Genomic DNA, 1153433 nt, shown 5'->3' with positions numbered 1-1153433 from the left:
CGGCAAACACCACACAATAAGTGATCACATACTTCATATATTTAAAGTGATGTAAAAACTATGTGCTTTTTAAACAGTTTTAAACAGTGTTTTTAAATAGTGTTTTAAATATTGACTGAAACATTCTAATTTAATTTTGATAAAGTGTTGTACCAGCAAATAGTATATAAGAGTTAAGGTAATCATTTATGTAATCATGGCAACACTTCACCGACATAGCACAGTATGCACAAAAACACTGATCATTTAAGTCCACGATACATGTACCCATAGGCTTGGTTAAAAATTAGCATCATATACATACATCTGAAGATGGTACAATTTACGTACCGAAAACGTTAATGAGAAAATATGACTAAATAATTCATTCATTTAATTGTATGATAAGCAAAGGCGGAATACACACACATAATTATAGTCAAAAAGTTCTATGTAGTTGTCTGCCATAGAATTTTCAAGGAAATTTGAGCAAACATCTTTGAAAGCGCGCCATGCCATTTTTTTTTTTTTTTTTTTTTTTTTTTTGTAATGGAAAGTTTTCCTCAAACAAAGAGTCAGCCATAACTTTGTGAATTTATGGACCGAAGAAAATACCCTCTTTTAATTTGCCTTCACTCAAACTGGTAAACTTATCTTTTAAATACTGAAAACCACACCCTTGTTTGTTCATTGCGTAGATCTCACTTTGAACTGTTATGAAATTTACTTAATAGAAACGACCAATATCTGTTTATTTATTGGAAGTACAAAACAATATGCTAACAACCATAATAAACCAGAAATAAGTTATAAACTCATAAAATGCATTAGCTTTTGTTTTGGTTTACAACCCCCAACCCGCGCACTTATCTAAAAGTGAAATCATAATACTTCAATTGTTATTGTACCTGAGTTTTTGAATGTACTTCACTCCCACCCCTTCTACTAAGGAAGTTCCAACTCCACACAGAACCAAGACCGCAGATAGTAAGCAGTACTGAGTTACTGAGTATAGTACGTTCCAGAAATAGTGGGGGGGGATTAGTGATAGGACCGGAAGAATTATTGGGGTTTCCGGAGGTTCCGGAGATGGACGCAGATATTTCACGGGCAGAAATTAGAAAAGCGGTTTCCTCTTTGAAGAATAATAAAGCCCCAGGCTGGGATGGTCTGCCATCAGAAATATTTAAGGCTGCTCTTGTCAATGATAAATTTGTACAAAGGGTGCAAATTGTGTTTAATGATTTATTTAAGTATGGGAAGTACCCGGAAATTTGGGCTACATCCATCATTCATCCTATCTATAAAAGTAAGGGTTCGATTGGATCTCCAGACTCATATAGAGGCGTGGCCTTACTGCCTACTATGGGTAAAATCTATTGTAAAATCTTGTATGAAAGAATGAAGGGGTGGGTGTCTCGGCATGGCAAAATTTCAAAATTTCAGATGGGTTTTATGGAAGGTCGTAGCACAGTTGACAACATATTTATTTTGGATTCACTGAAACAGAAACAAATGTCTAGAAAACGGGGGAAATTGCACTGCGCTTTCGTGGATTTTCGAAAGGCTTTCGACACTGTGGAGAGAGAAGCGCTTTGGTATAAATTATGGATGAAAGGGATGTCGGGCAAGATGATTAGGGCGCTTCAGGGGATATATAATAAAGTGGAATTTTGTGTTAAGTACGACATGAACAGAGTGTCTGAAAGCTTTTGCAGTCGCAGAGGTGTGAAACAAGGTTGCATACTGTCCCCCTTGCTTTTTAACCTGTTTATTGACGATATAGCAGAGATTATGTTACGAGAGGACATCGACGCTCCCGTCATAGAGGACGTGAATATTCCAGTACTATTATACGCTGACGATTTGACATTATGTTCTAAAAGTGTTAAGGGATTGCAGAAAGGACTTGACAAGCTTCAAATATACTCTAGGGACTGGGGATTAAAAGTAAATACTGAAAAGACGAAGATTATGACCTTTAAGAACGGATATGTTTACAGTAAAACGGAGACTTGGACATACGAAGGCCGAGCACTGAACAACGTGAAAAGTTTTGTTTACTTAGGGGTAACAATGACGATGAACGGAAAATGGAATAAACATATAGACACTACAAAACATAGGGCATTGATTAAAGCGATAGAAACGCTGAAGATACGTAACAAAATCCCGGAAGTCTCTCTAAATTTATTAGATAAAGTATATAACGCGGTAGTTAGATCTACAATTACGTATGGGGCAGAAATTTGGGGTTGGGGAAGAACGGAAAAGCTTAACCAGGTACAAAGCGACTTTTTAAAACGGATAGCGGGAGTGGGGAGGGGAACGGCTAACAGCGGAATCCTAAGAGAATTCGGACGCCATAGAGACTCAATAGAATGCAAGATAAAAGTTTTAAAGTACTACTTGAGGATTGTGCATGGAGATCAGTCTCTTATTAGAGCGATCTGTTATAGGGAGCAACTCGAGAGGAGAGACCAAGTAACCTGGGCAGGTAGATTACGCAGAGGGTTGGAAGAAATAGGCATGGGATTTATAATCGCGGAAGATTGCAGGAACAAGCGAAATGTCTGGCGGAAAGTCAAGAAACGCCTGAAGGATATAGACAGGCAAATAACAGAAGGGGAATGTAGGGATAAGGTTGCTCTGGAGATCCAATCGATGATCAAAACAAATTGGGGGGCCGAACTATATCTCTATGGAGGTAGCAAAGATGGTAGACTGGGTTTAATCTGGTTCCGTCTAGGAGCCTGGAGGGCACTTAAAATCGTCAACGAAGAGGGGGCGAGAATATGTCCTCTTTGCGGTAGAGGCGAGACATCACACCACATTTTGTCGGAGTGTGAAGCCACAGAAGCTCTGAGGAAACGATTCCTGCCAGAGTCCTTCATTACATCTAGCAGGGGGCACTTGGCGACATACGCTGTATTAAATAACGTTAAATCCTATGACAGTGTGGGAAAATTTTTGGCAAAAGTTCGACAGTTGAGGGTGGAATTGGCCGAGGGGGAGGGAGCCGATGGATAAGAGAAAGATTTATTAGTGTTGCAATGAGTAATATTAACATTGAGCGAATGATAGAATTAGGAGATAATGTTTTTTTTTTTTTTAACTGTGTCTTTTGTATTTTATTGCGTGTGTATGTTTTTATTTATATACTGTATTACCTTTATAATTATTATTTGGATTATTTGGTGCAGCTTCAACAAGAAATTGAATTGTTTATACTGTATATATATATATATATATATATGTGTGTGTGTGTGTGTGTGTGTGTGTGTGTGTGTGTGTGTGTGTGAGACACTGTGCGTGTCTGTTTTTCATATCTCCCTTTTATTTTATTTGTATTATTTTTGTGAAGTTTGGTATAAAGCTAGATTAGTTATAATAGTGGTAATCAATGATAACGGTAGTAATAATAATAACTGTTGTTTCACTATTTTATTATTAGTAGGCATTATTTTCGTTTTGAAGATTCAAACTGTGCATAGTTACAGCACGAATGGCCGTATGAGCTCGTGCGAAGGATCTTGTGTACATGAGTTTGTATAATTTATTATGCATCAATAAATGCACTTATCTATCTATCTATCTATCTATCTACGTTCCAGAAATATGTTCGCGTTTTCCAGTGACGAAAGAGCTTTCAATATTGAATCATATTTTCGCACAGGTACTGTCCGTTTGCCTACGTCGCATCCCCATTTCCCCCACCTGCTTCTGCTCGCCCCTCTGTAAAAGCTGGGCTGTCTTAGCCCTTTTCTGAAAACATTAATTTCTCTTAGGAATTGGACGTTTACGTAATATTATACAGCTGTTTAATTTAACTTAAATAAAAGAGCCTCGTTAAGTAATTAACTGCCACGTGATTTCCTCCCTTTCTACAATCCTCCGGCATAACCACTTGGACGGACAGTAGATAGCATGTCTGAGTAATTTTACATTTTCGGGTCGGGCAGAAGTGAAGATTGAATTCACAGTACGTAGAGTAGGTACAGAATTATTTCAACATGAGTTACTAGTACGAAGGACGAAACTGGCAATTAGAATTAGATGCAATAGTCTATAGTTCGATAATATGCACAAAAGAACTGAAGCCTGTATCGAAATGAACGGCCACCATTTTCAAAATTGTGTTTAAATATTCATATTATGATTATTTTTCAATTTAACTTCTTTCTCTATATTGTACGCTAATGTGCTGTAGATAGTATAATATGCACTGCATAATGAATACGTTCGCATGGATAACTCACTTCGTGAGTAAAAACACTTATTCTTAATACATTACTGTACTTTGATTAAAGAAAAACCTAATGAAAATTATCAAACTCAAAATCGCGATATTTCCTAGTTTACGTAAATGGATGAACTACTTTTCTTCCATCCTATACCTAGTAGAGTGATTTGTGTTTTACGCCAGTGTAATCGAACTCCAGTCTTGGATGGGGGAGCAAGCGGTGTTTCCGGTTCTCTAAAGGTATAGACAGGTTAATATTAAAAAGTTAGTAAAAATTAAATGATGTCCCTATATATCTTAAAAGCCTTACGTGATACGAAACAAAGGGATGCATTTTCGGGTTCAGCGCACATCAAACCATAAGGGACACATTGTTTTAAGTCGGAGGAAAATTCTTGTTGTTAAGTGATATTATTAGAAATTTAAATAAGATATTGCGATTGAAAAATATCAAATGATTGGAGTAGTAGTATAGTTATATAGGCCTATATATAAGAGAGGATAAATTAATTTAGTACATGTTATAAATTATGCCACAAAATTTTAAAAGGAAGACTTATGTTACTTGTAGAAAATGTTCTATTTGAATGTCAAAATGGATTTCGGACTGGCAGATCGTTCATAGACTTAATGTTAAGTATTAAATTACTAATAGAAAAAGAAGAGAATTCTATTCATCGATTATGTGAATTCTTTCGATAAAGTTGAAGGAGATATGCTGTTTAATATGTATTACAGAACACAAATATTCCATATGTATTATGAAAAAGTATAAAACATATATTCTGGTAGAGGGGAAGAGAAGGCCTGATTGCCTTATCTCTACCAGGTTAAATAAATAAATAAATAAAATAGAACGAAAAAAATGACACTCGGAAGGAAATTAAGCCAAACCGGATTCCCATCCCGATGTCGCGAAATAAACACTGCTACTGTTTACAACGTTGCAACATTGCAACATTCGTTTTCTTGAAATATTACAAAAACTATTGGTCGTATGAAGAAATATTAAGTTGACAAAACGTTCCCAAATGACATGATCTGTTATGTGTGTTAAGAATTGTAAATGGTTAACTTCCACCTTGTATAATTCTATGCAGAGCTTAACTGAAACAAAAAAATTTGCAGGAAGATGACATAGTCTATCTATTTTGGACAATTATTAAATATGTCTTCCATCGGTTAGTGAATGCGCGATAACAAAACATTATTGGGGTTAGGCCTATACAACCCTCTTATTTGCTCGGCGTACCTCTGCAAACCGTGTGATGAGTAGAAAGAATTTGTTATGTGTTAATAAATGTGTCTGAAGAAACAATGTTGCCTTCGGCACGAATTGCATCACTTCAATATTGTCAGTTTATTCTACGTAATGAAAAAAGAGGCAGAAAATTGTTATATTTGATTAAGAGAAAATTCCCATTGTTTTGTTGACTTCAAATAAAAATGCATTACTAATTTATTTACATTTCCTATATTTTGTGAGCATTATTTTAGTACAAATTGAAAATATTGGATGTGAACAAAATCCGTCCAGTAGTTTAAGAGAAATCGTTGTACACGGACAGGAGATTGAAGATCCAAAATCACTTCTTTGGTATCAGAGATACATTAAAAAGTGTACTTCCGTGAAAATCTGTAAATATGTTTCGTGGAGCATCAAGATACTGCCTGTTACACATTCAGGGGAATGGCTCAATGTTACTGTACGTTTCTACGCCGAAGGATGAGACACAACTCCCACGACGCCTAGCAAATTTATGTTGGACAAGGGCCATCTTTTCGTGAGGAACTCTTGCAGTTCTTATCCTAAATTGTTTACTTTAAAAATAATTATTATCTGCAGCCATTAATTACAAAAGTGCAAAAGTTTTACTAAAAGAGCTACATAATAAAGCGTTCAAAGAGGAAAATTAATATTTTGTTATATTTAATTAATTCCTTTCTTCAAAAGTATTACCTGCAGTCAACTCTGCGGTGGCTGGTTGCTCAGACCTTCAGATTGTCACGCAGACGGCCCGGATTCGATTCCCGGTCAGGTCTGTGATATTTTTAATGAAAAAATCCATAATGACACTTGTGATCATACAAGGTCGCAGTTGGGGTTTTCCCGGGGTTCTCCCGTTTTTCCCCAAATTAGGCATTTACATCATCCCCTCACCATTTCTCCATTTTGTTATCATTCCGTAGCATTTCCCGAACGCCGGCTGGCGACGCACGGAGGGTGCTGGCCTAGGGACGAGTGGGGTTGCCTGCTCGAATCCTGAGCACACAGAGAACCTTGTTAGTGTGGTCAGCCGGTGTCCGTTTGGGAATACGTCACCAGAGGGTTAGCGCCATAATGCCCCCCCCTCCGTTAAATTCAATTCAATTCTGTTACCCGCTGTCCGTTCCTTAAGTTATGGTGTGTTTATCTGAAAAGGGACCAGTTGTTATGTATTGAGCTGTTATGTTGTAATTCTGCAATATTGGTTTAACCCTAGATCATATATACTAACAGATAGCTCTTTTATATAGGCTTTAGGGTTTGCAGTCGAGGCCGGCTTGATGTAGTTCAATAATCGTCAACAGATGGCACAATGACCAACACCATCACGAGACACGAACTCTGAACCGGTCTGGTCAGTCTAAATCGATTATTTCTTGCTTACGAGATCTCGTAAGCAACGGTATGTACTGTCGACAATTGATGACCATGGATAAATATTATTGGCCTATATGACCTAGGCAAGTTCGGAACGAGGGAGTTCTAATTATAGTTGTCACGTGGGCGAAGCGGAGAGATAAGATAAAGTACGCCTTTGTATTGAATAGAATACAATGCAGAGTCTCGCGCAAAGCCAATCTACCTAGAATTTTTAGACCATGTTATAAAGTTATCGGTGGGCTAAATTATAATTCGTTATCTCTTCTGTTTTTATATATTTGTCGTGAATATTATTTATATTATCAACTGAGTGTATAACATAATTTATCCGTTAATTGATATTTCACTAATGATAAATCCAAAGAACAATGGGAAATAAGGGACTAAACACTGAAAAATAAATAAAATAAGAGAATTTGACGTTCATAATTATAATGTTGTCGGAGTTCTGTTATACTTTACTTTGAATTATTTTAATTTGCACCACAAAAACTTATGAAAATTAATGTTAACATTACCTATTTAATTATGATAGTAGTATATTGGAAAATTTGTGCATATAGCCTGATTACAATATATAAGTAATCCTATCCTAACCTAACCAATGGTAGTCTTGTTTATTTCAGACATGTTCGTATAATTATACAAAAACAAGAATAATCTAGTTTGCAGCCTGTGATATTGTCTCGTTTACAGTATTATATAATATACATATTACGATATTTACTAGGTACTTTAACAATATATAGTTAATAATATTATAAAATATACAGGCCTAATCCATTACCAAGAAATTGCCCTTCCCTCACATGTTCAATACTGTTTACCTCAAAAGGCCTTCAAACCTTAAAAACTATTAGAAACTGGATTAAAATAGTCATGTTAATGTAGGCCTGCAACATTACATTTTTTGTCACTACTCCTGATCCCATTATAACAGTTTCAGGTTTTGTAATTTGTAACAATACTAACAACACTGATGGGTCATTCCATAGTCACACACGTAACATTTTCGAAGTAACTATGATCTTCACAGGATACTTAATCAAATACTTAGGAGTTCATGAAAGACACATCACTGTTTTTTAACGTAAGCATTCCAAAATATAAACAGAAAATCATAATGAAAAGGAATAATTAATGATGTAAAAAATATTAAATATTATATGGTGTGACACATGAACATTTTCTTGCCACTTAATTTATTACCAAAATAGAAAATGTTCATATTATTGTGCCAAATGTCATAAATGCATTTAGTTGTTTTTGAAACAATTAAGACATTTGTGAAGTACATGTAACTACTAAATCGCATACTTTAATAAAAATAACAGTGCCATTAACAAATAAAATATTACAAATTATATTGTGACACACGAACATTTCTGTCAAGTTGATTACTAATCTTTTCAAATGCATATAGAGATTTACCGTATACACTGTGCCTACAGTTCTTATTATACAAAGCAACACTTGATTACACTAAAGTGTCCACACCTGTGGAGTAACGGTCAGCTCGTCTGACTGCGAAACCAGGTGGCCCGGGTTCGAATCCCGGTCGGGGCAAGTTACCTGGTTGAGGTTTTTTCCGGGGTTTTCCCTCAACCCAAGCTGGGTTACCGAGCAAATGCTGGGTAACTTTCGGTGCTGGACCCCGGACTCATTTCACCGGCATTATCACCTTCATATCATTCAGACGCTAAATAATTTAGATGTTGATACAGCGTCGTAAAATAACCCAATAAAAAAAAATTACACTAAAGTACACTTTCAGATTTAAAATATCCACGGTTGTTTACAACTATATGTGGTGATATCTCCTGTGTAATGTCACGTAACAAATACATCAATATAGACTATTCACTTTTTCTGCCATTTGTACTACTTCCCTTTTTTTAACACAGACGCTTTAAATTCTTCGCCACTACAAGCTTTTGTAACTTCCTCTGCTTATCTGACGTCTTTTTTTAAATTGATTATTTAACGATGTTGTATCAACTACTAGGTTATTTAGCCTCGATGGAATTGATGATAGTGAAATGATATTTGGCGAGATGAGGTTGAGGATTCGCCATAGATTACATGACATTCGCCTTACAATTGGGGAAAACCTCGGAAAAAACCTCAACCAGGTAACTTGCCCCAATCAGGATTTGAACCCGGGCCCACTCATTTCACGGTCAGATGTGCCTACCATTACTCCACAGCAGTGGACCGAACATGGGTTATGTACATTAATTCTTTTGACTTTCGGTTAGCTTTCTTAAGAATACGCATAAAGAAATGTAGTGTTTTCCAGGCTATCCTTGTAATATTAGTGACTTATTTCAACCAGTTTGTTACTAAAATATATACAGTACCTAAGTGTTTACTTGTGACACTGGTGATCCATTTAATTGGTATATGAGACGAATTTAATTTTGTGTTTTACAGAAGGATACATATTGATTTACTTTTGCTCACATTGATTTTAATTTTATTTGTTGTAGTCCAGTTTTCAATAACGTCAAGCTAGTTTTGCAAGGCGGCGATATAAGATTTATCGCTAATTTTTTTTGTATATTATACAGTCATCCACGAATAACCTTGCCTGAGAAGTGACATTTCTATTCAAATCCTACAATAATTTTCAGTAAATATTTTGCATCGAGAAGCTATTATACATTTAATTTTGCTTCTGAGACCAGTGAAATATATGCCAATTTTATTAGAAAGGTGCATGTATAATTATCCAATAGCATGATATTATCTGCAACAAAAACTAAAGGGCATGAAAGAAAAGAAGAAAACATTAATGCTGTGGTTCTTAGAGTTCCATTAGAATTACACGTTCATTGTCCACTGAAAGTTGTATTTCTCTATTGAAGTGTAAAAGAGAAACTCTCATAAATTATGTCAGAAACAAAGAAAGGCACCACCCAAATATGTGGGATAATTAATTTAATAATGTTATTACCGGGACTTGAAAAAAGCAATCATATGTAATGGGTGGGGAAAAAAATACTTTTTAATCGCGCTTCTATAGTTCGACAATGCTGACTATTCAGAGTTTTGCCTGACAGGTGAGCTACCATAAATTCCTTGAAGTCCTAGTTATTACTGAAGCCAAATGTGTGTCTCTTGTCAAGAGTCCATTTTATTTATACTTGTTAAGACATCATTCATAGACTAGTTACCGCTTTCAGTTTTGAAATTGATCTATTATTATTCGTCCTATTTATACATTTATATTGAATGATTCGGTCTACCTTCATAACACATCTCATCAACAATACCGGTACTCGATAAGAGTTGAATTAGCTTCCATGCTGCGTTGTATTTATTTGTCATGTTCCTATAGCAGGAATATTAAATAGGAATTCCTTAAAACAGATTTATATTCACTCCTATGCCTTTATATAGAATACCAGTACATATACTGTATTTCTTAAGATTTGGTTACTTTATAAACAGTATGTTAGTGCAAGAACTCTTTTTTTTTCATATTTAATAATTCTGGCATGTGTCAATAAATATGCTTGAGACCTCTGTCTCTCTGAATTACTCTTTACTAACTGGAAACATATTCCAAATTTATATTTTAAAAAAGTATTAAAATATCCTCACAATTTAGAGCATAACAATTCCCGAAATAATCATCCTACATTAAATTATTAAGAGAAAAATGATTCAATCTATCGCTTGTAACAATACCTTTATGGTCCTAATAAATTAAGAAATAATTTACATCCAACAGATTTATTTTAAAATGGCCTGCAGTTATTATTTTGAATTTTATTGTACCTTAATAAATTGAGTTAAGGTACAATAAATTTCATCAAGTTTCAAACAAAGTAATTCCATCTTTCCAACAGGGGGACAATAAATACTTAAAGTAATGCTAAACTCGAAAAACTTATTGATGCAACTTAATTTCATATTCTATACCACTAACACCAAAAAAGTGTCCTATTGTTCATACTGATTCAAGATGAATAGTTTCTTAGTGTTTGTCCATTCCACTTTTTTTATTGTCCTTCCCATTTCTATTTCTCTCATTTTTAGTAGGTACTTCACATGTAGTATATGTTTTATTTTAATACATATAATGACCTTGAAGATATTTGGATATGTCTTACAAAATTCTTGCTGAAGACCATTGTGGTAATATTTTGCCGCATCTGTAGTTTGTACATTTCGAAATTTTCGTGCTTCAGCCCAGAATTCAGGCGGAGGGAGGGGAGGTTGATGTGCCAATGTAGTTTTCCAGAATATAATAATATTCAAAACATTCTCTAATAGGAGGGGCCTATGATATTAGCTCTGCAAAAAATCTGATATCGGTACTTCTGTTGCTGGTAAATAAGAAAGAACGAAATATAAAAATTTTTAACCACTTTCGAATTTCAGGTGCTTTGTGTCTCAGCTGCTGGTTTGATATACTGTTTGTTTCCTTTAATTTTCCAGAGCAAAAACTGTCCTAAGCGAAATTTACACTCTGTAATTTTAACACTGGGAACATTTATTTTGGCAGCATTGTGTGATGCTATTTCATAATATAACAAGAGCTTTGAAATGATTAACTGCTAACTACTTACCTGGGTGAAGCGGTTCCTGTGATTTCTGAAGTGGAAACCGTTCAATTTATAAGGAATTTTTTTGTGGAGATGCATTTGATTGTTTATGCAAGGTGTAAAAGTGCCTAAACTAACTGACCCCAGTGCTGTCATGGAGGCCACACGAGGCCATATATCGTATGGAACCTACAATTTTTTTAATTAATCGTATGGGGAAATGAAAATTTTGTCTGTAAGGAGCCATACGGCATATGGGTGCCTAAGTTTAGTACGTGGAGATCTATACAGATCTTAGATCATCTCTTCCTGTTCCTACTGTACCTACCACCTATTTTGTTTGATGTTCATAAACAAAAATTATCCACCTCTTCAGCACTGGAATCCAGAATTATATAAAATAATGGTTGAAAAACAAGAAGTGCTGCAAATATACACTCCAAGATTCATCGAGACAAGTGTGCATCTATGGTGGTGCTACATGGTGTATTCTTTATATCAAACTTGTACAATTAAATTGTAAAGCAAAACAATTTCTTTACTTCTTCTTCAATATTAAAAAAAAAATAATGAAATGACAATTGGAGAAATAGAGAGAGGAGAGTAAAATATATTTCAAGGGACAAAACAAGGGGTGGGGTGTATGGCCAAGAAAAAAATTACCATGACAGCACTGACCAAACCTAACCTGTTACAGACTCATGTATGTAAGGTGAATAAGCTGAGTATGAAGGAAACTACCTCAGCGCTAATTTAACTCTTATAGATGAACTATATAAAGAACTTTAAGTGTCAATATTGTCTCAAAGGTTTCTGTGTAACAAACTTCATTTAGAAATGCCCATCTGCGATTATGTTAACTGTAGAAGAAGGAAGAAATATTGTCGTCATATGAAGTTACTCAAATTTCCAATGAAGGACAAGGAAAGGCTACAAAAGTTATTTTTGATTTCACCCTTATAAATTGAACGATTTTCACTTCAGAAATCACCGTAACTACCTCAGCACTAGTTTCAGTAATTTAAGGACCGGTATAAAGTAAATTTGATTAAAGTGAGAAAGGAATTCGTAAGGGAGGCGGTCAGGAGGGATTGAGGTTGTCTACTAATTCGTTGCAAACAACTATTATAGGCTATTTCATTTGACTAACGATGATTTGTAGAGAGCAAAATACCTACAGTAGGGTAAAGAATCTAAATAAGTACGTTTGAGAACGGATATAAAAGTGTCAGGAAAATAACAGAATTACCGTATATTGCAATTAACTCTGCATTGGCAGAGAAACCGCACAGGGTATCGTAAATCTGCTGAAAATTAGAAAATTGTGTAAAAAATGCATTCAGAGCGAATTTTCCAGCCTGATAATATCTCGCCCACGTTATGGACATAATTCAATACCGTAAGACTGATATAAAACGAATACTAGAACAATTTGTTAACCAAAGACGATGTTCAGTAGTTATTTAACAACATACAGAGCAAATAAAAACACAAACGCATATTCTAGCAATAGTTCAGATGAAAAGAAAATGATTAGTACGACCGCTTATTCGTAAAAAGAACACTGCCAGCTGTGTAGCCTACATGAAGCAATATATCAGGTCTACGTTATGAACACGTTGAATTTAATGTGGACGAGAAACGTACAGTTATTATTTATCTTCTTCCATATCGCATCATATAATACACCTGTAAAATGAAAACATATAGGCCTAGAAAAGAGGAAACATGTTTGCGGGGAGGGAGTTGTAATTCTTCCCCTTTCGGATAAATTTCAGAAAAGGGATATCTGCTTTTCCTTCATATTCAAAAATTGTAATCTTGTTCACACAAAATAAATTAGTGCCTTTTCGTGAGCATCATGATGTGCATTCAACAAACGCAGACAAATCTGCTCTTTTTAGTATTTTGTGATAATTGTTGCTAGGGAGGTATTGTATACTGAAAATTAAAAACAATTAGATTTCGTACATCAAATGATGACAGATTATATATTGAACGCAAACAACATTATATCAGCCATGTACCAAAATGTCATCTATGTGTGTTGATGAATTTGGGTAAAACAAGCTTCTGTATACTACAATTTAGCGACACATCAAAGTCTTATTGTAACATAACCTCACATTACAATGAGAAAGAAATTTGGAGGTGGCATGACGTAAAAAAGTCATCCCACAGTCGTATTACTCTATGTACTGTTCAGGTACTCTGCCATCTAGTGTTTGTTATTGCAAGCTCATTTCTCGACACTAGCGACGCATAGCGTCCGTTATTTTCCAGTTGCGTCTAAATTTAATATAAGCTTGGTCAATCTGTTTTATATATGATCTAGGGTTTAACATAATCATTGAAGGAATTATTAGATTCAAGAATGATCATACCTCCAAAACTGAAGCTATTTTCCAGAATAGAGGTTTCTAAATTTATTATATTTCAATATTCATTACTTTGATTACAGACGCAACTTACTGCTTATGTTTTTTTCTGTTTCATTGATACATTTTATTTAGTCCTTCATTTCCAGAAGAAATCAAAATATAGTTTAAGGCTTTTGTTTTCATCTGTTTATTTACACAACAGTTCACATTTCCCGTTTCTTTTTGTCGCAAAACACATTAAGTCAAAATTATTACTTCTGAGAAAAGAGGCATTTTTCTGACAAAACTGAATTCTCAGAATATTATTTTAGTAAGTTGTTTCACTTTAAGTGTATTTTATTTTCCAACTATAAGTTTATATGCAGTATATACGACTTTTGCTCAAAAGTAATATTTTTTACTTAATATGTTTCTCTTCAAAACCGACGATATTTAACGATTAATACAGTGATCTTTACGAATGACACGGATATGATACTCTTTTTAATCTCTGTGTTTTTGAATAAATGACCACAGCTTTTACTGCCTGATCTATGTGACCAGTCTTCTTACAGTAACCACATGTAGGACGATTACTTTCTCTAGGAAGTAGTTTTCTCGGAGTAGGTGTCTTCCGTCTTCTATTTGTATTCAGTGGGTAAAGAAGGCGGTGGAGCTACTAATTTGTCTCCTTCTGCATATAGGAATGAAAGTTTTAAACAAAGCATATCTTTCTTGTCTTCAGGTAGAAAATGAAATATCTTGTCATACAAATAAGCCCATCTCTCATTGATGAGCTCACTTGCTCTTATGATGTCTGGCACGTACGTATATCCATGAAGGGTATTGAACTGCACAATTTCTGATTGCAAAGAACTTGTGGTATACATCTGTCCAAGGAGATTATATTCTTTTTTCAAACAGTGAATTTGCGTTATTATTGGAATGTTCTTCATCTTATTATTTAAATGTATTAATTATTGATTTCCGGTCAACGGTAGGACTTTCTTCATACGTCGATTGAAATTACAGATTCAGCAGGTAGGAAAATTCTTCGTATTGCTTTCATAACATCATTTATGGTAGTGCTACAATTCGTAACGCTCCGTTCAAACATCCAAAGTATAGATCTAGCTAAAACTTTGAATGTCCTTTTGGAAAGAAAGACATTTTACAGCACAAATTCTTATCAGTCATTACTGGCCACATCAAATATCCCATTAAAATATTAATCTTAATTTGTTCAACAAAATTGCCAGCATGCAATTGTACTGTTTCTTCTTCTGAAATCCGTGTCTGGAATCTGTAGCATAGCCGGTGTATTTGAGTGGAGAAGGAGAGAAGCAAATGGGCGGAGCCTGATACTGCGGGAATGTGTTGCGGGCAGCGTTGGCGCGTGGTCACTAAAAGGTAAAATTCGCGTGTCATAATGTGACATCATAGCTCGCTCCCTCCAATCAATGGTTTTCCCGCCAGAGCGGTTATTGTCCCAGCCATCCACACACCGCTTGCGCAGAGGACTTGTTTTGTCTTCTAGGTAGGTGTACAGATTCTAGACACGGACAATAGATAAAAGTTTCCCAAGAAATAGTGTAATAAAGAAACACCGGTACTTGCAAATTCTCCAAACACACACACATGCTTCCGGAATCACATACAGAGAAAACTTGCCTAGTGGCTCACAAACAACACCAAACAAACCTTGCAACCACTAAAAACACTTGAAATCTACTTGATTGAATCATACGACTTAGTTCCACTATTGCCGTGGTATAACACTGGTTTGTAACTAAAGCATTCATCTAACTTAGGATGAGCAAGTTTTGATTAACTGATGATTTATATGTTCACGGTTGTTGGATTCAAGTTCTTGGCATTCTGCTCTAGAACACGAAATAAACTGTTATGGAATGACAGCTGTAAACTTCCGTTACACCTACAGTTCTCTTGTATGAATTTCCTCAGTTCGTCTGTGAATGTGCCTTACCCGATGGTGTCGGTATTTTAGATATAATTCATAGTAGTGAATCAACCATAATTAATTCGCACAAATTATCATTTTCGTATTTTGTGGCTCGAAAACCGCCCAAATGTCAAATTGTACTTTTGTTCATAACTTCGGAAGAAAAAAAAAATCATATTCGTATTATTTGACCAAAAAACCTTCAGATAACAAATTTCGTAGACACCGGAAAACATGAGATTTCTCACCCACCCCTCCCTCCTCTCGAGTACCTTCTGGGATTGTATTCGAAAAATTCTGAAAACAGTCCATTCCAAATTAGTTTTAAACTCTATGGCCCTATGTTGGCCAGTTGAAAAGATACATTAGTGAATTTTGAAAACTTTCAACCTCCCGTTTTCTCCGCTTTTAACTCTCATGGGGAATAAAGTCTGAAAAACTGTAATCTAAAAAACGTAACTCAATTCTAGAAAGATGTCTTTGTCTGCTGATTCAAAAAATAAATCGACGAATTTTAAACATTTTTACCACTCCTTTTTTTTTTATCCCGTTAGTGTCTGTATTTAGAAATATTTCGTCTTGTCTCATGACTAAGGATTAAGAGAAACCTACGTGTAGAGATGCGATGAAAGAGTAATGGAACGGAGAAAAATTCTCTCTGGCACGGGGATTTGAAACCGAGTTTTCAGCTCTACGTGCTGATCTTTATCCACTAAGCCACACCGGATACCCATCGCGGTGTCGGACAGAATCGTCTCAGTTTAAGTTCCAACTCTTGAGTTCCCTCTAGTGGCCGCCCTCTGAACTACGTCATAGATGTCTATGAACGTAGAACTGAAGTCCACACATGTGCTGAGGTGCACTCGCTATGAGTGACTAGTTGGCCGGGATCCGACGGAATAAGCGCCGTCTTAAATCACGAAGTGATTTACGCATATCATATATATTATTTTAATGTACCGAAGTACATATGATATTTCCATGCAGATATTCTGCGTCATCATACGATGAAAGAGTAATGGAAAGGAGAAAAATTCTCTCTGGTACCGGGATTTGAACCCGGGTTTTCAGCTCTACGTGCTGATTCTTTATCCACTAAGCCACGCCGGATACCCATCCCGGTGTCGGACAGAATCGTCTCAGTTTAAGTTCCAACTCTTGGGTTCCCTCTAGTGGTCGCCCTCTGCACTACGTCATAGATGTCTATGAACGTAGGACTGAAATACACACATGTGCTGAGGTGCACTCGTTACGAGTGACTAGTTGGCCGGGATCCGACGGAGATAATTTTTCTCCGTTCCATTACTCTTTCATCGTATAATAACGCAGAATATCTGCATGGAAATATCATATGTACTTCGGTACATTAAAATAATCTAAATGTAGAGGTTAAGGGGATATGGTAATGAACCCGTTTATAGTTTATTTATATTGATTATACTTATAGTAACGAGGAAAACATTACACATCGGGAAGTAGTCCATTTTCCCTTTAGGCTGATATATAAAAATTTTCAGTGAATATATCAAAATTTCATCCATTAGTATTTATTTCGAAAACCGTATACCAGAAATGGTCTAATTTATATTTATTGACCACATTTTCCCATTTAGTCCTCATATGAAATATAACGGAAATATAGTCGTATCGCACTGACATTATGTCTCATGTTGGTTAAAATTAAAGTAAAATTCAAAATATTGCTTCTGCCGGTAGCGAAATTAATCTGTGGCTCCCGTAACTTAAATTTACAGCATATAAAACAGTCCTATGCTTAACAGAGATCTCTAGACACAATTTCCTAGCTAACTTATTTTTCACTCTCCTTGAATTTTAAAACTACATAAAGTATATAATCCAAAACACCAGTAAACAACTACTACTAGTGTTAGTACTACTGCCTTACACTCCAGTGTTACACAGATTGAAAAATGTGGAAGTCAAGAACAATGTTGGTTAAATAAAAAATAAATACCGTCCTTCTAAATTGCTAGTATCTTTCTCCTTATGTCTGTTTTCATATTGATTACTGTGGCTATTATTCAAACCATATACCGTAATATAATATTTAAAACAAATGTATTGAATATAAATTTACGAATTCATGTATTACTCGACCAAGGCCAGTGCAGTCCTGCAGCTCGGAGCCGTGGTGCTACTACTCCTGCGTTCGTAATACCGCATCACGATAGTTCACATTACGCCAGCGGCTCCACTCGCCTTGGTCGAGTAATAACTATTAGTATACATTAGTATAATTAGTGGTTATAGATTTTAGTTAGCAAATACGACCGTAACAATTGTTCCTTCTATCAAATCAAGGGTTAAATGTAATTTCTGCTCGAAAGAATGTCTGATTAATCAGAAAAGATAGCAATCAACTTCTCTGTCGACATCTAGTTCTTTGAATGCTTGTTCATGTACCACATGCATCGTAATATTCTAGAAGGCGTTTCATTGTGGTGGAAGCATGATCTTGTATGAGCTATGCACGAAAATGCGTCTATCCCGTAAGATTTCCACGTGCTGCCGGCCATGCAATCTGCGCGAGATGACAAGGCCATACTTCTACCCTTGGTATAATTCTTCAGAGGTCTCATTGTTACTTGTTTACTAAAAGGTATCTGAAGGACATAAGAATACTGAAATTTTGATCCTTATTGAAGAAAGGAGTAAGGACATAATTTGTTTTGGTCTAGGCTAACGTTAATTATATCATATTTATTCATTGAAATACAATTTTGATAATATCCAGTTTGAAAACAAACATTGATGAGGCGTAGAGACACAATCACTAGGCTAGAGTGAATCTACACATGAAATTGTTTCCTATTTGTTTTCTAAATGTAATAGTTTAAAAAATCGGTCGTTTCACTTAGAAGTGTGAAAAATATGGAGTTTCTATATTTAATTTTTGATGTGCCCCAAGGGCTTTGAAATTTCTTAAAATTATATATATATATATATATATATATATATATATATATTGCCTTTTTGTGTATTTGTTCTATTATTTTGTTTTTCATTATATAGCTTGTGAATTCCTGTAAAATCACATATTTAAACTTTATTTGGAATACTTCAAATTGGGGTTGCAGTAAACAGTATTTTTCTGTATTGATCATGGTAAGCACGAATCAATTGTAATGTTCTCGTATGACTGACTGTCGGAATAGATGCCTTTATCCAGATTCCCTTACTTTTGATAGAAACTCTTTCTGAAATCTCTCCAACAGTAGGTTCTTTGATTTGAAGTCAGATTTTAATTCATTTTTTATCCATAGATAATATTTCATTACGTCATGATAGTAGGTAATTGTGATGGGTTCAGCCCCTCCAGCATTCCGAATACAGGGCAGAAGGTCTTAATTAGAGCCATTGTTCTGATTTAAACACCCTGCAACATTATCAGAAGAATGAATTTCCATTAATTACCTAAGAATTTTGTGATTAAGACCAATTTTCTTATAAATTGAGGCTTCTGTGACATTTCAAGAAGAAATAACAGGGGACCAAAAATATGCAGAGTCTTTTAACATAATATATTTTTTAAACATTTTGCTAGTATCCTGTTCACATTAAACCACTGGAGAATGTTCTCTTGTTAAAAAATCTGAACCTCCAAATTTTGCGAAAATTTCAAAATATGGTGCTCTTGGGGCACCTCTAAATATTACGCTAGAGAAAAAAAATTGCATTTTTCTTTATGATACCACCCCACAACTTCTTCCTGGTATTACATGTTGATTCCATAAACTTCATATTTTCACTTCACTCTAATAATCAGGTAGCATTAAATTACCATGTTTAAAAGCATAAGAACTTAAAGGAAACCAGAAACAGCAATATTTAAAGTGATAAAAAAAAATAGTTCGAAGACAGCGGAGGCATCGTCAGGTAGTCAGATATGACTGGTTTTAAAAACAAATGCTTGGGGAAGGCGAATGTATAACTAGATAGTGAAATATGACTGATCTTTAAAAAAATATTTCAGGAACTATGAAAGAAATGTCTTTTACTGGGAAAGAGCAGTTCCATTAAATTGCTAGTTAATTGGTTCCAACTTTCTGTGTAATGAACTAATGAGTAATCCGTACAGTGATTTTATCGTCCGGAAGAGCTTCGAAGAGGCGACCCTCAACCAAGAGGGACGCATCCACTACACAGTGTGGGCGTTTCCGAGCGTGCATTGGTGTTAATGGCTGTTCATGTCCACAGTTGAACCGGAAGAGCACGGGGACTACGTCCGCAAGCGCCAACACATATCAACGATTGAGACCACATCTCCGTCACGAAGTCTGCTGCAGCAGAGTCTGCAGGGACCACCTGGGGGTCCGGCGGGCTATACGGGTTACTGCACCCTGCGCAACGGTATGCCGCTGCAAGACCTCAACAACATAGGCAGCAAACCCAAAATGGTGAGTACTGACATTTGGAATAGAGTCGTAAGCTCAAAAACGAAGTTGGCCCACAGTCGAAATAAAAAAGTCATCTACTTCTTCTATAGTTTTAATGTAATTCTTTTCGAAAACCATTTCATTGCTAACCATAATTCGTTTTAATATTCTTATACAGGGTGAGTTTTAAGTCCAACGACAAACTTCAGGGGATGATTCCTGGCCGAAAATGGAGCACAAAAGTTCATATCACCTTGTGTCCGGAAATGCATAGTTTCCACGGTAGATGGCACTGACGATATTCACTCATAACTTGCAGTGTGCGTTTTGTGTGTTGCAGATAGTGTAATTTAAGCAACGAAGAAGCACAATGCTCCGGTATTCATTCCAGGAACAAGCCGAGATGGTGTTCGTGTATGGCCAAGAAGGTGGAAACGGTCGAGAAGCAGCACGGATGTACTGAGCCACGTACCCTGACAGACAACACCACCCACATCACACAACATTTGGAGCCATTTTTCGGCGTTTGAGTGAGCATGGGTCCTTTGAGACAGACGAACGTGCAGGGTGGCCGCAAACGCCGAAAAATGACTCCAAATGTTGTGTGATGTGGGTGGTGTTGTCTGTCAGGGCACGTGACTCAGTACATCCGTGCTGCCTCTCGACCGTTTCCATCTGCTTGGCCATACACGAACACCATGTCGGCTTGTTCCTGGAATGAATATCGGAGCACTGTGCTTTTACGTTGCTTAAATCATACTATCTGCAACACACAAAACGCACACTGCAAGTTATGAGAGAATGTCGTCAGTGCCATCTACCGTGGAAACTATGCATTTCCGGACACTAGATGATGTGAACTTTTGTGCTACATTTTCAGTGAGGAATCACCCCCTGAAGTTTGTCGGTGGACTTAAAACTTACCCTGTATTGTTTAGACTTTCTATTTATTCCTATATACCAATGGCGGGCATTCCTGCGGCATTGCCTCAGACCTCAGCGAAGCATCAAACTTACCCCCTACCTTCCCCTTCCCCCACTCCATGAAAATACTGCGCGTGTACGTGGCGGATTATACTGGATTGCTGTACTTCGGAGCTTCATTAGTGATACAATGTCTTTCGCAGAATCATATGAATGGAGAGGATATCACACTTGCAAGAAAGGCAGTTCTTTCATTTCTCATGTTTAGGATCAGTTACAAATATTCAGGACGCTAACTTAAATATGTAGCCTACATTCTTAAAATAGACCACCTGTTATACGAGTTCAAAGAACACAGATTCAGTGATTTTCAAAGGATGGAGAAAGATTTCAATATTTTTGCCACGCCTTTTCATGTTTAAATTGTAAAATGTTATCCCAGGATTGGAGTTAGAGGTACTGGATTTGCAGAATGATGGCTTCTTGAAAGCGGGATAAAATTTTTTAATGGATGTCCAGCACTACATATCCACTGCTTAGACAGTTTGATTAAAAATAATGAGTACCGTAATTTCCCATAACTATGGTCCTGGAACATAACTATTGGCCATGATACAACTATTCAAATTTTGTATTCCATAATGTAGTACGTCGTTTATCTATATTTTTGCTGTACTGTAGTTTGAATTCAAGTCACTGCAGCTATCAACGAACGGTCTGAGTTACTTCTACAATGATCTTTGAATGGTTGTACCGTGGACCATAGTTGTGTTCCAGGACCATAATTATGGGAAATGGCGGTTTGTATTCATCAACCTACCAGTGCGAACAGCTGTTTTCTAGAATGAAATTTATAAAGTCCAGCCACAGATCCCGCTTGAGCGATGCTCATCCCCTTGCGCAACTGAAAATAGCATGCACAGATATAAATCCCAATTTCCAAGAAATTGCTCTGAAAAATGATTAATTAAATATCACGTCAATGGACTATTCTAATTACATATGGTAGGTAAGAGTGTAGTGGCGCAACTGTCCGTAAATCCGTCACTGCACTGTAGAGTACAACCCCTCCCACAGTAAATAGTTGCCATTTAAATCCTGTCTTGTGGGTTGCGTTCATTTTGCCCACCACTGCTATATACAATATGACTTCGACAATCTTAAACGTTCTCCTCCCTCTGACTGCTTTCCTTGAACGACATCCAATTGTGGGATTTTGTTGATTCGTTTCTCAATCAGTTATAGTTTTTTTTTTCATAAATTATTGGTCATATATGGTTCATATTCAGTATCAACGAATTTATCCAGATATGATACACTTGAAATCAGTATGACATAAAACAGACTCTAACAATTGAGTACCTCAGTGGAAAAAAGGTTGGATGTAACATGTTGCCGAAGTGTTACATCCTATCTCATTCCACGAAGTTGCTCTATTTTCTTTTAGATTGCATTTTACACAGGATATTATAACGCATGTAACGCGTCTTCAATAGGCTACTATGCGTATTTTTTTAAATTGGTTATTTTACGACACTTTATCAACTGCGTTGATTATCTAGCGTCTGAGTCGCATGAAATTGATAATGTCAGCAAAATGAGTCCAGGGTCCAGCGTTGAAAGTTACCCAATATTTACTCTTAATGGTTTGAGGGGATATCACTGAAGAAACTTCAACTAGGTAACTTGTCTCAACCAGGATAAGAACTCGGGCCCGCTCATTTCACGATCAAACATGCTAACCGTTACTCCACAGCGGTGGACTCTACTAGTATTAGTGAAATTATCTACAAAATTATGCCTATAATCCAGAAGATTTTGAGAAAAACATTTTGGGGCTTGGTTTCACATAATGTTTTTTTTTTAATTAACGTATCCTTACTTGAAACGTATTTTATTTTGTTCAAACAAGGTAGTTTACATTAACAAATATCTTTGAAATATCTTATATTTTTAAAGAGGTATAAATATAAACATTTAAGAATTATCATACCATTAACTTTGTATAATTATATATATATATATATATATATATATATATATATATATATATATATCTAAATTATAAAGAATTGGTTTCACGCTTTCGTGTTGGTTGATATACGGTGTATTTCTTGTTTCCAGCATGCGTTGAATGTATAATTTCCTACGTTTCGAAACTAATTATGATAACATTTCTCAGGAAAATATTATTTGTGACCTTGTAAAATTCTGACCGAAGCTCACTAATCAGCCTTCAGTTGTGAAGAAGGCAACCGGGCAATGATTGCTTTCTGACTTCAAATGATAAATTAAAATATTCTAAAATCAAATTAAAAACGTATTAAAGGTTTGAGCAGCATTTGGCTCTTGAACATTGAAGATGGATTCCCAATCAATATTGTTTATATAACATCAAAAATTCATTACTCTTTCAGCGGTAAATAAACGCTTTTTAATAATTTGAGGTTGGTTATATCCGCTTCTCAAATGAATATTTAATTGCAATATGATAGCAGGGTGGTCAGAATATGGAAAATTATTTACCTGATTGGTATTTTATTCTCGCTGACTAATTATAAAATTGTTATCGAGGAATGCTTTTCTTCTTTTTGGAGTATAAGTTCCTGGATAGCAGTTAAATTGTCTCAATAGCTTTCATAGGTCAAGTACGGTTGTTTTCTCTGTTAAGACATCAAAGTCAGAATTTTCGAATCCCCGATTACTACTGTGTAATTTGGCCATTTAGTGAATATTTGAAGAAGCTTTTTGAGTTGAATGAAAAAAGAATATTTGAATATCCACGACTTGGTATTCTATAAATACAAATAATTATCAATTTAAAAGAGTCAGTCATTACTCCTATTTTCAGTTCATTAATTTCAATGGAAATGAAATCTAAGTTTTTTTTTTTTTTACAAAAATAGCTGATCTTCCATGAATGTGGTTAGATCTTTCAAAATAATCACTATACTATAAAACTATAAAAATTCATATAGTCAGTATTATAGTCACGCAACCAAAGTTCCGTAAGGCATAAAGTTGAATAGGTGTCTAGTTAAAGAAAGTTTGCAAAGAGATTAATTTTGTTATTCAAACTCTGTATATTGAGATGGTGTGTAAACAATGTATTGTTATTATTTTATTTTTATCATTTGGTGATGATGTGGAGTATTTTTTATGTGGCTTGCGTTTGGTGGCGTTTCCTTTGAAAAAACCTAGTAATCAGAACTTCTTGCGGCCAGATATTGGTGTTCAAAGCTCGTGCAATATTATCGGAATTTATTGTAATTTTGAAAGATGCATAAGAATTTGGAAATTTTGATTTCACTGGCTCACATTGTGCCTCCGGGAAACTTTCTTTCACAAAGAACTCTAAACTTTCCACTGTTGTGGTTAGGTCTAATCTGGAGACAAATAGGTATCCTTTCTTAGAAACTGTTTTTATTCCAACATCTTTGGTAATTGATTTGTTACAAACTACAATTCTTTTGTTTTTACTAGTAGATCTTTTCTTTCCAACAGTGTTCCATTCGGTTTCATCATTATTCTGATTGAATGTTTTGGTTTCCCTAGGAGCGGTGGCCTTGTTATTGTTTGTTACCGTTATGACCTCGTTTTGTGATTAGGTTTGCTTGAGGTGCTAGGATTGCAAGCAACGTCCTCAGCCACGGAATGTTCAGTGTTATCTGAATTCCCAGCATTCACAGATGTAATTCCACACCTGCAGAGTAACGGTCAGCGTGTCTGGCCGCGAAACCAGGTGGCCCGGGTTCGAATCCCGGTCGGGGCAAGTTATCTGGTTGAGGTTTTTTCCGGGGTTTTCCCTCAACCCAATACGAGCAAATGCTGGGTAACTTTCGGTGCTGGACCCCGGACTCATTTCACCGGCATTATCACCTTCATATCATTCAGACGCTAAATAACCTAGATGTTGAATACAGCGTCGTAAAATAATCCAAGAAAAATTCAGAGATGTAGCAATGTTATGATTACGTTGGATTTGCTTATTGCTTGTCGCGAGCACTAAATTATGCATGTAATTGTGATGGAATGCGTGGTGATTCCGTGACCTTGCCGATATTATCACCTACAAGCAAAGATACTCGATTCTTAATAAGGGAATTCTCTTTTTTTTTTTTTTAATCTTCTATGTCAGATTCAAATGTTTTGACGTAGCCAAGAACTTGATTTAGTGTATCAACTATGTTTTGAGTATTTAATCGAACTCTCTCTATTTGCAGTGCTAGAAACTCAGTATTGCTTAACTCTGAGAGACAGAATGTTCTCACAGGAGATAGAATCTTTTTTGTTTGTTACTTATTGTTGGTGGAACTTTGAACACTCACCGGGGATTGATCGGTAGATCCAGGAAGTAGACTGCCACGAACTGGTGTGCATCACCCCGCATCGATCTTGCTGTTGTTAAACAGTCTTCACATCGATAGACGGAGGATTCACCCTACGTAAATTCCTAACATTCAGCATCGCCAAATTTGATGCAGTCAAGGTGGAGACGTAAGTCACACGGTCCAATCCACTTCAAATTCTTACCTTGTATGGCGGAAAAGCACTTCTTGGAGGTATCTTTGGTAGGTCGCAAGTTGAGTTGCGTTAGCAGTCACACACGAAACAACACTGACACACTTATGTATTTCACACAGACTCAATTAGGTAATCTAATCAACTGCTTAGCTACGTAAGAATACATCCTCTCATCGCAACGATCAAAGCAGTACTCCGACTAAACTGAAGTAAACTGAATGACTCCGCTGTGAACGTTAGTATGTAAGGAAAGTGGTTTCTCGAATATGCATTTTATTGTATTTTAGTATAGGTCATTCACCCATAGTTGCGGATATACTGTGGGTTGTTTATGAACACAGTATAATATGCTAGTGCAATAGATCTGTATGTTTGACTTCACTTAACCTTAAAGTAATATTTTGGTACCAAGTTCCTAAGACTGCCCCTAACCCTCAAGAAACCTTTGGTCCTTCCCATTCTGTTATGAGCTATATGAATCAACAACATATAATAAGAAATAGGGACCGCAGTGAGCTAGTGAGTATAGTACGTTCCAGAAATATGTTCGCGTTTTCCAGTGACGAAAGAGCTTTCAATATTGAATCATATTTTCGCACAGGTACTGTCGTCCGTTTGCCTACGTTACATCCCGGTTTCCTCCATCAGCTTCTGCTCGCCCTTCTGTAAAGGCGAGTGGCTAGGGTGTCTTAGCTCTTTTCTGAAAACATTAATTTCTGTTAGGAATTGAACTTCTACGTAATATTATACAACTGTTTAAAATAACTTAAATAAAAGGGCCTCGTTAAGTAATTAAATGTCACGTGATTCCCTCCCTTCTACGACCCTGCGACATAACCACTTTGACGGACAGTAGATAGCATGTCTGAGTAATTTTATATTTTCGGATCGGGCAGAAGTGAAGATTGAATTTACAGTGCGTAAGGTACTCTTTTATAGAGTAGGTACAGAAATATTTCAACATGAGCTACTAGTACGGAGAACGAAACTGATAATTGGAATTAGGTACAATACTCTATAGTGCGATAATATAATAACTGAAGCCTTTATCGAAATGAACGACCACCATTTTCAAAAATGTGTTTAAATAACCATATTATGATTACTTTTCAATTTAACTTTATTATCTATAGCCCAATTATATGCTAATGCGCTGTAGACAGTATAATATACACTGCATAATGAATACGTTCGAATGGATAGCTCAGTTCGTGAGTGAAAACACTTATTGTTAATACAGTAGTGCATTGTGGTTAAAGAAAAAACTAATGAAAATTATCAAACTCAAAGTCGCGATATTTGCTAGTTTACGTAAATGAATGAACTAATTTTCTTCCCTCCTATACCTAGTAAAGTGATTTGTTTGTATTTTACGCCAGTATCATCGAACTCCGGTCGTGGAAGGGGGTAGCAAACTGTATTTCCGGTTCTTAACCGTTAATGTAAAGGTATAGCCAGGTTAATATTAGAAATGTTAGTAAAAATAAAATGATGTCCCTGTATAATCAGTATGATATATACTCTAGCTCTTAAGACAGTAAAACACAATACATTTGGTACACAGCCAATCTTGGGAATCAAACCCATGTCCTCGAGCCAAAATGGAAAGCTTCATTTTCATGTACGTATATTTAACGATGAAATTTCGTCTGTATTATTTTGCCTTATGTTTATGTTAAGATCTCATTTCATCTGAATGAAAAAAAAAAAAAAAAAAAACCGTTTGTTTTGTTTGGTGATACATTTTGTATGAAGCGTAATTTTTTTGTATTAGCACACTTCAAATACATTAAACGCGTAGAATAGTAAGCATGCAAACACGACACAAAAACATATGTAAAATATATAATCATCGTTAATACTCTCTTTACGCAATTAATACTCTGCAAATACATCGAATTCATCTTGAGCATATAAACTGAAATATAAAATCTTCTCTTTTTTCGGCAAAAATTATCCTCCATAAGTTTACTATAATTCATTTAACGCTCGCAAACTGAATAAAAGTGTACACTTAATTTCATAAAGTTTTATTAAATTCTGCAGACCAAATTTTTCTGTGCTTTACTTACTATAAAGTGTGGATGTGAAATATTTCTTGCAGACTGAAAGGCACGATTAGGATACGTTTAAATGAATAGAAAACCTATGTTACGTTTTGTGATTAAATACACGGTTAATTAGAAAATTAAGTTGGAAGTTGCAGCAATCTGACAACTTCGCCACTAAAGGTCTCATTTCGTATCGCAATACAGATGTAAGAGGTTAACGAACTCAGCGTACATGTACTGCTTCTTGGTCCCTTCTTTCGCTACAACATTGCGATGTGGTTTGCATCGTTCAGTGGCCTGAAATTAGTGGTTTTCAAATTAAATTTACATTAACCCGCCCTTGTTACTGGAATACGACAGACTAATAAATGATTCTTTATTAGATTTTCTATCGATGTGGACAAAAATCACGATCCAATTCGCAATAGTTACCGAATGAGGGAGTGTTAAACATTTGGGAAAAAAACATTTGTTTCTACCAATATGGTATTACAGTTTTTTGTTACATGCAACATGAGCTATTCACTCTTAAAATATGCAGGGTTATTTCACTTCCTTTTTGCATAACTTAATCAGAATCATATACGGAAAATTGAAACTTATAAAAACAACAAATAAGTAAATAAACATTGCTTAAGAAGCAAAGACGTTAGTAGTTAACATTTTCATTATTCAGTTTATTTCCTCGTAAGACACAAACTTTAAATTGGTTTCCTGGTACAGCGACTTGTTAATATTTCCAACAACTCAATTACCCTTCCATTATTAATAAACATTGTTCATATTTCGTGAACTCATTTAATTAGTTTTAGATAGCGATATTAAAATGAAAGAAACAAGTCTGGGTTGCTATGTAATAAGACCTCAGAATTTGCCCCAGAATACGAGGACATTTTCATACAAAATACCGCAATAAAGGACTACTAAAAGTATGAGAGCAAACTCCGTACAAAATGCAGTACATTGTAGTGGATATTAAGTTACCGCGGCGATTTGGAACGACTGGTTCAGCTTCGCTGCGCCATAAAACCCACTTAGATGGCTTCATCCACGTCCTCCGTTATGACTGCGGGTTATAGCTTTTAACTACTGTTGAATGAATAAAGAGTTAATGCAAATATCATTACTAAGAGCGATTTTATCAGAGTTGGCCAATTCTCTCATGATTTGATACGATATTATTGGCTATAAAGTTTTCTAAATAATTCAAAGAAGAAAGCTTTTTCCATTACGATAGTAATTGGTTATTGTATTTGTTACTTACTTGGTTATTTAGTTATTTATCTCTTCGTTTACCAGTTCTTCGTTTTACTGCTTCGCAAGGTTGTGGCCATCAGAGCGTGTCACTAGAGTCAGAATTGACGTGGTCTATCGTTACTATCTATTCGATTTCAAAGCTATATTACTTTCAAATCTTCTGTGAAGTTCTCTCAGTTGTGTACGAAAATAAAGACCTTCAGTATCTAAGTAGAACAAAGAGAAATTATAATTTTGCGAACTCGAATTCGATGCCCGAAGTTCCTAGGGATCATTTGTGGTTAATATATCAGGGTACTGAGGACTTCCTCAAACATTTTTACGTTTTCCTCAGTTTTATAAATGCCACTTTACTAACCTTAATTTATCTGTATTTTTTACCTCATTTCATTTCGTCAAAAATGTACCACAGAATGACTTACTAGCCTCAGTGATATCAGACGAGATGGCTAGCCAAGTACAACTCTGTCTGTAATGCTCACAATCATGGACGAGTTATCGATGTTAGAGATATCTAGGGCGAGACCCGATTACTCGAACGGCGTTTGATTTTTCAGTCTGGAAACTACTAGGCTATGGAATTGTATGGAGTATGTCTGTGATATCTTTCGGACTGAAAATTAATGGAAATTGAATCATCCTTCCCCTTAACGAATCAGTAAGTACAATAGACTGTACGATCGCTATGCGTTGTAACTAATTGTGTTATGACTGAAAACCGTAAAAGTTTTAATTCAGTTCAATTCAATTCAATTCAATTTATTTGGCCATTAGACATACAATTTTAGGCTTCGTCAGAATACATTGAAAAACATATAAATACATTAAAAAAACACTAATGAAAGAAACAGTAAATTTTAAATAATACAATGAAAACATGAAATAATTTGAAACTTTTAAATTAAAGAAAACTAACTAAATTGCAATTAAACTTATTTATTAAAATACAATTTCATACAAATTTGTGTTGAAAAACTCGGCAACAGAATAAAAAGGATTATTTAATAATCAATTGTAAAATCTAGTTTTGAAGCTATTGATTGGTAATTTATAATATTGACTTGGGAGCTTATTATATAATTTCATCCCCATAATTAAAAAGTTTGTGCTGCTCTTGTGTAATCTACAATATGGAATATTAATTTGTTCACTATTTCTAATTTCATGATCATGTATATTGACCACTAATGAGTAATTGTCGATATTTTGTCGAGTGTAAAGTACTAGATCATATATATATATATATATATATATATATATATATCAATTTATGATTGTTAAAATCCGTGATTGTCTGAAAAGTGGCCGACAATGTTCCAGATAGTTTGATTTACATAAAATTCTAATGGCTTTCTTTTGTAAAATCAAGACGCTTCCAATTTTGGTTCCATTTCCCCAGAAAATTAGGGCATATCGGATTATCGACTGAAAGAAAGAAAAGTAGGCACATCTTAAATAATTTTGAGAAACGCAAGTCGTTAATTTCTTTAACAAATATAAAACTCTTGATAGCTTTGTGCATATGTATTCGATGTGCTTATCCCATGTTAAACTGGAGTCTATAAAAAGTCCTAGAAATGTTGTGTAGTTGAGTCTGTTGTCCTTATTTATTAGATAATTTAAGCTGTATATATCCATCTAATATAATCGTATGTTTGTTTATTTATTTATTCACTCATTCATTATTCATTCATTATTTCAGTCATTTATTTAATTATTTATTTCAATAACTTCTTAAAAAGTAACTGAGCCGTCGGCGTACCTCAGGCTGTAGTAGGCGTGCGTATGCCTACTGGAGCGGAGAAGCGCTAGGGCATTGGTTCGATTCCCGCTTGTGCTGATTGCCTGGTTGTATTTTTTTCTAAGTTTTCCGCAAACATAGAGCGAATGTCAGGTAATACATGGCAAATCCTCCACTTCATCTTGTCAATCTGGCATCTCCCTATTACGAATTTCGTCAACACTAAATAACTAATAGTTCCTAAAGCGTCGTGATATAACCTACTATAATCGCAGTTGCTCTTCACTACCAATATAATTCTATCATCAATTGATAAGTAGCGGAACATAAAGAAGGATAAATTCGTCATGTATTTTAAACCACTACTCTCGAATTTGGAAAACATATTATAAATTTTTCTTTTTTTTTATCTATGTGGGTACCGATGATTAGTCCCGCATCATCGAATGGGCTCATTGTGCCTTAGAAGTCATTTTACTTAAGAATTTGTGTTGAAGTCAGAACGGCAGTTTATATTTATTTCATCGTATTTTTCGTAGATATCGTGATTCTGTGATGTCATCTCTCCTTTTAGCCATGTAGGCTTAGGGTTCCGGTGAAATCCCACTAGAAAGTTCTTTCATCCCCCTTAAACTCATGCCATCTGCACGGCACATGACGATCATGATGATGATCATGAATACTGACATTGAGATTGACGGTGGAAAGGAGGGAAGTGGGAGAATCTTGAGATAAATGCTCAGAACTTTCACTTTGTTCACCACAAATACGACTCCACCATCATTGGGATCATCACAGTCATTGGCTGCTTTCAGTCTGGACAACGCTAAGGTAGCGCTGAAATAGTGACAGCATTGAACGCCTTGCTGACCGACAGCGCTGAAATAGCGGCCGCTATTTCTCGTAGATTTTATTTTTCCTTGCAAGCCAGCGAAAGTGGAGGGGGTAGGCAACAACCAATGGTGTCTTATATTCCGGATTAGACGGAACAATGGCGTGTTTCTTGTAAACACAGCAGACATTTTGCAATCTGGTCGCTCAGCAACTCACAGCTGCTGTAACTCGGCAAAAATGGATAGCTGAATTAGTGCTGTCCCGGCTGAACGCAGTCATTGTAAGTCAGTGCTGTGCCTGGTGAGCTCCACTAAGGCTGCTTATTAAATATGTTAGTGTATTGGCTGAGAACTTAACTTAACAGCGCCAGAATACTGCTGTGGGACTGAAGCTTCGATATCTCATACAAAACATACTTTTTAACCACGTTTTCAATCACACAACACAAGTTATTCAACATTGAAATTCAACGTTGGTAAGAAATTTAGCAGAAGAATTTAGCCTGGAGCCCTCTATTAGGGACAGGATTCGTTTACGTGCCGTAAAACTACAATGCAGTTCTTCCAGCTGTATTTTTTGACATCTTTATATTGAAAACGGTACGTCGCCAACTGTCCAGTAACGATATACAAAAACAGTTACAATAATATCGCTTGTTCTACGATGCAGATCTTCCAGCTGTACTTTTTTTTTTTCATCTTTGTACTGAAAACCGTACGTCGCCATCTGTCCAGTAACGATATCCAAAAAAGTTACAATAATATCGCTTGTTCTACGATGCCGGTCTTCCAGCTGTATTTTTTTTTACATCTTTGTACTGAAAACGGTAGGTCGCCAATTGTCCAATAACGATATCCAAAAAAGTTACAATAATATCGCTTGTAACTTTTGAACAAACATAGCGAAACGAAAAGTATACCACCGTGTAGGTAAAGCAGTCTCGTTGCCGCAAACATCCGCAGGAAATCGATCGGTCTTTCATGGCCGGCGAGACGGTTGGTGCAAAACATCTCTCGAAAACTACGTTCCGGAGACCATTTTTATTCGCATAACTCCGTAAAAACTGAACCGATCCGAACGTTTGAGGTGTAGATCAATCGAGTGCGATGAGATCAACTAGATAAACGCGTGGTAAATTAGACCCTCAGCTTTCCAAAAGCAGTCGTAAAAATTTTGTGAACTTTCCATATGCCTCAAATTTAAAATATACAGAAGTGGAGACGAATAAAACAGGAGGAAAGGCATTCCAAGACGAATAAAATAAGCACAAGACCCATGCTGCGGACCACAGGACGCAAGAGAGCTGCGGTGCACGCTATCTCCGTGAACTAAGTAGCTCTAGAACGACGAGACGTATCACCGCAACCATCTACAGTACAGCGTCTCGTTTAGGCACAGTGAAAACTTAAACAAAGTTCATTAAACGTGTGGGGAGAGGACGAGCCGTACGATAAACACGAGGGATGCACAAGGTTTTAGTTACAACATTTATGGCGAAGCATTAATTGAAATTATATTTTACAAAAAGACACAAAACAAAAGAACAAAAATTGCATAACGTTATCATATAGATATATATTTTAACAGACAAGCAATTGTAACGTTGAAATAATTCAATAAAAATAAGTCGAATTTGCTACTTATATGATTTTGCTTTCAAGCAGTATTTTTTACTGTCACGAATTTCATTCTCTGTATGACTAACATAATATCACCGTCTTCTGTGGCCAAATTAACAAAACTACAGTATATTGGTCTGAAGTGACAACACTATTTCCTAAACATAATTATCCAGTTCAATTTATTCTGGTCGTATCTTATTCCAACATCTTGTTAAGTGTCTGAGATGACAAGTCATCCCATGGTTGTGCTATATATTACATAATAAAGATAATTTGTAATATTTTATTATATATAATGTAGCACAAGCATAGTTTATAATATAGGACAAGTCTTCCCATGCTTGTGCTATATATATTATATACAAAATTTGTAATATTATGTAATATATAATTTATATTTTATCATATATAATATAAAACAACTTGTTTGTTATAATGTGTGTATGATAACGTTATGCAATTTGTGTTCTTTTGTTTTGTGTGTCTTTGGAAATTATAATTTCAATTATAGTAATGCTCCGCCATAAATGTTGCAACTAAAACCTTGTGCATCCATCGTGTTTATCGTACGGCTCGTCCTCCCTCCACACGTTACCAGCACTTCGTTTACGTTTCCACTGTGCCTAAACGAGACGTTCTACTGTACATCGACCGAAACAGTGAATTCGGATATTGTTAACGGAGCAAGATAGTCACCAGAGAATTTCATCGCAAACCAATGGCCGATATGGTACTCACACAAGGTTCGTTCAATGATATAGGCTATGTTTAATTCTGAAAATACTTGATGGTGTTTGGAATTTCATGGAATATTGTACTATTCTTTTTTATCATTATATGAAGTATAGGGAAAGTTTGTGACCATAAAAATGTCGTTTTTGAGCGTACCATAAATATTGATTTAAAATATGCTAAAGAAAACATTACCTGTGATTGAGGTTCTGGCTGATGTGTACAATGTACATCTATTATCAGGCAGTACATCTCACTTGACGATATGTGTCAGAGGAAGAACAATTGTTTGTATACATCTGAAGTCTGATTAGTGAAATATATTACTGGTCAGCGATGTATGAAATGGAGGGGGAAAGAAACTGGCCACCCTTTCACATTATCTCCTGGCTTAATAGCCTCATTAGTGATGACTTATTCGTGTCACTTATGAGGTTTCAACCCGTCTCGGACTGTTGATTAAACAATACAAAAATAACAAGTTTCTGTATACCTTTGTGGCATGTCGTCTCTATTTTAATATACTATTGGAGAGATTTGTTTCATAACATAAAAAGTACCATGAGTAAGTTTTTTCTAAGATTATATACGTAAAATTCCTGCACCAGCACATTTTTCAGTAGCTATTTTCAACAATTCGTAAAGAAATCTGTAACAATAAAACAATAATAGCACATCGGACTATGATATTCAGATTATTTCGAAGCACATAATCCAGGAGAGATTTTTCTCCCAGGAATTCTATATTACTGTTGTAGAGATGCGACATAGTACACTCACAGTCTAGTATATACAGTCAGTACGTAGTAAATATGCATCCATAGATAGTTGCTTACCACTAGGGTCGCTAATATCGCCTCATTATAGACAATGCGAAATAGTACCTGCACAGTCTATTGTTCCTAGCACCCTCACAACTCAAGCTTCGTGACTCTATATATTAGACTGTGGTACACTGCTATCCCCTCGCTTTCAACATCTAAAACACAGCAAACCATCAATCGTCAAGATGACAGCTGCGATTTCGATTGAAGGTTTATCGATTTCAGAGTTGCTATAAGTTTTGCAACCTAAAAAACCAAGTAATATTTATTGTTCACAAAATTCACAGTCAAAATTGGAGAGACATAAGTTTCAGTCCACGTACGTAAAAAGTGGAATTTAAAAACAATATATTTAAAGGTTTAAAAACGAATGTGAAGTATTTATTGGTGTTAAGTTAGAGGGATAATAAAAAATTAGACGCAACATGAATGTGATTTCAATTATTATTATTATAGGGTTGTACAAGAATGGATCATCGGAGAAATGTTCAAATTAGGCAAAAATTAAAAATACAAAACGTACTAGAAGATATCAAATGTATCTACAAAACTGGCATAGACAGCGGGAAAGAACGCATATAAACCGGATTCCCAAGTTGGTACTTAAATACAGCCGTATATCAAGAAGAGATCTGGGACGCCCTCGACGAAGATGGAAGGATCAAGACCACCTACAGTACATGAGCTGTAGTCAGAAGTGGCCAGGAAAACTTAAACAAACAGTAGAAGTTCGATGAAGGAAAAGAAGAAAATGATTATGGTGATGGTGGTGGTGGTGGTGGTGGTGTGGTGGTGGTGGTGATGATGATGATGATGATGATGAATGTGAAAAAGAAATGTTAACAGAAAGTAAATAAATGGAATGCATTTTGAAGACGAGATTGTCTATCGTTTATATTATTAATAAATGTAAATACATAGGCCTACATAATAAAGAAGAACATTAATTAATTATTTTTATGTGCTCTGGTCTTCTGGCTACGTGAATCAAATTCCCTTCCATTGAATATAATATTCTATACAAAAGATTTATAAAACAGTATTAATAAAGAATAAATTTAATTGAATTAAAACTACTATTTTATATATTTTTTGTGAAAAATGTACTCCAATGATTTGAAATAATTTTATTGGATAAATTCCATAAAATTGGCTTAATGTCATCGCATGAATCATTCAGCTATAATGGTCCGTTACAAAATGGCATAAATTAGTGTTCTATGTTTTATGTTATATAATATATAGGAAAATTTAAGAAATTGTGTCATCAATTACGAAATTTATATCTGAGGCCAATTTAAACGAACCCGAAAATTCATGTGACCATGAACCTTATTTTCAAAACTTACATGGCTGTGACAGTCTGGGTTTCAATATTTCAGCAAGAAAAGGAAAGAACAACTTCATGAAAAAACATTATTATTATTATTATTATTATTATTATTATTATTATTATTATTATTATTATTCAGTACGTCGTAAAATAATCGGTCTTACTAGTATGAATGATGTTTTTTATATCTTGTAGAGTTACATTGTTCTATACAGAAAAAGAAGGAACGTCTATAGCAGATTTTCAAATTCTTGATTTGTCGCTTGCATGTAAATCACCTACACAAATTTCCGCGGTAGTCAATTGATCGTTGACAACGCTGTCACTGCACTGTCATATCTGGTTAGAATATGTTTGATAATATTATAAGCTACGTAAGCTTAAACACAATAACTACATCCTTCTCAGAATTAGAAATAACTGCGTAACCATTCGGAATTTGGACCTTGATGACGAACATTTTTACTCAAAGTTACATCAGAAATGAACTCTGTAGATAACAATGTAAGCTCTTCAGTCGTTCTTGTGGATACAGTATCTTTTTATAATTTTTTGTTATTGAAAAATGAAAATTGTTGTAACAAGAGAATTTCAAGTCCACAGAAATGGAAGGTAAAGGAAAGTTCGTTTTGAGGTCCCGTTTCACTAAACTTATTTGGATGTGCATGCTATAGACATCAGAAACGCTCGTTAAATTTCGTAAAATGGAACAATGACAATACTAATTTCCCCCCCCCCCGTAACCTCTAATTATTACTACATATTTTTCTAGGATAATTTATAGGTTAACTCTTCTAATAAACGATAAAACTTTAATTATTTCCATTTTCATATATTTGAATAATAATAATAATAATAATAATAATAATAATAATAATAATTATTATTATTATTATTATTATTATTATTATTATTATTATTATTATATTTATTTAATCTGGCGGAGTTAAGGCAGTCAGACCTTCTCTTCTACTCAGCCAGAAACAAAAGAAGCTTATACAATGTTATATATACACTGATACACTGACGTTTTCATACGTTACAAATTTTTACGGGTGCTAGAGGTTATCATTGTGAATAATTTACATTACATGTAGGAACCCATGTTCGGAAAAGTTCCAATTTGCACTTACAAGCTTTGTTGTATGTGCTAATTTCCAAAGTAATACGAGAGAGCCATGGTAAATTAAATCCTTTTATTTATTTAATATATGATATACTATTGCACTGGTGAAGTCTGTTACCATTACAAAGTTCATGCGAAAAGGTATAGATTTTTGTTTACAGCATAATTAAGAAAGTCATTTGGCTTCGAACTCGTGTCCAGTGCAGTGAAATCTTACCTCAATTCAATTGTAGCTGTTCTCCTAGTATGGCATTAGGCTTACTGGATTAAGTCTTACATAAATTTTGGTTTCTTTAGTTTCTTGTTACTACGGGAAGATTCACATTAAGATAACTTGCTGATAGCAATTCACTTATGGAAGAGCAAAATGGAAACGGAAGAATAACTACAAGGCTTATCGGGCAGACTGTCATTTACGATGCCAACTAGCTCACACAACGTTTATGAGAATTCACCAACGTTTGCAAGAAGAGGAAAACTGTAACAAAACCTTGAGCTAATTGCTACCTGGCCACACTAGATACGCAATCAAGACTTGTAACTACCGAATGGAAAGTTTCCGAACATAGGTTTCTTTTTTAAAGTGATTCATATTGATCACTTATATCATCCGTAAAAGGTTGTGACAAAGTCACTGAAACAAAATCACAACGCTAGCACATTTTAGTTGATCAGAAACAAGAAGGGATTGTGAATAATAATAATAATAATAATAATAATAATAATAATAATAATAATAATAATAACCTAAAAACGTCCCATAGAAGGCAATAACTTCTCCCAATGAAGGATAGCATTCTTCCATTTGTGAATTACATATGCGAAGTTTTTGTGACTTTAGATACACATCAGATATTCAACTATGTATAACCACAGTCTACTATATACAGTCACGAAGCTCAATACGTAGTAAATATGCATCCATAGATAGTTGCTAACCACTAGGATCGCTACTATCGCCTCATTACAGACAATGCGAAATAGTACCGGCACAGTCCATTGTTCCTAGTACCCTCATCAACTCAAGCTTCCTGACTGTATGTACTAGACTGTGGTATAACTATAATGCCACTTCCACGAAGATTTATTTATTGTTTTAAGTCTCTTCGTAAAGTCAATTAATATTTACAAGTACCTACGTAGTCAGTTTATTTTATTTTATTGGGTTATTTTACGACGCTGTATCAACATCTCAGGTTATTTAGCGTCTGAATGAAATGAAGATGATAATGCCGGTGAAATGAGTCCGGGGTCCAGTACCGAAAGTTACCCAGCATTTGCTCGTATTGGGTTGAGGGAAAACCCCGGAAAAAACCTCAACCAGGAACTTGCCCCAACCGGGATTCGAACCCGGGCCACCTGGTTTCGCGGGCCAGACGCGCTGACCGTTACTCCACAGGTGTGGACCCTACGTAGTCAGTCCTACACCTACTGTTATACTGTAGTCTTTATAAACTTTCTCAAGTTTTCTCCATACATCACGGTTCTGCGCTGCTCGAGACCAGAGATTGCTAGCGTTCTTAATGTCGTCGACCCATCTTGCTCTGGGTTCTTCCTGAGTGTCACTCTGCAATTCTCGGGTCCCATACTGTTGCTATATATGCCATTGCTTGTGGTTGAGTCGTATTGTATGCCTTGTCCATTTCCAATTCAATATCTGTGCCTTAGATCCAACAACTTTTATCTGTGTCCTTTTCCTGATGTCTTTGTTGCTTATACGGTTATTTAGTGTTATTTGTAGGATTTTCCTTTCCATTTTTCTCTGTCACTTGTAAAGCTTTCTTCAGTTCCTATGTTAGTGCACAAGTTTGTGTTCCTTATAGCAGTACTGGTAGTACAAAGCTGTCTAAGATGTCTTTGATTTCTAACATGTGTTTTGTCAATTAGAGTGATATTTAAGCGCAGAATTTTTCCCATGCTTGAAATTATTATTATTATTATTATTATTATTATTATTATTATTATTATTATTATTATTACTACTACTACTATTATTATTATTATTATTATTATTATTATTATTATTATTATTATTATTATTATTATTATTATTTAGTCAGATGTCCAATTGGAGATTTATCCTTCGAAGAAGTGCAAGAATTCAAATATCTTGGAGCAACAGTAACAAATATATATGACACTCGGGAAGAAATTAAACGCAGAATAAATATGAGAAATGAGTGTTATTATTCGGTTGAGAAGCTTTGTCATCTAGTCTGTTGTCAAAAAAACTGAAAGTTAGAATTCATAAAACATTTCGGAATATGTATGGTAAGACTTTCCTGTGTTAAATTTCAACGTACCTCGTTTACATGTTTCGACCTATTTATGGGTCATCTTCAGAACTTTGAAGATGACCCATAAATAGGTCGAAACAGAAACATGTAAACGAGGTAAATTGAAATTTAACACAGGAAAGTCTTACCATACATATTCCAAAGTGATACAGTGTTAAAAGTTGTGTAAACAAGATTTATTTATAAAACAGTTATATTACCGGTTGTTCTGTATGGTTGTGAAACTTGGACTCTCACTTCGACAGAGGAACAGAGATTAAGGGTGTTTGAGAATAAGGTTCTTACAAAAATATTTGGAGCTAAGAGGGATGAAGTTACAGGAGAATGCAGAAAATAACACAACGCAGAACTGCACGCATTGTATTCTTCACCTGACATAATTAGAAACATTAAATCCAGACGTTTGAGATGGGCAGGGCATGTAGCACGTATGGGCGAATCCAGAAATGCATATAGAGTGTTACTTGGGAGACCGGAGGGAAATATACCTTTGGGGAGGCCGAGACGTAGATGGGAGGATAATATCAAAATGGATTTTAGGGAGGTGGGGTATAATGACAGAGAGTGGATTAATCTTGCACAGGATAGGGACCGATGGCGGGTTTATGTGAGGGCGACAATGATCCTTCGGGTTCCTTAAAAGCCATTTGTAAGTAAGTAAGTCAGATATCCGAAGACAGGTGTGAACCTCACAAGTGATACCAAGAAGACTCCACTTATGAGACAACTATGTCAGGAGATAATGGGGTAGGGTGGCCAGTTTCTTTCTCCCTCCTTTGCATACATCGCCGACTAGCTACATATTACACTAGTCAGACTTTAGATGCATACAAACAATAATTGTTCTTTCTCTGACACATATCGTCAAGTGAGATGTACTGCCTGATAATAGATGTAGGCCAACATGTCAGCCAAAACTTCAACCAGAAAAAATATTATTATTATTATTATTATTATTATTATTATTATTATTATTATTATTATTATTATTATTATTATTATTATTGTGTCATCATGACAGCTGTGGTGAAATGACACACTTTGGCCTAAAAAACATAGATCTATTCCTGAATCGATTTCCTGATTTTATGGGTAGATTCCATTTTGATTTCAATTTCTACACTGTTCGTCATTATTTTTCTTTTGTTCAAGTTTGCTACGAGTCCCACTCTCTTACACAAACTCTTTAGTTCTTCCAACATGGTGCTTAGTTCTTTTCTGGTTGTGTAAATAATACTATGTCTGCAAATCTCAAATTTGAAAGTTTCTGACCATATCTTCCACGGTTCCGCCATTCCAGTTGACGTGATGAAGCACAAATGGAAGTAGAACTACTTTTCAGATACAAGAGTTCTCATTAGATCGTCCCATACTTCAGTTATGATTTTTAGAGTTTTCTGACTTTCCCGAAGTTTTGGTTGTGATGAAGATTCCTATAGTTTGTTTTCCAATCTTACATCATATATATTTCTTTTATTCTTAACTCTTCATATTTTCATCGAAGTCCTGATTATGTCCAATGTGACATTCCTCCGGATTGATAGCATCCTCTAAGCTATCAAATCGTTAATTAAATTTAACAGATTTATTTATTTTGCTAATACTTTTACATAAAATATAGCATATACAGATAAAATTTTAACTCACCCCTGAAAGAGTATAACTCGTGCTCAAGCGAGAATTCCTGATTTTAAATTATGAAGTATATAATACAATTTGTTTCATGTCTACTACACAATAAGAATATATAAATATATACTTTACAATGTTTCATTATTTATAAAATCCATGCATAACTTTTTAATTTAATATTATAACTATTATAATTGACAAGGATAGGATATTTAAATATATATTTGTTATATATTCTTAGGCCTAAATTACTACTATGATTAAATACTGCAGCGGTGTTGCATTTTAGTTCAAACAATCTTAAAGGATTCATACCTTTCGCTTCATAACTATGAGAATACAATTCAAAGTTATTTCGATTTTTGTATACGAATGTTATTAATACAATATAATAAATTTGTCTTAATTTAAGAAAACTTTAAAAACAATTTTTTGAGATGGAAAATCAATAGGTTTATGAAGACATATTTTAATTATTTTCTTCTGTAATAAATAAAGTGGATTAAAATTTGTTTTAAATAAGCTACTTTACCTCATCCTACAATTCCATACAAAATTACCGATTGAAATAATGTTAAGTATATTGTGCGTAATAAACTTATTGACAAGTAATTTCTCAATAAAACAAAATAATATATGTATTATTTTACGTAATTTATTACAAAGGTAATTAATGTGTTGGTTCCAATTTAAATGTTTGCCGAAAATTATGCTTAAATTTTAAACTTCAGAGGACTCCTTAATAAATCGGACATTTACATTGTATAAGGCAACACTTATCTCTCATGTATTGACTTCTTAATTATTCATACTTCTGTATTAGTTTACCCACATAGATCTCATTTCGAGGACTTGAATAAATAAATAGAAGAAAAAATATTATGTATTTCCACTCGACACATAACGGCATGATGGGACAGAAGAAGAAGAGGAAACGTATGTGCTTCCAATTACGATTTAATAAGTTCACTATTTTATGCTGTATGATAAAATATCTGCGGACATATTTTTATTCCTTTTTTAAAATTTCTCATATTCCGTGCCGCGACGGTCGTGATCTCAGGCAGTGGTTCCCAAAGTGTGCTCCGCGGATCCCTGGGGATTCGTGGTTAGTAATATATATTTTGAAATTGATAACATAATTTTATTATAATACTACCGTTTTTCTCGACGCTATTGTATAATACTGTACGCCATTGCACTTGTGAAAGTAAATCGGCAAGGTAGATGACCAGATCTCACCCTTGCGTGAGCTGGCCTTCGAGCTGTTGTAAAAAACACGACTTTCTTTTTTTTTTCAGTTCAGGTAGTCTATTGAAAATTTTTGTCTGCTTGGCGAGGGTGGCCAGTTATTAGTTATTGTCAGCGCATTTCGAACTGGCGGATCAAGGTCAAGCAATGGACTGCATTTGCCACGTGTGCTTACTCCATTCCTGGACCTTTCTTCTCAACTGAAGTCAGTTGGGAGAGCCGGGATTAGCAGTGCTTCAGTTCACAGTTTTCAGTTCAGCGACTCGTGATTGCTTTGTACGTGACCTTGATCCGCCAGTTCGAAATGCGCTGAGTGTAGTTAGTTCTTATCTGCTAGGTGTGTGTGAATGTCTGCAGTTTTTTCTCTTCAGACCAAGAGTGTAAGAATAAGTTTTTTTGTAAATATGTGCTCGTAGACTTTATGTTTCAAATTGTAAAATACATTTGATTGACAACGTTATTGAGTTAGCAATGAATTTTGACACGTATTTTTTTTTAAAGAAACGAATTTCGTCCATTGTTGTGCACGCGTTCTGCTTCTGCAACTTTTATTGTGAAGTCAGTTTTTATTCATTCAGTACGAGCAGGCTTATGTGAGGTTCGTGTTAAACTGTGTGTTAATAACCACGTATCTTTGATTTCGAACATAATAATATTGATACAGTCTAGTATATATAGTCACGAAGCTCAATACGTTGGAAATATGCATCCATTAGATAGTTGCTAACCAGTAGGATCGTTACTATCGCTTCATCACATACAATGTGAAACAGTACCGGCACAGTCTATTGTTCCTAGTACCCTCATCAACTCAAGCTTCGTGACTGTATATACTAGACTGTGATATTAATTTAATATTACGAATAATTTTAATTTTTATATTCATAATATTTATTATTTATATTATTAATATATATGTATTATTGAGGAATTACTTGTAAGTAAGTTTATTATGCACAATATACTTAACTTTATTTCAATCGGTAATTTAATTATGTATGGAATTATATGATGGGGTAGCTTATTTAAATCCAATTTTCATCCACTTTATTTATTACAGAAGAAAATAATTAAAATATGTCTTCATAAACCTATTGATTTTCCATATCAAAATTCTTTTCAGACTTTATTGTTCTTAAAATAAGACAAATTTATTATATTGTATTAATAAAATGCATACACAAGAATTAAAATAATTTTGATTTATATTCGCATAGTTATGAAACAAAAGGTATGAATTCTTTAAGACTGTTTGAACCAAAATGCAACACTGCTACAGTATTTAATCATGGTAGTAATTTAGGCCTAATTTATATTTAAATATCCTAATCTTGTCAATTCTAATAGTTTTAGTATTAAATTTAAAAAGCTATGTACAGATTTTATAAACATTGAAATTTGTAAATTTAAATGTATATATTCTTATTGCGTAGTACACATAAGACGAATTGTATTATATACTTCTTAATTTCAATTCAGGAATCCGCCCCAAAGCACAAGTCCTACTCTTTCAGGGGCGAGTTAAAGTTTTTTCTGTTTATTTATATTTTATGTTGCAATTATTAGAAAAATAAATAAATAAATAAATAAATTAATTAATTAAATACATTGTCATCTCAATGGATCGGCGGGTAATAAAAGAATAAAAATTACACTTCTACAAATTCAGAAACCAGTCGATCACCTTGTCATGTATCACGCCCCAGTGCTACTAATTTAAAAACGAATGAATCAACAAAAAAACGAAAATATGAATCATATTTGGCTCTTCGATTTACGTATACAGGCAATAAAATTCCTCCCAATGCCCTTTGTGTGCTATGTAACGAAGTGTTAAGTAACAGTTCTTTATTGTCTGGAAAACTGCGTAGACTTTGATAACAAAGCAACCCAAATGTAAGAACAAGGACATATATTTCTTTTTCAACATAAACTTTTCACCAACAAAATATTTTGACACTGTTTTAACACTTCAAGAGGCCTATTAAATTTATATCTACAGTATATTAATAAATTTAATATGCCTCCATATTTATATTCTGTAAGTATTTAACATCGACAATATGTCTAGAACTACATTAATTACCATGCATAACCATGAATTTATAAACATGCAGCAGTATTTATAAACTGCATATTTTTTCAGTAATTACTAGCACAATTATAAAAAACATATCTTCAAATTGCTAATGTGAAGAATGGTGTTGTTTCCTCGTCTCACAACCCACCCGGTATGACGCCTTTGTAGCATTTTCATTGTCGCTTTTCGCACTTTTCACCAACGAATTCTGACACTGTTTAACCTGAAGGGTGAGAATTAATATTAGAGGAGAAAAATTCGCTCCGGCGAATTGCGGATCGAACCCGGGCCCTTGCTTCTACGTACCAAGCGCTCTCCCATTGAGCTACTCCGAAGTCCAGTCCACAGCACTGGATCGAACCCCCCACCTCCAGTGTTTTTCCTTTTGTGGCCTGACTCCAAGTTGGGCATGTATGTTGACATTTTTATATTAAGTCAATTGCCATTATACAAGGAGCGCATTCAGTTGAGTGACTTGGTGGCCGGGATTCCACAGTAATATGCACAGTAATCTGTACTGAAATATGCACTGTTGCTAGAAGAATCTACGTAAAGATTATTATTTTTTGGTCCTACAGAATATATCTGTTATGGTGACAATTAATATTAAAGGAGAAAAATTCGGTCCGGCGCCGGGGATCGAACCGAGGCCTTTGGTTCCACGTAACAAGCGCTCTCAGCATTGAGCTAATTTTTCTCCTCTAATATTAATTGTTACCATAACAGATGTATTCTGTAGGACCAAAAAATAATAATCTTTACGTAGATTCTGAAGGGTAAGGGTTAAAAAAAATGTCAGAATACGTTGGTGAAAAGTTTACGTTGAAAAAAAAAAGTTCTTGTTCTTACATTCGAGATGGTTTATTTCGAAATGTATATGCAGTTCTGGAGACAATAAAGGACTGTTACTTGACACTTTGTTACATAGCACACAAAGGCATTCTGAGCGATTTTATAGGCCTATCTACGGTATAATAATACAGGAGAGGAAATGTTAAAAGGAAGTGAAATAGGGAGAGGAATACGACAAGGATGCCCTTTATCATCTATCCTGTTCAACGTCTACTTGGAGGATTTATTGAAGAACTGATTACAGGACATGGGAGGAGTGATAATAGGAGGAAGAAGAATAAAGTGTGTAAGATTTGCTGATTACATGGCGTTGTTAGCAGAAGAGGAGATGATACTAATGGATATGATACTGGTGCTAAATGACACCTGTGAGCAGTATGGATTGAAGACAAATGCAAACAAGACGAGGACAATAGTCATAGGAAGAAAAGTAAAGAAGGTAAATTTGCGAGTTCTAAATGTTGCAGTAGAGCAAGTCGACAGCTTCAAATACTTGGGGTATAGGCCTACTATAAGTTAAGCAGTAACATGAGGTGCTGCCAACAAGTCAAAAGGAGAATAGCAATGGCAAAGGAAGCTTTTAATAGAAAAAGGCACATCTTCTGTGGACCTCTGGAGAAAGAACTAAGGAAGAGACTCGCGAAGTGCTTTGTGCGGAGTGTAGCATTGTAAGGGGCAGAAACATGGACATTACGACGAAGCGAAGAGAAGCGACTAGAAGCATTTGAAATGTGGATATGGAGAAGAATGGAGAATGTGAAATGGACAGAGAGAGTAAGAAACGAAGCTGTGTTGGGAAGAGTGGGTGAAGAAAGAATGAGCTGAAACTAATCAGAAAGAGGAAAAGAAATTGGCTGGGTCACTGGTTAAGAAGAAACTGCTTACTGAAGGATGCACTGTAAGGAATGGTGAACGGGAGAATAGTTCGTGGCAGAAGAAGTATCAGCGGATAGACGACATTAAGATATATGGATCATATGCGGAGACAAAGAGGAAGGCAGAAATATGAAAGACTGGAGAATGCTGGGTTTGCAGTCAAAGATCTGCCTTTGGGCAGAATACTGTGAATGAATGAGTATATTAATCTAACGATTAAATTAATTTGAGGATCCACTAATCTTTATTCGAGTCAAAAGGGATCCGCGATCAAAAAACTTTAGGAACCACTGATCTAAGGCATCATGCCTACAACTCGCGTTATGCAGTGCGAGCTACTTCGAATCCTCATTGGGGTAAACATTTTCTCATGAAATTTCGGTCAGTGTATGGCACCGGTGTCCACCATGCATTGTGATACATTTGGGGAGCTATGTAGGTAGCGAAATCCGGTTACGACAATCAACTATAACGGCTGGGAGGATCGTCGTGCTAACCACACGATACCGCTGTTCTGGTTAGATAATCGTTCACTTCTGTGAACGTGAGGCCAGCATCGGCTGGTCAACCCAGGCCTTTAATGTAATGCACAGCGGATTTTTTATGAACTATTACTATTCTGAAAAAAAATCGAATTTTTAGACCTTCACAGATACAGTATCACGTAATGAAAGAACAGTTTTGAGCATACTCTCTCTCTCTCTGTCTGTGTACAGATATTCTTCCTGAACTGTTGGACGTGTATTGCAAATATTCAGGATCTACGGATCAATTTTTCCGGAAATGGACATGAGATATAATAATTCTATAAGAAATGAACCCATTCATTTCAAATCAACAACACACAACTGTTCCACTTCATACACAGAATAAACTAAAAATTGAATGTTAAAATTTGCATCAAAAGGAAAGTGATTTCTGGAAATAAATAACAGTATTTATTCTCCACAGTATTATATCTCCTTTTAATTTTGTGGTTTTAATCCACGTTCTATCACTTTTGACACAGCCTATTATAGAAGATCAAGCGATACATAGGCATATAGACAATAAAAGGGTCGCTCTTTCTTTCAGTACGAATGGTCAGTTAGTTGCACAACTTCCCCTACAATGACCTACTTTCACAGTACTGCTACTAACTTCGCAAGGAAGGTGTATACTACATACATAGAATTTCACCAGAAATGACTTATACGTTTTAATATCCATATCGCTTATAAAAATGTGTTAATTAAAGAAAAGAAAAATAATATTGGAAATCAATGTAATATACAGTACTGATACCAATTTTATTACCAAAATTAACTACATATTTAAATACAGTAAATCTGTTGAAGAATATATTAAAAAAATAAACCGTATAAGAAAATGTCATAGCAAAATGTCAATGTACAGTAATTGATTTTTTTTTTTTTTGAGGGGGGGAACTCGTGAAACATATTATATAAAGTTCGGTTGCATTCGTGACATGGATTTCTTTCCTAATTGGACTTCAACAGAACTTCTAATCGATATCCAATATCTTATTGTATTGCACTATAATACTCTGAACGTTTATCACTTTATTTAATTGTGGAGCAAATTATTTTAATACATAGTACGAAATGGAAATATAAAAATTGGAAATTATCCTTTGAAGAGGTTAAAGAATTCAAATACCTTGGAGCAACAGTAACAAATTTAATGACACTCGGGAGGAAATTAAACTCATAATGAATATGGGAAATGTCTGTTATTATTCGATTGAAAAGCGTTTATTACTCAGTCTGCTCTCAAAAATGCTAAAAGTTGAAATTTATAAAGCAGGAGAATTTATATTACCGGTTGTTCTGTATGGTAAGAAACTTAGACTCTCACTTTGAGAGAGGAACAGAGACAAAGGCTGTTCGAGAATAAGGTGCTTAGGAAAATAGTAGGGGCTAAAAGAGATGAAGTTACAGGAAACTGGAGGAAGTTACACAACGCAGAACTGCACGCATTGTATTCTTCATCTGATATAATTAGAAACATTAAATCCAGACGTTTGAGATGCGCACGGCATGTAGCAACGAATGGGCGAATCCAGAAATGCATATAAAGTGTTAGTTGGGAGGCCAGAGGGAAATATACCTTCGGGGAGGCCGAGATGTAGATGGGAGGATAAAATTAAAATGGATTTGAGGGAGGTGAAATATGATGCTTGGGACTGGATTAATCTTACTGTGGATAGGGAACAATGACGGGCTTATGTGAGGGCGGCACTGAATGTCTGGGTTCTCTGAAAACCATTTGTAAGTAAGTAACATCTGTTGAAGAACAGATTTTGGAGAATGAACCGTATAGCAAAACGTCAATGTAATTTCTATTTTTAGGCGGGGAGGAAACTCGTGAAACAGAATAAAATTATAATGAAGTTAGCTTATTATCGTAACATTAATTTCTTTCCTAGCTGGACTTATACAGAACACATTTCTAAGTATTTTTCTTAGTTGATATCTTTAAGGGACTCGATTCTTATAGTATTTTCTTTCGGTGTATTCCATTATTCTTTGTACAGAATGCAACATTCCGATGGAGTGGAGTGTATTAAGTAGTTAATAATTTTAAGAAGATAGTATTTTTAACTCCTTAACATTTAATTTACCGGTACTTCTTTTAATTTCACTATTTTGAACGTTTTCTTATCACTAAACTCATAACAGAGGATTCTTTTAGAAATATAGCCTAAATAGAGGATATAAAATAAATGAACAGAAGTAAAATTGTAGTCCTACCCAATATATTACAAATTTATATTCCATTTTGAGAATACATCTCAAATTGTGTATGAGTGTAATTACTTAACTCAAACCGGGACGCGGATGTGTACTGGAAATATTCCAAATTGATACTTGAAAAAGTTTAAAATTAAAATTATTGTTCTATTCCGATTAAATTAAATACTAAGATTAAAATCTTAAGCTATATGTAAAGTCTGCATGTTGACTTGCACCTGAGCTCGACAATGAGTTATAAACAATGAAACAAGAGAACATTTTTCAGTGTACTATTACAGTCTAATATATACAGTCACGAAGCTTGAGTTATGAGGGTGCTAGAAACAATAGACTGTGCTGGTACTATTTCGCATTGTCTGTAATGAGGCGATATTAGCGATCGTAGTGGTTAGCAACTATCTATGGATGCATATTTACTACGCATTGAGCTTCGTGACAGTATAGGCCTATACTAGACTGTGGTACTACTGTAAATTAGTACTGTGTGCCAAACAAAAAAAATATAATCAATAGAATGAGGAAATTATTTAAAATAATGGTAAACTATTTCCGTACGAATTAAAAAGCTGACATTTCTGCTCACGAAAACTCAAAAATGAAATATCCGAAAAAAATTAATAAATAAAAATAAAAAATAAAAAATAAAAAATAAAAAATAAAAAATAGGTTGCAGCCGCCAAATTACTTCTCAAGGAACGACCACTCATATAAATTGAGGGAAAGAAGACAGAGGACGGACACTGGAAAGTTTTCTTTTCTCAATCGTACTATCTGGGACTGGAATGCTTTGCCTGCACACTTACTAAAGGCTTTACCAGTAACCAAAAATGTATTTAAAAATAGGCTTAAGGATTTTACTAATAGACGGTAGTATATTATACACACTACTTAAAGGGTGTAATTGATATCTTGTTATTTGAAGTGTTCCATCAGTGAGGAAGTGTGTTGTGTCAGTGAAGTGTGTAGTGTCAGTGAAGTCTATTGTGTAAGTGAAGTGTGTTGATGTCAGTGAAGTGGCTGTGCAAAGTATTTGAACAATGAAATGGTTAGAAGTGTTAGTGAAATCAGGTAGAATCAGTGCAGTGAGTGAGTTGACAGCGAAATAAGTGTAGTGCCGAAAGGTACTTGTGCAAGTATGAACATGTCACACTCGTGGGTCTTAGTTCGAACTTAGGGTTGAGATACAATTTAGATTTACTTTAAATGTTATTTTAAGTGACCATGCTTCATTTAATTTAGGATGCTCCTTGTTATTATTATTATTATTATTATTATTATTATTTTATTATTAATTATTGTTTTTATTAGTTGAGTTTATTATTAATTGTCATTATTGAGTGTAATTAGTTACCACTGCCACCGGCTATATACCCATTTGCAGTGTGAATAAATACATACACATACACATATTCAAAAGACATTCTTCTAGATTTCGAATAATGTCGTAGAGATGTTGTAACATATTCTTAATGGCCTACAGCGTGCTATTTATTTAATTATACACAGGCAGGAGATAGCAATTCGAATGAAACAGAGGCAGAGTACTGGTCGTTTTATGCAATTTAAATGCCAACAAATTATCATTATTTATGTAAAACTTTTTTGTTGTTTGATAAAAGTTCTCCAAGTGATTAAGAGCGACGAGATAAATAAGTAAATAGATAAATAAGTGGATGGTTTACACGGGCGGGCGCAGAGGCCGGGAACCACGCGTCCGGCCGGCATCGGCACGGGCTGCAGCCGCCACTCCACAGAAATCAATACCGGTCGGGAGTCCAGGCTCCAGGCATTCTCGAGAGGAGCTCCCGGGGCCGCCGCCCCACCCGCTGCGGCATGCAGGCCGTACCGCATCGCAGCGCTGTCACGCAGTGGACTGAATGAACCGCCGCGTGTCTTAGGCTGCCAACCGCTTCCCTGTTATTGATGATACTCTGGCACAAACAACAACACTCTCAACTAAAAACTTCATTCGGATTCCATAAGATCGTACATCGCTCAAGAGAAGTAGATCTAACTTCCGAATCTTTGCGATCTCTGTATTTCACTAACAATGGGAAGAACCCAATCCAAGGGCCCTATTGAATAATCGTCCTTTAAAACGACCTTATACAATAGATACTTGACGAAGAAACGCGTGTTGTGGAGCTGCCGGTCGTAGTCGATTTCAAAGTACAGTCGTAGCATCGCCGAATGACAAGTGTTTTAAATTTTCATTTCAGAAATTTATATTGAAGTGCAAGAAGAACTAGTTGTGGGCGTACAAATATATAGTAAATAGATTTTGGCTAACATCACTCCACCTTCATAATCATTATTATTTGCTGTCATGAACTGGAAGATTTAATATTTGAAGAGTTCGCGGGAAAAACGATGAATGTCACATTTCTGTTAAGGATTAGATAATGATCTAATTGAGTCTGTAACTGCAAGATGTAGTTCTGTTTCTATAGAAAATAAAGGCAAGAATTACTGTATTCGTGGTGATAATTATACTTTTTACCATTTTTCATAAGAACAACATTAAATTTCGTAATGATCTATGAATTAGATAATGACATCAACCTTAACAAAACTGTAACATTCATCGTTTTTCCCGCGAACTCTTAATTTCTTTGTTTCATATGATCGACATCCAGTATATAGTCATGATTGGAAACCTGTACAATATGAAGAATTTTTTTTCTTTGCGAAATATGGACTTTATTTGTGCAAATATGAAAACATGAAATAAACATTTCTGTGCTAAAATAACTTCTATCCTTAACCATTTCAAGCTGGTTAACATCATTATTTACAAAATAGCCTATTACTTTTAGAAGTTAAAGTAATCTGTCCAAATTTTATTATGCTACCAAACTATTCCTAACTCACTAATTTTGCCTCGAAAACGAATTATAAAAAAAAAATTATACATCTTGTTTACACAACTTTTAACACTATATCACTTCGGAAAACGTATTATGTGTCTTCAACACAGACATGGAAATTCTACATATTCAACCAAAAAGCCAGAAACTAAACACACTAGAACAATACGAAATATATAGACACACAAAAACACATCCAAATGAAATTCTCAACACACAATTCAATTTCAGAACATACACACTCTTTGACTCCACATTACACTACACAAACACACTCCCACAGGAAACACAAACAAAAGTCGCCAAGACCAGCAACAACCAGTTCTGAAGATGGCTGATCAGGCTGAAACATGTTAACGAAGTAATGTAAAATTTAACACAAGAAAGATACATAATAGGTTTTCCGAAGTATAAAAAATGGTTTAAGAAGTCTAAATCTTTATCTTGTCCTACAAATTTAATCTCTACAAATTAAAAGTCTCAGAAATATATCTTTTATATAATTTAATGTTATCAACTTATGTTTTAATATATCTAGATGCACACTAATACAGATTAGTAATCCCGATTTTTTAAATTTGATGTCCGTGGCGTACGCAAAGCCTATCCTAAGATCAACGATTCTTGGAAATTATGGTAGTGGATTCAAATTATACCAAAGGCATGGAAATTATGTCTTGTAGCGTTTTCGACGTAGGTCTGGCTATGTGTCAACATCATGTTATGGAATTCTAAGCTTTTTCGCCTAGTGTTAGGTCAAAGTAAAAAAAAAAGTAAATTATGTTCTTTAGAATACAGGAGAAACAAATTAGATAAGGAAGAAAGTTCCTTAGTAAGAACACTGTCAACTGCGAAAATTAAGATTTTTTAAAATTATAAACAGAAACGGTTTTGAATGCGATCGTAAATTCATTTAAAGAGAAAGGTGAATATTTGTCTAATAAGAGTGAGAAAAATCGTAAAATCTCTTATGAATGTCTCAAAAATTGAAAATTGGAATGAAAATCTGAAGATTTGAAAAAAGAATCCAATATGAGCTCCAAGGACTAGATTATTTCATATGGCATACACACGTGACAAGAAAATGGGAGTGTCTGTTATGAATGCACTAAAACTATATGTTGTTGTTTTGTCAAATGCCCGAAGACATGGTTGAACCTCATAAGTGATGCTAATAAGGAATCAGTGATGAGGCAACTAAATCAGGAGATAATGAGGTAGAGTAGCCAGTTTCTTTCCCCTTCAATTACATACATCGCTGACTAGTAACATATTACATTAATCACACCTCAGATGTACACAAACAATTACTCTTCCTCTGACACATATCAATAAGTGAGATGTAATGCCTTATAATATACAGAGTAAACAGAAAGTAATATCATTAATTTTAGGGGGTTATTCTTTGACATATTTGAAAAAAAAATGCTAAATACAATTTTGCTTGTTTTTGCTTCCTTTTCCAGATAAATATTATTTTGTATTAACTATTTCATAGCGTATTTTGGGAAAACCATTCATTAAATTATCAATATGCTCAGTCAATTTAACAGAGCAATGTATTATGGTAATAAATGATCGAAAGAATTTTAGTTTTGTCCTTTAAATGTGCATAAATTTGATCCGAACTAATGTAACATTGAAAAATTCCTTTGCAGAACGAAAAATTACATTTGTTCGGATCAAATTTCCGCACATTTAACGGACAAAATTAAAATTCTTTCATTTGTTTATTATCGTAATACACTGCTCTCTTAATTTGACTGAGCATATTGAGAATTCAATCAATGGCTTTCCCAATACAAGGTATGAAATGTTTTATATATAACAATTTTTATGTCTAAAAGAAAACACAAATGAGCAAAATTATTGTATTAACATTTTTTGTTTGAATATCTCAAATAATAACCCAATGAAATAAATGACATTAGTTACGGTCCATTCTGTACATACATATCAGCCAGAACCTCAATCAGAAGTATTAATAAGAACTATATAACAGACAGAATATCACTTACTGTTGTACAGTTACAATTAACAACCAACTGTGTGAACTTTTTTCTCTCTCCAGCTACAGACATAGAATAATATTACGTATATGGTTGAAGAAATAAAGAAATGATAACATTGTATGCTACATCCCTTTAACGGTCTTCAAGCTACCATTCTTATATGAGTCGAACTAATCAGATGGTTTTAACATCCAGCATTCAAAAATATATTACTGCCATAGTCTTCATAGTTATCGAAACTGGTTTTTGTATTTTTCAGCTCTTCTTTAAAAATTCGTTCAGTTTGAAAGTATTTATATTTGTGTGTACGTGTTTGTCTTATCCTTAGAACAAGTCCAAAAGTATCTCTCATGAAAGTGTAATTGTTGCATCTGACTTCGATCATCAGATACGTTCATACATTTCAATGAGAGCATCATTTTGCCTCTTATTCTATCTTGTACATGATATTCAATACAAAATTGTGGCATGATGGCACTGAAACTATTGTAACCAAAAAATATGCTCCAATATAATATTTTATTCCCACTATCCAAGTCAAGTCACCGGGATTTGAATTTGATTCTTCAGCGTGGAAATCGGTTCCATAATATACACTTCCAAAGATTAATGAATATCTACAGGATGAAAAATAAATGAGAACATTAATTTTGGTCATCTACTAGACTATTATCATACGGGAGAAAGCGTTCTCTCCAGAAGTGTTACTGCATATCTTGACAACATTCCAAAGTAATAGCGACTTAATTACAAATAATGATGACATTTTCGCCGTTTAACCGTTCCAACTCTGCTTGTAACTTTCTCCACTTCCCATCAATAGAAAGCGTTCGGTGACACCTCTAGTTAGAGTTTATGTCTCCGAAAGAAACCGAAGGCCAAATTTACTTCCCACTGTAAGTCGAACTCTTATAATGTAACTATGCCTATACTATCTTATTTAATATAAACAGGCTTAGGATCCGAGACAACTTAAGAATGAAGTGAAGTTACAGTGCAACGGAATACAGATAATGTGAGGCGACGCGTTGAGTTTTGTTTACCTGTGCGGTAGTGTACAATTCGGTTCGTGATCAGAGGTACAGTATTCTTTCGTCTCCCCCTACGAAACGAACTCAGGCCATCACAGTGCATTTTCAATTCATAGTGAACAGTTTTTTCGAACTACAGTAGTTGCAAGTATGTATTTGCGTCTTCATTCTAACGCTAACGCCTTCAACGTCGCCGAGGGACATGAAAACTTGTGACGTTTGTATCCTAAGTCATTTTCCATCGTCAGTATAATATAACGAAGCATATTGACGTCGTTGTTTACATTCACAGTATGTCTGTCTACTATGTTTAAGGGTACTCTAGTCAAATTGTGCGTACATTAGTTGCTAAAGTGTCCCGGATCCTAAGCCTGATTATAAATAATCTTTAGTTTTAGTGCAAGCTTTAAGATACTCAGGTTTGGCAGCTAATCTCATTATGTCCATATTATTCTCCTTTGATAATGTTATCATATGATCTTATCGTCTCTAAATCGCATTTACAGTTGAGAAGAGGGTTAAATAATTACCAATTATTGTTTATAAACTATTATGTATCATATTTGACGAAAAGATTTCTAAACATGCTGAAATATTCTCTTCAGTTTCACTATTTTTCATTGAAAATTATACTTTTACTACGTCATACTATTTCTGATCAAAAACACGTTACGAAAGGATGTGTTTCTACCAATCATGACTGTTTATCTCTATAATTTTATCATTTTCCTAGCATTTGTTTGTTTTTATCACTTCCCTAGTACCTTATCACTTCCCTAGTAGTTGTTTCTTTGTTTGCAAACATTTCAAACTGAAAATTCTTTACGGAACTATAAAACATGATTTGCAATCGTCATTTGTTTCTTGTATAGACATTCAACTGAAAATGGCGGCTCCGTTCAAACGAATACATACATACATACATACATACATACATACATACATACATACATACATACATACATACATACATACATACATACATACATACATACATTTTTGTACATTATTTAACGACGCTGTATCAAGTACTAGGTTATTTATCGTCGATGAATTTTAATAGCGACATGTATTTGACGAAATGACGCCGAGTATTCACCATGTGATTACCTTACATTCGCCTTACGTATATGTCATTGGCAATTAAGTTCTTTCATCTTTTCATTTTGACACGTAGTTTTTCCACTGTCAGTCGGACTACCTGTTAAGACAACCTTGCATAGTTACGAGATGGTACACAAAACTTGCTATTTTGTGAGACAAATAAAACTCAATTTTTCTATCCGTCGGCTACGGCTTACGCTCGCTTGGTGTAAAATTTCCGAGTGAGCATTTCGAAAATTCATTTCCTCGAAAGAATGTTGTCCTTTGTGTTTAATTAATGTCCTGCCAGTACTTGAACACCGGTATGTGTTTTGGTAATTTAAATTACGTCCACCTTGAACATGCAATAACAGACTTTTCCGTATAAAAGAGGGTTAGTAAAACGTATACTGTAGAGGGCATAGTTTATTCTTCCATCATTTAACTGAGCACCGTTTTTTTCACAAACACGCTCTATAAAAATTAAAAGCAAGAGTTTTCATAATTTCGCCTCTTTCACAGATTGAAATCCGTTTTAACAGAACTTTTTTCATTATCTGCTTGATAATCATTCAAAATGCAGCGTTTTACAAAACTCGTTTTGTACTATGCCATGATTCTAGCAGAACTCGCTTTCTGGAGTAATTTTTTATTCATTACTAAAAAGAGTTTATTTTGTAATAAAGGATAGGTGTACTGATACATATGTAGTGAACACATCAAAAGCAAGAGAATAATGCCCTATTTCAATACTCTGATATATTAAATATATATATTAAATATATATATATATATTAAATATATTAAATAATACATTGCTGCAAGACTGGTATGTGTGGAACTTAAAGTAGAAGACACCGTGCTCTGAGAGTTGAACGTTTATTTCAATCTCAATAAATCTGTTGTTATTTAGAACAATAACTCTAGAATTCGAAATCCTATGCGTAATTAAGATGTTTCTTTTTGAATTCATCCATTGATTTCCATGTTCTTACATCAGCTTTATGAATTTGAGGCGTATAACAAGTCACAAGTTATACAATACATAGCAAGCACATTAGTTCGATCTACAAGCATGAACAATTCTAAAGTTGAATAGAAGATATGAGTTGTTGTTTAGTTAACTGTCCGAAGACAGGTTTGAACCTCATAAGTGACACCAATAAGGCGTCACTCATGAGGCAATTAACTCAGGAGATAATGGGGTAGGTTGGCTACCTCTTTCCTCCTCCATTACATACATCGCTGACTAGTTACATATTACGCTAATCAAGGTGTATGGATTTTTTTATATTGGACAGTGCATTGAATACTTAATAATATCAAAGGTGAACTCCTTTATGTAAGAGTTGACACTAACAGAGTATAGATGAAAATCTGATTTGTCTCTTGCAATAAAATATTTAATATTCTGATTAATATGTTTTTAACATAATCTAATATACCAGAGGGAAAATAATGTAGGTCCTACTCAAAAGGTGAGGTCTATATTTATAAATTTTGGAAAAAAAGAAAAGGAATTAAGTGTCCTTTTATGCATACCTGACATTTCTCTTACGGATTTTTTTATTGTTTTTTTAAAAAGCTGCTCCTCAATATTAATCCTTATTTGATTATGGAATAAAAGTGTGCAAAATACACCATTTTAAGTGTTTTCCATTGGCAATAGAAGATAATGAGTTTAATACGTCATGATAGAGCTCAGTTCTATTTGTGTTTTCCGCTTTAAGTGATTGATTCCTAACCAAGAAACTGTACGATACTTTGCGTTCAGTTCCATTTAATCTACTATTGCATTAAAGATAAGCACTTTTACGTTTAATAAATTTCGTTATACAGAATATCTATGAATTACCTCCCCAAACTTTGAAGGGCTGTAGAGTAATTGAAACTAAACAAGTTTTGCAAATACTGCACAAATCTGGAAATCGTTCTTACGAAGTTGCAAAATAAATAAGAAAACGCGTGTCAGAAATAATATTTATTACTTGTATTTTAAATTACGTAGTTATATTAAACGTTCAAAATTACGGCCATCAATCTCGACGCGAAGTCAAAGCCGTCGCAAGAGACTTTGTCGTGTGTGCTCGATATTGCGCCTAAAATCTTCGACTGCTGCAGTAATTCCATTGATGGGAATTCTTTCAGTCTCAATAGGTGGTTCATAAACAAGGATTTTATGTATAACAAGTCTACCGGCGTGAGATCCGGCGACCTAGGAGGCCATGGAATAGGTCCACCTCGTCCAAACCAACGACAATCATCTGTAATCTTTAGGTGATTTCGCCTACCTAGTCCTATTCATTGATAATCCCAGGTAATGTTTAGATGATTTCATACTGCTGAGCAAAATTATGAAAAACTCGATCATGGAGAAACCACATGTAATTTCTGACTGCAAAGAGCATATCCTTCAGTAGTTCTGGCAACACGTCCCTTAGAAATGGATACTGTTTTGTACACTGAGTGATGTTTTATGATCCGAAAACGCACGGTCAGGATGAAGTTAACGATAAAAATCGTTCGACCTTTTCTACTATTCCCTCAAGCAGCTCTGTTACCAAAGTGAATGTCCGTGTATTCAGCTGAGGTGTATCGCTCTATTCTACCATATGAACACAAATGATTCTCAAAACTTAGTATGCTATACTAAACACTGTGACGTAGGAATCAGCAACGACTATAATTTGTTTCCTGATATGGTACATAACAGTTGAGTGAGTTGCTTCATTTACTTTAAACTTCAATTTGTAACTTCATAAGAACGCACTTTCGAGTTATACAATATTTCCAAAACTTATTTAGTAAGAAATTATCTGCAACTTTACCAAGTTTGGGGATATTATTCTTAGACACTCTGTATATTGGTTTATTAACAAGAACTTCTAATTTATTTTCAGTAAAGCAATAATTCATTAGAATTAATATTGTATTTGAAGTTCTTATAAAGTGATCATGTTGTCTGCTTGAATTCATAGTGAGTTCAGGTCATTAGAATGCTGCTGTGTGCCTATCTAGTGTCCGTTGAAAATAAGTTATAAGTGCTGTTCTTATTGTATGACCGAATAGAAGTGTAGAAATCACCTCCATTATGAAAAACATAGCTAGTTCACCTAAGCAAAACCAAAAATATTAATGTTCCTATTGTAAGTAGAAAAATAATTGAAGTGGTTATCTTTCAATAATCCGAGTGATTTCTGCTATAGAATACGCACGTCCTTAATGTATGTAGTCCGAATATTAAGGTATGTGCAGTGATAATATTGGATAAAGTAGAATAACAAGTAGCCACCGGCATAGCACAGTTGGCTAAGGAACCAGAGTTGCGCCCGTGAGAGGGTTCGATTCCCGCTTGGGCTGATTACCTGGTTGGGTTTTTTTCCGAGTTTCCCCCGATTTTAAGGCGAATATCTGGTAATCCATAGCGAATCCTAGGCCTCATCTTGCCAAATACCATCTCGCTATCACCAATGCCATTGTCCTATTTAAAGATTAATTTTTGGCCCTACAGAATTTATCTATTATGGTAATAATGATTATTCGAGGAGAAAATTCGTTCCGCCGCCGGGGATCGAACCCGGGTCCTTAGTTCTACGTACTAAGCGCTCTAACCACTGAGCTACGCCGAGGTTCAATCCACAGCACCGGATCAAATCCCTCTCTTCCAGTGTTTCTTTTCTGTATGGCCTCACTCCGTGGGCGACATATATGTTGACATAAATATTTAGTCAACTGTCATTCTTTATACAAGGAACGCACTCAATTCAGTGACTTGGTAGTCCTTCACTAGCTACAATGTTGCGATGTGGATTGCATCATTCAGTGGTTTTTAAATTAAATTTACATGAAAACCGCCCACGTTATTGAAGTACGACAGAGGGATTATTGACTATTTATTAGATTTTCTATTTATTTAGACAGAAATTATGATCCAATTCGCAATAGTTACCGAATATGAGAAGAAACGTTTTTTCTGAGAAAACTATGAATTTCCACCAATATGGTATTACAGTTTTTTGTTATGTACAGCTGTCAAAAAAAAAGTGGCCGCACTCGTGAACAGCGAATATTTTCAAAGTCCACTTCGGGTCGCGGCGAAGTTACACGATGCATGTGCTTGTACAAGCAGTTCCGGAACTATGGAAGTGTTCCATATCTGCTCCTCGCAGACCAGCGGTAGAGTGCTTGTTTAATGATTCAAAGGTTCTGGGTTCGCGCCTTCTTCAAGTTTTCATTTTATTTTTTAATCGTTCTTTAGCGATGTAAATGATATTCAAATTATCATTTATATCCAGTTATCGTTCTTGATGGATATCACGTTATTTATATTTTGTTATCGTTCTTTAGGGATATGAATAAAATTCAAGTCATCATTTGTATTCTGTTATCGTTTTATAACGATATGAATAATAATAATAATTATTATTGTATCTCCAGTGGGGGTTAGCCCTATTTTACATATGTATGTTAGGGCTATAGTTTTATACACAAAACAGATAAGCATAAAGAGAAATGGAAAAGAAAATTAAATTAGCTTACGCGGTGTAAACAAAACATAAACAATCCGTAAATTAGGCATTGCGATTGCAAAACAAATATCAGTTATCAATTTGAAACATACAAAAACATTAACAACACACATACGTAACACTTCTATAACACAAATATGCAGCTTTCCATACCATACATCATAAATTAATACACAATAGTCACACAAACACAATCAAACTATAATTACGACATTGCGACGACATCAGGCATCCCATAACTGACTCACATACATAGCAAATCTAGCATCCGTTGCAACACATACACTTCAACATAGTAACCACACTTTTAAAAGTTACAAATTTGGCTCCAAGAAGAATAAATAGGACACTGTTACTAATTACTATTCTTCTACAATTTCTTAAATACATCTGTAATAAATCTGTGAAATTCCGATATGAATAGTATTCACGTTTTTTATATTGTTATCGTTCTTTAGCGATATAAATAATATTCAAGTTATCATTTACCCTATATTCTGTTTTCCTTCATTAGCATTATAAAATAATATTCAAGTTATTTATATTGTTATTGTTCTTTCTCAATATTAATAATCTGTATTTTATGTAGGTAATTATTATAACACACAAATAAACATCTTTCTTTGTAAAATAGGTTATTTTATTTAGATAATTAAACACGTATTATATAATATCTTATATTAATTAAACAAACCGATATTTATCATTTATATTGTGTTATCGTTCTTTAGTGATACTGTATAAATAATATTCAAGTTATTTATATTGTAATCGTTCTTTAGCGATATAAATAACATAAATTTAATATTAGGTTTGGAAAAATCAAGTTAGTTTTTCTTTTTGTATTATTACATCATACTATCTTGAACCACAATAAAATGAAAAGGAGTAACGAGGAATTGAACCTGAGACATTGACATCTAAATTCCGACGTTCGTCCGCTGAGCTACGAGGGCAAAAGTGTGGAAAAATTTTCGGAAAAATTGGCCCAATCACACTCTAAGATTTTCTGATGATTCGTAGAAGCTAGTCCAGGATGCGGGGGGCAAAGGCTAATTGAGATTTCCCGATCTCTGATAGGGTCAAACATCCTGATAGAATTAATATTTAACCCTTGCCGTGACTTTCGGTGAAGTCCGGAGGGCCCAATTAGTCAAATCCACTCTCCTCATCTCCACACTTGGGCCCCCTGGAATTTAATAAGATGCGAAAGAGATAGTGGTGTGCGGAAAGCAACGGGATGTTACCGCATTTAGGCCTATCCTTCCCAAGAAAAACTGCAAACATGAACAAAGGAAGCTTTAAATAGAAGAATAAGGATCTTCTGCGGATCTCTGGCAAAAGAAGTAAGGAAGAGACTAGTGAAGTGCTTTGTGTGGAGTGTGGCATTGTATGGGGAAGGAACATGGACATTACGACGAAATGAAGAGAAACGAATTGAAGCATTTGAAATGTGGATGTGGAGAAGAACGGTGCGTGTGAAGTGGACAGACAGAATAAGAAATAAAATTGTGTTTGAAAAAGTGAGTGAAGAAAGAATGATGCTGAAACTGATTAGAAAGATAAAAAGTAACTGGTTGGGTCTCTGGTTGAAAAGAATAATAGACGACATTAGGATATGTGGATCATATGCGGAGACTAAGAGGAAGGCAGAAAATAGGAAAGATTGGAGATTGCTGGGTTTGCAATGAAAGACCTGCCCATGGACAGAACACTTATGTATGTATGTTCAGAATGCCTGGAATATCGTGTCTAAAAACAGTCGCTATTTGCATAGACTAGTCAATTCCATGCCCACTCGACTGCAAAATGATCGAGATAAGAGGAAGATAGACTAAATATTGAATTATGGCTTTTTGTTTTGTTTTTTGAATGCTTAATTGTTTGAATGTTTTAAGGCCGACGCCAGTAAATTTGTTTTGTTTATGCCACGAAAGATATTTTTATTGAGAATAAAATCTTTTTTGTTTCCATTTGCAGCCACAATATCATAATGATAAAGTCATGGCATAATATATTAATGAACCTGATGTTAATTACTAAAATAATCGTAAAAGAAAAAGGAGCCATTATGTATATAGTTTGTCTCTCTCAAAAACAGAACAAAAAAGAACATAAAAAGCACGTGGTTGTAGTCGAACGCAGGACCTCATGAATAAGAGGCCTGAACGCTACCATTATGCTATCGATAACACACAGAATACTTCAATTATAACTGTAGATATCAGGCAACGTGGTCCAACAACATGTAACATCGCCTGTCTCCGAATTGTAGCGAAGATACCCGAAGGGAACTTTGTTCCAGGAGAGCGGCCACTTTTTCTTTTGACAGCTGTACAACATGAGCTATTCAATCTAATAGTCTGCAGGATTATTTCACTTCCATCCTGTATGTATGAAATTCCGTATAATTATATAATTACTCTCCAATTTTAAAAAATATATCTCGGCGATCCAAACTTAATTCGATTACCCTCAGAAGCACACAAGAAGTTGGTGTGATATACATTCAACACTGATTAGAGTGCACTTTTTACACTTGGGCTGCCACATACGCAGAATCGGAGGACATTTTTATTTTAATGTGCTTCATACCGGTACGTCGTTTTCCTCAGAGAAAACACATTTTGGCGGATAGGTGCCATTCATAAAGCACCGTTTGTTCTTTTATGCTTTAACAAAAAATAGACTAAAGCACACAAAAATAGTGTCAAAATTCATGCAAAAACTGCCAACATTCTTTACTCTAGGAATGTTCTTGTAATTTACTAAAATAATAATAATGATAATAAGCATCTATTGGTTTTTGTATTTTCTCTTTCACAATTAATACAATTACTGTCTCTGTTCGTAATATTAACATTTTATAGCTTCGGTTTTTAGTGGGTTATTTTTCTACACTGTACCAACATCTAAATGATGGTATGTTGGGAGAAAATCCACAAAAGATTAGGGAAAACGCGGAAGTTCTACTTGAAGCAAGTAAAGCGATAGGGTTGGAAGTAAATCCCGAAAAGACTAAGTATATGATTATGTCTCGTGATCAGAATATTGTACGAAATGGAAGTATAAAAATTGGAGATTTGTCCTTCGAAGAGGTGGAAAAATTCAAGTATCTTGGAGCAACAGTAACAGATATAAATGACACTCGGGAGGGAATTAAATGCAGAATAAATATGGGAAATGCCTGTTATTATTTGATTGAGAAGCTTTTGTTATCTAGTCTCCTGTCAAAAAATGTGAAAGTTAGAATTTATAAAACAGTTATATTACCGGTTGTTCTGTATGGTTGTGAAACTTGGACTCTCACTTTGAAAGAGGAACAGAGATTAAGGGTGTTTGAGAATAAGGTTCTTAGGAAAATATTAGGGTCTAAGCGGGATGAAGTTACAGGAGAATGGAGAAAGTTACACAACGCAGAGCTGCACGCATTGTATACTTCACCTGACATAATTAGGAACATAAAATCCAGAAGTTTGAGATGGGCAGGGCATGTATGGGCGAATCCAGAAATGCATATAGTGTGTTAGTTGGGAGATCGGAGGGGAAAAGACCTTTGGGGAGGCCGAGACGTAAATGGGAAGATAATATTAAAATGGACTTGAGGGAGGTGGGATATGATGGTAGAGACTGGATTAATCTTGCTCAGGATAGGGACCAATGGAGGACTTATGTGAGGGTGGCTATGAACCTATTCCTTAAAAGCCAGTAAGTAAGTAAGTAAGTAAGTATCAACATCTGAGATTATTTAGCGTCTGAATGAGATGAAGATGATAATGCCGGTGAAATGAGTCCGGAGTCCAGCACCGATACTTACCCAGCATTTGCTCATATTGGGTTGAGGGGAAACTCCGGAAAAAACCTCAACTAGGTAACTTGTCCCGACCGGGATTCGAACCCGGGCCACCTGGTTTCGAGTTAGGAGTTCAGAACTGATAGTTACCCAGCATTTGCTCATATTTGGTTGAGGGAAACCCCGGGATAAACCTCAATCGGGTAACTTGTTCCAACCGGGATTCGAACCCGGGCCACCTGGTTTCGAGGCCAAACGCTCTAACCGTTATTCCACAAGTGTGGATATAACTTAGTAATTATTAGGAATTCAGCTCATGGTTTTACGAACTTCTCTCCTCAAAAGGACGCCAAGGAAAAGTTTTTCAAGTTCCGGTTCAACGTTGAGATTAATTATTATTATCTGGCTATAATAAATCAAGTAATTTATAAGGATGATGATGACATCGCATTTAGAACGTTAATGTCTCGGAGACGCGAGATCAGGAAACACACACATGCACACCAAACAACGCACAAAGCTAATTCGCAAACTGAATACAGCAGGTGTCGTAATTTCTGCGAGTGCACAAACAACAGCCCAGTGTTCAAATCAGCACAGCTCCACGGAGCTCTCTGATAGCGGGGAGACTCGTGTTTGCGCAGACTTATTTGCTGGCAGGCCTACTGAGTAGAATTATGGCAAACACACAGAAAATAAATAGCTAATGCAAACACTAACTGCTACGCCTCATATCCGGATTTCACATAGTCGCCATTTTAATACAAACGCAAGCAGGAAATGAGTTGGAAATAAACGAAATCCTGCACTAAATGTTGTATCCCGTTATTATCCATCGTACCTATTACGTAATACATGTGAAATAACGTCACAGATGCCTCATACGCTTAAAAATTACACGGAAATAATTTAAAAGAATACAAGTGATCAAATACCAATTTCAATACGAAATAATTTTGAACAGGTTCAGAGTTTTCACTATTTCGATTCTCACTTAATCTATTATACTAACAAGAACTTATTCCATTTCATCACTACCTTCATGCTGACCACCATTACCACGACCACCACCACCACCACCACCATCACCAACAGCAGCAATTTTTGGTCTTATTACATGGTTCTTTTTGCAAAGGATTATTGTAATATTTCAATCAGTTTTATATCTTAGTACGAGAGGACCAGATATTTAAAATAATTTTTGTTTTGTGAATATTATTGATTGATATTTTGGCGGATAGGTGCAATGAATTTAGTATATTTGAAAATAGAATAAATTTTCTATATATAGTATTTATGTTTAAGGAAGTTTTTAGCTTATTTATTATTCTAACTCTAAAATGCTCAACTTTCTTATCTTTGCTCTTATATCGATGAAATAACCCTTTACTTTGTAATTACCATTATCTTCATGTAGTATGATAATTTCAATGGGTAATTTTTGTATTTTGATTGGTAAATGTAGCGAACGAGGTAGTCGAGGCGGTATCGTGTCAAACTCGTATTCAAACTTGAGACTGGCCAAAGTGAGTTTGGGTTTTTTCGGGGTTTTCCTCACTCGCAAATTTTAATTTACTTTCCAACTACACCGAAAGTTCTGTCCCTTGTCTATATTTCTGTGTATTAATGTCCTGCAATATTCGAACATGAGAGACGCAACCAAAACATTACAAACTTCGTCTTATTTCATATGCAAAACTAATCGAAAGATCTGTGCTCAAATTCTTAAGCCGTTCAAAATGAAGAGATTGGAATGGAGGACAGCGATTATTTCTATAACAAGGTGGAACAAAAACGTCAGGCTTCTTTCTGCAGAGCGAACATCGGCGAATATCGACCTTCGCCATACGTGACAAACTTGAATAGAACACAGAGCCTATAATGCACGATACTAGTATGTATGTGCTGTCTTCAGGAGGTGGTCCTTGCGTCGAGCTGATTCTTCACCAGGGAACTCCCTCCGTTGTCCATGTCTCATCTGTCTGATGCAAAAGAATTATTCCTTCTCTACGGGTATGACTTTCAAGACCCAGAAAGGAGAAATGGAATGGAACTGGAATGTAATTTCTGGAGGGAGAAACTACTATCCAGCACTGCGACCTTTCACGATCTATTGCGCTAACCCTCAAACTAAGTGCATTCCCAAACCAACACCGTATAACTGCACTAAGGTTCGTTCTCCTCCGCTGAGGCATATGAAATTCGGTTAGCTGTCGGCTGGCAGGTCTTGTCCCTCCGTAAGATATTACGCAACGGATTTTTTATTTGACATTTCTGTATAATAAAAACACTCAGAAATAATGGAAATGATATGAGCGAGGAAATACTGCAGGCTAGCGTCGTGCTCAAGTTTTGCCGAGTTTGGCGAATTTCGATATTCGCCGATGTCCGCTCTTTGTTTTTTTATTTTAGTAGGTTATTATACGATGCTTTATCAACATCTTAGGTTACTTAGCGTCTGAATGAGATGAAGGTGATAATGCCGGTGAAATGAGTCCGGGATCCAGCATCCGAATGTTACCCAGCATTTGCTCATATTGGGTTGAGGAAAAACTCCGGAAAAAACCTCGACCAAATAACTTACCCTGACCGGGAATCGAACCCAGGCCACGTGGCTTCGCGGCCAGACGCGCTAACCGTTACTCCACAGGTGTGGACTGTTCGCTCTGTGTAGGAGGAAACCTGTCGTGTTTATTCCACCTTGTTATAAAAATATTCGCTGTCTTACACTCCCATCCCCCATGTTTTAACCCAGTGGTCGTCAGCACTCACTGAAATGGGTAACAGGTAAGAAGTGTATCGGAAATGCACTGCCGTGCAGAAAGGAGAGGGAGAGAGCATACCTACCAGCAACCAGGGAAGCACACTACTGCATCTCTTATCCGCGGGTAAGATACGCTAGCCCGAAGGTGCACTGTGCTGATGACCGTTGTTTTAACCCCTTAACAATTTGAATACAGACCTTGCGGTTAGTTTTTCATATGAATTAAGACGAAGTTTGTAATGTCTTGTTTGCCTCTCTCATGTTCGAAAATTCCAGGACACTACTAGAAACAATGAAAAATAAAATAAGGAAGCACAAAGTCTTGGAAATGAACAGATTGTTGGATGTTCTCGACCTAAATGTGAAAAAGAAAGTTAAACTTTGAAGGTAATCGATAACTAAAAATAAATGAACTGAAATTGATTACTAAAGCTAGTAACACGATACATTACAAGAAATCACGTAGTATGGCGCAATTTGTAAAGATTACAATTATAAACTGTGTATATATACAGCATATATATTACATATAAACTATTAAGGGCAGTATAAGTCCCATTGTCCAATATCTACAATATATATAATTGAGGGGTTCACAACCAGAGTGGACAAAGTCCTTCTGGAATAATTTAGAGAAATTGAGTCTTAAAGTTCTTGGCTCATGCTTAGCAACCTTCACCTTCCAGGTTCACAACCAGAGTGGACCAAGTCCTTCTGGAATAATTTTGAGAAATTGAGTCTCAAAGTTCCTGGCTCATGCTTAACAACTTTCACCTTCCATAGGAAATGCTGCCCTCTGTGGAGTAACAAATGAGTTATGGACTTTGTTTGTTATGTCAATGAATAAATCTAAGCTTTCTTCATCCGAGATTATATTAATCCGCAAACTGACCACTGGTGATCTTGGTCCACTCTGGTTGTGAGCCCCTCAATTCATTATGAATATATTTACCACCACTTCAATGTCCAGAAACGTTTCAGCGTATTTATTGAAAGAATTAACAAATTTAAAGAACAACTTATTTTTGATGTGCTAGGCTAGAACTTCATTTAGATGTTTTTAACTTTCTATCAACCAACATTAGACGCTCTCACATGGCGGTTCTTCCTATCAGTCTGATAAGTGTGATAAAGAATCATCGCGGAATCGTGACAGGATAAGCACAAGACAAGAGACAAGCGTCCAGTCTCGTCGAATAGAGATAAATATTCGCTCGAGCCGGGAGCCGAAGCATAGACCACTTGGTTAGAAAGCGCTCGCTCTATCCATTGAAGAATAGCGGCGGACAAAAAACAAAACACTCCGATGAGACTTAGGATTACATGTATACAAAGTGTAAATAATGTAGTCCTACAGTTGATACAGTTATGTCTGGCCCAAATGTATTCACAATGAATAATAGCTCACTAACCCCTTGCAAGGTAATCCACAAGTAGAACAAGAGAATGATTTTTATTTTAAACATGGAAGTTTGCTTGTTAGCAACGTTCTTCTTACCTTGTAAGCACATTGTGCTTAGACGAGAGGAGTAGTAGGGCGACTCATTACAAACAAATGAACCACTAGATGTTTCAAAACATCTGCATGGAATGGAAGGTTACGTGGGTATTCGTTCATTGAGCTATTCGACATTGTGTTTATTTATTGAGAAAGAAGTTACAGCCACGTTGAAGAGGTTCATTTATAGCAGATACGCTTCTCCTTGCGGCGACAATCGAATCCAAGGACATTTACGGCCATTATTCAACATCTAAGAGATTGGGGTTCCTTCATTCGCCGTATTGAGAGTAGACAACGGCGAAGGCCAGACACTGTGCTAAGGTTAGAAAAAGAGATCTACGATTGTGTTTATGGAGATCCAGGAGTCAGCACACGTACTCTGGGTCGCCTAGTTGGTGTGTCACATATGAGGGGTTCACAACCAGAGTGGACCAAGTCCATCTGGAATAATTTTGAGATATTGAGTCTTAAAGTTCCTGGTTCACGCTTAGTAACCTTCACCTTCTATAGGAAATACTGCCCTCTGTGGAGTAACAAATGAGTTATGGACTTTGTTTGTTATGGCAATGAATAAATCTAAGTTTTCTTCTCCAAGATGGTATTAATTCACAAACTGATCGCTGGTGGACTTGGTCTACTCTGGTTGTGAGCCCCTCATATACTAGTTCATTGAACATTGCATGAACAGTAGCTGTAACCGAACCACTATCAGCGTGTCCTGCATTTGAAACCAGATGATTTTGATCGTTGGGTTCAACCAGTGACCCACAGCCATGCACATAAATGAGCAGAATTTTGTACCCAAGATTCTCGTGACGGCCTAGGCTCATTTAAGCTTGAAGGTTATGTTCGATTTCCGTGACTCCAATATTTGCATTGATGAAAATTCACACCATACCAGGTAAAGCCATTTTCAGCGTAAGTTTTTCGTCAAACTGTAATGTGGAATAGTCGATCATCACAACACTGTTAGTCCACACCTGTTGACTCTCTGATTGACAGGCTGTTTGTATCTACAATTTGTTCAAGAGACTTTGCCGAATTACTGGAAGATATCCTACTGAATTCAAAAGGCGGCATGTGGTATTTTCTCTATAGTGCGGGATTCCCTTGATCATGCACCATCCTGCGAGATGGATATGGTTCAACAGTCCTGTGAGATGGCTAGCACGCAGGTCAGATTTTAACCCTCTGGACTTTTATTACTGGGGTCACATGAAAGAACTAGTTTACGGCAGTGTAGTCTACGCCATCGAGAAAGTTTAGTAGCGTAATATAGCTGCTGTTGACATCATAAGAGAAGATGACGACGTAAGCCAACTCAAGAGAGCCATCTGGCTTCGCCGACATAAAGCTTTCGTTCGTGCTAATGACAGCCACATTGAACATTTTTATAACTTTTCATTCTATTTTATTTTCTATGCTGTACTGAGTCTGTGATATAACGAGTGATATGAAATTATGAAACGTAAGTAACAGTATGTCTCCAAATCTCTATTAGTAAATACAGTACCGTAATTTCCCACAACTATGGTTCACGATACAACCATTCAAATTTTGTACTCTATAACGTACTACCTCGAGCATCCACATTTTTGCTGTACCGAAGTTTGAAGCCAAGTCACTGCAGCTATCTATAAACGGTCTATTATACTTCTACAATGTTTTTCGAATGGTTGTATCGTGGACCATAGTTGTGTTCCAGGACCATTGTTACAGAAAATTACGGTAGGTAAAGAAATATTTCTACTTTTCATTGCGAATATATTGGTCGTAAGGAAGAAAAGGCCTGATGATCTTAACTACACCAGAATAAATAAATAAATTGTTATACCAAGCCAAGAAATATTGCAAGCCACACCATGCCATACACAAAGTCAACTCTTGTGGACTAAAGCAAGATCTGTTATATTCTAAACTTTATATGGCTTTAAAGATCTACTTTCATAAATACCAAAATAATATCAGTAATGATTACGTTATACATATATAATAATAATAATAATAATAATAATAATAATAATAATAATAATAATAATAATAATTTATTTAACCTGGCAGAGTTAAGGCCATACGGCCTTCTCTAACACTCAACCAGGAGTAAACTGTGATACAAAAGACACTACAAATTTACAAAGTACACTACAATTTTACACACAAACCTGAATAAGATAATAATAATAAAATGTAAACAAAAATAAGAAGAAATCAGACATAATATATAACATACAGAAAGAAAGAAAAAAGCATATAAATATTCCATACAGAAAATTATATATTACCGTTCTTCTGTATGGTTGTGAAACTTAGACTCTCACTTTGAGAAACAAAGGTTAAGGGTGTTTGAGAATAAGGTGCTTAGGAAAATATTTGGAGCTAAGTGGGATGAAGTTACAGGAGAATGGAGAAAATTACACAACGCAGAACTGCAAGAATTGAATTCTTCATCTGACATAATTGGGAAAATTAAAACCAGACGTTTGAGATGGGTAGAGCATGTACCACTTATGGGCGAATCCAGACATGCATATAGAGTGTTAGTTGGGAGGCCGGAGGGAAAAAGATCTTTGGGTAGACCAAGACGTAGATGGGAGGATAACATTAAAATGATTTGAGGGAGGTAGGATATGATGGTAGAGACCTGATTAATCTTGCTCAGGATAGTGACCGATGAGGGGCTTATGTGAGGGTGGCAATGAACCTTTGGGTTGCTTAAAAGCCATAAGTTAGTAATACAGAAAATTCAGCGCTGCTTCAAAAGTTTTCTATTTCTTGTAACATGAAATTCTAGCCTTAGGAATCTTGTGGAAATCGCCCCATAGAGAAGACGATGGTCAAATAATGAAATCATGGTATATAAAAAGGGACTATTCGGGTAAACGTTCTTCGACACGGTCTTTCTTCATCACAAATTTCACCATATTTAACATTGTTTGAACCCAGGTTTTCGGCGTATAAATCTCTTACTAAAAGAAGCGCTCTTTTTTCTCCCGTGGCCGAGTCACTAACTTCCCTGCCTTCACTCTCTGGCTCGTGAAGGAAATTGTGGTGGACAATGTGGGTGCAAGGGTTTTTCTAGGGGTTTACCGTTCCTGTCACCATTACCTTCATTCCACCAATTCTCCATAATCACCCTCACACTGCGAGGTTCTGAGGCAGGCCTCCATTGAATTCAAACGCAAACTTACTAGGCACTTGATCAGTAATTGATTTCTTGTAAATAGTTTCCATTATCTAATCACAAAATATTTCAATATCCAGTAACTTCGTCACTATACAATTTTGTTATTCTAGGTTTAATTTCTAATCCAGTAAATATAAAATATTCTTTGTTTCTCTATGATAAATTATCTAGCTTTCATTAGTCAGGTAATCTTTTTGTACTTTGATTTTTATTGTAATTGTAAATTTAAAATTGTAATTTTATTTGTAATTGTAATTGTAAATTTAATACTAATTGTAACTTTATTCTTCATATTAAAGTTGGAATCCCCTGGTAGATGGGCAGAGAAAGCCTGACGGCCTTATCTCTACCAGGTTAAATAAATAAATAAATAAATACTACTATTACTACTACAACAAATATAACATGTCTGAAATGTATACAAATTGCATTTAATAAAGATAATTATTATTTTATATATAAGTTATAACTTTAAAAACGTGCAATAAGCTAATTAAAATATTTTAAATTTAATTGTAATTTTTTCCCCATTACTCAGATAAATACAAAATATTTATTTAAAAGTTCCCTCTTTAACTTATTTTATAGCTATGCTTAAATTATTTAGCAAGACATGACAATCTTACAAGACTTGAAATTTCTAAATTATTAATTAGTGACATAGGTTATTGCTAAATAATAACACTTCATAACATTAGTAATTATGTAAATTATTTTACATTATATTTTAACCTTATCTTAAACTACACTATATATGTATGATGCATTAGCGCGATACATAATATAATTTACGAGGATGTTTATCTATCATTTAAAAAGCATCAATTTATATCTTGGCCTTTTAATTCTGATATCATATGTTCATTATGTAATATTACGATCAGGTAACTTTTGATCGCTTTCAATTATTGTAATGTTTGGTAATGGTTAATTATACTTTAACATATAATATGTAGAATTATGTTTTAGATTTTCTTCTGTTAGCCTAATGTTTAGCATGTATATACTACGTAACATTATTTTACTAAAGTATTCAATATAAGTTCTCTCTAAATAGATGTATCTGAAAATTCCTGAATAGGCGAAAGCATTAGTCCTATAATACGTACAAAATTCGAATATATGAGTTAAGTATATATTGTTCGCAAAAAAAAATAAATAAATAAATAAGACAAGTTAAAGTCAGAAATGTTCAATAAATATTTTGTAAAATAGCCTAGTTTACTCTACAGTATTTGGGATTTTGTCAACAATAATCTCACTATCGCTTTTGATTTAACTTAGAAAAAATCAAAACTCGAGTGGGATTTAATTGACTATGACACGATTAAAAGGAAGTATATAAAGATTAGAAGTAACAAAGTACTCCAATACAATAAAATATTAATTGACTTACGAAAATACAACTGTCTTCAAATGTATTATTGTACCATCTCAGCATTACAAATATTACGCTAGATGGCAGTAGTGTGTTATCATTAGCTGTTTTCTTGTTATCAGTTGTGCCAGCTATGGAATCTTCATTGAACTCTGTGGACGGTTACTAGTCGAGAAGACTTTCTTGATTCAGTTTCATTTTTATTAAAACAGTTGCATTCCAAGTCATGTATCCGGATTCCAGTAATCAACGTCACTTGACACATGATTTTCAATAAATCTTAATATTAAACTATCTCTGATACTTGACTATCCATAATATCGTAAGCAGAAACTATAACATAAACTAAATAATATAAACAAGTGTTGGAAAAGTTTTAATTAGGGATGATGAAATAAACAAGAAAAGTTGTAATTAAAGACGATGAAATAAAAAATTAACATGAATAATTTTAAAATGAACAATTATTGAAAGTACAATTTTTAAATTTGAATGTTTTAGTGGTTGGTGATTCAGTTGATGTTATATTGGACGTGTGCGTAAAAGAAGTGGAATTCGTTGATGTACACTGTTTATACCTCAACTTCTTCAGGATTTCCGAATGGTGATCTTCATTTATTTGTAAATAGGGTTTCAGGGAAGATGCATAGCTATGACTAGTTATCTTTATTAATTCTTGTTCTTGAATGCCAATGCGAGTCATATTTCAAACTGCTATGCATTGACTGAAGTGGTTTGTAATTTTCTGTTTTTTGACGTCCAGACCAATGCAGTTTGAAATGTTGGCAAACAAGGAAGCAAATGCTAGGGTAGTGATAAAAACAAACAAATGCTAGGGAAGCGATAAAATTAAACAAATGCTAGGGACGCGATAAAATAGTGCCATAAGCAGCCATGATTGGTTGAAAGACGTCCTTTCGTACCGTTTTATTAGTCAAAAGTAGTATGGCGTAGTAAAGTTGTAATATTCATTGAAATAAATTGGGAGTCTATAATATCACTGGTTAACAAAATTAAACATATTTTTTCTTAAAACATAAAGAAAGGGTGATTCTTGTAGCATTTTTCGTGCTGATTTCAAATCTGTTTTTTTGTCATCCAGGGTTTTTGAGTAATTATATAAAATGTAATTCAAACTTTTCTAGTATTGATACCTTGTAACATTTTACCTAAAATCATATTTATTTACTAAAATTTGTGTAAAAAGATTTTAGGCTATACTTCCATGAGAAACATCTCTTTTGAGTATCCAGCAGTAGTCTGATAATATTTGGGCTCCATATTTCCTGGTATCGCCCTTCCATTTCAGAAAAAAATCCTAATGAAAACACTCCCCATATTCGCCACTCACTACCCGAGGAAAGCAAAATAGATGAGAATCCAAGAAGTTACATTGAGAGATATGACACCCCATCACGTTATGATTCTGAATCAGCTCGCTGACAAGTTCTCTGTAATATTCTGATCTGTGGTTCCTAGAAAGTAACAGTCTGTTGAATGATCCTTAGGTTCTCGGCATATTATTGGAAATGGAAAAGGCATATGACGGGATCCTTTTAGCCAACCAATTAATAAATCGCATGGAGCACAACAGATTTCAGGGGTCCAGCTCATGTCCTTATCTATTTTGCAATCAAAAGAACACTCGTAAGCTCTTTTAACTAGTGCAATAAAATTCAAAGTTATCCAATCACAAACGTAACAAAAATTGTTTGTCATTTATACAATATTTCGAGGTATGTTTCACTTTATAAGATACTTTTACCACACTTAAAATTAGAACAAAGAAAACACGGGTTATGAAACTTCTTTCATGAATTAAGTTCGAACTCAGCTGAGAATTAATACTAACCCTCGCAGTCTTATGAGGAATAAAATTTATTTTCGTGAATTCTGACTTCACAGGCAACAGTAATCTGAAGTCATAGGTCAAATGTTAAAGCAATATAATGAAATATTTGAAATATTTTCTTTTCATTAGCATCTTAAGGACTGTATATCGCAATACAAATAAATCATTTTTACTGAAATTACAAAAAAATGGTGGATGATAGAAAAATTTTTACTTAATTTTTGGAATCAGCAGATGAAATTACATACGAAACGGCAGAAATTATACAATTAACAAAATCACTGTTGACCAGTGTAATGTTAGTACTTTAGAAACTGAAGAAAAACCTTTCCAAAGAAGTTAAGCGCCAAAAACAAGTTTCTAAGATACTGATGAAGAATACATTGTCAATAGGTATATGTTGGGATACTTCCAACACCATCTTTCGGCGCACGAAAGAATCAGAGTTGAGCTATGACAGAGTTCATTTATTATGATATGCTCATATGGATGTACCTCCCATAGATTGTATAAAATGATATTCGAAAAATTGGCACCTAAGCCCATTGAAAAAATAGGTCTTCAGGTTGAAGAGTGCACCTCTGATTGAGGTATATATATATATATATATATATATATATATATATATATATATATATATATACACACACATATATGTTATATATAATCATGCAGTACATCTCACTTAACGATACCAAACTTAACTTCTGTGGAAAATACGGGTCAGTTTTATATCAAGCCTAGGGACATAAGGAGAAGGATCTCTAAATTCAAAGCTCATAAATCAGTAGGACCTGATGGTATCGCCGGAGACATGTTAAAATTGGGAGGAGAAGCCATGATTTCCTACCTAGTGCGTACATTTGAAATATCAATAAACAATGGTACTGTCCCACGAGATTGGAATTTTGCAATAGTGGTGCCAATTTATAAGTCAGGGTCTCGCTCAGATATATAAAATTACAGACCGGTCAGCCTCACCTCTGTGGTTTGCAAACAGATGGAACACTTGATTTCAGCTTATCTAAGGCAGCATTGGAATGATTCAAATTGGTTACATGACTGTCAGCATGGATTTCGGGGAGGCTACTCATATGAAAGTCAATTAGTAACTATGTCAGGATTTAGCAAACGGAATAGATTCAAATTGCCAAGTAGATGCAATGATTATTGACTTTCCACACGCATTCGATGTAGTCCCACATGACATACTGTTGGTTAAACTACAATCAACGGGGATTGACTTCAGAGTACTCCAGTGGATAAAGGAATTATTAACTTGTCACACTCAGAGAGTACGGGTGGGGGAGGAATTATCGAACCCAATTAAAATTACTTTCGGAGTCCCACAGGGGAGTCTCTTGGGGCCCCTTCTATTCCTGGCTTTTGTAAATGATCTCCCAGTTAACATCTTGTCCAGGCTTATTCGCGGATGATTGTATCGTATACAGGGAAATAAAAAGTTACGAAGATACTACTGTTCTTCAGAATGACCTCAATAGAATAAATGATTGGGCAATAGCCAACAAAATGAAAATAAATTCTCTAAAGTGCAAAGCCATCAGCTTTACAAGAAAAAGAAATACAACAATCTCATCGTATACGTTAGAGGGTGAAACCATTCCGGAAGTTAACAAATGTAAATACCCAGGAATAACATTTAGCAGCGATCTCGGCTGGGGGGAACATGTTACAGACACAGCGGGAAAAGCATGGAGAGCGTTACACTTTGTGATGAGGGTACTAAGAAAAGGCTCTGATAAATCCAAAGAGATTGCTAATAAGTCACTAGTACATCCAGTAATGGAATATGTGCTGCATGTTGGGATCCTTACAGATTAGAACATATAAAGACACTGGAAAAGATTCAAAAAAGGGCTCTCAAGTGTTGTCGTAATAATTCACTACTAAAATGGGACACACTCACGGACAGGAGAATGCGAATTCGATTATGCGCACTGTTCAAAACATACAGACGTGAGCCTGCCTGGAGAGAAATAAAAAATAGGCTGCAGCCGCGAAATTACTCTTCAAGGAACGACCAATCATATAAATTGAGGGAAAGAAGACAGAGATCGGACACTAGAAAGTTTTCTTTTCTCAGTCGTACTGTTAGTGACTGGAATGCTTTACCTGCAGACTTACTAAAGGCTCTACTAATAACCAAAATTTTGTTTAAAATAGGCCTAAGGACTTTACTAACAGACGGTAGTATATTATACAAACTATTTAAAGGGTGTAATTGATATTTGAACCATGTATGGTGGGTCCCTATCACCACGGCATGGCGCGTCCTCAGGTTGCGGATAGAGGAGACGGCCTCCAGATATGGAGGGTAGCTGCGAATATATTGAATAAGCAGTCGTGGACAGCCGATAAGGGGTGGTCCTCCAGCTTGGGGGTTGGGCGAAGGGCTAACAACCCATCACCGTAAAAAACAGCTTGTTACGAATTCCTACAGTAAGCCTCGGAATAGGACTGATTCTCTGGCACGACCACAGCAAAGGAATAAGGTTTTGAGATTTGGCACTTGGAACGTAACTAGTCTTTATAGAACAGGAGGGGTAACATTAGTAGCAAAAGAACTAGCTAGATATAGAATAGACTTTGTGGGAGTACAAGAGGTTAGGTTAGATGGGAATGGCATATCACAAATAGGAGATTACTTGTTGTATTATGGGGAAGGAAACAATAATCACCAATTAGGAACAGGATTCTTTGTACATAAAAGAATAAAATCAGCAGTAAAAAAGGTCGAATTTATCAGTGACAGGTTATCATATTTAGTACTTAAGGGTAGATGGTGCGACATCATAGTTATAAATGCTCACGCCCCTACAGAAGAGAAAGACGACTATATAAAGGATAGCTTCTATGAGGAATTGGAACATACTTTTGATCAGTTCCCTAGATATCATATGAAAATTTTATTGGGGGATTTCAACGCTAAAGTAGGACGGGAGGATATTTTTAGACCAACTATTGGAAAAGAGAGCCTACACGCAATTAGTAGTGACAATGGAGTTAGATTAGTCAACTTTGCCACATCGAAAAATTTAATTGTCAAAAGTACAACATTCCCCCATAAGGATATACATAAATATACTTGGACTTCTCCAGATGGATTGACACACAACCAAATAGATCACGTCTTGATAGATAAACGGAGACATACTAGTATAGTAGATATTCGAACTTTCAGAGGTGCAGACTGTAATTCTGACCATTATTTGGTGATTGGAGAATTAAGAGAAAGATTATCAGTAGCCAAGCGAGTAGAGCAACAAGTTAATATTACTAAATTCAATATTTTGAAATTAAAGGACGAGGAAGCTAAGCAAAATTATCAGGTCGAAATTTCGAATAGGTTTGCCACTTTAGAAAGTTCCGACGAAGTTGAGAAAGAATTAGATGTTAATAGCGTGTGGGAAAATATCAGAGATAGTATCAAAATTGCAGCTGAGCAGAGCATAGGTTATTATGAAACTAAGAAAAAGAAACCGTGGTTTGATGAAGATTGTTGCATGGTAGTAGAAAGAAGGAAACAGGCAAAATTGAAATTCTTACAGGATCCAGTTGAGGAGAATAGAGATAATTATTTCAATGAAAGACGGGAAGCAAGTCGTACACTTAGGAATAAAAAGAGAGGTTACTTGAAGGAAAAACTGAATGAGGTAGAAACAAATAGTAAGAATAAAAACATTCGAGATTTATATAAGGGTATAAAGGAATTTAAGAACGGATATCAGTCAAGGGTAAACGTGATCAAGGATGAGAATGGTGACTTGCTTGCAGACTCTTCATCAATCCTAAACAGATGGAAAAACTATTTTGCGCAACTACTAAATGTACATAGGCCAAATAGAAATGATCGGGACGATATTGAAATACAAACTGCTGAGCCATTTATACCCGAACCCACGATTTCAGAAGTCGAAATTGCGATAGAAAATCTGAAAAAGTACAAGTCTCCAGGTATCGATCAAATTCCAGCAGAATTAATACAAGAGGGTGGAAGTGCATTATATAGCGAAATTTATAAACTTGTACTTGCTATTTGGGAAAAGGAAATTGTACCAGAACAATGGAAGGAGTCCATAATTGTACCTATTTTTAAAAAGGGGGACAAAACGAACTGTGGTAACTTTCGAGGAATATCACTTTTGTTGACGTCGTACAAAATTTTGTCCAATATTCTTTTGAGGAGATTAACTCCGTACGTAGATGAAATTATTGGGGATCATCAGTGCGGTTTTCGGCGTAATAGATCGACTATTGATCAGATTTTTTGTATTCGGCAGATAATGGAGAAAAAATGGGAGTATAAGGGTACAGTACATCAGTTATTCATAGATTTCAAAAAGGCATATGACTCGGTTAAGAGGGAAGTATTATATGATATTCTTATTGAATTTGGTATTCCCAAGAAACTAGTTCGATTAATTAAAATGTGTCTCAGTGAAACATACAGCAGAGTCCGTATAGGTCAGTTTCTATCTGATCCTTTTCCAATTCACTGCGGGCTAAAGCAGGGAGATGCACTATCACCTTTACTTTTTAACTTCGCTTTAGAATATGCCATTAGGAAAGTTCAGGATAACAGGCAGGGTTTGGAATTGAACGGGCTACATCAGCTTCTTGTCTATGCAGATGACGTGAATATGTTAGGAGAAAATACACAAACGGTTAGGGAAAACACGGAAATTTTACTTGAAGCAAGTAAAGCGATCGGTTTGGAAGTAAATCCCGAAAAGACAAAGTATATGATTATGTCTCGTGACGGGAATATTGTAGGAAATGGAAATATAAATATTGGAGATTTATCCTTCGAAGAGGTGGAAAAATTCAAATATCTTGGAGCAACAGTAACAAATGTAAATGACACTCGGGAGGAAATTAAACGCAGAATAAATATGGGAAATGCCTGTTATTATTCGGTTGAGAAGCTCTTATCATCCAGTCTGCTGTCCAAAAATCTGAAAGTTAGAATTTATAAAACAGTTATATTACCGGTTGTTCTATATGGCTGTGAAACTTGGACTCTCACTCTGAGAGAGGAACATAGGTTAAGGGTGTTTGAGAATAAGGTGCTTAGGAAAATATTTGGGGCTAAGAGGGATGAAGTTACAGGAGAATGGAGAAAGTTACACAACACAGAACTGCACGCATTGTATTCTTCACCTGACATAATTAGGAACTTGAAATCCAGACGTTTGAGATGGGCAGGGCATGTAGCACGTATGGGCGAATCCAGAAATGCATATAGAGTGTTAGTTGGGAGACCGGAGGGAAAAAGACCTTTAGGGAGGCCGAGACGTAGATGGGAGGATAATATTAAAATGGATTTGAGGGAGGTGGGGTATGATGATAGAGACTGGATTAATCTTGCACAGGATAGGGACCGCTGGCGGGCTTATGTGAGGGCGGCAATGAACCTTCGGGTTCCTTAAAAGCCATTTGTAAGTAAGTAAGTAAGTAAATTGATATTTGAAATTGAAGTGTTGTATCAGTGAAGAAATGTGTTGTGTCAGTGAAGTGTGTTGTGTAAGTGAAGTGTGTTTCTGTCAGTGAAGCTTTACAGTTTATAGTGGCACTGCAAAGTATTTGAACAGTGAAATGTTTTTGAAGTGTTAGTGAAATCAGGATAGAATCAGTGAACTGTGTCGTAGTTCCAGTGCAGTGATTGAGTTGTCAGCGAAATGAGTGTAGAGCTGAAAGGTGCTTGTACAGGTATGAACGTATCATACTCGTGGGCTTTAGTTCGAACTTAGGGTTAAGATACAAACTAGATTTACTTTAAATGTTATTTTAAGTGATCGTGCTTAATTTAATTTGAGATGCTCGCTGTTATTATTATTATTATTATTATTATTATTATTATTATTATTATTATTATTATTATTAATTGTATTTCTTATTAATTGTGTCAGAAAAAGAAGAAGAAATTTGGTATACATCTGAAGTCTAGTGTAATACTAGTCAGCGATATATGCAATGAAGTGGAAATGTAACTGGCCACCCAATCCCATTATCTCCTGGCTTACATGCATCATAAGTAATGTTTTATTGGTGTAACTTATAAGGTTCAGACCTGTCTTCGGACAGTTGACTAAACAACAATTGAAAAGTTTGATTCCAAAACTCGCTCAGTCCATTTGACCATTTTTATGATTTGTACCTATATATGATTTTACGACCTCTATCATTATATTTTACGCTGAAGTCTAAAAGTTTGTGTTATTGTAGGTGTCACTTGAAAACGCACTCATTCCGTAAACCAGTGGGTAAAAACACTAGCCCAGTCGTTTCATAAAAATGGGCTTAACGCGTTTTGGGATCACACTCTTCAATTATAAGTCATTGAATGTTTCAATGATCTTAACTGGTATTGTTTTTTTATTTTATTGATTATCACATTATGGCATAAAATTATGGCATTTTAGTCTTTAAAAATTTCTTCATATCCCTCAAAGTAATATCCCAACCCCTACCGGGACTCGAACCCTGACCTCCTGCGTCACAGGCTCATGGCCATGACAAAGTAGTCATCGCAGGGGTTGTCCTTGAGAATAGACATGGGAAACGAAATAATATTGTTTGATAAGTCTAGTGGCTTATCCCAAACTCATTTTTAAGTATTCAGCAAATTCTGCCTATTCTTTCTTCTTCAGTTATTGTAGTATTTCATTATAATTTTAGGAATTCATATTTTTAATTTTTCTTTAGCGGTTGTCTGTTATTTTCAAGCTTTCATTTAGGGTAAGAATTTTATAATGCTTACTTTTCCTCTGTGTGTTTTTCCACTTTATTGCAATTTTCCACTTTTGTTAAGAACTTCATTCCTGATATTTAAATTAAAGACAAATATACAGTGGAGTACCGCCGTTGGAAACTTCTGTTATGAAAACTTCTAATATGGAAAGCTAGCTGACTCTTCCCACTACTGGAACACCACTCAATACGTTACTGGTACAACATTGACATCAAAGAATACAGTAAAGAAGTAGAAAGAAATTCATTTTCACTTATACATGAAGATACAAACTTAAATAAGAATTATTTCAGCATCTAAATACAAGATGAGCCAGTCAAACGGAAAGATTTCAAGGCGCAGAAAAGGAATGAAGAATTACTATTATATCAATTTAATGAGTCGAAATGATAAGTACATGAATAACCATTAGGTATGCAACAAGAAAAAAAAATACTTCTTAAAAATTACGTCAGTCAAGTGAGCTCCATTGAAACGCACACATTCTTCGAGTCTGGCCACGAACTGTTGCATAACCCCTCTCAGCATATTGACAGGTATTGCAGCGACCTCTTCACGTACAGTATACGTTGTTTTAGGGCTGGAATTGTTCAGGGTGGATTGCCCCCAAACACCTTCGTTTTGAGGTGTCCCTAAAAGAAGAAATCACATACCGTTAAATCAGGTGACCTAGGCGGCCAAGCGATATCCCCTTTCCGAGAAATGACGCGGTCCGGGAACAAAGCATTCACAGCAGCCATCGAAATTCTTGCAGTATGGCTTGTTGCTCGGTACTGTTGAAACGCTGTGTTTTCATTCACTGGAAAATGGGCGAGTTGTGGTGTAAAAAAGTTCTGTATCATTTCAACATGTCGCACTGAATTAACAGTCACTGCATTTCCGGCCTCATTCTCAAAAAAGAACGAGCCCATTATTCCAGTTGATTCCACACCATACCGTTACCTTTTGGCATGGAGAGATTTCTCATGACCATTGAAATCAATTAATTACAGTTTGCAATAATGATGAGCACAATTTAACAAAACATGGTAGACACAAACAACTTGGTTACTAGGGAACGCTGAGATAGTGACGTCACCGTCTAAGGAGCGTGGCTGACGAGAAAGACAGGCTATGGCACGACGTCACATTCTTAGTCATAACATGGCCAACATTGAACAATTTTATATATAAACGCACGTTTATCAGGAGTTTAATATAGCAATTCCTTTGTTTTAGAACTTTCAACGTGTATTTATATTAGACGATTGGCATGATGACCATGACCAGACCGAGATAATCATATGACTCCGATTCGCGCCGTAGCCTGTCTTTCTCGTAAGCTACGCTGAGTCATAAATTGTAAAGTAAGTAGGTAGAGAAGAGACGATTATATTCAGTCTCACCCTCTCCATATGAACAGTATACTCCTATCAAATCTTTCCGTTTGACTGGCCCACCTTGTATATACACAAATGTGAGAAGATTTTTTAATAACACATACAAATACAAGTTACAGTGGTAACTCCTCTAAATAAAATAATGTTTTAACATTAATAACAAATATTTTTTTAATTCATTTAGACTGGTAACATTCTATAAAAATACATTTACTCAGACAAAAAATTAAGTTGAAATGTGTAGGAAATTTGCCGCGTGGTCCCTCCAACGCTTAAAGACAAGTACATCATCCTCAGTAATACTCGTACGTAGCATTAAAACAGTAAATAGTGTTTGTACTCACCCTGTTGCTTACTCCCTATCCTCTATACGAGTCACTGGTTCATTGCTCGGGAATGGTTGCATCGCCGAGATAGGGGTGGGCATATGAGACAATAACGTGTACACAGTACGTACAAATGTATTAAATGATCTTTGATTGGCTAATAGATTTTACCCACATTTATGAACAAAGAAGGGACTTTATTATACTTTTCAAAAGTGATTCTAAGCCACAGTTTGGAATAGTAAGTCATTATTTTGTAAAACTTCAATATTGTTAATTTTATAATATTCTATTTAATTGATTGTAGAATCCTCCCATAAATATATTATTAAGAAATGAGTTGATATCAATATTTCTTTAACTATGTCGCATGCTGAGCAATTAAAAATGGGGACTAGTTATCAAGTAATATCCTCGACGGACATTTTTCCAAAAGTAACATATTTTTCTGAACGCCTTGTTCCTCCTAGATTTAAGGAAAGAATGATGACTCAAATGCATCACATACATTTGTAACAGCCACTTAAGTTACTCAAGGGAAGCACATTGTGTTGTGCCAAGCGCTCAACAACTCAACAAGACATTTCGTAGCCGCGGAAAAAGTGTTCCGGTGTTATTTAGCGTCTTATTTAACGATGCTTTCAACTGCAACTGTTATTCATCGTCGGTGAACAGGGTCACGAGTATTTTTGTTTCGGAGATCCGAGCTCACATTCCTATGTACTGTAATGTATAGCTAACACAAATGTTGTTAGGCAAGTTTCCTCTCAGCACTATTGTTTTCTCGGTAATCATTCAACCATTACTTTGCAATTCATAATTAACTTCAGTTCCAGTGTACAAAACAGGAAATACAAAACGATCGGCGTTATGTAAACAGCACACACTTTCCCATTATGCATAAATTAACAAGACTGATATCTACCGCTGTGGAGTAAGGGTTAGCATGCCTGATCGTGAAACGAGCTAGCCCGGTTCAAATCCTTGTTGAGGTTTTTCTTCAACCCATTAAGAGCAAATCACACCTCCAGTAAAATACTGTAGTATGTCGAAAATCACATATTTTAGTAAATAATTTGCAACACTGTTTTAGTGGTTGGAGTTATGAAATGGTATTAACGAAATAGAAAATTTATTGTCAAAGGTTTTGTACGTATTGATAAAAATATTTTTACAGCAGTATTTTACAAGTCACAATTTTCGAGTTACGACATTATTTTACTGAGAGTGCAAAATGCTGGGTAATTTTCGACGCTGGACCCTGGACACATTTCGCTAGCATTACCACCTTCATTTAACTCATATGCTAGATGACAATATCAGTTAATAAAGAGTCGTAAAATAAAACCAATTAAATAATAATAATAATATAGTAATAATAATAATAATATTAATAATAATAAACTGCACTCATAATATTGTGATAAATGAATTTAAAGTAAACAATGTGTAATTATATCATCTCTATCTTCGAAATCTCGCAACGCTACCAAATTTTAATATATTTGCTCCGAATCTTTTATTTTATTGGAAATGTTATAGCTTTTGATAATTTATTTCCTTTAACTGTTATTTGAAAAACAGAAGTACATACGTAAATGAAATTGTTTACGATACATCGAAACTAGAGAATAAGCTTCACGTTTCTCAACTACAAGCACAAGACATTCTTTATAAACAACCAAAGAAATGTTCTTCTTCTTCTTCTTCTTCTTCTTCTTTCTTTTGCTTAATCCAGATAGACCTGAAACTTATTTTATGTGGAATTATATCATACCCTTTTAAATGTACTATGTAGCACGGTCATTTATAACGTTTTGAATTTTTAAAATAAATATATACATATACACACACTGTATATAGGTCCATAAACGGGAGAACATATGAACAGTATACAGTAGTTGTCCAGAACATAGAAGAACATATACAGTGTTATATTATGTGTATTTTCGAACAATATGGTATACTACAATAGGTGTTTGTAGTATAATGGTACAGTCAAAGGTCGTGGTGTAACGAAATGTTCAATAATTTGGACTTACCATGCTCACAGTCGTTGCTGAAAATGGCCCCTATTTGCCGCCACGTACAACTGACATCTTCTGATAAACTAATGAACAACATTGTGAAGTTCCACATCATTGGTAGCTTGGATTTCTTCTAGTATATAGTATTTTAGTTCATCTATAGAATGAGGATTTTTCCTATAAACCCTACCTTTTAGTGTTCCGCATAGATAAGAACCACAGAGTGTTAGATCTGGGCTTCGTCTGTTTGGAAACTTTATTCAAAATTTGCGTCTTGTTTTCGCACATGACCTTCTGCCCTTTATGAACGTATTGAATGAGAATTTGTTGGTAGGCATTACCTAAATACACAATAATCACTAACACTAACTTTGTACACTTGAAGAATCAAGACTTTTGTAACACAACTCGTGACTACAGCGAATGTCATATGGCGACTTAGGATCTACTACGGCGTACCTCTAACAGCCCACATATCGCAGGGAGCGGTCTGCCAGTTACTCGCCGTTTTCTCGCCTCTCGTCATAATATCTCTCTATTAAAGACGTAGGTCGTTCATGTGAATAGATCGGATAGCATAGGGAATGCATTGTTTCAGTCTAATGTTGAACCATTATATTTATATGCATAGGCTTAGGCCACTGTGAAACCAAAAAACATAATATGCGTTGTGTGTATTGTTGTTAAACATTTCATTCAAAGCGTTACTTCGGCGCAGAGTCTACAATGTGTTCATAATATGTGCGTCCGTTTCGTGTGCAATATTCTCCGGGCTGATCACGTAACACCATCCCTCGAAATGTTATCCTGGCTCCGTCTAGAAGATCGTAGGAAAATCCACTGTCTTTCCCTTCTCTTTCACATATTGCATTTCTCCACTCCTGTCTATCTTGCGTCTCGTTTTCAAAATTTATCCACCCATCATAACCTAGACACACGATCACAACACTCCTCAATATTATCCATTCCCTCCCACCGAACATCCTCATATTCATCTTCTTTCACTGTGGCTGTTCCTCGGCTTTGGAATTCCCTACCGAGTAATGTCAGGGACTGTCAGACATCAAACCAATTTAAGAATAGATTAACGAAATATTTTTCTAACAATTCTTGTTAACAATGATAGCTGTTTCAGGTTTCTCAATGTTTAATGGTTATATATATATCACAGATAAATATCTAAATTATATTATTATTATTATTATTATTATTATTATTATTATTATTATTATTATTATTATTATTATTATTATTATAACTATTTCTTACCAATGTTTATTATTGTCACACTAACATTACTTATCCAACTTTCATTATTTACTTTCATGTTGTTTTATGGTCTAGATATTAATGTAATAACTATGTAAGCAATTGTAGAGTCTGGCTGGGCGGAAGAGAAGGCCTACTGGCCTTAGCTCTGCTAGATTAAATAAATCAATTATTATTAATTATTATATCATTACGCGCTCTACCCTTGGGTAGTAATATGAAAAATAGATTACTACTAATATTGTTGGTATAATGGACACCTACAATACCAATAAGGCTGAGTAATGTGAGATATAATTTAGATTTTTGCCACCACCTGCAATGACATTAACTCATAACTCAATAGTTTCTTCATGATATACATTGAGTTGGCTTTGGTCTCAAATACGGCATGTCTTTGTGTTGCAGAAGCCCGGAGGGGAGGGCTCCTCGTTCCAGCCCGCGGGCTGCACGCTGCCACGCCAGCACTGGCCGACATACGCAGGGGGCATAGCGGGTGTGCGACACCACCCGCAGATCGCAACGGGCCCTCCTAGCGGCGGCATACCCGTGGCCATATGCGCGGCAACTTCTTACCCCGCCCCGGCCGCCGTGGCTTCGCTGCACCACCACTCACACCCCCACCTGCACCACCCGCCCCCTGAGACTGTGGCCCCGATCGCCCCTGGTGCAGCCGTAGCCGCCGCGGCAGTGAAGGCTCAGAAGCCGCCACTGATCATTGCTGGACCGCCGCTGGGCGAGGAGGAGCATGCCACTGCCGAAACGCCCCTGATGGTGACGAAGCGCGAGAGCACCGTCTGACTAGTGACCAAGTTGTAAGCGGAGCTTTACAACTGCGGAATAAACTTCGATATCAAGTGCCCTTTTTTATTCGTAACAGCCTATCAGGAACGTTTCGTACCGAGTGGGACGCGACCTCCGGACCACGATGTTACTATGGTGTGTGTGACTCAACTTACAATTTATGAATGTTATGGTTTTGTCTGTTGTAAAAATTGACGAGTGATGAAACAGACCGACATGTTGTAACATAAAACCCCCTTCAAAACTGAACGAAATAATAGAATCAACGAAACAAGAATATATATTATGAACTCTTTAAGTGTACAAAGAGATGAGTTTTGTTGTTTTTAAAGAAAGTAACTCATACAACATTCCTTCGATTTTTTTCATTTGCACCTAATTGTGAGTGTGAAAAAATAACCTTGAACTTTTTAAATCACTCAAGAATCATGAGGTTATTATAATTATTTTTTTCCAAATAAAATGAAATTAAATGAATATTAAATCCTACGCAAGAGTTATCTTTCCCTTATATTTACTATCACATTCCTTTCAAGTTCAGCGAGAAAAGAAATACATAGAAACCAGGGATCGAACATCGGAGTAAGGATAGGATAAAGCCAAAGAAATTATATATATATATATATATATATATATATATATATATATATATATAGCCTATATAGGCCTACAGGGAAGAAGTTGTTCAATTGCAGTAACTTTATAGAGTAAATGAATATAATAAAATGAAGAGATATTTACTTTGTCATTTTGCGTTATTTTTTTTTATTTAGCGGAAATCGACTTTTTTTCTTGAAAAAATTGCAACATTGCAGTAAATTTAGTATGACGTGTGAACGCATGAGCAGCAGTGAGGGCGGTTATATAACCATTGTCAATATCAGACCTGTTTCATGGGATGACTGTCTTTGGTAAGTAACCATTACGACCACGTGCTTTTCAGTAACTTAATTTACATTTGCTCGTTACATATTTTACGAACTTAATTGTGAGTCATTCAAGTATCGGTCGTTGGTAATATCAATTGAGTTAAATTGTAACAGCATAGATGAGGTGTAAAGTAACAACGTGATTGCGTTGGCAGCCCCGCAGTAAGGCTACAAGTCATTGTAAAATTTCCGATAAATCGATTACTAATTTGAATATACTTATTTATTAATAATACAGTTGCTGTGACTCACCATACGATATTGTAATTAACATTTTACATCATGCTATTTACACTACATTAATGTAGTAGTTAACGTTTTCGCCAGTTCGGCATCTTCAGACTACAAAAAAACATAATGATATCTAAATGTGATTGTATATTAAACTTACAATGTCAGACAAGTACAATGTAATAACCTTTATCTGATTAACATCTTTGAACCCGGGTTGTACTTTAGCTTACATAATCCAATTGAAGAGGTAGATTCCAAAGTGTCCTAAGTACTTTTTTAAGATTTTAACGTCCACACCTGTGGAGTAACGGTCAGCGCGTCTGGCCGCGAAACCAGGTGGCCCGGGTTCGAATCCCGGTCGGGGCAAGTTACCTGGTTGAGGTTTTCTCCGGGGTTTTCCCTCAACCCAGTAGAGCAAATGCTAGGTAACTTTCGGTGCTGGACCCCGGACTCATTTCACCGGCATTATCACCTTCACATCATTCAGACGCTAAATAATCTAGATGTTGATACAGCGTCGTAAAATAACACACTAAAATAAATAAAAATAAAGATTTTAACTTGCCTTATTCACGTTTTAATTTATACTTTTCAAGCCTATATACAGAATGTATCAAAAGGTCAGATCAAACTTTAAGGAGGTGATTCCGGACCTTATTTCCAACAAAAAAATCCTAATACACTTTTTCAATATTCATCCCCGTTTCCGAGTTACACGAATATCACCTATCGTATCTATCTCCATTTGATTCCACACCTAATGGACCTGTCTGCTTGAGAGAAGGTAGGCTAATTTGTCAGTGTCTAGAGAAGATGCTCAAAATGCCCCCCTCTCGCACGAACACACGCTTCATCATGCCGTCTGACCTCTCGCTGCACATTATCAAATCCGTGCTGGTATCAACTAAACGGTGCTCCAGCACATCTCAGACTTCCAGTACGCCAATGGTTAGATCATTATTTTCCAGGCAGATGGATTTAAAGGGGTGGGCCTGTTGCCTGGCCGACCCGGTCCCCAGACCTGACACCATTGGACTTCTTTCTCTGGTGCTGCATGAAGGAGAAAGTGTACCAAACGGAGATAGTAAGAGAGAAGAGTTCGTTGCAAAGATTAACACGACTGCAATGGGGATACATCAGCATGGATTGGATAATGTGCAGCGAGAGGTCAGACGGTATGCTGAAGCGTGTGTTTGTGCGAGAGGGGGACATTTTGAGCATCTGCTCTAGACAACTGACAATTAGCCTATCTTCTCTCAAGCAGACAGGTCCATTAGGTGTGGAATCAAATGGAGATAGATACGGTACGTGATATTCGTGTAAGTTGGAAACGGGAATGAATATTGAAAAAGTGTATTAGGATTTTTTGTTGTAAATAAGATCCTGAATCACCTCCTTGAGGATTGACCTGACCTTTTGATACATTCTGTATAATTGCGTAAGTTTATTTAACAGAATCTCCTAAGTTTTGTTGTAAATCCGTTTGAAGAAACACATGCAGAATCTAAGGGCCTCAAAATTATTTTATCAGGTTTTGTTATTGTTCTCATAACTTGTCATTTGGATTTAGATCAGTTTGGAATCTACCTCTTCAATTATTTGTTGAAATGTTATATTAAATATTGATTTTTTAGAACTATTATTGTAAGTTACATCATTATCTCGTCATTTATTAATATGAAATATTTCTTAAAACTTTTAAAAACTAACACATTTTACATTTATGTGTTCATGGTTAAAATTATACTAATATGATTAAAAATCCATATCTACACTTACATATTAAATTGATTATTGATATTCGTCTTAACTTGCGCACCTTTATATCACTTACAGAAATTGGACTAAATATGTATGATCATCTATATACATTTGCGTAACACCTATAACCTTAACGATAAATAGTGTGCTATATTAATTATACTGTAAATGATATTATGTAAAATATTAATTACAATTTTGTATGATGTAATATTGACAGTATTATTAATAAATAGGAATATTGAAATTAGTTTAGTAGTAGCCTAAGTTCTAAATTAAAAATTCAAGTTAATTTCAAAATTGATCTAAAGTCAACCTCATCTTACATTGAATTCAAGCAACTAAACGTTACTTTTTGTTAGAACAGGAGCAAAATTTAGGCCAAATATCAAGCTAAAATCAGATACATGAAGCATTAAAATTCATTTAAAATAACAAATCACAGCAAAAGAGACAATTCGTTATCCGATTCACGCAAAGTGCAACAGAAAGTATAGATTTTAGTTTCATTTGTTCAAAGGACAGCACGTTATTTAGAGTTACAATGAGCTCGTTAAGTAATAAAACAGCGTCAGATTAAGTTCAAAATCTGTACTACTTTCACCATTGCTATTATTTACGGCAGCGGTTCTCAACCTATGGTACGCGTACTACTAGTAGTACGAGAGCCACACTGCTGGGTGATACTTAAAGTATGAAATAAAAAAGTAAATTATAATAAAATATAAAAATATGTAGTTGTTTTCTGTTTTATTTTATGGAACATTCCATTCAGTAAGTCCAAATAGTAACTGTTCCTCAATTAAACAGACTCTGTAAGCTACACATGACATTTTCCTACATTAAATTTGGTTATTGGAACAGCAAATTTCCTGAGATAAATATAGTGGTACGCCATTAAAAATGGTTGAGAACCGCTGATTTATAATATTAATAATTACCGTTTATTGAATTTTTTATACTATTGGTTTCATTGAAGCTTACTTTATTAAATACGCCAGCTGTTGAGAACAGCATTTAAATAAATTAATTAAAGAAATAAATAAAACCAACGAAAAATAATTTTACAAAATAAATGCTAAAATCTCCATCGTCCAAGAGCACGTTAAGTGGGAAAGATAGAGGGTCTACGTTTACGTAACAGTGTTGCCAAACATCCATTATATAAAATGATTTCTTAATAATTACAGTAATGAAATGGTTTTGAATCGTAAATCTGACAGGAACATTAAGAAAAATATTTTTGGAACAAAGGACTCTAATATAAAGGCAATTATAAAATGTGCATTTCTAGATTCGTTTAAATAAAAATTATACGAAAAATCAGCTTGTAGAATTATTGAAGAGTACAGGAGAAAAATATAATTTCTGTTAAGGATGAGATCACGGTCTAATTCAATATGTTACTGCTAAATTTATTGTTGTTCCTATTGAAAATAAAGAAAAGGATAACGGTACTCGTAGTGAAAATTCTTTTTACGAGTCTTGAGAAGAAAACACTAAAAAGTTTTTAGTAACCTATTGAATTGGATAATGACAATACCCTTAACAGAATTGTGACATTCGTCGTTTTTTTCTTGTACTCTTCAATTATATCTAGGAAATGTAAGCCCAAAGGAACAAAATGGTAGAATACTTTTCCATTCATACTGTGCCAGTGATTTGTCCCTTACAAGGACTTTCATTGAACATCTTTCACATTATGTGTGTGTGTGTGTGTGTGTGTGTGTGTGTGTGTGTGTGTGTGTGTGTGTGTGTGTGTGTGTGTGTGTGTGTGTGTGTGTGTGTGTGTGTGTGTGTGTGTGTGTGTGTGTGTGTGTGTGTGTGTGTGTGTGTGTGTGTGTGTGTGTGTGTGTGTGTGTGTGTGTGTGTGTGTGTGTGTGTGTGTGTGTGTGTGTGTGTGTGTGTGTGTGTGTGTGTGTGTGTGTGTGTGTGTGTGTGTGTGTGTGTGTGTGTGTGTGTGTGTGTGTGTGTGTGTGTGTGTGTGTGTGTGTGTGTGTGTGTGTGTGTGTGTGTGTGTGTGTGTGTGTGTGTGTGTGTGTGTGTGTGTGTGTGTGTGTGTGTGTGTGTGTGTGTGTGTGTGTGTGTGTGTGTGTGTGTGTGTGTGTGTGTGTGTGTGTGTGTGTGTGTGTGTGTGTGTGTGTGTGTGTGTGTGTGTGTGTGTGTGTGTGTGTGTGTGTGTGTGTGTGTGTGTGTGTGTGTGTGTGTGTGTGTGTGTGTGTGTGTGTGTGTGTGTGTGTGTGTGTGTGTGTGTGTGTGTGTGTGTGTGTGTGTGTGTGTGTGTGTGTGTGTGTGTGTGTGTGTGTGTGTGTGTGTGTGTGTGTGTGTGTGTGTGTGTGTGTGTGTGTGTGTGTGTGTGTGTGTGTGTGTGTGTGTGTGTGTGTGTGTGTGTGTGTGTGTGTGTGTGTGTGTGTGTGTGTGTGTGTGTGTGTGTGTGTGTGTGTGTGTGTGTGTGTGTGTGTGTGTGTGTGTGTGTGTGTGTGTGTGTGTGTGTGTGTGTGTGTGTGTGTGTGTGTGTGTGTGTGTGTGTGTGTGTGTGTGTGTGTGTGTGTGTGTGTGTGTGTGTGTGTGTGTGTGTGTGTGTGTGTGTGTGTGTGTGTGTGTGTGTGTGTGTGTGTGTGTGTGTGTGTGTGTGTGTGTGTGTGTGTGTGTGTGTGTGTGTGTGTGTGTGTGTGTGTGTGTGTGTGTGTGTGTGTGTGTGTGTGTGTGTGTGTGTGTGTGTGTGTGTGTGTGTGTGTGTGTGTGTGTGTGTGTGTGTGTGTGTGTGTGTGTGTGTGTGTGTGTGTGTGTGTGTGTGTGTGTGTGTGTGTGTGTGTGTGTGTGTGTGTGTGTGTGTGTGTGTGTGTGTGTGTGTGTGTGTGTGTGTGTGTGTGTGTGTGTGTGTGTGTGTGTGTGTGTGTGTGTGTGTGTGTGTGTGTGTGTGTGTGTGTGTGTGTGTGTGTGTGTGTGTGTGTGTGTGTGTGTGTGTGTGTGTGTGTGTGTGTGTGTGTGTGTGTGTGTGTGTGTGTGTGTGTGTGTGTGTGTGTGTGTGTGTGTGTGTGTGTGTGTGTGTGTGTGTGTGTGTGTGTGTGTGTGTGTGTGTGTGTGTGTGTGTGTGTGTGTGTGTGTGTGTGTGTGTGTGTGTGTGTGTGTGTGTGTGTGTGTGTGTGTGTGTGTGTGTGTGTGTGTGTGTGTGTGTGTGTGTGTGTGTGTGTGTGTGTGTGTGTGTGTGTGTGTGTGTGTGTGTGTGTGTGTGTGTGTGTGTGTGTGTGTGTGTGTGTGTGTGTGTGTGTGTGTGTGTGTGTGTGTGTGTGTGTGTGTGTGTGTGTGTGTGTGTGTGTGTGTGTGTGTGTGTGTGTGTGTGTGTGTGTGTGTGTGTGTGTGTGTGTGTGTGTGTGTGTGTGTGTGTGTGTGTGTGTGTGTGTGTGTGTGTGTGTGTGTGTGTGTGTGTGTGTGTGTGTGTGTGTGTGTGTGTGTGTGTGTGTGTGTGTGTGTGTGTGTGTGTGTGTGTGTGTGTGTGTGTGTGTGTGTGTGTGTGTGTGTGTGTGTGTGTGTGTGTGTGTGTGTGTGTGTGTGTGTGTGTGTGTGTGTGTGTGTGTGTGTGTGTGTGTGTGTGTGTGTGTGTGTGTGTGTGTGTGTGTGTGTGTGTGTGTGTGTGTGTGTGTGTGTGTGTGTGTGTGTGTGTGTGTGTGTGTGTGTGTGTGTGTGTGTGTGTGTGTGTGTGTGTGTGTGTGTGTGTGTGTGTGTGTGTGTGTGTGTGTGTGTGTGTGTGTGTGTGTGTGTGTGTGTGTGTGTGTGTGTGTGTGTGTGTGTGTGTGTGTGTTTTTTTTTAAAAATGATGGTAATACTTTCATATGATTCACATTACGTAGACTCTTTTACAGAGAAATTGACATTGTACACTGGCTCGCAAAACTTTAGTCCTATGAAATAATCTGGAAGTGAACTTTGTGAGATATTATGTTGGCAATATGTCTACATACCCCACTCCACATGTCGTCTTGGGAAGGGAGGTATTTGAACTCTTGAGTTGCAGGTATATGCCTAGCTAATCGAACCAAAGACAACCTTTTTGAGCAATAACGGTATGTGTAACCGAGAGAAATAAAACCATGAGTCTATTTTGCACGGAAATGTTTAAAATATGTTGTTTATTTCTCTTGAATAGTATATAATATTCCAGGAAAATGTTTCATCTTCCCTGCACGTATAAATACCATGTTGGATCATAAACATAGAATAAATCACATCGCGTTTTGACAAGAATTTTATGAATATCCATGGGAAAATGTAAAATTTTCAGATTAAAAGATTTTCTCAAACACTAGTCATAAGCCTATTCAGGTATTTTGTCCTATTGGGTTCACAAGGTTCCAGCCAGCATATGTAACATCAACACAACGCAGTGGACTATTTCTGTCGCTATTTGAGGATGGATTTCCAGGCTATGAGGAGGAACTCTGTGTAAAAGTGAAGAGAATTTGACTTCCCAGCAATGCACGATTCACATACTGGAAAATACTGTATGCTACTTAACATGCGCATGTTGCAACCTGATATAATTATGTTTTTTCAACAGGACAATTCCTCCATCTACACATCATTGTTGTATCAGATATTATGGTTCCAGTATCATGTTTGATGTAGTAAACACAGACATTTGCTATTTCTATATGCTTTGCTTATTTTTTAGTTCGTTATCCACATTTTCGTTCCATTACTATATGAGAGTAATATGCTAACCTTTTTTTATGCGTGCAAAATATAAATTAAACTGCTGCATTATACGGGATATAATTGACAATCAAGTTTTAAATTATACACATAACAATAAAAATTTGTTTAAATAAAATTACTTACCCGATTTTTTATAACATTAATCTATTGATTGTTAGTGCCACCTTTAATCGATGTAATTTTATTAGCGTAGTGTTATTACAACAGCCAAAGAAAAATAAGCTATAAGCGCATTATAATGCAAAGAACCGTGGCCTGAGGAGGAGCTACAAAACGCCGTGTTTATTAAATTGATCTACTATATCACTAGACCACTAAGTAAACACATTCTCTTTAAGTTTACTAAGTAGCCTGGTTCAATCTTTCTGTTGTGAGGCGGGGTGGTTTTTACCTCCGGGGAGACTACCTGCCGCCTACGCTACTATCAAAGAGTGAGTACAAATACCGACTTAAGAACGAGAAAAATTGTACAGCATATCGGACAAAAGTTTTGCGAGCCAGTGTACATGTTATTTTATAGTCTAACTTTCAAAGTTTCAAATTCTTAATTTCGGAAATCGTGTTATGTCTGTTGCAATAGGAAACATTGTTAAAAATTGGAAACTTCAAAGTATAGATCGTTTTGCATTTTGTAGCTTGGAAAATAAATTCAGTAACAAAAGTACAAAGGTTGCTTCGTAGACATTACCAAATTGCCTACTTACCATATCATTGGAATGAATGTGATACCACCGATGATCAGGACTAATATCTATGGCCTCCCAAATCACCAGATTTGACACCATGTGACCTTTTCTTTTGGGGTATGTGAAGGATGCAGTTTATATACCTTCAAGAAGTAAGATATAGCATGAGTCTCCCACTGTGGAATAAAGGCTTGCATTTCTACTGTGAAACAAGCAGGCACGGGTTAAATTCTATTTGGGAAAACTTACCTGGTTGTGGTTTTTCCGATATTTTCCAGCAACCAATTAGAGAGGAATTACTGGATGACTATCGGCGTTGGGTTTCTGATTCATTTCGCCATCATTTATTCGCATGTCATTAACATCATTACCACAGTCCAGGTAAAGTTCACGGTGCAGTGTGCTGTATTCGTACAAGTACGCGACTGTTAGGCGACAAAATAGCATTCCCCAAACGCCGCTTGGCAAAGAACGGAGGGGGCTGATCTTTGGAAAATTCGGTTTTTTTGCTCGAAACTTGGGTACGCTGCGAACTTTAAAGTAATCAGATGGTGTGGGTTGGAAATACGTCTAATTCTAGGGTTAACACAATAAACCTTCTAAATCGCAGTTCTGGATTGTAATGTCCCTCACCCGAAATTGAAGACATCGTGACTGCATCCATAAACAGAGGTATGTTGGAGAAATTGTAGCAAGAATTTGACTATGGTGTTAATGTAGGCCTATGCAGTGTAACAAGGGTCTTACATTACATACAGTATATACATGCATAGTGTTCTGCCAAATGACAGGTATTTCACGGCAAATCCAGCGTTCTCCAATCCTACCTATTTTGTGCCTTCCTCTTTTTCTTCGCATATGATCCATATATCTTAATGTCGTCAATCATCTGATATCTTCTGCTTCGAATTCTTCTTCCGTTCACCATTCCTTCCAGTGCATTCTTGAGTAGGCAGTTTTTTCTCAACAAGTGGCCCAGCAAAGTTTTATTTCTCGTCCTCATCAGTTTCAGCATTATTCTTTCTTCAACCACTCTTTCTATCACAGCTTCATTTCTTATTCTATCCGTCCATTTCACACGCCCCATTCTTCTCCATATCCATACTTCTAATGCTTCTAGTTATTTTTCTTCACTTCATCGTAATGTCCATGTTTCTACCCCATATAATGAAACACTCCACATAAAGTACTTCACTAGTCTCTTCCTTATTTTTTTTAAATCCTCAAAAGATGCTTATTTTTATATTAAAAGCTTTGTCATTACTATCTTCCTTTTTACTTCTTTCAGTAGCTCAAAAGGAGGTTAGGGTCTCAATTGAGTGTTTATAAAATGCCAACACAAACTTTTGATAGCATTTTAAAGAAATTATATTCACCGGTACTTAACGGTACATAATCATATGAAGTATTACCATAATTCTGAAACACGGTGTATGTGTGTGTGTGTGTGTGTGTGTGTTTATATTCTCTTACATATTCGTACAAGTTTTTAATCGCGTTGCTGTTGTTTCAATAAACAAAATAGAAAATTCTGGTAGAAAAATCTAAATACGTATGTCAAGAATCACAATCTGCAATCTCAGTTCAAAGATTTCGTAGAGATTTCGAAGAGGCAGCACCAACGAGTGGTATAAATCGTTTGTTAAATATAGTTTCATTTGTAAAATGAATTGTCCGAGTTAACCTCGCGCCAATGAAATACAGATGAATTCACCTCGACAATGTTTTACTTGAAGCACGTGTAAATCAACAACATAAACTTACTGACAATTAAACGTGACCCATTCAACAGTGCCTAAAATCCTGCTAACTAGATTAAAACTGAAGAGCTGTAAAATATCAATTGGTGCAACACACAACAGCCTAAGACAAAGAAGCTCGCTACATATTTTGATGTGAGATTGTTTCACAACTTGAAAGTTACGAATTCCCATAATCAAAATCATCTTCTGTTATGAAATCACTTTTTCTAAGGGCGTTTAAACCGACAAAAATGCAAGTAGGCTAATGGGGAAGCAAAAACTCGCATACACGAGAAAGACCGAAGTTGAATTCTTTTTGTGCTCTACCGAAAACCACTAGATATGTTTGAGCAGAGCCACCGGCGTGGCTCAGTAGGTTAAGGCGCTTGCCTGCCGGTCTGAAGTTGCGCTCGGGCGCTATTCGATTCCCGCTTGGGCTGATTACCTGGTTGGGTTTTTTCCGAGGTTTTTCCCAACCTTAAGGTGAATGCCAGGTAATCTATGGCGAATCCTTGGCCTCATCTCGCCAAATACCATCTCGCTATCACCAAACTCATCGACGCTAAATAACCTCGTAGTTGATACATCGTCTTTAAATAACCAAATAAAATAAAAAAATGTTTGAGCAGTCTTTTTTGCCGAAGAAACTGTACTGATTTAGTATACCTAGGTATGCCGGAACAAGTCCTCCTGTCAATTCTGATTAAAGATATTTCTGTTGATATTATATTCCAGCAAGATGGAGCGTCTCCACACTTTCATCTTGCAGTTTGGGACCTTTTCTACGTCCTATGGTGTGGCCACCTCGTTCCCCTGACATGATACCGCTCAATTCCTACTTCAAGGGTTACATAAGGATGTTGTGTGTAACCATCTATGCCTGCTACTGTGGAAGACCGCTGAAAGGATTCGAGTTTCTGCTATGTTTGCCGATGTTTGGACTGAACTGGATTGCAGACATTATGGCAACAGCCGGGTTACGCACTAGAAGCGCATTGAAATTTGTAAAATGAGTGTACATGTGTTAAAATTTGAATATAGTATTATCTTGCAGGATAGTTTTAAATTCAATACCTGCTTCTTTACATTTCCAGGAATATTGCATTAAAATAATATACATCACATGTATTAACTCAACTCTGATATATAAAATTAAATTTATTAAATAGCTATTATATATAAAATGACAATTTTTCGAAATATTAAAAAATAACAAATTAACAATCTAAAAATTTGAACTATTGTTACCAAATGTAGAAAGAATACAGAAAAAAATAGAAGATCATGCAATCAATATAAATAGGGAAAATTGCAACAAATATCAATTAAGTTTCACATAAAGTATTAGAGAAGTATTAGTAAGAATGCAATAATTAATTACGTCTGAACAATTAAAAAGGGTAATTTAATAACGTGTAAATTTACAATTGAAAAAAAGAGGAATAATATGTTTCCTGGGAACATTTTTTTTAAACTGTACTCATTAATATTATTATTAGTATTATTATTATTATTATTATTATTATTATTATTATTATTATTATTATTATTATTATTATTATTAGGCAGTAGCAGTAGCAGCTTCAGCGGTGTAAATTAATAAAATATGCAATATAAACGAAACTGTATTTCGATATTACAGTTTAAACAGTATTTAATTACAATACCTGAATAAAAAATACTGATTATTGGTTGCTGTATAAATATTCAAGGAAGTTGAAAAAGTTTTTGTGGTAACTAATTTACACAATACTTACAAAATAGATGCACAATCATTAGAAAATATGTATTATAATACACGACCTACTTAAATAGTTTTGTGCTATGAACTTGGCCCTTAACAGACGTCAGAGGTACTTTCAATTTTCACATTTAATGTTTTTTTTAATATTAAATATTAAAATAATACAATTATGCCAAATAGTCAGTCGTAGATAAGAACTCTATTATTAAACAATTTGAAATTTTGGAGAAGAATAATTTGCATTATTGATCTGTTCGTCTGCAGCCTTCCGACAGACATTACTGTAGCCTGTCATCCTATACCAGGGATACAGAACTGGCGAGAGAGGGACGGAAAGCATGGGGAAAGCGTTGGTTCCCCGTCTGCAGTCCACCGGCGTTGAATGACGTATCTTTGGCCCGTACGCAATCACATAACACAGACACTGAATATAAATCCCCTCCCCTACCAAGTCAATTACGCGGGGGTGGAAGGAAGGGGTGAGTGACGTATTCCGATGAGTGACGTAACGCAACAATTGTCGCCCAGTTCTGCAAGCCTGTCCTCTACGAACAGGCTGATTCTCGTACACAGTTCCTCGCAGTAACATGTATCACTGTTTAATCTCGTGTTGCTAGTACTGTAACGTTTTACAATTCGAATAGTTTTAGTTGGTAGTTACCACTCTGTGTGCTTAACAGAGAACACTTTTTCACAGGGCTTCATCAAAGTATTCGAAAATTTTCATTGCAATTAAAAATCTCCATTTCTTTCCCTTTCCATATTTACTAACAAAAATACTCTGCGTCTAGACTTAGGTTATTTTGATCTACTTATATCGAAGTAAACGTTACTCAAACAGTTGGTGTCATGCAACTGAAGAAATAAGACTGCGATCTACAGCTCTCGTAGACATCACTCAATTGTATAGGTTAGAGCAGCCATTTTCAACCGGTATTCCGCGGCACACTAATGTGCTGGTGTGCCGCGACAAAATGAAAACAGTAAAGGTTGTAGCAAAACTTGGAAAAATTAAAGTGAAAGAGTAATAAAAATAGTGAAACCACAAGAGACAAACCTGTTGAGTAATGGTTAGCGCGTCTGACCGCTAAACCAGGTGGCACGGGCTCGAATCCCGGTTCGCGGCAAGTTACCTGGTTGAGGTTTTTTCGAGATTTTCCCTCAACCCAGTACGGTGCTAGGCCCTGGACTCATTTCACCGGCATTATGATCTTCATTTCATTCGAAAGCTAAATAAACTGAGATGTTGATACAACGTCTTAAAATAATCCAATAAAAAACAAGAGTCAAGGTTCAACGAACGCAGCAGAAGTCAACATTGAGTAAACACATTCCCTCCTAAAGCTCTCAAAATTCTCCATTGGTTGGGAACTACTGGTTTAGATTATATGAGTATGCCGCGGGATTTTAAGTTACACCTTTAGTGTACCACATGTCGGATAAGGTGGAAAACTCATCGTTTAGATAATTATACAGAATGGACACTTCGCGTCGGTATCCTTGATGTAGCAGGACTGATTTCATTGATCTTCAAACCAGTTTGAGCGTGAGATTCTGCTTTCTCCCAGAAGTTGGCACTGACATCACACCAGCTAGCAGTCGACACAGCGGAAATATAACACATACAATTAGTACATTATGTACTCAAATAAAATAAATTGTACCGATGAAATAATAAATCCGTCATTAACTGTAATGTGTAGACTCTAGATTTCCTTTGTATTGAGAGTTGAGACGTTGACCCCAACAACAATTAAAATATGTAATGATTTGACAGCGCTGAAAATGGAAAAACAAAACTCCTATGAGAAGTAAAACTATATACGTACGGTATATTATATTGCATACAAATATTAAACGAATTTGATACATACTGTAATTTTATAATGTATTATATTATTTTATAATATAATTTATTATATATAAAATATAAAAAATATTATTACAATTAGTTTGTCACTGAGAAATAAGGAAAAGGTGTTACCTTGAATTTATTTGAAGCAAAGCATTACTGGATTGTGCAATAAGGTTGGCGATGTTTGGATCCTGTGTCTCAACTCTATACTCAATTGAGGGGTGGGTGCAAGAAGGACATTTTAGAAGATGTGCCCTTTTTGAGTAAAACGCTTTATTGTGTTCTCTGATCTGTTATGCATATGATCACCAAGTTGTAGTTCAATACTGTGATCATAGAGGTCAAGAGTACCCAAAATGTAAAGGCATGCATAGTTAACATTATTACGATTTGAATTTTCAACAACAATTTTCTCAAAACTTGCTTTTCAGAGAAGTGCCTTTCCTGCAGCCAACCCTCAATTATTATCTTAACGTGTGCTCGATTACACTAAACTCTAGCGCTTGAAAGTGGAAATAAACGCCGGCGCATAGAGAAACAAAACACAGGAAAATTCGCTCAGTGTCCATTCTTTGTAATCCCCATTCGCTGGAAAAACCCTGGGTTAAAGCGCATAATGGTAAACAGAACAATGAAGAGGGAAGTGAGATTTCTAAACTGGTGTGATAACAGCAGTATGGGAGCCAGAATATTTCAAAGTTTCCTTCCTGAAAATAAAGTAGGTATGTAATTAATATAGGCAATTAATTGTGTACATTGCAATGGCCAAGCGATAATACACAATAAAGGGAAACGTGAGAACTAGAGGGTTCATGTGTGGAGACGTCAATAAAAATAAAGTGGAAGGACGAAGAAACAAAATGTAATATTCCTCTTCTCTTCTCTTCTCTTCTCTTCTCTTCTCTTCTCTTCTCTTCTCTTCTCTTCTCTTCTCTTCTCTTCTCTTCTCTTCTCTTCTCTTCTCTTCTCTTCTCTTCTCTTCTCTTCTCTTCTCTTCTCTTCTCTTTATCTCTATCTTATCCTATACTTACATTTGACTTAGTGTCAACTTTGTTTCACTTGCCTTTACTGTAGTTCGAATTCGATTGCATTTCAGTTGTGGGTCTGTATGGACTTATCCAACGTGCTATATACTACAACACGAAATGTAGTTGAAAGAAATCATTTGAGACCTGATTCATATACTAATGGTACAGTCTAATACAGGGACATCATTTTATTTTTACTAACATTTTTAATATTAACCTGTCTATACCTTTAGAGAAACCGGAAACACCGCTTGCTCCCCCCTCCAAGACTGGAGTTCGATGATACTGGCGTAAAACACAAATCACTCTACTAGGTGTAGGATGGAAGAAAAGTAGTTCATCCATTTACGAAAACTAGGAAATATCGCGATTTTGACTTTGATCATTTTCATTAGGTTTTTCTTTAATCAAAGTACAGTACTGTATTAAGAATAAGTGTTTTTACTCACAAAGTGAGTTATCCATGCGAACGTATTCATTATGCAGTGTATTCTGTCTACAACACATTAGCGTACAATATAGAGAAAGAAGTTAAATTGAAAAATAATCATAATATGAATATTTAAACACAATTTTGAAAATGGTGGCCGTTCATTTCGATACAGGCTTCAGTTCTTTTGTGCATATTATCGAACTATAGACTGTTGCATCTAATTCCAATTGCCAGTTTCGTCCTTCGTACTAGTAACTCATGTTGAAATAATTCTGTACCTACTCTACGTACTGTGAATTCAATCTTCACTTCTGCCCGACCCGAAAATATAAAATTACTCAGACATGCTATCTACTGTCCGTCCAAGTGGTTATGCCACAGGATTGTAGAAAGGGAGGAAATCACGTGACAGTTAATTACTTAACGAGGCCCTTTTATTTAAGTTAAATTAAACAGCTGTATAATATTACGTAAACGTCCAATTCCTAAGAGAAATTAATGTTTTCAAAAAAGAGCTAAGACAGCCCAGCTTTTACAGAGGGGCGAGCAGAAGCAGGTGGGGGAAATCGGGATGCGACGTAGCAAACGGACAGTACCTGTGCGAAAATATGATTCAATATTGAAAGCTCTTTCGTCACTGGAAAACGCGAACATATTTCTGGAACGTACTATACTCAGTAACTCAGTACTGCTTACTATCTGCGGTCTTGGTTCTGTGTGGAGTTGGAACTTCCTTAGTAGAAGGGGTGGGAGTGAAGTACATTCAAAAACTCAGGTACAATAAAAATTGAAGTAAAAATAAAATGATGTCCCTGTATATACAGTCACGAAGCTCAATACGTAGTAAATATGCATCCATAGATAGTTGGTACCCACTAGGATCGCTAATATCGCCTCATTACAGACAATGCGGAATAGTACCGGCCAGGGGCGGCTTTCGAAGAGGGGCTGCGGAGCTGCAGCACCCCCAGACATTTGTGACTCTTGTCTCGTTTTATGTTGTGAAATATATTTATTGTGCAGTCTCTATTTAGCGGCTCGAATTTTTTTTAATTTCGCTCTCATTGATATGCACGCAATCATTAGTGAAGTCACTTCCTCCCCTGGTGCTGCCAGAGCGAAGCCAGAGACGAGGGCTATGGGTGAAGCCACTTCCTCCCCTGGAGCTGCGAGTCTCGTCTCGGATGCTTTGCGAATTAGTTTTACCCCTCCCCCTGCTACCCCTGGCCATGAATCCAGAGTTTCCAGGCGCTCAGTTTTAAATACATCTTCTTTAATGTTGTGAATATAACAAGTGCGACATTGTTTAATTCTGTACAATATTTACCGTCTATTCAGTTCAGTACCTTAACAATTCAGGAGAAATGTGAAATTAAGTGCCCATCAGTTGAATCTCATAATGGAATGAGCCACTAAACATAATACAAAGGCTCGCATATTTTTTCTGATTTATTCAGTATCCCTGCTTTCTTCTTTCGATCTCCACACAGTCTGTGTTAGATTAATGTGTTTCAAAGACAATTTCATCAGCTGGGGCAACAAGATGGAGTTTTAAAATAAGAACAGTAAATGTTGTTCATGAGAAGAAGGAGCCATTGCTAGAATGTTTTCAAACCATAATGGAATCTGAAACATCTAACAACATCACAATAAATGAGGCAAGCGCCCTGGTGCGTGCTCTTGAAGGTTCTGAATTCAATTTCTGGTTCAGTTTTTTTTTTTTATTTATTGATGTATCATGTAGATATATTATGCAACCAACTACAACATCGCCAGTTAGATATTTCTAAGGTCCAAATCTGCATATCAAAAATTAAATTATGGTTTATTTAACGACACTCGCAACTGCAGGGGTTATATCAGCGTCGCCGGTGTGCCGGAATTTTGTCTCGCAGGATTCTTTTAAATGCCAGTAAATCTACTGACGTGAGCCTGTCTCATTTAAACACACTTAAATGCCATCGACCTGAACCAGGATCGAACCCGCAACCGACTATGCTACCGAGGCCGACTCTGCATATCAAGCTTTGTTAATGTCATACGGAACAGTGCACAGTTGAGCAGCGAGATCTGTGAAAATGAAAACCATAAAAAGCGTCGTAAGTTCAAAGGGATTCAGGCAAGGGTTGCGGCAGCCAAGGAAGTGTGTGACCTCATTACCACACAAGTTAACACCGGATTCCACTTCATAGATCGTCTGATATTATCTTCTCTTCTGTGTCAAGAAAAATTTGAATGCTACAAAAGCTCATTTCCTGAAAATGATCTAAATGTATGTGTGAAGCTTTTTCTAATGTTCGATAAAGACAAACTAAGAAGGTAACTCACTGTGTTGTATCAGGGACAAGAATTCAGAAATATCAGTGACGCATTCAAGCTCTTGCAGTTTCTTCTATTTGAGAACTTGCAGGCCTAATTTTCAGAAGTTGTGAAACTACTACCACCATACCAATGACAATTTCCGAACCAGAACGTTGCTTTTCGTGTTTGAATAGAGTGAAATCCTGTCTCAGAACTACTTAGCTATGTTTTCCATTGTAAAGACTATGTTAAACGATATATCGGATTTTAATAAGATGATTCAAAAGTTTGCAACTTACAAGACAAGGCGCTTGGAACTAATCTTTAAATAAGGTAAGTTGCATGGTTTTATATTGTATGCAGCCCCCCTGAATTCAATACCCACAAGCCGCCACTGGTACCGGCACAGTCTATTGTTCCTAGCTCCCTCACAACTCAAGCTTCCTGACTGTATATACCAGACTATGCTAATGGTGTGAAAAGAAGGAAATTTATATTAATCCAGGGAAATTTGTCCTGTAATATGAAATTAGGCAAGGAAGGACGAAACACTAGAATTCTGTTACGCGCAATTGAACGAGACATGAAAGAGTGTAGTTTAACCGCGGAGAGTGAGCATTTATGTAGAGGCAGAGACAGTATAGTTGTCATAAGGTGAGTGGGTAATTTTAAAGATACGATGAAAAGTATGATGTCAATACTACCTAAATATAAGTATTTAATTAAAATCTCTCTCTCTCGCCTTAGTTTCCTATACTCCTATCTTTCTCTTCTTTCGTTTTCTTTTTCTCTTTTCAGTCTTAAAATATCTTACACTCTAATTATCTATATCAGCTATACTACATTTTATGTTATTTATTTTACTCACCACTGCAGACGTTGGGACTCGATCCAAGAACCTTTACATCTCATTATTTGTATGACACTTTAGCCATTAAGCCAAGGAGAATGGTTGTGAATAAACCGTCAAAATCATCTATCTGTAGAATTATAACAACTAATTCTATGATAATAGTCTATAAACAAAACAATAGATGGCAGTATACGCAGTCCCTAATAGATCGAGAGCTTATAAATTCCTACTTATTGATAGTACGTAGCAGACATTACTTCCATGTATACGTGTACTGTGGCAAGAACTATCATATCGATACTAGTGAAAGTGTGTTCAAAACATACAAACCAATTTAGTATTGCATGCATACTTTTCGTTTTATCATTCACAGTTAACATATGGGATTCTCCTATGGGGCAATTCAACTGGGGCTTTCTTATGGCAGAAAAATGCTGTAAGATGTATAACGAGGATTAAGCAAACAGACTCCTGTAGGAGGTATTTTCAAGGTTGAAAATAATGACTGTACTTTACCTTTACATTTTTTACAGTTTGTTGTTTTGTTAGGGAGAATTATAATACATTCAATTTGAGAGGTGATGTACATAAGTATAGGCCTAACACTAGAAAAGGAAATCGTGTTGATACACTAGATTAGCTAAAGTTCAAAACTATTATAACCATAGGGCTGTTGGAATTAAGCTATTTAATATACTTCCCCCGAGTGCAGCATCCTGTAGTATTAATAAATTTAAGAGAGTATTGAAAAAATCATTTTATAATATTAATGGGTTTGAAATGGCTGATAAATTAGATCTTATACTTTAAAATAGTTACGAAGTTTATAGTTTTATGTTTGACTAAGCCTATTGCAATATTTTGTTTAATGGCTGCTCTCTCTCTTAAATATCTCTTAAAATAAATATCTCAACACACGTTAACGTGGATACATGTAATACCATCACTAGGTACTATAGAAAACATATTTGGTTTTATAGACAGTATAACTTACTTCTATCGGGAGAACCAAAGAATTGTGTCCATAGTGAAAAACAAGTGAAATTTAAAACTTATGAACGATCATCAAAAGTGAATTTTCGTTTCGAATTATAGTGTAGTGAGTGTAAGAAAATGACTGCTATTACAAAGAACACTTGGTTTGAAGATAGTAAATTTTCAATTCTACAAAACATCGTGCTTAATAATGTTGGCTTCGTGGAATGACTTCATAAATACTGAAATTAATTTAAGCATAGTTACAGCTTATAACAGTGAAGGAATAGTCTAAGTGCTTGATGAATACAACAGAATGGTGAGTACTAAATATTATATACGCTTAATTTAATGGCATTAGCTCTATAAATATGTAACGAAATCGTCAATTTTAAAAAGCCACATGGCAGTACAAATCTATTATAACTATTTTGTGACGTCATCTATAACATCATAACTTTCCAACGTATCTTTAAAATTACCGGAAATTCATATGGATCGAGGGACATTTTTTCCGCAATATGAAATTAGCTAAAGAAGGATGAAACATCAGAATTCCGTTCCGTTACGCATAATTGAAGTGTGCAGTTTTAACCGCGGAAGGTGAACATTTATGTAGAGGCAGCGTCAGTAGATTTGTTATAAAATTGAGTGATTTGTGGAATTAGTTACAAAGGAAAGTTGAGTTGTGTGACATGGAATGGTGTGCCAGAAGATCCTATTATGACATCATTGACGGAAGGGTGCTTCATCTCAACGGGTAAAAATATGGCCCACAATAAATTTATGTCTCCTGGACCAGCATTGCAAAGCAATGACGTAAGTACAAAACCTTGCAAAATAATCCAGTGCTTAGTAAAAGTTCTGATCACATATATATCAGATTGGCTATTTCCATGTTATGAAATGGCAACATATAAAAGAGAACAACCGCTAGGATCTCCACTGTCTAAAATTATTTTTTGGTAACGATCGCTAGATGGAAGTACTGCTGCAAGCTGTTACTGCATGCATTTCCATCCGGGTTATAACTTGATTGCATTTGCAGTCTCTAGGAGGCAGCGTAGTAAAACTGTGGCTGTCTTGAAAGTGCATTAGGGATCAATCTGTTATCAGCATAGGCAGGAAGTTCATACCAAAACAGTAGATTTCAGTAGAGTACAGCGAGGAGTAAACATGTCACCCGCGCCCGCTCGCTACAGACGATACGCAGTTCACATAAACAACGCATAGTATCACTCTGTGGAGCTGTGTACAGTCGTGAATAGTCTGAATAATATTGTTAATTTATATCAATAGTTTAGGTTCTGAACCAAATGAGCTATTCAGTTATTATTGTACTATTTACGTAGTGTTAATATTATGCATATTCCAAAACAGTAAACCCGTCTGTTATTAAATAATTATGCAAACAGGAATGTGTAACGTGTTATTTCTTCCCGGATTATTCTTCGTTAGATGTTGACGTCTCGTGCTGCTATGCATTCGGTTGCGATACAGTCAAAGTTCAACATCGGAATTATGATACGAACTTCCTAGCAGTCATTAAAATAGAAATGAAAAATGTTCTCGAAAACAATTATCGGTTTAGTATTATGTGCCACATATGACATACATTATTAGATTTACAAGGTTGTTTCCAACTGATGATGGTAAGAAATTAATACTGTGTCATATTTTAGGTTTTCTCCAGGAACGTCTTATGACTTAGAACGAATATCTTCAGAGTACAAAAATATTGTTGTTTATTTTCTCTGTACATGAAACGAGTATTTCTTGTAATAAAATGGAAATGTTCATTGTTATTGTTTTAATATGTTAGAATCATAATTGCATAATTTGTATGTTATTTTTATATGTGTGGATAAATTATTTTAGATTGGGAGTTATAAAATTTATAATGTTTTATACTATTCGATTATTATTTTCTGTTCTAAGGCCATGAACGATTGGAGCACATGTTTCGTTACCACTCGGCTTTATAGCTCTCAAACGATACAGTGGCCGCTCTCTAGAAACTAAATTCCCTTCGGGTGTCTCCGCTATAATTCGCAGACAGGCGATGTTACATGTTGTTGGACCACGTTGCCTGATATCTACAGTTACAGTTAAAGTGTTCTCTGTGTTACTGTTACAGCGTAATGTTCGCGTTTCGGGCTGATATTTGTGAGCTGGTGCGTTCGAACACAATTAGTGCTTTTATTTTTATTTATTTATTTTTTTTCGTTTTAAGGAAGAGAGAAAATATAATTACTCTTCTCTATTTTATTACTGTTTTAATAACACTAGCCAACAACATTTTTTGTGCCGACAAACAGAATGCTGATTATTACCAAGTCTGATGCGCTGATTACGAATATGTAATCAGATTTTTTCCATCACGTCAGGTTTCTGAGCACTGCAACAATGCTATATTTTATGAATAGCCATAAATACAATGCGGGCGGGAAGTAACTAGGTATTATTAATCGGCTGTAGTACTGTATTTTTAATATCGATGGAACCATACTGAAAATTGTGTGTATATATAGATCAATAAATAGAGTTTGAACTTTTGCTCGTCCGTAATATAGATGATGGCCGTGAGGTGCGGTTCGCGCAACAATAACAAAGATGGCCGAGTACCTATTTGTTCGCGAGAGAGTGCAGATTGCTGCTCGCTATGAAGTGTGGAATTCCGTTGTTTTCGTTCGAGATGGTGCCATATGGAGAAAGGAAGGAATGCCACAATCCGTCCAGAGACGATAAAGAATTGGAAGCACAGATTCGGGGCATTATCACCAATGCCCCACGCAACTTTCTCCAGAAGACTGTGGACTCCATTACCGGCTGCTTGAGGAAATTGATGGAAGCCACAGGTGCCTACGTTTAATTTTGATGTCTGCATACGTATTCCCATTTAACAAGGTACACATGAAATAAATTTCAATAATTTAATATTGTAAATATAGAATTTATACACATTTTTCAATACCTAGTATACATGTAGTGCTTCTTTGATTTCTATCTGTTATACCAAGTCCCTCTTCACTTGACACATCTGAATCATGGTTTGTTGATACTTGAAAGATAAGATAGACTTACAGGGTACCTGGTAATGAAAACAGAGACAGTCTGTACTTTGTTTAGTTCGAGTGTAGAGGTTTTGTTAGTAGTGTGAGCTGTTCTGTGTGAAATGAAATGAAGAAGCAAAGGCGTAGTCGTAAAAACTTTCCAAACCAATGGTATGGTGTGAACAAAAAAACCACTAAGGTGGTTGTTATTTCTGCTTAATCAATGTTACTGGATTTTCTTCAAACATTAAGAGACTCATTCAGTATCCTAATCTCCCGTCAGCTATAAGACCAATACCTCACCGAGAAAATTTACCTGTTCCCATTCCACCTTCTACAGCCAGAAGAATCGGAATGTGACATAAAATCATCTGATGTGCAGCCCTCTACATCAAGGGATGACGTCTACATTATAGATGAAGAGAGAGAAGAAAAGCCACATTTAATAACATAGGTGGAACTCAGTGATTCGTATACGTGATTTGTACTTAACTAAACAGCTGACTGAGCTTCTAGGATCTCGTCTTCAGGAATGGAAGGTGCTGGATAAAGATGCTAATGTTTCAGTATTTAGAAACATAAATAAGGATCTATTACCATTTTTCATATTTAGAAACATAAATAAGGATCTATTACCATTTTTCATAGTTACAGATTTTGGAGTTTGTGCATGCAGCGATGTAAATGGACTCATTAAAACTAGGTATTACACATAATGCTGAAGAGCGGCGCTTATTTATAGATGCTTACAGTAGCATACAGTGCAGCAATGAAAGAAACATACAAAAACATGTGTCGTATTCTTGAAGCCATTAAAATATGAAAACCATTGTTGGCATATTTGCGGGATCTTAAAGTCTTCTACGTGGAATGCCGAGTGGATTCACTAAATATCCTTTTTCCTGTGCCTTTGAGACAACCGAGATACTCAACATCACTATATAGTCAAGGAATGGCCAAGAAGAGAAGAGTTCACTCCTGGGAAACATAATGTAAAATTTAGACCTTCAGTTTACCCACAAAAAATATATCTCCATCCTTTACACATTGAATTAGGGCTCATGAAGAACTTTATGAAAAGTTGGACACAACAAGCGAAGGTTTCAAATATCTACGAAGAGTATTCCCTAGTTTTAGTGATACAACATTAAAGAAGGAATATTCGTTGAATCTCAGATTAAAAAATTGATGAGTGACCAATTTTTTTTAGAAAAAAAAATAACTCCAAAAAAACGTGCAGCATGGGAGTCATTTACAAGTGTTGTGAATGGATTCCTCGGCAACAAGAAGGAAAAAAAATGACAAACTAGTTCAGAATCTTTTTAAAAATTATAACAATGTTGGATACAGGATGTCTGTCAAATTCACTTCCTGCATTCTCATTTAGATTTTTTTCCTAAAAACTTGGGTGCAGTGCGTGACAAACAAAGGGAACGCTTTCATCAAGACATTTTACAGATGGATCAGCGTTATAAAGGGAGATGAGATCCATCTATGATGAGCGATTACTGCTGGTTCATAGAAAGAGAGAATACTACAACACACACAAAAAAGTGTTTTAAAGCGATGACTGCCTTCCACTACGTAAATGTAAATAGCCATTTATATTTTTATAACATGAAGGATACTTTATTTTTAGTATTAACACCACTATAATAGTGGAAGACTATGTTTATGCATTCTGCATTAGATATTAAAAATGTGGAAGTGCTTAGTTAGTATCGAACTTTTCAGAAGTGTAATAAGGGTAATAACTGAAAATCTGAGGGTGATGCTGAAAAATGGGTTCCAGTTTTGGATTCAGCATGGCAAATATGTGGATAGTAAGAATGTTTCATTTCGACACAATTTTCAAAGTTAAAATTTGTTGACTAGTGTAATTAAGATCAGGTTCATGAATGTATTATTCCATAACTTTATGATTAATTATCATGGCATTATGGCTGCACATAGAAAGAAAGAAAGATTATATTCTCAACAAAATTATCTTTCGTGGCAAAAAGGAAACAAACTTACTGGCGTCTGCCTTAGAAAATCCAAACATGTAAAAAATATAAAAAAAAAACAAAACAAAAAACCAAGATTCGATATTTTGTCCATCTTCCTCCCATCTCGATCACATCTTGCAGTCAAGTGGGCATGGAAGTCTTTTCAGTTCTCAGCCACGACATCCCAGGCATCCTGGACGAGCTCCCATAAATCATCAGGACATCTTGGCGGTGCATTGCGCCAAGCTTCCGCAGATGCTTCTTTATTTTTCCACCTTAGCTCAATCGGAAGAACGTCGGAGTTTAGATGTCAACGTATCATGTTCAAATTTTCGTCACTCCTTTTCATTTTATTGTGTTACAGAATAGTATACTGTAATAATATAAGAAGAAAAAACTAACACTAGTATTATGCAATTGTATTGTTTCAAAAATAACATTAAATTTATATTACTTATAACTAGACAGTGGATGCGGGATGACTTATCGTTGAATGTAGGTGCACATTTACTATATGTTAAATTTTTGTTTTATTCAGACCATTGGCTCAACAGGTTTTAAACAGAGACTTCAACATGCTACTGTATCTCCGTACAGTCAGAAGGAAAAGAAAAATAACTTACTGTAGTACATACCTTGCAAGTTCAGTCCTCGTCATCATTGATGCAATTACCAGCGTTGCAGTAAACGACGATATATTCTCGTAAGTTGTCGAAGCTGAATCGTCTTCGCTTATCGCTTAAACAGTTTTTGTATCGAGAGAATTTCTGAAGAAAAACTCTAAAATGGGGGTCACTCAATTTCTTTAGAGGAATATTTGCATTGAGCATCATGTTGCACGTGTCGTTTAGACCCGCACAACTAGATGATGATGATGATGATGATGATGATGATGATGATGATGATGATGATGATGGTTCCTCAGATTTCATTTCAGCGCATTTCCTGTGCGATGTACTGTTGCAATGTTTCTCTATAGCCAGAGTTGTTCTGGTTTTTATTTCAATTTTACATACATTACACACGATATTGTCTTCGTTAATACATAAAATGTCACTCTCATACTTCTTAAATGCATTTCGTATCTCAGAGCGAATTTAACGTTTTGACTTCGACATTATGAATGGATCAACACTACACTATTCAACTCGTACTAAATACTTGAGCAGGATAACACAACTGCACACATTGCAACGCAATGTGGACCGGGGTTCCTTCGTTATGTACACTTAGCGGCAAAAGGAATGGGCCGGTCGACAATTTCTAAGTTCCAGAGACATACATTGCGCATGCTCGTCTCGTCAAAGCCGTAGTTCACTAGATAACACATAATTAAACCATTTAAATTTTGCTGTATTTTGTTTAAGGGTCTAAAATATGTAATAAAATCGAATGGCGGGTTGATTCTGGATACATCAGGGCCCTTGAAGAGTGAAATAATAATAAAATTGATAAATACAAAATCAACCGGAGCGAGTATGAACAGGAAAACCAAGTATTATGCCGAACTGATATTAACAGTCACGGTAGCTTAAGTCGTTACGGCATTGGTCTATTGAACAAGTTGATACTAGTAGCTCAAGGTTCGAATCTCCCCCAATGTTCTTTTTTTATTTACATATTTGCCATCATATGTGTCTCGCAAAGCTATAATTATGTGGCGATATCTCTTAGAATATGCCCAAACTCTAATAAATAATATACCTCCCTCTCTCTTTCAAGCAATACTGCTATCTGTTAATACAACGTTCTGTCTCGTCATTACGCTTGAAGATGGCAGAGAAACAATAACTCATTGCCCTGGTTAGCATAGGTTATTCTGCGTATGCTACTCTCCGACAGGACTTCGATTGGAGAAATGTCATTTTCTCCGACGAGGTAATTGTCTCCAATAGCAACGATAGTACTGCCCTAGTTTATTGTATGAATGGCCACCGATACAATGAACGCTTCGTGAGACGAATTATTAACAAGTCGGGTTGCGTGATGGGCAGGACTTCTGGAACGCATCCACGGGCGGTTTACGGCAGAAGTCTACGAACACATTTTGGCAAATGTAATGATTCCTTCCGCCCGAAAACGATATCCAGAAGGAACACTTTTCTTCCAGCAGGATAATCATCCGATACACACCGCCAACCGGGTTCAAAGACGGTTTACGAGGAGGCGTGATGTCGACCCAGTCGACTGGCCTCCAAATTCACCAGATATGAATCCGATTCAAAATTTGTGGGCTGCAGTCAAAAGGATCCTACACTCTAATTGAGCAGAACAACCACCCGTTCGGACACCTGAGAAATTGTGGGACAGAGTTCTAGATGCGTGGGAGGAGATGGCCAAGAATGTAGACCTGTTCCATAATCTTGTGGACTCCATGCCGCGCAGAATAAGGGCAGTTGTTGACGCAGGTGGTTTGTGGACGAGATACTAGTGCCCACCACAGGCCTTGTTTTGTTAATATATTAAAAAATTGTTTGTTTTTGTTAATTTAATTATTTATTTGTGTTTGATATGCGTCCGGTTTTTTAGGATGTGAAACAAGTATTTTTGTTTATACAGACCAGGTCTCACCTATTAATAGCCCACAGGTGATGGGCAATAATATTTTTACAAGGCAGGCATAACGAAGTTTGTTAACAAATGCCATTTCACATTTAAACTAATAAATTAAGTAAAAGTTAAAATTTAAAAAATAATAATTTTAGCGTACCGGGAGGCGAACTCACAACCTCTGGTACGGATATCAGAGTTTTTACCACTGGGCCACACACTGCTCGTAAACTTTACTACGTTAGAGACGGACGACTTTCAATGAAGAGACACCACAGCAATGCCTTGCACTGGGTTACGTTTACACGAGTGAACCGCGCGATAGAACTTAGCATATCGAGCAAGAGTCGGCCCATTCTTTTTGCCGCGAAGTGTATGCTGCTATACTCGCCAGGTACACAAAAGACGAACGACGCGGCGCGTGCCATATACTCCGATACAAAACAACTTCACTTTTCCTTAAGTCATCCCGCCTACAATCTCTGCTTATAACACTAAAGAATGATATCAGAATGTGAATGATAACTTTAATATTATTTATACCTCTAAAGAACGATAACAAAATAAAATAATAATTTGAATATTATTTATAACGCTAAGTAACGATAACAGAATATAAATAATAACTTGAATATTATTTATATCGCTAAAGAACGGTAACAAAATAAAATAATAATTTGAACAAGGCTCGAATTCACAATCTACGAATCATTAAGAGAACACATTACCTCTGTTCTACGAGACGCAGATGTGAATGACTCCTGCTTAAACATGTTAATTCCGAAACTGCTTCTATAATCACATAAATCGTGTAACATCACCGTTATCCGAAGTGGACTTGGAAAATATTCGATGTTCACGAGTGCGGCCACTTTCTTTTTGACAGCTGTACATATTTCTCGTTCTGGTTCGCTGACATTGAGAGTTGCGCTACTAGACTTTTCATTCGGTAGAGATATAATCCAAGCTCACACAACTTAACAGTTTTGGTACCAACTTTATAGCTCTGGTGATCAGGGTAAAAGGCATTAACATGGAGTAATACACATATAAATAACTTTCCCATGAAAAATATGGTTGCTGGCGACAACGACAGGGTCGATAATATAGGAACAGATAAGAAAGTAGCAGCCAAAGTCATCGCTATTCCTGTCGACAAAATTACCGTATTTCAATTAACGATGTTCAATGTAATTCATAATTATGTCATTCAGCATCGAAATTCAATGTGGTGGAGCTATTGACGACAACTTCTGTCTTTCTGCCCAGCACTTGAAAATCCACGTCAACGTTGACTATTGTGTCTACTGTGATGCTTGCATACCTCGACATGCTTCTCACATCCGCTTCACCTGCCATTAGTGTATTCTATGAGCTTGAGAGATTTTATATTCAACAAGATGGCGCACTACCACATTAGCACCGACAGGTGAGAACATACTTTGACGAAATCATGTCAGATAAATGGATGAACGATGAAGTGCTTTTGAGTACCAATCACGCTCACCCTATTAAACTCCACTCGATTTTTACTTAAAGGTGACCCTAAAGAACGTGGTGTACCATACAAAACCAATTACATTGGCGAAGCTACATGAATAGACTGAAATGGATTGTGTAATCGTCACAGTGGATACATTTATCAACGTTGTTCGTGAAGTAGTTCGTCAAACCCAGAAGTGACTGTACGCTAATGGGGAGCACTTCGAGCTGGGCTATGTAAACTCAGTCCCGACTACTAGTTTATTTACTCGTGTAGGTTAAATAATTGTCTATAATCATAAGCGTATATGTAAACTAGGTTCCAGTACCTGAAAAATACGTGGAGATATACGCCTACTTGACTTATTACGTTTTTACAATTTTCTGAAATATTTCAATGTTAATATTGTGATTTCTGTTCACAATATGCTTTGTCATGTTGATAATCTAAAGCAGGCGTTCTCAACCTGGTGCTCGCGAGCACCATGGTGTTCCTTTAATGGTAGGCCTATTTGGTGCTCTTATCATGGCAATAAAAATGTGCCGCGAGCACAAAGTTCCGGAGATCCTCCTTCAATTAAAAATGTTTTTCTATGAGCCGGAAAAAATAGTGTTCCTAGACTTCTATTACTCGTATAATACCTTAGGAACCTGACAGGCCATCTCCTATTTTATAATGTAGAAACTCTTTCACTTCAGTGTGGACGTGATCAGAAAAATGAAGATGTTTCAAGAGAATACTGTGACTCCTCCTGCTGAACTTCAAGACCTGAAATATTTGTTCTAAAAAGAGAAATTCATATCCTTTGGAGAATAGAAAAAAAAACTGCGAATACTGCTAAGATTTTCCCTCCAATGTCTGATTATGTTCGGGACGAACTACCTATGCGAAGCAACTTTCTCACTTATGAAATACCTCAAAGAACAAAGCAAGGTCACGAATAATTAATATTTGTAGCATTATTTATGTGTAACTTTAAGCGACTTCCCATGGTCGCAACCGAAATTCTGAGTAACATTGAAGTTCAAGGATATCATTACTCAGATTAGAGTTTTCAAAATTAATTAATTTATTTATTTTTTTTTTAGTTATTTATTTAGTTACTTATTTATTTAGTTATTTACCTATTTATTTAATTACTTATTTAATTAATTATTTATTTATTTACTTATTTATTTAATTACTTATTCATTTATTTACTTATTTAGTTATTTATTTATTTATTTATTTATTTATTTATTTATTTATTCGTTTGTTTACTTATTTATTTATTAATTATTTTATTTATTTATTATTTTATATATATTTATTTATTATTTATTTATTTATCTAATTATTTTATTTCATCTCATCTTTAAGTTTACTCATTATATTGGGATCAGTTTTCTTTTTTCTGCTTTGTTGTGTAGTATGTTATTCTTACATCTCTAAGTGGCGGCCTGAACACCTGCAGACTTCTAACATGAGTACAGGCTGTTACAAAAGAAACATTACAGTGCTTCCATTCCTCAAATGAGGAATATGAATTCTTATACATCCAGAAATTTAAAATAAATACAGTATTATAGCCCAGTCACATGATCTCAAGACATTAATTCATCAACTTAAGCACAGAAACTTATTCATAAACAAACGCAAAAAATATCTTTTCAATTCAATAGAATAATAGAAAAAAAAAGAGGTCAGACAAGTTGACCCCCCATGTCTTCAAATAACTACGCCTATGGTTGTATGATTTGTCCCTTATTTTTGTGATAAGTGCATAAGAATGATGTATTTTTTAGTTAAAAATTGATAAACAAAATCTGCACAAAGCAATTAACAACACATTTTTAGCTTCAGAACACTAGCCAATTACGGAAATTATACTTCTGAATAGTTCATTCTCTATTTGTAATATCTTTTTACCCTTAAAACTAAAGAAAAAAGATATTCCACTAACAAATTCATAATAGTGTAACTCTGAAAATATTGAGATTAGGACAAGTGTTTATATGATTATTTTGCTCAGAATGTCTTCCAAAATAAGCTCCATAAGTGAAGGTAAATCCTGGTGAATCACTCTGTATAACTGTGTGTGCGTGCGTGCACGTACAGGATAAAAAAATGTAAATTATGGTTTATTTAACGACGCTTGCAACTGCCGAGGTTAAATCAGCGTCTACTGACATGAGCCTGTCGCATTTATTATGCTATTATATATCTATATAATAAATCGGAAACATTTTCAGAAATACATGTCCTTAGTTAAAAAGTTCTGTAGGAATTATATTTTGCAATTAACATGTTTAATTTGTCTGTAAAACTTTATTTCTCTGTAAACGAAATTGCAAATATAGGCCTACTCAGAAATACTGTTCACTCTTATCACGAACAATTTCAATTATGGAAGTATCTGCCTTTTTAGCACGTTGTCATTAATCTGTAAAATCATTAAGATGGTTAACTTGTATGAGGACAGAAATCAATCACGAAATATGTTGCGTTTACATAGGCCTGTTTATGCAGCATGGCCCGTTCCACAAGGAAAAACAGGGTGACAACTTTACAATTTAAATTAGTTAGGCATCATGGGTGGCAACATGCTGCCCATCTCATCTGTAAAGCAAATTATTCAATTTCAATAATTACTGCATAATAAAAAAAATTGTCGTTCACAATCATAAGCAAATATGAACAATGAATTTTCACTGTTCATTAATGGCAGGGAACGGAATTCAATAATACGCATGACTCTGTAACACTAAATGCATTTAGGGTCGAATTCATAGTCGTCACTTATAAAATGAGGAAACACTTAAGTAATGAGCGTTTCCTTAGCACTTATTTCAGATCGTATTGCAGAGACGCTGCTCATTCATATGCACTGAGCATTCCCTTGACATCGAAAGAAATATGGCAACATGGCTAGACGTGAGTGGTTTCCTACATTCAATTGTTTTCCAGCGCCTTCAAATTGCTAAATCGGCATTATTGTCACACACAAATACAGAAGTAAATATTATAGAGCTAAAAATTATACAAGATGTCCAGAAAGCATTTTACAGAAAAGAAAGTAGTGAGCTAAGATAACTAGTTATGAAATATGGAGATATTGTCGGAAAAAAAAAAAAAAAAAAATTATAATTGTTCTCTCCAAAAGAAGTAATTGACATGGAATAAAATTGCAATTGAGTTTAATGCAAACTCCGGAAATATTCCTGCAAGTAAATCATTTTAATTTATTTTTCAGTTATTTTTATGCTAAACAAAGTGGAAGTGATATAATTACGTAAATTTTAACAGATTATTCCTTGGGTAGAATACAAACAAAAATACAAATGACACTTTGTTGGGACGTGAATACTTTTCGAAAAAAAAAAAATGCCGCTTAAATCTACCTGAAATGCTACTGTATCATAAAATCTCAAAGCAACCAGTACTTTCAGTAGTGGCGAAATCGGTAAGCCTCATGGTTGTATTGTGAATTGAAATGAGAGACACCAGAATATTCACAACAGAGTTCTTGTCGAAACGGTATCTCCTCTTAAATTGTTGATCATTATTACATCACTAAAGGATTTTCCATATCTCTGATATATCTTTTGCTTGCCGAAACTCATTTTCATTTTACTTACAGAACTCGATAAATTAAATTAAATCATAATCATCATCCACTGTATACCGAATCAGCTGATTACAATGCATGTGAGGAAACACTTGAGTAAGCTGACAAGCTAACTTATTTGAATAAGTGTTCACTTCAGTGGTATTTATGAATTGGAAATTATTATAAGCAACTGCTTAAGTGTTTCCTTACGATAAGTGTTGACTATGAATTCGGCCCTCAGTCTTAACGAAATGTATCATTTTTTTTAAATTGGCCGTTTATATTATATTGTTGTCTCGGACGTACGTATTGACACAGCACGAATATTTCCATCAGCATCAGATTGCAAAATTTCAATCGTACCAGTCTTCCAAATAAGAGGCGTCAAACCGATTGCAGGATTCGCTGTTGTGTAGACCATTTGTTGTTGTTATTGCTGTTATTGGAGCTGAGACAAGAAGTCACTTGAACAGTATCTCCATATGTGCTGTCCATTCCATTGAATGAGTTGCTATCCTGACAAAAGGGTTGTTGGACATTAAACTAAAACTGGTTCTGATATGAACATTACGAATTTGTTAACAAGAAAATGACTGAGTTGAGGAATGAAAACTCATCTGGGTCATTAGGAACAGAATCAGCAAGGCATTCTTCAATCTGTAGCTATACCGTGTATAACTTTTCAAATGTTAAGAGCATATTTCCTGAAACTCTTTTCTGTTAGTACAGGGACATCAATTTAATTTTACTAACATTTTTAATATTAACCTGGCTATACCTTTGAATTAACGGATCGAGAACCGGAAACACCGTTTGCTACCCTCTTACACTACTGGAGTTCGATGATACTGGCGTAAAATACAAATCACTTTACTAGGTACAGGAGGGAAGAAAAGTAGTTCATTCATTTACGTAAACTAGAAAATATCGCAATTTTGAGTTTGATCATTTTCATTAGCTTTTGTTTAATCAAAATACAGTACTGTATTAACAATGAGTGTTTTTACTCACGAACTGAGATATCCATGCGAATGTATTCATTATGCAGTGTATATTATACTATCTACAGCACATTAGCGTACAATGTAGAGAATGAAGTTAAATTGAAAAATAATCGTAATATGGATATTTAAACATATTTTTCAAAATAGTGGCCGTTCATTTCGATACAGGCTTCAGTTCTTTTGTGCATATTATCGCACTATAGACTATTGCATCTAATTCAAATTATTACCAGTTTCGTCCTCCGTACTAGCAACTCATGTTGAAATAATTCTGCATCTACTCTATAAAAGAGTATCTTACGTACTGTAAATTCAATCTTCACTTCTGCCCGACCCGCACAGATAAAATTATTCCGACATGCTATCTACTGTCCATCCAAGTAGTTATGTCCCAGGATCGTAGAAAGGGGGAATATCACGTGACAGTTAATTACTCAACAAGGCCCTTTTATTTAAGTTATTTTAAACAGTTGTATAATATTAAGTAGACGTCCAATTCCTAACAAATTATTGTTTTCAGAAAAGATCTAAGAGAGCCCAGCCACTAGCCCTTACAGAGGGACGAGCAGAAGCAAGTGGGGGAAGATCGGGATGCGACGTAGGCAAACGGACGACAGTACCTGTGCGAAAATATGATTCAATATTGAAAGTTCTTTCGTCACTGGAAAACGCGAACGTATTTCTGAAACATACTATACTAACTAGCTCACTGCGGTCTTTGTTCTGTTGGAAAGATCAGTTGGAAAGTCACTAGTAGAAGGGGTGGGAGTGAAGTACATTCAAAAACTAAGGTACAATAAAAATTGAAGTAAAAATAAAATGATGTCCCTGTATATAAATGATTTGAGAGAAAGGAACAGAGGCTAAGAATGTTTGAGAATAAGGTGATTAGGAAAATATTTGGGGCTAAGAGGGATGAAGTTACAGAAGAATGGAGAAAGTTACACAACGTAGAACTGCATGCAATGTATTCTTCAACTGACATAATTAGGAATATTGAATCCAGATGTTTGAGATGGGCAGGGCATGTAGCACATATGGGCGAATCAACAAACGTACATATAGTGTTAGTTAGAAGGTCGGAAGAAAAAGACTTTTGGGAAGGCTGAGGTGTAGATGGGAGGATAATATGAAAAATAATTTTAGGGAGATGGAATATGATGGGACTGGATTAATTTTGCTCAGGATAATGACCGATGGCGGCAGTGAATCTCCGGTTTCCTTAAAAGCCCTTTGTAAGTAAGTATAAAATGTATCATTTAATGATCTGATGACGGGTTATCGACCAAAGTGTGAAGCATGAGGAAGGTTAAAATGGCACGCTTTTCCTTCTTGCGCAACATAGTATTGCATTTTCGTTTTATGAGTTAATAACCATAATTCTTTAAGTTTGATTCTTGCACCTGTGAATCATACAAACAGGACAATGTAACGTTTTATAATATTCCTACTGCGTACGTTCCTTGCTTTACATACAGTCAATACAATTTGAAATTGGTCTGCTTGGTTTAATACATACTGAGGATAACTGCCCCATAAACAGTTTTCTTGCTGCTATTTTCATTTTTAAGCATGGCGAACAGCTAGAGGGCTAAATTATTTTTTTTCTCATAAAGAATCTTCCATTAGTTATTCAAAAGTGTCTTAAGGATGAAAGCAGTAACTAAGAACCTGCATGTAGCATTCTCTTATGTTCCTACAAATTAACCATCTTGTACGAGGAACATGGCTCTTTGAAGGCATTATTAAAGGGGTTTGCTAATTATAAGGTGCTGACGAGCGAAATAGCTGCCGCCTACACTAAGAAACTTCTTTGCATTCAAGGACAGATTCAGTGATTTTAACTTGCTATTTTCTGAGATTGTACGATATTGTTCAAATATTTGTATTTCTTTGTGACATTGAACGTTATACACAATGACTTTCTCAGACTCATGAGTAATAAATCTCAGAAGTCATCATCACCATCCAAACAAGTATAAGGCCCTTTACGATCTCAGTGAGCCATTCTGTCCACCTTTCTTGCTCGGCCTGAAGATATCTTCTCTTGGGGACGATATTGAAGCATGGATTTTGGAAGTCTATTCCGATTTATTCATTGAACACAGGTTTTTCCACTGGAGCTGGTAGCCTACATGTTTATAAACTGTGAGAATGGTTGTAATTGAAGTTCTTTCATGACATCCTCATTTCTTTTGTGGTCCAAAATGTTGCTCTCATAAATTTCATTTCACAGACCGTTATTCTGCTGACATCCGTACTTCTCATTGCTTCACTTCCGTAACATAATACAGGTCTAAGTAAGGTTTTATACAGATGTGCAGTATTTTTGTATGTCGCTGTATTGGGGAAGTCTTCATAATTTTGTTGATTATTCCCATTTTTTTACTGCATTTTCAAAATTTAGAAGTCATATTGTTTCGCCAAAAAATGTTAAATTATAGCAAAGATACCTAAACTCATTTACTCTTTCTATTAATTTGTTGTAAAAGCAAATTCTGCTTACGACCGGTACTTTTTGTTTTCTTTTTTTCAATATTGATTTTCATATCGTATTTTGCGCTGACCATATTTAGATTGTGCACTGAATGCTGAATCTCATCTTCATTGCATGGAACTAGGTCTAAATCATCAGCAAAGAGTAGACTGTCAAACTGTAAATTTCGACTGATAGAGATTGAAATATGATGCGTCTGTTTCCAATCTTTAAAATGATTTTGTTCATATATATGATGAAACGTAACGGAGATAGACCATAGCGCTGTCTTAATCCGCTATGAATCTATTGCCAATCTGAAAGTCTGTTGTTGATTCTAACTGCTATCAAAGTTATTTTGTAAACGTTATGAAAATTGAAAGCTGTTGGGGAACATGATCATTTGCTAACACATCAAATAATTTATTTCGATTGACTCTATCGAAAGATTGTTTAAAATTAATACAGCAATGTGTGACTCTAAGTTGAATTCTCTGTTTTTTCAATTAGCAATTTCAATGAAAAATAACCATAACAGTAAGAATTACCTTTACGAAAACCATTTTATTCTTCTTTAATGATACCTTGATAATGCTCATGTAATTTGTGTTTGAGAATATTTGTATATATTTTGAATCCGGAGTTCAAAAAACTTATTCCCTATAATTTTCCTTTAGTTTTGCATCCCCTTTTTTGTGAATGGAAATTATCACTGATTTAGTCGAGTTAGTCTCAGTAGTTAAGTGTCTAAATTTCAGTTCTTTGGTATCATTACATTTCAGTTTAAAAATTATAGTTTATTTAACGACGCTCGCAACTGCCGAGGCTATATCAGCGTCGCCGGTCTGCCGGAATTTTATCCCACAGGAGTTCTTTCACATGACAATAAATCTACTGACATAAGCCTGTCGCATTTAAGCATACTTAAATGCCATCGACCTGGGCCAGGATCGAACCCGCAACCTCGAGCACAGAAGGCCAGCGCTATACCGACTGCGCCATCCAGGCCGACTACATTTCATTTTTGCTATGCAATTCAAGACATAGATATGTCAAAATTCGTTACAATTTTCATCTTGAGAAATATATGCCAAGCGAAAGAAAGCTGTAGAAACCATAACGGTCCTGCACAACGTAGCTCACAGGATTTGGGTTGTTGTGGATATTTTCTTCCTGATAAGTCTACTGGGTTATCGTGGCATGACACGTGTCTCCAGTTCTTCGCTGAAGAGTGATCCTGTATCATAGCAATCCGATTAGCTATATTATGTACAGTATTCCAACTCTTTGGCATTCCAGCTACCCAGCTACAACTATTGTTGAATCTGTCCAAAGTAGTCATTTTATATCTTCAATTAAGGATCTGACTCCACTTTGTACAAGATCCTCATCAGTAATAGAATCCCTCACAATTCAAACCGTAGGTATAGAGATTCTTGTTCAATTGCGACACAAGATTTAGCAGTTAGAAATTATGCAGTTTTTCCCATTCGTATTCGTGTACCGCAGATAAATGCAAGTACCGGTACTATAAGTGTTCTTGGACGCATCTGATCAACCGTGAAACTATGTGTTAACGTGAGGGCTATTTCCAGACAGCTGAAGGAGACTGAACAGCAAAAGTAAGGCTTTCTCACAGAAGGAAGCCATCTAGTGTAGGGGTTGGCAGTTAGTTCTTCAAACAATCTGGATAAACTAAAAAAACTATTTGCCACGTGTAGTGAGTATTACTACAATGATAATGATACAGAACTTTCTGTTCAGTGTGTTGGAGAATGCCAAAAAATAATGGTTTCACGAGGCATGAGTGGAAAATGACACGGACGAAAAATTCACATATGACCGACGCGAGTAAAAGTATTATAAAACATTTAGCTATATTTCAAGAGCAAAATGTGTTGTAAGTGTTGGATTTTAAAGTGTTTCCTATGTTTGTCATACTATCTCGACACTTCGGCATTAATTTGTATTTTTTTATACAGTGATACAAAATGTTCATATTGTAACCAGCTATATGAACTGTACGGAAAATATGTCCATACATACTCTATTAAGGGAAAAATTGTAAACATATAGGATGATTCAAGAGGATTTACCGTCCTTTACGGAGCTTATTTTCGAAGAAGAGCAAAAAATGTCATATAAACATGGGTCCTATTCTTAATATTTACTGAGTTACGTTTCGTTATTTTAACACATTGCTGTGAATGTTTAATCTTGGTCAGTGTGCAGTCAGCAGCCAGTGCGAGCGCTACAGAAATAAAAAATATTCGTATGCAGTTACGTAGCGCGACGAGTGCCGTTCACAAGTGTGCGGCCAAGTGTACTCAAGCGGACGGCGACATTTTTTTAAATGTATTGTGAACTCTCCAAGACTAAATTAGGATGCAAAATTGAACTGCAAATAATTAAGTCGGTGGAAGTGGTGTGATTTATAATAATTGTTGTGATAAGTGCGTAAGAATAAAGTAATTTTCTAGTTAAAATAGAAAAAGTTGTCTGAACGAAGCAACTAAGGAGTTCACAGCACATTTTTAGCTTCATAATACTTGCCAATTAAAGAAATGATACTTCTGAATGGTTCATTCTCTTTTTGTATTATTATTTTACCTTCAAGCTAAAGAAAAAACATATTTTACAAACAACTTTAAATTAATGTAACTCTGAAAATATTGAGAATAGGAACTATGTTTATATGACTTTTTTGCTCAAAATATCTTCAGAAATAAGCTCCGTAAAGGACGCTAAATCCTCGTGAATCATTCTGTATATTAGACTACTATCAACCTAAAAATAATGGAATTTTGCACATTAAAAATAAAATTATAAGAAATAATTTATTACATTTCACTAGACATTTTATTCAGTAGGCCGATATGTACTGTCTATAACATTTTTGTAGTTTATATCGTTTACACCCTGTATAGCAAGATGGTAGAAGAAATTTGATCGTTGGAAAGAAAACTAACGTTTAATTTAAGACACTTACTCCATATTAGTTATTTTTATACTTTTCAGTTGAATTATTATTATAAATTGTAAACGTTATCGGTGAGAAATTATAAACTTGGCTAAGTCTTTCTTTCAACTGCGTCTGTGGCTAAAGTTCTAGCACGCTGACCTTCCATGTAGGTGGCTAGGATTCAATCCCCGATTAGGTCGTGATGGAACTGTGGTGGACTAAAGAGACGTTAGAGAGGGTTTATCTTGAGGTACTCCCGTTTTCGTCTGCCATTCCACCAACACACTCCCTCTTTCCCTCATTTCATTTACGCCTATCAGTTGCAATAATTGAAAATAGGATGGGGTGAAGTCTTGAGGTTAAGAAGGGTTCCGGGCCGTGCGGTTTATCAGGCTACTCCACTGAGGAGGGATGAGACAGGGTGGCCAACTTGTCAGCATCGAATTCGCGTATGCCACCCGGACCACCTGTCGTATAGGCCTATAGGTCTATAGAACGCACAATGGACCAAAACAAGTCAAACACTTTTTTTCTGGTTGCCTGAACATAATTTCAACTGTCGTTTGTCTAACAAGAGAAAAATAGACATTCATTTCTCAAAGGAATCCACTCGGATCTTACGAAATCATCAGTATGGCAACAACATTTCAAATATATCTGAATTTTTACATACATATTGATTTCTTTTCTTTTCCTCTTTTTTTTTTTTAATTATGTATTCTTGACTATCTGGTACACTTCGTCAATCCCGGCAGCCTTTAAATAAAGGAAGTTTTAATAATTAATTACATTGTTGCGTAAATTATCTAATATGAAATATCAAGATCCTTTAGAAGATGAAATAAAATCTACTGTGATTCCATTAATACCTATTAGCCCTTTTCATGCACTAGAGATATTCTATGAGTATTACATTCATATCTCGGGGCAAAGCTATTTACAGAGGTAGTGGACTGTATGAGTATTATGAATATAGTATAACAATTATTACAGATATCTATCTGTTTAACCCTAACTATTAATTACTCCTACTGATTCATTGCGTCCTGTTAAATATTTTTCATAACTCTGATCGGATAGCTAAAAGTTAGAGTTTATAAAACAGTTACATTACCGATTGTTCTGTGTGATTGTGAAACTTAAATTCTCACTTTGAGAGAGGAACAGAGGTAAACGGTGTTTGAGAATAAGGTAGTACTTAGGAAAATATTTGGGTCTAAGAGGGATGAAGTTACAGGAGAATGGAGAAATTTACACAACGCAGAACTGAACGCATTTATTCTTCACCTGACATAATACTAACAATATTATCCCATCACACCTCCTCATACTCATCCTCTTCACAATAGCCCTGCCAAGACTCTGGAATTCGCTAGCTGCTAGCATCAGGGACTGTCGAAATAAAATTGAATTCAAACGCAAACTTACTAGGCAGTTGATCAGTAATTGAGACTCGTTCAGACATGGTTTCTTGTAAATAGTTCTCTCAATCTATCACAAATATTTCAATATCCGGTAATTCATCACTATTACTCTAGGTGTAATTTGTAATACAGTAAATACAAAAAAATTCTGTGTTCATAACTTCTATGATAAGTCTACCTTTCATTAATCAGGTAATCATTTCGTACTTTGATTTTTATTGTAATTGTAATTGTAAATTTAATATTAATAGTAATTTCACTCTTCATATTAATGTTGTAATCCCCTGGGCCCTGGTAGAGGGGCAGAGAAGGCCTCACGACTTTATCTCTACCAGGTTAAATAAATAAATTCTGTATATTAGATAATAGGAAACAATAAATGCAGAGATGGCAGGGCATGCAGCACGTGTGGGAGAATCCAGAAATACATATAGAGTATTAATTGGAAAGCAAGATGCAGAGACGTAGCTGGGAGGATAATATTAATATGGAATTGAGGGAGGTGAGATATGATGGTAGGGACTGAATTAATCTTCCACAGGATAGGAACCGATGGCGGACTTATATGAGGGCGGCAATGAACCTCCGGGTCCTCTAAAAGTCACAAGTATTATTACTGCTACTACTACTACTACTACTGATGCTACTACTACTGCTACTGCTACTGGTACTGGTACTGCTACTGCTGCTGCTGTTATTTCCAGGCTTCAATGCCTGTTTGCATTAAAGAAGAAATCTGGGATTTCTTAGATTTACCAAAACAAATTTGCCGTCAGTATTATTGTCGTCACTGTTAGAATTTTGGTCTTAGGCGATAGGATTTGAAGGGTGATAAAAATTCTTTGCAAGGCTTCATCGAGGATGGAAGGAAAGTTGTGGGTCCTATGCCCTAGAAAACCTAGTCCGATGAAGGCTATTAGTAAAATTTGTCAGCTATTTCTCTTCCACATCGAGTCCCAAACGGAGTAATCTCTGCAGTTGAACACTTCATTAAATAAAATAACAAGACCGCCTTCAATTATTTCCCCTCCTATTTCTCCTTTTATTTTGTTGCATAGGAATTTCATTCCTCTCTCCTGTTGGCTGCGAGTTGCGTATTCTCTTATTTTCTATTCTGTACCGTCTCGTTTTGTCTTTTATTTTCCATAATATATGCTGTCGTCTCAAGTGCACAGCATTGTCCTTGTTGCGTCTGCCCTCGTTTCAGCTCCATAGGTCGTGGTTATAGCAGTTTTGTCTGTTCTTACATTTGCTTCCGTTCCCATTCCCAGATATTTAATATCAAATATTCTTATACAAGCTTTCAGAAATTGCTTTAGTTCCGTTACTTTTTCTCTAACAATATCCTCGTAACTTTGCTAAGCGCCAGGAATTTTGTGTACTTTTACAAACCTTTATTTTATTGATAAACTGACTTCCTAACATGCCCCAGTGCTAGAGCATGGGCATATAAATCGTTGAATTTGATCAGTTCTCGCCGCTGGAGAAAGTTTTGACGGAGAAGAGCAAAATATTATGATTTTTCCGGGGTTCTCCCGTTTTCTCAATAGTACAAATTCCTTCCTATTAACTTTCCTTTATTCCAGTTCAATGAGAAAAATGTTGTTCCAAGATAAGGTGTACGAGCTTTGGTGATGCCGAATGGAGACGGCCAGTCAGTTACCAGTTCTTTGTGCAACGTCTACGACTGTGCACCTAGCCGGAACCACCTGAATTGACAGAGTGGCCTATATCATTAGGCTCTCACTCAGGCAATTATATTTTCAGTCGCCGCTAGAACTAGGATTCTTCATTTAAAATTCTGTAGTGACACTTGTGGCAGACCAGTCGGGGTTTTTCTGAGGGCCCTCCGGTTTTCCCGTGTTAGGCATTAATATAATCACGTCTGTTCTCCATCTCATTATCTTTCTTTCTGCATTCCTCGATCGCCATCTGGTCTACAGTTACGAGTAGGATTGACTAACGTTGTCAGTTACTGTTGAATATGTGTCAGTTTAAGGGGCACGCAGGTCAATTAATGAGCTTACTATATACATGGAACACGAATAAGAACCAATATCCATAACAGGACAGGGATGCCCTCTGGGAGATGTACAGCTATCAAAAATGGTGGCCGCACTCGTGTACAGCGGATATTTTCTAAGCCCACTTCGGATAACGATTAATTTACATGATGCATGCGCTCATAGAAGCAGTTTCAGAACTGAGGTGTTTAAGCAGGACTCACTCACATAGAGCAGCGGTAGTGTGTTCGCTTAATGCAGTCATGTCAATTGATGCCCATAGGCGCAAGTGCGCACTTTAGAACTCAGGAGAGCCTGAGCGCTTTACAGCGGAAAGGAGAGAGACAGACAAAAAAGGTAGTATATACCGCTTGGTTGAGCTATATTCAGGGATGGCAAGCACTGATTCAATTGATAAGGGGAAGAGACTTATTAAAACTGTATCCATGTTAATTTTTAGATTTGTCTGAGAAGTATAAGTGCATATAAGGATGTAAGTTTTAATTTTAATACTCATTTTTCACAAGTTTGTATTTTTATTCAGAAGGAATATTTTCTCATTTTTTTATAGAAAAATGAAATTTTCAGATATAGGCCTATTTATTTAGTAGCCTTATATGTACTGAAACAATGTTTTCCTAAATCTAATATACCATAAATACGTATTACTGAAGATAGTGTACTACAAATTTTGAAAAGATTCACATGAAAACGTTAGTAAGGAAATGAATTATCAAAGCAATTACTTTTACATAATAAGCAAAGGATATGTAAAAATGTCAGCTGTATAGCTTCAGCAGGTTTCGAGAAATAATTTAATATTCCGATGATAGGAAATTGCTCACCAATATCACCTTAAAAGCATAATGCGATAATAGTTTTGTTATGGATTATTAGTTACACTTAAGAGATATGCAGTATCTAGGTAACTTTGCTTTGTATTATAATATTGTTTTGATTACTTAATTGATTATATTTATGAGGCTGAAGATACCATGAATATCAATTCCAACTTATCACGTCATACTTAATCTCTTTTCTTGGGATATCACTTTCTTTATGAATAATGTGTGTCATCCACTTAGTACAGTATAGTTGTAGTACTATGGAATTTATGTGAATATTCCTTCTTAACTCTTTATTATGTTATTAACGTTTAAAACACAAGTGCAGTATTAAGAAATTGGTATTAGTACTTTTGCTTTACAGGCAATATAGATAATAACAAACAGAAAGAAGCCATATAAAAGTAATGACATAAAATTTCACGTTCCGTTTGAAGTTTGTGCACCACTGTTTTCTTAATCCAACAGGCTGCCTATTCATATACACAACCCTTCCTCCTTCCATTCCTAGCGCTTGATGCCCGCGCACGACGTCAATGTCAGAAAAATACGCTTGCTTTGACATCACTGGCTTCATGTTTCGAAGGTTATGATTTCGTGCCTTGTTAAAGTTATTTTATTTTGTTATCGATCTTTAACGATATAAATAATATTGAAGTTATCATTTATATTCTGTTATCGTTCTTAACTGATATAAATAATATTCAAGTAATAATTTATATTCTGTTATGATTCTTTAGCGTTATAAATAATGTTTAAGTTACCATTTTATTTTGTTATCGTTCTTCAGCGATATAAATAATTTTCAAGTTATAATTTTATTTTGTTATCGTTCTTTAGCGATATAAATAATATCCAAGTTATCATTTACATTTTGTTATCGTTCTTTAGCGTTATAAATAATTTTCAAGTTATAGGCTAATTTTATTTTGTTATCGTTCTTTAGCGAAATAAATAATATTCAAGTTATCATTTTTGAAGTCATAAAAGAGAAGGTAAAGCGATTTAGTCCTTACTACAGGAATTTTGCAGAAAGTAAAATATTTGCTGTAATCCAACAAAGAAATTAGAACAGATTTTTTTTTTAAATATGTAACATGAACATGCAGCCTCCGACAGTACTGGACACCTGTCATACCCAAACTAAAACAGCTGCTTTTCTTCCACACTTTCACCAGGCACAAGTACATCATCATCGTCATAGTTTGAAACATTTACTTTTGAGACAATAATCAGAGTCCGGCTATGTGAAGTCTAACTTGGATTATTTTATACTAAATACAGTACAAATTAAAATTTCAAATAAAAAGGCATAAAGACAACCATATTTGTTGTACTATTTAAACAGAAATAATTAAAATTGGTTAAAGCTTACCTCAGTCAAAAACAAAGCTCTTGTTTTGCACTTACAGCTTTTCTGAATGTGGTGTTTTAATGCTGAAATTGTTCTTCGATATTAGAAAGTAAATCATAAAGTTAATATTTTGACATTCGAAAATACTGGAAAAATTTTGTATCATCATCTGTTAGCTTTTTGAATAAAGTAAAATATGCTCCTTGTGTATTTCGTTCTTTTAACATATCTTGAACCCATTTTGTTCTTTTCCTCTATCGTTTAGTCCTACGTTTCCCCTCGTCTAAAATAATAGCACATATACGAGTAATTAAATTTTTTGTTGACCACATATTTGTATCTTGAGAAGTGCACATGTTCACGGTTTGAAATGTACTGAAAGAGAATGTCAGTGTGAATACAACACATTTTAATGGAAAGAATACGGAATATAAACAGAAAGGTTAAGTAATGTATAGTGAAAATCGATCTTTATATTGTTGGATTTTTTTTGTTACTGAAAAATCTTTAAACATGAAGTAGTGTGACATTTTATTATCTTGGTCCTAGTTTATTTCCACTATCTTGATACATTGCACGTCCTTTGGATTTTTCCTGATGCTAATCCTATCTACGCACGTTTCAATTATTATATCAATTAAATTTACATCCAAAATGAATAATTATGGTCTTAAGGAATTATATACAATTCAAGGAAGGTCTGTGGCATATTTTTGTTTTAAAAGTTCTATATGCAATTTAAAGTTTCTGTGCTAGAATACATTCTTTATATGAGATACCGTACATAGTTAAATCTCACACTTCGAAATTTGATCAGTTTGGTACTACTGTCTGTGATACATGGCTTTTCTTCGAGTAACTTCCAGACATACAGTCTACAGGTTGATTAACGAAGTATGAAAGTTTTCCACAGTTCTTCTCATCAACGGAGGCACTAAAATCACTTAATGAGACCTACTTGATCCTGCTCACCTGCGACGGGCTGAAGATGGGACCAGCAAGTTCTTCGAAAATGCTAGGCTTGGTATCCTCCTCTACCAACTACTTGAAAGTTTCTCTCCTCCTTGTCCACCACATAAGCTGGCAACCCCGTATTGTAGTTGTTAAAGTTGGAGACGAGTACGCCTCTCAGTCTTCCTTCAACAGTTTGAAAGTTTTTTACTTTTCATACCCTCAACAAGTATTGGTACACGGTTAACAGAATGGCGGTTTGTACCTCATTCTAGATCCAAACCATGCTTTCACTAATAACTGGCTGAGAAAAGAGCGAGTTTATAGTTCTCCTGTCATGATGACCATTTCGCTTCCTTTCAATGTTATCCACAAAATAATATTAACATATTTATTTATTTGTTTACAACTTTGATATTTTTACGGCTGGTATTACCATTAACACTGTTCCTCACTAAGAATGTCATTCCTTCATTTGAAAACAACTAGGGATAATAGACGCAGGAAGGGAATCATTACATTTTAGAGAATTAGAATTAGTGGTTTCTTGATTTCCATTCTCTCATAAACTGAGAAGTGATTTTGGTAAGGAAAACTTAGTTCACAAATTACCATCATTACCCTCAACATCATGTTTATCACGAAGCTCAATCAAAGGACTACTGTGTGGATTTTCCACTTCGGATGCCGTGGATCAAACGGTCACGTCTCAATTATGAGTAGAATTTGAAGTTAACAATGGTGATGCTGATATGTACAAGGCCATTGCAAAGGCACTTCAAGCTGTAAAGCGTTATAAATAGAAAAGAACATCACTGTAGTGGATACACAATAGGGTTTGGTTCTTACAGGACATTGGGAATATAGCCTAGCTCCTGTTCTCTTATTAAACACGCGTAGTTCTTTGTGCGACACCAAATACATAATTTTGCTCACAATATCTTCGAATATTGCAAATTTCTTGAGATGCAGCATTTTCAGTTGTTGTAAGAGTGTTATGTGTGCCAAGAAAATTAGTCCTTTAAGGAAATCCCACATCCAAACTCTGCCGGATTGAGATCTGGAGATCGTGTTGGCCTTATTGTTTGAAAATGCCTATTGATTATGCGATCGTCAAAGATCCGTGTAATTAATTGTTTTGCAGGGTGTATGTGTGAGACAATGCTCCTTCTTGCATGAAGATTAAGCTTGTGGTTTCCAGGTCGTGATTCCTCAGTCTAATGTGATGAAGTTATGCAGCATAATGTTGTAACGTTCCACCGTTTACTTCGTGTTCAATATTATTCTATTGTTGTCTTCTTCGAAGAAATATGTACCAATTTTTAATTGCGAATTGAAGCCATACCATACGTAGTGATTTTCAAATAGTGAAGATCTTGTTGTTAAATACTGGATGTCATTTTAAGACCAAATTATGCAATCTCACGTGTTAACTATACCATTAAGAAAGAAGTGTGTTTTTCCGTCCAGTAAATTTTCTCCAGGTAATGATTATTAAGTTCAATCTTTGCTAGCACAAATAGAGCAAAATCATATCTTGTTTTCTTGTATCTTTCTTTGAGTGGAAATATTGATTTTAGTTTATACCAAACCATGCCTTAATTCAACTGAAGATACTTGGACATCTGATTAACACTACTAATTCCGTAATAATCATTGCTACTTATTCCGTTATTCGTCTGAACCACATCAGGAGCTTTGGCATCATTTGATTGCCTTTGCTTTCCCTGATTTTATCAGCAACAGAAGCAGTTTCCTCTAACCACCTGATTAAATGCCCGTCTTTACGAATGGATCATGGGATTTATTTTAAATGAAGTGTTCTAAATATTCAAAGACCTTCAGAAAATTTCTATTGCTTTCATAATTGCACTAGACAAAATATAACCTAGTAGTTACTTAACGAAAGATCAATGATTTTGAAACTTTAAAACTTTTGTAGCAATACTAATAATAAAATCATTTCTGCTTCAATAAAATGTTGGAAACTATGAAAACGGAAAAAAAAGTTACAAAACCGCATTCTTTCCCCTACAGAGTGTTTTTTCATCAAATATTACAACAGTTTAACGCTTTAAAATCTGAAGTGACTTTTGAATGACATTATGTTCTTCCCGAATAATCATTTTTCTCCTTCCATCATTTCACCAACTAACCATAATCATTATCATCATGATTATCATAATTCAAAGAAAATAGCGATTTAAAATTTATTTCTACCCATTAGTGTATGTAAATGAAGGATCAACATATTTTCTAATTCATCACATCATATGGAAAACCTCAATTTAATGTATAATACGTTGTCACGAGATAAGCATTGCAGCTTGCTGGGTGTTCCATAGTGTATAGTTCTTTTGAATTAAAAAAAATTTCAAATCATTAATACCATTCTTAACTACTTTCAAGGACTGGTGAACCCTTTTCAACCATTCCTCTCCCATCTTGTCTTGTGTGAAATAGTTTCAAGCTATTTTCATTTCGTCCCACTTCGAGTATAATTTTGACACGCTTTATGTCTAATTTCCAACACAATCCACCGTAGACTACACACAGGGTGAATATAAATTCAAGCGACAAACTTTCAGGAGTTGTAAAGGACACCTAACTAAACAATTGGAGATAGAAAACTTATGGTCATAAACCAGTTGTTCACAAGATATAGAGTGTTAATTATATATGTTTAATAAATTATTTATATTTTATACCTCACTTTTAAATTTACCTGTAATGTAATTATAATAATTATTTTAACAAACAATAATTAGTTAACAACAAATAGAATTTCTACTGTAGAAAACGTACATACAAAAAATTATCATATGAATGTAATTGTACAACAATCTAAAAAAATAACAAATTACTACAGGTTTTATTCAAAGTACGATCCTGCTGTTTTGATAGAGACTCTGCACTCCATAATTATTAACCACCTGACCACAGCAAGCATATCAGAAATTTCTCTCAACTAATGGGCTGCAGCAACGACCTGTCCCACAAGGTTTTCCGCTGAAGCAACCGGAGTACGATGAACTTCGGTATTCATTTTAGCCTACGAAAAAAGTTTAACAGGCTTAGATCAGGTGATCTAGCAAGCCAGGATACTGAAACACCACGCCCTATCCATCTATCACGAAAAGCTTTATTAACGTACCTACGTACAGTTTCCCTGAAAAAGGATGAGACGATTGAATATTCCTAAGTCTCAGATGTAAGACACTGCGCATGATCGGAGACCAGAGCACTGATACACAAGATAACGAATATTGAGTTACTTAAATTCAGGCTATTTGGTTTGTTATTAGCATCGTTCCGAAATTCACTTCAAAAACTGCTAAAAATACGATAATATTACGTAAATAAAAGATAAATATATACATAAATCGTGTAGTTAAATCGACAATGGACCTTCATGACTAGATCGACACTCCGCACAGAAAGGAAAGCTTTCATGTCGTTTCAATAGCTCAGACGGTAAGACTTCTGCGTGTTGTCTAGAAGAGTGCGAGTTCGATTCTTAGTCTACACAACGATTTTTTTGTCTAAGTAACGTTGAAATAGTTAAGTAACGTTGAAATAGAGTTTTACAAAGTCCTCAGATTAAGTGTTAATGATTGAAAACAATACAATATTACAAGTTATAATATTATAAACGTTAATCTAATGAATGCATTTATACACACACATATACAATGTAAATGCAGAGGGTAAACTAGGGTCTGTTGGATAGTGGGGCTACTTCCGTCATTGACTTCTAGCAGAATGTGATGCCCACAAGTGGCGAGGTAACACGTTAAAGTACAGAGTGTCCAACATGCCCTACTGTCCAACAGACCCTAGTTTACCCTATATATTAAAAACTAAACATTAAAATGAAATTTAAAAAAATATATATAATAATAGACAAACTTTTACAAAGGTTTAGAGTCCTTAGGCTATATCATTTGTTGAGTAATTATTACAAAATTTTATTAATAGCTTTCTCATATGTGTAAGAAATGCACTCGCACAAAACAATTTTTGTTAAAAGTATGGCTTTGGATTATTTCATTCTCACACCTTCAGTTAATTTTAACTATTTTATCTACGTGTTTGCAATGGTGTTTAATTTAATGTGCATTCAATTTTATTCATGTTATGATTGAATGGAAAAGCACTGTTGCAGTTATTGACTAATTATATATATTAATACTATTTATTAAATGCGTCTGTTAAGTTACCAATTGCAGTATCTTTTGCAAAATATTGAATGTTTAAGTTGTCAATAATATTTCTGTACTATATACTATAATACGTTAAAAGAATTTGCAATAGCTTTGGGATCCTCTACTTTATAATCATTGGTTTTAATGAAAAAACATTTTCTTTCTTAGGATATCTACAAGTTTAAATTTAATAATATTCCGAATAGGTTTAATTGCATTATCTGAATTTTGTACTTTTCTATTCAAATATATTCTATTTCCCTCTTTCATAATTTTTGATAAATTACACTGTACTTCTTGCAGGATCATTACATTGCAACTCATTACATATAGATACTTCCTTTTAATACATGAAATTTTGAAGTCCCTGCGTTATCTACATGTTTTTACTTTTGAATTTTTTCACAAAATTGAGTGGAGAACATCCACTGAAGTGATTATGAAATTAAGTGAAAAATTCAATACATTTACTCTTAATATCAGTAGTACCAGTATCATATATGTTTTTTTTTTCCAAGATTCATTTTGTAGACATAAATGTAAATAATCACTAGATACAGCATTTACGATCCTTTCTTAGTTTTTAAATTAATATTTTGAAATTGTTCAGTGACATTGGAAACACTTAGGATTTGTTTATCATGTTCTGACAAGCCATTGATTATAGGTTCTGTCGAATAGGAATCCAGTCTAATTCTGTGTACAAAACATTTATCAATGGCTGTGCTACTTCAGCTTAGATTTAATTTGATTAATTTCGCAACAATTGGACTTCCTGTTATATCCTGTTATATTTAATTTAGGGTTGATTTATTAACTCTTACTATGCAAGATGCCTCTTATTTCAATAATTCAATATCACATTAAATAGACATTGTCTACACTAAAGTATTATCGTCATCCCTCATTTCTCATCGTAATGGCGAACCGACGTGACATGATACAGCGAATTATAGCTCTAGTTGAGGCTGGATATGGGGCTAGATCTGCTGGCCGTTTGGTGGGTGTTCCAGGAAGTACAGCCGCGAGGTGGGTTATCGTTACCAAAATTTAGGGGAGGTCGAAAATCGTCCTATTCCTGGGCGTCCGCGGATTTCTTCATTGGAAGAGGATGCTCTCTTATTCGAGACAGTTTGACAGGACCCCTTTCTCACTGCTAACGAAATAAGAGCAGCATCTAACTTTCCCGGCTCTTCACAGACTGTGATCAGCAGGTTGAGGAACCGCGGTATTAGGAGCCGGAGGGCTGCGCAAATGGAAATATTGGGGGAAGCACAAGCTGTCGACCGTCTTACCTTCGCTACCAATCGAGTGGATTTCGATTGGAGAAATGTAATTTTCTCCGACGAAACAACCATCTCGAGTGATTAGGAAGGTCCTGTCCGTGTCTATCGTGAGGATGGTCTCCGATATGACCAGCGCTATGTGCACCGACGTGAAAGATCGGGGCGCTTTAGCATATTGTGTTGGGGGTGGATGTCTTACGGTGGACCTGGCGTTATAGAACGCATCGATGGCCGGTTTAATGCGGAAACTTACGAGCACATTCTGGAAAATATATTCCTTCCCTCCGCCCGAGAACGTTTTCCCGAAGGAACATTGCTGTTCCAGCAGGATAACCGTCCCGTGCACTATGCTGGAAGCATTCAAAGATGGTTTCAAAGGAGACCCGAGATCGAAATCATTAATTGGCCTCCGAAGTCACCTGACTTGAATGTAATCGAAAATTTATGGGCGGAATTGAAAAAGAGAAGAATAGCCACCTATGCCCACCGACGCCCACGAAATCGAGACGAATTGTGGGATGAAGTTGTTAACACCTGGGAAGATCTCGCCGGGGATCAGAACTTATTCCACAATCTCGTGACATTCATGCCGGATCGACTTAGAGCTGTAATAGAAGCTGATGGCATGTGAACAAGATTTTAAGTTAACAGATCTCTTTTTGTTTCTTATGATTTTTGTTTGGTGAAGAATACTTTTAACTTCCAAGTAAGATTTATTTATTTTTTTTTTTGACGAGTTCAGCCCACTTGTAAAACCCAGAAAATGGGCATAAATTATTCCATATTTTTCGACAAATTAGACAGTCGAGGAACTCTGAACAAATTAATTACACCACAATAAAAAAAAAGTTTTACCCGGATTCGAACACGAGACGTTTCGGTTATATAGTGGAACCAACACGCTACTATATGAGCTATCGAGACAAGATAGCAACAGCAGCAGTCCAGAATGTAGATCCCTTAGCAGGCATTTGCCATAAGGTGCAGTGAAGCAATGATATTTTGTGACTCGAGCTATGTTGTGAAATCCTGGCCTTAAATGGCAGTCTTCTTCGTGATCCTTATTCTGGTCCTTGTCCTTGTTGTGGTCCTTGTAACAATTCTTGTACTATTTGTCATGGTATGTATCGTTACGTCGATATCGAGTGAACCGCGCTGTAGAACTTTTAACTTCCGACGACCAAGAATCGTCTCATTCTTTTTAAGGGTAACTTTACGTCAGCTCGAAAATGTGCTGCAATGCTCGGGTAGTGAACTGAGTTGAGGTGTAGTATGAGCGTACACTTAACGGCAAAAAGAATGGGCCGACTCTTGGTCGATAGAAATAGAAAGTTCTATGGCACGGTTCACTCGTGTAAATGTACTACACCCAAGGCATTTCTGTGGTGTCTCTTCATTGTAAGTCGTCCGTCTACAACGTACTGAACTTTACGAGCTGTGTGTGGCCCAGTGGGTAAAATGTCCGACATTGGTACCAGAGGTTGAGTTCGCCTCCCGGTACGGCAGAATTAATAATATATATATATATTTTTTTAGGTTTTAATTATTTTACTAGTTTAAATGTGAAATGTCATTTGTTCATAAACTTCATTATAACTGCCTTTTAAAAAATATTATTGCCTGTGAGCTATTAATAGGCGAGGCCTGGCCTGTATAACAAAAATACTTGTTTCACATTCTAAAAAACCGGACGCATATCAAACATAAATAAATAATTAAATAAACAAAAAACAAACAATTTGTTAATATATTAACAATAAAAGGCCTGTGGTGTGGTCAGGTATCCCGTTCACAATCCACCTGTGTCAACAACTGCCCTCATTCTGCGCGGCATGGAATTCACAAGATTATGGAAAAGATCTAATTCATTGCCACCTCCTCCCACGCGTCTAGAACTCTATCCTACAATTCGTCAGCTGTCCGAACGGGTGGTTGTTCTGTCCAATTAGAGTGTGGGATCCGTTTGATTGTAGACCGCAAATTTTCAATCGGATTCATATCTGGTGATTTTGGAGGCCAGTCTACCAGGTGATCATCATGCTGGAAGAAAAGTGTTCCTTCTGGATATCGTTCTCGAGCGGAAGGGATCATTATATTTGCCAAAATGTGTTCGTAGACTTCTGCCGTAAAGCGACCGTTGATGTGTTCCAGAAGTCCTGCCCCATCGAATGACATCCACCCCCAACACGCGACGCAATAGCTTGTTGATGGATTTTTTGTCTCTCTGCCATCAAGTGTAATGACGAGACAGAACGTTTTATTAACAGACAGGAGCATTTCTTGGAAGAGAGAGAGGGAAATTTATTTTTTTTTACATTTGAGCAAATGGCTAGTTGTGTTGTGTTCTGTGATTTAAGTACGTTATTGAATATCACATTACTACTCGTCAGTCTGTACCTACATCTTGTTGTGTTGTGTTCTGTTATGTGCTTCAGAGTCCTTTCATTTCTTACAAGCACATACAATTGATTTTACATCAGCACAGTCGACTTTGATATAATTAGAAGTGGCTAATCGTCGACAGGACGTGATACTTTTAGAAGGATATAAATATAAAAATGTCTTAATCGAAAATATTGTATTGTATGGCATTGTTCGCCATGGCCTAAGATATCCTGCCTAAGACTCGCGTTACGGAATGCGCGCTGGTTCGAGTCCTCATGGGGGAAGAAATCTTCTGATGAAATTTCGGCCGGTGTATGGGACCGGTGTCCATGCAGCATCGCGATGCACTTGGGGAGCTACGATAGGTAGCGAAATTCGGTTGCTAAAGCCAGCTATAAGGACTGGAAGAATTATCATGTTAACCAAACGATATCTCCATTCTGATTGGATGAACGTTCACCTCTGCTTCGGCATGTGAACTTGAGGCCAGCAGCTGGCTGGTCGGTCTGAGCACTTCAAGGGCTGTGGCACCACGGATTATTATGGCGTTGTTCAAGGATATGTGCTATGCTACTTTGAAACCAGATAGCGACAGAAACACTACTGGACACTAATAAAAATATGAAATATAGTTTTCATGAAAATATACTTTCACATTTAATCGGGAACCAAAAAGTACGTATTAACTTAAGAATAAAAGCGTGTGAAGATTTGTATTGTAAACCTAAGTAATCAGGAAAGAACTTCAGGAAATCAAAATAATGAAAAAACATTTTCTACAAAAATGTATCCCTTTAGATCAGACCTGCAGAACCCGTAAGTAGGGAAAATATGGCATCGGCCTCACTCCTCTCTCTTGGGAATGATCAACTTCTACTTAGAGTTGTTAACATTCTTTGCGTGTGGAAAATCCATCAGTGGCGGCACTGTAATTTTCGAAAAGGATTGTGATAATTAGAATTAGAGTCTGGCTGGGCGGAAGAGAAGGCCTACTGGCCTTAGCTCTGCCAGATTAAATAAATAAATAAATTAAATAAATAAAAAAATTAAAAATTATTAAAATTATAAAGTTAAAGTTTTTATAATGCGTTATATCGTTTCAAGGTTTACGATTATGCCAGATTTTCTGTAGGTAGTTTCATTGAGATTTCTTTGCACTTAACCTGCTTTAGATTTTAGAAAACTTTCCTCCTATCATCACCTACGGAAACATAAATTTGTAGCATTCAAGTAATCTACCTTGAAAATTAATATCAGTGTCACTATTCACTTCAACACAAAATGAACACAATGAGTGATGATTCTAATTTAACAGTATATAAATAAATATTCAATATACAGTTCGTAATAATGAACTTACACGAAAGTTTGTCTGTTCCATAATTCTTAATATGGGCTTTCTTGAAATGTCATTTAATATTGCAATGACGTGTAGAAATAAATTGGATGGGACACAGTAAATAAGAAATTTTTTTGTCTTCTTTAACAACAACATAATCATATTCCGATTTCCTTTGCAAGTAGTATTTCTTCACGGATTTAGATTTTGCCATTTTCCAGTTCTCTTCAAACTCCAGTACGCGTATTGAATATTTATTTATTTATTTATTTATTTATTTATTTATTTATTTATTTATTTATTTATTTATTTATTTATTTATTTATTTATTTATTTATTTATTTATTTATTTATTTATTTATTCAATTATTTATTTATTTATTTATTTATTTATTTATTTATTTATTTATTTATTTATTTATTTATTTATTTATTTATTTATTTATTTATTTATTTATCAATTTATTTATTTTGCTGCAGTACATTACAATGTTGAATGACAGCATTGACTCACTTATGAACATACAATTTACATACATACATACATACATACATACATACATACATACATACATACATACATACATACATACATACATACATACATACATACATACATACATACATACATACATACATACATACATACATACATACATACATACATAGGTAGACCTTCTTATATTTTATGCACACATACATTTTAAAATTTATTTTACATGTTTCTTTAACTTATTTTTGCCCTCTTATTTCCAAAGGTATGTTCCTAAGGATTTTATTATCTGTTCATTTGTAATTCTTGATAGCGTATTGTGTACCTGCCGCCGCGAGAATGAATGTTGATACAGCCGAGCGCCTCTAGAACGCTATGATCACACTGATAGAAAAGATGGGTGGGGTGGAAGGGTTACGAAGGCAGTCGCTCCGAGGAGCTACAGTTCTGCAGGTGTGCTTTACATAGTCCCTCTATAGGCAACGCCGTAAGATTCTTCCTCCAGTCCCTTCTTTTATCCAAGATGCAATGCATCTCATGATTTGCTGGCTCCTAATGGAGAAAAGTTTTTATACATAAAATAAGCGAAAAGAGTAACAAACAGTTAAACATGTGGAAAAATAAAACAAAAAAATCCGAAGATATTTACATATCATGGAAAATATAAATAAAACAGTTTTTATAAAGTGTAAAACGAACTTGTGTTTCGTCACAAGTAATTCGTTCTGTATTTTTGGTTGTGGCATTTTTTAATATGCACTTAACCATTTCCATCAGATGTAGGTATACAATCCATTTTTGTGTCAATGGTTTCAATGTCACTTGCGTATTTTTTCTGATGCTAAAACAGTGACAGTATGTGGGAATACCACAGTCTAGTATATACAGTCACGAAGCTCAATACGTAGTAAATATATATTAATAGATTGTTGCTAACCACTAGGATCGCTAATATCGCCTCATTACAGACAATGCGAAATAGTACCGGGACAGTCTATTGTTCCTAGCACCCTCACAACTCAAGCTTCGTGACTGTATATACTAGACTTTGGGAATACCTTAAACGACTTTGCTTAGAAATAAGAGCAACAGAACTTGACATCTCGATGTTCCTTTTGGACTTCGAAATAGCAGCAGATAAAGCTGCTAGAATTGACTTCCTACAAACAAATATTAGAAAATGCGGGTTTCATTTGGGCCATTGTTAACACAGAAAAATTCAAGCATTTCCTAAACTTCACGAAGAATTTCTAAATAACTATAATAAATGTCACTTGAAAATATGTGTCAGAGAGAGAACAATAAAATTGTTTGTATACGTACATCTGAAGTCTGAATAGCGTAAAAATGTAGCTAATTAGTGATGTATGCAATGGAGGGGGAAAGAAACCAGCCACCCTATCTCATTATCTCCTAGTCTATTTGCCTCATAGGCGATGCCTTGTTGGTATCACTTGTGAGGTTCAGACCTGTGTTTAGACAGTTGACTAAACAACAGCAAATCCGAAATTCAGAAGTGGTTAAAGTGGTTTTTTAGTTAATCGTATTTATATTAAGAAGAAATATCTGATGCCTTCGTGGAACACATTTCCGATGAAAATGCACTGACTGAATGTATGATGTTTGCAGATTACATCTTGTCAAAACACTGACACGTGAATCTTTCCGCCGATACTGTAGTCCGTGACACCTGAAATTGATGTGATTACTACTAATACGGCTGAAACATACATTTTTTAAACCGTATCCTCTCATTTTCACGGTAATAGACATTTTAAAACAACAATATACAGTTATTATGCTGAAAATTCGCGAAGTCCAAACAAGTAGTCGAACTACAAAGCGTGGTGCAGACAGGAAGAAGGAAAATATCATGATACAGCAGGGTCATTCCATACATAATTTTAAGAATATGCCAGCAATGTCATGAATTTTTTGGACTTTTAATATAATAATGTTATTATGAAAAATTAAACTGCCAACTTTGACCGCCATATCATTAACATTTTAGTCATACAGATGACTCAAAAATAGGTGGCAGTTACATGTTATCCATAATTTAAAATATTCTATACACCATGTATGAAGTATCATCGAAACTAAACAGACGCCATTGTAAACCTGAGTAACCATATTTTAATTAAGGCATGCTCATAAAACACTTCATTGAAAAAAAGAAATAGTTTTATATTCTAATGCAACAAATTAAATTCATGCGAATTTCATTCGTATTAAAGAAAATCTTATTCCTAGTTCATCTCCCAAGTTTTATGACTTTATCTAAAAAAAACCTGTGAATAATTAAATTAATAACATTATTAGTTTTTCTTCCGACAGTTGAAAATCGCTTGCTGTGTGTGGCGGACGCAGCGTTCGCGAGACTTCGTAACCATGAATAATCTCAAACGTCCGTCTCCCTGACCTTGATCGCGCAACATTCGTACGACGAGAGAGTCTACCTGCTGAGCTCCTTTGTTCCGGTGAGCTATTTTTATTAAAAACTGACATGATATTTAAGTAAGCATTCTGAAATTTTCACAGTGGAATCAATATACCCTAAAGAATTATACATATATTTTTTGCCTGTAAAAATGAATTGCATTTTGTGTTCTATATTTCTTAAAATCATTTTACGGTGGGTAACTATTTAAAAAAATTATATATTTTTTTTTCATTTTAAAGGCATTTATAAACACGGCTCTCCTTTTTCGAATTACATTGAAATCACTTTTCCACCTTCCTTTACATAGTAAGAAACCTTCAATAAATGAAACCGCGTTATTTCTTAAACTAATATTTTATATTCTGATTGTTTATTTATTTATTTATTTATTTATTTATTTATTTATTTATTTATTTATTTATTTATTTATTTATTTATTTATTTATTTATTTATTCTGGTGTAGTTAAGGCCATCAGACCTTCTCTTCCACAACACCAGGAATACAAATACAATAATATAAATAAACAGAAATAAATACACTATAATATACAAAGTAAAGCTGCTCAAGAAATAAAGAGAGAGAAAAAAAACACTATAAACAAAGTAAAGCCACACAAAAATATACAGGTTGCAGTCACACAAACTTTAAATGAGTGATTAAGTATCATAATTAATTCCATCCTAACTAATTAACTAACATAAACAAGAAACTTGCAATTTTAATCTAGGTTAAAAAGAAAAAAAACACAAATCAATACTTCTAGCAATACCTAAAAAACATTAACTAAGACAAAATTTTCCAATTTAATTTTGAATTGTGATAAAGTCCGGCAGTCCCTGACATCATTAGGTAACGAATTCCAGAGGCGAGGTATTTCTACAGTATAGGAAGATGAGTATAAAGACGTTCTATGATGAGGGATAGAAAGAAGTGCTTGATGTCGGTTTCGAAGAGTTGTAAGAAATTGAAAGCGCGATAACAGATATTTCGGAGTAGAAGTATGCATGATTCTAAACAGAAGAGACAGTGAATGTATTGTTCTTCGTTCCTTCAGACGCACCCATGAAAGTAACTGGAGGGAAGGTGTTATATGGTCAAATTTACGAGTATTGCAGATGAATCGTATGCACACATTATGAACACGTTGTAGTCTCTCAGCTAAGCGTGAACTTACATTAGTTAGCAAGGAATCGCAATAATCAAAATGGGGCATTACAAGCGTCTGAATAAGATTCTTTTTTAGACTAAGTGGTAGAAATTCTTTCATATGAAACAAGGAGTGAAGTTGAGAAAATATTTTTTTGCAAATGTGTGTTACTTGAGTATTCCAATTTAGATCGCTATCCATAAAAATGCCAAGATTTTTAACGGTTTCACTGTATTTAACAATAATCCCATTCAATATTATATGTGGTATAGTACTGCTATCAAGAGTGCTTCGTAGACGATTATGCCCCATTACGATTGCTTGCGATTTCTCTGGATTTAACCTTAATCCAAATTTGTGTGCCCACAGTGAAATCGAATTCAAGTCTTCGTTTATTTTGTTTACTGCGTCACTAGTCTCGTCAGGGTGGAAATGCAAATAAATTTGCAAGTCGTCAGCATACATATGGTATTTGCAGTGTTTTATCATATTAGTCACGTCATTAATATAGATCATGAAGAGTAAAGGTCCGAGAACTGATCCTTGTTGAATTCCAGATTTCACGACACACCATTTTGAAGAATAATCGCATGCAATGACACATTGTTGACGGTCGCGAAGGTAGGATTCAAACCAAGTAACAGAACTTTCAGAAAGATTCAGAAGTCTTAATTTACATAATAGAAGGTCCGTGTCAACTGTATCAAATGCCTTACTGAAGTCAAGTAATGTCAGTAATGTTAATTTACGTTCATCCGTGGCTGCCATACTATGAAAATATAAATAAAGTAGTGCTTGAAATTCATATTTAGAACATACAAAATAACCTACTACAATATGTTTAACTTTTGAAACATTATGGTTCAAAAACACACTTTTTTGCATGGAATGACCCAGCAGTATCAGCGGTATACTAATGGAGAGCTAACATGTACTCAGTACCTCGTAAATATCGGATTCCGAGCTTAGATAAGTACAAATATTAGACTTATTGCAATTTTGCAAATATGTGTGTGTGCCGATTTGACATAAAATTGTGTATACCAAATTGAAAGTGTGCCCAATTATTAAAATTATGTCGAAATGATCGGCAGCAGTTTTAAGTCTAATTAGACAACCACAAGTAGTGTAACTTGCGGTCATGTGACTAGTAATATAGCTCAAGGTTACAGCTTGAGACAACCCAGAACAAACACAACATAAGACACGTATACCCAGCTCTTGTGAGAGAGAGATAAATTATTTATAGTTTACTACAGGAAATGATACCGAGTCCACTGAACCTTTAGTTTTGAGAAGTTACCACTTGAACCAACAACAGCAGGATGCGAAACGTACGAATCTTAAATCTAAATCTAAATCACTCGCTGATTTAGGGAAGTTTAATTTTGGGGTACGTTCAGCAAATTATTAAATCTCAAAACATATGCCACCCTTTCCTGTTCATATTTGAAATGTAATTAATAATTTATGCAAAATTATTATTAGCCTAATTAATCTAATATTAATCATTAAATCATTACAGCATGGGTGATGATCCAATAACAATAATTGTATTTAAAATCATGTCAATAAGTACCTGTACGCTTAATAGTGCCATTATTAGTGAAATATTCATATTTTAAATGTGTTGTCAACGTATACTGATATCTTCTCTATCATGTTCAAGAATGAGAAGTGGTTTTTACATTGATATTCTTTGTCTCTCCTACACGACTACATTTAATATAAAAGACAATACTAAAAAGGAAGACGATTGAGTGACAATCCATATCTAACGTTCTTTGGTTATCATATTCAAGGATATGAAACAGTGATAGGTCTATTTTCTATTTTAGAACATAGCTGAAAAACTAAAATTCATCTACAAAATTTTTGCCACATCTTTACAATCATATCCGTTACAGAATATTGACGAAATATTATTTTTCCCCTGCTCTGTGATTCAGGCGATATTCCATCAAATTGAATGGATTCTGGTCTCTTTCCAAATTTCCTTACTATAGAGTTATAGGGGCGTTACATGGCGCATCCCTAAGGACTTATGTTCAAACAGGCTTTTTTTTTTTGCATGTAGGATGGGATGGGTCATTTGTCCACTGTGCTGCACAGCTAAAACAACCCACTTAGATGGTGGTGGTCTACCGTATCACACAGATCTCTATTATACATTTCTCTTCAAATATGTTAATTGTGGCACCGGATACAAAAATGTGAGGTACACCATTACATGTAAAGAAGTGCTGTGACGAAATATATCATATCATATCATATCATATCATATCATATCATATCATATCATATCATATCATATCATTTCTCTTCAGGGTTGACGTCCTCCAGGAGTCTAGAAGTGACTACCACTGCCAGTTACAATAAAACACTCACCATGGCGGACAGCCACTCCGGCGTCATACAAGCACAGGAGATGTCCTATTTTACGAGACGGTTATAATGAAAGGGGAATTGTGGTAACTGTTGGTGAAATGACGAGACAAAAATAGGAGAACTCCGAGAAAAATCTTCATAAAGATTGTTTTTTCCATCACAAATATAACAGTCCTATTGCAGAGATTTGAAATATTGTCCGTTGTCGTCTCAAACCAGCGCTCCGCCAACTGAGCTAACAAGTTGGATGTCACCTTACTATACAGATTGGGTTCGTGCCATCCTGACCACATCACCAGCGAGTCTCACTGCTTATGAATGACATATATGTCACAAATGTGAGGACACATAGACGCATAAGCATCACAAAGGCGAGGGCAGATAAGCGTCACAAAGGTGAGAACAAACAAGTGTCACAAAGTTGAGGACACTTGTCACAAGCACATAAGTGTCACAAAGCTGAGGACACTTGTCACAAAGATGAGCACATATGTCACCAAGGTGAGGACACACAACTGTCACAAAAATGAGGACACAAATGTGTCACAAAGATTAGGACACATAAGTGTCACAAAAATGTCCCGCGCCGTGGCGTCGTGGTCTGAAGCATCTTGCCTAGGACTCGCGTTACGAATGCGCGCTGGTTCGATTCCTCATGGGGAAAGAAATTTTCTCATGAAATTTCGACCAGTGTATGGGACCGGTGTCCACCCAGCATCGTGATGCACTTGGGGAGCTACGATATGTAGAGAAATCCATTGTAAGTGTCACAAAAATAGAACAAAAAAGTGTCACAAAGATGAGGACACATAAGTGTCACAAAGTAGAGAAGACATAAGTGTCACAAACGTGAGGACACATCACAAAGATGAGGACACATTAGTGTCAGAAATATGAGGACCCATATGTATCACAAAGGTGAGGACACAGTATTTCGAAGATGATGACACATTTCAGAAAAGTGAGGACACATAAGTGTCACAAGGATGAGGAGACATAAGTGTCACAAAGATGAGGACACATGTTACGAAGGTGAGCACATAATTACAAGTGTCACAAAGATGAGGACACATGTTACGAAGGTGAGCACATAATTACAAGTGTCACAAAGATGAAGACACATGTTACGAAGGTGAGCACATAATTACAAGTGTCACAAAGATGAGGACACATGTTACGAATGTGAGCACATAATTACAAGTGTCACAAAGATGAGGATAGATAATCATCACAAAATTGAGAACACGTCACAAATGTGAGGACAGATATCACTAAGTTGAAGACTCGTAAGCACATAAATGTCACAAAGATGAGGATACAGAAGTTGAGGACTAAGTGTCACAAAGGCGGTGACACATATGTGTCACAAATCTGAGAGCAATGTGTGATAAAGATGATACATATGCCACTACGGTGAAGACATAATATAAATGTCACAAATGTGAGAACAGCAATTCAAACTTTTTATTTGATATACTAGGTTTTCACTGCATTAGGCATTGCAGCCCGAAAGAGCAGAAGATCGTGCTCGGGCGCAGTTTAGTTTAATTGCACATAATATTTTACAAAAGTGAAGTTTGTTCATTCAGTAGAATAGCATTAAATAGAGTAAAATACAGACTGCATGTACTACTCTATATAAATATCGAAACTACAAAAGTAGGTTTACATGAGTATTAAACTTCAATTTTAAACTCAATTAGCTTAAAAAAAGTGAAGAAAGAATTAAATAATTAATCTAATTTGTTTCCTAAATCTATGTGTATTAAGTTTACTTAGTTCAGAGTATGCTCTAATTAAAGCATTATATATTCTGGGTCCAAAATTTCTGCTGTGTTTTAATCCAACTGTTATGTGGCATTTGGAGGTGTGTAGAAATAAACTGTAGTTTTGTCTCGTACATTATTCATGAGTATCAAATTAAAATTTATTTTTGTTTTTATGAAAGTAAATCAGCAATATGCGTTTATAAATTTGTCCTAGAATTGATATAGCATATTTTTAAATAATTAATTTTGTTGGATAAGCTGAAGGTTTATATGGAATTTTTTTTATAATTCTTTTTTTTTTTTCCAAATACACTGAATTATAGATTGAAAAATAGCTAAGTACTCTGTACCCAGGACGTATACAGGTAAATAAGAACGTGTAATAAAGACTTTATGGATTGTTTTACGAAATCTGTTACACAGGAAGGAGATAAGCTTGTCCCATTTTAAATGTTGGTCAATAATACCTAAATATTTCACTTGTGAGGATATATGCATGACATGAATAAGTAGGTAGGTTACAATTTATGTATCGTTATATTTATATTACTAATTACTTTGAATTGTTCAAGCTCATGTGATGTTAATGAAAATGGCATTAAGTATGTGAGCATCCATCCATGATTTAATCATTTTAATAACATTGTTACATTGTGCCGAAGAATTCAATGTCATGGACGCATGAAATTATAAGAAATATCCAATTCCTTTAGTTACATTTTAGATTTATCTGCAAGACTGCGAATAATTTACTGTATGTAGTCGCTCAGCATAGCTACAATAAAACCGGTATCGTGGGACATAAGCCAGGGTATTGTATGTGTGCTTTCTTCATGCTTCGTTGCTTTTAGGAGGAGAATGAAACCAACAAATATGTGCGTTATGAAATTGTACTCGGAGTGCTTATGTAAGTACAGTCGCAAGACTCTCTGCCTGTGGACTGTAGCAAAAACGAGAATTCTCTTAGAATCTCTGCTATTTTTTATACTATGACTATAAAAAGAGAAGACGAGGGGAATATCTGAACAGTGCCGAACGAGGCTCAAGGGCGAGAGAACGTGGCTCTCTTGCAATTCAAATACAACTTTAATTAGTAAAAAATAATAACAAGAGAGAGGAAACGAAATAATGATGAAGCAGAATTGATAAATGTTTTTTCGTGTTCATTAGCGTGAGATAGTTTCCAGTCCTGTATAACCGTAGGTACGTGTTCTTCCTCTTTTCTGTAGCACAGCACAAAAGTAACAATGAATTGCTGGTGGTCCTGAGCACATTTATTTCTTTTCAATTCTATTTTTAACGTACTTTGAAGTAGTCTATTCAAAAGTAATTTCCTAAAAAATGAAAAGGTACGATGAAGCTCACAAAGATGTAATGTATATATTCGTGCGTAATCTAGTAATTGCCAAACCTGAACAGAAACCTGAACTGTAAATATGTTGATTAAAATTCAGTGCCTCATATAATTATCGAATACGAAGTTCTACCTTATAGGCATATAACCCATAAATGATACTTCCAAAAATAGACTTGAAAATATGTACGAAATTTAATTAAAGAAGGTATTCTATTTACGTAAGAAAATATAAGAATACAGCATTAAGAATAAATAACACTGCAGTTTTACATCAACTCTACTAGGAATATTTGTTTATTATTGAAAAAACTAGGGATATGACGAATATTAGATAATTAGAATTAGCGAGTCCTTGAGTCCTTGGTGTCGGCAAAAACAAGAAAAAATATTTCTATATTAGACGAGAAGTCAGAAATTTAAATTTGTTTTACAAATGTGCTGTTCATATAATAAGTACATTATTAAGTATGTAACAGTTACATAGCAATTTATTAGGTAGGTCACATTATCTAAAATCGCCTATTATTTCATTTTTCCATATGCACAATGTCCTGTAATTTATTTCACTTTTGTATTGGTAAGTTTAAAACAGGAAAACACTGTTTTTATACTAGTTGGATTATTACATAATTATATAAAAATTAATTATATTCTAGCTATTATCTGAAACTATATAAGTATTAAGTTAAGGAAAAGCTACGTTTATTATTTATTGTAGCCTACTATTTTATAATTCATTGCATTTATTAGAGAGGTACAGTCTACAAAACATGTTCTGATTTCTTGTTGTCTTGTATGAATGTAACACATTATCTATTAAATAATAGAAATAGTTTAATTTATCTTGCAGCGAAAGTGCAATAAAGTTTACTTTGCTCATCCCTTTTTATTCACTGCTGCTGCCGCAGTGCAACCAGTGAGCACTTGAGCGCACGCAGAACCGTCTTAAGTGCTCTTGACCTTGACATCACTGGTCTAAGCCATTTTCTCGTAAGCGTTTTTCATTTTCATCTTCCGCTCGTGCTACAGTAACTTATAAAAAAGTTCGAAGTTGAGGCACATTATCTTTAAGTTATGTGCACACAGGTAAGAACGTGTTTACAAAGCACTGCCAAGGTAGTCGTCTGCTCTTATACACATACCATGTCAGTCGAATGGAGGAGCCGTTGTAATACGTAATACAGGTCCAGCAACGGGGGGGGGGGACCTTCGCTTGAAGGGAAAACGTAAATATTAGGTTGGATAGGATACAACGTACAGTATTATCATTTCTCACGTGTAGAAAAATAACATTGTCCTTAAGTCTATAAACAGTTATTCAGAGCAATACTATTTACAAAGGTACTTTGTAGTACTACCGGTGGTGGTGGTGGTGGTGGTGGTGGTGGTGGTGGTGGTGGTGGTGGTGGTGGTGGTGGTGGTGGTGGTGGTGGTGGTGGTGGTGGTGGTGGCGGCGGCGGCGGCAGTTGTAGTAGTACCAGAAATAGAAGTAGTAGTAGCAGTAATAGTAATCAGTATGGTACGGATTTTTAGATCATTAAATGTTATTTTAGGTACCTATAATAGGCTTGAAAGTGTAGGAAATAGTCTCTAAAGAATTGAAGATAGGTTCTATCAAAAAATAATGTTTTCTTTAAAAACATGTTTCAAATCATCATGAATTCACTTCTAGAATTTAATAATTTTAAATGCTTATACACCGTTACCACCACCAGTACTACTAAAAGTACAAGAAAAACAAATATCTAACTAGTCATAAATAAACTGAACAATTAAATGTGAAAAATAAGTTTTAGGCATAAATTAAGTAGGCCTACACAAGTCCAATATATAATCAATTTTTACCAAGCCTTGTCCGTCAATGTCTATAATTAGCTTCACAATAAATTAATAATGCTTTTTTCCAAATTTTCAACTAAAAAGCAATACCGTCTGTCACTCAACACAAATTTGTATGCTGAAAATGAATGCTCTACATCCACTAAAGTAACAGGAGAGTGTTTCAATTTTGACACTACTTGGACAGGAATGTTACATTGTAAATCCTTGTTCTTCCCTGCTAGGATATCTGAAGCAGTATACAGGTACTTCAGTCCTACATTTCTCTGCAGAACTTGCTCCATTTTGTCCCATACTTTATTTCCAACAGAACCAGCAGCACATTTTAAATCTAAAATACAAATTTTCGAAATAAGAATAGGTGTTTTCACCTATTACAGACAAAACATATTTAATAGGCCAAAATAGGCTTTGTCGTCAAAATAGGCACTTTTAGGTGCTATTAAAATACCAATTTTAGCATAGTTTTATATTAAACATGTACTTGCAAGTTTTTATGAACTTAATTTTAAGGATTAAAATACGATTTTACCTAAAATCCGAAGCCTAGTAATCAGAGCTAGGAACTTCGTACCTATCGTTATCGCCCTATGCAGAATACGTCTAGCCAGGTGCGACGTCATCAAAACACACAGCTATAGCTACTAAAAGAAATAGGAACGTGCAATGGAAAAGAAAACAAACTCGTCGTCAAAGCAATATTCCCGTTTCCGGAAAAGAAAGACCTATAGGACATTCGTAAGTGCACATCTAGTTACATAATTATGTTTGTTACATGCATACAGATTAACATTCATACAATTGCTCTTTACATATTTACATCATTTACACATATAAAATATAACACAGGGTGTAACTTTACTGAAATAATGCAAAAAATAGGTTAATAATAAAATAATACATTTCGTAAATATTTTGAAACGTTTACTAAGCAAAAACCAAAGAGGAAAACAAACTGAACATGCATGCATGCATACATACATACATACATACATACATACATACATACATACATACATACATACATACATACATACATACATACATACAGCCGCCCTCGGTAGCGTAGTTTGTATAGCGCTGGCCTTCTATATTCGAGGTTGCGGGTTCAATCCGGCCGAGGTCGATGGCATTTAAGTGTGTTAAAATGCCCCAGGCTCATGTGAGTAGATTTACTGGCATGTAAAAGAACTTCTGCGGGACAAAATTCCGGCACACCGGCGACGCTGATATAACCTCTGCAGTTGCGCGCGTCGTTAAATAAACCATAATTTAATTTTATACTCACACACACACACACAAAATCGCTTTTAATTTTAACTAACAACCCACAGTTTATTCTAAATCTTAAAAACTCAGGAATAAATTCGATCTCTTTAGTCTTGAGTTGGGTTATCATTTTGTCTTTTAATTTCAAACAAAGACCCATACAATTTCATATAAGTTATGTCTCATATTCATCAATCGGGGATAGATTAGTTTCTAAATACTGAATGTGAACAAACTGCGTGAAATATCACGAGAAATCGTCAGACATGTATAAAGAGACAGACAGTGTGGCCGAAACTGTTTGGTATCAGGGGTACTGAAAACATTCATTTCAGCGAAAAACTCCAAATATAATATTTCCAGCATCCAATACTTCTTCTTTGTATTTCGTATAATGATAAAGTAAAAATATGGAAAAGTGGCGATTTAATGAGACTTTGTTCTTTCACAGATCTTAGTTCCACAAAAATGTTACTTATTCTTAGTTTAAAATAAAACACTATGGGCCATATTCATAGACATTCTTAGCGCGGGCTTCCGGTGGATGATCAGCAAACTAGCGTTTTTCGTATTCATAAACCAGTGTTAGCGATATTATGTGATATGAATCCTGTACAAGTAATCAGTCGGTAGCCGGGGCTAGTTTAGCACGCTCGTAGCGCGGGCTAGCGAAATGTCTATGAATAGCACCCTAAGATCATATGTGCAGTCATATGTGCAGTAGACCAAAATATAAGAACGAATTTAGTTATGAAAATAGTCTTGAGAATCGTTAAACTCTAAACTTTTTGTTAGGTACAAAATATATCATCATTGTATTGACATTTGAGAATGAAACATATAGCAATAGTAGGCCTATATTATTCAAAATATTACAATAACGATTGAACTGTTGAACAAGCGAAACGAGAAATTCTCGTTTGAAAAAATTAAGAGAGCTTAAAAGTTTAAAAGAGAATAGATGAGTTTTATGTCGAACTACGTAATCCGTTTTCATTTGAGGACAGAAGTCATATGGTTAAATATCCGTGTTAGCGCAGAGATGTATGTTTCTTGTGTTTCACAATGTGTCCACCTGAGTGCGGAACTCTATTTGAGATGGGCTATTGAAATTTTGAACAGGTATTCAAGCTTTGTATGTTTTCACGGTTGGAATACTTTGAATATGTCGCACTTGTGACTGCCAGACCGTTTAGTGTACACAGCTCTGCAAACAGAATCTACAAAATTGCCAATAACATCAAGGCCAGGAGCCTAGTTGATTTCCTACAGCTGTTATATCGGATTTAATACTTCAATTCACAGAGATCTCTTTTCCAGATATATGTCACATATTAAGGTGCGATTATCGTCTTCAAATTAGTGTACATTTGTGGACAAATATTCTTAGTACATTTTCTGAATTGATTGTCTTCCCATGTGACGGTCTTTACTTTTCTCATCTGAATCTGGTTTTCCTCGTTCTACATAATTACTGAAATCTCATTAGCTTGTGTGAGTCGAAGTCCAATCGTAGCCCAGAGGGCTTAGCGGACCACTTCTTACTACCGGATTAGGCTTTATTTCCGCACATTCTGAGGAATTCATAGGAGAAAATCCGAAGCAAGTTTACTTCGATTGCTGCCGTTTCATTTTCATTACTCTATTATCGCAAAATCGCTAATTTACAGACTTTAAACAGTCCTTATACTTCAAATGGGCAATAAAAACTAACTTCCAAAGTGACGTAATAATAGTGGGAATCAGAAGAAGAAATCATCTTTTGAACACAATCACCGTCAAAGCCTAGAATTTCGTGGGATTTTTAAAAGCAATTGTCCCTTTTCGTTACAGAAGATGAGGAGAGGATGATTATGATGTAGAAATATTGGGATAAGAATTGAAATGAAAATATGATCGCAAATAAAACAGAACGTAACTTAGTTAATAGAAAAATGTTATTGTTTTCGACAAGATTAAACTTACAATTTTATAATGGCTTTCCAGAGTCGTCAGTTCTTTCTTTGATATGTTATTTAAAAACTCTGTATCAACTGCATTGTTACATTGCTTCGATGGAATTTGTTGATAATGAGATGGTTTGCTGGAATGAATCCGAGGGTGTAACTACCATTTCGCTTTATTTTTATTTCTTTATTTCTACCTTTCTTTTTCCTCTATTTACTTTGGCTGTGAATAATTGTTTCATGTGAATTTGCAACTCTGTGCTAACGTTCGAAGTGTGTCTGCCTATGTGTGCCTGTCCAGGAAGGTAAATACGTATAACGGAGATCGAATATGAATTATAATGTAGGAATGCAATTACAATGACACATTATTAATTCGGAATTCGCGATAATTTGGAGAGCTCTTCTTTTACACAGGAGAATTGGATATTAATATTAGTGAGAAAGTGAAAGTGAGCGCAAATAGGAATGAGAGAAAATAGTGAGAAAGGGTTAAGAGAAGTGAACAAGTGACAGCATAAAATTAGTACTAACATTTGAACGTTGGAACAGTAAATGGATATAAGAGAAAGATAGGAGAAAAGGTCAAAGAACAAATAGGACAAATAATTAAATGTATGGGTGCTGAGCAATATGATAATTTATAGAGATAAATTGAATTGGAGATTTTAGTGAATAGTAGTTGGGGGATAAAGGGGGTGTGAAAGTAGTATAGAATATTAGATATATTAGGATTAAGGAACAAACAGAGAATAGAAAATGAAATATAGGAGAAATACTGAAGGGGAGTTTGACCAAATAAGAAAAAAGGTCCATAGTGTAATTGGGAGTATTGGTGTAGACGTGTACTGCAAATAATGTGTTATTGTAATAATATGTCAATGGTGGCACCGGATACAGAAATGTGAGGTACACCATTACATGTAAAGAAGTGCTGTGACGAAATATATCATATCATATCATATCATATCATATCATATCATATCATATCATATCATATCATATCATATCATATCATATCATATTAATATTACAAACATTGAAGTGCAAGTAACTCACAAAGAGTGGAAATATGATGATTATGGCACATTTTGAAAATCTTATCTACTTTTCGAAGTACTTAATTACGGTAGAGTCTGTGTTATATATTATTTATATTTGTGAATTTCTCTTCTGCCCAACCAGACGCTAATTGAATATGATAGGCTTATATATTGCAGTTTATATATAGCTTTTAATTCCTTCTTGTTCATTTCAAAAGTCACATGAGAAAATGTGAAAGATTCCTTGCATTAACGAGGTAGCTCCACCTTTACAAAGTTTTGTGAAAGTTATTAACTATGTATGTATGTATGTATGTATGTATGTATGTATGTATGTATGTAAATGCAATGTAATATATGTATGCTTGTATGCGTGTACTGTATGTGTGTATGTAGCCTGTGCCTATGTGCGTATGTATGTATATATACAGGTCTATGTACTGTACGTACATAAGCCCGCTATCGGTCCCTATCTTGTGTGAGATTGATCCATCTCTATCATCATATCCCACCTCCCTCAAATCCATTTTAATATTATACTCCCATCTACATCTCGGCCTCCACAAAGGTCTTTTTCCCTCCGGTCTCCCAACTAATACTCTATTTGCATTTCTGGATTCGCCCATACGTGTTACATGCCCTGCCCATCTTAAACGTCTGGATTTAATGTTCCTAATTATGTCAGGTGAAGAAAACATTGCGTGCAGTTCTGCGTTGTGTAACTTTCTCCATTCTCCTATAACTTCATTCCTCTTAGTCCCAAATATTTTCCTAAGAACCTTATTCTCAAACACCATTAATCTCTGTTCCTCTCACGAAGTGAGAGTACAATTTCACAATCTATACAAAAACCGGTAATATAACTGTTTTATAAATTCTAGCTTTCAGATTTTTTGACAGAAGACTAGATGACAAAAGCTTCTCAACCGAATAATAACAGGCATTTCCCATATTTATTCTGCGTTTAATTTCCTTCTGAATGTCATTTATATTTGTTACTGTTGCTCCAAGATATTTGAATTTTTCAACCTCTTCGAAGGATAAATCTCCAATCTTTATGATTCCATTTCACAGAATATTCTGGTCACGAGACATAATTATATAGAATGTAATCTATACTAATAATAAAATTGTAACCAAAATTTTTCTGATATTTTTGCTTTGCCAACAATTATTGGTGTCAACATGTGTAATTAACCATCTTGACACCAAAAATTGCATTTTAGAAATTTTTGTTTGTATGTCTGTCAGGATGTTTGTTATCTTTTCCCGCGATAATAGCTAAACCGATTTATATGAGAATTGGTATATAAATTAAGTTTGTTCTAATTTAGATTTTAGGCTATACCGTATGGCATTCAAAATACTTTAAAACGAGGGTTATAAAAGGGCCTGAATTAAATCGAAATATCTCGCTTATTATTGATTTATGTGAAAAATATTACATAATAAACGTTTCTTTAAAAACGATTGCCGATAAGTTTTATTCTATGCAAAATTTTGATAGGACTGATATTTAACGAGATACACGAGTTTTAAAATAACAATGCTTTTTATCAGCGCCGCCTCAGACTAACAGGCTACAATGAAATGAAAACAAATGACTTTGTCTACAAGAGGCCTTATACACAACAAACGGAGAATATTATTCATTTATCACTATTTTTATACAGGTATAATTGTATTCTATGAAGGGAATATATAATATTTTTTTTCAATATTAACATACAGAGGAATGTTTGTGTGTTTCTATGAAGTAATCTCAGAAGCTACTTAAGCGATTTGTATAATTATTTCATCATTGGAAAGTGTAGTTTCTCTAGATGGACATAATGCTACATGCTATTACGGTAACTCTTGAGTGAATTGAGGACTGAGGCAAGATAGAAATAGATTCTTACGCACAGAAAACTTGATATTCTGCCGCAGTATTATATTACTTGATTATTTAAACTTTTTTGGTTCACATAAAATACTCTAATTTTTTACACTTCAGTTTCTTTTTGTACACAGAACATAATAGTATTTTTAAGAGTTTGTCGTAAAGATGAGTATTTTCCCGAGACCAAAAATACAGCACATTTGGAGTAAAAAGTAGTATTTTATCAATGAGCTTACTGGAGCTGAGTTATTTTACAAAATGTCACGAAATAGTGTTCCTGCGCTCATAATTTATCCATATTAGTTTCCTCTATTTCTTAAAATAATATTTATGTACCACATTCATTTTCATCTCAGAGAATTAACGAACAACGAGAATGTATTGATTTGGTATGAAGTAATAGTATGTTAGCTTAGCATTCCATTATTTTACAATCCAAATATTAACTATGCTCATTTGAATTATGTTAAAATGGATAACATGAATAAAGTATGCAATGAATCCAATGCAAAAAAGTGGGATACTAAGCCAAAAGGATTATGTTGCGCTGCTGTAAAAGTTGTTCCTTCTGAGATTCAAGAGCCCCACAACCAATTAAGAATCTACTTATCGAAGTACATCCTTTTAAATAATAAGACAGTACAACACCTTACTTCTAGTTGCATCGTTTGGTACAACAGAAATATATAAATTCAATTCTACGCCATCATTTGACGTTAAACCATAGACTTATCATATAATTGAAAATATTCTTCCAGCTGAGAGTAAGAGCCTTCAATTCTTACAAGTATATTTCATTTCAGACGCTGACCGATTGTTTATTAGGTCCAATATAGTAACAATCTTAAAAGTGAAATTGACTGAACAACTCCAAAAAGTATTGCATGATAATAACAGTTAAATTCATACTTTTAAATACAACTTTCAAATTGATTTAGGAGAAAACGACTTACAACATACAAAAAGCTATTATTCACTAAGTAATTACGGAACTTTATGTAGATTGAAGTCAATATTTATTTCTAACAAGTGCAGCGGAGCTCACGGATATGGCTAGTGCAAAGTAATATAAACTCCAGTATAGCCCTCAATAAAGTATACCGAAACTAAAGAACATGAAATTTAATTGAACATACAGCATCAACCAGTAATGTATACATGTTATAAAAATTCTCCATTATTCCTTAGACATGTTTCGTAAAGCTCCTGAAGATTACTGAACATGTATTTGATTGTCACTGTTGTTACAGAATGAAGGACATGTCTGATGTTTTGTTTCAGCTCAGTGATGTTTGTGGGTATCGAATCTCTGTATACACGCTCTTTTAGGATATCTACCCAACAGATATACATTGGGGGGGGTAAGGTCATTAGAATTTGAAGGGAAGAGATATTCTGTGTTTCTTAAAATCACCCGTTGTGGAAACTGCTGGTGCAGAAGTTCTAGTGACACTGCTTCAGTGTGTGGGATAGCACCCTCTTCTTGCAACCACTGTGAGCGGAGAGGAGATGTATATTGAGACAAAATCTTCTTAAATCTTGAACAAAGAGCTGAACAATCATTTCGCGATACCTTTCCTGGTTTACAGTTAAATGAGATTCATGTTCATCCTCAATGAAGTAAGGCCCAGTTACACCATATCCTAAAATTTAACACCAAATTGTAGGTTTGTCACTGTAATGAGAACGTGTAATACACTCCTTTTCATCTCGAATCGAAAAAATCCTGTTGTTTGCATCTTAATATATCCATCCAACGTAACGTGACATGCATCCGAAAAGCAGATTGTGATACATATTTTCAGAAATACGAGTATAAAATAGTCGCCATTGACTTAAATCACGTGCTTACAGATGTTGACTAACTTGCATTCGATATGAAAGTGCATCCAATTCATGGATCATTCGTTGAACCAGTTGAACTAACATTCTCGTTAGATCTTTGCGATCCGTCGCGTCGTTGACTTTTCTTGCTAGAGAACCATCCCAGGTCGTGTATGTAGCTTGAATTTAATGAAAATGCATATTTAAGCTAATTTTAGTTCGTTAAGAAGCGTATTAATGTGAAACTTGTAAGATTTATATTTCCACTGTTATTATGTTCTAGAATATGAATGAATGAATGAATGAATGAATGAATGAATGAATGAATGAATGAAGTGCATTTATTGATACACAGTCATACAAACTCATGTACACAAGATCCTTCGCACGATCCTGTACTGCCGTTCGTGCTACAACTATGCACAGTTTGAATCTTCAAAGAAAACAAAACGAATACTACGAATAATAAAATAGTAAAACAAGAGTAATTGTTGTTATTACTACTGTTATCATTAATTATCACAATTACAACTAATCTAATTTCATACCAAATTCCATAAAAAATAATAAAAATAAAATAAACATTCTAGAATATGAAAGAATAGCATTAACGAGTTTTTGAAAGTGTTCTTAACAAGTTATGTAGTAGAAAGAAAATGGTTCTTCTTATACAAAAGAAAGTCCACAATGACAAAAAGAAGTAAATATTTTTAATAGGAATATTTTCTGTAAGTATTTATATTTTTATATAAAATAGGCAAATTGACTCGCTCTATCAATAGAAGCAAAATAAAATCAAGATTTTAGTGACTGATATTTAATTACTATATACAACTGGTTCTCTGTGGGTGTTTTTGTCCACTAAACTAAAATGTTCTTTGAATTTCGCTTCTTACAACAATAATAATAACAATACATACATTAAGGATATTGAATACGCTGAATTCCTACGGAATTTAAATTAGTTATAGATGAATGTTGTGATGAAAATTAAGTAGTCGAACTAGGAAAAAAAATTATCAGAAATATATTATTGGAGTAAAGCATCTGATAAAAGATCATAAAACAAACCGAGATATTTATTGTCAAATCTTATGGATTGCAATGACAGCGATCGAGGTGAAACATATACTTCAGGATCAGCAAGTGAAAGCAGTCTGGAGGAATTAATATATAATGCAAGAAAAGAACAATAGAATATGTCGCCAGTAAAAAAGTAAAAATCATCAGACCCAGAAAGGAAAATGGTTTAAAAATAAAGGAATGTTACCCATGATTACAATTTTAAAATAAATTTTCAGAGGAAACCTGTATACAAATACCTGTTTTCTCAGCACATTGGATAAACACTAGAAATTTGATAGACATGTCATTCAGAATGAAATGTCAAACATTTCCAAGGGACGGACGTGGAAAACATACCTTGAAACATAAGATGATTAAGGAAGAATTAAGTGAAGTGCAGCTGTGCAATTGAAGAGAGGCAGGCTACATCAATACAATTAATACTGACAGATGAATATAAAATAATAATACAAGAAAGACTGAGTATATAATAATGTTTAACAAATATGAGGACCGAAAGAGCCATAAGAACTCATATTTTGTCTTTCCTTTCTTACGCAATTCATTGTACCAGAACCTCCGTTATTTAAGTATTGAAGATTTGCAGAATTTGCTGACAAAACTGGCGAAGACGACAGCGATGCTTGGGCTACACTTAGTGGTAAAAAGAGGGATACTTTTATCAGGTGCACACTGGATACAAGGAAGCTGTTTCAATCGTGAGAAGAAGGCTGATTATTTTTCCAGAGAGCAAAATTAAAATAAAATGAGAATAAATAAATAGTGGCCGGTGGGTGGGTGCATGGAATTTGTTACCAACCATCTCCCCGTGGTGAGGTTTTGGTTGATGTAGCCTTTAATATATTTGTATCTTTTATTTTGTATTTCTATAATATCTTGGAAATTACAAATATAAATCCTTTTATTTATCTCTCTAAAATAACAGATTGTAGCAGTCTACATCAAGCGAGATCTGCAAACATGCTTATGTTAGAAAAGCAAATGTGCGTCTCGGTTAAAAGTGTTTCTAAAAGGTCCAAATTTTTTGTGCGAAATGTTGGTACCATTATGTAACTTTTGCGAAACTTTACATTTTTTTATTTCGGAAAAAATAAGTTCGACCTTTTTCGATACGCTCCATTAGTGTGCAAATCTAGCTGGACAAATTTAATAACTTCACTGCATTTCAACGGATTGTTATGAAGTAGCACATACATTTTGAGTACAAACTTTACGTTTGTATAAGACAAACTAGCTCTTTATAGAGGGTGGTTTTAAACAAAATTAATAACTTTTCTCCTATCTAACAGATTTTTATGAAACATTGTACGGACGTTACAGGTAGCATACATTTTTGTGTACAAACTATATTTACGGTTTCGTAAGAAGAACTACTCCTTTATAGGGAGTGCATTTACACAAAATTAACTTCTCTCCTACATAATAGATTTTTATTAAACTTCATACAGAAGCTATATGTAGAATGTATTTTTGTGTGCAAACTCTGATTATATCTGTATGCTACCTGTAGGTCTAAGGTTTGTACAAAGTTTAATAAAAATATATTATAGCCTATAGGAGAGAGAAGTTATTAATTTTGTCTAAATGCAAATCCCATAAAGGGGTAGTTCCTCTTATGAAGCCGTAAATATAGTTTGTACACAACAAATATATGGTACCTGTAACTTTCGTGCAGTGTTTCATAAAAATCTGTTTGATAGGAGAGAAGTTATTAATTCTATCTAAATGTACCAGCTTTAAAGGGGTATTTTTCTTGTGTAAACGTAATCAGAGTATGCACACAAAAATATGTGCCCCCTGTAAGGCCTGTACACAGTTTCATAATAATCCGTTGAAATGCAGAGAAGTTATTAATTTTGTCCAGCTACTAGATTAGCGTTCTGATCCATGGTGCGTTTGTTAAGCTTAGATAAAAAGGTGTCCAATGTATTTTTAACCTGGTGTTCGATGTCACGTGAATAATTTGCCAGGCCTAAAACACTCGCATAGTGATTAAAAACTTCCTTATTCCATTATTCTTTTATGCCGTTAAGCCAGACATGGAACAGTTGCCGCAGTGTTACCGTATGCACTACCACTGAAAACGGTAATTACTGATAAATGCGCAAGAACGCGCAACTTTGAAACAAGGATTCAGTACTCTAAATGATACTGTATTAAATGATAAAAAAAAATGTTGTAACCGGACATGACCGACTGTATTAAACTCAAATTTTATTTGGGTAACTTCATATATATTTGTAATATTCAAATATCTTATTTTAGAGAAATGTTAGAAATAACTCATTGTTCATACTCTTCTAAAAATAGCCTGCTGCTGATAAAACAGTAACATTCTCCAAATTTTAAGGAACACGAATTCATTTACCTATGCCTAACTAAACAAATCAAAATTTTATTTTTGTCCACCTAGATTGGGAAAATTGCACATTGTCCGCCCTAGTGTACAGCCTCTTTTCAAATTGTCGGATAAGAGAGAAGAGAGGAAAAAAGAAAACGTTGTTTGATCTACGAATATAAAAGTTGTATTTACGTATTTAAATTCTATTACCGACAAAATCTCCTTTGTCAGGAAAGTTCAGTTCTACTTTAAAATATTTCGCTATCAACCAGCCGTGAATGGGCATAAAACGATTGGACTCGCGTGATTGTAGGTTCGAACTTTGCATTTCTCACCAGCACAGGATTACTTCCGATACTCTCGGTTTAGCATGTCCTCTACACTCTCAGCAATGCTGTAAAAGATCAGTTGTATTGTAAAAGTGCACACGAAAAAATAATTTCTGCTACCTACACTGTTGTTTTTTGTTGCCCGTTGTTATACCCTCTGCATTGTCACTCTATCACATTGAGGTATGATCCTTGTCTTCAGGCAAACGATCGTGTCTGCTTAATATGTAGGTACCTTCAACCAAGGATGGACATTCGTGTGAATTTATACCGCGTGCACTGAGTGAAAAATACCCGTGTGCACTGCTCTGAGTTCTCAAGATTGACTAATCTCTAGGCACTTTTGACTTTCTTGTATCGCTGAAGTCATTAATCGACAAACAATGATTTCAGCACTTAAAAGGCGAACTAAAATACATAAACAATTAATGTTATATAATCAGAACCTTTAAAAGTCACAGTGTGGCTAGCACAAGTGATATTAAGACGCTCAGGGCCGTATTCATAGACATTTTTAGCGTGGGCTTCCGGTGGATGATCAGCGTTTTTCGTATTCATAAACCAGTGTTAGCGATAGGATATGATTTGAATTCTGTACTAGTAATCAGTGGATAGCCGGAGCTAGCTTAGTACGCTCGTAGTGCGTGCTGCGAAATGTTTATGAATAGTACCCTCAAAGTCTGAATGGAATTCCGTATGGGGACGTGATTATTTTCTTCCGGAAACAGAGAACTGGTACAGTATTTAGTTCGCGGAATTTATTACCACTATCAAAAAATTTCATTTACAGTTTCCATTATAGCCACCAGCGTGGCTCAGTCGGTTAGGGCGCTTGCCTGCCGGTCTGAAGTTGCGCTCGGACGCGGGTTCGATCCCCGCTTACGTTGATTACCTGGTTGGGTTTTTTCCGAGATTTTCCCCAACCTTAAAGTGAATTCCAGGCAATCTATGGCGAATTGTCGGCCTCATCTTGCCAAATACCATCTCGTTATCACCAATTTCATCGATGCTAAATAACCTAGTACTTGATACAGCGTCGTTAAGTAACCAATTAAAAAAAAGTTCCATTATGAAATATAACATATTAGTCAGTATTGAGATATCATAGAAGTTGATTGTGAAGCACTTCCGAATTATCTTCGCGATAGAAGTAAGTTGAGGAGATGACCGCAGACGTCCAACATTATCAACGTAAATGGAGACACCACCTTCTTAGGATGCCTGAACATCGTTAACCAAAGAGATTATTGCATTACCATCCACGAGGACGAAGAGATTTAGGCAGACCTCACAGACGTTGGACGGACCAGTTCTATTTGTAGTTCACAGACGGGAAACAACCCAAAACTGTGTATTGGCAGAAGAAGAAGAAGAAGAAGAAGAAGAAGAAGAAAGAAGTAAGTGAGACATATGTAATCCGACTATATACTCGGAACATGTTGTATTCTCGTATTATTTAAGATGTTTCCCCTAAAAGTGCTTTTCTTTTAATTTATTATTCAAAAAAGTATTTCTGTATCATTTCGTTTTCTTTTTTATCCCTTCAGTGTTCGCGCCATAATTTGTGACACAAGTACTCGCACGAATTACTTTTTAGGGGGGTCAGAAGCAAAGGGGTATATGTGACAATTCTAAAAATATTAGTTAAGGGGTTAGATATAGATTAGAGCAAATAAAATTTTGGAAATATTCAACATTTTTTTCCTCCATTACTGTATCTTGTACAATAATGAAAATTAGTATGTGTAAAACGCTGTCCTTCTGCTATATGAAAACAATATTTTTACGATTAAAAAATTATTTATATCCTTTTTCAAAATTCAGTTCACTGTGCAGCAGTGGTGGCTGATTGACTGAGGCAAGTGAGGCCGGGCCTCAGTCACTTGGCTTAACTGAAATCTAATTTTGTGTTTTTATATAATTTATTAGTTATTTGAATGAAGCATATATCGCTGTAGAAGCATTTGAAAACTGTGATGTATATAGACCTGTTTTGCAGTAATATTTGTTCCTGAGGCCGGGATCGCTAGTGCCGGGTCTGGTTTGTGATGTATATAGACCTGTTTTGCAGTAAAATTTGTTCCTGAGGCCAGGATTGCTCGTGCCGAGTCTGGCTTAATGCAATTCGTGTCCTTTCGCGGGCTTTGAGTTTACGCTTAAAACGTTGTAGCTGAGGCACAATTCGCCTGGCCTGATCAGGTTTCACTCGCCCATCCATGGGCCGGCCTCAAGGGTAGTGTGGGGTGGGAATAGCAATGGTGACTTGTCTTCCTAACTAGGACATAAATAACAAAATTCCAGCTCTTTGGCAGGCAGAGACCTAATCGATTCTCTCCCCTTATGTGTTAGTTTATGACTTAAGCGAGGGTGTTCTACTATTGTACTTCGTAGTACAGTCGTGAATCTCTGCCAATGTTATATACAGGATGTTTCAAAAATACGGGGCTTAATTTCAGGTATGTATTTCCCACATGTAGACAATCAAAATAGTTCATTACAACATGTGTCCGGAAATGCTTCATTTCCGAGTTATGGCCTTCACAACATTGAAATTCACCGGAACGTTTTTCTTTCCGCAGGTCGTTGTCATTACAGAACATGTTCAAAATGTCCACCTCCTGCTTGAATACACACCTCACATCGATGTCTCATTGACCTGCGAACACGATCCCAAACTCCAGGAGTATTGCGTATGTCCTCAGAATATGCCACAATTCGATTCCGAAGGGATTCCAAATCAGGCACCGGAGACGAATAAACCAATGATTTTAAATGGCCCCACAAGTAGAAATCGAGAGGGTTCAGATCAGGTGAGCGTGGAGGCCAAGCAATTGGGCCACCTCTACCTATCCATCGATTAGGAAACCTTCGATCCAAGTACCGGCGAGCCGTACGACTGAAGTGTGCAGGAGCGCCATCATGCAAGAAGTGAATGTGTTGACGATTGATCAGTAGAGTGTCTTCTAAAACATTCGGTATGCTGTTTTCCAGGAAGTTTGTGTACGCCTGCCCCGTAAGTCTGATTACAAGTACATGGGGCCCAAGTAATCGATCACCAATGATACTGGCCCACATGTTGAGGGAGAACCGCACCTGGTGATGAGATGGAACAGTTGCAAGTGGGTTTTAATACGCCCATACATGCTGATTGTGGAAATTTGTTATGCCATCTCGTGTGAACTGTGCTTCATCTGTAAATAATATTAAGGCAGGAAAGTTCGGATTTACACCACACTGCTGCAAGAACCACTGACAGAACCTAACTCGTGCAGGGTAATCTGCTTGTGACAGGGCCTGTACACGTTGCAAATGATAAGGATACAATTGATACTCTTTCAACAGTCTCCAGACAGTCGTATGAGGAACATTGACTTGCAACGCTACCCTTCGAGTGCTGATAGAAAGAGTCATGTTCACAGCCTCCAGAATCTCCTCCTGTACTTCTGGAGTTGTAGATCTTGGTCGTCCTCTTCCCAAACCAGGAGAGTTAAATTTTCCATACTCGCACAGACAGTAATGGAGACGTAGAAATGTCTTCCGATCTGGACATTGTCGCTGTGGGTACCTCTCCTGGTACAAACGACGAGCCAGCGCAGCATTGCCGTCCGCCTTACCGTACATGAAGTGTATCTCTGCCAGCTCTTGATTTCAATACATGTCGCACAGTCTAACGCCTACACAACACTGAATGTAACCTTCGCCTCGGAATGAACTGTCAGAGTGGCCTCTTAATGTCTCCTTTGACGGCAACGACCTGCGCAAAGAAAAACGTTCCGGTGAATTTCGATGTTGTGAAGGCCATAACTCGGAACTAAAGCATTTCCGGACACATGTCGTAATGAACTATTTTGATTGTCTACATATGGGAAATATATACCTGAAATTATGCCCCGTATTTTTGAAATACCCTGTATTTCGGGAAAATATTAACAGAAGCAAATGAGAGAAATAATGCTGGTGCAGTTAATTCATTGTTAGAGTGTCCTTTTTCGAGAAGAAATAATACTGAAGAAAGGAAGTTTTAAATAAAGAGAGAGACTACCGAGATACCTACGACATCGCTGATAATTTTCTGACACATAATCTTAAAACGCGAGTTTCTATTGCATCCTGGTATGGGCAACATAAATGGTTATATGGTAATGTGATGCAAAATAAATTTCTCTTGGCCTTGTTTGTTGCTGTCAAAGGAAAAAAATAAAAAGAAAAGAAAGAAAGGGGAATTTCAACACATAATATGGGATGCTTCATCACACTGAAAAAAACACTGAAACTCGGAGCATAACAGCTTATTTGGTGAGTGAAATTATTTTTCATTATAGTAATAATAATAGACTAATAATAATAATAATAATAATAATAATAATAATAATAATACAGTATTAATGATATTAATAATATAATAACAATAATAATTAATATCATAAACATTTCCTATCGGAGGCACTTAAAATAGTTCTATCTGGCCTCACCGAGGATTTAGATCACCGGCCGCTACTGCTGTGCAGTGATGAAGCGTTTCACACATAACTGAAAAACTACCCAACATTCTGTGTTGAAATTTCTGTGTGTATTTATGCATGTCATATCTACAATATGATGCAAGATCACTTTTCTACCTTTGATGGATTGTCTGATAAAAAAATAATTCAAAAATGGTCAAATATTAGTATTTTCTTTTAACACAAAATAAAAATATATATTATTTATTAAGGAATGTAGTTGAAAGAGCATGATATTGTAAACATGAGTTTCAGCAATAAAATAAAATAGACAGAACATGAGAAAGTTAACAAGTTTATGAGTTATGAGGTAAACGCTTCATCACTGCACAGTAAACTGACACTATTTTGAATTTTGAAAAAAAAAAAGAATCTGTAAAAACTTTTTTAATCGTAAAAATATTTTTTTCATATAGTAGAATGCAGGTTTTACACATACCAATTTTCATTATTGTACATTATTGGGGGAAAAAATGTTGAATATTTTCAAAAATGTTACTACTTTAAGCTGTAGCTAACCACTTAAGTGCAACCAGGGCAGGCTAAAGTATCCAAAATTTAGTGGCAAGGGAATATATATTTTGACCACATCACGCACTAAAATTGAAATAAAATATTTCACGGAATTTACAAAAACTTAAGTCCTTTCAACCAAATTTTCTCACAAATAACTTAAGTGCACTTATCCCTTTGTTTCTGATCCCCTCATTTGCAATTCACTTCCCTTTTTTTTTTACTACACAAGTTTTTACAAGTATGACAAAGTCAATTTTATTTTACGAAATATATAATAGTAATATTACTTTACTGAATCTTAAATATAACTGTTTATGATATAATAGTGTAACCCTATTTAAATTCATAAGCTTATGTTTAATTTAATGAGTGATATTATGATACAAACTACACTCTACAGTTATAATTTCCTATTCCTAAAATTTAAGTTACTATTGAGTTGAAGACTTGGGTTGGGTTTCCTATAGATCACATCTTGATAGATAAACAGAGACATACTAATGTAGTAAACATCCGAACTTTCAAGGGGCAGACTGTAATTCTAACCATTATTTGGTAATTGGAGAATTAAGAGAAAGACTATCAGTAGCCAAGCGAGTAGAGCAACAAGTGAATATTAGTAAATTCAGTATTCTGAAATTAAAGGATGAGAAAACTAAGTAGCATTATCAGGTCGAAATTTCGAATAGGTTTGCCACTTTAGAAAGTTCCTAGTAAGTTGAGAAAGAGTTATATGTTAATAGCGTGAGAGGAAAGTAACAGAGATATTATAAAAATTGCAGCTGAGAAGAGCATAGGTTATTATGAAACTAAGAAAAGGAAACCGTGGTTTGATGAAGAATGTTGCATGGTAGTAGAAAGAAGAAAAGAGGCAAAATTGAAGTTCTTAGAGGATCCAGTTGAGGAGAATATAGATATTTCAATTAAAAGACGGGAAGCAAGTCGTACACTTAGGAATAAAAAGAGAAGTTACTTGAAGGAAAAACTGAATGATGTAGAAACAAATACTAAAAATAAAAACATTCGAGATTTATATAAGGGTATGAAGGTATTTAAGAACTGATATCAGGCAAGGGTAAACGTGGTCAAGGCTGAGAATAGTGACTTACTTACAGACTCTCATTCAATCCTGAACAGATAGAAAAACTATTTTGGGCAACTACTAAATGTACATAGGTCAAATATAAATGATCGGGACGAAATTCACATAATTAGGCCTAAGTATTGGGTTGAAGTAAATGTCTGTTGCATATGAGAAGAAGTCATTATTCTGTAATTATATAAAATATGTTGACGTAGTCAGTTATATAGCATGATAAAATAATCACATTAATAGTAGAAAATACGTGAAAAATGTCTTGAAGGATTTATAGGTATAAATCAAATTACAAATAAGAAAATGGAAAATATGCTCTTGTAGTCTCACCCGTTAAAAACACTGGCGTTAGCACTCGCGCGATTTAAAATTGCAAACCACTACACAAATATTAGCACACAGAAAAGAGTCAGAATTTTATTCAAACACTCCAGACATTAGAGCTAAACTGTAACAGGAAGGTAATGAAAATTTCACGCTATCAGCATTGAAAACGAAGATGTGATGAAGTAGTAAACAGCAGTGGATTACAAATGTATGGCGCGCATATAGACTAGAGGGTTATGTGTCCTAACATTTTTAGGTCCATTTGAACTATTTAAAATTAGAGAAAATTTTCAGCAGTATGAGTAATTTTATTTAAAATATTAAAGTTAATTATTATTAATGGTACGAGATTTATTTATGTGTATTTACACCGTCAAAAGAACTCGCTAAATTTTAACCCATCCTCTCGTGTTATAGTACCGTTTCGGTTGAGAAGCAGTTCCACGTGCATTGAATATGACCACCATTCCAATACTGCATATTTTTATTTATTTTATTGGGTTATTTTACGACGCTGTATCGACATCTAGGTTATTTAGCGTCTGAATGAAGTGAAGGTGATAATGCCGGTGAAATTAATCCGGGGTCCAGCACCGAAAGTTACCCAGCATTTGCTCGTATTGGGTTGAGGGAAAACCCCGGAAAAAACCTCAACCAGGTAACTTGCCCCGACCGGGATTCGAACCCGGGACACCTGGTTTCGCAGCCAGACGCGCTGGCCGTTACTCCACAGGTGTGGACAATATACTGCATATGTAAAATACATGGACGCAGTGCAGGAATCTGCCTTTCACTGCTTTAGCCTTTGTGAAAGTTTAAGCCAGTGATGTCAAAGCAAGCGCATTTTTTTTACCTTGACGTCGTCCGCGGGCATTAAGCGCTAGGTATGCTAGGAGGAATAAGCAGCCTGTTGGATTAAGAAAACAATGGTGCACAAACTTCAAGCGGAACGTTAAATTTTATGTCGTTATTTTTATATGGCTTCTTTCTGTTTGTTATTTGCTATATTGTCTGTAAAATAAAAGTACTAACACCTATTTCTTAGCCTAATATTGCAGTTCTGTTTTAAACGTTAATAACATAATAAAGAATAAAGAAGGAATATTCACAAAAATTCCATAATAACTACAACTATACTGTACTAAGTGAATTAAACACATCATTCATAAAGAAAGTGTTATCCCAAAGATAGACATGAATATGACATGATAAGTTGAAATTGATGGCATCTTTAGCCTTATAAAAGTAATCAAAACAATATTATAGTGCAAAGCAAAGTTGTCTAGGCATATGTTTCAACTGTAACTAATATTACATAATAAAACTCTAATCGCATTATACTTTTAGGTGATATTGGTACGCAACTTTCTGTTACCAGAATATTAAATTATCTCGAAATCTGCTGAAGCTCTAGAGCTGACGTTTTACCAACACATAGGCACACATTTTTGTTTGTGATGTAACAGTATTTGCTTTGTTAATTCATTTCCTTATAAACATTTTCCATGCGAACATTTTCAAACATTTTAATACACTATCTTCAGTAATACGTATTTACGATATATTAGATTTATGAAAACATTGTTATACTGTAAGGCCACTAAACAAACAAAATTTCACTTTTCTGTAAAAAAAAGTTGAGAAAATATATTTCTGAATAAAAAAGCAAATTTCTGAAAAATGAGCATTAAAATTAAAACTTACATTATTATAATGCACTTATACTTCTCAGACAAATCTAAAAATTAACATGGATACAGTTTTTAATAAGTTCTCTTCCCTTTATCTATTGAATCAGTGCTGGCCATCCCTGTATATAGCTAGACCAAGCAGCATATACTATCTCTTTCGTCTGTCTCTTTCCTTTCCGCTGTAAAGCGCTCAGGCTCTCCTGGGCTCTGAAGCGCGCGCTTGCTCCTATGAGCATCAATTGACATCACTGGTTTAAGCTGTCTAAAATGAAAACCGTGAAAGATTTATAGCACGAGGAATTAGAATGACAACTGGAGGATGAATTTGAATGTTGTAAGAGTAAACAGATGCTAGTATCCGTTCAATTTCGTAAACACAAACTGTTAAATTGAATGTACTGCATTGTGTCTTCCCGTGTGTACAATGTTCTGGAAACATGATCCCTGCAGGCTTTTATTCAAATTTATTTACTTGCCCCGAGTGATCCAGAGAATTACTTTAAATTTGTTTGAAGTTGTTGAAATAAAATGAATGATAAAAATACTGGATAAATCTGCTCTCTGATGCTGAAACTTTCATCATGCTTGACTGTATTAATGATTTTTGTTTACTGTTTCACTTGTCAGGAATTATTCGTGTCTACCGTCAACCTTTGCCGTCGATATCTTGAAATACATTTCGTCAGAAATATTTAGAATCAGCTCATGTTGTAATGTCTTCGTCTCCAAACCCAACAGATTCATGTTCAACTTCCAATGGGTAGTGCAGATTAATATCCTATTCATAAGAATTGAAGGGTTCAGAACTATAGTGAGCCAAGTGTCATTTACTAAAGCCGTAGAAAACAAGGGTTAAATTGGAGTTATAACCATAATGCAATAGAAACATATAGCAAGTAAAAAAAGTATACACATTAAAAAAAATTATATGTCAATCGTCATTAAACTATGGTATTCACTTAACTTTAACCCTTTCTTTCTCCGTTTATAATAAATGGCGCTTGGGCCACTATGGCTCTGAACCCTTCAATTTGTTAAGTGTTTCTTCTCTTGCTTGTCCTGTAATCCCCCGGGAACAGACTTTGTATCACTTTGACCAGAAATGCCTGCTACTTGTGAAGAATACTCACAAAATTGAAAGCAAAATGTGCCAAAAATTAATAAGTTTGAAGGTTTAGTGGCATAATAATTTATGACATTAGTGATGAATAAACCGCGGGAGTGCGGGCCTTTGACTGTTAAGTATGACTGGAGCGTTCCGTGGCGAGTATAATGAACTCTCAGGTAAGCAACTCACTGTGCGTGCTTTAGACGTACAGTCTTGAGTATATGATTTGCATACATACAATAATCATACATTTCGTATTTACCTAATTGATGCGATATCGACAGAATCTTTTTCTTTACAATAAGGAATTACAATGTACAACTATGTACATACGTGGATTGTCAAAGGAGAAACTTCAGCGTTTATCAGTTAGAATATGTTTGTACTGCGAAAAGCTTCTTTAGACATCGCATGAAGTTAATGGAGCGTACGTGAAAAGGTTTACATTCTCATTTAAGTTTTTGTCCTGATTTTTCACCAAACTGTTCAACACTGCATAGCCATTATTTTTTATTACACTACCTAATTTGTCATTTACCTTATCAGGATACAGTCCTTGGAGTACCTTGTTAATTGTTTCCGATAATTTCTTAATTAATTTAATTCACTCGGACATTTGTAGACCAGACGTTTCCAGCTGAGTTATAACTTGTGGCAAATTTCCGTATTTGGTCTTTATGAATTGTAGATTTTGGTGCATATTTCCTGAAATCAGGGATTTTGCTGTTGTAAATGGTAGCTGAATCTGTACCATCTAAAGCATGAATAACTAGTTTGAATTTATTGTAATGTTCTGTAAAATATAAGGCAACTTCAAGCCAGGTGCTCCATCTTGTAACTATGGATTGAGGTGGAAGGGGGAGATCTGGTGCAATTTCTCGAAATTTTAATATTCTGGAAGGGGCTTTGTTTGTTTTTTTTTTTTTTTTCACATACGCTATAAAACAGTCCACATCGCTATATAAAGCACGAATAGCTTCAGCAACTCTATGCAGCCCGTGCGCCAGGCAAGTTAAATGCACCATGTTGGAATACCGCTCTTTAAGTTGTTTTGCTGCCTTAATAATATATGGAGCTGCATCAGTGACGAAAAGAAGTACATTATCACATTTAATCCTTTTCGTCAAAAAAGGCGCATAGCTTTATAAAAAAATTGGACAGTAGTTGCATGGTTTACCTTTTCCAATTTCTCTGAAGTTAGCACAAATTTTTTCCCTGCACAGTTCTCGAAAAGTATACCGACCACCACATTTGCCACATATCTACCACTTACGTCTGTAGATTCATCAACTGAAACCCATATATTTTCTGATCGTTCACGCTTTCTCGAATTTTGGCAATCGTATTCTGGTACGAAATTGGTAAATATTCTTTACGTATTGTTGCTTCTCCTGGGATATGTTAATTTGTATATTTTCCAGAAATGATCTAAAGTGGGGAATGTCCGAAGTTCTGAATGGAATGTTTGTGTGTACCAATATGTCACATAAGTCTATATTGAATTGTGACCAACTACTGTATTTGAACTCGATTTGTTCTTGTTTGCGTTCAACATTTTCCTTGTGTCCTTTACTATTACAGTGTCTTTCAAAACAGTACTTCTTAGTTCGTAATAATCTGAAATTACACGTGACACATACAACACTTTCTCCTTCTATAATAGCCTAAATATATCGCGTCCGAATTGTTCCACTAAATTATTTAGTATTGCACTTCGTACGAGTTGTTTTAGGCATTGCAATATGTGTCATTTCACGCACGCAACTCTTCAGTATGACAGCTAAACACTCTCTGAATGTTTCGGGTTCGATGCGCGGAACAGTACTGCGAAAGGCGAGAGAGACTTACGTCATACTCTATACCCGTCTGCATAGTCAACTGCAATCGCCGTATTAGGGCCCGCACTCCCGCGGTCTAGTGATGAACATCATATCAAATAATTCTCGTCCCATTTTCAATGAAAATTAAATATGAAAGAAAAATAAAGCATGATTCTTATATAATGCTGAAAATTTCTACCTATTCCATAGGAGTGAAAAATAAATGCAAAAAAAAATAATAATAACTTCGCGTGTTGGAAGAACTTCGAGGCAAAATGAATTATTCAATTCGAGATCAGGTATTTATAAGTTCGTATTATAGCATTTTATTATTAACGAACCTGACTAGTAATTGAGTGAATAAATGAATCATTTGACTTTTTATTTTTTTATTGTGCACAGAAAACTAGAATTAATATTAAAATTTCACGAAAATTAGCTTGGTATAATTATACAGGATGTATAAAAAATACGTGTACAAACTTCAGGCATGGTTTCCTTACACCAAAAGAAGGAAAAAAGTTCATATGAACATATGTCCCATAATCCTTTGTTTCCCGTCCCGCGCCGTGGCGTCGCGGTCTAAGGCATCCTGCCTAGGACTCGCGTTACGGAATGGGCGCTGATTCGGGTCCTCGTGGGAAAAGAAATTTTCTCATGAAGTTTCGGCCAGTGTATGAGACCGGTGCCCACTCTGCATCGTGATGCATTTGAGGAGCTACGATAGGTAGCGAAATCCGGTTGCGAATGCCAGCTATAACGGCTGGGGGGATCATCGTGCTAACCACACGATACCTCCATTCTGGTTGGATGATCGTCCACCTCTGCTTCGGCATGTGGGCGTGAGGCCAGCAGCCGGCTGGTCGGTCTAGAGCCTTCACGGGCTATAGCGCCACGGATTATTATTATTATTATTGTTATTATTATTATTATTATTATTATTATTATTATTATTATTATTATTATTATAATCCTTTGGTTTCCCGTTAGGAACTGTTCAACACATTGGTACCCTCATAATATGCCAACACACAAAACTCATAACCAATGCTCGAAATGTCCTCCTTTTGCTTCTAGACATGCATGCACTCGTCGAATCATGGACTGTCGCACCCTTTCAAATACTCCGGGATGATGTCGAATGGTTTCGCAGGCTCCCATGACACGTCGATGAAGAGTTTCTTGATCCGGGATGTCTGCTCCATAAACCAATTGTTTAAGGTGCCCCCAAAGATAAAAATCCAAAAGATTGAGGTCGGGAGAACGTGCTGGCCATTGAACTGGTCCTCCTCTGCCTATCCATCTGTCATGGTAGACACCAGTCAGTGTATCTCGAACAAGGCGACTAAAATGTGCTGGAGCCCCATCATGCATGAACCACATGTTTTGTCTTATGTTCAGAGGCACATCTTCGTGCAGTAATTCTGGAAGAGTGTTTTGGATAAAGTCCCTGTAGATAGCACCTGTAAGACGTGCTGGTAGAACGTATGGTCCTACCAGACAGTCACCTACAATTCCAGCCCACACATTAATCCTAAATTGTTGCTGATGTCTAGCCTGAAATACAGCACGAGGATTACGATCTGCCCATACGTGTTCATTGTGGAAATTGGTAATTCCATCTCTCCCAAACGTTGCCTCGTCTGTAAACAAAACTGATGAGACAAACAATGGATTGGCTATTTGTGCTAGAAAACATCGGCAAAAGTTCTCCCGTGGTGGATAATCTGCAGGCGAAAGGCCCTGCACATGTTGCATATGATACGGATACAAGAGCTGCTCGTGAAGTACCCTCCATGCTGTACTGTGTGATGTACCAGTTGCCACAGCCAATTGTCTTGTACTGATGCCTGGATCGTCTTCGACACAGTGTAAAATGTCTTCTTCGAGGTTCGGCGTACGGACAACTCTTGGTCTTCCTCGATCACCAGTCTGTGGTGCAACGGTTCCTGTCTCAGCAACGCGACGATACACAACAACAAAGGTTTGATGATTCGGTTGTCTTCGGTCTGGAAACGCCATCTGATACAGCCGTACAGCCTCGCGTCCATTACCATTCGCGCGACCATACATAAAAATGATGTCAGCCTGCTCAGAAATGAATATCGTCCTGCCATGGTTGAACGAAACACGTTAACTCACTCCACGTTCACAATTGCAACGTTAAAGACAGACTAATGACAAATGACACATGTAAACAAGTCTCCATGGCAACACTTCGCCATCTGCAGTCCATTTCTAATACAACGAGTCACAGCCTCCTGTGAATGAGTGCATAAAGAAATTAAATTCTTTTGGTGTAAGGAACCCATTCCTGAAGTTTGTACACGTATTTTTGATACATCCTGTATAACAGGCCTACTTTTCATAAATTACTAACCAACTAAATAACAGGAATATTACAATAAATTTTGAAATTAAAGCAGTAGAACTAAAAATTTCATAAAATATACGAAAGAGCTCCATAAAACGGTTATAGGAACAGAATATTTAATGTATAGTTGTAATCTCTATATATTATTATTTGCTTGATGCACTACTGTTAAATACATAATTGGTTCTTATCGGCTCCATATTTAATTAAGTGTTCACTTTGTTGTATGGGAAATCACCCCCTCATATTTTCCTGTACACAGACCGCGACATACCGGTTTTACAAATTGTTACATCTTCCCTTGCTAATTAATAACGTCTCACAAATGTCACACGACAAATGAGGAACAAAGTAAACACACCTTTCCTCTTATAACGTAACTCCTCTATTCGAACGTTCCAAACAAAACCACATAAAGAGATGAATGCAAAAAATCGAGAGAGTTGAAAACTAGTTACTAAACCGAGAAGGCTTCTTGCTCCAGCAAAAGAATTTCTAACATTCTAACCTCATCTTCCAAACACTGTACTAATTCCTATATATATATATATATATATATATATATATATATATATATATATATATTGGTATCTAGCATGCCGTGTGCTCTATGATCAGCCTACTCCAAAGGAAATTATACCACTCGCATGGTTGGCATGTCGCAGGCTCAGCCTAATCTTCCGAGTGAGATAATACAGGTTATTCCACACTTCATGTGGTTGCTCTATCGCAGTCGCAGTCTCAGCTCGAAAGTCGACAATAGAGGTTATTCCACACCTCATGTGGTTGACCTATCGCAGTCTCAGCCTCAGCTCGAAAGTTAATAACAGTGGTTATTCCACACATCATGTGGTTGACCTATCGCATTCGCAGTCTCAGCTCGAAAGTCTACAACAGAGGTTATTCCACACCTCATGTGGTTGACCTATCGCAGTCTCAGTCTCAGCTCGAAAGTCGATAATAGATGTTATTCCACACCTCATGTGGTTCACCTATCGCAGTCTCAGTCTCAGCTCGAAAGTCGATAATAGAGGTTATTCCACACCTCATGCGGTTGGCCTATCGCAGTCTCAGCCTCAGCTCCCAGGTCGATCATAGAGGTTATCCCACACTTAATGCGATTGCTCTGTCGCAGTCTCAGCCTCAGTTCGAAAGTCGATAATAGAGGTTATTCCACACCTCATGTGGTTGACCTATCGCAATCTCAGCCTCAGCTCCAAAGTCGATAATAGAGGTTATTCTATACCTCATGTGGTTGACCTATCACAGTTTCAGTCTCAGCTCGAAAGGCGATAATAGAGGTTATTCCACACCTCATGTGGTTGACCTATCGCAGTATCAGCCTCAGCTCCAAAGTCGATAATAGAGGTTATTCTATACCGCATGTGGTTGACCTGTCACAGTTTCAGTCTCAGCTCGAAAGGCGATAATAGAGGTTATTCCACACCTCATGTAGTTGACCCATCGCAGTCTCAGCCTCAGCTCGAAAGTCGATAATAGAAGTTATTCAACGCCTCATGTGGTTGGCCCATCGCAGTCTCAGCCTCAGCTCGAAAGGCGATAATAGAGGTTATTCAACGCCTCATGTGGTTGGCCCATCGCAGTCTCAGCCTCAGTCGAAAGTCGATAATATAGGTTATTCCACCCCTCGTGTGGTTAGCCTATCGCATGCTTATCGTCAGCTCGAGATTCGATAATAAAGGTTAATCCACACCTCATGAGGTTGGTCTATAGCAGATTATCCTCAGGTCGATAGACAATAATAGTGTTTATGCCACACTCCATATGTTTGGTCTGTAGCCAGTTCAGCCCCAGCTCGAAAGTCGATAAGAGGTTACTGCACACCTCATGAGGGTAGTCTATCGTGGGCTAAGCCTCAGCTCGAAATTCATAGTACATGTTTGTAATTCTATCGGTTATACGAACCAAGTGCTCTAACCACTGAGCTACGCCAAAGTTCAATCCACAGAACCGGATAGAATCCCTCTCCTCTAGTGTGGCCTGACTCCAAGTTCGACATATAGGCTATGTTGACTATATTAAATCAACTGCCATTTTACAAGGAGCGCACTCAATTGAGTGACTTGGTAATATGTACTATTGGGCGAAGAATCTACGTAAAGGTTAATTTTTTATTCTACTGGATATATCTGTTATGGGAACAATCTCCTCCCAACCACCAGTCACACAACTGAGTGCGCTCCTTGTGTAATGGCAGTTGACTTAATTGTCAACATACAGTAGCGCTCAAATGTATTTTGTAATAAGAGTTTTTGGTTGCCAACACTATTTATCTACTGCAATAATAAAGTGAGTCCTACTGCTGTGTCAGTTACTAAGGTGCTTCACGTTGCTGTGGTCACGCTGTCTGAATACTCGTAAGTTTCGTTTACATCAATAACACTTTCAATTTCTCTGGCTCATAAGTATTTGGTAATACATTCTACAGACATAAATGTAACATTTTTAGTGTTCTGCATGTAATTACTTGTTCTTGCAGATTGAAGGCATGTCGAAACAAAAGGAATATCCAGTGGAATTAAGGGAAGCTGCATTAAATGCCCTTTTACAAGGCAAAACAGAGTCTTATGCTGCCAAGGATTTTGGTTTACCACAACAACTAGTAAGTGTGTGGTATCGGCGTTATAAACAAACAGGCAATGTAAATAATAACCCCCGATCAAGTCGTCCTCGGAAAACTTCAAACAGAGTGGATTGAATCATAAAAAAGCAGTCTTCTGCTAACCCACTGAAGTCCGAAATGGCAATACGGAGCGATTCGGAAACAAATTATGGATTAAAACTTCATGTTTCAACAGTAAAACGTCGTCTAAGTACTCAAGGTTTATATGCTAGGCGGCCTAGCCGAAGGCCACTGATATCTGAAAAAATCGAAATGCCAGACTGAAGTTCGCAGAAATATATTCCAAGTGGACCTCTCAAGACTGGTCTCGCATCTTATCGAGTGACGAGAGTAAATTTAATCTATTATCGTATGATAGTATTACGTATGTACGACGTCATATAAATGACAGAAACAACAAGAAGTATCAGGTTCCTACAATAAAACTCTGTGGTGGTAGCGTCATGATATGGGATTGTTTCTCCAGAAGTGGTTTTGGACCTCTGACTGAAGTCGAGGCCAAAATGGATCGTTTCATGTACCGGAATATCCTGGAAGAATATATGGTGTCACATGGAAGGAGATGCATGCCACAGCAATAGATTTTCCAACAGGACAACAATCCGAAGCATGTATCAGCCCATGTCAAAAATATGTTTACAGAGAAAAAATAGGACTTTGGAGTGGCCAAGTCAAATCTCCTATTTAAATCCAATAGAACATCTCTGGAAGGAGTTGGATCGACGTGTTTGTTGCAGGCAGTACTCCAATAAACATCAATTTTTGGAGATTTTAAGGAAAAAGTGGATGACCATTTTAAAAGAGCGTCTGGAAAATCTAGTGATTTCTATGCCAAGAAGATGTAATGCTGTCACCAAAGCAAGAGGTTATGCTACAAAATATTTAAGTTCTTTTTCTCTAAAACAGAAGGATTTATTCATATTCAGTTCATTTCAAAGTTACCAAATACTTTTGAGCTATTGTCATTCGAAAAATAATGTTTGTTTACATCACTTTTCAGCACATTATGTATACGTTAGTGTTACTTGTAAGGGAAATATATGATTTTCATTAAAACAGTGGAGAAATTCTTTTGAATCATTTTATGCTCACATAGTTTCGAAATTGTCATCCTACAAAATACTTTTGAGCGCTACTGTATACTGTATGTGGAACCTGGAGTCAGGCCACAAAGGGAAAAACACTAGAGGATAGGAATTCGATCCGGTACGGTGGATTGAACTTCGGCGGAGCTCAGTGGTTAGAACACTTAGTATGTAGAACCAAGGACCTGGGTTCGATCCGCGGCGCCAGAACGAATTTTTCTCCTCTAATAACCATTGTCACTTTTCAAAAGCCTGACTTCACGGAAAGCAAAAGTCCCGCTGTATACATGAGTCATCCGTTCATTCATCTACTACTAGTGTGAGATATGGAGTCAAGTTCATTCCTGTCACCTCAACAGCTTGGAAAGAATACAAAGAGCTGTTTGCCAAACAAACATTGGTGCACACTATCTCGCAAACAATGTTAAAATCTGCAGTGAACTTCATGTACCCTTCCTGGTTGCACATATTCAAAATCTACAGACTACTTACAGAAATAAGCTACGAGGGTCGTTTCGAAATTAATGCCTTTTTTTTTTTGTGTGTGTGTGTGTGTGTGTGTGTGTTGACCTATAATGTCTGAGCCGAATATTAGTGGAGTTATGGTAAATGCTGAACCTTCACGCTAATGTCCTGTTAATTTGGATTTGGTTGTTGTGCGACAAGTAGCGGCAGTAGGACAGTCTACCAAAATGTCATCTGACATGGAGGTGAGTAAGAAACAGAGATGTGCTTCTGAATTCCTCACTGCCGAACAAACGGACTCACTACTGGGTGTTCATTTCAAAGTGTGTCATGACGTCACTGTTGTTGGGTCACCGATTTGAAGCGAGTTTCAGCTTATATGTCAGAGAAGTTGCCTATTATATAAGGCGTTCTTCTATCTGAACTTGAGAACGTGTACGGTATAACGAACGTCGTAGCAACAGATGGCGGTCTGTACGGTCTGTGTGCTACCATAACCTCTTTCGAACTGTGTTTTCGCCGTCAAGTCGTACGCAGAGTATTTGTTATCATCGGTTGCGTACGGTAACATTACACAACACTAATCAAATGCTCCGTGTCCATGTTGACCGTCGAAGTTAATGTCAACAAATACTGTACGTAAGTAATCGTCTTAATCCTCTCCCCATATCCCGACAGTACGTATTTCAAAACAGTTCACATTCCTGCCACTACCGGCATTACCGTACGTATCGGTACGTACTCTTCAGAATGAACGCCGTACTTGCTAGGCAACTTCTCTGCCTCTTAGGTTATACACTTCTGCGGAAGTGTAGGAAGATGGAATTCTCTAGGCTCATCGGTTAGCCACATGACGGCATACAGTGAGCCATGACACATTTTGAACTGAACACCCAGTAGTTTACAATGGTTATAAACAGGTAAACACGTGAAGCTATTTAACTGGCGTGTTAAATAGCGTAACTCAAGCAGACTGCAAGGTCAGCGCCTGGCTTACTGACGTCACGCGGAAAATATAAAATTGCGAATAACTCGACTTCTGATTGTCATCGAGAGATTAACGTTACACTATTAGATTTAAAATAAGCTAATCTCAGTTATTTTACACTCAACTAACATTCGATATGTGTTGTGTTCCCATTTAAATTAATGTTGTGGAGTATTTTGAACATTATACAAATCTGGTTTTCAGGTAGTAGCTCCCTGTAAAGCAGGTCTGAATAATTTCAAGGAAAAATTATTCCGGAGCCGGGTATCGATCCCGGGACCCTTCGCTTAGCGTGCGAATGCTCTGTCGACTGAGCTACCCCAGGACCTATACACGACACCGTCACAATTTTTCCTTTTATATCCACACAATTCAAATGAGCTGACAAGACGCCAGAACTCAACTATGAGTGCACACAATACTGTGTGACTTAATTTGTGGCTTTCTCTTAACGTACCTAACATTGTTCAAATGTTCCCCCAAGGAACTGTTCAAATGTGACCCACATGACCCTATCAATTTCGACTATTCATTAAAAGGAAGAAATAAATATTAGAGATCTAGAATAATTTTCGAAAAGCACATTCATTAGGCTCAAATATTACATAAAGAAACTCACCTCTGAAACGTTCATGTTGTAAGAATATCCTTACGAAGTTCGAAAAAAGAAAAACTTTCTAAGCACTTCAACACAAGTGCATCCAGGAAGTTCACACCAATAAATTAAATGGAAGAAAAATGGCAGTCAGTTTATCAGAAGGGCTGCTTTCTGCTGTCAGTACCGGCAACTTAATGAAAAGTATGTATTGAGATGAGAAATTTAATCGTTCTAAAGTGCTCCCCCCCCTCCTACGATGTGTCACAGTACCAAAATTGTCACAAAAACATCAATTTATCGCCGTTCAAAGTTTGTTATAATACCTGTCGGCAATAATTTGCAGTTCATCCAGAAGAAAGAAATGTTTGCCGATACTAAGAAAAATAAAAGCCATAGATACATTTTGCGATACATCTCTTTTATTTGATTATTTAACTACGCTGCATCAAATACTGGGTTAGTCAACGTCGATAGCGTCGATGAGATTGGTGATAGCGAGATGGTATTTGGCGAGATGAGGTCGAGGATTCGCCATACATTACCTAGCATTCGCCCTACTGTTTTGGGAAACCTAAAAAAAAAAAAAGAACGACTAGGCAGTCAGATGAAGTGGGGATCGAACCCGCGCCCAAGCGAGTTGCTTAGCCGAGTGAACTATGCCGGAGACTGTTTTGGATACTATGAAAATAAAAACCATGGAAACGCTTCGCGATACTATCAAAATAAAAATCATGCAAACATTTTGCGATACTATAAAAATGTAAACCATGCAAATGTTTTGCGATGTTATGAACATCAAAACCACCGAAATGATTTCCCGATACTACAAAAATAAAAACCAAGGAAATGTTTTGCGATAATATAAAAATAATAGTCATGGAAATGTTTTGCGATACCTGTAGGCCTACTGTAAAATAAACCATGGAAATAATTTGTAACATTATACAAAATACAGCTGTGAAAATATTTTGCGATATTATAAAAACAAAATCCGTGGAATCGCTTTGCGATAATATAAATATAAAAATAAAGTTCATGGAGACACATTGCGATACTATAAAAACAAAAATCATGAAAATGTTTTACGGTATCACCACAGTCTAGTATATACAGTCACGAAGCTTGAGATGATTTTTTGCATTTCTCGCTATACAATACTCCAACTGAGAGTACTAGGAACAATAGATTGTGCCGGTACTATTTCGCATTGTCTGTGATGAGGAGATAGTAGCGATCCTAGTGGTTAGCACTATCTATGGATGCATATTCCCGACGTATTGAGTTTCGTGACTGTATATACTACACTGTGATATCAGTGATATCACTACAAAAATAAAAACCATGGAAACTCCTTACGATACGACAGAAATAAAATACTTAAAAACCGTAGAAACGTTTTGCGATAATGTAGAAATAAAAACTATGGTAAGACTTTGCGATAGGATAAAAATAAAAAAAACATGCAAACGTTTTGCTATATAAAGAAACTAAAGACCATGAAAGCGTTTGCAATATTATACAAATTATTACCATGTAAAAATTACGATCGAGTGTTATGTGACATACAATCCTGGGACCAAAGTGTATTTTACGACCTAAAGCCCTGTGACGAATCAGACTAATGGCGAGTAATTTGTGACGAATCATCCGAATCCCGATGTCAGGCCAGCAGTCGGCTGATCGGTCTTGGCTCTTCATGGATTGTGGCGTCATGGATTATAATATCACATAGGGACTTCGTTTACACTTACATTGGTCTTTACATTTTCCTTATTAACCCATGATATGCACAGGTTTATAATTCCAAGTTAGATTGAGGTGTATTACCAAGATTTGTGAAAATATGTGTATATTATTATTATTGTTATTGTTATTATGATGATTATTATTATTAATATTATTATTATTCCAATATTCTTCCATATGTGTATGAAATTATTGGAGGCGTAATAGATCGACTATTGATCACATTTTTTGTATTCGACAGATACTGCAGAAAAAATGGGAGTGCAAGAGTACAATACATCAGTTGTTGATAGATTTCAAAAACACGTATGACTCGATTAAGAGAGAAGTTTTCTATAATATTCTTATATAAATTGGTATTCCCAAGAAACTAGTTCGATTAATTAAAATGTGTCTCAGTGAAACGTACACCAGAGCGAGTATAGGCCAGTTCTATCTCATGCTTTTCCAATTCACTGCGGGCTGAAGCAAGGAGATGCACTATCATCTTTACTTTTTAACTTTGCTCTAGAATATGCCATTAGAAAAGTCAGGATAACAGAGAGGGTTTGGAATTGAACCGGTTACATCAGCTGTTTGTCTATGCGGATGACGTGAATACGTTAGGAGAAAATCCACATACTGTTAGGAAAAACACGGGAATTTTACTTCAGGAAAATAAAAATATAGGTTTGGAAGTAAATCCCGAAAAAACAAAGTATATGATTATGTCTCATGACCAGAACATAGTACGAAATGGAAATATAAAAACTGGAAATTTATCTTTTGAAAATGTGGAAAAGTGAAAATATCATCGAGCAACAGTAACAAATATAAATGATACTCGGGAGGAAATTAGACGCGGAATGAATATGGGAAATGCCTGTTATTATTCGGCTGAGAAGCTTTTATCATCCAGTCTTCTCTAAAAAAAACCTGGAAGTTATAATTTATAATACAGTTATATTACCTGTTTTCCTGTATGGTTGTGAAACTTGGATTTTCACTTTAGGAGAGGAACAGAGGTTAAGAGTGTTCAAGAATAAGGTGGTTCGGAAAATAATGGGGCTAAGAGGGATGAAGTTACAGGAGAATGAAGAAATTTGTGCAACGTAGAACTGCACGCATTGTATTCCTCGTCTGACATAATTACTTACTTATGGCTTTCAAGGAACCCGGAGGTTCATTGCCGCCCTCACATAAGCCCGCCATTGTTCCCTATCCTGAGCATTACTTGTTTTGGGCAATTTCACTCATCTTAGTCATTGTTACTAGTATCAGTCATTTGGTTTACTTATTGTGCTGTATTTAGTCCGGATACATGGGACTTACTTATTTACTTGAGTTCAGACAATTTGGAATTCAGGCAATTCAGTACTATTGGAGTTCATTACAAATAAAATAATACTTAGACTAGTTTATTCAGTTTAGAAACAAGTTACGTTACTTATATACGGTACAAGAATTGCCTTCGTTCTTGTGCTCGCCAACTTATGCCATGTTTTTATGCAAACATTATTGAAATATCTTTCGAAATCCATGTTTCTGCTAGTCAACCTATTTTTACAACTTATTATCTTTCTTTTCTACACTTTTATAATGCGTTGCAATATTTACAATATATTTTCTGAAGATAATAATAGATCTTAGACTAATAGATTGGTGGCAGTGAATTCCCCATTTTTCTCACCTCCATCCGAAATTGATACACGTCATAATTCCGTACTTTCATTAGAATAATTAGAAAAGTAAGCCCAAAAATGAACACCACTAGAAACGGTACGTACAGATTTTTATTCCATAGTCACTGTTTAGAAAACAAATGACGAGCATAAATTGTCCTAGTGTATCAAAATGGGTTACTTTCATCATTCATTATCTGCTTATAAAAATAGTCAAAGCTTTCTATAAAATTAATTCTTGTAATTTAGTTGACTTTTGACTTATCAATTTGTTTCAAATAGGCCTGTTCCCTCTGGTTTTCCCTTTTGCAACTTCACTAATCTATTGATCAACTCTTTCATATCATTTTCATCACTGTGTAAGTTACCAATTCACTTCTGATTATAACGTACTCCTTTCGTATAAAGAACTTTTTTTGTCAGGAATGGTTGTTTCTCTAGTAGTGATCTTAATAAGATATTTATTTGTGACTATATTAAAAGAAACTATTTATCAATAATCCAACTTTTTGCTGGCATGTTTTCATATAGCATTTCCAAACACTTCTCCCAATTTTAATTATTCTTCAATAAAACGGAACTCAGCGTTGTTAACCACAAACACTGTGTTGCCTCTCTCGCTAGAAATTGGTTTCAACTTTATTCTTCAATAGCCCAATCAAATACGTTACGTGTTACGCTATAGTTGCATCGAAGCTAGTAATTAGGAGATGTCCATCAAGCTACAGTAATAAGAGAAAATAACTAACCCAATCGGTTTTCACTTCCCTTCATCTGAAGGCAAAAAACTGTGAGTTCGAAATTCATGCACGTTGTATATAATCAGGTATATAATTCACTTGGTTCGGAGTTCATTCGTTTGGTTCGCAATTCAATGACGCCCCAATAGAGAATGCGCTACGAATAATTATGCCCTGGGTCACAACATAGTATTTAAGGGCTATGAATCGGAGCCCTGGGGCTTATCAGGTATTGATCAAGGAATGGAGCCTATCTCTTTCAGGGCTGAGACAGAATGACAGCCTGTTATCATCGGATGTCACCTAGACAACCCGTCGGAATTGAAAAATTATCGTATGTATAAGGCTCACGATAAATCAATGTAAGTCTAAGTCCATGACACATCCTGGGTTCAGCCCTCTAAAAGAGATTCAGCTATGCAATAATAATAGACTGTAGATCGGACGGAATGGTGTTGATTCTAACGTAGAAAGACGGAGAAAGCAATGAAAAACTCAACTGCAACCTTGTGTGCCACAAGTACCACTAACGAAATGTAATAGAAAATCTCAGACCTGATCTGGACTCGAAAGCAGACCGCCTTCTTGACAGACCGTATGTTTACACCACACCCGTGCATAGTATTAGTCGATCGTGGCGAGTGGAGCCGCGGACGTAATTTGAACTATCGCGATGACGCTATACGAACGCAGGAGCAGTACAAGTGGCACTGCGGGCTGCAGGACTCCACTGTCCTCGGTCGAGTATTACCGTTCTACGGACAAATATCAGCAAGAGCGACTGCGTGGAAAGTTGTCGGGCTGTCTCGTGTGACGTCAGCTATCATGAGGTCAGAAGAGTTATAGCGTTAACTGCTATATTAATAATCTACAAGTGTACAGAGGAAGAACATGTCAGAACCAAGTCCAAGAAATAAGCGCAGATCAATCACGCTTGCTTATAAATATGATTGGAAAGAAATGTTCTTCATTGAATTGAAATAAATTGCAAAATATTTAATATGTACAGATTTCGGCAAAAAGTTTTTTCGCATAGATTCTTTATAAGTCGCAGAAAGGAGGCGCATGATCAGAGTGCGAGCGACCTGGTTCAAAGGAGACTAGTTGAGATAATAAAATTGTAATTCATTGTATGTCTGATCGTGCGCACTGCCTCCTTTCTGGAACTTATAAACAATCTGTGCGAAAAAACTTTTTTAAGATTGTACATAGACTTTAAACTAGTTAAAGGAATTCAAGCTTAAGAGACATTACTCCACATATCAGATCCAACAATATTATTACTATATATCTGAATACCATGTGAAATTAATAAATAAACTCAAAGAAGCACCGTTATGAAAAGAGGTTTACATTAACTTAAAATGACACTCTTTGGAGGGACAATCAATCAAGGCGATTTTAATATAGGCTATGTATATTTTGATTTTTAGAGAGATACCGAGGAACAGATATATAGCGAACCAACTTATCGGCTCAGTTACAGATATTGTTTACCTTTAGCAAGGCCTCACAAAAATTTTGATAATAGAGATATCATTAACGAACGCTTAATAATGCCTACATAAGAATTTTGTCCTACCATAATGAAAATGTATCAGTCCGTTATCATGTCGCATAGCACTGCAAGACTCAAAAATAAGTTTTTGACTTAGAAATGTAGAAGTTGATTTATGAGTAGATGTATGCTTGAAATGTATTGTAACTTAATATTATTTTTATTAAGAATTTAGCATTAAAACGCTTCACCGGTTTGATCACATTTGTAAGTTAGTGATAATATTGTAACTTATTATATTACTCCTTGAACTTTAAAACACTTCGTGTCATAAATTTCTACAATGCACACCACTGATGCGGCAAGCTTGGACTCGAAAGCGGAATTGGGGACTGACCTTGCCACCGGGCAGTGTTGCCAGATTTGAGAAAATTTCCTCAAATTAGGCGACTTTTGTTTAGAAGAGCGAAATTTTGAGGATTTGAAGAAAATTCCAGACTTTTGAGAAATTGTTGGCTTTCATTTGAATATATGGAAGAAATGTGCAAAAGAAAACTGAACACTATATATTTTCAACGTTTAGTTGATAACATAACGCTTTAAATATGCAGTACAGAATGTTAAGGAGCAGTGATGTTTTAAATGAGGAAGGAAAAGATATGTTTTTCGATAGAAATAAAGAAAATTAAAAACCAGATAGTTCTATGCTGTATGATCACTTGATCAGATACTAAAATTTGTATTTCCTTGTTGATTCTCCCACACATCAGTACTAGTATAGAAACGATATTATCAGAAATAAGCCTCAACAAGACCAAAGGTAGAAACAGACCATCAATAAAAATGTTATGTGGTATTTGGATACAAAGAACTTCATTGGGGATAAAAATTTTCTTTTGGTATATAAGTAATATCATTCCAAAACGTTTCATTAAGTAGCTGTACAATTCTAGAAGGAAACAAATACTATTAAGATTAGAATTCACATGTTTTGTCTATGTATGGAATTATATATTAGGCCTACTTACTTGCTTATGGCTTTTAAGAAACCCAGAAGTTCATTTCCGCCCTCACATAAGCCCGCCATCGGTCCCTATCCTGTGCAAGATTAATCCAGTCTTTACCATCATATGGATTCATAATTATTTTTCTAGCAGTTTTTCTGATTTTGAAAACTAACTTCACTTATTTATACTAGGTCTACATGATGAGTATAGTGCTGGCCTCCTGTGCTCGAGATTGCGGGTTCGATCCCGGCCCAGGTCGATGGGATTTAAGTGTGCTTGAAAGCGACAGGCTCATGTCAGTAGATTCACTGGCATCTAAAAGAACTCCTGTGGGACAAAATTCCGGCACAACGGCGACGCTGATATAAACTTGGCAGTTGGGAGCGTCGTTAAATAAATCATATTTTTTTTGTGCATGATGTAATCTGTGACTTCCGTACACTTGTCTTTTGTATAAAATAAGTTGTACGACATAATATTATTCAGTTGTTTGTAGTAACTGGGCCTGTGCGTTGCATAACTACGAGCTATATAACAGAATAAATGTTTCGTAAATACCCTTTCCTACCTGCACACTTGTTTGTAACAAGCGAAGGTTATAATATAGTGTTCAGTTTTTTAAAGCACACATGAAACGATCAGCTGTGTTTTTCATGCATTTAGTAATAGAAGTAAATTAAATTTTTCACATATATATTAATATTAAACACTAGGTCTAACTACATGATACATACTATCAGAATATAATATTTTATTGCACTTGGTTTGATGTAGAAAGAACAGTAAGTTATGTTTTAAACATGTAAACACATAATATAATTTGTATTTCTATTATTTTCCGAATAAAATTACATGAAAGTGTTTCAGAAAGTAGCTTCTGTCTTTAGTTTGTATTTTGCTTCTCCATTCCTTTTCCACAATTCTAAAATAACTTAATCATAAAATGTTAAATAAAATTAAATATATGTTTCCTTCAATTAATTTTAAAATGTTAGATTATTTGCAGTTTATTAGATATAGTTTGAAGTTTAAGTTGAATATATCTTAAAACAGCATTGATATCATGTGGAAGTTGTACTAGTACTTTAAAGGACAAAACAGTAGTTTTACGTCTGATCCAACCACTTTTTTCTACTCTTTACCTGGCATTACCTACACTAAATAAAAATTCGCCGACATGTTGAGGAAATTTGGAGGAATTTTTGCTTGTTGATAAAATTTGGGAAAATTTGTGCTTGTAATTTGAAATAATTTGCGATTTAGATGTGGCAACACTGCCAGCGGGCTGAGAGCTTTTTGTAAGGGCAAAGCGTTCACAGATCTCGTCTAGACCATTCAGCCACTGCAGAGCAAACTCTTAGTTGTTAGTCTGAAATAACTCCATGTCTTAATACATCATAAGCTAAGAGATAGACATTCAGTTCCATGAAAGACAGGTAAATCTCCACTTTACAACCGGGAACAGAATGGGAATCCGCTAGACTTGTCATTAGACATTCTGCCACTGGGTCATTATGGAGAACCTAAAAATAGAACGCCTTTTCCAATAATTATTTCAACGAGCACATAGACTATTCAGTCACTACCAGTAATTCTCACGTTCAGCTCTAGGCAGTACCTAGATGCTAATTGCTGAAACGAATGACAGGCGGTACTTTCCCCTCTTGCAAATTTGGGCTCAGGCCAGGCGAGTTAGAATGCGAATATCGTAAAATATTATGTCCACATTTTCTTTTCAACATAGGAAAGGTGAGACAGCTTCGGCACTGCAGCTCCCATTATTGCAAATATATATCGCCGCGTTGAATAATCCAGAGAATTCCTGCACAAGAGCACTCAAAATTATGTAAACTCTTTAATTTGCTTGGTTAACATTCTCCTACTTACTGACTTACAATTCATAGCGGTGTAGGGAATGTTATACTCACTCTCACAATGGGGTCTCCTTGACTACGTGTTCAAAATGATGCAGTGCCACCGCAGATACATCACAGAACAAGTAAGAGACAAGTGACAAACATCCAGTACCGTGCAACGGAGATGAAATTCTGCTCACTTCGTGGAATCGAACCACGAACCGCTGGGTTTGGAAGCTCACTCGCTAACCACTGAGCCACAGCGGCAGATCTACGGAAGAACTTGATAGTGCTCTCATGATTTCCGATTTTCGTTAAATAATTTTTTAATGAAGGTCGTAACTGTAGCCTATATTCTTAATATTGACGTAATTAACACTCAAATTTACATACATATTTAATAGGCTAATATTGACCCATTTATGCTCATGTATTCGTATCATGATTTCCGTGAAAAAGCAAAGTTCTCGTCTAATAATATTTGGCTGATTTTTATTTAGTATCCATTTTGTCTACTGAGAGAGGGCACTATTTTACAAATCTCCTGCAATACCATCAAGAAATGAATCCAGGAAGAATCTTGGAGTTGTAGCTAATTAACTTCTTATTAATAATAATAATAATAATAATAATAATATAATAATAATAATAATAATAATAATAATAATAATAATAAAATAATAATAATCCACCGGCGTAGCTCAGTCGGCTAAGACGCTTGCCTCCCGATTTGGAGTTGCGCTCGGGCACGGATTTGATTCTCGCTTGGGTTGATTACCTAGTTGGTTTTTCCGAGGTTTTCCCAAATTTAAGACGAATGTCAGGTAATCTATGGCGAATTCTTGGCCTCATCTCTCCAAATACCATGTCGCTATCACCATTTCCATCGATGCTAAATACCTGTTAGTTGACACAGAGTCTTAAATAATAATAATAATAATAATAATAATAATAATAATAATAATAATAATAATAATAATAATCTTCAAGGTAATTATGGACTATGTGGTCTATTCCGTTCTCGTATCTTTCAGCACTGTTTCGGTTTCTGCACTTCCCTTTTCGTCTGTCTATGTCTCTTTTACCACAACGAACATTTATTATTTGGCGTTACCCCCAGAATTGCAATCTTCTACTATGCGACATATGTTGGCTTCAGATTTCTTTTTCTTTTTATAGTTTAGCTAGATTCCCTTATTTCTAACTTTTTCTTGAAGTCCTTTTTTAATTTTACTTGTAGTGAATTACACCAAATAGTACACATTTCGAAATTACAGTATTCAGAGATGTTTGCCAAAAGTAGATCTAATAATATTAATGTAATAAACTCTAAACTTGTTATACATTCAGCACAGGAATCAATTGCGGAAAATTAAAAACTGGAGGCTACATAAACCCAGAAAGGAAGAATCTAAATCAGCGTTGTCAGACACAGCCTAAACGGAGCGGAGCGCTCCACTATAACTCGTTCCGAGCTCCGGTGCTTCCACAGACATAAGCAAGTTCACGCTCCGACTGGACGTGTCTAGCACCACAACCGGTTTCGGAGCTTACAACTCTGACACTACTGATCTAAATAAACTACTATTTTAGAGAAGTTCCTTAACGAGTTTGAAGGTCCATACTCCATATAATGCACCCACCTCTTTAATGTGCCACTCTCATATGGAGCATTTATATTCTAAAGAAATTCCTCCAGATCTCTGACACACAGCAATTTCTCTCAAACGTCCTCTACGGACTTCACCGTCTTGAGGACATTGCTCTTCGGTCAGATTTAAATTGGATATTTTAGGGCTTCCTGGCAAGCACGGTGTTTATTATTAGACTATCTATATTTTTTCATTATAGGAATTCCAAACGTTCACATAGGATATCGGGTACGTCTACCGCGTCAGATGTTAATGGTGAATAAGGATTTGACCAATGGCGCAGTGAAAGCGAGCATGGTACATGGTACCATTAAAGAAAACGAAGTAGTTACTCATATATCCTTAATGAACAAGGTTACAAAAAAGATATGCCAATAGTATTAATTCTCCATTGTACTTTGATCACTTTTGTTTAAAACAGTTTCTCATTTGACGTATAAGAAGAAGATTATTTTGAGTGTTCAAGATAAATGGTACATTCTGTATATGTATATGTAGGTTTATATGTATTATATATGTATATGCATGTATATATAAAATTATATATATATAAAGAAGTGTTAGAAATATGCAATACCATTTTGATTCTTAGTTCCGGAACCTACACGCTTTGAATACTGAACGTAGAGTAAAGTCCTGCGTATTGCTGAATATCCCTGTGAATAGTACATCGGATTTAAAAGTTCGCAAAATGTTATAAAATTAAATAAAAATTAGTTCCTCAAAATCCAACATGTTACCTTCATAAAAATTGAGGTACAAATGTGGAATACTATTAACAAGTTACAAGATTAACAAAATTGCGGAGTCAAAATGGCCTCTACTAAGGGAAGCACAGAACAACCTGTAAGCATTTTCATTAGAAGGTTTCCCCAAACGTAATACTGAATCCAGATGAATCGTGTCTCACGTCTTTTCTGTGAATCGTCTCTCACGTCTTTTCTGAAACTTGTTTTATGGCTTCTTGCATTGCCTTTTGATTCCACTGTTCATTTCCACTGAATTGTTAACGTGTTATGTTTATTTCAAATTGTGGCCTGTTAATTTAGTATAAAAATTATTGTATTTTACATGCATCATTCGCGTAGATACTGTCTATGAAGAAAGTACGAAACTAGACTTCATTTGATCATGTACGATTTAAGTGGCTATATGTATTTAAATTTTCACAAGTTTTAATAAATATTGTAGTTATTATGTACTAATAATTTAGACATCATGTTTTTTTTTCTATTTAAGAAAATCGGAATTCAAAATTTTGAGTGTCTTTAGTCGTCGTAATACTCAAAGTTCTTTTATTATTCTACATATACCTGGGACATTTGCCAATTTATTTGTTCCATGGTGATCGTAATCAAATGAGACGACGCACTGCAGTTACAGTAGAGCGTCTCGTTTAGGCACAGTGAAAACGTAAACAAAGTGCAGGTAAGCTGTGGGAGGGGGAGGACGAGCCGTACGATAAACACGAGGGATGCACAGCATTTATGGCGGAGCATTAATTGAAATTATATTTTCCGAAAACATACATAACAAAAGAACACAAATTGCATTACGTTATCATATACATATTTTAACAAACAAACAAAATTGTAACGTTGAAATAATTCAATATAACAAACCAAATTTTGTTACTTATATGATATTGCTTTCAAGCAGCATTTTTGACGATCTTGAATTTCATTCTCTGTATAACTAACATAATATCACCACCTTCCATGGCCGAATTAACAAAACTACAGTACATTGGTCTGAAGTGACAACACTATTTCCTCAACATAATTTTCCCTTCTCAAAGTTCAATTTATTCAGGTATACCTTGAAAAGGGATAATTATGTTTAGTGTTGACACTTCAGACCAATATACTGTAGTTTTGTTAATTCGGCCACAGAAGACGGTGATATTGTGTTAGTCATACAGAGAATGAAATTCAAGACGTAAAAGAATGCTGCTTGAAAGCAACATTACATAAGTAGCAAAATTTGAGTAGTTATATTGAATTACTTCAACGTTACATTTGCTTGTTTGTTAAAATGTGTATATGATAACTTTATGCAATTTGTGTTCTTTTGTTTTGTGTGTTCTTGGAAAATATTTAAATTAATGCTCCGCCATAAATGTTGTAACTAAAACCTTGTGCATCCCTCGTGTTTATCGTACGGCTCGTCCTCCCCCCACACATTAGGCTACCTGCACTTTAATTACGTTTTCACTGTGCCTAAACGAGACGCTCTACTGTAGTTAAAATATCTAACTTGTTCCAAAAAATTGTGTTATAATTTTTATCTGATCTTTTGCTTTCCTCAGAATGTTATGTTATGACTATTAGTTTCCCCTCCAGGCCTATGCCGAGTGTGTAAAAATGTACGCCCGATTTTGAATGTAAGAAGTACTGTTTGTTTATATGTTTGAACAGCATGGTTGTCTGAAACAAACTATAACCATAGCCCCAGATCACATATATATTGCTCATTCCTATGCTAAAATCGATTGCACTTTGAAGAGAACAACCGCCAGGATCGCCACCCGTCCGCCGTAAACGAACATGAGATGGAAGTACAGTCGCTAATGCAATTCAAATGCGAGTTATGACGTGACTTCTCATGTAACAACTAGATGGCAGCACAGTAAGCCTGACAAAATTTGTTACTGTCAAAGTCTATAAAGCCGAGCAATCTGGCTATATGATCTCGGCCATAACTATGACACAGTAATTACATTCACACTCAACAACACCTTTACAAAATAACAATGACAATAATAATACTAATCCTTGTACGAGTCCACCATTGTGGTCTCGTGGTAGCGTCTTCGCTCCCGAACCCAGCGGGCTGGGGGTCGATTCCCCGCTTAGGATAAGTTCCCTATGGATGAATATCAGGTAACTTTATCAGGCGCTTGGAAACCCATTCATTCTCGTCACTTCATTTTCTTCCTGATCATCATTTCATCTTCTTTTCTGCTGCTGACTCTATCGGCCGGCTTTCATGGATATATCAAGAAGTGATAGTTGGTGGCCAATAGAGGGAACCCACTCCTCTCCCTCAGACCGATGAGAGGGGGAAACGTGGAGGTGCTGTTGGCGTGGAATAGTACGAGTTTAGAAGAATGGCGGGACTGGTCGTCAGGGTGTTAGCAGTTACATCGGTGCGGCGTAGGCGTGGTCGGTGGGCATGCAACTTATCCCAGAGGGTGCACAATAGACCTCAGGTCGCGGATGTTTCCCTCCCGCCCTCATAGAGAGAGAAAAAAATCCTTGTACGTAGGGTATGCTCGCATTAATAGAAAGAGGACGTAATTTTTACACATCCGGTATATCCACAAAAAAACTTTCGAATTTGAAATAATAACTTATTCATCAGAATAAAATATTGCTTTATTGATGTACGATTTTCTTCATTTATTCCTCCTGTGTTCTTTTGTCATTCTTGTATAATTTAATTTGTAATAATATGAAATAAAACTAGAGAAAGGCTACAATCTTGTATCACATCACTCCTTCATTGCTTTTCACATAATTTGTAATTAATTTATTTCCTATTTTTAGAAGAAGAAAAAAACTTGTTTTATGAATAATTTTTGTTTCAAACGTATGCTTCGGAATTCCATTTTCCTTTAAAATTGACCATAATTTTCTATTTAACGAAAGAATTAACATAATTTTTTTGCTATATATTTTTTCTGCAAATAAATATCAATTTCATTACAAGGAACACAAATATATGTCTCAGTTTTGTAACATGCGTAAACACACTCAATAACCAATATATTATAAACACTATAGTTATAATTACTAAAAGTGTATATATGTAAATAGTGTAAATAGAATTAGTTTCATTAAGTGAAAGATAGTGATAGTGAAGATCCAATTAATAAAAGTGTATATATGTAAACAGCGTAAATAGAACAAGTATAATTAACTCAAAGATAGTGATAGTGATAGAGAACATTCAACAGTGAATAGCATAAAGTAATATAACACAACAATGAATATCAACAAAATCACGAAACAGTGAAGCAAAACACAATGAGACACAAAATGAACAAATAATTGATAAACAAGTTTCAATAAACCATGTAATATGACTACGCGTTATGGGGCAAGGTGATAATTAAACGGGGGGGGGGGAAATCCTTCAAGGAAAAGAAGACAGATTTATATAATTAATTAAAATTATTTTTGTTAAGTTTATTTATACACGCTTTAACATCTGTGGTCATATCGCGTGTTTAGGATCGCTGGCTATACCAGTAGGCCGGTTTTACTTTGTCAAGTTTCTGTTTCTATTGTGTGTTGTTGATGGCTTGTGTTCACGTTACTGATTTAGATTTTGATTCATGTTTATGATACTGGTGATTGAGACGTTGATGAATAGACTGTGGAATTTCGGTCCCGTTACTGAACGTTAGGTGTACGTCAGTTGCAGGGGAGTCATTGAACTTAATCCTACGTTTCCTCCGTACGCCAAGGGACATGACGTGTGTAGAGAACGAAACTCCGCTCTCTGGTGACGAGTCATATTATTAAAATTTCCAATCCGGCATTTGCCTTTTGTCACGGGGTTTGAACCCTGGACCTCCCGAATGTGAGTCTAAAACGAATTTATTTAACACTTCATAAATATAGTATAAGAAAGCTCAAGGACACCGTTTATGGGGAAGGACTAACGCTTACATTGGTAATACAATACATTTCAAATATGAGACAACAGACACTAAAAAACATAAACATGCACTATCCTGTCTGAAATCGAAGGTGGGTCTGCTGGATTCGTAGTCAATACTTCGGATGTATTTTTATATAAAACTGAAAACAAATCGGTTTATTCAGGTCACGAACTGTAAATATTTTAAGAGGTGTCAGCTGTACGTAATGTAAACAAGCAGTTTTCTACCGAAATTGATGTCATTGTTGACACACACGACAGTGGAGTTCTTTTTAACTCGCTGTTTGCAATGTGTGAGCTTATCTCTTGATACACGAGGAACAAAAAAAGAGGGAACAGCGCGGCATTAGAGAAAATATAGCATTCAGTACGCAGATTAGAGCACCGCTCCTTCTGCATTTAAAACACTTACCTTCAGAATACTCTGCACAATTCAATTACACGAAGCTGCCTAAAAGGTAGTCTAGTCTTGCTCGTTCAGTTAAGTACACGCAGAGCAAAAACCTCCGTTAATGCGATTTCTCGACGCTGTAGCAATTACTCTCATGCATAGTGGTATACAGAATGAAGTACAGACTGTGCAATAAATCAGTCACTGATCTATAGACTGTTTTAAAACTTCTAACCCTGAGATTTTTTTATATTTCAAATGCGTTCCATTATCGTGCAATATTTTTGGGTAATTAAACGTTTCCTAGGTGTAAAAACTCGTGCTCACGGAGTGCTAAAATTCTAGACGTAAAGAAACACAGACGAAGCCAGCCTCAGCAGTTACAAGTTATTTATACTATATTTATGCTGCAAAAGCAGTTCACTGCCACGGTGCGCTGTGGTGGCTCATGTACGTAGTCGTGATGTCTAATCCATAATTTGTATGACACATGGTGCAATAATTATAGTACTTTTATACAAATTGTAGCTAAACACACATACTAAAATTGCATACATTATTACAAAAACAGCCCTAATTATTTTAATGAAATTGAATTAAGGACATATTTGCTACTATTTCAAATGTTTATAAACTCAAAAAATGATCCATGTCAGCTGCAATAGCCACAAGGATAAACACCAGTTGTACGGAAACAGCTGACATGTGTTGTTCTTTTTATTTTTATTGTTCTCCTGAAGAATATCAATTTTGATAAGGGTTCTTTTTTGTAATAATGTCTTCAATTCTATTGTTGCTAAGTTTTCTTAACTAGAATACGATATTATGTACCTAGTACTGAAAGCATAAATTGAACACTATCTTTTCAAGCTACAACAAAAACACCGGTAACTGCAGCACTATTTGTTAATGGGCTATATTTTGTCTTATTTGAAAATATTACGTGAGAGTTTAAAAGTTTTTATACATTAAAGATTCTGCCTCTGTTTTCAGAAGATATTATCCTATATTCATAAACAATCACAAATTCAAGGAAATAATTGTTTTACATGTCACGGAAAATGAAATAAACTTACTCCTGAGATCTTTCTGTACGTTTAGAGTTTTCACACTTCTTGCATTAAAATCTGGTTCAAATTTAGAAGCATAATGTAGAAACAAATATGGTTACTAGACAGGAGACAAATAAGCGTAGATTTGGATTCTGACTTAGACAGCATAACGAGCAGTTAGAATCCTGATTTTACCGAAACTGTAAATGGCGTGCTTTCTGTAGATTTATCAATTCAATCTCCAAACCTTCAGGAGCTTCTATCGGCTGCAAGCCAAAAGGATTGCAGAAACACTCCATTCCTTTTCCATTGTCACTATCTCTCCAAACCTACTAGTGAATTCTGTTGTAACGTCTTGAAGATGAGCCCTATATTTGATAAGAAGATTTTCTTAATCACTCTTCACGATAATTTCTAGTAAAGAAAAATGAGAAAGTTCTTATGTTCCGCTTGATACTGCCTCATTTTAAATATATCTACAAATACTCTTATCTGGTCGATCATATGTCGCGTAATTATGTAACCGTCACGTATAACGTGCTGGCGACATGTGATATCGGTCTTGCATTGTTGATATCCCATTTTTCTTTACCTCTTCTAAAACCTACTCACTTGCAGATGCATAGAGTATTACTTTACCAAAACTTTCGCCATGTTTATTTGCAAAATGTTTTGTTTGTATGTATCTGAAGTCTAATTAGTGTAATATGTAGCTAATCGACGATGTATGCAATGGTGAGGAAAAGGAACTGGCGTTCAATTTGTCCCAATGCTCTTGTTCTGCGGAGTCGGAATTGTAGGGGCTTGGAGGAAACAGAGCTCGTACGGGCCAGTTTCGCGTTCGTGACTTCTTACACCAGTCTTTGAAACCGATGGATTGGACGTATCGGGAATGATGATCACGAACTGCTTTATAATGCAATAATATTGAGAGTGTTTATATTCTATTTAACGGGATACATATGTTCTTTTTAAGAGTATTAACATTAGCGTCAGATTACACAATATTTTTAGATTATATTAGCCTCAGTTAATAAACTACCCCATATAAATGTTTGGTTTAATATTTAAAAAATTATGATTATTCTCATAACCTAACAAGTATAAGATGAACACATTTCTATTTAAGTAAATCACTAATTAATTTATTCTTTATTTGCAATGTTGTTAAATGAAACAAAAACAAGCAGTTATCCTGTAATTTGAGTTAGCTTTAGTTACCTTTAATTTTATTTAATAATAGGATGGTAGTCTTTGTACAATCACCTTTTTGGAAACAACTCATCTAAAGAAAGGAAAACCTCCATTAAAAACTTACTGAGGACAGACCTAGGAAGTCACTCAAAGTGTATAGTGGTCTGAACATAATTTTAGTGCAGTTTTAAATTTTTAAAATAAAGTAGGAAGAAGAAGTATCATCAATGATATTCAATATTATTCGATGCCATTTTCTCTATCCATTTTCGTATGGTACCTCTCTATTAGTAGATTGAATCGAACTCAGATGATTCTTTTTTTTTTCTTATTTAACGACGCTGTAGCAACTACTAGGTTCTTTAGAGTCGATGGGATTGATAACAGCAAGATGATATTTGGTGAGATGGGGTAGAAGATTCGCCATATTTTACCTGACTTTTGCCTTACGGTTGGGGAAAACCTCGGAAGAAACCCAACTAGTTAATCAGCCCAAGTGAGAATCGAACACATGCTCCAGTGCAACCCCGGATCGTCTGGCAAGTGCCTTATCCGACTGAGCTACCCCGGTGGTCTGACGATTCTGAAGGGCTAATATTTTTAGTCGAATTTCTAATACACTTTTTAATGTAGTCCTCTTATTTAAATGAACGACATTCTTGGAGCTAATATGTATTATATTTTCATAACTTATTTTCTTAATTTTATTTGCGCTAGTTCAAATGGTATGATGCAAACTAAAGTTACCTGAAATAAGCGTGAACTCGTGCTCGGATACTATCCAATAGAACAAAAGTTAAAAGTGACATTTTATACAGACATCAGTTTCGTGGGGAAGGGGAATATGGCAACTGAAACATTCCGTACATGAATAAAATAAAAACTGGAACTGCACTACTTAAAAATAAATTCGTAATTAATACGACAGCATAAGTCTAAGGTTAATATCACTGCATTAATGATAAGGGAAATGAATAAAGAATTCTCAGATGGCTTGGCCATGTTCAACGAATGAGAAAACGATGGACAAGAAAACTCTCTAGTGATCACCGATAGGAAGAAATGAACTTAGAAGGATAAGATTAAGCAAAGGACCCACGTAAAAGAAATAAAATTAAGATTGGGATCCACGGGGCGGAGGCGGGGACGACAGAAACCTTTGAAGACCGAAGGGAGAAATTCGACGTGAAAAAGAATCAGCTTCATTGATTATAAAGTTCTCCCTTTTGCACATGAATGATTTATACTCGATTCTTAATTACTAACATCTTCAAACTTTCAGTAATTCCAGTAGGCCTATCAAAATAATAAAGATGATAAGAGTTCACTTCTGACAATATATAGAATGCATTCTTTCGTGAACTAAACCCCACTACGCTATATTCCGACGTGCACAGTCCAATCACAGTCTAGTATACACAGTCACGAAGCTTGAGCTGTGAGGGTGCTAGGAGCAATAGACTGTGCCGGTACTATTTCGTATTGTCTGTAATGAGGCGATATTAACGATCCTAGTGGTTAGCAACTGTATATGGATGCATATTTACTACATATCGAGTTTCGTGACTGTATATACTAGACTGTGGTCCAATTATGAGTATACTATGTTTATCTTTTTTTCTTCTTATTCTTCGATATTTCACGGTATATTTTGCTTTTCCTGGATCTGACACGATGGCACTTACCCACTGACTAATAGAGTCGCCTGGAATCAAATTGCACTTTATCCAAAAATCTGATGTTAGAAAAGGCGAAAAACTAGTGAAGTTACACTCCACACGGTGATTTTGCTATTGAAGTTAGACCAGATAATTTCCAGTTCGACTCCAAACGAGCAGTTTATCATATTTTCTGCTAAATTCTTCACAGAAATATGTCTTAATTTCATATGTAATAATTTGGACAAAATGCAGTTTGATTCTAAGCGACTGAATTATAGGTAAACTGCAATTTTTGGCAAAATTTTCTATAGGCCTATTTGACACTCGAGAGGAAATTAAACGCAGAAGAATAGGGGAAGTATTAAATTAATGAAATAATGACTTTATTGGGTATGGTAAGTATTATTTAATCTGTTTTACTAGATTCGATGTAATTTTCATCAATCTCTGAGTATTTAAATGTTAACTCAGTATAGCTGTTATTTACATAACTTAATCAGTTATTATTTAAGTATTAAAAAGTGTAATAAAAAATGAAGCAGCATTTTATCTTTGTTTCATATCTATTCAATTTATGTAGCATTTTAGATGCTTATATTTTATCATGTGCATTTTATAGTTATACATATATTTTTCTTTCGTTAAGTTAGAGTTGGTACATCCATAATGATATAGTGAGAGTTTTTGTTAAATGAATTATAAACTTTTATTTATTTATATTTCTATTTATTTATTTATTTACTTATTTATTTATTTATTCATTAATTAATTTATTTATTTATTTATGTACTTATTTATTTATTTATGTAGTTATGTATTTATTTATTTATTTGTTTATTTACTTATTTATTTATTCACTTATTTATTCATTTATTTATTTATTTATTTATCATTCATTCATTCATTCATTTATTTATTTATTTATTTATTTATTTATTTATTTATTTATTTATTTATTTCGAACTTACGTTGAAATTATTGATTTTCTTTGGAATGACTTACGACTACAATCGAGTCAGTACATTAAAAAGTAAATCATATTATATAATATAAAGTTATGATGACACATGAATATAATCTTACATAAATGAATGTAGAAAATATAGCACCTAGTTTACGATTTAAAAAATGCGACTATGCTGCATACATAGAGTAGAAGATTTCTATTTGAAGCTTTGTGCTCAGGAGTTTATATCGCAGGTGCCTTTTTTCAATAACAATTTTGTCGGAGGCAACTTAATATTACCCGGCAGTAAGGCATGATTTCTAGCTCTACAATCAAGAATTTAATATCTTTATATGCGGTTTAACTATTGACGATGATGAAATAATCAGAATATGCAGTTTCCTAGCCATTTGTTTTCTCTTAAAAATATATTTTAAATTATGGTCTCTACTTTTTAACTTTGCTCTAGAACAGACGTCTCCAAAAGCGTACTCGCGAGTAAGCCCCTGAACGGGACCGAAGCCAGTACGTAATGAGCGCGTTCAGCCTCACCCATCCCCGCCTCTACTGTACTCAATGTTTATGCACAAACGAAGAGCAGTGGCGGACTGCCACTATCACTGTGTTGGTTGGAGTGTTCGACCGTTTCACAATGTCTTCTAATCATGGACGTAGTACATTCAAGGATGATTAGGAAGAGAAACTTTTTTTGTTTTAGTGGGGAGAATGAGAAATGCTTAATTTGTTCGAAAATTCTTAAGGGTGTATTAAATTCAACATGCGACGACACTACTCGACTCTGCACAAAGAATATCATACAATTACAGGCATGTTGGACATGTGAAAATAATTTATTTTGGGGCTATCTGTATAACTGTTGGTTATACATAATAATCAGTATATTACAATACGTTCACACTCAGTTCCGCATGGCAAACATATAGTTTAATTTTAGGTAAAATGCGTAGGCCTACAAATAGGCCTATTTTGATAAATAAAAAACAAAATACAAACAAAATTCACACACGTGTCCTCAGTCTTAAACAAAAAAAGCTTCTTGCTATCTATGTTCTAGCTTGGAATATTAGAAAATCAATGAAGCCCTTTACAGAAGCATCATTTGCAAAATCGTGCATACATGACGTTACTAAAATACTGTGTCCAGAACAAAGTCAAAGTTTTTAGAAAATTAAAGTGTTTCCAATTAGAGTTCAGAGAAAGAATTTCAAGATTTAAAATGTAATTGAATCTGAAGTCGAAACCACAATTAACCAGTTTGTAGCTTACTCACTTGCATTGGACGAAAGCACAGATAGAAACGACAAAGCTCACCTTGTCATTTTCATCCGCGGAGTTAATGAACATTTTACTGTGTCTGAATGTCTTCTAGATGTAATTACAAAATACAACTGGAGAAGATCTTTTCCAGGCACTGAAAGGCACCATAGAACAGAAGAGGTTGAATTTGCAATGGCTTGTGTCTATAGCAACAGACGGGACTCCAGCTTCATAGTATGTCAAAATAATATACAAACGTATGATATTTTTTATTCTTTTGATGTTATTATTTGTAAACATAAGCAGACCGTTGCCACGATCCCCCACTGATCGCTTCCATCTGTTGAGATTTGAGTCCCTTCTCCTGCTCTAGCCTTACAGCACACTGTGTTCGGCGGGCAGCATCGAGAGCACGAAAGACGATACGCTTTTTGGAGACCTCTGCTCTAGAATATGCCATTAGAAAAGTCCAGAAAAACAGAGAGGGTTTGGAATTGAACGGGTACATCAGCTGCATGTCTATGCGGATGACGTGAATACGTTAGAAGAAAATCCACAAACTAATACTAAAAACACGGGAATTTTACTTGAAGCAAGTAAAGAGATAGGTTTGAAATCCTTTGAAGAGGCGGAAAGTCCAAATGTCTTTGAGCAACAGTAACAAATATAAATGACACTCGGGAGGAAATTAAACGCTGAATAAATATGAGGAATGCCTGCTATTATTCGGTTGAGAAGCTTTTGCCATCTAGTCTGCTTTCAAAAAGACTGAAAGTTAGAATTTATAAAACAGTTATATTGTCGGTTGTTCTGTATGGTTGTGAAACTTGTACTTTCGCTTTGAGAGAGGAACAGAGACTAAGTGTGTTTGAGAATAAGGTGCTTAGGAAAGTGTTTGATTCTAAGAGGGATGAAGTTACAGGAGAATGGAGAAAGTTACACAACGTAGAACTTCACGCATTGTATTCTAACATAATTAGGAACATTAAATCCAGACGTTAGAGATGGGCAGGGCGTGTAGCACGTATGGGCGAATCCAGAAATGCATTGGTGACCTGAGGAAAAAGACCTCTGGAGAGACCGAAACGTATGGTATGATAGTAGAGATGTGATTAATCTTGCTCAGGATAAGGACTGATGGCGGGCTTATGTGAGGACGGCAATGAACCTCTGGGTTCTCTAAAAGTCATTTGTAAGTAAGTAAGCCTATTTGTTTGTCCAGTAACAGGCTGCAATGGAGATACGAAGCGATTTTGTACTTCATTTATGATATAAACTGCATAAAGAAACTAAATAAGTTTGTATATATGAAGCATCTGGTAACATTTAACAATTATTTGTCTATTCGAAGAAAAATAAGAGGAGGAAGAATAAGAAGAAGAAGAAGAAAAATGATGGTGATCATAATCATGCTGTTGCTGTACATGATTTTCTTTGCGCATTCGCTTCTATAAATACTCGTATAACTCCTTAATACCTTTGAATCACAAGAAATAATGAAATTCCTTTATCAATAGCTTTGCTAATTGAATTTACAGAACCTAAGAAGCAATTTTAATGAAAATGGATAGGAATTCCAATATATAGGATCATCAAATATTATATAAGGCGAGACAAAAATCAAAGGGAATTCATCGAATAACTACAGTTGCTTGAAACTTTCATATCTAATATTCGTAATTTTTTGTTGTTATGAACCTGGTTGGAATTGTAAGGATGTTTGGAATTTGAAATGAAATTTTGACAGCTATTTCTTCTCATTTGTCTTTATATCCCGCATTTACATGCAACAAGCCAAAGCCTCCCCGTTAATTACTTCATAATTGCTTCATCATTCCACGAAACGTAGTCTCGAGACAATGCACTGTTAGTCGAAACGATTTACTCATCATTACGATGTCAATGAATTGTTTAAAATTGTCTGTCATTACAGAGGATAATAGAATTATATTTTTTGGGAGTAAATACCATAGTTAAGCACTTCAAAAGTATACCGTGTTTAATTAACTATTTCTGTCTTTATACTCTCCGCATTCATTAATCAATTCCATTTGTGTACGATTAATAATGAATTCATTATGTTAGCACATTCGTGCTTTTCGCCTTTATGTTTCATTGGTTTATCGCGACTAGCTGGATTCGAAACTATTTTGTTTAAAAAAATAACACAATAATTTCAGTCATTCAGAATCTACTATAATAGTTGATGACGTTACCGTATTAGCAGAAAGTGTGACCAAATTTTTCGAATTTCAAGCGAAATAACGTTTCACGTTAAAAGTATGGTCCAACATAGAATTCCAATTGAATGCAATCTTTTTCAAATACATCCAGTCTCCTTATGTTAGTTTTCGACAGATATAAATTTGCATGTCAAATTTGCATCGTCGCGTCGTCAGTCATACAATACATCAAAGAGACAGCCATACTCAGGTTTATTAAATTTGCTCAAGTTTATAGTCTCCGCGATTATGCGTTTATTCTAAATTTTGCATTCTCACCACATCAAGTATGATAATAACAATAATAATAATAATAATAATAATAATAATAATAATAATAATAAATTTACATGACGCATTTTACATATTTTATAGAATTTAAGTGCCTCAGAACCGACTGGTAATAAAGGCAATCGCCGGAAATTTTTTTGTGTGTTTTTTTTTTCAGATAAGATTAGATATATGGATTTATTCAGCAATATTATACTCGTACATACAGATGCACTACACTATCAGATTTTACCCTTAAATCCAGTGCACGGGTCTTTGCACCTACGTACCTTAAAACACAAGTCCTACTTTGTAGGTGGAAAACAGTTACATAAGTTTTCCTTTCTCTACTATAATAGTACATTATGCAACGAGCCTCTAATGGTAGTAATTAAGACGCGAGTGTGTTTTTGAAACTCGCTTGCGCTCGTTTCATAATTTTCATACGAGCGTCTTAATTACCATTAGGCCTATAGGCAAGTTTCATACGACTTTTTATGCTCGACCATATTTCTAACTTGAAATTATTCATAAGTATTCATGTTATTCTTATCTGACTGGGGAGCAAAACTGACCTTGTGCAATATCTCGTAAATTGTGAGATATGCGCAGACGCGAAAGTATTGATTTTTTCCGAGAAACAAATGTCATTGACCTTGATATAATCTAGAGAGTAAAATAAACATTAATCTTGATATAACCTGGAAATTGATTTAGACATTGAAAAACGAGATGACAAATTGAATTTATTTGAATATCATTTACAATTAACGCTAATTTATAGTAACAGAACATAACCTTCTGTGACAGTATTGTATTTCCAGCCTCCGTGACGTTTCGCTAATTTTCTTTCGATTGCATATCCGAGAATAATCGATACTTGCGCTTTCATATTGCTACAATGGTGTTTTCTGATTGGTGGAACACCTGAACTTTAATGAATAGGTGTACTTTAATGAGGTCCATTAAAGGGCTGCTACCAGGTGTATAATTACTACATTTCGGCATGGTCGAGCATAAAAACTATAAATCATCCTTCCACCGCAAACTACTACACTGTGGCCCATACCAAAGAACTGAATAGCTGTTCTGGACTCACGCTGTCATACAGTGGATACACAGTCTACTATATACAGTCGCGAAGCTTGAGGTGTTTTTTTGCAAATCTCGTGATAAAGCGCTCCAAGCGGTTAGCAACTAGAAACAATAGACTGTCCATGGTCAATTTTGGACTGTGTCGTATTTCTATCGAGTGATAGCTCGTTGAGTATTTCACATTGATGCTTGTGAAATGTTCGTTATTGGTTGTAATGAAAATGTTAATGGCTAAAATACAATAATTGGAATAATAATATGGGACAAGGAGGAGACGTTTGTAGTACTATAAATTGTAGCAACAGTAAGAGAAAGAGGCCAGAGTTATCCTTTGTCCGATTTCCGAAAGATTCAGAAAGGTTCCTGGGTTTCCACAGGAATGCTGTGCAGAAACAAAAAAACTCTTAATTTTGAAGTTCTTTGTGACTGTTTGGATACATTATAACCTTAAATTTCACGATGAAATGTTTCAGTCTAACCGAAAGGACATTAGATACCGGTCAAAGTTCTGTCACTTAGGCTGCTAAATTTCCAGAGAAATAATGGTTAGGTCTACTTTTCTTTTCAGAGGATATATTTTTAATTGTAGCTATTAATTTTGTTATTATTTTTAAGTGTTATTTTACTAAAGAAGTAGAAAAATTAAGTTTGTTTTAATGAAATTTATTAATCACGTTTTATTTTCAATTCTGGTGGGATTATTATTGCTTAGGCCTATTTTTTCAAAGGATATGTTTTTAATTATAGCTGTTAATTTTGTTGTTATTTTTATTTGTTGCTTTACTAGAGACGTAGAAAACGTTTGTTACAATAAAATTTATTGAACACATTTTATTTCCAATTCTGGTGTGATTATTATTGCTTAACCTCATCCCACTTTGTTAACTACGTAAGCCTACACTACAAGTACCGGTACGCTTAAGTTACTCCATTAATTCATATTTCCATTATTATTGTTGTAAAGGGAAATGCAAATCAATATTTATTGGTTTCATAGTTCATTTTCGCTATAATCTTGAATGAGTGAAGCTATTATAGTAAATTTCAGTTCGTTTTGCACAAACAAAAATTATATTACTTATTTCTTGCAGGTATCTTCGAGTTTATGGTGGAATTTAATATACTTCATTAAAATAATAAATTAACTTCATGCATTTAATATTTCAATAATGGAAGGAAGGTGTTAATTTTTCAAAAAGAACACAACGAAAATGTAACATATTTTGTTGTCTGCTAGGAGAGAGATCTGCGATGATGAGGCGATAGTAGCGATCCTAGAGGTAGGCAACTACCCATGTTTGCATTTTTACTACATATTGAGCTTCGCGACTGTATATAGTAGACTGTGGTGGATACTTGTATCGCTTGTAGTGTCACAGAACTGAAATTAACTATTAGGGACTGATTTAAATAATATTTAGAGCATTAAAGATAAAGTTCAACGATTATCTTTTGTACTAAACTAATAAATGGCAGGGGCATACTATCATTTAATCCCGTCAAATATTGTGTTTCACTCTATTAATTGTTAAATGACAATAAAAATGTTTTGAAGATGTAATCAGAGACACGTCACAGAACTGACATTTTTACATTCAGAGTTGCTGCTCAGGTTTCATTGCATTTCTCCAAATAATAATTTAATTACAGCATGATGGTTGTCATTGTTTTAGTAGGTAAAATTTTATAATTTCGAGCCAGTTGCGCAATAAATTTCAAGGACAAGTTTTGGTCAATTTCGTAATTTCTAGCCGCTTACTCCTGGTGTGTTTTCCACTGCTTACATGCTTACTGAACACGATGTTGTCGATATTTTTCATCAGTTTGAATTTAAACATCCCAAACGTTACACCTTAAAATAGACTCATTGCTCTGAATAACATTACTATTGAACTAATAATCTCACACAGTTCACCCGTGGGAACTTGTTTTGACATGTTGAATGCTGACGGCAAGAAGACAGACAAACAGACGATGCATCCGCCTGCCACGACGTGTGTCCTACTTTTTTCATAGATTTCTGATCACGTAGATGCCATGTGATAGTTGTAGTGACGTATTTTACAGCAGATAGAAGTATTTATCATGCCGCGCACATTCGCTTTTTCCTTGTTTCATTTTTATGTGAATAAAAAAGCAATGAATAGTACAAACAAACAAAAAAATGCACAAGGTTCTGATATTGAGGAAAGGTGAAAAAGTTACAACGAAAACACAGTCTGGAATGTTCATTTTTTGTTCACTCTCAAGAACAAACACATTCTGGTTATTTTCATAGCAAAAATCCTTGATTGCAACACTTGAAATTCGTAACTCTAGCCATGACACAAGGTCACAGTTTATTAAATATTGTTAAGTATCGATAAGACAGCTGCTTAAATTTACAAAGACTTGTGGTAATTTTCAAGCTTACATCTGGTTGAAACGGTCGATACCTCTATTACACCTCAATAGGCCAATAACGAGGATTTGACACAGATTTACTGTACACAGCTTGAAGCAGATATGCTATTGGTAATTTGTCACACTAGCTATAAATTAAAATTATAAAAAGTCAAGAAATAAAAATATTTCAGCCTTTCTATTTATATAAAATTCATATGCAAATAAAGGAAAAAGACATACTTTGAAGGAATAAATTTAGTTAAATATATCTTATAATTATATAGGTAGTAATGAATATTGAATAGGGTGTAATTTATGATATTATTGAAATAAATAAATCACTTACATAATGATCACAGTGTTACTTTTATAATCAATATTTTAAATTTTTCAAAGATAAATTTTTAAATCAGTAATTCATCTGATTGCATTACTTTACACTTCACACGAACATAAAGTGGTACTAGTGACAATTATGCTCATCATCAATTAACTATTAGAGAATTGTGCGCACTAACCCAAGTCAGCACATCACCACCACCCGTCATGTAATATATTTTTCTTAATTAAATTTGTAATACCAGTTAAAACTTGTAATTCGGTACTTTTGAGTTTTATGCAATGATTAAGCTTCCTATTATTTCATCAACCGTTTCATTATCATTACATTTGAAGAGTCCACTGCAAGAATGATGGATGTCACTTTCTTGTCGAAAATGAACCAAGACTGTCATTGCATAGCTTAAGACATATAGAATGTACATAGAGAGTTACATATGACATTAACACTGATAATCATTGTCCAGTAATGATCGGAAAATCACAGTTAAGCTTTGAGCGCTAAGCATTTCAAACTTTCAATTGCTTCTCCTGCAAAATGTATTCCAAATGACATCCATCATTCTTGCAGTGGACTCTTCATTTGTTTTCCTAATGTACATAGACTTACTAACGTATGATTATTATTATTGTTATTATTAACCATTGTCTTGAAATAAGTGCATTGGATTAATCGTCATTATCATCATCATTACTGTTTTCCCCCATACATTACAATACCTGTTATGGGACGGACCAATTTATACTGCAATGCATAGTAGGTAACGTATAGTATATGGAAGTACTACCAGCCTCATACGTAACAGCATGAAAATCACCTTGAATTATGTCAGCCCAGGGAGTAGTTACTTCTGCTCTTGTTTTCCAGAGCGTAGTAGCTGCAAAATAAACAGTGTGCAGAGTTTTTGAGACTATGAAGTCCTTCTAGTTGTAGCGAAGGGAATCCACCTAGCACAGCACTTACATTAAATTAATTCATACATTAATGATGCTTCGTATGTGATCAGCCAGCCAGGAGTGTACAAATATAAATATGAATATCCATTCCACCTGATCAGATATTGTTCAGTCGTAAACTACTTAATTTATTTACAAAATTGTTTTCTTAACAATTTCCACGAATCGTTAAAATTGTTACTTATCAATAGAGTACGGATGTACATATTTGTTTGTATGTGTTATGTATAAGTACTGTATGTACCTGTACATGCACACCTATGTGTGTGTCTATATCAGCGGTGACATCGTGTAATCACAGACATTCAAACGGGTACGAGGAGTTGCTGTGTGTTTTATTTACGTACTGAAGGCAAGCAGTGGCGGTATCATGTCGCTCTACAAACTCTCTCTCTACAAGCAGTAAGAGGTGGTTTCGTAAAGAAAGAGAAGGAGACCGTTTCTTGTTGTTCTGTCGGACAAACTATAATGTGTTTACTTTGCTCAACGGTTGAATTAGGAGTATAAAGAAACATTAATTGCCACACTGAATAATGTATTATTATTATTATTATTATTATTATTATTATTATTATTATTACTCTCCACTAAGTATGTGTTTCTATAATTTTTCTGTACGTGCATGAATATAAATATTTTCAGATCTTCTCCATAGAAAGATAAAATTATTACGTTCTGTCTCAATTACTTGTTTTGTATAACTTACTTGTTTTGTATTATACATATAGCTCATCTGATGAATGATCGTTTGCGTTTGTAAATTTAATAAATCTGATTGGCTATGTATTCTATACTTTTAGTAGAGCCATCGACGTAGCTCAGTCGGCAGACTCGCTGGGCTGCTGATCAGGGGCTGCGTTCGGACTTGGGTTGGATCCCCCTTTGGTCTTTGGTTTCTTCCAAGGTTTTCCACAGCCGTGAGAATCCTCGGACCTCACATCATCTCACTACATCTCGCCAAAATATTGTAAAAAATAGCACAAAATTGTAGAAAATTACTAAATTGTAAAACTGTAAACATTCGTAAAAATTGTAATTGTAATATTGTAAAATTTTGACTTGTTCCACATCTTAAAGCTTCATTGCTCATGTAAGATCTATGGAATAAAATGAATGAATGAATGAATGAATGAATGAATGAATGAATGAATGAATGAATGAATGAATGAATGAATGAATGAATGAATGAATGAATGAATGAATGAATGAATGAATGAATGAATGAATGAATGATCTTCTTAATCTTTAGATGAGGGTAACTATTTATTAGTTATCCATTTAATAATAATATTGTAGCAAAAATGATTCAATATTATGTGCCAACAAACTGTTAAACGCCAGGAATTGACATGTCTTAAATCCTAGCCAGGAAGAGAAAGATGAGATAAATAAATGTAAGGAAGCCCGCTACCTAATGGGGTTTGAAATATCTCGTGCTCTAAGGCCTTTTAATACAACAGAATTTCTCAAAAGAGTAATGATTAAAATAGCTTAAATAACTTGTCCATAAGAAGTTTTTAATTTTGAAAAAACTACGAATTTCTTGACCAAGTATCGAGAGAAGAATTTAGAAAATTCCTGATTACATTCAAGAGGAAGTTTAAAAAAACAAACAAGAAAAATTTTATATTATTCACTTGCTCTTGATGACAGCAGTGACATTACTGATACAGCAAAGCTTGAGATTTTTACCCGCGGGATTGATCAAGATGTTAGTACAGGAACCACCACTGGTTGTAATTTTCATGCCAAGTACCTTTCCTCCATCTTCTTATTTCATAGGCTTTCTGTCGCATGTAATCACTGCAGCTCGAGTTTTGCTCACCGCTGGTCTATATGAATGCATGTATTATGCGTCGACATGTCCATGTGTATGATCGTCTTTCTGTGCGGGTAACCTCTTTCTATTTTACAATGTCGATGTTTCCCTTCATATTTTACTCGATCTATGCATTGACCCTCGACACTTACCTGGGTCTTTTCTGAATCCATGCCATATTCAATTGTTAATATCTAAATCCATAGGCCTATAGTTCGAAATGTTCCACTAACCTAGATATGCTATCCTTGGTTATTTTAGTTTCCTTTAAAATTAAAATTATTCTTTCATAATTACATATTGATTTTTTTTTTCATGTTTATTGCTTGGGTTCGTCATCTTTATTTCTTCAGTCAGAATTATTTTGTAGTGATAGTGTTTTTTGTAAGCAAAGTGACCATGTAGTTTGAGAAGTGAACAAACGAAACAAATACAGCGTCAACTGCCATGAAAACTGTAGGTAAAATGTTGTAGGTTCAAGAGTATTTGTATTTGTAAAATTAGCTTCTTGCTCTTTCTACTGCAGCAGATGACAAGACTAAATGAATGAATGACTTAATTAATTATCTAAACATAATAATTAACACATGATACAATAACAATTCCTTTCTGTGTTTTATTTCAAGGAAAGCCAATGTTCTCTTATACTCGTAATTGGAAAAAAAAAAAAACAAAGATACAAAATAATCGGCCTTTAATTCCTTATACTGTGTGTGAAAATGGGTTCAACTATAAAATATCCTAATTATTAACAACAAAAATTCTTGGAATCAAGAAATACCTCAGATAAGTAGCTTACAATTCTAGAGCGGCTAAGTTGCTAGGGTTAAATATCCCTGATTGAGATTCTGGCCGAATTGTTGTTGTTTAGTCAACTGTCCGAAGAAAAGTCTGAACCTCACAAGTGTTACCAACAAGATATCACTTATGAGGCAACTAGGCCACAAGATAGTGAGGTAGGGTGGCTAGTTCCTTTCCCCCTCCATTGCATACATCGCCGATTAGCTACTTATTACACTAATCAAACTTCAGATGCATACAATATTGTTCTCCTTCTGACACATATCGTCAAATGAGATGTATTGTCTGATAATAGACGTAGGTACATTATCAGCCAGAACCTCAATCACAGGCATCTGGCTGAATATTTAAAGGGAGATAAGTCATAAAAATGAGTTTTGAGCTAAATGAAAATTAAACATCGGAGCCTTATTGCAAATAATTCTCTATACAAATATAACACACCAAATGCTAGTAATTTTTTTTTGCACACCCATTTGTATAATTTAACTTGGGTAATCTCCTGCGGAACAAAACTCCATTTGCACAAAAAATGACGTAACCCCCTTTACCCAAACATTATCGAATTGTTTGTATGCATCTGAAGTCTGATTAACGTAATATCTAGCTAGTCGGCGATGTATGCAATGCAGGGGGAAAGGAACTGGCCATCCAATCCCATTATCTACTGGCTGGTGCCTTTTTGGTATCACTTACTCTTACATCGTATGATGACGCAGAATATCTGCATGGAAATATCATATGTACTTCGGTACATTAAAATAATATATATATCACTTGTGAGGTTCAGACCTGTCTTCGGACAGTTGACTCATCAACGATGTATACATCAAGGAGTCATCTATACCACTGAAGGTCAAAAAATATATCTTTAATTTCATTAAATGGACTTTACAGTTTAGTTTAGTGGAACAATGAAAAATGTCAATAATACTTCTCGACTTATGACCTAAAACGTAAGGGCATGACATTCAGCACTTCACATCTTCGTACCGAGCCTTTTATTTGCAATAAGGTTCGTTAATTTCCCGTAATTTCCATTTTCCGAAAACTTTTCCCTGGTAACTCGTACAATTTTTAGACCATTTAATTAAGTTTTGCTTGCGTATTTCATAGAGATAACAAAATTGACCTCTATCACTGTTATATCTTTACTAATTCTTATTTTCTAACTTAAAAAAGTGAAAAACTTTAAATCAATGACGAAAAAGCCAGAGAAATGTATTTATCATCCATGTATTCAAATAATAGAGGTTAGTTTGGTAAGGCATTCATTGTGATTAAAATGAAGTGAAAAATATTTGAAATATTGACAATTATATGAGACACTTGGGAAAAATGTTTCTCCTAACGCAGACTGCACCCTCCCTATTTAATGTACCATATACAAATGGCGTAACTTCTTATAGCTGGACCCCAAGAAAAATTGATAATCTGGGCTCCCCTTTCCTTACTGATATTTTTTTCATATTTTTCATAATTTTATTTTTTACATCTAACTTGAATAAAAAAAATTATATTTAGCATAGCAAAATTAAGTGAACAGAACTGAAAAAATAATTAAATATAATTACTATTTTACTAAGGCTATAATTACACAATAATAGACCTATCTAAGATAAATTTAATGTGAAGCTTACTTCAACAAGCGCTTTTTCCTTCTGACTCTTTGAGAAGCAAATGACTCAATCAAATCATGTAGATCAAGTCTTTGGGCCGTTTCACATTGAATACTTAATATACTTAGAACACTAAGTCTTTCTTAAGTCATGGTACTGAAACACTGGGATTCCTTCCACCACAGGTAGTTTTTGTGTGACTACTTGGTCGAAATGTTCAGTCTATTTTAGTGAATTTCGAAACATATTTGTCAAGTTTTTTTCTTTTAGTTTTTCTGCACCACTTAAATGTTCATAATTACTTTTAAAAAGTTTCATTGTCACAAAACATGAGAAAAATGATGAATTAAACTAGTAACAAGCAGCCGTGTTGCTATACAAAACTTCTTTATTTCAATGTGTGTTTACTGTTTACATGCTGCGATTGCGGCTGGCAACCTGATTGCATGAAAAACACCACGAGAACCAATGTCTCCATTCATAAAAATCACTATCCCATTTTCACGTTGGCGTCACTGCAGTATGGTTGTGGGCGAGTCTATTGAGGAAATCGACGGGGGTGTATGATGCCAGTTGGATCATTGTATGCGCATCTTCGGGTTGTTACCATAGATTGCCATATGCCAGAGAGTAAAAAGAGTGGCTATGGTTTATGGAAAATACATAACGTGGGCCTTGAACTGTAATTCGAACTCATTTCCAAATATACGTCAGTAACCACTGAACGTTTTCGGCCCCCCCCCCCTGGCCACGGGGCTCTCACGCAACGCGGGGTCCGTGGGGGTTTAAGTTACGCCACTGCCATATAGCTTTAAAGATAAATTTAATTTTAATTTTAAATTTGACTAATGATATAGAAGAATTGTGCAAACACTATACCAAATTTCAGAACGGAAGGATTTCAAGTTAGGAAGTAATAAAATTGTTGAATGTTACTAAATTCAGACAGGCCAATGGTGTACATGACCCATTAAAGAGTAGGGTCTACGTCAAGGATGTCCTTTGTCTCGTATCCAGCTAAACATGTACTTGGAAGATTTAGTAAAGAACTGTTTCAGAACATGTCAGGGATGCATAAGATTTTTTAATATAGCATTGTTAGCAAAAGAGGAGATGATACTAACGGATATGCTATTGGAGATAAATGACAGCTGTGAGCAATATGGGATGAATAGGGTGACCAGATTCACATCGATAAAAAAGAGGACCCAAAGGATTAAAAATGAGGACATTGTTCGAAAAAAAGAGGACAGAAAATATGTACTACCCTACTTTGATTTAGGTTTAGGTCTATATTTTACTTTAAAGTACGTCAATATACAGAACAGATTTAGGCTTATACTGCATCATACTTAAAATGTATGTTAATATCTATTTTGTAACAAAATAATTATGATAATACTTAATAACAATAATGATTTTACAGTTAGCTACATATGAAAGTCAAGGGAACTATAATTTATTAAAGAGGACAGAAAATATATATGTATATTTAGGCTTAGGCCTGTATTTGATTTAAAATTATGTCAATATCTATTTTATTATAGCATACTTATGATAAAATTTAATAATATAAAAAGATTTTACAATTATCTACATATGAAAGCCAAGGGAACTATAATTATTATGAAAACAAGAAGCAAAGAGAGCTATGAACGTTAGCAAAGAGGATGTTCCGTCGATGCTGCTGCCACCTACAGGCAAATTACTTGAGAAAGGCAGGCGTCAAATCAGATAGTTTCAAAATATCAGGCATACAAGTTACGAAAAGGAGGACATTTCTTAATTTTTTTAAATCTGTCCGCACCCCTGACAAAGGCCTAAAAAGGAGGACGTGTCCGGATAAAAAAGGACGTCTGGTCTCCCTAGGTATAAAAATAAATGCAAACAAGACGAAGACAATAGTTATCGGAAGAAAAATAAAGAAGGTAAACATGCGAATACTAAATGAGGCAGTTGAGGAAGTATACAGCTTCAAATACTTGGAATGTACCATAAACAGTAACATGAGCTTCTGCCAGAAAGTCAAAAGGAGGATAGCAATAGCAAAGAAAACTTTTAATAGAAAAAGGAGAATCTTCTGCGGACCTCTGGAAAAACTAAGGAAGAGACTAATAAAGTGCTCTGTTTGAAGCATGGCTTTGTAAGAGGCAAAAACATAGACATTGCGACGAAGTGAAGTGAAACGGCTGGAAACGTTTGAAATGTGGGTATGGAATAGAATGGAAAATGCGAAATGGACATATGAAAAAGAAGTGAAGCTGTGCTAGAAAAAGTAGGTGAAGAAATAATAATGCTGAAACGATTATGAAGAAAAAATGGAATTGGCTGAGTTATTGGTCAGAAAACTGCATACTGAATAATGCAATGGAAAGAATGGTGAACGGGAGAGAAAAGTCCATGGCATAAGAAGGTATTAAACGATAGACAACGTTAAATAAATAAAATCCTGATTACTAAACATCATGATATATGGATTGTACTCAGAGATTAAGAGAAAGGCCGAAGGGAAGATTGAGGAATGCTGGATTTGCAGTGAAAGACCCACCCTTGACAGAAAACTATGAAAGAATAGACATTAAACGAGTACATGAATGGAATCGTGTGATGTAAGGTTAGCATGACACAAGATGTCCATAAAAGAAATATAAGATCTATGGGTCAATTGAGAATTTAGGAATATAAGGAAGTTATTTCAACAAGGTTTTGACATATAGCTTGCAAGAAATTTTAAAAATTCTGAATATCCGAAAACTCGCTTGAGTATTCAAGGTGCTTGGCGGCTTTGTTGTGTATCCCCGGAGCTGTACTTGCATGCAGTATCGGATGAAAAGTGCGCAAGGCAACATTGCTTCAATTTGGGTAAAAGTTAGGAAACACTGAAGATGGGGGAGGGGGTGTTACGCGCTGAAGTGGTTGCCGGCTAATGAAATTATCCCGCAAACCACGGAGGTAAGCGAGTTAGCATGCGAGAAAAGATTTACTGTACAAATAGACAGTAAAACAAGTCTGAAGGCGGGAAGTGGTCCGATACACGGCACAATGCGCGCTGTTCTCATCACAAACGTAAAACTCTCGCTCATAAAGTTACGAGCATTATTTGTACAGTACTGCCAACCACCGGCGGCAAAGTGAGAATCAAATCATAGTCACTTACTGTAAGTGATTGTAAATTGCTTTTAACTTCATTAACTGTAATCCATAAACCATATTATTTATTAGTTATTTGTAGTTGATAACAGTGAGGTCTAATGTGTGAGTTTCAAAATGTTATTAGTTCATATTTCTAAACCTCTCATGAAAAAATAATTTTTGGAATTTCGACCTTATTTTGGCAACAGTAAAAGACAAAGTATATGATTATGTCTCGTGACCAGAATATTGTACGAAATGGAAACATAAAAGTTGGAGATTTATCCTTCGAAGAGATGGAAAAATTCAAATATCTTGGAGTAACAGTAACAAATATAAATTACACTCGGGAGGAAATTAAAAGCGGAATAAATATGGGAAATGCCTGTTATTATTCGGTTGAGAAGCTTTCTAGTCTGCTATCAAAAAATCTGAAATTTAGAATTTATAAAACAGTTATATTACCGGTTGTTCTGCATGGTTGTGAAACTTGTACTCTCACTTTGAGAGAGGAACAGAGATTAAGATTATTTCAGAATAAGGTTCTTAGCAAAATATTTGGGACTAAAAGGGATAAAGTTATAGGAGAATGGAAAAAGTTACACAACGCAGAACTGCACGCGTTGTATTCTTCACCTGACATATTTAGGAACATTAAATTTAGACTAGAGATGGGCAGGGCTTGTAGCACGTATGGGCGAATCCAGAAATGCATGTAGAGTGTCAGTTGGGAGACCGGAGGGAAAAAGACCTTTGGGGAAGCCGAGACGTAGATGGGGGGATAATATTAAAATAGATTTGAGAGACTGGATTAATCTTGTACAGGATAGGGACCGATGGCGGGCTTATGTGAGGGCGGAAATGAATCTGCGTGTTCCTTAAAAGTCATTTGTAATTAAGTAAGTAAGTTATTGTGGTTTCTTAAGTGTACTGTTCGAAAGTAGGCCTATTGAAGAATCTTCGTACTTATATTATTACTATTAATATCACCGTGATACCTGCTTAATAATGTTGCTAAACTTGGCATAATTTTATTTAATACCAAATTCTAACTACAGAACTGCTTAGAGAAGGCTGAGATCGAAGCAAGTGCATATAATGTAGTTATATGAGTGAGAAAAAAATCCTTCTTTCTGAACATATGTCATATGTAAAGGAAATTTTGTAAAGTGCATTTTATTCACCGAAATAAGTCGCATTATGATGTGTCATAAATCTTGAAACAGTGTCAAAGTTACTTTTTTCTATGACAGTACGTAAAGTTGCATTTCATCCACTGTTATCAGTGCGTAAAGTGAATCTTTAAAACACTAGTGCGTAAAAAAGTAAGTAATCACTTTACACACTGCTATTCATTTTAGGCACTGTCAAAGAAAATGAAATATTCAATGTACAAACTTCATTCAATAAGAAATTAATGCTTCACTTCGATCATTCATGACGTAAATATTACACTAACACAAATAAGGCGTAACAAATTTAACATCGTGTTTACATTTTAACACGTGTTATTCTGAAGTTATATCTGTAGTACTCATTGCAACAAGATTTAGTATTTAATTTTCCTTAACATCACAGCCATGAAATCGTGATTAGGTACAAAACAGGCTGTAATTCCATGCATACTTCTTAACGGTTCTGAGTTTAGACGGCCTTGAAATCGTGATCTGATAACCTCTCCAACTTGAAATGTTTATTTAATGTAAATCTGTGCTATTATACAAAAACATAGTGTGATATACACTCGTGCCAAAAAAATAACCTTTACGAACTTGTATCATAAATAACTATTCTGATACTGAACAGCGCTTATTACACTTTCTCCTTCAAAGAGGTATTTACACTATTTGATTTTCTAACATCTACTTCAATCATTAAGCAAATAATTAAAATAATTAAATAATCTTTGGTTACTATGAATATTTATATATACAGGTATGCATAATTTTCATATTATTAAAAACTTCCTCAACAATTTTCTATTCAAGAATAATTTTTTTCCATTCCTTTACATAATTATTTATAAGTAGTAGGTCTATCTACATCAATAAAACTATTTTCAATTCTTCAGTTTTAATGTATAATTCTAATATCTACATTTCTATACTTTAACCTCCTGAGTCCTGAGATATTTTTTGTTTTATTTTTAACGTTCGATGTAATTCTACACTTAAAAAAAAGTCACTGACATGAGGAAAAATGATAAAAAAAATTCTGCAGCTTACAACTAGGACACAATTGCAGATATGTTATACTATACTTCGGACCTCTATGCATACATCTAATATCATAATCATGTATGAAATATAGCATAGTGTGCTATGCTCTCGTAACTCAGAAGGATATTTCTCAAATCAGAATATTCATAATAGCATATTGTAAATTTGCAATATCCTTTGTACTGCATAGATATTAAATTTCTTGACATTATTACTGTCATAAACATCATGCAATAGATTTCCTAGCGTTTCCTATTTGCCTTCATGAATTCTTTTTAACTGCAATTAATTTCTTAGTACCTAGAGTAAAGATGGGTAATTTGAATAATTTAAGACATTTCAACATTTTTCTTGGAATATAGTACCCATATTTTCGATAATATTGTTATGAATTGTTGTATTTACATGTTTAAAGAATCAATAGAAAAGATGTAAAATGAAAATAACTGTACCTGAAGTCACAATTGAGCTATCCGATTTACCTGCAAAATTGTGGAGGATTTTAAAATTTGAGGTAATTTGGATATATTATTGGGCAGTATGAATAATACGAAATAAAATTAGAAAATATTATTTTCAAAAGAGTTTTACTTGAATACTGGATAATTACCTCCAAATAACTAATCAGGCATAGTCATACACAATAATGAACAACAAACACAAATGAAAAATTGTCTCTTTTGTCACTGTACTGAAATACGAGCGTATTCTACACATACCGACAGCAAACGAATTGCTTTCTTCTTTCTGCTCCAATAGAACACACGTTGTACCAAGTTTTGCAACTCTGAAAACGAACTCAGTTTCCCTTTTTGGAAGAATGTTCAGAATAATACCTTCTGCTGAAGAATCCACATTTCCAGTCTCTCATGTTTGCTGTCATGCCCTCAATCGTCGTCACAACCTTCCTTATTTGCATCCTCTTGAGAGTACTCAGTTCTCGATATTTATTTATTTTTTTGTGTAAGAATTTTTTTTCCTTTCATTCTGTCTTCAAAATACAGACTGAGTAATAAATTAATTCATTTGATTTAGTGTCCTACCCAAGGGCAGGTCTTTCACTGCAAAACCCAGATTTCTCCAATCTTTCCTATTTTCTGCCTTCCTCTTTGTCTCCTCACATGATCCATATATCTTAATGTTGTCTATCATCTGATATCTTCTTCTACCCCGAATTCTTCTCCCGTTCACCATTCCTTCCAGTGCATCCTTCAGTATGCAGTTTCTTCTCAGCCAGTTCCAGTTCCTTTTCCTCTTTCTGATCAGTTTCAGCATCATTTCTTATTCTGTCTGTCCACTCACACGTTCCATTCTTCTGCAAATCCACATTTCAAATGCTTCTATTCGCTTCTCTTCACTTCGTCGTAATGTCCACGTTTCTTCTCCATACAATGCCACACTCCATACAAAGCTCTACACTAGCATCTTCGTTATTTTTTCCAGAGGTTCGCAGAAGATGCTCCTTTTTCTATTAAAAGCTTCCTTTGCCTTGTTATTTTCCTTTTGACTTCCTGGCAGCAGCTCATGTTACTGCTTATAGTGCAACCCAAATATTTGAAGCTGTTCACTTACTCTACTGCCTCATTTAGAGAGTAATTGATTATAAATTACTAATAGTGTTTTAAATATGTTATTCAAATTGTTCCGTGAACGACTATTCAAATTTCTCCGCTCGTCGACAAAACAGAATTTGATCTTAGTACGAAGCTCATGTGAATGTGTCACAACTCGGTCTACCAACTGCTAAGACATCGACGATGTGCTTACAGGTTAAAACAAGTATCATAGATTATATAAAACTTAAGTAAATGAAGTAAAATGTGGATAGGGATTTTGCTACACACCTTCCAACAGAAAAGAAATATATATCTACAGATTTTTAGTTTAGCTTGAAGGACCTTATTTATAGAGAGAAGGTTCACAAAGACCACCGTCCTTTCACTACCTATCATTTTTCAACAAGGCGTCGCGCGTTTTGTCTTAATGCTGCCAGAACCTTAGCATTATCCACATTTCCCCTTTATTCAAATTACCTCGCTTTACTCTATTATTGATTGCCATTCTTGGCAATATTGGACCTTTGTTTCCAAATTCATAATGGAATATGATATAAATATTCTCCTCACAATGGGAAATACCAAGACTACATTATAATACTCTTTCGTTTGGTTAAATAAAAAAATTAAAATGCTTTCTTTTGATTACAAAAACAGATATTAAAAACAAATATACTATAATTACCACAAATCAAATTATAAAAGATTTTCAAAATGTAAAAATTGACAATGATACAAAAATGATATCTTTAGATCAGATGTGCTCACTGTGGGCATATTGCCCATTGGGCGCCCGGTGCAGAAGATAGACGTGAGCAGGAAACTTGTTGTACACGTAAACAGACGATGGCACGTACTCAGACCTATCGTAACCAAGCATTAACGTCGCTGACGATTTCTAACATGATAGGTCTGCTGATACAGTATTTAGTATTTAACCTAGTAGAGCTAAGGCCATCAGGCCTTCTCTTTCCCTCTACCAGGGTATTACAACTATAATATCAAGAAAACAATTAAAATTGAAATCAATTATAATAAAATCAAAGTACTAAAACTTTATTTGATTAATGAAGACTGGACTTTTTATTATAGAACTTAAGAACAAAGGAAGAAATAGTTAATTAAATAAAAATTAAACGTAAATTAATTACATAGTGATGAAATTACTCAATATTGAAGTATTTTATGCTACAACAAGAAAGCTATTTACAAAAAGAACAGAACAAGTACCGACACTACATTTAAAGCGACTCTTTTTGTTCAAGAAGGAGAACGTGCCAAAGGCTTAGTATGTGGACACTGTGTTGCAGGGGGGAAATATAAAGTTGAGCCACATTACAACACCAGACATGCTTAAACATATTGGAGATGAGTGTATGCAAGTAATAGAAAATGTAAAGCAAACCGTCGTCAATGAAGTGAGGTATTTTAGAAATGTACAGTTTTGTACCAGACATTTCCCTGCTTATTAAAATACACAGAAATATCATTATGATTTTTCTTTATGTATTATCTTGTATATATATATATATATACAAGATAATACATAAAGAAAAATCATAATGATAACATTTCGTTATGAACATAATGTAAACATATTGTAAAACAACTCTCTAATTTGAAAAGACAAATGGAAATGAAGCAATTAAAATGTAGACTGTTCCGTTTGGGTATGGATAAAATAAAAACACTGTAAAAGATTTACTACTGAACTTTATTTGTTGAAACTTTGTGCATACAACATTGAAAGATGGGAGATTCCTCAGAGCTCAACATGACCCCCATTGCACACCCTGCACAACTCATAACGGTGATGCAATTCAGCCCCTGTCCGTTGAAACATAAGAGGGCTGATTTGTTTAAAAGCTTGAGTAATTTTTACTCTCAGATCATCAATGTTCCTGGGTTTCTGTGAAAAGACAACGTCTTTAACAAAACCCCACACGAAGAAGTCAGGAGGGGTTAGACTGAAGAGTTTGGGGGCCAAGCCAAGAGGTAGCTGCTTCTCGTACTGGGTTTCGCCTGCCATTTCCTGCATGTTTTTTTTTTTTTTTTAACACAGAACCTGTTTCTACAAATGTTCGATACCACAACATTATGGAATGGTATTTAGGTGCATTACGCACATTATACTCACGTCGAAATTCCCTTTGAACTATTTTAACATTCTCAAATTTAGCATACCAAAGAACACAATGTCTCCGCTATTGATTTGTAGTAGCCATTTTAATCATTCACGATTTTCATTTGTTCTTTCAGATTATGCATTGTTGATGTCATATATGGAAACTTCCATCTTTTAATCGTAATATAACCAGCAAGAAATTTTTCCTACTCTCATAATAGCTTTATAATAATAAATTAATATCATTCATACCCAAACGGGTCAGACTGTATTATTGTCAAAAATCACAAAAGAAAATCCATAAAGCAAAACATTTTGTTGTGTTCTTGATATAAATATATTACAGACATCACTCTCTAATTTGGATATACATATTGAAATAAAGTTATAAAATATTCTTGTCAATCCCACTAGGACAGTGGTTCTTAATCTTTTGCGAGTCAAGGGCCTCTTTTAAAATCTGGTGAAAGCTAAGGATCCTCTCCCTAGAAAAATGCAAAAAATAGACAAAAGTTTTAAGATACGCTTCTGCTTTTTACATTATAATAATATAGTGAATATACATGTTAATTTTTTATGTGACTTCCACGAATTCGTAAGCTTAACATTTGTATGTCTGGCCTTAATACAAGCAGGCGAAGATTCCTATTTCCGTTTTAGGATTTATTGTTTAGTTGCTGTAATTCTATTGTGTAATTCATTTGTTAGTCTGGACTTGTTTCGTTAATACATGTTAATGATAATTTCTCTTTCCTTAGTTGTCATGTGGGCTGGGCTATGTTAAGGAAACCTAATGTGTGAGTTTACCACCTGGCACCTAAGCATTGATAGAGAGGACCTCTCCAGACTACAATAAGATGGCGCACGGCCCAGACTCCTCTCATGCAGTGCCGCTTACTAGGTATACGCCTAGAACAAATTCTATGAAAAGCTCCGAAATTATAAACTAACTGCTTACTTGGTCACAATAGTTAACGCTACAAGACGGGCAAGGTTTATTTGATCAATCTCATCCTCATAGTCATTTTTACATTTTGCTGAACAACAAGTAATATATACTTAGAAAATTGATGCTTCTACATGAAGACTTACATGTTCACGAAATCTCGTATCCTTTATCGTTGTGTCCGAGACGATAGAAGTCAGCTGTATAATAACGCTTTAACCTTGACGTTCCTTCAGCCTGTGTTATCTGTTCATATTACGCAACACACAATCATCTAAAGTTCAATCCAGTTAAAGTCAGATGATATTAAGCTGAACCTATTTGCTGGCGAACGCTTTGCATAAGTAATACGTACAGTATATGATACAGTGTTCGATACTTTAAATATGAATGCAATTCAATAACTCTTCTCAAATTCTCAAGTAAAAGGATGATCTTTTGTTTGTCACAATCACTGTGACGAAACATGTCTTTCAATCTAACACAATGTACGGATGACAACAAAAAGTAACACTCGTGCGTTTGCATTTTGTTTGGATTTCTGTTTTTACCATGTAAGATATAAATGGAATTTCTGAACATATTGTGAATATTTAAAAGTTCAATGATATAATGGCTTATTTTGAGGGGGTGTATGTCCTTGAAAGGCGTGACAGAGGCAGAACAGCACAAGCTCGAAGACTTCCATCAGAAACTAACCACTAAGTGGCCATCACAGGACGAACAATGCATTGGAAAGCTCTGATAGCAATTTGAAGAGATTATCATTCCCTTCAATTTTGAGATTCATTAAACTGTTAAAAGACGAACAGCAAATTGACGAACAAGTTATCAATCAGTATCTTCATGGTCATATACAAATACGGCTACCAACTTCACGACGATACCTAAAAAGTAAATTTATATGAAACCGAGATTTTTAATGGACAAAACGAGTAATAGTCTACAAAAGTAGATAATCACGTCAATAATATATATTTAAAAGTAATTCGTTATCGATTGAGGAATAATCCTCCCAAACTGCATGGTGAGGAAGAACAGTAATTAATGAAGTATATTGGGGGGAAACAAGACATGTCAATTTTTAGCGATTTTGTGATATATTAGAGCATTGTATAGATGGCAACTGGGATTATAGAACTGTCCAATCACAAAAAATAAAAAATAAAAAATGGATATTTCTGTGTACGGTAACATTTGGAATATTCAGGTATTAAAACTTGTTTCTTTTCATAATGATGTTTTGTGACATTCCGTATCTTCCCCCGACACCCTTCAAATGTGAAAATTCATCAAGAAATTTCACTAAAATAAAAATAAAATAAATATAATTCTAAAGAATTTAATGTTTGCACTGTTTAATAAAACGTCGACCGAATATCCTTTATTGATGTTTCAAACACAAGGATATATGGCTACATAGCTATACTGGATATTCTAACAGGAAGCAATATCAATTACCATTTTGCATGGATGAAACATACAATTAGACGTTTTTAACTAAACCATTTTTTTTGCAAGGATATTTCATAGCTTACTGAATTTATTCAGTAAAATTCTTAGCGTAGTTGGTAGAACGTTAGCTAAGAATTCGTGAGATTGCAAGTTCAAATCTTCGTGGAATTACTAAACGTCCCGCGCCGTGGCTTCGTGGTCTAAGACATCCTACCTAGGACTCGCGTTACGGTATGCGCGCTAGTTCGAGTCCTCATGGGGGAAGAAATTTTCTCATGAAATTTCGGCCAGTGTATGGGCCTGGTACTCACCCAGCATCGTGATGCACTTCGGGAGCTACGATAGGTACCGAAAATCCGGTTTCGAAAACCAGTTATAGCGGCTGGAAGGATCATTGTGCTACCCACACGATACCTCTATTCTGGTTGGATGATCGTCCACCTCTCATTCGGTATGTGGACGTGAGGCCAGCAGCCTCCTGGTCGGTCTTGGCCCGTCATGGGCTGTAGCGCCACGGATTTTTTACTGAATTTATTAACATTTCTCCATATGACATATCATTTATTTATGCCAGATTTTATATTCGCTTTTGTTTGTAGTAGACAAAGACCGTGATTGGTGATAAGATTTCGTGGGGTAGTCTCATTAGACTCCCTTATGCTGCCCCAGGGCAACGCCATTTGTGGCAAAAAGAACTACAGTTGGTGCGTCTTTCATAGAAGGGGACGCATAGATCAATAACGTGAAGTTAAGTACTCGCCATTGAAAGAAATATATGTTTTTTTTAATTCTATATTTATTAATTCCATTAACGTCAACTGAATTGATCATTTTGGTGAATTACAATGTGCTCTATATCTAAAGTATAAAATACTTATCTAATTTGCTTTTTATATCACTAATTGACAATTTTCATTTGCATTATTATTTTCATTACGAGTAATAAATAGTAATTATATTCTGTGATGATGTTTCTTGAATTAAACTTCTCCTTCACTGAGAATAACGACTCTTAACATTATTCATTATTGTGAAATATGACGTCCTTTCTTACCTGTTCACCCTTAAAAAATAAGAAATACTCCTACCTGTCTTATTATGCAATTACGGTATAAAATTATTTTCTAAATATTGAACCAGATCGTTATTGTGTGCTTATGACTTCAAAATGAAAATCCAATATTTTAAAATAACTTATGTATCATGTGCATTTTCTCGAATAACTTGATTACTACACGCTCAATGTCAATAAAATCCATCAAAATAATTTTAGAGACATAACTCTATACATACAGAAAGACTGATACCAAGGCAAAAACCATTTCCCTCCCCCCATTACTGGAGGTGCTAGAAACGTGTACTACGAAATCGACTTCTTTTGACTTCAACACAATACATTTTTATACTTTGTATAATGATAAAGTGACCAGCCTCATGGGCTAGTGGTCAGAGCTTCTGATTACAGTTTAAAAGCTCCTGGGTTCGATTCCAGGTTAGAACACAGAAATTTTTCCTTAAGGGAGAATGTTCCTGTGTACGTCCATGGTCTGGAAATTAGGTTAAGACCTCTTCTGGCATTTCATAATCATGCTATCATAATATCATCGGGAGAGCGCAACTCCGCCTTCCAGACGCCTCAACTTCAGAAGTGGGTTCCAAATAAGCCATTGCCAGGAGAGACCAGAAATGTCGAAGAACAACCTGGTGGCACTGGAGAAAAAATAATAATGATAAAGTAAAAAAAGAAATGGGACTTCATTTCTATATGAAAATGAAATTATTTCACGCCAAATTGGCTCTAATGGTTTGTAACTATTTTGAAACTTATTCAGTTATTAACAGCATAAGTATACTTCCTATTGAAAATTTCTGTAAACAAAAATGTTAAGACTTGAATATCGCTATGAACCGTCCATTATTTTGAGTGTGTGTAATGCAATCGAAATCCACTATAATCTAGTACGAGTTTAAACACGATGCACTTATTAGGATCAATATTTTAGCTAACCTTATCAGCGAGTCAGATGTAGAGAGAGTTGTATTATTTAACTCGATATTTGCATTGGTCGTCACATTTTGAAGAACTAGCCGGCTGTTTCCTTTTATACTAGGGGAGAATTTCATTTTCCCTACAGTTGAGGGATTTCTAATCCACACAACAGGTACTGTAGTGATGGGGTTACTGTTCCTTTGCCTCCAGACTTGCATGCTTTTCTTTCGGTGTATGCTCCCCTAGCTGATTCGGTCCAGTTTTAAAGCTATGGACCCATGCTTGCAATATAATGATAAACGAATTAATACATGAATTAAATGGATCCACTTTTTTCAACTCTAACATATTGAGTATGATTTTTTTTCACAAAGAAAGATATCTCGAAGAATGTGATCAAGAATAACGTTGTTCACAAATGAATATGAAATTAATAGAGACTTGTTAATTATGACATGAAATTTACGGTTAGAAAGTGTGTACAGTTTCTATTGCTCTTGTTGCTATTTAGTTTTCAAAATGCGACGGTGTCTGAACTTTAACATGAATGAATAAAGCCCTTTGTAGTTCCAGACGACGCTTCAGACTTTTAGTTCTTATAGTGGAAATTTCCTTCAATTGTCTTTATTTTCTTGCTGTGATGTCAGTGCAGCTTTAATGGCGAAGGCAACTCCGCTCTGATTTGACTAATGCCGCACAGTCATTCATTTGCGAACTATTTTTTTCCTTCTTTTTGGAAGTTGTAGCCAACAGACTCAGACAGGCAGGAAGCAATAGATCGCAGGAGAGATAGGAGAGAGGGAAAGTGCGTGCTTTGTGGTGGTTGAAAGTGATTGGCCATTTTGAAGCGATGCGGGCAGCAGGAAAAGGAAATCAGTATTTACAAAACCCCGGGAATATCATGAGATACTGGAAGGCGGCCATTTTATTTAATTCAATGCACAGTTGCCTCTTCGATCCTCGCTTAATTCAATTCAAACTTTGAGATTCGCTGTGTTTTGTTTATTCGGCACGCATGAGCGAGCTGGCCTGGCCAGATGCCGGCGCTTTCTCCCAATCCTCATAAATCGAGCGTCTGATTGTCTTTGTTCCATCACGTGAATCCAACAAAAGAGCCAGTACGGTGTACGCATTTTGCCTCTGCGGTAGATTTTTTTATTGAACATATTTTGAAGTTGTAGAGTTTAACCAGATTTGATTATAAAGTTATAGGATACTGAGTAGTCAGGCCTTCGGCCTATCATGCAGGCACGTGAAAAACTCATAGTCACAATTTTGGCGGACGAGATCGCAGTTGGAGTTTTTCTCGGACTTCTCTTATTTCCCCATATTAGGTATAAACATCATTTCGTCAGATTTCATCCCGTCATTATCCATAACATTCCCCCAATGACGGCTGATGATGCACGGAGAGGACTGGTCTAGAGATGAGTAGGGTTGCCTGCTCGAAACTTGTGTATTCAACCAACCTTAATGTAGTCAGGCGATGTGGACATGACAATACACCTAGCAAGAGGTTTAATGTAATAGGTCTTCTAGGGCCATATTCATAGACATTCTTAGCGCAGGCTTCCGGTGGATGATCAGCGAATTAACGTTTTTCGTATTCATAAACCAGTGTTAGCGATATGATATGAATCCTGTACAAGTAATCAGTCGATAGCCGGGGCTAGTTTAGCACGCTCGTAGCGCGGGCTAGCGAAATGACTATGCATAACACCCTAAGGTCGCAATGTCCCCTTCCTGAAATTCAATTCAATATTATTATTAGACTTCGTTGAATTGCCACACGCAGCATGCTATCAGGTTGCCGATGTACGGTAGTATAGAGGAGGTAAGCGACCGCCCGGTCTCGTAGTATAAGCAGTTCATGTTAAGAGTTGTGACCGGTCCAAATAGAGCAGCTACAGCTAATGTATACCTAAGTAAGCACTTGTTTTTGCATTACTGTGGTTGGAATAGTCAAAGCTTAACATTTGTTCGGTGGAGACAAGAATTAAATCAAACATACTACAATGAGAGTGTTGCTATTCCAAATAACTGGCCCAGGAATACCCTTACCCCCGCAGCCAGACTTGACCCGTTGGGGAACGTGGTTGGATGCTGTTCATTATTATGCAGAACATTACGGCAAAATAATGGAGGGAATTGATGCATTGGATAGCACAGACAGTTCCGCTATTACAGCTGTAAATTCTTTGCCTTCTGAACAGCTACCGGAAGATAATGTGTTCATTAATTCTAATTTTAAAATCCTGTCCAAAAGCATCACCCTGTTAAAATCGTCTAAACTACAACTCTCAGAACCCCTTAATGTAGTGGATAAAGTATCACAAACCGTTATCCAAAATAAAAAAATCACTAATTTCAGAAAAAATTAAATGTAAGTTGAGAAACATTATCGCTAAAAATGTTGCCTATTCACAACTTCGTACTATAAATGGTGTACTATTAGGTCACGACAAGACATCTGAAGTTGGTGCACTAAAAAGTAGTGACTTCCCGTTCTTCAAATATGTACGTATTACATCCTGTGATGTTGAACGTACATGTTCCCAAAATAAAAACTGTTTAAGTGACCATCGGAGGAGGTTACTTTGCAATCGCTCAAAATGTACGTAACTCTTCACAGCAATGCACATATTCAAAAATGATGTGCGTATCTTACATTAAATTTTAAGAGTTAATATATCTCACTATAAAGTAATTGCGTATTTACATGTTTAGACATTTCCTAATTCAATGATCATTCATTATATTTCTTGAATGCACGATACAAGTTTTATTGTAACCGCAGTATACTGCTCAGTGTTTACATAAGAGACATACTCCATCCGTTGCACGCCCCCTTCTCATACAGTCTATACCCCGTGCGCAGTAACCTTGTGATTCCCGTGGCAATTCCACGAAGTCTAATTATTATACAATAAGTTAAATTGTAGCAGAAAAAGACCCCTACGATGGCTGAGTGGCCAGACCTCCGGCCTGTGATGCAAGCGGTCCAGGTTCCAGTCTCGATCAGGTCTCAGATTTTTCATTGAAAAATCCATATTGACACTTGTGTCTGATAAGGTCGCAGTTGGGGTTTTTCTCGGAGTTCTCCCGTTTTCCCCCATAATAGGCATCTACATAATTCCGTCACCACTTCTCCATTTCGTCATCATTCCATAGCATTCCCCAATCGCCGGCTGGCCTAGGGACGAGGGTGGTAACCTGCTGGATACGCAAAGAACCTTAGTGTAGTCAGCCGGTTTGGGTTTGGGAATGCACGCCTAGCTTGAGGATTAACGAAATATATCGTAAAAGGTTGCATTGCTGGGTTATAGTGCCCACCTCCCGTAAATTCCATTCCATTCTATAGCAGAAAAAAAACTTTCTTTTAGTTTCTTATCTTAAAACGAGTCATAATTATACCGAAAATATCAGACGAATTCGCAATCCTTTCAAGAGAAGTTTTCAATCGTCTTAGCTCTAGATTCTATGTTGTAAACTTAAAGCGTTATATTATAGGTATCATTTTTGTTGACCTACAGTATATTATTCCAGGTGGATACTTCCATATTTTATGTATAATGTATGAACGACAAATTTTATAAACATCATTACAGAGCCTTTATAATTATATATTTTTTTATTTCTTAATAACAATTGAGATCATTAAGTTGCGGATTATACGATTATTAAAAGTTAATTTTCTTAAACTATTATTCAAAAGACGATCATGTATTAAATCAATTAATAGACGCCCAAATAAGAGGATAAGCTTACAGTTTCTGTTTTTAATATGAGATTGAAATCATAATGGGAACCGGAAGAAATATAATTTCATTTATGTATGTCATAATACATTGTAAAGATAGTAGTTAGTATGTAATTATGTGATCCGAATAAATGTAACATTTCTTTCTGAATTAAAATGTTACATTTGTTAGGGTAAAATTTCTACACAGTTGAAGGACAAAACTCAAGTTCTTTCAATAATTTATTATAATACACTGCTCTCTTAAATTTACAGTGCATGTTGGAAATTAAATCAATAGTCTATCCAAAACACTCTATGAAATGTTTTTTTTTCTCTCGAAAAGGAAGCAAAAACGGGAAAAATTGTATTAAACGTTTTTGTTTGAAATATCTCAAAGAATAATCTCCCTGAAAGTAATGACATTACTTACGGTTCTCTACGTATAGTAGTCACGTATAATACTATTTTTATTAGGGAAATGAAGTAATAGGCCTATAAGTTAAATGTATATTAGTGATATATTTCGAAGTTTTGAACAGGTATACATCTTTTCATTCTCCTAAAACTTTAAGATTTTCCTTGAAGTTCAATCTCATTATGCAAACGTTCTTACAATAGAGCTGTAACCTATTAATAGTAATGGGTTCTCCGTATATTACTTCCTTTGTCATCATCTAAACAGTATGGATTTTAAAAACATTCGAATAAAAACGATATTGATACTTTATATGATTTAGTTTCTTTGGCCAAACGTGTTTCCGTCGTACTAAAATTTCGATTCATTAGTTAGTTCATTCTGCGTAATGAAGAATCAGAGAAAATCGTCTAACAATTTTTGAAGTTAAGCGTCATTGTCAGTTTCTGGTTTGAAGTAAAGACAAATATATATATATATATATATATATATATATATATATATATATATATATATATATATATGTAATATTGCATATGCATCATTCCCGGATAAATCAACTTGTACATATTGCATAATATGAACAAACTCCGAACAACAGTTTAGTAAGAGAAATCGTTGTACACAGACAAACTGTGTCAGTTGTCATAGATGGTGAAAACATATTTTCGCGAAAATCGTAAATCGATTATTTGTAGCATTATAATGCTCTATCTTTGTGTTTCGTATGATCAGAAAGAAAAAAAAAGAAGGCATATTATTATCCTAGGTGAAAACGAATAATGACATCATGAAGTGCAAATATCGTATTGTATTGTATTGTATATATTTACATTCCATGGTATTCGTACATTGCTTCATAGGTAGAATATGGAAAATGTCAAACGAAACAGTGTCGTAAATTGGTAGTCAATTAGTATGAAATATCCGAATTTTTACTGGATTCAAAATGGAGGATTTAATGATTTCCTGAAATTGATATCGTATAGATTCGATCGAGGGAAAATTACGAAATTCAATGTAATAATTACTTTATTTCAATATTCTTACAGTAGAATATGACAAACGAGCTAATATTTAAGTATGAAATTACATTCAAATGAAAGTTATGCAGTCCGGTGTAGATTCTGAAACTGGATCAAAATTGCCTTCGATGATGTTTTTAATCTGATTACGTTAACTTCTGTTAACTTATAGTTTGATGTCACGTTATTTTCAATTGTTTTCCTATAGGCTAGTACACAACAATTTTTTTAAAGTCTGGTATTGATTTCGCTCGAGAAATAAAAATTCTAGTAACTTTTTTCAATTTTAATTTAAAAATATGATCAAGAAATTATTTCCGAGATTCTACACAGTTCTTTTATGTTGTTCTTATTATATCAAAATATACTAATACATATGGCTGGCAGCAATTCTATGTTTATTTAAACGTAAATATTTTGATTAATTCTACAAAACAATCGTCAATTTTAACATATTATATATTTCAGAACTTCATCATACAAGCTTCTATCAGAGGTAGAATTTGAAAAATGGTGTTAATTTTTAATTGAAAATATTGTAAACATAATGGCAATAATAAAGTTCATTTTTGACATTACATACTGTACATCTTCAGACAGGCTTGCAATTATAATTACCACTAATTTACTACGAAATTTCGACCCCAACAAATTTCTGGCTGATCATAATAATATTTCATATAGTTCATCACATTATTTTAAAATAAAAAACATCACTGAAAGAAAGAAAGAAAGAAAGAAAGAAAGAAAGAAAGAAAGAAAGAAAGAAAGAAAGAAAGAAATGGAGAGAGAGAGGGGGAGGGAGAAAGCGAGAGAATGAGAAAGGGAGGGGGAGAAAGGGATGAGGGAGAAAGGGAGAATGTAATTACATCAAACGTAGAATTATGTGATAGACATTATTCTTCTTTCTCTCTTTTTTATTTTTTCTTTCTTTGTCTAGTTCTTTTTCTCCTTTTTTATCGACATATTGCCAAGTTTTTTGCAATGAAGAGTAGGACGACAGGCAATTTTTAGATGGGTATAGACTATAAGTTATGGGTACTATAGACGGAATGAAAAATAAAATCTGTGGAAAAGTCTATATATTGAATAAGGGAACAGTATTCCATATTTATTTATTTATTTACTTATTTATGTATTTATTTATTTATTTATTTATTTATTTATTTATTTATTTATTTATTTATTTATTTTGATAATAATTGCAACATAAAATATAAATAAACAGAAAAACTTTAGCTCTCTCCTGAAAGAGTAGAACTCGTGCTCAGGGGCGGATGTGTTATTTGTGTTTTGCTTTGTTTCCAACATTAATCATTTTATTATATTAGTCCCTTATGAGGGGAGGGGAACGGACTGAGGACTACCCTCGCAAGTAGGCCTCTTGGTTGGATTCATTGTACCAACCGGAATGGAATGTAGTGCATGTCCTAAAGTCTCACACGCTTCAGATTCCCCTCTGGGTCACCTCCGAACTCCCCTACAGCCTACAGAATCCCTTTACCTTTCCTCGAAGGCATCATCGCTGTCTCTCATCCCCTGGTCTCATGAGCACTGTAGCACACACCACGGGGTCCAAGTTCAGTGGCGGCCCGCGGCCAACTCTACATCGGAGCAAACCTGGAATAATGGGAAAGAGGGAGAGTGTAATGAATCAGAGGTCCAACGCCGAAAGTTACCCGCAATTCTGCTGCAGTTGCTTGAGAAAAGCCCTCGAAATAGATATTAACCAGATAACTAAACTTGTCCTAATCAGAATTTGAAGCCAGGTCCGCTCGTTACACGGTTTGACACGCTACCCGTTATTCATTACTTAAGGTCGACGTTTGCTTTATATCAATTTTAATAATACTGTACTCTTAAATTATAACGAATACAGAAATTATGGCCGTAAGCAAGTTATCGGCTTCATTCATTACAGTAATATACGCAGCGCGCCTGCCCTTATGAAAATGACTACGTAGCGCCAACTCAAAGAGTAACAAAAGAGTTTATACATTGGACTCTCTTAAGTTCGGCAAAACAAAATTGAAAGTTCAGTCCAATAAGGGTAGTGGGTGTGGCAGGTGAAATGAATATAAATTCTTATTGGTTATCCATCAACGAATACAGTACAGACCGATTATTTAGTCCTGACAGCTCAGCGACGCGAAAGAGGGGAAGTAATAGTAGTAGTGGGGAGAGCTCTGGAGTAGAGATGAGGGCGAGCGGTCGGAAAAAGAATGCAATACAGCTTAAATGTACTGGAAACATAGAGCTCTACCGCAAGCATGACATCCGATCGCCCCGAAAGCAAGCGAGTGACTAACCCAAAGACCCCTTGGCGTAACTAAATGGACTCGCCTGACCCAGGCGCACATATCCGGCGACTGTCAGAACTAAATAATCGTACTGCTGTACTTCCATTTCCTGCCCGCCCCGAGACTTGTGTATACGCTTCTAGTACCACAGTGGGTTTCGACAGTTCCGTCTCACAAACGGCACAATTCTCAAATAGAAAAAGAAGAGTTCATTAATTTAAAATCAGTGATAAAATATGGATGTATTAATCAATAAAATATTCTGTTTTCCTTTAACAAAAGTATCACTACAAGACACCGAACCAATTCCCATTCAAGTGGCAAACCCATTTCTTAGTGCCCGTATAGGGGCGTGTCTACTTCTCCTACGTAAGCAGTCGAACTATGGGATGTCGAACTTGTTTTCTGTCTAACTTAAAAGCTTCCACTGTATATGTATATGTTAGTGTCATGCATTACAGGCCCTATGTTCGGTTCAAGTTAGTCGAGTATGGTGAAGTTCGATATTCACCGATGTTCGCCCTGCAGGAGAAGGCCTGTCGTGTTTGTTCTACCTTGTTATAAAAGTATTCGCTGTCCTCCATTCATGTTTTAACCCTTTAAGGATTTCAGCACAGATCTTGCCATTAGTTTGTCATCTATACTAATAATAAATCTATAGCCGAAATTTTTCTAGTAATTTTCGATTTTCCAAAAATAATTGGTCCTAACATGTATAATTAACCACCCTGAAACCGAAAATCGCTTTTTTGAAATTTTTGTTTGTATGTCTGTCTGTCTGTCTGTATGTTTGTTACCTTTTCACGCGATAATGGCTGAACCGATTTCGATGAAAATTGGAATATAAATTAAGTTCGTTGTAACTTAGATTTCAGGCTATATGGCTTTCAAAATACATTATTTAAAAGGGGGGTTATAAGGGGGTCTGAATTAAATAAATCGAAATATCTCGATTATTATTGATTTTCATGAAAAATGTTACATAACAAAAATTTCTTTAAAAATTATTTTCGATAAGATTTATTCTTTGACAAATTTTGATAGGACTGATATTTAATGAGATAAATAAGTTTCAAAATTAAAATAACTGCCATCTAAGGCGGTGTAATGAAATAAACAAATGAATTCGTCTATAAGGGGCCTTGGTCAACAACATTCGAAAGCTATGAATCTTAACCTACGGAGAATGTTTCTGTGTTTGTATGAAGTAATATCGGAAGCTAAATTAACCGATTTGTGTAATTAATTATTATTTCACCATTGGAAAGTGTAGTTTCAGTCTATATGGACATAATGCTATAATGTTATTACAGTAACTTCAGAGTGAATTGAGGACAGGTAAAATTAAAATAACTTCTTATGCACAAACAACTTGATAGGCTATTCTGTGTATTCGTTTCCTGTATTTCTTAAAATTATGTTTATCTCAGAGAATTAACGAACCACAAGAGTGTATTGATTTAGTATGCAGTAATAATATGTTAGCTTAGCATTCCATTATTTTATAATCCAAATTTTAACTATGCTCAATTGAATCGTGTTAAAGTACATAAAATACATATGCATTAAATGCAATGCAAAAAAATTGGGTAATGAGCCAAGCAGATTATGTTGCGCTGTTGTAAAATAAAATTTGTTCCTCCTGAGATTCAAGAGCCCCCATAACAAATTGAAAACTTACTTATCGGTGTACATCCGTTATCAACACTTTTTATATAATATAATATAATATAATATAATATAATATAATATAATATAATATAATATTATATTATATTATATAATATCATTTAAGTTAATTAAGTTATTTGAAGGGTTCAGAACCATTGTCGCCCAAGCACCATTTACTGAATACGTAGAAAAAAAGGGTTAAAATTAAGTTATTATCATAATTCAATGGAAACATATAGCAAGTAAAATAAAGTATACACATTAAATCTAAATGATATGTCAGTTTTCATTAAAGTATGGATGCATGTAATAAAAATTAAGAAACATGTTAAAGGAATTGTCATTGCACCAAATGAGTGGTCTCTGGATCAAAATGATCGCATTTTAATTATTTAAATACAATTTAAATTAAGTAACATATTAAACGATTTATCCATCTATCAAACACGAATGTTCCCTGGATCAAATGTCCTATTTTAATTATGTAATTACTTTATATTTATTTCTAACGGGTGCAGCGGAGCGCACGGGTACTGCTAGTATAAAATAAGACGATGTTTGTAATGTCTTGGTTGCATCTCTCATGTTCGAACTCCGGGATAAAATTTAATATAAATAACAGCGTATAATGCGAGAATTGTATGTTCAAATTTTGTAACATAAAGTGAAATCAATAGAATATCCCTCCTAGATATCTTCTATCACACTTACAGGATGATTTTTGAATCACCTGTCGCCCAAGTGTCGATAGCTACTGTAATCATTCGCATGAAACTTCATATTCGAGTCTTGCGACTCCTTTTTTCACCAGTCTTTGGTTATAGGTTTCACGACTGTTTGTGCCTTCACACCTTCTTCTGATATCATTTTTGGTTCTTCCATAGAGCAGTCATCATCAGGTTCATTGCCTATTTTATAGGTGTTTGCCAGCACAGCTTCTGCTCTTACTTAAAGCTGTCTAGATCCGAGATTGTCTAACGTTCCACCTGCATCTTCTTCAATAGTCCCGATCTGATTGCACATTTACTTCAGGAAGATCGATAAATATTGTTTGTGACGTGTACTTCATCCTCCTCAATAGGAAAGACGATTTCATGCATAAACAAACCCCTAAAAGATAAAAAAAAAAAAATGTTCTATTGAAGTTTCTGCAAGCACGACATATATTACGTAGCACACAAATAAAATTGAACTTGCGTAACACATTAATTAGCTTTACTTCATAAATAACATACTCTATATAAATAGAATTAGTAAAGAGTAGTAAAAGAAATGGGCCTATTTAATCTTTGATGAAGTAGCTATTTATTGGTTATCGTGTGACATAATGTGCCACAGAAAACACATTCATTAATTCAAGTAGTTGCCATCAACATAAGTCCAGTATCATCTTACAAGAGAGAGAAATCTTGCCAGTTATGACGAACAGAATAAGAAGAAAAATTAAACATTTTAAAAGTGCGCATTCTTGTCAAGGCGAGGAAAGGCGGAAAGTACAACACAGTATGTTACATATTAGTTACGTTAAGAAGAATTGGGTTTTAACAAGTGAGAGTCATATCACTGGGAAGCCAAAAGGCGATACATTGGAGCGATAATATGCACTGTGCCCAAAAGAATTGTTACGGACTTTGACGGTAGATAAAATTCACTAAAATAAGATAAGAAATTTCAAATAAATACAAATCGGTCTTGGCATGCATCATACCCTTCGTTGTTATTGCTACAAATGTTCTAGTAGTGTTCATCGTCGCGGAGAAGCACACAGTCGCTCAGGAATCCCTGATTGCTTACGAAACAGAGGACAGAAACTCTCAATACGTTAATGTAACATCTCCATGCCATTTACTGGCCTTGAGTAGTCTTTAGTTAATGTCAATACGTCTAAAATTATGAAGATTAGTTCACGGGACCGTGCAGGATAATAAATTGCATTTCCTCGATCTACACACTGGTCAATGAACTTACCATTCAGAGGATAGGCCTATCGAACAATCCAGAGGAAATGGGGTGATCATCTGTCATACACGAACAATATCCCTTCTCGTCCACGAATAGTTGCTTTGCGCATCTTCTTGCACAGCAGATAAACATATACGGGTATGAAACGTTTGTTCTTCAAATTCGATGTAGTGTAGCTTTATCCCAAAGTCCCATCAAGTAAAAAATAGATATATCGCCTGAAAATTAAAGGGCATTGTTTTTGGCCCTACGGTTATTATGCGTTTCTATTTATTTTGGTGAATAGGCCTATTATTTATCAGCTCTAACATCAAAGTCCGATACCTTTCCAGACACTGCATTTTCTGAAGTAGTAGGAACAGCCGGATAGGAAATGTTTCTGTGTGAAGAAAATAAACGTTGACTTCAATAACGGGAAAAAAACATGGACGTTACGATGTAGTGAAGAGAAGCCAAAAGAAGCATTTGAAATCTGGATATGGAGAAGAATGGAGCGTGTGAAATGACAGACAGAATAAGAAACGAAGCTGTGTTGGAAAGAGTGGGTGAAGAAAGAGTAATGCTGAAACTGATCAGGAAGAGAAAAAGGAATTGGTTTGGTTACTGGCTGAGGAGAAACTGCCTACTGAGGGATGCACTGGAAGGAATGATGAACGTGAGAAAAGTTCGAGATAGAAGAAGATATCAAATATCAGACGACATTAAGATAAGTGGATCATATGTGGAAACTAAGAGGAAGGCAAAAATAGGAAAGATTGGAGAATACTGGGTTTGCAGTGAAAGACCTGCACTTGGGTAGAATTTGTATGTATGTATGTATGTATGTATGTATGTACGTATGTATTCGGAGTCGAATTTGAGACCATTGGCTATCTCAGCATTAATGTACTATGTTTTCTCGTGGGCGAACTGTTGTTTAGTCAACTGTCCGAAGACAGGTCTGAACCTCACACTGATACCAAGAAGGCACCACTTATGAGACAACTAGGCCAGGAGATAATGGGGTAGGATGGCCGGTTCCTTTCCCCCTCGATTGTATACATTGCCGACTAGGTACATATTATACTAGTCATACTTCAGATGCATACAAATAGGCCTAATTGTTCTTCCTCTAACACATATCGTCAAGTGAAATGTACTGCCTGATATTAGATGTAGCCTACATATCAGCCACAACCTCAATCAGAGGATGTGTGCGAAATAAGGGGATTTAATTCTCAAATGTAACTCCGATAAAAATAGAGATTAGGAGAACACTAAATTTTGATAGGCCTATGTTTAAAATTTCCTCTATCAGGTAACAGCAAGCTTAATGTCAAACACGTACATGGGGACGCCATTCGTCGAGCGGGCGTTGCCGTGGAGGGAAGTCAAAGTACAAGAAATAGGAACGAAAGTGAATGGAATATACGTTTTTCCTTTTTATCTGTCGTGTGAAAATGCAATCTTTGGAGCAGATTGCTTGCTAACAGGGAAATTGGATTAGGTTTCTAACTAAATCCAATGAGCTATCGGAAACCGATCGGAATAATTTTGCTTCGAAAAGGAGAGTTCGAGGGGGGAGGAGACTCAGACATAAATGAGTTCCTCATGCGATATCTGACTCCGTGTCGTCATGTATCGAGGCGAATTCCGTATCCTAGAAAATGAGAATTTTACCTTTAGAAAGTTAAGTTCCAGTATAAAGCCATTCCACGTGGAAGTCGCACTCTCTTCTTGAATACTCCAATGTATATAGATTTTGCTCTATTTAACGACTATTACGAGTCTTGGAAAAAAATAATAGTAATGAGCAATTGACGTAAGTAATCTAACCTACACACAATATCACACGTGTAGGGTAATGTGGCTGACGGTTTCCGATCCTACACCCAGCAGTTGATTGTTATATTTACTATTGATAACGAGGAGCAGGGGTCATAAACATTACAATTTAAGAGTACTGTGCCGAAATATACCAATCAGAGCATCAGGCAACGAGACCATGTGGACTATGAGCCAATAAGATTCTCACCTCATCCCATAACTTCTTAAACCGATCCTACTTGTGCATGTTGTGAGAACAACATACCGGCTATGTATGACCTAAAAGTAAAGTTTTACCTGGTTCTTACGATAGTGGCTAGAAACATTTTTGTTTTATAAGTTTAATTTTTACTCACTTTGCTAGCTAAATAAATAAATAAATTCGTACGGTACACATTTAAAACTTCCGTGTGATTTTCTAAGCGTCTTTTTTTTTAACTACGAAGTAATTTAGCGTCGATGAGATTGGTAATAGCAAGATGGTATTTGGCGAGATGAGGACGAGGATTCGCCATAGATTACTAGCATTCACCTTACGGTTGGGGAAAACCTCGAAAATAACCCAACCAGGTGATCAGAACAAGAGGGGATTGAACCCCCGCTCCTGAGCGCAACTTCAGACCGGTAGGCAAGCGCCTTAACCGACTGAGCTACGCCGTGGCTTTCTAAGTCTCTTAATGTTATGATGTATTATATCTTTTGATGCACTAACTACATCTTGACTAGAGTGATCAGATTCACATCGATAAAAAAGAGGACACAAAGCTTCAAAAAGGAGGACATTGTTCGAAAAAGAAAAAAAGAGGACAAAAAATATTTATATTCAGATTTAGGCTTAGGCCTACATTATACTCTAAATTACGTAAATATCTATTTTATTAGAAAATATTCACAGTACAGATTTAGGCTTATATCATACTTAAAAGTACTTTAATATCTATTTTATTACAAAATAATTATGACAAAATTTAATAATAATGATTTTACAGTTAGTTACTTATGAAAGTCAAGGGAACTACAATTATTAAAGAGGACAGAAGATATCTATTTAGACTCACATTTGCACCTCGAGCTCTCGATTTACTAGCTACCTCTGAACAATGACCATAACAAGAAAGAACAAAAAGAGTTATGATCGTTGGCAAAGAGTACAATAATTATTCGTCAATGCTGCTGCCACCTACTTGGCAAATTACTTGAAAAAGACGTCAGATGAGATAATTTCAAAATATCAGGCTATAAGTTACGAAAAGGAGGACATTTCTTGATTTTTTAAAAATCCGCCTGGACTCCGAACAAAGGCCTAAAAAGGAGGACATGTCCGGACAAAACAGGACGTCTGGTCACCCTAACCTTGACACTCGACTTCACATATTTATCGAGCTGCGATAACAGCTTTATAATCTTGCTTCTAGTAAACTTTATCACCTTCCTTTTATATTCTTTGAATTAATAATTGACAACTGTCACATGCTAACAATACACAGTAATAGCCATTTTGTCTTGGATATTGCATTGCCCATAAAAAAACTCATTAAAACCTTACAAATCGCTACACTAAAATATCAACATTTATTATGAGATGACGTAGCAGTAGATGTCGGCCAGATGTCCGAAATTGTGGAATTATTGTCACTGTTAGTAACAATGAAAAACACGTCATTGTTTTTAGCCTATGAATTATATTAATCTTGAAATATAACACCGATTCTTCAAATGATAAATTTCGTTTTGTCGAACAAACTGTAGAGAGATCGAAAATAAATATTTAATATTGATTGCAACATTAGAACGGAAAAACTAAAATGAACTTTTGCAAACAACATTGAAATGAATCTGCAAACTATGAGTGTAGGAGACGTGGTAGAGAGCTCAAATAATTCGTAAACTAACGAGAACATCTGGAATGACTCAACAGTCTTGGTTGGTTTAGTTTTGTTTGGTTCAGTTGAGTTCAATTCTGTTGGTTTGGGTTCGGACCGGTTGAATTATCTTAGCATTAGGTTGGGTGTCATTGGACTCGATTGAACTCGATTTCGTTTAGCTCGATTCGGTTTCGTTTGGTTAAGCTTTGTCATTATGCATCATGTTTTATCGGTTAATTGTAGGAAACTCTGAAACTTTCTGTAACAGTGAGTTTATCTTTGAATTAAATTATTAACTAATATATCCTCATTTATTCAAAACATACACACATACACGGAAAAAATAAACTCTCTTGTGAAAATGTATCTTAAAATAAAATGTTTTGAACACACAGAAATGTCGATATCTTTCTCGGGAAAGAAAGTAGACTGAGGGAGTGCGGTCCCTACCCGCAAGACCACCGTGCAGGGTACACAGCGTGAGGGTATTTTCAATATTGTTTCCTGCCGGAACCGAATATGTGCAGTTCTCTTTGTTACAGTCTGGTTTTCCTCGTGTTTTAATATCGGCACAACTTCCGTCCTGGTTATTGTTTTGAATTCAATTTATTTTCTGCTTCCTATGTATCCTATTTGCCGTTTTTTATTCTCTCCGGTATTTCTCTCTATTCCTCCATTTCATTTCCCCCACTTCTTTATTATCGACAATATTCTTTTGTTTGTCTCAGAAAATTAAATCTCCCCAGCATATATATTTTTTCCATTACAGTACGCAGCACCCCTACTCGTCTTGTTGTCTTGGTGCAATAACTCATTTCTACACCTCATCCTTTGTCTGTACCGTTTTCTAAGAGGATGCTTTATACTGAAATCGAATGAGACCTGTATCCAGGGGTGCACTACAATATCTTTCGTCACAGGCTAAGCATTATAATTTTTATCTAATTATAATAGATGTACATGTCACCCAGAACCTCAATCAGAGGTGCTGGATAAATTTATAATTCCTTATTATAAGTATAAACATCTTGATTATACAACTTTTAATACTATATCACTTCGGAAAACGTATTATGTGTCTTTCACGTGTTAAATTTTTATATTACCTTGCATTACATAGGACAGACAGACAGATCATTTCAAACACGTTACAAAGAACACATCACAGCCATAACAAAATTACAAAAAACTTCCACATATGCAGAACACAACACAAATGCTAACCACATTTACAGAAACATCAACACAGACATGGAAATTCTACATATCCAATCAAAAAGCCAGAAACTAAACACACTAGAACAATACGAAATATACAAACACACAAAAACACATCCAAATGAAATTCTCCAACACACAACTCAATTTCAGAACAAACACACTTTTTGACTCCACATTACACTACATAAACACCCCCCCACAGGTAACAAAACAAAAGGCGCCAAGACCAGCAACAACCAGTTCTGAAGATAGCCAATAGCAGGCCGAAACATGTTAACAAAGTAATACAAAAGTTTAACACGTGAAAGAACATAATACGTTTTCCGAAATATAAATAATTGCTCAAAAAATATAAAAATGAAACTCGTATAGACAATGCGCGTCTTCCATCTTTATATTCAAATTTCAAACATCGATCAGTTATGTTTTCCCCATCGTTCGGTCAGTCTTTCATCATAACTAAAGCAATGAAGAAGGAAAAGTCAGGCTCAAGTCCAATCCAGGTTAGCACAAGTGCAAGCTGATTCTCACGTGGAATTCGGGAGACAACGCTCAGAGCAGTCGGCCCCCTCGTCCCGCAGACTGCGGGAGACAATGCTCGGAATTACAGCAATCAGCAGATCACCGTAATTGTCGACCCTTAGAATCTCATGCTATACCAGAGATCACCCTGACTTCTACCAAGTACCTAAGGTATTTGCGTCTACTCTTACATACACAAATTCGTGTATGTATAGTAAAGTTAGGCTACGAGTACTACTTATACACAAGAGATAAAATTATACTATTGTTGCAAATTTCTGTATATTATATAAGTGTATTTATTTTATATGGTTCCTTAACCTATATATTTCTCTATCAAATAAGACTGATTTAAATGATGTAACCATACGCAAGACACAGATATAAGTCAACCGGCATGCCATAGAATTAGTGAGTAACAGTAATATACGATTATACAGCATATACTTAAACCGTTTTAGCAGGTAACTTTCACAATAGCATCAACGGCCATACCATTTTGAAAATAGCGGATCTTGTCCGATCGTCGAAGCCAAGTAATACAGGGCTTGGTCAGAACTTGGATGGGTGAGCGCTTGAGAGTGCCATGTGTTGGAGTAATTTTTAACCCTAATCACGTAAGTGAAGTGGGTAGACATTTCATAGGCCTACACAAATAGTTACTTTCACAATAGCCGAAAAAATATAGCGGCAGTAATGCTGTAGTGTTCATGGTTTCATCTATGGAATCACCGACGAAATTGTTCCCTGAATTCGCCTCTAACTATAAAAATGAGTCCGTGATTTTAACACAGTGAAGACATTATTTCTTGAGTTCGAGCCCCGTAAATGTATAATTCTTTATTAAGTCTAAGTGTAACAAATTGCTGGAAAAATAAAAAAACTTGTACACACAATGCACTTCCTCTTTAAATATGAGTCCCTTATTTGAATCCAGTGAAAATGTTATTTTCTGAGTCCGAGCCCCGTAAATCTATAATTCTTTATTATACGTATAAAAAAATTGCTGACAAAATCTAAAACAAAAAAGTATATAGGCCACCTCTGCTGGAAAAATAAAAATAAAAACCTTTATACACAATTCAACTCTTCCGTTAAATACTCGTATCAGTTCGTAATTTGAACCCAGTGAGCACATTATCTCTGAGTTAGAACCTCTTAAATATATAATTATTTTATTATGGGTATAAAGGAATTGCTGGAAAAATCTAAAACGACTTTTATTCAGACTGCACCTCTTTCGATAAATAACAGTATGTAATTTTAACCAAGTGAATAATTTATTTCCTGAGTTCAAGCCCGGTAAATTTCTTGTTGTTTAGTTAACTGTCCGAAGACAGGTCTGAACTTCACAAGTCATACCAATAAGGCACCATTTATGATGCAAATAGGCCTGGAGACAATGGGGTAGGGTGGTCAGTTACTTTCCCCTCCATTGCATACATCGTCGATTACCTACATGTTACAGCGCATGCATTATGTCCAGACACTCCCCCACTCTTCCTACAGAGCTGCGCACGAGATCGGATGAGTCTACTTACGAATTATAGGGGAATGGGTTTGTCTTTGCCTTGAACTCGGTAGACACACGCCCGACCTTCCCTTCTATTCCTACCCTCTCCACAGAAACATTGTTCCCGTACTGCACATCGCGAGTGTCTTGACAAAATGCATGAACTGTACACTAATCAGACTTCAGATGTACTGCCTGATATTATTTACTTTTCTATTTTCTTCTGACAATGAGTTTGTGGGGCGCATAGTAGCGTTGCGGTTAAGACGTAATGCTACAAAGCCGGAAGGTCGCGGGTTTGTATCCAGTGAAAATGTTATTTTCTGAGTCCGAGCCCCGTAAATCTATAATTCTTTATTATACGTATAAAAAAATTGCTGACAAAATCTAAAACAAAAAAGTATATAGGTCACCTCTGCTGGAAAAATAAAAATAGAAACCTTTATACACAATTCAACTCTTCCGTTAAATACTCGTATCAGTTCGTAATTTGAACCCAGTGAGCACATTATCTCTGAGTTAGAGCCTCTTAAATATATAATTATGTTATTATGGGTAAAAAGGAATTGCTGGAAAAATCTAAAACTACTTTCCGATTGTCTGTAAAGATGGGAGCCTTAACCTCTCGCCCCACTCTGTGGGCCATCATGGCCTGTCATGGGGTTGCCTTTACCTTCACCTTCTGATTTTGTGCAATTCTTGTATTTGGTGTGTTATTCTTTAATTTGAGTTCAGTTCTTACATGCAGTTTCTCTATTTACAAGTAGATCTAAATATATTAAATAATAATATTATAATAATAATAATAATAATAATAATAATAATAATGACAACAATAATTCAAAGTACAAGTATTATTCTGAAATGGTTACATACAATAAGATGACAATGAAGCATAAGTACAGAGTAAACTGAATCTCGATAGAAAATGTGACCCACAACGACATTCCAACCATAAATACAATTTTCATTAAATATGAGTTTCGTTATTTAAAAATTTAATCGGTGGGAATGGCATTTTGAAATCATTTTAAGCATGTCCTTGTTTTATATAAAATCACCTACCATCCCATCACCGCGGATAACAAATTCATACTCATAAGCTCCCCCAACCAGACCCAGAAGCTTTAAGCAAAAACATTGTCATTAGACGTACTCAGTAGACAGTTATTTTCTTACTGTGGAAGTGTTTTTTAAATCATAAAGCCAAAAAGAAGAATAACATGGCCAATTATATCAAATCTTACACACGTTAGCAACACTGTATGTAAGAAGATAGATTAAGTTGAAGTGAATGAGATATAGATATAAAAGAGAGAATAGCATTGTTACGCAGGAAGAATTTCCACAGAACGTAGATAACAAGGAAAGCATATTTTTACTTCCTGTTGTAAACGATATAAAGGTCAATCAATAACAAGATAATTAGCTTAGAAACGGAAAAGGACTCATGCATGAGCGAAAGATTTCCCCACGTCATAAATGATACAGTATCCTACACAATTCTGGAAAAGCAGTCAAGAAAAATCCTCCAGAATGTGATATTAAAATATATCAACGTACTGTACTGAATTCAAAAAATCACCGTACATGCTTACGTAGGTATGTACATGTGTGTGTGCGTGCGCGTGCACGTGCGTGTGCGCGCGTGTGCATACATGCATGTATTATTGCATGTATGCGCGCGTGCATGTATGTATGTATGCATGTATGCGTGTATGTGTGCGTGCGTGTATGTATGTATGTATGTACGTATGCATGCATGTATGCGTGTATGTGTGCGTGCATGTATGTATGTATGTATGCATGCATGTATGCGTGTATGTGTGCGTGCGTGTATGTATGTATGTATGCATGTATGCATGCATGTATGCGTGTATGTGTGCGTGCGTGCACATATGTATGTATGTATGCATGCATGTATGCGTGTATGTGTGCGTGCGTGTATGTATGTATGTATGTATGTATGTATGTATGTATGTATGTATGTATGTATGTATGTATGTATCTATTTATTTATGTTTTATTTATATTATTTTGCTAATAATTGTAACATAAAATATAATATATACAGAAAAATTTTAGCTCGCCCTGAAGGAGTAGAACTCGTGCTCAGGGGCGGATTCCTGAATTGAAATTAATAAGTATACAATACAATTTGTCTTATGTCTACTATGCAATTATAATATATAAATTTAAATTTACAATTTTTCAATTTTTATAAAATCCATACATAACATTTAAATTTAATACTAGAACTATTAGTATTGACAAGATCAGGATATTTAAATATAAATTTGTTCTATATTCTTGGGCCTAAATTACTACTATGATTAAATACTGTAACAGTGTTGCATTTTGGTTCAAACAATCAAGGAATTCATACCTTTTGTTTCATAACTATGAGAATACGGCCTTATCTCTACCAGGTTAAATAAATAAATCTAATCTAAATCTAATACAATTCAAAATTATTTAGATTTATATGTATGAATTTTATTAATATAATATAATAAATTTGTCTTATGTTCAGTACATTAAAGTCTAAAAACAATTTTTGAGATGGAAAATCAATAGGTTTATGAAGACATATTTTAATTATTTTCTTCTGTAATAAATAAAATGAATTAAAATTGGATTTAAATGAGCTACCCCATCCCATAATTCCATACATAATTACCGATTGAAATAAAGTTAAATATATTGTGAATAATAAAGTTAGTGACAAGTAATTCCTCAATAAAACAAAACAATATACTATTTTACGTAATTTATTACAAAGGTAATTAATGTGTTGATTACATTTTAAATGATTATCGAAAATTAGGCCTAAATACTTAACTTCAGAGGACTCCATAATAATCGGACATTTACACTGTATAAGACAACAATCAGAATTATGTAATTTAATACTTAATATAGATGTAGGAGGTTTGTTACATTTTTCAGATAATGAGAATGGAATAATGGTTTTATTTTCAAACCATTTTTTTATTAATTTAAGTCCATTATTTGAATTATTATATGCATCATATCAGGTATGTATATGTATGTATATGTGTATGTGCGTATGTATGTATGTATGTATGTATGTATGTATGTACTTTTTTAAGATTTATTTACAGCATGCCCCATTATTTTGAGTAATAATACATTCTTCTCTCTAGAATTACTTTATATTACTTTCATTATACTGTTGGAGAAATAAAATTTATGTGGTACAAAACGGTTTTATATCTTATTACACAATAAATCGTTATATGTATTTCACAGCTTTACCGTTTTTCAAAGTCTATTGATCGTGCAAAGCATAGAAATTGTCTCACATGATGCTCCCTGTTATTATTATTATTATTATTATTATTAGTAGTAGTAGTAGTAGTAGTAGTAGTAGTAGTAGTAGTAGTAATTTATTATTAATTTACTATTAATTTTATTTTTATTAATCTCCCCCAATCTTCTCTTTTTAATTACAAATTTGCCATCATATGTGCCCCGCAAAGCTATAAGTATGTGGCGATATCTCTTAGAATATGCCCAAACTCTAATAAATAATAAACCTGCCTCTCTCTTTCAAGCAATACTGCTATCTGTTAATACAACGGAAAACGATATCCAGAAGGAACACTTTTCTTCCAGCAGGATAATCATCCCATAAACACCGCCAACCGGATTCAAAGATGGTTTACGAGGAGGCGTGATGTCGTCCCAGTCGACTGGCCTCCAAATTCACCAGATATGAATCCGATTCAAAATTTGTGGGCTGCAGTCAAAAGGATCCTACGCTCTAATTGGGCAGAACAACCACCCGTTCGGACACCTGAGGAATTGTGGGACAGAGTTCTAGATGCATGGGAGGAGATGGCCAAGAATTTAGACATGTTCCATAATCTTGTGGACTCCATGCCGCGCAGAATGAGGGCAGTTGTTGACGCAGGTGGTTTGTGGACGAGATACTAGTCCCCACCACAGGCCTTGTTTTGTTAATATATTAAAATATTGTTTGTTTTTGTTAATTTAATTATTTATTTGTGTTTGATATGCGTCCGGTTTTTTAGGATGTGAAACAAGTATTTTTGTTTATACAGGCCAGGTCTCACCTATTAATAGCACACAGGTGATGGGCGATAATATTTTTACAAGGCAGACATAACGAAGTTTGTTAACAAATGTCATTTCACATTTAAAATAATAAATTAAGTAAAAGTTAAAATTAAAAAAAAAAATAATAATTTTACCTTACCGGGAGGCGAACTCACAACCTCTAGTACGGATATCAGACTTCTTACTACTGGGCCACACACTGCTCGTAAGGTATATTACATTATAGACGGACGACTTTCAATGAAGAAACACCACAGCAATGCCTTGCACTGGGTTACGTTTACACGAGTGAACCGCGCGATAGAACTTAGCATTTCTATCGACCAAGAGTCGGCCCATTCTTTTTGCCGCTAAGTGTACGATGGCACTCCTTGGTATCCTGTTGTAGCATTCGGCAACCGTCCTGCTTCTTACTCCTGCCTTTGCCAGTTGGTATAGTAATTCGTTGCCCTATGTTCCAATGTGAGCCTTCACCCTGACGAATTCTGTAGATGTAGAAATTTATCTCTGATTTCTTCTATCATACTCTTATGATTTCTGGTGCTCTTCAGTATGTATGTATGTATGTATGTATGTATGTATGTATGTATGTATGTATGTATGTATGTATGTATGTATGTATGTATGTATGTATGTGTTCTGTACACGTGTTTGTGCATTTTGAAAGTATGTGCATAAATTTGTTTGTGTATAGTATGTGTCCGCTTGTATACTTGTGTGTATGTGCGTGGAATCCCAGTAGTGGTCGAGTGGTCTAGATCAGGGTGGCGGATAGAGGATTTTTCAGTGCTCGACGCTCCGGCAATCAGATTCGAGACTCTCCCAGGAGCCGCGTATTGAGGTGTCTTCGGTTCTTGTAGCGAACAGAGTGCGGGCCATGTAAATGCGAACAGCACTTCTCTGTGGAGACGAATCTAAAAACAAGCTATGGGGTTCGGACAGAAGATTACGCGAAAGTATAGAATTCATGGGTAAGAAAAAGTAGTGGTGGAGATCACAAACTAAACGCAACCTCCTCTATTGCCCAGAATGCAATACATAAGCAGAGAAATGTAAACAAATTGTATTCATTGTGTTCAACGGAGTGGAGTTGATATAACCATACTGCGCTTATTGTACGAGTATGCATTTGTGTACATTTTAGGCAAATGTCATTAAGTTTAACCGCGATAAATAGTATGTTCTTTACGTTTAACATCTGAAATGTAATAAATTATGAGTGATGAGCGTAGACTCCAATAACGATCTATTTCCGCTTAAAAGAGGCAAGACGCAGTTTTCAGGCAAGGTGCTTTTGTTGCAAATCTGTTTTCACTGTTCGCGACGACTTGTGTTTGTGGAGCTGCATTTTGATTATATATCTCATATTCGTAGCAGAATGTCGAATAAACATTGTCTAATTATCTTCGGTTAATGACGGCTAAGAAAATTAACACAAACATTCATGAACTTGTTATGAAGAAAACGCGTTGTCAGCTTTCTACGAAAGTAGTTTGCTCCTCCAAAATATAAGATTTAAATAAATCTATTTGACGCAAAGAAGTAAGTTTATTATCCCAATAAGCATTTTTCCCTTCAACGAAAAACGCTCATTGCATTTCTCTCACATAAATTACGTTGGCAGGTTTCCCCTACCCTCGCGCTGGTGAGAACCATTCGGCTACCTTTGCTCAACGGGGCTACTTTCTTGACAGCAACTACAACATTACAGCGGCTCTACCGGGAGCCTCAGTTCGGCACTCCTGGTCTATATTCTGTCTATCATGCACACGGTCATGGTTAGAGTTCTAGCGAGACCTAGGGATTTTCATTACAAAATCGATCATTACACTTTTGGTTGACACGGTCGCAGTTGAAATATTTTCAGGGTTCTATCTTTTCTGTGTGATTTCCATTCCATTATGATTCTCTGACATTCCTCGACCGCTGACTGGTGACACATGGAGGGCCTGCTCGAGATCTGGATACTCTGGATCTGCAGTCATTGATGTGGGTTGGGAAAGCTCCAGGATATTAACGCTACAATTCACTTTCTCCTTCACAAAAGTAGGATAACATAGCATGGAGCCTGTGTATATGTGTGTACGTTTGTGTCCCTGTATGTATTGTATTGATGTATGTGTTGTGTATGTGTATGAGTATACATGTATGTGACGTATATGTACGTATGTGTGTATGTTCGTGTGTGTGTGTGTTTGTGTGTGTGCGCGCGCAATAAAGATACATATACACAAAACAAATACACAGAAATACAAAGACATGTACACAGAAACGTAGACATAAGAACAACAGAGACACAACACAGACACATATACAGAAACTCAATAAACACAGACACATTTGCTTGGCTTGGCTTGACTTGGCTTGGCTTGGCTTCAAGAGGGCTAAAGCAGGGACGGGTTCGTATACTTAGGTACGGTTTAGTCTTTGTGCTCCCTTATATGAAATGATTGTCCAAGTTAGACAGATGGCCTAGGCGGAATTCTTGAATCCGACGCTAAAAGATGGGTCATCCTCCCTCAGTCTCTGATAGAGCAAAGTCTACTTTGTCCATCACAAATTCTGTTACTAGCTGGTCGGGGGTCGAACCCGGGCCATCTGGATGGAAGACCATCTCTCTAACACAGGCATGCCAAAACAGTGCACACTGTGCAGTCGCGCACATTGTGCAATAGTCTCTGTGCGATGTGCACTTTCTATTCCCCTACCTGGAGGGAATGGATCACCTTGGAGGGGAATGCGGCAGGGCTATACAGACCTACAACAGCATATCAGCTTTTCCTTCAGTAACACAGTTTCAGTACGGGTGCTGATCTGATTGTGTTTGTGAATGAGTTATGAAAAAGTGAGGAGTTCACAGATAACGAAGAAGATAAATTATGAATCATATAACATAATTATTATAATGTTTTCCTCAGCTAACAATAATAATTATTATTTTAAAATGAAAGACTTTCATCAGCCCATGTCGAGGTAATAGTGTTGTGGCAGTTTAGATCAGATTAGTAAAGTTCTCAAAATATGATAATGCCAGCGCTTATTTCTCAATCAGTACTCTCACGGCAAAACGTACTTGACAGTGGCGTTGTTTTAGAGTCTGTACTAACACTGCCATCAAAGATTAGACGACTTCAACTTTCATTTCATAATCTGGTAAGTGTTGAGAATATAGTGAGGAATACATGTGAGGCTCTTGAGGTTGTAAGGAGCGAAGAAAGCAACAACAGTATTTGCAAGGCGGAACAATTTTCTGGAAAAACATATAATGGCAAATTTTACATCTCACTTTACTATATTATGCTAATATACTTATATTAATAAATCTTTAAACCTGACATAAATGGAATATCGTCGCTTCACAGCTTGTGAACTACACTTTTAATTTCTTTCAGTAACGCTCCCAACTTGTCGATATTTGTCCTCAACGTTTTCCAAATAAACTATATGTGAATTTAAATTCTAAGCTTAATTTATATAATTTTATAAATATTAATGTTAATTTATATTGACATACAGCAAGGAAATTATTTCAGTCTAAAAACTTCACAGTGTCCTGATGTATGTAATTAATTAGGAGTATAATATTTTCTTTAACATTTGTGTACCAATGGTCACAATAAATAATAATGCTCGACGAACAATGAAAGAGTAGGGTCTATTACTTTAAAATAATTAGTACCTACTACGTAAAATGAAATACTTGTTCGTTTTTGTTGTTTCGAAATTACTGCAATATTTTTTTTCTTCAAATACTATATAAAAATCATATTAATATATTATGCTCTACAAACCACTAGGTACTTTGTGAAGTATAGCTGAGTAAGCCTAAAGTTTCTTGTATTACAATTGTCAAGTATAGACACTGATAATAATCGTGATTTTTCCTTCTGCTAAGTGTGTTTATAATGTCCAAATGTCTATTTAATCCAACCCTAGAAGCGCAGAATAGATTATTGTACACCCCTCCAGCTAAGAAAGGGGAAGAGCAACGCTCGAATGATGCAGTCTGCACAGACCGGCGATCCGCGCACAAAACTGCACATTTAGAGTCTGATATGTGGCAAGTCTGCTCTAACACTTGAGCCAATGACGCAGGACAGACACATACACACAAAGACAATTGAAACACATACATATATTCACAGATACAAGGACATAAAAACAAATAAAGACACACTCATATAAACACATACACACAAAGACAATTAAAACATATGCATATATTCACAGATACAAGGACATAAAAACAAATAAAGACACGCTCATATAAACACATACACACAAAGACAATTAAAACATATACATATATTCACAGATACAAGGACACAAAAACAAATAAAGACACACTCATATAAACACATACACACAAAGACAATTAAAACATATGCATATATTCACAGATACAAGGACATAAAAACAAATAAAGACACACTCATAAAACACATACACACAAAGACAATTAAAACACACACATATATTCACAGGTACAAGGACACAAAAACAAATAAAGACACACTCATATAAATATATACACACAAAGATAATAAACACAAACATATTCACAAAAATATACACATAAACAATAAAAACACGTATACAGGGTGTAAACGATATAAACTTCCAAAAAATACCGGTGATAGAGCATAAATTACTGAAGAAAAAAGTGAAAAAAAGTTTTTCTGTACCTTCCAAAGTTTTCAAAGAAAAGAAATGTCTTTTGTGAGGCTAACGTTTTTTGAAAAAGAGAATAGAGAGTCATTATTTACTTTGCCCGAACGTGTGTTGAAGAAGTCGTTTGTTACTCTGTTGTGTACTGGTATGTGTTGGGCGCAAAGTCGTTCATCCAGCGCAAGCGGTAGAGGCACGAAATGTGACTCCGTTTGGTCAGAGGGATTGTGAGTTCCAGTCCTGCCTCTGGCATGGGTGTTGTGCTTGTATTAGTTTAAGTAAAAGGAAACGAAAGATAACTTTGGAAAACGTCGTCTGGCCGGTAAAAAAGTCTAAATATAAAACAAAAAAAAATATACTATGTACTATCATTCATAATAATATGATATTTTAGAAATTAAAAATAAAATTATAAAAAATAATTAAATTCCACTATACAGTAGATCGATATGTACTGTCTGTATAATGTTGGCAGTTTATATGGTTTACACCGTGTATACACACAATGATAGTAAAGCATATACTCATACAGACACGTAGACACAACAGCAATGAAGACACACATACACACACACACACATACACACACACACACACACACACACACACACATATATATATATATATATATATATATATATATATATATATATATTCAGACAAGTACAAATAAAGACAAATGGACATATACGCAGTCGTTTAGACAAAAAACAATAAAGACATAAATATACACAAATGCAGACACACAATGACAATAGAGACACATACATATACACAGAAAAACAATAAAGATACACATGCATATACATACAGAGACACGTATCACAATGACAATAAAGACAACTATACATACACACAGGCACCTAAAAATACAATAAAGACATACAGAGTGATTCACGAGGTATGGTAAAAATTTATGATACGATATCTTAGGCCATATTGAGTGAAAAAGTTCATATGAACATAGGTCCGTTTTCGAACGATGGCGGAGCTAGTTGCATTTTTTTTTTTTGGTAAAACGTCTCGCCTCAATGTGAATCAGACGTTACCATATGCTGCTGACGTGAGACAAGGTCACCGATCGCAATGAATGACGCAACATTGGAATCTGCATTGTGAGCGATGTAGATAAGAGAAACAAACCTGGTGGTGGGGCATTACAAATGTCTAATCGCCTGTCCTTGTCTGATGTAAGGACACAGAACCCTCACATAATACAAATGCAGTGCACTATCACTTATCAGTTCACAGCAGTTCAGTCAGCTACCTGCAGTACAGTAGTTATACAGGTACAGTTATCGGAAGTGTTAAGTTGTGTTTTTCAAGATTCCTTATACATTTTCGACTGCAGAATAAGCCGATATTGTGTATGTTTATGGTTTGTGCGATGGAAGTTTCTTGCGTGCCGTCGCTGAATGCGAACGACGCTTTCCGAACAGAAGGGTACCGTATCGAAGAGTATTTACTGTCTATAGGGTTGGATGAAAGACTTGGTATACCAAAGGAAGCTAGAAATGAGAGAGGTGCTAATCGACCTATTTTGGATGCTGAACGTCGTATAAAGAACAGTCACGAGCAAGTCTCACGAGCGACGAGCACGATTCACGCCCGAGCGCAACAGTGCATTGAAGCAGAAGGAGGTACCTTTCAAAACATCGATACTGACGTCTAGAATATTAGGTATGTATGCATACGTGAATATAAACTTTAAATTTGCCCGTTATCTGTCTCTAAATGCGAGTTAGTACAATGGAATCCCAGAAGTTTTTATGAAATCAAAGAGCCATATTTCCGTAACCGTTCGAAAACGGACCCATATTCATAAGAACTTTTTGACTAAGAATGACTTCAGAATTCACATCCTACATTTTTTACCTTTCCTCGTGAATCATCCTGTATACATAAAAATATAATAAAGACACATACACATATGCACAGGCACGTATGCTAAAGACAAGTACACACAATCATATCCACAGGCACACACACAGAAAGACAAGGTAATAGTATAATTATTAAATATAATGATTGAAAATAGAGAAATAAAAATAAATGAAGCTCCTTTGTAAGGATTTCTTGTTCCAATTATAATCAAACACTGCAAGGTCTATTTTTTACAGTTGTATTAGGTATTTATTTTACCGTTCCGATGCTGGTACAGGAAGGGCTTTGGATCCCGAATCCTCAGGCTTATCAGGTAATCACCTGGAGATGGAATCTGGCCCTGCTAGCGCTAAGATAGGACGGCTTACTTTTCAGCGTCAGATTTACGAAAGCCATCCAAATCACCTGTCGCACTTGAACAATCATCGCATATATAGGGTGAACATTGGGCGCAAGCAAGTTTAAACGCAGGAATCCGCTGCTGGTCCAGCCTTCGATAAGTGTTCGTGTCTGTGTAGGCCTACGTATAATTATGTAAATGTGTCTTGTGCGTATGTTGTGTGTGTTTGTGTTTGCATACTTACGAGTATATAATGCAGATACTTGTGTGAGTGTGCATTAGGATGAGTGTGTGCGTATATGGTTGTGTGTGTTCTCATTGTTGTGTATAATCACGTAAATAAAAATAATTATCCGTGGGGGCATTTCCATATTCATAGGAGACAGAAATGTGACGGAAACCACTATGTGAAAGCTATCAGATGGTAATAAATACACATCGGATTTATATGCACTAAAAATATTTAAAATATGCATGCATGCATGCTGTCAAAATCTTTAAAATATGCTCTATCATTTCGAAAATATGCATTAAACATGAACTAAAAATTTTAATTTCAGGCTTATGCATTTTAGTACTTACAATATACTTTCTTCCTTAGACAACATTCTGGTCGTAGTAATTTGATTTGCAGTGCACAATGATTATTTTCTCCAAATACTCAGGGGTAAGTTTATAACGTTTGTAACTTAACACAAGTTTGTATGCTGAGAAGGACCTTTCCACACCTATAGATGTTATTGAGGAAAATTTGAAACAGTTACTAGTTTTGGCGAAATTTCTTCTGTAAGCACATTTTCACATTGAAGATATTTACCCACAGAACATAAAAACTTTAATGTCAGGATTTCTCCATGAAACAACGTACAATTACCACTTTATATATATATATATATATATATATATATAGTTATCAAAATGTTCTGGTTCTATTGTCAGATATTACTTAAGGTTATATAAATAGAAAAAAACAATTCTCAAATAAATTTGCATTTCTAAAAAACATAAATCATAACGTTCAATAAAGCGTTAATATTTTTTACTTGATTTTACACTTGCAAGCAAAGTAAGCAAAATTACATACAATAAAAAAGATTCTATAATAGTATTGTAATACTCGTATATGAATACATTTCAAAATTCGAAATTTATTACCAATCTCATAGTCAAATAGAATACATAATACAAATTATTGTATAAATATAATGTAACTGGTCACACCCGAAAAAGCAAGATTATTCAGCATACATTAAAGGAACATTCTGAAGTTTACTCTAAACCTCCTTGAGGAATGATAAACTTTTATGTAATGACAAACCATATTTTTCGATTTTTTTGTGACTTTAGGTAGATATGTTTGAAATGTACCTTAATTACAGCCAGTCTCTTTGCAAATATTCACTATTAAAATATTCTGTGAACGTTGAATTGACAAAGTTTCAGTTGCATTTAGCACACCAACGAATTATTTAACTGCATTGAAATTATCTGAATAGAGAGAGCAGCTTCAATCCACATACCCTAGCGGATAAGTATTGGCTCTGGGAGTAAAGGGAGGTTTGTAAATTTTCTTTGTAAGCATTAACTCTGGATGGGGCTCGCAAACACTTCTGCTTTCAACTGTAAATAGGAAGTTATTCCCCTGTGATTTTGTCAGTAGCACTTGGAGAGGCTCCTTACGGGTGCCTCCGTAGTGAATACTTTATTATCTTGTCACTAATATGTTTAAATATTAATTTTAAAATTAAAAATTACAAAATACATGTAATATATGCTCGATGCATGGAAAAATGATGAAATGTGCAGCAACATCGGAAATATGCAATTGCATGCACTATAAAACTTCACATACAAAAACAAAAGAACATGAAACATATTGCAAATTTAACTCCATATCACAAGCAAAAGCAAACTTAATATGTATTTACATATAAATCTGATGTCTAGTAATAAATATGAAATATATTCACACGAGATTCTACTTTAGCACACATTTTAAATTTACTGCAGACGGATCCCCGTGGGACTCTTGATAAATATACAGTATCAGCATGACGCCAGCCTTATACTTAAGATTACATAAAATCTAACTTTGATAATGGCCAACCATGCATGCGTCCATCAGGATTCAAAACCACTACTGTGGTATCCAAATAGTGCCATTAGTCCCCGCATACGATCCATATATCTTAATGTTGTCTATCGTCTGATATTTATTGTGCTCTGAACTTTTCTTCCGTTCACTATTCGTCCCAGTGCATCCTTCGGTAGGCAGTTTTTTCTTAACCAACGACCCAGCCAATTCCTTTTTCTCTTGAAGATCAGTTTGAGCATTATTCTTTCTTCACCCATTCTTTCCAACACAGCTTCATTCCTTATTCAGACTGACCATTTCACACACTCCATTCTTCTCCATATTCATATTTCAAATGCTTCTAGTTTCTTCTCTTCATTTCGCCGTAATATCCATGTTTCTGCCCGTACAATGCTACACTCCACACAAAGCACTTCACTAGTCTCTTCCTTAGCTATTTTTCCAGAGATCTGTAGAAGATGCCCCTTTTCCTATTTAAAAGTTTCCTTTGCCATTACTATCATTCTTTTGACTTCTTGGCAGCAGCTCAAGCTCCTACTCATGATACATCTCATGTATTTGAAGCTGTTCATTTGTTCCACTGCCTTAATTCGAATTCGTACGTTTACCTTCTTTATTTTTCATCCTATAACCATGTTCTTCGTCTTACACTTATCTTTACCCCATAGTATCGTTTCCTCTTCTGCTAACAATGCCATATTATCAGCAAATATGCACTTTATTCCTCTTCCACCTATTATTTACCCTCCCCCCATAGGCTATTCTAGAAACAGTTCTTCACTAAATCCTTCAAGTAAATGTTGAACAGGGTAGGTGATAAAGGGCATATGAAAAGACAAATTATAAGCTAGACAAATTACAAAATCGTTGCTCTTTCTGTTCGTGTAACTTTCGTATAGTGTGCAAGTCAGGCGACAGAGAATGAAGTGTGGACAAGAGTCCGCCGAATAGGGCGGGAGGCGAGGCTACATAAATCGGATTTGTGCGATGTCAGACATATCGCCGCGTCGGGCTCGCGCCTGGAGCAAGCAAACAGCCTTCATATTCAAATCTCAATCGAATGAAATGTAGATATTCGATTTGACAGGAAGTGAAAGTTGCTTGTAAGGGCACCCCGACATTCGGCTCAGAAATGACGTATAAAGCAACAACCATATCTTCAGCAGAGAGGAAGTTTCGGAATAAAAGGGAAGTATTATGAAAGTACAGTCAAGGAAAGAGATCTTCCCAAATCTCTTGTTACTCTTAGCATTTCGAGAACGTTCCTCTCAGTTCCTTTCCCCAACTCCGTCACATGAACTGGCCTAGATATGACTCAAGTAGAAGGATAAACCGCTACAATTCCCAAGAACGATCTTGATTCTTGGCAGGGACGTGGAAATTTCTGTTCCTTCCATGGGACTAGATGTTCATTCCTTGTCTTAAGTCGTAAACGAAAAGTCATATTGCCCACGTTACTTCTTATATCTATAGGTATAGATAGAAACATGAAAAATTATGCACAGTAACGAAAAAAATTGTTATTGTTGTTATTATTATTATTATTATTATTATTATTATTATGTATAATATTAAACGCAGAATAAATATAGGAAACTCCTTTATAATTCGGTTGAGAAGCTTTTGTCATCCAGTCTGCTTTCAAAAATGCTGAAATTTAGAATTCATAAAACAGTTATATTACCGGTTGTACTGCATGGTCCTGTAGCTTCGATTCTCACTTTGAAAGAGGAACAGAGGCTAACAGTGTGTGAGAGTAAGGTGCTTAGGAAAATATTTGGGACTAAGAGGGATGAAGTTGCAGGAGAATGCAGAAGGTTACACAACGCAGAACTGCACGCATTGTATTCTTAACCTGACATAATTAGGAACATTAAATCCAGAGGTTTGAGATGGGGAAGGCATATAGCATGTATGGGCGAAGCCAGAAATTCATGTAAAGTGTTAGTTGGGAGACCGGAGGGAAAAAGAACTTTGGGGAGACTGAGACGTATATGGGAGGATAATATTAAAATGGTTTGAGAGAGGTGGGATATGATGTTACGAACTGGACTAATCTTGCTCAGGATAGGGACCGATGGCGGGCTTAATGTGAGGGCGGCAATGAACCTCCGGGTTCTCTAAAAGCCATTAGTTGGTAAGTATTATTATTATTATTATTATTATTATTATTATTATTACAAACCGAGAACAAGACAGAAGAAATTAAATCGTAAACTACATTTCATAATCTCGGACAATAACTCCAAAACCTGCAACATTAACAGGGATAATTAATAAAATGAAGCTGAAAGTCGTTATAAATACAGCGTGAGACACAACTTTCAACTTGAAGACCTCCTGCGTATACTGTTACTAATATCGACGACGAGCTCTTTTACCTAAATTTAAGAGCACGTAAGGTCTCACAAACCTAGCCTACAGGAAATGAATATTAATGAAAAGGAAGAGTAGGCCAATTTTCAACACGAAGTTTTATTTTATTATGGAAAAAAAGCCATAAATGTCGCAGAAAAAAAAGTACATAAAGTTAGAATAGTAATGTCGGTTAACGCATGTTTCTAATGCAAATAGTGAACGAAATATCGTTATTAAACTTTATTCTTCAGATGACATGCTTGTATGATACAAGATAAAAATTAACAGAAAGAGATCATACTATTTTGTTTGCTGCAGCAGCAGCAACAACAACAACAACAACAACAATAATAACAATAATAATAAAAAGAGATGGTGATCTTCATGTTGTTAATTTGTTGAATTCAGATGTAAATATTTAACACCTGAACGTACACTGTATGAAAAGTAAGTGGGCAGTAATAGTACGGAAATTGGATACAAATTATAAGACAGCATTCCATTATATCTAGATTCACATACATGAGGATTACATCAGCTTTTTCACGAATGGTACATACAGTATTTTCTAAATATCCACAACGTCTTACTTCAATATTAAATTAAGATGAGAAGGAAACAAAATAACGATATAAGAACACCACCATAATTTACTATTGCACTATAAGAAAATGGCTCCGTCGTTTCAATACACGATACTCCACACAAAAGTTAGTGTCCATAAACACAAAATGATGTTCTGCATTTGCTGGCATATACGTAGAAGGCATCGTGTATTATGAATCCCTTACCAGGAATGTAAACATAACTGCTGAAATTTATTGCCAACAACTCGAACGCCTTGCAGCCGCAATTGAAGAAAAACGACCTCGAAGATTGCATCAAGTGCTGCTGCAACACAATAATTTATGCTCGCACTCCGCTAGCATGACAAAATTAGATGCAGTAGAGCCCCGGTAATTCGAGTTAATTGGGGCTGATGCTATCTCAAATTGCAAAAAACTCGGATTATACGGTAATATTACTAAATCAAAGGGTAAATCATGAGTAAATATTTAATGAACACAACAAAGGTTAAACACTAAAATGCATACCTATGTTAGATATGGGCTAACATTTCCAAGTTTCAAAAACACAAGTCACATTTTAAAGAAATTGTCCAGAGTCCTTTCTTTTTTTTTAAATAGATCCTCGTTCTTTAGCAGCAATGTCGCGCCATCTTCTAAGAAGCATGGTGTCAGTTGGAGTAGCTTCCGCTTGCTGCTTAACGTAACGCAATGGCACATCTAGCGCTGCCAAACCCTCGGTGTGAGTGATCACTGGTAGAATTTCTTCAGGCAATTCCTCGTCGCCACTGTCTCCAGCGGGTTCACTTATCATTTCAACAATTACAACATCGATCACTTCAAACTGTTCATCACTGTCCATCCATTCTGAATCCTCAATCCTATCCGCGTTTTCACATCCAGCAAGCTTTTTCATCAGTTCTGCCAAAGGTAGATCATCTGTACTGTTGGTATCCGTTTCATCCTGTAAAAACTTGTTCCAAGACTTTTTTAGTGTGTATGCCTATATTTCAGACCATGAATCGACTATCCAGTCGACCTGGTTGGCGAGTTGGTATAGCGCTGGCCTTCTATGCCCAAGGTTGCGGTTCGATCCCGGGCCAGGTCGATGGCATTTAAGTGTGCTTAAATGCGACAGGTTCATGTCAGTAGATTTACTGGCATGTAAAAGAACTCTTGCGGGACAAAATTCCGGCACATCCTGATATAACCTCTGCAGTTGCGAGCGTCGTTAAATAAAACATAACATAACATCGACTATCCAGTAAACTACGTCTTTTATCGTAGTTTTTTTTTTTTTTAGAAATTCCTCCATGGTTCCTTCAACTTCTGTTGTTTATAAAAGCATCTGAAGAAAACGACGTCGATACCCATTTGCACCGAGTATTTACCCATTTTCAGTGTGAATACATACATACATACATACTTACATACATACACGCATGCATACATACATACATACATACACATATACATAAATACATACATACATACATACATACACACACACTTTTTTCAAGCATGCAAAACGCTTTGGTCCATGGGCTGTATTAAACTCATCACGTTCGGGGGTAAGAACAATGCGCGAATACAGTCACATTTTATTGTAACTTTTATACAACAATGTGACTTTTATTTCCACCTTTCCACCCGTCAACAATGTGTATTCCATTTAACACAGCAACACAGTAGTCGTTATTGCACTCCACACAGCGACAATGACAATACACGTGTATTATTGCGAAGAACAACAATGTACTCCTAATTTCAACTAATATTCACAAAGCACTATGTGCAGAACAAAATTGTCAGTTCTCAGTTCACAGTTTGTTCGCCTTGGCTAGTTCTTCTAGCTCACTCACTCAAGTTCACTGTACGTCGAATCCAAGCCTTCCAGATACAATTCACTACACATAGAACCCAAGCCTCCGGATAAGTCGCACTCTCCTGGATACTGTCACAGTTGCAGACTCACTGCACATGGAACCCCGTCTTCCGGCTACGATCCACAGCACGTCGAACTCCAGTCTTCCCAGTCGTGGTCTCCCTCACGTTGAACCCCGGTCTCGAAGGCTGGCTTCCTTGCTCGCTCGAAGACTCCGTGTAGACTGACTTCCGAAGACTAACTCGAACTCAGGTCCACTTCGCTGCTGTCCAAGACTTGAAGACTGACTGGAGACTAGCTAACTTTCTCGCGACTCACTGACTTCCGTCGGCAGCTCATGGTGTTATTTATTTACCACGAACATCCAGAATGTTCTGAGTCGCGAAGCTTCTGGACGTCCACAACTATCTGTTTCCAGACGTTTCTCCTGCTCTCTCCGCTCCGCGCCGTAGTCTTCTTCCCCTCGCTCCGCGCCGCGCCACAGCGTCCACCGAAGCTCGAGCTCCGCTTCCCTCGCTTTCCTTCCCGCTGGACGCGCGCGCCATTCCCCGACGCGGCCAGAATATTCCGGTCTGCCGCCACAGTATTAATTCTTCCTCGTCAGAGCGAGATCTAGCGTTGTCAAGTGTTAAGATTGCTTTGGAAGGCAAGCACTTTTTCTTTAGGTATTTTTTTTATGTTTGGAACAAAATCTTCAAAAAACCACTTCTTCACTTCTTAAAAATATTTTTGTCCATCCAAGTGGATTTTTGGTGGACATATGTAACAGGCAGTACAGATGCAGTGACATTTTTTAAAACTCTAGGCTTAGCAGACTTGCCTATTACCAGTAGCTTCAGTTTATGGTCTCCACTTGCATTCAATGCAGCAAGAATTGTCAACCTCTCTTTAGACTTCTTGTAGCCCGGGGCAGCCTTTTCTTCTCTCGAGGCTAGAGTTTTAGATGGAAGCATTTTATAATTTAGTCCTGTTTCATCACAATTATACAGTTGATCAGGAGTAAGGTTTTCTTCTAGTATATATATATTTTTTAATTTCTGACAAAATTATGTAACAGTCTGAGAATCCGCAGAAAGTTTTTCACCGCAAATTTCAAGCTACCTTATGCTGTATCGCTTTTTCCACCTAACCAACCATCCTGAACTTCCAGTAAAATCGTTCTCACCGTCCTTTAACTCATTTCTAAAAAATAACGCTTTTCTCTTGCAGAATAGACCATGAAATTGGATTTCCTTTTTGTCTTTGTTGAGTAAACCAAATTAAAAAAGCTTCACTCGTTTTTTCGTACTCAGATTTATTCATTGACTTCCGTTCAAACGACGAAATACTCGAGCACTTGTTAGATGTAAACTTCTCAATTTTGTCTCTGTTTCTACGCGAATCTCCAACTGTCACTTCACCGATTCCATACTCAGCAGCAATTTTTTTTTAATGTTTCTCCTTTGTCCAGTCATTTCAAAGCCTCCAGTTTCACATTCAGAGGCACAAATTTTCTCTTATTCCTGCCACTCATTATAATGTACACAATTACAACATTAAGAAACACACAGTTACTGTAAAACACTTCAGAAGTAACGTACAGGTCCGTTCACTACAGTACCGTCTACAGCAACAGTCAGCCTGTTATTGCTTTAAAATGTATATTTTTACTTTAGTAACCACGGTCGCTGGGTAGGGATTACTGTATTGTAACAATATTTTTCTGAAGGGATAGTATGCACTTACAACTGATTGACGGGACAACAAAGAAACAGCAAGCGCACTCCTCGAAACCTAACGGTACCTGTCAATCTGTAATAAAAATGCACCAGCAGTCTGATGCCAGGGTTATTTCTGTGCATTATGAACGAAAACCCTAAGTGGGACAGTTTTACCTCTATTGTAGATGGAAATTGAAAGAAAGTTCAAAATGTAACACATTCGGAAGTGCGAAAAACGTACATGCCGACAATTTATAAAAACGGGATTATACTCTAGTTTTATGTAAAATTTTAATTTTCTTAAGACTGACTCGAATTACACGGAACCACGAAATACCGTGGCTCGAATTACCGAGCTTCTACTGTATCCAGGAGCTTAGTTTGGAAGTGATTCCACATTTCCCGTATTATCCCAATCTTGGGCCCTCAGATTTCAAACTTTTCTGTTCTCTATCCAACAATCTTCAAGCGAATTCCTTTAATAACGAAGATGCGTTACAGACTTGGCTTGACGAATTCTTGAACTCCAAACCAGCAGATTTCTTCATACACGGATTAAAAATAGCTACCCTAACGTTGGCAGAGAGTCATAGAAAATGTAGGAGAATATATTACTGATTAATTTTTACAGCGAAAAAATGCTACGAACCCAATATTTTTGTGTCTGTAATCTGAAATTATTTTAAAAAGAAATTGGAAAAACTGCAATTTCCACAAAGAAAATTTCCATATAATCGCTTCTTCCAGTAGATGAGTCTATAATAATCTAATACTAACTTACTAAAAATTCGCGTTCTTAAGTGTTGTATTCAATGTTTTGCTTTGTCAGAGTGAAAATTTGCATTTCTCATATGAACTGGAACGGGCTAGTCCTAAACTTAATGTTTGATGCGCGGTAAGTCCCTGTAATCTGTAAGGGTCGTTTATCTTCGCAGAGGAAACAATTCGATCAGGACCATACCCGAACATGTTGAAAAACTTTTTCGAACCACAACTCCAACAGGATGGTGCACCACCTCATTGGGCAAGAAACGTCCGTGATTATTTGGATGACACATTTGGTAATAACTGGTGTGGTCGCGGAGGATCAATTATGTGGCCTCCAAATCCCCCAGACCTGACACCACCCGATTTCTTTCTCTGGGATTTCGAGAGGAAGAATGTGTATGCACAGCGACCCAGGCATGATCTTAGAACAAAGATTTTTTCAGCCTTTGAGAAAGTTAACCCTGAGATGTTAGACCACACATGAGAGGAATTGACCTCAAGATATGAACTGTGTCGTGTTCGCAATGGTGGGCACGTTGAGGTCTAATTTAGACAAAACTCCCATTCTTCTAGAATGCATGTAGAAATTATTTAACAATAAATAGCAACAGTACTCATTTTATCACGTTTTTAGTTTGTCTTTCCAAACGAACCAAACTTTATTATTGAACATGGTTATTTCAGTTAAATCGATTCTAGCTGTTAGCACTCTCCATTTCTATATTAGTCCAAAATAAAAATGTGACTGATATAACAAACATTGACGTACTCTTTCAATGCACAAGTTACGTACTAAAAATGTCATATTATTACAACGTGAATAACGGCTTATCTGAAATAAATTACACTGAAACGTTTCTGAAGTAAAATTACGTGAAACCGTGAAAAATAAAACAAACAACTGAATGTCTTATCAGCATAACCATCCTAATCAACATCAACATCACCAACATAATCTTTATCATCTAACTCCAAGAATTTTAGGCCTTTCGTCCCCCAAAACATAATAAAATTAAAGGAAAATTGCACAGTAATTTACGAAGAAGAAACTAATTCGAATTCCTATTGTAGTTTGGAGACAGCAAGCCACTATGTAATAATAATAATAATAATAATAATAATAATAATAATAATAATAATAAATAAAATTTTTATTTTCCCTGCCACAGTTAAGGCCATCAGGCTTTCTCTTCCACTCAACCAGGATCAAAGCACACACAGAAAAATACATACAGATATACAAGTTTTAACTGAAAAAAGAATTGAATATATACGAATATAATCACATACAGGATAATACATTCCGGCGTAAAAGTATTATCTTAAAAAAATGAATGCATATGAATATAATCACAAAACTGAAGAAAGAGTAAAATTTGTATGATCAATATGGGTTTCGTTGAAACAATGACAATTACGCACAAATTAGTGGTAATGGAAACAACAAAGTAATAACCATAAATAAAAAAAATAGTAAAATAAAATAAAAATTCTAGCTGCAAAAAACTAATTCTGTGCATTAAAAATATTCCTAAATAACCTAATTTTAAACGACTGAGGACTAAAACTACTCCTGATTTCCAGTGACAGAGATTTCCAGGAGTGGGCCATGGCTATTGAGAAAGAACTTGAGTACAAAGATGTCTGATGACGTTGTATTGATAACAACAGATTGTGCTGTGAACGTGTATTACGATTATGATGTGAAGCTAGGAGAGTAAACCAAGAGGCAAAGAAGTTTGGTGTGGAATCACGTATAATTCGATATAGCAGGCAAAGAGAATGTATTAAACGTTTATTTTGCAAGCGGAGCCAGGAGAGTCGTAAAAAATATTCCGATATATGATCATGTCGGCAGATATTGAAAATAAATCAGACGCAAAAATTATGTACACGTTGAAAGTTCAGCAATAGATCGCTATGTAAAACGCCATAGTAGTCAAAGTGAGGCATCACTAGAGTATGTACTAGAATTTCTTTGAGTATAGTAAGAAGGAAATTTTTCAGACATTTCAAAGAGATTATGATATAGAAAATTTTTCTACAGACATATCTTATTTGCGTACTGCAGTTCATATAAAGAGTCGAAGTAGATGCCGAGGTTTTTTTTTACAGTAGCACTGAAAGGAATGATTCTGAATATATAAATCCCCATGAAAATATAAAACCATTACTAGTCAACAAGTAAAGAACTAAAGTTTATTTTTACATGCAATGCTTGCAATATAATTTCTTGATTCCTCAATATACGAGATGTATGAGTTTCAGAAAGAAAATTCACAATTATGTCTTGCTATTCGTCATTTTCCTATATATGAGAATTATGATTTAATATGAGATTTTCATAAGTAGCTGCAAATTTCGCCTCTTGGCATGAAGCAATGTAACCACTTACGATTACAAGAAATAAATTCAAGAAAACAGACACATACCCAGACTCCATGAAAGGAAGATAAATCTATATAGTTCTATATTTAAGAACTCTTTAAAACAGCAGAGTAGATATGAAGACATTGGAATAAAAGAATAGAATGCCAGGAACAATCGAATTATTCCAAGAAAACTTTCTTAACACCAGCCAGAAATTTCTACATTGTTTCTTAAAGCGCATTATCTTCACAAGAAACTTGTTCTTCACGCTGACCGGAAATTTCTACATTCTTCCTTAAAATGCATTAACTTCACAAGAAACTTGCTCTTCACACCAGTCATAAATTTTTACATTCTTCCTTAAGGTGCATTAACTTCACAAGAAACTTGCTTCAAATCAGCCGGAAATTTCTACATTCTTCCTTAAAGTGCATTAACTTCACAAGAAACTTGCTTCACAACAGCCGGATATTTCTACATTCTTCCTTATAGTGTATTACCTTCATAAGAAACTTGCTTCACAACAGCCGGAAATTTCTACATTCTTCCTTAAAGTGCATTAACTTCACAAGAAACTTGCTTCAAATCAGCCGGAAATTTCTACATTCTTCCTTAAAGTGCATTAACTTCACAAGAAACTTGCTTCACAACAGCCGGATATTTCTACATTCTTCCTTAAAGTGCGTTAACTTCACAAGAAATTTGCTTCACACCAGCCGGAAATTTCTACATTCTTCCTTAAAGTGCATTAACTTCACAAGAAACTTGCTTCACAACAGCCGGATATTTCTACATTCTTCCTTAAAATGCATTAACTTCACAAGAAACTTGCTTCACAATAGGCCGGATATTTCTACATTCTTCCTTATAGTGTATTAACTTCACAAGAAACTTCCTTCACAACATCCGGAAATTTCTACATTCTTCCTAAAGTGCGTTAACTTCACAAGAAATTTGCTTCACAACAGTCGGAAATTTCTACATTCTTCCTTATAGTGTATTAACTTCACAAGAAACTTGCTTCACAACAGCCGGATATTTCTACATTCTTCCTTATAGTGTATTAACTTCACAAGAAACTTGCATCACAACAGCCGGAAATTTCTACATTCTTCCTTAAAGTGTATTAACTTCCCAAGAAACTTGCTTCACAACAGCCGGATATTTCTACATTCATCCTTAAAATGCATAAACTTCACAAGAAACTTGCTTCACAACAGCCGGAAATTTCTACATTCTTCCTTAAAATGCATTTTCACAAAAACTTGCTTCACACCAGAAGGAAATTTCTACATTCTTCCTTACAGTGCATTAACTTCACAAAAAACTTGCTTCACAACAGCCGGATATTTCTGCATTCTTCCTTAAAATGCATTAACTTCACAAGAAACTTGCTTCACACCAGCCGGAAATTTCTACATTCTTCCTTAAAGTGCATTAACTTCACAAGAAACTTGCTTCACAACAGCCGGATATTTCTACATTCTTCCTTAAAATGCATTAACTTCACAAGAAACTTGCTTCACGCCAGCCGGAAATTTCTACATTCTTCCTTAAAGGGCATTAACTTCAGAAGAAAATCTATTTAACAATAATTGGCCCACTGTAAGTGTATTTACATTAAGTAATGAAACATTTTGTACAAAATACCAATAAACCAATATTAAACGCGAATTAGTGGGTTTTTTTTTTCATAAAAAGTGCATAAGTTTGCATTTGGTATATTATGAACGGTTGATAATGATACAGTTGTAAGCCACAAAGACAAAATTTTACAGAAGAGCGTATTGAAAGTTGAGAGTCCAATACTATTAGGTCTGGTATCACAATTTGTTTAGCGTGTATTTCTGCTATTTGATGAGTCAATTTTATAATATGTTACTAGTATCTTCCCCATATGTGTAAGAATTGAACTTTGGACTACCTCATTCTTAACCTTTTATAGATCTTCTTAATGGCATACCAATTTACTTAAGCAACCACCATAAAGGTTAGAATCATAAAAGAGTTATACTACACAACCTCTTATATATATATATATATATATATATATATATATATATATATATATATATATATATAATATAAAGCAGTATCAAGAGTGGATCCGTGTTCACAAAGCATATTTTTATAGCAAGAATAAATAAACAGAAAGAGTTCCTCAATGTCTAGTTTGTTTAAAAATCAATGAACAGGCTACATCCCTTATCTGCAAGTTTGTGTTTAAAATTCACATTAAAAAGTTTCGCTAGTCAGAAAATGTTCAAACCAAAAGGCCCATACAGAGGTTGCGTTATAAATTTCTTCATAAATTTCAGGGTATTGTTCTTTGAGATATTTCAAACAAAAAAAAGTTTAATACAAATTTGCTCGTTTTTTGCTTCTTTTTCGAGATAAAAATGTTCGGTATGAAACATTTCCTAACGTGTTTTCGGAAAGTCATTGACTGAATTCCCAATATGCTCAGTCAGTTTAAGAGAGCAATTTATTATGATAAAAAGTGATTGAAACAATTTTAGTTTTGTCCTTTAAAGGTGCAGAAATTTGAACGGAGCAAATGGTAGATTCTAAAACTTCTTTTCAGAACGAAAAGTTACATTTATTCGAATGAATCCGTCACTAATACGTCTGGATTTGAAACTGATCTCCTTCTTCTGCTTAAATCAACGTGATATGCTTCTAATTTAAAGAAACTATGTATTCCCACATACATATAACGTACTTCAACGGACACAGTAAAATTGGCTGACGCACAACTTAGTAAAAAAAAAAAGTTGTCGTTTCTTTAGGAACTAAATACCTCAAATAAGGAAATAGAAAAAAAGCTAGCAATGAAAAGCACTGAATATATATTACCAAGAATTTGAGAGAATTCAAAGAATTTAAATATTTCTGTACAATTAGTATAGACGAAAAATAAGACCAGGAAAAGAAAGAATGATATGGCCAATAAAACTATTTTTGGCCTAATCCACTTGTTACCAAACGTTTTGAAGACGCGGCCAATGTTTGAGTGAGACTTTCTTTTGCGACCCTCCTCACCTCACTACAGTACCAGTTCTTAACCCGATTCGAAAATACAAATCCTTTTAAAATAGAAAATAACAATAATATTACTCAAAACTAGTGGATACCACCAAAAGAACGTTAAAAATAGAAGTGTATGGTGTAACAATGACACGAAATAGTAAGAAAACATCATTTCTAATACCTACTTAAAACTATTACCACCACGACGCTGAGGTAATAGTTCAATAGAAAAAGTTAAATTTCATCAAAATTGTACTTTTCAGGAAAATTTGTGCAGACATGCGTTCGTTATATGAAAATATTCTTTATTATACGAAAGTAAGACGGTTTTCGTGGAGTAACGTGTTGAAAGGAGTTTTACAGTTAAGAGCAGAACTTTTATTGTACTGGTACATGCAAGACAAGAAATCGGAATATGTACACCTATTTCCGAATTCTCTTTGGTTTCTTAGATTTGTCTTCCTTACATATGTATTTTAACACTTAAACACATTGAATAGGGGGTACACAGTAGTTTCAAAGTGCACCTTTTTCATTTTTCTACAAAAAGAAGATATAGGTCTTCATAAGAAGTTTCTTAACTTTCTTCTCAGTTGTTCAGGACGGCATGTTGGAAACTGTTTCTTTCACACGTAAAACTTGCCTTCAATTAGCAGGTTATTTTCAAAGTACGACCTTCCCATCGGGATCTTGCTTTCTTTCGAGTTGACCAATCAAGTAGGATGAATGTAATCACGTGGCGCAGGGCGCCAGTATTGTACATCTCATCACAAGTTGCTGATTGTATTACATTAGAAATGAGAAGAGTTTTGCTGTACTTCGATATTATGAATTATACATTATAGTATTTGGAAGTCCAGTAACAGAAATATGTTGATATGTTTGGAGTTGAAGGAACGGATAAAGAACAATTAGAATGTAAGCCATGAGAATGATATGATGAAAGAGTACAGGGTCCATAAACTGCGAGCTAATTCATTTTATAGTTTCCTTAAGAAACCAGAAGCAAATATGATTTTACATTAACCTGTAAATGTCAGAAAAACTTACTGGATACAAGACCTCCGTTGTTGTAGACAACTGTACAAATATAATTTTATTGTTGTTCAGCGAGATTGCCATTCAAATCTTAATTGTGACAATGTAAGACTTGGACTGAGGATAAATATGCAAAAGGATCAAATGAAACAGCGTGAGTAGTGTATCACACCTTAAAGAATACTTTAGCGAATAGCGATCCCTGTAAACACTAAGGTAATTCGTTTGATAACTGATGGATGTGGCGGAAAAAACCACAACACGACGATGGTATGTTACTGAAATGGTTGCCAGCAGCACCTTGTCATATAGCAGTGATGTCAGAGCAAGCGCATTTTTCTGACCTTGACGTCGCGCGCGGGCATCAAGCGCTAGGTATGCTAGGAGGAATAAGCAGCCTGTTCGATTAAGAAACCAGTGGTGCACAAACTTCAAACGGAACGTGAAATTTTATGCCGTTATTTTTATATGGCTTCTTTCTGTTTATTTTCTATATTGTCTGTAAAACAAAAGTACTAACACCTATTTCTTAGCCTAATATTCCAGTTGTGTTTTAAACGTTAATAACATTATAAAGACTAAAGAAGGAATATTCACACAAATTCCATAATAACTACAACTATACTGTACTAAGTGAATTAAACTCATCATTCATAAAGAAAGTGTTATCCCAAAGAAAGACACTGAATATGACATAATAAGTTGAAATTTATATTGATGGTAGCTTTAGCCTTATAAAAGTAATCAAAACAATATTATAGTACAAAGCAAAGTTGCCTAGGTATATGTTTTAACTGTAACAAATATTACATAATAAAACTCTTATCGCATTATACTTTTAGGTGATATTGGTGCGCAACTTTCTGTTATCAGAATATTAAATTATCTCGAAATATGCTGAAGCTATAGAGCTGACGTTTTACAAACATATATGCACATATCTTTTGTTTGCGATGTAAAAGTATTTGCTTTGTTAATTCATTTCCTTACAAACATTTTCCATGCGAATATTTTCAAACATTTTATTCAATACACTATCTTCAGTAATACGTATTTACGATATATTAGATTTGTACGAAAACATTGTTTTAGTACCTTTAAGGCTACTAAATAAACATATCTGCAAATTTCACTTTTCTGTAAAAAAGTTGAGAAAATATTCCTTTTGAATAAAAAAGCAAACTTGTGAAAAATGAGCATTAAAATTAAAACTTACATTCTTATAATGCACTTATACTTCTCAGAGAAATCTAAAAATTAACATGGATGCAGTTTTAATAAGTTCTCTTCCCTTTATCCATTGAATCAGTGCCGGCCATCCCTGTATATAGCTCGACCAAGCGGCATATACTACCCTTTCGTCTATCTCTTTCCTTTCCGCTGTAAAACGCTCAGGCTCTCCTGGGCTCTAAAGCGCGTGCTTGCTCCTATGGGCATCAGTTGACATCACTGTCATATAGAGTAACTGGAAACGAGACTTACAATTCCTGGGAATAGTTTTATTCCACCTGATCGAGTGTTCGGACATATTTAAAAATAAAGTAAAGAATATACCAGCAACAAGAAATCCATCTCAATATAATGAAGTGTTCTTAAAATACTGTGCAGTTATGTATTCTAGAACCGACTATCCAGTTTTAGAATAGGAAGCTGGAGTTCAAAAGAAACTGAAATCAATAGATCAGTGGCACTTTAAATTCAAGAGTGCCAAAGGAATGTTAATAAAACACCCCTTCATTTCTGTAATAAATTGACCTACGTTCACCAAAGTCGGTTAAAGAGGCGAAAATAATATTTAAATTATGCAACCAATAAAAATATAAGCAAAACGTACAGTTTCTATTAAAAAGGAGAAACCAGAGGATGTCAATAAACTGCTTAACAAACATTTTGGAAGCGACTGCGAAAAAACGGCAACTTGAATTTCTGCAAAAAAAAAAATACGAGTAGTAAACAACGAAACAAGTAATGTATCTTCAAGAAGTTTTCTGTGAACTTCACGTCAGAAGGAAAAAAGGCCAAATATTTTGAATTGATTCTGTGAACATTGTTAAATACAAACAAACCTTTATTATATGAGTATATACATAAAACATTTAAACTTGTAATTATTTATATTTCAACATAATTATTTGCATTTCTGTTTTAACTACCTTATACAGTAAGTTTCAAAGTGAGACTTTTTTCAAACTTTCAGCTCAAATTTCTCGGCTACTGTTTAAATAAGATTTGAAACTTTTAGAAATTTCCCCTAATTTACATTGATAAACAGAATAATGCTAAAATTCGATGTTACAAGACTCTGATATATCAGTTATCAATTTTTCTTGATTTTCTGAAAATTACCTAAAATGGAAAAGTAGCATATTTAAACCTGATCTCTTAATAGTAGTTTGCAAGGCCAAGATGTTAATATAATTACAGCCAGGGGTAGAATCAGTGAATTTATAAAGAAACTTGATTTCTGGTCAATGTCACTTGACAAAAAGGAATTTAATTCATACCAGTACATTAAAGAATTGGTGAAAAATTTAGCAGGGTTGATAGACAAATATTGAGTTTGTTTTTGCCGACAAGCAACTAAGTTTTCACAATTTTAAACAACAGCTTTTTGACTATTTTCAGAAAGAAAAAAAAAGCTCAAAACAATCATTACGATAGTGACAGATGGATAATGAATCCGTTTTTAGATATTTTCGTTCAACTGGCTGAAATTACAGAAAATATGAAGGAGAAGCTCATTGAAATATGTGCCTACTGTTGAAAAGTTTAAATTATACTTTTTTAACGAAAATATTAGACCAGTTTTGGATCAAAAGAATGCAAGAATACCTTGAACATGTAAAAGTATATAGTTCTTAAATTCTTTGTAATATTCGCAACCTCGTATTTACGCAAAATTAATTTCTTGACTATCATCATCATCAAAATAAAAGCGAAAAATTTCCTTGAATTTGAAAATTACCATTGTGTGTTCTGGCTGATATATACGAGTACCTATTAACAAGCAGTAGTCTTATTTGATATGTATGAGAGGAAAGACAATTTTTTGTATACATTTGAGGTCTGATTAGTGTAATATGTAGCTCATCGGGTATGTATGCAAAGGAGGGGAAAAAGAATTGGCCACAAATTATCTCCTGGCAGTTGCCTCATGAATGATTCCTTAGTGGTATCACTTATGAGGTTCAGACCTGTCTTCGGACAGTTAACTAAACAACATCATTGTGTGTATTGAATATGGAGTCCATATTTGAGAAGATGCCTTCTGAAAAACATAATTTATTACATTAATTATTTTCTAATTTATAGCTACTGAAACATTTTTTATTCTTATGTTCAACGTGTTTGTGTTTATGTTTCTAAATACAAAATAAACGTAAGGTATGTTAATAAATTTTTTTATGTTATTTTGTAAAATTTACATCTTAATGATGATTTAATCATCTCTCTACTCCCATTTTGGGAACCACTTTTGTTTCGATGTTTCGAGCGACATACAAAATGTGTGTTGTGCAACATTCTAATAAGACTAATTTGACAAAGACAGTTGATTAACATGCTAATTTTGTCCGGATATTTGCAAGATATATGCTGACAAAGGATTCTGTGTAACATAGGTTACAATAATAATTTCCATTAACCTGATTCATGAATGTGATTAAACTAGGAATATTGAGGTGATTGGGAAACATTTTTACAATTAAAGAAATGGAAGGACTGTTTTATAAACTAGAGAGCTCATGACAATAGAAAGACCTAAATTAAGTTGGACATCAGATATCGGAGAAGAAAGACGAAATCATCATGACTGGAGAACAGATTTTGGAAGAAGTTACGTTTCCAGCGGACTTCAAAGAAGGCTAGAAGGAGAAAAAGGAAAATCATTACGCTAACTCTGCTATTACAAAATACTTCCAGAAGATGGCAGTAGTGGCAAGCAATGCTCACTCCCGCTATCTCTTAGTGACATTCTGAATTAATTGTACGGAATCCACAGATTTAAATTCTTCTCAGTGTCGCCAATATGATGCTTTTGGTACCAGCTCTGGTTTTTTTCGTTCTCATTTCGTATTAGTTTATATTTTCTCTTTATAGCAAGAAAAAGAGAGAGTATTGTGATTCTGCAAAACTAATATTAGGAAGTACACTCTTATCATTCCTACAGAAAAAGTAAGTGGTTTAACTGCAGTGGCGGCTCATACATATTTAATGCCTAGTGCCAATATCAGTGGTAGATCCAGGATACCCTAAGGAGGAGGGTAACACTTTTTCCTACTATTTCCTCCCTGGATCCGCCTATGGTTTAAACCAAAGACAAGAAATAAGCAATAATAATAATAATAATAATTATTATTATTATTATTATTATTATTATTATTATTATTATTATTATTATTATTATTATTATTATTATTATTATTATTATTATTAGAGACAAGAATTCCTTGCAAATGCAAGTTTTTATAGGGACATAGGACATAGATCAAACTTAGTACTTATCCATTTCATTACTTTCCGGTTCCAAATATGTGTACTTTTCCTGTGCATATTTGCATGTTTTCGACTTTTTATGGATAAAATCATGCATAATGCATATTTAGGTAATTTTTAGCTTAATAATGCATATAATATAGATTACATTCAGTTTAAATGCATGTTTTAATGGTTTTATGTGGACACCTCAGTTTCTCGATTTTATGTCTCATATTTTAGCTTCAGGAATCAGGATTGAAGAAGAAAAAGAAAAAAAAACTAAATAACAGAAAAATTAAATAAAATGTTAAGATTTTCACAATAATGTGTTAGAGGACCTTTCCCTGGACGGAAGTCCACTTTTACAATACTTTACCGGCGACTCTGTATACACTGCGTGTCATAAATGAATTTATTACGTTGGATATTTTGAGAATAGTAAGTAGAGAGGAAATATGGAGGGTTCAAGGAAATTGCCGACAAATAATTTAGGTCAAAAGCTTCCTCTTTCAGGGAGGTTGTAAATTCTCTTCCTTTTCTAGTACTAGTAGCAATTTAGATTCAGCCACCGGTGTGGCTCTGTCGGTTAAGGCGCTTGCCTGCCGGTCTGAAGTTGCGTTCGGGCGCGGGTTCGATCCCCGCTTGGGCTGATTACCTGGTTGGGTTTTTTCCGAGGTTTTCCCCAACTGTAATGTAAATGCAAGGTAATCTAGGGCGAATTCTCGGCCTCATCTCGTCAAATATCATCTCGACATCACCAATCTCATTGATGCTAAATAACCTAGTAGTTGATACAGCGTCGTTAAATAACAAACTAAAAAAAATTTAGATTCTTCTAAAATTGGAATCATCGTTAAACTGTGTTTGCTGTGTGTGAATATCGTAAGTTGTTAATATGCTTGTTTAGTCTGTTTGCGCGTGTTAATGTGGTTCTAATATGTTTCCAATTTAAAGATTCCAAAAGTGTACTCTTTGCACAGTGGATTACTGTAAAGGAAAATATTTTATTAGATCAGATGAGGATGTCGTATTTTGCGACTGTTGGAGTAAAGAGTTAAGCAATGCTGTTCTGTTTCCGAACATTTTATGTGACAATTTATTGTTCTTTGTAAAAAAATTACAAAACTTGTTCAAAATAATTATTAAATTACGATGTCCGTTTTTAAATCGTACCTAGGTAACCGTAAGGTCTACTATAATTTCAGCTGAAATGTACTAAAAAGTTTCAAGTCGACCTGCATGTCGCATCTGTTTCACATATTGTAAGAATGGAACAAAAGAAAGAATCTGCAAAGAATTTCATAGATCCCTCATTTATGCCCGTGGGAAAGTGGATGTAGCGGCGAAAAACAAATTGGACAGGGTCATAAATGTTAACCCGGACTGAGGATTCTTTTGTTCAGTGAAGAAGGTTATTTGTGGCGAAAACTGAATGAAGAATTTAACCTGACACTGTCACAAATATGTTCATTCAAGTTTAAACCCGTAACTTCTTGCAATATAGAGAGGTCATTCTCTGCCTAAAAAAACATATTGACTGACAAGTCCAGGAAAACCAATTTAAAAATGTTGTTAGGTTTTTAACTGTGCAAAAAAAGTGAAGTGAAATAAGACATTTGAAACAAAAATAAAAGTGCATATTTTAATGTATTTTTCGCTTGATCATGCATATTTCATTGTTTGATAGTGCATGAATGCATGCATATTTTGGGATTTTATAGTGCATGAAATTCTCGTCTCTAATAATAATAATAACAATAATAATAATAATAATAATAATAATAATAATAATAATAATAATAGTAATAGTAATAATCACTCACCAAAATTTATACAACTGGAGCACTTGAGCACTTTTGTTGACCAGGTTAATATGCGCGATAGATAAAACCCATTCGCCGATTCTTCTGACTTGAAAATAAATCCATCATTTTTTGTTGAAGTTGTCTATTTTGCATACAAAACTCCTCAGATTCATCGTGCCCTGTTATAAAATCTAGTGCCCCACAAAATCGTATGCAATTTATTATTAAATTTAACACATATGTTTTTATCAACTTGCTCATTGTTTTGCAATCGCGAGTCTGTAGTGTGAATTTAACTGATTTTCAGTGTTCGCTTTACCCAGCATAGACAAACTGAAGACGTTATTCATATTAATCTTTGACTTATGATGTGTTTTTATTTACCCCATAAATGTACTAAATCTGTCACACCCACTTTTGACCAGCTAAGTTTACCTCGGAACAGAACACGCGGGAAACAGAAGAACGCATTTTTCACATCACATCCACACAACCAGTTGTTTTTTAAATAAATATCTGGGTTGGATTTGCGAGATCTATTAATTTTAGCACTTTGCTGCTTTTGATTAATATTTAAGTGCGGTATAGGTCTGCCTAATTCTTTAACACGAAGTTTGTTTTCATATGTTAATGTTGAAAACGGAGATTTCAATAAAGCGCCAACCGAGTTCATTTTTTCACAGTACACAACACGATAACACGACCACTATTACTATGACAACCTCACGACTTTAACACGTTCACACTACAATTGGTACTGTTGTAGAAATAATAAAGTGAAAGCTTTCTCAAGCAAGTTTTCAAGAAACCGGGAGAGATTTTATTATCTTATTGTTGCAGTCTTCGCTCTACGAAACTTATTCTGACAAAGTGGAAGGGCAGACAGAGCGAGAGGTAGTAAGGGATAGGCATAGTAAATGGGGATGTATACAGTTTTACAAGCATTGCAAAAGCCAGCGGCAATTTGTGCCTGGCACATTTTAGATCATGCTTTAGATGCTGAAAAGGGACGAGCGAACATGAAGACTACGCGCGCATCCCATTATATTTCTTATGGGATGTAGTGCCTGGCACAGACCCATCCTCCAAACACTGGTTACAACGTGTTTCGCTGCAAAGATCATATTGACGGTAGAGATTGTATAAGCGTAACTTGTTTCTCTCAGGTTTTGAGCGGAAAATATGAATTCTCCTTTTCCTTCTGTATTCTGGTAGTGCCATGGCACAACGGCACTACCTCTAAAGCCGCCCCTGGGTTTAAGCATGCTGTCTGTCTACACTGGCGTTCAAATATATTCATTCATTCATAGCGTTCTGCCCAAGAGCAGGTCTTTCACTGTAAACCCAACATTCTTGAATCCTTCCTATTTTCTGCCTTCTTCTTAGTCTCCTCATATGATCTATACATCTTAATGGGTCTATCATCTGATATTTTCTTCTGCCCCAATCTCCTCTCCCGTGACCACAATTTTATATTATAATTTTACTATAGTTTTTTGGTTATAAAATATGTATTTTGATGCCAACTATAACCCTAATATACCTCAGGGTGAAATAGGGTTTATTAAATTGGATAATAAAAAAACTCCTCTCCCGTTCACCAATCCTTCCAGTGCATCCTTCAGAAGGCAGTTTCTTCTCAACCAGTGACCCAGTCAATTTTTTCCTCTTCGTGATCAGTTTCAGCATCATTCTTTCTTCACCCACTTTGTTCAACACAGCGCAGCGTCAAAGACATCTGATCTAGAAATTTCTGATTGTTTAAGCGAACTTTCTAACCATGGAATAAGGCAAAACCGAAGTTTATTTAAAACTGGACTAACTTTGAAATACATTAGTTCCGGCAAGTTCTCAAGAGGTGACATTACTTTCATACACTCCATATGAGGAAAATTTTATTAAAGAATTAGAACGCATCTTTAAAATAATATATTTATCTCTAAAATATTTAAATTTATAAAATAAGTAGTGGAAACAATAACGTAACATGTATTTATTTACTTATTTATTTATTTATTTATTTATTTATTTATTTATTTATTTATTTATTTATTTATTTATTTATTCATCTATTTATTTATTTATTTATTTTCTTTGGTGTTGTTTGTTTGTTTATTTATCTGTTTAACTATTTCCTTTGTTTGGTTAGTTAGCTTGTTTGATTTTTTGTTTGGTTTTTTGTTTGTTTGTTTGTTTGTTTCGTTTATTTGTTTGTTGGTATAATTTATTTCTTTTATTTTTGCTGTGTTTGGTTTTTTTTTTTTTTGCTTGTTTGTCTGTTCGTTTCTTTATTCGTTTAATTTAAGTTATTTTGTTTTTATTTATTTACTTATTTATCTATTTAGTTTGTTTGTTTGTTTGCTTGCTTGTTTGTTTGTTTGTTTGTTTCTTTGTTTGTTTCTTTGTTTGTTTGTTCGCTCGCTCGCTCGTTTTCTCGTTTATTTATTAATTCATTCATTACATACTGATATTTTGTTCGTATGTACATAGTGTATATATATATATATATATATATATATATATATATATATATATATATATATTTCTCTTTGGATAGATATTGACGTATAGAGTTATGATAGGTAAACCAATTTAGCAGCAATAACCTTTCCCCCCACATTTCAATTGAATTTTCGATCAGATCATGAATGGAATTAAATAAACGCACCACGAGTTTGACGTTAAAAATTTTACGTATATTTTCATGTATTAATCCTAGAAAATATTGTCTATTCTTTATTTAAGATTTAGATTTATAATGTGTAGTTTTAAATGTCATCTTCACATTTCTGTTTATATTCTGCCGTAACGGCTTCTATTGTCTGCACTTCCTATGCATCTGGTTACGGACTGGAAGGTCCGGGGTTCGATCCCAGGTGATGACAGGATTTTTTTTCGTTGCCAAACTTTCAGAACGGCCCCAAGGTTCACTCAGCCTTCTATAAAATTGAGTACCGGGTCTTTCCCGGGGGTAAAAGGCGGTCAGAGCGTGGTGCCGACCATACCACCTCATTCTAGTGCCGAGGTCATGGAAAGCATGGGGCTCTACCTCCATGCCCCCCCCCCAAGTGTCTTCATGGCATGTTACGGGGATACCTTTACAGTCTTTATTAATATGCTTGTGATTCTCTATTACTTTTCACTGAGGGCTACTGTAACTTGCATCTTTTACACCGCGGGCTAGTGAGGAGAAATGGAATTTTTGTAACATAGAAATAAAGATTTTTTTATAATTAACTTTTTACAATATTTTACTTATTATATGAACGTAAAATTAAGGTAAAAAGCGCCTTATTTAGTGAGAAAAAGTAGACTGTTGTTCCTCACAATGTTTGAGAAGTAGTGCCCAGTCTTAAGGTATTTTCAATATGAGCATTGATTAGCTTATTTCGAGAAATATTTTTAATGCGATTCATGTCGGAAAAGATACTGACCCACAGTTATAAGTGGACCTGAACATTATCTTTAGCTATACTAATAGTAAAACTGTAACTTAAATTGTTTCTTCTAATTTACACTTTTGCAAAAATAACACTGGTCAACAATGATTTTGTTAAATAAATAATTTCGGGTGTTTCTTATGTATTGCCATCTGCTGATTCCAAAAATGAAGTCAGAAATTTTCCATCACTCACCATTTACATCCATCTGATCCTATAAACAATTATGAGGTCACAACAATAGCAGAACAGATTCGTCAACAACAGCCTGCAGAAACCATACCCCATGTCACTCCAAACGAAGTCAAAACCATTATACAAAAACTCCCATTGAACAAAGCTGCTGGACCAGATGGTTTAAAGCCGATTGCACTGAAACGACTCCCTAGGCGAACTATTGTACATCTTACTAAAATTTATAACTCTTGTTTTCGATTGATCTACTTTCCTCAAGAATGGAAATGTGCAATAATTACAGCTATTGCTAAACCACGAAAGGATCCTATACTGCCACAAAATTACAGACCAATTAGTCTCTTGGATTATTTTGGTAAAATTCTTGAGCGGTTACTTTTGTCTCGCCTTAATCCACTCTTAAACACACTTGAGCGCATTCATCATGAACAATTTGGCTTCAAAGATTTACACAGTACCAAGGAACCGTTATTCATACTTACGTCTTACATTCAAGATGGTTTCAATCATCAACAGCATACTGTTGCTACTTTTCTTGACGTTGAGTAAGCTTTTGACACCGTGTGGCACGATGGGTTGTTATACTCGTATAAACTTCTTAAACTTAACATACCTAATGTCTACATTCAATTCATTTCTAAATACCTATACAACAGAACCTTCAGAGTTCCATGTGGATCGTCACTTTCAAGTTCTCGAGTCATTGAAGCTGGGATTCCTCAAGGATCAGTTCTGGGACCTACTTTATACTCCATTTACGTACAAGATCTTCCAAAGAAACCTGAATGCTTACATATGCTCTATGCAGATGACAGTTCTCTATACAAGACATTATAATATTATTTTCGCCTGTCAACAAATGCAAGCAGCTCTTGATTTACTTACTCAATGGTCAACAAAATGGCGAATAAAGATTAATGAAACTAAATCACAGGCAGTGGTTTTCACTAAAAGATTCCCACACTTACCAGAAGAACTCACAGTTCAACAACAAAACATACCTTTCAATTCGGCTGCAAAATATCTCGGCGTTTATCTTGATAGAAGACTGACTTACAGACAACATATAGGTTTAATCAGGGACAGAGCTTTTCAACGTTTCATGCTGCTGTACCCTCTTTTCAAAAGTCGGATCTCTCTTAAAGTCAAAGTTTATTATACACTTGTCTGATCCGTTCAGACATGTTATATGCTTGCGAAATCTGGTCAAATACACATATACGTCATATTAAACGACTGGACGGAATACAAAGATCAGTATGTAGGACAATCACGGGAGCAGACTATGACATCAGTAACTCTCAACTGTATGAGTCACTAAATATAATGCTATTTAGTGATTATATTCAAAATGCCAGAACCAAATTTATACAATCTGTAAACACACATCCAAATCCACTGCTCAATAGTTTAGTAATTTCTAGTGTTTAATGTATGAGTGATTTCTTGTAAAACACTTCACTCCTGGTGAAAGTGTTGAATGTAAATTATATATATATATTTTTTTATACTGAATCATGTATTAGGTTACATACATCTTTTAAAAGGCATGGGTCCATTTTGCTACCTGGTACTTAAATAAATATACATTTCTGAAAAAAAAACTCACCATTTTTTTTTATTTTGAAAATAAATTTGTTCGTGTATATTAGCATTTGTGGTATACAACATGATGATTAGAAGGCGTATTTTACATTTATATTTCATTATATTGTGTCAACTATTGACTTGTAACGTTTGGTATTGTTTCCTGTGAATTCACGAATAACAATAATAACATTTCCCTCACAAAACTGTGATTGTAAGGTAAATTTCCCAGATGAATAGAAGCTTTCTTTAAATAAAGAAGCTAATCCTGTGCTCTCTTCCGTTGTCAATTGAATTGTGTTAGAAGTGTATAATACCGTATCTAATAGTGCATTGTAAGGAATAGTGTATAAGTATATAATGTATAAGAAACATGTCTTGAAAGTGTCTTATTGATAGAAACAACTTTTCTTAAGTGTGTGGTGAGCTCACTTTAAAATCGCAGAGGCCAAATTTTACTCTTTTAGTTATAAGAGCTTATGACTGTTATTTTAACAACAAAATAGACCAGAAAAAGACATGGGCCCGGAAATCTGTTGTGCTAAATGTGTACCTAACACTATTAACTAGCTGGTTAAAAGGATCCCATCATATGCCTTTTGCAGTCTCAATGATATGGAGTGAACCTAAGGATCATTTGACAGACTGCTACTTCTGCTTGACAAATACATCTAGAATAAGTTCAAAGTCCAGACAATGTTAAATATAAATCTTTAATTTGTGCAATTCGGTCGGTGCTTCAAGGGCCAGGACTTCCCATACCAACTCCATCACATGATATTACATTGACTGAAGTAGTTCAGAGTGTTCCTGATTTTCAGAATGAATTACAAAATGGTCCAGATTTTGTGGAAGATGATACTATAAATGAACCTCACTTTCTAACACAGGAGGATTTAAATGATTTGGTTCGGGATCTTGGTTTAAGTAAAAGCAAGGCAGAATTACTCGTCTCAAGATTGAAAGGCTGGAAGCTGCTGCAGGTAACACCATAATAAGTTTCTTTCGCCAACGCCAAAAGGAATTTGAGCATTTGTTTTCTAAAGAGTAGGACTTAGTTTTCTGCAATGATGTTGAGAATTTGTTCGATTCACTGGGTGTTAAGCATAAACTTGAGGATTGGCGTTTGTTAATAGACTCCTCGAAAACAAGTTTTAAAGGATGATTACTACATAATGGAAACAAATATCCATCCATTCCTTTAGCTCATGCAGTTGGTATGAAGGAAAATTATGAGAATAAGAAGCTCTTACTATCCACTATCAAGTGTGACAATTTTTCTTGTCAGATATGTGGGGATTTGAAAGTAATAGGTATCTCACTTGAATTATAGCTTGGCTATACTAAATTTTGCTGCTTCTTGTGCATGTTGGATAGCAGAGATAAAAGTAATCATTATATAAAAAAATAACTGGTCAAAGAGAGAGTCACTTTAATCCAGGACAAGATAATGTTCTTCACCAACCACTTACTTGTAAGTTCTGAAAAAAAATCTTATTGCTTCCACGGCATATCAAACTAGGCTTGAATAAGAATTTTGTGAAAGCAATGGATCATGATGGCAGTGCATTTCTCTTCCTGAAAAATAAGTTCCCAAGATTCAGTGAAACTAAACTAAAAGCAGGAATATTTGTTGACTTCAAAAAAAGGAATTGATGAAAGATACGCAATTCGAAAACCAGTTAAATATGCAAGAAGAAGCTGCATGGTTGTATTTCAAAAATGTTGTCACGAACTTTTTAGGAAACTTCAGGTCTGAGAACTACAGAGAACTTGTCAGTGAGATGATTGAGAACTACAAGTTCATGAGATGTAATATGTCTTAAAAAATACATTTTCTGCATCCCATCTCGATTTCTTTTCTGAAAACCTAGGGGCTGTGAACGACGAACACGAGGAGCGTTTCCACCAGGACATCGTGGAAATGGAAAGGCGCTACCAGGGTAAATGATGTCCAAATATGTTGGCAGACTATTGTTGGATATTGAAGAGTGATTTACCTCAAGCAAAGTACAGCCGAAAATATGCTTCACATACATTTTAGGCCAATAAATGTAATTTCAGCTAAGATATAGTAATATTATAATGTATAGATACGAAAAATGTTTTTCACGTGATTACTCAAACACCCTGGGTGATAGAAAAGTTCTGTAAAACGATTTGAAATCAGCACAAAAAAGTTACCTAGAATCACCCATTGTTTCCCATTTAACAGACAAAAGTTTAAATTTTGTTGACCAGTGAATTGGTGTTAACATGTATAATTAACTATCCTGAGACCAACAATCGCATTTTTTTTACTTTTGTTTGTTTGTCTGTCTGTCTATTATCTTTTCACACTAATCGCTGAACCGATTTCAATGAAAATTGGTATGCAAGATAAGCTAATAAGCTAGTTCCCACTTATATTTTAGGATATACCGTATAGCATTCAATATACTTTCTTTAAAAAGAGAGTTATAAGGGGCCCTGAAGTCAATAAATCCAAATGTCGTGCTTATTGATTTTTAGAAAAGTGTTACATTATGAAAGTTTCTTTAAAAATGTTTCCGGCAAGTTGATTTCTATGCAAAATTTTAATAAGACCTATATTTCATGAGATAAATTAGTTTAAAATAACAATACGTTTTATGTCTGAGCCGCCTCAATCTGACTGATCTGAAGAATGGAAAAAAATTGCATTTACTTAAGTCGACCTTACGCAACAAAGGGAAGATATACATTTTACACTACTATTATACGGATACTTTGTATTCTATGATATGCATGTAAAATTAAAAATTCTATTTTTTTTATTTAACGACTCTTGCAACTGCCGAGGTTATATCAGCGTCGCCGGTGTGCCGGAAGTTTGTCCCGCAGGAGTTCTTTTACATGTCACTAAATCTAGTGATATGAGCCTGTCGCATTTAAGCACACTTAAATGCCATCGACCTGGGCCAGGATCAAACCCGCAACTTCGGCCACAAAAGGCCAGCGCTATACCGCCTGCGCTAGTCAGGGCGCTTATGCATATAAATGTTACTTTATCACTTATCAGTTTTAACATATAAAGAGAGAGTGTTTGTATGTTGTATGAGATAATCTCAACAACTACTTAATGGGTTTGCGTAATTCTTTTACCATTGAAAGTGTAGTTCTTCTACATGTACGCGTATATGGACATTGGCTGTAGGCCTATAGCATTACGTTAACTCCTGAGTAAATAGAGATGGAATTAAAATAGGTCATTACGCACAGAAACTTGATATTCTATCGAAATATTATTACTTAATTACGTATTTGGGCGACCCATGGTAATATATAGCCCCTAATAATCCATGGCGCTACAGCCCATGAAGGGGCCAGACCGACCAGCAGGCTGCTGGCCTCACGCCCACATACCGAAGCAGAGATGGACGATCAGAATAGAGGTATCGTGTGGTTAGCACGATGATCCCCCCAGCCGTTATAGATGGCTTTCGCAGCCGGATTTCGCTACCTATTGTAGCTCCCCAAGTGCATCACGATGCTGGGTGGGCACCGGTTCCATACACTGGCCGAAATTTTCATGAGAGAATTTCTTCCCCCATGAGGACTCGAACCAGCGCGCATTCCGTAACACGAGTCCTAGGCAAGATGCCTTAGACCACGACGCTACGGCGCGGGACAATATATAGCCCTACTTCAACTTTATTTCGCCCACATAAAAATACTAATTGTATACTACATTTTGATTTCCTTTTGTCCACTGAGCATAATCGTATTTTTACCAGTATTGTCGAAGAATACTTTTAATATACCCTGAAAATTAATTGTCCAGGTTTATTTCGGTTTTCATTTTGTTCCAAGGAAGCCTATTTTCTCTGGACATAAAATACAATGCAAATAGAGTAAAATTTAGTAATTTACCATGGAGCTCACTGGATCTGAGTCATTTTACAAAGCGCTACAATGGCGTTCCTGTGCTCATATTTACCCCTATTTGTCTCCTGTGTTTCTTAAAATAATATTTAATGTACAATGTTAATTTTCATTTGTTTTTATTTACGTAAACGTTATGCACAATGAGGCCAACACGAAAACATGTTTTTATACACAGTGCACGCTATATTCACATTGGTTTGAAGTGATCTATTAAAGAATGTACACTGCCGAGCAAAAAAACGTATCACTTGAGTAAATTTGAAACATTAAACCATAATATAAATTATAACATTATTGTGTGCTTCTATGGACCTGTTTGTGTTAGGCAAGTGTTAATTCATGTTTTGGGAAGAAAAGCATACTCATTGAGTTGTTTATGACAACCTCTTTGCCACTTCTTGTCCTTCACCCTATATTTATTGCTATGCCATTAAAATTTACAACCCTAAACACAAGCAGCTAAAGCAAAGTTACAGAAATATGATTTTTTTTTTGTAATGGAGTTCTGTGATATTGAACTCAGTTGTAAACAACATTTAAGGAGTTAGGATGCCGTTAAGCCCCGACAACGCTACTAGAGCAGTTGCGGTGTTATAGGATGACCGCAGCTTACGTTATATGGCTCAGGTGTTGCATACATAGCCCCGTAGCTCTTGAAGAGTATCTGGAGCATGGTGACATTCGTTCCAAAAATACCCCACAGATGATCAATTGGGTTAAGATCCGGACTGTGTGATGGCCATTGCATGAGTTGGATCCCCACTTCATTGAGGTACTGGAGAACATATCGTACCACACTAGGATGTGTATTGTCTTCCAAACGCAAGAAATTGTCACCAATAAATGATGCAAAAGAAAGAACATGTTGACCAAGGATTTTTTCAATGTAGCGATGGGCAGTAAGAGACTCACCCTCCACAAAGACAAGGTCCGTTCGTGCAGTAAAAACTGATGCCTGCCACACCATCACTGAACCGCCATGAAATGCTGTCCTTTATGAAAAGTTGCTTGGAGAATAGGCTACCTTTCTCCAGTCCTCCTCCACACTCTTTTTTTTTTCATCTGAGAACAAAACTATTACCCAATATTCGTCAGCCTATTCCTGATATTCACTGCAAACTGTAAGTGAGTTTGACGATGTTATCTTGTAAGTTCTGGGCTAGAAGCAGGTCTTCTGGAGAACAGGCCAGCATCATGTAACCTCCTCCTCATAGTCCACACACTGACATTCACACCTCGCACTTGTTCTAGTCGATTTCTGGCTTCGATTGCAGTGGTGTAGCGGTTACGCAGAACTGGTCCTCTATTGCAAGAAGTTGACCTTTTCCTACCACATCCCGGTCTTCGAGAATATGAACGAAGTTCCCTGGACGTTTGCAATGTACGTGAAACCGTCGACGGAGTTGTATGCAACACATGAGCCACATAACGTAAGCTGTGGCCATCCTCTACCACCGCGACTGCTCTAGCGGCGTTCTCGGGGCTTAACGCCATCTTAACTCTCTTAAATGTTGTTTAAAATTGAGTTCAATATTACAGAATTCCATTATAAGCAAAAAAGGAAACTATATTTTGTGACTTATTGTGTTTAGGGTTGTAAATTTCAATGGCACAGCAATAAATATAGGATGAAGGACAAGAAGTGGCAAAGAGTGTGTCACAAACCAACCAATGCGTATACTTTCCTTCCCAAAACATGAATTAACACTTGCCTAACACAAACAGGCCCATATAAGCACACAGTAATGTTATAATTTGTGTTATGATTTGATATTTGAAATTTATTGAAGTGTTGCGTTTTTTTTTTTTTTTTTTTTTTTTTTTTTGCTCGGGAGTGTATTTAATAATAATTTAAAAACGTGTTAAATTAATTATCCTTGCACAAAAAAGGATTCTCCCTCTAGACCAAATGTATTTTAATTACCAGTACATAATTACTTTTTGTTTCATCTGGTATTGTATGGCGTTGTTGTGACTGAGATACCTATTGTTAATTGTTTTTATTTGTAACAGTTGATCTTAACTAACCGAGTAGGTATATAAGGACCCGTGCGTAGAAAGGTATTTTCAATTATTTAGGTCCGTTCTTTCCCCCAACAATATTGCGTTTTGGGGCTAAGAATTCGATTTCTGTCTCATTCATTTTAGTGTAAATTTCCCTAAGTCGTCAACAAAAAGAAAACACAATTCCTTGGACAAACTTTATTGTACCAGATACAGCAAGTATTGCACTATTTACCACATAATCACCACCAGAATTGAGACATTTTTCATACCTTGGGATCAACTTTTGAAACCCTGCGACATAGAAGTCTGCCGCCTGGGATAGGAACCAGTGTGTGACAGCCGCCTGCAACTCTGCATCACTGTGATGCGTGATGTTGACCGGACTGGAATTTCTTGAGGTGTAAGAAAAGATGGAAATCGCTGGAGACGAGATCCGGGCTATAGGGTGGATGGTCAAACACCTCCCAGCGGAACTGCTGCGGAAGAGCTGCTGTGAGCTGAGCCATGTGTGGCCGAGCGTTATCATGCAGGATGATAACACCTGCACTGAGCATCCCGCGCTGCTTGTTCTGAATGGCCCTTCGCAAATTCTGTAGTGTTGCACAGTAACGTTCATTGTTGTTTACCGTCTCACCTCTGGCCAGGAACTCGATGAGCAGAATGCCCCTTCTGTCCCAGAAGACCGTGCACAACACTTTCCGCGTCGACAAAGTCTGCTTGAATTTGGTCCTGGTCGTAGATCCACTGTGACTCCATTGCATTGACTACTGTTTGGTTTCTAGGTGAAGTGTGCAACCTACGTTTCATCGCCTGTCACGACCCGGTCCAGAAACTCGCCGCCGGCGCCACAGTGTGTAATTTCAAGCAGCTAGCCGGCCAAAAATCAATTTTCACACCCCATCTTTAATTCTAAATTCTTATATAGGCGTGTTTATAACACTCCAAAGTATACTATCCAAGTGTAGACAGATGCTTACATCTAGTAGGGGACCCTCACAACAGAGCGAAAGTTGCATGTCTCCGATAAGATCATTTAAGCTGCAGAGGCGGGCGTGCAGTTTGTATTTGAATGATGCAAAGTGAGGAAGTTAATATAATATTTTTCTTTAATATACAGTGTGGATATATTATAAGGAGGTATTTACTTACAAATAAACTAATTCTTTTGCTACAAATTATTATCTTATTGTCTAGAATAAGTGTCTGAATGAACATGTGCAGAGAGTCAAAGTTCTATCTTATTACATTACTTTGAGTTGAATTTTAAAAGGTGTAGCCCTCTATCACCTCGATAAAATTTTGTGGACATATTCATTATGCTTTTCTGAGCAAGGCGTGATTTTTTTCTGCAACCAGATGCAGACAGAAAAACTATTAATTATTTTCAGCCACCATGCGCTCCGTAATCAGGAGAGCTGTTTTCCAGGTATGGAACAAGAGCGAGAAAAAAGTGAAATTCTCAAATATAATTGAACATTTTGGTCTCAAAGATTACTCCGAAGACATTTTACAGTCAATAAAAAAATAATTAAATTTCTATGCTCGAAAATTAGATTACGGTGGAAAAAATACAGCATAAATGAGAAAATTTTCTTAAAATATAATGTGCTATGTTTGAACCAAGATGCAAAGTCTGAGAATAAAATATATAATACTTTGAAATCTACTACAAAACAATTCCAATTTGAGTCTGCCCGTACAAGCATTCGGGGACGTCCACGTAAACTTTTCGGAGAACTGAGCGAAAGATCAAAACGGAAAAAATTTAGTCCACTTTTTAAAGAAAGATCACCAGAAGAAAAGCTTTCTGCTGCCCATATGAGTTTCAGAACTTCTACGAAAAGAGATGCGGCCAATATTGTAGGAGAGCTTTTACTTGCAACACTTCAACATGCGACAAAATTGAGAAAAAAGACGTGAAAATTGATTTTGCAGGAACGACCAACAATTGTCACCTAATAAGGTTCTCGCTTTGATTACTGATTTACAATTGACCTCTAATCAATATAAAGAATTAAGGGAAATGCAAATTCTTGTAACAGTTAATTTAGATCCATCGTTTTATTTATTGCGAAACACTGAAGATAGGATAGGTTCAGGCAAGAAAGGGGACTATTTGTTGGCGTGATAAAACAAAGCACTCGCAATAAAAATGATGCAAATACCGCAAGAATATTTTTCAGGGAGGTTTCCACTTTCGCATATATTACGGGAATAGATGGAAAATTAATAAGTCGTTTACACACACAATATTAGAAACCTTTTCTTGAGGTTTTGCTATACTGATGAACGGGCACTTGACATGTATGCAAGGGAGAAAAGGGAATTATATTTATGCTTGCACAAATAGTATTATATGCCTACAACCCTTTACAAACTCTTGGCTCATGGACAGAAGGTCACAGGACACTATTACACCTACTGGCAAACTATTTGAGGAGGCCCAGGAAACGAGGAAAAAATACAATATTAGACTTTTCAGAGAAGTCTTCGCGAGAAAAACATCAAGAAAGACACAAATACCGATCTTTTACTGAGGCTACTTATTTCTTTGGACACTTACATCATCAGCTTAAAGAAATTAAGAAGAGGAAATCGTTGTCGATTTTAATAGTAGTGCTGCTGTTCTCTATTACTCGGTGCTACCGAAGGAGAGACTAATAGTGTGGATACAGATTCTGATGGGGATGCATCTGACGTCTGAACGAATAAGATATGTAGCAATATTTCTTCGTCTTACGCTTTCAATTTTAAGCGCATTCCACACTATGAACATTAATTTATTTTTTCACTGAATCGATTTTTTTTACAATATTACTAATTTTATTTTCAGTAAAAATAGTTGCTATTTTCATTTTCATTATTAAAAACTTATCTACTTCAATAATTGAAGTTACATACCAAATTTTATGAAAATTGAGCGATTAGTTTTCGAGAAATGATTTTAGGCCGGCTAGACTCGCTAAATTACACACTGTGCGGCGCCTCCGTCATCGTGGTACCAATCCAGAAGTGTCAATGCTGATCCCATGCGCTTTGTTTTGTGTTCTGGTGTCAGTTGCTTCGGCACCTACCTGGCACACACTTTCTCAAACATCAAGTGCTTCGTGATAATTTCGTGTAATAAAGAGCGGGAAATTTGCGGAAAATGGCTGCTGAGTTCCGTAATCGTGAAGCGACGGTTCTCCACAATGCTCTGCCGCTCTTGCTCCACAGGATCGTCTTGGCGAGGGATGGCCGCCCACTGCGCTCCACACCTTGCACATTCTGCCGAACTTCTAAAAATTACCTGCACCAGCGACGCACCATCTGCTTGCTCATGATGTCCGGCCCATATACTTGATACAGTTGACGATGGATTTCGATTGGTGCCTTGTTTTGTGCGTTGAAAAACTTTATCACAGAATGAACCTCGCAATCGGCGGGGGATGGAATTAGAGCCGCCATCATCATCCGCTAAACAGATGCTAATGTGAGGAATCAGGCAGTGTCAGGCACCAGTCTCTCGCGTGCGTGACAGGGTAATGACGTGGCAATGGTATGCGCCAGGTGACACTGCCTGTTAAGTCTAATGTAGTAATATGATATGATATATTTATTCATCTATCATATATCTGTAAAACAGACCTGTTACAATTCTATATTACCCCAGATCTGCCTTACTTTACAATTTTAATCACCTATGCCAAGTCTCAGAACTAAAGACAAAACAAAAAACAACAACATACACACATACACACTACAAGATCAATTTAATACACCATTACTTTTAACTTTCTCTTCCCATTTCATCTTCACTATCATTAAACATTTACCCAATTTATTTAACGCTCCTATATTAGTTATATTACATATTTTCTTATATGCTACATATCTATTCATATTTAAAATTTATTATTTATCCACTTTTTCCTTCTATTGTCTGTTTCTTGACATTCTAATAATATATGGAACGCGTCTTCTCCATGCCTCAAAGGGGGCAGATATCCTTCTCTATGGTACCCTTTTTGTTTTTTAATTTCTATATTCTTAGTCTCCACCAAGCTAAGCCCATCCTCACTTTCCTATTATTTATTTTGACATATTCTTTTTGTTCCCATGACGTTTTAATGTCCTTATAGTCACTTAATGTTCTTCATTCGTTGAGATTTTGATATGATTCCTGTCTCGTAGTTTCATTACACCTCTCTTTTACGATTTTACAAATTACATTTAAATTCATTACTCCAATTTCCTTCCATAACCAGTAGCGGCTGGTGGTCAAAATAATGAGTGTGCTACCATCTCTATATCGGCCTACTGTATATACTTATATGCATTTATCTTAATTTGAGACTCGCCTAGTATGAAGTCCATACGACGTTCCTTCCTACTGTAGAACTTGTCAATTACCCTGGTGTAAACCCCTCCATCTTGGACATCATATTATTTTCTATTGACAGTATTGCAAGAGCAATGAGACGATCCTGGGACATAGTGTTCCTTAAAAACCGTTTTTATGCGTTTCAAGCAAGAAAAACATCTTTCTGGCTCAGCAGTGGCCATTGGTGTTGTAACCAAAATATTTAACAACTTCAGTACTTCACGGAATGGATCCTGTAAATTGTTGGAGACTATGTATTGTAACAATTGAACAGACCTCTATATTTTGGAAGTCGGGTTTTCCGTATAGAACTCCAAGTTGTGTCTTTAACACTCTTTTTTTTTCAGTATAGTATAGCTGTTGACAGCAACTTCAAGTTCGCGTTCACGAAAATTACACGAAAAATTCTAAAAAATTTTGCTGTTTAACAATTTTGTTGCGTCTAGGTAGCCTAGCTTACAGACTGGAAACGGTGAGTAGCTTCCTGAATTATACAGTCACATACTTCCTTGGCTTCAATTTTCTGGGATTCCATTTTCCGTCGCTTGCTAGCTAATTCAGGAGGTACCTCGTAGCCCTACAGGTAGATGGCAGCAGCAGTCTGATATTTGAATTCCAAATACATTGTAAATAGTTCCGAGTTCTTCCACAAACAAGCATTCTTTCGTTACGCTTTACTTTTGCAATCTCCAAGCTGTGTTGTGCTGAAGCTGACTACAGCACTTTCCCGCGTAAAAATAACCAATCAGAGCAGTGATTTCAGCTTCGCACATGCGCATAAATGTCTACATTCTCATATGAACTTCAGAATAGCACAACGAACCCCCTGAGGCACCAAAGAGCGAAGAGCGAAGACTAAACACTCGATAATGCGTCATGAATATAACCACGGGAAATTGTTAAATGACAGATCAGATACTATGGTATTACAAATACATTATTTGAGCAAAAATTATCACTGTGCTGTAGCACTGTAGCACATAGGGACGGGCCGCCCCTGCCCATAACCATCTTAGACCTAATCTACTCACCTTGTTCTTTAAATCTTCTAGCCAATTGGATTTCAAATTCGTGTCCCGAAGAAACTGCAAACATTTCTTTTCAATGACACTATCCTCCTTCTCCAAAATATGACCTAAGAATTTTATTTTCCTTACTAGTATCGTTCCCATAATACTGTCTCCTCCATTTCGAATCTAGCAGCTAGGTTAGAAGCGTTCCACGGGATTCCTAGAAATTTCTTACAAAATTTAGATCTAATTCTATCAATAAGCTGGCTAGATAAATTATTACCCTAAATTTCTATATTATACAATATTTTCGATTCTACCATAACTCTATAAATATTAAACAGGTTTTTTATCTCTATATTCTGCCATTTGTTCAAGCACTTATCTATTGCTGTGAGTGCACCATTACCTTTATTAAATCCCACTTCATTTTGAGTCATCCATTTATCCTTCCCAGCTAACATTACACCTAAATTTGTGAATCTAGAAACGCAAACAATTGGGTCATTGTTCAGAAACCATTTCTCTCTCTTACTCATTTTACTCCCGTTTTTACAAATTAGGATTTTCGTTTTATTCCCGTTTATTTTCAGGTCCCATTTCATGCAATAATTTGACATTTCGTTAATAGCATTTTGTAGACCAATAATTGAGAAAGAACCAATTGCACAATCATCAGCGAAAAGTAGTCCCGGCACCGTTTTGTTGAAAATGACTGGGCAATGAGAGTTAGCATTGTAAATATTGTCTAAAATATCATTAACATATACGTTGAAAAGACATGGACTCATATTACATCCTTGTCTTATCCCTTTTATTTGTCTAATGTTTCTGGATAGTTTTCCCTCAGCGAGCTTGATCTTGAACCCTACCTCTTCGTATAACACTTTCACATGTCCTATGAATATAGTAATATAATCAATAATCCGTGGCGCTAAAGCCCTTTAAGGGCCCAGACCGACCAGCCGGCTGCTGGTCTCATGGCCACAAGACGAAGCAGAGGTGTGCGATCTTCCAACCAGAATGTGATTATCATGATAATCCCCCCAGTCACTATAACTGGCTTTTAGAACCGGATTTCGCTACCTACCATAGCTCCTTAGTTCCCCATGTGCATCAAGATGCTGGGTGGGTACCGGTGCAATACACTGGCCGAGATATCATGAGAAAATTTCTTCCCTCACGAAGACTCGAACCAGCGCGCATTCCATTAACGCAAGTCTTAGGCAGGATACATCCTTAGACGACGAGGCCACGGCACGGGACAGTCTAATGTAATACCAAGCTTAAAATTGAAATTGATTGAACAATTCCAGAAAGTATTGTGTGATAATAATAGTTACGGTCATAGTTTTTAGTGAAATTTTGAAAGTAATTCAGAAACAGACGGCTTACAACTCATAATAAGCTAACTTTTCATTAAGTAATAAAAACACTGAATTTGAAAATATGACAGATTTAAATCAACGATTCTATTTGTAACAAGTGCAGCGAAGCCCATCTGATGGCTAGTTAGAAATAAAATTGCCAGTAACTTACAGCTTCGAAAATGTCATATTAATATTGTCTAAAAGTTACACAATGAGACATCTTTAAAGTTATTTTTCATTCTTTAGTACACAAAAAATCTGTTAGTTCAAAATCTGTTGTGCTTTGGAAAAGTGGCACAAGTCAAAAAGTTAATTTTACAGAAGAAGGAAAAAAAACTGTCTTCATACTGGTTTATGTCGATTTGATTTTCTTCTGTATGAATTATTGTAATGGGAGAAATACTTACGTCTCTTTTCCCAAGCGAGCAGATGTTCCGTAAGTTGTCAATAAATTATTTTAAAATGTTTGTGGAAACTGACTTATGCCACTTTTCTCAAGCACTGCAGAAAGGTAAATCATTCATTAAGTAAAAAAATAACAGCCCTTCGGCACATTGTGATATTTCACATATCTGAACATGGTGCAAACGCAAAGGAGTTTTTTTTATGAATAACTGCACTGATTTCAGTATAGTTAATTCTGAAAACCTCAGTTGAAAATGTTATATTAACCTACTGAGAAACGTCATTACGGCATTTTGTTCAGACGTAAATAATCCGTGTTTCTTTTCAGTTTCTTCTGCTTTTTCCAGATACACTGCCAACATTTTAAAGTGGACTAATTTCAGCTTAATAAAATCGTTCTTTAACAGTAAAAACCACCGTAATAGCTCAGTCGGCAGAGCCGCTTCCCTTCTGATTCAGACTTGCGTGAGGCATGAATAGCATGAGCAGCGCCAAGAGGTAAAATAACAGTAATGACAATCGTAGCATAATTATGGTACGCATAAATTAATCATAATTTAGCTCATTGTTTCATGTACCATAATACTTTCATTATGGTATGCAAAAATATCATAATTTGCTTAGAAGTATATACAATCATTCTGGAAGATCTCGACATTTGAGAGATCTCGACATTTTTAAGAAAATTAGCCATTGCGAAAACGATTCGAACTACATATATGAGATCTGTGTTCTCTGTGTTAGTATCTCTATGTACTGTTCTCCAACCAGAAGATCAACCGTGAAAGGAATATGCTTACTATTGCCTCATCTATTGGAACGAAGTAGATAAATAATATTACCCTTATAACGCCAGTTTAAAAACCATGCGCTCTCCTGCATATGTTATTTCCTGTATGAAGAGATTAAAAGACCAGGAGATTAACTGTGATCTAATTTTGTAACTAGGGTAGTATCAATATGTCTGTATCAATGTTATGGTTTGTGCTGTGAGAGCTAGCCAATAGAGATAAGAGTACCCACGTGTGTGACCTTATGACATCTTATGACATCAACATTCATTCACAGCATTATCCCCCTTCGTCTCATCCGGCAGAGACTTTCTCGTGGTTAGAGCACAGTAAGTGAATCTCGTGGCTCCAATTTATGTTTTACTTTCACAATAAACACAATAACATGTGAGTTCCCCCTTTCCTTTTCGGTCATGAAATATAATATACCATCTTTAGTTTATAATGAAAAATATGTAAGTTCAATCATAAGTCTTATGATTGAACTTACATATTTTTCATTATATTACTAGACTTATCTGAACACAAAAATGAATTGAAAAAATATCTTCTTTAGTTTATTGCACTTTCACTGGACATGAGTGATATTAGTAGATGCACAAATTATTTTAATACAATTTTACAGGTGTCGGCCTCGGTAGCGCTGGTCTTCTATGCTCCAGGTTGTGGGTTCGATCCTGGCCCAATCCCGGCCCAGGTCGATGGTATTTAAGTATGTTTCAATACGACAGGCTCATGTCAGTAGATTTACTAGCATGTAAAAGAAATCCTGCGGGACAAAATTCTAGCACACCGGCGACGCTGATACAACCTCTGCAGTTGCGAGCGTCGTTAAATAAACCATTATTTATTATTATTTTAAAGGTTAGTAGAGGCACCAAAATGATTATACTAAAAAAAATTGTCTTTGTTTCTGGTTTGCTGTCGTCTTTTGAATAAAGGTGTAACTCGGGGAGATTTCGACACACTGTTTTGGGGAGATCTCCAAATGTTTCTATTTCTTGTGTGGACTTTCTTAAATTACTTGAGGGGCTGTCTTTATAAAACTTTTTGTGTTTTTTGTCTTCAGAGAGAGTTAGAAATCCTTCATAGAGCATTTTAGTGCCACTTTGTCCGTCTATTTTTTCTCTGTAGGCCTATGACTGCTTGCTTGTATGAAACTACTCATCTTCAATTAAATCAATCTTAATTAAACTTTGTATTTTAATTTTCATTGACATCAGATTCTAAAGGTTATATGAATTAACAATTCGTGTAAGAGAATTGACATCTTGACGTAATGCAGGATAGATGACATGTTTGAGTGTGATCTGGTTCTAGCCGAAAATTGTTGTGAAATTCGCGTTAAAGAAGACATTATCAATCCCCCAAGAACAACACATACTCATTTGCACAAGGACATTTAGGCTTGTCCTCCCCTACTGATATTTAATTTGAAAAACTGCCGCCAGTTCCGCTGCTAACACTTCTGGTAGAAAAAGGAGAAAACTGTAATATTCAGAAGTAATAACGTCTGAAAACTATAGGCAACAGCTGAAGGAGACTAAACAGCAAAAAGAAGATAGGCTTTCCCACAGATGGAAGTTATCTAATGTTCGGCGTGTATGGAAAGGAAGCTAGTTCATTAAACAATCTCGACAATTCAAAAAACCTATTATGCCTCATGTAATGTGCATTACTACGATGAAAATGCTACAGAACTTCGGTTTCAGTGTGTTGGAGAATGCCGCCAAAAATTTCTTCACAAGGCATGTGTGGAAAATAGTACCGATGAAAAATTCACATGTGACCAACGCAAGTAAGACTACTATAAAATATTTAGATAGGCCTATACTGTAATTCAGGACCAAAATTTGTGTTGTAAATATTGGCTTTTAGAGTGTTTCCTATGTTTTCCATACTATGTCGTGGAAGAAGTCGACACTTCGGCATCGATTTGTATTTCCGTAAAGATTAATTTTTGTTCCTACAGATTAGATATGAAGAGTCCACTGCAAGAATGATGGATATCATTTTGGAATACATTTTGCAGGAGAAGCAATTGAAAGTTAGAAATGCTTAGCGCTCAAAGCTTAACTATGATTTTCCGATCATTACTGGACAATGACTATCAGTGTTAATGCCATGTAACTCTCTATATACATTCTATATGTCTTTAGCTATGCATTGGCAGTCTTGGTTCATTTTCGACAAGAAAATGACATCCATCATTCTTGCAGTGGACTCTTCATATGTTATGGTAAAAATGGTTATTAGAGAAGAAAAATTCGCTCTGGCATCGGGGATCGAACCAGGGTCATACGTAACAAGTGCTCTAACCATTGAGCTACGCCGAAGTTCAATCCACAGCACCGGATCGAATCCCTCTCCTCCCCCCCCTTTGTGGCCTGACTCGAAGTTCGACATAGTGCAGGCCTTCTGCGGCTCTGTGCCGAAGTTTCGGGTTCAATCCCAGCCCAGGCCGATGACATTTAAGTGTACTTAAATGCGACAGGCTCATGTCTGTCAGTAGATTTACTGGCATGTAAAAGAACTCCTGCGGGACAAAATTCCGGCACATCGGCGACGCTGATATAACCTCGGCAGTTGCGAGCGTCGTTAAATCATAATTTTGAATATATATATATATATATATATATATATATATATATAATACTGTATGTGTATGCGTTCGAAACGTGTTTGTATGTACTAACTATAAAAGTAATAAGATGAGCATGTACGACAATGTTATGCTGAAGTACAATTATTTTCATAAGTTGGTACGATGGTTGCATTTCTTTTGGCAACCCTGATGTATGCTAGTCGGACCAAAGAGTTTGTAATATATAACTAGAGACACCAACGGCGCTAGTTTCGCGTACAAAATTGAACCGCTGTTCGGTCGCCATTAAAGGGAGTTGATGCTTCGCCAGGAGTGCGAGCAGTTCATGCTTATTGAGGAGTACGAATAAATATAAGTACACTTGAAGGGAAATAATAAGAAAATGGTGAAATACTGCGCCGCAAATAATTGTTCGAACATAGCTACTATTGTAGGATGCTCAGGAAAGCATGCATACCTTAATATTTGAAAGAATGTTCCAAATGCAGTTCCTCCTTTGAATGTGTTTACAGAATGTCGGAATATTTCTTGGATAAAGTTTTTCCAGAAACACATTAATCAGGTTTATAAGGTTGGTTTCAACAATGTCTGTCTGTAAGGGTTAGATGTCATCATATTACAGTGGATTGTAATAGCAGAGTGCATAAGAAAATCCTCAGACTATATCTGTCTAAAAATGTTTTGTTTCTCAATAAATGAATTAATCATGTAATTTCCATATTGTACAGTATGTACTTCTAGTTTTTGGTTGCATTAAATGCAAAGAAATTAGTAAAAATATAGCTGATGGTCTAGTTAGGCCTATTATTACCACTACTACTAGGTCTACTATGACTACTACTACTAGGCCTACTGTTACCACTACTACTAGATCTATTATTACCACTCCTACTAACTAGGTCTCACTACTACTAGGCTTACTAATACCACCAAAACTAGGCCTACTATTACTACTACTAGGCCTATTATTACCACTACTACTAGACGTACCATTACCACAAAAACTAGGCCTACTATTACCACTAATACTATGCCTACTATTACCACTACTATTAGGCCTATTATTACCACTACTACTAGGTCTACTATTACCACTACTAGGCATACTATTGCCATTACTACTAGGCCTACTATTGCCACAAAAACTAGACCTACTATTACCACAAAAACTAGACCTACTACTACCACTACTACTACTACACCTACTATCACCACTACTACTAGGCCTACTATTACCCCCACTACTAGACCGATCTATTATTATCACTACTACTAGGCCTACTATTACCACTAATACTAGGCCTACTATTACCACTACTACTAGGTCTACTATTACCACTACTACTAGGCCTACTATTGCCACAAAAACTAGACCAACTATTACCGCAAAAACTAGACCTACTACTACCACTACTACTACACCTATTACCACTACTACTAGGCCTACTATTACCACTACTACTAGGCCTACTATTACCACTACTACTAGGCCTATTATTACTACTACTACTAGGTCTATTATTACCATTACTACTAGACCTAATATTAACACTACTACTAGACCTACTATTATCACTACTACTAGTCCTACTATTACCACTACTACTAGGCCTACTAATAAGTTACTATCGAAACTAGGCCTCCTATTACCACTACTACTAGGCCTACTAATACCACTACTACTAGTCCTACTATTACCACTACTACTAGGTCTACTAATAAGTTACTATCGAAACCAGGCCTCCTATTACCATTACTACTAGGCCTATTATCACTACTACTAGGTCTATTATTACCACTGCTAATTGTATTAAAAAGTCTGTACTGACCTCTAACTTTGTGGTCATCAACTACACAATGAATAGATTGTTTTATGATAAAATGTATTCTCGTTATATTTTAAATCTGTTTCCAGAATTTTTATGATCTCATATTTCACCACTAAATATTTTCTAAGCACCATATACCTTCCTCTTCCTTTGCATGAAAGCACTGAAATATAGATCATTTTAAATATTACAGTAAATATCCATTAGTATGTCCTTAAAACAATACTAGTAATACTGAAAATTAATGCTGACATTGCCATTATTCAATATTTCACATAATTGTCCCGAATGTATATGGGTGATTTAATTTATTTTTTAGAATATCGCCAAAGATGAACCATTATAATACTTTAATAAATATAGCGCTCCTCTGTCATTCATGTTTATTTCATCACGACTCATCATTTGTAAAAGATGTTTAAAACAGTGTCTATCACCAGGCTACATCAATGTATTGTGGTACTGTTTTCGAATTTTGCGCCGCAAACACTCCCTTTAATGGCGGATGCTAGCCGATTCAATTTGTGACATTTTTCTTGCCTGCCACTTACGGGTATGTGTCTCTAGTAAGTATTACAAACTCTTTGAGTCGGACCAACAATGAGTCACTTTTAGTTGATAACATGAAAATGGATTGTCGATGTCTTTGAATAAACTTTGCATGAATGCATAGCAAGCAATTATTTTACTTAGCGACAAACGTATTATCAGACTCTTCACTTTTCTTGTGCATATTATATGATATTATAGTTACGACATTCCAGGTATAGGCCTAATATGATTTAGAATTCAGTGCATTCAAGAGTAAAGATTTTATTTAGCTGAGAGAAGACTTGCGAATAATATTGTAAATATTCTGTAAAAAAATATTTGGGCCTCGTTTCCTAGAAATAATGAATACTTTCCTATTACTTGAATGAAAGCTTGGCGGAACGACTTCAGAATACCGCGTAAGTAGCCTACATAATTATTATGTCGTTATTGCTTTATTGAATTATTTATTCTTGGTCCAGGGGACATATCTTTTTATGTACGTATTCCTTTATCTACCCTTATATCAAGTTGGCTATACTTCAGAATACCGCGTAACTACTTATTCATATTCATATTTATTGTCATCATACGTCTTTCAGGTAGTGGTTTCCCTCACAATAAGTACTTATGTACAAAGACTGTGCAAATTGAAAATAATAAAACTTACTTACAAATGGCTTTTAAGGAACCCGAAGGTTCACTGCCACCCTCACATAAGCCCGCCATCGGTCCCTATCCTGTGCAAGATTAATCCAGTCTCTATCATCATATCCCACCTCCCTCAAATCCGTTTTAATATTATTCTCCCATCTACGTCTCGGCCTCCCTAAAGGTCTTTTTCCCTCCGGCCTCCCAACTAACACTCTATATGCATTTCTGGATTCGCCCATACGTGCTACATGCCCTGCCCATCTCAAACGTCTGGATTTTAAGTTCCTAATTATGTCAGGTGAAGAATACAATGCGTGCAGTTCTGTGTTGTGTAACTTTCTCCATTCTCCTGTAACTTCATCCCGCTTAGCCCCAAATATTTTCCTAAGCACCTTATTCTCAAACATCCTTAACCTATGTTCCTCTCTCAGAGTGAGAGTCCAAGTTTCACAACCATACAGAACAACCGGTAATATAACTGTTTTATAAATTCTAACTTTCAGATTTTTGGACAGCAGACTGGATGATAAGAGCTTCTCAACCGAATAATAACACGCATTTCCCATATTTATTCTGCGTTTAATTTCCTCCCGAGTGTCATTTATATTTGTTACTGTTGCTCCAAGATATTTGAATTTTTCCACCCCTTCGAAGGATAAATCTCCAATTTTTATATTTCCATTTCGTACAATATTCTGGTCATGAGACATAATCATATACTTTGTCTTTTCGGGATTTACTTCCAAACCGATCGCTTTACTTGCTTCAAGTAAAATTTCCGTGTTTTCCCTAATCGTTTGCGTATTTTCTCCTAACACATTCACGTCATCTGCATAAACAAGAAGCTGATGTAACCCGTTCAATTCCAAACCCTGCCTGTTATCCTGAACTTTCCTAATGGCATATTCTAGAGCGAAGTTAAAAAGTAAAGGTGATAGTGCATCTCCCTGCTTTAGCTCGCAGTGAATTGGAAAAACATCAGATAGAAACTGACCTATACGGACTCTGCTGTATGTTTCACTGAGACACATTTTAATTAATCGAACTAGTTTCTTGGGAATACCAAATTCAATAAGAATATCATATAATACTTCCCTCTTAACCGAGTCATATGCCTTTTTGAAATCTATGAATAACTGATGTACTGTACCCTTATACTCCCATTTTTTCTTCATTATCTGTCGAATACAAAAAATCTGATCAATAGTCGATCTATTACGCCGAAAACCGCACTGATGATCCCCAATAATTTCATCTACGTACGGAGTTAATCTTCTCAAAAGAATATTGGACAAAATTTTGTACGACGTCAACAAATGTGATATTTCTCGAAAGGTACCACAGTTGGTTTTGTCCCCCTTTTTAAAAATAGGTACAATTATGGACTCCTTCCATTGTTCTGGTACAATTTCCTTTTCCCAAATAGCAAGTACAAGTTTATAAATTTAAATAATAAAACATGTGTTTTAATTATTTTTACTTTGCACAGTCTTTTTACATAAGTTCTTACGCGGTATTCTGAAGTATAGCAAACTTGGTTTTCCGAAACTTTAAATGGGCGGGCGGTAGTGTCGCCGTTAAAACATTAGTCCTGTGCTACAAAGTGGAAAGACACAGGATCGATTCTCGGTAGGATTTTCGCCATTGATGTAATCGTTTTGACTGCACTGTGGCCTGCCCTTTACTCGCACTCCAGCAGAATTGATTATGAAACATATTTCCAAGGGGTAAAGGAGGTACGCGCGTAGGACTGATTCCTATTGCTATTAAATCCTCATGGGTTTTCATTGTCTCTCTAACAGGGAAATTTTAACTTCTATCTCGAAGATTAATTAATAAAATAAAAAGCGCTCGAGATAAACAGAGTGAACAATAAGTATATTGAATATTGCTAATAACATCTTAAATTTTAAGTTATTCAGGCATACAGGTGTAACAGTTAAACTTTTTTTAATTGCACCCTATATAAAAATTTACATATTCCGAATCTCCATTAAATTTTACGTATGAATGTGTAGAAATTTTACCCATTCGCCAGTTTCATGTCTTCTAACTCAGTGATGTCAAGCTCGGCCACTGGTGGCAGCTGCCACAGGTTTGCCACGAGCTCGGGCCCAGGGCATTTCGTGGCCCGAGCTGCTAGCACAGTGCTTTGACAGGCGGAAACGTAAGAATTTTAAGTCCTTGGAAAGGCTGTGTCTAAATCCATAGAGTTATCCGCGCTGAATCCTCTATACTTTACGTAGATTTTTAATATAAGTAGAATGGGAGAATGTGTTGTTTATATAGAGTTGCAGCAGATCATATATAATGCTTAGTATGCATACAGCATTTCTTTATAAGAAAGTACAATGACATTACAAGTTGAAACATCAAGCTGGAGAAGAACGAGTTGTTCTAGTAAAATATCTGAAGGTAGATAAATGTGATATAAGTAGTTCACTCACGCTGTGCGATATTACAATTATTTGTGTAACAAATTAAATATTAACCGCAGTTACACAGTTTTAAAGCTCATGGAATTTACTGACAGTACATGTAGGCCTATTTACTGTTATACAATTCTAAGAGATAAACATTTTTTATTATAATTACTTATATATTATATTAATGTTTATTGTAGGCTACATATATATATATTTTTTTTTCGTAGAACATGGAGGTGTATAGTGTTGATACTGTGAGAGCAAATTATGAACTAGGGCGCATGACTCTCGTAAGACATGGAACTTATTCAGACAGACAATTTATTAAGGACTGCATTTTAACAACAGCAAAGAATGTATGCCCCAATGAACCTTCGAAATTTGAGACCATAAGCTTGTCACTAAATACTATAACTAATCGTGCACAAGAAATTTCTCTGGTCTTAAATTCGAACATGGCAATGTGATCGATCACAGAACACTCAATGCAGGTGCGATTGAATTATCGTCTGCTTCACGTCTTCTGCCCCGAGTCTGGTCAGGGTCGGATATAGATATAGTGTCGCCCCTAGGCAGTGCTAAAATTTGCGCTCTCCAACTCTCACAAACAGTTTATGAGCAGCTATTATACAGGTCATGTTTAGTTTAAATGAGTATTAAATGAAATATTACAATTCAGAAAACAATAAATTACAGGAATCAAAAAACATGCATCTTACTTGTGAATTATAAAGATTTCCTTCGCACTTTCTTCACAGAGAAAGCATTGATTGATGTCATCAAAGTCGATCTGACAAAGCACATTAGACTCGATGCAAAGAAATATACGGTATTCAAACTTATTCATTGTAGAAACAAAATTGATTTGTGAAAGGCAGGCTGTGGTTTATTTTTAAGCATTGGTTTAGTTGGTATAAACAAGTACTTCTTACCTCGGTAGGAAGTATCAAATAAATTTAAAAATAAACTCCAGCTTTTTGCGAAATAGGCCTGTCAGATCGAATTATATAGGCACATGTTGGAAAGTGATTACTGTAAATAGTATTGTTGACGGTATTATATTGGAAATGTAACTGAGAGTTGTGGTTATTATTCATAGCGATAATATAATAAACAGTCGACCTGTTTGGCGAGTTGGTCTAGCGCTGGCCTTCTATGCCCAAGGTTGCGGGTTCGATCCCGGGCCAGATCAATGGCATTTAAGTGTGCTTAAATGCGACAGGCTCATGTCAGTAGATTTACTGGCATGTGAAAGAACTCCTGCAGGACAAAATTCCGGCACATCCGGCGACGCTGATATAACCTCTGCAGTTGCGAGCGTCGTTAAATAAAACATAACATTAACATTATAATAAACGCACATCCAATTTGATTTTAAACAGTGCATTCTTGTTTAGGCTATACAAACAGTTTAATTTCATAGTATAATAACGTAAAACCGGCATAACATTACAATTTTGCAGCTACACACTTTCCTTTTACTCTCCACGACCACAACAATGCAATAACAAAACAATATCCGACTTCCATAAGTTGTTCAAGAACAAACTTCAGAAAAGATTTATGGACAAGTGTTTTAAAAACAAATTTCATTTTTAAATGAAAAAAACAAGGAAAAGAGAGAGAAAATGCTCCCCCCACCCCTTGAAATTGCCGCCCTAGGCAGCTACCTAGGTTGCCTAGGCCTAAACCCGGCACTAAGTCTGGTATTATCGCCTCGCTCTCATGGTTAACATGTCGGCATCATACAATAACGTTCGGTGTGCTTTTAAAACATAATTTTACCGACCGATTGTTGCTTTGTAGGTTTCACTCTAAGCGTCACGTTTTCATGTCTACTTCCTCGATAAGATTAAGCATTAGTTTGATATATTGTTAAATGGTTATTATTATTATTATTGTTATTATTATTATTATTATTATTATTATTATTATTATTATTATTTGATATAAGAGTAAGTTGACATTCTTAACTCTTAATAATAACTCTTTAATAATAATTTTTAATCACATACCTTAAATGTTCGTCCTCAGCACATGAAATTGCAACCTCGGTTTTAGTCCACGTGGATTACACAAGTAGGTGTCATTTAATAATGGAAGCAGCTTATTGGTTGTAATATTGAAATTGAGGCGAGTTATTGGAGCGGCGACATAAGAAACTGAAAACAATAATACAATTAAATTTCAAAGACTTGCCGAATGTTATGCACGAGGCCGCTCAAAGACCTGCCGAATGTTAACCATGAGAGCGCGGCGATAATACCGTGCTCTGTCTAGGTTTATGGTGGCATTGAGTTTGACATCACTGTTCTAACTAACTTATTTAAACTTGTTTCGTACACTTCAAACTTGGGACAAATCAGTATGAAAAATCATGTTCAGGAGGCCATAAAAGTAGACAAAACACTATTACTAACCAAACTTTACAACAGATGCTCAAAATGAGAACCATACAGCCAGACAATGTCCCAGTTTACCACGAAAACAGTCCATCGTAGACATGAGTTGGAACAGATGAGTCATGTAACTGTGAGAAAGACAATCGACTGTTTCTGTGATAGACTGGGACATCGGCTGTGAATGGTTTTCATATTCAGCATCTGTTGTTTTGATAATTTGCTAGAAGACATCGTTACATATAGGCCATTCTTACACTAAACCTGGATTAATTTAAGCTTATTAATCAAAGATGCTCCTATTTACTGTTTTTATATGCTTACCTGTATGTAATTTCTATTTTATACCTACACAGCCTATTTCTTTGTTATTTTCTATACCACGATCATTAAGATGAATATTACATATGCTTTTGTTTCCTATATTTGTTGAAATTATGTTCATGTGCCATGCTAATTTTCATTTGTTTTAATTTTTTGTAAACAATGATGCACAATGAGAAAAACATAAAAACTATTCTCTTACACAATCCATGGTATATTCAAGTTGGTTTGAAGTGATTAATCGAATATGCTTCTGCTTACTGTTTATTATAAGCTCATCTGTATGTAATTTCTGTTCTATTTATATTTTATTGTTTTTTCTTTCCCAAGATTATTTAAAATAGTGAATATTATTCATGTTTTTTTTTTTCCTGTATTTCTTAAAATAATGTTATGTGGCATGTTAATTTTTATTTGTCGCTACTTACGTAAATGATGCGCAATGGGCCAACACAAAACATTAATTTCGTACTGAATCCACATTGTATTCACATTGGTTTGGAGTGATTTATTAAAGACTCTACCGATATTGAATACTATAATTTAGAAACATATTAAACGAATCATCCTTGTAACAAAAGAGAATGCTCCTCTGGATAAAATTATCGTATATTAGTCATTTGGATACAATATCAATTCAAGAAGCATATTAAAGAAATTTTATCCTTGCACCTAAACGTAACCTATGCTACCTGGACAAAAGTGTTCGTATTTTAATTATTTAAATACGATTACAGTTAAGAATTATGGTAAACTAATTATCCTTGAACCAAAAAATATGCTCTCTGGACCAAATGATCGTATTTTAATTATTTAATTACTTCATAATTTCATCTGGTGGAGAATCTTCGATGCCGCTACGCACCATATATAGAAGAAAAAAGACGTACTTAAATTATTGAATAAAAACTTTCAAAATTTTAGAACGCCATTCCAGAGACACTATGTCATCACTGCGAAAGCTGTTTTTAACTACCCAATCCGCTCCAAATATCCTCGTTTCTTATGTAACCGACGGATAATTTTCACAGACAGTTACATAACCCAGTGGTACCGTCATTAAGCACTATACGGGTAAGCAAAATGTTATATATTAACTTAAATAGCATACATGCCAGGAGTACCAAAAGCCTGAACAAACCAAACCTAACTTGTCACTGATCCTCGACTTTACGAAAATGCGGCTTTCTATCTATACTGTATATCTTCCTACCTACCAGAAAGGGTATATCCAAGGCATATCAAGAGCCCGAACAAACCAGACTTAACCTGTTCGTAATCTTCTATCTTATGAAAAACTCACTTATCTACCAATCAAAAATGCGCATATGCATGGCATAACCAAAAGCCTGAACGAACCAAACTTAACCTGCTACTTATCCTTGGGCTAACGAAAACTCGGCCTTTTCTCTATCTAACTAGCTATTTATCTACCAAAAAGCATATTTGCAAAACAAACTAAAGAGCTAAACAAGCCAAATATAACCTATCATTGATCGCTTATTTCTCTGTTTTGATATTGACAGCACTGCGATACCCATTTCAAAATTCCTCTGCTGGATATCTCTCTTAGCAGAAACTGACAATACATATTATGTAACGGATTGACATTTGTGTAACTGCATGTCAAAATGTGATATTAGTTTTGTAGTTTTTCAGGCGCGAGATTTTAAAGTTTTAAGAACTGTATAAAATCATATTATCTTTAAAATTAAAAGAGAAAAATAATAGAAATATACATGACACCTTTCGCCACAATAAAGGTTCAGTACCATTAGTAATTCAGCACGCGCTACAATACATAATATAGAGTTGCCTAGTAGTAGGTATTTCACTGGCTTTGCTGGAACTTTTGGTGGGTCTCATTATAAGGCCGTTGGCCGGTATCACCTCCTTACCAGCTCCATTTGTGTCAGGTGATTTAGTCAAGTAAGTTTTAGAACTTCTGATAATTGCTTTTATTAAATAGGCTAAAAGATATTTTTCTCTGTTTTATGTGACCTCTCATTTAGAATAGAGAGTAGCTAAAGATATGGGAATTTTCAAGCATTTTTTCAGCCTTAAAATCGGTTGGTTCTACACAAGAGTAGAAAGAGAAATTTCAAATCTTGGATAAAAAAGTATTGCTTCCACTAGATGAAGATTCTCTTTCTCTGTCTGTCTCTGTCTCTGTGTGTCTCTCTCTGTCTGTCTCTCTCTCTCTTTGTGCTTATTAAATTAAGTAGTTTCTTCCTCTGTGAAAGTTGAACACATAAAAAACTTTGGAAAACGGTGTAAATATTTTCAAGACAAAAGTGTCTTAGAGAAATCTCCACAAATAAGAATTTATTTCAACACATGTTTGTGGAGTGTATATTTAGTATCATGAATGACATAACATTATCAAAGACGAGAAGAATGTGAAAATACTAATAGCTGAACTTGTATCATGGATAACGTTAAGTTTAGTTGTGCAGACTTTTATCGCTTTATAGTAGAAGAAAATGTTCTTAAAGCTGTGGTAACAAGCTCGAAATATAAATTTAAAATGAGAATTTGAAGCAGTAAAGCAAGATTGTTGTTTCTTAAAAAAAGTTATTCCTCGTATCAGTTATCACCAGTATGTGCACAGTTCAATAAAAAGGAATCTGTAGGCCTATTTAATATATCAATATACTTTTATTCATGCGAAATTTGTTGCATGTGTAAAATGGTCAGTAAAAATACCAGATTGGCAACCCTAAATAAATCTCAAAATCTCATGCTCGCCAAAAATTGACATATCACTTTAGACTTTTGACTTTAGAAGCACATATTTTTTATATGCAAATTGCTTATTGGATGTAATTGTATTAAATGTAATTTATTAAGCGTGATATATTTATTAATTTGTGCCTTGTGTACGTTTTTTCTAGTTATTTTATATCTCAGTTTAATATGATGAGTTAAAAATGCAAAGAAAATCAGAAGTAGCTAATTATGTTGTACTCAGCAAGATCGATTATTTAATTCTTCGGGTATTTTATGGGTTATCATGACTGAGAAATCCATTGTTAACTGTTTTTATTTATGACAGTGAGCCTTCACTGACCGAATATGTAAAGACTGGCGCTCTAAGAGGTGGAGGTCGGAGTTTGGGAAAGGGGCGATGTAAGTTGTGGCTCAAGGATTGTTTACCATTTCCGAGGATGTGAGTTGTGACCCCGGATTCTAGCTTAGTTGCGGCTCGTGAAGGATGTACATTGACAGTGTTGGCAGCAGCTATTATTCATTTGAAAATTGCAGTCCAGTTAGAGCTACATGATGGAACGTATGTTAAGTGAGAAAGGAGGAACTTCACTTGTTGTACATGGATACAAGATCAGGCTTCATAAGACCTATCAAGTGGAATACAGCGATGGACCTGCAACGCAAAAACATATGTTTTTTTTTTTTAATTGATAACAGTAATAATGTTATAGACAAAATGATTGACTACGAAAAATCTTCAACGTAACAGTATTAGTAAAGCAGTAAACGTAAAGCAGTGAAAGACATATGCGTTAGAAGAACCAAGTTGATTCATAAAGAATTAAATCCTGGTGATAGGGAATCAACTTATAGAGGTGACATCAAACTTATCAAAAGAAATATTGAAAATGTTCGATCATCAGTACGTCCAAATTTACCTAAAAAGTTAGAAGAGTGTCATGATTCAATTAAAAAATGAAGCTATAACCGAATAAAGATGAAGAATATTTAATGTAAAATAATGAAGGTTGAAATATCCTAGCATTTTCTACAAAAAAACTAACCTTATTCACTTATGCAGCGTGGGGACTTTACACATGGACGGGACGTTTAAAAGTGCTCCAAATATATTTAATCAACTTTTTTAAATCCATCGCCTAATCAAAGATTCATACATATCATTAGTATTCTTCCTACTTCCAGGAAAATCATCAGTCGATTCGCAAGCATTTAAAAATTTGATTGATGTATGTACCAAGTTCCATTTAGCTCTAAATTTTAAAATATGTATAGATTTTGAAGGAGGAATCCACGTCACTTTGAAATCAATCTGGTCTAATGTAACTGTAAAGGATGCAGATTTCATCTTGAATAACCCTGCTACAAGAAAATTCAGTAACTTGGGCTGACTCAAATATATCGAAAGAAGAGTAGGCTAAAGAAACTGATTTTTTAAATTGTTTTTTGGACTTCCATTTATAGATCCTCAGGAAGTAAGCGACGTCTTTACAAACAATTTAATGCTTTGTATTAACAGCAGGTAAAGATAACAATGCATGCTGTCGCAGTTCAATTGCCAATTTCTTCATACTATTGCGATGATATAAGCCTATATAAGGTAGACGAGCCATATCCCGACACTCTAAGCTTTGTAAATGTTTGTTTATTTTTCATCCCATTTAGAAACTTTATAATTTGCATGTGTTTAGTGTGTCTACATAACTACTCAAAAAAATTTTAAGTGGGTATGTACAGTCTAATTCCAACAATAGAATTTAATATAAAATGATTAGAAAATGTCGGAATTACGACGCTATGCATAGCTATGGTCCTAATTCTGACACATGATATCCCTTAATTCCGACACAAACAAATATAATAATAATCTTAGGGAATATTAGGGCAGCCTTTAAGTGAAATTAATTATTTTGAAAACATTTTCATTATATTTATTACCATATTCGGTTTTACAATGTTTGAAACTTCTTCCAGTACTAAGGAAAACTCATGCTTTCAGTTCCCAATCCGTTGTTGCCATTCCTCTCCATCATTGCATTGTTTCGTTTCTATCGTCTTGTTGAATGCCGTATACCTATTTAAGGCGTAGTCTTCCCAGCTTCATTTTTTCAGACGGTGGTATCCACTCTACAGTTATCTTAGGTAATCTTTATTTTGACATTCGGTTCCCGTGATTGTATGAGAAGATTCGAAGAAAACGGCAGTTACTTAGACTTTCGGCTCCCCACTACTACCATTAATGCATAACACAATGTCAATACGGCGATTGCTGTCGTCTGCGATACGACGAACTTTTCTGTTGATTTTCGAGTTCGTCATTTTTTTCGGTTATTATATGCTTATTTACGTTGTGTTAACTCTCGCTAGTGGTTTTATATTTTATTTTATCCGTCTTAGTATTTATTTTATAATTGTAAATATTTTTGTTTTATCGCTATTATTATTATTGTTATTATTATTATTATTATTATTATTATTAATGAATTATTTTGTATTACAATCTTTGTATCATTTGTCACGATTATTCTATTATTATTATTATTATTATTATTATTATTATTATTATTATTATTATTATTATTTCTATCATCAGCATTACTATTTGATCTCCGTAAAATTTATGTAGACTACTGGACTGTACCCGAGCACGAGCATATGCTCACTTTCGGGTATATATTCATATGTATTCATACCAAATGTAAATTGTAAATAAATTTGAATTTGAATTTGAATTATCGAATTTTGCATTCTCATTTTTTCCCCGAATATTTGTATTTCTATTGTTATGTCACTGTTGACCTCCGCCAAAAATCCACCTCTTTTGCAAATAATTTATCATGACTTTCTGCCTTCAAGTTCCTAATTGTTTATCCATGCGTAATTATAGTTCTGACTGCCGTGCCAAAATTTCACTTTCTCTATCCCAGAGGATAAAATAAATATAGCTGATTTTCCAAATGTTATTTTTTTTATTAATTTCACTTTTCTGTTTTCCAGTGTTTGTAATTTTAAAACACCCGAATAAATAAATTCCCCGCTACGTTGTAGAAGTATCTTGTTGATAGCGTTCATGTAACCTGGAAGTCCAGAAGACTGTCTGTGCAGATTTCCCCACCAGTTTCTCAGCATAACAGGTCAAGTAAACTAGTAGACCTATGATTTATATTCCATAGTCGTGCACAGTGACCCTCCACTTGTTCTTCAGTCAGAGTTATGAATTTACGACATTAGTCATCGTATTTCTTTGAAGCATTGTACATCGTCTGTAACGGAAATGCAATGACAATTAGTGTCATGTCATCACTTCGGAGGGCAAGAAACTTTCTGCCCCCTCAATTTATAAAGTCAGGGGCGTCTCCTTCCCAATAGAATTACTAGAAAGTCCTAGTACCTCTAAATAATTGAAAGAGAGATTTCTTATTTCAAAAATGCAATTAAATAGTTTGAAAGAGAAACTAGGTCATAACTAACTAGGATATAAGGAAAAAATGTTAGCCTATATCGAAACCACATAGAGAGTCAGCTGTTACTGTGAACTTGTTAACGACGCAACTCATAATGTCTCCTCCCTTTCCTCATGCATTTGAGCGCCGAATCCCCTTACATGTTGCAAAGTGACTCCACTTCTTTGTCCAAGATCCAAACTGTTTCAATTTAGTACAATTATATCAACTATTACGATCAAACAATAACAATTATAAACTCGTATCAAGCGGAAATAATAACATAGAATTAACAGTAATTTCTATTATGTTCTTGCCTAATATGCGCTAACAGTTTATTATTAATTTTCAATACATTTTCATAAACAATAAAAAAATTTGGTACAAAATTTAAAATCTACTATTATCAACATTTAAATTTAGTGATCTTTCCCTGATGATTGTCGTCACGGATGTGTGTTGTTAATGATCACGTGATCAGTAATCGCGATCTAACTATTGATAATGGAGACATTTTTAATTAAAAAACTGCCCAAAGTAAAACTGCAATGAACGGGAACAGACTTATAAATTGGGTTTTACTAGTGGCAGTGAAATTAATAGTTCATGTTCATCAACGCTGTAGGTAAGAACGAAGGATGAGCAAAGCAGTGAAAGAGAAAATGTATTGCATAAGGGCCATAGTTTTCAACTAACTTGTGTTAAGAATTTTTCATGGGTATTATATATTTGAGGCCAAGAGGGTTGAAGTTACAGGAGAAAGGAGAAAGTTACACAACACAGAACTGCACGCATTGTATTCTTCATCTGACATAATTAGGAACATTAAATCCTGACGTTTGAGATGGGGAGGACATGTAGTACTTATGGACGAATCCAGAAATGCATTTAGAGTGTTAGTTGGGAGACCGGAGGGAAAAAGACCTTTGGGGAGGCAGAGACGTAAGTGGGAGAATAATATTAAAATGGATTTGAGGGAGGTGGGATATGATGATAGAGACTGGATTAATCTTGCACAGGATAGGGACCGATGGCGGGCATATGTAAGGGCGGCAATGAATCTGCGGGTTCCTTAAAGGCCATTTGTAAGTAAGTAAATTATATTAAATATCAAACCATGTTGTTTTCTGTAAAATGTGTAAAGAGATTTTTAAGAAGCTACAATTAATGTGTTCTCGGATCATTTACTGAATCCTGCCTCGCTCTCCAATATTTTGAAGAAGTCGGCGTCTCTGGTCATTATATCAACAAAGTCCCTAGAAAATGAATGTAGCTGGAAACGGGAACTATAGATTTCATGGCATAAAAAGATTTGGGATGATTATAAGAAAAAAAATGTTATATTGAGATCTACATGTGTAATTGGAAAAGTGAAATGTGTGTGAAGTGAAAGTAGTTCTGCCTCCCTGTTACAGCTGAGTATGGTGGGAGGCTTACTGTGCACGATCTCTTTGAACGGCGCAGAACAGCAATCTGTGGATGGCCGTCTCGGGCACATCGAGGAAGGCCGCTGAGACACCGGTGCTTTCCGGCACATTCCGCCATAAACATAGGGACAAGTTATTACGGAAGTCTAAATGAAATGTTGTGCAGCTATTTGAACTGTGAGCAACAGGTGATTATAACAGGGCTAATAAATTCGGGTCAGCTTGTAAGGGTAGGAGCTGTAGAGACAGGAACACGACGAGAAATGAGAAAACGGAGAATTTGGCTTGCAATGTAATTCACTCTGATTCTGAATGTCTACGCGTGATGTTAAACGTGAGACTAAACAACTAGACTACTGATTTTTACCTCTGATTGAGGTTCTGGCTGATAGGTACAGTTCCCCCCCCCCGCAAAGGATGAAACGATTACACTCAGATTACAGATATCTTGGAGGGAACATTTAATTATGTTACTTTGCACAAAAATTATTATTTCAATTTTACAATTACTGTAGTAATGTTTCCCATTGCCAACTGAGTTCTGTGTCACACAGTACGTAGTTCGGTGTCAAACTTGTACCACTGCTCAGTTGTTTTTATGTCCTATAATATAAACGTTTTTGATAATTGTGGATATCATGAATGAAATAGATGACGAAATTTTCAGAAATTATTTTTGTTAATAAATCCCTCCGAATTGTCCAAAGAGGGCGTTATTGCAATGAACAACGCTTCTTGTCATTCTGTCCTAAGGAGTAGCTTAAGTAATAAGTATCCTACACTGGTCACAGTGTGCACTGGTGTGCAGGAAAACGTGAAATGATTGCATGTTTGTAACAAAAGAACGAAATATACGAAAATGGTCTCCTGAAGTGAGAATTATAAAAACTGATAAAACGACACAAATTTCTTTATAACATTCGTATGTGGTTAATGAAACTGCATGGGAGAATGGATTAGAAGTTCGTGTATTTCCATAATATAGCTGCCATTTCAATCCGATAGTACTAATTTGGTAATATGTTAAGGACAGTATTAAAGAAAGGAACAGCACGTTTCTACTGAAGAATAACGAGACTAGGGTTGGTGCATAAGTTCACAGTGTTTTTCGTTGCTTTGGTAGCTATGTCCCTATAGTACTATTAAATGAATGAAAGTACAGAAAAACGCTAAGAACTTATGCACCAATCCAATACAAGTAGTCTATACTAATAAAGAATCTGTAACCGAAATTTTTCTGGTAATTTTCGCTTTCCCAAAAATAATTGGTGTTAACATGTATAATTAACCATCCTGAAACCGAAAATCACTTTTTTGAAATTTTTGTTTGTATGTTCTGTCTGGGTGTTTGTTACCTTTTTCACGCAATAAGGCTCAATCAATTTATATGAAAATTGGAATGTAAATTAAGTTCGTTGTAACTTGGATTTTAACCTATATGGCATTCAAAATACTTCAAAATACTACAGGGAGTAAAAGTACAATTTTTTTTAAAACCAGTAACCACAGAAGAAATTCACAAAATAATGGGAAACCTAAAATGTAGCCTGGCATCTGGAATTGACGAAATCCCAGATGCAGTAATAAAAGCTTGTAATCATCTTCTAGCTCTGCCAATGACAGACATCTGTAATTTATCCTTAGTCACTGGTAAATTTCCAGAGATCTTTAAAGTAGCAAAAGATTGCCCAAATTTTAAGAAGGGAGTTAAACAAAATATTGAGAACTATAGGCCTATATCCCTATTATCTGGGTTCTCGAAAGTCCTTGAAAAGGTTATGTACAACAGATTAGTCTCATTCCTAGAATATAATAATATACTGTCAAATTCTCAGTTTGGTTTTAGAAAAGGTAAAGGAATCAATAATGCTGTAATATCGTTTATCGAATCAATCCTCAATGCTAAAAACAATAAAGAACAAACCGTTGGACTTTTCCTGGACCTTAGCAAAGCATTTGATATGGTTAATCATGAAATTCTAATCTGGAAACTACAACAATTTGGCATAAGGGGATTAGCAGGGAACTGGTTCATCTCGTACTTAAGCAATAGGGAACAGGTTGTACAAATTGGCTCAGTAAAATCAAAATCCGTTCCTATGCCCCATGGTGTCCCTCAAGGCTCAATTCTTGGTCCAATATTATTTCTCCTATACATAAATCATCTCCCGTTAAATATAACTGAAGGGAAAACTGTCTTATTTGCAGATGACACAAACATAATACTGAGTGATAATAAGGAAGAGAACTTGCAAATGAAAATTAATACAACATCAACGAAACTAGACAAATGGCTAGCAAATAATAAGCTTAAATTAAATGTAAATAAAACTGTCTATGTATCTTTCAATCAATATCCAACTGACCAGATTCACATAGTTCTTAGTAATGCCATAATTAAGGAAGTAGAATGCTCTAAATTTTTAGGTATATGGATAGATTCCAGTCTAACATGGGAAAAGCATATACAACATCTAACTGAGAAGCTGAGTCGCTTATGTTATGCTTTTCGAGTCCTTGCGAAGATATCATCCATGGATCTTTTAATATCAGTCTATTTTGGATATGTTCATTCAATACTATCATATGGCATTATTACTTGGGGATCTTCACCAAAAGTGACACAAGTTCTCAAATTGCAGAAAAGAATCCTCAAAATCATTAAAAAAGTTCCTATTCGGACTGAAAGTATAAAAATTTTCAGAGAACTAAGAATCTTACCTGTACCCTGCATATATATTTTAGAAACAGTGTGCTTTATTCATCAAAACATAGATTCCTTTAAAACAAATTCAACATATCATGACTATAACACCAGAACATCCCAAAACATACATCTGAATTACCACAGGCTTACCAGAAGTCTTAACAGCATATCACATAGAGGCAGCAATTTATATAATAAACTTCCACAGAAAATCAAAGAACTTAACATAAGAAAATTCAAAAAAGAGGTAAAGAACATTTTATTGACACATATGCCATTTTGCACAAATGAATATCTAAATTTAAAATTTTAGAATTTAACGTTTCTTGATACTGCCCTTGACCATTTATGTTTCAGGTAACTCACAGTTGAAGAAAAGACAGGGAAAAGCAAAAAGAGAAGATACTAGATAGAACAGTGGAGACTGAAGATCAAGCTTGTCCTATAATATTAAACTGTTAAATTTATTTAGAATTAAGTCTAATTTTGTATTATATTGTATGTTATGTCATTTTTCTTGCGTACTGACGACGCCATGAATGCTTGTAATTCTATTCGGCTAATAAAGATCTAATCTAATCTAATCTAATCTAATCTATTTAAAAGGGGCGGTTATAAGGGGGCTTTAATTAAATAAATCAAAATATCTCTCTTCTTATTGGTCTTCGTGAAAAATGTTACATAGCAAAAGTTTCTTTAAAAATTATTTCCGATAAGTTTTATTCTATGAAAAATTTTGATAGTACTGATATTTAATGAGATAAATGAATTTTAAAATATCAATGCGTTTATTATTGCCACCTAACGGGCTGTAATGAAATAAAAAACAAATGACTTCGTCTATAAGGGGCCTTGGACTACAACAAGAAAAGGAAGCTATTAATACACAGAGAATGTTTCTGTGTGTATGAAGTAATCTCGAAATCTAAATAACCGATTTGTAGGCCTATAATTATCATTTCACCATTGGAAAGTGTAGCTTCTCTAGATGGACATAATGCTATAACGTTATTAGCAGACATCGGATTCTAGGGCAAATGCCTATTTTGTTTCTTTAGGAGAAAAGTAAAAATAATTATTAATATTTGTGTTTCGTGGAAATTGAAAGGTATTCAAAGAGTTTTATAGTGCCCTAAAATGCCCTAAAACGGTTATTAGAGCCTAATTTGTTAATATTCGCCTAAAAATGCCTAACTCACTGTAAAGTTTCGCATTTTACTCTTACTTTTTATAATTTATACATGCATTCACTGCGAAATTTAAGGCATTTAAAAAGTGGAAAGTTTGCTTCACACCGGCCATGAAACCATTGATAAAGGAAACAAAATGTTTTGAATCTCACGACACTCACAATAGATTTCATCGAATTTAACATGTTTGGAGGCATAAATGCCGACAAAGAACCAACCTTAGTTTTGAAGCAGGCAACAATCACAACATGTGCTGCTACCGATTCAGAGATATACTATACTATAAAAATGACTGTTTTCGATCTGAAACCTATTAGCTGTACTGCCCTTCAGAGTGTCATAAAATCACAATTTTTGGAGAAAGAGTGTTTTTGAAATATTTATGAAAAGTCGTAAAACTGCGAATTAGTAGGGTAAACCGTTACAAAATATTTAAAAGAATGGCCCTCCTAGTGTTAACACTACCAGGAAATGCAACAATAAGTGGAACTTTGTATTTTTGTCCAATTGAATCTCAATAACAACGGTTCATTTGAATGCTCGTTAACAGTTGCTCTTTCCCTCACCTTATTTGTGTTGAGAAGTTTTGAGCGGTAGGACGTTTTCCTGTGAAGTTTAACGCGATAATGCCGAAAAATATAAGTGCAAAATCTACACTGATCCGGCAGTGGCTAACAGAATATTCAGAATTCACTTATGATGGAAAAATAATATTCTGCAAGATTTGTAGCAAACAGGTATTTAACAATAGTTGAAATATATAAATTTTATTAATTTTAATGAGTAGGCCTATAATATTTATACATTGACTGAGCTATCCTGAGGTATAATTCTTTTTAAGACCACTACACTTTAACCTTTTAAATTCCGATAGTTAAAGTATTTGCAGGTCATTAAAATTTTGATTGTTCGAACCCACTAACTTTGTGATAGAAATACGGCAATACAACAATTAGGATTTTATTTTAATTGCTTACTTTACATTTTTAGATTTCGCAAGAAAAGAAGTGCCACCTAAAGCAGCATGTGCAAGGAGCGGCTCATAAGGCTAAAGCTCAGCAGAAAAATCAACTGCAACAAACTTTACTAACACAGCCTTCATCCAATCTCAGCAGCAATTTCTATGCTGATTTAACCAGAACGTTTGTTGCTGCTAACATTCCCTGGAATGCAATTGAAAATCCGGTTTTAAGACAGTTTTTACAAAAATACTGCAAACAAAATATCCCATCTGAGTCGACCCTAAGAAAAAATTACTTAGACAGAATATACAATGAAACTTTAGCTTCCATTCGGGAGGATATAGGTGATTCTTACATATGGTCTCTGTGGATGAAACCTCAGATCCTATGAATAGGTATATAGCAAATATGGTAGTAGGAAAACTTAGTCCTGATGGACCTTCGATTCCACACCTCGTATGTGTTAAAGAACTTTCGAAAGTGAATAGCCAAGCCATTGCTTATTTTGTAAATAAAGGCCTACAGTCTTCATACTCAGGTAATGGTAATATAGACGATTCTAAAGTTCTGTTGTTTTGTACTGATGCTGCCTCATACATGGTTGCTGCAGCTCCACTTCTTAAAACATTTTATCCTAACCTCACGCATGTAACCTGTCTAGCACATGGCCTTCACAGGGTTTCTGAAACAATCCGGAATGAATTTCCTCTTGTCAATTCGTTTATTTCTAACACCAAAAAAAGTTTTTGTAAAGCCCCATCCAGGATTTCAATATTCAGAGAGAACTTTCCAGATATCCCACTCCCACCTCAGCCGGTTGTTACACGATGGGGAACCTGGATTCAGTCAGTGGTGTATTATTCTAAGTATTTTAAAGAAGTGGTCACAGTTATTGATAAATTACCTGAAACTGATAGTGCAGCGTGTGTGAAAGCAGTGAAAGATTGTCTGAATGACTCACGAGTGAAAAACGATATTGCCTACATAACATCAAACTTTTCTTTCATACCTGCAAGCATTGAACAATTAGAACTTGAAAAACAATCTCTTTGTAGCCAAATAGCAATAGTTAAGGAAGCTCAAGTGAACATACATTCTGCTTTGGGCGAAACTGGGAAAAAAGTTAAAAATAAGTGGGACAACGTATTAAATAAGAATGTAGGATTTTCATTGTTGGAAAAAGCATCAAGAGTGATATCGGGGGAAAGTGTAAATGTTCCAGTAAGTATTGATGTTTCTATTGTACCTAATTTAAAATTTGCGCCTCTCACATCAGTTTCAGTTGAAAGAAGTTTTTCTGCTTTCAAAATGATTCTCAGTGACAAAAGGCAAAGGTTAACTGTGGAGAATTTAGAAAAAATTCTGGTGGTGTACTGTGCAGATAATTATAATAAAGTCTGAGCATGGAACTGAATTTCAATAACTTAAAATGAGTAATCTTGATATCAATAATCATTATTTCATTAGTTTCAATATATTAAATTTGTGCAGCTCTGTTTATAAATATAATATAGTATTCTTTTTTAATGTTTAAACATACTTTTTTGTGCGTACTTTAGTGTATAACTAAAAATTTCAGTGAAAGAAATAAGTATGATATCTTGATGTGCCTAAAATGCCTATTTTCATTAAAATAGAGCCTAATTTTACAAATTTTGAGCTTATTTTAGGCGCCTAAAACTGCAATTTTTAGTGCCTAAAAATCCGATGTCTAGTTATTAGATAAGTTCTGAGTGAATCGAGGACAAGTAAGATTAAAATAGATTCTTATGCACAGAAAATTTGATATTCTGTCGAAATATTGTACAATTTGATTATTGGAACTTTATTTGGTCCACATAAAATACTCTAAGTTTATACACTTAAGTTTCTTTTTGTTCACAGAACTTAATAGTTAAGAGTTTTGTCGTAAAGATGAGCATTTTTACTGGGTCAAAAATATAGCCCATAATAAATAAGCATTTTACCATAGAGCTCACTGGAGCTGAGTTATTTAAAAACGTGTCACGAAATGGCGTTTCTGCGCTCATAATTTACCCATACTCGTTTCCTGTGTTTCTTAAGGGAACGAACAGGTGAAAAATGTGGAAAAATGAAAAAAAAATACAAATTTTTGTTTTTATGTTCATAATTTTATTTAAACCTTCTACTTTCATAATATGGCCTCATTTTTTATTTGGGATCCCTTTAAACCGTGTCACATGACGTTTAAATGTCTGCTTGCACGTGCTTCGTTGCCCGTTAAACGAGCTGTCAGCTCTAAAGTTTATGTTGAGCTTTGTAATTTGAATAAAGCGGGCTAGTTTTTTTTCTGGCGTGTATCTAGTGAAATTAAGTTTGTTGTCACTCCTGAATACACTATCAGCTTGCCTGTCAGCCCTGCAAATACTTTGTTTTGAAACTGTGAACGGCAAAATATTGTTTGTGGATCGTTTCTTCTAGAGTTTGTGCGTTTGTACGTGAATATTCATACTTGTTTTGCTGATTTCGTGTTATTTAGGATGGTATTAAAGTTTTACACTAATTTTGTATTCAATTAGTTGTATATATTAGTGTGAATAAGTTAGTATAAGTGCATTAGGTTAGGAATCGTCACAATAACATTCAAGACCACGTGTATAACTCAACATTTAGCATTTTAGGCATAGTTTTAGTTTTCTAAACATGAATAGACTAAGTGACATTCATAATAAGGGCAAGAAACGATCAAAATATGCTAATAGGGCTAAAAATTTAGCAAATATAAGGTGGAAGAATGCCAAAACTATTGTGGAATGTGTGCAACAAGAAAATGTGTTAGGCCTAGTTGGTGATAATGAAGATCACGTGTCAAAAGAACCAAATAATAAACAAAGTGCTAGTGAGATAAAGTTGATAAAATATGGCAACTTGCAGGAGAATTCAAATATAAGTGCCCCCCAGTGTAGTGAAGACTACACATTAGTGCATGTAAATTTATGGAGTGAACTGTATAAAGGAGTAAAATGTGGTGAATGTGGAATGGATAGTGCAAAAGCTGAGCTTACTGAACCATCAGGCTTTGCATTTAAAGTGATAGTGAAGTGTTATAATTGCAACACAGTGTTGAATGAAATGTATACAAGCCCTAAGGTAGGTAACACTGAGTCAACTCGACCTCCCTTCGATGTAAATAGGAGAATGGTCAACGCCTTTGTTACCATGGGAAAAGGACACTCTGCTATGGAACAACATTGTATGGCTATGGGTATAGCAGGTTTGAGCTCACCATCCTTCAACTCTCACCTGATAAAACTGACGGAAGAAAACAAACTTGTTAGACAACATGTGTTGAGAAATGCTCACTCTGCAGTTAGACGAGCTCACATGGAAGTGGACAGTTCTATTAGTGATAGTGATGTTATAAATATTGGTGTGTCATACGATGGCACATGGATGAAGCGTGGACATACATCAAAGTATGGTTTAGGTTTAGTCATAGATATTTTAACAGGGCTAGTGTTAGATTTTGAAATAATGTCAAAATATTGCAGTACTTGTGAAAAGACAGAAAAAAAAATGGATGTTGCAAGTGACGAATATAAACAGTGGTATCAAAGTCACAAAGATGCTGGTGTTTGTGAGAAAAATTTTGATGGATCTTCAAATGCCATGGAGATGAAAGCTGCAGAAATTCTCTGGACCCGGTCCATTAGGTTGTGTAATATGAGGTACACAACCTTATTGTCTGACGGGGATGCAAAAACACACCATCACCTTCAGCAGCTTCAAGTTTATGGTGAAGGCATTGACATTAGAAAAGAAGAATGTGTGAACCACGTTGCTAAGAGAGTAGGTAAAGGTCTACAGAATATTGTTAGGGAATGGAGAGGGACAGATTCCTCAATCGGAGGCAAAAAAAAAAAGGGAAGTCTGACTGCAGAAATGATACCTCGACTGCAAAATTACTACAGAAAGGCCATTATTGATAATATCCCCGATGTAAACAAGATGAAGAAAGCCATCTATGCAACACTTGACCATTCAATGTCCACGGATGACAAGCCCCTGCATTCAAGATGCCCTAGTGGTGAAAAGTCATGGTGCTTCTTCAACCGGGCCATTGCGAAGCAAGAAGCTGTTCCGAAGCATGACTTGAAAACCATGAAGACAGTGTTGCGACCTGATGTTGTGGCTAAAATCATGCCAGTGTACTGTAGACTAGCTAGTGATGAACTTCTTAGCAAGTGCACTGCAGGAAAAACTCAAAATGTGAATGAAAGTGTTCATAGTGTGATATGGCGGAAGTGCCCAAAAGAAATTTTTGTATCAAAAAAAAACTTGAAGTGGCTGTTACTTCTGCTGTGACTGAATTTAACATGGGTTGTACAGCAAACATTTCCATGAGAGATTTAGTGTCAACAGTGAAATTATCTCCTGCAGCATACAAAATTGGCAATAGGAGAGACAAGCGTCGACTGCAGCAAGCGGCTACTTCAACCAGTGAGAACTTCAAAACAAGCAGGAAGAAGCTACGTTCGTCAAAAAGTGTCACTGAAAGTAGGAAAAAGCAGCAGGAGGGGTCAACATATCAGGCAGGAGGGTTTTAAGCAATTTCCATAATGTGTAAGTACTCAAACATAGTGTTGTACTTTAAAACTTGATTTTCTCCCTTTTAAATTTTATTACATTTTAACATATTCAAATTGCTCCATATGATGCATTTCTTAACCAATAGTGATGAAATTTTTACCACAAGCCCACATTACCTAAAGGAAAAAGACTGTCACATGGATTTTTAAAATATTTATTATTTGCCAAGATATAAATTGATTAAGATGCATGAAATTAATTTTTTTCTTTAAATTGGCACTCACCCAGTTTTGAATTTTTTTCTCAGTAACTAAGAAGTGCTAACTAAAAATCATGTGATAGATGTTTTATTATTGTTAGAGGAACTGTTCTATATTTTTTTTAAATTCATAATGTTAAGCGTTCATCATGCATCATTTTTTAAATATTAATTAGTATTAATTGGTAAATAATTAATTTCTTCAAAACTAATTAAGATACATTGATGAAATTTCTAGGGATGTTTTAAATACATATCAGCACTCTGTGGTAAATATTTCAGTCCATTAGCATCACAAATGCATAATTTGAATATTTCACCTGTTCATTCCCTTAAAATAATATTTATGTAGGGTACCTCATTTTTTATTTCCATAAACAATGATATACAAACGAGCGAGCTGGCTCAGACGGTAGCGTTTGAGACATGCATTCGGGAGGTTTCGGGTTCAAACTTCGTGGCCGACCAATCTGACTGGGGTTTTTCATGATTTCCCTTAAACATAAAGGCAAATGCCGAATTGGAAAGATACATGTCATGATTCATCACCGCCTCAATTATCAATACCAAAAACATTAATCAAACTCTACAATCAGTTGCATGAAAACAAGCCATCTACTGCACACAATAGAAACAGGAGCTGAACAAGAATAAAAATGGCCTACTGATATACCCACACATTCTAAATACGCGACATGACCACAGATGTTAAGGGTGAATAAAATAGACTTAACAAACAAAAAAAATGCACAGTAAGGTTAACATAAAACTTATATTCGTGCACAATCCTTATCCTTGCACCAAAAACGGATGTTCTCTGAATCAAACGATCATATTTTAATTATTTGCATGTAATAACAATTAAGAAACATGTTAAAGGAATTATCATTGCACTAAATGAGTGGTCTCTGGACCAAAATGATCGCATTTTAATTATTTAAATACAATTTAAATTAAGTAACATATCAAACGATTTATCCATCTATCAAACACGAATGTTCCCTGGATCAGATGTCCTATTTTAATTATTTAATTGCTTTATATTTATTTCTAACAAGTGCAGCGGAGCGCACGGGTACGGCTAGTTTTAAAGATTTCTGAAGAGGAGTGGAAAAAAAAGTGACTACCATGTACAAAAAGTGTAGGAAGAGTATTGTTTTACAAATTATATAATCGAAGGTGAGAACAAATAAATGCACACACAATTTTGTTGAAAAGGTTGTAACTTCAATTAACTCAGAAAATGTAGGCCTAATTTTATTTTCAGAGCAGAAGTGGTGTAAGTCAAAAATAGGTAATGAGGGTTAAAGTAAACATTCTGTAAAATACAGCGCAAAGGAGCAGTTAATATTGAATTTATTTAAACTATTAGTAGTCAGTGAATAGCACGAAGGATATATTAATTGCTACTTTGCGCTGTATTTTACAGAAATTTTACTTTAAACCTCATTATCTAATTTTGACTTATACCACTTCTGCACTGAATGGCTCAAATAATCACCGAGAATGTAAAATCAACACTAATAACAGTCATGCAAATTATTACAGAAAAGATTGCTTTTTATATTAAATTTAAAAAGGCTCTTTTATTTCTTGAGAACTTAATACGTCTGTCACATGAATCTACACCAACACATCAGAAACTTATCGACACAGTCTGGATTTATTCAAGAAGTGAATATTTTGCAAAAGGATTACAATACTCTTGAATTCTTGAAAAATTAACACCATGATCCCTACTTGAATGGAATATAACATTCAACTTTTGAAAAATATATAGAAAAAAACACGAATAAAAAATTATGGAATTACTTGCATTAAAAACTGTAGATAGATTGTCCAAAATCGGAATGCTTACGCATTTACACATAGGCCTATGATCTCTGCAAAAAAATAATATACTGTAACAGGTATTTACTTTGTTTTTATTTAAACTCTCCTTCCTGACATACAAATAGATAACTGTTAACTAATAAATGTTTTATAGAACACAATACGTAGGCTACCTACAACGTGGATTATTGGTTATGAATGAGTTATGATTTTCTCTTGGTCTTTAGGGAATCTGAAGAAAGACAAATTAGGAGATTTTAATTTGTTGTTACTGCAATTTACAGCAATGCACACATTGCCTTTATTCCGACTCATGATTAAAACGTTATTATAACATCTCGCATCCTTTTAAAACACGTGCTGGTTGAACGAGACCCTATGACCAGTGCCTTGCCTACCGCTTGGGCGCTAGTGTCGCGAATGTTGGCAAAAAAAGTGTTAAAGTTGCGTGACTGTATGTATTAGACTGTGATATTACATCTTCATCTTTTTCTACATTCAATCGTCATAAAGAGTATAAATGTCAAACATCTTTGATAAATGTGTCAAGAAAATTCGCTGAGCTACCGATTTCAGCGAGAAACTTGCTCGAGGTTTTCACCTCGAACGAGAATCTTTTCCATTGTGTGGAAGTCCGTTTGAATCCATGTTATCAATCATTGCGAGAAAGAGGCGAAGAGCCTTCCTCCACACACTTAAATACACGGATATCGGCATGCCGGATATCAATCAATTGGGTCCTCTGAGCTTTCATTCGACTAACATAGGGATATTTTGCTGATTGTGGGGATTTTTTAAGCATCTGTAGGTACTTCCATCTCAAAATAGCTGGCAATTCTGACTATTCTGCTCCTAGTTGGCGACACTGTGTTGAATTCAACAGCAATGGAAAGCAGACGTTTGGCTGCCAAGTAAATGTAATTGTGTGATTTTTTTTTATCAAATTCATGTAAAGGTGATAACGAAGAGTATTTATCAGTGTAGATAACGATTCATGTGTTACGTAGTGATTGTGAATGTCTGATAGCGAATTCGAATCAGCCACAGAGTACACGGGCCTAATGGATGCACACGTAGCACCTGTCAGAACTGAGCCTGTGGCCGACAAAATTGGCAGGAGACGTAAGTCACGGAATAGTACACAAGAAGCACGACCGGAAGCTGTAGATGATGTAAATATTGTTTTGCTTATTTGCTTATACATAATTATAACTGCAGTTTCTTCAACAAACCTAGTAGCAGTGGAGGTGTGATAAGGTTATATTCTACATCTAAGCCAAAAAATTATTAAATGACAGTCGAAAGATGGAGAGGGAAGAGTAAAATATATTTCAAGGGAGAAAACAAGGGATGAGGTGTATGACCAAGAAAAAATTACCATGACAGCACTGGTTGTGGTTTAGTAGGATCCTGATCTAGCTGGACTGTCATAGCCTATTACTTAATTAAATCCAGCTGCTACAGACCTATGCTATCTACCTACCTACCTACTTACCCACCCAACCACTGAAAAGTGTGTATGCAAGGCATACTAAAAACCTGAACAAATGAAACTTAAACTGTCACTATCACTTATTTTTCTTATCAGGTATTGACAGCACTGTAACTCCCATTTAAAACTGACAATATGTAATGGACTCACATAGGCCATATGTATGTGCCAATTTTTTAAGTGGAAATGTGTTAAATGTAGTATATTTACTTAAGTTGTATTTTGTTTAGCATACATTTATAGTTATTCCATCTTTCAGTTTAATTTCATCGGTTAGAACGCAATGAAAGTGAGATACGTTATACAGTATGTGGTGCGTGAGAAATCGAAGATACAGTCTTATCCCATTTATATTTTGCCAGACTAAGCGATTTAGTCAACCAGATATTTTACTTGCAACATTTGCCCTCACATAACTAGCCATGTTATTGTTATTTCTGTATACTGAAGCTCATTTCCTGTTGAATAACTTTTCCTTCATTTTCCAATATACCACCTAATTTGTAGGCCATTTGTTATCTTGTGAAATCTATTTTGCGAGAAGGGAAGAAGAAAGTGGACTGGGAAGTTTCTCTCCCTCGCTATGCTTCCATTTGTAGCTAGCTAGCTAGCTAGCTCATTTACTCTGACAATTAGATTCTTACTATGAAACATGCATTTGGTTTCACGAGACACCGAATGGCCTATACATGTGCGTGTTGAATGATGCTGAATTGAAAGAAGCAGATTTATAGTTTTAATTCATAATATTTATGTGTAACTCATAGCATCAAGAAAATGGACTAGTGAACCATGCTCCAACTAGCCCTCCAGGAGGTGGGGGTCCTCTCATACAGCCGTCAGGTGTACAAGAGTGGCCAGTTGAGGAAGAAGAAGAGCTAAAATATGGTGCAAAACATGTGATCAAGCTGTTTGTTCCTGTGTCATTGTGCATGTTGGTGGTAGTTGCCACCATCAGCTCGGTTACATTCTACACAACTAAGGATGTTTACCTGTAAGTAGAGGTTCCTGTGCTGCTATGCATATTGGTGGTAGTTTCACAATCAGCTCAGTAACCTGAGACACAACTAAGGATATTTACATTCTAATAAAGATTTCTATGTCACTGTTTATGTTGATGGTAGTTGCTGCCATCAGATCGGTCATATTTTACACAATTAGGCCTAAAGGCTGGTTTACAATAAACCGGGAATGGAAACGAGAATGGAAATATTGTTAAAATACATGTTTTTAACATTATTCCCCGTTCTCGTTCTCGTTGTCATTTCCATTCCCGGTTTATTGTGAACCAGCCTTAAGAGTCTTTAGCTTTAAGTTAGTTGAGTAAAAGGAAATGTCCTACATCTGCAGTTATTGGCATTGCAAGTAAGAATAAAAGTGTTACCAGTTGAGTCAGTAATTCAATCACTGTAATGGTAAAAACAGTCATGATCTTACCAACCAAATCTCTCTCAATACAAGTGCATAGGTAGGTCTGTTATGAATAACTATACCCATCACATGCTTTTACAACTGATGAGTCGACCTGGTTGGCAAGTTGGTATAGCGCTGGCCTTCTATGCCCAAGGTTGCGGGTTCGATCCCGGGCCAGGTCGATGGCATTTAAGTGTGCTTAAATGCGACAGGCTCATGTCAGTAGATTTACTGGCATGTAAAAGAGCTCCTGCTGGACAAAATTCCAGCACATCCGGCGACGCTGATATAACCTCTGCAGTTGCGAGCATCGTTAAATAAAACATAACTTTTAACAACTGATGATGATAGTGGTAGTGGTAGTGGTAAATTTATAACAATATTATAAAATAAAATAAGATGATATGTCCGTATAGTAGTAATAATAATAATAATAATAATAATAATAATAATAATAATAATAATAATAATAATAATAACAATCATAAATATGCAGTGCTTCACCTAAATTTTTGTCCATGGCTCGCCATTGTGTGAATTATAATTTCTTACAAGAATGTAAGTTATGGGCAACACTTCCCAGCAGCTACTGTGAAGGAGGATTAATACCGAATGTTATTAATATAACATAATACATAAGTTTTAATCCGGCAAAGTGCTGTAAATTCGCAAATGCAAACAGAGGTGGTAGTAAGAGGGACCTGCCGCTTGTCAGCAGACAGAAACACTGGAAACATTCAGTGGGACTCACTGTATTTAACATTTCAATATTTTTTTCTGAATTTTCATGTTATATTAATGGTTCTGTACGTAACAAAAATAAATTATAGTGCTTAAACAGGGTAATTAATAAAAATTGAAGCAGAATTTAGCTCTATTGTAGTAGGCTAAATTATGTAAATATCACTTAATCTATTCTTCAGCTACTTTATGAATACAGTTTAGAAATTAATAACAGAGCCACTCTATGGTTATATATTGTGTTACAGTGAGACTGTACCTGCAATTCTGTAGTAATATGAAAATTATGTGGGAAAAAATCAGTTTTTATTCACCAGGCACAGGGTAGTTTATTCTCCATACAGCATACAGATATCTCCTGTAAACTTCAATAAAACCACATACTATTTTTCATATTTGGAAGTAAATCCCGAAAAGACAAAGTATATGATTATGTCTCATGACCAGAATATTGTACGAAAGGGAAATATAAAAATCGGAAATTTATCCTTTGAAGAGGTGGAAAAACTCAAATTTCTTGTAGCATAGTAACAAATATAAATGACACTCGGGAGAAAATTAAATGTAGAATGAATATGGGAAATGCCTGTTATTATTCGATTGAAAAGCTTTTGTCATCCAGTCTGCTCTCAAAAAGCTGAAAGTTAGAATCTATAAAACAGTTATATTACCGGTTGTTCTGTATGGTTGTGAAACTTGGATCCTCACTTTAAGAGACGAACAGAAGTGAAGTGTGTTTAAGAATAATGTGCTTAGGAAAATATTTGGGGCTAAGAGGGATGAAGTTACAGGAGAATGGAGAAAGTTACACAGTGCAGAACTGCACGCATTGTATTCTTCACCTGACATAATTAGGAACATTAAATCCAGACGTTTAAGATGTGCAGGACATGTAGCACATATGCATATGAATAATCCAGAAATGCATATAGAGTGTTAATTGGGAGGCCGGAGGGAAAAAGACCTTTGGGGAGGCTGATACTTAGATGGGAGGATAATATTAAAATGGATTTGAGGGAGGTGGGATATGATTGTAGAGACTGGATTAATCTTGCTCAGGATAGGGATCGATGGCAGACTTATGTGAGGATGGCAGTGAACTTCTGGGTTCCTTAAAAGCCATAAGTAAGTAAGTACTATTTTTCATAATTGACTCTTACGTATTGTGACAGCTGCACCGGGGTTCGAACGTGTGTCTGACAGGGCGCGTGGCAGACGAAACGCTGGTACGGGGAGCATCTGCTTGCTGAGAGGGCAGAGGGGGTGTATTATGGCAACGCGGCGAGGGGAGGTTGCGCGCGCATCTGCTACTTGCCGAATGAGGAAGGAAGCAAACTGCTACGTGCGGAGTGAAGGGAAGGACGGACCCTCCCGAATCGTACAGAAGTCCGTCGAAGTGGAGATATCCAGATAATTCGAGAGAGCTATCTCTGGACACCCGTAGAAATTTCTCGTAACTACGATTTAGTTATAAAAGAAGAAACGCGAGTGAACTTGAGCAGTTCAGTCAGCCCGTCAGTAAGCCAGTGTTGTTACAGGCAGATTTGGACAGTAAGCGAGTTAGTCTTGTGTAGCAGTGAAACCAGCTTCGAGAACAGAGCGCGACTTGAGTGGTGTCCGTAACTGTGGAGCCTAAATCCCGGAGTTCGAGTGCAGTGGACCGCAGTTGGGGGACCTGAGTTCGAAGTTCAGCGGATCGTCTCCGAAGGTCTGGGGTTTGAGATTCTGTGAACGCAAGTGATTGAGCTAGAAGAACTAGCCAAGACAAACGAGCTGTGAACTGAGAACTGACAGTTCTGTGTTGTAAATAGTGCTTTGTGAATATTAGTTAAGATTAACAGTTCATTGTTGTTCGTAATAGTCCAAGTAAATCGTCATTGTCGTTTGTGGAGTGCAATAACGAACGCTGTGTTGCTGTGCGGAGAGCAAATCCCATTGTTGACGGGAGTGAAATTAAATTGTAGAGAGTGATAATTATTGTTGAGATAATAAAATTGCATTGTTGTCTAGTATAAAAAGTTACAGTATGTTATAAAAATGGACATTCTTTTACATGTAGTCTCTTTAAGATGTAAATTTCTGTGAAGTGCACAACACAAGAATTTCAACATTTTTTTCTGACATTATCAAAGATTAAGTTATGTGCTTTAAACTCGCATAAAGAACATGTAAGTCAGGGACCAAATTAGATATAATGCGTTTTTTATGTCACATTATCCAAAACTGAATATACATTTAATTGACCTGAATCATCTAATGTTACATAATGATGGTTGTCACATTTAAGCCTACATCACTATAATGAACTTCAAGGTATGGTACTCTTATGCATAGATAAAGGTACAATAAAGTAAAAAACATCTCTTATTTAAATATAAATTATTGTGTTTCAAACACATCAATCTCTCTTGGAAGTTCATAATAAACTCGTGTTCCAATGGTCGTCATTGTAGACTGAGGAAAAATCTGGAGTATTTGTTCAAATTGTACATGAAAAAGGTCTTCTTCATCAACTGTGAAAGTCTTTACATGTTCTTTAGTCGACATACATAGACATATGACTTGAATTTCCAACTCTACATTGACTTGTAATGGAACAGTGACTAAGCTTATATTATGTTATATATTATTTTAATGTACTGAAGTACATATGATATTTCCATGCAGATATTCTGCGTCATCATACGATGAAAGAGTAATGGAACGGAAGTGATTTACGCATATCACTTCGTGATTTAAGACGGCACTTATTCCGTCGGATCCCGGCCAACTAGTCACTCATAACGAGTGCACCTCAGCACATGTGTGGACTTCGGTCCTATGTTCATAGACATCTATGACGTAGTGCAGAGGGCGGCCACTAGAGAGAACCCAAGAGTTGGAACTTAATCTGAGACAGTTCTGTCCGACGCCAGGGTGGTATCCGGTGTGGCTTAGTGGATAAAGCATCAGCACGTAGAGCTGAAAACCCGGGTTCAAATCCCGGCGCCGGAGAGAATTTTTCTCCGTTCCATTACTCTTTCATCGTTATATTATGTTGATATTTTATATTTGTTTTTCCTGACCTTTTTGAACTGAAAAATTCAGCTAGTACCTAGGTTCCAGGTTGCACATTTTCAGTCTTTGGAACAAGAGTATTTTCAGACATAGATTCTATTTACAAATCTTCAGAAATAGTGTTTTCGCCATAATAATTAAATAAACATAATTCAATTTATCAAACATTTCTTAATAGCTATTTACTTGAAGAAAGAATGATGCTCAAACTGATAAGAAAGAGGAAAAGGAATTGGTTGGATTACTGGCTGAGAAGAAACTGCCTACTGAAGGATGCACTGGAAGGAATGGTGAACGGGAGAAGAGTTCGAGGCAGATGAAGATATCAAATGATAGACCACATTAAGATATATGGATTAAATGTGCAGACTAAGAGGAAGGCAGAGAATAGGAAAGATTGGAGAAAGCTGGGTTTGCAGTGAAAGACCTGCCCTTGGGCAGAACACTATAGATGAATGTAGGGCCTCTGAATGATATTTATTGTCATCAATCTAACTACAAATAATGGCGACTCTTAACATTTCTGCATTTGGTAGCACCATAACTATCATACTTTCTTCTAACATCTTTATATATACACCTTAAATAATACTGGCTTTAGTAGTAATTCTCAGTACTTAATAATTAATATACACCTTTAGATTTACCCACATACAGTATCATCAGCTAACCAGTCCAGCGGATTAAAGTAAAGCACAACTATCTTAATGTGCATGCATCACTGTGATTTGACTTTGGTTTTCGCTTCATCTGAAAATTTTTTTGTTCACCAGGAACTGGTTTGTTAACCATTTTGTAATATTGTGCCATTTTTCCACTTGTCTCACAGCTTCAAGTTTTAGTTTGATAAATTGTAACTACACGTTTACATTTTGTTGATGTCATAGAAATACAGATATCAAGAAATTATTTAACACAATATGCACTAACAACTGCTTAACATCTACAGTATTTACATAAGTGAATACACATGGAATCAGTTGTCACCTCTCATTCAGCCATGACTGGTTTCACGATTCTGGGGTTAGGGAGTAGGTGGAAGAAAAGGTATTGGCTATATACAAATAATAACTTTCACTTGACAGAAACAACATATACCCCCTGGCTGCTACTAAACAGAAGACAAGTGAACGGAGGGTGTGAAAAGCAGATTTCTCTACTTACTACATTTCTTAAAAAGTATTCACAATGTCTTATTTGTAGCCTTGCTATGGGATGAAAACAAGAGGACAGTAGCTGCCTCATTAGTATGCATTGACAAACCTTCGGAACATAAGATACAGTTATATTTTAGACATTTAAGTGTGTTATGGTTAAAAAATACGGTATGTATTTTAACGGTTGAGCAAAGTTGGTTAAGCAGGCTTTTGCTGTAGCCTAACTGATTATATTGTATTGCATAGAAATTTATATAAATTCATTTTGAACGCAAAACATAACACAAACACAAGAACATAAGAAATACATCACACTAACATATGAAAACAAAAGCACACATAAGATCGCATCTTCATTCAGAAAGCAGAAATACAACATAACATACAGAACAGAAAACACACTACAAAGACATCTCAACACACAAAAAACACAAATAAATAAATACGACCACACAGGTGTATACAAACTCACATGTAATAGTTGCGATAAGTTCTACATAGGACAGACAGGCAGATCATTCCAAACACGCTACAAAGAACACATTAAAGCAATAACCATCACATATGCCGATCACATAACCAATGCTAACCATACATACAATAACATAAATACGGACATGGAAATCCTACACATACAACCCAAGAACCAAACAAACACACTAAAACACACCCCGATCAAATTCTCAACACACAGATCAATTTCAGTACACACACACTATTTGACTCCACTCTTCAACACCTTTCAACAATCAAACACACCCACATAACAAGCAGAGAAGTTCGAGATGACGCCGTGATCTAGTAGGCTCTGAGGATGGAGTTGAAGCACTGAAACAGCTGTAAGCCGCACAAATCTTACATAATTAACACGAGTAAGTCCACTAGTTAATCAATTAATTATATAAATTCTTGTAACTTTTGTTTTTTGGCAGTTTAGCATTATAGTTTGTCTTCTAAATTTGCGTTGTTCGATAATTTAGAATATCAGAATATAACTTCTTGTTGCATTTTTATTTCGGATCATGAATTCACAATTTTACAGTAGGCCTACCAGTAAATGTTTTTGCATTTCCTTGCTGAAATTCAGAAGTGAACAGATGAACATACATCTTAATGGCAATGAAAGCAGATATGAAGCTATTGGAAACTAAATAAATGGATATTTGTTGTGTGTGAAACAAAGTCTTACTTCACTTTTGGTGAGAGCAATGTGTTAAAACTAAAATAGATCAGAAGGTGATACTTGCAGTCTACCATATTAGTTTTTTGCACTGCAAACTCATTGATTGAGGGAGAAGTTTTATATATATATATATATATATATATATATATAGGGTGGATGGTAACCCCTGCACCAAAATGAAACTGGCAATAGATAATGAGGAGAGATTTGAAAAATCTAAATAATTTTTTTTTTCTAACATTCACTGTTTTAGAGGAAATCGTTATGTTTCTATAAAGCATTTAGCAACATCTCGGCTGCTGCAATAACTCTAAGCAAGTGCGACCTGCACTCCTTACCTCCCCCCCCCCCCCCCTTCAATCAGTAACACGTGACGCAATAGAGCACTGCAAACATTGGGAAAATTGAAGCAGAATTGCTGGATAATTTTCGGTATTGGAGCTTGGACTCATATCGCCATCATTAATTCACATATCATCATCACCCATACTAATAGCCCAGGTTCACTGTGCGGTATGCTGCATTTGTACAAGAGCACAGCTGTTCGGCTACATAATCATTCACAAGAATAGGAGTGGTAAGCACAATAAACTTCAGGCTACAGTGCAAGCCTTTGGGGGTCTCCTCTATATTTTCCTGCTTAATGGTGCTTCATCAAAGGAAAAGTGTAATAAAAGTTTTGTTATATTTAACATGTAGAATCACCTCTTAAAGTTTGGTGCAGAGATTACCATCCATCCTGTATATTACATTTAGAAAATGTTGCACTATTTTATATATTACATTTAGAAATTGTTGCACTATTTTTATTTGTTATGTTTGTTACAGTGTTTATACTCCATTTCATGAAGAAAGTGATGACACCAGCACAAAGGTGTGGAATGCAGTGGCTAATTCTCTAATTCTACTGGCTGTAATAGCTGTCATGACAGTTCTTCTTATAGTTCTCTACAAGTACCGTTGCTATAAGGTAGGCCTTGTACTTCTTATTACCGGTACCGTATGTGAGAGCATGGGTTTTATTTATTTCAGCTATCTGTCATATATCTGCCTAAATTATCTTTCAATTTTATATTAAAACTTTTTGCTTCTGGCATCAATATAGTGAAAGGGGGAGACTAGTGCTAAATTGCCAAGTCCATTTTCTCAATTAATACATTACTACAGAGAAATGTGCGAAAAAAAAAAAACAGTGTTCTATGTTTTTATGATTCTCTTTGCTTCTCCTTCCTCTTGTACACTTTCCAGAAGGCTGTAACAAGGCCATGATTCTTCTTGTACAGGTATAATGGTGTACTGGGTTGCTAATTGTTTCCAGTCTGGTAGTCTTTACGTAGGCATAGCATAGTCTTCCTCTTAGGCTGCTCTGTGGCTTTCACTGAGGTTATGTTCACATCAGGCTAGAGTTTGATCCAAGTGAGGGAACCACATAGCTATTCCTTAGGTGTTTTGTCAATCTCAGTCAACAGCAGACGACTCTTAAATAATGTTGTTAATTTGACTTTGAGCTTTAGGGAATCTGAGCTCTATCTATAGCGGTGATCATTTCCTTCACAGTATTGATAAAATCAAGGAGGTCGTCCTTATTGCATCATAAAAATGATACATTTTGGACTAAATTCATTCATTCATTCATTGACTCTTCGAACAGCGAAGTTATTGTTTATTTCTTTACTTTAGTTAATCTGATGACGAAGTAATGTGTTCTGTAGTCTGTCTTTTTATCTTAATATATAAAAGTGAATGTGGATATGTACAGTATGTATGTATGTATGTATGTATGTCGGCAGGCAGCTGGATAATTAAGAAGATTGATTGATTCTATGTTTGGTTGTTATTTTTACAGCTAGTATTTACATACAATCTGTGTTGGCAACTCCAATTCATGGAAAACCTTAAAGAAATTGTGCTGAAGTCATTAATACCCAAAAGTTAAAAAGCTGTTAAATTTTTATACCAATAGCAGTAAATGTGTAATTTTTTTGTAGCTAATTGACGTTCAAAATCTCTTAAGTTTGCAAGACTATTCAAAATAAACTGGAAACACATGTCACCATCTAGCAGCCATATTTAAAGCATGTTATTGAATATGTTGCCATTTGAAAGATAGATTTACTTTCAGAATCGGGCACAGACTTATGTGTTCCATAAAGTTAAGGAACAGATAGCTATGGAATAGATATCTTGAGTTTAATGCAACTGGGCATAAGTCTAATTTAAAAATACTTGTCAGACAATAATGTACCTTACAGCAGTCCCCTATAAGAAGGATTTAGAGCAACAAGATATTATTCATTATTGGACATGCACACGATGCAATGTAAGCTCGATCTGCATAATGTTTCATTAAATAAATAATAGGAATATGATTTTTCGTTATTTTGGCACCCCCTTAAGTCGGCTCTCTGGGCCATGGCCCGCCTCTTGATGCAGTCCTGATTTCATAATTGTGTTCTGTGCTCTTGCAATAATTTTTCGTAATGATTTTTCCATTGTTCCAGTTTCATCATATGAATTTTTTTATTTGCATTTATTGTTATGAATTTTTAAGGACAATAAAATCCTCTAGATAGAGTTAATGGCTACTTTATAACGCAGGTAACGAAGTTATGATATTTCATATTATACAATTGTTTTAAAAGAAACAATTTGAATTTATGTCGTGTTCTAATTTATTTATTTTGATGCTAAATCACATGTTTCATAATTGCCACATTTAAACTGAACTAAATTTAACTATGTTCCATGAAGTGTGATTGTGCTGAGTGGAACATCTACTCAAATCTCTTACTTCTTTGTGTTGCAGATTATTCATGGTTGGCTCATCCTCTCATCACTGATGCTGTTATTTATATTTTCATATCTTTACCTAGAGTAAGTACAATCATCTCATTCTATTTTGTTCCCTTCTCTTCTCCGCCCTAAAATTGTAAAATTGATTTGCATGAGCTGTTATTTGCTGCTGCTGCTGCTGATGATGATGATAATAATAATAATAATAATAATAATAATAATAATAATAATGCTTGCTTACTGGCTTTTAAGGAACCCTGAGGTTCATTGCCGCTTTCACATAAGTCCGCCATTGGTCCCTATCCAGAGCAAGATTAATCCAGTCTCTACCATCATATCCCACCTCCCTCAAATCCATTTTACTATTATCTTCCCATCTACTTTTCGGCCTCCCCAAAGGTCTTTTTCCCTCCGGCCTCCCAACTAACACTCTATATGCATTTCTGGATTCGCCCATATGTGCTACATGCCCTGCCCATCTCAAACGTCTGGATTTAATGTTCCTAATTATGTCAGGTGAAGAATACAATGCATGCAGTTCTGTGTTGTGTAACTTTCTCCATTCTCCTGTAACTTTATTCCTCTTAGCCCCAAATATTTTCCTAAGCACCTTATTCTCAAACACCCTTAACATATGTTTCTCTCTCAAAGAGAGAGTCCAAGTTTCACAACCATACAGAACAACCGGCAATATAACTGTTTTATAAATTCTAACTTTCAGATTTTTTGATAGCAGACTGGATGATAAAAGCTTCTCAACCGAATAATAACACGCATTTCCCATATTTATTTTGTGTTTAATTTCCTCCCAAGTGTCATTTATATTTGTTACTGTTGCTTCCAGATATTTGAATTTTTCCACCCCTTCAAAGGATAAATTTCCAATTTTTATATTTCCATTTCGTACAATATTCTCGTCATGAGACATTATCATATATTTTGTCTTTTCGGGATTTACTTCCAAACCTATCTCTTTAAATGCTTCAAGTAAAATTCCCGTGTTTTCCCTAATCGTTTGTGGATTTTTTCCTAACATACTCACGTCATCCTCATAGACAAGCAGCTGATGTAACCCCTTCAATTCCAAACCCTCTCTGTTATCCTGAACTTTTCTAATGGCGTACTCTAGAGCAAAGTTAAAAAGTAAAGGTGATAGTGCATCTCCTTGCTTTAGCCCACATTGAATTGGAAATGCGTCTGACAGAAACTGACCTATACGGACTCTGCTGTACGTTTCACTGAGACCATTTTAATTAATCGAACTAGTTTCTTGGGAATACCAAATTCAATAAGAATATCATATAAAACTTCTCTCTTAACCGAGTCATATGCCTTTTTGAAATCTATAAATAACTGATGCAATAATAATAATAATAATAATAATAATAATAATAATAATAATAATAATAATAATAATAATAGTTTATTTAACCTTGGCAGAGTTTAAGCCATACGGCCTTCTCTAACACTCAACCAGAATTAAAACTGCTTTACAAAAAACACTACAAATGATTTATTTATTTATTCTGGTGTAGTTAAGGCCATCAGGCCTTCTCTTCCACAACACCAGGAATACAAATACAATAATAGAAATAAACAGAAAAAAATACACTATAATATACAAAGTAAAGCTACACAAGAAATAAAGAGAGAGAAAAAAAACACTATAAACAAAGTAAAGCCACACAAAAATATACAGGTTGCAGTCACACAAACTTTAAATGAGTGTTCATGTTGTAATAACTTGGTTAAAGACGATCATATTACACAAAAGACTGATTGATGGATATACACTCTGTTTTATAATATATTTAGTCTCCTTAAACATGATCATAACTATTCACTGGTTTGAAACAGAGAGTTGTATAATTATTGTAGATCGTTAGTATAATGCTAATGTGGTCTGGATCTAGCTGGTTGTGACAGTTTGTAAATATCATATGAACTTTACTAAGTCAATGCTCACTAGGTGTACTTGTTACTGAAATACACAAAGCTATCATCCAATTAAGTCTGAGAATGTTGCTGTGAAGACGATATTTCTTTTTGCTTACTATCAAGTCATTCTTTCAGACACTGAGAAAGATAATCATAAAGCTGTTTTCAACTTCAGACAGTTTTCATGAATCAAATTCAAGCATTGGAGGGGAAAATATTCTATGAGATCAAAAATAGTAGTATCACTACAATACAGAAAGCTAGCACAGTTAATTATTTGAAATGACTCATTTCTTATGATGAAGATAAAGATGTGGAATGAAAATTGTTAAGATTCCATTACTGTACGTGTGCAGAATAGTCTGCAGAACTTTAAAAAATAAAACCAGGAAACATACTATCATACACTTGTACAAAATATTAATAGTTTCACCTCTTATTTATGGCAGTGGAAACTGATCTCTAAACAAATCAGGAAAAAGAAAATCGAATCTGTATGTGATTCTTAAAGCGAATAATTGAATATATGGGTACCTTCAGTGATCACATCTGCAATACCATCTTTAGAGAGAAATTAACCATTTTTAATTTAGGAAACAAAATTGATTAAATTAAGTAACAGTGATTTAATCTTGGACAGGACAGGGACTGATGGCAGGCTTATGCGGGTTCCTTAAAAGCCATTTGTAAGTAAGTAACAGTGATTTGGACTTACAGAATATATGAATCTATCTAGTTCATCAGTTCACAAAGTGTAATCGTAGAGAACGATTGTGTAATAAGCAGCATATACAATTAGGTTAGCATGTGAAGAAGGTATGGGGGACGACCTAAATTCGTACAGGTCGCGAATCGGGGGTTATAATGCATGGCAATGCTGCAGATGTTCAAAAGGTGAGAATGCAATAGTGTCCGATAGAATCTACATATTATGACCACAATTGTTTTATCAATTCTATTGATTATTGGAAATGTTGAGTTAAACCCTGGTCCTGGCGATAGGGAAGGAAGAGACTACAGTGATGAAGTGTTTCAAAGAGAATGGATGAACTACATGAAAGAAACGAGAGAAGACAGTCAAAAGGCACGTGTTCCACTAAACAAAGTTTCAAATGATATAGATACATTAGTTAACAGATACACTGAAGTGGAAAATAAGATAAAATAGGTTATCCAAGAGCAGGTGGTGTTAAAATCGTTAGTTAAAAAATGCGAAAGTGATAGTAGAATTAATAACATAGTAATTTACGGTGTTGAAGAGTGCAATTATGAAAAAGAAATTGATACTTGTTTCGTTACTTTACTTTCCTTTACTTACTGGCTTTTAAGGAACCTGGAGGTTCATTGCTGCCCTCACATAAGCCCGCCATTGGTCCCTATTCTGAGCAAGATTAATCCATTCTCTATCATCATATCCCACCTCCCTCAAATCCATTTTAATATTATCTTCCCATCTAGGCTACGTCTCGGCCTCCCTAAAGGTCTTTTTCCCTCCGGCCTCCCAACTAACACTCTATATGCATTTCTGGATTCGCCCATGCGTGCTACATGCCCTGCCCATCTCAACGTCTGGATTTAATGTTCCTAATTATATCAGGTGAAGAATACAATGCGTGCAGTTCTGTGTTGTGTAACTTTCTCCATTCTCCTGTAACTTCATCCCTCTTAGCCCCAAATATTTTCGTAAGCATCTTATTCTCAAACACCCTTAACCTAATACTTGTTTCGTAGTGTTAAAATTGTTGACTAACTATTTCAGACTAAACTTGGACATAAGTGCAATAAATAATGCATATAGACTTGGTAGCAGAAAGAAAAGACCAATTATTGTGAAATTTAACAATTACTTTATTAAAGAGCACATCATTGCCAATATGCATCTACTTAAAGGCACAAATATCTACATAGAAAATGACTTTGCGAAAGAAATAAGAGAGAAAAGAAAGAAATTAATACCATTACTAAAAGAAGCTCGAAGTAAAGGATTTAGAGCAATTTTAGTAAAAGCTATAATGAAGATAAACGGAAACATAGTTGACGTAAAATCCTTAAATAATCCAAATATTGAGGATTTATTGGGTTGCTGCAACAAGAACAGAAATAAGGAAATTGAGACAAATGGAAATAGAGCATCATCTCCACAACATGTAAACAGAAGTGAAATCAAGAACGCTGCTTTCACAAATCCATTTAGAAGAAATAAAGTGAAGAAAGAAAACCTAGAATGGAAGAAGCTGCTGGAACTAGAGAAGATGCTGTTTGAGGAGCTTTGCCACAGACTGAGGGAATGACCAGTGAGGGAGTCTGAGGCGCGCAAGTGAAAATACAACAAGGAGAAGCAATTGTGGATCAACTGACAAGGTCAGCGCTAGTGAAGATCAGTTACTAAGAATGCTACAGGCCGTTGGTATCCGGGGTGCTCGAGAGGAAGTGAAACATCTACAGTATGGAGGAGCGGTGCAAAACCAACCGATGAGGTAGAAGCAGGTGACGAACATTTAATAAGAGGTAAAATGACAAATAGAAACTTTAACAGAAATAAATATGAGCAATCAAATTCAATCAAGAATATAGATACTGAACGAAACTACTTACTAAGAGGTAGGCATCAACAAAGATTAAACTTTCCTAAAATTAGAAAAGCTAAAAATTAACTTAATAAGATAAGAAGACATGTTTCGAAAATAGGATAGAATAACATCAAGGTTTTAAAATAAAAATGAAAGTAAAGAATTAATGAAGTTATTAAGTAATAACTATATTTCCACTGGATGAAACATGACTTTATAGGAAAGGGTTTTTTTTTTAAATAGCTGTGTTAATTAGTAAATGTTCAAAAAATAATCAACTTCATAAATTTGTAAACTACTATACTTTAAATTCAATAGGAATGCACGTATAATAAATTTAATTTATTATGTATCATAATAGCAATGAACGAAAATGACTGCATGTGATAGAATGATGAAACTGGAATTGAGGTTGATTACATAATTAACTTTTCAAGTGTGTTTAAACATGTATGCAGAAGGCTGTATAGATGTTACGCAGACGATTCTGCTGACGTGAAAATATTGCAAGAATAGAGACTACCCCACATATTGAATGTACCGATTCAGCTATTTCAGTTTGTTGACTTTATGTTGACATCTGCTAACCTCAATGTGATATTTACTATTTCAAATAATAAGTTATTATGTGAAAGAAGACCTAAAATTAAACATAAATATAAATAGGGCAACAGGAACGATTGATGTAGACTTGTTTATTGTAAAGTTAAAAAAAAAAAGAGAGAATTTAAAAAAATGAGGAGAATGGAGAAAGTTACACAATGCAAAACTGCACTCATTATATTCTTCACCTGACATAATTAGGAACATTAAATCCAGGCATTTGAAATGGCAGGGCATGTAGCACGTATGGGCGAATCTAGAAATGCATATAGAGTGCTAGTTGGGAGGCCAGAGGGAAAAAGACCTTTGGGGAAGCCGAGATGTAGATGGGAGGATAATATTAAAATGGATTTGAGGGAGGTGGAATATCATGATAGAGACTGGATTAATCTTGCACAGGATAGGGATCGATAGCGGGCTTATGTGAGGGTGGCAATGAACCTCTGGGTTCCTTAAAAGCCATTTGTAAGTAAGTTTAATATGTAAATAAGCTTTAAGGTTTTTAAAATAAACGCGCTTGGTTGAAACTTGCACTAAAACTAGACGTAAGTGCAAGTTAAAGTCAACATAAATTGATATAGATATGTGATGTGATGTGATATGATATTCTACCTTACGTTTTCCATATTAACCATTTGTACTAAATGAGTTGCTTTTACTATATTCCAATGTATTTTACTTTCTTTTTTCTATTATTGTATTATTTTCATGTTGTTTAGTGTCGATTTTATTATGATATTATTATTATTATTTTTTTTTGTAATATGTTAGTATTCTGTTCTTTAACTTTTTGTTAAATTGTAACTGCTTCTATACTTTGTGACCTGGTAGAGTGTAAGAGAAGGCGCTATGGCCTTAAGTCTGCCAGTGTAAATAAAGAATTATTATTATTATTATTATTATTATTATTATTATTATTATTATTATTATTATTATTATTATTATTTTTATTATGCAAAATGCGGTTTTTACTAAAGTAATTTTTTTTTTTTTTCCCATCCTTCAGACGTGAAACTTTTAGCACATTCTCATTTCCTTTGTGTTTCCGTTTTGTGACCTTTTCAATACAAAACCTGTATCCTATGTTCAGTCTTACTTTATAAGAATGAGTGCTTTACTTTCATACTGCAAATTTGGTGTATACAAAGCTTTGTAAATATGTAATGCGAACAGCAAAGTTAAATCACAGACATCAGATCAATTTGAAAATAAGAACAATGTAGGAAGCAATAAATGTACTGAAATTCCTACAAAATATATAATTTATGGCATAACTGTGAAATATATCATTGCTGATTTGGTGATACTTTATTAACCGAATAGATGATTATTTGCTTTGACTATATACATAGTGTTTGTCAGGAAACAGGTGTTGCTGAAGTTGATGCCATTGGCCTTTACTATTATAGATGGAATGGGACTGTCGAGGAAATAATGTGTACATTTCTCCTAGATCGAGCATAAGAAGGTTTTGTGTTGCGTAGTACGTACAGGCTGAAGGGACATCAAGGCTAGAGCATTAGTATATAGCTGACCTCCATTCATTGCAGTTCAGTTTAGTTTGTGGCAATGCAATAAACATTGAAACAGCGAATCTTTTTTTATGATATGTACTGTGTATCACGAAGAAATTGTACGAAAGGTCGACAGTTCCAGCACTTTTAAGTAAATAAATTAAATCTCTAATTTAATGTATAAGTTGCTAGATTTTATTGCCGAATGTTGACATGCTGTGTCATTGCTGTGTGGGCTGTTACTTGCCCATGTCAGTTTTTGAGTGGTGCCGTACTAAGTGAAACCTGTTTCCAGACGTATACACATTAAAGGTAATGAAAATAAATACATGAAAGTCAGGTTAATATTATTTTTTAAATCAAATAGTGGTTGTAATATACTGGTATATGTGCACATTACAGGGAAGTCCTGAGGGCGTATAATGTGCCCATGGATTATATAACCTTGGCACTGCTAATGTGGAACTTCGGCGTTGTGGGGATGATCTGTATTCATTGGCAGGGTCCTCTGCGACTTCAGCAGGCCTATCTGATCTTCGTGGCAGCCCTCATGGCACTGGTGTTCATCAAGTACCTGCCAGAATGGACCACCTGGGTAGTACTTGGAGTCATATCAGTGTGGGGTGAGTTTAGAAAAGCATAAGTTACCTAATCTGAACTGTATGTGAAATTGAAGAAATTGTATAACATTTACAACATAAATACAGTTTTCTCTGCCACCCCTTAGATTTTAATTTGTGTACTGGTATTTTATTTTCCTTTGAATAGTTACATCGCTTTTAAAACATATTCTGGTATTTATTTTCCTCTCCAATTGTCATTTCTTTATTATTTTAGACATCATAGCTAGTAAATTGCATGTTGGAATAATTTCTAACTGTAATTTTGTGTTTAAACCAATTATAGTACTGGTAATAGTTATATTAGCTACCAGCATAGCTCAGTTGGCAGAGGTGCTTGCCTTTTGATTCGGAGCTGTGCTTTCGATTCCCATTGGACTGATTACCTGGTTGGGTTTTTTTCCAAGGTTTTCCCTAACCATAAGGCGATTGTCAGGTGTTCTATGGCGAATCCTTGCCTCATCTCACCAAATACCATTTCACAGTTACCAATTTCATCGATGCTAAATAACCTAGTAGGCTAGTTGGTACAGTGGAAAGAAATTGCAAGTCTTTATAAATTGTTGCTTGAGGTATTTGGGTATTTGGTGGCCAGAGATTATAACTAATAAGGAACTCAGGAGAAGTGCAGATCAGCACGAAATCAGCAAAGAAATCAAATTCAGAAAATGGAAGTAGATTGGACATGTACTAAGGAGAGATAACATCACTAAAATGGCTCTGGATTGGAACTCCCAAGGACTGAACAGACGAAGAGGAAGACCTAAAATAACATGGAGCAACACAATTAGAGATGAGGCTAAACATGCAGGGAAAAGCTGGAAAAAAATTAAAGTGTTGGTGAACAATAGAGTACGATGGCGTGCTTTAATCAAGGCCCTATGCTTCCCTGCAGAGTGACCAGGACTACTACTACTACTACTACTACTACTACTACTACAACTACAACTACTACAACTACTACTACTACTACAACTACAACTACAACTACTACTACTACTACTACTACAACTACTACTACTACTACAACTACAACTACTACTACTACTACTACTATTACTACTACTACTACTACTACTACAACTACAAATACAGCTGCTGCTGCTGCTGCTGCTGCAAATAACCAACTAAAAACAGTTGAACTCTGATTGTCCGTCACCCTATTAACTTTTTTTTTCTGATTCATAATTTATTCATAATATTCATAATTTTTTCATAATTTACATTTGAAATGTTACATTTGAATAGATACCCGAAATGAGCATATGCTCATGCTCAAGTACTGTCCAGTAGACTGTACATAAATTTTAGAGACGTCACTAATAATGTTGATGATAGAAATAATAATAATAATAATAATAATAATAATAATAATAATAAATAATAATAGTAATAATAGATTAACAGTGACAGAGATAATACAAAGATAGTAATACAAATTAATAAATAAATAATAATAATAATAATAATAATAATAATAATAATAAAACATAAATATTAACAATAATAAAATAATAACTAAGACCAATAAAATAAAATGAAGGGTACAGAGAAAAAACGAACATAGTCACAATTTTCTTAAGGGTAATGTCATCATCGAATTCAGTATTGTAAATTTTATTTATCTCAACAATAATAATTCCTTTCTACAATTCACATTAAACGCTCTCGGCAACAATGGGATTTGCTCTCCGCACAGCAACACAGCGTTCGTTATTGCACTCCACAAACGACAATGACAATTTACTTAGACTATTGCGAACAACAATGAACTGTTAATCTTAACTAATATTTACAAAGCACTATTTACAAATCAGAACTGTCAGTTCTCAGTTCACAGTTCTTCTAGCTCAGTCACTCGAGTTCACAGTATCTCGAACCACAGACTTTCAGAGACAGTTCACTGTACTCGAACTCAGGTCCCTCCAACTGCGGTCCACTGCACTCGAACTCTGGTCCCTCCAACTGCGGTCCACTGCACTCGAACTCAGGCCTTTGGATGCTGACACAGTTGCGGACGCACACTCGAGTCGAACTCCGGTACACAAGACTGGCATGCTTGCTCTGGCTTACTCACTGACTGAGTAAACTGAAACTCTGCCCAGGTTCGCTCGCGTTTCTTCTTTTATAGCAAAATCATAGTTACGAGAAATTTCTACGGGTGTCCTCTTGAATTATCTGGATATCTCCACATCGGACAGACTTCTCTGGAAGATTCGGGAGAGTCCGTTCCCCCCTTCACTCCATAAGTAGCAGCTGCGCGCGCAGCCTCCCTCGCCGTGTAGGCCCTTTCCCCTCTCTTCTCTCTGCCGCGCGCCGTCCCTCAGTGCTCCGTGGAGCCCGCGCGATCTGCTCTCTTGCGGGATGCTGGTCGTGAGTTCGAATCTCACGTCGCTGTCACAGTATATTATTGCAAAATTTATTTTTGTTTCTAATGAAAAAGTAGGAAAGGATGACTGTATACGTAGTGATAATTCTCCTTTACCAGTTTTGATAAGAAAAACAAATTTTACAATAATATACTAAATTAAATGATGTCGTCAACGTTATGAGAATTGTGACTCTGTTCGTTTTTTCTCTGTACCCTTCAAATATAAAACCACTTAGCGAGAGTTAACACAACTTACATAAGCATATAATGATCAGGGGAAAAAAAATAACGAACTCGAAAATCAACAAAAAACTTCGTTGTATCAACTGATTAGCGGGTTACCCGTCTGTCTTTCTCTCGGATTTTTTTTTTTTGCTGCAGAAGTATATGAAGTACTGGTACTGTACATTATATTAACATGTTATTTTTTCTAAAGAGATTTATTACAAGACTTTAACCCTTACACAGTATGGTCTACTATTTGACTTGTCATGCTGTATAATTTCTGTATTAAATGTATTCCACTGGTATCAAAAGAAATCGTGTTGTGCTAATTATAAGAAGTGCAAATAACTGAGTGGTTTAGGGAACAAGAAACTGTGGCTCATCTCAGAAGATGAGACTGGCGTCACAACCGTGTGCAACTTAATAAAAATCAAGGCTAAAGTGTATAAAGTATGTAAATATACAACATAAGACCTCCACTATTCCTATCATTCCACAGACAGTTATTACAAAGAGTTTCCTTGCCCCTTAAAAACCCATCGTTAACAACCAGACATAAATCAGGGAACTTCTGGCACACTGTCTAGCATGTTGAATACAAGGTCATAGAGAAAATTACGAAAGTGTAAGCATTATTCACTAAATTTACGAAAATGTTTAATGGCACAGATTATCCAATTTGTTCTATTAACCGTTCAGCCCACCCCGTTCATTACCTTGGATGATACAGGTTCTACTGTAGTTATATCACTTTGTTAGTAAAATGTTTGAATGTGTTCTTGTGGATTGATGTACATTATGTGAAGAACATATTTATACCTATTTAAGTTCATAATTTTATTTTGTGTTTTATAACTGGAGAAAAAAAAAAGGAAAGATTGGAGAATGCTGGATTTGCAGTGAAAGACCTACCTTTAGGCAGAAAACTATGAATGAATGAATGAATGAACTGGAGAATTGAGATTGCCTGCATACAGTACTACATATTTATAGTTTATGTAAAGCTTTTGACAAAACTAAAAAAATATTTATGGAATGCATTAAAAAAATCAGAGTTCCAACAGCAATACAATCTCTCTGTAAAAATAAGACATCAATAATAAGAATCCTTAAAAATGGAGCCATATCCGATATCGATTAAAGAATCATTCAGACAAGGATGTCGGTTTTTTTAGCTGATTCATTGACAGAATCATAAATAGGGCTAATAACATTAAAAATAGTTTAAATATTAACCACACGAACTTTACTGCTGTGCTGTTTGTAGAAAGATAAACGATCTCGAATATAAGACGACATTTCCATTCACGAATTCGCAGAACTTCATAAACTTGCAAGTTTACTCATTTCTTCTGTAGAATAATTAAATTCTCCTGAAGAAATAAATTTTGTATACCAGTAGGGCCTGGCATTCTAAATGTTCTAATCAAGTACACGAACTGTTATGTTCACTTAGTGCAGATGTCTCAATAGGGTCTTCTCGGAGCACTTCCTCCTATCTCTCTTTTTTAATGTAAGAGTGGAACAAGATGCGGGAGCAGTTCATGTATCTCTGGATGACGTCATTGACCGCGACATTTGAATAGACTTCTGCAACCGCTACGATGTTGTCTCCATCTCAGAGAAAGAATGTCCTTATTACCGCAAATACCCATATATGAAGAAATAAAAGCTTTCATAGAGAAAGTGAAATTGTGGGAGTCAATTTATCACGTCATTAATCTAATTGTTACCTAATTTGAATCAAGATCAGTAACAAATGTAATGAATTACTGAAGGACTTGAGAAAAGAATTTGAGACCTGATTTAAGATTTGAATAGTTATAATTTAAAATAATTGTGAATTTCTAAGATTTTTGGTTATTGTTAATTATTGAAAACATTACGAAACATATTATTTAACTATTATTGTAATTATTACATTAATATTTACCTATTGTAAGAATACATACCTTAACAACCAACATGTTTAATTGTAATTTTATTATTACTATTTAATTGAATTTTATTTTATTAAATATAGTATAAACTTAAAAAAAAAAGACATACCAAAAACCATTTACTAGAAATGAAGTATTGTTGTTGATTAGTCAACTGTCCGAAGAAAGGTCTGAACCTCACAAGTGATACCAACAAGACACCACTTATGAGGCAACTAGGCCAGGAGATAATGGGGTAGGGTTGCCAGTTCCTTGTGCTTAAATAATTATGTAACATGTATGGTTGTTCATGCTTCAGATTTCTTTTTACTCAATATATAATTAGAAAATATAGTTATTATTATTATTATTATTATTATTATTATTATTATTATTATTATTATTAACAACCATCTATTGTGACAGTACAACTCAAAAGTGCAGCTTTGTGGAATTTCTCCCGTGACAGTTGCAACTTAGCTCGCTCATACGTGTGACATGAATCAGCGATCAGCTATCTTCGAGTATTGCGCTTATCTCTTCAGCTGACTACGCTGTCTACATTTGCTCTCTGTAACAATTTTTATGCGTTGGCCATGAGATGCCTGACTTAGTGAATGGCTTCATACTACACTATGTTTTGAAACTATTATTATTACTCAGAGTCATCACTGTTACTTTCTTAATCACTATCTTCACAGTTATAATCACTGTTACCATTGTTATCAATACCTTCCACATTCTGCTGTAGCATATCATTCTTGATGTCATATAAGGCAATGGAGATGCAGCACTTTTTAAAACCAGCAATGATTAATCACTAAACTCTCCCCAAGCAGTCAGAATCCACTCTTTCAGTATGGCTACTGATGGCCTCTTTTGTTTTCCACTTGGGATGAAGGCATAGTTCCCTTCCAGGAGCCTATCATTATACAGCTGCCTGAGATTGTCTTTGAAGTGCTTATTGAAGATCACATCCAACACCTGCAACTGTGATGTCATGCTCCTAAGTATCACGACGAGGTCATGTTTGGCCTTCATTTCAACTTAAATCCATTGGCGAAAATAACTAGCATAAAGTTAGTTTTCGCCTTCTCGTTGCCAATTCCTTAAATTGTTATGGGTTTTACGACCTTTTCGCCTACAGTTACGTTTGATGTCATATCAAAATATGCCGGCATCTCATCAACGTTATTAGGAATGGCCCAACACATACAAATGTAACATTATTACAAGCTTCTGAAACTTGAGAAGCTTTTTAGTATACTGACCAGGAAGTCTTTGCAAGTGTTATTCCACAATGCAGAACCAGTCTGCCAATTTCATCTTATGAACACATCAGTCTTGGAGTGCTATCATTACTTGGAGTTCTTTCAAGAGGACTTGCTCCTCTGCAAGCTGTACTAATTAACCAAAGTAGTGAATAGACGAATTTTTCACAGTGAGTGCATCCCATGGAATAACTTTATTGATATGTGCAAAGATGGTGCAAAGGCCATGACTGGGAAGACGTCCGTTTTTATTTCAAGAATAAAATAAAAAGTCAAGGAATGCAACAGTAGCCACTGAATTCTTCATCACTATGCCCTTACTGTGAAAAAATGCTGCCCTCCCAAAAGAAGTCTTGGACGAAAGTGAGAAAATAATTTTATCAAACCATGACATAAGAATACAAGGTTATTCAAAATGTTGCGTTATTAGGCCTACTTGGGAAGTCTACATTCGTCTTTACTTCTATACACACAAGTAAAGTGGTTTTTTCATAGAAAAATCTGATTCGGTTTTTCGAAATGGAGGCTGAAGTCAGAACATTCATGATTGACTGATTTCTCTGGGAAACTGGTTTTGTGTTGTGTTGGCTCATGAAATTATCGTATTTAGGAGACATTTTTAAAACAGATATTTAAGTCTCTCACTGCAAAGAAAAGCATTAATTATTTTTGATGCCAGCAGTAAAGAATGAGCACTTAAAAGGAAATTCACGTTTTTGGATGAATAAAAAAAAATCGAAACCCACACAGCTTTCGAATGGTAAAATAATTTAGAGAACAACTTGATTCAGACAGACCAGGAGATATCTTATATGAATTTCACGTTCATCTTATAATTTTGTTTGATTGTTTTAACTGTTGTTTTCCAGAATTCCATGATAATAACTAGAGACGAGAATTTCATGCACTATAAAATCCCAAAATATGCATTCATGCACTGTCAAACTATGAAACATGCACAATCAAGTGAAAAATACATTAAAATGCACTTTCATTTTTGTTCCAAATTTCTTATTTCACTTCACTTTTTTTTGCACAGTTAACAACTAACAACATTTCTAAATTGGTTTCTGTGAGGTTTCTGCGCTTGTCAGGCAATATGTTTTTGTAGGCAGAGAATGACCTCTCTACATCGCAATAAGTTACAGATGTAAACTTAAATGAACATACTTGTTACAGTGTTACGTAAAATTCTTCATTCAAGTTTTCACCACAAATAACCTAATTCACTGAACAAAAGAATCCGTAGTCCAGGTTCGCGTTTATGACCCTGTCCAGTTTATTTTAAAGAAGTTTTGTAATGTTTTACAAAGAACAACTGTCGTAGAAAATATTGGGAAACAGAATAGCGGTGCTTACCTCTTTACTGCAAAAATCTCAGAATATGACATCCCCATATAATGTAATAAAATCATTTTCTTTAATCCACTGTGCAAAGAGTACACTTCTGGAACCTTTAATTAGAGGCATATTAGAACCACATTAACACACGCAAACAGAATAAACAAGCACATTAACCACTTACGAGGTTCATACACTGCAAAGACAGTTTAGTGAATGATCCATTTATGACACGCAGAGGGTCATCGGTAAAGTGTTGTAAAAGTGAACTTCCATCCAGGGAAAGGTATTGTGAAAATTATAACATTTTATTTAATTTTTCTGTTATTTAGTTTTTTTTTCTTTTCCTTCGTCAATCCTGATTCCTGAAGCTAAAATAAGGGACATAAAAATCGGAAAACTGTGGAGTCCACTCAAAACATTAAAACATACATTTAAGCTGAATATGATGCATATTATATGCATTATTAAGCTAAAAATTGCTCAAATATGCATTATGCATGTTTTTATCCCCAAAAAGGCCAAAACATGCAAATATGCACGGAAAAAATACACATATTTGAAACCGAAAAGTAATGAAATGGATAAGTACTAAGTTCGAGCTATGTCCTATGTTCCTATAAAAATATCCATTTGCATGAAGTTCTCGTCTCTAATAATAACAAAGAAAACTTTTGGGTTGTAAACCAGTATTCTACAGTGTCCAAAAAACTAGCTCGTCTGACATCACAACATTATGAGTGCCTGATTGACTTCACATGAGATTCTGCGATAAAAGAGAATTTTTCAACTAAGATGTTGCTGTCAGAATTTTGGTGTCAGCTAAAAAACAAATTTAAAGTTTTGTCAGATAAAGCGAAAATCAGGATTCTCTACCTGTGACTAATGAAATAAAATACAGATCCTATCTCAGAGCAGAGCAAGATATTCAGTTGCAGCTGCCCCAGATTCAGCCACATATAGCTATTGTATATTGTGTTAATCAAGACAGTCTCATCCCTCTCATTACAATCTAAGTTCTCGTGCTATGCTTCGTTATTTTTTGATGCCAAGTAAGATTTTTTGGTTCAAATATATTATCATGTTTATGTGGATAATATGTTGTAGATTTACAATACCTGTTTTGAATTCGTTCTCAACTGCATTGCCTTAGTTTCTTTTACATTGTGGTTTTTCGTTCTCTGAAATTAGTGGAGAAAATAACATTTGGAATTAAATAAAACTTGATGAATTAACAGTACCATTCATCATCAGTACTACTGTCATTCAGTTTAGTACCTATTAGGAGAGAGGTGAAAAATATCATTGCCCTTATGCCAAAGGCGTAAGTGTGTAAAATTGATGTTTTGAGGGGCGATATTTGAAGTTCCAATTTTTAATTACTTTCAATGGGAAAAATTAAGTTTATATAAAAATATAAGCTATTTAGAATTCGAAAAGCAATCTTTTACTATACGATAAATCATCACATAATATCTTAAAAAATGCAGTTAGGTAAAAGCAGCCAAAAATGCACAAAGGTGGTGATAGTGCTTCGTGACGGATTTCTCTCATGAAAAGTGTTCCACGACCCAAAGAGTTTAGACACTGCTGTTGTAGACACAATTTTAAAATGCAGAAATAATTGAATAGATCATGTGTTGCATATGCCAGAGTCTAGAGCAGCATTTTTCCACCTTTTCAACATTTAGTACACTAAAAGTGTAATTTAAAATCCCGCAACACAGTCTTATAATCTAGAACAGTGGTTCCCAACCAGGGGGGGATTTTGAGGATTTTAGAGAGAATGTATTTACTGAATGTTGACTTGTGCTTAGTTCTCTAAATGTTGATTCTTGTGAAATCACCATTTTACTACTCTTTTCACTTTTATTTTTTCAATTTACGACAACCTTTACTATTTTCATCTTCTCATGGCACACCAGCGGATCATTCGCGGCACACCAGTTGAAAATGGCTCTGGTCTAGAGTAACAAAAGTACCTCTTGACTGCAGTTTCCTCTCTAAGAGTAAGAGCACTCCTTGGCCTTAGTGATGATGCTAGTAGTTGTTGTTTTGTGTTTTATTTTATGTTGTTTTATTCTTGGTAGGATTTTTTTTATTTTCATGTTCTTGTTTATTGTTATAGTATTAGTGAAATCATAAAATGCGTCAGTTGTAACTATTCTGTACTTTCATCTTATTTTATTTGAATACATTTCAGTACTGTATATTAAATTAAAAATAATATCTTTTTTTTTTGTGTTGAATATAGATTTGGTGGCAGTGCTCACACCAAAAGGACCACTACGGATATTGGTAGAGACTGCACAAGAACGGAATGAGCAGATTTTCCCTGCACTTATTTATTCATGTGAGTGTTTTGTCAGAATTCAAGCTTACTTTTCTTTCATGCCTAGTTTAGAGTTTCTTTTCAGTAGTAGCTTTCAAAATTGAACTTTATAAAAGGTTACTAAACTTTTAAAAAAATTTCTCATGTCCATTATTGTACAATGTAGCCGAGGTCTAGTCAGAATTTCAAGTCACATTCATTTAGGCTCATGCTGTATCCAGGACTGAGATCATATCAAGGAGCTCCACATGAAAGTCAGGTAGTCCGCAAATAGCAACTGTGTTGTTTTTATCACTTTTAAATTACAGAACACTGGCTTATAACATTAACGTTTTGCTGATGGCAGGCATTGAAACTTTGCACTAGTGCAATGACAGTGGGAATTTAAATGTGTGAGCGAGAAAAAGGCAATAGTTTATTTTAAAAAGTTCTAAATTAAAAAAGGAAATTATCCAAATTTATATATAGAGTCCGCCAAAAAAATGTATACACTCTTTGTCAGACTGTATCGGGATATGATATGTCAATTGATTTGAATTACGAGTATGTTGTATCGTCTTTCGCTCAACAGATGTCTGTAGTTTCATCACAATAGTGAGAAAACAAAATGGCTGGAGCATGCTTGACGTTCGAGCAGCAAAAATGCATTCTGAAGTGGTTTATGAGGTTTGATAATGCCATTGAAGTGCAGCGTCAGTGGAGGCGGGAGTACGAAACAGAACCTCCAACCCGCCTAACCATTAAACACATTATTGACAAGTTTGAGGCACATGGAACGATTTGTGATATTCACAAAGGAAGATCGGGAAGACTGCATACAGCTACAAGTCCTGCTTTGTCGGCTTTCGTGTTGGAAAGATTTGTTACTTCTCCACAGAAGTCCGCTACACAATGTGCATGTGAAATGGGGATTAGTAGTACAAGTGTACTACGAATTCTGAAAGCTGCTAAATGGAAAGTTTATATCCCACTATTACTGCATGCAATTAATGATGACGATCCTAATCGTCGAATGCAATTTTACGAATTGTATCAGTGAATGGTAACTGAAAACGAACAATTTGTGACAAAGGTAGTGTGGTCGGATGAGACCCAGTTTAAACTTAATGGAACAATGAATCGGCATAACTGCATCTACTGGGCTGTAGGACCTTCTCCAGGAGATTACAGCGGCATGTGTAGCAATCTCCATTGAAACATTGAGTAATGTAGCTGTGGCGACTGAAGACAAGTACTACATGTGTGATCAATATTTAAATGTAAAACAAATACATAATAAATAGTTTTCGTTCTTTAAGGAGTGTATACATTTTTTGGTGGACTCTGTATATGTTTTCAAAATGTCACATAATTTTATTATATTTTATTTTGAATAGCTTCCCTAATTATAGGGCTGCTAAGATGACATTGTATACAAAAGACAGATAATAAAAACAACTTAATAACAACAATTAAAGACGAAGAAATGTGTCCTATTTGCCTGACAGATACGAATCATGATATATATGTAATCAGTGACTGTGGAGTGTTGATTCCTGTACTTAAAATAATCATGCACTGTTCTCCACTCTGCAATGCTGTTTGTGGACAGCATTTCTCAAACATACTGCATATCGAGGATTAGGTAACTTGTGCATCTTGAAAGCAATGCCATATTTTGCAATCATGAGAGGTTTTTATCTGGTAATGGGTTGAGCGTAAGGCTGACGACCTTATATCGTAAAAAATTTATGTCATGAAATGTACATAATTTGAAAAGCCGGATTGATTAAGTGGTAAACGACATGGCAAACGAACATGGAATAAGAGAATGGTAAATGTGGCCACATGGAACGTGAAAACAATGCTAAAACCGGGTAAAATGATAGAGGTTGCAGATGAAATGAAAAAAATATGGAATAAATATCTTAGCTCTACAAGAAATTAGATGGTCTAGCCAAGGGAGAATAGACAAGAAGGATTTTACCACATTCTATAGCGGAGGAAAAACAAGAACAGGACAATGTGAGACTGGTTTTATTATCGACTCAACAATTCGTAAGAATTTCTTATGTTTTGAACCTATAAATGATAAGATGTGCAAACTAAGGTTGAAAGGTTACTTTAGAAATATTTCAATAATTTCAATCTACTCTCCGACAGAAGACAGTACTGAAGACGAGAAAACAAAATTTTACACACAACTATCCAAAGAATGTGAAAGAATACCTTATTATGACATGTTAATAGTCTTGGGCAATTTTAATGCTAAAATCGGTATCGAAGACTTCTTAAAAGATATAGCAGGACGGTTTACACTGCATTTGGAAACAAATGCAAATGGAAAACTGTTAAGTCAACTAGCTGCAGCACATAACCTCATTATTAAGAGCACGTGTTTTGAACACAAGAAAATACATAAGGGTACTTGGAAAATACCTGGAACAGAGAATGTTAATCAAATTCATCATTTATTGATATCCAGGAGAGACAACTCTACAATAGATGTTAAAACAGCCAGAGGACTAAACTGCGACTCTGATCATTTTATGGTAAAAGCAAAAATTAGAGAACGCTTGTCTACAATAAAAAACGGAAAACCACATGAACGTAAAAAATGGGACATACAGTAGATAGGCCTAAATTAAAGATGATACACAACGTACAATATATCAACACACAATAAAATCTAAAATAGAAGAAATATCATCAAGAGAACAAAATGAAAATAATACAATAAATGAGCATTGGAAAAAAATAAAAGAAGCTGTATTAGAAGCAACCAAGGAAACTATAGGAGAAAAAAATAAGATAAATATAGAATGGTTTGATCAAGAATACAGAGTTGCTATACAGCAAAAGAATGTAGATAGATTAAATATGTTACAAAAGAAGACATGTTTAGCACAAGAGACATACAAGGAAAGTAGGAAAAAAGCAAACAAAATTATTAGAGATAAAAAGAAAAACTATATAAAAAATTGAAATGATTGAAGTATTGAATAACCAAAATGATACTAGAAAGTTTTATACTGCTGTTAAGAAAATGAATACAGGGTTTCAACCCAGACTTGGTGTGTATATAAAGATAAAAATGGTGAACTAATAGGAAACAAGGATGATATTATAAAAAGGTGGGCAGAGCACTTCCTAGAAGTACTACAAGAAAACGGAGAAAGAGAAGAATATGATCAAAGAAATAAAGAATACATAACTGTAGATCAGGAAGTTGAACCACCAGATGAACTTGATGTGCAGATAGCAATTGAGAAACAAAAAACAACAGAGCACCAGGAGAAGATTCACTAACTGCAGAACTTTTCAAGCATGGAGGAAGATGTCTAACGAAAGAAATTCACGCGTTAATTACATCTATTTGGGAAAATGAAAGAATGCCTGAAGTTTGGAATTCTAGTATCATATGCCCAATATTTAAAAAGGGCGATATAACTGAATGTAAAAATTATAGAGGTATTATGTTACTTGATGTAATATATAAAGTCCTCTTCAGCATTATATTAAATAAAGTAAACAAATATGCAGAGAATATATTGGAAGATTCTCAATGCGGATTTAGACAGGAAAGAAGTACAAAAGAGCAAATATGTAATGTGTCAAATAATGGAAAAGTGTCAGGAATTTAACACCCCTCTTCATATACTATTTATTGATTTCAAACAAACCTCCGATAGTATAAATAGAATATACCTACTGAATGTATTGAAGGAATATAATATACCAACAAAACTCATATGACTTGTAAACGTGACCTTTGAGAACAGTAGAGCAAGAGTAGTGATAGGAAGATCAATGAGTGAAACCTTTAATATTACCTCAGGTGTAAGACAGGGAGATGGATTATCTGCAATTTTGTTCAACTTGGCCTTGGATAGAGTACTGAAACAATTAAATATCACTGGCAGTATTTCATATAAATCTAAACAAATATGCGTATATGCAGACAATATTGCCTGATAGCTAGACATATGAATGATTTACAAGAAATTTACAACAATTGAAAGGTAGCAGGTTTAAAAATTAATGAAGATAAAACGAAATATATGAAGATGGAAATGGATCAGATATATTATATAAGACCAACAACAAACAATAAAAACAGGAAACTATAATTTTGAAAATGTTACTACCTTCATGTATCTGGGAGTTAAAGTAAATAACAAAGGAACAATATCTGAAGAAATAGGCAATAGAATATTAATAGGAAATAAAGCCTATTTTGCAAACATTAAACTAATAAAATCAAGACTTTTAACCAGAACAACCAAATTAAAAATATATATTGTCTTAATAAAGCCAGTAGTGACATATTCTGCTGAATCATGGGTGTTGAAAAAAGATGACGAAAATGCATTAAGAATATTCGAGAGAAAAATTATCAGACGCATATATGGGCCAATATTTGAAGCTGGAGAATGGAGAATTAGATCAAACACGGAAATTGACCAAATACTGAAAGGAGAAGATTTAGTAAAACATATCAAATCCATGAGTTTGAGATGGCTGAGTCACGTGGAGAGAATGCAAGAAGGAAGAATGCCTAAACTCCTGCTTCATGGACACATTATAGGAGTAAGGAAGACCTAGGAAGAGCTGGTTACAGGACGTTGAGGTGGATATGGGAAGAATGGGTATAAGAGGATGGAAAAGGAAGACACAAGATAGAGATGAGTGGAGGAAAATTGTGAAGGAGGCCAAAGCTCACAAAGGGCTGTAGAGCCAGAAAAGAAGAAGAAGAATCATGAGAGGTTTAATTTCTTTGATGTTCTGAAACTACCTACAGGTTACATTCATAGGGTTATATACAATGACAATGATATATTTCTAAACCAAAAAACGGGCTCTGCCTCTTAGATGTCTGTAATATCAGTAGTAGTTGTCTTCACTGCAGTCATCACCACCACCACCACCACCTCCGCCACCTCCACACCACTGCTGCCACCACCACCACTGCCGCCGCCACCGCCGCCGCCGCCGCCGCCGCCACCACCACCACCACCACCACCACCACCACCACCACCACCACCACCACCACCACCACCACCACCACCACCACCACCACTACCACTTTCGCAGAAATACTTATGGAATATCAGACGAAAATACATAGGTTCGAATTTAGATCTAGTGACCACAGACCTCACTATGAAATTATTTAAATATGAATAAATTATGACTTTTTATGATTTAAAAATTTGACGATAACATGAAAATCGAAAAATAGTACCACCAGGCCTGAAATACACTCCTGATTGTATCACTTCAAACCTTGGAGGGTCGCATCCTTTTCGACCCTTTATGCTTGATTAGCCCAAACAACTGGACTGGAGTTCCCTGACAGGAAACCATGAATCTTTTAAATAAAATTTTCAGTGGTAATACGATACCACATATTGTTTTGTTTTACTTCTATTTAACGATCGTATGGATAGACAATGTTATGATGGATTCATACCTATCATCAAATATACCCAATTCCTTCATGAATAAGTTTGAAAAATCTGTACATAGGAAAGCTAAATATAACTTACTTACTTACAAATGGCTTTTAAGGAACCCGAAGATTCATTGCCACCCTCACATAAGCCCACCATCGGTCCCTATCCTGTGCAAGATTAATCCAGTCTCTATCATCATATCCCACCTCCCTCAAATCCATTTTAATATTATTCTCCCATCTACGTCTCGGCCTCCCCAAAGGTCTTTTTCCCTCCGGTCTCCCAACTAACACTCTATATGCATTTCTGGATTCGCCCATATGTGCTTCATGCCCTGCCCATCGCAAACGTCTGGATTTAATGTTCCTAATTATATCAGGTGAAGAATACAATACGTGCAGTTCTGCGTTGTGTAACTTTCTCCATTCTCCTGTAACTTCATCCCTCTTAGCCCCAAATATTTTCCTAAGCACCTTAGTCTCAAACACCCTTAACCTATGTTCCTCTCTCAGAGTGAGAGTCCAAGTTTCACAACCATACAGAACAACCGGTAATATAACTGTTTTATAAATTCTAACTTTCAGATTTTTTGACAGCAGACTAGATGATAAAAGCTTCTCAACCGAATAATAACACGCATTTCCCATGTTTATTCTGCGTTTAATTTCCTCCCGAGTGTCTTTTATATTTGTTACTGTTGCTCCAAGATATTTGAATTTTTCCACCCCTTCGAAGGATAAATTTCCAATTTTTATATTTCCATTTCGTACAATATTCTGGTCACGAGACATAATCATATACTTTGTCTTTTCGTAATTTACTTCCAAACTGATTGCTTTACTTGCTTCAAGCAAAATTTCCGTGTTTTCCCTAATCGTTTGTGGATTTTCTCCTAACATATTCACGTCATCCGCATAGACAAGAAGCTGATGTATCCCGTTCAATTCCAAACCCTGCCTGTTATCCTGAACTTTCCTAATGGTTTATTCTAAAGCGAAGTTAAAAAGTAAAGGTGATAGTGCATCTCCGTGCTTTAGCCCGCAGTGAATTGAAAAAGCATCAGATAGAAACTGACCTATACGGACTCTGCTGTATGTTTCACTGAGACACATTTTAATTAATCGAACTAGTTTCTTGGGAATACCAAATTCAATAAGAATATCATATAATACTTCCCTCTTAACCGAGTCATATGCCTTTTTGAAATCTATGAATAACTGATGTACTATACCCTTATACTCCCATTTTTTCTCCATTATCTGTCGAATACAAAAAATCTGATCAATAGTCGATCTATTACGCCTAAAACCACACTGATGATCCCCAATAATTTCATCTATGTACGGAGTTAATCTTCTCAAAAGAATATTGGACAAAATTTTGTACGACGTCAACAAAAGTGATATTCCTCTAAAGTTACCACAGTTGGTTTTGTCCCCCTTCTTAAAAATAGGTACAATTATGGACTCCTTCCATTGTTCTAGTACAATTTCCTTTTCCCAAATAGCAAGTACAAGTTTATAAATTTCGCTATATAATGCACTTACACCCTCTTGTATTAATTCTGCTGGAATTTGATTGATACCTAGAGACTTGTACTTTTTCAGATATTCTATCGCAATTTCGACTTCTGAAAGCATGGGTTCGGATATAAATGGCTCAGCAGTTTGTATTTCAATTTCGTCCCGATCATTTCTATTTGGCCTATGTGCATTTAGTAGTTGCGCAAAATAGTTTTTCCATCTGTTTAGGATTGTTGGAGAGTCTGCAAGCAAGTCACCATTCTCATCCTTGATCACGTTTACCCTTGGCTGATATCCGTTCTTAAATGCCTTTATACCCTTATATTAATCTCGAATGTTTTTATTCTTACTCTTTGTTTCTACCTCATTCAGTTATTTCTTCAAGTAATCTCTCTCTTTATTCCTAAGTGTACGACTTTCTTCCCGTCTCTCATTGAAATAATTATTTCTATTCTCCACAATTGGATCCTGTAAGAATTTCAATTTTGCCTGTTTCCTTCTTTCTACTACCATGCAACAATCTTCATCAAACCACGGTTTCTTTTTCTTAGTTTCATAATAACCTATGCTCTGCTCAGCTGCAATTTTGATACTATCTCTGATATTTTCCCACACGCTGTTAACATCTAATTCTTTCTCAACTTCGTCGGAACTTTCTAAAGTGGCAAACCTATTCGAAATTTCGACCTGATAATTTTGCTTAGTTTCCTCGTCCTTTAACTTCAAAATATTTAATTTAGCAATATTAACTTGTTGCTCTACTCGCTTGGCTACTGATAGTCTTTCTCTTTCCAATTACCAAATAATGGTCAGAATTACAGTCTGCACCCCTGAAAGTTCGAATGTGTACTATACTAGTGTGTCTCCGTTTATCAAGATGTGATCTATTTGGTTGTGTGTCAATCCATCTGGAGAAGTCCAAGTATATTTATGTATATCCTTGTGGGGAAATGTTGCACTTTTGACAATTAAATTTTTCGATGTGGCAAAGTTGACTAATCTAACTCCATTGTCATTACTAGTTATGTGTAGGCTCTCTTTTCCAATAGTTGGTCTAAAAATATCCTCCCATCCTACTTTAGCGTTGAAATCCCCCAATAAAATTTTCATGTGATATCTAGATAACTGATCAAAAGTATGTTTCAATTCCTCATAGAAGCTATCCTTTATATGGTCGTCTTCCTCTTCTGTAGGGGCGTGAGCATTTATAATTATGATGTCGCACCATCTACCCTTAAGTACTAAATATGATAACCTGTCACTGATAAATTCGACCTTTTTTACTGCTGATTTTATTCTTTTATGAACAAAGAATCCTGTTCCTAATTGGTGATTATTGTTTCCTTCCCCATAATACAACAAGTAATCTCCTATTTGTGATATGCCATTCCCATCTAACCTAACCTGTTGTACTCCCACGAAGTCTATTCTATATCTAGCTAGTTCTTTTGCTACTAATGTTACCCCTCCTGTTCTATAAAGACTAGTTACGTTCCAAGTGCCAAATCTCAAAACTTTATTCTTTTGCTGTGGTCGTGCCACAGAATCAGTCCTATTCCGAGGCTTATTGTAGGGATTCGTATCAAGCTGTTTTTTACGGTGATGGGTTGTTAGCCCTTCGCCCAACCCCCAAGCTGGAGGGCCACACCTTATCGGCTGTCCACAACTGCTTATTCAATATATTCACAGCTACCCTCCATATCTGGAGGCCGTCTCCTCTATCCGCAACCTGAGGGCGCGCCATGCCGTGGTGATAGGGACCCACAATACATGGAGCTAAATATAAGCCCTCTTATTAAACAAAGAGGGTGATTCGGTGTATCTGACAGAGTAGATGATTTTTCCATATCTTAAGTTAGAAGATCCTGATGTCGTATTCTGTAAGTAGTTACAAAGTGTAGCAGAAATTATGTGTAAACCTGAAATCTTAAATATTATACTTATAAACAATTGATTAAATGGTGATCTTACTCGTGTTAATTGTGTAAGCATGTGCAGCTTACACAATTAACACGAGTAAGATCACCATTTAATTAATTATTTATATTCAAGTGTTAAAAGTAGTGTTCGAAAGATTCAACATGTAGGCTATTATACTTATATTGAAAATCACCCTTTGCTGTTGTGCTCTATATTAAATATAACTTGTTTTTGTTATGCAGCAACGTATATGTACAGTTATGTCAGCATGGCGAGTGGAGATGAGCCAGAGGCAACCAATTCATCAACCTCTGCTTCAACCACCACTGCCTCTGTGAATGCCTCTGGACTGCGACAACATGAACACACCCCAGAAGCAGAAGGAGATCCAGAGAGTGGCTTCTCCCGCGAGTGGCTCTCTAATCATGAAGAGAGTGCATTCCGTAGATCCAGGGAGGTGAGGGAAGCTGCAGGAGGACAGCAGCGTGTCTCAGAATACAGAATATCTCCACAGCAGCAAGGCCAACAGCAGCAAGTGGAGGCAGATGATGAGGAACGTGAGTAAAAAAAAAATTGGTTGGGTTTGGGACAGGTCTGCTTTCCATCATAATTTTGCCTCACATTTAAATATAGCAAGAAGTCGTATTTGCTTAACTCTTCATCTTCCCCTCATTTCGTCTATCATCTGCAATAGTTAAAAAGAGGCTTCGGGGTGTACAGGTTTAACTATGCTGATATAGAGTGAGCTTATGGCTTCAGGCCCTGGGGCTTATCAGGGATTCGTCTGTGGATAGAACCCTGGTCTGTAGGGATCAGGGGCGGCTTTAGGGGTAGTTCCCTCGTGCCATGGCACTGCTGAAATAAAATATAATTAAATGTTATTGTTAATTGTACATTCAGAGCACTGCAAAAAAGAACAGTTTTAATAAATTTATTGAAAATATTAATTACAGATCTGATAGCGCTAAAACATACAAATTTCTGAAGAATATTTCAATACACAGGAAAATACTAGCCAACCTATTATTCATAATAACAAAACGCTAACAGATAGTAGAGATATAGCAAATGCATTTAATAAACACTACTCAAACTCTCACAAATTGCATCCCAATACCAAAAAATTGACAAATTTATCAAAAGAGAATTACGTAAAAATAATAAAAACAATATTACTAGTAATATCACAAAACCTGAAATATTTCATCAAAATTTTACTTCCAAAGAATTAACTATAGCTATACAAAATTTAAAAACCAAGAAATCTGGTCCTGACAACATTAATTCAGAAAATAACTCCAAGATATTTGGATTCATAAGTCCTAGGAAGGTGTTGGCCATTGTATTGCATATTTAATTCTCTTTCTTTTTTACCAAGTGAAAATATTAGTTAATTTCTTTTGCTTAAATTGAGTGTCATCAAATTTGATGTGTTCCATTCATGTAGTTGATTTAGAGCTTTAAGAGCAGAATTTTGAATTTTGTCTCTATGTCTGTGAGATCCGAAAGTCCACAAAACTATATCATCTGCAAATAATGCTGTTTTCATGTTTGATTCCTCTAATAGGGAGGGTAAGTCATTTATAAAATATTGAATAAAGTTGTGCTGAGGACAGCACCCTGGGGTAGACCTCAATATGTTTCTCTGTAACTAGAAAGTGAGTTATTGAATTTAGTAGCAATGAATCTTTGACTAAGGAATTCTGATATCCATCTGAACATATTGCTGGAGATACTTAATTTCTGGAGTTTTAATAATAATTTATTTCTCCAAACAGAGTCATATGCTAGTTGAAAATCAATAAATATTGCCAAGGTAACTTCTTTCTTGTTAAAAGTGTCTTTTATTTCTTGGCCGAGGCGTATGACTTATTCATTAGTAGAGTGTAGTTGTCGAAAGCCAGCTTGTCTTGGTGATAAAAGATTTTGGGATTCTAAATATCAAGTTAATCTGTTGGAGATCATTGACTCCATAGTTTTTGCTATCATGCTTAATAGCACTACTGGTCGATAACTATTAACATCATGAGCAGGTTTCCCTTTTTGTAAATTGGTACAATGATTGCTTTTTTCCAAGCTGCAAGAATTGAGGTGTTCCATGATAATAAATTGAAAATGGATAAAAGTACAGACTTGGCTTTCTCCCCCAGATGTTTAAAAAATTCTGAATTAATGTTGTCAGGACCAGATTTCTTGGTTTTTAAATTTTGTATAGTGCTAAAACATACAAATTTCTGAAGCATATTTCAATACACAGGAAAATACTAGCCAACCTATTATTCATAATAACAAAACACTAACAGATAGTAGAGATATAGTAAATGCATTTAATAAACGTTACTCAAACTCTCACAAATTGCATCCCAATACCAAAAAACTGACAAATTTATCAAAAGAGAATTACATAAAAATAATAAAAACAATATTACTAGTGATATCACCTGAAATATTTAATCAAAATTTTACTTCCAAAGAATTACAAAAGAAATTTTTGGTGAACAAAGACAGTATTTGGTGGTAGGTTTTTGCGTAATACTTCCATTTCCTCTACCATCATTACACCACTGCTCCATTCATCATCATCATCATCATCATCATCATCATCATCATCATCCTATCTAGTTCACCTCCCATGCTACACGAAAGGCAACACCAAATGTAGTAAAAATGTGCTAAAATGTGTCAAATGTAGTACAGCTTCAGGACGTCACCCATAGAGGAGGATGCTTTGGTGAATGACACTAGGTCAAGTACTTGTCATTGAATGAAATAAAACAAACACTTTATGATGATATACTGAATTATTATAATATGGTTAATTTTAAATATTTTGAACCAATTTACAGGTGGTGTGAAACTTGGTCTGGGGGATTTCATTTTCTATAGTGTGTTGGTTGGCAAAGCTTCATCCTACGGAGACTGGAATACTACCTTGGCTTGCTTTGTTGCTATCCTTATTGTAAGTACAATAGTTTTACTATTTGTAACATAACTTTGTTTATGAACAACATTCAGTTCCTTAATGTCTTCGATTTTGTACGGAAATAAGTTTTAAAATTAGAATTCTTTAGTTATTATGGTTACTATATCATACTTACCCACATAATGGATTCCCTTGTGTAATGGACGCACCCCAATTTTTCGCGTTAAAATTAAAAAAAAAAAAAAAAAAAAAAAAAAATCCCCACATGATAGACACATAGAGGAATGTGCATCTGTGACAAATGATAGCAGTGATGCTGAACCTGACAGTGAATGAGGTAAGACTAGTGTTAATAGTGACAATAAAGTATCTTGTCTTATTGTCGCTGTATTCATTGTTACAAGGTATCATCTGTATATATAAATAAATTAGTCACTGCCCATATATCGTTACATATTCTATTGATTATTTCAGCATTTGAGCTGGTGCAGCTTTAATACTTTTTGTCACCTCGCATAAAGGATGCACTTTAATTTTTTGTTATAAAAATATAAAAAGAAATGCGTCTATTATGCGTGTAAATACGGTAATTTAATTATCCAGCTTTAACAGATACAAGTCCACACCTGTGGAGTAACGGTTAGCACGTCTAGCCAAGAAACCAGGTGGCCCGGGTTCGATTCCCGGTCAGGACAAGTTAGCTGGTTGAGGTTTTTTTCCAGGGTTTTCCCTGAACCCAATATGAGCAAAAGCTGTTGGACCCCAGGCTCATTTCACTGGCATTATCACCTTCATCTCATTCAGATGCTAAATAATCTGAGATGTTGATAAAGCGTCGTAAAATAATCTACTAAAATAAAAAAAAACAGATAGAAGGTTTATCTCTGCTGAGGCACGTGGATGCATGGCCAGCAGTTGGCTTGTTTGTCTTGGAACTTCATGGGCTGTTGCACTACAGAAAGAGATAGAAGTACTTGGGGTGAGATAATGGCTATCCCATATCACTTCCTTTTCTTGGAATAATACCTTTTGGATTTTAAGAATTCCATAATTTTGAATATTAAATTAAATACAGTGACATCTGAAAATTTATGTATAGATTATTGCAGAGACCCAATAGAATGTTTAGAATGCTTAACTATTGCATTGGTACTTTTTAAATAAAATTATTATTATTATTTTTTTTTTTCACACATTATTTTATTGCTTGTTATTGTTTTGCTACAGGTATGTTGATTTGCTTAGGATGGCATATCATTTTACTTTTTGATATTGAAATATTAATAATGTTTTTGAGTTTAAGAAATTAAGTAACATACACTGTGTTAACATAAATACATCATCATCATCATCATCATCATCATCGTCATCGTCATCGTCATCATCACCACCATCATCATCCTGGCAAGCATTGGACTGAGTGATTCTTTGCAGTCTCAAAAAACAGATTCATGTCATTGGTTCAAGGGACATCCGTATGAGCTTTTACCAGCTGGTAGATAATGTAGCACTGTTTTTTTTAATCAGACTGTTACACTTTTACTATGTCATACTACTTTTTACCAATAACTGTACAAAAGGACGTGTTTCAACCAATCACGTTGTTTATCGCTACAATTTTATCACTTCCCTAGCATTTGTTTAGTTTTATCACTTCTCTAGCATTTGTTTCTTTGTTTGCCAACATATCAAACTGCAAATTCTTTATGGTACTATAAAATATGCTTTGTTATCATCATTTCTTTCCATCATAGATAGTCAAACATTTTGGTAAAACTAATATTAGTGAAATAGAATTTTAGTAAGTCAATTAGTACCTATTTTATTGTATTAGAGTACTTTATTTCTTCTAATCTTTATATACTTTCTTCTGTTTTGATCACCTCCCTACCGTTTGTTTTTTTGTTTGGGGCAATTCCATTTGTAACGGAATCACTCATTTGACAGAATTATGTACATGTTTATAAATAGTGCAGGTGCAGAGGATAAGTATAGTGGAGGTGGAAATACAGGAATGTTAAGTTGCTCACGTGGCTACATTTAGAAAGGGAATATATGAGATTTTACTTTTCTGACATTTAGAAAAAAATTTATTAAGGAAACTTAACTGAATCACCCATATGTCAACTGGGCATGTAGGAATGGAAAAGAATATCCAGATTTCTGTGAAACATGGAAAAACACACACAACTGTTATACAGTTGAGAGTAATGTACTTAGGACTGATTCTATTAGTGAAAGTTTTGAACATAAGCATCATCATCTAAAAGAACTATGCCAAGAATCCTCAATGTAACGGAATCACCTGATATCTAATAACATTAAATCATCATCAGTATTACAAATATCAATTATAATTTACTATATATTCATGAACTATGAGACAGAAATATACCAGAAACATAAAATGTATCATAATGTTGAAATTGCAAAACTTAAATGCTTGTAAATTGTACATCATTATTGGAACAGAATAGCTTCACAATTTATTATAATAGACAGTCCACTCATCTGTTGACCATCTACACATTTACTGAACACACAATGAATACGTTGTCAGCAGCTTGAATATAAGGTTGTTCCGCAAGGGCTGTAATGTGAGCGATATCCACCCAAGAATGGTCTTTCTTATGGGAAAATATGTAGGTTTCTGCTTTTTCATTATTACGATGGAGATTGAGAACGTCGTATTCTGTTCCAGATGATGTAGTTATTTGTGCAATATATGATTTTGTTGACTTTTATCCACAGTATATTACCAGCACAAATGGGCCAATAGCAAGTTTCTGCTGAAAATTCCGTTTGAGAGTGTGACCACATTCTGTACTGCTACCAATTTTGTAGAATCAACAAGCTCATTAACAAATGGATGTTCTTTTAGTTTGTAAACAATGACACTGGCAGTTGGATGACTCCATTGCGCATTATTCTCCTTGGACCAGTTAGTTTCTATGTAGGAGATGATAGAAATCGGGTATTAATTTTTGTATACTTGGCAGCACAATATTGAAAAAAAGACTCATCATCAGTTACATATACAACACGTGATAATATTGCCAACCATGCATGCCTTTTGATCTCACCACCGATGCCGTCCATGGCACCCTTGCTGTGACTACTGGCAAAAAAAGAATTCCACTCTAGATATTTGAGAACAAATTCTTCATAAAAAATATTTTGAAACAAACATTTCTATTTAAAACAACTCGCTGCACTATCAGAAAAGAATTTCAGACTGATTGCATCATCTTGCAGTTGATATAGTTCTTGAAGCAACAATTTAAGGAAACGTTCACTGAAGTTTGTCATGTGTCAGCTCTTCAGACACCAAGAGAAGAATGAGAAGTTGCAGCAGCCTATACATATGCTGTAAATAAGGTCACTTGATTGTGATTTCAATTAGCAGCCTATATTTCCTTCTGGTTCACAACTGTGAGACTTTTTATATTTTAGTGTTTATCATATAGCTTGCAAAAATAAATTAGGGAACTTCACTATTCTTATCAGATAGTGCTAGGTCCCAAAATTCATTGTAATGATGATTGCTAATAGAGCTACATGTTTTATTTTGCATCAATATGGCTTGCTACTAATAAGAGGATTCCGTTAGGTGATTCTGTTACGACAAGGTGATTCCATTACTAAGCTTTATTGTCTAAGCTGCCATTAAATTGTCTATTTTAAATTTACAGTTAGTGTTCAGGTAGAAAACTTAGTTTTGTAGACAAATTTGGAGATTTAAACTCGCAAAAACGGAACCTGTACAATAAAAAAATATTGTGACTTTTAATTCACTAAAGCAAAGAAAAATATGTAAAAATTAATTACGGAAAGTAATACGAAGTATGCATTATTTCTCATAATATGCAGCTTTGATATAAAAGTTACATGAAATACTATTCAACATTTCTTAAATATCTCATATATCATTCCACATTAATACCTCATGTTTTAAACAATAGTCTAATTCCTGCTGTGTTAATATTTGTATTTGTGGTTGTAATACCACCTCTCCGCTAGATGTTACCTCCGCATCATTTCGCACTCACGTCAATGCTGCTAGTATATAGGTATATAGCTGTCCGGTATTATTATAGTAAGGCATTTGATGGCAGCTCCATCCAAACGTTTTGGTGAAGCTAACATTAGTGAAATGGAATTTTAGTAAGTCAATTAATACCTACTTTATTGTATTAGAGTACTTTATTTCTTCTAATCTTTATATACATTCTTCTAAACGTGTAATAGTCGTTAAATCCCACTCGAGTTTTAATTTTTTCTAGATAAATCAAAATGTCTAGTGAGATTACTGTTGATAAAATAGAAATATCATATCAGTTAAACAGAGGAAACAAGTTTACTGTGTTTACATAAAACATTAATGTCCATCATTCTGTCTTAAATAGCAACAGATCAGACTCATTCGTTTTGAAAATAATATAACAAAAGACAACATTTTTATATCAAGAAAAGTTACGTTTGTGCACAGTATATGTAATTTTTAATCTTAATCAGGGAGGTAAAGGCTAATGGGGATTTCTCGGTATCTGATCGGGTCAAAAACCATAATGGAACTGATATTTAACCCTTGCAGTGAATTTTGGTGAAGTCTGGAGGGCATAATTAGTCAAATCCACTCTCCATACCTTCTTGATGGCCCCCCTAGGATCTTTTAAGATGTGAAAGAGGGAGTGCTGTGCTGAAAGCAACTGGAAGCTTTTCCACTGTAAAATACGGAAAATAGAGAAGATTGGAGAATGCTGGATTTGCAGTGAAAGGCTTGCCTTTGAATAGAAAGCTGTGAATAATCTTAATCATTCTTAGATGCACAGCCACCTGTATTTTCTTTATTAGACAAGTTGAAAAAGATGGCTGATGGACGGGACAATATACATGAGAAGGCTTTGCAAATCTTTTAGCTTTTTTTTTTTAATCCTTTGACAAAGAAGCACGATATTTCCTTAGCACTACTTTTTTTATTCCTTTGATGTTACTTCGTTTGTTTGTTTCTTTTTTTAATTTGATAAATTCACTTTAATAATAATAATTAATAATAATAATAATAATAATAATAATACTGATAATGATAATGATACTTACTGGTTTTTAAGGAACCCGTAGGTTCATTGCCGCCCTCACACAAGCCCGCCGTTGGTCCCTATCCTGAGCAAGATTAATCCATTCTCTATCATCATATCCCACCTCCCTCAAATCCATTTTAATATTATCTTCCGATCTATGTTTCGGCCTTCCTAAAGGTCTTTTTCCTTCCGGCCTCCCAAATAACACTCTATATGCATTTCTGGATTCGCTCATACGTGCTACATCCCCTGCCCACCTCAAACGTCTGGATTTAATGTTCCTAATTATGTCAGTTGAAGAATACAATGCGTGCAGTTCTGTGTTATGTAACTTTCTCTGTTCTCCTGTAACTTCATCCCTCTTAGCCCCAAATATTTTCCTAAGAACTTTATTCTCAAACACTCTTAACCTATTTTCCTCTATCAAAGTGAGAGTCCAAGTTTCACAACCATAAAGAACAACCGGTAATATAACTGTTTTATAAATTCTAACTTTCAGATTTTTTGACAGCAGACTGGATGATAAAAGCTTCTCAACTGAATAATAATAGGCATTTAATAATAATAATAATAATAATAATAATAATAATGATAATAATCTCTCCAAAAGAATAATGTAATATAAATATGTATAACGGAAGAGGTTTTTTTTATTTTTTTTTTTTTTACAGAGTAGAGGCCCAAAGGCTTCCACTGCAGTCTGAGGCTTATTTTGGTACCACTCCTGTTTTGTAAATGATTTTGTTGCCAAACAGCTGTGCTCTTATATGTATGTATATAGCATGCTGAACTGTGAATTTAACCCAAGATATAGTAGTGATCACAGTGACATTTAAATTAATTATGGCAAAATGAGTCTGAAGTTCAGCATTGGAAGTTACCCATCAATTCTGCTTCAATTAGTTGAGGGAAAACAGCGGAAAAAAAAAAAAACCAGCAGTGAGACATGATAACAGAAGAGATTAATTTATTTAATTATCTAGGCTACTTTTTTTTTTCTTTCTTATGGAGGAGGGACCCGAAGGCTTACACTGCAGGCTGAGGCTTATTGTGCCTCCCACTTCTGTTCTGTGACTGATTGGGTAGCCGAACAGCTGCACTCTTGTACAAGAGTACAGCACACATCATCATGAACTTAGTCTGGGCTATGGTATGAATGATGGGGATATATGAATTAATGATAACGAAATGAGTCTGAGGTCCAGTATCGAAAGTTACTCAGCAATTCTGCTTCAAATGGTTAAGGGAAACCCCAGAAAAAACCCCAACCAAGATTTGAACCCAGACTCGCTCGTTTCATGGTTAGACATGTTAACCATTATGCCACAGCAGTGGACTATTTAAGCTACTTAATATCATTGAAAAGAAAAATATTGTAAGCAAGAGCGCTAATGGCTTCACTGCCAAGGGCCCAGAATTAGAACATATCAATCAATCTTCTTAATGTATCCACCTGTTTGCTGACAACATAAAGTCCACCGTAGTCTATTCAGTTGTTGTTTTTCACGAGAATTGAGGAGTATTTTGATTGGTGTTCATTATAGATGCCTGTTGCTAGTAACCAGAGTTGGGTGTAGTCAATATATACCACTGCAGGGCTGTGTCTTCTGCAACTGGTACTGATGATTTTAATTTACTTTTAGACAACAACATATCATTCGAAAAGAGAGAGATATGGTATTAAAAATATAAAAATTTATTAAAGTCACAGGAATAGGCAACCTAGTTTTCAGGCCCTCACAAGTTCAAAAACTCATCTATCTATCTTCGTAGTGTATCCAGCTATTTGCTGACAACACGTGTTCCACTGTTTCACTATGAATTTCCTCTGCTTACAAATGATGGGTAAAAAGCACGATGCTGGTTGCATATATTTCAGCAGCCACATTCCAAAGATGAGGTGTATTCAGTATATATTGGAGAGAATTGTCCAAGGTTACAGGGATTGCAGATTTTAGATTAGTTATATGGATGCTTATGACATGATATGTTCTAAATCTTCTTCGTTATTGTTGCACCAGCAACAACTACTACAGTCAACAAGATTAAAGCACTGAAGATACTTCTGAGTGATAATATGGCCTGTCCTGGCTCTTGCTAAGAAAGTTTGTATGTGTCTGGGAATGTTGCGAAACATTTGTAAATCATTAGGTTTCTTTTGAATGTTTTGAAGTAATTGACCTTTATCAGAAGAAAGCCATAATTCGACCCATAAATTTGTTAAATGAGAATTAACTGCAGAATATGGCAATTATTACTTTTAATGTACATCATTCTCAATTCACTTGACTTGTAGAAATACAGAAACAAGCTGCAAGAGCTTTGCAGTAAACAGTTATGAGAGGACACTTTCGTTTTCTTAATACTTCTTGCAATTCTCATTTTACAATTACTCAGTTCACATCATGCCATCTCACAGTACTGAATTAACTTCGAAAGTGAGAAACATCATTTGGTAAATAACTGCGAACTGAAATAAAGGATGTGGAAGTAATACATCTCTTAACTTAGGAAGGTGTAAACTTCACTTCAATGTGGAAATTTTCGTGTTGCAGGGTCTGTGCCTCACACTTCTGCTACTTGCCATCTTCAAGAAGGCGCTGCCTGCTCTGCCCATCTCAATCACATTTGGACTCATCTTCTATTTTGCGACACGGGAGATAGTCAAGCCTTTTGCAGACAGCCTGGCCAGCGAGCAAGTGTTCATCTAGCAGGTTTATGTTTGTGCTTCGTTATTTAAGACACTGTTCTTGCTACAACGTAATGTGAACTAAGTAAAGTCAGTTTATTGTGATCCCCACGAATTATAACACTGCACGTGCGATAATGTATGTTATTAGCAACATGTTGCAGAAATCAGTCAAGAGAAGAAATATTTATTAATGCTTGTTAATGCAATTAAATATTCAATTTTCATTTTCATAAACATTCTGTATTTCGTCCAAACTTTTTGTTTATGGACGTGTCTTTAATGTCATTGTAAACTAATGTCAGTGATGTCATTATTCAATGTCTGTTGGAATAGATTATAGTTGAAATACAAAATAGTATTGTATTTAACTCTTAATTGTGACTAGATTTATGATTAATCTTATGATATCATTTAATTTTATGACATAAGTAAAGTTAATAATTAATGTATGTAAACAATTTAAAACATCATTGGATACAAAAATATTAATGAAGTAAAATGTTTTATCTTCTATAACTTATTAATTACTCCCTCTGTTCTAAAATATGATATAGAAAGATGTCATTTATTCCATTCCAAAATATGGTAGGCCTATACATTTGTTAAAGTTCTCAGTAATGTAATGTAACTTTAATGCATCTTCTAGATAGTTATTTGTATGATAAATTAACATAAGAAAAACTAATAAATAAAGTACATTTCATTCTATGTGATGCAGGGGCGGCTCTACAATAAGAACTGCAGAGCTGCAGAACCGCCATTTAAATGGACCTGAAAAAATTAAAAATGTAAAACGTGCTTTTATGTAATCTAGTTCATTGTTTCATTTATTTTTCCAATTCATTCTCCTTCGATTCGAGATTTTACTGTCTGTAGGAGCCTTGAACTGCTCGAGAATTTTATCTGTAGTGTACTTTTCGGATCTGTGATCGGCAGTTCCTGAAGCTCAACGTAGGGTAGTCGGCAGCAGAAAACTGGTTTTCTTCACCGTCCCATAAGACTGCATTAGAGCTGCAACCGAAGCAGATCTCTCCGGATATACAAAAGAACCGCCAACACCCTCATCTCTTTATGACCTGCGTTAGAACACATAGGCTTCTGGACTACTGAATATCATTACAGTTCCAGTGTGTTAAGTATTGTGGGTGGTGTGATGTGATTAGTCAGTGTGTCTAAGGAAATATTTTATATTAGAAATGAATGAAATGAAAACTTAATCGACCAACCCTTTTAGAAATTAAAAGAGAAATTGCATGTTCACTCAAGAAATTAGGACGTCCTACACAAAATTTAAATATTGAAATTTGTGGAAAAAGTCGAGGAAATCATGTAGCCTACTAGTCATTTTAATACCGAAATGTGTAATGGAAACGATTGGTTTTTTGCTGCGCTCATGAAAACGCTTTCTCCCCCACCCGTGTATTCTGTTTAGAGGAGAAAATACATGGACAAACACCGGAGTGAAGGATTTAGTTAATTTGACTTAAAAAACTAGAAAAGCATGTGGGGCACATCTCCACTACTTGACTAGTTGTACCAGGTGGGAGAGGTGTAGTGCACAGATAGTTGGAGTACGATTTCGGGTCCACAGTCAACTTCGAGAAGGGGCTGTAATTACACGTGTTATCCGATTTAGATGCAATGAACAGCATGCGTTTGCTAAATACACTATTTTTCATGCAGAACTGCCAACCTTTGTAACCGCGGGCCGCTACTGATGTGATGTCAAATTAATAAAAGAATATATATCTTGATTACACAACTTTTAACACTAATATCACTTCGGAAAACATATTATGTGTCCTTTCTCGTGTTAAGGTACCTCATTAACAGGCTGAAACATGTTAACGAGGTAATGTAAAATTTAACACGAGAAAGGACACATAATACGTTTTCCTAAGTAATAAAAGAAAATAAAAAACAAACATTGTTTTGAGAGAGGCAAATTAACATAAAAACAGCAATAAATTACAACCCGTTTTTATACGACTATTTTGCCTTAGATGTTCCTATACAAAATTGATTGGGTTGGTGTTCCATTTTCTGCAACAGGAACACCACAGCAGGTGTCCATTTGATTTCTATCCATAATGAACTATTTAAATATTATAGTTTGATGCACTACGGAAGACTAGAAACATTCAGAACTGCACTGTCTGATAGTTCCTTCAATGCTGAACAGAATACCACACAGTGAAACATTTCGTGTCCGCATGCACAATAATGAAACTTGTTTTCTTTGTTACTATACCATATTTTGGAACAGAGGGAGTACAATTTTTTTTGCGCCCAAATACGAATTTTATTAGATATAATCCTAGATCATATATATAACAAATAACTCATCGCTATGTTAAAATCGGCAGCAGTTTGAAGAGAACAACCACCAGGATCGCCACCCGTCCACCGTAAACGAAAACGAGATGGCAATACAGGGAATTATGACGTGACTCCTTATGTAACAACTAGATGGCAGCATAGTTAACCTGACAACAGTTGTTAACCTCAAAGCCTATAAGGCCGACCTATCTGGGTATATATGATCTAGGATATAATGAAGCTTATAGAAATATTTTAACAACGTTATGACATTCTTTTTTGTCTGTTATGAATGCACTGCAGCCTAAAGGCTTACTCGCTCTGGCCCACTTTCCAAACTCATCCTTTTCTTTGGGAGATGTCTTGTTACACTATTTCTACAGTATTCCGATCTATAACCCGGAACAAAACAGTACGGAATTTTTGTAATTATTTTGTAAACGACCACACAATATTCTTTTGTCACTAGTTAATTCAAAGCACAACAAATTGAAGACATCTGCATAACTCGGTAGTTTCCTAGTACCTGGTATTCGTTACATAGGTAGTTTATGTGATTTTAGTCAGTTTATAATATATTTTTGGTCCAGACTCCAGGGAAAATATACATCTTTTATGATTATACAACAATTTCTGACTTAACAGCTTATGTAACGAGTACCCAGTACTAGGAAACTTCCCATAACTCTCAACAACAAAGCATATTAACAATCCCTAGCAACTTTCATCATTAAACGCGCGAGAAATATATTTTCGAGGTGTCTGACTTCAGACAACAGATGGAGCCTAGCAATCGAAGCGCCACTAGTTGTCAGGTCCGCCACCGACAATGGGAAAGCATAGAAGTGCGTACACTTTTTCTTCTATTCGTCCTGGTCTAAGTATGTAGATTTAATAAATCTTTTCACAGAGTAATACATAGATTTAGTAACAGGTCTGTAAATAGCAGTGCTGCCCTTCTTTGCTAAGTATCCACATTCTCGTTTCCCAGATTCCACAATGGGATGGTATCCATTGGAATACAATTCTTTTATTGAGTGATATTAATGAGAGAGCATTTTAGTTATTTCTGCAGTTTGAGATGAAGGTGTGTGTCTCAAGACTATTGATAGAATAGCTGCTTTGGAGTCTGACAATATAACTGCATTTTTAAATTTATTGATGTGGCATAGAAGATTCCTGAGACTTTCACCTATTGCAATGATTTCTCCATCAAAACTTGTTGTTCCATATCCAAGAGATCTATAAAGTGAGAAGAGACAACATGTAACACCTGCATCTGCTCCTTGTTCCCTGGAAATCAAGGGTCCGTTGGTATATAAATGAAGTCAGTTTTGTGGAGGGTACCTAATATTAATTGTCTCAAAAGACAATTGTTTCATTATTTCAGTATTTACTTTCTGATTTCAGTATTTCTTCTGTTAAATTTAGATTATACTCTATATTTAATAGAGTTAAAGGGTTTGGTTTAATTTGTAAGTTTTCTTTTAAATTCGGGGGGGGGGGGGGTGCGTGCGTGCGTTTTTTTTTTTTTTGCTCTGAATTTCACAATGAAGTCATCATCCTTCTTGCTTCCCAATATTTTGATGGAAGGTCTGCAAATGTCCTAAGAGTTTCACAATTAGCCAGGTGCTCCATCTCCATGTCCTCTTCTCTGGTGCACAGTAAGCATTTAGGTGAATTCAGTACTCCAATACGATGGAGGTGTTTACTGAGACAATCATGACCAGTAATCAATCTAAACATGGCCACGGCAGATTTTCGAGGTAGATCAGGAATTAGTTTTGGATCTTTGAATGATTCTTTCCATTTTGAAGTTTGATGTTTTGCCTGTTCGCTGTAACTTATTCTTTTTATGACTCACTTTATTGATTCATATGGGAACTTGAAATTTGTTTTTAAGTTGATATAAGTTCCTTTCTTTGCTAACATATCTGCTTTCTCGTTACCGTTCAGTCTGCAGTGGGCCGGGATCCATTGGAAGACCACTTTTTTATTTAGCATTTGAATTTGTTTTACCATGCAATGAATTTCTTTTACTTTTTCCATTTTAGGGGATGTAGTTGAGCTGATGGACTGGATTGCAGCTTTGGAGTCAGACAGAATGACTATGTTTTTGCACTGGTTTAGCCAAACAAATACGTTTTGAAGTGATGTATAAATGGCTTCAACTTCGCCATCAAAATTTGTTGTGTACTTGCCAACATTTTTATAAAGAGAAAAGTATTGGCAAGTAGCTCCTGCTCCAGCTCCTTCATTTTGATCCATTAGAGATCCATCAGTGTAAATGTACAACCAATCCTTCTGTGGATATTTTCTATTAATTGTTTGTAGGGCAATGGCTTTTGCTATTTCTGGATTTATATCTTTTTTGTTGAAGACTTCATCAAGATCAAGGCAGCAATCTACTTTGAAGTTATTAAGTGGATTATATTGAGATAGCAAGTTTTCCTTTTCACTTGGTATTTCTAGATTTTGTTTAAGCTTTTCTACCTCTTATATGTATCCGTTTTGGGTCCTCAATGTAAATTTAGAATCTTTGTATTTACTCCATTTATCCCAATTTGGAAGCCTTCTTAATTTTTCATAGGTTAAAAGGGCTTGTGTTTCAAGATCTGTTACAACTGATTTATTAGATGTGATTATTTGCATGGCTTCAATTGGACTAGTTTTGATTGCACCAGTGATGAGACGTAAAGCTTGGTTTTGAGTGCTTTCTAATATCTGTTTATTTGTGGTTGATGAGGTTATTAGTGCTTCACCACAGTACATTAAGATAGGCTTTATGTATGTGTTGTAGGTTGTGTTGAGTGTACTCCTTGAGCTACCCCATTTCGTTCCTGCCAGTCTTTTTAGTAATTTAAAACGATTTGTTGCCTTTGTGCTGATCTGTTCAATGTGATTTCTCCATGTGAGCTTATTGTCGAAATGTATACCCAGGTATTTTGCATTTTCAGTTCTTTGTAACTTATCATCTCTATAGTTTAGATTTATTTTCACTGGTTTCTTTCTTAATGAGAAGAGTTGAAAGTTTGTTTTTTCTGTGTTCACTGTCATCATATTATTTGAACACCAAATTCGGGATGTTGATTTTCTGTTTTAATTCTTGCACCATGGATAATAAATGACTGTCAACGAATGTAGTCATTGAATATAATTTTGTTGTAATTAGACATAATCTTTTTATTTCGTAAAGAGAGAGGTGTGGATGGACGTCCTTCTGCATTATGATAAATCGATCTAGTGCACATACAACACCCCTATTTAAGGGTTTGGAGCCCAGAAATATCACATTTATAGCCCAGAAATATGTCCCTAACGGTCACCAGAGTCAACTGACCATCCCTATCTACCGAGTTTCGCCACTTGAGTATCCTTAACAAATTCATCTTGATCTCATACTGCCTAAATGTGTATATCACCCTGTGTCATTATCTTTTCTGTGAAGGGAAATGAGAGGAAAGGTTAGATGGAGTGTAGTGTGTTTAAAAAAAGTTATGGTTTACTTAATGACGCTCGCAACTGCAGAGGTTATATCAGCATCTTCGGTGTGCCAGAATTTTGTCCTGCAGGAGTTCTTTTACATGCCAGTAAATTTACTGACATAAATTATGTCTCCGAGAAAACCTATTAGCAAATTGTATTGTAATATATTATTTTGTAATATATTAGGAAATTCTCATAAATTGTTAAATTAATTCTTGTTTTATTATATATAAACGGAGAAAATCAATCTTACGTCTGTTGTGGAGAATGTGAAGAGTCCGACACCAAAATTTTGGTTGAATAGAATACAGTTCTGAGGAACATCTTGAAAAGAACGAAAATTGTTCATCAGCGAAAGGCAGAACTGTTTAACTTAAAAAGAAAAAAAAAGAGAGTGTGCTTCATTGGCTGACCGTGATAATATCTTTGAAAAATATTGGAGTGCAAGAGGTCAAATGACTTTATTGTCAAATGCCTGGCATTAGAAAACAACAACAACATTTGCTGACATGAGCCTGACGCATTTAAACACATTTAAATGCCATTGACCTCGGCCAGAATCGAACCCGGAACCTCGAGCATACAAAGCCAGTGCTATACCAACTACGCTACCGAGGGCGACAAGTGTAGTGTGTTAGTGGAATGAAATATGTGTAATTAAGGAGAACAGAGGATCTCCGAGAAAACCTATTATCAAATTGTATTGTAATATATTATTTTGTAATATATTAGGAAATTCTCATAAATTGTTAAGTTAATTCTTGTTTTATTGTATATAAACGGAGAAAATCAAATAATATTTGTGATCAGTGTGTTACAATTTTTATCTAGATATTACCCTATTTTTGATAATCTTGACTCTCAGTTGTACTCTAAGGAGTATTTGTGATCATTTTGTATTATGTTTAGTGTTGTAATAGAATAACTTTCATTTTTGCACGATAATTTCACACGTGTAATTTGACAATGTCATTAGCTTTTGTTATAACGACAGCTAATAAATACTATACTACTATAAAAAGTTTCTTTCTTGTCAACAATGGGGATCAAACGCAAGTTTGCAGAATAACAAACCTGCTATATAGTATTTAAATACCAGAGAAATTTAGACAAAATACGGTATTGCTTTATTTTTTTATTTTAAACTCCATTTCTGAATGTGCTGAATTTCTCCTCCTCTTTCTTTACTAATACAATTTAGTATAAAGTTGAACAAAAAGACAAGCACCATATTGATAGTGTGCAACATGGACAGTATTTGCTTAATGCTGTGTCACTGGTGTTTCATCTTTCTCTCTCTCAGATGAGGTTGCTCTTCTTCATCCGATTCCTTTGCCTGTTTGCTTTGTTTCGTTACCGGTACTAGAAGTTGGGAAGCTCCTTCTTCTTCTGTGCTCTGTAACAGTTTATGAAGAAGCTGGGAAGCTCCTCCTTCTTCTTCTTCTTCTTCTTGCTCTTCTATTCTCTGTAACAGTTTATATCATTCTGAGTTTTGCCATGCTTATGATAGCATTATCTGTTTTTATTTCATAGAATATTGAAGTTAAGTATTGAGGTCCTTGCTTCATTTTACTCAACATTTTGTTCTACATGCTTCTTGATGAACGTTATTGGGTATAGTTTTGTTCCTCGCCACAGTTTTTCAATATCTTATTGTTTACTTTGTCTCCATTCTGCAGGATTAGCACTTTTTTCAGACGAATTTCATAATCAGATTCACTCGAAACTTCATTCAGCTGGAAAGCGTACCAGTACTCCATTTTCCAGATTTGTCAACCATGTGACTTTGCAGCAACACACGATCTCAAGTTGGCATTTTTGACAACGAAACAAAGGCCGAAGTCATTGATTTGGTTAAAACAATAGCCCAAGTCAGCTGTTTTGCGAAATTAAGATTTCCTCAGATGTTAGCTCTGTTAAAGCAGAGTGACCTTCCACCAACAAGAAATAGCCCAAATCCATGTCTTTGTACGCATTTGTTACATCTTCAGCCTTCGATGCCAGGTAACTATATTCCAAGTCTATGACTTCGGTTACTGTTTCGTTGTCGACAATCATGTGTTTCTGCAAAAGTCACTAGGTTGACAAGTCTGGGAAATGAAGTACACTTGTCAGCTCAAGAAGTTTCTAGCTAATCTGATTGTGAAATTAATCTGAAAAAAGTGCTAATCCTGCAGAATGGAGACAAAATAACAATAAGATGTTGAAGAACTATGGCGAGGAACGAAATATACCCAGTAACGTCCATCAAGAAGCATGCAGAACAAAATGTTAACTAAAATGAAGCATGCAGCTTTGTGTAGTTTTGTTCCCTCCCCCCCCCCCCCCCCCCCACACACACACACACACACACACACAATATTTTCAATTATACTTTTGACCATACAAAATCTTATGTCTGTGGAGAATGTGAAGAGTCCGACACCAAAATTTTGGTCGAAGAAGCCGTGAAGGAAAACAATATCGAATGTGTTTTGATTTCAAACAAAAATACTACATAAAAAAAATACTACAGCTGTGGTTGTACTGTTTCTTCATTACCAATGGAAAGACAAAGAAAAAAAAAGTATTCATATGTGGCCTGAGACAGAAACTGTCTAAAATTATTGACACGTTGTACCTGTTCAGTGAGGGTTACCATGAGTAGAGTCTCAACTATACTGACATGAGGCAAAATCTCACATTCGTTTTCCAAGCATATTTCATAAAAATTGTTCATTACCTGCCCATACATGACCAAAGTTACTTGCCATGTGATAAATTGTTAGGTGTGAAAAATATCAGAGGAGAGTGGAAAAAAGTAGAAAGATATGAGGTGTGGTGTCAGCTGGTGGAAGAAAAATTTGAAGTTGTGAGATTCAGGAATCAGGATTTCATAAACTTTGTAGAGCATCAAAAACAATATTTCAAGGCATCTGTGGTATTAAATGAAAAAAAGTTATGGCAACAAAGTATAAACAACTCAAATTTTCAAGCACTTATAAGTAGAGCCCGGAATTTTAGGTGCTAAAAGTTAAGAATGACACTGAGTGTAGATGAATAGATGTGGTGCCCGTGAGGAGGGTTTTAAGCCTAGTTCACAGGAGTCCGATATGTAATAATAGACAACAGAACCACAAGGACTGGATAATGAATCTTGTAAACCGTGCGCTAATTTGTAAGTAGTAGTTAAGAGGATTAGAGACCTTTAACAGTACCAAAAGGAAAATACTGAATGACAAGAATGATGTATCAAAGAAGTGAGGGTGTGGCTTCTATTTTATAAACTATACCGAGGAACAATATTAACTTTTAGCATCTAAAATTCTGGGCTCTACTTGTAAGTGAAGGTTTCTGAGGACATGAATGATACTATTACTAATAGTTACAGTTTGTTGAAAAGAAAGGCATCAGGTCCCAATATGGCTACTCAAAAAAACATACACACCAGGTGGCCCGGGTTCGATTCCCGGTCGGGGCAAGTTACCTGGTTGAGGTTTTTTTTCCAGGGTTTTCCCTCAACCCAATATGAGCAAATGCTGGGTAACTTTCGGTGCTGGACCCCGGACTCATTTCACCGTCATTATCACCCTCATATCATTCAGACGCTAAATAACCTGAGATGTTGATACAGCGTCGTAAAATAACCCACTTAAAAAAAAAAACATACACCCTTGTGAGAGGAAAGAAAAAGGCAAATGTGATGAAGCTCAGACAATACTTGAGGGCTGAAATTGTTGCCTGCATTGAGTCACTGTTGGCCGCAAATGAGACAGAAGACAAAGTTGATTCTAACTATAGTGACGACTAGAATTACTGGGATTTTTTTTACGATATTATGGAATTTCCTTATAATCGATATTCAGATGTCGGCTATTTTTGTTTGAAATATATTTTGTGTAGACATTTTAACCGGCTGAGGTGGACTCTGAGAAGAAAATTTATGAATTGACCTTCCCTTATTTTCAAAATTCTTAGAAAATTCGTAATGTTGAAGTGACTGGCTCTTTTTTGGGAGCAAGAGGGCACCTTTTCTAAATTCTTTCAACAATGGAGGGAAAGTATAATCTTAATAAAAAGCTACAAGATAACATAATAGTAACTATAATTAAATACTCAGTCATGATATTCAGGAATTATTTATATGGTAACAACAGTATATAGGACAAGTTATTTTGCGTTTATATAAAAAAAACATAGGTATTGTATTTTTTTCTCAATGTTAATTGTATAATTCATTGTGCACTATTCTGTGTCAATTGGCAAACTCTGTATAAGGGGTTAGACTTCGAATCTAATCTAATCTTATATGAATTTTTGTTCATTTAGAATGTTCATAATGAAGCAAAGTTGCATTCACTATACCAAAGAAGAGCTAAAATAAAACAATGTGCCAAGTCAAGTTCAAATAAACCTTGATTACTTTGTACCCAACAAGTGCACAAACATTAGAACTTGATGCTATATGCAGTTTGACTATGTATGTGATGAAATGAATGTTGGAGCAGAAGTCTTCTGTGAACTCTCCTCCTCCTACACAGCAGCTGGTCAATACAGATCTGCCTTTGATGGTGAAGTTGAAGCAATCAGAATAGCACTGCAACAATTAAACTACTTCCATAATAAATTTGACAACGCAGTATTGTTCATTGATTTGAAACCTGCCATTCAAGAAATAGCAAATACTGACTTCCCCATGTCATCTGATGTGCAGAGCGGTCTATGACATTCTCTATGGCACTCGGCGGCAAGCAGGCATAGCGTCGGTGCTTGTCATTCCAGGTGATCAGGGTCCACTACAATCGCTAGAGCCAGCTATTAAAATTACAGCATTCATATTGTTTACTAACCTTGACTACAGAAGGTGTTGAAAATTATGTTCCTCTGCTGCAACACATTCCTGACATCTCCAAAGGAAATTGGCATTTACACGTGCAAGTTTGTCTTCTGTAATTCTCCCGATTTCTCGTACAATACTCTCTTCTAACTCACGGATTATGTGCGGATTGTCTTTATGTACTTTATTTTTTAGATTTCTCCATAAATAAAAATCGCAGGCTGACAAATTGGTGGACCTTGAGGGTCATAATCCTCTCCTAATAACCCTGTTGTCGAATATTTCGCTTACCAAATTCAATGTTTCGGTTTATGTATGGGTAGTTGCTTAATCCTGCTGAAAATAAGCACTCTGACACTCGATATCGGTTAACTGTTTAAAAAAATGGTTTGAGTCATTTATGTTCTGTATCTGTCACCATTGATTGTATCGTCAAAACATATAGGGCCTATAATCCTATGTGTAGTTACAGCACACCATACGTGAACCTTCTCATCATGTAAAGGAGTTTCATGAATGATATGAGGATTATCTGTACTCCAGTATCTATTGTTTTGTGTTATAACATGGCCATGTAAGTGAAACCATGCTTCATCTGTGAAAACAATTACTGTAGGATCCACAACGTCATCGGCAACACTTTGTAAAACCTAGTTACAAAAATTCACACGAGTTACATTATCTCTAGGCTGTAATTCAGGCACTATTATCACTCTGTAGAGTGCGACTGATACTGCCCTAGCAACTTGTAGAATCTAAAGGCTTTACTGTAGATTCCAGCCCCAGCACATTCCTTGCTCTCGTAGAAAGAGCCATCGGTGAAGATCTGCACCATCTGGACTCAGGATACCAGTCATTAAGAGCCTGCAGTGCTATAGCCTTTAGTTATGGAATGCAAGCATCTGCTTTCGTCAGATTCTCCCCAAGGTCAAGCCTTGTTGTAATGGTTTGTGCATCTAAAAGACACTCTAATAGAGAGAGGTCTTCCTTAACATCAGAAGGGACATAGTTTCTTCTTATTTGATGAACATGTTGAATGAAACCTTGTTGTGTCTTCAGCCATCTAGGGAGATTTTCGTAGCTCATCCAATAGGAGTTTGATGGCATTTGTGTCAGCTTTTCATACTGCATGATGGCTAAACGGCCTACCTTCATTGTGAGTGGCGGATTGTCGGTAGCAGCTTGCAAAGCTGGGATTGGAGTAATTTTCACCGTACTCGTGATAAGTTTCAAGCTCAAGGTCAGAGATATTAGAGTTTCATATCCGTAGAGGATAAGTGGTTTAATGTATATTTTTCAGACAGAATGATAACGTAAGGAAAAATCGCTATGTTCTTTCAAAGATAATTGGTCATCATCATCATCATCATCATCATCATCATCATCAGACTCATTTTAAGGTAATTATCTACTTTTAATTTTCCAGACATGAGATATTGTTTAAATTTTTGGAAAACTATGTAATATAAAAGTAGTGAATCCTGAATCCCTTGTCATAGGCACGAACCGCCACTATGTAGATATGATGGAGCAATTTCTAAGAATGTGTAATCCCTTTTTCTTTTTTTCGAATTTTATTTCGTTCTTTCAGGAAATGACTGGGAACTTTGCTTTCGTGGAGTCTTGTATACTATGAGCTACGCATGTGTCCAGAGAGTATAACCCCAGATCACATATAACAGATTGATCAACCTTATGGGCTTTGAAGGCAACAACTTTTATCAATTTTACTATGCTGTTATCTGACGACTGCAGAAGAATTCACGTTATAACTCCATTTGAATTGTATGGAGTCGTTACAAATCGACAGTGGTGATCCTTTTGATTGTTCTTTTCCACATATTACTGTTTTTAACATGGGGATGGTTAATCTGTTATATATGTGATCAGAGGTGTAACTCTGAAACTCCCTGACATGGACATGAATATCATATCTGGGCAGGGGTGAAGGGATGTATCAGCTGTTTGTAATGTTTACCTTAGGTTCTTCTGGTAAGAGATATAACGTTACTTGCACCAACTGAAAATCAACAGAACGACAAATTCTCAACACTAGTAGAAATATGGAAAGGAGCCACAGTCCACATGATATCCAAGACGTTGCCTGTAATTGTGTAACAAAGACATTGAATTAGTGTTGAGGTCATATTTTATTCTGATTGAGTTGTCCATTTCCAATGTACTACCTGTGAAGTCCTTCGAGGAAAATTTTTCATAAATCAGGAAAAACTGCTATTTGTTTCCAATTTCGCTTCTCTGTAATTTCTTTTTTAGTTTTCCATGTATGGTGAGTCCCTATCACCACAGCATTGCACGTGCTCTGGTTGCAGATAGAGGAGATGGCCTCCAGATGTGGAGGGTAGCTGATAAGTAGTCGCAGACAGCCGATAAGGGGTGGTCCTCCAGCTTGGGGGTTGGGCGAAGGGCTAGCTGCTCATCATGAAAAAATAGCTTGTTACGAAACCACAACATAAGCCTCGGAATGGGACTGATTCTCTGGCATGACCACAGCAAAGGAATAAGGTTATGAGATTTGGTACTTGGAATCGAAGGGTAAAAGATCGTTGAGGAGGCCAAGATGTAGATCGGAAGATAATATGAAAATGGATTTGAGGAAGGTGAGATATGATGGTAGAGACTGGATTAATCTTGTTCAGGATAGGGACCAATGGCGGGCTTATGTGAGGGCGGCAACAAATCTCCAGGTGCCTTAAAAACCATTTATAAGTAAGTAAATATGTAATTATAGGGCATGTAGCATGTATGGGTGAATTCAGAAATGCATATAGATTGTTAGCTGGAAGACCTGAGGGAAAAATACCTTTGGGGAGACCGAGACGTAGATGGGAGGATAATATTAAAATGGATTTGAGGGAGGTGGGATATGATGCTAGGAACTGGATTAATCTTGCTCAGAATAGGGACTGATGGCGGGCTTTTGTGAGGGTGGCAATGGACCTCAGAGTTCCTTAAAAGTCATTTGTAAGTAACTAAGTAAGTTTTATATGGTGATTTATTCCCATCTGATTTACATATAATGCTGAAATCGTACTGTAGTGGTTTATTTTTAATTAAATATTTTAAGTTGAACTTAACGGTGTTAGTTCTGTAACTGGAACGTAACAGGCTTTAGAACTATATCTGACTATTCAAGATGGCACACAACAAGGGAGAATACATAAAGGCATTTTAGATACAAGTGAGTTAATTAATGATTTATTATTAATAAAAAATATCGACTAGTATCAGTCTATTACTATAGTATATCAGTATCACTAGCAAAAAATGCATATGGAACATAAAATGTATACAAGTACTATGGGTCATGAGTGGCACATTAAGTGAATAAGTTAAACAAAACTTTTAAGAAGTAATTTTTAATACCGGTATTAATTATTTTCCATTTTTCACTTAAAGGTTTATCATTGCATCATCTGAATTTGGTAGTTCACCTACGTTTGGCTCTTCAGCTCCTATCTGTTGTTGGTTGTGTTAGATTTTTGTAAAACAGAAGATCCTCATAACTCTCCCATTCAGGCCCATAGTGATTATTTAACCTTTGTATAGCTATGCAGGGTGTAATCACACCCCAGCTTTAGTTATTTTTATTATTTTTTTGTAGGTTATTTTACGACGCTTCATCAACATCTAGGTTAGTTAGCTTCTGAATGAGATGAAGGTGATAATGCCGGTGAAATGAGTCCAGGGTCCAACACCGAAAGTTACCCAGCATTTGCTCATATTGGGTTGAGGAAAAACCCCGGAAAAAACCTCAACCAGGTAACTTGCCCCAATCGGGAATCGAACCCGGGCCACCTGGTTTCACGGCCAGACGCACTAACCGTTACTCCACAGGTGTGGACGCCTTAGTTATTAAAACAATAATATCATCACATGTGATTTCAGCAACACGTATTATTTTGTGTCAGAAAAACATTATTACGTTACTTCCAATTGTTATCACTCCAGTTTTGTCAACAATGTGTCCAGAAATAAATTAAATTATGCTTGGGGTGCATTTACACCCCTCTCAGGAACCCATGTTGTAATTTTGGCGACACTGTAACTCTACTTTTCTTGCCTTCTATATAGTTATTCTGGACCAACCTCATGGGCTAGTGGTCAGAGCTTTTGACTACAGTTCATGGGGTCCTGGGTTCGATTGCCAGTTAGAACACAGGAATTTTTCCATAAAGGGAAATGTTCCCGTGTTCGTCCATGGTTTGAAAATTAGGTTAGACTTAGGTTTAAGACCTCTACTGGCACTTCATAATCATCCTATCATAATATCATCAGGGCAGCATAACTCTGCCTTCCAGGCGCCCCACCCTCAGCAGTGGGTTACAAATAAGCCATTGGCAGGAGAGACCAGAAATGTCAAGTGACAACCTGTTTGTTTTCTTGAATGTATTATTATTATTATTATTATTATTATTATTATTATTATTAGGCTATTATTATTATTATTATTAGTCTATTATTATTATTAGTCTATTATTATTATTAGTCTATTATTATTATTATTATTATTATTATTATTATTATTATTATTATTATCATTATCATCTACTAATTGCAACTATTATTATTACTCTTGTAAATATAAGTTTTATTTATTTATTTACTTTATTTATTTATTTATTTATTTATTTATTTATTTATTTATTTATTCAGTTATTTCATGGTGCTGTATCAGCTACTGGGTTATTTACCGTGAATGGAACTAATAATAGAGATATGTTATTTGGTGAGATGGCGCCGATGATTCGCCACAGATTACCTGAGGAACTTCCTTTCGGAACTCTGGAAAGATCCTGCTTTGTCTCAGATGAAACGGGGAGCCGATAACTTTGTCTACTGTCAATCATACTTTGAAAAGCGTGTGTGTGTGTGTGTGTGTGTGTGTTTTTTTTTAAATCAGATCATCAATAATTTAATTCTTAACGCGTTTAAATCCTGCAACAATGTATAAATCTACGTCTCCCCTCTCGAAGAGCAAAAAAGTACTTGGGGTGTGATCACACCCCACACAGTGCTCCTCATTAGCTTTTATGGCACAGGAACAGGAAGGTTATGACAGTTGTGACATCTTTCGTTTTATCTTTGTTTAGCTTTACACTCTTTTCAATTTCTGCGGGTTGAGTTTCCATGAATGACTTTCCTCTTCTGCAGATACGTTTTCCTACTCCAAAATCAAGGTTGCAGCTTTGCTCATCTTGAACAGTTACTGAGCCCATAGTTCTTTCCTTTTACAAGGCTTGAATTGGAAATGCCCAGCTGAAGGAGACTTTGCTATATCTTTGACAGTCGATTTCCAGTCAGGTATCATACATCTGTTCCCAGTCCCAAACTGATAATTTTTACAGACCCAGAAACACCAGCTGAATTTTGTTTCTGGGTCTGTACATAGTCAGTAGGTTTCAAAATAAAGACTTCTTGCTTTAACTTGCTCCGCTATTTGGGCAAACACACTATCAGGAGGTATGAACAAGTGGCCAACAATGAGGAACAGTAGAATAATAATCTTTATAGTTGCTGGAGATTTTTGAACTAACCACGAGCATATCATATCTAACATAGTGTGGTTTTTATTTATTAATTTAGCAGAAAATATTGATTCAGGAAAGTGTAACATACGTTGTTTGGAAATTGTATCTTCTACAATGCACTTTTTCCAATTGGATTTAACAGGGTTTGCTTCTGTATACTCTTAGGGACATAACATTTTATGGACCTGTAACAATCAAGGACTTAGAGTTCTGGAACTGTAGCCAACATTCAGTCGTGAATTTGAATAGGAAATAACGTCTATAGTACCTGTAAATGTGATTTAAAAGGTATAAGACAATGTCCTGTAACAGATGATGTAGAAAATTCAAAATTGAATTTTTTTGGACTTAAAGGTTTCTGGAAATGGGCGACTCAATCAGTCTTTCAATGGATTTATTACAACAAAAAGTCCAGTACGGATCTGTAGATGTGTGTTTTATAGGTACTAGAACACGAATGTTTGGCTCTTGAAACATTGAAAGATTTCAACATTAATTTCTTGGGTGTGTTACAATCTTTATGGAAGAATTATGCAATGAGATTCAATATAGAAACAGATGCATTAAAAGAGACCCATACTGTGTATGGTACAGCCGCAAAGTCGCAGAAAAAGGTAATGGAGGTAGTGATTCAATTAATGGAAGTATCGATTTTGCCGTATATGAATATTAAAACAGTTTCATTGTTCTTTATTTTGGCTCAAAAGTAATTAGTTTGTTGTTTCAAGGAAATGTATAGCCTATCAATAGTAAGATTCAAGGGTAATGAGTATATTGGTCCAGACAGACAGACAAATCAACCTTAGTGTAGTCAGTCGGTGTGGGTTTGGGAGTGCACTTAGTGCAATAGATCGTAACAGTGCAGGGCCATAATGCCCCTTCCCATTAATTCCATTCCATTCCTCTCACCTATATTTATTGGTTACTTCACAGTGCAACAGCTCCTTTGTAGGAAAATATCTCAGTCAGCATCACAAATATGGCGTACAGAAATGCTAATTGTAGGTCTGTTACAAATTCATTATCGGTACTTTTAAAAATGAACAATTACATTCTTTACTGCTGAAATGTCCGAAATTCAAACACTCCTAAAGCTTTACCATTTAAAATATTATCTACATCAGTGACGAAGAATTAATTATTTTTAATTATAGGCCTATTGAATAGGTACTGATACCATAGCATTGTTACAAAAGAAAGAGAAATAGGTAGACAAAGAGAACACTTCTGCCATTCTGTTGTATTCTATTCTAGGAGAGAATGGAACTGAAATTTCTGCCATGTAACTTGAAATTTTTTTTTCCAACACTATAAGTCGATCAACAGATTAAGTACCTATACAAATGTTTTCAATCATATAAGAATATTCTAATTATGAAATAGTTGTGATAAGAAAATTTACTACTATAACACAAGGTTGCATGACATGTAAGAATTAAATCCTTGATTTATGAGTAAGATATTTGTTGTCGTGTACCTATACATTACTGATACTACCTCAGAAACCAACAAACATCCATATGCTCCAATCAGGCTATGAAATTGCCTCGGACTGTAGGTGAGGTAAGCATCAAGGCGTGCACAACTGGAAATCGAAATACAGTCATTACTCGTTAGTTTAAGGAAACATAATTGACTTCCCAGAATAAGGATGTAGCCAACAAAACTGTAATTCATATCATGAGCAAGGAATATAATTTCAGAGGCATATTTCATTAGGGCTATGTTTATTATCACAAACATTTGACTAAACAAGGATACAGGTTTATTCAGGCATTGAATGCAATAAGGTAATTTATTATTATAAATAAATGCTTAAAAATATTTTCTCCATCTACATCACATATTTCAAGCATTTGATGTTACATCTTTTTTCTGGGGAAGTCTTCAATTACAATTATAAATTACACATATAGTGACTGGTCGAGTTAACTACAGTAGCGTGCAAATTAATCCGAACAACGTAATTACTTATGCAAAAACACTCAAACGGGATAAAAAAAAAGATCTAAGACATACCTCAGTAATCTATGTGGCCTCCCTTGTTCCTAATAACAGCTCTGAGACGATTTGGCATGGATTCCACTAATTTCCCACAAATATTCTTCATTTCTTCATCGCGAAACCATACACCAATGAGGGCAGAAATCATCTTCTCCTTTGTAGAACAATCCATTTTTTGCATTCTTCTTTTGCAAATTGACCACAAGTTCTCAATGGGGTTGATGTCGGGTGAGTTGCCTGGCCAGGGGAGTACCTGAATATTCTTCTTGTTGAAGAATTCTGTAGTTTTTCGAGACATATGGCATGGTGCCAGGTCTTGTTGGAACACACCTCTGCCATCCGGAAATGATTTTTGCAGCTGGGGTACGATTCTGGTTTCCAATAAGTGAATATATTTGTCAGAATTCATTATTCCCTTGATAGGTATTAATGCTCTAGGCCCTTCATGTATAAAACAACCCCAAAACATTACTTTAGGGGGGTATTTGGGTGCTTGTTGGAGATGAGCTGCTGTTACTTTTTCGGATCCTTTCCGTATGTAAGAAACATGGTGGCCGTGGACTTCGAAATGAGACTCATCGGAAAAAAGTACTCTTCCAGTCATTCACTGTCCAGTGTTGATGTAATTTTGCCCACATTAAGCGTTTTTTGCACATAACAGGGGTTAGCAGTTGCTTCTTAATAGGCTTACGAGCCCTTCGTCCAGCTTCCAAAAGCCTACGCCGCACTGTTGTGACGTGAATATTCGCCCCAGTGGTAGCCATTAACTCGCGGGTTAAGTCGACAGCAGTTAGTCTAGGATTTAATTTACTTTTCCTGACAATTAAACGATCATCTGCATGTGAAGTCTTCCTTTTCCGGACACAGTTTCCTTTTTTCTGGGGTGTGATGGATCCAGTCTCCCTGTATTGTTTTATGATCGAATTAACAGTAACCAAACTGATGTGACATTCTGCAGCAATTTGCCTCTGTGTCATAGAAGAATGCTCTGCTAATGTTATAATTTTAGACCGTTTTCTTGGAGTTGCATCCATTTGTGAAGACGACAGAATGACCACAGGATTGCAGTATTAAGTCTTCAACACAACTGAAATGCTTATAAGTACAAAAGACAGGCAAAATGTCACATATTATAAAAAAAATAATAACGACAGACCTTCAACAATGGAATTACACGTACTACAGATGTCAATTAAAGCGGTATGAGCAGCTGTGAGGCCAACAATGACAGAAAATGTGAAAATATGTCGTGTTCAGATTAATTTGCACGCTACTGTATAGGTTTAGTGAAATATGGTTGTATGAATATATTTAAGAAAATGTACTGAATTCTCTCTGTTAAGAAATTTTTATTTTTCACTTTTTTTAATTTTAGCTTCTAAAAAAAAACTTAAATTTTAGGTAGGACAATTATATACTGGTACTTTATGTGTTACGATCACATCATTAAAGTATCGAGTGTTTGTTTTATCTCATCCTTACTTCCATAAAGATTTGAAAAAACAATATAATATTATGTGCTTCAATATGAGAAAAGGTTAGTAGGTTATCAAATTTCAGATATCGAAGACAGCCATAAAAACCAAACATCACAAATTTTTAAGTTTTTTATGTTAGTAATTTTACACTTTCCTTTTCTTATAAGAATGAGTCTGAAAGTTGTGTTTTCATAGCAACAATTTAGTGTTTTATGAGTATCTGTGAAAACTTGGACAACAGAAGATGCTCGTTCCTCTATTAAAAGCTTCCCTTGCTATTGCTATTCTCCTTTTGACCTCCTGACAGCAGCTCATATTACTGTTTATATTTGAAGCTGTCCATTTGTCCACTGCCTCTTTTCGAATTCACACATTTACCTTCTTTAATTTTCTTCCAATAACCATGATCTTCGTCTTTCGACTTCTCTTTGGCATTTCTTCTCCTATCCTGACTTTGACTCGTTGTTTCATATGAGATTACAGAATAGCCTCTTCTCTTTCCAATCTACACCTATTTTCTTCAGGATCCCCATAAAATTATTTATTCCAATCCACTCTGTCAAAAGCCTTTTATATGTCCAGAAATACTATATACACTTCTTTATTTTTCTCTAGATATCTTTCACCAATTGTTCGCAACAGTCCAAGTGAATCTCTCGTATCTTTTCCCTTCCTGAAGCCAAATTGCTCTTCTTCCAACTATCCCTCCATCTTAGAATATAAACGTCGATTCAGTATTCGCAGGAGAGTCTTTACCGAGTGCATTATTAGCAGGGAAAGGATTTATATGTAAATACATATTTACTTATAAAGCTAATATAATTTATATTTTGCATTATCTTTATGTTTCACAATGTGTAGGGTTGAAAAATCCTACTTTTATTTTCCATATTTTTCCATATTTTAGAGTTTAGTACATATTTTCGTTAATTTCCATATATTTTCCATATTTCATATAAAACAGTCCATATTATATTAGGTTTAACAATAAAACAAAACAAAATTCCATTAACTTTTAAAAATACATTTCAACAATAGAGATTTAAACACATGTTCAGTAATCCCTTTAACATCAGAGTTATTTGAAAATTAGCAGTCCTATCAACAATGGGAAAGTAAGTTACAAAACTGTATTAATTTAATTTAAAATTTTTAACAGACTTCAGTTGTGCAGCTCAACAGTTAAATGCCAGTCAGAGTACACATAGGTTCAGTTTTGTAAATCATACTATAAAGACGGTAAATATGCCAAAAGTACGTCATTCAGTCAATTTAAAATCAAAACTAACAAGTTACATTTCAGAATTTAAAGAAGATGGTTTATCAACTGACAATAAAATATTATTTTGTAATTTGTGTCAGTGTGCAGTATCATCTACACAAAAGTTCCTGGTGCAACAACACATTACAACTAGTAAACATCAGGCCAACAAACAACTAAATTCCAAGCAGAGACAATTGTTTTTAACACAACCAACAACATCGAATGTAAGATCTGAGTTTAACATCGACCTGTGCCGTTCTCTCATCTCTGCTGATATTCCTCTCTACAAACTAAAGAATAAGGTCTTCAGGGAATTCCTTGAAAAATATACTCAACATACAATCCCGGATGAGTCAACACTTAGGAAGACGTATGCTCCATCCATCTACGATGAGACAATACAGAAGATAAGAGATGAAATTAAAGATAGTTCAATTTGGGTTTCCATTGATGAGACTCCCGACAAAGAAGGTAGACTTGTTGGTAATGTAGTTATCGGTTTGTTAAGTGAACAATATTCTGAACGAATTCTTTTACATTGTGATGTTCTAGAAAAGTGCAATAACAAAACTATAGTTAAACTGTTCAACGAAGCTATGGGTATCCTGTGGCCAAAGGGTATTATGTACGATAATGTGTTATTCTTTATTAGCGATGCTGCCCCTTATATGGTCAAAGCTGGACAAGCATTATCTGTTGTATATCCTAAATTGACTCATTTTACTTGTGTGGCGCATGCATTTCATCGTGTGGCAGAAGTGGTCAGAGACAATTTCCCTAAAGTAGATTTGTTGATTTCATCAGTGAAAAAAGTATTTCTCAAAGCTCCCAGTAGAGTTAACGTGTTGAAAGAAATGTACCCTGAAATTCCATTGCCACCAAAGCCAATTTTAACTAGATGGGGTACATGGCTAGAAGCAGTTGAATATTATGCCGAACATATAGACTCTATTAACAATGTTCTCCTTGCATTGGACTCTGAAGATGCAGTCTCAATTGATACTGCGAAAACAGTTACCTGTGACATAAGTGTGAAGAATGACTTAGCTCACATTCAGCATACATTTTCATGCATCATAAAAACGCTCAAAAGTCTCCAAAATAGGCACCTTTCACTATCTGAAAGTTTTGAAATTATAAATAGTACTGTGGAACAACTGAATCGTGGTAGAGGTAAAGTTGCAGATGCAGTAAGAGCTAAGGTGGACACTGTACTTTCAAAAAACCCTGGATATGAAGAACTACAAAAGGTTGTTGCTGTGATGAGTGGTGAATCAACAGTGAAGATTAACTTGGACTTATCCCCAGCAGACATTGTGAAATTGAATTATGTACCAGTTACTTCTTGTGACGTCGAACGCTCTTTTAGTCAGTATAAATCTATCCTCAGAGACAATAGAAGAAGATTCACTTTTCAGCACTTGAAAGAAATGTTTGTAACCTATTGTTATGGTAACAGACAATAAAAATTGTGTTTTGTTGAAACTACATTGGAAGATAAGGTACGTCCATTATATTTTTTGTTTAGTTTGATTAAAATGTACCAATATTTAACGTACATAGTCATTTTTTTATAATTTTAAGTCCATATTTAATTCCATATTTTGGTAAAAATCCATATTTAATTCCATATTTTGGTAAAAATAACTACATATATATTTACATATTTCATATATTTTTAGTCCATATAAATCCGTTCCCTGATTATTAGGCTGATAGTCCTGAACTCATTACATTTCTTAACATTACCTATTTTTCTTCCATATTGCCAGCAACACTGTCTTCCTGAAATACGTATTCAGGCTATTCGCCTTCCTCATATATTTCATTGAAAAATGATGGAATTTGCTTCTTGCATTTCACTAATTCAATGCGGATTCCATCAATTCCCGTTGCTTTTCCATTCTTCATTTTCCTCTGCGCTAGTTCAACTTCTTCTCTTAGAATAGAAAATCCTTTTTCTCTTCTGATATGGCTGCTTCATCTTCTATAACTAAGTCATCTGGACGATTCTCTGTTTCATTTATCAGTAGCTCTTCTACATATTTCGTCCTTCTGTCCATTATTCCTTGTTTGTCTGTTATTTTATTGCCAATTTCATCTTCTATCAACCAAATTGATTTCCTGTTCTTATTCTTGAAATCCGTATATTTTACTTGCAGTACATTAAATCATATCTTTCTTTTCTGTTAGATCCTCTATTTCTTTATATTTCTGTTTCATCCAGTCTTCTTTCGTGTTATCAGTTTCTCTTCTCAATTCGTTATTTTAGTGTCCTGTTCACCTTCTTCTGTGTTAATGTTTTTCCATTTTCTCCTTTTCTTCTTCTTGTCCAACATTTTTTCTGTTACCCAAGATTTCTACTCAGTATCTTATTGTTTCTATTATGCTGTAATGTGTATACAACCTTTTAGATGAGTCCAGTACTCATTACTATTATCAGGTGTGGATTCTAATGTAGCAGCTTTCTCATGAAAATGTTCTTCAAATTTTCTTCTGTCCTCTTCGTTCTTCAGTTTTTCCATGCTCAATTTCTTCGTCACCTGTCTTTCTCTCATCTTCTTCAGACGAATACCTATTTCACCTATCAGCAGGACAAGATCTGAGTTAATAGCTGCTCTGGTAGAATCTTTGCATTTTTTAAGCAATTTCAGAATCTTTCAGTACCAGTATTTAGTCTACCTAATATCGCCTTTCGTCCCTTGGACATGTCCATGTGTATCTTCTTCGTTTATGTTGTTAGAATAATGCATTTCCGATGATCATTGCATTCCGTTTACAGAAATTCACCAAATATTTTCCTCTGTCATTTATTTTTCTGAGTCTATATTTTCCAACCGTTCTTCCATATCGTCCTTCTCATACTATTACATTCTAGTCGCCCATTAGGATTATGCATGCTCTCTTCTTCTTTTCAGCTGTCTCTTCTATCTTATCATAGCTTTTTTCCACTTCCTCGTCTGCTAATTCAGTGGCAAGTAAATCTGCACTAGCACTAAGTGTATTTTCTTCCCTAGTATTCTCACCATTATCATCCGGTCAGCTACATAACGCACTGATATCACTTTAATGCATTTTTACACGTAGTGCCAGTGATACACCAACACCATGATTTCCATTCCATTCGGAGCTTCAAAAAAAAAAAAAAACTACCTACCACTCACTCACCAACTCACCACTATTTGCCCTCCTCACTTCTGATATTCCCATGTACATAAATGAAATGGAGTAGGAATGAACATGAACGAATCTGAAACAAACACTGAATGAAGTATCAGTAAGGCATATTTGAAAGTCTCAGAAAATTATTACTGGTACCATGCAATGCCTTAACATTAAGGCAAAGGGAAAGGGGAGGTTCTACAATGTATGTAGGAGATAAAACTATGGCAAAGCGTGGATCTTGTGACATTGCAAACTGTTTAACCAACTATTTGTTTAAAGAAGATGATAACCAGGGAACGGATTTATATGGACTAAAAATATATGAAATATGTAAATATATATGTAGTTATTTTTACCAAAATATGGAATTAAATATGGATTTTTACCAAAATATGGAATTAAATATGGACTTAAAATTATAAAAAAATGACTATGTACGTTAAATATTGGTACATTTTAATCAAACTAAACAAAAAATATAATGGACGTACCTTATCTTCCAATGTAGTTTCAACAAAACACAATTTTTATTGTCTGTTACCATAACAATAGGTTACAAACATTTCTTTCAAGTGCTGAAAAGTGAATCTTCTTCTATTGTCTCTGAGGATAGATTTATACTGACTAAAAGAGCGTTCGACGTCACAAGAAGTAACTGGTACATAATTCAATTTCACAATGTCTGCTGGGGATAAGTCCAAGTTAATCTTCACTGTTGATTCACCACTCATCACAGCAACAACCTTTTGTAGTTCTTCATATCCAGGGTTTTTTGAAAGTACAGTGTCCACCTTAGCTCTTACTGCATCTGCAACTTTACCTCTACCACGATTCAGTTGTTCCACAGTACTATTTATAATTTCAAAACTTTCAGATAGTGAAAGGTGCCTATTTTGGAGACTTTTGAGCGTTTTTATGATGCATGAAAATGTATGCTGAATGTGAGCTAAGTCATTCTTCACACTTATGTCACAGGTAACTGTTTTCGCAGTATCAATTGAGACTGCATCTTCAGAGTCCAATGCAAGGAGAACATTGTTAATAGAGTCTATATGTTCGGCATAATATTCAACTGCTTCTAGCCATGTACCCCATCTAGTTAAAATTGGCTTTGGTGGCAATGGAATTTCAGGGTACATTTCTTTCAACACGTTAACTCTACTGGGAGCTTTGAGAAATACTTTTTTCACTGATGAAATCAACAAATCTACTTTAGGGAAATTGTCTCTGACCACTTCTGCCACACGATGAAATGCATGCGCCACACAAGTAAAATGAGTCAATTTAGGATATACAACAGATAATGCTTGTCCAGCTTTGACCATATAAGGGGCAGCATCGCTAATAAAGAATAACACATTATCGTACATAATACCCTTTGGCCACAGGATACCCATAGCTTCGTTGAACAGTTTAACTATAGTTTTGTTATTGCACTTTTCTAGAACATCACAATGTAAAAGAATTCGTTCAGAATATTGTTCACTTAACAAACCGATAACTACATTACCAACAAGTCTACCTTCTTTGTCGGGAGTCTCATCAATGGAAACCCAAATTGAACTATCTTTAATTTCATCTCTTATCTTCTGTATTGTCTCATCGTAGATGGATGGAGCATACGTCTTCCTAAGTGTTGACTCATCCGGGATTGTATGTTGAGTATATTTTTCAAGGAATTCCCTGAAGACCTTATTCTTTAGTTTGTAGAGAGGAATATCAGCAGAGATGAGAGAACGGCACAGGTCGATGTTAAACTCAGATCTTACATTCGATGTTGTTGGTTGTGTTAAAAACAATTGTCTCTGCTTGGAATTTAGTTGTTTGTTGGCCTGATGTTTACTAGTTGTAATGTGTTGTTGCACCAGGAACTTTTGTGTAGATGATACTGCACACTGACACAAATTACAAAATAATATTTTATTGTCAGTTGATAAACCATCTTCTTTAAATTCTGAAATGTAACTTGTTAGTTTTGATTTTAAATTGACTGAATGACGTACTTTTGGCATATTTACCGTCTTTATAGTATGATTTACAAAACTGAACCTATGTGTACTCTGACTGGCATTTAACTGTTGAGCTGCACAACTGAAGTCTGTTAAAAATTTTAAATTAAATTAATACAGTTTTGTAACTTACTTTCCCATTGTTGATAGGACTGCTAATTTTCAAATAACTCTGATGTTAAAGGGATTACTGAACATGTGTTTAAATCTCTATTGTTGAAATGTATTTTTAAAAGTTAATGGAATTTTGTTTTGTTTTATTGTTAAACCTAATATAATATGGACTGTTTTATATGAAATATGGAAAATATATGGAAATTAACGAAAATATGTACTAAACTCTAAAATATGGAAAAATATGGAAAATAAAAGTAGGATTTTTCAACCCTACACATTGTGAAACATAAAGATAATGCAAAATATAAATTATATTAGCTTTATAAGTAAATATGTATTTACATATAAATCCTTTCCCTGATGATAACATTAAAAATGTTGTGATGTTCAGCAATAACTGCTTTGGCCATAACAAGAATCTTAAAGTGGTTCTTACCAAAACTTGCCCAGGTTTTGGTACAGATTTTTACAGCCATGCAAAGACACATTATAAAAACCCAGTTGATAGGAGTCAAATTTAAAGAAGGAAAAATGTTTTGAGTTCAACAAGGAATTTACATTCACATGACTTTTAACATGAACATTCCTGTAAAATTTTGAAAGAAAAACTTTCCAAGTTACAAGCTCCAAAAATTCAACTTTTGGAATGGGATTTAACCTGACTTTGTACTCAGAAACAAACTGGAGATACAATGTGATATGAGCACGTCACTAACCCACATCGAAGAAGGTGAGGACAACAATCAAATTATGATCAAGTGGGTTACCTATGAATAACTTTTCTCATACATTTAGCATTTGATTGTTCCAAACTTTCATGCAGAAGTTATATTTCCAGAGTTTTCTTTTGTAAAACTTCATTCTGCTGGCAAGTTTAGATTTGGAATGTTTATTAAAGATTAAATGTAATTGTCAACACCGCATCATCTAAGTCTTGATGGAGATTTCTTTTTCTATTTAAAAGTATTGTTGAAAAGTCTACTGAAAACCTGCTGGGTAATGAGAAATTAAGAAAATGTATTGAGGACAGAAAGAAATTATGTACCTTTATTGAAACTACAGTACTATTTTATGTGGAAGGCAAAAATTTGCTTTTAAGAGGATGTACCTACAGAGTTTGGTAAAATACAGAGTGATTCAAAACCTCTGCGACAAACTCTGAGGGGTGATAGATCTAACAATAAGGAATCATATTTGTTAAACAGCCTATGCCTTTTGACGTGTCGTTTCGAAGTTATCATTGAAAATATTTTTGCACAGGCATAGGTCAATGTATGCGAATGTGTGCACCCCTGTTTGCTTGTTGAGATGTTTGTAAGAGACGAGAAGGGTTGTTGCTATTTGTTTACGTTTAAATGTTCAATGCCTTTTCCTTTCAGTTCAGTGTAATCACCAATTGAGAATGGATGTCTATGCTGTCTTCCACCAATGCGCCGGGGACGAAGAGACCCATCGTCTCGAAGGCACTGATAAAGTCGAGCAAATATTGTGTGGATCATTATTGATCAGAATTTAAAATGGCCTCATCACATTACTTATCTTTGTAAGAGGCTTCATAAAACAATTTATAAATTTGTTAATCTTTGATGCTACTTGCCTATTAGAGTTCTACGAAATGTTTATTTGGCCATTATTCAGTCTATCATTCAATATGGTATAATTGTTTGGGGTGGAAGTACAAAAATTAATCTTAGTCCGTTGAATTTACTACAAAAACGAATAATTAAAATTTGTTTGAAGAAACGTTTCGATTATCCAACTAAATTAATTTATTCTGAATTTAATGTATTTAATATTGAACAAATTTATAAGTATACGCTGTTAAAATTTTATCATAAAAATCGTAATAAGTTTGTATTACAGACACACAATTATGACACAAGACGAAATATTAATTCAACATTAGTAGAACCTAAATGTCTCACATCTGCTGGTCTAAAGCATAGCATAAATTTTGGCCCTCGGTTGTACAATGCTTTAACTAAATTACACCCAGAACTTCTAACATGTAACCCACTAACATATAACAAGAAAATTAGAAACGTGTTAATATCTTCAATTTGATTAAATAAATTTATAGCATATGTGTATGAATTAATCAACCTATATTATATTTGTATTCTATAATTTTGAAATATATATTAGTCCTACTTTTCACGTGCGATATTATTCTTCTCCAGTGTTAATATTATATAATATAATTCCATTGCCGCTGTAATTATATTTTAGTTCCTATTTTATTTCACTTATTTATTTTTATTATTATTATTAATTTTTATTTTAATATTATATCTGAACTGCGACCGAGCACGAGCGCTGCTCATTCGGTCTCAAATTTTGTTAATACTACTGTATCTTCTTTTATATCGCTTGTATTATTTTATTTCTATTTCTCTTGTTTGTTTGTAATTATATTCTTTATTCTGTATATTTAAATTTAAATAAATTAATTAATTAAATTAAATAAATTAAATATAAAGCATTGACAAAAATAATAATTAATCCTAATTTTTAAAGGATCTCGAGCATTCAAGACATTATGTACATACTGGGAAACTTAAGTCTTATTACAGTCTGTGCCTGAAATACACGCCTAAAAGGATCCATTTCCCATATAAAGGCATGGTTCTACATTCAACGTTAGCAGTTACGGACCATAATGCTAATACTAGGAAAAACAAAATTTGCTGAGGTTTGGCAATTTTCATTGGGTGCAAAAAAATAAATATAGTGCCTCTACCATAACATGGAAGCTGAATGTGATGGACAAAATAATTATTAAGTGATCTACAAGGGCAAATCAACTGGTCTGTAATAGCAATGCTTCTATCCACGGTTTCTCTTTTTTTGGAGCCTATAGACCTCTCTATCCCACGAAACATTGTTCCAGTACCGAAGCCACCTGGAAGGGAAATGAGTAGCAGAAATTTCACCCGATTTCCAGCACAACACTGATAAGAGGTAGGCTTATTTATACATTTTATAATAATTTAATGTCAGACGCAGGTCCAGTTGTTTGTGACAGAATTTTATTAGTAGGATAATTTTCTTAGGAGAGGATAATTAATTTTATCTAGGAGGACTTCTTTCAACACAGGCAATCCTTTCAATTAAGCACTAACTTCGTGTGTCATAATTTCTTATTTGTAATAGCTGAGACTACAACAATTGTGTGTAATAAATACCTTTCATTGTGTATGATCGCCTGGGAAAAAGTTTTACAGAAATGTTTAAATCCTCCATGCATAACAGTTGTTGCAGCACACGATATTATAGAATAAATAATATTGAAAACTAGTGCTGGCAAAACAATTCTCCAAGAATGAGGCAACCTTTAAAAAAAAATAGAGTTCTGTTTAGGACTATCACTCAGGCCAGATGAAATGGACATGCCCACAGTCAACATTTATTGATCTTAATAGGTATCTAAAGATTTTTTTTGTAATAGCTTATGCCTCAAATACTTTTTAGTTGGTTATTTAACGATGCTATATCAACTATTAGGTTATTTAGTGTCTGTGGTAATGGTGATAGCGACATGGTATTTGGCGAGATGACACCGAGAATGCGCCGTGGATTACCTGACATTCGCTTTATGGTTTAGAAAACCTCGAAAAAATAACAACCATGTAATCAGCCCAAGCGGGAATTGGACCCACGCCGAAGCGCAACTCTGGATTAAAGGACAAGCGCCTCTGGCGATGAGCTATGTAGCTGGCCACCTCTAATAAATGAGACGTCAAAATCTTGAAAGTTAAATTTAAGTCTAAAGTCTGATTAAAAATGCAGATGTTCTCTTCGACTATATCCGGTTTCAATTGCTTGTGAATAAGTTAATTGTTCAAGTTACTTCTATTCATGCTTGTTCAACATATAATGAAGCAACTGGTTTTGCAAGGAAAACTCACCAAGTATTATTTATGTGCCATTCAAAGATAGGTCTATACTTTGCACCATTCAAACAAATCAGAACATCATTATTTACAATTTATTACTTATTCATAATTTTTTATTTACAACTATAATTCACACTGTTTTATCAAATTATGGTAGCTCTGCGTAAGCTCTAGTAGTTACAGAGGCGTCAAGTGTGTACAGTAGTTACTCTAGTGATGACAACAATGATTTGCTGTCGAAGATGCTCAAGGTTTCTGATGGCTGTTGCTCAAACCTATAGTGGAAGTATAATGGTGAGGCCAATCGTTGACTGCGTATGGTCTGTGCCTGGCTAACGAGAAAGACAGACTACGGCGCGATGTCACATTCGTAGTAATAATGCAATAACATGGCCAACATTGAAAAAGTTTATATACAGGATGATTCAAAACAACTGCGACAAACTCTGAGGGGTGATAGATCTAACAATAAGGAACCCTTTTTGTTAAACAACTTACGTCTTTTGACGCGTCGTATGGAAGTTACCATTGAAAATGTTTTTGCGCAGGCGTATGTCAATGTATGCGAATGTGTGCACCCCTGCTTGTTTGTTGAGATGTTTGTAAGAGACGAGAAGGGTTGTTGTTGTTTGTTTACGTTTATTGTTCAATACCTTTTCCTTTCAGTTCAGTCTAATTAATTGAGAATGGATGTCTACACTTTTCCCGAGTTAGCCGACATGGTAATGTGTTATGGGAAGGGTCGCGGAAACGGAAGAAGAGCTCTCCACATGTACCAACAACAATTTCAAAACAGAAATCACCCTCACCACACAATATTTGCTCGACTTTATCAGCGCCTTCGAGACGATAGGTCTCTTCATCCCTGGCGCATTGGTGGAAGACCGCTTAGACATCAGTTCTCAATTGATGATTGAAAGGAAAAGGTATTGAACATTAAACGTAAACAAACAACAACAATCCTTCCCATTTCTTACAAACATCTCAACAAACAAACAGGGGTGCACACATTCGCTTACATTGACATTCGTCCGCGCAAAAACATTTTCAACGGTAACTTCGATACGATGCGTCAAAAGACATAGGTTGTTTAACAAAAAGGGTTCCTTATTGTTAGATCTATCACCCCTCAGAGTTTGTCGCAGAGGTTTTGAATCACCCTGTATAAATGCACGTTTAACATGAGTTTAATGTAGCAATTCTTTTGTTTTTTTTAGAACTGTGAACATGTATTTATATTAGGCGATTGTCAAGATAGCCATGACTAGACCATGATAATCACGTGACTCCGATTCGTGTCGAAGCCTGTCTTCCTCGTTAGCCACGTGGTCTGCGCATGTAACTTCACACTGAGAGGTAGGAGCTGGGAATCGAGCACAATAATCGCTTGGAACTTTATAGTTATGTTAACAGGTGTGTGCTAAGATAGCGCGAATAAGTGTACTTTTAATCTGTACAAAAGAAATATGCAGTAGAACAGCTCTGTCGCGATATCTTTTTATGACGCCCTTCGCAATGAAATTTCAAATTGCCGATTTTAAATTTTAATTAATATTTTAAAACAAAATATTTTTCAGCATTTGTGTTTAGAGTTAGACGTTATATGTTTTCGAAATATTTCCGTGAAGCATGCCATTGCTTACACATTCTTTTATTTGTACGATACCGATTTTATATATTTCATCTTAAAAGCGCCGTTCTCAAGTCCAAGAAATTTGTTCTAGGCCTACTGCTGGTTTTCTTGACATTCACATTATTGCAATGCCATAAACTTCCTACTGTAAAATAACAGAGATTTGCCAAGACGACAATGGGAAACCCAATGTGCGCATATCCTCGAAGTTTCTTTAATCCCAACAAAGCAGTGCCGCAAACAATAAACGACTGTCGTACAATAGGAATGGAAAATAGTTTTGATTTCCAAGTTCCTTGCTCTCAGCCGAATATTGTGAGCTTGTGAAGTACGTTGTGAGTGCTAGTTTAGTTAAATATTATTGTGTCTTGTGTTGTGATAAGTTGAATATTCAACGTGTTATCAGTGTCTCTTCATTAATGTTTAAATTATTCAGTTATTAATAAGTAATATTTTGAACATAGCCTAACCCTTCTTAACATGGCTTTAGAAATTATAGCTTTAACAATGAATGGAAGACTCAGTATTTTTTTATTGAAAGCAGAGGAAAATCTGTGTGTTCATTGAGTAGTAGGCCTAATGCTAGCGTGTCTGTATCTAAAAAAAAGTAAGGTAGAGTGACTTTTTTGGCTAATCACAAAAATTTTAACCGTAAATTTTCAATGAATGATGAACTAAGAAAGCACAAAGTGAAAGACCTAATATCTAAATTGACATTCGAACAATGTGTGTTTACGAGGCCTGTTCAGCAAACCCATAACGTGACGATAGATTGTTACAAAGTCTGTTACTTCTTAGCTTAGCTAAAAGGAAAAAAAGAAACTCGGTGATGGGTAAGTAGTAAAAGAAGCAATGATAAATGCCACTGAATCTCTGTTCGATTGTCACAAAGATAAATCTAACTTACCGTATGTCTTACATCAAAAGACCTCAGTTGTCTCACCAGGCTGTTGCTAGGCGGGTTGAACAGATTTTTAATAATTTGGAATCTCAATTACAATTACATCACGACTTGCAATCGTGTGAATATTTTTCACTCCAGTTTCATGAAAGTATTGATATGCCTGACATTGCTGAATTTTGTGTAAGCTTATTTGTTAGAATGGTTTTTAATGACTTTACAGTAAAAAAAAAAAAAAAAAAAAAAAAAAAGAGTTTGACAAACTATAGCCACTTCATGGACATACCATGGGAGACGATATATTTATTTAATGCGGTCCTTAAGTCTGTCAAAGACAGATATTGTAGCACTTAATCATGCACTTTCTTTATCTTTTCTGGTATTGTGACAGTTTTCGAAAGGACGCCACCATATTCAGATTCTCACGATGTTCTTCCACATTTAAACATTCGACACCACCTTTTACTATACCATAAGGTACAGCAGATTCTCCCAAGGTATCTATTGTATCTTGGTAGATTTGAGATGGAGGCATTTCCTTCTTTTGCAGATATTTGATTGCAGCTCTTTGCTCAAGGCTCCATTTTTCTACTGGCGCAGCACTTACGGCCACTCGAACACCTCCTACGAGCCAACGGGGAAATGTACAGACTTGCAACTTGGCATGTAACCATAAAAAATTTCAGTCATTTCTGTGCCATAAAATATAAATTTTAATTCAGTTACAAATAGGTCAGAGCTACAGCATAGGAATCACCATCGTAATAAGATATCTGTGAATTTTAGTTTTAGTGACAAGTTGTCAACACGCAAAGTATCACCAACATCATTATCATTTCTGCTGCTAACGCTGTCACCATCACCACTATCATGAAAGTAACAGTGACGAAAAGGATATGGTACAATAGTTTCTGTGACCGATATACAATATAGCTGTATTCTATCCTATATTCTATAATAATAATAATACTGTGATAATAGCTCGTCCGTGGTCGAGTGGTTACGTGGCCTTCGTGGTAAGAAGGCCTGAGCATAGCAAGTATGACGTCACCTCACTGGTGTGTGTATAGAGTATAGACAGTGTCACATGCGTACTGAAGCAGCATTTTAATACAATTCAAGATGAAAAATACAACTGACATTAAACAACACAGAAATTGAAGTACATACCTGTGTTAGTAGTAGCATGGTGACAATAATCTTAAGATTCCACGTGAATACGGGACATAATATATACATTATACACTCGTATAAAGTTCAAACTAACATAATTACATTGTTACTTCACTGTATTGTTTGGTTACAGTCCCTAATTTCCGTTTTTGTCCCTTTGTGAAATGTATGTGTCATTTGTGCTTTTGCAATAGTTATTTAAAAATATATTTGTGATGACTGGCACTAATTTACAAATATGAAACATGCGCGCAACTCAACATGCGTACAAATCACACGTGGAAGACATAAAGTCTTCAGCTTTCAACAATAATTGATAACTGTTGGAGCAGCATTCTAAAAATATTGTTTCAAATTGATCACTTAAATAGTGTTTCAAATATTATGAAGACATTTCAACAATGTGAACAATGAAATCTTTCGGCCATTTAAGTCCACCTCGATCTATATCGAACAAGTACTGAAAACTTTCGTGCTGACATTCGACCTCCATTTTTCTATCGTACATTATGAAGTCGATACAAGATTTGCTTTGCACTGTTTGTTTTACTTTATTCGCAACGTATCCTGCTATATAAATTAACACCATTTTTCATTCTCACTTATACTAACGTCTTCTGACGCTTCCTGTATAATTGCGTACAAATCGGCTACATCATTGTGTTCAGTCTGTCTTGTTGCACTTTCACTACAGGATGTTAAGCAATACTTTAGTGAAAATTCATCAGATGAGGAAGAATGCATTTTGATGAGGTTAACTATTTTCAGTTTTTTTTCGGATTCTAATATTTGTCTCACTGATACGTGGTAATTTCCGCCACTCATTTATCGATACTGACTGAATATACCTTCTAAATTATCTGTTTGAAATTTTCCCAAGAGAACGTAATTTAATTTTAGTTGCTTCAGAATGTAGTCACAGACTTCTATGAGAGTTTCTGTAATGTGTGTCAATGCGGTAAAGGTTTCAGATGTAAACTGTCCTGACGAAGACCCTCCAGATAATGTGCAAGTCCGCCATTTATGCAGCCAAGAACCAAATTTCCTTAGAAATTATACATTACCGTAATCCATAAAAAAATTGGATTGCAATACGGTTCACAAAGGTTTTTTTCTCTTTTTGTGTGTGTTTGACATTTACTATTTTCCATCATATTGAAGAAATAAATTCTGCTGTCCCTTTCGTATTCAATTTATTTTCAAAAGCCTGCAAAGCTGCAACATTTTTGTTGTCAAATATTCTGACGGCAAAATTTACTTTTTGCCTTTCAAAGGACGAGGAAAATTATACCTTCCTACTTAAATTTGGTGCTAATTTAGCATGCCTATCGCTTTCCGGTATACTGTATATATTTTTAAAATCATCAACACGGGCGTTCAAAATATCAACACATTCTAATGAAGGGTAAAGAAATGTTTGTGAATTATCTTTTTGCTTAATTCAATTATTTCTTATTGATTTTAGTAAGTGAACAGTATCAAATAACAAAAATATCTCATGACCTGATTTAAATGGATTAACAACACTGAACTTTACTTCGTCATTGCCTAATTTTTCAAACATTTTTCTATTAACGCGATTGTTATAAGAGATAATTGAATTTATTACATAAACACATTCCGTTAATTATAGTTTTATAACTTTCTTTGTTAATTCTAGTAGATTATCTGCATCTAATTTTGTGACAGGAAAAAGAGCTACAACACTGTGTTGGTGGAAAATAGTGAATTTAATATAAGGCTTAAATTGTTGTGGCTGTAAGGGAGGTTTTTTGTCCAACTTCTTGGATTGTGCCTCCTTTATAACTAATTTTAGGGGAAACGTGTATTTCCTCTAGAAAAAAGAATAACTTAGGCCTAGTTTTCATGTTCTTTGAGAGATTTTAGTTTTTCTTTCAGGTAACACACATGTGCATTTTGTATTCCGGAGCGTTCTGTTCCAAGATCCAAACTTAATTTTCTTAGATAAATTGGATGAGCAAAGTAAGGACACTGCTTTCTCGAATTTTGTGATAAGCTTTCGGATCTCTAAAGAACACTGAACAAGCCCATATAAGGGTATGAGGAGTGTGTCATGGAAAACTCTTTGGTGCAAGGTCAACTTGCTCTTATAGGAAGAGTAATTTAGTTGACAGAGGGGAATTAGCCTCACTTGCATTTACACATTCTGCAATGAGTGAAAAAACTTGATCAAGTTTCTGTTCCACTGACAATGATTCTGTTGTGAATGATTTTAAATGACTTGAAAAGCTTTCCAAATTTGTCCACTGATCACACAGCAGATTGGGTCCTAGCAACCACTTAAAAGTAGCAGGGGAAACCATAGTATTATCACAGTCTAGTATATACAGTCATGAAGCTCAATACATAGGGAATATGCATCTATATATAGTAGCTAACCACTAGGATCGCTACTATCGCCTCATCACATACAATGTAAAACAGTACCGGCACAGTCTATTATTCCTAGTACCCTCAACAACTCAAGCTTCGTGACTGTATATACTAGACTGTGATACTATTGTACCAAACTTGGATAGTTAAATCATTGAGAATTTTAAAGGAAACAGAAACCATAGGACAATCTTCACGTTCAATTTTACAGAAACAAACAGAATTTGAGTTTTCGAAGACTATGAATCCTGCTGTATTTTTTTTCAAAAATTTTCTTTGAACAATGTAAAATACTCTATTTCATCGTTGTTCATCTATTCTTTAAAACTATACTCATCTCTGTCTTAAGCCTCTGAACGGTTCTCAGTATGAGACTGAAGAACCAACGAGCACAGTATGAGATATTCTGCACTCTTTGAGAAGAACATAACATCTTCGTCTTCATTCGCGTTGCACGGAAGCATTAGAACTACCGCAGCACCCATTTTTAAATAGTTCAAAAATTGAGGAGTATTGTGACAAACCAACAGGTGAAAAGTGGTGTGATGTTTTTCAACATTAAAAAAAAATCCATTCGATTTGAAAATATTCTCAAAATAGTGTCATTAATAATGTGTCTTTCAGTCAGTTATTCATAGATTGAAAGACTTTTCTCCAGAGTGAACTCAATCTGAACTGATGAAAAGTCAAGAATGAAAATGAAAATAGTTAAAGCTTTGTTATAAGTAGACTTCGTTGAATTGCCACACGCAGCATGCAATCAGGTTGCCGATGTACGGTAGTATAGAGGAGGTGGGCAAACGCCCGGTCTCGTAGTATAAGCAGTTCATGTTAAGAGTTGTGACCGGTCCAAATAGACGAAGCAGCTACAGCTAATGTATACCTATGTAACACTTGTTTTTACATTACTGTGGCTGGAATAGTCAAAGCTTAACATACGTGTATGTTCAGTGCAGACAAGAATTCAATCAAACATACTACAATGAGAGTGTTGCTGTTCCAAACAATGGCCCCTGGAATACCCTTACCCCCGCAGCCAGTTTTGACCCGTTGGGGAACGTGGTTGGATGCTGTTAATTATTATGCAGATTGGTTGTTTTACGACGCTTTATCAACATCTTAGGTTATTTAGCTTCTGAATGAGATGGTGATAATGCCGGTGAAATGAGTCCGGGGTCCACCACCGAAAGTTACCCAGCATTTGCTCACATTGGGTTGAGGGAAAACCCCGGAAAAAACCTCAACCAGGTAACTTACCCCGACCGGGAATCGAACCCGGGCCACCTAGTTTCACGGCCAGACGCGCTGACCGTTACTCCACAGGTGTGGACTATTATGCAGAATATTACGGTAAAACAATGGAGGTAATTGATGCATTGGATAGCACAGACAGTTCCACTGTTGCAGCTGTAAAATCATTTCCTTCTGAACAGCTATTGGAAGATATTCTGTTCATTGATTCTAATTTTAAAATCGTGTCCAAAAGCATCACCCTGTTAGAATCGTCTAAACTACAACTCTCAGAAGCCCTTAATATAGTGGATAAAGTATCACAAACCGTTATCCAAAATAACAATTCACTAATTTCAGAAAAAGTGAAATGTAAGTTGAGAAACATTATTGCTAAAAATTCTGCCTATTCAAAACTTCGTATTATAAATTATGTACTATCAGGTCACGACAAGACGTCTGAAGTTGGTGTACTAAAAAATAATGACTTTCCGTTCTTCAAATAAGCACCTATTACATCGTGTGATGTTGAACGTACATTTTCCCAATAAAAAAACTATTTGAGTGACCATCGGAGGAGGTTCACTTTTCAGTCGCTCAAAATGTATGTAACTCTTCACTGCAATGCACATATTCAAGGATGATGTAAGTATATTGCATTAAACTTTAAGAGTTAATATATCTCACTACAAAATACTTGTGTATTACATGTTTAGACGTTTCCCACTTCAATGATCATTCATTACATTTCTTGAATGCAGGATACAGGTTTTATTGTAACCGCAGTATACTGCTCAGTGTTTACATCAGAGGCATAATCCATCCTTTGCACGTTCCCTTCTCATATAGTGTATACCGCGTGCGTAGTAAACCTTACGATTCTCGTGGCAATTCCACGAAGTCTAGTCATAAGTAAAAACAAACTTTCATTTCTCATGTGAAGAACTTAGTGTGAAGCTCTATGGGAATGAACAGGTCTTTAAAAAGATATATTCTTTAGACAAATACTTGCAAAATGTATGTGTTAGAGTTCAGTGTGTATAATAATGTGAAAGACTTCCATGCATGCGTAAGTAATGAAATTGAATTCTTAATGGCTACATATTATGAGTTACGTGTATTTATGCATTTAATTAAAAAAAAGTTAAGATACTCTACAAATTTAGTGTGCAAAGTTCTATCACTGTATCTACTGTTGCATGTATTTTCTGCAACATTTCAATGGAGAGTGTCTAGGTAAGAGTTTGTGGTTTTTCTTGAAATTGCCGATGTCCCCTGCTGGACCATAAAAAAACTGGTCAGCCTAATTTCTCCTCACCATTAACATCATTCCATCAGGGCTACTAACGAATTTGGCCCCATGAGAAGTGGTTAGGAAGAAGAGATAAATGGATTCGGCCCCAACTGGGAGTTCTTTACTACGTAATCAAATCAGATGTCGTTAGGAAGAAGAATTAAATCATGATACAAGGATAAGTGTATACCCATACTGAATGCGAGTTCTTTTATTGTAACAATGGTGACCGTGACACAAACAAGAAGCCACCGGCGTGGTGCCTGCAGGTCTGAAATTGTGATCGGGCGCGGGTTCGATCCCCGCTTGGGCTGATTACCTGGTTAGGTTTTTTCCGAGGTTTTCCACAACCGTAAGGTGAATGCCAGGTAATCTATGGCGAATTCATCTCTCAAATACCATCTCGCTATCACCAATCTCATCGACGCTAAATAACCTAGTAGGCCTAGTTGATACAACGTGGTTAAATAACCAAGTAAATAGATATAAACAAGATTAGGCATACTATACTTGCTTTTTGAAAGATGGGACATGACAGTTAAGCGGCCGAGCTTGAAACTACAATGCTATATTGCCAATATCGACTACCACGCTGCGAGCTGATGGAAGCTAGCAATTGACGGTAAGATGGCTGACGTTAAAATATTAATTGACAATTGACACTAAGGTAAGAAAATAATACAGTAATCGACAGAGAATCAAAGACGAAACGTACCAATGCTAACATTGTGTGCGCAATAAATGTCGCCAAGAGAGCTATTAAGCACTCGCCACGTGGGAACGGAAAGTTTGCCAACTCAACCGTTGTTACCATAGCAACAGGCTTACCACGCTATGTGACATTCAGTTGTTTTTCCGATCGCAACGCTCCTGTCATGTCCCGTCTTAAAAAAAAAAACAGGTAGTCTATAGCCACTGCGCCTGACGTACAGCGTCACCAACTCGATTCTTGAAAACCAGCTATGAAACAAAGCAGAAGTCGCTAAATTGATATATTGTTAGGCCTATCAGGGTAAAAATATATTATTTTGCAACTGTGAGGATTCTAAAAAACCGCTAAATCTCTGCACCAGTACTAATACAAATTTAATTTATATTCTCTTCTCTTCATGGAATTCACCTCGAATCCCACTCATAATTGAATGGCTGCCTAGAATAACGTTGTAAGTCAGTTTTTACAGTTTGTCAGGAAATTAAAAATATGTTTATTCCATATTAACATTGTTAAATATTACAAAATATGACTATGTTAGGTCTGTATTAATACTTCAGTAAGTATTCACACCATTTATATATTATATGTAATGTCTTCATCCTCCAATTAACAGAACTTTTTGTACATTTACAGTAGAGAAACGTTGTATGTCAATCCAGAAGAACAACGTTGTAAAGGCAAAGAAACTTAAATACTGTCCATATTTCCTGGTAGATTCTTTATGGTTGTTACATTTGAGTACATTAAATAATATTAATAGTAATACTAATAGACAAATTTATATCATAAGAACTTGAAACAAATTACACAACTTAGATTATTTGTTTAGGCATACAATATCAATATTACACAGACAAAAATTTTTTTTTCTTTTTTCTGTTATTGGGTCATAGCAGAATTCAGAGTAACCATGACTTTCTTACCTTTAACTATTCTCCTTTAGCTCTCTATAGGCCTACATTGACTACTTATTCTACCCACCGGTCCAGGTCTTTTCACAGCTGGTTTAATGTCACCTTTCTTCGAAGTATATTCTTTGCGCTGATCTTTAGTGTCTTACGTACATTGTCTTTCCATTGCATGATATTAATCTTACGTTTTCTCTTTCTATTTACGTTTTTTATGAGACCATGTGTGACATTACAAGAATGATTGTCCGCCATTTTATTTGCGTTACAACGTTATTCAGCCCAGCAACACAATCAAAATACTACAGTTCGAAGTAGTGTGAATATCAGCAAGACGATGACAGCACATGATGCAATATGTGCGATACAACATTTTTCAGCCGAAAACTCAGTTTGGCCAAAAACGGACTTACAACGTTATTCTAGGCAGCCAATCAATTATTTAACCTGTTTCTGTTATTTTATATCGTCACGTGAATGCAAGAACTAGGTAACTCGAAATTTGCGTTTTTTTAGTTACCTCTTTTATAGCATAGCAAAAATCGCACAAAATGTAATGCAAGAACTAAGTAACTGATCGAACGATACCAGCGACATCTATTTTCCAATATAACAAACAGGTACAAGAAAACGAGACATTTTCCTTAGGGCAATAAATAAGTAAATAGGCAATGTCACAAAGTATGAAAAATCAAGTTACCTATTTCTTGCATTCAGGCGACGATATTATCTTCCATTCAATGACAATCTTAGACTTTACCAGATTCCTTTGTTATTGTGACTGTGAAGTATACCGGTATGTAGGCCTATTGTATATTTTCTGGCTTACCCACTTTTACCTGTGCCTCCCTTTCCGCACATCAGGAAGAGACACGTCCATATTGCGGAGAATATTATCGACAAACAGGAAACAGCTTGAGAAAAGTGACAGATTTTTGAGTTGCCCCAATCCGATTGAGGTATGCTGATGTAAGGCCTCAATGTGACATTTTCTTCTACAGCAAAATAAACGTCACCAAATAAGATGCAGTAACCGTCAAAGGTTTTCAGTATGCTATTGAATGTAGAGTAACTGATAATGCTTATTAGTGTATTGATCGTGTAGAATATTATATGCGATGTTTTCCAACCGGCCGATACACTTTCTTCCAGTTTCTCCCGATATTCCATACGCTTGACTATTTCCATTCTTAGGAGGCTAGACTTCAGCATACACTATATTATAAGGAATCTGTTCTGGCATTAGTGATAGTTTCGTCTCGAGTCGGAGGAAAAACAAGTGCCGATCTGTAGAGGGGGAAAAAAAAGACGTGCATCTGCCGAGAGTCCCTCGATAATAATTGAATATATAGGACCTCATACACGCACTCTGTGAAAACCGAAATCCATATGCAAGTCTAGTCGTATATGGGCGAAAAGTATCAAGGCTTTTGGCCTTGAGACAAGCCTCCAGACTTTTAGGACTGCTTGAAATTTTTTGACTGTAGAGCTCTCCAAATCAAGCGGCAGAAAAAGTAAGCATAGAAACAAACGATACTGCGATCATCTGGTCGAGATTTCATTGTTACGTTTTGCAGTTCTCTCTAGCGAAATGACGGCAAGCTATGAAAGCTAATTTTTTTTATATTTTTATTGTGTTATTTTATGACGCTGCATCAACATCTCAGATTATTTAGGGTCTGAATGAAATGAAGGTGATAATGCCGGTGAAATGCGTCCAGGGTCCAGCACCGAAAGTTACCCAGCATTTGCTCGTACAGTACGTGAAAGCTAAGATTTAGGAACATATCATGGATTTTTTTTTTTTTTAGAATATGTAGAAATGTACAGAACTTTAAGGAACAATCATCATGTTTTTTTAGAATATATAGAAATGTACAGAACTTTTCCATGCTTATTCAAAATCAAAAAAGTTATAAAACTTATAAAGAGAAACTATAGATATAGCGTACTCTTTGAAAAGAGCGCAACGGAATCACAAACAATGAACGCAGAACTATGGAATTGTATTTCTTGAGTGATCGCATTTCTCTATGGGAAATAATGGAATTCAATCTAGCTTCAACGACCTCTTATGTCTTCTTGGTGTCTAGGAGCACGGCTGACTTGATGTTACCTTCGCTTTTTTGTATACGGCCTTGACAATAGTAATATTTTCTTGAAATTGGATAATTTCTCAATTCCACCACGAGGCGCTGTCTACCAAGCTCTGGTGTCCACAGAAGAAATACTCATTATGAATTAAAATAAATGATTAAAAAGTAATAATAACACTTATAAATAATAAATAATAAATAAGAAAATAATAAGTGTTATTATGTTTAGTTCTGTTAATTATGGTAAAAGCGTGAGTTTAAAAGCAGGCAAGGTACCACATAGTAACCTGTTCATTTTAAGTAACATGATGACAGAGACGTAATTTTGTAGTTCATAAGCTGAGTAGCACCCCTAGCCTAAACTGCGGTGTTTCTAAGTAATCACTTAGGGTAGATATTTACCATAACTTGTACTAAGTTTTATAATTTCACTCACTGCACTGGTACATTCCACTTGATATTGCAGATTCAAGAATCATAGTTTCAAGATTTTGCGACTCAGTGGATTATAAGCCGCATTATTCGAAGAAACAAGCTTTTCAGTTAAAGCTGCTGCAATGTTATCTAGAGGTGGCCTAACAAATTTCACAGTAATGATATTAGCAAGTCGTTTTTGGCTGTCTTCATCACAAATTGGCATTGCAAGAGAGGGAATTACACTGCTGAAGTTTGACATGCACAAAATACCCGTTTTCAATATCTTTTGTAAACTGAAGTTCACTGCCCTTGCATCCAACATGCCATTTGATCCGGACATACGGCGCAATGTACTGTACTAAAGAGCGACTCAACAGGATCACTTGAAAATGCTCTAGTAAGAACATAATGGTACCCATTTTCTAAAAGATATTTAATGCAGAGAACAGTTGATTTTGTTGTCAACGTGATAGCTTCATATGTCTCGTTAGTTAGGAAATCTTTTTGACGTGTGCTACTTGCACACTTCGTTGTATGGAGATAAGAAAGGAAATAATTTTCTAGCCAGTCTAGACGATAATCATCACAAGAGAAGAACTGTAGCTTATCATTTCTACTTTCTACATGATAATGTGAATTGCTAATATCATGCATTGTGAACCACTTGTTGATATTTTCCATAAAAGTCAATGTCGCATCAGAATCTTTGAATTTGTGGGCTTCAGGGCGTGACCTTGCATTTGCTTTCAATGTTCTGATAGCAATTCCACATGGAGAAGATTTTTTTTGCCCTCCGAACGTTCATTTTTTTTTGAAATTTAATGCAGTAGGCTCAACGTGTTTTTTCGTGAGATATCTAACAGGTTTCACTGTATCATCTTTTTGAAGTTTGTGTAACAATTTCACATATTTCCCTGAGATTATTCCAGTACCATCAGACATTTCACGTTCCAGGAATTGGGTTCTGATGTTTTTCAATATGTGGCTCTGGTCAAAACTTAGAAATAACTTTCTGTTTCCATCACAAGGGTGTGTGGTCACGGGTTTCAATGAACCACCTGAAAAATGCTTCATCATTGTAATATTGCTTTTATGTTGTCAGAAACAATTCTAATAACTATGAAACCACATTTTTCGACTTCACTAATCACTTGCAATGTTAGTATATGTAACTCTTGCCCTGATAATTGTTTTGTGAAGAAAAATCCACATGGTATATGGTAGCTGGTTGAGAGTCCCCTTAAAACAAAACACAAGACTCGATTAGCCACTACTTCTTTCTTGGGAGTATCAAGTACCGTATTTCATCCTCATTTCTTTGTGCTTCTGTTGGTTTCCTTATAGCCAAAAAAAGTATCAAGCTTGCGATCGTATATTATCTTGGGGTTGATTGCAGCCTCGTCTACAATAAGTGATGAAAACCGCTCAACTACAGTGAGGTATTTTGCCTCTAAGACCAACCTTTCTTTAATCAAAGGAGTGACACCAGACGAGCAATCAGTAGGGCCAGAATATCTCGTGAGTGTTCTCTTAGAAGGCAGTTTAAAAAAACCTCTTGATCGTATATGGGAATAACCTTTAGGAGATATGTATTACAGTATTATGCATTCTCTGATTGTCTCACTATTCCATCTTGGTATTCTCTTTCGATGATTAAGCAGCTGATCTAGGATAAATTTTGCATGAATACTGCTTCATCTGCCTCTTTCTTTACATTTTCCAGTTCCTTATGTAACGGATCTCTTTCAATTAGTTGGAGTTTTTCGGTTGTTTTCGTTATCTCATCTTACTTCTCTTGTAACACCCGATTAAGTCGTGTAATTTTCACATGCAATCTGTTAATATTTCTTTTTAGCTCGTCAATGTTGACAGCGTCTGTTTGCGTGGCTTTATGGTCATTTTCAACTGGCAAGAAGGAAATGTCACTAACTGATGTTGAGCCACTCGGGACATTTTCTTCAAATAGTGAAAAACCAATATTACTAAAAGATTTGCGTTTCTTTGGTGGAGGGAGATCAGTTTTAGTAGTCGTTCGTCTTGGTTTTTTAATATCTTATCACTTTATACCTAGGATAATGATGGAATATTGTTGGCACAGCATTTGGTTTTAATGGTCTAAATTTTCCATTATTAGAATAATCTTCTTCCTTGAAAAGTGAACTACAAACGACTGGAGATGGGGAGTTGCTGTTTGGAACGAAGTCTTGGCAGTAAATCACTTTAAGCCATTTTTCGCGTCTTTCTCTATCACTCGGAAATTCGTGGAATGATATTGCTCCTCCACTATTTTTTCTATTCCAAGTACACAATGGTACACAACAATTCACCATTTTGAATCACATCACAATAAACTCACTTACCAGTTACCAGTAGGAAGAAGCACAATATTTTAGTATAATCGCACAAGAAACCATACACACATTCCTCAGCGAACATTGGCAGCTAATGCCATCTGGTGGAAATTTCATATTTTCTCGATTACAGCTTTAACACAGGGATCAACATGAATTGTCAAGGCCGGTAAGGAAGAAGCAAAGCGAGCATCAAGTCGGCCGTGCTAGGAGGTGAGTCTGAACATGTATGGATAATCATCCAATTCGGACATACCTCCCGGAGATAAGTGCGTGTATGAGCAACCAAATAGCTTACTACTAGTACAGTCTAGTATATTATACTGTCACGAAGCTCAATACGTAGGGAATATGCATCCATAGATAGTTGCTAATCACTAGGATCGCTACTATCGCCTCATCACAGACAATGCGAAATAGTATGGGCACGTCTATTGTTCCTAGTACTCTCATCACCTCAAGCTTCGTGACTGTATATACTAGACTGTGCTACTAGTAGGCCTAGTAAGCTATTTGAAGCAATGTAAGAGTTGAGACAATGAGCATTCTCCTTCTAATTGGTTGGATCCAACCATGACCTCCATTAATATACCATTAATAAATCTAGGTATACGTATGTTCCCTAAGTACCCAAATAAAAATAAAATTTATTACTTAGATTAAATGATAAATTCTTCATTTTCTGTAACGTCTAGACTAGAGATCCTTTATAACGAAAGTTGAGACGTTGAGTCCATCAACAATTAAAATATGTAATGATAGCACTGAAAATGGAAAAAACAAATCTCCCAAAATTTGTTGCAGTAAAGTTGCTTTTGATCTCTTCCTGTATTGTATGTAATATTACACCGTGGAAATGTTTACATAAGTTGCATTGCAGTGAACAAGAGAATCAATACATGAACAAGAAAATATAATGGACACATACTTTACTTACATCACAAACCAGCTTACACTTACTCAAAACTATTTTACTTTATATCCAAAGTACGACTGGCTGCATATTTATACTGATGGTTTCCTGTGTGATAAAGAAGGTAGTGCTGGAGCAGGAATCCACTGTAGTTAGTTTAGTTTTTGTGTCAGCAGGATGTAACACAATACATTTCGATGGAGAAATCTTGGCAATGTAATTATATGACTTTATTATAACAAGTGGACAGGATAAACATGTTCTAGAAAGCAGTAATCCTTAGTGATTCTTCTTCTGCTATTCAAGTTATAGCATCACGCAAAGTACCAGTTAGCATGGGCACGGTGGTCAGTTTCCCGGGGGACCCACGAGCAATAGCACAGACCAGAATGTAACACTAATTTTAATTTCCGATCATTTGCCTCAACATTAAAATCTCCTAACTCGGTAGAAGGAGAAAAATTGCGATTTGTAGTAGAGAGTTGGCATGTCTAACATCCTGAAGACTAATGACTTTAAGTCAATTATTATAAAGGAATTGTCTGCAAAAAAATTTTGCAAATGTTTGTGTTGAACACTTGATCAATAATAAATAATTCATGACTGTGTTATTTCTGTCAATGTGATTTATCAACCAAGTACCATTTTTATGTTGATTTTTTTGTTTTACAAATTCAGGGCTCATGTTATATTATCCAAACATATGTATTGATCAACCTTAGCTATACATCATGCTTTCTTTTTAATGTGAAGTGTATTTTATAGATAATTTACATGTTTATTTCTATGAGTGGTTTCCTAGTAGGCAGGCTTAGTGCACTTCTTTGTCCGGGGGCCTATACTGCTGTTAAGACGGCCCTATTATACAAAATACTACAATCCAGAAAGCTATTAATATTCTCACTGCTTTAAAAAAGCCATTACTATACAATGGATACTTGCACACTGCGGCATACAAGGGAATGAACAGGCAGATACTTTGGCTAAAAAAGGTACCAGCATTTTACAAAAGAAAAGTACAGCTATGTATGTTTCGACTAATAACTTGTCAAGACTGTTTGGAAGCAATTTATGCAGAATCTCCATTTTTAAATCACTAAAATATGTTCTGTGTAATAAAGAAGATTCTGTGTTGGGCATAAATCATTCCACAAATGCCCAAATCTGAGATCATCCCGTCTGGACTAGCAGCGAATTTTCAGGGGACGAGAGAGAGGCCATACCTCCCCTAATATTTTACTAGAACGCAATGTGGCAGTATTAATTCTAACTGAAGTAAGATCATAGACAAGTTGTAGCAAATGACGCACGTTTTTTCTTTTTATATTAATGTTACTATTCAATGCGGCTAAGATGTAAGTTACGAAAAGCCGACCACACCCAGTTGGTGGTGCCCACTCGCTATAGATTGTACAAATGATAATAAAACAAATAGCGCTGCAACCTGTACATCGACATCTAGCAGCCTGCAGTGTCTATGAGAGAGCGGAAAGCGGAGACAGCTATATGTCTCTCCTCTAGAGTCCTGCAGACTGGCCACAGCTCAGCACTGCTAGTTCTAATGCATCAGCAGCCCAGCCCACCCAAGATCAACACTGTTTGACGCGGCCGCTTCCTAGCCAGTGCACTGGGCTTCCAAGCCCGCCGCACTGCTCAAAACTGCACCAGTTGATTACATTCTACTGCTTTCCTGCTTTCGCGCATTGCTTGTGCTTTCGCTTGGCGTGTGGCATGAGCATATAGTTACCAACAAACCGGACACATTACAAAATTAAATTATGTTCCACTGCTGTCGAACACAGATTTAAAAACTGTCCCTATGGTACTTTTTTAATTTCCATCGATAGATAGATAGATAGATAGATAGATAGATAGATAGATAGATAGATAGACAGACAGACAGACAGACAGACAGACAGACAGACAGACAGACAGACAGACAGACAGACAGACAGACAGACAGACAGACAGACAGATAGATAGATAGATAGATAGATAGATAGATAGATAGATAGATAGATAGATAGATAGATAGCATGTGCAATGTGTTAAAATTTGAACTTGAAATATTGAGCACGCCCAATGTGTTTAAACCAGGACTGGGCATCGGGAGCGGAACCAGTCTCTAAACGGGGACGCTTAATATTCATTCGTCACTGAATCAACGCTGCGCGGTGTTCGGCGGGGAAGAAAGGGGATGAAGAGAAATCATATTGCTCCCCGTGAGAGAGCAGAATCCGCTCTTGCTGCCAGTCCTGGTTTAAACTGTACAAGTGATACTGAGCATGCGCAGTGTATTGAAACTGGAACTCCGAATACTGAGCATGCGCAGTATGTCATAACTCGTATTTGGAATACGGTGCATGCGCAGTGTGATATAGCTGGATCTCGCAATACTGTTCATGCGGAATGGGTTCAATCTGCATATTTGCATGCATATTTTAGGTATTTTCAGTGCATATACAGTATATCCGGGCCCTAAACTTATCACATTCTTTCATGTTACAGTTTAGCCCTGGTATCTGGAACGTTTGGATTTATAGTGACTTTTTCTGTGTAGGAATATAAATATTTTTGGATTGGATTGGATGAATGAGAGTGAGAGAGAAAGAGAGCTGGAAACACTGAGCATGCGCAGTGTGTAATAAAAGAAATTTGGAATGCTGAACTGGCATCTTACGTTAAAACTGGAACACGTAACACTGAGCTTGCGCTGTGTGTTAAAACTGGAACTCGGAATACTCAGCATGCGCAATGTGTTAAAACTTCAACTTGAAATATTCAGCACGCGCAATATGTTTAAAATGGACGAGGAATACTGAGCATGCGTAGTGTTTTGTAACTAAAATTCGGAGTACTGAGCGTAGTGTGTCGACTCTGAAACTTGGAATACTGATCATGCGCAGTATGTCTTAACTCGTATTTGGAATACGGTAGGCCTACATGCGCAGTGTGGTTTAGATGGAACTCGCAATACTGTGCATGAGGAATGATTTCAATCTGGATTTTGGAATAGCGTGGATGCACAATATGTTAAAACTGGAACATTGAATATCGAGCATGGGCAATGTGTTTGAACAGGAACAAGGTATACTGAGCATGCGCAGTGTGTTTTATCTAGAATTTGGAGTACTGACCATTCAAAGTGTAATTAAAATGGAACATGCAATACTTAGCATGCACCGTGTGTTATAACAGGAACTGGGAACACTGAGTGTGCGCAGTCTGTTGACGCAGGAACTAGGGATAGTGAGCATGCGCAGGGTGTTATAAATATGAGCAGACGCAGTTTCTTAAAACTGGAACTTAGACTACTGAGCATGGGCTGTTTAATCATAACTGGAATTTGTAATACTGATCATGAGTACTGTGTCATAATAGAAGCGGAGAGAGAAAGAGACAGATTATATGGATCATATAAGTAATCCGTCTGTCAGTGGAACACAAATGTAATCCACTGCTTTCCACATCTTTCGTCTTAAAGTTTATCCCTGTTATCTGGAGTGTTTGGATGAAACTGTGACTTTTTCCCTATATTTTAAGAGTGAGTTACATATGTAATCCAATTATGAGTGGATTACATATGTAATCCAAATATGTGTGGATTACATATGTAATCCAAGTCTGTGTTGATTACATATTATGTAATTCAAATCTCAGTGGAAGACAAGTATAACCCACTGCTGATTGTTAAGTGTTCTATGCATAGACATATCGCCACCCCGCGCTACGAGAAGCTAAACTAGCCCGGGCTATCGACTAATTATTTGTACAGAATTTATATCATATCGGTAACACTGGTTTATGAATATGAGAAACGTTACTTCGCTGATCATCCACCGATAACTGAGCTAAGAATGTGTACGTATATAGCCCTCTGTTATCACATCCTTTCGTGTTACAGTTTAGCCCTGTTATCTGGAGTGTTTGGGTTTAAATGTGACTTTTTCTGTGCAGGAGTATATTTATTTTTAGAGTGCATTACAGAGATAGAGACTTGAGATGCAAACAATGAGCTTACACAGTGTGTCATAACAGAAACTTTGAATGCTGAGCAAGCGCATAGTGTTCAAAACGAAGCTCTTAACTATGAGGATGCGCTGTGTATTAAAACTGGAACTCAGAATACTGTGCATGCGTAATGTGCTAAACTGGAACTTGTCATACTGTGCATGCGCAGTATGTTATAACTCGTATTTGGAATACGGTACATGCGCAGTGTGATATAGCTGGAACTCGTAATATTGTGCTTGCGGAATAGGTTCAATCTGGATTTTGGAATAGTGTGCATGTGCAGTAGGCCTATGTTAAAAATAGAACTTGGAATATCGAGCATGTGCAGTGTTATAAAATAGAATTTGGAGTACTGAGCATGCGTAGTTTCTTTAAATTGGAACGTGGAATACTGAGTATGCGTAGTGTGTTATAACCAGAATCTGGGTCACTGAGCATGCGCAGTCTGTTAAAACAGAAACTTGGCATAGTGAGCATGCGCAGGGTGTTATACATATGAACACGCGGAGTTTCTTAGATTGAAACTTGAATTACTGTGCGCGTGTTAAATCTGGAACTTGGAGTTCTGATCATGCGTACTGTGTTATAACAGAAACAGAGCGAGTATATGGATCATATATCGATGGCCCAGAGCCAGACTGTTCCATATATATATAGCCTATATATATATATATATATATATATATATATATATATATATATATATTTTTTTTTTTTTTTTCAGGAGAGCTATTTTAAGCTCCTGACATTCAAAGCTTCATGAAACGATTTGGAATAGCTTCATAGCAACCTTATGGAGAGGAATATTTACCATTTTGTTCGTTTCATATATGCAGACAAGAACTGGAACACAATGAAACAGATTTCTTTCTTATAAAATGTTGGACTTAGAACAGTCTGGTTCTCAGCCATCGACATGTAATTCGACTGTCAATGGAAGACAAGAGTAATCCACTGCTGTACATTAAGTTATCACAACATTTCGTTTTACAGTTTAGCCCTGTTATCTGGAGTGTTTGGATTTATATGTGTTTTTTTCTGTGTAGGAGTATAAATATTTTTAGATTGGATTGGATTGGATTAGAGGGAGAGGGAGAGAGAGGGGGGAGGGGGAGGGAGAGAGAGAGAGTGAGAGTGAGAGAGAGAGAGAGTGAGATATACGCTTCAGGTGTGCCAATAGTACGGAAGTTACGTGTCACGGTTGTTTCAGAATTTGCCTACAGGAGTTCAATGACAATAATGAGATTTTAAATGAAACCTAGTGGTAAATCAATTTACATATAAATTTCAATGTACTAATGAACAGAGTAAATTGCACTACCTTATATTGCATTTTTAAAGTTTATTATTAACCTCTGTTTGTAGTATTCTTAATTAGTTATTAAACATATGACAATTAGTACTGGATACTGTCTTTTATCTAGTAAATATAGTACTTTTAACTTTATATTATGTAATTTGATAAATATCTACATTGTTTTAATAATTAAATTTTTATTTTGTATATCTATGAAATGTATTGTAGTAAGATTGTAACATTTGACAATGTCTATAGTGAAGTTTTTCATTCAATGACAATAAAGATGATGATGATTATTATTATTATTATTATCATTATTATTATTATTATTATTATCATCCAGTTTATAATGTTGAGAGGGAAAACAAAATGGCGCCGATTGCAGCGCCATTTCATTTTAGTATCGGCTGTAACTTCAGACTAAATTGACGTATTTCTATGATCGACTTGTCATTTGAAAGGGAATGAAGATATATTTAAGGCATAATAGATTGCTGTATAAGGTCATTTAAAACAAGCGAATGGTGTGCATGTAAATTGAATTTGGCGTCAGAATTTCAAAATGTCGAAAATTATCACTCAAAAAACCAAAACGAAATAGATGGAAGAGCATCAGGATGATAGAGAATATCGAGACAAATGGAATGGTGTGTCTAAAAGCAATGCTCAACGTTGTAGAGAATATAGGGCATGTCTTAAATCCGAGGATCAGAATGGATAAGACGCACACGGCACGGGCGAGTGCAGTGTTTCTGCATCTGTTGTGTCTGATATCGACATTAAAAGGCGTTGTCATTGCTGATGTTTACTTTAACAACAATTCTATCAGCGGCGTATTCACGAATAAAACTTGCGATTGTCTTTCCAATACAGCCTACCCAGAATTTTTTTTCGAATTCAGTGGAAGTCTTTTCAGTGTTGTCATGTCTATGTGTAAAATGTGTTTTATTTAACGACGCTCGCAACTGCAGAGGTTATATCAGCGTCGCCGGATGTGCCGGAATTTAGTCCCGCAGGAGTTTTTTTACATGCTAGTAAATCTACTAACATGAGCCTGTCGCATTTAAGCACACTTAAATGCCATCGACCTGGCCCGGGATCGAACCCGCAACCTTGGGCATAGAATGCCAGCGCTATACCAACACGTCAACCAGGTCGACGTCTATGTGTATGCGTGTAAATTAATTTTTAATATATCTCAAACAAATGTTGCTGTCTACTTAGTTTCTCCCCCTTTTTTTTTTTTTCTTTTTTTGTAACTCCATGGGTTTTCATTGTACAAGAATTTTAATTGACAGAAGGTGCAATCTTTTGCCAGTAAATATAGCTACTCATAGAAAAGTTACTTGTCTTGTACAGTAACTGTAACCAACTAAAACTCAGTCCATTCATTGAAAGAACTATTTTTTTGTTCCCTTCAGTGATAAATCTGTCGAAGAAGCTAGATAACCGCGAAGTTGATACATCGTCACTAAATTAGAGACGAAATTCCATTTAAATCATCGCCCTTATGTGCAAAATTGATGTTTTCAGGAAACAATATCTTAAAGTTCCAGTTTAATAACTTTCTACTGGAAAAATTAAGTTTAGATCAGAACTGGATCTATGTAGGATTTTAAAAAAATCGTGATTTTGCTGTCAATATTAATATCAATTAAAAGCTTAAAAATGCAGTTAGATAAAAACAGCCAAAATGAATCGCGCCTTTGACACATGGGCAGTGACATCTCATCTCTCCGTTTAGGCCTATACATATAGGATGATTCACGAGGATTTACCGTCCTTTACGGAGCTTATTTCTGAAGACATTTTGAGCAAAAAGTGTCATATAAACATAGTTCCAATTCTCAATAATAATTTAAATCTGTTTGTGAAATACGTTTTTCCTTTAGTTTGAAGATAAAAGAATAACGCAAATAGAGAATGAACCATTCAGAATTATCATTTCTTTAATTGGCAAGTATTATGAAGTTAAAAATGTGCTGTGAACTCCTTAATTGCTTCGTACAGACCTCTTTTTCTATTTTTAACTAGAAAATTACATTAGCCTATTCTTACTTACTTATCACAACAATTATTACAAATCACATCACGTCCACCGAATTAATTATTTGCAGTCCAATTCTGCATCCTAATTTACAGTCTTGGAGAGTCTACAACACATTTTTTAAAATGTCCACTTGAGTACACTGGGCCGCACGCTTGTGAACGGCACTCGTCGCTCTACGTAACTGCATACGGCTATCTTTGATTTCCGTAGCGCTCGCGCTGGCTGCTGACTGCACGCTGACCAAGATCACGCGTTCACAGCAATGCGTTCCAATAACGAAACGTAACTCTGTAAATATTGAGAATAGGACCCATGTTTATATGACATTTTTGCTCAGAATGTCTTCGGCCGTAAAGGACGGAAATCCTCGTGAATCACAATGTATATTATATTCACCTCTCCATCCATCCGTACACTCAAAGCCACCTACCCACCTTATTATCGTCTCATTTAATTATTCACCTTCTCATACTTACTACCACTTCTGTCACTTCTTTAATGTACCTTTCGTAAACTTACTTTATTTTACGGACTGATTAATGCATTACTTACTTACTGGCTCTTAAGGAACCCGGAGGTTCATTGCCGCCCTCACATAAGTCCGCTATTGGTCCCTATCCTGAGCAGTCTCTACCATCATATCCCACCTCCCTCAAATCCATTTTAATATTATCTTCCCATCTACGTCTCGGCCTCCACAAAGGTCTTTTTCCCTCCGGCCTCCCAACTAACACTCTATATGCATATGTGTATCAATAACTTCTTCTTATATCTGATGGTCTCGAATATTGGGTAGGTAGGTTATGCCGATTCCTTTTCCTATGAACAGGCACTTGAATTTACTTCTCACCTTAGGCGTCTGACGGCTGAAATTATCTCTCGCATTGAACATTTCCCTTTTTAAACATCAAGCCCGTTCAGGACGACAATGATTCAGCTTCTGTCAGCATAATGTGCTTGCCAATTTCAGAAAACCCAACTATTTTCATGACACACATAGATGTTACAAATTACTTTGAGACGATCACTTCTTCATTGACAAAATGACCGTCGCATGACAATTTCGAAACAGGTTATTTTATGTATTCTCATGTCATTAAGATATTAAAGGATAATAACTGTTCAATTACTAGCTTTCCAGACATTGATTCCTGTATTGCCTGAAACAACTATGAAATCTGTAAGCGTATAGAAGAGCATTTTCAAGTTTGAATCATTGCCTAAATAGATAATAATATGAAGAAATTAATATACAGGGCGTTAAAAAGTATCCAATATTTTAGGAGGTGATAGTATGCATCAAAGCAAGAAAATAATATATCATAAACATGGGCCCTACAACACATACTTTATGAGACCTGAACACTTGTTCGTAGGAGGTGTTCAATGTGACGTCCATTTATGGCAATGCATTTTTCTGCCCTACAATACAGCACACTACCAGATAATCATACCGTAGTTGACACCCCCGGCATGCAATAATAATACGTCACAAGGAATACTGGAAACAAAAGTCTGGTTACAGATATGAGCGAGGGTTAAGCAGAGATGGTGTTGTGAATTTTTGTAATCAGCATGTGTGGGCTGATGAAAATCCCCATGCATTTGAAGAAACAATGCATCAGCACCTATTCTTAATCAACGTATGGGGATAGATTAATAGGACCATATGTGCTACCACAGAGATTAACTGGGGCTAGTTATCAGGACTTTCTTATTGACGTATTACCACTGGATTGGTCGGGGAAGCCCCACATCTTGGCCTGCTCGTTCCCCAAACCTAAATTCCCTAGACTTTTGGTTATGGGAATACATGAAGAAATTGGTCTACGCCACTCCAATCAACAATGTGTAGACACTACAGGATCGCGCCTTCAAAACATGTCGGCACATACAAAAACAACCAGGTCAATTTCAAAGAGTGCGTGATTCCTTACGTCGAGGGGCAGAGAAATGCATTGCCATGAATGGACGTCACATTGAGCACCTCCTATGAACAAGTGTTCAGATCTCAGAAAGTATGTGTTGTAGAACCCATGTTTATTAAACATTATTTTCTTGTTTTGATGCATACTAGCACCTCCTAAAATATTGGATACTTTTTAACACTCTGTATAATTGAACTGCGGTATAAGGAATTAAAAAACTAATATTGCAAATGAAAATAGATATTTTTTGTAATGAAATGTCTGGCAGTCATGTACTCTTTTCTTTTTTCAATAATATGGGTTTTACTGTTTAAGTAAAAAAAAGAAACATGGAAGAGTTGGTAGAAAGGTGAAATTAAATAATTATCCATCAAAGACACACTAATATTACTATATAATTAAGTATATATTTTCACTTTTAATTAAAACAGACAGTTTATTTATTGTTATGATATTACATCTTTCAATGTCCTCTATAGACAACTTGAAATGGACTGTGTCTAAAACATATAAATATTCTTTATTAACATACCGTACTTTACTACATAAGTAGCAGCGTGTCATTGAGATATATCACTGTTTTCTGGAGTGTCATTTCACACATAACAATATATTTATCTTTTTTCTTGGGCTGCAATTCAAACTTTAGGCAATGTATGAATCATGATATTTAAAGCAGTTAATCACAGAAGACAAATTTACCACTATGTCACATTTTACCCCTTATTTCGTTATGTCTGTAACATACAACTTACATGATACACACATCATTATGAATACAATATTTCTGGAATTATATGTCCATGTGTGAAGTGGGTAACTTAGATTATTTTTCTGAATTTATATCGAAGAGCATAGCATCTGTAATTGTAATTCAATTACACACTGACTGCTTAACTTCTTTAATCACACAGAGTCAAGATTTATAATTTTCACGTCTATACTGCCTCAGTCTGTCAGGTGATTTAGGAATGTCGGAATCATGGTGAAAACCGTCCTGCAGGGAATGTCATTTTGGCTATTTGAGACTTAGTCAGATTCTTGTAGATGTCCGTATCGTGAAAATTTAATACCGGTGGTAATTAATTATATTAAGCAATGAATAGATCTGCACAATCCTAAATTTTTATGGCAGTCACATATACAAAAAAATTGCTTGTTAAAATATTTAGAGGATATTTCCTACAAAAATACACATTAATTATGTTCACTCTCGACTTGTACAGTACTTATAGAGGATAAATACAAACCTTACATAATAATATACAAGTAAATAAAAATGTTAGGCAAATGCATGGTAGCTGGCTTGATTGTAGAATTTATTGATTTTACTGAATGGAGAAAGCCCACTTTCATACTGAATCCAGGAAGATATCACTTAAGTCATTTTAGCATTTTTTTTCGATCAGCTTGTTCTGTTTAGTTATCATGTGCAATATGCTTCTATTTGTTGTAGTGTATAACTGTGTGTTTGTAGTACATCTGTTCTATGCAAATATTTCCAGAGAGTAAAAAGCAGAGCTTTATTTAACCCAAATAATGAAATACTAGGTACACTCCATAAACAAACAGCAAATTTACTTTTGCCTTGTGAAGCAAACTATTACCTGTAAGTCTTAATATTTATCTGAGTTTCATATATATTGAAATTTTTATTGTTATCGCACTCAGTTACATTCCTTGTTTTAGATTATATAAGAAACCTCGTTTCATAGCAAGGTTTCACAGAGTTTATTCGTAGTTGATGGTTCACTGCAGGGCAATTCTTTAATTATGTTAATAACAATTAAAATGTGAAACTCAACTCAAACAGAATAAGCGGTGTTACATACCGTAGAAATATTTTATAACTACGCCTATCATTATACGAAGGGTTCAGAGCTATAGTGGGCCAAGCGCCATTTATTAAAAACGGAGAAAGCAAGGGTTAAAGTTAAGTGAATACCATAGTTTAATGAAGACTGACATATCATTTAGTTTTAATGTGTACACTTTATTTTACTTGCTATATGTTTCCATTGAATTATGTTATAACTTCATCTTTATGGTTTTAGTAAATGGAGCTTGGTCCACTGTGATTCTGAACTCTTCATATGATGTCAATTCGAAATTAAATTTACACTGCAGTTTTAATGTAAATTAACTTTCTGATCCATACTCTTCAATAGTCTTTCTTAAAATTAAGTGAGATGAACGATATGCAGACGATTCTTTAACCTACCTTTAATTCATGATTATTTAACATTTCAGAGAAAAAAAGGATATTTCCTTAAGAAAAGAATTTCTACTAGGTGCAAGTGATTTTTATGTTGGTATCCTTGTAAATTATAAATGTCTCTCGTTTAAGTTTAAGATCGAAAAAAAAAATATTGTATTCTGCTAGCGTGAATATTACTTAACATTTTCACCAACATTAATATGCTCATTGTTCTGGAATTCATAATGAAAATCGAAAAAAAAAAAAAAAAAAATCGAAAAAAAAAAAAAACAATGGTAACCCTCATTTGTAAATTTCTATAACTAAGTGCAGGAATTCAACGGTAAATCTGCACAAAGTTAAATGAAATTAAGAGTTCAATAGTACAACGATAGGTGGTAATACATTATTATCGTCATACTCTGAAATTCGTAACTTCATTTAGCTTGGTGCAGGTTAACCATTTTATTTCTGCGCGTAGCTACAAAAGTTTAAAACTGAGGGTTACCATTCCTTTTCTTTTGCTCAATCTTTGATAGAAATGAGAACTGGGGATATTTCCGTGGAGGTAAATGCAGCGGACACTTAGATATGACGTTACTGCCATTATTGCCGTTGTAATGTGAAAGCATTAACCTTCCGCCAACTTGTGGTGTATAATAGAGATGACTTTACCTTTCTACCATTGCTTTCCTTCATGTGAGATGACAATTTCATCATCATTCATCATCATTGTTGTCGTTATCATCATCATTAACTACAAAAACTTTCATGAAATGAGTATCTCTAACTGTAATAATCTATATCATCTGCTTAATGCATGTTTTTAATTAATACCTAATGCTTTTGTTGTGTAGTTTTTAATGTTCTTGGCAGTCCGTATCAGTTAGTTGCGAGTGGAATATCTACTGATTTCTATAGTTTTCGTTTTATTATTTACCTTAATTAGGCTATATCCAATTCCTCTGAAATGTCTGTGTTTTTTGTGGTCCATTTTTGTATATATTTCTATACTTCTTAAATTGTAATGTAATACACGGTACCAGTCAGCAACTAGATTTCAAGCCGAGTGGACGTACTGTCGGGCGAGGAATTGCAGAATCAACATAGAAAGAACTGAATTGAATTGAAAGCGGAGAAGTGGGAGGAGAAATTTAAAAGGTACGCAAAACGCGTCCTCGCAAAGGGTTCGGGGCTGAAAGAAACTGAATATGTGAGCGCCAAGCCTGTTGGCCACTTGTCTCACTCCAGGTTACGCTGCTCCACTGAAGGAACTATAGAAAATTTTGAAGGGGGAAAGCCGAAAATGGACGTAATCTCTTAGGTACCACATACGGGAGGGGACGGAAATGTGATCAAAGTGATCACGGGACGGGACGAGGAAGAAATGGCTGGTGTAAGTCTGCACATTGAAAGGAACTTTGTCATTTCGCAGTCAGGTGGAGTCGAGAAGACTCGTTTGTTTGCTGTTCGGATGGCAGGAGTAAGCTTGCACATTGAAAGGAGCTTTGCCATTTCGCAGTGCAAGTGGAGTCGAGAAGACTCAGTCGTCTGTTGTTCGATGACTAAGGCAGGTGAAGGCCGTAAATCTGCAAATTGAAAGATTCTCTGTCCTTTCGCAATGCGACTAGACGAGTGACCTCGCCCATGTAACAGGTATCTTATTGATTCTGAACCAGGGAATTTACGTCGTTTTTTTGTTAGAAATTGGGGAACTTTATAGGGAACGGCATATAGATCCGTGTCCCATTTCTTTTAGGGCTCATCCCGACATTTGTCTTAAAACCACGGAAATACCTTAGGCAGGATGAGTTGTCTCAATATAAGACTAGCCAATTGGCTTTTCAGTAAGGGTCCATTGAATTATGACTTGAGTCACATAGAGAGAGCGATGCTTTAAGGTAAAGTAAAAAAGAATCTTCGGACAATAGGAACAGAGTAGACCAAAATAAATTGGGTGTGGATTTATATGTATATAGAACAAGAATTGGAAGCAAAGGGAATTTTGCGATCATGATTAAGGACAAATTGAAAATTAATCATGAAGTTTACGATTTCGAATACTGTGATAAGAATTGTGTAAAACCAGAGTTTTGCAGTCACGCGGAGGTTCAATGAACGTGAAAATACGCGTACGTGAAGGCAGCACACTAGAAGAAAGAAAAAATGCAGACGACACAAAAATTCATCATTGAATCGAGAGATGTACTATGTTGGGACCTGACGCCGATTTCGAGTACGAAACAGCTGACCAGAATAAACCAAGGAGGAAAACAAAACGTGAGGCAGATACAAAATAATGAGGACGAAGGATTAGGAAAACACATGGAAATGTCTGAGGTCAGGAGCATAGACAAGACTAATGGAGAAAATGCAAGAGAAGACATGATAAGAACGTGCGAAGGAATACTACCAGATAGCCTATTAGTGATTGTGAGGGCAGAATAGATAGGGCTTTTGAGAGGTTATTAAATGGCGAAATGGAGGATGGAATTGGCGAGGAAGAAGAGTGCTAAAAAGTGAGAGCAAGAAAGTTAGGGGTGGCAATAGTGAATGAATGTGAATAGAGAAGAAAGTGTTAAGTGTAAGAAGATAGTGAAGAGTGTAGTAAGGTATACATACAATCAACGAATGAAAGAAAATTAAAGTGAAAAGACATCTACACAAATGTGAAGTGGAAGACAGAGACATTGGAAGTGTAATTAAGTAAATTAAATATTTCATGTTTTTCAATGTTGTGGGTTGGGAGTAGTATCAGGGGTAGTAAATTGTAGGAGTATTATAGAAATAATAAATATATGAAAAAGGTAATAAAATATGACATTTAGGAGTAGAGAAGCGTAGAGAAAGAGATCAATAAGTAAATAAACAGAGGATAGAAAAACAGTGATGTAGGGGAGAGTCGGGTAGTATCGGACATCGGGTAATATCCGACAGTGCGTTTCTTTCATCTACCACCATATGGTAGTACCTGAATGACATGGTTACGTTTTTTCTATGCGACATCACAGAAACGTAACCATGTCAATCAAGTACTATCATCGTGTGGTAGATGAAAGAAACTCACTGTCCGATACTACCCGACTCTCCCCTACATGTTGTAAAATAGAGAAAAATGAAATGTAGACAATCAATTTAGGAGAAAATAGTTGGAAAAGAATGATTAAGAGTAGGTACATCGAGAGTAGAGAATAAAATAAATAAAAAATGTGAATTATTAAGGAAATGAATATGCAATATTTAATAGGAAAGCGAGAAATGGAAGGGAGACAGTCTAGGTATGTGAAAGGATAGAAGAGGATAGATAGGGAAGGATATATAGCAATTCAGTTAAAACGGAAGAATAGGAAGTAAACAAAGAAATACTTGGCAAATGAGTATATTAATAGAAAAGGGTGGTATGTATAAAAGGGATGGTGGATCGGAAAGCAGAAATTTGAAGGTCCACTATAACTATGAATTGTAAAGTTGGCTGATAAATAAATATCATGTCATGTCATATACGGTACCTTGGCGTTTGTTTACCTTCAACTTCAATAACAATTTCGAAACTGATTTTATATTCTAAAATTTATGTCGGTATCTATTCAAGTTTTATCATGTATAGATCTTTCCATGACACTATTTATAAAATAACTGAACTCAATTTATGTCAGAATTGTCAGTATGTGACAGAAATTGAAATGTATTTACTCATTCCATGTGTCCTCTTCGGCTGCAATTTTTGATCAAATTTATCTTCTCCCAAAAATGCCATAACTTCAATTTCTCCTATAGAAAATTTGACATCGCATCCTTCCGTTATTTTATTTAGTCCATCCAACAATGCAATATAGTTAACTTTTCTTATCTTCCTTTTCATGTTTGTGTGCCCGAATGATGAATTCTCTAAGATAAAGTAGAAGATATACAATTAACATTGTTATTTCATATCCTAGATTTATATTTCCTTCAAAATTTAAAATATATTTTTAGCGACTTGTTTGTTCTTAATACAATTACTATTATCACTTGTATTATAAGAAAAACACTACAAAGTAATTTTCTTGAAATAACACCGAGTTAGTAAAACCATCTTCAGTGAGAGAAAAGAACAATTTGCTCGAAAACCAATTATTAATATTTTATGAAATGTACTTCACATTAAGGTAACCTGTTACCTTTATACACCATAAAGGCACATGGGGGCATGGATGTAGAGCTCCATACTTTCATGACGTCGATATTAGAATGAGGTTGTGTGCTCATAGCACCCTCTGATCGTCTTTCATCTTGAGAAAGACTCGGTACCGTACTCAATTTGACAGAAGGCTGACTGAGTAGACCCCAGGACCGTTCTGGTAGTTTGGTAACGAGAAATTCCCGCTACCACCTGGGATCTTCCAATCCTTATCCAATAATTACTCTACGAACTGAGCTTACAGAGCCTTCACTCTTTATGTTACTTCAAAATGCCAATATCAACTCCACATTCATTAAAATTATTATTATTATGTATGCATTTGTTATAAGCAATATTTAATTACAAATTTGTGAAGCTTTAAGGTAATTTTTCTAAGAATGCAAATGAAAAATTTCAAATACCAGTAGGCCTAGATTAAAAACGTTTTGGCCCATTGCACGGCGATATTCCTACTAAGTGCTGTCATGGCTGACACTAACAAACAAAGGTTATAGCATGTGACACACGTGGTACAGATGTCTCAGTTGATACACGACAGGGTTCCAATCATCCACACCGCACAGTCACACGTACTCCGTCTATCTTCTACATGTAAAATATATATGTTGAAAAGAGTTCTGTATATTATGATCACATGCTTTGTCCTCTTTATGACAGTAAAGTGTGCCCACTACCTTCTGGAAGAGGGAGGGAAAACTGTGGATTGAAAATCCCTGTTAATGTGGTACAATCACAAACAGAGGGTCATCATTGATGGTCCAGACCGAAGACGTCATTTTCAGCTTCAGAAGTCTTGGCTATAATTAATGTATGTGAACGCAGCTTCTTGTATTTACAATCGTTTAAATTTAATATACTGTAACTCTAGGAAAATTAAGCAGCGAATAAACTGACCTTCAATACACATATAAAAAAGAGAAAGTATAATTAAATCTTAGAATTTTTTTTGGATTAAAATTCCATGAATTAATGTAGGCCTAATGCATATAAATTACTACCATAAATTATTATAGGAAATTTCCAATACATTTCAGAATAAAGTTGGTAATATTGTTCAAATACTGGCATACACTACCAAACCAGGAAATTGAATTTATACGTAACGTGGTACCGTATAGACTACGGTAATTAAAATAATAAATTGTATCAGTATTATTTTTTTAACTATTCTAAAGAATGCATGACGCCATAAATTTAATAAATATAGGCTATAAAAGTAAATAAATAAATAAATAAATAAATAAATAAATAAATAAATAAATAAATAAATAAATAAATAAATAAATAAATAAATGAGTGAATGAGTGGACCAGTGAATGAATGAATAAATAAATAAATACATGTACATAAGTGAATGTATGAATAAATAAATAAATGTATAAACACTAGGACATTAACAGCTAAACAAATTATCATCAAAATATTTGTGTTGCATGTAAAGTGTGTGAATAATGATAATCATAATAATAATAATAATAATAATAATAATAATAATAATAATAATAATAATAATAATAATAATAATAAATCACTAATTAAAAATCAAATTACAAACCAAAATGTTTACATGATCAAATATTTATTAGAAACATTAGTGTCATAAAAATATTGAGCTCTTCCTGGCTGGAAACATATATTGCTAAGGAAAAAGCTGAATGCTTCCTAAAATATTATTATTTCATTTCTAATAAAAGTTAAGTTTTAATACATAGAACAATAGAGTTAGCTAGATCTTCTTCTTATTCAAACTTTTGACTCTCTAGAATATGTTCAAATTTTTTTCTATGTTTTATTGGTTAAGAACTTTTATAACTATACAGTATAGAAGATATTTTTTCTTCTGCTTCTTACTTTACTTTCGATCCTTCTCCTCCTCTGCTTCCCCTTAATTTTATTTTTCTTCTTATTTTTCCATACACTTCTGCTTTAATTTTCTTCTCTTCTTTTCTTCTGGAAACTAGAAATTATTGTGTTTAGCTTTTTCTCACTACGCCTGTGATTATGTGATTTTAATGTATTACATTAATCTTCCTAACTCATTACTCCGGCAGAAATTATTATATAAGTGCAACATAAAAGTAATCACAATCAAAAGTGAATTTTAATGTCGCATTTTTCCAATGAACTGACCTATATTTTCCTACCAAGGGCCAAAATTCCTGATTCCGATTTAGACTTGGTGTGGATGTAAAGTATGTGGAAACTTTCGATATTCTATTCAAGAATCTAGTCCAGACTTGGTCCCAGCAATTCTTGTAGACCTCCAATTGTTCTTTCTACACTTGTTAAGATTGTTTACTTACAATTAGCTAGAAGGAAGGTTGATATGTTTGAAATAGTATGTGTTCAGAAAAGGCAGTAAAAATATTTATTGCACAGTAGGCTACTTTGTTGTTATATTTGCAAAGGTTCTTGTAAAGTTTTTGTGTGTGTAATATAAATAGATTTGAGATTTAAGAAGCAGAAATTAGTCAATTCTATAACATATTTTTTATTAAACAACCCACTGGGATCATGAGACAGTGAAGCGAAAGATTCATAGCATGAAATTGAAAACAGTGTTGTAATAAATATGATAGAGATTTCTTCCATAAACGATTGTCTGTAAAGATGATTTCCCAGTAAAATCTTTTTCATTTGAAGCGAATTTTGTGGATTAGGAAGCTAAATTTGTATTTAGTTTACATCGGCCTATTCGGTCTTCAATATTGTGTGATTGTATTTCTACTTATTATCAACTGAGAGTACAATTTGACCTGAAAACGTACTTGTCCGTGGATATAGACAGACATTCTTGCGGCTGCTTCTTCATATGCAACAAACTAATGGTATTGATTCATGTGTTACGGCTCTCGGGAGAGCAGAGTAGATTAGTTCCAAGTTACAGGTTATATGGTGCGTATGTCAGTGTGCAACAAATCTCATTATGAACTTTGATAGTAGGCTACTAGTTCAGTTCACCCTTTGCTCATTTAGAAGCAATGATATGACATAGAAGATATGAAACAAGTTGGGAAACATAGCAGCAGTGGCGGACACAGCCCAACTGAAGCTGATAGTATAATGAGGAAGTTTTATGTTCCACGTGTTCAAATTATCAAGTAGACTATAACAAAAATAAACTAATGAGTTCAATCATTGAACAGTGTTAGGGGAGAGTCGGGTAGTATCGGACATCGGGTAATATCGGACAGTGAGTTTCTTTCATCTTCCACACGATGATAGTACCTGATTGACATGGTTACGTTTCTGTGATGTCGCACAGAGAAACGTAACCATGTCATTCAGGTACTACCATATGATGGTAGATGAAAGAAACGCACTGTCCGATATTACCCGATGTCCGTTACTACCCGACTCTCCCCTATATGTATTTGATTAAGTTTATTTTAATACAAAAGAGAACTTGTATTAAACTACTAAAGTCATTTTATAGACCTATATTTTACCGGCTTGCTTCATGATCCTATCAAAAGAATGTTTTGGTAAAATTTACAATAGACGTAGACTATGAAAATGTTTCACAAAAAAGTGAAGTACGGGAGAAAGGGAAAAGAACTTATTCCGCATCTATCTTCTAGAACGTACATAAGTGTAAATATGTGAAAGCATGCATGCACACTTTATACAACTCTATAGCTCCTTCCAAGATATGTGAATTCAATCTTCAATATTTCACTAAAACTTGCAAATCTCCAGTCACTAAAAACCAATGATGGATTTTCGTAAGCGTTATGAACCATCTTAAAATATTCATTAAGTTACTACCAGTGAAAATAATCTTATTAAGCTGAAAGAGAAACTACATTTTCTTTTACGAAATCACAATACGTTACATGAGTGCAAGAATATGTTAACTAAACGAATGATAGTCAGTTCAACGACGTATTGCATGAAACCAATGAACTAAATATAGGTAGAATAAGTTTTTAAGCGAAAATATAATTTAGTTTATATTTGTATGATAATTATCTACCAAACAATTTTCATGAAAGAAAAATAACATCAGTGTAATTTATAGGTTGTTGCAGGAGTATAATTTCGACAAGTATAACTGATAATTTGGAATGTATTTTATCCTTAATTTTAGATCTGTCACTATTTTGTTACATATAATAAGATACATTACTTCAGTTAACTATCTTTCTTAGTAATACTGTTCTTGAGGAAAGTTTTTGAATACATTCTCAAACAGCTTTTGGTTCAAATGTCGTCCTTGTTTGATTTAATAGCATTTTGTTACCTGAAGCGCTGTAACGTATAAAAAGTTATGAAATAATGAATGTTATTTATGTCTGGGAAGAAAGTCACATATTTCAGCGAAATCAAAGTAAGAATTAGTGACTTTCTTGCTTAAAATTTATTCGATTGTACTGATTTTGTAGCCTAATATACTAAGAGATGGTATCATGGTCTCAGTGGATAAATTTTGTACATACAGTAGAAAGTAATGAAACATAAATTATGTTTACTACTTTAAAATAGAATGTTGAATGTATATTTACACATCGCAAGAAAGAACAGTGACAGATATGAATATCTAAGTTTTTAATAATTTGCTTTGCATTTATTGTGAGAAAAATGATGCAACTGTTATTTATTAAATTTTTTAACAAAATAAATTCTTTAATTTGGAGTGATTATTATTAAAACTTATTTTGCGATTTGAAAATATGAATAGTTCATTGTATAATATGAGGCCTGTTAAAATTCCGGAATGTTAGAAATTACGCACCAGCACGACCTAGCAATGCCTAATGGTATCCTCCTTCTTTGACCGCCTTTTTTTCCGCGTCATCCTGAAGATTCTGTTTTGCAATTTTCGAAATGAAGGATTTTCATGAGCAGCACGTGAACATTAAATTTAGCTTCAACCTAGGTAAAACATTTACAGAGACAAAATGTTGAAAGCAGTTTATGGTAACCAGTGCATGACCCGTAGTTGGTATTGTAAACCGTTTAAGCGATTCAAGGATGGTCGGCAGTCAATAGATGAAGACCCGAATTCAGGATGATTCTCAACGTCACTTGACGACATTCTTGTTGCACATATTCGTGAAATCGTGCATTTTAATCTTCGTTTGACAATTTGGAAAGTAGAAGAAGACTGCAATATAACGATAGGATCATGTCATGGATATTCACACGTCAAAATTATAAATGTGTCGAATAACTGCAAAGTTCGTCCCATGACTTCTGGCAGAGGATCAGACGGGTTGTTATCTGATTTCGATCGCACTACCGAGAATAAAAACTTTATAAGAGGAATTACTATAACTGACGAAGGAAGTGAGTTTATAGATATGATATGCAAACATACATACAGTTCTCAGAATAGATTGGAAAAATTCTGCGAGGTCGAAAATGCCGCGACAGATCAGGTCGAACGTGAAAATCATGTTGACTATATTTTTTACATCCAGGGTATTCTTACATGAGGGACAAATTGTGAATCGTTGGTATTATCTTGTGATAGAAAATGCGAGGAGAATTTTTTATTTATTTTTAAAATTTTTCTTGGTTATTTAACGACGCTATATCAACTACGAGGTTATTTAGCGTCTATGGAATTGGTGATATCGATATGATATTTGGCGAAATGAGGCCGAGGATCCGCCATAGATTACCTGACACTTGTCTTAGGTTGGGGAAAACCTCGGAAAAAACCCAAATAGGTAATCAGCCTAAGCGGGAATCAAACCCGCGCCCGAAAGCAACTCCAGATCGGCAGGTAAGTGCCTTAACCGACCGAGCTACGCCAGTGGCTATGCGAGAAGAAAGTTGTAAAAAACAAGTCCTCACTCCTCTATCATGACAATGCTCCAGCACACGCATCGCTACTCATTCGTGAATTTTTAGCCAAAACGAACACAACTGTGCTTCCTCAGTCACCCTACTCACCTGATCTTGGTCCGGCAGACTTTTTCTTATTTCAAAGTTGAAATCCATTTTGAAAGGATGACGATTTCATACGGTTGACGGCATTAAATTAGAGACAGAACTATGCGAGATTACTCAAAAGCCTTATCAAGACATTTTCCGGAAGTGGTCACGGAGTTAGAAGAGGTGCATGAACGCAGAAGGAGGAGTATTTCGAAGGTAATCAAGCTCCTTTTGTATGCCCGGAAAAATATGTTAAAGTAGTTCCGGAACTTTTGAACAGATCTCATATATTCAGATATTATTACAAAATCGTAAGCCAGGAACATAACTTATTGCATTATCTAATAAAATATTTTCATGACACTCATGTAAAGATGTTATCTAACTTATTTTCTAAGAATTGGATGCCATAAAATTCCGTTACAGCTAATGCTTCCTCCAAGAAATTTGACTTCTTTTTAGTTCTCTTGTTCATTTAATTATTTGCTTTTACATAATTATGATTGTGATCAGTTGTGCAATATTCACTTTACAGCATCATAGCTTAGTGGTTAAACTTAGGCGTTTAAAGACAAGAGCCATCCTCTCACCAACAAGGAAAAATCCGCCACTGCTTGTTTCTCAGCTAATTTATTGAAACCAATAATAATGACTCTCCATTTGTACTTGTCCATCACCGAGATTAACTGACGGAATCAGAATGTTTCAACTTAATTACGGTTTGCTAAGGGGCTGGCGGAGCGTGTGTTGTGTGCGGTGTGATCGAGAGGTTCGGAGGATTGGTAGTGGTGGCTGTTGTTTCTGTCTTCTGTCCTGTGCTGCCATCTCGCTGCGGTCTAAAGAAGCCTGAACCACTTTTTCCTCCATCTCTGAGGATCTGCATAAGTCGTTCTTTCTCCAACCAATGATAACGCAGCTTCTCGCCCATAGCTGAGAGTGTTTTCAACTGCTCCTGAAATCATGAATAACAATCACAGTTATCCAGTCACTCCAAGTTGGATAGGAAGATCGTCTTGCAATTTAAATTAGATAAGGAATTTCAAATCATCAATACCAACATTAAGATTGAAACTAGCATAAATAGTACATAAACGATTTAGCATACACATTTTATGCTGAAGTAACCAGCAATCACACTATGGACGAAGTCTGATTTTCGTCTCGGTAATAATTCATCTATAAAGGGAGTGGATGTGAATGAAAATTTACTGAAATGAGCAGTGTGCAGCGTTTGATGTCAAGACCAGTCGTCCTGTGTAATTGCAAGGGCCTAGACAGTGAAATTAGTCTAGTAAAAGTAGTTGTGAGTGTTTACTCACAACTACTTTGTTCCAATCACAGCCATATATGTTTAATGTTTATGTTTGAACTTCACAATCTGCACACCAGGGGCCTGTTTCACAATGTTTACAATCTTTGTAAATTGTAAACTTTGCTTGTAAATTGTAAACTTTGCTTGTAAATTGTAAACTTCTGTTTCACAATCTTTGTTTGTAATGTTGAACTTTACAAAGAAATAAAATCTTTACAGATTAAATTTTGCGCACTTTACAAGCATTCTGTTTCATATGAAGGGTAATTTTACAAACGTGTAAACTTTACTTGTAAAGTTAGCACATTTTCTACAATAGCTTTGAGATGTGTAAAGTTAGATATTGCAACAAGTTCTGAATAAATACAATAAAGAAATACTTATTAAATTAATTTTTAGTAACTGGGTAATATTAAGAATTAAACTAGAGAAGTTTTGATGTTATTAAGTAGTTCTAATGACCCAGACGAATATATTGAATTTAGGCCTAATCAAACAAAGACGTATACCGGTACGTAAAATTTTCAGGGCCAAGAATTAATAACACGTTCGTATCATTGTATGAATTTATGAAAGGTTTCGAATGAGTCCGGCGCTATACTTCAGAACACCGCGTAAGTATTTATTTACGAAGACTGTATTTAATAAACACTCGTACTTAAAAAAAGAAGTTCTCTGCACCAAAAATAAATTAATTCAATAATGCAATAACGACGCCACCTACGCGGTATTCTGAAGTCTTTCCGAGTCCCGTTGCGCTGGAATCTCTCCTACAAGATACGGGACATCACATCCAATGTGGAAAAGTGGTGTCCTAACCTCAAAGCGAGAACTGCAGTGTTTTGCATTGGTTTAATATACTAAGGTGTCAGTTCCGTACGTTAGCAGATAAGCACGGAATTTCTAAGATATCAGTGTGCAAAAGTGCCCGCAGGATAGTTGATGTTGTTAAAAGAGTTAAATTCGAGGTAGATTTTTGATCACCAAAATGTTATTTACTGTAGCAAAGAATTTTTATGCTGCTACTGGGATCACTAATGTTTAAGAGGTTATGGATGCAACATTAATAAATACTGATCGATCAACATAAAAAAATGAACCTGATTTTGTAGTAGACATTGAAATTATTTTATCAATTATATATTTGTACGTGGACCAAATCTGGTAATTACTTATTTGACTGAATTTGGCGCTAACTTTGGTCATTTAAGCAATAGACTTATTGGTATACTCGACCAATCACATCACATGAAACTCCATTGTCGCCAATATATAAAAATCTAAATAGTTTTAATTTTTTTATCAATACTTCATAATTCCTGTTGGTGAAATATGAATTTGTAAGCTTAGAATAATCTATTTTAGTACAAAGTATAAACATATGTATCGATAGTGGTAAAAATACAGCGACATTAGCTCTGCTCCTTAGCGATTTTTGTAAACTGTCGTTGGCGATATTGTGTAACCAATAATGCTTTGTTGTAAATTTCTTTAGCTGATTTTGTAAAGCTCGTCAAACTTTACAAATTAGTAAGATAGCATTGTGAAACACAATTTGCAAGCATTTGTAATATTTTATTTGTTATTTGTAAATTGTTAATTTGTAATTTGTAAGGATTGTGCAACGGGCCCCAGATAGCGGTCTTTCCACATGCCCGCTTCGCTGATTGGTTGGTTTCATCCAATATTTGACGAAAATAGGACCTGCTCTACTTAGGAAAATTCCTGTTCAATTTTTAACCAAACAAGATTTTATTAAAATTTGACCATGTGCAACAGGAATTTGTTGCAATTCAATTGAATTAAATTTCTTGAACAATTGGTTTAACGAAAAATTTGACCATGTCCAATAGGCTTATATAACTGCGATGAATTGTGAAAATGTCTATTGGGCAATTTACAAATTTTAAATGGCATGCGTCGTTTGATGTAACCACTGTCTAATCGTTCCTTACTACAATCTAATTTCATTGCCATACAATAACAGTATTATTTCAGCTATAAAAATGTCAGGCGAATTAATCAGAAGAAAAATGAGCAACATACAGACTACCCTTAGCAAAATTTTGAACTTGAAACATGTAATGGAAGCTTTCGTTGCGTATAAAATTTGAAATTATATAGAATAATAGGCCTACATATTAGGCCTACTGCTTATGAAGTTATCACTGACTATTTTGATTATTCAATTGGTATAAAGAGACGCGCGGTATCGTCGCGGTTAAAGGGATGCGCTGCAAGTTGGAAGGTTGCGGGTTACATTCCCGAGGGAATCTTTGGTTTTTTCTATTGCTCCAATTTCTCTGACCGCACTATGGCTCTGGAGTTTACTCAGCCTCTACAGATGGGGAGGCGAGACCTGACATGTGAGTTGTGCGAGAGGGGAAAGAATAAGCTATCAGAAAGAGAGTTTGTTTCGTGATGGTTAAGTATACGAATCTACCGACCCGGAAGTTCAACTCAGATTAAAATCTATCTTCCCCCTCCATACCCATTGCTGATATTATAACCACTCACATGATGAGGTCACAGGACAGTTCTTGCCTCCTCTACTATAGCATATGAGTAATAAGTACCAGGAGCATTTCCCATGGGGTAAAGGCGGTAAGAACATAGGCTCGAAATGCCGAATGCATACGAAGGTGGAAACCTCAACCTCCCGTAACCTTAGGGACCTCCATCGCCTGTAATACGAATGACAACATTTTTATATAATAAGAACTCGTCTCTACATATTATATCAGCCTTTCAAATTCGCCTCACATTTGTTTAGTAAAAAATATGTATCTCTAATGTTATTATAACCAATACCACCACCATCACCACTACCACCATCATCATGATTGTAATAGTCTGCAAAAATGGGGACGCTACTATACATTCAAGCACAAGATTTTGAGTGTTATACATACATACAAATGGCTTTTAAGGAACCCGCACGTTCATTGCCGCCCTCACGCCCGCCAACGGTTCCTATCCTGTGCAAGATTAATCCACTCTCTATTATCATATCCCACATCTCTCAAATCCATTTTAATATTATCTTCCCATCTAGGCTACGTCTCGGCCTCCCTAAAGGTCTTTTTCCCTCCGGCCTCCCAACTAACACTCTATATGCATTTCTGGATTCGCCCGTACGTGCTACATGCCCTGCCCATCTCAAACGTCTAGATTTAATGTTCCTAATTATGTCAGGTGAAGAATACAATGCGTGCAGTTCTGCGTTGTGTAACTTTCTCCATTCTCCTGTAACTTCAACCCTCTTAGTCCTAAATATTTTCCTAAGAACCTTATTCCCAAACACCCTTAATATGTTCCTCTCTCAAAGTGAGAGTCCAAGTTTCATAACCATACAGAACAACCGGTAATATAACTGTTTTATAAATTCTAACTTTCAGATTTTTTGACAGCAGACTAGATGACAAAAGCTTCTCAACCGAATAATAACAGGCATTTCCCATATTTATTCTGCGTTTAATTTTCTCCCGAGGGTGAGTATTTGTGCCTTTAAAAACAATTTTCACTGGGAATCATACAAATTAACTTTAATACAAGAGAAACAGGCTAAACAAATAAGAAATAGTCGCCATCGTTGTTGTAACTTAAAGTGGTAGCTTATTCAAATTGTAATATAAATGAAGAGTAAAAAATATTCTTGTCCTGTGTGTTTCGCATACACTACATTCCTTTTCAGATGGATAGTGGTTTCCGTAACAGTCAATTACACGTACACACATGCACAAGGTTGTGGCTTTATGTGCTTCTCATACTCTCCCTTTGTCTCACGTGGGTACTGACGGCAAGCACATTTACCTTAATGTGGAAAGTGTTACGACAACAATTTCCTAATAAACGCTTACTTTTAAAACTAGTTATGTTATTTGCTTGCCATTTTAATGCAGTGGGATTGCTAGGGGATCGTAGTCGGTGTCAAAAATCATCATCTCTTTGTTTTCACCAGTATGCAATTCATTACAGTTCCTGTCTTCAGAATCCTATAAATACACTGCCGAGAAAAAAAACGCAACACTTGAATAAATTTCAAATATCAATCCATAATGCAAATTATGACATTACTGTGTGCTTCTATGGACCTGTTTTTGTTAGGCAAGTGTTAATTCATGTTTCGGGAAGTAAAGTATATCCATTGGGTGGTTTGTGACATCCTCTTTTCCATTTCCTGTCCCTCACCCTACATCTATTGCTGTGTCATTAAAATTTACAACCCTAAACGCAAGCAGCCAAAACAAAGTTAAAACACTATTGTTTTTTTTTTTTTTTGGTTATAATGGAATTCTGTGATATTGAACTCAGTTTTAAAAAACATTTAAAATGCTATTAAACCCCAAGAATGCCGCTAGAGCAATCGCTATGGTAGAGGATAGTCGCAGCTTACGTTATGTGGTTCAGGTGGTTGCATACAACTCCGTCGACGGTTTCACGTACAGTGCAAAGGTCCAGAGAACTTCGTTCATATTCTCGAAGACCGGGATATGGTAGGAAAGGGTCAACTTCTTGCAATAGGTGACCAGTTCTGCGCCTTCAAGTGCTTCGTAACCGCCACAGCACTGCGATCGAAGCCAGAAATCGACTGGAACAAGTGCGAGGTGTGAATGTCAGTGGGCAACTTGTTCTTCCTTTTGCATCATTTATTGGTTACAATTTATTGCTCTTGCAGGACAATACACGTCCTCGTGTGGCGCGATATGTCCTCTAGTACTTCAATGAACTAGGGATCCAACTCGTGCAATGGCCATCATGCAGTCCAGATCTTAACCCAATTGATCATCTTTGGGACATTTTAGGAAGGAATATGCGTCACCATGCTCCAGATACTCTTCAAGACCTACGAGGCCATGTATGGAATGCCTGAACCACATAACGTAATCCTCTACCAACGCGACTGCTCTAGCGGCGTTCTCGGGGCTTAACGGTATCTTGTCTCTCTTAAATATTGTTTAAAACTGAGTTCAATATCCCAGAATTTCATTATACATAGAAAACGACAGTTTTGTAACTTTGTTTTAGCTGCTTTTGTTTAGGTAGTGAATTTTAATAGCACATCATCTTTCAGCATATTGATTCCACGCCTCTGGAATTCTCTCCCTGACCATGTCAGAGACTGTCGGACAATATCAAAATTAAAGTTCAAATTAAAGAATCACATTATAGTTCATGGAATTGCTTGTTGAACACCTGTCAGGTAGCGCAACTTCGGCTTAACCTATGATATATAATATTGGAACTATGCTTTGTAAAATTGACAATTAATATGTAATGTATTTATTATTATTATTATTATTATTATTATTATTATTATTATCAGTTATCACTATCATCATTGCTATCTCTGTTTCCCTTTCTTTTTTTTCCTTGTATTAGCTCGATGACAGCTTATAGTGTTCTTTGACCCTGTTGATCTTCTATAGGGCTTTAATTTAATTTGTATTATTTTTTATCAGTGTTTGTATTTCTTTTTTTATTTAAATGTGCTATCTGGTAGGATAGAAGAGAAGGCCTTATGGCCTTAATCCTGTCAGATTAAATAAATAAATAAATAAATAAATAAATAGTTTGTTTTGTTTTTCTTATTTATTATGTATGTTGTATATGTATCAATATAAGCCATCTTTAATTGAAAGCTTGCTTCTGTTGGTGGTGAAGTTTAAATAAATAAATAAATAAATAAATAAATAAATAAATTAGGGACATGAAGTGGCAAAGAGGGTGTCACAAACCAACCAATTCGTACATTTACCGTTCCAAAATATGAATTGACACTTGCCTACCACAAACAGGTCCATAGACGCATAAAGTAATGTTATAATTTGTATTATGGTTTGATATTTGAGATTTAATCAGGTGTTGCGTTTTTCTTGCTCGGCAGTGTATATTATTACAGCTTCTAAAATTTCGTCACGTTCATTTCTTTCACAAAGTCCTCTTCAGCATTTTGTACGTAGCATTGTGTTATATTTCCTGCTCTTTACTTTAGAACGAAATATTCATTTGTTCTCGGATAATAAACTATTTTCCCAGCCGTACCTATGGTTCAAATGCTAGCGCGTTGGTCTTCCATCAAGGCGGCCCGGGTTCGAGCCCTGGCCAGGTCCTGATGGAATTTGTGGCTAACGTTGCAGAGGATTTTTCTCGGAGTACTCCCTCCACGATTCCACCAACACTTTCCACGTCCCCCTCATTTTATATATCATCAACCATAATAAAAATAGGCTAGGGTGAAGTGTTAGGAATAGTATGAGTTTCCGATGCTGATATTTATTTATTTATTTCTTCATTTGTTGATGAACATAACAGGCAACGCCCAATTACAATGTTCACGACTAACAAATTAATTGATAAAACATAAACAAGGAAAAGGAAACATACACTTATGAAAAACTGAAACATAATAGAAAAAAGGGAAAGAAAAAAGAGAAATTGAAATAAGGTGTGAAAGTAGCTTCAAATTAACTAACAACAATATTCTGTAAAATATGATAACAAATAATTCTGTATCTAGAGAAATTCATATTGAAAATATCAACATTCGGATGAGGATGTAATTTATTGTATAACTGTAACATTTGGAAAACTGGGGAATTTTTGTGGGATTCAGTATTTGTCCTTGGTATGTAAAACAAATTTCGAAATTTCGTTTTAAGCTTAGGTGCATATAATGTTGTAAAATAAAATAAACCAACACAGTCCAACTTATTGTTAATAATTTTATAAAGAAAGTTTAAAGATTGACAATTTCGTCGAATTTGCAAACTAGTAAAATGGAAATGTTGAAGCATTGTAGCATAACTCTCATAGGTAGGATAATCATTATAAAGTCTGTAATATAACCATTTTAGAAATTTATTTTGAATTTTTTCTAGTAACAGAATATATTTGTTAGTAACTGGGTTCCAGATAACAGCAGCATAGGAAGGGCTTGGAGCTACGACCGCTGGCTGGGGCTACTCGTATGCGGACCTGGCTGTATCGGGAGCTAAGGCAGGATGGCCCACCTGTCAGCGTCGGATGATCAGGTAAGGCTTGGAGTTCCGGGCTTCTGGAACTTATCGTCCGCAAAACGGAACCCGGCTATATCAGGGGCTCAGGTAATATAGTCCGTCAGGTCTAATTCACGAATGCCACCAGGGTCATCTGTCGGACTTGGACAAACATCGCTTATACATAGTCTCCCATATAAACTAAGACCGAACGCACGGTGTTTGTGCGCTACGGCAGTTGCCTCAGCCGAACTTACGTCGCGCGGCCGCCCTGCTTTAAGCGTGTATACAATCTTATATGAAATCTTACCTTATAAAAACTGCTGGAAGTGTCGTCCTTCCTGGGTTATACAGGCATTGTATGTGGTAACCACATTCTGGCTGACGCGAGGGAGTTCTGCCACTGTAATGTTTCTGATTTCATTCGTCATATTTTCTTTCAGTTCCTCCAATGTGTGAGGATTTGTTCGATACACTTTTTCTTTCAGTTTACCCCACAGCTTGTGTTCTTTTCGGATGAGGCATGGTTTCATCTTAATGGTCGTGTGAACAGTCATAACTCTCGCTATTGGTGTGCAGAAGATCCTAATGGTGTTTATGAAGTCCCTCATTATGATAGGAAGATTGGTGTTTGGTGTGCTGTTAGTGCAAGACGAATAAATGGACCTCCTTTTTCGAGACGACAGTAAATGCAAAGAGATACTTACCAAGATGACATTTTGACGCCGTTATTCCATCAGTTAACGGAAAATCGTGTGGATAGTTTCAACAATATTCAGCCCCTGCTCATACAGCAGAAGACGTCCACATCTGTGGAGTAACGGTTAGCGCGTCTAGCCGCGAAACCGGGTGGCCCGGGTTCCATTCCCGGTCGGGGCAAGTTACCTGGTTGAGGTTTTTTCCAGGGTTTTCCCTCAACCCAATATGAGAAAATGCTGGGTAACTTTCGGTGCTGGACCCGGACTCATTTCACCGGCAATATCACCTTCATCTCATTCAGACGCTAAATAATCTAAGATGTTGATAAAGCGTCGTAAAATAACCAAGTAAAAAAATACAGCAGAAGATTCCCTTCTTACAATCTCGGAAGTGTTTGCAGACAGAGTCATCAGTGCTGGTCTATTTCCCACTCGTTTTCCATATGTAACAGTGTGTGATTTTTACTTGTGGGGTAAACTGAAAGAAACAAGTGTATCGAACAAATCCTCACACATTGGAGGAACTAAAAGAAAACATTACTAATGAAATCAGAAACATTACAGTGGCAGAACTCCCTCGCGTCAGCCACAATGTGGTTACCAGATACAAAGCCTGTATAACCCAGGAAGGACGACACTTCCAGCATCTTTTATAAGGTAAGATTTCATGTAAGATTGTATGCACGCTTAAAGCAGGGTGGCCGCGCGCGACACAAGTTCGGCTGAGGCAATTGCCGTAGCGCAGAGAACAAACACCGTGCGTTCGGTCTTAGTTTTTATGGGAGACTCTGTACATATTAGACATGGGAAAAGTTATTTTCTCGTAACAGTTTCAACTGTTCCAGTTCCATGAAAATACTAGGTTGCAAATAACAGTTCCATAATAACAGTACCACCATAATATATTATATAGCCTACGCCGAAGTTCAATCCACAGCACCGGATCGAATCCCTCTACTCCAGTGTTTTTCCCTTTGTGGTCTGACTCCATGTTGTTACCATAACAGATAAATTCTGTAGGATCAGAAATTAATTTTTTAAATTATATATATATATATATATATATATATATATATCGTTTGTCATAATGTAGTTCCATACACGGCCGACTTGATGCTAGCTTCGCTTCTCATTTAAAAGCGAAGGGAGCATCAAGTCAGCCGTGTTCCATAACATCTAGTATTTTGTAACAGCAAGTATTTTGTATAATGGGTACAGTACCACTAGAGTCCACGGCAATTCGGAAGGCGGGTTGTCTGCTAGCGTTTGCGTCGAGAGAGACAGATAGAGAGAGCAAGGCAACGTACAACATTGCCACATCGTACTTCACGCACGTGCAATACAAATAGCGCAGGAGAGACTTTAAATTATCAAAAGACAATAATGACCTTAGCCGTTGATTACTGTAAGCATGACACCAAACAAACCCTCATTCCTTCACTAACAATATTCTTTGCAGTCTTTGCACGTTTCTCAATCCCACACCACATGCTTCTGCAGTCGTTTCTTGCGCGTTGGCAACGTTGCTGCCAGCATCAAGATGGCCGGCAGCGTTCTGCTCGTTAACGTTTTTATAATAATTATACACCTTAAACACTATTTTCCGCGTCTGCTTGTGTAATACTTGTGTTTTTACAGTCTCTTCTTCCATTTATTTACCTTACATACACATAGTAAATGTTAGTTTTACTTATTCAATGTATTGAAACACTCGCACGTGAACAAACGAACTCAGGAAGTGCTTGTTATAGACTGATTCTGATTGGTTCTACTGTACAAGCTTGTGACGTCACATACCGGAAATGCTACGGCGCATATAGAAGTAACCGCCTTCCGAAATGACGTCTAGTCTAGTATGTATTGTAACAGTGGTATTTAGGAACATGTACGTACCTACGACTAGGACGCTAAACGATCATATACTTCCCTGTATGCCATGTGATGCAGTACGATCTCATAATGAGTCGAGATGTGAATTCCTGGAAATGAAATCTTTTCTAATGCTAAATTGAATTCGTAGATCAGGTTTGTTCGAAGCAGGAAATGTAATGTAATTTTAAATTATTTGTAAATTGGTCACGAAATCGAAATGGACCCCAATGGTAAATAAAACCTAACCTATTCTTCCTCTTCTGCATAGCTGAAGGTCACAATAGTGTTCAATTTCTCCAAAAATTAGTAAATAAAAGCTATAATCATTTCAGCCGTGCTAAAATTCATATTAATACGGTCATGAAGAGTAACAATCTCGTTGTAATGAAATATGAAAATTTACCGTTGTACTTTTTTTTAAACAAAAGAACTTCAATAATACAGTCATGTTTCAACAGACTTTAGTTTAATTTCAATAACTGGCAATGCAACTAAAACTGTAAAATATTTGGAAATAAAACATAACCTATATATTTTCATCTCCCTTGATAAAATTCACAATGTAGTTACTATAATACAGGCATTATGTTATTTGATAGAATCCTATACTCAATTAACATCAGTTTCCAAGATAATGTGTACATTTTTTAAACACGATCTTCGTATCTTTACTATTTATCTTTCACTTTACTCTCCAACATTTATTTCAGTACTACGAAAGGATTCCCAATTCTGGTTTCAAACAGTGGCGCCAACTTATATGGGCTCGTGGGATCCGAGCCCACCCACTGTTTTCCAAAAGTTGGCGTCACTGCTTTCAATAGTACCAAACATGTTCCGTTCTGTGGAACAGACGTTGTCATAATGTAGTTCCAAAGTGAAACGAGTATTTGTAACCGCAAGTATTTCGTATTAGCTCAGAGCAACACTGTTATTTTGGAACGTAGTATTCTAAGGTGCTGTTACTTTTTGGAACAGTTCCAAACAAGGAACGGTTCCAAAATAACGGTTACGTTATTTTTCCCCACCTTCTTCTAGTATACACCTCTATTTATTTGTCTATGGTATATACAGTAGCCTACCTAAGTTTACTGACCCGTCCCGGGTCCAGCGCTCGTAAAGCCAGCGAACCAACCTGTTTTCGCAGAGTCTATAATAAGCCGACATCATTTGTATTTCCTGTTTACCTAATGACCGTATAGCGTCTGTGTCAAAGCCATTTACATTAATATTTTGTAATCTAATTAGGCTTGCGAAGTTGTTTCTCTTCCTGTTTGAAATAGCTTTTAAGTATAAATACTACAAACCCTTTTTGGGTCTGACTTCGTATTGACTGAAATTTCCATTTACTGCTATATTAACATTACTAATGGTGCTTGGTTATATAATGTAATGATTTTAGAAATTCACGCAATCGTAAAATAATATAAATACTCGATCATGATTTGTCATCTTGTTGAGAGAAAGAAATTTTGTCAAATGAATTTTACGAGTGTGTGTTTTGTATAACATGTTTATGTTAGACTGCTTCTGTTGGTCAGCATGCTGGCTTCCAGATTAGGAGGTTCGGGTTCGATTCCCGGGCTCGGCTCTCGGTGAATTTTTCTTGAAGAAGAGGAATTCCCTGGGTGTCTAGAGTCTGGAAATTTGTATGAATGTGAGTGTGATTGTGAGTGTGCCGGGTTAATAAAATTAACCATTCATCACATTCATCACAATTAATATAAAATACATCAGGACTATCGCTGGGCAGTAACCTGAACACACGTCACATTGTTGACAAGTAACTCCATCTGTTAGCACAACCATAAAGCATCTAATAGATGTTATAGAGTTACCAACAACGAAAAAAAAAAGTGTTTATGTTAACAACACACGTATAGTGTGAACATGTTTGTATTAATATTAGATGGCTTAAAATGTCCCTAGCACAGAACATTGTGGCTCACAGGGTAGTACTAAAAGGATAAGGCTCTTACTTCTACTAGACTAGACGGCATTTCAGAAGGCGGTCAACTACTATATGCGCCGACATCACAAGCTTGTACAGTGGAACCGGTGTATAACAAGAACTTCTCGAGTTCATTTGTTCACGTGTGAGTATTACAATATATTGAATAAGTAGTCTAAAACTAACATTTACTGTGTGTGTAAGATAAATAAATGAAAGAAGAGACTGTAAAAAGACAAGTATTGCACAGGCAAGCGCGAAAATTAGTGTCTAAGATGTATAATTATTTTACACTGCCGGCCATCTTGATGCTGGCTGCAACGTTGCCAAGGCGCAAGAAACGATTGCAGAAGTATGTGGTGTGGGATTGAGAATCGTGCAAAGAATATTGTTGTTGAAGAAAAGAGGGTTTGTTTGGTGTCATTCTTACAGTAATCAACGGCTAAGGTCATTATTGTCTTTTGATAATTTAAATTCTCTCCTGCGCTATTTGTATTGCACGTGCGCGTGAATTACGATGTGGCAATGTTGTACGCTGCCTTGCTCTCTTTATCTGTCTCTCTCGACGCAAACGCTAGCAGACTACCGCCTTCCGAATTGCCGTCGACTCTAGTAGCAGCAGGGATGTTAGTAATACGCGTTTGGCACCTTTATTTCCAAGGAAATGCAACTGGTAGGGGCCTACTCATTTCTGATAGAAACTGAATGAACGTCACGGGCATAGTGAGGCAGTAGACATCACATGGATGTAGAAAATCAATGAGTCCATCTCTAATCGAACTCGCGACCTTCAGCTTGCAGCGAAACGTCTTAACCGCAATGCTACCGCATGCCCTATATAAATAGGGATGTCTTAATACTAGTATAGTTGGATAAATGTACAACAATGGAATGTGCAGTGAAAACTACGTATTTTACGGACGTATAGTATGTTCTTAGAGTTTTTCTCCGAATTTGATATAATTCATATGGAGTAAAAATAATATTATTTAAATTCAGTAGCATTTTATAATATCAGGGCTTCTTTCTGCAGTAACAGAGCGAATACGGTATGGCAACATTGGAAGCTCCCAATTGAACGATAAACAGAAACGGTTTGACATCACTTCTTATTTAGAAGTTTTTATAAAATAACAACAATGTAGAAAACGTATACATTCTGGAATAAAATACGCATTACTATGGAACGGACTCTGTCCACGTTTTTACTGACTCTACTTTGTATTATATTAAAATTTCCACATAATTTCCCAGATCACATATAGATTGCTTATTTCTATGGTTTTTTTATTTTAGTTATTTAACGACGCTGTATCAACTATTAGGTTATTTAGCGTCGATGAGATTGGTCAAAGCGAGATGATATTTGGCGATATTTCTATGTTAAAATCGGTTGCAGTTTGAAGAGAACAACCACCAGGATCGCCACCCGTCCGCCGTAAACCAACACGAGATGGCAGTACAGTCGCTAATGCAATTCGAATGGGAGTTATGACGTGACTCCTTATGTAACAACTAGATGGCAGCATAGTAAACCTGACAAAAGTTGTTACCGTCAAAGCCTATAACGCAGAGCAATCTGGGTATATATGATCTAGGATAAAATAAATATGTATAAAATTTATTTCCCGACAAATATACATTAGCATTTGTATATTCATGTGCATTAATGGCCGGAAGATGTAAACACGGATTAGACTGCAACTGTCACTCGTACACTGGGGAGAGGGTGTGGTAGGTAGCATTTGTTTATATGGTTCGACCATCAATGCACTTGAGTGTATGCATAGAAACGTACCTGAATCTTATCGAGGTGCCTCGCATGGCTCCAGGGCAGAGCAGCGCGCTGCTGTTGTCCCTCCACGGCCATGTCCACCAGTTCCTCTTCCAAAAGATCACCTCTTTCAGGCAACTTCTGCTTCTCGGATCTCATAGAAAGCAGCTGGTCCATTTTGTCGGGCAGGGGCGATGCGGAGGGCTTCACTGGGGGTTCTTCCACCTTAATCTTCACCTGCGCATGCGAGGACGCGTTGGTCCTGTTTTGGGACTTACCGAGTGCCTTGCTCTTCCCAGGAGGGGCTATGACGGACACCGCAATGTAAGCGTTCCTATGACGAGCTCTTTGCTGGGCTTCCTTTTGTTGTTGGGCAAGGATCTGTGGACTCGAAGTCACTCGGTGGTAAGCAAAGTGTGGCCACTGTTTGTTGTTCGACGCCTCCTTCGAGTGATGAGCTATCGCCGTGTCTATCGCCGATATCGGCTTCTGGTGAGGAGGTAGGTTCTGAGGCCACGTGTTGCTGACCATGTCCCTCTGCTTGGACGAGTCAAAGGGCTTGGACCAGGCATTAACCTTGCCTGATATTATGCTGTTGTGGTTCGTGCTATCGTCTGAGAAGTTAGGCCATGTGTACGTCGTGGGAATCTTCAGTTTTGATTGTTTTGACTCCAGAGGGATAGTTGACCAATTTTCGGGTGTTCTATCACGACTGTAGCCTTCATTATTTGTTCCCATGCTTTGATCTATTGGAACCTCCGGCCAAGTTTTGACATTTCCAACCAAATTTCCATGTTTAAGAGACTCGACAGAAAATCTGGGCCAGCCAGTGTTGGGGCTATTATACACAGGCTCGCCGCTATAGTATCTCCTCTCTTCTTTCGGGTTCATCGATTTCAAACTCGTCCAGTTGTTCACTTCGGGTCGTGATGGTTTCCAATCATAGGTCTTGCTCGAGGGAATGTTCTTTTCAAGTGGTTGGCTCAACTGGGACATTCTTAATAGATCGTTGCTCTCGACTTCTCTGAAGTTTGTTTCGGGATCAGCTAGATGTTTGGCCCACACATCTTGCTTCCTGTTATGTTTGTGTTCGTTATTACCCTCTATCTTCGAGGTGCTCACAGAACCGAATAAGTTCTGTCTGTTGTGATGCCAGGGAACAGGAGGTTTCGGCCAAGATTCACGTGACTTTATAGTTTCTAAAGGTGATGGTGTTCGTTCGTTCCCTTGTGGAATGTTGTTCGATTTACCGAACGTTTTCATTGTATCGACTTCAATAGATTGTTTAGGCTCTGACAGATAGGCGATTGCAGAGTCGATGCTCGACATGTGGTCAAATCCTTCCTTTTGAAATTTTCTATTGGGCCAGTCTTTATCCTCGCCTCCCTTCGATTCAGGCGTTGAGGGATCTGATTGAGATTTTTCCCTGTCGCTGGGAGAATCCAGTTCATGTAAGGAATTGCCTTTTATTTTCGGTTGTGACGAGTTTTTAGAAGATTTTGTCCAGTAACTTTTGACTGGAGAACTTTCTTTAGAGATCTTTGATGTCTTCCCTTCCTCATTGCCCTTGAACAATGCGTTAGTAGGTGCTAGCACTCCCGCCTTCTCCAACTCTTCCCGCCTAATTTCCTCTTTCCCCTTTACTTTTAACTTTTCTGTGTCCTTTTCTTCTTTAATTTTCAACTTTTCTTTCTGCCTTTGTTTCTTCTTTTTCTTTTTCTTCTTCTCCGCCTGCTGATGTTTCCTGTGCTCCTTTGTTGCTTTCGTCTTATTGCCGAGCGTGCTAACGGCGCCCCATTCACCCGCTGCCTTCTTCTTCTCCGCTCTGTGGTTGGACTTTTCCAGGGACTTCATTTCTGCTAACGATTTCCGCGATGTGACCAAATCGTGATCCAGTTGCTCTGAAAGATACAAAGAACAGCAATTAATTTAAATTAAATTCCAAAAAGACATGCAATTGGAACTAGCACTGCTAGAAACACGGCTATGGGTTCAATGTTAACTGTAATTCGAAATTTCCTGACTCCGAAGAAACCAGATCGATCTCCTGCACATTATTGGTTATTTGTAGTAAACTAAACTTACGTGAGGCTGAATAGAGATTTGTTAACTTTCTTTAATCGATATTTACATTTTATTTTTACGTGATAATAATCAAATGACTTACAACACTTGAAAAAAGAAATTGAAGACATTATTACAAATCAACCCTCGGCAAAATTGCTATTTTTCAGGAGAACAATAAAAATAAATAGAACAACTCATGTCGGCTGTTTCTGTACAACTGTTGTTTATCCTTGTGGCTATTGAACCTGACATGGGTCGTTTTTGGAGTATATAAACATTTTAAATAGTAGCAAATGTGTCCTTCACTCAGTTTCATTACAAATGACTAGGGCTGTTTTGTAATAATGTCAATTATACAGGACTAATCGTTCATTAAAATTTTATATCATTTGATTGATATCACGTAAAAGTGAAATATAAATACCTATTCGACGACTTATCTGACCAACACTTAAAATGAATTTTAAAGTAATTCATATATTAACAACTTCCAATTCAAGAATTTGATCTGAAATTTGTACACAGTATATATATATATATAAGTATATAGTGAAAAGTTTGTTTATGAAACACAACAAAAATATGAGATACGAAGAAACATGTAATTTAAATATTATGAGTGCCTATGGAATTTCTTTGCTTATGTAGTTTAATAAATTAAGTATGATAACTAATTCAATAATCATTATAGAAAACAAAATAATTTTTGTGGCGTCATTTTAACCAGTGCTTGTAATAGTAGTTATAACTTAATTATGTATTATCAAATAAAATAAAACCCCTACTAAATATGAATATATTAACAAATTAAAAAGTTATCCTTTTATAAGAATCTCAGTCAGTTGTTTTGCTGTCGTATTTGTGTCTACTTCTCATCTGTTGGTCCACCAGTCTAAGTCGTACAGATAAATGTTTAGTGATTTTCTCTTTAACAATTTTGAAATAATTGATCATCTACGTTGTAATTGAAGTCGGTTACATTAAATGTTTGGAACAAGAGAAGTTGGAAAGGGTTATTTCAAGTAAATTATCTTAGTATACTTTTGAAACGCTATATTGTCGCTGCACAATTCGTAGTATGAGCAAATAAATGTAATTTATTTCAATAAATGTATCTCAGTATACTTTTGAAGGATCAGGTTGCCGCTGTACATTTCGTATAATTAGAAAGTAAATAAAGTTTATTGAAAAAAGTTTCATAAACATGGGTTCAAAATTAATATCATCCGAGATATGAGAAATTCTTCATCAACATTATACGAGATTTTCAATATGATTTCCATTAAAAGAAGGACATTCATATTCTGAAAGGTGATAGTAATCATCAAAACAATAAAAAGTGTAATAAACATGGGTCCTACAATTATTAATATCTTCCGAAATATAAGTACCTGTTCATCAACATCATAGGAGATGATTAATGTGATTTCAAATGAAAAAAAACAAACTTAATATTGTGAGAGATTCACTAAAACAATAAAAAATAGTAACAAAAATGGATCCTAAAATTAAATTTTGTACGAAACAAGGTTTTTAAAATTGATATTGTAAGAACAACATATCTTCTAATGTGAGTTCTTTGCTTGTTTGTTATTGGGTACACAGTATCTTATCTGAAATTCAGTAAACAAAAAGGTAACAAGGCGTAGGCTAAGTCCCTAGGACGTGAGGCAGAAGGATGCGTTAAAACGATTGAAAATCATATTGATCTTCTCCTATGATGATGAGGAACAAGTAATCATATGTCGGAAGTCATTAGATTTTTTTCTATTTTTTTGATGACTAGTCTACTACCACCTCTCAAAATATTGAGTACTTTTTTAACACCTTGTATATTTTAAGTGTATGTTACCAAAGGAAAATTAGCAAATTAGTCCAATAGTTTAGAAGAAATGACTCTATAGGCCATGGAAGGCCAAACGACATGCGAAAGCTACTTTCCTTTTTTCAATAGATTTACTGAAAACGTATTTCTGTAAGAATCTCGAAATCTATTTCTTTTCTAGCATTATGCTGAGGGAGTCAAACCAAAGGGATCGGCAGTTCTACTGTCTCTCGGCACTAGAGTCTAGCAAGCAGATCTCCAGCAAAACAATTTATCTTTCGCATAGCTAGTGAATTCTTTATTGAAGTTGATGGAGGCAATCTTACCTGCATTTCAGAGTAGTTGCTGAAAATTTTATCCAGCATGTTCTACACGCTATATGAAATTGGGGAATAACCAACTCAATGCTTACCACACAGCAAACTCGCAGCTCGGCAGGAATGTCAGTAACTTCGGTTTACTTTTAGTCCGGTCCAGGACAAGTGCGTTGGATTTCCCTATCAGTTGTTACATTACGCTGGCGACACAATAATTCTGCTGGCACACTACATGTCAAGTCTCAATTACTCTGCTGTCTGAACTGTAAGTGTTAATAAGGATGAAATAACACGAACAATACGCAATATTAGCGAGTATGAGGTCCATGAACTTCATATATCCCTGCAACATACTGAAAGACATTTTCAGCAACTGCTCTGAAATGCAGGTTTTCTTTAATTTCTTTCACAATTCTATACATTCTAACAATATGTCCATATTTTTCACATAGTTTTCCATACAGTCTGAGTAACATGTAGTATAATGATAGAGTATGTGTAACTTATATTACACTGATTATCCTATTATGGCAAACATCATAACTTTGTTATGACCATAAGCAATATATTTTCACTATATTTGAAAGTAATGAAATCGTACTTATTATAACATTCAGATTAATCTGTGAAGACATGCTTATAACGTTATAACGCGCGACAGGCTTCCTGCTGCGATTACAGCTTACATCTTAGCAAAGTCAGCAAGAAGTCAAAACCCAGTCCTTGAACAAGACAGGAAATGTGTACGCTTGCATTTTAGCGCAAAGCCATTCTTAAGCAACAGATGGCATATAACGAAAAATACATAGATTGTCCAGTAATCATTTACAATCTGCGTCTCTCGCGAGAATTCTAATTGGTGATAATTTTGAATTCCGATTTTCTATTTGTTCAAACAAAAATAGACGATTCAATCCTTGAATATTGTGAGAGTTCCTTAAGTCTATATAGTCTCAAGTGACAACAGGAAATGCCGATCCGAAAAAAAATAGCTGAGAACCAATAACGTGGTGTTCGGTCAGTGCAATACCGTCTTTTTAGAAGATTCGCTGGCATAATAGCGTCACTTTGTTATGTCACAAGGGCGCGGTTCGAGAACTTATAAACTGGATACGGAACGTCCAAAGCGCGGTCATTAGGCATGGGTCATTAGTCATTTGGCCATTGGTCATTAGTCATTAGACAGCGGTCATGCAGCAGCGGTCGTAACTTCCCGACGTCCAGAAGAAAGACAGAAAATGGCATCATCTGAGAATAGCACCAGGGTTCGGCCTACAGAAACTGTAAGTAAATTTAACTGTTCAATTCTCATAATTTACAATTAGCAGCCATTATGATACTGAAGAAATAATCCTTCAATTTCAATACTCTATATTTAACTGTTCTAATTTGATATTTTGTTAATAAACTTAGTAATAGTCTAGTGAATATTTAAACTTGTGATTATTTCGAAAGCCTGAGATCACCTTCTAATAAGGAACCCCTCCTATCCATAAGCAAGTGTAGAATATAAATCATGTCAGAGAGTCAGGAAGTACAATGCAGTGTCTAATCCGTTTGTGTTGTCTTGATAAATTTGTTGCTGTGCCCAAAGGGCACAACAAAATATTTTGGTTTTGAGAAGTGGGATTACTTGCGATTTTCCCAAAGATAAATTATCCGCCCTTCTCGTGGGAGGGGGCACGACATTATTATGCTGGCCGCAACAGGGAGAATGGAATAGAATGGAATTTTGAGAGGTGCACAGTATGACCCAGCACTGTGACTTTCCGCGATGTATTGCGTAAATCCTCAAGCTAGGCGCATTTCCAAACCCACACCAACTGACTACACTAAGGTTCGCTGCGTACCCAGGTTTCGAGTAGGCAAAACCCCTCGTCCCTAGGCCAGCCAAATGGAGAATAATTTAGACCCTTAATATTGGAAACGGGAGAACACCGAGAAAATCCCAATCGCGCCTTTGTCTGCCACAAGTGTGACTATGGATTTTTCAATGAAAAATTCCAGGCCTGACCGGAACTTGAACCCATGACAGGCGAAGGTCTGACCACTCAACTAAAGCAGGGGACGCAACGGGGAGAACAGAAATAACTAGTATTTACTTTCTATGATAGCCTACTAGAATTTGCTGGGTTTACGAGAGCTGGACCCTGGACGGAACCGTACAGACCGATTATTTAGTCCTGACAGCTCAGCGACGCGAAAGAGGGGAAGTAATAGGAGGAGTGTGGAGAGTTCCGGAGTAGAGATAAGGGTGAGCGGTCGGTAAAGGAATGCAGTACAGCTTAATTGTACTGGAAACATACCGCTCTACCGCACGCATTACATCCGATCGCTCCGAAGGCAAGCGAGTGAATAAGCCAAACACCCCTTGGCGTAACTAAATGGACTCGCCTGTCCCAGGCGCACATCTCCGGCGACTGTCAGGACTAAATAATCATACTGTACACTTACGCGTGCTTTGACCAATGGTGCGCTCTATATGGGATGATTTTGTTCACGATCGACAGGCGATCTGTGTGGCATTGGTGAATCCAACGCTGACAGGTGGGCCATCTTGTCTCGGCCCTGATAGAGCCAGGTTCTGTTTCTCGGACGAGTAGCCTGATAAGTCCCAACCTCTCCTTTTATCTGACAGGTGGGCCTCCTGCCTCAGCCCCTGATAGAGCCAGGTTCTGTCCAAGTCCTTCCTATATCAGCATTGGAAACCCGTACTATCCCCAAGACTTCCCCCAGCCTATTTTTTTGCTATTTAGATAGTACATGAAAAAAGGGAGAAATGGAGAGTATTGGTGGAATGATAGAGTAAAACGGGAGTACTCCGAGAAAACCCTCTCCAACGTCTCCTTTGTCCACTAAAAATTCTATCACGACCTAACCGGGAATCGAACCCGGGCGCCTGGATGGAAGACAAGCGCGCTAACACTTGAGCTCCAGATGCGGTTGATATTAGGTTTGGGAATGTGAAGAGCATTGTGCTATCCGCAGTTAGCTGGAAAAATAAACCTAAGAGTAAGTGATATTCACTACACGTGTGGTCACTTTCGCTGGAAGGCACGTGAAGACGTTGTGTGCACATGTAGGTTAGGCTATTACACGTTCGACTGTTACGGTCGAGGGGGAAGTTGGGAATTAGGGAGGTGAAGTTAAGGAGCTGAAGTCTGTGAACCCTAGGGACTATTGGTACAGGAGCAAAGAGAAAAAAAAAAAGGCGTGGCGGACTTAACTGCCATTTACGTTTGAATTACATTCGTATCGATTAATATCGGATGTCCACCAGAATTACTACCAATTCTATCACATTATTATATCCCTAAACCATTTATAACAGAATGGAGATTTTTATTCATAGATAGCCTACATGAGGTTCAAAATTTAAAAAGAAGTCCACGTGTGCTCTATTGGTCCCGATACAAAAATATCTATGTGGTACTATGATTATAATCATTTCCAAGCGGTTTGTAGCACTGCCAATGACATACTGTAAATTCATAAACTCTGTTGAATGTCAGAATGGGTCATATTATGTGGTGACTTAAAATGCGGCGGAATAGGACCTGCTTCTTACAATCCATCTCCATGGAAACTATTGGTTTAGACAGGCCTTGACTTTTCTATAGGGGAAAAAATTAGAAAACTCCGTTGGTGTGCGCATACGTCAATCTTAAAGAGTGACGCAATATACAATTCACCTCCTTCTTCCTAATTGTCAGCCAATGACGGGAGAAGGCGTTACTTATGAAGACTTTGAATGAAGCAGAGTATTTTCCCCATTTTTTTATACTTAATAATAATTCAAAAAGTAGTAGATTCCAATAAGAAAAAAAAGCATGTTGAAGAGTATTGTTTGCAGATTTTTAAGATGTTTGAGTCAACGCAATACAACAAATGTAAGACTTCTTAATTGAGGTTTGTTTTATACTACTGTAGTGTAGAAAAATATGTTTTTGAAGTAGAAAAGCGATCAACGATAACTTTATTTTTTCTTGAAAAGATAAGTGGGTAGTTGCAGTGTATGAAATCGTCTAAATACATTATGCTTTATGTTGAAAAAAACCATGTTATTAGAATGAGTCAACAAGATATCTTCACGTGTTAACTTTATGTCTGACTGCTCGCGGTCCGTCAAATAGCGCGTACCGGTACATAAACATTATTTATCTTCAAACCCAACCATGCTTTAAAAATAAGCATTTATTGTTTCGATTGGTTTCATTTACTTAAAGCGACAGACTACAATGTTTAGTCAGTTGTCTCCAGTCTTTTCAATTGGATTTTTGTAACAGAAATTATGCCCTCACTTAACGTAAAGGAACGATTGTGTCGCCGCTTTTTCGCAGAATATGAAAAAGACAAGTGGAAGAAATGTGTTGAGCACGTTAAAAATAACAAAGAACAATATTTTTATAGTGCTAATGTAATATACAATGAAACTGACAGAATAATTTCGTTGGGAGAATTTTTAACTGATAGCAGTGATGCATCAGAAGACTTGTCAATTAGTAGCGACAATGGTTCAGATTAATGGAGGGAAACTCCGACTCCGTCTCCAGAGCAGCAGTAAAGTTTAAGTAACCTCCTACAACGGAGTTTTTCCAATTCTTAATCTATAGCATATTGGGACGGCACTCCATCTTGTTGAGAATGGTACGTCTGAGGTATTCGAGGAATTTCGTATTATCTCAATGTGTTCAAGTAAACTAGCTGAATTACTCTGACCGCTTAAAAAAAAGGATGGCCGGATAAGAGATTCTGAAATATAGGCACGCTATACGTTCAAGAGGTTTGGACTATTACAATAATGTTCATCAAAAAAGTGTAAGTTTTCACTTCCACAAATTCCAAGATTATATTTAGTTCACAGTGTCAGAAAAAAGGAAGACAGCTTCATAAGAGAAGATAACGTGACCTGATAATTGATTAGCATCTGTCCGGCACAGTATTTCCTGAACAAACGCATTATATTTAAGTTGGATTTTCTGTAATAAAGTCAACAAGATGAATATGAAAATTGGACTTTTCCGCAAACTTTAGAAATGGAAAAGTTTATTCTGTGGAATAAATGGTTTGATTCAGTTGTATCGTGCAGATAGTCTTAACGTTAATATATTATTTCTGTATAAAGTTGTATAATATGCTGATTTGATTAAATTGTTGTAATAAATAGTGTTTATATTACAAGTTGATTATGAAGTCCCAGTAGATTTCTAAGAAATTGCTATCTTATAATTCTTTCACATGTAGCAAGCGGACATAATGAATTGGTGTTAAACTGACTATTACACTCTTACTACATCATACTACTTTTGACCAATAAAACGGTACGAAAGGACGTATTTCAACCAATCATGGCTGCTTATCGCACAATTTTATCGCGTCCCTAGCATTTGTTTAATTTTATCGCGTCCCTAGCATTTGTTTCTTTGTTTGCCAACATTTGAAACTGCGCTGGTCTGGACGTCAAAAAAAAAAAAAAAAAAAAATATATATATATATATATATATATATATATATATATATATAAAATCACAAACCACTCCAGTCGATGCACAGCAGTTTCAAATATGACTCGCATTGGCATTCAAGAACAAGAATTAATAAAAATCACTGATCATACCTATGCATCTTCTGAAATTCGATTTACAAATAAATGAAGAGCACCATTCGGAAATCCTGAATAAGTTGAATACACCATGTAGGCCTAAATCAACGAGTTCCACTTCTATTACGCACACGTCCAATATAACATCAATTGAACCACCAACCACACTCAAATTTGAAAATTGTACATTCAATAATTATTCCTTTTAAAATTATTCATTCGGAAATCCTGAATAAGTTGAATACACCATGTAGGCCTAAATCAACGAGTTCCACTTCTATTAAGCACACGTCCAATATAACATCAATTTAACCACCAACCACATTCAAATTTGAAAATTGTACATTCAATAATTATTCCTTTTAAAATTATTCATGTTTATTTTTTATGTCATCGTCGTTAATTAAAACTTTTCTAACACTTGTGTACAGTATATTAGTTAGGTTATGTTATAGCTTCTGCTATATGATATTATGGATAGTCACGTATCAGAGATTGTTTAATATTAAGATTTATTGAAAATCATCTATCAAGTGACGTTGATTACTGGGATTCGGATAATTGAAGTGGAATGCAACTGTCTTAATAAAAATGAAACAATCAACAAAGCCTTCTTGACTAGTAACATTGCCATCGTGTATAGATCTCGACGAGAAGGCATTGCTTACTACTGCCATCTAGCATGTATCTAGCGTAATATTTGTAATGTTGAGATGGTATATAAAAAAAAACATTAGAAGACAGTTGTATTTTCGTAAGTCAATTAATATTTTATTGTATTGGAGTACTTCGTTACTTCTAATCTTTATATACTTTCTTCTAATCGTGTAATAGTCAATTAAATCCCACTCGAGTTTTGATTTTCTCTCGATAAATCGAAACGTCTAGTGAGATTACTGTTGATAATACAGTGCGTTCGTAGCTCGGCCGGACCATTCCGCGCGTCAGCGGTAGCTACAGCGCTACTCTGACGGCAGGCGAGCCAATCTTCAACCAGTCCAAGACCGCCGCGGAACGGTCGAGCTATGAACGTACTGTATAAGATCAAACAGTAATTGAATATTCCTCCGGAATAAGAGTATATTTTCTGAATAGAGAAATAATGTACGTTAGACGCTTAGACAATTGCTGCCGCGCATGTTTAAGAAGGCAGGGAACTCAAACACACGTTTCAAAGCAAATTCATAGTACCGATCTCAGCACGAAGGACTTTCCAGAACATGGTAAACAAGTACATGAACATAGGTTCTGTAGAGCAGTGATGGTCAACTCCTTAAACTTCGGGGGCCACAGCAAAATATTATGAGTTTTTGAGTACCGCATATATTGCGTATGAAGCATCTACACACTTACAGTTTACATACATTAGTTATTATTACAGTACATAAATACACAATAATAATTAATAATTCAAGAAATTATTAATGAACAAATATTTTAGAATGCAGTGTCGAGTTATACTGTTACAGTATTATACACACATATTATTTAATGATAAAGCATTTACAGAGTTGAAAAATCAAATATGATATTGTTAACACTATAGTCCTCATTTTACACGCATGAAACTAATGGGAATACTGTGGTCGTTCATGTGAATTCTCAAATTCGTTAAAACTTCTAGTGATATTGGCGATATCTGCAGGAAATCTTGAAGCAGGCCGTCGGTAAGCCTCATGGTCTGAAGTCTGAATTACGCATACTCAAAATAAATTGTTTTTCGTCTCCTATAGCAAACTTCCGCTGCCACCCGAGGTAACTTTTGACAGGCCACTCAAACTGCAGTAGTGGGCCTTCACTGCTGTAGGGCAGCATTTGGCTAAGAAGTTAATTAATGCATGTAAGTGACGCTATGTAACGATCCATCTTCATGAGTGAGGAAAGCAGTAACGACAATTCCTTTTGGTTGTCTGTAGTTGAGTTCCTGGGATTTCCGAAAAGTCTAACAAGCAGTTTAATTAAAAAACAGAAGCCAAAAGGAAAACTCGGGCAACGCCGAGTGCTTTCTGTTAGTAGTAGCTATACAGATTTGTTATTTATAAAATTCCTCACTTTCTTTCAACAGAAAGTTCTTAATATTGATTTGAAAGCACTGCTTTACTTCTTTGTGTTTGTGTGTGTGTGTGTGTGTGTGTGTGTGTGTGTGTGTGTGTGTGGGTGGTAATCATTAACCGTATCAATATTAATAGCGGTTATTTGTTCCCACCGTCTCCGAAATGCATGCTTTAAGGGATGAGGTACAGCTTACAGCAGTAACATTTCGGAAATATTCAACATTTTCAACATTTTTTCCCTCCATTACTGTATCTTGTACAGCACAATAATGAAAATTGATATGTGTAAAACACTGCATTCTGCTATATGAAAAAGATATTTTTACGATTTAAAAAATAATTATTTACATTTTTTTTTCAAAATTCATTTCACTGTGCAGTGATGAAGCATTTCCAACAAAACTAAACAACTATCCAACATTAGATGATGAATTTTTTTGTGTGTGTCTATGCACGTTATATCTACAATATTATGAAAGATCACTTCTCTACCTTTGAGAGGTTGTCTGATAAAAAATAAATTCATTTAAAAATGGTTCAGTATCAGTACTTTCTTCTAACACAAAATTTAAAAAAATATTATTTAATACGGAATGTATTGAAAGAGAATGATATTGTAAACATAAGTTTCAGTAATGAAATGAAAGAGAGAGAAAATGAAAAAGTTAAAAAAAAAAATGTATGAATTATGAGGGAAACGCTTCATCACGGCACAATGAACTGACACCATTTTCAATTAGTAAAAACTAATAAAATATTTTTTTTAAACCACAAAAATATTTTTTTAACATAGCAGAAGTACAGTCGTTTTATGCATACCAATTTTCATTATTGTACAAGATAGAGTAATGGAGGAAAAAAAAAAACGTTGAATATTTCCAAAAATTTTACTGCTGTAAGCTGCACCTAACACCTTAAGTGTGTAATTACGTAATATTTTTTATTGTATGTAATGTCTTCTACATCATATTTTTAAAGCATTTTTTGTAATATTGTTTTACTAAAATATGGAAGTATGTAAAAAATATCTCCCCTTATTTATTCGTGTGACTTATCATACGTCTAGGATTTAAACTTATTTTAAACATGATACAGGACTCATGGATCACTTACCGCTGTGCTTTATGTTATTTGCACTAGTACCTTACACCAAAAATGGACATCTTTATTCTTCCCTTTTTGTTAGCCTATATCTGATTGGTCTGGTGGAGTGGTGTATTATTTCCGTCTGCTATTTTTGGTATGCAAAATAAATATATGCTATAAACAAAAACAGGATTGATAACTTATAAAATAACTAAATTGACACCATTTTTATAAAATTGTAAGAACTGGTCACACACCCACGCGCTAAACATTCCGTATCGCAGTCACTACAATAAATAATAAATTACAGCTGGTAACTACACTGCCAGCACTGCAATTACTTGAGCACCATTATGGGGGAAAACCATAGCGTGTCGATGGACGAGGCGGGAGAGGAGTGATGGAGTTGCAGTGGTTGGCAGCCCTGTGTTCTGCGTCTCTCTAAGTGCTTCATTGTGCCGCAACAATCGGCCGCTCCGTATTGATGTCAGAACGGTTGCTTGATTGTGTTGGCATAATGGACGCCTCTGTCCGTCCGTCTGCAGCTTAAAAACTTAATAAGATCGGAACGCGCTGCACTCTGTAGATTTCTCCAGGGATTCGCGTCGGTTTGTTCGCAGATGGAGGCTCAAGGTATAGTCATTGATTAAGAGTTGCATGATCGTGAGTTCTATTCCCAACATTAAGTGTTATAGACCCACTGATAATTATTTGTAGTTGGAGTAACTTGATATTCAGGGTTCGAATTTCCAACTGGAAAACCAGATTGAAGACGTTGAAATTTTATTAGTGCTTCATGATATTTTATTGTCCAGGAAACGCCATTGACCGAACGGCAGTGGTTCCCAAAGTGGGGGTTACGACCCCCTGGGAGTCGTTTAAAGAGCTGAGCGCGTCGCGACAAGATTGACAAAAGAAAGACTTTATTAACATACATTTGAATCGCATTGAGGTGTAAGGGTCTAAGTCATTTCTTGCAAGTTGTGAGGAGAAGCAAAAAACTTTATAAAACTTAACAAAACAATACGAGAAGTAACATTGCTCTACACAGTTTGTTATTCAGTCATTATGTGTACATTTTACCTTTGAATATGACTTACTATTATACATTTTGAAATTGTTTGAAATACTTGACTAAGTTCTTTTCTCCTCATTATGATCTTTAGTCAAAATAGTTTGTACAAAACATAATTATTTTTATGAACCTAAAGCACGTATAAGCCATTTGAGACTTCACTACCATTACATATATTACGAAAATAAACAAAACGTTTACACATTTGAGTTTCTGATACTGTTATTAAATCATCGATATTCACATCCTTCGTAGAGTTCCACTGGAATATTTCTGTAAAGAAGTTCACTGCCGCTTCATCATGCTGCACATACACTTGTAATTGCGTTAGGTCTTGTAACTTCTTATCATTGATGGGTACACTTTTATCGGGATATTCCAGATCTTTAGGTATTGAAAAGTTGAACAGCGTTTGCTTGCCAATGTTAAATGTGTGCTGAACTGAACTATTAATGAAGGGAAGAGCCAAACCAGTTCCTGTATTATCATTACGAAATCTGAATTATTTGAAGCGAGAGGGTTGGAAATGTTGTCTCACATTCTTGATGTACCTGAGCTACCTGTTTTCACAGAAGCAATGGTTTTCTTGAAGTAATGAGGCCACCATTTATCAAAATCAAGGATATTTTCTGTCTTCACCATCTTAACCAAAACATTTTTCCTTGCATTGCAGATGATTTGCACATAATCAAGAGGAACGTAGGTTCTATTTGATTTTTTAATTTTCTTCTTGAACACTCCAAAGTTCTGGTCGTAAGATAGGTAGGAGTGGCCCCTGCCAGGAAACTTATATGTCATATTTTTTATTCTGCCAGATACAACCAAACATGAACACAACCTGAGTAGTGTGTGGCTCCTGTTTTGATCGGGACATGAATCTGCAAATAAATGAAGATCAGTAACACATTCAGGTACATATTCTTGAATATAGTCATATAACAATGAAGCCACTACATTGGCAACTTTCCTCGCTTGGCCTTCATGGTAGACATACACAGTTGTCGGTTTTTTTATATAATATATACAAAAGGCGAATAGTCACAATTGGTGCGTATAATGGATGGTAGTGGCAAATTTTGCATGTAATCCATACACAAAACAGTCACTGTATTATCTTGAAAATATCTTTCCTTCATATCTTTCAGGGAATCGTAAAACTTCTTTGCTCTTCTCTTGTGGACTTGAAGTTCAGCTTCAACTGTTTTTTATCCTCTCACAAAGGAATGAACTTCTGATTTTTGCTGTAAGCTCTTCACATTGGGAGCAGACGTCCACTCGTGGTCTTCCAAACCGAAAATTAATGAAAGTATTTACTATAAAAATCATATCTTACATTTAGATCAAGATGTTTTTTCATAAATTGGCTATGCATCTTAGTTACGCTTAGAAGAGCATCAAGGTATTGCATTTCTTTCCCAGCATAATGTGATGTTTTCAATAGAAAACTTCGAATATGTGCATCAATCAGATGTAAAGTATTCACAGATAGTTTATTGGTTGAGGAATTCCTACCTCTTTTATCTTGAGTGATTTACCTCCCAAGAGAAGTTGCTTAAGTCTAAATATTCTCTTTTTACTAACAGCATATATGCTAAGAAAAGCCTTCAGACATACTGACTTACGGATACTTCCATCCAACACAAAATACATAAATGAAGACTCCCTTTCCATACTTTCTTCTCCCTTCCTTGGTCGCCTTTGCTTAACCTCTCTAACGTCAACAATTTTTTGTAAATGTAGGTCTTGACTATTTTTTAGAACCCATGTTTAAAAACTCAGACAAAATACGGTTTCAAGAGTTTTCATTTATTTCAAAGAAGCACTTCATACGACAGTTGCAATTAGTACCAGTTCTTTTTGCAAAAACTTCTTTCCTAGTGCATACAATTATATGAGACTCACCTTTCACCAATGCTTCTTTAGCACGCTTCCTATTGAATGTTTTTTATTACTTTGTTTCCTAATTCTCCCCATAACGTCATGTTATGTTATAAAATGTAATATATAATAATATATCTATCACAACTGAAAACTGAAGTAACAACTCGCCACAAACTGTAATAGTGATGTGAACTTCAGCAGATTGCATTCTATGTTACATACAGTGGTGCCACCTATCACATACATGTGATACTGGAGAGGAAGGAAGCTAGTCACTGACTTAGTTCCATTCCCCTCAGTGTGGAAATCAATGTCGAGCATTCACACTATTACACATATCTGACTTGCTTTCTTTCTCCGCAATAAATAAGTCGTTGGGCAGGGGTAAGAAAACATAATGAAAAAATCGACATTTTTTATTTAGCCCCTTTCACCTCAGTGCGATTAATTTATTTTGCATTTAGAAACATACACAAACATGCTCAGTTAACTGAAACTGATCATTTTCAGTCGCTCGGTACTCCGTGATTCGGCAACTGTTCAACGTTTTGTTGAGGAGTAAGAAAGATGCATGCAATGCAGAAGTATTTAATCATGTAAAAACTGTGTTAGGTTTCGAAAATTGTCCACATGATATCGAACTCAAAATTAAATCTTGTATAGAAACTGCTTTATGGAATATTAGGCGCCACAGTGTGAAAATTTTCAATTATAGGTGAACAAAAATCGATCTTCGGACTACAGAATTATCTCAGACAAAACTAATGTTGTTAATAAAACAATAAAGTGTCACCATCTTTTGTTTGACACCTGGCATCAACCTGTGGACCCAGCGGAAATATAAAATTTGTCATCCTTTACGACATGACGTATCGCGCTGCCAATCGGTTTTATTGTGTTCTAGATTAAAGTGTAGTTCGACTATGGTGTAATGATTTAATAATACATTTTTATTTATTACACTTTCCCGAGGCTTAAATATTGTTTAGAAAAGTAAGTTTTCCATTTTTCACTATTCCTACAAAAAATTCCAAATTTCCCGTCCCTAAATTTTATATAGGCTACAGGCTACGCCTATGAATAATTCTAAAGTGCGGAGAAATGCGGAACTTAGATTTTTAATTACTTTTTGGAATCCCTTTTTCGGTTTCAAGACGGCAGCTATTCAACGTCTGGCGAAATACTTCGAAATCAGACCGGATTATGGGGATGGTGTCATTTGCACTTTGTGCTTACGACTTGAAGTTTGTACATAAAAAATATATGCTACTTGTAACTCCTGTACAAAGTTTCATATAAATCTGTTATATAGAGGATGTTATTCATTTTATTTAAACCCACTCTCTATAAAGTGGTAGTTCCTCTTACACGAAGGTAATCAGTGTTTGGACACAAAAATATATACTACCTGTACAAAGTTTCATAAATTTCTGTTAGACAAGAGAGGAGTTTTGTCTAAAACCACTCTCTATGACTCGCAAAGCTTGGTATGCTACGCTAAACATTGTAACGTAGGAATAAGCAACGATTATAACTGGTTTCCTAATGCATCTCAAGAAACCACGTAATAGTTGAGTGCGCTGCTTAATTTATCTTGAACTTCACTTCGTAAGAACGCACTTACGAATTATACAGTGAAGTCTTCTACAACTCTACTAAGTTTGGGGATGTGGTTCATAGACACTCTGTATGTTTTCAAAATAGACTACTATAGTTCATATTACTAGAATAATTCCCAACACTACGTCTTATGAGCAACTTACAATAGTTTCGTAGCAACATAGCGCTCATCCGTTATCAAAAGTTGGCTGTGTGGTGGCTTAAATTCTTGAATATGCGTTACACTAGCTTTTATGCTAGACTATGCAGAACTGGAGCAAGCTGCTGTTGCGACTCTTCGCCACAAGACGAGGAGCAGCTTCTCTGTACTGAAGTATCGGGTAATCTTGTGTAACAAGACGCTTTTCAGTCATTGACAAGGAGTTTCGTGGTGCGATATCCTGTTGCAATTTAGCTACTGAGTATACTCCGAGAATCCAATTCAACTCCATTTCTTGCGCAGTGAATCTTTATGCACAGTATGATAATGTGTTCGAGTGGTTATCACACATTCCAATATATTCGAGATTGGGCTATTCAAACCTGGAAAACGGGGACGGATTTGTAAGGGAAATAAAGCTGAAGTCACGCCTCCAAGATTAGTTGTATGTACTCGTATACAGAGTGTAAGAAAAGTATCCAATATTTTATGAGGTGCTAGTATGCATCAAAACAAGAAAATAATGTCTAACGAACATGGGCCCTACAACACATACTTTCTGAGATCTGAACACTTGTTCATAGGAGGTGCTCAATGTGACGTCCATTCATGGCAATGCATTCTTCTGCCCCTCGGCGTAAGGAATCACGCACTCTTTGATATTTATTTTAATACGTTAATAAGAAAGTCCTGATAACGATCCCCAGTTAATCTCTATGGTAGCACGTATGGCCCTATTAATCTATCACCAAGAACGCATGCACATACATTGATTGAGAATCGGTGCTGATGCCTTGTTTCTTCAACTGTATGGGAATTTTCATCAGCCTATACATGCTGATTACGAAAATTCACAACACCATCTCTGCTGAGCCCTACTCATATCCGCAACCAGACTTTTGTTTTCAATATTCCTTGCGACGTACCATTATTCCATGCCAGGGGTGTCAATTACGGTATGATTATCTGGTAGTCTGCTGTATTGTAGGGAAGAGAAATGCATTGCCATGAATGAACGTCACATTGAGCACCTTGTATGAACAAGTGTTCAGGTCTCAGAAAGTATGTGTTGTAGGACCCATGTTTATTAGACATTATTTTCTTGTTCTGATGCATACTATCGTCTCCTAAAATATTGGATACTTTTTTAACACCCTGAATAAGAGAGTTCTAAAGAAAATTTCATCGGTTGCTTTTGACCCTAGTAAAAAATTAGGATATTTGTTCGTTGTCAATATGTTGTCCTGTGTTGTCTTACATGGGCTCAAAGTCTGCCTAGTTTGGCAACAGAGCATCGCAGACTCAAGTACTAAAAACACTCGCACTCTGTCTGAACAGCAGAATTCTGTCCCTTAGTCACTTAAGTAGGGTTACCAAGCTTTCCAATGACAGGAAATAGCGATACGTGTTAATGTTTTTTTATTTAATTTAGAAGAAAACCGTCCATTTCATTGAAAAACTGCAAAGAAATAAACCATCATCTGTCAGTTTCTCTAATGACAAGAGTGAAAAACAGAATCGTACATGTAGCAGGCTTATTTATCGAGTAAAACAGTGTTAACCTTAAGAGGAACATTGTTTTTTTTTCTGAGAAAAGTACTCATCTTGAACTAATACGGTATTATAATTTTTTGTTGTATTCTATTCATGGAATAAGCTACTAAAAATTGCACAGTTACATTACTTCTACACATAGTGATCAGAAAAAATTATAAAATTAAGCTTAATTAAAATAACACTTCAAACACATCTTCATTCTGCGGAACTCTTCATAATAAATGACCCAGCCCATACACAGGAGTCCGCGGACCACAGTGGAATCGCTGGACTAGACAGATGCAATGTGAGACTCCCATGACCTGTGGTTAGTAGGACGTCACACCACCAATTCTCTAATCAGCCATTCACTTAATTACAAAACACATAATAATGTATATGTGTGTGTGTTTTAGACTGTCACAGTTCAACAAGAATGAGATCGTTTGTTTGCATGTCTTGTCTACGTAACTGATATTTGTAAAAGGTAAAGATATCCCCGTAACATGCCATGAAGGCACTTAGGGGGCATGGAGGTAGAGCCCCATGCTAACTGATATTTGTAGCTTTTTAAATTCTATAAATTGCGGTCTTCAGGGACCAACTTCAACAGTGTTCACTTTTCAGGATAAGATTCAAGAAACGACAAAGACACTTGTGTCCTCGCCGAGCTACCGATCGAGAACTCGATTCATTTCTTTTTTTTATTTGGTTATTTAACGACGCTGTATCAACTAATAGGTTATTTAGCGTCAATGAGATTGGTGATAGCGAGACGGTATTTTTCTGAGATGAGACCGAGGAATCGGCATAGATTACCTGGCATTCACCTTACGGTTGGGGAAAACCTCGGAAAAAACCCAACTAGGTAATCAGCCCAAGCGGGGATCGAACCCGCGCCCGAGCGCAACTTCAGACCGGCAGGCAAGCGCCTTAACCGACTGAGCCACGTCGGTGACTTCGATTCATTTCCTACACTTAGTGACTTTCTAACAGCAAATAAACTCTCATCCGAGATTTGTGGAAGTGTAAAATATCACTCTAATTTATTCAAAATAATATTAAAGAAATGTTTTCCTTTCTGCAATGAAGAAAGCAATTCGACGAAAAGTTCTTTCTTGGTGGTGAAAATTAGTTTTCACGTCAAAGAAGTACAGCAGCTATCAGAAAGAGATTAAAAGTCGTGTTTCCTACAATGACCCTGTTGCAATTTTGTTACATGCACGATTATATACCCCGATATTTCGCAAAATACAATACAGTACTTAATGCCATTTGCATTAACATACGTATTAGTATGATTGTACATTTTCTGATCTAGTCTTCTTCAAGAATAAATACACATACAAATTTAATGTTCAATCAGACTTGTGACTTAGAACATCTATAATTTGAGTCTCTGCAAAATAACATCAACTATCCCCCCCTTCATCATCCTTTCCTTATCATTCCGGTTGTCTTATTGGTTTTCAGATCGCGCCTGCGGCGGCCCTCCGAAACTCCTGGCGCTCTCGGCCGGTCTCCATGGATATGACAAAGCATGGCAGTTGGTGACCCAACAGTGGAACCCACTCCCCTCCCGACGGGAGACCGTTGGCCAGACGGGAGGGGTGGCCTACACCTCAGACCGTTTGAGGGTGGAATTGTATTGTATTGTATTGTATTGTATTTATTAACATTCCATGGTATTCATACATGCTTACAGCTAGAATATGGAACAAGTCAAAAAACTTAATACTATTATAAAATCTTAATTTATAGTCACAGATTAGATGAAATAGATATAGACGAGATTTACAATATAGTCTACTAGTACAACACAAAGTTTTAGTATCAATTTCATGAAGTGTTATTGAATGTCATGAATTCACCTACAGAATAGAAGGCGTGAGAAATTAGGTACTTCTTTAATTTGGCCCTAAATAATTTTATGTTTTGAGTTTCATTTTTTATATCGATAGGGAGGCTATTAAAAATTTTTACTGCCATATAACGCATTCCTTTTTGATAACACGATAGACTTGCCGATGGAGTATGAAAGTCATTTTTTGACGTGTATTTATGCTATGAACTGTTGAATTAATTACAAAGTTTCCACAATTACATACGAGGAAGATTATTATTGAAAAGATATACTGACAAGCCATGGGCATTATTTGTAGTTTTTTGAAAATAGCCCTACACGATTCCCTAGATTTGGCACCTACTATTATTCTAATTACTCTTTTTTGTAATAGAAATATATTGTTACTATCTGTGGAATTTCCCCAGAATATTATTCCAAAACTCATTACCGAGTGAAGTATGCGAAGTAGATTGTTTTTAAGGTATTGATATTTACTATCTTTTGCATAGATATAATAGCAAAACAAGCTGAATTTAGTTTGTGAGTTTAATATGATTTTTCCAATTTAACACATTATCGATTTTTAAGCCAAGAAATTTGGTTGTTGTTGTTTCTAATAGGGCTCTATTATTAATTATTGTGCTAGAAATTTGCGACGTTGAATTTTGACAGAATTTAAATTGAATTGTGTTAGTTTTGTTACAATTTAATACTAATTTATTGACTGAGAACCAGTCACATATTTTAAAAAGAATTTCCTCTGTTGAGGAATGTGGGGAGGCTGTTGGGGTGGAATGGTTTACCGACTTAGAGGGATGGCGGGACTGGTCATTAGGGTGTTGGGGTTAGGTTGGTTCGGCGTGGGTGCGGTCGTTGGACTACAACTCATCCCAGGGGCGCGCAATAGACCTCAGGTCGCGCGCGTAGGGATGTTCCCCTCCCAGCGTCATAGAGAAAAAAAACATCAACAATCCTATTGAGAAGAAAATTGTCAGTCCGAAAAGCTGATTTCATTTTCACATCAAAGACATGATATATGGTAACGTAAAATAACATTGTACTTCATTACATATTTTTATATTTATTCGAGAATTAAAAGTACAATTTAATGTTATCAATTTATTAAGGGTATTCAATTTACTACATAATTCAAATATTTAATGAGTAGAACATGTTTACAGCCTGAATACAGTATGCGCCAAAACAAACAATACTGAAATTATCACTCATCTGCTGTCCATGTTTCCCTAGCAACCAAATATTTATTTATTTTATAATTATGATAGTTTAACATATCGTATATTCAGTGTTGGGGTTAGTGCTGCAATTGTGGTTCTCACAACAGAGAAGATCGTCGATCATTATTTCCGGTGATACGGAGTGGGGCGTCAGAATGGGCCGAGCTTGCGCCATGTTAAAGAGCAGTACCAGGAGCGATTTAACAATGCGGCAACAAAAAACACAACAATATTGGCTATCGTCGACAAGTTCCGTCGCACGGAATCAGTTTTATGTCGCCTTGCATGTTATAATGACATCTTGATTTTCAGATACTCCGTATGACCAGAAATAATGCTCGACAATAAACACCTTCTCCTCTGTTGTGGGAAACATAATTGCAGAAATCAACACAACACTGAATTCAAAATTTGTCGAACTATTATATAGAATAAATAAATACTTCGTTGCTAGGGAGACGTGGACAGCAGATGAGCGATAATTTCTATACTGTTTGTTTATGGACTTCGCCAAAATGAGATTATGAGCTTCACTAGGTCCATGAAAATCAAAAGTTTGGTAACCCCTGCTTTAGTGTGGAGGTCAAATTAGGTGCAGTGGAAAGTGCAAGAGAACGGAATAGAAATCAATAAAATTTTAAAAAGAAACACAATAAGTATTGAAAATTAATAACAATCTTCGCATTTTGAAGCAGATACCAATTTTAAAGTTTTCCTATGAACTTTTTGTGCAATTTTAGTAGTTATGTTTGTGTGTGACTCGATATAAGTATTATTCCAATAATTAGACTAACCGTTTAACATTTACCTTCCTAGCTGAAGTGGATATTTTAACCAGAACTAGACAAAAACTTTTGAAGGACTTACTAGTAAGAATGATGAAAAGCTACAACCCAAGAGAAAACGAAGTTAGAGATAGATATCCAGTACCGAAGGGAGGTACATAAATCTCAATTGTACTTGACAGGAATGCAAATGTATTTGCTGAATTTGTAGCCACAAACAGTAAAACTTGAGTTTAAGGGAGTAACTGTGTATGTGTACTGTGAAAGTCTGTGGTTCAATTTTGTTGTTCAGAATAACTTAAACAGATATTAGGTCTAAATAGCGTTCTTTTAACTCTGTACCTGAGACTGCCTTTCCAGGTAGAGGAAGAGCCCATAGGACTTGGGATCTCTATTTGAACTATCTCTTTCAGATGAAAAAACGAGTAATATAATATATTATAGGCTCGCTATAATTGATAGAAATAACTGAAAAATTATAATAATAATAATAATAATAATAATAATAATAATAATAATAATAATAATAATAATAATAAATAGCCGAAATAAACCAAGGAGTTCGACAAGGGTGCCCTCTCTCACTCACTCTTTTCAATATATATGTGAAATAACAAGAATTTGGTTTGAGAAGATTAAACATTTTAATACTGACAATGTAAATTTTACAGCACTTTTATTTGCAGACGATCAAGTAATTGTCAGCCGTAACGAAAATGATCTGCAAATAGCAATTATTAAATTAAATGAAGTTGCCAATAAATATAATATGATTATTTCCACAGATAAAACAAAAGTAATGTCATTCCTAGGATCTTACCCAATCAGAACAAAAATTGTACTAAACAATAAAATCATAGAAAAAATGAATACGTTCAAATATCTAGGCTGTAACGTCACTTATAATAACAGCCGAGAAATAGGTGATAAGTTAAATGCTTTTAATTACTTTTGTGGAACAATACGTCGAACTTAAGGTAGGAAAGTTCGGAAAGAAACATTACTAAAGTTCTACAAAGTGATGGCTTTACCAGCTTTACTGTATGGATGCGAGAATTGGGTTTTAAGGAAGAAAGACGAGAGAAGAATTGAGGCTGTTGAAATTAAATTTTTGAGGTTTGTGGCTGGCTATACACCACTTGATAAAAAGAGAAGTGAAGACATTAGATCTGAATTAAACATGCATAATATTATAGATATAATAAGAAGGCATCAAAACAATTGGAGGGAGCATATACAGCGTATGCCAGAAACATCGGTTACTAGAACAATATACAATCACGACCCTTGTGGGAGAAGAAACCTAGGAAGACCCACAAAAAGATGGTGGGATCAGTTTTGATTGGAGTGGAACGGATCTTATGGTCCTTACCGTAATGCAGATGATGTAGATAATAATAATAATAATAATAATAATAATAATAATAATAATAATAATAATCTATGTCCACATCAAGGAATAACCTGTAAAAATATTCTTGTCCTTTGTCCTTTCACTTTTACTTCGAGATTGGAGAAACAGCTAATGAAATCAAGTCGTATTTCTGTTTCATCTTAGCAGGGTAATCACCAGGGAAAGGATTTATATGTAAATACATATTTACTTATAAAGCTAATATAATTTATATTTTGCATTATCTTTATGTTTCACAAAGTGTAGGGTTGAAAAATCCTACTTTTATTGTCCATATTTTTCCATATTTTAGAGTTTAGTACATATTTTCGTTAATTTCCATATATTTTCCATATTTCATATAAAACAGTCCATATTATATTAGGTTTAACAATAAAACAAAACAAAATTCCATTAACTTTTAAAAATACATTTCAACAATAGAGATTTAAACACATGTTCAGTAATCCCTTTAACATCAGAGTTATTTGAAAATTAGCAGTCCTATCAACAATGGGAAAGTAAGTTACAAAACTGTATTAATTTAATTTAAAATTTTTAACAGACTTCAGTTGTGCAGCTCAACAGTTAAATGCCAGTCAGAGTACACATAGGTTCAGTTTTGTAAATCATACTATAAAGACGGTAAATATGCCAAAAGTACGTCATTCAGTCAATTTAAAATCAAAACTAACAAGTTACATTTCAGAATTTAAAGAAGATGGTTTATCAACTGACAATAAAATATTATTTTGTAATTTGTGTCAGTGTGCAGTATCATCTACACAAAAGTTCCTGGTGCAACAACACATTACAACTAGTAAACATCAGGCCAACAAACAACTAAATTCCAAGCAGAGACAATTGTTTTTAACACAACCAACAACATCGAATGTAAGATCTGAGTTTAACATCGACCTGTGCCGTTCTCTCATCTCTGCTGATATTCCTCTCTACAAACTAAAGAATAAGGTCTTCAGGGAATTCCTTGAAAAATATACTCAACATACAATCCCGGATGAGTCAACACTTAGGAAGACGTATGCTCCATCCATCTACGATGAGACAATACAGAAGATAAGAGATGAAATTAAAGATAGTTCAATTTGGGTTTCCATTGATGAGACTCCCGACAAAGAAGGTAGACTTGTTGGTAATGTAGTTATCGGTTTGTTAAGTGAACAATATTCTGAACGAATTCTTTTACATTGTGATGTTCTAGAAAAGTGCAATAACAAAACTATAGTTAAACTGTTCAACGAAGCTATGGGTATCCTGTGGCCAAAGGGTATTATGTACGATAATGTGTTATTCTTTATTAGCGATGCTACCCCTTATATGGTCAAAGCTGGACAAGCATTATCTGTTGTATATCCTAAATTGACTCATTTTACTTGTGTGGCGCATGCATTTCATCGTGTGGCAGAAGTGGTCAGAGACAATTTCCCTAAAGTAGATTTGTTGATTTCATCAGTGAAAAAAGTATTTCTCAAAGCTCCCAGTAGAGTTAACGTGTTGAAAGAAATGTACCCTGAAATTCCATTGCCACCAAAGCCAATTTTAACTAGATGGGGTACATGGCTAGAAGCAGTTGAATATTATGCCGAACATATAGACTCTATTAACAATGTTCTCCTTGCATTGGACTCTGAAGATGCAGTCTCAATTGATACTGCGAAAACAGTTACCTGTGACATGAGTGTGAAGAATGACTTAGCTCACATTCAGCATACATTTTCATGCATCATAAAAACGCTCAAAAGTCTCCAAAATAGGCACCTTTCAATATCTGAAAGTTTTGAAATTATAAATAGTACTGTGGAACAACTGAATCGTGGTAGAGGTAAAGTTGCAGATGCAGTAAGAGCTAAGGTGGACACTGTACTTTCAAAAAACCCTGGATATGAAGAACTACAAAAGGTTGTTGCTGTGATGAGTGGTGAATCAACAGTGAAGATTAACTTGGACTTATCCCCAGCAGACATTGTGAAATTGAATTATGTACCAGTTACTTCTTGTGACGTCGAACGCTCTTTTAGTCAGTATAAATCTATCCTCAGAGACAATAGAAGAAGATTCACTTTTCAGCACTTGAAAGAAATGTTTGTAACCTATTGTTATGGTAACAGACAATAAAAATTGTGTTTTGTTGAAACTACATTGGAAGATAAGGTACGTCCATTATATTTTTTGTTTAGTTTGATTAAAATGTACCAATATTTAACGTACATAGTCATTTTTTTATAATTTTAAGTCCATATTTAATTCCATATTTTGGTAAAAATCCATATTTAATTCCATATTTTGGTAAAAATAACTACATATATATTTACATATTTCATATATTTTTAGTCCATATAAATCCGTTCCCTGGTAATCACCAATACCGATGGACGTTTATGTTAAACTTTAAATTAATTTCTACAGTCTAGCTCAGGCTTGCAGAACTGGGCGACAATTGTGGCGTTACGTCACTCTTCGAAATACGTCACTCACCCCTTCCTTCCACTCCCGCGTCATTGACTTGGTAGGGGAGGAGATTTGTATTCAGTGTCTGTCTTATGTGATTGCGTACGTCATTCAACGCCGGTGGACTGTGGACGGGGAACCAATGCTTTCCCCATGCTTTCCACCCCTCTCTCGCGAGTTCTGTATCCCTGGTCAAGCTTCCTGTTTTTTTATTTATTTTATTGGGTTATTTTACGACGCTGTATCAACATCTAGGTTATTTAGCGTCTGAATGATATGAAGGTGATAATGCCGGTGAAATGAGTCCGGGGTCCATCACCGAAAGTTACCCAGCATTTGCTCGTAATGGGTTGAGGGAAAACCCCGGAAAAAACCTCAACCAGGTAACTTGCCCCGACCGGGATTCGAACCCGGGCCACCTGGTTTCACAGACAGACGCGCTGACCGTTACTCCACAGGTGTGGACAGCTTCCTGTTAATGCTAGAAGAAATATTTTTAATTTCATTTTGTTCAATGAAGATATGATCTGAAAGAAAGAGCAAGTACAACAACTTAACTTAGAAGAAAATAATGTATTGTTTAATGATTGGTGCTCTGTTAATAAATTTTTATTAAATGAGGACAAAATTTGTGAAATAATGTAGACTGTTGACAGGAATAAGAATAACTCAGCACTAACATTTCTTGGGGTATGGATTGATTAGACATTAATAAAATTTGGAGTACTTACGTTGATTTTATCGTGAAAAAATATGACCAAGGACTTTCTTATGTTACATAGACTCAGTGGAGCTATTAATGTTAATGTTTTATTAAAAGTTTATTGTGCTCAATTACTCAGTTTAATGTGTTATAATACCGTATATCATTATGAGGCAACAGTTTATATTCCAGTAAAATATTTATATCTAAAAAATATAGATTAGAATTATGCGCCATAAATTTAGTCAAGCATATTGTAAACGGTTGTTTTCAAAATTAATTGTGCTAACAGTTCTAACTTTGTATATATTTCGTACACTTCTAAACGTTATAAATAATTATATTAAGCTTGTATTGGACAAAGATTGTCATAAATACATAATTATGCACAATGAAGACTTGAGATCCAAATATCATGATCTCAATGTGTCTCTGAATAATTGGTATGGGTGTTATATGTCCATTAATTGTTTAATGTTTTACCTTCAGACATAAGAGTTTTAATCAATCTAAATTTTAAAATTGAATTCAGAATTATTTTGTTAATGTCAATATCATGTAAATTGCTTTTATAGGATTAATTTAAGAACAACGATATTATAAATCATCTTAATAGCCTACGAAATTAATATTAAGAAAGACTTATCATTTTAGTGCAAATTAAAAATTCCTGTAGGCCTATGTGTGTTCTGGCAATAAATTTATCCACTCACCCATCCCGTCTATTCATCCATTCATCCATCCATCCATCCATCCACCACCCACTGATCCATCGAAACATCCATCCCATTTCATCCATACATCCATCACCCAACGATCCATCCAAACATCCATCCATCCATCCACCACCCACCGATCCATCCAAACATCCATCCATCCATCCCATCTATCCTATCCATCCAACCAGCCACCCATCTATCGATCCAGCCAAACATCCATCCATCCACCCATACATCCATTCACTCATCCACCCATCAATCCACCGATCCATCCAAACATCCATCCAACCATTCACCCATCCATTCACCCATCGATTCATCCAAACATCTATCCACCCATCGACCGATCCATCCATGTTTTACCGTCAGACATAAGGGTTTTAATCGATCTAAATTTTTAAAATTGAATTCAGAAATACTATGTTAAATAAATGCCAATATGATGTAAATTGCTTTTACGTAATTAATTGAAGCAAAACATATGATATTATAGGTCATCTTAATAGTGTACAAAATTAATATTAAGAAATATATGTAACATTTTAATGCAAATTGAAAATTCCTGTAGCCCTATATGTGTTCTGGTAATAAATTTATCCACTCACCCACCCCATCTATCCAAGCATTCACCCATCCATCCATCCATCCATCGATCCATCCACCCATCAACCGATCCATCCATCCACACACCCACCGATCCATATATCTATCCATCCATCACCCACTGATCCATCCAAACATCCATCCATCCCATATAATCCATCCACCACCCACTGATCCATCCAAACATCCATCCATCCATTCATCCATCTATCCTCCCACCCATCTATCGATCCAGCCAAACATCCATCCATTCACCCATCCATTCGTCCATCCACCCATACATCCACCCACCGATCAATCCAAACATCCATCATCAACCGATCCTTCCATCCAGCCATCCATCCTTTCACCCACCAATCCACCCAAACATTCATCTCTCCACCCACCTACCGATCCATCCAAACATCCATCCATCCTATCCATCCACCCATCAACCGATCCTTCCAAACATCCATCCATCCATCCATCATTTATGTAACACAAAGTAAACAAATAATTATTATAATTAGTTTTAATAAATTCAGATATTTATTGATCATACACACCGAAAATAAATACTTAACTTTTAAAACTTAAAACAATTAGCCTATGTGATTGTCTCTTCATGAATCCCAAAAAATACATGTTTTATATAGTTTGCTCTAATTATTGTTTGGCTAATAAAACTAAGTCCCGAGCCGTGGCGTCTTAGTCTAAGAAATCCTACATAGGACTCGTGTTACGGGATGCGCGGTGGTTCGGGTCCTCATGGGGGAAGAAATTATCTCATGAGATTTCGGCCAGTGTACGTATGGGGCCGATGTCCATCAAGCATTGTGATGCATTATAGGTAGTGATAAGTAGCGAAATCCAGTTGAGAAAATACAGCTATAACGGCTTGGGGGATCATCGTGCTAACCACACGATACCGCCACTCTGATTGGAAGATCGTTCACCTCTGCTTCGGCATGTGAACATGACGCCAGCACCCGGCTGGTCGGTCTGGGCCCTTCAAGGATTGCGCCACAGATTGTAATAATAATAACAATAATAATAATAATAATAATAATAATAATAATAATAATAATACAAATTTTCTGGCGTGATCTATTATATGAGAGGTCAGAAGCAAAGGGGTGCAAGTGACATCTAAGAACATGAGTTAAGTGCATTCAGGTCAAGCTAAAGCATATAAAATTTTAGTGGCAAAGGGATACATCTTTTAACCACACCACACACTAAAATTGAAATAAAAAATATCACGGAATTTACGAAATCTTAAGTACTTTCAACCACATTTTCTCACATATAACTTAAGTGCACTTATAACCCTTTGCTTCTGACCCCCTCATATGTAGTAAAACTATGTTCAAAGAAATAATAATTATTTGTTTTCTTTTTGTGGTACTAAATATTATTTCATCGCACATATATAAGTTCAGAACACTGCACAAAAACTTTATCGCGTGACTGTGAAACTAATAAATAATAACAAATGGCGTTACCAATGAAGCGGATATTTTGACTATGCCTGTACAGCATATCTCGCTCCAATTAGTACTGTATTACCTACTATTATCCTTAAATACATTGCACATTTATGCACTGATTTTTATGCCAAACACGTCAAGGTTCATTACAACCAATCGCTTGGGTTCATTACAGACGAATCGGTGGAATTACCATGAATTATCGTACTCTTTTCACTGCGTATAACAATAAATTGTGATTACAATAGCGTAACTTAGAGTAACGCACTGATTTATAGTTTATTTAGTTGTTATAACGTTTGTGATGATTTTTGCTCCATGCTTTGTTCTCGCACGTTTAGACATGGTTCTGCTTGTGAGACGTGCTGGATTTTGACTTCAGAAACAAATGACGCAATTTCATTTGAACCCTTGAGAGTGGAGAAGCACTCTAGTTTTCGCTAGCAAGCAACTCTAATATTACCAGAGCCTGTAAGATGGAAGTATTTTTTTACATACTTCTCCTCCTCGCCAAGAGATATGTGCTTATCTCAACTTGAGGCTGGAAGTTCTTATTTTAGTATCGCCCTAGTTGTTAGAGAAAAAATATTACTTGAGAGACGTTTTTATGGAGGAGGTCACATTTTTATGTCGGAATGCGAAAAGAAAAGTGCTATTTTGATAAAACGTATACCTAATATTAGTAAATAAAAATATATTTCAAAACACCAAAAAAAATCACGGCAACGTGTTACAATACTTATATTAAAAAAACCACGGATACATTTTGCGATACTAGAAAGATAAGAATCACGAAAACGCTCTGTGACACTATGAAAAAAAAAACGTCGTGGAGTTTTGCGATTGGTCTATTTTAAACATAAAACCATGAAAATGTTTTGCGATATTAATTAAGAAAAAATAATACGGAAATGTTTTGCGATAACATAAAAATAACTATCATGGAAATACTTTATAATTTTGTGTATTGCATACTATAAAAATAAAAGCACTGAAATATTTTGCGATATTATAAAAAGCATAGAAATGTTTTGTGATGCTATAAAAACTAAAACTATGGAAATGATTTACGATATTATACACTTAAAATGGGAGGAATGATAGTAGGAGGAAGAAGAATAAAATGCATAAGATTTATTTATTTAAATCCAGCACCAACAGAAGCAGGCTTCCAATTACATGTGGTTTACATAGACACATACACAAAATACATAATAAGAAAAAAAAAACAAAACAAACAAAACAAACGAAAGAAAGAAAATACATAACGATAATAGATGCCAGAATATAATATTGCAGTTAATATAGTGCCAAATGTCAATATAATGATGCAAAATTATTTAAAAACTAGAGTAAAAACTTTATAATACACTTCTTCATAATTTAAATATCTAAGGAAATACAATTCTTTTTAATACTGTATGAAATTTTTTAACTGTTAAACTGAAATCTAATTGAGAATCACAGTTTAAAGACAGAGAGTTGTATTACACATAACAAACAATGGAGAGTTCTTGAAGAAAACAGTTCTAGGATTTGGAATAACAAACGGTTGCCTATGACGTAATTCTGTTCTTTTACATAGAACTGAAGAACTTTAAGAAAATCATAGTTATTCATTATACCGCTAACAGTCTTATAGAGTAAAATTTGACTATTTATTAATCGTCTGGATTTTAAATTTTTATAAATAAATTAAAAAAGTAACTGATTATATGAAATTTGCTTTTCATAAGACGACGCGTGATGTTTTTTAAAATATAAATAACGTAAAAATCTTTTCTGTATCCTTTCTATTTGCATCTGATGGGACTGGAACTGAGGTGACTATATATTACAGACGCATACTCTAGCTTACTCCTAACTAGATTTTTATATAGAGTATCAATAGGATTTATATTTTAAAATTCTTTTGTATTTCTTATTATAAATCAAATGATATGCTGATGATATGGCGTTGTTAGCAGAGGAGGAAATGATACTGAAGGATATGCTACTGTAACTAAATGACAGCTGTGAGCAGTATGGGATGAAGATAAATGGAAATAAGACGAAGAGCATGGTCATAGGAAGAAAAATATAGAAAATAAACTTGCTAATTCTAAATGAGTCGGTAGAGCAAGTGGACAGCTCAAATACTTGGGGTGTAGGCCTATTATAAGCAGTAACATGAGCTGCTGGCAGGAAGTCAAAAGGAGAATAGCAATGGCCAAGGAAGCTTTTATAGAAAAAAGAGCATTGCCTACGGACCTCTGGAAAAAATACTAAGGAAGAGACTAGTGAAGTGCTTTGTATGGAGTGTGGCATTGTATGGGGCAGAAACATGGACATTACGACGAAGTGAAGAGAAGCGAATAGAAGCATTTGAAATGTGGATCTGGAGAAAAATGGAACGTGTGAAGTGAACAGAGAGAGTAAGAAATGAAGTTGTGTTGGAAAGAGTGGGTGAAGAAAGAATGATACTGAAACTGATCGAGAAGAAGAAAAGAAATTGGTTGGATCACTGGCTGAGAAGAAACTGCCTACTGAAGGATGTACTGGAAGGAATGGTGAACGGGAGAAGAGTTTGGGGCAGAAGATATCACATGATAGACGAAATTAAGATACAGTACATGGATCATAAGGGGAGACTAAGAGGAAGGCAAAAAATAGGAAAGACTGGAGAACGCTGTGTTTGCAGTGAGAGACTTGCCCTTGGGCAGAATTCTATAAATGAATTATAAATTAAGAAATCATGGAAATGATTTGCGATGCTATAAAACGGAAAACCATGGAAATTATTTACGATATTTTAAATTCAGAAACCATGGAAATGTTTTCCGGTGCTGTATAAATGAAAACCATGGACATGATTTACAATATTATAATTTTAGAAACCATGGAAATGTTTGCGATACTATACAAATGAAAAACATGAAAATTATTTACGATATTATAAATTCAGTAATCATGGAAAAATATTGCGGTGCTATACAAATGAAAACCTTGAAGTTGATATAGGCCTACAATATTAGGCTATATACTCAGAAACCATGGAAATGTTTTGCGATATTATAAAAATGAAAACTATCGAAATGATTTACGATATTATAAATTTAGAAACCATGGAAATGTTTTGTGGTGCTATTCAAATGAAAACCTTGGAAATGATTTATGATATAGATTCAGAAACCATAGATATGTTCAGCGATAATATAAAAGTGAAAACCATGGAAATTATTTACGATGTTATAAATTTAGAAACCATGTTCGGTTTGGTTTAGTTTAGTTTAGATTATTCAAAAGTCATTAAATAATAAAACATTACAATAGGCTCCGTCAAAGTTAAAACTATTTACATAGCAATTTGTTAAAATTACTATCAATATATTTCTGTACTGTGTAAATGTTTTGCTAAAAGCATATCTTTAACTTGGTTTTAATAAATCTACTATTATCAGTATTCCTTATAGGCCTATTAAGTGGAATTTTATGAAAAAATTTCTCACCCACACGAAAATGGCTATTGCAAGTCTTGGCTAATGTACATACTGTATTTTAGGAACAGTTATGTTATGGTTATTTCTAGTCTTATGAGAATGCATCTTTAGCGGTGCTATACAAATGAAGACCTTGGAAATGATTGGCAGTATTATAAATTCAGAAACTATGGAAAATTTTTGCGATACTATACAAATTATAACCATGGTGCTATACACATGAAAACCTCGGAAATGATTTTTGATATTATACATTTAGAAACCCTGGAAATGTTTTGCGATACTATGAACATAAAAGCCACGGAAATGTTTTGTTTTGCGATATTATAAAAATTAAAATCATGGAAATGATATACGATATCATAAATTTCGAAACTATGGAAATTTTTGTGGTGCTAAACACATGAAAACCTTGAAAAAGATTTTCTATGTTATACATTTAGAAACCGTGGAAATGTTTTTCGAAACTACGAAAAGAAAAACCATGGAAATGTTTTGTTTTGCAATAGTAGAAAAATAATAGCCATGGAGATGTTACGAACGAGTTTTGTGTGACATATAATATTGTGATAAAGTGTATAATGTCACCCATGGCCCTGTGATGAAAATGTAGGCTACATATATTGTTACGAAATAGAAAATTGACGAATAATTTGTGATATTTGTAAAGCATAGTTAATCTATTCAAATATTGCGTTTTTACAATGGAAAGCCGACACTAAATTGCAGGGACTCTAAGAGGAATTTTCGGTAAAACGAGAAAATGTTCGGAAATGTATTTTCGTAGACTTTCCTTTTGCATACCATATTTCCACATTAATTGTACCATATTCTAACGATACCAACTCCGTTTCACTTCTAAGACGTACGTTCCATGGGACAAGTAACTGAAGGAATTTCTGAAATTAGCGCCATTATCTTCGTTGCTGGAAATGATAGAGATTACGACAACACTTTGCGGGGTTATACTTGTAGCAACGAAGTGAGAAGGCGTGAAGAAAATATTTATCTTAATTGGTTTAGAATTTTAGTTTCTTTATATATTTTTACTATTTGGTTTAGTAATTGGGATTGGAATTTGGAATGTTGATTCAAATATAATATGTAAAATATAACTCCATTTTATAATGGTTAAAAATGCATTACTCATGGGAGTGTTGCGTTATCATTTCGTGACAATGTTGCATGTTTTGTTCGAAAGCCCGAGACTATACGAGTAGAACGAGCGAGAAAACTGCAATACACAGGATGTTTCAGAATTTCTATTACAAACGTCTAGGGGTTGTAGAGGGGAGTAAGTAGATAACGTTTTGATTAGGAACCCATGTCCGGAAATGTATCGATTCGATGCAAAATAAGTTTGAAGATCGATTCGATTTAAAATCTCTCGCTTCACGGTACGTAGACAAAATGGGCTGAGGGCAACTTCTGCAGTCCCCAGATATCGTGTGTCTTCTGTTTACACTCAGTTCTACGGAGTCGGCTTTCACATCATTTGTGATTCAGTCATTGAGCAGTACAGGACGAGACAGAAGTCACCTGATATCGTCTTTATCGTCCTGTCCTGTACAGAAGACACACTATAGCAGGTGTCTGCTGTCTCGTCCTGTACTGCTCAATGACTGAATCACAACTGATGTGAAAGCCGACTGCGTAGAATTGATTGTAAACAGAAGGCACACGATATCAGGGGACTGCTGTCTCGTCCTCTATTGCTCAATGACTGAATCACAACTGATGTGAAAGCCGACTCTGTAGAACTGATTGAAAACAGAAGACACACGATATCGAAGACTGCAGAAGACACCCTCAGTCCATTCTGTTTGCTTACCGTGAAGCGGGAGATTTTAAATCGAATCGATATTCAAATTTATTTTGCATCGAAACGATACATTTTCGGACATGGGTTCCTAATCAAAACGTTATCTACTTAGTCCCCTCTACAACATCTAGAAGTTTTTAACAGGAATTATGAAACACACTGTATTCAAGTGCGAACACCTACGCAGGGAGACATTCACTGATGTTGAATGCTCCCAATTCTGGAAAGGTATCCACAAACAAATATAAATTGATTTACCGAAAAATATATCACAGCGCATAAATTGCATGACTGAACTGAATTAGTAACAACATGGAATTAATTAATTTTTGCATTCTTATTGAACATCTTACAGAAATCCATTCACATAAGTGGCCGTCATATATAATTGGGCAAATTTAACAGAACTCATTTTCAGAAAGTAAAGGAGAAACCCAAATTGCTACAATAAATTTGTTTTACTAACTGTATAATTCAGCCTATTTTGTATGCATTATTGTGATCTTCTAGAAGCAGATACTTGTATTTTGAAAACATCCGTACACAGGGGTCAACATCGTATATTTATGACACTTTCTATTACTTTCCATACGATTCTTGTGGTGAACAAATATACTTAAGTATATGTAGGCCTATAGCCAAGGGCGCACCGACGGGGGGGGGGTACATTGGGTCCGGGCCCCCCTCAAAGTGATAAGCTTTAACATTTTTACTGAATTTTTAAGCATTGATATCATTGATTCACGTACATGTACATGACACTTTTTGACATTCATCGTGATGTCGCCCTCGGTAGCGTAGTGGGTATAGCACTGGCCTTCTATGCTCGAGGTTGCGGATTCAATCCCTGCCGAGGTCGATGGAATTTAAGGGTGTTTAAATGCGACAGGTTCATGTCAGTAGATTTGGTGGCATGTCAAAAGAACTCCTGCAGGACAAAATTCCGGCGACGCTGATATAACCTCTGCAGTTACGAGAGTCGTTAAATAAACCATCATTTATTTTTCTTTCCCATCATATCACAGTTTCTCCACAAGACATTGTTAACGAAATGAAGAAAAAGCCACGAAAACTGGACTTTGTTTTGTAAAAAAGTAGACGACGGTATGTTTGTATGTGTGCGTGCAATTATGTAACTTAACATTTTTTTATTGGATCACCCCCAAGAGAAATTCCTGGGTGCGCCATTGAAGTGCAGTAGGTAATTTTACGCAGATAGTATTGCTTGTTGCAGGTGTTAAGGTAGTATTTTCATCAAAGGGGAGACTAAAGGTCTAAATCCGGACACGTAAGTGTCCCAACACTGCGATAGTTGTGACAATTAATGGTACAGCCAGGGCCATCGTTTCCAGCATACGATCCTCCGTCGCATCAAACGGGCAGTGAACGAAGCCCCTGACAATCCTAGATAGCAGTCGCGATCCAGCGGGCCGTGACGAATTGCTGTAGTGATGCGATCACACATGCAGTGAGGCAGCGTGGATCTCCGCACAGGCAGCAGCAAACATCTGTGACTGTTAGCGCTATTTACAATGTTGCCATAATTCGAAATTCAGGGTGCAAAGAGATATGAGAAGAGTTCACTGTAGAATTATATGTCTGCGGACTTATTTTAATTTGTTTGTTTTTTTGTTTTTTTTTTTACGAAAGAGAATGGATTAAGTTCATGTTTATGTCTGTGAATGTCAGTGGCGTAGCGTGGTTTCCGAAACAGGGGAAACAATGAAGATCATTTTAGTACGAGTAATAATAATATTCTTAAATTTAATTAAAATAAGGCTATAATTTTACGTCATAATTAATAATCATATAAATTATGTTTGAATAAGTAAAACTAATATTCTGCTAGAAGTCTTACCTTATCGCTTATAAATCAGTGTATTATTTTAAAACGGTTTGTTAAAAAGTTAGATACGGGTATTTTTATTTTCAGTTATTACGTAATAAATAGCGTATCTATTAGAGATTCCATCGAAACACTTATAAGTTAAAATTTACAAATCCTTACTAGGTTACCTAAATGCAATGCAATACAAATTATGATATTTTCATTATTTTTATGATTCACATTCTTAATATTTTATTATGCGTAGGTCTATATCTCATTAATATTTAATTAAATTTAGAAATATACAGTAATTTTAATTCCTGTATTAACATGCAATATTTAAGAGGAGATCTAATTGGAAAAAAAGTTCTTTATTATATCTGTAATACTCCACGCGCCTCTTGTTCCTCAGTGGTATGGACCGATGCCACCCGCATCATTTCGCCGAACCCCTGCCTTCCTTTTTAATTCAAAGATTGTTATTCTGCTCCAATACTTAAAATGCCTAAAATTAAATTTATAAAGGGTAATTCAAAACCTCTGCGACAAACTCTGAGGGGTGATAGACCTAACAATAAGGAACCCTTTTTGCTAAACAATCTATGTCTTTTGGCGCGTCGTCGTTTCGAAGTTATCGTTGAAAATGCTTTTGCGCTGGCGTGTGTGTATGCGAATGTGTGCACCCCTGTTTGTTTGTTTGTTGAGATGTTTGTAAGAGACGAGAAGGGTTGTTGTTGTTAGTTTACGTTTAATGTTCAATACCTTTTCCTTTCAGTTCAGTATAATCATCAATTGAGAATGGATGTCTTCTACGCGGTCTTCCACCAATGCACTGGGGACGAAGAGACCCATCGTCTCGAAGGTGCTAATAAAGTCGAGCAAACATTGTGTCATGAGGGTCATTTCTGTTTTGAAACTGTTGTTGGTACATGTGGAGAGTTCTTCTTCCGTTTCCGCGAGCCTCCCCATAACACATTGTAATGTCTGCTATCTCGGGAAAAGTGTAGACATCCATTCTCAAAATTGATGATTACACTGAACTGAAAGGAAAAGGTATTGAACATTAAACGTTAACAAACAACAACAACCCTTCTCGTCTCTTACATACATCTCAACAAACAAACAGGGGTGCACACATTCGCATATATTGACATACACCGCGCAAAAACATTTTCAACGGTAACTTCGAAACGACGCGTCAAAAGATATAGGTTGTTTTACAAAAAGGGTTCCTTATTGTTAGGTCTATGACTCCTCAGAGTTTGTCGCAGAGGTTTTAAATCACCCTGTATAATTAAATTTAGGTTACCTTCCTATATTTTAAATGAAAGACTATTGCCCCCTTCTAAAGTACCTATAATGAAATGAAATTTGCATAATTATAGGCTATTTAGATAGATAAGTATAGTTTCCAATATCTTAAATTCTAACATTGCTGTCTTTTTCTGATATGCCTATAACGGCAAATATAAGCATTCGTATTTAGTGATTATGTATTATGTCTATTAGGCCTAATATTACTGCATTATTATTATTATTATTATTATTATTATTATTATTATTATTAATATTATTATTATTACTATTAACATAATTATAATCATTTACTAATAATGTTATTTTTTATAGTTAGGCCTATAATATTAACATATGTGACTACTGATAACATCACAGTGGCTTAAATTTTGAAACGCTACCTAGTATCGGGCTGCGAACAATAACACGTGCTGTTGTAAATACAGCAAAGAAACATCATAAATAGAGCTCGGATTTTGAAGACCTAAAAGTTAGTATTGCAACGTAATAGTTCAAGCTAAGCAAACATTCCCTCTCTCTCTAATAGAATCCTCGTTATCACTTGGTACTTTGTTACGGCTGATGAACATTGACTCCGAAATCTATGCACAATTTTTCGATAATAAATGTAAAGAAAAGGAAGATTATAGTACCCTCCCCACAGGTAACAGAATCTGTGGCGCGGTTTGCACAAGAAACAATTCTTTTTATTTGAAATATTATGTGCTGAGCAAAGACTCTTTGAATTTCAAAGAAGATTGTAAACCAGATGCTTACCTTACATATTCTAACACACAACTAATTATATATACCCACTGTCATGTTTAACTTTTAGGTCATCAAAATCCGAGCCCTCATCATGAATAATGTGGAAGCAAATTGCTTCTCACATACCCTTAGAAAGAGAAAACATAATGCTTCTTTCTCTCTCTGTCTCCCTTTTTTCCCAGCAACTTTTTGTGACAAGCAGGTATACAGTATTTGGAAGCTAGCATCTCACATCACCCGCGTGTTCAAATTCATTCCGAGTCAAAACTAATAATTACCTTATCTGTATATAAATAAAAAAAACTTTAAAAATAAAAGGGGAAGCAATGCTTCCACCACATCCATGGACGCTACGCCTCTGGTGAATGTCCTGATAACTTAGTTCGAATTCTGCCTAGGGTATAATGTTAGCAAAATCGTGCCCTACATTGACTTATGCCGATATGTGATGTCATTGTGACGACCTCACAGTGTGCCTATCTTACTCTTATATCTATTAGTCACCCTTGAGGGGAGGATGACGGGCTGGGGATTGCCCTCGCACGTAGACCGCTTGGGGGAGGGTCCATTACTACCGGGAATGGAATGGTGTGGACGTCCTAAGGTCCCCGCGCTACAGATTCTCCGCCTCGAACTCATCTACAGCATACAGAATCCCTTTACTTTTCCGCAAACACATCACCGCGGTCCCTATACCCCGGTGCCACGAGCTACCATGAGCCCCAACTCACGGTACTACCACAGTCTAGAATATACAGTCACGAAGCTTGAGTTGTGAGGGTGCTAGGAACAATAGACTGTGTCGGTACTATTTCGCATTGTCTGTAATGAGGCGATATTATCGATCCTAGTGGTTAGCAATTATCTATGGAAGCATATTTACTACGTATTGAGCTTCGTGACTGTATATACTAGACTGTGGTACTACGGTACATAGCGCTACCAGCAGCAACACATACCGCGGGATCCAAGTTCAGTGGCGGCCCGCAGCCGACTCTATACCGGAGCAAGCCCGAAATTTGGGAAAGACACGGAGATGATGAAAAAGGGAAAGTGTAATTATGATGAACAAAACCTCAAACAGAAAACTTGTCTGAACCAGGATTTGAATCCGTGTTGGCTCGTTTCACGATCAGACATGCTAACAGTTACTCCACAGCAGTGAACCTATCTTACCGTTGCGAGCTTACAAGTTGGCACAAGTGTGAGGAATGAAATTAGAAGTGACATGGTAGACCGAAATACATGGAAAATGAGGAAAGATAAAGTGATATTACGCAGTCAAAAAGGTCAATGTAGTCTTAAGGGCAGCAGGTATGAACGCATACAAAAATTGTGGAAAAACATGCACTGACACTTTTGACATTATCTACCACAATATTTTTGATAACCGTACATAAATTTTATCGCTGAATCTTGAAAGAAAGATGAATTGAATGACAAATCGAAAATACAGTGAAACATAAGACCACATATGCCTAAGTACAAATTCCTTATAAACTAATTATCGCATTGATCCTAAATTTTTATCAGATCTTACATAGAAATACAACTTTAAGAAACTAACTTTTTACTTAATTTGAGAAAGATCTGTCGGCTTTGTCATATTTTAAACATTAGAGTTTGGAAAAAGTAATTTTCACAGCATGTACAAAATTATGAAACTAACTTAATATTCAAGTTATAAAAATAAAAACTTGGTTTCACTATCAAAAGACAAAGCCCCGATAAAAATTTGGGATCAATGGCATCGATAGTTTACCAAGTAAATGTACCTATGTGATCTTCAGTTCAAGTGGATTTTCGATTTGTTACAACAATTAAACAAATTGTAAAGGACAAATTAATAATCTAAATTAAGTGAACTATTAGCCATTCAATTCTGCATTCTTTCAAGATTCAGTGGTGAAATTTATGTATATCTATCATAAATCTTATGATAGATATTGTCAAAAGTGTTACTGCATGTTTCGCCATAATTTTTGTATGTGTTCGTAAACCTCTGCCCTTAATACCAAATTAAAATTAATGCGTAAAGGTATTAGAAAATTCATTAATATAACATTTACAATAATTCTGCTTATTTACTGTCAGATAGGTGTGACAAAATCAGACGAGTCCTCTGCAGTTTCTTAATTGGAATCACTATCACTGTTATTTGATTCACTAGTGTCACTCGTTTCCCTTCCCTTCATACATACAGGGTAATTCACGAGGAAAGGTAAACAATTTAGGATGTGAATTCTGAAGTCGTTCTGAGTGAAAAAGTTCATATGAACATAGGTCCGTTTTCGAACGATGGCGGAGCTAGATGCATTTTTTTTTTTGGCAAAAGTCTCACTCCAATGTGAATCAGACGTTACCAAATGCTGAGACTTGAGACAAGGTCACCGATCGCAATGAATGACGTAACATTGGAATCGATTTTGTGAGCGATGATTATTATAGGCTGTGGAGTAAGAGAAGTTCATTAACCTAAAGAACAGTCACGAGCAACTCTCCCAAGTGACGAGCGCGATTCACGCCCGAACGCAACAGTGCATTGAAGCAGGAGGAGGTACCTTTGAAAATGTGCGGCAATTTCGATCCCGATGTTTAGAATATTAGGTTTGTATGCATATGTGAATATAAACTTTAAATTTGTCCGTTATCTGTTAGTACAATGGAATCCCAGAAGTTTTTGTGTAATCAAAGAGCCATATCTCCGTAACCGTTCGAAAACTGACCCATATTCATATGAACTTTTTGACTCAGAATGACATCAGAACTCACATTCTAAATTTTTTTCCTTTCCTCGTGAATCACCCGTATATGTATGGGTTCAATCTTAAAGTTTTATCGCCGTGTGATCTTAGTATCCGATCAATTTTGTACATTTTTTTTGTCGTTTATGTATTTCAGTTAATCTGTTACTATAGTATTTTCTCATATCAAGTGTGAAAGAAATAAGCTATGTTTTTTTTTTTTTTTTTCCAGCCAGGATACATATTTATGTACGGATGATTTCGTAGGTGTTTTTTCTTGAACACTGTGATAGTGTGTGTTACTTAAAGTAACAATACTCTTGTCTAGAAAGTTTGGTATAAACTGATTATTTAATCAGACTTCAACGTTTTCGGTATTCATTTGTCCATGGTAGTCCCCTGTGACTCTACTAGTCTGAAATATTAATGAAGTATTTTCCAAAAAGCCATTTTCGGATCCTGCATGCACGACTATCAGCCGATTACTGGAATTATGTAAGTAGAGTAGTCTTTGCTGACTCTCTTCTGTCAACATTTTTTAACAATGAAATTACTGTGTACAGTATGTATCCTGGTTTCATCAATATAATATACAAGGTGTTCCATACAAACCTCCCTGATTTCAATTAATCATTGCTAACAAGGTATGCGGATTTATGAAATGAGACTGGTGCTAAAACAAAGAGAAACTCAAAGAATGTTTATTTAATTTGTTTGAAGTTCTTTGTTTTGTCACTACGTTATGCAACAATCGCAACATTCGCAAAAGCAAAAATGTCAACTCCACAGCAACGAGCACAAACGGTGATGTGGTATGCGGAGACGAAATCCGTGTATCAACGCAACGAAATTACAAGTTATCGGAGGCACATTGAACTGTCTTGATGCCTGGCGAATGGATTTACTTGGGCTTCTCTGAATTTCTGCTCGAATTTCTTCCTCGTTTTCTTCTGTCACGGATCGCCGAGCTCCACCAAGACCAGAGCCTAACTGATTTTGCATGAGGTGCAACTCCTCCGTAACTCGTCTGTAATTTTGTTGCGTTGAAATTACGGATTTCGTCTCCGCATACCACACCACAGTTTGCCCACGTTGCTGTGAAGTCGCCATTTTTGCTTTTGCGATTGTTACGCAACGTAGTGACAAAAACAATCAACTTCAAACAAATGAAATATAAATTCTTTGAGTTTCTCTTTATTTTAGTACCAGTCTCATTTCACAAATCCGCATACCTTCTTAGCAATGATTAATTAAAATCAGGGAGGTTTGAATGGAACACTGTCTTTTTGTCATTTGAATAGGGTATTACGCAGTGCACGCAGCGTCAATGAATATTACTTGACCTTTCAATGAATATCTTCTCAAATTTTGACACATTTTTCCATTTATAACCCATAATTTTAAAAGTTCATCTGAAAGAGTCTAGCTTCCAACGAGAATAGACTTTTGTTTAATTATGCCTAGCATTTTTTCACATCTACAAACATGTATTTTAACTAAAAACAATATTCCTTGGTACCGTAACATCCTGAACCACTCTCTTGCCAAAATCATCTAAATTAACTTTTCTGTCCTCTGTTTTCTTCCCGTGTGTTCCTGAAATAGAAAGACTAGTCATGCCGCTTTAAATCCTACCCTACGTATTCTACTTATTATTCATACTGCTTTCACCAGTATAGTAGGATGCACGCAAATTCGATTGTTTCATGCTATATGGCTACTTTATTTAACTATATTCCTAGTCACATATGTTTTTCCTTGTTTTACAAGTTCCCGCGTTTCACTATGTAGAATTTTTCATTAATTTCTTTACCGTTGCACCATTATTCATACTACTTCTTGTAGCTACGTGAATATTATTCTGTATGTAATACACACTATTTCTCCATATTTCATACACTACTGATTCAGAGGATAAATTTATTAATTTCAACACACTCACATAAAGAGGATGTTCTGAATAAAAATTCATTGTGCATGAGAGTTACATGTGTAAGCTGGAGTCACAATAGTTCGTGGTTTACAGAAATTATACTGACATATACGACTGTAATGCTATGGAGTTGTAGCAAGTAATAGACTAGTGTTAGTGACCGTAGAAATGACAGAAGTAACTATTAGTGGCATTAGTAACATAATAAAAAACAGCAACGTCTTATTATTATTATTATTATTATTATTATTATTATTATTATTATTATTATTATTGCAAAATAATATTCGGAACTTACTCGTTCCGTCACTATGTTAACACCTTTTCAAATGAAAAATAATAAATAGGCCTCTAGATATACACGAAGTTATTTGGAACAAAGAAATGTAAATAAATTAATGGAATCAGATTCATAATTACGGAGTTAAGATAATTTGAATACAGCAAAAAAAAAAAAACTTTTATTTCAAGATTACACTAACGAAAATGCAAAAAAAATTATTCAAATACAAACAATTGAATGTTATAGCTCGTGCGGAACCTGGTAAAGCTTGGAGGGAGAGAGCAATAGTGCGGTGTGGGGTCGGCTATCGGCCGATGTTACAGTGACGAGATGCAAGCGATACTGAACAAGCGTTACCCCCTCTACTCCTAACCGCCTGTAGAACTCGTTTAGCCACCAAGGTCAAGTTTCATCAAGTTCCGTTCGAACTATAACGTATCAGTCTCTTTCATTTAGATTTGAAAATGCCTCCTTGAATCTCAAGGCAACGGTAAGACCGGATGTAAACCGTACGTATAGCATTTTGAAGCTTCACGTTTGTTCCTTATTGTCGCCGCGAAATACAGAATACATTGAAGTAACTCTTCGCGTATTTGTAACTTAACCTGAAACACGATGTCTTTCATCCATCTCCAGATGCAGTAATCTAAGGGTGTTATGACAGGAAACATGCCTAGCGCTCCATTCAGTATGGCGCGTTTCCAAAATGTGTTGTAACTCCGTAATTATGAATGTGATCCCATTAATATATTTACATTTTTGTTCCAAATGACGTCAGGAATTACCTTCGAAGACCGGGAGGAAACTTCGTGAATCACTTTTAATCTTATATATTAACCTGAAAGGAACGTGTTGAGAATTACCACCCAATACATTAACGAACTCTCAGTAGGAAAAAGCAATAATATTTATTTTATAATCATTTGTAAAAATCTCCTACAATGAAAAATATACGTCATAGTAGCTTTGTTTTTATTTAATACTTGCATATATTAAGCAATTGCCGATGTAATGGTCCCGTATTTGACATTACTGTCACCAAAAAGCTAAATTACGCTTTGACACCACTCGGCACTTTTTTCGGTGGTAACAATAAATTACAGCTAAATAAATAATATATAGGTAACCCCTTTACATAGTGCTATGAAGTTGCTTGGTGGTGAGCCGTGCATGCCGGCTAGTACAGCCTACTACAGCGCTAAGACAGTCTACTATAGTTCATCTCAACTGGCGCGCCATCTATTCTAAGTGCATTTCATTTCCTTCTTTTCTTCCTCATTGGCCAGCAGGAATTATGGGTATCTGAGAGAGAGGTAGCCGAGTTTAGCTGGGTAGTCGTCGTAAAGTAGGACGTCACTCGGAAACCTGTAGGGATATAGTGAAGACTAACTAGTGCATTGCGATCGTTTTAGGAATCCTTCCAGCCGTAGTTAGATGTGGGAAACAGTATTTAGACTGTTCAGAAATCTGTCTCGGCGTAGTTGGGGTTCATATTCGTGATATATGAATATTGGGAATTAATAGTCGTCGTGGAATATGAATGTGATTGTTTTGATATAGTATTAGTCATCGTGGAATATGATTATTGTGAAAGGTTATTTTGATAAAGTAATAGTCGTCGAGAATAATAGTGAAATTATTGTGAGAATACTTTGAAGTTGTATTTGGTGAATATAAATGTAGCCCAAGGATGTAATGAGAATAATATACTGAGAATCATAGTGTCGGTATATTAATGGTTATTGTTGTAGAGTTTATATGGCGCAGTATATTTGAGATTCAACGGTTGCATGGATATAGCGTCGCATGTAGAATTACCGCGGAGTGCAGATAAAATTCTACGTAGTTTGAGAATAGGCAGAAGTTACGTGAATATTGTCAGCCACATTGGAGAAAGTTCTGGATCGCAAGGAAGTAATTGTATTTGAACAGAGTTAGTTAAAGAGAACAGATTGACTAGCTGAATAATTAGGGTATGGATATTCTTTCCTCTCATTACGATACGCCAGAGATGTAAATGATTATTGTATAGATGTGTGGACATTGTTTATGAATGGCCGAAGGTTAAATTGTATGATCGCATTGTATAGGAAGTTAACTGAAATGAATTTTGTAAAAGTGGCGGCCATTGGGAATAGTAGATTCAGTAATTGAATCACAATATTTAGAAACCCCATATGTACATTTTTTTACGAAATTGAGTTATACAGGGTGTTTCAAAAATATGGGGCATAATTTCAGGTATGTATTTCCCACATGTAGACAATCAAAATACTTCGTTACAACATGTGTCCAGAAATGCTTCATTTCCGAGTTATGGCCTTCACAACATTGAAATTCACGGGAACGTTTTTCTTTCCGCTGGTCGTTGTCATTACAGAAGATGTTCAAAATGTCCACCTCCTGCTTGAATACAGACCTCACATCGATGTCTCATTGACCTGCGAACACGATCCCAAACTCCACGAGTATTGCGTTTGTCATCAGAACACGCCACAATTCGATTCCGAAGGGATTCCAAATCAGGCACCGGAGACGAATAAACCAATGATTTTAAATGGCCCCACAAGTAGAAATCGAGAGGGTTCAGATCAGGTGAGCGTGGAGACCAAGCAATTGGGCCACCTCTACCTATGCATCGATCAGGAAATCTTCGATCCAAGTACCAGCGAGCCGTACGACTGAAGTGTGCAGGAGCGCCATCATGCAAGAAGTGAATGTGTTGACGATTGATCAGTGGAGTGTCTTCTAAAACATGAGGTATGGTGTTTTCCAGGAAGTTTGTGTACGCCTGCCCCGTAAGTCTGTTTACAAGTACATGGGGTCCAACTAATCGATCACCAATGATACCGGCCCACATGTTGAGTGAGAACCGCACCTGGTGATGAGATGGAACAGTTGCACGTGGGTTTTCATACGCCCATACATGCTGATTGTGGAAATTTGTTATGCCATCTCGTGTGAACTGTGCTTCATCTGTAAATAATACTAAGGAAGGAAAGTTCGGATTTACACCACACTGCTGCAAGAACCATTGACAGAACCTAACTCGTGCAGGGTAATCTGCTGGTGACAGGGCCTGTAGCCCACACGTTGCAAATGATAAGAATAGAATTGATACTCTTTCAATAGTCTCCAGACAGTCGTATGAGGAACATTGACTTGCAACGCTACCCTTCGTGTGCTGATAGAAGGAGTCACGTTTACAGCCTTCAGAATCTCCTCCTGTACTTTTGGAGTTGTAGATCTTGGTCGTCCCCTTCCCAAACCAGGAGAGTTAAATTTTCCATACTCGCACTGACGGTAATGAGACGTACAAATGTCTTCCGATCTGGACATTGTCGCTGTGGGTACCTCTCCTGGTACAAACGACGAGCCAGCGCAGCATTGCCGTCCGCCTTGCCGTACATGAAGTGTATCTCTGCCAGCTCTTGATTTCAATACATGTCGTACAGTCTAACGCCTACACAACACTGCATATAACCTTCGCCTCGGAATGAACTGTCAGAGTGCCCTCTTAATGTCTCCTTTGGCGGCAACGACCTGGGATAGAAAAACGTTCCGGTGAATTTCAATGTTGTGAAGGCCATAACTCGGAAATAAAGCATTTCCGGACACATGTTGTAATGAAATATTTTGATTGTCTACATGTGGGAAATACATACCTGAAATTATGCCCCGTATTTTTAAACACCCTGTATATGATTTCGTATTCTGAACGTGTAGACTCATGATATTACGAAGAGAAACCCCACATATTCCCATCAACATTCATTTTAGCTATAATTTGAGCACAAATCTAGGACCAGAGATGTTTTTGTATCTCCTGAAAAGTTTAATACATGTGGGGTTTCTCAATATTCCGGTTCAATTATTGTATGTTAACATTGTCATTGTTCTACCATATGCATCTTTGTTATTTCATTAATCAACTGATTGTACATTGTTATTCTAATTGATATATATTCAGTCAGATTATATATATCATACTGTTTGAACTATTGTATTTATTAATTCCATTGCTTTCACTGCGCCAACCGACCAATCCAGTTCACCATTACATGTGATTTAGCAGCTGTATGAAGTAAATGGTATTCGACGATAAATAAGAGGTAGAGAAGAGAGTGCGCATTCGTTTCAGTAGGCATGGCAGTAGAACTCCATGCTATCATGATCTTGTCACTAGAATGAAGTGGTGTGGTTGCCACCATGATCCGATCGTCATTTACTCCCTGTAATGACGCGGTACACAATATGGCAGGAGGCTGAGAGAACCTTAGAGCGTTCTGGAAGTTTCGGCAACAATAAAAATTTCGCCATTACCGGGAACCTTGCAATCAGGAGCCAGTTGCCCTGCCAACTGAGCTACCTGACAGCCAGAAAAGTAAAGGAAGGGAAGGAACACCGTAGAAACGTAAATAAACTACTGTTCCTCTATTTCACATACAAATAAAATACTTCAAGTAAAGCAATAAACAAGTGACATCTTTCTTATTGCAGTTACAAAACCTAACATCTTGTTGCGAAAAGCCTCTTCATGTAGAACAATTTCAGAGACGAGGTATATCGGAATGTCGTTCTTGAAGCATAATTATTTAGGTAGCATTAAATTCAACTACTGCGATACGATGGGCAAATAAGTCCAAGTGTCTGTGAGGACCCTCCACTTGCATGCGCTGGGCCATCTTGTCTCAAATAACATCTCACCCGAGTTCGCTTTCTCTCCGCCTGAGCGCGCAAGCATCGCTCAGTGTCTGTAAGCGAGATTTCCCAGAAGTCCTTTATGGCCCAACTCTGCCATCTTCTTGTCTTCATCCTCAAACTTTTACACTTCATTACCTCCTTTATCTATTCCCTCACCCCCACCCACTCGTAATACTACTACTAGTTGTTCAAAGTCACCCCTAACCCCATTCATCCCCCTGTGAGCAACCAGCATTACACGAAGTGCAATCTGATTGTTCGAAATTTGAATTGAGTAGTTTGCGAACCATTTAACATCCAAAGCAATACCGCAGAGTGGAGGGCGACGGAGAATTAATTACCTACGATATATGGAATGAGGTTTTAATGTTCTATTCTGAGATAGTGAAGAGAAAAGAATGCTGAGGAATACATGCTTTTCTAATTACACACAAGCAGATTAGTCACCCGCTGAATCCTAACGGAATATAATTTATTGTTTAATGAAGTGCCATGTATTGCCATGTTGGATTTTCTCAAGCAGTTATGAGGTTAAAAGTTCGACGCCTCCTATGGTAATATATTTTGGAAGTTTCATCATTCTCTTCTAATGCCAGAAAATTCGTTCGAAAGGTCCCTATCACCTCACAAATGGTTTTCTATTTACAAAACATTTCATCTCACTGCATATTCTCTTTATTATGTTGTTGAAGGCTCTATAAGTGACTAGTTGCAGGAAATGTGACCCAAAATCGGATTTTTCATTTTTTTTTGTGGTTTCAAAAAGAGGATGAAATACTGAGCATTAAAAAAATCATAGTTCTAGATGTTCTAGGTGCTATAGTTTCTAATATATTACTTATTGAATGTTTATATTACATTTTGTACTTTTCGAGAAAAATGCAATTAAAGTTTTGACTTGTTTTCTTAGCAACTATAAGAAAAATTTAGGTATTTAAGAAGCACTGTGTAAAACTACGTTCTAGTTTAGCATGTAAAAATGCCTACAGGTAGCGCAAGATGTCAAAACATAGAAATCCAGTTTTTACGCCGCAAATTCGTTTTTTTTTTTCTCCTACAAAATTTTCTTTCACGACCTTAGGTCTCTTTTCGCGCAACGGGTCACATATTTCATTTTACTTCTACAGTATATACTACAGGGATACAGGTAGGAAGTTCCGTGACGTGGTGGAGCAAGAAATGAAATGGAAAAATGAAATCCATATCAAATTTTAGCATTCAAAAACGTTGGAAACTTACAACATATATATCAACATACATAACTCTGAAAAGCAGCTATTTCACTTTTTTCACAGATGCTACGAAGCGAAATTCTTGATTCGTCACAAATTCGATTATGAATCGATTATAAGTTTGACTAATAGTAAGGTTGATTTAAGTAATACAGGTATGCTGTAAAATGAACCATTTCTTTATAAATGTACGTAGTTTACTGTTTTAACTCTATAACTTCATTTTTAAATCTTCACTGTGGAATAATTGTGGAGGAAGTTTATCTTACATCTAACATTTGGCCTCCTTCGTTCATACACTCGAAGAACACATTATGGAATTGCCGTTACATAGAATCAGCACAACTTTCGGCTCCACTTGAGACAACATTGGCCTTCTAATTAACAATGGATGAACACTTATGTTCTATAGTCGCGACGCTGTTATTTCCGACGTGACTCCTTCTCTTTGCTTACGTCTTAGAAAGTGAAGGTTCTATAAAGTCTAGGTAGGTAGTATCGTTCGCCATTTTTGTTCTTTCGTTGCCGAGCTACCAGATGAGGAATCTATTTGCCACACCGTTAAACATTATCATGTCGTAGCTTCTATGATAATAAATCAAACACATTGTAATTCAGCAAATAATTGAGCGGTAAATAACGTCCTCATGTGCTTTCTGCCAACGTCAACAAAAGAGCCAAAATGGCGGGCGATTATATTAAGTATTTATCGAGCCTTAGGAAATGCATAATGTCATCACAAGACGCACACGTTTAAATGTTGCCGACCTGCAACGTGATTGGCTGCAGGAAATAAGAGCGACGGGACTATAGTTGGAATTTCAGGTAACGACTAAAGATTTCACACTGTACCTTAACAGTTACGCAAACCACTACCGACATAATTTGAAATATATTTAAACTTAGCCTATAAACCTTAATTAAATTTCACACACCGTACATCTAATCGCAAATAAAGGGCCATCATTTTATTTTTACTTCAATTTTTATTGTACCTGAGTTTTTAAATGTACTTCACTCCCACCTCTTCTACTAATAAAGTTCAACCGTCCTCCACACAGATCCAAGACCGCATATACAGTCATAGTAGCCTTACGGTCATAGTAAACAGTACGTTCCATAAATATGTTCGCGTTTTTCAGTGACGAAAGAGCTTTCAATATTGAATCATTTTCGCACAGGTACTGTCGTCCACTTCACTACGTCGCATTCCCGTTTCCCCCACCTGCTTCTATTCGCCTCTCTGTAAAGTCTAGTGGCTGCGCTGTCGTAGCTCTTTTCTGAGAACATTAATTTCTGTTAGGAATTGGACGTCTACGTAATATTATACAACTGTTTAAAATTACTTAAATAAAAGGGTCTCGTTAAGTAATTAACTGTCACGTGATTTCCTCCCTTTCTATGACCCTGCGACATAACCACTTGGACGGACTGTAGATAGCATGCCTGAGTAATTTTATCTTTTCGGATCGGGAAGAAGTGAAGATTGAATTTACAGTACCTAAGATATTCTTTAATAGAGTAGGTACAGAATTATTTGAACATGAGTTACTGATACGAAGTACGAACCTGGTAATTGGAATTACGTACAATAGTCTACAGTGCGATAATATGCACATTAGAACTGAAGCCTGTATCGAAATGAACGGCCACCATTTTCAAAAATGTGTTTAAATATCCTATTATGATTATTTTTCAATTTAACTTCATTCTCTATAGTGTATGCTAATGTGCTGTAGACAGTATAATATACACTGCATAATGAATACGTCCGATGTACTGACTGTTCAGTTCGTGAGTAAAAACACTCATTGTTAATACTGTACTGTATTTTGATTAAACAAAACCTAATGAAAATTATGAAACTCAAAAGCGTGATATTTCCTAGATTACGTAAATGGATGAACTACTTTTTTTCCCTCCTATACCTAGTAAAGTGATTTGTTTGTATATTACGCCAGTATCATCAAACTCCATTCGTAGACGGGGATAGCAAACGGTGTTTCCGGTTCTAAATCGTTGATCCAAAGGTATAGCCATGTTAATATTAGAAATGTTAGTAAAAATAAAATGATGTCCCTGTAAAAAACATGATGGGCCTCTTCGTCTTTAGAACGAGTGATTCATAGAATACAGTCTTTGACATTCGAGAAATCTGCTCATTTTTCTGTTAGTACTGTGACGTCATTCAAGTGTACTACGTCACGCAAGTGATAAGAGCACGCTGTTCCGATCAGACTTAGAATATACAGTAAATGTGAAGGCTTAACAAAATATTGAACTTCTTTTTAATTTAATTAAAGATTATTCTTCGTATACAATTGGGAGCAATTTTATTAATAAATGCAGGGATTATGATGACAGAAATAGTTAACTTAGCATAATCTAATTCTAAAGTACTAAACTCAATTATGTTATTAATTTACAAATGAATTCAATTTGATTCTCTGTAATGACATGTTATTCATTACAATTTCAATCAACTCATTGGTGTCATATTGATGTGCGGCATTGTTTTGTTGTCAAGGAGGCTAGGCCTCATGGAATGAGGACGCAATAGTGAAGTAATTACGGGAAATACAATGTACAAAAATGATAAGGAATGGTTATCAAAATTGTATTTAAAAATTCAAAAAAATTTTACAATTCCAACCATGATCACAATAGCAATCACGAACAACATAGCCTATAGCAGTGGTTCTCAACCTTCTCACAGGATGACCAGATTTTTTATGATCCAGCAGGTGACATCAGCAATTTCAAGAAAAAGCACAAATGCTTACCTAGTCACTCTCTGTTGAAATGTTGCAGAAAATACATGTAATAGTAGATACAATGATAGAACTTTGCACACTAAATTTGTAGAGTAGTTTAACTTTTTAAATTAAATGCATAAACACACGTAACTCCTATACACAGATAATTATAGCCACTAAGAATTCAATTTCAGTACTGACGCATGCATGGAAGTGTTTCACATAATATTGTACACACTGAACTCTAACACACACATTTTACAAGTACTTGTCTGAAGGTATCTTTTTCAGAACCTGTTCATTCTCATATAGCTTCACATTAAGTTCTTCAAATGAGAAATGAAAGTTTGTTTTCACTTGTAGGTCTAACAAGCTGTAACTGTTTAAACTTTCTTTCTTGACTTTTCATCAGTCCAGATTGAGTTCACTGTGGAGAAAAGTCTTTCAACTGATGAATTACTGACTAGACGACACATGATTAATAACACTATTTTGAGAAGATTTTCAAACGGAATGATTTTTTTTTAAATGTTCAAAAACATCATATCATTTTTCACCTGTTGGTTTCTCACAAAATTTCTCATTTTTTGAACTACGCTTTTGCCCAATGCGAATACTAAGATGATCAAAGAAAAAGATGCTATATTCTTCTCGTAGAGTGCAGAATATCTCATACTGTGCTCGCTGGTTCTTCTGTCTGATACTTTGAAGCGTTCAGAAATGTGCACGAATCGCAGCAGTTCCATCGCGATCCTTAAATATTTACTTGTAAAATGTTATTGAAACAAAATCAAAGCTTCTGGGAACAGAAACGGGGACATCTGGTCCCTGGGGACAGCAACTCAAAACCGTGGACTGTCCCCAGAAATCGGGGACCTCGAAATATATTAAACTTCACCGAACTATGTTATTAAAAATTAAATTATTCTAATAAATTATATTTACCGAACAAGTGTTACGGTTGGGCTGCCGTTTTTGCATAAGTTGGAGTATGTTCGGCTCAATGACGGTTAACTTAAGTCTCAAATCTGAGCGAGCGTCACTTGTATTTCTATACTTGCTTTTCATTTCAACTAAAGAGAAAATCCTTTCATTTCACACAAATATGATGTGGAGAATGGCATCAGCAACTTTTAATAGCCCAACCGTAAGTTCAGAAGGTTCACCTCTTAATAGTGATGTAAAAAACTATTTCAATCCGTTTAAATCTATACACATCGGCTTTTATGGGTTTAAAACCCTTTTTACTAGGATTAATTGAATTTATTGAATGCAATCCAAACATCATATGTGCCATCTATTTTGCATACACATCCGGGCGTTCTACTTCTGGGTGCTAGGCGCTAGGGTTGTTGGTGTATGCTGCTGGTCGTTGGATGTCTTATTTGTACACAAATCTACAGCTGATGGATCAGTTCAGTGCGGCGCTTGTAGTCTGTAACTAGTCGTGTCGTGATACTGTACTGTGTAAGCTCGTGAGTACAATGAGACCTTGTTCAAGCATTTGGAATCATTTTGGAACAGCAGTAGTCTGTGGTGGAAAGGCTTCTGTTCTGGACAGGCTTTATATTCAACATTGAATTGTTAATTCAGCACAATAATATTAATATACAGTAAAATACAGACCATGTAATGACACATACGTACGCATATAGAAAATATAAAGTACACCAGTATTAGATTACAATTTTAAAGTCATACAGCTTAATTAAAGACAAAACAATTAGATAATTAATCTAATTTGTTTCCTAAATCTATGTGTGTTCAGTGTAGGCCTACTTAGTTCAGTGTAAGCTCTAATTATTGCGTTATATATTCAGGGTCCAAACTTTCTGCTTTGTTTTAATTCAACAGTTGTGTGGAATTTTGGGGTGTTTAGAAAGAAACTGAGGTTTTGTCTTGTATAGTATTCATGGGGGTCAAATTTAATTTATTGTGAATTTTATGGACGTAAATCAACAATGTTTATCTATAAATTTATCTAAATTTGATGCACCAAATTTCTGAAAAATTAATTTCGTTCGATAATCAAAAGGTTTACAAGACAAATTCTGATAATACTTTTTTGGAGAAAATTTAAAGGATGTAGAGTATATTTTGCCATTCCTCCCCAATCTAATATAGGCTACGATACTGAATTATTGATTGAAACAGAGGTAAGTACATAGAACTCAGAATATAAATAGGTAAATACAAGAACGTAGAATGGAAAATTTGTGGATTGTTTTACGCAATATATATATATATATATATATATATATATATGGCAGTGTAATGGGTTTTCTTTTTCTTTGACTATTACACTTTTACTACGTCACACTACTTCTGACCAATAAAACGATACGAAAGGACGTCTTTCAACCAATCATGGCTGCTTATCGCGTCCATAGCATTTGTTTAATTTTATCGCGTCCCTAGCATTTGTTTATTTTTATCACTACCCTAGCATTTATTTCTTTGTTTTCCAACATTTCAAACTGCACTGGTTTGGACGTCAAAAAAGAGAAAATTACAAACCACTCCAGTTGATGCACAGCACTTTCAAATATGACTCACATTGGCATTCAAGAACAAGAATTAATATATATATATATATATATATATATATATATATATATATATATATATATATATATATTCGGAAATCCTGAATAAATTGAGGGATACACCATGTACATCAACGAGTTCACTTCTTTTATGCACACGTCCAATATAACATCAACTGAACCACCAACCACTAAAACATTCAAATTTGAAAATTGTACTTTCAATAATTGTTTCTTTTAAAATTATTCATGTTTATTTTTTATTTCATCATCGTTAATTAAAACGTTTCTTGTATATTTCATCATCCCTAATTAAAACTTTTCTAATACTTGTTTATATTATTTAGGTTATGTTTGTTATAGCTTCTGCTATATATTATTATGGATAGTCACGTATCAGAGAGTGTTTAATACTAAGATTTATTGAAAATCATCTGTCAAGTGACGTTGATTACTGAGATCCAGATGATTGAAGTGGAATGCAAATGTTTTAATAAAAATGAAACTGAATCAACAAAGCCTTCTAGTAACCAACGAGTTAGATATTAGTATTTAACTCGTTGCTAGTAACCGTCCACAGAGTTCAATGAAGATTCCATAGTTGGCACAACTGATAACAAGAAAACATTATCATAAAACACTACTGACATCTAGCGTAATGTTGAGATGGTACAATAATACATTTGAAGACAGTTGTATTTTCGTAAGTCAATTAATATTTTACTGTATTGGAGTACTTTGTTACTTCTAATCTTTATATACTTTCTTGTAATCGTGTAATAGTCAATTAAATCCCACTCGAGTTTTGATTTTCTCTAGATAAATCAAAACCTCTAGTGAGATTACTGTAGATAAAACATGTCTTGTAAAAAATGCATTTTGTTATCTTTTATAAAACATATGACTAGCTTGAAATAAATATGGCGGAACGCAAATATTGTTGGATTGTTACTACGACCAAAGTGATAATATGAGAATATAAAGCACATGAAAACTTATAAAACATAAAATAAGGACTACAAAACAAAAATAAAAGACAAGAAGCGTACTTCCATACAAATAGCAGACACTGTAACTGCTATACAAGAAGAATACACAAGTCAGAACACACTGAAAATTGTCTTTCATCCATTCTCAAATAATTTATGTAACTTTTCAAGTCATGGATTCTAGCTTTTTTAAGTTAAGTTTTGAGAGACAATTTTCTTGTTCCATCTTGCAACCCATGATTTAACCAACAGTCGTTTCCTTTTCTATTTCTTTTTTCAGTAATATGTATATTGTAATATTTTAAAATAATTGTAGCTAAACATGCATAATCGAAAAATCGAAAGAGAATTGGGAGGACAAATTTAAAAGGTACGCAAAAGGTACGCAAGGGGTTGGGGGCTGTACAAAACTAAATATGTGAGCTCCAAGCCTGTTGGCCACTAGTCTCACTCCGGGTTACGCTGCTCCACTGAAGGAGCTCTAGAAAATTTTAAAGGGGAAGCCGAAATTGGACGTAACCTCTCAGGTACCACATACGCGAGGGGGACGGAGAATTGATCAGGTGATCAAGGGACGGGGCGAGGAGGAGATGGCTGGTGTTTGCCGGTACATGCATAATACTGTTCAACATTCATTTATACATAACTGTGATGAAAAAGAATTTTATTTAACTATAAATTAATGGAGGCTTGTGGTTCCTGTTTCTTAACTTTAGGTTATTTTTAATAAAATATTTTATAGGCCTGTAGTGTAATATGGTCAAAATCGTGCCTTTTATCACAGATCTTTGACAAAGTATTTTATCATATTCTTTGTCAAAGAACTTTGTATGTGTAATAGCCATAGTGCTCTGAATTAACAGGTTGACCATGTCGAACAAAATGGTACAAACGACAAAGGTTCAAAAGTTACTGATCTTGCGGTTTTCACCCTTCGATTTCCTTGAAAGTCTACGCCATCTAATGGTGTCAATAAGTTTTGCAGAGGTAGGGTGTGACAACGTTTTGACGTCACAGCTCTGAAATGTGATAGCTCGGGAAAAACATCTGTGACAGATAATAGAATAGTGATTTTATCACAGTGTCAATTTTTTGTGTCCGGATGATTCTTGGCGATTGCGAATGTTTCTTATTACGAGGCGAGAGATGTTTATGTTTACCGCTCATATGCGAATTGATGTCTCGGTGCCATAGCATAAGTATTATCAATAATAATTATTAATGGAGAAAAAGTCGTTTCGACACCAAGAATCAAACCCAGGACCTCTCATCTTTGCGTGTTGAGCGCTCTTTCCATCTGAGCTATCCCTAGACCCGATTCACGGTTCCGGCTGAACTCTCCTTTTTTGTGTCATCAATGGCCTACTTCCTGCATTTTAGACATAACCACTTTATGGCCATTTCAACAACAGTTTTTGAATCACTGTTTATATATATATTCATATATGAGACTTCGCCGTCCTCATTCAATAATCACAACTATAACATTACCTATTATGTATGTATGTATGTATGTATGTATGTATGTATGTATGTATGTATGTATGTATGTATGTATGTATGTACTCGTACCTACCTCTAAAATAAAGTTATAAAAGGTGATGATAATGATGATTTGAATGCATCCGAGTAGTGGTGGGACTATAAGTGTGGAAAGGGGATTTGAAAAAAATATACTGTACTCAGGTATAATCTATCAGTTACTACTGTTATCGCAGGAAGTACTTAATATGGAAGTCATCCGTCTGTTTAGAAGCATCATCTGACGGAGTTTCTACTCGGTGTATGCCAGCTACAGAACTGTAAGCAGGCTATGCTCGTAGTCGCATATGAAGCCGACTTGATGTAGTATGAGGCTGATGGATTGCATTCCACACATGGAGACGCCACCTGCTGTGTACGGAACTTCAAAACTTCATTATGTGTTGGAGCTCCTGAATTTTATAAAGGAAAAGGAAACCCACTGCAAAGTGCGGACGTCCGTCGTCGTTCCTTATATTAGTTTCAAAAACGCAGCAGAATGCGTTTAAAAATTCACGAGAGCAGACATTGCAAAGCTCTCATGTGGCTTGTTTTTCCATCAAGATTTCCTTGTAACAAAGCGCGTGATGTATTTACAAACGAGGTATATATGCATAATGCATTTATGTTAACAGTACCCTGCACAGCGCCCGTAAAGCGGCTAGGAGATATTAAATTACTGAAGTTATCAGAAAAATAGCTGCGTACATTGCAAAAAACTTGGAGAAGTAAACAGTGTAATCTGAAATTTCCAAATAATAATACTTTCTCTTTAAGCCTTTCACGCAATAAGTAACCAAAAAGCACAATTTTAAGCGACGTTGCCACAAATGAATTATCCGCGATCATTTCTATATCCAAGTGATTATTACATTTATTAATTTGATGATCTTTAACATAAACGGGACTATGAGACCAATAGTATGTTCTCATTTTATAGTGTATAGTGTAACAGCTGAAAGATGTACTGAACCAAAAATCACATTCTGATATTCTAAACATAATGCATTTCATTATACACACAATGGCGCAAAATAACCTATCTACGACTAATAGTTTCCAAGCAACATAGCTCTAAACGTGCATACTGGCAATGCGTGTGACGTCACACTGCCGCGCCGAACCGCAGCTAGTCCATTCTTGCTTTAGTTATTCACGTTACATTCACTATAATTCTTGTCCAAGTCGCGAAAAATACCCTCCTTTCAATAACAAAGTATTAAGCAGCTGCTAGCAACGCAATTCCCGGATGCAGCAGTGTGACGTCAGAAGCAGTGGTGGACAAAATTTCTTCGCTCGTATATTGCGAACCATTTGATACTTTGAGTTGCAGTTTTCAGTGCGGTCATTAGCTCCCTGTTTTCTACAACATATGAAAAAGTATTATTTTTGTTCAGTGCCCCTTTAAAGATATAGTTATTTATATCACAGGTCTATTTTCGTTAGCTTCAGAGAGAAATTAACTGTTCAGATAACACTTACTCGAAATAACAATATACTTTGTCTTCTAGGCAATCCCTTTTTAGGAAAAGTATTTAATAATAAAGAGCAAGCAGTAGCAATGGAATTCTCAAAATAGTGCTTCTCTATCGCCGACCTCTGTTTAAAAACAAATTAATAGTTATTCCTATTTAATCGCAATGTAAATAACTGAAGAAAGTAGCCTAAATAACTGTGAGTTATTCATGTGAGAGTCAATTAGTAACTGTATGTCAGGATTTAGAAGACGGAATAGATTCCAGTAGTCAAGTAGATGCAGTGATTATTGACTTTTCACGCGCATTCGATGTAGTCCCACATGATATATTGTTGGTTAAACTACAATCAACGGGGACTGACTTCAGAGTATTCCAGTGGATCAAGGAATTTTTAACTTGTCGCACTCAGAGAGTACGGGTAGGGGAGGAATTATCGAACCCAATTGAAATTACTTCCGGAGTCCCACAGGGGAGTGTCTTGGGGCCTCTTCTATTCCTGGCTTTTGTAAATGATCTGCCAGTTAAAATCTTGTCTAGGGTTCGCTTATTCGCGGATGATTGTATGGTATACATGGAAATAAAAAGTTATGAAGATACTACTCTTCTTCAGACTGATCTAAATAGAATAAACGATTAGGCAATAGCCAACAAAATGAAAATAAATTCTCTAAAGAGCAAAGCTATCAGCTTTACAAGGAAAAGAAATAAAATAGTCGCATCGTATACGTTAGGGGGTGAAACCATTCCGGAAGTTAACAAATCTAAATACCTCGCAATAACATTTTAGCAGCGATCTCGGATGGGGGGAACACGTTACGGACACAGCGAGAAAAGCATGGAGAGCGTTACACTTTGTGATGAGGGTACTAAGAAAAGGCTCTGATAAATCCAAAGAGATTGCATATAAATCACTAGTACGTCCAGTAATGGAATATGGTGCTGCATGTTGGGATCCTTACAGATTAGAACATATCAAGACACTGGAAAAGATTCAAAAACAGGCTCTCAAGTGTTGTCGGAAAAATTCACCATTATAATGGGACACACTCAAGGACAGGAGAACGCGAATTCGATTATGCGCACTGTTCAAAACATACAGAGGTGAGCCTGTCTGGAGAGAAATAAAAAATAGGTTGCAACCGCCAAATTACTCTTCAAGGAACGACCACTCATATAAATTGAGGGAAAGAAGACAGAGGACTGGCACTGGAAAGTTTTCTTTTCTCAATCATACTATCAGGGACTGGAATGCTTTACCTGCAGACTTACTAAAGGCTTTACCAACAACCAAAAACGTATTTAAAAATATGCTTAAGGACTTTACTAATAGACGGTAATTATACACAGTATGTAAAGGATGTAAATGATATTTTGTTATTGAAGTGTTGTATCAGTGAAGAATTATGTTGTGTCAGTGAAGTGTGTTGTGTCAGTGAAACGTGTTCCTGTCAGGGAAGCTTTATAGTTTATAGTGGCAGTGCAAAGTATTTGAACAGTGAAATATTTTTGAAGTGTTAGTGAAATCAGGATAGAATCAGTGAAATGTGTCGTAGTTCCAGTGCAGTGAGTGAGTTGACAGCGAAATGAGTGTAATGTGGAAAGGTACTTGTGGAGATATGAACATATCATACTCGTGGGTTTTAGTTCGAACTTAGATTTAAGATACAAATTAGATTTATTTTAAATGTTATTTTAAGTGATCGTGCTTCATTTAATTTATGATATTCCCTATTATTATTATTATTATTATTATTATTATTATTATTATTATTATTATTAATTATTGTTAGTATTAATTATTTGTATTAATTATTGGTATTATTAACTGTATTTTTAATTTAATAAGTTTATTATTGTCATTATTGAGTATAATTAATTACAACTGCCACCGGGTATATACCCATTGCAGTGTGAATAAATACATACATTGAGAGGCTTGGCGTAACTCCATTTTTCATGAAAATGGAGTTACTGGCATATTTTGTAGCAAAAAGTCCACATTTTTTAATATTACAAGGAAATACAGTAGGAATAGAGGAAATGTTAAAAATATGAAATAGGGGTACAGATATGAAATAGTGTAATATAGGGCCTGAGACGTGTTGCATTCTAGCGGAAGTCTCCAAATTACTACGTACTGATAATCTCTTTCGTGGGAATGTGTTAGTATGCAGTTAGACGCTGAACTATTGAAACGTTTACCATTATTGCTGTGGTATAAGTTATATTTACTTAAAAAATCAAGACTAAATTGCCCCAGTCAGTATTGAGCTAGTAGCATTTTTTTAAATTTTTAATTAAGTGTCTACCCGTTTTAGCAAAGTGATCATATTTTATATACACAATTTCTAGATGTATTGACTTTAATTACAGCATAAATATATTTCTTTCCTCTATTCATCTTTATAATATTCAGTGTAGGCTATATTTTTTTATTTTCAATAAATTTTTATCGTTTTGACAGCTACCACATCTTGTCGCAGAATATTATTATTTTTAAATTTCATTATGTATTTTTCTAGCATTAATTTACATTTTCCTTTTTGTTTATTTGAATTGATTAGGATGCCGATATTTTAAATCCAAGATTTGAACGGCTATCATTTCGATATACTCTGCATAAATACATTTTCGCATATAGGATCGTTTAGGAACATCTCGACACATTAAATAAAATTGTTAATTTTGGTACCTATTTATGCAAATTTTATTCTAATTTTTTTCTTATGTATGTGCATCTTTTCCGTACTTTTCACATACCTGATGGGGATGTGATCATTTTATATCACTGTACTTGAAAAAAAAATACAAATTGGTGCCGAAGTGTCGTCCTCTCCCATAATGGGAGAGATTTCGATATAGTATGACAATCATAGGAAACACTTTAAAATACAAATTTACAACACAAATTTTGCTTCCGAAGTATACCTAAATATTTTATAATACCCTTACTCGCGGTAGTCACATGTGAATTTTAATCGGTGCCATTTTCCACACATGCCTCGGGAAACCATTACTTTTTGGGTTTCTCCAACACACTGAATACAAAATTCTCTAGCATTTTCATTGTAGTAATACCCACTACACGCGACACAATAGGTTTTTCTGGATTGTCCAGATTGTTCGACATACTAGCTCGATCCCCCTACACGCCGAGCATTAGATGGCTTCCTTCTGTGGAAAAGCCTAACTTCTGTGTGCTGTTTAGTCTCCTTCCGCTGTTTTCTATAGTTGTCAGACGTTATTAGGTCTACGTCTGATCTTCAAAGGAAGTATCAGTAGGTTAGGAATTTGTCAAGCTTATTCTATGGTGTTCGGATAAAGGGGTATAAGTCATATTTTTGTGCAGATGGAATTTTGTTCCCCAGATGAACATACGAGTTTAATTATACAAATGGGTGTGCAAAAACCAAAGAATACTAGCAGTTGATGTGTTTTATTTGTGTAGAAAATTATTTGTAACAAGGGTTCCAAGCTTAATTTTCATTTATCTACGAACTCATTTTTATGACTTATCTCCCTTTACCCAAACACCACATATAATTACCAGAGAGATCACACTATTACACTAGTTTTTCTTTGTGAAACGGGTGAAAACACAGAAAATCTTTGGTTCAGACACGGCCTTCCTGGTTCATACTCCCAATTTTTTCGAAAGTAAACAAAATACTTGCTAGCGTCCATCTGGAAATCGTTTATGGAGACCAAAATGCACAAAATAATGCTAACATAATTATTATAATTTTAGCGTATATACAAACAAAGAGTTTTAACATTTGTTTATAAAACCATAGGACCGAGATTGTAGCAGGGAAAACGAGAGTAATTTAGAGAACTTGATTCAATGTTGTTCTTTCTCACCTGAAGTTTCACTTGAATTTAATAGGACTTGAACTAATCTGCTACGTATGAAACCGATGTAACATCAGTCCTGCTAATAGTTTCCTTAGATGTGTTACATAAATAAAATGATCCCACTAAAAAGGAAACTGAACTAAAGTATACACCATCGATATTTCCTCAAGTGTTTCTAGTCGGTTTTCACTCCCCCCCTCTTTGAGGACATGTCCGTCTTTTATCAAATAAACCTGTCCATATCATCTAGTCCAGTGCGACCCCGTCATGATACACTAAAGGGCATCACCGCCCCTAGGGACGATTGCCACTGAGGCAGGATAGCGATGCAGTTGTCAGCATTGCACATACCCTAGAGACATACGACGTCACTTATCCGGGGCGTTATCACGTCTCGCGCCTTTCACCACGAATCGAATCTACGAACACGTCGATTAGAAGCCTGTCTGCAGCGGTTCACGATCGCTTCAGGTCAGTGAAAGCGCATCATCGCCTTAGACCGTCCATAGAAAACACCGGATTCAAGTGTCGCGAATCAAAACGAATTTTTGAAGTGCGATTGTCTTAGGCCTATTAGATAATATATTTTCTAGGAGTACTTCCCTCTTGGCACAATTTCAACAAATGCATATTATTATCTTATTCACACAGCTGGCCAAATTTACAGAACTGTTCCGATGTCCACTCAGCCTTGTGCCAAATTGAATACCTGGTCTTTTCCGAGAATAAAAAGCGGTCGGAGCGTTGTGCTGACCACATTATCTCATTCCAGTGCCGAGGTCAAGAAAACATAGAGCTCTACCTCCATGTTCGAATGCGCCTGCATAGCGTATAGCTTAAAGTCTTATTAATTTATTACCAGAGTACTATAGTTAAAAATCATTAGTTCATAATTTCTTTTATAGTTTTGAAAGTTTTAATGTGAATACTTAAAAATATTCTCGTGAATACAATAGTAGAAAAACAATATGTTTTCTTATTTAAATATCAAGCAAATGGATTTTGTTCAAATGATTTAATTTTGGAGATAGTCTCTTTGAGATATGTAAATATCTTTGGATTTTTTATTTTATTTTTCTACGGGTTTAACTGTTTGTTATTCTATTCGTATATTTAAATAAGGATTTAATATAATTAAAGGGATTTTGGGTTTATTAATTATGGCTGTTATAGGAGGAAGCTCAGCACATTAACTCCTTAGCAGTGTACTGTAGTTTAAACTATTAGTTTTATAATACACTCTTTTATATTTTTTAAGATCATAATAATTGTCAGTAAAATTAACATAATAGGATATGCTTGTGCTCATGTGTTGGTTATTATAAAGATGACGTCATGGTGAATCCTGGATACACTATTGCAAATCAAAATGTAAACTGTGGTACCATCACATTTGCCAAGGACTTTCAAATAGTGCTAGGCCAAAACAATTTTTGAGTGGAAAGTGTAAGAATGAATAAGGACTATCACAGCAACAAAACAAATTATATTGTTTAGCTTAATACCTTTCATTTTAAAACTTGCATTGAACATGTGATTTCTGATCCTTATTTGGTTCACAGAACCAATTGTGGATCGGATGGAATAGCTTCTTTTTATACCCCATTATATTTAAGCGCAGAATATTTACACTGTTCTTAGTCAAAGTCCAATCGAGTGTAAGCCAAAATATTACATTCTAAAGAGATCCACAAATTGGTCCCTAGGGTCCAATTCTGGATCAAGTAACATAAAGCGTATGGACATGTAAAATATGCATTACATTTTTTTTCTGAACTGAATAGATAAATTGCCAATTATACGAGTTCGATAAAGGAATAAATGCAAAAATGACTATTATTTTCCTAATAATCATGGTTATGTACATTTGTATGCTTAGGCCGATTTACCCTAATTAGATTTGCTTCGTTTTTATTTGTAAATATTGAAGCGTGTTTGTTCCCGATGAATGGGTTAATAAGAACACTCATAGTCCAGAATAAAATTACTCTCACCATCAAAGCAATACAGAAAGCAATCATAAACTACAGCACGAAACAACAACTAAAACCAATCAAACGAGAAGCACCTAAACTAAACGCACTACCGAAAATACATAGAGAAAATATACCTATCAGACTGTTAGTCAATCACCGAAACGCACCAGCACACAAACTAGCCACATACATGGACAGAATCATAAGAAACATAATAAAATTCCAAAAACCGAGAACAGTAAAAAACAACATAGACCTAGTGAATAAAATAAAAATCAAACATCCCACACAGTACAACATTAGCAACTTTTGACATAACCAACCTATACACACATATCCATAAAATATACACTACAGATACTAGAACAGATGCTCAAAAACAACAAAACATCATAAGAACATATTAAAGAAATCATCCACATTACGGACACCATCACAAAACAAAACTACTTCACACACAATAACAAATATTACACTCAAACCGAAGGCCTACCCATGGGATCACTCATTTCCAGCATACTAGCAGAAATATTCTTACACCACATAGAACAGACATATACAAAACGAAGACAATAACAAATACGCAGACAACATCATATATCGGCACAGATACGAAGATGACATACTAATACTATACAAAGGAAACAAAAGACAGATTCAAAACCTACATCAACACATAAACAAAATAGGCCCTACACTCAAAGCTGCATTACACCTTATAAATTGAAAACAACAAATCCATAAATTTCCTACACATCACAATAACAAAAATTGACAGCAACACACATTCAAAATCTACAGAAAACCCACAACAACACACATACACAACACATCCAATCACCCTACACAACACAAACAAGCTACTCAACATACCAATGAGACAACAAGACTAGAAAGAAGAGCTAAACACAATCAAACACATAGCACAAGAAAACGGATACAACCCTAACATAATAGACAACATAATAAGAAAGACAAAACAGAATTACAAAACCACAGGAATATAACACAAACACAAGAACACAAAAAATACATTACACTAATAACATACGAAAACAAAAACACACACACACGATTGCAATCTCATTCAAGAAATTAAATTACAACATTGCATACAGAACAAACATCACTCTACAAAAGCATATCAACACACAAACAACACAAACAAGCAAATACAACCACACAGGCGTATACAAAGTGAAATGCATCACATGCAACAACTTCTAATAGATCATTTCAAACACGTTACAAATAACTCATCACAACCATAACAAAATTACAATATTTATCCATATAAGCAGAAAACATCACAAATGCCAATAAACCTACATTAACATAAACATATTCAACCGAAAAACCAGAAACTAAACACACTAGAACAATACAAAATATATAGGCACACAGAAACACACCCTAATGAAATCCTCAACACACAACCCAATTTCAGAATACACACACTTTTTGAATCCACACTGCACTACACAAAGATACCCCCAACAGGAAATGCAGACAGAAGTCACAAAAACTAAGACCACCCAGTTCTGAGGATAGCCCACAACAGGCTGAAACTAGTCGACAAGATACCGTACCTAGTATTTAACACGCGAAAGAAATAAACTACATAATCCAAAGGTTATGGATTCTGTTAGAAATATAATTGCAACAGCTAAATATGAATGACTTTGTGATGTATCTGTGATTTGAATATTATAATAGCAGTATCGTGAGAAACTTAACCATTTCCATAAACTTTACATCTTACAAAATTCAATCAAAATTTGCAAGTTCACATTTGGAGAGAACCGCACTAATGTCTCCTTCTAATAATAGTAATCGTAATGTATGGTAACGTTAATGTTTTTGCTCAAGAGACAATTCGGAACACGTTCAGTAATTTCTTTTCGAAGATAAATACTTCATTAAGAAGCACGTTCATATGTTGAATAAGCTCCCTGATGTGTATTGTTCTCTCTTGATCGAGTAATCGGCTCTTGCAGGCAGCTGAGGAAATTTATGGCTTATTGTTGATGAAAAGTGAATCTGACATTACTTACTTACTTACTGGCTTTTAAAGAACCGGAGGTTCATTGCCGCCCTCACATAAGCCCGCCATTGGTCCCTATCCTGAGCAAGATTAATCCAGTCTCTACCATCATATCCTATCTCCTTCAAATCCATTTTATTATTAACTTCCCATCTACGTCTTGGCCTCCCCAAAGGTCTTTTGCCCTCCGGCCTCCAACTAACACTCTATATGCATTTCTGGATTCGCCCATACGTGCTACATGCTCTGCCCATCTCAAACGTCTGGATTTTATGGTCCTAATTATGTCAGGTGAAGTATACAATGCGTGCAGCTCTGTGTTGGGTAACTTTCTCCATTCTCCTGTAACTTCATCCCTCTTAGCCCCAAATATTTTCCTAAGAACCTTATTCTCAAACACCCTTAATCTCTGTTCCTCTCTCAAAGTGAGAGTCCAAGTTTCACAACCATAAAGAACAACCGGTAATATAACTGTTTTATAAATTATAACTTTCAGATTTTTTGACAGCAGACTAGATGACAAAAGCTTCTCAACCGAATAATAACAGCCATTTCCCAATTTATTCTGCGTTTAATTTCCTCCCGAGTGTCATTTATATTTGTTACTGTTGCTCCAAGATATTTGAATTTTTTCACCTCTTCGAAGGATAAATCTCCAATTTTTATAGTTCCATTTCGTACTATATTCTGGTCACGAGACATAATCATATACTTAGTCTTTTCGGGATTTACTTCCAACCCAATCGCTTTACTTGCTTCAACTAGAATTTCCGCGTTTCCCCTAATCGTTTGTGGATTTTCTCCTAACATATTCACGTCATCCGCATAGACAAGAAGCTGATGCTACCCGTTCAATTCCAAACCATCTGTGTTATCCTGAACTTTCCTAATGGCATATTCTAGAGCGAAGTTAAAAAGTAAAGGTGATAGTGCATCTCCCTGCTTTAGCCCGCAGTGAATTGGAAAACATCAGATAGAAACTGGCCTATACGTACTCTGCTGTAAGTTTCACTAAGACACATTTTAATTAATCGAACTAGTTTCTTGGGAATAGCAAATTCAATAAGAATATTATATAAAACTTCTCTCTTAACTGAGTCATACGCTTTTTTGAAATCTATGAATAACTGATGTACTGTACCCTTATACTCCCATTTTTTCTCCAATATCTGTCGAATACAAAAAATCTGATCAATAGTCGATCTATTATGCCTTAAACCACACTGATGATCCCCAATAATTTCATCTACATATGGAGTTAATCTTCTCAAAAGCATATTCGACAAAATTTTGTACGACGTCAACAAAAGTGATATTCCTCGAAAGTTACTACAGTTAGTCTTGTCCCCCTTCTTAAAAATAGGTACGATTATGGACTCCTTCCATTGTTATGGTACAATTTCCTTTTCCAAAATTGCAAGTACAAGTTTATAAATTTCGCTATATAATGCCCTTCCACCCTCTTGTATTAATTCTGCTGGAATTTGATAAATACCTGGAGACTTGTACTTTTTCAGATTTTCTATCGCAATTTCGACTTTAGAAAGTGTGGGTTCCGGTATAAATGGCTCAGCAGTTTGTATTTGAGTTTCGTCCCGATTATTTCTACTTGGCCTATGTATATTTAGTAATTGCCCAAAATAGTTCTTCCATCTGTTCAGGATTGAATGAGAGTCTGCAAGCAAGTCTGACACTTAGTTCCGTTATACACGGACTTGCGTTCTTTAGCAAAAGAGCTACTAATTTTTCACGTGTGTGATAATTCTTGGCGTGTCGCTTTTTGCATCTGCCACAGTTGTGGGATGCAGATGGGTCTTCGTAATTATCTTTGGATAGATGTTTGTTACCACATCGAACGCAGTTTAATGTGATGTAGCACCCTGCTGTTGAATGACCACATCCTCGGTAATTGTAACAATGTTGTGGTCTTCCACTACTAATGTATTCAGTAATTGTGATTTTCAGATTATAGAGACCAGTATGTTGTCCAATGTTAGTCATATTTTGTATATAATTCACTGATATCACCCAGAAAGGCAAAACGTAGAGTGATGACTGCCTGCTTGGTCTGATATTACATTCATAGTAAGTACAGTACTCCAGTTCTCGAAACTGATGTCCAATATGACGTCTGATAGATCTTTCACATTACCCTATTACAAGGGATGAAACTTAAATTCCAGGTGGTGGTTCAGTAGATACCAGACGCAATGTGTATTTTTAAGGGACTTAATTAGTTTGTAGCATCCTTCTCTATTTCTGATTATATTTTTAGACGTCTTGGGCAAAACTGGCAGGTAGGCAGTACTGAAAGAATTTGAGGTGGTTCGTCTATTTCAATATACAATATATTCGTAATAAAATTTATAATACGTAATCCGATATTATTAGTTTCTATTTCTGATATAAAAAGTAAAGTCGCAATATTTTTCTCTTATCGCCCTCGGTAGCGTAGTTGGTATAGTGCTGGCCTTCTGTGTTCGAGGTTGCGGGTTCGTTCCCGGCCGAGATCGATGGATTTAAGTGTGTTTAAATGCGACAGGGTCATGTCAGTAGATTTACTGGTATGTAAAAGAACTCCTGCGAGACAAAATTCCGGCACGCCGGCGATACTGATATAACCTCTGCAGTTGCTAGCGTCGTTAAATAAACCGTAATTTATTTTAAATATTTTTCTCAAATATTTGGAATTCATTAAAAATTGCAAATTTATACTTTGAAGAGGTGGAAAAATTCAAATATCTCGGAGCAAAAGTAACAAATATAAATTATACTCGGGAGGATATTAAACGCAGAATAAATAGGAAAATGTGTATTATTACTCGGTTGAGATGCTTTTATCATCTAGTCTGCTCTCGAAAAAGCTGAAAGTTAGAATTTATAAAACAATACCGGTTCTTCTGTATGGTTGTGAAACTTGGACTCTCACTTGAGAGAGAAACAGAGATTAAGGATGTTTGAGTATAAGGTGCTTAGGAAAATATTTGGGGTAAGAGGGATGTATTTACAGGAGAATGGAGAAAGTTACACAACGTAGAACTGCATGCAGTTTATTCTTCATCCGACATAATTAGAGACATTAAATCCAGACGTTTGAGATGGGCAGGGCATGTAGCACTTATGGGCGAATTCAGAAATGCACATAGAGTGTTAGTTGGGAGGCCGGAGGGAATAAGATCTTTGGGGAGGCCGAAACGTAGCAGGAAGATAATATTAAAAAGGATTTTAGGGAGGTTGTATATGATTGTAGAGACTGGATTAATCTTGCTCAGGATAGGTACCGATGCCGGGCTTATGTAAGGGTGGCAATGAACCTCCGGGTTCCTTAAAGGCCGTATATATAAAACTTAATTCACTTTCGTCTCGATATTGAATAGAATGATTTTATATCTTCTTCCGGAACTAACTCCATTGCATTGTTTATGTACTGCAAGTTTTAAGTTATTGTATCTTGAATGTGTTCATTTTAAAGTATTGGTGGTAGTCATCATCATCATCATCGTCATCGTCTGTCTGCTAAGTAATATCCTAGGTCTAATGGCCTGGTACGGTATTCTGTCATCTTCGAAACGATCGACCCACAGATGTACCGGTGGGATGTACCGGTGCATCTGTTTTGGTATACTGGAACTTTGCATTCTAATGACGTGTTCTAACCAATTTTGACTGTAGCCACGAAGACATTCAGCTATAGGTTTTATGTTGAGTTCTTCAACTATTTCTTCATTTCGTATGCAGCAGTTCTCAAAAATCTCATTTCAGCAGAAGTTATGCGTTTTTCATCTTGAATTCGTAAGGTACATGATTCACTACCATTATACAGGGTGGATCTTGCAAATCTTTGTAAGTTTTCAATCTTGTGTGTTTTTGAATCTTGAAAACTTGATTAATAATTGTAAGGGAGCTTATGATATCTGATTTTGAATATTAAATCGCATTCTTCAAGGTATGTTAACATAAATATTTTAATGAGTTAACAAGTTCTAACGTTGAACTGTTAAGACAAATTTTGCTTCGAATGGGTAATTTTCTATCATAGGCAATAGCTTTTGTTATTTTTTTTTAGATTTCCATGTCAAAATCTTGTGTAATAATATTCAGATGATGAATTGAGTAGTGTTATTCACATTCTGTCTTCGAGAACTTGGTCATCTGCGCCAAAAAGAGTATCATTCTATGATATTAATATTTTGGAGATGAATGTTTCCAAGAACTGTTAATCTCCAATGTCTAATGATGACATTAATAAATGCTAAGTAAGAGAGGTAATAAATGCAACCCTGTCGCAGTCCACTATTTATTTGTTTCAAATCAGAAAATTCTGTGCTATTTTACTGCTATTACTATATATTTATATAATTGGAAAATTGAGTGTATTGATAGAGTTTGAGTTTCATAACCTGCTAAAATTTATAGTAATTTTTTCTTAGCATATTGTTAAATATTGATCACCACTATAGTACAAAAATTCATAAGAAAAGATAAAGCATTTTTGGAAGTGATAGTAAACCTTCGTTCAACCAAGTCCATACCGTTAGTAGAAATAACAATTTAAGTTATTGTAGTATTGGAAAATGTATTAAATTCACGGAAACAAGGAAAGTAATACATAAATAGTGTACGCTGATTTGCTCTACAAAGTAGATGTATTATACAGAATGTCCGAAAAGTCCCGCACCATATGAAAATTACATTATTTGTCCAATATGTCCTCCGTCCAATTCCAGACAAGTCTGTAAGCTGAATTTTTGTTTATTGAGTACACGGGGACCAAAATCCTAGTCTATGGCACGGCATTCATCCTCAATCCTGGCGTGTAGGTGGACAACATCGCGAATCTTCACTCTGTACACCCGGGACTTAAGATATCCCCAGAATGAGAAGTCCAATAGATTCAAATCCAGCGAACGTAAGGCCCATTCAACAGATTCTCTGCGACCAATCCAGTGTTGAGGAAATGTTTCATCCAACCAGTGTCGCACAACCGTGTCGTAGTGTGGATGGGTACCGACCTGCATGAACCATGTGGGATGTTCTCTAATTAAATTCAACGTCGGCATCAGCCAATTTCAGCATAAACAGATACTTTGCACCGTCCAAATTTCCTTCGAAAAAGTATGGGCCAATGATATGATTGTTCCAGATTCCACACCACACCACTACACGATCAGACCCTTGCTGTGTTGAAGGATCGTACCAGTGGGAGGTTCTCATTACTCCAGTAGTGCAGATTCTGTCTGTTGACTTCACCTTTCATGTAACAATTCGCCTCATCAGAAAATATCATGGTGGATAGGAAATCTGCCTCCTTTGCAATCCTGTCCAAGAATCATCCACACATTTGTATCTTACGATCAGAATCGTCTTCTGATATATATTGCAACAGCTGCAGTTTGTATAAGTGAAAATTTTTCTTTTTTTCTGGATATCGTGGATAGTGGACCGAGAAACGTTCAATTCCATACTGGTTCGCTGAATTGACTTCTTTGTCCTGGCATACACTTTGGCAATCACTGCTTCTTGTATCACTTCATGAGTTCGTGTTCTTCCTGACCGAGTCAAATCAGCAACGTTACCTGTTGTGCTGATTTTGTTAAGTAATCTTCCCACAGTGCTGTGTGATATTGGTTGGCGTCCAGAATGACGTCAATTAAATTCCCCACTAACATCACGGTGTGAGTAACTTTCACGGCCACACAACAGAATGATCTCAACGCGTTCCTTCTTCGAAAGCATCATGCACTGCAACAAGGAATACAAAATCATATATCTGCCTATGGCGTGGGAATTTTCGGACACCCTGTAATATACTACACGTAGAGACACTGTCTCAGTCACGCTTGTATTTCGGATCACTTCAGATGAATTTCAGTTCGTGTGGAACTTGTAACTCTTAGTGCACCGTATAGAGAGCAAACCTGGGGAGGTACTTTGTTCTTCAAATATCGATTGAACTTGGGACTTAAGGAAACTCTCTGTTAATTAAAATGGAGAGCGATGCTCAATTGCTAGCTCACGGATCGGCCACAAAGATATCCGCGACATCTGTGCTATTTTGTGGTGCAGCGCTACAAACACACGTACTAATTTATTGATCGATTAGTGGATAGGTGTAGCAATGGGTGTACGAGCATGCACATACAATGTGCACATGCGGAATTGTTTATCCAAGTGGTCATTTGGTTCTTTTTGTTCACAACGGATTTGCTCTCCTTATCCAAATATTATTCATCAGTTGAATAATGAAGTGTAAAAAAATAATATCTTGGCAATATTCAGGTATTAAAATCATATTATTCTTGCCCGTGACCGAGTGGTTAGCCTCTATGATTTACACAGTGGTGAACAGGGTTCGATCTCCATATGGGTTACGAAGGAAATTGTGGTGGACAAAGCGGGCGAGTGAGAGTTTTCTCGCGGTTCGCCCGTTTCCCCTCACAAATATCATCATTCCACCAATACTCTACGATCACACTCACTCTGCGAGGTCCCGATATAGACTTCCAGAAGAACTAAAACAAAATGGCTAAAAGCTATAGGCTACACATTTGTGTTTAATAAAGATTATTATTTAAAATCATAATATGTAAATGTGAATTGAAAAAAGTACAAAATAAGCATGTAGAACAATTAAAATATCTGGAAATTTGAATGATAATATTTCGGAAAAAAAATTAAATTCTTATCCACAGAAGAAGAAAATATAGTCCATCCTGAACTAATTCATGCAGACGAGATTAAAGCAACTGCTTGAGGTAGCTGAGATTAAACCACTGAGAAAAATAGTCATACATAGAGAATAACTGAAGAAGGAATTACCAAGTTTGCTGTAGACAAATTACTGAAAGGAGCGACGATATACAGGATGTCAAAAAAAGTATACAATATTTTAGAAGGTGCTAGTATACATGAAAACAAGAAACTAATGTCTAATAAAAATGGGTCCTACAACACATACTTTCTGAGATCTGAGCACTTGTTCATAAGAGGTGCTCAATCTGACGTCCATTCATGCAATGCATTCCTGTGCTCTTTGGTGTAAGGAATCACGCACTTTTTGAAATTGACCTGGTTCCTTCATGTGTCCCCATAACAAAAAGTCTAGGGGATTTAGGTTTGGGGAACGAGCAGGCCAAGGTTTGGGGTTTCCCCGACTGATGCAGTGGTCCTGAAATGTCAACGTCAGGTATTCACGCACGTTGCGGAGAAATATGCTGGTGTGCCATCGTGCATGAACCACATCTTTAGTCCTGCTGACATGGCACATTCTCCAGCAAGGCAGGCAATACGTTAGTAAGGAAGTCCTGAAAGTCTCTGTGGTAGCACGTATAGCCCTATTATTCTATCTCCAAGAATGCCTGCCCATACGTTGATTGTGAATCGGTGCTGATGTCTTGTTTCTTCAACTGCATGAGAATTTTCATCAGCCCACACATGCTGATTACGAAAATTCACACAATCTCTGCTGAACCCCGCTCATATCTCCAACCAGATTTTTGTTTTCAGTATTCCTTGCGACGCCATTATTCCATGCTAAGGATGTCAACTACGGTATGATTACAGTGGACTCTCCTAAGTTCGACTGAACGGAATTGAAAGTTCAGTCCTATAAGGGTAGTGGGTGTGGCAGGTGAAATGCATATAAATTCTTATTGATTATCTATCAACGAATACAGTACTGTACTAGCATTTCCTGCACGCACCGAGACTTGTGTATACTCTTCTAGTACCACATTGGATTTCGACAGTTCCGTCTCACAAACAGCACAATTCTCAAATAGAAAAAGAAGAGTAGGCCTACATTAATTTAAAATCAGTGATTAAATATGAATTTCCTAATAAATAAAATATTCTGTTTTCCTTTAACAAAAGTATCACTACAAGACACAGAACCAATTCCCATTCAAATGGCAAACCCATTTCTTAGTGCCCGTATAGGGGCGTGTCTAAAACTCCTACATAAACAGTCGAACTATCGGATGTCGAACTTGATTTCTGTCGAACTTAAGAGCTACCACTATATCTGGTAGTCTGCTGTATTTTAGGGCAGAGAAATGCATTGCCATGAATGACCGTCACATTGAGCACCTCCTATGAACAAGTGTTCAGATCTCAGAAAGTATGTGTTGTAGGTCCATGATCATTAAACATCATTTTCTTGTTTCGATGCACCTCCTAAAATATTGGATACTTTTTTAACACTCTGTAGATGGAAGAACTATTTAATCTGAAAGTGATCGAACTGTTAGCCCGTTTAAAGTGAACAAGAGTAACTTATTCTAATACAGTATCAAAGAAAGCTTGAATAAACAGAGCATAAAAACGCAATTGTGATTTAAGGCTTTTCCACAGTCGTCCTAGGTGTTCGAGTGGTTACAGTCTTGTAATTAAATTCAAATTTCGCGGTCGAGAACGATGTAAGCTTATGTGTATGGGATGTAACAGTATATTATAAAACAAGTTCATAATGTTATAACCTAGTCACTTCATTCCACGAGTCACTGTGTAGGAAAATCACTTCGCTCTTTGCCTAATTTTGGCGAATGAAAAAAACTGTATGTCATTATAAACGTGTTTCATACGTTTTTTTTTTGTACGGCAGCATTTGAAAATTATTAGTAAAGAAATAACATCAGATTTGTAATGTTGGGAAGTTTAATTTCATGGTCTATGAAGAAAGAGGTTGTTATGACAACAATTATGTATTAAATATTATTGCATGGCAAATCGTTTCATAATATTTGTCGTCGATTTGCAAAAGGAGACATGTCGAAAATGACAAAGTATTGGAAAGTCGCAAAAAAAAATCATAACGGACCTAAAAAATTAAAATGCTCATGGACCCTGAATGTATGTACCCATAGTGATCTAATTAGAAAAAAATATATATGAACATTTTAATGTATTAACTTATTTATAGTTTTTGCGATTTTCCAACACTTTGTTATTTTGTACATGTCCCCCATTTGCAAATCGAAGACAGATATTAACTTTACGGCACAAATTATGCCGTCATAATAGAAGTCATGACGTTTTAGTTGGCATGTTATATTTTACGGCTCTGGTTGTAATCCCCTGGTAGAGGGGAAGAGAAGGCCTGATGGCCTTATCTCTAACAGAATAAATAAATAAGTAAATAAATAAATAAATAAATAAATAAATAAATAAGTAAGTAAACAAATAAATAAATAAATAAATAAATAAATTATGAACGATTTTCACTAACGAAAATATCCGTTTGTAATGCTGGAGCACAAAAAAAATTATGCAATCCTGGCATTAAAACACGTTTGTTAAGACGATATAAATCGTGCACAATTGACCTAATTCTGGCACTGGTGTCACAAAAGGTTACCCAGCAACTAGCAGGCCTATTCCATGACGTCATCATTGCCTTCACAACACAATTTTATACAACGTACCTGTAAGAAAAAGTTTCAAAACAACAACAAAATAACATTGTCTTAGAAACGCTTGCAACCATGCAATATATTACGTCATATCCAGTACTCATGTCTCTACTACGTCATAAAATTACATTTTGTAAAAAAAATATAATAGATTTTTACATATTTTAATGCTAGAATAGAATAAAACTTTGTATGTAACACGTGTATATTATAAACACTCGTGTAATAATTATCAAGATTGTACACTAGTTACATAAATTACTAATTATCTTGGCATTTAACGGAAAGAAAATAATAAGTTCCACGTTATATGAATATATCTAATCTGTAATGAAGAAGGCTCAAGAAAAATTATAGGCCATTTTTGTTCCTTGTTACACCACCTATCCTACTTTGCAAATAGATGCCACGAACCCTCGAAATATTACACTACTCTCGTCAATGATGTATTATTTAAAACCATTACAGTTCAATGGAAAATGGAAATTAACTATATTTAATGGATGTACTTCAGGATAAAATTGAATTTCATAGCTCATTTCGAGTTCTGCTATTAAGTCCTGCGTAATATTTATACATTAATGTAAAGAAGGTGAACACACGACGACGGACATAATGCAGTCGACGTGTTTCAAGTACAGGCCGCGGAAGCGAATTTGACACAAGCCTAAGCAAGCACGTTCCTTGTTTAGTGTACGATTATTTCATATTATAAAATCAAGACAATGCAATCATTGAATATAAGGGTTAATATCGGAAATATCTAAAATGCTGGTAAGGTTGAGAATAATTGTTGGAAATCATACTTAAATTGTCACAAATGTGGTAAAACGTAAGTCTGAAAATATTTTTTCTGTTTAATATTTAGAGTTTTTCATTACAGTTTTAGAATGCCGAAAACGTATATGGCGTACAATTTTGCTTTCCCTATATTTAACTGTTACATTAATTTATTTATCATATCTCTTCCGTACCCTACTTTTCTTGCATGTTGTTTGTCTGGTTTCGGTTGCTGCTACAATGAACAACAACATTCATTTTCAAAGTTTCAAATGAAAATGACAGCCGGGTATCGGATAGTATAACCTTATATGCGAAAAAACTGCGTTCAATATCGGCTGAAATCAAGGGCGCATATGTAAAATATTTCACATCGTCCATTTCTACGTCAAGTTGATAACAATCGTAGTTGTCATCTGACAAAACTCTTGCAATTTAGCATAATGAATTGAAACCACCGTTTTTTGTATTACTGTGTTCATTTTCTTACACACCATGTTGCTTATATCATCTTGCATATCATTCACTTTTGAGATGAGGTTATTTACTAACGAAATTTGCTCCACCAATTTCACACCAGTCTTTTCGAGACATTCGATTGTAGAAGGGATAAATCCAAAATTAGATGAAATATATTCACATTGCTTTTTAATATTTGGGTCACCAGAAAGAGTTTGGGCATTACTTATGGAAGCTGCATCGTTTCCGTCAAAGATCTGTATGATTACTTTCACCCTTATGTACAATGATTGTATTGTCTTGATTTTATAATACGCAATAATCGTATATGAAAAATGGAAAGTGCTTGCTTAGGCGTGTGTCAAATTCACTTCCGCTGACTGTACTTGAAACACGTCCGACGTCGTGAATACACCTTCAATATATCTCAAGCTAATACAAATATACCGATGTCACGACACTAATAAAACTATGGCGATAGTAATCACGTTTTCTTGAAATGAATTGCATTAGGCTACATGAAAATTGACGGTTCTCAATAGGTTGAAATATGAAATGAAATGAAATAGCCTATGAATTTCCCGTGAAGGGCTATGGCCTCCTAAAAGGGAGCTCTTTAGAGATCATGCGGTGAGCTAATCCGCATGACGGCAGGTTCTGTTCTATATAGGTTTTGTTCATCGTTCGTGTGTGTACACTTGCACTCTCACTCGATACTTGCAAACTGTAGCGATCTCCATTCTTCTCGGTTCTTGGCTGTTCTGGACCACAGGGGTCCAGCTAGCTCTTGAAGAAGTCCGCCCATCTGGTCCCAGGTCTTCCTCGGTTTCGCCTCCCGATGCGGGTCCCACGTGGTGGAAGTATGCGCCCATCTGCAGCCTTGAAGTCTCGACACGTGGCCTCCCCGTTTCCATTTCAGGCGTGCCATGTCTCTGGTGTTTGTCATCTGCTTGAGTCTGGTGTTGGAAATCTTGTCTCTGAGGGAGAGTCCTAGGATTTTCCTCTCCATTTTGCGCTGGTAGATCTGAATCTGTGTCTTCTGGTTCACGGTCAGTTTCCAGGTCTGACAGCCGTAAAGTAAGGTTGGGAGGATACAGGATTGCAGCACGTCCAGCTTTAGTTTGCGGTTCAGTTTCTTGTCAAGGAGTACGAATTGCAGTGACCAGAAAGCTCTCCATGCTGATGCAATTCTTCTTTTTAGTTCTCTCGTCATGCAGCTTTTGAATCCGACCAATTGGCCCAGATAGATGTATTCCTCCACGTACTGTAATCTGGTTGCGTTGACTTGGATTGGTTGTGGTTGGCTGTTCGTCATGACTTGGGTTTTTTCCATGTTCATGCTTAGGCCTGCGTGTGCGCTGCAATCGCTTAGTTCCTGTATCATCTCTTGTAGGTCGGTGACGTTTTTAGCGAAAAGTACGATGTCATCTGCGAATCTTAGGTTCGTGAGCCGGTATCCGTTTATATTGATTCCATGTCTTTTCTTCCACTTTAGCTTACGGAATATGTCTTCCAGGAGGCTAGTAAATTGCTTTGGTGAGATCGGATCCCCTTGACGGACTCCTCTTTCTATTCTGAATGTTTGTCCTTCTCGTTCTGTCATCACGATGGCGTGCGAGTCTCCGTAGAGCTTAGTTAGGATGTTGATATATTTGTGCTCGACTCCCTGGTTGCTCAGCGCCTGTAATACACAGGAGTATTCTACCGAGTCAAATGCTTTCTTGAAATCTATAAATGCGAGATAGAGGGGAATATTGAATTCGTCCGTCTTTTCTATGACCTGGTTGATTTTCTGTAGATGATCCACCGTGCTGTAACCTGAGCGAAATCCTGCCTGGTCTGGAGCTTGGTTGTCATCCAGTACTTTCGTGAGTCTCCTTGTGATTATTTTGGAGAACAGCTTGTAGATATTTGACATCAGGCTGATTGGACGGTAGTTGTTCAGGTCGTCCTTGGCACCTTTTTTGTGGAGTAGAATAATTTTGCTTGTCTTCCATTGGTGGGGTACTATCTCCGATTTGAGTATTTCGTTGAAGATTGCGGTAAGCGATGTTAGCAAGAAGTCTTGACCGAGTTTCAAGTGTTCGTTGTGGATGTTCTCTTCTCCGGGCGCTTTTCCGGATTTGAGTTCCCCTAGCGCTGTCCTGACCTCGCTTTGAAGTATTGGTGGGACCTCGTTGTCGTCTACGTTGTTCACCTGAATACTGTCCCTTGGGTTCGCTTCCTGTTTGGAGCTGGTGTATAGTGATCTGTAGCAGTTTGTGGCTGCCGTCACTATGTCTTCTCTTTCTGTTAGACGGTTGCCTCTGGGTCCCCGTGCTCCCAAGAGCCATTGCTTCCCACTTCCTCTCTGTTTTCTTGCTTTTCTTGTTGATTTGGATGATTCCAGTATTTCTCTTACTGCCTCTGTGTTGTGTTCACGTACGTCTCTTCTGATCGCCCTTTTTGTTTGCCTATCAATCTCTGCGTAATGGTTTTTATTGTCCTCGTTTTCATCCCTGCTTGGATATAATTCCTTCCTTTGTTCATTTAATGCAATTGTTAACGGGCTGAGCTTGGAACTGTTTTCCCTAGTTCCATTTGTTCTCCTGGCTGTGATTGATGCTCGGGTAAGGACCGCTTCGATGAAGTTGTATAGATCCTGTGGGTCGCGCTGGGAGGATAGGTGCACTTCTTGTAGTCGTTCCTGTAGTGCAAGGCCGAAAGTGTGCCTATCTAGGCTGTCAATGGTGCTCGCTATTGTATTCCCAAAATGTCTTCTGTTTCTCTTTATATTCACTGTGGCGCGTACCATTCTGTGATCCGTCGAGAATTTCAGGTTTGGTACGACTTGTATGTCCCTCGTACCTGCTAGGCTGTCGGTTAGTACGTAGTCCAGTTCGTTTTTTGTCGTACCGTTGGGGTGTCTCCAGGTCCACCTTGCTTCGCTACGCTTTCTGAAGAACGTGTTTAGTATCACCATTCTCTGTTCTGTGGCGAATTGTACCAGTCGTTCTCCTCTTGCGTTCCTTGTCCTCCCGTAGCCGTACGGCAGAACTAGGTCCTCTTGTGCGCGGAGTTTGTTCCCTACTTTACTGTTGAAGTCGCCTAATATGAAGTTCCTGTGTGATCTGTGTTTCTCAATTGTGTCATCTAGCAGTCTGTAGAAATCTTCGCTGTCTTCGTCACTATGGTTTTCTGTGGGTGCATATACAGGGTGTTTAAAAAATACCGGGCATAATTTCAGGTATGTATTTCCCACATGTAGACAATCAAAATAGTTCATTACAACATGTGTCCGGAAATGCTTTATTTCCGAGTTATGGCCTTCACAACATTGAAATTCACCGGAACGTTTTTCTTTCCGCAGGTCGTTGCCGTCAAAGGAGACATTAAGAGGGCACTCTGACAGTTCATTCCGAGGCGAAGGTTACATTCAGTGTTGTGTAGGCGTTAGACTGTGCGACATGTATTGAAATCAAGAGCTGGCAGAGATACACTTCATGTACGGTAAGGCGGACGGCAATGCTGCGCTGGCTCGTCGTTTGTAACAGGAGAGGTACCCACAGCGACAACGTCCAGATCGGAAGACATTTGTACGTCTCCATTACCGTCTGTGCGAGTATGGAAAATTTAACTCTCCTGGTTTGGGAAGGTTTTTTTTAAATTTTAGTTGGTAATTTAACGACGCTGTATCAACTACTAGGTTATTTAGCGTCGATGAGATTGGTGATAGCAAGATGATATTTGGCGAGATGAGGCCGAGGATTCGCCAGAGATTACCTTGTATTCACATTAAGGTTGAGGAAAACCTCGTAAAAAACCCAACCAGGTTATCAGCTCAAGCGGGGATTGAACCCTTGCGCGAACACAACTTCAGACCGGCAGGCAAGCACCTTATCCGACTGAGCCACGCCGGTGGCTGTTTGGGAAGGGGACGACCAAGATCTACAACTCCAGAAGTACAGGCGGAGATTATGGAGGCTGTGAACATGACTCCTTCTATCAGCACACGAAGGGTAGCGCTGCAAGTCAATGTTCCTCATACGACTGTCTGGAGACTGTTGAAAGAGTATCAATTGTATCCTTATTATTTGCAACGTGTACAGGCCCTGTCACCAGCAGATTACTCTGCACGAGTTAGGTTCTGTCATTGGTTCTTGCAGCAGTGTGGTGTAAATCCGAACTTTCCTACCTTAGTATTATTTACAGATGAAGCACAGTTCACACGAGATGGCATAACAAATTTCCACAATCAGCATGTATGGGCGTATGAAAACCCACGTGCAGCAACTGTTCCATCTCATCACCAGGTGCGGTTCTCCCTCAACATGTGGGCCGGTATCATTGGTGATCGATTAGTTGGACCCCATGTACTTGTAAACAGACTTACGGGGCAGGCGTACACAAACTTCCTGGAAAACACCATACCTCATGTTTTAGAAGACACTCCACTAATCAATCGTCAACACATTCACTTCTTGCAAGATGGCGCTCCCGCACACTTCAGTCGTACGGCTCGTCGGTACTTGGATCGAAGGTTTCCTGATCGATGGATAGGTAGAGGTGGCCCAGTTGCTTTGCCTCCACGCTCACCTGATCTGAACCGTCTCGATTTCTATTTGTGGGGCCTCTTAAAATCATCGGTTTATTCGTCTCCGGTGCCTGATTTGGAATCCCTTCGGAATCGAATTGTGGCATGTTCTGAGGACATACGCAATACTCCTGGAGTTTGGGATCGTGTTCTCAGGTCAATGAGACATCGATGTGAGGTCTGTATTCAAGCAGGAGGTGGACATTTTGAACATCTTCTGTAATGACAACGACCTGCGGAAAGAAAACCGTTCCGGTGAATTTCAATGTTGTGAAGGCCATAACTCGGAAATGAAGCATTTCCGGACACATGTTGTAATGCACTATTTTGATTGTCTACATGTGGGAAATACATACCTGAAATTATGCCCCGTATTTTTTAAACACCCTGTATTTGTATCATAGTTACATCGCATGTCGCTGTCTTTATCTTTAGAACTATTATTCTCTCTGAAACCCCTATGATTTCCTTCACCATGGGTTTGGTGTGTTTCTTTATCAGGAATCCTACTCCTTTCTGTCCTTTGGTCTGCACGATGTAGCAGAAGAGGTCGCCGTTATTGTTTTCGATTATAGTTTAAAAAGTAAAAAAATCTATTAATCCGAATTTGTTTTATGGCACTGTTAAAAAAATCTGTCCTAAACCAAGTTACTTTTTGGGAAGTTTTCTCGAGACACTTGAATTTCCCTGCCATTCTCATTACCTATTATATGATATCATCTCGCCTAATTTACATACATTTAGAGAAACTTTAAATAAAATAATCATGAAAGGTATTGTTAGATACTACTCCGTTATTCCAAAGGGCATAGTTTAACACAACAACGCAAGTAACAACACCCGTAGGAGAGAAATCTCCACTCTCCCGCTGGTTATTGAACAAATAAGAATGGCGGGTAAACGCAATGTAGTGAGTCCCATTTGTTGACATGTCACAAACAACGCCCGCAGCCACAATGTGATGCTGAATGACAGGCACAAGTCATACTGGCAGACCAGGTCTGGATGCACAGGCTGCTCTATCAAGTTTGATGAAATGGAGTAATTATAAACTTATTTGTTTTCATATGAAGCGCTCGAAATGCTAGGGAAAATAATATTGCACAGAACATGACTGTAGATAACCTATATTTACCTCTCTGAACACTTCAATCAATATCCTCCTCTACTTACAGCTATAAAAAATTCTCGCAATGCTGATTATATGACGAAAAAGTTACTTTAATTGTAAAAATCTAATCGCGAGGGGTATAGACGTGCCCAAGAGGTTAATCGCTCTTTAACTGAGAGAGAAGGAATTATGCGTAATAACAGGTAAATAATAATAATAATAATAATAATAATAATAATAATAATAATAATAATAATTTATTTATTTATTGAAATTATACCTATTATATACTTAAATTGTACCTACTACAATAGTTCATCTATTACATATATGAATAACGAAACTCTGACAATTCATAGTCGATTCAGATTTCAGAGAAACATCTTTTTGGAACTTAATTTTCGGGAACTTCACTGGTGTTTGTCCTTTTTTTTGTGCTGCTTTGTTTTACTTCTAGCTGGAGGTCTTGTGTCTTCTTCATGATAGCATCAATTAGGTGCACTAATACTGAATGTATTTTATTTTAAAATCTTCACAAGATTGGAGGACGTAATTGACCAAAAGGGCTCAGTCCTTAAGGGGTTAGGTACAGCTTACGGCAGTAAAATTTTTGGTAATATTCAACATTTTTTTCCTCCGTTACTGTATCTTGTATTATAATGAAATTTGCTATGTGTAAAATACTGTCCTTCTGATATATGATATACGATTTAAAAAAATACATATATATTTCTTTTTCAAAATTCAAAATGTTGGCAGTTCAGTGTGCAGTGATGAAGCGTTTCCCTCATAATTCATACATTTGTTAACTTTTCACGTACTCTCTCTCTCTCTTTTATTTTATTGCTGAAACTCATGTGTATAATATCATGCTCTTTCAGCTACATCCGTTAATAAATAATATATTTTTTATTTTGTGTTAGAAGAAAATACTTATATTTGACCATTATTAAAAATGAATTTATTTTTTATCAGACAATCTATAAAAGGTAGAGAAGTGATCTTGCATCATATTTTAGATATGACAGGCATAAATACATACAAAAAATTTCATCACGGAATGTTGGATAGTTTTTGAGTTATGTGGAAAACATTTCATCACTGCACAGTGAACGGAATTTTGAAAAATAAAAAATGTAATGTTTTAAATCGCAAAAAAATATATATATTTTTTCATATAGCAGAAGGACACTGTTTTACACATACTAATTTTCATTATTGCACAACAAGATACAGCAATGGAGGAAAAAAATGTTGAATATTTGCAAAATTTTATTGCTGTAAGCTGTAACTAACCCTTAACTGAGAGAGAAGGAATTAAGCGTAATAACAGATATAATAATAATACTAATAATAATAATAATAATAATAATAATAACACTTATTATTTATTTAAATTATACCTACTAATTCATCTATTACATATGAGTAACGAAATTCTGACAATTCGTAGTCGATTCAGATTTCGGAGAAACATTTTTTGAGAACTTAATTTTCGGGATCTTCATTCATGATAGTATCATTTAGGTGTGCTAATACTGAATGTATCTCAGTTAAAAATCTTAACAAGAGTGGAAGACGTAACAGATCAAACCGGCTCAATCCTTAAGTGGGGATAATGCTGTTGAAGTTAAATTAATAAGAACAAAGTTCCGTTTTCCTTATAATAAATTATGTTACATCAAATTCAATTGAAAACATTGCAGAATGCTAGATTTGCAGTGAAAGATCTATCCTTGGCCAGAAAACATTGAATTGAATGAATCAAATTGAATTTTAAAGGAAAAAATAATTGTGATAAAAGTCTTGTTCAATGAACTCCATAATTAACGACTTTGAAAACAACACGCCAATTTGTGGATGTTGCTTGTTAAAGGAATGTAACCTGAAAAGAAAATTGCATTAATTTTCAAATTGTTATTTGTAAGCATGCATTTCGCAACGATTTTAATTCTGTTTATTTCATCGGAAGGAAAATCATGAACATTCCGTAGTAATTTTAATAAAGTATCATCGTTATGACTGCCTTTTCCATTACTTTGCTTTTGTTGTGAAGGGTATATTGTAAATTATTGCTTTTCTTCATATATAGAGTGTTTCAAAAATACGGGGCATAATTTCAGGTATGTATTTCCCACATGTAGACAATCAAAATAGTTCATTACAACATGTGTCCGGAAATGCTTTATTTCCGAGTTATGGCCTTCACAACATTAAAATTCACCTGAAAGTTTTTCTTTCCGCAGGTCGTTGCCATCAAAGGAGACATTAAGAGGGCACTCTGACAGTTCATTCCAAGGCGAAGGTTACATTCAGTGTTGTGTAGGCGTTAGACTGTGCGACATGTATTCAAATCAAGAGCTGGCAGAGATACACTTCATGTATGGTAAGGCGGACGGCAATGTTTTAAAAGACACTCCACTGATCAATCGTCAACACATTCACTTCTTGCATGATGGCGCTCCTGCACACTTCAGTCGTACGGCTCGCCGGTACTTGGATCGAAGGTTTTGTAATCGATGGATAGGTAGAGGTAGCCCAATTGCTTGGCCTCCACGCTCACCTGATCTGAACCCTCTCGATTTCTACTTGTGGGGCCATTTAAAATCATTGGTTTATTCGTCTCCGGTGCCTGATTTGGAATCCCTTCGGAATCGAATTGTGACATGTTCTGAGGACATACGCAATACTTCTGGAGTTTGGGATCGTGTTCGCAGGTCAATGAGACATTGATGTGTGGTCTGTATGCAAGCAGGAGGTGGACATTTTGAACATATTCTGTAATGACAACGACCTGCGGAAAGAAAAACGTTCCGGTGAATTTCAATGTTGTGAAGGCCATAACTCGGAAATGAAGCATTTCCGGACACATGTTGTAATGAACTATTTTGATTGTCTACATGTGGGAAATACATACCTGAAATTATGCCCCGTATTTTTTAAACACCCTGTATAACTGTATGTTAGAATCTTTGTTATAAATTTTAAACTTTGTGTTAAAATAATTTTTCCCATGTTATCGATGTTAACATTTACCAATCCTTTTGTATTAGATCATGCATCGCCGTCTGCATGCCAGAATGTGTACCGAATTTCAGAAAATTTACTGACCTTTGTATGTCAAGATTTGTACTAATCATTATTGAGAATGCTGTAAGTATTGCGAACACTTGCATAAAACTAATTAAAAGTCTACATAAGTACAAAATTTGAAAAAATCTATTCACTTTGTGTAATGAATGTAACGTAGATACACGTGACCGAGTTGCAAGACAGTGGTTTCATGTTGGTATTAAGAAGGAAATTATGGATTGGTATGCTTAAGGTCCTCGCACATTCGAGGTACGGAAAGCGGCTTTGATCTAAAGTTTCTCACTTTTAATCTTGTATATTCTATGTTAATCCATATTATATAAGCCTATTTGTCGTATAATTCTGCCTCTTCAGAAGTTAAAACCTCGACATTTAATAAGCCTACAACTATCTAGCCAATAAAGAGAATGGCCGACCGACAATCTTAAGCGACGTTTCTACTTTTGCAACTGCCCAGAGATAATGAGGAGCAAGCAACAGTTGCCAGTAAAGCCTTGGTTTTTCTGAACCGACGCATGCGAGTTGCAAGGTGCGAGGTCCGCCTCGCACAAATCCGGACTACACGAGAGATAGTGAGTGGTTTCTATAACTGCGCCTCGCACCTCGCAACTCGCATGCGTCGGTTCAGAAAAACCAAGGCTTTAGGCAGATATGCGCAAGGCGGGATGCAGAAATAAAATGTCTGCGCAGGACTCCTCTACAGGTATGAGCGAGTCTTCCGCTCGCTTTGGTATCGAGAGGCATGGGCTGTGTTCATCCGGGACAACGCTGAGTTAGCGCTGAAGTAGCAACAGCATTGAACGCCTTGCTGACCGACAGTGCTGAAATAGCAGTCGCCATTTTTCGTGCCAAATTTTTTTCGCTGCAAGCCAACGAACGTGGAGGGGGTGGGCAACAACCAATGGCGCCTTATATTTCGGAGTAGACGGAACAATGGCGTGTTTCTTTGTAAACACAGCGGACATTTTGCAATCTGGTCGTTCAGCAACTCACAGCTGAACGCAGCCATTGGCAACTACCGACTACCTGGCTCTTTACCAGTTGAGTTCAGGTCTTACGCGTGAGAGCTGAAGTTTTTATTGCTAATAATTGATGCAGTCTGTGAGTGGAAGTGTGATGGAGTGGCCTGATGAAAAATACAAATAGGACATGAGTTCATTAAATAATACAGAAATTATCCTTATCTGGTGTGAAAAGGACCGTTAGAAAAGGCGGGATGTCATATATTCTAAGTCACGCAACAGGTTTGCTACGGTCAAAGCATCAAAATTTATGTTCCTATACAAATATTAGAATAAGCAGACAACATTAAATATAATCCAAGATGAAGAAACTATTTGAAAATAATTTGCTGAGTTTCCATGTATTCGTGGCTGTGATGTGTTGTTGTCTTTAACATAGTTCTAATAGGCCTATTTTTACTGTTTTACGTATACTGTAGGTATATTAGTGAGTGTATAGATTGGTGATGTCAAAAGATGCCAGTGCTGAATTGTGGGGTATGTGTTAGTCCTTGATGTGGTTGTCTAGGTCTGTGTTGTTCTTGAATGCAGTGTGATTAATGAATTGTATGTTGTTTCTGATTATGTTTTCCATGTATTTAGCTAGCTTGTATGCTAGTACAGACATGTAATTAGCTAGGGATCTGATTGGTACATCGGGCTTGTGTATTTTATGTTTGAGCATTCAGTTGTGGAGCTTCTGGTTACATTTGTTTCAAATATGTTCATTTTTTAACTTAAAACTGGAAAAAGTCTAACTCCCGTTTGGTCATTGGTGTGATTTGCTATTAACAATACCGTGTTTACTTCAATATATTCAATTAAAAATAATTTCGAATATGTAAATAAACAAAATTATTGAATAAAAAAATGATTTAGATAAAGAAATCATAATAAATTTTGATTTTCATTAAATTATTATTGTTTTTCCATCTTAGATGCCAATCTATTCTTGATAGAATATATGGGCTGGAATGATTCCAGTTCCATCCCCTCCTTCGAGAAATTTGCTCATCCAAAACGAGGTCTTTTCGTCGCTTCCGTTGTGGTTGATCAGCAACAATAGTGAAAATAACTGCAGCGATAGGAGCTACATTATCAAACGTTGACATTTATTTATTTATTTATTTATTTATTTATTTATTATTTTGCTAATAACTGTAACATAAAATATAATATATACAGAAAAACTTTACCTCGCCCCTGAAAGAGGAGAACTCGTGCTCAGGGGCGGATTCCTGAATTGACATTGCTCTTCGGACTGGATCCAAAATCCTATTATATACGCTGCAAACTTTGCAGACATAGAAACAAGATGGGAGCAAGATAAGTAGTAAAGTTGCAACCTTTTCTTGCCAATGCAACAGTGTCTACGCATCTTGGCCTCTACTTTGCCTCTATTCCCGCTCAGTTGCAAAAGTGGAAATGCCGCTTAAGTGAATAACTGCCTGTCTTGCCGAAAGAATATAATCAATCGAATAAACCCATCGACCAACCAACAGTCCAACCGAAGCATAATTGAAACAATTACATAATAAATAAAAACAAATAGATAAACCAACTAATCACCCGATCAGCTAAAAGTAGACCGAATATCAAACAACGACTGATCATCCATCCATTCAACCAACCAACCGATTGGATAACCAAACAATAGATCAACCATCAATCAACTGACCGACCGATTGGATAACCAAACAATAGACCAACCATCAATCAACCGACCGACCGACCGACGATTAACCAATACACTAACCAAGCAAATGTCTTGTAATAGTCAACCGATCAACTAACCAACTACGTAATAGTTAATGGACCAATAGAACTACCAAATAACTTGCCACGTGGCTGAAAAACCAAATAGGCTAACAAATTTACTGACTGAATTTCTAAAAATGATTGTCACTTCAAGGAGGAATAATTTATAGAAAGGCAAACACTGTCTTGTTAATTACAAGCTTCAAATGTATACGCAGGTACATACTATAGTGAAAACTAGAATGAACTGATTCTCGTTTCGAAAGTCAACAATGCAGTCATAGGAATATATTTAACTGAATCTTTTGATATCATATCGTATCTGTATGAAATTACTTAAATCCGATTCAGTTGCATGTCCAACTATATGTAAGCAAGTTTTAATCCTGGTTGAGTGTAAGAGAAGGCCCTACGGCCTTAACTTCCAGGTTAAATAAAGCCATTATGATTATATTATTATTATTATTATTATTATTATTATTATATTTTAACCCATAACTACCTTTTAAACCAAATAACCACAAAAAATCCGACAAGTATTAATTACATTTAACTTCATAATGTTTTTGTCTGTGATATTTCAGTGAATTTGCACTATAATTTCCTAATCGTATGACAAATTAAACAAATTAATTCTTTTTTTCACATGGTATGTATGTATGTATGTATGTATGTATGTATGTATGTATGTATGTATGTATGTATGTATGTATGTATGTATGTATGTTCTAATTCTTTTATGAAAAAAGTTACTGTACCTTAAACTATAATATTTATTTAACACAAACTGTTTTAACTTTAGACCTATACTTGGACTTAGCACAACGGTATAAAGGAATTTTAAGACTTTTGAAAAATTTGCCTTGGTGTGCAAACCATTCTTCTAGAGTACTTACTACTAATTGATTCGACGAACGTCTTTTTTATTATTATTATTTTTTTAAGTTTCTGAAATAGGTGGGATTATCTGGCGAATACGGGGACTGGTCAATCATTTCAAATTCAACTTAATCAATGTCCTATAACACAATCAGGGACTTGTGAGTGCACTGTCTATAAGAACAGGACCACTTTGGGAACTTTTACCGCAACGTTTTTTTCCGTAAGATTACTTAATGATTTACAGTTATGAAGAATAAATACGCTCTCGTCACATTTCACCTCGTTCTAGGTGTCTATTATAATTATTCTGTCCTTGTCCCAAGAATCTGATACGATGATCTTTCCTGTCTGCAGACTTTTGAGTGCGTAATTTTTTTTAGACGGGGATAATAAAAGTGTTTATATTCTTTTCACTGTTCTTTTGTTTCTGGTCATAATGATAGATAAAATGTTTCGTCCATAGTTACAACTCTATGAAAAACGAAGAATTATCTTCGAAACTGCTGCAATACGACTTAGAAATTATCACTGAATCTTTTCTGATCAGCATTCTGCCATTTAGGAATCCCTTTAGCCGATAATTTTCTGACACCCAAATAATCATGTGCGATGTAAAAAACATGTTCGAAGTTCCGGTATACGTTTAAGCCCAATTAGTATATCGTTGAAAATCATATCACGCACGGCATTGATATTTTCTGGAGTGATCATGTCCTGCAACAAAGTGTTCATTTAAGATCTCTGTTATTCCTCTCTTGAAGTCCGGAACTTCGCTTAAGAAAGGCAATGATTCTTCAGTGTATCCATCACACCTATCCACATAAATTTCCTTGCCGGATAACCCTTTCAAAATTACGTGGGCTTACTTTATTACCGACCAATATCAGTATTCTTTTGTAATAATATAAAAATTATTTAATAATACTGTTATTAAATAATGCATAAATTATAATTTCACTATTATTTAGAATTATAACATATTTGTCTTTTAACATGTCGCCACGAAGTAGCTTCCTTCCATTCCTGAATTTCAGAAATCGTACTTACATTATTGTTAATTAGAACACGTGATTCAATATTGTTTCTGACAGAAACAAGGAACACTATTACAGCTTGAAAACTACCACGTTCTAAGTCCAGCAGTTACTGCTAACATCGGTGTAAGATCTCTCGGCACTCAGCCGCACTAGTATAGGTTGCGCTGTCGGAAGACTTTGAAATCGAATCTTCTTACACGTCAGCGAGTACAGAAGCAACATGGAGAACGATTTACGGTTGTCTACTGCAGGAAACTATTCCATTTGAGGGCGTTCTTTAATGTTTTTGACATTAAAGAATTCAATGCTAGATATTATTACGAAATGTTTAAAGGATTCACCACACTTCAAAGAAGAACATATTTCCCCATTTCCTTAAAATTCCCCCAAAGGAATAGGACAAGTCAGGAAAAGGGCGTATCTAGTAATCTTACCGAATCATAAATGTTAGCTCTTTCCGTGGAACATATAGGCTACAGCTTTTAAGCATTTATATTTACTGAATTGTTAACTGTTTCAATGATGCAATTTCAAGAATTTTAGTGCATTAGAATTGAAATTATAGCATTACTAGTCGCACAAGAAAACTATATTTTCTACTGTTTGTCTCTTTGGCACTTACAGCCTTTCTTATCTCCAATTTTCAATTTTATTGTTTACACTTTTCCCCTAAATACTAAACGTATTTAATCAGCTGAATAATACGCACCATGAGAGGTAAAATTTATTAATTCTTTCGCAACTTGCTATTGAATATTGCACACTTCATTTGGAGTTTATTTCATATTTATGTCTATTATTGCTATAAATCAGTCATGTTAACTGACGCCCGTAGGCTCAAGCGCGCGCTTTAGAGCTCAGAAGAGCCTGAGCGCTTTACAATGGAAAGAAAAGAGACAGACGAAAGAGGTAATATATGCCGCTTGGTCGAGCTATATACAGAAATAGGCAGCACTGATTCAATGCATGAAGAGAACTTATTAAAACTGTATCCATGTTAATTTTTGTAATTGTCTGACAAGTATAAGTGCATTTTAAGAATGTAAGTTTTAATTTTAATGCTCATTTTTCACAAGTTGGCTTTTTTATTCAAAAGGAATATTTTCTCAATTTTTTTTACACAAAAGTGAAATTTTCAGATATGTTTATTTAGTAGCCTTACATGTACTGAAACAATGTTCTCGTAAATATACTATATCGTAAATACGTAATATTGAAGATAGTGTATTGAAAAATTTTAAAATATTCGCATGGAAAATGTTTGTAAGTAAATGAATTAACTAAGCAACTACTGTTACATTATAAACAAAAGATACGTGCCCATGTGTTGTAAAAACGTCAGCTCTATGGCTTTAGCAGATTTCGGGAAAATAATTTAATATTCTGATGATAGGAACTTGAGCACCAATATCACCTTAAAAGCATAATGCGATAAGAGTTTTGTTATGTAATATTAGTTACAGTTAAAACATATAGGCCTACTTAGGTAATTTTGCTTGATACTATAATATTATTTTGATTAGTTCATTGATTACTTTTATAAGGCTAAAGATACCATCAATATCAATTCCAACTTATCATGTCAAACTCTGTCTCTTTGTTTGGAATATAACTTTCTTTATGAATGATGTGTTTCATTCACTTAGTATAGTATAATTGTACTATTATAGAAGTTATGTGAATATTCCTTCTTAACTCTTTATTATGCTATTAACATTTACAACACAACTGCAATATTAAGAAATTGGTGTTAGTACTTTTGTTTTACAGATAATATAGAAAATATCAAACGGAAAGAAGCCATATAAAAATTACTGACATAACATTTCACGTTTCGTTTGAAGTTTGTGCACCACTGTTTTCTTAATGAAACAGGCTGCTTATTCATATACTGTACATAATTCTTTCTCCTTCCATACCTAGCGCTTGATGCCCGCGCACGACGTTAAGGTCAGAAAAATGAGCTTGCTTTGACATCACTGCTATAAATGGTAAAAAAGAATAACTCAGTGATTACATGCATGCAGTGCACGAAAAAGAGCACTGACTTATAAACATTCAGATCCTTCGGACGTAGAGATGTGGAACGTCCTAAGAGAAGATAGGATTATGAATTTCTTGTGTGAATGGAATGGACCTATAAGTCCCCTTGATGTGTATGATAATGATAATGAAGATGATGATGAAAAAAATGTAGACTGGTTCACGAAAGTATACATCCGACAACCGTCGATGTGAAACAGTCAAGCCTCCTAATCTCTGGAAACAAAAAGAAAACAAGAAAACGATGATGGTGATGATTATGAGAGCGACGACGACGATGACGATGACTGTGACTGAAACCCATTATTAGGTAGGCGACTAGAACGTTGTCCATGCAAGTCAAAGAATCTTTTTCAAACCTCGGCGAGTCTCAAAGTAATGAATATTAGATTATAATGAAGAATATTCATGGTATAAAGACCGTGCCATCGTTTTTGGCATTTGAAATAAGTAACGGGAACATTAAGTGCGAATGTCTTACTCTTGAAGCAGTCTGGAGGCGATGTAGCTGACAACTGTGATTGGCAGATTGCTCATGTGACGTGTATTTAGGAGGAGGTAACAGCTGTAGTGGCAACAGAAGCTCACAGACTGGCCATTGTAGTACTCAAGAATACGCGCCAAAAACGCTGGCGCCAGCATTATCTCGTTTTCTTACAATTATTATTCGAACTCTCCGCATTCCATAATCACTCGGGACAGAACGGAAAACTGCAGCACCTTCAGTCTCTAGACAAAATCATTTTAAAATTATTCTTCTAGGAAGTTTCGCGAAGCAAGTAATCATAGAAATCCCGGGAGATAGCGCTGAGTTTTGCATCTTCGGGTGTGACACAATGAGACTAAATATATTTAAGAAAGAAGTGGACAGGCGAGAAAGAATCCATTATAGACTGCAGGAGTTAAGATAATTGAACAGCAATTTAAATCGGTGCATAAGAATGAACTGCTCAGAAGTGACTCGTTCTTATTTATTTATTTATTTATTTATTTATTTATTTATTTATTTAGTTTCTTGGAAAACTAATTTTCTACGATATTAGCATTTACAGCCTTTTATATATCCAGTCTTTAATTCTGTACATATGGTTAGATTGTGTGGCATTAGAAATGAAACTTCAAGCTTATTCTCTCAGAAATAAATTTCCGACCTATCGAATAAATATACGTTAAATTGCAGCAGAAGACTCTTCAACACAAATGTCTAAAGAAATTAATTACTCAACATCAAATTATCAGTAAATGTGGTAACGTCATATACATATAATAGGCAATAGCGGACTAATATAGTATGCCGGAGGAAAAAAAAATCTCCATTTCAATATCGTAAAATAACTGTTGCATTCTCAGTTGTGAAAACGAAGAGGGAAATCTTTTGCTTGTTGCTATGTCACACTCCAGTACTTTTCTTTATAACACCGGTCGATCGCTGTAGAGTATAGGTTAAAATGTCTGGTCGTGAAACGAGCAGGCCCGGGTTCAAATCCTGTCTGGGCAAAGTTACCTGATTTTCCCTCAACCCATTAAGAACAAATGCTGGATAATTTTCGACGCTGGACCTTGGACTCATTTCGCTGACATCACCTTCATTTCATCCAGACGCTAGATAATCGTAGAAGTTGATAAAACATAATAAAATAACCAATTGTTTATGACGTCGATCCAGAAGCACACAGACTTTGCTAAATTAAGAGGTTGTTGGCGAATATTTTAAACCAGTAGTTATAATAACTCGTGTTGAGTTGCTAGATCCTCCAACACGTGGCGGATAGAGGCGTACTGCCAAATACGTGGGTACCGGGGAAATAAAATATCCGGTGAGGACCAAACCTACGAACGACCAGAGAGAACTTATAGACCAGTTAAGGCAGTCTTCCTAAGGCAAAGAAATCCCAAACAAATATCCCTTAAACTTGGAAATGATGAGGTGAAAATTCCATCACCAAGATTTCCTTTCAACGAGTTGGTTAATCGTCTAGTCATTTAATCGTCATAATACTAAAAAAATTAGCCGGACGCCAAACTTGCGGACAACTAAAGCAGTGAACAAACACAATATATTTTCCTACTCGCTATTTTATAAATGACATTTACATCTTAAAATTTCATTCTATAGAAAAATATGAATGATTTATAGCATTCAAAGCTTGTGCCCATAACACGCTGAATGACAGTGTCCATATTTGCCTTAGTGTATTATTTAAACAAATGACTAGTCTGTCCAGCCAGTACATGCTTCAGAACCCCCATCCTATGGATTATTGTTCTGTTTAAATCTACCATTCCCACCTGTAAAGTTATTCTCTAATACTCACATATTTGTGGCAGTGATTTCTTAAGTAAATCATGTAAAACTCAACAACACCACTATTTTTGCTATGCTCCAAAGTGTACTCACAGTAATTGTACAGGGACATCATTTTACTTTTAGTTCAATTTTTATTGTACCTCAGTTTCTGAATGTACTTCACTCCCACCCCCTCTACTAGTAAACTTACAACCGTCACCCTACAGAACCAAGGCCGCGTATGCAGTCAGAGTCGCCTACTGAGTTAGTGAGAATAGTACGTTCCAGAAATATGTTCGCGTTTTCCAGTGACGAAAGATCTTTTAATAATGAATCATATTTTCGCACAGATACTGTCGTCCGTTTGCTTACGTCGCATCCCGTTTCCCCCACTCGCTTCTGTTCGCCCCTCTGTAAAGGCTAGTGGCTGAGCTGTCTTAGCTCTTTTCTGAAAACATTACTTTCTGTTAGGAATTGGACGTCTACGTAATATTACACAACTGTTTAAAATAACTTAAATAAAAGGGTCTCGTTAAGTAATTAACTGTCACTTGATTTCCCTCTTTCTACGACCCTGCGACGTAACCACTTGGACGGAGAGTAGATAGCATATCTCAGTAATTTTATCTTTTCGGATGGGGCAGAAGTGAAGATTGAATTTACAGTACGTAAGGTACTCTTTTATAGAGTAGGTACAGATTTATTTGAACATGAGTTACTAGTACGAAGGACGAAACTGGTAATTGGAATTAGGTACAATAGTCTATATTGCGATAATATGCACAAAAGAACCGAAGCCTGTATCGAAATGAACGGCCACCATTTTCAAAAATGTGTTTAAATATCCATATTGTGATTATTTTTCAATTTAATTTCATTCTCGATATTGTACGCTAATGTGCTGTACACAGTATAATATACACTGCATAATGATTACGTCCGCATGGATAGCTCAGTTCGTGAGTAAAAACACTTCTTGTTAATACAGTACTGTATTTTGATTAAAGAAAACCCTAATGAAAATTATCAAACTCAAAATCGCAATATTTCCTAGTTTACGTAAATGGATGAAGTACTTTTCTTCCTTCCTATACCTAGTAAAGTGATTTGTTTGTATTTTACGCCAGCATCATCTAACTCCAGTCGTGGAAGGGGGTAGCAAACGGTGTTTCCGGTTCCCAACCGTTAATCCAAAGGTATAGCCAGGTTAATATTAGAAATGTTAGTAAAAATAAAATGATGCCCCTGTATTTGTAGCGTTCACATGTCCAGCAGCGTAAATACCATTCACGCTATGGTTCTACACTTTAGTTCAGCTTTACCGATATAGCCTACTATCTGATGCTTCGTAATACACGAATTAGGCTAACATGGTTATTACCAGGGAACGGATTTATATGGACTAAAAATATATGAAATATGTAAATATATATGTAGTTATTTTTACCAAAATATGGAATTAAATATGGATTTTTACCAAAATATGGAATTAAATATGGACTTAAAATTATAAAAAAATGACTATGTACGTTAAATATTGGTACATTTTAATCAAACTAAACAAAAAATATAATGGACGTACCTTATCTTCCAATGTAGTTTCAACAAAACACAATTTTTATTGTCTGTTACCATAACAATAGGTTACAAACATTTCTTTCAAGTGCTGAAAAGTGAATCTTCTTCTATTGTCTCTGAGGATAGATTTATACTGACTAAAAGAGCGTTCGACGTCACAAGAAGTAACTGGTACATAATTCAATTTCACAATGTCTGCTGGGGATAAGTCCAAGTTAATCTTCACTGTTGATTCACCACTCATCACAGCAACAACCTTTTGTAGTTCTTCATATCCAGGGTTTTTTGAAAGTACAGTGTCCACCTTAGCTCTTACTGCATCTGCAACTTTACCTCTACCACGATTCAGTTGTTCCACAGTACTATTTATAATTTCAAAACTTTCAGATATTGAAAGGTGCCTATTTTGGAGACTTTTGAGCGTTTTTATGATGCATGAAAATGTATGCTGAATGTGAGCTAAGTCATTCTTCACACTCATGTCACAGGTAACTGTTTTCGCAGTATCAATTGAGACTGCATCTTCAGAGTCCAATGCAAGGAGAACATTGTTAATAGAGTCTATATGTTCGGCATAATATTCAACTGCTTCTAGCCATGTACCCCATCTAGTTAAAATTGGCTTTGGTGGCAATGGAATTTCAGGGTACATTTCTTTCAACACGTTAACTCTACTGGGAGCTTTGAGAAATACTTTTTTCACTGATGAAATCAACAAATCTACTTTAGGGAAATTGTCTCTGACCACTTCTGCCACACGATGAAATGCATGCGCCACACAAGTAAAATGAGTCAATTTAGGATATACAACAGATAATGCTTGTCCAGCTTTGACCATATAAGGGGCAGCATCGCTAATAAAGAATAACACATTATCGTACATAATACCCTTTGGCCACAGGATACCCATAGCTTCGTTGAACAGTTTAACTATAGTTTTGTTATTGCACTTTTCTAGAACATCACAATGTAAAAGAATTCGTTCAGAATATTGTTCACTTAACAAACCGATAACTACATTACCAACAAGTCTACCTTCTTTGTCGGGAGTCTCATCAATGGAAACCCAAATTGAACTATCTTTAATTTCATCTCTTATCTTCTGTATTGTCTCATCGTAGATGGATGGAGCATACGTCTTCCTAAGTGTTGACTCATCCGGGATTGTATGTTGAGTATATTTTTCAAGGAATTCCCTGAAGACCTTATTCTTTAGTTTGTAGAGAGGAATATCAGCAGAGATGAGAGAACGGCACAGGTCGATGTTAAACTCAGATCTTACATTCGATGTTGTTGGTTGTGTTAAAAACAATTGTCTCTGCTTGGAATTTAGTTGTTTGTTGGCCTGATGTTTACTAGTTGTAATGTGTTGTTGCACCAGGAACTTTTGTGTAGATGATACTGCACACTGACACAAATTACAAAATAATATTTTATTGTCAGTTGATAAACCATCTTCTTTAAATTCTGAAATGTAACTTGTTAGTTTTGATTTTAAATTGACTGAATGACGTACTTTTGGCATATTTACCGTCTTTATAGTATGATTTACAAAACTGAACCTATGTGTACTCTGACTGGCATTTAAGGGAACCAGTATGTTAAAATTTTAGATTTTCATGCATTTACGTATTTGTAAGTAACTAGGCTGTTTTTACATATAATGAGATAAAATTTTGAACACTCGTTCTTCAAAGTAGGAGAAAACATAATTTAAAATTGCATATAAAACGACGTAGTAGTTTTGGAATAATTCAGATCTAAATTATGCTAATTAATTATACATAATCAATTTGATAGGTACACTTTTCAAAGAATATATTAAGGCTAGAGACTTGAAACTTTGGAGGCCTAGTAATAACGCTTTGGGCTATAATTTGCCACCTCTGCTAGACTGCTGACTTATTTGTTACATTATTTAAATCAATTTCATTTTTTATAATTAATTTACATAGAAAAACAATCAATCCAGTGTCACTGATAATGGAACTAACAATGTTAGAACAGTAATTGTGGTAGCAAACAATTACTAATACAATACTAAAGCACTGTTCCAAATTTCAGACTGATAGCTGCAATAGTTTTTTAGAAAAGTGTACCTAAATTATAAAAAATGTAGTTTTGAGAAAACAGTGGATAAAGTTCAAACTTACAGTTACTGTAGTTTCAATGCATCCCTGGATTGTAATCATCTTCCTTTTCCTTTTCTTCTTCTTCTCGTCTTCTTTTCTGGTTCCCCTTTGCAGTCCTATGCTCTTTTGATTGGGTTTGCACCACTTTTTCACCTTCTTTTACTCTTCGGACTTCGATGTCATATAGCTCATGTTCCATACTGAATCCTGGTTTTATGTCCATCAACTCCAGAACTTTCTTTCTGCTGCTACTGCCATCATTGAAAGTGATAACAGCATCCAGGACACCAGTCTTGAGGACATTCAGGCCCACAAACACTGTCTTTGGCAATCTCTCCCATATAGAGTTGTTGAAACTTTCATTGGGGTTTTGGGTGCAGCCGGATGTACATTTCTCTACCAGCTTCTTGTCAGCAAGATCTCTGAATATTGGCTTTACCTTCAACATGACAGCTTCTGGTAGGGAATGTTTGTGATCATATACTACATTTTGAGCTTGTGCCTTATTATAACCGCACCACAAATCCAGACCTTTGGGACAGAGTTGATAGTATGGTTTCTCGTTGGTTGAAATTTTATGGAAGTATGTAACCCATACACTCTTCCTCATTTCTTCCACATTCCCTGTGTTCCTTCTAATGGCTAAGCCATAGTAGGTCTGAAAGAGATCAATTTTTGTATTCGTCAAATGACCCGCTCCAGCGAGTGTCTTGCCATCATCCAGTTTTATCCACTTTAGTTCCTTCTTGAGTCTCCCCAGTCGTGCTCCCATTCTCTTGTGGACGTGGCCTATGCATTCAAGTTTTTCAATTTCTACCCCTTCCCCACAGGACTTGTCTTCTTGTACCTTTTTGAAACCCTTGCTGTCACTATCACCAAGATATTGCACACACCGAATATTCAGAGAATCCTCAGACTGTCTAAAAATGTTCAATGCACCTTGCACCTCCAGTCCTCCAATATAAACTTTATAGTTTTTTGTACATTTATGTACAGTTCCCTTTCCCTGTCAACATATCTGAGAATATTTTGTCAATATTTCCACTGCCAACACCTTGCCAGTGAGTAATGATGTTGCAGTGACAACACCATTGAGTGACATATGCTCTCACTTTTGCCAACTGCCATCGAAAGCCCCACATATGTCTCTATTGTCACCATTCAACTCCACAGTTTCCATTGCAGCTTGTCTCATTGAGGCTACTGCAATTTCAGAGAGGAATTCTTTTATGAAGAAAACTTCTCTGTCAAACCTAGCAGGTGTAGAAGTAAGATTCATAATAGCACAAAAAGTTTGTGCAGCCTGTCTGCCCTTACCAATGCTTCGCATACCATACACAAGTCTTGTACTTACATTGTACAGCCTATTTCTGTTCATTGCAGATGTCATTGTGGCCTTTACACTTTCACAATTACTGCAATGTAAATTTATTTTTGTTGCCAACCCTCTCCTGGAACTAATGTTTTCAAACATTTCCATACAGTCTTCACTATTGCAGAACAGAGTAACCAACACAATTTTCGTCTTGTACATGTTTTCTTCTTCTTCTTCTTCTTACATGAATTCAAGGAGAAAATAATGATAGAAACAGACTGCAGTCGAACCTGTGGTCGAACGAACTACAGAAGTGCCAGCGTGACGCTAGCGTGCATTTAAATACCCACGCACACTCAGCCATTTAGTCATAAAAAGTCATTGAAAAAGGTCCTACCGCTAATATTGTATATATCAATCTGTTCAGAATTGAATAAGGAATAATATTAAGTAAAAATCTAAAAATCGATGTTTTGGTCAATTTTAACATACGGGTTCCCTTAACTGTTGAGCTGCACAACTGAAGTCTGTTAAAAATTTTAAATTAAATTAATACAGTTTTGTAACTTACTTTCCCATTGTTGATAGGACTGCTAATTTTCAAATAACTCTGATGTTAAAGGGATTACTGAACATGTGTTTAAATCTCTATTGTTGAAATGTATTTTTAAAAGTTAATGGAATTTTGTTTTGTTTTATTGTTAAACCTAATATAATATGGACTGTTTTATATGAAATATGGAAAATATATGGAAATTAACGAAAATATGTACTAAACTCTAAAATATGGAAAAATATGGAAAATAAAAGTAGGATTTTTCAACCCTACACATTGTGAAACATAAAGATAATGCAAAATATAAATTATATTAGCTTTATAAGTAAATATGTATTTACATATAAATCCTTTCCCTGGTTATTACCTTAAAAGTGTCCATATTATCAGAGTGCTCATATTTGCCTGATTTATGCTAATAACACTGGTAGCAGTAATAACAGTAATATTAATAATTATAGTACTACTAGTACTATTACTACTACTACTACTACTACTACTACTACTAATAATAATAATAATAATAATACTAATAATAATAATAATAATAATAATAATAATATAAAGTAATCTGAATATTCAATCACCAGCGTAGCTCAGTTCTGCTAAGGCATTTATTTGTCTGCAGATTCAGAGTTGCGCTCGAACGCGGGTTCGATTCTCGCTTTGGTTGATTGGATCTTTTACGAGGTATTCCCAAACTGCAAGGCTAATGTCACGTAACCTATGGCGAATTTTCAGCCTCATTTTGCTAGACACCATTTCGCTATAACGAATCTCACCGACGTTAAATAACCTCGTAGTTGATACAGCGTCGTTAAATAACAGATTGAAATATTGAATATTTAAATTTTCATTATATTAATAAGCATAAAAAATTGGAACAACTACTATTGGTAATGAGAAATAATTGTTAGATGTTTCCTTAGTTTATTCTTAAATTCGTTTGATGTCTGACAGTCTCTGACATTGCTTCGTAGGAAATTCCAAAGTCGGAAAATAGTACTAAAGTGAAAGTAGAAGAGCATGAGGATGATCGGTGGTAAGTAACTATTAAAAATTTCTTACTCTAGCACCAATAATTAATAATTTCTAACTTCCTAAGCACAAGAGCAATGACCGACAACTTATGAAGTCTGCATATTGTTAATGAATAGTATCGCTATTGCGTCATATAATGCAAACATTCATATCACTAACATACTTCCCCCTGCCATTTCATCCCGCGCTCTTCTTCTCTTAAATAAAAAAATAAATTAGTCCGTTCTGTCCTTATCCTTCTGAGAATTGTGAAAGAAATGTCACACTTTCACAAATACAGACACGCACTTGTCACGTGATTATCGTGGTGCTCACAATATAAGTTACTAGGGTAAGGAGAAGGCAAATTATAGCCTACATATTGCACTCCAAGTAAAATAGTGTCGTAACTCTAAAATTGTGATTTGTAAAGATATGCTAATTCCTAGTAAAATACTGCTGTAAAAATATTTTAATAAATAGGTATCAAAACATTTGATAATTCACTATTTTATTATTAGAATTTCAGAAGAAACGAGCGTTGAATGACTTCCGCCGATTTTGGAATAGACACCGACGCACATTAACTGAAAACATAGAAAACAAAAAATCACTACCAGTTCAAGAGTGTCACACTCAATCGCTTTCACCTTCATCTTGACGAGGATAATTAAACCCTAAACTAACCTAACCTGTCACTAAAATCCTAAACTAACCTAACCTAACTTGTAACAGATTCGCCTATACAAGGCATAACAAAAGCCCAAACTATCCTAACCTGTCACAGTTTCGAATATGCAAAGCATAATAAAAGCCTAAACTAACCTAACCTAATCTGTCATTAAAATCCTAAACTAACCTAACCTAACCTGTCACAGATTTGCCTATACAAGGGATAACAAAACCCTAAAGTACCGTAACCTAATCTGTCACAGATAAGTACGTAAGATATAATAAAAGTCCAAATTAACCTAACCTGTCATAACACTCCATTTTCTTACCTTTACACACTTCCCTGAGGTATGAAAATGGCCGAATTTCTATCCCGCTGGAACATTATAAACTAGCGTGAAACGTTCATATTGTCTCGTAAGTTATGTTGGTACGACATGTAAGACGGCTGAAGATGCATATCCGCGCATAGGAAAAGAAGTCGCTCAACGCTCGTTTAATAGAATTTCATACCTCCAACCAGTAAAATAGTGTTCGAAAAATTTATGAAAGTAATATGTGATTTTCGACATACGACAGTATTTTACTGGAAGTGCGATATACACTCCTTTCCTGTGTGAGCTAGATGAATCACCAATCTTCTGCCGAATATCGAATTCTTATCTGCTTCTCACAGACGTCATGAAAAATGTAGTTAATATATAATCGATACAAAAGCTTGCATTTCGGTTGGTGTTTAGCAATCCAAATTCGTAGCCATTATTCTCTCCATATCCTATCATTTTATTCCTTTCTTCTGACTGCTGACTGTACCGTAGAGTGGACGAAGCTTGTCTCAACGCGCGCTCGAATGACCATTACATAGGACTTCTGCGCCCACTCTGTTAACCTGACACCACGCCACATGAAAAACAGGAAGTGTGGCGATGAAACAATGGATGGCTCTCTGGGGTCAGGGGACACGACCCGACTCCCAACTTCGTCAGCGCCTCCTGAAGCTGGGCACGGCACACAAAGCCACCTAATATTGGATTTCCACGGCCGCAACAAAGCAAGGAGCTGCCTCATCAACGCGGCGCAATTTCGCCGATTTTTCTACTTGATGAACTTGCAGGTCTTTGATTCACTGAAGTTATGTACAAACTTTCATGTGAAAGGCGTTCTACGAAGACTTCGTGACGCGATCAATGTCAGCTATTGTGCCCAGTCAGACTAATCGTAGAGCAGCTTCTTCTAGATGAACATTAGGAAGGTTAGAGACTCGCTTAGAACGATTATATCAGCACAACTTTTATATGAACTTACATACGCTTCAGAAATTATTAGAAAGGTTCCTTATTCCTATAGAAACTCAGTAGTCTAGACTAATGATGTCAAAGCAAGCTCATTTTTCTGACCTTGACATCGTGCGCGGGCATCAAGCGCTAGGTATGGAAGGAGCAAGGATTACCGTATTTATATGAATAAGGAGCCTGTTGGATTAAGAAAACAGTGGTGTACAAACTTCGAACAGAACGTGAAATTTTATGTCATTATTTTATATTTCTATTTGCTGTCTGATATTATCTATATTGTCTGCAAACAAAGTCCTAACAGCAGTTTCTTAATGTTGCAGTTAATAAAATAATAAAGAGTTAAGAAGGGATATTCACATAAATTTCATAGTAGTAAAACTATACTATATTAAGTGAATGAAACATCATTCTTAAAGAAAGTAACATCCCAAAGAACGAGATTAAGTATGACGTGGTAATTTGGAATTGATATTGATGGTATGTTTAGCCTTATAAAAGTAATCAATAAACTAATCAAAACAATATTACAGTACGAAGCAAGTTGCCTAAGTATATGTTTCAATTGTAACTAATATCGCATAACAAAACTCTTATCGCATTATGCTTTTAAAGTGATATTGATGAGTAACTTCCTATCATCACAATATTAAATTATTTTCTCGAAATCTGCTGAAGCTATAGAGCTGACGTTTTTACAACACATGGGCCATATCTTTTGTTTATGGTGTAACAGTAGTTGCTTTGTTAATTAATTTCCTTAGAAACATTTTCCATGTGAATATTTTGAAAATTTTTAATACACTATCTTCAGTAATACGTATTTACGATATATTAGATTTACGAAAACATTGTTTCAGTACCTGTAAGACTAGTAAATAAACATATCTGAAAATTTCACCTTTCTGTAAAAAGTTGAGAAAATACTGCTTTTGAATAAAAAGGAAACTCGTGAAAATGAGCATTAAAATTGAAACTTAAATTCCTATAATGCACTTATACTTCTCAGACAAATCTAAAAATTAACATGGATGCAATTTTATTAAGTTATCTTTACATTATCCATAGAATCAGTGCTGGCCATCCCTGTATACAGCTCGACCAAGCGGCATATACTACCTCTTTCGTCTGTTTCTTTCCCTTCCGCTGTAAAGCGCTCAGGCTCTCCTGAGCTCTAAAGCGCATGCTTGCACATATGGGCATCAGTTGACATGACTGGTCTAGACCATCAGCCTGTCATGCATGCGGTCTGGACAGAGATTAAGGGTGTTTGAGAATAAGGTACTTAGGAAAATATTTGGGGCTAAGAGGGAAGAAGTTGCAGAAGATTGGAGAAAGTTGCACAACGCAGAACTGCATGCGTTGTATTCTTCACCTGATATAATAAGGGACATAAAATCCAGACGTTTGAGATAGGCAGGAAATGTAGTACGTATGGGAGAATTCAGATATGCATATAGAGTGTTAGTTGGAAGGCCGAGACGTATATGGCAGGATAATAATAAAATGGATTTGAGGGAGGTGGGATATGATGATAGAGACTGCATTAATCTTGTACATGATAGTGACCGATGGCGGGTTTATGTGTGAATCTTCGGGTTCCTTAGAAGCTATATGTAAGTAAGAAATAAAAACAGATAACATTCAGTCATATGGATTATTTTAATCTATACTAATAACCAGGGAACGGATTTATATGGACTAAAAATATATGAAATATGTAAATATATATGTAGTTATTTTTACCAAAATATGGAATTAAATATGGATTTTTACCAAAATATGGAATTAAATATGGACTTAAAATTATAAAAAAATGACTATGTACGTTAAATATTGGTACATTTTAATCAAACTAAACAAAAAATATAATGGACGTACCTTATCTTCCAATGTAGTTTCAACAAAACACAATTTTTATTGTCTGTTACCATAACAATAGGTTACAAACATTTCTTTCAAGTGCTGAAAAGTGAATCTTCTTCTATTGTCTCTGAGGATAGATTTATACTGACTAAAAGAGCGTTCGACGTCACAAGAAGTAACTGGTACATAATTCAATTTCACAATGTCTGCTGGGGATAAGTCCAAGTTAATCTTCACTGTTGATTCACCACTCATCACAGCAACAACCTTTTGTAGTTCTTCATATCCAGGGTTTTTTGAAAGTACAGTGTCCACCTTAGCTCTTACTGCATCTGCAACTTTACCTCTACCACGATTCAGTTGTTCCACAGTACTATTTATAATTTCAAAACTTTCAGATAGTGAAAGGTGCCTATTTTGGAGACTTTTGAGCGTTTTTATGATGCATGAAAATGTATGCTGAATGTGAGCTAAGTCATTCTTCACACTTATGTCACAGGTAACTGTTTTCGCAGTATCAATTGAGACTGCATCTTCAGAGTCCAATGCAAGGAGAACATTGTTAATAGAGTCTATATGTTCGGCATAATATTCAACTGCTTCTAGCCATGTACCCCATCTAGTTAAAATTGGCTTTGGTGGCAATGGAATTTCAGGGTACATTTCTTTCAACACGTTAACTCTACTGGGAGCTTTGAGAAATACTTTTTTCACTGATGAAATCAACAAATCTACTTTAGGGAAATTGTCTCTGACCACTTCTGCCACACGATGAAATGCATGCGCCACACAAGTAAAATGAGTCAATTTAGGATATACAACAGATAATGCTTGTCCAGCTTTGACCATATAAGGAGCAGCATCGCTAATAAAGAATAACACATTATCGTACATAATACCCTTTGGCCACAGGATACCCATAGCTTCGTTGAACAGTTTAACTATAGTTTTGTTATTGCACTTTTCTAGAACATCACAATGTAAAAGAATTCGTTCAGAATATTGTTCACTTAACAAACCGATAACTACATTACCAACAAGTCTACCTTCTTTGTCGGGAGTCTCATCAATGGAAACCCAAATTGAACTATCTTTAATTTCATCTCTTATCTTCTGTATTGTCTCATCGTAGATGGATGGAGCATACGTCTTCCTAAGTGTTGACTCATCCGGGATTGTATGTTGAGTATATTTTTCAAGGAATTCCCTGAAGACCTTATTCTTTAGTTTGTAGAGAGGAATATCAGCAGAGATGAGAGAACGGCACAGGTCGATGTTAAACTCAGATCTTACATTCGATGTTGTTGGTTGTGTTAAAAACAATTGTCTCTGCTTGGAATTTAGTTGTTTGTTGGCCTGATGTTTACTAGTTGTAATGTGTTGTTGCACCAGGAACTTTTGTGTAGATGATACTGCACACTGACACAAATTACAAAATAATATTTTATTGTCAGTTGATAAACCATCTTCTTTAAATTCTGAAATGTAACTTGTTAGTTTTGATTTTAAATTGACTGAATGACGTACTTTTGGCATATTTACCGTCTTTATAGTATGATTTACAAAACTGAACCTATGTGTACTCTGACTGGCATTTAACTGTTGAGCTGCACAACTGAAGTCTGTTAAAAATTTTAAATTAAATTAATACAGTTTTGTAACTTACTTTCCCATTGTTGATAGGACTGCTAATTTTCAAATAACTCTGATGTTAAAGGGATTACTGAACATGTGTTTAAATCTCTATTGTTGAAATGTATTTTTAAAAGTTAATGGAATTTTGTTTTGTTTTATTGTTAAACCTAATATAATATGTACTGTTTTATATGAAATATGGAAAATATATGGAAATTAACGAAAATATGTACTAAACTCTAAAATATGGAAAAATATGGAAAATAAAAGTAGGATTTTTCAACCCTACACATTGTGAAACATAAAGATAATGCAAAATATAAATTATATTAGCTTTATAAGTAAATATGTATTTACATATAAATCCTTTCCCTGCTAATAACAAATCTGTAGCCGAAATTTTTCTGGTAATTTTCGATTTTCCAAAAATAATTGGTCCTAATATATATAATTAACCACCCTGAAACCGAAAATCGCTTTTTTTTAATTTTTGTTTGTATGTCTGTCTGTCTGTCTGTATGTTTGTTACCTTTTCACGCGATAATGGCTGAACGGATTTCGATGAAAATTGGAATATAAATTAAGTTCGTTGTAACTTAGATTTTAGGCTATATGGCATTCAAAATACGTTATTGAAAAGGGGGGTTATAAGGGGGCCTGAATTAAATAAATCGAAATATCTCGCTTATTATTGGTTTCTGTGAAAAAATATTACATAACAAAAGCTTCTTTAAAAATAATTTGCGATAAGTTTTATTCCTTGAAAAAGTTTGATAGGACTGATATTTAATGAGATAAATGAGTTTTAAAATTTAAATAACTGCCATCTAAGGCAGTGTAATGAATTAAAAAAGAAATGACTTCGTCTATAAGGGGTCTTGGACAGCAACAATCGAAAGCTATGAAAGATAGCCTACAGAGAATGTTTCTGTGTTTGTATGAAGTAATACCGGAAGCTAAATTAACCGATTTGTATAATTAATTATTATTTCACCATTGGAAAGTGTAGTTTCTCTATATAGACATAATGCTATAATGTTATTATAGTAAGTAACTTGTGATATAATATAATATAATACAATATAATACAATATAATGTAATATAATATAATATAATATAATATAATATAATATAATGTAATACGTAATATTATATAATATAAATTTACGTTATTTGAAGGGTTCAGAACCATAGTGGGCCAAACGCCATTTACTGAATACGTAGAAAAGAAGAGTTAAAATTAAGTTATTACCATAATTCAATAATAAATTATAAGGTAAAGTACCCAAATAAGAGGCACTCTATTTTAACTGCTTATAAATGAGGATGGGAATAGACATTTTTAATCTGAATGAGTGGACTACATACAGCATTTCGTTTTAGTTAAATATGCATAATAATTATATAATATATGTAGTAACTTCATATGTAGTTAAATATGCATAATAATTATATAATATATGTAGTAACTTCAAATGTATCATTGTTTTTTTTATCTTTTTTTGTCTTTTTCATGTTTTTAACTTTTTAACTGCAACATTCCTTGCATTATTTAACACATTTTAATATATACTCCTATGTTTTCATAAGATATCGACTATTTATGTCTGAAGATGCCACGAGTTGGCGAAAAAGTTCATAGTGTTAATAATATAGTATAAAGTAAACACCATAGTATTTTACATCAAAATAAGTCATATGACTGAATATTATCTGTTTTCATTTGTTGATATTTGACTTAGTATTTATTTATTTAGTATTTATTTATTTAATCTGGTAGAGATAAGGCCGTCAGGTCTTCTCTGCCTCTCTATTGCAACTTATAAAGATGAATTCTAAGTAAGTAAGTAAGGAAGGGAAGATAATTCATTTTTGTTTATCATAAGAATAGATTACGTTAAGGATATCAGTGTAATTATGAAGACTATTGACACTGAAATCACACTACTAGTTCTAAAATCAGCAGTAACTGTTATTCAGTCTTAGCATGAAGCTTTCAAGCCGCAATCACGATGAAGAGTCACAATATAATATAATGTGTAAAAAACACATTATCTGTAAGAAATTTAACGTACAGAGTCATTACGATGTATATAATTCTCATGAATACAAGAACGTCGCAGAAGTGTTAGGATGAAAATGATTAATGAGAACAAAAAATATTTGAATCTATAACGAGTTCAAAATTTTACTAAATATAACTAGAAGTTGTATCAGTGTGTTTTTAACAATTTTGAAAAATTTATTGTGGTTATTACTTATTTGTTGAAATTCCATCTCGCTCGTACGCTTCTAACAGAAGTAATGTAAATAATTGAGAGCACTTTGCAATGCCACTTATTCCGCCATTCATCTCGATTCTAAACAGACAGAGGTACGAACAGCTTTTTCACAAATTAATCTCAACAAAATTAGGCGAAGGACAGATTGCCACATAGAGTCCATTATGAGGATAGTTTCCAGCAAAACTGACGTTATAGAATTATTATTTCTCGAGAACATCAAAAACATTTAGAAGATTGAAACTTTCACGAATAAGGAGTTAAGGACAAACTCGGATGTCTGTATGTGTAGAAACAAAAGAGATTTGAATTGTTTTAGTTTTGAAGAATTCATTATATAACGTTGAAAAGGTGTGAGGATATAACCCACTGCGCATTTATTCATGGATGGGTGGTGTCATTCACACTATAGTAATATTTTAAATAGTTTGTGTTACATACATACATTACATACATACATACATACATACATACATACATACATACATAAGTGCTCTGCCCAAGGGCAGGTCTTTCACTGCCAACCCAGCATTCTCCAGTCTTTCCTATTTAGCCTACTGTCTTCCTCTTAGTCTCCGCAAATGATCCACTTATCTTAATGTCGTCTATCATTTGATATCTTCTTCTGTCCCGAAATCTTCTCTCGTTCACATTCCTTCCGGTGCATCTTTCAATATGCAGTTTCTTCTCAGCCAGTGACCCAACCAATTCCTTTTTCTCTTTCTGATCAGTTTCAGCATCATTCTTTCTTCACTCACTATTTCCAACACAGCTTCGTTTCTTATTCCGTATTTCCATTCCACACGCTCCATTCTTCTCCATATCTACACTTCAAATGCTTCTATTCGCTTCTTTTCACTTCATTGTAATGTTCATGTTTCTGCCCCTTACAATGGCACACTCCACACAAAGCTCTTCACTAGTCTCTTCCTTAGTTCTTTTTCCAGAGGTCCGCAGAAGTATTAAAGCTTTGTCATTGCTGTTCTCCTTTTGACTTCCTGGCTGCAGCTCATGTTACTGCTTATAGTACATCCCAAATATTTGAAGCTGTCCACTTGCTCTACTGCTTCATTTAGAATTCGCAAGTTTACCTTCTTTATTTTTCTTCTGACAATCATGGTCTTCTTCTTGTTCATTTATCTTCATCTCATAAAGCTCATAGCTGTCATTTTTTGTTATAATATGAAATAAGATTTAGTAAGAATTATTATAAAGTATACCTCCAAAGAAATGTTATTTAACATTATTTTCGAAACAAATTTTCTACATAAATTATCCTACTAGGGATTTATAGCCTAGAATTAAATTCGCATTACTGTAATAACTTATTCCTCGTACAAAGTACACTCTTGACTAAGGGTTTCTCTTACACGTCGCGACGCTCTGTCACACCACAGCGCTGGCAAAGTTCAATCTGATAGACAGCAATTCGTAACCTGGCCGTGTCCTTAACATGCCTGGCCTTGGGGGCATGGCAGTAGAGCTCCATGATTTCACTGATGTGGGAACTACAATGAGGTGGTGCAGTTGGCACCACGCTTCGGAGGCTGATTGACCTTAGGGCCGTTGTGGAAGTTTGGTCACGAGAAAATCCCTTCACAACCCAGGATCGAAGCCCGGACCTTCCAGTCCGTAGGAAGCTACTCTACGAACTGAGCTACCTGGACGCAGAAAGCGTAGTAACAACCCATTATTTAAACAGAATCGATATCAAGTTGGGATAAATAGTTTTCCAATATTTTTTCATTCCCTTGTTCTCTTTTTCCAAGTCCTTCACACTTCTACACCTACCTACCTTGCCTCCCGTTTCAGTTACCTGTCATTATATTATAATCTCTTCACACGCACGCAAAATAACCGCATACTAGCCATACCAACACATAAGAAATCATCGTATTCATCATCATACACAATTTCGCTATCGCGCTTGAGGAATACCCTACCCAGTGACATCAGAGACTGTCGAAATTTAGCAGTATTCAAAATCAAACTTATTAAGCATTTTCGTACTGCGTACAGTAGGTTTAACTTTACTTAATTAAAAAAAATCTGTCTTCTTAACTTATACAAAGAACTGCCTAGCCTTTATTAATCAGTTAATCTTTTAGTGCTTCGATTTTTATTGTATTTGTAAATTTAATATTAATTGAAGCCTAATTGTTTTCTTAATATTGTAGTTGTAATCCCCAGGTAGAGGAGAAGAGGAAGCCCGAAGGCCTTATCTCTACCAGGTTAAATAAATAAATAAATAAATAAATAAATAAATAAATAAATAAATGACTAGGTGTCATCATCAAATTCCTTGAATGGCACAAGTTTTGAATGACTAATGTTAACTGATGATAATTGAGGAGCTGAGAACAAAAACGGGACTTACCATCAATTTTGGGGTATCCGAGTTAAGAGAGCGAACCTTCATCCTTTAATATAAAAATGGAAGTTGTCACTTGCGTGGAACATTGTAAACTTCTAGCGTTAAGTTGAAAAACAGGACTTGTCAAATAATTAGTCCCATTCTTCTAATAAACTGTTTCATGCACTTCAAGATACAGTGCTAAACAAAATTACCCAGCATTCCAAGATTCTGGGAGTGAGTTGTGAGACAGACAAGGTGATCCAATTGAATAGTGTTTATAAATATAAGTGTGTGTGCTTTAATGTTTATATAACAATAGTAATGCAATACCAAAAAAATACAGTCTTTATTTTCTATTTTTTGTGAAAATGATGCTTTAGATCAAAAAGAGGATATGCCAGCAGTTTTCAAAACTATTTTCTATATGTTACGTTTTCTAAAAAAATTAACTCCTTGTAGGACAATAGATCTGGCCAAGTACAAAGTAACAATACCGAAAACAAGGGGTTGAAGCAAGTAAAATGTAGACTGTGAAGTTTTTTTGTGTTTTTCTCCAAATGACCTTTGCATGACTAGTCCCGTTTTTGATCTCAGTGTCTCAATTATGAAAAATTCAGTTTAACGAGTTAATGGTCAAATCTTACCAGGATATACTCGTAAATATTACTGTCAAAAACTGCAAGAGAACGCTCTTTTTCCACTTGTTCTTCGGTTCTGTACGATTGTAAACATCTTATTACAGAATTGTTAGTGTATTTAATTATTGCTCCTTCTCCAACAGCATCTTTAGATAATTGATGGACATTAATTTCCTGTTTCAACTTCATTCCTTCCTGGCCCTTGCCGACGAAATTGAAAAGTCATGCAATCGTGAATGCAGCACAATCGATCTGAAGCTTTGGTTGGTCTCAACTTCCCGTTATTAATTAAACTTCTCGGCAGTCAAGGAAACGGTTGACTCGGGGATGTGATAATAATTGTCCTAGCAAACGGTGACGGCAAATCTCTGGTAATAACAATATTCCAGACAGACGTTTGTTAGTTCGCCAGCTCGTGTTTGTTACGCTGATACTAAGTCAACAGTTCATTAGCATAAATGAACTGCTCGCAAGCTCGCCAACCTTGTCAAAACAAGCCGAGGTTTCCTTGCAGCCAGTCTGTTTCACGAGGGAGTTGATAGAAGGAATTAAAATTTAACTCTAATTATACTAATTATTCTTATGCTAGAGGTCAGAGATCAACCTGTGACGTTTTGCAGATTTATAGTCAAGTGAGCAAATTGCAAGTAGTTCTTTATGCTTAAGTTTGTAGTGTATAACCTGATAGTAATGCTTGTTGATTTTTTACTTGGTTTATTTTAGGTTTGTTATATTAAACCGTTGGCTTTCACAAAAAAATAACACTAATACAAGAAATTAATCATACAAGTACAGCAGAACCTCTGTTGTCCGTGGTAATGAATAGGGTGAAATGAACGGTTAATCGAAAAAATCGGATAATTCAAACCGATACCATAAAATATTTTCATAAAACAAGTGCATAACACATAGGCCTAATTTTCTTCATGGTCACTTGTTTACAGGATCAGGAGTTAACTAATTAAGTCCGGTTTTAAGGGCCAAGGGAACTCCTTGTGATGGTTGTCTACTATATGAATATATAGGATTAGAGGTCTCGTGTTAGATTTACATAGGTACTCGTACTTTATACACTTTACTCTCGTTTTTTTATTAAATGGCGCACAGCTGTAACGTCAAACTCATATTCTGATTCGACATAAAATAAAGTTTCTGTTTTTCCAACCTCTCAATTATTTGTGCTTTTTTCGTTTCTTTCGACACTCATGGAAGGCATTTTATATAATATGAGTTATACAGTACGGCCACTTCAACAGTAGGACAAGGACTGAATGATACACGGAGTTTACAATTGTGTGGACGTACTTGAGGTCATTAAATTTAATGCAGGTAATGATTAGTTTACAAGTTGGGAAAAACACCCTCTGCAACAAGTAACTGTATAGGACTTCACATTTTGTTCTGCAGCAAAAAAGAGAGACAGAGAGAGAGAGAGGGGGGGGAGAGGGAGAGAGAGAGAGACAGTCGGATAATCCACCGATCGGGGTTCTACTGTAGCTGGATATGTATCATCATTATCGTCATCTTGGTTTAATAGTACAAGATTTTTACACTTTGATAAAGTAAATGCATTTTGAGACTTTCAGCCAACTTTTCCTTGGCCTACCTGAATTTCTGATTCCTGTACAATTATATCCCTTAGGATTCTTCATCATACCAATACTTTTTGAGCATTAGAGTTATTCACACATTCACCTTGGCTTTTCTTTGGGCCAGTATCTTGCATTTGTGTATGAGGATATGTATTCAGAAATAATAGGCATTCGTCACAGATTAAAATCTGCTGATGGAAGGATTGGTCGAAACATAAACACTGCAAGATCCAGTTGCAGCAAGGTCTTTTGTGGATTATCTTGTGTTTTGTGTACATGCTACAATTTTATTTATGGTGGTGGAAGCGTGCCGATTTCAATATTATACGAACAGATCCTCTACTAATACCACTTTCTTGGGACACAATGCACTTTGAGCTTTCAGGGCTGGTCGACATCTTTGAAATCACATCCACTGAGTGTTGTTCGAAGGTAGTAGATTTCGTTTTATGTCGAACACACTAAACGCTGTATAAAATTCATATAATAAACTGCCTATACATTGGTTGTTGGTTTTGGAATGCCTGGATGACGACCATGGAATTCGTCTGCAGCTTCCTTGTTCTTTTATTGTTCCAACAGAGCAGTACTAGCTCCATTCCCTGTTCAGAAGTCAATATGATTTCTTCTTCAACTCTCAATCAATATCAAGTACAACTAAATAATAACCCCTCCTTCCCTTCAATACCTCCAAACAATAAACGAAAGAAAACACTAACTGTAGCATAGTTGTTCACAATGGCTACTTTACGATTAGATGACAAAACATAAATAGCAGCCATTTCCAAATAGAATAATAAATTCCATTTAGCAAGTAACTTTGTATCACATGGTACGCATGAAAAAAGACGTGGGAAAATTCCTCGACAGACAAAAGCTAACTAGCTTTCGCTATCGTATTCTGTAACGGAAAATGAGTCATATTCTGTGTATGATGAATTATGATATGGAACACAATATGCTGTTCACGTTTAAAATAAAGAAATATTGTATAGCTTTATTACCATGCGTTAACAAAAGTGTATATTTTTTTAGATAGTTCAAAGTAAATTGATTTTAACTTTTTCTGACAACTTACCTACAAACGATGCTAGACATTTTAAATAGGTTATTTTGTTAACAATGGTGTTGTTAGCAGAAGAGGAGACAATACTAAGGGATATGATACTGGGGCTAAATGACAGCTGTGAGCAGTATGGAATGAAGATAAATGCAAACAAGACGAAGACCATGGTTGTCGCAAGAAAAATAAAGAAGTAAACTTGCGAATTCTAAATGAGGCAGTAGAGCAAGTGAACAGCTTCAAATACTTGGGACTTACTATAAGCAGTAACATGAGCTGCAGCCAGGAAGTCAAAAGGAGGGTAGCAATTTCAAAGGAATCTTTTAATAGAAAAAGTAGCATCTTCTGCGGACCTCTGGAAAAAGAACTAAGGAAAAGACTAGTGAAGTGCTTTGTGTGAAGTATGGCATAGTATGGGGCAGATATTACGACGAAGTGAAGAGAAACGAATAAAAGCATTTGAAATGTGAATATAGAGAAGAATGGAGTGTGTGAAGTGGACAGAGAGAATAAGAAAATGAAGTTGTGTTGGAAAGAGTGGGTGAAGAACGAATGATGCTGAAAGTGATCAGGGAAAAAAAATGAATTGGTTGGGTCACTGGCTGAGATGAAACTGCCTACTGAAGGATGCACTGGAAGGATTGGTGAACGGGAGAAGAGTTCGGTGCAGAAGAAGATATTAGACAATAGATGACATTAAGATAAATGGATAATATGCGGAAACTAAGAGGAAGGCAGAAAATAGGAAAGATTGGAGAATATTATTTTTGCAGTGAAAGACCTGCCCATGGGCGGAACAGTTATGTATGTACGTAACGGAACATTAAGTATCGTAATATGCATTTTAGATTTTATTGAAATGCACCTTTTAAGAATAGCTATTGATTTGTATTGCTTTCCTCTTTAATAATACTAACAATTTATATTTAATAATGTATTAGTTATTCTTCACAATTAAACACAATTTAACAATGAAATGGTTTCATCATAATGTCGAATTTCAGACTTTTCAACGAAGTAGGCCTATGCCAAAACAACATTCCTGCTTTACTTATTTCTTACATTTTTTAACTTGCACTGTTCATGGAGAAGGGGGCACATTTGAACAGATTGAATTTCCCACCTCAACACAAAATGTTCATTAAGTTGTCGGTACTGACAGAAGAAGGCAGCCCTTTGATATAATGTCTGCCATTTTCCTTCCATTTAAATTATTGGTGTGAACTCAATGAGTAAACTTGCATTGAAGTAACAAATTTCTTTTCAATATTACTACTGTCTTTACTTATCATTAGGTGAATACATTGATGTTACACATTATTATACCTACTATATTTGGACAAACGTCTCCGCTTTAATGAAAGCATCATCAGGACATTATTATTATTGTTATTTATAATGAACACTATGTTGACGATTTAATCTAGTTATGGATTCTATAGTATTGAATTTACAAGATATATTACCTTATTACATTGTGTTAATCTTTGAGAACATGTTTAATTAAAATTAAAATTAAAATAGTTGGTGCGCTTTCAATGTTCTCCGGGCATTGATAAAGTGATAATAGTTTGTTATATCTTGATATCAATTAAAACGTGACAGAAGGAAACGTGGAGGAAGCATGCGTACATTGAGCTGCAGCATAGCGCAGAATATTCGGACGTTGCCCCAAACGTCACGAGCAGCGAGTTCGTTTTTAATATTGCTTCGATCAATTGGGTTTCATCCATGAAATTGGCTTCTGAACGTTGTTTGAGGGACCGCAGCGTGTACACAAACACAGTCACGTGATCGCTCATTACTCACGCGTCACAGATGTGTGGCATGGCTGCATTGCAAGCCACTCCAGCCGGTCCTCGTCCTGCTATACACACCAGTACTCTCTATTACAACGAATAACACTTTACTCTCCATCTAAAAAGAGCCTTGAAATCCAGCAATTAAGTGAAAAAAAAAGAGAACAGTCCTTGACCGAGACATAAATTGTAATGTTTCTGCAACTCAAACTATTCCGTTTTTCTTTGTGTAACTATAGTCACTAGTTGTTTCAACTGCAACTGATTTCTGAATGCCGCATTATTATTAGATGGTATTGTTATGACACTTACCATCATAAATGTTATTGTTGCCTGTAATCTTGGAGATTTATCCTTCGAAAAGGTGGAAAAATTCAAATATCTTGAAGCAACAGTAACAAATATAAATGACACTCGGGAGGAAATTAAACGCAGAATAAATATGGGAAGTGCGTGTTATTATTCGGTTGAGACGCTTTTGTCATCTACTCTTCTATCAAAAAATCTGAAAGTTTGGATTTATAAAACAGTTATATTACCGGTTGTTCTATATGGTTGTGAAACTTGGACTCTCACTTTGAGAGAGAAACAGAGATTAAGGGTGTTTGAGAATAAGGTTCTTAGGAAAATATTTAGGGCTAAGAGGGATGGAGTTACAGAAGAATGAAGAAAGTTACACAACGCAGAACTGCACGCATTGTATTATTCACCTGACATAACTTAATAAGGAACATTAAATCCAGACGTTTGAGTTGGGCAGGGCATGTAGCACGTACGGGTGAATACAGAAATGCATATAGAGTGTTAGTTGGGAGGCCGGAGGGAAAAAGACCTTTGGGGAGGCCGAGACGTAGATGGGAGGATAATATTAAAATGGATTTGAGGGAGGTGGGATATGATGATAGAGACTGGACTAATCTTGCACAGGATATGGACCAATGACGGGCTTATGTGAGGGAGGCAATGAACCTGCGGGTTCCTTAAAAGTCATTTGTAAGAAATGTAAGTATTATTTAACGTATACCGCAAAATTTGTTAAATATCTGGCCCCACCAACAAAAATGATAGCGAGCCGCCACTGTTCCCAGCAACTAAATTCGCACTGTATCGACCAAGATCATTAGTTGTTTCCTCAACTGATATCTAGATTATGTGAGTCTGCATCTCTCCAATCGCATTCTTTTCGTTGAGTCATTGTTGTTTGAATCCAATTAATTTTTGAGCACCTTTAACTCAGAAGGAATTGACTGGTGGCAATTTTTTTTTTTTCAAGAAACGCTTTGAGTGTTGGATTTTCTAATTTCCGGAATGGAATGTTAGCTGCATGACATAAGTTTCTGTAAAAGTGATTCTTTTTGCTGAATTCTTCAGATGATTGTGTTAAAAGAGTTCGTTTAAGTTTAGATTTGTTTTTGGCATTTGCCTTATGTAATGCTCCTTGTTTATGCTGAATTAAATGGGACCTTTATCGCTCGAAATCTAAAAAGAAATCTAGTGCAAATGGCAAACTATTTGATAATGATTTCAGATGATTTTAAATCAATATAATCTATTTCATATTTGCTTATTTTAATATTAGACATCGTCTAATAATGTCGTGAAAAGAAAATCATAACACTGAAATAAAGTCGATAAATAAATACGAAAAAATAAAACATAACAACTAACCTCTTTATTACATACTTGGCAGAATACAACTTTTCCATTTGTCGAAAAGTTCGGAAATTCTTGAAACCGCTGCCTTACACAGCTTGCTTTGGAACTGATTACTTATGGCACTGTCATCACTGCACTGACATGAAAACTAAGCTAAACTAAAGAAAAGACTGTTGCATACAGTTGAATATTAAATTTAGAAATCCTTAGCATATTTAAATTACCAAACTGTTGGTTGCGCCCCCATTATTGTCAATAAAGTTAGCTTAATTCAAACAGTCAATAACAGAAGTGCTGTTCCACTCACAGAGAGAGAGATATAAGGAGAGAGGGAGAAAGATAGAAAAAGATAAAAGTCGTTGTTCTTACCAGGTGTAACTTGGATTTTTTAAAATAGCACTTAACAAACAGGGAAAATATTAAAATTTGGCTGTCTAATTTGAAATAGGCAAAAATAAGGAAAACGTCAATATAGTTTGTTTTAGGCACTTTGAATGGTATTTTTAAGCATAGACGTTCATGAAACATGAAAATACTAAGTCACTAAGCTATGTATAATCCTAGATCATATATGTAACAGATACCGGGGTTATAGGTTTTGAGGTTAACAACTTTTGTCAGGTTTACTACGCTGCCATCTAGTTATTACATAAGGAGTCATGTCATAATACCCATTTGAATTGCATTAGCGACTGTGCTGCCATCTCGTATTCGTTTACGGCGGACTGGTGGCGAGCCTGGCGGTTGTTCTCTTCAAAATGCTGCCGATTTTAACGTAGCGAGGAGTTATCTGTTACATATTATATGATCTAGGGTATAATTCATTAATGTAAAAATATGTTTTTTCCTAAACACCTGCGGTCTATCAATTATTATTCAACTTAAACGCTTCGCCTTTGTGTCACTATTCAATTTAAAAACAAAAAAATTATTACAGTGCAATTCAACTGAATAATGGAAGAAATAATATTGGCACTTTTAATTTAATGTGGTAGCCTAATTAGCATTGTGTGTCCATTAGACAGAATCTTAAATGATTTTTAACATTTGTAACAATAAATATTTAAAAATTACGTAACGATGGAAAATTCTAGGAGCTTTCACTTGGAGAGGGGATTGTAGTCATAACAGCTTGAATTAGCTCCGAATCACTTTATTATGCTTACAAGATTGTCAAGCTAGATGTTCTGTTTTGTTTTTAATTAAAATTCGGTTTGTAGTTTTACTAATAGATGTTTAATATATACCATTTAATATGATTGATGTAAAATTAGAAATTATTATACAGGCCTATGTTTGAATTCCTTGAATGTTTTCGTATAAGTTAGTAGGTATATTAGAAAATATTCGTATTTTTTTATTTTAAATCCTAGAAATAGGGCCTGTAGGCTACTGAGAGTTGATCGTGTGCATATTATCGCCGCGGCCTCATACTTAACATGCCGGCATCATACAATAACATGGGGTGTACTTTTAAAACATAATTTTGCCGACCGATTGTTGCTCTGTAGGTTTCACTCTAAGCGTCACGTTGTCACGTCTACTTCCTCGATAAGAATAAGCACTAGTTTGTTATATTGTTAAATGGCTATTATTATTATTATTATTATTATTATTATTATTATTATTATTATTACTAGCCGTACCCGTGCGCTCCGCTGCACCCGTTAGAAATAAATATAAAGTAATTACATAATTAAAATAGGACATTTGATCCAGGGAACATTCGTGTTTGATAGAAGGATAAATCGTTTAATATGTTACTTAATTTAAATTGCATCCAAATAATTAAAATGCGATCATTTTGGTCCAGAGACACTCATTTGGTGCAATGACAATTCCTTTAACATGTTTCTTAATTGTTATTACATGCAACCATAGTTTAATGAAGATTGACATCATTTAGATTTAATGTGTATACTTTATTTTACTTGCTATATGTTTTCATTGAATTATGGTAATAACTTAATTTTAACCCTTGTTTTCTACGTATTCAGTAAATAAATGGCGCTTGGGCCACTACGGTTCTGAACCCTTCCAACGACTTAAATAACTTATATTATATTATATTATATTATATTATATTATATTATATTATATTATATTATATTATATTATGTTATATTATATTATATTATATTATATTATATTATATTATATTATATTATATTATATTATATAAAAAGTGTATTGATAACGGATGTACTCCGATAAGTAAGTTTTTAATTTGTTATGGGGGGCTCTTGAATCTCAGGAGGAACAACTTTTACAACAGCGCAACATAATCTGCTTGGCTCATTACCCAATTTTTTTGCATTGCATTTAATGCATATGTATTTTATGTATTTTAACACGATTCAATTGAGCATAGTTAAAATTTGGATTATAAAATAATGGAATACTAAGCTAATATGCTATTACTGCGTACTAAATCAATACATTCTAGTTGTTCGTTAATTCTCTGAGATTAGAATGAATGTGTACATAAACATTATTTTACGAAATACAGGAAACGAATATACAGAATAGCCTATCAAGTTTTCTGTGCATAAGAAGCTATTTTAATCTTACCTGTCTTCAATTCACTCCGAAGTTACTGTAATAACATTATAGCATTATGTCCATATAGAGAAACTACACTTTCCAATGGAGAATTAATAATTAATTACACAAATCGGTTAATTTAGCTTCTGATATTACTTCATACAAACACAGAAACATTCTCTACAGAGCTATGATTCATAGCTTTCGATTGTTGTTGACCAAGGCCCCTTATAGACGAATTCATTTGTTTATTTCATTACTCTGCCTTAGATGGCAGTTATTTTAATTTTGAAACTCATTTATCTCATTAAATATCAGTCCTATCGAAATTTTTCAAGGAATAAAACTTATCGGAAATGATGTTTAAAGTAAGTTTTGTTATGTAACATTTTTCACAGAAATCAATAATAAGCTAGATATTTCGATTTATTTAATTCAGACTCCCTTATAACCCCCTTTTTGAATAATGTATTTTGAATGCCTTATAGCCTAAAATCTAAGTTACAACGAACTTAATTTATATTCCAATTTTCATCGAAATCGGTTCAGGCATTATCGCGTGAAAAGGTAACAAACATACAGACAGACAGACATACAAACAAAAATTTCAAAAAAGCGATTTTCGGTTTCAAGGTGGTTAATTATATATGTTAGGACCAATTATTTTTGGAAAATCGAAAATTACGAGAAAAATTTCGGCTACAGATTTATTATTAGTATAGATTATTGTTTCATATACGAGTGCATTGGCATACTTAGCTCTTAATAATAATTTTTAATCACATAATTACCTTAATGTTCTTCCTCAACACAAGACATTGCAACCTCGGTTTTAGTCCACGTGGATTAAACAAGTAGGTGTCATTTTATAATGGAAGCAGCTTATTGGTTGCAACATTGAAATTGAGGCGAGTGAGTCGAGCGGCGACACAAGAAATTGAAAACAATAATACAATACATTTCAAAGATCTGCCGAATGTTAAGCATAAGACCGCGGCGATAATACTATTTATATTTCTTTAAATTTACAATAGTTTTTGCAAAAATTCTATAGTTTCGGAAGTAAAGTTTCTACCATCAAAATTTAAGCAGTTTTACAATGTGTGTATGTGTAACGCGCGCGCGAACACACACACACACACACACACACACACACACACACACACACACACCTCTAGACATTACAATACAAAAAAGGATAGAAATCTACAAGGCAACTCACAATGTACACGAAACGCCCTCACAAACTGAGGCTCCCCTTCATCTGAGACACTGGCCCCATCCTGCACGCAGGGTGACCATTCAAGAGGCACAGGATAAGATAAAATACCCAATAGAAATCTTCACTGACAGAAGCAAAATTAATGAGAGAGTTGGTGCTGAAGCAGTAATCTTCCAAAACGAGAAAGTAATTCACAAACTGAAATTTAAACTAAACAATATTTTAGATTTTTTTAATAATTTGTCCTACAGAATAATATCTGTAATATTGAAAATTACAATTTTTCTCCTCAAATATTAATTGTCAATATTACAGATATTATTCTGTAGGACAAATTAATAAAAAATCTATAATATTCTCATAGCTGCAGTGCATATGTCTGTGCAGATTACTGTGCACTTAACTGCGGAATCCCGGCCAAACAAGTCACTCAACTGAGTGTGCTCCTAATATAATGACAGTTGACATTGGACATATACGTCAACATATATGCGTAACTTGGAGTCAGGCCACAAAGGGAAACATCGAAGGAGGAAGGTTCTGTCCGGTGCTGTGGATTGAATTAGGCGTAGCTCAGTGGTCAGAGAGCTTGGTACTTAGAACCAAGGACCCGGGTTCGATCCCCGGCGCCGCACAGTGTGCAATTTCAAGCAGCTAGCCGGCCAAAAATCAATTTTCCACACCCTATCTTTAATGCTAAATTCTTATATAGACGTGTTTATAACACTCCAAAGTATACTATCCAAGTATAGACAAATCCTTACATCTGTTAGGGGACCCTCACAACAGAGCGAAAGTTGCATGTCTCCGGTAAGATCATTTACCCTGCAGAGGCGGGCGCGAAGTATGTGTTTGGATGGTGCAAAGTGGTAAAGTTAATACAGTATTTTTTCTAATACAGAGTGTGAATATATTATAAGAAGGTATGCACTTACATATAAGCTAATTTTCGTGACAAAAATTATTATCTTATTGTCTAGAATAAGTGTCTGGATAAACATGTGCAAAGAGTTTGAGTTTTACCTTATTATATATTTCGAGTTGACTTTTAAAATGTGTAGCCCTCTATCACCTCGATAAAATTTTGTGGAGATAATCATTATACTTTTCTGAATACGACGTCGTGATTTTTTTCTGCAAACAGGTGCAGACAGAATAGCTATTAATTATTTTCAGTCACCATGCGCTACGTAATCCGGAGAGCTGTTTTCCAGATGTGGAATAAGAGCGAGAGAAAAGTGAAATTCTCAAATATAATTGAAGATTTTGGTCTCAAGGATTATTCTGAAGACATTTTAGAGTCAATAAAAAAATGAATTAAATTTCTATGCTCGAAAATTCGATTGGGTGGGAAAAATACAGCAGAAATGAGAAAAAGTCTTAAAATATAATGCGATATGTTTCAACCAAGATGCAAAGTCTCAAAATAAAATATATAATACTTTGCCATCTACTACAAAACTATTCCAATTTGATTCCGCCAGTACAAGCATTCGAGGACGTCCACGTAAACTTTTCGGAGACTGAAAAAAAAAAAAAAAAAAAAAAAAAAAAAAAACCTAGTTCACATTTTAAAGAAAGATCGCCAGAAGAAAAGCTTTCTGTTGCCCATATGAATTTCAGAACTTCTAGGAAAAGAGATGCGGCCAATATTGTAGGAGAACTTTCACTTGCATTACTTCAACGTGCGACAAAATGGAAAAAAAAAACATTCGTAAAAATTGATTTTGCAGGAACGACCAACAATTGTCACCTAATAAGGATCTCGCTTTGATTACTGATCTACAGTTGACCTCAAATCAATATAAAGAATTAAGGGAAATACAAAATCTCGTAACAGTTAATTTAGATCCACCGTTTTACTTATTGCGAAACATTGAAGATAGGATAGGTTCAGGCATGTTGACATGACATGTTGTTGACATGATAAAACAAAGCAGTCGCAATAAAAACGATGCAAATACCGCAATAATATTTTTCAGGGAGGTTTCCACTTTCGCATATATTACGGGAATAGATGGAGATCTAATAAGTCGTTTACACATAACATATCAGAAACCTTTTTCTTGCGGGTTTGCAATACTGATGAACGGGAACTTCACATGTATGCAAGGAAGACAAAGGAATTATATTTATGCTTGCACAAATAGTATTATATACCTACAATCCTTCACAAACTCTTGGCTCATGGACAGAAGGTCACAGGACACTATTATACTTACTGGCAAACTATCTGAGGAAGCCCAGGAAACGAGGAACAAATACTATATTAGAGTTTTCAGAGAAGTCTTCGCAAGACAAACGTCAAGAAAGACACAAATACCTATCTTTTACTCAGGCTACTTATTTCTTTGGACCCTTACATCACCAGCTTAAAGAAATTAAGAAGAGGAAATCGCAGTCGATTTCAATAGTAGTGCTGCAGTTGTCTCCGAGCCTCCATTAGTCGGTGCTGTCAAAGGAGAGACTAGCAGCGAGGATACAGATTCTGATGGGGATGCATCTGACGTCCGAACGAGTAAGATATGTAGCAATATTCCTTCGCCTTACGCTTTCAATTTTAAGTGCATTCCACATATGAACATTAATTCCACATTATGAACATTAATTTATTTTTTTCACTCGAATCGAATTTTTTTTAGAATATTACTATTTTTATTTTCAGTAAAAATAGTTGCTATTTTCATTTTCATTATTAAAAACTTATCCACTTGAATAATTGAAGGTACATACTAAATTTTATGAAAATTGAGCTATTAGTTTTCCAGAAATGATTTTTGGCCGGCTAGACTCGCTAAATTACACACTGTGCGCCGGAGCGAATTTTTATCCTCAAATATTAATAAACAATACACACACACCTACGTTTGAGTCTGATCCATTCCAGGAGGAGGGATGAGAATAGGGAATACATTCCATTATTTTTAGCTATAAATATCTAGCATATCTGTTTTTTTATATTTGTCTCTGCTTTCCAAAACAAGATATATTCCACTCGGATATATTACTTTTTCTCTGGTTTCTCCACTAATCAAAATTATAAAGTGTAGTGTCACTTCACTTCACAACGAAACCTGTCTAAAGACCATTTACAACATTACAGTAACAATAACCAGTTGAGTCATCATTCACAATGGAGACAACGTCACGATAAGGTCATCAAATTTAATTTATCTGTAAACAGGTGACTGAAAACAATCACTGACGTTATCGTAAAAGAAAAAGCTTCGAGTTTGTTTTTGAGTTTACGTTTCCGTTCACTTTTATTTACGAACTGTCTTACTAATAAACCGTGTATAGTTTTTATACGAGACTTACGCAGAATTGAGACAGAAAGCGTTACTTATAAACCATGCATAAGAGATGGAAGTATAAACAGTCTGTAACTCTATACAATGGGAATTGCTTTGCAGTAGTAATATACTGCACACGAAACCCCTTGTTTAAGCGTTGTATATAGAGAAAAAATGGCCGCGCCTCTGAAAGCTGTTCGTATCGACTGTCATTTTATGATGCTGGTTGCCTTGTAACCACAAATGAACAAACCAAAGACCATAGAATAATTAGAATAATATTACTGTAACTTGTACTCTTTGACCAAAATAAAACGTGGTAATCGATCAGAGCCAGTTGTTCTGTTGGTACTTAACACAGCACACAGAGCGCTCTACCGGATGCAATAGAGAAACTCAGATATTCTATTACCTTTCGTAATGAAGTAATGACGAAACTATGACATAGCTGTGTAACGTTGTACTGTAGTGATTATTAGTAAGGAATTAACACACGACTTATAAACGAGTTACTCATTGTATAAGTAAAGCCAGTTAAACGTCTGTATATAGAGTTTTTATTAGTAAGACCGTAATTTTATTTTATTTTTTTCATTGCTATTAACGTTTACGAAAATCATTGTGAAAGGTTACATTAAATAGTCTGACCGCAAGCTTTGGCGTTCACATTGCTTTTGCATATCTCATAATTGTGTTCACTACATTGGAAACATTATTCGTAAGATATGTAGCTGCGGGATGTAGGAAGGCTTGCCAAACGTCAGGGTTTCTCAGTGTATATATAAGACACACACTAAGCTTGCCAACTGGTATGAAACAGGAATAAAATTTCGTCCCGGCAGAGTAATTTTTACGATTCTCGTCGCACAAACACTGTAACTAAGGCACAAAGAGAAATACCACTCTTGTCAGAGAATGTTAATAAAAGACGTCCAATTTTCACAGAGTCCTGGTTCCATTTTCTTCACGGAAAGTTTACGGGCTAGTCCACCCGCGTGCCATTCCTGCTAACTTCTCCATTGTGTTCAACATAAATTCCTTGCGTTTTGCAATTCATATCATTCTAATTCGCATTTGTTTTACGAGTTTTCTAAGCCGTAAAATTGTACCTTTGAGTAACCAACAGTTTGGAAAATGATAAAAGCGCCCATCTCGAATACTTAGTTTTCTCTTTTCTTTTCACTTTTTTTTTTCCAGAATAAGGAAACTGTTCAATTTAAATACATAGGCCCTATTGACTTTATAGCTTTAGAGGCTTCTATTACAGAAATGCGAGGTCATCTGGCAAAGAAAAGGAAAAAAATAGAGAAAAGCCGTCGTCTTCCTTCTCTTACTCCTCCTCCTCCTCCACCTCCTCTTCCTCATCCTCTTCCTCCTCCTCCTCATCATCATCATCATCATCATCATCATCATCATCATCTTCAAAGAATAGACTACTGTTCGTTCCTACTTGAAGAAAATTAGTCTATAATGAGGATCTCGTAAGTGTAGTTCCTAAGGGCCGTATTCATAGACATTTAGCGCGGGCTTTCGGTGGATAATCAGCGAACTAACATTTTTCATATTCATAAACCAGTGTTAGCGATATGATATTATATGATATGATATGAATCCTGCACAAGTAACCAGTCGATAGCCGGGGCTAGTTTAGTACGCTCGTAGCGCGGGCTAGTGAAATGTCTATGAATAGCACCCTAAAAGTCTAATTTGGCCGTCTCTTCAGTGTTGCCAACTAATACCAGTTACCACCAAAGAGGGAAAAATCACAATGCTATGTACAAAAATAAATAAGTAAATTAATAATAATAATAATAATAAAAATAATAAAGTAATTATTTAACACATCTCATCTTTATGTTGCGAGGTGTTTTCTACACGATTCAATAATTTATGAAATAGCATATTTTCCTTCTGGAATTCCCGCATATTATGTTCGTAATTAGGATTAGTATGATCTCATATTGCAATTTTTATTGTCTGGCAACATGAAATTTATTGCTTTAACTAAACAGTTTGCGATTCACGAGACCTAACCTGAAAATGTAGTTTGATCACGTGAAATGATTAGTACGAATTCCGAATACAGAACACCACTTTAAAATGTAGGGCTTACTTAAAATACTTTTAAGCACTTTCTTTCTTGGAGAAGTCGCTACCATGCTATATCCTCTCTTAGACATTTTAATAAAAATCTAAAGACGAAAGAATTTCATTAAAATGACAATATACTTACATGCATGTTTCATACGAAATAAGTCTATAAGTTATTTATTATTTTATTAAACTTATTTGAATAATATAGAGTTGAATTGGAATTACAACGCAATATAAATGAATTGTGTATTGATATTAATATTAATATTGGTATTACTAATTAATTATTAATTCACAAGCCCAGGTACTTGCATTTTCATCAGTTTACTTCACTGCAAACCGAAGTTATTGATGCCAACAAAACAGTTAGAAAATAACTGCCATTTGTAGTATTTGTCAGTACCCGAAATTAGAAACGAAGTTGGTAAAAGAAAATTCAACCTGAGAGATAGAAAATCACTATAATCCACTAGCATATGTAATAATAGGGAAGAAATGGTTAGGTTTCATCCTTAGGGTATTAAGTAAGCTGACCCGGATTATACTATTGGTTGTCCCACACTTAGTCTTCCCTTTGTTTTCCAGTTCAGGAGGGCTGCTATTCATCTGCCTGTGTCAATTATGTGCTGGTATCAGTTCCATTTATTGTCATCTTTGTTTCCATTCATGTTAAAAATATTATGTTGATTTCTGGTGTCGACACCGCTTATGTCATAAAGGAAATACACTACTAAGAAATTCAAGCATTTTATTTCAAAAGACTCAAATATTCGCTGCATAATTTTATTTGCGTCGACATCTCGATTTTGTTCATTAAATTTCATAGCGAAAATGAAGAAGATGATGAGAAAAAAAGAGGACAACGATGAGAAAAAATGAGGATCATAATGAAAGCAATTAGAACAAATGTGGAAAAATGAGGTCGATAATGAGAATAACAAGAACGATGATGAAAAGAAGAGTGATGAAAAATTGGGACGATGGTAAGAAGAATGAGAAAGACAATAATGAGACAAGTGACAAAGCGATTTTGAATTGAATGAGGAAACAGTGATGGCAAGAATGAGAAGAATGATGAGTAGAATGAGAGGCAATGAGAAATAAAATAAGGAAACATGAAGACGACTATGATGAAAACGAGCAGAAAAATAATGACAGTAATGAGAAAGATGAGGTGTAAAATAAGGATAAATGTGGACGGCGATGAAAAGAGAAATGAGGAAAAAATAAGAATAATAGCGAGAAGAATGAGAGTGATGGAGAGGAGAAAATTAGAACGCTGGGAAAGGTAATGTGAAGGATGATAATGGTAAAGAGATAAAAGTGAAGAAAAATGAGGACAGTGATGAGAAGAATGAGGAGAAACATTGTGAAAAAATAAGGATAAATAAAGATGATAAAGAGAAGGTGATGAAAAGGTGATAAAATTAATGATGATGTTGATAAGAAGAAGAATTAAGAAAAATATACAAAAGAAGGCAATTGATTAGAATAATGAGGACGATGAGAACAAAGTTAAGGAAGATTTTGGGAATAATCGTATAGGCGGAGTTATGGTGGGGCATGGGGGGCACTGCCTCCCCCAAACTTATCTGAACTGTTTTTTTTTTCTATTAACGTTAGAAAATATTGAATTCAAAAGATCTTTTTTGTTTATGTTTATGCTTAACTTCTGTGCTTAAATTGATGAATTAATATCTTCAGCTCATGTATCTGGACTATAATATTTTAAATTTCTGAATGTTCATTTGAGGAATGGAAGTGGTGTTTTTTTTTGTAACAGCCTGTACTCATGTGTTAGAAGTCTGCAGGTGTTCAGGCCGACACTTGAAGATGTATGAATAACATACTGCAGAGCAATGCAGAAAAAAGAAAAGTGATCCCTGTATAATGTGTAAACTTAAAGACGAGATTAAATAAAATAATTAGAGTTTACATTTCATATGATGATATCTTCAGGATTCAGGAAGGTAAGCTTCATATAAAAAAGTTTCTGTTAGCACTGTTACGTAGTTTTATTGATGTATGCATGTGTTTCTGTATGACAGAGAAAAAGAAAGAGATTGTTTTAAGTTAGGCCCTATTATAATTTATAGTAGATCTACAGTTCAAGCTCTATACAACTCGGTCCGAAACATCGCCGATACGGATGTAACACTGTAACAAACGTGCTCCCAGAAAATACCTTTATTAAATGATCATATTCCGACATACAGTACTGTACCACGGTCGAGCTATAACAGGGGGAGGGGGTAAATGATGTCTCCCATAACCCTGCTATATGGACATTCTATGGTTTTTCTTTGCCCCCCCCCAAGCAAACGGTTCTCCCTCCGCCTGTGAATAATCGTTAGAATGATGAATGGAAGGAAAATTAAAACAACGATGAGAAGAAAGATGAGGCGTATGATTATGAGAAGAACAAGAACAACGGTAAAAAGAAGAAAATGAGGAGGATGATTAGAAGAATAAAAACGATGAGAAGAAAAATAAAAAGAGTGATTATGAAAATAATGAGAACAACGATGAAGATAAAGAAAATGACGGTAACGATGACGTTCTTTTTCATTGTCCTGATTCTTTTTATAATCGTTCTTCTCATCGTCTTTATTATTCTCCTCATCGTCCTCATTATTCTAATCATCCACCAGCATCCTCATTTTTATTATTTACATCTTTCTTCTCAATCTTTTCATAATCGTCCTTCTCATGAGGATAACGACGACGAAAAGAAAGAAGAGAAGTACGATTATGAAAAGAATGAGAACAACGATAAACAGAAAAAATGAGGAGGGGAATGATTAGAAGAATGAGGACGATAAGAATGAGAACTACGAGATGAGAACGATAATGAGAAGCATGAGAACAACGATGTTGTTTAGTCATCTATCCGAAGACAGGTTTGAACCTCATGAGTGACATCGATAAGGCATCACTCACGAGGCAACTAAGCCAGGATATAATGAGGTAGGGGAAAGGCCCCTATATTGAACCACTTTGCCTTTAACACTAAATTGTGGCAATAATCTCACAACAAAGTCATCAGGAAAATTTGCATTACATTTGCAGACTCTTTGGCTATACATAGCCTCAACACAATTGCTAATTAATGTTGTCATTATTTAAATAAAAAAATAAAACTGAGAAGGTGCGAAATGGTCCAAATTAGGAACATGGTCCTTAAATTGGACCAGCCTTATCTTAAAATGAACCACATCATTTTAAATTCAGAAACATTTTTATTAATATGAAATATAAATATTTATGTCCTATACTTAAAGAAATTATTTAATTAACAACAAAAGTACAGAAGAAGTTTGTGATTATAATGTCAATTGCCTTGAAAACTGGAGTTTTTAGATAATAATAAAAAAACACTTTCTTTTTAGAACATGAATTACAAATATAGGGCTTTCTTTGTTATCCACAGTGTTCACAGTAACACACTTTCTGTTTAGCACTAACGTTTGCACATTTTTAATGAAGCCATATCCTACATTTCATACACTTGATCATATCCATCATTTCCGAGAATTCAGAAATTTTGCAGTACCAGTTCTTGTCTTCATTTCCTGGGTGACCATATTGGAGCTTTCTCTTTAACGGTTTATTTCTTGGTGTCGATGTAGGCCTACCTGCTACTTTCTTGTTTGTTTTCCTACAACTCATTCTTGTGTGAACTGCTTGTGACGATTTCAACTGACGTGGTTTTTTGTTTCCTTAATGTGGTAAGTTCAGGAATAGGAGCTATTTCAGCAAACAGTGTTAGGCCTACGCCTGGTCATGTTTGGAGATTTTTATGCCCAGTGAGGATTGGCCGTAGAAATGTCTTCAGAAGTGTAAGGCCTACTAGATTGAAAAGAGGGAAGTGAATTTTGTAAAGATGAGTTTGGAACACTTGTGTTAGGCTCATTCTCATGGTTGACGGCAGTAGGAGTAAAGTCGCTTTTTCTGTCGAGTGGCCAAATTCCAGTTTTCGCAAATCCACTCGTTGCATTTACCACTGTAGCAGCTTTACCATAAGCTTCTCCTATTAAAGCTGACACCTGAACTGAGTTATATTTCGAAATAGGTTACTTCGAAGCCATTTGTCTGCAACCTGATTGTAGTATGATGACAAGGGCTTGAAGAAAGCCACGTCACATGGTTGAAGCCTGTGCGTTGTAGTATGTGCCGGCAAAGAAAGCATTACAACACCATGGCCATCAAGTATAAGTAACACTTTGTTATTAGTGCTGGGCTTCACAATGGCGATGACACGTTGTAATCACTTAAGAAATAACTTGCTAGTAATCCATCTACTTTCAGAACATGTGCATATTGAACCTGGTGGTGTACCGGTGTTCAGTTCATCCTTAAATGTCAGCCATTTGAAAATCAACATGGGAAGAACGTAAGTCCTTGTTACACTCATGCGACACACTTAGGTTGTGTTGGTGCCTCTTTCACCACTTGTCAGGTATATCTATTTGCACGAGTTGGAAGGTCCTAAAACAAAACAATGTTTCCTAAATTGGACCAATTCAATATAGGGTTCAAACGGTGGTTGAAATTACGGGCAAAACCATTTCAGATTATTTAGTAACTGTAAAACAAGGAAACGTATTGATTGAAAAAGTTTACGCATGAATATTGTTGCTATGTAACTACTTCACAACATGCAATAGATTAAGATTATCACAATCTTGCCTGATTTGTCGTACAAGCTTAGCTAGAAAAGTCAAATATTACATCAGAAGCACCATAAACACAAAACACTTATTACAGCTGAAACCATTGCTCCGAACGCAAGGTCAACTGTACCCAGCATTCACTGCGCTACATAGTACTCTTCTACTTAAATTGTGGTGTACTCTGTCGAACAGTTAGGGAAATAACAGAGTGTTTCAATTTAAGACATGGTTCAATATAGGGACCTTTCCCCTATGGTAGCCAGTTCTTTTCCCCTCTCTATTGCTGACTAGTAACATATTACATTAATCAGATATCACATGTAGACTACACAAATAATTATTCTTCCTCTGATATATCGTCAAGTGAGATATACTGCCTGATAATAGATGTACATTTTTTGTCACAGATTTGGTCGCTGTTCATATACCAAGTCCCACCTTCGAAGCTCGGGTGTCATCGCGTGCGCTGTGTTTACACGCGTGCATTTTACATAGAGACATCAGAAGCCCAGTCTTTGTAACGAGAAGAAAGTCTTTCGCTAAGCGATAAAGACTTCGTAGTGAATAGGCCTATGTCGTTTCGTGACATACAGATACTGTAGAATAGAATAGAACAGAATAGAATGTTTTATTTTCGCTGGCAGAATTAAGGCCATAAGGCCTTCTCTTCCACTCAACCAACCTTAATCAATACAATAGTGACATACATATTTAAATTATGAATATTTATTAGTAGCATTTATTTAGTAGTAGTAGTAGTATTTATTTATTTAACCTGATAGAGATAAGGCCGTCAGGCCTTCTCTGCCCCTCTACCAGGAGATTCCAACTACAATATGAACAATAAAATTACAATTAGTTTTAAATTTACAATTACAATTACAAATAACATTACAATTAGCATTAAATTTACAATTACAATTACAATAAAATCAAAGTACGAAAAGATTACCTGAATAATTAAAGCTGGATAATTTATCATAGAGAAACAAAGAATATTTTATATTTACTGAATTACAAATTAAATCTAGAATAACAAAATTGTATAGTGATGAAATTACTGAATATTGAAATATTTTGTGATAGATTAAAGAAACTATTTACAAGAAATCAATTACTGACCAAGTGCCTAGTAAGTTTTCGTTTGAATTCAATTTTATTTTGACAGTCCCTGATGCTAGCAGGTAGCGAATTCCAGAGTCTTGGCAGGGCTATTGTGAAAGAAGATGAGTATGAGGAGGTGCGATGGGATGGTATTGTTAGTATTGTTTCATGACGAGAGCGTGTGTTCAGATTATGGTGGGAAGAAAGGTAAGTGAAGCGAGACGACAGGTACGAAGGAATAGAAGAGTTCAAGATTTCGAAGAGAAAGAGAAGTGAATGTAAATTTCTTTTCTTATCTAGTTTAAGCCAACCTATTGCTTCCAGGGATGGGGTAATATGATCATATTTACGAACATTGCTTACAAAACGCACACACAAATTATGAGCACTTTGAAGTTTCATTTTGTTGTCGCTGGAGAGGTCAGTCAGTAAAATGTCCGCATAGTCGAAATAGGGAAATACAAGTGTCTGCACAAGGAAGTTTTTTAAGCAAGAGGGGAGATGAACATTTATCCTTTTTACAATGCACTTGAAAGATTCTCCAACAATATTCTTCAGTTAAATTTTAACGACTAGCACATGTTTATTTAAATTGAGATAAAACCTATAAGAAAAAGTAATAACTTAATTTATGTGCTAATGTAATTCAATTCAGTCTATATTCAATATGTAAAGAATTATAATTTAGTTGAGATAGCTAGTTGGTTAAAATTATGATAAATAATATAATAGGAGTTTACTAGAACTATGTTATAGGGAGCAACATATAAATCTAAAATATATTGATATAATGAGAATATCAATGTAATGAGATTTTGCCATTACAGGTTTTGTATTATATTTAGAGAAATTAATATTAGTAATAATAATGGACAGATGTTAGTTTCATTTTAAGTAACAAATATTAATCAGTAATCAGTCTGTCAAGCAAGAATTTACGTAATTTTGACCTAAATGAAGTTATTTTCCAACATAACACAACTGTACGTCGCTGCGAAGACTTGACTTCATCCTCGAATCTCGATTCTTAATATTTCCTCTTGTGATTTCGCGTTAACTCTTAGGCAAATTCACACTACAGGAGAGCGACCATTTTCCGTGTCAAAGGGTGTACATATTAGCCAGAACCTTAATCAGAAAGGAAAGAAAATGAGGAAGGCAATGATTAGAATACTGAGGACAATAAGAAGAATAAAACGACGATGAGGACGATCATGACAAGAATGAGAATAACGATGATGAGAAGAAAAATGACAAGATTGAAAGCAACGATAAACCGAATAAGGGCAACAAGTATGAGAAAACAATTGAGGACGATAATGAGAAAATGAAGACAGAGAATTAGCACAGTCTAGTACATACAGTCACGAAGCTTGAGTTTATGAGGGTACTAGGAACAATAGACTGTGCAGGTAATATTTCACATTGTCTGTAATGAGGCGATAGTAGCGATCCTAGTGGTTAGCAACCATCTATGGATGCATATTTACTACGTATTGAGCTTCGTGACTGTATACTATATAGACTGGTATTAGTAAGAAGAAGAGTGGAAAGAGCGATGTAAATAAAATTGGGAATAATAGTAAGGAAAGTAATTAAGTGATAAGGTGAATGAAGAGGGAAAGAAGAAACTGGATACCGTGGAAAAGAAAGAGAACTTGAGAACTTCGAGGAGAGCAAGAATAAAAATTAGAGAAGAGAAGGAAGACAATGCTGAAAAAGATGAAAGAACGAAGAAAAGAAAAGCGAGGAAGACGATGAAGAGAAAAATTGGGAGAACGATTATGAATAATGAGAAAGATGATGAACTAGTCGACGGTAAGAAGTATAACACGAAGAAAAAAGAATAACTATGAGCATAATAAGTAGGGAGAAAATAAAATTATAATGACGATGGTACATTATGATATTGATAATTAAGATTGAAACCTTCATAGTAGTGCCGTCGATCGATCAAAATATTTAATTGATTAATCGAGTTTTCATCGAGTTGAAAAAATGTTTTAATATACTGTAATACACAATTATAGTTAAATTTAACTTGTGTTCGGCGATAAGCATAAGTATTAAATGTCGTATATCTGTATATATTATATCGTTATATTACAAAACAACTATTTTAATTATTTACTAACATATTTATTATGAGGCTCTTACTTGCAAATAGTGTAGACATGGCTATTTTATAAGAAATGAGAGGGACCAATCCCAGAAAAGTATGTATTTCATATGCTAGGAAGATGAGCTGACAACAAGGTGGAAGTTTTCTTAGAAAATCATAAAACTTAATAAGGGTTTCACATTGCGTTTCAACTTTCAATAGAGGTAGACTAGGTGACTGTACTCATATCTCCATCTCTTTCTGAAGTGTTTGTGGAAAGATTTTCCCTACGCTATCTGGTTTACAGTTCGAAAATAACAGTACTATTGTGCTTTTAAGTAAGCAATTTCCAAGAGAGAAATATTGTCGGAATTTTTAGTATGAGTTTGTATTAACAAAATAATAATTAATATCACCTAGAACCGATTAATTTTAATCGACTCGATTATACGATTAAATATTTTTGATCAATTAATCTTACAACAGAAATTGATCGATTAACCGACTAAATCCCATAACATTACTTCATAACATAGTTACTCTTTACGTAGCAGGTGTACGCCAATATTAATCCAGAGGACAGAAAAAGCATTTAAATGTTACTCATACTGTATGTTACAAAGCAGATGCTTTGCTGAGAATCTTCAAAATAGCAAGGCATTTTGAAACTTTATCTTGTAACTCGATGGCACTGATATGATTGATGTTATACAGAAAAGGGGTATTGTCACTCGTAACGCAATTAAACAATTACCTTCCGTGTTAATGCATCGGCGATGTCATATCCTTGGAAAAGACCTTTGTGATTCAATAATGGACGGGAGACAGCAAATTACTCGATGGTTGACACTGACATCCACTCCTCCGCTCCGATTTCCTCAAGTTAATGGCATTGTTACAGTCGACAAACTGAATGGATTCATGCAATATTCAATTTGTGATATTACCCATATTCAATTATTTAGATTTCACCTCCTTTTTTTTTTGTACATCTGTATGTAATGTATGTGTGTGTAAGTGTATTTATTCACACTGCAAATGGGTAAATAAGTTACCCGGTGGCAGTGGTAACTAATTACACTCAATAATGACAATTAATAATAAACACAATTAATAATAAATTAGTAGTAGTAATAATAATATTATTAGTATAATTATTATTATTATTAACAACAAGGAGCATTCTAAATTAAATGAATGCACGATCACTTAAAATAACATTTGAAGTATATTTAATTTGTAACTTAACCCTAATTTCATGTTCATACATGCACAAGTACCTTTCAGCACTACACTCATTTCGCTGTCAACTCAGTCACTGCACTGGAACAACGGCACATTTCAATGATACTATCCTGATTTCACTAACACTTCAAAAACATTTCTCTGTTCAAATACTTTGGACTGCCACTATAAACTATAAAACACACTTTACTTACATAACACACTTCACTGACAAAACACACTTCGCACTTCACTGACACAACACATTTCTTCACTGATATACAATGCTTCAAATAACAAAACATCAATTACACCCTTTAAATAGTGTGTATAATATACTACCGTCTATTAGTAAAGGCCTTAATCCTATTTTTAATTACATTTTTGGTTATTGGTAAAGCCTTTAGTAAGTCTGCGGGTAAAGCATCAGTCCCTGATAGTACGATTGAGAAAAGAAAACTTTCCAGTGTCGACCTCTGTCTTCTTTTCCTCAATTTATATGAGTGGTAATCTGGTTTGCATTCTGATATGTTATGCATACACAACAGAACCTCTATTATCCGTGGTAATCAATGGATGGACTGGACGGTTAATCGAAAAAATAGAATAATCTGTACCATAAAATATTTTTATAAACATAGTGCATAATTATTAGGCCTGGAGCCGTTTATGAAGGACAGAGTTCTTTTACGTACTGCTTTCTCTTTTAGGAAGTCATGATAAGGATTTTATAGCTTTTTAGACTCTATCGCGTTCGGTCAGATTTAAACCCGCGAACTTCGGACCAAATGACTAGCATGGCAACAGTGAAACCATCGTGGACATGCCTTTCGTTTTTGTTCTTTATGTTTGTTAAACAGAATTCATTTTTATATTAACACGTTTACAACACCTGAAATACAATTTTTTACACTACCAATCTCCAAAGTGTTTAATTTTTAAATACTTTTGTATGTTCACAGTGTGTCCCTTTTGCACGGCATGCAATATATAGGCCTATTGCACGGATTACAATTAAGAGAATGTTTTGCACGCTGTTTAAAAAAGAGCAAAAGCAAACTCAATTTTAAGTAATATAATTGGTTATGGTTAGGGAAGTAGATTTTCACAATCACGATAAATGCGACATGTGCCAAATGCTGTCAAACTAAGTAACTTTTGTTTAAAAAGCATGTTATATTTGAACACCTGTCAGGTTGCGCAACTTCGGCTTAATCCATGATATATAATAAATATTGTAACTATGCTGTTGTAAAATTTATAATTAATATGTAATGTATTTATTATTATTATTATTATTATTATTATTATTATTATTATTAATCACTATCATCATTGCTATCTCTGTTTTTCTTTCTTTCTTTTTCTCTTGTAGCCTGTTAGCTCGATGAGAGCTCTATAATGTTCTTTTGACCCCGTTGACCCTCTATAGGGCTTTAATTTAATTTGTATTATTTTCATCAGTGTTTGTATATCTTTTTTGTATTTATATGTGCTATCTGATAGGATGGAAGAGAAGGCCTTATGGCCTTAATCCTGTCAGATTATAGTACATTACGCAAGGAGCCTATAATGATAGTAATTAAGACGTAAATATATTTGTTTATGAAACGAGCGCAAGCGAGTTTCATAATTTTCATACGAGCGTCTTAATTACCATTATAGCCAAGTTTCATACGACTTTTTATGCTCAAATATATTTCTAACTTGAAATTATTCAGAAATATTCATTTTATTTGTATGTGACAGAAGATCGAAAGCGACCTGTTTCATAGCTCGAAATTGTGAGATGTGCGCAGACGCGAAAGTATTGATTTTTTCCGGGGAACAATAATGTCATTGACCTTGATGTAATGCAGAGAATGTATAACCTGGAAAATGATTTAGAATTGAAAAACGAGATGACAAATTGAATTTATTTGAATATTATTTACAATTAACGGCAATTATTATAGTAACAGAACATAACCTTCTGCGACAGTATTGGATTTCCAGCCTCCGTGACGTTTGTCTCGTCTTTCGATTGCATAACCGAGAATAATCGAAAACCTGAACTTTAATGAAAAGGTATACTTTAATGACATGCATTAAAGGACTGCTACCAGGTGTATAATTACTACATTTCGGCATGGTCGAGCATAAAATAAATAAATAAACAAATAAATATTTACTTAATAGTCGATAAAATATGAAATTGAGTAAAGAATACGAAATGTATGTGTTTCTGCGAAATGAGAGTGAAATTAAATTTTATGAGACATTTCCATGGGCTTGTAAAAAAAATGAAATGAAGGGCCCGCCGCATACAGATTCTTAATTCTTTTTAAATTGTTTGATCACCCCTGCATGTAAGCTTTTGCAGTATGATAAGCAAGGAATGTGACTATCTTATACTCTCTTTGATGTTATGTCGAGTTTTCAACTAATCTCTCTGAAGCTAGTGACTGCATATGTGACATCTTTAGGTCCAGTGTTCAGTGACAAACAAGTTGTATGTGATAGTGGGTGTTTTTGAGTCTGTAACAAGATGCGTCAGTATAAAATCACACCATATCTTTTGGCATGTTTCTTAATGTTCAAAATGTCACGGTACTATCTGCAATGCTTGGGAAAAGTGGCATAAGTCAGTTTCCACAAACATTTTTTATTAATTTATTGACAACTTACGAACATCTGCTCGCTTGGGAAAAGAGACGTAAGTATTTCTCCCATTACAATAATTCATACAGAAGAAAATCAAATCGACATAAACCAGTGTGAAGACAGTTTTTTTCCTTCTCCTGTAAAATTAACATTTTTGACTTGCGCCATTTTTCCCGAGCACTGCAGATATAGAGGTTCCTTTGCTTATTTACTGTTTTTATGAATTTTAATTGAAAACATTAGCAAATGCGCCTGTTAAAACTTTGATGACATTGAATTTCTATGGCCACACAGCCAGCAGATAGAATAAAATAAATAACAATGACTTAAAAGGCGCAACAGGTTAAACCCTCCGTGGAGAACGAGGCAGGATTGTAACTTGAATGAAAGCAATCATTAGCCTACAAACGTGTTTAATTATGAAGATGAACCTGAACTTCTCTGTAAAAGATAATTAAAATTCTTTAGTATAAAGCTATATTCTCAATTGTCAAAGTCCGCTAAATCACGCTGCCATTAGTAACATCTTCTTCTTATTCCTTGTTGATCTCTCCTAAAATGTACCTAACAAAAGGAGAAACTTAACAATTTCAAATTACTAAATCTTAGCTAGATCAACTGTATTTACTTTAATATTGAAATGACGACAGTTGTTTATTGCTTAGAGCGCTCGACTTATAATCCTGTAGACCCCGCTTCGTACCCCCGATTTGTAACTTCTATTGGGCAAGTCAGTGGTTCTGGCGCCCGTTTACAAAAAAAATATTGGTTGACTAAGGTAGTTCACCAGTTACTAGTTACCAGAGTATATTTCACCAGCTTATAGTAGATTGTGTTTCTCAATCACTTTACCAATCTAGTAAATTTTAACAATTTTTCACTAGTGACATGATCTCTTTTACTAATCAGCCGTTTGAGTGCATTTGTTTATAGTCATTAGTAGGTATTGTTATTTTAGGTTAGAGGGTAAGTTGTTTGTGTTTTGTTTCCGATTTATTTTTTCGACTGAAATGTCACCAATTGAAAGCAAATTATTTATACTCAATATGGTTAATGAATCATAGGATATATTATTCAGTTGCTTTTTCAAGCACATTAAAAGAGACGATAAAGCAAAAGAATGGACAGAACTTTTGTTATGTGTGAGGCATGGAACTGATGCCTCAGAACAAAAATTATGCATATGTTAGGGACACTTACTGGTCCAACATTAAGTAGAAAACTCTGATAAGTACTAATTCATGTTTATGATTAGTATCATAACATGAACAATTAATGTGATGAAGCCTACTGGGTTTAATATCAACATGCATGCTTCAGATTTATATTTTATTTATTCATAAATTAATTTAGTTCTGTATTTCATTTGTAAGCCAAAGTTGACAATGCCAGAAGAGCTGATAGTGGAGGAGGAAAGGCAGCTAGGAAAAAATTCTGCAAGTGTTGTTGGTCTAGGACAGAAAGACCTGATGGCATTGGAAAATAATCAACATCTCACTTCATTATTCGAGAAGGAAGCAGAAGAGACAGGCGATTCAGGAGACCAAAGGAGACTAGCCAAATGGAAGAACATCAGTAACACCAAAAGGACCCACATATATAAAGAATAGTGTTGGTCATTGATTCAGAAGCGTGCGCGTCTAATTGGAAATAAGAAATGTGGACCGGAAATAATAAACCCCTTTTAAAGCTTTTCTATCTTTCCAATACATATAATATGGTACGACATATGTTTCACTGCTTGTCCATACAGTCATGAAGACCTTTTAATATCATTACATTTTTCAGGGAAGCGATACTTAACCAAAAAACAGTGAAGGGTATATTGATTATAAAGAAGAACAATAACTTAAAAAAAAAAGAAAACTAGAATTACATGTTGAACATTTGGAACTATAAAATCATATCAAGTTGGAAATTTTGAAATTGGAAATGGAACTACAAATAAAAGACAATGAAGAAGAATACTTTACTGAATAAGAAGTCACAAGTGAAATTAACATTTCGACAATTTGTGTTTTGTGGTGATATTCATTATGTGATGGTTTAATCAAATATTTATTCTTGTAATAAAATAAGGCCTAATATAAAAATTATATTTTTTGGGATAATTTAGTGAACTTCTGTCAATTATTCCTGAAATAATTAAGTATTCTATCCAGTTTTTTTGCTCCCTGTAAATCCTCTTCCTGCTCCTGTGCATGTTTATTATCATCGATCCCTTCACGTTAATTTCTCATTTCACCCCATGGTAATTTTCATAACGAGAAAAGTTACACAAGATTATACAACAGTTGAATGTCCTGCATGAAAATGGAGGCTAAAACGAAGGTAGTTGAGACAAGGAAAATTCTACAGGAAGCGTGAAAAACCGGGTAAGTCCACTTTTTGTGAAATATGAGTTATTAGCGTGTATCGATTCCCAGTGTCGAGTTTTATAACGTGAAAAACCGGGGAAGTCTAATACCAATTCGTATAGATGCTACAGCATGGTGAAATAACGGGTAGAACAGAAATTGATGCAAAATTGTTGGTAAGTCGACTAAGCTTGTTATTCACCTGCCAAGTACGAACGAGCAAAAGCATGTAAGTCTAATTACATCACTATTCGTTTGTCGAGTCTTCATTTTGGTTGCGTGAAAAACCGGGTAAGTCGAATTACTTAGTTATTATAGACCTTGCAGTTAAGTATCAAGAAAGAAGCAGTGCCGTAAGTTGATTTGTTCTCTTCTTCACGTCCGCATAATTTCTTCCGTGTCGAGTTACCAAACATTTTGCTTCTCAGTTTTCAACAAGGAAAAGGGAATCAATAATAGAAACAATTAGAACAACCATATTCGGAAAGAGAACGTCAACAATATGGATCGAAATTAAATTTCAGGTATTACTTTTTTCTTGTTTTAGCAGCAGACAGGTGCGAGCTAAGATATTTCTGTACCCACAACAATCACAAGCCCGCCAAATCATAACTGCCTTGTGAATGAGCTGTGAGTTGAACATTTATCAAATGGTTTAATGTCACACAGTAGCAAAGTGAACTGTGGTTCGACTTACACAATGTCACATCGTGCACGTCTTCTTGTTAATCTAAGTTTAAAAAATACTCACAGTGATAACAGTTGTTTTGAAGATGCTAAGAGAAGGAAGATAACTTATCCTCTGGAAATTGCTGATCACAGTGGTAATGGTAAATGATATTCTTTCTAACAATGTTGACAGCTTGACACAGTATTTATCACATATGCTACTTTCCTGATACTTTAATTCAGCGGTACCCAACCTGTGTCTCACGAACCCCAGGGAGTCCGTGATAGATTCAAAAGCGGTTCCCAAGCCAAGATGTATTTTCAAAATTATTTTAATTATTAAGCCTAACTTTAACTTTTTCTATTGCTTTTCTCAGCTTCTTGGAATATGTATTTGTTATGCCCCACTCTGTTAGAGAGTTCACCAAAAATGCTTCTGGCTATAAGTTAAGCATTTTAAAATGAACCGAATTCGAGTATGAATGTTAAGGGGTCCGTGACACTCTAAAAGTTGGAAACTCCGCTTTAATCGACCGTTGTTGAATATGCGGGTCATGGGCAAATTGTAAGCATAAAGAAATTTAAAAGACGAAACATAACTTAAAATCCGATTAAAGCAAAAAATAGTTACAAATTATCAGGTGTATGTCCGACAGTCATTCTATCATTGCTGTAAAAAAAACATTGAAATCATGGGTTGATATGAAAGTAAACATATAGAGGACTGTGTTACAACTTTAGGACCCTTATTGTTAGGTACATTTCCACTGGCTCCTGCACAAAAATCATGCAGTGAAGATCTACTAAATATATTTGGGCCAGATGTAAATGAGTGTACTGAGCCTGTAGATTTCGATTCCGATTATAGTGTAAAAGATCCAGACTACCACCCTGATAAAGACATAGCAAATAATCAATTTTACACCGCAATGGATGAGAGTGAGAAGGAAGAAAATTCTGAAGACACCAAAGTATTCAACATCGATCGGGAACAGCAGTCCGAAAATTCTGAGCCAGATGCTGCTGTTCAGAAGAAAAGAACTAGGAAGGACAGACAAATTAACAAAGAATTGAGGAATAAAGGAAAATCCTATATATCAGAAAAAGGGAAAGAAGTGAAAGCAAGGGAAATGCTTCCCCTTAAACCATGCCGAATGAAGTGTCTGGAAAAGTTTATGGAAGAAGATCGCCAAAAGTGTTTTGAGGAATATTGGGCTATTGGTAATCATGATAACAGGGTCAGATATATTTCCTCATTGATAACAATTAGTAAACCAAAGTCTCATCGTGTGGTTGAAGACAACGCCAAGTTAAGGGAAATAGTTTCTAAATATGAAATTATAATTCAAGGCAATAATCAGCCCATCTGCAGGGAATGCTTTCGTAGAACATTTGGGGAAACAACCGGTTTCATTGCACGGGCAGCTAGTAAGAAGAAGGAATCGTTTTCTGGAATTATTGCATCTGATGGCAGAGGAAAGTTTGCTCCTGCAAACAAAACAAAAAATGGAAGATTTACAGTCTGCAGAAAGTCATATTCTCTCCTTCCCTAGCTATTAGAGTCATTATTGCCGAAATAGAAATTCTAAGCGGTTTCTGTCCTCTGATTTTAATATATCAAAGATGTATAATTTGTACAAAGACCGTACTAAAAATCCCGTTTCACTAAAAATTTATTCTAGATGCTTCCATGAACTTGATCTGGAATTCAAAAAACCTATCAAGACACTTGTCACAAATGTGATGTACTGAAAATGAAGATCAACACTTTGGCAGGAGACGCTAGGGACTCTGCAATACAAGAACGAGATACCCACCACAAGGCTGCGGATGAGTCATATGAAGCCAAAAGACACGATAAGGAAGTGGCTCAGAAAGATGACAGAAAAGCTGTGTTAGCCTTTGATTTGCAGCTGTGCCTACCGACACCTTACCTTACAACATCAGTTTCCTTTTATAAAAGGCAATTATGGACATTCAATCTGACAGTCCATAATCTAGTCACCAACGAAGCTACATGTTTTATGTGGAATGAAACCACGTCTGGAAGAGGGGCTAATCAAATAGGTTCCTGTCTCTATCAGTTTATTCTGCAGTTGCCAGATCATGTAGAAGAGATCACATTTTATTCTGACTCTTGCTGGGGACAGAACAGAAACAGTATTGAGGCAGCTATGTTTTCTTTTGTTATTGACAAAAACCCTAACATCCGTGAAATTCACTACAAGTTTTTGGTCAGTGGGCATACTCATATGGAGTGCGATGCAGACCATGCAGCTATCGAGAGAGAAAAGAAGAGGACAGGGATGAAAATAAACCATCCAAATGACAGGTACCAGCTCGTGAGGTCTTGCAAACGTAAGAAGCCATTCAAAGTATTTGTGATGGAGGGGCAACATTTTCTAGACTTCAATTCCTTGACGAAAACAAGTGGGCCGTACCTAATGAAGAAAGTTGATACAGAAGGTAATCAATTTCTGTGGACCAGCACTCACTGGCTGAAATACACTCGAGAGACTGCGAAAATATTTTTCAAGAGTTCTCTCTCCGAGGAAGAATCTTTCCGAGAACTATCTATCCGTAGACGTGGCAAAAGTACATTACCCACATCACTGCCTATGATTCATGAGGGTCCTGTTTCTGTCAATGTTGAAAAGAAGGACATCTTGGAACTTTTACCACTGATCGACAATGCCTTCCATGACTTCTACAAGAACTTGAAAGTTGACAACATACCCAATATTGACCCGGACTTGGAGGAACTGGATGCAGATGCAGGAAATACCAAATAACATGTGTAATAAAAAAAAGGTTTTGTAAATATCTTATAAGACATTATTGTATTATGCCAAAGTTCTTATAATGTATTATTCAATATTTTGAAAAGTAGTGAAATAATAATTAAAATTGATGTTTATGTATATACGTAAATAATGATTTTTAAAAAATTTGTACATAAATATGTAAGTCCCTCTAAGAATTTAACAATAGACGAGAAAAACCGGGTAAGTCACTTTAAGCCAAGAACCTTTAGTGATAGATAACTGTAAACATTCCCTTTTGAAAGCCCGTATGTGAATACATATTTATGCAGGATTTCAATTCCCCAAATTATTTACACGATTTAGGAGAGTCTTGTGAACTTTGTTTTCTTCCTCCTTTAAAATTTACTTTTGGAGACTTACCCGGGTTTTCACGCTTCCTGTAGAATTTTCCTTTATATAGGCCTACCAATTTCATATGGGCAAGTAGAAAACGAATTTTACCTCTGTCGTGTATATCACTAACTATAGGAGATATGCGTCATGCTTTCAAATGCTAACCATTATCTCCTGGAATAATAATGTCAGCTTTCTTTTCCATTGTCTGAAAAAGTTCACTAAACTCAGAACACGAGCATCATGTATAGAACCACCCCAATTCGCATATGAATAATAGAAAGTCAAATCAAGATGACAAACTACCATACAAATAATAAAATGATTCCCATGTCTGTCTACAAAGGGTGTTTCATCTTTCCTTGGTGCATTTATTCGTATAAGGGTACCATCAATACAACCATTGAAATTCCTCCTATTAAAAAAAAAGCCGAAAAATTCTTGGAATATCCGTAGGCCATTTAACACAGTTAATAAACATGACATCTAGAACAGCATGGGTAACATCATGTACAGCCCTACTGACATTTGCTTTTGATACTCTATGCCAGCGTTTCTCAAAGTGTGTTCCCCGGAACCCCGGGGTTCCGTAAGCAACTCTTAGGGGTTCCTCGCAATTCCTGATGTGAAATTATTTACTTTTTAAATCTCTAAAATATAATGTTATAAAACATGATAAAGAATAAGAACAGAGCTATAACTGTTTATTCAGCCATTCTATTGGCAATTATCAGGACAACAATGGGTGCCGTTTACGGCAATCCGATTACTAATGCACATTGTTGAAATAATAATAATAATAATAATAATAATAATAATAATAATAATAATAATAAAAATAGGTGCGCTTGAAATAACTTAAATGTCTGCAGCTAACACATTTTCCAACAATATGCACAGGTGTAAATTGTATACGATATTAATTGAAAGTTCTGTGAAGGATATTTCGCATAGTTGTTTTGACGTTCCTTCAAGAAAGCACATGAAACTTCTTTTGGAGAAGAAAGAACATTATTTTGAAGTTCAAGTTAGTTATGTGTTAATTGTGTGTCTCAACGCTTATTTAATAATATTCGAAAAAGCTAAAATATTTTAAAGAAAAATTGTGCGAGTTTTGTCATCCCTTCTTCAAAATTGTGTAAATAGAGGGCAAGACTGATCATTGCGAGCTACGTCATCGTATTTTTAATATAGAGTGATACCAATCATAACTCTACTTTTTTAATACAGAGTGACACCGAATCATGGATCGTGACTTACAACAGGATCATTAAAACAATCAACATACAACTGTGCCACTAAACTTCAACTATCCCTAAACAAGTATGTGGGTCTGATGAAACCACGTGTACAAAAAATAGCTTCTCGTCACCTGAAAATGTGATGGAGCCAATATCAAAAACATAACATGAACCTGTAATTAAAAGAACGTAAATATAATAAGAGTTACTTAGCCTTGGATTTCATGGATGCTAAAAATTGCCCTCAGTGTGTAATATGTGGCAGAATTTTACCTAATAATTCGATGGCACCTTCAAAATTACGTCGCCATTTTGAAACAAACCATGCTCAGTTTTATGACAAGAATATTGATTTCTTTGATAGAAAACGTCGTGAGTTACTAAATTCACAAACAATTCTTAACTGTCATCTTAATATAGTACAAATGAAAGAGCAACAGAGGCATCTTTCATTGTAAGCTACAGAGTGGCTCAGGCAGGTGAGTCCCACACAATGGCCGAAAAATTAATAAAACCCTGCGCGATTGACATGGTTAAGTGCATGCTCAATGACAAGGAGGCTAAACAATTTTTTCCGTGCCGCTTTCAAATGAAACAGTGGCTCGTTGCATTCAAGATATGGCGGCTTACGTCAAGGAAGAATTAAACTGTCGGCTCAGATCATGTCAATTTGCACTACAGATAGACGAGTCAAGTGATGTACAGATGTACATAGCAGATCTGGCAGTTGTTTTAGTGTTTGTCCGTTATCATTATGAAGATGCTATTGAAGAAGATATGCTAATACGTAAACCGCTGCCAGCTAATGCAACAGGATCTGAAATTTTCAGACTTGTTAGTGAATACTTTTGAAGAAAATCATATACCCTGGGACAATTGTGTTCATGTCTGCACGGATGGTGCAAAGGCAATGGTTGGGAAAACAGCTAGTGCAGTATCGCGCAAAAAGTCAGTTGCAAAAAATTGCAAAATCAGTCCTTGCATTTTACACCGTCAAGCTTTCGCCATATAAAAAATCCCACTGACCCCCAAAAATGTTCTTAATGAAGCAGTAAAAATCGTTAATTTTATCATGTCCAGAACATTAAATTCAAGACTCTTCAAAATCATTTGTGACGACATGGGAAGCCTTCAAACATCTCTGCTTCTCTATACAAAAGTGAGATGACTTTCTCGCGGAAAAACTTTAAGTAGACTCTTCGAACATAAGGCTGAGATGATGGCTTTCTTCATTGATCACCATTTCGAGTTGGACGATAGTTTGAGTGACAAACAATGGCTCTTGATATTTGAATATTTAGCTCAATTTTTGTGCTAATATATTCAATGCACCAAATAAAATCAGGGGTTTCAAGAGAAAATTGCATTTCTGGATGAGAAGTCTAGCCAGTCGTGAATTTGAGAGCTTCCCTGCTTTGAAAGATTTCCTTGAGGAGAACGAAGAAACTCTCCGAGAACTTGACGAAATCAATGAAGAATTTGTAAAGCATTTGGAGAATATGCGCCACACTGTAGAGCAGTATTTTCCAGAACAGGAAAGTGAAAACAATTCTCAAAACTTGTGGATCAAAAATTCATTTGATATCAAAGAAAAAAAAACCTTCTTCCCTCGCTTCTTAAGGATATGAAGCATTACTGGAAGTGACGTCTGATTTATCCCTGTAACCTCAGTTTAAGAATCTCCCTGTGGTGGATTTTTGGCACAGCCTGAGAAAAGAGTACCCAGTGTTATCAAAGAAAGCTATTACAATTCTACTTCATTTTGTAAGTATTTGCCTATGTGAAACTGGATTTTCTGTGTATACGTCTATCAAAATTAAATATCGGAACAGACTGACTGCAGAACCAGACATGAGACTTTAGCTTTCTAACATTAAACCAGATATTAAAGAAATATGCTGGGGTAAACAACAAAAACACTCGTCCCTCTGATCTATTTCAAATACCTAGGTGTTTTTTTCTGAAAAACAGTGTTAACAATGCAAGTGGACTTAATTTCATTTATACTTGTTATATATTTACTAATCTTTACAACAATAGCAAATATATTTCAGAAACATTAAATAATTTTTAAATACGAGAATGTATAACGTGGGAGCTCAAAAATATGTTTAATTTTAGTGGTAAAAATAAACCAGGATTAATAATCTTGTAATAACAGTATATATAGTTCAACAATATTATTTACAATTTTTAAATATGTATAATATGTGACATCAGTAAAAATGTGTAATGTTAGTGGTAAAAGTACATTTGGTAATATATATATATATATATATATATATATATATATATATATATATATATATATATATATATATATATATATACTAGCCCTACCCGTGCGCTCCGCTGCACCCGTTAGAAATAAATATAAAGTAATTACATAATTAAAATAGGACATTTGATCCAGGGAACATTCGTGTTTGACAGAAGGATAAATCGTTTAATATGTTACTTAATTTAAATTGTATTTAAAATATTAAAATGCGATCATTTTGATCCAGAGACCACTCATTTGGTGCAATGACAATTCCTTTAACATGTTTCTTAATTGTTGTTATGAATTACTTTTGGAAAAGCGAAAATTAACAGAAAAATTTGGGCTACAGATTTATTATTATGTTTATATTATATTATATTATATTATATTATATTATATTATATTATATTATATTATATTATGTAAAAAGTGTGTTGATATTGGATGTACTCGAATTAGAAAGTTTTTAATTTGTTGTGGGAGCTCTTGAATCTCAGGAGGAACAGCTTTTACAACAGCGCAACATAATCTGCTTGGCTCATTACCCAATTTTTTTTGCATTGCATTTATTGCATATATATTTTATGTATTTTAACACGATTCAATTGAGCATAGTTAAAATTTGAATTATACAATAATGGATTGCTAAGCTAACGTACTATTACTGCATACTAAATCAATACACTCTCGTTGTTCGTTAATTCTCCGAGATAAAAATAAATATGTTCATAAACATTATTTTAAAAAATACAGGTAATGAATATACAGAATAACCTATCAAGTTTTTTGTGCATAAGAAGGTATTTTAATCTTACGTGTCCTCAATTCACTCACAAGTTACTGTAATGACATTATAGCATTATGTCCATCCAGAGAAACTACACTTTCCAATGATGAAATAATAATTAATTATACAAATCGGTTAATTTAGCTTCCGATATTACTTCATACAAACACAGAAATATTGTCTGTAGGCTATGTTTCATAGCTTTCGATTGTTGTGTCCAAGGCCCCTTATAGACGAAGTCATTTGTTTTTTATTTGAATACACCGCCTTAGATGGCAGTTAATTTAATTTTAAAACTCATTTATCTCATTAAATATCAATCCTAGCAAAATGTTTGAAAGAATAAAACTTATCGCACATTATTTTTAAAGAAACTTTTGTTACGTAACATTTTTCACAAAAATCAATAATAAGCGAGATATTTCGATTTATTTAATTCAGGCACCCTTATAACCCCCCTTTTAAATAACGTATTTTGAATGCCATATAGCCCAAAATCTAAGTTACAACGAACTTAATTTATATTCCAATTTTCATCGAAATCCGTTCAGCCATTATCGCGTGAAAAGGTAACAAACATCCAGACAGACAGACAGACAGACATACAAACAAAAATTTCAAAAAAAGCGATTTTCGGTTTGAGGATGGTTAATTATACATGTTAACACCAATTATTTTTGGAAAATCGAAAATTGCCAGAAAAATGTTGGCTACAGATTTATTAGTAGTATATATATATATATATATATATATATATATATATATATATATATATATCACTAATACTCAGCTGGGTTCCACAATTCTATTTTAGGTTTAAAAGGGTTCCGTGGATAGAAAAGTTTGAGAAACGCTGCTCTATGCGTATCTCCTCTAGCGTGAAAATGGTAACCTGTGCCTAACCAATGCAGAGCAATTTGTATTTGAAGCTTTGCTGTTAAGGGGTTAGGCACAGCGTACAGCAGTAAAACTTTTGGAAATATTCAACATTTTTTTTCCTCCATTACTGTACCTTGTACCATAATGTAAATTGGTATGTGTAAAACACTGTCTTTCTACTTTATGGAAAAATATTTCGATTTAAAAACATTATTTATATTTTGTTTCTCAAAATTTATAATGATAGTAGTTCATTGTGCAGTGATGAAGCGTTTACCTCATAACTCATAAACTTGTTAACTTTTTAGTGTTCTATTTCTTTTATTTTATTGCTGAAACTCGTGTTTACAATATCATGCTCTTTCAACTACATTCCTTGATAAATAATATATAAATATTTTTTATTTTGTGTTAGAAGAAAATTCTGATATTTCACCATTTTTTTTTAAATATTTTTTATTTTTTATCAGACAATCTTCCAAAGATAGACAAGTGATCTTGCATCACACTGTAGATATGACAAGCATAAATACACACAAAAAATTTCATCACAGAATGTTGGATAGTTTTTGATTATGTGGGAAATACTTCATCACTGCACAGTGAACTGAATTTTGAAAAAAAAAATGTAAATAATTTTTTTAATCTTAAAAATATTTGTTTCATATAACGGAAGTACAGTGTTTTACATATATTAATTTTCATTACTGTACAAGATACAGTAATGGAGGAAAAAAATGTTGAATATTTCCAAAATTTTACTGCTGTAAGCTGTACCTAACCCCTTAAGTACACTGTGTTCACAAAAACATTCCGTGGTTATAAACTTCTATAGTTATGTAACTATGCGTATTACGAAATTCATACCGGTGCTATTAGAAAGAACGGTTCAAAGAATTTCAGGAGACGTGTAACTGTAATTGTTGGAGGGAAACAATAGATGGCGCCATAAAAAAGGACGCTGTTTCCGCACTTTCGCTTGTCATAGTGCCATTGTTGGATGAAAGCAAATTGTGTTATTATCGCCGCGCTCTCATGGTTAACATGTCGGCATCATACAATAACACGCGGTGTGCTTTTAAAACATAATTTTGCCGACCGATTGTTGCTCTGTAGGTTTCACTCTGTTGTCACGTCTACTTCCTCGATAAGAACAAGCACTAGTTTGTTATATTGTTAAATGGCTATTATTATTATTATTATTATTATTATTATTATTATTATTATTATTATTATTATTATTACTACTCTAAAATTAAGTCCAGTGTTTTATATTCCTCGTCTTGCCTTCTGGGATTAAACCAAATTAATTTTACTGTCTCAAATAAAAATCTACTTGATCTTGTCTTTACTAATATTATTAATAGTACAGTAAAACTAGCCAATCATTCTCTAGTTTTGGAGGATTCTTATCATCCATCTATCTCCATTAATCTTGAAGTGTATTTGTCGCTACCAGATCACTGCCAATCTAGTACCTTCATAAATTATTCTCAAGGTGATTACTTGAAACTCTATTCCACTCTATACAATCATGATTGGAATTCCATATATGAAACTACTGATGTTAACGTGGCTGCTAACGCGTTATCCCAGATTATGAACAAAGCTATTTCTCTTGCTGTTCCTGTCACTTTCGTAAAAAAATCGCACTATCCTAAATGGTTTTCAAATACCTTGCGTATACTTATTAGGAAAAAGAACAAAGCACATAGAAATTTTAAGAAATTCAAAACTGATCACCATTATCAAATTTTTTCCAATTACAGAAAACAAGTTAAAGCTATGATTAAATCTGACAAATTTAAATGGTTACAATCCATTGATGAAAATTTGAAGAATGAACCTAAGAAATTTTGGAAATACGTAGAATCTTTTCGTAAATCCAATAATTATCCCACCGAATTATTAATAAATGGGATTCACATTACTGATCAGCAAGAAATTGCTAATGCATTTGCTAATCAATTCAAATCGATTCAAAAACAGCCTAATTCTAATCTCTGTTTGTTGGAGTATAATTCTACTGACTTCTTATCCTTACCTAAAATTACAGTTGAAGACGTTTCATTAGCCATAAAAAAGCTTAAACCTAATAAATCAAAGGGCACTGATGGCATTCCTAATTTTATTATTAAGTGATGTTCTAATATTCTAATACCCGTTTTAACCTTTATATTTAATTTAAGTTTATTAACCGGTACATACCCTATGCTTTGGAAAGAAGCATCCGTTATTCCTATCTTTAAGAATGGTAAAAAAAATGTTGTTTCCAATTATAGACCTATTTCAATATTAAACAATTTCTCAAAAATTTTTGAAAAAATAATCCACAAACATGTTTCATTTTATGTTAAGAATAAAATTAATTCAGCACAACATGGTTTTACTAAAGGTAAATCAACAACTACAAACTTAGTATCCTACCTTAATCTTGTTATGCCTGTTGTTGAAACCCAAGGTCAAATTGACTCAATTTATATCGACTTTAGCAAAGCGTTTGATGTTGTACCTCACAATATTCTGATAAATAAATTAAAAAACTTTGGTCTCTCTTCTAACTACGTGCGCTGGTTTGAAAACTATTTAACTAATAGACAATGGTGTGTTCGTCTTGGTGATTCTCTCTCGGACCCATTTAATTGTTTATGTGGAGTTCCCCAAGGATCTACATTGGGCCCTCTATTATTTTTATTATTTATTGATGACATATGTAAAAGAATAAGTTCAAACTACCTGTTATTTGCTGATGATCTCAAAATCTTTCGCTCAATAAATAGTTCTGCCGATTGCCAAACTCTTCAAAATGATATTAACTCCATTGAACTTTGGTCTGACATTAATGGAATGAAAATTAATGAAACAAAAACTTTTGTCATTTCGTACTCTCGAAAAACTACTTCCATAAAATTTAATTATTCTCTTAATAACGCCTGTATTATTAGGAAAAATTCTATAAAAGACCTTGGTGTACTACTCGATTCTAAATTATACTTTCACGATCATGCTCAATATATTTATAATCATTCAATAAGAATGCTTGGTTTAATAAGGTCTATAACTTATTCTTTTTCTACTCCTGAGTCACTATTAATTCTATACTTTACTTTGGTTCGCTCTAAACTTGAATATGCATCTGTAGCCTGGAATTCCATTACTTCAACCGATTCGGTTAAATTGGAAAATATTCAAAGAAAATTTATTTCCTTATGTGCTTTTCGATATATACCCAATTCCACTGACTTTAACTATGATATTACCTGTAAATATTTTAACTGTTGTAGCCTTTATGCTAGACGTCTAAATCTTGATTATCAATTTTTTTGCAACGTTATCAAGGGTGATATTGATTGTGAGTCTATCATAAACAATATCAGCCTTCGTATTCCTACAAAAGGTTTAAGATTTCAAAAAAATTTTTATAACCGAAATTCAAAATCACTTTCTCCAGTCTGTAGATGCATAAAATATGCCAATTTGCATGGGCACAATTTAGATCCTTTTAAGGTTTAGTTTCGTTTTGATTATTAGTTTTTACTGTTTGTACTCAATTGTATTCATGTATGTTTTTGTTATTTATGATATTATTTATTTTTTGTTTTGCACCTTTGTATCTTCTGTTTGTGTATTGTGCTGAACTATAATTGGCCTCTGGCTGTTGTTCAGCACACAAATATTAATAATAAATAAATAAATAAATAAATAAATAAATAAATTTCGTATACGAGTACGTTGATATTCTTAACTCTTAATAATAACTTTTTAATAATAATTTTTAATCACGTACCTTAATGTTCGTACTCAGCACAAGACATTGCAACCTCGGTTTTAGTCCACGTGGATTAGACAAGTAGGAGTCATTTAATAATGGAAGAAGCTTATTGGTTGCAATATTGAAATTGAGGCGAGTGATTGGAGCGGCGACATAAGAAATTGAAAACAATAATGCAATTAAATTTCAAAGACCTGCCGAATGTTATGCACGAGGCCGCACAAAGACGTGCCGAATGTTAACCAGGAGAGCGCGGTGATTGATGTGAATATTTACATTTCAACTCAGTGTGAATTCTGCGTCATATAGAGAGTTATGGCCGATCCACAGGAACGTAGTTGATGTGTATTGGAATACCAAAGCACACGGAGTGTATTGAGAGGTCAGTGCCTTCAGAAGGGATTTATAATCACGGAATGTTTCTGTGAACACACTGTATATGATAACTGCACAATAAACTGCCATCATTTTTAGTTTTGGAAAAAAATATATATAAATAGTTTTTTTTTTAAATCGTAAAAATATTCTTTTCATATTGCAGGATAGTGTTTTACATATACCAATTTTCGTTATTGTACAAGATACAGTAATGGAGGAAAAAAATGTTGAATATTTCCAAAAATTTTACTGCTGTAAGCTGTACCTAACCTCTTAATGTACTGTAGATAAGGTAAGCGTAAGCCTGTCTTTTATAAGCGCTATAGTGGGCATTTACATAAAATTTTCACATTTTATCTCCTGGCTTAGTTGCTTCATGAGTGATGCCTTATTGGTGATGACCAGGGAACGGATTTATATGGACTAAAAATATATGAAATATGTAAATATATATGTAGTTATTTTTACCAAAATATGGAATTAAATATGGATTTTTACCAAAATATGGAATTAAATATGGACTTAAAATTATAAAAAAATGACTATGTACGTTAAATATTGGTACATTTTAATCAAACTAAACAAAAAATATAATGGACGTACCTTATCTTCCAATGTAGTTTCAACAAAACACAATTTTTATTGTCTGTTACCATAACAATAGGTTACAAACATTTCTTTCAAGTGCTGAAAAGTGAATCTTCTTCTATTGTCTCTGAGGATAGATTTATACTGACTAAAAGAGCGTTCGACGTCACAAGAAGTAACTGGTACATAATTCAATTTCACAATGTCTGCTGGGGATAAGTCCAAGTTAATCTTCACTGTTGATTCACCACTCATCACAGCAACAACCTTTTGTAGTTCTTCATATCCAGGGTTTTTTGAAAGTACAGTGTCCACCTTAGCTCTTACTGCATCTGCAACTTTACCTCTACCACGATTCAGTTGTTCCACAGTACTATTTATAATTTCAAAACTTTCAGATAGTGAAAGGTGCCTATTTTGGAGACTTTTGAGCGTTTTTATGATGCATGAAAATGTATGCTGAATGTGAGCTAAGTCATTCTTCACACTTATGTCACAGGTAACTGTTTTCGCAGTATCAATTGAGACTGCATCTTCAGAGTCCAATGCAAGGAGAACATTGTTAATAGAGTCTATATGTTCGGCATAATATTCAACTGCTTCTAGCCATGTACCCCATCTAGTTAAAATTGGCTTTGGTGGCAATGGAATTTCAGGGTACATTTCTTTCAACACGTTAACTCTACTGGGAGCTTTGAGAAATACTTTTTTCACTGATGAAATCAACAAATCTACTTTAGGGAAATTGTCTCTGACCACTTCTGCCACACGATGAAATGCATGCGCCACACAAGTAAAATGAGTCAATTTAGGATATACAACAGATAATGCTTGTCCAGCTTTGACCATATAAGGGGCAGCATCGCTAATAAAGAATAACACATTATCGTACATAATACCCTTTGGCCACAGGATACCCATAGGTTCGTTGAACAGTTTAACTATAGTTTTGTTATTGCACTTTTCTAGAACATCACAATGTAAAAGAATTCGTTCAGAATATTGTTCACTTAACAAACCGATAACTACATTACCAACAAGTCTACCTTCTTTGTCGGGAGTCTCATCAATGGAAACCCAAATTGAACTATCTTTAATTTCATCTCTTATCTTCTGTATTGTCTCATCGTAGATGGATGGAGCATACGTCTTCCTAAGTGTTGACTCATCCGGGATTGTATGTTGAGTATATTTTTCAAGGAATTCCCTGAAGACCTTATTCTTTAGTTTGTAGAGAGGAATATCAGCAGAGATGAGAGAACGGCACAGGTCGATGTTAAACTCAGATCTTACATTCGATGTTGTTGGTTGTGTTAAAAACAATTGTCTCTGCTTGGAATTTAGTTGTTTGTTGGCCTGATGTTTACTAGTTGTAATGTGTTGTTGCACCAGGAACTTTTGTGTAGATGATACTGCACACTGACACAAATTACAAAATAATATTTTATTGTCAGTTGATAAACCATCTTCTTTAAATTCTGAAATGTAACTTGTTAGTTTTGATTTTAAATTGACTGAATGACGTACTTTTGGCATATTTACCGTCTTTATAGTATGATTTACAAAACTGAACCTATGTGTACTCTGACTGGCATTTAACTGTTGAGCTGCACAACTGAAGTCTGTTAAAAATTTTAAATTAAATTAATACAGTTTTGTAACTTACTTTCCCATTGTTGATAGGACTGCTAATTTTCAAATAACTCTGATGTTAAAGGGATTACTGAACATGTGTTTAAATCTCTATTGTTGAAATGTATTTTTAAAAGTTAATGGAATTTTGTTTTGTTTTATTGTTAAACCTAATATAATATGGACTGTTTTATATGAAATATGGAAAATATATGGAAATTAACGAAAATATGTACTAAACTCTAAAATATGGAAAAATATGGAAAATAAAAGTAGGATTTTTCAACCCTACACATTGTGAAACATAAAGATAATGCAAAATATAAATTATATTAGCTTTATAAGTAAATATGTATTTACATATAAATCCTTTCCCTGGTGATGACTATAATGTTCAAATCTGTCTTCGTACAGTTGACTAAACAAAAACATCAAGTTTATATACTTATAGCCATTACTGTAGTCTACCTATCATAAGGTCAATGAACATAATCAGAATTGGAATTAACGTCGACAAACTAAGAGAGATCTGGAAGAGATCCAGAGCATCCTCATTATAATACGAGTAATTTATGATTACGATGACGGAAAACAACTTATGAAAAGAATTATAAAAAAGTGCGTCTTATTCTGCCCCAACCCTTCTAAAATAAGAGGGATTTTAAAATCTAGACATTGAAGAGGAAAAGTTGCCTTTTAGCAGTGGGCAGCAAAATGACAACTAAAATCCTGCCACTCTACTAAATTCATAGGGAGACAAGACAGAGCTCGTATATTTTTTTCTACTGAAAACTGGAAGAGAAGTGGAAGTAGCTGACATGGAGATTAACGTAGCAAAAAACTGTGAATATGATGCTTTGTTTTTTTATACAGTTATTTTTAGATCACCCGTTCTACGCGAATAGCAGATATGAATGTGCAGCAGGATTACGAGAAACGGCTTCAAATTAAGTTGGAGTGGTCGACATGTTTGTGAACCGATTACACTGGCATTCTTGTCCGCCAGAGGAGGAGGAGTGCCACTTGTGAGCGAGATAACGGCTGTCCAGCCCTTTGTTGTGCAAATGCGAGTCGTTATAACGCTCAAAATCATTTGGAAAGGTCCCATTACACGGGCACAACGTTCCAGATGAACTGCCACGCAGTCATTCTCATAATACTGTATGCTAACTAAAGTTTAGATGTTTCATTGTTGTGATATGGATATTTTATATAAATGAAATGTTACGTATTCGATTATAAGGAGAATATTCGAATAAAATATGTAACAAACAGATTTATTAATATCGATTGTTCTGACACTGCAGGCAATACATATTGTACTTCACTATTTCTCATTTACTACCAAATTCCTATCATCATCATCATCATCATCATCATCATCATCATCATCATCATCATCATCATCATCATCATCATCATCATCATCACTATTACAACCACCTTTATAATCATCATCATAATCATCGTGGTCATCATAATTATCATCACCATCACAATTAGAATAATATCAATCACCATATTCATCATCATAATCTTCAAACTATTTTATATCATTAAAAGAGCAATTACTGTATAAGCCTACGTCTACATTTGTATATTTGTAAATTTCATCTTGAAAGCATTTTGATGAAAAAGGTTGAATGTGCCATTTTTGAGTGCGAGAAAGCGATTTAACAATGTCTCGAATTTAAAGAACCCATTCAGGGGGTTAAATAACTAGATGTGGTGGGTTACATTCCTAAGATAAATTTAAATTTGGAATTCCGTTATTTCGTAATTCATGTACAGTGTTGCAAAACTGCCATCGGTGGCCAGAAGAAATTTTAGAGGCTTTTAAAGGTTTGTGCAGAGTTAATTTTTAGTAGTACCCCAGATCACATATAGATTGCTCATTCCTATGTTAAAATCGGTTGCACTTTGAAGAGAACAACCGCCAGGATAGCCACCCGTCCGGCGCGCCGTAAACGAACACGAGATGGTAGTACAGTCGCTAATGCAACTCAAATGGGAGTTATGACGTGACTCCTTATGTAACAACTAGATGGCAGCATAGTAAACCTGTGGGTGGTAGTCGTTATTGTTGCCCCACGTTGGGCGCCATTTGTGGGTGGAATCGTTGTTGTGTTCCCACGTTGGACGCCATTTGAGGGTGAGTGGTTATTGTGACCACACGTTGGGCGCCATTTGAGGGTGGGTGCGTCTCGATGTTGCGTGAGATTCACTCAGGGTAGCCGAGGTACTGTTGTGGTATAGGGTGATGTCGGGAATAATACCAAGCCGGCTACTTAAATAAAAGGCAGCGTAAACTTCAAAACTATAAGTTTATTGTCGTATCCACATGGTAAACCCTAGAGTATGTATTTCCGGCTGACTTATAATTCAATCGTTGGTCGCAATTCTGTATCGACTCAGTTGCAGCTCTGAATAAGCTCTATCCGATACTATAAATTCAATACTCTGTCCCGTACACTACGACACGAAGCGAAATAGTAGTCCTGTCGACACCAAACGAAGTAGTTTTTCTGCCCTGTATGTAGGGCCGCCGACACGAAGTAAAGTTGTTTTGATGATCTCCGCTCCGAAGCGGAATAGTAGTCGTCATCTCCGCTCCCCGTCACCCTTATTTATAAAAACCTATCCCACGCTAGAACTAACTATTCTATTGGTTAAAAACTACGTCACTAACTGGCCTAAAATCTATTCCCTATTGGTCCAAAGTGACCTCATAAGCTGGACCAAGATCTCTTCTTATTGGGCGCGAAATATGTCATCTCTAAATTTAAACTTTGGATTTCCCATAACCTCAAATTAGTTTGAATATCTCACAAGAATACCCGTTCTTTGGAAAACCCAAGCTTGGCAGTATCTTTCCCACGGGTCTAGTCCGACTCCGGCTTTTATGCTTCATCGAGTCTATACGAAACCCCGCTCAAGGTGGCCCTAAATCTGTCCGATGCTGACAAGTGACGAAACACCTGTGTGAGGAAGCTAATTCTAACGAAGTCGCCAGAACATCCCCGCGAATACATGTAATAAAAATATGGAGATATCACTTCGCTGATAAATCGGTCTCTCCCTCTCCTAATTACTGCTTCAAATGCCCATCTACATAACCATTGGAAATTCCCGAAAGAGTTTTCAATGTTATGAGATGTCCCCGCTTTCTGCCTATAACTAGCCTCATAGTTCCCCCACGCGATCAGCCGGTAACACATTAATTACAATACAATCTGATTATAATATCACTACAAGCAATTACAATAAATATTACATATATCTTCACAGGCCTTTCTATGTACACAACTCTCACACAATAAGCACAACAATGTACAATTTATATCCACATTTACATATGTACAATACCATTCATTCACATATTTACATTTATTTATTAATTGATCAATTACACACTCTGCGTGCTTGGTCGTACCAGCCGCCCTGTACAGGTTCACCTAGCTGTACGCGTGAGACTAACCATCCTACTCTTTCTCATTCCTGCCTCCTAGCCTCTCCTGTTTGAAAGGCCGCAAGAGTTGCTTGTGGTACCTTCCAACAGGTTTACTTTTTCCCCTTTCTACCAATTCGAAAGTATGGTCTCCGTATTTACTTTTAATTTCGTAGGGCCCCTTGTACAGTAGCTCCATGCGTGAGTAACGTCCTCTAAGGGCGGAAGATAACTTCACGTCCCTTAGCAATACCAAATCGCTGGGTGAGGGCTCCCATTTGTGGCGATATCTTTTAACTTTACCGAGTCTATACTCAGCCTTTTTCCTGATTCGGTCGAAAGCTAGTTTACATAGTAGTTCATCACTAGGAGGCTCACCCTCCTGTATTGCCTGCGGCAAACTCTTTATCATGGGATCGGGATCGATCCCTAACATAAGTTTGATCGGAGCTATTCCGGTCGTTGGATTAATAGAGTGGTTCATGACTCTCTCAATCACCTCACATTGCCTAAACCAGTCCTTATGGTTTCGGTAACACAGAATACGGAGGTACAATGATATATCCCTAAGCGCTCTTTCGCAGGGATTACCGCTGGGAAAGTATGCGGAGCAATTGTATAGCTTCACGCCCGCATCTTCCAGCCTTTTGCAAAACACTTTCGATTTATGTACCGACACATTGTCACTGAGCACCGCTGTTACCGGACCGTAAGTCGGTATGTAGTCTCTAACCAGCTTGTCAGCACACAACTTACTAGAGATATTTCTTAAAGGGTAAATCTTTACAAATTTTGTGAACACATCGTACGTAACAAATATGTACCTGTGTCCGAAGGACGATGTGGGCATTGGACCGTGTTCGTCCACTGCTACAAGTTCATTCTTTTTACCCCTGATAATGACCTGTGGTACATTGTCATACCTTACATTTAGAGGTTTCGCCCTCTGGCAGACCTCGCAACGAGATATTACCCTTCTAACCTTCTTTGACAGTTGCTTAATATAAAATGATTCTGACATAGTTAAAATGATCCTATCACTCCCAGAGTGACACATAGATAGGTGAAAGTTATTTATAAGTTCATTCTCCATACTCGCAGGTATGTATATCTTCCACTTCTGGATATCCCTACCATGCAATTTATACAAGATACCAGAGCGCAATCCATACACTTCGTCTTTCACCTGTGAGATTTCTCTAGCTTTGTCCATTAAGGCCCTTATCGTGGAATCCTCCTGCTGCAAATCTGCAATTTTCCGAAATTTTCCCGTCAGAGCTCCATTCCCCGTGGAATCAATTTTCATCACGGCAATTTCGTACGCGGGGGCGGTGATAGTTTCCGGTAGCCCCGATTTGGAATTCAAACGAGAGAGACAATCACCAAAGATATTGTCTGCCCCCGGAATATGTCTGCTCGTCACATCATGAGCCAAAATTTCGTGCACATATCTAGATATTCTAGAGTTCGTCAATTTGCATCTACTCAGAAACGCTAGGCTTACATGGTCAGTAAATATGATGATCTGCCTATTAAAGATATAGTGACGGAACTTCTGTAGTGCGAAGTACACAGCAGAAATCTCTAGTTCCGTGATTGATGCGTTGCTTTCGGTACGCGACAGTCCCCTAGAAGCTGTGGCAATCACATGTCGCTTATTATCTTCATCTGTCTGACATAGAATTGCTCCATATCCATATGAAGACGCATCCGTATAAATCTGAAAAGGTAGGCTGTCGTTAGGCCTTTCCAGCAGAATTGAGTCGGCGAAAAGCAGTTTCGTTCGATCGAATGCTTCCTGCTCTGCCGACCCCCACCTGAAGGGTGTATCCTTCTTCAACAATGCTCTGAGTGGGGCTACATGCTTAGCATAATTGACGAGAAACCGATTCTGGTATTGTAGGATACCTAGATATCTACGAACCTGTTTCCGGTTCCGCGGCGGCGGGATCCTCGAAATGCTCTGAATTCTCTCTTTGTCCGGTCTAATTCCGTCAGACGAAATTACGTAACCCAGGAAAACTGTCTCAGCTTTAAAAAATGCTGTTTTCCCCAGCTTGACTGTCATACCAGCCTCTCTCAATTTAGTAAGTACAAAATCAATATCCCTAATATGCCTATCCACATTATTGCCATATATAAGAAAATCGTCAATGTACTGTGCCAGAAAACCTCTCGTCGAATCACCAAAAATTATGTCAAGTGCTCTTAGTAGCGCAGATCCAGAACTCGCGATGCCGAATGGGCATCGGGTATACTGATAAACTTTCCCGTTATGTAGGAACGCTGTGAATTTTCTCGAGTCCTCGTCCAGCGGAATCTGCCAATACGAACTGGTCAAGTCTAAACTAGTGAATATAGAACAGTCACTGATACGGCCTAACAAAGTGTCCACTGACTCCGTCCTGAAATTATCTTTAACTGAAAACGAGTTAACGTGTCGGGCATCGATCGTTACTCTTAAGCTTCCATTGGGCTTCCTAACCCAGCACAATGCATTTACGTAAGGCGAGTCCGATACTTCTATAACTCCGTCTTTTAACATATCATTTATGACTTCGTCTGCCTGATCCCTTAAAGATAGGGGGATGGGTCTACATTTATGCCGAAATTCCTCCATTCCTACCACCTTAATTTTGTGTGTATACACTCTACACAGACCCGGCGCGTCTGAAAAGACATTTAAATGGCTACCTACAACATCCATTAAGCGTTTTCTTTCACTCTCACTCAGGCCGTGTGCCTGGTTAACTTTATCTCTCACTATTTCGAAAGTATCTGTCTTCCTATTGTTATACGCGTCTACCTGCCTAAGATCGCCCGGCGAACTCTCATTACAATAGCTGGCCCTACCGCTAATGAGATTGCGTCCTATTTGTCTCGCATGGACTAATTCGCCGATACACAATTCGCATTCTCCGCAGCCTACTTGACACACTCCCCTAGTTACCTCGTTACCTTCCCACGGATTAACCTCTATAATTACATTCTTACAAATTTTTAGATGCTCTACGAAAAATAACTCTTCCTGTAATCCTATCTCTTCCGCGGTTCTTTCATCTAACTCCGATCTAGCGCTATTGCTACTGAATGGGACATGGCCTACACTGCCGTTACCTGCCGTAACCCCTAGTCTGTTTTCCCTGAAATCTAATAGCGCGTGCCATTCATAAAAGCTTTCTACTCCAATAATGATGTCGGTAGTCAACCTTTGTATCACAAGAAAAATAGCATTTAATTTCACGTCTCCGCACTCTAACTCGAACCATACTTGATATTTTACCTTTTCCTTCTTCTTACTTAGGGCGCCTGCACAGTATAGTGAACATATCGGTAACGTTTGCAGTTTTATTCCTGAATCCCTAACCTTTTGAAAAAATTCCAAGCTGCATACATTATTTGTGGAGCCCGAGTCCAACAACACACAACACTTTATCCCAAATATTTTAGCATCTATATAAGGCAATACATAAGCCCCATTATTTTCTAACTCTGGGTTAGTAATCTCGCTCTGTCTCTTCACGCTTACCGCGTTGGTGGATTCTTTTGACAGTGGCTTACTGCACTTAGCTACAGAAATCTCCGAACCCTTGAGACTTCTGTCTAGCAGTTTCCCGAGTATGATGCATTCGGTTCCACTGCTACCTCGTCTCTATTTCTACAATTTATAGGCTCCCGGCCCATATTCATTCTGACCGGACTTTGCTGACGTCCGTTCATGTCTCTATTCCTACTTTGTCCCACGTTACACGGTGTAGGGGGCCTATTGCACCCTTGTGAGGCCATTTTCTGTAGGACGTCTCGTCTGCCTCTCTCTTGCTCTTGTCTCCTCCAATCACCTCGATTTTGCGGTCCCCTGCTAAAATTAGGCTGCCAGAATGCCTGTCTGTAATTTCTGTTCCTAAGCCAGTGTGGTTGGGTTCTAAGCCTATTATTTCCATTTTCTTGTCTTCCCGTGTACCATCGTATGTGGTTAACCCTACGCACGGGACCAACACCTCCTCGATCGTTCCTCATCCTGTTATGACTACTCTGGTTATTCCTACTATTATTGTAAGGACCCCCAAAGGGCGGGTCAATCCTTCTCTCCCTGTTGGGACTTTTCCCTCCGTTATGGCCATTATGGTACCAACTATGTGCATTGTTGGGGCTCCTGTCACCACCCCAGTTACTCTGATTTTGGGCTCCTGTCCTTGGGGATGAAAAGGCCGTACTTGCCCCCTTCCCCGCTTTCTGGTCGGTGGGGCTTGAACCCTTTCCTTTGCCATGTTCATAATCTGCCTGTCCACTACATTCATAGTGCGTAGCGTCCGAACCATCCAGCGCAGTCAATAAATCTATTGTTTCCCCGAAGTCTCGGGGCCCTGCTACGATCAGATTATATCTTATGTTCTCGGGATACTGCGAAATCACAGTTTGGATCAGCTCTGAATCCGGTATTGGCGGATTGAGGCTTTTCCCTTTCTTAACCAGTTCAAGAAAATAATCTATCATAGAGACGCCTCTTCCCGCGTCAAACCTGCTCTGATTAATTTCCTTCCTAATTCTTTGTTGTTGTCTTTGTCCCCAGTATCTCTCCGAAAATTTTTCTCTGAATTCCTCATAAGTGACATTATCCCCTAGGGCCACTAGCGCCCAGTTGAGTGGTCGGCTCTTTAGGCTCTTTCGTACGACAGTCATTTTTAAGTCATCCGGCACCCCTCTTACTCTAAAGTACGTTTCCAGCTCACTTATGTAGTTATGGGGGTTTGAAAATTCAACCTCATCAAAAATAGGATAACCAATCTCATTCATAATGTGGGTGGGGTACTGAGGACGGCCTAAATATGCCTTGTCGTTTACATTTATCAACTCACTACGCACATCATCCCGTGAGGTCTGACATTCCTCACCAACACTATTGTTAACATGTCTTACATTTATGTTGCTACCTGATGCCGGGCTCTCACTTGTGCCCTCTTGTCTAGAAACTGCACGGTCCGAGCTGCTATGTCCGCTTAAATTTGCGGGACTACCCCCATTTAGTACGTCGTTTATTGAGTTTAGTTTACTTCTTAATTCTTCCAAACATTCGTTATCCGCCCTTTCTTTATTCTTTATGGCTCGCTTGAGACCGTCCACTTCCTGATCCATCTCACCTATTTTCTCTTCCACCGAATTCTGAATTTCTCGAACCTTCTCCACTATCGTTTCCTCAACAGCTGATTTTAGGTCGCTATTCTCTCTCACAGCGTTATCTCTAACTCTGACTTCTAAATCCTTCATACTTTCTGACATCCTATCCATAGCTATCTTCAATTGGTTCTCCATTCCGATCCCATTCTCGGTTAATTTCCCCTCTAGCTTCTCTATTTTGTCCTCCATCTTGTTTCCTCTTTCCGCTAATTTTGCAATATGATCTCTAATCTCTCTCGAACTTTCCCCCAATCTATTTTCCATTTGTTTTATTTGTTCTCTACTTTCCCTCGAGTTATTTTCTAATTTAGTTTCCATTTGTTTTATTTGTTCTCTACCTTCCCTCAGAATCTGCTCTCTACTTTCCCTTGAGTTATTCTCTAATTTAGTTTCCATTTGTTTGATTTGTTCTCTACTTTCCCTTGAATTGTTGTCTAATTTATTTTCCATTTGCTTTATTTGTTCTTTACTTTCCCTTGAATTGTTGTCTAATTTATTTTCCATTTGCTTTATTTGTTCTTTACTTTCCCTTGAGTTATTTTCCATGAATTGTCTCATCTGCTCCCATAACTGTTCTAGCGTCATTTCCCCTTTGCCACTGTCTCTACTCTGTTGCTTTTCCACCGTTCGCTCTCCCTCTATTTCTTGTCCTGCGTTATTCTCGACCTCCTCCCTAATTTCCATAATTTCCTCGTCCTTCCTTTGCTCCATGGTTCCCTTGTTTCTATTTCCTCGTCTTTCTCGTATTTTCCTAACTACCTTACTCCTATGGCTACGTAGTATCATCTATATGCTACTCTGTCATCTATCCGACGCTTGCTTTCCCAATAATAATCTAACTAGGCCTGTATTTGCACTCGGCTCACTTCCAACAAATTACGCAATACACTTATTTCACTTTCCCCCAAAATATCACACACAAAAAAAAATACATATATATATATACACCCGAAATATCACACCAGAAATTGAAACATATACACTTTATAATTATTCCCCCAAAATATCATATACAGTACATATATATACACACATTTATTCATCTTCCCGCATACTTGCCACTGCCTCTCCGAGTTGCCTTCTCTGGTGGTCTCCGTGTGGCCTTCACTGGTGGTCTCCGTGATGTCGCGATGACTTGGTTCTATTCCCGCCTTCCAGCGTCGTTCCTCGGCTATGCAGGGCTGAAATGCTCCGTCCGGTCCTCCGCGTTGTTTGGTGCTGTGTTCGCACCCGGGGCCGGTCACTGGAACAGCTGTCTTCCTTCGAGCCCCACGTTGGAAAGCGCCATTTGTGGGTGGTAGTCGTTATTGTTGCCCCACGTTGGGCGCCATTTGTGGGTGGAATCGTTGTTGTGTTCCCACGTTGGACGCCATTTGAGGGTGAGTGGTTATTGTGACCACACGTTGGGCGCCATTTGAGGGTGGGTGCGTCTCGATGTTGCGTGAGATTCACTCAGGGTAGCCGAGGTACTGTTGTGGTATAGGGTGATGTCGGGAATAATACCAAGCCGGCTACTTAAATAAAAGGCAGCGTAAACTTCAAAACTATAAGTTTATTGTCGTATCCACTTGGTAAACCCTAGAGTATGTATTTCCGGCTGACTTATAATTCAATCGTTGGTCGCAATTCTGTATCGACTCAGTTGCAGCTCTGAATAAGCTCTATCCGATACTATAAATTCAATACTCTGTCCCGTACACTACGACACGAAGCGAAATAGTAGTCCTGTCGACACCAAACGAAGTAGTTTTTCTGCCCTGTATGTAGGGCCGCCGACACGAAGTAAAGTTGTTTTGATGATCTCCGCTCCGAAGCGGAATAGTAGTCGTCATCTCCGCTCCCCGTCACCCTTATTTATAAAAACCTATCCCACGCTAGAACTAACTATTCTATTGGTTAAAAACTACGTCACTAACTGGCCTAAAATCTATTCCCTATTGGTCCAAAGTGACCTCATAAGCTGGACCAAGATCTCTTCTTATTGGGCGCGAAATATGTCATCTCTAAATTTAAACTTTGGATTTCCCATAACCTCAAATTAGTTTGAATATCTCACAAGAATACCCGTTCTTTGGAAAACCCAAGCTTGGCAGTATCTTTCCCACGGGTCTAGTCGACTCCGGCTTTTATGCTTCATCGAGTCTATACGAAACCCCGCTCAAGGTGGCCCTAAATCTGTCCGATGCTGACAAGTGACGAAACACCTGTGTGAGGAAGCTAATTCTAACGAAGTCGCCAGAACATCCCCGCGAATACATGTAATAAAAATATGGAGATATCACTTCGCTGATAAATCGGTCTCTCCCTCTCCTAATTACTGCTTCAAACCTGACAAAAGTTGTTACCATCAAAGCCTATAAGACCGAGCAATCTGGGTATATATGATCTAGGGTAGTACCTACGTTTGCGACGTTAACGCTGGAGATAATGCCAGTAAATAAAACATCAACAAAAATTTACAATAATTCCTCAGTTTCAAAATGTTCGTTTATTACGTTTTGAGCTTCTGTTGAATTATCGAATAGCAAGAAAGGCGAAATAAATTTAAGATTTTATGTCTGAATTGATAGCGGGTGGCCTGTGAACAGTTGAAATTAATCAGCAAATTGCAGTAATACTAGTCATAAAGCGTATTAGTCCCTGTAGTAGTGTCAGTGTTATTATTCATCTTTCCCTAGCAATGGGATAACATAAAGGGGCTCTCGATCAGAAATGAAAAAGTCCTGATAACATGGAGGACTTCAATACCGCAGCCGAAAAACTATAGGGTGTGAAGTTGTCTGATTATTCTTAATTATGATGATTTTGATTTAGTACTAAAATTTTTGGAAATAATAAGCCCCCCTTTACCGACCGATGGTCGGTCTTCCAGTAGGCCTACTTGAACTTAATATAATGAAGACTGTGAAGCTATAGAAGGAAATAAAATAAAATGGTCGTAGAAGAATTGTGGAGGTTGCGAAAAAAACCGGTCACTTCCAAAATAGTACTTTTTTTTTCAGAAAATAGGAAAAACTGTATTGGGCCTTCGCTTTACCTCAATGTGAACGACAGTTTTATATGTCGTGCATGTTACGTCCGTTGTTCTAATGGTGATATTAATTTTATTTATTTATTTATTTATTTATTTATTTATTTATTTATTTAACCTGGTAGAGATAAGGCCATCAGGCCTTCTCTTCCCCTCTACCAGGGGATTACAAGTACAATATAAAGAATACAATTACAATTATAATTAACATTAATATTGAATTTACAAATACAATAAAAATCAAAGTTCTAAAAGAATTAACAGACTAATAAAAGCTAGACAGTTCATTGTAAAAATTAAGAAGAGAGAATATTTTTTTATTTACTGAGTAAAAATTAAACCTACTCTACGCAGTAAGAAAATGCTTAATAAGTTTGCTTTTGAACGCTACTAAATTCCGACAGTCTTTGATGTCACTGGGTAGGGTATTTTAGTCATTTTTGTGAATTTTATAGACAAAAATATTTTGGAAATGTCTGGTTACGTTTGGAAATATGAGGTAATTGTTCATTTTTGTTCGGAAAAAGCTCTTTGACATTTATAGGCCTATTGCGTAACAGTAAAACATACACGTCACTTACATCAACCGTATCAAGGAGTAACGAATATAATATTGCAATCTTCCAGCAAAGGGGTATAAGAGCACATAGGCCCTACATACCAAATATATACATAATTGATTAAATGACGATCTTACTCGTGTTAATTATATAAGCATGTGTGGCTTACAGCTGTTTCGGTGTTACTTGACACCATCCTCAGAGCCTACTCATGGCTCTGAGGATGGTGTCAAGTAACACCGAAACAGCTGTAAGCCACACATGCTTACATAATTAACATGAGTAAGATCGCCATTTAATCAATTATTTATATTCAAGTGTTAAAAGTAGTGTACCAAAGATTCAACATGGGTCAAATATATACATATACTTTAATGAAATTTTGACACTCTAACGGGAAAATAGTTCTCCAGACCTCTTTTTTGAGAAGATGGCGGCGTAGCCGGTGCTTACTACATAATCACCCGTACCGTAACAACACTTCTAAAATAATTTCAATTAAAAAGAAAACATTTAGCTCAACTATGTGAATGCACATTGCATGAAAATAAAAATATGAATTTAATAGTTTATCTCCCTAGATATCCTTCGCTTTCATTCTTCTGCATTATGGAAAAATGAATATATTATAACACTTTTACAATAATATTAATTAGCAATAAGACATTATCACTCTTGCACATAGAAGTGGAAATTAGAGATTTTGAATGGATTTGTAATTGCAACACATACAGAATGTTGGAAATGCCCGTTTTTGATACAAAAAAGACAATGGAAATATTGGCAATAGTATGACATGGAATTATCCGGTTTTGATTGAGAATATTGCTTTTACCATGCTGTTTCTCATAGAAATGACCGAAACAGAATAAAAACAGTAACATATTAAGAAATATGCCTCTCTAAACATACCGAAACCGTAAAAATGTCATGTCGTGGTCCTTGTTTTCTTTTTTACGGTTTTTATCATTGCCGTGGACATTGTTGTGGGCCTTATTGTCTTTGTCATGTTCCTTTTTTGATAATGATCATGGAAGGGCAACTCGTGCTCTCAAACTCAACCTCAATTAGGTATTATCTGTTGTATCTGTACCCGGGTCTTGCAAGACGCAAGTTCGCTCGCGTCTACAGTTAGTGGCGACTCGTTAGGAGTATGAAACAGTATAATCCGATCAGGTCGTTTCCTTTCTTTAGTGACGATTGGGAAAAAAGTACATCTTTGTTAAGCGGGAAGATAAAGGTTGGTTTGCAGCCGATGGAAACTTCAGAAATTTTGCAGATTGAATTGATAAATCTACAGAACAGCAGGCTGCTCAGAGTTTCGGCGAAATCAGAAATCCAACTGTTCGCAATTCTGCCTAAATATTAATTTCCAAATGTACGCTATTTGCCTCCTGCCCTGTAACCATATTTGTTTCCACATTGCGCTTCAAAACTTGAACCAATTTTTAATTCTACAGAGACGCTTCAACCCTCTAACGGTTGTCTTCACTTCGTTTTGAGTAGGCTTCTAAATAATAACGAATTATAATTTACAAAGCTTGAAAACTTCTGTGTTTAAGTACTTACTTACAAATGGCTTTTAAGGAACCCGAAGGTTCATTGCCGCCTTCACATAAGCCCGCCATCGGTCCCTATTCTGTGCAAGATTAATCCACTCTCTATCATCATATTCCACCTCCTTCAAATACATGTTAATATTATCCTCCCATCTACGTATCGGCCACCCTAAAGGTTTTTTTCTCTCCTGTCTCCCAACTAACACTCTATATGCATTTCTGGATTCGCCCATACGTGCTACATGGCCTGCCCAACTCAAACGTCTGGATTTAATGTTTCTAATCATGTCAGGCGAAGAATACAATGCGTGCAGTTCTGCATTGTGTAACTTTCTCCATTCTCCTGTAACTTCATCCCTCTTAGCTCCAAATATTTTCCTAAGAACCTTATTCTCAAACACCCTTAATCTCTGTTCTTCTCTCAAAGTGACAGTCCAAGTTTCACAACTATACGGAACAACCGGTGATATAACTGTTTGATAAATTCTAACTTTCAGATATTTTGACAGCAGACTATAACACACATTTCCCGTATTTATTCCCCTTTTAATTTCCTCCCGAATGTCATTTATATTTGTGACTGTTGCTCCAAGATATTTGAATTTTTCCATCTCTTCAAAGGATAAATATCCAATTTTGCCTTTTCGGGATTTACTTGCAAACCTATCGCTTCACTTGCTTCATGTAAAATTTCCGTGTTTTCCCTAATCGTTTGTAGATTTTCTGCTAACATATTCATGTAATCCGCATAGACAAGAATCTGATGTAACCCATTCAATTCCAAACTCTCTCTGTTATCCTGAACTTCCCTAATGGCTTATTCTAGAGCTAAATTAAAAAGTAAAGGTGGTAGTGCATCTTACTTTAGCCCGCAGTGAATTGGAAAAGCATCAGATAGAAGCTGACCTATATGGACTCTGCTGTAAGTTTCACTGAGACACATTTCAATTAATCGAACTAGTTTCATCGGAATACCAAATTCTTTAAGAATGTTATATAAAACTTCTCTCTTAACAGAGTCATATGCCTGTTTGAAATCTATAATTAACCGATATACTATACGTTATACTTACTTACAAATGGCTTTTAAGGAACCCGAAGGTTCATTGCCACCCTCATATAAGCTCGCCATCGGTCCCTATCCTATGCAAGATGAATCCAATCTCTATCATCATATCCCACCTCCCTCAAATCAATTTTAATATTAGCCTCCCATCTATGTTTCGGCCTACCTAAAGGTCTTTTTCTCTCTGGTCTCCCAACTAACACTCTATATGCATTTCTAGATTCGCCCATACATGCTACATGCCCTGCCCATCTCAAACGTCTGGATTTAATGTTCCTAATTATGTCAGGTGAAGAATACAATGCTTGCAGTTCTGCGTTGTGTAACTTTCTCCGTTCCCCTGGAACTTCATCCCTCTTAGCACCAAAAAGGTTTCCTAAGAACCTATTCTCAAACACCTTTATTCTGATTAAAACTACCGGTACTATAATTATTGTACCATGCGTCATTCTGAAATACAAATCATGGCGTGGGTATGACTACCTACATGAGCCCCCACAGCGCACCGTAGCAGTGAACTGATTCTGTAGCGTAACTTGTAACTGCTGCAGTTGTCTAAGTCTGTCTTTCTTTCTGTCAAGGTTTTTAGCACTTCGTGAGAACGAGTTGCCCATTCATGATCATGATCCTTATTTTAGTCTTTGTTTCCTTTGCCAAGGTTCTATATTGCGGTCCTTGTCGTAGTCCATGGCATGGTCATTATCGGGATCCTTGTCGTGGTGCTTATCGTAGTCTATATCGTGATTCTTATCGTGGTCCTTGCCGTTGTCCTTATTATCTTTGTTATGGTCTTATATTTGTCATTTAAAATAATATTGCTCTCTCCATTTCTCAAGTGACTTTTGCATCACACGGCAGTAAATTTAGTGTTCGTCGCAAGATCTTAAAAATAGCACTGCTGCCTGAAGGAGGACCGATCAGGAATTAGAGCATCGAGCATCATGAAAATAATATTTGAAGCGATCCCACATATTCCAAAGCCTACTCGATTAGTATAATCAGTGTAGTAAGTTTCTTCTCTCGGAATGTCTTCCTAGATTGCCCGGACAGAAGTAATTGCAGTGATATATTTCTTTCGTATTTTTCAATTTTGGGACGTACTGGTATTTTATTCCAGAAGATTGATTTTAGGAAGTCTAAAAATGATTGCCTTAATTACGGTATCTAATAGTTGTGAACAAATGTACTCTTGCTAACTAAATAAATTACTGCTACAATAATATTAATATGTGATTGTAATTATCATTTAAAGTGTCTTCATCTGAAGACGTTAATTAATTCTTCCCATCATATAAAAAAATAAATATGAGATTAAAATAAATGGTCACGAAATAATGCAAAAAAAAATTATAAAACTCGAAAGGTACGGATATCTTTTAAATGAACATCTTAACAATAAAGACTATAAACCATCTGTATTTTGAAAACATCTGTATTAAAATAATTAATTCCAGCAGCACTTTCCTTTTCTTGGTTTTTCGAGGGCGGCACCAGAGACGGATTCTTGTTTCTTTTGGTCTATTTTGCGCCCAATATATGCCATTGTTCTCCACGTCTGACATGATATTCGTGAATACCATTCTGACATGCGACACATCCTGCCTCAGTCAGGTCTCATTCTCAGACGAATAGTTGATAAGCCCCTGTGCCCGGAGCTCTAAAGCCCCAAATCATATCTATACCAGCTCTACTAGCCTATGTTTAAGTACCGAAAATCGCAGATGAAATTAGAAGAAGATGTAGATTGTTTGTGGAGTGACAGAGGGAAACGGAAATAAAAGGTAAAGGTATCTCCTGTAATCGTCAAAAAGACGATTAGGTGCCATGAAGGTAGAATTACATGCTTCCAGCACTAAGATGACGGGGAAAACGGGAGTATGTCTAGAAAACCCCTGCTTTATCCACCATAAACTCCATCATGATCTGACCTGCGATCGAATCCGGCCCGCCTAGATGGAAAACATGCATAGCCTGCCGCTTTCATTATTGTTTAATTGATGTCATTCTTAACAGAGTATCTGTACTGGAAAGTGCAGCTAAAGCAGCAATGTGTACATCCATAAAAATAAATGAGTCATGTGGCTGAGTTGTACAAAACTACACTCACCCTCGAGATGTTCAGGTTCAAAATCTAGCGTCAGCCAATCTGATCGGGATGTTTAGTGGTTTCTTTTATCATCAGTACAGTGTTTCGGGAGGAGATGACTATCGGGGGAAGATGCTTATTTCTTTTTAATTTCACATTCTTCCAAGAGAGAACGCCACGCGCATGTCTTCATGATCACTGAGACAGTTGAATGTCTGCAGAGTGGAAGCTAACTCATTTTTCCACGTGTTCTTGGTGTGAAAATAAAAGCGAGATAACAGCTCATTTATCTGCTATAAAATAATTTGCAAAGGTATGTTAAAATTTTAATATATCCTTGAATTCGTAATAACTGTCAAACCTTGTAATGGATATTGTAGCAAAGCTTCTAAAGTTTGTATTGTTAACAACAAACGACTTTGTTCCGCCATCTTAGGTTACGTCAAAACCCCGATACTTGGGAAAGATCACTTTTTTTCGGGGTAAGATAGCAACTTGTTGCAAGAGTTTTATTTTTTTATTGCAGGGAATGTGTAAACATTACGTAAGATCCTCTGATAAAAGTCAGTGGATTGAGGACAGTCTTCAACTTGCGATGGAACATGTTATAACAGAGGGCATGAACTGTTTTAGAGCATCGCAAGCATACGGGATTTCTTACCATACCCTTAAACGCCTGCTAAAAAGGAATGATGACAAAAAATGTACTGTATTCAATTCATTGTGTCAAGAAGTGATTTCACGAGTCTTGCACGTGGCAATAAAATATATGTAATTACTGTGTTCCTAAGTAGTGATAAACGAGTGAGAAAGTGTCCATGAGTTTTAGATTAAGTCAATTTTGTTATATACATGTATCAAACTAAGTTAAGGGAAAATACATATATCAGTAAATGTGTTAATTGCATTTGCCATCTTACCCGGCTATCGGGGAAAGATGCCTACAATGCAGGCAAGAAGAAAACCTGCATCTATAAACAAGATAATTAATGTTTTCTGTTTTGTACCAAAAATATAATTTCAAAATACCTTCAGATATTGATTTTTCAATATGAAATTCAAAACTAAATGAACAGTATCTTAAATTTTCAATCAAAGAAAAAGTGAGGCATCTTCCCCCGATTCACTCTATCTAAAATCCAGTTATTTTAAATGTAAATAGTAGATAATTCCCACATCCACTACAAAAAGGGTACGCCTGTAAATATTGATTCAAAAGAATTGAATACATAGTTGTTAACGGCAGCAAAATGTAAACCTAATGTATAGTTTCCAACAGACAGACGCGATATGACGTCACAGTTAAAGGCACTGTACATTAAATGTTGAAATTATAGAAAATATTTATTTTGTTTGGCAGTCGTCGGAACTGAAAGCAGCACTGAGGCGTCTGCACTGTTTCGTATTCACGAGCCAAAAGTTCAACCCCAGAATCTGCTGGTCGTATGCCACGACTCCTATCCACAAGTCCACTTAAACTACAGTTCTCCATTCATAATCATTCCAGCAGCTTTCAGAGTCGACAGAATAGTATAATTATTGTGGTATGTGTATGGCATTGCCCAAACGCTCAACAAACATCTGTACATACTTAGCTAACACTCTGTATCCGTTTGACTCGGTTTTGTTCTGCTTACTTCCCGATAACATCCATCAAGGATATGTAATATGCAGCAACGCATTACGCTTTACCACACACCAATTAGCCAATTGTTTGCGCCTTCATTCGCTTGTGAGTGCCTTTGCTTGTTCTTGGAAATATGCTGTGCTGGTAGGTAAATCAAGCTCAATTATTAGCGAGAACTGTAGGTTAAACCTCGGTTTCAGTTCATTTAATGTGCAGACATAGTAATGCATTTTGAAAATTGAAGTCATTGTGAGAGATATGTGCTGTCGAATCTGAGTTATACCATCAACAGAATGGTAGACTGCACACTGTAACGACGAAGAAGTCAGTCCCGGATGTTGAGTATATGACCTCTTCAGAGGGAAAGCCCAATCGGATCGTGTTTCTAATCACTTAAGTATCAGATACAGAAAACATGAAAGAAATGGAGTACTGTGATATTTCAACAAGTAGAGTTTGGTACACTAACCTTTAAAGGTATCCGACCTACGGTTTTATGATCGTGTAAGCGAACTTTCCAACCAAGGAAAAAGTCAGACCCAAAGATATAAATAATTGACTAACTATGCAACGGTTCCGCTAGTTTTCAATAAGTGGCACCATTATTGGGACAGTTAAAAAGTGTCGGAGAAAATGATTATGTAGATTAAACATTAATAATAATCACAATTGACAATATCAGGGGTTTTCAGCTAAACTCAGTGTTGTTATACAATGAGTTGCGTGGGATGAAAACTTGAATTCCATAATGCGGGAATATTTATCTATAATTGACAACAGTGACTATTATCTTCGTTATCTATTCATAGAAGTAATAACTAAAGAATCCACATTTACACCAACAAATTATCGATGACTATCGATTAGTCGGATCAGATATCTTTGAACGTCAGCGTACGTTCAGAAAAATATACGTGTTTTAGCATCTCTGACACAGCAAAATGGTTTTCTCATCTGTGTGTCTGTCTTCTTTGGGTGCTTGCAAGGAAACTGTTCATAACATAATGTCGAAACTGTCATACAAACTACCCACATAGGCCTTCGCAGTAGATAGACAAATAGAGTGAATCCTAGTGATTGGTTCCTCTATCTCTGTGGTGCGACCGACAGTAGGTGTCCCTGCTGATTTCATCCGCAAACTCAAGACGCTTCGCTGGATTAAAACTTATGCATTGTGCTATTTTAATAACACTGTACAACATTGAAAATGTATGAACATAGCCAATTCCTATCAATTCTGTTGCGCTGATCACGAATATCAAAAAGAAAATTAAACATTATCTCTAGTTTTCATTTTACACTGCTTCACTAGAGTGAGATAATTTTGTACGGATTTTTATGTTAAGTTCAAAACAAAATATTATAATGGTTTGTCAAAGTCATAATAACTTGTAACAATGATTTTTATTTGTTCTTAATCTCGAAGTTTGGAAATGACACATGGCAATCGCCTTTCACTTTGTTCCCAGTACCAATATTTTATGAAATTTTTTACCCTAACCGTCTACCTACTTCCCACTCTACTCTCAACAACAAAAGAGAGATTTAAAGCACTATGAACTGTGAACGTGATGCTTCTCGCCATTTTTTCCTGCACATCTTGCGCCGCGCCTGTAACCCAGCCAGGGACCACTCGAATTCATAACAGAGTACCAAAGTACCGAACCTTTTCATGTATTGATGACTCAATAGTTTTACAGACACCCAGTATGAGCATTAAATGGGCACGTACTGTACGCCGTACACCAATAATATAACGTGCCAAATTGCATCTTTACTTGTTGAAAATCGGGCATGTTTCTGCATTAATTTTTTTATTTGTTTTTCCAGATGACGATATAAGAAATTTTAGACTCCGCCTATTTTAAAATCCGACAGGTACTTTTTACACTTGCGTGCTTCGTCTCTAAGTACCGTTTCAATTTCGCGTGTTTTATACACTCGTTTGAAAGTACTTCGTAACAAACAACACACCGAGGTTTTAGTTCACTCTCATTGCCACACCAAGTACATCCAAGTTCCAAATGACTCTCTTCATTTACTAAAGTACTTCTTCTTTGAATAGCTACTAGTAGGACTAGATATGTCTTTAATGGCACTATAATAACTGATATTAATATATTTATTCACACACAGCTTCTGAACTATTAGCACTGCCTAAATGAAGCGTATCCTGTTCCTGTCTTTTCAAAGCTAGTTTTCCATTATTTATAATGGACACTATTTAACAGAGATATGGAAAACTACTGCGTGTACCACATAAAGAAAGATTTCAAACAACTAACTGCTAACAGGCAAGCGATGAATCAACAATGCACAGAATTTGTTATAAATTATAAGTTATTAATACTTGTGATTGACTACAAAAATATAATTAGAAAAGTATTATAATTAATTAATTCTATTTTAAAATATAAGTATAGGCCTACTGGTATTAAAATATGATACAAATATGAAAAATTTCTTTCGAAGGGAACAAGGGTACGGTGGTCTGTGGAACTGTTCTGAATTCAAAAGAGTTTTAGAAACGCTGTCATAACTCAAGTAGTTTTACGGTACTAAATGTTTCTCGATTTTACGTAAGGGATATAATGGAATCACAAAAGCATCACATGACCTCTTAAGGTCAACAAACATTAAACTCTCCCATTATTCCCCTTCTGATATCTACAGTACTGATCAGAGTTTTTGAAGGAAATATAAAGCGTACACACAGTATAAGGTAAAGTAGGTAGGCCTATCTCTAAGTTTGCCAGATCTCCGAAGTTCGCCAGTTGTCATTTTCGTTAATATACGATATTTGGCCAAAAATCGTCAGCAGTAACTTGATGCTTGTTGCATCAGAACATCGTTGAATACGCGAGGTGCATTATCAGTATCTCTTGCTACAAAGTAGTCGCCATATTGTGTTAACTATGATTGCCGGTATAAGATTTGCTCCGTAATAATTATCCGTTTCATCTAACAGAAACAGAGAGGAATATATCATTTTAATGCCTATTTTGTTCACTTTATGGTTGTAGTTTTAGAATTAGCCCTACATTTACTATAATGATGTTCTACTTTGTGACATTATTATCAAATGTTGGAACTTTAAGTTCGCCACAGCAGTTCCTTCCCTAGCCAACAGGAACATTCGTTGCTGCTTTTCTGAGATCATTTTAAACAGTTGACTGTTTAAATAACTGACTACATTTTAGCTTTAGTATTGAAATGAGTGATATTTTATATATATTATAAGCAAAGAAATACTAAAATTATTAATCCTGTAATAATTTAATAATCATAAAACTTTGTGTAATTCCTACTATGACGATTTTTTTCTGTATTAAAATATATTAAATTTGAACTCTGATCATCTACTGTATATCTATATCTATACTAATAATAAATCTGTAGCCGAAATTTTTCTGGTAATTTTCGACTTTCCAAAAATAATTGGTCCTAACATATATAATTAACCACTCTGAAACCGAAAATCGCTTTTTTGAAATTTTTGTATGTCTGTCTGTCTGTCTGTCTGTGTGTTTGTTACCTTTTCACGCGATAATGGCTGAACGGATTTCGATGAAAATTGGAATATAAATTAATTTCGTTGTAACTTAGATTTTAGACTGTATGGCATTCAAAATACATTATTTAAAAGGGGGGTTATAAGGGGTCTGAATTAAATAAATCGAAATATCTCGCTTATTATTGATTTTTGTGAAAAATGTTACATAACAAAAGTTTTTTTAAAAATAATTTGCGATAAGTTTTATTTCTTGAAAAATTTTGATAGGACTGATATTTAATGAGATAAATGAGTTTTAAAATTAAAATAACTGCCATCTAAGGCCGTGTAATGAATTAAAAAACAAATGACTTCGTCTATAAGGGGCCTTGGACAGCAAGAATCGAAAGCTACGAAAGATAGCCTACAGAGAATGTTTCTGTGTTTGTATGAAGTAATACCAGAAGCTAAATTAACCGATTTGTATAATTAATTATTATTTCACCATTGGAAAGTGTAGTTTCTCTAGATGGACATAATGTTATAATGTTATTACAGTAACTTCTAATATAATATAATATAATATAATATAATATAATATAATATAATATAATATAATATAATATAATATAATATAATATAATATAATATAATATAATATAATATAATATAATATAATATAATATAATATAATATAATATAATATAATATAATATAATATAATTTGTAATATTATAATATAATATAATTTAAGTTATTTGAAGGGTTCAGAACCATAGTGGGCCAAGCGCCATTTACTGAATACGTAGAAAACAAGGGTTAAAATTAAGTTATTACCATAATTCAATGGAAACCTGTAATAAGTAAAATAAAATATACACATTAAATCTGAATGATGTCAATCTTCATTAAGCTATGGTTGCATGTAATAAAAATTAAGAAACATGTTAAAGGAATTGTCATTGCACCAAATGAGTGTCTCTGGACCAAAATGATCGCATTTTAATTATTTGGTTGCAATTTAAATTAAGTAACATATTAAACGATTTATCCTTCTATCAAATACGAATGTTCCCTGGATCAAATGTCCTATTTTAATTAGTATGTAATTACTTTATATTTATTTCTAACGGGTGCAGCGGAGCGCACGGGTACGGCTAGTATTAAAATATTATTTAAATTTACAACAGACACACAAGTGGCGAACTTAGGGAATACATGCGTCCTATTTTCGCCAGTTGCATCCCCCTGTCTCTCTTGTTTTGTACGAGAATTTGTAATGTATTGTGATAACAGTAGGGTAATGATGATGACTATGTGTCATGTAAAGAATTAAAATTAATGTGATGTTATAAGATAATAATTTGTAATGAATTAAGTTCTTTCTATTTCGATGTACCATAAGGTGAGGTCTTTTAGTTTAATATTCTGTAATGAAGTGTGAGGCAGCAAAAATAATGTGAATGAAATAATATGGCTGCATTTCAATTTATATGATATATTGCATTAGAAGTAATCAGATTAATATTGTGATGTTAAATATTGTGCCAGATTGAGATAATGCATTGTGAGTATAATGTTATGTGTATCTGTTAATGAAACAATAATGAATTGTTGATGTATTATTTACCAAGCTTAGTGTGATGTAATTCGAGGAATTTAGGTAAAGTGAAGTAAAATACTACAGTGCATATAAAACAGCATGATGTGAGTTACGAATAATATAACATAAGGTATATGTGTGTTATGAAAGAAGGTGCTACATCAAGTAATGTTATGTTTTTATATTGCATGTTTTCTGTTCATATGGTTTGATGTCATGTTTGGTTTACCTTCATGTTCATATGATATGATGTTCTAGATAATTTTAAAATGTCTCTTGTCTAGCCTCTATTCTTGTACATGGTAGCATTGTATGCAGTGAGTTGTCATATGTGCAATTTATTCAAATATTAATAAATGTGAAGAAGGGGAAAAAAAGAGTACCTTATTCTTTACGAAATTGTTATTTGATATGCTCCTTAGTATCAATGTTGCCACGAAATTTTTTATTCTTTGAAAATATGAATTCATAAGCAATTTAAATTAAATTTTCTTAAGATGGCGAACTTAATTCATTGAAGTTAAGCACATGGAAACAAGTCCAATCAATCAATGCTTTGAACTGCTTCTACACTACAACGCCTACAAATTAGTGCAGACAGACTCTACTGCGAAAACTGTTCATCGTACAGCAAGAACCGACAGAACTTTTGGCTCTACAACTAGCAAAATTATTTTCAAAGCAGCAAACAACATTGTCAAAGCTAGAAAATCTGAGAAATTGGGCAAGAACGAATTCAAAGATCATACAAAATAAGTGCTGCTTATTTTTGAATTCATAAATTGTATACAACGACCCTGCTTCTTTAGAAGATAGCCCTCCTAAAAGGTCCATTATTTTGTTAATTCATGAAGGCACAAAATGCAAAATCCAAGTTCTCAACGATTTTTTTCGTCTATGGATATCCCTTTGCAAGCTTTTGACTGGAATATTAATTGCAAGTGAAAACATAATATAAACATTTTATGAAAGACAGTATTATAGAATTACAGTGTTTTATTCATTTTTAAATTTTGCTCTCTAACATTTAGTGATGTGATAAAATATTCGTTGTTAGTTAAAAAAAAATACAAATCAGAATGGATACAGAACATTTTGAACAAGGTGAATGCAACACGAATGTTTTGGATCGATGAACATTTTCCAGCAATATTTGTATAAATCATGTAATTGGATGTAGCCACGTGTATTTCATGTAAATCGAATGTACAGACTAACAAGTATAATAAAGATTATGAATGTAGTTTTTATGGTACAGTGAGAAATGCAACTCAACCACTGTTTCATAATACGTATAGTTGTTCCTTACAGCTAGGATGACCAATTAATATTTTATAATTGTCCATGCGCTGTAGAGATCTACCTACGTGTATAGTTTTAGGGAAGGTTTTGAAATGAGCTTTTAACAGTTTTCCTGTTAGTGAAATGAGCTTTTAACAATTTTCCAGTTATTAAGGACGCATAAACGAAGTTGCAGAAAATGTGTCAAAATTTAATTCCGAAATAAATTAAAATATTGTTGTTTTAATAGTGCTATAGAGTATTTTACCTTAACAAAAAAGCATTGGTCTTACGGGTCTTCGCTGGTAGACTGTTGCCGCAAGATGCCTCCGTTAGTTGAACGAGTGAGGTGTAGTATCTCTATCCTTCTTTCTTCCTAATACGTACAGCAAGTTTATCGCACAACATAGGTACATTGAGTCCGTTGAAATTATAATAAAAAAAACTATTAATGCCACAATGTTGCCTGCAAAAACATACATTATATGTTATACACATTATAACTAGAATTCGGATATTTAGGCCATTGACCAATTTTTAAACACCTCAACTAGACTCCATAATCATCGAAAGAAGGCATTAGGGACCTAAAACGTTACTGCAATTAATAATAATAATAATAATAATAATAATAATAATAATAATAATAATAATAATAATAATTCATTCATAGTGTTCTGCCCAAGGGTAAGTATTTCACTGCAAACTCAGCATTCTCCAGTCTTTTCTATTTTCTGCCTTCCTCCTTGTCTCCGCATATGATCCATATATCTTAATGTCGTCTATCATCTGCTATCTTCTTCTGCCCCGAACTGTTCTCCTGTTCATCACTCACCGCAGTTTCTTCTCAGCCAGTGACCCAGCCAATTTCTTTTCCTCTTTCTGATCAGTTTCAGCATCTTTCTTTCTTCATCCACTTCTTCCAACACAGCTTTGTTTCTTACTCTTTCCATTTCACACGCTCCATCCTTCTCCATATCCACATTTCAAATGCTTCTATTCTCCTCTCTTCATTTCGTCATAATGTCCATGTTTCCGCCCCGTACAATGCTGCACTCCACACAAAGCACTTCACTAGTCTCTTCCTTAGTTCTTTCTCCAGAGGTCGTTTTTCTATTAAAAGCTTCCTTTGTCATTACTATTCTCCTTTTGACTTCTTGACAGCAGCTCATGCTACTGTTTATAGTGCATTCCCAAATATTTGAATAATAATAATAATAATAATAATAATGATGATAATAATAATAATAATAATAATAATAATAATAATAATAGTAATTATAATAATAATAAAACTGTTATTTTATTGGGCTAAGAAGAGCTTGTAATACGGACTTAAGATTATGTGCAGCACACATTTTCCGTTATTAAAATGTTAAGAAGTGCTTATAATACAAATTTAGGATTATGTACAGCACACTTTTTCAGTTATTAACTTCACACTATAATCAAACAAGAACCTAAGATACATACCTAATGCCTTTGTTGTTTTGCTGACAGTTAAAGTTTGTGTAATTCTTCAAATAAGCGCAATGTACGTGCTTTAACTGTGTGAAATCTTCGCCTCAACTGTACCATCCCTACTTGTCTGTTAAGTTTTTCAGTTGCGATGTTTGGCAAGATAGAGGAAGACTATTCCATCAATTTAGCTGTTACCCCGTAATTCGTAAATTAAATATATGGTAATTTTAGAGGTCTAACACAATTTTAGCACACGAAATCTATCTAGTTGTCAATGAAATTATGTTTTATTTTTTATTGTATTTGGTTATTTTACGACGCTGTATCAACATCTAGGTTATTTAGCGTCTGAATGATATGAAGGTGATAATGCCGGTGAAATGAGTCCGGGGTCCAGCACCGAAAGTTACCAAGCATGAAATTATGTTCTATGAATTAAATAAAACTAATTAATTCCCAGTTCGCAAGAAAAATACTTATAAATAGTTGCTGGAACAGCCTCCATATGTTCAATGTTATTTTTTTAAATTGAAATCCTCTATATGTACTGTCTTACGCAATGTAAGAAATTGTTAATGAAATAATATCCAACGCATTTTTTCTCTTGTGGATGCTATTGCGTCAAAAAGAGAAGTCTTTCGGAAATAACTATCATTACAGTGAAACCCTGACTCGGTGAATTTAAGTATGTACTCTGACCTCTATGAATCAGCCTTTGAACTGAAATAATTCAGATTGCTGTGACAGTTATTGATAGATTGTAAGACGCCACTGATTGCTTCTTCGGACGCGACCTTGCGGAGCCTCTTTGCCAGCAGAGAGATTCGGTACCGGTACACGCCTGCCTGCCTTAAATCGAAGGCCTTCGTGAGGTTCACTTTTTCATCTGTTTCCTAACACTTATATTTTACCAAAAATAAGTTTTGTCCTCTCTTTTCGCCTATTCTTCAAAGGAAGTGTAAAAGGTTTGAACAGGTCTTTATTATAGCCTATGTGTTTTTCTGATTGAAAGGCCTTTCATATACTACATTTTGTCCATTATCTTTCGTCTTGCCACTTTTCGTCCACTTTCCTTTATCCACAACCTGTGGTGCAATGATTTTACACCCACCCAAACATATCCACATATTTTCGGTCTTTTATTTTTATCAATCGCTACATAAATAGTGGACGAAGTTTCTCTTTTTATCCATCTCAATATGGATTGTTGTGTTTCCTACCTACAAATATTGCCGTATTTCCTAACTACAAATATAGCAATAGATATTGTTATCAGTATTATTTATTTCGCATACACATTTCTGTGAGCATTTATTTTGAGTTTATGGACGAAATTAAAGCTATAAAAATGATGGTAAAAATAGCTAATGTTACATAAAAATGACTATTACCATCACTCAATAAGTAAAAACAAAGAAGGTACCGATACTGGAGATGCGAGAACAGACAAAAGTGTAATGCAACATGCACGACTGGGATTGACTTAGATAATGTCACAATATACACGAATGGCACTAAACAACATCAACACAATGCAAGTACCGAGGTTCGAAGTTAGGAAAGTTATGAATAACCTCAACATACATTAAGAACAGAAGACATAAGTTTTGTGAACGAACTTGAGAGTGGACAAAAATGAAACTAAAAAACATGTAGTGGTCGATATCTTATTGAACAAAACCATAAGTGGAGGAAATGTAATGGACGAATGTGCCAATGGACAATATCACAAGAGGACGAAATCGGAAGTGGATGAGATGTAGTTGATCAAAGACTCTATAATGAGTTTTCTGCCTGTAAAGCAGTAATTGCGTAGACGTAACTTCAACATCACATATGTTCGAATCTGTCAGAAACATCAGTGATACAACAGAAATGTCGGCCTACAGAACAAATTAAAAGACCAAGCGGAATGCATAACAATAATATTACAAGAGTCGCTGAAAGTGGAAAGTATTATAACTCGTTAAGTAAAGAGAAGATTAGGACTTCAAAATGAAACAGTACTGAATAATAGGAACCGGTAGTTATGTGCAGATTATTTCGATGTTGTTGACAATGATGATAATATTTGGAATGAAGTGTTCATGTGTTTATATAGTACAGTCTGATCCGTTTGTGAAGACATAAAATAAAATGACTATAAAATGTATAATAGGAGTGCTGTAGAATTAATTTCAATTCCAATGTGATACTGAAGCACTGGAGTTTTGTATCACTATTGTTACCGCATAAGAAACAAAAGAAGTTACTCAGCAACAACCGAATAAACAAAATGCTGTTTACTGTATAACGAGCAAAATGTGTCTTGTAGTTTGATAAATTTGAAAGTGTAGGTCTAACATCTGTTCAACGGCAGTTTCAACGAGAGTATGGTGTTCGGAGGGCTCCGAGTTACAAGTCTAACATCAACTGGAACGGGCTAGTCCTAAAGTTAATGCTTGGTTCGCTATAATCTGTATGGGCCGTTTATCTTCGCAGAGGAAGCTGTCCGATCAGGATCATACCTGGACGTGTTGAAAAATGTATTCGAACCACAACCGCAACAGGAAAACAAGATGGGTATCTTGTTCCAACAGGATGATGCACCACCTCATTGGGCAACACATGTCCGTGATTATCTGGATGACACATTTGATAACAACTGGTGTGGTCGAGGAGGGCCATTTATGTGGCCTCCAAATTCTCCAGACTGACACCACCCGATTTCTTTCTCTGAGGTTTCGTGAAGAATGATGTGTATGATGTCAGAAAAAAGATTTTTTCAGCTTTTGAGAAAGTTACCCCTGAGATGTAGGACCACACATGGAAGAAATTAGCCCCAAGATGTGTACTGTGTTGTGTTCGCAAAAGTGAACGCGTTGCGGTCTAATTTTGACAAAACTCCCATTCCTCTACAATGCATGTACAGCTGTCAAAAGAAAAAGTGGCCGCTCTCCTGAAACAAAGTTCCCTTCGGGTATCTTCGCTACAATTCGGAGACAGGCGATGTTACATGTTGTTGGACCACGTTGCCTGATATCTACAGTTATAATTGAAGTATACTGTGTGTTATTCGATAGCATAATGGTAGCGTTCAGGCCTCTTATTCATGAGGTCCTCCGTTCGACTACAACCTCGTGCTTTTTATGTCCTTTTTTGTTCTCTTTTTGAGAGAGACAAACTATACATAATGGCTCCTTTCTCTTTTATGATTATTTTAGTAATTAACATCAGGTTCATTAATATATTATGCCATGACTTTATCATTATCATTGTGATATTGTGGCTGCAAATGGAAAGAAAAAAGATTTTATTCTCAATAAAATATCTTTCGTGGCATAAACATAACAAATTTACTGGCGTCGGCCTTAAAACATTCAAACAATTAAGCGTTCAAAAAACAAAACAAAAAGCCACAATCCAATATTTAGTCTATCTTCCTCTTATCTCGATCATCTTGCAGTCGAGTGGGCATGGTATTGACTTCTTTGCAAATAGCGACTGTTCTTAGACACGATATTCCAGGCATTCTGAACATACACACATAAATGTTCTGTCCATGGGCAGGTTTTTCATTGCAAACTCAGCAATCTCCAATCTTTCCTATTTTCTGCCTTCCTCTTAGTCTCCGCATATGATCCAAATATCCTAATGTCGTCTATTATTCTTTTCAACCAGAGACCCAACCAATTACTTTTTATCTTTCTAATCAGTTTTAGCATCATTCTTTCTTCACTCACTTTTTCAAACACAATTTTATTTCTTATTCTGTCTGTCCACTTTACACGCACCGTTCTTCTCCACATCTACATTTCAAATGCTTCAATTCGTTTCTCTTCATTTCGTCGTAATGTCCATGTTATTTCCCCATACAATGCCACACTCCACACAAAGCACTTCACTAGTCTCTTCCTTAGTTCTTTTTCCAGAGATCCGCAGAAGATCCTTCTTCTTCTATTAAAAGCTTCCTTTGTTCATGTTTGCAGTTTTCTTGGGAAGGATAGGCTTAAATACGGTAACATCCCGTTGCTTTCCGCACACCACTATCTCTTTCGCATCTTATTAAATTCCAGGGGGCCCAAGCGTGGAGATGAGGAGAGAGGATTTTACTAATAGGGCCCTCCGGACTTCACCGAAAGTCACGGCAAGGGTTAAATATTAATTCTATCAGGATGTTTGACCCGATCAGAGACCGGTAAATCTCAATTAGCCTTTGCCCCCCGCATCCTGGACTAGCTTCTACGAATCATCAGAAAATCTTAGAGTGTGATTGGGCCAATTTTTCCGAAAATGTTTCCACACTTTTGCTCTTGTAGCTCAGCGGACGAACGTCGGAATTTAGATGTCAACGTCTCAGGTTCAATTCCTCGTTACTCCTTTTCATTTTATTGTGGTTCAAGATAGTATAATGTAATAAAACAAAAAGAAAAACTAATACCAGTATTATGCAACTGGATTTTTCCAAACCTAATATTAAATTTATGTTATTTATTTCGCTAAAGAACGATTATAATATAAATAACTTGAATATTATTTATACTGTATCACTAGAGAACGATAACAGAATATAAATGATAAATATCGGTTTGTTTAATTAATATATTGCGAAAGAACAATAACAATATAAATAACTTGAATATTGTTTATAATGCTAATGAAGGAAAACAGAATATAAATGATAACTTGAATATTATTTAAATCGCTAATAAACGACAACAATATAAAAAACGTGAATATTATTCATATCGGAATTTCACAGATTTATTACAGATGTATTTAAGAAATTGTAGAAGAATAGTAATTATTAACAGTGTCCTATTTATTCTTCTTGGAGCCAAATTTGTAACTTTTAAAAGTGTGGTTACTATGTTGAAGTGTATGTGTTGTAACGGATGCTTGATTTGTTATGTATGTGAGTCAGTTATGTGATGCTTGATGTCGTCGCAATGTCGTAATTATAGTTTGATTGTGTTTGTGTGACTATTGTGTATTAATTTATGATGTATGGTACGGAAAGCTGCATATTTGTGTTATAGAAGTGTTACGTATGTGTGTTGTTAATGTTTTTGTATGTTTCAAATTGATACCTGATATTTGTTTTGCAATCGCAATGCCTAATTTACGGATTGTTTATGTTTTGTTTACATCGCGTAAGCTAATTTAATTTTCTTTTCCAGTTATCTCTTTATGCTTATCTTTTTTGTGTATAAAACTATAGCCCTAACATACATATGTAAAATAGGGCTAACCCCCATTGGAGATACAATAATAATTATTATTCATATCGTTGTAATACGATAACAGAATACAAATGATGACCTGAATTTTATTCATATCTCTAAAGAACGATAACAAAATATAAATAACGTGATATCCATAAAGAACGATAACTGGATATAAATGATAATTTGAATATCATTTACATCGCTAAAGAACGATTAAAAATAAAATGAAAACCTGAAGAAGGCCCGAACCCACGACCTTTGAATCATTAAACAAGCACTCTACCGCTGGTCTACGGGGCGCAGATATGGAACACTTTCATAGTTCCGGAACTGCTTGTACAAGCACATGCATCGTGTAACATCGCCGCGACCCGAAGTGGACTTTGAAAATATTCGCTGTTCACGAGTGCGGCCACTTCTTTTTTTTGACAGCTGTACAAATTATTTAACAATAAATAGTAATACTTTTCATTATATTATATTTTTATTTTATGTCTTCCTAAATGGATCATCCTGTATATTCATATTCCAATTTCAGCGTCGTTCTCGGAACAGTGAACTCTCTGTTATCAGGGTTCACACTCAGTTTCAAAACCACGCTTTGGAGATGCCGCTGGGTCAGTGGATACTGAATACAAACAAGATACAGAGCATGCATATGCAGTTAAGTAGGAACGGAATTTTCATAAGTGCTTGTCCATCAATTTGCATTTGGGTTACCTGGGCTAAGAGCCTGCCTTTCGGATACAATATAGTATATATGAATTAATTATTTATTGCATTACAAATTGGCAGATACCAGGTGGTAATATTTGTACAGGTAAAAAAGGAACAAACATAATGTACAAAGAAAAAATTACGAAACACAAAAGAAAGAACAAAAAACAAAATAGAAATACAAAATAAAAGATAAAATAACACGCTAGTACAAAACAAATGAAACCCAAATATAAAATAACAATACAAAGAAAAACATGAACACAGTTCACAACACAATTAAATACTTTAGAACATACTAAATCACCCTTAGCATTAAGCTGAAGAATCTACTAAACGCTTATGTCACATTTGCAACACACAAATCTTAACCCATTTTAAAACTTGTGAAACACTTACACACTCTTAAATATTTTCAAAATTTTTCATAGCAAAAAAACACTTCTGATAAACAAACGAATCAGCAATACATAAATTACAACATAACACAAGGAAATGGTAAAACAACACATGAAATCCTAACACAAGAATTAAACGTTTAGTTAATAATAATGATAATAATAGTAACAATAACAACAACAATAATAATAATAATAATAATAATAATAATAATAATAATAATAACATAGTTACGAGTATTCTTACTGTATGTAGAAAACTGATGGATAGTACATTTCCATCGAATCAAAATTGAATTTTGCGGTAATAACGGTAGTATCAGGAGCAGTAGGTACTAAATAATGCATTTCACGCGACTTAGTTCATATGTCTCATTTTCTACGTGGCTACAATATTTTGTTTGAATGCAAGAGATACTTAACTTACCATTACTAATAGCGATTGAGTGTTAACATGACAACTAGGCAGCGTTGCTTAAGCGCGAATAGTTCCTGTTCTGGGCGTCTAAAAAGCCGCGACCTCCAAGAATTAAGTCAATGAAAAGGAGTATAGCAATAGGCCTAGCTGTAGCAGTTGATTAGACTCCACTTTTCTTACGATGTCAGCAAGGCATAAGCGTAAGAATAAGAATAAGAATAGCCCATGAAGTCCCATTAAGGCAAGGACCTCCTGTAACGCCTGCTACTGGGCTAGCTCAAATACTCTCAATTGGACACACACACACGCACGCACGCACGCACACACACAGCCCTGCCACTAACATGCTTTATTTATATGAAACACAGAGCAATCCAAATGTTGATCGATTCGAAATTTAGTCTCCTTTTTTTTAAGTTGATTGCTCGGTTCTTCATATTTACATCGTTACAGTTTGAAACGCTCTCCTTTCCAGACGTCTCCAGTCATCACGGTGTGTTGCTGTTCTGGACCACACTGTCCCTGCTATTTCTCTGAACAGGTCTGACGCCGCCTCGGTCTGCCCTGGCCTCTCTTCCCTATTTTCGTGTCCCATACAGTTCATACATAGGCCTATCTTGAATAGTTGAGCCTCAGCACGTGACCGCCCCATCTCCACTTCAGTTGTAGAGCTTGGACAGATACATCATTCATGCTTGTCTGAGTCATCACTTCTTGGATTCTGATTCTGTACTTCCAGGTGACGTGTAGTTTTTTCCTTCTCATCTTCCGTGGGCATCTTAATTTGTGAATTTGTCAGTAATACGGTTTGTTTTTCATATAGCATGACTGGGAAGTCGCAGCTCTTCAAAATATCGATTTTTAGCCGGCGTCTTTAAAATTTGTCATGGAGGATGAATTTTAGAGACCAGAATTTGTTACATTTCATTCTTATTCTTGTCTTAATCTTCTCGTCTGAACTTTCTTGCATGGTTATGAGTTGTCTCGAGTATGTATATTCTAGGATATAGTCGATAACTGTGTTGGGGATTACTGATCCGTTAAGACATAATTTTAGTTTTATTGGGGTTCATAGTCAGACCGACTACTAAGGTTGCAGAGATCATTTAGCATCCTGTCCAACTCCTTAGTCGTTTTTGCAAACAGTACGATATCATCGGCGAATCTTACTTAGATTTGTTAAATTTTCTCCGTTTATGTTTATTCCATCTTTTCTGTTCCAATCCAGCTTACGGAATATATCTTCGAGAAGACTTGTGAATAATTTTGGGAAGTTGGATGCCTTGCTTGACTCCTGTTTCTAGTCTGAATTTGTCGTATTCTTTTTTTTTTTTTTTTTGTTCTGATTTTGGACCAGTTTTGCTTGTGAAATTTATTTCATCTTTTCACCATTGTAGGATATTATAATATGTTTTCAAACATAAATTCTACATCAAAACTTTATCTACCACATCTCCGCTACAACTCCCAGAAGTGTGTAATGGAAATTATGAAACACTGTAATTTTAAAGGCGAATCGTATGTTATTATACAAACATAATTAACGTTGGTTGTATTAAAGATTCTCAGATTAACAATATTTCTATTAATTTTATTTTATCGATTATTTAATGATGCTATATCAACTACTAGTTTCTTTAGCATCGATGGAACTATTGATAGCGAGATGGTATTTGGCGAGGTAGGGTCGAAGATTCACCATGTGATTACTAAAGAGCATAAATGGGTTGCGTATTGAGAGAATACAAGTTTACAACATAGGGAGCTTTATTGACGTCACGAGTGTCGGTGGAGTTGTATTTCTTAGATCAGGCCAGTCCAAACAGCGTCCCGGCACAGCAGAGCGCCGGTCGCGCTCCAGACAGTGCGCCGGCGCCCACAACTGACATGGGTCAGTCTACCATCCTCCTCGCATACTTCGCCAGGCCGTGGGGAGACCGTCGCATTTGCTCTGCGCTTCCTATATACTGTTCTCCAATCAAGAGATTAACCGTGAAAGGAATGTGTTTACTATTGCATCATCTATTGGAGCGAAGTATATAGATAATATTACCGTTATAACATCAGGTTAAAAAACATACGCTCTCCTGCATGTGTTATTTCCTGTACGGAGGGATTAACAGACTAGGAAATTATCCGTGACCTAATTTTGTAACTAGGGTAGTATAAATATGTGTATCAGTGTTATCGTTTGTGCTTTGAGAATTAGCCAATGGAGATGAGTGTACCCACATGTGTGACCTTATGACATCTTATGATATCAACATTCACTCACAGCATTACCCCGCTGCGTCTCATTCCCCCGAGACTTTCTCCTGGTTGAAATGCAGTATACTGTAGAGTGACACGTGTATTGAATTGAATGTAAAAAGAGAGGAAATAGGAGGAGAAATTTAAAAGGTACGCGAAAACGCGTCCTTGCAATGGGAGTTCGGGTCTGAGAGAAACTGATATGTGAGCTCCAAGCTTGATGGCTACTTGTCTCACTCCTGGTTACGCTGCCCCACTGAAGGCGCTCTAGAAAATTTTGAAGGGATAAAGCCGAAAATGGTCGTAACTTCTTAGGTGCCACATACGGGGGGGGGAGGGGATGCAGTAAATGTGTATGCTTGATGAAAGAATTTAAAGGAAAACTATAACTATGGCGAGTCGTGAAAAAAAAACAGAGTCGTTGATCTTCAAACAGGAATTGGAGGTATCCTATTTGTGCATTCCACATATCTGAAACGCAAAATGCCTTCTAAGTGACCTTGTCCTTTTAAACTTAAAGAAACATTTCTTGGAAGGCCACTATAATCGAAAGCAAAAGGATACTTACGGCGTTCTGGTAGACATCGATTGTGAAATGAAGCTGGGCGAACTTAAGCAGGCGTTACAGAGTTAGCTGGTTTTAAATTGTGTTCATTTTATGTGTGAAATCACCCTCTTAGCAGCTTGACATGATCGTATTACGTTTGCTTTTGCAGGAACCTGAAGTTATGAGTCCGTATCTCCGTGCGAGCTACAAAATATCCTTAAAAATCGCCAAATAAACCAAACAATTTTCGGAGGGTGAGTTTGTGGTTGTCCCCACTACTATTCTCATTGTCGCGTGGTGGGGCCTCGGTGCACTGCAGTGCTGTCGACGCACTGACGCAGCAGAGTAGCGCGCCTGGGGCTCGAAGTCTGAACAGGCCTTTCTTAAGATACACCAGAGTCGTGCAGGCTGGCTCACAGCTCAGCACTGCGAATCCTAATGCATCAGCAGCCCAGTCCATCTAAGACCAACATTGCTTGTCGCGGCCGCTTCCTAGCCCATTGCACTGAACTTCCAAGCCTAAGCCCGCAACACTGCTCAGCACTGCACCACTTGATTGCATTCTACTGCTTTCCTTCTTGCACGCATTGGTTGTGCTTTCGCTTGGCGTATGGCATGAACATAGTTACTTGCATACCGGACACATTACAAAATTAAATTATTTTCCACAGCTGTCGAACACAGATTTAAAAACTGTCCCTATGGTACCGTACTTCTTTAATTTCCATCCGACTCTGTTGTTTTAAACTCTCTAGCAGCGATTTTCTCCTTTATCACTTTTTCTTTAGAGAGATTGTATTTTAGCATGTATGTGTTCAAGGCCGGTGTCTGTGATGAAGGTTTTCCGGGCTACTATTACACCATCAAAGTTCTTTGACAAAGATGTTTTATAAAATATATATTATAGAATATATGACAGTGTAATGGGTTTACTTTTACAAATGTTTCTTTTATAAAATGTAAGTTCAGCTTGTTATGTTTGATAAAAGATTTATATAACTTGAAACAAATATGGCGGAACGCAAATATAACTGGAATATTGCTACCATAAACATTTTGATATCGGAGTATGAAGGAAATTAAATGTTGTAAATAAATGATTTTTGTAATATAATAATAATAATAATAATAATAATGATAATAATATTTTATAATAATTTGTATAACTTTTCAAGTCCTCGCACTGTAGCTCTTTCAACTGTCTTATCATGTCTTGTCATCCATGGTGTAGCTCTGATCACATTTTTGTATTGTGATCGGTGGTTTAACCCACAGTTGTTTCTCTTTCAGTAACATGCATATTCTAATAATTGAACTAATTGTAACTGTTCTTCATTCATTATGTTATAAACATAACGCTTAAATATTAGTATAAACAAATCATAAACTTAACGCGTAAATGTTAGTGTCAACAAATCCTCGGAACACGTGTTCACTGTTGTGGAATAATAATTGTTCGGAGAGCTTTTGTTCCTAATTTTAGGTTATTTTTGATAAAATCTTTTGTAGTGTAATATACCCCAAATCCTATCTTGTGTCAAAGATCTTTGATAAAATATTTTATCATATTCTTTGTTAAAGAACTTTGGTAATGTAATAGTAGCCTCACAGAGATCGAACAGCACACACAAGCACAAGCCTGCGCAAAATAAATTGAGTACAGTAACTGATAGAAGCGGAAACTTTGGCTCATGCCTTAATACAAGCTCACAGCGCAAAACTGTTCCGCAATCAGTTCGCTCCTACTCGTGCGGTGATGTTGAGTGACGTCACACTGACTTTACGTTCACAACTCATTGGTAGTGGATGTTATTTCATAGCATTTATTTATCATTCTTCGGCAGTTCTTTGCTTAGTCCCGTACTTCTACACTTGCTGGCACATTTCTTGACTTCCTTTTAGTTTCTCACATTCATTTCCACGTATTTACTTCGTTATTTGTACATCTGCGCTACATACAGCATTTATAGTAAATCCATATACCTTGCAGCATTTATTTACTTTTCACTTGCTCATCTTCCTATTAGGCACTACTTTACATTTAATTTCGTAGCATTTATCCACCTTAATGCTAAAACATCGTTAAGGTATGCTGAAGTGAATAAGTCTCAGTATTTGAAGCTGCAGTTATTTGTTGAAGATTTCGGACCTCAATACTGCTGTACGGACAATTTAACCTCAGGAGAATAGTTTTATTATACCTGTAAGTCTACTTTCCTTAATTTTATGTTTTTTTTTTTCGTAATTTTAAGAATTTATATTGCATATTGTGTTGCGAAATAGACAAAAATAATGATGTATTGGTAGGTATCATATTTTTATGCTCGACCATGCCGAAATGTAGTAATTATACAACTGGTAGCAGCCCTTTAATGGACCTCATTAAAGTACCCTATTCATTAAAGTTCAGGTGTTCCACCAATCAGAAAACACCATTGTAGCAATATGAAAGCGCAAGTATCGATTATTCTCGGATATGCAATCGAAAGACAACTAGCGAAATGTCACGGAGGCTGGAAATCCAATACTATCGCAGAAGGTTATGTTCTGTTACTATAATAATTAGCGTTAATAGTAAATAATATTCAAATAAATAAAATTCAAATTGTCATCTCGTTTTTCAATGTCTAAATCAATTTCCAGGTTATATCAAGATTAATCTTTATTTTACTCTCTAGATTATATCAAGGTCAATGATATTTGTTTCTAGGAAAAAATCAATACTTTCGCGTCTGCGCACATCTCACAATTTACGAGATATTGCACAAGGTCAGTTCCGTTCCCCAGTCAGATAAGAATAACATGAATACTAATGAATAATTTCAAGTTAGAAATATGGTCGAGCATAAAAAGTCGTATGAAACTTGCCTATAATGGTAATTAAGACGCTCGTATGAAAACATACTCGCGTCTTAATTACTACCATTATAGGCTCGTTGCATAATGTACTATTAATTCGCCCCTGCCACATCATGCTTTGTAGGGAGACTTTTTCTCAGTATAAACACTGCCTAACTGAATATCGTAAGAGGTTCACGGCTCAATTCCTGATGAAATATATTGTTCTTCACTGCAACAAGTGCAACCTTGACAGAAGGGAAAGTAGTGCAAAGTAAGATGATATTTTTTTTTCTTTATGTGGTTAACTGTGCATTCATTGTAAATATGTGTATTATAATTCTCAAACACAGTGAATTGTAGATATTGTAAACAAACGTAATAACTTGATGTGAAATGTAAGCAGTAGGTGGTTTAATATTTTAAAGTAGACTACATTTACGCAATATTAAACGACATTTCATACAAGTTGAGAGGATGCGAAGGCATTTCTTTCCCCTTCTACTTGCCCTGAGTCCGTCAGTAACAGACCGGTAGCTGTTACCTCTTATACCTGCAACCCCCCCCTCCAAGTTTAAAAAAAAAGATATATTAAATAAAGTATATAAGTGGGTATAAAATACAGTGACACAGATGTTTGACAATTACATGTTTGATTATATGAGTCGTTCAGAGCAGAAGTGGTGTAAGTCAAAAATGGGTAATGAGGTTTAAAGTAAACATTCTGTAAAATACAGCGTAAAGTAGCAATTAATATTCAATTTATTTAAACTATTAGTAGTCAGTGGTTAGCAAGAAGAACATATTAATTGCTACTTTGCGTTGTAGTTTACAGAATTTTTACTTTAAACCACATTACCAAATTCTGATTTATCACTTCTGCTCTGAACGGCTCATATTTTAGAGTCGTTCTTACAATATTTTCAACTAATAATTAAATTAAGGAATGTTAGTTTGTATTATGACGTCAGGGGAGAGTGACACAGTGCAGATTGTACCATTATGTATGCCGTAGAGCTGTGGTTGCCAAACACCACGAAATTGTGATGTAATAGAAATGGAACCCGCACATCACTACCGCAGGGAGAGGAGTGAAGTGGGTATCTCCTCAGGTAATGTAGTGAATGGCAATGCAGAGACGGACTGTGACCAAAAAACAAAAACAATATAATATTCTTCTACTTACTAACTACATACATTTTTTCCGTGTTAACTTTTATCCTCCTATTCATCATTTTTGTATTATTAATAAAATAGAATATATTTTCTTATTTACCATAAAAAGAAAGTGTACTTTACGTCAGCAGATATTTGAAAACGCCGATAATTTTTATTGTTTGTTTATTAATGAAATATTCAAATTACACTACATACGTCGAAACAAACGTCGAAGTATTTTACCCCGATTAAGACATAGAAGCCGATACTTTTTATTGTTGGTTTATTAATGAAATATTCAATTTACAGGTAAGGGCGTGGTAGTCTTTATAACAAGAAAAATAATGGTAACGTGCATTGTTCTTTTATACTTCATTTAAAATTTTACAACAAATTAAGTATCGCATATTTTTGTCATCTGCACAAAAGAAATACTTTTCCTCCCATGCTCCTTAAAATTAAGTTTTACATATTATCTGTTTTTCTGTTTTGGAAAAGACATCGAAACATATTATCCTACACTTGTAACATTACATGTGTACGTCCGCTGCTGATAAAATGTCTTCTCTTATATTGAAGTGATGGCTGTAAACAGAGGGTGGGAGGTATGATGCCATGGTTACGCTTAAGTGGAGGTAAGGGTATGTGTCGCGACATAGCGTTTGGCGATCACTGTCGTAGAATAGCAACTAGCGATGGAGAAAACATTTATCTTCTGCTCCAAGTAGCTTTTTAATATGCCAGTTGATATAAACAGCAATAAAATGAAATACAGACGTTTAGTCTAGATTTTCGAAATATAGATTACCGGTAAATATTTTTAATAATAAGAATTTTCACTATGTTCAAAGTCAATTAGTCGAACGTTAGTAAGATAGACAGTAGCATCTTCCCCTTCACGGATGGTGAAAAGTGTGAGTAGAGGGGAGAGCCTATCAATCAAACTGAAATGGGGATTAGAAATATGTAATGAAGAAATAATATAATTTTTGTTTTGTTTCCGTCTTGACTTATTTCAATGTTAACCCAGAAGTATATTTGCTAACACATTTTAATATTTTACTTATGAACGTTTTCGCCAATTTTGGGCATCTTCAGACCATAAAGATATCTGTACATAATTACATAATACATATTGAAATTCTACAAACAATTAATGGACATTTAGAAGTACACTAGAAACATGTTCTAAAAAGGTACACTAAATACAGCAACAAATGGTAGTTGTATGATAAATATGCATATTTAATGTCATATTATAATCATTTATGAGAGCTAGAGATCGCGATCGAGTTATTATATGGAATAATAAAGTGTATAATGACTCAAAGGTGAATACTTTAACCTAAGAGACTTATTGTTAAACAAGTACCGTAGTTTCCCCTAACTATGGTCCACATTTGTCACATTTTTCTTTGTATATTCAAAACTATTCATCCAGATTAAGTGAAATTTTGGCTTCGGACTCTTGTAAGTGTATATGAAATAAATATTGACATAAGTGTTTGAAATTATTTAATTACAAGTGTTAAAAAAATAATCAGCATTGGTACATAGTTGTATTCTGAGTTGCCCAACTATGGTTCACTTATATATTCATGCTTGAAAGCATGAATGGACTATAGCTGGAGCTGTAATTATTCGTAAATCAATACATTGAGTTTCTAATTTAAGAGTAGAAACAGAATCTAGCACAGAAATATTAAAAATAAATGAAAAGTTCATGGATTCTTTTTATTAGCAAATATTGCATAAACACTCAATAAACAAGTGAAATCTGAAAGTCATTTTACTGCAACAATGAACAACTACACTCACCGGCAGAAATACCGGGCCACCTAAAGTTTCTCAATTTTTTTATAGGTGAGAATCAGAAAACCCATTATGAAATGAAGAAAACATAGTTCTCAGAAAAAAAAAACTTTTTTATTATCACTTGCGCTATTATTTTCAACGCCAAACAATGGATATAATTAAAAGGTGTAAAAACTTACATATTGTTTCAATTTTCTTCCAAATGTTCAACTGATTTTGTGGCCACCCTGATGTTACTAATAGCGGATATTGCCTCCCCGTGACTGTATGACTGTTACCATTCGGCGATTCAATCTTTCGATCTGATTCTGGATGTCAGTCTGGTCGATACTATTCCAATCTTTACTTAGAACATTTCGGAGCTGCTGTAAGTTGCTGTGAGGAGTTACTCGACTTCTAACTGGCTTCCCTACCATGCCCCACACATATTCAATATGGTTTATATCAGGACTTCTTGCTGGCCATACCATCCTATTCAATCCAACGTCGTAAATGACCCACACATGTTCAATAGTGTTTATATCAGGATTCTCGCTGGCCATGCCATCCTATTCAATCCAACGTCGTGAAGGAACTCATCCACAATTCTTGTAGCATGAGCGCGAGCATTGTCATTCATTAACAGATGCTTTTCACCAATAAGTTAGGCATATGGTACCACATGTTAAATTAGACCTTTTTTCGATGTATCTTGGAGCAGTCAAAGCACCTCCATTAATGAAAATAAGTTCTGTGTATCTACGAAATGCCATCCCATACCATTACTGATCCACCTTGGAGACTCACACGTGAACTGAAGGTACATGAAGAAAAACGTTCTCCTTTTCTTCTCCATACTCTATCACGTCCATCTATAAACTGAATCTCGATTCATCTGTGAAGCGCACTCGTCGCCACTGCCCCAGGTTTCAATTAGCATGAATGTGAGGAAACGTAATAATTCAAAACGATGTTGCTGGAGCAATTCTGGGCCTCTAGCTGGTCTTCTGGAATTCAGCCCACATTCATCCAGACGTCTGCTTACAGTTCTCTCACTCACGTTAACTTGTCTTATTTTCTGGAAGGCTCTTCTGGTCCCAAGAACTGCAGCCACATAACGCTGACTATTCCCATCTTCTATCAATGCAACCTTTTGCTGAATCGGTAGGACTTAGTGACATTTGTGTACAATGAAGTACTCCAATACTGCCTCAAGAGAGCTTACCAGTCTGTAGACTTCTTCAGCATAGCTTGAAATGAGTCCGAGAAGTTTAGATACAATATTGCAAGAAGAACGAATCTCCTTTTCAGATCATTGTTGGCTATTACGTATTCAGTATAACATTGTTACGTATCGCAAAATAAATGAATAACTAAATGAACCTCAGCACACCTTCAATTATTTAAAAAATCCTACAATTTTCAACAATTTTAAATAAAATGTAGTTGGCCCGGTTTTTTTTTTTTGCCGATGAGTGTATATTAAAGAACAAAAGTAAGGTATCAAAATTAACTAACACATTCTAAGCAAAATATTATGCAAATAAATTCACTGATAATGTTTAATTACCACACTGAGAACTATATTCAGTAGGCTTATTTCTATCCTTTGAATCTCCACTTCTCTTGTAATTCTGAACTTGAAAATAGATCTCGCTTTTTCGAGACTCATATGGGGTCTTCAATTTGTTTTATTATGTTTTCCTTCTTATAGAATAAAATGTCTTCCATTTCTCGCCACCTCAGTAATTGCCGCTTCTTACTATACATGAAACAACAGCTCCATTGTTCTTCACTTCCAAAACTTTCCCTGGCCACAATTCCTCCTCATAAGTATCTACCATATAACTATGTGCCTTTAGCATTATTTTAAATGATTTCGTCTTCTTTTCCACATCTAACTCACTGTCTGTAAATATGGAGAGTACAAAGGAAACATCGTAATCTGTATCCAATTGAATTTCATCGCTCTCATAGTCACTTACAGGGACGGTTGCGATCCTTCTATCCTGAAGTTTTCGTTTCACCGGACCATTATTCGGCTAGTACCATTGATGCTGGAACAGCCTGCTTCTTTATTTACTGGACTATAATGTTAAATGGTGTTTTAGGATATAGTGAAATACCGAATTTGCCGAAGTATATAATCAAATTGTTCACATTTCATTAAAACAAATATTTCAAAATAAATACAACTATGGTCCACTAAAAATTATGGTACATAGTTGAGGACTGACTTCTAGCCTTCAGGTTAAACATTTTTCACGCAGAATCCTTAACTTCTGCCAGTCTAATTATTACGTGAAAATAAACACTATGTAGCCAGGTTTAATTGTACAAACAGTCATATATTTATAACTTACCAGTTCTACAGAGGAGAGCTTAATAAAACAGTAAAACACAAACTGGATGATTCTGTGTCCTCACACATTCAATAGAACGATGCACACTGACCTTGTTAAGCATCCATATCATTGCCACGTGTAATGGTAGATAGAAGCATCTATGGGGAACATAATTCCATCACAGTGGCGCCTTAAATGGCAAACACCGAACTCTTGGGGGACTAAGTAGTACATAATGCGTTTTGGACCATAGTTGGGTGCCTGGACCATAGTTATGGGAAATTACAGTATTCAAATTTGAGTCATTATACAGTTTATTATTCCAATATAATAACTCGATCGCGATCTCTAGCTGTCTTGAATGATTATAATAAGACATTACATATGCATATTTATTATACAACTACCATTTTTTGCTGTATTTAGTGTACCTTTTTAGAAAATGTTTCTAGTGTATTTATAAATTTCCATTAATTGTTTGTAGAATTTCAATATGTATTATGCAATTATGTACAGATATCTTTATGGTCTGAAGATGCCCAAAATTGGCGAAAAAGTTCATAAGTAAAATATTAAAATGTATTAACAAATTTATACTTCTGGGTTAACATTAAAATAAGTGAAGACGGAAACAAGACTAAAATTATATTATTTCTTCATTATAATTCGACTTATTTGACAGCTTGATCAAAATGAATTCAAAATTCAAATTTTAAAAATACGTAGCTCAAACGACTGTATCACCAAGCTTAGTTGTGGCGGGGTAGCCATATGTACGACTATAGCAGTACGCATGCGACTATTTTGATTCTAATTGTACGAGGTAACGAGGTACGACCGAACTCTATGTCGTACGCAATTTTATACGACTTTTTCACGGAAGGAAAAAAATTATTTTGGTACTTACAATATTGGTTTATAATTGAAATAAATAATTAGTCCCTTTTAGACAAGTTTTCTTCATTCAGTATGTCCTTGACTAATATGAAAGGAACATGCTTTTAAGGAGAGAATATGGTTTGAAACTCGATCTGGTAACTATGCTTGCCAAGCAAGTCATAATTTGTCATCTTGAGCTCTAGGTTTCACGTATACAACGCGGTTTTATCAAAGTAATACATGTTTAATTTTATTAACTTTCTTGTTTGTTCGACAAAGGAAGACTTTTATCGATGAAATAGTATCGCAGTAGCATTAATAAGTCTAAACTCGCCGACATTATATAGGTGTTGGGTTTGAGTCGACTGTAGATGAATAATTAATTTGATATAATTTTCAGCCGACGCATTGATTGATATTAAAATATCTGCTCCCGAGCCGGCCAAAGATCAAAATTCTGCTGACTTTAAACATAACAAAGTTGTTTCTAACCAAGCGTCATCGTGCACGCTTTACGGCGATGATGATGATGATGATGATGATGATGATGATGATGAAGAAATTGGTGGTGATTTGTTTCAATCCTGAATGTTATTGTGGATTTGAACAATAATTAGTAGTGAATTCTTAAAATTTGGAACTGAAATTGACTGGTAGACATATAATATATATACAGTATAGGTTATTTTATGATTCTTTATCAACTGCGATGGTTATCTGGCGTGAATGACATCAAGGTGATAATGCCAACGAAATGACTCCAGCGCCGAAAGTTACCCAGCATTTGCTCTTAATGGGTTGAGGGAAAACCCCGAAAACCTCAACCAGGTGACCAGGTGACTTGTCTCAACCAGGATTTGAATCCCGGTCCGCTCGTTTTACAGTCAGACATACTAACCATTACTACACAGTGGTGGACTACAATTATATATATATATATATATATATATATATATATATATATATATATATATATATGAATAGTTCGCGGGAAAAACGATGAATGTCACATTTCTGTTAAGGATTAGATAATGATCTAATTGAGTCTATAACTGCAAGATGTAGTGCTGTTTCTATAGAAAATAAAGGAAAGGATTACTGTATTCGTGGTGATAATTCTCCTTTTTATCATTTTCATAATAACAATAAATTCCGTAGTGTTCTATTGAATTAGATAATGACATCAACCTTAACAGAACTGTGACATTCATCGTTTGTCCCACGAACTCTTCGTATATATATATTAGGAAGCTGAGAAATGTACGATAATATTATGCTGAAGTACGACAATTTTCTTAAGTTGGTACGACGGTTGCGATTTCTTTATCTGGCAACCTTGAGTTGTGGTTCTGGCTGCATGAAGACAGCACACTGCACTGCCTTAAGTGCTGCTCATGGTCGTACCTATAGTCGATGTTGCAATTAACGTTGCGCTTTTGAAACCCCAAATGCGCTTTCTAGTGATTACGTTACATTCGTCTTAAAGTTGGGGAAAACCTCGGAAGAACCTAACCACGTAATCCAGCGGTGACCAAAACTCGAACTGAAGTGATTACATGCGGACAGACAGCCTATGAAGTGAGGAGACGAAAGAAAGGTACTTGGCATGAAAACTACAACCAGTGGTGGTTCCTGTATTAACATCTTGATCAATCCCGCTTTTATCACAAGATTTCCTGCATCAGTAATGTCACTGCTGTCATCAAGAGCCAGTGAATAATATACGATTTTTCTTGCTTCTTTTTTTTTAACCTCCCTCTTGAATATAATCAGGAATTTTCCAAATTCTTCTCTCGGTACTTGACCGAGAAATTCTTAGTTTTTGAAAATTAAAAACTTCTTATAAACAAGTTATTTAAGCTATTTTAATCATTACTGTTTTGAAAAATTCTGTTCTATTAACAGGCTTTAGAGCACGATATATTTCAAACCCCATTTCGTAGCAGACTTCTTTACATTTATTTGTGTCATATTTCTCTTCTTGGCTATGATTTAAGGCATGTCAGTTGTTGGCGTTTAACAGTTCGTTGGCACATAATATTGAATCAGTTTTCCTACAATATTATTATTAAATGAATGCCTAATAAATAGTTATCCTCATCTAAAGATTAAGAAAATTAAAATTGAGATAAAACCTAATAATTTTATCCTTCTAGGGAGAAGATCTAAAAATATCAATAATCATGCACGTACAGAAGAATTTATTATAAGAAACACATACTTAGTGGTCAGTAATAATAATAATAATAATAATAATAATAATAATAATAATAATAATAATAATAATACATTATTCAGCGTGGCAATTAATGTTTCTATATACTCCTAATTGAACCTTTGAGCAAAGTAAACATATTACATTTTGTCCTACAGAACAACAGAAAAGTTCTCCTTCTCAGTCTTTATGAAAACACCTCTTACTGCTTGTACAGACAGAGTTTGTAGAGCGACATGATACCGCCACTGCTTGCTTCAGTACGTGAATGAAACACACAGCAATGTACAGGAAACTCCTCGTACCCGTTTGAATGTCTGTGATTATGCGATGTAATCACGACACCCGCTTTGGTCACCTCTGACGTAATAGCTCGAACCGGGAATCGAAACTCAGTAGACAAACGTGCTAATGCGATAGCAATAACGATACTAAAAGAGTCACTAAGTAGTGGTAAAGGTTGTGGTATCAGTAGTATAGTAATAGTGATAGAGTCTGTCAGCCAACAGCTGACTGAGCTGCTGCCAGTTCATTTCTGTGAACGTGTAATGCGTGAGAATAATTTATCTGCTTGTGGCTGTGTGTGAGTTTACGGGACATGCTGTGAATTATAGCGGCGGATGTATGTAAATTACATTCAACGTTGACTGGAATCAAACGATTTTACTGTTCCTCGTAACAAGTTTAGTCACAGGAATAGACTCAAATCTCCCATCTAAGGGGAACGCAACGAAATAAATTACGATTAAGAGCCGTTCTGGCCGGGAACGCTCTGCGGATTATCCCGGCCTGCAGGCATGCGTCTGGTTTACTCACGCACGTTGTGATGGCTTTTAATTGGATGTGTCCTACAACAGGTCCAAGAAACTTCCTTTATTCCAGTGTTCCAGATTTCGTTAGTGCCCTTGCGATTAGAGAAGGAATCCTCTAAATCACGGCAAGATAGCGATTTGCATATTACTACGATCCGCAGATTCAATCTTCCCCTCCGTATTTCCTCACCCTTTTCATCTCCGCATCCAATTACAGCTTGCTACCCCACGAAGAAAATTTTCTGCGTCAGCATTCTTGTCAGAAATTAAGCGAAAATATAAAATAAGAACGTATTTGCATTGTACAGTACTTATATTCCAACAGAGCACGAGTAAATATTGACAGGTGATTAAACATTAGACGCTTTGCTCATCTTATTAGCTTTCATTTCAGAGAAAACGTATTATTGTGCAATAAAAAACAGCTTACCTACAAGATGTTCAAAAGCTCTATTTGTATATTTTTTTAACCAGTTGCTTTAAATTTATATTTGGCGTGAGGAATAATCAATGGATATAGGCCCTACATACAAGCCTCTTGACCTTTTATTCGATAATAAAAAATATTTATAAATTTGCGCGTCTTCCAAGAATTTATAAGATTCTGCAGAAATTTAGATAACATTCGTAACAACACTATAACCTGATTTATATTTTCCTTACTTTAAGGGTTACGTATAGATTACAGCAGTAAAATTTTTGGAAATATTCAACATTTTTTCCTTCCATTATTGTATCTTATACAATAATGAAAATTGGTATGTGTAGAACACATATGCAACATGAAAAAACATTTTTACAATTTAAAAAAGTTATTTATATATGTTTTTTTTTTAAATTCAAAATGGTGCCTGTTTACTCTGTGCAGTGATGAAGCGTTTCTGTCATAACTCATAAACTTCTTAACTTTTTTATGTTCTCTCTCTTTTATTTTATTGCTGAAACTCATGTTTATGTCATGTTCTTTCAACTACATTCCTCAATAAATAAAATATTTTTTTTTTATTTTGTGTTAGAATAAAGTAGGCCTACTGATATTTCACCATTTTTAAAAGTGAATTTATTTTTTATCAGTCAATCGATGAAAGGTAGAGAAGTGATCTTGCATCATTTTGTAGATATGACAGACATAAATACACACAAAATATTTGATCACAGAATGTTGGATAGCTTCACCACTGCACAATGAAATGAATTTTGAAAACAAAAATGTAAATATTTTTTCGGATCGTAAAAATATTTTTTTCATATAGCAGAAGGAAAGTGTTTTACACAAACTAATTTTCCTTATTGTACAAGATGCAGTAACGGAAGAAAAAAATGTTGAATATTTCCAAAATTTTACTGCTGTAAGCTGTACCTAACCTCTTAAAGCATCAGACTGCTTCAGTCTCACAGAAATGCTGATGTATGTGTGCGCATAAAAATTCACTCACTCACTCTCCTCACTGTTGTCTGCTCAAGACAGGTCTTTCACTACAAACCCAGCATTATCAAATCTTTCCTATTTTCCGCCTTCCTCTTAAGGGGTTAGGTACAGCTTACAGGAGTATAATGTTTGGAAATATTCAACATTTTTTCCTCCATTACGTATATTTTTTTTATTTACATGTTTTTTTACTTATTTAACCTAGTAGAAATAAGGCCATTAGGCCTTCTCTTTCCCTCTACCAGGGGATTACAACTACAATATTAAGAATACAGTTACAATTATAATTACAATTATTATTAAATTTACAAATACAATAAAAATCAAAGTACTAAAAGATTAACTGATTAATAAAGGCTAGACATTTTATTGTAAAAGTTAAGAAGAGAGAAAATTTTTGTTATTAATGAAGTAAAAATTAAGCCTACTCTACGCAGGAAGAAAATGCTTAATAAATTTGCTTTTGAACGCTACTAAATTCCTACAGTCTCTGATGTCACTGGGTAAGGTATTCCACAAGCGCGAGAGCGAGATTGTGTATGATGATGAATACGATGATGTCTTATGTGTTGGTATGGCTAGTATGCGGCTATTTTGCGTGCGTGTGAAGAGATTATGATATGATGACAGGTAACTGAAACGGGAGGCAAGGTAGGTAGGTGTAGAGGTGTGAAGGACTTGGAAAAGGAGAAGAGAATGAAAATTTCTACGTTCGTTAACATCTTCCGAATAATATACTCGTACAAGACGAACTAGAAGACTTAAAAGCAGACAGAGTATTGAAATTAAAACTTCTCGAAGTGCCTTTGGAAACATTTTGGTTGTCAATAAGGCTATCTCCGAGATGGCAGTTAATATGTTATTGCCATGTTCAACTACATGTGTGTGTGAACTGGGCTTCTCGACGTTAACTGAAAATTAAAACATCAAAGAAGGAGAGACTCAAATCCATCGATGAAGAAATGAGGCTTGCACTGTTACCGATTCCGCCACAGATCAGCCACCTGCGTGCAGCTAAGCAGGCCGAAGTTCCACATTGAAAGTCTGGGTAGAGATATTTATTTCAATATTAGTAATAAAAATGCGTATTTTCTACAGTGAATTAAAGTTAATAAATCACGTTGCCAATGTAGTATGTTATGCGTTGTGGAAATAATCTCTTAATTTCTAAAAAAAAAAAAAAACTGGTATACGTCTCTCAGAATATTAGTCTCTATGTTAAAAAATGGCTTACTGCAAGTTTATATTGTATCTGTATTCTGTGTTGAAATAAGAATGTAGGCCTAATATGTTCTGAATTTGTGAGATATAGTTTCTCAAGTCATATTAAAAAAATAGGCATGTAGCAGTCAAGGGGTAAAAAATCTTCCAATATAAATTAAATGATATATGTATATATTGATTCTTTGGTACGACCGAAAAGTCTAACAACCAGTTTAATTATAAAAAAAAAAAAAAAAAAAAAAAAAAAAAAAAAAAAAAAAAAAAAAAAAAAAAAAAAAAAAAAAGCACAACTCGGGCAACGCCGGGTGCTTTCAGCTAGTTCTTAATAAATGCAAGAGTCGATTTTTGTTTTACAATAATAATAATAATAATAATAATAATAATAATGATAATAATAATACCTTTAATTATATTACGTAATTATATTAAGAGCCACATCATATGTTTTTGAGGAGATTAATATTTTGGTGTGCCGTGCTGATTCTAGGCCCGTCTAGGATGTGCCGTGATTATAAAAAGGTTGCGGAACACTGCGCTACAACGCCATTTTACCTTACATCGCATTAACTGACCTTATACCGCGTGGATTTAAAGTCGGTATGAAAGGAGAAGGTAAAGCATGACAAATAATGACAGGAAGTCTTATCTTAAATGAACATGATTAGGGAAATATCATTTGAAACTCTGCATTAAACATCTTAACGTATTCCACGTTCTTACTGATGAGTGATGAAGATACTGTATATGTTTCCTCGGAAGTGCTGCAGGTGCCTCAGAGTACTTGCATAATGAAGGTATCTCCATAGGCAATTGAATGTTCTAAGGCAGGTAAGGAAATTGATGCTGAACACAATTATGTTTACTGTGTGCTTCCATTTAGTAGTCAGTGTAATTAGAAGTGAGGAATTGTATAGTCTGCGGAGAAACTCTGTTCTACACACATGCTACATTATTTTATCCTCAACAGGCTATAACACCCTCCACTTCCAAATATTTTTATTGACTTGAAACATCACCAGAAGCTACAAACTCACACCCTCCTCTTTATGTTTGCCCGTGACGAACCTAATAGTATAAAGTTTAATCAATTACCTTCCGACATAAAATGATAAGTAGGGCTAGAATTTTGATGACATATAAATAATGAAAAAATGTCCTGAAACAATGCAATTATGACCTAAAAATCTAAATAAAAAAAATGCCCTTAAAAATTGATCTTACACAATTGACTTAGTAGAAAAGAGCTTTGTATTACTTAATATTTAGACTAGTAATTAAATTAAATTTTGCATTATTTTTATAAGTAGTACACTTTAATTAATTATTTTACCTGATTTAGTTTCATGTATGATCGTACACCTCTGCGTCGGTATGTGGACGTGAGGTCAGTAGTCACCTGATCGGTCTTGGCCCTTCATGGGCTGTAGCGCCATGGATTTACTTTACTTTTAGTTTCCACGTAGTCCACCATAAGGCCACTCTTATCCGGAATTAGTAGGTACAGAGGAGTCTATATTGAAGGGGTGGTTGGACTGATCCATTACATGGGGTGTACTAGGTTAAAATGGCAATATTTGTGTAGAAAAACGATTAAAGTGTTATACAAAATAATGGGTATGAATGGACAAAATATGTAAAGAAAATATTAAAGGAAATAAACATTATTTTAAATTGATAATGGAGATTTATGGCCAAAATTAAATGAAAATGCCTAAAAAATGACGGAATAAAACAAAAGATGCTGTTATAAGTTGAAACAGGCAAAAATGCAAAAAAAAAATGCCCTAACAAATGTGCCTTAAAACACTCAGTTTATCACATAACATATAAATACTAAAGCAGCTATGTTTCTGGTTTACTAGAAAAAAAGATGCAATTTCATCAAAATCCTAGACCTAATGATAAGTGGTAACACATAGGCTATATAGTATTATGACAGCAAAGAATCAACAGAATTCCTATACTCGTACATTAAAGGAGCAGGTTCAGTTTCATTATGAAGATTTAAGATTTTATTATTACAAATGAAAATAACGAGACACCTGAAAATTACCAAAATTCATGCTTCAATCTTTCAAAATTAATAGAAATCACCACTCTTTCAAGCTTATGTATTCGATAACAGTATTCAGTTTGCACTTAAACTGCATTCATTCAGGGCATTTGTAATATTTTTATCACGGAACTTCAGATATGTTTGTAGAGCTATAACTTGGGCACCCCTGTGCAATGTTTCCACGATAAACTGAAGCACAACAGATATTAGCATTGTTCTTAATTTCTCGTGCGCCAAACTGTACCGGGAGTCCTCTCGCCTGATTAGAATATCAGATTAGGTCTTTCTGTTCAAGTCGTCCCTGCGGCCGAGTCTCCTATTGAAAACGAAGCAAAGACTTGATTTGCATGGGATTAGAGCGTGACACAACAGAACAGAGAGTTGGGAAAGTAACGACGCAAACGTGCTCGGTTTTGCCACCTGCGATGAATCAAAGAATTAAATTATATCTCTTGAATGGTGCATTCATTGGTGGGAATACGAATGTTTAGGTATGTTTCTGGAAGGATTGGGACAATTGAAATGTCTCTTGACATTTATTCTTAATTTCTGGTGACTGATGGCGCCCTATATTGGTGTAGTTCATATAGAGTTTTAGTTCGAATTCTGACTCGTTCTGGATTGAAACCACTAGAATAGCTATCTGGTTCCCTTTCTATTGATTGTGAGAGTTGGCGTTGCACATCGACAATCATGGCGCGCCGTGCGCGGTGGTTGGGTTGCTACGTGTGAAGACCTATTCTCCTCTTTGTCTTACAGTAAGTTATTTCCTATTCTTGAATGTTTCCCTTACAAAATTTCCTAAGATATTTCAATGATACAACAAATCAGTGAGCCCCCTGGGATCTACTAAAGAGACAGTGGTGTGCGGAAAGCAACGAGAAGTTAACGCACTTATCCTTCCCAAGAAAAACTGCAAACATGAACAAAGGAAGCTTTTAATAGAAGAAGAAGGATCTTCTGCGGATCTCTGGAAAAAGAACTAAGGAAGAGACTAGTGAAGTGCTTTGTGTGGAGTGTGGCATTGTATGGGGAAATAACATGGACATTACGACGAAATGAAGAGAAACGAATAGAAGCATTTGAAATATGGATGTGGAGAAGAATGGAGTGTGTGAAGTGGGCAGACAGAATAAGAAATTAAGTTGTGTTGGAAAAAGTGGGTGAAGAAAGAATGATGCTGAAACTGATTAGAAAGAGAAAAAGAAATTGGTTGGGTCACTGGTTGAGAAAAAACTGCCTACTGAAGGATGCACTGGAAGGAATGGTGAACGGGAGAAGATTTCGGGGCAGAAGAAGATATCAAATAATAGACGACATCAAGATATGTAGATCACATGCGGAGACTAAGAGGAAGACAGAAAATAGGAAATATTGGTGAATGCTGGGTTTGCAGTGAAAGACCTGCCTATAGGAAAACACTTAGGTATGTATGCATGTCCAGGATGCTTGGAATGTTGTGGTTGAGAATAGTCGCTATTTGAAAAGAGTAGTCAATTCCATGCCCACTCGACTGCAAGATGTGATCGAGATGTGGGGAAGATAGAGTGAAATATTGAATCGTTGATTTTTGTTTTGTTTTTTGAATGCTTAATTGTCTGAATATTCTAAGACAGACGCCAGTAAGTCTGTTTTGTTTATGCCACGAAAGATATTTTCGTTGAGAATAAAATATTTTTTTGTTTCCATTTGCAACCATAATGTCATAATAAATAATGATAAAGTCATAACATAATGCATTTATGAACCTGATGTTAATTACTAAAATAATCATAAAAGAGACAGGAGCAATTATGTATATTTTCTCACCCTCTATTAAAACCAAAACAAAAAGTAACATAAAAAGCATGAGGTTGTGTTCGAACGCAGGACATCACGAACACCAGGCCGGAACACTACCATTACGCTAGAAAGTAACACAGAGAATACTTTAATTATAACTGTAGATATCAGGCAACGTGGTCCAGCAACATATAATATCGCTTGTCTCGAATTGTAGCGAAGATACCCGAAGGGAACTTGCTTCTAGATAGCGGCCACTTTTTCTTTTGACAACTGTAGGCCTATATCTATTGTCAGGCAGTACAGCTCACTTGACGGTATGTGTCAGAGGTAGAACAACTGTTTGTATAAATCTGAAGTCCGATTAGCGTAATATGTTACTAGTCAGCGATGTATGCAATGAAGGGGGAAAGGAATTGGCCACCTTACCCGATTATCTCCTGCCTAGTTGCCTCATAACTGATGCTTTGTTGGTGTTATTTGTGGGGTCAGACCTGTCTTCGGACATTTGACTAATCAACAATGTAAATGATCTGTGTTGTCTTTCTGCATCGTGCTGATTTCATTTCACTTCGCATCTTTGGCTCAAACCCTAGCTAGCTGGTCTTCCTTCTAGGCGGTTTGGGTTCGATTCCTATCTATGTTGTGTTAGAATTTGCAGTGAACAAAGCAGACCTTGCATAAGATTTTTCCCAGGATACTCCCTTTTCCCTTCATCATTTCACGAACACTATCTAGCTTCTCCTCATTTCATCTATTATCTTCAGTAGTTAAAAATAAACTGGGGTGAAGTCTTGGAGCTAATACAGGTTTCAGATGCTGATATAGAATGCTTGGGATCTGGCTCTGTCAGAGCTGAGGTAGGAAGAGCCACCTGTGAGCACCGAATTCATGAATGTCATGAAGGCCATCTGAGGACTTGAATAACCGTCGCATATGTAGAGCGCACAATAAGCCAATGTAAGTCATAAGTAGAGATAGGAAGTTGGTACCTAAACTGTTTAGTTGTGTGAGCTTGGGCTTTATCTCTACAGAATGAAAATAATAGCGCATCTCTCAATGTCAGTGAACCAGAACGAAAGGCATGTACAGCCGGTTGGTAACCAAACATGTGCTCCAATCGTCCACAGTCTTAGAAAAAGAAAATAATAAACGAATCATATAAAAACAATAATTTGTAATTGTAAACTTCGTAAATCCCAAACTAAAATAATTTACCCATACATACAAAAATAACATATAAAGTATACAATTATGATTCTAGCCTCATTATAACAAATAACAAAGAAACATTTTCATTTTATCAAAATAAATACTCATTTTATGTTGAGAAAAATAAATATTTGTACAATGAAAATATTCGTTCTACGTCAGCTGTTACTGGAGAAAATCTGAACTATGATACAGTATATCTTACTATCGATCCTCTGGTTGAGATTCTGGCTGATATGTATATCTATTATTAGGCACTACAGTACATCTCACTTGACGATATGTGTCAGAAGAAGAACAATAATTTGTTTGTATGCATCTGAAGTCTGACTTGTGTAATAAATGTAGCTAGCCGGCGATGTATGCCATAGAGGGAGAAAAGAACTGGCCACCCTACTCTATTATCTCCTGGCCGAGCTGCCTTATAATTGGTGTCTTCTTGGTATCACTTGTGAGGTTCAGACCAGTCTTCCGATAGTTAACTAAACAACACAACATTTTACTATCATCACGTGAAAAACTATTTTGTGAATCTAATAGTGTATCAAGTATGTGGCACATGATATTAAACCCATAATTTATTTTCAAGAAAATTTTTCATTTCTATTGTAATGACAGCTAGGAAGTTTGCATCGTAATTTCGATGTTGAACTTGGACTGCAATTCAATCGAATGCATAGCAGCACGAGACGTCAACATTTAACAAAGTGTAATCTGGGGAAAAATAAACGTGTTACATACTCCTGTTTGCATAATTGTTTAATAACAGATGAGTTTACTTTTTTGGAATCATGCATAATATTAATATTACGTAAATAATACAATAATAACAGAAAAACTTACTTTATTCAGAACCTAAACTACTAATATAAATTAACAATGTTCTTCAAACTATTCACGATTCCACACAACTCCACAGAAAGCCGCTATACATTGTTTATGTCAGTCATGTCAACTGATGCCCATAGGCGCAAGCTCGCGCTTTAGAGCTTAGGAGACCCTGAGCGCTTTACAGCGGAAAGGAAAGAGACGGAAGAAAGAGGTCGTAGGCTATATGCCGCTTGGTCGAGCTATATACAGGGATGGCCAGCACTGATTCAATGGATACAGGGAAGAGAACTTATTAAAACTGTATTCATGTTAATTTTTAGATTTGTCTGAGAAGTATAATTGCATTATAAGAGTGTAAGTTTTAATTTTAATGCTTATTTTTCACAAGGTTGCTTTTGTATTCAAAATAAATATTTTCTATACTTCGTTTACACAAAAGTGAAATTACCAGATTATTTTTAGTAGCATTACAACTACTGAAGGAATTTTTTTCGTAAATCTAATATATCGTAAATACGTATAACTGAGGATAGTGCATTACAAATTTTGAAAATATTCGCATGGAAAATGTTTGCAAGGAATTTAAATAAGAAAGCAACTATTGTTACATCATAAACAAAAGATATGTGTCGATGTGTTGTAAAATAGTATATAACTTCACCGGATTTCAAGAAAATAATTTAATATTCTGATGATAGGAAGTTGCGCACCAATATTACCTTAAAAGCATAATGCGATAAGAGATTTGTTATGTAATATTACAGTTAAAACATATAGGCCTATTTAGGAATCTTTGCTTTGTACTATTATATTGTTTTGATTAGTTTATTGATTACTTTTATAAGGCTAAAGATACCATCAATATCAATTCCAACTTACCAAGTCATAGGTACTCAGTCTCTTTCCTTGGGATATCACTTTCTTTATGAATGATGTGTTTCATTCATTTAGTACAGTATAATTAAACTACGATGGCATTTATGAGTCATTCCACGTCAAATCGCATAAATTTAACCTCGAATTGACTTTCATGTCTCTGATTTAGATAAAACAAATTTTACACATGCTACGGATTGAAAATATAAATACGTGTTTTACTATTGTTGTCTATATCGATTATTGTAGTAGATACGTGTTATCAAAGATTCTGAAATAGTTCACACATCATTATTGTTAAACGTGATTATCTCCACAAATAATCATCACAGAGATTTGCTCTTTGTCTCAATTTGAAGGTGACAGTACATACTTTGTTCTTCGCATAATAATATAAAAATATATGTTTGTTAACTTTATCTTAAAAGACATTTATACACTTAAAATATATTTTAATGGCAGCGGCTTACTTTAAAATTACAGAAAAAATCTTTAAATACCTTGAAATTATTTTAACCACCCTTAAAAAAATCAGACTGCTATTCTGAGCCGTTGCAGAATAATTAAATGACTCACCAAGCTGCGCGTCTTGAGTTCGCGGGCTGCATAAGCACTGTTGCAAATGATGTGCAGGTGCAGCTCTGGATGAGAGTCGTGTGAGTGTTCTACGGTCAGAATATCACTCTTTCACGTAATTTATGTAATATAGTACTGTATTTAAATATTATTTTTGTACAGTTTACACAACACTGCACATTTTAAAACTAATCACCTACAACCAATTCTATTAAATTTCCACCACTTTACTCTCACTTTGAAGTGAATATTTCTTTATTATGGCCTGAGATTTTGTCAGTGGAACAAAAGAATGAAGTTGTAAGATACCTCGTATCACCTTTGCTTGTTGGTACCTTGAGTATAAAATATGGCTATGTTATTTGTATACGCTAATGGTAAAAATTTAAAAGGAATATTATAAGTAATGTTATTAATTCCATCAAGCATTAATTTAATATTTTCATGATGAACATAGACACAAACTGAGTGCGTGCCACTTGTTCCAGAGAGTACACATTCCTTTGGTCTTAGTTTGAAAATTTTTGAAAACCCTATTTTGATATATGGATATTGCTCTTTGAAACACTGGTAAGTTTTCTTGAGATAACATAGTATTAATCTTTTCTGTTTGTGAACTATCTTTCCATCATTTTTAACTGAAACACAATTCTTTTTGTTAGCCATAACCCTCCTCACATCATCAGACTTATAAAATTGAACAACCTTCTCTACTATAAATTTAATGTTCCCAAACTTTTTCTCGGTTTAAGATTAGGAGTAACCAAAATCTCCTTTTCTGCTGCTACTTGTTTAGAAATTCGTATCATGTGAATGGTGATATTAAAATGCTGTTGAATTTTACTGTAGGACCAACTTAAAAAAATTGTTAATATTTGTATTTTGAGATTTCTGTCGTCTGTTTCATGGAAGAATTCTATCAGTTTCTGTATTATATGGTAATTATTTGAATTTTCAGCTGAAGTTGTCTTCTGTGATATAAAATATTTTATGTTTAAGTGTATCTGTAACTTTCTGCATTTTTTGTTTTGGATATTTTTTAGATAATTTTGTCTTCTTTATTGGCGATTCTCAATCATCACTAAGCTCTCACACAACTTCAATATATTATTTTTAAAGTTATTTCTTACTCGAAAGCAATCTGAAATCAGCGTAGTTCTATGTAAAATATAATAGATTATAATTATTTGTTTGCATTTTGAAAGTAAGCTGTTATAAAAATATTTGTTTAAAAAGTGACCCTCTAAAACAAGCCCATCAATAAATCAATTAATATAATATTCCATTTGTTCCCATTTCAAATGACACTAACACTTAACGTCTATGATGCATAGAATCTTAATAATGAACATTTTCATACTGCATCGTGCATGAATTTGTCATATAATTTAAAAGAGTATAAATATAAAAATATTAAAGTATGATCCCAGATAAAATTACAGACCACTTATTCTGATCCGTCATCATCAACGACTTTACACATTCAAACAATTATTTAACAAATACTACAACATAATAAATATTCTGTTAGACCCATAATTACGGAAAAAATATTTTGAAGCCTCGTATATTATAAAGTTTAAAGAAGTACAAAATGGCATGTCTGTAAATTATCAAAATACAGTTTATGAAAAAACTCATTAGCTAAAACTCTTTTAGAAAGGATACCGTGTGTATGTGCATTCTAAGTTCCCTGTTCATTATAATATTGAAAAGTTGGGCCTAGCCTTCCCATCCGTTATGGACATTTCTGAATGCGATTTCGTATAGAAAAACTTTTAGGGCTACATGCATTTTCGCACCGTAAAAGTAATAGTTGTACTACACTTGCTTCGACTCACACAAAGTGCATAACACTACAGATTGCAGGAGTTACGAACTACAAAGAATAAAATCAGATCCGATTGCTCAAGATCACAACTGCAAAAACTGACCACGTGATCTAACAAGGATCTTTGATCTTCAGTCATGACAGTACGCGAGACAAGTGCAGGCTTCATTTCTAGCTCTCGTTACATAAATACAGAGTATGTTGTGGACGAAACGAACACACGTGCTTCTACCTCAATCCTTCAACTGCAACTGAGTAATTTTCATTGGTGTTACATAATCTACTTCACAGTTCTGCCAACCTGTGCATTATTTATGAAATGACCCTATTATCTATGTAATTCATTATTGTTAGTGGGAAGCCTGAATGAGCACATGAATTTATTACTTGTAGTGGAATATTATTAAGATAGATTTGCTAGGTATTGCGTCTTAACAACTGAAAATTAAAATTGTTGTTTTTGTGGTGGATATTTCCATGTGGTATTCTGTAGATACATTACTTAAACTATGCATAAATTTTAACGAACCATCTTCTGAGCTGGGTAATAGTACCTGATCATCAACGTACACTAACGAGTCTAATTTTAACCGGGGGTTGATGTATAGCTTGGCCTTCTATAAAGAAATAAAAAAAGACTTTACTTCAGCACAGGAAAACATAATCCCACGCATACATTAACTTATTTTGGAAGTTAAGCTCTTGCCTGCTAACACAGACCTCAATCTCTGGTTTGCCTGCAGCCAGGGCTTGACCGCACCTTTGATACTGATAGAATGAGGTGGGATGTAAATGGCAACAGCGTCACGTGGGATTGTCCAGCAAGTTGATATTGGATCCAGACCCCTTTATGATTGCAACGTAAGCAAGTTGCAAGTTTGAACACTGCCAGCGCTCTTTGGCCTCAATCTCTACTTTCATTATAGCTTGTTGTTATGGAAAGCCGATTAGCAGTGTTGCTGGTTAATATGAACACGACCCTAGTTATTACTGCCCAGTTAATCACCACCTAGACAAAGACGGGAGTAATCCCTGCACATAAGAGCGACGGGCATCCTTCTGATTCTACTTCTGCGCAGAATTGTTCCAAATTGTTGGATATAAACAAGTCACTCGCAGCCCTAGAAGATATTCAAGTCACAAAAGTAAATATTTGAGGAGAGAATGTAGATATGTTTGGTGACAAATCTCAATACTGTTCTCCACCAGGAGATAAACCGTGAAAGGAGTGTGCTTACTACTGCGTCATCTATTGCAGCGAAGTGGATAGATAATATTAGAGTTATAACGTCAGTTTAAAAATCATGCGCTCTCCTGCATATGTTATTTCCTGTATGGAGGGATTAAAAGACCAGGAGATTAACAGTGATCTAATTTTGTAAGTAGGGTAGTAGAAAAATGTCTAGATTAGTGTTATGGTTTGTGCTTTGAGAGATAGCCAATAGAGATACGAGTACCCACGTGTGTGACCTTATGACATCTTATGACTTCAACATTCATTCACAGCATCACCTGCTTCGTCTCATTCCCTGGAGACTTTCTCGTGGTTGGAGTACAGTATTGCTAACATTATAATCTGTAAAATCCAAGGATGATCTAAAACATTCTTGTCTACTAGTGTGCAAAATTGCATGATTCTAACTTAAATACATTCAAAGAAAGAGGTACCGTCAACGCGGGATACTTGGACCCTTAAGGTGTTACTTGAACCCAGAAGAAAAAAATATTTTCGTCGATGTACAATAACAGTTTGATGTCGAAAGTTGTGGTCCTCTTTCTCTGCAAACTTACATCTGTACAAATATTTTCACCTAAGTTACCCCAATGGTAAGTAAACATTTTTTTCTTCTGGGTTCAAGTAATACCTTAAGGGTCCAAGTAGCCCGCGTTGACGGTACATAAAGTGCACCAATTTAACATGACGGAGATAGGGATCAATTGATACCTACATTCTTCCTTTAAACCAATTTCTTTTTTTTCTTATATTTTGTAGATTTTAGTCAACTTACCTTACCGTCTTTCTTGATGCCTTATCTTTCTTCCCACTTCTTGTCTACATCGGAAGCTTATATTTATTGAGCCACATAAATAATAAAATTCTTAGCTGAAAAATAATATTCTTTTTCGTCATCTACCTTTATATTATTACCTGGGGTTTATAGTTCAGAATTGGCTCTGTAATCATCATTTTCTTAATATGTTATCTTTTTTTTTAATACAACGCGTTAATGTTGTGTCTTGAATATAGTGCCGCTCACACAGTACAAAATCGATTCTCATTCTCTCCATTAACCGATCTTTGGATTATCCGACGGTGTCTGAATCGAGTGTTCCACTACAAACTGCACTTGAATCAGCGCAAAACCTCATTACGGTTTTGAAGCAAGATGAGATACTTTATTCCTGGACAATGTTTCACTTCATAAAATTAGAAGGAAGATGAGAACAAAATGCTGGTATTAAAGTTCAGAGAAAGTGATAGACTTCTCTAAAAGAACATAGAAATAATGTAAGAACAAACAGAACGGATTATCCGTCTTTTTCGATTAAACGTTGCTCCCCTCCCCACAATTACGACGCATAATCGGGGTTCTTTATTAATTAAGAGACTAATATTTAAAGTAGGCTATCTAAAAATGTTCAGACTTTTCTAGTTGATTCAGATATTGAAATGGCTTGTACAGTATAATGATACTGAACGCAATTCGCAAAAAGTGAAGTTATTAAATGAACTGTTTTGCAAACAACGTGTATTTATTAGATAGCAACAATATTATCTCTCCGTCGAAGGACGAATTTCTATTTGCTCTCATTATTGACAATTAAACATATCCGATATGGATTTAGCACACTAGTCGGCCCGGGTTCGATTCCTGGCGGGGTCAGAAATTTTTCTTGTAAAATTTCTAACTCGGGACTAGGAGAGAGATGGTGGTGCACAACTTCTAATAACTAAATTGTGCAGCAATATGTCTGGATTAAATCCCAAATCTCTCCGCAGTGCATATGAAGGGAAGGCATATGTCACTGTAGATAGTGATTCGTCCGTGGGATGGGGACGTTAAGCCTGGCGGCCCCCTTGGTGCTATTCGACAGGAGTAGGCTACGTGCTGGCACCGGGTTTCCCCTTCTCTCTTCCTCTCCATCACCATCCTCACCCATTTCCTACGCTACACTTACTCGAACACTTAACATACACTCACACTAGTACACGACATAACTCTTCACAGAAACACATCATTCATAACATGGTCCGCCGAAGTGGTGTGCAATTTGAAAATGGGTCACCGTCCTGTCACCTATCCTCAGTATGTGGAACCCGAATCACGCAAAGTGAAGTGGGTAGGCATTAGATACACACATATTAATTCAATCTAGATAATTATTTATTAATTACACGTAACTTTGTTTTTAATATATCGCATTATTGAAAAGATGCTTGGAAATAATAATAATAATAATAATAATAATAATAATAATAATAATAATAATAATAATAACAATAATAATAATAGTTCCGACATGGATTTAGTGCACTAACATTAATTCAATGTAGATAATTATTTTTAAATTATACGAAACTTTGTTTTTAATATACCGCTTTGTTGATTTTTTATTTTAGTAGGTTATTTTACGACGCTTTATCAACAGCTTAGGTTATTTAGCGTCTGAATGAGATGAAGGTGATAATGCTGGTGAAATGAGTCCGGGGTCCAACACCGAAAGTTACCCAGCATTTGCTCATATTGGGTTGAGGGAAAACCCCCGGAAAAAACCTCAACCAGGTAACTTGCCCCGACCGGGAATCGAACCCGGGCCACCTGCTTTCGCGGCTAGGCGTTGTAACCGTTACTCCACAGGTGTGGACCAGCTTTGTTGAAAGGATGCTTTGAAACAGATAATTACATAGGTATATTACACGTATTTAATTTCCCTGTACATCAGAAAAGAAAACTGATGTATTACAACCGAGTGGCAGCTTTATGAACTTATTTCCTAGTTAATTCCTCTGACAGTTGTTGCGCATTTCTTGTAAATGTATGATAAATGTAATTAAAAGAATATACGAGTACAGTATTTCGTGTTTCATTTCCTCAAATTTACAATCCCATCATAAAAAATGAAATTTTCACAATTTTATGCTACTCGCAATAATAATAATAATAATAATAATAATAATAATAATAATAATAATAATAATAATAATAATAATAATGATTTATTTTAGCTGGCAGAGTTAAGGCCGTAAGGCCTTCTCTTCCACACAACCAGCAAAAAGTGTATATACATATGCATGAACTTACAAAGAATTCAACAATTTGATTTAGATGAGAGTTACATGTATACAAGAGTAATTTACGAATTAAACAACAAAATACTATGAACTATTAATTAAACACTGAAATAAACTGTGTAGCAGAATTAAACTAAATAGGCCAACATGAAGTTTAAGTAAAGAATGAACACATTTTCTCAATAGCGTAATACTGAAAATGTAGTAATTTTATCGGAAGTTCTATTAAATGAATTGTGCACGACACTTTTATTGCAACTGCCTCCAAATTAACAAATTAAAAATCCAACCCAAATACGTTTTAAAAAGCCAAGTCGTTAAAATTAATACAGGTCTAGATATTTACAAGGTGGAGTTCTCATATTCTAGTCAAAGTGCGGCTCCTAATGCATGTGTAAAAATCAATTGTGAATGAATGACAAGGAAATAAAAATTTTATGCCCATGCATTTTTTCCTATCGTGAGTCACTACATACGCAATTTTTGAGGTATATCTTACAAAATAAATAGGAAGAGATGTGCCGACTTAAACATACATATTCTGGCCCACAACTGCTGATGTACGTACATGCGTACAATACTATACATTGGACACAGGCCCGTACATAGAGATCCAGGGCCTCTAGATAGTTAATAGAATCGGACACCGATTTTGATACTTAGCAAAAACTAACTTTAGTTTTATTTTTTACTTATTTGACGTACTTACACTTTAGAAAATAGACAAACCGACTTAGAAATGAAATAGACAAGAACTATACCTATTTTTTTTTACAAAAAACAAAACAAAGAAAACAAACACAGTATTGAATTATAAGACAATTAACTATGGTTAATTATTTTCTAATTCGTTCGGAAAAATTGATATTATTTTCCGTGTTTTGTTTCCGTGTGTGTATGGGGTACCAACACATACCACTATTATTATTATTACTATTATTATTATTATTATTATTGTTATTATTATTATTATTATCATAGCCCCCCCTCACTGTGGACCCGTCCAAATTAACTTATCCTTATAAACTAATTTTTCAAAGTCTATACTATTTGCAAAATTTATAAAATATTTTATATATGTACATGTATGTATGTATGTATGTACGTATGTAAAATTTAAATTATGGTCTATTTATTTAACGACGCTCGCAACTGCAGAGGTTATATTAGCGTCGCCGGTGTGCCGGAATTTTGTCCCTCAGTTCTTTTACATGCCAGTAAATCTACTGATATGAGCCTGTTGGATTTAAAAACACTTAAATGCCATTGTCCTGGGCCGGGATCGAACCCGCAGCCTCGAGCACAGAAGGCCAGCGCTATAGCAACTACGCTACCGAGGTCGACTGTATGTATGTATGTATGTATGTATGTATGTATCAGTGGCGAAGCGTGATGTCAAGACCAAGGCATGCACTAAGCAATTACCATAATTTCTCTTTGAAGGGATGGGGCACTGGTAGAGATGTTTATTATTATTATTATTATTATTATTATTATTTCGTATTAGCTTATTTAAAAGTAATTTCTAATTTGTATACGGTAATAGAAGAAAAGTTAATTATTTTCACTACTCACCGCTCTATTTATGTATATTAAATCCAGCCGCCGCTCCTTCTTGACGAATTCCTCAATAACTGCATCATAAGAAGTTGAAGTTGATATTGTCTTAATTGATTTTAACATCTCCTTTTCAATGGAGATGACGGCAAGTCCACTTAAACGGTCTTCACTCACCATACTGCGGGCATAGGTTTCGATACGTTTCAGTGTGGAAAACGATCGTTCTACCCCAGCTGTTACAGGAATCGTAAGAATTAGATTGCACAGTTTATAGAATTCTGGTAATACTTCTTGGAGTCCATTTGAAGTTATCTGGTCTAGAATTTCGCTCATACTTTTCATGTTCTGAAACGCAGGTTTCACTCACTTCGAAGAGAAATTGTGCCAAAATAGCTCTCATACGTTTCTTGAAGGCTGGTTGAAGCATGGTGGAAACATACTATGTTTCCGCCATGGGTTGAAGCGGACGTGGGAAACTCATTTTCGTACTGCAAGAGCTTCGAAGAATCAAGAAGTTCAATGGATTTTAGCGACGCAATATTTTCAAATGGAGTGTTCATGTGCATGGTAATGTAGTCAAGAATTTCGACATAGAGTCTACGGAAGATGGGGTGTCAAGAACAACTGCCCTTTTTTCCCTTGGCGGCTGCGGTGGACCAGATATCACAACACTGCGATCATAGCAATCGTCGAAATTGTTTCTCATTTCCGACAAGAGTTTACTCGTTCCCATCATTTCCTTAGAGCAAAACTCAATTTCCATGTGTTTAGTTTGGAATATCTTATAAAGGTTCTCCGTAAGATCAAAAATGTCGGAAAAAATTGTAAGAAGAAAACAGATAAAAAAGCAAGAAAACCCTTGGATGCAGCAACAGAATCACCATCCCAATAAGTTGGATTTTCTATAATTGAATTAGAAAATGGAATGAAACTCTAATGGTCGCTTTTGATTACCCTGATCAATCTTTCATTATAACTCCAACGAGTTGTTGCTACTTTGGGTAAACGACAGCCGGCAATTTCGTCCAGCAACTGGGTTCTTTTATTAGAATGTGAAAAGAAAGACGTTAGACCGCTAAGGATACTAAAAAATATTTTACACTCTTTTATGTAGGCTAGTTAACAGATTGAGTAAGAATTAGATTAAGCCTATGGGCTAGGTAATGGACAAAGAGGGCATTTGGAAAGACTGTCTAACCAATACTTGTGTACCACCCAGCATTCCCAGCATATGCCTGAGCTACAATTTTCTTGGAACAATTCATATCATTAAATGCTGTCATGACATGGGTAGCTAAATGAACTGTAGAACGATCTTTGCTTACCTCCGTATAACCCAGAAATCTTTCCTGAATGTCTCCAGATGAAGATACGTATCTGATAACAGTAGAAAGCTGTGACTTGTTGGACACATCAGAGGCTTCGTCTAACGGTATGGCTATAAAAGGAGCAGTTTGAATTTCCTTTCTGATGGACCCTCATAAAACGTTACAAACACATTGTATTATATCGTTTTGAATGTCGCTGGACATGCCAGAAAAAATTGTTGAGCTGCTACGATGCTCAGCTAACAAATTGTCATACTCTGCTATCACGTTAATGAGCTCAATATAATTTCCACGGTTAAGTGAGTCGAGGAAATGGAAGTTCCTGAGACGCGAGGAAACACACGACATTTTATTAAACGTTTCAGTACTTTGCGGTTCCTCTTCACTTTTGTATTGAGGTTTTCAATCGCCAATCGCCTGTGTTCATTTTGTGCAAGATGTATATGTACTTTACCAAATTCTTTATATGTTGTTTAGTCAACTGTCTAAAGACAGGTTTGAACTCCATAAGTAACACCAATAAGGCATTACTCATGAGGCAACTAGGCCAGGAGATAATGGGTAGGCTGGCCAGTTCCTTTCCCCACCACTGCATACATCGCCGATTAGCTACATATTCCACTAATTAGACTTCAGATGCATACAAACAATTGTTCTTCCTCTGACACATATCTTCAAGTGAGATGTACTGCCTGATAATAGATATACATACCAGCCAGAACCTTAATCAGAAGTGTTTTTATATGTAAGATACGCATTAATATGTATAAAAGATTTTCCATCTCTGCTGATGGCAGTGTGGAGGTTGTTGAGGTCAGAGTAGCCGATACTGGTCCATAGCGATTTAACGTCCGAAATTTCGAACAGTGAACACGACTAGCAAAATAATTTTTTTTAATCCTTCGTATCCTGCCAACCACTTGTGTTCCTCATAGAGTTTTGTGTTAAAATGGCGGTTAATTCCCGTCTTATTACAGCTTATTAAGTTCGCTAATTTAGGTAATGTCCAGAGAAAAATAATTTGTTTTTCTTCGAAGTTCAGTAATCGAAAGGGTTTTGACTTCAGTTTGCAAATATCACAGTCACATATCTCGTTACACTCAACCATGTTTACAAAAAAAAAAATAATATTAGGCACACTTCACTATAAGAAAAACACTTAAACACTGAACTGTGCAAGACTAACTGAATTAAAATTGTGGATAGACACAACTCAAGGCTTCTAGAATGGTGGGCAATAGTCCCGTTTCGGTCATTGTACAGTACTGAAAGTGTCATTGTCGGGATAACCTTGAAGTGGTATGATCTAACTAGCAGGAAATTGTGCGATACTCCACAATATGCAGGGTGGAATCTGCTTTTCTGACAACAAGAGTGACGGGTTCTCACACCTTACAAGGTTGTGTGTGATACTTATAATGTTGTGGAAACTATGTATGTATGTATGTATGTATGTATGTATGTATGTATTTATTAACACTGCAATTGGGTATATACCCTGTCGCAGTGATATATAGGGTGATTCACAAGGATTTACCGTCACTTACGGAGCTTATTTCCGAAGACATTCTGAGCAAAAAATGTCATAAACATTTGTCCTAATCTCAATATTTTTAAAGTTACATTAATTTGAAGTTGTTAGTAAAATATTATTTTTCTTTAGTTTTAAGGGTAAAAAAAATTACAAATAGAGAATTAACTACTCAAAAGTATCATTTCTTTAATTGGCTGGAGTTCTGAAGCTAAAAATGTGTTGTTAATTGCTTTGTACAGATTTTATTTTTCAATTTGTCACTAAAAATGACATCATTCTTACGTACTTATCACAAAAATTGTTACAAATCATAAGACGTTAGGAACTTGATTCTTTACAGTTTAATTATGCATCCTAATGTACAGTCTTGAAAAATTTACACGAGTGGCGTCATTTGTAACAATGCGTAAAAAAATTAAATTTTGTAGTTAAAAATCGAAAAAAAAATTCTGTACGAAGCAACTATAGAATTCACAACACATGTTTAGCTTCAGAATACTAGGTGCTGAAAGAAATGATACTCCTGAATAGTTCATTCTTTATCTGTAATAATCTATTACCCTTAAAACACAAACATAATGGCATTTTGCAACAATTTCAAATTAGTGTAATTCTGAAAATATTGAGATTAGGACAAATGTTTATATGACATTTTTTGTTCAGAATGTCGTCGGAAGTAAGTTCTGTAAGGGACGGTAAATCCTCGTGAATCACTGTGTATAATAAACAATAACATTAGAATAAATTACAGCAAAAAAATAACATGAATTAAATAAACGTAAAATTAATTCTAACCGTAAATAAAATATTGCAATAACCTAGGACTATAAATAAAGGCTATGCTATAAAAATAAACCTAACTTATTATCCTGTTATTGATATCTTCATTTATAATAAGATTTGTACATTAATAGTGGTACAACTGTTTGATTCACTTTAGAGCATTTCTAACGTATTCACCATTGTATGTACAGTACATATTTGTTTGCAGAAGATGCAGAGTCTTATCTCGGTTGTTGAGCGCAGTCCATTAAGCGGAGAGTATCGTGGAGCTGATTCGATCTCCTTGCAGCAACCCATTTCATTATACGATTCACAAAGACCTGAACGAGTTCAATCTCGGTAATCGAAATGCAAAATGATTTTTATGCTATAAACGAAAATTACAAAACACATTTGTTCCGCGTTTTGCCTTCTCAACGGTCCGGATTAGGTCCATACAAGCTGTTAGTTTAATATGGAAGTGTCTTATAGAGCGCGTTTCAGTGCAGCAGTGACACAAATGTATTGTAGAATGTTATCTAAAGTGTTTTCTTCATAGTTCCGCCGGTAGGCATAGCCTGTACCTATTTTGTCTTTCTAATTTTCCACGCTTGCTTATTTCTTCCATAAAATTGTAGCTTGTCCTAAAAATATTTGGGTGTTGGTAGCTGGTAGCAGTTTCCTATTATTACACCGTTCTGCATTTCAAAACTTATTTTCTGTAGTTTTCAATCTGATAGGCGATTCTAAACGGATTTTTTTGTGCTGAATTCGAAAATAATCTCGATTTTTCCTCATCACGTCAGGTTTTGAGACAATTCATGAATGACTAGAAATGAAATTATTGCTTTGTGAAACGTCATAAAAATTATTTTCAACAAGAATTTTGTGAGAAAAACTAGGCCACAATTTGCTATTTGCCACTAATTAATCATTAATTGATATTAATTAATAATTATAAACACTTTCATAATCTTACCTGAATATTGCACTTCAAATTTTTTCCTCTTTGACCTCCTCGCATGTTGTTCAGAGCAGTCCCTTTTTAACATCCAGCAATAAACCGCAATGTTTCCATTATGAAGCAAAACACCTTTAAGACTTTTCTGAGAAGAATCTATGAAAAACCTCCACTCTTGGAATTATAGTTTATGTTATAGAATTTTAAGACGGCAATGATGTCTTGGCAATACACTAAATTTTCTTCTTCAGCAAAAAAAGGGACAAGTTCCTTCTCTCGATGCCTATACCATGAAAAATATGCACCTTCAGCCAATACTTTATTTTCTTTTAACCTAGAACCTAATAGTTCTGCTGATTTTTAGGCAAATTTAAATTCCTCGCTAAATCATTAAGCTCACTTTGATTAAAACATCTATCAACACCAGTATTGTCTGGTTCATAAGTATGATCCACTGGAGATTCAGTTTCAGTGCTACTGGATGCAGATGGCAATGTATCTTATTGAGGGGGTACCGGAACGGGAATATCAGGACCATGAGGTACGGCCCGAATGGCAGAGGAAATGTTAGGGTATAGAATCTCTTTCTTGTTTTTAGCAGTATATCCAGCTACCTTAACTGTACAAAAAATAACAATCGTCTCCATGATTTGTAGATTCGCTCCAAATTATAGGGATACCAAAGGGCAATTACTTCCTTTTTCCATTTTTCCAACTCTTCAACTCTTCAACACAACTACGATATACTTTGTGGGGCCACTAAGATTTGTCCTGATCTCCTAACTTAATGCTAAAATATTGAAAGTAAGTATTCTTTACAAAAGCTGTGATATTCAGTCTCTGTTTTACTAACGTATATGACCCACATATATAGCAAAACAAATTTGAATCATTTACACAACCACGTTTCGACATTTCTATGAAACAACACTATTTTGTTATACTCTCGAGAAAAATGAGAACTCACACACTTCATTTTTACACGACAACCAACAACACAAAACTGAACCTCTGATTTTAAAACAACTTTTAAAAGGGCATAGGTTTATTACCTCAGTAAGGAACTCTGTAGCCTCATAAGCTCGATTGCACTTCCATATATATATATATATATATATATATATATATATATATATATATATATATATATATATATATATATATACAGGGACCCTATGTCATTTCTCTAATTCATTGTTCGTTTTAATAGCAATCTCTAGGAGTAAATATTTTCTTCATAATTTTTTATGACCTGAGACACTAAACATTTCAACTTCTTGTTTATAGATAACGTTGGGTGCAGACAGATAAAACTCTCCAAGAATAAACAACGGATGTCTTAGCCTCGGTTCTTTTTAAGGGGGATGATACAATTTTGTACATCCCCCAAGGGCGGATATAGTCAGTATATTTTAATAAATATCAAATAGAAACTTAATAAAATATATTATGTCACATTTTAAGTAATAAATTTTAAATTATAAGCTGTTGTGCCTTTTTAACAAACGACAAGCACACTGTAATATTACTATATTACGAAAAATATTGAAAACATAAAATTATGAATTGTAAAAAATTCTGACGTGGTACGCAAAAATGGATTTTATTTATGCAATCAGTGTGAAATTGTGATTCAGAAACGCTCATTTATTTCAAAAGAACAAAATCCATGCAGAACGGTGTTATCTATACTACTGGTGTCAGTGAAAGCGATTATGAAGAAATAGAGAGACATTAGTCAACAGAGAAATAGCACAGGGTATTAATCAATTAAACGAGAAAGAAAATTATTCCTTAAATTTCTGAATATTGATAATTATTATCATATTTTGTAGGAAGATAAATTAGCTTGAGGGCAAAATACCACATTTAACACGCCTGAGAATATATTACATTTCCTTCGTTTGTTAACGCATCATTATCTTTATTCAAGCGATAGGTAGACAGTAACGATGTGAGGAAAGAAGCTTAACAAATTGTTTCATTGTTTGTGCAACACACCAAAGGTTTCAGTTACAACAGAATATGATTAAGATAGGGTGGATAATGTAATCGTATCTCTCGGACTGAAGTTCTAAATGATTGTAAAACGCTACGTGGAATTTGTGCTGTTAAGAAACATCACAACTGTTGGCTCTTCCAATGTCTCGCACTCGACGAAAGTGAAATTCAGTGCCGTTACGTTTATTGTTTCCATGTGTTAATATTGGCCGGCAAGTTCGAAGTTCCAAGCCTTACAACGATCTATAAACCAGCTCCAAAATATAGACAGAAGCGAGTATTGTAGGTAAAAACGTCGGAAAATAGCGTAAAGTAAGCACTGAAGAAACTGTAGGTGGTGACATTGCTTTCCCTAAAAAAATAACAATAAAATTATATACTTAGGTCATTGAATTGGAATTTCGCTGTCATCAGTATCTACAGTCCACAGCTACAAAATTCTACACTAAAAATTTTACAATAACCGTGTCCCGTTTAGAGGTATCGAGAAATAAATGCTCACCATTTAAAATCAGATGAAGATATTGTTTTGAATTAGCCTACATCTGAGAAGATGCAGAAACTGTCCAAGTTTATGCACCAATGGTTTAAAAACAGTTGCATGTTCATGCGCACTAACATTTATCGTGGAAACAAGCCTGGCGCCATTCAGTAGAACATTCCGTCATTGGATCATTCTTCTTCATCGAGGCGACAGTCACAGGGAATGTGTATCTGGACATGTTGCAGAACATTTTTTGTCGATCAGCTCCTCCCATAATCGGTTTTTCAGCAACATGAGGCTCCATCCCCTTACTATAGAGCAGTGCGTGGCTTATTTAATGCAAACTTTCCCAGTAGGTTGATCGGAAGAGGAGAACCCTTGCCTGGCCATCTAGGTCAACCGACTTGACGCCCATTGATCTTCTTCAGGGGCCTTGTGACAAGTGGTGTGTACTAACGTGATACAGTTTACACTTTGGAAAAACTGAGGCAACGCATTATAAATGCAGCTGCGCTAATCACTCCACAAATGTTATGGAACACTTGGCAGAAGGTTGAGTACCATTTAGATGTCTTCAGGGTAGCTCGAGGCGCACACATCGAGTTGCACTGACCATTTTCCGAAACTCGGAGAGTTTTTACATCAATTTATACAAAAAGTTATGTTATAAAACCATTATTTATACTTTAAATTAGCACTTATTTCTTGATCCCTCTAAGCGGGACACTGTGTATTGTGACCGGGCAATCCTCAACCTAGGGCATAAATGTATGATATATTTTTAATTAGTTTTGTGAGAGAAACATCATTGTCAAACATCTTATTATGCTCTGAAATGAGACCGGGTTCCATTTTCCATGAATATGCATACTAAAAAGGAACTAAATCTGGTATTCTTAGGAACATATTATTCTTTATTAAATACTCTGCTCCTCCAATTAGAATGTAGGAGTATAATGTACCATGAGAAGTGAGAGTAACATAGGGTCTTACAATATTTAATCGGATATTTACCAAGATCCTATAATTTTTGAATCCGGTATTTACCAGGATCCTATAACTTTTTAATTCGATATTTACCAGGACCCTTACTTAGGCTACTTACTTACTTAAGGCTTTTAAGGAACCCAGAGGTTCATTGCCGCCCTCACATAAACCTGCTATCGGTTCAGTATCCTGTGCAACATCAATCCAGTCTCTACAATCATATCCCACCTCCTCAAATCCATTTTAATATTATCCTCCCATCTACGTCTCGGCCATCCGAAAGGTCTTTTTCCCCTTCGGTCTCCCAAATAACGCTCTATATGCGTTTCTGGATTCGCCCATACGTGCTACATTTCCTTCCCATCTCAAACGTCAGGGGAATAATACAAAGTGTACAGTTTTGCGTTGTTTACCAGGATCCTATAATTTTTTAATCCCATATTTACCAGGATCCCACAATTTTTAAATTTGATATTTGCTAGGATCCTATAATATTTAAATCCGATATTTACCAGGATTCTATCATTTTTAAACCCCGTATTTACCAGTATCCTATAATTTTTAAATTCAATATTTACCAGGTTCCTATAATTTTTAAATCCAATATTTACTAGGATCCTATAATTTTTAAGTCCGATATCTACCAGGATCTTATAATTTTTTAATCCTATATTTACCGGGATCCCATAATGTCTAAATCCTATATTTACGAAGATCCTATAATTTTAAATCCTATATTTACCAGGATCCTATAATTTTTAATCCGATATTTACCAGGATCCCATAATTCTAAATCTGATATTTACGAGGATCCTATAATTTTAAATCCGATATTTACTAGGATCGTATAATTTTTTAATCCGATATTTACCAGGATCCTATAATTTCTAAATCCGATATTTACTAGGATCCTATAATTATTAATCTGTTATTTACCAGGATCCTATAATTTTTAATCTGATATTTACCAGGATCCTATAATTTTAATCCGATATTTACCAGGATCCTGTAATTTATAAATTCAATATTTACCAGGTTCCTATAATTTTTAAATCCAATATTTACTAGGATCCTATAATTTTTAAGTCCGATATCTACCAGGATCTTATAATTTTTAATCCTATATTTACCGGGATCCCATAATGTCTAAATCCTATATTTACGAGGATCCTATGATTTTAAATCCGATATTTACGAGGATCCTATAATTTTTAATCCGATATTTACCAGGATCCCATAATTCTAAATCTGATATTTACGAGGATCCTATAATTTTAAATCCGATATTTACTAGGATCGTATAATTTTTAATCCGATATTTACTAGGATCCTATAATTTTTAATCCGATATTTACCAGGATCCCATAATTTCTAAATATGATATTTACGAGGATCCTATCATTTTAAATCCGATATTTACCATGATCCTATAATGTCTAAATCCGAGATTTACCAAGATCTTATAATTTTTTTATTCGTTATTTACCAGGATCCTATAATTTCTAAATCCGATATTTACTAGGATCCTATAATTATTAATCTGTTATTTACCAGGATCCTATAATTTTTAATCTGATATTTACCAGGATCCTATAATTTTTAATCCGATATTTACCAGGATCCTGTAATTTATAAATCCGATATTTACCAGGATCCTATAATTTTTAAATCCGTTATTTACCAGGATCCTGTCGTTTCTAAATCCGATATTTACCAGGATCTTATAATTTTTAATCCGATATTTACCAGGATCCTACAATTTTAAATTAGATATTTACCAGGATCCTATAATTTTTAAAGTCGATATTTACCATCTATAACAACTACGCAATTATATAGCATCGGAGGAAACAATGAATAACAAGTATTTGAAGATATATGGATTTCATTTTCTCCCCTTCATTTTATAAGGATGCAACTAAAAGAGTAATTACATCATTTTTATAAAATGTTGCCAGCACGCACACAGCCAATCTGTCCTTATAAGCAATTAATCAAGTTTTCAAGGACGGACTTATCAGTAATAATATGTGGTCTCCTCAATCCCCTGAATTAGTTCCTTGTGACCTTTGTCTGTGGATTCATTAAAAAAAAAAAAAAAAAAGAGTATAAAAATGATCCCACATAGGCTAACTGTGCAGAGCCAGAAAGTAACATCTACCAGGTAATTGCCTTCATATTTCAAAGGGGAGATGTAGCATGGGATAAGTAATTTTTTTAAATTGGTGTCGGAAAGTGTTTGAAGAGGAATGCGGGAAGTTTCAATATTATGTTCATTAAGTGAGTAAACTCTGCAACATCTTAATCCAATAATGCGTTAGGGAATTATTTTATGTTTGACTGCACTGCCTTCACTGAGTGATCCTCGCAAGCGTCTTCCATTAACAGTAAGCTAGGGGAAGAATATGCCTGTCGGCGTTTCATATAGGCCTAGTGAAGAGATACATCATTAACATCCATAATGTAAATTATTTTGTAAAAGTTTAAGTGAACTTAAGTTTCATTACAAATCTGGAAAGTAAGGTTAAACATTTTTAACTTTATAACGACGTTCTGTTCGAAAAATGTCTTAGTTTACGTCAATAATTTGCCACCTACACTGCACACAATAAATATGTTTTATTGTATTAGATAATAAATAAATTCAATAATACTAATGGAGTATGAATTCATGCAATCATCTAGAAAAAAGTCGAATCTCTTAACGGATTGCTTCACTTTTGTATTATACAGGATATCCACATTAAACCTCTCTGAATCAAAATCTAAGTCTAAGGAAACTACTAGTACTAGAGATTTGTGGTTTGCGGTATCATGTAAAGCAAATAAAAAGATAGTATTTCCAATTCTGTTCGAGACCTACCTTCTTTTTCTATTATTCGCTGACGACCAGATAATATTGGCCCAAGGTAGAGAGGATCCTGAGTGAAGAGGCTTCTTACCGCATACACCGCTTGGGGATTAACAGCCAATCTTAATAAATGTAAATACCTGGTCTTTGGTGAGATGCAGGATGAAAAAGATTTGGACTTTGGAATTGGAAAGATGAAATGGAATTCAAATTTCAAATACTTTGGTTCATGGATAGACTCAAGCGGTAGGAGTCATGTAGATGTACAACGGAAAATAGAACAAGGAAGAGTTTGTACACAGATATTACATCCTGTTCTGTGGAGTCCAAGCATACATCTTGATACAAGGAAACTTCTGTATCACTCTTTATTTGAGAGTATCACACTGTAGGGTGCAGAATTATGGGAGATGACCAAAGCACAAGAAATATGTATGAAGGCGGCAGAGTTAAACTTCTGGAGGAAATGCATTAGAAAGAATGTTATGGATCGGGTGAAAACAGAGGACATCCGAATGGCTGTGAGTAGGAATACTACCATCATACTACCTGGTATGGACACGTCCAGAGAATGGAAGTTCATAGGCTACCCTGGAAAATTCTTCAATGGATCCCCAGGCAAAGAAAAAAAGAGAACGTCCTGGCAGAACCTGGATGGATGGAATGAGATCGGCAATGATATCCAGAGGTCAAACTGATGAAGACTGCCAAGACGGGGACCTCTGGCGGCGTAGAGTAACATAGGAAGAGATCTAGCTGCAGGCAACCCTGAAGGGAGACGCCTGATGAACTGAACTGAACAATTCTGTTCTTCTCTTGCAGGTGTTGAATAATTAGCAAAGATAAGAATAGCACAAGAGAGAGCTCGGTGCGTGATGTACTCTGAAACGAAATCATCGATTACGGTCCAAAAGAATTTCAGACGAAGTGGAGCCACCAGACGTAAAGGCAATTAAGGCGTGATTTGATAACTTCCTAGCCACAGGGAGTGTTAACCGAAAGTTCGACTCGGGCAAGGAACGCACGTCTGTGGAAACGATGAACGATCAGGAGGTCTTCACTAGAAGTACGGCAAAATCAATTCGTAGAGTGTCACGAGAGCTGAATATCATAAATTAACAGTTCATAAGGCGCTGCATAAAAGACTTCATTTGTATGTCTATGAAGTGGAAATCGTTCAGGCGCCTGCGAATTGTCTTTGTTTCCTCAGACGTGTGTTTCTTTCCGGAGTCGGACTGTCGGTTAGCACTCCCCGTGGCTAGGAACTTATCAAACAATGCCTTAAATGTCTTTCGTTTGGTGGATCTCGTTCGGGGCACTTTCCTCTGAAATTCCTTTTGACCATAATCGATGATTTCGTTTCAGAGTTCCACACCACGTACTGAGCTCCCTCTTGTACTGTTGTCATCTTTGTTAATTATTGAACACTTCCAACAAAAGAATAGAATAGAAAATGGGTAACTTTTTGAGTTGCTTTACATGAAACCGCAAATCTCTAGGACTAATGGTTTCCTAAGATTTAGAATTTTAAATCAGGGAAGTTTAATGTGGACAATTCGGTATCACCGACTAATATGAATCTAAAATTTTCTAATATTGAATTATTTAATTATTCAATAGTCTCTCGGCCTAGGGTGCACAGGGGACGTAAACTGTAAATAAGTGCACATGGATAATTTATGGCTGGCGGTACTTCGTCCCTAGGGATGGAACAACGTTGCATTAGTGCAGCGGTGGAGTTCGCCCAGGAACCGAGTATTGGAGGTAAAACCATACGCAAATGGGTAAGGAAGAAATACTGAGGCCACCTGGGACAAAAAAAAGTGGTAGCCCTACCAAGGCAATCGGAAGCCGTGGACTATCATCCGCTCTTCTTAAATCAAATTATTACTGAAATTCAAGTGAAATTGCGAAGCCACAGGGATAACCCTATGATTACCTTCGGTATGTAAATGTATGTAAATCATCATAATTGGGGATCATCAGTGCGGTTTTAGGCGTAATAGATCGACTACTGATCAGATTTTTTGTATTCGACAGATAAAGGAGAAAAAATGGGAGTATAAGGGTCCAGTACATCAGTTATTCATAGATTTCAAAAAGGCATATGACTCGGTTAAGAGAGAAATTTTATATAACATTCTTATTGGATTTGGTATTCCCAAGAAACTAGTTTGATTGATTAAAATGTGTCTCAGTGAAACTTACAGCAGAGTCCGTATAGGCCAGTTTGTATCTGATGTTTTTCCAAATTACTGCGGGCTATTACCTTTACTTTTTAACTTAACTTTGGAATTGAACGGGTTACATCAGCGTCTTGTCTATGCGCATGGCGTGAATATGTTAGGAGAAAATCCACAGACGATTAGCGAAAACACGGGAATTTTACTTGAAAGCAAGTAAAGGGATGGGTTTAGAAGTAAATCCCGAAAATAAAAAATATATGATTATATCTCATGACCAGACCATTGTACAGAATGGAAACATAAAAATTGGAAATCTAACCTTTGAAAAGGTGGAAAAATTCAGAAATCTTCGCAGAATAAATAAGGAAAATGCGTGTTAATGCTCGTTAAGCTCGCCTTTAATTTCATTTATATACCACTGCGGGAAGAGGAGGAAGATTCATTTGATCGTACGCTAGATATCTCATCAAAATGAAAGTCTCCTTGTTCATGAAATCGGCATGACGCAGAGACATTGCTGAGATATCACAAAATAATCACAAGACAACGGAAGAACACACACACTCCCGGGAACGGAAGATAAATTTCATGTATTGTCCACATCGAGAATCGAACCTAGAACAGCTTGATTGAGAAGCATACGTGCTTTTCACGTAGCCACAACGGAGGACCTACTCACCTCGAAATATATAATTTTAAAATGCAGTAATCATGGATGTCTGTAAGTGTTAATTCCCCATTAGTCACATCACATTAAGACTTTTACGGCTAAAGCTTGTGGAAAAATGAGGAAAGCTCTTCAGAAGCGCACACTAAGGCAACTGAATAAATTTAGCCAAACTTGAATAAGAAAAACGGAAAAGTATTTCGGAATAAAAATATTTTTTAGGGGATAGTAGCATGAAATCTATATTTGACTAATTTTTAGAATTTTTATGTGAAATTGAAATGCATAATTGACCTGTTCTTAAATACAATTTCACAGGGAGAGTGACCTAATAACGAAATGAACCCTGCCACAACACTGTATTCTCTGTGTACTTGTTCCGTGTATTTTCAGGATAATTAATTTAATCCGATTACTTGGAACACGCCCAAAATTATTTGCATCACATGCTTTACATTGTAAACTTTAATCATAGTTACTATAGTAATTTTGAGAACATCTGATTTTGCAGGGGGTCTAATGTACGTACAGTGTATAACTATGTAATATGCTGGTTAACACAGCAAGCACGTTTCAATGGAATAACACATCCAGACTACTGTATACGTACAGATTTTAGTCTACATCTCATTGTTATTATTTTAGGAGTATCGTTTCAAAATGTGTTTTCTCCATTCTACGAGAAATAAAAGTTAAATATGTAGCATTTTTTTCTACATTTTATGACCGCAGAATTCAAATCTGAAACGATAAAGGAACAAAACTCCTTGCAATATGATCTTGTACAATAAAGAAAATTGGTATGTGTAAAACACCGTCCTTCTGCTATATTAAAAAAAATATATTTTTACGATTAAAAAAAATTTTATATATATTTTTTTTTCTTTTCAAAATTCAAAATGTTGGCAGTTCACTGTGCAGTGATGAAGCGTTTCCTTATAACTCATAAACCTGTTGACTTTTTCAAGTTCTCTCTCTCTTTTATTTTATTGCTGAAGCTCATGTTTACAATATTATGCTCTTTCAACTACATTCCTTAATAAATAATATTTTTTTATCTTTGTGTTGAAAGAAAATACTGATATCTGACTATTTTCTAAAATGAATCTATTGTTTATCAGACAATCCATCAAAGATAGAGACGTGATCTTGCATCATATTGTAGATATCACACGCATAAATACACACAAAAAATTTCATCACAGAATGTTGAATACTTTTTGAGTTACGTGGGAAACGCTTCATCACTGCACAGAGCACTGAATTTAAAAAAAAAATGTAAATAATTTTTTATTTATCGTAAAAATGTTTTGTTTTTTATATAGCCGAAGGACAGTGTTTTACATATACTAATTTTCATTATTGTACAAGAAAGAGTCATGGGGGAAAAAAAACGTTAAATATTTCCAAAATTTACTGCTGTAAGCTGTACTTAACCCCATAAAAAAAGTGTTTGTCGTAGGAGACTGGATTTTTTTCATTTCAACTAAGCTGGAGAAAATTCATTTTGAAGCGATGCTCCTCATTTTGTATTTGGCAGGCCCACATTCGCAACTATCTGATTTTACTTTGTTAGTGATTATTATTACGTATTCCCGCTCCATTTTGAACGCACCAGCCAAACACACTAGCCTTTGGTTTTTTTTTTTTTACATTGGGGAATTTAATTGAAGTGAATTTAGCAGAGTAACTATCTCATGCCCCCATGTTTTATATTGCTACTAATGCACTTCATTAGAACCAGGTACCCAGCTTCGAAGCCGTTAGCCCTGTGAACTTATAGTATATTTATTTTCCCCTATTATCATATTATAGGATTATCTAAGAAATTAGCAAGTTCTTTGTGATAGTAGAAGAGAAAGAGTGGGGGAAGGGAAGTGGTCCGCGGCCCATTTCTTTTAGGGCTCATCTCGAAATTTGTCTTATTACTCAAGGGAAACCACGGAAAAACCTTGAGCAGGATGAGGTGTCGTGCTGACGACAAGCCAATTGGCTTCAGTGGGGTCTGTATATGTTGAGGTGGGAGGTTGTCTTTTAATCATTATTGAAAATACAGATACATTAAGCATGGGATGGAGCCATCATATATGTCCAATTACTTGAACTTAAAGTTTGAGGTATATAATGAAATGTGAGAACAAGCCATGAAATCATGTGTGAGGTAAGACGATTTTCCAATTTAATTTTCAAGGAAAATTTCTGTCCGTTAAAATCGCCATTTAACATTGAGTTCTTAGATATATTTTTGTTAATTACAGTGATGACATGTGCAAATTCTTGTGTTCCGTGACTGAAAACTTTCAGTACTTTTCATTTTTTGTGAAAATATGTTTTAATATTTTAGGAGAACAAAGACACAAGAGAAGAAAAATAATTGTAACTACGTATAAACAATTGAACGAGAAAGAAATCCTGAATAGGCTTATAAATGACAATGTTAATATTTGCTATTTAATAGCAATGACGATTCTCCACTCTCTCTCTCTCTCTCTCTCTCTCTCTCTCTCTCTCTCAACAATTAGTAATCAGAATATTCGTAAGATGTATGGAATTCTTATGCATGGAAAATCATCAGTTTCTGTAACTCAACACTTTCTGGCGATAGTGACTATGACTATTGATGACTATTTGAGTCATGAAAGGAAATAAAGGAATAAATGACTGCTTTCATTAGAGGCCTTTGCATACACACTATACACTTGTGTATAAAATTAAACAGCGAACTCAGACAAGTTGTTCTAACGGTTGTGCAGTATGAACAATGTACGTTTTATACATTAAGATTACATGGCTGTTTGAACAGCATTTAGGTCGTCTGTCCAATAAAATATGTGTGTTGTTAATGTAGAATTATAAAACTCGGACAGGAAAATAAATGAAAAAAATGTGAATGTCGAATTATGTGAGGCAGTTTAACTTCGGTATATTTTCAAGGTTGTTTCTTATTCAAGTTGTCATGAGCTCCGAAATGAGCTATGTTCCATTAGAATGTGAAAGGAATGTGATGAAAAGCTTCCCTTGTTAGGGGCTAAACCACAGTCTAGTATATACAGTCACGAAGCTCAATACGTAGTAAATATGCATCCATAGATAGTTGCTAACCACTAGGATCGCTAATATCGCCTCATTACAGACAATGCGAAATAGTGCCGGCACAGTCTTTTGTTCCTAGCACCTCACAACTCAAGCTTCGTGTCTGTATATACTAGACCATACCTGCACAAACAGCGCTCAACGAGCACGCGCGCCCCTTCCGAGCGGGAGAGCTGTGTTTACCGCTCGCCGAATCTGAGAGGAAGATACGTCAGAATGACATAGACTTGCTATGGGTAGAGGAGAGGGAAACGACCACTCAGATATCTAGTGGAGTGCAGTGCGTATTCTCAGTAAATGTTGCACGTTGCTTATCTACTGCTACAGTACAGTATGGAGGAATCTAAAATAGGGAAAAATGGTGATCAGGCATATTCTTTCAATGTTGCATGGGAAAATGCTTATTTTTTCATAGCTGCTGGAGTAAATACTCAGTGCCTTATCTGCCACAACATTTTGAATGGTGGAAAGAAACGTAACATAATGCGTCATTACTAATCCAGACATAAAGATACTAAAGATATTAATCTTCAACAATTTTAATATCTCTCTTCAGGGGAAAAGCCAGCTCAGTGTTCATATGTTGAATAAATTACTGGATTTCAGTCGTAAACTTACACTTTTCGCAAGTCAGTTTCGGGAAGGTAATATGACTTTCGAACGATAGAAACTGCTCGTGATGAAGCCATGGGAAACGATTATGTGCAAATATTAATTGAAATTCAAAATTAATTTAATTCTAGGTTCCAAGATCTTGTCTTAAGGTCCACGAATTACCAACAATTAATAGGACATCCATTATAAATTATAAATATAGAACCAACAAAGAAAACATTCTCAATAACCCTGTGACAGTCTGTATTGCTAAACATAATCCTAATAATGAACCAAAGTTTCATCATGTTCTGATATTAGATGGTGTTGGTAAATCCACACCTGTGGAGTAACGGTTAGCGCGTCTAGCCGCGAAACCAGGTGGCCCGGGTTCGATTCCCGGGTCAAGTTACCTGGTTGAGGTTTTTCCGGGGTTTTCCCTCAACTCAGTATGAGCAAACGCTGAGTAACTTTCGGGTTGGACCCCGGACTCATTTCACCGGCATTATCACCTTCTTCTCATTCAGACGCTAAATAACATAAGCTGTTGATAAAGCGTCGTAAAATAACCTACTAAAAATCTTGTCTTAATTGGAAAGAAGTTTAAAGTTATCATAATAAATTCTTCAACACCAGTTGAAACAATGCCACATAAGTTACAGTTGGGCCTGGTTGGCGCAGTTGGTATAGCGCTGGCCTTCTATGCCCGAGGTTGCTGGTTCGATTCTGGGCCAGGTCGATTGCATTTAAATGTGCTCATATAACCTCGGCAGTTGCGAGCGTCGTTAAATAAAATATAACATTTAACGATTTACAGCTCGGACTTATTGATCTTCAATGTGGCCTAAGGGCTAAAGATCGTTTGAATAATACTACTAGCCTGGTTGAGTTTTACAAGACTAAACATTAGGAATAATATCCACGACTACACAGGCTGGCTGTGAAAATGATTCCTATGTTTGGTTAAACATTTATATTTGTGAGCAACTGTTTTCTATAATCAACTTTAATAAAGGCAGGCATCGAACATCTGCAACGATCATTACGATCAGTAGGCTACTGTTCCTTTCAGCTGCCAACAACATAAAACCTCGTTTTCATGTACTGATAAATAAAAATATAACAAAATGATATTGTACATTTAAGTAGGTATAAAATTTCTATTATTTCTGTAAAATAAATATTTCTGTATTAATTAATAAATTCAAGATAGTTTTACAAACACTGAACGGGAATTAATTTCATGAACCTCGTAGTAGTACTTCCTTTTGTGTACATCCCTTCTTCCGGTCCACACTATACAGAGCGCAGCTAATATCTGCATTCCGCTCATGAGCTGCGAGCCGGCTCGGAGAGCGCAAACCTTGTGCACGCCTGTACTAGACTGTGGTTTAACCCCTCACAAGGGAAACTTTTCATCACATTCCTTTCACATTTTAATGGAACATAGCTCATTTCGGAACTCATGACAACTGGAATAAGAAACAACCTTGAAAATATACCGAAGTTGTTTCTAAAGGGCGTAAATCCTAGTTGAAAGTCACTACATGCCAATGGACATAATGCAATACCTCATAATTATACCATTGTTAGCGTAGCTCAACCGGTTAATGACACGCCTTTCAAGTAAAAGCTCTGGGTTCGAGTTCCAGTTATACTTATTTAATTTTAAAAAGAAAACATACAGAGGGCAGGATTTCTGAATACCGATAGAAATAAACAGATCCCTCGTCAGTTGGTTCTAGCTGAACGAACAGAAGGTTCTTGCTGTGCATCTAGGTATACGTGATTTTTCAGTTTGTTTACACTACGCAAGGTGCATTAGATCTGGAATTGGAGACTTTTTACTGATTAGATGAATCCATTAAACATAGCTCGTGATTTATGTAAACTAGTGCAGAGTAAGCTGTTTTGTTCGCAAGAAAATAAGTAAGAAACACTTTTATTTTATTAGTTTAGAGTAATAACATCCGTTTTTTCGTCATTAGATTACAAAAAAATGAAAAAAAAAACAATAAAAACTAACAAAAAACTTTACACAAAAAATAAAACATTATTATAAGAAAAGGTGACAAAATGTGTACACGGGTCTTTTACTTAACAACCACAAACGCTACCCGTTGAGCTAACTCAATATCCTTCAAAGGCAGTTCCATGTCCTTTACACATTCACATAAAATGTTTCAAGATTCTTGTAACATTATTTAAGCGCTTTTAATTACAACTTCGGCACGTTTTGATTTTATATTCTTACTAAGGTCTCCCAGAGCAATTTTTTTAAATCTGACGGGGAGACAATGAAAACTTTCCTTTGTAAGAGAGGTAGGATTCTCTGTGCAGAGAAGATGGACATTATTAAGGTTTATACATAATTTGTCACCTTCAGCTCCGGTAAAGAACACCGACCCAATTTTGTAAAGTTGAGATTGGTATCTGTACAGGGTGATTCACGAGGATTTACCGTCACTTACGCAGCTTATTTTCGAAGACATTCTGAGCAAAAATTGTCATATAAAGATTTGTCCTAATCGCAATATTTACATAGTTACATTAATTTGAAATTTTTCATAAAATACCATTATTATTTAGTTTTAAGGGTAAGAGAATAGGAATAAACTATTCAGGAGTATCGCTTCTTTAATTAACTAGTAATCTGAAGCTGAAAATGTGTTGTGAATTCCATCGTTGCTTCATACAGAATCTTTTTTTCGATTTTTAACTAGAAAATTATATTTTTCTTATGCTTTTATCACAACAATTGTTACAAATCACACCATTCTTGTAGATTCAAGATTGTACATTAGGATACATAATTACACTGTAAAGAATCAAGTTTCTAAAGTCGTATGATTTGTAACAATTTTTGTGATAATTGCGTAAGAATAGTGTAATTTTTAGTTAAAAATTGAAAGAAACAAATTTGTACAAAGCAATTAACAATATATTTTTAGCTTCATAACACTAGCCAATTAAAGAAATGATACTTTTGGATACTTCCTTCTCTATTTTCAATGTTCCTTCACCCTTAAAGGCAAAGAAAAAAGGCATTTTACTAACAACTTCAAGTTAGTGTAATTCTGAAAATATTGAGATTAGGACACAAGTTTATATAATAATTTTTACTCAGAATGTCTTTGGAAATAAGCTCCTTAAGTGGCGGTAAATCCTCGTGAATCACCCTGTGTAAGTTATAGAAGTCACGACACATAGAAGAAAAATATTTCCTCGTCTAAGACTGTAGAAATTCCCTTCAAATCTGCATGCAAGACTGCGTTATAAGTAACCTAAACAGATTCATTGAGTGTTTTATGGAATCAATGTGATTTATATGCGTATATTATGATGCAATAATGTAAGATGATTATAAATTTGTAAAAATAGTGATGGGAGAAAAAAACTGAGGAAATTAATTTTCGTTCATTGTAATTGACTACTATCTAGCAATAATTGTATTGTATAAAAACCAAATCATTTTATGATTTCCTTACTCCATATATTTGATATTTCCATAAAGACAAAGAGTGTTTCCGACAGATAGGCCTAGCACTCAAGCGAAAAAAAAGTTATTCCTTCACTCTATTATAGATACCGGTATCAACCTAAAACATTTCATAAAATGCATTATAATCCTATTGCAGTTTACTCTATAGAATTATGTTTGTGATTAATTACATACTATATACTGATAAAAAAGTTTCCATTATATTAGTTTATTGCATTATCTAAAAGTCTTATTTTAGGATGATTTATGTTATATATATTGCGATACAAGCGTGGTAAGTGCAATATAACAGAATCGAGAAAAATTTGTCTCGTCGTCTCTATTTCCGAAATTCTGTTATGCGTTTAACACATGTATTGCATACTATTTTTGGTCGATCTTAATAAAATAATAATAATAATAATAATAATAATAATAATAATAATAATTATTATTATTATTATTATTATTAATCATTTTTAATTTAAATAAATAGTTTGTTTCTGGACGCTAACATTTTCATGTGTGATCGCCGTTTGTCATTCATTTGTTATTATTCGCATTTGTCGATAGGTGTTATTCATTTGTTATTATTCATATTTGTCGATAGGTGTTATTCATTTATTACTATTCGACGATTGTGAAAATGTTGTAATAAAATAAATTATGGAAAGTTTAGTTTTATGTTTAAAGAAGTAGGTACGTGACACATTAATTATACATCAATATAAATAAAAAAACATATTATAGGAAATGTTTGTAGGTGTCATATTAATTATACATCAGTGTAAATAAATTGCATGGTCAATGCTTGCATACGGATTTTACTTCATGGATGTTTTCGCGTTCAGCCACGACTCCACGAGTAGCGCTCAGAGCAACAACCGGATGGCGTCAGAAATGGCTTTCACGCTTACGTCCTATCTAGGCTACATTAATACCTGTTTTCTTACAAATCTCCACTCCAATAAATTAATTTAGAAAGAGTACAAGTATAATAAGACATTTAGTTATTTCCTCATAGCACATAGTGGTGCGTGACACTGATAGTTCGTTACTTTTAAGTAAATAAATAAAAGTTGATTTGAGTTATTTACTTACCGCACGTATGTTGTAAGTTTAACTTACAAGGCTACCAACAACATCGGTAAGGTAGTTAAAAAACACGATCGGCCAAAAAAGTAGTTTACTACACCGAACAACACTTTGAAAGTATTATAAACTTCAGCGAGTACACGTGTTTAATTCCAGGCTCCAGGGATTAACGCATCACCGAGTGGCAGCTGTCGTTCCCTGCTCGCTCTCAGCATGTGATCTGCCGGCGGTAACTTTTACAAGACCTTTATACTAGGCTTATCCAACATACACGCTGTGCCAAGCTAAACTAAACTCATAAATGAATTAAAATTTGTGATATGGTTTTCTGATTTTTGAAAATGTTTTCATCATGAATTATGAAAACAATTTAATCCTAAATATGTAGTGACAAACTTCCAAAGTAATGAATATGGACCAAAATGACGGAGATTTAAAGGTCGATAAATAAATACATGAATGAATGAATGACTAAATAAATAAATAAATAAATAAATAAATAAATAAATAAATAAATAAATAAATAAATAAATAAATAAATAAATAAATAAATAAATAAATACAACTTACTTACAAATGGCTTTTAAGGAACCCGCAGCTTCATTGCCGCCCTCACATAAGCCAGCCATCGGTCCCTATCCTGAGCAAGATTAATCCAGTCTCTATCATCATATCCCACCTCCCTCAAATCCATTTTAATATTATCCTCCCATCTACGTCTCGGCCTCCCCAAAGGTCCTTTTCTTTCCGGCCTCCCAATTAACACTCTATATACATTTCTTGATTCGCCCATATGTGCTACATGCCCTGCCCATCTCAAATGTCTGGATTTAATGTTCCTAATTATGTCAGGGGAAGGATACAATGCCTGCAGTTCTGCATTGTGTAACTTTCTCCATTCTCCTGTATCTTCATCCCTTTGAGTCCCAAATATTTTCCTACGAACCTTATTCTCGAACAACCTTAATCTCTGTTCCTCTCTCAAAGTGAGAGTCCAAGTTTCACAACCATACAGAACAACCGGTAATAATAAATTAATAAATAAATAAAATAATTAATAAACAAATAATAAATAAACAAAAAAATGAAAAAGTAACTAATTAAATATATGAACTAGTAAATACATAAACATATAAGTGAATGAATATACATATATATATATATATATATATATATATATATATATATATATATGTGTGTGTGTGTGTGTGTGTGTGTGTGTGTGTGAATGCATGTAAGAAGGAAAAATTAAATAAATAAACATATGAGTAAATGATTACATGAAGAAATGAGTACATAACTAATAAATATTTAAGTAAAGAAGTAAACATGAATATACGACAGGGGAAGTCGGGGGGAATATGGGCACCTTAGTACTATTTCGCATGCAGTATCTCTCGGTTTTTTCTAATAATTAATTTTACACCTGGGATATGTTTCTGAACAATTTAGTTATATTATATAAGAATGCTGACTGCTTACTCCTAAATGTATGCAAGTAAAACTGGAAAATGCAAGTTAATGTGGGGGTAAAATGGGCATTAATGATGTGAATCACAGTCAACTGAAAGAAGTGAAAAAACACTTATACTTGAAAATATAACTGTATTATATATTGTTTATGCAATTTGTGATGGTTATTGCGTAACGCCTTTGGCAGTTGATGTGACTCTTTGAGGGTGAATGACGTTTGGAGATTCTAAGATATTTGAATCAGTGGAAGGAATTGTATGAATTGTAGATTAGTCACCTGATGCTGTAGTGCCAATGTAAGCATAATCAGAAATGACACTCATGTGCAGTGGAAAAGGGCCTGAAGCTCAGAAGGCATTTACAGCCAGACATACATTGAGATATCTGTTCCATGCTTCTTTGACAATGGAAGCAAACTCGACCTTCGTAAAAGGTCTCCTATGTTGCCTGTAGAAAGCTGTAGCACCACTGTTGTAAGCTTTCTTCAGAGGACCAAACAGACCCTTATCTGCTGATTGAAGCCAGGCTGTGGTGTGTGGAGGAAGACAAAATGTGCATAATCAGTTTTCTACTGCAAAATTAAGAGTGTCAGGATTACAACTATGTGAATCACGTCCATCCACTACCACAATTCCAGGTGCATGCTTATTGATGTTGAAATAAACAACGAAGTTCTTGATTATTGAGAAAAATATACGAGGTGTGATCATTAAATTCCGAGATAGTGTCTGCTGTGGGCGAAGGGATCAAATGAATGACACGCGTGCGCAGCAGTGATACTAGACACCCTTGAAGAGACACGAAACAAAGTTTCGAAGAGCTATCTTCATTGAGACCTGTGTTACACAAGGTTTTGTCAGCACGTGCATCCGCGCATTAGCGAAATCATGAGGGACTCTAAACTGGAGTGGAGAGCCAACGTCAAATTCTTTGGGATATCGGCAACCGTAACCCATAGAATGTTGAAGCAAGCCTACGGGAATGAAGCTGTGAGTCAGGCGAGGTGTTTTGAGTGGCATTCGCGTTTCAGAAATGGCAGAATATCGCTGAAGGACGACGAGAGGTCAGGTCGATCACACACGTGCAACACTGTCGAAAATGTCGAAAAAATTCGACAAATTGTGCATAATGATCCTCACGTCCATTTTGAATATGAACGACCACAACTCTGGACAAAGAACAAATGGATGCTCCATGACGACACTGCGCCAGCTCACAGAGCTCTCGCAACACTCCAGTTTTGCACCGTAATAAGATGGTCGTCATTCCTCGCCCCCGTATTCACCAGATTTGGCCACCTGCGATTTTTTTTTTTTGTTTCCAAAGATGAAATTCAAGCTAGAGTCACCGTTTTGTCACTGTGGAGGAGATCCAACGGGAATCGCAGAAGGTGCTTGACAGGCTTCAAGAACGCGACTTCCAGGAGGCATTCCAAATATGGCAGACACGTTGGGATCAGTGTATAGCTGCCCAAGTGGACTACCTTGAAGGGGATGGCAGCCAAATTTAAATGAGGTAATTTTATTTCCACTTAAGGGGCAGGTCTCGGAATTTAATGATCACACCTCGTATCTCCGTTAATGTAGGCAGGCTGCTTGTTGAAGTACACCTTACTGACAGCAGGTAGCTGTTCTTTCAGTCATTATTGTCCTCACTCCTTTTATAATGATACTTGGAGGAAAGTAATTCTCTGCTGCATTGAAGCAAGCCACAAGGGTAATGTTTTTCCCTTTTCTTTAGGGTAAATGCAACGCACCACTTTGTGTTCTTTGGGTTCAATGACATCTTTCGCTCTTGTAATCATTTGTAGGCCATTTTCATCAAGATTGAAGAGTCATTTTTATGAAGTGTAATGCTTGCCCATATTCCCCCGAACATTAGCGCCCATATTACCCCGACATGTAGGGTTTCCTTTCAACAGTTGGCACGAACGTAAACTATTTACAAAACAACGTTTGACGCAATAGAACGGCAGTTCAAGATGTGTATTCTGTATGTATACTATTAGATTTTAACTATTTTCTAAAGTTCATATGTAATCTATTGCATATAACATATCTAAAATAAGTATTGTGAAATTTTATTATACTTGGAAGTCAATACTCACGTTTCATATGGCTATTTTAACAACAATACGAGACAATACTGTACAGCGCGCTTCCCACAGCAACCATTACGATACTCTCACTTTATACTAACCGTTTTTAGCGAAGAAACATAATTCGTTGCAAGGGTTTAGACATGAAAACTTAATATTGCCCATATTCCCCACGTGCCCATATTCCCCCGAATTCCCCTATATGTTGCAGTTAATGGACCATAATATTTACGAGGAGAATAATCTGTGGAAGTATTATGTATTAGAACAGTTACTTTGATTTAATTCCATATACGTGAATTGACGTTATTTATAACGACGCTGTATCATTTATTATGTTATTGAGTGTCAATAGAACTGGTGATAGCGATATGATATTGGTGAGATGAGGCCGAAGATTCTCCGTGGATTACCTTACGGTTGTGTAAAATCTCGGAAAGAACAATCAGGTAATCAGTAGAGAATGGAATTTTATTCCCTAAAAAGTGGCATTTTAGGCGCCTGAAATAGGCTCTTAAACATTTTTATTTAGGCTCTATAAATTAAGAAATAGGAATTTTTGTTAAAGAATGTCACTAATATAAGATTCAATATTTATTTAATGCAAAATTCTAGGATTAAAAGAAACTTCCAAACATTTCACATTTTACAAGGGTATACATGCATACACAAAATGAAGACATTCTGTCTTTAAGTTAGTGTTTTTCATTCACCAATCACATTTCCATAGCTTGATTCACAGTAGATGATCATCATCTATTGTGGCTATTATGTCGCTCATTGCTGTACTTATAAATGGTGAGAAAAAAGGAAGGGGTTGTTATTTGTCTTGGAAGGTAAGAGAATGCTTATTAGGGTACAATCCAGCGAGTTTGTGTTAAATTGCTGACAGATATAATAATAATAATAATAATAATAATAATAATAATAATAACAACAATAACAAGTTGTCCTGCACGATTTCTTTCACATGCGAGCAAACCTACTGACATTAGCCTGTCGCATTTAAGCACACTTAAATGCTATTGACGTGGGCCGGGATCGAACCCGCAACCTCGAGCACAGAAGGCCAGCGCTATACCGACTACGCAACCCAGTGGTCATTTTAGGATTGAAAGATTGTAAGAATGAGAAGAGGTGGCCCGGAGGTACTTCTCTATTGTGTTGTTCACTGCTAGGAAGGAGTTGTTATCCGTCTTGGAATGTAAACTATACAGGAACAGTTGCGAAAAGATGATGCAAAAATAAAAAAGAAAATTAAAATAGGCGCTAACGTCGAAATAGACATTTTTAGGCACTATTTATACCTATATTTCGATGAAAATGTAAATATTAAATCTCAAGCCTGTATGTATGAAGGAAAAACAAAACAGGTTTTTACCTAAATTCCGCTCTCTGGTAATCAGTATAAGGGAAAACGAACCCACATCCGAGCGCATCCTCGGATACGCGTTTCCGCCTCAGCTATTAATATTAAATACGAATAGCATATAAGTAAAATTGTACGAATTCTACCCAAGATATACAATATTAATGACTTCAGACTCTAAAATCTTTACTCGAACTAACGAAAGTGTTAGAACAAATAGCCTAGGTGCAACGAAAATGATAGTATTTCAACAAGCAGTTGGTTACATTAGACTTTCTTCTTCACAATTTGAAGGAAAAAAGTTGGATATTCTAATAAAAATGTATGCAATTACAAGGAATATAATTTCAAATACACAGGATCATACAAAAGGGAAAGAAGGATGTCGGTACACCAATAAAATACAGGGTAAACTAGTTTTGAATTAACCTACGTAAATTTCGTTAAGCTCTAACGGGCCAGCGACTGTGTGATTTATGGTGGTGGTGGTGGTGGTGGTGGTGGTGGTGGTGGTGATGATGTTCTTAGATACATATCAAACATTACATCAGAAGTTTCATCTACTCTGGTGTATTAAGTGAAATAAGAAAGTGTGATTATGATTTACTGTTATCATAGAATATTTTTAGAATATGATCAATGGTAAACTTATCTAATTATATAAAATATCGTATTTAATTATTTACTTTGATTACCATTAGATGCATTTAATTTACATAATATTTATTTTATGCACCTTTGTATTACTGAGCCATGAATTTGGCATTGTAGTTGAGTCAACTGAACCGATTATAACGTATGTTTTTGTTCATATACGAGTACATTGCGATCCGAGACTATAGACTTGCTAGTGCCAGTCTAATAAAGATTTTTAAGCTGAGTGCTTGGATGTATGATTAACAGTTTAAGGACTTAAAAAAATGTTCTATTTTATCTTCATAGCCTTATTATTGCAGCAAGGTTGTAAGTTATCGGTTCATATGTCTTGATTAATACGAAGCCACTTTCTACATGTATGGTTTTGAAACTTAATTTGAATACATATTTTGGCTTTTTTTCTTTCTTCTCTGTGCTATTTTATCCCTGTCTGGATTTTCCATTTCTCCTTTTAGGAAATTTCATTCTCACTAGACACACATGATGGCGATCCCACTGCACTAGTTAAACACTATGTATATCCGGACTTCACTTACTGAAATGTCGTGATAGAATAAGATGCGGTATAGTTCATGAAAATATTGCATTGCGCTATTTGACTTTTCATTAGACATCAGAGTAATAGGTACTAAAAGTTATATTGTAGGTACCTATCTAACTTCACCAAATTTTTCATTTACTCGTTTTCCCATATAATTTTGTTGTAATGAAGAGCTGTATTTGCTAATAACAGAAGTTTCTCCTGAAATCTCGAAAGCATAATAATATAAAAAACATGAATAATTTCGAGGGGAAAATTGTTCCAGGGCCCGGTATCGAACCCGGAACCTTTAGTTAAACGTACCAACGCTCTACCAACTGAGCTACCCGGAAACTCTATCAGACACCGATCCAATTTTCTCCTCTATATCCACAGACCTCAAAGTGGGCTGACAACCGTAAAGCAACCAACGTTGAGTGCACACTAACTCTGTGTGACTTAAACTGTGGTTTTCTGTTAACGAACAGTGACAATTTTTCCCTCGAAATTATTCAAATCAACTTTACCTGAAATAATAGTACACGTCACTGTTCGTCAACAGAAAACCACAATTTAAGTCACACAGAGTTAGTGTGCACTCAATGTTGGTTGCTTGACGGTTGTCAACCCACTTTGAGTTCTGTGGATATAGAGGGAAAAATTGGATCGGTGTCTGGTAGAGTTCCCGGGTAGCTCAGTTGATAGAGCGTTGGTACGTTTAACCAAAGGTTCCGGGTTCGATACCCGGCCACGATACAATTTTTCCCTCAAAATTATTCAAATCAACATTTACAGGAAATTATTCCTGAAAGCTTGATTAGCACAATATATGTCACTGTTGGTGACTTACACAGAGTTAGTGTGCACTCAATGTTACTGTTGTCAGCCCACTTTGAGGTCTGTGGATATAGAGAGAAAAATTGAATCCGTGTCTGGTATAGTTCCCGGGTAGCTCAGTTGTTAGAGAGTTTGTACGTTTAACCAAAGGTCCCGGGTTCGATACCCGGCCGCAGAACAATTTTTCTCTCGAAATTATTCAAATTAACTTTACCTGAAAGGTTGATTTGCATCAAAAGAACATGTTGAGTAGGAATTCAGGTTTACATGCCAAACTTTTATCATCATTATTTATCACTATTTAATAACTTCGCTAGATTAATGCACACGGAATTTCCTTTCAGACAGTAAAAACGTTCCATCAGCTCTCGGAACCAGGCAGTGTAGTACTCAGCACATTTCAGCCAAGTTCCCAAGATAATGAGCGCAGGTTTAGAGAGCAGAAAAGTATCTGGCTGATCGTCTTGATCGAGTCTTAAGGAGCTTCTTTTTTTTTTTTTTTTTTTTTTTTTTTTACAAGACGTCCAATTTGTTCAGCTGCAAGAACTGTAGTCTTAACTGTTTCGCTACTAATGTCAGGTCGTGAGAAAGGTACTTCAAGTGCACTAGAGAGGGGTTAGTCATTTCAGTAACTACACAGCAGGGGTCATGTATGAAGCAGCATCTGTTAAAGTGAAAAACTCTTTGTTTTCTTTATATATAACATTCAGCTCATTATGGATTAAACGAGACGTTACTTATTAGTTGGTAGAGATCAGGAGAATTATTGATTGAAAGTAACGGTCCAGTGTTACAGAATCTAATTTGGAGTAAAGTCTAGAATTCGTATAACTCTATGGCCTATTTGAGTCGTAAAGCGCCTCGAGACGTTATTGCACGGAATTACCTGCAGTTGCATCCAACACGTGATAATACGGTCGTCTGTGCTTCGATGTTATCGATCGATTGGGTTGCGATTAATGTTCACTGAGTTTCATGGCTAATGCCATTTATAATACATTTTTTTTTGTTTTACTTGGTTATTTAACGACGCTGTATCAACTACGAGGTTATTTAGCGTCGATGGGATTGATAGCGAAATGATATTTGGCGAGATCAGGCCGAGAATTCGCCATAGATTACCTGACATTTGTCTTATGGTTGGGGAACACCTCGGAGAAAACCCAACCAGGTAATTAGCCCAAGCGGGAATCGAACCCGCGCCCGTACGCAACTCCGGATCGGCACCATTTACATAAGTTTGTTTGTATGTATATATGTATATTTATTGTAATCAAAATTATGTACAGTTTGTGTTAATGCAATTTATATATATTTTGTATGTGTGTATATATGTATATTGATCATCAAAATTAGGTACAATTTATACATCATTCGTTAATGGTGGTCCTGTTGCATTTCTGTTTTCCAGGAAACCATCCTTAACTACATTTTACTATTAATAAAACTATTACTATATACTCTATATTACGTACAACTAACTTTTTTTTTTCAATATACACGAACTTTATTCAATCAATAATAAGCAATAATAGCTACATTAAGGCTTCAGACTATCAAAATAATACAGAATAATAATTTTTAGTCGATAGACCCTTACATTTTTTATGGAAATATATTGTAGAAACAAAATAATATTTGTTTTAAGGGGTAAGGTACAGCTTACAGCAGTAAAATTTTCGGAAATATTCAACATTTTTTTTTCCATTACTGTAACTTGTACAATAATGAAAATTAGTATGTGTAACACACATAATACTTCTTCTACATGAAAAAAATATTTTTACGATTTAAAAAAATATTTATATATTTCTTTTAATTCAAAATGGTGGGAGTTTACTGTGCAGTGATGAAGTATCTCCCTCATAACTCATAAACATGTTAACTTTTTCATGTTCTCTCTTTTTATTTTATTGCTGAAACTCATGTTTACAGTATCATGCTCTTTCAACTACATTCCTTAATAAATAATATTTTTTTTTTATTTTGTGTAAGAAGAAAATAAGGTGTAGTGCCCAATATTCGTCCCCTTGCCTAAATTCGTCCCCCACAGTATTTCGCCCATAATGTGTCGCACCCTAGTGATGGTCAGTAAAGACTATCCCTCTTTATGCAGTAGCAAGCGTGCTTTCAGTTGGAGCGAGTGTTATTGTCGGTTTCGTTGTTATTTAAGTTTTAAATATCTGGAAGGTGAAAATCTATTCTTCTTATATACTCTCAGCAGTATTTCACAGCCTAAGGTACGTATTTTCATAACTTTTTTTGCTCCTATATATAGAGCAAAGTGTCTAGTGTAAGAATATATATTAAATGAACCGGATATTGCAGCGTGCTTAGAACGAGATGCCGCCATACTTTTGTGGTGCACATGCCTAAATTTCGTCCCCCAGGACGTGTCTAAATTTTGTCCCCGGGACGGATTTCGGAATGCTATTTCCATATCATGTAATTTCAGTAAGGCTGTTGTCATTTATATTTCTAGTTGCCTTCAGATGGGAAAACGGAAACTATGGAGCAAGGAGGAAATTATGGAAGCCGTAAAACATGTTAGGGAGATAAAGATGGGCTACAAATTGGTATCTAATCGATATCAACCTACCCAAGTGACAGAACATCAGGATACTGAACCTGAAACTTCAAATTCCGTGATCAGTCCAGAAGATATTCTGAAAGTTCCAGTGATAGAACCATCGTTTTCCAATAGGCGTGGTTCAGCACTTATAGTAACCAATACAACCCATAAGAACAATCTTCACACAGCAGCAGAAAAGAAAAGAAAAGTTAATGAGTCTGAAAACCAAAAGCGAAAGCAGATGAGAAGAAATCTTAATGTCGACTTCTGTACCACTGTCGCTTCACAACCTGCAGCCTCAGTTTCAACCAAATAAAGTGCACAGAAACGAACAAAAAATAAAATTGTCTGCGAGTCTTTTAGCGACAGTGGGAGTGATGATGAAGACAATGATGATGAAGATGTAGTATTCCCGTTATGTGGGAGAAATTTTCCTAACATAAACAAGGACAGAAAGGGATCAAATGCACGCAATGCTGCCATTGGTCCCACGAAATGTGCTCATCTTGTGAACACAACAATTTATTTGTGACGTGTCTGAATGGGTGAAACAAAATTGAAAGGTTTTAGTTCTATTGGACGTAATTAACTACTTAATGTTAGGTTAAAAAGTTAAATTGTAATTTTATTTTGGAAGTGCTAAGAAACTTAAGAAAATATTACATGAAGGAGTTTTGTTTTACAGTATTTTAAATAATTTTCTGAATGCTGTTTTACATACTTCCTATAATTATTAGTTATTAATAAACATTCTTGGCATTCTATGTTTTTATTTCATTGTACTATTGAAATAATTGTCCTTCAATATGTTAAAAAGTATAGGGGACGAAATTTAGACTGCTTCATTGAAATGTAAAAAATTGCACAATTTCATTCTTCATGTTTTATATTCAATTTTATTCCACATTTATGAATTTCGAATTCTGTGTCTTGTAGTTAAATGTTGAAAGTTCTTAACTAGATTAGTTTCAAGTCTTCAACTTTAATGGTATATGAATAGTGAGACAAAACTAAATGGGGGACGATAAATCGGCACCCTACCTTACCTAACCCCTTAAATTTGTAATAAGAAAACAGAAGATGTATTAAGAAAATCAGTTCTAAAACTATACTACATATGAAAACTCCTGTACTATAGTGTCAAATACAGTGGAATCCCTCTGTTGGAATATTCTGTTATGGAAACTTCTAATTTGGAAAGTTAGCTGACTCCTCTCACTATAGGAACAGCATTCAATACGTTACTGATAAGGTGATCGCTTTGCTCATGCTCGAGACATGAAAAGATATAGTAAAGAAGAAGAAAGAAATTTATTTTAACTTATACATGAAAATACAAATTTCAATAAGAATTAGTTTAGCATCTAAATATATAAACATACTGTACAAGTATAAAGAGAAGTTATTCTATTCTAGTTATTTTTTAACAAAAACGTTTCCCCTTTAATTAATACTTCTTATATAGCCTACATACTGTATGTTTATAACATAGTTTTCCCTTCCCATTTTTTCTTTACTATAGCTTATACAAGAATTTTCCGAGTTCCCGCAATTTTCTTCCGTTTACTGTTCTATACAATTTCCTATATGCTATTTCTACATTTCGCTCTGAATAAAATTGTTCTTGTTATTTCATTTTCTGGGCAAGATAGCAGAATATGTAATGCGTCTTCTTTTTGATTACATAAAGGACATGTATCTTTTCCTACGTCTCCTCTATTATTTTTTAAGCTCCAAATTCCCAATCTCTACCTCGCCAGTCCCATCCTTTTTTCCCCTGTTGTTAACTTTTGTATATTCTTCCTGTCTCCATACGATTTTCATTTCTTTGTAATTCATTAATGATTTTAAACCATTTAAATTGCTAAACATTTCCTGTTTCACTATCTCGTTACTCCTCTCCATTACAATTGCACCTATCAAATTTATATTAATTTCACCAATTCCTTGCCATAACCAATTTAGCTCTAACTGTTTATATTATTTTCTAATTCTTTTATCCAATTAGACTTAGTTTTCATCGTTTCTACGTCAACAATTGGAAGTCAAGCCGAGTGGACGTACTGTAGCGTGCTAGGAATTGCAGAATCAACATAGAGAAAACGATCCTCTAAGCTAATGTAAAAAGGAATCGTCGGGCAACAGGAACAGCAGTAGACGAAAGTAAAATGGATGTGGATTTATATGTCTATACATCAAGAATTGAAAGATTCAGCATAAGGAGAGTTAAAGAAGAGAGAAGATGGGAGAGCGAGGAGAAGAAAGAATTAAAATGGGCGATTAGTGCAGTCATAGTGATGATATTAATAATGGGAAGTCTCTACCATCATATCACACCGCTCTCAAATTCATTTTAGTCTACGTCTCTGCCTACCCAAAGATTTTTTCCCTCTGGCCTTCCAACTAAGCTCTATATGTATTTCTGGATTCACCCATACGTGCTACATGCCCTCTCATCTCAAACATCTGGATTTAATGTTCCAAATTAAGTCAGGTGAAGAAGATAATGCGTGCAGTTCTGCGTTGTGTAAATATTTCCATTCTCCTGTAACTTTATCCTTCTTAGCCCCAAATATTTTCTATGTACCTTATTCTGAAACATCCTTAGCCTCTGTTCCTCTCTCAAAGTGAAAGTCAATGTTTCACAACCATACAGAACAACCGGTAATAGGTAAAGGTTGGTAATATTGTGATATGCGTAATATTGTGACAGTCATATTTGAGAATTTATTACAATTTTACTGAGCGAGAAAAGGACCGATTTTATGCAACAACTTGTCCACGAGTATTCTCATACTACGTTGACACAAAAAACCGATTTTCTCTCGCTCATTAAAATTGTATAGATTCTCAAAAATAACTATCACAATAATATTCGTATCACAGTATTACCAACCTTTACGCTATAACTGTTTTATAAATTCTAACTTCCATCTTTTTCGAGAGCACATTGGATGATAAAAACTTCTCAACCGAATAATATCAGACATTTCCCATATTTATTCTGCGTTTGAATTACTCTCGAGTGTCATTTATATTTGTTACTGTTGCTCCAAGGTATTTGAATTGTTCCAATATTTCAAAGAATAAATTTCCAATTCTTATATTTCCATTTCGTACTATATTCTGGTCACGAGACATAATCATATACTTTTTCTTTCGGGATTTACTTCCAAACCTATATACTTACTTGCTTCAAGTAAAATTCCGTGTTTTCTCTAATCGTTTGTGGATTTTCTCCTAACATATTCACGTCATCGCATAAATAAGCAACTGATGTAACCCTATCAGTTATCCCGGACTATCCTAATGGCATATTCTAGAGCAAAGTTGAAAAGTAAAGATGACAGTGCATATTCTTGCTTTAGTCCGTAGTGAATTGACATAGCATCATCAGAAACTGGCCTATACTGACATTGCAGTACGTTTTACTGAGACACATTTCAATTAATCTAACTAATTTCTTGGAAATACCAAATTCAATAAACATATTACATAAAACTTCTTTCACTTAACCGAGTCATATGTCTTCGTGAAATCCATGAATAACTGATGCACTGTGTCCTTATGCTCTCAGTTTTCAACAATATCTGTCGAATATAAAAACAAATCTTATCAACAGTCGATCTATTACGTCTATAGATACATTAATGATCTCCAATAATTTCATCTACATAAGGAGTTAATCTCCTCAATAGAATATTGGAAATAATTTTGTACGGCGTCAACGAAAATTATATTCCTCGAAAGTTACTACAGTTAATCTTTTCCCCTTTCTTCATTAAACATAGGTACAAGAAATAATATTTAAAATGTTCAGAATAATGAAATAGATGGATGTACTAAATGAATGATTTACTTTGCTTACAAAAATTGTTAACTTTTTACATAAGTTAAACTATTTCTCTAAAGAATCGTTCCAACGAGCATAAAGTTCCCCCCCCCCCGAAGTTGAACTTTTCCCCTTCTCAGACAATTTCATTCTTACATTACGAGTTTTTGGTGCAGTTAAATAAAATACTACCACTGCCAGATGAGGTAAAACGTGAGGTAGTGTATTCTTTCTAAGGTGTAATTTTATGAAGACAATGTGTAGGCTATGTGCAAGATGAGATCAGAACTCATGGCAGACACTCCAGCCAACACTGAAGTTGCATACAGCGTGGTCGGCAGAATAAATGCACGCGATATTAAAGCGATAAGCTTGCAAAACTGAGGAGGTATGCTAATGAACGAGAGGGCCCTCGTGTCGTGTGAGATTGACAACGTTGTGACGTGAAGCGCCCCCTATATCAATATTCAGCAGAAGCACACGTCACAGAATTTGACAGCACCGCGTCGTGCTAACAGGGCAGGGCAGCTCTGCACCTGGGATTGTGTGTGATCCCCTCGTACACAGAAAGACGGCCATCATATCAGGAATGAAAGACAGCAGTACCGTCACAAAAATTTGCAAATGTTGAAATAGTTCACGTTTACTACAAATGCGTTCTTACAAAATACTGAAAATGTGATTATGAAAAATCTTTATTATTGAGAAATGTCTTTTCTAAAAGCAGAAAGTCCTTTTTTGTAAATGTCATTCCTCACACAGGATTTGATAATAACTGAAATATGTACCGTAACATTTTCATACTAATGAAATTAATTATTATTTACATATTTGCTGAAACTGACTCGTAAGAGGAGAATGAATGGGCTGGTTTACTGGGTAAGAAGAAACTGCCTACTAAAGGATGCACTGGAAGAAATGATGAACAGAACGCTTTGAATGAATGAATGAATGAATGAATGAATGAATGAATGAATGAATGAACGCCTTCATCTTCTTACAGATGTCCGGATTTATGGAATGACTTCATCATTATCAAAGGCCAAAAAAGCATAAAACTATTCTGTCTGGTTGATTACAAAAGGTAATGTCCAGAATTGGACGCCAAATACAATATCAGGGGACTATTCCACTATTAAACTTCGCAACTTCGTAATATTTCACTTACTCTGTTACTCCATAAATTAGGGACTGCTTTGCATTTTTCATTTCATTATGCAAAGTCTTTGCGTATCAATAGTCATTGCAACTCCATATTGATGAGCTCTATTTCCTAGCCAATGAAAACTTATGGAGAATAATAAAATGCTCTTTTAATTGAAACAGACGAAACTTTTCTTGTTTTTGGTTCTGAAAAAGTACCAGTTCTTTTAATGATGTAATCAGCTTGAGTTGGCGTAATTCGAAAATAGTCACAGAATTGAGACAGACTTAGATTATGAAAATTTATTCTTTTTTATAAACTTATTTCTTGGGTTCTTCATCACTTAAATTACGTAATAATAATTTTTCTTTTTTTATCATATTTCTTCTCTAAATTATTTCACATACAAAGCAAATATATACTGATTGTAGCGAATTTAATCTTAATGGCAAAGATACTTGGTTCTTTGCAAAAAAAAAATCCAATTAGTTTTCAGCATATGACTTTGCACGTTTGAAAATTATTGTAATGTTGATATCAAAGTAATAATATATTTGAAAATTTCCTCTACTTTTCCTTTTCACTTTTCCCTTTACAAACGAATTTTTAAAAGTATAGTGGAACGATAAATGCAATGAAAAATGTAAACAACATAGTGAAAAGCTGAAAAGTTCACTGGTTGAATAGGGTCCAGGTTAGTTCATATAATTGATGAGAAGGAGCTACTTTATGGAGAAAGAAAGTTGCTAGTGGTTATCTTTCGGATTATTCATAGTTTTTAATAATATTTACAAAATGCAAAGTGAGTGTTCTACTCTTAAAAATGCAGAATATTTTATTTGTCATGATTCGAAATATAAGAGTCTCTTGTATGTTCTCAGATTATATTTATATATAAATTCTCTTGTTATGGTATTCCTTTCATGAAGTGACTCTACTCATCAAATTTTCTTGCATCAGCAGTTTTCTTTAGCAGATTATTAATTATTGTAGCTTTGAAGTTATTCTCTCTTCAGAAATTGGAAGTACAAAAGAAATCAGTAAGTGATTAAAGAGTTGAAATTGCAACTAGTGATTGAATACATTTGTAATTACCAAGGACAAACTTCAAAGCTGCATGACAGAAGCAAGAAAACTGGGAGACTCAGTATCAGGCCAGAGGAAGAAGACGGTCAATAAAGGACTGAGGGGACTACAGAAGACTGAAACGGATCACATACCAAATACCGTCAAATATAAAGATGATAATGATGATAGTGGTTGTGGTGGTGGTAGTAGCAGTGGTGGAGATGCTGATGATAGTGTTAGTAGTAGTGATGGTGGTGATATTGTGACCATACATTTCATTGCTTCACTTGGCTAATTAGATTTCTAACTAATTGTATTTTATGCTAAGTAAATATTGCATCCCAAAAAAATGGTAGAAACAGTTAAAATATGTGAGTTAAAACATTTTAGAATTGTGATAAATTCATACGCGAGAGGCCCATGTTTCGATTCCTAAAACAGCAATTTCCAACTGCTGTCTCTGTGACGTCACACGTCTCTGCTATCGAGCTGCTTCAGAGGGGAAGCATGTGTAGGGGAAGTAGCAGTGGAAGGAATGAGATGTTTAAATACGAGTAGTAGCCGACCTGGATGGCTAAAACGGTAGGTGCACGGTATGTCTCTATCGCTTGGTCCGAAAGGTTGCGGGTTCGAGTCCGCCTTGGGCATGGGTGTTGTGTTCGTACTAGTTTAAGAAAGCGGAAAAAACAGAAAAATAAAAAAAGAGAAACGAAAAAGGGGGAAAAATACTTGAAATAAAGAAAAAAGCGGAGACACAATATTATCCTCCCTCACGTGCTCTTTCAGCTCTGCTCCAAGAGGGGAAACGCGCTCTGACGTCACAGATTGATCGCTTAGGAAATGACTGCCCTAAACCAACGGCATGGGTATGGGTTTAGCTGAATATTTCGTACCTCTGTTTTTTTAGTTAAGAGTTTCGGTTGCATAATCCCGATAATGTAGAGGTGCTTGCCGTCTTAGCATTGGACACAACATACTGGTAAGCACCTCTACATCATCGGGATTATGCAAGCCCCAACCTGTACATTGTGCCACATCAATGAAGATATGGACCGACAACATCTCATCTCAAGAGCTGTCCAGGCCTTCAGTGCTTATCAGAAATCTATCGTTACTGGGAAGCAAGAGAGAAGTTGCCTTTTTTCTAGTTGTGTTATTTGTTGATCAGTTAATATTCATTTGTTAACAGATTACGAGCCATTAGAATAGATAGATAGACGGACGGACGGACGGACGGACAGACAGACAGACAGACAGAGACAGACAGACAGAGACAGACAGACAGACAGATAGATAGATAAATAAATACATACATACACACATAAATACATAAACAAATAAATAAATAAGTAAATAAGTAAATAAAAAGTAGCTAGGCATTACCATTCGAATCATTATATGAGTACTAAATTCAAAGCTTTTTTTTTAACTTCCAATTCTAGCACATTCTTTATGAGCCACGGCAAAGTCAGTAACAGCTGGCTCATTAAGTGATCCAATATCTTGGAAAAGATAAGACAACACATTACTCTATAAGAAGTTAAACCCATTTTCCGACAGAAACGCTCCCAGTCATGCAGACCGCACTGAAATGAAGTGAGCCGATGTTGGAGACAAGATAATTCCATGTACAGGACAACGGCAAGTTTTTCTGTCGTACCGATATCTGTAAATAGAATATGCCCAAAATCAGTTTTTCTGGAGCAAGGATGACGAAAAAGTTTTGTTTTCGCGAAAAATCGAAATAAAGGAAAACTGGGGCATAACTTACCGCAACTTTTTTTTTCAAAGTAACCGATGGCATCACGAGATGAATGTAGTATATAAATAATATGTGCTCACATCAACAGATGGCAGTATGGTTGTAGCACAGAGATCAATATGAATTCAGTCGTGTCGACCGCCGAGCCCTGCATCTCCAGTAGAGGTATGTGGCAGCATCGCTAGGGGATGGCAGTGTGATAGGCTATGGTTATCGCATAGAGCAGGGATATCAAGGTCAGAAGCACGTACTCGACTCTACGTGCTATTAAGCACTGAGTGGTTGCAATGAATCTATTCTGCAGGCAGCGGTGAGCAAGAATGCGTGAGCAAAATTAACTCTATTGGCCTACCACTGCGAGGCGAATTCAAATGCTTTTAAGCAACAGATAATGTGTTACATTCATACAAGACAATAAGAAATCAAAGCATGTTTTGCAGCATGTACCTCTGTAATAAATGCAATCAATTATAAAGAAGTACAATTTAATAATAAACATAGACTCTCTTTAGTTTCTGATAATAACTAAAATCTAATTAATTGTTATACCGTAGTCTATAGTATCTAATAATGCAATGAGTATATAAACGCTGCTTTTCTGTTTTAAACTAATACAAAAGGAAAAGAAATAATAGGACATTTTGCATATGGTAATATGAAATAATAGGCCTACAACAAATAATAAACATATATTCTCTTCAACTTAAACAGTTTTAAATAATAAGTCCTATCTAATTAATTGTTATGTAGTTCTACTACATAATCATGTACTTATTATATAAACATCATACTTCTAGAAACGAATTTAGATTCCTAAATTCTGCCTAATTCAGAAGTACATGTTTTGATTTTCGCCGACATCAGCCTTTTTATGTAGGGAGAAATGTTATTTTCTGAAACAAGATGTAGCACAGCTCGCATATTATTATCTGATAATCCTGATTTTAGCCTTGGTAGCGTGAGGTTTACAAGTGAGAAATATTGCTCGCATACGTACGTACTGCCAAATATAGAAATAAATTGCGTCGCAATTTTTCGTACCCCCGAAAATATATCAGTAGGCTATTTAAAGCATTTTAAAATGTAGGAAGAACTTTATGATCATATTATGTCTTTGCTGGTACATCATTGGTGAAGTCAATACTTTCTAACGGAAGACCTAAATTGGCAAACATCCCAAGTCCTTTGAAGTAATTTAATTATTTTCAGGACAGAAAAGAAACTACATAGGCTTCCAATATACGAATACCTATTGTAATAAAATACTTGCATAAAAAACACACACACACAGGCTTAGACTCGGAATTTGGATATTTTTTTTTTACAGAATGGTAGTCTATGCAAAACATAATATGTCACATACAATGACGAATTCGGTAAATTTTGAACTTTGAACTCATAACTGACATGAACGAGTCTACGTTATTAGCAACACACCCTTTAGTTTGTACTTAATTCTATAAACATAAGTAGGCCTACAATGCATTGGGAAAAAACCTCTAATATACATTTACACATATATTTACTACTTACTATTTAATGCCAATAAAAACAACAAAATGTGAATACATCGTTACGTAGATCGACTAATAATTTCAGGCATTTGACATTGCATCTCTTTGTAACTAAATAATTTCTACATACCAACTAAAGAGCATCACATCATATTTCACTTACATAAGAAGTCAAGAGTCCAGTTCGCATGTAACTTACTGAACGACTTCCTCGTCAATGTACAACACTTATGTTCAGTGACTTGTACCTGCGTGCCCTACATGCTCTGAATAGCACATACAGGCGGCGAGACACGTTTGCGCTCTCGTTGACACCACTGGCATAGAGAGCGCTGTTACGCGTAATGAGTAATGCAGTTGTGAATCGACAGCCCTGCAGAATGGATGTGACCCGATATGTTTTTAGTTTGAGTATGAGTGCTGTAATGCTATTCGGGCTACGTAATAAACACGAGTAGCATGATTCTGCGTCGTTTATGGATGCTTGATCGCTATCCTACCTTATCCCACTAGTACACATGCACATACCCTACCTTTCAAGTAGCATTATGATGTGTTGAAAATCAAGCTTTCAAGTATAACTCCCTGTAAAGTTGATTTGAATAATTTCGAGGGAAAAATTATTCTTGATGATGTGTTGTTTGTGGATATTTGAGCTCTACTCTACTAGCACACATAACTCGCCCATTCATCTAAAAATCGAGCAGGACTCGCCTTCTTACAAAAAAATAGCTCTCGTATATTTTGAAGCTAGAAAATATTTTCTCACGAGAAGGTAAATCATAATGGCAAAGCACTTCCCTGGAACCCGAGATCGCTGAAAGTAAATAAATCAAAGTAAAACGCACTTATTTGATAAATTAACATATCAGTGTGGTTTTACATTGAACTCATAAAAATATTGGTTATAGAAACGTACTTACATCTAAATATCCAAGACTTTTCCTGAATTATGCTCAGTGAACAGTCGACAATTAGGCAGATTGAAACGAGGTACTTGGAAAGAGTTTTTATTAGGTGTGTGTCTGGACGCAGAATTAAAGAAAATGAGACAAGACTGAACTTTTACTACTCGTTACTTCATTCGCGAATTCATAGCTTAAGTATGAAAATTTAACAGCAAGAAACTGCAATCGTAAAGGCGGACTAAATGCTCCAGAAGCGTTGACTTTTTATTACGTAATTTAAATTTTAAAGTGTCGGAGCATGTAGAGGAATCGAGTCGTACTCGACATTGCTTAACACAAAAAGCTGCGAAATTATAATCAGGGATTTAGATTTTACGGGAGAGTGTGCACTGTCTTTGCGTTCTGTATTCTCTTGTCTTAGTCTGTAAACCGTGTGAAATTCGTTTCGCCTCAGCTTTGCTTTACATATCAACACCTGTAAGCAGCCAGAGAAATATTCTTCTTCAGAATCGACTAGTAAGGCTTCATGAAACTTTGGGCAAGTCATAATAAAAAGAGAAAAATAAAGAGCGTCGCGGCGTCTTCATCGAGACGGTTCTGCCATCTTAGAGTCACTTGATTTGATCAGCATCGGGTAATTTCGTTACGTTACCATCAGACGGGACGCTTATAACCGGATTTCTTAACGCTCCGAGATAGAGAAATTCTGTTGCAGACGACTACAAATGACCATTATTTTTCAAGAATACACATAATGAGCTTGAATTGTTTCGACTGAATTTTCAGATGAGTTTGTAATGTATGAGTAGGTTAGAGTTATAACTCACATGCTCTAAAATTTGAAAAATTGAGATACCGTTACATTTCCATGCGCTTATCTGCGTAAAACACGATTCAGAGGTTAATTTGTCTCATTTCTCACATGATGCTAGTGTTAACGGGCAACAAACTTCCCGGTTACTGTCAAAAGTCTCATGATCCACTGGACCTTGTGAGTTCTGTTGTATAGCGCTTCTCGACCAATCACCGATCAATATTTCTCTCCCCTCTCCACTTCTTATTGTGTAGAATAGGGTTGTGGATGGAGTATCTTGCATGTGCCTTGTTATTTTTATAAATATCAGTGAATTTAGCGGCTGTAATTGAGCATTTTTAAACATACTTTTATGGGAGAGAACGTATCACAGGTTGGAGAGAAAGGATGACCACGGAAACGTATAGCAGCTCCAGAAATAATGAAAAGAAACAAGGCCAAATTAGCAAGGTTAGTATTCTTTTCAGATCCTGCTTCGCTCCTAGTGATGTATTGGTAAATTAAGCAGGGCCGAGTGTTTTATCAGAATTATAATATATTCAAGACCTACATGTATGACATTGATGGTGCTATGAACAATAATACTGAACATATGTGCGAACTGATGGAAGCAGAAGTTAATCTTGTGATCTAAAGGAACGTAATAAGGAAAATTTGAGTGTTGATAAAATTTATAATCAGAATTTCATTTGTAGGATGTAAATTGAGGGGTCGACTCAAATAAGGGGAGAACCTGCTTTCCTACGAAAATTTAATTTTTTCGTCTCTATAATACTGTGTCATAATTGCAATATCACTGGCAATAGCTTATCTCACTGGATTTTTAAATTTCCACCAGAAATTCTCGGACTGTTCTCAGAATATTTAATTTCTCTGTTCCAAAATTTGTGACTTATCCTTCTCTCTGACTGGACCCGTAGTTTATATTGTACTTTGTTATTTTGTAAAATGTACTCGTCTAAAGAATTTAATAATTGGATACCCATTTCTTTTTACATTCAATTTAAAAATATGCTTGAGGCATTATTCTTGTGTAATATTTTAATTTGCTACTGTCAAATCCCACATGATCCTAACTGGTCACTTCCTAAACTCACATGTTCCAAACAGAGCACTCTCAGAACACTCATAATCCAAAGGTCATTGTCAAAACTCGTATGATCCTTAACTTAACGCTAAATAACTTTTACTCTTGTCTAAATAAATATGGTTAGCAACCTGAATAGTAGTTTTTAATCATTGTTCTTTCATTTATTATCCTTCATTGTGAAGAAAATGGACAAATACACTTCCCCTCATTTGTGAAAAATTTCATTTTTGGAACAAGTGAGTTATCTAACCGGCTCATATGATTGGACACACAGTTCTATTAGCGAAACACACTTTAAACTCCTTATTAATATACCTATTATTATTGTTCGTATTTATTATTATTAGATAGATAAATAGATACGTAGGTAGGTAAGCAGGTTGGTGGGTGTATGGACGGTTGTGTAGGTAGATAAGTAGCTGAATGGTTAGATAGTGTACAGATAAGTATACAGGTGGACAGTTAGGCAGTTAAGTACACACATATGTACATGGATCTGTCGGTAGATATGTGGATTGATTAATGGATAAAGGTAGATGGATCTGTGGATATGTAGATAGGTCCCATTCCATGCTTCGAAGTTGGGCAAGGGTAGAACGCTTCAGACAGCCCAACTTCAAGACAAGCGTGGAATAAGATCTCTGCTATTGGTTGGATAGCAATTATACTTCCCTCCTCCTCTGCCGGCAATGTTTACATTTCGTGTCAGACATTATGGAACGACGTATAGGTCCGGAAGTTGACATGTGCGGGAATCGGCTAGTGAAGAAGTATCTATTTGAGACTAACAAGACACGATCTTTGTTAAGCATCTTGTAACTCGGTAGGGATTGGTAGCTGCAGGTACTTCAGGGTATCAGAGTGAATGACCTTTCTATTTGTTTTTATTTAAATTTCGTTTTTTATCATTTCATTACATTGTATTTGTTGTATATTTTCTTACGTTTACCCTCGTAACAATCTGTACTAATTGAGTTACTTATGTTGTATTCCAATCTATAGACATATTTAATTGCATTGCATTATGGTATTATTTTAATTTTCCATAGTCTCAATTTTGTTCTTAGTTTGTAATATGTTAGTATTTTATAAATAAATAAATAAATAAATAAATGAATGAATGAATGAATAAATAAATAAATAAACAAATAAACAAACAAACAAACAAACAAACAAACAAATAAATACATAAATAAATAAATAAATAAATAAATAAATAAATAAGTGAATAAATGAATAAACATTTATATATGTTAATAAAGAAATAAGTAAATAAATAAACAAGTGAATAAACACAGTAGTGTATAAATGAATAAGTAAATAATTGAGTGAATAAATAAAATAATAAATAAAAACGTGGGTTACATTATCTCCAGTCATTCTTCCACATCCTAATAATCTGCGAATTCACGTCCACACTCACTGAATGTCGGCCTATTTCCATTTTTTTGTCAAGGAAGAAATCCGACCCTTCCACACTTTCAGCAAACTACGGAGCTGATTACTAAAAATGGACGGAATAAGCTGATTGAACAATGTTATGATGTAAATGGCAGTGGCAGATCCGGGTCCATTTACCGTGAACTTCAAGCTCAAGAGAATTTTAGAAAATGGCAATTTTTCTTAAAGGAAAAACAAAATAATCTGGAATACAATACCTGCACGAACTGCCACAATTTTTTTTAAAACAAAATCAATAATTGCACAAGAAGTCTTCCAATATCCCTAACTCTAACCCAAAATTCACAGATCTAAGTCAACCCATTCTGAAGTAATTTTTTTCTAGAAAATCTGTAATTTTTCATGTAAAGTTTCATAACAGACAAGTTGTTACATAGTCCACAGTTTGGAAGAGAGACAGATTGGGTTTGCAGTACAAACTTCACTTTTCACAGGCATTTGGTCCCTGTATAAACATCAAGGGGTTTTATATAACTATGACAGGAGTGAAACATCACTTATGGAGGGGTGTCCTTAAACTTTTGGTAAGTCTTGTACAACAGCATTACCTGCAATCGGTCAAAATGAAGTGTGGCAGTCCTTTAGGTTAGAAACATTTATAAAGCACCTCACATTCATGTTAGAGATATAATTTTTTTCAAGGAAGTTCAACAATCTAAACTGTATAAAAGTCATTCAATAGAGAAAGGCGCTAACATATCCCGTGCGATTTGTGAAGCATTAAAGGACTCTTACTGATCGCAATGACCGGTACGGTCCTTCTAATGCTAAAAATAGTACTTTTTATGAAAAAATATAAGAATTAACCACATTATGTCTTTCAGTAAAATAAATCGTTTTAAATTTAATTTTATTGATAATTTATAAAAACTCCGCTTCAAACTCCACTTAATATACAAAGAGTTAAAAAATATATCCAGTATTTTAGGAGGTAAGAGTATGCATCAAAACAAGAAGATAATCATATATTCATTATATATGAGGTCTCGCCTACCTCATTGAATATTACACGACTACTATGAAGTAGCCAATGTGTATTATCACCATTTAATACGAGAAAAATTCGTTCCGGCAGCGGGAATCGAATCTGGGATCTCTCAGCTCTACGCGCTGAGTGCTCTTTCTAACCGAGCTATGCCGGAACCGTGGATCGTATCCCGGCATAACTCAGTTGTAAAGAGCACTCAGAGCGCAGAGCTGAGAGGTCCCGGGTTCGATTCCCGTTGCCAGAACGAATTTTTCTAGTATTAAATTGTGATAATACACAATGGCTACTTCATAGTAGTCGTGTAATATTCAATGAGGTAGGCGAGACCTCATATGTAATGAATATGTGATGTATTAACTGTTAGCAGTTGTCACAAACTGATTTTGAATAAGTGAACCTTATTATCATTAATATGGCCATAAAGTCATTTGAATATGCGCTCCTGCATGTATGACTTACATGCAGGTAGTAAGGCCGTAAAACATTACGAGAGGAGTTCGGCCGGCACCGTGGATCGTGTCCCGGCATAGCTCAGTTGGAAAGAGCACTCAGCGCGTAGAGCTGAGAGGCCCCGGGTTCGATTCCCGGTGCCGGAACGAATTTTTCTCGTATTAAATGGTGACAAGAAAATAATGTCTAATACACATGGGTCCTACAACACATACTTTCTGAGATCTGAACACTTGTTCGTAGGAGGTGCTCAATGTGACGTCCAATTATGGCAGTGCATTTCTCTGTCCTACAATATAGCAGACTACCAGATAATCTTACCTTAGTTGACACTCTTGTCATGGAATAATAATACGTCGCAAGGAATACTGAAAACAAAAGTCTGATTGCGGATATGAGCGGGATTCAGCAGAGACGGTGTTGTGAAATTTCGTAATCAGCATGTGTAGGCTGATGAAAATCCCCATGCAGTTGAAGAAACAAGTCATGAGCATCGATTCTCAATCAACGTATGGACAAGCGTTCTTGGTGATAGATTAAGGGCCATACGTGCTACCACAGAGACTTTCAGGACTTTCTTATCAACGTATTGCCTGCCTTGCTGGAGAATGTGCCATGTCAGCAGGACTACAGATGTGGTTCATGCACGAGGCGCACCAGCACTTCTTCTCCGCAATATGCGTGAATACCTGACGTTGACATTTCAGGACAGCTGGATTGGTCGGGGAAGTCCCACAACTTGGTCTGCTCGTTCCCCAAACCTAAATTCCCTAGACTTTAGGTTATGGGGACACATGAAGGAACCAGGTCAATTTCAAAGAGTGCGTGATTTCTTACGCCGAAGGGCAGAGTAATGCATTGCTATGAACGGACGTCACATTGAGCACCTCCTATGAACAAGTGTTCAGATCTCAGAAAGTATATGTTGTAGGACCCATGTTTATTACGCATTATTTTCTTGTTTTGATGCATAGCAGCACCTCCTAAAATACTGGATACTTTTCTAACACTCTGTATAATTCAAACTCTGCTAAAAAAATGAACGAATCCATTGAGAAGTTGAGTTCTAATAGAATAAAAAACACAGGTTTGCAATCTTATATTTAAAAAGATTTGAATTACTTAGGATTATTGAGATATATACATTTTTTCAACCTAAAATTATGCATTTAGTAGGTTTTCAAACGGGCCCCTCAAAAATTATATTTAATATACGCCTAAGTTACTGTGATTTCTTCAAAAACTGTAGTAGGTATGGCAAGAAGAATGGAACTATCGAGACAATGTCAAAATATACATAAAAATAACGGATTTATTGAGCTGTACATTTCAATGTTGCACAGTGTAATAATAGAGTATTCGCTTGTGGTCGAGTTACGTTTTGCAGTGATTGTCAGAGCTCCCCGCGACACGCGTCTGCTGTGTGCCGTGAGCGCCCCCCGGCGTGTGAGTTACATGCGGCCAGGTCGATGGAGCAATATGCATATAACCATGCACAGGCCAAGAATAGGCGGTGTGTACACAGGTCAACTCATGGTAGAGATTACTCCTGTACGGAGAGGAGAAATCATCTGAAACTGTTCACTTAAAATACATCTTTTAGTGAATAGGAACCGGGGTTTCAATTTAACATTCCCCTAACGTAATTTCATATCTGATTAGTAAAATAACAATTAAAATTATTGAAACATAAAATTCTCTCTCCTGCTTTTTAATTTTATGTTAAAGTACACTATATGCCTAATTACACTGAACAATAAATTTTTACTTTTTGTTTTGCTACGAAATAAAAATAGGTGAATATTACTAATATGTGTGGCCTGGTCTGAATTCGAAATTGAAATTGTTCCACCACGTACCATTTTCCGGCGAAACTGAATTTAAATTTTTTGATAATTATGTATAATAATTATATATAATAATAAATTTTCAGTCAAATACACTTTTCAATTTGTGAGGTCAGATAATCTGTTACATCACATTATTTAGTACGAAGTAACTAATATTTTCGAATTTAAAAAGTCATCTTCAGGTGCATGAGATGCAAACAATATTTAAAAATAGGTGATAAGTTGATCTAGCAATTATATAAATTTCGTGCCTCTTGAGGTAAACTGTACATGGTAAAGCTGAACACTGATGCTAGATTCTCGTATGTATATAAGACAAGGAGAAGGCACGGCATGATATTAACCTTATATAATTAAAGGCTAAGTATTCTCATTAGATCGTATCATTAAAATTAAATTTGTACAGTTTGATATTAACTATGTTAAAATGTTAAATATAATGTAATAATGTTAAAGGAAATGGAGAAGCTGTGGTGCAAATGCTGTTGGTGGGAGAGCACGCACTCTAATTCGTCGTGGTGAATGCCATAGTTGTCTGAAAATATTTTAAATTAATAGGTTATTATTAATTTTGAAAAGGTTGTGAGAGCTGATATCAGCGTTTCTTAAAGGTTTATTATATTTGTACTTACATAGTTGCTCAGTTGTTTGCATCCAGACAAGGGGGCGCGTTTCACCCGACGTTACATGTTTTGGACTGAGTGATGATGTATGGACAGATAACTGAGAGGGGATGCCAGGAGTGACTATTCGATAACATGTTATTTTATTAAGTGATATAGGGGATTACGTAAATTTGGTATTTGCTCATTTAATAATGGATTATTAGGGTCTTGATTTTTTACAATAAAAACTCTTCTGCAGTATTGATAAGGTGTGAATTATTTATTACTTTTAAAATTTTTAAGGTGTTTTGTATACTATTAATTTCGTGGCCTGAATCAATTAAATTTTTTGGTAAAGAAACTTCTTTTTTTGTTTTCTTATTTTTCATTGCTGCTGATAAAAATTACAACACACCAGGGATTCAAAATGCTTCATAACACTTGAAAAATGTGTATTGGATACAAAATTAATGTTACATAGTTTAAAATACAACAACAATAAAAATATTTCATGGGTATAATGAGAAAAATCTTGTAATTTGAACTTATATTTAAAAGAATTTTCTTCATGACTTCTGTTGTTAACTAGACCCGGGACTGTCTTTTATAGGGAACCAACAATATTCTGCAAGCATGCTGGATAATGATCTTCCTTTATATCGCCTTTCCTTTTCAGATATTTCTTCATGAAATTTAATCTTTCCCCATGCTCGTCGCTCAGGGGAGAGTCGGGTAGTATCGGACATCGGGTAATATCGGACAGTGAGTTTCTTTCATCTACCACACGATGATACTACCTGATTGACATGGTTACGTTTCTGTGATGTCGCATAGAGAAACGTAACCATGTCAATCAGGTACTACCATATGGTGGTAGATGAAAGAAACGCACTGTCCGATACTACCCGATTTCCGATACTACCCGACTCTCCTCTATCGCTTCAAGGTTAGGAGGAAAGAAATGCAAATTAGAATATAAAAAGTGTATTTTGACAGACATATTACACTCCATTTACTCATATGCACTTGACGTAGTTTTCGCAACAAGTTCTATGTAGTTGTCTGCTTTAGAATTTCCAAGGAAATTTGAGCAAACATCTTTGAAAGCGTGCCATGACATTTTTTCTGTAATGGAAAGTTTTTCCTAAAAAAAACAGTCAGCCATAACTTTGTGACTTTCTGGACCGATGAAAATGACCTCTTTTAATTTGCCTTCACTTAAAATGGTAAACTTTTCTTTTCAATACTGAAAACCACACCCTTGTTTGTTCATTGATAGACCTCACTTAGAAATGTTATGAAATTTACTGAATAGAAGGGACCAATATCTGTTTATTTATTAGAAGTACAAAAGAACATTCCAACAACCATAAGAAACTGGATATAAGTCATAAACTCATAAAATGCATTAGCTTTTGTTTTGGTTTACAATCCCCAACCTGCGCCAGATGTTTCCAGGGGGGAGCGCTTATCGAAAAGTGAAATCACAGTATATCTTAAAAACCTTACGTAATACAAAGGAAAGAGATGCATTTTCGGATTTAACCCACACCAAACAATAGATAAGGGACACAATATTTTAAGTCGGAGCAAAATTCTTGTTGTTCAGTGTTATTTAGCTATTCTTTCCAGTCTGTTATCGTCTTATCACAATCTCTCTACTTAGTCCGCGATATCAGGTTTTTCGATCGTACCTTGTGTGCCTTTCCGAAGGAAGATAGGAGTAGTAGCAACTTTAAGTTTTACAGATGTTTTAATTCCAATTGTCGATTATGCAATCAGAGTCAGTGTTTTTTAAAATTTCATTACGATAGTTAAACATTTCTGTACCTATTTAACTTTTTGCATTGATAATTTTATTTCTTATATTATTCTTAATACTCAATATACATATGTATTTCCATGACATCAATTTTAAAATCTGTACCAATTAACGTGAATATCGTATGTTTATCTTATATTCGTAGCCACTTTTATTTAATTGTTATTTAATATCACATAATTTTGTATACATTTCAATGCAAAAATAAGGGTGCCGTTTAAATGAAGTTTAATCTATTGTATATGATCAATAAAGAAATAAATTCCCCCAAACATCCAATCAGAAAACTACTACGGTTCATTAAAAGAGGATTGCTACAGACGTCACGAAGGCATTTCTGGCCTGAAGTGGATCAACATAAAACATGAAAATGTAATGATGAGGAAGAAGAAAGTAACATCTTTAAAAGCAAAGGGCTTGCAAACCTTCTGATTCCGAAGCAGAAATATGAATGTCTACTAAAGAAGGGATGAAATCTAGAGTAGTGCAATGATTGGCGTTAACAAAACTATTCCTGAAACACAATATAGCAGGAGCTAAGCAGGCAGATATGTACAGCTGTCAAAAGAAAAAGTGGCCGCTCTCCTGAAATAAAGTTCCCTTCGGGTACCTATCTTCGCTACAATTCGGAGACAGGCGATGTTACATGTTGTTGGACCACGTTGCCTGATATCTACAGTTATAATTTAAGTATTCTGTGTGTTATTCGATAGCGTAATGGTAGCGTTCAGGCCTCTTATTCATAAGGTCCTGCGTTCGAAAACAACCTCGTGCTTTTTATGTTATTTTTTGTTCTGTTTCTGAGAGAGACAAACTATACATAATGGCTCCTTTCTCTTTTACGACTATTTTAGTAATCAGGTTCATTAATATTTTATGCCATGACTTTATCATTATGATATTGTGGCTGCAAATGGAAAGAAAAACGATTTTATTCTCAATAAAATATCTTTCGTGGCATAAACAAAACAAATTTACTGGCGTCGGCCTTAAAACATTCAAACAATCAAGCTTTCAAAAAACAAAACAAAAAGCCACAATTCAATATTTAGTCTATCTTCCTCTTATCTCGATCATCTTGCAGTCGACTGGGCATGGAATCGACTAGTCTTTGCAAATAGCGTCTGTTCTTAGACACGATATTCCAGGCATTCTGAACATACATAAGTGTTCTGTCCATGGGCTGGTCTTCCATTGCAAACCCAGCAATCTCCAATCTTTCCTATTTTCTGCCTTCCTCTTAGTCTCCGCATATGATCCACATATCCTAATGTCGTCTATTATTCTTTTCAACTAGAGACCCAACCAATTCCTTTTTATCTTTCTAATCAGTTTCAGCATCATTCTTTCTTCACTCACTTTTTCAAACACAATTATATTTCTTATTCTGTCTGTCCACTTCACACGCATCGTTCTTCTCCACATCCACATTTCAAACGCTTAAATTCGTTTCTCTTCATTTCGTCGTAATGTCCATGTTCCTTCCCCATACAATGCCACACTCCACACAACGCACTTCACTAGTCTCTTCCTTAGTTCTTTTTCCAGAGGTCTGCAGAAGATCCTTCTTCTTCTATTAAAAGCTTCCTTTGTTCATGTTTGCAGTTTTTCTTGGGAAGGATAGGCCTAAATGCGGTAACATCCCGTTGCTTTCCGCACGCCACTATCTCTTTCGCATCTTATTAAATTCCAGGGAGCCCAAGCGTGGATATGAGGAGAGTGGATTTGACTAATTGGGCCCTCCGGACTTCACCGAAAGTCACGGCAAGGGTTAAATATTAATTTTATAAGGATGTTTGACCCGATCAGAGACCTGGAAATCTCAATCAGCCTTTGCCCCCCGCATCCTGGACTAGCTTCTACGAATCATCAGAAAATCTTAGAGTGTGATTGGGCCAATTTTTCAGAAAATGTTTCCACACTTTTGCCCTCGTAGCTCAGCGGACGAACGACGGAATTTAGATGTCAACGTCTCAGGTTCAATTCCCCGTTACTCCTTTTCATTTTATTGTGGTTCAAGATAGTATAATGTAATAATACAAAAAGAAAAACTAATAGCACTATTATGCAACTGGATTTTTCCAAACCTAATATTAAATTTATGTTATTTATATCGCTAAAGAATGATTACAATATAAATAACTTGAATATTATTTATACAGTGTCACTAAAGAACGATAACAGAATATAAATAATAAATATCGGTTTGTTTAATTAATATAAGATATTATATAATACGTATTTAATTATCTAAATAAAATAACCTATTTTACAAAGAAAGATGGTTATTTGTGTTATAATAATTACTTACATAAAATACAGATTATTTATATCGCGAAAGAACAATAACAATATAAATAACTTGAATATAGTTTTATAATGCTAATGAAGGAAAACAGAATATAAATGACAACTTGAATATTATTTATATCTCTAAAGAACGATAACAATATAAAAAAGTGAATATTATTCATATCGGAATTTCACAGATTTATTACAGATGTATTTAAGAAATTGTAGAAGAATAGTAATTAGTAACAGTGTCCTATTTATTATTCTTGGAGCCAAATTTGTAACTTTTAAAGGTGTGGTTACTATGTTGAAGTGTATGTGTTGTAACGGATGCTTGATTTGTTATGTATGTGAGTCAGTTATGAGATGCTTGATGTCGTCGCAATGTCGTAATTATAGTTTGATTGTGTTTGTGTGACTATTGTGTATTAATTTATGATGTATGGTACGGAAAGCTGCATATTTGTTTTATAGAAGTGTTACGTATGTGTGTTGTTAATGTTTTTGTATGTTTCAAATTGATAACTGATGTTTGCTTTGCAATCGCATTGCCTAATTTACGGATTGTTTATGTTTTGTTTAAATCGCGTAAGCTAATTTAATTTTCTTTTCCATTTATCTTTATGCTTATGTTTTTTTGTGTATAAAACTATAGCCCTAACATACATATGTAAAATAGGGCTAACCCCCATTGGAGATACAATAATAATTATTATTATTCGTATCGTTATAAAACGATAACAGAATACAAATGATAACTTGAATTTTATTCATATCTCTAAAGAAGGATAACAAAATATAAATAACGTGATATCCATAAAGAACGATAACTGGATATAAATAATAATTTGAATATCATTTACATCGCTAAAGAACTATTAAAAAATAAAATGAAAACCTAAAAAAGGCCCGAACCCAGAACCTTTGAATCATTAAACAAGCACTCTACCGCTGGTCTACGAGGCGCAGATATGGAACACTTTCATAGTTCCGGAACTGCTTGCACAAGCACATGCATCGTGTAACATCGCCACGACCCGAAGTGGACTTTGAAAATATTCGCTGTTCACAAGTGCGGCCACTTTCTTTTTTTTTTTATTTTGACAACTGTACAATCTTCTGCAGGTTACTTTTGGAAAAGAATGGAGAGGTGATAACAGGTTTAAATGGTACGATAACATCTTGAAAACGAGTATAGCACTACTGGAGTCGAAGAAGTTGATGGGTTACAACAAGGGCCCTGAAACTGTGTAGATGACGATTGTGGTGTGCACATTTCAAATAAACAGTATTAGTAAGAACTTTATTACTAGTATGCTTTCAAGGGTATATGTACTGTACGTGAATATTTATTATTATTTTTTGTGTATTAAAAATTACGCAGAGTTTACTGAATCTAGTGATATATAATTTATTTATTTATTTATTTATTTATTTATTTATTTATTTGTTCTATTTAAATGGACATGTTCTAACACAATATATGTCAGCTCAGACATTCCCTTTTAACTTGAAATTAAATTTCCAAAACTTGCAATTTTTACACACGTATTATTTCATAACTCCACAACCATTAGAGATAGAATGCTGACCTTTTTCACACTGATTTCACATCCATTTATGGAGAAAGTAAACTACAATAAAAAATTACAAATCATGATGTAAATTGTAATATACTTATATAGGACACATAAAAAATTCGTTTTATTAAAATTAACGTCTGAGAAAAGTCCACTTTTTAGGCACATTTTCTAAGTTTCTGGTATTATATAGGCAGTTGATTTCTTAATAACAGACACATTGATTGCAACTGCATTGTCTGGATATACTAGGCGCACATGAAGAGCAATATTTTGTTTTTGATACAAAGACAGGGGAAATATCCAGAAGCTCTAACCAGCAATACACTAATAAGCAGTAACCAACTCTTTATTTTCACTTTCATAGACAAGCTGGTTAAATGTAGAAGCAATGAATAAAATCTTACGGTGTCTTGCAATAGAACGGGGGAAGTATCTACTCAGATGCAGGTCTGTTTATACAGTGATGGCTACCATGATTTAAATCTAGCGTATATATTCCTTGCACCTCGTGCACCATTAAATTCCCAAACAAATCAAAATATGTTAGCTGACAGCTAACTTTTGAGTGCAGAAAGGACCGCAATCCTGGACTCAGGATCCTTCTGCACTCAACCAGAATTTCAATCCATGTTTCAAATCTTAGATTTCCGTAGATTGGGGTTCTTTCTATGCACAAAGATTCAGAATCTGCTCATAACTGATTTCAATAAAATTTTGACTCAGGCCCTTTCTGCAATCATAGATTCATTTATATATCATTTTTATTGAAGCATTAATTTTGACATACTGTGCTTCGGAGATATATTCTTACACCTGTATATGAGGTGTTTAGTTGAAAAATCAGATACAACACTAAAACATAATTTTTCAGTATGAAGGAAAAACGTATATCTCCTATAAACCAAGAGATAAAATGTTAATACTTTGAGGATATGTTTGTTATGGTATATTGTAATGTTCTATGAAGTATAGCAGTGACATTATTGCATAATTAGTAGATAATAGAGAAAATGCATTTGATGTATCTGGTTTTGAAAATTGTTCTGTGAACTATCTGCATTTGCAAATTAATAAAACGACTTATCTTGGTAAGAAAGAAAACAACAATTCTATTATATACAATGTATTATTTTAAACCCATTGTTACATTATTAAAATTAATTTGTTATAATTATTAGATTTTCATCACAAAAGAAACTGAATTATTATCAGCCAGATCACCTTTTTCACAGGCATGGTCACACACATTTTTTTCTTAATTCCTCGAAGAAATTTAATTTTCATCCAAGTTTTCCAGTCTGTTAACAATACAGGAACAGTAGGATAATGCTTGAAATGATTTCCAGTCACTACCAAAATGTTTTGTCAGCAAAACAGTTACATCATTTATTTTTAGTTGTGATACTTGTACTCCTGGCAGCATTTTGCTTACTGCTGCAATATTTTTTTTTTTGTTATTCTTACAAATGTTCTCGTATTGACCAGACTCACTTCTGTAGTGAACTTCATTCTTCACTAGGCCGTCATCCTTCTTCTTGTTCGACTGAAAGAAAAACCTTTTACATGAAAAGTGCCACTGAGCTGGTGGCCGCATTATTTTGGAAACAGTTTTTTCCAGTCTGTTTTATCTGATAACGTTATGGCTTTTTCAAAATTAGAGAAAATATCTGTATACTCGTTAGGACTAATGATGAAATCTTGCTGTTTTTCGTTCAGCTGTTTCTGCGCGAGAACTCCACTGATGCAAACCCTTGATTTATCTGGTTTTGGAAATAAACTTACATGACTTATGTGGATTTGCAACCAATAATATTTTTTCATCATACACATCCATGTAATGTATCTGGGTTTGGAGCAAAATGGTGTTATAGCACTTGTAGAATCATAAGAAGTTATGAAGCATACGAGTGATATTAACTCATTTTCGAAAAAAAGTGATGTATCTGATTTTGCAACTACACGCCTCATATGATAGATTGTATATTTTTATTGATGTTCCAATATCTCCTTTATTAACAAATTTGTTATAAGTTTTAAGGTTAACATTTTTTCTCTTAATGTGTCTTTTGCAGCATATAATAATTTTTTATCGTGTTCATCGTCACTCACCGATAGGCCTATTTGTGTCGAGGAAACGTGGTTGGCCAGATACGCTATTTTATGGGGATGGCTAGTAAAATCTCGTGATGATAAAATACGTTACGGTATCGAGTGTAATTATTAACGAGAACGTTGTATTATTTCTGTGAAAAATGCAAAAAAAGGAATTATGTACTAGAAACGGTACTGAAAAGAGTCGCTAACAGACATTGACATTGTTTCGCTTATTTTATCGCAAACGGTGCACAGTTGTAAAACTCCGCGACGACGCAAATAAATTACTGCGAGACAAATTTAATCTTCTTTAATTTTAATTTCCGGAGTTATTTCGTACGATGACTAAATCCATGTACATAAAATGAGAGTTTACAGGAGAGAGAAATATTTATTATAGTACAGGACGTTCGCAAAATAATCTTTTACAAACTTCACATTATTAAAAATGTAAAGGAGATTGACATTATTCGTGTTCAATTTGTATCACATTGTGAAGTATGTAGAAAAAATTAAAATTGTGGTAAATTAAGCAGTTTTTCGTGTCTCAACGAAGAGACATATTTTCTCATTTTTTCTGTACATGCATAGACTTGCGTTTAGTTACATTTGCTTTCCATACCGAAGGCCATAGTTTAAATCATTCACTTTGTTTTCCAATTTGAATTACATTGCGGTTTTCTGTTTCTCATTACCTTCAGCGAAAGCAAGAAATATATATTCGTGTCTGAAATGAAGATATTAAGATAAATTCTAGAAGATATGTGATAATATATCAGGTATGTAGATAAAAAATATACGAATATGAAACTATAAAAAATAACACTAATTATGAAAAACCAAAGTTAATGAAAAGAACATACAAGATGAAGGAAATATACAACAAAATAAGAAAAAAAAACTGGTTACATTCACTCCAAAAGGACACAGAACTATTGCAACACTGAGACGAACTTTCATTTGCAGCTGAAAGAGTCGAGTAGAAGAACACAAAGATGTAGAAGAAAATTGTTTTACTTTCCCCAATAAAAGAATTTGGTAATAATGGTGAATTATATTAGAAAAAGAACGTGATGTATTAGTTTTCTTTTCTGAAGTAATATTGTAAAAAATAGGACATAGACACATTACTGTCATAAATTATTTTTTATTCGTAAAATCGTCAAGAAGCGGTAGAAGGACTAAAAACTGCTCAAATCAATAGATAAAATGTGAGAAAAGGAGTACCTTTTGATAAATAAATTACTATTTAAAACAAGAAAAAAATTTAAAATGTCATACTCTGTAAATGACTTTCATGTTACAGAACATAGAGCAGGGACGGAGAACTCGTGTGTAAACAGAGCAGTGAGAATGAGTATCTACATACAGCAGCAACTAAGGCAGCGGGGAAAGCTAAGTTGTCTGAGAGAGGCTGTTTCCCGTCCTTGGCATAGAGGCTGTAATCGTAACTGAATGAATAAATGAAGGAGTCAGAGCCATAGTAGGCTAAACGTAATACATTAAAAAACGGAGAAAACAAGGGTTGAAATTAAATGCTTACCATAATTCAATGAAACATATAGCAAATAATACAAAGTGTGCACATTAAAACTAAATTATTTGTCAATCTTCATTAAATTATGGTATTCACTGAACTTTAACTCTTGCTTTCTCTGTTTTTAATAAATGGCACTTGGCCCACTATGGCTCTGAACCCTTCAAATATATAGCCCTATACGTGCAGAGAAATCACAAGGAAGATTACATACATACATACATACATACATACATACATACATACATACATACATGCATACGTAGGTACGTACTTGTACTCCTATTAAAGGTCGCATACTGAAATTCGGATAAGGTGATGAACATTTATAGACGATAAAATATTTAGCATTACTTCTTTCGGAAGGCATTGAGAGAGCTGAATAGGCTAATCCCTTTCACTAGTTATAATATTAGGGACGGAGTTATCGTAGCAGAGCTCAGAATGATTTTGATATAGAAAAATGAACTGGCATTGCAGAGTAGATGAATTGAAATGAATTTGGGTGATGAGCGCTACGTCCCAGCATTGGTAGCACTACGCCAGCCTCTTTCTTACATCGTCAGCCGGCATTTGGGCAATGCTATGGAATGATGACGGAATAGAGAGATGTTGAAGAAATGATGTAGATGCCTAATATGGGAAAACGGGGGAACCTCAAAGAAACCCAATTGCGATCTTGTGCGCTGCAAGTGTGACTATGGCTATTTCATAGAAAATCACAGGTCTAGCCGGGATTCGAACCCGAACCGTATACATGACAAGCTACATGTATGTAGTTCCGAGACGTTGGAAATAATACATTATGTCAGAACATGGTAGAACACCCAAGTCTCCTTCTGAATAATAATGGGTTTTGGAAATAAATTATTGTTCAGAGTAATATAACTAAGAGAAAAAAGGCCTAAAAAAAGTTGAAAGATTTATTGTGGAAGAGCTATAAATAGAAGTTGCAATCGTACATTGTAGTGACATAACATTTCGTGATTCTAGTCCATAATTTACAGCTACGGAGTGTGAACGTTTTTGAACCATTTATTTCTCCTACTTCATTATGGCTCAGTGTCATTCACTGCACTTGGCAGAGTTTACGTGGAGGTTAGGCAATTAGGAGCTCATCTGTTACTGAAAAAAAATTCTCGCGGTCTGTTGGATTCAATACCTTCAGCCTGCACCAAGCCCTGCTCTCAACACTGCGATAAAGAAGTACAACAAATTGCTCCCTAATAATTCTACACTGTCTGAAACACAAGACTAACGTTTTTCTGCATGCAGTTCACGTTCTCGCCTGCAGAGCACTCAGATGAAAGTTGAGCCGGAGAATCTTAATGTGTAAGCGGAACAAAGAATATGACAGTAGCATTATATTTTACATGCACTGTGTAATGAAGGAACAAGGGGCAAGTAATTCTTTCGTTCACAATTTTTAAGTATAATTTTAAATCTGAGGCTTATTTCTTAAATATCCATATACTCATTAAAGGAAGATTAAATTCTATAAAATATAATAATTTCCATACACATGTACAAGCCCTGAAAAATATTTATATATTTTTGCAACGATGTCTAAGTGGGAGGGAATTTTCTAATGAAGACTTCTCGCACAAAGACAAAAATTATTCAAACTCAGAAATTATAACGTATATGAAATACATTATTCAGGCTAGGTTAGGTTAAAGTGTAAATAGCTAAATTAAAAAAGCTGCGTTTAAAAATTCAATTTCAAACTCAATGTAACATAATTATTAAAATTGAGACACTGAACATCATAATTAGGGGGCGGATGTTGATGACCTAAAAATCGATTTAAAATGATAATTAAAATACTCTTAAACTAATGAAAAAATGACATAAGATTAAAATAAAATGACATTTAAATATTAATCACCTTACTCGCACCACAACTTCTTAAAAATTAATCACCTTGTTTCAATGACTGCCCTGGAAATCTCGGAGAAAGGAGGCAACTGTATGGAATTTGGCTAAGATAAAGGAAAAGAACATGCAACAAAATGAAGGTTTTAAGGGAAAAGTATAGATTTTAATGAGGGTTTACAATGTGTTTCAAGCAAGGGTGGTCCATGTCAGTGCCTTCATTCTCCGTCTCCTCCTTCCGCGCTTCACTTTTGTTACCAGATCTTCCAGATGAGGGAGTGTGAATGACAAAACAAATTCCGGGCGCAGCGTGTATTCTTGAAATCCATGTGTTAAAAATACTGTCTACTACAGTAGACATCTCTTCCGAACCGTGTTGAGGACACAACGTCCTCTCCAGGACGTGGTGAATGTTTCCCCCCTTCCAAACATAAATTCTAAAGACACCCTCGTACCGACGAAAGAACAGTAGCTGTCAAAGTCCTCACTTATAGGGGAGAGTCGGGTAGTATCGGACATCGGGTAATATCGACAGTGAGTTTCTTTCATCTACCACACGATGATAGTACCTGATTGACATGGTTACGTTTCTGTGATGTCGCATAGAGAAACGTAACCATGTCATTCAGGTACTACCATATGGTGGTAGATGAAAGAAACACACTGTCCGATACTACCCGATGTCCTATACTACCCGACTCTCCCCTACTAAGCTGCTGTCAAGCATTTTACGAGTATATTACTTCCAATGTGTGAAGTGAAGCATTCAGTGGAATGAGGGGTGGACTTCAGAGTCTGTTCCAAACTATAAAACTAAAATTTCACTGTTATTCACTTATTCAGTAGGTAATTACTACTGACTTATTTGGTTAGAAAATGATTTAACAGACCTATCGGTGAAGAAGAAAGTAAAATACATTCCAAATGCTCTAAAAGTTCTTCGAAGTATTAAAAATGACCAAAAAATGCAAAAAAAAAAAATATAAATGACCTATTAGTTCAAAAACGTCAAAAATGCAAGAAATGAAATATAAGAAATTACTTTTTTTTAAGTTGATATTAACATAAAAAGGATTTCTATATTAATAGGTATCGTACTAATGCGAAAAATAAGATAACTTTTCATCAACATAAGCACTCTAATCATAATCATTATCGTCATCATTACGACTTTAAATTATCGCAGACTAGTTCCCTCTGTTCTCCAGTTTCGTTAAGGTTTTCAACCATGATACATGGCCATCATTTAACACAACTAAGAACAAACGTAAGATAATGAAGAATCATGCAATTTCTTTGGAAAGGAGTTAAATCTACACTTCCGGCCATGAATTGGAACTGGACCACTGTATTTGTAGCCGATAAATCTACAATGGAAAGTGCAATTATACAATAAAATATAATTATCTAGAACTGTTAAAAATAAGTGTAAGATTCCCAAACTTTATACAAATAACTTAAGTTTGGGGATACAATAATGATACTCGTTGTAAACAAAATTACATCAAATCCAGTTAGTGTTAAATTAGAAATGGTTAAATATTTTTAGATTTTGAACTACATTTTAAAAGGAGTTTTCATTAAATAGGCTACATTTTTATTCTTCTCTTTGTTTCAGAACTCTACCAACAAGAGCTCGTCATTTAATCAGTTTGTTAATGACGTCGTGCCAATTGTAAGATTACATAACATCGGAGAAATTGATGATACCGAGATTTTATTATGGCGACATGAGTTTGAGGACTTTCGAATTATAATGGTTAAAACATCGGAAAAATCCAACCAGGAATCCAATAGGATCACGAGTCTATCTCGTCACTCCTAAAAAAATGGCCGTTGAATATTAGGTGAACCGGGACTCTAACCTAGCCGCTACAAGAAAACCTCATTTAAAAATGTTATGTCATCCATAACTTCACTGTCATCATATCCTCATAGTCATTATCACAAAGATTATGATTATTTTCTTCTTCTTTGACTTCTTATAGATACATTAGGTCAGTAGATACCGTTGCTAAATTTTCTTTCTACTTTGATACATATTTCTCCGCACATACCCAGAAAGAAAAAGAACTTGCTGGTTGTAAAGTAGTCTGATATTTGCGTTCACTCACTCACTCACTCACTCACTCACTCACTCACTCACTCACTCACGCATTTACTTATTGATTTAGAAACATGGGCATTACGACGAAGGGAAAAGAAGCATTTGAAATGTGGGTATGGAGAAGGATGGAGTGTGTGAAATGGCAGACAGAACGCTAAGCGTATAAGTTATGTAGGGACCGAGGGGTGTTTTTGTTTGTAAACTTCAAGACAACGCTAATTAAAAATAAAAACAGTTGCACTTAAGGGGTTAGTTACAGCAATAAAATTTTGGAAATATTCAACATATTTTTCCTCCATTACTGTATCTTGAACAATAATGAAAATTAGCATGTGTAAAACACTGTCCTTGTGCGATATGAAAAAAATTATTTTTACGATTAAAAAAATAGTTTTACGATTTAAAAAAATATTTAAATATTTTTAATACAAAATTCAGTTCATTGTGCAGTAATGAAGCGTTTTCTTCATAACAAAAAAAATATATATATATCCAACATTCTGTGATGAAATTTTTTGTGATTATTTATGTATGTCATATCTACAAGATGATGCGAAATTACTTCTCTACCTTTGATAAATTGTCTGATAAAAAATAAATTCATTTAAAAGAATGATCAAATATCAGTATTTTCTTCTAACACGATATAAAAGGTATATTATTTACGTATTAAGGAATGTAGTTGAAAGAGCATGATCATGGGTGGGCAACTCGTACTTCCAAGGCGCTAAAAACCTTGGCACAAAAAAGCACACACCGAGGCAGCCGCTGCAGTTACAAGCAGTCAATCACTGTAGACGCAAGCGAACCAACAACCACTCGTGTTGCAAGGCCCTCGTACACTGCAGCTAGCACAGAGTTCGTTCTACCTGAATGAGTTTGTTCACAGTTTGAGAGCGCGAGTTGCCCACCCATGAGCATGATATTGTAAACATGAGTTTCAGCAATAAAATAAAAGAGAGAGAAAATGAAAAAATTACCAAGTTTATGAGTTATGATGGAAAAGCTTCATCACTGCACAGTAAACTGCCATTATTTTCGATTTTAAATAAAAAATTTAACTAATTTTTTAAACCGTAAATATATATATATATATATATATATATACATATATATATATATATATATATATATATATATTTTCATATAGCAGAAAGACAGTGTTTCACACATATCAATTTTCATTATTGTACAAGATACAGTACTGGAGGAAAAAAAATGGATATTTTTTTTCTATTAGAAATGTGGTTTTTAGCCATCGTTTTCAATTCTTCTAGTTCATAAAATAAGACATATATCCAGGTCAATGGTATTTAAGTGTGCTTAAATGCGGCAGGCTTATGTCAGTAGACTTACTGGCATGTAAAAGAACTCCTGCGGAACAAAATTCTGGCACACCGGCGACGCTGATATAACCTCGGCAGTTGCGAGCGTCGTTAAATAAAACATAACATTTTTCAATACTTAGGTGATAGACAAGTTCGCAAACAGGAAGGAGAATGGGCTTCAATTTTAGTTATTAGGATGAGTGCTATTATTATTATTATTATTATTATTATTATTATTATTGTTGTAACTTAGTACATACGTTTAAAAAGTCACGAGCCGCCACTGACTACTACTACTACTACTACTACTACTACTACCACCACCACTACCGCTACCACCAATACCGCTATCACCAGTACGGTACCAAAACACGTGCCAGCACTATTACCCCTACTACCACCACTACCACTACTACTACCGTCACTACCACGACCACCACAAATACCACTTATTACAACTACTGCTACTCCACTACAAACTCTTTTTTCTTATTTCTAGGTTGAAGAAGTCCAGATGCGGACTTGTTGAGGATGAAATCCGTGTACAGTTGTACACGATAAGTAAAAGTATTATTAGCTTACTTTTTATTAATTCAAAATAAGGCCTAAATGTAAGTATTGCTTTACAAGTAGAAATTTAATTTTCTACCACTGCTGTCGTGCTCGTTAAATAGCTAATTACTCTAGTTTGTGACATTGCAGAAAGAGGAATGCAGATTTGATTGAGTTTTATTGTAGGTACTCTCGACTCTTGAGAGATAACTCAGTTAATGATGCCAATGCATTAGGTCGGGTCTAATACGGAAATGGTGCTTTAATGTTCACAGCTCGTTCGCATGTAAATAAAACATCAGACTGTATAACTGCTCATATAATTTGAGTAACAACATTTCCACTCATAACAGCTGCTCTCAAAGTGGCTTTTAATGCCGGCACTCCGATTACTGTGACATGCCGGCTCATTACCTCGTCATATGGGCACAATAGGCCCTACCTGTATCCGTGAATGTTTTTTTTTTTTTTGCACACCTCAAAGAAGTTTGCCTAAATTGGAGATAGAATACATATTTTTGTCTTAGTCTGTGGTTGAAAAGTTAAAATTTCCACCACTTCACTTGAGAGTCGCGGTTTCAAAACCGTTCAAGAATGAATTGATGTGATGTGTGATGTGTGATGTGTGATGTGTGATGTGTGATGTGTGATGTGTGATGTGTGATGTGATATGATATGATATGTGATATGATATATGATATGATATGATATATGATATGATGATATGATGTGATATGATATGATATGATATATGATATGACATGATATGATATATGATATGATGATATGATGTGATATGATATGATATATGATATATGATATGATATGATATGATGTGATGTGATGTGATATATGATATGATATGATCTCACACTAATCTCTCTGGTCCTGCTGGCCCTTCACATTTCTGTATCCGGCCCAGCAGTCCCTTTCTTACACTATTTACAACTTTTACACTATCAGACGTTTAAGACCGACGCATATTCATCATTACATTGTTCACCTGTTCCACTTTGTACTCCATTTTCATTGACTACACTTACTTACTATATTTCTACGTTTATTATCTAAACCTGCTTATCTTTCACTCCTATCTTCTACTATTTCTTAATCATAACAAAATCCAAACATTTCCTTTACTACTCCGTATTCCTACATTCCCTATTTATTTACAATTTCACTACAATCACGTTACACTCTGTTTTTTACTTTATAACTGTCTATATTACTTCTTTGTCCTTATTGATATCTATCCTTTTAATCTTCTACTCTTACGATCTTTATAGTATGTTCTACTCTTTGCCCACTATTTAAATAAAATCATCATGACCTACTCCTAATTCTTAATCACTATTCTTCCATATTCCACTGCAAACTTCTTAACTAATCCTTGAATCCAATAACACACCATTTTCTTAGATTATAACAGGGTTTATCCTTGCTACTGCCCGCTCGATTTTCAACAAGAATGAATTACTATTATAAAAATCCTACGTATGGTGTCCGTCAGTAAATAACTAAATCGGGCATCCGTGTCTTAGATTACCCATATGTCGCATGATAGAATTCCTTTGTTCATTGACAGTTCAATACTTAAAATTCATGACCCATTTTTCACTCAACTCAAAACTTTCCTGACTCTCTCGTATTCTCGGGTATAGGTTCTTTCCGAGATTTTATATAACGGTAAGGTGAACGTGAAGCAATCCCATTGCGATTCTAGGGACTCTTTTCACCAAATACCATTTCGGTGTCTTACTCTATCTGTATACCTATACAGTGTCTCCCATTCATCTTGTGCACCTTACTTACAACTTACTTACTTACAAATGGCTTTTAAGGAACCCGAAGGTTCATTGCCGCCCTCACATAAGCCCGCCAGCGGTCCCTATCCTGAGCAAGATTAATCCAGTCTCTATCATCATATCCCACCTCCCTCAAATCCATTTTAATATTATCCTCCCATCTACGTCTCGGCCTCCCTAAAGGTCTTTTTCCCTCCGGTCTCCCAACTAACACTCTATATGCATTTCTGGATTCACCCATACGTGCTACATGCCCTGCCCATCTCAAACGTCTTGATTTAATGTTCCTAATTATGTCAGGTGAAGAATACAATGCGTGCAGTTCTGTGTTGTGTAACTTTCTCCATTCTCCTGTAACTTCATCCCGCTTAGCCCCAAATATTTTCCTTAGCACCTTATTCTCAAACACCCTGAACCTATGTTCCTCTCTCAGCGTGAGAGTCCAAGTTTCACAACCATATAGAAGAACCGGTAATATAACTGTTTTATAAATTCTAACTTTCAGATTTTTGGACAGCAGACTGGATGATAAGAGCTTCTCAACCGAATAATAACACGCATTTCCCATATTTATTCTGCGTTTAATTTCCTCCCGAGTGTCATTTATATTTGTTACTGTTGCTCCAAGATATTTGAATTTTTCCACCTCTTCGAAGGATAAATCTCCAATTTTTATATTTCCATTTCGTACAATATTCTGGTCACGAGACATAATTATATACTTTGTCTTTTCGGGATTTACTTCCAAACCGATCGCTCTACTTGCTTCAAGTAAAATTTCCGTGTTTTCCCTAATCGTTTGTGTATTTTCTCCTAACATATTCACGTCATCCGCATAGACAAGAAGCTGATGTAACCCGTTCAATTCCAAACCCTGCATGTTATCCTGAACTTTCCTAATGGCATATTCTAGAGCGAAGTTAAAAAGTAAAGGTGATAGTGCATCTCCCTGCTTTAGCCCGCAGTGAATTGGAAAAGCATCAGACAGAAACTGACCTATACGGACTCTGCTGTATGTTTCACTGAGACACATTTTAATTAATGGAACTAGTTTCTTGGGAATACCAAATTCAATAAGAATATCATATAATACTTCCCTCTTAACCGAGTCATAAGCCTTTTTGAAATCTATGAGTAACTGATGTACTGTACCCTTATACTCCCATTTTTTCTCCATTATCTGTCGAATACAAAAAATCTGATCAATAGTCGATCTATTACGCCGAAAACCGCACTGATGATCCCCAATAATTTCATCTACGTACGGAGTTAATCTTTTCAAAAGAATATTGGACAAAATTTTGTACGACGTCAACAAAAGTGATATTCCTCGAAAGTTACCACAGTTGGTTTTGTCCCCCTTTTTAAAAATAGGTACAATTATGGACTCCTTCCATTGTTCTGGTACAATTTCCTTTTCCCAAATAGCAAGTACAAGTTTATAAATTTCGCTATTTAATGCACTCCCACCCTCTTGTATTAATTCTGCTGGAATTTGATCGATACCCGGAGACTTGTACTTTTTCAGATTTTCTATCGCAATTTCGACTTCTGAAAGCGTGGGTTCGGGTATAAATGACTCAGCAGTTTGTATTTCAATTTCGTCCCGATCATTTCTATCTGGCCTATGTACATTTAGTAGTTGCGCAAAATAGTTTTTCCATCTGTTTAGGATTGATGGAGAGTCTGCAAGCAAGTCACCATTCTCATCCTTGATCACGTTTACCCTTGGCTGATATCCGTTCTTAAATTCCTTTATACCCTTATATAAATCTGGAATGTTTTTATTCTTACTATTTGTTTCTACCTCATTCAGTTTTTCCTTCAAGTAACCTCTCTTTTTATTCCTAAGTGTACGACTTGCTTCCCGTCTTTCATTGAAATAATTATCTCTCTTCTCCTCAACTGGATCCTGTAAGAATTTCAATTTTGCCTGTTTCCTTCTTTCTACTACCATGCAACAATCTTCATCAAACCACGGTTTCTTTTTCTTAGTTTCATAATAACCTATGCTCTGCTCAGCTGCAATTTTGATACTATCTCTGATATTTTCCCACACGCTATTAACATCTAATTCTTTCTCAACTTCGTCGGAACTTTCTAAAGTGGCAAACCTATTCGAAATTTCGACCTGATAATTTTGCTTAGCTTCCTCGTCATTTAATTTCAAAATATTGAATTTAGTAATATTAACTTGTTGCTCTACTCGCTTGGCTACTGATAATCTTTCTCTTAATTCTCCAATCACCAAATAATGGTCAGAATTAGAGTCTGCACCCCTGAAAGTTCGAATATCTACTATACTAGTATGTCTCCGTTTATCTATCAAGATGTGATCTATTTGGTTGTGTGTCAATCCATCTGGAGAAGTCCAAGTATATTTATGTATATCCTTATGGGGGAATGTTGTACTTTTGACAATTAAATTTTTCGATGTGGCAAAGTTGACTAATCTAACTCCATTGTCACTACTAATAGCGTGTAGGCTCTCTTTTCCAATAGTTGGTCTAAAAATATCCTCCCGTCCTACTTTAGCATTGAAATCCCCCAATAAAATTTTCATGTGATATCTAGGGAACTGATCAAAAGTATGTTCCAATTCCTCATAGAAGCTATTCTTTATATGGTCGTCTTTCTCTTCTGTAGGGGCGTGAGCATTTATGACTATGATGTCGCACCATCTACCCTTAAGTACTAAATATGATAACCTGTCACTGATAAATTCGACCTTTTTTACTGCTGATTTTATTCTTTTATGAACAAAGAATCCTGTTCCTAATTGGTGATTATTGTTTCCTTCCCCATAATACAACAAGTAATCTCCTATTTGTGATATGCCATTCCCATCTAACCTAACCTCTTGTACTCCTACGAAGTCTATTCTATATCTAGCTAGTTCTTTTGCTACTAATGTTACCCCTCCTGTTCTATAAAGACTAGTTACGTTCCAAGTGCCAAATCTCAAATCCTTATTCCTTTGCTGTGGTCGTGCCAGAGAATCAGTCCTATTCCGAGGCTTATTATAGGGATACGTAACAAGCTGTTTTTTACGGTGATGGGTTGTTAGCCCTTCGCCCAACCCCCAAGCTGGAGGACCACCCCTTATCGGCTGTCCACGACTGCTTATTCAATATATTCGCAGCTACCCTCCATATCTGGAGGCCGTCTCCTCTATCCGCAACCTGAGGACGCGCCATGCCGTGGTGATAGGGACCCACAATACATGGCATCTTGTGCACCTATTATAAATTTTTTGTTTGGATAGGTATTGGAATTCTTGTTGTTTGAGAGTTATGTTAGAATGAGGGGCTAACATGAGTGTAGAGATTTGGCCCATGCAACTACATTATGGTACAAGATATATGTGACGTCATCAATTTTTTAAATAACACTACTTTAATAGTGTTAAATTGATTACACAAATTAAGACGAGTTCAAAAATGTACGACAATGTCACCTTCTCAATCAATAACAACAACAAAATGCAAAATGAATGCTATCAGAATGTGCCGTTTGTTGTGGTGCTCCATTCATCATGTGCAATAACTTATACAAAACGAAAGACGACTAACCTCCGTACACGTCGTGTGTTTTGTGTTTGCTGTCTTAACATAAAAACAAACCATAACAACTGTCGACGCCACAATCCACGTACAGTGGCCTGCACATTCTCCGGACCTGTCGCCACTCGACTTCTTTCTGTAAGGAATTGTAAAGAACAGTGTACCAGAACATTTCGACAAAACCAGACGACATGCAGCAACGCATTCGACAGGCTTGTATATCCATTCAGCCAGCAACATGGCGGGCAGTCATACGGTCTTTCGGGGATCGCCTTCGAATGTGCATTAATGTGAATGATCACCATTTGAAACATCTCCTGTGACTCTCAAAGCATAACATTATCACATTGGAAGTAAGTTTTTGTTTCGTTTTGTTCTGTTATTGATTAGGAAGGTGACATTGTGATATATTTTTGAATTCGTCTTAATGTATGTAATCAATGTAACATGATTAAAGTATGTAGTGTTATTTGAAATATTGATGAAGTCACGTGTATCTTGTACCATAATGTAGTTACATGCACCAAATCTCCACACTCATGTTAGCCCCTCGTTGTAACATAACGCTCAAAAATAAAAATTCCAATATCTATCCAAAAATAAGTTATAATAGGTGCACAAGATAAATGGGACACCTTGTATACTTACCCACCCAATGATTGCGGGACACCCTTTAACCAAATCTCCAAATTTCTAGAAAAATATAATTCTATTGTGTATACAATTGTGTGTATACATATATATATAAAACTAAAGCTATTATATACTTTACTTCGTATGTTACTTCTATCACTTTTCTATTCAACGTCTATAAAATATTTATGCGTAATTTCGGTGTCTATTAGGTAGAATGCTTCTCTTTTAATTTATTTTACTTTTTTAATTATATTACTTATTTCATTACCTTGTACGATCCGCATTTTGTATTTCAAAACTTTTGAAGTTGATATATGTTTATAATTTTATAACGACTATAATGTGAATCACAAAGATAATCAACGAAACATTACTATATAGTGTTTCTTGGTGTATCTTAAAATACTAATAAACCAGCTCACCATTGCCCTCTTTCGATGATATCAAGATAGGTCACTATATCTAATTTTCCACCTTGCCGTATTTATCGATATATCTACCAGTCTATGGTTTATATCTACCTACCTACCTATCTACGAGTATGAATTATATTATTTTTGAGTATATAATCCTCGTAAAGAGTAGAAAAGAGAGTAGCTCTTCAACCGAGCAACAAGTTGTGAATGGTACGATTTTCTGTGAATTTTGAATCTAATGACAAAATAGATGTTTTCCACAAGTGCTATATCCGAGTTGTTAGAAAAATGAGCTGAACGCATCAGAGCCACTGAAAGTATTGAATGGCTCTGGATCGCCTCACCGCTCCATCCATAGGCAGCCGTTACGCGAAACACATTAATTAGCCAAGTGCGAATTAATCATAGCCTAATCTCACAGCAATTCATCATGACGATTGTTGATAGATTAACCGGAACGCCGCAATTGATTTATCTTCTGCAGACAGAATGAAATGTACCATCGCACTCGCGGCTCTTTGCAATACAACTCATTCCATAATCTCCATCAAACAGAGCAGGAAATGGGCAGGGTAAATATTGGCAGTCAGTGGATCAGAATGCTTTTTCTTTACGAATGCTTGCGAATCGATAGAAATGACCTGTTGTAAGCTTTGAAGGGATGGGAGAAATATTGGCTTCACACTTGAATGGGTTTATTCTTCAAACTATTTCCATTGCTGAAAACACAATGTTTAGATATTTGGATCAACTGGTATATTTACTCGAGACAGAAAAGAACCACAATATATATGTATGTATATACAGTATAATATATTTATACAGAATGTCCCATTTATCTAGACCACCCAAACTAACATTGTACGCAAGCGCCAAATTAAAAAGTGTTTCTTACAAATTTATACAACTTAAAGGGGGATATAATACTGCTTGAGAAGCAACCTTATTTATCAATGACACACGAGTATTAACACTGTTTCTTTAAAGGGCACTATGTATGTATTATTCAGTATTTCAATTAAGCTCGTCAAGACCTTTTCAAAAAGGTATCACAGTGGGTCATTCTGGTAAACAGAACTTTAATAAACGGGACGTTATTGGTGCCTTGACGGCATGGTTCCTCTGCAGAGTATGAACTTATTTGACTTCACGTTAGTGTAGACAATCCATAGTACATTGCAGATGATACTCAGGGTCCCGTAACCCATTACATGTTGTTTTGGTTTTATTCCTCTGAACACTGATGATTGAGTGAGTGGTCTACGCTACATTTGGTTTCATGTGTTTACTGCAGACCAAAACTATGTACGTGGAGTGTTTAAGCGATCATGGGTATCTGCAATGTTGACCTACTATGTCTTGTTTACACCAACTTAGTTAAATCACTTCCTTTGTACGTACTACGCACAGGAGTTTGACGAGCTTAATTGAAATACTGAATAATATATACATAGTGTCATATAAGGTTTTAGGTACAGCTTACAGCAGTAAAATGTTTGGAAATATTCAACATTTTTTCCTCCATTATTGTATCTTGTATAATAATGAAAATTGGTATGTGCAAAACAGTGTACTCGTACTTGATATCATTACACGCCTGTTTTTCTAACATTTTCAAATTTTATAGACAGAAAATACTTTCTCTATATAGAAGAATGTTTAAGGATCACGAAAATATATACAGTCTAATATAGTTATTATTTGCTTAACACACAAAATAAAATATTGCCTCTTACCTTGATATAAGAACAGCCTTTCACTATCAACACACAACAGCAAAATGCTGGAATATCATGTCACTCGTAGATGTCAGCGGATAGGTAGTAACTCATTTCATCACTACATGGCAAGTGAATGCAGGCTATAGTAATGCACTACCAAAATCTGGTGTCGTTAACAAGAATTAATAGGGAGGTGTTAAAAATATACATGGCGTTATTTGTCTCAGGGACATTATTAGCGAAAGATAGAAGTGAATCCTAACCTATTGCACAGATATATTAAACAAGATATGATAAAGATGAAATTAGACTCGTATATTGAATTAGAATCTTTCAAATCAAATAAGAAACACAAAAAAACTCAGGATTTTATAAATAGCGAGGCTATACATTTTTAAACATTTCTTAATCAGTAAATAAAATGACCACTATATGAAGATAAGAAATTAATTATTAGCATATGTCAAGTGATTCTTTTTCTTCAAGTTAAAACATTCTCTCTGATGCAGCTCCTTAACCTGATCTATGATTTACCAAGAGGTATTATTATACAATGCTGAGGGTCAGAGGAGGGTGAACCAACCAGTCATCGAACAAATGCTATGAATATCAAAATAGAATAGAGATCATGTTGTTAATACCCAACATAGGGGAACTGAACAACCGCGATAAACATTTCAATTGCGACTTTTTCCGCCACAAGTGTCACTATGGATTTCTGAATGAAAAAAGTGAAGTCTGATCAGAATTTGAACCCGGACCCCCTGCGTGGTAGGCTGATGGGCTAGACCACAGCGGCACCGCAAGAACTAGAAGGCTGTATAGCCTGCATCGCATAATAATAACAACGCTGTCCCTCGTTACGCATCAATATAATTTCGCTGGAGCTCCATTCCATTATTATTTGAATGCATTCCTGATCGCCGTGGGGAACATGTTGGGATGCCTGCTTGGAAACCTAGGTACGCAGTAAACTTTAACATAGACAGCTGGTGTGGGTTAGGAATTCGCCTAGGTGGTTTAGCACGAAAGATGTACTACAAGGTCTCATAACTGGGTAGTGACCCCTCTCCAATAGTGTCAGTATCTGTTATGACACCACGAAACTCAGTCCGTCCGTTTCTCTCCAGGCTATTCGACACGACTGAATGACAGAACTTCATTAAGGAAAAACAAACTCCTTCCAGTAGTGAAATACTGTAGAAAGAGTACAAGCAACTATTTCAGTAACGAGATACTGAAAAACGAGTTTCAGTCGAAATTAAATATAATTTTTATTAATAAAAATTTTTTCAATGTTTTGTATGATAAAATAAAGCCAAATTGGCTTTAAAATAATAGTATAGGAATGAAATTTGATAGAAGTGAATATGATAAATTCAAGTTTTAGATCAAGCTGTGGAATAAAAACATATCGGACGAAGAGGTGGAGGCAGACCAAGAGAAACATGACATCAAGGTTCAAAACCGAAACATATTTTCAATTTAACAGACGTCGGGATAACAAAATAGCTCCAGTTGTCAAAGGAGTTCATGCCGCTCAATCATATAGCCCAGTCATATCAATTGATGCCCATAGGAGCAAGCGCGCGCTTTAGAGCTCAGGAGAGCCTGAGCGCGTTACAGCGGAAAGGAAAGACACAGACGCTTGGTCGAGCTATATACAGGGATGGCCAGCACTGATTTAGTGGATAAAGGGGAGAAAACTTATTAAAACTGTATCCATGTTAATTTTTAGATTTGTCTGAGAAGTATAAGTGCATTATAAGAACGTAAGTTTTAATTTTAATGCTCATTTTTCACAAGTTTGATTTTTTTATTCAAAAGAAATATTTTCTCAACTTTCTTTTTTATAGAAAAGTGAAATTTTCAGATATAGGCCTATTTATTTAGTAGCCTTACAGAATGTTTTCGTAAATCTAATATACCGCAAATACGTATTACTCAAGATAGTGTGTTGACAATTTTGAAAATATTCGCATGGAAATTGTTTGTAAGGAAATGAATTAACAAAGCAACTACTGTTACATCATAAGCAAAAGATTCTTGCCTATGCGTTGTAAAAATGTCAGCTCTATAGTTCCAGCACATTTCGAGAAAATAATTTAATATTCTGATGATAGGAAGTTGCTCACTAATATCACCTTAAAAGCATAGTGCGGTAAGTGTTTTGTTATGGAATATTAGTTACATTTAAAACATATACAGCACCTAGATAACTTTGCTTTGTACAGTAATATTGTTTTGATTAGTTTTTTATTACTTTTATAACGCTAAAGATACCATCAATATCAATTCCAACTTATCATGTCATACTCAATCTCGTTTTTTGGGATACAAGTTCCTTTATGAATGATGTGTTTCATCCATTTAGCACAGTATAGTTGTGCTGCTATGGAATTTATGTGAACATTCCTCCTTAACTTTTTTATTATGTTATTCACGTTTAAAACGTAACTGCAATATTAAGAAAATGGTGTTAGTAGGCTACTTTTTTTTCACAGACAATATGGATAATATGAAACAGAAAGAAGCCATATAAAATAACGACATAAAATTTTCACGTTCCGTTTGAAGTTTGTGCATCACTGTTTTCTTAATCCAACAGACTGCTTATTCATATACACAACCCTTCCTCTTTCCATACTTAGCGCTTGATGCCCGCGCACGACGTCAAGGTCAAAAAAATGCGCTTGCTTTGACATCACTGATATAGCCTATAGAGGCCTACTGTCTCTGAAAATCGGAATGCTCCCAGTAACTGCAGGTCTTACGAATTCTTTACATTGAGACATTGTAATGAATGCAAGGAAGGCGGCCATTTGCATAAATATGCGGCACTTATTACACAAGCAACTGCAAAACCACGGCGCTTGCAAGACTTACAACTCTGCTGGGCGGCGAGGATTAAAGTGCGGGGACTCCCCTAGTTCCTTAATGCACATTACACGCGGACGAAGACAAGATAAATCCTGAATCCCTGGCTTCGGAGAGTCTTGCACCGCTTTACCAGACTTTCTGAAATGTTCCGATTATGGTTTTACTTGCTGAGTGCCCTTTTGTAACTGCAACAACGTCAAGCTGAAAGCAAATACTATTCTACATAAGTTCACTTTATTTATTCAAGGTAATTCAAGATGTTATTTCGACACTTGCGGTTCTCTTGGGTAATGAAGTTCATACGAACTTAGATATGATTTGAATAAGGATGTGGTTGTTTTTGAGTAATGAGATTTTGCAGTTCCTCAACTTCTACACAGAATAACCAAACGCTGTTTGAATAATTCAAACTGAGGGCGTCAGGTGATTGGTTTGTGTATCTTTGGAGGGTGTTTAGATGAGGGATTGGCACTCGAGTTGTTAATTATAATGAAAAAGAAGTGAATTTTTTTTTTTTCAAATCTACTGAAAATATTTTTTCTCAAGGTAGTAGAATGTATAAGATAAGCCTACAAATATATTCTTCTTTTTCCGTTAGAAAAGACTTAGGCCTTTTAGATCTGTTCCGAGGCTAAAAACTATCAGTCCATCTCCAGCGTGGTAGCCCCTGTCTTTTCGTCCCCTAGGTCTATAACGTGGTGCTTGTCATGGATATCTTGAAGGTAGCATCCTGAGTATGTGTTCCTTTCATTTCTTCTGATATTGTTGTATCTCCTTTACGATATTCATTTCCTTCATTTGTTCTCTTATGTCTATGTTTCTGAATCTATCTCTCCTAGCCACACCGCATAGGTATATACAAATATATAATTAATAAATTAATCATGGACAGATACTTAATTGTTTTGTAGGTAAAGTATTTTACAAGATTTGATCTTTCAGACTCAAGCATTTAGTATTTATTGCTACATAAAATACAAAATAAATAGGTACTTATTATTGACATAGCGCATACACGTTAGAACAAACTCCTGTTCAGGGGCGGTTCCTGTAAATAGTATTTTGTACTAGAGAATAACAAAGATTCAATAAAATTACAAAACCAATTCAATTTTTACAAAACAGGGATAATTACGAAGATAAAAGTAGATAATCAAGTCAAGAACAGAATAAGTTGAAATGGATAAATAGTGTATTGAAATTAAGGAAAAGAAAAAAGGAAAAGGGACATGAATACTACTTAATTTGCTTGATTTCCTTCATAAATTTATTAAACTCAAAATAACCTAGGTCAGGATTTTTTGTCATCATAGGGTTATACGTTTAACCTTGGCCAATAACTCTGGCTACGATTTATTCCAGTGGTTGTGTAATATTTAGGTTCAGGTAAAGGACATGTCAAATTCCTTCAGGTAAGATAAACGTATTGTTGTTCTTTATATTTCATACGATTTTTGTGATAATATTTTAATAATGTATAAATACGTTACAAAACTTCAATACGGTAGCTCTCGGCATTATTTTTATGTTTGAAATAATACTTTTTCGAACATTCCTTTCGGTAGGCTACATAATATTTTTGTTTCATAGCATGATCTGCATCCTTTATTATCTTCATAAACAGTATGGATTATGCCTCCTGGTCTCTTTTAGATTCATAAAGTTTTGTTTAACTTACAATTATTTTCTCTGGCGTTTTGTAGGTCTGCCAACATTTCGTTTTCCAATAGGCCTAAGTGCATAACTATAGTCATGTGTAATGTTATTGTACTGTACATGGTTCCGTAAACCCACTGTCTCTATATTGCACTACTTTATCTATTATATTATTGATCTCCAGCTTACACCTTATATCTTCTTACCTTTTGTAATACAACAAGGTGTAGACTTATCTCTCTTTCTTTTTTTAATATTAAGAATTTTGCAGCGCTCGTATTTGCCTTTTAGGATACTCCATTAGTGCCTGTATGAATTCGTGAATCGTTCTGCATACAGAAAATAAGGCCGTGATCTAAGGCGTTCCCAATTCTGTCTCTATTTAATTACTATAAACAACTAAGTCGGTGACGGCAAATTTTTAAGACGAGACATACACCTTTAAGTCCTTTTACGTAATGAAAAATTGATAATATTCAATATCTTTTTCTCAACAATGAATAAATCTGTAACCTTGAATGTTATATGCTGAATATACACTATACTTTTGCTATTGTATAGTATTTGCAGATTTAGTAAAATTATTGCCGTGACGGGTTATCAGAAATATAAAATGGCGGCCGTAACTTTCGTTGTTATTCAAATGTTTTCCGTGATAACTGAAACAGTTTTAAAGATATTGTTGTGAAAAGTTTCGTATAATTATATTTTATACTTGTGAACAAACCTACTTAGAACTATTGGCTTAAAACTTATGGTTTATTTGAAAAAATACACAATTTTTTACCTAATAAAATAAAAAAATAACTTTAAAATATACATTTAAATTAAGAATATCTTTAACAACACGATAAAAGTGTTAAAAATTAAAAAAAAAGGTTATGTACCTTAGACAGACGGCCCGTTTCGACGCCAGTTTTGCGTCATCTTCAGTGTCCTACGAACTACTGATGTTCCTGCTGATCTTGAATTCTGCTACTTGCATTCGTCAGTTGTAGGGGTGGGGGTGTGTTGCTCCTGTGGTGGGGTGGTTGTTTGTGTGTTATGTATTATGATGTCGAATAATGTATGGGTATTGAATTGTAATTGTGTACTAAGTATATGTTGTGGGTGTGTTATTGTATGTTTGTATATTTCGTATTGTTCACCGCCAATCCTACAACTGACGAATGCAAATGGCAGTATGCAAGATCAACAGGAACATCAGTAGTTCGTAGGACACTGAAGATGACGCAGAACCGCCGTCGAAACGGGCCGTCTGTCTAAGATACATAACCTTTTTTTTTAAATTTTAACACTTTTAACGTGTCGTTAAACAATTTTAAGTTTTTTAAACAAAGTGTTAACGTGAACCAGAATCAATAAGAATATCTCTCGTGGAAACATTTCAAAGATTCTAGGTCATATTGTTCATGTGTTGTTCAAAAATAAATAGAAGAAATAATCACTCAGAAATACTTATATTGGTGCAATTATAAGGAAAACGGCATTTTAATACACAAAATGCAACTGGCAATTTGAATAGCCAATTGTCTGTACCGTTAACAGTTATACTAAATCCAAAAATAGTATACAATTACAGACATAGCGTGTATTGAGCACATAAAATTTCAAGCTTACAGATCTATTCTTTGCTGAGGAAATAAATATTGAATTTCGCCTATTTTTAGTACTGAAAAGTACTTATTAGTATACGGGTATGTCCCCCCCCCCCCAAGCATACAACGTAACTCGGTCCATCGAGCTTGTGGCTCAAGCGTTCGAGTGCTGGTCTTTCATCTTACCAAGGGCGGTAGATTTTCTGAAATATAATACATTCAAAATATGATCTTCTGCAGTAGAACAATAAGGATGTGTGCCCAACGTTGCATTAAGCTAGTTACAAGAAAAGTACCTACCTTATTATATTGTAAGGTTTGCAATCAATATTTATTATCAATGGACATCAGATCCTTCATCCGCAGTCTACACTATCAATTGTCAATGTTCTGTCAGTTAACCCGTGATTCAGACAAATAATATGGAATGAGAAAATTCCAATATCGATCACTCTATTATAAAATGTAATTAATTTTACAAAATAGGTCCTCCTACTTGAAAATGAAGTTAATGACTACCTGCTAAACAGAGATCAAGAAGATTATGTCTGAAGGTTTTTGTGATAAACCAGCCATATTATATATATATATATATATGTATATATATGTGTGTATATATATGTGTATATATATATAGGCTATAGTTAATCTTAAGACTTTTAAGTTTTGAAAATATTTTTACTACATATATACAATCCATGCTGATTTTTTTTTCTGTTAAAAGAGACAGAATGACTCATTCTTGTATAATTTTACTCGCTGATTTTAAATCTGTTTACCAAATATTTCCATCACTCAGGTTTTTTTTTTAATTATCGCAAAAGTTATTTCGAGCCTCAGTACTTTAATCAAAGGCAACCAGTCGGATGGAGTATGTGTACGAAATTCTGACACGTGAGGCGCCGAACTATTTGCTGATAACGAAGATGATATACAACAACAGTATATTTAGGCCTTAAAGTTTTCCAGATATCTATATTAGTCAATCAAAATTAAGTCTGTTGAATGATCCTTAGGTTCCGTTGTATCATCGGAACTATAGTACGAAAAGCATGCGACCGTGACTTTTCACCTAGCCAGTAAATAGAGTTACACATGAGGGACAACAGTTGTGGGCATCCTATTGCATATATATTGGTGTCCTTATTTTGCATAAAAAATATCACTCGCAAACTTTTTTAACTAAAGTAAAAATATTGACCGTCTCTCCCTATGAAGTTAACTTACCACAGAGAAGTATGAAGAAAAATTGTTTCAATTATTTACACAATTTACAGAAACATTTTACCTTACAAAACAACACTATACACTTCAAAGTTATATATTAGTATAGGCCTATTAATATATCGTATAAAAATGAATTACTGTTGTAGAAAACACAGATCATCAGGATTGTTTCATGAAGGATCATTTCAATTCAACTGAAAACTGAGAAATAAATTAGCGGAGCCTTGTTTGGAACGAAATCCTCTGCTGTGGATTCTGATTTGCAGGTAATAACGTTATAGAGCTAAGTCAACCATTAAACCAATAGTAAGAAAGCATTAGTTTGCCCCTAGCATGATAACGACAATAGGCCTATATGCCATTACGTTTAAAAGAATGAAACAGTAACTTAAGACAATAATGCTGGGAGGCAGAAAGATTACCAATTCGTTTTTGGAATGACTGACCAAATGTGCATAAAAAACAGCAAAAAGTTAAATTTAGCAAAACCATTTGACCGGTTAATACTTTTAAATATTCAACATTTAACAGTAAATTCATCATTGAAAATTACTCCGAGGATTACACAGAAGTAACTTATAAATAATTATGAATAAATAATATTGAGGTATGATGGTTCATATTGGAATATAATTCGTGAATATGTTAGGAGAAAATCCTCAAACGATCAGCGAAAATACGGAAATGTTGCTTGATGCAAGTAAGGAGATAAGTTTGAAAGTCAACATCGAAAAACAAAGTATGTGATTAAGTTTCGTGACCAGAACTCAGTACGAAATGGAAACATACAAGTTGCAAATTTATCCTTAGAAAAGGTCGGAAAATTTAAGTACCTTTTAACAACAGTAACAAATAGGCCAATAAATGACAATCGAGAGGAAATTAAACGCAGAATAAATGTGGGAAATGCCTGTTATTATTCGGTTGAGGACCTGTCATCATCCAGTCTGCTCTCAAAAAAGCTGAAAGTTAGAATTTATAAAAGAGTTATATTACTAGTTGTTCTGTACCTATAGTAGTGAAACTTGGAGATAGAAACAGAGGTTAAGGGTGTTCGAGAATAATGTGATTAGTAAAATATTCGGGGCTAAGAGAGATGAAATTACAGGAGAATGGAGGAAATTACACACCGCAAAACTGCACGCATTGTATTCTTCACATAAAATAATTAGGAACATTAAATCCAGACGTTTGAGAGAGGCAGAGCATGTAGCACGTATGGGTGAGACTAGAAATTCTTATAGAGTGTTAGTTGGAAGACCTTTGAGGAGGCCAAGGCGTAGATGGCAAGATAATATTAAAATAGATTTGAGGGAAGTGGAGTATGATGGTAGGGACTGGATTAATCTTGCACAGGATAGGGACCGATGACGGGATTATGTGAGGGCGACAAGAACCTTCGGGTTCCTTAAAAGCCATTTGTAAGAAAGTAAGTAAGTAAGTATTAAAATTAGTGAATAAATGTGCATATGAAGCGTTCAGAGCCATAGTGGGCCAAGCGCCATATATTAAAAACGGAGAAAACAAGGTTTAAAATTAAGTGATTACCATAATTTAATGAAACATTTAGCAAGTAAGATAAAGTATGCACATTAAAAATAAAGGATATGTCAATCTTTCTTAAGGTATGGTATTCACTTAACTTTAACCCTTGCTTTCTCTGTTTTTAATAAATGGCGCTTGGCCCATTATGGCTGTGAAACCTTCATACAATTACGATTTTGTCGAAATCTGCATTAGCTATTTAATTTTAAATTTACTTAATGTAAGATAGAGTGATAAAATAATAAAGACAAATGTTTAGTTGAAAACAATAATCAGTCGGCCTCGGTAGCGTAGTCGGCATAGTGCTGGCTTTCTGTGCTTGAGGTTGCGGGTTCGATCCCGGCCCAGGTCGGTGGAATTTAAGTGTGTTTAAAGGCGACATCTCATGTCAGTAGATTTACGGGAATGCAAATGAACTCCTGCGGGACAAAATTCCGGCACACAGGCGACGCTATTATAACCTCTGCAGCTGCGAGCGTCGTTAAATAAACCATAATTTAAATTTTAAATGTAACAATAATTGTCTAGAAAACCCTGTCAGAAATCAAGGTGAGATTCGGACAAAGGTACTAGAAATAAGCACATCTCGTTGTTCCTGTAATAACTCCTATGTGCAAAATATAAAATTGTTCAGTAGGAAGAAAAACACATTTATTCATTCTATGGCACCCGTACATAGGAGATTGTGAATTCTTAAATTTTTTAAAGAAAGAAATATAATAATATATAGAAGATTTTATTATTTGCTGTATTACTATTTAAATTTTTTAATAGAGCAAAAATCTAAAAATCGAAAAATATATCATATAAGAGTAATTGCAGGAACAACGACGATCTACATTAACTACTGGAAATAAAGCCTTGTAAGAAACAGAGTAAGAAATAACACAGGAAAGATATTTAAGCAAACATTCTGCTAATAATTTTTGTCTCAGGTGTTTTTACTCAAAATCCAATGCGATATAGGTCTATTAATTTAAATTGTAATAGGATGATTCTGAGCTTCGATAAGAGGTCTAAATGAGTGGTTGTTTTTTAGCCAACAGGTTTGAATCTCACAAGTGATACCAAGAAGATACCAAGAAGACACCACTTATGAGACGACTATGCCAAGATTTAATGGGATAGGATCGCCGATTAGCTACATATTACACTAGTCAGACTTCAGATGCATACAAACAATAAAATTGTTCTTCCTCTGACACATATCGTCAAGTGAGATGTACTGCCTGATAATAGATTATGGGTAGTTGTGGATACAATATTAAACGACATAATATGGCGGTTGATGAGTTCTTCGTACCATTAGCTTAGAAGTTTCCCACGGAAGACTTCATGAGACTGGATGTAAGGGTCTCATTATTCTTTATTTCAATCTTCACACTTTCCATGCCATCCTCCCTTTCTTAATATATTTTTACATGTTGTGTTAGTGAATCATAATAGAAAACATTCAGTTAATACTCAAATGCTTCTGCCTACATTTCTTTATGTTCGGAATATGTATGATAAGTCTTTCTTGTGTTAAATTCTAACGTACCTTGTTTACATGTTTCGACCTATTATGGGTCATCCTCAGAACTGATTGTTGTTGGTCTTGGCGCCTCTTGTTTTGTTTCCTGTGTGGGTGTGTTCGTGTGGTATAGTGTAGAGTTAAAGTGTGCGTGTGTTCTGAAATTGAGTTGTGTGTTGAGAATTTCGTTGGGGTGTGTTTTCGTGTGTCTGTATATTTCATATTGTTGTAGTGTGTTTAGTTTCTGGCTTTTTGGTTGGATGTGTAGTATTTCCATGTCTGTGTTGATGTCTCTGTGGATGTGGTCAGTATTTGTGATGTGTTCTGCATATGTGGAGGTGTTCTGTAATTTTGTTATGGCTGTGATGTGTTCTTTGTAACGTGTTCGAAATGATCTGCCTGTCTGTCCTATGTAGAAGTTGTTGCAGGTGTTACATTTGAGTTTGTATACGCCTGTGTGATTGTATTTGTTTGTTTGTGTTGTTTGTGTGATGAGATTTTTTGTAGTGTGTTATTTGTTCTGTATACGATGTTGTAATTTAATTTCTTGAATGTGGTTGCAATTTTGTGTGTGTTCTTGTTTTCGTATGTTAGTGTGATGTATTTTTTTGTGTTCTTGTGTTTGTGTTGTATTCTTATGTTTTTGTGATTATGTTTTGTCTTACGTATTATGTTGTCTATTTTTTATGACTTTCTTGCCATACAAATTTTAATAGCTTCGCAATATTATTCTAGTTTTACGATAACAATTCCCCTTATAACATTGTTTAACATTGCTTAAGCCTTCTGACTTATCTAAAGAGTTGATATAAAAAAGTTAAATGCACTTTTCATTATTTCGGCAAAACTACAAAAAACTGTCATTTATTAACTATTTATCTCACATGTTTTACCCGTATACTTTTAGGTAACTAATAGCATCATTATAGAAGTCCATGTTTTGGTTGTTCTACTTCAGATGTAATTTAGTTTCCGCAATATTAATACCAACAATCTGGATATAACTGTTTATGAACTGAACATAGAGATTAACTTATTTCGACCTCTACAGTGAATCTAACACTTCTGTACATTGAACACATTTTATCTCTACATTAATATTAATAACCATATGACGAATGATAGACAGAGAATAACAAAAAATCCGGCGTAACCTAAATATATGAACACTATGAACTGTAGGCCTATATTTGTGCAAAAACAAGATCATTTTTATACTTTGACTCAACATTCATAATGAACATAAAGATATGTGAAGTAATAATAATAATAATAATAATAATAATAATAATAATAATAATAATAAAACACTAGAGAATCTATATTTACTTACTTAATGACTTTTAAGGAACACGGAGATTAATTGCCGCCCTCACATAAGCCCTATCCTGTGCAAGATTAATCCAGTCTCTACCATCATATCCCACCTCACTCAAACACATTTTAATATTATCCTCCCATCTACGTCTCGGCCTCCCCAAAGGTCTCTTTCCCTCCGGTCTCCCAACTAACACTCTATATGCATGTCTGGATTCGCCCATACAGCAATATAGTAATTTTGTATTTTTGTATTGCACTGGTTGAGTGGAAGAGAAGGCCGAATGGCCTTAACTCTGCCAGTTATAATAAACCATTATTATTATTATTATTACTATTACTGTTATTATTATTATTATTATTATTATTATTATTATTATTATTATTATTACGTGCTACATGTCCTGCCCATTTCAAACGTCTGGATTTGATGTTCCTCATTACATTAGGTGAAGAATACAATGCTTGCAGTTGTGCGTTGTGTAACTTTCTCCATTCTCCTGTAACTTCACTACACAACATATTTTACTGAGAAATAAATGGTATCTTTGTGCAAATATAAGATCGTCACTAGTGTGGAAACTAAATGCAATATGTTTTAATGCATCGCATTGGACAAAGGAATTAATTTGTTCGGTGAAAAACGGACGTGTTGATACAACAGGGTCTGAAAAAAAAAACGTGCATTATGCATCAGTCATGACACTATGGATTTAACTTGTTTAGAATATTTTATTTCATCACACGATGAAATTCATCCCGACGACTCTGATGGCATGTTCAGCTAAAAAAACACTTCAAAGTGGATTTAACTTGTTTGGAATATTAACTCTTCACCTGTAAGGATATTCAATGCAAGAATTTTCGTAAAAGACTTGAAATTAATATTCTGCATCAACACATTTCTTTCTATGCAAATTATATATGACAAAGTAAATAAATGAGGTAAAATTAAGCGTGATTGAATTCATAAGAACAGTAGTCGGAGATAAAAACAGAGGTAAGTGGACGTATAGACAGACAGATCGACGGACAGACGGACTAATCAGCTGCGTAGGAGAATTGGTGGATGGACGGACCGACGCGAACAGGTACGGACAGATGGGTAAGTAGATGTATAGGTAGGTGGGTAGATAGGTAAGTTGACAGATAGATTTTATGTTAGATCAGATCAGATAAGATCAGAACAGATAGGACGGACCAGATAGGAGAGGTGGACAGTTGGGTTTGTAGGAGGTGGTTGGTTAGGTGAGCAGGCGGGTGGTTGGGTTTATAGATAGGATTCATTTTTATATATATTTCTTGCCTAGAGATGGGAACCGGTTCGAGTCTGGGAATTATTATAGAAAGAAAAATAAAATATTTAGGTAATATTCTGTTTAGGAATGATTCAGCAATTATGAAAACATGTATCTTTTGTATGGAAGCCGCTAATAATTGGAAATCGAATTGGCTCAAAGAGCTGGAACGAGAAATAAACAGATTAGGTCTAAATTGGCTATGGAGAGAACTAGGGTTTATAAACACGAAAACTATTGGAAGAATAGTAAAAGAGAGGGCAAACGAAATTTCGAGGCAAGTCATTTTTAGTAATATTAAAGACCTGAGATCACTAAAATATCATAGGGTGGTGAAACAGTTTTGGGAACAGGAAGAATATATTAGACTAAATTCAAGGGAAGAGAGAACAGGAATGGCATGGTGGAGATTAGGTATCTGGAGACTCAAGAATAAGAGAGGGAGCGTAGAGAAGGACAAATGTCCTTCATGTGGACTAGCGGAAGACGCAACTCATATTGCTTTAAAGTGTCAGGCAACGAATGATTTGAGAAACGGTTGGGTGGATAAAAAATTTCTACAAATAAACGCTATAGTAGCTTATAAAAAATGAATGTTTCCCTAAACGCCAGCAATCTCCATAAATTAGGAAAAAATCTTTTTAGAGTTAAAATTAGATGGGAAGAGAAAGTCAAAGCTCTAACGGGTATGGAATTATAAATGTTGAGTTGTCGGACACGAGAGGAAACTACGAAAAGTAGTCAATGAAGTCAAAGAATAATTTTTAAGAGATTGAGTATAGAAATGAAAAAGTTAATGTAAGAGTTTTAAATTCAAAAGCTATTATTATTATTATTATTATTATTATTATTATTATTATTATTATTGTTATTATTATGGACGGAGACAGTAACAGGCAACTAATACCTAATACCTGCAAGAACGATGTTGATGATGTTGATTATTATTATTATTATTATTATTATTATTATTATTATTACTATTATTATGGTGAATAGAGGATACTTATAGGCCAAATATGTATTAGTTTTTGTAATATTTATATAGAGAGCGATGGCGTATTAAGAGCTGGAATACATCTAACCCGCCATGATGTGAACAAAGATTGATGAAATAAATAAATAAAAATAATAAATATATTTCTTGTCAGCTCCAACACAGTCTAGGAGGGATAATAAATAAATCGAGTTCCAAAATAAATACTGCGTTAAACACAGATGATACTGAGAGGAGGTGACGATAGTTTCTAATTTGAAGCAGTAAGAACGAGGTGAGGCCCAAGCCATGGTAGTTGTTCAGGGTGACGAAATTGGTACGACACTAATTTTTGCAGCGTATGTGCGCTACGCTTAATACCACTTGAGAATCTTTCATGTGAGGAGGGGTGCACTCGAGGTCCTGCACCAGCTTGGAGGGCGCCCTTCACATCTGCACGCTCCGCCCCTCTTCAGAATCCTATTCAAAGCGGCACGGAGGCTAGTGTCAGCTTGCCGACATTCGTCTTCATTAGTCGGGCGACGCGGTTTGATGGCTTTTCACAAGAACAGGTGCAGCAAGTCGGGTCTGTACATGGTTCGATTCTGATACAGAGCACTGAACTCTTCCTCATAGATAGGGACGTGAAATTACCCAGGAAGATACGTCACAGACGTCATCCTTGATGATTAGGACTGAAAAAAGTTTTGGTTATAGGTTACGCTGCATCGTACGTAGAGCTCTGTGTTTACAAAATGCTTGTGTGCACGCACGATTAGTTGCTTGTACAGTCCGCTCCGTATGAATGAACTCATAATAGAATTTATATATACAGGATTACTTGTGTTTCAAATTAATTAACTCGGAACAAATATTAAATTTACAAAAAAAAATCAGCATTACCAATTACGTCAAACACAATTTTCCCGTGTTCTGATTTCAGTCCACCTATTCTTATCTGTTCTTTGTTGGATTTTTGTTTCGGCATTCTGATAGAACCTCACGTCACTTAAGCAGGTCTACTACTGAGCAGAGTCGGAGGTTCACTCTCTCTGCTCCTTACAGACAGTAGAGACACCCTGCAACGCGACGCATTTTGTAAACAATATATATATAGATGTTATTTACTACCCTGATATCAATACTTTTCTTCAACCTTATTTATAATGTAGTGGTTACCGTGTTTGCCTTAGCACCAAAGATACGCTGTTTGCGGTTTTGAGTTAGACTGAAGGTGATTAGGTGGTGGCAATCCTATGTCCGGTTTACATGGACGAAAACGTAAGGCCGCTGGTTTCATGTAAGGAGACATGCAATACCGCAATTTCCCTCCCCAGACAAATACAGACGCAGAAAATTTCTGTAGGCCTACTACGTTTTGTAGTCGCTTCTCAAAGAGATATTGACGTTTAAATCACTTTTCAAATCACACATTTATGCTTTTGGGTGTAATAATATACATTTTCAGTGTGAGAATCCACAGATTGAAACATATTTTGGATTTTTTTTTAATGTGCAAAGAACATGTAAGTATGGTTTATCATATTCAACTATTGTTCTGCAATGTAAATTGAACGCACTTTTCTATTAACCTATTACCGATCTAATATAAGATGATACAATGATTAGAGCCCGGAATTTTAGGTACTAAAAGTTAATATTGCTCCTCGCTATAGTTTATAAATATAGAAGCCATGCCCCCACTTCTTTCACATGTCATTCAGTATTTTCCCTTCGGTACCGCTAAAGGTCTCTAATCCTTTTAACCACCACTTACAAACTAGCGCACGATTTATCATTGCCATGCCTCCACTTCTTTGAGATGTAATTCTTGTCATCCAGTATTTTCGCTTTGGTATAGTTAAAAGTCTTTAATCATTTTAACCACCACTTACAAATTAACATACGGTTTGCAGTATCCATTGCTCAGTCCTTTTGACTCTGTTGTCTATTATTATATATCGGACTCTTGTGAACTAAGCTTAAAACCCTCCTCACCGGCACCACTTCTATTCATCTACACTCGGTGTCATTCTTAACTTTTAGCACCTAAAATTCCGGGCTCTAAAATGATAAAAAAAAATACTAGAATTTGTTTGTGTTTTATTATTTATAATCGCTTTAACTACAGTTACTACGGATGTGATATCATTTTTTCTCTGAAGTTCGGCGTTCTCTTTAACCCGGAGACATCCGACGCCCCGACCTGGGTTGATCTCTCAACTTCACAACATCCACACTTACACCCCGACCAGACCGCCGAGGTCCTCTCTCACCAACACGATATCTGACGCGTTGGCTGGACAATTAAACCCCGAACGGACAACCGAGGTGCTCTCTCACCAACACGGTACGAATGGCGACTGCAGGACACTTAAACCCCCGACCGAAGCACCATCTATTTCCGAGCCGGACATTTAAAATCTCACTTGACAGATGGCATCTAGTGCACAATGTTACAACTATTACAATGACGGATTCCTGAAATTTGCTGTTGTCAGAGGGTTATGGATCTATTTTTCGTGGAAATTGGGGACCAAACCGGTATTTGTCTTTATTACTATAAATATATAGTATAATTATCAGAGCTGTGATTCCTTTAACCAAAACATTGAAAATAGGCTAATGGTGTCTAGACTATAGCTGCATTCTGACGTATACAGTTATGAGACTACATTCGCAACGAAGTCGTTCGGTGAAGGTTTCTTTTCTTTACTCAGGCACATGAACTTTCAATTTGTTACGAGCACAAGCGCTAGTCCGAACGTAATCTTACGTTGTTCAGAAATATTCCGAAAATAAGAAAACACAATATGCAACAAATATTGGTAACCGAATTTGGCTGTGAGTACTGTTGTGTGAAAGGGTGTAATATATTTTGTAAAGTATGTAATGTGGAAATAAGAGCAGAAAAAAATACATTTCGTTCAATCACATTGTAATTCAAGAAGGCATAGAGAATATATGAAAGTTCATGTTAAAACACAACAGGAAGAACTCCCGTCTACCTCACGGAGTACAAGTACCCAACAAGACTTTTCACTCGACTGCACCTCTTTTTCTTTTGATACAATCAGAATGTATATTGTAACTTATTTTCATAAAGATCAGTGAACCATATAATGGTATTTGTTATGCAAAGAAGTACATTTTATTTATGTATGTCAAACTGTAATTACTAGTTTTTGTTATTCATAGGAATGTATTGTAATTATGTATTTTATTTAATTACTTTTCAAAGTTATATGAAGTTCACTGTGTTAAATTCCAATGCAAATGTTGCTCGATACGGAAAAATTTAGTACACATGGAAACTTTGTTCATTGACCGGATAGAAGATTTTTCAGCCGATTGTACCTGTCTACACGCGAGCACTGCTTTCGAATGGGATCGTAAAGGTATTCTCTGTCTCTTTCTTTGCTCTAGAAATATAGTCGCTGCATCGTTTACAGCACCGCGCAGGTTAAAAGAATCTCAGCTCTGATAATAATTGATAGATTGAGGGAACCATGAAAAAAACCTCAATCAGGTTAGCCAGCCCCGGGTTTTGAACCGACGGAAGCTCTTGAGCGAACATGCTCGGTTAATGCAAGAATTTATTTGAAGATATGCTTTCATATAAAGAAATGAACATACGATTGGTAACTGAAATCCTTCCCCCTTTAAGTATAAAACCTTATGCTCTTTTTAAAGGAATCAAACTCCCACTCCCATTAAAGAAAGAAATTATATTATTGTTATTGTTATTAATTACTTATTCATAATTACTATCGAGAATACAAGTTTTATGGTTGGTTACTTAACGATACTGCATCAACTACTAAGTTATTTAATGTCGTTGAAATTGGTGAGAACGCGTTTCTATTTTGTCGAGATAAGGCCGAAGTTTCGCCATATATTACCTGACATTGAGACTTACAGTTGGAGAAAACCTCAGAAAAATTCCAAATAGGTAATCAACTCAAACGGGAATCGAACCCAAGCCGGGACGCAGCTCCTCATAAGCAGACAAGTGCTCCAATTACCAGAGCTGTGCCGGGGACAACAAATTTTCTAATTAAACTTCATATGTTGTATATTATTTACATGAATTTCGTTACTTAACGTCTGACGATTAGAATTCACCAGTTACAGTTAATTGAACACTAAAAATACTTTAACACTACAGTTGAAACTTATCCAATTCGAACGTTTGTAATTCGAAATCGTGAATAATTGGAACATTTTGTGCGGTCCCTTGACATTTATATATAATATAATGTTAAATAATAGTTTGTAATTCAATTTTTTAAATAATTCGAAGCGAAATCCAAAGAAATTCAGTTCCTCAATGAGGAAAATCAGCACGCAATACAGCATGATCAGACTGTTATCCTTTCTTTAGATGATTGAGAAGGGCTGAACATCCTGAGAAACAATCTTCCAGTCTATGGACCACATCCAGGAATTAAGATCCTACATTGAAAGACAAGAAAATGTGAGTGAAAAGAAATTCCAGTTAGTCAATGAACTCGTAGAATTTTGCGTGAATCGAAGATCTATTTATACAAACAAAACAAAAGTATCATGATTTTTTAAAAGCTCTTAATAAATGTTATGTTTTATTTAACGACGCTCGCAACTGCAGAGGTTATATCAGCGTCGCCGGATGTGCCGGAATTTTGTCCTGCAGGAGTTCTTTTACATGCCAGTAAATCTACTGACATGAGCCTGTCGCATTTAAGCACACTTAAATGCCATCGACCTGGCCCGGGATCGAACCCGCAACCTTGGGCATGGAAGGCCAGCGCTATACCAACTCGCCAACCAGGTCGACAGCTCTTAATATCCTGGTAGTACGACATGTTGTACAAAATCTCTTCAGTAGTTTTGTTCTAATTGTATTGCATTGATTTTTACACCAGAGGTTCGGTGTACGATATCCATCGAGGTTCCATAAATAATTTAATTGTTCATTTAGACCATTTTCTCTAAAACAAAACGCTAGTATATTTCAATCAAAACGTCTCTAGCGTAGAAGGTAAGAAAACAATTACTGAAACATGTCTAATTCGAAAATTTGAATTATTAGATAATTTAATTACTCTTTCAACTTTGAATTAATCAAGTTCAACTGTAGTTCAGAATTAAATGGACAAATACTGTAGATAATTATACTTACTTACTGGCTCTTAAGGAACCCGGAGGTTCATTGCCGCCTTCACATAAGCCCGCCATTGGCCCCTATCCTGAGCAAGATTAATCCAGTCTCTACCATCATATCAGACCTCCCTGAAATCCATTTTAATATTATCTTCCCATCTACATATCGGCCTTTTTTCCTCCGGCCTCCCAACTAACACTTTATATGCATTTCTGGATTCGCCCATACGTGCTTCATGTTCTGCCCATCTCAAACGTCTGGATTTAATGTTCCTAATTATGTCAGGTGAAGTATACAATGCGTGCAGCTCTGCGTTGTGTAACTTTCTCCATTCTCCTGTAACTTCATCCCTCTTAGCCCCAAATATTTTCCTAAGCACCTTATTCTCAAACACCCTTAACCTATGTTCTTCTCTCAAAGTGAGAGTCCAAGTTTCACAACCATAAAGAACAACCGGTAATATAACTGTTTTATAAATTCTAACTTTCAGATTTGTTGACAGAAGACTAGATGACAAAGCTTCTCAACCGAATAATAACAGGCATTTCCCATATTTATTCTGCGTTTAATTTCCTCCCGAGTGTCATTTATATTTGTTACTGTTGCTCCAAGATATTTGAATTTTTCCACCTCTTGGAAGGATAAAGTTCCAATTTTTATATTTCCATTTCGTAGAATATTCTGGTCATATACTTAGTCTTTTCGGGATTTATTTCCAACCCTATCGCTTTACTTGCTTCAACTAGAATTTCCCCGTTTTCCCTAATCATTTGTGGATTTTCTCCCAATATATTCACGTCATCCGCATAGACAAGAAGCTGACGTAACCCGTTCAATTCCAAACCCTCTATGTTATCCTGAACTTTCCTAATGCCATATTCTAGACCGAAGTTAAAAAGTAAAGATGATAGTGCATCTCCCTGCTTTAGCCCGCAGTGAATTGGAAAAGCATCAGATAGAAAGTGACCTATACGGTCTCTGCTGTAAGTTTCACTAAGACACATTTTAATTAATCGAACTAGTTTCTTGGGAATAGCAAATTCAATAAGAATAATATATAAAACTTCTCTCTTAACCAAGTCATACGCCTTTTTGAAATCTATGAATAACTGATGTACTGTACTCTTATACTCCCATTGCTCTTTGGAACGACTATTAAATGTCTAAGTATGACGAATATCATAACTTAACTAACAACTTCACAGTTTCCTGTTTTGATTGTACAGACAGCAGACAATGAACTCAGAGCCAATGAATGAAGAATTTGAAAACCATAAGCTGGGGATGGTGGAATAAGAATAGCCTGTTGCAGAACAAAACGAGTCCGCGAAACAAGGAAATGAAGATGACTGCAGCAGATAATGGAGGAAGTTCCTGGAATGGGAAGTCTGTCAGAATGCATCCGGGAGTTAATTAAGTGCCAAGAGAAAGCATGGTCCATGCCATGTGTGTACAGATGGAAGTAAGGCACATACTGGCTGAGCTATAAAAAGCAGAGTTCTGAGAATAACTTAGTCTGCTCTGTCAGTTAGTGTTGGTCATAACCTACAAGACGCTTGCCGTCCTATCATCATCATCATCATCATCATCATCATCATCATCATCATCATCAATCATCATCATCATCATCATCCGGTTTGGGTAGCGCAGTTGGTATAGCGCTGACCTTCTGTGCTCAAGGTTGTGGGTTCGATCCCGGCCCAGGTCGATGGCATTTAAATGTGCTTAAATGTGACAGGCTCATGTCAGTAGATTTACTGGCATGTTAAAGAACTCCTGCGGGACAAAATTCCGGCATACCGGCGACGCTCATATAACCTCGGCAGTCGTTAAATAAACCATAATTTAAAATTTCATCATCGTCATCCGTCGTCGTCGTCGTTGTCAACGTCATCGTAATTAGTCCATTAACTTGAAGGTTTCGATCGATAGAAGTATAAGGCTTATTAATAGTTAGTTCTCTTAAGTCTGCTTCTGACAGGTGCCGTAGGGGAGTGCGTTTTCGGTATGGAGAATTCTCTCATATTTTCTTTTTTATAGGACTTTTCTTCTGATATTATTTAATTAACGTTATTAATAGATAAGTATTTAGTTTATTTAATATAGGACATATACGTACATGCACATGTACGTTATAATGCCTACAATTGTATTCATTAATTCATAGCGTTCTGCCCAGGGGAGGTCTTTCACTGCAAACCTAGCTTTCTCCAATCTGTCCTATTTTCTGCTTTTCTCTTTTTCTCCGCATACAATCCATATTGACATATTGACATATTGACATATTGATTTATTGATATAGTTCACAAGTACAAAACTTAATAATATAACAAAAGATCTATAAACAAATGTAGTTCTACATACTAAATATACAATTTCCTAGACTCATTATTTTATCGCAAATCTCAATAATTTATTGGTTCAAACTTGCACTTACGTCTGGTTTTAGTGCATGTTTAAACCAATCGTGATAACCATTAAGACATTAAACCTTATTTTATCTGCTCCTTTTCACAATTTAATTGTAATTATTTAGGTCTTATTTTAATAATAACTTATTATTCCAATTAGGTGATCAGATGTCGACATACTGTAAGTCATGAACCTGAATTAGCTGACTCGATACATTCTATATGTAGGTTGTCTTTATTTCTTACAATATTTCCTTGTCAGCAGAAACGTTTGCGTAACTTCAATGAAGACTACCGCATACCTGCTTAAAAGCAAACTTGACAAGTTGCTTACATAATCAACCTCAATTTAGTTTCATTATTGTGTCGTATGTACTCATTATCAATTCATTACTATTATAATGCCTACTAAATTTATTATAAATGCATTATTATGCATACAATCCATATACCCTAATGTTGTCTATCATCTGGTATTTTCTTTTGTCCCGAACTCTTCTCCCGTTCACCATTCAGTAGACAGTTTGTTCTCAATAATTATATTATTTATAGTCTGTGTCCCACAATATAACTTAATTTTGTGAATGGAATTCCTCTTTATAATTTGCAATGAATAAGACAGTTTCATTACTACAAAGTTTGAATCTATTTCTACATCTCTACTCATAATATTTTGTCACCTGTAATAGTTGAAAATTTCTTCCCCTTTAGTTATTGTTCCTTCTATGACAATTTTAATTTCTTAGTTGGTTAATTATTATTTCATGCTAATTCCTATTTTTCACTAAACATTTAATTTAAATTATTTCTTCATTTTGTTTGGAGTTATAATGTGGGCTGTACCAAATGTGGGCTGTAGAATTCCAAAGAGGAAGGTAATTGGGAAGATGTATAGATTCACGTCAGAGGTGAAACAACATAAAGTGGCAAAACATTGTCAATTTACTAGCCACACAATAGTTAATTGATTGGGATAGGGTACTGCGAAAATATGTCGCTATTTTTGTTTACTTTCGGTACAAGTAACATTTCTTTAATTATTTTTTTTCCTTGTACCATCATTAAAAAACACGTATGCTCTTAAATTTTTAAAGTTAAAATTGGCTGTATGCAAGTAGGCCTACTTACGCGGTATTCTGAAACTCAAATAAAATCCCATTCGGATTCCGTAATAAATTACATACATCAATACACTGAATCTTGATCATATGCACTTAGTTTTGTATCTATTAATGTCGAAAATGTACAATGGACAACGAAATCAAAGCACTAAAACGTCAAACGTCATGCTTTTATTTCGCCTCCGCCTGCCTTCACTCAGCGTTGGCAAATCTACCCATGCTCCGGTTTGTAACTGAAGATGGCTCTGGTTTACATCCATTTCCAAGATATGTTCTTCAGTCCAAAGCGTAACTACGAAACGATGACTTTCTTCATAATGAGAAATTGTTCTTTATTAATACATTTTATTCTAGCCTTCTAACGATTGAGGATAGAAAGTAGACAACAAACAAAGACAGAACGTTGAGCTTTAAATTTAAGAATGAACAGCAATGAAAATCTGATGTGAAAATGATTAGTATATTTCAGCGCAAGGCAAAGCTAGATTCAATCTAAGAACGTAATGTTTTCTAACCTTTCATCAGTAATGAAAGAGGTTCTATTTTAGTAATAAAACTTGCCTCGTAAAAAACATATGCTGTACTCCTTTTCTGTCCAAATGAGTTTGGTTAACATTCTTTCTCTTCCTCATGCCGAAGTTGGATGAGTGATCGACAGACTAAGAGATCAAAACTATTACAACCAGCCTCAGGACTTTGAAAGGACCCAAGTTTTATGAATTAATTAATTCACTTCCCTCGACAGAACATGTTTACAATATTGTTACAGTTGTTTGGGAGATGCAATGAAGAAATGTCAACAGTGCTGAAAATTGCACCGCAAACATTTTCATGTTCCACATGTTTAGGTAGCGGGGATAACTCATCAGATATTTATTTCCCCAATTAGTCTATTTCAATTCGTTCGACTCAAACATAGCAAAATCGTTGAATGAGTGGTCATACGTCACAGTGTGTGTGTTGGGAGTAAAGTGCGAATGTGGTAATTGGTCGTTCATTTTAATTGCACCTGGGTTTTGACATCTAATATTTGCGAGAGTACGAAATATAACCATTATTCGTACTTTGGAAAGTGTAAATATGGCCAAAATTAGGTTGTGCAAGTGGAGAATATTCAGTGTTAGTATCAGCTTAATAAAGACATATTTTGAAAGGAATAACCACATTTTATTTTAATATTACCGTTACAATAAAGCTGTGATTTTACATTGAATTTTACGCACACTTAATAAATTTTGTAAAACAGAGATACAAGGAATGAGCACACTTTTCAGGAAAACTTAGACAAGTCTTTGTTAATATTCGGTATAAAGTTGTTACTGTTTCAAAAAAATTATTAATCTGCCAACTATTATTATCTAAGTCAGTGGTTCCCAAACTTTTTTGTCTGACGACACATTTTACTGAACGTCCACGATATCGCGACACAATTACTTGTTTTTTTATTAGTCATAATACTGATATAATAATACTTACTTACTTACTGGCTTTTAAGAAACCCGGAGGTTCATTGCAGCCCACAAATAAGCCCGCCATAGGTCCCTATCCTGAGCAAGATCAATCCAGTCTCTATCATCATATCCCATCTCCTCAAATCCATTTTAACATTATCTTCCCATCTACATCTCGGCCTCCCCAAAGTTCTTTTTCCCTCCAGCGTCCCAACTAACACTCTATATGCATTTCTGGATTCGCCAATACGTGCTACATGCCCTGCCCATCTCAAATGTTTGGATTTAATGTTCCTAATTATGTCAAGTGAAGAATACAATGCGTGCAGTTCTCCATTCTCCTGTAACTTCATCCCTCTTAGCCCCAAATATTTTCCTAAGAACCTTATTCTCAAACACCCTTAACCTATGTTCCTCTCTCAAAGTGAGAGTCCAAGTTTCACATCCATAAAGAACAACCGGTAATATAACTGTTTTATAAATTCTAACTTTCAGAGTTTTTGACTATAATAATAATAATAATAATAATAATAATAATAATAATAATAATAATAATAATAATAATAACCAGTACTCTTCTTCTGAAAAAAGGCTATTTTATAGCGGACGGGGAGATGATTACTGTTCAGTGCACAGGAATTTTGTCTTTTTAACCTCCTTTTCGTCCAACAAAGACTTTTAAGGTCTACGCGGAATTGAAAGAAAAATTATATCGAAAACATAGTTATTCACACATATTTTGTTCCGTGATGAAAATGCAACAAAAGGTGCCGGACATCGTTCCAGCGCGTTCCGCTAGAGAAAAAAGCACTGATAACGTCTATGTGGTGTCGGACAACCAGTGTTGTTCATAGGTCGATGTTAACATGCAATCGAAATTTCTAAAAAATCAAGCAGCAACTTGAGTGGCATTACAAAAAAACAAAGGTATTTGTCAAAAATCCCAACCTGTCTATGCAAGATGTCCGATAAATGGTTTTAAGATTGAAAACTCATATATTTCAATTAATGTGAAGTCTGTGCTTGGTGGATTGCACAGAGTTTCTCTATACGTGGCCTTATGGTTGACAGGCTAACACGTAAATCATCTTCAGTCTATTCCTTTGTTTAGATTTCACTTTTTTCGTGGTAGAAAATGCTGAGTCACAATGACTTTGAAAACGGCAGTTCTAAATTACTTTTAGTTTATTAGACACCATCGACTGATTTGACAAAACATTTCCCCATATAAGACACTCGGGATTTTGTTTATATTCATCTCCACGCCACGTAAAACAATATTGCAATTATTCGTCACTATATTTACGAAACGCGGTACGTTATTTGCGAACCCTGAGGGAATTTTCGCTCACATTATTTTAATTAGCACTGCTGTCACATAACCCAGAACTCGATTCAGATTCTCTTTTCCGAATTCAAAATTTGTCCATGATAAAATCTAAGTTGTGCGACTATTTTATCGAAAGTGTATTTATCACCCACTCACACGTACTATATAATAAAATTGATTAATATGATCTCACGATTCTAAACTTTGTTTATTACTAAGTGGGAAGAGTAAACAAATTACTAATCATTGTTGCAGGTGTTCACTTTCATTCGAAATATCGCCAGGCAGAAAAATTGAACTGAACATTGTTGCAGGTCTTCACATTTCATTGGTAAAGTCTGTCTCAAAATAAAATGAACCATATCAAAGAATTCGTTGCAAATAAAAAATGGATTGTAAAGAGACTTTCTATATGGCATAAAATTTATTTTTCAATTACAAAATTTCGCGACACACTCCATGGGACTGCGCGACACATCGGTTGCGAAACCCTGATATAAGTTATTAAAGATCGCACAGTCTTTCACTATTCAGTAAATCTCGCGTCTCCACAACAAACACATAATTGAGTAGTATAGACGCAAACCCCGACATTTCCATCTTTGTTAATTTTTCAGAAAATGAAAAATAAATTGATTTACTAACAAACTATGTTACATAAAATGTCTATACTGTACTAACCGTTTAAGGACAGAACTAACACCATAATTATTCCTTTAAATGACAAGAAATGTTAGTTGTTTTCTATAAATATGACAACATAATATGGAAATGTCTGAGTTTGCTTTTTAAGGATTGTCTTAATTTTTTATTATGTCCATTATAGCATTATTTTACAGATACTACTAAAAAACCTGCATGAATCTGACACTAAATTTATTTGTAGTATTAATGAAAAACAAAAGTAAAAAAATAATTCAGTGGCGGATCTAGTACTAAGACGACGTCAGAATTGCCACTACTTTTATACGTTTTTCTTTGAAAAAAAAATGTTTCAAGCTTATTTCAAAGAGTCCATAGTTAGTTTATATTTTATATAAAGTATTATAAACATTTTTATTTAGAAAAAAATATATTAGAACTGCCACTGCACACAGTTCAAATCCTCAATAACTCCGCTTCATTCTGTGCTTCACAGAGGCATTCTTCTTCCACTAGTAACAACTTACTATTATCAACCACTCGCCTGTAGAACTCAAGGTCACTTTGTTCCATTCATCTCTGAAATGACGCTTTAGTATTGATTAAATATCAGAACACTCTTCTTTTTTAAGTGGCACACCTAAGGACTAAATTCCAAGTTTGACCTTGTCAATGTTATTACTTTTTTTGAAAACAGAGTTTGCAAATCATTGACCAGACCTGTAGAATGATGCACCTTTGATTTTCATAATTCCATTTTCACGCGTGAGGATCATCTTCTTATCCTCGTTGATTGTCAGATTCATGCAGGTTTTTTAGTAGTATCTGTAAAATAATGCCATAATGGACATAATAAAAAATTACGACAATCCTTAAAAAGCGAACTCAGACATTTCCAGACATTGCCACTCCAGGAATTTTCATAAATTTAGCATATTTTTTCAGTCATACTACTGCGCCTCTAACAAATTGTTGGAATATATCTTTATACTCGGGGACTAATAATAATCGTTTATCTTTTCCTTAATCCTTTTCCGATTTGCCCGAAAACTCTGTTAAATGGAAGATAGCTATGGCCTGCTACAGGAAATACACTTTATTACTTTATAATATTTTAAGTAACACAGTCACAATACCCAATTCGTTAACAACGAAGTACAGCTGATAAGTGATAGCAAAGGCGGGAATCATGTGACTTAATTCGCATAAGGTATTGGCTAACGGAAATGTCGGGGATTGTATCTCACTGCTCAGAGGAAATGTCGGTGTTTGAATCTAAACCCTGCATTCGCGGCTTTCAAATGAATAGGAATTGTCGCTATTTGCTTATAAATTATTAGTGAACATTTAGATTTCAAAGCGGAGAAATGTTTTGCGTGAAAATCTCATTTTCGCTGAAAAGTGGAAATGTCAGGGTTTGAATCTATACGACTCTAGGAAATGTAATTAGTCTATAAATTATAAAATAAGGTAAAGTACCCAAATAAGAGACAGGACCATATTAAGAGATACCTTGTTAACTTCTCCGGTATAATTTGCCATCTCTCGATCATTATGGTAAATCAATGTTTGTGCTTCTAAGGCATCGTGTTCTTTGTCTAACCTCATTTGAAAGTAAGCAACGAAGCTGAGAACAAGAAAAGTAATTTTTCACATTTTTAACTTTTTACTCTTTTTTGTTGAGGAAGAGAACAGCAGGTAATGTAAACTACAACAAATTTATTATTAATTTTATAAAATTGCTAGCAAAATGTTGCATATAATAAGGTAGATTGCTAATAAGGACGATAATAACTTATGACCTTGGGTAGCTATTTCATTTTTATTTACTCCGTCCCCTAATAAGAGATACCTAGAGGTCCTATTAAGAGCTAGTATCTCTTATTTAGAACCCTTATTTGGTATTATTATGATGCTCAATTTTGAGAGTTTAAGAAAAGCGTTAATGCTTCCAGTCATGTCAGTTTGTCTGCCAGCAACTACATAAGAACCAATGAAAGATTAATTGAACTATTAATTAAAATTAATTACGAATTAGGCCGATCATTAATTATCCCTTGTCCTCGATTATTCACATCCTAAAATTACTAATTTAAATTATCAAGTTATCATTATCAATGACTAAAATTAATTATTCACCGAGATGACAATAATATCAATAGCTAAAGTCAATTCAAATCAGCTAGTCCGACAATATTACCTTACTTAAAGATTAAAATATAAGTGCTTAGTTCGTAAAATATTCTCTATACATTTCAAATAAAAATCTTGTGTAATTATAAAACTATTAAATATAATTGTGATTCCTGATTTCGAAAATTTCGTTGTACCTGTGTAAATATCGCCACTACAGCCAGTGCCAGCGTTTGTGGCGCGTGTTCTTGAATAAAAAGCCAGTCAGTGAGTACTGAGAACGGTAACACCCAACACGTCACGTAAGCAATCTGCCAATCACAGTTATCAGTCTTGTTGCCCACTGACTGCTTCAAAGGCAAGACACTCGCACTTTGCGTTTCTGGAATGTGTCCTTGAGTACATTGACCAATCCACTGACTGATCAGTGTACTCAAAGATGTGTGGCATGTGTTGCCACTTCGGTTGAGAGTGGTACCACCTCCTAAACAGATGTGACGTAAACAATCTGCGAGTCACAGTTGTCAGCTTTAATGCCCACAGACTATGGCAAATATAAGTTACTCGCTCTCAACGTTCCCATTACTTATATCACGCGCCAGAAACGGTGGCTTTGGTTATACCACAGTTAGGCCTACAGAAGCAGCAGCAACAGCAGTAGCAACAATCACCACCTCAAGAACCGTAAGCTTCAACCAGTGGGTAGTCGCATGTAAAGTCATCCAGGGCAGGAAAAGGAGCTATCATAATATCATTTCTGATCAAAAAAAAATAAGAGATAGTTTAGATAAAGAAAATCAAAGAAAAGACGAAGCTCGTAAGAAGTTGTTCGAAAAACAACAAAAATCACGGAAAAACTCAGTCCAAAAAGCACTGCTTGAGTTCGTTCAGTGATGAAGAATCCGATGTGGAAATGGAATTAATTAACTCTAGTGTCTTGGAATATGGAGAGAATTATGATGATGGAGAGTACTTGTTTTGCACTGAAATTTTTTCAGAGGACACGAGGGCTCAGGAGGGAGAAATAGATTCAGTGTTCAAAATGTCGTCGTTGGGCACACGAAGACTGCAGCACTGATGATGAACCTTTCGTTTGTCCAACTTGCTCAATTCAGCGAAATAAGAATTGTGTCAATTAAAGGGGTCGGCAAAATAAGTGCAACCAACTTAAAATTAAAATATGGAGATCGAAGTTTAATATTCTATCATTTTTCTTTCTCTAGCAAAATATTAACGTTACCAATAGTAGACTAAATAAGATTAGTACATTCATGTCCGATTTGACCGACTTTGTGTTCTGTTCGTAAACCATCTTAATTTCACTTGGAAAAATGCCAAATAAACAACAGAATTTCTGTTGAGAAGAGTTGGGTCACTGTTGCACTGACCTCTTCAATTTTAAAATGTTCCTGAATTTATTAAAGTATCTACATAATTTCACAATGTTATATATTGCTTCAATTTTCAGTGAAATGCTGATAATTTTTGTTCATGTTCAAAAATAAACTTAAATAACACAAGTATCTCTTATTTGGAACCCCTTTTTAAAACATCAGTATATCCCAGTTTTACTTTTTTTTTTCATAATTTAAAATAATAATAAAAACTGACTAAAATTTGTATTGTCAATTCTAAAAATAGACGAAATGCTGTATGTGTTCCACTCATTCAGATTAAAAATGTCTATTCCCATCCTCATTTATAAGCAGTTAAAAAAAAGTGTCTCTTATTTGGGTACTTTACCTTATACTTGCTTGATGACACAATAACTAAAAACCACAAGCAATTGTTAAACATATGAAATAGTAGAAAAATATATTGCCATGTGGGTTTATTTATTTCTGCATCTCTTTGAAAACGGCATTTAGAGTTGCAGCACATCTAATTTAATACAAGAGCACTTTTTACTATAAGAGTAGTGTCTATAGTTTCTGCAGCTACGTCTGATGAAGCCTTTTTTGGATTGAGGCTCTATTGCTGCAATAACTCTCAATATGACTGACGAATTGAGCACTGCTTGAGTATATTAAACTTATAAATATCACATATTATGTATAAGAACAGATGTACACCTGCGGTAGCTGAGTAGTCAGACTTCCTCACACAGTCACGGTTAGGTCTGGGATTATTCATTGAAAAATCCAGTGACACATGTGGCGGACAAGGTCGTAGCTGTTTCTTTCTTTTTCTTTTTTTTTTTTTTTTTTTTGAGTTCTCCCGTTTTTCCCCATATTATGCATTTAGATTATTCCTTCACTCTTTCTCCATTTTGTCATAATTCCATAACATTCCCCGACCACTGGCTGGCGACCCACGGAGGGGGCTGGCCTATGAACGAGGTAGTTGCCTGCTCGAAACCTAGGTACGCATTGAATCTTAGTGTAGTCAGCCGATGTGGGTTTGGGTATGCGCCTAGCTTGAGGGTTTGCGCAATAGATCGTAACAGGTCGCAGTGCTGGGTCATAGTGCTCCCTAAGTAAATTCCATTCCATTCCATGTATAACTGAACATCATATGAAACAATAAATAAATTACAGCTGTTTACATAAGGTATGTATGAGGTTCAAGTTCCTGTAGACATGTTTTTATAAAATGGGTTGCTTATATTTAACATGGTATAAATAGTGTGAGCAAAATATAATGGCCAATTGGCCGTTTTCACACTTTGATCCCAATATTACTCATTGAATTCTGGGTCAAATTACTGTATTTATCCAAGGGGAGGACTGAAAGGGAAAAGTCGGAAAAAACTTCAAATTGTTCGACTATTTACAACAAGATTTCACATGAAATACAGTATCATTATAAATGACAATTTATTACATGTGCCGTCTATGCTTATCCTTATTTAACAAATATATTGGTTATACAATATTTTGTTACATAATATATATTTATTTGAACGTTTTCGGCTCTATGGAGCCATCATCAGGAACAAGTAAGCTCATATGTATGGTGTGAGTACACTATATGTTGCCGTACAAGTAAACTCAATTAATGTTAAAATTAAAAGGCATGTTTCTATTTAAAAACAATAATTGTAAGGCAGAAATTACAATATAAATACAAGGCGGCTCTATGGGCCGTGATAAAATGTTACAATTGCTGATGATAAAATTAACTAAAATACTTTAAAATTGTTAAGATCAGAATTAATAGTCGTCCAGTTTGATGGTTATGTAGCTTTCCATATTTGGTGGGAGCTGGGGCGACAGCTGTGGGGAAGAAAGTATCAAATGTAATATCTATACTCAAAAATTTTTTCAATGATGCTCGTTTCCAGAACAAAGTATATACATATCTCAATGCTATTAATGCCAAGATCTTAATAATTCACATGAATCTGTTACAGAACATCTCGTGTAGAGATTATATGTACGTAAGCGCACGGAACAGTTTTTATTAGTTAAAAGTTTGAACTATTAACTGTTAAAAGGGCAAATTTTTACAAAATTAATAAGAGAAACGTAAATGACTGTGTCTTAGATTGAGAACTGTATGAACTGCAACTTACTATGATGAGTGAGGATGTGTTCTTGAGTTCACTGAAGACAGAAAGCAACTGGTCGATGCGCTCCGTGTACAAAAATTACGTAAACTATGTCACAGCTGATGGTGGAAGGGGGGGGAGAATAGTGGTAGGTTGATAACCCATCACGTGTACTGTGTGCGTTCAGATTGAATAACGGATTATATAAATTTGGAATGTGCTCATTTAAGAGAGGAATACCTAATTTTAATGCCCGGGCTATATGAAAATCTTCTGCTGCAGTGATATGAGTGCAATTAAGTATTTAAAGGGAGAATTACACGTAATGTTTCATTGATGTTGGTTAATTCGTGGCCATTCTCAATAAGGTGGGTCGCGAATTTAGATTTTCTCCTGTTGTATTTGAAATCTGCGACATGTTCATTAAATCTGGTTTTAAAATTCCTACGAGTTTGTCCTATGTATTTGTGAGGGCAATTTTTGCACTGTAACATATATAGCCCCGTGTTCTGATGCTTGTCGATTACGTTAATTTTATTGGGTAAAATATTATTGAGTTTATTACTTGTTCGGAACGCTAGTTCAATGCCATGTTTTTTGAAAAGGTTATTAAGTTGATTGGAAGCTTTACCAAAGTATGTCATAGGGACTCGTTTTTTAGGTGTAGGGGGTTCAATCTGAAAGTGTAGTGTGTTGGTTGTGTAGCAACTTATTTTTCCGTTTTTGAAACAGCTTATTTATTTCTTGTTTATTAAAGCCATTAGATCTTGCTAATTCTGTGATATAAGTGAGCTCTTTGTTGAATCGTTTTCTACTTAAAGGGACCATTAATAGTCTATCAATGAGGTATCTGAATTTGCTGAGTTTGTGTGTCTCGGGGTGATTAGATTCTTTATTTATGGTATGATTTGTGGATGTAGGTTTTCTAAAAATATCAAAACTTATCTTGGAGTTCATTACAAATGTGTGCAAATCTAAAAAGTTTATAGATCGATTTATGGCTTGTTCGGAAGTGAAGCTTATGTTTGAGTGTAGGTGATTGAAAGCGTTGGTAATGCTGTCGCTAATATTTGTATCGTTCTCGTATACGAGTAACGTATCGTCTACATATCTAACATAAGCTATAATATTAAACTTACTTGAGAGAGCAGGGACATTATTGTTCTCCAAATTTTGCAAAAAAATTTCAGCTAATAAGCCAGAAAGTGGGTCGCCCATCGCTAGGCCTTTGTTCTGTGTATATATGGCAATGTTAAACTTAAAATAATTTTGTTTCAAAGAAGTCTTAAGAAGATGTATTACTTGGTCTATTATAACTGATTCCAATTGAACTTCGGCAAGTTTGGATTTAATGATATCTAGGGTCTCGTCAATGGGGATGTTTGTATACAGGTTAGAAACGTCTAAAGAAAGTAATTTAGTTTTATTTGTTGATTTCAATTTAACAAGTTTTTTGATGAGGTGTTTTGTGTTTGTAATGTTGTATTTGTTATCTAAAATCAGATTACGTTTCAAAAAGCTATGTAAGAATTTGTTGATTTTTCTATTGGGTGCATTTTGACTGTTTACAATTGGTCTCATAGATAGCTCTGCTTTATGCGTTTTAGGTAATGCCATATATACAGTATCATTAGTTAGCATTAGACCCATTAACGGGTTGAAGCACGGGTTATCGTGAAGGAAGTTTTATTAATACGGTTTTCTTTATTAAAATAAAATAATATCTGCTCCACATTAGCGTAGATTTACAGTACGTAAAAGAATATTGTTTGCACAAGCTGTATCTAGTCCATGCCACAATCTAAAAATTATTACTGTGTCTTGTTTTAAGCTATTCCAAATTTCTATGGGGAACGGAACTGGCCGATTGGCCCGTACATTGATGCTACTTTTGTAAATGATGATGATGATGATGATGATAATGATGATTATGATGATTCGTCGTAGAAGTTCGCCATTGTACTAATTCCACAGTCTAGTATACAGTATACAGTCACGAAGCTCAACAAGTACTCCCTCTGTCCCATAATAATTGTCCGGTACGCCGAAATGGTATTACAGTAATTACAGACGACGGGGAAAACGAGAAGTGCACGCATGAGGAGAAGCGCAGTAGATCAGTGCACAAGGTTATGCAGAGCAATAACGTGGTCTTATTGAGATAAGCAACACACACCACCCAGAATATTACCGAAAGTGGGTACTGGTTTTCAACTCACCGGTATGGCACTATATACAAACCAGTGTAGCAAAGCAGGCTGGAAAGCGTTAGTAGAGTATACTCCTGCAGTGAGTACGTACGTTTGAACAGACATGGACATCCTGGGAACACAACTGGCGGTAGTGAGTGACACGGGTAGCAAGAACCTTACAGACAGTGAACGGCAGGCGGTATAGGAGTTTTTGTTGAAAAACACTACGGCTGACGTAATGAACAGCACGCTGCATTTGGCAACGGGGGCGGCAATCTTTGGAAAGTGGATCCATGCTCATCACCAAATTAATCCCAGCAATAAATGCAAAATGGCCTCCTGAACCGCGCACAGGGAGAATTCAGGTGTCAGTTCAGCAGAACAATGCGCGTCCGCATATCGCTCCCAATGACCGCACCTGGATGGACGCTGCAGCAGCCAGTGGAATCACTTTGGAACTCGTGTGCCAACCGCCAAACAGTCCGGATATGAATGTTTTAGATCTGGGTTACTTCTGGGCAATTCAGTCTCTCCAGCATCAATCAGCTCCAGAAACTATTGATGAGTTGATCGCCGCCATTGAAACAGTTTTCTCTCAGCTGACACGCGACAAGCTCAACAACGTCTTCCTCACTTTGCAGTCCCATCTCATTGAAATAATGAAAGTCAATGACGGGAACAACAACAAGATTCCCCATATGCAAAAGGGGCACCTGGACCACCTCAACATCCTGCCATCTCGCTTGGAGTGTCCTCGGAACATTTACGACGAGGCTACAGTAGCATTGCAGCAGTAGATCTGTGGTTCTAGCAAAACTGTTCGAATGACAACCTTCCCGGTCTAACGGGCAGTTTTTTTCGTCTTTACTCATAGGAGAATGTTTTTCTTTCTTTCACTTCTTGGTCAATTTGTGCTAGCCTACTCCTGCAGTTAATAAAGTGGCACTCCTAGGATTATTTATTTTCGGCTCAATAACTAGCCAATTTGTACTGATCCTGGAGTCATAAAGTTGTGCAAGTAGCATTCATGGTCCTTTTTTGGCTCAATGATTGGCCAATTTAGACAGATCCCGGATTAATAATTTTTTTCTTTTGCTAATTGAGTGATAATTTTGTACTGATTCTGGAGTATTACAGTTGTATTACTCATTCATGTGTTTCATTTTGCTCCTATGTAAACGCCAGTGTAAAATTATGGACATCGGACAATTATTATGGAACAAGAAATAAAAGCGTACCGGAGAATTATTATGGGACAGAGGGAGTAGTAAATATGCATCCACAGATAGTTGTTAAACACTAGGATCGTTACTATCCCTTCATTACAGACAATGCGAAATAGCAGCCTACCTGCACAGTCTATTGTTCCTAGTACCATCATAAACTCAAGCTTCGTGTACTAGGTAGACTGTGCTAATTCTGTGTTATGGATATTACATTTTGTGTTCGTGTAACATATCGGTCAAATTGAATAGCGTATTATTAAGGACGTAATATGATCTTAATCCAGGTCGGGGCAAGTTACCTGGTTGAGGATTTTTCCGGGGTTTCCCTCACAATACGAGCAAATGCTGGGTAACTATCAGTGCTGGACTCCGGACTTATTTCGCCGTCATTATCACTTTCATTTCATTCAGACGCTAAATAACCTGAGATTGTGCTCCTACAACGTTGTAAAATAACCCACAAAATTTATATGATCTTGCTAAAAAAAAAGCTACCCTGAATATTCACAAAATTACAAATTTCAGTAATCTTGATACAGCGAAGTGGTTCTGTTGTCAGTGTTTCCGATTTTTATGCACATATTGTTCTTCTAAATTCAGGATGGATTTGTTCGCATTGATTGGCTACTATGGGTGAGTTAATCTAAAAAAATGTAAGGAACATAATAGAGTTATTAACCATATGAGTAATGAGATATTTGTTGTTTAATTTTTAAAGTTCAATATAATTCTACACTTCAAAAAATAGTTACTGACATGAGGATAAATGCTGAAAAAATTCTGCAGGTTACAGTTAAGACACAACTGCAGGCTTATTATACTATACTTCGAAGTCTCTACACATGCATCTTATATCACAATCATGACATGAAGTATAGTACGGTATACTATACTGTCAGGACTCAGAACATCGTAATTTTGTTATTAAAAAGAATAACTGAAATTGGCGGTCAACTCAATATTAGCTATACAATTTTACATTTGATATTTCTTACTTGCTTAAGATAACAAAGAAAATGAAAGGACAGACCATATTATGGGAAGATGATTCTTTCATGGAAAATATTTTTGTATTAAAAAATTATGAGCCAAATCGAAAAATTCTGGGGCAAATATCTTATGCCGAAAGAGATCCATATTATATACTCCAAAAATTTTGCGTAGACTATAGATTCAAAGTATTTATTTTATTCATTCATTCATTCATAGTGTTATGCCCAAGAGCAGGTCTTTCACCGCAAACCCAGCATTCTCCAGTCTTTCTTATTTTGTGTCTTATAGCCTAATTAAGTTAAAATATTTTTATTTCTTTGCAACAGAAGTTACAGGAGTATAATATGAGGTCATTGAAGAAGTGTGTTTGTGAAGAGTGGGCCAGGTGGTCTCTGATCAAAGAAGAAATATGAAATGAACGTCTTTATTCGCAGAAATAAAACTTTCTCTGAAATGAGGAACGAAAACGGAATCCATGCTGAAGAGATTTCATATAACTTATTGATGACGACGACGATAATGATGATTATGGTGGTAATGGGTATGAAAAAGTTGATGGTGATGTTTAAGTGAAATTTGTTACAGGTTAAATAATTGAAGATGCAAGATCACTTGCACGTCAGAGCCGGACTCGCTCAAAATATTTTATCCAACGCCTTCTAATAAAATAGCCTGTTGTGTTGATATTTGATATAAAAAGTTATCCTTTATAACCATGTTGTTTCTGCTAGGAAGAGTTAGTATTTCTATTTTATTTGCTTGGGCAGTCTTTGGCGTAGCGGTAAGTTAAGTGACTTCATAAATTTCTATGCACTCTTTGTTCCTAGCTACAGTAACATAAATACTAGTATATAGATACCGGTACCTTCATATTCAATTATTATACTATTTATATATTATAACGATTTATTAATAGGTGTCGGTTAACATTTTGTACTACATTCATACGAATAATTATTTAATAAACTTGTGGATAATATATTTTGCTTTCACTCAGTTGTATAATAAATATTATTCTAGAAGCATCTCTGCAATCATGGTTAATTCATGTTCCTCTCAAGAGAAGAAAAAACACAAATTCAGTGACAATTAATAGTGACTTTCAACTGTTGTGCCACGCACTAGACCAGCGGTGACCGAAGCGGGTGTCGTGATTACATCGTGTAATCACAGACATTCAAACGGGTCCGAGGAGTTTCCTGTACATTGCTGTGTTTTTCATTCACGTACTGAAGGCAAGCAGAGGCGGTATCATGTCGCTCTACAAACTCAGTCTCTACAAGCAGTAAGAGGTGGTTTCGTAAAGAATGAGAAGGAGAGCTTTTTTTTTTGTTCTGTCGGACAAAATGTAATGTGTTTACTTTGCTCAACGGTTCAATTACGGGTACACAGAAACATTAATTGCCCCGCTGAATAATGTATTATTATTATTATTATTATTATTATTATTATTATTATTATTATTATTACTGACCTATCGTACGTGTTTTTATAATTCTTCTGTACGTGCATGAATACTGATATTTATAGATCTTCTCCCTAGAAGGATAAAATTATTAGGTTTTATGTCAATTTTAATCTTCTTAATCTTTAGATGAGGGTAACTATTTATTAGTTATTCATTTAATAATAATTGTTGTAGGAAAAGTGATTCAATAATATGTGACAACGAACTGTTAAACGCCAGGAATCGACATGTCTTAAATCAAAGCCAGGAAGAGAAAGATGACATAAATAAATGTAAGGAAGTCAGCTACCTAATGGGGTTTGAAATATCTCGTACTCTAAAGCCTTTTAATAGAACAGAATTTCTCAAAAGAGTAATGTTTAAAATAGCTTAAATAACTTGTCCATAAGAAGTTTTTACTTTTGAAAAACTACGAATTTCTCGACCAAGTATTGAGAGAAGAATTTAGAAAAAATATGTATGTAGGCCTATTTATTCACACTGCAAATGGGTATATACCCGGTGGCAGTGGTAACTAATTACACTCAATAATGACAATTAATAATAAACACAATTAATAAAAATACAATTAATAATAAATTAATAATAAAATTCCTGGTTATATTCAATAAGAAGTTTAAAAAAAAGCAAGGAAAATTGTATATAATTCACTGACGCTTGATGACAGCAGTGACATTACTGATGCAACAGAGCTTGAGATTTTTATCCGCGGGAACCACCACTAGTTGTAGTTTTCATGCCAAGTTCCTTTACTTCGTCTCCTTACTTCATAGGCTATCTTCGCATGCAATCACAGCAGTTCGAGTTTCAGTCACTGCTGCACTAGGCAATAAGACAATAGGCCTTTCGTCGGTTTTTACTTCTCAAGAATAATTTTATTAAGATAAAAATTACTTAATGTACCATTATTTGTAAGGTAATAATAATAATAATAATAATAATAATAATAATAATAATAATAATTCAATTCAAATAATACATTTCATATTCTTACGTATGAGCCGAATTGTCTACAGATTTTGTCTCAAGGTACAACACGTAGTAACCACGAGTATTACCAAACAACTACCCTGCCCTTGAAATCTCCAAATCCCAGGTCCCTCTGGAGAAGGCGTTGTCTCAGAAGCATATGAGGGGGATGGATGGGAGTCCATTGCTTCGGTGAGCAATTTATGTAAGATAGGAAATCTTAACAAAACAGTAACCAACAATTCTTCTGAAAGAATTGTTACATTACGCACAGTTACACAATAAACTCCGTAAGCTAAATGCGTTAAAACATATTTACATTGTACATAATGTAGGTTTTTGTCGTTGATGTTGAAAAAATCAATACCACTCCCTTCTGGTATTTCTTAGAAAATGTTTCGTGTTATATGAGGATTGTAATGAAACTGAGGAGAATGCCTAAGGTGTGGAACAGCTCACATGATGTCAAAGTTAATAATGTATTGTAGAATTTGGTACTCACGTAGCACCCGATGCACCCGCTGCCACTCCGAAGGGTCCTCCGCGATGCGCACCATCAACTCCAGAAGATCCTCGTCTGCTTTCGGGCTCACTGAATCCACCAACTGCAAGAAAACCGTAGCTTACATGATTATGATGATTTGTATAGACTTTCCCTGTACTATTTATAGTTTATTCATTATATTATTTTAGCACATACTTTATATGGATAATTGAAATGAAATGCATATGAGGAACAGCAAGATATGAAACATCATAAACGAAATTAAATGATTATGCAGTAATTGAGTACTTTAATTTTAAAATATTAAAAGGACTTGCCTTGAAGATAATATTTGCAGACATGCTAATTTACAAACCAAAAATGGAAGTACAACATTCAGGAACTCAGACCCTGACTCTATCACTCATCCACCTTAGCGGTTAGATGAACATTGGTAAATTTCGTGGCAGTGGTTATTTCGTGATACTTTTTCTTTGCTCTTTCGTGACCTAACCAATGGTGTTACGAGATTCAAATTTCCGCCAAGGGATTGCATATGTTGTCCAGTTTCCAGAAACATACAGCTACGCTTTGTGTGACTATTGTAGCTGCTTCAGTGAGCTTTTAAGTTTGGAGAGAGCAAGTTTGCGTCGACTTCTCGGGCGTACAAATTTTGTGGATGTTTGTAATTACATTACAGGCTTATTACTAAAGGTAAGCATATGATATTTGGTACAAAGGTTTATTGTATCTTCATGATATTTTAGGAAATGTTTTTGGAATTTTAGATACATCTGTAATCGCCATATAGGCTTACTTTACTGATAGAAATCTTAGCTGTTTGAGGCGAAATTTTGTTGAGCATTAAGCGTTAAATTTTATACTATTTTAAAAATTGTATTACAATACGAATTTCAGAAATTTGAAGATAAGATGTGATAACAAAAAAAGAAAAGGGAGACGCAATGAGTTCAGTGTAGCTTCTGTTTGATTTGTTACCATGCTAAGTGTCAATGAAAAGTGCTAGATGACTTGCTTGCAAGAATTGTGATAGAAGATGAAACATGGTTCCACCATTTTGATCGGACACAGAGGCAGACAATGGAATGGCATCATGAAAATTCACCAAAGAAATAGAAATTCAAAAGTACAAAATCGGCAGGAAACGTTACAGTTACTGTGTTTTTCGATTCAGAAGGACTCTTCCTTGTGGACATCATGCCATACGGAACCACCATTAATTCTGACGCGTATGTTGCAACTCTCAAGAAACTTCAAGCTCGACTGAGTCGTATTCGACGACATCGGGAGAAGCAGGATATTCTGCTATTGCACGACAACGCACAGCCATATGTCAGTCACAAGACCACAGACCAGATCAGAAAATTCGGATAGATAACACTGAAACATCCGCCTTACAGTCCTGAACTGGTACCGTGCGATTACCATCTCTTTGTTAAACTGAAGGATCCCTTCGCGGAACGAGGTTAGAAGATGACTCCCTTGTGCACGCTTCTAAAAAGTGGCTCAGATGTGTTGGTCCATACTTTTACCGTGCTGGTCTACAGGCCCTCGTTCCTATGTTACTTATGTGGAAAAATGACATTTTGTTCCTAAGGGATGCATCTACATTCTGTGAAAATAGGAAAGCTGTAGGATAAAAATATAATTTTTAAACTAATGTTATGCATTACTTTTGGAGTTACGCTAGTAATATAGGCTATAGTAAAGTCCGTAATAAAAGTTTTCACCCTTTCTGGGCAAAGAAGATCCCTTTTCGATTTCAATCTTTACTTTGATTTCATTATTATTATGTGTTGATATGTATTTCTATGTTTTCTTGCTATGAATATCAGACGGAATTACTATGTTTGAAGTCTTGTAACAATAAATGAGAATTTCATTTGACTATAATGCATTTTTCCACAATTCTTCTACCTCTCACGAAATTATCAATGTAATATCACGAAATTACCAAGGTTGTCACGAAATAACCAACTTTTAGCTTAAGTTGGTAAAGTGGTTTTTGGCACTTGTTCAAGAACGTGTCCAATCTTTCATGTCTCCAGATTTGTACAGCAAATTATCGTCTTTTAGATGAAAAAATCGGAATAAGGATATATTTACACATTTGCATTTTAAATTAATTTTCATGAAATTATCACGAAATTACCAATGTTTACCCTATATTAAAACTGTGTGGAGAATCGACTGAAGAAGTCACGGATGGATATCCAAGATCATCTGACAAAGCCTATAAATCTAGACATAGCTAAATACAACTAGGTTCTCCAAAATTACATATACACTTAGAAACACCAATTCTTTTCATTCCTCACCCGTTGTAAGTATATCCCTCAAGCAGTGTTAAAATCAATAAAGACTTGTACATGCTTCAACATAACCGAAAGATTCACAAAAGTAACAAGAGAGTCAATAATTTAAAATAAACTGTATCTACAACTTTGCATGGCTTTTTCATATTTAATATGTACGAGTTAACTAATACGGTAAGAACATATATGAAATATTACTATGATTTACCGAAGTATATATGGAGTTTCAGTGCAGTAATTCTGCGTTTCAATATGAAGAAAAATCGGTAGAACGGAGAAAATGTCTCTCCGGCACCGGGACTCCAACCCGAGTTTCCAGCTTTACGAGTTGGCACATTAATCGTACATCATTCCAAGCTTACCAAAAGCGTAGGTACGAATTCGATGGCTTAATTTGGACGCATGTTTCGAAAAGTCTGCATGGTAATATGAATCGAGGAATCAAGTAGCCTACAGAAAGAAATATGGAAGAAAATGATTTACATAGTTGATGTTAAAAAAAAGTTATGTCTTATTCAACGACGCTCGCAACAGCCGAGGTTATATCAGAGTCGCCGCTGTGCCGGAATTTCGTCCCGCAGGAATTTTTTACATGTCAGTAAATCTACTGGCATGACCCTGTCGGATTTAAGCACACTTAAATACCATCGACCTGGTCCGGGATCGAACCCGCAACCTCAGACATAGAAGGCCAGCGCTATACCAACTGCGTCAACCAGGCCGACCTTCATTGTTTAATAATTCATATGATATTCTGATAGTCTACGTTACTACATAATATTTACTGCCGATATGAAAAGTAATGAGTCATTTTGAATGACATTATTAATTTTCCATGTAATTTTGAAACGGCACAGTTAAAATTTTCTTATGAAACTTTATATAGGCTATTTTTATTACAAATTTATATTCTGGTGACCTACAAAGTGAATATACTATTATACAGGATGTATCAAAAATACGTGTACAAACTTCAGGCATGGGTTCCTTACACCAAAAGAAGGAAAAAAGTTCATATGAACATATGTCCCATAATCCTTTGTTTCCCCGTTAGGAACTGTTCAACACATTGGTACACTCATAATATGCCAACACACAAAACTCATAACCAATGCTCGAAATGTCCTCCTCTTGCTTCTAGACATGCATGCACTCGTCGAATAATGGACTGTCGCACCCTTTGAAATACTCCGGGATGATGTCGAATGGTTTCGCAGGCTTCCATGACACGTCGATGAAGAGTTTCTTGATCCGGGATGTCTGCTCCATAAACCAATTGTTTAAGGTGCCCCCAAAGATAAAAATCCAAAGGATTGAGGTCGGGAGAACGTGCTGGCCATTGAACTGGTCCTCCTCTGCCTATCCATCTGTCATGGTAGACACCAGTCAGTGTATCTCGAACAAGGCGACTAAAATGTGCTGGAGCCCCATCATGCATGAACCACATGTTTTGTCTTATGTTCAGAAGCACATCTTCGTGCAATAATTCTGGAAGAGTATTTTGGATAAAGTCCCTGTAGATAGCACCTGTAAGACGTGCTAGTAGAACGTATGGACCTACCAGACAGTCACCTACAATTCCAGCCCACACATTAATCCTAAATTGTTGCCGATGTCTAGCCTGAAATACAGCACGAGGATTACGATCTGCCCATACGTGTTCATTGTGGAAATTGGTAATTCCATCTCTCCCAAACGTTGCCTCATCTGTAAACAAAACTGATGAGACAAACAATGGATTGGCTATTTGTGGTAGAAACCATCGGCAAAAGTTCTCCCGTGGTGGATAATCGGCAGGCGAAAGGCCCTGCAGATGTTGCATATGATACGGATACAAGAGCTGCTCGTGAAGTACCCTCCATGCTGTACTGTGTGATGTACCAGTTTCCACATCCAATTGTCTTGTACTGATACCTGGATCGTCGTCGGAACAGTGTAAAATGTCTACTTTGAGGTTAGGCGTACGAACAATTCTTGGTCTTCCTCGATCACCAGTCTGTGGTGCAACGGTTCCTGTCTCAGCAACGCGACGATTCACAGCAACAAAGGTTTGATGATTCGGTTATCTTCGGTCTGGAAACGCCATCTGATACAGCCGTACAGCCTCGCGTCCATTACCATTCGCGCGACCATACATAAAAATGATGTCAGCCTGCTCACGAAATGAATATCGTCCTGCCATGGTTGAACGAAACACGTTAACTCACTCCACGTTCACAATTGCAACGTTGAAGACAGACTAATGACAAATGACACATGTAAACAAGTCTCCATGGCAACACTTCGCCATCTGCAGTCCATTTCTGATACAACGAGTCACAGCCTTCTATGAATGAGTGCATAAAGAAATGAAGTTTTGAGGTTGGACCTCGAAGGTCGTTGAACGCAAACTTTTAGTAATAAATGAATAACGGGGAAACAAAGGATTATGGGACATATGTTCATATGAACTTTTTTCCTTCTTTTGGTGTAAGGAACCCATGCCTGAAGTTTGTACACGTATTTTTTATACACCCTGTATATATGTATATGATATGATATGATATGATATGATATGATATGATATGATATGATATGATATGATATGATATATGATATAAATTTGTCGTAAAGCACTTACTCCCGGTGACATGGCACTTCACATATTTTGTATGCAGTGCCATTCCAGCTTATTATATAGCAAATTTATGCAAGTAATAACTAACTTCATTATCTCTTCCACTCATGTTCCCCTTAAATGTATCTTTGTCTCCTCTCGTTCACCAAACTATCTATTATTTCCCCCACACTTATATCCTCCCCTCACTTCTCTTCACTTCATTTCACTTCACTTGCTATTGATATCCTTGTCCCCCCTACTATCTACTTTTTCCATATATTTTCTCCCGATACTTCCCCACTAGGCTACACCAGCTCCTTAAATCATGATGTTTCTTTTTACTATTAACCTTTCATCCTTCATCACTGCTCCCTGAATCCGTTCCATTTTTCTTTGCTTGTCTTGTCGTTGTTTTCATTTGATTCCGCAACTCTCATACTCGCATTGGAATCACCCCCAGATGCTGACTGCACAAATTCTAACGAGTTTGTAGAATTTCGCTATATGTTGAGACTTCCTCCTTGTCAGATGACGTCACAGGGTTCTCTCGATCGTTTAGGTTACTTCTTTCCGCATTTCGTATCTGACTGTTGAACTCCGTGGCGTGCTTGCCTTGCTATTTTCATTAATGTTGCCCAAGCTGATATCATTTCCAATACTCATCGACACTAATACCCTAATTTTCTCCTTCAGTACTCTTCTATGTGTCTCTGTATCTTCCAAATTTACTTCCGGGCTACTTAATGCTTCCCAGACTATATTGTATAGAGAATCGGGACAGATTGTATAAGGACAGACAATCCATATTTCTGTTTATAACTGAGGCCACAGTGTGATATTTACTGCATACGACGAGGCTGACTCAAAATGAAATGGCCACTTCTTAGGATTTTAGGGGTTCGGTTTCCATGGAAACGTAATAGCAAATATCCGGCTCCTGTTCTCTTACTGATTAGAGTGGACGGTCAAAATTGGCAACACTGTGCAACTTGTAAGCTACTCATTTCATCGCCAGCTGTTACAACCCAACTCGAATACGGCCGTATAGCTACGAATTACGGTCGCAATAAAATGCGGCAACATGGCCGGTTCTGGATTCTTAGGCATCAAACAAGGTACTTTGCTGTTTGTTATTGTTATGTTTGCTGAGGGACTAGACACAGCACTTTATTTTCATTTGTTGGCTCATGCTCTCGACTTCTCGACGCAATATCGATTCCTCGCTTCTGATTCGAGTAGCAATCTGGTTGCTCCGCTATCAATCACCTTCTATCACTCACGTGACAGCACATGGGCTGTGCACACAGCGTTCAGATCCTTTAATGGCAACAAAGCAAGCCAAATTCCACTAGTGTTACACAAAAACTCTTTACCTTTGTCAATGAATGGTTGCAAATTTTACAGGTTACAATTACAGGTACACCTATTACGCAAATTTCCTATTCAAAGGCAATCTTAAAATAGAAAACTCAAGACCGCAACAGGCTTCAATGGCTTGTACTTGAAAGGAAGGTGTTGAGGTGTTGATAATTTACACGATAATAGTGATACAACTTTATTTCAATGAAAAAGTTACAGAGGATTTTATATTAAGTTTTTATTTCTTTTCGATTTCAGTGAGATTTGTGAAAACCTCGTCGCTGAGAAGAGAAAGTAGTAATATATTTAACACACCGATATGAATACTAAATATTAAAGCAGTACTGTATACAATAAATTCAATATAAATAATAAGTACCGGTAACATACTTATTTACAAATGACTTTTAAGGAATCCGGAGGTTCATTGCCGCCCTCACATAAGCCCGCCATGAGTCCCTATTCTGTGCAAGATTAATCCAGTCTCTATCATCATATTCCTCCTCCCTCAAATCCATTTTAATACTATCCTCCCATCTACATCTCGGCCTCCCCAAAGGTCGTTTTCCCTCTGGTCTCCAGACTAACACTATATGCATTTCTGGATTCGCCCATATATGCCCTTCCCATCTCAAACGTCTGCATTGAATGCTTCTAATTAATTAAAGTGAATAACATAAATAATAACATAAATAATCTTAAATGCATCGCGAAATACAACACTATTACCTCGAATATTCAAAGAAAATTTACTGATTTAAGATAAATAATGGAGAAAATTCCAGCTTCATGTACTATATTATCTTAATCTAAATTCATCAATAGGGAAGAAGAAGTATTAATTATCACCCATAAAAACTTACAGTAAAGAAACTATTAGAAAATTATGTTCCATTTTAAAATTATAAACCTGAGTTCTTTCTAAACAAAAAACACCGATATAATACAAGATTTGATGGAGATAAATGTGACAACGTCGGTGTCGCAAATGTCACTAGGAAAATTATGTCAGACAGAGGGAAAAAACATAAAACCTTGTTTAAAGGACTGAAGAGAATTATTCTGAAATTGAAACTGCAATAACCAGTACCGTCATCATTGGCACATTTACAACACTACTATTTTTCTAGAACTACATAGCAACTTGAACGACCTCCTCCGTTTGTCGCAAAACTTATTTCAAGATGTAGTACGCCTACGCAGGTATACAGTCTATCTGGAGAATAGTGTTGCAAAGTCTGGTACTAGTGATTAAAATAACGAATATTGCTCTTACTAGAACAACTGTTGCTATGAAGTTTACATAAGACACTGAATTGGAACTCCACGAAAAGTACTTTTGGGTTGTATACTCTGCTGTGTCGCAAAAGTCTGTGTACCTAACATCGCAGCAATATGATTGATTCTATATTAAATTCTGCAATAATACAGAATTTTGCGTCTAAAGAATAAAGACTATCAGAATTCTGTTATAAGGAAGGAGATGAAGATAAAACAAAAATCAACCTTCCGCCTTTTGTAATATCTTACTTTTGTCAATCAGGATTCATTTCCTACGTGACTACTAAAACAAAATACAGACCAACCTTAATGCAGAGCCAGATATTCTGTCGCATTTACGGTATCTCAAGTAGGCCTACAGCCAGATATAGACACATTTTGAAAATCAAAAGTGTCTCATTCCTCTCATTAAAAGCTCAGTTCCTTGGCATAACCAAATGCTTAAAATACAGTCCATCACCAATATTGTCATCATTTGGTTTAATACTACGTAGTTCGGTGAAATTGTTCTTGTCATTGCGCCAAAAACATACTTGTAAAAAATCTATGTTTTGAAAAAAAGATATGTAAAGTTGCGATTTTAATGTTTTTTAATGGGAAAAATTAAGTTTAGAAGAAAATTTAAGCTATTCATAATTCCAAGAATAATTTTTGCTTTGTTTATACGGTAAAATATCAACAAAAATTTAAAAAATGCTGTTAGGTAAAAACAGCTAAAATTTCACATACGTGTCTTTGATATAAGGTTTACGACAGTACTCTCCTGAAAAGTGATCCGCAACTAAAAAAATTGGGAACTGTTGTTATATTATTTATTATGTGTATAAGCATGTAATACTCAAATCTCTTAATAAACAAGTTTGAATATCTTCTGATTAAACTAGGTTGTTTCTCTTTCCTTTTTATTCTATCTTGGAAGAACCCCAATGGGTGATAATGCAAGATAGTTATCTCACCCAATTTCAGAGTAGCTACATAACTCTCATTTCTAAAACGTAGTATAAAACTTTGTCATTATAAATTACATACTCTAAAAATGATTGATTATCTCTGGCTGACAAGGCGTAAGGATGAATGCGTTTATATTTGAAAAGAAATCTTTTCATTACCTTTAAGTTTAAGTAAAAAAAATATCTTAATCGCAAACCATTTTCATTACATATCGTACATTCACGTATAGGCGTTCCGAAACATTTTCTTAGTAGTACATTGCCTGTTACAGGATTTTTATTTAGTCGCAACATAGTTACAAATTCTTTTGAAAGTTCTATTTTAAGTTGCAAAATAATTTCATTCCAAAAACTGCATTTTTCAAACTTTTCAAATAATTGTATAGACTACCATAATTACGACTCCATCACATGCTCTTTCCTATTTATTTACATTAGCATAAATCATTATTTATTTTTTTGGAAATTATTTTTGTTTCATACATTACTACAACATGAACTCCTTTCTGTCATTATATAAAATATTACACCTCTTTATACCTAATTCCCTGCACATTCTAGGTAGAAAAGTTCACAATACCGTACATTTCATTTTTCACTTACCATACTCTTTTTCTTATTATAATCATCGGAATTGTCAATCTGACTTGAATTAGGCGAATGTCCTAGGAAACGTGTAAGGCTCTTGCTGGTAAATACAACTTGTGTGGCTACCTAGCACTTAAATGTCTCTGAACGGTCATATCTGTGATATTTACTCTACAAATAGTTAAAGAGATGTTATATTTCTTAAGTGATTATTAACAGTTGTAAGCCGTCATTTCGATCTTTATTCAGCGTCATGGGGTAACCATCAATTGATATTCAGCATAAACTTAGGTTATCATTACTCATAAATAAAATAAATAATAATATTTCATATAGACCTAATGTTTTCCTAGCTTTTAGTTATCAGTTCACACAATTCCAACATATCCTTATGATCCTGAGACATTTGTTGTTTTATTTTTAAAGTTCAATATAATTCTACATTTCAAAAAAAGTCACTGACATGAAGAAAAATGCTACAAAAATTCTGAAGGTTACAGTTAGGGCACAAATGCAGGTACGGATCTTGCACATAAATCTTATATCATAATCATGTATGAAGTAAAGTATAGTATACTATACTCTCTGGATTCAGGAGGGTAAGTCTTGATTACGCTTGTTGAAAAAAACACTCGTGGACTAAGAAATATAATTATGTTTACCATTGCCTTGCCTCAAAGGACTGTATTGTGTATTGTAATCAAAGACTTTATTTATTTACTAGCTAATAGCGTTGCTCAGATGGTAGGTGAATTTACCTGCTGATCCGAATCTGTACTAGGTCATGTGTTTTATTTCTGCTTAAGCGGATTACCTGGTTGAAGTCTTAGAAGGTTTTCTCCAGCTTTGAGGCGAATGTTAGGTAAAAATATGGCGAATCCTCAACCTCATCTCGCTATCACCAATTATATCGATGCTGAAAATATTGCATTCGTTATAGCGTCGTTAAGTAACTGATTAAAAGTAAAGAAAATTGTATTCATTACTTTCTTCACACGGACAGCCGAAAATGGCTTTGCGAACTGTGGTGTCCGCACACGTCACTTCTATAAACTTATTTCTCATAAAATTATTTTCTTTTAAAAAGTATTTCAGTGAGTATGTAATTAGGCAAGTAATAATTAATTTGTCCTAAACTTAGGTGTTTCGGGAAATGTACATACTGAATACATTACAGTAGTTCATTTCACATATTTCCTCTATCATTTCATCCTACGTAATAAGACAGAAGACTCCAAATACATTATTCGCATTATATTTTATTTGACATAAAGGTATTAATATAACGTTCAGTCAAAATTGCTCAATGTGCATAAATTATCGAGTGACTTGACTCTTTAATATTAAATGTGAACTAAATCCTTCAAATAATTTAGAAGCGAATTAACACGAAAAATGAATCCTGAAAAAGCCAACGTGTATTTCTACGAAAATCTCGAAATCAATTTTTATAGCATTAGGCCAATAATTTATGTTTATACTTCGTATGATAAAAAAAGCAAAACTGGAAAAACGATCATACTTTTAGGATCCCCTCCTGAGGAAATCGCAACGAAACATTCATCTCTTCACTGTTAAGGACGTAGAATTTACGCATTTGGCAATTTACATAGTTATATTAATATTATGTGATATACAGTAATTCTTTAGCGAATAGGGGTGTCAAATACATTAATTAATTTTATGAGAAATTAATGACATTTGAACTGTGAATCATGTTTTAAGGAAAATTTCAATTTTTTTTTCCTAGAAAAGTGGTAAAACTGTTCAACCATCCATGGAAGCCATTACACCGACTATTTTACATGGGTCATTTCCATCAATTAACTCAGGCTTCAATTGACCATGGTCGATTTCCACTTGCGTAAATTACCTATTTGCTGATTTCGAAGGTTTTTCCTAGCTGTAAGGTGAATGTTAGGTAAACATATCGCAAATAAGGAAGAAGATAACTTTCGAACAAATCAGTACATTTTCAAAGCTAAAGAGAAACAATAATTTCAAGTGGATGGTTACACTGAATACGTCAATATTGCTCAGTGCGCAACCAATGCATGTAACTACAACAAACATGCTTAACTTGGCCATACAGGGTGATTCACGAGGATTTACTGTTCTTTACGGAGATTATTTCTGAAGAAATTTTGAGCAAAAAATGTCATATATACATAGTTCCTATTCTCAATATTTTCAGAGCTACACTAATTTAAAGTTGTTTGTAAAATAAGTTTTTTTTTTTTTAGCTTTAAGGTAAAAGAATAATACAAATAGAGAATGAACCATTCAGAAGTATCATTTCTTTAACTGGAAAGTATTACGAAGCTAAAAATGTGCTGCGAACTCCTTAGTTGCTTAGTACAGACATCTTTTCTATTTTTAACTAGGAAATTACATTATTCTTACGCACTTATCACAACAATTATTAAAAATCACACCACATCCACCGTCTTAATTATTTGCAGTTCAATTTTGCATCCTAACTTACAGTCTTGGAGAGTTTACAACACATTTTAAAAAATGTCGCCGTCCGCTTGAGCACACTTGGCCGCACGCTTGTGAACGGCACTCGTCGCTCTACGTAACTACATACTGATTTCCGAAGAGCTCGCGCTGGCTGCTGACTGTAAGCAGACCAAGATCACGCGTTCACAGCAATGCGTTCCAAAAACGAAACGTAACTCTGTAAATATTGAGAATAGGACCCACGTTTATATGACGTTTGCTCAGAATGTCTTCGGAAATAAGCCCCGTAAAGGACGGTAAATCCTCGTGAATAACCGTGCATATAGAGCGAAAATATATCGAAAGGAATAGACGATAAGCAAACAAAAAAGAAAACCATGAAGCGTATAGGAGAGCAGATACTATTAACGTGCTCATTGAATAAATAATAAACCATTTGTTTACCGAATGTTCTAGATTGACATCACATGAATGCTTCTCCAGTGACAGAAATATATGAACATCAATACAGTATTAAATATGCATAGAAGTGACAGAAACAGTAGTTGAATATGTTGATATCTGAATAAGATAAAATTTGATGTTATAAACTAAATGTCTCTGCAGTGAGGAAATTTATTTTCAATGCAATGTAAGAGAAAATAGAAGCGAACAAACCAGGAATTTTATTAGGATCTATTTTATTCTAGCGTCAATCTAAGGGAGGAACATTCATATGAAAATATGCCTCAACATAATAAATTGTGTTCGTCGTAGCTCAACTGTAAGTGACTCATTCGTGCGCCAAAAGACGGTGTTGTAGGTAGCTCAACATGCATTTCTCAGTATGGTTTTCATCAACATCTCAGAAAACTGTTTTTGGCACTTAGTACATTTAGAATGTTAGGTCCTCAATTATTGTGCCCGAATACTGCTGAAATATACGTAAGATTCCTAAATAGAATCACAACAAATGTGCAAGCTGCATAGTAGCAATAAACCAAATATCGCTGATTAATGATGTTCATGAATGATACAAAATCGTGATCGTTAACTGAAAACAATATCAGTAACGGAGAAGAAAATCTAGATAGATAAAAAATGAAGCGAAAGGAAAAATAATGATAGTGAAGAAAGCTTCTGTTTCCAGGCCACTGTTATTTCACTGTTGTTCCATTATCAAAATTCCTTCATTTTGCGGATAAAGAATAGTCTAGTGTTTGTGGCTTGAAAGTAGTGATAAAACAATTACATTTATTTCACCACACGATTAAAATGTAATATAAATATTCAAACACTATAAAGGAATGTTTTACACTTAACTAATGTTTCCCTCTTGCAGAGAAAGTGACTGGAAGAAGGACTCTTCATTTTCCCAGTTGACTGCCCATGTCTGACAGAGAACTTGTTAAGGAATATTGAGCCCTAAAACGTTCCGGAACGTGTCCGACACACTCTCTTCCACAAAATCCGATTTTATGGCCTGGTCAATGCAGAGAACGGATTTCCTCTCTAGAACACCGCCGGCAGTGGTCGCACTAAAGCGACGACGTCCCCATTCACAAGTGTCGCAGTTGTAGTACATGGACATAATGGCCTCGCTCTTGTTCCTTGCGACGGCGATTCGGATCGGAACTTACCTCCAGGTGTAAGGAAAGCAGTATTCGGAAACAAAACAAGTCCAAGACTGACATAAATGATGGCCGAGAATGTTTACTAGTTGTACTTCTAGCGCAACCGGTCTAAAATGCTGAATGATCTTTCTGCGCTTATTTAAAAAACAAAGTCTTTTAGGAAGAAATAATGTGCTTGTATGAGAGAATATATCTCCGTATGTCATACAGATGCAGTCATTCATTTCGTAACTCAATGGCTTCAATGACTGCAGCATCAGCAGTCCACTCCGTGTAGCCTACTTCAAAACTCGAAGAGTCTAAACATACTTTGTATTGGAAAAGGACTATTATCTGCAGAGTTCTTACATTCTATCTGTCATTATTTCTTATATTTCCCATCATTATAGTCACTATCATCTGGAACTTAGAGCAATCAAGACAAAATAACCTGTAGGCGACATTATAACTATACGCTGGAATGTAGCGAACTAGTATATTTGTCCTTTCTCTACTCAAACTAAAAAATGTGGAGGCTGCGAACAAAACCAATAATTTTCACAGAAAACAAAAAATGAGTTTTTTTTACGGTTTCGATAGGTTTAGAGAGGAATCTTTCTGAATATGTTAATGTTTTTTTTTGTAACTCGGTCATTTCCATGAGAAACAGCATTGTAAAATCAGTATTTTCAATCAAAGCCAGATAATTCCATATCAAATTAATGCCAATATTTTCCTATTTTGTATCGAAAATGGACATTTCCAACTCTCTGTATTATATTTTGGAATTACCAATCCATTCAAAATCGGTCATTTACACTTCTATGTGCAAGAGTGACAATATCATATTGCTAATTGAAATTATTGTAAAAGTGTTATAATTACTTCTATTTACTTTTCCATGTTAAAGTAGAATGAAAGTGTAGGATATCTAGAGAAATAAGCAATTCAATTCATATTTTTATATCCATGCAATGTGCATTCACATAGTTGAGCTAAATGTATTTTAATTGAAATTACTGTAAAAGAGTAAAAACGTAGCCTACGGGTGATTATGCAGCAAGCACCGGTGAGGTCACCATCTTCCCACAATAGAGATCCTGGGCACATAATTTCTCGTTAGTATGTAAAGGGACTCACAATGAAATAATTTTCAAAATGTAATTAAAATATATGTATATATTTGGTAATGTAAGCCTATGTGCTCTGGATCTCTATTGCTGGGAGATTGCCTGGTCGATGCTTACTACATAATTACCAGGTAATGTTATATTTGTTACTACATGATACAATTGTAAGTAAGGTATATGTTTTACTGCTATAAATGTCAAATAGCTTTTTTTCAGTGCACAGTTCTCTCATATTTCCAAACAAAACCGAATATTTCCAAAAGATTTTTGTGTATAAAATACAACGTAAATAACTAAACTCATTATTATTGACACCATTAGAACAACGGACGTACCATGCACGACACACAAAATTATCGTTGAATTTTGGGTAAAGTGAAGGCTCGATACAGTTTTTTCTACTTTCTGAAAACATACTATTTTGGAAATTACCGGTTTTGTTCACAACCTCCACAAATATTCCTAAGTATGAGGTGCATCTCAAGGTTTCTTGCTTTAGGATTTGGGCATGTTATATAATAATAATAATAATAATAATAATAATAATAATAATAATGATGATGTTTTATTTTCGCTAGCAGAGTTAAGGCCATAAGGCCTTCTCTTCCACTCAATATTAAGAATAGTATAATTGATAGGCTTAAAATAATTAAATAAAAAAGTCAGAAAAAACAAGAGGTCCTATTAAAATTGCTTAACAGTAATAATAATAATAATAATAATAATAATAACAATAATAATAATAATAATAATAATAATACGTAAATCTAAACCGATAAAACAACTTCCTTTTTCTTCCCGCAGAATTATTAGTATGATCGTCAATTACAACACGAGTAAAGTAATAATAATAATAATAATAATAATAATAATAATAATAATAATAATAATGTTTTATTTTCGCTGGCAGAGTTAAGGCCATAAGGCCTTCTCTTCCACTCAATATTAAGAATAGTATAATTGATAGACTTAAAATAAATAAATAAAAAATTCAGAAAAAACAAGAGATCCTATTAAAATTGCTTAACAGTAATAATAATAATAATAATAATAATAATAATAATAATAATAATAATAATAATATGTAAATCTTAACCGATAAAACAACTTCCTTTTTCTTCCCGCAGAATTATTAGTATGATCGTCAATTACAACACGAGTAAAGTAATAATAATAATAATAATAATAATAATAATAGTAATAATAATAATAATAATATGTAAATCTAAACCGATAAAACAACTTCCTTTTTCTTCCCGCAGAATTATTAGTATGATCGTCAATTACAACACGAGTAAAGTAATAATAATAATAATAATAATAATAATAATAATAATAATAATAATAATAATAATAATAATAATAATATGTAAATCTAAACCGATAAAACAACTTTCTTTTTCTTCCCGCAAAATTATTAGTATGATCGTCAATTACAACACGAGTAAAGTAATAATAATAATAATAATAATAATAATAATAATAATAATAGTAATAATAATAATAATAATAATAATAATAATATGTAAATCTAAACCGATAAAACAACTTCCTTTTTCTTCCCGCAGAATTATTAGTATGATCGTCAATTACAACACGAGTAAAGTAATAATAATAATAATAATAATAATAATAATAATAATAATAATAATAATAATAATAATGTTTTATTTTCGCTGGCAGAGTTAAGGCCATAAGGCCTTCTCTTCCACTCAATATTAAGAATAGTATAATTGATAGACTTAAAATAATTAAATAAAAAAGTCAGAAAAAACAAGAGATCCTATTAAAATTGCTTAACATTAATAATAATAATAATAATAATAATAATAATAATAATAATAATAATATGTAAATCTTAACCGATAAAACAACTTCCTTTTCCTTCCCGCACAATTATTAGTATGATCGTCAATTACAACACGAGTAAAGTAATTAAATTGTTCCAGAAGCAGTTGGGAATTTACCAATAGACTATCTTAGGCTATAGCCCAGGCGCCGCAGATCCAGCGGGAACAAAATTAGGCGCTAAAGGAGAAGAAGTGACAAAGGACACCGACTAGTAAAAAACATATTAAATGCTTTAATTTGCTTTATTAGTAACAAGTAGAGCGGTGCAGACGGAGCACATGACAGACAGAATGGCATCATAGCAAGGGTTCCGACGTTACTCGGCGTGTTCCCTGTGTACAAGCGACGGTCAGGTACACGATGTCTTGACCTACAGACGACACAATAGAAATGACACAGTTCCCTAACGTTTCTGCAATTAATTTTCTACAGATACTTTAATAAGATATCAAAATTGCAAAACTAATTAAGCATTTCATCCTAAACAAATAATATATACTTTACATGTATGATTTCATACAGAACGCAAACAAAATCACTGTTTATTTGTAACGGGTTCATGATTGTCTATTCGCAAAAGCACTTGAACTATTGTTTTTTGTCTTTTTCTTTTCCTTACAATGAGTGTGAGTTATTAATGCATATGTTATACATTATCACTTTTCTTCCAAATAGGCCTATTGTTATAGTGCACAACAAATGACATTTATAAGTTATTAACAGAAAACGATTATCATCTATCTGATAGCATGGCCTTATACATATGTGGAGAAGCTTATTTCTACGTCTGTTGAAACAACTGGGGCATACGTAAAATCCTGTACAACATTTTTTTTCAACTTCTGTTAGTTCTTCAAAGGAATCTTTATCTCCAGAAATACTGTCACTAATCTTGCAAAGTTTATAATATCCACCATTTTTTTCAACATATTTATTATTTTCGCAGACATTATTTTAGCAATTTTATCGTCTGCTTGAGTCACTTTCTTCCAGATATTTCACAATAGGAAAAACTGATCAACCAGTTTTGTACCAGACTTTTCTAAAGCTGTTATGCAATCACGAATAAACCCGTAATTCGATTCAATGTATTCCAATTGTTGTTTTATGCTTGAATCAACCAACAGACGTTGGGCTAGTGGTATTGCAAATGCATCTTTCACATCAAATGATTGAATAACATTCTGGACCTGGTCGAAATATTTACAGTAATAAATGCAGGCCTTCAATCAGGAACCCCATCGAGTAAGTATAGGAGAAGGAGGAAGAGATACACCAGGACATATCTTCTTGAATGCTTAACAAAACGCATCACACATTTCTTTATGGAACACGGATGAAGAACTATGACCCTGCTCACATTTTTCGCCTTTTTTTTCAACTTCATGAGGTCACGTTTGTGTACATTCCTATTTACATGTCTTAGAACATTACATATATTTACTGAAACTGATATTTTACACAATTTGCGGAATAGTTTATCTTCGCTGCAACAAAAAATATCACCATATTCGGAAATAAGTATCTTAAACTTCGCCGAACGAATTTTCTCCCCCTTAGGCATCGTAATACTAGAACCGAACTGTTCTCATGTTCCTTCAGTATTGACGTTTGCTTTACCAAGCTGTACCTACTGCTTACAGCTAACCTGTGTACCGCAGAGTCAGACCTCTGCGGGTACACAAGGTGAATTTACAACCCTTGCCCTGTTGCCGTTGTGTCGAAAAACTGCTCCCTTTGCACTGCTCTAGTAATAAGTTTATGGAAGAAGCAACCCAAGAGTTGGAGCTTAATCTGAGACGATTCTAACCGGCGTCGGAGTTGTATCCGGTGTGGCTTAGTGGATAAAGCATCAGCACGTAGAGCTGAAAACCCGGGTTCAAATCCCGGCGCCGGAGAGAATTTTTCTCCGTTCCATTCCTCTTTCATCGTAAAAAGAAATAGGTTTACTTACAAATGGCTTTTAAGGAACCCGAAGGTTCATTGCCGCCCTCACATAAGCCCGCCAGCGGTCCCTATCCTGTGCAAGATTAATCCAGTCTCTATCATCATACCCCACCTCCCTCAAATCCATTTTAATATTATCCTCCCATCTACGTCTCGGCCTCCCTAAAGGTCTTTTTCCCTCCGGTCTCCCAACTAACACTCTATATGCATTTCTGGATTCGCCCATACGTGCTACATGCCCTGCCCATCTCAAACGTCTGGATTTAATGTTCCTAATTATGTCAGGTGAAGAATACAATGCGTGCAGTTCTGTGTTGTGTAACTTTCTCCATTCTCCTGTAACTTCATCCCGCTTAGCTCCAAATATTTTCCTTAGCACCTTATTCTCAAACACCCTGAACCTATGTTCCTCTCTCAGAGTGAGAGTCCAAGTTTCACAACCATACAGAAGAACCGGTAATATAACTGTTTTATAAATTCTAACTTTCAGATTAAGAAATAGGTTTATAACGTTTAAATATCTTGCTACATCCAAATGCTCTTTGAAATGCTATATTTTAATGGGAGAGTACGTCTGTTAGCCAGACTTCAAAGGCAACCGCGCGTAGTCATGTAACAACACTCAAATATAAAAAATAATTGATAACTGTAATTTTAATTAATAATTAACAAAAATGAAAATTGTAAACACACAAAGCGTATAAATATTTATAAAGACAGGTAACGTTTTCTACCACGATGTAAATATGTGTTCAATTTCAACAAATAATTGTTCAAGTATTGGGTTTGACGCTTGCAATTACTACTTTCGAATTATTATTTTCTCAGTTGGATTTATTTTTAGCGATATTAATGTATTATCGATTTCTTTGTTTTTCTTTTTTTGTTCATTATTAGTATTGCCAATTACATAGTGCAAGTGACGTATATGGGTAAGTTTCGGCGTAGAACATCGGACTCATTTCGTCATCATTTATTCACATATCATTATCATCATCACAATAGCTCGGGTTAAGTTCACGGTGCAGCGTGCTATATTCGAACAAGAGCGCGAACATTCGGAAACAATTTATTATCATTCACAAACAGGAGTGGCAGGCATAATAAGCTTCAGGCTGCGGTGAAAACTTTCGGGCCGCTCCTTACCATCCTTAATAAAAGGAGGGAAGTGGTGTATATAAACTAAAAGTGAATATATATATATATATATATATATATATATATATATTTTTTTTTCTTAAAATTTGAAGAGGGTTCCTAAATTATATTTCTATTCAGAAATTTTCTCTAAAGCAAATCTGTTTGAATCAGTAAACCATAAGCTTCAAGTCTAAGAAGTCCTTCAACTGAAACCCATAAATTAGAACCACAGATGGACACCACACTCCCCGACAGAACCGACGCTACAAACTCGAAAGGGGGCGAAATGGAGAATGTTGTCTACCCACAAATTTCCCTTAGTGTGGTAGAATCAACAAGTAAAATAAATCTGACACCGCTTTCAGGTTAATTTTTACTTGAATCTTACTGATTATTTCATTCCAATTTTGCCAGACGAACGACCAGGATATCAAGAACTTCGTTATTTCAAATTCGAAGCGTGTTTACTTTGAGCAAACAAGGTACCATACGCAACGAAACAGATATTTTTCTGAAAGTTACCTTAAGGCAGTTTAAAAAAACGCGACTGCGTATTATATTCAGAAAGCAAACGTTATTTTCCGTATCCCTTGTAATATTTCATCGTGACTGAAAAAACAGTGCCTGTAACTGAACACAAGCGTAGTAACAAACATTACGAATACACAAAGAAATATGCATGTTAGAAGTTAAAGTGTGTTGGGAAAAGAAATTCTGCTTTGCATCAACAATATTACATTTACAAGAGTGTGATTGTAGGAAACAAGTTTAACGTCGAGTTGTCAGTGTCATTATTTTTCTTGACGTTCGTGGTTTACCATTTCGAAAAGGAGGCATAATGTAATGTTTAGTTCAAACGAAAGTAGAAACTATATGAGATTTTTATAACTTACAGTTATATTTCAAAACTTCTTGAAAAATCATATACAAACATGTGGTAATTCCAGGGGGTAGGAAACTAGTTATCTTTCAAAATCAATATTATACTTGAAAGTATACTTATTGTATCAGTGCAGGAAATTAAGACATACAAGTATAACTCATTACGGCAGATTCTACTTCCTTCTTAGAAATTTTGATAATTCTACATTTACGAGTATACTCAGGTACATCTCTGAGAATGAAATTCCTGTTGAGAAATTCAGAAGTATAACACTTATCCAACAGCAGCTGAATTTTGAGCATCCTATCATCCTTCAACATTTCCACAGAGAACATGAGCTGGCGAATTAAGACAAGATATCAAATATTGGTTCAAGCTAGAATTCAGTCCCACTATCCACTGGCTTTATTCTTGCTATTTTCTGCTTATTCATTAAACCTAATAGTTACGGCAGCTGATGGCAACAAAATAGTAATAATATCATATAAAATAGATTGGCAATATTGAAAAGTTTCTTCCTGTAGAATTATTTATATTTACCACGATCTGATTTCCAGTGTATAACACTGGAAATCAGATTGTGGTAAATATAAATCATGGTCTGATGGACATACTATAAAACTTACAAGAAAATATTTATAAAGTTTACACCCAATAATCAAAGATTACAACCCAAATGAAGGGGCTATGTAATATTTTTAGAGACCAGAAATGGCTATTTTGGGGTTGAGGTGGTTGTGTATTATGTATTGCATTGTATCGTATTATATTAATTATGTTTTATTTGTAGCAATGCAGTAATTTTGTATCATACTGGTTGAGTGAAAGAGAAGGCCGAATGGCCTTAACTCTCCCAGTTAAAATAAGTCATTATTATTATTATTATTATTATTATTATTATTATTATTATTATTATTTATGGACTGAGTCTTCTTCTAGCACCTTTGCTACGACCGTGTTGGACAATCTGTATTTATCAATCAATTTGTTTTCGGATAAACCAGCATAATTAATCCTAGGCACAATTTTATTTTGTTCTCCATATTTAAATACTTTTATAAAGGAATTATGTTTATGAAGTATTTTATCTCGCCTCTGTATTAAACATTTATCAATTGGTTAACTCTTAAACACAACAAAATGGAAGTGTAATTACGAATGTATAGAAAAGCTTGTTTAATTTTAACAGCAGAAATTGGTGATAAGCTCTTCTGTTAAATTGTATGTTAAAGTTAAATATAGGCTATTATGAAGCTTCAACAGATGTTGATGAAACTGGCCAAAAGAGTAATATTAACTATAAAGTTAGTAACACAAAATATTTTATAGTGAAGCACAGACGGAGTTACGGGGAGTATGAGAGGCACTGCCCCCCCCCCCAAACTTGTCTGAACTCTTTTATTTTCTATTAACCTAAGAACATATTGAATTCAAAAGACCGTTTTTGCTTTTGTTTATAATTAAGTTTCTGTGCTTAAATTTATGGATTAATGTCTTCAGATTATGTGACTGAATTATAATATTTATTTTAAATTTCCGAATGTATAAGAATTCCTATACCTCATTTGAAGACTGGAAGTACTGTAATGTTTCTTTTGTAACAGCCTGTACTCATGTGTTAGAAGTCTGCAAATGTTGAGGCCGCCACTTGGAGATGTATGAATAACATACTGTACAACAATGCAGAAAAAAAGAAAAGTGATCCCGGTATAATGTATTAACTTAAAGACGAGATTAAATAAAATAATTAGAGTTTACATTTCATAAGACATCTTCACAAAGTTAAGCTTCATCCTAGATCATATAATGTAACAGATAGCTCACCCCTGTGTTAAAATCGACAGCACTTTGAAGAGAACAACCGCCAGGATCGCCACCCGTCCGCCGTAAACGAACACGAGATGTCAGTACAGTCGCCAATGCAATTCAAATAGGAGTTATTAGGTGACTCCTTATGTAATAACTAGATGGCAGCATAGTAAACTTGACAAAAGTTGTTACCGTCAAAGCCTATAAGGCCGAGCAATCTGGGTAAATATGATCTAGGGTTTCATATAAAAAAGTTTCTGTTAGCATTGTTACGTAGTTTTATTGATGTACGCATGTATTTCTGTAGGAGATAGAAAAGAGAGAGATTGTTTTAAGTTATGCCCTGTTATAATTTGTAGTAGACCTACAGTTCAAGCCCTAATCATCGCGGATATGGATGTAACACTGTAAGAAACATGTCCCCCGAAAATATTTTTATTTAATGATCATATTCCGATATACTGTATCACGGTCAAACTATAACGGGGGAAGAGGTAAACGATGTTCCCCATAACCCCGTTATATGGAGATTTTATGGTTTTGCTTTGCTCTTCCCTCAAGGAAACGGTTCTCTCTCCGCCTATGTAGTGAAGTAGGTGTAAAGTGGGATTTCACATAGCCGAGGTAGAGGTTTCTTTCGTGTAAGTTTACCTGATGAAAGTAAATGTGTGACAAACTATAGAGATAAATACGCTTGGAGTATCTCGCTGCGACGCTGCACTCTTGCTAAAACTGTTCGCGCCGCAAGAGGCAACAATCCATCACTTCTTCTGAGCGAGTGTTCAAAGGCTCCAGGGATTGTAGAATACTTTGTTCGAAGATGAAGGAAACCATTCAGTAGCTCAATTATGCACGGAGCGTGCGAGACCAGCCAAATATCACTAAACAGCGCTTTGATACGAAGTGGTGTCGATAATAGAGTTAGTGCTGCTTTGATGTTCAATGTAATGGAGAGGAACACTCTGTAACGACACCTTGCACTGGTTGACAGAGGAACACACTCATGATGTGAATTCTACTTGGAATACAAGACAGATCTAAAGGACTGTAGGCCTGTAGAAGAAGACTCTCATGCATTTGCTTTCCGGATCACTTTGTTAGTAATAGAATGGTATTTTCGTAAACAGAAAAAAAGAAAACTGATCGTAAGTGATTTGTCCGAGATTTTCTCAAGTCCAAAAACTAACACAGGAAAGAGAGTCAAAATAATTTATCTACATTTCCGCTTGTTAAAACTTGGTTCCTTCTTTTCCCCTGTCAAAATTCAGGGGTAATCGCGGAGAGAATTAGACACTGGCAGGCACTAAGTCATGTCAGTTTGGTATAGAGTTTGTTAATAAGTTGATATGTTACTGAAATTATTATCATTGTGCGTAAATTGCATTGTTCATTATTAGTTATTCCACGGCATAAGTAAAGTCTAGGAGAAACAGTTTTTAATGTGTGCAGAACAGTGGTAAGGTTATTATCAAGAAAAAATCCTGGCAATCGAGTTCCAGGTAGAGAAACTCTTTAAGTTAATACAAAAATGTGAAGTTTTCATAGTTCAGTCTTTGACTTATTTATTATAGCAAAATATCAAAAAAGTAATTTTTGCTAATACATTGTAGTGAACGTTTTCGCCCTTCTTATGGACATCATCAGACTAACGAGTAGATATCTTTATATTTATTATAGCAAAATATCAAAAACGTTATTTTTGCTAATACTTTGTAGTGAACGTTTTTGCCCTTCTTATGGACACCATCAGACTAACGGGTAGATATCTTTATATATAAAGTAAATCCATATTAAACATATTGCAAAAAAGTTTAAAAACAACCTTCAAATTGAAAAAGAAATGATTGAAAATAATTAAGAAGAATTACATGTAAAATATATTTGAAATTATGCATATTTAACAAAAACGTACTAAAAATTGTCTATATGAGATAAGAAATTTTTACGAAATACATGCTTTTCTATCTTCACTATGTTGGTCATGGGTATATTATTAAATATGTACTTTACGTAGTGATTATATTCTCTACTTAAAGCAAAAGACAAGGCGCGCATTTAGTAAACGTAAGCGAAGCCATGAGCATTGGGATTAATATGTCGAATTAATTAAGAAACTCGAGTGTGAAAAAAGGATAGCTCAAGAAAAGTTTCTAAAAACCACTTTAAAAGAAGAGACAGTTTTATAATTATGTGCGCAGGAGAAAGGGAAAAAATGAAGGAGTAGTGCTTTTACAAAATCAAAACGGAGAAAGTATAACTGATGACAAAGAAAAGGCCAACTTATTAAATTTCTATTTCATTTCGCTTTTCAATAATAATAATAATAATAATAATAATAATAATAATAATAATAATAATAATAATAATAATAATAATAATAATCCCGCTGATGGGAGTGGTTGTGTCACAGAGCGTGAATGTGAACCAAATTCGACTTTCAAAATAACTTCCAAATGGGATAAGAGAGAGAATAACGAAATAAAAAAATCGAAAGTCTCGAGGATCAGATAATATTGCTACAGAGATTCTTAAATTAGGTTCTGAGGCTATAATTCCATACTTAATGCGTATATTTCATGTTTCCATAAACAATGCAGCTATTCCATATGACTGGAAATCAGCTATAGGCCCTAGTGGTACCCATACATAAAGGTGGAATTAAATTAGATGTCGGAAACTATAGACCGATTAGCCTTATATCTGTCGTATGTAAAGTCATGGAGCATTTGATATCGGATTATATTCGTCATGTTCTAAATGCGAAAAACTGGTTTTAAAACTGAGAGCATGGTTTTTGGGAAGGCTTCTCATGTGATAGTCAAATTACGTCGCTGGTTCAGGATCTAGCTGAAGAGGTAGATAGAGGCGGAAGAATGGATGCACTTGTGATTGATTTTTCGAAAACTTTTGATTTGGTGCCACATGACATATTAATACATAAGTTAAGTAGGCTAGGATTAGATAAAAGAATAGTGCTATGGATCCAAGAATTCTTAAAAGGTAGAACCCAGAGAGTTAAAGTAGGTCATGAAATATCGGAAATTGGAAATGTAAGTTCAGGGATGCCACAGGTCAGCGTTCTGGGTCCATTACTATTTATAATTTACGTAAATGAATTATGCCAGAATATTACATCAAATGTGAGGCTATTTTCAGACACTGTATTATCTATAGAAAGATAAGAAATAATTCAGATATGGATGCTATTCAAACAGACTTGAATAAAATTTATAACTGGGCGTTAATGCATAGGATGAAAACAAATGGTTCTAAAAGTAAATCTATGGCTTACTCAGGAAACAGATGTTTAAAAATCATCAGCAATAATTGCTACTGAAATGCTTAAATAAAACAACTATAAAACTAAAATTTTCTACAATTTAATACCGCGCTATCAACCACGTAAAGTCTGATTTGGAAGTAATGGTGGAAAGCGTTGCTGATAATACTGAATTAATAATATTTTTCTGTTTAAACATGGTTCCAATTAATTGGCCACATCTTTTCATAAAATTTCCGGTACTGGAACACAAAAATTCGCGAAATTGTTCAGGAAGTTCCACTACATGATGAAGAGATTAGTGTGCGATGTGATATGATGCCGAAAAATAGCGAGATGTCATAAATATTAAGATTTTTTTCGAAGAACTAACAGACATTGAGTGCCAACAGTCAATCTTACAGTACGTACTATTGAAGAACCACTAGGTTTATTCTATAGATTTTAAACACTGAAGTTGTGCCATCTTGTAGCCCCGATGATTTTCCGTGTGGTTTTTAGTTGTGGCGGGGGAACATAAAAGATAAGGTTTAATAAGAATAACTCTCACACAGCGGAACTGAAAAATATATTAGTCGAGAGACTGCTTTCATCAGACCTGAGGAACTTACTATAGTCCCGTCGCTCTAATTTCCGGCAGCCAATCGCGTTGCAGGTCGGCTACATTTAAACGTGTGCGTCTTGTGATTCGCTGATGAAGACGATATTCATTTCTTAAGGCTCGATAAATACTTAATATAAACGCCCGCCATTTCGGCTCTTTCGTTGGCGTTCGCATAAAGCACACGAAGACGTTATTTGCCTCTCAATTATTTGCTGAATTACAGTGCGTTTGATTTATTATCATAGGAGCTACGACATGATAATGTTTAACGGTGTGGCAAATAGATTCCTCGTATGGTAGCTCGGCAACGTAAGAACAAAAATGGCGAACGATACTACCTACCTAGACTTTATAGAGCCTTCACTTTCTAAGACGTAAGCAAAGAATAACAGCGTCGCGACTATAGTGTTAATGCGAATTGTCTACGCAGATGCCGAGAATTTGTCGCTGCTGAGAGACATCATTTTGAAGAATTCTTGTAACACAGAGTACATCAGTTTATGCTTCCAACAACAAAAGGGTTACATTAGGCTCTATTATTAAAGACAACATTGGCTTTCTTTTTCTGTTTCAACGTGAGGGTGTAGCGCAGGCACAAAACGGAGTATAACGCCCCGAACGCTACTAATCAATCGCTGTTTATCTTTCCTCCTTCCTAACTTCTCATTCTGTAAGTTGATAATTGTCACCGCATAGTCATATAAATTTCCTCGTCGAGAACAACAATGTGTTTATTTAATTGCCCTATCAAAATTGATCGGCTTGTTTGTGTTTGTTTAATCCTTCATTCTCTGTCCACTTTCAGCTAGTGATGCCAAGGTTTTCACATCTATGGCTAAGAAGTGATACCAGCGAATAGGGATTATAAAGAATGGACACTGAGCGAATTTTCCTGTGTTTTGTTTCTCTGTGCGCCAGCGGCTAGTTCCACTTTCAAGCGCTAGAGGTAGTGTAATCGAGCATACGCTAAGGTAATAATTGAGAATAGAATTAAGACACAGGATCCAAACATCGCCTACATTATTGCATAAGCCAGTAACGCTTTGCTTCAAATAAATTCAAGTTAACAGCTTTTCCTTATTTCTCAGTGACAAACTAGTTGTAACAATAATATTTTATATTTCAGATATCATAAATTATATTATAAAATAATATAATACATTATAAAATTAAGTATCGAATTCGTTTAATATTTGTATATAATATAATATAGGTATATGGTTTTACTTCTCGTAAGAGTTTTGTTTTTCCATTTTCAGCGCTATCAAATCATTACATATTTTAATTGTTGTTGGGGTCAACGTCTGAACTCTCATTATAAAGGAACTCTAGAGTCTAGACATTACAGTTAATGAAGGATTTATTATTTTATGGATCCAATTTATTTTATTTGAGTACATAATGTACCTAGATGTATTAATTGTATGTGTTATATTTCCGCTGTGTCGACTGCTAGCTGGTGTGATGTCAGCGCCAACTCTAGGGAGAAAGCAGAATCTGACGCTTTAGCTGGCTTGAAGGTCATTGAAATCGGTCCGGCTACATCAAAGGTACCGACGCGAAGTGTCCATTCTTTATAATCCCTATTCGCTGGTGATACCTTGTATCTATAAAAATTATAATTCAATTTACCTATTTTATAATTTATTTTAACTACATTATTAATGCATAAAGGGTGTTAGTTGCTAGGCCGGAGGGGAAAAGACTTTTGGGGAGGCCGAGATGTAAATGGTAGGATACTATTAAAATGGATTTGAGAGACGTGGGATATGATGGTAGCGACTAGATCATGCCTGTCAAACTCGTGCAACGAAAGTGTGAAGAGTTGCTTGTGTACTTATGAGCAGTGCTGAAGGCAGTTCGTACTAATGTAGAACAGATTGTGTTGCATTAGGCCTTCCGCAGAAACACGAGAATTAAAGTTGTGTGTGCAAATATACTGGTTATATTATCTTTTTAAAGCAGGATTAAAAGTAGGATATCAAGATATTGGCGTCTGAAATATAAATTGTGACGCTGAAAATTATCACAATTTTTCTAATAACTAATCTTGCTGTAATTGGGCAGATGATAGAATGTTTTAATTTAGAATAGAATAGAGCGTTTTATTTTCGCTGGCAGAGTTAAGGCCATAAGGCCTTCTTTTTCACTCAACCAGCCTTAATCAATACAATAGTGACATAGCCTACATAATTATTTAAATTATGAATATTTACAATACACTTAAAAATTCTTCAGCAATATTCTTCAGTTAAGTTTTAACGACTAGTACTTGTTTATTTAAATTGAGATAAAACCTATAAGAAAAAGTAATAACTTAATTTATGATTTAATGTAATCCAATTCAGTCGATATGCAATATGTAAAGAATTATAATTAAGTTGAGATAGCTAGTGGGTTAAAAATGATGAGAACTAATTTAATAGTGTTTACTAGAAAATATGTTATAGGGAGCAAAATATAACTCTAAAATATATTGATGTAATGAGAATATTCATGTAATGAGATTTTGCCATTAGAGATTTTGTATTATATTTAGATAAATTAATAGTAATAATAAGAATGGACAGATGTTAATTTCATTATAAGTAACAAATATTAATCAGTAATTAATCTGTGAAGCAAGAATTTATGTAATTTTGACGTATATTAAGTTATCGTCCAACAACCCCTTACATCACTCGGAAGCAAGTTTCAATTTATAGCAACTGAAACTGTATACGATGAAGAATATAAAAATGTCTTGTGGTAGGGTATAATGAGTAAATTGTTATGATGAGACCTGATCATATGAGGATAAATTTTGAAAACGAGAAGCCAAGTACATTGGGGTAGAGGATCGCTTAGCCTTTACCAAGACAGAGTTTTGAAGAACGGGAAAACATGAAACATAATGATAGGAATTTGAGTTGAATACTTTCTAATTTACCCGAATGAGTTGTAGCATAATTCCAGACTACAGATGCATATTATTCAAATTTCAAGCTCACTAAGAGTTTTAAGTGCAATGGGAATACAGAACTGGTGTATTAAACACAATATTCTAATACTACTACTGACTACTGCTACTGCTATTGCTGATGCTATTCCCACTACTGCTACAGCTGCTGCTGCTAATAATAATAATAATAATAATAATAATAATAATAATAATACTAATAATAATAATAATAATAATAATTATTATTATTATTATTATTACTATTACTGTATGAGTATGGATTACTTCTCTACTCACAAAATATTGTACATGATGAATTTCTACGCTTCAGCAATTAAATTAATATGACGACAAAACTTAGACCTGGAATAACTTATACAGCTTTCGTCAGCGCCGTAACGGCATACACTGTGCGAAACCGGCTTCAAATGAGAATAAAGTAGGTGCGGTCTAAGCCTAACTACTGTAATTGTTTTTTGCTGTGAAATTATGTGTCGAGTTGGACACTGCTTGTGTATGTTTTCATTTTAGAATAGAAGAAACAGTCTAAAACAGGCTTGAAGAACTGGGCGTCAATTGTGACGTACGTCACAAGCCGAAATACGTCACTCATCCCTTCCTTTCACCTCTCGCGTCATTAACTTTGTAGGGGAGGGGATTTGTATACAGTGTCTGTGTTATGTCATTGCGTACGGATCACAGAGACGTTATTCAACGCCGGTGGACTGTAGACGGGGAACCAACGTTTTCCCCTTGCTTCTATCCCTCTCTCGCCAGTTCTGCGTATATGATTTAAAATTCCATGAAAGCGAGAAGAAACTTATATATAGCAGACACCTTTCGCAGATATCGGAGTGATATATTGAAATAACCTAAACCTTAATATTATAAGAGCATAGGATTATAAAATCGCGGAAATGTATAAATTTAGCGCAAAGTTTTGTATATATGTTACTTTCCTTAAGCATTGAATAACGTAAGATCAATTTTAAATATAAGTTTTAAACAATAAACTGCAACAAATTTTCGAAACAATATGCTACCCATACAAACATATAAAATCATAACATGCAATAATAAAAACCAAATCAACACTAACAGTAAGAGCATTATTTTATTTGTTGGCAGTTTCAACTGTCGAGGTTGTTTATCTTCGAAGTTCAACGTGGACGAGAAATGACCGAGAAATTTTGTCTGGCGCTTTCGATCATGGGCATAATATTATTTTACATGACACAAATATAATACTTTGCTGCAGGAAACTTTGGTAAAATACATCGCCCTTGGTCAGTTTTGAATCCCTACGGTTATCACTGACAGTCGACTAAGAATAATTATCTTTTATAAAGAGTCTACTACACATTAAAATATGAGTAATTAAAAAAAAATTATACAATAAAATTAAAGAAAACACGGTACGAAAATTACGCTATTGAAACAAAGTATTGAATTTTATAAATGAAATAATATAGAGTGAAAAACACAGCTTGGACAACATATCAAATAAATAACTTAATGGTGAAAGTCGTCCGGGGAGATGTGAAAATAACGAACACATTAGGAAAATGTTTCAGTTTATTTTGTTTGTTTTGTTTCGGTGCCGAACTTTTGTTCTTAAATACTGTGAAAATCAAGACTGATTGCAGCGAAATTTCTAAGATGTAAATTTAGCATCTGTCCTTTTCCAATTTGACAAATGAAATAACTGCACACACATGTAAATCGATTCAGACAAGGACAACATTTTAACTTTTCCTCTCAATAAGATCTATCCCATGGACGGGAAAGTGGAGCCGCGCGATGCGGTATTACGAACGCAGGAACAGTAGCGCCACTGCTCCCCGGGCTACAAGACTCCTCTCGCCTTGGTCGAGTAAGGCTGCGGTTATGGAACAACTAGCGGCTAGCTGCGCGACCTAGCTATAGCTAGCGCTAACTTATATTAACATTACTCTGAATGGAAGTGTTTTAAATTCTCATTTTGCAACGCGCTAGCTGGCATTACCTAGCGCTCGCTATTTACCTTATGAGCGAGTCTTAAGGTCTGAACGGGTTTGCTCGCGCCAGCTGAAGCCTGTAAGTAGAGAGGTAATCATGGATTGTGAAAAATTATTAAGTGAAGTGCAGAAGCGACGCTCTTTGTGGGAAATGAGGGACAAAGAATACAGTAAAAGTAACAAAACTGCAGAACTGTGGGAAGAAATGGCTAAAGAAATGGGCAGTACAAGTATTTATGCTAATTAAATTAAATTAAATTATAAACACTTTCATTTTTCTCATTCAAATATTCCGCTTAGGCTACTATTGCTTGCTACAGCACACAGTCCTTTGAAGCATTTAACCATTTTTGTTGACACTTGGAAAAATTTATGAAAACATTTAACGTTATTTGTTATATGTTCGAAATGTAAAACACTTTAAACACATTACGAACTTCTGTAGCTGTGAAACTCGGACGAATTGTTTGAAATTCACAGTGATCCTTTGGAATGTTGATATTCGCACTGGGTGAAGTAGAACTCTGTAACGCCATTAGTGCAGCATTATCAAGACCTTCTTGATCAATAATGATGTTGTGAAGAAGACACACATTTTGTGGTACAATGAGCAATACGATAAGAGAATGATGAACTTCTATATGAATTCCCCGTTGCCAGAAATCTAAAACAAATGAATTACTTATATTATTTAACGTTGTGTTCTAGTTTAACGCAATGTTACAAACATAATACACCAACTTTCCATTTAAAAATTCTCAGGTCTCGTATGTCAGAAACCGAAGTAGTAAAAAATGTAAAGCCTTAGATATAACTATAGGCAAGAACTCATAAAGGTTGCAAGCCTTCAAAAATCTGGAAAGGATTTTTCTCATTTGTTTAAACGCAAATGGATTTACTTTGAACACATGTCATTCTTAAAAGATATTATGAGCCCAGCAACTATCAGGGAACCTATCATTTGTTCCAGATAATGGCATGGAAGAAAGTACTTCTGAAAATGTTAATGAGATTCCTATTCCGAATCCTGAGATTGTACCTGAAGAAACTACACCAACTACCACATTATCAATCACTACTTCTGACAGTTTTCTGCTTCTCACTACCGCAGAAAAAATCCCAAGAGAATAAGAAAAGATTCGTTTTTAGCCATAGAAGAGAAAAATTGTCAATTTTGAAAAACAGCAGTGAATTGAAAATGGATGATATTTAAAAGTTGAATTTAGGATGAAAATAAGTGCATTTGGTTTGGAAATAATGGCTGGATCACAGCAGTTTCCTCGGCCACTGGGAAAAGTAGTAATGTACAATCATTTCATTCACCTCTTCGGCCAGCAAGCATGTCTAGTTGAGAAAGTAACAACCAAGAGGGAAGTAATAATGATAGTGAAAATTTGACGAGATTTTGGAATTTAAAGTAAACTATCTTCACTATATTATCCGAAAGAAAATTTTATTTGATTATATTTTATAATTTAAAGCAAACTGCCTTGTACTATATCGACGGAGTTTAGGTAAAAGGCCTTAACTCTCATTTCTTTAAATGTGACGTTTTTGCTGTAATTAGTTAAAATTTAATTACAAAACGTGAAAATATGTTTTTTTGACAATTATGTTTACATTCCTTCATATAAAGTAACTAATAATAATGTGTTAATATTTAATTATAGCTGTTTCTGAAAAAAAAATTCTTTTGTAGGATAAGCTCTTTTACCTGAACACTGTCGATATAATATGGAAGAAATTTTCATTTTATTTGGCCAAATTTCAGAATTTAAAGAAAACTAATTTGTACTATGCAATACGAAAGAAAATTTTATATATGATTTAAGTTACTTATAATATGAAAACAAAATCAGTTGAGTTGTTTATATTTTAGAATTTAAATGAAAGTATTTTGTGTTATATAGTATGAAAGATATTTTAATTTAATTTAATTTAATTTAATTTTATTTTATTTTAGAAGTTAAAGGGAATTGTATCAGGTGCACAAAAATACACTTCTATTATATTAACAAATATTTTAATTTAATAAAATCCCCATTTCTCATTGTTACTGTAAGTTTCTCTTCTGGTGAAATAGAATGTTTTCTATTTCTTGTAATAATGTTTTTTTTATCTAATTTAAGATTAGTAAAATGTAACTGGCTTCATCCTATAATATTCGAAAAATTTTTGATCGTCGTCTTTAAGCATTCTATGCAAATAATGAAATTCAATTAATTCACGTCGCTTTTCATAAATTGGGTACACGGAATACCTTCGTCTATGTAAATATCTCGATTTAAGAAAACTACTTTCATATACAAATAACTCTCCACTTATAGAGCATGGTTTTAGAGTTGAAACTACATTTTCAGCGTCAAGAATGGTACGACTGGAAGCATTCTGGAATACCAATTTGGAATGATTTTGAAATCAAATATATTTCGAACTACTTTGCCGACACGATTCTCTCGCTGGTTACACACAAGTTGAAGTGCATTGAGAGCAGTGATCGCCAAAAGTTGTGTCGCGACACATGCCCCTGCCTCCACTCAAGCGAAACCATTGCATCATACCCCCACCCTCTGTTTAGAGCCTTCACTTCGATATAACGATGGCCGAGGACCATACTGTTCTAAGTCCAACTTTTTACAAGAAAGAAATCTGTGTTTCATTGTGTTCTAGTTCTTCTCTGCATATATGAATCGAACAAAATTATAAATATTTCTCTCCATAAGGTTGTTATGAAGCTATTACAAATTGTTTCATGGAGCTTTGAATGTCAGGAGCTTAAAATAGCTCTTCTGAAAAAAAAATAGTTAAATGGACTTGGAACAGTCTGGTTCTGGGCCATCAATAAGTAAAGACAGGTATCAGCAGCGGACGTATACATGTGATGTTACAAGTGTGTAGGATAATATGTTTCGATGTCTTTTCCAAAACAGAAAGCAAATAATATGTAAAAACCTAATTTTAAGGCGCATGGGAGGAAAAGTATTTCTTTTGTGCAGATGACAAAAATATGAGATACTTAATTTGTTGTAGAATTTTAAATTAAGTATAGAAGAACAATCTACGTTGTCATTCTTCTTGTTATGAAGACTACCACACCCTTACCTGTAAATTGAATATTTCATTCATAAACGAACAATAAAAAGTATCGGCTTCAATGCCTTAATCGGGGTAAAATACTTCGACTTTTTTCGACGTATGTAGTGTAATTTACAACTTCGTGACGAGCCTGGTACGTTTTTCTAATTTCAAATATCTGCTGATGTAAAGTACACATTCTTCTTGTGGTGAATAAGAAAATATATTTTATTTTATTAATAATACAAAATAATGAATAGGAGGATAAAGAGTTAACACGAAGAAAATTGTATGTAGTTAATAAGTAGAAGAATATTATATTGTTTTTGTTTTTTGGTTAGAGTCCGTCTGTGCACTATTATTCACTACATTACCTGAGGAGATATCCACTCTATCCCTCCCCTGCGATAGTGGTGCACGGGTTGCATTTATATTACGTCGCAATTTCGTTGTGTTTGGCAACCACTGATTTAGAGGATCTAATATTCCATTCTGAAATTAATTTAATTACTTAATATAGTGAATAGTCTCGATTTTTGTTATGAAGACGGTAAAAAAGTGAAGCAAGTGAACATAAAGAATGTCGTTTACTTCTAACTTTACGTTCACATAAAGTGGAGAACTTGCTACACTCAAACTTTGCTTTTAAAACTACTTATTTTTGTTCTTCATTCTTAAGAACATGTGCAGTGCATTATAGTAATTAATGTCTACCGCATAAGCCGTGAGGGCTGTTTTTTCATTCTCGAGTTGAGAAAATAGCCGGCAAAAATTACTTTTTACGACTTCATCACTAACTTTGTTTGAGCTAGACTAGACTAGGAGTTCAGGACGTTTCATTTATACAGTTCATGATTATTATCTTTATGATTTGCCGGGAGGACTAGATAATAGAACCTATCATGTTTGTTTTTTTATCCGAATATCGAAGGTTCAAATTCCATCTAATGATGATCCGACGTAATAGATTTAGATTTTATAAAATAATTATATAATATTCTTCATGAATAAATTCACTAAAGAAAAGATTGTGAATACTCCTTTTGCCACTCTTGGTAAGAGATGGTATCGACACAATGTCTCTAGAGGGAAATAGTTGAAAAGAAAATTTCAATTATTCACAATCTTTTCCGCGTAATGACAATGAAAACATATACTGTATGTACAACATGCAGAACTGAAAATGGCTTCCATTAAGTAGAGAAAAAGAGCGGAGGTTAAACAACTTACAAGCAAACATTCAGTTTGAGGGCCTTTCGTCCACTACCTTTTGTCCACAATTTATTTCGTCCATTACCTTTCCTCCACTCACTATCGTCCACGTTCTCTTGTCGACAATTGAATGGTCCATACAATATAAGTCCATCCATACATTTTGTCCATACCTTTTATGTCCATAAGCTTTCGTCCATCTTAGAAAACATATTTGTGTTTCCCATTTACAATTACAATACAGTAGAAGATATTGTCATCATTGTCGTCTGTTTCTTAGATAGGTTTCATTTTCCTTTGGATATTAAAAAGTATGAATGTTATATGTTTTCCATTTTGGATATTAAAAATTATGGCAGACGTTGTAGGCCTATATACACGTCGGAGGCAACCAATGTTACATTATAATGGGCACTGCTACCACATCCACTCAGTCAGCAGAGATGGAAGAAGAAGAAGAAAATAATAAGAAGAAGATATTGGAGATGTGAGGCTCGACAGAATTGTAATGTAAGATACACGACTGGGACTGACTTAGATGACATCGCTATAGCTATATAAAAATGACACTGCAAAACATCAACATAATGCAGGTGTGGAGGACGAAGTTAGGAAAGTTATGGATGACCGTTAAGAGACGTGCAGAAGAAAATCCCAACGAGCCTCCGGCACAAGTCATGAGTGCAGCTGTTCACGGCGCGGCGTGGCGGACCAGGAAACCCTTCTGATGTTGCTGGACAGAAACTCCATGAAGAGACATGTGAACCGAACTCAAAATGAAACTCGGCCACCATTTCCTCGAACTTTACAAGAACTTGTTCTCACAGATAAATATATACGGACAAAGGCCAATGAAAATACGAGGCGCATCCATAAAGTAAGTTTCCCGATTTTTTCCCCTTCAAAGTAAACGTAATTAGCCATGTCAATTGCGCATGCGTAACAGATCTATGACGTATCAATCATATGCTAGCCTGACAGGTCCCACCTGGTGCCAGTAGCGTGGCAGTAGTGGTCCGAAATGGAAGCTCTTATTCCTTCTCCCGCCGCCTGCGAGGTTCGGTCGGTGATAAAGTTCTTTAATGCACAAAGCATTGCGCCAATTGAAATTCATCGGCAGCTCTGTCACGTCTATGGGCCGAACATCATGAGTAAGCAGATGGTGCGTCGCTGGTGTAGGCAGTTTTCCGAAGGTCGTCAAAGTGTCCATGATGAAGAGCGCAGTGGGCGACCGTCCCTCATCAATGATGATCGTGTTGAGCTGGTGCGGCAGTGCATCATGGAGAACCGTCGCTTCACGATTACGGAGCTGAGCAGCCATTTTCCGCAGATATCGCGATCCTTGTTGCATGAGATTGTCACTAAGCACCTGCTGTTCAAAATAGTGTGTGCCAGGTGGGTGCCGAAAAACCTGACACCCGAACACAAAATGCAACGTTTAGGAGCAGCACTGACATTTCTGCAACGGTATCACAATGACGACGACGAGTTCCTCGACAGGATCGTCACGGGCGATGAGACTTGGATTTCGCACTTCATCCCGGAAACCAAGCAGCAATCAATGCATTGGCGGCATAGTGGATCTCCGGTCAGGACGAAATTCAAACAGACGCTGTCGGTACGGAAAGTGATGTGCACCACGGTGTTCTGGGACAGGAAGGGCATTCTGCTCATTGACTTCCTTCCAAGAGGTGAAACAGTGAACGCTGACCGTTACTGTAAAACACTGCGAAAATTGCGACGTGCCATTCAAAACAAGAGACGTGGAATGCTTACTGCAGGTGTTGTGCTCCTCCATGACAATGCTCGTTCACATACGGCTCGGCGCACAGCAGCTGCTTTGACGGTATTTGGCTGGGAGTTGTTTGATCATCCACCCTACAGTCCTGATCTTGCTCCCAGCGATTTTCACGTTTTCTTGCACCTCAAGAAATTCCTGTCCTCCGGTGAGCGTTTTGGCAACGACGAAGAGCTGAAGACGTCTGTCACACGCTGGTTCCATTCACAGGCGGCAGAGTTCTACTACAGAGGGATACAAAAGTTGATCCCACGATACGAAAAGTGTCTCAATTCTGATGGTGGCTATGTTGAAAAATAGCTGAAATATTGCTGTACCTGTTGCCAATAAATGTTTTCCTGAAAGTGTGTGTTCTTTTTTTTTAAATAGGGAAACTTACTTTCTGGATGCGCCTCGTAGTCAGTAGACGAAAACATAATGGACGAAGTATGAAAATGGATTAAATGGTCAGTGGACGAAACATAATGGACGAATCATGAAATGGACAAACGTGTCAGTGGGCGTAAAAAAATGTGGACGAAACGCAGTGGACCAAAGACCGTATAACGACTAAGAAGTTTGTAGATCTTCACTTGCATGCTGGAAATTAAAAATTGGTGAAGTGCTCTACTAGTCAGTTACATGCTAAGTAATTGCACAATAATATCATTACTACTACTATCATCTCTCCCGCTTATCAGTAGCATCGTAACTGTCCTCATTGTTGTTATAACCATCTTCAATCCGTCCGACACTACCAACCACATAGGCTATAGCTTTTTTAATTGTTGCTGATATTTATGAGCAGAGCTGCGTTCAATTTCTTGGGCACGACTCGAACTACACAGCATGAACACAGGCTGAGAACACGCAGCAGATGCAAGTTGGAGGAGATTAATCTCCACTCCCCTTTCGGGAATGGAACATCGATTGTTTCCATTCGTAGCCATTTCAGACAAAGCAAAGTTTAATATCTAAGATCGCAATCTCAATTCCACCTTTATAGACTTTATCCTCATCCTTGTGACAATTTATGAACCAACATGAGGCTTACATAAACAATAGAATTCTGCATCCTTGTCAGCAACATGGCAGGTCATAAAGCCACGAAGTTAATATTGAAACCCCAAATTAGCCATACAAGGTATATCTTGAAAATCCCCTATTAGGGAATAACCATACTAGGCGTAACTACCAAATATATATATAAAAGGTAAAGGTATCCCCGTAACATGCCATGAAGGCACTTGGGGAGCATAGAGGTAGAGCCCCATGCTTTCCATGACCTCGGCACTAGAATGAGGTGGTGTGGTCGGCACCACGCTCTGACCGCCTTTTACCCCCGGGAAAGACCCGGTACTCAATTTTATAGGAGGCTGAGTGAACCTCTGGGCCGTTTTATATATATATATATATATATATATATATATATATATATATATATATATATATATATATATATATACTGTATTTACTCGCCTATTAGACCCCTTCGCAAATAAGACTCTCTTTACCTTAAGAGCATGATGCCGGGAAGTCAAAGGGAGGAGAGCAATGACCAAGGAAGATTTCAATAGAAAAAGGAGCATCTTCTGCGGATCTCTGGAAAGGAACTAAGGAAGAGACTAGTGAAGTGCTTTTTTGGAATGTGGAGTTGTATGTGACAGAAACATGGACATTACGACGAAGTGAAGAAAAGCGAATAAAAGTATTTGAAATGTGGAAATTGGAGAAGGTAAGAGGGTGTGAAGTGGACAGACAATAAGAAACAACAAGAAATGAAGCTGTGTTGGAAAGAGTGGGTGAAGGATGAGTGATGCTGAAAGTAATCAAGTAGAGAAAGAGGAATTGGTTGGGTCACTGGCTCAGAAGAAACTGCCTACTGAAGGATACACTGGAAGGAATAGTGAACGGAAGAAGAGTCCGGCACAGAAGAAGATGATAGACAACATTAAGATATATGAATCATATGCGGAGACTATGAGAAAGGCAGATAATAGACTAATAAAGGTTGGAGAATGTTGGGTTTGCAGTGAAAGACCTATCCTTCAGCAGAAAAGTATGTATGTATGTATGTAATGTAATGTAATGTAATGTAATGTAATGTAATGTATATATGTATGTATGTATGCAGGTATGTGTATGTATGTATGTATGTTTGTATGTATGTATGTCTGTATGTATTTAATGCTCAATCAGATTGATTCAACATCATTTGGTTCTGGCAGACCAGTACAAAGTCCCCACTGAGGATTTCAAATTTAGAAATTGTTTACAAACATTTAAATGAACCCAATTCATAATAGAATTTTCCTCAATACAAATGACACTGAGGTGATGGTAAAATACCCAGTTTATATAAATATTCCGCCAGGCAGTCGTGTCCTGTGGCAATCCTTATGGCAGCTACAGTCTCTTTACGTGGATGATCAGGAAGGAAGTATCTCTGACTTGTCAACAAGACCAGCCCATTTCTTGCCATCACTCTTTATTCGAAGATCTGAGAGAAACTCATTCTTAAATGAGCGATTAACTAATCGTTTCAAGTTGTGATACGAAAGTTGGGAGGTCGTCCGTAACAATATTTCAGTCCCTTTTTTTGCTAGGGAATCCGCAGTCTCATTCCCTGAAATACCAAAATGCGAAGGTATCCACTGGAGGACAACGACAACTTCTAACGCTTTGAGTGAGGCAAGAGATTTTCTGATCTCGACAACTCTTGATGTTACAGGATGAGGGAGAGATGCCACTGCCAAAATGACAGATTGAGAGTCACAGAGAATGACAACATGACTATGACAAGTTGATCTTCCAAGAAGTTTCTTTAAGGCAAGGTTTATGACCTCCAATTCGCCACTGAAGTGCGACTGATACTGCCCTAGCGACTTGTAGAAGCTAAAGGCTTTACTGTAGATTCCAGCCCCAGCACATTCCTTGCTCTGGTATAAAGAGCCATCAGTGAAGATCCGCAGCCATCTGGACTCAGGATACCAGTCATTAAGAGCATGCAGTGCTGTAGCCTTTAGTTCTGGAATGCAAGCATCTGCTTTCGTCAGATTCCCCCCCCCCCAAGGTCAAGCCTTGTTATAATGGTTCGTACATCTAAAGGACACTCTAACAGAGTGAGGACTTCCTTAACATCAGAAGGGACATAGTTTCTTCTTATATTTTGAACATGTTGAATGAAGTCTTGTTGTGTCTTTGGCCGTCTAGGGAGAATTTCGTAGCTGATCCAATTGAAGTTTAATGGCATTCGTCTCAGCTTTTCTGGATGGCTAAACGGCGTACCTCCATTGTGAGTGGCGGATTGACGGTAGCAGCTTGTAAAGCCGGGATTGGACTATTTTTCACCGCACCCGTCTCATGGCCTGATTCTGTACAAGCTCAAGGTTAGAAAGATTAACCAATGTAACATTGTTAACCCAGAAATTGGCAAAACTTCATTTCTCACACTATTTTATTAAACCGTGTCGGACTGTAAAGTAAACAACTATCGCAATGTCCATATTTTATGTGTCGTACAATATTACAGTACAATACTATAGTATTGTGAAATTTTAATTTTCCTACCAATTTCTTTTCTATTGTTCTATTAAAATTATAGCATACAGCCTGTTAACCTATTCTATCCTACAGGATACTTTGCGACTTTAAGGACTACCTGCTACTTTTAGACCATCAAAGTCGACCTGGTTGGCGAGTTGGTATAGCGCTGGCCTTCTATGCCCAAGGTTGCGGGTTCGACCCCGAGCCAGGTCGATGGCATTTAAGTGTGCTTAAATGCGACAGGCTCATGGCAGTAGATTTACTGCGGGACAAAATTCCGGCACATCCGGCGACGCTGATATAACCTCTGCAGTTGCGAGCGTCGTTAAATAAAACATAACATTTTTTTTTCTTATTTTTTTTTAGACCATCAAGAACAATAAATTGTATAAAATTATATACTTATTATTAAATACTGTTCGAGAACAAGCTCCTAAAAATCTAATGGATTTAATCAAGTACTTGAACACACAGTCTAAGATCAGAGTGTGTGGAGGGATAGCTTATAGAAGAGATTGTTACAAGTACAGGAATTAGGCAGGACTCTAGAATGGTGGAGGCATCCGATAAGGAAGACTAAGTGCGTAGAAATCAGCAGATGTGACTGTATCGCGCAGATGACGTATGCTCCCGTTCCCAGCATGCTCTCACGCCTACTGTTGGGGGGTAAGAGGTGTATAGCATGCGCGCCGCGAGGAGTCCGAGCTGAGATTTCCTTGTAGAATACCTATAATAGGCAAGATGATCGACGTGATTACAGGAATAAAGAATCTTCAGATGCACAGCATTACAATACTGCATATGTTTACGTAGAATTATGTTGGATCCGACCACCTGTCGACAGACGCTTAACAATATGAATGCAGCATATCTTCACGTAGGATTACGTGTGCGTGGTTCGAGAAATGAAATAAGGGAAATAAAAGGAGAGCAAGGGAATGGAAAGGAGAACAAGGGGAAGACAAGGAATACAAGGGAACTGAAAGGAGAATAAAGGAAATATAGGAGGACAAAACGAAGACAAGCAGAATAAGGCGAAGAGCAGGAGAGCAAGGGGAAGAAAAGAAGAACGAGGGGAAGAATAGGAGAACACCAAGAGAACAAAGAGAATACATGAGAACGAGGGGAAGACAAGAAGAACAAGGCAAATCTAGAAGAAGGTCAAACCAAGAATAACAAGGGGAAGACAAGGATAACAACAAAAAAATAAGTAGAAAAGGGAAACACAAGAGAACAAAGGGAATACGAATAGAAAAAAGTAAAATAAGGAAAACGATGGCAAGACAAGGAGAACAAGTGGAACGCAATAAGAAGGGAGGCAGAAGGAGAACAGAGGGTATACAAAGACATAAGGAATTGGGTTGCATTTTCATGTAATTGAGTATTTCAAAGTTAACCTCTCCATAAGTCAGCGGCGACCAACTGGGTATCGTGATTACATCGTGTAATCAAAGACATTCATACTGATAAGGGGAGTTTCCTGTACATTGCTCTCTGTCTCGCTCACGTACTGAAGATAAGCAGTGTCGGTATCATGTCGCTCTACAAACCCTCTGCCTCTACGAGGAGGAAGAGAAGGTTTCGTACAGAATGGGAAGAGGAATTTATTCGCTGTTGTGTCGGAGAAAATGTGTATGTTGCTTGCTCAACGGTTCAATTAAAAGTAGGGGAGACCCGGGAAAAACGAATAACCAGTGCAAAGAGAATAAAGCTTATTTCTTAGAAACTCCAACAGGTAACGCTTTCTGCTACGTTGGGGAAGAATCCTTACCAGATTTTGCTGTTGGAACTGACTTGTCGTCATTCTAGCTAGTAAGAGAAGAAGTCAGCGTGTGTTTGAAGAAAATTGACAGTTTTCTTAAAATATTTCAAGGTAAGAGAAACATATGTACAGCAAACCATACTGCAGAAACTTTTTGTTATGTGATAGTAATATATAGGCGATAGAATTAGTTCTAAAATGCCTTACTTATGAAGAAGATTATTGGCGTTTATGTTTGTATAACCTTAAATGAAAAGCGAAGTGGCGTCTGCGGGCAAAGTGAATAGGGCAAAGTGGATAATTTATAGCTACTCTTTGCCCTGCCACCTTTATTTGACTATATAAGTGTCAGCTGTATTTTTGTATGTATTTGTCTATTGTAATAAAGCGTGTTAGATCATTTTACATAGTGGAGGCATTAAGTCACACTAATTAAATTATAAATCAGTAACATTGATCTTAATTTTTACTTAAAAAGGTCGTAATGTGTTTTCAGATGATTTAATTTTTTAAGAGGAAGACGGAGCATGCCAAATGGTCTGAAGAAGCCATAAAGAATGCACTTGAAGAAATAAAATCTACCAATCAGTGGTTCTGCTATCTGGCCATACAACCATAATGTGTTTGTTGATGAATATTTTGCTCCAGATGAACTTACAGATCGCCCACTTGAGACAGAAATCAGCGAAACGAGAGTTGGCTCAGATTTAACAAATTCTGCGGTGCCAGCTTCTTCAGCAGCTGAAAAAACAGTTAATGCTCACTCTGAATCAACCACATCTGTTATGTCGGCATCTTCAGAGATTGACGAAATATTCAATACAACAATTACACTCAGATTTTCTGTTCCGGTTACACCAAAACCCTCAACATCGTCAGCAGGAGAACCCAAGTTAGATCATTTGATTTAGAACAGTGCCAAAAGTGGATGCTCGAAAGATACGAGTTAAACGAAGAAAATGTCAGCGCTCTGAAGCTTTTACATCTATAACGATTAAAAAGGTTGAAAGAGAAGTAACTTATGGGCAGGAGGAAAAGCAGAAAAAATTCTAGTCTTCAGTGCCAGTGATACGTCGACTTGTTCAAATTTGTATTTTGTACTAATCTAACGTGCTGTAAAGGGCTGTAACAACATTTCTTACAGTCTCATATGCCTCATTAACATCGTGTTCATGTGTTGATTTAATTTTATTATCAGTGAATAGAAATTAAATAGAAAGATGAAAATGTTATAGGGTTATTCACTTTGCCCAGGTTAATTATTCGCTTTGTCCGTGTACCTGGGCAAAGCGAATAATTAACTATATTTTCTTTCTCAAATCATATCACTCTCCGTAGGTACAAGAAACGAATTGCTGTTTTGTAGATATGTGGACAACATGTGTCACAACCAAAGTCATGAAGTTTTTATTTCCCGAGCACCAAAATATAGCCCGTGGCATTGTTTATTCTTAGCTTACCCGCTTTGTCCAGGTTTCTCCTAGTATACAGAAGCGACATTACAGAGCATTACGCTGAATAGACAGACATATAACAGTTATTATTATTAGAGTATTATTATTATTATTAATATTATTATATATTATTATTATTATTATCAGCAAGTGTTACCATAATTCTTATATACGTGCCTCAATAACTAGGCTACATCTTTCCTTGAATTATAAAATAATTACTACGCCATATCTCCATTTTAATGTCTTTTTTAGTCTTTAGATGACTATTATCAGTTATTTACTAGTTATTGATTTAGTAATAATAATAAGCTAATAATAATAATAATAATAATAATAATAATATTATTATTATTATTATTATTATTATTATTATTATTATTATTATTATTATTATTATAGAGAAATTGATCGAATATTACGTGCTAGTGTAGTAATGAAACGAGCTATTAAACTCTAAGAACTGAAATCAGCCTTAAATCATCGTCATGAAGAGAAATATGGCATAAATGTAAGGAAGCCAGCTATCTAGTGGCGAACGAAATAGCTCGTTCTCTTAAGCTTTCCAACGAAAGAGAGTTTTATTAAAGCGTAATGATCAAGGTGGCTTAAATATTTTGTCCAATGAAAGTTGTTAAGTAATTATGAAAAACTGTTTTTTTTTCTCGACTAAATATCCAGAAGAGAATTCAGGAAACTTCTGATTGTGTTCATGAGGAATATTAAAAAAAAGCAAGAAAATTTGTATATATTCTTAGGATAATTGGTTCTTGATGACAGTAATGTCATTACTGATACAGCAAAGCTTGCGATTTTTATTCGAGGGGTTGATGAAGAACTCAATGTTAGTGCAGGAACCACCACTGCTTGTAGTTTTCATGCCATGCACCTCTCCCCCGTCTCCTTACTTCTTAGACTGTCTCTCGCGTGTAATCAGTAGTAATCACTGCCGTTCGAGTTTTGGTCACCCCTGACATAAGTAGTGAGCAGAAAGAAGTATACCTAAGTCAAAAGAGGACAACAAAAAGATCAAGGAAATACACGCATTAGCGGGTATAGGTCTCGCAAGCAGGGATTACCGACGGTAGGAATGCGAACGAAACAATCGATAAGGAAGAGCAGGCGACAGTAAAGGTCACGAGATAACTAGAATGATATTCAAGAGTACAGACGGAAGAGAAACGACATCGATAGAATCAATCTTGCATTGTGATAGTTACATTACAGTTTTATTCTCAGTACCACTGCATGTGAATACGTGTCTTGTTCCAAGTGCGTTTATTTTATAATGTAGTGATGGAGCGTTCCCCTCGGAGAGTATCATTATTTTATTCGTAAACATAATGTTGCGCGTTTAATTCGCTTCGAATTTTTCTCTTGCTACGCTCTTCATTTCCACAGCAATGTTCCCATATATTCATTTTCTTGGAAGAGACAGTACTTCCATCGGAACGCAGATCTCACTCCCTCGGCGTGCCTACATATACACTATAAAATAAACAGTAACGCCACCACTGTTTTTCGGTAATCGTTCCTTGTGAGAGCTATAGAAGTAATGGTAAATACCTACTTCACTCCCATACTTTTTGAGAAGAAAGATATAGTTCTACGTTAAAAGCGCTGTGAAATGATAAAATGAACATCCGAATTGTATGAAATGGTGATGATGCTGTCTTAATTGCTGATAATGAATACAATCTTCAGAAACAACTCCAGCAGTTATATGTTTTTAAAAACAGAATATGACCTTGCTTGTTACAAAAATCACTATCGCCAAAGAGCCTATACGCAGCAATGATCAAAGAGCACAGGACATTGAAATATCTCAGTAGAAATATTTCTAATCAAAGGAACATCTAAAACGAAGTACGTCAACAATAGCCTACTGAAATATCAGGCTTTCTTCAATAGACTATGACATTCAGAGAAACAGATACAAGAAGAGTACACTTTCAAAAAAGACTTAGTCCACAAAACAAATAGTTTAAAATATGTAACTTTGTTTTCCCATTAGAAGGATCTGTTCAATCAAAGCAACTCTATCCAAACTTTCATATTAAATTTCTACTATGACAATTTAATTTGAGTCCAGTATTTATTTTTACTACATTCTGAACAGATTGATACTCATAATTAAGTAGTCAGTACACAATTGTAATATTGGGAAGATAATAAAATGCGTTTTTTGTTCATATCATAAAATTCTATTTGAAGGACAAAGTCTTTTTTAAATATTTGCTCCTCACATGCCTAGAGAGGGTAAAATGAAAATCTGTAAATCCATCGTGCGGGCCATAATGACATGGGGCAGAAACTAAAGCGAGCCAAAATGGACGAAACAATTTACAACAATTAGTAATGAGCGTTCTGCGATTCATCATGGGAAAACGAGGTTTGGCCGTGTACGAAATACAGATATCCATAAACAATGTAATGTGGTGGACATGGTCAGATTTGTGAGAGGCAGAAGAAAAGCTGTACCGAGTAGACGAATATCGATTAATCTGGCTGTGAAGAGATGCAAATTTATGCCATCGGAGGACTTCCAAGGTGTCCACCAAAGGGATGGACTGACAGTTAGACATCAACACCAAGGCTCGTTTGTCCAAGCCCGGTTGAAGGTAATGGATTTTAAAGGATGATCAAATCCTTATTATTTGTGATTCCCTCCTAGAGAGAAGTAAAGGCGTGAGTCAGGTGCACATAAACCTTGTCCTTGAAACAAGGCAATACTGATTTTAATTCGGAGAAGTGCTGATGATGGTAAATGATGCAGCAAAAAATTAAGGAGTTACACCTCTGTCCAGCCTTCACTTCTGGCGAGTCCTACTATAGCGAGACTGTGACAAGTAGTATGTCATGACTAATCAAACAACATTAGTTTCACTTTATTGTTTTTACACTGAAAATTTGAAGTTCTGCATATGAGGGGGCAGAAGCAAAGGGGTAAAAGTGACATTTAATAGAACAAGAGTTAAATGCATTCAGGGCTAGCTAAAATATTTAAAATTTTAGTGGCAAAAGGATACATCTTTTAACCACACTGCACACTAAAATTGAAATAAAAGATTCACGGAATTTACGAAATTTTAAGTAGGCTACTTTCAACCAAATTTTCTCACAAATAACTTAAGTGCACTTTCTTCTAACCCCTCATATGTCATTGCCTATATATTATCCTGAAAAAGAATCAGGTTTCTTCATACGAGAGGCTAGGCCTATGCAAGTAAAAAAAAAAAAATATAAATTTTGAAATTGGACGAGTATAGTTAAGTGTAGTTTGTCTGGAAACTTTCCATTCCAGAACACGATTATTTTATGATCCATGAATCTACTGCAAGGCACTGAAACGCTTTACATTATTATCCTTAAACAGCAAACTTTAACGAAAGATTAGTTATTTCATGAAATGGAGCAAAAATGCACACACAGTTACTAAAATAGTAAATATTTCCAACAAAACAATACTCGGATATATGGTCTTTCTTAAGCATTTACTTACATTCTCATTCCATGTTCTGCTACTAACCGAAAGGTCAAGGAGACATTGCCAAATCTACTGTGTGGATGTTTTGCAGGAAAAATAATGCAACGCACGCCGATACATGAGAGTATCTATCAGTCATAAGCAATGTCAATAATTATCACTGGAAGACCGAGATAGTAATGTCCAGTTGGGAACTAGACCTATTCTAAACAAGTAAATTCCTCAGAAACTTATACTCCTGGAAGAAAATGGACGGTAAATTTCTTAACATTCCTTGCTAATGAACCAGAACACTTAAACCATTTAAATCGGCATTCTAAAGTACAAATTACTAAAAAAGTTCACAATATTATGCACTTTATGGTTAGAGATTATTTTTATACTGCTAATAGATGTTTACATGGAAAATATGTGTACAGACAGAGTTATATTAGATCCTACTTTCCATGTTTGCTATCTGTTGAATATATTACAATTTATTAAGAGAACCTAAAGAAATGATTAAATTCATTGAACAAATGCATGTTACCTATTAAATAATATTACATGTTATAAAAAAGATAAAATTCTCCCTCAGGAACTGAATAGAATATGGGCCCATCCCACTTCCAGCAAATTTACAGAGCTATAATGTTACTATTTATAATTAGAAATATATAAGCTATATTTTCTTTGTTGATATGATATTGCATACAATACATATCAATACTTCTACCTGACGATTTATAGAACTCAAGTTTAATATATGTATAAATTTTACATATATTTGATTGCATCCAGTATAACAACCACTGACAGCTATAATGTTTATATTAATAGCCTACATATTTACTTTACATCTAGAAAACAGAATTGTGACTTCTTCTAACTACGAATAATATCAAATATTTTTCTTTGTATTAATGAAAAAAATGATGAATTTGAAAAGGTATAATTTCTGTCGAGCGATCAAATAGTATTTTTTAAAGGAAATTATTTATCATACAAAGAATTATTTACTATTTCGGTGAAATTTCACAAAAAGTTCAAGGACTTTCATGTACAGATTGAACAGATTGTGTGCAGGTTTATCTTAAAGGAATAAAGGTCGTCAGTGTTAGCTCCATTTTTATGTATAATTGAATGTCCGCAAAACAATTAGTTTCACATCTGTAATAATCATGTCACTTTTAAAACTATTTTTAAAAATTTAAAATAGTATTTTACATTATTATAGTACAGGTATAGGAATAATTAATTTGTGTACATTTCTGAAAATTAACACAGTATAATTAATAAGTTAAGTTAAATATAGGCCTACTTTAAAATCACAAAAAAACTAAACTTCATTTTCTTATTTGGATGTGTGGTAAGTACGAGTATTTCAAGTACATATGCCTTTGGAATAGAAATTTACTAAATGAAATGTAAGATGATCTGATCAGAGACAAACTTTTTCTTTTAGTAAAATCTTAGCTGTCACGAAACCGTATTAAATTATTTAAAGCATAAGATTCTGTCAGGCAGTGGTTGCGCAAAATTTGCTTGTCAAATGATTACGTAAAATATCAGTTTGATAAATTCTGTATAAAACGCATAGTAATAAAGTTTATGTCATTAACCGAATTACTGTTGAAGGTTCTTCCAATGTGGCTTTTACTTTGGAAATTACGTTACAGCAGAAGTGAGAGGGGAAGTAAAAACAGTAGTCGCCCAAGAACTTCATTCTACTGTAATAAAAGGATGGTGAATGCATAAGCATATAACAAGAACTAATAATTCCTTTCTGTCTTTCTGTCCATCCGACACATCCATTTTGTCCATCCAACTCAAGAGTGAAACTCATGACAACAATTAGTGCACGTGTCATAATGTCTCATGATTGGCCGTCTACAACAGTGCACCAGTCGGCGTAAAAGAATACATTCCATTGTCATATTTTATATTTTACCGTTAAGTTTTGTTTTCAATTAAATAATGTTACAAAATAAAATCTTACTTACTTATTTACTTACTTACTTATGGCTTTTAAGGAACCCAGAGGTTCATTGCCGCCCTAACATAATGACCGCCATCGGTTCCTATCCTATCTTAACTTGTATTACTGCAAATTGTGTCAGCTTCTTTTGTTTCTAAGTGGAAGAGAAAGCGTGATGGCCTTAACTTCGCCAGAAAATAATAATAATAACTATTATTATTATCATCATCATCATCATCATCATCTGTGCATGAGTAATCCAGTCTCTATCATTATATCCCACCTCCCTCAAATCCATTTTAATATTATCCTCCCACTTATGTCTCGGCCTAACCAAAGGTCTTTTTCCCTCCGGCCTCCTTACTAACACTCTATATGCATATAAAAAGAAATTTGTTCAGTAGATAATTTCAGCTACTTTAATTGCAAATATATTTATGACAATATTAATTCATACTTAAACCATTTCTAGTTATCCGATACATTCAACGGTTCGTTTTCTGGACTGACGTAATTCGTAAGGGGAAAACACCTTAAAAGATATCATTGCCTGTCCCACAGTTGTGAAATTATGACAAAGTGTAAAGGGGTCAACGTTTTGCAATGAAACATGGAAGTGATATAGCCCTAACGAGTGGAGAAAAGCTATTTTTTTGTTTTGGAGGTTTTCAATGCTTACCTCAAACGCCAATGATACAGCTACCGTCTTGTTGTCACTCCACGGTGTGTCTACAAATAAGGATGAATTCTCTTAAAAAAAATCAAAAGAGAAATCTGCTTTCCGCATCCTCAGTTCAATTATCCTTGCAACCAGTGGGTGAACGAGTGAAAGTTATTCCTTATTTACATATTACTTATTACGTACATTTGGTCCGCTACCATCTACCTCAAGAATTTTGTGGAACCAGTAACGGCTGAATGAAAGATGATTGTGATGATCTAAAAGTTAAAAATGACGCTGAGCATACACCATTAGTTGTGTCTCAAAATATGTAAGATTAGCGCCTGGTTTACACTGCTATGGAATTCAAAACGTTTTTGATAAACAAATGGCATATAAAATAAAAATACTCTTTTTTTGTGCAAACAGCCGGCCACGGATTCTGTCACCTGCTGTCAGCATATTGTATTTTCCTTTTCTTTATGTTCAGTGTGAAGGAATTTGTGAATAGATTTCTGAGTGAGCGTTCATCACATCATAAAAAGTACCTAGTGGTAATGAGGGTTCTGACATAAAAGAAATATTTGCTGATCTTCAACTATACTATGTTGCAATACTAACTTTCAGGTCTTCAAAATCCGCTCCTAGTGATGACTTATGCTGCGTGTATATACTTCTGTCGTACTATAGATGTTAAACGGTTCTTAGTGCTCTACCGAAAATATAACTATGGATTACTTACTTACTTACTTACTTACTGGCTTTTAAGGAACCCGGAGGTTCATTGCCGCCCTCACATAAGCCCGCTATTGGTCCCTATCCTGAGCAAGATTAATCGATTCTCTATCATCTTATCCCATCTCCCTCAAATCCATTTTAATATTATCCTCCCATCTACGTCTCGGCCTTCCCAAAGGCTTTTTTCTCTCTCCGGCCTCCCAACTAACACTATATTTGCATTTCTGGATTCGCCCATACGTACTACATGCCCTGCCCATCTCAAACGTCTGGATTTAATGTTCCTAATTATGTCAGATGAAGAATACAATGCGTGCAGTTCTGCGTTGTGTAACTTTCTCCATTCTCCTGTAACTTCATCCCTCTTAGCCCCAAATATTTTCCTAAGCACCTTATTCTCAAACGCCCTTAACCTATGTTCCTCTCTAAACGTGAGAGTCCAAGTTTCACAACCATAAAGAACAACCGGTAAGCTAACTGTTTTATAAATTCTAACTTTCAGATTCTTGTCCCCCTTCTTAAAGATAGGTACGATTAAGGATTTCTTCCATTGTTCTGGTACAATTTCCTTTTCCCAAATAGCAAGTACAAGCTTATAAATTTCTTTAGATAATGCGCTTCCACCCTCTTGTATTAATTCTGCTGGAATTTGATCGATACCTGGAGACTTATAATTTTTCAGATTTTCTATCGCAATTTCGACTTCAGAAAGTGTGGGTTCGGGTATAAATGGCTCAGCAGTTTGTATTTGAATTTCGTCCCGATAATTTCTATTTGGCCTATGTATATTTAGGAGTTGTCCAAAATAGTTTTTCCATCTGTTCAGGATTGAATGAGCGTCTGCAATAACTACGGATTATCCGAAAAAAAAAATACATGTTATCCAAAACGGCCCCTTTGTTTCGAATAAAGGAGTTCTAGGCATACAACAACGTATTTAGAACAAGAAGACATCGTTTCTCTAACACTGTATTATACTAAAGAGAAACTCTTGCCAAGAGGCAGTCGACATGTAGATAGATAGATACCGCGAACCAATCACGCTCCTAGAGCGCGGAATGATACAAACTGCATTGTTTATGTGGGGTTTCATTCTTGAGCTGAATAGTTTATATTTCTAGAATAGGGACTACTCTGATAAACAGTACATTACCTGCTGCGGGATGTTGGCTTTCTTCTGCAGCTCACGCACTTGCTCCAGTCTTCCATCTGTGTCCAATTCCGCCTCGTGGTGCAGTTTTGAAGAGTCAGGGCTTTCCTCACTACTGCTGTTTGAGTTTTGTCCCTCTGCCGCATCCTCAGCCTCCGGACTTCCGTCTCTGAGAAATGCAGCAAAATCCCTTTGCAACGCGCTGCGAGCCGACTGTGGGGTGCGGACCGTGGTTACCGCTTGTGGATCATCACCACTGCTGGAAGCTTCCTCAGAGTTCTCTTCAGTGGCCTCCTCCCGCCATTGTCTGCCATGTTCCACACTCCCTTCAAAATCTCTGGAGCTTCTCGATTCACTCTTCTTTCCACGAGTTCTTTTGTCTTTAGCCTGGCTCACAGTAGTCGTCTCATCCTCGTCATCATCATCTTCGTCACCATCTTCATCATTAGTGTCTTCATCCTCATCATCATCACTTTCATCATCGTCACCATCTTCATCTTCATCGTTATCATCCTCCTCATCATCGTCATCACCCTCGTCACTGTCATCATCATATCCATCAGTTTTTGATTTGTCTTTCTTCTCAAAATCACTATACTGCTCAGTAGTGCTGCCTCCTGGCGGGGCGAGGTTGGAGCCGTCGCCGCTTTGCTCTCCTTCTTCTGTTCTTGCGTAGTCCACGTCGTCTTCCTGATCCCAGCCTTCTAGATCGGATTCGTCCTTTAAGTCGTCCAGCAGCTGCAGTTCTATTATCCTACTGGCCGTCGTAGTAAGGCCCTCCATGTCTAGTTCTCCAAAAGTCCGCATTGTGCTAGTGGCGTAGCGCTGGTGTTCCAGATCATCAACAGTCTCTAGTTCTAGCAGATGCAGTGGGATGTCGAGAGGTCGAACTTCTGTTAACTCCTCCTCTAGGTCCTCGTTTGTGTACTCAGGCTGTCCTCCTGCAACACGAACAAATGGATAACTCTTAAACTTTGTGCAACTGTTTCACAGAAAAGGATAGGAAAAATACTGAAGAAGAGAAAACATGGATGAAAGGAAAAAGACGTCTATGTACACTTTTATAACTTGCTCGTAGAATGGGTGAAAAAATATCAAGAAACTTAAATTTAGCCTCTTTAGATCTTTTAACTCTACTAGAAATTGGCTTAGATAACGTTTTACTGCTACATAAGGTTGCAGAGTTCACATTACAGCGCACTGGTATTTTCAATAAAATATATAATTACATTGTATTCAATTAAAATATAATAAGTTTGTAATGTGAACAACACTATTTTAAAGAAGAAGAATGGAATGGGGAGTTAACTGTAACTGGTATAGTTATCTTGTCCTTAAACACAGGCACAGAAATATTCATTGACTACGGGTGACCACTGTAACGTCTGATGAGAGTGCGAAAATAAGTGACAGAGCTTAATTGTGTGCGAAGAGCGAAAGATGGCAATATACATATTTGTTATAAAACTTTTTATAGGGACACAAGGAAAAGAGAAAACATAGATACGTTGGTGATAAGAAAACATGTTCTTCGAAAATTGGTTTCGCAAGCTCGATGTTTATAAATGATTAATATGTACTTTAAAAATTTTTCGAATATAGACCAATTGCGTTACGAAACTTTTGAGTTAAAATATAAATAAAATATTATTCGTGATGGGTACTGAACGACGATAAAGTTCATTGCAAAACCCGACTCTGAAATACCTACTTATTATCACTACTGTAATTATAAAGGAAATAAGTACGTTTCTGAAATAACAAAATACCTATAATTGCTTAAGTTAAAATTATTTTGAAATAGTTCGATTAGTTTATTAGAGATCAAATAATTCCCAAACCTAACGGGATATGAGTGTGAAAATCATTGATCCTATCGAAATATAGGGTGTTAAAGAAAGTATCCAATATTTTAAGAGGTGCTAGTATGCATCAAACAAGAAAATAATATCTAATAAATATGGGTCCTACAACATACAGTTTCTGAGATCTGAACACTTGTTCATAAGAGGTGCTCAATGTGACGTCCATTCATGGCAATGCAGTCCTCTGACCTTTGGCGTAAGGAATCACGCACTCTTTGAAATTTGTTGTTAATACATAAATAAGAACGTCCTGATAACGAGCCCCAGTTAATCTCTGTGATAGCACGTATTGCCCTATTAATCTATCACCAAGAACGCCTGTCCATACGTTGATTGAGAATCGATGCTGATGCCTTATTTCTTCAATTGCATGGGGATTTTCATCAGTCCACACATGCTGATTACGAAAATTCACATCATCATCTCTGCTGAACTCCGCCCATATCCGCAACCAAACTTTTGTTTTCAGTATTCCTTGCGACATATCAATATTCCATGACAGGGGTGTCAACTACGGTATGATTATCTGGTCGTCTGCTGTACTGTAGGGCAGAGAAATGCATTGCCATGAACGGACGCCACATTGAGCACTTCCTAAAACAAGTGTTCAAATCTCAGAAAGTACGTGTCGTAGAAACCATTTTTATTAGACATTGTTCTCTTGTTTTGGTGCATACCATCACCTTCTAACATATTGGATACTTTTTTAAACATTCTGCATAGATTACACTCGGATACAGAGTAGCCTATTTATACAAACACATTGCACTAAACAAAATTAAAGTTCCGATACGTCGACTTCATTTGAAAACTTTCGCAATTATTCTGTGGCGGCCATTGAAAGGGGCTACTACATAGAAACACTTTAAAACGATAGTTTTAAATCAATTTCCCGACGAGATTCATTTTGTAACTTTAGTTTAGGCCATTAAATACAGTACCACTCCAATTCTGTTAAAATCCTTCACAGTAGGAGCCCACCTGTTTTCATTTACTAAGATCGCAGCGATGCAGACGCGCTAAGAAAAGGCGCATGAACATGATAATACCACAAATAAGTACGCAGTGTTAATATATATAATGTAACATTTGCTTTAATACTAAACACAAATCACATCTTCATATATCAAATATATAAATTGTTTTCTTTTATGAGCCGTAATATTTTTAGTTTCTAAAAAACTTATGTTTTTATTCTGTCCTTAAAGAAACAAATAGTATTTTACAAAGAGCTCTAATACGAGTCGTGCCTATAGCATAATGGCTGCTGGATTTTACATAAAGTTTCTTTATTCAGAAGTTATTATTCTTCTTCATATGTAATTTATTCCAGCTTGTGTTTAGAGTTTCAATAATTACAATGTCAGATATTAATTATCCTGTGTTATAATTGTTTGGATTTTTTTCTCCGTTAGTTTAGAGTTTCGACAAATAACTTGCAGTTTTATTGCATGTTTAAATACTTCCGCTTGGCAGACATTTTCTTACCGTCTGTAACATGCTCAATGACAGTGCCTGAACTGAACTAGCATTATCATTGTATACTAAGCCACGGTACGCTTACAATATTTCACAGAATTGGAGTCGTATTGTATGTACATGATTTGCCATCTCACTTTTCATAACCCAATTATTCATAATATTAAATAATATTAACTTACACTGAACAACACATTTTTTCTCTATGTCTTTCTTCGAAATAAAAATATGTGAATGTTAATAATATGTGTACCCTAAATCTGAATTTAAAATCCAAATTGCCCCTTCACGTACCAATTTCCGGGGAAAATGAATTGAATTATTTTTTTTATGAAAAACTTTTTTTTTTTTTAATTTTTCACTGCTACTGGTAAAACTAAAAACACACTATGGATTCAAAATGCCTCATAACACTTGAAAAATATGTACTGGATACAGAAACGGTGCTACACAGTTTAAAACATAACAATGAAAATATTTCATGCGTAAAATAAGAAAAATCTCGGAACTTGAATTTAGATTTAAAAGAATTTTCTGAATGGCTTTCGTTGGATTATAACATTCCTTTATATCGCCTTTCCATTTCAGACATTTCTTGATGAAATATTTTCCCATGCTCGTCGCTTACCGATCCACGGTTAGGAGAAGAGAAATCCAAATGAGAATGTAAAAAGTATATTCTGAGAGACATATTACACCCCATTTTCTCAAATGCACTTGACATGGTTTCCACAAGTTCTATATAGTTGTCTGCCCTAGAATTTCCAAGAAAATTTGAAAGTTTTTCCTCAAACAAATAGTCAGCCATTACTTACAAATGCTGTTTAAGGAACCCGGAGATTCATTGCCGCCCTCACATAAGCTCGCCATCGGTCCCTATCCTGTGCAAGATTAATCCAGTCTCTATCATCATATCCCACATCCCTCAAATCCACATTAATATAATCCTCCTATCTACGTCTCGCCTCCTCAAAGGTCTTTTTCCCTCCCATCTCCTAACACTCTATATGCATTTCTGAATTCGCCCATACGTGCTACATGCCGTGTCCCTCTCAAACGTCTGGATTTAATGTTCCTAATTATGTCAAGTGAAGAATAAAATGCGTGCAGGTCTGCGTTGTGTAACTTTCTCCATTCTCCTATAACTTCATCCCTTTTCCTAAGAACCTTATTCTCAAACAACCTTAATCTCTGTTCCCCTCTCAAAGTGAGAGTCCAAGTTTCACAGCGATACAGAACAACCGGTAATACAACTGTTTTATAAATTCTAACTTTCAGATTTTTGACTGCAGACTAGATGACAAAAGCTTCACAATCGAATAATAATAGGCATTTCCCATATTTATTCTGCGTTTAATTTCCTCCGAATGTCATTTATGTTTGTTACTGTTGTTCCAAGATATTTGAATTTTTCCATCTCTTCGAAGGATAAATCTCCAATTTTTATATTTCCATTTCGTACAATATTCTAGTAAGAGACATAATCATATACTTTGTCTTTTCTTGATTTACTTCCAAACCTATCCCTTTACTTGCTTCAAGTAAAATTTCCGTGTTTTCTCTAATAGTTTGTGGATTTTCACCTAACATATTCACGTCATCCGCATAGAAAAGAAGCTGATGGAACTCGTTCAATTTCAAACCCTGTCTGTTATGCTGAAAGAGTTAGCCGTAACTTTGTGAATTTGTAGATCGATGAAAATGCCCTCTTTTAATTTGCCTTCAGTCAAAGTAAACTTTTCTTTTAAACACTGAAAACCACATCTTTGTTTGTTCATTACGTAGACCTCACTTTGAACTATTCTGACAATCATTGAATAGAAGGGACCAATACCTGTTAATTTATTTGAAGTACAAAAGAACATGCCAACAACCATAAGAAACCGGAAATAAGTTATAAACTCATAAAATGCATTAGGTTTTGTTTTGGTCTGATGTTTTCTCGGAAAGCGCTTATCGAAAAGTGAAATGATAGTATATCTTAAAAACTTTACGCAATAGGAAGAAAAGAGGTGTATTTTCGGATTCAGCGCACACCAAACCATAAGGGACACATTGTTCTAAGTCGGAAGAAAATTCTTGTTGTTCAGTGTTATTGACCCCAAGTTCCCGTTTTTAGTTATATCGATTTCGTCCAGAAATTAGGATTTCAATTTGTCTTCATATCTTAACACTATTATTAAAATAATGGATAAAATATTGAAACTTTTATGGACTTCTGGATTATCAGTGATATAGGTGTCCCTGTTGATTTCAAATGGTATCCAATTATTAACTAGAATATATCGTAATTTCTTGTAACTCATTGTTAGTATTAATATATACTAGAATATTATATTAACATGTTTTATAAAAAGTTTTTTTACCTGATATATCGCCAGATTATTTGTATTCCTAATTACACTGGCAGAATTGTGCTAAGTTTCAACTTATATTTGGAAACAAACAGTAGAAAAATGAAAAATACTGCAATAATAAAGTATTATCGACAGTTTATTTCTCGTAAATTAAATATTTGTTACTTACGAAATGACAGACGAATGTGAAGGCACCAATATCGATATTCGAGATCTCTAACTTCACGCGGCGTAGAAAACAAATGATAGTGGCAACTGATAGCTCCCTCGCGGACCATGTAACGAGTCGTGTCACGATACTCCAATTATTCTGCCAGGGCAGAGGATGCCGTGTGTTTTTGCTGCCCAGTCATTATACGGCTTGACGCGCAACTGGCCCTAGCGTGCAGAAAAACCAAGACGGTCAGCGGCTAAACACAGCATGGTTACAGTAGGGAAACCAGTGGCGGGAATATTATCGCAAACCATTTATTGGTAGCGCAACACAGTGCAAAAACATGATAGACCCATACTGTGATACCACGACAACTTCAAATCCTGCGTTTAATGGTAGTGTTCACTGTTGACGGAGTTCTTATTTAAGATTACACACAGAAAAAAGTACAGGCTCAGAAAGAAATAAAGGAAGCTCCATAAAATCCAGCGGCGTAGCTCAGGCAGTATAATTTAGTCCGGGCCAGCTTATTTCGTACTCTAAGTGTGAAACCTAAAAATCCCCCCGCCCTCCATTACTACATATGCTAGTGGATTGTGGTGATTGTCTAGTTTGCAGATTGAATTTGCTTTTGCCAACTTCGTTTCGAATTTCGATACTGACAAATACTAAAAATGGTAGTGATTTTGTAACAGTTAATGTTGGCAGCTGAGGCAGACTGGAGTTCCATGAAATTAAAATTGTACTAGATTTCTGAGCCGGTTACTGGAAGCCAGTGAAATTTGAACATACTAATAATTAATTAATATCATCATCATCATCATCATCATCATCATCATCGCTTCCCCTACAGCCCAAGGTGAGCCTTGGCATCTTCAACAATTCTTCTCCATGTCTCTCGTTCCTGTGCTTTCCTTCTCCAATTCCGAATTCCGGTCTTTATTAAAACTTCCGTCACTTCGTCCAACCATCTAAGTCTCGGTCTTCCTCGTTTTCTGTATCCCCCTGCTTCATTTAATAAAAGTTTTTTTGGGTGTTTCTCGTCCATCCATCCTCATGACATGTCCCAGCCATCTTATTCTTGAGGATTTTATGTTGGTAATTATATCATGGTCTAAAAACATTTCATATAGTTCGTAATTATATCTTCTTCTCCCGTTACCTCTATCATTAACTGGGCCATAAATTCGTCTAGGTATCTTTATTTCAAAAGCTGCAAGAGAATTATCATCAGATTTTAACGTCGACCAAGTTTCTGCACCATAAGTCAACACTGGACGAATCAAGGTTTTATACAATCTGATTTTGATGTTTCGCGAAAGGAGTCTCGATTTTAGAAGTTTTAACAACCCAAACTTTTATTTGCCGCTTCCAGTCTTGCATTTATTTCCGCGGAGATGCTATTATCACAGTTTAGTATATACAGTTGCAAATCTTGGGATGATTTTTTGCATTTCTCTCGATAGCTGCTAGCCGCTTGGAGCGCTGTGAGTACTAGGAACAATAGACTGTGTCACTGCCATCGTGATCTAATACAGGCCGTAAGGCAGACCATGTAACTCGCTTAACCTGATCACGAAGGGCGGCGTTTCAACCATATAAATTAGTCAGAATGCATAAGGAGTAACATATATTTCTCTAAAATGTAGTGTAATTGCATTAATAAAATTTAAAACAATGATTTTCTAGACATTTCAGACATAAATCACTTGTGAGTTAAGATGAAATATTTTTGGTGTGAAAATTACGTTGTTCCTATGTGTAATACTTGCCTTTATTTAGATTAAATATTGCGAAATTCTTGTACATTCATTTATGCACGATTCAATAATTTTCAGTTGCACCGCACGGATATTTAGATATGTTGAAATTATAGGTTATGTTTACTGTCCCATGTATGATACTCCGCACATTCAATTTGTCTGTATTTTAATACTACAATTGAGTAATGAATATTGTATTTATCTACTACCTAAGAGACGAAGTTACAATCGCACGTACACTAATTTCATAGGAGTGGTATGATAAGTTTTCTCTCTTTATTAAGGAAGGTAGATGTGCTATATTAAATCACAATATAAATTCCATTTTATTAAACCTCAAAATAGCTTCCATTCTAAACTTAAAATGTTGATGCGAAAAGATTATGTTAACATGTAAAATTCTCTTCACATTACAATAACATAGTTTTGTAATTATTTTTGCAACATAGGCTATTATGCAAGAAGAAGTAAAGGGAACTTATGGACACATTACACTAAATAAAAATTAGCTATGATACGCAATAAAGTTATAATATAATAATTCACTGAGCTCCATACACTGGAACAGAAAACCCGAACATATATTACGGCCTGGTCTAGATCGAAAAGGCATTGACTGTGCCGTATTTCGCATTGTTGTGTAAACTGTGAAATGTTGGTTATAGGTTGTAATAACTGTTAATGGCTAAAATACAATAATTTGAATAATAATATGGGACAAGAAGACGTTTGTGGTAGTATAAATATTGTAAGAAAAAGAGGTCAGAGTTATCCTTCTTCCGAAAGATCCAGGAAAGTGAGTTCATAAAATATAATATATACTTTATGAAAATAATATATAAACCTTATGTATTTCATATTTCAATAGTGGAAGGAAGGTGTTAATTTTTTCAAAAGAATACAATATCGAAAGTACAATACATTTTATCGTCTGCTAGGGAAAGGGTCTGTGATGAGGCGATAGTAGCGATCCTGGTGGCTAGCAACTATCTATGGATGCATATTTCAACTATCTACGTTTGAATATTTAGTAAGTATTGAGCTTCGCAACTGTATATACTAAACTGTGCTATTATCCTGTTAGATAATAGATCCAAGATACTTAAACTGGCTTACACTCTGAAAGGCGTATCCCTGAATGACTATCCTTTCGGGTATTGAAGTTCTCGTTTTACCGGCAAACATATACTTTGTCTTATTCTCATTAATTGCCAAGCCCATTCTACCTGCTGCTTCCTCTAATAAAATAAAATTCTCTTCCATTGCTGATATGGTTCTACTGATGATTGCAACATCATCGTTGAAGCCGTGTTGTCCGCTTAGTAATTCTACATCACCTCATTCACCAGTATCTGCACTGTAGCATGAGGATCACAAGCCATTTTTATAAAACATAGTATAGTCTGCACCAATCATGTCAAAAGATCCTCATAGGCGCAAGCGTGTACTTAAGAGCTCGGGAAAGCCTGAGCGCTTTACAGCGAAAAGGAAAGAGGAAGACGAAAGAGGTAGTATATGCCGCTTGGTCGAGCTATATGCAGGGATGGCCAGCACTGATTCAATGGATAAAGGGAAGAGATCTTATTAAAACTCTGACCCGGAATTAAAGCTAATAATATCCCATTCAATAAAATAAATTATATCATTAATAACAAAATAAAAACCTATAAAAACCAAAATAATTCTAAAAATATACATGTTAATTTTTTGATTTGTCTGTGAAGAATAAGTGCATTATAACAGTGTAAGTTTTAATTTTAATGCTCATTTTTCACAAGTTTGTTTTTATATTCAAAAGGAATATTTTCTCACCTCTTTTTACAGAAAAGTTAAATTTTCATGTATGTTTATTTAGTAGCCTTATAGGTACTGAAATAATGTTTTCGTAAATCTAATATATCGCAAATACGTATTACTTAAGATAGTGTATTGAAAATTTTGAAAATATTCGCATGGAAAATGTTTATAAGGAAATGAATTAACAAAGCAGCTACTGTTACATCATAAACAAAAGATATGTGCCATGTGTTTTTAAAAACGTCAGCAGATTTCGAGAAAGTAATTTAATATTGTGGTGATAGGAATTTGCGCACCAATATCACCTTAAAAGGATAATGCGATAAGGGTTTTGTTATGTAATATTAGTTACACCTAAGTAACTTTGCTTTTTACTATAATGTTGTTTTGATTAGTTTATTGATTACTTTTATAAGGCTAAAATACTACCAATGTCAATTCCAATTTATCATGTCATATTCAGTCTGTTACTTTGGGATAACACTTTCTTTATGAATGATGTGTTTCATTCACTTAGTACAGTATAGTTATACTACTATGGAATTTACGTAAATATTCCTTCTTAACTCTTTATTACGTTATTAACGTTCGAAACACAACAGCAATATTAAGAAATTGGCATTAGTACTATTTCTTTACAAATAATATAGTTAATATGAAACAGAAAGAAGCCATATAAAAATAACGACATAAAATTTAACGTTCCGTTTGAAGTTTGCACACCACTGTTTTCTTAATTCAACAGGCTGCTTATTCATATACATAATCCTTCCTCCTTCCATACCTAGCGAATGATGCTCGAGCACGACGTCAAGGTCAGAAAAGTGCGCTTGCTTTGACATCACTGGTCTACACGTATTCCATGAAGTAGCCTATTCGTTAGTGTAGGAACTGACCAATGCCTTGAATCGTACTACTTAAGTACCAGTCACTGATGCACACAACGGTTATCTGTCAGGCAGTATTACTTAATGACTCTAGAGCACTCAGGTACAGTGTGCTGGACAATTTATGGCTGCAACATTACAGGCACGAGTTCCATGTTCATAAGTCATATTATAGGGGTTACGGGCGATTTCGAAATGCCGCACTTTTCAACAGTTACTTTGTTCTCACACTTGTCCACTCCAGATAGTTTCGTGAAGATTCTCGTCGGGAGGTCCAAAGCCATCCTTTGTCGGACGAACATATCGAGATCATTTTCATGGTCTGCCAGCTTAAGACCGACGAGATAAACAAACATGGCATGCGACATTCGCATTCGCTCCTGGAGTTTGCAATTGAAGTTCTCAGCCACTTCACTACAACAGCTCTTGCCAATCACAAGGATTTTATCAATCCATTAATGTTTAATTAACATTGTTTCGTTAATGATGAAAATAACATCTTCGACTTGATTTACTCTTCCACAATTCTCTACTGTTCCTTCAACTGGAATCTCGAAAATCGGGTTGAGACAAGTGGCCAACAGGCCTGGAACTGACATAGACATTTCCTTACAACCACAAGAGTGTGCCTAAGCAAAACATTCATTCATTTGAAACGGTAGGCTAATACCTATAGTTCATCATCTTCGTTATAGGCCCTACTAATTTTCTTTAAATGCATGAGACGAGGATCACTTTTCAGATTAAATAATCATCTTCTTGAGTACTTGGCTTGTGTAACAGTAGGTATACAAATACAATAAACAGCGTCGCTAGCGACGGGGAAAATGTCCCCTTTTTTCCACTGTTGAAGATGATTATACATGCATAAGTTGTCTGCCCCAGGACAGATATTTCACTGCATACCCGGCATTCTCAAATATTTCATTTTTTCTGCCTTTCTCTTGGAAAGGAATGGAATGGAATTTAACTGATGGGGGCACGAATGGCCCAGCACTACGACCTATTGAGATATATTGCGCTAACTCTAGATACGGAATGAGTTGCGTGCCACATATCCCCTACGCGCACCGCCCTAACCACATGACTCCCTTAACGACCGATCCCTACAGCACACAGAATCCATATACCATTCCTGCTTCGGGAATCCCCACAAGGCCCCCACCTGTCGGTCCGAGGCGAAACTCCTCCTCCGAGTAGGTCCGCCTCGGGTGCCATTGCAGAAACCATCCAACATCGCTGAGCTATATTCCACGGAGGCCGGTCGACAGAGTCAGCAGCTTCGGGGGGCCGCCAGTAGGTTATCTGAAAAACCAGAAACGGATGATGAGGAAAGGATGATGGGGGAGGAAAGAAAGTGGCGAAGATGAGTGGGGTTCCAATCGCCTGATAAAGTTACCTGATATCCATCCATAGGAGTGAGGGAAAACGCGATAAAAAAACCTCACCCAGGCAACTCGTCCTCACCGGAAATCGAAGCCCCAGCTGGGTTCGCAGTTAGACTCGCTAAACCCTCAGCCACAATGGTGGACTGCCTTTCTCTTCGTCTCCACATATGATCCATTACCTTAATGTCGTCTTATCTAATATATTCTTCTGGCCCGAACTCTTCCCCAGGAACACTGTTTCTTCCAGTGCATTCTTCATTAGGCAGTTTCTTCTCTGTCAGTGATCCAAAGAATTCCTTTTTCCCTTTCTGACCAGTTTCAGCATCATTCTTTCATCACCCATTCTTTCCAACACAGCTTCATTTCTTATTCTGTCTGTCCATATCCACATTTTAAATGCTTCTATTCGCTTCTCTTCACTTCGTCGTACACAAGGTGATTATATTTTTAATAATAATAAAGTGGACAGTTTGTCCCGATGTCGAGCTATAGCAGTTGAAGGGAATATTAATTTATTACCCACCGATAGAGTGAACTTTTCTAATTTGCTCTGAAATTGATAGTAAAGAGAAATGTATTGCTCGTTTTCATTAATAAATATTCTTATTACAAACCAATTCGTAATTAGTCTTAAAATTAATAGGCTACTTCGAGTTAAATGCTAATACTAATACATAATACATACGTTTCTTAAAGTTCACCAATAACGATGATATGAATGAGAGACCCAGCAATGTTGATTGAGACAATACAGATTGACTTTTTCAACTGCCCACAAACAAAAGGAAGTCGCGAAGTTTCGAAGATTGATTCCATCTTCCTCTTGAGCAGAATAAATTATGGGTTATAATGATATCCTACTCGTTAGGGTTGTTACGAACGTCTAAATGTATTTGAACTCGCAATACTGCGGTGTCCCCTTGCTTAGGCCCAGTGATGAATAGCGTATTGACTTCTTGTCTACTTACGATCAATCATGTTAACAAAACTGATACTGAGATAACTGATATCTCAAACCAACTTACTGTGAGCTAATTACTATTCCTTACAGTGCATTACGCTACTTCGTCAATTCGCTCGTCAATTATAATCATTAGAGTTGGATAAAAACTAATGGGAACACCTGGATAATATGTAATTGGATGGTATCCATAAAGTTGTAGTATTATCTTTTCCTTTTACTGTAGAAGATACTTAAAGTAGAAGTATATAATTAGTTTTGTATGCATAAACCTGATACTACTACTACTACTACTACTACTACTAGGAAGTATTTACTACGTGTTGATAGTATAAATTATCAAGAATATTCCAGTATATCGATTATCGATAGTACTTTGTGTTTATCCGTGAAGACTCATCAGTTTTCGTCTTCCATGTATTTATGTTAATTTCTTGGTGGGAAAATTGACAATTACGACAAAGTGGAAAGTGTAGACGAGAGAGAATGAAAACAAATGCTGTTTGTTAATCTACTCGTACTGAAAGAATCCCAGCATTATTAAGCAAGTAACAAACTCCTGCCGCAGGAAGTGATAAAGAAAAAGACACCAGGCTTTGGGAGCTGAGATGGAAGTTTACAGCAGGAAAAAAGTAGACGAAAAGCAAAGTATGAAGAAAATAAATAACATGAAAAGTAAAGTAAAGTCAAAATCGGACATAAATCAGACGAGCACAAATTGTTAGTTATTAAATTAACATGTAACCTAAAATACTGTACACACACGGAGTTTTTTTCACGTCAATTAAATGTATTATAAATAGGCCTACATGATGGAACTATTTTGCTAAAATATATTATCTTAAATAACAATAATAAGAATTAACTAACAGATAGAATTCCAGTTATCTCAAAATCAGCATTTGAGTAATCCTTCACAAAAATTGATCATATAACAGATGTCAACACCTGTGGAGTAACGGTAAGCGCGTCTGGTCGCGAAACCAGGTGGCCCAGGTTCGATTCCCGGTCAGGGCAAGTTACCTGGTTGAGGTTTTTTCCAGGGTTTTCCCTCAACCCAATATGAGCAAATGCTGGGTAACTTTCGGTGCTGGACCCGGGACTCATTTCACCGGCATTATCACCTTCATCTCATTCAGACGCTAAATAACCTAAGATGTTGACAAAGCGTCGTAAAATAACTACTAAAATAAAAAAATATAACAGTTTTATTCGTGAAACCTATATAGCTTCTTATAATCACGTTCTGATGATTCTTGCCTTTCCTTGCAGGATTTTCAAAAGTGAATTTTCATAAAATCCATAATTTTAAAATGTATAAATGCTTATGCCAAGCTAGCGAAGTCTCAAAAAGGGCAGTCTGCGATTTTTCTCAGTTTACACTTAGAAGTAGAAGTATATACTTCTTGTTATGCATATAAATAGTAGTTTATACCATCAATTCTAACATAAACTAAATAAGGCCTTCCAAATCAACTTTCTGCTACGCAATAAAGAAGTTACTATGGGTTTTTATACACAAAAACCGTAGTATATATTATATGGCATAGCCATGCATTGTGGGTCCCTATCACAACGGCATGGCGCGTCCTCAGGTTGCGGATAGAGGAGACGGCCTCCAGATGTGGAGGGTAGCTGCGAATATATTGAATAAACAGTCGTGGACAGCCGATAAGGGGTGGTTCTCCAGCTTGGGGGTTAGGCGAAGGGCTAACACCGTAAAAAACAGCTTGTTATGAATCCATACAATAAGCCTCGGAATGGGACTGATTCTCTGGCACGACCACAACAAGGATTTGAGGGAGGTGGGATATGATGATAGAGACTGGATTAATATTGTACAGGATAGGGACTGATGGCGGGCTTATGTGAGGGCGGCAATGAACCTACGGGTTCCTTAAAAGCCATTTGTAAGTAAGTAAAGATCGTAGTATATATTATGAAAACCTTAGCAATAGAATTTACTTCAACTTTATGCATACCAGCCAATATCACTTACATTTCTTCAATGCAATCTCTCCAATGTCTACCACCTTCTGTCACATCTTTGGAAATCGCTATGCATTATAAGCGCGTTCATCTCAATTGATGTCCTGCAATGACCGCCCTCTAGTGCAGACAATCGCTTTCTTTTGTGTTGAAATGTTTCCCTCTCAGAACGTGGAGCGCGATTTTGTGCCATACGCCACGGCGCACTGCATACGCCTACCTCCATGGCTAGTCACGCCCAGTTTAATGGCGATCAACATCAAGCAGGGAAGCAAGGAGCTAAATTGTGCGGTCGTCAACATAAGATCATTCTGAAAGTGGGTTTTCCTGATTGGCCCGTCGCGATGGGCGTCACGACGCGTCGTGACAATGTGCGATATGGCAACTCAGCATCGCCATATCTCTGATAATACGTATGATATATTCTTGTGCACTACGTCCTCGTGCAACTTCAATTGGTATCCAGGAGATTTGTTCCAGTTATGTAGGCCTAAATGTCGTTAGGACGCAAGCCATCACTTCAGTGTAACTCAATCACAAGCATACGTCACCGTTTTCTGCATTTCCCTGTCTCATTGTCAATTACACTTAGGAACAAATGCAGTATAGATCAAAATACGTCACTTTTACTAATTTTGATGTGCTGAATTAAAAAAATTAATTTTGTTTTTCACTATCACGTGAGGTTTTTTTGGCGTATAACCTTGATAGCAGTGCCAAGTCAATTTCTGTCTATGAACGAGTTTTCGAAGCCTCAATAAAAAGTCTCCACATATTGTGCTCATATACTGTACCTTTTCTCCCAATTGTTTTAAAATATTTCTCATATCAGTAGCCATAAATATACTACTCTATACTACTATAATAGTTTGGCAAGGCCAAGATATTAACCTAGTAACAGTCAGGGATAAAATAGAAGAATTTTAAAGAAATTTGATTTCAGGTCGACATCACTTACAAAAAGAATGTGATGCATTTCAATGCATTAAAGGACTCGTCAACAATTTAGCTACGTATGATACGACAAATACTGCGTTTGTTTTTGCGAACATGGAATTAAGTTTGCACAATTATAAACAACAGCATTTTGAATATTTTCGAAAGACACTCATGACAATAGGTACTACAGTCACAGGTAGATACTAAATCCATTTTTAGACAGTTGCGTTCAATTAGCTGAAATTAAAAATGGAAGAAATTAATTTAAATATGTACCTACCTATTGATGGAATGTTGAAACTAGGCTTTTTCTCAGAGTCTAGATCAGTTTAGGATCAAAAGAATGCACTAATAGCCCGAGCTTGTAAAAGAAGCTCTTAATTTTTTATAACATTAGCAACATCATATTTATGCAAAATAAACTTCTCTTCTATGATTAGCATCAAAACAAATATAAGAAATCTCACTAAACTTGAAAGTGCATATCGAGTACTGAATCCAGATTTGAGAGCTACTGTCTCAAAAAGAGCCATTTATCACATTAACCGGCCCTATAAGTATATTTTTAATTATGTGTATAAATACTAAAACTTTCTTTTCATTTTTATATTAAATGTTGTTTATGTTTCTGAACAGAGATTAAGGGTGTTTGAGAATAAGGTTCTTAGGAAAATATTTGAGGCTAAGAAGGATTAAGTTACAGGAGAATGGAGAAAGTTGCACAACGCAGAACTGCACGCATTGTATTCTTCACCTGACATAATTAGGAACATTAAATCCAGATGTTTGAGATGGGCAGGGCATGTAGCACGTATGGACGAATCCAGAAATGCATATAGAGTATTAGTTGGAAGACCGGAGGGAAAAAGACTTTAAGACCCTTGGGGAGGCCGACACGTAGATGGGAGGATAATATAAAAATTGATTTGAGGCAGGTGGGATATGATGATAGAGACTGGATTAATCTTGCGCAGGATAGGGAGCGATGACGGGAATATGTGAGGGCGGCAATGAACCTGCGGGTTCTTAAAAGCCATTTGTGAGTAAGTTATGTTTCTAAACACACAGTAAGTGTATTTTAGTAAACCGAATTTTTTTTTATTTTTTAAATCATCTCGCGACCTCCTCTGAGCTCTTTACACGACCCCCCTCTCAGCTGTTTACACGATCCCCCCTCAGCTCTTTACACGATATCCCCTGGGGGTCGCGACTCCCAGTTTGGGAACCAGTGATTTACAGTTTTATGCGAAGAGCTAGGACAACATAATATATTCTGTATTTCTGTATTATTAGCGATAAGTGCATAGCGAGTGCTATTTTCTAATAATAACATTTTGCAGCAATAGCCAGCCCATAATAATATGGTAGACTTAAACTTAATGGACTAGCAGTTATTAGCGTCTATTTAGGTAAACTGAGTTCGTACAGGTTATATACTTTCAGAAATAAACCATATTAAAATAGGAGCTAAGATTTTGGTAAACGTATACTGATAACGGACAAATATCTCAATTTTGATGTATGCAGAAACGACAGATTACATTTTATAACAGCCATGTGTTTCAAGAAAAATGTTTCTATAGCGTGATTTATATTTGCGGCAAGGAAGGCTTCGTTTTCATCAATTTTAAATGAAGGCATGGTTATCTTCCTCTTCAGTATATCGCTCTAAAAGGCTTGATCCCCTAGGAACGGATTTAGAGAAAAACATAGCAACCATCATACAGTCGTTACACTGTTAGGGATATTATATCTTGTTGAAATCGCTGAACGAATGAGCTTAAATGGAATTTGTACACCCCTGCTCAAGAGTTTCTGAAGTGTCAGAAAGGTATATTTCCAGAGTTCTCACTCACCCCTATAACAGCAAGTTTGAACAAGCCCCTTCCTGTTTCGACATTCGACAATAATTTTACTTTCCAATTCATGAGCAAGTTTGATTCTCTTTCTACACTATCGATGCATCATCGTCAATCTCTGGTTTTGTATTCTTCTATTATGCCGTTTTTATTCTACAACAATTCGTTGACAATATTGTTTATCTTTCTACGCACGATTGTGCACAAAGGGAGTTTTGGGGGCTTCTACTCCCTCCATTTTTGGGAGAAATCAGCGATTTATAAAGTGTGTAATATAAAAAAGTTACATTATGTACTTTTTGTCCCAATTTAGTTCCTTCTAAGTCTACTTTGTATTCTATTATTTTACTTTGTAATTAATAAACAGTTAATTAAAAATTTTATTCTAAATTACTCAAAGAAAAACAAAGTTTTCTCAACTTAAAGATCCCATTTAAAAAATCCTACTCAAGGCCCTGTTTCTGCATATTAGTGGCTTATTAAAAAGTTCAATTGAAACACCGTGAATTCAGTAGAAATCTATTTCGAAGGTTCGAAGGATAATCTTTTATTTGAGAGTAAGGAGAACTTGTATTATTTTGAAGGTTACTTAATGTAACAAACAGAATCTTGATTGTAATTCGATAGGATGTGTTTTTAATCAAATTTATTTTTAATTTGCATTTGGACCACGTTACCGACTAGCGTCGTACATTACAAGCGCTATGCGGTTCAAGGCTGTCGAGTATGGCGAACTCTGCAGAAGGAGGTCTGTCGTGTTTGTTTCATCTTGTAATATACAGTAAGAATTAACTGTCCTCCACTTCCATCTTTTAATGCTTTAACCTCTTAAAGATTTTAGGACAGATATTGTGATTAGTTTTTTCATATGAAATAAGATGAAATTTGTAATGTCTTGATTGCCTCTCTCATGTTCGAACATTGCAGGACACTAATACAAACGATATAATGTTTGCATTAGACTTCCAAATTGTTTTCATAGGGCACATGAATTCCATTTATTGTTGAAAGATTAACTTTTTCAGATAGGGTCATTATTATTATTATTATTATTATTATTATTATTATTATTATTATTATTATTATTATTATTATTATAAGACAACTGCTTTGAGACTTTTAAAAATTATTCTAAAATAGAATTTTAAGAAATCTAGGCCTTTTAGGTTTTCATTATTTGACTCCAGTTAATATCTATATCAATTTTCTTTAGTTCTACCAGTTGAATTAATTATCAAATTAGGTGCTGCTATTTTCATGTACAAAGTTATTAACAATTTAATACATACATAGGAATATTACATCTTAGTTTAATAAAGATATACTTACTTATTTAACAAGACAAAAATATTTTTTTTTCTCTCAGGACGGCTCTTTAACTTAAGGAACAAAAGAGATTAAGTATTTTTTAATAACAACTTTTAATCAACTTACTTTAGAATACAGAATCTTACCAAATTGACGGTGTTTTAAGAATTGTTTAAAAAGACGTTTTTGAGAAGATTATTTATTTTAATTCTCAATCGATTTATTTATTTCATGGTTTCAACCTTTTTCTTCGAGCTATCCAAAACTTTGTTACCTTACGGTTTGTTCTTATTTGCTTTCTTTCCTTAATTCTTGAGATATTGTATATTTTCCACAGACTGTAGTTTCATGACTTTTAAATTATATTGTACAGCATATGTATGTGTTCTTGTATGAATAAAATTTTTCTTCTCATTTTTAATCCACGTTTTTACTTCATTTAACAGCAATACCTATCCTTAAATAGGTTATATAAGAATAAGTTTTAATTGGAAACTTACATGTGTGTTTGTTCTTCAAAGTAGTTTAATTGATTTATTGGCAGTAAAAAACTAGAGTGATATAATGGAGGACATTTTCATGTATAAGTCTAAATACAAAAATCTTCAGAAATGCATGTCACACTATCTGTGCACGTCGTTTTCCATTATCCCAACGAACTCTTCAATTGGTTATTATAAACTATTATTTTAGTCCGCAATGACTCTGTTAAAATCCTTAATTTAAGTATCTTTGTTGTGGACTTACATAAATTATAGAACTTCTTTTTATAGACTATGATTTGTATTGGGTAAGTCAGAGCCTTGCCATAAAATATAACGGCCCACGGGAAATTATATTATTAAATAATCATTGTTTCTGTACAGTGCTTCCAGTAATTTGAGAAATTTGGAAATTAGTCTAATGTGCAGGTAAACGCTAATATATTTATCCTAATTATTTTGTCCTGGTTCTATAATAGGTACCTACTAATTATGACGAATTGCAATTTGAATTTTGTACTGTAATAGCGTATTATGCTAATCAAATATTCTATTTTGGTGACGATATTAAAGTTTCCATAATTTTTGTAATCAAAAATGTAGTTTTAGTGCTGCGTTGGAATTTTATTTCTTTTGTTTCACCACCGTATATTAGTATACCAACTTTTCGATACACGTACTCAAAAGATTTTCTCCAAACCTATTAATATTTTATTAATTAATTTGAAATGTAGGCCATTAGAAAAAAAATCGAAATTTTGATCATAGATTTAACATTGCATAACCAGTTGTTTTTTTTTAGTCAACTGTCCGAAGACAGGTCTGAAGCTCACAAGTGATATCAAAAAGCACCTGTTATGAGGCAACTAGGCTAGGAGATAATAGGGTAGGGTGGCCAGTTTCTTTCCCCCTCCATTGAATACATCGCCGATTAGCTACATGTTACTCTAATCAGACTTCAGATGCATACAAACAATTGTTCTTCCTCCGACACATATCGTCAAGTGAGATGTACTGCTTGATAATAGATCAGCCAGAACCTCAATCAGAGGATAGCATAGCCAGTGTTGGTATATACTATATAATTTAAGTATGAATTGGTGCAGACAATGTGTCTAAATTTATTTCCTTTCCGGCCATAAAAGCTGAATCCTTTCAGTTCACTCTTTAGATATGACATCACTATAGGGAAAACAAAACGGCAGAAGTTATTCGTCCGCATATAGAAAACTTTCTGGATCGATTTGCTTCTAAAAGCGTCCGTAAAATGAAACCCCTCTAAGAGAACTGTCTCATCACATTTTAGTCTAACATAATCCATATTACGAAAGTTTAATAACAACGCCGGTTATTTCACTAGTATAAAATTACCTGGTCTTTGTTGGGCTTCTCAAAAAGCTACTTTAAAATACCAGGACACTAATCAACTAAAATGCACCCTTCCTCGCCTATTTACTGCCTTAGCATTTTTATCTGTCTTTCTTCAGTACAAAAAAAATCCTTTATAACACAACTAATCTCGCAAAGTGCGTCCGAACTTCTAACCACAAAACATCTAAAGAGAAAGTGAAAGGGTGGGAAGAAGTAGAAAGAAGCACGAAACAAAAAAGAAGCGAGTGAGGCGAGGAAGAGGAACAAATGAATCGCGCGCGGCACCTTCGTAACGACGGAGCTTCAGGAGGCTTTGTCCGGGCCAGCTGCTATAAATTATGCTCCTTATACACGGTACCTATAGGCCTACGCACTGAAGCCAACTGTTTTAGCGGCTAAACCGTGTGGAGAGCCCATCCATAATAACTGCACCAAGCACATCGTTTAGCACAGCATAATATAAGCCACGCTCACCAGGCTGAGGGAATTAGCGAATTATACAGCCTAAACCATATATATTTATCAGACAGATTTAATCACGAAGACCTCCGTCTGTTTATTTTTCACCTGCAGAAGCATTTCTCACAGCAAATAGTACGTAAAAATGTACATTATTTCAACTGTGATTCAGAATTATTTGTTACATATATTATTATTACTATTATTATTATTATTAGCCTATTATTATTATTATTATTATTATTATTATTATTATTATTCTCTTTATCTTAAACAATATATTTACTGAAAATCAGTGTGAAAAGCTGACTGCCAGTCTCTTCAACTTGGCCGCGGTCATAAACGAGCTGAAGAGATAGCATGAAAATTTACGTTTTCAAAACAAATGTGTATATATATATATATATATATATATATATATATATATATATATTCTACAGGAATTTGTTTTTAGTAAATTAAAATTTGAAAATTAGAAAATACCGTTAGAAATATAATGTTTACAGAATATGCATTGTTAAATGTGTGTTTATGCATTTGCATAAGTGAAATTGTAAAAACTTTAATTTTATTTTTCTACATTGTTCTATATACTGTACACTTTTAACACTTAGATAATTAGTGATTAACTTGCAACTTTTTTAATGTGTTAACTTTTATTATGACTAGTTTCGGAGTGTTATCCTTCATTGTCCAAAGCCTAGTGAAGGTCCTCACCACAACAGGAAACCAGAGGAAAGCGCGGGACCTTCTCTAGGCTTTGGACAATGCTGGATAACACTTCGAAACTAGTCAGCCATGTAATTTCCTAAAAAGTTAACACAGTAAAGAATTTGAAAGTTAATCAGGGTGTTTTTCTAGTTAATTTAACCGTAGGTTTTAAACTAACTTTATTTTTTATGTGTTTGAATAGCTCCCTGAGTACGAGGTTTTACATCTTCAGGAATGTTTTATGTTTATAATTATATAACTTATTTTACTATAGGTATCCTACAAGCAAAACTCAGCTCAAACTCCTCGTTGCGCGCATGCTATACCCCTCTTACCCCCCTGTAATAGGCGTGAGAGCATGCTGGGAATGGGAGGATTCGTCATCTGCGCGAGACAGTCACGCCCGCTGGTTCCTGCGCACTGAGTTTTCCTTGTTGGATGCCTATAGCACAAAACTCAAGTCAACTAAATAACCAATAAAAAGCCTACACTGCACATTATAGAGTGACTCTACCTCTGCAAGATATATGATAAAACGTGACCAAGGAAATTACTGGCCTCACATCCATGTACCTGGACATAAGTGAACAATCATCCAGCCAGTACAGTAGTAACGTGTGTTTGGCACGATTATCTCTCATCGTGATAGTTGATAACTAATTGTAGTTCCCAACATTTATCAAAATATTGGTAAGCACTGGACGTTTACGTTGGTAGAAATTTTGACAGAACATCTATGCCAATGAGAAATAGAATCAGCATTTATTCTATATCCCTAGTCCAAGGTATGGCATCTTAGTGCTTGCAGCTACGACGTGAAACTTATTTCCATTCGTGTTTTGCTTAATTTATTATGTCCTTTCTCTCCTTCCTTCCACCTGAAGACGAAGGGAGAACCACCCTTCGAAACGTTGTGTCTTAATTTTTTGATTGTGACAACCAGCAATGGAAAAAGTCCAAACCCCTCACCTAAACATTAATGTTCCACCATTGCTTTCCAACCCCTCATTTAGATCAACATTATTATGTCAGACCTATTCATTTTAAACGTTACTTTAGTTTATTTAAGAGAGCAGTGTATTATAGTGATGAATGATTGAAAGCATTTTAGTTTTATCCTTTAAACGTGCAGAAATCTTATCCGAACAAATGTAACATTTTAAAATTTCGTTTCAGAACGAGAAGTTACATTTGTTCGGATCAATATCTGGAAATTTAAAAGACAATGAACTAACATTTTTTCAATCATTTAATATCATAATACACTGCTCTCTTAAACTGACTGAGCATATTGGGAATTAAATCAATGGCTTTCCCAAAACACACTATGAAATATTTCATATAAAACAATTTTTTTTTACAAAAGGAAGCAAAAACAAGCAAAATTATATTAAACATTTTTAAAAAATATCTCAAAGAGTAACTTCCTAAAATTAATTACTGTATGTTACTTAAGATTCACTCTGTATATTATATTCTATCCCATCTCAGTATCAGGTACGAAGAACCGATGTTGATAGAACCCCGGGACTAATATAGAATCTATACTTTCCTTTTAGTCCTTTGATTTTTTCAATATACTTAAAATAAAGCCGTCTTCATAGCTCAGTTGTCAGAGCACTAACTTATGACGACACGAGTTCAAATCTCAGTGATGGCGGGTTGGTTTTTTATGGTGGACAAAGCTAAGGTTGTGGGGGTTCTCTTGTGTTTTGCCGGTTTTTATCTCAATAATTCCCCTTTCATTATCTTCATTACCTTCTATGTCTGGAAAAATGGGACACCACTTTTTTTTGTGTGTCGTCGAATCGATCGTCCGCTTTGATAGGTGTTCATTGAGGTTGGTAGATGGTAGTGGTGATGGATTTTAAATGAGTCATAATCTGCATTCTTGCTTGAAGGGGACATGGCTGGGTTTGTGTCCCTTGTGTTATTCTTTATTATTATTCTTCTTCTGTATTATTCTAAGTAGCTGCCTTTTTCCGTAAATCAGAATTTCATTATTTCTGACTTTATAATGTAAAAGAGTGAAGATAAAAACAGGTAAGAAGTCGAATCGTTTTAGTCAGATGATAATAACCATATTTAATTTGTTATTAAGTCCTGCTGCGTGGCGTCGTGGTCTAAGGCAGTGGTCGTCAGCACTCGCTGAAATGTGCAAAGGGTACGCGGTGCTGTCCCGTGTGCACTGTCGTGCAACAGGGAGAGATAGAGAGCATACCGGCTAGCAGCTACGGAGTACACCCTAGTGCACTGCGTTTTCCGCGGGTAAGAGAGACTAGCCCCAGCGTGCTCTGTGCTGACGACCCCTGATCTAAGGCATCCTGCCAAGGACTCGGATTACGGAATGCGCGCTGGTTCGAATCCTCATGGGGGAAGAAATATTCTCACGAAATTTCGGCCAGTGTATGTAACCGGTGCCCACCCAGCATTGTGATGCACTTGGGGAGCTACGATAGGTAGCGAAATCCGGTTGCGAATGCCAGCTATAACGGGTATCATCGTGCTAACCACACGAACCTACATTCTGGTTGGATGATCGTCCACCTCTGCTTCGGCATGTGGGCGTGAAGCCAGCAGCCGGCTGGTCAGTCTAGGCCCTTGACGGGCTGTAGCGCCTCGGATTATTATTATTAATTTGTTATTAAATGTTTATACTTTCTAAATTCATAATCGTCATCTTCATCACCTTCTTAGCTTCGTTCTGCTCAAAAGGGATAGCTATTTTCCACTTTTTTCGAGAACGTCTGAAATAATTATTCTACCAAGTTATTGTGAGTCATGGCTTTGAGAACAATTATAAAATTATTCGATAATAAAACGTATTCATAAAATTTTCCCATTAACAAGGTTCAACCTTCAAGAAATGAAGGCAGCGGAGACATATTTTAAACGAATATAACCAAAGCCATCGTTTTTGGCATGTGAAATAAGTGATGGAAACGTTAAGAGCGAGTTTGTTACCTTTGCCGCAGTCTGTGGGCGATAAAGCTGACAACTGTGATTAGAACATTGCTGAAGTGACGTGTATATAGGAGGTGGTACTATTCTTAGCTGCACTGGCAAAGATGCTCACAGACTGGGGAACTGTACTCAAGGACACGTACCAGAAACGCTAGTGTCAACTGTACCACGTACCGTGAAAGCTCAATAGTAACTGCAATAATCCAGTTATTACATTCACTTCGTTTGACTGAACAACAGTAACGTCTTTCCACGCGGCTAGCTGAGAGGCAACTGCCTTCTGCACTGTAGTGACTAGATCACTAGAACAACCAAAGTTCAATAGACGAGGGCTATAATAAAATTCTGACACAGAGCGCCTTCTAGTAATAGTATTAAAAAGTGAAATATTTACACTACCGGTCAAAAGTTTTCGATCAGCTATGATAACAAATATATACTTTATTTCATTGCACAAACACATCGGAAAAACTAAGTAGACAAACAAAATAAATACTTTCTATCTCTAGTATTATGATATGATAGAATATTCAAAACGAAATTCCTGTTTCAACCACAAATCCATAGTTGGGTAATTCCAAGCAAAAAAGTATGTTTTTGAACCATGATGTCTCAAAAGTTAAAAATATTGTAGTAGGTTATTTTGAATGTTCTAAATATGAATTTCGAGCAATACTTTATTTATATCTTTCATAGTTCGGCAGCAATCAGAATTTAGAATATTGGTTTAACAAAGAATACGGTTTCGTTAATTGAAATTTTTTACTATGTAAAGGAAGACGGAAAAATGATTTCAAAGCAATTCGAAAAAGAAGGGCCTTGTTTATAAATGCCCTTAAAATGAAAAAATATATAATTTTTTAAATAGTTACCGACAGTAAAATAATAAAAAAATGTAGAACACAAAATGCAATTCATTTTTACAGACGAAAAAACCATGTGTTTAATTCTTTAGACTTTATTGATTCCACTGTAAAAATTTCAGAATGGTGACTTAAATATAATGTCAGTTTTTAATAAAAAAAAAATAACTTACCGCAACAAAGGAGCTCAGCAGGTAGGCTCTCCCGTCGTACAGAATGTTGCGCGATTGTCAGGGAGACGGACGTTTGAGATTACTCATCGTTAATAATTTTATTAATTTAATTATTCACAGGTATTTTTAGATAAAGTCATAAAACTTAGAAGATGGATTAGGAATAAGGGTTTCTTTAGTACGAGTGAATTTCGCACGAATTTAATTTGTTGCATTCGAATATAAAACCATTTCTTTTTTTCAATTATGTTTTTATGAGCATGCCTCAATATTATTCGAACTAGTCTATAAGGTATTAAAATATAGTTATTCAGGTTTACAATGGAGTCTGTTTAGTTTCGATGACACTTCAGATAGAGTGTCTAGAATATTTTGAATGTTGGATAACATGTAACTGCCAGTCATTTGTCAGTCATCCCTAAGACTAAAATATTAATGATATGGCGGTCATAGTTGGCGGTTTAATTTATTGTCATAATAACATTATTATATTAAAAGCCCAAAGAATTCATGACATCGCTGGCTTATTCTTAAAATTTTGTATGGAATGACCCAGTTGTGATAGGTTATCGAAAACTTTTGACCGGTAGCGTACTTTGTAGTCTGTACGATGTCCGTTAGCTGTCTTTCCTGTCATCACATCAGCATATCGATGCTCAGATTCTAAAACCACATAGGTTAAGCATCATTCCACTGAAAATATTGAAATGTTTCGCGGCACACCTGTAAGCCTGCCACGGCTCCCCCCATACAGCAACAAGTACAATGCGTACAGTACTGTAAACCATGTCGTGTAAAACAGTGATCATCAACTCTGCTGAAACCGAGCATGTGCGCTCAACACTGGTCCCTTCCAGGGCAAGCGAGCATTACCTCATCCTCGGAATTATGCAACCCTATCTCCCGTTCAGTAGCGATTCATGGCAGAAGCTAGCTGCAATGTTGAATAGAAGTAGTGTCTCTCAACGATCGTCTTTTCCTTCGGGAGGAATTTCATTCTCGATTTCAAGACTTGAACGTATGGAGTCTGATTTTAAGATTTTCGTAGCATAGTGTTGGAAAAATTCATTCTTTTTTCGGAACTTTTCCGAGTGTTCCGGTTCCAAGAATGTATTGGTTCCAAAGAAGAGTTCCGAAATAACAGCAAGCATCTAACAATGTAATAATCAAGAAAATATTGTTTTGGAACTAGTTCCGTTTCCAAAAATCTTAGACTATAATGCAATTCGAACCACGGAGCTGTTATAGTCAAGTGTAAGTGCAGTAATTTATACGTACTATAAAACGTCACAATGATTTGATTCCTTCTGCTAAATAATGGAAATTATTACAGTACTAAGTGATAAGTTATTAGTCTCTATTAAAGCTTCGTTATTTTATATTTTGTAATAAACATAGAGGTTAGTTGGGCTATATTTGCATTGTTATGTTACCATTATACAAATTTATAACTCAATACAATAAGCTATTTTTATAATTCTTTCTTAATAAGATATAATAAGACAACGATTTTGGAAAAATAATAGATACAATATTATAATTTGAGCATATTCTTGTTGCTATATTAATAACAAACTATGTAAATGAATCAGTTTAGCCAATCAAACTGAATGTTTAATAATGAAACGTGTCTGAAAATTCGCGCTACCCCCATCAACTCACCTGTGAAGGAACTAATGTACGTCCAAGGAAAACACCTTGGCTGAAACTGTTATGGTTGGCGCGTAAAAAGAGGACCCAAAAATCCCGAAAAATCGTTGCCATTGTTGAGTAAACTTCTATTTCTGTTTCATAAATAATAGCGATATTTACTTTTACTCTGTTTCTTTCATAAACAATTTATAGTTTATCAATTCAATTATTTATCTTCCTTTCAAACTTATGTTCATGCTTTACTTAATGCATATTTAGGTATGTAGTGTCAAGCATTGCTTAATTTATTATACAGGAACATAATTTTATTTCTACTTCAATTTTTATTGTACCCGAGTATTTTAATATACTTCACTCCCATCCCTTCTACTAGTAAACTTACAACCTTCCACCACACAGAACCAAGACCGCATATGCAGTCAAAGTCGCCTAGTTTACTACGTTCCAGAAATATGTTCGGTTTTCCAGTACCGAAAGAGCTTTCAATATTCAATCATATTTTCGCACAGGTACTGTCGTCCATTTGCCTACGTCGCATCCCGGTTTCCCCCACTCGGTTCTGCTCGCCCTTCTGTAAAGGCTAGTGCCTGAGCTGTCTTAGCTCTTTTCCGAAAACATAATTTCCGTTAGGAATTGGACGTCTACGTAATATTATACAACACTGTTTAAAATAACTTTAATAAAAGGGCCCCATTAAGTAATTAACAGTCACGTGATTTCGTCCCTTTCTACGACACTGCGACGTAACCACTTGGACGGACAGTAGATAGCATGCCTAAGTAATTTTATCTTTTCGGATCGGGCAGAAGTTAAGATTGAATTACAGTACGTACTCTTTCATAGAGAAGGTATAGAATTATTTAAACATGAGTTACTAGTACCAAAGACGAAACTGGCAATTGGATTTAGGTATAATAGTCTAGTGCAATAATATGCACATAAGGACTGAAGCTGAATCGAAATGAATGGCCACCACGTTCAAAAATATGTTTCAATATCCATATTATGATTATTTTTCAATTTAACTTCATTCTCTATATTGTATGCTAATGTGTTGTAGATAGTATAATACACACTGCATAATGAATACGTCCGAATGGATAGCTCAGTTCATGAGTAAAAACACTTATTGTTAATACAGTATTGTATTCTGATTAAAGAAAAACCTAACGAAAATTATCAAACTCAAAATCGCTTTATTTCCTAGTTTACGTAAATGAATGAACTACATTTCTTCCCCCCTATATCTAGTAAAGTGATTTGTTTGTACTTTACGCCAGTATCATCGACTCCAGTCGTGGAAGGGGGTAGCAAATGGTGTTTCCGGTTCACAACCGTTAATCCAAAGGTATAGCCAAGTTAATATTAGAAATTTTAGTGAAAATAAAATGATGTCCCTGTAGAAATACATACAAGCTTTTTTTTTATTAAGTATTTAATTGAAATAGTGCCAGTAATATGGATTAATAGTGCTGCCGCTGTTTAATGTCTTATTCTGTTTGCACATGCAATATATAAATATTCTAATGCAATAATAAAGTTAATGTTCATTTATTCAAATTGTGTCCAATACAGACATCGCCAGTGAACTTCTGCTCCGTTACCACACACTCGGTTGTTCTGGGCAAGCGAGCGAGCTAGGGAGATGCACAGTGCAAATTAGTTAATGACCACTGGTGTGAAATAAGATCGCGTTTAAACAATAATGACTGCACATTGCCTGAGATTACTCAATATAAAGAATAATTTCTTTTTTTAGGAATATTATTTGTGCCCAGTATCTTCATTTGAAAAAGGTCTTCATTTTGTGAGATTGGAAGCTTGGACATTTTTGTGACTCAAATACAAATTGTCCAACATACATGTAAGTGCATGTGAATAAAGTTGAAACATTTAGAAAAAATATAATAAGGCGTTAATGTGTTACGGTTAGGTAATTTAATGTAAGGAAGTCATCGTATGTAAGTAAAATAAGCAATGGTAAGGCGTATAAGTTTATAAAATATAGGCTAATAACATAACTTACAGATAAGGCAACATAAGGCTGTTTAGGGTAAACGTTGGTAAGGTAATGTGAGATGAGTTCACAACGGTGCAATATTGCAAAGTGGGATGACGTTAGGTGATGTCATCTAACAATTGCGAGCCTCACTGGTCATGTGATTACCATGGCTCAGTGCCACTGAAATGACGTCACAGGACAACGACAAGGCAACGAACAAATACCCAGTCCCAAGGATGGAAGTAAATTTCTTTCATTGTCTATGCCAGGATCGAAACTTGGATTGCTTGGTCTGGAAAAGCGCGCGCTATACACATAGCTAAACCAACCAGAACAGGGTTATTGTGTGATAGAATGATGATACCCCAACCGTTATGGCTGGTTTCCGTAACCGGCTTTCGCTATCTATCGTAGCTCCACACATTCTGGGCGGGCATAGGTCCCATACACTGGCCGAAACTTCATGAGAAATTTTCTTCCCTATGAAGACTCGAACCAGCGTGCATTTCGCAAAGATGTGTGTTGCCTTAGACCAGCGGTGACCAAAACTCGAACTCCAGTGATTACATGCGGCAGAAAGCCTATGAAGTATGGAGACGGAGGAAAGGAACTTGGCATGAAAACTACAACCAGTGGTGGTTTCTGTACTAACATCTTGATGAATCCCGCGGACAAAAATCTGAAGCTTTGCTGTATCAGTAATGTCACTGCTATCATCAAGAGCCAGTGAATAATATATGATTTTTCTTGCTTCTTTTTTAACTTTGCTCTTGAATATACAAGTAATTAGGAATTTTCTGAATTCTTCTCTCGATACTTGGTCGAGAAATTCGTAGTTTTTCAAAATTAAAAACTTCTTATGAACAAGTTATTTAAGCTATTTTTAATCATTACTCTTTTGAGAAATTCTGCTGTATTAAGTGGCTTTAGAGAACGAGATATTTCAAACCCCATTACGTAACTGACTTCCTTACATTTATTTATGTCGTATTTCTCTTTCTGGCTATGATTTAAGACTTATGTCAATTCCTAGCGTTTAACAGTTCGTTTGCACATAATACTAAATAAGTTTTTCTACAATTTTATTATTAAATGAATAACTAATAAATAGTTACCCTCATGTAAATAAAGATTAAGAAGATTAAAACTAATAATTTTATCCTTCTAGAGAGAAGATCTAAAAATATCAATATTCATGCATGTACAGAAGAATTATAGAAACACATACTTAGCGGCCAATAATAATAATAATAATAATAATAATAATAATAATAATAATAATAATAATAATAATACATTATTCAGCGTGTCAATTTTTCTATCTTACTCCTAATTGAACCGTTGAGCAAAGTAAACATATTGCATTTTCTCCGACAGAACAACAAAAAAGTTCTCCTTTTCATTCTTTACGAAACCACCTCTTATTGCTTGTAGAGACAGAGTTTGTAGAGCGACATGATACCGCCACTGCTTGCCTTTAATACGTGAATGAAACACACAGCAATGTACAGGAAACTCCTCGTACCCGTTTGTCTATGTCTGTGATTACAGGATGTAATCACGACACTCACTTTGGTCACCGCTGCCTTAGACCACAACGCTACGGCGTAGGGCATTAACTGATTACTACTAATTAGATTTTTATACAGCAATAAATAACAGCGCTCAACATAGTTGCCGAGCTTGAACCAAAGTCAAGCTACGTATGGCTATTATAGTCTTGCTGAGTCTGGTCTCCGGGTGGTTTTCGTCGATAAGACTCCATTTTGCATATCAAACTGCCGGAGATGTTTACACAGATGTCGTCAGGGCCTCATTCGGAGTCCCGGAGCTTGTTCTGAGATTACCTCGTGTAATTACAAGCAGAAGAAGGGAAAGTCTCAGATTGATGTCACGACATTCATATTAAAAAATGACTGCTTAATCCCTTTCATGTTTAACTCTGTTATCCCTTCATACAGAAGCACGGTTAGATATAAAACACGGCTTCTAGACCGGAGACCGGAGTTCACACAGTGGAAAGTGAAAGTAGCTACGTTTATTGTGAGAACAAAATAAATATTATCGCCAGATTTTTTAAGGCTACCTTTCAATTCTTGTGTCACCAATCCACCAATTATGCACTATTACACCAAAATAACCGAAAAGTTAGGTAGCGCCAGGTCTCGTTAAAAATATTCCATGAGACAAAGAATGAAAATACAGTCATTCATTAATCTCACAATGTATGCTTGCTTAGGTAGCGTATCTTATGCTGTGTGTAAACGATATAAATTGCCAAAATTATATAGACAGTACATAATAATAATTCTTTATTTATACTGGCAGAGTTAAGGCCATAGGGCCTTCTCTTACACTCTACCAGGTCACAAAGTATACAATCAGTGAAAATTTTAACAAAAATTAAAGAACAGAATATTAACATATTACAAAATAAATAATGATAATAGCATAATAAATCGACACTAAACATGAAAATATTACCATAACAGAAAAAAGAAAGTAAAATATATTGGAATATTTTAAAAGCAACTCATTTAGTACAAATAGTTAATATGAAAAACGTAAGGAAGAATATAACAAAATGGAATGTAATAAAATAATAAAAAAGAAAAGAAATACGAAAATTAAATCAAATTCACGATAAAAAAAGGTATGATAATAAAATCATCTGATGATCAAGGGAACAAAAAGAGGAAAGGAAGGAAAAGAAATTTATATATTTTTAGAAAACTATCGCAGAGAAAAGGACTTGTAACTGAAAGGAATCAGAATTGAAATAGTGCAATTTTAGTTTGTTTTTCAAACTAGACAATGTCCGACAGTCTCTGACATGTTGTGGTAGAGATTTCCAGAGATGTGCTGCAGAGACGGTAAAAGATGAAGAGTAGAATGATTGTACATATTGGTCTACTTATCGAAATGTGCAATGAAATTTAATTATTATTCTTCATAATTTTGTTTTTAATTTGTAGAATACCGAGTTTATAAGATTAATAGCAGTCTGACTATTTGTCTACATTTTGACTAAACGTGAATGCCATTTCCAATGACCTTGCGCCCAACATATATAAATACACAATAAAGTAAAAGACGATTGATTCGGCGTAGGTATCGGGCAAGGTTTAATGACTATCGTTATTAAAAAATTAAGGTCACAAAACATTTTTTCTGGAAAATCCGTGAAAATTACAGAAAAAAATATTTGAATTATTCTTCAGTTATTTATGCTCTACAAACAGTATATTTCTGGCAGTTTCGTTAGTTTACATTCCCTAGGATTGAAAATAAATTTTAGCGGAACGATTGCAGTTTGTTTTTATTTTTTTTTTTTTTACGAATGAGGTATCCTAAGGATTTCACCGTGATCTGAGGCTTAGTGTGCATACCACTCCTATCCTGGAAATTATATTTGTCACCAAACGGGCGCGCACTTCTATAGGTTATATATACAGCATGCTGCACCGTGAACTTAACCCGAGCATCATGGTAATGATGATAATGCTACCTGAAGGAATGATGATGAAATAGACCGATGTCAAAAGGTATACCCACCAATTCTGCTTCAGTTTGTTAACAGAAAAACTCGGGAAGGGGGGGGGAACTAAGTCACTTGTCCCAAATATCAATTGAACACAGGCCGACTCGTTTCATATTATTCAGACATGATAATCGTTGCTCCACAGCGCTTCGGACACAGTTGTAATTTATTCTTATGACGAATTGTTATTAAATAACCTACGGTTCGAGTCCAGATGAAACTCTAAAAATATACTTGTGCAAAAAGTGGTTTTAGAGAAGTTATTTTCGGAATAATTGTGCTATCTCTGCAAAATGATGTGCATTTGATGTATCTCTAGGACTAGAGCAGGGATCGGCAGAAATGTCATCGTGATAGTGACGTCGCAGGGGTAGCGCAGTAAACTGTCTTTGCTTCATCACTTCCCTTCCGTCCAACTCTCCTACAACTCCAATTCACAGGTATCTATCAGTGGCGGGTTACCTGCTTGTATTTAGATTGCTTCTTTCTCAAAACCTTCAACATCTGTTCAAGGAAGAATGGGAGGAACAGTATTTGTTGTGCATATGATGACAATGTAGACGCCTCTTGTGTTCTAAAATTGACGTCCTATATATAGGACACCGGACGTTTTATTTTTTTAACATTGTTGTGTAAGATTTTCAGTGTCGGCAATCATGATACCATAATCCTTATGTATTATAAATTGCCTCCAATTTTTTTTTATTATGTTCAGTCTGTCATAGTCATTGTTGTTAACATATTTGTGTGAGTCATGGCTGTGGAGCAGAACATGTTGTTCTCGAAGTCGGTATATATCACATGCTATAGGTATAATGCTTTTGATACTGATAGGGCATACTCGTATGATGTACTTCGTAGCCTATATAATAATTCATAATTAGATTCAATTTTTTATTTAGTGTTATGCCATATCATGGTAAAGTTAGGCGTACTACATGTAGTACATCAGTCACAAAAGGGGACATTTCGGGAGACTCATGGTACTCATGTTATTATAGGGGGTTTTCACTAGATGAAGCCTTACAAATGATCAGGACGACCAAGTTGCTATACCTAAGTGCAATAACATTTCCATCACCATTTTATCACCAAAACATGCGTGTGGTAACGTAACTGATGAGAATTCTGGTGATGAAAATAACCCTACAATTGACAATATGCCTGGTACTCAGTTGCGAGCTGAAACAGAAGTAACCCTCAACACACAAGGAGAGGGAATGGATGATTATGATGACAAAAGTCATAATGGTGATGATGAACATAGTAAAGGCGATGGTGAGAATGGCAGTAGAAATACTAGTGATTCAGCAACCGATATACAGATGAAGAGAAAGAATAATAAATTTCAATTGGGAAGAAGTTGACATACAGCAGGGAAATACTAGGGGAGAGTCGGGTAGTATCGGACATCGGGTAATATCGGACAGTGAGTTTCTTTCATCTACCACACGATGATAGTACCTGATTGACATGGTTATGTTTCAGTAATGTCGCATAGACAAACGTAACCATGTCATTCAGGTACTACCATATGGTGGTAGATGAAAAAAACGCACTGTCCGATACTACCCGATGTCCGATACTACCCGACTCTCCCCTATATTTTTCAATTTCCGTGCACACAGTTTCAAGATACTCTAGAACTTTGAAGAAGAAAATATCAGTGAAATAACCCAATATCATATATTAGTAAAACAAAAATATGGGTGGACCAAAACATCAATCTGTACAAAACATTTATTAGAAGCAAGAAATGGTACTTTAGTCTGCATTGACGTAGCAGAACAAAATTCATGGCAGCTATACAAGATAAACTCCAACGAAAAACTCGATAATCTTGCATTTCGCAAACGTCTTGTCTTATCTGTTCTCGAATCCACTGCTCGACATGTACAGCTGTCAAAAGAAGAAGTGGCCGCTCTCCTGAAACAAACTTCCCTTCGGGTATCTTCGCTACAATTCGGAGACAAGCGATGTTAAATATTATTGGACCACATTGCCTGATATCTACAGTTATAATTGAAGTATTCTGTGTGTTGTCGATAGCATAATGGTAGCGTTCAGGCCTCTTATTCATGAGGTCCTGCGTTCGACTACAACCACGTGCTTTTTATGTTCTTTTTTGTTCTGTTTTTGAGAGAGACAAACTATACATAATGACTCCTTTCTCTTTTACGATTATTTTAGTAATTAACATCAGGTTCATTAATATATTATGCCATGACTTTATCATTAAGATATTGTGCCTGCAAATGGAAAGAAAAAAGATTTTATTCTCAATAAAAATATCTTTCGTGGCATAAACAAAACAAATTTACTGGCGTCGGCCTTAAAACATTAAAAAAATTAAGCGTTCAAAAAACAAAACAAAAAGCCACAATCCAATATTTAGTCTATCTTCCTCTTATCTCGATCATTTTGCAGTCGAGTGGGCATGGAATTGACTAGTCTTTGCAAATAGCGACTGTTTTTAGACACGATATTCAGGCATTCTGAACATACACACATAAATGTTCAGTCCATGGGCAGGTCTTTCATTGCAAACCCAGCTATCTCCAATCTTTCCTATTTTCTGCCTTCCTCTTACTCTCCGCATATGATCCACATATCCTAATGTCGTCTATTATTCTTTTCAACAAGAGACCCAACCAATTACTTTTTATCTTTCTAATCAGTTTCAGCTTCATTCTTTCTTCACTCACTTTTTCAAACACAATTTTATTTCTTATTGTATCTGTCCACTTCACACGCACCGTTCTTCTCCACATCCACATTTCAAATGCTTCAATTCGTTTCTCTTCATTTCGTCGTAATGTCCATGTTCCTTCCCCATACAATGCCACACTCCACACAAAGCACTTCACTAGTCTCTTCCTTACTTCTTTTTCCAGAGGTCCGCAGAAGATCCTTCTTCTTCTATTAAAAGCTTCCTTTGTTCATGTTTGCAGTTTTTCTTGGGAAGGATAGGCCTAAATGCGGTAACATCCCGTTGCTTTCCGTACACCACTATCTCTTTCGCATCTTATTAAATTCCAGGGGACCCAAGCGTGGAGATGAGGAAAGTGGATTTGACTAATTGGGCCCTCCGGTCTTCACCGAAAGTCACGGCAAGGATTAAATATTAATTCTATCAGGATGTTTGACCCTATCAGAGATCGGGAAACCTCAATTAGCTTTTGCCCCCCACATCCTGGACTAGCTTCTACGAATCATCAGAAAATCTTAGAGTGTGATTGGGCCAATTTTTCCGAAAATGTTTCCACACTTTTGCCCTCGTAGCTCAGCGGACGAATGTCGGAATTTAGATGTCAACGTCTCAGGTTCAATTCCTCGTTACTCCTTTTCATTTTATTGTGGTTCAAGATAGTATAATGTAATAATACAAAAAGAAAAACTAATAGCAGTATTATGGAACTGGATTTTTCCAAACCTAATATTAAATTTATGTTATTTATATCGCTAAAGAACGATTACAATATAAATAACTTGAATATTATTTATACAGTATCACTAAAGAACGATAACAAAATATAAATGATAAATATCGGTTTGTTTAATTAATATAAGATATTATATAATACGTATTTAATTATCTAATAAAATAACCTATTTTACAAAGAAAGATGGTTATTTGTGTTATAATAATTACTTACATAAAATACAGATTATTTATATTGCGAAAGAACAAGAACAATATAAATAACTTGAATATTATTTTATAATGCTAATGAAGGAAAACAATATAAATGATAACTTTAATATTATTTATATCGCTAAAGAACGATAACAATATAAAAAACGTGAATATTATTCATATCGGAATTTCACAGATTTATTACAGATGTATTTAAGAAATTGTAGAAGAATAGTAATTAGTAACAGTGTCCTATTTATTCTTCTTGGAGCCAAATTTGTAACTTTTAAAAGTGTGGTTACTATGTTGAAGTGTATGTGTTGCAACGGATGCTTGATTTGTTATGTATGTGAGTCAGTTATGGGATGCTTGATGTCGTCGCAATGTCGTAATTATAGTTTGATTGTGTCTGTGTGACTATTGTGTATTAATTTATGATGTATGGTACGGAAAGCTGCATATTTGTATTATAGGAGTGTTACGTATGTGTGTTGTTAATGTTTTTGTATGTTTCAAATTGATAACTGATATTTGTTTTGCAATCGCAATGCCTAATTTTCGGATTGTTTATGTTTTGTTTACATCGCGTAAGCTAATTTAATTTTCTTTTCCATTTATCTTTATGCTTATCTTTCTGGTGTATAAAACTATAGCCCTAACATACATATGTAAAATAGGGCTAACCCCCATTGGAGATACTGTAGCTACAATAGTAATAATTATTATTCATATCGTTATAAAACGATAACAGAATACAAATGATGACTTGAATTTTATTCATATCTCTAAAGAACGATAACAAAATATAAATAACGTGATATCCATCAAAACGATAACTGGATATAAATGATAATTTGAATATCATTTACATCGCTAAAGAACGATTAAAAATAAAATGAAAACTTGAAGAAGGCCCTAACCCAGAACCTTTGAATCATTAAACAAGCACTCTACCGCCGGTCTGCGAGGAGCAGATATGGAACACTTTCATAGTTCCGGAACTGCTTGTACAAGCACATGCATCGTGTAACATCGCCGCGACCCGAAGTGGACTTTGAAAATATTCGCTGTTCACGAGTGCGGCCACTTTTCTTTTTGACAGCTGTACAGTCAAGCAGTAGACCAGTGGTCGTCAATTCACTGCACTCTCGGGCTATCGTCTCTTACCCGCAGGTGCATTTGTGGCCGCTGGCGGGTATGCTCTCTACCTAATCCTGCTGCACTTACCGTTTACCCATTTCAGCGAGTGCTGATGACCACTGCGGTAGACCATCTCATCTAAGACTGAACAAAAAGATTCAAGGTTTGATGGAAATAATCATTTTGCGGTATCTCAAAAAAAAAAAAAAAAAAAAAAAAAAAAAAAAAAAAAAAAAAAAAAAAAAAAAACTCGATGCAGACAGTGTCACACAAAAACAACAATAATATCTATGAAGTGTGATGTTGGTGTACATGTAAAATGTTTTATCACGTATCACACACCATAAACATTCTCGAAAAATACAATAATCTTATTGTGTGAGAGTGATATTATAATTTTGTGTTAATTTGATGTATTGTTAAGCTAAAAAAATTATATAATATTTGTGCTAAAACGACTTATGTCATATAATGTTTTTGCATGGGGATATGACTGATGTCCTATATATAGGACACTGAAAATCTCGGATACTATCAACATAAAAAATTTAAAAACAGCTTTGTTACGTTATATCAATTACAATTAAATAATTCATACGAAAAAATCTTGTTTTTTTAACAAAAAATAATTCAGTCTTATCTGGGTTAAACATCTAACGACATTAGGACATGCCATAAAATTATCACGAAATCATAGGTAAGCATGAATATATGCAATGTAATTGTAAACGGAAATGTATACAGTAGAAAATAAGTATAAACATAATTTTCTTTTCATAGAGCTGGACGGGGTGAAGCAATTAAATCATAAAAAAACTAAATTCAAATAACAGTTCCGACACTAATATATGAGTCAAAGTCATGCAAGTTATGTCAATGCTTTGGAAATCGCAAAATCATTGAAGTGCTATAATGGAGGATAGTTAATTAAAACATGTCTGAATAAAGTTGCTAATATTATTTGTCCCGAATAATCTGATGTTTTTAACAGTACGAAATTATCCACACGGACAATACAAAGGAGCATGAGGGATATTGAAACACTAGCTGAACGAGATATAAAATCAAATATGTAGGAACAGTGGTCTAATCTCTCGTTTGTTTTAGGTGGACACACATATATTGCTACAGAACAATTGGTAATGTTCACTCGCGGAGTTACGAAGGATCTCTTTGTATAACAAATATTTGGTAGATGTCATTGCACTGAAAGGAAATACAACAGAAGGAAAGTTATTCCAAGCATGAATAAAATGTGTAGAAGAAATGAATCTGAACATAAAGCAACTTGTATCTGTAGTAACATACAGCACTCGAAATACGACTTTAAATACGTCTATTAGCTGGAGTAATGTGTTATTAAGAGAGCTGGAAATAAGTGAGGACATAAAACGTTGCCATTGTATAGCACACCAGACTGGCTTAGATTAATTTAAAATGCTCTCCATAGAAAATATGTGTAGTCCTATAATAGATCGTCTGCCGCTACCCTACATAGCTGCTATGTTTGGCTCTATATTCAATATATTTCTGAACGAAAACTTGTAATATCTAAACAAAGATCGTGACTAGCAGACGAAAATGTACGAGTTATATTAAGAATGGCAATTTGTGACGCATTTTCCTAGGTTGTTGTAACACAGTACAAATGAAGGTAAAATAAAATGTAATCTGTCCATCTATAAATCAATATTGTGTAGTTTACGTCAGATTCTTGTGTTGCGAGTCCCCCACTGTGATCCAAACGGAGTGCTCTATACTCCTCGATTGATATTACAGCTTATGTGTTGCGGGTTGCGTTCAGTGATGTTATCGAGAGTACAAATTTGCCGACGGCTAGACTAGAGCATCGATATATCAAATTATTCGAGATGAAAAGTAATTATAGTGGAGACAGCATTAAGGCTGCCAGTGATATGAAAGAGGACCAGGATAAACAGGTTTAAATTTAGGTGGAAAGCAGTATGAATCCCAAGGCCATGAGTATGTGTCACTCACCAGAATGGTAATCTGTCTTGTCCTTTTGAGGATTCCAATTTACGGGGAAGATAATTTGTCTTCGTATACCAACAAAGGAAAAAAAAATAAAAATTAAGGTCAAAAACACCACTGCTGTACTCGTGGAAATCTCCTTATAGACATCGGTTAAAGTAGGTAGGGAGCTGGGCCAATAGATGCGTGCGTGGAGAGTTATATAAAAGGACAGACAGGCAGATAGATTGGAGGACGGACGTGAGGGCAGATCGACAGGCAGATGTAGATAAGAACAGCCTAGATCAGAGTTGCCAGATGTAGCTACTTGTCACCGTTCTGGCGCCTTATATGTTCCTTGTAGCAACGAAAATTTTCACTTGGAGACGTGGCTACTTTTGTCGCGACTGTAATGTTAAAATTATAAAAATAATTTAATTAAAACATTTTCTTTTCACAAGAATATGATCCATTGCAGTAATATTCTTCAGTGCGTAAATATTCGTCAGTTATTGTAGTCACGTTAATTTTCAACATTCAAGAGTAACATTCAAGATTGCGTAGAAAACTTCCCCAAGCTCTGACACGGGGATCTACAACGTGTATGTACGATCTGTGATTTTTTAATAACGTAATTAAGTGGAATTAATGCATATAAATATATTACATTAATGGATAAAATAAGTGGATCTTATTATCAATTAAACTTTTATACAGTATTTCTAAACTTCGATAATTAATAGAAACGATGTTGAGCAGTAAACCATCAATTAATAACAGCGGGAATTCAGCGATTTATCGGACCTATTAGCAGATTCATTCACTTGGTTGCTTTCTTTAACTGTGATAACGTTTATGTACAAAATGCCGAAATATGAGAGGTGCATAAAGTATAACTAGGAGTGAGAGAAGCTGTCCTGGGCTAAAGATAATTGTAATTTAATTAAAATTATATATTCAAGCCTCAAAATTCGGTTTCGGTATTTAGTCATAATTCAAAATCACTACCATTTTAAAAATGCACCATTAAACTACAGACACACCTAATGCAGAAAATTAATATTTTCAGGCTGGCTTCAGAGGCTGCAGATTTTAAGAAAAATTCGAATGAAGCAATTTGTGAAATATGTAAATTGTGTAAACAAATAAACAACAGAATACAGGTTGAACAAACAGCAAAATGCAAGTATCAAAGATACATATCATAGCTAAATAATGCCATTTAATGATTCTGTATCTTTGTATTAAATAATATTAACGATAAAATTATTACAAATTTGTGAATTAATATAAATGATTATGTTCATAATAAAATTACACCGTAGGTTTTTTTAAAGTTTATTATTCCTTTCACTATCAACTTCAGAGACAATTGGCTACTTTCTGGCTCCTTGTTGGTGTATAGTTGGCCACATTGGTCTAGAATCATCTTGCAACCCTGGACTAGACCGGACAGACAGAAAGAGAGAGATTAGACAGATCAGTTAAGTAGCTAGGTAAATAGGTATGTAGCTATGTAGGCAGAGAGGTAGGTAGAGAGGTAGATCTGTAGGTAGTTAGATAAGTAGAAAGATAGATAGGTAGATATGTAGGTAGATAGGTAAATCGGTAGGTAGGTAGATAAATAGAAAGGCAGGTAAGTAGGTGAGAGAGTGGGTAGTTGGGTGGATGTTGTCTCTGGGAACTTCAATCTGAAATTGTTGTACCATGATACAGTTTCTTCTATCAGAGCGACAAACAATAACGTCTCTAATTTATTGGTGTTCATAATGTCTTCACGACGGTAGAAAATTAAAATTGGCATAAAATAAAATTTTGTATTAATGCTTCCATTTACACTTTTACGTCTAAATGTTCATTTCACTGCAAGATATGAGAGAACTCATGTGCCTTAATATTCCCCTTTGTGGTCGGAACCGTAATGCGAACATGACAACTTTGAATCTTTCACGTCAGTTCATTACAAACTAAGCCTAGCCTATATTGATTTATACATTTTGTTAGAACTAATATATATATATATATATATATATATATAATGTAATATATTCTATTATATTCTATTCTATACGTAAATACATGACTATGTACACATTTATCATATTAATCTGTTATCATTTCCAAATTAAATGCAAACGCATAAATTCACAGCTTAATAGTACAGTAGTTGGGAAAAAATTGGATTTTGGCCTATGTGCATTTACGTCACAAAGGCCTGCGATTAAACATTTTTATTATTATTTTAGCTCTCCTTTATATACAGGATGTTTCACGAAGATTGTGCAGTACTCTAGGATGTGATTTCTGGCATCATTCTGCTGAAAAAGTTCATATAAATATACGTCATATTTTTAAAATTGAGTGAGTTACGCCCCCCCTGAATGTTAAACATAAACGTAGATATATGAAGGTTTAAGTATTTAAATTATTTACAACAATGGTACTGGGTGTATTATAAATTCATTAAAAAACATTCACGTTATTATTCACTTGAAAAATCTGTATTAAAGCCGATTTTCAAAGCCCCCACCTTCTGCTGTAATACACGTAGCCGCCCGAGTGTAAACTGTGCGCGTCGCATTCCTCCCTAACTTCCGTTGTTCGGATGCTAGGTACATTCGTTGTACCTGTGTTGAGTTATCTCTAACCGTGATATTGATGTCACGAGATTTTGTGTCGTTGCCACCATCTGTACTGTAACACACACAGCTCCAGACGTCCAGAGAGAGAGAGAGAGTTCACAAGAATGCATGTTACGGAAGAAAGAAACGTGATTTTATCCGAAACTATTCAAAATCGGACACATGTATACAGGAACTTTTTTCATCAGAATGATGACAGAAATCACATCCTACAGTATTGCACAATCTTCGTGAAACACTCTGTATTTTTGTGTGCTGAAGTCAGAAATGACATAAAAAATGGCACATCATGCACCATTTTTACTCAAAACTTTATATTATGATTATTAATATACTAGTGATTTTGCTGCATCCATAACCCAATGCTCAAATGTAAAATTTTGTACTAATCAGTTGATGAGGATCAGAAACATAATCTAGAAGGCTGTGTGATGTAGAGAATGGAAGTCCTGAACAGTTTACCACTTTGAACGCAATGATTTAATAAGAAATTTAGGATTACCCAAGGAAAAGCTGAGTTCTTACGCTCCACATTAAAATAAATAAATTTGCTGATACCAGGAAAATTTCTTCATTGGTACAGGAGTAGAGAAGAAGAATTTATGACCTACTCTTCATAAGAGGTTGCCTTAGTATACTGCAGTGATACTCCTGGCTTGATACAGAAGTTTAATGTTCGGTACGAATTGGCTGAATGGAGACTTCTATCGATTCCTCCAAAAGAAGTCTGAAGGCAGTGATGAGTGCTTTTGCACAATAGCAACAAGTATCCTTCGTCATTTGTTGGTAATTCAGTGCACCTTAAAGAAACTTATGAGAATCTTGAACTGGTTTTTGCAAAGATAAAATATAAAGATCATAACTGGATGATCTGTGGAGATCTGAGAGAGTTGTGCGTGCTTCTTGGTCAGCAGGCTGGGTATAGTAAGTTTCATATTTTCTCTGTGAATGGGACAGCAGAGCAAGAAGAAGTCATTGGGAACAAAAACAGTGGCAATAAAGAACATCTCTTGAACCTCTGATGTAGTACTAACTTATATTAAAATATTTTAATAACGGTAAGTTATCTACATGTACTTTTGAAGACTAAAATTATAGTTTTAATTGCTTGCCTTAGAACCTTCTTTAATGCTTTTGTGCCTTATTTAGGAGCCTAAAGTTACTTTTGTAGGACTTAAAATTTGAGTTCTAGTGACTACTAAGAGATTTTTTACAATGAAAATTTGTTGTACTCATATTTGTAATTTAAAATTTTGTGTTTCCCATTGGTAAGTGGCTTGTGTACCACGCGATACAAAAACAAAAATAGGCAAGACACCGGAAGGAATGGTGAGTGGGAAAAAGAGTTCAAGGTAGAAGAAGATATCAGATGATAGACGTCATTAATATATACGGATCATAAGCGGAGAATAAGAGGAAAACAGAAAACAGTAAAGATAGGAGAATACTGGGTTTGCAGTGAAAGAACTGCCATTTGGCAAAAAACTATGTAGGCTATGTAGGGTAAAGTTGCCTAATTCCGTGATACTCCTAATCCCGTGATACTTTTTTAAAATTAAATGTCAGTCAAAGCGCTGCCGTTCGACAATAGCGCCAGACATCTTTCTCGAAATAGTGCATCTTTCGCGTACTTTTGAGGCACCTGTGAACTTCCTAGCAAGATACACAATCCCGTGACGTTCAGTGAAAAAATCTATCACGGAATTAGAGGTATCACGGAATTAGGCAACTTTACCCTATATATTTTCTATGCAGTGTGTATATCTATCTAAAGGTTAGACACACCTTCATACATGAAAGTAACAGTAATCCATTAACAAAAAAAATTCATCTATCCGTTCATCCATACATCGACCTATGTAGAATTGAATGTTTATTCTGTTTGTTCTGTATTCGAAATATGCGATATTGCTCTTGATATTCTGGCGTTTTAAGCAACTCTTCTGTCCTTGGACTCAGAAATACTCAATGTTTTTACTCGTACAAGTATGTGGAAAACAAACATTTTTCACCAACCATATTTACCTCTGATTGGGGTTCTGGATGATATGTACACCTATTATCAGGCAGTACACTTCACTTGTCGATATGAGTCAGAGCAAGAACAAATGCTTGTATGCATCTGAAGTCTGATTATTGTAATACGTATCTAGTCGGCGATGAATTCAATGGAGGGGGACTGGCCACACTACCTCATTATCTCTTGGCCAAGTTGTCTCACGAGTGATACCTTGTTGGTGGCACTTGTGGGGGTGCAAACCTGTTTTTGGACAGTTGACTAAACAACATCATATATCGTACTTGCTTGATTTTCTCAACACATTCTTACAATTCTTTCTTTTTTTGTAAATTTTGTTTCCTTTTCATTCATAATAACAGACAATGAGACATATTTTTCATTAAGCACATAAACTCTCTCCTTTGTTTCAAGTTCATGTAACGCCTGTGCTCTTTGTTCTTATATTTATATTATTTGAATGACTGCGCGATATCTTTGAAGGAATTCTTGGTGTTCTCGTTTACACAGTGCTCAGAGACTTCTGAAGGAGCAGGTTCCCCCTTGAGAGTTTGTTTTCCCGCACAAAGTTTAGAGTGCGTCTTCGATGCGTCAACACGTCAAGTTTTGTAGACTCTACGTCGTGCTCTGCGTTTCGGGGGAATCCCAATAAATTTACAAGGCCACGTGCGAGAGAGATCTCACATCCCCTCTTCGTGACTAACCGTGAGGCAGTTCCTAGAAGACTCGTTTTAAAATCGATATCAACACAATTATTGGGTGAAAACTTACCGCTGTGCAGAAGTTCTATAAGTGCTCACAAACGATGACGTGATACCGACATCAAAGGAAGTTTATGTTAGACGTTCCTTAGTTTAACGTTTCCTTTGCAGATACATTTATCTTATATTGCAAGCAATTAGATGCTATATTAGCAGAACAATTAAAGAATGTGATCCCAAAATGCGTTAAGTCCATTTTTATGAAAGGACTGGGCTAGTTTTTTTTAGCTGACGGTCTACGGATTGAACGGATTTTCAGGTGACATGCACAATAACTCAAAGTGTTACATAAAGGATTGGCGTTGTTTTGCAAGAAAAGAAGCTTAAAATATGACAGAGGTCTAAAAAGATCATATATGTATAGGGTACCCAGCGAATAGGGATTATAAAGAATGGACACTGAGCGAATTTTCCTGTGTTTTGTTTCTCTGTGCGCCAGCGGTTAGTTCCACTTTCAAGCGCTAGAGGTAGTGTAATCGAGCATACGCTAAGATAATAATTGAGAATAGAGTTGAGGCACAGGATCCAAACATCGCCTACCTTATTGCATAATCCAGTAACGCTTTGCTTCAAATAAATTCAAGTTAACAGCTTTTCCTTATTTCTCAGTGACAAACTAGTTGTAACAATAATATTTTATATTTCAGATATAATGCATTATATTATAAAATAATATAATACATTATAATATTAAGTATCGAATTCGTTTAATATTTGTATAATAATATAATATAGGTATATGGTTTTACTTCTCGTAAGAGTTTTGTTTTTTCCATTTTCAGCGCTATCAAATCATTACATATTTTAATTGTTGTTGGGGTCAACGTCTCAACTCTCATTATAAAGGAACTCTAGAGTCTAGATATTGCAGTTAATGAAGGATGTATTATTTTATGGATCCAATTTATTTTATTTGAGTACATAACGTACCTAGATGTATTAATTGTATGTGTTATATTTCCGCTGTGCCGACTGCTAGCTGGTGTGATGTCAGCGCCAACTCTAGGGAGAAAGCAGAATCTGACGCTTTAGCTGGCTTGAAGGTCATTGAAATCAGTCCGGCTACATCAAAGGTACCGACGCGAAGTGTCCATTCTTTATAATCCCTATTCGCTGGGGTACCTATCATAAAAATGGCCAAATGGACTGAGTGAGGTTTGGGATCACACCTTTCAATTAGACCCAGATATCTCAATGAATATTCGCTGTAGCTAGTCGTTGCTCATAAGTCATGATGTTTCGCCGAACTTGCAGTTGAATCGCTCCTTTCGGGAGGGGCCATGATTCAAAAATGGTAAATTTTAGAAGAGCCGAAAAAAACTGTTCTGTGTTGCTCGTGTTCAATAAATAACTTCATTAGCATTGTGGTGCCATAGATGTGATAATAATGTATCCATATTACATAAAAATGACAATAAAAATTATCTGCTTATGTTATAAGTTCCCAAAATCCTGGACTTATGCCCATTTTGGAAAAAAATGTATTTTTTCTGAATATGTTTACAAATCGATATATAACTACAATAAAATCTTTAATTACACACACAAACACACATACACACACACACAAAGACACAAACACTTTATAAATACAGGGTGAACCGTAAGTAATATTAATTTCAGGAAGTTATTTTCGAGATATTTGAAACAAAAGAGTTTAATACAATTTTGCTCGTATTTGCTTCCTTTTCGAGATAAAAATTGTTTTATATGAAACATTTCATTGCTGTTTTGGGAAAGCCATTAATTTAATTCCCAACATGCTCAGTCAATTACAACAACTGATTGAAATAATTTTAGTTTTGTCCTTTGAATATGCAGAAATTTCATCCGAACAAATGTAACAATGTAAAATTCCGTTGCATAACGAAAATTTACATGTGTTCGGATCTTTTTGTTTGAAAACTCTCTCAATCCTGCTAAGTTCCTGCTCGTCTTGTAATTTACAGTATTCACTTTCCTGTTTCTTGAAGCAATATCTTGATCCATTTTTACTTACATAATGAACCAGGAATGTCTTCAGCAATGATACAACAGTCTAAGTACTACCAACAGAACATGACAATAAAAATCATTAGATATATTTCGATTGAAATTATCAACCTAATCTCATACATAAACCATGTCTGACAACAGTTTCTTTTCTAAACGGGCCACAGTCCAGAACTGACGTCCATTTGTAAAGCAAAAACATCCTACACCTACAGTTCACACATAAGTATCAACTGGACTGATGCTCTTCTGTTGTAAAATGATGCGTCGACCCCTAAACTACAATTCCAATGGGAAACTCGTTTTGCCAAAAATGGACCAAAGCCCTTTGGGAAGGAACGATTCAATTAGAACTCATTCGTCTCGTGAGTGACAGAAAACTGAAGTAACTATACAACGAGAAAGGCAATGTTAGCTTTTATAAATCACTTAATTGCCCCCATCCTCCCTCAGTTACGTAGCTTTGCTGCATGAGTCATTTCAATATTTAGAAGCATCTCACTTGACGATATGTGTCAGAGGAAGAATAATTGTTTGTATGCATATGAAGTCTGACTAATATGTAGCATAGCTAGTCGGCGATGTATGCAATGGAGGGGGAAAGAAACTAGCCACCTTACCCTACAGTTACAGTGAATTCATAGTCCTGAAATTTGAGAATAATACAGTATACAAATTACAGTATGACTGAATCGAGCTATTGCAAATAAGTGAAATTCATGTGTCAATAATGTAGGCTATTGTAAGTAATTAATTTGTTAACAAAAGTTTTGTTTAAAATGGTACGCAACTGAGTCAGATTTTTCACATTTTTGGTATAATTTTGATGTAATAATATAGGCCTAGCAGAATATTAAGAAATATGTACAATTTCATAACTTTTGTAAGGGCATTTTGAGACGTCATGTTCCGAAGCAATTTCTCCGGTCATGTCTGGAACGCACCTTTCATTTATTTTCTACAGAAACTCTAATAAAGAATCATTGATGCAACTAAAAATCTTCAGTAGTATAGAGGTTTTCGAGTAAATTCAATTTAAAAATCACTAATTTCAGGCCAATGAACAATGCGAACAAATTGCAATGTTGTAGTCAGAAAGGAAGATGAGAGGTAGTTTACCTAGGGAGACAGACCTGAGTTCGTTGACATCCTACATCTGTACTGCGAGAAGAAAGAGCAGTGTGTTAGCGGCGATGTTGCCAGAATGCTGAAATTTCCAGCTTCATTTTCTAATTAACCGTGTTTTTAATTACAAAACGTAATACAGATCTTCTGTTCATTTAAGTGTATTCTATCGTCCCTTTCAATCTGCTGGGTAAGTTATTTCACTTCCACCCTGTAATTATATATACAGGATTATTCACGAGGATTTACCGTTCTTTAGGGAGCTTATTTCTGAAGACATTCTGAGCAAAAAAGTCCTATAAACATGGGTCCTATTCTCAATATTGACAGAGTTACATTTCGTTATTGGAACGCATTGCTGTGAACACGTGATCTTGGTCAGCGTGCAGTCAGCAGCCAGCGCGAGCGCTACGGAAATCAAAGATAGCCGTATGCAGTTACGTAGCGCGACGAGTGCTGTTCACAAGCGTGCGGGCAAGTGTACTCAAGCGTACGGCGACATTTTTAAAATGTGTTGTAAAGTCTTCAAGACTGTAAATTAGGACGCAAAATTGAACTGCAAATAATTAAGTCGGTGGAAGTGGTGTGATTTGTAATAATTGTTGTGATAAGTGGGTAAGAATAATGTTATTTTCTAGTTAAAAATAGAACAAGATGTCTGTACGAAGCAACTAAGGAGTTCACAGCACATTTTTAGCTTCATAATACTTGCCTATTAAAGAAATGATACTTCTGAATGGTTCATTCTCTATTTGTATTATTGTTTTACATTCAAACTAAAGAAAAAAACGTATTTTACACACATGTTTAAATTAGTGTAACTCTGAAAATATTAAGAATAGGAACTATGTTTATATGACTTTTTTGCTCAAAAGTCTTCATAAATAAGCTAAGTAAATGATGGTAAATCTTTGTTAATCAGCCTCTGTTTCTGTGTGTGAGTGTATATATAACAATTGGGTCGAGTTTTTAAATGAGATCCTAGAAAATAGGAATTGCTGTAATTTTTTTTAGTCAGAGGAGGATAATCCTAGGTGTCTAATTAACTCTTTAAGGTTTGCGCTAGGATTTTATTCCAAAAATTAAAGCGAAAAATATTGCGAGTTAAGCGAGAAATGAATATCAATAACGGGAAGAAAAATTGGATCTCGATCTTCAACAGGTAGAAAAAGAAACTTATACAGGCGTGGGTTTGCTAAAGAGAGAGAGAGAGAGAGAGAGAGGGGGGGGGAAAAGATGAGAGACGTAAAATAGAAATTACGTTTACAATAATAAGAGTATTACAGAATAGCCAGTTCCATGAATTACTCGCAGTGCCAAGTATACGAACTAAACCACAATCATTCCATAGTAAACGTATGCAAACACCTTGGTAAGATATTCCCCTCAAATTTGTTACAAGAGAAGAAAAGAGAGTGATGTAAGATTAAAAGTAACTGCAGAAGTGAATCAGGATAAAATAGTTGAAGCGATTAAGAATCTTAAGAATAGAAAATCACTGGACTGAATGAAATTAGCAACGAGATACTGAAATATGTAGGACAAAAAATGTTATAAAAATACACTTTATAAGCCAAATATTTTTAATTCACAGATTTCGCAACAATAAGAAATGTTATATTCATCCCGGTTTCTGAAAAGGAGACAGACAGCAATTACGGAATCAAAGAGGCATCAAATAACCTTACAGTGTTTTAAAAATGTCTACTAAGCTCATACATCTCAAACCTGATAGATATGACTTCCTTGAATGCCAAGCAGCAAAGTTTTATATTTGCATGATCGTGTACGGACGCTATTTTTATTATCATGGAGATAATGGAAAATAATCCTTAGAATTTAGTAAGCTTCTATTTTTATGATTTGTAGGTATCGAAAAAATTTTCGGTAATCTAAGTTTGAAACAAGTAATTACAGGCCTATATTCTATAAAATAAGAATGAACCAAATGCATTAAACTTATTAATAAAAATACATTTCTATTAATAATAACGGAAGTAAAAATGAGAAATTAATAAATCAAAGTCCACCGCTGTGGTCTCGTGGTAGCGATTTCGCTCCCGAACGCAGAGGGCCGGGGTTCGATTCCCCGCATGGGACGAGTTGCCTGGGTGAGATTTTCTGGGTTGTGTCCCTCACTCCTATGGATGAATATCAGGTAACTTTGTCAGGCGTTTGGAACCGCACCCATTCTGGCCACTTTCTTTTCTCTGTTATTATCCTTTCCTCATCATTTCGGTTGTCTTCCTTGGTTTTCAGATCGCGCCTGCGGCGGCCCTCCGGAGCTGCTAGCACTCTCAACCAGCCTCCACGGATATGTCAAACATGGAGCTGGTGATCCAGCAGCGGAACTCACTCCCCTCCCGACGGAAGGGGTGAGGAATGTGGGGGTGCTGTTTGGGGTAAAATGGTATACGGATGGGGGAACTGGTTGTCATGGTTTTGGCGGTTAAGTCGATTCGGCGTGGGTGCGGTTGGTGAGCTACAACTCATCCCAGGGGCGCACAATAGACCTCAGGTCATAGTGCACAAGGATGTTCCCCTCCCGGCCTCACAGAGAGAAAAAAAATCAAAAGTCGATTAGAAAATAGACATGGCAAGGGAATTAACTTTCTTCACTCTTGCTTAATCTAAATGGACCACATTATGCAAAAAACTAAAGAAAAGACCGTAATAACGAAATAAATCTCGTAATGCATGCAATATTAATACCAAATATTGTCCACTGATATGGAATAACGGTTAGCGGGCCCGGGTTCAAATTCTGATTGGGACAAGTTACCTGGTTGAGGTTTTTTCCGTGGGTTTCCCTCATCCCATTAACAGCAAATGGATAACTTTCGGCATTTGACCCTGAACTCATTTCGTTGGAAATACTACCTTCAACTTATTCGGACGCTAGATAACCACAGTAGTTAATAAAACATCGTAAAATAACCAATTAAAAATATCAGCTATTGAAGATAATTTACAAAGATTACTTTTCTTTTTTCAAATAATTTTCAGAATGCGGATTAAAATATCGACTAATAAAACAAAAAGTTGCTAATAATAAAATGCCATTCCGATGTAAGATGGAGATAAATAATGAAATAACTGAGCAAGTGTTGAACTTTAAACTTCTTGGAGCAAAACTTACAAGTATTGATGAACTAAAAGAAGTTAAACCCCCAAGCTGTTAGGGCAAAAACAGTGTCAGGAAACCTGAATGACGTAATATGTTGTACTGACATAAGTGACCCAAAGTAAAACCGTCGTCTGATGCAACGGAAACGATACCAGACACGACAAGAACAGTTCAACAGTAGTAAGAAACTATGGAATGAGAACGCTTAGGAGAGTACAATGGGGAAAAACTTATTAGATCACGCAAGAAGTGAGGAAATACGAATGACAATAATGTGAGAAACTTAACATCGAATGGTGGATATGGAGAAGAACAGAGTAGAGATAACAATATTTCTCAAATGAATCGTTAAATATTATGAAGAATTATATGGGACAACAAATCTAAAGGAAGGACCCTGGATGACCAAGAATGGAATGATTGAACACAATTTAAGGTAACTAATTCTACAAATATATTCGTAATTATTTTCACATAGTAAATTATATCTGGGAAGGAAAAAGAAATATATAAGATAGAAACAAAGTAACAAAGAAGAAAATAGAAGAAACATAAAACAATACTAAAATAAGAATAAAGGAAAGAAGTAATAGAAGACAACAAAAAACAAAAAGAAAACATAAACGCACATAGAAAATATTGAAGGCGACTTGTATGGCAATAATAATAATAATAATAATAATAATAATAATAATAATAATAATAATAATAATAATAAAGTACATCTCGATCGGGAGTAATTTGTTTTCTTTTGCCTTATTCGAAATTGAGTTCATATCGCATTATTCCTCTTTGATCTCTTCGTTGGCAATAGTTAAGATTCTCATTGTGGATCATTTCAAATTGCAGAAAATTCTCAGATTATATAACATAAAATGAGAATGGTAGAAGAAACTCAAGTAGGGATAGAACCTATTCTATTACCTATGTGTGTGTCACAAATCTCACAGGATGTCATGGGGTGAAATTCGGCTCATTTTGTGTGAAGCGACAGTTGACTGAATCACAGTTTATTCTCGGCTTTTCACAGTTAGCCTTCCATCCCTGCACGTACAGTCAATGAATTCTGTGATTTAATGTAAAAATAACCAATGTTAAAATATCGTAATGTTGGGAAAGAGTGGTTTAAATTTGATTTAAATATTTGAATGTGAATAATTCTAAAATTATCTATTTGAGGAGCTTCTCTATTTCAGCTTTTTCACATACTGTGCTCCAGTCATTATTGACTTTTCACGCGCATTCGATGTAATCCCACATGACATATTGTTGGTTTAACTACAATCAACGGGGGTTAACTTCAGAGTACTGCAGTGGATCAAGGACTACGGGTGGGGGAGGAATTATCGAGCCCAATAGAAATTACTTCCGGAGTCCCTCAGGGGAGTGTCTTGGGGCCCCTTCTATTCCTGGCTTTTGTAAATGATCTGCCAGTTAACATCTTGTCCAGGGTTCGCTTATTCGCTGATGATTGTATCACATACAGGGAAATAAATAGTTATGAAGGTACTACTCTTCTTCAGAATGACCTCAATAGAATAAACGATTGGGCAATGACCAACAAAATGAAAATAAATTCTCTGAAGAGCAAACCCGTCAGCTTTACAAGAAAAAGAAATAAAATAATCGCATCGTATACGTTAGGGGAAGAAACTATTCCAGAAGTTAACAAATGTAAATACCTAGGAATAACATTTAGCAGCAATCTCGGCTGGGGGGAACACATTACTGACACAGCGGGAAAAGCACTTTGTGATGAGGGTACTAAAAAGGCTCTAATAAATCCAAAGACATTGCTTATAAGTCACTAGTTCGTCCAGTAATGGAATATGGTGCTGCATGTTGGGATCCTTACAGATTAAAACATAATAAGACATTGTAAAAGATTAAGAAAGGGCTCTCAAGCGTTGTCGTAATAATTTACCATTAAAATGGGACATACTCACGGACAGGAGAACGGGAATTCGATTAAGCACAATGTTCAAAACATAGAGGTGTGAGCCTGCCTGGAGAGAAATACAAAATAGATTGCAGCCGCCAAATTTTTCTTCAAGGAACGACCATTCATATAAATTGAGGGAACGGAGACAGAGGACGGACGCTGGAAAGTTTTCTTTTCTCAATCGTACTAACAGGGACTGCAATACTTTACCAGCAGACTTATTAAAGGCTTTAGCAATAATCAAAATTGTATTTAAAAATAGACTTAAGGACTTTACTAACAGACGGTAGTATACATATTATACACACTACTTAAAGGCTGTAATTGATGTTTTGTTATTTGAAGTGTTACATCAGTGAAGAAGTGTGTTTTGTAAGTGAAGTGTGTCGTATAAGTGAAATGTGTTTGTGTCAGTGAAGTTTTATAGTTTATAGTGGTAGTGCAAAGTATTTGAACAGCGAAATGTTTTTAAAGTGTTAGTGAAATCAGCATAGTATCAGTGAAATGTGTCGCAGTTCCAGTGCAGTGAGTGAGTTGACAGCGAAATGAGTGCAGTGCTGAAAGGTACTTGTGCAGGTATGAACATATCATACGCGTGGCTTTAGTTCGAACTCAGAGTTAAAATACAAATTAGATTTACTTTAAATGTTATTTTAAGTAACCGTGCTACATTTAATTTGGGATTATCATCATTATTGTTGTTATTATTACTATTAATTATTATTAGTTTTTATTATTATTATTATTATTATTAATTGTATTTTATTGTGTTTATTAATTATTCTCATTATTAAGTGTAATTAGTTACCACTACCAACAGGTATTTACCCATTCGCAGTGTGAATAAATTCATACATACATTCTTGATATACAGTCTTATTTTCACGACAGGTCATTTCGTCTTTAGTCGCAGTTGCCGTTTCAGTAATTTTTATATGTACTATCTTTCATGCTTCTTAACTTAATTAGCATATTTATTATTTGAAGTGTTACATCAGTGAAGAAGTGTGTTTTGTAAGTGAAGTGTGTCGTATAAGTGAAATGTGTTTGTGTCAGTGAAGTTTTATAGTTTATAGTGGTAGTGCAAAGTATTTGAACAGCGTTTCGTAGCCAAACAGAGAACTTTCCAGTTCTATGTAACATTTTTTTTCTATGAGTTTTCCTGTAATTTTTAAATAGGTTATGTAACCGGATAACCAACTGATATAAAACTAAGTGCAAGGAGAAATATTCTGAGTGTAACAATCAGCTTGAATGCAATTGTGTTCCTGCAATTAATTTATTTTGTTTTTCTTAAATTTTTCACCAAATTTTAGAGAATTGTGTAACTTCTTTCACCAAATGTTAATATTTGATACATTTTAACGTAAAATTTGGTGATTTAAAGATATTTATGGTAAATACCCTTTTTCTACTTATTTGTTTACTATTACTAATGTATTTTTGCGAGGTCCAAATTGGGACACTATGAGTCCAAATCAGGCAACCGGTTTCCCAATTTGGACCATTTCCATGATTTTTGTTTTACCTTCTTATATTTATTAGACATTGTGTAATTTAAAATATAACATTACAGGATGAAAGTACATTAGAATGTAGAATGTACTAGAACATATTTTGATTTAATTTAATCATTATTAAAGACATGGGATTAAAAAACAAAAAAACTGGTCCAATATAGGCAACCTTCCGGGGAGAGTTGCCGAAATTAGACCGTTGCCAAAATTGGACCGCAGTTGTATTTCCACATATAGAAGACTTTCAAAAATTTCAATTGGCACCACTGCTTGCTAACGTTGCCTAAGGTACTCATCTTGAAGTTCAGTGAGCTGCAGCCATCTTAGCGAATAGGATTGCTGTCAATGTATTTTGGTGTTTCCTCTTACAATTTTTACGCTACGGATTTTAAGCTTCTGTATACAGTGGGAGTAAGAATAACAATTTCTATACTATACATTCAAAGCATTTTTCATTAGCTCCTATCTGCGTGTTTTAAAACTAGTTTTTAATTTCATGTGTTTCTTTAGTGTCGTCTGTCTGCACACATGAACAAGTTGCCTAGGTTGGACCTCTGCGCGTTGCCTGGATTGGACTGGTCCAATTTAGGAAACTGTTAGTATTTTTTTCAACATGAATATAAAGCATTATATTATGGTCAACGTTAAGAAAAAGTAATGTTTTGGGGGATTCTGTGTCTTTATGTTTCTAAGATCTCAAAAAGGGGAACCTACCGAAAATGAAATGATACTTTGAAGAAGGCGGTAGTAGCATACAGGAATGGTAACTATGTACTCAACGAGTGTGCTCGCATATATAGAGTGCCATAGGCTACAGCAAAGAAATATGCTGATTGTAAAAACGCTTTCCAATGAAGTCATTCGGAAGGCAAGCAACCTTCAATTGAGATATGGAAAAACATATTGCCGACCACATTCTTTTGTTTCAAGAAAGGTTTTATGGGTTGACAATCAAAGATGTGCATAAGCTTACTTTTGATGTCGCAGAAAAATATGATGCTCCCAACATGTTTAAGAAGGAGAAAAAAAATGGCCGAAAGGAAGAGATTCTGTGCTTCTATGAAGCGAAACTAAAACTTTCTCTCCGTCTCCCAGGAGGGACATCAATGGCCCAGGCTAAGGGGTTCAATAGGGAGAGTGTTAACCAGTTTTCCGACCTGCTGGAAAAAACTGTAGATGAAAATGGTATCACAGCAAACATTGTGTAAAACGTTGACGGATCTGGGTTTACAACGGTGCAAAAGAGGCAACAGAAAGTTACAGCTCAGAAAGAGAAGCATCAAGTCGGAGCCATAAGTGGCGAAAGAGGTGTAAACACCATAGTAGTCTGTGTCGTCAATGCGGCGGGGTTCTTTATACTGCCACTTGTAACTTTCAAACGCAAGAGGAAATCATGCCAACTTTTTATTTTTTTATGTTTACGTTTTCTTATTCACACGTGTATATCAAAATATTTTATTCGTGATAGTTTGTCCCTGTCTTTAATTTTGCTCAATCAGCTATATTTTACTTACTGTAGCGCGTATTTCTTTGTTCTTAGATGATTTATGTCATCAGATTCTTATATAATATTCTAGCAATATTCTTTCGTCGAAGTATATATTAAATCTCGGATCAGTAGTCATGTTCAAATCTCACTGCATCACATTACCTGTACGATTCACAATTCATCAGTACCGGAATAGCAGAATACAGTATATTCATTGTCTGCCGTGCATTCAACAGGTATATTGTGTTTATGTGCAGAGAGGCGGCATCGGGTGCGGAGGCAATACAGATAATATTGAGGATGCAAGAAGCAAAATTTACAATATTCCGCGTTGCGGGGTAGAAAACTAGCGTTATGGAAGCGTATCCAGTATGTTCCCTTCCAATACTTTTTCCATTACAATGTGCTGGAATTCCAAGGAAAGAAGGCGGCTGTGTGAAGGGCAGGCTACAACAGAGAGAGCAGTGCATTTCTCAGCCGACGCCACATGCATACGAGCAAACTTGTCAAACTCAGAGCACGGCTCAAAAAGTCTAAAACTGCATGTCCTCAAAACAGAGATTCCATCAAGACGGATTCCATAAACAACTAAATAAATTAAGCTTGTGGGACATATTTCAAAGAGTACTGCAGTTGCCTTTGCCACTGTGATTCAATAGATTTTCGGTTGTCATTTTATTAAGTATAAAATTAGATATATTTTTCAAGATACGGAAGCAACCACAGGCGTAAGGCAGAAAAGAGGCCTGTTTGCCTAATGAACCGGAAACGAACTCGAGCTTGGGTTCTATTCCAGCTTGGGTTGGTTACCTGGTTCAATTTTATATGATATTTTCGGCAAATTTATGGTGAATGTTAAGTAAACTCACGGCGAATACTCGACCTCATATCGCCAAATACCAACTCGCTATCACCAGTTATATCAACTCTATATTACCTAGTAGTTCATATAACGTCGTTCAATGACAGACAAAAAAAATCTGGATTATAGGTGTGCAATATTGCAAGGCTTTAAACGTAGAACTACTATGTGCTACTATAAATAATTAAATAGAACTTGTGTAAAAATCACATATTTAAACGTTATATGGAAGACTCTAAATTGAGATTGCAGTACATAGTATTTTGGAGGGGATCGAAAGGGACAAAATATATACTATTTTACATAAAATATGACAAAAATTCCATTTCAGCGGATTTATTTTTTTTAGTTAGAATTTATTCGTGTATTCTTTTAATTTCTTTAGTAGTAATTAAATCAACGGGTCCAATTATCATCCTTCTTTCTGTTCTTTGCTCTAGTAAAATATTCTTTCTTATTTTGGAACACGGCGGTCTTCATCACAATTAGGCCTACAGTATTATTATTATTATTATTATTATTATTATTATTACTAATTGCATTTGCAACTGCATATATCTAATAGTTTGTTTGCTTCTTCTTTGAATTTCGCAATGTTGTCATTTTATTTGTCGTCACTATGTCGTTTCTTACAAGGCTTCATTAAGTTTGTGTACTGATCATTGTAAGCACGAATCATTTGTAATATTATTATATGAATGACTTTCGTATTTCATGCCTTTACCAGGATTTCCTTAGTTTTGATAGAAACTCTTTCTGAAATCTCTCCAACAGTAGATTCTTTTGATTTGAAGTCAGATTTTAATTCAATTTTGACCCATAGATAATATTTCATTACGTCATGAGAGGTAGCTAATTGTGATGGGTTCAGCCCCTCTGGTATTGCGAATACAGGGTAAAAGGTCAAATTTCTTGTATTAATATTAAGGTTATTCTGATTTAAATACCCTGCAACATAAGACGAATGAATTTCCATTAATTTTATTATATTAATTATATCATACCTAAGAGTTTTGTGATTATTCCCAATTTTGTTATAAACTGAGATTTTTGTGACACTTCAAGATGAAACAACAGGGGACCAAAAATATACCGAGTCTTTTAACATGCATTTTTTAAATGTTCCTGGTATCCTGTTCAGATTTAATCACTGGAGAATGTTCTCTCGCTAAAAAATCCGAATCTCAAAATTTTTTGAAAGTTTCAAATTATGATGCTCTAGGGGCACCTCTAAATATTAATCTAGACAAAATATATTTTGCATTGTTCTTTATGATATCACCCCACAACATTTCCCTGGTATTAGATTTTGATTCCAAAAACTCCATATTTTTACTCCACCTTAGTACTTACTATAAGACACGGCGCATGCATCCATTTGGCTTCTTGAGATAATGAATGACCTATACCTTGCGACAAACCTATAACATGTCTTCGGGAAACTTACATCAAGTCTAAGAACAAGTCAATGAAAATTATATTAATGAAAAAAGGTATAAAATTATACTAAAAAAACTAAAAATAATGTAAAAACAGGACAAAATGACAACACAAATAATTAGATCCAGATAAGAAAAAAATAGATATCCGGCAGTAATATTTATTTTAAGAAATGGATCTGTAAGAATAATATGATCGTAAACAGGCCTAATTTTGTAATCATTTAATAATAATACTTTATTTATTTAATCTGGCAGAGCTAAGGCCAGACTCTAATTCAAATTGAATACAATTGCTTACATAGTTATTACATTAATATCTAGACCATAAAATAACATGAAAGTGAATAATGAAAGTTGGATAACTAATGTTAGTGTGGCAATAATAAACATTGGTAAGAGATAGTTATAATAATAATAATAATAATAATAATAATAATAATAATAATGATGAAATAATTTAGATATTTATATGTGATATATATATATATATATATATATATATATATATATATATATATATATATATATATATATAAACATTAAACATTGAGAAACCTGAAACAGCTATTATTGTTAACAAGAATTGTTAGAAAAATATTTCGTTAGCCTATTCTTAAATTGGTTTGATGTCTGACAGTCCCTGACATTACTCGGTAGGGAATTCCAAAGCCGAGGAACAGCCACAGTGAAAGAAGATGAATATGAGGATGTTCGGTGGGAGGGAATGGATAATATTGAGGAGTGTTGTGATCGTGTGTTTAGGTTATGATGGGTGGATAAATTTTGAAAACGAGACGCCAGATAGACAGGAGGGGAGAAATGCAATATGTGAAAGAGAAGGGAAAGACAGTAGATTTTCCTACGATCTTCTAGACAGAGCCAGAACAACATTTCGAGGGATGGTGTTACGTGATCAGCCCGGCGAATATTGCAGACGAAACGGACGCATATATTATGAACGAGTTGCAGTCTCTGCACCAAAGTAACGCTTAGGTCAGTAATCAGAATATCACAGTAATCGAAGTGGGGCATCACGAGTGTTTGCACTAACATTTTTTTCATGGAAAAAGGTAGAAAATTCTTCAATCGCCTAAACGAGTGGATGAATGAGAATACTTTTTTGCAGGTTTCTGTAATGTTCCAATTTAAACTTTTATCCATATAAATACCTAGATTCTTTACTGATTCACTGAACAGAATTTCGGTGCCGTATATTTTAATCGGGGACAAATTTGGTATGGTAATAGTGCTTAACAAACGTGAATGGCCCACAATGATTGACTGTGATTTTTCTGGATTTAGTTTAAGTCGGAATTTCCGTGTCCATGTCCAGATTGAGTCCAGATCGTCATTAATTTTAGTTATTGCATCATTTATTTCGTCAGTGTGGAATTTTATGTATATTTGAAGGTCGTCTGCATAGAGATGGTATCGGCAGTACTTTAGAGATTCTGATATGTCGTTGATATAAATTGTAAATAGTAAAGGGCCAAGAACTGATCCCTGTGGGAACCCTGACCTCACGGCCTGCCATATTGGTTATTTTGAAGTATTTGTAACATGCTTTTTTTTAAGATGATGGGTTGTTAGCCCTTCGCCCAACCCCCAAGCTGGAGGACCACCCCTCATCGACTGTCCGCGACTGCTTATTCAATATATTCACTGCTACCCTCTATATCCTTCAAATAAGCCTCGGAATGGGACTGATTCTCTGGCACGACCACAAACATTAAATCCAGACGTTTGAGATGGGCAGGGCACGTAGCAGGTATGGGCGAATCCAGAAATGCATATAGAGTGTTAGCCTAGTTGGGAGGCGGGAGGGAAAAAGACCTTTAGAGAGGCCGAGACGTAGATGGGAAGATAATATTAAAATGGAATTGAGGGAGGTGGGAAATGATGATAGAGAATGGATTAATCTTGCTCAGGATAGGGACCGTTGGGGGCTTATGTGAGGGCGGCCATGAACCTCCGGGTTCCTTAAAAGTCAGTAAGTAAGTAGTAATGGTTAGTTTAATTGCTGCGTAATATGATTAATGAAAGTTATATATAGATATATATAATAATAGCCTACTCATAATAAAGAAGAGTACTAAGATTTATATGGCATTATGGAAAACGAAGCGAGGTAAATACTTCACACAATGAAATGCATGATTACACAAGAAAATTAAAAGGTCTCATACAAATAAACAGGGCCTTGAATTATTAATATTCCCAACGCGCAATGTTAATTCAATTCTTATTGAATAGATTTTCTAGGTGAGAAGACTAAGTTCGCAACCTCGTTTCCTCTATCACTGAACATCATAAATTTATTAGCTTTCATGAGATTGTGTACATACTATGTGTGTGAGAAAGAAGATGTAGGTTGTCACTATGATGTGCCAACGGATTTAATGGTAGACAGTATACACAATGCAGATCACTATGATATTTAGCGTAAATCGTATCATCCCTGATTTTTCTTCTTCGACGTGAATCAATCTGTACACAATAAATAAATAAATAGGAAAGAGGAATATTTAGTTAAAAAATCAAATAATTAATTTAAAAAAAAACATTGTAAATATGTTATTAACTCGTTTTAAACGAAAATAAAGACGAATCTAAATGAAAAATGATGACAAAATACAACGTGTACATCTGAGAGCAAGAATTGTTCGTTTCACCATAACAATTAATTCCATTACAATGTGATGGATGATTTATACATTTGCAATGTACAGTCTCGGAAGCAATAAAATTATTGGAGGTTCGCACAATGGGCACTATTTCACTCGATCAATTCCCATTGTCAACGTTCTCCGGCAGATTAATGAAACATGTACTGTTGAAGGTACTTAACAGACGATATCATGGGCATATTTCGCCACATAGGCTACTGTAAAATATGTTTATGTATTTCAGCTTTTGTTTGTCGTAGTATTTAAAGACGGTTGTATATTTCAGTGAGTGCTGAATAATAGTTTTACTGTGACTGATTATGACTTGAAAAACTTAAATAAATCCAAAAGTTTTGAATGAAATTTTACATAGCTTTTCAATTCTTGCGAGAGAAACAGACAGAAAGTAAAAGAGAAATAGTACGAATGCATTGAAAGAAAGGGAAGCAAGAAAGCGAAGAAGGTACGAAGGAAAAAGAAAGACAGGAAGAGGGATAGGGTAAAAAGATAAAGAAAATTAATAAGAGCAGTACTGAGATTGCTTCCTCAACACTACCTCCTAGTCCGTGAACATAATACTGGACAGGTAAGCTAATGGGTTATATTTTCTATTTGAAACTTTCACAATAACGAAAAAAATGTTAGAATTACGTTATAGTAAAGACAGAGTTCTAACTTCAAGGCACTAGATAATTTATTTTCTTGGCGCTCCTTGGTCAAGAGAAATAGATTTTGATTTATACACCGCTGTGGAGTAAGGATTAGAATGGCTGACCGTGAAACTAGCGTGCCAGAGTTCAAATCCTGGTTGGAACAAGTTACCTGGTTAAGGTTTATTCCGGGGTTATTCCTCAATCCACCAAGCGCAAATGCTGGATAACTTTCGGAGCTGGAACCTGGATTCATGTCCCCGGCATTATCACCTTCATCTCACTCAGACGCTAGATAATCATAGCAGTTGATAAAGCGTCGTAAAATAAACAATTAAAAACAGTTAGATTTTTTAAATATCTGGATCCTAATAATATTATACTATATATATATATATAGGTTGTGAAACTTGGACTCTCACTTTGAGAGAGAAACAGAGATTAAGGGTGCTTGAGAATAAGATTCTTAGGATTTGGGGCTAAAAGGGTTGAAGTTACAGGAGAATGGAGAAAGTTACACAACTCAGACCTGCACGAATTGTATTCTTCACCTGATCTAATTAGAAACATTAAATCAAGACGTTTGAAATGGCCAGGACATGTAGCACGTATGGGTGATCCAGAAATGCATACAGAGTATTAGTTGGGAGGCTGGAGGGAAAACGACCTTTGGGGAGGCCGAGATGTAGATGAGAGGATAATATTAAATGGATTTGAGGGAGGTGGGATATGGTGATAGAGATTGGAACTTACCACCCTACCCCATTATCTCCTACCTTAGTTGCTTCATGAATAATGCCTTTTCGGTGTCACGTATGAGGTTCAAACCTTTCTTCGGAGAATCGACTAAACAACAACATTGTTTTCTGCCCAGGGGCAGGTTTTTCACTGCAACCGAGCTTTCTCCTTTTTTCTGATTTTCTGCCTACCTTTTTGTCTCCGTATACGATCCATATGTCTTACTGTCGTCTATCGTCTGATATCTTCTTCAGCCACGGACTTTCCTTCATTTCACTATTCCTTCCAGTGCATTCTTTAGTAGGCGGTTTCTTCTCAGTCAGTGACCGAGCCAATATTTCTTTTCCACATCCACATTTCAAATGTTTCTAGTCGTTCCTCTTCACTTCGTCGTAATGGTCATATCTCTGCCCATGCAGTGCCACACACCACACAATGCACTTTTGTGGAATATTTGCATGCTGCTGGGTATATATCTTTGACTCTGGTGGCTAAATGTTGTATTATTCCTTATATGAACGCACCCTTTGTTCTGATCTCTCATTGGAGCCTTTAAACCAAGGACAGTTGACGAAGATCAGCGCGCAGCTAACGGCCTGCCCAGCTGGGACGAAGGCTAGTCGTCAAGGCTGTTAGGTACGTACTCACTCATTTTCGGATTGGAAGTACTATTACCTCGGTTAATGTGAAAACATATGCATGGACTGGTGATAAGCACGAATTAACAAGACGGACACGTTGGGTTTTATGGTAGAGTTATGGAGAAGAAGGATGTATTTCTTTCTCAATTGTGTAGTGCTTAGCATATATTTGTTAGGACTCATCAGCCACCTTCTTACTCATTTTAGTTTAGAAATATGTACAATTGTTTAAATATTGTTATTTTATTTTGGTGTTCAATTTAGTATATTAATGTCTTCTTTAGTTGTTAAGAATTAATTATTTATTATTTCACTCCTATGTAACAGCGAGACAACTCGAAAATACTTCGCATAGACGTACGACCCATGGACTTGGGATTGGGCCTCCAATAAATTAGAATTATATTCTCTTAATAAATTAAAACGCTATACTATTTTAGTCTCCTTTGTTATTTTTCGAGCGTTCCGCAGAAGATGCCCTTCTTCTATTAAAAGCTTCCTTTGCCATTGCAATACTCTTTGACTTCCGGCAGCAGCTCATGTTACTGCTTATACTAGATCCCAAATATTTGAAGCTTCAATATATATAACTTAATATTACATATATATGAAGTGCCTAATTAGTCAAATCAACTCTCCTCACCTCCACGCTGATTCCATCCGGGATCTTTCAAGATGCGAAAGAGAGAGTAGTGTGCGGAAAGCAACAGGAAGCTATGGCATATTTTATCTTCCCCAAGAAAAACTACAAACATGGGATGATGAGTCTTTCCACTGTAACAGATTCCGGAATACTCTAATCGGATGTCCGGGAAGGGCATTCTAGGAAGCACATATTATGAAGTAACTCAACAGAGAGAAGAAAAGAAGATTGAGAATTGGAACGTGGAAAGTAAGGACTCTTCTGGAGGCAGTAAATTGGAAAACTTGAAGGAAGAAATGAGAAGAAACCGAGTGCATGTGATTGGACTGTTTTCTTACATGAATATGAAATAGGTGAACAAATGAAAACAAAAAAGTTAACATGAATTTTGGAAGGATTAACGTCATGTTATTATGCGAACAAGACTTAATACATTAGTGCAAAAAGAATAGCTAACTATTTCTCGGAAAAATATACCTTTATAACGAAAAATATTATTTCTCTCTCTCTCTTTTCCTATTACATTGATTTTTATTCTTATTCAGTATCTACGAAAGGATTTATCGCACAATGGTTGATCTAAATTATAAAAAGTTTCATTAAATCTAATGGAAATAGTAACAATAGACAAAGGAAGATTACTCATAACCGATTCTAAAGTTTTATTATATTGATTCCTCTCTTTTAAAAAGATAAAATAACAAAGTAATAATAAAGACGTACCTATGTCTCCAATAATGATTTTTTCATAATCAGGAAGCGATTATTTCTATCTTCCTTCACAGCAGACAACGAGACACTTGAAAGGAAAGCGTTATTTTTAATCGGTTTTTAACGACGCTGTTTGAATTACTCAGTTATCTAGCGTAGATGGATTAGTGATACAGAAATTGTATTTGGCGAGATACCTCCGAGAATTCGCCTTACAGTTGGGAAAACCCTATCATATAATCTGCCCAAGTGGAATTCGAATCCATTCCAGAGAGCAACTGATGATCAAGAGTTAAGCCGAGGATAGAATGCTATAGTGCGATCAGTTATGCTTTCCCTCCCGGCGCGGGGTTATTCCTATGAGCGAACTACCAATCGTTTGCCGCGCACTGGAGGAAGTAGCAAGCCTGCTTGCTTAGGCCTACTTGTTGACTTTGTAGGTGAGAAGCCTGAACGTTTGTATTTCTTTTTTGGTATTTTAGGCTGGACACTTATTATAAAGATTATGGACTGTTTTATGATCTGGAGCGTCTACACTCGGGAATCTTTGTTGAAATCGTCTTCGAACTTCACGAGGTGACTGAGCTAACACATATGAATCGTAAATAAAGACACGCTGTGCCGTTGTAAACTCACGAGGTGAAATACATTTTATGTATACTGTCGAATTAAGAAACGAACAACACAACACACACCCTGGAACAGCTGCGCTACGACTGCAACAGTCACCGAAGAATGATTACATGACATTCGTAATCATTTAGAAAATTATCCTAGAAAATCTCTTCATCGTCTTTCACAAGTGGGAGTTTCATATGGACCTGAGTAAAAGGGAACTATATTATTGCACTTCAAGCCGCATAAAATAACTGTGGCACATACTCTTCAGGCAGGTGACCCCTCAACCCGTACGTAGGCGCACATTTTGTGAGTAGATCCTAGAAAGTGTGTACAATGGACAAATAGATCCACATTTAATATTCTTCTCGGACGAAGCCTGGTTCCACCTCCATGGTTATGTGTTTACTTAAAACAATCGTTTTTCGAGTACTGATAAACATGACTTCGTACTTGAAGTGCCCTCCATGACGACAAAATCGGGATATGGTACGCAATTAGTGATGAAAACATCGCAGGACCAACTTTGTTAGAATATAGTTGATTCTGTTATTTATGTGAATGTCATACTAACCCTTTTTTCATAGACTTAAGCGACAGGGAACGAGATCATGCATTTTTTCAACAGGACTCTACCACTGCACACACTGCGAATATTTCCATGAGAGAAATTCACAATGTGTTTCCACAAGAGCGAGTTATTAGTAGGGATTTGTGTCCCTCTCGGTCCCCCAATTTAACATCTTTACGATTATTTTTTTTCTCGTTATTTATACTCGCTTTAACATCTTTGGTCATAGCGCGAGTTAATCTTTTGGATGAAATGAAGGCCTGTGTACTATTGTTGAGACTGGTTCTATTGTTGTGAACTAAATGGCGACTGTATATGTATTACTGAAATGTTATGAATATGATTTCGGTGATGAATGAGGCAGGTGATATTCAGGGATGTTGTGGTCCGAATTTCCTGGCATTTGCCTTACGGTTGAGGAAAATCCTAAAGAACCTCAACCAGGAAATTCAACCGGACTGGGAATGGAACCCGGGCTCTCTGTGTAAGAGACCAGCAAGCTGACCCCTACACCACAGAGGTGGTCAATTTGCGATTATTATCTCTGGGGTATTCAAAAAAATGTCGTGTACAAGATGAATCCGTACATCATACAAGAACTCAAAACTAATATTCGTCGGGAAATTGTCCGGATTTCTCAAAATGAACTATAGCGAGTAATGTATAATTTCCTAAAGAAATGCGAAAAATATGTGGGGAATGAAGGCGGGCAGTTTAAAGACCTCATTTCATAATTTGATAAGTAATGAGCCTCTTAAATTTGTTTGTGTATTGTTGTATGGTTTTATCGTTTTACCCTCTAGCTAATCATCGAGACACGGCTAACTGGCTAACCGGCTAACGAGCGGTGTATATTTGTTTGTGTATTGTTGTATGGTGTCTTAACTGGCTAACGAGCGGTGTATATTTGTTTGTGTATTGTTGTATGGTTGTTTTGTTTTATTGTTTTACCCTCCCGCTAATCACCGAGACCCAGATAACGAGGGCGCGTTCTCCTATAGGCAAAACACTCCGGCGGAAAGCAAAACTGATCGCACTATACCACGTCATTTTTATGTCGAACAGATTAGGGCGGATGCAACAATCCACAAGTTGTATAATTGTGATTAGTAGTAAATATGACTAAGAATTTTATTCATTGGAGAGTCTACAAAAACGTGAAAATTTTATAACAAAAGTTCCTTCCATTTTCTTTTGCTTTTTTAACCTGCTTTGTATACATAAAATTAAAAAAACTATGTGTGTAGATGTATTTAATAATACATCAGGACTGTCGCTGGGCAGTAACCTGAACACACGTTTCAGCGTCACATTGTTGACAAGTAACTCCATCTGTTAGCACAACCATAAAGCATCTAGTAGATGCTATAGAGTTACCAACAACGAATATATATATATATATATATATATATATATATATATATATATATATATATATATTTAATCGCTATACTTTTGTCTAAAGAAGTTTTCAATAAGGACAATAATTATTATGTACGTATACATATATTACTTCTGCAGAAAAAATAAAGACTCTTTCTTCAAGTTAACAACAGTTAGGATTACATTAATTTGAGGCTCTGACATGGGAAAGGCTGTATGTCAGAAAATTAATCAATTTTTCGTTTTATCATGGAAAAAATAGTAGGCGCTCGAGTCAATGGGGTGAAAACAGTGGCAGGTCAGTAGCTGTACTCGATTCATTCCAATGCTCGACGTAAGACGGCAGTTGTGCCAAGTGCACGGTATATGGCTTAGATCGGAGACAGCAAGGAATACTCCCGCTTTGGCAGTACAGAATTGGAGCGTGCCCGTACGAGAACACAACTGAGTAGCTGAGGTAGCCTATATGCAGTAGGTACTGTATGGTGACTTGCACTGGGGCTGTATATCAGCGGCGCGGTGGTAGACGGTCATGCTTATTTTCAGGCCTGCAGAAACCGAAAGTAGGGGAAATATATCAGCCTCACTCCACTTCTATTGGGGATGATTGACTTCTGCTTAGAGTTGTTGACATTCTTTTCGTGTGGAATGTCCATCAGTGGCGGCACTCTAATTTTCAAAAAGGACTGTAATAAAGCACGGCGTATTCTACTACAGGCGGGAACACTGGTGGAGGGGAGCGTGACATCATAGATCCGTCCGTCTCGAGACGGCGTGATATAAGTCAGTGTTAACGGTGGTCTTTCCATTGTCAAAATCCCGCCAAGGTGCTGTGTCCCGGGTTGAAATAGTAATTATACATTGAAAGGTGTTGTTAGAGAATATGTGACGTGTTTTACTGTTCGCAAAGACAAAGCATTACGTAACAAGTGGGTGAGAAATATTCCAAGGAAAGATTGGACTCCTTCAGATACAAATGTCGTGAGTATTAAACATTTTGATTCGGATTACATTAAACGCGAAGTTTCATTCTGGATTCAAAAGATGTAGAAAAGGTGTTTGTGTATGATAGGCCAAGACTGAAAATTGGCTCCAGTCCTATAATTTTTGGAGGCTTACCAGCATATCTTTCGAAAAAGAATCCTGAAGAAAGAGCTGCCGACGCTAAAAAGGGAAAATTAATTGCTGAACATGAGTCAAGTAGAAACGCTGCTGAAGAGGACAAAATAACGAACTTCCCCGAGTTAGTAACGGGAATTGAGAAAAAATTGCCTATAACAGAATTAGAAAATAAGGTAATTCATTTTAAGATATTCAATGAGAGCCCTAAACATGTTCTCTACACCGTGTATGTCAGTAGAATTCTATATAAATCTAGAACAAAACCTAAAAGTCTCTGCTTATTTTAATCACAATTCCCTTTGTTACCAAGAATTAAGCGATGTTTTTGTACCGAATTTGTTATTGGAAAAGTAGAGCTGTTTACTGTAGTTAGTTAACAAATTCTTTAACACAAATGCTTCGCCGTGTGTAGACAGACATTTACAGAACGTAAAATCAAATTAGACAAATCCGAAAGAAACTTTAGTAAATATTAATGACGACAGTTTGGCGGAACAGGTGGACTTTTTCTTGGAACAATTCTCCTTGGCTTTAGTATAAAAAAAGATCTATCCGCCGACATTATTATGATAGATTTTATTATTTACATGCAATCAAAAAAATGTTACGAAACACTACGAGCAAATACAATCTTATCACTACCCCACTATAAATATTTACAGCGGCTTATAAATTCATTAGGCGTTTCTCCAAACCAGAAATGTGAGAACAATAATTTCCTAAAAGCTGTCGGCGATAAGTTATCAGGACTGGAAAAGTGCGTTATTTTGCAACTCGATGAAATATATGTATATGTACAGTAGTGGCAAAAAAAACCGGACCGACGGAATAATAAAGTCCCCGAAATGAGCCACTGCGCATGCCACGCCCGCAATCACAAGATAGCGAGTAATCTATTGAAATTGTTCTAGTTTCGACTGCTGACGTGGCCCATTTCGAAAGCCATTAGAAAATAAGCTGGTAAAATTCATGTTCTGGGAATAATAAGTTAATTAAGTAGTAAAATATCGCTGTAATCGAAAATTATTGGGAATAAATTTGAATAAGGAACAAAAAAAAGTTTCCTTCCCACGCAAGATTCGAACCACGAAAGCTTTAGTTACTAGTCTATCGTGCTGTCACTGTGAACAAGGCTCTGAAATCAGCTACAAGGGTCGGTCTAGTTTTTTTTTTGCCACTACTGTAGGCCTACATGGTAGTGGAAAGACATTATGTGTTCTAGTATAGTAGAATAGGATAGGATAGCGTTCAAACATCCATAAACAGCAGAGTTTCACTCTGCCTATGTTTATTAAGGTGGTTGAAATAGCAGAATTATAGCACAAATATCAAGTTATATGTATCGTGAAGGGTGGTCGATTCACAACTGCATTACATATTAAGCGTAACATCTGTGTCTGTGCGACAACCATATCATAATTCCATAATTATTCTCGTAGTGATACGACCAGATACTCGTACTATAGGTGCAAGGCAAGGGTCGACTCACAACTGAATTCACATTACTCTCTGAGCGATAACCACACATCACATTGCGATCTACTTTTGCAATATCATGTTCCTGCTATGAATGCCATAAGATATATATATATATATATATATATATATATATATATATATATATATACACACATCTCGTAATGCCATCGCTTAAATTGGAAAAAAAAATAGTCGTCATTACTCATATCCCAAACTTCGCATTATCATTATTATTATTATTATTATTATTATTATTATTATTATCATTATTATTATTATTATTATTATTACTACTACTACTACTACTACTACTACTACTACTACTACTACTTACTGGCTTTTAAGGAACCCGGAGGTTCATTTCCGCCCTCACATAAGCCGCCATTGGTCCCTATCCTGAGCAAGATTAATCCAGTCTCTACCATCATATCCCACCTCCCTCAAATCCATTTTAATATTATCTTCCCACCTACGTCTCGGCCTCCCCAAAGGTCTTTTTCCCTCTAACCTCCCAACTAACACTCTATATCAATTTCTGGATTCGCCAATACGTGCTACATGTCCTGCCCATCTCAAACGTCTGGATTTTATGTTCCTAATTGTGTCAGGTGAAGAATACAATGCGTGCAGCTCTGCGTTGTGTAACTTTCTCCAATCTCTTCTAACTTCATCCCTCTTACCCCCAAATATTTTCCTAAGAACCTTATTCTCAAACACCCTTAATCTCTATTCCTCTCTCAAAGTGAGAGTCCAAGTTTCACAACCATACAGAGCAACCGGTAATATAACTGTTTTATAAATTCTAACTTTCAGATTTTTTGACAGAAGACTAGATGACAAAAGCTTCTCAACCGGATAATAACACGCATTTCCCATATTTATTCTGCATTTAATTTCCTCCCGAGTATCATTTATATTTGTTACTGTTGCTCCAAGATATTTGAATTATTATTATTATATTATTATTATTATGATTATTATTATTATTAATTGTTTTTCTTACCACATTTAATGTGATTAAGTTATCAAGAAGAACTTCCGGGTCATGTGATTAAGTTGGCGTAAGTTCATAGTTTAAGCCTACAGGGAACAAGTTGAAAAGAAGTGTAGAGATCCGAACTCCCCTATAGCCACCGTCAGAATTTACAGGAAATACGATAATTTAATGTAGGCCTACACATAAGAAGGGCACATCCTTGGCTTAAGCATCTCAGTACTTAAAATGAAGTTATAAATTTTCAATCAAAGACACAACTATCTGCAAATGTTTATTTGCTACATGAATATAAGGTATATAAACGTTTTCGCCTTGTGGGGCATCATCACATATATTAAAATTATGTGATCTGAACTTAGATTAAATTAGATTTATAAAAAGCAAATACGAACAGTGTGTAATACATGGTGATAAAATTTCATGAGTTATATGTATACTAATTGTAACAAGAAATAAGGTAAAATGATGAATTTCAATGTAGTGTAAATTCAAATCTGATTAAAATTGGAATTGTGTGTACATATAACTCATGTTACATTATAATACATATTTATCAAATAATGTTATGCAAGTTATGATCATGTTAAAATGAATAAATGGATAAAATCTTGGGTTATAGTTATTCAATGTTTAGAAAATGACACGTCTTGGAGAACTGTGTATCATACCGAAGTTTGCAGTAATCGATGTTGTAGGTTGATTGTGATGTGCGTATAAATTATCATTCATATAGAGTACTTGCTTGATTGTAATCTAAATGTTGTCTAGTTTCGATGCAAATAGTGGTTATCCTTGATCCTTTAGATCTAAGTAGACTCTACTTCAAACCATCAACACTCCCACATACACCGAGGCATATACGTACAATTCTTCCATATACACACATCTTAATTAAACACAGTAATTCAACAAAGATATGCGTTATAAAAGACAGATTTTTTAGATCTTAAGGATCAAGGATAACCACTATTTGCATCGAAACTAGACAACATTTAGATTACAATCAAGCAAATCTGTCACTGTTTAAAATATATAAGAAACGACTGATATCTGTACAAAATATTCTGAAACTAGGTGATACTGTAGTGACAAATATGAGAGGCAAACACTCCAATAGGCCTCACAAGATTTTAGATGTTGTTTTTGTTAGGATGTAAGATCACTTAAAGTGGTATAGTGTTTGTAAGCGTATGTATATTTTAGGTACTTTTAGTTAAAATGATAACGTGAAATAAGTGGGGTTAATTATTTTTAAAGTTGTGATAACAATTTAGTAAACGAACATATTATATATATGTATATTTATTTATTTATTTATTTATTCATTCATTCCTTCATTTACTTTTTTTGTAGAACATACATAGTAATTAACTTCAGTAGTATAGATCTACATCTAGCCTTTCCTATAGAAATATAGAAAGGTTAACAGTTCTGCAGTATTTTCAACCCTCTTCTATGGAAGAAGGGCGTAATTAAAAAAATGAATACTTCGTTCTCGTACAATATTTAAACATTAATCATGGAACTCATAGTAATCACAAGAGAATGTATTACCCTACAATATATATGAATAGTGTCATATTCCAGCAAGAGATGCGGGATACAGATAGTTTTTGTTGATTATCTCAAAACTATGTTTTCTGAGTTACGCCCTTCTTCCGGCTAACTCCTGAGTTGAGGCAACTTTCACTTCAGGCTGTACCTACACCACGTTCAACTTTAGCCTCCGAGACTTTCAATGTTTATCGAGAACTCCACAGCACGTCTATCTATCTGCCTGTCTGAGGCTATGCTCAACTGAGGCAGGGTAATGGATTAAGTACCCCGCGTCGGAGCCATATTGTGATCCGCTCATTAGCAACAGAACAGTATTTCAGGTAATGCGTTACACTCTTGTCTGTATTAAAACGAAGCACTGAACGATTTTATTGTGAACTTAGTATAAAAGAGGGCGAGAAAATGAAGAGTTGAGGAGAGAAGAGACAAGGAATTAATTGTAATTAATCTGAATTTCGTTGGTGTTTTCAGCAACTCAAGAGAGGACGTGTCTATGCCTAAGACTGAGTCTGGATTCAATATGCAAGTAGATGCTGTCCGAATTAAGGCAAATGCCATCCTTTTACTAGTCAGGTTTGGGTTGGATCCATGGAGTCTCATTAGCCACAGTGAAAAAAATTATCACCCACTGGTGGCGCACCGCAAAATATTTTTTTTGTTTAATTTGGGAAAATGTCATCGAACAAACCTATGCTTCTAGTTGCACGGTTAATAAAAAAGAGGAGGTGGAGAATGAGAAAAAGTATATAGGTATACATGGAAAGTTAGTTTCAAGGGGAGAAAAGATGTAAGTTATTAGGCCTATACTTTGTTTGAAAAACTGTGCGGAAGATAATACATTTTTCAATTATTTTCTCATGTCAAAATCGTCATTTTTCGAAATTTTAGGCTAATTAAAAGAAGACATAAGTGTGTTGACACTAGAGATGAACAACGATCGAGAAAGCGAGACTAACAGCGCCCGCAAAGCCGAAAACCCGCACGACAATATTGTATTACGACGCGTCCTTGACGTAAAGACTTCAAAGTCTTTCGAGACTCGAAATTGGTCACTCCCGAAGTCCCGAAATCAAGCAGCCTTCAATCGCCACAGTTGTTTATACCTGAGTGAACTTTTATCTACTTTGGCAACTGTTACATATGTATAAACAATCAAGTAGCCTATTTGAAACATCTCTACTTTTCAATGTATAATAACCCGTTCCCCAGTCTTTATTTAATTATTAGGCCCTTATTAAAAGGCTAGAAATTTTCTTTTCATATTATGTTTAAGATCAAGTGTGCAAACTCAAGTAAAAAGATATTAACGTTATGTTTTATGTTTCTTAGAAATGCATATTTATTTGATTATTGATTTCTTTTTTTATTTATATAACTATAGGTAATATCACATAACAGAACCAGAACATTTTGATAACTAAGATGCTGTTCTATTTTGTCTTTCTGTCTCATTTAAACATTTAATATTAACATGGTGTAACAAATGGAAAGTTAAAATGAACCCTAGGAAATCCAATGTTAATCAGTTCACCTATAAAAGAAAAACTGAAAATCAATCCATCACTCTACAAGGTGAAGAAGTAACACATGCTGAGTCAGTGCGGTACCTAGGTCTGTACTTGGACAGAAAATTGACTTGGAATACACATATAAGCAATAAGATTCCGACATAAATTATATCAAGTTAAACATCTGTTTAAGGGTTCATCACCACTGCCGCTACACTTGAAAAGACATATATTTCTCATTAATCAGACCTATATGGATGTATGGCTGTGGTATATGGGGATCTGCATCCAATTCCGAAATAAGACGAATTCAGACAATACAGAACCGGGTCCTTCGTCTAATCGTGGATGCACCCTGGTACATCCGCAATGACAACCTACACAAAGACTTGAACGTGCCTACAGTTGAATCCACCCTGCGCAGCTCCTACATACGACTTCATCACTCAATGGTTAACCATCAAAATGAACTGCTTAATACCATACTAGAACAACTTCCACAAAAGACACTCAGATCTGTTGTTTGAAGATTAACATTGTTGTTTTGTTTCACATTTTGTCATAGGACAGTCATAGGACTGCAACCTCTATACATGTTTCTTGTGTGCTTTTATAGCACAGTATTTATAATTGTATTGTACATAATTGTATAATAAAGTTATATTATGATTGGAAAAAAAATTATGTATGTTATTCCAAGTTACGAAATCTTTCCACTCCAACCAAATGCTATTTCGATAATGACGAGCGAGACTCGAACCGCACAAAAATGACGAGCCGAGACTCGAAAGACAAATGCAGCGAACACAGTGAGCGAGAGCGGCAGTTAGTTTTGTTCATCTCTAGTTGACACGATGATGAGAAGCTATAATGCACCAGAGATGTGTTTCTTTTTCCCCCTCCTTCTCATCACTTTTAATAATATTTTCACTCAACATTATCACTTCAGTCTACCAGCACTATCAACTTTGTGTTAACGCGAAGAGGGTGGTAGGGATGCGCGCGCAATTGTGGTGAAGCCACTGGTGACGTAGCTTACTAGGCTACATACAGTTACCTTAATTCCAAAACTTCGTAACTCGCTCGGATGTCGGTTTCCACTTTTTGCTTGTTTTTTAAATTACATACACAGAGAGATAAGGTAAGTGGTTTCGTAATAGCCTAATATTAGCGCTAGTATTCTAAATTAACCCTCTAGTGGTACTGCTTTTTAAATGTACGTAAGGATATCTAGCCATATGGGTCTATATTGACCCATAGATACCAGTTGAGGGTTAAGCTTCACTGCCTTGTCAGTAGATTGATCTGTGGATAAACCTTCAAATATACTTTCTGCAATTCATTTTGATCAGTTTTCAGAAAAGTCTGTGATATATAATACGAATATTTATTTTCAATCAATGATTTTACTATCAATATATGTAAGGTGCGAGTCCTTACGTTACATGATTTAATATTGTATGAACGTTTTCGTCGGTTTCATACCAACATCATCAGATATAACATTCTATATAGCAATATCATCACTAACAGGTATATATGTCTCTACAACCAAAATACAATATATATTAATAAGCATACAATATGATAAAAACATGATAAAAAGCAACATAATTAGGATATAAATATGTCTTTCTTGTATGACTACACCCTACTGTCAAATGATTAAAAAGCACACGTGTGATTACAATACTTGTACAAATATATTTGCAGGTCTTCACTGATAAAATAATAAAAATAAAATGAAATCTGTATACTATATTGTGTGAAGAGATGCATTACAGTCTTTGAACTATGTTAACTGATTTGTTTTTGCCCGTATTCTTGTTTTCTCATTACTGCACGTCTTTTCACCTTCTAAATGTATGTACGTCATAATATATAGACTGAGTTTGTGCCTTGGGTCTAATTATTCAAAGTTGTTATTGATATCATTTGCATCCGACGATATATTTCAATATTAGGTTGTCTTACGATGTTAATTTGCGCCATATACTTGAACGTGCATTATGAGCGGTGATGCTCTTCAATATGGTTAATTTGCGGACAGTATCCAAATACTGTAGGCCTAGTTGTTGTGGACTATTATAGTAAGGTGAATGTCAGCGTTCAAGTTTAGTTGTATATGAGCGTGTGTATTCCTTGGATGTTGGTTGTATGAAGACTATGTGAGGACTGTCTTCACATCCGACATCCGAGCCAGTTATGCGGATTTGGAATTAAGGTAACGATATAAAACAATGTCCCGGCTAGTAGTGACGTCACCAAATGTTGCCCGACCTGCTGCTGGGATGGTCCACCAGAAAGCTACCTATTTCCGGTGGCGCCACCAGTTACCCTAATCTAATAGTTCTCATTAGCCTCAATGTCCCACGGCTTGCAGAGTCACCAGAGAATCAGCTAGGTTGCTCTAGCAGTGGCCTAGTCTAACGATTCATACTCTGTGTGCAAGCGGTTAGTAGGCCTACTGTCAGTCAGAGTGGTTACGTCGCAGGGTTAAAGAAACGGGGGAAATCACGTGATAGATACTTACTTAACGAGGACGTTTTGTGCAAGTTATTTTATACGGTTATATAATATTACGTAGAAATCCAATTCCCAACTGCAAATCTTTTCAGAAAATAGCTAAAACATTGCTGCCATAAGTCTTTACAGCAGAGTTTAAGCTAGAAAGTAAATAAATGTCGCAAAAATGCAAACATGAAAAATTATATTTGTGCAAATTGCGAAATGCTTGTGCAATATTATAAATAATTTTGCAGAAAAATAATATTAATTAAAGTATGCAGAAACAAAAAGTTATGTAATTTGTTTCTTGGAATTTTATTACTTTCAATCCATTTTACCACACTCTAGATACACTTATGTAAGCAAGTCATTGCACATAGGTATGTTTAAAATCAATAGAATAGGTGAGATCAATAACCATTCATTTTTTGCAAACTTCAAATTAAATTTTGGATATTTCCACAAGTGTTACGACTTTAAAAGTTGGTATACTACTTTGTCTTGATCTCTAAAACAACCAGAAATATTATTTGCAAACAATAATAATTAGGTAAGAAATAAAAAAAAGTTTTTTCATTTTTCTTGAAACTTGTGTAAATGAACTGGAAAGGTTATTCATCTCACCATTTCAATTGCTGCTAAATTTACATCACATTAGAATACATTATTTTATGGACACTCTAAACATTAAAATTCTTTACTAGTAGACCCTTCAAGATTTATTGTTAGCAGAGTGCTAACTCTTTTTACTCTTCGTAACAGATCTTAAAGGCATAATCCTTTATTTGGGCAGTGATCAAATTTTCAATTCTTAATAATTGTCTAGCTCCTGTTGACTTACTCATTTAATGTATTATAATGTATAGTAATATTTTAATTTTAGTGAAATTTCTTAAAACACTTCTCTTACAAGGTTTCTGAAATGTCTTTATTTCCTGTGTGAAGCTGCCACCTGTAAATCTTATCCACTAACTAACACATTTTGAACAGTACTAAAATTCGGAACAATATATCACATAAATTATTATATTCTTTTGGTCTAATATTCTACTATGTTTTAAAATATCACTTTCCAAAAATGTAACGCGTGTTTTGGCTAATATTTATTTATTTTTTATTTTGCTAATAATTGTAACATAAAATATAATATATACAGAAACACTTTAGCTCGCCCCTGAAAGAGTAGAACTCGTGCTCAGGGGCGGATTTCTGAATTGAAATTAATAATTATACGATACAATTTGTCTTATGTCTACTGTGCAAGTATAGTATATTAATTTAAATTTACAATTTTTCAATTTTTATAAAATCCATACCTAACTTTTTAATTTAATACTAGAACTATTAGAATTGACAAGATTAGGATATTTAAATATAAATTTGTTATACATTCTTGGGCCTAAATTACTATTATGATTAAATACCGTAACAGTGTTGCATTTTAGTTCAAACAATCTTAAAGAATTCATATCTTTTGTTTCATAACTGTGAGAATACAATTCAAAATTATTTCGATTTTTATGCATGAATTTTATTAATACAATATAATAAATTTGTCTTACGTTAAGTACATTAAAGTCTAGAAACAAATTTTGAGATGGAAAATCAATAGGTTTATGAAGGCATATTATAATTATTTTCTTCTTTAATAAATAAAGTGGATTAAAATTGGATTTAAATGAGCTACCCCATCCTATAATTCCATACATAATTACCGATTGAAATAAAGTATTGTAATAAAATATTGTACGTAATAAACTTATTGACAAGTAATTCCCCAATGAAACAAAATAATATACTATTTTACGTAAAGCATCTAGTAAAATACATTACACAATTTTTAGTTTTTCTGTATTATTGTTTGTCCTTTTCTATCACGCATTGTCGAGATTCAGAATTTTCGTATAACTCAACATAAGAGAGTCACATGGTAGAGATTAAGTGATATATGATCAGCACGACGAAAAGCATTCGTCAGAGAAACTTGCATAAACTTCTATTACGTAGGCGAAGTCGAATCCACAACTGTGAATTCGAAGAAAAGTTAACGCTGCCCTTCTTAAAAGCTGCAAGCGCTGCGGCAGGATTGCAGCTCTAAGGACAGAAATTATTTTTCTTGAATAATAAAATGTTCTTAAAGTATATAAATTCACTTACAAACAGTTGATATACACCAAACGTTATAAAATTTTACCACTTCGGTACTAGTTTTCTTGGAATTCACTATTTTTTCATCATTTATAAACAAATCAATCTCTCATATGTAGAAATTGTATTAATACTCGTATTAATTAAAGAAAACTAGGAACTGTTCCACTGCTCCATTGGAGTCGCTCCTTTAATCCGCATACATAACTGACCTCCAGGTTGCCGGAATAGCGCGCAGCTTCATTAGCATGGAATACGCTTCACAGCATCTGTATCAGATGTCGCTGTAACCTATACAAAGAGGCCTCGAGGGCTTCCACAATCCGACGCCCTGACCTTGTGAATCGTGCTAATCGTCTTTAATATCACAGCTTCTCGTGCGGTTCCATTAATTGTGTATTTGCTTAAATTACGCATTGATTTCCACATTACATGGTTGACCAACGAAGCCAATGCAGAGACGCGTAGTACGCACACAAGTATACTACCTTACTTATAAGTGGCTTTTACGGAATCCAGAGGTTCATTGCTGCCCTCACATAAGCCCGCCATTGGTCCCTATCCTGTGCAAGATTAATCCAGTCTCTATCATCGTTTCCCACCTCCCTCAATTCTATTTTAATATTATCCTCCCATCTACGCCTTGGCCTCCCCAAAAGTATTTTTCCCTCCGGCCTCCCAACTAACACTTTATATGCATTTCTAGATTCACCCATAAATGCTACATGCCCTGCCCATCTCAAACGCCTGCATTTAATGTTCCTCCACAACTAACACCTGAAACTCGGTCAAGACTCCTTGCTAACACCGCTTACCGCAGTCTTCATTGAAATACTCAAATCGGAGACAGTACCCCACCAATGGAAGAAAAGCAAAATTATTCTACTCCACAAAAAAGGTGCCAAGGACGACCTGAACAACTACCGTCCAATCAGCCTGATGTCAAATATCTACAAGCTGTTCTCTAAAATAATCACAAGGAGACTCACGAAAGTGCTGGATGACAACCAAGCTCCAGACCAGGCAGGATTTCGCTCAGGTTACAGCACGGTGGATCATCTACAGACAATCAACCAGGTCATAGAAAAAACGGACGAATTCAATATTCCCCTCTATCTAGCATTTATAGATTTCAAGAAAGCATTTGACTCGGTAGAACACTCCTGTGTATTACAGGCGCTGAGCAATCAGGGAGTCGAGCACAAATATATCAACATCCTAACTAAGCTCTACGGAGACTCGCACGCCACCGTGATGACAGAACGAGAAGGACAAACATTTAGAATAGAAAGACGAGTCCGACAAGGGGATCCGATCTCACCAAAGCTATTTACTAGCCTCCTGGAAGACATTCCGTAAGCTAAAGTGGAAGAAAAGACATGGAATCAATATAAACGGATACCGGCTCACGAACCTAAGATTCGCGGATGACATCGTACTTTTCGCTAAAAACGCCACCGACCTACAAGAGATGATACAGGAACTAAGCGATTGCAGCGCACACGCAGGCCTAAGCATGAACATGGAAAAAACCCAAGTCATGACGAACAGCCAACCACAACCAATCCAAGTCAACGCAACCAGATTACAGTACGTGGAGGAATACATCTATCTCGGCCAATTGGTCGGATTCAAAAGCTGCATGACGAGAGAACTAAAAAGAAGAATTGCATCAGCATGGAGAGCTTTCTGGTCACTGCAATTCATACTCCTTGACAAGAAACTGAACCGCAAACTAAAGCTGGACGTGCTGCAATCCTGTATCCTCCCAACCTTACTTTACGGCTGTCAGACCTGGAAACTGACCGTGAACCAGAAGACGCAGATTCAGATCTGCTAGCGCAAAATGGAGAGGAAAACTCTAGGACTCTCCCTCAGAGACAAGATTTCCAACACCAGACTCAAGCAGATGACAAACACCAGAGACATGGCACGCCTGAAATGGAAACGGGGAGGCCACGTGTCGAGACTTCAAGGCTGCAGATGGGCGCATATTTCCACCACGTGGGACCCACGCATCGGGAGGCGAAACCGAGGAAGACCTGGGACCAGATGGGCGGACTTCTTCAAGAGCCTAGCTGGACCCCGAGAACAGCCAAGAACCGAGAAGAATGGAGATCGCTACAGTTTGCAAGTATGGAGTGAGAGTGCAAGTGTACACACACGAACGATGAACAAAACTTATATAGAACAGAACCTACCGTCATGCGGATTGGCTCACCGCATGATCTCCAAAGAGCTCCCCTTTTTAGGAGGCCATAGCCCTTCACGGGAAATCCAAAGGCTATTTCATTTCATTTCATTTCATTTCATTTCATTTCAATTATGTTAGGTAAAGAATACAACGCGTGCAGTTCTGCGTTGTGTAACTTTCTCCAATCTCCTGTAACTTCAACCCCCTTAGCCCCAAATATTTTCCTAATCACCTTATTCTCGAATACCCTTAGCCTCTGTTCTTCTCTCAAAGTGAGAGTCCAAATTTCACAACCATACAGAACTACCGGTAATATAACTGTTTTATAAATTCTACCGTCAACCTTTTCGAGAGCAGACTGGATCATAAAAGCTTCTCAACCGAATACTTTGGAAAATTTTATTTTTATTTTAGTACGTTATTTTACGACGTTTTAGCAACATCTTAGGTTATTCAGTGTCTGAATGAGATGAACGTGATAATGCCGGTGAAATGAGTCCGGGGTCCAGCACCTATAGTTACCCAGCATTTGCTCATATAGGGTTGAGGGAAAACCCCGGAAAATACCTCGGCCAGGTAACTTGCCCCGATCGAGAATCGAACCCAGGCCACCTGGTTTCGCGGCCAGACGCGCTAACAGTTACTCCACAGGTGTGGACTACTTTGGAAAATAGTTAACAATGCACGACTACGAACTTTACGCAGTTCTCATTGTTGGAGTTATATGCTAGCCGCGGAGTACGTATTTAACACTTAGGGGAGAGTCGGGTAGTATCGGACATCGGGTAATATCGGACAGTGAGTTTCTTTCATCTACCACACGATGGTAGTACCTGATTGACATGGTTACGTTTCTGTGATGTCGCATAGAGAAAAGTAACCATGTCATTCAGGTACTACCATATGGTGGTAGATGAAAGGAACGCACTGTCCGATATTACCCGATGTCCGATAATACCAGACTCTCCCCTAAGTCAGTTTTGTAGTTTCGTCGGGTAAGCATGAAAGCTATCGATGTGATGTTTTCTCCGTGTCAGGTCCTGGACATTTGCTGATTTCACGCCACAGGATTTCGAAACTCCTCTTCTAAGTTACATCCCTATTTTTTATGCAAAGAAATAGTGGAAAAGTCGTCTGTAAATGCGACATATTTGACTGGAAGGGATATTCACATGTTTGATGTGTTGTGCAATGCTCTCAACGAAGTATTTGTGATAGTATTGAGGGAAATAGAGCAGGATGGGTCATATAGGCCAGTCAAGTTCCGATTATTACCGACGGCAGGAGTCCGAACTACAGAGCTCGTAGATGTCAACACAAGTGTAGCGATAGCAGCGACCTCATCTCCAATCGGTAATAAGAAGTTGGTGGGCCTATGCAACTCATAACCTAAATTGGTAAATAATAATAATAATAATAATAATAATAATAATAATAATAAAAACTTGGAACCTCTCTTTGACAGTGAAACAGAGGTTAAGGGTGATCGAGAATAACGTGCTTAGGAAAATATTTGGGGCTAAGAGGGATGAAGTTACAGGAGATTGGAGAAAGTTACACAACACAGAACTGCACACGTTGAATTCTTCACCTAACATAATTAGGAACATTAAATCCAGACGTTTGAGATGGGCAGGGCATGTAGCATTTATGGGTGAATCTAGAAATGCATGAATGGAAAAAGTTGCACAACGTAGAACTGCACGCATTGTATCCCCACCTGACATAATTAGGAATATTAAATCGAGACCTTTTGAGAGGCTGAGACTTAGATTGGAAGATGATAATATAAAAATCTATTTGGAGGTGGTGAGATATGATGATAGAGACTGGATTATTGATTATTCTTGCTCAGAATAGGGACAGATTGCGGGCTTATGTGAGGGCGGCAATGAACCTCCGGGTTTCTTGAAAGCCATTTGTAGGGTAAATAAGTAATAATAATAATAATAATAATAATAATAATAATAATAATAATAATAATAATAATAATAATAATAATCTTCCTTTTCCTTATTAATTTATCTCCTCTGATGAAAGCCAGCTTTGGTTGGGAGAGATGTCATGTCCGTGACTAGTTCCACTGACCCTCCAATGCACTCCAGTAATCGTGTCTTCGCGGAGACATTGGTAGCACCTGTATCTAATGCTAGTGCTATATATTATGATTATAATCAAAAGTATGTACAAATTCAAAAACAGCTTTGTTTGCAAAAATTGGAATGTTTGAATTGATTTTAAATATTAATTATATTTAATTTGATACGTTCAAAAATGATCACATATTATAAGCAATCATTTCCAGTACAAGGTTTCGTTTGAAAAAAAAAAATGTATTTTGTGATTTCCTCATTGTCGGAGTCTGGAGCTAATTACTGGAATTCTTATTATAAAGAAATTAATAAATAAACTAAAATAAAATAACCGATTGCTTTCACTTATTTATTTCAATCTTGAAACCTGAGATATTTTACTGTTTACTACATTCTCATAGTCAGGCTCCAGTTTAGTGCAACTCAAACGCAAAAGAGCCAATAATTTGGAGTCAGTTATACTAGAATTCTACGATGAAAAAGCATTTTACTTCCCACTCACTGCGAAATAATAGTGACTTACTTCATGCACTCATAAAGACTTGCCATCACTGACTGTAGTGTGTTTTGTTTTCGACTCATTGCCCTACGAGCAATACCGCTGCAGCACACTGGGAGAAGTAAATCACTCTGAGAGAGGCCCTTTGGCGGTCCTGACTTACAACAAGGGACAACCACGCCGGGGATCGAACACGGACCCATTGGATGGGAAGCGCGTACACATAGGCTATCCAGAAAGCCATAGTGACTAATAATAATAAAAATAAATCGCATATTATTTCGGATAATAATTACGCCTATATCTTCTTCGAACATATCTTCGAATCTGACTATTTACTCCGGCATCCCTGAATCGCGAACAAAGAATGAATCTGTTTGCTAGGGGAAAAAATATAGTTTATTTTGTACTTTTACATGTCTTTGTTGTTTTTTTGGTTAATTTGTTAATTTGAATGTAGTAAGACTTTTTTCCTTCAACTGGATATTCAGCCACTACTAACATTTTTAACCCAAGGCATTTAAAATTCTTTAATGCGTGTTTGAGAATAATTAATAATCTATATAATGTGTTATTTTCTTTAATTACTTTTACAGCTCATGCACTTTGTCAAGACACTCGCGATGTGCAGTACGGAAACAACGTTTCTGTGCAGGGGGTAGGAGTAGAAGGGAAGATCGGGAGTGTGTCTACTGAGTTCAAAGCAAAGATTAACCCATTACCCTATAACTCGTAAGTAGACTCATACGATCTCGTGCGAAACTCTGTAGGAAGAGTGGGGGAATGTCTGGACATAATGCATGAGTTTTTTTTTTGTACAATCGTTAAAAAGAAGAGATGCATACAACTACACAGAACAGGCCTACAGCGAACAAAGCCAGAAAACGAAGTGTGCTGCTACACTATTAATTTGTTTTTGATTTTACGTCCGTTTTCAGGATCGTGAAAGAACTAGAAGAAAAAATTATAATCAGCAATAAGAGGCAGGCCGAATTAATTTTAAATCTTGCTCGTTATCATCCTGACAGAGGTGTGCAGAAACTGCATAAACGGTAGAGTGTATACTTTGACATATTGAGAGTAAAAAGCCAAACGAATACATAACCTCGGAACATTAGAGGGAAAAGCCTATCCAATACGATGCTATTTGTAGAAATCTGATTTATAATTTAGAATAATAATTCCAATGTGACAACGAAAGAAGTATATTTCCATTAAACTCTTTACTTTAACGTTTCCGGAAAACGTTCACCTCAATGCTCATTGTGACAAAAGGTACTGCACACTAACATTAATACTGACAAAGTATTAAATGAATTGTAAAAGCATCGCATCCGTCTATATTCTATAACGACAGGCAGTTCCTGGAATCTATGTGACAACTTTTCCAATCTCAGGTTCGAGAGGCTGATGAGTGGACACTATGTTCTTATAATCAGCTTAGATTATCGATTAACTTCAGTTATGAGGAGGTACTTGCTTCAAATAATTCATATCCTTAAAGGCTTCGTTTGCACATATAATTTTTTACCTTTGTTGCGAAATGAAATTATTATTATTATTATTATTATTATTATTATTCCATCAAAATCGGTGCTAATTCCATAGGCGTAGATATGCTCGCAAACTGTAAACTTAAATTTACCAAACCATTTCTTTCGAAACTAGAGTGTTCAAAAGTCACGTTGTCCTATTGCAGAAACACATGTAATTGTTCTCTTTTTCCCAGAGGGTGAAAAACACTGAGTAGTCATGTGGTATATGTTGTAGCATCGTAGTAAAATTAGTCACGCTGTACACTTGGTCAAAATGAAAGTGGCCGGCGTCTAAGAGACTAAGTTCGAAGCGGGTATTTCCGTGAGCGCTCGGGACAGCCAGGCTTTGTTCAAAAGCTTCCGTATATTCTTCTAGTAGTTATAATGGAGAACACAACTATTAATCACTAAAATCTTCCGAGAAAATAATTCATATACGAGATTTAAAACAGACAGATCGTTCAGAGTGTTTAAACATTGAATATTGTAACACAAACAATATGTACTGTATAACAGATTCTCAAGTAGAGTACGACCATTGCTGGTTACAGTGAAAATATAACAGGTTTTCGTCATTTTATTTATCTTTGGAATACTTTTCGCTTTATTATTTTTTTTCGTGTTAATAGAAACTTTTAACGCTAGATAGAAGTAACACCAAAGATGACAATTAGAGGCTTTCATATTAAAATGCTGTGTTAATTACTTTATTAATCCCTGCTGCTTTGCACTCTATTGCCTAAGGAACATTCATTAAATACTCTGACGCTTAAATAATTGGCAGTAATAAATTTGCAAGTTGTGCTACAGGGATATGATTATTATGTTAACCTAAATCCGTGATCATCAGGGTCTAAACGTAGTAATTGTAAACAAGAAGAAATACGTAATTATAATGACATAATATATATCCTTATTTCCTGAAATTATAACCACAAATTTTCACCAAGTTTGTAATTATCTGTAAATAACATGAATTAATATAAGCACAATTATTTGATTATATTATACTAAAAAGAATTGTAAAAAATAAAAGAAAGGACAAAACAAAACATTTTCTACGGAGATTCGAAGCATGCTGTGGAGGTAGCCCAAATCAGCGCCTTGTATTACGGAGTTAACTAAAGCGGCGCACGGAGGTTTACGGTAGTGAACTGCGCGCTCACCTGAAGGGACTTAGAAAATTTTCACTGGTCAAGAGACCGGCCACTTTCATTTTGACCAAGTGTACATCCATTCTAGTACTTATGCACGGATGCAGGAACTCTTCTAAGAAAAAAACGGAAGTTTCTCCCAAACAAATCCTCCAACATGCGGTTGCACGACAAGTTGCAGGAGACAGGAAATGTCGCGGACGCATCGAGAAACTGTCGGTAGAAGGTGTTAAAAATCGAAAAATTGATCGATGTGTGAACTGCATAATATGCTGTAAATTTGTTCGACGCCTTTCAAGACAGAGTTTTCCGTCGGCTGTGCCCACACGGTATTGCGCAGGTCCTTGAGAATGTACCCCTAAAATCCGTGTCACCCAGCAACTGCTACCTAAAGATCTGTAACTTCATCAACCTTAATGTTAGTGATCCATGGATCGTGTAATACAGGGTGGGGATGAATTGGATGATTTATACTGGTCTGACGAGGCTTGATTTCATCTCCATGGATACGCCAATTCCCAAAATTCTCGAGTATGAGTAGCGGGATACGTAATGAGTTGCATGAGTCACTTATGCACACCCAAAATGTTGCTGTCTGCTGAGCCATGTCAAGTAACTTAGTTGCTTTTCATTACAGAGAACAGTGACCGGTGTATTAAGATGTTGCAAGAATTTGTTAACACGTTATGTGCAGAGAAGAAGCAGACCTCGTGGTTCCAACAGAACCATGTTTTAGCCCACACAGCATGACACACTATGGCTTACTTAGAATGATGAATTTAAAGCGGACTGATTTCAAGTGGTCTATGGCCATCGCAATCTGCGGATTTAGCAACTCCCAACTTTTTCTCGTAGCGGTATCTGGAGAATATCGCATACGTAATTCATCCGCACATTGTTCAGGAATTGCAAGCGAACATTCAGAATTGGGTGGATGTAATTCCAAGTAAAACATTGGAAAACTATTTAAGAACATGATTAGCCGTGTCCACAAGTGTCGAACATAGAACGGTGACATCTCCCAGCATATAACTTACTATGAAATAAACAGTTCCCTTATAAAGGATTGTGTGGCTTTTTGAACACTGTGCAATATATTACATGTGTATTACATGAAGCTTAGAGCCTCCAGCCCACGGTACAGACGACTTTTTGCGCCTTCTTTCAGACTTCATTTAACGATGAGATCCTTTCTTTACGAGTCAAACTTGAACAAGTTTTATGAACCACCGAGACAAAATGAACGTTTTGATTTGGAAAAGTTAGAAATTGGTAATAGTTAAAATGGGTTCACGATCCACATTTTGTAACATCTGTCTCAGTGGTATGAGAAATATCGACAAAAATCTACAGACAGAACTATTTGTCTCTAAGATTTTGCAAATTGCCTGTTCTTATGCTAATCTAGTCTTTCAGGTAAAGCTCCCTGTAAAGCAGATTTCAATAATTTCAAGGGAAAAATTGTTCCGGGGCCGGGTATAGATCCCGGGACCTCTGGTTGAACGTACCAGCGCTCTGCCAACTGAGCTACCCGGGAACTCCACCCGACACCGTCTCAACTTTTCCCTTTATATCCACACAACTCGCGTGGGCTGACGAAACGCCAGAGATCCAAATCGAGTGCACACAATCTCTGTGTGACTTGGAATTGTGGTTTTCTGTTAACGTTCACAGTGACGTATATATTATGCAAATCTAATCTTTCAGGTAAAGCTGTTCTTGTAAGTAGATAAAATATTCACTTTGGGACTGCTGGGAATTATGGGAGTTGGTACCTGCAAGAAACAAAGAATATCCATTTTTCTCTTTACTGGCATTCTTTAACGATTCCTTATAGATAACGAAACTGAATTTAATAGTTATGATACGCTTTTACTCAATTACAAATAATGGTACCAGGGCTAGAGGGGAAGATTAAGTAGCAGAAGAAAAATTGTCTCATTGCATCTTGGTCGAACACAAATATAAAATAAATTTCAAAGCGTTGGATTCCTAACGATGTGATGAAAGACCATAAGCTTATTGACAATGCAACGTTGCGGCGTTTTTCCTTTAATAAGAAGATTTCACTTAGGAAGTTTCCGTAACAGAATATGGGAATTAGACCAGAGAGTGAGCGCTTAGCAGACATACGTTTGGAATTCTGCTACCCCACACACGGGGATGTGCGGCACATTACACTTGCTAATTGTTGGAATGTAGACGTCAACTCCCTCGACTTGCTTAATGGACTGTCGGAGGCACTTCCCTCGCAGTGAGGCGAGGACAATCTGGTTGCCATAAATAGAGAATTTGTTCCAACACATACAACTCGTGCATTCTACCCTTTGATCTTCTAACAGGGAACAGCAAAATAAAACCATCGGACTTGATGTAGACTTTGAAATATTAACTTCATTTGTTCAAACATTTAAAATATAACAAGTACTAATATTTAAGATAATAAAGTACTGTGGTGTAAATCTGCTATAAAATACAACACCTGTGTATCTCATAAAATTTGACATTTTTAAGCCTGAATAAGGAAAATGGTGAACACAACCTATAGATTTTAATCCTGTACCGAAATATTATAATGATTTTAATAAAGTATTTTATAAAAAAAATTTGCGGAAAAAAACTGAAAATACTGAGATAGATGGCGCTATTTATCATAAACTAGTGGAAGGATTTGAATGATTTTCTCTTTACTCAGTCTACAGATACTATTTAACTTTAGCAAATATATTTATTTTCCTGTATTAATCTAGGAATGAGACATGATTTTTTCTTAATTTGAAAAATTACATTAGTTGCATTAATTTTTCGAAAGAAACCATACCTTATTTCCAGATTAATATAGTAAAATAATTCTAGTTACCAAAATTAAAGCCACCGGCGTAGCCCAGTCGGCTAAGGCGCTTGCATGCCGATCCGGAGCTGCGCTCGGGCGCGGGTTCGATTCCCGCATGGGCTGATTATCGGGTTGTGTTCTTTCCGAGGTTTTCCCCAACCGTAAGGAAAATGTTAGGTAATCTATGGCGTATCCTCTGCCTCAACTCGCCAAATGTCATTTCGCTATCACCAATTCTATCGATACTAAATAATTGATACAGCATCGTTAAATAACCAAGTAAACAAACAAATAAACCAAAATTAAACTATGTCCGTAGACTGTGTAAAAAAAAGGAAATCATTCCATCATTCGAATAGTTTATGAGAAAAACCTGCATTTATTTCTTTATGTTTTCAGTTTTTTCAAAATATTTTCTTTTTACTACTAGGGCATTGGATAAGTAATGGCAATAATACTGTAAATCAGTGCTCCTAGCAGTGGCCATTGAATTCTTGTACTTCGTAATAGACCAGCGATTGTTTAACAAATTTGCAATATTGAAAGTCTCGAAGGAGCCATATTTTGTAAATAAATTGGCTATTTCTGATTTGTAGTAAGCAATACAGCCCTGAAGGTAAGAACATAGGTGCTTCATAAAAATCCAAGTTGCAAGATAAAGAAATGCAACTCAGTATTTTGGGGCATTACAAGAAGCCTGTGGGAGAGAAGTCCTACCATACTGAACTACTGCAAGTTGGGTGGAAGCGAGGCATTCACTTTCAATCAAGAATTGACATTCGAAGAGTTTTAGATTGATCAATGAGAGAGATATCCAGAAATGCTGCTGCAGATGGAGTCCGTCGTCTTCCAAGAATTTGGCAACGTATTATTGAAATGGCAGAAGACTATATTTGAAGTATGCAACATCAAAAGTAACCCAAATAAATTTACTGTGAAACTGTAAGTTAACTATGTTGTCTTTATTTTTCGAATGCCCTAGTACATATCTTCTGCAAATAGTGGATAAAATATTTCTAAAGTTATGGAAGAATGGTTAAAATATCTATTATATTAATGAGTAATGACTTAATGACTACTATCAACAAGAATCCTACTACTGGATTGGGGACGCACATATTGGAGACGAATGTATGAAGAAACAGAATATGCTAATACAATACATTATCTACCAAAAAGTAATTGGGCACTGTTTTGCCCCTTCACAATCTCGTGGTTACGTACCATCTCTTGTTGCTACAACAGCAACCACCCTGTCAGGCATGCTCTCCACTAGTTTGTGTAGGATATCCGCTGGAATGCGTCGCCATTCCTCTTGCAACATGGCACTCGGACAATGGACCTTGGGCCTCATCTCCCGAGACCTCAATCGCCGGTCCTATTTCATCCAAAGGTGCTCAATGGGATTGAGATCAGGACTCTGTGCAGGTCAGTCTAACCGGTGAACATTATTGTCTACAAACCATTGCATAGTAGCCGCCGAAACATGGGGCCAACTTCCATTGTCCAACTGAGTGCCATGTTGCAAGAGGAATGGCGACGCATTCCAGTGGATATCCTACACAAACTAGTGGAGAGCATGCCTGTCAGGGTGGCTGCTGTTATATCAACAAGAGATGGTACCACGAGGTTTTAAAGGGACAATTATTACTTTTTGGTAGACAGTGTATATTCGGCATATAGTGAAACTTCGTTAATCCGGACTCCGATAAGCGGACTTCGTTTAATCTGAAAAAAAAAAGACTGAGTTTGAAAAAAATTAAAGGACCTTGCAAATCAAGATTTCAGTATTAACTCCCTGTAAAGTTGATTTGAATAATTTCGAGGGAAAAATTGTTCCGTAGCCGGGTATCGAACCCGGGACCTTTGGTTTAACGTACCAACGCTCTACCACTGAGCTATCCGGGTAGGTCAGTGGTAGAGCGTTGGTACGTTAAACCAAAGGTCCCGGGTTCGATACCCGGCTCCGGAACAATTTTTCCCTCGAAATTATTCATTAAAGGACCTTGTTTGAAGACTTACTTTTATACACTGAAACTATGGAATTGCAATAATTACAATATTACACTTATAGTATTGAAAATAAAGAAAATGTATTAAGTTTAAGTTAAAATAATTAAACTATGCAAACAAATATCATTATCGATTACACAAATAAAGGTTTAAAGTATAATAGACATTCTTAGCGCGGGCTTCCGGTAGATGATCAGCGAACTAACGTTTTCCGTATTCATACACTAGTGTTAGCAATATGATATGATATGATATGATATGATATGATATGATATGATATGATATGATATGATATGAATCCTGTACAAGTAATCAGTCGATAGCCGGGGCTAGTTTAGCACTCTCGTAGCGCGGGCTAGCGAAATGTCTATGCATAGCATCCTAAGAGGCAAAACGAGAATGCAAGGTTTTAAATGTGGCTAGAAGTCAACAATCGCTTTCGTCATATAGCTGCTTAACGGCAAAGAATATTTGTGTATGCCTTTTAAATGAGAGTTGCCAGATGTCTTGATTTGGTGGGACATGTCCCGATTTTCATATAAAAATCCCGGGTCCCGCTTCGATTCCAGGCGGGACGCAAAAAGTCCCTCCATTAGAAAATTAACATCAGTTTTATAATTTTGTCGTTACCTAGTAACTATTTTCTACTCGGCCTAAATAATAATTATATTAAATTTAAATTAATTTTTTAACAATGTAGGTTTGCATATTGGAAATAAACTATTTTGGCAAGTGTAAGGTTTTTGACAGTGAATTGAGTTGTGAATATAATATTTCTGAACATTTAAAAAGAGAAGTTCATCAGAAATGCATGGCACAGAGAATGGAAATAAAGTTTTTTAGAAGATTCTTCAGTACAGTGATAAAGATGTATATAAGCGCTGAAAATGTATACTGTATGTTAAATGATGGGTTTAGAGCGGTAATATGTTAAGTCATAAAATAAATATGAATTTAGCTATCAATAAATTTTATGTCATTGTACTCAATGAAAAATAATGAAATTTAAATATTTTGGCAAATGTGATGCTATCTTATGGAATTTGTGCTTCACAATTAATAATAAATAGCTGGGGAAATCTATGAGACAGAACTACTATTAAGACATTGAGTTAATAATAATTTAGCATAACATATTATTGTCACAAGCCCTTCAGAAAGACACCAGGAATGTAATGTAATTTACAGCCAGATAAATAATAATGTTTGCGCTTGGAATCCTATACGTACAATTTTTTTACTACAATTGCAATTTTGATATTCGTATTATTAGTTTCTTCAACTGCATACAAAGGGATCATTTATAATAAATTTTTGTAGTCACGAAAATGTCAACTCTGCCACATTCATGTCACTCTTCCTTTAAGACAAAACGTCAGTACTGTATGCAGGGTACGAATTAAAGGGGGGAAAGGGGGGAATTTCCCCCTGTTGGAAAGTTATCCCCCTCTCATAAATTCATATTAACATCCATGTCAGGGATAACTTCTATCCCCGCCTCACAAAATATAATTGTTTTAATACGAGTATACTTTATAAAGCACTATATAAAGTAAGCAAATAAAATAATACCGATGTATTATCATCACTGGCAAGCTAACAATAATCAATAACTTAGGAATTACACATCTTACTTTAAGTCTGTTGATGGATATTTATTATTATGATCAAGATCCAAGACGAACAACTAATTGTGACCAAGCGTTGAGCCGTATCGAATGAGGATAATAATAATTTTATGTATGGTAGGCCTATTCTCTATCTAGGATTCTATCCCCCCTCATCAAAAATCTTAATTCGCACTTTGACTGTATGTGATGGAAAAAGGATGTCTCTCCTTGGTAGGTCTAAAATTTGGCTACCCTGCTTTAAATACACCATAATAAACTTGTTTTGTTGCTGTAAAAGGAGTTTTAATGAACTTTCTACTGTTCTTTTAGGTTATTTCAGTTGATCCGGATTTTTGTTAAACCGATCAACTTATCCCCCACTTAGTCCAGATTAATAAGGTTTTACTGAATATCTGTAAGGAAAGAATTCAACGTATTTGTATTAAAAGACAACATACACGAGGAAATTTTCTGGAGAGATTGTGAAATGATAACTTAACAAGATTACTTTTTTAATTACGGGCATATATAAGGATTTCGAAAAATATGGATTGGTACAGATTAATAAAAATGAAAAAGGAAATTTAGGGGAAGGTACCTTGAAAGAAGGAATTTAGGCATAATTACAGACCGATTATTTAGTCCTGACAGCTCAGCGACGCGAAAGAGGAGAAGTAATAGGAGTAGTGAGGAGAGTTCCGGAGTAGAGATAAGGGCGAGCGGTTGGTAAAGGAATGTAGTACAGCTTAACTATACTGGAAACTCACGGCTCTACCACATGCGTGACATTCGATTGCTCTGACTGCAGGCAACAGACTAACCTGAACATCCATTGGCGTAACTTAATGGACTCGCCGGCGACTGTCAGGACTAAGTAAATAATCGTACTGTACTTTGAAAATAAAAATGAGGGAAATAAAGATGTATAAATGTTACACTCACGAGTTAAGGCAAGATAGATGACCCCAGTGTGACAACAAAGGAAAGGAGTTATAATGGCCTCAACACTTTCTTTCTTTTCTAACAACAAAACAAGACCAAGCCTTCGACATGACATGACGTATTGTTCATATAGATTTACAATAACAGACTATTGAACTTAAGGAAACCACAATCAGTTCTGAAAGATTTCATAAAAGAAGAAGTAACCCGCTTCTATCAATAACAGGCTAAAATCCTAAATCAAAACAGGAGAACGAAGAGAAGAGTTTGTAAGAGGAGAGAGAGAAAACACAGTGATGAAATCCTTTCCTTGACAAAAGAATGTTTCAGTAATTTAGAATTTACAGTTTTTATATGAAAATGCTGTACAAGGGAATATTTTTCAATCTCTGAGAGCCATAATAATGCGTTATTAAACTCTGGATGCTGAGACATCCGAATCGATTGTTTTTCTTATCCCTCTTTTGAAGCACATAATAGCTTCATTTTTTATTTTCTTCATTTCCTTCTTATTTTTTACCCTCCTTCTTACAGCCGTCCCCTTCGACAGCTTTTCGCGCACTATCTATCTGTTCTCGCGATAAATTCTCAGTTCCTGTCGTAGCGAAGTAATTTGAATGCAAATCGGATCATACTTTTCTTTCTCCACCCGTTTGACGGCGCTATGTACAACCCGTTGTTGAGCGTAGCTTCGCAAACAACACAAGACTCGCACAACTTGCTTCTAACAGTACAATGAATGCATACAGATCAACAATAGTAAGGTTGATTCCCTTTATTTCTTTATTTGACAGAGAACCGTAATATGATCCAACACGGAGATCCTTCCTGGTGTATTTTACTAACCTTCCAGCTTACCGCCTCTGTGGCTCAAGCGCTAGTGCGCTGGTCTTCCACGAAGGCGGTCCAGGTTTGATCCCAAACAGACGTTATGATGGTTACTAGCGTTTCCTTTTATTATTCCAGCATACCTCTCCACCTGTCACTAATTTCATCTTTCATATGCAATACTTAAAACCAGGGGGGGTGAAATCATGGGGGTAGTATGGGTTAACAATGCTCATACAGGAAAGATATCTTAGCTGAAATTACATTTATTGGCCTAAAATGTATGTGAAACATATTTTCGGCTGTACTTTGCTTGAGGTAAATCTCTCTTCAATATCCAACAATAGTCTGCCAACATATTTGGACATCATTTACCCTGGTAGCGCCTTTCCATTTCCAAGATGTCCTGGTGGAAACGCTCCTCGTGTTCGTCGCTCACAGCCCCTAGGTTTTCAGGAGAGAAATCGAGATGGGACGTAGAAAATGTATTTTTTAAGACATATTACATCTCATGAACTTGTAGTTCTCAATCATCTCACTGACAAGTTCTCTGTAGTTCTCAGACTTGAAGTTTCCTAAAACGTTCGTGACAACATTTTTTAAATACAACCATGCAGCTTCTTCTTGCATATTTAACTGGTTTTCGAATTGCGTATCTTTCATCAATTCCTTTTTTTGAAGTCAACAAATATTCCTGCTTTTAGTTTAGTTCACTGAATCTTGGGAACTTATTTTTCAGGAAGAGAAATGCACTGCCATCATGATCCATTGATTTCACAAGATTCTTATTCAAGCCTAGCTTGATATGCCGTGGAGGCAATAAGATTTTTTTCAGAACTTACAAGTAAGTGGTTGGTGAAGAACATTATCTTGTCCTGGATTAAAGTGACTCTCTCTTTGACCAGTTATTTTTTTATATAATGATTACTTTTATCTCTGCTATCCAATATGCACAATAAACAGCAAAATTTAGTATAGCCAAGCTATAATTCAAGTGAGATACCTATTACTTTCAAATCCCCACGTATTTGACAGAAAAATTGTCACACTTGATAGTGGATAGTAAGAGCTTCATATTCTCATAATTTTCCTTCATACCAACTGCATGAGCTAAAGGAATGGATGGATATTTGTTTCCATTATGTAGTAATCATCCTTTAAAACTTGTTTTTGAGGAGTCTATTAACAAACGCCAATACTCAAGTTTATGCTTAACACCCAGTGAATTGAACAAATTCTCAACATCATTGCAGAAAACTAGGTCCTACTCTTTAGAAAACAAATGCTCAAATTCCTTTTGGCGTTGGCGAAAGAAACTTATTTTGGTGTTACCTGCAGCAGCTTCCAGTCTTTCAATCTTGAGACGAGTAATTCTGCCTTGCTTTTACTTAAACCAAGATCCCGAACCAAATCATTTAAATCCTCCTGTGATAGAAAGTGAGGTTCATTTATAGTATCATCTTCCACAAAATCTGGACCATTTTGTAATTCATTCTGAACATCAGGAACACTCTGAATTACTTCAGTCAATGTAATATCATGTGATGGAGTTGGTATGGGAAGTCCTGGCCCTTGAAGCACCGGCCGAATTGCAGAAATTAAAGATTTATATTTAACAGTGTCTGAACTTCGAACTTATTCCAGATATGTTTGTCAAGCAGAAGTAGCAGTCTGTTAATAGGTTCACGCCATATCATTGAGACTGCAAAAGGCATATGACGAGATCCTTTTAACCAGCTAGTTAATAGTGTTAGGTACACATTTAGCACAACAGATTTCCGGGCTCATGTCTTGTTCTGGTCTATTTTGTTAAAATAACAGTCATAAGCTCTTCTAACTAGAAGAGTAAAATTTGGCATCTGCGATTTTAAAGTGAGCTCACCACATACTTAACAGAAGTTGTTTCTATCAATAAGACACTTTCAAGACATGTTTCTTATACATTATACACTTATACACTATTCCTTACAATGCACTATTAGGCACGGTATTATACACTTCTAACACAATTCAATTGACAACGGAAGAGAGCACAGGATTAGCTTCTTTCTTTAAAGAAAGCTTCTATTCATCTGGGAAATTTACCTTACAATCACAGTTTTGTGAGGGAAATGTTATTGTTGTTATTCGTGAATTCACAGGCAACAATACCAAACGTTACAAGTCAATAGCTGACACAATGTAATGAAATATAAATGTAAAATACGCCTTCTAATCATCATGTTGTATACCACAAATGCTAATATATACGAACAAATTTATTTTCAAAATAAAAAAAAATGGTGGGTGATGGAAAATTTCTGACTTCATTTTTGCAATCTGCAGATGGCATTACATAAGAAACACCCGAAATTATTTATTTAACAAAATCATTGTTGACCAGTGTTATTAGACTAAAGTTATTACATGTGCAACAAAGCTGTATTTATCGACAGAAGTAATTAACAAAAATGTATTTAGCACAGAAATAATGAACAAAAGATTGTGTCTGGAGGTTACTAATATTTTGTGAACATCTCCTTATTCTTCATTAACATGCTCAATTTTTCAGGGATGCTGGAAACCAAAGTTCGACACTTTCTTTAGCATAATTTAGCCAGATATCAGAAAGTGCTGCAGTGAGCTCATGTGCTGTTGTAAGTTTCTTTTTGTTCAGTTTCTTCTTCACTGTAGATCACAGATTTTCAGTTGGGTTCATATTCGGCCTCTTGCAGGTCATGAGAGAAAAGACTGTTGAATACCTTCTGCAGGATTTAATTAAAACACCAATAATACCAACACAGCCAGATAAAATACATCCAACCGTTGAAAAATATAGCAGACGATGTAAACAATCATATTTACAACAATATGGACTCTATGACTTATGCTTATAGTTGATATGACGAATTATATTATGTTTCAAAGAAAAACGTTTTAATCTAATAATTTGACCATCTCTGTAAACCTAAGTGCCAGGATCCTTATCGGTTGCAAGCCTCGGAAAGCCAAGCCTAGCTAAGCCAATCCAATTCCTACTTCAGCTAGTCGTATTTCCAACCACCCACTTGCACTAAGGTTCACTGGTAGATCTTGATGGAAAAATACCCAATCAAGGAGAAATGGGAGGACCCCGAGAAAATACTGAAATGCGACCTTGTCTACTACATGTACTGTATCACTATAAATTTTTCTACGAAAATTTCCGTGCTTGATAGGGACTCTATGCCAACCCTGGATATAAAAGAAAGGTTTAACTCAACCGAGGCGAGTGGAGACGCGGTAGTAATGTCAACTATCGTGACGACGCTATACGAACGCAGGAGAAGTACAAGTGGCGCTTCGGGCTGCAGGGCTCCACTGGTCTTGGTCGAGTAATAAAGGGGAACGGAGAAACCTCCGCCCATGCCCTTTTCTCTTAAACCACCTTATGAACAAACGTACTATAATGCACTGTGCATCAGTGGCGGATTTTAAGTGACTAGCGAGAGCCGAAAGTTCGAAAAGCTATGATGTCTGGCTTATACAATCCGTCACTAAACAATGCTTGCTTCCCTGTCTATTCGTACAGCACCAAAACATTACTGTCTCGACCGGGGAATATGGAGTGGGAAACTAATGGGTAGTCTGCAATGACTCGATTGAGGTATTAGTAACCAGGCCTGCTCTATCCCGACCGCCCACGTGACAGGTCGGTGGTTTATTCCACGCAACCAACGCAGAGCGATATACAATAATTTCCTTAGCAGTTCAGTTTGCAGACGACAGAACAAATCTAGTGGTACAAAAATGTATTCTGCGTAAGGCTCTAATATTTCGGTAAATTTGGCGATCTATTATATACAGTATCTAACTTAATATTTAATATTTATGTACTAATACGTATTTCTAATGTTTTATCTCAGAATCTGAGATAAAATTATATAAAGAAGTTCGAAATACGTGAGAAATGTTCCTCATCCGCAATTTCAATTCGTGATATCAATATTAACCTTTTGCAGTTGAAATGAAAGACTCGCTGTTAGACCTCGAAGCGTTGCCTCCAAACTTACGTCGAACTCTTTCATTTTCATTCTTTAGAAGCTTAGTTGCCACTTCTTCATGAATTAAGGTACGAGATACAATATACGCTTTCATAGTCGTTTTGACGGATGAATAGTCTACTGCCTTATCAACATAGGGAATCTTAATAAATCCAGGGAGAGTAAAAATTATTTTATAACATTTTAGTGGGTTATTTAACGGCACTGTACCGAAATACTAGAAAACATTAGGTTATTCTGGAATCGGTGATAGCAATCAGGTATACTCGTGTGTCGAGATGAAGCCGAGAATTGGACATGACATTACCTGACATTTGTGTTGCATTTAGAGAAAATCTCGGAAAAACGTAACCAGCTAATCAGCCTCAGAGAGAATAGAGACCACAATGGAGCACATACGAGTACTTTATATAATTTGCGAACGAATTAGCTCATAGATACTGAATGTGTACAAAATTAATCCAATAATTTAAGGGGTTAGGTACAGGTGACAGCAGTAATTTTTTTCTAAATATTCAACGTGTTCTTCCTCCGTTACTGTATCTTGTACAATAATGGAAATTGGTATGCGTAAAACACAGTCCTTCTATTATATGAAAAAAATTACGATTTAAAAAATATTATTTACAGTAATTTTTTTATCAAAATTAAAAAAGGTGGCAGTTTATTGTGCAGTAATGAAGCGTTTCCCTCATAACTCATAAACGTGTTAACTTTTTCATGTTCTCTTTATTTTATTGCTGAAACTCATGTTTACAATATCATGCTTTTTCAACTACATTCCTTAATAAATGATATATTTTTATTGTGTGTTAGAAGAAAATACTGATATTTGACCATTTCTTAAATGAATTTATTTTTTATCAATCTATCAAAGGTAGAGAAGTGATCTCGCATCATATTGTAGATATGACATGCATAAATACGCACAAAAAATTTCATCACAGAATGTTGGATAGTTTTTGAGTTATGAGGGAAACGCTTCATCACTGCACAGTGAACTGAATTTTGAAAAAAAAAAAAAAGTAATTTTTTTAAATCGTAAAATTATTTTCTTCATATACCAGGACAGCGTTTTACACATACTAATTTTCATTATTGTACAAGATAGAGTAATGGAGGAAATAAATTTTGAATATTTCCAAATTTTTACTGCTACAAGCTGTACCTAACTCCTTAAGAAAAAATTCTGCACATAGACAGACAAAATGGCAAAGACTGCTTATTAGGTACATACTCTGAAAACGTTTTCGTAAAAATTTCAAAAACGATTATTACGCTGTTACAATACTTTTTTTCTGTTTTTAGTTCGTATATTGGAAATTTGAAAAATGGAATACCATTACATTTTTAACTTTTATAAAATGCTATCTTAATCAGTAAATTGTTTGACATGATCGCACAAACGCTTCTCACAATTATTACGGTACACATACCGCACCGTGATCATTCAATATCTCACGGAACCATCAGTAAACATAGGCAATGTTAGGCGCTGGGTCTCGAAATATTCATTTCATAGAGTTCTCCACCACATTCATAAATTTCCACTGTTACCCGAGACAGTCTGTATTAAATATAGACCTGCTACAATGACTTTGCAAGCGTTGAACTGGAATGGATTTTGTAATTCTCAAATCCGAAATGAAACGAATACACGAAGGCACTTCAGTGACTTATAGATACAGACACTAACAGTTGACTTTATTCTCAGGTTATGACAAAAATGAACACCTTAGTCGAAAAGACAACCCACAACAGTAGTTTCACTAGGAGTGTGGAGTAGGTCTTTTACATTTGGATCTGATGCGAAGGATAAAGGAAGGGAAACAATAGATATGCGAGTGCACGTCGTTACAAAGAAGGTTTGCAAGGAAGCTCGTATGTATGTGACCTCCAAGCCAGTAGGCCACTTCTCGCCGTTTCATTGAAGGAACTTAGAAAATTAGAAGGAAAAAACCATAAGATGGATTTAACCTAATAAGAATTACGCACATAGAAATATAATATTCAGGATGGAAGTGAAATAGCCCTGCGGATTTTCAGAGCGAATAGCTCATGTTTTAACAAAAAAGTGTAATAACATGTAGGTGGTAGGCTAAGTTCATAGTTTTCTGAGAATTCTTTTTCCCCAAATATTTAACAACCTCTATTTTTATTTCAATAGCTTGGACGGTTTTTGTGTAAATTTAATTTAAAGGCCACTAATTTGAAGCCACTGACCGATATGACCAGCTTGCAACAATGTAGCCAGAAAGGGTGATGGGAGAGGAAGACAGATCTGAGTTCATTGACCTCTTACATCTGTATTACGAGAAAGAGGAGGCGGCGCTTTTGCCATACTGCTGAAACTTCCAACTTAATTTTCTAATTAACCGTGCATTTAATCACAAACGTAATATAGGTTTTCTATTAATTTAAGTGTACCCTATAATTCGTAAACATTCCAATAAAATTAAAGATTTTCATTTCCGTTGAATATTATCTCTATTTCTTACTGATTATGCACTTTGCAATAATATTTCTTAACTTTCACACATTAAAAAATATAGAGTTCATAAATTGCGATGATGTTATGGTGGTAATGGGGCAGTAGACTAACGGAGTAAGAATATAGTTGAAAGGAAATTGGAATAGTCGTAGAAATCTAGTGAGCTCATTTCTTGCGACATGTTGATCACATGATTGATTGGAATGAATATGGCAGTGATCGCCAAAAGCTGTGTCGCCACACATGCCCCTGCCTCCACTCAACCGTAACCATGGCATCATACCCCCACTCTCTGTTTACAGCCTTTACTTCGATATAAGTAAAGACATTTATCAGCAGCGGACGTACGCATGTAATGCTACAAACGTGTAGGATAATATGTTTCGATGTCTTTTCCAAAACAGATAATAAGTAAAAACTTAATTTTAAGTAGTATTTATTTTGTGCAAATGACAAAAATATGAGATACTTAATTTGTTGTAAAATTTTACATGGCGTATAAAAGAACAATGTACGTTGTCATTATTCTTCTTGTTATGAAGACTACCACGCCCTTACCTGTAACTTGAATATTTCATTAATAAACGAACAATAAAAAGTATCGGTTTCTATGTCTTAACCGGATAAAATACTACGATTTTTTTCGACGTATGTAGTGTAATTTGAATATTCCATTAATAAATAAACAATAAAAAGTATGTCTTAATCGGTGTAAAATACTTCCACGTTATTTCAACGTATGTAGTGTAATTTGAATATTTCATTAATAAATAAACGATAAAAAGTATCGGCTTCTATATTTTAATCGGAGTAAAATACTTAGACTTTTTTTTAAGTATGTAGTGTAATTTACAACTTCGTGACCAGCCTGGTACATTTTTCTAATTTCAAATATCTGCTGATGTAAAGTACACGTTCTTTTTATGGTAAATAAGAAAATAAACTAATTTTATTTTAATAATAATACAAAAATAATAAATAGGAGGATAAAAAATTAACGTGGAAAAAAGTGTGTATAGTTAATAAGTAGAAGAATATTATATTGCTTTTGTTTTTTGGTCACAGTCCGTCTCTGCACTGTTATTCACTGCATTACCTGAGGAGATACCCACTCCTCCCTCTTCCTGCAACAGTGATGTGCGGGTTGCATTTCTATTACGTCACAATTTCGTGGTGTTTGGGAACCACTGGAATATGGGAACTAGAAAATAAAACTGGAATGTGGGCGTAAACTATAATGTTATCTTACTGCAGGATCAGAATCTTTAGTGTAGAAATAAATAATTGGTATGAAAGATCTTGAAGGCCACATAAGCAACTATTATAATACAAAAGTTGAAGGAAAGTCTATCATTAAAGAAGTGTCTATATCTTGTCCACAACACACAGTAAGAGGTATGGCTATACTGGTCCTTGGTCTTCGTCTGGCAGTGTCACCTCTCTCTTAGTCACCAGAATTTTATCTATGTGAGTTATTTATCAGTTGGTTCTCGATTCCTGAAAATTCGGAACTCCCGAGTTCCTACCTACGAAGTCCTGCACCGCAACCATTCGCGTAAAAGTGAAAACGAATTTCGTTGAAGAGAAATTCAACTGTGACAAGCAGGGGTGTAACAACGAGCACAGAATACATAGAGAACACACATCTTAGCATCTTAATACCATTGGACGGAGTGAAGCCGCCCTGATGAACCTGACGCCATCTTGTTGCTAACAAAACATTGCAAAATAGCTACTATGTTATAGAAGATCTTATGATTATAGGAAACCCATACGTCCCTAATTTCCTAGAGAAGTCACAGTTTCTTTTTTGTTTCGTAACACAGAATCGCTAAGCACGTATATTTAGCAAAAATTGGAAACTATCATTGATAAATCACATACATACAACTAATTTAAATTGATAGAAAAAAAAAGGTATCCCCGTCACATGCCATGAAGGCACTTGGGGGGCATGGAGGTAGAGCCCCAAGCTTTCCACGACCTCGGCACTAGAATGAGGTGGTGTGGTCGGCACCACGTTCTGACCGCCTTTTACCCCCGGGAAAGACCCGGTACTCAATTTTATAGGAGGCTGAGTGAACCTCGGGGCCGTTTGGCAACGAGAAAAAATCCTGTCACCACCTGGGATCGAACCCCGGACCTTCCAGTCCGTAGCCAGGTGCTCTAGCTGTTCAAAATGCAGTATGGTATTAAATAGTATGTATGATTAAAACAAACACTTTTAACTTATTTTACCACTAGTCCAATAAAAATGCTAACCTACAATAATTACTTTCATAGGTTGACTGATCCATTTTTTTTTTAGTTAATAATGCGACTGGTTCCTTAATGCAGATTATCATTCTTTTCCTTTGCCAATATTTCATATAGATGTCCCGGTTTTCTATAGAGAAAATATAATCTCCTTAACCATATAAAAATTGATAGGATCTTCGTTGAAATTGTTTTGCTGTAACTTTTTTTATCCATGACCATAACGAAAAACATGCCTTTACTAAATACTTTTGCGTGTGTAAAGTAGGCTATTATTCAACATTACTTTATTTCACTAGTGAGATAAAGACTTTACCTCACAGTTTGAACTTTATCTCACAGTTCATTAGTAGGCTATTTTCCTAGTACCCGGGTACACACGTATACATTTCCATTGAACTATTACTCAAGAAGTTAATATATTAGTTACTAGATGTCACTACCTCTACTTCTTTATTACCATTTCTTAAATATACATACACTCAATCCTTCTCTTTTCTCTATCTGCTACGTCGTAATTTGTACATTACATCCATATCTAATATGCATCTTTTTAAAATTTTGTAATAATTTACCTTTTGGGATACGAGGAGACTTGAACCTACGAAGTTGGGTTTATGGGATTTTAAAACAACACGCGTTAGCCAACTGAGCTAAACAGACACGATGATCAATGAAGTTTTAATATTCCTCTTAAGTTTACAGAAGTAAAATGTTAAATTATTTTAATCACATTATTTCCGTGAACACTTCTAAATAATCCCTGAAACTTCAAAAAGACGAAAATACACGTTTAAAGTGAAAAAATATATATTAAAATTATATAATTAATTATAATTTGTTATTTATCCAACGCCTTAGATACCATTCTTTACTAATCATGGCCTCCTACATCATGACCTACCTAGTAACGTGTTGATTCTAAAATCCATGTCATGGTATGTGATTACATGAGGACTTATTTTCAACATATTTTCTTTTATAAAACATAATTTTTCGTTATGGTCATGGATAAAATTATGTATGGTACTTGTGAGCGTGATCTTTATTGCACTCGTGTAATTTAAGCACTCGGCTGACGCCTCGTGCTTAAATCTTTCCACTCGTGCAATAAAGATGCACTTACCTCACAAGTACCATAATAGTTATTTATGGTACTTGTGAGGTAAGTGCATCTTTATTGCACGAGTGGAAACATTTAAGCACGAGGCGTCAGCCGAGTGCTTAAATTACACGAGTGCAATAAAGATCACGCTCACAAGTACCATACATAATTTTATCCATGACCATAACGAAAAATTATGTTTTATAAAAGAAAATATGTTGAAAATAAGTCCTCATGTAATCACATACCATGACATGGATTTTAGAATCAATACGTTACTAGGTAGGTCATGATGTAGGAGGCCATGATTAGTAAAGAATGGTATCTAAGGCGTTGGATAAATAACAAATTATAATTAATTATATAATTTTAATATATATTTTTTCACTTTCAACGTGTATTTTCGTCTTTTTGAAGTTTCAGGGATTATTTAGAAGTGTTCACGGAAATAATGTGATTAAAATAATTTCACATTTTACTTCTGTAAACTTAAGAGGAATATTAAAACTTCATTAATCATCGTGTCTGTTTAGCTCAGTTGGCTAACGCGTGTTGTTTTAAAATCCTATAAACCCAACTTCGTAGGTTCAAGTCTCCTCGTATCCCAAAAGGTAAATTATTACAAAATTTTAAAAAGATGCATATTAGATATGGATGTAATGTACAAATTACGACGTAGCAGATAGAGAAAAGAGAAGGAGATTGAGTGTATGTATATTTAAGAAATGGTAATAAAGAAGTAGAGGTAGTGACATCTAGTAACTAATATATTAACTTCTTGAGTAATAGTTCAATGGAAATGTATACGTGTGTACCCGGGTACTAGGAAAATAGCCTACTAATGAACTGTGAGATAAAGTTCAAACTGTGAGGTAAAGTCTTTATCTCACTAGTGAAATAAAGTAATGTTGAATAATAGCCTACTTTACACACGCAAAAGTATTTAGTAAAGGCATGTTTTTCGTTATGGTCATGGATAATAGTTATTTATGGTACTTGTGAGGTAAGTGCATCTTTATTGCACGAGTGGAAAGATTTAAGCACGAGGCGTCAGCCGAGTGCTTAAATTACACGAGTGCAATAAAGATCACGCTCACAAGTACCATACATAATTTTATCCATGACCATAACGAAAAATTATGTTTTATAAAAGAAAATATGTTGAAAATAAGTCCTCATGTAATCACATACCATGACATGGATTTTAGAATCAATACGTTACTAGGTAGGTCATGATGTAGGAGGCCATGATTAGTAAAGAATGGTATCTAAGGCGTTGGATAAATAACAAATTATAATTAATTATATAATTTTAATATATATTTTTTCACTTTAAACGTGTATTTTCGTCTTTTTGAAGTTTCAGGGATTATTTAGAAGTGTTCACGGAAATAATGTGATTAAAATAATTTCACATTTTACTTCTGTAAACTTAAGAGGAATATTAAAACTTCATTAATCATCGTGTCTGTTTAGCTCAGTTGGCTAACGCGTGTTGTTTTAAAATCCTATAAACCCAACTTCGTAGGTTCAAGTCTCCTCGTATCCCAAAAGGTAAATTATTACAAAATTTTAAAAAGATGCATATTAGATATGGATGTAATGTACAAATTACGACGTAGCAGATAGAGAAAGGAGATTGAGTGTATGTATATTTAAGAAATGGTAATAAAGAAGTAGAGGTAGTGACATCTAGTAACTAATATATTAACTTCTTGAGTAATAGTTCAATGGAAATGTATACGTGTGTACCCGGGTACTAGGAAAATAGCCTACTAATGAACTGTGAGATAAAGTTCAAACTGTGAGGTAAAGTCTTTATCTCACTAGTGAAATAAAGTAATGTTGAATAATAGCCTACTTTACACACGCAAAAGTATTTAGTAAAGGCATGTTTTTCGTTATGGTCATGGATAAATAACTATTATTGTCAACTTCATTATGTAGAAAATACAAAATGTTACCATAGTTATTGCATTATTATTGATGTTTGCGAATGAAAATAACGTATGAAATAAAAGCTTTCACAAATATTGAAATTAATTTCTACTGCTAGTTGCAATTCTTTCTTTTAGTACCTACGTAAAATAAAATATATTTCATAGAAATAACTAAAATCGAATGTAACACACCTACCTGTATCGGTAAAAGGATCGTTTTGATAGGTATGTCGTCATCTTCAGTTACTTCGTTCCGGCTGTTATTTATTATTTACGAATATAATCGTTTCCAGTTTAATAATAGCTCCACAGTACTGTATATGTAATTTAATACTAACAAAGTGAATATGACAAAGATGATGCTAATGACATTGGAATGATTTATTTCTGTAAAACAATATCATCTCGAGTTTTTGCAATACGATTACTTATTCTGGCACACCACAAACGGGACTGAAGTCTGATTTAAGTTTTTTTTATGGGTTAGGTGGGTTAAATGAGGGAATAGATAAGTGACATTTACAAGAATAGGGCACGCTCTGTATATCACCGAATTAAATCAGATTTTGTGACATGAAAGTACAAGACACACTGTTTAAAGTCATACCTGGTATGGGTGGCCAATGACCCCTCGTTTTGGAAATATTGGCTGTTGTTTATGACATACTTCCGTTAGGTGCCTAATAGGGAAGCATTAGACTGTGTAAGGGCGTAGCTCATGTGGTTGGATGCTGAGTTGTCATCCAGGCAACCCGAGTCTGAATCCTAATGCCTTCTCATTTTTTAAAGCTTGATATTATTACTATTATTATTATTATTATTATTATTATTATTATTATTATTATTATTTTAATTCACTTTCAGTTGTCAGTTCCTATAATCAAAGCCTTGTTGAAATATGCGTGGTATGCCTCAAAATTGATAAACGAAGGAGAAGTGTTTGTGAATGTGAAGGATATCTGTTTCGCAGCAGAAGTGCGGAAAAATGTGTGTGACTGTGGACAACCTTCTTTCGTTTGCTGTGCATGGTGCAGGAAATATGTATGTTTTGTGTGTTTTTATGACATCATAATGAATCGGGTATAAAATGAAATGGAATAGTTGCTACAGAAATAGAACAGACGCCAGTGACACATCTTACCTTCCTACGTGAGCACTATTTCATTATTTATCCTTTACAATACAATGTTAGTTAATTAGTAATTTGTTTAAAACATGATGAAGCATTCAATACATTGAGAAATATGATATAGGTATGTAAATATATAACTGTGATCACAATATTAATCATTATTAAAAGAAAAAAATATAGAACCAGTTAAGATTCGAACTCAGGTTGCCTGGATAATAACTCAGCATCCAACCATATGAGCTACGCTGTTAAACAGGCTAACGTTTCCCTATTGAGCACCTAACGGAAGTATGTCCCAAACAATAGCCAATGTTTCCAAAACGAGGGGTCATTGACCACCCATATCAGGTATGACTTTAAACAGTACGTCTTGTACTTTCATCTCACACAATCTTATTCCATTCGGTGATATACAGACCATGTCCTCTCCTTGTAAGCCGAATATGTGACAAAGTTAGTGGGTTAGTTGAGGGGATTATTTAAGTGATATGAGGCTGAGGAATTGTATAGTGTGGGGAGATACCGTACTTTCACCTTTATTCTTTATATTTTTTATTGCATTCGGTTGAAGAACAACCTCGGTACACCGTATCCCAGCAGTGCTGGCTTACTTCCAACTTGGTTTAAGTTAGCTTCGCTCGTAAATGCTTAAGTCTGCAAACCTTAAGTTCGATTTTGTGGTATCGTGATTATAAAAAATGACTGCAATAATATCGATACACTAATCCTTTCTCTTAATCAGATTAATACATGAACAATACGAATCTAACCTAGGCTAAATCATTGTAAATAAGTACTTTCCAAACAAGCATATTTAACTGTGAAAAGTTATTGCAGTAATTTTCTTTGAAATTCTGTTTGTGCAGTCATACGCAGCACATGTAGGCATCTTGAAATTAGTTGATTTATGAATAAAAACGACGATGTAACACCACAATCAACTATCCGTATGCTAAGCTGAGAGACTACAACGTGTTCATAATGTGTGCATACGATTCATCTGCAATACTCGTAAATTTGACCATATAACACCTTCTCTCCAGTTACTTTCATGGGTGCGTCTGAAGGAACGAAGAACAATACATTCACTGTCTCTTCTATTTAGAATCATGCATACTTCTACTCCGAATTATCTCTTATCGCGCTTTCAATTTCTTACAACTCTTCGAAACCGACATCAAGCACTTCTTTCTATCCCTCATCATAGAACGTCTCTATAATCATCCTCCTACACTGTAGAAATACCTCGTCTCTGGAATTCGCTACCTAATGATGTCAGGGACTGCCGGACTTTACCACAATTCAAAATTAAATTGGAAAATTTTGTCTTGTTTAATGATTTTTAGATATTGCTAGAAGTGTTGATTTGTGTTTTTTTTACTCCAGATTAAAATCGCAAGTTTCTTGTTTATGTTAGTTAATTAGGATACAATTAATTATACTTAATCACTCATTTAAAGTTTGTGTGACTGCAACCTGTGTATATTTTTGTGTGACTATACTTCGTTTATAGTGTTTTTTTTTCCTTTTTATTTCTGTTATTGTATTTGTATTCCTGGTGTTGTGGGAGAGAAGGCCTGATGGCCTTAACTACACCAGAATAAATAAATAAATAAATAAATAAATAAATAAATAAATAAATAAATAAATAAATGAATAAATGAATGAATGAATGAATGAATGAATGAATGAATGAATGAATGAATGAATGAATGAATGAATGAATGAATGAATGAATAAATAAATAAATAAATAAATAAATAAATAAATAAATAAATAAATGTTTTGGTAGTATCGTGACGGCGACTGTCCGCAGACTCTGCTTCACTTCCAAGTTGTTTTTGTCTACTCTATGTATTCTATGCTCATTGGGGTATAACTTATTTCTTCTATGGATTATATCAGTACTTATCTCAGTGTCTTCAAATTTTAAGATAATTTGCATTTTCACCGAAAATTTGTAGACAATTTATGACTGATATAATACTACTGTTACTACTACTAAAATAATAAAATATTAATAACAGCAATAATAATAATAATAATAATAATAATAGTAATAATAATAATAATAATAATAATAATAATAATAATCTGCATGCAGTTAACCTATTTTTATAAGGCACATACAATACTTTAGCAAAGGAGACAAAATGTTGTGCATTTGACTCTATGACACCCTGTTGCTGGGGGTTTTTCAATCCCCTAGAGAGACAGACTCTCTTTGAGAGTGCGCAACATAATATATTCCCGAGGAGGAGGCCCACTTTGTATTAATGAAACACTTGGTTCTACATGGTACTTTCTCGTCTCTTGTTTCTGATGTACCTGGCAGCAAGGAAGATGTGGCGTTCTCCCACGGCGAAACATGGAACGTGGGTGCCAGAAAAACAAGCACACACTCAACATTCTTATTTCAGTTGAAGAATAATGACCCACGCTCTGTTCTGCCTGTCTTGTTGGTCCGTTGAGAATCTCGGCGTGGATGAGAAATTCAGCTGCGGGTACTTTCCTTCTCATGAAACATCTCACTTTTCATTTATACGTGACAGTATAATTCTGAATCTAAAAATGGCTTTAAAACTCTGTCTTTCTTTTCATCGTGTTTCACTTTTTCAGGTCTGTCTAACCAGTCTGGACTTTGCCAAATAATGCTCAATTTTCCCTCTATACGCGATAATCTCGGTACCATGTCGGAGAAGATGCACAGTGTAATGATAGATCCTCATGGCGGACAGGAATTAGAAGCAACTGCTGAAAAGTGAATAGCTGAATGAAGAATGTTAGAGAAATCTTATTACTCGGAGTTCTTACGTTCAGTAGTGTGTTAATTCCATATATTAATAGATTATTTTAATAGATCATTTTACGACGCTTTATCAACTTTTTGGGTTATTTAGCGTCTGAATGAGATGATGGTGATAATGCCGGTGAAATGAGTCCGGAGTCCAGCACCGAAAGTTACCCAGCATTTTCTCATATTGGGTTGAAGGAAAACCCAGGAAAAAACCTCAACCAGGTAACGTGCCCCGATCGGGAATCGAATCCGGGCCACTTGGTTTCGCGGCTAGACGAGCGAACCGTTACTCCACAGATGTGAACTCCACCCTGTATTTGTCCTGTGATTAAAATCACATTATTAGAATTATTGTAAGATGTTTTTTGTTATTTAATTGACTTTTATCAAGAAACGAACACATCAGATAGTAATTATTGTAACTTGAAAAATTTGATAGCATGAAGACAAGAAGGGAATTAACTTGTATCTCTTATGACACTTGAAGTAATAGTAAAATGTCACATGACAGTTCGTCTGTAGGAAAATAATTCGGCCAGATGTGTGTCCTCTGCATAATAATCACAATCTAATCTTTCGAAGTGGCGGCTTCTGCTTTGTAGTTGGTTTAAAAATTATGGTTTATTTAACGACGCTCGCAACTGCAGAGGTTATATCAGCGTCGGCGGTGTGCGGTAATTTTGTCCCGAAGAAGTTCTTTTCCATGCCAGTAAATCTATTGACATGAGCCTGTCGCATTAAACACACTTAAATGCCATCGATCTGGGCCGGGATCGAACCCGAGCGTAGAAGGCTAGCGCTATACCAAGTACGCTACCGAAGCCGATTGTAGTTTGTTTTTCCTAATGAATTTTTTTCGGTTTTTTTTAGTATACCTTGCTTAATTTTAAACTCCTTCTTATCAAGTTTTTATCACACTGAATACTTCGACACCGACGTTTTATGAACATTTTACGTTGTATTTCCACAGTCAAAGGCGACCTTCTTCCATAACACAAGATGTAACATATGGCAATGGAAACGAAATTCAGCAAACTGTCCGAATGGACATACTATTAAGACGGGAAATTGAATACGAAGTTGTGAAATAGTAGGCCTATGCCTTATTTGTGAATAAAGTTTCATTCATTCACTCATAGTGTTCCACCCAAGGGCAGGTCTTTCACTGCAAACCCAGCATTCTCCAGTCTTTCCTATTTTCTGCCATCCTCTTTGTCTCCGCATATGATCCATACATTTTAATGTCGTCTATCAATCTGATATCTTCTTCTGCTCCGAAGTCTTCTCCCGTTCACCATTTCTTCTAGTGCATCCTTCAGAAGGCAGTTTCTTCTCAACCAGTGACCCAGCCAATTCCTTTTTTTCTTCCTGATCAGTTTCAGCATCATTCTTTCTTCACCCACTCTTTCCAACACAGCTTCATTTCTTATTCTATCTGTCCATTTCACACGCTCCATCCTTCTCCTTATCCACATTTCAAATGATTTTATTCGTTTCTCTTCACTTCGCCGTAATGTCCATGTTTCTATCCTATAGGAACAAAGTTTATATTTTAGCTAATACGAGAAAATCATCCAAAGAGACTGTTTAAGTGCACTTTTGTTAACCACATGCCTCAGTTTGTGAGTTTATCCGTATGTGCTTTCAGGGATAAAAGTTAGATAAAGATTAAATAACTATATTTACAACAAATTACAATTATAATATTTATAACAATACCTTACAAATTACTTCGAAAATGAAGAAAATAGAATAACAATTTGGTACAAAAATGTATTATCATGTAATAAATTGCAAAACAATTATTGTTCACTGATAGACGATCAGTTCGATGAGCTGTTACACACACATAATTATGTAATCCTCTTCTATCCGCGCTTTTGTTCGGAAGAGGGCACCGAGGTTTTACTTGTCTTCTCGGAAACGAGGAGAGTTAAGAGATTACACAGCTTCAATTAAGAGAAGTGATAAAAAGCAGACCACACAATGATTTGCACCTGTAGCACCGAATACATGTTTTAATTTTGAACTGCAATGGTGGGGGAAATATGTTCTCAATATATGGGGCAAATGTGATCAACACTACTTGACAGCGTCGTTAATTTACTTATTTCTCCTGGAGTTGTAAGTTAAAAATAGTGTTTCTATGTGATTGTATAAAAATTAATATTTCATAATATAAATATATCATTATTTTCAACCAGAAAACCTGATTTACATAATATCTCAATAATCATTTCTTCTTTAAATTCGGGCGCGGGTTCAATCCCCGCTTGGGCTGATTACCTGGTTAGGTTTTTTCCAGGGTCTTTCCAAACCGTAATGTGAATGCAAGGTAATCTATGGCGAATCCTCGGCCTCATCTCGCTATCACCAATCTCATCAACACTAAATAACATAGTAGTTGATACAGCGTCGTTAAATAAATAACTGAATTTAAAAAATCTTCTTTAATAATTAACAAATAATAATCAAGCCATAGTTCACAGAAAAATGTGTGTTTACAGAATAACTGGACAAATATAATTTTGAAAAGAAAAAAAAAAACATACACAAGTTGGTAATGATAACGAAGCCCTATTAACAGTATCGTTTTAACATTAAGAGGTCCACACCTGTGGAGTAACGGTCAGCGCGTCTGGCCGCGAAACCAAGTGGCCCGGGTTACCTGGTTGAGGTTTTTCCGGGGTTTTCCCTCAACCCAATATGAGCAAATGCTGGGTAACTTTCGGTACTGGACCCCGGATTCATTTCACCGGCATTATCACCTTCATCTCATTCAGACGCTAAGTAACCAAAGATGTTGATAAAGCGTCGTAAAATAACATACTGAAAAAAAAACATTAAGAGAGTTTTTACTTTACATTTTTCGAAAATCCATTGATAGTATTTTAAATAGTAATGATATATCCTCTTTAAAACGGAGAGTTTCAAATATTGTCATTAAGAAAATTTTCCAAAATACTCTTTCCCAAAATTTTAAATTTCTATTTTTACTAATATTAGTGAATTATTAACCTATGCAAGTTAAATTACGAACTTTCTTGTTCCAATTGCACCATTTGACTTTACTTTAAATGCAGCCAATTTCCCAGTCTACTACAAGGAATAGTACCAATAAAATCTGTGCTGTGTCCGTATCATAAAAACTGAGCCGTATGAAATTAATTCCCAAATAATACATTCCAAAAGCTGTCATCCACGAGGACCCGATAAAACGGTGGAATGACACCTTAATATATCATTTGGCCTAATGAAGAGAAGATGGAGAATTAATTATTTTATTTAGACATAATTTGTGCATAGGGAGTCTATCCAGTCCCTGAATTATGTAAAAAATATTAGAAAACAGGAACTCCAAAATTTTTCGTGACCACTATTTTAAAAAAAGATAGTAGTTTGGAGTCCGCTGTAGTGTAATGGAAAGAAAATTATTTTTTAACATAATTTATTCATTTAGAAATTTCTAACACAGCTGCTAACATCATGGTTATATAATAACATTATAAATAAATGCGCATAAAAATTATTTTAAGAATAAAAATAAACTCACAATCTTCCTTTTGATAAACATTCATTATACCATAGTTTCAAACCAGTTTACAGATTCCATTTGTGTAAAGGTGATTTTACCCCATCAACAAGTATAAATATCAAATAAAAAGACCATCAACTGACATTAGAAATTCGCCTTAAAACTAGCATTTTTAGACTTTCAAAACAATATAAAGGGTACAGGGAGAGAACGACCTTTGTCCACTTTCTTACATAAACTTAGTTATGCATGTTATGTAAGATTCCATGGAGTTTAATCTTATGAATGAAATATGAACAGTCTAAGTGCTATGACAGATTTTGGATTTGGCATACAGGAAAAGTATATGTTAAGTCAGATTTTAAATTTTTCTTAGAACAATTTGCTAAAGTGGACGAAGCTCATTCTTCCTCTGTACACTGCATATGTTAATAAATTAGTACTTTATTAATATTTGTTTGTTTTAAATTATAAGAGTCATTGAGACACAATCAGATAGATAAATTGTCGAACTACAAAAATGAAAAAATAAATAAATAAAGCTTCATTGCAATTTCATCCATTACAAATCTTTCGTGATTTCATTGGGTTGGATATTCATAACGTGATTGAAGAGAATATCAGTATAAGTGTAATGACAGATTTTATTTCATTAATAGGTGAAATGATGAAATGAAAGGAAACTATTAGCCTAAAAATGTCCCGTTGAGGGTAGGGGCCTCCTCCTATAGAGGGAGATCTCTATTTGTCTCACGCGGTGAGCTACTCCTCGTAAGAGATGTTTGCATGCTTGGAATTGTTCACTTGGTTCACATTTTGCACCGTTTTGATATTGTGTACTTAACTTGTTTCTGTCGCACTTTTTTTATTCACTGTTCACTTGTCTTCTTAGTTTTTCCTCCAGTCTTTTCTATTTCTTGCTTTGCTTGACCAATGGCTTCCTGCACTTTCACTAAAGGGGTTGGCCCATCTTCTTCTTGGTCTTCCGCGTGACCTCTTGCCGATGCGGGGGTCCCATAGTGCGACTTTCTGCGTCCATCTTCCATCTCTAAGTCTTGCAACATGGCCTTCCCACTTCCATTTGGTGTTGGTGGCTTGCAGTGCTAGATCTTCAATTGCTGACATCTTTTGAAGCACTTCGTTTGGAACTCTGTCCCTCAGTGATAAGCCTAGTATCCTTCTCAGCATTTTTCTTTGGCATATTTGGAGATTTTTACGAAGTTTGGCAGTGAGAGACCATGTCTGACACCCATACAACAGTACAGGATTAAACAGGTCTCAAAATATTTATATTCTCAGTTTTTTGCTCAGTTTTTTCTCCAGTATGATGAACATGAGAGTTCAGAATGCCTTCCACGCAAGAGAAATCCTTCGTTTTATATCCTCTCTGCTTTCTGGTGAAAGGGGACTAGTTGTCCTAGATATACGTGTTCAGATACGTAATGTAGTTCTACACCATCAATTATTATGGATGACTTCGGCGCTTTTGATATTACTTGTGTCTTGGTCATATTCCTCAAGAAAAAATATTTTTAAAGAGCAGATATGACAGTATGTCACAGATTAATAAAGATAATACAAATCAATTCTTAGGTTAAGTATTGTATTCTTGGTCTTATATGCGTCTTTTATTTTCGTAAGCACTCTCCTTGAGCCATATCCAACACAAGACCAGGAAGTACCCTAGTATTGATTTCGGAATTAAAAGATTGGTTCATTATCTTCTCATGTATATACACAAGGATTGAAAGGGCCTAACTTTGAAATAGATAATCAGGACAATGAAATATCTCCAAAGTTAAATGTTGACAATTCCAGAAGAATCAGTACCGAAAATAGTTACATATGAGAGAAATGAGAAATACAGAATAAAAGTGAGTGGTCCAGAGCGAAAAACACGTGTGCAATCGCAACGCAAGAACCTCAGAAGTTATTAGTAGGGTTATGAATTGCGAAGGAAGAATATCTAAGACGAACAAATAAATATTGACTGAATCTCGATACGACAAACAGATATTATTTGTATGGAAAAATAGACGAAGATAGAGGCGAGGAATATAATATGTGCAGAATCTGAGTAAAACCACGCAAAATCGCAGTGAGGATAAAGTATCAAGGATAACTAGTCTTGAAACCAAATCCACAAGAAGGTATCACGTAGAGAATAAGTGATCTGAAGTACTTCTGTTTGTGAAGATTTCCGCGGATCACCCTGTTATGATGATGGTTGTAACAGACACCCTCTACGAAGCACAATAGAGAAGTCTTAATATCCCCTGCAGTTCTTTCTTCTGAATTCAGTTATCAACTCTGGGCCATTGTGAAAGATAGAAATTATTTTTTTCTTTTCATGTGACTGCTTCTGATATTAAATCGATCGGAAATGCCCGAGATTCCTTCCCAAGGCGCCAGTGTCCACGTGGGCGTATCAGGTACTGGATGCCAAGAGGCGCGACGAGAGTGGGATGGATATCATGAAACTCAATGGCGAGACAGCAAGGAAAAAAAAGACCTGTAACAATTTAGGTGTGATCATTTCTTCTAATAATCCTTTTCTCCTCCAGTTTAGCAGTTACCTGAATATGGTCTAGTAAACACATCCATAGTTAAGTCAAGAAGCATAGGTACTGCCAGAAACATTAGAACAAAGAGAAAGAGCGAATATTTGTTAGTTAGATCAAAGCCAGTTGTCGACAATAATGCAGTCGCGCTACAACAGCAGGGTACAAAATTAAATAGTGTTCCTCTCTCTAAAAAGAAAGTTAGGCTCTCTGAAATTTCAACTTCTGCTTTTATAAACTATAAAATGTACAGCAAAAACGACTATGAATTTATATTTATAAATTATTTCAATATTTTACTTAGCACACTATTTGTTGCTAATATTTTTGCAACGTTTAATTGAACTTATACAAATGGAAGCAAAAATAGTACGTTTAAAATAAAAATCAGCTTAATTGTAGTCGCTTGCAAAAGTTCTCTAGATTTTTAATAACAAATGGAATGGGGAATATGTAAAAATAAATAATCCTCTTAGCGGGTATTAGCTTAAAAGTGGTCGCTTGCAATATTACTCTAGATCTTAACAGCAACTAACAAAATAGGGTTAGATGAGTGCCTAGAATCAAACTGCACTTTCACCAAAATTATTAAATTTGGAATTAATGTATATTTCATTGCAGAATTGTTGTTAGATACAGAAAGTAGCAGAAAACTACCAAAGTTCATAATCCTTACACGAGACCACAGTATGAATTTTTGACGGAGTATTAATCTCGTGTTATATCTGAATCTGGTTTATCCAAAAGACTTTGTTGGTATAAGAGGAATGACAAGTGTAATTACACCGTTCTGCATTTTGAAAGTTTATTTTTATGTTTTGGTTTGAATGTAGTTTCCCTCTGATTTTGGAGCGCTGATTCCAAATATGTAAGCAGTTTTTTTCTATCATGTCGAGTTTTTTTAATGAAAACAAAATTTTCATATTGAACCATTACCGTTATATATTTATATCCTTCTATAAGATCATTGTCATGCTTAAAAACGTGGTGTATATTATTATGTAATAATTCGTCGCTCGAGTTCTTAACTGTTCTAACTCCACAAAACTTGATTCTGAGAAAACAGTGATTGTATGTTACGAATGCTATAACAATTTTTATAGTGAAGTTACAGAAAATTGAAACACTCAAGAATTTGATATTAGTTACGAAATATTTATTGAGCACTTAAACAAGCATTTTCACTTTTACATAATGGCTGTATTGTAAACAAATGTATTGGAGATAGAACCTATGACAATATTAAAGTCAAAATCCTTTAACTACCAGTTGGTGTATGTCCAAAACACTACCAATGTCTAATTGTTAACATGTTTTAAACTGATTTTTGTAAAATTGTACATCAACTGTCGGCATATAGGGATACATTGACATTAGAGCTTTCACTTTTGCAGAAGGAATACTAACGTGACTGGTACAAGGGGAAATACTGGGCATGCTTAAATTCATATTATTCCCTTCAGAAGATGTCACAAAATGTGCTCTTGTTGATTTTTCTTTAAAAAGCTTTACATCACCAAATTCACAGTTATAGTTTAACTTATACTGATTACAAAAATATTTTCTTTATTGTAAACAATAGGTTTAACTTTACAGTAAGGTATAGTAGAGAAACTTATGCTTATAGTTAAAAAAAGTCTTTCGTCATTTCATATATAATTAGGTGCACTTTGTGAGTCTGAATTGCTTTTAGGTTTCTTATTAATGATACCGGGCTGAATATTTCTGTAAATTTTAGTTTGTTTTCAATGACACTGTACACTGCGTCAATCTCTTGTACAAGACTATGGCCGGGTTCTGAAAACGTCTGTTCTATGCTGATAATTTTCTGATTGTTACTTAAAAAGTGCAAGAGGGCTATTGGCATGATACTGTTTCTATTTTGCGGAAAACATGAGTCGGACCAAAGTTTAAATTTTGTAACCTTTGGATTCTTTACACAGATTTTATTGAGAATTGAAACCAGAGCACAAGCAATATCATTCCCGGCTCTCCTGGACTGAGATTCATTCCAAATTGAGCAGTACGTTTTTGTATCCACAAAACAAAAAACTGTTAAATTATAACAGTTTAGTTTTCTTTTATAGAAAAAAATTGATACGCTTGCTTTAGGTAATGCAAAAGCATTTTCTAGGTCATAACAAACTAATGCTGTTGTTTGATCTCCTGTCTTAAACTCCTCTTTATCCCAATCTTTTTCTTGCTTCCCTTCATTTTTTCTAAAAACATGGTATGTGTTACATTTTACTTCATCATCAGTAGGTTTTACATTATATTTAAATGCCTCACAATGATCACGCTTATTTTTTTAAGCTTAAAGAAACTGATTTTAAACTCTGTACAAAAATCTTTCTATAAATATTATCTTTAACAGGTTGGCTTGAATACTCTTTGTACAATGAATACATGCGTGATATATTAAAATTTGAATCCAGATAATGGCGACTTGATGAGGCTCGACAGTAATGAGAATCAGTTACTGGAAATGACTTTATATGCTCTCGAACTTTATTAAGTTGTTCTTGTGGAATACCTCTGTTAGTGTGCTTTCCTTTGATGGGGGAACGAGTACACTAGTTTCTGCATTTATTACATTACTATGATAAAGCCTTTTCTGGCTAATATTAAGCAAGGATGCTTAGGATATATTCTTTACACTCTCAGTAACTCATCGTTAACTTCAAAATAATACTTACAAGTCACAGTACCGTCCTTTTCTTCCAGCATTAAGCTCTTGTTCTTCTCCATTGCAGCCATTTTGTTTACATAATCACATGATTATGTACTGTACTATGATTGACATTTGGAGATACACCCATTAAGAATTCAAATTACTCTTACGTTAGGAGATAGAACTAAAACGAATTGTAAATTTAAACTTCTTTTTACTACATTTTCATGCTTTTATGAAAAATTTATATTCTTTATGTCCTTAAGTCTCGCACGGATAAAATAACTCAATTTTTTAAAAAATTGGACTTAGAACCATTAAGAACTCGAACGACGAATTGTAAGCACGATGTACGTACATTTCACAAGAACTACCAACAATTGATATTGTTTACAGTGACCTAACATTATTTTACAGGCAGAAATTTTCTTTCTTTCTTTTTTAATTCTTCCATACGCATGAGAAATACTTTCCCTTTTCAGGGACCGACAATAATTTGCCATCATGTTAACAGTCCATCCATCATGGTATTTTCTTTCCATGTCTTTCAAATCTTGGTGGAAACGTTCACCCTGTTCCTTGCTGTGAAATCCAAGACAGCTATCTGGAAAATAGTCAATGTAGGAAGTGTAACTTCTAACTGATGTTACACCCTAGTTTCTCAAATTTTCCAACATGGTGTTCACAATGCTTTCGTAAGCTGAACTCCTTCTGTTTCCTAGGAAGATTTTTACAACATCTTCATAGCTCTACGAGACTTGCTTTTCTGTTTGGCTCATTGTATCCTCAAAATTGGGGTTACACATTAATTTCCTGATTTGCGATCCAGCAAAAACACCTGCATTCAGCTTATATAGGGTCATTCTGTGATAAACACTACGTATGCACTTAAAACACTCACTGTCCTTATCTAGGGCACGTACAAACTGGCTCATGATACCCAATTTTATATGAAGGGGAGGGAGAAGGACTTTTGTGGGTTCCAGAAGGAACACATTCATAACATTCTTTGTTCCGGGTGTCAAGGGTCCTCTGTTTGGCCAATCCCTCCTTTGCCAGTGATGTTGTCTGTCTCGACTATTCTATTCGCACAGGAAGCAAGGCATTTTCTTGTATCCAATTTGTAATCCCAATAAAAGATTGATAACTTTGAAGTCACCACATAAAACCCACCCATACTTGCAGTACTTCACACACTGAAATAGAAACTGCAAACTTTTATATGATTCTTTCAAAGTAATAGTCTAGAATAAGCAACTAAGAATTACTGTTGCCAGACCACATACAAAGATGCAATCACATTTTAACGCTAGATACTCTTCATACTGTCTATGGTATATATAAACGGGACTTTTACGAAACACAAATTCTTGATTTTCTCGAAAACCTGACGTGATCGGAAAAAACGGATTGCACCGTTGAACTCAGCGCGAAAAATTCGTTTAGGAACACGCATTCATTCGAAAACGTCATTCTTGCTTCAGAGCAGTGTTAGATCACTCGTATCGGCACATTATTTTACCTCTCAATTTTTACATACGGTATAAAAATTATCGGTAAACTTCGTCTAGGACTTTTCCATTCAGGACTTGTAGTTCCTGCTTAGGATTTTTTACAGCCCTTGGCCAGCTCTAGAGCTGCAAAAACCTGATCTAATGGCAAGTACGGTAGTCGCCAGATCTCCGAGAACGACTCTAGAAATACTTTCCATACAAATTAGATAGGAGTATAGCTTTGCTATGTCGCTTATTTTTATATAGACTTACGTGGGGTTGCAATCACCTGTCGACAGATGCATAGCTTAACAATGCTGCATAATTTTATGTGAGATCACATATCGACATATGCATATTATTACTATTCTGGAAACTAATATGTAGAATTATTTGTGGTTTAGATTATCTGTCAACAGGTGCAAAGCTTTACGTACAACTACTGTACGTGTGGGAGCGACAACGTGTCGACAGATACAAAGCTTTACGTAGAACTACGTGTGAGTGCAAACATCTGTCGACAGATGCATAGCTTTATAATTCCCATTTCAGTTTGGTTGATGGGCCTTCTCCTCTACTCACACTCTCAACCATCAGTGAAAGGGGAGATGCTACTATCCGTCTTACTAACGTTCCACTAATTGACTTTCAACATATCGGTAGTAAAAATTATATTATTGAAAATGTTTACCGATAATATTTCGAAAGGCTATACTAAGCGTTTATATTTCATTTTATTGCCGTTTATATCAACTGGCACATTGAAAAGCTACTGACAGCAGAAGATAAATGTTTCCTCCACTGCTAGTTGCTACTCTAAAACATACACAATGGGACAATCTGCACTGTCACTTCCCCCTGACTTTATAATACAAACTAACATTCCTTACTATAATTATTAGTTGAAAATATTGTAAGAACGACACTATAACATACAATGTAATTGTGAAGCATTTGTGTCATTGTATTTTATATTCGCTTATGTACTTTATTTAATATTTTATTTTCTTGTGTATACAACTTGGGGGGGTGCAGGTATTGTAAGAGGTAACAGCTACCGCCGTGTTACTGACTAACTCGGGGTAAGTAGACGGGGAAAGAAATGCTTTCGCAAACTCTCAACTTGTATGAAATGTCGTTTATCTTGCATATCTTTATGTAAACTTCGAGTGGGTACGGCCATCTGTCGACAGGTGTATAGCTTTACTATACTGCATATTATTACATGCAATTACGTGTAGGTATACAACTATATTACTATGTAACATTTCTTTACCTAGAACTACGGTTGCGATTAGCTGTCGAGAAATGCATAGCTTTACTACGCTACATTTATTTAAGCAGAATTACAGTACGTCCGAGTTGGTGCGTTCATTTTTCGAAATTGTATAGTTTTACTATGCTCTATATCTTTACTTAGAACTACATGCGGGTGTTGCGAAAAATGAAATGAGGTTATGTATGCGAATCATGTCAAACTCAATGCCACCATAAATCTACACAGAGCACTGTACCGAACTCGGGACAAATGACGTAAAGCAGACGACAATTCAATCGTACATGCGTTCAGTGTTATGTGATAGATCACATTGCCGTGTGCGAATGAAAGACCAGGGAAATTTTTTATGCATGATTAGCAACAGTATTTAGCTTATGGTCTTGAACTTCGAAGATTCATTGAGACATACATTCTTTGCTGTTGATAAAATGCAGTCTTAATAAATTTTTCGTTGGAATAAGTTGCATGTCTTGCGACAATCATTCGCGCTAGTTCATAATCATTTCATTTCATTTTTATTTGTCCATAAAGGAGTTACAACCATAGGACTTGTCAAAGAGAGAGAGAGAAAACTGTAATTAAAAAAAAACAATAATTAAATGGATAAAACTAAATTAGGAACAATGTAAACCCACACGTATTTCGTCTAATTTGTGGGGACAGATATTTGTTAAAATTATATTGATGTATCTTTAAAATATCTTAAATAATAATAATAATAATAATAATAATAATAATAATAATAATAATAATAATCATCCGTGGCGCTACAGCCCGTGAAGGGCCTAGACCGACCACCCGGCTGCTCGCTTCACGCCTACATGCCGAAGCAGAGGTGGACGATCATCCAACCAGAATGGAGGTATCGTGTGGTTAGCACGATGATCACCCCAGCCGTAATAGCTGGCATTCGCAACCGGATTTTGCTACCTATCGTAGCTCCCCAAGTGCATCACGATCCTGGGTGGGCACCGGTCCCATACACTGGCCGAAATTTCATGGGAAAATTTCTTCCCCTATGAGGACTCGAACCAGCGCGCATTCCGTAACACGAGTCCTTGGCAGGATGCTTTAGACCGCGACGCCACGGCACGGGACTCTAAAATCATTTGTATTTTTAATTTTATGAGGCAAACCATTATATATTTTTAAGCCATAGACCGTACACGTTTTGTTGAAACTTGTCAATCGATGTGCTGGGTTATTAAAATGTTCGTTAAAACGAGTGTTGTAATAATAAAAATCACTATTTAGATAAAAATGGTTCTTATTAGATTGTATTAATTCCATAAGCTTAAAAATATATATATAGCATAAACTGTTAAAATATTAAAACTCTTAAAATATTCCCTACATGATGTACAACTATCAACACCTGTTATGCATCTCACAGCACGCTTCTTAGCAATAAAAACATCACTCATCTTCAGACTTGACCCCCAGAAATAATTCCATATGATAATCTCGATTCTACTTCGGCATAATAAAAGGACTGCATTGTTCTATGACACAAACAAGATCTCAAATTTCTAATTTGGTACCGGTAACAATAACGTTCATTTTCTGAATTAGGTGTGAACAGTGTAATTTCCAATTCAAATGTTCATCAAATATTAAGCCAAGAAATGTAGTTGAATATGACTGGTACACTTGGTGCTCCTCGCGTAATGAATAACGCATTCTAAACTATTGATACTTATATTACTTTGAAGTATGGAAAACAGGTTTATAAACATTCGATTTTTTAATTCTTTGTTATTACATATCTCACACTTCTAATATTGTACAAGAAAACATCTACTTTGGTCGTAAGTATTGTACACCACGTAATTGTACTTGAAAAAGAAAACTTTCGGAATTATCAAGGTTTTAATTTTGGTTCAATTACAAAACTGTATTATAATATTACAATAATGATACACTTAAAAAAGTAAACTTTATCAATATAAAAACAAAAACAAAAACTTTATATCTTCTGAAACAGACTACAACCAATGCTTTTAGTATGCTTATTATCACAAGAAACTTGCAACTAACTTTTGAGCAATCGAACTCTCAGCTAAACTGTCAATCATCTGGCTACTGTAGAAGTGTCGAACCACGGCTATGGCAAATGCCTTTGACATGCCTGTCCTAGGGTGACAGACCTTAGTTCGTTGACCTCTTACATCTCTATTACGAGACGAAAGAGCAGTGTGTTAGCGGCGATGTTGCCAGATTGCTGAACTCAATTTTCTAATTAACCGTGCATTTAATCACAAAACGTAATTTAGGTTTTCTGTTTATTTAAGTGTGCCCTATCGCCCCTTTCAATCTGCAGGGTTAATGAGATGCAGATATGTAATGGATCGAGTTCCAAATAAAGCAATATGCTACATCACATTCATGTTCTATTCTTTCAGAGTAAATAGAGTTTAAATGTGATGTTTGGAGATAATTTTCAATATATTTGATGAGGGATGAATTCAGAGATTTATACTGGGAGACAACTAGTCCAGCTTCTACATAAAATTTACATTTTACATTTTACATCTCAAATAATTTAAATTCTGTTTTCAGTAGTTACAACACTGAACATTACTTTAACACGTCTATATTATTATTTCCACAAAAATGAGCACTTTAATTCATAATATTTTCAAAAAGAAATGCCGGAAATGGAATGCTGGATATTTGAATTCCCCTGTTTTCCCACCTTGTGTATTTCCAGCTGCAGTTAGAAATAGATACAGCCAGGCGTTCTCTAGCACGAGTAGGTCATCATATACATACAAAGCTGCATTACAGTACATATTATTGACTTGATTTTTTCACAATTTTGGGTCCGCTTCCAAAAGGTCTCGTAATATGTGGTGTCATGACCTTCAACCCTTATCAAGGTCTGTGAGATGGAGCAAAAGTTATGGGCAGTGCGGATTGACCCCGTACAGCGAGGGCGGGTAGAGGAGGGACTTGAGAGGGACGTCGCAATTGCCGAGCGTTGTCGGGTCTATTGCTCCCCAAACACCATTTCAGTAAGTCAATTGTGCCTGCTCTATACATCAATTGAGCCCCACGCCTTTTATCTGGGCCCATTAAACTCTGTTGCAACTGTGCCCTGTTTGACGTTAAGGCTAACTTTTAATCCGCTACCGTGATCATATATATTCCACTTGACACCAGTATAATTGCACCTTATCGAGCAATAACTCAGAATTATCAAGTGCATTTGTATAGGGCTTATGTTATCCAGGGAAATGTAAATAAATAAATAAATAAATAAATAACTAAATAAATAAATAAATAAGTGAATAAATAAATGAATAAATAAATAAACAATTAAGTAAGTAAATACATGAATGAATGAATGAATGAATGAACGAATGAACAAATGAACGAATGAACAAATGAATGAACAAATTAATGAATGAATAAGTAAATAAATAAATAATAAATAAGTAAATAAGAAATAAGTGAATAAATAAGAAATAAATAAATTGAATAAATAAATAAACAAACTAATAAAAACAAGTAAAAATAAAATAAAAAAGTAAATAACATAAATTAATACATAAATAAGCAAGTAAAAAATAAAATGAAAATAATTAAAATAATTAAATAAAACAAATGAATAAATAAATGAATAAGCAAGTAAAAAATGAAATAAAATAGAAATAATTAGAATAAAAGAAATAGAAATAGAAATAATTAAAAAATAAATGAATAAATAAAATAAATAAATAAATAAATAAATAAGCAAGTGAAAGATAAAATAATATAGAAATAATTAAAATAAATAAATAAATACATAAATAAATAAATAAATACACAAATAATTCAATAATAAATAAATAACAATAAGTACCTGAGTAAGTAAATAAGCAAGTAAAATAAATAAATAAACAAATAAATGAATAAATAAATAAATAAATAAATAAATAAAATCTCTGTCGCCATCCAATGATTCATATATGACTAAAATTGGTATGGACTCAGAATCCATTTCCGGCTTAAAGGCACAAAATTGTTTCCCTTTTATTAGGCCTAATAAACTTGTCACCACAGTCTAGTATATACAGTCACGAAGCTCAATACGTAGTAAACATGCAAACATTAGGTAGTGCTCACCACTAGGATCGCTAATATCGCCTCATTACAGACAATGCGAAATAGTACCGGCACAGTCTATTGTTTCTAGCACCCTCAAATGTCAAGCTTCGTGACTGTCTATAGTAAACTGTGATGTCGCCTTATAAAGTATTGTGTTTGCTCTATGTTGTCTTTACCACCATACCATGACATCATCAAGTAATTGCACTACATATAATACTAATGTAGGGTATGTTAAAGTTTTTCGCGAGAAAACCTAATAAGCCAAATGGACAAATATTTTTGCGGCTGCTCCTACTGCTTATTATGTTAATATTATGATATGGTGCATTTTTGACATTGAGGAGGCTTTCCAACAATATTTGTAAAAAAATAGTAACATTAATAATAATAAAAATAATATTGACAATAATAATAATAATAATAATAATAATAATAATAATAATAATAATAATAATAATAATAATAATAATATCTTTATATTTGGAAAAATTGCCATTTTGAGCTAAAATTTCAGTGAACCCGGGATCCATTTCCAACAGAAATATATAGATTTATTATTTTTCACATGGAATTGGTATGGAGCATGTGTCTCCTTGGCTTGCAATTACCTTACAGTGGGCATGCACATTGATCACATGACTAGGAGTAATTTCTGATATCATCAGAAGGGTGTCAGAATGGATGTAGATTCAGTCCTTGTAGGTTACTGTTAAAGATACCGAGGGCATCATACCAGAAGGGCGTATCAACAAAACTGTACCTTTACATTAGAACCATTTAATATAGAACCATTTTTTCTATCCTTGCCTACATTAACAAGGTACATTCTACATTAAGGTCCGAAAGTCTTGTCACTCCTACCTTTATTTGTACTGTATGTTGATGTGCATCCTTTTTGAACATGTCATAGCAGATATGTGACAATGGTTGATACTTTACGTTCCAGCTTGTTTAGTGATCCAGAACATCAGTATGGGACCGACATTGTCGCGACACAAAATGATGCGGCGCCACGTCCTGTGTGAAATTTTCTGCAGCAAAGTCGGTGTGATTTCCCTGAATGCCTCCCTAACAGCTTGCTTCAAATATTAAATTATCTAGTATCGATGTTTCGAGCATGTTGCTTAATTATTATCCAAATGGGAAATCACACCGCCTTTGCTGCTGAAAATTTCACACAGGACCTTACTGTATAATCCTTACTCATGCCCATTGTAATTGTCGAATGTTTTTTTCAAACATAAACAGTTTCTATTGAAATATTTCAATAACCCTACATTTGTTGATACGCCCTTCTGGTATGATGCCCTCGATATATATATTGTCAGAATTGTGAGGAAATTAGTACAATTAAGGTAATGATACATAATATATGCGGGAACTTGAAATACGAAAGCGAAAATTATGTTTGGAAGTGTATAGCTAGAAAATTATTAGAAGAAGCACATAGAAGCAATGTTTGGGGTAAATATATGGAGTTCTAATTGGGCCGGGCATGAAGCATCCCTATGCACTGCAGCCTAAAAAGTTTTTTGCGCACCCTTGATGTAATAAGTTACGTGCCAACTGTGCTACAGATTCCTCTCCGTCAGTGTAATTTGTAGGCTGTACAAAATATCTGGTGGTTATCTATCGTTCGTTATAGATCTACACATATATTGCCACATTCCTTTCACACAACAGAAATCTGCGGGGACTTCGATGTAGGAGTCGTTTAGAAGTTATTGTAAACAATATTAGTAGAATGACGCAGAAGAAATGGAAGAACTCGGAGAAAACTCTTACAAACTTGGCTTGATTAATCACAAATACAATCCCGCCATCGTCGAGATTTCAACTCGAATATGATGTAATCGTAAGCCAGAGATCTGCCAAATAAGCTATCAAGGTGGTTAACTTTTAGAGTAACATTAACTACTTTAGTATGATTCTTGGCATCTCTCGGTGCAGTCCCTACCCGGAAATCCGATTGAGGGACTATTTTACCTCCGGTGAATTTTACACTGAGGGACTCCATGAATCATAAGCAGTGAAAAATATAGTGGGACTGCGTTGGTGTTAATGCAGCTTATGTGGGTACCTCTTTGTTACTTGTTAGCTTAAACAACAAGTTTAAGCCTCCTCACCACGACAAGGTGAGTACCCACGAGAGGGAGAGTAACATTAAGACCAAGAGCAAAGGAAAAAGAACGCGGCTGGGGGAAGAAGTCATATTTGAATAAATCTTCTTCTTAATTCAGCTATCCATTCCAGCGGTTGCTTCTAATTCCTGTCCGCCATGAGAATCTATTATTCCACTGTCCATCTTCTAAGTCGAATTTAATCATAACTTTTTCACACTACCGCACCAACTTAAACGTGTTCATCCTCTTTTCCTTCTTCCTGAGGGGGACCAATGAATTATCCGTCTGGGCCATCTCCCATCCTCCATTCCTTGTACATGTCCGTACCACTGCTGCATCCGTTCCTCAATCCTGTTTACTACAGTTTCTTCTGCTTACATCTGTGCTCTAATAAAAACATTACTTATATGCTGCAACCGAGGCACTCTCATACTTCGAAGTAAACCATCCAATTCAGTGGTCTCAAACTTTTCCCTCCATCTATCATTCAAAGTCCAACACTCTGATCCATATATGAGGGCACACTCTACCATTGTTTTCAAGGTACGTTGTTTAGTGGTTTTGTATTTCTATGCTCCAAAGGACACCATTCAAGGATCTAATTATTTTTCTCGCTTGGCTGATTCTATTATCTATGTCCTTATCTCAGGTACCAGAACTATCTATAATTGATCCTAAATATTTAAACTGGCTGATATTCTTAAGTGTTACATCATTTATAACCAAGTCCTCTCCCTTCCCTCCAACAACCTTATATTCTGTCTTCATAAAATTCACTTTCAATCCGTGTAGACTATACTCACAAGCTTGCAGAACATATACTCAATATCTTCCTGATCTTGTCCTACTATTACCTTATCGTCGGCGAATAGTAAGGTATGCAACATATGGTATTAATATTCATGCTCATACCTCTGCATGAATCATTCCATTTCTTCAAGGCATTCTCTAGGAAGATTTTAAATAAAGTTGGTGAAATTCCACACCCTTCCCTCAAACCTTTTGCAGCACAAAATTCTGCAGATAGATTTTTCCCCATTTTGACACATGCTATCCTTATGAGGTCTATGAGAGAATTTGAGGCTCCAGTTTTTTGTAGGGCAGTCGATTGAATAAATAAAAAAGTATAAATAACATGTATTGCAGACGTCACTTAGTAGATTTCCACGATGTGTTCTGCAATACAAATCACCTCCGAATATGATAAAAAATGAAATGTGCGGAGCAGTATAATGTATAGACTCGGAACGGGTCTTAACTCATCAGAATATGAATAAAATCAAATGACAATTATGATTTGTTACTTAACGACGCTATATTAACTACTGAGTTATTTAGCTTCGATGGAATTGGCGATAGTGAGATCATATTTGGCGAGATGACGCCGAGGATTCGTCATAGAGTCATAGATTACCTAACATTCTGCTTGCGGCTGAGGAATACCTAGGAAAAAACCCAAAAGGGTAATCAGTCTAAGCAGGAATCGAACCCATGTCCGAGCTCAACTTCGAATCAGCAGACAAACGCGCTGCCATCTGATCTAAGCCGGCTACGATGGTTATAATGGTGATTAAGGACAATTACTTTTATGAAACATCTACTGAAATATAAAATAAAGTGTGTGCACGAAAACCGAAACCTATAGCCTACTAGAAAGAGACAACTGATTAGATTTCGCAAGTTGTGTACTTTGGAGTACGTTTGTATTAAAAGTGGGATTTGAGTGAAAATGCACATGCGTTGCCAGACATCTTCCTGTATGGCTTACTTGCTTACAAATGGCTTTCAAGGAACCCGCAGATTCATTGCCGCCCTCATATAAGCCCGCCATCGGTCCCTATCCTGAGCAAGATTAATCCACTCTCTATCATTATATCCCATCTCCCTCAAATCCATTTTAATATTATCCTCCCATCTATTTCTCGGCCTCCCAAAGGTCTTTTTCCCTCCGGTCTCTCAACTAACACTCTATAATAATAATAATAATAATAATAATAATAATAATAATAATAATAATAATAATAATTTATTTATTTAATCTGGCAGAGCTAAGGCCAGTAGGCCTTCTCTTCCGCCCAGCCAGATATGCATTTATGGATTCGCCCATACGTGCTACATGCCCTGCCCATCCCAAACGTCTAGATTTAATGTTCCTAATTATGTCAAGTGAAGAATAGAATGCGTGCAGTTCTGTGTTGTGTAACTTTCTCCATTCTCCTGCATCCCTTTTAGCTCTAAATATTTTCCTAAGAACTTTATTCTCAAACACCCGTAATCTCTGTTTCACAACCATATAGAACAACCAGCATTATAACTGTTTTATAAATTCTAACTTTAATTTTTTTTAATTGATTATTTATATACAGGGGCAGGTATATATAGAAAATTTATTGCCTCAACTTCATAGCATAAACAAATAACAAGAAAACACTCCAACAGAAAAAGAAAATCATTGCTCATAGCACATGTGGCAGCGAACTTAGAATGAATGATAACTAGCAGGCCACCAAGAACGACATATACGTTTTTTTTTTTTTTTTTGTGAAATGACAATATAATTATTCAGTCACTGTCACTGAGAACATTTAGAAAACCAGAAAGTGATACACCAAACATTTGAAATGACTCAGTAAAGACTGTGTTACTGTTCTATGTGCAAGGAGTCAGAAGGCTACGTCACCACTTGGGATTCTGCACCTTTCCAAAATCTTTATCCTTGTCACCCTTAGTGTGTTATTAGCTGCCGTATTTGTCATTGCTTTGTTTATCTACAGTTGTTAAAGGCTTGTGCAGGTGAGCCGAATAAAGTACAATGGTAGCTTCTGGCATCTAAAGTAGGAACGAAGTGAAGTTTCCTGTGCTACTCGTTACCTTATCATTCTTTCATCCAGAATAATTAATTACTGCTAAAAAATCTTCAGTAGTTAGAGCAACTGGCTATAAATTGGAAGGACTCTGGTTCAATCCTGGGTAGTAGTAGAATTTTCCTCGTTAAAAAACTTCCAGAATGGTCTATAAGTTCACGCAGCCAACTGCAAAATTGAGTAACAAGAGCTTTTCTTAAGTAAAAAATGGTTGAGTTTTGGTGCCAACCACACTATTGCATTTTAATATCGAGGATACCGAGGTCATAAGAGCCTGGAACATTACCTCAATGTTTTCCCCTGCGCCTTTTGCTGCCAGACCAACATAATTCCGGATAAGAGTTAAACGCCTACAACGCTATCACTGGAAAACATTGTTATCGGCTACAAATATCAGTTGATTCCTGGAATTTGATCTCCAGCGTGGAAATCCGTCGCTCTATCCGGTCGGTTAATGATCGTGCAAAGAAGGCCGAAACTAATTTCCAAGCTCTAATGATTTCACATTCATACATTTGTAAGTGGACTTCTCTTTCCATCAAATAGTATACTGACGAGTACGGAAAAATGTGTGGCTATGGCAACCCTCGTCTCCGTTTATAATCCCAATATGTATATAAATATATTTGTTAACAATATGATTCAGAGTAAGACAACGTTTCCATTTTAAGGTACCTACTGAGAAAGTCATAAATCTATGAAAAGAGATTAACATACAGAATGAGTCGTAATATGGTGTACTTTTTAAGTTGGTTATTTAGCGACGCTATATCAACTACTAGGTCATTTTGCGTCGATGAGATTGGTGATAGTGAGATGGTATTTGGCGAGATGTGGCCGAGGATTCGCCATAGATCACCTGGCATTTACCTTACGTTTGAGGAAATCCTCGGTAAAATCCAACCAGGTAATCAGCCCAAGTGGGGATCGAACCCGCGCCCAAGCGCAACTTCAGACCGGCAGGCAAGCGCCTTAACCGACTAAGCTACGCCGGTGGCTAATATTGTGTACCAGAATGTATTGTAGAGTATTCTATATTCCAATATAAAAAGATTTTGTCATAGAAACACATAGCCGTGACGGATTTGTTATCGAGATATGGCATCACTGTGGAACGCGCAAAGTGGCGTTACGTCGAAGCTATTCATGCATCATTTGCTCAGACGACACTTTACAGTACACAGTAAGTACAATATTATTGTTATTGAAGAGAGAGAACAGGTGCTGTGTATTTGTGCTTTCTGCACACTGAACTACGATACCACAGCAAACGATATCACTGTCAACACGGTTGAACACTTGGCTACTTCAAGATGAAGCAATTGAGCATTACCGTCGTGCAGAGAAACTCATATGAATGAACGGTATCCAGGCAGTTAGAGTGGACGCAACAGGCCTGTTGTATGGCCGACGCGATCACCTAAACTCAGTCCCTGCGACTTCTGGTTGTGGGATCATATGAAGGAACTAGTTTACTCTCGGCGGCACACCACGAGAGAGCATCTGTTGAATGCAATTGTGGCTGCAAGAAACACAATTCGGGGCACTGTTTAAAGAGCAAGACATTCATGACGGAGGAGGGAAGAAATTGTGTTACGAAGTGAACGGTGGACATTTCGAGCATCTTCTTTGAACTTGCAATGTAAATAACCACGTAATTAAACAATACTCTCAGAAAAGTAGGTGTTGTCTTTTTCTAACTGTTATAATCATTGTCTCCATAATGAAGCGGGCACGATCATAAGTGTATGTGAAAATATGTTTCATTTTTAGTATAGGATACTCTGCACTACTTTATAGTACACAATTACGACTCATTCTGTATATTGAATGTGGGAACTGACCTACTGTAAACGGTCTTCTTAGACAGACTAAACTAGTCATTCACGAAAAATGGGACTTTGCATAAAGTCACCGCTTAGGACTACGCACTCACTTAATTCCTTTGGAAGAGAGATATTATTCGACTCTATTAAGTTTCAATTCGGAGAGGAGGAACAGAATGCTGTCAGTTGCGTAGTTTCTCTGGTTGCAGAAGCTATAAGAATTCGAGGGAAAGTGACCATACAGTCTTTCAAGAATGCAGTCACTCTGCTGACATAAGACAGCAAACAATCATTATAATGAGAGAGTAATATAGTCCGACAATTAGCAGAAAATATTCTTATATTTCTTTGCCAAAATCTTTAATTACAATTCCGGTTACATATTTTAATAAACTTCACTAAGGATGATTGTTTTCATGTTTTCTTTTAAAGCTCTCACGACATTAACATGCGTAAATCACATGCTAAAAGGAAGAATACCTATACACACTGTACGCTATTGCCTAGCGCATGCAAGAAATAATTTGTCCGTTTCTCAAACTGATACACATACATTGTCCATTTTTGCGGCTATAGTTCTACTTTGTTTAAAAATATTTTGTGTTTGCACCGAATGTACCCAGCTAACGTATATGAGTATATTCTGTTTTGTTATATAGTTATTGTTCCTGCTATTTTAATTTAATTCATTTTTAATTCCACTCGTATGAGTGTCGTTATCTTTCTATTATTTTATTACCTTGTATTTATCTTGTAACTTTTTTTTCGCGGCATGACATCTGTTTATTTTCGAAACATGCCGACAAATCGTAATCGTGCGCACCAAATGAGCCAGCAACATGGCTCTCAGGATTCATCAGGTGGCGATCACAAAATAATTTTAATCCAAGTGTAGTTAGTATATTTTCCGCATATTTTGTTAATGTAGTCGCACAGTACAGTTCCATTTCCCTGCACGGAAGAGAACCCGGTTTCACTGTATTTGCAGTTAGATACAGTACAAAATGAGCCATGATATAGGGTAGAAAGTCGAGTTGAACAACGATCGAGAAAGCAAGACTAACAGCGCCCGCAAAGCCGAAAACCCGCAAGACAATATTGACTATATCGCGTCGTTGACGTAAAGACTGCTTGTGAGCGTTTCAAGACTTCGGGAATTGTCGAGTCTCGAACGTCAAGCAGCCTTGAATCTTCACAGTTGTTTATACTCACAGACAAGACTGAACTTTTAGCTGTTTTGGCAACTGTTATATATGTATAAATAATCGATTAGCCTAGAAACTTCATCTTGGATACAAATCCGTCCACCAATCTTTATATAATTACTAGGTCTTCATTAAATTTTTAATTTAATTTACAATTTTTGGTTATTTAACGACGCCGTATCAACTACGAGGTTATTTAGCGACGATGAAATTGGTGATAGATAATATTTGGCGAGATGAGGCCGAGAATTCGACATAAATTACCTGACATTTGCCTTACGATTCGTGAAAACCTCGGAAAAACCCAACCAGGTAATCAGCCCAAGCGGGAATCGAACCCGCGCCCGAGCGCAACTCCGGATCGGCAGGTAGCGCCTTTTCTGACTGAGCTATGCCGGTGGCTGCCCTTATTAAAAGGCTAGGATTTTTCTTTTCGTATGTTTGAGATCAAGTGTACAATCTCAAGCAAAAAAAAAAGTATATTAACGCTTTATTAATTAGCGTTGTTTTATGTTTCTTATAAATACAAAGGGAATTGTTATATATATATATATATATATATATATATATATATATATATATATATATATATATATATATGTATATATACATTTTTAAATTTTATTTGGTTATTTAACGACGCTGTATCAGCTACTAGGTTATTTAGCGTCGATGAGATTGGTGATAGCGAGATGGTATTTGGTAAGATGAGGCCGAGGATTCACCATAGATTACCTGGCATTCACCTAACGGTTGGGAAAAACCTCGAAAAAAAACCCAACCAGGAAATCAGCCCAAGCGGGGATTGAACCCGCGCCGGAGCGCAACTTTAGACCGATAGGCGAGCGTCTTAACCAACTGAGCCACGCCGGTGGCCTCTACTTGTATAATCTTAGGTAATATCTGATAATGGAATCAGAACATTTCGATAACTGCGATACTGTTTTGTTCTGTCTTTTTGTCTCAATTAAACATTTCTAACGTTATTTATTTCAATTATGTAACTTATGTTATTCAACGTTACAAAATCTTTCCATGCCTACCATGCGAGATTCGAAGCGCACGAGAGTTACGAGACGAGACTCGAAATACAAATGCAACGAACACAGCGAGCGAGAGCGGCAGTTTGTTTTATTCATCTCTGGTAGGAGATGAAAAGATTGATTGATTGATTGATTGATTGACCGTGATTTTCATGCTCTGGTTACGAAGGACTTACCCTCATTTCTGGTCTTGTTACAAATTAAGTATTGGATAATTTAACGTAGTGATAACAAAAATACAATCAATATAAGTCCATTCTTCGAGAAAATTAATTAAATGCAGTTTATAGCTTTGCGCTTGCGGTAAGAGCCATCTACTGAAAACAGCCCTATAAATCAATAGAAAGAATGGAAGTTAGATCCTTTGGGAGAGAAAGTAATAGCGAACACTCGGAGCAAGTCACAATTTATTCGTGAGATAAGGAATGAATTGCACGTTGTAATTGATTTAGGGTGATATCACGGACTCACCTCTCGAGATGTCCCCAAGGGACGCTTCAGTTTTGTCTTCTTTCAGCCGGAGCAGCTCCGTCTCCAGCTCATCCTTCTGGAACACAGAAACAGAGAGATTAGTTCTCAGAAGTAGTTTAACGACCGACACGAGTGGAAGAGGCCCTTCCGATCAATTGTGCGGGAAAATTCTCTTCAATCAACGAGACTGAATAGTCGAGACGTGAGTTGAAACTGACGGCGAGCCAAGCATGCAGTGGCTTCATTCCCTTCTGAAAGCATTTATGTGATAGGATTTATTTACTCAACATATGAGCCATTCAGAGCAGAAGTGGTGTAAGTCAATACTGGGCAATGAGGTTTAAAATAAAAATTTTGTAAAATACAGCGCAAAATAGCAATTAATATGTCCTTCGTGCTATCCACTCACTACTAATAGTTTAAATAAAGTGAATATTAATTGCTACTTTGTGCTGTATTTAACAGAATGTTTACTTTAACCCTCATTACCCATTTTTTACTTACACTACTTCTGCTCTCAACGGCTCATATTTTGAGTTCCAATTTTGTTGTTCACTTATAAAAGCCTTCTTAGAAACCTAGTCAAATAGAACTGAAATGAGATATCATTTCACAAAGGAATTCCGTGTAAGCTGTACTTTTACTTTTAGTGTTTACTAATAATGTTGGTTTTAGGTAATACTGAAAATAATATCGAGGCCATCATACCAGAAGGGCGTATCAACAAATCCAGAGTTAATGAAATAATGAAACATATTTATGTTTAAAACCAATAGTTTGAGAATTACAAGGGGTATGAAAAAGAACCCAAGAAAGTATCCTGTTAAGGAGACAAGTTTAGGAAAAAACTTATTCTATCTCTAAATCAAGCATGTCAGAAATCAGACACTGAAAGTGCAGTGTATGTGCGCGGAACGCCGGTCTGTGCAGTTCACGTGTTGCTCTTACCAGTTCTTAGCGGGAGGGATGTACAAGAATCTATTCTGCGCTTCTAGTGTTCAATTAAATTGACATTTGGACATTATAAACACACTTAGCAGAAGGAAAAACACAATAATTGTCAGTGTCTATATTTGAAAGTAAATGTAACACAAGAAACAATAGACTTACTCAGTTACAATTAACAAAGCAGTCGTTTGTAAAGAATCATTTGTATACAGTATTTGAAGAAAATATAAATATTGCAGTAATTTCGAAACAACAAAAAACGAACACAGTATTTCATTTTACGTAGTAAGTACTGATTATTTCAAAGTAATACTCTTCCATTGTTCCTCAAGCATTATTGGGACCATTGGTGAACAAATGTTAAAGAAAATATTTTACTCCCAATTACATGCAATAGGACATTGTGAGGCTCTTACATTGGAATCATTTCCTTGCTGTATATTAATATAAACTCACATTATTATTAATAAATTGGATAAATTAAGCTTGAATTTAAATTTACACATAGTTTATTTGGAAAACGTTGAGAGCAAGTATCAGCAAGTTGGGAGCATTACTGAATTGAGTTAAAAGGGTAGTTCACAAGCTGTGAAGCGAGGACATTTTCTTTATGTCAGGTTTAAAGATTAATTAACGTAAGTATATTAAGGTAATATAGTAACGTGAGATGGAAAATTTGCCATTATGTATTATTTTTCGAGAAAATTTTTCCGCCTTACAAATAGTTGCTTTCTTCCTTCCCTCACATGTATTCTTCACTCAATAGTCTCATCACTTACCAGCTTATCAAATAAAAGTTGTAAGTCGTCTAACCATTGATGGTTGTGTTAGTACAGACTCCAAAACAACATCATTGTCATGTTTGTCTTGCCGTGAGAGTACTAATTAAGAAATAAGAGCTGGCGAATATCATATTTTCAGAAATTTACTAATCTGATTTAAATTCTCACATCACTATTAGGTCCAGATGACATGATGAAAACTTTTCATTTTAAAATAATTACTGTTGGCTGAGGAAAACATTATGACAATTATGTTATATGATTCGTGATTTCTCTTCTTCGTTATATCTGTGGACTCCTCACTTTATTTTTCATACCGCATACACAGTCACAGCTCAATCAGCACCCGTACTGATCTGTTTTACTGAAAGAAAAGCTCAACTGCTACTGCAGGCACTGTGCAGTCCTGACACGCGCCCCTCCAACCCGATTCACTTCCTCTAGGTAGGGGAATAGGAACTTCACATCGCACAGAGACAGCTGCACAATGTGCAGGGTTTTGGCATGCCTGGTCTAGACTCTAGACCAGTGCTCGTCAGCACTCGCTGAAATGGGTAGAGTGCATGGAGGGTAAGGAACTCTGCTTCGTCGTGCACAAGGGACAGAGAGACAGCATACCCGCTAGCAGCGATGATTGCTAGGAATGTGTCTTGTCCGCGGGTAAGATACGCTAGCCCGAGCGTGTAGTGTTTCGATGACCGCTCCTCTAGACTCTTGACTCTCTACAGCAGAGCTGTACACGATTTGTACTAACTGAGCAGACTCTTGAGCGGAACAGATTGCTGAGAACATTCAGCCGCCCTACGGAAAAGGAGTGAGAGGGAATAAGAAGTAGAAGAGGGGTTGGGTGTTTATAGGCGACTGGAAATGTATACACATACACACACGAAAGAGCTTCTTCATATGGAGTTATAATTAATTGCTCTTCTGTGTATTTTATTTTGAGAGTATAATAAATTGTCAGAGTCCTATAGCTTACATGGAAACATATGAAAATAAATAAAGGTTTGTGCCTTTGCAATTTTGATTTTAAGTTCATCAACTTTAATGTCACTCCATTTGGAAAAATATTTTTTTCAATGTATTTTACTTTTAATACTGCGATCCTATTTCTTTATTATTATTATTATTATTATTATTATTATTATTATTATTATTAGCAGCTGTAGTATTATTATTATTATTATTATTATTATTATTATTATTATTAGTAGTAGTAGTAGTAGTAGTAGTAGTAGTAGTAGTAGTAGTTTCGTTAGTATTAGTAGTAATGTTTAGTGTTGTCTGTTTCTAACTATTGCATTTATGATTTAAATAATATTTATGAACTATAGAAACATATTGTACAGAAATTCATGAATATTACAATGTTTTAAAATTCTAATATAGAATTACTAAATGAAATGATTTGTGTGCTTTTAATTTTGTAGCATTTTATAAATAAAACTAAAATATACAGGGTGATTCAAAACTTATGTTACGGAAGAATATGGTAGATAGAGGGTACTAAAACAATCATTTTTATTAAGAAATATTTGTTCTATCTTGCACCGGTCCCGCGCGGCGTTACACTTGTTTCATTGTTGTGGCTGGTAGGCAAGCATTCATCCAAGTGTCAGTGGCTTGACTTTTTGATAACTAAATATTCAAAGGAAAACAACAGACATTGACGTTTGACAACTTGTGCATCACAGAAGAGCTTGGAACTTCTAAACAATACAGGCATCGACTGCCGCGCCTGTTCAAATATGTCAGGTGTGTATGACAGGCTTCGACATTCCGTGGAAAAAGATCATCGACATGTCTACAGGTGTGGCATACACTAAGGTCTTCAGATGTCTCCGCAAGAAGTCAAGTGGATTAAAGGTTTGGTGATGTTGCTGCCCTTGAGACCAGACCTTGATAACCAATCCGTCACCAAATGTTGCCTTGCCGCAAGACTGGATTGCGCAGGAGCTCCGTCATGCTGGAACTATGTCCTGGCGCGTACTCTTCCAGTATAATGGGCAGGGTGTTTTCCAAAAAATCTGTGTAATTTTCTCCCCTTAAGCGATTTGGCATGACATGTGGACCGAGTAGTGTGTCATTAATGAGGCCACACCACACATTGACACTAAGTCGCACCTGATTACATCAGACTGCAAAGGAATATGGATTTGTCTGCTACCAAATGTGCTGGTTGTGTGTGTTAAAAGTACCATCACGTGTGAAAATTGCTTGATCAGTGAACAACACATAACTTGCAAACTGGGGTATCATTGAGCTTTGATGCAAAAATCAAATGCACGGCTTCTAATTCTCTCAGCCCCTAACGCTCCATTTCGTTAATGTTGACTGAACTTTCAATAAATGTACCACCGATATCTAAAACCAACAGATAATGACGAATCAATGCGCACAGCAACAACGAACAATCACAATATGGCAAAAAGTCACAACACTAAAACAAGTGCAGCGCCGTACCTGTGTGAGATGTTTTAGTACCCATAGTCTTCTGTAACATAAGTTTTGAATCACTCTATATATTTTAAATTCTTAAAACCACTCAACATGTGACGAACATATATAACCTACCTGAGGGTATAGAGATAGTTTTAAGTCGTCAACTTCTCTCTTGCGATCGTCGCCAACAAAATCATCATACACAGCTTTATGTATTGTGTCGTAGAGGTGCATTATATAATGTTTTAGTCTTTCTTTTATAATTTTCTGACATATAAGGCAGTGAGAATGTTCTCCAAAAACATAGCAGCTTTCCCATAACATATGAAAAGAACATGGTTGGTGATCACTTTTCTTTCGTTTCCTTACATCCATTATGCACTACAGGTAATTACAACTCAAGAGACAAGAGCATATTGAAGGATTCTGAACAGTTAACTAGAGCATCCCACTCCTCCACCGCAACGATACCGCCACTACTCTGCGTTCACGACTTATTTCTTCGACTCTCCTCCTTCAGCTGAGTGCTCGCCTTCAATGAGCACAGTTTGGACAGGGTTGGTCTAGAGTGTGGACTCTGTAGTCTGTTTCCAATTCGAAAACGCTTTGTAAAATTTGAAGAGCTCTGTTAGAATCTATGTGGCGAATAAAATACGTTAAGGTAGAAAAGATTTCGTAGACTGGTTCTTAATGTCTACGTTGTACTTACAAAAATTCCAGAAAATTATAAAAATTTAAATATGTAATAAGCAGACAGTCTACGCGGGATGACTTAAGGAAAAGTGAAGTTGTTTCGTATCTGAGTATATGGCACGTGCCACGTCGTCCGTCTTTTGTGTACTTGGCGAGTACAGCAGCGTACAGAACAAAGAGTTTGTAATGTATAACTAGAGACACCAACGGCGCTAGTTTCGCGTACAAAATTGAACCGCTGTTCGGCCGCCATTAAAGTGAGTTGATGCTTCGCCGGGAGTGCGAGCAGTTCATGCTTATTGAGTACGAATGAATATAAGTACACTCGAAGGGAAATAATAAAAAATAGTGAAATACTGCGCCGCAAATACATGTTCGAACATAGCTACTATTGTAGGATGCTCAGGAAAGCATGCATATCTTAATATTTGAAAGATTGTTCCAAATGCAGTTCCTCCTTTGAATGTGTTTACAGAATGTCGGAATATTTCTTGGATAAAATTTTTCCAGAAACACATTAATCAGGTTTATAAGGTTGGTTTCAACAATGTCTGTAACGGTTAGGTGCCATCATATTACAGTGGATTATAATAGCAAGAGTGCATAAGAAAATCCTCAGACTATATCTGTCTAAAACTGTTTTGTTTCACCATGTAATTTCCGTATTGTACAGTATGTACTTCTAGTTTTTGGTTGTATTAAATGCAAAGAAATTAGTGAAAATATAGCTGATGGCCTAGCTAGGCCTATTATTACCACTACTACTAGGCCTACTATTACCACTACTACTAGGTCTATTATTACCACTACTACTAACTAGGTCTCACTACTACTAGGCCTACTAATACCACCAAAACTAGGCCTACTATTACCACTACTACTATGCCTATTATTACCACTACTACTAGGCCTATTACTACTACTACTAGGTCTACTATTACCACTACTAGGCCTACTATTGCCATTACTACTAGACCTACTATTGCCACAAAAACTAGACCTACTATTACGACAAAAACTAGACCTACTATTACGACAAAAACTAGACCTACTACTACCACTACTACTACACCTACTATTACCATTACTACTAGGCCTACTATTACCACTGCTACTAGGCCTACTATTACCCCTACCACTAGGTCTATTATTACGATTAATACTAGGCCTATTACCACTACTACTAGGTCTATTATTACCACTACTACTAGCCAACTATTACCACTACCCCTAGGTCTACTATTACCGCTACTAATTGTATTAAAAAGTCTGTACTGACCTCTAACTTGGTGGTCATCAACTACACAATGAATAGATTGTTTTATGATAAAAATTTATTCTCATTATATTTTAAATCTGTTTCCAGAATTTTTATGATCTCATATTTCACCACTAAATATTTTCTAAGCACCATATACCTTCCTCTTCCTTTGCATGAAAGGAGTGAAATATAGATCATTTTAAATATTACAGTAAATATCCATTAGTATGTCCTTAAAATAATAGTAGTAATACAATGTCAGACACTGACCCATACTTTTCCTATGCATTCACTGACTTCGTGTGATGTAGAGAGAACATTCTGTCGATACAAAAACTGTTTAAGCGATCGGCGAAGACGATTCAGTTTCGACAACTAACGAGATTATATCGTCGTTGACTGCAACGCTGGTAATTTCATCAATGATGACTAGGACTGACCCTTGCAAGGTATGTACTAATGCACGTCATTATTCTTTTCCTTCTGACTGTCCGGAGATACAGTCGCATGTTGACGTCGTCTGTTTACGTTTAAAACCTGGTGAGCCAATGATCTGAAAGAAAAAAAAATGTAACATATAGTAAATGTGCACCTACATTCAACGATAAGTCATCCCGCATCCACTGTGTAGTAATAGGGAGTTAGAAAATTGAGAGATATTACAATTTTATTATAAATAGCACTGACAATTATCAGCAGTCAGGTAAAAATTTTGTCATGTAATGAAAATACTTTACAGACTTCAAGAAACTGTTAAAACTAGTCCTCTTACCATCTTGTTATCGATCAAATTAAACCAAACTGACCAGGCCAAATGAGACGAAACCAAACCCAATGAAACCATGTCCAACAAAACAATCTAATTCTATGGCTCTGCAGACCTTGAAAAGCTTAAACGGTCTCTTATTTTGGGGATTTCTCAACCTGAAAACAGTTACAGACACAATTCCTGTGATTTTTGTCCAGAAAAGCATCCGGGCTCTACTTAATATAACATGTAACATCACACTAACAGTGATAAACGTCCATGCTGTTGGAAGAAACTTTAGGCACGGAGGCAGTGGCTTCTAAGAGACCCAAACCTTTGTGTTCGTTTGTGAACATTTAAGAAAGGATCCAAAATCGCTAGATAAAATTATCTGAACTGATGAAGAGCATTACTAATTAAACGTAAGGTTATAAGAATATGTTCGACATATATTCTTCATACTCTGCCATATTTTCAACATCAGATATTAGAATGTTAGGAAGTGACGTGAACACTCGTATGGGGACATCTTTGCTGTTTGGAACGAACTGGTCGCCATGTTGATTCTGAATCAGGAAATTCCCATTTATATTTCTCATAACGACAGAATCCTTTCACATTCACATCTCAAAAATACCACACCATACGTACACTAATTTTTTAAATTTTTCTTGTTTCCGTTTTTCCACTTAAGCAAATACTCTACATAACATTTGCAAACTACATCGGGAACCAAAAACGTATCTTGCTCTCCTAGTTTCATTCCAAAATATTATGCTAGATTGAAAGAGTAAACTACAAATTAAAAATTAAAAAGAGAGACAATTGAAAAACCGTTCTCCGTAATAATAACTGCCCGAAAGAATTATTCTAAAAATAGAAACGGAAATTGTTAAAAAATACGTAATTATTCAAATATCTTTTTTCATATAATGTTATAGTTTGAACATTTTCTATCTTATGAATGATAGAAAATTTGGCGAAGATGCTGTGATTTCCGGAATCAGCGCTCCCGGAATTCTCTTAATTCGTTGCTACATATTTGGCACCAGGAAAACAATTTGTTTGGCTATGTAATCTAAAATAGCTGCTTCATATATTCATACAAGTCTCCATATCACATTTTACTATAGGACCGTAATTTCTTTTAAGAATTTTCCAAAGGAAGACTGAATCTGTTACACACCAAAGCATTTCAATTCCACATTCAATCAAGGGTTAATTCCAACATGATATGGCAACGTTGCCAGAAGTTTGATCAGCAAGTAATTTCTAGGATTGGGGGCCCTCGCAGATTTATTGTTGTTGTAAACAATGCAACTTAATCTGGTAATGTGGAATTATTGAACATGACCTCTCTTCGTGTAAGTGCATACTTCAACTTGTGTTGAACACGACTAGAAACGATACTGGTTTGATTAACTATCTTTGATTGTGTTTCCAACACTAGCAACTACGTCATCGAATAATGAAAAACAGAAATGAATTGGGCGACTAATGTGCGTGTGGTGATGCTAATGCAATTACTAGATCATGCTGTCATTCAAACGTCCCAGCTGGCACCACCATCATGTTTTACACGCACTTACTACTTTATACATTACATCCTATAATTAAATGTGATAATACAGCTCTAATGACACCGTTACAGCTAGTAGCTCGTTATTAATGAGTTTGTCATATGTAATTTAGTTTCATTAAAGATATCTGTGAATAGGACAATTTCTAAACATTTATACAAGTTTTGTTAAAACTAAGTGAAATAAAATTATGGCGCAATACTAGCAGGATGCCATGGGACGGAGGTTAAACTTCCACTTCTATTGGGAGTGACAAGGACCTGGGTCGAATTCTCGACAAGTATTTTCACATGTAACTCCAAACATTGAGGCTAGGTGAGCTTACATTTTATTATGTTTTCCTTTTGTCGTTTGGCATCATGTCCACCCTGTGCCCAGGAAATCCCTCTACTTCTGAATATGTAGAACGGACTAAACATGTCATTCAATGAAATAGTAATATCTTACCAATAGGCCTCTTAATGTATGTACGTATTTATTAACACTACAATTGGGTATACACCCGGTGGCAGTAATATATAATATACAATAATACAATAATTATAGCAATAAAAAAATAAAATAAAATGAAATAAACGTAATTTTATTTCTAACTATAAATAAATAGATGCAATAAACCTAGGACTATAAATAAAAACTATTCTATAATAACGCCTACAATAAGCAAAAGTAAACCTAACTTATAAGTACTTCTATTTCTCCCAACTATTACCAATTTATGCAAATCTAGTCTTTCAGGTAAAGCTCCCTGTAAAGCAGATTTGAATAATTTCAAGAGAGAAATTGTTCCGGGGCCGGGTATCAATCCCGGGACTTCTGGTTGAACGTACCAGCGCTCTACCAACTGAGCTACCCGGGAACTCCACCCGACACCGTCTCAACTCTTCCCTTTATATCCACACAACTCGCGTGGGCTGACGAAACGCCAGACCCCCACACCGAGTGCACACAATCTCTGTGTGACTTGGAATTGTGGTTTTCTGTTAACTTACACAGTGACATATATTATGCAAATCTAGTCTTTCAGGTAAAGCTCCCTGTAAAGCAGATTTGAATAATTTCAAGGGAAAAATTACCAATTTAATTAATTACATATCACCTTAATTAATTACATATCAACTTAATTACCATATCATCTTAATTAATTACATATCAACTTAATTACCACATCATCTTAATTAATTACATATCACCTTAGTTTATTTACATATCAACTAAATTACATATCTCAATTAATTACATATCAACTTAATTACATATTATCTTAATTACATATCACCTTAATTTATTTACATATCAACTAAATTACATATCATCTTAATTAATTACATATCAGTGGCGGTTCCTGCTTATTTCTTAAGAGGAGGGCTTCCTGTGAGGTTTATGAGAAGGTTGGTTGCGTCTCTTCTGATGGCTCTACTAGACGGGCTGATATCATCATAATTGATCGGCAGAAGGATAAGGGTGTCATTCTTGATCCCACAATCCGTTTTGAGATGCATGAGCAACAGCCACAAGAGGTGTGTCGTGAAAAACAAGTCATATATGAACCTTGTTGTCAGCATCTTGGAGCACAATACCACATTACACATTGGACAGTTTTTGGGCTCATGTTCGGTGCCCGTGGCACGATCCCACGTGAAACTTTAAATAAATTTAAATAATATAAAATTTCTGATACAACGATTGATGCCATAGGATCTCACGTGTTAAAATCATCCTTAGATATAATTAGTAATCATTTGTACCCAACAAAATTTTTATTGTAAATGATTTCCTACGTTTTCTTATCTTAATGTTTTTTCTTTTTCTTTCCAAGTGTCACAAAATTGTTTTGTTTACTTATTATTCTTTATGAATTGATTAGTAGGCCGATCTATCGAACCCTTATTTAGGGCGGCTTTTGTTTCTACAAATTATCTCTACAGCACGAAATGACCCCTTCTTGAATGAAACATGCTACAAATCAGCCTACATGCATATATGTAAGATCAGGTAGTGTTGGGGTTGGCCTTCCCTTCTGTATAGCAATAATCTGTTCTTGTAAACTGAATCTCCTAAATTGTCCAAAATATATTACGTTTTCACTTCCATTCATTGTTGAATAATTGCGCAAATTAATATTTACAAGGAAATTCACAACCTCGTAGCATTTTTCGAGCACACTACAGCATCACACGTGTTGGAAGAGACTAGTTACTAACTCGTAACCGGAACCGTTTTACGGAAATGGAAATGGGAAATAATCTGAGGAAAGTGACAACACTCCACCACCCACGTGGTCTGTGTTGCCACATGTACATTTTACAAGTTCAGTATCACATGCTTTTGAGGAATTCAGTTCTTGTAAAGTCATACTATCATTATTGTTGAAAGCTGCCGGTGGCCGATTAATTTTTTATGTTAAAAATGATGTAGTTTGGAGTACCTACTTTCAGTTTCAAATATATTTGTACAAAACTGACAACTTGGCTGTTGCCCTGCCTAGTAAACAATGAATAGAAGTGAATTTCAGGGGCCAACTACGTAGAAGTACTTCCTCTTTGTTTTACATAAACCCGACTTTAACTTTCAAATATCCACGAAAGTTTCAAACCAATGAATAGTAGCCTATATAAAGTGCAATGATAATATTTTTTATTTATAATTTTAGAAAAAAGTTTATATGGTGTCTTTCATTACGTTGCGTTAAAACTGTTTTTGTTGTGTCTCCTTCTAGATGCGTTATAGTCCGGTTGAATGCAGCATCGTTAGGTGGCAGCGATAGCGAGCTTGCTGCACGACCAGTCGGTTTCTATTTCCCGCCCATGACTGATCCAGAGGAGGATCTCCTCCCTCTCCGTTCATTTACTTGCTTTAAACTCTGCTTCTTTCTCTGGCCGTTAGTGCGCTGTTGTCTATGTGTGTTAACTGCAATAGAGGAGGAATGGAGTGCCTTTCCTCTACACAGACAATCTCGCATCTTTCTCACAGTTTTCTACAGCACATGAGCGCGCGTCGTTTAAAACTCGATCAACCGAGTTTTCCTTATAGCTGTGAACTTAAAAATGATCGAATCTTCCTCGATTTTCAAGGCATATATTTTATTTGGTATTTACTTTCAAAAGAATAAAATATGAGGAGGACGTTCCTCCCTTCCCTCCCCCGAGGAACGGCCACTGTTACATATCAACTTAATTAATTACATGACAACTTACATAATTACACTGCACCTCCAATTACATTTTCAGTCTAATCTCCTCAACCTTTCCTTAAATGTAGGATTGATTTTGAGAGGACCACCCTGAAAGATTGCCGCAGGTAACCTGTTGCAGTCTACTATTGTGTGGTTAACAAAGGAAAATTTTGCCATCTCCGTTCTTTGTTTTCTGCATTTAAACTTCCCAATATGATCCGCCCTGTCTAAGTATGATGGTGTTGCTAATCTAGCATTGATGTCGGTCCATGCTTTGTATCCCATTTGTGCCTTAAACAAAGTGCGGTGAGTCTGAATTTTCGTCGCCTTGATTTGAGAAATTCTCACCCTAAGTCTTTTACTATCTCTTCACCATGTCCCTTCCCCATTTTAACATACTTTGCTGCCTTGCGTTGAACCTTTTCTATTGAATCGATTTCGTTTTGTCTGTACGGATCCCAACCTACTGCTCCATATTCCATAATTGGACGAACAAGGGTTTTGTACGCTAATTCTTTTGACCTTCGTTTAGATTTCTTATGAATACGCATAGGGAAATGTAGTGCTTTCCAGGCTTTCCTTGTGGTATTAATAATAATAATAATAATAATAATAATAATAATAATAATAATAATAATAATAATAATAATAATAATCATCATCATCATAATATGCAATTTTATCTAACAGTTAGAGGCATCGGCTTTCCATGACGCAGACTAGGTTCAAATGACAGACATTTGAGGTGAAATTCGTGGTGGATAACAATACACTTTAATGGATTTTCTTGACTGGTTTTCATAGATTTCCCAACATATCTTTTAACCCATTACTGCATAGCGTCCTAAAAATGGGATGTGCGTAAAATATTGATTTCTATGGAACTTTTCTTGTTTAGTACAGTTGGAGGCATTGTTTAGAAGGTAAATTATTACATTGTATTATGGTGTTGAAGCATTTGAATTCCGCGCTAACATTTGTTCATACCAGCTAATATTTACAAGATGGCAGGATAACAGTATTTACTGACGCACCGCATGTAAGTTCATTCTTAGTTACTCTGTAATGGTGATACAGAAATCTGATTTTTATTTTCACATAATGAGTTGAATACTTCAGTTTTCATGTGGTATATAACAACAATAAAATTTTCTTATATGTTGCTAGGTACAAGGTGAAATAAAGTGCCGTCCTAAAAATAGGACGCCATGCAGTGTGCACTCCTGTAGTATTCTTTATAATATGTATAGACCCTATGGTTTCCATTACATTGTTTTAATTTTTAGTTGGTTATTTAACGACGCTGTATCAACTACTAGGTTATTTAGCGTCGATGAGATTGATGATAGCGAGATGATATTTGGCGAGAAGAGGTCGAGGATTCGCCATTGATTACCTTGCATTCACATTACGGTTGGGGAAAACCTCGGAAAAAACCCAACCAGGTAATCAGCCCAAGCGGGGATCGAACCCGCGCCCGAACACAACTTCAGACCGGCAGGCAAGCGCCTTAACCGACTGAGCCACGCCGGTGGCTTACATTATTTTATTTCCAGTCTAACCGTGAAGCTACGATAGGTAGCGAAAATCCGGTTTCGGAAACCAGATATAACGGCTAGGGGGGAATAATCGTGCTAACCACGCGATACCGCCATTCTGGTTGGATAATTGTCCACCTCTGTTTCGGCATGAGGACGTGAGACCAGCAGCAGGCTGGTCGGTCTTGACCCTTCATGGACTGTAAAGCTACGAATTGTTTTACAATCACCACCATCAGCACCAGCGCTAGCAGCAGCAATAGCAGCACCATCACTAGCAGCAACAGCAGTACGAGCGCTAGCACAGAAACAGCAGCACCAGCGTTGGCAGTACTAATGTTAGCAACAGCGATAACAACAGAGTGGTGGTCCATCTTCGCTTATTTTCTTGATGTTGCCATAGTAAATGCTTGGTTTCTGTACAGAAACATGAAGCCTCAAAACTCTTCAGAATCGCTCCTCAACTTTTGCCGTCTCCTGGCTTTTACAGTACTGAAAAGACATGGGGTGAGTTCCCACTAAGGAAAAATTGTTCCCAATTCCATCAGGAGATATAAGATTTGATGGTCAACACCACTGGCCAGTCGAAAATGAAACTCTGCGAAAGTGTGCTAATTGCAAAGGGAAAGCAAAGTTCATCTGCAGCAAGTGTCAAATTGGACTCCACCCTAAATGTTTCAACTCTTACCACACAAAATAGTGTTGTGCAATTCGTAGGCTTGTGTGAGGAGGACAGTTGAACCACTGATTCTAATATGTGTATATGTATTTGCTACATAATAAATACATAAACACTATTTGAACTAAAATAGGGGTTATTCTATTCAGCTACTGTGTCACTGACCATTATGCATAGCGTCCTATTTATGGGACGGTCCTTAATTTTTATCCCAGAAAGTAAATAAAGATAAAAATGGTAAGAAAGCATTCTTAAGTCACAAACTAGCAAACTTAAACTCAGAAACGCATTTTTCAAGTCATTAATAACTTTATGCAGTAATGGGTTTATTATCGTTCCATAGGGAAGTAGGCCCTACTGTTAAGAGCTGACGAGAAGGAGAGCGGAAGGAATGTGTGACGTATACTGGTCATAATATTTCTATCGCATTCACCGTAGTACTACGTGTCGTGGAAATATTAGTCGCATTTCTAATTTAACATTTTAATGCGAAATCGTTTTTTAAACCGTTAACCGTTAAGAATAAATTAAGTTATGTTATTCTCAAAGCATTTAAATAATTAAATTTAATTTTCTACCGTTACTTTATTCAGGAATTCGACAATTTAAGAATAATAAATCTGCAACAAAAATTGTGTACATTAATGTAATAACAGTATGTAATCAGTAAGTTTACAATGTTATACTTTATTACATGAGTAATGAATATAATAATTGCATAACATTGTAAGCGAGTATACATTGTACGAGATTCATACGCTATTTTTTGTACAACAGATTTACAAAAGGATATTAATAAAATAAAATAAATATTAATTAATTAACTATATGCCTACTAATATTACCATTAACTTGACTCAAAATTTTCTTAGGCTTCCAGCCAGGTCATAAGTTGGTGATCCACCGACGTTTCGAGGATGTTCATCTTCCTCATCTCCAGGGTTAAATGATAGGCCTATCTAAGGGTACCAGCTCCTTTATTTATAGTGCCAGAGGGGGGAGTCAGCCGAGGAGCTGTGCGCTGATCGGCTGACTCCCCCCTCTGGCACTATGAATCATTTAACCCTGAAGATGAGGAAGATGAACATCCTCGAAACGTCGGTGGATCACCAACTTATGACCTGGCGGGAAGCCCGAGAAAATTTTGAGTCATCACGTCGCCAGGAAAGCTTCAGTAGTTATACCATTAACTTAGTTATTTTGACGAATAAAAAACAATCTGTATAAACACTATAATGAAAATGAAACAAAATTATAATCGCTTCATAAAGAGAGGGCATCAGTCCAGTTTAGCTAAGTTGTGGGAAATGTCACGGAGGGGGACTGGCCTAGGGACGAGGGTGATTGCCTGGTAGAAACCTGGATACACAGCGAATCTTAGTGTAGTCAGCAGTGTGTGTTTGGGAATGCGCCTAGCTTGAGGGTTAGCGTAATAGATCGTAACAGGTCGCAGTGCTGGGTCACAGTGCCCCCTACCGTAAAATCAAATTCTATTCGTCCGTCGGAGATGGATTTTAAACCTAGCGACAGGACTAGGCTGCTACTCGCCGCCACCGGGTTTCCTCTTCCCCTTTCCTCATCTTCATCATCATCACTCATTTCATACATTACACTTACACATACCCTCACCCTTGTGCACGACATAACTCTCCAAAGATACAGATCATGCACAACTTGGTAAGCCGAAGTGGTGCGCAACTTCAAAATGGATCAAAATCCTGCCATATATCCGCAATATGAGGCATCCAAATCACGTAAGTGAACTGGATAGGCATCGGACACACACAAATCTAAATACTGCAACTAAGCATTCCTTCAAATATAAACTCTGTATAAATATTCCTTATAAATAAACATACTCCAGGGTGATTTACGAGGATATACCGTCCCTTACGGAGCTTAATTCCGAAGACATTCTGAGCAAAAAAGTCATATAAACATTTGTCCTAATCTCAATATTTGCAGAGTTACACTAATTTGAAATTGTTTGTAAAATACCATTAGTCTTGAGTTTTAAAAGTAAAAGAATGTTACAGATAAAGAATGAACTATTGAGAAGTATCATTTCTTTAATTATCTAGTAACAGTTGATACAGCGTCATTAAATATCCGACTGAAAAGAGCAAGATTCTTTCATGACATAAAAATACGAAAAGAATCTTTTGACTAAACTTACCTTCCGAAGGAAATGGTACTGATAACATTATTACATTTCTTACAATCTGTCACTATCAGCGATATTTGAATTCATTATCGTTACTGTAAGTCGGATCTCTAGAATTAAAATCCGACCATTGAACAGAATGTTTGACTTACGCCATTCATTTTTGCTTAGTCAGCCAAATAACAGTCGAGACGTGTGGGAGGTACTTAATGGTCTCGTCGGTAGAATCAGAGGTGGGTATTACACACTCTAGTAGTCTACTATATACAGTTACGAAACTTGAGTTGTGAGGGTGCTAGGAACAGTACAATGTGCCGGTACTATTTCGCATTGTCTGTAATGAGGCGATATTAGCGATCCTAGTGGTTAGCAACTATCTATGAATGCATATTTACTACGTATTGAGCTTCGTGACTGTATATACTAGATTATGGTATTACTGTCGTCCATTTCATGCTCTATGTTCGGTTCAAGTTTGTCGAGCGTGACAAGAACCGAAGTCTGCTTTGAAGAAGCGGTTCTGTCGCAGCTCGCTCGGACTTGCGCCTTGTATGATCCGTGTCCTTGAAGTTCGCTGGCCTCTCCCCTCCCAACCTTTCATGATTATAGCTGAGAAAGGATTTTAGAACAATTCTTGTGAAGTTTTATTTAGATGTAAGGAAGGTAATTTTCATTACAGAAATATAATTAAACATCATCAGAACTATACGTACATATTTATAACAAAACCTAACAACTTTATAATTAAATATCCTAATCTTGTCAATTCCAATAGTTCTAGTATTAAATTGAAAAAAGTTATGTATGAATTTCATAAAAATTAAAAAATTGTAAATTTAAATTTATATATTCTTATTGAGTAGTAGACATAAGACAAATTGTATTATATACTTCTTAATTTCAATTCAGGAATCCTCCCCTGAGCACGAGTTCTACTCTTTCAGGGGCGAGCTTAAGTTTTTTTGTTTATTTATTTTATGTTACAATTATTAGCTAAATAAATAAATAAATAAATAAATAAATAAATAAATACAAGCATATTACATTATGTTTTAAAAATACATGACAGTTTTTACCATATCAATACTGAAAGAAAATATTCTGCACATAATATTCAAATAAATCACAGTTACTCGGTAACAATATTTGTATGACTATACAGATGATGAAATATTACAGGCACTATGTTCGATTCAAATTAGTGGAGTATGAAGAAATTCGACATTCGTCGATGTTCGCTCTACAAAAAAGCCTGTCGTGTTTGTTCGAACTTATAAAACTATTCACTGTCCTCCACTTCTACCTCTTCATGTTTCAGCACAAATCTTGCGATTAGTTCTTCAGACAAAATAAGAAGAAGTTTGTAATCTCTTGTTTGCCTCTCCTGTTCCAACATTGCAGGTCACAATTTTAAACCGCTTAAGGAATTTAGCATATATCTTGCTATTATCTTTTTTTCATGTGGAATGAGACGAAGTTTGCAATGTCTTGATATCCTCTCTGTTTGAACATTGCACAATACTAGTCGGTACTTTGAACATAGCTATGCATTTTTTTATATACTTTGTTTGATTTATTTATGTGTATATTTTTGTGAATGTTTAGTCATATTAATAACAAGAAAAATTACCTATAGATACACATTACTATGCGTAACTTCGTAGGATATGTGCATGACATTCTTATGCAGCTAAAGCATAAGTGCGCAGGGAGAGGAGGAACTAAAGAGAAAGGCATCGAACATTTGTAAGGAAAGGAGAAGATTCAACAAAAGCAAAAGGAGCTTCGGTTGTACAGAGACTCGGCAAACTTGAACCGAGCATAAGACTTCTTACCGGTTTTCAATGGACTCGGTTATTTTAGTTTACATGTTTCATTTCCATGTAATGTTGGGTTGCCTATGGAGTAGGGCGAAGTTTGTAGTATCTTGATATCCCCTCTCATGTTCGAACATTGCACAACCTAGTGGGTATAACGTTCACTAACTTCATCACATATGAATGTTACGAATTTTACTCTTCATATGATAATTTTATGTTAAACACGTGCTATCACAGTGGTATGTTATTAGTTATTTTCTTACTCCTTTCCAACGTTTATTCTAGTCTTGTATAATGTCTTATCGAATCATTTACTGTTCTTAGCCTATAGCTCCTATAACATCGTTTTCTTAATACTCTAGTTACATCCATGTCTTCAAATTAATTTCTTTCCTTTCATTCTGAATAAGCAGCGTATCTTTAAAGAAAAACAGCGGAATTTTAACACAATTTATTAATTTATTCCAATATATTTTAATATGTCATGACTAGTGAGAACGGGAAAACCTGGGCAGACCAAGAAAAAAGTTGGATTCAGACTGTGGCAGTCCATATGGTCTAAGACATACGAGATCGATAACAACTCGCATTGAGTTGGACTATGTCGACGTAATTTGATTTCTGGAACATTTCATATTTACTAATTGTTCTCTCGCTATCTTTCACTTTTGTTGTTACGACCTTCAGATATTCAAACCACGATTGGTTACCAACAATAGAAATATTATGTTTTATTTAACGACGCTCGCAACTACCGAGGTTATATCAGCGTCGCCGGTGTGCCGGTATTTTGTCCCGCAGGATTCGACATGGCCCGGGATCGAACCTGCAATCTTGGGCGTAGAAGGCTAGCCCTATACCAACTCCGCCAACCAGGCCGACCCGACTTTAGATTTCAAGCTTTTAGGCCTATAGCCACTGCTCTGAAATATTATGGTTCAGATAATGCTGCGATGGATTGCGTATTTACATTTTAAAGTAATATTAATTAGACTATTCTACAATCACCTGAAATCGATGTTCCAAATTAAAAAGTATGAAAGGCAGAACCGACTATCGAACCTTCTCAGGTAGTCGAAACATTGATACGAGCACATCACTCTACTCTCTTTCCAGCTAAAGATTAAAGTAAATGTAAATAAATGCATGTGGCATAATGGTTCCAGATTGGCTATTGAATGCACAACGCCTCCAAGCTCATGCTTGTCATCTTCTTTCTCACATTAAAATATTTCCTTCTAAATTAATAAAATGTATAATATTCATGGAATACGTGTAAATTAAACATGCTTATAAGAACACCTTCTTACGATTTAAACAATAAGTTTATATTAGTACCTAGTTTCAGACATTGCATGATAAATCGTTGTAACGTGTATTATGGCAACGCGCATGCGTAATAGGCATTAAACGGAACTCCCAAAGTGACCTCCAGCTTTACAGAGCACATCAGCACAGCTGGTAACACAGTGAGAGATTCAGTGTTGCCAACCTCAAAAAAATTCTGTAGAATTAAAAAAATTCTCCGCTCTTCAAAATATAACATTTAATCACAAATCCACTATTCCCAGTAGAGGAGTAATGAACTCTTCGATATCAACTCGAATAGCCTATATCTAACTAATGAAAATTCTTCGCTATCCCTGTGTTATTGAATCACCGTGTCTGTCGGCACAAAATGCGTCTCCCCTCTGCCTCCAGCGCGTGTGCGTTTCGAGAACGATCACGTGAGAGATGCATGCCTTGATCACGTGAAAGATGTCTTTGTGAATCCCCGACTTTGTCTTTCTCGCACCATCTGAGATCGAGGTCAATGTCTCAATCGCAACAGTTAGTTCGTGCCAGGCGACAGTGATTTTTGTATTGTATTGTAGTAGCCTATTGTTAAAACAGTCTGTACAAGAAGCATGTGTTATAGTGTTGTATTTGTGTCGGATATGGAGGGAACACAGCCACTATCAAGTTCCGATTAATAGTATAAGAGTTCACACACTGACGTAAGTAGAATCTAATTATTATATTAATAAAATTTTAACTTATTAAAATCATATAGGTCTTATTATTAACCCTCTGTGAGCATTTTAAGGGTTAGTTTAATGAATATGTTGAAATGTTGTCTGCAATATATCAGATGATGGCTGCCCTGCGTGCTCACTTGCTGAAAATAATGCGCCCTGGTGGCTGCTTTGGTAGCTAGCTTGCGATTGCGGAGTAATACATTTCGGTTTTGTTTATGACTACTTCAATCTTTAGTTGGAAATAGTATAGCTAAGAGCCATGAACAATCCTCGAGAAATCCGCGTTTTATTCATTTTTGTTTCTTTACCCTGACGCATCGCATGAATAAATGTATGTATTAGCCCACCGATGTCTGTTTATTATTTTAGCCGTTCTCAATCGTTACTTAAACTAAAATACAAGCACTGCGATTAGAGAATTTCAACGACAAAATGTATTGTGTGTCCAACCCTATTCGTGTTGTGCGTGATGCATAAAACAATTTATGAATGGTGTGAGTCGCCCTGTGCCTTACATGAAATCACCGCACTCCTGTACGCTTTGTAAAATAATGCCGCTAACATAACACAGCTATCCACACAGCGGTCTAAAAGAGGTTAATCTTCATAAATGTGCTATATTCTTACACTGCCCTGTTTTGTACGCAAATTTGCGTGGTCCTCTGAACCTTTTTTTTTTCTCTTTCCTTTTTCTTTTTTGTATTTCCAGGTGAAACAAAAGCGGCTTTTAGGTGCATTTTGCCGAGAGATGGCAGCATGCGTCATACAACAGGCTGCGTTCATCTAATCGCGGATTCTCGTCCAGTAGTGGTGTTTGTTACCACCCCTTCTCCATGCCTGTCAGTCCATTTCGTCCAAATTCTTCTTCCGCTCCCTCTGCTGTATCGCCTTCAATGTTTCGCTCCCTGCATTTTAAACTCTGACCTGCCACCCACGCTGTCCCGAATCATATGTAGCTACAACGCAATTGAAAATTCAACTAAAGGTCGTCTGTCATATAGTCTGTATTTTATTTCCTTAAATTAAAAATGTTATATTTAAGTCTCCTTCAAATGTTTCAATGTCTGATTTTCCACGTCGGACAACCAATTTTTGTATATCGGCTAGAGAATGTCGATATTAGATTGGAGAAAATGTTTTGAGCAGTTTTTATCGGGGCATCCTTGTTATCCCCACCATCCTTCGAAAATATCTTCCATTTATTAAGGAGACTTAGATACCTTGTACCTAAAGAATTTCTTTGCTTTTTTTAAATAGTATTAGTACTTATGGTATTCATTTGTGGGGAAATTGTTAGAAAATTGATCAAGTACTTCTTTACGAATTTTGACTGATTCTGATTTTGATGCTCACTGCAGACCTTTGTTTATTTCTGAAATAATTGTAACTGTTGTGAATTTGTATATTTTCTATTGCTTAATTAAAGTTAAGTCAAATTTAAACAGTTATTATCGACATAGCGAGATTCATCATTATGGTACAAGACATAATTACCAATTTGTGACCCCTAGGTTTAGATTAGCCAAGTCTAAACAATGGTTTACATCAATTGCATTGTCTGTGTTTAACAAACTTGCTTATAGTGCACATATTGTTAATTTTTATAGATTTAGGTGTGTTATTCGTGACTGGCTAAATAAAAGCCCTTTTTATGATATAAATGAATTTATGGAAACTAGTGTTGATATAGTATTGTAGTTTGTTTGTTTATCTTGTTTTTCTTTTGACTTTGTCTATGTATCTGTGATTTTCGACTGTTTTATCAATAAATCAATTAACTATTGGTAAGTATTATATCCGGTGTAAATAGCACAGCAAGTCTACTTACTTATTCCTGATATTTGCTTGGAAAACAACTTTGAGGCTCTCCTAAGCCGAACGTCAGTATAATAATTGAAGGATTCAGAGCCATACTGGGCCAAGCGCCATTTATAAAAAACGGAGAAAGCAAGGGTTAAAGTTAAGTGAATACCGTAGTTTAATGAAGATTGACATATAATTTAGTTTTAATGTATATACTTTATATTACTTGCTATATGTTTCCATTGAATTACTGTAATAACTTCATTTTAACCCTTGTTTTCTACGGTTTTAGAAAATGGCGTTTGGCCCACTATGGTTCTGAACCCTTCAATTATAGGAACTCCTGAAATTGCCGCTGACGTCTGAGTCTTTGTGTAACTATCAATCAATCACTGTGATGTATCAAACCTCTGGAGGGTTCTTGCTTCAATCACTATTTTCCTCCATGCTGCTCAATCCTTCTCTATGGTCCTATTTCATCCTATTAGTTTCAGATCCGGATGTATCCAGTCAGTTCATCGGAATCTGTGTCATCCCAAAAGATTTCCTTCCGTCTGGCAGTTCTTTCCCAAGTAACTTTTATCATGGATTGTTCTTCTCTTCTTATCAGATATCCTAACCAGCCTACTCTTCTGCTTTTAACTATAACTACAACATCTGGTTCCAGGTACAGTTTTCTTATTTCCCCTATTCGGTTCTAATTCGCGTACAATGGTAATACAGACAATCAGATCCCGGATATTACGTAATTACATATTCTATTCCTATATTTGTAGATAAGATAAAACAAATATGTTAACGAATCACAGTACAAAAGTGCTTAATATTAAGTTTAAATTATATATAAATATAGGTCTACATATTTTTATGTAATTTATATTAAATGTTTGTCATATTTTGATGCATAGGCATAGGACAGTCCTGCAGAACTGTAGCTCTTCAGAGCTACTGCCTTCGTACCCTTTCTACTCCACCCACCTTTTCTACCAGTGTGGTCATAGCGTTCTAGTTGCGCTCGCCTATATCAACATTCATCCTCGCGGCGGCAGGTACACAATACGCGTACTGCAGTTTGAAGAGAACTAGAACATGGAAAAATCTAAACTCATGAAGAAATACTACTTCCGAAAGAAATGAGAATATGATTATTTTGTTGTTGAAGATGAAGAACTGTTTGTTTACTGTGTCTCATAAAATTTATTTCTACTCATTTCAATATTAAACGACATTTCAACAAAGCCCATATTGAGGATTATGGAAGAGACAAACTTTCGAGTAAGTTCATTATTATGAACTGTATATTGATTTATTTATATATTGTTAAATTAAGGACATCACTCGTTGTACTGATTTTGTATTGAAATGAATAGTGACATTCATATTAACTTTCAAGGTTCACTACTTACTGTTAAAAGCTACAAATTTGTTTCCGTAGGTGATGATAGGAGGAAAGTTTTGGAAAATCTAAGGCAGGCTAGGTGCATAGAAATCTCAAAGAAACTAGACAGAAAGTCTAGCATAATCGTAGACCTAGAAACGACATAACGCATTATAAATACAATGACATTGTTACAATTATTTTTGAAAATTACAGTGCCGCCACTGATGGACCTTCCACACGCAAAGAATTTCAACAAATCTACGAAGACGTCGATTATCCACAATAGAAGTGGAGTGAGGCTGACGTCGTATTTCCCCTACTTACGGGTTCTCCAGGCTTGCCATAGGCATAGGCCTATTACAAATTTTGAAAAAAAAAAAAAAATAATAAAATAAAATAAATGCTTAGAGGGTGACAGTGAATTATGTTTCAGTAAGGAATAAGTTCCTATATATGAACTGTGGCTTCCATTAGCGTATATATTTAATGTAGGCCTAGTTAAACGCATTTAATTATCATTAATAAAGTTGTACCTCGAAAGGTCCAACCGTTATGGCGGTGAATTGTTCATTCATGTGCTGTTCATTTTATTTTATTTCTTGTTAAATTTTGTGAGCAGAGAGTTTTGCTACCTTTTCGCGTGAATACATCCTTAAAATCAGACAGATACATGTGGTACCAGGACTGATGCAGCGATGTAACGTTTGCTTGGTAATCAATTCCGACACTGTAACTTCGTGAATAATAAAACAATTGAAATAAATGTGGTCTCGTTCCCTCGGGCGTACGAATACCATGCGAGCATGATCTTGAGATGGCGCCGCGCATGCGCAAGGCACGGGTGGGGCCCGCGGTGACTGACGCTTATTTTGGACGTGGAACAAAATTTCCTGGCAATATTTATTTCGCGACACCTCTGATTGGGATTCTTGTTGATATGTATATTCATTATGAGGCAGTACATCTCACTTTACGATATGTATCATAGGAAGGACAATTGTTTTTTACATCTGAAAAAAAAATGGTTTATTTAACGACACTCGCAACTGCAGAGATAATATCAGCGTCACCGGTGTACCGGATTTTTGTCCCGCATGAGTTCTTTTACATGCCTGTAAATCTACTGACGTGAGCCTGTCGTAATTAAACACACTTAATTGCCATCGACCTGGGCCGGGGTCGAACCCGCAACCTCGAGCATAGAAGGCCAGCGCTATACCAATTACGCTACCGAGGCCGACTTTTTTACATCTGAAGTCTTATTAGTGTAATATGTAGCTAGTCAGCGATGTATGCAATTGAGGAGTTAAGAATTGGCCACCATACCCCATTACGTCCTGGCCTAGATTTTTCATGAGTAAAGCCTTGTTGGTGTCACTTGTGGAGTCCAGAACTGTCTAAGAACAGTTGACTAAACAACAAACAACAATATGTCGCGACTTCCATGTGTTAGCGCACTGATTTTAGTGCTAAACGAAATATCTCGTCTAGGTCTGTCGATTTAAGCCAGATGTATTCACGTAAAACCCATGGCCGTGTCCCCTTCATAACCACACTCTAACTTTTTGTTCCAGTATATTGTTTCCTCCTTCCTGTATAACTATGGAGTTGCCAGTAATGTAAGGACAGCTAGAAACAATACAATACATTTTACTCAGATAAATGTTATAGAAGTCTCACAAAAATGTGACAATCAATATGTTCCACAAAATCAACTGCTCAAAGCTCTACTTTCTTACTTCAGAATCAGTTTAAAATAAATCCACCTACTGAAGCTTAAAATTTTTAATTGCATTAATTTTCATTCGTTACTTTTTTATTTGCATGATTTGCCAATTTTAATGACATATTTATGTGAACATTTCGAACTTTTATTCATTATAAAACATACCCCTGAATTTACAGGTTGTGGAAATGACAGAGTAGAACAGTATATAGTAGTATTAATTGATTGTAATAATAATAATAATAATAATAATAATAATAATAATAATAATAATAACTTGATTTGAACTGAGAAATACTTACAATTTCAATTTCTTGCTCGAATTTGTTAATATTATACTTATTTTAATGTAACAATTAGCATGTTATTTTAAATATGATCGCCTGGATTGCGACAAAAGTGTTGTACTAATGATAGCATTAATATTTTTTCGTACTGTTGATTGTAACTTACATAATTACGCGATCTTAGAAAAATTAAGGTAAACAAGATGATCAAGTTTGTTTGCCAAAATTTCTGCCGAAGAATTTCTAAAAATGTAAGAACAATTTTGATTTAAAATATAGTGAAGTAATTTAAGTTGGTAAACACAAATTTCCAAGCAAATTTTCGAATTTTAGTAGAGATGAAAATTTATCTCATTGCAGTAACAACTGAAATATCCAGATACATTTTAAATGTGTAAAAAAAAAAAAAGAGAGACAAAATAAGTTAAATAAATCTTAGAGCATAATATCTTCATAGAATTCAGTAGGCCTATTGCGAGCAACAGTTACGATTGAATACGATTACAAATTTACTTCACTGAATATAATTCGTTGGCTTCAAAATGCAGCATGTCCCCAGGAGTTTCCTCTTACTTAGGTTATTGGGCTCTAAGTAGGTAATGCTTGAAATAAATATTGGATACAGTATCGAGATGTACTTCTTGGTTCTTGTACACTTATCCTGTCTCGTTAGAACGCACTGTTGTATCTATATGAATGAGGACATCAAACTAAATAAGATTTTAATATTTGGTAAGCCTATATTCGGTTTGCGGGCCTTTCGTCCACTACCTTTTGTCCACAATTTGTTTCGTCCATTACCTTTCGTCCACTCACTTTCGTCCAATTTCTCTTGTCCACAACCGATTGGTCCATACAATTTACGTCCATCCATACATTTTGTCCACACCTTTTATGTCCATAACCTTTCGTCTATCTTGGATTACATATTTGAATTTCCCACCTACAATAAATTACAACAGAAAGTATTGTCATCATTGTCGTCCGTTTCTTAGCTATGCTTCATTTTCCTTTGCATATTAAAATGTATGAATATACTTGTATATCTTTTCAATGTTGGATATTAAAAATTATGGCAGAGGTTGTATATACACGTCGGAGGCAACCAATGTTACATTATAATATTCAATTGTTGGGAGGACACACTCGAGTCCGTGCACCATTAAGTGAGACATAATATAATCATGAACGCATCAAGGAAATGGTTACACCTTATGAAGATCACAAGAACGACGGCCGGCTGGAAACATATCTGAGAATAATTTCACATAGATTAAAAATTAAAAATTAATTAACTCTGATGAAGATCTTCAGGAAGAAGAAAATTATGTCTAATCATGTTCATAATACAAATAGCATGTACATCAACAACACATATAAATTTAAATAAATTACATTTTCAGCAAATGAAATATGTTTCACGTCATCAATTTTTTTTCATAGTAGACGAAAACATAATGCACGAAGCATGAAAATGGACTAAATGCTCAGTGGACAAAATTTAATGGACGAATCATGAAATGGACAAATGTGTCAGTGGACAAAAGAAAAAGTGAACGAAACGTAGTGGACCAAAGGCCCTATAACGCTATATTCTTTCACTTAACCAATGTAATTACTAGTGACAGGATTTTCATGACAAATAGATTACCAATAAATGTCCTAAAATATGGCATTTATGGCTTAAAAATTGTCCAAAAATGTACTAAAAGCTAAAAAGTCGCCTTAAAATAGACTATATTGTGAACTGGGCGCAGTAGGAAAAGATATCCTGTCAGGTTTAATATTTGGAGCGGTTATTAATTGTCATAATTGAATTCCATTACCAACACTGAAGGACACTATATTATTTTATTTATTTTACATAAATTTTATCTAACTAGTTGCATGTAAATTATTTTACTTGATGTAGTTTCCACCAAGTAGTCTATGTTAATTTGCATTTTCTTTTACTGAGTTACATTATACAATAAACATCTTTGGTAACTTTTTAAAATTGAAACACATATTTGTTGGCTAACAGAGTGTTATAATCTACAATATGAAAAATGTCCTTTCTACCTTAACTGAAACAATAGGAGCATACTACTTAAAATACAAATTATCACTCGCCATTAAATCATTGTCAATTGTCTCCCGTGAAAATTGTTTCCTACACAAAACCTTTGATGTGGAACGCATTATTGTATATACTATATTTGCATTTGAAACTTTCTGCATTTCTTCATTTATGACCTTGCGAATATGCCTAGAAAATCCCGCGATAACTTTCCCCAAATTTGTAAGTATATGACTGGTCTATTACATGTAGATAAATGTTAAAATAACATTATTGAATTATGTAGAAAAGTGACAAAAATATGTAATAAAATTAATGGTTATTGATGACAAAAATGTATGGAAGAAAATCAAGAGAAATAAAAAGAGAAATAATGGCCTTAATGGGAATGTTACCAAAACTCAACGAAAGTAACCAAAAAATAACCCAATACAACAAAAATACTCTTAAGAGGAAAAAGTGCAAAATAATTCCCTTAAATATGTCTTTAAAATTTCCATGTAAAAATATAAAATATTTCAACATTGAAGCAAGAAAAAAATATGAAATTTCATTACATTCCTAGGCAGGAGGACAGGATAACGCGAATTCGATTATGCGCACTGTTCAAACCATACAGAGGTGAGCCTGCCTGGAGAGAAATAAAAAATAGGTTGCAACCGCCAAATTACTCTTCAAGGAACGACCACTCATATAAATTGAGGGAAAGAAGACAGAGGACGGACACTGGAAAGTTTTCTTTTCTCAATCGTACTATCAGGGACTGGAATGCTTTACCTGCAGACTTACTAAAGGCTCTACCAACAACCAAGAACGTATTTAAAAATAGGCTTAAGGACTTTACTAATAGACGGTAATTATACACAGTATGTAAAGGATGTAAATGATATTTTGTTATTTAAGTGTTGTATCAGTGAAGAATTATGTTGTGTCAGTGAAGTGTGTTGTCAGTGAAACGTGTTCCTGTTAGGGAAGCTTTATAGTGGCAGTGCATAGTATTTGAACAGTGAAATGTTTTTGAAGTGTTAGTGAAATTAGGATAGAATCGGTGAAATGTGTCGTAGTTCCAGTGCAGTGAGTGAGTTGACAGCGAAATGAGTGTAATGTGGAAAGGTACTTGTGCAGATATGAACATATCATACTCGTGGGTTTTATTTCGAACTTAGATTTAAGATATAAATTAGATTTATTTTAAATGTTATTTTAAGTGATCGTGCTTCATTTAATTTAGGATATTCCCTATTATTATTATTATTATTATTATTATTATTATTATTATTACTAATATTATAAATTATTGTTAGTATTAATTATTTGTATTAATTATTGGTATTATTAACAGCATTTTTAATTAATAAGTTTATTATTGTCATTATTGAGTGTAATTAGTTACCACTGCCACCGGGTATATACCCATTGCAGTGTGAATAAATACATACATAAATTGATTGCTTATTACATTAGCTCCTTCCTAGGTTTAAGGAATATCGAAACATGATAGCAATTTGTCAACAGTGACGCGATATTCTTCGCATTTCGTTTAAGAATGTATTTATCTATTTGCATGTTATTAATGAGCACATTGTGGTATTGTGGTAATTTAATTTACTATATTTTTCCTTCTGGTAACATTTGTACTGTAAAGATCAGCATCACAAGTGCTTCTTTTCGTTTTTTCCAACTACAGTATAGCTATAAAGATTGGGCCGTCTTATACGTTCAGTCCTAGCAATAAGTCTCGTGAAAGGATTGAACAAATTATATTCCTTAATGTATTTCCATACCTCTGATTGAAGTTCTGGCTGTATATAGGCTACATCTATTATCGGGCAGTACATCTCACTTGACGATATGTATCAGAAAAAGGACACTTGATGTCTGATTAGTGGAATATGTTAGTCTACTAGTCAGCAATGTATGCAATAGAGGAGGAAAGGAACTGGACACCCTACCACGTTATCTCCTGCTTTAGTTGCCTCATGAGTGACGCCTTATTGGTGCCACTTATAAGGTTCAAACTTGGCTCCGGATAGTTGACTAAACAACAATGTCTTTCCAGATGATTGTTCTCTATGAATGCATAAATGTCTGTAACTGTATGTTCTTATAAACAAAATTGACAATAATGAATAAATTTTAAATCGGACCTTAGAACATATCTATTTTCACATGAATTTAATTCATAAACTAATTTTCTTTACAATTCTCTATCTGTTATACTGGCACCGTCAGACCATAGTAATCGTGTTTCACTTAACCATACTTATACATCGTTCTGTTATGCCCCAGGGCTAAAGAACGCCCTGTAGCATGATTTCCTGTGGAGTATTAAATTTGAAACAGAAACAGTGTCAGCGGAATACACGGTCTTAAGATGCTTAGTCAGCGTTATAGAGTCTTTTCGGGCGTGTGGTAAATCACTGCCTACAATAAGTATTCTTACGCCACAGATCATTACTGGACTAATCGCATTGGCCCAGTAGGACAAAGCATGCATTTTAATTGGTTAAAATTATATCACGCATTGTTCGAACTCCTTTCTTGCGCGTAGTCTCATTATAGTGACTTATCACTATAATGCACTGAATCAAATTAAATGTAAGGGATGTTTGATTAAGACGACATCTGTAAGTGCGTGAAATCAAAAGTGCTTTTAAGCCCATCTCACCTGGTGGATGGCGTGGTCGGTACCCCGGGCGGGAAACGGATAACGAAACATAAAAAGTGTTGGTGAGGAGATGCTGCAGTTAGTTGAGATTGACGGAAGGTGTGAATCAGGTCTTTTTGGTAAAGAAGAGACAGTAGCGTGTTGGTGTCGGCGGCAGAAAACGAAATACCTTGTAAGTAACTTTGTTTGTACATTTTGTAAATATATAATAAATCAAGTAGAGTTTACAATTGTAATCATTTCAAACTAAGTTTAATAATCATGTAGTTTTCCTATAGTATCCCTAGAGCTCCAGCTCTTCCAGCAAAATCGTTTCCATTGTTGTGTAAAATGGTGGTGTCAGAAATCCAGATGAGAAAGAGCAGAAGTCGAACGCAGTAGCCATCCGGCTAGCAATCAGTGCGACCTAAGTGACGGTCGCACAACAGTTCTTTTGAGTCTTCCTTTCCTCTCTATCTTGAACTTAACAGTCTAAGATTTTCTATGACCCTCTTTGATATGATATTTTATTTGGGGAATTCTTAAGATTTTACTCTTTTCTCCCGTCTATTACATAAAAAACTGTGTTCTCCATATCTGTAGGTTTTCTTAGATGTTAATGGAATTCTGCAAATTTTAATTTCGTTGTCCAAAATTCACCAAAAACAAAAGTGCTAGTGATACTATAAGTTGAATAATAATAATAATAATAATAATAATAATAATAATAATAATAATAATAATAATAATAATAATAATTTCAAATCGATTATCTAAGGATTTTGGGTGCTGCAATCGGTATTCGCGTGTCTGTTTCCACGTGACCCGAGAGCCCTTGACAGTTGTAGTCACTCCCGCTCCCCTTACTTCTCGTAACGATGGGTAGAACTTGGACTAAAGTTGGCTAATTAGTGGATCGGAAACATGATTCGGAGTGCGTCCGACACATTCAACCAGATTCGAGCTCTGTTAAATGTTGATAATAGGGATCGCAGAGTTGGGAAATTACATACTGAAGGAATTGATATAAAACAGGATATAGCGAACTGTATCTTGAGCGTAAAAATTACTCTACAGAATTCAAATATGAATTAAAAATTAATTATAAATGTTGGTAAACTTACGGGATAAATGAAAAAAAAAAAATATTTTTTCCGAATTTGTATTAGGCTCTATGTCTTTCTCGTGTTAAATATTCCGAAGTGATATAGTGTTACAAGTTGTGTAATTAAGATGTATAAAAATATTGTTTAACAATAATGATGATGATTATTTTGACAATGATAATAATAATAATAATAATAATAATATAATGTGACGTTGTGACATAGGTGGTACTCTTCCTAGTTGTAAGCCCATTATATAGCTTTGTTCGATTCCCAGTAGATAGCACTGTACAACATGAAATTTGTCCTTTTTATAAAAATATGTGTATTCGCTGTATTTTGTGGTAGCAAAAACAAATCTGCAATTAGTTTTAGTCCAGCACCTACTGTTTCTCCAAAATATAAAGTTCTTTAATGTTAGGCACTACTTTCACCTTATGGGATGCAACATGTCACTGAACGTATACTTTCTGGACAGGCAAAAAACCTTGGTGCTGTAAGCGATGAATACGGAGAGAGATTTCATCAAGAAATATCTATCTTCGAAAAGCGCTTCAGTGGAAGGTGGAATACTAGTATGCTGGCAGAATATTGCTGGTCACTTAACAGAGAAACTGCAGAAGCTCTCTATAAACGTAAAAGATAAAAAAAGACATTTTAATTAGTGAATTTTGGCCAAACAAACGTTGCTTTATGTGTTAGTGTAACAAATTTGTGTAAATAAGTGAAATGCGTGTACCATAAAAATGGTATGTGTCAGAAAATTTTGGTTTTCAGAAATGAACTCAGCACCTCTCATTTGGTTAAAATTACATAGTTTCGCCTAAAAGACAGAAACAAAATTTAAATTTGTTGTCCAGTGTAAGTGCAGACTTGAAGTATATCTAACTTCCATACGGGATAGCACTGCATTTTCCTTTTGGTTGATTTTATATAGGCCTATATTTATATACACACTGTATTTTTAGGGTGAACAGTAAGTAAATTCATTAATTTCAAGGGGTTATTCTGCAATCTTTCCTATCTTCAATCTTCATCACATGACCCATGAGGATAATGTTTTATTGACAAAGATCTATATTAATAATTTACTATTTTTAATATTAATATAGACACAATACGTCAATTATTATTGAAATGTAAAATTAATTTTATTCACATGCCTATCAAATTTCCAAGTATGTGTCTTTTAAAACATAAAAATTATACAAAATTTTACATTAATAATAATAATAATAATAACAACAATATTATTATTATTATTATTATTATTATTATTATTATTATTACCATTAATATCACCAAAAACTGAAAAAACAACATAATTAGGAAAGATATACAGTACAGTTCTGTCTTCATTAGAAAATTGATAATGTACTCAACTTCAAATTCTGGTTCTCCTGATACAATCTATCAATACATCTGTGAATCTGTAGTCAAAACTGTTTACGGTCAGACAACAAAAGTATTAGCTGATCACATAGACCTCTTGACCGGGTGTCACTTTGTATTTCTTAATATCAATTTCAACATATTCTACTTAAAAAAATCAACAAAGCATATTTATTTTCATTCACTAAAGTACATAATTGTACAAGCCTTTGCCCTCTGCTTAAGTAAGCAATTCTGAAACATTATTCGCACAAGGATACACAACAAACTCAATCTCTCAATACCATAAAGTTTAGCAAACAACTGATCCCAGTGCGTTGTTCATTCTGCTAAAAAGAACCAACCCACATGGTTTGTTCACTTTCCATTCTGCCGAAAGGAACCGATCCACATGGTTCCATCCTGCAAAAGAGAGATTTCAGAAACTGGTGCAGTATTTTCTTGGACAGTCCATAAGTGACATTCAAATGAAGAAACAGATTTATTTTTTTTTTTTTTGCAGAACATAGACTACCAGGTCATGAATAATACTATAGCATTAACTCCATTTTTATAATTTTGAGGAATGGTTCTTTTCTGCAGAATGTTGTTCAAATACAACATATTATCCAATAAAGACTTCAGAACACACGCCAACCAGTAAAATAATTATTCACGTTTTCTCAACCATGAAAGTGGTTATTTACTTACAAATGGCTTTCAGGGAACCAGCAGGTTCATTGCCGCCCTCACATAAGCCCGCCATCGGTCCCTATCCTGCGCAAGATTAATCCAATTTCTATCATCATATCACACCTCCCTCAAATATATTTTAATATTATCCTCCCATCTACGTCTCGGATTCTCCAAAAGTCTTTTTCCCTGCGGCCTCCCAACTAACACTATGTGCATTTTTTAATTCGCCCATACGTGCTTCATGCACTGCCCATCTCAAACGTCTGGATATAATGTTCTTAATTATGTTAGGCGAAGAATAAAATGCGTGCAGTTCTGCGTTGTGTAACTTTCTCCATTCTCCTGTAACTTCATCCCTCTTAGCCCCAAATATTTTCATAAGAACCTTAAGAACCCTTAATCTCTGTTCCTCTCTCAACGTGAGAGTCCAAGTTTCACAGCCATACAGAACAACTGGTAATATAACTGTTTTATAAATTCTAACTTTCAGATTTTTTAACAGCAGACTAGATGACAAAAGCTTCTCAACCGAATAATAACAGGCATTTCCCATATTTATTCTGCGTTTAATTTCCTCTCGAGTGTCATTTATATTTGTTACTGTTGCTCCAAGATATTTGAATTTTTCCACATCTTCGAAAGATAAATCTCCAATTTTTATATTTCCATTTCGTAGAATATTCTGGTTACGAGACATAATCATAGACTTCGTCTTTTCGAGGTTTACTTCTAAACATATTGCTTTACTTGCTTCAAGTAAAATTTCTGTGTTTTCCCTAATCGTTTGTGGATTTTCTTCTGACATATTCACGTCATCCGCACAGACAAGAACCTGACGTAGCCCGTTCAATTCTAAACCTCCTATGTTTTCCTGAACTTTCCTAATAGCATATTCTAGAGCGAAGTTAAAAAATAAATGTGATAGTGCATATCCTTGCTTTAGCCCACAGTGAATTGGAAAAGCATCAGACAGAAGCTGGCCTATACGGAGTCTGCTGTAAGTTTCAATAAGACACATTTTAATTAATCGAACTAGTTTCTTGGGAATATCAAATTCAATAAGAATGTTATATGAAACTTCTCTCTTAATAGAGTCATATGCTTTCTGAAATCTATGAATAACTGATGTACTGTACCCTTATACTTCCATTATTTCTCTAACATTTGTCGAATACAAAAAATCTTATCAATAATCGATCTATTACGCCTAAAACCACACCGATGATCCTAATAATTTCATCACATACGGAGTTAATCTTCTCAAAAGAATATTAGACAAAAATTTGTACGACATCAACAAAAGTGATAACCCTCGAAAGTTACTACAGTTAGTCTCATGAAAGGAGTAGGCTATATCTTTTAAAATGTCTAGTCCAAATGGGAAACCTTTCATTATCGTTGGCGACTTTGATTTTCGACTAAAACATGAAGTTAAAGACTGGAGGTTTGGTTTAGGTGATATTGTGTAAAGGAAATCTGTTCCAGTATAATATCTTATCTTGTAATAGGTTCACTATACGCAATAACAATGCTGCCAAAGTATTACGTTACGAAACTACTTGTCCAAGGCAACAGAGGAGGACTGGTATATGAGAATGCAATTTCATAACGTCGTAAAGAACATGGGCTGTTTCGTGCGGCTGAGGAAGAAAGGACGACCTTCTTTATTAGGTTAGAAGGCACAACGTTTATGTCAGGCCAGAAAGAATTCCTGTTATTTCGTCTACACTAGTTCTTTATCTTTGTTTCATTAACGGAATGTAGCAGCGATGGATATTTTATGGGTAATACGATAAAAACACATTGCAGCTTGTTGCGAGCGCTGCAGACAACGACTTGTGATACAAGGTAATAACAAGAGCAATTTTCTTGTTTCATTCATCGAGAAAAGGATGATAGCAAGGAACACCGACATGTAGGAAGAAAAATTTATCAAATTCAACAGTGAAGAAGTTGCCCAAATGCGAGTTTGACTCTTTACATCACGGCGTTTTCAGATTTTGGCATCCAGTCAGTGAGATAAAATAATGATCTAGTAAAAAAACTTAGAACAAAGAATATAAGACGCGAGGATCATTTCGACAGTAATGATGTTTACTCACTATCATCTTGAAATTATTATATTAAAAACAAATTTTTGTTTGTGCTGTATGATTATTTTGACTTTTTAGTACACTGGAATATTTACTTCTCTGACCAGTTCACACGGTCTGAGTCAATGAAGCAAATTGCAGAATAACATCAATATTTGTTACAAGAAGTGATGATTGTTGCAATTTCTGCAATAAAACCATAATACTACATTAAGATTCTTCATAGTTTGAGAAAATTTAAACCGTTGATATCAGCACTCTGAGTCGATGAGATAGGCAAATGAATGAAAGACATATAATAACCTCTTGAAAAAAGATAATGTAGAAAGATCATTGTAAACGTCATTCAACGACAGAATATTGCAGAACAATATATTGACACAGCCTAGGAGATCGAATCCCTATATGCACCAACACTCATGAGGAGAAATTGTTAAGAATTGATTAAATGGCGACCTTACTCGTGTTAACTATGTAAGCATGTGTGGCTTACAGCTGTTTCGGTGTTACTTGACACCATCCTCAGAGCATCAATTATTTATATTCAAGTGTTAAGAGTAGTGTACGAAAGATTCAACATGGAATACTTTGTTCTCTAGCAAGAGAATATAAGGTCCGAAATCGCAATACAAAATTTATATGCAAATCTAGTTTCTCAGGTAAAGCTGCCTGTAAAGCAGACTTGAATATTTTCAAGGAAAAAATTGTTCCGTGGACGGGTATCGATCCCGCGACCTCTGGTTGAACGCACCAGCGTTCTACCGACTGAGCTGCCCAGAAACTCCAGTCTCAATTTTTGCACTTACATCCACACAACACGAGTGGGCTGACGAGACCCCAGAGACCCACATCGAGTGCACAAACTCTGTGTGATTTGGAATTGCGGTTTTCTGTTAACGTACCTGCAGTAACGTATATATTATGCAGATCTATTTTTTCAGGTAAAGTTCCCTGTAAAGCAGACTCGAATATTTTCAAGGGAAAAATTGTTCCGTAACCGGGTAGTTCAGCCGATAGAGTGCTGATGTGTTCAACGAGAGGTCCCGGGATCGATACCCGGACTCGGACCAATTTTTCCCTTGAAAATACTCAAAATGTTTATGGTTTGTCTTCCTGTATTCATCCGCTGAGTTCTGACTTTGGTTTATCGAACATCGACCAGTTAGGAACTTTGAAAATTGCATTTCTAGAGTACAGCATCTCTTATAACTGATATTTTCAACTGGTCTATGGCTGATTTGGATAATGATGATGAATTTTACAAAGCTTAGTTACGAAAACCTAACGCGGAGTAGCTCACCGCGTTAGTGAAACAGAGCTACCCTCTAGCAGGAGGCCTTTGCCCTACAAGGGACACATTAGGCTGCTATTATTATTATTATTATTATTATTATTATTATTATTATTATTATTATTGTTGTTATTATTAGTTACGAACCTTCTTTGACTATAGGAGCAATTGTGGAAACGTAGGCTATGTTGTATCTATATACAAGTTTCAAAGTACAATATATTATGTACAGTAGTAGCAGAAAAAAAACCGGACCGACCCTTGTAGCTGATTTCAGAGCCTTGTTCACTCCAGAGCACGATAGACTGATAACTAAGACTTTCGTGGTTCGAATCCTGCCTGGGAATGAAACTTTTTTGTTCCTTATTCAAATTTATTACCAATACGTTTAGATTTCTGGTAAAATTCATGTTCTGGGAATAATAAGTTAATTAAATAGTAAAATATCGCTGCAATCGAAAATATTGGGAATAAATTTGAATAAGGAACAAAAAAAGTTTCCTTCCTAGACAGGATTCGAACCACGAAAGTCTTAGTTACCAGTCTATCGTCCTCTGGAGTGAAAAGGCTCTGAAATCAGCTACAAGGGTCGGTCCGGTTTTTTTGCCACTACTGTACATTTTGCTTCTCTAAATTCAGTAGTATTCAAAAAATGAAAACTAGATATTGCTCTTGGAGCGAACAACTCTCGTAGAAAAATTGCAATTCTTGTAAATAATTAGCAAATAATCTATAGAAATACGAGTAATATGGACTGGAATTACAGAGCTGTAAGATCAGATAGATTTATACTGGCATATTAGGAAACATCCACGAAAGTCTTGCTAAGATATAAAACTTTAACCAGACTATTCAAATTAGATGCATAGCGGTTAATAGCGTTAGGAACAGTCAGAGCGTGGCTCTTTTCTTTGAGCATTTAGCAGTAATCGAGGAATGAATTAGACACAGAGCAGCGCTGAGTCACGCCAGTCTGTTTTATAGTTTCTTAGGGAGTTTACGTATTACACAGTTTCATGTTAAATTTGTTATCACTGTGCGTTTGGTTCAGAATTTGTTAGTGAGATTGCGTGTTATCCAGTTCTGTGTTGAAATTTGTTATCACTGGGCGTTTGGTTTGGAATTTTTAGCGAGAAGACGTATTACTTAGGTCTGTGTTATAATTTTATTATGATCACTTTACGTTTGGTTCAGAATTTGCTAGTGAGATAACGAGTTTCTCGGTTTTGTGTTAAAATTGTTACCACTGTGGGCCTGGTTTAGAATTTGTAAGTGAGATAGTGTTATTCAGTACTGTGTTAAATTGTTTTCAAAGTATGTTTGGTGTAAAATTTGTTAGTGTGAAGACATGTTCCTCAAGTCTGTCTTGGAATTATTATCACTGTGTGCTTCGTTTAAAATTTGTTAATGAAATGACGTTACACTCACCTCGTGCGTTTGGTTTGAAATTTGTTAGTGAAAAGAAGTGTTACTCATATTCGATGTTAAAATTGTTTTCAAAGTATGCTTTGTTTAAAATTTGTTAGTGTGAAGACATGTTCCTCAGTTCTGTCTTAGAATTATTATCACTCTGTGCTTCGTATAAAATTTGTTAGTGAAATGACGTTACACTCACCTCGTGCGTTTGGTTTGGAATTTTTTAGTGAGAAGAAGTGTTACTCATATTCGATGTTAAAGTTGTTGTCACTGTATGTGTCTTTAAAATTTGTTAGTGTGAAGACATGTTCCTCAAGTCTGTCTTGGAATTATTATCACTGTGTGCTTCGTTTAAAATTTGTTAATGAAATGACGTTACACTCACCTCGTGCGTTTGGTTTGGAATTTTTTAGTGAGAAGAAGTGTTACTCATATTCGATGTTAAAGTTGTTGTCACTGTATGTGTCTTTAAAATTTGTTAGTGTGAAGACATGTTCCTCAAGTCTGTCTTGGAATTATTATCACTGTGTGCTTCGTATAAAATTTGTTAGTGAAATGACGTTACACTCACCTCGTGCGTTTGGTTTGAAATTTGTTAGTGAAAAGAAGTGTTACTCATATTCGATGTTAAAATTGTTTTCAAAGTATGTTTTGTTTAAAATTTGTTAGTGTGAAGACATGTTCCTCAGTTCTGTCTTAGAATTATTATCACTCTGTGCTTCGTATAAAATTTTTTAGTGAAATGACGTTACACTCACCTCGTGCGTTTGGTTTTGAATTTTTTAGTGAGAAGAAGTGTTACTCATATTCGATGTTAAAGTTGTTGTCACTGTATGTGTCTTTAAAAATTGTTAGTGAGATGACGTGTTCCTCATTTCTGTATTAGAATTATTATCACTGTGTGCTTCGTTTAAAATTTGTTAGTGAAATTATGTTACTCTCATCTCGTGCGTTTGGTTTGGAATTTGTTAGTGAAAAGAAGTGTTATTCATATTCGATGTTAAAATTGTTTTCAAAGTACTTTTTGTTTAAAATTTGTTAGTGAGATAACGTGTTCCTCAGGTCTGTATTAGAATTATTATCACTGTGTGCTTCGTTTAAAATTTGTTAGTGAAATGACGTTACACAAAGATGTGTTCCTCATATTCGATGTTAAAATTGTTTTCAAAGCATGTTCTGTTTAAAATTTGTTAGTGAGATAACGTGTTCCTCAGTTCTGTGTTAGAATTATTATCACCGTGTGCTTCATTTAAAATTTGCCAGTGAAATGACGTTACACCAATATGTGTTCCTCATATTCGATGTTGAAATTGTTTTCAAAGTATGTTTTGTTTAAATTTGTTAGTGAGATGACGTGTTCCTCAGTCCTGTCTTAGAATTATTATCACTGTGTGCTTCGTTTAAAATTTGTTACAGATATGACGTTACACTCACCTTGTGCGTTTGGTTTGGAATTTGTTAGTGAAAAGAAGTGTTACTCATATTCGATGTTAAAATTGTTTTCAAAGTATTTTTTGTTTAAAATTTGTTAGTGAGATGACGTGTTCCTCAGTTCTGTTTTAGAATTATTATCACTATGTGCTTCGTTTAAAATTTGTTAGTGAAATGATGTTACATTCACCTTGTGCGTTTGGTTTGGAATTTGTTAGTGAAAAGAAGTGTTACTCATATTCGATGTTAAAATTGTTTTCAAAGTATTTTTTGTTTAAAATTTGTTAGTGAGATGACGTGTTCCTCAGTTCTGTCTTAGAATTATTATCACTATGTGCTTCGTTTAAAATGTGTTGCTGAAATGACGTTACACTCACCTTGTGCGTTTGGTTTGGAATTTGTTAGTGAAAAGAAGTGTTACTCATATTCGATGTTAAAATTGTTTTCAAAGTATTTTTTGTTTAAAATTTGTTAGTGAGATAACGTGTTCCTCAGTTCTGTCTTAGAATTATTATCACTATGTGCTTCGTTTAAAATTTGTTAGTGAAATGATGTTACACTCACCTTATGCGTTTGGTTTGGAATTTGTTAGTGAAAATAAGTGTTACTCATATTCGATGTTAAAATTGTTTTCAAAGTATTTTTTGTTTAAAATTTGTTAGTGAGATGACGTGTTCCTCAGTTCTGTCTTAGAATTATTATCACTATGTGCTTCGTTTAAAATTTGTTAGTGAAATGATGTTACACTCACCTTGTGCGTTTGGTTTGGAATTTGTTAATGAAAATAAGTGTTACTCATATTCGATGTTAAAATTGTTTTTAAAGCATGTTTTGTTTAAAATTTGTTACTGAGATGACGTGTTCCTCAGTTCTGTCTTCTGCTTCTGCTTCGTTTAAAATTTGTTAGTGAAATTACGTTACACTCACCTCGTGCATTTGGTTAGGAATTTGTTAGTGGAAAGAAGTGTTACTCAATTCGATATTAATACTGTTGTAGCTGTGTTTGTTGTTTCGAATTTGTTAGTAAGAGGACGTTTTACTCAGTCCTGTATTAAAATTATTATCATTGTGCAATTGTTTAGAATTTGTTAGTGAGGTGACGTGTTACTCAGTTCTATGTTGAAACGGTTATCACTGTGCCTTTGGTTTGGAATTTGTTAGAGAAATCACATATTTCTCAGTTCTGTGTTGAAATTGTTATCAATGTGTGTTTGGGATTAAAATTTTCCCTGAGACGACGTGTGACTCAGTTTTATGCTAATTTTTTTTTTTCGATGTGCATTTGGTTTAGAATGTGTCAGTTAGCTCACGCATTACTCAGTTCTATGTTGTCAATTGTTATTATCGTACTCTCGGTTTAGACTTTTTAGTGAGGTGACGTGTTATTCAGTTCTGTGTTAAAATTGTTATCACTATGAGTTTAAAATATGTTAGAGAGATGAAGTGGTTCTCAGAAGTTATCCAGACATCTCGATTTATATGTTGTTGGTGGTGGTTCCGGGTCAATTTGTCGTGAATTTAAAACAAAAAATAATTTTAAATTATGACATCATAAATGAAAAAGGAGAGAAATGAAGATTTTAATGCGTGAACGAGCTGTCACAAATTTTTAAAATAAAAAGTAATAATTGATTGAGAAACTTTTGAGTGATGTCTAGTTCTATCCCAAAATTCACTGATATAATTAAACCTATTCTGAAATAATTAATTCTTTCCTACTTTTTCAATAAATTTTCATGACAGAAAAATAGTTATGTAATCACCACTTTGGAAGATAGAGAGATTGGATTTGCAATAAAAAACTTAATATTTGATAGACATTTGTTCCCTGTATAGACATCAGAGGTTTTCACATAAGTTTAAGTACTGGAGTGCAACGCCACTTTTGAATAGGTGTCTTTAAATTTTGGTAGAAACTGTAAGTACGTAAGTGAGAAGAAAGGCAAGCAGATAGAGACAAACAGATAGATAGGAGTACAATAATACGTACAAGTATGAAACGTATTGATTGGGAACATATAGGCTAAGTATAATAGACAAATTATACGGTGAAAGAGTAAGCCTATTTAACAACTACATAAAAATGGAATATATCCTTTGTGTAAGCAAATACGATAATTGTGATGTATTTATATGCTTCGCTGATAAACAAATGAAATAAAAGTATAATAACTCTGGTTATATACGATATTGAAAAATATAACATCCACGTACACAATTCAATTACTGGTCCTGAAGCCTACATGAGTCTGGAATTTACATTAGTGGGCTTCGGTCAGTGTGCTATATGCGATGCGAGATATTCCGATTTTCACGCTCTTTTATGTAGAAAAAATGAACGATTGTCCATACAAATTAAACGGCTGTGCTATATATAAACCCAGCCCCAAAATCTGTTATAAAAACCGCAGAAAATTTCGTATTTAAAGCGGAATATGTTGGTTTTCACGCGAGTTATATAGGCAATGCATTATTTTCAGATGATTTCGTTCGGACGATTTCCCTTGTGTAACGGTCGGAAATCCGCAGAAATAAATGTTGCATCCTATTTCCTCCGCACTGGTGCCTGAAAGAGTTAAAGAATTATGTAGCAGAAGAAACTGACCACAAAAATTGTTCAGTCAATAAATATGAACAGTTACGCAGTTTACGTATTTTAATTAGGAGTTCAGGAAACAAATGGACCAGACGTTACAGAATTGCAAAGGAATCGATAAAAAACGAGTACATATTCAGAGAATACAAATTTAATACCTACTTTGTTTTCGGATTTATATCTTACATCAGTGACCTTTCAATTTGTTGTTAAAATCATTTTCTATAAATCACACATCTGTAAAAGTGCAGTTAGCAGAATATTTATGCCTATCTCTTTCATTAAGCCTAATTTTTAATTATAGCTTAAAATTAGGAATCATTAATTAATTTATTGGTCCCGCGCCGTGACGTCAAGATCTAATTCATCCTGCCTAGACTCGCGTTACGGAATGCGCGCTAGTTCGAGTCCTCATGGGGGAAGAAATTTTGTCATGAAATTTCGGCCAGTGTTTGGGACCGGTACCCACCCAGAATCCTGATGCACTTGGGGAGCTGCGATAGGTAGCGAAATCCAGTTGCTAAAGCCTGCTATATAACGGCTGGGGGGGTGATCATAGTGCCAACCACACGATACCTTCATTCTGGTTGGATGATCGTCCACCTCTGCTTCGGCATGTGGACTTGAGGCCAGCAGCCAGCGCCACAAATTATTATTATTATTATTATTATTATTATTATTAATATATTGTTTCGAAATGTGATCTGTCTAGAAACGAATGTAACTCGAATCCAACTCTCGATAGGCCTATATTTTATTTTGCAGGTTCTTCAAAGACTTCGTGTATTACTTGTCTTTTCTCTTGTCTGAATTTTGTACGTTTTTCCTGGCCGCACATATGTATTTTACATATGGTCTTTGATAATCATATCCATGTTTATGATCCAGATTTCTGTATTACATGCCTCGAGAGACTTAAATACTACGAATATCATTAACTGACTTCTAGCCCTGACCACATATCGATTACTCATCCCTATGTTAAAATCGATAGCACTTTGAAGAAAACAACCGCCAGGATCGCCACCCGTCCGCCATAAACGAACATGAGATGGCAGTGCAGTCGCTAATGCAATTCAAATGGTAGTTATAACGTAACACCTTATATAACAACTAGATGGCAGCATAGTAAACCTGACAAACGTTGTTACCGTTAAAGCCAATAAGACCGAGGAGTCTGGGTATGTATGATCTAAACTTCTAGTCTACTTTCAAGGAGACCTCTTGAAATAATTATTTAAAATCTCTCAATATTTCAATATCTTTACCTACTACTCGATTGAATTATATTTATCAATTAGGCTATTACAATTCACTTATTACAGAATATTTTCATTTTACTACGTATTTGACTTTGAGAACAGATATGGTCGCGTTATTGATGCTTATCTGAATTTGAATTTTTTGTAACCCGTCGACATAGCAGACTTTGGGATTTTCTTCTTGTTTTTAATATAGAATCTTCTTTTCTTCGTGTTATATTGTTTTTATGCATGATGAAGCAGATGACATAAACATCTCTTTGAACTTCCGAGTTAAGGGCATGGAAATTTTTGCTCTGATTTTTGTTACATTCATTTTCCAGTCTTAAAATTTAGATTAGTACTATTAACGACGAGTTATTCGTCAATATGAATTATGTAAGGCTTCATATATTTATTTTATTTATTTATTTATTTTGCTAATAATTGTAACATAAAATATAATATAAACAGAAAATCTTTAGCTCGCTCATGAAAGAGTAGAACTCGTGCACATGGGCGGATTCCTGAATTGAAATTAAGAAGTATATAATACAATTTGTCTTACGTCTACTACGCAATAATAATATAGTCTATAAATTTAAATTTACAATTTTTTAATTTTTATAAAATCCATACACAATTTTTTAAATTTAATACTAGAACTATTAGAATTGACAAGATTAAGATATTTAAATATAAATTTCTTATATATTCTTGGGCCTAAATTACTACTATGATTAAATACTGTAACAGTGTTGCAGTTTGTTTCAAAAATCTTAAAGAATTCATACCTTTGTTTCATAACTATGAGAATACAATTCAAAATTATTTCGATTTTTATGTATGAATTTTATTAATACAATATAATAAATTTGTCTTATTTTAATAACATTAAAGTCTAAAAACAATATTTGAGACGGAAAATCAATAGGTTTATGAAGACATATTTTAATAATTTTCTTCTGTAATAAATAAAGTGGATTAAAGTTGGATTTAATTAGCTATCCCATCCTATAATTCCATACATAATTATCGACTGAAATAAAGTTAAGTATATAAGTATTTGCGAGGGTCGTTAAGATCTAATAGTAACCTTAAATGTAAGTGGATGGTGTCTAGATTTGGACAAGTTTAAAACTTTTTGGGGATACCGAAATACTAAACATCCCAACCAACATCCGTTTTTCCATCAGAAATCTGTCGGACATTGAACATCGGTCTCATTGTCATTGTAAATTACCAACTCGGCTACCTTTTCCTACAAAATATATTATTCAAGACTATGAAGCAAAAAGACTATAGAGAACTGCATAACAGTGTAGGTCTAATAGTGGAGACAATATGCAAACCCGATCCTACACAATACATCTGCCAATACCAACTTGTGTACATACGCCCTTCTATGTTCTGGTAAACAAGAGTTGCAGTGCAGAGCTGTTGAGTTGATGATTACAGATAAAGCAGGAATCCATGACAGGACTTCTCCTCGCGTCCGAACTTCTCTATAGTTTCCAGCTTGCAGATGTCCATCATCTACAATAGCCAAGCTCTCTAACAACGCCGCAGGAGTTGATAAAAATGTTTCCGAACGAGGCATATTTCTACAGCATAATATTAATAAATTTAATGAACCTAGGTTTCTTCTTTAGCCAGTGTTCCGTAACCTTTTTTTCACTCATGGCACACCCTAGACAGGCCTAGAGCAGCACGGCACACCAAAATGTTAATCACCTGAAAAATATATGATGTGACTCTCTTAATATAATTACGTAATGTAAGCAAATTTATTATCATCATTATCATTATCATTATTATTATTATTATTATTATTATTATTATTATTATTATTATTATTGTAATTATGCTTTGTGCTGAACTGTTATTGGCCTCTGGCTGTTGTACAGCACAATAAAAAATAGTAAATAAATAAATAATAATTTTGTTATTATTACTATTATTATTATTATTATTATTATTATTATTATTATTATTATTATTATTATTATTGTTATTAAACAGAAATCGACTCTTGCGTTTATTAACAATTTATGAACTTTAATTCACTGTAGAAAGTACACATTTCTATTACCAATAATAAAGTAAATAACTCATATTTTCCAATATGATACTTGGGCCTGCTTAGCTGCACACAGGTGGCTGATCCGTGGTGGAATTGTTGACAGTGCAAGCCTAATTTCTTCATCGATGGATCTGAGTCTCTCCCTCTTTAATGTTTTAATTTCAGTTAACGTCGAGAAGCCATTTCACACATATATGTAGTTGGAAATGACAATAACATATTAACTTTTACTACTTCGTGCATCACAATTTTCAGAGGATATAGCAAATACTTAGCAACAATGGCTTCGTGGTGAATGGGACAATGGTCGCTCCGTATGTTATGATAATACTTCACGTACTTGAGCCACGAAACCTTTCAAGGAAACGGCTCCATCTGTAAAACATTATCGCAATTTTCCCATGGTAATTCATTACGGACCATATATTCATTAGTTATACGAAATATTTCTTGTACTCGCTCGGGCACTCCTCTACACAAAAAAATGCAATTACATGAATACATATTAGGGGGAAAATATAATAACATTTGTACAAATTGATCCCAAATTTAACATTTTTCCTTAGAGTGTCGGGATGTCCTTCAACGACCGTACTTAACCCTAGAACCACACTGTACATTTTCATGACGTAAATGACAATGTGGGGTCGCATATGACCCATTTAAGGAAATAATATATGAAAATAATTTTTTTTAAATACGTTTTCTGATGTTATGTCATCACTGTCTTCTGTTTTCTTAATCTTTGCTTCATCATTCAATAACTTATTCAATAATTCAGAAATGTCAATCACTTGCAGGCCACAGCTTGAAGACACCATTTTGAACAGTTCAGCACAACTGCCAATTTATGGAAATACATTATCAATTGTAAATAACTTATCTTACTACTTAAAACACATAGAAACATCACAACACCACATATAGGCCTATGCCAAGAAAATGAAAAATGTTCTTGTTTTACTAACCACAATAAATAACATTGTGGGGTCGTATGTGACCCGATAGCACGAACAGCACACAACAAGGAAATAAAACCGTTTAACTGATGTTGTCACTTCAATAGTCTCTCAAATAATTAAGGTAGACGAAATAACAGCATTCCAATAGCGCTTGGTGCTAGTGCAGATTAAATAACAAAAGTGTAGGGTCACGTGCGACCCCACGGTGTGGTTCCAGGGTTAATACGTATTGCTACAGTGTTCTTGAACCTAACTTCACTAAGAATCCGACTTATTCTTACAAGGTGATGACTGATGACTTCTAAAATAAAAATTGTATTTATATATCACGTGATACTAAGTAAATGTGGAAAATATTATGCTCTTCTCTAATATACTGCAATGTAATATTTTACGATAGGCCTGTACATAGAATTATTTCACTACACTATTGATGCAATTTTCACAGAGACTAAACCTCACAATGATTTTGACACATTCTGTAACATTATTGAATTTACAGTACTGTTTATGTGTCCTTTGTTTAATTCCGATTATTAATGTCGCGACATCAGATTGTGTAGCACGGGAATCTATAAATAGTGTTCAACTCAATTTGTCGCAGAAAGGTGGCTTTAGTTGCGTAGTTGACTTCCTGTACTACCTGCTTCACAAATAGTGTTGATAGAGCTAGTTGCGGAATCATTTTTCTAATCATTATCTATTGGGTTGGTGCAGAAGTTCGTAGCGTTTTTTATAAGTTTATTAAACACATGAAACACACATAAAACAGAAATTAGTCATCAAAAATATATTCTCCTTAACTATTTATAAACGTCTGCCAACTCTGGACTAGTTTTTCGATTCCACGCTTGTAGAAATCGTGCGGTTTTAAGTTAAAGAAGTCGTCAAGCCATGTTTGGAGCGCATTTTCCTCTTGAAAGGAAGTTTCTTGAAAGTTGTTCGATAGAGAGCGGAAAAGGGAAAAGTCTGAGGCGCAAGATCAGGGGAATAAGGAGGCTGCGGAACGACTGCTCAACCCAACTCCTGGATAGTGTTTTGTGTCAGGTTAGCAGAGTGCGTACGAGTGTTATCGTGGAGCAGTATCAATTCACGCAGTCTTATTGGTCGTTTTTCTTGGATTTTATTGCGCAAGGCGTCTCAGTTGACGGCAATAAATGTCAGTAGTGATGGTGATACCTCTGGAAGCAATTCGTAGTACAGCACACCCTCGCAGTTCCAACAGATGCATAACATTATCTTTTGTAGATGCGAGCTGGCCTTTGTACGGGGAGTTGCTTTTTTGTTCGGGCTCAGCCATTCCTTTCTTTTCCTTATGTTAGCATAAAGATACAATTTCTTGTCACCAGTAACGATATTGGATACAAATGTTCGATGTTGTTGACGAGCCAATCGACGATCAGCAAGCAAAGATGCACAAATGGTCACCCTCTGATTTTTGTGGTTTTGGCTTAGAGAATGCGGTACCCATTAACCTGATTTTTGAACCGTGCCCATTGAATGCAAATGTCGCACGATGGTGGAATGGTCACAGTTCATCACATTTGCCAGTTCTCGGGTACACTAACGTGGATCATTATGGATTAATTTGTTTAAACGGTCTTCATCAAACTCCGAAGGCCTTCCTGAACATGGAGTGTCACTAATGTCAAAACGACCCTCCTTAAAACGAGAAAACCATTTTCTTGCCGTGCTCTCTCCGATAGCATTGTCCCCATGCACGGTGCAAATGTTTCTGGCCTCTTCCGCTGCTTTCGTCCCTCTACTGAACTCAAAAAGAAGAATATGTCGCAAATGTTCGAGTTTCTCCACTTGACACTCCATTTTTTTTCTAGCGTCCACTGTTCTACTTACTATATGCAAAAATTAAAACTTCAATATGTAAACTCAAGTACAGGCATTGAACTTCAAACAAAAAATGACAGTCTATAAATAAATAGGAGTAACAACACTACAAACAAAAACGCTACGAATTTATGCACCTAATAATTAGATTTTATTACTTTGTAACTGTAAATCAACGTTTGGTGATTGTGGTAAGGAATTAGTCTTAGCGACAAGGGAACTCACGAAAAAACTTGATTCTAGTTGTCCGATCACGGGGGTTGAACCCAGGAAATACCGAATGCTAGGTCAATTTTCACCACGGTAACACTTCGCTCGGTATGTATAGGATTATAATATAATTAGCATATTAATTTATTATTATATTTACTGCTTTGAACATTGAAGTGCTTGTTCTCTCATACACATCAAAGCTGTAACAGTAGGCCTACTTAACGATGGTGTTGCTGTTGAAAATGTTGGTATTAGTTATGGTGTGTGTTATTAATATGGAAAACAGATTCGAATATTCAAGAATTAAACAATACAGTCTCTATAAAATGTATAATATACTTATAATGAATGAATGGACAAGGGACAATTGAAATTACTATTTTAAAAATATAAAGAAAAGAAAATCTTTCAACTTTTAAATCATTTTGTGCTGCAGTCTGAATGTAATGTTATAATATGTCTCAAACAAATTTTAATGCCTTTTCAGAACAATATCAAATATTATTGAAACAATACTTATCAGACTACAATTTCAGACGAAGACATTAATGTACCCTGGCATACGATCTACGTAAAGAGAAACTTCCTCAAAGTTCACATGAAGTAGTCTGACGCGAACATGAGCGCCTTGGGAAATCCCTTGTTTAGAAATGTGAGCTGACATGTAGCCCTCAAACCAATTGCGCCAAACTAGTAGACTGGGACGTAACGAACAGAGAATACTATGCAAGTTGTAATGATGATAATGAAGATTATTATTATGATAATAATAATAATAATAAATCTAAAAATTATAGTAATAACAATGATAATTTATTATACAGCTTGATTACACAACTTTTAGCATAACTTTACAACTTTACAAAAAAGAGCTAAACACAATCAAATACATGGCACAAGAATACGGATACAACCCCACCATAATAGACAACATAATAAGAAAGACAAAACATAATCACCAAAAAAAAACATAAGAATACATCACAAACACAAGAACACAAAAAATACATCACACTAACAAACGAAAACAAAACACACACAAGACTGCAATCTCATTCAAGAAATTAAATTACAACATCGCATACAGAACAAATAACACACTACAAAAAAGTTAACAACACAAACAAACAAGTACAACCACACAGGCTTATAAAAACTCAAATGTAACACTTGAAACAACTTCTACATAGGACAGACAGGCGGATCATTTCAAGCACGTTACAAAGAACACATCACAGTCATAACAAAATTACAAAACACTTCCACATATGCAGAACACATCACAAATGCTAACCACACCTACAGAGACATCAACACAGACATGGATACTCTACACATCCAACAAAAAATCCAGAAACTAAACACACTAGAACAATACGAAATATACAGACACACAAAAACACATCCAAATGAAATTCTCAACACACAACTCAATTTCAGAACACACTCTTTGACTCCACATTACACTACACAAACACGCCCACACAGGAAACAAAACAAAGGGTGCCAAGGCTAGTAACGGCCAGTTCTGAAGATGGACAACAGCAGGCCGAAACATGTTAACAATGTAATAAAATTTAACACGTCAAAAACACATAATACGTTTTCCGAAGACAATATATTATTTATTTATTTATATTTGATATTTATGTTTCATCCTTAGTCGCTGAACAACAGCTGTTTGTCAATGAAAGTCCAGCAAAGAGATACAAATCCATACAATAATTAATTGAACAATAATAAACAACAAAGAGAAAAACAAAGTTATTGTTACTTTACACATCAAACAATAACTAATGAATTCTAATCAGTGACATAGTAAGGAATGAAATCTTACAAAAAATATTACAAATATAGAAATAAATTTTGAAAATATGAAAAAAAGAGAAACACAGAAGTGGCATATGTACTGTATTTTTTAATTTCATTTATTGTACAGTATTCCGTAGACCATATAGGACTTCGGGGGCATCCCGAAGAAGAATCTGTTGAGCGAGAGGGTCTACGGAATACAATAAATGAAATTAGAAATACAGTACATCTGCCACTTCTGTGTACCTCTCTTTTTCATATTTTCAAAATTAGGTTAATTCACGTAGCCTATATACAATAATTGAAGACCACCCTTGAATAAGGATGTAACCTATAAATCTACATTACACGTTTCAGGAGAAAAGAAAATGATATTGTTATAATTGAATGCTTAAAAATGACTTTTTCCACCGAAGTCATGTATTTAATTAATTTGATGTTACACCATTTTTTGAGGGAGGTCTTAATTTGTATACCGTAGTTCTTTATTTGAACGTTGTCCCTATGTAATCGCAGGCAGACGAATCGCATTAGCCTTAGTCATTGAACAGCATATAATTCGGCAGAGTTGCTAGTGAGAGTTCGTGTTATGAATCATCTCACAAGTTTATTATTATTATTATTATTATTATTATTATTATTATTATTATTATTATTGTCCGCGTTTAAGGCCTTCTAGGGGCCACGTGAAGCAACTCACAGAATTCACTTTCATTTCTTCTTTTCCACTTCATTTCTGGTTTTCCAATAGTTCTTCACCCCGTCACTGTGTTTTTCTTTCCCTCTTCTATCGAAATATTATTTTTCTTCTTTCTTTCGTCTGGAAACCTTCACAGCTTTGTATTAACCTTCTAAACCTCGTTTTATCTGCATTATTTTTTCTGTTATCCTCATCTAGTTAATGTATATTCTTATCCCTACGGGCACCGACTTAATCACTTAACCCCCTTAACGACTGGTCCCTACAGACCACAGAGTCCATGTACCACTCCTGCTTCGGCAACCGGCAACCTCCCCCCCCCCAAGGCTCCCATAACGGTCCAAGGCGGAAGTCCTCCCCCCGAGAAGGTCTGCCCCGAGTTCCGTTGCAGAACCTATCCATTATCACTTGAATACAATCCACGGAGATCGGTCGAGAGAGCCAGCAGCTTCGGAGGGCCGCCTGTAGAGCGATCTGAAAATCAGATGAATGAAAGCAAGTGGCGAAGATGAGTGGGGTTCCAATCGCCTGATAAAGTTACTTAATATTCATCCATAGGAGTGAGGGAAAAACCCCCAAAAAATCTCACCCAGGTAACTCGTCCCGACCGGGGATCGAACCCGGGCCCGCTGGGTTCGGAATTGAACTCGCTAACCCCTCAGCCACAACGGTGGACTGCTTTTCTCAACGTGCTTTTTTTCCATAATTCGATTGGTATTACCGTTCATAGTTTAATATTTTTACTACGCATTGAATGAGAAGATAAACTTTCGTCTCCTGGATTACACAAAAATGTTAATTGAAAATCAATAAGCTTACAAAACTGGAGATTTAAAAGTTATATTTCATTCGTCATCCCCATCATAGGTCAATGGAGACGCATAGGGTGACGGGAATTTAAGGCTTCCATCTGTACAGAAAATCGGCATTGATCGCAGTAGGAATGTCAATCCTACGAGCCCGCCGCATTTGTCTCCTGGTATTCATTTCTGTTAGAGGCTTTGTAAACTTCAGGGCCATAGTGCGGATGGAGGGATTAGATAAATGTACAAAATCCATGACCCTCCTCGGGAATCGAACCTTAGATATTCCGGCCTAAAACAATGCGCCTAAATCGAAACGCTACGGCGCTTCCCCTTTAAGAGTTATTTAAATTAAAACTGTGACCAGAAAACGCGGTAATTTCATTTTATGAAAGGAGTGGGCAGTTTTTTTCAATCCACCGATCTACGGACTAAGCGACTTTTCAAGTGACATGCACAATAACACAAACTTTTAGAAAGGATTGGCGTTCTTTTGGAAAACTTCATAATCGGTTTTTAAACTTTTCCTTTTTCCTCTTTATTTAAACTATTTTAAGATATACCTACAACTATATATTCAATTGGATACAGCAACCTGAAAGAGTCGGAGAAAATTAACTCTGGAAAACGTAGTATATTACTGAATTCCATTCATAGGAAGAGAGAAGATAAGAATGAGTCGTAGGAAAATGGTACGAAATGTTTTCTTTCATGCTTTTGTAACAATTCAATTTTTGATCCTTTTTCACGCTAAATGTTATTAACTTCCATAGTTAAATCAATTGAACTACTACTAAAAATTCAAATTTTAGTCAAATTATTTTATATGCTCCCAATTAACAAGATGAACTCTCCGTTTCTAAACTATACAAGAAAGAAACTCTCGATAGCCACATTCATACATTTTATGGTTTAAATCAGAGGTGACCAAAGCGGGTGTCGTGATTACATTGTGTAATCACAGACATTCAAAGAGGTAAGAGGAGTTTCCTGTACATTGCTGTGTCTTTCGTTCACGTACTGAAGGCAAGCAGTAGCGATATCATGTCGTTCTACAAACTCTGTCTCTACAAGCAGTAAGAGGCGATTTCTAAAGAATGAGAAAGAGAAATTTTTTGTTGTTCTGTCTGACAAGATGTAATATGTTTACTTTGCTCAACGGATCAATTGGGAGTATATAGAAACATTATTTGCCACGCTGAATAGTGTATTATTATTATTATTATTATTATTATTATTATTATTAATACTATTCGAATACAGAAATGTGAAGGGCCAGCAGGACCGAGTATATTGAAAAATATACCATATACCATATACCATACCATTATTAATACTATTATTACTATTATTATTATTATTATTATTATTATTATTATTATTATTATTATTATTATTACTGACCACTAAGTATGTGTTTCTATAATTCTTCTGTACGTGCATGAATATTGGTATTTTTAGATCTTCTCCCTAGAAGGATAAAATTTTTAGGTTTTATCTCAATTTCAATCTTCTTAATCTGTGTAACTATGAGAGTAACTATTTATTAATTATTTATTTAATAATATTATTGTAGAAAAACTGATTCAATATTATGTACCAACGAACTGTTAAACGCCAGGAATTGACATGTCTTAAATCATAGCCAGAAAAAAAGATAACATAAATAAATGTAAGGAACTTAGCTACCTAATGGGGTTTGAAATATCTCGTGCTCTAAAGCCTTTTAATAGAACAGAATTTCTCAAAAGAGTAATAGCTTAAATAATTTTCCCATAAGAAATTTTTAATTTTGAAAAACTACGAATTTCTCGACCAAGTATCGAGAGGAGAATTTAGAAAATTCCTGATTATATTGAAGAGGAAGGTTAAAAAAGAAGCATGAAAAATCGTACATTATTCACTGGCTCTTGATGACTTCAATGACATTACTGATACAGCAAAGCTTGAGATTTATATCCGCGGGATTCATCAAGATGTTAGTGCAGGAACCACCACTGGTTGTAGTTTTCATGCCAAGTTCCTTTCCTCCGTCTCCTTACTTCGTAGGCTGTCTGTTGCATGTAATCACTGCAGCTCGAGTTTTAGTCACCGCTGGTTTAAATGGATAAGTAATTTGTAATTAATTTTTACCAATTTCAAATAGCTATATTCTATGCAGGTTTACTGTAGTCACTTTAAATATTGTTCCACAATTTAGAAAATTACCATATAGAAAATACACTGATAACCTTTCCGCTTTATTATAAAAATATTTTCAATATCTTCCTTCAGCGGTTAACCCGGATATAAAAATTGTGTTCACAAATGATGGTACATTACTGAATATTGAACCCATTACTCCCTATTCTCTCTTTACTTGTTCTGCTGTGTGGCCTCGGTTTTTCACAGTTTCAAATGTGCATTTTCGATACTAACATCATTGCTTCATTTGTCAGTTACTGAGTTTATGTAATATCCCTGTTCACATATAAGTATAACAGATTGAACAGCCTTATGGACTTCCAAGACAACTTTGATCAATTTCACTATGCTGCTATCTAGCGACTGCAAAAAATGATGGAACTGAATGGCGGAATAGCTTGCAACTGTATTTCCATCTAGCGGTCGTTACCAAGAAATTCATTTTCGACAATTGCGATCCTGGTGGTTTTTCTGTTTTCAGTTTGACATTTCATAACAAGGGATTGGCTAATGTGATCAGGGACAATTCCTACCCGTCATTTACGTTATTCGGGTTCCAAATATTGTGGATAGATGATAGGACTGTGGCCCATTTTCAAGTTGCACACCATTTCGGCGGGTCACGCTCTATCAATTTATTTTAGGTAATACGAAATGTGAAGAAGGAAATCATTTGAAAATGCTTGAAGTGGAGCGCCATTGTGTCTTTTAGATTTCAAGTAAAGATCCCTTATACAGAGTGTCTTAGGGGGAATGTAAAATAATTCAGGATAATGTAGTGTAGCTTAACCCACTTCGATTTAACCTCATATATATCTATGTCCGAAATGTAACGGTTGGGAAGTTATTGATGAAAGAACTTTTAAATGGAGAGAGGTATTATATTTCTACGTTGTAGAACATTGTGATAAGATACATTATTGAAAATGCTGTATCTTTTGTTGTTCCAATAAGTTTATTTTATATTTAAGTACAAACTCAGTAAGAAGATAAATTAATTATAGAAGACAAATTTTTAAGGTTACCCTTCTTATTGATTCCACGAACTGTAAATTCATATCAGGTGCCAGAACTGGTTCTCTTTCCGACCTCAATGAAACACTTGGTAGCCTGCCAGTTTCAGATAATATCTGGTAAACACGGGAAAACATACAGCTAGATGGAACACTTCGATTGGGAAAACGTCGCTATATTCCTCAACAACAGCCAACGCGTTGCCATTACAAAATCCATAAACGAAAAGCATGCCTGCATATTAAATATGCGAATACATAAATTAAATATTGGTGAACGTGTATTCAGTTATGTGTGTTGCGCATACTTTACAGTGCCCAGATGCTGCGGTATACAAAAGATCTAGCGTAACACGTCAAGTATAGTTGACTTCAATACGTTCCAGTATTTCTCACCATAATTTTTCTCCAACCGTTAGACTTCGGACTTAGCTACAGTAGGTATATCAGGTTAAAACGAGGTAAGATGCATGCCCAAAATTTCTTTCATTATCAGGGTTGCTAATCACGTGTGTTACTGTGAACATTTCAATATCAGTTTTTGTGCTCCATTACAAATTATCGCTAATGAGGAAGTAAAAATTTTGAAGCGGTCATAATTACGAATATTCATCGTACTTAAACCAGTTTTAGTTCTGCATTATAACACTATCCTTAATAAGGTAGTGAAAATTGGAGACATTTCAATAATTCCTAACATTCAAGTGTTTTAAAGGAGAAAAATGTGAAGGAGATATGGGTACACTTTCAAATTTGAGTTAGTAATTGACAGGTACATTGATATTGAACGACGCTGTTGCAATAGATTAATATTTGAGTTTTTAAAATTTGGTATTTAAAGATTTAATTTTCTGGTACAGACTACATTTTAATAATTTCCAGCATTATACAACTAAAGTTATCATTGCACACTTTTCAGTTTATCGGTGAAATACCAGCATCTTATAATTTGCCAATATATTAGAAGTCCTAACACGTTCAGAGAACTCTATTAAATATTTAAATTAAATTTTTAGAAAATTTCATACACTATTTCATAACCACTGTAGGCGATGCTACAGTGAGGTTGAAACTTAGGCACATGTCTTGGGTTCATGTCCATTTGGCGAAACTCTTCGTAACAGCAGACATCACAAGATCAGGTCTGTAATCGCAACATGCCTTAAGTCCAATGGCTACACTACCTATGAAGAAGTCCATGGAATAGCGGATACCAGAAGTCTTCGGCGTATTGATATTTTAACATTTAAACCTGGAGTGACAAAAGGTTATATTCTGGATCCAACCATCAGATTCGAGACTCGTCAGAATGAACCCGAGGAGGTTAATCTAGAGAAAAGGACAATTTATGAATCAACAATCCCTTATTACAAAACAGCATATAAATTCAGGGATATAGAAGTCATCGGACTAATGGTTGGCGCTAGAGGAACTGTAACAAAACAATTCGTGTCATTCTGTCATAAATTTGGAGTCCCAACAACAACAACAACAGGAATTTTCTATGATAGCTTTGAAGGGTTCTCTGCATATTTTACGGCGACACTTGTACTTCAATTCAAATTACAGTTGAATTTTTTCATTCAATTTTATATCTGTTTTTTTATTTTACTGCAAATTTTAGTTATTGTAAAACATTATCTACTGTATATTTCAATTTATTGTAAACAAACTTCTTGTAAGACATTTTTGATGCCACATGTTAAATGTTACTGCATAACACCAAGTTGACGTGGATTAAAAATTATTGAAATAAATTATTCAGGATACAGCACTTTAGACCTCTCAAGGCATTCTTCACAACCGACCTATATTTGTCATTTTTACCTGCTAAAATTGATTATTTAACTACACTGCATCAAAAGCAGGGTTATTTAACGTCGACAAATAACATGATAGTGCCGATGAACAGCAATGCGATTACCTAACATTCGCTTAATAATTGGAAAGAAACGTAAAAAGAAACTATCTAGACAATCAGGCTAACCGGGAAACAAACAAACCCAAGCCTGAGCGCAGTTTCATTTCAGTGAGGAAACGCGCCTACTGCCTGAAAGGATTACGCCGGTAGCTGATTCTAGAACTTTGCTAATAATAATTTACAATAAATAGTAACACTTCATTGATTGGCGAGAGCTTATTTGCCATTCTGATTCAATGTCCAGTTTTCGTCGTAGACGTTACCTGCGTAGCGTCAAGAAGAAGTGAAATGACATTACACCAGTTTGATGACTATTAACAAAGAAATACCGGACTATAACACAATAAATTTAATTACTTCGCCAAACTCTGCCTTAACATGGTCTTTTTCATCATAAATTTCAATCTGACTCGCTGCGTTTTGAGCACATATCTGTGCCGTATTGTTCGAAGCGGACGCTTTAGTATTTGAGCCAATAGTGGAGCATAAATATAAATTAATATAATAACTCTATTCATGTAAGCTCACAAATCACTATGCGCGCTGGAGCATGGACTGCTTAAGCAAACATTTTACCAATCTAGTTGTCAACACTAATTAAATTATTCCAGATGCAAATCTGGCTTTCAGATAGAAGCTCCCTGTGAAGCAGGCTTCAATAATTTCAAGGGAAAAATTGTTCCGGGGCCGGGTATTGATCCCGGGAACTTTCGCTTAACGCACGGATGCTCTACCGACTGAGCTACTCTACAAACTATACAAGACACCGACACAATTCTTCCCTTTATATCCACACAACTCAAATGGGCTGACAAGACGCCAGAAATCCAAATTTGAGTGCACACAATTCTGAAAAAATTGGAGATTTCTGGGTTTGCAGTGAAAGATCTGCCCTTGGGCAGAACACTATAAATTAATGCGTGAATACAAAAAGAGAAGAGCAAGGGGATTGAATGAAATGCCTGCTTCTTAAATGGAACTCTCAAGTTAAGGCAGTGATGTCAAAGCAAGCGCTTTTTTCTGACCTTGAGGTCGTGCGCGGGCATTAAGCGCTAGGTATGCTAGGAGGAATAAGCAACCTGTTGGATTAAGAAAACAGTGGTGCACAAACTTCAAACGGAACGTGAAATTGTACTGTATGTAGTTAATTTTATATGGCTTCTTTCTGTTTGTTATTTTCTATATTGTCTGTAAAACAAAAGTACTAACACCTATTTCTTAGCCTAATATTGCAGTTGTGTTTTAAACGTTAATAACATAATAAAGACTAAAGAAGGAATATTCACACAAATTCCATAATAACTACAACTATACTGTACTAAATGCATTAAACACATCATTCATAAAGAAAGTGTTATCCCAAAGAAAGACACTGAATATGACATGATTAGTTGAAATTGATATTGAGGTATCTTTAGCCTTATAAAAGTAATCAAAACAATATTGTAGTACACAGCAAAGTTGCCTAGGTATATGTTTTAACTGTAACTAATATTACATAATAAAACTCTTATCGCATTATGCTTTTAGGTGATATTGGTGCGCAACTTTCTGTTATCAGAATATTAAATTATTTCGAAATCTGCTGAAGCTATAGAGCTGACGTTTTATCAACACGTAGGCACATATCATTTATTTGTGATGTAACAGTATTTGCCTTGTTCATTCATTTCCTTACAAATATTTTCCATGTGAATATTTTCGAACATTTTAACACACAATCTTCAGTAATACGTATTTACGATATATATGATTTACGAAAACATTGTTTTAGTACCTGTAAAGCTACTAAACAAACGTATCTGAAAATTTCATTTTTCTGTAAAAAAAAGTTGAGAAAATATTCTTTTTGAACAAAAAAGTAAACTTGTGAAAAATGAGCATTAAAATTAAAACTTACATTCTTATAATGCACTTATACTTCTCAGACAAATCTAAAAGTTAACATGGATACAGTTTTAATAATTTCTCATCCCTTATCCATAGAATCAGTGCTGGCCATCCCTGTATATAGCTCGACCAAGCGGCATATACAGTCTTCCTCCGACGAGTTTAGTGCTGGGACCTGAGGTATTCTTGCCATCGGTGCGGGGGGATTGCAGGTAGATTCTTTTGTTGCTACAGCTAAGCCGAGCCGAGCGGAGTGGGAAGTATTAATCGTCCAAAAATATGCAGTCTTCAGTTTGTAGTTGTGTGTGAATATTTCATATACATATTGTTTACCTAGGCCTATGTGATTTTGTTATAAATATATTAAATATATTGTTGTAATTTTTGCTCATACATCTCCCTGATGTTAGCTATGTTACTATTATATGAATTACTCATATTAAATATTTCACCGTTACAAGTCATTTTTAAAGAAACATGCTGTGGAAAATGGGTCAACGAGACGAGTAGATATTTTAGCGTACAATGCTGACACTAAACAGGGCATCATTGTGGACCCCACGATACGTTTTGAAGTAGAATGTCATCAGTCAGCCGAGGTCCACTTTGAGAAGAAATCGATCTATGAGCCTACAGTCAACTATTTCAAGCTGAAATGTGCCTTAATTCACGTTGAGGTATTCGGCTTGCTCATAGGTGCTCGAGGGACTATACCAGCTTTTATCGAAGAATTTCGACGGCAGTTTGCTCTGCCAACATCTCTGATGGATGACATTGTGATAATTGTGTTAAAAACTCCTGCCAAATCCTAATTAATCATATGGTGCCACATTAATATCAATTGTAATTTTTCACGCCCTTTTCTTTGTTTCCCTTTCTTTAAACTTAATATCTATGTTCACACATGTATAATAATTTTTTTGAGGATATACTGAGTCCGTAAGGGCTACCCTCAATGGCGGACAGTTTAATATTAATATTATTTTTTTTAAATTGATTACTTTACAAATTTAATTCAAATCTACTAATCACTAAATGTTATAGTATGATTCTTCTTTTCATTTATATTATTGTAGTTTTATTATGATTTTTATGTTTATTTATTTTAATGTATTTGTATTTCTGATGGTGTGATGGCCTTAACTTCACCAGAATAAATGAATAATAGACTAAATAAATAAATAAATAAGTAAATAAATAAATAAATAAGACTGTACTTAACTTATTTTACACAAAAAGTGGACTTAACCTGCTTTACTAGTAATAGGACGATATATACATAGGTAGATTTTCTTACATTATAAGCACACATACATTTTTAAAATTATTTTACATGTCTTTTAACTTATTTATTTCCCTCATTCATTTTTCTCTTACTTTCTAAAGGTATGTTCCTAAGGATTTTATTATCTGTTCATTTGTAATTCTTGATAGCGTATTGTATACCTGCCGCCGCGAGAATGAATGTTGATGCAGCCGAGCATAACTAGAACGCTTTGACCGTACTGGTAGAAGAGGGGGGGTAGGGTAAGAAGGGGTAGTAAGGTCGTCGCTCTGAGAAGCTACAGTTCTGCAGGTCTGGACTGAAAAGATTGAAAAATGTTGTTGCACTTATGTATTGCCCCAAAATGTACTTAAGGAAATATGTAACTTATAATAATAATAATAATAATAATAATAATAATAACACCTTATCACAAAAATATATCTATAATAAACACGACACAAGTATGATTTCTTCTGTTTAGGTACAATGCAATAGCTCCATGCAAGTGCGGTAATGAAGGAGAATCACCTCGTGAGTTGCAAGTCAGACGACTAATGTTAGCTATTGGAGATTCCGGCGTACTGTAATCTTGTCGTGCTGGCATTGTTGACGTGCCGATGATTTTTATTCTCTATTTTGTAACTCTGTGTTCAGATATTTCACGTCTAATAGCACAGACACACGCGTAGTGTAATCTCATGGAATTTTTTGTTGTTTTAAATGTTAAGCATTCTGTAGTCTCTGAATTAAATTAATATTATTTTGTTCATTTTGGTACATGTAAGCACACGTATTTTCAAGTATAATACTAATAGTTAAATAAGTGTTCAGAGCAATTCTTGTGCATACACTTAAACTGACAATAATTAATATTATCCGAGAAGCATTTATTTGAAAATACAAGGTGACCGAGGAAGCACGCCCGATTTTAACTGGTGGTAATCACTTTGTTACGACAAATAACTGTGATGTTCAAGTAGGCCTATAGGGGTATGAGGCAGCCTTGGAGTTTGATGCAATTTAACTTATGTCAATAAAATTAAAACAGTGACGTCACGCCGATGAGCACCATCATTCTCGGAGCATTCGCGCAGTAGAGCAATGAAGCTATGTCGCAATGTATTCTGCAGAATAGCTATAGACTAGACCTATCAGCAATTTCATGGCGGATGTTGGCCTTCAGTTCGTGAATTGTTGCAGGACTGCTTTCAAAGACTCGGGACTTCAAGTGCCCCCAGAGGAAAAAATCGACAGCCGTCAGATCCGGTGAACATGTCATTCAATCCATATCGCCAAATCGGAAGATGGTGCGGGAGAAAAAAGTTCGCGTAATTTTGCCATTGAAATCCGATTGGTGTGCCATGTATTGTGGGTTCCTATCACAGCGGCATGGCGCGTCCTCACGTTGTGGAGAGAGGAGACAGCTTCCAGATATGGAGGGTTGCTGCGAATATATTGAATAAGCAGTCGTGCACAGCCGATAAGGGTGGCCCTCCAGCTTGGGGCTTGCGCGAAGGGCTAACAACCCATCACTATAAAAACTCAGCTTGTTACGAAACCTTACAATAAGCCTCGGAATTACACAGAAATTAAGGGTGTTGAGAATAAGGTTCTTAGTAAAGCTGGGGACGGAGCGAGTAAAACTGTTGAGTTACTCGGTTCTATCGGTTTATGTGCTTGGCAGCGGAGCTCCGAAGTTACTCCGTTAAACGTAGCCGTTACCGGTCAGTTCAAACGTTCAGACAGAGTTCACGTGTTTTACTTAATTCTAGCAGACAACAACGTAGGTACTGTTGTATTTAAATATTTTCTGCTGCAGGATAAATTATTTGCTTATCCCCAAGGCGGGCTGAAACTCTAGTATTGAAGAGGTTTTCATCCTATTATATGACCAGTCAAGTGGGCCTAATGGACACTGATAGTCTGAACATATTACTGTAAATAATAATAAAAATAATAATAATAATAATAATAATAATAATAGGCCTATTATTATCATTATTATTATTATTATTATTATTATTATTATTATTATTACTATTAATAAAGTCCAGGATAACAGAGAAGGTTTGGAATTGAACGGGTTACATCAGCTCCTTGTTTATGTGGGTGACGTGATTATATTAGGAGAAAATCCACAAATTATTAGGGAAAACACTGGAATTTTACTTGAAGCAAGTAAAGAGATAGGTTTGAAAGTAAATCCCGAAAAGACAAAGTATATGATTATGTCTCGTGACCAGAATATTGTACGAAATGTAAATATAAAAGTTGGAAATTTATCCTCTGAAGAGGTGGAAAATGTCAGGTATCTTGGAGCAACGGTAACAAATATAAATTACACTCGGGAGGAAATTAAACGCAGAATAAATATGGGAAATGCGTTTTATTATTCGGTTGAGAAGCTTTTATCATCCAGTCTGCTCTCAAAAAAGCTGAAAACAATTATATTATCAGTTCTTCTATATAGTTGTGAAACTTGGACTTTCACTTTGAGAAAGAAACAGAGGTTAAGGGTGTTTGAGAATAAGATGCTTAGGAAAATATTTGGAGCTAAGAGGGATGAAATTACAGGAGAATAAGGAAAGTTACATAACGCAGAACTGCATGCATTTTATTCTTCACGTCACATAATTAGGAACATTAAATCCAGACAGGGCATGTAGCACGTATGGACGAAACCAGAAATGCATAGAGTGTGTTAGTTAGAAGGCCGGAAGGAATAAGACCTTTGGAGAGGCCGAGACGTAGATGGGAGGATAATATTGAAATGTATTTGAGGGAGGTGGGATATGATTGTAAAGAAGACTGGATTAACCTTGCTCAGGATAGGGACCGATGGCGGGTTTACGTGAGGGCGGCAATGTACCTCCGGGTTCCTTAAAAGCCCTAAGTATTATTATTATTATTATTATTATTATTATTATTATTATTATTATTATTATTATTATTATCATTGTTGTCATATTAAAGTGTTTGATTAATATTGAAATAGGTTAAAGAAGGAAGTGCATTATATTTTTTCTATTTGTGTTTACTGGATTTGTGTTACCTCATCAGTGATCATTTTACTTGTATTTATTTGTACCAATTATGTTAAGTAATTATTATAATTTATCAATAATAGTACCCTTCACCTAATAGAACATGGTTGTACCCATATGAAAGGCTAGTAATGTTATAAAATAAATAAACATTATGTTCTTCAGTTCAAGTTTCCACGTTTTATTGATTATTTTATCCACTTTGAGTAATAGTAAATAATTCTTTATGTTATTTTTTCAAGTGCTTTAGGCAGTACTTCATGGAGCCCGTTTCTATCTTCTTTTTTATTTAGCAGCAGCGTTTAACGTTTACCTCACATGTTAATTTATTAGCTGTTTTGTAAATTATTTTATCAATTTTACTTTGTCATAATTATATAACAACACTGAAGGTTAAATAGGTCTTTCATATAAAATAACTCCGCAAATAGTTGTAATCACGCAAATAAAATTTGCAGCCGCCATTTTGCAATGAAGAGAAGCACTTTTTTCTTGTCAATTGGCAAAGCGAAAGCGCTTTATTACAACGCTTTTAAAACACGCTTGGTTTCACTTTCAAAGTACGTTCTAAAATCGACTCAGTCTATCTAAATTTTAAATCTGCCGCCACAAATTTGTACTCTGTATTGTACTCGGATCAACCGAGTAATGACGTCACAGTAACTGCTCCGAACCGAACCGCTCCGTCGCCAGCCCTAGTTCTTAGGAAAATATTTGAGGCTAAAAGAGATGAAGTTACAGGAGAATGGAGAAAGTTACACAACGCAGAACTGCATGCATTGTATTCTTCATCTGACATAATTACCAACTTTAAATCTAGACGTTTGAGATGGCCAGGGTGTGGGCGAATCTAGAAATGCATATAGAGTGTTAGTTGGGAGGCAGGAGGGAAAAAGGTCTTTGGGGAGAACAAGACGTAGATGGAAGGATAATATTAAAATGGATTTGAGTGAGGTGGGATATGATGATGGAGACTGGATTAATCTTGCACAGGATAGGGACCGATGGCGGGCTTATGTGAGGGCGGTAATGAACCTCCGGGTTCCTTAAAATCCATTTTTAATAAGTAAGTGTGCTGTTGCGCCTTTCTGTTGAAACCAAGTGGTCCGAGGAAAACTTTGTGGCGCTGGCAAAACAAAGTTTTGTAACATTGTCAATAAGGGGACAGAGCACTCTGACGTGACAGTACATGTTGCACCATTGGCATCTTTAAAGAAGTACGGACCGATGATCCCTGATGTACTCACTCCACACCATACCGTTAACGTCAGGCTGTGTAACTCTCGCTGATGCAATTACCGCGGGTTTTCTGTAACTCAGAAACGACAATTCTCTTTATTCACTGGCCCGTACATATCAGGAGGTTGTTGACAAATCCTAAATTTAACCCTCACATCTAAAAAAAAAAAAAGCATTAGAAAACTGAACACGCGCCAATTTATCGGCAGGGACCATTGCTTGCACTACTTGCAACTTGCAGGCTCTAGTATGCAAATCCAAGTGCAAAATTCGGTGCAAACTGCCATAAGTCATATGCAGTGCTTGCGATATGCAACGTAGTGATCGTCTGGGACTTCTCTGGATGTCTGCCAGCACACGGTCGACGTTAACCTGTGTCCTGACGGTTCGGGATCGCCCAGGAGGCTTTTTTTTGCATACTGATCCCTCCTTGTGCTACTTGGGCTACCCAGCACCGTATAGTATGGCTATCTCCTGCATCTCTACGTTGGCGTAGTCAGCAAAAAGCTCGTTGTGTTGTTGCAATGGACTTCCTTTTAAATAAACAGCTCCACCGTGTGAACACGATCATGCACCCTCCACTTATCCATCTCAACTAAATCTCCCACTATTGATGACCTCATTCCACTGGCCAGTCGCAAGCACTCACACATTATTCTGTTGTAGTAACCAATAGAAATCGGACGGTCTTTTTGAATCACCCAGTATAAATGAAAGCTGCTCCACGATTTGAGCTTCAGTCCGCCACTGCACTCATCTTCGTGCTCTCGTTCCCTTGCATTCCGCTCCCGTGCCCCGAGATCCAGTTCGGAGCAGCTCCTTGGACAGCAGTGGTTTTCTTCTTTTACTGAAATTAGTGTTTTGGATTGGGTGAGACTAAATTCAGCGACTGAATGAGACAGGTACAAAATATCTTAAAATTTCTCAACAAACTTTTAGAAAACAACTAATTGATTCTTAGCTCTTTGATGAAATATAAAATGTACGGGTATTATGTCACTCCTCAAAAGGCTAAAGGCTGCAATATTGCTCAAAGCAGAGTAAAATTTAGAAAGGTTGAATTATTAAATTATTTTCAAGGAAAATATATTATCTAGTCTTGATATTGTAGAGATCAGTTTGAGCCTTGCAGCCATGAATGCACCCACTGAGAGAGTTCTTTCAGTAATTATAATATGTGGACTGCTGAGAAATCTCAATTATAAACTGAAACCACAGTAATTATGAATTTGTTGAATCATTAATAGATGCTTGTTTTGAAAAATAATAAACAGTAGGCTATTGTTAGTATTTTGAACAAGATTAATTCAATTCGTTTGTTTTAGAAGGTGTTTTTTTAGGGTGAGAGAAAGGGTGGGCAGGAGAATTTTTGGTTGGGCGGGCGCCCTGTCTCGCCCAATCCTAGCGTCGTCACTTTAAATGATACTGCCAAGGACCCTGAGTATAAAGCACCAGTGTAACATATTTTTGTAATGTGAATTTTGAACCTTTTGACTTAGCACGCCACTTTACATATGCAACTCTCCTGCCATTTAGGTTCAACGAAATGAAATATAACTTTTACAGTCGATAGAGAAGACATAGAAAATAATGAAAATACCATCGCCGGAATAACGACTTAAGTAGAGTTAAGCTGTTATTGCACCGCGCGCCCCAATTTAGGGTCGGGTTAACTATAACACTGTCAACTTGCGTACTGCTTTTTCCTTATCAAAATCTGGTCACTCTAACTCAGATAAGTCAAAGCGCTTGATCTGCGTACTCTCAGCAACCCGCATATTTCCTTAAGAGCGACGATTGCTAAAAAGTGAACCTTGTTGAATTTCTATTGGTTGTAGTGTGAGCACGTAATATTGCAAGAGCTTTGATATCCCTGCCCTAACTGTTCCAGAGAATTACGAATTTAATACGGTATTTCATCGTAAAATAGGAGACTATATTTATTTAATTGATAGAAACATAATAATATTTAAAATAAAGTAATAATCAAATTGAAAAACATAATAGCTAAGATACCCGGCTTCAATTGCCTTGATTGTAAATTGGTTCGTACAATGAAGTGTTTTTGAAGACCATTACACTTTTACTACATCATACAATTTTTGACCAATAAACCTGTACGAAACGACGTATTTCAACCAATCATGGCTCCACATCGTATAATTTTATCGCGTCCCTAATATTTGTTTAATTTTATCGCTTCCCTAGCATTTTTTTTGTTTTTATCACTACCCTAGCATTTGTTTCTTAGTCAACATTTCAAACTGCACTGGTCCGGACGTCAAAAAACAGAAAATTACAAACCACTCCAGTCGATGTACAGCACTTTCAAATATGACTCGCACTGGCATTCAAGAACAGAATTAATAAGATCACTGGTCATAGCTATGCATCTTCCCTGAAATCCTATTTACAAATAAATGAAGAGTACCATTCGGAAATCCTGAATAAGCTGAGGAATACACCATGTACATTGAGTTCCATTTCTTTTGCGCACACGTCCAATATAACATAAACTGAACCACCAACTACTAAAACATTCCAATTTGAAAATTGTTCTTTCAATAATTGTTTCTTTTAAAATTATTCCTGTTTATTTTTTATTTCATCATCCTTAATTAAAACTTTTTTTTGTTAATTTCATCATCCCTAATTAAAACTTTTTTTAATACTTTTTATAATATTTAGGTTATGTTATAGCTTCTGCTATTATGATATTATGGACAGTCACATATCAGAGATTGTTTAATACTAAGTATTAGTCAAAATCATCTATCCGGATAATTGAAGTGGAATGCAACTGTTTTAATAAAAATGAAACTAAATCAACAAAGACTTCTTGACTAGTAACCGTGCACAGAGTTCAATGAAGATTCCATAGTTGGCACAACTGATAACAAGAAAACAGCTAATCATAATACATTGCTGCCATCTAGCGTAATATTTGTAATGTTGAGATGGTACATAATACATTTTTATTTGTATTTTTGTAAGTGAATTAATATTTTATTGTATTGGAGTACTTCTTTACTTCTAATCTTTATATAGTTTCTTCTAATCGTGTAATAGTCATTTAAATCCCGCTCGAGTTATGATTTTCTCTAGATAAATCTGCTCGTGTTCCAGTCGCAGATATACCGATAAAATCAAAACCTCTAGTGAGATTACTGTTGATAAAATCTTTATCATAACTTTGGTATTACTGTAGTTTAAAGCGCATCCCCCGTTTAAAGGTCATATTTCTCTATACCGCTACTTCATGTTGATCGATTATTACGTCATAACTGAAACATCAGGGACGCGCGTTGCGGTTGGCTGGCATAGGCGGAAATTTTGCGCGTAACGACTTGGGAACCGGCCGACAATTAATGACGATTACTGTGTCCATTATTGCTGCACAAATCAGGACTAATAGAATAGTCCTAACTGCAAATGTGAGGGAAATTGCCCCGGTGATTGTACTAACTGCAAGCACTGTCGGCGGAACTCAACATTTGCTAATTTTCATGAATGCTTCTTCTCTTCCCTCTACAATGAAAATCAGTCTACTTTTGGGCAAGAGTATAGTGATGCCAAGTTGCTAAGTTATACCACATTTAATTACAAACTGACCTTGAATATCAGATTTTACAAGGTCAAAAACAAGCTAGCAATGCATGACGGATCCAAAGGAGTAAGCAACTCTATAATGGAACAAATACGTAAGCAGTTCTGAAACGTGGGATGAAATATATGTACATCAAGATGATCTTCAGTTATTTTTCAAGATCTTGTAATAGTTTTATAATATGCCGTGTTTCATAAAGATGTGAGGGGTTACGAAACTTCTGACGCGTGCTGCTTACCTATACCCTTACAAGCACTTTCAAAACTACCACTGAAACGTGACTGGGTAAAACCCAGCACCCGTCCGTGAATCGACTGTGAAGTAACTCGAGATGCTTTGTGAGGAAGAAAACACATAAATAGTACTAGCATTCCATAGAAAACCAATTTTAATATGAACACGTTTGTACCAACAAAAGAATGATAAAAGAAAACACATGAGTCAGGCAGGGTTGTCGTACGTCCCGGTTTTCCGGGATTGTCACCTTTTTTGTGTCCACTGTCCCGGTGCCCCGACAGATTCATTCGAGAAGGTCAGATGTTCCGATTTTTAGTTAGTTTACAGTTTATTTTTGTTTTGAGGTTACTACAATATCTATTGTGTGATTTAGCCAAACCTTGTTGAGAATTTTTATTAAAACTTTCCAGCGAAGGGATTTGTGGTTCCTAATTTTCGAAATTACCAATACCTTAACTAAGATCATAAAGCGATTTATACTGTATATTTTATATTTACGTAAAAATTTAAGAAAGCTTAGCCACGAAACAAAAACAAATATGTACAGCACCAGAAAAAAAAAATGGCCAAGTCTTGGTACCAGTCCTCCTGAATGTAGGCAAAAAGCTTTGCAAGACTGTCCATAGGTAGCATAGATGTAGACGTTCTTATTTACTGCACATGGGCAATGCGTTGTATTTGGAACTTAGTAAAATTAGGCAGCCCATTTATTTTTTCTGGATCTGTACACAAGGTCAGCATTTGCATCCAATAAATTCAATAATGCATTCGGATGTATATTTCTCTAATAATAGTATATACAAGAGTCTCTTAAGTGGAGCCCTTTTAGTTCTCGCTGAAGTGTGGATGGTTAATTTACTATGCAGACATAGAGGTGGTGATTTTTAACACATAGAAATTAAATGTTAGGCACTATTACTATACAAGTTAAGTATTTTGTAGCATATAGAACAAATTAACATTTGGTATTTTTGAGAATTTTGGCCGATCGTACACTGGGTGTTCAGTTCAAAGTGTGTCATGGCTCGCTGTATGCCGTCACGTGGCTAGTCGATGAGCCTACAGAATTCAATCTTCCTACACTTCCTCAGAGGCGCATTACTTATCTGCCAGAGAAGTTGCCTAACAAGTATGGCGTTCATTCAGAAGAGTACTTACCGATACGTACGGTAACGCCGGTATGGCAGGAATGTGAACTGTTTCGAAATATGTACTGAGGTGAGTTTTTTCTTACTGTCGGGATATGGGGAGAGGGTTAAGACAATTACTTACGTATTTGTTGACACTGAGTTTGACGGTCAACATGGACACGGAGCATTTGATTTGTGTTCTGGAATGTTACCGTACGCAACCGATGATAACAAATACCCTGCGTACGACTTGGCCGCGCAAAACACAGTTCGAAAGAGGTTATGGTAGCACACAGACTTTACAGACCGCCATCTGTTGCTACGACGTTCAAGTTATACCGTACACGTTCTCAAGTTCAGATTGAACGCCTTGATTAATAGGCAACTTCTCTGACACAAAAGCTGAAACTCGCTTCAAATCGCTGACTCATCAACAGTGACGTCATGACACACTTTGAAATGAACACCCAGTATTTACGACAATACTGTATCATAATTAAATCTTAGTTGTTGATTAAATAAAACAGGATATGGATCCATACATGTATATTGATATTTATTTATTTATTCCGTTCAAAAATTTCATTTGTGTAATGCGGTCCTCACAATTTTGCATAAGATGCCACAATTAACCCACATTGATTACATAAACACTGTCTTGCGGAAGGCTCTATTATATCTAAATTTAATACCTAATACATTTATTTCCTCTTATTAAACTAACGTCACATTTTTTCCCTTCCCTCTTGTACTTGTCATAGAATGTTTATACCTAATCACTGCTTTAGACCTAACATAACCTCTCCATTTCTCATCTGTCTTGCTACAATACTGCCTGTCTTTATCGATCCTCCCTTCGCTATTAATTCTAATCTCCTATTATATTTGTAAGTAATATTTTTCTAATTCTATTTTTCATTATCACCTAGTAACTATTATCTATATATATATATTTCGATTTTGCTTATTCATTTCCCTATCTTTCTTCAACTTTCAACTATTATCATACTCTCCTATAATAATTATCTCTAATCATTACTTTGCACCATAATATTTTCGTTTTTCTCTTTTCTAAAAGCTGTTATTTTCACACCCTAATATTCACTACAATTCTCCCTTCATTAAACTAATAATTTAATTTAATATTTAACTCACAATTGTCACTTATACTACCGTTAGTCCCATTTTGATCATTTTACTAGTACACTTAGCCTATATCGATATAACATACATATATATACAATATGCACATAAATATCAGGAGAAATAAACAAAATATGTGAACATTTAATAATTCTACTTCATTTGCTATGCCCGTTATTAGTAGTATATGAAGATAGCTTAACACTTAAAACATACTCATATTTTAATTAGTACGAATCTGAAGTATCTGAACCACAATAAAAATGAATTTAAATGTTCTGAAAATAACTAGCGAAAATATTGGAGAAATTACTGCACATATAAGATGATATTATTTTAGATTTTTTTTCCGTTTAACATGTTCTCCTGTTATAAAATTAATTAACACATTCATCCAGATCCATACGTAAGGATTTGGACAGTGTACGAATGAGTGACAGATGGCATAGATTGCACTACTACTGTATTAATATGTGTTAAGAGAAAAAAAATTACTAAAGCATTAATGCGAGTGCTGTGATACGGTATCGCGGAACTCGACTGTGCATATACCTGCACCACCATGTGAGTAATCAGAATCCAGCGAAGAAGAAGCTAATAATACATTATGTGGAGTATGCAAGATCAAATACAGTGATGCTTTATCTGTTCTTCTTGGTGACTGGATTCAGTGCCAAGGAAAAGGAAGGGAATGGTGTCATGAGAAATTTGTTGGGGCAGAGGGAAGGAAGAAATTTGTTTGTTGAAGATGCGTTGTTCTTAAGTGATATATGTACTTTTCAACTGACCCTATTCAACCACTACTTTGACCCGATTCACCGAACTAGAGAAAGGCGAATAGGGTCATGCAGAGCTTTACTAAATGCAGTTTGCAAGACTCTAAATAGTATTTGTGCAATCTTAACTAGTGACACGTACAGGTTAAAGTGTATAGTTTGTAACTGCGTACAATAAACAACGTTGGTATGAACATGTGTTTTATAATTAAGAGATTTCTCTTTTCTGACCCGATTCATCCGACTTTACCCTATGTATCACTTACATAACGTATCTACGATATCACATGTATAAAAATAAGAATGGACATACTTCCTTTCTTGTCTGCTTTCTTTCTTTGTAGGTTTAATCTATCCCTTTTTCCGAAACTGTGGATAGGAGAGGTAAACCAATGAATCACACAATAGATATCTCACAAGTACGGGACTTCCTGGTAATGGGATTAACATGCAACAGGGTTCCATTGCCCACGGAGGGAATCGAACCTAGGACCACTTGTTTGGGAAGCGCACGCGCTACTCACATAGCCACAACGGCTGACATAGAGAAAGTTACAAATATAAAATATAAATGAAAAGAAATATTGTTATAACTTATTGATTTATAAAGATTAGATGTAGATAGTTTAATATTATATATGTCAGACTGACGGACGGACAGATAGGCAGCCCGGGAGGAATGTAGTAGTATAGTAGTAGTAGTATAGTAATATAGTAGTAGTAGTGGTGGTAGTGGTAGTAGTGGTGGTGGTAGTGGGAGTAGTGGTGGTGGTAGTGGTATTAGTAGCAGCAGCAGCAGTAGTAGTAGTAGTAGTAGTAGTAGTAGCAGTAGTAGTAGTAGTAGTTTGCCTGGCAGAGTTAAGGCCATGAGGCCTTCTCTTCCACTCAACCAGGTTTCAATAATATACATGAAATACAACATTAGATTACAAAACAACACAAAAGAAGATACCTTAGAAATTACATAAAATAAAGCAGAAAATTACAAATAGTCAAGATCAGTTACATAATATAAAATTACAAATAGTCAAGATCGGTTACATAATATATACGGTACAATAAAGTATAAAATTACAAATAGTCAAGATCAGTTGCATAATATAAAATTATAAATAGGCAAGATCGGTTACATAATATATAAAATAAAGTCGAAAATTACACATATTCAAAATCAGTTACATAACAATAGGAATACACACACACACACACACACACAATTTGTAAGACCTAAAATGCTCGAGATAAATTCGACGATTAATTCACTTGTACGTAGTAGATAAGTAGACAGGCAGAGAGACAGACAGGCAGATGGAAGGACCGACAGATAGACAGAAGGTAGACAGAGGACAGACAGACAGACAGACAGACAGGCAGACAGACAGGCGAGCAGACAGACGGAAGACAGACAGACAGAAAGGCAGGTAGAAAAGTACACAGAAGATTAGTAGACAAACAGAAAAGCAGGCAGCTAAACAGACAGGCAGGCAGGAATACAGACAGATAGGCAGAAGACAGAAGACAGCCAGGCAGGCAGGTAGGCAGACATAGATAGACAGGCAGATGAGAAGACAGATAGACAGACAGAAGACAGGTAGGGAGGGAGGAAGGTACGTAGTAGATAAGCAGACAGATAGACAGCCAGAGAAACAGGCAGGCAGGCAAACGACAGAAAGGTACACATATAGACAGGCAGACAGACAGACAGGCAAGCAGGCATACAGACAGGCAGACAACAGACTGGACGACAGGTGGGCAGGTAGACGACAGAAGACAGGCTGGCGGTCAGACAGGTACGCAGACACGCAGACGAGCAGGCAAGCACGCAAACAGACAGCCAAATCGAAGGGCGGGTGGACAGGCAGGCAGGAATAGCCACAGGCAGATAGGTAGATAGTTGGATGAATGGATGGCTGGATAAATTAGGTACATGAATTCATGGATGGAAGGATAAATTAATATATAGGTGGATGGAGAGATGGATAGATAGATGGATGAATGGATGGATAGAATGATGGTGGACTGGGTATATAGGTAGATGGATGGAGAACTAGATGGACTGACGAACAGAGAGACAGACAAGCAGACAGACGGAGAAACAGACAGACAGACCGACAGACGGGCGGGCGGTCGGACGAACGGACGAAGAGAGACAGACGTACGGACAGACAAATGGAGAGAAATACAGAAAATAGACAGAAAGAAATAAGGCCTTCCTTTATTAGACACGTTACAAGGTATTGGAAAGACAAGTGCGAATGAATATGGGTAATGTAGGACTTGACGTTGTTTAAAATTACACTGCGAATAAGAATTAGTTGGTAAGCAAGACGTGTGGTTGGGCGTTATGATATTCAGCCATCATCAATATTAATTAATGCGTAGCCACTTAGCAAGCTAAGCGAAGCCAATGAATGTTGCAGCAGGATTCCGGACTCATTATTAAAAGGCGAGTAGCTGAGATTAATGGAGGGAAACGCTCAGCTCGCAGGTAGCGCTAATTGTTCACACGAGCTCAGTTCGAAAACAGTGCAGGGCGTGTGATGGGCCCCACTTAGTGGTGATTTATCTACGTCACTCGAAGCATCAGGCTCAAAGTATCAGAGTTGCTACAACATATGTTTCAGAGTGGAGAAATATGCATTAAACTCTTCATTCAACTAATATTTTTTTAATTGATTTGCTCATAGTCTATAGACTAAGAACACGGCTATAATGTTTTCATTATTATGCTTACAGCACTCAATAAGGTCTAGAGTTTTTCGAGTCCCGATTATTCTAATAATATTTTATAAAACTGACTCTTTAAAAACCTATGGAATCAGGACATGGCTACAGTATTTTTTTTTTCTTTCCAGTGGGTGAACAATCCTCCGCGCGCCCGCTTCCACTGCTTGCGGGTCTTGAGCTAATCAAGTCGATAACCGCGATGAACAGGTGTCAGCAGGTCTGCAGTAAATCTATAGTGCCGTCGCTCTTATTTCCGGCAGCCAATCACGTTGCAGATCGGCTACATTTAAACGTGTGCGTCTTGTGATTCGCTGATGGTGACGTTATGCAGTTCCTAAGGCTCGATAAATACTTAATATAATCGCCCGCCATTTTTGCTCTTTCGTTGGCGATCGCACAAAGCACACAAGGACGTTATTTGCCGCTCAATTATTTGCTGAATTACATTGCGTTTGATTTATTATCATAGGAGCTACGACATGATAATGTTGAACGGTCTGGCAAATAGATTCCTCGTCTGGTAGCTCGGCAACGAAAGAACAAAAATGGCAAACAATACTACCTACTTGGACATTATAGAGCCTTCACATCCTAAGACGTAAGCAAAGAGGAGTCACGTCGGGAATAACAGCGTCGCGACTATAACTACAGTTTGTCGCGTAAGTTATTACTAATAATGACTTAAAAAAGAAACACTAATACACTTTGAATTGAACTTTGATTTGAAACTTGGACACCAACGAATCTCTCTTCATAATCTTCTTACAGCACGAGCGATTCTATGAATCATATATAAAAACAAAACTTGAATTGAGCCATATGAACTTATTTAACACACTGTATTACGTCGCCTAAAGAACACTGTTTATTTTGCAAGAGTATAGACCTAACTCACACTGACACCTGACGCGAACTTCAGCGTAATGGAGCCGAGAGGCTTAGCAGTTGGTTCCATCGATTAGCTGTAAACCGTAAAAGCGTGGACGCACGAATGATTATTATTTTGTTTTTATATTTTTAGTGGGTTATTTTAAGACGCTGTATTAAAATCTCACATTATTTAGCGTCTGAATGAAATGAAAGTGATAATGCCAGTGAAATGAGTCCGTGGTACAGCACCGATAGTTACCCAGCATTTTCTCATATTGGATTGAGGGAAAACCCCGGAAAAAACCTCAACCAGGTAACTTGCCCCTACCGGGATTCGAACACGGGCCACTTGGTTTCGAGGTCAAGCGCGCTAACCGTTACTCCACAGATGTAGACGCGAAGGAATGTTCACCCAGTATAAATAAGATCTCAAGTTCTTTGAGTTCCGACGTATTGTTAGGCGATAATGTAGTGGGACCCAGGTATTACAAGAACAACGTAATACTCGTATTCGTACTTATTTTGTTAGATCGAAAAAAGTCAGAGTATTTCCTTTGAAAAATCTTTACGCGCCTATGTCAGTCAATAGAAATCGGCTAAATTCTTTCCAAAGTCACGTGACTCGTCCGTGTTTCGATGTTGATACCCGTCAGTAGCCTTATGTGCAGCTATACACGCTCTCTATATTATACTAACTCTATGAGTACCTTCATTTCCAGTAACTATGGTCCTGAAACAACTATGGTCCACGATACAACTATTTAAAAAACATTGTAAAAGTAACATAGACAGTTCGTAGATAGCTTCAGTGACTTGATTTCAAACTACAGTACAGCAAAAATATGGATAAACGAGATAATACGTTATGGAGTATAAAATTTGAATGGACCATAGTTGTGTTCCAGGACCAAAAAATGCTTGCTTGATTGATGACTTGTTCACTAAACAAACATGGATACCAATCAGCAATTGAGGGCTTTGCCGGAAGAAAGGTGGATAGACCTATACGCCCTTCTTCGGGAAAACGGTTTAAAATGTAATAAATAATTATAGTAGCGAAATTTTTTTTTAATTGTACTGTACATACGTGCAGGACAGGGTTGCGTGCGTGTATAACATTTTATTCAGGTCCGTTTTAAAATCTTAGATTGCATGTATCTTAATTCGCCATATTGACGTATACACCCTTTTTCCGGCAAACACCTCAATTGGGGTTATGAAATCTGAAGATATTTTGGAAGTAAAATGTAGAACAATACGTTAGCCTTCAACAATGATATTTGTATTCCAGTATCATCTTTATGTTTTTTAAGTGTCATAATATTTTAGGTCCTTACCTTTTCCACATAACTCATAAAGAAACTGCATTAGGATACTTCTTAATTCAGTGCTGCATTGTGATGTCATAGTTTTAAGGAAAAGTCTATGAAGCATACATGATTAAACCTCTCTATTGTGTAGTTTACTATTGTCAGTGCATTTCGAACTGGCGGATCAAGGTCAAACAATGGACTGCATCTGCCATGTGTGCTTATCCCCAATCCTAGACCATTCTCAACTAAAATCAGCTGGAAAGCCGGGATTAATTTATATTGGGCTCGATAGTTCCTCCCCCTCCCGTACTCTCTGAGTGTAAGTTAAAAATTCTTTGCTCCAAAAGATTATGATGCTGCATGCAGATGAATGAGACGGAGAAAGAAAGCGCGAGAGAGACCTGAGATGGAACTTATGGGAAATGACGGTACCGTACAGAAGTTGATGATGATGATGATGATGATGATGATGAAGGTGGTAGTGCCGGTTGTTAAAGAAATGAAGAAGAATATTCATTTCTTATGGCAGTGGTCGGAAAATCAGCTCTCCCTGTGTCAGTAGGCCCGCTACGATTGCGTACATTCCCGTATGGGCTGTCTGTAGTCATAAGTCATAATCAGACAGCGGATTTTCGGTCCCGATACTGAACAGTAGCTGTGCCTTAGTTGCAGGGAGATCACTGAAATCATTGTTATGCTCCTTTCGAAAGCCAAGGGATGTGACGTCTTGTTGTGTAGGGACCGAAATTCAGCTATCTGGTTATAATATTTTGAGAGGTTAGCGAATATATTAATGGCATAACAAATAATGTTTATTACTATATATAAAAGTTTACATACAATATTATATGAAATGCATGTCTTTATGTAACATTTTGAAGATCGTAAGAAAGATATTAAGTTCATCTGGGAATTCGGACTTCTCTTTCTCATATTGTTTTCCACAAGTGCTTCAACGACGTAGGAGTAAAAGATGTATCTTCGGATCTATTGTTTGTATAGTAGAGGAGGCAAGACCTGTCCTGTGCCCTTATCATGTGTCGTGGCTATATAACTAATGGATATGGAGGAGGAAGATGGTTTTTTTGTTTTTCTGAGGTGAACTCCGTGTCGGTAGATTCGTATAATATAATGAAACAATCTCTCATTCTGATAGTTCATTCTTTCCCCTCTTGCACAGATCATATGCCAGGTCTCGCCTCCTCATCTATACCAAAAGATTCAGGAGAAACTTTGTGGTTCCTGCAATTCACTCATTGCGCCTCTTGGTTTTCAAAGAGCAGAATGTCTCTATTGGAAATACTGCTCTTGTCACACATTATTTATATTGCTTCATCCAAATGCAACACGAATAAGTAAGGATTCAATTCGAAGACTATGGCTGATTGGAGTCAATTCTGTTGCGAGACGATCTGAGATTACGTTCTCTTACTATAGCCTATAGATGGTGAGGGCAAGATTGCTGAAATCTATGAAAGTAATTATTGCAAGTGAAAATACAAATGCGATCAGTTTATAAATGGAAAATGGGTGTTTGGGAGGGAAGATCAAGCGGAAAGTGACAAAACGTTTCTTGTCCCTGAAGGGTCGCCGCAATCCCTCTAATGATGATTAAAGTTTTGATACTTATGGGTACAAGTATCATTACTAGACTTCGTTGAATTGTCACACGCAGCATGCATCAGTTTGCCGATGTACGGTAGTATAGAGGAGGTGAGCGACCGCCCGGCCTCGTAGTATAAGCAGTTCATGTTAAGAGTTGTGACCGGTCCAAATAGATAGAGCAGCTACAGCTAATGTATACATATGTAAGCACTTGTTTTTGCATTACTGTGGTTGGAATAGTCAAAGCTTAACATTAGTTCAGTGCAGACAAGAATTCAATCAAACATATTATAATGAATGTGTTGCTGTTAAAAATAATTGCCCCTGGAATACCCTTACCCCCGCAGCCAGTCTTCACCCTTTGGGGAACGTGGTTGGATGCTGTTAATTATTATGCAGAACATTACGGCAAAATAATGGAGGTAATTGATGCATTGGATAGCACAGACAGTTCCGCTGTTGCAGCTGTAAAATCATTTCCTTCTGAACAGCTATTGGAAGATATTCTGTTCATTGATTCTAATTTTAAAATCGTATCCAAAAGCATTATCCTGTTAAAATCGTCTAAACTAAAACTGTCAGAAGACCTTAATATAGTGAATAAAGTATCACAAACCGTTATCCAAAATAACAATTCACTAATTTCAGAAAAAGAGAAATGTAAGCTGAGAAACATTATTGCTAAAATTTCTGCCTATTCACAACTTCGTATTATAAATGATGTACCATCAGGTCATGACAAGACATCTGAAGTTGGTGTACTAAAAAGTAGTGACTTTCCGTTCTTCAAATATGTACGTATTACATTGTGTGATGTTTAACGTACATTTTCCCAAAATAAAAACTGTTTAAGTGACCATTGGAGGGGATTACTTTGCAGTCACTCAAAATGTACGTAACTCTTCACTGCAATGCACATATTCAAGGTTGATGTGAGTATCTTACATTAAATTTTAAGAGTTAATATATCTTACTATAAAATAATTGTGTATTTAAATGTTTAGACATTTCCTACTTTAATGATCATTCATTATACAGGGACATCATTTTATTTTTAATTCAATTTTTATTGTACCTGAGATTTTGAATGTACTTCACTATCACCTCCTCTACTAGTAAACTTCTAACCGTTCTCCACACAGAACCAAGGCCGCATATGAGTTACTGAGTATAGTACGTTCCAGAAATATGTTCGCGTTTTCCTGTGACGATAGAGCTTTCAATATTGAATCATACTCGTATTTTCTCACAGGTACTGTCGTCCGTTTGCTTACGTCGCGTCGCATCCCGGTTTCCCCCATCCCTCTGTAAAGGCTAGTAGCTAGGCTGTCTTAGCTCTTTTCTGAAAACATTAATTTCTGTTAGGAATTGGACGCCTACGTAATATTATACAACTGTTTAAAATAACTTAAATAAAACGGCCTAGTTAAGTAATTAACTCTTACGTGATTTCACCCTTTCTACGACCCTGCGACAAAACCACTTGGACGGACAGCAGATAGCATGTCTGAGTAATTTTAAATATTCAGATCGAGCAGAAGTAAAGATTGAATTTAAAGTACGTACGGTACGTACTTTTTTATAGAATAGGTACAGAATTATTTCAACATGAGTTACTCGTACGAAGTACGAAACTGGTAATTGGAATTAGGTACAATAGTCTATAGTGCGATAATATGCACAAAAGAGCTGAACCCTGTATCGAAATGAACGGCCACCATTTTCAAAAATATGTTTAAATATCCATATCATGATTATTTTCCAATTTAACTTAATTCTCTAAATTGTACGCTAATGTGCTGTAGACAGTATAATATACACTGCATGATGAATACGTCCGAATGTATAGGTCAATTCGTGAGCAAAAACACTTATTGTTAATACAGTACTGTATTTTGATTAAACAAAAACTTAATGAAATTTATCAAACTCAAAATCGCGATATTTCCTAGTTTACGTAAATGGATGAACTACTTTTCTTCCCTCCTGTACCTAGTGGAGTGATTTGTTTGTGTTTTACGCAGTATTATCGAACTCCAGTCGTGGAAGGGGGTAAGTTAATCCAAAGGTATAGCCAGGTTAATATTAGAAAAGTTAGTAAAAATAAAATGATGTCCCTGTATTTCTTGAATGCAGGATACAGGTTTTATTGTAACCGCAGTATACTGCTCAGTGTTTACATCAGAGGCTTACTCCATCCGTTGCACGGCCCCTTCTCATACAGTCTATACCGCGTGCGCAGTAAAACTTGCGATTCTCGTGGCAATTCCACGAAGTCTAGTCATTACTAATCACTGGGCATTGTATATCATTTGAAGAAAGAGTAATATGTCCAGAAGACGGTAAATATTTCTTGATGAGAAAAATACTACTGGTCGACACAGCGAACATGCGCATTGGCGACTGGCGGAATCATACCGTATATAATTTATTACAGCTACAATAAAAGGATTGTGGCTCAGTTTAAAGGAATCATTCCTTCGCTATCAGCTTTTTCCATCTCAATATTTTATGTCATAAGCAATACGCCTACCTAGCAGCGTAAAACAAGTGGATTGCTAGGAGATATTTTGGCTTACCTTACACAGAAATAGCCTTCTTCACCGCTACTTTCAAACTGACTAATTGTAGCGTATTAAGTTTAGCGATGTTCATTACGTGACCTTTGGTAGCGCTAGCTATTGCGGCGACCTCCATGTAAGCGAGCAACAGCAGCGCCTACAATTCTATACGAATGTGTGCTCTGTCGACCTATACAGATAGCACGTGGCAGGAAGTTAGGTATTCCTCAGCCTTACAACAGACAAGTATAGCATGCTTTATTTCACACATTTTTTTACATTAATGACGATGGTTATGCACAGTGAAATCAAGTTACAGCTGTCGAGTCCATATAATTAAATTTCTTATGGACAGATGAAGAATACTTTAATACTAACTCTGGGGACACTACTTAGCTTTGTAAACCGTTAACAATGAGCACATGGTGACTTTGATATAATTTTCACTAGTGTCGGAGCCACATTAGCACTAATGGATTTAATACAGCTACAAGCTGGGAAACTGAATGCAGTGTAATCAATGTACTGTACATGTGTTACAGTAGTTCTCTTTTTTCAAATTATACGTCTGATTATTGCTTTAATCGTTTTTAACTCGTTAAGTCGGATCTTGACAATGTCAAATTTAACTCGGGGCGCATTTGTACTCCGCCATCGGATGACCCAATACCGTACTATTTTCTTCCTTAGCGCAAAAATGACACTAGTGTTTGTTAGCCACTTTCTCCATCTCTTCCATTTTATATGCCAGTGTAAAGTTATCTATGTTATCTATTGACCCTTTCATACCAAAAAGGTTTTGTTGATAGAAAAAACACTTTTTCTATGTTTGTGCTTTATATGAATGTTTTTAAATGATTTAGATTGTTTTTTTTTTTTTTTTTAATTGGCAGGAACATATACAGGAGAGACATAGTTTATAAGCTACATTGGGTCTCACTGACATTTGTTCGATTTCATAAGAGCTTCTGGCTTTAAAAAACATAGGCTATAGACTTTATATGTCTACAACTTTTAGGGAATTACATGTATTTATGTCCATTTTGTGGTAATGGGTACTGGAAATTAATCTGCTTCACTTTTCCTGTAAGAAATCCCGTATTATGTAAAACAGTGATGTGCTGGTTACAAGGTGGACTTGATGCCAAGACATCTGATACTGCCGTCGAACTAGAAACGACTAGTTGTTACCGCCTATAAATACGTATTCATTCATTCATAGTATCCTGCCCAAGGACAGGTCCTTCACTGCAAACCTAGCATTAGCCAGTCTTTCCTATTTTCTGCCTTCCTCTGTGTCTCCTCATATGGTCTATATATCTTCATATCGTCTATCATCTGATATCTTCTTTTGTCCACCATTCCTTCCAGTGCATCCTTCAGAAGGCAGTTTCTTCTCAACCAGTGACCCAGCCAATTACGTTTCCTCTTTCTGATCAGTTTCAGCATCATTCTTTCTTCACCCACTCTCTCCAACACAGCTTCGTTTTTTATTCTGTCTGTCCATTTCACACGCTCCATTCTTCTCCATATCCACATTTTAAATGCTTCTAGCCACTTCTCTTCACTTCGTCGTAATGTCTATGTTTCTGCCCCATACAATACCACACTCCACACAAAGCACTTCACTAGTCTCTTCCTTAGTTCCGTCTCCAGAAGTCCACAGAAGATGCTCTTTTTTTCTATTAAAAGCTTCCTCTGCCATAGTTATTCTTATTTTGACTTCTTGTCAGCATTTAATGTTACTACTTATAGTACACCCCAAGTATTTGAATCTGTCCTCTTGCTCTACTGCCTCTTTTAGAATTCGCAAGTTTACCTTCTTTACTTTTCTCCCTAGGACCATAGTCTGCGCCTTGTCATTTATCTTCATTCCATACTGCTCACAGCTGTCATTTAGTTCTAATAAGCATGTCCCTTAGTATCGTCTCTTCTTCTGCTAACAACGCCATATCATCAGCAAATCTTATACACCTTATTCTTCCTCCTCCTACTATCACTCCTTCCACGTTGTGAAAACAGTTCTTCACTAAATCCTCCAAGTAGAAGTTGTACAGGATAGGTGATAAAGGGTATCTTTGTCGTACTCCTCTCCATATTTCACTTCCATCTGAAATTTCTTCTCCTATCCTGACTTTGACTCGTGTCATATAAAGGTTACTGAACAGACTCCTCTCTTTCCAATCCACGTCAATTTTCTTCAGGATCCCTATCAGTTTATTCCACTCCACCCCGTCAAATATCGTTTCTAAGTCTACAAATATCACATACACTTCTTTATTCTTCTCTAGGTATCTTTCGCCGATTGTTCGTAGCAGTCCAACTGCATCTCTCGTACCTTTTCCCTTTCTGAACCCAAACTGCTCTTCTTCCAACTGTTCTTCCATCTTAGAATATAAACGTCGATTCAGTATTCGCAGAAGAATCTTCGCCAAGTGTGATATGTCGTCTCTACGACGACTGGTTGTTGCTATGGCTACTAAATCAGATGTAGAAGGTAAAATGGATATGATCGATTTGCGCAGTGGAAGAGTAAGAATAATCAATTTAGTACATTAAACAAAATAAAATATAGGTACAATAATTTAACAGGACGTATAAAAGAATTACAAATGTGCACAATGAAGTGATTAACATCAGTTAACAAAATAGGTATGATAAAAAATAATGACAATAATAACGTTAATGAATACTCAGACTAACACTTAATGGCCGCTAATTCATACAAGACCTCCTGTCAGGCTACTTCCAGCACGAAGCTATATAGACAATCTAAATTCAGCCAGTAACAACTATCACCACACATCTGTACAATATACTAATTTATTACAATTATGGCGTAGGTCAGTGGTCGTCAACTCGATGCCCTGTGACGTCATCTCTGCCAGCCCTGAAGCCTGCTGCGCTCATGTTTCGCTGCCGCGGGCACAGCGGAGGCTTGCGATGGTGGCTGCTTTTTCGTGATAATAAATGTTTCTCATAGTAATCAAATTAAACTTAAAGTAATGCCAATGCCTAATACTGGTATTTACATTTATGCAAGCAATTGGTTGATAAGTTAGGGATGAAATGAAAGCTGAATAAAACTAAATACTGTACTGCATTTTAGATTACTACTTTATATTTTCATTTTGTTAATGCATTAACAGACCACTAGTAAAAATATTTCCTGATCTTCTGTAGTGCTAATTTTATGGGGTTTCTTAGCCTCTTTATTGCGTACTAATTGCTTAAGCCTAGTATAATGTACTATGATCTGGGCAGTGCATGAACTGAATAAATTTTACAGATTGTAGTCAGATGACTTAGCTATTTCTGTGGTGAAATTTACTTATTTTCATTAACAAAAACAATGTTCGTATATGTATGTGGATCCGAACATGTACAGTCTGTCGAAAGCTGCTGATGAAGCCTGAGAATTCTAATGGAAAATGTGAATAAAAATCACACAGACTTTTCCCTGCTGCTGATGAAGCCTGAGAAATCTAATGGAAAATGTGAATAAAAATCACACAGACTTTTCCCTGCTTTTATACAGTATATCACTTTCAGTTCACTATCACACTAACAGTCTGTCATTTCTAGCTGAAGCTAAGCAGGAGCACAATCTACATCCACAGTAGATGGGTCTATGATAGAGATAGGGAAATATAACATAACAGTACTTTCGGAACAATTCCGAGAATATAACAATTCCTAAAAAAGAACTATTGGTCGGAACGCTCTGTTCCAAAATAACAGTAAGAGTTTCTGACAGACTGTTCCTCATAGGAACTGGAGTACTATGTATAACGTACCGTCCAACTATCTTGTCTGGAACACTCCAGGTATCGGTACTCTCTCAGAGACCATAACAGTTCCAGCCTAAATGTTCTCCTTGGATGTGCAGTAGTTCCTTCAGAGTTGAGTATGTTAGAAGGAGAGTGAAACTTTTTACCACGATGAAATTGCAGGGCGCGTTTCAATATTAAATAATCTATCTGATTGGCCAATCACCTTCAGTTACATTGTTTGCTATTAATATAGCAATAAGAATGAAAAAAAATCAAATTGTAAGATTGTGCCTATATTATTATTATTATTATTACTATTATTATTATTATTATTATTATTATTATTATTATTATTATTATTTCAAAGTCTTTGTTTTGCTGTATCAAATGAAGAAAAAATTATACAAATTTATATACCGCAATTTATTGTGTTATAAAATTTGTATATTGTAACATATCTGCCTTCTAAAGGATGCACTGAAAGGAATGGTGAACGAGAGAAGAGTTCGGTGCAGAAGAAGATATCAGATGATAGACGACATTAAGATATGTGGATTATATGCGGAGACTAAGAGGAAGACAGAAAATAGAAAAGACTGGAGAATGCTGGATTTGCAATGAAATACCTGCCCTTGGACAGAACACTGTGAGTGAATGAATGAATGGTAACATAACAGTGCAAATGTATCCCAACTAATCTCAATGTTTATTACACAAATAAATTATAAAGCTTCAAGGGAGACTAATAACACGTAGTAGTCATATCCCTTATTTAACAGGAGGGAATGATCAAATCATTACGATGTTTTATGGTTTGTATAAATTACTGTTACACCTGACTGTAACAGCTGTCGTGGTTCGAATTGCATTATGGTCTAAGATTTTTGAAAACTAGTTCCGAAACAATATAAAATTTTGGTGATTATTACGTGTCAGACGCTTGCTGTTATTTCAGAACTGTTCTTTGGAAATAGTACTTTCTTGGAAAGGGAACTCTTGGAAAAGTTTCAGAAAAAGAACAATTTTTCCCAACGCTAAGCTACGACAATCTTGAAATCTGACATCATGCGTTCAAGTCTTGACACTGTAAATGAAATTCCTGACGACTGTTGAGACATAGCCTACTACTTCTATTCAACATTGCAGCTAGCTTCTGCCAAGAGCCGCTACTGAACGGGAGATAGGGTTGTATAACGCCGAGTACGAGGTAATGCACGCTTGCCCCGCACGGAAGCAGTGCTGAGCGCCCATGCCCGTTTTCGGTCGAGTTGACGATCACTATCGTAGGCTAATGAGAGGAAGAAAGTAAATCGAATGATAACAAAACAGTCAATCAATATTATACCCATTTGACCATTCTCTGTTCGTACTTAATATACATCCCTTTGACATGAAGCTTTTTAGAACGATACCACACAATCAACACGTAACTTCCGCCTACCGAAATTTGGTACAATTGTATCACTACTCTCCGCGGAACCATATGCAACACTATTTCCTTATGAAATAATAATACTCAATCATTATTTCTCCCAATATAATCTTCAATAATCATTATGCAGCCAATATAATCTTCACTACATAATTACGCCGAAACGGATTTCCGAGAGAGTTAAATAATATCTCTCCCCACTGAAAGCAAAATATTAAATAATAGCTGTCACTGTTAACATGACTACGCCGACGACAAATTTCCAAGAGACTCTGAATATTAAATGCACGTTAACTAATTGACTAAACGAAGTATATATTGAATGATCACTATCGCTGCTAACCACATGACTACCGAGAGGCAGATTTCCGAGTTTATCGCAATACTGTTTCCCACATGACTATGCGAAAGCAGATTTCCGAGTTTATGGCAATACTGAATTATGTTAACGAATATCCTTCACCATTAACAACATGATACGGCGAGGCAGATTTCCAAGTGTCGTAGCGATCCAACCTAACTATCCAGGAAACCTCGCTTTCCGCCTCTCTTATATACCCATCATACAATGCTGCCAAATAGGAAAAATAGATAGGAATGCCAGAAGTATAGATGGCGCCAATGTCGAATAAGCTGTTCGAGCGTTCGAGTCGGCGTGCACGGCTCAAACTGAAAAATAAGTGTAACCAAATAGAACCCAACTTCATTTATTATATTTTACTATAGTTTTGAATGGGAGTGAAAGTCATTTTATAATCTCATTGAAATTTTATTTTAATTAAGATATGATTAAACGCATAACCATATATTGTAAAACACTTCTTTCCGATAATTTTACAATAAACATAATTCTTTTTTTAAGAAACTGGATATTTACTAAGTTGTATGTGCATTCTTTTATTTCATTTCATAAACTATAAATAAGAAATAGAGTGCACATTGGTAATTTCGTGATAATTTCATGAAAATTAATTTAAAATTCAAATATGTAAATATATCCTTATTCCGATTTTTTATCTAAAAGATGATAATTTGCTGTACAAAACTGGAGACATAAAAGATAGGACACGTTCTTGAACAAGTGCCAGAAACCACTTTTACAACTTAAGCTAAAAGGTTGGTTATTTCGTGATAACCTTGGTAATTTCGTGATATTACATTGATAACTTCGTGAGAGGTAGAAGAATTGTGGAAAAATTCATTAAAGTCAAATGAAATTCTCATTTATTGTTACAAGACTTCAAATATAGTAATTCTGTCTAATATTCATAGCAAGAAAACATAGAAACATATATCAACACATAATAAGAATGAAAGCAAAGCAAAAATTGAAATTGAAAAGGGATCTTCTTTGCCCTGAAAGGGTGAACACTTTTATTACGGACTTTACTACAGCCTGTATTACTAGAGTAACTCCAAAAGTAATGCATTATATTTGTTTAAAAGTTATATTTTTATCCTACAGTTTTGCTATTTTCACAGAATGTAGATACATCCTTTAGGAACAAACTGTCACTTTTCCACACAATCCCCGTCCCTTTGAACTGCCTTACGTAACCTAGAAAAGAGGGCCTTTAGACCAGCACGTTAAAAGTCTGACCAACACGTCTGAGCCACTCTTTAGCAGCGTGCACAAGGGTGTCATCTTCTAATCTCGTTCCGCGAAGGGATCCTTCAGTTTACCAAAGAGATGGTAATCGCACGGTGCCAGTTCAGGACTGTAAGGCGGATGTTTCAGTGTTGTCTATCCGAATTTTCTGATCTGGTCTGTGGTCTTGTGATTGACGTATGGCTGTGCGTTGTACAATAGCAAAACATCCTGCTTCTCCCGATGTCGTCGAACACGACTCAGTCGAGCTTGAAGTTTCTTGAGAGTTGCCACATACGCATCAGAATTAATACTGGTTCCGTGTGGCATGATGTCCGTAAGCAAAAGTCCTTCTGAATTGAAAAACATAGTTGCCATAACTTTTCCTGCCGAAGGTTCAATTTTAAATTTCTGTTTCTTTGGTGAATTTGCATGATGCCACTCCATTGTCTGCCTCTGTCTCCGGTCCAAAATGATGGAGCCATGAATCATCTTCTGTCACAGTTCTTGCAAATAAGTCATCTAGCACTTATCATTGACACTTAGTATGATAAAAAATCAAGCGGACGCTACACTGAACCCATTGCGTCCACCTTTTCTTTTTTGTTATCACATCTTATCTTCAGATTTCTAAAATTCGTATTGTAATACAATTTTTAAAATACTATAAAATGTAACGCTTAATGCTCAACGAAATTTCGCCTCTAATAGCTAAGATTTCTATCAGTAAAGCTAAGCCTATATAGCGACTACAGCTGTATCTAAAATTCCAAAATCATTTCCTAAAATTTCATTAAGATACATTAAATCTTTGTACCAAATATCATATGCTTACCTTTAGTAATAAGCCTGTAATGTAATTACAAACATCCACAAAATTTATACGCCTGAGAAGTCGGCGCTAACTTGCTCTCTCCAAACATAAAAGCTCACTGAAGCAGCTACGATAGTCACACAAAGCGTAGCTGTATGTTTCTGGAAACTGGATAATATATGCAATCCCTTGGAGGAAATTTGAATCTCGTAACACCATTGGTTAGTTCACGAAAGAGAAAAAAAAAGTATCACGAAATAACCACTGCCACGAAATTACTAATGTTTACCCTATTTCACAAATTAAAATAAAGAAGAGATCATGGACGTGAATGATCTACTTAGAGAAACTAGTCACTCTAGCTAATAATACAAATTTTGTGAAAAAGAAATTCATCGAGATATTATCATACAAATGGTATAATTCGACACGGCATAAAATTTCAAATTCAGATCAGCTAGCTATAATGTTGTTAGTTACAACAACATTATAGCTAGCAGATCTGAATTTTCGAATTCCTCATTTGCGATTACCTGTTAATAATATTAATAATACTATATTGTATATCATGAACTTAGATTACTTTTCGCTTTGACTCTTCGGTTTTGCTTAATTGCTGTCATTATGTGTGTTTTTAAATTAAGCATGATAGTTAATAAACATAGGAGCCGACTAAAAGATGACTTAGGGAACAACTTAATTAGCCTGAATCACAATATATAATTTTAATCTGGTCCTTCTATTTTTCAATGGTTTCATCATGTTATTTTTCAAGAAAGGTGATAGAAATTTGTTCCTTTGTGATGTATTTATGTTACATTGCTAAATTAAGGTAAAATTAAGAAGAGCTCAATGGTTTACCTCAAGATTACTTACTTACAAAAGGCTTTTAAGGAACCCGAAGGTTCATTGCCGCCCTCACATAAGCCCGCCATCGGACCCTATCCTGTGCAAGATTAATCCAGTCTATATCATCACACCCCACCTCCCTCAAATCCATTTTAACGTTACCTCAAGATTAGTTAAAGAAAATATTTCTCCATATATTTGAATAGGCCTATTCAGAAGTTGTTTCTGGTCATTTCAATCGTAACTTTAAAATTTAATGGTTTTTAGGACTGTCATTCATCCCCCGTGGTAATTTTGGACTATGCAGTGAAGTACTTACACAGAGAATATAGAGGGTCTCTTTTTTTTATTGGTTATTTTACGACGCTTTTTCAACTGGTGTTGTTATATAGAGTCTGAATGAAATGAAAATTGTCAGCGAAATGAGTCCAGGGTCCAGCGCCGAAAGATACACCACAAAAATCATCGACCACGTATCTTGTCCCAACCAGGATTTGAACCCGGGCCCGCTCCTTTCACGGTCAGAAATGCTAACCGTTATCCACAGCTATGGACTAGAGGGTCTCTTAGCACTACTTCATCAACTCCTGTCCTTCCTTTCACGTTGTATTAATGGAAAAAATTCACTTCATTTCCAAGACCACAACCAATCGCTACGACTTTATCTTTCCGTGTTAGCTACTAAGTAATATCTGGAAGTACATACATAATTTTCGCACGGCATTTGACATGGTGAGGATAATCAAACTTCTTACACGATGGATTTATATTTTACATAAATATCGGCTTTAAGACCCAGCGAATTTCCACGTAATGCGCACATATATAGGCGTATTGAATTAATTTACACAGCCAACGAGATAGCGGCCACACAGTTTAGTTCATCTGTGACAGGATCTGAAATGCACGTGTAGCTGTCTTTCAGCCTCAATCAATAGCCATGTCAGTCAGGCACATCTCATCAATGTTTCATCGACTTTCACTTTAGGCCACTCTAATTCTCACGGAGAAAATTGTTCAATAAACCGAGTGTAGCTCTGTTTCTCCTCAGTTAATCGATCACGGACATTTTTATTCAACATATTTCAACAACGCAATTTATTTTTATTATTTTTTACTTGGTTACTCAACGATGTTGTATCAACTACTAGGTTGTTTAACGTCATTGGTATTGGTGAAAGCGAGATGGTATTTGTAAAGATGAGGTTGAGAATTCGCCATGGATTATCTGACATTCACCTTACGATTTCGGAAAACCTCGGAAAGAACTCAAACAGGTAATCTGCCCAAGCGGAGAAGAACCCGCGCCCGAGCGCAACACTGGATTGGCAGGCAAGCGCCTTAGTCGACTGACCCATGCCGTGGCTAACATAATTTATTCAGAGAAGGTTAAAGACAATGGTGAAACCAAAATGGAAGCATGGGACAAAATAGTCCACAATTTGCTTGTCAACTTCAATCGCAACACATGTGGCCGACATCCATTCACTTTTCTTTTGGTAATATTGTGTTACACAATCATTTGAAATTATTTTTACCTGGTGTGCCTTCATTTCTCCAACATTACCTACGGCTCTTTGGGAACGACAGCTACTGTGGTACATGCTTGATGGGGCATCGGCTCACTTTTATTTGAACGTTCGAAAGTTCTTAAGCGCAAGTTTGCACAAGTGTATCAGTCATGGACTAACGCCGTGACCTCCCAAATCCCCCGACTTCAAACTGAATGCTTTTATTTGGTGATATTTGAAATGTTCTATATTCCAGTTCTGTTGATAATGTTAACGAACTTCGGAAATGCATTGTCAATGGTTGTAAACGCATTAGAGACTCGCCAGGGATATTCGAACGTGTACGATTTTCGGTTAGGATACGTGCTATAACGCGAATGGTAGCCATTTGAGTAGATGTTATAACTCTCTCTTCCTCCAGTGCATATCGGATGTTATGTTAACCCAGAGCACTTGTACTGACGAAATATAATAATTTAGGAAACGGCTGGTTTCCTGCAGTTTGTGCCTGTAATTATGAAACAGCCTGTATAAAACTACAATAATTATACACTGTCTATTATAAATCTTCTTTCAATCTCGTATGTGACAGTTAACTGAATTGATTTTCATGATTACTTTCTCGATAGAATATCTGTCGTAATAATATGAAGTTTAGACCATATCAAAGAAGGTTGCGAGAATAATAAATATACGGGAAAGGAAAATTTCCCTGATATATAGACCACTAGTGGAATCAGGGGAACTGGAACTACGAAGAAATAATATTGAAGTGAACAAGTTATATACAAATACTGGAATGAGTGGACCGTATGGTGAGAATGAAAGGTAAAGCGTGAAAAAGGAAACAAAAAGTAAAAAGGAAATATGCTAGCATTAAAAAAGAGTTAGCTAAGCTCCTTATAGAACCAATGACCTCTAGAATTATGGTAGTAATATTAGTAATTGTAGTGGTAGCAGTGGTTTTTTTAGTAACTGCTGTAGTGCTGACGATGATAGTAGCAGTAGCATATGGTGGTACAATTCTGATCAATTTGGAGAAACACTGTTGTGACAGAATAAACTATCACATGTTAAGAAGGACTGTTTGACATTTGAGGAGCATAGTATCAAAGTCAGACAACTCCATTTTTTGCGATTTCGAGATATCGATCATTTCTCATAGAATTTTGTATGCGGAATGCGATTCTGGAACTGTTTGGGTTCAAAAACGAACAGAACAAAGCGAAAATAGAAATTAATTGTGCGCTTTAGAATCAAAATGTTGACAACTCCACTGTGGCTAGGTTTCAAATTAGGACAATTCCTTCAGTAGCCAATGAGAAGCCCACATTCGTACCACCTTTTCCCATTACGCATCGCGAATCTAACATGGTTGATTGTTTACATAATCGGTTTGTGGATGAATAAGTACTGTTTTACGAATATTTGCTTTGAAACTGAGTTAGAAGAGACTTAGATTCAAAAGTAGACAATTTCGCTTTTAAACATGGCTTCGTTTCGTTTCAGGAACAGACAACTTCACTTTAAACATAGCTTCATTTGGTTTCAAAAACAGACAACTCCATGACTTAGTTTCAGAGATGGATAACTACACTTTTTAAACTTAAATTGCGACCTGAATATTAATTTTAATTACTAAAGCTCGTATTTCTAAGCCAAATGCATAGCCTATTATTTTCTACACAATTTTTAAGGTACGCAGAAAGGTTATACTTCGTAAGACACACCTAGATAAGCATTTTAACTATGTTTGTTAGTGCTTATAAATGCTTATTTCGCAAAAAAAAGAATTTTCCTACTTATTTTACGATTTTTAACTAAAACAGCATATTTTACCCAAAAACTGTAATTTTAAAAGTGCATATTTCACTCCTAGCCAACATTTATCACCAATTCCCTTTTTTTATTGGCTAATAAAAATTAACTTCAGTCGAATGAGTAAGAAAGCAATGCTACGGTGTGACCCAGAATGTTGTGCAATAATACTGTATAATTCTAATTATGGCAGAACCTTGGGATTCCCCGCCAAGCTTCTGCGACTAGGCAGGTTAATCGGTTATCACACTTATCGGAATATGCATGGATGGTGAATCCCCGAGTTCCAAGCTGCAGTGTGCAAGTTGTGCAACACGCGTTGGTTTTATTATTTTATTTTATTGGGTTATTTTATGACGCTGTATCAACATCTAAGGTTATTTAGCGTCTGAATGGAATGAAGGTGATAATGCCGGTGAAATGAGTCCGGGGTCCAGCACCAAAAGTTACCCAGCATTTGCTCGTATTGGGTTGAGGGAAAACCCCGGAAAAACCTCAACCAGGTAACTTGCCCCGACCGGGATTCGAACCCGGACCACCTGGTTTCGCGGCCAGACGCGCTGACCGTTACTCCACATGTGTGGACACAAGCGTTGGTTCAATGAGGTATATGTGATTGATCGTTGTCTTAGTTAAGGAATGCCACCCACAAAAACCTCTCAATCAGCATTCTACGAAACAAATAATTTTATCATCATATTTCCGTGTATTCGGTTTTTGCTTATTTTCAACATTTTTCGTGCTTATTTTACTGTTTCCGTGTATTCGTTTTTGCTCATTTGGTGCTTATTTTCACCATTTTTCATGCTTATTTGCTTGTTTATTTTACTGTTTGATTGTGCTTAGAAATTCGGGCTTTATTAATTACATTTAGAGACTGAAAAAATGTTTCTATGACCCATGAGAATGTTTAAAAAAAATGTACATATAACGATGAAATTGGTTTCCAAGGATCTAGTTTTTCTCCTCTCCTGTAAAAAAAGCAAAAGTGGAGTTGTCCAACTTTGATACCAAGCTCCTCATTTACTGAACTCACAAACGAATGTTCACAAAAATATTAATATCCAGTTTCACACAAGTAAATGCACAATCATTATGATCAATAGTGGAACAATTTTAATTACAGGTATTGTCCATAGATGAACATTTTGTTTTGGCATTCACACAGAAACAAACTTGTGAAGCTACACATTGAAACTCTAAACAACAAATCCAGTCACCCCTAGTCATAGACTTAGGACTGTTATAATTAGGTGAACAAAACCCACAGCCTTCTTCTCCAGATGGTGATTTATTTCTGATTTTACTTCTTGATTTGTTAGCTTTTCTTTTTTAGTAACGTTCTTTTCAAAATTAATTTCCTGACTCATTTCTTTGATGAAGCCCCTTTTTATCTTTCTTGTATTTTCATCAGTTTAAGAGCTGTGGAGTTTTGTCAGCTGAACAACAACATAGAAATTCTAGTGTTAGGCCTACATCCCATAGCACCCATTTCCTTCAACCCTTGGATAGATCACTCTTCAAATCAATGAAGAATACCTACCACACAAAAACACAATGGATACATGAAAACTGCACGGGATCCACGAAAAAGAAAGATTTTGTAAACTACCTAATTTCACCAGCGTGGAACTGAAAGTATTTAAATGCACTGACATTATATCCTGCTCTGATGACATTGTCGCTCATGAAAAAGTGTTTTCTCTCACTGCTATTGAATTCATCCAATTCAAAAGATTCTGCTCCCACTGCAAGCATCACGAAACAGTTTACAGACAATGCAATATTCTGCATCAACCTGCCCACCACCCCATGGCGTAGTTCAGGAAGTAAAGCCTTCAACTGTGAAGATGATTCCTTAGAACGAAAAAATAAAAACAAAGACTTTAGTACTCGTATATGACTATTGTTTTGTCTTCGAGGACTCTCATTTACTCTATTTCTAGCTAAGGCTGAAGTAGATGTAAATAAATTCACTGTCATAACGGTTACTGATTGGCATAACACCTCCAAGCCTTTGCTTATCAACTTCTTCCTCACATAGAAAAGGTCCTTCTACAGTAATATTATGCACAATATGGATTTATAATAGGCCTATGGAATACGGATTAAACTAAACTTGTTTATAAGAACACTTTCTTATGATTGAAACAAAATATTATATTATTAATCTTAGATATTACATTGTAAATTATTTTAATGTAAAATCTTACAATGGAACCGTCTCAGGACGTGTAGCTTGCATTAAATGAAAATGTATATCTAAGTTAATTTTCATTCGTTAAGAAACATGGTTCGTTTCGCTTTTTCCTCGTTTACGAAATATAATGACCAGAAAATCGTTGCTACTTATACCGCTTCTTGCAAGCACTCGGATCCTCATAGCTCCGCGCAACCGTATCACAGCTCTAGTTAATTTGTTTTCTCTTAAATCACATTAACGGTCGATTCACATTATATATTACATAATCTTTTCGTTTATGTTGCATCAGTTATCCGTAAATAATATTAACTAGTGTTTAAATGAGCATATACACACTTCACATTACATATACCTTCAGTGACCCTTCCGTTTGCATTAGTATTACATCGCAACAATGTTTGTGGAACGTGTATGGTCATGTTTCGACAGTGTGCACTAACAAACGTTTCCGTTCCGTCTCAATTGCAACTATAATTTCTATGTGTTGCTTTGTTTTAAAAAATATGCAATAATATAGCGTTTGTTTTGCACTTATAGCTTCTCTGAATGTAGTGTTTTGACTCTGAAGTTGTCCTTCGATATTGGACAGTAAATCATAAACTTGATATTTTGACATTCGAAAATATTGGAAAAATTTTGTATCATCATCTGTTAGCTCTTTGAATAAAATAAAATATTCTAGATTTCGTTATTTAAACATACGCCTAATCATGAATCCATTTTGTTCTTTTTCTCTTTCGTTTAGTCCTACGTTCTTCCTCGTCTAAAATAATAGCACATACAATTAAATTTTTTGTTGACTACATATTTTTTATCTTGAAAAGTGAACAGTTCACGGTTTTAAATGTACCGGTACTGAAATAGAATGTAAATGTGAATACAGCACATTTTAATGGAAAGAATATGGAATGTACACGGAAAGATTACTGTGAATTGACCTTAATAAAGTAGTAGTAATCCATGGCATCTTTCACTCATTCGTACACCGTCCAAATCTTATGTATCCAGCTGGAAGTCTAGGAACACGATTGTACATACTATGCTTTCTAGAACCGAAAGGAGAATTTGGACTGAAAGTAAAACAACGTGTAGACAATGATAAATAATTTAATGTCGTGGTCGATGCAAGTAATTCTTGTAAAATTACAAAACAATCGCGTGAGAAGATCGTTAAGAGATGTATTTCTCCTCCCGGATGTTAAAAAAGCACACTACTACTTCTGCATTCCTGGGGTGGTAAGATAGATAACGCTACATTAATTTAATTTTGAAGGAGTAAAAATAATTTTACATGGAAAGACAATTAAAACACAAATTATCCCTCCAGGCACCACACGATTTTTGGAACCCTTGAATGTGTATTTTTTAGACAATATAAAATTGTAATTCGAAGGCTAGAAGAGTATTTCAGACATTAAATTATTTGTGAAAATATTCCAAACACATTGCACGATAGGGACTTTATAATGACATCGCATCCTGTTGTTCATTCACCTTTTCTCAAAGACATGCTAATATACGCGTGATAGAGGTGTGGATATGTGACGGCGAAACTTGTGAGAAAGTTTGATAACGTCCTCGCAACTTGCAATAACGTTGTATGTTGGAAACATTGTTAAAGAAGAGTGTGAAAAACCAGTCTACATAAAATATTTGTACTCCTCTATGGCTCTTTGTTCCGACTAATTCATTTAGAATCCACACTATCATATTTAAGGTGAGTCACTAAGTTAATACATATTTTAAATTAAAATGGAATTTTTCTTTCAACAAGAATACTCTAGTCAAGAGAAAAAGAAGATAGACTAGAGCATTATTACGGGAGCTGTGATACGGCCAAATACTTTACTATATTAAGGTATTTGATACTGTGTCGCAAGGTTAGAAACTACATGATGGCGACAGAGACGAAGAATGTGAATGATCCTATTGTGGTTAACTTGCGAACAGAAATGGAACAAAATACCTTAGGTATTAGATGAAACAAAGCAATTTGGATAAAGCAGAAGCTAAACCAATGTTAATTCAAAGACTGAAGAAGGCTCTCATAAATGAGGGACATGATCCTGAAGCGTATGTGTTTGAATCTTCTGAAAAGAAAACTGTGGACGAGATATACCGGCTTCTGTTAAAACTGAGCAGTGAAATAGAATGTTTGAAGAAAGAAAATAAAGAAACTGAGAAAGAGTTAGGTAAGTCACTTGACTCTACTACTTTTGAAACAAAAAGCTATAAAACTACTTTTGAAAGAAGAGCAGAAGTTAACTGAATGTATGAACATTATTGAGGAATTGAGGTTAGAAAATAAGTCGTTAAAGAAAGAGCATAGTGAATTAAGAATTAGGTTAACTGAATCAGAACAGTACTCAAGGATAAACTTGCTAGGAATTCATGGGGTTCCCTATGAAGTTAATGAAATTTTAGTCGGTTGGTGCAGAATATAGGGCATGCACTAAGAGTTGATATTAAATATTATGAAGATATTGATGCATGTTATCGTTTACCAGTGCGCTCTGAGGCCAGTATTGCCCCCTTTGTTGTTACTTCACTGGATGACAATTCAAAAATGAACTGTAGGAAAAGGAAAACGTAAGGAGACATTTAAGTACAATTGATATAGGGCATAGTTTTAACACAAAAAACACACGCACGCACGCACACACACACACACACAAAAACACACACAAAACTCTTTGTCGTGAAAAGAAAGTGGTGTTTGCCTTTGCAAGACAGGTTAAGAAATCTAATAATATTAAATTTCTTTGGACACGTAATTGTAAAATTCATATGATAAAAGATGAAAAGTCTCCGATAATAACAATTGAAAGCAACGATGATCTCGCTAAATGTTAAGGTAGACTGGTATTCGATAGGTACTGATTGATATGGGTCGAGGGTTGTCAGATTGGGCGTTATTTCGCCGTTTGGGCTACATAAAGAGAGATTTTGCGACCTATTTTTTTAAGAATTGCGGCTAACGCTATTTGGGCGAATTTCGCTCGAAATTTTGCGAAATTTGGGCGACAAAGGAAAGCTCACTTAACCTTTTATTAATTTTATTTTATTGAATAGTCCATTGCTGATACATCGCTAATCCAATTCAATGACTGACATGAAATATTAGCTTATCGTTCTTGATACGCCGGAACTTGTTTTCTTAATCCAAGAAAGCTTTATTCGTTGTTGGTCAACTGTCCGAAGACAGGTCTGAACCTCACAAGTAATACCAAGAAGGCATCACTTATGAGGCAACTAAACCAGTGATAACGGGGTAGGATAGTCAGTTCCTTTTCCCCTCCATTTCTTACATCGCCGACTAGCTACATATTACACTAGTCAGACTTCAGATGCATTGTTCTTCCTCTGACACATATCGTCAAGTGAGACATACAGCCTGATAATAGCGTACATATCAGCCAGAACCTCAATCAGAGAATAAAACTTTATTATAGTATTTTATGTTTATTCTCAATATTTGTATAGTCGAGCGCCGGAACATTTCACCGATCTTTGACACTTGTTTAAACAAACGTAGCCTATCGCTCTTTCTTCCTCGTATAGCTTGGATTTAATGAGAATTCATATTTAAGCTAGCTAATTTTCGTTCTTTAAGAAACCTGGTGATAGTCGTTCTTTTCGTTTTTTTCCTCGTTTACAAAATATATTGACTTGAAAATCGATGCTACTTATGTCGCTTCTTGCGCGCACTCGAATCCTCATAGTTATTTTATTCATTTTATTTTTAAGATGTGAATATAACAGGCGAACCAATAAAAATTTTCACTTCGGCTATAGCTAAGATATTAATTATTAAATACAAAAATTACATATATTACTTACAAAGTTATGGTGACAAAGACAATCTAATGATATAAATACAAGAAACATACAAATATATAGGAACAACAAAGTCAAAATAAAGTAAATATAATTCTTAAAACAAAGTTAATATGAATACAATAATAATCTTAATACAATGACAATCTCAATACAACGATAATCTTAATACAAAACAAAAAAATGTGTTATAAGCCATATCGTTTTTAGAAATTTATTACAAGTGTATCTGAATTGTTTAAGACGCATATGATACATAACTATTTCTCCTAAGCTATGCAATCTATTATAAGTACGAAGAACTCTATAAATTGAACAATAATAGTATGAATTTCTATTTACTTTTGGGATAAAAGTTATATTATGATATTTTGTAGGAAGCACTGTATGGGACATAATAAGAAATATCGTGTATACTAATGTCATCTATTTTATTATTTATTAATTTATATAAAAACAGTAAAGCATTTCAATCTCTTCTATGTCATAAGATTGGAACTTTAAAAAACTGAATGATAAAGTTGTATGTTTCATATTGTTGATAATAATTGAAACTTTTAAAATACAGCTTTTTAGAAATTTATTTTCAACTTGTTTAAGCAACTTTATATGTTTATTGTCGTTGGATTCCAAATTACCGAACAGTATTCTAATTTGACCGAACTAATCCAAAAAAAAAGATTCTATAAGACAGAAATACTCAAATATTTAGAGTTACGAAAGATAAAACCTAGCATTTTATACGCATTACAAACAATACTAGTAATACGCGCGAAAAAGTTCATTTCTTTGGTGAATAATACACCCAAGTCTTTAATTTCTGAAATATAATTTTGCTTAGTTCCATTGATACAATATTGATACGTAAAATCTTTTGAACTTCTGGAGAATGTAATTACGTTACACTTAATTTTATTAATTGGCAATTTATTAAGTTCGATCCAAGTATTTAATTTATTTAAATTCCTTTGCAGTTCAATACAATTATCTAAATTATGAATTGTTTTAAATATGTTTAAGTCATCTGCAAATAAAAGAACAGTATTGATGAAAAATTTCATCAACAATATCATTGATGAATAGGAGAAAAAATAAAGATCCTAGGTTAGAACTTTGAGGAACACCAGAATTTGCTCTGATTACTTTTGAATATTCAAGCTGATAAAAATATCTGTGATATGTTACTTAAATATGAAAGGATTAATTTTAACAAAGGTGAAGCAAAATTATAACAACATAATTTTTAATTAACATGTCATGATCTATTTTATCAAAAGCTTTCTGAAAATCAGTATATATCACTTCACCCTGTCTCCTCTTATCCAGATTAGAAAGTATATAATGTGTAAAATTACAGAGATTGGCAATAGATGATCTCTTTGGCATAAATGCATGTTGGTTCACAGAAATACAATATTAACCTTAAGATAATGAAATATGTGTAGGCTAAATATGAAATACTTTCAAAGACCTTCACTATTGTTGATAAAATGGAGACAGGTCTGCAATTTTCATTTATTTTTGGATAACCGTATATTAAAATAGGAGTTGTATTGGTAAGTTTCCATATTTCAGGAAATGTACTTTATTAACAACAAGATTGAATAAAATTTTCAATGGTTTTGAGAAAACACTCAACAACATTTGATAACACACGGCACACACACGCACGCACACACACACATATAATTTCTGGAGTAAACACTCTTACATACTTTCGTACATGAGATCCTGTGTTTTTAGTTTTCCTATCTGGATTCAGAGATCCACTCCTCCAGAGAAACATGAACACAATAGTCTGTGATGATCTGACGATAATGAGAGCAGCATGAAAACAGAAGTACATTTCTTGTAACCAAAAACTCACAGGAACGCAGGAATAGAAATCCCGGACACGGCCAGTTAAATTAGCTACGATTGAACTCGCATTCTCTGAAATACTAGACTGAAAGAACACGGCTTCTCTTCGAAGCGGGAGTTGAGTTGCGGCAAATCCGTTGGCTCTGAAATAAATCACGGGCTCTTCGCTTTATCCAGCTGCCTAGGAACAAATCATGAAGTACCTAGCGTATGCCTCCCGCATGCTGTGGTCGTAACTCATTATGTCAGCAGATGCGATGTTAATATATGAGTGAATGCTGTTTTAGGATCCTCATATCAAAACATGGAAGCCATTGCATTTTACATATTGGGTTATAAAGTAACATACTCGTACGTGTTTAGCAACGAAAGAAATACGAGTCTCTGTTGTAAGTTTACTTCCTTTTTCAAGTGATCTTGCTAACTGTTCTTACACGTCATCTCACTGCAGAAGCACGCTGGAGACCACAATATAAGCTGACCCAATTCTGATATCAGTTTCAATCAATATAAAAAATTGTTTTCGCGTAAGTGCCAATAATGTATAAAATATCATGTGTCAGTTTGTTTGAGGCTTGTGGGTAAAAAGTATCTTTGCGTATATTAAATACTATTACTACTACAACCACCACCACCACCACTAATAATAATAATAATAATAATAATAATAATAATAATAATAATAATAATAATAATAATAACAACAACAATAATAATAATAATAATAACAATAACAATAATAATAACAATAACAATAATAATAATATTACTTACTTACAAATGGCTTTTAAGGAACACGTAGGTTCATTGCCGCCATCACATAAGCCCGTCATCGGTCCCTATCCTATGCAAGATTAATCCAGTCTCTATCATCATATTCCACCTCCCTCAAATCCATTTTAATATTATCCTCCCATCTACGTCTCGACTTCCCCAAAGGTCTTTTTTCCTCCGGTCTCCCAACTAACACCCTATATGTATTTCTGGATTCGCCCATCCTTGCTACATTCACTGCCCAACTCAAACGTCTGGATTTAATGTTCCTAATTATGTCAGGTGAAGAATACAATGCGTGCAGTTCTGCGTTGTATAACTTCCTCCATTCTTCTGTAACTTCATCCCTCTTAGCCCCAAATATTTTTCTAAGCACCTTATTCTCAAACACCCTTACGCCCACGTGCATCAACGTCGGTTAGTGTAATCACCGGTTAAAATTGTCACCTAACTCCTGGTTAAGCATTTTTACAGTGGCTCGACCTCGGTTACGACTTAAATAGGAGGTTAACCAGTGATTAGTACAGCAAGTAAAGCAAAATTGCGGCCAAAGCCACAGATGTTTATTTCGAAGACGATTATTATTGTACAGTACTTGAATTACTTGGATAGAGCGTTGGCGTGAAGTTTCTTTAGTGGAAAGAGAAATTCTTACGAGGAATTGGGTGATAGAATATTTCAGGAGGGATTTCGTTTATCAAAATCTGTAAATGGATCACTTGAAATAACACAAAAAGTCATATTTCTCCTATGGATCGGCTGCTCATATTACGATTCTATGTAACTGTTATTTTCTGTACTATAAGAGGGAAAACTCGAATATCTCTTTCTCTATGTCAATGGCTGAACAAAGAAAGTTATGAATGGATCTTAGGATAACGAACAGTTCCCTCGTGTAAATGGGGTCCTGGATCGTACACATATTCCTACTAATTTTCTGCATCCTTTTCCTTTATAGATATTCCATCTTTTTATATATAATTTATTTAAATCTAGTAATTAAATCTATCGATACTTCAACCTCACATTGGGATGTAATAATTTTTGCATTCAATTTTCTATTTTGTACGATTTTAACCGAACAGCACTGAAAAGCAAAGAAATGGAACTCGCAAATATAACAGCGCCCAAAGGCAAACAAATGCAAAACGAAAATGTAGGACACGTTCATTTCGATGTAGAACGGAGTGAGCGCAGTCCTTTTTAGACGTTGGCTATTATCTTTGCAGCGGTATGGATGCTTTTCTTTAGTCATTTTGTAGAAACAGTGTACCATCATAGACTTTACTCTGGTTAAATGAGGTGTCAGCCAGCCATGTTTAAGTAATCGGTGATTATGAATGGTGCACAGAAATTACACTTTAACCACTGTTACTGTTTAACCGTCGTTTCGTAATCTATGATTACTGCGTTTTTAACCGATGTTGATACACTTCGCCACTAATTTCTGTTCCTCTCTGAAAGCGTGAGTCCAAGTTTCAGAACTATATAGAAGTTTCACACTGCTGTGCTCCTGCTACTACTAAAATAATAATAATAATAATAATAATAATAATGTTAATAATAATAATAATAATAATAATAATAATAATAATTTGTGTTTATTTAACAGTTCCAATTTCAATACAAATTCAGCTCTCAGTTTTTCATAGGTCCCAAATCTGTACTCCTTTGCTAACTTCTGTAGTGATGTTCTTTCTTATCTCGAATCTGTTTTTCAAATTCAAGTTACAGTCGCTTGATAGACTGCAAATTCTTCTGATATTAAAGTCGTTTGCTTCATTATTATATTTCGTACCTAGCAAATTGACCACTGATGTAAGTCAATTTTAGTCACTGCAAGGTATCAGCTGAAGGTACCGAATCCATATTATATCCATGTTATATCCATTTTGCACCATAACGTCATTTTTTTTTTCACAAAATGACAAATTTGTGTATTTTCCTCTATTGCAGATTCCTGTGAGAAATGGCCGCATTCCATTGAAATGTAAAAACGACGCAGACATATTCTTCTGCTTAGTGTCTATTTTACAACACCAAAGCAAAAAACACTTATAACAGACAACAGACAGATCTTCAGTTTTTGAGTTTTAATAATTTAACGAAAACAGCAAGATCGTATAGAAAACTGACAATTTCGTATGATGAATGCATCAAGCTTTAACAAAAAGTCAAAATATTCCTTTCAGTATCGTAACGTAAGTCCCATAAGACCTGTACTACGCGGCGATGAAATTTCTAACCATACTTTCATCGCAGTAACGATGAACTCAGTGTCCCAGCATAACCACATAATGATGAAAATAATGACTGTCTGGTGTCTGAATACGAACTCAGTCTTCCACTTTCACTTAAATGACACTGTGCATTAGAATACAGCATCAACAGAATTACTGACTGACACGGGGTTTACTAATTCGGTTTCACGGTCAAAAATAAAATATATACCAGTTCGGTCCGGAGCCAAGAAGTAAACAATACTACAATCGTGCTCAAATCTCCTGACGTTTGCAGATGTGTCCGCTTATCGGCGTTAGCCAATAGCGGCAGTGCTGCGTTGCAATATATGGGCACGCATACTCGCCGCTTAGAAAGTCTCAAGATCAAATAACAAGTGCGCTCGGAAAATTGGTATGCATTTATATATGATGAATGTTTAATGTTTTCTGAACACACGGAAATAAAAATCACATTTATACCGGGACCGCGTATTAGGCGGGTATACTAATTTTGACTTATATACAGTATCTATTAGCATTTTTCTCTATTGAAATACATCATCCATGAAAGGTAATACAGTATTACTCCATTATGTAACTAGTGCACTGTACGTCAAAGATATTTACAATATATATTGTTCTTAATTATTTCGAAAAAAGTCATTTATAGTTGTTTGCCGTGTGCGTGTTCAAGTCTCCATGTTTACCACACTTCACTTTCCTGGGCTTACATCCTCTCTACATCGCAGCTGCATTGAGTCGCGATTTTTTATTATCGTCCTTAATGTCGGTGATAAGATTTCTAATGAATCAGAGAGTTGTTTCTGAATAAGAGTATGTTTTCATCCCACTTTCGTAAGATTTACAATTTTTCCGACAAAGAAAGCGCTTTTCGTATAACACTCATTGTAATCAGCTCACACTCATAGAAACTTCAAGACACTAAAAGACAACAAACTGACCAGAAAAAATTTCCATTCAATGGCCAAAATGTTTCATCGCTTTGCAGTACATTGCTGAATATTACATCGAAAATATTCCACAAAACTAGCGTATTATGCGGGACTTAAGAGCAACAAACAAACGGGGTATTTTATAAAGGCGTTAGGCCCTATATATGAAATGTGCAGGCATATAATAACCACTATTTTTGCAAGAATATGCATTGACAGCATGCACATAATGCTATTTAGGGCCATGTCAGAAAATTACTATTTCAAATTAAGCCTATCATTCAATTTAGTTTATCACACTGCGCCTTTCTGTTATTCCACAACGTTATTAACCCCAATAAAAGTAAAACTATTACAAAAACTGATACAAACTCAGCGAATATGATTATTTATGTCTGACTTTCTATATTTTGTGACTTTTAATTTTATTCGATGCAATCTAATGATAATATTTATTATGATTATGATAATGATTATGATAATGATTATTATTATATTGTTATTATTATTATTATTATTATTATTATTATTATTATTATTATGAAGCCTTCTGCATCTCCCTATGAAACCAATCTCAGGTAAAGGGTCGCGCTCCACAATTTTAAAACTACTGCCGTTGAGAAACAGAGACGGAGGGAGTAGTTGTGACCACGTCGCGCTCGCATGTTACTGGCGCTCGCAAACATCAGGAGGATTGAGCGCGACTGTAGTTCAGTCCCTAGTCATTAAGTTCTATTATTGTATTTGTATTCCTGGTGTTGTGGAAGAGAAGGCCTAATGGCCTTAACTACACCAGAATAAATAAATAAATAAATAAATAAGTTAAAAGTACTATTTCGGTCCCAGATCAAAAATAGAGCAGTACTGGTTGGAAATCAACATTTTCCTTCTCATTTTATGCCGGCTTAGGACAGTCATAAGGTAGGGACGGGTAATTTCGTAACTCGAGCACCTTTAGCTGTTGCCTTGCAGTGAGCAAACTTGACTTAGATTAGTGATCAATTTGCTAGGTACAAAATATAATAATGAAGTAAACGACTTTAATATCCGAAGAATTTGTAGCCTATCAAGCGACTGTAACTCGAGACAGCAAACTACAAAATCAACATTTTCCCTCCCATTCTATGCAGGCTTAGAACTGTCGTAAAGCAGAGACGGTAAATTCGTGACTCGAGACAGCAAACTACAAAATTGCCTGGCCCTTTCTTAAGGCATGGTTAAAAATCAAGATTATAATGTACATTGTACAGTATAAACCTTAGTCAAAACTTTTTAAACTTTAGAGTAATCCGTGATACCAAAAGTTATGTTCTTGGGAGAAATTTGTAGGATATATTCGATATATTTATATATTCGATACAAATTCTGCCATTTTATCTCTAATATATTCTTCCTTCTTCAATCGGACTGATCTTCTTTTTGTTACTGGTCTTCTAATTTGTATGTAAGTGTAAATTTCAATTAGTTATAGAAAGTCTATTAATTGACAGATGTTAGGGTGAGCGGTGTAGAATAATCCATTTACATGGAAAGATTCACAACTGTTTGTCGTTCTTTCTGTCGTAGCTACGAATTTGATCCATAATTCTGGCGGGAAAGTAGCATCAGGCTTGATGTACTCCTCTAGTACATAATCGGTAAATTGCTGCACTCATTGATGTTGGGGTTGAATGCTCATCAAGTCATTATCGGTATCATACCAACATGAAAACATGTCGGATTCGATACGATAGCTAGTTCATTATATATAGTTATAGTTTCTTTGAGATATACGTATATATTATGACGTATACACACAGAGTGTATCAAAAGGTCAGGTCAATCCTTAAGGAGGTGATTTACGACCTTATTTGCAACAAAAAATCCTAATACACTTTTTCAATATTGATCCCCGTTCCCGAGTTACACGAATATCACGTACCGCATCTATCTCCATTTGATTGTACATCTAATGGACCTGTCTGCTTGAGAGAAGGTAGGCTAATTGTCAGTTGTCTAGAGCAGATGCTCAAAATGTCCCCCTTTCGCACGAACACACGCTTCAGCACGCCGTCTGACCTCTCACTGCACATTATCTAATCCGTGTTGGTGTATCTCAATTGCAGCCCTGTTAATCTTTGCAACGAGCTCTTCCCTGCTGGCTATATTCCTTTGGTACACTTTCTCCTTCATGCAGCCCCAGAGAATGAAATCCAATAGTGTCAGGTCTGGCAACCGGCCTGGCCAGGCAATGGGACCACCCCTTCCAATCCATCTACCTCGAAAATGGTGATCTAACCATTGGCGTACTGGGAAGTCTCAAATGTGCTGGAGCACATACTATAGTTGATACCATAGGTGAGCTATCAATGAACAGCTGCTGTTCATTGATAGCTTAAAAAGAAATTCAAAATGCGTGTTGCTGCGTAACGGCAATGCATTAGTTGTGTCCATTCGTATTGGTTACTCTGTAAAAATGAAAGAAACCGACGCAAAATTATTTCTCCATTAAGTACACTGAACATTGCTGGACTGTGTATGGCGACAAAGTTAATATCGATATTCTAAGTCAACAAAGTGTGTATGCGAACTATCCATGTTACTTGTGTCTTTGGGAAGCACCGCATAAAAGAACAATGGATAAAAAAAAGGGTCTTGTCAAATATAAGTTCCACGTCGGCAACATTAGTATCCAGCATTAGACTCAGTCGATTACAAGAAGGTATTTTTACTCCCTCTACATATGTACAAGTCACTGTGTTTCCAGGGACCCGTTTCACAACGTGTGCAATCTTTGTAAATTGTAAATTTCTGTTTCACAATCTCTGTTTGTAATGTTGAACTTTACAAAGGAAATCAAATCTTTACAAATGAAATTTTGCGCACTTTAAAAGTGTTTTGTTTTGCAGTCAAGGACTAATTTAACTAATGTGTAAACTTTATTTGTAAAGTTCGCACATTTTCAAAATAGTTCTGAGATGTTTAAAGTTTAATATTGCAACAAATTGTGAATAAACAAAATAAAGATACATTTAATAAATTAATGTTTTACTAACTGGATATCATTAAGAATTTAACAAAAGCAGTTGTAATGTTATTTAGTAGTTCTAACGACTCAGACGAAAATATGGAATTTTGGTCTAATCAAAAACGACATATACGTAACATTTTCCGGCCAAGAATTGGTAGCACGTTCGTATCATTGTATGAATTTAACGAACGGTTTCGAATGAAACCCGCGTAAGTATATATATATATATATATATATATATATATATATATATATATGCGATTGCGAAGGCTGTATCATTTAATAATAAAAACATATAAGCTATGTTTTAATTGTTAGCATAAGAGTATTTAATAAATACTTAAAAAAAGAAGTTCCTTGCAGCAAAAATATATACTTCAATGATGTAATAACAATACTACTTAACGCACAATACTGAAATATTTCTTGAATCCCGAGATTCCTATAAGATAATATGGGACATCACATCTGTGTTCTAACCTCAAAGAGAGAATTGTATTGCTTTTCATTGGTTGGATACTAGCTGACAGTTCCATATATTAGCAGATAAGCACGAAATTTCTAAGATTTCTCTGTGCAGAAGTGCCCACAGGATAGTTTATGTTATCAATAGTGTTAAATTTGAGGCAGTTTATTGATAACCAAATGTAAATATTTACTGTAGCAAAGAATTTTTACGCTGTTGCTGGGTTCCCTAATGTTTATGGAGTTGTGAATGGAACATTAATAAATACTGATGAACAAACATAAAATGAAGCTGATTTTTTGGATATACATGCCAACTACTCTGTTAATTGCATGTTTGTACATGTACCAAATTCGTTACTTACTTATTTAACCGAATTTGGCTCTAACTTAGATAATTATATAAGTCTTAGGCCAATCAGCATTGGTATACTCGAACAATCACATCACACGAAACTCCAGTGTTGCCAATATAGCAAAATCTGGATACTTTTAAAATATTTCTTAACAATATATTTATGTTTTCTGTTAGTGAAATATGATTTAGCAAGCTTAATCAGTGATGCCACTTTAGGTGCAATTTCACGGATCTGGTACAATTTTAAGTGATCTATACTCTGGTACGTACAACTATTTTTGGTACAATTTAAAATTATTTACTACATTCTGTACTTTCTTATATTTTTTGGTATGAAAACAGGTACTATTATTACTGGCTTTAATAAAGTTGAAAAACATTTATTGCTACCAAGTTATTAGTACCAACGCTGTGATTATTATCGACAGCCTACAACCAGATTTACAACTCACTTTAAGGTCAACACATTAATAGAGAATGTAAATAAATAATTAGAAACCGGTATTGAAGTCTTATTTCGTCGTTGTTCCTGCAATAACTCCTATGTGGTATATTTATAGATGTTCAGATCTTTGCCCTAAAAGGAATTCCCTGGGTGTCTAGAGTCTGGAAATTTGTATGAATGTGATTGTGATTGTGAGTGTGCCAGGTTAATATTAATTAACCAATCATCACAAATATAAAAATACATCAGGACTGTCGCTGGGCAGTAACCTGAACACACGTTTTAGCGTCACATTGTTGACAAGTAACTCCATCTGTTAGCACAACCATAAAGCATCTATAGATGCTATAGAGTTACCAACAACAACAAAAATAGTGATACAGCAAATAATAAAATCTCCTATATGTAACTATATTTCTTTCTTTCTTTCGAAAATGTAAGAATTTACAATCTCTTCTGTATCACAGCCATAAAATGAATAAATGTGTTTTTTCTTCTTACTGAACAATTTTATATTTTGCACATAGGAGTTATTGCAGGAACAACGACGATTTTCTTTCATTCACTTAGTGACCCATTGACAATAATTGTTGACATAGATTACTACGATAATTGCCAGTGTTGCAAAAGCAGGACTTGACTGGTTATTATGATGTAATTTGTGTATTGTAATAAATTTTTCACTATACCTAGTTATTACCTGTTTTTTGTACAATTCGCAATATAATATTTGTCGCAATGTATAGGCCTGAACATTATTTATGACTTTGTTATTCCAGCGTCCTAAATAGTTTACCAACTTTGGCAACGATTGTATGATTATCAATCTATTCCAACATTGTGTATTGCTCAGCAATGGTTATCATTAATATTGAAAGACTAAAATAAAGTTTGTGAGTTTTTTAAACGTTTGTGATTTTCTTTGTTAAAAAATAAAACATGTTTGCAGATACACGTGTTCCTCGTTTTCATAGTCTTCTTTGTGTATGCTAGGTCTGTGTAAATTTGTTCATGCTCTTTCTTCTGCATTTGTAATTTGTATAGGTGGATACACGAGAAAATTGGGCTGGTACAATTTTGGTACATTATAGAAAAAATCTGTATAATCTGGTACAATTTGCAGAGAAATCTGGTACATTTTATTTTTTGCAAGTGACAACACTGAGCTTCATAATAATAAATTTCAGTATGAAATGCAAAGATATCCATCGATAGTAAGATGCTCATAAAAATTATACAAGTTGTAAACAACATGTTGTAATACGCAGGAAGATATTTTCATAGCAAATATGAGGAATTTCATTTTATTTCTGCAAAACTTCAAAATAAAAACTGCGCAAAAATAGATCCATATTTTGTGATTTGATAATTGAAAGCAGAGCAACACAGTGTTTCCAAGCACATGGTATAATACATACTGCGGACTTAACTCATTAATTTACTTCCATGAAAATAATTTATTACACAGCGTAGAAAACTGTTTAAAATACAGGTTTTTACATGCGACGTGAACTGCGTGTAATTTACGTAGAACATATCATGTAATTTACGCGGCAAGCTCTGCAGACGTCACAGGAACTGTCTTGTAGACGCAACAAAGCCGCTGCTTCCAGCATTGAGTAGACTGTAGTGTGAACCGATACAGCCGCTGTTTGCTGTTGCTACTATTGGCCAACTACTAGCAGCAGCTGGTAAACTAGCCTAGTGTGACCAAGATTTTAACTCTGTTGAAAATACAGTAGTGGGGATACGATGTTGGAGCCTACGATCTATTACATAATATCTGAAGAGCGTCTATCGATATCAGCAGTTACAAATATGTTGACAGTCATTGTCGTTATTCGTGATTACTGTGTCCAGACAGAAATTTCGAAACGTCTCCTGTTAATTCTAAATGTCAAATTCCATTGTTAAACACTTGGAATTTTGTAGAAGAGCCTGACTACAAGTCACAATTATCGCAAATACTTTTCTGTTTAGTTTTTAACTCGTAGATACATCTAAAAAAAATCTAATAATATGATAAATAAGAAAGCTGAGAAATGTACCGTAGTGAAAGCAGTAGAGACGATGGAATGAATAACAACAATAACTACTGTAGAAACCAAAGGACTACATAATTATACAGATTGCAAAGTCACAATAAACTGCTTGAACAACAGCAAAACACACAACAGAAAAATGAAGGAAATACGGAAGAAATACAATAACTCTGAAAACACTAAAGTGAACAACAGGATTATACTCGATCAAGGCCCACGCAGGATTACAAGGAAATGAATTAGAGGACCGCCTGGATGAAGAAGAGGCAAAAAATTAAGACGCTCTAATTTTCTAAAACAAAATTCCAAAATCGACAATTGCAAGGTAAATAACGGAAGAAGGTACAGGAAGGTTACAACAAGAATGGAATACATCCAAGGGAAGAGTAAACAATTTTTTTCCCCAGCATAAACTAAAGATTGAAAAGGAAGATAAACCTCACAGCACACTTCACTTCAATGGTTACACGACATGGCAAAACTAAAACTCCTACCTCAGCCAATTCAAGGTAATAGACAATCCAGCATGTCCATGCAGTAGCGCAGACCAACCACTAGAACACATATACCACGGAGACTACTGAATAAATAACTCCAGATACTGAAGAACAAAATTTAAAAACAGCAAATTAGCCTACAAATCAAGAAGAACTTGTCAAGACTCACATGAACCAATTCAGCCATTTCACCTAGTCGACAAACTTAGATAGATGTAGCAAAATTAAATGTTTTATAGTTCAGAACTTTGTCAAAACAAACCATTTATTAATACATTGTATTGTAAATTATTCCTATCAAATTGTACACTATAGAATAAAATACAATGTCTGTATTTTCGCTGGCAGAATTAAGGCCATAAAGCAGGCATGTCAATTGATGCCCACAGGAGCAAGCGCGCGCTTTAGAGCCCATGAGAGCCTGAGCGCTTTTCAGCGGAAAGGAAAGAGACAGATGAAAGAGCTGGTATATGCCGCTTGGTCGAGCTATTTTCAGGGATGGCCAGCACTGATTCAATAGATAAAGGGAAGAGAACTTATTAAAACTGTATCCATGTTAATTTGTAGATTTCCCTGAGAAGTATAAGTGCATTATAAGAATGTAAGTTTTAATTTTAATGCTCATTTTTCACAAGTTTGATTTTTTTATCCAAAAGAAATATTTTTTCAATTTTTCGTATAGAAATGTGAAATTTTCAGGTATAGGCCTATTTATTTAGTAGCCTTACAGAATGTTTTCTTAAATCTAATATACCGTAGATACGTATTACTGAAGATAGTGTATTGAAAATTTTGAAAATATTCGCATGGAAATTGTTTGTAAGGAAATGAATTAACAAAGCATCTACTGTTACATCATAAGCAAAAGATACGTGCTCATGTGTTATAAAAATGTCAGCTCTATAGCTTCAGCACATTTCGAGAAAATAATTTAATATTCTGATGATAGGAAGTTGCTCACAAATATCACCTTAAAAGCATAATGCGATAAGAGTTTTGTTATGTAATGTTAGTTACACTTAAAACAGATACAGTACCTAGGTAACTTTGCTTTGTACTGTAATATAGTTTTGATTAGTTTATTGATTACTTTTGTAAAGCTAAAGATACCATCAATATAAATTCCAATTTATCATGTCATACTCAATCTCTTTCTTTGGAATACCACTTTCTTTATGAATGATGTGTTTCATCCACTTAATACAGCATAATATTATATTACTATGGAATTTAAGTGAATATTCCTTCTTAACTCTCTATTATGTTATTAAGATTTAAAACACAAGTGCAATATTACGAAATCAGTGTTAGTACTTTTGTTTTATAGACAATATAGATAATATTAAACAGAAAGTAGCCATATAAAAATGACATAAAATTTCAGGTTCCGTTTGAAGTTTGTGCACCACTGTTTTCTTAATCCAACAGGTTGCTTATTCATATACACAACCCTTCCTCTTTCCATACTTAGCGCTTGCTGCCCGCGCACGACGTGAAGGTCAGAAAAATGCGGTTGCTTTGACATCACTGCCATAAGGTCTTTTCTTCCACTCAACCAGCCATAATCTATGCAATAGTGACATACATATTTAAATTATGAATATTTACAATACAGTGAATACACTAAAGATTCTCCAGCACTATTTCTCAGTTAAATTTTAACGACTAGTACATGTATATTTAAATTGAGATAAAGTTCATACGAAAAAGCAATAACATAATTTATGGGCTAAAGTAATTTAATTCAGTTTATATGAAATATGTAAAGAGTTATAAGTTGAGATAGCTAGTTTATTAAAATGATGAGAATTAATTTAATAGCAGTTTACTATAACTATTTTATAGGGAGCAAAATATAAATCTAAAATATATTGTGTAAAGAGAATAATATTAATGTAATGAGATTTTGCCATGAGAGGTTTCTATTCTATTTAAAGAAATTAGAGGTAATAATAAGAATGTACAGATATTAGTTTCATTACATGTAACAAATATTAATCAATAATTACACACACGCACACGCACAAACATATATTTTTCCCAATTTTATTGTAAAACTCTCATCATGACGTAGTACTGTCGTTTGAATATGTTTTTGATTATGTTTTTGATTTACAAAATGGCACACCTGTCAAGTTACCGGGATACATTTTTCATTATTCCAGTACCTTACACACAAAAATAAAATATTTTGGCGGCGTCCTTGGCTCATTGTTGCAAAGTGTTACAGCGCATGCACGTTTCTTCGTACCGACGAGTTACGGCGGAGTCCCATTGTCCCATTGCTTGCCAATTTCCATTTTAATGGAACTTTATGCCGGTCGGCTGTGGAAACAAAGTTTTTGTGCGTCGCAATGGAATTCAGATTAGGACGCGGTACACGCCAATTGTTGCAGCGGGTGGAACTCCCTCACTATTATCTTCCAGCAACATCACAATAAACGACGCAAAGAAAGTCACACTTATTCACACTTGTGCAGCAAGCTTTTCTTTTCAAACATGTAAGGAGCCGAATAAGACAGTGTCTTTCGGAATTGTTTTTAGCATGTTTAACTACATAATAGAACAAATCAAACGTTTGTAAGTTATTTACAGAGTCTTACACAATGAGAAAGATAAAGGTAAGGCCATTATTTCTTCGTTATTGTCAACACAGTTTTCAGAGATTTCCTATTACACTGAACAACAAATTTTTACTTTTTTCTTGCTCCGAAATAAAAATAGGTGGATATTACTAATATGTGTGCCCTAAATCTGAATATAAAATCCAAATTACCCCATCATGTACCATATTCCGGGGAAAATGAATTGAATTTTTTATGACAAAACTTATTTGTTTTTAATTTTTCACTGCTACTGATAAAATTACAACAAACTAGGGATTCAAAATTCATCATAATACTTGAAAAATATGTACTGGATACAAAAATGATGTTACATAGTTTAAAACACAATAACAATAAAATTATTTCCTGCGTATGAGAAAAATCTCGGAATTTGAACTTATATTTTAAATAATTTTCTGGATGACTTCTGTTTATAATTAGACCCGGAACTGTATTTTACAAGCACCCAACAATAGTCTACAAGCATGCTGGATGATGATCTTCCTTTATATCTCCTATCCATTTCCGATATTTCTTGATAAAATCCTTCCCCATGCTCGTCGCTTACCGGTACAAAGTTAGGGGGAAAGAAATCCAAATGAGAATGTAAAAAGTGTATTTTGAGAGACATATTACACTCCATTTCGTCATATGTAGTTAACAGGTTTCCACAACAAGTTCCATGTAGTTGTCTGCCCTAGACTTTCCAAGGAAATTTCAGCAAACATCTTTGAAAGTGCGCCATGTCATTCTTTCTATAACGGAAATGTTTTCCTCCAACAAAGGGTCAGCCATAACTTTGTGAATTTGTGGACCGATGAAAATGCCCTCTTTTAATATGCCTTCACTCAAACTGGTAAACTTTTCCTTTCAATACTGAAAACCACACTCTTGTTTGTCCATTGTGTAGACCTCACTTTGAACTGTTATGAAATTTACTTAATAGAAGGAACCAATATCTATTTATTTATTATAAGTACAAAAGAGCATACCAATAACGATAAGAAATCGGAAATAAGTCAAACTCATAAAATGCCTTAGTTTTGTTTTGGTTTATACCCCCAACTCGCGTCAGATTTTCCTGGGGGAGCGCTTATCGAAAAGTGAAATCATAGTAGCCCTCTATCTTAAAAACCTTACATGATACGAAGAAAAGAGATGCATTATCGGATTCAGCGCACACGAAACCATAAGGGACTCATTGTTTTAAGTCGGAGCAAAATTCTTGTTGTTCAGTTGTATTAGTCTAGAATGCCCATTTCGGCTCTAAATTGGAAGTTTCTTATTAGGCCGCAATGTACGAGTATCATGGAAAGGACTGGAGTTGAAGTCGGTTTGAAAATAAATGAGGCAAAAACAAAGGTCATGATACTAAATAGAAAAGGAAGGAACCAGGAAGTAGATATACAGATCTCCAACCAAAAATAGAAGTAGTAAATGAATTTAAATATTTAGGTGTAACTGTCACACATGACAATGAAGAGAATATAGAAATCCAGAATTGAATTAAAGTCGCTAATAAAGCATATTATTCACCTATCCCTCTAATTTGGTATCGTGGAGCCAATTGGAGAAGTCGAATTGAACTGTATAAAACAATGATCCGTAGTATAATTATATATGGAAGTGGAAATTGGACTTTCACAAACAAAATCAGAGAATGCAGTTGACAACTTCGAAAGAAAGGTGTTAAGGAGGATATTTTGGACCAGTGTAGTGGTAAGGGAAGGAAAATTGAGAATTCGATATAATTATGAATTATAAACTTTATACAACGATAAAGCTTTGTCAACTTTCATACAGAACAGGAGACTACAATAATTGGCAGGGCATATAGTCAGGACACAGTATAATTCTTTATATTGTAGTCAGGGTGGAGAAGGGAAGGATACCAACGAGAACTTTAGAGGTGCAATATGGAGGAAAAAGACCCGTTGGAAGTTCACGGAATAGATGGGAGGATATGGTTCAAGAAGATACCACCAGTTTGCTACGATTGCGGAACTGGAAGTGGCAGCAAGGGATAGAGAAGAATGGAGAGGAAGAATTGGTGAGGCCATGGCCCAAAAACGAGCCGAAGAGCCATAGATAGATAGTACGAGTATCTTATATTAATTTCATAGCATCTGATAATTTGATTTCGTATGCTGTTTTTAACAGCTCGCAACAGGCTCATGTCAGTAGATTTACTGGCATGTAGGTAAAATAACTCCTGCGGGACAAAATTATGCCACACCGGCGACGCTGATATAACCTTGGCAGTTGAGAGCGTCGTTAAATAAAACATAATTCAATTTTAATTTAATTTTAATCTTTTAATTTCTGAATACCACACCTTATTCTCCACGAGGTTATTCAAAAACAAAATTAATGGTTAGATCAGTGGCCTTGTATCGAAATGCTACACAGACAATAATTAATAATAATTACAAGTGGAGGCATGAGAAGCATTCAGGCTTAAAATCGTGAAGATTCGTAGAGGGCATTATGAACACAGTCATTATTTAAATAAAATAGAATTATGTAAAAATTAGAGATTCTACAGGACAGGCTAAGTGAAGCGACAGAAGACAGACTAAAATGGATGACCAACAGTAACGTATGGAAAAAGATAGAGTAGTTTGGCTTATCGAGGGATGGATGTGGCATGGATCCATGCCTTAGGCTTACATTGACCCACTGTGAGCCCTATATATGCAATCATTTTCCAAGTCCGAAAGGTGACCTGGGTGGCATTCGTGAATCCGATGCTGCCAGGTGAGCCATCCTGCCCCAGCCCTTACAGAGCTATGTCCCAAACTTAGATGAGTACCTGATAAGCTCCAGAGCCCGAAGACTAAAAAGAAATTCCTGTATTATCTTCGAAAACCCGTGTTACCTCAAGATTTCACCGCAGACTACATTTTACTACTGTAGATGACAGAATAAATGACGAAAAGAAGATGGAGAGTGTTCGTGGAATTATAGAGGGAAGCAGGAGTACTCCGAGAAGAACTCTCTGTAACATCTGTTTTGTCCGCCACAAATACCATCACGGCCTAGCCGGGGATCGAATATGGGCACTCTGGATGGCGCGCTAACGCTTGAGTCACAGACGCGGCCGACAGAATACTTAAGAGAGTATAGCAGTATAAACCAGGCAAACCAGAGGACGTACGAAAAAGGACCACCTATACAAAACATAAGTTATAAGTGCTAACTATGCTAAGTAGAAACTATTATAGACTAAGGAGAGACTAAAAAGGAGGACGTCTTATCTCATAAATACGCTTTAGGCAAATATTATAACACATACTGAACGCCGAAATTTAATTTCTTTTAAAGCGGTCCCTATCACCACGGCATGGCCCATCCTCAGGTTGCGAATAGAGGAGACGGTCTCCGGATGTGGACGGTAGCTGCGTCTATATTGACTAAGCAGTCGTGGACAGCCGATATGGGGTGGTCCTCCAGCTTGAGTGTTTGGCCAAAGGTTGACAATCCATCACTGTAAAGAACAGCTTGTTACGAATCCATACAATAATCCTCGGAATGGGACTGAATTTCTGCCATAACCATATACAAAGTATATGATTATGTCTCGCGACCAGAATATTGTACGAAATGGAAATATAAAAATTGGAAATTTATCCTTCGAAGAGGTGGAAAAATTAAAACATCTTGGAGCAACAGTAACAAATATAAATGACACTCGGGAGGAAATTAAATATAGAGTAAATACGGAACATTCCTGTTATTATTCGGTTGAGAGGCTTTGGTCGTCTAATCTGCTGTCAAAAAGATCTTAAAAGTTAGAATTTATAAAACAGTTATATTACCGGTTGTTCTGTATGGTTGTGAAACTTGGGCTCTCACTTTGAGAGAGGGACAGAGATTAAGGGTGTTTGAGAATAAGATTCTTAGGAAAATATTTGGGGCTAAGAAGGACAGGAGAATGGAGAAAGTTACACAACACAGAACTGGACGCAATGTATTCTTCACCTGACATAATTATGAACATTACATCCAGACGTTTGAGATGGGCATATCATGTGGCACGTATGGGCGAATACAGAAATGCATATAGAGTGTTGGTTGGGAGGCCGGAGGGAGAAAGACCGATCGATCGAGACCTATGGAAATGGATTTGATGGAGGTCGGATATGATGGTAGAGACTGGATTAATCTTGCTCAGGATAGGGACCATTAGCGACTTATGTGAGGGAGGCAGTGAATCTCCGGATTCTCTAAAAGTAAATTGTAAGTAAGTAAATAGAGGGCATGACAAACACAAGAAGCAGGTGTATGTTTTCGAAGGAAAGAGATGAGTAATTACACGAACACTGAAATGAAGAGGCGTCTGAATTTCGGTATTGTAAGTAGTTCTAAATGTGGAAATACTGGCTGTCGATCATAAGCGTTAATTCATGGGAGGAAAGACTGCATTAGGGCCAATGATGATATTACAAAAAGCGTCTACTTCAGTATAATTAAAGTACCATAGTGTAATAAGTGGAAAATACATAGAAGTGTCAATTTGGCAACATAGCAGCGGAAATAGACTAATTTAATTAGAGCATTGATTAGTCTCATGAATATGATATAAAATGAAACGATTGTACTGTACAGATGCGAAACAATTTGGACTACATAGATCTAACTTATCTGCTAAGATATATTTTAGTTGAATTTTTAACGACACTGTATCAATTAAACTATCCTTTTTTAGCGTCGTTGCAATTGGTAATAACGAGATGGTATTTGGCGAGATAAGGCCGAAGAATCGCCATAGATTACCTTATATTCGCCTTACGACTGGGGAAAATCTCTGAAAAAACCCAATCAGGTAATCAGCCTAAGCTGGAATCGAAACCATGCACGAGCGCAGCTCCGGATGAGAAGGCAAACGCCTTCGGTGACTGCGCAGGTGCTAAAATATCGTCATTGGATAAACATTGGAAATTAGTTGGAATTGTTAACCTAACTATTTTTTTATCCATAAAAACATGCAGAAATTGGTTACGTTCAATAGTCAGAACAAGTATATTTTTCATTTGCAATACAGTTTTCGTCGAATTTTTGAGAGCAACAGGAAGTGGTTTCCTTATTTTCCTTTCTTTACACAGCCATTCCAACATTCAAAATGGTTATCGAATTCAATGAAATATATCCTATTGCACTTAATTCCTGTCGTATTTTCTTCCTGGGTTTCTCATTTAACTGATCCTCCTTTTATTCTTACAACTACTTCGCGAAACAAAACTATCCAGTACCTGAATGTTCAATACTTCTTGCGCGTGATTTCTAAGACTTCCTTAAAATATCTTTGATTTTGTCGTTACTTTCCATTTTCATGTATAATTTCTACTTCGAGATTAGGAGAAATGGCGGTGTACAACTTCTAATCATTAGATTTTGCACCAATATGCCTGGATTAAATCTCAAATCTTCCGCAGTGCATATGAAGAGAAGACATACAGAGTGTTTCCGATCTCTGATAACGAATTTGAATGACATGTGCGTCATGAATCACACCGACAGCTGAATTGCGGCGAGAGGAGACAGATCAGTAGCGAGTGATTTCATAATCAGAGTGCACGGTGTATCACAGTAGCAAGGCCCAAGAAAATCGAGTCTTTTTGGGAGGGGTACATAATAACCCTTTCCGATGCCAAGTACAGTTACGTAAAAATAACAGGAGCCTGCAAAAAAACGAGGTTTCGTTATTTCCAAAGACTGGCAAAGCTCGGATGGGATTAATTCCAGAGTGTAAAAAGCAAGCAAATCTACTCCCCGTCCCAAGTCACCGCACCACAAATTAATTCCATTCGAGCTTTACCATGTATCATAAGTCATGACGGAGAAGAATTGTTATGCAAGTCCATTATTCTGTCATTCTTTAAAATATCTAAGAAACAACTAATAACTGTACAAAGTATAGTGAAACTAGGTGATACTGTAATGACAGATATAAGAGGCAAACACTCCAATAGGCCTCACAAGATTCTAGATGTTGTTTATGTTAAGTTATTAGATCTTGGACTCTCACTCTGAGAGAGGAACATAGGTTAAGGGTGTTTGAGAATAAGGTGCTTAGGAAAATATTTGGGTCTAAGCGGGATGAAGTTACAGGAGAATGGAAAAAGTTACACAACACAGAACTGCACGCATTGTATTCTTCACCTAACATAATTAGGAACTTAAAATCCAGACGTTTGAGATGGGCAGGGCATGTAGCACGTATGGGCGAATCCAGAAATGCATATAGAGTGTTAGTTGGGAGACCGGAAGGAAAAAGACCTTTAGGGAGGCCGAGACGTAGATGGGAGGATAATATTAAAATGGATTTGAGGGAGGTGGGGTATGATGATAGAGACTGGATTAATCTTGCACAGGATAGGGACCGCTGGCGGGCTTATGTGAGGGCGGCAATGAACCTTCGGGTTCCTTAAAAGCCATTTGTAAGTAAGTAAGTAAGTTAAGTTATTAGATCACTTAAAGTGATTTAGTGTTTGTAAGCCTATATCCTAGATACTTTCAGTTAAAATGACAACGTGAAATAAGTGGGATTATTATTTTTAATGTTGTGATAACATTGGTACAAGTGTATATAAGATTACAGGGTGTCCCATTTATCTTGTGCACCTATCATAACTTTTTTCTTTGGATAGGTATTGAAATTTTCGTTTTTGGCCGTTGTGTTAGAACGAGGGGCTAACACGAGTATGGAGAGTTGGTGCATGTAACTACATATGGTACAAGATACACGTGACGTCACCATTTTTCAAACAGCGCTACTTTAATCATGTTACATTGATTACACACATTAAGACGAGTTCAAAAATATATCACAATGTCACCTTCCTAATCAATAACAACAGAACGAAACAAAAACGTACTTCTCAATGTGATAATGTTATGCTTTGAGAGTCACATAAGATGTTCCAAATGGTGACCATTCACATTAAAGCACATTCGAAGGCGTTCCCCGAAAGACCGTATGACTGCCCGGCATGTTGCTGGTTGAATGGACACATAAGCCTGTCGAATGCGTTGCTACATGTCACCTGGTGTTGTCAGAATGTTCTGATACACACTGTCCTTTACTATTCCCCACTGAAAGAAGTCGAATGGCGACAGGTCCGAAGAACGTGCAGGCCACTGTACGTGGATTGTGGCGTGGACAGTTGTGGTTTGTTTACATGTTAAGACAGCAAACACACAACACACGACGTGTACGTACGTCAGTCGTCTTTCATTTTGTGTAATGCACAAGATGAATGGGGCACCATAACAAACGGCACATTCTGATGGCATTCATTTTGCATTTTGTTGTTATTGATTCGGAAGGTGACATTGTGATAGATTTTTGAACTCGTCTTAATGTGTGTAATCAATGTAACATGATTAAAGTATGTAGTGCTATTTGAAACATTGATGACGTCACGTGTATCTTGTACCATAATGTAGTTACATGCACCAAATCTCTACACTCATGTTAGCCCCTCGTTCTAACATAACTCTCAAAAACAAACTTCCAATACCTATAGAAACAAAAAAGTTATAATAGGTGCACAAGATAAATGGGACACACACACACACACACACACACACACACACACACATATATATATATATATATATATATATATATATATAAAATGAAGATAATTACAATGTATGTTCTACAAATATATATATATATATAAATATATATATATATATAAATATATATATATATATATATATATATATATATATATATATATTGGTAGAACGTACATTGTAATTATCTTCATTATTGTAGTGTAGACCTATATCTAGCCTTTTCTGTGGGAATGTTAGGAATATAGAAAAGTTAACAGTATTCCAGTATTTTGAACCTTCTTCTATGGAAGAAGGGAGTAATTAAAAAAAACTGAATGCTTCGTTCTCGTACAATATTTAAACATTAACCATGGAACTATTGTAATCACAAGAGAACGTATTACCCTACAATATATGAATAGTGACATATTCCAGCGAGAGATGCGGGGTACAGAAAGTTTTTGTTGATTATCTCAAAACTATATATTATTTTATGAGTTACGCCCTTCTTCCAGCTAACCTCTCAATTGTAGGCCTACTTGAATAAACTTTACAAATATACCTCCAAGTTATTTTCCCACCGTCTATTATACACATTTTTCGATACTTTTAACTTTCTCGCATTGAGCACGCCACAACTTTGTTAGTAGCGATGTTGCCAAACCTCTCCTAGCGGTGATTTCATTTTCGTTATTGTTATGCTTACGTTGGAGCTTTTATTACGTTGTCATTTACGCTTATGATTGCATCCATAAACATTTTTCTAAAATAGAAATAAATAGTAACAAGTCCTGACCTCCGTAAAGTTTAATTTTTTGGTCCTAAAGACTATATCTAGGACCAAAAAATTAATCTTTACGTACATTCTTCGCTCAACAGTCCATATTACTGTGGAATCCCGGCCACCAAGTTACTCAATTGAGTGCGTTCCTTATATAATGGCAGTTGACTTAAGATAAATGTCAACATACATGTCGAAATTGGGATCAGGCCACAAAGGGAAAAACACTGGAGAAGGGGGATTCGATCCGGTGCTGTGGATTGAACTTCGGCGTAGCTCAATGGTTAGAGCGCTTGGTTCGTAGAATCAAGGAGTCGAGTTCGATTCCCACCGCCAGATCGAATTTTTCTCCCCTAATATCAAATTCCTGACTTAGGTAGCATTGGTTTTAATAAATTTCAGAAAACATTAAGCAAATTGTTTAGTTTTTATCTTTTCTTAGTTTGAATGTAGGCCTACTTATTCATCACTGCAACTAATATTCGGTTTTGTCTTGATTCTCTACTTTTATCTTCGTAATTATCCCTGTTTTGTAATAATTTTATTGGTTTTGTAATTGTAATTAATTTCTATTATGTTCCATTCAATACAGAATAATTATTCATAGGAACTGCCTCTAACACGAGCTTGCTCAAACGGGTGTTCGCTACGTCCATAATATGTATTTTTTTGTACTTTTTGTATCAATAAATACTAAATACTCAGGCCTTTTATTCTTTGTGCGAGACGCCCACCATAAACGAGTATAACATGAGACACATAGATCAGAGGTTTTATTCGAATTTCTCGTCATTTTTTACGATAATTCTGTTCGTGAGCAGAAATTAAATTAATACGAAATTTTAATTTTGAACCCGCTATATCCGCGCTCCTCTGGGAGCAAAGATAACAGCAATAAACGTGACAGAGACGGTTTTCCCCAACCGTATGAAATTGATACCAAACCCAATTTCCTTCCTTCCCTCATAGAGAGCAAGGCTGAAATCCTGTTTCATCTGATTGGTTTAACTGTGGGATTTGGATTCATTAAAAACGAAGATGAGAGTTCTCGTCCAATATCACCACGCTCTGAAGAATGAAAATAATCCCAGCTAGCTTCCATGATTCGCTCAAAGAAGAAATAATAGAAGTAAAACTTGTATAAAAGGAAGAGAATAAGTAGAGAGGAAAATAAAAGAGAAGGAAAAGGAGAGGAACGGCAGAAAAGTAGCTTGATAAAATGAGAAGGTGGCGAAGTGTGCACCAAAACATACGAAATTGGTGTAACGAAGATTAAGTATAGCCTACAGAACTTCTTGTTACAGGCCTCCTTCAGTTTAAACGTGTCGCAGCAATATAATTTTTTTATTACGCCACCAATGAAGTCCCTTTCAATTCATTTCATAATTTTCTACCGAAGAGCAGGTCTTTCACTGCAAATCCAGCATTATCTAATCTTCCCTCTTAAAACGCCTTCTTAAGAGAGCCGTATTCAAGAACGACACTTGTCCACCGCTGTGGAGTAAAGGTTATCATGCCTGACAGTGAAATGAGCGGGCACGGGTTCAAATCCTAGTTGAGGATTTTCTCTCAACCCATTAAGAGGAAATGCTAGATAACTTTCGACGCTGGACCCTAGAATCATTTCGTCGGCATTATCATCTTCATCTCGCTCAGACGCTAGATAACCATAGCAGTTGATCAAGCATTGTAAAATGACCAATTAAAAAAAAAGCAGCACAATTAGAAGAGGAGTTGACACGATAAAAAATCTGGATATCTCCTGCACCTTCGATTACTTGAGATGTGGAGAGGTTATTCTTAATATAGGGGAGACCCGGACAAAACGAATAACCCGGGCAAAGAGAATAATGCCTATTTCTTAGACACGCCAACAGGCAGCGCTTTCTGCTATGTTGGGGAAGTATCCCTATCAGATTTTGCTGCTGGAACTGATTTGTCGTCATTCCAGCTAGCAAGACGTCAACGTGTGTTTGAAGAAAATTTACTGTCAGCTGGAGAACCCAAGTCAGTTCTTTTGATTTAGACCAGTGCCAAAAATGGATGCTCGAAAGATACGAGTTAAACGAAGAAAATGTCAGCGCTCTGAAGCTCATACATCTATACAGATTAAACATGTAGAAAGAGAAGTAACTTATGGGCAGGAGGAAAAACAGAGGAAATCTAAGTCTTCAGTGCCAGTGAAACGTCGACTTGTTAAAATTTGTATTTCGTACTAATCTAACGTGCTGTAACGGGCTGTAATAACATTTCTTATAGTCTCCTATGCCTCATTAACATCGTGTTTATGTTTTGATTTAATTTTATTATCAGTGAATAGAAATTAAATAGAAAGGTGTACCCGAGCAAAGCGAATAATTAACTATATTATCTTTCTCAAATCATATCACTATCCGTAGGTACGAAAAACGAATTGCTGTTTTGTAGATATGTGGACAAAATGTGTCACAACCAGAGTCATGAAGTTTATTTCGGGAGAGCACCAAAATATAGCCTGTGGTATTGTTTATTCTTAGCTTATCCGCTTTGCCCGGGTTTCCCCTACAAAAATCTGTTTTTTTTTTATAGGCATTGGAACTTAACCATGGGAAAGATGAAGATGACATTCATAATTTCCTGCAATTTCCAGTTATAATGTGCGTAAAAGATAGACTTTTATACTTAAGTAATATTAGTGGAACTCCAGTTAGTTGTTTAATTGTGTTATATTGCGATATGCATACAATGTTTTACACAAATTGTGAAGAGGCCTACATTGAGGTTCAAAACTGTTATTTTTTTACTCCATTTAAAACTAAAAACACTTACGAGATTTTTTTTTATTATTAATATTTCATATTATAGTACATACTGTATTTTAAGATTTTATAGAATTTGCAATCATATTTCAATCCGTGCTCTAGTAATGACCCATAACACATAATTTATATTCATTATAAATATACGATTCGCGAGACTATTGCGAAAGAATAACGGAAAAAGTGCACATCGTTTAACACAGGCGCACAGTCAGGGGTACATCGGAATGGACCATCAGTAGTTTGTACTCGAAATGAATTCGTGATGACTTTGCTCAAGTTATTATTGCTATCTTTGCTCAAGTTATTATTGCTATGTGTTATTTTATTTCCGTTTCGAGAAGTAATCTACCAAGGTAGGGCCATTGTTTTTTGAAGGAACACTGACAGATGAAAGATACCTTAACCTGTTGCGGGAAACTATTGTGCCAGCTGTTCAACTCTACCCAGATGAAGATTGTTTTCTTCAACAAGACGGCGCACCGTCACATTACCATCGAGACATGCGGCAATTCCTAGAAGAAACATTTGTTGAGAGGTGGATAGGCGACGAGGAAATTTCGAGTATCCACCCAGATCTCCCGAATTAACGCCCTTAGATTTCTACCTGTGAGGAAATCAGAAGGACAGTGTCTGCGCCACAAAACTATGTACGCTGGTTGCCACGAGAGAGGCTGTTGTGATTGCCTGTGAAACCATTGATATTGAAGCCATATCACATCTTTGTCGATCCGTTCCAGAGCGTTGCAGACGATGTATTGCTGTCAATGGAGGTGATTTTGAACATCTTCAACATTAAACTTTTGTGACATAAAAATTCATAGTTCCTGCTATTTTTGTACTAGTTATTAACGTTCAAAACGTGTAAACATTATTGTGGGGCACTCTATATTGAAAAAAATTACTGTAGCCTATCGGTTTACCAATAATGAGTGTGACATCCCGGAATGTTCATTGTCGAATCAACTGCATTGTACCAATACATATGAATGCTAACGACGTACAATCAGATGTAATGTTATGGTGGAATAAAAACATGATTAACGTTGATTTGCGTTTACTATGAATCGTGTAAAATGACAAATGTTATGTACAGTTTGAATAATGGCTAGTTTTTATTTCTCGCACTTAATGAAATCTGTTTTACATTCTTACAGCAATGTGTTTGTTTTTGTTCCTCAAAATAACTTATGTTTAGTATTTTTTTAAATAAATTTCCCAAATCACTGCTTTAAATGCTCTTTGGGGTGCAGAAAGAAGTGCTCCGATTTTCATGGGGTGCTTGCGCACCGTTTTGCACCCCCCTAGCGACGTCCCTGGGTTTCAGAAACATGGTTTATTTGATAGTTCTATTAGTGAAACTGAAGAAGCTGTTCAGCAGCCTGTAGCTAGTCAGAAGAAGAACAAGATAACGTCTACTTTACCCTTCTGAATAATGATATCACTTTTTACAAATATCTATTCTTTTTATAATTATTCTATTTTGAGCCGTAACAACATATGAGATAATAATAGGGTTCTGGTTACCTATTTCATATAAATATCTATTCTTTTAGAATACAGTCCGTACGAAGGCATCTACGTCCAGAGGCAAATATCGAACGATTGTTTCTGTTTACCTGAGTATTTGTGTAACTTATGGTATACATATAATTATGCATTATCATATTACATAAATGTAGTATATAACATTGTATATTTCTTAGAAGACTTGAAAAAATGCTTTGTGAAATGAAAACAAATTAATAAAATTGATACAAAAATTCTTAAGTCACTCATAACGATTACAAAAATATATAATTCATCCAGTTTTACTGCAGAAGGAGTATATTAAACTCCTTGGGGTCAGTCACTAACCCCGCCATTGGTATTAGTTGCTGTAATAATAGGCATTGATACACGACCGTTAACCCTTCAGGACTCGCGCATTATTTTTATACGCCATTAGTCACGTGGATTACAATAGTAATCAATACTAGTTTATACGAATACATGATTAGCAAACGCAAAACAACCTTTCAGTACATCATTATGTGTATTTTTATTATATGTTAAAGTCGTAAGTCATTACTATGACTATTTTCATTCACGTATAGATATTTTTTATTTAATTTAAACACCTTATGTAGGCTTACAGTAATAACTACTCCTCACTGTATTCCTGTTAGTTGTGGACATTCTTTTTCTACTGAAATGACTTTTCGGATTGTGTTCCCAATTAAATTTTAAGTCTATAGGTAGCCTATGGGAAATAAATGGAGATAATGATAATAAAAGCGGACAATTTAATTATTATGGCGAAATGAGTCCGAGATCCAATGCCGAAAACTACCTCAGTAGGCCTAATTCTGCTTCATTTTTTTGGGGAAAAACCTCGAAAAATTCTCAATTCGGTAACTTGTTCCAACGAGGATTTTGAACCCGGGCTCGTTACTCCATAGCGGTGAACTTATCATGAGTCATTACCACCCTGAGATAACAAACTAATAGAAAATATTTTAAGTTCTACCTGTTAAAGGAATTCACGTCAGTAGTCGCGTGGCATACAATTGCAATCCACTCAAAATTAATGAAAAATAAAACTGTTCCCATTATATTCCAGTGCATGCGAACACATTAGAAACGTGCAGTAAAATGTTGTAGGAAGGTACACGAGTTCCTGCACAATTGGTGTCGGTTGCATGGTGATGACAAAATAATAAATATGTCTGGATTACTATTGTATGCTGCACGGCTGCTGGAGGGTTAACAACTCCACTAACATACAATAATTATACAGATAAGTTTGTACTCATTTTTAACTTCGCTCTTGAAGTACTTCTCAGTACTGCCAATCTTTTAGTGCTTGTTAATTTTTTCGTAAGAAGTCATACAATTCATGACATTTATTTTTAATTAAATTTTGTCCTAATTATTAACATGGATCTGAGCGTAGAAACTGGGACTTTTCAGAGGTCCAGACATTGTTCATCATGGAAAATAATCCTTCAACAGCTGCCTAAGTTCCTCGAAAACGCAAAACAACTTCCAGAACTTTCGATGGGATATAAAAGGTTATATTTTTTTACTGTTCATTTTTGTGAAGATAGTAGCCCAACGCTCAGAAGTTGGAACAGTGATTTGGAAACATTTTAAAATAACTCAGTAACATTAACAATTACTACTCAGCTTGCAAATTTGGTCTGCTTGCAGCATTATCATGCTGACCAACGCAGAATCAAAGAATGACAAAACTCTCGAAAGAGATGGCAAAGTACAGATATTTTACAATTTTCGCGTGGAGGGGATTGGAGAGCTGGTGGATAAAACCATGAGGAGTGAGATTAGAATGGGTGAGTTTAGAAGTTGAGTTTTCGCTCTTTCCAATAAGTTTAAATACATACAAAGCCATTAAATTTTACTTTTCCATGTACCATCGGAATGTTGTGAATGTTCAATTCTTCAACTTGCAAAAAGGTTTGGAAACGGGACAAAATGGGAAACCGACGAGACGTGCGGGACAACGTAAAAAATCGGGACTGTCCTTGCCAAAAACGGGACGTAGAGTCATCCTTCATCCTGTCTTGCACTGTACAGCATGAGAACTATTGATGATGTCTCTGATAAAACATTTATTAACAAAGGTACCTTTATAATAATTATTGCATAGGCCTATAATGTAATATTACTGTATAGCATACAATTTATCGTTAAGAAACGAGCAAAACTGTGATTCATTATTCAACAGTTTCAGAGAAAGTTTCGAAAGTTGGCACTTATTCTTACATTTTGTGTTTATGACAATTCACAATGTTTTAAAAACGTAGGATAATAGGTTTTGAGTAATGTTTAAGTATGCAGACGAGTTCTGTATGTACAATCGTAATGTATATGATTCCACTGTGTATAATTTAATACATATTTTAATTATGTACAATCATATTATATATGATTTCACTGTATATAATTTAATACATATTTTAAGTATGTATAATCGTACTGTATATGATTTTACTGTATATAATTTAATACATATTTTAAGTGTGTATAATCGTACTGTATACGATTTCACTGTATATAATTTAATACATATTTTAAGTATGTATAATCGTAGTGTATATAATTTCACTGTATATAATTTAATACATATTTTAAGTGTGTATAATCGTACTGTATACGATTTCACTGTATATAACTTAATACATATTTTAAGTATGTATAATCGTACTGTATATGATTTCACTGTATATAATTTAATACATATTTTAAGTGTGTATAATCGTACTGTATACGATTTCACTGTATATAATTTAATACATATTTTAAGTATGTATAATCGTACTGTATACGATTTCACTGTATATAATTTAATACATATTTTAACTTTGTGTATAATCGTACTGTATACGATTTCACTGTATATAATTTAATACATATTTTAAGTATGTATAATCGTACTGTATACGATTTCACTGTATATAATTTAATACAAATTTTAAGTGTGTATAATCGTACTGTATACGATTTCACTGTATATAATTTAATACACATTTTAAGTGTGTACAATCGTACTGTATACGATTTCACTGTATATAATTTAATACATATTTTAAGTGTGTACAATCGTACTGTATACGATTTCACTCTATATAATTTAATACATATTTTAAGTGTGTACAATCGTACTGTATACGATTTCACTGTATATAATTTAATACATATTTTAAGTGTGTACAATCGTACTGTATACGATTTCACTGTATATAATTTAATACATACTTTAAGTATGTACAATCGTACTGTATACGATTTCACTGTATATAATTTAATACATATTTTAAGTGTGTACAATCGTACTGTATACGATTTCACTGTATATAATTTAATACATATTTTAAGTGTGTACAATCGTACTGTATACGATTTCACTGTATATAATTTAATACATATTTTAAGTGTGTATAATCGTACTGTATACGATTTCACTGTATATAATTTAATACATATTTTAAGTATGTATAATCGTACTGTATACGATTTCACTGTATATAATTTAATACATATTTTAAGTAGGTACAATCGTACTGTATACGATTTCACTGCATATAATTTAATACATATTTTAAGTATGTATAATCGTACTGTATATGATTTCACTCTATATAATTTAATACACATTTTAAGTATGTATAATCGTACTGTATATGATTTCACTGTATATAATTTAATACATATTTTAAGTATGTATAATCGTACTGTATATGATTTCACTCTATATAATTTAATACACATTTTAAGTGTATTCTTTTCAACATTAAGTATCTGTGTTCTTAAGAATGTTGCAGGTCTACCCTTGCAGTGGCTTATTGCTAGATCCGTGGGCTTATAAGTCAGGGGGATTCGGTTCAAATCCCGGTGGATCTTCCCTCAATAATTTATAACTTGTGTTAGGTAAATCCTTAGTCCAGGCGACACAGGAGTTATCTCGATGTACTCCGGTTCCCCAGTGACAACCCATCAGCCTCCATTATCACCATCATTCATTATGAGTATAACAAGGATCCACTGCCTGTTGTGTAACCAGGATAGTCTCTGATGAACTGTGTACACTTATCTGCGCTAGTAGAGTCGAAGTGAGTGAATTTGAGGTAATGGCCCTGCCATAGCAAAATGTTAGTTGAATGAAAACTGTCCTTCAATGCTTTTAATGTCGTTGTTACAGATTCTGTATTTCTGAGAGACTGATAACGCAACCACAAAATCTAAAACTATTATAGTATGCCACAAGTTCATCAAATTTGTATTAGTGTAATATGTATGTCTAATGAACTCGTTAAGATCATAAAAGAGAGCGAACTGGAGTAGGAGCTGAACACTCCCTCCGTGACTGTTTTCGAGTGTGGGTTTGAATTCTGCTTGGGGTGATCACCAGCTTGCTTTTTCCAAAAATGTGAGGCGAATGCAGGTAATCCCACGGCGAATACTTGAACTCGTATACCATCTCCACTGCATCAATTACATCGATGATATGCAGATTGAATCGTAAGTACTGTACTCCAATCAGGAGACAGCCTCAGGGGAATGAGAAGCAAGGGGTGATGCTGTGAATGAATGTTGATGTTATAAGATGTCATAAGGTCACACACGTGGGTACATGCATCTCCATTGGCTAACTCTCAAAGCACAAACGATAACACTGATATACAAATATTTATACTACCGGTACCCTAGTTACAAAATTAGATCACGGTTAATTTGCTGGTCTTTTATTCCCTCCGTACAGGAAATAACATATGCAGGTGAACGCATGTTTTTTTAAACTGATGTTATAACGCTAATATTATCTATCTACTTCGCTCCGAGTAATGATGCAATAGTAAGCACATTCTTTTCACGGTTAATATCCTGGTTGGAGAACAGTAATGTCATTGCTTTGATAGGATTATTCTTTGAGCTATTCCAAACAGAAGAGTTTAATACAGTTTTGTTCGGCTTTGTTTCATTTTCGAGATAAAAATTGTTTTATACGTATCATTTCGTAGCGTGTTCTAGAAAAGCCATTGATTTAATTCCCAATATGCTCAGCGAATTTAAGAGAAGAGTGTATTATGATAATAAATGATTGGAGGAATTCTACATTTGTTCTTCATATGTGCAGAAACTTGATAAAAAAAATGTAACTTTTTGTTTTACAAAGAAATTTTGCAATGTTATATTAGTTCGGATCAAATTTCTGAAACTAAATCGGTAATTTATTATTATATTACACTGCTGTATTAAGTTGACAGAACATATTGGGAATTAAATCAATGACTTTCTCAAAACACGTCATAAAATATGTCATATAAAACCATTTTTATCTCGAAAAGGAAGCAAAAACGAGCAACATTTTATTAAACTTTTTTGTTTGAAATACCTCAAGGAATAACCCTATGAAATCAATGACATTACATGCAGTCCACTCCGTATAATTCCGTATTTGATATAGGCCTAGTGACGTTAAATAGCCGATAAAAAACGAGCGAGGAACACTACTGGACAATAAGCAAATCTAAACTTTTAGCTCACGATACAATAATTCATTCTGTATAAATGTAATTGACAGATGCATAGCTTGACTCTGCTGCACATATTTACTACGTGTGGGTGTTGACAGGGACGCATTACTATGCTGCATATCTCCACATAAAATTATGTATTGATGCGAACACTAGTAGAAATATGCGTAGCTTAACAAAGCTGCATATTAATTGTACCTTGAACTACGTGTGGGTACGATCGCTGTTGACAGGTGCTCATATAACTTATTATGGTGAATATCTTTGCGTAGAACAATATGTGGGTGCGATCACCTGTCAAGAGATCCACAGCTTTAATCGGTTGCCTATTTTTCACTAAGTATGGTGAGATCAACTGTCGACAGGTATATAGTTTTACTATGCTCCATATTCACCTGTTGGCATGTGTAGTCTTGATAGGTTGGCTGACTGGCAGGCAACGCACAGCAAGCGATAACAGGCCAAATGTGAAACATTTTTGCGACGTTGCAACTCGGTCAGGCTCATCAAGGAGCGGCTATACTTTTATCACAGTCTAGTATATACAGTCACGAAGCTCAATATATAGTAAATATCCATCCATAGATAGTTGCTAACCACTAGGATCGCTAATATCGCCTCATTACAGACAATGCGAAATAGTACCGGCAAAGTCTGTTGCTCCTAGCACCCTCACAACTCAAGCTTCGTGACTGTATATACTAGACTATACTTTTATGTCGTTTGATGCAGTTCTCCTTCCTCTATTCTACGGCAAATTCACTATCTTTCTGTGTTTTTATTTTTATTTTTATTTTTGAGCAGTAGTGAGAGTGGGTTGCATTGTTATGTAACGGTCAAAGCACGAGCTACGATGACCTATAACATATGATTTATATTCATTATAAATATACGATTGGCGACGAGACTATTGCGAAAGAATAACGAAAAAAAGTGCACATCGTTTAACACAGGCGCACAGTCAGAAGCACATTGTTGCTATGTCATAGTGATATAGTTCTACCACAGTCTAGTATATACAGTCACAAAGCTTGAGTTGTTGAGGTTGCTAGTAACAATAGACTGTGCAGATACTATTTCACATTGTCTGTAATGAGGCGATAGTAGCGATCCTAGTGCTCAGCAACTATCTGTGGATGCATATTTATTACATATTGAGCTTCGTGACTATATACTAGACTGTGGTTCTACGTTAATAGAAAAAAGAACATAAGATCGGATGAAGGAACAAATTAAAGCGACATAGCCAAAGAAAGAAAAGAAACTAAAATGAGGAAGTAAAGAGAAAGAAGATAGAAATGATGGTGAAAGTCAGAAAAAAATGAGAAAGAAGGCCAAGAAAGAAACTTGGAAATATACGAAGTGAAGTAAGAGAGATTGAAAATTGAAGGAATAAAGTGACAAAGTAACCAGGAATAAAACAATAGTAAAGAAAAGAGAAGAATTGAATGAAATATGATCGAAGAAAGGAGAAATAACAACATAAGAAAGAAACGTGTAAAGATAAATAAATAAAAGATGAATGAAAGAATGAAGTGTAGGGAAAGTTGGAGAAATCAGAAAAGAAAAATATAAAAGGCAGAGAACAAAATAAAAATATAAATACTAAAATAATTTAATCTTGAATGAACCGAAGAAAAGAGAAAATGAAGTAAAAAGAAGAGAAAATAGAAGTTGATTTCGTATGTCGTGCTGGAAAACATTATCATCCAGTTCTGACGATGGCTACAATGAAATGGGTTTCCTTCACTTTCCTAGCTGTCAGCTTGATATCAGCACGAAAAGTGAATGTAGACTCGTCTGCTATGATGAATTCTAAATTAGAAAGCGAGTACTCACAAGGGTGACAGATGGTGACCACATCAAGCCATCAGGTTACCCAGAGCTGCGAACTCCTCCATGAAATACTGGACGCATTTGCATAAAGTTTAATCCTTCAATGCAAGACCTAAATGACATAACCAAGCTGTCAGAGGTCAGGTTAAAATGTCGTGTCGAGAGGGTCCACACAGCAGGCTTTACACAGAACCTTGTTTACAGATCCTCATCGATGACTGCGAGATCTTCCGTCATTTTATATTACAAAACAACTTTTTATTTAACCAAATCGTCTTCAAAGTCCTCTGGCATGGAAGACAAATTAGGCGTGTTCATGTAGTGAATTCATAACACACGGAAGAATCTTGTACCTGAGTGAGAGGTCGCAGAAAAAATATAGGCGTATCATCAATTTCTCAGCCATGACAAAATTCAGCACTGCTCGTCACTATTCTGCTCACAGTTTTATTGTCGGCAAATTAAAAGTACATTACAGATGTTCCCCTGACAAACAAATTTCTTTTTATTAGTGAGGCTAAGAAAATTTTTGGGTGTTCTAATCGGTCCTCTCTAGAAGTTTTAATAGCCAAACATTTATTATTAATATTACATTATAGTATTAATATTACATTATATTATCCCCTACTTAAAGTTAAAACCTTATCAGTACCTCGCGATTACCTTCCTATCAGCATTTTATCTACTCTGCAGAAGGCACTGGAACGAATCATTCACAAGCAACTTTCTGATTATCTGAACGAGTACAATCTTCTGGATCTATATCAATCTGACTTCCGTGCAGAACTTAGTACTGCTACTGCCATTGTCAAAGTAAATGAAGATATTCGTGAAGCAATGAACAATATTAAGGTAACAGTGATGACTAGGGGCGGATGTTGATGACCTAAAAATTTACTAAAAATGATCATTAAAATGCCCTTAAAATAATGGGAAAATTATATGAAATTGAAAGAAAATGACATTTAAATATTATTCACCGCACTCGTACCACAACTTCTTAAAAATCAGTCATCTTGTTTAAATGACTGCCCTGTAAATATCGGAGAGATGAGGTAACTTCCTCGCATTTGATTAAGATAAAGAAAGAGAGCATGCAACAAAATGAAAGTTTTATAAATTTAAGTAAAGGTTTAAAATGTGTTTCAAACAGGGGTAATCCATGTCAGTGCCTTCATCCTCCGTCTCCTCCTTCTCCTGCTCTTCACTTTTGTTACCAGAGCTTTAAGATGGGGAGCGTAAATGACAAAACTAATTGTGGGCGCAGCGTGCATTCTTGCAATTTTTGTGTTAAAAATACTGTCTACTGTAGTACATTCCTTCCGAGGGACACAAGTCCTATTGCCCAGGAAACGGTGAAAATTTCTCTCCTTTCAAACATGAATTTTAAATACATGCTCGTACCAACAAAAGAACAGTAGCGGTCAAAGCCCTCACTTAAACTAAGCTGTTGTAAAGCATTTTATATTACTTCTGTTGTGTAAGGTGAAGCCTTCAGTGAACTGAGAAATGGACTTTAGAGTTTGTTCCAAACCATAAAAGTCAAACTTCACTTTTATTCACTTATTCATTAGGTAATTACTAATAAGGCCTACTACTGATCTGTTTGCTTAGAAAAAGATTTAACAGGCCTTTAATGTAAAGAAGGATGTAAAATGCATTCAAAATTATCTAAAAGTTCTTCAAACTATTAAAAATTGACCAAAAAATGCTGAAAAAAGACCTATTATTTCAAACACGTCAAAAAATGCAAAAAAAAAAATGCACTATAAGAAATTAATTTTTTACGTAGATATTAACATAGAAAGGATTTCTACGTACATTAATAGGCATCGTCCTATTGTGAGAAATAAGAAAATGACTTTTCATCAACAACCGCCCCCTTGTGATGACACTTCTATACTTTACGAATGCATTCGGTTCCGTGAACATAGATTGTTCGTCTGCAAAGTGCCAGCCCTGCACCTCTCTGACAACGTCGTTAACTGGTCCTCCTCCTATCTTTATTACCACCAGCAGTGTGTAATTTTTAATAACCAATATTCAACATGCAGTAAATGCAGGGGAACTCCAGAGATCCGTATTGGGGTCTCTTCTATTTGCAGTCTACATAAATGACTTATCTGAGACTCTAAAACATAGTAAATACATGTTCTATGATGATGATGCCGTTATATATGCACATAAGCGACCATAAACTCAAAATGACACAATACACGAATTGAACAGTAACTTGAACTCAATATCAGCATGGTCTACAAAATTCGACTTAACTTTAAATCCAAATAAGTCGCAGGCAATTATAATCGGACAACAACACCTCTTACGCATTTTAAAATGCGCTATTATAAATTATGTAAAAGTAAATGAATCTATAATCCCATGCAGTCCCCCTGTTAAATATCTAGGTGTGTACATGGATGAGGGCCTCAAGTGGAATGTCCAAGTCACACACACATGCAAGACCGTCTTCTCCATTCTACGTTCATTAAATCGCCTGAAAAATTGTCTACCCTTAGAATTAAAATGAATTCTCATACAAATATTGGTGATGTCACATTTTGACTATTGCGACATTCTACTAATAGATTTAAATTTTAATTTAACCCAAAGATTTGAGTGTGTTCATAATGCCTACATACGTTTCATTTGCAACATCCGCAGGTACGACCACATTACACTTTCCCTTGAAACACTGCAATGAGTAAGATTACAAGACCGAAGATATATCCATTCGCTAATTTTCCTATATCGCATCATCAATACTTCCACGCCTAACTATCCTTCAGTTCGTTTTAATTTATTGTTCTCATATCACAGCCTGGACACTCGTTCTACTCGTTCACAGTTAAAGGATAAAACTAAAATTATTTCAGTAATTTATTACCATAATAGGTATTTTAGTAGTAGACTTGAGAATATTTGTCCTTGTATGTAGACTACAAAAATAAACAAAATAATAAGATTAGTTTAATTCAGAGATTACAGTATACTTAACATATAAAGACCATTTCTCTGGACTACAAAAAAATTCCATGGGATTACACTGCGTACATGTGTCTGTGCTATGAGACGTGAAATATCTGGACATACAGACTTAATAACAGAGAATAAATATCACCGGTACGTCAACAATGCCAGCAAGACAAGATTACAGTACGCCGGCATCTCTAATAGCTAATATCAGTCGTCAGACTTGAACATTATAATCGTTGGCACTATTAATAATAACGAAATAATAAACATTATTATTACTATTATTATTATTATTATTAATATTATTATTATTAGTACTATTATTATTCAGTAATTCCATGCAAGAAAGTATATTTTTGAACCATGATGTCTCAAAAATGTTATTGTAGGTTATTTTGTATGTTCTCAATATGAATTTCAAGCATTGCTATATTTATATCTTTCATAGTTTGACAGCAATCAGAATTTAAAATATTGGTTTAACAAAGAACATGGTTTCATTCATTGAAGTTTTCTTACCAAGTAAAGGAAGATGGAAAAGTGATTTTAATGCAATTCGAAGAAGGAAAGCCTTGTTTATAAATGCCCTTAAAATGAAAACAATTCATAATTTTTTAAACAGCTGCCCACCGTAAAATAATTAAAAAATATATAGAACACAAAATGCAATTTATTTTTACAGACGAAAAAACATGTGTCTAATTCTTTAGGGTATATTAATTCCACTGTGAAAATTTCAGAACGTTGACTTAAATATCAATCAGTTTTTAATAAAAATAACTCACCGGAACCAAGGAGCTCAGCAGGTAGGCTCTCCCGTCGTACAGAATGTTGCACAATCAAGGTCAGAGAGACGGACGTTTGAGATTACTCATCGTTATGAAGTCTCGCGAACGCTGCGACCTCGACACACAGCAAGCGATTTTCAACCGTCGGAACAAAAATGTATAATTTTATTAATTTAATTTTTCACAGGTTTTTTTAGATAAAGTCATAGAACTTCGGAGATGAATTAGGGATAAGACTTTCTTTAATACGAATGAAATTTGCATTAATATAATTTGTTGCATTCGAATAAAAACTATTTATTTTTTCAATGAGGTGTTTTTATGAGCATGCCTTAATATTATTCGGATTAGTCTTTAGGGTATTAAAATATGGTTATTCAGGTTTACAATGGCGTCTGTTTAGTTTCGATGACACTTCATATAGGGTGTCTAGAATATTTAAATTTTGGATAACCTGTAACTGTCACCCATTTTTCAGTCATCCGTACGACTAAAATATTAATGATATGGCGGTCATAGTTGGCAGTTTAATTTATTTTCATAATAACATTATTATATTAAAAGCCCAAAAAATTCATGACATCGCTGGAATATTCTTAAAATTTTGTATGGAATGATCCTATTACTACTCAGAATTAAATTTGCCTGGTTTAAGCAGGTTTTCTCAAGATTCTCAGGTATACCGTTGTGGTGTAACGGTAAGCCTGTCTGACCGCGAAACTAGGAAGCCCGGGTTGAAATCCTGATTGGGAAAGTTACCTGGATGAGTTTTTTTCCGGGGTTTCTTTCACTCAATCAACAACAAATGCTAGGTAATTTTCGGCGTTGGATCCTTTACTCATTTCGCTGGCATTATCATCTTCATTTTACTCAAAATCATAGCAGCCTATAAAACGTCGTAAAATAAACCAATTAAAAGAAACAGTTCATTAGTCATTTTTGTACGACCCATCTTCTACGACCAAATCAGAGGTATTAGCACTTTAATTTTTATAGTGGCGCTCAATATTAGGCCTACATTGGCCACGAAAGTCCACATATCAAGCATCTCGATCGTTCGTCTACTTTAAGAAAGAAGTTTAGAAAGTATCACAGGGCAAATAGACGTTATCTTAGAGGACGTTCCTCTTTTTCCACTGTAATTTAGATAAGATATTTGTGTCTTTCCTAACGTGTATAAATAACAGAAGTAACTGTATTCCATTTATTCGGTTATTGGAAATAAAGTAACATATAGGCCTAAGTCTATTTATAAAAAATATAAAGCGTTTATTTTTTTATTTTAGTAGGTTATTTTACGACGCTTTATCAACATATTAGGTTATTTAGCGTCTGAATGAGATGAAGGTGATAATGCCGGTGAAATGAGTCCGGGGTCCAGCACCGAAAGTTACCCAGCATTTGCTCACATTGGGTTGAGGAAAAACCCAGGAAAAAATCTCAACCAGGTAACTTGCCACGACAGGGACTCGAACCCGGGCCACCTGGTTTCGCGGCCAGACGCGCTGACCGTTACTCCAAACGTGTGGACTAAAGCGTTTATATTGGAAGTAATGCTTACATTATATTTAGATTTACGTGTGTTGTTTTATATACGTTAGAAAATACGTAAATAATTTATTTTAGTTATATTACAAAGAGACGGGTATGTTCTCTAAGAAGCCGTTTATATACTTAATAGTATTTTCTGAACTCCGAACGCTGTATATACGATGCAAATTGTATAGTGAGGGTCACATAAGAACAGTTCCTAAACAGAAAATATTGCCGTCTTGTCAGTGTTGCCAACTATTACCAGATATCACACGATCCTACGTACTAAATGACTTCTTTACTTACCGTACTTTATGTTGGAAGGTTATTCTAAATAATTCAATAATTTGTGACATATTTTCGTAGACAAACTATACGAGAAAGGGAAGAACATGTGAAGTATTTTGTCTGGTAATACGAAATTCATTGGTTTGACTCGACAAATGACTCACGAGATCTAACCTAAAAATGTATTTTGTTTGACCACATGAAATTATTAGTACTAATTCCGAAAACTTACCTGACTAAAGTCTTGAATTATAACCACAACGCAATATATAAAACAACTATCATGTATTAATATTAATACTGATATTAATTAATTATTAATATGTTCAAATTTCACTAGCTTTCAGTAGCCGGCTCAGAAATCTAGTACAATTTTAATTTCATGGAACTCCAGTACCGACAAAATATTGTCGATATTTGTCTCAGCTGCCAACACACCAGTTACAAAATCACTACCATTTGTAGTATTTGTTAGTATCGAAACTCGAAACGAAATTGGCAAAAGAAAATTCAACCTGCAAACTAGAAATTCACTAGCATATGTAGTAAAGAGGGAAAAATGGTTAGGTTTCACCCTTACGGTATGAAGTAAGCTGATTCGGACTATACAATGTACTACATCCGCCACATCACGACTCTAGATTCTGCAGGTTTTACGCTCCGTGCACTGCCCCGGCTCTCGCTGTATGCCCTCAGTGGCAGGGCTGATCTAGAGTATGAGTTAAATGAAGGTGGTGTTGTCAGCGAAATGAGTCCAGGATCAGGCGCAAGAATTTATCCAGCATTTGATTTTAATGGGTTGAGGGAAAGCTCCGGAAAAAATCTCAACCAGGCAACTTGTCTCAATCAGGATTTGAACCCGGGACCGCTTGTTTTACACGGTCAGACATGATAACCGTTACTCCACAGCTGTGGACTCATATCATAAAAGAAGAGGTAAAGAAAGAAAATATTTTGATTTATCTTATAATAATTGCTAAACAAGCTTCATTTAAATAATATCCGATGAAACTCCCACAATAGATGCACACTTGTCTTGAATCCTGGAGCGTGTATCTGCAGCATTTTGTGTCTTTTTCAACCATTTTTTATATGCCTATAATATTGTTCTGGATTCAAATGTTGCAGAGATGGGCCATTTAAGTTTATAAACATAAAAGAAGATTATTATACAGTGAAACCTCTCATTTACGGACATCAAAGAGATGTAACAATTTGTCCGCATCTGGGAGGTGTCATTTATTGGAAGGGAGGCTCCCCAATCTAACAGTAAATTTATAATATGCATCTACGCTTTAAATTAAATGTATTACTGTAGTTTAATTCTATATACAGTATATTACAGTAAATTCTTTGCAACTTTGATAAGGCCGAAGAAGGAAAATACAGTACTGTGCCATGCAATTTTATTCTAGGTCTACAGTTATGCAGTAATTTACAGTTTTCAACTTAATCTTTACGTCCAGATGTCATGTCTCTCTAAACAGAACAACGGAGTGAAGAGAATAATCCTACTAACCCTATCATGTGTCGAATACAATTTCACGATCGCGGAAACCTTGTACCCATCAGACTGGTTAAATTTTTTATGACTTTGTTTATCCACTTGCTTCCAGCTAACAAGGGGTAGCCGGCTGGACTAGTGGTAGCCTACTAAATCCTTGTTGTCTTTTTTTCATGTTAAAAATTTTCTGTACAGTTCTCTAAACTAAATTTTCCATTTTTGTAACACATTAGGTTTTGAAATTCAAGTTCTGTCCACAGTCAGGAGGTAAAACAAGCTTTAGGACTATGAAACAGCTGTCCGTGTCCGTGTCTGAGAGTGTCCATAAACTAGAGTTTAATTTATCGTTATTTCTACATTATTTAAGTTGGGACATAAAAATCTGTCCATATATGAGGAACGTCCGTATCTTGGGGGTGTCCGTAAGGAGAGGTTTCACTGTATTAGGAACAGCAAGAGAGGTTCTAAGATCAGTACAGATCTCCATGTACAAAACTTAGGCATCTACACCTTATGGCTCAGCTTGGGCAACATTTTCTCTTTCCCATACGATTCATTAAAAATTGTAGGTTCCCATACGCCGTATCCCCATATGACCTCCATGTTAGCACTGGTTACAACGGCTTGGGTGTAGTAATAAGCGATCCTGGTAACTTCTATTGTTCTGAAGTTATTATTGTCACTTTGTCGACAAAGTTATTATTTTTTCAATTTCGTATAATCATTTTGTAATTTTTATAATTAACGATTCATTTTTATCTTTATTAGATCCTCAATACGAAGTATAAATGAAATACTGCATACTGAGACGTTACTAGAAATCAATTTCAATATTTTCGCAAGAAATGAACATTTTTAGCATTCCTGAAATGGCATAGAACATACATCCGCCTGTATGTCTCTCTGTGTACAGCAATTTCTACTAAGCAATTGATCTGGTATGATTATAAAATTTTTCAGGAATACTGTACATGAAATGTAACAATATTAGTATAGTATCGATGAGTGTTTACTAAATATCTCATTCTGAGATGTATTCTAAACAACGTGCATTTAATTACACATACAATGGCGCAAACTACACATTTTATATTATGCTTCTAATGTTGGGGACGAATTACATAAGTTGACTTCAGCATGGTACATAGAACATACGAGGGTAATGACTTGATTCTGCGATCGATTACGCGAAACTCTAGACAGCTCTGAAAGTAAATATACGCTACATTGCATTACAAAGATATACTTTTCCATACCTTTCGTTATGTGCAGAAGAATTAATTATTCGTGGGTTTGAATTTCCTCCTTTCATTTCTTGTGCTGCAATGTCTCTGTATATAATATCGCTTGTCAGCTCGTATGTTTGTATTACAAAATTTATATGTAATGTTCCCGTCATTCACTTCAAAACACTCCCCAAATTCCTCTACAACAATATGCACCCGAGAAATTTTAACCTACGGCATTATTATTCAGCAAGTACACTGTTTACGCATTCTAAAGTACTGACTGGCGAACGGAGTATTCAGCAGGTACACTGTTTATGCATGCTAGAGTACTGACTAGTGAACCGATAGCCAACTTGCAACCACCGTAACGCACCCTATCGGTCCCCAGCATTACAATCCTAGTTATGACTAACGGCGTCCAAGTAACATCGAGGATACTGGCGAAGCATGTGATGTCACACTGCCGTGCCGCACAATAGCGAGTCTATTCTTGCTAATCACGTTACATTCACTATAATTCATGTCCAAATCGCGAAAAATACCATTCTTCTTTTCAAAACAAAGTGTTAAACAACTGAGAGTTTATAAAACACAAGCCACGAGTGCGGCAGTATGACGTCAGCACCAATAATAGACAAAATTACTTCGTTCGTATATTGAAAACCATTTCACATTTTGAGTTTCGATTTTTATTGCAGTCATCACTCCCTGTTACCTACAATATTATGAAAAAAATAATTTTTCTACTCGGTGCCCCTTTAAAATAAACAGTTACAAATCGTTGTTGTTCCTGCAATAACTCCTATGTGGCATATTTTACGATATTCAGATTTTTTCTCTATTAAATAACTTAAATCGTGATACAGCAAATAATAAAATCTCCTATATGTAATTATATTTCTTTGTTTCGAAAATGTAAAAATTCACAGTCTCCTATGTACCACTGCCATAGAATGGATAAATGTGTTTTTCCTCCTACTGAAAAAAATTATATTTTGCACATAAGAGTTATTGCAGGAACAACGACGAAATATTAACAATATAATGTAACATATCAACAACTAACATTTTTCCAAACATAATTTTGGTAAACGTAATTCGTAGAGGCAAATGCAGTAACTACAGAGAAAGAAAAGAGATGGTGAAAGAAAGAAATTTGTAATCTTAATATATAAATTCTGAAGTCTGATTAGTGTAATATGTAGCTAATCGGCGATGTATGCAATGGAGTAGGAAAGGAACTGGCCACCTTACCCTATTATCTCCTGGCTTAGTTGCCTCATAAGTGGTACCTTTTTGGTATCAGTTGTGAGGTACAGACTGTCTTCGGACGGTTGAATCAACAACAAACTGACAACAACATACAAATTCATGAATTCTCTGAACGGTCGCTGAAGGCATTATACATTAGGGTGGAATGAATCTATACATGAACTTGTTTCTTATCTATTTTATAAATGTAATAGTTGCAAAAATCTTTATTTTCAATTAAATTAGGAATGCGAAAAATATGGAGTTTCTACATTTAATTTTTGAGGTTCTCCTAGGGCTTTGAAGTTTCTAAAAATTATAATTTTTTGGCTTCTTTGTATATTTGTTCTATTATTTTGTTTTTCATTACATAGCTAATTAATTGCTATAAAATCATACTTAAACCTTATTTGGAAGACTCTCTAAATTGGGGTTTCAGTATACAGTATTTTTGAGGGGATCGAAAGGGACGAAATATGTAGAATTTTACATAAAATATGCCAAAAATTCCATTTCAGCCCATTTATTTTTTTAGTTAGAATTTATTCGTGTTTTCTCTTTCATATCTTTCTGAGTGGTAAGTGAATCAACAGGTCCAGTTATCATCCTTCTTTCTGTTCTTTGTTCTAGTAAAACATTCTTTCTTCTTTTGGAACATGGCAGTCTTTATCACAATTAGGCCTACAGTATTACATTTTTTTTTTTTTTTTTGTATTTCTAACTGCATATATCAAATAGTTTGTTTGCTTCTTCTTTGAATTTTGCAATGTTGTCATTTTAGTTGTCGTCACTATGTCGTTTCTTACAAGGCTTCATTAAATTTGTGTATTGATCATGGTAAGCACGAATCAGTTGTAACATTCTTGTATGACTGACTTTCGGAATTTATGCCTTTACCTGGATTTCCTTAGTTTTGATAGCAATTCTTTCTGAAATTTCCAACAGTACATTCTTTTGATTTGAAGTCAGATTTTAATTCACTTTTGACCCACAGATAACATTACATTACGTCATGATAGAGAGGTAATTGTGATGGGTTCAGCCCCTCTGACATTGCGAATACAGTGTAGAAGGTCAGATTTCTTGTATTAATATTAGAGATATTCTGATTTAAATACCCTGCATACCTAAGAGTTTTGCGTTTATTCCCAATTTTCTTATAAATTGGGGTTTCTCCAACACTTCAAGATGAAACAACTTACTTACAAATGACTTTTAAGGAACCCAAAGGTTCATTGCCGCCTTCACATAAGCCCGCCATCGGTCACTATCCTGTGCAAGATTAATCTACTCTCTATAATCATATCCCACCTTCCTCAAATCCATATTAATATTATCCTCCCAGCTACGTCTCGGCCTCCCCAAAGATCCAAGATGAAACGACAGGGGACCAAAAATATGCAGTCTTTTAACATGTATTTTCTTAACAAGTTCCTGGTATCCTGTTGAGATTAAATCACTGGAGGATTTGAACCTCAAAATTTTGTGAAAATTTCAAAATATGATGCTCTTGGGGCATCTCTAAATATTAATCTAGAGAACATATATGATATAACCCCACAACCTTTCCTTGGTATTGCATTTTGATAACATAAACGTCACATTTTCACTCCACCCTTTATACATATTTCAAAACAGAAAATTTTGAAGAATTTTTCACCTAGTTGAGGAAGATGGTTAACAGATAATTAGCAAAAACCAATAAATTAGAAGCTTTCATCAAGAACCGGATATCAGAGCAGTCATCAAAAGTAGACGATTGAGTTGGCAAGGTCATATTTTGCGGAGAGAAGAGACCTTTCTATTAAAGACTTCCCTCGAATTAGAATCATGTGACAGACATCCCCTTGAAAGACTTAGAGTGGAAAGACCACAGATTCAGCAACCACTGTAATATCTAGTCAATCACCCGGAGACAGAGATACTGAGAGCCAAATATCGTGTGACCAAAAGTCTGGGGTTTACAGAGCCACATAACAAAATACTGTATAGGCCTAAAAAACAAAATTTAAGCTATCCTGCTTTCCAAGTGCTGTCTCTCCGTCAGTCTGAATGTAAATTTATTCCTAAACTAATGAAATCTAGGGTGTTCTTGCATTGCATTGACAAACTTCTTGTATAAATTATTAATTAATCATGATAATTTCAATTATGTATGTTTGGCTAAGTCAATATAGGTTAGTTAAGTAACATTTCCCTGAAGTATTAATCATTAAAACCAATACTCCTGAATAAAAATGCAACATATTTGGTACGACAGAACATAAATACAAGTGAAGTGAGAAGAATATGCACTTTAGCAGGAATGAAAAAAGACAATATTGTTTTAATATAATTTATTGTGCCTCTGGAAAAAGACTGCAGTTAGTGATGAATTGAGACCGATAGCACCACAGTGATATAAGTAAATAATTTATGAAAAATTAGTAAATTGTACTGCGGTAGTCTATATATAAATGTTGTATCTGCTGAGGGACAGATTGACATACATGAGCTTCGTCACCTACCTGCATTATGTTAGACAAAAATTTACTACGTGAGCTAAAGGCAATCAATGTCAGTAATTTCCGAGTATTCTTTGAGGTATTTCAAACAAACAGTTAAATACAATTTTGCTCGTTTTTGCTTCCTTTTCAAGATAAAAATTGTTTTGTATGAAATATTTCATAACGTGTTTTGGGAAAGCTATTGGTTGAATTCCCAATATGCTTAGTCAATTTAAGGGAGCAGTGTTTTATGATATTAAATGATTGAAATAATTTTAGTTTTGCCCTTTAAATGTGCAGAAATTTTGATCCGCACAAATGTTAACTCTTTGTTCTAGAAAGGAATATTACAATGATACATGAATTTGTTCGGATCAAATTTCCCAAGCGGCGGTATTGGGAGTGGAGATAACGCACTGCATTCGCGAGTACTTGGGAGTGCTGTCTTTCTTCAACTAAGTCTGTTATGCATTCATGTTTAATGACGGAATCTGCTTCCACTACATTGTAATACAACTTTATTGACATACTCTAACGCATAATTGCAATAATATATGCAAAACAACATTTTATTTGATTATATTTTGTATGACGTATTCCAAATAGGCTACATGAGCCGTGGCGAAAATGTGATCGTGCGCCGAGCCACTGTGTAACCTGCAACGTGCATAGCACCTATGGAGGGAGGCGGAAACCCGAAGGGGAAGTGATACAACTGTCTGACTTATTAACGGATTTTCATTTTCCTTACGTCAAGCACTTAAATATAATTTTATACAGTATAAGGTTACAAACTAATGTTTAGTATGTGTAACGAAGAAAGAAATCAATAAGAAAACATAGGACACATTACCACAACCTAAAATTAACTGTCTTCAGAATGTCTTTGCGACAGAATTTCAAAATCAGGAATTATGTCACTTGCTGCCAGTTGTAGTTGATCACGAAGGTATCTGTCTCTCAGTCGTGGTCTAAATTTGGTTTTTACTATTTTCATTGTTGAAAATAATTTTTTACAAACGTAAGTTGTAGCGAACATGACTTCAACAGAGCAAGCGAAAGGACGAATCTTCGAATATTTATTTTTTGGCAAAGATTTGAAAAGTTCAACATTTCTCAAGTCCTTACATCTAGCTTTCATTTAACATCACATTTTAAAACTGAGCTAACCGCATTATTCGTACATATGCTGAAAAAGGATCGGCGTACAGAGATGATGATAAAAAATAACAATAATAATAATAATAATAATAATAATAACAACAACAACACAACATTTTAATATTTCATGAGTGACATGTAGTATAATGCCGTTTTATATTACACAACCGTTTTCCTCGTAATACTTGTGAAGAAATCATACATTTAATATTCTCATCATATTGGCAGCAAAAAAAATGCGTCCTCGCATCCTACTTGAAACTTTCGTTTTTGTAGAGGTACATGGTTTCGAGAGAGACATTGCGACGATACGCCACTCGCAGGTCAGAGACAAATACAAATTCCAGTGAGTGAGAGGGTGGGGATTGGGGGAGATAGGAAGCAAGAGAAATGCATAGCTATTATTGCGAGCCACAATGTGCTCGCGAGTCACATTTTCGCCACGGCTGGGCTACATGAACAGTTTTCTATTTTAAGTTTCATACAATGTAAACAGCATAATAAAATTGCTCTTCTTTTCGCAAGCGATTTTTCATATTAGTCATATTTATATGAATTTAAAATATATAACCAGAATGTATCTTCTATTCAACTTAAGATTCCGACGCTGAATGTATCCTGTTTGTTTACATGCACAAGGCAACGCTCTTCTATTGCACTCCGCTGCGTAAGCCTGTGTTAGACGATATATACGCAAAATTAAAAAAGTAGTGTAACCGATAGGATTCGACCCTGTCAAATAACGGACTGAGACACAACCGGTTTGAAACAGTTGCTGAAGACTGGAGCTTCGTCATAAATCTTATCGATCTAACAAAATAACGGAAAGTGCTGACAAAACTTCACGAGTTTCACTTTGTGTAATATATGGAGGTCGTATCTATGCGCTTATGTGGCAAAAGATGGGAAATAATGTTACTGGCAACTGTTTCCAGTGTTCGAAGTTAATTTCTAGCCTTCCATACCACCTCGCACACTTGATTTGTCTCTCTCTTTCGATATACAAGTTTTATCTTTTCCCTTTTTAAAGCAGAGCAATGTTTCCAGCGATTGGAAGTGCTGAGTATACATTTTACGGTGGATATTACAAATGACCGGTTATATGTAACTGAAGTGCGCTCCGTCAGCTTCCAAGCTTGGCACCTGCTGCTCAGCACTTCAAGTTGAAATATACAGAGATATCATTTTATTTTTACTTCAAATTTTATTGTACCTGAGTTTCTGAATGTACTTGACTCCCACCCCTTCCGCTAATGAAGTTCAACTGTCCTCCACACAGATCCAAGACCGCATATACAGTCATAGTAGCCTTACGGTCATCGTGAACAATACGTTCCAAAAATATGTTCGCGTTTTCCAATGACGAAAGAGCTTTCAATATTGCATCATTTTCCATTTGCCTACGTCGCATCCCGGTTTCCCCCACCTGCTTCTATTCGCCTCTCTGTAAATGCTAGTGGCTGGGCTGTCTTAGCTCTTTTCTGAGAACATTAATTTCTGTTAGGAATTGGACGTCTACGTAATATTATACAACTGTTTAAAATAACTTAAATAAAAGGGCCTCATTAAGTAATTAACTGTCACGTGATTTCCTCCCTTTCTACGACGCTACGAAGTAACCACTTGGACGGACAGTAGATAGCATGTCTGAGTAATTTTATCTTTTCGGATTGGGCAGAAGTGAAGACTGACTTTACAGTACGTAAGGTACTCTTTTATAGAGTAGGTACATAATTACTTCAACATGAGTTACTGATACGAAGTACGAACCTGGTAATTGGAATTAGGTACAATAGTCTATAGTGCGATAATATGCACAAAAGAACTGAACCCTGTATCGAAATAAACGGTCACCATTTTCAAAAATGTGTTTAAATATCCATATTATGATTATTTTTCAATTTAACTTCATTCTCTATAGTGTACGCTAATGTGATGTAGGCCGTATAATATACACTGTATAATGAATACGTCCGCATGGAAAGCTCAGTTCGTGAGTAAAAACACTCATTGTTAATACTGTACTGCATTTTGATTAAACAAAAACATAATGAAAATTATCAAACTCAAAATCGCGATATTTCCTAGTTTACGTAAATGGATGACCTACTTTTCTTCCCTCCTATACCTAGGACAGCGATTTGTTTGTATATTACGCCAGTATCAATGTACTCCATTCGTGGAAGGGGGTAACAAACGGTGTTTCCGGTTCTTAATCGTTGATCCAAAGGTATAGCAAGGTTAATATTATAAATGTTAGTAAAAATAAAATGATTCCCTGTACATGAGATTAGAATTTCTACTGAAACCCGAAACAAATTTTAAGAGAGTTAAGGAACACTGATAGCAATGGAAACACCGTGTTTCAAAGATAAATATTTTATTGACAAGGACAGTACTGGATAAAAAACATTGATATTCTCGTCCTCAGTGTCACTATGTTTGCAGTTTTTCTTGGAAAAGGTGAATGCGGTAGCTTACCGTTCCTTTCCGCACACCACTCTTTCTTACGCATCTAAAAAAATCCCAGGGAGCTCAAGAAGTGTATATAGTATGCTATTTTTGGCCCTAGAAAAGGCGTTTGACAGAGTGGAAACTGATGGGGATCATAAAGACAACTGGCGTGGATTGGAAAGAGAGGAGGTAATTCAGTAACCTTTATATGAAACGAGTTTAACTTAGAATAGGAAAAGAAAATCAGAAGGAAGGGAAATAGAGAGAGGAATATCACCTACCCTGTTCAACATCTACTTGGAGGATCTAGTGAAGAACTGTTTTCAGAACATGGGAGGAGTGATAGTAGGAGGAAGAAGAATAAAGAGTATACGATTTTCTGATGATATGGTGTTGTTAGCAGAAGAGGAGATGACACTAAGGGATATGCTAATGGAGCCAAATGACAGCTGTGAGCAGTATGGAATGAAGAGAAATGCCAACAAGACGAAGACCATGGTCATAGGAAGGAAAGTAAAGAAGTTTTTTAGTAGATTATTTTACGACGCTGTATCAACATCCCTGGTTATTTAGCGTCTGAATGAAATGAAGGTGACGATGCCGGTGAAATTAGTCCGGGGTCCAGCACCGATAGTTACCCAGCAATTGCCCTTATTGTATTAAGGGAAAACGCCAGAAAAAACATCAACCAGGTAACTTGACCCGATCGGGAATTGAACTGGGGCCACCAGGTTTCGCGGCCAGATGCTCTAACCGTTACTCCACAGGTGTGCACGTAAATAAGTTAAACTTGCGAATTCTATAATTTCTATGTATAAATGAAGCTGGGGTGTGTGAGATTATTTTAATGATTTACACACGCTGAAAAAAAAAAAAAAAGTAAGGATTAACAAAACCATTATATCATACAAACTCTTATGTATGAAAGAAGAGCAGACACTTCCATAGGGGCCTATAGCACATTTCTTGCAAAAACTTATATGAAAATGTTTCATGAAGGTAGGGTAACTAGAGAAGAGAGAACAAGAATTTGGAAATTAGAGAAGAGTGTAAAATATGAAGCATGTAGAGGCTAAAAAATGATACCCCGTATCTACAAAATGGTGATATAGTGTAACTACATTATTATTATTATTATTATTATTATTATTATTATTATTATTATTTTATTACTATTATTATTATTATTTTATTATTATTATTATTATTATTATTGTTGTTGTTGTTGTTCAAGAAGAAGAAGAAGAAGAATAGTTAGATGTTAATAGCGTGTGGGAAAATATCCGAGATAATATCAAAATTGCAGCTGAGCAGAGCATAGGTTATTATTTACCGGTTGTTTTGCATGGTTGTGAAACTTGAACTCTTGCTTCCAGAGAGGAACAGAGATTAAGGGTGTCTGAGAATAAAGTAATTGGGAAAATATTTGGGGCTAAGAGGAATGAAGTTACAGGAGAATGGAGAAAGTTACACAACGCAGAACTACACGCATTGTATTCTCCACCTGACATAATTAGGAACATTACATTCGGACATTTGAGATGGACAGGGCATGTAGCATGTATAGACAAATCGAGAAATGCATATAGAATATTAGTTGGGAGGCCAGAGGGAAAAAGACTTTTGGGAAGGCCGAGACGTAGATGCGAGGATAATATTAAAATGGATTTGAGGGAGATGGGATATGATTGTAGAACGTGGATTAATCTTGCTCAGGATAGGGACCGATGGCGGGCTTATGTGAGGTTGGCAATGAATCTATTATTATTATTATTTTCACAACAATGAATAAATTAATTAATATTATTTTGTCCTCTTAGATCTTGCACAGCAGAAACATGTGTAAAAAGTTAATCTATTCTGAGAAAAAAAATAATTTTAAAAATAATTTCTTTATTTACCTGCAAATTTTCAGATGCGAGGTATCACTTGCTACAAACAAACATTATCATGGGGGCAAATAAAAATGTTTTTTTTTTCTTCCACCACGTTAATAATGTCAAAATAAGTGCTTATACAAATTTTGGCCACTCGACCGCTATTACAAAGACCGTCCCGAAAGTAAGTTTCCCTGGGGCCGTTTATAGAAAGAAAACATAATTTCATGGAAAGATTTATTGAAAGATATAGCAATTCTTGAGCTTTTTTTCAACGTATTCCCCACCGGAACTGAGTCATTTGTCATACCATGAGATCGGATGGCTGTCACACACTGGTTCCGATCCCACGGATACAAAAGTTGATACTATGGTATGAAAAATGTCTCAATCGAGATGAGGAATAAGTTGAAAAATAGCCCAATAATTGCTTTATCTGTTCCAATAAATCTTTCAATAATATTGTGTTTCCTTTACTGTAAACAGCCTCAGGGAAACTTAATTTTACGGTCCTCGTAATTTCGCTCGAGTCGCCAAAATTTCTATAACCACTTGTTTTCACATTATTAACATTGTGGAAGACATTTTTTTTTATCTGCCCCCATGAGAATGTTTGCTTGTAAGTCATCGATATACGAAAGGAGTGTTACGAATGCTTAAAGATGGAAACACTTGATTCGAGAATTAAGAAAGCAACACCCTAAAAATATTACTACTACTACTACTACTACTACTACTACTACTACTACTACTACTACTACTAATAATAATAATAATAATAATAATAATAATAATAATAATAATAATAATAATATTTGCTCCGTGGAAATTTTCCGTTAAAAATCTCATAGTGTTATTTTCTCTACTGGTGATTCATATGATTGGGAGAGATCTTGACATCATAAAATGAGACAAAAGAGTCTCATCAGAAATTTGAAATATGATCGTTATCCACCAAATAATCGCAAATCACATTTGGTGGGATTTTATGTCTAATCACCGGCGTGTAAAACCGCACTTTAGCCGTTCGACTAATGGTGCTCCGCAAGATATGAAGTGCTATACATTTATATTCTTTATAAAGAAACTTAGTTCCGCGCCGTGGCGTCGTGGTCTAAGGCATCCTGCCTAGGGCTCACGTTACGGAATGCGCGCTGGTTCGAATCGTCATGGGGGAAGAAATTTTCTCATGAAATTTCGGTCAGTGTATGGGATCAGTGCCCACCTAGCACCGTGATGCACTTGGGGAGCTACGATAGGTAGCGAAATCCGGTTGCGAATGCCAGTTATAACGGCTGGGGGGATCATCGTGCTAATCACACGATGCCTCCATTCTGGTTGGATGAACGTCCACCTGTGCTTCGGCATGTGGGAATGAGGCCAGCAGCCGGCTGGTCGGTCTAGGCCCTTCACGGGCTGTAGCGCCACGGATTATTATAAAGATACTTAAATTACGTAAAACAAATTAATAGCTTACAACTAGGTTCCATCAATACCGTACTCACAGACGTAACAGTGAATGGTTGTGGGTCCTTACCTGAAACAAAGGAAATGAAAATTATTAGATTGTTAATAGAAGAATGCAATTTCTTTGAAGAAAGAGACATCTCAGCTATTACTAATATAAATATTCAAAATCCGAAAATCTATAAATAGTAAAGGCAAGCGGAGAGCAGAGACACAGAATCCTCTAAAGCAGACATGGTGATTTCTGTCATCGCGTGTCAGACTATTTATGTATTACTCGACCGAGGCGAGTGGAGCCGCGGCCGTAATGTGAACTATCGCACTGCGGTATTACGAACGCAGGAGCAGTAGCGACATGGCTACGGGTTGCAGGACTCACTGGCCTTGGTTCAGTAATAGCTTCCATTCCTCCTTTATTCTGCTAGTGTTTATAAAGAGCACGACTGCTCGCCTGTGGCGGACCACAGATATAGATAAGCTATTTACCCCACAAGAACAGGTCGAATATTTGTTTTTTAGTTGGTTATTTAACGATGCTGTATCAACTATTCGGTTATTTAGCGTCGACCCATCTAATTGTGGCTTAAAAAAATAATCGAATATACTGTGCGCTTTGCAAAAAAAAAAAAAAAAAAATTGTCTAGTATTTTTACTTACGACGTCAAGCGTCATTGTAACGACATCCTGAATTGTGTTCTTTAAAAGTTAAGAACCGGTACCACTTTACGCACTAAAACTTTGTTCATTCATTAACATTATTATATATTTATTAACATTAATAATAATAATAATAATAATAATAATAATAATAATGGTTTATTTGTTTATTTAACCTGGCAGAGTTAAGGCCATTTATGAGGGAGTGACAAAGAAAATGACTTTAGGGAGATCAGCCCAAATTTATTACTCACAATACGGTGTCAATGACTATTACTTCGCATAGCCCGGGTTAAAAGTTGCCACATGTCTTAACTCCTTTCAAAAAATATATATTTCTTTGAAAGTGCATCAATTTTTTTATTCAATTTCACATCGTTCAATAATAATACGTGTTCAATAATTAAACGTGTTCTAGAAATATTTCACAGCAATTCAGTTCGTTAAAAAGAACACAGGCCTACATTTTTTTTACAGGACAGACCTCTCTAATGAGTATTGTTTAAAATGTGTATCATGTCATAAATACATTTCCCTTTTGAGTTGTATTTTAGGGCATAAACTTCTTTTTACTCAATGTTGAGAGGATGTAGAAATTTATTTCTTTCCAAGGGAAAAGAAAGCATGCGAATCTGTTGTGAACATTCAAGAAAAGCAATAAAAATTAGAACTTTTATAATAGATATGTTTACAGAAATCTTGTACAACTCTTCACCTGCCACAGCTCTTGTTTGTTAGTGACGAAACATTACCTGTTGCAAAATCGTCACAGGAATTCCTTAATGGCACTGCTATAAATATTCTTTTCATGCACATCATTTTATTATGTGACCGTAATGATATAATATAGTCCTAAGATAGGTCATAAAATATCTTTAGGCCACAGAAAGTTTACAAAAAATATTTGGAATGAAGTTCAGAGAGGGGAAAACACAACTACTTAAACAGTGATTTCCAAATCTTTGTCCTCTATGACAGTTTCAAGCAGATGTCTTAACATTGTCCAGATAATATTTGATATTCAGTATTGCTTATCAAATACTCAAGAACATTTATTGATCAAATTAAATACGATTTATATTGGAAGTGTATCCCTCACAATGCAAATACATGGTGTAGTGCTAGCGCACTAGACGGCCTATGTATGATCTTCCAGGGCGGACACAATTTGCAGGTATACTATTACATATTAAATAACAATAAATTAATGTATGAAATAGCGAGGATACCACGCGACGATGTAGAGGAAGTTCACCCGATGAAGACCCGAAAGTGTCCGAATGGTGACGAAGATGAAAAACTTGTCTCTTCGCCTTTCCTGAGGTGAAGAGCCGCAACTGGAAAGTGTCACCTGATTGCTCGCAGTTCTCCAGCGAAGAACCTCACCTTCGCCTCGCCTCGTATCGCCTCGCGCCGCTCTATAGGCGAGCTCCCGTAAATTTTCTTGGCGGAAGAAATTTTCGTCGCGTCGCTTTGCCTCGCCTAAGTGGGCGCCAAGAGAGGGTTATAATTTTATTGTCATTGTTAATAACCCTTTACAGTATTACAATAACCTTGATGTTGAATCGGTAAACGAGAAGAGGAGACTTTCTATCAATTTATAGTACCAATATCTATAGGCCCAAATTATCTTGGACGAATCTGAAGCTACGATCCCCATACTTATGTTCCCACTCCGGAACATTCAAACTGACCAGTTTCCTTCGGATTACTATCTCCCTTTCGAGTAACTAACTCCCTTGCTGTTCCTCTTCCTAGTGGCTATCTGCCTTTCGAGTAGAATTTCCGAGTGTCTGTAGCTTAGAATTTAGCTATGCAAGAGGACTAGGTTTCTCCCTCTCCTCGCCTACCTATGTACCCGTACTGCTATGATGTAACGGATATGAAAGGAAATGCCCGTAAATTATTCCGCTGAAAAAGGTGGCGTTGATGGATGTGAGCGGACCTCGCTGACTGAGCCGGCATACACGATTCCAATAGCAACGATTACTTCATTATTTAAATACGTTGTATCAACTACTGAGTTATTTAGCGTCGATGGAATTGGTGGCAGCGAGATGACATTTGGCGAGATGAGGTCGAGAGTCGAACATGGATTTACCTGACACTCGCTTTATGGTTAGGTAAAACCTAGGAAAAAACACAACCATGTAATCAGCCGAAGCGGGAATCGAACTCACACTCGACTGCAACTCCGGATCAACAGGCAAACGCGCTGCCGCCTGAGCTACACCGATGGCTATAACGAGTATATACAGAGTGACTCATTAGGATTTACAATCTCTTACGGAGCTTATTTCCGAAGACATTCTGAGCGAAAAATGTCATATAAACATTTGTACTAATCTAAATATTTTGAAAGTTATATTAATTTGAATTTGTTAGTAAAATACCTTTTTTTCTTTAGTTTTAAGGACAAAAAATATTACAAATAGAGAATGAACTATTCAGGAGTGTCCTTTCTTTAATTGGCTAGTATTCTGACGATAAAAATGAGTTGTTAATTGTTGTGCACAGATTTTATTTTGCAATTTTTAACTACAAATGACATCATTCTTACGCGGTTACCAAAAAAATGGTTACAAATCATACTACTTCAGGAACTTGATTCTTTACAGTTTCGTTACGCATCTTAATGTAGCCTTAAAGAATTTACAAGAGTGGCTTGACTTGTAATAGTTGTGATAAATGTGTAAGAAAATGTAATTTTGTAATTAAAAATAAAAAAAATTCTGACGAAGCAACTATGGAATTCACAACACATTTTTAGCTTGAGAATACTAGTTAATTAAAGAAATTATACTCCTGAATAGTTCATTCTTTATCTGTAATATTGTTTTACACTTAAAACTGAAAAATAATGGTGCCTTACAAACAATTTCAAATTAGTGTAATTCTGAAAATATTAAGATTAGGACAAATGTTTATATGAAACATTTTGCTCAGAATGTCTTCGGAAATAAGCTCCGTAAGGGACGGTAAATCCTCGTGAATATGTATACACGTGTGTGTGTGTGTGTGTGTTTTGAAAATATTCTGTAGTCAATAATATGCATTCACTGTCACTGAAATATAATGTTGTTCACGTGAAACAATCATCTTTTCCTCTCAAATTTCAGATGTACAAAATATTAAAAGCTCTTTATGAATTTGAACGCCCAATACACACACACACACACACACACACACACACACACACAAAAAGCAATAGGAAAATCAAACAGGTAAAAAAAGTTTTAAACATAGCTGTGTATGGTCGCTTTACTCGTAAGCTCCCTCATTGTCCTTTCTAAAGCATCATCCTCAGTGTAATAAAAGATATTGCCGTTCAGAGTTTCAATATCGGCTACCGTTCTACGATTCATCCCACTGATTAGATTCTGGAAGTAGACCTGGTTAATGTTGTTCCACTCTTCTCCCACAGCTTCTCGAAGCTGGCTCAGGCTGTTTGGTGCAGCTGGACGGCTTCTAACACGTTTTCCCAATAAGTCACATAGGCTACGTGTTCGACTGAATTCAGATCAGAGCTGTGTGCTGGCCATTCCACTCTGTTTAGCCCCACTTCATCCTGATACTCGATCACATCGCCTAATTCGAGAAGTGCGGGGGAACAATGTGCCAAAAAGAGTGGTATTACAGTGCACATACTTCCATTGAATCTCCTCAATGTACCACGGGGCAATCAGTAAAACTACCTAGATGAACAATAGTTGAGTGCGGACAATGAAAGAAATTCCAGGCCACATCATTACAGACCCACTTTGGATTCTAACCTGAAACTGAAAGTGCAATCTGTGCCACTGGTATTTTTCTAAATTCTTTCGCGTCCATGTGGTAACGCAGACAAAATATTGATTCTTCATTTGAAAGTAAGGTAAAGTACCCAAATAAGAGACAGGTTCCTAATAAGAGATACATTGTTAATTTCTCCGGTATAATTTGCCATCTCTCGACAACTATAGGAAATCAATCTGTGAGCTTCTAAGATATCGTATTCTTTGTCTAACCTCAGTTGAAAGTAAGCAACGAAGCTGAGAGCAAGCAAAGTAGTTCTTCACATTTTGAACTTTTTGATGGTTTCTGTTGAGGAAGTGAACATCAGTTAATGTAAGGTACAACAAAATTATTATTAATTTTATAAAATTGCTGGCAAAATGTTGCATATAATAAGGTAGGTTGCTAATAAGAAAGATAATAATTTATGACCTTGGGTAGCTATTTCATTTTTATTTATTCCGTTCCCTAATAAGAGATACCTAGGGGTCCTATTAAGAGATAGTACTGTATCTCTTATTTAGAACCCTTATTTGGTTGTATTATGATGCTCACCTTTGAGAATTTACGAAAGGTGTTAATGCTTCTAGTCGTGTCAGTTTGTCTGCCATAAACTACATAAGAACCAATGAAAGATTAATTGAACTATTAATTTAAATTAATTAAAAATTACGTGAATCATTAATTATCCATTGTCCTCAATTATCCATTACAAAAAATACTAATTGAAATGATTGTTATCATTATTAACGATTAAAATTAATTATTCATTGAGATGACAATAATATCAATAGCTAAAATCAATTGAAATTGGCTAGTTCGACAATATTTACCTTACTTAAACATCAAAACATAAGTGCGTAATATTATATTTTTTTTACTGTTAATTCGTGAAATATTCTCCACATAATTCAAATAAAAATCTTGTGCAATTATTAAAATTATTAAATTTAATTTTGATTCCTGGTTTCCAAAATTTCGTTGGACCCGTGTAAATATCGCCACTACAGCCAGTGCCAGCGTTTGTGGTTCTTGTCCTTGAGTAAAAAGCCAGTCAGTGAGCACTTGTTGCCAGTATAGCTGAGAATGGTAACACCCAACACGTCATGAAAGCAATCTGCCAATCACAGTTGTCAGTCTTATTGGCCACTGATTGCATCAAAGGCAAGACACTCTCACTTTGCGTTTCTCGGATGTGTCCTTGAGTACATTGTCTAGTCAGTGGCATCTGTTACCATTTCGGCTGAGAGTGGTACCATCTCCTAAACAGATGTGACGTCAACAATCTGTCAATCACAGTTGTCAGCTTTCATGCCCACAGACTGTGGCAAAGATAAGTTATTCGCTCTCAACGTTCCCATTACTTATTTCACGTGCCAGAAATGGTGACTTTAGTTATATCACAGTTACAGAAGCAGCAACAACCACCTCAAGACCCGCAAGTTTCAACCAGTGAGGAGTCAGATGTTAAGTATCTAGGGCAGGAAAAGGAGCTATCATAATATCAACTCTTTAACAGTAACAAATGAGAAAGAGTTTAGATAAGAAAAAACAAAGAAAAGATGGAACTCGCAAGAAGTTGTTCGAAAAACAACAAAAACAACAGAAAAAATCAGTCCAAGAAGCACTGCTTGAGTTCGTCCAGTAGTGAAGAATCCGATGTGGAAATGGAATTAATTAACTCTAGTGACTCGGAATATGGAGAAAATTATGATAATGGAGAGTGCTTGTTTTGCACTGGGTTTTTTTCAGAGGACATCAGGGCCCAGGGGGGAGAAATAGACTCAGTGTTCAAAATGTCGTCGTTGGGCACGCGAAGACTGTGGCTATGATGAAGAACTTTTTATTTGTCCAACTTGCTCAATACAGCGAAATAAGAATTGTGTCAATTATAGGGGTCAAAAATAAGTACAGTCAACTTAAATTTAAAATATGGAGATCGAAGTTTAATATTCTACCATTTTTTCTTTCTCTAGTAAAATATTAACATTAGCAATAGTAGCCTAAGTAAGATTAGTACATTCATGTCCGATTTTACCGACTTTGTGTTATTTTCGTAAACCATCTTAATTTCACTCGGAAAGATTTCAAATAAACAACAGAATTTCTGTTGAGAGGACTTAGACCACTGTTGCACAGTCCCCTTCAATTTTAAAATGTTCCTGAATTTATTAAAATACCTACATGATTTAACAATGTTATATATTGCTTCAATTTTCACTCAATGATAATAACTTTTGTCCATATTCAAAAATAAAGTTAAATAACACACGTATCTCTTATTTGGAACCGCTTTCCAAAACATCATTATTTCCCAGTTTTACTTATTTTTATAATTAAAAATAATAATAAAAACTGACTAAAATTTGTATTGTCATTTCTAAAAATAGACGAAATGCTGTATGCATTCCACTCATTCAGATTAAAAATGTCTATTCTCATCCTCATTTATAAGCAGTTAAAAAAAGGTGTCTCTTATTTGGGTACTTTACCTTACATGGCTACACTGATTCAAGATCCAATGGACACATACTGTGGCGGCAAAGAACAATCGAACGACACGATGTTCTGGCAAAACTGAAGTTCTTTTGCTGGTATGCAATATTATTTTTATGGTTCGCTATCTGAAATAAAACTGACGTACTTCTTGTCTCATCTGCAGTACAACAACGATTTCTAAGGTTGTTAAGAACAATAAAATTAACACTCTTTGCTGATGTCGACATCTTTCTACATTAACCAGATATTCTTGCAAACCCATCAGTTTACCTACACCGTTGCATATATTCTGTCAATAATGTTATGCGAGATATTCAGAGGTTATTGTAACTTATTGCTGTTCGTGGTCATAATCTGTGCCACAAGCCTACTTGGATCCCCTAGTCGTGGGTTTTGTTTTAATAGCAAGGAAATATGAACTAAAATAAACTTACAAGATCACCAGTAGTTCAGGAGACAATGATGAAGATACAACATCGTGTCGAAACGGGCCGTCTGTCCCAGGTACAGCTGTCAAAACAAAAAGTGGCCGCTCTCCTGGAACAAAGTTCCCTTCGGGTATCTTCGCTACAATTCGGAGACAGGCGATGTTACATGTTGTTGGACCACGTTGCCTGATATCTACAGTTATAATGGAAGTATTCTGTGTGTTATCGATAGCATAATGGTAGCGTTCAGGCCTCTTATTCATGAGGTCCTGCGTTCGACTACAACCACGTGCTTTTTATGTTCTTTTTTGTTCTCTTTTTGAGAGAGACAAACTATACATAATGGCTCCTTTTTCTTTTACGATTATTTTAGTAATTAACATCAGGTTCATTAATATATTATGCCATGACTTTATCATTATGATATTGTGGCTGCAAATGGAAAGAAAAAAGATTTTATTCTCAATAAAATATCTTTCGTGGCATAAACAAAACAAATTTACTGGCGTCGGCCTTAAAACATTCCAACAATTAAGCGTTCAAAAAACAAAACAAAAAGCCATAATTCAATATTTAGTCTATCTTCCTCTTATCTCGATCATCTTGCAGTCGAGTGGGCATGGAATTGACTAGTCTATGCAAATAGCGACTGTTTTTAGACACGATATTCCAGGCATTCTGAACATACATACATAAGTGTTCTGTCCATGGGCAGGTCTTTCATTGCAAACCCAGCAATCTCCAATCTTTCCTATTTTCTGCCTTCCTCTTAGTCTCCGCATATGATCCACATATCCTAATGTCGTCTATTATTCTTTTCAACCAGAGACGCAACCAGTTACTTTTTATCTTTCTAATCAGTTTCAGCATCATTCTTTCTTCACTCACTTTTTCAAACACAATTTTATTTCTTATTCTATCTGTCCACTTCACACGCACCGTTCTTCTCCACATCCACATTTCAAATGCTTCAATTCGTTTCTCTTCATTTCGTCGTAATGTCCATGTTCCTTCCCCATACAATGCCACACTCCACACAAAGCACTTCACTAGTCTCTTCCTTAGTTCTTTTTCCAGAGGTCCGCACAAGATGCTTCTTCTTCTATTTAAAGCTTCCTTTGTTCATGTTTGCAGTTTTCTTGGGAAGGATAGGCCTAAATGAGGTAACATCCCGTTGCTTTCCGCACACCACTACCTCTTTCGCATCTTATTAAATTCCAGGGGACCCAAGCGTGGAGATGAGGAGAGTGGATTTGACTAATTGGGCCCTCCGGACTTCACCGAAAGTCACGGCAAGGGTTAAATATTAATTCTATCACGATGTTTGACCCTATCAGAGATCGGGAAATCTCAATTAGCCTTTGCCCCCCGCATCCTGGACTAGCTTCTACGAATCATCAGAAAATCTTAGAGTGTGATTAGGCCAATTTTTCCGAAAATGTTTCCACACTTTTGCCCTCGTAGCTCAGCGGACGAACGTCAGAATTTAGATGTCAACGTCTCAGGTTCAATTCCTCGTTACTCCTTTTCATTTTATTGTGGTTCCAGATAGTATAATGTAATAATACAAAAAGAAAAACTAATAGCAGTATTATGCAACTGGATTTTTCCAAACCTAATATTAAATTTATGTTATTTATATCGCTAATGAACGATTACAATATAAATAACTTGAATATTATTTATACAGTATCACTAAAGAACGATAACACAATATAAATGATAAATATCGGTTTGTTTAATTAATATAAGATATTATATAATACGTGTTTAATTATCTAAATAAAGTAACCCATTTTACAAAGAAAGATGTTTATTTGTGTTATAATAATTACCTACATAAAATACAGATTATTTATATTGCGAAAGAACAATAACAATATAAATAACTTGAATATTATTTTATGATGCTAATGAAGGAAAACAGAATATAGGGTAAATGATAACTTGAATATTGTTTATATCGCTAAAGAACGATAACAATATAAAAAACGCGAATATTATTCATATCGGAATTTCACAGATTTATTACAGATGTGTTTAAGAAATTGTAGAAGAATAGTAATTAGTAACAGTGTCCTATTTATTTTTCTTGGAGCCAAATTTATAACTTTTAAAAGTGTGGTTACTATGTTGAAGTGTATGTGTTGCAACGGATGCTTGATTTGTTATGTATGTGAGTGAGTTATAGGATGCTTGATGTCGTCGCAATGTCGTAATTATAGTTTGATTGTGTTTGTGAGACTATTGTGTATTAATTTATGATGTATGTTATGGAAAGCTGCATATTTGTGTTATAGAAGTGTTACGTATGTGTGTTGTTAATGTTTTTGTATGTTTCAAATTGATAACTGATATTTGTTTTGCAATCGCAATGCCTAATTTACGGATTGTTTATGTTTTGTTTACATCGCGTAAGCTAATTTAATTTTCTTTTTCATTTCTCTTTATGCTTATCTGTTTTGTGTATAAAACTATAGCCCTAACATACATATGTAAAATAGGGCTAACCCCCACTGGAGATACAATAATAATAATAATAATAATAATAATAATAATTATTATTATTATTATTATTATTATTATTATTATTATTATTATTATTATTATTCATATCGTTATAAAACGATAACAGAATACAAATGATGACTTGAATTTTATTCATATCCCTAAAGAACGATAACAAAATATAAATAACGTGATATCCATCAAGAACGATAACTGGATAAAAATGATAATTTGAATATCATTTACATCGCTAAAGAACGATTAAAAAATAAAATGAAAACTTGAAGAAGGCGCGAACCCACAACCTTTGAATCATTAAACAAGCACTCTACCGCTGGTCTGCGAGGAGCAGATATGGAACACTTCCATAGTTGCGGAACTGCTTGTACAAGCACATGCATCGTGTAACATCGCCGCGACCCGAAGTGGACTTTGAAAATATTCGCTGTTCACGAGTGCGGCCACTTTTTTTTTTGACAGCTGTACATAACCTTTCCTTAAAATATTTTAACACTTTTTAACGTGTGACTAAACAATTTTATGTTATTAACAAACAACGTGTTAACGTGAACTAGAATCACTAAAATAAACTGACTTTTTTTCTAAGAGCAAGAAATAGTAAATCTAAATTAAATTACTTACAAAATAAAATAAAACCTCATCGTAATTCCAATATGATGAATAATAAATTTATTCACGTCAATGTTCACGTATAGATGAAATACAGGAATGTAGACTTTCTCCTTTCCGTAATTAAAAATACATCCTTCCTGCTATTAATAAATTCTTATAGGCTACCCACTGTTTTCTTAGCTAGAGCTTCAACCTAATTTAACATGAATTAAATGAATTGTACAGCTGTCAAAAAAAAAGTGGCCACACTCGTGAACAGCGAATATTTTCAAAGTCCACTTCGGGTCGCGGCGATGTTACACGATGCATGTGCTTGTACAAGCAGTTCCGGAACTATGAAAGCGTTCCATATCTGCGCCTCGTAGACCAGCGGTAGAGTGCTTGTTTAATGATTCAAAGGTCGTGGGTTCGGGTCTTCTTCAAGTTTTCATTTTATTTTTTAATCGTTCTTTAGCGATGTAAATGATATTAAAATTATCATTCATATCCAGTTATCGTTCTTTATGGATATCACGTTATTTATATTTTGTTACCGTTCTTTAGAGATAGGAATAAAATTCAGGTCATCATTTGTATTCTGTTATCGTATTATAACGATATGAATAATAATTATTATTGTATCTCCAATGGTGGTTAGCCCTATTTTACATATCGTCGCTTAAGAACCAATACCGCGTAACTGACAAAATGTAAATTTTACAGGAGAAGGAAAAAACCGAATACAAACCATAAAAATAACGCAATAGTCTTGAAAAGTGGTGTATGGCTATGAAATAGCATAACTAATTTGTAACTAAGTGAAAATGGATAATCATGGCCGTAGACATTTGACCATGTCACTTACGCGGTATTGGAACTCTGTCGTTGACTACATTTTGTTAGTTACGCGGTATTTTGAGGCAACTTTAGCAGCTTCAGGACACATGCTGACAAGCGTTTTCTTTGCGTGAAAACTGCCTTCTGGAAATATTATTCGTGCTCTTGTATATGTCAATGTGTTATCTGAATTGTTGTCCTACCATCTGACTTGAGGTCAAGGTCGGTAGGCTGTAGCTTGAATCAGCACTAGATTACGTTCCAGACAATGATTGCTGCATTCTTAGTCAATCAAATGCTGAAACTATGGGAAAGGAAAAAGAAGACACAGTTCAATGTTTATTGTTATAATAATAATAATAATAATAATAATAATAATAATAATAATAATAATAATAATAATGACAATCTGATACCAGGTACTTTATTTTCACACTACGTATATGAATAGATAAGTAGAATTGTTGCTAAAACGTTGCTGACAAATATAATTTTATAACAAAATAATTAATAATAATAATAATAATATTATTATTATTATTATTATTATTATTATTATTATTATTATTATTATTGACAATGGACTTGACTGACTTGCGAATAATGAAAAGAAAATCATATAGAAATATAATAATGATGATAATTTTTCAGGCACAATAGTCGTTAAACACAATAAAGAAATAATTATAGGCCTATGCTGAAATCACAAAAACTAATCCTTGAGTAACCCTAGTGTGGAATACTATCATAAAAACTATGGCACAATCGGTTCTATATACAATAATGTGACGGTAATTTAGGCAGGCTACTAATGCTCTTTTTTTTCTGTGCTTTTGCACGAGAACATGACTTTTTTTTTACTGAAGGGACGCCATCAGTACTATTAGCTAACCAATATTGCACAGTTCATTCTTTAATTCCCAATGTACACAGAAACATCTTTTTGCAAACCTGAATTTTTTTCTCATCAACTTTTAGGTTGTAGACAAATGTTCTCTTTCTTCTCGATTCAGAATTTGTACTGTCAGGTCTTTTCGTAGATTTGATACGTAAACGGTCCTCTGTTCCCAAGTCATAGATTTCCAGAATGCCTGAAAGATGTCTTCTCTCATTAGAAATTAAATTACAGCCCTTTACTTTCGAATTTTGGCACATTTTATAACTACACTCTGGCCCCAAATTCCTTGCATCTCTCTCCGTATCATGAGTTACTTTGCCATCTTTCGATCTCTTGTAGCTAAGATAAGCTTCCTCTTCCATTCTAAGTTTTCTATTTTTCATTTTCTTCCACTTACCCTTTTGTGACTTTGAACTTCTTTTTCTTTTCTGTCAAATTTCCATGAAACGCTTGTAGATTCTTCTCTTTACCTTTTTCTGACGAATGTAAAGATGTAGAATAAGTAGCACTCACAAATTCTTCGGGGTCGTCTACATATAAAGACGCTTCCGAAATTTGGTGTAGATCCTTCATTGACATGGTATTGTCTTCAGTTTCTGTCCTATCCTATTTCTAGCTGTATTATTTTAATAGCGTTGCTTTAAATCATACCAGACTGCATAATACGATCATAACATTACCGGTAACACTGGACGGATAATCCCTGATCTGCAGCAGCCCATTTCCAGAAGGACGGTTTTCTTTTGCATTTGAATTATCAGGCAGTACACCTACGAATAAGATGAGATTACTAGTGTTTATAAATGTGATATAAATGGCTTAAAAACATGTGTAGTAAATATTATCATCAATTTAGATCTTCCTCCTACCGGAGGAAATGGAAGGAACCAAGCTCAGCACCACTAAATGTAGCGCAAATTATTTTAGCGGCCCCATTCATTATTATTTATATTAAGTACTTAAATTAAGTTTGCTGTTATGATTCCGTAACTGAAGAAAAATAAACGTTTACTAACTGTGATACTTCTTATGCCATACCTTTGTTAATGTTCACAGAAGTTTCTCCCGTCTTGAATGCAGAACATAGCACAGATAGGATTTCGTTCTCGCTAAACTGACTGTCGTCTGATTCATTGTCCATTTCTTTTCTTGTATCTGTAGGCCTATATAATAATAAAATATTAAATGTACTTATTTCAGTGATTGAACTTGGAGATTCTGCGGGAACTCAGCTCAACTAACATTCAATTGACATTAGTGAAATAATTCTATTATATTTACCTTTTAAATTATTGAAACTGAACACTTCTTTAATCTTCTCAGAATATTACACACTGTTGATACAATTTTACAAGGCAGTAACGAGAACCAGCTTCCGTACTGAGGGCGCGCAGGGAGTAGACATAACAGCCTATCTGTTGTCAGATACGCGGTATTTCCTACAGACTTCTCGTGACTTCAGATACGCGGTATTGTACCCCCCTCCTTCGCACGCAGGCCATTCATGCAATCAAATTCCCGCGCTTGTCAATGCATGCAGATGACAGTGGAGATACCATCTGTGCAAAAAAACAGTTTTGACCAAAAATGTCAGTTACGCGGTATTGGTTCTTAAGCGACGATATGTATGTTAGGGCTATAGTTTTATACACAAAAACGATAAGCATAAAGAGAAATGGAAAAGAAAATTAAATTAGCTTACGCGATGTAAACAAAACATAAACAATCCGTAAATTAGGCATTGCGATTGCAAAACAAATATCAGGTATCAATTTGAAACATACAAAAACATTAACAACACACATACGTAACACTTCTATAACACAAATATGCAGCTTTCCGTACCATACATCATAAATGAATACACAATAGTCACACAACCACAATCATACTATAATTACGACATTGCGACGACATCAAGCATGCCATAACTGACTCACATACATAACAAATCAAGCATCCGTTACAACACATACACTTCAACATAGTAACCACACTTTTACAAGTTACAAATTTGGCTCCAAGAAGAATAAATAGGACACTATTACTAATTACTATTCTTCTACAATTTCTTAAATACATCTGTAATAAATCTGTGAAATTCCGATATGAATAATATTCACGTTTTTTATATTGTTATCGTTCTTTAGCGATTTAAATAATATTCAAGTTATCATTTATATTCTGTTTTCCTTCATTAGCATTATAAAATAATATTCAAGTTATTTATATTGTTATTGTTCTTTCGCAATATATTAATTAAACAAACCGATATTTATCATTTATATTCTGTTATCGTTCTTTAGTGATACTGTATAAATAATATTCAAGTTATTTATATTGTAGTCGTTCTTTAGCGATATAAATAACATAAATTTAATATTAGGTTTGGAAAAATCCAGTTGCATAATACTGCTATTATTTTTCTTTTTGTATTATTACATTATACTATCTTGAACCACAATAAAATGAAAAGGAGTAACGAGGAATTGAACCTGAGACGTTGACATCTAAATTCCGACGTTCGTCCGCTGAGCTACGAGAGCAAAAGTGTGGAAACATTTTCAGAAAAATTGGCCTAATCACACTCTAAGATTTTCTGATGATTCGTAGAAGCTAGTCCAGGATGCGGGAGGCAAAGGCTAATTGAGATTTCCCGGTCTCTGACCGGGTCAAACATCCTGATAGAATTAATATTTAACCCTTGCCGTGACTTTCGGTGAAGTCCGGAGGGCCCAATTAGTCAAATCCACTCTCCTCATCTCCACGCTTGGGTCCCCTGGAATTTAATAAGATGCGAAAGAGGTAGTGGTGTGCGGAAAGCAACGGGATGTTACCGCATTTAGGCCTATCCTTCCCAAGAAAACTGCAAACATGAACAAAGGAAGCTTTTAATAGAAGAAGAAGGATCTTGTGCGGACCTCTGGAAAAAGAACTAAGGAAGAGACTAGTGAAGTGCTTTGTGTGGAGTGTGGCATTGTATGGTGAAAGAACATGGACATTACGACGAAATGAAGAGAAACGAATTGAAGCATTTGAAATGTGGATGTGGAGAAGAATGGTGCGTGTGAAGTGGACTGACAGAATAAGAAATAAAATTGTGTTTGAAAAAGTGAGTGAAGAAAGAATGATGCTGAAACTGATTAGAAAGATAAAAAGGAATTGGTTGCGTCTCTGGTTGAAAAGAATAATAGACGACATTAGGATATGTGGATCATATGCGGAGACTAAGAGGAAGGCAGAAAATAAGAAAGATTGGAGATTGCTGGGTTTGCAATGGAAGACCTGCCCATGGACAGAACACTTATGTATGTATGTTCAGAATGCCTGGAATATCGTGTCTAAAAACAGTCGCTATTTGCATAGACTAGTCAATTCCATGCCCACTCGACTGCAAGATGATCGAGATAAGAGGAAGATAGACTAAATATTGAATTGTGACTTTTTGTTTTGTTTCTTGAACGCTTAATTGTTTGAATGTTTTAAGGCCGACGCCAGTAAATTTGTTATGTTTATGCCACGAAAGATATTTTATTGAGAATAAAATCTTTTTTCTTTCCATTTGCAGCCACAATATCATAATGATAATGATAAAGTCATGGCATAATATATTAATGAACCTGATGTTAATTACTAAAATAATCATAAAAGAGAAAGGAGCCATTATGTCTAGTTTGTCTCTCTCAAAAACAGAACAAAAAAGGACATAAAAAGCACGAGGTTGTAGTCAAACGCAAGACCTCATGAATAAGAGGTCTGAACGCTACCATTATGCTATCGAATAACACACAGTATACTTCAATTATAACTGTAGATATCAGGCAACGTGGTCCAACAACATGTAACATCGCCTGTCTCCGAATTGTAACGAAGATGCCCGAAGGGAACTTTGTTTCAGGAGAGCGGCCACTTTTTCTTTTGACAGCTGTACATAACACTGTCAGTAAATCTCAACACTATATCATTTTATTTAAAAAGAGTAAAGTAACTAACAAGCAGATAAAAAAGTTAATTTTTTACATCATTTTAATAATGTCAAAAGAAGTGCTTATACAAATTTTGGCCACTCGACTGCAATTAAGTTCGCCAGAGCCCGTTAACAGAAAGAAAACACAATTTCATTGAAAAAATTTATTGGAACAGACACAACAATTGTTAAGCTATATTTCAACATATTCCCCACCGGAATTGAGACATTTGTCATATCATAGAATCGACAGAGAGGTGCAGACGGCTGTCAAACGCTGGTTCCGATCCCAGGCGGCTGACTTCTACGACACAATGATACAAAAATGATAGCAAGGTATGACAAATGTCTCAGTTCCAGTGGGGAATATGTTTATAAATAGCGCAACAATTGCTGTATCTGTTTCAATAACTAGGGGAATATGGGACAGGAGGGGATAGTTAATATTTGAATGATTTTATTTGGTATCAAATAATGTAAATGTATGGATTTTATGACATATATGCTTTTATTACACTGCAAACAAGTAAAAAAAATATGCACTTCGAGTGAAATCCGGTCATTATAACCTTAAAATAAATTAGTTTTTCGAAATGTATGTTTTGCCCCGTTCTGCCCCACAAATGGGGCTGAATGGGGTATCTATTTTTTGTAATAATTAAATGGCAAAAGTGACAAAAATTATATTCTGAAAGTGTGAATACTACAACATTTTACAAGTTTACTTAAGAAAAAGTCATTCGCAAAATACGCAAATGTGCTTGGCATCCTCGTCTTCACTGTCTACTCCTGCGCAACAATTGTAAGCTCATTTCAGACATGTTACGCATCTAATCCAAACTTCTTCTGATAAACAACAGAACGAACAACCCATTACAGGAGGTGAAATTTAATTAAATATGACGTGGGGCAGGACGGGGTACTGCCCTGTTATGCCCCACCCCGTTTTGCCTCACAGTCACAATTTCTAAGTTATGAAAAATAACGCACGAAATTTAAGAAAGTTTCGGAATTAAAAGCCAGGCAATCACTCTAAAATATGACATTAAAATAGATTATCTAAATAAATCTCATTTCTACTTACGTGTGACAAGAGAACACTTTAAAATTGCAAATGAATGATACAATATGATGCATCAACCGAATAACATACAACAGATGCAAGGAATAGCAATAAGTGTTGTGTGATGATATATTTACATGAGTTGACGAAGTTCTAAAGATATTCGGTAGATTGCACTACTTGTTGGGAAGATAAAGGCCATACCCCGTCCTGCCCCCCTTCCTCGTCCTGCCCCATATTCCCCTATTTCCATGCAATTTTGTTTTTGTTTCTTTTTCTGTAAACAGTCCTAGGGAAAATCACTTTCTAGAAGGCCTCGTAATTGAGGTCGAGTGGCCAAAATTTGTATAAACACTTCTTTTGACGTTATTAACATGGCGGAAGATAAAAAATAACTTTTTTCATCTGCCCCTATCAGATTCTTTACTTGTAAGAGCAAGTAATTATATTACTACAGTGAAAACTCTCTAACCTGGACACGCATGGTTCAATAAAAAAATTGTCCAATCTGGCGAGGTGTCCAAGGTAGAGGACAGTAGAACATTTTTGGCATGTAATGGAAATGAAATTACTGTATATAATGTTAAGAAACTACAGTTTTTAAACACTTTGTCATTTAGTTTCTTATTAACAGCTTGTCTAACTCTTTTTCTTTTCCCACTGCAATTTTGTTCCCATGCATTTAATATTTGGGGTTATATTGTTGCTAATGTTTGAAAATGTTGATTTAGAAATTTCAAATTCTTCTGGAATTTTCCTAAACTAACACCATTACACAAACGACCAATAACTTCTTTCTTCCTTTCAACGGTTAATTCCACCAACATACGCTTACATATATTGAGACACTACACAAACTGCACAAACTGACTCTCACTGGTAAACACCTGAATAGAGCATGATTTCTACACTGCAGGCCTACTGAAGTAATTTTGCATCATAAAGTTTACCGTTACGAAATTTGATGTCCCTTAACCCCATACTCAAATTTAGCCACATGTTACAAAAATGTCAAAATGGATAATTCCGAGAAAATAGAAAGAGGTTCACATTTGCTCCACAGTTCTGAGGGCAATAATAAACCTCCGGGTTCTCTAAAAGCCATTTGTAAGTAAATAAGTACATTATGTTTTTTACTAGTTTTGTAATAATGCTTCAAAAATATATATTTGTATAATTGTTCAATCTTATGCATTTTAAATTCAGAAAAGATGCATTTAGGAAGGTAATTAATAGCTTTTAAAGCAAATTTTAACTATTATTTTTTTGTAAAACATTTAGAGGATCTAATGAAATATTTTAAGTTCCATCCCACGCTAAAATTAAACTAGCATTACTCTCAAATATCATCATCATCATCATCATCATCATCATATACTGTAACTTATTATTTTCAATTTAGATACAACATAAAAGTCAACATGTTTGGATTTCCTAAATTTTGATCTCTCTGTTAC

At 35.4% G+C, this 1153433-nt stretch overlaps 3 protein-coding genes across 3 annotated transcripts in view; 2 read left to right on the top strand and 1 right to left on the bottom strand.

The window, feature by feature from the left end:
- Positions 1-87891, top strand: part of side-VII (sidestep VII) — a 1274787-nt gene extending 1186896 nt beyond the window's left edge. The window contains exons 11-12 of the mRNA XM_069832114.1: positions 19964-20163; positions 87030-87891. Of these exons, the coding sequence (XP_069688215.1) occupies positions 19964-20163; positions 87030-87422 (593 nt within the window). The 3' untranslated portion in view covers positions 87423-87891. The remainder of the gene's footprint in view (positions 1-19963; positions 20164-87029) is intronic.
- A 243200-nt stretch (positions 87892-331091) lies between these two features.
- Psn (presenilin) lies at positions 331092-378931 on the top strand. Its single transcript, XM_069833314.1, has 9 exons — positions 331092-331473; positions 332561-332787; positions 340173-340314; positions 342151-342218; positions 349165-349385; positions 358764-358862; positions 367962-368276; positions 370566-370678; positions 378279-378931. Exons 1-9 carry the CDS (start codon positions 331318-331320, stop codon positions 378432-378434), a joined length of 1497 nt encoding a protein of 498 aa, XP_069689415.1. The 5' UTR covers positions 331092-331317; the 3' UTR covers positions 378435-378931.
- A 55286-nt stretch (positions 378932-434217) lies between these two features.
- LOC138704232 (neurofilament heavy polypeptide-like) lies at positions 434218-996248 on the bottom strand. Its single transcript, XM_069832112.1, has 6 exons — positions 996099-996248; positions 982708-982783; positions 847535-848472; positions 795981-796083; positions 460728-462604; positions 434218-447050 (listed from the first exon to the last, which is right to left on the bottom strand). The coding sequence occupies exons 1-6, from the start codon at positions 996246-996248 to the stop codon at positions 446823-446825; spliced, it is 3372 nt and encodes a 1123-aa protein (XP_069688213.1). The 3' UTR covers positions 434218-446822.
- Positions 996249-1153433: the final 157185 nt, after the last annotated feature.

This window comes from Periplaneta americana, chromosome 8 (genome assembly GCF_040183065.1).
Source record: "Periplaneta americana isolate PAMFEO1 chromosome 8, P.americana_PAMFEO1_priV1, whole genome shotgun sequence".
Lineage (NCBI taxonomy): Eukaryota > Metazoa > Arthropoda > Insecta > Blattodea > Blattidae > Periplaneta > Periplaneta americana.
The sequence above is the reverse complement of the archived record's forward strand: the minus strand, read 5'-3'. Positions and strand labels throughout refer to the sequence as shown.

What these genes read in the sequence shown, in the direction of transcription:
- Psn (XM_069833314.1), top strand. Translation starts at nt 331,318, where the DNA reads ATGTCTGATAGCGAATTCGAATCAGCCACAGAGTACACGGGCCTAATG. An exon ending in ACAAGTACCGTTGCTATAAG is followed by an intron (nt 340,315 to 342,150) that starts GTAGGCCTTGTA and finishes TTTGTGTTGCAG; the next exon opens with ATTATTCATGGTTGGCTCAT. An exon ending in GGAGGCAGATGATGAGGAAC is followed by an intron (nt 368,277 to 370,565) that starts GTGAGTAAAAAA and finishes ACCAATTTACAG; the next exon opens with GTGGTGTGAAACTTGGTCTG.
- LOC138704232 (XM_069832112.1), bottom strand. Translation starts at nt 996,248, where the DNA reads ATGGACCACCACTCTGTTGTTATCGCTGTTGCTAACATTAGTACTGCC. An exon ending in TGGTGCTGATGGTGGTGATT is followed by an intron (nt 982,784 to 996,098) that starts GTAAAACAATTC and finishes TCTGTGTTCCAG; the next exon opens with AAGGATGAGCTGGAGACGGA. An exon ending in GGCACCTCGATAAGATTCAG is followed by an intron (nt 447,051 to 460,727) that starts GTACGTTTCTAT and finishes TCATGATTTCAG; the next exon opens with GAGCAGTTGAAAACACTCTC.